This window comes from Panthera onca, chromosome F2 (genome assembly GCF_046562875.1).
Source record: "Panthera onca isolate mPanOnc1 chromosome F2, mPanOnc1 haplotype 2, whole genome shotgun sequence".
Classification (NCBI taxonomy): Eukaryota; Metazoa; Chordata; class Mammalia; order Carnivora; family Felidae; genus Panthera; species Panthera onca.
In genome coordinates, this window is record NC_138356.1 from 49,377,284 (window position 1) to 50,530,716 (window position 1,153,433).

A 1,153,433-nucleotide genomic window follows, 5' to 3' on the forward strand; every position below is an offset into this window, starting at 1 on the left:
GAAATAGCTTCATTGAGTATCAATTGGGGCTTGGTCAAATAAACTATGATGCTCTGATATAAATGGAAAACTATGCAAAACATAAGATGTAAATCTGCAATACTCATATGGAAAGGGTTCCTAGTTATATTTTAAAATAAAAATGCAGATTGGCAGAACAGTATTGTATTATCTCATTTGCCTTAATTACATGCTGTGTATGTATAGCAAATTTATGCATGATGTTGGAAGAAACTGTTAATAATGCTAACCTCCATAGAGTGGACCTAGGGATAGAGTGGCTGGCCTTTTATTTTTTCATATTTTTAGAGATTATGAATATAATTTTATATTTACATATATATTTTTTCATGGTGCTAAATTTTTTTGTTTGACTGTACAACTGATTATTATGTACACTCCAACACTAATGCGAACACTTCTTTTTTTTTAGTATATATTCTGCCAAAGTGAGCATGAACGCTTCTTAATTCCCACCTCCATTAACTGTTAACACCACTGAGGTATAACTAATGTGTTCTTTTTAGTGTAAATATTCCAAAATAACAACATGGCTCCTCTTCTGGTGTTGCTACAGATAAGTCTGCAAACTTTAAGCCTAACTTGTTACATTTTGTTTTTAGTACTGATAAATCTCAACCTGGTTAGCTGCTGAAAAAAAGAGGAAAACTTTTGAAAAAAATAAAGTGTTTTTTTTCTTTTGCTATGAGCATAGTTTATTTTTAAAAAGCTGTTTAATATAAATTGCAAAAACTTATACCACATAAATACTATGTAATTTTCTAAATTTGCACAAATTCCTAAAGATTTTTCCTAAATCATTATCCTCACATTTAAATTTCACTTTTTCTGTGAGTCAAACCACTAAGAATAAACGAAGGCTCAGCTTATTTTATACACTATTTGAGGGAAAAAGGAGTTAAAAACATGGTCCATGTCCTCAAGTAGCTTAAAATTTTCTTAGTAAAGCATTAAAAAAAAAAAGTTCTTCTCTGCCCTACATCTAAGGACAGAATGATTTCAGAAATAGGGGACATCCATGTTGTAGGAGCTAGAGTAACTAGAAAAGGCCTCGATCTGGCAGTAGGACTTGAACTGAACTTTGGAAATGAGACAATTTAGAGGAGAGGGAAGCAGGAAGGTCGTTTCAGCAATATACTGGCACTTGAACAGGCACTGAAGCAAGAATGAGTCTGGCATTGTGGGGAAGTGCTCAGATAGATGTCCCTGTCTGAAATAAGAGTATGTGTTAGGAAATAAAAATTTTATACAAGTAGGGTGAAGTTGGGTTGTGGAGGGCTCTCATTTTTCAGGAATGAGAAACTTTTCCTCACAATGAGAAGCTTGGCCTTACCACTCTAAGCAATGTAGATTCCAGAGAGGATGAGTAGTGATGTGATGAAAATAATTATTACACATGTTAATCTGATAGCCATATATGAGATAGACTCAAGTAGGGTGAACTGTACTGGGACAATGGCAGTGGAGAAGACAAAAGGTGAAAGTAGAGACCATGATGAAAATGGAAGGCTTTGGTAATGGTATAGATATAGGGGATGCCCTATGGGAGAGTCACAAGTAGCTCTCATTTTCTCTAGCCTACAAGCCTAGAACTGGTAAAAATGCTCTAGGCAACACTGTTAATGGGTGATGGAAACTAATGAGAACCAAGTTTCTCCACTCTTTATATACATCTTGCATCTCATCTCTTCCCTTCAAATTCAGGAACATTCTATATACATTAAGATGTTTCCCCCAACCATTTCTTCCGCAATTCCCCTTGAACTCAGTGCTATTTCCTGGTAAGCTTTCCTCTAACTTAATCTTTATATCCTCTTTTTTTCTTATTTCTTAGTATTATTTCAACTTCATTAAATCTCATGCTCCCTATTATCTAAATACTTGAAGCCATTAGGGAGTCACCTTTGCACCAGCCCAACACAGCATGTGGACTACAAGGTAACCATCAGGTACTGTGAGGATCTATAATTAAATTGATGATGATGGTAATAGTTAAAGATGTCCCCACATCTTCAGTTTTGTTTTTGCTGAGATTTTCCTATTTTTGCTACCTCCTTCTCTTAGAAAAACTGTGAGTTGACATACTTAAGAATGAATGATCTTAGAGACTTTGTAGGGGCAGCTGGGTGGCTCAGTTGGTTGAGCCATCTGACTGTTGATTTTCTGGGATTGAGCCCTGCATTGGGCTCCGTGTTGAGCAGGGAGCCTGCTTAAGATTCTCCGTCCTTCTCTCACTCTCTCTCCATCTGCCCCTCTCTCACTAACTCTCTCTCTCTCTCTCAAATAATAATAATAAAAAAAAATTAGCTCAGCCCGCCGCTGACAGCATGCAGGGCGCATCCCTCGTTTGCTGTTCATTTGGTACAAGAAATGTGCTGTCACTGAGCACGGCAGAGAAAGAGGCCGAAGCCAAAACCACTGCCATAAACTTACAAGGTCAGGGTTTTAAGGATCAGTCATTTCTTTCCACACACAGCCGTATTTTATGGGGAGAGGAGAGCGAACTTTATCCAAGTTTCCAAGTGTATCCAAGAATGCTCTGTGGGGGCAATCTTCTGTTGTTTTTGGTAGCACCTCGTTTGCCTGGCATCTTAAGGTAACTACTTTGTCTGTGCATGTGAATTTTGAGGTCTTTTTGAAGCCTCTAATTTACTAGGGGCTGTGCTAAGCACTAGAGATAGAGTAAAAGCCCTGCCTTCACACGTTCCTCATTCTTTTGTGGTGTAGAATCAGAGTATTAAAATATTATGTGATCTGTATTTTCTGATGTTTTTGGTGAGACATCGGAAGAAGCACTGTCCTTTTCAGGTATTTGGAATAGGGATAAAGGTAGCAAGAAAGAAGTGATAGACAATAAACCTGGATGCTTTATTCATGCTGACAAACCTGTGCACACTTGTAAATAAATATGGCTTTTGTCCAGCCTATGATGCCTATTACTAGTAGAAATATCAGACTGAAAACTGACAGAGGCTAAAATAGCACACAAAATTTGTTATTGACCCAGAAGTGATAGAAAACCTTTGATGAAATTTAGATCTGCAAAATTTGACACAGGAGAATTAGGTATGGCAGAAATAATAGCAACCAAGGGCAATTCAGAAGGCAGTAGCTATCATAAAATATGACACGGTTGACACTATTTAAGGGGAATGCTAATTTTTTGTTAATTTTGTTAAAATTTTCAGTAAAAACAAAATGTAAATGGCAGAAAATTAGATCAATTTAACTGTGTAATAAAGTCAGTCAAGAAATAAAACTGGTTTAGTGGAGTTCAAAAAAAATTTTTTTAAAAAGAATGATCTTATAAACTTTGTAAAAGCATCATATGCTATGTGACCTGCAATGCTAAAACACAAAATCTTCTGAAGTTCATTCAGTGAAAATACTGGAAGGAAAATCTCTAGAAGGAGAAGCCAAGCAAATGACCTTAATTTTTTCACCTCCATTTTCATCTTCCCTTGGGAAGATTTGTGCTGTCCTACTTTGAATTATGCTGGGTACCAAACTCTGGTCTAAATGTGAACAATACATTCTTCCTTGCTTCTCCGTAGGACAGAAGAAATAGGTGGTCACTTTTGCAAACTTCACTAAATAGTAAGAAAGATTAAAAATTTAAAGAACCATGGTTTCACTCTTATGTGGGTCCTGAGAAACGTAACAGAAGCCCATGGGGGAGGGGAAGGAAAAAAAAAAAAAAAGCAAGGTTAGAGTGGGAGAGAGCCAAAGCATAAGAGACTCTTAAAAACTGAGAACAAACTGAGGGTTGACGGGGGGTGGGAGGGAGGGGAGGGTGGGTGATGGGTATTGAGGAGGGCACCTTTTGGGATGAGCACTGGGTGTTGTATGGAAACCAATTTGACAATAAATTTCATATATTAAAAAAATAAATAAATAAATAAATAAAAATTTAAAGAACCTAGCCAAAAAAAAAAAGGCATAAAAGATATAAATTATAACCATACAGCAACCTTAAAAGATTAGATCTACTTTGCAAGCATGGTTTTCTTCCCTTTCATCTTCCTGCCTCTGAGTGATAGGGCATCTCATTTACCATCACAAAAGAGCTGTTTTCCTGACATACTGACTCATTCTTTTTTTTTTTTTTTTTTTAGTGTTTTTTTAAATTTATTTTTGAGAGAGAAACAGAGCACAATGGGGGGAGGAGCAGAGAGAGAGAGGGAGACACAGAATCTGAAGCAGGCTCCAGGCCCTGAGCTGTCAGCATAGAGCCTGACACAGGGCTTAAACTCAGGAATTGTGAGGTCATGACCTGAGCCGAAGTCTGGTGCTTAACCATCTGAGCCACCCAGGTGCCCCCATGCTGACTCATTCTTGGACCAAGATTTAGGAGCCTGATTTAAATGTCTAAGACAAACCGAGGTCTTCTCATGCAGTTCATAGAAACACAGAGGGAATAAAGAAGGAAAAAGTGTCGGCAATCCCGGAAGAAAAAATTATGACCTCCTACACTCTGTTAGAAAAGAGTTTAGTCATTTTCCTTTTTTCCTAAAAAAAAAAAGGAAAATTAAGTTGAAAGATAAATTAAAACTAAAATGAAGGTGAGCTAGAATTTGTAAGTGTGAAGTAATGTTTCATCAGTTCACCTAACCAGATATATTAAAATATTTTCCAATATTTATGTAAACAATAAAAGCTAAAACCAAAAGGAAAAAATTTCGTCATGTGATTTATTTATTTATTTACTTACTTAGAAAGAGAGTGCAAGTGGGGGAGGGACAGAGAGAGAGAATCTCAAGCAGGCTCCGCACTGTCAGTGCAGAGACTGAGGTGGGGCTTGAACTCATGAACCATGAATTCATGACCTGAGCCGAAATCGAGAGTCTGATGCTTAACCAACTGAGCCGCCCAGGTGCCTCCCAGATTTCCTCATTTTATATGAAGAAAACCATATTGCTCTGCTTACATGTTTTTCTTTCAAGTGTCAAGATTTTAGAGTCAAACGTTGCCTATCAATGGAATAATAGGCACTATGCTAGAGGGTAGGTGAATAATAGTGAGAACAAGGCATTTCACAAACCTTCAGGGGTTCACAGGCCAGTGGGGGAAGACAGAACAGTTATTAGAACCGTTACCTAGGAATGCAGTGTTTAAGGCTTGAGAATGAGAACCTGTAGTCATTTGCATACTTATTATTTATGAAATCTGTTTGTAGAAATGAGTTTATTCTTTAAAAACCCTCCCCTCTATACTTTACTATGTTGCTGTGGTGAGTTGAACTTTACAGAGTCTTCACTTCATTTGCCATTATTAGGAGTACATTTAATGGAGAGAAAAAATGCTGAGTGAATGCTAACGATCTCAATATATAAATAAAAGATTGCATCATAATTAGACAGCTGGATTTGCTTTCTTCTTTTGAAGTGCAATGATTCAAGGAGAACTTTTCTTAGTATTTCCTATCAGTCATGTTTGAATTAAAAATGTGAATTAAAAATTAAAATGCCAGCCAGCTGCAAATCTATGAGCAACAGTTGCACTAAGAAGCCTTTATTATTAGAGACATATTAGCTACCGAAATTTCAAGTCATAACATTTCCTTAAAATACATAATGTGTAGTTTCCATTAATAAAATATTTAGTATCGAAATAGCAAAATATTTTTATTCAAAGTAGTGGGTCTGTTATCACGTCCATTTGCAAAGGATGAAAACTGTCAACAAGACCTGTTTGCAAGTGCGTCTTGGGTTCTAATAGTTAGGGAAGTAATAACGAGGTCAAAAGAGCAGTTCTGAAATAAATGAATATGTTTTCCCAGATGCCACTTGAGGGAGAACACTTTGGAAGATACAAAGGAAATAAGAAACTAAATTGAGATTGCCAGGACTAAGAAAGCCACTTGTGGAGGCATAAATATAATCATCAAACACAGCTATTGTAAAATCATGTTGGCCTCAAACTCACTCGGAAAGCAGACATTCTGTGGGCTCCCGTTTTAGGGAGTGAAATAGGCCTTTGTTTTGTTTTCATTTTTGTTTTTGACCCAGAGATCCATTGCTTAATTTATTTCTCTCCCCCAAGGGCAGTGCTGAGAGCTGTGATACTCTTTTCCACCCACCCCACTTCTTTTAACCACCTAGTTCCATTTTCCGAGTATAGATCACAGAATCCACCATAAAACTGTTTTATCCTTCATGGAGTACTCTCTGTGTGCAGCTCAGTGCTGAATAGGAATATAATCTCCCCGACTTCAAGGAATTTGTAATCAACTTAAGGAGGCAAGACATATATGCATAAAAGATACATTATAGGGCAAGTCAGGCAGTATTTATAGAAACTGATATTATCAAAGAGATGGTCTTTAATTGAACTTCAGGGATGGTGGAATGGACATTCTTGGTTCTGTAATCAATATTCATTACCTGCTTTCCCATTATAAACAGCAACCAGACTTTAACTTAGACAATATCCTCTGCTTTAAGCTCACGTACTTTGAAGGAAGCTTATCCAACCTCAAGCCTTAAGAGTTGGGGTTGATTTAATCCAATCATCAGCACATTCCATTTCCACTGGTCACATTATTGTTCAGTTGGGGCTGTGAGTAGGGGATGGGAAGAGGAGTATCTGACCCAATCAAGGTGAATTTCAGGAATCTCATTTGGAATCCCTGGAAGAATCTCTCTCTTCCTCCAACAATAAGGTACATAGATGTAAAGACTGGAACCACTAAAGCCATTTTCCCCCCAGTTGTAAGTCAGCTTGAGGACCAAGGGAATATATGGAGGAAGGCACTGCCAGGAAGAACTGCCAAAGAAATAAAGGTAGAGCCACTTGATCCAGCCAATCTGAAACCTGTTTTACCACTAGACGAATATACTTCCTTATTAGTTAGGCTAGTCTGAGTTGGTCTTTTGTCTCATGTAGCTGAAAGCCTTCTGATTTAGAGGACTACATTGCAGATAAGTAAAGAGACTCGGGTGTTCTGAGCCTAAGTAATATTAAAGAGATACAAATAAGTCAGGAACCCCTTGAAGACAGAGAACAGACTAATATGTTTGGGGTGGAGGGTCTACAGAATGTCATCGTAAGGGCAAGTGTTAAAAAAAAAGTGGTTTGGAGGCAGATGTAGAAAAATTTAACACTCAAGCTATAGCTTTTGGACTTGTTTTGTAGGCAGGGTCAATTAATGTGTTTGATTGGGAAATGTCAGAATAACAAACATTTATTGAGCACTTAGAATGTGCCAGGTATTATACATGTATTACCTCACTTACTTATTTGTTTTTAATTATTATTATTTTTTTTAATGTTTATTTTTGAGAGACAGAGCATGAGCGGGGAGGGGCAGAGAGAAAGGAAGACACAGATCCAAAGCAGGCTCTAGGCTCTGAGCTGTTAGCACAGAGCTTGACTCGGGGCCCGAACTTGTCAACCGTGAGATCATGACCTGAGCTGAAGTTGGACGCTCAATCGACTGAGCCACCCAGGGGCCCCACCTCACTTAATTATTGAAATCTTTAATGAGGTGCTCTCTCTTTTCTTGTTTGACAGATGAGGAAAATGCTTAGTAACTCGGTAATTGGCAGAGCTAGGATTAGAATACTTGCATTCTGACCTTAGTGCTGATACTCTTAACTATTGCTTTAGTGTGCCTGCTACATGTCATAATAAAAGTGATATTTTCAAAAGGTTAATCTGGGGACACCTGGGTGGCTCAGTTGATTAAATGTCTGACTCTTGATTTCAGCTCAGGCCTTAATCTGAGGGTCTTGAGCTCAGGGCATGAGTGTAAGCCCCATATCGGGTTCCATTCTGGGCACGAAGCCTACTTAAAAAATAAAAAATAAAATAAAATAAAAGGTTTTCTAGTAGCAGTGTGTGGAATGATTTGGAGCGAAGAGTAGAATGGACTGAAGCAAGGGAAAATAGTTCTGGCACAAAGTTTTAGAACTGAAGAGAACACAGTGATTATCTTGTCCAGTTCTACTCATTTTATAGAGGAATTTAGGACTCAAAGATTGTGACACCTATGATGACATGACTAATTAGTGGTATAGAGACTCCAAGCCCAGGGATTTTTCTTCTACAACATTCCTAGGATGCTGTAATTATTTGAGTGAGATGTGATGATAACCTAAGTCAGAGTGGTGGCAGTGAGAAGAATTTAAGGGATCTCCTGAGATATTAAAAAGAAATAATATGAGCACTGGGTGTTGTATGGAAACCAATTTGACAATGAATTTCATTAAAAAAAAGAAATAATTGATAGCGTGTAGGGTCTGATTAGGTGTAAGAAAAACATAAGGAATAACCACAGATATTTTTGACATTTCTGCTCCAGAAGATTTGGGGGGAAATGATGGTTCCAGTGACAGAAAAATGGAGGTCAGAAAAGATACTTTATTTTTTGTTAAGGAAGGGGTTGGTGGATAAATTCTGTTTTTAGATATATGAAGTTTGAGGTGGTAGTGGAACCCTGAAGTATAAATGCTATGCAGACAGCTGAGTGTGAAGGGCTGAAACTGGAGATACAATTCTATTTATTTATTTATTTATTTATTTATTTATTTATTTATTATTTTTTTAATGTTTATTTTTGAGAGAGAGAGAGAGCGCACGCAAGCCCAAGTGGGGGAGGGGCAGAGAAAGGGTGACGCAGAATGTGAAGCAGGCCTCAGGCTCTGATCTCTCAGCACAGAGCCCGACCCGGGGCTCGAACCCACAAGCAGCGAGATCATGACCTGAACCAAAGTTTGACGCTCAACTGACTGAGCCACCCAAGTGCTCCTTTCCTTGTTTTTAAAAAGTAATCTCTACACCCAACGTGGTGCTCGAACTTACCACCTGGAGATCAAGAGTCGTATGCTCTACCAATTAAGCCAGCCAGGCACCCCTGGAGATACAATTTTAGTCATTAGTTTCATTGAGATAGTAGTTGAAACCATAATTTTCTCCTTAAACATAAAGTTAGAGTAAAGCAAAGTGAGGGCATTATTATTATTTTTTAAATCTCCTGCATTCATCTGGGATCATTTCAGTTGTTTGAAAAAACTTTTGGGGAATAAACTTTCCGCTACTTTGAAAAAAACTTTTGTAATTCTTCTTCTGGATTTGGATAAAAATCCTACAATCAGTGGTAGAGAGATGATAAGCAATAACACGCTTATGGCTGTACTTTATCATGGTCATCAACTCATTACACATGTGTATATTAAAAACCCTATTTATAAGGTAATTAATTCCTGTGTGTATATATTTTAACAGTGAGGTGGCCGAAGTCCTTCTTTTTCACTTTTGGTATGGCTTCCATTTTATCAAAGATTCTCATCTATAGTTTTAGGGTAAAATCTGCTTTACCCTATAGTTTAGGGTAAAATTTAGGGTAAATTCCAATCCAATTATAACATCAATTCTTTTTGAGTCTACCTCTACTTTTTGTGGCTGCACTAAGAAAGTAAAATTCACCACCTTCAAGGCACCATTTTCTTGCTTACGTTCTCTCTAATGTGATTTTCATCTTTGAATCTGAAATAACATCATTTGCTCAGTTTCAGTGCATTTTCCTATATCAAAAATCACTTGAAATGTAAAGACCTAAAAACTGAGTTGATATAAATGAAAACTAAAGAACAATCAACATTCTTTTTCTGCTTACATAGTAAATTGCTTCTCTAATACCTATTTCACTCTTCCCCCATTATGTGTTAACCATGTGGTTTGGGTGGGCCAAGTCTATCAGGTAATTCAATTCTCTTGCTGCAGCGATGGGTTCAGGTAGTCAGACCTAAGTCATCAGAGCATGGCCTGCCCTGGCCACAGGGATGAATGCGAAGTGCTCCAATCAGTACACAGTTTAAAACTTCTGTTGAATGGATATGGGAGCAGACTAACTCAGATATGGAAAGGCCCTGTTTTTATTAGCCATAATATGTCAGTGAAAGGAATCATTGTTAAAATGAAGTCAACACCATGGATAGTGGAGTACATATTCAGAATGAAATGGAGTCCCTGATAAAACATAACTAGATTGCTGGTTTACCCAGTTCTGAAACCTTATCTACTTCTGAATTTTCTAGTTAAGTGAGCCAAAAAATGTCCTTATTGTTTGTCAGTTTGTTTTGAACTTTCCTTTATACGTAACTGAAAGCATCCTGAGAGGTAAAGCATTCTCTCTCTCTTGGTAAGCTGTCTGTTGTTATGGGGAAAAGTCCTGAAATAGACTCTATCTTTAAACTTCTGTACTCAGTTTTTCTTTCTTGACGAAACTACTCATGGCAATTGCACACGGTTTTAAAATGGAGCCTTATTTATCCATTGCTTACATATGGGGAATGTGTCTGTTACCATTCTCACGGACTTAACTTACAAACGAGCTCATTTTCTCAAGGGTGTTATGATCTTGAGACGTCTTCTGGGATTTCCAGTCCCTGGTGCTGTTTCTCAAAGGAAAATGATGTTGTTGAGCCTGCCAAGATTTCCTTACCTTCGGTGTGGTTTTCAAATGTTCTCATTTCTTAATTCCTTGACTGTTGGGTAAAAAATACATATATATTAAATTATCTTACAAAATGTGTATTTAAAAAAATAAGAAAATAAAGACAGTGAGATGCTTTTTATATTGGTTCCCTGCAATACAGATAACTAACTGATGCTTTATCATGCTGTGCAGTAGAAAGTTCTTCAAAGGTGGAAATGTTCTATATTAGTACTACGCAAAATGTAGCCACCAGTCGCATACAGCTTTTGAGCACTTAAAATGTGACTACTGTGACTGAAAACCTGAATTTCTAATGTTATTTAATTTTAATGAATATAACAATAAATTGATATAAACGTAAATTTAAATAGCCACACGTGGCTAGATGTAGGGGCTATCATGTTGGGCAACACAGCTCTAGATAAACCTGAGACTGTTACAGGGTTAAATAGAACAGTGGCAAAAGATGGCTGTAGCCAAACAAGTGTGCTTTTGTTGTCATTTCTTATTTTGGGGATGTAGTTCAACACTGATTTAATGAGATATTATACATTTAAATCAAAGTGAGTGAGACTACTGGATTCTTGCGTGGACCCCTCTCTTTCCCTCACCTGTCCCAGCTCATTGGTCACCAAGTCCTCTTCATCCTACATCTTAAAAATATCTGAAAGACATCCCCTCCTTTCCATCTCCATTACCATTGTTCAGGTTCTATGTGACCTTTATTATTTCAATAGCTTCCTAATTTTTCTCTTTACCACCACTCTGCTTCTCTCCATTTCACTTCCTACCTGTTCACAGAGTAACTTTTCCTAAAAACAATCTCACCATATCACTTTCCTCCTTTAGGATACACTTCACCCTCAAAATGTGGCACCTGGATCAGCAGTATAGAAGCATTACTTGGAGCTCTCTAGAAGTGCACAGTCTCAGGCTCTACCTGAAACTAACTGAGTCAGGATGAGCATTTTAAGGAAACCTACAAAGGTGATTTTTATGTACGTTCAAGTTTGAGCACTGCTGCAGTTTGAAGTCCAAACTCCTTACCGTATCCTACAGGTTCTGTTTCCAGCCTCATTTCAGCAGCTGCCCCTTCCCAACCTCTTAAAACCCACACTTCCAAGTCATACAAAATAATTCGCAATTCCTTAGTCAATGATAATTTGGTTCACCCAAATACCAGAGAGAGAATAATAAATTTGTCATAATTATTGGCTGGATATTTTCTGGTATTCAGCTGGTAATTGGCTGGATATTCATCTTTGTTTTTCTGCCTAAATAACCTTTCTTTCAAAACCCATTTGAAAATTTTCTTTCTATGGTTTCTCATAAAAGTTAAGTATATCCTCTTTGTACTCCCACAGAGTACATACCTTTTAGCATGTACCTCAGTGGGTTATAGGTATTTATGTCTCATACTAGACCATGAGGGTTTTGAGGTAGACGTTATCTCTTCTCCAGTTATGTTGTTCTCAGTAGTTCCTGATACATTCTTGCTGTTTGGGTGATATATTTCAGAAGTGTTAGGTAATGGTAGTATTTTATAGAATCATTACATTTGAAAGGTAGAAAGAATCTTACTGATCACCCATTAGAGGAATTTTATAAGAGGAAAACCAAAAGCCCCAAAAGTTGAGTAACTTCTCCAAATTATTGGCACGGTGACATTTTCTCTCTGTATACATGAGGCACCCCATAAAATATCCAGCCAATGATTATGACGAATTTATTATTCTCTCTCTGGTATTTGGGTGAACCAAATTATCATTGACTAAGGTAAAGACTCTAATAAACTTGAATTATTCTTGATCTCTTCTACTAATCTTTTCTTCACCTTTCCCTTGTGGGAAATGACAGGACTCTGTTTTATCTCCCTTTCAGTTCCGTGTTATATGACGCTAATCAGAAAGATAGCGAAGCAATTAGGGATGCTGTACCATCAGTACACAGCTGATAGTAAGCTTTGCCTCTCCTTTCATCAGATCTAGGATGCAGTTTCTTGAATTTCACAGTGTCTGGCAGAGTAAAGGACGTGGACGAAAGCATTTGGATCAGACACCATCTAGATAAGGCTAAAGCAATCCTCATAGGCAGAGGGAGACATCTGAAGTATAGAGCAGCCAGTTCATGTTGCAGAAGATAAACCCACCCTTTGTCTCCGAAAGCCACAATTTTGTTGGATATCTTAGATTGCAGGCTATTCCTAAGTGATTAGATTTTGGCCAAGACTTCTGCAATCACTTCCTACACGTTTTCAAATAAACAACTATTATCTTTTCTTCCAGTTGGGAAGATTGTTATGGTTTTATCTTCTTGCACTGTATTTTAGCCTATGTTGATGTCTTCTATATCCATTATTATGCTTGTCTTACAAATCCTAGGCCGTTTAATCCATTTTTGCCATGAATCTTTATTAGAAGATGGGCTCAGTTTTCTCGGTATTCCTATTCGTTATTTCTGGATTCCAGATGGGGCCACAATCTTGTCCTAAGGGAGAATATAATCTAATCAGAGGGATTTACTCTTTTCTAATGGAGAATTCATTAACTATTTCAATCAGATTTATTAAATGTCTAGCATGTAGTATGGTAGAGGACGGTTCTGACATAAATCTTTATTCTTGGAACACACTGTTTGAATTTTATAGATTTTTCTATACCCATTTCATATTGTCCATCTGAGCCTAATACATATTGCACCAAATAGAGCACGGCCATAAAATCTGATGTGCAAACAGGTACTTTTGAGAGTGAAAAGAGTTGCAATTAATAATTACACCTGATCAGCAGATTAAAAAAATTTTTTTTAATGTGTATTCATTTTCGACAGAGCATGAGCGGGGAGGGGCAAAGAGAAAGGGGGACACAAATGTGAAGCAGGCTCCAGGCTCTGAGGTGTCAGCACTGAGCCCAACACAGGGCTCGAACCCATGAACCACGAGATCATAACCTGAGCTGAAGTTGGACGCTTAACCAACTGAGCCACCCAGATGCCCCACACCTGATCAGCAGATTAAACAAGGGCTGTCCTGGGCAAGCTGGGTTAGTGTCAAGGAAACTGGAACATATGGCCACCTTAAGTAAACATTAGCTTCTGTTGTAATTGTTTTTTGCATTTTAAGTATGGCAGTTTAGGATCAGTTTGGGTTAAATGTAACTATTTTATGATGCTTATTATATGTCAGACATTGCAGTAAAAGTGTACTCATATTTTAGTCAGGGAAACAGAAAATATGCATATAACCATATTAAGCAGTTGTGTATAGTGGCGTGAATCCTGGACAGGGAGCCAGGAGACCCTGGTTTGAAAATTTGCCTTGAAATTCAGTCTCTTCCTTTGGTCAAATCACTTAATCTCTCAGGTTGTGTTCTAACCTGTAAAATGGAATGATACAATTCTTCAGAGGGTTGTATGAGAAGGTGGCAAAAAATGTGAAAGCAGCTAACATAGTATGTATCAAATAATAAATGCTTGATAAAAGGTTAACTGAGTTTGTTGATTTTGTAGTTTAATGCAGGGCAGTCAGAGTGGAAGTTAGAGGCTCTTATTCTCTCACTAAAAACTTTTATTATGAAGAGGTTTTCACTGTCTTTCATGGCCAGTTTTACTCCGTTCATACCCCCATCCATATTATTTTGAACCAAATCTCAGATAGCACATAATTTCATCCATAGGTGTTTTAGTATGTATCACTAAGGATTCTTTATTTTTTAACATCATCACAATACCGTTAACTTAAAAAAATTACCTCTTATTATGAAATACTTTGTTACTATCCAAATTTCCAGTTCTCTCAAAAGTTTTTTCCAGTCGTTTTAAAAAATCAAGGTCCAAACGAGGTCCATGAATCCCTGTACTTGGATGATGTCTTTCAGGTTTCAATTAAAGTATAGATCCTCCCTCCAGCCCTTTATTTTTCCCTTGTAGTATATTTGCTGAAACACCTGAATTTTCGTTCCATATATTGTAACCCCCTGGTGTAGTTTAATATGTTTCTTTGTTCTCAGTGCTTCCTGCAAATTGATAGGTGGACCTAGAAGATGCTCAAATTCAGGCTTTTTTTTTTTTTTTTTTTTCAAGAAAACTCCATAGGTTGTGTTGTGTTCTTTCATCAGGAAGCACATAATGTCTGGCTGATTATCTTTTATGATGTTACCAGCTGTTGCTATTTAATTGCTATTTAATGCCTATATCCATTTGTTCATTAGGAGTTTTTAATTTATTTCTGATCTCATAAAATTCACTTTTTTTTTTTTTACTTCCATAAGTGGTCAGAGTTGTAACTAAGGTGAAGATATAATTTAAGGAAACAGTAACATCAGTTGTGCTTCTATGTCTTAACCTCTAACATTGTCCTGTTTCACTTTAGAGATGTGCTCACTGACTGCTAGCAGGGAACAAAAATAGAAATAACTTTATAATACTATAAATGAAAGATGATTAGAATATGATTTTCCCAGATCCTTTTAATATGAATGGCTCTATGGGTTTTATGACATAATAATTAAGAAATAACCTCCTACATGGCTAAATACACAAAAAGTAATTAATAAAGCTTATCTACACTAACATCCACTAAATTTTTCATTACTTCTTGGCCTCAAATCCCAATAATTAAACTGTAATAATCTCTAGCTTCGTTTCTAGGAACAAACAGTGTATTCTTTCTCTGATGCTGTGCTCTTTTGTTATCACTAATATAATACTGTTATTTTAATTTAAAATGACTGTATGGCCCCATAACCATAGCTAAGCACTTTGTGTTGCTTTCCCAATAATGCTGATTAACTTTTGGTGAACCAGTCATATTCTTCCACACAGTTCCTGGTCAAGAAATACCATGTTGTCATTTGACAACTGGCAACATTAACAGTCAGCTGTGGCCACCGCACTGACTGACTCACCCAGGGATTTAAACCATGACCTTGGCCTCATTATCATGATGTTATAAGCTACTGAGCAAAATAGCTAGAAAAATGAATTCTGAAGACAGGGAGTAAAAATTCTACTGTGTTTCCAAGCTACAGTGTCTACTCCACATCTGTGTCCTTTCTATAATTCTATTAGCAGCTGTTTTGGATATGGATGAGGAACTGAAGACAGGATATTCTCCTGATAATTAAAGCTGATCATGTCAGTTCTGTGCTTAAACAAAACCTTCACTGCCTGGCTAATGACTATAGGACAAGTTCAAATTCTTCACAACATATAAGGTTGTAGCATCATCTTCCCACAACTTATTTCTCCGGCTTTATCTCTTGCTCTAATTCCCTGCCTCTCTCCCTTGGTACTCCAATAACAGTGATTTTTCTCATGACTTTGTGACCACTCATTAATTGTGGAGCACATATTTATTGAGTCCCTGCACTATATGACAGTCTAGTAGGCTGTGGGGAAGTTGGAGTGAAAGGCATATTCCTTGCTCTTGCAGAATTCCTGGTCTAGTTGAGGCTACAGGCAAGGAAATAAATGCCTACCGTGCCATGTGACAAGCGCTATCTGTGAGCAAGGTCTGTATGGTGCTAAGAGAGCCTGGGGTAAAAAGCTGGAAAGAGGAGAAAGGGAGGGATGAGCATATGGTGAAGACAAAGAAGAAACCAACTGAGAGGAAGGTTATGGGAGAGGGAGTAGAAAGTCACAGAAATGAGAGACTACACATTCAGCGGAGTGCAAGAAGGTTGTCTTGGCTGAAGAGGGGAATGTGTTGGTAGACTAGATTGGGGAAAAGGCAGGAGATGAACCCCAAACGAACCTATATACCTCGACAAAGTTTAGATTTTACTTCTCTGCACCCGTGTTTCCCTGTTTGGAGAATGCTTTTCCATTTCTCCTGCCCGCTTAAACCAACGATGACAGATTCCCTGTCCAGAAATTCACTCAACGAGTGTTTGTTGGAACACCTACTATGTGCTAAGTACTACTCTAGGTGTTTGGGCTACAGGAGTAAAAATTCTGCTCTGTGCATGTCCTAGTAGAAGTTGGTGACTAATGATAAAAATAATAAGTTGGGATATTAGTGAATGTGGAGTAAAAGTAGTCAGAGAGCTGACAGTGCTATGGAAAAAAGAAAAAAATAGGGTACAGTAAAGAAGACTGGAGTGACCTGGGAGCAGGCTGGAGTATTAAATAGGATGGATAACTGAGCAAAATTTGAAGGAGCAGAGGGAGTCAGCAAGTGACTATCTCAGTGAAGAGTGTTCTAGGCAGAGGAACAGCTAGAGGAAAGCCTGAAAGGAGTGGATGAGGTCAGATAGATCATGTGGGACTCGTAGGCCAATTAAAGAGTTTCACTTTGACTTAGTGAAAATGGAGAGTCACCACAAAGTTTTGACCAGGAGAATGATACTATCTGATTGTTTTAGGAGGCTTGCTCTTCGTGCTGTGTTGGGAAAAGACTCTAGAGACGCAAAGATGCAAGTAGGGAGATCTGTTAGGAGAAACTATAGAAATGCCAACCATCTAAGTATATTCCTGTGCAGAAGAAAAGCAGCAATGACTCCAAACATCTGAGGCAGCCAGATATCTTACTGGAGTACTGAGTGCTTCGTAAATTCTAGTGGTGTGATTAGTTTATGACTTTAGTTTAGATATGCCTCTATGCCTTATTTCGTAGATTACAAGTAGCTCTTACATGTAAAAATGAAAGTCCACAGACTTACAGGCTTTACAAACTCACGTCCCTATAAGAATTGAAGAAAGGACTTGCATTTTGGAATTAGTGTGTAGCCTATCAATAGGACCTTGAGAATTCAATGATGAAGATGCCCAGTTACTTCTAAAGTTAAGAAGAACAATGCAGTTTCAACCTAACCTCAAATTCATGTATTTGAGGGACACATCCAAGTAAAACCTATGCCAGATAGGACACAGTGAGATGTGATAAACTTAAAAAAAATTTTTTTTTAAAGTTCATTTATTTTTAGAAAGAGAGAGAGCAGGGAAGGGGCAGAGAGAGAAGGTGAGAAAGAGAGAATCCCAAGCAGGCTCCGCACTGCCAGGGTGGAGCCCCATGTGGGGCTCAAACTCACAGACCATGAGATCAGGACCTGAGCCGAAATCAAGAGTGGGATGCCTTAACTGACTGAGCCACCCAGGCCCCCCCCCCCAAATTTTTTTAACATTTATTATTTATTTTTGAGGAGAGACAGATAGAGAGCAAGTGGGGAGGGGCACAGAGAGAGGGAGACACAGAATCTGAAGCAGGTTCCAGGATCCTAGCTGTCAGCACAGAGCCTGATGCAGGACTTGAACTCATGAGCCTTGAGATCATTACCTGATCCTCACAAGCCATGGGGTCATGACCTGAGCTGTAGTCAGAAGCTTAACCAACTGAGCCACCCAGGCACCTCTGTGATAAATATTTTAAGTAAAATACTAAACCAGAACAAACAAAATGCCTCTAAGATCCAGACTGCAGTAAGATCAAAAGATAGAGATCTTTTGAAGGTTATTTTACTTTCTACAGTTCTGAGCAGAGCAATCTTACATTAAATTGAGTCTATTACTCTGAAAACTAGCCCATTTAAAATTCTCTGTATATTTTATCTATATGATATACAGTCTGACACATTTTTATTTTGAAAAGACATATGAATCGAGGTAGAAGATGATTTTAAGGTACTTCCTGAGGGTTCCCTTTAATAGGAAAAACAGGTGTAGTTGTAGTAAAGGAATGAAAAATGAAACACAGTAACAGTAAGATCCCTCACTTCTGCTTCAATCCTGTAAGAAGTCAGCTGTCTCAAAGATACCAGTTCATCTGCATTGTGTTTCACACGCAGGCACTACCTCTAGGCAGGTGCCAGGCAGTGGGGGTGCAGGGGAACACAGTCACAGGCACCCAGCATGCTATGTTTACTGGTAGAAAACAGTGCAGGGTCCACAATGTGGCTCTACTGTAAAGGAAGTACCGGAAATTGTCTAATTTGGACACCCACAATTATGTACTCAAAATAAGTAAAATAATTAAAAGAAGTGTTCTTCTCATCTTCCACTTCCCAAGTTCTCCCATTTTCTATTTTGCAATGCTCGTGGTGTAATTCTCAATCTTTGTTGTACATTCGTCATTAGGGAGTTTTCAAGATATACCCATGACCAGGGTCCTGACCCCAGAGATTGATTCATTTGATCTAGGGTTGGACCCAGGTGGTATTTTTAAAAAGTGACCCAGATACTTTTAATGGGCAGCCAGGGTTGAAAACCACCACGATTTCAAATTGGAGTAAAAATATCTAGGTTCTAGTTGTAGTGCTGCCATTTACTAGCTGGCTGATTTTTAAGTCCTTAGTTTCCCATAGGATGATGAGGTTAGCTTAGAGATTTATAAAAATTCTCTAGCTCTAAAACAAAATTAAATAAATTGGGATGCATATGATCTCTTCTAGTTTGCTCAGCTCTAAAAAGATGAAAATGGAGTTATCTGGAGTATGCTAGCTTTGTTTGAAGCAAGTGAGTTAAAAAACAAACAAACAGCACTTAAGTAAACTTTTCCTTAGTCCCTCTTCCCAATTACAAAGCATGGGAGAAAAGAAACAGATATTTAAGCTTAGAAATCACAAGAGACTTCTAGGGCTGCTTTGTCTGTCCCTAGCTCTCTTAAATTGGGAGTTAGTCATATGGTACCTGGGGAACAGAGGGAGGGGGGAGAGAGCTTACTACACACCAAGAAGGTAAATATAATACAAACCCCAAAGGCCTTACACTACTCATCTTACCATAATCCGGCCTGGTACCAAACACTATGAGTGTGGGAGGCGAGGCAGGGGTGTGTACATATACATGTACACGCGCTCACACACACTCCCCAACTCGGTCATCCACCGCTCTAGCGGAGAGCGCCCAGAAGGCGCTCCCCAGCCAGGACCACTCTGGCCTCCCCCATACGCCTCCCAGCCCGCTCCCTGCTCTGCCCCCACCCGGACAGTCCTCCGGGCCGAGCTCAGCTTGGTCCACAGAAGGCGGTGGCAGCCCCGGCCATTCTCCTGCAGCTGGTTTTCAGTACCGAATCCGTCTCTGTGCCTCTAAACCCAGACTCAGACGCTAATCCGATCCCCTCACTTCTCGGCCTCTTCTCTCTAGACCAGGCTCCCCCGGAAAGGGCCAAGCTCCCGCCTAAGCCCTTAGCCCAAGCTCATTCTCACCTGGGATCATCTCACCTAGGATCTCTCCTGATGATCCTAGCACCCTCACAGCTTCCCGGCGCCTCTTCATCCTCACACCTTTCCCAGATAAACCCTTATTCCCCCAGTCTCACCTCCCTACCTCTCTGCGCTCTCCCACATTGTCCCCTCAGGGCCTCTCCACGCATTCTTTGCCATCAGCCCTCAGTTTTCCAGAACTTCCTCATCCTCCCCCCAACCTCCACCTCCAGCATAGGGTCCCAGGTCCTCTAAATCACCTGCACTCCCCACTCACTCATAGCTCCCTCTTCCTCCCCTCAAGTAACCCAGGCCAGGGGCGGAGTGTTCCCACACCTTGCACCCTGGGGAACCTCTCCAACTCAACGCTCTCCCTCCTTGAAGGACCCCACCCACGACACCTGGGGAGCCCCTCCACGCACTCTTTCACCTCTGAGCCCGACACCTGGGCATCCTCCTCCTTCCACACTGTTCCTTCCTTTCCAAAACCTTAGGCGCCCCCACTTCCCGGTCACAGCCCATCTCCGGACCTGACACTCCTCCCACACTCCTCCCCGCCCCCAGGCTCCCACTCCTTTACTTCCAGACCTGACCCACAGGGCGCCCCCATCCAGCACAGCTCACGCTCTTGTCCCCTACTCTCGACTCCTTGGGCGCCCCCCCCCCCCGAGGCCAGCGTTCTATACCCCCCTCCCCCCTTGAAAACTCGCTCTCTGCTCCTCCTCTTCCCGCCCGCCCCCAGCCCACAGGTCGCGCTCGGGAGGGGTGCTCGCCTGGCCCGGGCCTGGGCGGCCAGGAGGTGACGCGGCCCCCGCGGGAGGAGCCCGGGAGGTGGAGGGGCGGAGGAGGCGCGGGCGGCGGCACCGAGCGGCGGCGGCGGCAGCAGCGGCGTAGGGAGCGGGCCCCCGGCGCCGACTCCACCGACCCAAGGGGCGGCGGCCGCTGAGGGTCTGCGGGCGGGCGCGTGATGAGGAAGCACCAGCGCCCGACCCTGCTACGCGTCGAAGCTCGCTCGGATCCGGGCGTTGGCAGCCGGTGGGCCGTGGCCCCGGGAATCTCCGCCGCTAGCCCTAGTCATCCCTTCCTAGCTTTCGCTTCTCCGCTTTAGCCCGGAGCTGTCTCCGGAGGCCGCCCTCGGCCCCGCGGCCCTTCCCCGGTCGTTTCTGGAGGGGTCCTCCCTCCGCGGCGTCTGGAAGCCCAGTGACGCGTCAGCCGGCGGGACAGCTGAGCTGCTTCTCTGGGAAATTAGCCCCTGCGTCCTCACTCCCCTCTCGGCTCCCGCCCCGGCGTCCCTCCGACTGGCGGGACGCTGCCTCCCCGCGCTCGAAGCGAGTTCCCGGGACTCCCCCAGGGGGCTGGTTCGCGGCTGACCCCTTCCCCTCGGCGGCGGCGCGCGCCCCCGCCCCCGCCCCCGCCGGACACACTCGCGCCCCGGCCGGCGCGCCGCCCTCCCGCCCGCTCCCTCCAGTCACCCCACCCTTAGCCGTCCCCGCCACCTTACTCCACCACCCTCCCCCGCCGCTCCGCGCACTCCGCGTCCCGGCCCGGCCTCCCGCTCCTCTCTGCCAAACCGCTCACTTGCCAGCCCTTCGCCCCCGGGAAGAAGAAACATTTCCCGGAGCGCACTCCTCAGCCCTCACTCCCCGCCGCGCTCGCCCTCCCCTCCCCCTCCGCTCTTTCTTTCTTGGGGGAGGGGGGCTGTCGCCTCGGATTGAAGGCCGTTGATTTGTATGTATTTGTCCCAGCGCCGGAGGCTGCCCCAGCCGCCCGCGCGGGTGCCGCCGCCGCCGCCGGTGGAGTTGCCTCCCTGCTTCCCTAGGGTGGTTAGGCTCCACCAAACATGTCGGCTCCTGTCGGGCCGCGGGGCCGCCCGGCTCCCACCCCGGCGGCCTCTCAGCCGCCCCTGCAGCCCGAGATGCCCGACCTCAGCCACCTCACGGAGGAGGAGAGGAAAATCATCCTGGCCGTCATGGATCGGCAGAAGAAAGAAGAGGAGAAGGAGCAGTCGGTGCTCAAGTAAGGACCCGGCTCCATCTTCCCGCCTCCCTCCCTCCCCTCCGCCCCCACGGCCGCTGCCCTGCGGCCGCCTGCGCGCCCCGGATCGCCGCCCTCCCTCCAGCCGGCGGCGCCTGGGCCACGAGGGCTGCGGCCGGCGCCGGCCGCCGGGGCTGCTTTCTGGGTGTCAGAGCGCGGGGGTGTGTGTCGGGAAGGGAAGGTGCCGAGGCCGGCCGAGATGAGGGTGGCGAGCCTTTAGGCGTTGTAATTTTCCCGGGCGTCCTTACGGCTTCCCCCGCGGGCCGGTTGGGCTTCAGGGTCCCCACGGGGCTGAAGCTGAACCCAGGCTCCGCGCGTCCCCTCTCCTTTCCAGCCGCCCCCGCGCGGTGGCAGTGACTGGGGCAATGAATCCAATATGGCCGTGCACAGGTGCTCCCTGGCCGGGACCCGGGCGAAGGCGCGCCGCCGGGGATGCGGGCGCAGCAGGGGCCCCTCGTCCCGCGCTTCCGCAGGGCGGCCCTGCCTCCGACGCGGAGACGAGCAGAGCTGCCCGCGGTCGCTGCGGGCAGGGGGGCGGCTGTGCAGGCGAGGGGCCTAAACTCTGGCAAGTCTCGGGTGGGTGTGCGGCCGCCGCCATCTTCCAGCCCCTCCCCCTCGGCGGGTTCTAACACCCTGCACTCTGCTGCTCTTCCTGTTTGCCACTAGTAAATCTGTTTAATCCTGAAGAGACTCTGAAGAGGCTCCAGTTCCTACCATTACTGCAGTTTGGGATGCTTCCTACCTTGGGAAGTTCTACTACTCGTGTTCATAGTGTAGGCAGCCGGGATTTTGCCGAGGGTGAGAGAGTAAAAGCAGCACCCAGGCGGCGGTTTAGCGCTGTGTAACTTCAGCACCAGGGAACTGTCCAGACAGAGATACAGCTTTGAGACGCCTTTTGTCAGTCTAGCAAAGAGATTTGTTTCTACAGGTTAGCTGTTAAATGTTTTATGGTTATTTGATTTCTCAGATACTGTGTGAAAGAGACTGTGCAGAAGATGCTTAACCTTTTTATGTTCTTCCAACTCAACTTTTTTCTTTTTACTTGAAATGAATTATTCACTAAGAGATTAACTTGGACAGTTTATATGCCAGCGGTGGGACTGTTCTTTTTGCATGTTATCAAATATATTTTTCCCATATTCTCCACAGAAACACAAAATTGAAAGAGTAGAGTTCCTCCATGAAGGATGCAATACACTGACCTCTAATCATGTAAATTTTAAAAACAGGTTGTTGAATTCAGTATTCTTTAATACACTTATACAGAGATAATTCTGTCTATACATATATATTTTCATATTTTAATGAAAATACTGTAAATTATGGTAAAAACATATCAAATATCTGTACACGTTTGAGAAAAATTGAAGGACTGAGAACAAATATTTCTGACATACTAACTGGAATAAAGAAAAATTGCTTCTTCAAAGCTAATTTGTGGGTTTGGAGACTTGTTTGGGAATATAATTTATTAGTAGGCTTGGTAAATGAAAAATGGTTATGAGATTTAAGTAGCTTATTTTAACTAATGCTAGAATAAAGCATTATTTTTAAAAGCTTTTTGAGCATAATACTCACTTTGCTTTACTATATATACTAACAATGCCTAGCTTTTTGATGACTTAGAATTTGATATTTAAGTATATGAATCTATATTTTCTACTATAATTGTCATAAAATTAGTGTTGCCAAAGTGATGTCAAATAAAACATAGTTTTATTTCTTTGACCCATATATTTAAATGTACAATGTGTTTTTATTTCTTTGTAGTAAGCTAAATCATAGTATATACTGGCTAGTAAACTGTAGTTCCAAATCCACTTATTGTTCTAGTACATAGAGATGTAAATGAATTTTTCAATACTGAATTAAGAGTTACTCAGATTGAACAATAGGTTACATTAGGAAAATGTTGCAAAAGGCTTTTTCAGGTAGGTACATTACATTACATACATTACCTTTCTGTGTAAGCCTGTATGCTATGCAAATACATAGAATGTTCATGCATTCATATTCACACAGTTTAGGTAGAAACATTCTCTAAACATACATTCATACAGTCAGAGAGATTACATTGATGAAAAATCTTCATATTTATTTTAAATATCTATTTGCATTTCTGCCTAACTTAGTCTTGGAAGGAGTTATACCTCAAAATGGCCTACATGGCTTCAGAATTATTTTTATATTCATTTTAACAAGAAGTTTTTTGGAGTTAAAGCATAATATAATTACAAATTTAATTTTAAATGTTCTATAAAAATGTTTTTGGCTTTTTAAATAAGTTAAGACTAGGCAAGGAAAATGAGGAAAACATTAGATTTTATAATAGAATTATAATGAAAGAAAAATTGTTTTAAATAAGTTTATAATGTATTAAGTAATATATTATCAATATTGGGTATTAAGTTACAAATACTATATATAAGAAAAAGTGATATTAGTATTCTTCAATGATTACTATTTCTCATTAAGTTTTAGGGGTCATTTATCTGGTCAAGACTACACTGTCCTTTGTTTCTCTTTAGTGATGTCCATTTAATTAGAGATGTCCATTTAATTGCATGTTAACATTTATTTTGAGAGAAGGTCATGGACAGAGAGAAATAAACTGAAAATCAAGTTGATGTCTGCTGCCTTGTAACAATTACGTTAAAGTTTGATGTGTGCAGAATTGAAACCATTGGATGAAAATATTTTCTTATTAAGAATTCATACCAAGGGGGATGTGCGTACGAAGTACATCACAGGATGATATGTTGGAGTACAGGAAGAGAATATTAAAACTTATATTTCAAGTTCTTTCTTTCTTTGAAAAAGAAATTAAGTATTACTGATATTTAATATATAGATTGACAATGTTAAGACCCATATAATTTGTAAATACATATGCAGGTATTTAGAAGTTCACGCCTGAGATATTTTTAATGGGAGAGGTGAGTGATCAAAAGACATTGAGACCACTATAGTAATCTCTCTTTATGAAGAGATTAATTAAGGACTATTTATATATATTAGCAATTTCTTCAAAGCCTTGCTGAATATCCATATTTTCGGAAGTCTTCTGTCACCATCAAGTAATTTTATTTTATGTCTGATTGAGATACTAAAATTTTGAAGCATCTGTATCTCAGTAGATCCCTCAACAGATCAGTAATTGCTTTTTTTTATCCTTACCAGAAATCCACATACAGTTTTAGTTTTGATAACTCAATCTATAGGTAAAATCTATAGTGTTCTTTTACTTATTAATGTTTTTAAGCCTCGTCTTTCAAGATTGTAAACTTCTTGAGGGCAAGAATAATAATGTACCCTTCTTTGGAGTTTGTGTTTTGCAGCATACTTAACACCTGCGCATATTAGGTAACTAATAAGTAATGTTGATATGACTCGTAATGTTAATGAGGCAGTTTATAAATTTTGTTGGGAAAATGAAGAATAATTTTTTTGAAAGAAAGGCATAATCTATTAGGTTTATATTTTCGAGTGATTTTTTTTTTTTTTTGATGTGGTATTAAGAAAAAAAATGTATGAGATAAGCAAAACCACTGAAATCAATAGAAAAGTAAGTATTCATTCAGTAAATATTTATTGAGTTTCTACTATGTGCATATCATAGTCTTTCAGATAAGGATTTTTTTTTATAACAAATTAGAAATAATGTTTTTTGCTGTGTAAATTATCTTTGTATTCTCAGTTTGGATTTTTTATTAATGTCGAATGTCTTTTATTTGCTTCCCAAATAAAAGAAGACAGTGAGTAAAGATTTCATGATAGATCAGAGTAATAATTTAGCTTTTTTTAAAACATAGATGAGCGGTTCTAAATTTTTTTAATAATTCAATTTTAAGAGTATTTTTCAAAGCCAATTTATAAGCTTTTTTATGAATAGATAATATATACCTATGGTACAAAATTTCTTAGCTACTTTTTCTCCAAGCCAGAGGCAACTGCTTTTGCCACTGTATTGTATACTATTCCAGAAATACTCTGTGTAAAAGTAGATATGTGTATATATCACATATTGTGTGCACCTATAATGTGTGTGTGTGCACACAGATGTATGGATGTATATGTGTAAACATAAAAAGCATAAATGTGCCCTGCAGTTTACTTTTTAGGAGATCAGTTCCACACCCATTAATATATAGCTTCCTCATTCATTTTAATGGCTGTGTAATATCTCATTTTATGAATGTTCTGTAATTTCTTTATCTAGAACCATATTTATGGGTATTTAGGTTGATTCTAATTTTGCCATTAGAAACAACACTGCAATAAATATCTTTGTGCATATATCATTTCTTACATATTTGAATATATCTCTGGAATAAATTCCTAGAAATGCATTGTTGGGTCAAAAGGTCAGTATATTTTAAATTTTAATAAATATTGCCAAATTTATTTTCATACAATAAGTATGCATAAGTGACCTAAACTAGGGAGGCTCCCATATCCTTTCCAATTCAGCGTGTGATACTCTTAGCCAATACTTTGGTGAAAGATATGCCATCATAGATTTAATTGAAATTTTCTTATTATCAGTGAGGCTGAGGGCCTTTTGCATTTGTTTAGTTTTTTGTTTGTCTTTTGGTCATTTTTAGTGAATTGTAGAAGCTCTTTTTATTGTCATTTGTTTTATGACCTTTTTTATGCCTTTTTTTTTTTTACTGGTCAGGATTTTTAAAAAATGCATTTTAATTTTTCACTTTTTGTTTTATGTCTTTTGAGTTTGTGATATGCTTAGAATGATCTTTCTCATTCTAATATTTAAAAGACTACCATATTTTCTTCTTATAGCTAAATGAAAATTTAAGAACATGGCATGTGAAATAAAAATGCAATTTAATCATGAAGACTTTTAAACAAAAATCATTATTATGATTATGTAAATAACCACGACCATTGTCAAGAATGAAAAATCTATCAGTTTTAAGAATTGCAAATGCATTCTAAAAAATTGATTGGCATTTATGAGAAAGTACCTAATAAATTCTTTATATATAATCTGTATTTTAAAGCAACTAGGATAATTAAATAATATCTTCTTGTTGACTATATTGTCATTGAGTATATATTTATAAAGAACTGATTATACTGTGTGACGAAGACAGAGGTGATGGAGGCAAGTGTGAGGGGCCAGCTGGATTTTGACTTGAAACCTTATTTTACTAATTAATAACTGTAAGGTCTTGCTTATGTTGTTAAACTCTCTGAGCCCATGTTTCCTCATCTGTATTATCAAAATAATAACACCTACCTTGAAGGATTGTTATGATCAATGTAGATTAAATGTCCTGGCATAAATAAGTGTGCCAAAGAAAGTCGTTATTAACTGATTATAGACAATAGTTTATTATTTTTTTTTAACATTTATTTATTTTTGAGAGACAGAGAGGCACAGAGCATGAGCGGGGGAGGGGCAGACAGAGAGGGAGACACAGAATCCAGAGAGCAGGCTCCAGGCTCTGAACTGTTAGCACAGAGCCCAATGTGAGGCTCAAACCCATGAACTGTGACATCATGACCTGAGCCGAAGTCAGTCGTTTAACCTCCATGCAGGCGCCCCTAGACAATAGTTTCTGAACCTTAATATTATCATAGCATTCTTGGATGAAATCTTAACTCTTTTTTTTTTTTTTTTTTTTTTCCAATTGAGACATTCTCTTCCTTGTCTACTGGGAAGTCAAAAAAATGCCCGAAGGACTTTTAAGTGCCTTCATTATTTATCTAGAAGCCCAGGGATGGAGAGGGAAGGTGATGAATCGGCAGCAATTTCCTCAGCAAAAAACATTTTTAGAGAGTCTGAAACTAAGGTGTAGCAGCAGAAATAAGACACCAAATTATTGGTTATTGGCAAGATACTGATTATCATGGGTGAATGCGAGGGAACTAATTTGTGCAAATTACTCTGTGATTGTCCTTACAGTTGTCTGGGATCAATTTTTTGCTCTATTAATAAATCAAAATATGTATTTATTTATTTGTCTTATTCATATTATATCTGAGAACTCAGCGAATTTTATCAGGTTAATCTCATTTTGAAGTATCAATTTAGAGTGCTCCTCTGCTTTCCATTGCTTTTCAAATGCACACACTCTGTATGACTTCCACTTTGCCTCTTAGCTTCAAATTTGCCTCCTTAGAGAGCTCTTTCTTGCCCCATGTTCTTAAGTAGGTTCTTTTCTTTCTTCTTTTTCATATCATCTTTAATATTTTCCAGTTATGCTTATTAAAATTTATAATTTCTTTATTTGTTTATGGTCTGTCTGCCCTGCTAGATTATAAACTCCCAGAGAGCAGACACCATGTCTGTCTTGTTCACCATATCAGCCTTAGCTTCTAACCCAACACAATGTTTTATACATAGTAGTACTTAAAAATATTAGTTGGGTGACTGAATGAAATGTTGGGGAATAAAATACTGTGTTCAGTTAGGTAGTGCTTGCTTTCAAGGTGAAATTTGAAGATCTAGAAGAAAAAAGTTTGTTTAGGTAGTAGTGCCCTTATTTTCAAAATCAATTGTAATTTTTAAACATATGTGCAATTTTGCTTGCTTATTTATTTATTTATTTATTTATTTATTTTTTACTAGGAGAAAACTTACAGTATTTGCGTATGATTGCAACTCATCTTTTATTTGTTTATTAAAAACATTTTTTTAATGTTAATTTATTTTTGAGAGAGAGAAAGAGAAAGAGACAGAACATGAGCAGGGGAGAGGCAGGCAGAGACAGAGAGGGACTCTCAACATGGGGCTTGAACTCACAAACTGCGAGATCATGACCTGAGCTGAAGTCAGTCGCTTAACCAACTGAGCCACCCAGGTGCCCCTTGACTCATCTTTCTTTTAGACTAAGAGCACATCTGTTTTGATTAGAAACCAGAAGAATATTGTAATATGTCGTCTTGAAATTGTAATTATTTTTTAATATAAAGAATATTTTGCTTTAAAAATTACGACTTTAGTTTGAAAGTGTTTGTATATTTCCAGTGTGTTTAACAGAGCTGAATGATAAGTGATGTACAGAATATTTTGGATAGAAATTTCTATAATTCATTCCTTTCAGAGGCAGACAACTGAAGGCCAACCATAATCACATGAGCACACTGAAATGTGAAGTGTCATGAAAAAACACAGTAAAAGTGTTTTTGGAACATCATGACCATAGTAAAAAATATGTCAGAGTAATCAAATGAGTAGTTTGCTGTCTCTTTGGTATTGTTTTGAGGGTGTAACACATTTTATCCTTTTTAATTATGTAGAAATTTTACTCCTAGATGTTAAAGATTCTAGAGACTACAGATACTGTCGTATTCTCTAGTCACCTGATGAAATGCCGATATCTATTTCTGGGTGTTAAAACACTCTTAACCCTTCTCAGCTAACCCTTTAGGAAGTCACTATAAGGAACATGATAAACCACAGTTACAATATTGCATGATAAGTGCTGGGAGACCATGTGCACAGTGTATCATGGATATATTCATTGAACAGGAGCATCTTCTCCAGTTTGGGGGAGATGACACCTAGGCTGAGACTCAAAGGATGAGTAGATGTTCATTGGGCAGAGGAAGATGTTCCAAGCAAAAATACGAAAACTCCCAAGTCTTTCTATCCCAGACTTTAACTCTCATTTGTAAAAGAGAGGCAGGGCATAGTCAAGAAACTGATTTGAAGTGGTTTACAATGTCTGGAGCATAAGGCTTATTGGAAGTGAGTCGGCAGAGGAGACTTGAGAGATGGCAAGGGTCAGAGCTTCAAAGACGTTGTATGTTTTCCTTTGATTTAATCCTGAAGGTAGTAGGGAGTAACAGAGGGATTTTAAGCAGTGACACAGTGTAATCAGATTTGGTTGGTCACCCCCCAGCCTTACAGTCTGAGGGATTGATGCTAGAGACCAGGGCTGTAGTTAGGAGAGTCTTCTGGTAATCCAGGTGATATATGATGGAGATATGAAAGAGGACAGTTCTTTTTTGTTTTGTTTTTAAATTTTTTTTTAACATTTATTCATTTTTGAGAGAGAGACAGAGCATGAGTAGGGGAGGGGCAGAGTGAGTGGGAGACACAGAATCCAAAGCAGGCTCCAGGCTCTGAGCTGTCTGCACAGAGCCGGACGCAGGGCTCAAACTCACAGACTGTGTGATCATGACCTGAGCTGAAGTCGGACGCTTAACCAACTGAGCCACCCAGGCGCCCCTGAAAGAGGACACTTCTGCTGGAGGTGGAGAGGCAGGATAGATTTGGAAATATTTAGGAGCCAAATTACTGGGATTTGACAACAGGAGGTAAAGTAAGGGTAAAAAAGTAAGGGTAAAGTAAGCTCTCAGGGTGCCTGACTTGCTCAACTGACTGCTGTACATCATGTAGATCTGTCTTTGCTCATCTCACTGATGGTCAGCTCTCTAAATTGGTTTAGTCTCAGGACCGTTGTTCTCTTGAGAGACCAGCCGGAGAAGGCTTCTTTTATTGTTTTTCTTATTCTAAACAGTTTATAATGTGAATAGTTGTACTAGAAGTGACTATAACTTGTGATATAGGGGGGACAGGATGGGAAATAATAGAGTAGCAGTAAAAAGGGCAAAAGGGGAGAAAGAAGAGAAGGCAAAGAAAAAGGGGAGAAGAGGATCAGTACTGTTTGAATCCATTCATAATTGTGAGGAACGCTACTTCGTGTTTTAGCTTAGAAAACTTTTTTCTACTAAATCTATTAACGTCTTGTCATTTTTTCCCCCAAAACTACAGATCTGTTTTTCTTTATTGAACATTCCTTGCTCCCATTGACAACTTTGTCTCCGTGAGTTTCTCACCATCTGGTTTTGTTTCACTCTTCAGATGTTTTTAACTCTTGCGCAATCTTTGTTTTATATGTTAGATTTAACTAGAACAAATTTCCTTTTTTGTATATATTCCTATATCACCTCCAAGGGAATTTTGGAAATGTGAGTGTAGTATAGGAAGATAAAGAAAATAGATTAGCTGTGTAAATGACATATTGTGGTTGGTGAAGATTCTGTTCCTCTTTATCTTAGCTTAGTGAATTATTGCAGATTTCATACCGTGTTGTGTTATGAAAGAGAGATAAGTTTTGTTAGATTGTGTGATGGGAAGTTCTAGAAATAGGATTAGGAGTAGAATTATAGAAAGGGAAAAGTTAAGAACAGGTTTAGGTCTAAAAGTGATAGAATATTATTTCACCTATTTTCTCTCTAGAACTGTTACCGCCCCCCCCCCCCCCAAACTGTAAGCAACTAGATAGTATAAATTAGGCTAAGAATGGACAAATTTTATATAGTTTATGTATTATGAACATGTATTAGATGTACATTATATACACATGTCAAAAAGCTCCAATTTGTATTTTCCATATCACGTAGTGCTAGCTAAATGCCTTTTAAAGACATTTAGAGTTAAGAACTTTCAAACAGTTTATAGATTATAAAAATTTAACCTTCTTACATTACACACACGTATTTGGTAGGTTCTGCTAAACAGAGGTTCTGGTTAAATGCTCTTTTAGGCACAGGAGGAAGATAGAATTCTCTATGTTCTTTAGCAGTTTTTTTTTTTTTCCCCCAACTAAGTTTATGTTCAGCTGTAAGGGAAAAATAACTTAGCAGTTTTATGCATTCTGCAGCTAGGCTTCTAGGATGTTAAAGCTGGGAAAAAAGGATATCCTAAACAATATAGCTAGATAACAGTATAACCATAATGGTGTTTATTGGTGAAAATTTTGCTTCTCAGGTGCATATATGAACAGTCTATTTCATCACACATCACACATAATTCCTTTTGACCAAGAGCTGAAAGAATTAATTGATGTTTTTATCAGCACAAAATTTTTTTCTGTTAAAAATGAATTTTGTAGTGGAGATAGCTAGGTGTTCATCAAAGATTAACATTCCTCTTTCACAGAGTTGTTGCTATGCAGCACTGCCTAGCCCTGGACTACCTTTTCCAGCTTTCCTTGTTTCTAAATGGATTGGGGTAATTAAGTTCTGGCTGGTGACTTAGCCTCCCCCCTCCATTAGACTTTGTATGAATAACAGATACACTTCTTTGTTAAGTCACTGATTTTAGGGCTGTATCTATTACTGTGGCTATTGTAAGTAATACATTCTCATGATTATTATCTGTTACTTATTTAACTTTGGAAAGCTTTAAAGTTCCTGTCTACACTGGTCGACTCCAGAAGTATTTCTGTGGTACTGAACTTTATTACCACAGGTTGATTTCTCTTTAATGATTGCTCTAAGCTGACTTAAGTCTTAAATCAGCCATAGGATTTGTGAATACAGAATTTACCAGGACGGGTCTGTTCATCTGCTTGATGACAAGTGGGCGGTACCCCAACTGGGGATTTGTTGGAGCAGGTGCAAGAAGGTAGGTGTGTACACTGAATCTTCACAGAGATACCTGCTCTGGAAGCAGATATAGGACACAGACCTCATAATGAGACAGAAAAATTTGCAATCCTAGGATCCATTTAAAAAAATTTTTTTAACGTTTATTGTTCAGAGAGACAGAGCATGAGCAGGGGAGGGGCAGAGAGAGGAGGAGACACAGAATGTGAAGCAGGCTCCAGGCTCTGAGCTGTTAGCACAGAGCCTGACACAGGGCTTGAACTCACAAACTGTGAGATCCTGACCTGAGCCAAAGTCGGATGCTTAACCAACTGAGCCACCCAGGCACCCCAGCTAGGATCCATTTTAGAATAAATTGAAGCCTCATGTTAGAAGTTTTGCAGGTTGAAGGCTATGGTTAAATTCCATTTCCAAACTAAAGGTTAGGAAGGTTTGTAGAAATCAGAAGTGAATTTTATAAGACCAGAGAGACCTGGTGCTGGTGTTGGGGAGTCCTTCTAATTTCCTTACTCTCCCTCAGCTCTCAAATGTAATCAGTTACCAAATCCTGTCATTATTCTCTTCCAAAGATCTTTGAAATCTCTCTCCTTCTCTCTGTCTTCATTGTCGGGGCACGGTTTCATGCCTTTATTATATTTTCCTTAATTATTCGTCTCCAAATGGGTATCTCCACTTTCAGGCACACCTCTAACCCATCTTCCATAATAGTACAACAGTCCAACACACAAATCTATTTTAAAGTCCTTAATATATGTCAGTGCTTCCCCACTGCATTTACTATGCAGTCTAGATTTCTAGGTGTGTCATAGAAGTCCCTTTGTGATGTTTTATCAGTTTTTATATCCTGGTAGTCTTTCTTGGGGAAGACCTTTGGTTGTATCAAATTGAAGTTAGTTCCTTATTGTTTTTTTGTTTTTTTGTTTTTTTTTAATATTCTAGGATATATTGTTCTCTTTGCCTAGAAAGCCCTACCCACTTTTCTCTTGTTAACTTCTACTATTTTTTGTTTAGGATTTTATTTTTAAGTAATCTCTATACCCAGCGTGGGGCTCAAACTCACAACCCTGAGATTGAGAGTCAGATGCTCCACTGACTGAGTCAGCCAGATGTGCTCCTAAGTCCTACTAGTTCTTAATCCAGGTATATATCAGGTTTCCAACCAGCTGAAAACTGGGTTAGGTTTTCCTCTGCTCTCACAACCCTTATTGCATACTTCTACTGTAACTCTTACAATATTAATACTCCATAGCCAACATATACTGGATGCTTACTGTGCTGTTACTATGCTACATTATATATGCATTATCTAATTCAGCCCCCATGACAACCTTATGAGATAGCTATTATTTTATCATTTTTATAGATGAAAAAAATGAAGACTGAAGTTGTATGCTCAAAGTTTTTAGTGGGGAGCCAGGATTTAAACCTAGACAGTCATATTCTAGAATTTGCACTCTTAATAACTACTTTTTATTATATCATAGTCATTGAATTACTTTTCCTCTTTTCTAATAAATTATAGAAAAAGGACTGTGTTTGCAGTGGGTAGTCCATTGTGAGTGGATATAAATGTGTTTTGAGTGAATAATTAAGTGTAGCACTGCCTAACAGTGGAGAGTTGCTGATACCTCAAGAAATGATTATCTTTGGGATTTGGTGGTCACATTTGCAAGAAGTTTCATTGTTATCCTTCTTGGACATGCCAGTTATTGGTTATGGTGCGTGGTATTAGTTAAACTAGGAATCAAGCGTGTGTTTTTAACAACACATGAAATCAGTGAAGACAATATATTTAATAAATAACTTTTTTCAATTAAAAGACTTTTCATTTGATAAATATTTGTTCAAGGATGCGAGAGTTTAAGCCACCTTTTGCTGGTGGTAGACACTTTTTTTTGCTCTCATGTGGAGTGTTTTTCTATTTGAAATAGGAGTTGGTAGCATTTTGGAAGCCATTGTCAAAAAAGAAAATTCTCTGAGCAATGATGATGGTGGTATTGCAGGGGCAGGAAGCTAAATGAATCTTGAGAGAATGTGTGAAATTGGATCATTTTGTAGGTATGCTTGAAAATCCCCAGAGATTTAAAATCAAGACAACTGGAGCATAGACATTTAAATGGCCAGCCAGTGCGGAGGCTGTGCACCTTTGAGGACAAAGCCTTTGTTAAGACCACGTTCAATGTCTAGAACAGGTGATAAAGTTGATTTGTAGGTGATAAAGCATATTCACTTAAAGCATATTAGTATATGGGTAGTGACCACTTTTTAAGTATATTAACAAGGCAACATGGTAACAAAGTTGAGCCAAAGAAATGAACTAGAAGATGTGTGTAATAAGCTGTTTCTTTGAGGTACTATGGCTAAGATTATTTGAAGTCCCTTTGTTTTACCTATACCTCATGCTTCATTTCTTTAAACTTTTTTTTTCTCCTTACTTTCTGGTAATGTTCTTACAGTAAAATTACAGTCTACTTTTGTTGATGTAATAACGAAAGCTTAGAATATAGAGACAGTTTTGTGGTACCATAGGTTGTCTTAGCTGATTCCTTAGAAGGAATATGTGGAATGAGAGGAAAGAGAAATGGAAATTCAAGAGTGTGAGACTAGTATTCAGTTTGTATCTGAAGTCTCTTCTACATAGGATTTGCTTTGAATTTGAATAGGTCTCTAGACTTGTAGCAGAAAGTGAAGGAGGGAACTAACATTTGTTTGGTGACTACTGTGTGCTAGGATTCAGGTCACAAAGGCTGTAAGTAGCAGAACACAGAGGTGGGTAGATCTTTCTAACTCCAAAACTCATTCTCTTTCCATCACACTGCTAATTTAGTCTTCTGGAAAACAGTTAAGACCATAGTGCTTAGGTGTCTGGACTATGGAGTCAGCCAACTTGGGCTTGAATCTCAGCTGATACTTGGTAATTTTGCACCTCAGTGTGTTTATCTGGAGAATCTTTCTCATGATGCCATTTCTGGCCCTTCTTCTGTCACTACATCTCTCTCTGCCCACAGTGGGGAAAGATTTTTCTCTTTTAAGTACTCAGATGGTTAGACTCGGCCCAGATATTCCAGAATAATTTCCCCATCTTAATCATATCTGTAAAATCCCTTTTGCCATGTAAGAGATGTTACATGTTACTTGTTCCCGGGGTTAGAGTGTGAATACCTTTGAGGGGCCATTTTTCTCCTCACATTAGTGAGTGGCCTAGATACAATTGGATATATGTTTTTTATAAAGTAGACTTTGTACTACTTTTATTTTTTTTAAATATATTTTGTATACAGAGATACAAATTCCAGAATAATATCTCTGAAATATTTTACAATGCACTTTTCTATGGGTTTATAATACTTTATTTCCCTCAACTCACTCCCAATCTGCTCTTCATTTTTTATTTATTTAAAAATTTCCTCCTGAATAAAAATATTGGTCTAACTGCCAGTGGGGTGGGGCGTTGGGGGCAAGCAGTGTGAATTCTTCTATATTCTTCGAATATAAAGAGCACATAAGTATTCTTAAGTATTCATTTTAGTTAATAATTGGATTTATTTTTATGGAAAGAGAATTAACTTTGCCATATGACTAAATAGTGAAGTTATTGAAATGTTTCCAAATATTTTCATTATCTGACAGTCATGTAAATCTTTTTTTTCTTCAATAATTTTTTTAATGTTTAGTTTTGAGAGAGAGAGAGAGAGAGAGAAAGAGTGAGCCAGCACGAGTTGGGGAGGGGCAGAGAGAGAGAGAGAGAGAGAGAGAGAGAGAGAGAGAATCCAAAGCAGGCTCCAGGCTCTGAGCTGTCAGCACAGAATCCAACGCGACTGTGAGATCATGACCCAAGCCTGAGCCCGTCTGTTGCTTAACCAACTGAGCCACCCAGGAGTGCTCCTTAAACCTTTTTTTTTTTTTTTTTTGAAGTGTTTTTGTTTATTTATTTTTGAGAGAGAGAGAGGGAGGGAGGGAGGGAGAGCACACATAAGCAGAGGAAGGGCAGAGAGAGAGAGAGGGAGAGAGAGAGAGAGAGAGAGAGACAGAACCCAAAGCAGGCTCCAGGCTCTGAGCTGTCAGCACAGAGCCCAACCCAGGGCTCGAACTCACAAACCCTGAGATCATGACCTGAGCTGAAGTTGGACGCTTAACCGACTGAGCCACCCAGGGGTCCCTGGAATATGGTTTCTCTTGCATGTTTGGTCTAAGAACCTTTTCTTATCCTGCAATGAGTGTGCTTTCATGTATTATTTTTTTTCTTATAATTATTAGCTAAGAAGTCTGAATTAATGAAAAGATGCAGTGTGTATTAAGACTTGAAGTTTATGTCAGTGTTTAAAATGTAATTAATTGGTTTAACTTAGGTAATAAAACATTAAAAATAGCTATGAAATAAAGTAGAAAAAGAACACGAACCAAGGTTGTCCTTCAAAACTACTAATATAAATTCATGCCACACTACGTAGTTGTATATGTTAGGATACACTAGATGTCAGAGTCCAGTGAGGAGACAGAAACTACAGTTGTAATTTGAACAGGAAAACTTTAATATAAAGGATTATTAACCTCTAGCAGTGAGCAGCCACCTCTTTTAGTGCTGAAGCTGAGTACCCAAGGAAGCAACACATTTGGAAGACATCCCTTCCCCCAAGGCTAAGGTTGAGATTCAGCCCTTGTTAGGGGGTGTGGTTGTACCCCACTGAGCTGCCACAAGCTGGGGCGGGCAAGCTGGAAGTCATCTGCGAGGGTGTTGGTGGGGCTTCCAGAGAAGCTGGCTGGAGTTCTCAGGGAAGTCTCTGGGAAGCCACCTATTGCGGTGTCCGCTGGGGTGCTACTGAAACTGCTGGAAGGATGCCCGCTAGGGTGCTAAGTGAAACGTGTTAGGAGGGTGAGTGCCACTGGCTGCCAAGCTCCGGGCAGCCAAGGAACACAGGACAAACACCAAAGCACCCAGAACCAGAAGGAGAAGCCCCTTCTTCCTTTAATGTCACTCTGGCTCCCTCTGCTGACAGAGCTTCACAATTGTGCTGACTGGGGAAGGACAAATGGTTACAGAGTCCAGATTCAATATCAAAACAGGACAAAGAAGGGTGGATTTGGAGCTGAGAGGTAGCAAATGTGTCAGTTTATAAGCTATGCTCTCCCTAAATATCAGTAGCTTAAAACAGTATAGATCTCTTTATTTTCCATGCCATATGTTTTCTCTGGGGCGCTTGGGGTCTCTATGTTATCCTCATTCTGGGACACAGGCCAATAAAGAAGCTGTTTGGAACGTTGAGACCAAAATGAAAAGACTGGGGTGAATTGCAACTTTTCTCTTAAAGTTTCCTCTCGGAAATATATATACAACTTCTCACATTTCACTGGCGAAGGCAAGTTGTTGATCATGCCTAACTCAGGGCAGAAAAGTGTAGCCCTACCACGTAGGGAGGGAAAATCAGAAATACTTGTTGAAAAATGCAACTATCACAAGATTGATAGGATCGGTATTAGAAAATTTTGCAGTCCCTAGCATAATTACTTATATTTCTTCCTCTAAAATTTTATTTGCTTTGTGGTTTTTATGAATTTTTGTGAAAATAGCATCAGAATAAAAGTTGATGGTGGTCTTAACTTCTGGGTCAGTAACCACAAACCAGAGAGTGACCTTAATTCATTTGTGTAACACGGTGAGGCTGTAAACAAATTTAAGCAGCGGGAAGTATATTTTTTTGAAGGTTAGATACAAACAGACTTTGTTTTTAAGTTCTGCATTAAAATTTTTATATTAACTTATGCTGGCATGATATTATACGAAATATGGAATGTCTATGTAGAAAAAGGTTTTTTCATTTATGGTCAGTAGTGTAGAGAGGACTAGAAAACAAGATTTGGAGGTGTGGAGTAGAGTTCTCCCTCCATCATTGACAAGCTATGTTGTCTTGAAGAAGTCACTTTAATTCCCTAAACTCTGTAAAATGGAGATTGAAAACACATCCCTCAGCTGAAATTTGTGGTGCCAGATGTGTTTCAGAGTGTTTTGGATTTTAAAATGCACATGCCATACACTATATGACTCTTAGCAGGGGCAGGACAGCAGCCCCTAATCAAACTCATTTCTCCAGTGAAACATGAATATTTACAAATGGTTAGATAAAGACTGTATATAGCCTCATGCTAAATCAGATCAAGAATTTTGGCCCAGGCTTACAGAAGAAGTTCTATTTTCAGAGCTGTTTGGATTGGGGGTGGGGTATAGGTGGGCAATTATGGGCTTTTGGTATTTTAATACACTGTATGTTAACTGACTAGAATTTAAATAAAAGCTTGGAGAAAAAAAAATCACATTTTCTTTTTTTAAAATTTGTTTTAACATTTATTCATTTTTGAGAGTGAGAGAGACAGAGTGTGAGTGGGGGAGGGGCAGCGAGAGCGAGAGACACAGAATCAGAAGCAGGCTGCAGGCTCCGAGCTGTCAGCACAGAGCCCAACGCGGGGCCCCGGACTCAACGCAAGATCGTGACTTGAGCTGAAATTGGACACTTAACCGACTGAGCCACCCAGGTGCCCCACATTTTCTATTATATAATTATAAGCAAAACAAAATGCAGGGTATTATGGAAGAGAGTAAACGTTGAATTGTAAAAACTTTTAAATAATACCCTGTGACACCTAAAATGAGAAACTTAGCTTCTATGAGGATACTTTTTATAAGGTTTATGTACTTATTTTTGAAACATATACACATAATTCCTGATCAAGACTATTTGATGATGATCTCTTCAGATTCTTGTTGCTCACCATTGACAAACTATAGAAGTAGTTGGTAGCAGATAGTAAGAAAAAACTTATTTCCTTTTCCTTGATTGATAGAAACTCCTTTCATGCTATTAATCTTGAAAATTCGCTCTCTTTAAATTTCACTCCAATGGTAGTAACACTTTTTTTAACTGTTTGCTCTTTCTTTTCTTTCACTGACAAATGTAATGTTGAATTTCTTCTGATAATGTGAATGGATTCCAAATGCAATTGAAGTTTAAAAAATGTCAGTTATTTAAAAATAATGTTGGTATTCTTCTTGAAGCATATGTAGTACTCTGCTAGCCTTACTTAGGACTCAGATTATAACATTGACTGTCACTGGTGAATCATTTTAACTTAATTTTTATGAAACTGAGCTATTGCTTTGAATCTATAAGCTTTGTCCTGTTCATTAATATACTTTCGCACAGTTCGTGAAAATTTTTGATTGAGTTCATCCAGGTGTTTGAAACTGTCAGTTAAATAAGCCATTTTTTTTTTAAAGTCAGTTAATAGCCTTTAACAAATCTGTAGTGAGAATCACTCACAGTGTCAATATTTATTTTTAACCCATAAACTTTAAAATGAAAGCTTTCCTTTTGAATAGACAACACACTGAGGTATGGAACAGCAGAGAGTGGTGTTCTGAACTCATTTCTCTGTATAAAGCCAATAGTTGGGATTGTAGCAGCTGGGGATTGATTAGATTTTTTATTTTGAAAACATTATTTGATGTGGAATTCATATTTATAGGCAAGATTTTACATTCCAGATCTCTGGGAATAAAATAGTGTTACTTAAATTTCAGTTTTTTCCAGAATAAACTTTTTTTGTAGAGACTTTATAGTTTCTTGTCATAAAATTATACAGCATTTCTTTAATATTTTGCTTCAAAATCTGGTACTTTTTTGTAGGACAAATAATATGTTTTTTGCCATTTCTCTTTAGGCACTGCAATGTCAGTTATTAACTAGATAACTAACTGTAGATTCATTAATCTGCAATGAAAACTTTAGTTAGTAATTTTCTTTTTTCTTTTTTTTTTTTTTTAAAGCTTATTTATTTTGAGAGAGTGGGGGAGAGGGAATCACAAGCAGGCTCTGCACTAACAGTGGGGCTGTTAGTGATGTGGGGCTCGAACTCACAAACCACAAGATCGTGACCTGAGCTGAAGTCGGCCACTTAACCGACTGAACCACCCAGGCACCCCTAGTTGGTAGTTTTCTTGACTGAATTTGTCTCTATATCCTCACACATGCCATCAATGCACTTACTAATAATATTTTTGAAAGTGTCATTCATTCTCTGTCTCCCTTTTGTCTTCTTTTTGGTTTAGTTATTTTAAAATATAGTGTTGGTAGTTTTTATGCAAACTGGCAAATCAGCAGTTTTGCAATTGTGCTTTATTTTTCACTTGCAGACGCTTTTAAAAAAAGGTTTATTTATTTATTTAAGTAATCTCTACACCCAGCTTGGGGCCTGAACTCATGACCCTGAGATGAACAGCCACATGCTTTTCCAGCTGAGCCAGCCAGGCGCCCTTTCACTTGCAAATGCTTTAAAAAATTAAAATCTGTTACTTTGTGGTAAGGTACTGGCATTGTTTACTTGGCCCCGTTGCTTTGAGATAGACTTTTCATGTATTTAAGACATTTGTTTCAGAAGAATTCTCAAGGTATGGGAATCCCAAGTTTGAGATCCTTATTATATTGCTTAATTAGTGATTTAAACTTTAACTTCAATAATTAAAATTTTGAGAAATTCACAGTTGCACTGATGCTAGCAGATAGTATAGCTTGTAGGTACCTTGACATTGGTCTTGGTATTGAATTTTTGGATATGACTCCAAGAGCAAAGGCAACAAAAGCAAATATAAACAAATGGGGCCACATCTAGCTAAAAGGTTCTGCACAGCAAGAGAAACCATCAATAAAATGAAAAGGTAACCTACTGAATGGGAGAAAATATTTGTAAATCATATATCCAATAAGGGATTAATATCCAAAACCTGTAAAGAACTCAAGCAACTCAATAACGAAAAACCAAACAATTTGATTAAAAAATGAATAGACATTTTCCCAAAGAAATCATACGGATGGCCAATAGGCACATGAAAAGACATTCAACATCACTGCTTATCAGGGAATTTCAAATCAAAACCACTATGAGATACCACCTCACACCTGTTAGAATGGCTATTATCAAAAAATAAGAAATCAGGGTTGGAGAGGATGTGGAGAAAAGGGAACCCATGTACACAATTGGTGAGATTGTAAATTGGTGCAAGCCACTATGAAAAACAGTATGGAGGTTCCTCAAAATTAAAAATAGGGGCTCCTGGGTGGCTCAGTCCGTTAAATGGCAGACTCTTGATTTCGGTTCAGGTCATGATCTCATGTTTCACTAGATCGAGCTCCGGGTTGGGCTCTGCACTGCCAGTGCAGAATCTGCTTGGGATTCTCTCTCTTTGTTCTGGCACCCCACCCCTCCCAGCCCCCCCCCCCCCCCCCCCCCCGCTCCTGCTGGTGCACTCTCACCCACTTCTCTCTCTCTCAAAATAAATAAACTTAAAAAAATTAAAGATAGATCTCCCATATGATCCAGCTATTCCATTTCTGGGTATTTATCCAAAGAAAATGAAAATACTAATTTAAAAAATGTATTCAGCCCTGTATGCGCTGAAGCATTATTTACGATAGCCAAGATGTGGAAACAACCTAAGTTTCCATTGATGGGTGAATAGATCAAGAAGATATATGTACACACACACACACACACACACACACACACACACACACAACGTAGTGACAGCCATAAAAGAAAGAAATTTTGTCATTTGTGACAAATGGATGAATCTTGAGGGTATTATGCTAAGTGAAGTACATCAAACACAAACACCATATGATTTCACTTATATGTGAAATCTAAAAACAAAAATAAAAGGAACTCATTGATAGAACAGATTGGTGGTTATCAGAGGGGAAAAGGTGAAGAGGGTCAATTGTATGTTGATGGACGGCAATGAGACTATTGTGATCACTTTATAGTGTATTCAAATATTGAATTATCATGTTGGACACCTAAAACTAATATAAAGTTATATACCGATTTTACCTCAAAAAAAAAAAAAAAGCCAATAAGAAACAAAAGACAGGAGAAAGAAGGAAAGAAAGAACAAACAAATTGACAAAATAATTTATATTCTAATAGGGACGTCTTTTTTATTTTTTAAAAATGTTTTATTTATTTTTGAGAGAGAGAGCATGAGCAGGAGAGAGGCAGAGAGACAGGGAGACAGAGGATCCGAAGCAGACTCTGTGCTGACACCAGAGAGACCAATGTGGGGCTCAGACCCATGAACCATGAGATCATGACCCAAGCTGAAGTTGGATGCTCAACCAACTGGGCCACCCAGGTTTCCCTCTAACAGGGACAGCTAATGTGAGATGGTGATGCTGATGAGGATAATGATAGCAGTCATGCATACTTTATATGCTAGAAAAATGTGAAAATAAGGGCAAATTAAATAAAAATAGATATTTTACATATCTATCTAAAACAACTTCACTGATAATAACCCCATTACGGTAAAAGTAATAATTAGACTATCTGAGATAATCCAGTGGGAAGGCCAGGGAGGAGTGCTATACTGGTGTCACCTCTGCAAAGTCACGTACACTCTGTCGTCTCTAAAAGAATTTAGAAAAGATAAGTATTCTCTTGTACATGTTTAAGTTTGCATGTAAAATTTTCCAGTGATGGCATCTAGTACAGAAGATCAAAGGTAATAATTGCTTTTGGTTTAGGTGTTTTTTCATTCTTCTTTTAAATACATGTGTTTTGAGTGCCTGCCATACACGAGCCACTGTACTCACTGAGGAAATGGAGAGGACTAGGACATAGTCTCTACCCTTGAGTTGCTCATAATCTGGTGGGTAAGAATCATGTAAGTAAATAACCAAATATACGATAAGTGCTTTAAAATGGGTGTTTATCAATTGTGGAGTTGACAGGGGTGACTTTATGAACATGGAGGATTTAGGGGAAGGTATTATAACCTGGCTTTTCAGGCAAATTATAACTCAGTATGTGGAGGAGAAGGGCATTCTAGGTATGTGCAGATCATGGACTGCGGAAGAACACAGTGTCTTTGGGGAATCACCGGTATTCCTATACTGCTAGTTGCGTGGAAGATGGGAGGAAGGGATGAGTTGGTGGAAGCTAGTTGGTTGGAGTCAGCTGTAAGGAGTCCTGTATGCAGGACTGGTATTATTCAATATATTTACCATTACAGCGATACTAGTTACTAAAATATCGAATCGCTTTCCTGCAAACTGGTACATTTTATTGACAGAATAAGTTACCTAATGATGTGCAGTGCAAGCTGTAGAGATGGATTATGGGTCCCACTGACCTTGCTGGTGTGGATGAATGTGGCCCTGGGAACTCATAGAGTGGCTGGAGTGTCAGTGCTTGCCCGATACTCCAGAATGTCCTGTTGGTGTTAGAAGCAGTGGAGCAGGCTGCAGTGCAGCTAGTTTTGTGGCACCACTTTTTTGGGGGTGTCCTGAGGCACAGGAGTTTCATGCCCTGTGGGAAACACTAGCATTCATATTCTTATGTGGCAATGACATGCAAACAGCATACCCATCTGCTTTATTGCCGCAACTAAGTGCTGCTGGGCACTGGGGACTAATGACTGTCAGTGTAATAGGAAGATGTTGGGAGAACCTGGTTATGATTTTAAATATCAAATCACGGCCCCTTAAAGAGATTAACTCAACACTTTCTAAAACTGAGGAGACGATTTGGGAATTATTAAAATGACTATATGAATAATTTGTGCTATAGCTTATTACACAATAAGCAGATATTTATATGTCTACATCCATAGTTTATTTGGGAAAAAAGGAAAGAAATTTATTTTAATGTTAATTTATATATTGACTTGTATATTAATGTCATATGATTTTATCAGTTGTTAGATATTGTAATCACCTATTCTTATATACCATGTTAAGAAATTTGAATTTATCTCATTGGTATGTTTGATTGCAGTGAAAGGTGTTGAAATAAAAGCATGATAGGGCGTGTTCTATCAATAAATTCTATTAATTTAGTGTCAGAACGTCTAGCGTGAAGATTCTCATCAGTGTATTTCTACCGCTACTGCTACTGTCTTGTATTTTTTTAAATTTATTTTTTATTTTTTTAATTTACATCCAAGTTAGCATATAGTATAACAATGATTTCAGGAGTAGATTCCTTAATGCCCCTTACCCATTTAGCCCATCCGCCCTCCCACATACTGTCTTGTATTTTGTGATCTTGTGTCTTTGTCCTGGATTTGTCCTCTATTGCTGCAGAGTACCTTCTAAAAAAGCAACTTTAGGGCACCTGGGAGGCTCAGTCATTAAGCATCTGACTCTGGCTCAGGTCATGATCTCACAGTTCGTGAGTTTGAGTCCCGCATTGGGTGAGCTCGAGCCCTGCATCCAGTGAGCTCGACCCCCGCTTGTGGGGAGCACAAACCCCGCTTGGGCTCTCTTCTTCTAAGGGGGATATGTATGGAATAAATAGTTCAGTGGATTAGTATATTATATATACGATATATATCCTGAAATATTTGAGATTGGGACCAAATCAGTGGTGCTTTCATCTAAAAAGTTACATTAAAATCACCTTTTGAAGAGACTCGGATGCCATTAAGGGCATAAAACCCTTATTACTTGTTTTCTACAACTGTAATAGGAAGTCTTATGAAATTGTTTTGGAACACATGCTTCCAATCTGCCACCAGATTTTGCAGCAGGAATTTATATAACCATGCCATAGCTCAAACTGTCTCACGATTTACCATATGTTTCAATATTTCCAATGTTTTCAAACACTTCTCTTTCCCACCCTTTCCAGTTTACATTTCTCAGTTTTGTCCTGGCCTTTACCTCCTAGTTCTCATTCATTTCTGTGATTCATGAATAATCTGCTATCGCCTTCTAGTTTAGAGTCAATCCTATACTGGTTCTCTTTCCTAGACCCTTTTGTGGACTACTAACATAAACAATGCTTACTCCTCACTTCAGAACTCTTGATTCCTGGCCTAGGTTCAGGACTCTGATCTCAGTACTTGTTTTTATGGCTTTGGTATACTTGTCTTTTACCTCTGTTTACAATTTACTAGAGTCAGAAACATGATTTAGAGTCGGGCTGGCTCCTTTTAACAGTGTAAGATGACAGTTCAAGTAAAAATTTCCCTCTTATGACTCCTGTTTTTGTCTGGTTAGAATTTAGGGGAGTTTCTATAGTCTAAATCTAATCAGTCAAGACAGCTTTATATAAGTAGCTGGATCTTTATGACTAGAAATATGGCTTTTTTTCTGCTTGTTTTCCTCCTACTCCTGTGTTTCCTTAGCTGGTTTCAGGGAGTCAAGTCAGTGCACCATGTATAAGCAGCTGCGCTTTTCCCATAAAGGAAAGGCTTTGGCATAGTCCATCCCTGGGTCATAGCCTACCTGCTAGTTGTGTGACCTTGAACAAGTCACTTTGGGACTCTGTTGCTTTATCTATAAATCGAGAACAATAATGCCTGTTTCCTACGGTTGTGGTGAGATGCAAATATAATGCACCCAGCATACAGAGGATAGGCAGTAAACATTAATAGGAAAAGAAAAATAAACATGTTGCCTTTTAGGTTACTTTCTCTGCTCCTAGTTTTGTGCTCGCCATCCCTATCTGAAGTTAGATTCATTTGTTTATATGAAGGTCAGTCTTGAGGTTAGACGATGAGACAAGAGTGAGAGGAAGTGAGGAGAACACAGGTGAAATTCATCTGGGTATTTGTCCTTGAACATTTTTCTTCACTAAAGGATTTTGAGATTGTTGATAATAGCAAATTGCCCTCTTGAGACTGGAAGTTTAGTTAATCAGACTTTTTAAAGGCTTTTCATAGTATTTAAAAAGTAATAGTATTTAAAGTTGTTTTGTTTTATAAATTCTGCAAAAAATCTAAGCTGTGTTATGGACTTATCATGTAATTTGACAAGTGTCTATTTCAAGGCTATTCATACTTTTTTCAAATTGATCCAAATAGCAGTACTCTTAAATTTATATTAATTCTCTTTTGCTCATCCTAGCTATTGAAATCACCGTCTTTCAAATACTTTCACATAGAAGGCTGATTATATTAAACAGAAGTAGAAAATTCAAAGACTATTTTATCTCAGTTTTTACTAAAAATCTTTAAAAAAATTTTTTTTAACATTTATTTATTTTTGAGACAGAGAGAGACAGAGCATGAATGGGGGAGGGGCAGAGAGAGAGGGAGACACAGAATTGGAAGCAGGCTCCAGGCTCTGAGCCATCAGCCCAGAGCCCGACGCGGGGCTCGAACTCACGGACCGTGAGATCATGACCTGAGCTGAAGTCAGACGCTTAACCGACTGAGCCACCCAGGCGCCCCTAAAAATCTTAATAATAATAATAATAATAATAATAATAGTAGACATTTAAAAAAAAGATAAAATTCTATATACTCTTGTCTCCCTATACAACTTCGTTTTTATATATTCCCTTATAGTTTTTTATCTTTATGTATCATATGTTTTATATATATATATATATATATATATATATATATATATATATATAAAATTATGGTGTATGTATGATTTTGTATTCTGCTTAGTACTTCATTATAAATGTTTTCTACTTAATGGAATATCATAGATGTTTTTCCATGAATATATTTTCTCAACTATCTACCTCACCACTTGTCACATGCCAGGCATATTCAATTAAATGAGTTTTCTCCTCTGTTCTAATTTTTAATACTGTCATTGCAATTACAACAAAACAGTTCAATGTTCCACTATTGATTAAAAAAAATTTTTTTTAATGTTTATTTTTGAGAGAGAGAGAGAGACAGAGTGCAAACAGGGGAGTGGCAGAGGGAGAGGGAGACACAGAATCTGAATCAGGCTCCAGGCTCTGAGCCCGATGCGGGGCAAAACTCACGAACCATGAGATCATGACCTGAGCTAAAGTCAGACGCTTAACTGACTGAGCCACCCAGGCACCCCTTCACTATTGATTTTTGCTGTATGTTTTGCCATTTTCTCTGCCCTAGTGTGAAGCTGAATGTGAGACACAGCCCTATTTCCTGGATTTTAAAATTTGACTATCACCAGGCAGCTGTGTTCACAGCATTTCTTTGGAGATTTAGGGATAATGGTGAAGAGGTTTACATACAGTGGGTAAGTCAAAATAGAATTAAACATTCCCATTCTTGAAAAGTCTCTGAGCATTTCTGCCCAGTGGATTCCAACTCAGTGACATGTTGTTATCCTACTTTCTTTTAGCTCATCGTTTCTTTTCTCTTCCATTTCCTTTTCACTCTCCAATTTCTGTTAATTTTTATACATATCAGGGTAACTATGTTTTCTTAAGTGTTTCCATTCAGTCTGTTCCCTTGGAGTTCTCCTTCTGCTCTGAAGTAGGTTATCAAGGTATTTTTCTAAATGTACATAGTTTCTTCCTAAAGAAAAAAATCACCAATATCATTTAGTAAAATATTTTTTCTCCATTCTGTTGTATAGATTTTTTCTTAAATTGTTCTTCAAGTTGCTTTTGGTTGGTTGATAGGGGATTCCTTCAGACTATACATTCATTTGGACCTGGATAACATTAAAATGTTGATAAGAGTTTTACTGCATCCACTTAAGAGAAAGGTTGAGGAACACTAGGTTTACATTATAATTAAATTTCACCAATATTTTTCTTAAGTTTCTATGGAGTAGATTGATAACCTTGATTAACAAATCCTCTGAGGACATAGCATCTTTGTAATAGCCTCAGTAAAATAGAAAACAAACAAACAAACAAGACTTTAGTCTTGTGAACCAGAGATGTTGTGATTCTTGTGGCCTAAGACAATGTTCCCAATGACAATACAGTTTCTATTTATCTGCCCAAGTATGATGATTATTAAGAGGGCTGGGCCATAGTAAAACTGTGAGTTTGGTGGAACCTATCTTGTATCCCTCCTAGTTCTCCCGTTTGGTACATGTTCCCCATTTGCAAATGACTTCAGGCATCTCCTACTCTTTAATCTTCTCGCTCTAATCTCTGGCACATTAGGAAAAGAATAATCAATCATTTGTATTTTCCCAAATGGCAAATAAAGAATAACTTAAAAATTTCCAAATGGCTAATAATAAAGTTATAACCATAATAGATATTTATTTATAGGTTAAGCCAGTTATTAATAAGTTATGTTTATGTGGATACCGAGGGCAGAAATTGTGTGTGATGTAGAATTCGACTCCTTTTTGAGGTTAGCACAGTGCCTGACACACAGTAGATGCTTAGTAATGAGTTAATGAAGGAATTAAGGAGACCTTGTTTAAAGATATGAAGGGGTACAATGTCGGGGAGCTTTAGATTAGTACAGGCGTACCTCAGAGATGTTGTGGGTTCCATTCCTGACACTGCAATAAAGTGAATATTAAAATAACATAAGTCAAATGAATTTTTTGGTTTCCCAGTGCCTATAAAAGTCATGTTTGCACTACACTGCGGTTTATTAAGTATGTGGTAGCATTATGTCTATAAAAAATGGTATATATCTGAATTAAAAAATACCATATTGGTAAAAAATGTTAACCATCATCTAAATTTCCAGTGAGTTGCAATTTGTTGCTGATAGAGGATTTTGCCTCTATGTTGATGGCTGCTGACTGATCAGGGTTCGTGGTTGCTGACGGTAGGGGAGGGATGACTGGGGCAATTTCTTTTTTTTTTTTTTTTTTTTTTTAACGTTTATTTATTTTTGAGACAGAGAGAGACAGAGCATGAACGGGGGAGGGGCAGAGAGAGAGGGAGACACAGAATTGGAAACAGGCTCCAGGCTCTGAGCCATCTGCCCAGAGCCTGACGCGGGGCTCGAACTCACGGACCGCGAGATCGTGACCTGAGCCGAAGTCGGGCGCTTAACCGACTGAGCCACCCAGGCGCCCCTGGGGCAATTTCTTAAAATAAGTCAACAGTGAGGTTTGCCACATTGATTGACTCTGCCTTTCATAAATGATTTCTCTGTAGCCTGGGATGCTGGTTGATAGCGTTTTACCCATAGTAGTAGTACCTCTTGCAAAATTGGAGTCAATCCTTGTACACCTGCCATTGCTTTATCAGCTGAGTTTATGTAACATTCTAAATCTTTTGTTGTTATTTCAACAGTCTTACCCACATCTTCACTAGAAGTAGATTCCTTCTCAAGAAACTGATTTGTTTGCTCATTCATAAGAAGCAGTTTCTCATTCATTCAAGTTTATCACGAGACTGCAGCAATTCAGTCCCGTCTTCAGGCTCCACTTCTAATTCTAGTTCTCTTGCTATTTCCACATCTGCAGTTACTTTCTCCGCTGAAGTCTTCAACCCTTCAAAGTCATCCATGAGAGCTGGAATCAACTTCTTCCAAGCTCCTGTTAATGTTGATATTTTGACCTCTTCCCACAAATCATGAAGGTTTTTAATGGCATCTAGAATGGTGAATCCGTTCCGGAGGGTTTTCAATTTACCTTGTTTATATCCATCAGAGGAATCCCTATTTATGGCAGCTATAGCCTTATAAAATGTATTTCTTAAAAAGACTTGAGTGTCCAAATTATTCCTTGATCCATGGGCTGCAGAATGGATGTTGTGGTTGCAGGCGTGAAAATGACGTTAATCTTGTACATTGCCATCACAGCTCTTGGGTGACTGAGTACATTGTCAATGAGTAATGTTTGAAAGGACTCTTTTTTCCCCCCTTAACATTAGGTCTCAAAAGTGAGCTTAAAACGGATAGTAAACCATATTGTCAACAGATGTACTCTCATCCGGTTTTTCTTGTTCCATTTATACAAGATTTAGTATGATTCTTAATGGACCTAGGATTTTCTGAATGGTAAATCAACTTTGGCTTCAACTTACAATCACCAGCTGTGTTAGTCCTTAACAAGAGAGTCAGCTTGTCATTTGAAGCTTTGAAGCCAGGCATTGACTTCTCTTCTCTAGCTCTAACAGTCCTAGATGGCATCTTCTTTCAATAAAAGGCTGTTTCATCCCCAAAATACGTTGTTCAGCGTAGCCACTTTCATTAATTGTTTAGCTGGATCTTCTCGATGACTTGTAGCTTCTACATCAGCACCTGCTGCCTCACCTTGCACTTTCCTGTTATGCAGACGTCTGCTTTCCTTAAACCTCATGAACCAACCTCTGCAAGCTTCAGACTTTTCTCCTGCAGCTTCCTCACCTCTCTCTGCCTTCATAAAATTGAAGAGAGTTAGGGCCTTGCCCTGGGTTAGGCTTTGGCTTCAGGGAATGTTGTGGCGGGTTTCATCTTCTATCAAGACCACTGAAGCTTTCTCCAGATCAGCAATAAAGTTGTTTCATTTTCTTATCATCTTTGTGTTCCCTGGAGCAGCACTTTTCACTTCCCTCAAGAACTTTTCCTTTGCATTCACGATTTGGCTAACTGGCACACGAAGCCTAGTTTTTGGCTGATCTCGGCTTTTTTGACATGTCTTCCTTTCACTAAGCTTAATCATTTCCAGCTTTTAATTTAAACCGAGAGACGTATAACTTTCATTTGAATAGTAGAGGCCTTTGTAGGGTTATTAAATAGACTAATTTAATATTATTGTGTCTCAGGGAGTAGGGAGGCCCAAGGAGAGGGAGTGAGACCGGGGTACAGCTGGTTGGTGGAGTAGTCAGAGTATATACAACATTTATTGATCGAGTTCACTGTCTCATATGGGTGTGGTTTGTGATGCCTCAAAACAATTACAATGGCAACATCAAAGATCACTGATTACAGATCACCATAACAACTGTGATAAGAGTTAAAAAGTTTGAAATACTGTGAGACTTCCAAAATGTAACACAGACGCACGAAGTGAGTAAATGACGTTGGAAAAGTGGCACTGATAGAATTGCTGGATGCAGGTTGTCACAAACTTCAAATCTGTAAAAAAAATGCAGTATCTGTGAAGTGCAGTAAAGTGAAGTGCAACAAAAAAGAGGTATGCCTGAATATCTGAATGAACATTATTGTAAAGAAGACATACATCTGGGTAACAGGTACATAAAGAGACGCTCTACATCATTAATCATCAGAGAAGTGCAAATCAAAACCACAATGAGATACGACCTCACACCTGTCAGAAGGGCTAAAATAAAAAGAAATAAGCGTTGGTGAGGATATGAAGAAAAAAGAACCCTTGTACATCGTTGGTCGGTATAGTAAATTGGTGCAGCCACCATGGAGAACAGTATGGAGGTTTCCCCCATAATTAAAAATAGAACTACCATGAAAAAGAAGCATGCCTGCATTCGAAATACTTTATTTTTTAACTTTTAACTCCAGTATAATTAATATACAATGTTATATTAGTTTCAGGTATATAACAATGATTCGACAACTCTGTACATTACTCAGTGGTCATCAAAATAAGTGTTTTTTTTTTATTAGTACAGTTGATACACAATGTTACATTATTTTCAGGTGTGCAACTTAGTGATCTGACAAGTTTATACATTATGCTATGTTCACCACAAGTAGTGTTACCTTCTGTCCCATTACATCACTATTACAGTGTCATTGACTGTATTCCTTATGCCCTGCATTTTTATTCCCATGACTTACTCATTCCATAACTGGAAACCTGTGTCTCCCTTTCCCTTTCACCCATTTTGCCCAATCTCATACTTCCTATACCCTGGAAACCTTCGGTTCATCCTCTGTATTTACAGCTGTGATTCTGCTTTTTGTTTATTTTTTTAGATTTCATTTATGAGTGGAATCATATGGTATTTGTCTTTCTCAGTCTGACTTATTTCACTTAACATAATATACTCTAGATCCATCCATTCTGTCTCAAATGGCTGATCTCATCCCTTTTTATGGCTGTGTTATATTCCTGTGTGTGTGTGTGTGTGTGTGTGTGTGTGTGTGTGTGTGTGTGTAAACATTTTCCTTATCCATTTGCCTGTTGATGGACACTTAGGTTGCTTCCATGTCTTGGCTGTTGTAAATGATGCTACAATATACATAGGGATGCATGTATCTTTTCAAGTTAGTGTTTTTGTTTTCCCTGGATAAATAATAGTGGATCTATTGGATCATATGGTATTTCTATTTTTATCTTTTTGAGGAACGTCCATACTATTTTCCAAGGTAGCTATACCAATTTGAATTCCCACCAACAGTGCACAAAGGTTTGTTCTCCAAGAGTCTATTATTTTGTCTCTTTTCTCTTTGTTCCTTTGTTTTGTTTCTGAAATGTCACATATAAGTGAAATCATTTGTCTTTCTCTGACTTATGTATCACTTAGCATTATGCCCTCTAGGTAACCCATGTTATTGCAAATGGATACATTTCATTCTCTATATGGCTGAATAATATTCCATTGTGTATATATACCACAACTTCTTCATCCGTTCTTCTCTTGCAACACTTGAGTTGCTCTCATATCTTGGCTATTGTAAATAATATTGCAGTAAGCTCAGAGGTGGTATATCTTTTCAAATTAGTGTTTTTGTGTTCTTTGGGTAAATGCCTAATGATGGAATTACTGGATCATATGATTGTTCCATTTTTAATTTTTTGAGGAACTTCCATGCTGTTTTCCACAGTGGCTAACACCAGTTTGCATTCTTACCAACAGTGCATGAAGGTTCCTTTATCTCCATGTTTTCACCAATGCTTGTTTCTTGTGTTTTTGATTTTAGCCATTCTGACAAGTGTGAGGTGATCTCTCATTGTGGTTTTGATTTGCATTTCCCTGATGATTAGTGATGTTGAGCATCTTTTCATGTGTCTTTTGGCCATCTGTATGTCTTCTTTGGAACAATATCTATTCATGTATTCTGCCCATTTTTAATTGGACTATTTGTTTTATGGGTGTTGAGTTGTATAAGTTCATTATATATCTTGGATACTGACCCCTTATTGGTTATGCCATTTGCAGATATCTTCTCCCATTCACTAGGATATCTTTTAGGTTTGTTAACTGTTTCGTTTGCTGTTCAGAAGCTTTTTATTTTGATGTAGTCCCAATAGTTTATTTTTGCTTTTGTTTCCTTTGCCTCAGGGGACATATGTAGAGAAATGTTGCTGTGACTAGCATCAGAGAAATTAATGCCTGGGCTCTCTTCTAGGGTTTTTATGGTTTCAGGTCTCATGTTTAGGTCTTTATTTCATTTTGAGTTTATTTTGTGTATGGTGTAAGAATGTGGTCCAGTTTCATTCTTTTGCACGTAGCTGTCCAGTTTTCCCAACAGGCTTCACACCCAATGTGGAATCCAGTGTGGGGGCTTGAACTCACTACCCTGAGATCAAGACCTAAGCTGAGATCAAGAGTTGGACGCTTAACCGACTAAGCCACCCAGGCGCCCCCCAACATCATTTGTTGGAAGAGACATCATTTGTCTTTGCTGTCTTTGCCCATTGCATATTCTTGCCTTCAGTGGGGGAGAATTGACCATATAGTGCTGGGTTTATTTCTGGGCTCTCTATTGTGTTCTCTTGACTTATGTGTCTGTTTTTATGCCTGTACCATACTGTTTTTATTACTACAGCTTTATAATATATCCTGAGATCTGGGATTGTGCTACTTCAGTTTTGTTCTTCTTTTTCAAGATTGCTTTGACTATTCAGGGTCTTTTATGGTTCCATACAAATTTTGTATGATATGTTCTAGTTCTGTAAAAAATGCTGTTGGTATTTTGATAAGGATTGCAGTAAATGTGTAGATTGCTTTGGGTAGTATTTTATCAATATTTGCTCTTTCAATCCATGAACATGGAATATCTTTCCATTTGTGTCTTCTTCAATTTCTTTCTTCAATGTTTTACAGTTTTCAGAGTACAGATCTTTCACCTCTTTGGTTAAGTTATTCCTATGTATTTTATTATTTTTGGTGAAATTGTAAATGGGATTGTTTTCCTAATTTCTCTGTTTGCTGCTTCATTATTACTGTATAGAAATTAAATGTATTTCTGTACATTGATTTTACATCCTGTGTCCTTACTGAATTCATTTATCATTTCTAGTAGTTTTTTTGGTGGAATCTTTAGGGTTTTCTATATGTAATATCATGTCACCTGCAAATAGTGAATATTTTACTTCTTTCTTACCAGTTTGGATGCCTTTATTATTATTATTATTATTATTATTATTATTATTATTATTTTTGTTATCTGATTGCTATGACTAGGACTTCTAGTATTATGTTTAATGCAAGTGGTGAGAATGGACATCCTTGTCTTCTTCCTGATCTTACGATAAAAGCACTGTTTTTCACCAGTGAGCATGGTGTTAACTGTGGATTTTGTATATATGGCCTTTATTATGTTGAGGTTATGTTCCCTCTAAACATGCTTTGTTGAGGGGTTTTATCTAAACATGCTTTGTTGAGGGTTTTTATCATGAAGGGATACTGTACTTTGTCAGATGCTTTTTCTGCATCTACTGAAATGATCATACGGTTTTTATCATTTCTCTTGTTGATGTGATAGATCATGTTGATTGATTTGCAAATAATGATTGACTCTTGCATCCCAGAAATAAACCCCACTCATCTGTGGTGAATGATTTTTTTTAATGTATTGTGATATTCGGTTTGCTAATTTTTTTGAGGATTTTTGTATCTATGTTCATTGGAGATATTGGCCTGTAGTTTCTCTCTCTCTCTCTCTCTCTCTCTCTTTGGTAGTGTTTTTATCTTGTTTTGTATCAGGATAATACTAGTCTCATAGAATGAATTTGGAAACATTCCTTCCTCTTTTATTTTTTGGAATACTTTCAGAAGAATAGATATTAACTCTTCTTTAAATGTTTGGTAGAATTCACCTATTAAGCCATCTGGCCCTGGACTTTCATGTGTTGGAAGTTTTTGATTACCAATTCAATTTCGTTGCTAGTAATCAGTTTGTTCAAATTTTCTATTTCTTCCTGACTCAGTTTTTATATTTCTGGGAATTTACCCATTTCTTCTAGGTTGTCCAAGTTGTTGGCATATAATTTTTCATAATGTCCTCTCATAATTGTTTGTATTTCTGTGGTGTAGGCTATTCTTCCTCTTTCATTTCTGATTTTGCTTATTTGAGTCCTCTCTCTCTCTCTTTGATGAGTTTGGTTAGAGATTTATCAATTTTGTTGATCTCAAAGAACCAGCTCCTGTTTCATTGGTCTTTTCTGCTCTGTTTGTTTGTTTCTATTTCACTTATTTCTGCTCTAATCTTTATTATTTTCTTCCTTATTCTGTTTTTGGGTTTTGGTCTTTTTCTAGCTCTTTTAAGTGTGAGGTTAGGTTGTTTACTTGAGATTTTTCTTGGTTCTTGAGTTAGGCTTGTATTGCTTTAAGCTTTCCTTTTAGAATAGCTTTTGCTGCATCCCAAAGATTTTGGACCTTTGTGTTTCATTTTCATTTGTCTCCATGTATTTTTTTGATTTCCTCTTTGATTTCTTGGTTTAGTAGCTTGTTATTTAACCTCTGTGGGTTTGTGGTCTCTCCAGATTTTTTCTTGTGGCTAATTTGTAGCTTCGTAGCATTGTGGTTGAAAAAAATGCATTGTAGGACTTCAGTCTTTTTGAATTTGTTGAGACTTGTTTTGTGGTCTAACGTGTATCATCTGTTCTGGAGAATGTTTCATGTGCACTTGAAAAGAATGTGTATTCTGTTTCAGGATTAAATGTTCTGAATATGTCTGTTAAATCCACCTAGTCCAATGTGTCATTCAAAGCAACTGTTTCCTTGTTGATTTTCTGTCTGGATGTTCTATCCATTGATGTAAGTGGGGTGTAAAAGCCCCCTCCTACTATTGTGTTACTAATGATTACTTCCTTTATGTTTGTTGTTAGCTGCTTTTGGGGGCTGGGTGCATAAATATTTACAATTGTTATATCTTCTTACTAGACTGTCTACTTTATGGTGATATATTGTCCTTTGTTTCTAGTAACAGACTTTGTTTTAAAAAAAAAATTTTTTTAACGTTTATTTATTTTTGAGACAGAGAGAGACAGAGCATGAATAGGGGAGGGGCAGAGAGAGAGGGAGACACAGAATCCAAAACAGGCTCGAGGCTCTGAGCTGTCAGCACAGAGCCCGACACGGGGCTCGAACTCACAGACTGTGAGATCATGACCTGAGCCGAAGTCGGACGCTTAACCGACTGAGCCACCCAGGCGCTCCCAGACTTTGTTTTAAAGTTTAGTTTGTTTATATTGGAGTATTGCTACTCTGGCTTTATTTTGACATCTGTTTGCATGATAAATGTTTCACCATCCCCTCACTTTGAACTTGCAGGTGTTTATAGGTCTGGAATGAGTCTCTTGTAGGTAGATACAGGTGAGTCTTGCTTTTTTTATCCATTCCATCACCCTGTGTCTTTTGATTGGAGTATTTATTCCATTTACATACATTGTAATTATTGATAGGTATGTACTTATTTCTATTTTGTTTCTTGTTTTATGGTGTTTTTGTAGTTCTCTCTTAATTTCTTCTCTTGCTCTCTTCCCTCAGGATTTGCTGGCTTTCTTTGGTGATATATGTGGATTCCTTTCGCCTTATTTTTTGCATATCTGTTATTTTTTGATTTGTGGTTACCATTAGGTTTATATATAACATCTTGTGCATATAGCAGTCTATATGAATTTGATGGTTGCTTAAGTTTGAACCCATTCTAAAAACACTAATATTTTAATTCCCCACTTTGTTTTAGGTATGTGGTGGTGTCATACTTCACATCCTTTTATTCTGTGAATCTTTTACTGTTTTTTTATAGATACACTTAATTTTACAGTTCTTGTGCTTCCTACTTTTCTTACTCTTGCTTATGCTCTTTCCTCTCCACTTAGAGTCCTCTTTAACATTTCTTATAGGGCTGGTGTAGTGGTCATGATCCCTTTAGCTTTTGTTTGTTTGTGCAACTCTTTATCTCTCCTTCTATTCTGAATGATTGTCTCGCTACATAGAGTATTCTTGGTTGCAGGATTTTTTCTCTCAGCACATTAAATACGTGATGCTACTCTCTTCTGGCCTGCAAAGTTTCTGCTGAAAAATGAGCTGATAGCCTTATTGGGTTTCCTTTTTTTTTTTTTTTTTTTTTTTATAACTGTTTTCTTTTGTTTTGCTGCTTTTAAAGTTCTCTTTGTCATTACTTTTTGCCATTTTTATTGCTATGTGTCTTGATGTGGACCTTCTTGGGTCGATTTTGTTGGGGGCTTTCTGTACCTCCAGCATCTGCATGTCTGTTTCCTCCCTCAGATTTGGGAAGTTTTCAGCTATTATTTCTTCAGATATATTTGCTGTCCCCTTTTCTCTCTCTTTTCTTTCTGGGATCTCTGTTATACAAATGTTACTATGTTTAATGGTGTCACTGAATGTCCTTAATCTATTTTCATTTTTTATTATTCCTTTTTTCTTTCTCCTGTTCAGCTTGATTGCTTTCTATCACTGTGTCCCCCGGGTCGCTGATCCATTCTTCTGCCTCCCCTAATCTACCATTTATTCCCTCTAGTGTATTTTTAATTTCAGTTACTGAGTTCTTCATCTCTGTTTTTTTTTTTTTTAATGTTTTCTATCTCTTTGTTGATGGTCTCCCTGAGGTCCTCCACTCTTTTGTCCAGTCTAGTGAGTATTGTTATGACCATTATTTAAAATTCTTTATTAGGCATATTACTTATTTCCATTTCATTTAGCTTTCTTGCTGTGATTTTGTCCTGTTCTCTCATTTAGGACATATTCCTCTGTCTCCCATTCTGTCAAACTGTCTGTGTCTGTTTGTATGTGTTCAGAAAGTTAGCTATGTCTCCTGCTTTTGAAACTAGTGGCCAAGTGAAGAAGAGGTCCTGTAGTCCCCTGTAGTGCAATGTCCCCTGTTCGCCAGAACCTGGCACTTTGGGGGTGTCTCCCATGTGCTGTGTGCACCCGACTGTTGTGGCTGAGCCATGTTTGCCCTCAGTCCAGTCATCTGTAATGGCCCTCAGCCTGTTACAGTCAGGGTTTGGTCCCTGTGTTGTTAGTAGGGTAGTCCGGGGCCACCTTTCACTTGAGTTGAATTAGACCAGGCATTTGCCAGAGTGTTGTTGCACTGAACTGCCAGATGCTTTCCCTGTGTTGTCCTCTGAGAAGCTTTCGTTGGTGGGCGGGACCTGCAGTCAGACCAGACGTCTGCCCTCAGCCCATTGCTGGGGTTGCAGTTGGGTTGGTGTGTGTGGTTATCTTCTTCTCTCCCTGGGACAGGAGTCACTTTGGAAGGGTACTGACCCCTGCTGGGGCTGCTTGTACGCTGCCAGGCTTGTGGTACCACCTAGGTGGACTCCTGCCAAGGGTGTGTTGGAGACAATGGGTTTGCTTGGGGGCTTGGCTTGATGTGCCAGCAAGGTCTATGCTGGTCCACTGTGGGAGGGGACCTCAGTTTCCCCAGAGAAACTCCTGCCAAGTCCAGACCAGGTGGATCTGCAGAAGCATACTGTTAACAAGTTATGTGGAAAGTGTTTGTGTTGTGCTCCTTCCTGCATGTGTCCATGTAAGTTGGCTGATGGGCAGGACAGGGAAATGGCCCCTGCCAGCTCTTTTGTTCTTGGCGAAGTCTTCCCCCAAATTCCTGCCCCTCCAGCACATGCTCTGAGATTAATAAATAAATCTCCTTTCTGTAAATTTAAGGTGTTTTTAAAATTGCTGCTTCTATACCATATCTTAGCTGTTTATTGTGCTGTCTCTCTAAGGGTGGGGACTCCGTTTTCTCCAGAGTTGAGCCTGCTGATTTTCAAAGTTTCAGGTGTTAAGACCCACTGATCCTATGAACTTGTGAAATTAGGCCCCTCTGGTTTTCAAAGCCAAATGTTAAGCAGATTTATCTTCTCAGTGCGGTCCCCTGTGCCTTGGGTGCCTGGTGTGGGGTCTGCTCCTCTCCCCTCTCTGCCTATGGTGGCCCTCGCTCCTGCAGATAGTCCCATGGGTCTGTTTGACCCTGGACTTTGTCTCTGCTCTTCCTGCCCTCTTCGATGAGGCCTCTTCTCCTTTAGCTGTGGAGAGTCTGTATTGCCAGTCTTCAGGTTGTTTTCTGTGTTATTTACACTGATGTGGGTGTTATCTAGGTATATCTGTAGAATGAGGTTAGCCCAACATCTTTCTACTCCACCATCTTCCCTAGAAATCCCTGTATTAGAAACACATTAAAAGCTGACCCTGAGGGTAAACCTGAATTAATCATTTTGGCGTAGCCAGTAATGAGGATGTGGGGTGTCTATGTGTTTGTGTGTGCATATTTGTGTGTGTGTCTGTGTGTGTGTGTGTGTGAGAGGGAGAGAGAGAGAGAGAGAGAGGGAGGGGCGGAGGGAGAGATGGAGGAAGTACGTGAGAGATGGTTTACTCTTTGGCATACAGGAGAAAGAATGGATAGCTTGAGCCTCCAGTATCCACTCTCTGTTAATGTATTCCTTGCCAATCCCGTGCAGGTTCCACCTTCAATTTTGTATTAAGCATCAACTCACTTTCCGCCTATTATTTGCTGAGGGAAGACATGATTGTTTTTGATTCCAGCCATTTCTCTAGAAGAAGAGGGAGAGCAGGAGACAAGAAAGTATGTTTGGAACATAGGTTGTACAGGAGGATCTTGCCCAAGAACTGAAAGGGACTTTGTGCATGCACGCGTATTTGTGTGTGTGTCGTGCATGTGTGTGTTTATGTATGATGAGTTTGGAATGAATTGTTCTGTGACCATTGGTTATTTTCCTTATTTCTGCGTTGAATAAGGAAAGTAGATAAGTTGAGGATGGACCAGTAGATAGGAAGTAGATTAGACAAAGACTTTTATGACATGGCAGAGAATTTGGTTTTATACTAAATATAATGGTAATTTAAGGAGATGGGTCGAGCGGTATGATGGGGTAGATGTGGCAGTGGGAAGTGTTTAGAGTGGGGCAGGGAGGTCACAAGTTTCTGTCTCAAACAAGAGTTCAGTTCTAAACAGATGTAGAATTTGGTTTGTGATCCCAAGTGAATAAATGTTTTTGCAACTTTTCAAATGAGTTAAAATATCTCGACATTGTTTTATTGCTGTCTTCTAAAGCATGTACTAGACTTTTCTTGCTTATTATGGGATAATGAAGCATTAGAATTGAAATATGAAATATCATCTAAAGCTACGAATTATAATTTCCATTTGGATTAGAATTTTCCACTTGCCTTGAGTATTTTGGGCTAAGATGATGTTACCACTCAAGTCGTACAGAAAATGTTTTCTGGGTATTGACAATTGTAATTATAATAAAAATTGGATATTAGCAAAGAGTTATAGTTCTGAGGAAATTATGGTTTTTGCGCTTGAACTGCTGATTAATTAAATTGAAAATGTTCCAACCTCCTTTGCCCTGAGTGTCATTATAGTAAACAATGACATAGATATTGTTGGTATACTTGAGAAATAGGTCAGGAAGAAAGTAAAAAGGAAAGAGAGAGAGAGGATAGAGAAACGGAGTGGATGGATGAGAAGGAGGAAGAGTAGATAAAAGAAACCCAAAGATGGAGAAATAGAAAAAGAAGCCTATGCCATTGGAAGTTGTATAATTAGGAAAACAAAAGCCACTCGAGATGTTTCATGCAAAGGCAACTTAATATAGAGAATTAATTACCAAAAGTAGTGGTAGGGCTGGGGAAGGAACAAGTGGATGATGAATTTGCCAGATCAGCAACTGCAGGAAGTCACTACCCCTCCTAGGGCTGGGAGAGAACAACTTAAGATGGTGTTAAGCAGAGCCAATAAATACTATGATGCTAAGATTGTTGATACCCTTGGAGCCCAGGAGCCTGCGCTTGTAATGATGTAGAAAGGCGCTAGTCTTGTGGATGATGCTGGACTCACCTCAAAAGATGCCGGAGCCTGTAGTCGCTGATGTTGCCGGTGCTTGTGCTGGTGCTGCTGCTACTCCTGGAGCCAGAGTCCACGATTAAACTTGCTGAGCTTCCTGGAATATTGTTATTGCTGCTGCAGGAACCAGAAAGAGAAGGAAACAAACAAAAAAATGGTTTCTTTTCTTTTACCATCTAATTTTCACCAGTATTTCCCAGTGACAGAACTTAATTGAGAGCCAGCTATCAAGGGAGTGTGAGAAAGGTAGTGTCTATAGGCTTCTAGCCCCCCTGGAATAAAAGGAGAAAAATGGAAGGGCAGGAATAGAGTTGAGAGGCAACAAAGAACAAGCACAGAGAGAAGTTACAAAATAATGATCCATTAATTGTAATAGATAAAAGAAACATTTTGTAACTTTTCTGAGTAATGTCAAGATGCTTTTTTCATTTTTTTCTGGTTGAAAGAAAGATTAAGTTATAAAGATGAGTAGAAAACCCTCGAAAGGGAGACCTATCAATTAGGGTATTTTAGTTTCAAGCAACAAACATGGACCCTGGTTAACTGAAGAGAACATAAGTTTATTGTAAGGATATTGAACAGCACTCAGAAATGTGAAATAACTAGTGTCTGGATAAGAAATTGGAGTAGCTCTGGATAGCTAGTTTGTAGAAACTCATGGATGGCCTGTTCAAGGTGCTACCTGCTGTTTGTATGGCTCACCTTCATTATTTTCCACTCCAGGTTCACATTTACCAGTTGAGAGGCAGCCTGGGCAACCTTTGGTTAGTTGCCCATCCTTGGTCAGAGGAGGACATCGCCGTTTGACTGACTGCTAGCTTTATCAAGATTACTCAGTAGTGGAGGAGTAGTTGGTCAAAGGATTTTGAGGTGTTAGAGGAAAATGGATACTAGGCAGGGAAGATGACAAAATGCTTCCCAACTGAGCCCTGTTTTGGATTAGCAGTAGGGAGCTCAAAACCATAGCCAAAACTTCTTGAACACTTAATATGTAACAGGCACTCTGATCTCTTAATAAATATTTGAGGAAGTTGTCATTATTGTCCTCATTTTACAGGTAAGAGGAATCAAGAGGTGCACATATAGTGATGGTCGATTAGGCAATTTGGACTAATTTTCCCATTGAGAACAATGCTGGTTCAAATATAAAAATCATCTGCATACCAGAGGGCTAACACACATCAGTGAAGACTATGAAGACAAGGTTATTATCATGTTACGACAGAGAAATTCAGTGCCATTTCTGATTAAACTGAATTTACTCACCTACTGGAAAGTCAGTTTTTATGGTTTTGTATGGAAAATAGTGAAGGGTGGGGTGCCTGGCGGCTCAGTCGGTTAAGCGTCTGACTTTGGCTCGGGTCATGATCTTGTGGTTTGTGAGTTTGAGCCCTATGTCAAGCTGTGTGCTGACACCTCAGAGCCTGGAGCCTACTTGGGATTCTGTGTCTCCCTCTCTCTCTGCCCCTCCCCCACTCATGCTCTCTCTCTGTCTCTCTCTCTCTCTCTCTCTCTCAAGAATAAACATTAACAAAAATTTAAAAAAAAATAGTGAAGAGTTTACATAGTCTTTCCTGAGAATTATATGATGGTATGAAGAATAGAAGTGGGCGTTGTGCTAGGAGTCAGGTCACCTGGGCTCTAGTCCTACCTCTTTCATTGGTTAGTTCTGTGGCCTGTAAGTTTCATACCTTCATTTGTAAACTTAAGAGGCTGGGCTAGATCATCCCTATGGCTTTTTCCCACTCTCAGTGTGTTAGAAGAATATTTAATTTTTACTCACTTGTTGCATTATGAAGCAAATGAATTTTACTTTATATTTTTCATGATTATTGAAATATAAAACTTTTAAGAGTTTGAACAGTACAAGTTCAGTTTCTGCTAATTATTCAAATTTTCTGTAGTCTATGGTTATAACTTTAAAATTGTATCTGCTATAAGGATGCTTGGGTGACTCGGTCGGTTAAGCGTCTGACTTTGGCTCAGGGCATGATCTCACAGTTCATGAGTTCGAGCCCCATGTGGGACTCTGTGCTGACAGCTTGGAGTCTGGAGCCTGCTTCAGATGCTGTGTCTCCCTATCTTTGCCCCTCCCATGCTCATGTTCTGTCTCTCTCTCTCTCAAAAATATTAAAAAAATTTAAAAAAAAAATAAATAAAATTATATCTGCTGTAGAAGATACATTTAGGATCAATACTTAATGTCATTTAACACTATTTGAGAACCCGAAGGAAAAAAATGATCACACTTTGAAGAACATAGTATTTCCTATAATGTTGATTTTGCTGTATTGGATTCAGGTAAACAGCATAGGTTTTAGAAGCAGATAGAGCTGGTTTGGAATATTTCTTCTGCCATCTATCAGTTTGGCCTTTACTAAGTTTTTTGCCCTGAGTAATTATAAAGTAATAATATTTACCTTGTAGGGCTGTGAGAATTAACAGGGAAAACATAAAGTGCCTAATGCAGGGCATAGCCATAATTTTCGAAGTTAATATTTAGTTTCAAGTCTCTGTAACAATATGGAGCTGTGTACCTGAGGCTGCTTACAGATAAAAGAAATAGTTAGAAATGACATACTATGCAATGTCAAATAATTAGCTAAGGTAGATTTAGTCATAAATATATATAGTTAAATATAGGAATATGCAGATATAACTGTTGTGTGCTTCTCGTATTAATTTCCGGTTATTCCTCATTAAGTTCTGGTGAAGTGCTCAGCCAAGAGTGGTCAAAATGTGGACCATTTTGTTATGATCCCAGTCAGATTATCTTCTTTCATTTTTTGGCTCTTCATTGTCCCCAAATATGATCTACTGCATCACTCAAATTTCCTTTCATTCACAAATTTATGACAGACTTATGATTCATTAGGCCTGAAATGTGGTCAGAGAAGTGAAGGAAACAGTTTTCTAGGACGTTCTGAGTTTTACATCTCTCGCCTCGTTGATGAGTTTCAACTAGGAATTAGTAAATTATTGCCTTTGGGCCAAATCTGCTCCACTTTTTTTTTTTGTATTGACCTGTGAGTTAAGAATGGTTTTTACTTTGAAGCGTTTAAAAAAAAAAAAAAGCCAAAAGAATAGTATTTTATGACTCATGAAAAAAATGTTTTGGAGTTCAGATTCCGGTGTTTATAAATAAAATTCCATTGGAACACAGGCATGTTCATTTGTTTCTGTCTTAGCTATGGCTGCTTTACAATATGCACTGTAATGGCAGAGTTGAGTAGTTGGGACAGAGACCATAGGTGGCCCTCTCTCACTTCGCGCTGCTGCTTGGTCCCTACAAATTGCAGTGATGCAGTTAAAACTGAACAGCATTTTGGGTGCCATGCATACTGCTGTACTGTGATATTTAGTTCTGTTTAATGTTTTACATACCAGTGCATACCCATCATGTCAACACAAGAAGAGAAAAGTAGACTTCCAATGCGCTTTTAAAACACAGTGTTGATGATTTTATCATCAAATTAGATAACAAAGCATTGTGTTTATTATGTGTTGACACTGTAGGTGTGCTAAAAGAATACAGTATATGTTGGTATCACAATACTAGGCACCCGTCACAATATTCCCATTAGGGAAAATTAGAAATTTAACATGGATTTTCATTATAGCAGAACATTTTTTCCAAAAGTAAAAAATGAAAATGAGGGTTCCATCAAAGAAAGTTTTCAAATGCCTCATCTGTTAGCCAGTTTATTTACCATGATGAGTTAATGAAATCAGATTTGATTGTAGCAGATGAAAGAATGTGTCCAGAGAAAATAAACTTGTTTCAGACTATTAAGCTCTTCAATGAGAATAGTATCTCAAAGAGTTGAGGGCATGAGGAATGACAACTTCCTGTCAGTTAAAAAAACAAGGCCATTGATTTTGAGTGGTTTTCCTTCGTTCTTGCTCAGTTGACAGATGTTATTGATAATGCTCTGTTTTTATTTGAGGAGTCGGGACTGAGTTTGAAGTGACTGAGGAATAAGACTATAAAGTCAGTGTGGAATAACAAGAGGCAAGAAAATTTTCAAAGAATGTGAGAAAATACCAAGTCAGTACAACCTGAAGTAGAATCTGCTAGGGTGTGTTAAAACTGATGATAACAAAAAATATATACGGAGTAGAAAAAGACTAAGTTGGACAGATTTACATACCTTCTGAAAATCTGTTTAAAACCCATGGTTATTCATTGTGTTGTGAGTAGGTACTCTGTAGGAAGTATTTGAATCATCATGGATTGTTGACTCAGTATTGTCAAAAGTGAACTTCATTTCCTCTTGTGAGCTTAACCATCAGTTCTATGTACTTTTGTGAGAATAGAAACTGAATATCATGATTTGCTCTATCACATAGAAGTTTGATGGCTTAGAAGTGGTAAAATTTTATTATAGGCTTCTGAACTTAGGGCCAACATTTGGACTGTTTCTGCATGAGAAAAATACCCTTAACCACTGTTACTGAGCACTGAATGGCTTTGGAAATTTGTTTTCACATTGATAGTTTCTGAGTGCAACTTATGATTACACGGCAAAAGTATGCTTATCTGTGGAGAAGTCATTTCAACTTCAATGACCACTAATCTTTACGACAAATAATTTCAGCTGCTTTATATGCTTCCCGTGGTGTCAAAAGTTAAGACAAGTAGCAAACTCTCTAACTGTACTCAAATTTTCAGGGAATATATTTTCCCAGCTCAAACTATGGTTCCAACAGCATTTTTCAGACATTGATGCAAACGCAAAAAAAAATTATGCCTTTTAAAAATTCACTTAATTATGCAGTTGGAGAGCTGCCACTCACCCCTAACCAGCAATGTAATGACATGCTAAAAGACAAATACCAGAAGCGTCTAGTTCAATTCTGTAAGTGCCTTCTAAGTGATGCATACGGTCATTATCAGTACTTACTGATCCGGATACTTTCAATGATACTTCTTATCACATGAAAAGACATTTCTAAAATAAAATACATGAAATCATATAACAGATCAGCATTAACAGAAGACCATTTGCAGTTGATTTGGATGATTTGGAGTACTAACTTTGAATCCCAACTAAGTCAAAATGTTATATTACCCCAAAAGAATTCCAGTATATTCTCATTAATGGACCTATCTTCTTGCACTCAGTTCTTTGAATTGAATTTTGAATTTTGTCAATAAGAAATTTATGGAAATGTGTTTTCTTTCTTGTTATGTTAGCAGTATATATTATTCTTTTAATTTTGCCTTTTGACCTGATTCCGGCAGGCCTGGTCCAGGGACCTAGATGGGTTCCCACAGGAAGCCAAGAGGGTTCTGCATAGGACAGAAATCAAATGTGAGCTGGTAGGAAGTGAGAGCAGAATTCATTGAAGATATAGAGAGAGCAGATATAGATAGAGCATCTAGGAGACTGGGAAAGGAAAGCAACATGAGTCTCTTCTTTGTTTGGGTGCCTGGGGGATTTTAGTGAGAATGGTGGTCTGGTGTCCTCTCAGGCATCCCAGAACTGGTTAGACCAAGGACGAGGAGCCAGGTATTATTCCTTGGAGGCAAGGGGCCTTGGCATCAATTGTCTAGAATCCTCACATGATAGCTTTGTCAACTCACACTCACCCACCTAGATGGTATCTGTTCTAGAGAATCTTTAATTCTCTATCCCTTAGGAGGAAGACATATGCTATTTGCATTACAAGGCACGTGCTGAGTGGGGTGGGGGTGCAGGCCCTAGAGAACAGAAGCAGGAAAAGGAGCAAAAGCAGATTTTTTGTGGAGTCCTTCAGTTTCCCTGTCTCAGACCCACAAAACCTAAAATACTTACCATCTTTCCCTTTACAGAAAAGGTTTGCTGACCTTTGAGGTAAGCCAGTAAGTACCAGTAGATACTAATCTGAAATCTGTACATCGTATTGGTTTTCTTCTTTGTGTAATCAAGAGGAATTTGTTTCTCTTTGGCTTGAAATATCCAGTTTACTATTACCTCCTTCTGGCTAAAGGATTTTTTTGGAGGAAACTTTGAATGTAAATTTATTTACAGTTTCCAAATGTAATTGTACATGGTCGGTCTCGACATTATCACATAGTTTTTTTTGCATCTTTTGCAAAGTGGGAACCAGCCAGAAATAACTAGACTGTGGACAAAACTAGAATGACTGTCTCCATCTTTAGTTCTGAATATCAGAGCTCCTTTCTCCCAGTGCGATTGTATCCTAGCATTGTGACAGCACAAGCTCTTCTAGAGATTAGACTAGTAGGAGTAGATAGACTAAGTGTGGAGGGGTAGTATAAATGCTTCCTTCTCCTTTCCAGTGTAGACTATCAGTTCATCCTTAATTACTTCTACATAGTCTAGCAATGAGCTACACTGCCTGAAAAGCCTTCTCTACACCCATATTCTTTCTAAACGTTTGAATCTAATATTAGAAACTTCCCAGAGTCTTTTCCATCAGTGTGATTATTTACTTCATAAGTAGCTTATCAGACTCAAATATATCTTCAGGATTTTAATATTATAATGTTCAACCCCATCATTGAGTTGATCGCAGCCAAAAGAACTGCTTTGAGTACCTGCAGACCTTTGCCAACATTCAGCATTAGCTTTTGGCAAGGCTCCAGGAGCCAGTGGTGAATCTTGGCCATCTGGTCTGCTTCTATACCTTCAGTTCTTGCCAAACAGTGAGGCAACAATTTGGCACATTTTGATTAATGATAGATTTAGCAAGGGGTGAAGAGTTAGGCTTTCAGGTAGCAAAATGTGACAAGGTGAGTAGAACAATCTTCTGAATGATGTATAGAGTAGAAGACAGTGGCCAGGTGTTTTATATGTTATCATTTTATTAATTAGGGCAAAACATCTGGGGGTGAAGTACTACCATGTTTATTTTATAGGTGAAACTCAGAGATCGAGTAATTCACAGTTGTAAGTAGTAGATTAAAAGCCTAGTCTGTCGGTTAGGACTGGACTTTTATAATACGGTTGACACGAGTAGATCCTATAGCAAAAGGAGAAAAGGCCAATAATAAAACAGCAGTTTGGGAACCTCTGACTTCAGCTTTGTCATATGATGTTTTATTGGGAAGCCCAACTGTGTTTGATCTAAAGTTGTTTGATCTAAAGTTCTTTTCTGGGACTGGAACTGCAGAAAATATCCTGAAATCTATTTTGGTTGTTAAGCTCTAGAAGGCAGTTCTCTTGACTTTGCCTTAGTAAAACATACAAGGGCACTTCTGTGGGTATGAGACTGAAGAGAGATTTTACATAAGAAACATATTTAAAGTTTATTTATATATTTTTGTAGATGTGCTTTATGGTAGAGGAAACTTCAAGAGTCTCCATGGACCTAAGAAAAACCAGTAAAAAAGAACTAATAAGAAAGTATTAATACAGTAGAATAGAATTTGTGAAATAATCTCAAGATATGCACTGGTCAGACCTTGAGTAATATCTAGTTTTGAATTGTAAAGTTTAGAAAAGGTAATAAGAGGTCTACCAAAGGAAAGACTAAAATGTGGTCTGTAGGCTAAAAAACAAAAAAAACAAACCAACCACTGATTAATTATTCACCAAACTCCAGTATGTGACATTTTTTGCCAGGCACTGAGAAATACAAGACATGGTCTTCATCTTAATCTATCTAAGTCACAGTTTCCTCATCTATATGATTAGTTGATAATACTTACCCTTAAAGGATTTCTGTGTGTGTGTGTGTGTGTGTGTGTGTGTGTGAAGTTTAAGTAAAACAATACATTTAAATTCTTATAAAGCACTTGAACAGTGCTTATAATTATCATCAAGACGTGTACAAATGCTGTGAATATAACTCCACAAGAGTAGATGGCATTGGATCCTGAAGAAAGTGGAACAGAACCGGGAAACTGATTTTTGGAAGTGAAAACTTAGAACAGTTCGAAAGGTGTCTTAGTATAGCGCTGAGTACATAGAAGACGATCAATAAGCACTTCTTGAATTATATTGATTCATTAGATTATCAAGAACTATGAAAGGTCTGAGATTTTACCCTGTTTACAAGTTAGCCTGCCACAGTTTCATAGATGCTGGTAGAAGATATGGGACTTTGGGTCAGAGATGAAAGATAGTTGTTACCACAGTAGCAGTAGCTACCAGTTCTTTTTACTCCCATTCCTCACAGGGTGACATGAAGGGGGCTAGATTATACCTGCAAGTTATAAGAGAGGATTTCTGAGCCTAGGGACCCCAGATCTTTTATGACATGCAGTAAGCGTGCCTACCCTATACTCTGGAAGGAGACATTATCTTTATCTTCCAAGGCTGTAGCAAATCTGCCCTTGGCCTTGGAGGCAGATTTTAACTTCCAGGTGTTTTCTGTCCAAACATCCTTGAGGATACAGTATAGAAGAAGAAAGAAGTCAGTGCCTCTGCTCACAAGACATGCTGAAATGAGAGACCATGGAGAATTGTCTTCCAACATAGATTATTAGGATTATTCTTATATTAAAGGATGAAAAGGCAAATTTAGATTTTATCTTGTCTGTCCCCTAAAATACTAGAACCTGAAACCATGTGACATTGATATACAAATCTTCAGAAAAGAGCACACTCTGAAAGTGGTATTTAAGTAAATTCTTGAATGTTGCTGAATGCACAGATCAAACATTGACTACATTTACTCTTTGAATCAAGAGAGATGGAAAGGCAGCTAATATAATAATTCCAATGTTTTACATATAAAGTAATGAGGATACATGTCAATATCTGGGGATAATCATGAAATTTAAGATGTTTTAAATTGAAAAAAATTTTTAATGTTTATTCATTTTTGAGAGAGAGAGAGAGAGGGAGAGAGAGAGAGAGAGAGAGCATGAATAGGGGAGGGGCAGAGAGAGAGGGAGACAGAATCTGAAGCAGGCTCCAGGCTCTGAGCTGTCAGCACAGAGCCCACTGTGGGGCTCGAACTCACGGACTGTGGGGTCATGACCTGAGCCAAAGTCGGACGCTTAACTGACTGAGCCACCCAGGCACCCAAGATGTTTTAAATTTTAAAAATAAGTTTATTTCAAGACTCTCATTCATTTTTTAAAATTCCATAGTGAAAAATGAAACCCCAGATACCATACTTGGTCTTTTAATTTTGGTTTATTTTCTTTTAATAAGTACAGATATATTCTTTACATTAAGAGTTGGTTAGCAGCTTGACTTGTATTGCTTGCAAACAAACAAATAAATAAATGAACAACAACAACAAAAACACAAACCAAAGACCTATGAAAACAAACCAACCACCAGAGTTACTATCTGTGTCTTTAAATTCTTAAATGTGTTTTGTAATTTGTTGGGCAAAGTTAGGTTGGTTTTAAAATTTAGCACAGTGACTCAGTTGCAGCTGTTCCAAATTATTGGTCATGAGCTTTTTATACTATCTGGCTTAATTTAACAGAGTACAGCTTCCTGCCATTTTTTCCTCTCTGTGATCAAGAATCTGAAATACATACATTTAAGGATTATCTCAGTTGTTCATAGTGTAGGCTTTATGAAGAACAGTTTTCATACACTTTTCATTTTAGATACTTTCATCTGGGTAGATAAAAATAATAGGAATTCCAAATGACTATGTATTTTTAAAGTAAGACACCCATGCTCATTGTATCAATGTAGAAAATTTAGGCATAGAGAAGAACTACTCCTTTCACTTAGAGATAGCTACTTAATTATTTGGTATACGGCCCAGTTACTATGTCCTGGCATCTGATTTGTTGTTTTGTAATGATTAACATTATTTATCTATTATGACTATGGTGGAAATCAAGAGATATGTAAATTACCAGGGCTGACCTGTTGAGAACCGTTTCCCATAAAAACAAAACAAAACAAGACATTTCCTTATTCACACTAGCAGCAACAATACAACATCAACAAAGCAAAAAGGTATGCTGCTAATATATCTTGACTTCATAAATATTTACTTGACAACAGTAAAAATGAGTTAGCACCTACCTGACTGGGTTACTCAAGATCTTTATGTAGGCAAGTGTTTTTCCCTGACCTGTTTTTAATGGCCTCAAATCAGTCTGTACTGTTGTATTGCAAAGTCTGAGTCTGTTGCATATTCTTGGTCCTACTTCTCCTGTATAGAGGGGGCACAGAACTTTGGTAACACGTGGATTAAAGTTCACCTCTCATTTCATCATCCTCTCATTTCACATGTGTTTATTTGTAATAGCATATCACATCCTATACCTTTGAATGAATTTTGTTTCGTTTAGGCATTTTGGGAGACTGTGGGTATATTCCAACTATCCTGTCATTGCTGTTCACATTTTTTAGGAAATAAACATGGCCTTTTTTTTTTTTTTTTTTTTTTTTTTTTGTATGAATGAAAGCAAGAAAGTGAGAGAGAGACTGTTAAGTGGCATATTTCCATTTATGGTTCTGCCTTATGCTGGGGACTCTTGTTGGGTCCTGTTTGGGCTCTCATTTGAGACTTGACAGACATATAGATTAAAAACATGTATGTATACAGAAGTTCATTGTCCCTCATTGTGTATTTGACTTGCATTTCCCTAATGACTACTGATGTTGAGCATCTTGTCCTGTGCTTCTTGGCTATTCTTTTATCTTCCTTGAAGATATGTCTGTTCAGATCTTTTGCCCAGTTTTAAATTGTCTTTTTATTATTGAGTTTCAAGGCTTGTGTATTTTGCATGCAAATCCCTTATTCTATATGTGATTTATAAATATCTTCTCTCATCCTGTGGATTTTTTTCTCACTTTCTTGGTGATGTCCATTGATGTACAGCAGTTTTTAATTTTGATGTAGTTTATCTTTTCTTTTGTTACTGGTGCTTTAGTGTCTTATCTGTCAAACACTGTCTAACCCAAGATTATGAAAATTTACTTCTCTTTTTTTCTAAGAGTTGTATTGTTTTAGCCTGAATTTAGGTCTTTGATCCATTTTGAGTTAATTTCATATTATTTGAGGTAGGTGTCTAACTTCATTCTCTTGGATATGGATATACAGTATTCCCAGCACCATTTGTCGAAAAGACTATTCATTTCCTATTAAATAATCTTGACACTTTTGTTGAAAATCAACTCATCATGACTGAGTGTTGTGTGCAAGTGATGAATCACTGAATTCTGCTGTTGAAACTGATATTACATTGCATGTTAACTAACTGGAATTTAAATACAAATTTGAAGGAAAAAAAATATTTCTTCAAGGGGAAAAAATCAACTCATCATTGATATAAGGGTTTATTTTTGGAATTTCAGTTATATTTATTAATCTCTATGCCTCTCCTTATGCTGGCACCATACTGTTTTCTTTATTGTAGATTTGTAGTAATTTTTGATATCAGTGAACAAACATATTGGCCTTTTTCAGCATTGTTTTGGCTACTGTGGTTCCTTTGAATTTCCTTTTAAATTTTAGGATCAGCTGGGGCGCCTGGGTGGCTCAGTCAGTTGGGCGGCCGACTTTGGCTCAGGTCATGATCTCGCGGTCCGTGAGTTTGAGCCCCGCGTTGGGCTCTGTGCTGACAGCTCAGAGCCTGGAGCCTGTTTCAGATTCTGTGTCTCCCTCTCTCTGACCCTCCCCCATTCATGCTGTGTCTCTCTCTGTCTCAAAAACAAATAAACGTTAAAAAAAATTTTTTTTAAATAAAAAAAATAAATTTTAGGATCAGCTTGTCAACATGTCCAAAAAAGCCAACTTGGATTTTGATAATGATTGCTTAGCATTGGTAGATCAATTTAGTAAGTGTTAGCATCTTAACAGTATTAAGACTTCTGATCCATGGACATGGGATGTCTTCTCATTTATTTAGCTCTTCTTTAATTCCTTTCGACAATGATTTGTAGTTTTCAGTGTACAAGTCTTACACTTCTTTTGTTAAATTTATACCAGATATTTTATTCTTTGTGATGCTATTTATTTATTTATTTATTTTTATTTTTATTTTTTTTAATGTTTATTTATTTTTGAAGGAGAGAGACACAGAATGTGAGTGGGGGAGGGGCAGAGAGAGAGGGAGACACAGAATCTGAAGCAGGCTCCAGGCTCTGAGCTGTCAGCACAGAGCCCAACGCAGGGCTCGAACTCACAACCCGCGAGATCATGACCTGAGCCAAAGTCAGACGCTCAAGTGACCGAGCCACCCAGTGCCCCTTGATGCTATTTTTTTAAAGGAAGGTAATCATTTGTGTAGCTCTTTATATTTTATCTGGAGAGGTGGAATGGGAAGTCATTAAAGTCCAAGACAAGATTTGGCAGAAGAGACTAGGCTGACTCTTTTCTAACTCACTTGTAGGTAGGAAGGATCAACTTATGACATTATTTCTTCTTAGACATATGGACTTCTTTACAAAGAGGTCTTTTCATTTATAATCGCTGAGAACTTGGGTCTCTAGAGCTCCAGAGCTCCTAGTTCCTTGTTAGCATTCTATAATCTATCCAGACACTTTTGTTCTTATTTTAATTACCATTTGGATGTAGGAACAGCCCCGAGAACCTTGAGCTCTCTCCTTTACTCTGGGGCACCCACCCAGCTCTTCAGATCAGTTAAATCAAGCTCAGAGGTCTCCAAGGGTACTAACCTATCATCTTCACATGCCATATATAATCTACATAAGCAGCTCTGCAGTGATTACTGATGTGCCCTCACATCAGTGGTCACTAAGCCAAAATCCTAGGGTCCTGCACCTGAAACCCAGCCCTCACTCAGCCAGCTGAGGCTTTCACTCAACTTCCTTTTGATGCTATTTTTAAATGCGATTATTTCCTTAATTTCAGTTTTGGAATGTTTATTGCTAGTATTCAGAAATACAATAGATTTTTTTAATTTTTTTTTTACATTTATTTATTTTTGAGAAACAGTGAGACAAAGCGCGAGTGGGGGAGGGGCAGAGAGAGAGGGAGACACAGAATCCAAAGCGGGCTCCGGGCTCCAAGCCGTCAGCACAGAGCCCAACGCGGGGCTCGAACCCACAAACTGTGAGATCGTGCCCTGAGCCGAAGTCGGACGCTCAACCGACTGAGCCACCCAGGTGCCCCACAATAGATTTTTTTAATATTTGGCTTGTATCTTGCAAATAGTTATAATCTATTCAGTTAGGACTTCTCAAATATCATCTTCACCGGGAAGTTGTCACAGATCCTTCTGGTCTGAATTAGGTAACCCTTCTTTATGTTGCTGTAAATACCTACTCATACCCTCATTATACAATGCATTTCCATACTGTTTTGTTATTGTAGGCTTATTTCTAGACCTCTTATCTAAATAATTAGATTGGCTTTCAATACTGACATTATAACATACTTATGTGCCAAGTTTAGCGAAAGAGTTTGTCCCAGATATTTCTTACTAACAATAGTTTGAAGTACTGAAGTTTGGGAATGATTTACTACTTGATAATAGGTAATATTAAAACTCTGTAAATTTGAACAACAAAAAATTTGCTCACCTGAAGCAGGGCTTGAGCTCACCTGATGTGGGACTCGAACTCACAAACCGTGAGACCATGACCTGAGCCGAAGTCAGATGCTTAATAACTGAGCTACCCAGGTGCCCCTCCAATCTTATTTATAATACCTAAAGAGTGGAATTTTTGGAGGAAAAGACCAATTACAAAAAGAGAGTTCAAGATTTAAAATATTACATCGTATTTCCTATTCTTTATTATTTATTTATCCCTGATAAAATGACCATTTTTTTTTTAGGTCTGTAAATGAGTTCCCTAAACTCACATGAATATCAGACGTTTTAATGAGTAAGTCTCCCTTTCTCCATCAATTCTATGATGCTTTACTTCTGTGAACACTTTTTTCAGGAAAAAGTTTTGGCTGAAGAATGCAAATATGTTTAGAGATGGAAAAGGTTAAAAATACTCCAGCAGACAAGGAATTCCTTAAGGGCAAGGAATTGTGTTTTATTTATTATTAGCACAGTAGCTGACATAGAATAAATGGATTTATTAACAAATCCATTATTGAATGACTGTTTTTACCTGTATATCTTAAAGATACCTTGTTCAGAAATAAGACGTTTCAATAAGACGTTTATTGAACGTCTACTAAGGCCAGACATTATTCTAGACATTGGGTTTAAATAGTGATCAAAATTTTCATGGAGCTTACCTTTTAGAAAGAAGAACTTAGACTAAACATTTTCAAATCAAGGTCATAGTATTTATTAACAAAATCAATTGCTCTTTACTGTTTTTCTAATATCAATTCGTTAGAAGTAGATATTTTGGAATAATTTTTGACTGTGCTCATATTGTCCTAGTGACCAATTGGTCTACTTCCAATTTTTCCTTTTTTAATCTATTCTGGATCTGTGCTTATCCATTCTTATCTGTCATCAATGTTATCTTTAAAGAGCATAGACCTGATTACTATATTATAAATTCCACTAAACAGCTCTCATGTGGTGCCTGACACTGAGTAGATACTCAGTAAATACTTATTGAGTGAATAAATTAGTGTCACTTTTCTTCTTAAAAACATCATGGATCCGTGTTTTTAACAGAATTAAAATTTTTTTAGTATGACATACAAAGTCCATGATAATCTGATCAATTTACCTTTCCCACCGCAACTGCATTATTCCTCTTTTCCCACTGCCTTACCCATACTAGTCTGCTTGAGATTTTCTGAAAATAGTATAATAGAACATTAATGGAAACAGGATATTAATTTGAAGATTTGGCAAAGATTCTAAGACAACAGGTATTACCACCCAGTAGAATTGTATACAGCTCTTTATCATCTGAGTATATAAAATAAAACTGCTTTCCTTGTGTGTGTGTGTGTGTGTGTGTACATTTTCATTTATTTTGTGATTTTTGACATAAGATGTTTGGTTAGTCAAAACTTTTTTCTTTAAGTTAAAAAAAAAAAAAGAAAACAACGAAAACCTCAAGAATTACTGGCTCAAATAATTGGGAAGCCCAGTAGGTGATTGGACCGAGGGGCTAAAGAATGTCTTTGGGACTCTGCACTGTTGGTTCCTTTTTCTTTTTTGTTGGCTTCAAAGCCTTTTTTCTATATGCTCTGCAACTGACAAAGATAGGCTGCCTGTATATTTAGGCCACACTGGCTAAATTTAGAACTTTTATGTATTTATAACAACAATAACAAAAGCAATAGCAATAGGAATAGTAATAATAAGGGTATTGATAGTTAGCATTAAGTTTATTTAATGCTTTTTTATATGCCAGTTACTAGGCTACGTGCTTTATGTGTTTTACTATATTTAATTTTCATAATGATTCTATGAGAAAGGTATTATTAACAGCTACATTTAAAGATGAGGAATTTAAGAGACCAATTAAGTAACTTGTTTAATCATTCAGCTAGTTAGTGACAGAGCTGAGAAATAAAATCCAGACAGATGGTATATGCTTACCACTATGCTATTCCGTCCGCTTCCTATCAATACAGGGAAGAACTCTTCTTATCTTTGCTTTGGTCACTTGCCCGTTCTCAGACCAATTACTCTGTGCAGAAAAATAATGGTCCTATGTTTACTCAGAGCTGAGTTATCTGCCTGGCCCCACTGGCAACCTTATTAGAACCATATAGCATAGGGGAGGGTGATTCCCTACAGAAAATTATCTTGGGCATATAAAAGACACATATGTCCACTAAACAAACATTTTATTGACCATGCTGCTTAGCAACCGAGAGTTCCATATTAAACGTTGAAAACTCAGTTGCAACTGTTGGAGGCCAGCACTATGGTCAGTTTGGATTATAGGCTCCTTCAATGTGTTATGCTTTTTCAGGTGAGACCATTTGCTAGTAGGACATTGTTTGAGTGGTTCAATTATGAAAATCTTAGACTAAGGAACTTTTTTTTCAACTTTATTTTAGAGAGAGAGAGAGAGAGAGAGAGAGTGAGCATGAGCAGGGGAGAGGGGCAGAGGGAGAGAGAGAATCTTAAGCAGTCTCCATGCTCAGTGTGAAACCCAGTGTGAGGCTTGATCCCATGAATTGTGAGATCATGACCTGAGTCGAAATCAAGAGTTGGACGCTTAACTGACTGAGTCACCCAGGTGCCTAAGGAACTTTTTAAAACAAATCACTTTAGATGGGTTTAAAATGCTTTAAAGTTACCTATGTTTTAAAAGAAATTTTACTTATGACAAAAAATCTTAGATGGGGAAAAGGAAAATGAAGCAGATAAAATAATGGCAAAAGATACTTTTCAAAACATTTAGGCTTCTTTTTAAAAAAATGAAATTCAGTCTAGAGAAGACCAAGCTTTTTAAAGGCAAATGACTAGAATAACCTTAGTGATTAGGCAGAGTTTGTCTTGCCTTTAACCAGATTGGTTTTTCGATATTTGTATTATTTTCAACTGGTATGTCAATACTCTGTTTACTTGTTTCAGGTTCCTGCATTTTTCCCATAATTTTCTCAAATGGCCATTAACTCTAGTAAGCTGTTTTTTTTTTTTTTTTTCCCTCATCAAAAAGTGTTTCATCTGGCTAGTATATGCAGGCTTCGTTCTTTTCTGAGGTGAACTGTTTACTTGTAATCTATTAGGGACAATCTAAGAGATAACACTTACTGAATGCTATTCAAAGAAGAATTAGAGGGGCACCTGGGTGGCTCAGTCGGTTGAGTGACTGACTCTTAATTTCGGCTCAGGTCATGATGTCATGGTTCGTGGGTTCCAGCCCTGCATTGGGCTCTGAGCTGACAGTGCAGAGCCTGCTTGGGATTCTCTCCCTCCCTCCCTTTCTCTGCCTCTCCCCTGTATGCACGTTCTCTCTCTCAAAGTAAATCAATAAACATTAAAAAAAAAAAAAAGAAAAATTAGATATCATATTTGCCCTAGGCTTCCCCAGTTTATGAAATAAAAAAATGTTTAGATAAAAGGTGTTTCTAAAAATCATAATAATCACCCCCCCAAAATAATAATTCTGGTTAATTCTCTTTATAGCAGTGAATCTTCAGACAGCACTTCCCTATACCAGTCTCCCCTGCTGTGCTTTCCACTCAGACTTTGTCACATCAGAACACATATCTCTCAGCCTAATATTGTTTATAGCTTTATCCTGAACTCCTTTGCCCTAGTTTGTTATGGTTGACTTGTTCCTGTTTCTATAGATTTATTTTCCTGTTTATTTCTTCACTTTACTCCTCGGATACATAACTACTCTGATAATATCATTCTCTGTCTATGGTATTTACATTCACTACAATTTCATTCTCTCTTTTTTTAAGGTGTCTTTAATTACCCTGTAAAAATATGCTTCTTGGCCTTGCCTGGTTCCTGGGACTCCCTGGTGTTTGCTCGGTATACATTTGCTTGAGTTTTGTATTGTGACTGGCTGGTTACCAAAAAGTTCTTACTTTGGAAGCTAAATGAATTTTGTTTACCTTAGGGGACTCTTTCATTTAAATATATCTGTACTGTATGCTAAATGCATAATTAGTGCATGGGATCTGCGGAAGATACAAAGGAGATAGGAGATATTTTTAGCCCCTTCTCTGAAGTGTCTTTTCATCTAGGCTTTCAGCCATATTACATTGAATGCTTATGATAACAAATCACAATATCTGCATTGTAGTTATCAAAGTTTCTTATAAGGAAAGATCCTCAACAGAGCCGCTAGAATCCTTCCTTTTTTACTCTCAAAAGGTCCTAGCGGGCAGTACCTACTACAACTGAAGGTGGATATCCATTCGTGACCCAGCAATTCCATTTCTAGACATGTACCCAACAGAAATGAGTACATGTACACACCAAAAGAAAAGTAAAAGAATGTCCTTAGCAGCAGCATCTGTAGTGTTTCTGTATTGGTTTCCCATTGCTCTCGTAACAAATTGCCATGAACTTAGTGTCTTAAAGCAACACACATTTATTCTTTTATGGTTCTTGAGGTCAAAGGCCAAAATGGGTCTTACTGAGCTAAATGCAAGGTGTTGGCAGGCTGCTTCCTTTTGGAAACTCTACAGAGGAATCCTTATCCATGTCCTTTCCAGCTTCCATAAGCTGCCTCGGTTTGTAGCCCTGCATTGCCCTTTTCCTTTTGCTTCTGTTGTCATATGGCCTTCTTTCCTGACTTTCTTGCATCTCTTTTAAAGGTCTCTTTTAAAGACCTTTGTGATGACATTTGGCCCACCAGTATAGTTGATTATGTTCTCATCTCAACATCCTTAACCTAAACATATCAGCAAAGTTCCTTTTACCACATAGGATAACATATTTACAGGTTCTGAGGATTAAGGTACAGACATCTCTTTAGGGCCATTGTTTGGCCTACTAAGATCCCCAAACTGGAAACAACCTGAATGTTCATTATAGAATGGATACATGCATGGTAAACCAAATAGTAATACAAGTGAAAGAACAAGAAGTACCAGAAACAAGGATGTATCTTTTACAGACATAATGTTTATAAAAGAAGCCAGATTCAAGAGATTATATAGAGTTCAAAAACAGAATTAACCTACAGTTATTTGAAGTAAGTAAAGTAGTTAAGGAAGTGTTAATGACTGAGAACAGAAAGAGGACTTGTGGAGCACTGATAATAATTTAATTCATGATTTGGTGCTGTTAAACAGGTGTACTCACTTTGTAAAACTTAGCTGGGTTGTACACATATGATTTGCATACTTTTCTCAAGTATATTATATTCCAATAAAGAGTAACTGACTTCAAATTATGTCCTTGATTTAGGGGAATTACGAATGCTTTTCCAGTCACCTTTATGAAGTTAAATGCTAACTGATGAGGGGGCAAGGGAAGTGAGTTACATAGAGTGGTGAAATAGAATTCCTTGAAAATGGCATTGAGAAAGAGAACATAGATATGATTCAAGAAGAAAATCCAGTTTTGATGACATAGTGGCAGAATCACTAGAGGAGAGCAGTGAAAGTCTATCTTAGGTTGGGTTCCCAGGAAATAGATTTTGAGGTGGAGATTGGACTGCAGGAAGTTTATTGGAGAGTGCTGTTGGTAATACCTGGGAGTGAAGGAAGCAGAACTAGGGAGAGAGAGAAGGAGTACTGTGATGCAGTTGCAACAAAGGCTTTCAGCAATCCCAATGGGAGTTCTGGAGGTGGGCTGACCCATCAGTATTGCCCTGACTTGAGGCAGAGGAGCTGGGGTTTTGTATGTTCTTGTCCATGGGTCATGGGATGTGGACTGCCTCTGGGGAGGCTCATAAATTTGTATGAGGCAGCTCCTTCAGCTGAGGGAAGTTTCTGGGGGAGGTATTCCATTTAAGCTGTCAGTAGGTAATACTCTTGACAGTATGGTTCCATTATAAGCTGCCAGTAGGTAATACCCTTGACAGTATTGGGGGATTGCAATGCCTTCATCCTGAAGAGAGACGTGGGCAGTACACTACAGCATTTACTATGAGGTACAGTTTGCTTGATTAACAGGCATGTTTAACAGTTCTGGTGAAATACAAGTTGTGGTGTGTTTGTGTGTGTGTGCACGTGCGTATGTGTAGTATAACAAGGTGGAACAGATTAGGGAAATTTTGTAGTGGAAATACCTGATTTAGAACTGACTAAATATCAGAAATCAGGTATAATGAGGAAGTTGGCTATCTTTGATATTCTCTATTGTGGTTTGGGAAAGAAAGGGAAAAACAGAATCTTAAAGTAGCAAAAGGAGCACCTAAATATATAAAGCAAATATTAATAGACCTGAAGGGAGAAATATAACAATACAGTAATAGTAGGGGACATCAGTACACCACTTTCAACAATGGATAGATCATTCAGACAGAAAATCAATAAAGGAAACATTGGATTTAAACTATGTGTTAGACCAGATGGACCTAACAGACAGATCATTCCATCCAACAGCAGCAGAATACACATTCTTCTCAAGTGCACATGAAACACTCTACAGGATAGACCAAAGTTAGGCCACAAATGAAGTCTTAGTAAATTTAAGAAGATCGAAATCATTGCAAACATCCTTTCTGACCACAATAATATGGAACTAGAAATCAGTCACAAGAAGAAAACTGTAAAATTCACAAAATGTGGAGATTAAACAACATGCTACTGAACAACAAATGGGTCGAAGAAAATCAAAAGGGAATAAAAAATATATTGACACAAATGAAAATGGAAATACAGCATATCAAAACTTATGGGATGCAGCTAAAGCAGTTGTAAGAGGGAAGATCATAGTGACAAATGCCTACATTAAGACAAAAAGGAGCTCAAATAAACCACTTAGCTTTATACCTCAAGGAACCAGAAAAAGAACTAACTAAGCCCAAAGTTAGTAGAAGGAAAAAATTAACATAGATCAGAGCAGAAAAAAATGAAATAGAAGCTAAAAAGACAATCAAAAAGTTCCATGAAACTAAGAACGTTTTAAAAAATAGATTGGGGGCCTCTAGGCCCCTTGGTTAAGTGTTCGACTCTTCATTTCAGCTCAGGTCATGATCTCATGGTTTGTGAGCTTGAATCCTGTTGAGGCTCTGTGCTGACAGTGCGGAGCCTGCTTGGGATTCTCCCTCTCTCCCTCTCTCCTTCTCTCTCTCTCTCTCTCTCTCTCTCTATCCTGCTTACATGTGCTGTCTCTCTCTCTCAAAATAAACTTAAAGAAAAAGATTTAAAAAATGGACAAAAATGGTGGCATAGTAGGAGTACCCTAGGCATTCCTCATCCTAGAACACAGGTAGATAACTATCAAATCATTCCAAATATTAAAGAAATCGACTTGAAGACTGATAAAACAAACTGCAAAACTAGAGGGAGAGAAGAGGTCATCTCAAGAAAGGCAGGAAGTGTGGAGATGTGGTTTGGGGGAGAAACACAATGGAGGTGCTGTGGAGGGGAGGGAGCCTTGGTCATGGATAAAGGTGAGAGAGAGTGGAATGCACAAGGATATACAAAAAGGGAACACTTCCCCAAAGCCATTGTCTGGGAAGATGAGAGGGACTGGGTTTTGTGAGTTTTTGCAACCAGCAGAGCTCAAGGACTAGAGTTTCAGAGGTCCCCAGGCTTGGCTGGGATAGAGACCTGAGGTGCTGCAGTGCTCCTGGACAGGAGACAGGCAAACAACCCTGGGGCAGATGGTGTGGTCTGAGGATTGCCTGAGGGGCATGGGGAGAGACTGTACTTTTTGGAGTGCATCTGTGAGAGGTGGCATTGCCTCTCTGGGCACTAAAGAGCTGGTGGGTGCCCTTTCCCTCCTTTACCCCTCAGCATAGGTGCAGAGACACCTGCTGAGGGGCAGTTAACTGGGACACTGGCTGTTTAACTTGCTTGCTGCAAATCCCAGACCACTGAGCTTTGTCATGACAGCCCTTCTGGATCAAACCTGCATCCGTCCCAGTGCAACAGGCTCCTGCACACCAAGTCACTAAAGTTTGGAATTTTAAAAGTCAGCGGGCCTGGCTAGGGTATAGCCCAAGGTGTGCTGTGTTGCTCCAGGTAGGCAGTGACCCAGAGACAGTGTGAAATCAGCTATCTGAAAAATGCCTGTGATGTTGGGAGAGAAATGATCTTCTCCTCTGAAAGTGCTTCCCTGAAAACAGCAAGCACCTACTCCCATCTCTGGAGACAAAGGAACTGGCTGGCACCATTTCTCTCCCCCTCCCCTCAGCATAAACCAACTTCAGTAAACAGCACTGTGCCAACACTGACTGCCTAACCTGCTTATACCAAGTCCCTCTCCACTGCGCTTTGCTGATACTGCTCTTCTTGGGCGAGTGTGACTAGGCCCAGCACAGCGGGCTCCTCCTCCAGAAGACCAGCACAGAACCCTGCATGTACCATGTCTACTGATCATAGCATTTTGCAAAGCTTTAGTTCTAGCGAAAGTACCATCAGGTCTCGTTTAATAAGCCGACCAGACCGCACCTAGTTAAAATCAGCAGCACTTTGGTGAAGGTCCAAACGCTCCCTACTGCAGGCAAGGAGAAACTCTGCAAACTCTGAGAAACTGAAGGAAAGAGCAGCCAAAGCACAGCAGCAGAGGGGTGCCTGGGTGGCTCATTTGGTTAAGTGTTGGACTCTTAATTTCAGCTCAGGTCACAATCTCATGATTTGTGAGATTGAGTCCTGTGTCAGGCTCTCTGCTGACAGCATGGAGCCTGCTTGGGATTTTCTCTTTCTCTGTCTCTGCTCCTCCCTCACTCATGCACGCATACACTCTCTCTCAAAATAAATAAAACTTAAAACAAAACAGAACTAAAAACCACAGCAGCAGAGTGCACACAGCACAAGCCAGAGACACTTCCTAAAATGCCATGCCCTGGACATTATATGACCTCTTCTTTATAAAGCCATTAGTCTCAGGAGCAGGAAAGATATCAGGCTTTCCTAACATATGGAAGACAGGGACCTAGACAAAATGCCAAGATGGAAGAATTCATCCCAAAAGAAAGAACAAGAAGAGGTCATGGCTGGGGATCTAATAAAAACACATATAAGTAATATGTCTGATCCAGAATTTAAAGCAACAACCATAAGGATACTTGCTGGGCTTGACAAAAGCATGGAAGACATCAGGGAGACCCTTACTGCAGAGATAAAAGAGCTAAAAAATAATCAGGCCAACATGAAAAATGCAGTAACTGAGGTGTGAAACTGACTGGATGTAATGACCATAAGGATGGAAGATTCAGAGGAATGAATAAGTGATACAGAAGATAGAATTATGGAAAATAATGAAGCTGAACAAGAGAGAAAGGAAAATTTTGGATCACAAAAGTAGAGTTAGGGAACTCAGTGACTCCATCAAACATAATAACATTTGTATCGTAGGAGTCCCAGAAAAAGAGAGAAAAGAGGGCAGAAGATTATTTGAGGAAATAATAGCTGAAAACTTCCTTAATCTGGAGAAGGAAACTGACATCCAAATCCAAGAGGCACAGAGAACTCCCATCAAAATCAACAAAAGCAGGCCAGCACCAAGACATATTATAATTAAATTTTCAGAATATAATGATAAAGAGAAAATCCTAAAGCAGCAAGAGAAAAGAAGTCTTTAACTTACAAGGGAAGACAAATAAGGTTAGCAGGAGACTTGTCCACAGAAACTTGGCAGGCTAAAAGGGAATGGCATGATATATTCAATGTGCTGAATGGGGAAAATCGGCAGCCAGGAATACTCTTTCCAGCAAGCCTATCATTCAGAATAGAAGGAAAGATCAAGAGTCTCCTAGGCAAAAAAAAAAAAAAAAAAAAAAAAGTTTGTGACCACTAAACCAGCCCTGCAAGAAATATTAAAAGGGACTTGAGTGGGAATGAAAGACCAAAAGCAACAAAGACTAGAAAGGAACAGAGAACATCTCCAGAAACAATGACAACACAGGTAATAAAAAAATGGTACTAAATGCATATCTATCAATAATCACTCTGAGTGTAAATGGACTAAATACTCCAATGAAAAGACAAAGGGTGTCAGAATGGATAAAAAATAAATAAATAAAAAACAAGACCTATCTATATGCTGCTTACAAGGGACGAATTTTAGACCTAAAGACACCTGCAGATTGAAAGTCAGGGGGTGGAGAACCATTTATCATGCTAATGGATGTCAAAAGAAAGCCAGAGTAGCCATACATATATCAGAAAAACTAGGTTTTAAATGAAAGACTGTAACAAGAGATGAAGAAGAGCACTATATCATAATAAAGGGGTCTATCCAACAAGAATATCTAACAATTGTGAATATTTATGTCCCCAACTTGGAACACCCAAATATATAAAATAGTTAATAACAAACACACAGGAACTCATTGATAACAATAATGCCATAATAGCAGGGGACTTTAACACCCCACTTACATCAATGAACAGATCATCTAAACAGAAAACCAACAAGGAAACAATAGCTTTGAATGAGAGACCATATAGATTAATGGAGATATCTAGAACATTTCATCTTACAGCAGCAGAATACACATTCTTTTCAAGTGTACATGGGACATTCTCCAGAACAGATCACATACTGGGTTACAAATCAGACCTCAACAATGTCAAAAAAAAAATTGAGATTATATCATGCACATTTTCTGACCACAGTGCTATGAAAAAATTTAGAAATACCACAAATACATGGAGGTTAAAGAACATTTTAGTGAAGTATGAATGGGTAAACCAGGAAACTAAAGAAGAAATAAAAAATCACATGGAAACAAATGAAAACATGAAGGTCCAAAAGGTTTAAGATGCAGCAAAAGTGGTCATAAGAGAGAACTATATAACAATACAGGGCTATCTCGAGAAGCAAGAAAAATCTCAAACCACCTAACCCTACACCTAAGAGAGCTAGAAACAGAACAACAACTGCCAGCAGAAGCAGGCAAATAATAAAGATTAGAGCAGAAATAAATGATATAGAAACTAAAAAAACAAGTAGAACAGATCAATGAAACCAGGAGCTAGTTCTTTGAAAAAGTTAATAAAATTGATAAACCCACAGTCAGACTGATCAAAAAGAAAAGAAGAAATCCAAATAAATAAAATCACAAATGCAGAGGAGAAATAACAACCAACACCACGGACATACAATTATAAGAGAATATAATGAAAAATTTATATGCCACCACGTTGGACAATCTGGAAGAAATGGATAAATTCCTAAACATATAAACTACCAAAACTGAAACAGGAAGAAATAGAAAATTGAACAGACCAATTATCAGCAAAGAAATGGAATCACTAATCAATCTCCCAATAAGCAAAAGTCCAGGGTCAGATGGCTTCGTGGGTATATTCTAGTAAACATTTAAAGAAGAGTTAATACCTATTCTTCTCAAACTGTTCCAAAAAATAGAATTGGAAGGAAGACTTCCAAAACTCATTCTGTAAGGCCAGCATTACTCTGATTCCACTAAAAAAGGGAACTACAGGCCAATATCCCTGATTAGCATGGATGCAAAAATTCTTTACAAAATACTAGCAGATCAAATCCAACAGTATATTAAAAGAATCATTTATCATAATCAAGTGGGATTTATTCCTGGGCTGTAAGTGTGGTTCAGTATTTGCAAATCAATCAACGTGATACACCACATAAATAAAAGAAAGGAAAAATCATAAGATCCTTTCAATAAATGCAGAAAAAGCATTTGACAAAGTACAACATCCATTCATGATAAAACCCTCAACAAAGTAGGGATAGAGGGAGCATACCTCAACATCATAAAGGCTATATACAAAACCCCCACAGCTAATATCATCCTCAATGGGGGAAAAACAGAGCTTTTCCTCTGTGGTCAGGAAAAAGGGATGTCTTCTCTCACCACTGTTATTGAACATAGTACTGGAAGTCCTAGCCTCATCAATTAGACAGCACAAAGAAATAAAAGTCATCCAAATTAGCAAGGAAGAAGTCAAACTTTCACTATTTGCAAATGACATGGTACTCTATAGAAAACCCAAAAGACTCCAGCAAAAAATTGCTAGGAGTGATACACAAATTCAGTAAAGTCACAGGATACAAAAATCAAAGTACAGAAATCTGTTGCATTTCTATATACCAATAATCAAGTGGAAGAAAGAGAAATCAAGGAGTTAATCCCATTTACAATTGCACCAAAACCTGGAAGGTAATGTAGGCATAAATCTAACTAAAGAGGTAAAAGATCTGTACTCTGAAAACTATAAACCACTGATGAAAGAAATTGAAGATGACACAAAGAAATGGAAAAAACATCCCATTCTCATGGATTGGTAAAACAAATATTGTTAAAATGTATATACTACCCAAAACAATCTACACATTTAATGCAATCCCTGTCAAAATACCAACCGTATTTTTCACAGAACTAGCATAAATAATCCAAAAATTTGTATGGAGCCAAAAAAGACCCTGAATAGCCAGAACAATCTTGAAAAAGAAAAGCAAAGCTGGAGGCATCCCAATTCTGGACTTCAAGCTGTTACAAAGCTATAGTGATCAAGACAGTATGGTACCAGCACAAACACACACACATAGATCAATGGAACAGAATAGAAAACCCAGAAATGAACCCACAACCGTATGATCAACTAATCTTTGACAAAGCAGGAAAGACTATCTAATGGAAAAAAGACAGTATCTTCAACAAATGGTGTTGGGAAACCTGGACAGCAACATGCCGAAGAATGAAACTGGATCGCTTTCTTATACCATACACAAAAATAAATTCAAAATGGATGAAAGACCTAAATGTGATATAGGACACCATCAAGATCCTGGAGGAGATCAACCTTAGCAACTTTTTTACTAGATATGACACCTGAGGCAAGGTAAATAAAAGCAAAAGTAAACTATTGAGACTTCATCAAAATAAAAACCTTCTGCACAGCTAAGGAAACAGTCAACAAATTAAAAGGCAACCTTTGGAATGGGAGAAGATGTTTGCAAATAACATATCTAATAAAGGGTTAGTATCCAAAATCTATAAAGAACTTACCAAACTCAGCATCCCCCAGAACCAAATAATCCAATTAAGAAATGGGCAGAAGACATGAATAGACATTTTCCCAAAGAAGACATACAGACGGCTAACAGACACATGAAAAGATGCTTAACATCACTCATCATCAGGGGAATACAAATCAAAGGTACAATGAGATACCACCTCACACCAGTCAGAATGGCTAAAATTAACACACAGGAAACAACAGATGTTGATGAGGATATGGAGAAAGGGGAACCCTCTTACATTGTTGGTGGAAATGTAAACTGGGGCAGCTACTGTGAAATACAGTATTTCCTCAAATAGTTCCTCAAAAAGTTAAAAGTTCCTCAAAAAGTTAAAAATGAATTATCTTACAAATCCAGCAATTACACTACTAGGTATTTATCCACAGGGTACAAAAATACTGATTGGAAGGTACACATGCACCCTGATGTTTATAGCAGCATTATCAACAATAGCCAAAGTATGGAAAGAGGCCAAATGTCCATCGACTGATGAATGGCTAAAGAAGTGGTGTATATATACACAATGGAATATTACTTAGCCATAAAAAAGAATGAAATCTTGCCATTTGCAACAACGTGGATGGAGCTATAGAGTATTATGCCAAGTGAAATAAGGCAGTCAGAGGAAGACAAATATCATATGATTTCACTCATATGTGGAATTTAAGCAACACAGCCGATGAACACAGAGGGGCAAAAAAAAAAAATCTGAAAATAAGGAGATTGAATCAGTAATCAAAAGCCTCCCAACTAACGAAAGTCCAACTACCACAAATTTAAGAAAGAATTAATACCAATCCTTAAATTCTTGCAAAAAATACAGAGGAGGGAGTAATTCCAAACTCATTTTATGAGGCCAGCATTACCCTGATATCAAAACAAGAATGATGCTACAAGAAACAAAATAAGCCCAATATTCCTGATCATCATAGATGGAAAAATTCTTAACAAAATAGTAGTACACCAAGTTCAACAGTGCATTAGAAGGATCATACAGCATTAGGAAGTAGGATTTATTCAAGGGATGCAAGAATTTATTCATATCTGCAAGTCAATAAATGTGATTCATGACATTAACCAAATAAAGGATAAAAATCATGATCATTTCAGTCGATGTAGAAAAGGTATTTGATGAAATTCAATATCTATTCATGATAAAAACTCTTAACAAACTGGGTATAGAGGGAATATACCTCAAAATAATAAAAATCGTATGCAACAAGCCCATAACTAATACTCAGTGGTGACTTTCAGCTTTTCACCTAAGATCAAGAACAAGACAAGGATGCCAACTCTGCACGTTTATTTAACAAAGTACTAGAAGTCCTAGCCAGAGAAATCAGGCTAAGGAAAAGAAATTAAAGGCATCCAAATAAGAAAGGAAGAAGTAAAACCGTCTCTATTTGAAGATGACGTATTATATATAGAAAATGATAAAGATCCGTGAAAAACCTATTAGAACTGATTAATTCAGAAAAGTTGTGGGATACAAAATCAATATACAAAAATCTCTCATGTTTCTATACACGAATAATGAACTATCAGAAAGAGGAATTAAGAAAACAATCCCATTTACAACTGCATCAAAAAGAATAAAGTACCTAGGAATGAATTTGACCCACATGTGAAAGATCTGTACAATGATCATTGTATCACATTGATTAAAGAAATTGAAGGAAACACAAATAAATGGAAAGATATTTTGTGCTCATGCATTGGGAGAATTAATATTGTTAAAATGTCTATTCTCTCCAAAACCATGTATAGATTTAGTGTAATCTCCATCAAAATTCCAATGGCACATTTCACAGAAATAGAACACACAGTCCTAAAATATATATGGAACCACAAAAATAGCCTAATCAATCTTGAGAAAGAACAGAGCTGGAGGCATTACCCTTCCCGATTTCAAATTATATTACAAAATGACAGTAATCAAAACAGTATGGTATGGGCATTAAAACAAACACACAGATCAATGAAACAGAATAAAGAGCCCAGAAATAAACCCATGTGTATATGGGCGATTAATTTACAACAGAGGAGCCAAGAATATACAATGGGGAAAGCATAATCTGTTTAATAAATTGGGCAGACACATTTAAAATAATGAATTGGTCCCCTATCTTATACTATATGCAAAAGTCAACTAAAAATGGATTGAAGACTTGAATGTAAGACCTGAAACCATAAAAGTAGAAGAAAAATTAGGTGGTAAACTCCTTGACATTGGTCTTGGCAATCATTTTTTTGGATATGACACCAAAGCACAAGCAATAACAGTAAAAAGAAATAAGTTGAGACTACGTAAAACCAAAAAGCTTGTGCTTAGCAAAAGAAACAATAAAAATGAAAAGGCAACCTATAGAATGGTAGAGAATATTTGCAAACGATATATTGGATAAGGTGTTAATGTCCCAAGTATATAAAGAACTTATACAACTCAATAACAAAAATGCAATTTGATTAAAAAATGGACAGAGGACCTGAATAGATGGTTGTTGTTGTTGTTGTTGTTGTTTTTTTTTTTTTTTTTTTTTCCGAAGAAGACGTATGAGAGGCCAACATGTCTATGAAGAGGCGCTGCCCAACACTGCTAATCGTTGGGAGATGAGAATCAAAACCCCAGTGAGATACTACCTCATACCTGTTAGAGTGGCTATCATCAAAAAGAAAAGAGCTCTCTCTTGCCCTGTGTAGGACTGGGTAATACCCCTCTAATATGTCCATGTTATAATCTCTGGACTCTCTGAGTGTATGATATGTTGCCTTATATGGCAAAAGGGACTTTGCAGATATGATTAAGTTAAGAATTTTGAGATGGGAAGAGTATCTTGAATTGATCAGGTGGACCCAATGATATAATCATAAGTATTTTACCAAGGGAAGGCAGAGGGAGATTCTACTAGAGGAGAAAATGGTGATGGGTGAAGCAAAATGCTATGCTTCCTGCTTTGAAGATGGCGTGAAGGATCATGAACCAAGGAATGAAGGGACTACAGCTCTAGGAGCTAGAAAATGCAAGGGAATGCATTTTCCCCTAGAGTCTGCAGAGAGAGGACACCCCTGCTGACACCTTGATTTCAGCCCAGTGCAAGTGATGTAGAACTTCTGACATTCAGAATTGTAAGAGAACAAATGTGTGTTGTTTTAAGTCCCCCCTGTCCACTTAAGACAATAAAGGATAACAAGTGGTGGTGGATGTAGATGTGCAGAAAAGGGAACTCTTGTGCACTGTTCATGGGAATGTAATTTAGTTTAGCCACTATGGAAAATAGTATGGGGGTTCAATCATATGATCCAGCATATGGGTATATATCCAAAGGATATGGAAACAGGTTATTGAAGAGATAAGCTGCACTCCCAATTTTATTGCAGCATTACTCAAAATAGCCAAGATGTGGGAATAATCTGAGTGCCCATTAATGGATGAATGGATAAAGAAGATGGTGTGTTGTGTGTGTGTGTGTGTGTGTGTACACACAATGGAGTATTATTCAGCCATGAGAAAGAAGGAATCCTGCCTTTTGTGACAACATGATGGACCTTTAGGTCATAATGCTAAGTGACATAAGTCATTCAGAGAAAGACAAATGCTGTATGATATCACTTATATGTGGAATAAAAAAGCTGAACTCCCTGCAAAGGAAACAATCAACAAAACTCAAAGGCAACCGACGGAATGGGAAAAGATATTTACAAATGACATATCCAACAAAGGGCTAGTATCCAAAATCTATAAAGAACTCACCAAACTCCACACCTGAAAAACAAATAATCCAGTGAAGAAATGGGCAGAAAACATGAATAGATACTTCTCTAAAGAAGATATCCAGATGGCCAACAGGCACATGAAAAGATGCTCAATATACCTCCTCACCAGGGACATACAAATCAAACTACACTGAGATATCACCTTATGCCAGTCACAGTGGCTAAAATGAACAAATCAGGAGACTATAGATGCTGGCGAGGATGTGGCAAAACGGGAACCCTCTTGCACTGTTGGTGGGAATGCAAATTGGTGCAGCCGCTCTGGAAAGCAGTGTGGAGGTTCCTCAGAAAATTAAAAATAGACCTACCCTATGACCCAGCAATAGCACTGCTAGGAATTTACCCAAGGGATACAGGAGTACTGATGCATAGGGGCACTTGTACCCCAATGTTCATAGCAGCACTCTCAACAATAGCCAAATTATGGAAAGAGCCTAAATGTCCATCAACTGATGAATGGATAAAGGACATGTGGTTTATATATACAATGGAATACTACTTGGCAATGAGAAAGAATGAAATCTGGCCTTTTGTAGCAATGTGGATGGAACTGGAGAGTGTTATGCTAAGTGAAATAAGTCATACAGAGAAAGACAGATACCATATGTTTTCACTTTTATGTGGATCAGGAGGAACTTCACAGAAGACCATGGGGGAGGGGAAGGGGGAAAAAAGTTAGAGAGGGAGGGAGGCAAACCATAAGAGACTCTTAAAAACTGAGAATAAACTGAGGGTTGATGGGGGGTGGGAGGGAGGGGAGGGTGGGTGATGGGTATTGAGGAGGGCACCTGTTGGGATGAGCACTGGGTGTTGTATGGAAACCAATTTGACAATAAATTTCATATTAAAAAAAATAAAACAAAAACATTAAGAAAAAAAATAAAAAAGCTGAACTCTTAGAAACACAGTAGAATGGTAGATACTTGGGGCTGAGGAGTGGCGAAACTGGGAAAATGTTGTTAAAGGGTATGAATTTGCAGCTAGAAGATGAATAAGTTCTGGGGATCTAATGCACAGCATACTGACTATGGTCAATAATACTGTATTATATACATTAAAGTTATTAAGAAATTGGATCTTAAATGTTTTCAAAAAAGAAATGATAATGATGTGACTTCGTGGAGATGTTGGCTAACACTAAAGTTGTTATCATATGGCAGTACATAAATGTATCAAATTAATATGTTGTACACCTTAAAAGTTCACAATGTTATATGTCAATTGTATCTCAATAAAAAAAGCCAAACCATACCAACCAAACAAAAATAATGTTTTTGGTAATCTATCTCTTACTACAGGTTACTTTCAATATTTCTGTCTTTAAACCATGTTGCAGTGAATATGCTTGTATATTTTATTGTAGGGTATTTGCACCTTTTACTCTTTTAGGTTTTTCTAAATTGCTTTTCTGAAATTTATCTTTAAAAATTTTTTTATGTTAATTTATTTTTGAGAGAGAGAGAGACACACACACAGCACAAGCGGGGAGGGGCAGAGAGAGAGGGAGGCAGAGGATCTGAAGTGGGTTCTGCACTGACAGCACAGAGACTGATGTGGGGCTCGAACCCACAAACTGTGAGATCATGACCAGAGCCAAAGTTGGGGGTTACCAACTGAGCCACCCAGGCACCTCTGAAATTTATCTTTTTTTTTTTTTTTAAATGTTTATTCATTTTTGAAAGACAGAGAGAGACAGAGCACAAGCAGGGGTGGGGCAGAGAGAGAGGGGGACATAGAATCCGAAGCAGGCTCCAGGCTCTGAGCTGTCAGCACAGAGCCTGACATGGGGCTCGAACTCACAAACTGCGAGATCATGACCTGAGCTGAAGTCTGATGCTCAACCGACTGAGCCATCCAGGCGCCCCTGAAATTTATCTTTAGTTGAACTTACTTTTATCTTTTTCTTTCTTTTACAAAAACACTTTTTTTGGAAAAAAAAAACCCACCTTTTTTTGGAAAAAGTTTTCATAATGTCCTATTTAAATAAAAAGTCAATTGACTAAGGACAGTTTCTAAATATCAAAATTGTTGAGGATATTAGTGCTATATAAATTTTATTTTGTGAAATATTTAATTATCTAAATTGGTATTTGTAATTTTGTTAACTTGTTTGTTACTGGAATTTGTGAATAATACTCTGCCAATTGGTTTAGGTATTCACTAATTAATATGATAGCTAATACCACATAGGCCTTTAAAAAATTTTGTTTCATGGTACATTTGCTTAACGGTGAACTGGCTTGAGTAGGTTTTGGTGAGTTACCAGGTAGTGAATTAGTTCTGCTTATAAATGTAAATGTCTGACTAATGTTGATAAATTTAAGTCTGACCTCCATTTGAATTTCATTTAATTTGTTTTGTAATTACTGATTTCTTGTTATTTTCTTTTTTTAATATGAAATTTATTGTCAAATTGCTTTCTTGTTATTTTCTAATATTTTTTAGAAACCTATCCAGTCATTTTTCTTTTTCTTTTTTTTTTTTTTTTTACAGTTTATTTATTTTGAGAGAGAGAAAGTGCAAGCAGGGGAGGGGCAAGGAGGGAGAGAGGGAATCCCAAGTAGGCTCTGCACTGTCAGTGCAAAGCCCAGCGTGGTGCTCGATTTCAATGCAGGTGAGATCGTGACCTGAGCTGAAATCAAGAGTCAGCACTTAACCAACCGAGCCGCCCAGGCACCCCTGTATCCAGTCATTTTTCAGAGATATAGTTTAAACATTGCTAAATGGTAATCACTGTATAATTGTATCACCAATTTATTGAAACCTCTTGGAGATAATTATTTTTAGTACAGAATATGAAAAAGATAAGTAAAAGTTAGTTCCTTATAGTGTTAATCTTTTTTTTTTAATGTTTCGTTTTAGACAGAGAGAGTGAGTGGGGGAGAGGGGCAGAGTGAGAGAGAGAGAATCTTAAGTGTGCCCCATGCTCAGCACAGAGGCTGACTTGGGGCTCGATCCCATGACCCTGGGATCATGACTTGAGCCAAAATCAAGAGTTGGACACTGAACCAACTAAGCCACCCAGGTGCCCCAACTCCATGTAGTATTAATTTTAATGTATTTTTCCGCTAAAACAGCATAGGTATTTCCATAGCAGAGTTGTACACGTGAAGTGTTAGAGAAACTAGGAAATCATTTGGATCTGTTAAAGAATTCTAAAACAATGTGGCAGAAGTTAAAATTGATTCTAAATTCTGGTAGCAGAAGATTATCAAATAGATAAGGAACATATGTTTATTTACTCAGTCAAGCATTTTTAATAAAAACAGGTCAAAATTATTTGTAGGAAAGAAGTGCTAATTAATAGAGCATAATAAAGACCACATTTTTTTTTTAAACTACAGAGTTTTAGCTGCCTATGAAGTTCTAGTTCTCTGATAGCCCGAGAGAACACACATAACAGCACAGCTCCCATGCCTTGCTGCTCTCATGCATGATGTAGCCAAATGCCATCAGCCTTTTTTCCCTTTCTGGCATAGCACATTATTTCGTGTTGGCCTTGTTTCCTCTTATGTGCCTGTTTCTGCTTTCCCTTCTGGCTCTGGCTTCAGTTAGCCTCCTGCTTCAGGTTCTCCTTGTTTTCCTGGCTCTGGCTTTGTTTATCTTCCATTCTCTGCTTCCTTTGTCAGCCCAGAAGGTCCCACACCTCCTGCCTCTCTCTCTGTCTACTTAAAGTTCATTTCCTTTTCTCTGCTCAATGCTTATACTTCCCTTCTGGCCCTAAAAACCTCCCTCTTCTGACTTGTGCATAAAGAATTACAGTGATTTGAAACCTGTAGGGTGACCCAGCAATCTGGCATGTCTGCGTGTATAATAGGTGATTACAAAGGCACCTCATGTTATTTGGCTATTTTTAGGTCTTAACCCACTCTCCTAAACTTTAGGAATATTCTGAAAGTCATGAGGAACTTAGAAGATATGGATTTGTCCTGAAGTTATAAAGTATAATCTATCTCTAGTTACTGTAGAGGAGTGTTTTTCAAGCTGGGTCATGAAACAAATTAATGGGAGAACGTATAACCACCAATTAAGAACAACGATATAAACTGAAAAGACAATACACTTAGTATTGCTTAATGAAATTTTATTGTATGCATGTATCCAAAGGTATTTCCTGTATGTAAAATGTATTGTGGGTCAAGTTAGAAAATGTTTGAATGTCACTGCATAGAAAATTTACTTTTAGCCTTGACTGCTTTCAGATGATACTTATTTAAAGACTCATTCCATATGGTTGTGATCAATTTTAGAAGCATATATAAAAAGCCTTGAAAGAGTTGGTATGAACTAAATCTAATTTATAGTAGAAGCCCTTGAATTCTATCACAATCTTTGCATGTCTATCACAATCTTTGCATGAGCCCCAGAACAGCATTACTCTGGGATGACTGACTCAACACCTGATTTGGTGAAGCCACTGTGGACACTGGGATTCCAAAGGGTAATTCAGCAGCCTATGGGCATTTACAACTCTGTTACAGTTCTCTGGCCTTAGGCTACTTTGGAAGTTACTGGGCTAAGAGGAATGCACTGAAAGATTAGTAGATACTGAAGTCCTTTCTCATTTCTCTGTTGAAATCTTATAGAAATGGAATTCATTGAGATAATGATTCTTCCTTCCTTCCTTCCTTCCTTCCTTCCTTCCTTCCTTCCTCCCTTCCTCCCTCCCTCCCTCCCCCCACCCCCTTTCTGAGCTAGGGAGAGACAACTGATAGACGAGTTGTCTCAAAGACATATTAAAACTGTCCTTCCCGTTCTCTTTTTCTTCTTAAAAACAAGTATCACTACCAGTAATTGTTGAGCACTTCATATATGAACCAGGACTTTTCTGTCTATATTTTATGCAGACGTCAACTTCATGAAGTATGTATTGTCTTAATCCCCATTTTTGCAAATGAGTCATCTCTGGCCCAGTGAGAGAAGGGGGTTGTCCATGGTATCATAGGTGGTGGTAAAATCAGATATAAACCTAGCATGTCTGGCTCCAGAGCTTGCATTCTTAAATCATGGTGATTACGGTAACTCTCTTTTCCTCTCAAGTTTTAAAAATTGATCCCTATAATAAGACAGATCGCCAGAAAGCTGTATACCTAAGCACAGTTGATGCTTGCACAACACAAGTTTGAACTGTGTGTGTCCATTTATATGCAGATTTTTCCCATAAATACAATACAGTGCAGTAAGTGTATTTTCCTTACGATTTTCTTAATAACATTTTCATTTCTCCAGCTTACTTTCCTGTGAGAGTACAGCTTATAATGATATATAAAATGTATGTTAATTGACTCTTTATGTTATTGGTGAGGCTTCTGGGATTGGTTAAGTTTTTGAGGAATCAAAAGTTATATACTGATTGTTGACTGCCAACTTGCCACCCCTAAACTGTTGTTGTTCAAGGTTCAACTGTAATGTCATCTTTTTCTTTACAGTGAATTAATCTCTGTGATATCATCAACCAGAACCACATTTCCCGCCCCCCCCCCCCCCGCCTTGATTTGTGATACTAACTATTCTATAGGTTTTGTTTGTTTTAATCACTATGGCTTTGCAAGTTTTAGACATTTAAACTGCAGTGGTCCTTAGATGCGGGTTCCTTTTTATATCGAGCACTAACTTTGTCAATTTCGGATTTACTTGATCATTCGTTTCCTACTTATCCTTTTCTCTTAGGTATTGAGAAAAGTTCTTCTTACAGCCTTGTGTTGAAAGTCATCAGATGATGTTTATTTAATGTGATAAATCTGCCTAGAGGTAGAGGTCTGAATGAGGTGACCTCTAGTCCCTTCCTTTTTTTTTTTTTAACTTAAAACCCTGGTTTAATTTTCATGTCTGTAACAAAGAAGCGAGCCAACATTTACTGAGAGCCCATTATGTGCCACTCATTGCATTATGTGTTTGTATAATATTGCAAACATATAGAAAAGTTTAGAGAGTAATAGAACATGTGCCATGCATTTTCTCATTACTTTATTTAATCCTAACTGTCACTTTATGAGGTAGCTATTTTAGTTTCTGTTTTTACAAATGGATTATAAAATGGTTAAGTAACTTGCCAAGTAGTGAACATTGGAGCCAGTGTTCAAACTCCCTGTCTGATTGACTCCAGAGCCCATACTCTTCTGTATAAAAACTGACAAAATTAAATTGGGAGATGATGTTTTTTCTTTATTAACCTCCAATATGTCGCATCAAATCTCTCTTCATTTTCATTTTTGTGTGTGTGTGAGGGTATCTTATGGACGGAATCAGACACTTAGTGTTTTTCTTTATTTTTTTCCATTTTTTTCCCTGAAAAACCTCATTATTTTAAGTGCTCTCATATGTTGTGACAGCAGGTTCCTTTGTCAGCCATCCTGTTCGGAATAAATAAACTGTGCTATGCCAGCATGATTTATTGCTGCTCCTTCCTTTCTTTATGTTTTGAATAATTTTATTATAAAGGGATATAAAGTATTTTAGACATGTGCAAATGCCTGAGTGACTAGAGCAGTTCACCTGGCTGTTTGGCTAACTGCCCTTGGACAGTGCTCCATTTGATAGCAGAGAAGAGAAAGAAAGGAGAATAAATGCGGGCTCTCACACAAGAGCTGTACAGAATCATATCCCCGTTTCTCCTCTAATGACCCCCGCAGACAGCTGCAAAAAAAGATTTCAAAGGATCCGAGAACTTATACATATAGCTTATTCAACGCTGTCATTGTGATGAGGGCAGAAAGAACTTGTTTAACAAGTTCCCTTGCTGAACAGGTGATGCTAACTGTAAATCTCTTTCGTGGGAACTTTGAAAATGGATTTTACATCTAAATGTGTAAGATTGTTTAATTTTTAAGCTGTCTATAAGCATAGGGTACACTGGATGGTTTCTCTTTTTTAAACCAGATAATATCTTAAAAATATCATGGATGTATAATTCTGAGAAAGTGTAATTACATTACCAAAAATTTGGAAAATAGAGGCAAGAATAATAATATCACCCACAATTCTGGCACTCTAATAAAAGTGGTATTAATATTTTGATGTATTTTGTGGTTATCTTTTTTAATCTTATGTATTTGAAATAAAAAAAAAAACTTAGAGCTAGTCTTCCAGATAATAGCTTAGTACTTCTTTTGGACCCAAGGCTACGTGAGTTATAGTGGTGATGCCGAGACATTTCAAAATGTGTGTATTTGCGTCAGTGTGTGTGTTCACTTAATCAGACATAGATACCCTCTAATAATTTGTTGTCCTGTTCACTCTGAATTATTAATGCTTATATGTACTGTGGAAAAATAGTTTTTCATTCTTCATAATTTACTTGGTTGTAAAAAGTAATGACCCTATTTTTTGTGAGCACTTTTTAGATTTTTGGGAATGTACTTTTCTCTATAAATCTCTAGAAATTAATGATAGTTATTTTTAAGTGTTTGATGCTATGGCAAATCAACAAATTTTTTGGATAATATATAGGCTATTATATATATATAGGCATTAAATGTATCATTTGGTGATCAGTTATTAAATATATATATATATATATATATATATATATATATAGGCATTAAATGTATCATTTGGTGATCAGTTATTTTGGCTTTCCCGATAGCACAGTTAATTAAGTTAATATATTCTATTATGTAATTTAGGTAGCTATAGAGACATTTTCAGTCTTAATTTTTGCAACCACATAAATATGAACAAAATGTAGATGGAGGTCTCAACCATGCATCCATTCTTACCGATGTTTTTGAATGTTTACTAGATGCCCAGCATTGTTCAAAATTCTTGAGTCTCATAGATGAATAAGACATAATCCCTGCATTCAGAGGACTCACTTACATCAAGTTATGAGGACTTTATGTACTGAATTTATTTGATTAATATTTTTATTAATTTATAGTGGTTTACTATTTTTATTTAAATTTTATTCACTTGTGGTGTCAAATATATAATGCAAAAGTTACAAAAATAGGCAATGAAAAGCTTCTTTTCCAAACCTTTCTGCTATCCATCTGTTTTCTTCTCCTTAGGAGAATATATTCACAGAAATGAATTGTAAATATTTTAAAGTCAGAGACAATTAAATATTTTGAATTTAGCTTTGAAAGGAAATTCAGTTTTGAAAAGGGTACTTTCACTTATTGTGTAAGCACTATGTGCCAGGCACTTTCCACCTATTTTGTTTAATCTTTTAAGTTTTTTTTATCCAGAATTATCACAGTTTTACAAATTACAAACAGAGGCTCAATTAAATAAGTTGCTCGTGATCACATAAATACCAGGTAACATAGTTAAGAAATAGGATGTAGGTCTGCCTCAATTCTCCTGAGACAATTCTTCACCAGCTATTTTATACAAAATTAATGCTTTGGAATTTAAGGTGAGTTACTTTAAAAGTTTGTTAATTGCTTTTCCTCATAAAATGGTTAGAAAAGTGATTTTTACCCCAAACTGATAGTGATAACCTTGAGTAGTGAGAGAAGTTTGGGAAAAGATATATGAAGAAACAATTACTTTTTTAAAAAAAATTTTAAAGAGATAGAGAGAGAGAGAGAGAGGGCACGTGAGTGAGCAGGAGCTGGGGAGGGGCAGAGGGAAAGTCTTTTTTTTTTTGTATGTTTATTTATTTTAAGAGAGGGAGAGAGATGGGGCGGGGCAGAGAGGCTGGGAGACAGAGGATCCAAGGATTCTGTCAGCGCTGACCCTGATGGGGGGCTCGAACTCATGAAACATGAAATCGTGACCCCCATGAGACTGTGACACAAGCCAAAGTATGAGGCTTAACACACTGAACCACCCAGGCACAAGAGAGAGAGAGAGAGAGAGAGAGAGAGAGAGAGAGAGAGTCTTAAGCAGGTTCCATGCTCAGCGCAGAGCCTGTGTGTGTGTGTGTGTGTGTGTGTGTGTGTGTGTGTATAACTCAGAAAAAAATTAAGCTTGAATTTTCTGAGCAAATACCATCTGGCAGTGAAGGAACATCTTTAGTGTCAGGGGGAAAACAATTTGGCACTGAAAAGTTGCCACATATATAATCCAGATCGATTATGTAACATTTGTGGACTAACTCTAATATGGAAAGGACTTCAGCGTTCATTGACAACCACCTTATTGACTAACGGTTTGATGAATGTTATCTCCCATTATCCATAAGTATTCCAAGTCTTCATGAGTGGCTCCTTCTCATAGGCAAAGACAGTGACAGCTAGAGTCTAGGAGCCCTAGTTTCTAATACACTGATCTGTTGCTTTCAGTAACATAACAAAAAGAAAAAAAAATTAGCCCATTTATAGATGTACACAAATGTAAAAATAAATGGCATTAAATAGGAAATTATGTGGTTGTTATTGAAAATGTTCATATTTTCCCCTGGATATTTCTAGATATTTGCATAGAAAGGTGCACAGCCCTTTTTAGGGACTAAAAGAGAATCAGACTGACTGAGGTACAGATTAAAGGGGGATCCTGAGTAGATGGGGGCAGGTGGTGTTATTAGCAGCTTTAAGTGCTGATGGTTTAGGTAGATGCTGTGAGAAAATGGCCTCTGTTCTGTCTTATTATTTCATTTTACATTTATAATAGAAAGTAGAAGTCTTTCACTATGTAATCTGTTTTCTTTGCCCTTCACATTTTTGTGGTTCTGATATTATAAATATTTGGGGGCTTAATTTTAATGTTTTTATAATATCCTCAGCCTCCTCTTTCTTTAGATATTGGTTCCCTACTAAGATCAACAATAACATAGTCTGTGAGGTAGCTGGGCTGCGTTGTTGGGGATCCCAGTTCCTCCCTCTTGACCAAATTAGATTTCTCAGAGTAGAATCTTGCGGACTTCATGCAAGAGGGCATATGCCTGGCTGCTGATGCTCTGGGACCATGTTGGGGAAAAAGCTAGAGTCTTAACATTCATTATGTAAGATTTCATTTAATTTGTCTGTGTTCGGTATATTGCCTCTGCTATGACTCACGTCTGCCTGGTATCCCCTAGTTTATTCATTCTGTTTTACCCTCTCCAGAGAGGCTTGTTTAAGCTTCTGCTGAGGTTAGGGAGAGGCATGGAGTGAGTGAGGGAGTCTGGGTCCTAATCTTGTGTTCTTTTTTTTTTTTTTTTTTCATTTTTTAGATGTTTATTTAAGTGTGTGTGTGTGTGTGGGGGGGAGACAGAGAGAGAGAGACAGAGAGAGACAGAGACGGAGCATGAGCAAAGGAGGGGCAGAGAGAGAGGGAGACCCACAATCTGAAGCAGGCTCCAGGCTCCCAGCTGTCAGCGCTGAGCCCAACATGGGGCTCAAACTCACGAACCGTGAGATCATGACCTGAGCCGAAGTTGGATGTTTAACTGACTGAGCCGCCCAGGCGCCCCCTTATCTTATGTTCTTAAGAGACTTTCAACTTGTTTTTAGTCCTGCTTTTACTCCATTTCTAGAGATACCTGGTGCTGCCAATTCTTGAGCCTTCTGGGGTTAATTTGCTTCTTTGCTTTCTTCGTTGCCTGAGGATTCAGCTTTTCAGGACTGCTGACAGAAGTCCGTTACCACTTGTCTGTATGGTTTGCAATTTGATAATTTTTTACTAGAATTGAAAGGATTCAACCCATTCTAACAAACAAAGAAAACCCTATCATTGGGGGAGTTTTGGGGAGTTTTTAGCTCTAGTATATTAATTACATTTATAAGTTCTATCTATCTATGTATCTATCTGTCATCATCATCATCATCATCATCATCAGTCATCTCTGCCTATAAAATGTAAACATGCATAACTTCAGACTAATATCTTTGACTCTAAATCCAGCACTGTAGGCAGGGTCCATTCATTTTAGCCTCCTCTTTTCTTATTTGTAACTTCTTTTTTATGACAGTGAGAAAGCTGGCTCTCGTTATCTAGAATTTATTTAGTTGTTTAACTCCTGTCTACGTGTACAATAGTTTCAGAGTTGCTAACCTGTGCAGTGTGCAAACAAATTTGCCAATTAGAGTACAATGTTTAAATATAGTTCTTTTTGTCTTTAGCATTGGAAATATCTACTTAAAATAACCTGTCCCATTGTTACTTAGGGCAGCAATTTTTTCTGAATCCTTGTTAGTGAGGTTTGTTATCCATTCTCCAAACAGATTTGGATTCATTTGTCACATTCTGCCTTTCTTCCTAGGATTCCCTTGCCCTTGTGGTTGATTTCTAAAAATGTGCATACATTAAGGTTTACTCTTTGTGCTGTATATAGTTCTGTGGGTGTTTACAAATACATATAAGCATGTATACAGCTATGCAATATCATTTAGAACAGTTCCAACACCCTAAAAATTAATTTGTTTGATCTGTGTAGTCAATTCCTCCTTGATCTTAAGGGGAAAACTTACACTTTATCATCATTAAACTTACTTATCATCATTAAAACTTACACTTTATCAACTTACTTAATGATAGTAAGCTAGTGATAGCTTTTTATGTTTGTCAAAATTAAGGAAATATCCTCAATTCATAGTGTGTTGAGAGCTTTTTAAATGGCTGTTAGATTTTGTCAAATATGATATATGATTTTTCTTCTTTAACCTTTTGATATTGATGGATTATGCTAACTGATTTTTGAGTATTGAACCAGCATATCTGGGATAGATCCAAGTTGGTCATGGTGTACAATAGTTTTATACTTTGTTGGATTTGATTTGCTAATATGCTGTTGAATATACTTGCATTTGTGTTTGTGAAACATATTGGTCTGTAATTTTCATTTCTTTCAATGTCTTTGTTTCTTATATTACGGTGATGCTGTTCTAAGAGGCTGAGTTAGAAAGTGTTCTCTTAGCTTCCTTTTCTGAAAGAGATTGTAGAGGATTGGTATTATTTCCCATTTAAATGTTTGGTAGGGTTCACAAATGGAACCATGTAGTCTTTGGTGATTTCTGTTTTGCAAGGTTATTAACTATTGATTCAATTACATTAATAGATGTTAGACCTATTCAGATTACCTATTTCTTCTGGTGCGAACTTTTGTAGATAGTTCTCTTTTAAGGAAATGGTCCATTTCCTCAAAGTTATTGAATTTCTGAGCATAGAGTTTTTCTTAATATTTCTTTGTTACCTTTTTAATGTCATGGGATCTGGAGTGATGGACTGTCTTTCATTTCTGATATTAGTAATTTGTGTCTTCTCTCTTTTTCTTGACTAGCCTAGCTGAGGGTTCATCATTTTATTAGTCTTCACAAAAAAGCATGTTTTGATTTTGACTATTGGTTTTCTATTTTAAATTTTGTTGATTTGTGCTCTTATTTTTATTCTTTTCTTTGTTTTCCTTTAGATTTAATTCATTTTTCTTTTTCTAGTTTCTAAGATGGAATCTTGCTTTATGGATTTTAGATCTTTCTTTTGCATCCAATGCGAAAGTTTTCTTACATTCTGATAGATTGCTTTTCGTTTTCATTTAGTTCAAAATACTTCAAAATTTTCTTGAGACTTCTTTTTCAACCCGGGTGTTAGTTCAAAGTGTGTTGTTTAGTCTCTAGCTATTTTTGGATTTTCCACTACAGTTTTATTGATTTCTAGTTTAATTTCATTGTGAACTCATAACATACTTTTATGATTTGTATTCTTTTAAATTTGTTAAAGAGAGTGTAAGGGCCACATTGTGGTATATCTTGATAAATGTTCCATTTGAGCTTGAGAGTAATGTGTATTTTGGTACTATTGGATGATGTATTAGAGAATGTCAGTTAGATACATTTTATTGATGATGCTAGTCCTTACTGATTTTCTGTCTGCTGGATCTGTCAATTACTGATTGAAGTGTGAAGTCTTTAACTGTAACAGTGGCTTTGTCTGTTTCTTGTGGCAGGCCTATCAATTTTTGCCTCTCATATTTTTACACTCTGTTGTTAGGCACCTACACGTTAAGGATTATCATGTGTTCTTGGAAAATTCACCCCTTTGTCATTATGGGATGTCCCTGTTTATCCCTGATAAATTCCTTGTTCTGAAATTAACTTTGTTTGAAGGTAATGTAGTGTTTCGGCTTTTTAAAATTAGTGTTAGCATGGTATATCTTCATTCCTTTCCTTTATTCTATTGGTGCTTTACATTTAAAGTGGGTTTCTTGTAGATAGCACATTGTTAGCTTGTTTTTAGTCTATTTTGACAGTGTCTTCCTTTTAATTGATATATTTAGATATTCACATTTAAGTGATTATTGATATATTTGGATTGATAGTTACTATATTTATAACTATTCATTGCCTATGTTCTTTTATTTCTCCTTCTTCTCCTCCCCCCTCCTTTCCCCCTTCTTCTCCCCTCCCCCCCTTCTTCTTCCTCTTCTTCTCCTTCTTCTTCCTTTATTTCTCTTCCTTTTCTTGTTTAAAGTCAGCATTTTATATGATTTGATTCCATTGTTTCTCCTCTCAGCATATGAATTGTACTGCATTTATAAAAATGTTTTTAGCGGTTGCTGAAGAGTTTTCATTGTACATTTACAACTAATCTAAGTCTATTTTCAGATAACACTATACCACCTCAGGGGTAGTACAAGTACTTTATAACAGAGTATTCCCCATTTTTCCCTCCCGTACCTTAAAATTTGCTGTCATTCATTTCACTTATCCATAAGCTATAATTACCAAACACAATGTTATTGTTATTACTGAGAAGAAACTTACCAGTTAGATCAATTAAGAATAAGAAAAATAAAAGATTTTATATTACTTTCATTTATTCCTTCTTTAATGCTCTTCTTATTTTTATGTAGATGTGGGTTTTCAACCTTTATCATTTTCTTCCTCCTCTTAATATTCTTTGCCAGGCAGATTTATTGATGACAAATTCTCTTAATTTTTGCTTGTCTGAGAAAGTATTTATTTCACCTGCCCTTTTAAAGATAATTGCACTGGATACAGAATTATTGGTTGGTGGTTTTTTCTTTCAACACTTTAAATATTTCACTCTACTTTCTTCTTGCTTGCATGGTTTCTGAAGAGAAGTCTGGTATAATTCTTATATGTTTCTCTGTAGGTAAAATGTGTATTTTCCTTCTGCCTTCTTTCAAAATCTACTCCTTTTTTTCCCCCCAGTTTAAATAGTATTTGCCTAGTTGTACATTTTTAAAATATTAATCCTGTTTGGTATTCCTTGTGCTTAATGGATGTGTAGCTTTGGTGTCTGTCATTAATTTTGGAAAATTCCCAGTTATCATTACTTCAGACATTTCTTGTGTTTCTTTCTTCTCCTACTGGTGTTCCATGTTACAGCCTTTGGTAATTACAAAATGTTACACCTTTTGGTAATTGTCCCACAGTTCTTGGACATTCTGTTTCATCTATTCCTGTCTTTTCTCTCTTTGTCTTTCAGGGTTTTTAAAAAAATGTTTACTTATTTATTTTGAGAGAGAGAGTGAGAATGTGTGAGTGCGCAAGCAGGGGAGGGGCAGAGAGAGAGAGACAGAGAGAGAATCCCAAACAGGCTCTGTGTTGTCAGCAAGGAGCCTGCTGTGGGGCTCTATCCCACCAACCATGAGATCCTGACCTGAGCTGAAATCAAGAGTCAGACACTCAACGGACTGAGCCCCCCAGGCACCCCTGCCGTTCGGTTTTGAATGTTTTTATTGACATGTCTTCAAGTTCACTGATATTTTCCCCAGCTGAGTGCAGTCTACTGATGAGTCCATCAAAGGCAAAGGTCTTCATTTCTGTTACAGTGTTACTGATTTTTAACATTTCCTTTTCATTCTTTCTTAAACTTTCCATCTCTCTGCTCATACAACTCATCTGTTCTTATGTGTTGTACACTTTTTCCATTAGAGCCCTTGACTCTAATTATAGTTTAGATTATAGTTATATATATAACTTATATATATAGTTATAGTTATATATATAACATATATATAGTTATAGTTATATATAACTTAATATATATAACTTATATATATAGTTATAGTTATATATATAACTTAATATATATATATATATATATAACTTAATAGAGATATAATTATACATATAGCTTAGATTATAGTTATTCTTCCCAGTAAGATAATTCTAAAATCTCTGCCATATCTGAGTCTGGTTTTGATTCTGCTTTGTCTTTTCAGACTGTGTTTTTTCTTGCCTTTTAGTATGCTTTGTATTTTGTTGAAAACTAGACAAGGTTTATTGTGTAAAAGGAATGTAGGTAGAGAGCCCTTTAGTGTTAGGTTTTATATTTACTTGGCTAGGAGTTAGGCTCTATTTACTGTTTGGTGTAGCTGTGGTGTCAGAGGCTAAAATTTCTTCTATTGTCCTTATATTTTTGACCAGTATTTCTAATTTTGGTAACACGCACAGACATAAAGTATAGTATCTTGGCCATTTTTAAGTGCACAGATCAGGGATATCAAATACATTTATAACATACTACCATCACAACTATCCATCTCAAGAGTGTTTTCCATTTTGTAAAGCTGCACCTGTATACCCATTAAACAGGACTCCCCATTTTCCCCTTCGTGTCAGCCTCTGGCAACCACCATTCTTCTTTCTGCCTCTATGAATCTGACTACCCTAAGTACCTCATGTAAGTAGAATAATAGAGTATCTTTTCGTGGCTGGTTTGTTTCACTTAGCATAATGTCCTCAAGTTTCATCCAGGTTGTAGTTATCTGTCGGAATTTCCTAACTGTTTAAGTTTGTACCCCTATATATATATATATACACACACACCATGTTTTGCTTATCCATTTATTTATTGATGGATCCTTGGGTTGTGTGCATGTTGTAGCTATTGTGAATAATGCTACTATGAACATGGGTGTACAACTATCTCTTTGAGACCCTATGATACACCCAGAAGTGGAATTGCTAGGTCATAGAATAATTTTTAATCTTTTGAGGAAACACCATGCTGTTGTCCACAGTGACTATACTATTTTGCTTTCCCATCAACAATACACAAGGGTTCCAATTTCTCCAAATCCTTACCAACACCTCTTATTTTGTTTTTTTCAATAGTAGGTATCCCAATGAGTGTGAGGTCGTATCTCCCAATAGTTTAGATCTGCATTTTTCTAATGATTAGTGAGGTTGAGCATCTTTTCATGTACTTATTGGCCATTTGTATATCTTGGGAGAAAAGTCTATTCAAGTCCTCTGCCTATTTTTGAACTGGATTCCTTTTCTTTTGTTGTTGTTAAGTTTTAAGCGTTCTCTGCATATTCTGGATATTTAATCACTTATCAGATAAATGATTTTAAACATTTTCATCCATTGTGTGGGTTGCCTTTTATTCCGTTGATATCTTTTGATGCACAAAATTTAAAGATTTTTGTGAGTCCAGTTTATCTATTTTGACTTTTTTTGCTTGTGCCTTTGGTGTCATATCCAATAAAACGTTGACAAATCCAGTGTTGGATAGCTTTTGCTCTTATGTTATCGTCTAAGAATTTTATAGTTTTATATATTACATTTAGCTCTTTGATTTTGAATTAATTCTTGTATAAGTTAAATAAGGGTCTGGTTTCATTCTTTGCATCTGGATATCCAGCTTTCCTAGTACCAGTTGCTGAACAGACTGTCCTTTCGCCATGGAATAGTCTAGGCACCCTTGTCAAAAACCCATTTGGCTATGTACGTGAGGGTTTATTTCTGTGCTCTCTATTTTGTTTTCTTGGTCTATGTCTGTCTTTATGCCAGTACTGATTATCTATAGCTGTGTAGTAAGTTTTGAAATCAAGATGCGTGAGTCATCCAGCTTTGTCTCTCTCTCTCTCTCTTTCTCTCCCCCTCCTTTCCTTCAAGATTATTTTGGCTATTCAGGAATTCAGATTCCATATGAATTTAGGATGGGTTTTTTTGTTTCTATAAAAAACATTAGGTTTTGATAGAGATTTTATTGAATGTATACATTGCTACGGTAGCATTTGAATATTAGTCTGTAGTTTGAATCCCTGTAGTGAATTTTTTTGTCAGTTATTGTACTTTAATCTCCAGAATTCCTTTTTCACTTGTTTTAGGTTTTCTGTCTCTTAATTGATATTTCCATTTTGTTCACACATTTCACACATTTTCTTGACTTTTCCCACCTTCCTTTAGTTCTTTGAGCATCTTTAACACGGTTGTTTTCAGGTCTTTGTCTTGTAGATCTGCTGTCAGGTCTTTTTCAGAGACAGTTTCTGTTTATCCTTTTTTTCTTTGAATGGGTAATACTTTTCTGTTGGTCTACATCCCTTATGATTTCTTTTTAATTGCAAATTGGACATTTGAATCGAATAATGTGGTACTCTGGGGTTCAGATTTTTCCCTCTTCACTAGATTTTGTTGTTTTCTGTTAGTGTTTTCTTTTATTGTTTGTTTGTTTGTACGCTGTTTCTGTGCTGAGGATTATCCTGTCTTATAAATTTAAGGTCTTTGCTAAGCCCATGCTTTCACTGGGCATGTGTAGTGACTTTACTTTCTCCCATAAATGCAGTTGCTTTTGAATGTTTCAGTCTTTAATGTCTGGCTCCCAAAGGAAGAAAAATGGAACAACAGAGAGAGGAATATATGTTAGCCACTTAAATATCCTGGAAATCGCCTTAGGCAGAGGGCAAGGGCTTCAACCATATGAAAAGTTGGGACAACAATAGCCACCCAACTTTTCGTCTGCACCTCTGAGATAAGAAGCGGTCAGTAGTCCACCATCTGAGCACAGAGAACAGAGTCCTTTTTACCTATCCTTGCTCCTGGAAGCTGTGTACACATTGCTTTAGGAATGAGTGCACGGCCACATGCCGTGGGTCTGGCAGGTGGGGAATGGGTGGCTGATACTATGCTAAGAGCTCGAGTTGACCAAAATTAACTGCAGTGTGTAGTTCAAGTCTTCTCCTGAAATGGAAAGCCTTCATTAGACTCCAGATTTCCAAAATTGTTACACAAGACAAATTTTACCATTGTTGTCCAAGTAGGGAGACAGAGTTCTATTGCTTTCTACTCCATCATCTTCCCAGAATCTTCTCCTCTGTTGTGCTTATTTGTATTTTCTTTTCCTTACTTCCTTTCCCTTGTGTTTCCCTAGAGACTTTTAACTAAATAGTGTCTAAAGCTTGTATAGTAAAACATTGGATTCCAAGTAGTTTGTTCTGTGAGTGTTCCAAAAGGGGAGCAAACATAATCTAATAAATTTTAACTTGTTAAATGAGTGACGTCTTGCAATACGGGTAGTATTTGCTGAACATCACATGATCGCAACTGAGCCAATGGTTCTTGAAATTCGCTTTGATGTGTGACTTCTTTGGATTACAAACGTGAATCTGGAACAAATTATGCTCACAAACTAGGGTTTTACTTTAGTTCTTTTAGTTGTAATCTCCTGTCATTATTCAGGAACTCTATTGATTTGGTGGTAAGGTGTTGACATATGAGAAGCATTCAGTAGTCTCTGTCTTTTGGTGATCCTGAGTTGATATTTCTCTTTCCCCATGTTGAAGGTTAGAGGGGATATAGTTTGGTGTTTTTTTTTTTTTTTTTTTTTCTCCCACATCAAAGTCTAGAGGAGGTAATTGTCTTTCTCAAGCTTGTTTGGTTTTGGTAGAACTCCAATTGTTTAGACTTTGGTAAAATATTTTCCCTTGAGTTTAGGATTGTTAAGGAAGTAGAGAAATCTGGGAATATTTCATAATCGTTACTTTTCCCTTCTCTTGCTGGAGGTAAGAGGAGAGTTTTCTTTGATTTTCACAGTGAGCAACTTGTAGGGCTTCTGGAGATAATATTTATTGAATTGTGGTGGCACAACTAAGGCGGGGACCCCTTGGAATTTTATTTTATTTTTTTAAATTTTTTTTTTCAACGTGTTTTATTTATTTTTGGGACAGAGAGAGACAGAGCATGAACGGGGGAGGGGCAGAGAGAGAGGGAGACACAGAATCGGAAACAGGCTCCAGGCTCCGAGCCATCAGCCCAGAGCCCGACGCGGGGCTCGAACTCACGGACCGCGAGATAGTGACCTGGCTGAAGTCGGACGCTCAACCGACTGTGCCACCTAGGCGCCCCTGGAATTTTAAACTATCAGTCCAGTCCACATTGAGTCTCTAGTAATTGGTCAATTAAAAGTGTTTCTACAGATGCTAGCTTCAGGTGTGGGCTTCTGCCCCTTGGCTTGTACTCTTGGTAAAATGTGATACTCTGGATCCGTGTGTCTGTTTCCCTAGTTTTCAGGGCAGCAATTTGTTCAGTGACCTAAATTCTTTGATAGATCTAAGAAGAATTGTTGATTTTCAGTTTTGTTCAGCTCTTTGCTTGTTGTAAGGATGGGAGTGATGATTTCCAAGCTCTTTGTGTCTCAGACTGGAATCTGGAAGCTGCTCATACACACTTTGAAATGAAGGAATGTGGGTAAATTCAGACATTTCAAGACATTTTTCAAATTCAGACATTTTTAAAGACAGGATAAAAATAAAAATTTTTAACATAGTGTTTTATTAATTTCGGGTGTACAGTATAGTGATTCACCAATTCCATACAACACTCCCCTTGCCTCTGGTAACCATCAGTTCTCTTATAATTAAGAATCTGTTTCTTTTTAAGTTTTACTTTTAATTCCAGCTAGTTAGTATAGTGTTATATTAGTTTCAAGTATACAATATAGCAATTCAACAATTCTATACATCACCCGATGCTCACCACAACAAGTGCACTCCTTAATCCCCATCACCTATTTAACCCATGCTCCCACCCTCCTCCCCCCTGCTAACCATCAGTTTGTTCTCTACAAGTAAGAGTTTGTTTCTTGGTTTGTCTCTCTCTCTCTTTCTTTCTACATTGCTCATTTGTCTTGTTTCTTAAATTCCACATGTGAGTGAAATCATATGGTATTCGTCTTTCTCTGATTGGCTTATTTTGCTTAGCATTATACTCACCAGCTCCATCCATGTATTGCAAATGGCACAATTTTATTCTTTTTTATGGCTGAATAATACTCCATTATATATATGTATATATACACATACACACCACATCTTCTTTATCCATTCATCTGTTGATGGACACTTGGGCTGCTTCCAAAATTTGGCTGTTGTAGATAATGCTGCTGTAAACATCGGGGTGCATATATCCCTTTTAATTAGTGTTTTTGTATTTTTTTTGGCAAATACCCAGTAGTGTGACTGCTAGATTGTAGGGTAGTTCTATTTTTAATTTTTGAGGAACCTCCATACTGTTCTCCAGAGTTTGCCTTCCCACCAACAGTGCACGAGTGTTCCTTTTTCTCCACAACCTCGCCACACCTGTTGTTTCTTGTGTTGTTGATTATAGCCATTCAGACAGGTGTGACATTGTAGTTTTGACTTGTATTTCCCTGAGAGCAAGTGATGATGAACATCTTTTCATGTGTATATTGGCCACCTGACAGGATAAATCTTTATACTGCCTTATTATGATACACATTTTATTTGGAAAGCTGATGCAAATGTTTGTATATTTCATATGTAGATATTTTACAAAGCCCAGAAATAATTCCTAAATTGGTAATTAAAATTTTTGTCTGTTAATTTTTTAAGATCTTGAAATTAGGAACTGATTGGTAGATTAATATCCATTTGCTTGTGATGAAAACTTTTGTCAGTAATTAAAAGCAACATGATTCCTTGCAGAGATCACCGAGGAATTCTTTAACAATATTTTTCTCATTTACATATTTATCTATTTAAATATTTATTTTTTTTATATACATATCGTTTGGTGAAGGGTAATCTTGCATTGTTCTCCAGTATGATGAGCTGATCTGGTAACCTTTCTTTGGGACCTATTTTGTTCTAAAATGTTAAGAGATTTTTACCTTATTCTCCAGGAAATATAATAAGTTTTCTAGACAGAATCCAGGGTCACTATAAGTTTTTTGTGTTTGCTTGTTGATATGATAGTTGGTGTTAAATACAATCTTTTATTATTAATCCATTTTATGACTATAGTTAAATACTAAATGATGTGGCTTTAGCTCTAGGATAAAACTATTATACTTTTTTGAAGTTTTTGCAGAGAACATAGGAGATTCCCTTGTGGTTTAATATAGAGATATATAATTAACAATTATATTTATTCTTTGGGACACAAAAATGTATAAGGGTATACCTTTTCATTTATTGCTTATATCATTATAAATAGGAACACACTGGAAAAGAAAATCCATTTGATCTAAAAATAATTTAATGCACAGTGTTACTATAATTTCCTTATGGAAGTCCTAGATTTTAGTAACCAATTTCAGTTACCAATTCTTAGCCTTTCTTTGGGAAGGGAAAAGCTAACGAACTGGTCACCAAGTCATAGGTTTAGGACATAGGTCATAGGTTTAGTCATAGGTCTAGGACCAGTTTTAGGTAAAGTGCGGGAAGCCAGATTTCAGAGGAATCTACTACCCTTGGGTCTGATCTTTCTCTGCCTTTTAAGTATCCAGTGCTATTTCAGTGAAGCACTGAGTTGATTATAGTTTAAATGCATTTTTAGTCTGCTATCTTATATGAATAATTTACTGTAGCTTATAAATATTTAAAATTTAATATACATAGTTAGTAGCCGTTTTTAGTTAGATTGGATACCTAACCCCCAACCTTTTTATCTGCTCCTTTAAGCAGTAATTAAATTCATTTGGAAGGCTTTTAAAATACATTTATAAAGTTATAGATTTTATTTAAAATATGCTTTTACTTCAATTTATATTAAGGAAGAAATTTAAAAAATAAAGAGGAAATCTATTTATCTTCAGTAAACCAAATGTAACTGTGTTTAAAATGGTGCTTTAAAATAAGTATTTTAAAAGCGTCAGTATCAGTATTAATAAAAATATTCAGAGAACTTGAGTCCTAAATCATGGACTCATTAAAGCAGTGGTAGAGTTTTAATATCAGTCCTCTATTACGCACAGGTGATTCAACTCTTTTTTTTTGTCAGCTTCGTTGACATGTATAATTCCAATATGTAGCAAAGCACTAACCTTTTGTGTGTAACAAACCTCATTTTTCATTTTTATATGACCACAAATTGTAGATAGAAGTTTCTTCTTAGTACAGTGCACTCAGTTGTGCAAACTTATCTTTTTAGGGTCAAAGAAGAGCCCAAACCACAACCGACGCAGTAAGTAAATGTATTCAGAGTGCAGTAGGCTTGATTTCTGTACCTTTGCCGTATTCTGCTTCCCGCACCTTGGATGGTATTAGCTTACCCTAATACTGGATAGGCTGCAGCTAGTGTGTCCTCTGCTTTCTGACTCTCTGGCTTGTAAGAGAGCTGCCTGCAGCTTCTTACTTCATCCACATTTTGACCGGATGTAGTTTTTTGCTGCCTGCTTGTGGACTGGTTAAGTGTTCCAACTTAATTTCCCTACATCTGACTGCCTGGATGATAACTGGAGCTCCCATTTCCATTGGCTGTAGCTTTTGTGCCTGTGTATTTTTATTAGTGTGGATAAGAAAACATTTGACCTACCTTGTTATTCATTTGGTTATTCAGTCACATTATTTGCTTATTTAAACAGGTGGTTTCCCTTTAGTGGGATCACTGAACTGGTAAATAACGTTCTTCAGCCCCAGCAAAAACAGCAAAATGAAAAGGAGCCCCAGACGTAAGTAAGCTGATCTGTACAGACTCAATATTCTCTCTGATAGCATAGCATACTGAAGAGTATGTGTTAAAATGCTGCCCTTGGAATATTCCTCCTCAGAAACGAAAATTGTTAGGGTATGAGTTTGACACGTTCACCTTTAATTATCCCATGGAAATCTAAAAAGAAAACAAGACAGTTTATAGGGTAGTAAAAACGAAGAGAGGCAATTCTCCCCTCAGTTTTAGTATAAATAATGTAAACTGTATTTGTCCAGTAAAACGTCTTTCTTCCAGTAAAACATCTTTCTCCAATTATGCAATATAGTATAAGGTGTGTTTCTTTCAAAAATAACTCAGAGGACATTAAGAAGTATTAACCCCCAAATTCAGCCTTTGGTCAAATAGTTTTGGAAAGGTTCTTTTTAAAAAAGGTCAAGGAGTTTTCTTTATTGTAATACTTCTCAGTGTCTAAATGTTCTCCAAAGGGTGTTAGAACATACAGTGTTGACATCTTTGACCACTGAATTCTGTTTTCACTGAACATTTCATTACGTTATCAACATACTTTGGGAAGTGCAGCAATTTATTCTCACGTTGACCTGAAACATTAAAAACAAGGTCAGGTCCATTTATTTTAGTTGTTAGTAGAATAGAAAACATTCTTTAAAAAATTGTTCACGCATGCCTTTTCAACTTTGTGCAAGTAATATTATTTATACTGGCAAGTGGAAGTAACTTTGAGAATGTGAGAACGACACATATTTAATTAAGTTCCAATCTCTCCATGGTAATTGCCATCTTACTGAGATGTGCTCTTACACTTAGCCTCTGTGCTTTTTTAAAGTGGGAGTTATGTTTACGAAGAAGATGGTTTGGTTGCAGCAATGGGCAGACTGAGAAGTGACATGAACTCTAGGAGAGGATGACATGTCTATTAGGAGCCCTAAGATGAAATATTCTGAGACGTTCATGTTTGCCTTTAATGCAAACTGGAGGATAAATGTCTTCTTGTCTTGTTCTGGATGAGGGTAATCCCCTCATTCGTTTTATATGACCTCAGATGCATTTTATTTAAAATTTTGTCAGTGTTTTAGTTTCAACCGACCTAAGGTTATGTTGCAGTATACTACTTCTAATAGTTTACAGTAGTTCCCCTCACCCGTTTCTGCAGGTATGTTCCAAGACCCCCAGTGGATGTCTGAAATTGCGGATGGTACATAAACCCTAAATTTACTGGGTTTTTTTCCTATACATACACACCTATGGTAAAGTTTAATTTATACATTGGGCACAGTAAGAGATAAACAGCAATAACTAATCACAAAATAGAACAATTATAACAATATGCTGTAATAAAATTTATGTAAATGTGGATTCTCTCTCTCAAAGTATCTTGTACAATACTCTTCTTGTGATGATGTGAGTTGATAAAATGCATACATGATGAGGTAACATGAGGTGAAGGATATAGGTCCTGTAACATAGGACTGCTGACTTTGAGGATACATCAGAAGGATCCTCTGCTTCCAGACCACAGTCGACTGTGGGTAACTGAAACCACGGAAAGAGAGACTGAGGATAAGGGGGTAGACTACTGTATATGTAGGTCTAAATTTGGAACTATTGCTGTATTTAATCTAGGTGAAATCAAGACCTGTGTTTGTCTTGACTACTCTTTTATCTTTGGAATCTAGCAGAATGCCTTATCTGTAGGAGGAACTCAGTAAACATTTCTTCATAACTGATTTTTACATGTTTTGTCTTTTATGACATAAGAATACTGTGTTACAAGGAATAGCAATGAATTTAGGAAACTGTTTTCTAATCAAAAGTTGCATTAAAATGACATATGTCATTATTTTGCTGATTTTCTCTAAGGTACTGAAACATCGTAAAATAGTAAAATTACTATCAAAATATACTTAGATCCAAATGTGCTTCAGTATTAAATTGCTTCAGTTATGTATCTTATTTGTGAGTTTCAGAAAGTAATCAGGATTAAGTTATATTATTTAGTAGATTACACTGGGCATTCAACAAAATATTTGGTCATAACTTTAAACAGTGATCTCTGATTATTGAAATAAAGTGACATTTGATTGGCATAAACAAAGATGAAGTCAAACCTAAAAAGACATAGCTTTACTTCAGTAATAAATATAATTGCATTTGCTTTGAGTTTTTAGATAGGAAGATGGTAGGAGAAAAGACTTGCACTTTTGGATGTTTTAAAATTTAATTCTTGATTTTAGGCATTATTTCCATTAAAGTATCTTGGGCAACTAATTCTTCTTACGGATCTGTGATTTATGCCGTTTTAAAAATTCAGAATCAGTAGATTCTCTCAATAGTTACCTTCCTCATCTTACACTTCTGTTATGCTGAAGAATTTTGGTATATAATTTTCCAGAAGCTTTCCTTTTACCTTTCTGATCCATAGACCAGGATTACTTGTGAATCTTCTCTTCTAATTCATCTTCCCGAGTTCTAAGACTTCTTTCTGAGTCATCTAATTTTTTTCTCTCTTTGGCTACCATTTGAATGGGACAACTTCCTGTCCGCTTACTTTGTATTCATTCATCCTTAAAATTATTTCTAAGAGCTGAATTCCAGGTATTCATTTAATACATAAAAAGTAGGACTTATGTTTCTTCATACTCCATATACACATCTTCATAGTAGAATAAGTAAGTAGATATTTTATCAGATAGTATTAAACATCTGATAATTTTTGAACAGTAATTTCATTTTTATGAATTTATAGAAGTCTCATTTTGTGGTCATTCAAAGCTATAATAATGTAAGTTTCTTGAAGTCTGTGTTTTTGGAGTTTATTTTGTAGTTCTTTAATATAACAGGAAGACTTACTAATTTTGATATGGGTAATTCATGTGAAATTGTAGGTATAACTAGAACAGTGTGTCCAACTCTGACTTTCAATCAGTTTTAAGGCATAGAAAGTCAATTGAGCCATGTTTCAGGTGTCATTCCATTCAGCCTTTGCGGAAATTCCTTATTATACAAATTAAATAATTTTAATTTTACTTTCTCTTTTTTTCACTATTTTTTTTTCGCATCAGCATCAAAATGAGAGAAAGTTTCTATAAAGGCAATATAATGTCGGTTGTATGTAAAGTGTAAAACAAGTCCCTGAGTAATGAAGGATGGGCCTAGTAGGAAAGAAAAATGTTAAATTCTTTGTAATGCAACTGTTAATGTAACTTTTTGTTCCCAATATCTACCATAATATCAAATTGAGTTAGAAAGTTTTAAAAAACAGATTAATCAAACTGATCAATTGGATTAGTTTGTTTTGAATTTTCATGTAATAACAATTTTATTCATGTTGTGACATACTAATAAATATACCTCGGAAATAGGAAAATCTAAAATTTTAGTCATTTGAATCAAACAGCCATTTAATATTGTACTTCTCTTTGATTATGAAGTCTTTTAATAGGAAACAGTGCTAAGAGGAGGAGTGTTTTAAGCACAGGGAACATCCTATGTGAACATTTTTAAGTAGCAAAGGATTCGAGGGACAAGGAGGACCAGGGTGTCTGTAATTCAGCGGGCAAGATGGAGTGTAGTGGGAGACGAGGTTCCAGAGGTAGGACTCAGAGAAGGCAGTGTTTTTATAGAGAATAATAGAGTTTGGATCTGTGTCAGTATAAAAGGAAAATAATTGGAAACTTTAAAACATGGGTGTGACATGATTTACTACTTTGTGTACAAAGATCAATCTGGCTGCTCTATGGCTAGAGTGACTGAGAATAGAAGTGGACCGAGCAGTGAGGAAGCTTTTCTGAAAGACTTGTAGGAATTATGATGACTCGCACTAGGTTGATTACGGTGAAAATGAAGAGGAGTGGAATGGCGATACATCATTAGTGTCATAGATGTGGAGGAAGTTAGTAAGGAAGAGAAAAGAGCCAAGGAGCCTGATTTCTGATTGGAGGAACTAATTGGGTGGTGATGCCATTAACTGTGATCAAGAAGGGGAAAGGACAAACAGGTTAGCACTAGCCACAGGAACTTAAGTTTTAAACTTTTTTATGTTTAAGATGCTATAAGTTGGCTTGTTTTGAAGGAGAATTTGGATTGACTGGAGTTATAACTTTTGCTGTTGTCCGCGTGGTACATAAAGCTAAAAGAATAGAGAAGAGAACTTAGAGAGTGTGTGAGTGTGTGAAGAAGAGCAGATAAGAAGGTCCATGATTGAGCCCTGAAGAATTCTCACACTGTGCAGATTACTGGGAATCCAGAGATAAAAGGACTATGGTTTCTGCTCTCACAAATAGTTCTCATTCAAGCGGGAAAAAGACATGCTGGTAAACAATGAAAATCAATATTGTGGAGATTTCTGGTTTCCTCTTTGACATGTAAAGAGTTTGGAAGTTGTTACTGTCATCCTCACAACAAGAAAAAGCTGAACAAATTGAAAATCAACAACTCAAGATCTATCGTATAATTGAGATCACAGGGCAAATCAGTGCCCTGCCATGTGGAGGGAGAGGCAAATAAAGAACCACAGCTTACTGGGAGCAGAAACTATTGGAACTAGGATCTGGTAGGAAAACTTAAACTATTAACTGATCAACTATTGAAGGCTGGGTGTGGACTGACTTAAGAGTTACAAATTCCTGGGAGCCCAGCCGTAAGGGAACACCCTTCCCAACCTCCCCAATTTTGTGAGTTTTTAAAAAAAAATTTTTTATGTCTGTTTATTTTTGAGAAAGAGAGAAAGAGCGAGAGAGAGAGAGAGAGGCAGAGAGGGAGACACAATCCGAGGCAGGTGCCAGGGTCTGAGCTGTCAGCACAGAGCCCGACACGGAGCTCTAACTCACGAACTGTGAGATCATGACCTGAGCTGAAATCGGATGCTTAACCGACTAAGCCACCCAGGTACCCCTCTAATTTTGTGAGTTGTACCTCTAGGAACCTCACCAGGTTCTCAAGGTGAAGATCAGTGAACAGTTCTGTCACACTTTCAGCAGGGAGGAGGGTAAAAGTAACCATTTTGAAATACTCCTAGAGCTTTTTGTTCTCAAGGGAACCTAGCCAATGTGAGAGAAGGGAAATGCCCGACTGCAGCCCCCTCTAGCCGTCCCACCTCACTGAAAGGGGAAAAGAAACTCAGAAGCACTTGTGAAGGTCATAGCCCAGGATACAGGCCCACTAAAAGACTCACATTTATAGGATTATAGAAGAACACTTCTCTTTAAAGTGGCATTTCAGGGATCCAGGCTGCTTCTGTGTTCTTGGTAAGCCAACTGGAACATTTAGCCAGTGGAGGAAGAGAGAGAATGGGGAGAATGGAGAATGGAGAATGGAGAATGGAGAATGGAGAATGGAGAACTTATTCTTACCTACATAAGACTGGTCACTTTTGCTCACAGCTTGTTCCCAGAACTTGTCACAAGGCACTTAACTAACTGCAAGGGAGTCTAGAAAGACTCTCCATGTGGTCATGAAGAGAGGTATCTCTATAATATGAACAGTAGTACATCTACTACTGTTAGTTCGTTTGATTTTCATTTATTGCAATGAGATGGAAATTTCAGGTTGCCAAAAGGTAAAGATTTGCTACTAAACAAGGATAACTACAATTTTAGTCCCCACTCTTGGTAATGTTGATTCTGTTGTAGCTGATGAAATGACTTGGGATCAAGGTCTAATTTTTATGAAACTGAAGGTTAGGGTTAATAATATGACAGAGACTCAAATACATAAATGTCTAGAAGGAAGGAGCATCTATTAAATTTTATCAGTGGGATTACAGGGAGATTTTTGCATTTTCTTAGGTGGCAATGAAAGACTAAAGGAGATTAAAAATGTGATAACAATGAAAATATATATGAAAGCATATTGAGAAAACTTTAGTTGATCAGTAGAGTACCAAAGCGTAATAATAACTAAGATAAACAGTAAAAAAAAAAAATTTAAAAAGGAGGAGTAGAAATATCAGAAAATCATCCTTTTCTTTTTGGATGTAAGCTATCTATTTTAGTTAGTCATCTGCCTCATGCAAGAGTCCATTGCAGAGATCATTTGCTTCTGGAGGATCCTTAAGATCCTCTTATTTAAGATCCCCTGATGGAGCAGATTTCCAATAGTCCAGGCAAAATTATTTATGTCTTTTTAGGTGCAAAGCATGAATCCAAGGATCAGCATTTTGAAGCGCTAATTGTTAACATGGCATGTTACAGTCTTCAAGACTGCAGGGTAGTTTTTCTTTCCCGTCTCTTCCAGAAGACTAAATCTCTAGATTTCAGGTCATAGGGAGTACCTTGGAAGAATGTTTAGGAGATGCTTATAACTGTTGTTGATAAGAATGAGTGTATCATGATTCTGTGATGGCTGTACTTAATCATGTTAACTTGCAATGGAGCTAGATCTAGGGTCAGAGGTGAAATTTCTATGAGCCCTGGCATGCTATTATTAAGTCATAAGGGAGAGCTGATGACCTCAAGAAGCGTTGATTTTCTTGTTTTGAAGGCAAATGGCAATGGAAAGTGAAAGGTCCTTGAGGTTATTATTAATTTAATTTTACTTTAAAAATTCCACTTGGTCTTTCTGCTTTTTCTGAAGATTGAGGATGCGATAGATAAAAATGTTTTCATGTAAGCTATGTGCTTCGTATTGGTGCTTGACTGGTCAAAGCAGTTGACCTGCAGTGGTAAGAGAGTGAATGAATTCCTGCACATGGTATGTTTCCAGGCCTAACTTAGATATTCTTCAGTCTAGTCTAAAATTGACCACGTTGGGGGCCTGGGTGGCTCAGTTGGTTAAGCATCTGACTTCAGCTCAGGTCATGATCTCGTACTTTGTGAGTTCGAGCCCCACATTGGGCTCTGTGCTGACAGCTCAGAGCCTGGAGCTTGCTTCAGATTCTGTGACTCCCTCTCTCTCTCTGCCCCTTCCCCACTCGTGCACACACACAAATGTGTGCCCTATGTCTCTTAAAAATAAATAAACATTAAAAAAATTAATAAAATAAAATTGACCACCTCAGTCATGTACCTTTGAACCGCCTTCAATTCCTTTTGGCTCAAGAAAGGGATATATAGGGGCGCCTGGGTGGCGCAGTCGGTTAAGCGTCCGACTTCAGCCAGGTCACGATCTCGCGGTCCGTGAGTTGGAGCCCCGCGTCAGGCTCTGGGCTGATGGCTCGGAGCCTGGAGCCTGTTTCCGATTCTGTGTCTCCCTCTCTCTCTGCCCCTCCCCCGTTCATGCTCTGTCTCTCTCTGTCCCAAAAATAAATACAAAACGTTGGAAAAAAAAAAAAAAAAAAAAAAAAGAAAGGGATATATAAATAAGAATTATGAATGATACATTGCTTAATCAGAAAATGCATTTAGAGAAATTGATAAAAGTAGCAAAGTGCTTGTTGCCGCGTAAAATTTTTATTAAAACGTAACATATGTAGTGAAAAGTGTACAAACTGAAAATATGCAACTCATCGAACTGCCAGACAGCGAACATATCTGGAAATCATTACTGAGAGCAAGAAGCAGAACATCACCAGCCCTCCAGTATCTCTTTCTCATACTCCCTTCCAGGGAAGATTACTTCTCACCCCAAAGGGTAACTTCATCCTTTTATGTAGCACTACAGATCGTACAAATAATGTATGTTTTATACGAATGGGATCATGTCGTGTATATTCTGTCGGATCTGTGCCATCTGGTTCAACATAATATTTGTGAGATTCATCTAAATGATTGCATGTGGCTGTATTTCATTCATTCTCATAGTTGTATGGTGCTCTAGTATATGAATATACTACAATTTATCTACCTGTTTACTATTGATATGCATATCAATTAGGTTTTTCCAATTTTTGGTTATTATGATTAGTGCTGCTATATATATTCTGTTGCCATTATTTTTTCCTGTTACTTTGGAGGAGAATTTTGTAGTTATTTGTGAAAATGAAGTACGTAAGCGATTTTAAAATATTTTCAAATAGCAAAGCTAAGCATTATGTCTGGGTCGTTAGTCTCTAGTGTCTTGTTTATTTATTTGGTAATGCTGTAGGTACTATTTCTTGAGTATGCCCTATTGTTTGATGTTTTGGTGCTTCTGCATCTGGCCAAGAAATGGAGGAACAGTGCATAGGATGATATGGTCTGATTTCTATTTTATAACAAACATTAGGGTTATAATAGTCACTTAGGGAGCTGCATAGAAGTTCAGATGAGCGAGGTGCTAAGTGACTGGGATGGCCATGTATGTGGCATATGTTTATTCTTTTATCATAAAAGGACATTAATTCTTTCTCTTGGCTGGTTAGTAATGCAGTGGCTTTCATACTTCTTTTTTTAAACTTCCATCCGTAAGGAGAAATATATTTTGCACTATAACCCAGTATACACATACTACATATAAATTTTAATGCACAATAGAAACAAGATTTGCATGAAATGCTTACTTGCACTCCTTCCAATGTGCTGATCTATTTTATTAAAAAATTGTGAGCCTTGGCCAGCTAAATTGATTTTGTGTCCTAGTACTGGGTTGTAGTCTGCAGTTTGAAAAGCACTCTTAAAAAAGTGTGTGACTACACTTAATGATAACATTCCATAACTGCATGCCATAAACTTGTAGAAGGCTCTACTTTAAATTCACTCTCTGATGAAAATCAGTGTTAAAATGATGTTTATTTTAATGCTTCAGGTTTTTTTAATAAACAAGTCCTAAATTAAGGTTAGTTTCACAGATTTGGGCTTTTTGTTTTTTTAATGTTTATGTATTTTTGAGAAAGAGAGAGAGACAGCGTGACCAGAGGAAGGGCAGAGAGAGAGGGAGACGCAGAATCTGAAGCAGGCTCCAGGCTCTGAGCACAGAGTCTGATGCAGGGCTCGAACCCACAAGCTGTGAGATCATGACCTGAGCTGAAGTCGGACACTTAACCGACTGAGCCACCCAAGTGCCCCACAGATTTGGGTTGTTAAAAAAAAGCTTTATAAATATGTTTTCAATTTAAACGTTGGAATAATAATCATAGTTAAGAAGAGTGAGAATACAGTAATACTAGTTTTGTATTTGATAATTTTATTCCTTTAAGATAAAAAGGATAGACACTCAGACAATATTATAATACTAAAACATTGTACCATAGGTAATGTAGAACGTGGGGGAACGGATGCTTCTTCTATAAGGAAGAGAGCCAACCAAGTTTAAGCCCAGACATAAAGAACACATAAATGAGAAGAGAGAATGGGGAAACTTTGAGCTAGGTTGTCTTCATATGTTATTTTAGTTACTCATGATAGTAACTCTGAAGTCTGTGTTAAAATCCCACTAGTCTCATACAGCTAATAGGATCTTAGACCATGTTTAGAGAAGAATCTTTATTTTTCCCTGCTGTAGATTTCCTTGAAATACTGAATTGTTCTTGCTTATTCAAAATACCTCAACTCAGTTTGGTATTTCATTGGCTCCTATTGCCCTATATTTTGCTCACATTATAGTCTGTGCATTTAAAAACATTATTTTGAGACGGAATCTGTAGGATTCACCAACTTGTTAAAGGCATCCATTTAAAGAAGATTAAAGACCTCTATAAGATACTCTCGTGTTTCACATGTTGTTTCAGAAGAAAAGTAAATTGATATGGTGCCTAAGAAGGCACATATTAATTACCTAGTGTGTGTCACAATCACAGTGTTGGGCAAAAGATGAATGGTCCTTGACAGATTGTGTATACATAAGAATAATTACAATAAAATCTATTGTTTAGAAGTGCAACCTCAAGGTGGATGTTTGACTCTGCCTCGTGGTGGGGATCAGACAGGATGGCTGAAATCTGAGCTAGGTCTTGAATATTGAAAGAGTGTAGTAAGTTTAAAAAAAAAAAAGTAAATTTTATTCTATTTGATGGAACAGCATCTGCAAAGGTGTGAAAGAGCAGGATGTGCTTGGAGAACTGAAGGAGAACATTATTGTTCTAATGTAAATGTTAGAATTATTATTCAGATATCTTGATTGCCACCAAGGTAGATAGCAATTGTGTTACTGTATCATGACGTAGTTCCAGGTTTACGGTTATCTGCATCAATCTGAGATTAACTGTGATATACTTAGCACAAACTGTAAAACATGTAAATAATGGGGTCAGAGTTTCTTTTTCCGTTTATTATTATTTTTTAGGTAATGAGCAAATGGTGTTTTACTCAGGAGCAGTGTATAAAAGTGTTTTACTTCCTAATGTCTTTTTCGAAGAAGTACTTTATTTTGGTTAGGCAGAAAGAAGTTGAAGGTGGAATATTTATAGTGGTCTTAAAATGTTTCTTCTATTTGTCATTTTTTCCCCAGAATTGAATTTGTTGAATACTTTTGTTTAAGATACAAATTTCAGAGAAGCAACAAAATGCACTTTCCCCTCGGCATCAGAAAGGGGAATCTTCATATTGAAGATGAATCATTTCCTAATGTCAATAATAAGCTATGAGTGTACTTTTACTTCTTTTAAACCTCAGTTTGTAACATCGAGGTGATTTCACTTGGGAATGAAATAATCATTTCAATTCCAAAGATTCTATATCTGGCGATTATATAAAAGGTTTTTCTTTTCTTTTCTTTTTTTTTGAGAAATGGACTTTCTGAATTTCATTGTCTTTTGGATATTGGTTATCATGAAACACAAAAACAAAGTCATGTATTAAAGATACATATTAAATATAAAGAATTATTATCTAAAGAACTTCATTTAAATTTTAATATAAAGAGTATTTCAATGTGGGTTTACGTGTGTGTATGCAATTGTTACAAATTGTTTTGGAGAAGTGTTTTTAGCATACAAGGAGGGGCCAAATATCTGATTTATTCGAGATAGTTTTATGATATTTCTCATCTGTGTCTTACTGATTTCTATAACTTGTAATGTGACAAACTAAGTTGAATATCAGATAATATGGGGAATAATTCTTAGCAAGGAAGTCAAGATATTCTCGCCCAGGCTGCCTCTCTGGCATCTCCCACTATATTTCTCTTCCCCTTCTTTTCTCATACACACTTTATGCCAAATGACAATACTCTCAACTTCCTGAATTCTCCATCTGTTTTCATGCTTTGCATATGAAATACTAAAGGTTGAATCTGTCTTCATTTTCTGCCTATCACAATTTTGCATATCCTTAAAGTCCAGGATGTGTAGGATATTTAAAAACTGAAACATCTGTGACGTCATAGAAGTCTTCTATGAAGTCATGCCAACACCATCCACAATTAATGGCTTTTTCTTTGTGTTGCAAAACCATTTTTCTTACATATTTATTTAGTATATGTTTCATTTTTCCTTGTGTTATAGTTTATTGATATTCATCTTAGGTCTATACTTGTTCATCTATGTCTTTCTTACTGATGACAAGATTGGCTCATATTCAACTTTAAATTTTTGCTCCATCACTTATAAAATAGGGTACACATAGTACACATTTGTGTATTCATTGTTAATTCAGCATTTGTAAATATTTATTGAGGACGTGGCTATGGGCCATGGATCATGCTTCTCAGTGGGATAGAATGGACAGCAGAAACAGACAAAATAATCCTCACAAATTATATTTTCTAATTAGAGAGATAGGCATTAATCAAATAATCGTATATATGAATAAAAGGAAGGATGTGGAAATGCTATAGTATACTATAGTGCTTTGAAAATACTTCATGGAGGGATTTAACATAGTCAGAGATGCTAAGGAGAAATTTTCCAAGGAAGTGCAGTGAGAATACTGAGGAATTATGGAAGTGAAGAGTACAAAGTGTCATTGTTACATTGGCCTCATGAAATTGTCGGGGAACTTTCTTTCGCTTTTCTTCTGAAACAACATATAAAACATGAGAGAACCTTATAGAAGTCCTTAATCTGGTTTTTAAATGGATGCCTTTAACAGGTTGGTGAATCCTGTAGGCTCCATCTCAAAATAATGTTTTTAAATGCACAGAATGTAATGCAAGGAAAATATAGGTCAATAAAGGAGCCAATTAAATTGGGGAAAAAAACCCCATATATTTATGGACTCTTTGGGGGTAGATGAGAAGTTAAGATGAAGAAAGTTGAGTTAAAAAATTCACCTGTAAAGCCATATAGGTGGTGACTGTTTTTTGAGGGCTGGCAATAAATGCACTTAATGTGTTAGTAGGAGAGAAGACACAACATTGTAAAGATGTCAAATCTCCTAAAACGAATCTATCAATGCAATGCAATTTTAGTAGAAATTCCACCAAGAGTTTCAAGAGAATTGGATTAAAGGATTAAAATATTTATGTAGAAGAAAAACATTTACAAATAGCAAAGAAATTTTTCTAACAGAAGAGTAAAGAGGAGGATTCCTTTTGCCAGATATCAAAACAAAGGCCCAGGTAGTATATGTTCTGGAATATGTGGCATTCCGTTACATTTGCTTTTTTTTTTGTTTTGTTTTGTTTTTTTTCCCCTGAGATTAACCCCTTTAGTAAGAGGAAATGGCTTTATTTTGAGTTGTTAACAATATCTGTCTTATTATGAAAGCCCAGGATTAGTTTGAACTACTAAGTACTGCTGAGTGAAGACACATTATCCTGAAAGGACCTCAAACAAATATACTTATACCTATAGATATTACCCGATGGAATCTGTGAAAGGGGAGATAAAGAAATTAAGCGTTAGTCTAGAAATTACTGGGGGGTATGGCCCCACAATGGTTAGTGTTGGAAGTTGTGGTAAACAAACCTTTTAAAGATTAAAGAAGGAGTCATGTAAATGGTTAGCTTGTGAGGATCATGAAAACATATCTATGCGATGAGTAAGAAAACAGCAGCAGCCACAAAAGCATCTGTGGCTGGTTATAAAATTATCAGGAATAGCAGGATTTCCAGGAACTGATAGATTAAAAAGTTCCAATTTTTCAAGTAACTCAGAAGTGAAGAAAATTTACTTTGGAAAACACTGAGTTCATTGAGTGGCTTTAGTGATGATGGAGACATTGATGTGGAAAATACACATGAAAATTTGGATAAAATAGGGGTGCGTGGCTGGCTCACTTGTAGAGCATGAGACTTTAGATCTTGGGGTTGTGAGCTCAAGACCCATGTTGGTTGTAGAGATTACGTGAAGATAAAATCTTTAAAAAAATTTGGAAAAAATAGTTTTATGAAGCAATAAAGTGGAAAAAGCAATATTTATAATTTGATATTGTGTACATCTTTTAAATATTTATTTGTAATAAATGTTTTAAATGAAAGTGTATCTTTGACTTTTATGTCTATATTCAGGATCTGCAAAATGTGGTGTGTGGGTCAAATCCTGCCTGCTGCCTGTTTCTGTAAATAAAGTTTTACTGGAACACAGTCATACTTACTTGTTTTTGTATTGTCTGTGGCTGCTTTCACAGCCTAAGGGCAGAGCTGAGTAGTTGTGACAGAGGCCCTATAGTCCACAATACTTAAAATATATACTGTCTAGCTCTTTACAGAGAGTTTGCTGATCTCTGATCTATATCATTGGAAAGTTATATATTTAAATTTATATTAAATTTAAATCTTTTAGACCCTTCATTGTATTTGGAGTTTGGTTCTGACAGTGTTGTTCTGGAGTAGGAACAGCACAAAAATCAATGAAATAGAATACAGAGTCTGTAAATAGACCCATGCACATGTGGGAACTTAGTATATGATAGATTGCCATCACAAATAAGTGGAAGAAAGGATGGACTATTTAATGGTGCTGGGAAAATGCAATCTCTATATGGAGAAGATTGAAATTAAATTCTTGCATCATATCACATATAAAAATAAACTTCAGATCGATTAAAAGCCGAAATGTGAGAGGCAAAATTATAAAGCTATTAGAAGAAACCAGAATTTTTTTTGTGACTGACTTAGGGATAAGTAAGAATTTTTTATAGCCAGCCACTGAAACCACAAACCCTGAAGGGAGAAATTGATGTATTTGACTATATCAAAATTAAAGATTTCTGTTTAACAAAGGACATCATGTACAAAATTAACAATCATCAGACTAGGATATTTGTTTTGCCTAACTTATAAATGATTAACATATAGGTTATATAGGATCCTACTGCAAATCATCAAGGAAAATATAGGAAATCCAACAGAGTATTGGATGCAACTGGAGTAAGGATGGAGTGAATAGACAATTCATAGGAGAGGCAGTCCAGTGGCGTGAACTTTATTAGAAGTCAGAAAAACATGAATTGAAAAAAAAAAAAACCCCAGCAAAGCCACATCAATTTGTATCTACTAAAGCTGAAAAAATATTATAAGTGAAATAATATCACACATTGGCACAGACAAGAAAAACTGGAACCTTCGTACCCTTCTTGCAGGTATGCTAACTGGGTTAAGCCACTTGGGAGAGCAGTTTCAAAATATTTAGTGAACCTGAGTATGTATACCATATTCCTGCATGTATATCCCAGAGAAAACCATACTGGCTTACCTCAGAGTTATTGTGTGTTGAGTTCCAGACCACCGCAGTAAAGTGAATATCAAAATAAGCAAGTCAAATGAAATTCTTGGTTTCCAAGTGCATATGAAAGTTATGTGTGTGCTATACTGTAGTCTATAGTGTGCAGTAGCATTCTGTCTAAGAAAAAACCAATGTCTATACCTTAATTAAAAAGTACTGTCTTGTTAAAAAATGCTCATTACTGATTACCGATCACTGTAACAAATATAATAATAATGAAAAAGTTTGAAATATTGTGACAATTACCAAAACGACACAGAAACATTACATGAGCACATGCTGTTGGAGAAATGGTGCCAGTAGACTTGCTCGATGCAGGGCGTAAACCTTCAATTTGTAAAACATGCAATATCTGAAAAGTGCAATAAAATGAGTATTTATACAGGTATGCGTGTATATGGGTTTATGAATACATCATTACAGAAATACTGTATAGTAATGAGTTATAAAGGGCCAACTTAAAAAAATAAATGGATGAATAAAATGTGATTTATGTAAATGGAACATTATACATCCATTAAATGCATGAACTAGATACAAAAACTGTAGTGGTTAAAAGCGTGGATTCTGGAGCAACACTGAATTTGGATCTGGTTTTAATGATTTACCATCTGTGTGATCATGAGCAAAATGGATTCTCTGCAGAATGGCAATAAAAATAGGATTAATAATAATAGTACCTATCTACTTGATACACCATAAACACCATATGCATTATACAGTTTTAGATTTAAATATAAAAATGTAAAGTTAAGTGACAAACATAAGCAGAAACAAGTAAATGGCAAAATGCCATTTATGTAAATATACAAGACTGGTTATCCGATAGAAGGGAAATCACACTGGGAAAAGGAAAATAATGAATTAAAATAGAAGCCAAGCATGGATCAGTGCCATAAAGCTTATGATCAGCTATTCTGTATACCTAAGGTTTAAAAAAAGCAAAAGGAAAAAAAAAAAAAGAAAACAAAGAGTGCATTGCAATCCATTCCAGGTGGAAGCAAGAGCATGTATAAAGTGCAAAGACCAGTAATGAGATACACAATGATAGGTCTGAAGAATGAAAGAAAGCCAGAATAGCTTTAACAGAATGAGGGTAAAGAAACAGTGCAAAACTTGAGGTTGAAAAGGGAATGTATGCCAGAATATTCAAGGCTTTGTAAGTCTTCATAAGAAGTTTTTTCTTTCTTTCTTTCTTTCTTTCTTTCTTTCTTTCTTTCTTTCTTTCTTTCTTTCTTTTCTTTCTTTCTTTCTTTCTTCTTTCTTTCTTTCTCTTTCTTTGTCTCTCTCCCTTTCTTTCTTTCTTTCTTTCTTTCTCTTTCTTTCTATCTTTCTCTCTTTCTTTTTCTTTCTTTCTTTCTCTCTCTTTCTTTCTCTTTCTTTCTTTCTTTCTTTCTTTCTTTCTTTCTTTCTTTCTTTCTTTCTTTCTTTCACAATCAGAAGCCATTAGAGCATTTTAAACAGTATCTTTTAGGAAAGGTAATTTTTCCTGTGTGCCCAACAGATTGAGGCAAAGTGTGGATGTGAGTAAACTAGCTAGGAGACCAGGTGGGTTTTGATGGTAACAAAGCCTATGGTATTGACAGGGGATATAGAGACAAGCGGAAGGATTCAAGACACATGTAGGAAGTAAAATAGAAAAAAAGTTAGTGATAAATTATGCATGTGAGGGAGAGACATCGTTCTGGAACATTTCTAGATTTCAGGCCATATAATTGAATGGTGGCACCATTTACTGAAATAGGGAACACTTGGAAGGGAATCTGGCTTGTGTAGGAAAGTTATGGGTTCAGTTTTACACCTGTTGAATTTTAGGTGGCGTTGAGACTTACAGATAAGATGTTGAGTAGGCAATTGAATTTTAAAGCTCAGAGAAGTCTGAGCTGGACATTTATGTTTATACGTAATTTGTATGTAGGTGGAAATTGAAGCCTTGGATATGGGATAAGACTGCCTAAGAAGACACCACGGAATGAAAAGAAGAGGGCCTGGATCTTGACCTTTGAAGGAAAAAGAAAATGAAAGGCCACAGATATGGGAAAACAAGCAGAGCATTATGAAAGCCAAGGGGGCAATGAACGTAGTTGAACATAATTTCAAATATTGTTGAGAACTCAGTAAGATCAAGACTAAAAATTTTGTTCACTAATTTTAGGTACAGGGAGACCATTGATAAACTTTGTGAGAATTAGTAAGCAGACCGGAAGCCAGATTGGAGTGGTTGGAGAATAATGGGGCGAGGAAGCAGAGAGAGCATTTTGCATATTTCTGAAGGAGCATTTTGCATATTTCTGAAGGGGCAGGGGGGATACGCTCTTCTTGGCAAGGAATGCAGTTGAGCTCCTGAATTTGCCTGTACCCCACCAACTCTGCGTACAGTAGTTTCTCATTTTATAGGACTTGGAAGGATAAATATACAAAATCTCTCTAAATCTTCCCTTGTTACCTCAAACTGTTGTCGTGTCCTCCCTGGATTGCAGCTTATCTCTGCTCTCCCCACAGCTGCGACCACTGGATCCCATCCTGCAGCCTTAATGCTGCAGTCCTGGGATTTCTACAGTTCTCTGTAAGAGGGTTTCAAACAGAGTCCTTTAAATAGTTCTTAGGGATACGTGATTACTAACTTTGCTCCCCATGGGTGAAATGGAGCTTCCACTTCCCTGGAGATGCTATATTTTAGCACAGTTCACTGAGGTAGACTTCTGCTTTTTTTGTTCCAGTGTGTAATTTGCCTAGTACTCCAGTGCCTCTAGATCTGAAACAAAACCCCGCTCCTTCTAATTTTCCTCTTCCTTCTGCCTTCTCTTTCTCCTGGAGCATTTACTGAGAGGAACGTCAGAGATCGTAAGCATATCAACAGGTATACAATAGAAATGTACAGCGTATCTCACACATGGAAAGATAATTTTAAGTGGCGGGAGCAACTCCGATGCAGAGCTCATCCACTGGTCCACTTAAACTCACACCTGCTCTGGCACACATTTTATGGACTTGAACTTCCTGTAGTGGTGCTTGTTTTGTGTTAGCAAAGCTTCACTTAAACTTGGTGGGAGACAATCAGGGTAAAACAGTGTATTTGAAGTTACAGGAAAAGTTAGTGAAACTGGCATTAGCTATTTAAATGTATTGACACTAGGTGTGAAAAGGAAGTGTATGTTTGTAATTAAGTAGCTAGGACGGACTCACTTATAGAGTTCTATTTTTAATTTACTTACTGACTTTAGGTTAGCACTTTGAAAGGAACTCTTATTAAAGTCAGGGTTTTTGAGGTATGATTTATTTGCAGTAAAATTCACCCCTTCAAGGTATACACTTCAGTGAATCCTGAAAAAACATAGTTAACTACTACCATAAGCAAGATATAGAACGTTTCCTTCACCCCCAAGAATTCCTTGTGCCTATTTGTAGTTAGTTCTTTTGTTCTACTCCAGTCCCTGATTTCTGTCCTTATAATTTTGCCTTTTCTAGAATGTCATATAAATGAACTCTTATTGTAAAGAAGTGGGCAAACTACGGCCCGCAGGCCAAATACTGTTTTTGTGTAAGTGGTGAGTTAAGAATGGTTTTTACACCTAAAAATGATTGAAAAAATTTAAAAAAATGTTTATATATTTTTTAGAGAGAGAGAGAGAGAGAGAGAGCATGTGGGTGCTCACAAGTGCATGGGGGAGGGGCAAAGAGAGGGAGACTGAGAACCCAAGTAGACTATGCACTTTCAGACAGCACAGAGCCCGATGTGGGGCTCCAACTGATGATCCCAGAGATCCTGACCTGAGCAGAAACCAAGAGTCGGTCGCTTAACTGACTGAACCACCCAGGCATCCCGAAAAAAAATTTTTAATGATGACATTTTGTGAGTGTAAAAATTACACGAAAGTCAAATTTCATGTTTATAAATAACGTCCTTTGGGACACAGCCTTGCTCGTTCATTTACATATTGCCAACGGCTGCTTTTTGGTTCACATGTTTTGCATACTGTTGAAGAAAGACTTCAACCTAACCTATCTAAGAAGCCTTTGTTTAACCCAAGGCCACGATTTTCTTCATTGTTTTCTTCTGGAAATTTTATGGTTTTAGTCATTATATTTAGTTCCGTAATCCATTGATTGCAGTTATGTAATACGTTGAATTAATTTTTGTATAATGTGTGACATATGAGTTGAGGTTCTTTTTTTTAAGTTTTTTTTAATGTTTATTGATTTTTGAGAGAGACAGAGTGTGAGTGGGGGAGGGGCAGAGAGAGAGAGATACAGAATCCGAAGCTGGTTCCAGGCTTTGAGCTGTCAGCACGGAGCCCGATGCAGGGCTTGAACTCACAAACTGTGAGATCATGACCTGAGCCAAAGTCAGTTACTCAACTGACTGAACCACTTAGGCGACCTGAGGTTGATTTTTTTTAACACATGGATTTCCAATTGCTTTTTTTGCACATGAATTTCCTATTGCTTAGAAGATTATTCTTTCTCCATTGCCTTGACAGCCTTTTGTCTTGTTTTGTTTTGTTTTTAAATTAATGATCATTTAAGCATTGGATTGTTTTGGACTCTATTCTCTTCCATTGGTGTATGTATGTGTTTATTCTTTGCCAATACTGAATATTGACTTGATTACCTCTGGAGCTTTTAGAATAAGTCTTGACATCAGGTGGTATGAGTCTTCCAACCTTCTTTTTGAAAATATCTTGCCAATGTAGGTGTTTTGCTTTTCCATATAAATTTTAGAGTCAGCTTGTCAATTTCTTAAAAAAAAATCATGTTGAGTTTTTGATTGAGATAACATTGAATCGAGAGATCAATTTGGAGAGAATTGATACCTTAACAGTATTGAGTTTTCTCATTGATGAATACAGCATATTTCTTCTATTACTTAGATCTCCTCTCATCCTTTTTAACAGTAGTTTTATAGTTTCCACCATAAAAAGCCCATGTGGATACACCTCGGTGGCTCAGTCGGTTGAAGGTCTGACTTTGCCTCAGGTCATGATCTCGCAGTTTGTGGGTTTGAACCCTGAAGCCGGCTTGCTGCTGACAGCGTAGAGCCCGCTTAGGATCCTCTGTGTCCCTTCACTGCCCCTCCCCTGCTCATGCTGTCTCTCTCAAAGATAAAATAAAACTTAACAACAACAACAACAACAACAACAAAAAAGCCTGGATATATTTTGTTCAATTTATACCTGAGCATTTTCTTTCTCTTCTCTTCTTTTTTGATGCCATTGCAGACTGCTTTTAAAATTTTTGATTTCCAATTAATGCAATGCTAGTATATAAAAATACAATTTTGGGGAGGGGGTTATACTTAGTTTATATCTTGTGACCTTGCTAAAGCACATTTATTGTAGGAGATTTTTTGTAGTTTCTTTAGGACTTTATATATAGACAATTATGCCATCTGCAAACAGTTTTTTTTCCCCCCTTTCGAATCTTTATGCTTTTTATTTTTTTAATGCACGGGCTAAGATTTCCAGTTCAGTGTTGATTAGGGGTAGTGAGAGAGAACACCTTGCTTTATTCCTGACTTTAGAGGGAAAGCATTAAATCCTTCACAATATAGTATGATATTAACTATAGGCTTCTCTATAGATACGCTTATTGCATTAAGGAAGTTTTCCTAGTTTGCTGAGTCAAGTGTTTTCTCCATATATTTTGACAGAATCATATGTTTTTCCCCTTAGTCTGTTAATAGGGTGAATTATATAGCTTAAATTTAGAATGTAGAATCAACCTTGCATTCCCAGGATAAACCTGGTACACCTGTGTGTGATGTATTGTTCTTTAACATGGTTTGATAATGTTGTATTGAGGATTTTTCATCTTTCCATGAGGAATATTGGTCTATAATTTTCTGTTATATTTTTGGATGGTTTTGGTATCATAGTAATGCTGGCCTTAGGAAGTTAGAAAGGAAGTGTTTCCTTTTCTTTTTTTCAATGTTTATTTTTTTTTGAGAGAGAGACAGAGAGAGAGAGAGAGAGAGAGAGAGATGGAGCCTGAGCCAGGGAGGGGCAGAGAGGAAAGGAGACACAGATCTGAAACAGACTCCAGGCTCTGAGCTGTCAGCACAGACGCTGATGTGGGGCTCGAACTCATGAGCCGTGAGATCTTGACCTGAGCCGAAGTCGGATGCTTAACCGACTGAGTCACCCAGGTGTCCCACAGGGTTCCCTTATTTTCTATTTTCTTATTTTTGATTATGTAGAATTGGTGTTATTTCTTCCTTAAATATTTGGTGGAATTCACCATTAAAGCCAGTGAGAACTGCAGTTTTATTTTTAAAGGTTTTTAATACATATAGGACATCTCAGGCTATCGGTTTCTTGTCGAGTGAGGTGTGCTGGTTTCAGTCTTTCAAGGAAATAGTTTATTTCTCATGTGAGTTGTTGAATTTTATGGGCATAGAATTGTTTGTAGTTTTCTCTTGTAATCTTTTACATTAAAAAAAATTTTTTTTAACGTTTATTTATTTTTGAGACAGAGAGAGACAGAGCATGAACGGGGGAGGGTCAGAGAGAGAGAGGGAGACACAGAATCTGAAACAGGCTCCTGGCTCTGAGCTGTCAGCACAGAGCCCAACGCGGGGCTTGAACTCATGAACCGCGAGATCATGACCTGAGCCAAAGTTGGACGCTTAACCGACTGAGCCACCCAGGTGCCCCTGTAATCTTTTACATTTAATTTTGCTTAACAGTGGAGTCCGTAGTGATGTTCCCTCTATCATTCTTGCTCTAGTTAATTTTTATCTTCTCTTTCTCTTTTTTTTTTTTTCTCTTGATCATTCTGGCTAGAGGTTTATTAATTTTATTGATTTTTTTTAAAGTTTATTTTTATTTATTTTGAAAGAGAGATAGAGAGCAAGCAGGGAAGTGGCAGAGAGAGAGGGAAAGAGAGAATCCCAAGCAGGCTCCATGCTATCAGTGCAGAGCCTGATGCAGGGCTCCAACTCACGAACTGTGAGATCATGACCTGAGCCGAATCCAATAGTGGAATGCTTAACTGACTGAGACACCCAGGAGCCTGTATTGATTTTTTTTTTAAGCAGCAGCATTTAGTTTCATTGATTTCTTTTATAATTTAAAAAATTTCTTTTCTTATACTTTCTTTGGTTTAATTTTCTCTTCTTTTTTTAGGAAATTGATTTGAGACTTTTCCCCTTTTTAGTGTAAGCACCTATTTTTATGTGTTCTAGGTTTCTATGATCCTTTCAAGGAATATCATACTTCTGCCTCAAGAACTTACTTTAAATTGCTGTGGTTAATGTCTTCCGACAATAAATTCTTTCAACATTTCTTTGCCTGAAAAGTCTTTATTTTACCTTTATTTGTTGAAGCATAATTTCACTGCATATGGGATCTTGGGTTGACAGATTTTTTTTCTGTAGTACTTTATATAGATGTTACTACAAAGTGTTCTAACTTCTATGGTTTCTGAAAGATAATCTTTTGTAACTTTTATCACTGGCTCTCTACATATAATGTGTCATTTTCTCTGGCTGCTTTTATAGTTTTCTTTGGTTTTTAGCAGTTTGAGTATGTTGTGTCTAAGTGTGTGTGTATTTGGTGTTGTTCTACAAAGGGTTCTTTGAAGTTCATGTGTCTGTGATTTGGTGTCTTTCATTAATTTTGGAAAATTCTGACCATTATCCCTTCAAATATTTCCTCTGTTCTGTTTTCTACCTTTTCTTCTGGGACTCCAATTTCATATGTTAGATCAGTTTAGCTCTTAGATGCTATGTGTTTTGTTTTGTTTTGTTTTGTTTTCATTTTGACTCTTTTTTGTTTGTTTGGATTTTTTTTTAATTTTTGTTTATTTATTTTGAGAGAGAGAGAGAGAGAGAGAGAGAGAGAGAATCCTAAGCAGGCTCCATGCTGTCAGTGCAGAGTCCAATGAAGGGCTCGAACTCACAAACCATGAGGTCATGACCTCCAGTCATGACCTGAAGTATCTGAGAGTCAGATACCTAGACGACTGAGCCACCCAGGTGCCTCTGGATATTTTTTATTGGCTTATTTCAAGTTTACTGGTCTTTTCCTTGGTTCTTTCAAGTCTACTTATGAGCCTATCAAAGAAATTATTCATCTATAATGCCATGTTTTCTATTTCCAGCATTTTCTTTCTTTTCTAAATGTTTTTCTTAATTTATTTTGAGACAGAGAGAGAGAGAGAGCGAGAGCATGGGAGAGGGGCAGAGAGAGAGGGAGAGGGAGAATCCCAAGCAGGTTCTGCACTGTCAGCACGCAGCCTGGCACAGGGCTTGATCCCACGAACCATGAGATCATGACCTGAGCTGAAGTCAAGAATCAGACACTTAACTGACTGAGCCACCCAGCCACTCCTATTTCCAGCATTTTCATATGACTCTTACCCGTTCCATCTTTCTGCTTCAGTACCCCATCTGGTCCTGCCTGTTGTCCACTTTTTTCTATGGATCTTTTACCTTAATAATTATAATCATTTTGAAGTCTTCTGATAATTCCATCATTCTTGTCATCTCTGAATTTAATTATATTATTTTATCTCTTGACAATGGGTTGTTTATTCCTTACAATTTTTTCCTGAATCTCATGGTTTTGAATTGTATTTTTGCCTTAAAGTGGGCATGACTTTTCTGTCAGACTGTTAGTGTTGGGAATTAAATCATCATCAAGTCAGAGGTTCAGATAGGTTTGGACTTTGTTGTTGCCATCATTATTTTTAGCGCATTGCAGTCTTCAAATTGGGGGGAGTGGCGTGGAGGGGCGTCTCTCCTTATACTCTCACCTTTTCCGCCGCAGTAGATCATTGATGCTTATTTCTTGATTTTAGGTTTGTGGCAGGGGCAAGGGTGTTCTGTTCTGTTTTCCTATTCTTTGTTTTTGATGGGACCTCGCCACCTGGGTCTTATGGATGAGGCTTGCTCAGAGTTCTTAGGTCCTTATTCCCATGGAAGTAAATCCACTTGTATCTCTGATAGGTTTGGGACAGGAATTTCCATCCCTCCCCTAGCGATGAAAGGCCATTGATTTGAAAATAGGATGTTGGTTGAAGATGGTTTCCTGTCCCTCTTTCATGGGTGGAGGTTTTTTTCCTTTAAACTTTTCCTTAGCTGCAGGGGATCTCTACCTTTGTCCTGGGATTACAGAGTTTCCTTCTTCTCCCTGTGGCTCATAGCTTGGTTTTTTTTAGGAGAGAGAGTCTGGGGAATTATGCCTGTACCCCAGCAGCCACTAGGTACCTCTTTTGCACCTGAGCATGTATACCCCTAAAGGTTCTTTGTTCTCATGGCCTGCTCTCAATCTTCCTCCTAAGTACCCAGGAGAGGCCTGCAGAAAAGTGCTTGCGAGGGAGCGTGAGCTTTCCTTGAGTCTGGGCCCTTAGCTATTCCAAACTGTCACGTGAGCCCACACTTAGCCTTTCACAATTCGTTAAAATTTTAACTGATTTCCTCTTACCTGCCTGTATGGTGGCCCCTCTTTCTCCTTCTCCTCTCCCCTGCCGAAGGTGGAGCAGTGTGCTTCATTTCTCTTTGGAGGGGCTTGCTGCTGTTTGCAGTTCAGATTATTTGTTTGCCTTATGTCCTCAACTCTCTGAAGGGCTCAGGAAAAGTTATGATTTTGTAGATTATTTAGCCTTTTGTTACTTTTAGGATGGGAGTGACATTATTTACAACTTTGTAAGTTCTAAGCCGAGTTCATTGTAGTTTTTAAACATCTTTTTTCATTTCTGACAATAATGGAAGTGAAAAGTTTTATCCCTGTTTATTTTCAATGAGTAAATGATACCTTTTTCTAGGTATCTTTTTCCTTATTTTGTTTTTAAGGTAAAAGTTGGCCTTTTATTTGCTAGACTCCTAATATTTCAGTGTTTTTATAGCCAACTAATGTCCAGACTGTTGAACAGATTTAAACAATTAGTGAGAGCACTCATCCAGTGTTTTCCCCTCTGTTTGGATTCTTCAGATCACTCTAATTGAGAGTTGTCTCAATGACTTGAAGTTCATAGGTTCTGCCTGTACTGTGTAAGTCAAATTAGCTCAGTCTATTTCTAAAGCTAAAATGTTGAAAAATACGATTTTAAATATTTTAGGGCATATGATTGAAAATATATTGCAAATGGCAGAATGAAATTTTGCAGTTATAACTCAAAGAGAGATCTCTATTAGCATGTATCAGTTGGCTCTTAAATTAACATGTATATCAGAGAGCAGAACTAGTTGCAACATTCTTGTGATTTGCCACGTAAGATGTTATTCTATAATCAGAAAATAAACTTTTTATTCTTTATTTTCATTTTATGAGTTTCTTGGATATAAGATTGTATATCGATTGCAGGAATTACTATTATTTTGTGAGCCCATCAGGAAACCAAATGTTTCTTATTCGTTTTTCCTGCAGAAAACTTCATCAGCAGTTTGAAATGTACAAGGAGCAGGTGAAGAAGATGGGAGAAGAATCACAACAGCAGCAAGAACAGAAGGGTGACGCCCCAACCTGTGGTATCTGCCACAAAACTAAATTTGCTGATGGATGTGGCCATAACTGTTCATATTGCCAAACAAAGTTCTGTGCTCGTTGTGGAGGTCGAGTGTCATTACGTTCAAACAAGGTACAGAATGAAAACCACACGTAATTCTGTTATAGTTAAGCTTATAATATTGTTAAGCTAATTGTAAATACAATGAAACAGACAATTGAAATTAATATTCAGGTTAACCAATGAATAAAAAAAACTTCTAGTGTCTTCATTTTAGATGAAAGAAAATTTTAATCTTTCCTTTCAGTTAAAAAGATACTTGTCTCATTGTTTATGGCCTTTAGCTAATGGTTTTGTTTAGAATCACAGGATCTTAGACTTTCGAAGATGATGAAAATAATTTATAGATCAGTTGGTCTAACTCCTTTATTTTACAGGTGCAGAAAACTCAGATCCAGGGAGACCAAAGGTCATTCTTCATGTCACACAATTGATTAATGTTAGAGCAGTGACACTGCTTTTTCCATTTTTACACATAATTTTATAAACTTTGTAGACCTACTCTTCCTTTGACCCGTTTTCTCTCCTTTTGAAAGAGGCTCTTTTCAGCTTTGAGAGTCTGTCTTTTATAATTTTATAGCTTTTGAAGCTACATTACCCTTTATTTTTGTTTTGACATTAATGAAATAAACATTAGATTATGGAATTTAAAGAGGAAATAATAAGGAGATGTTTTAGACTCATCCTAGATTTTTTTAGTTTATCCATCCACTTTAGGGAATATCTAATGCTACCCAAAGAATGCTTTTTGAAATAAGCAAAAACAGTATTATAAAATGTTTTCCTTGGTAAGTTCTTTACAATTTACATTTGTATCCTTACTAGTATTTTATCACTCAGTTCTTAGGTAGTTTTAAAATAGGGAGCTAATGTTTGTACATACATTACTCACACATAGGTATGGGGATTTGTTCCCCTGTGTAATTTCATGTCTCCATTTTCTCATTGTTTCCTGTTTCTCATTGTTTTGTTTTGCCCAGAATTAATCATTTTCTGTTTTCTCCCCCCTAATGTTTCCTCCTGGTTTACCTGATTATTGTTCTTTACCTTGACTAGTTACATTGGCTACAAACTCCAGTACGGTTCTGAATCAAAGTAGTGACAGCACATATCCCTGTTTTGTTCTTGTTCTTAGGGAGGAAGCATTCAGTCCTTCATTATTAGGTATTATATTAGCTGCCAGCTTTTCATAGATGCCTATCTACTCCTAATTTGCTGAGAGGTGGTGTTTTTTTGGTTTTGTTTTTGGTTTATTTGTTTGTTTTCACATCAGGAATAGATGGTGGAAATTGCCAAATGTTGTTACTCCATCTATTGAGATTAATCATATTTCTTCTTTGCTTGTTAATGTGGGGAACTACATTGGTTGATTTTGAAATGCTAAACCAACTATATTCCTGGGACGAATCCCATTTGCTTATGATGGATTGTCCCTTTTATGTAATGATGGGTTTGATTTGATTATTAAAGTTTTGTTTACAATTTTTGCTTCTATGTTCACGAGTGTTAGTGTCTATAGTTTTCTTTTCTCGTAATATGTTTCTTTGATTTTGCTATCACAGTAATGCTGTCCTGATAAAATGCGTTGGGAAGTATTTCCTCTTCTTGAGTGTTTTCGAAAAGTTTCTGTAGGATTGATACTCTTATCCTTTAATATTTTGTAGATTTTACCAGTGAAGACATCTGGGCATGCTGTTTTATTATTTTTTTTGGGGGGGAGGGTTAAGTACAGTGTCAATTTCTTTGGTAGATATAGGTTTATTCAAGTTATTTACTTATTTTTTTTTTTTGAACGAGCTTTGGTGTTTTTCAAAGAATTTCTCCAGATCCTTATAAACTGTCAAATTTATTGACATAAATCTGTTCACAGTATTCTATTATTATTCTTTAATATTTGTAGAATATGTAGTGATGCTACCTCTTTAATTTCTGCTCCTGGTAATTTATATTTTCTGTCTTTTTTCCTGCTTAGTTTGGCTAGAAACTTATCAATTTTAATGATCGTCTCAAAGAACTAGTTTTTTGTTTCATTAGTTGCCTCTATTGGTGATTTCATCTTTGGTCTTTATTATTTCTGCTGACTTTGGGTTTAATTTTCTCTTTTTCTGGTTTCTTAGGTGGCAGCTGAGGTCTTTGCTTTGAGATGTCTCTTCTTTTCTAATATAGGCATTATGTGCTGTCAGTTTCCCCCAAGTACTACTTTGTTGACATCCCCAAAATTCTGATATGTTGTCTTTTCATTTTCATTCTGTTAAAAATACTTTCAAGTTTTCCCTTTCTTTTTAGAGCCATGAATAATTCAGAAGTATGTTATTTATTTTCCAAATACTAGGGAGTTTCCAGAGATCTGTATGAGTTTCTTTATCCCTGGTAACATTCTTTGCTCTGAAGTATGGTAATTACTTTTAATTTAATTCTGTTGTAGTCCTAGACATACTTTGAGTGCCTTGAATTCTTTGAAATGTATTGATACTATTTTATGGCCAGAATATGGTTTATTTTGGTAAATGTATGTACTTTTATTTTTTGATGGAGTGTTTTTAAATGTCCTTTAAGTCAAGTTGGTTAATAGAGTTGTTAAAGTTTAGTATATCCTTTTTGATCTTTTGCTTATTTATTTGATAAATTATTAAGGAAGGATATTGAAATATACAACTATACTTGGATTAATCTGTTTCCTTTTGTAGTTCCTTTTTTTTATTATGAAATTTATTGTCAAATTGGTTTCCATTCCTTTTGTAGTTCTATGTATTTTTGTTTTTGTTTTATGTATTTTATTAGTTTCTGTTTTCAAATGCATAAACATTTAGGATTATTATGTCCTATTAACTAATTGTCCCCTTTGTAATCATGAAATGACTTTCTTTATCCCTGGTAACATTCTTTGCTCTGAAGTCCACTTTGTCTAATTTTAATAGAGCTTTCTATTAGGTAGTATTCACATGGTTTATGTTTTTCTCTTCCTTTACTTTAGAATAATTTGTGTCTTCATATTTAAAGTATTCTTCTTATAGGCATATAATTGGGCCTTGCTTTCTTAGCCAACATGACCATCTCTGCCTTTTAATTGGGGTGTTTAGATAATTTATATTTAATGTAATTTTTGGTATGGTTTGTTTGAATATATCATTTTGCTTTTTTTCTGCTTGTACCATCTGACTTTTGTTTGTTTTTGTTTTTTGGTTTTCTTTGAATTAGTCAAGCACTTTTTAGGATTCAGGTTATGTCCTTCATTGGCTCGTTAATTTTGTTGACTCTGTTTTATAGCTTTGTTGGTTCTTTGTTTTGTCATTTTATTACTCAGTTCAGGATTTGAAGCATACATCTTTAAATTATCATTGTCAGTCTTAACTGATATTATATCATTTTGTGTATAGTATAGTACAAGAACCTTCCAATAGTGTATTACCATTTCTACTCTTCTGGACTTTATGTTATGGTGTCATATATTTTACTTATTTTATACACCCCACAATACTATTATTCTTTTTTATTTAAAAAGTTTATCTTTTAAGGAGTTTTAAATAATAAAAAGAAATATTGTATATTTTCTGTTGTCATTATCATTTCTGGTACTATTCATTTCTTTTTATAGATCTGTATTTCTATATGCTATCATATGTTATCTGTCTGAAATATTTCCTTCAATATTTCTTGTAGTGTGTGTCTGCTGATGTTGAATACTTTCAACTTTTTATGCTGAGAATTTTGCTTTTTATTTTTATTTATTTATTTTTATTTATTGAGGGGGAGAGAGAGCACGCAAACAGGGTAGGGGCAGAGGAAGAGGGAGGGAGAGAATCTCAAGCAGACTTCATGCTCAGCAAGGAGCCCACCATGGGGCTTGATCTCACCACCATGAGATCATGACCTGAGCTGAAATCAAGAGTTGGGGGCGCTTAACTGACTGAGCCACTCAGGCGCTCTTGCTTTTTTTTTTTTTTAAGATTTTTTTTCTAGGTATAGAATTCTGGGTTGACAGTTATTTTCTTTCAGTATTTTAAAGATGTTCCACTATTTCAAATTAGAAGTGTGATACTATTCTCATTTTTGTTTTTCTGTATGTAATATGTCCTTTTTGTCTGATTGTTTTTAAGATAATTCTTTTTATCACTGCTTATGTGCAACTTAATTATAATGTTTGTGTATTTTTATTCATGTTTCTTGTGTTTGGAGCTTTTTTGAGCTTTTTGGATCTCTGAGTTTATAGTTTTCATAGGGTTTTGGAAAATTTTGGCCATTATTTCTTCAAATTTTTTTTGGACTTTTCTTTCTTTTCTTTCAGTAACTCTCATTACCTATACATTAGGCTGCATGACATTGTTCCACAGCTCACTTAAGTTTTTTTCATCAACCCCATTTTTAGCTTTATCTTTGCTTTTCATTTTATGTGTGTTTTATTGGTGTGCTTTTGAGTTTACACTTTTTTTTTTTTTTTTTTTTTTTTTTGGCAATGTCATAGCTGCTGTTAATACCATTCAATATATTTTTTCATCTTGGACATTGTCTTTATGTCCAGTATTTCAGTTTTGGGCTTTTAAAAATTATCTTCTATTAAAAACAATCTTGTATGATCTATTTAAGTTTTGAACATGTAGAATACATGCCCTGTAATAATTGTTTTGATGTTCTCTTCTGTTAATTTGAACATCTCTGTCAATTTTTGGGTGGTTTTGATTGATCATTCTCATTATGCTATGCATTTTCCTGATTTTTTATATGCCTGTATCTCATGTTGGGTGCCAAGCACTGTAAATTTTACTTGTTGGGTCGGGATATTTTTGCATTTTCATAACTCTTCTTGAGCTTGGTTCACAGATGCAATTAAGTTACATGGAAACAAGTTAATACTGCATCTTGCTTTTATAAATATTAGGTTGATCTGGAAAAGTGCTCGGTTTAGTACTAATTATTTTCTTCTACTGAGTCAAGGCTTTCCTGAGCACTTTAGCTAATTTTGTATATGCTTATTACATATGAATTAAGAGATTTTCCAATCTTGTTGGTGGACACATCCACTGTTCGCTCTAACTCTTCAGGTGATTTTTTCCCCCTTCCCTGGGTATCTTCTCACATTCATGCTTACTCATCATTACTAAGCTGAATACTTGAAGGGATTGTCTCCAGTTATCTGGGGTTCTCTCTCTGTGCATCTTTTTCTTCTCTGGTAAGTTGGCCACTGAAATGCAGCCATGTTGGTCTCTTCAGATTGTCGGTTTATTCTCTTCTGCTGAGGATGTTTGCCAAGCTGAACTTGAGCTCCTCTGTACTGCTCTGCTATCTGGAAAGTCTCTCAACACACTAAAACTGGGGCAATTGTAGAGCTTATTTTGTTTGTTTCCCATATTTTAGCTATCTCTGGACTTCTTTGCCTGATGTCCAGTATATTGAAAACCATTCTTTTATATATTTTTCTTGTGTTGTATTTTGTTTGCCAGGCAGGTGGAGAAATCTAGTTCTTATTACCCCATTTAGGCCACAAGTAGAAGTCTGTAATGACATCTGACTATAGTTTGCTTGAAATTATATATTCTGGTTTCTAACGTATGGTCACTTTATGCTGAACAAAGTTTTAGTCAATAAATTAAGTAAAATTAAGTAAAATAAATTGAGTGAAAATTGGAATGCCCCTTGGAAGTCTGTTTTATTGTAGAACTATGAAACTCTGCATGTTGTAGGGGTGCCTGCGTGGCTCAGTTGGTTTTAACAAGCAGCCAACTTTGGCCCAGGTCATGAGCTTGCAGTTCGTGGGTTCAAGCCCCGTTTTGGGCTCTGTGGTGACAACTCAGAGCCTGGAGCCTGCTTTGGATTCTGTGTCTCCCTCTCTCTCTGCCCTTCCCCTGCTCACACTCTGTCTCTCTGTCTCTCTGTCTCTCTCTCTCTAAAAAGTAAATAAACATTAAAAAAATTTTTTTTAAAATCTCTGCATGTTGTGGATTAGCTTGGTGGATGGTTTATGGGAGAGGGAAGGAACCCAAGGCAGTATTCCCTACTTTTCTCATATTTTTTTCTTATATCTGAGGGATGTGTTAGGAGAATGAAACGTAAGTAAAAATAATCTAGATTTTAGCTCAAGAAGGATAGCTTTGGGTTTCTTTTATTGGTTTTCTGCATTTTCATTCATAATCTACTTGAGGAAGCATTCCTTTGTATGATATGTATAAAGGTTGTCTATATTCTAAATGAAAAAAGTACTGAGTTCAGTTTTTCTCTTTTCACATTGGATCATCCTATGTATGCTCTGTTGCCTTATGTAATAGAAGGAGGCTTTTGCTCTCAATAGGTGCTAAATACACTTTTTGATTTATCATAGCCCCAAAGGATTAAGCTCAGCGAAATTTGCTCAGACTATTTTTATGGAGTAGAATAATGAGAATACAAATATTTCATAGCTTAAAATTTAATTATAAAGCTATTTTAAAATTATTTTAGTAATCTCCTATGAGAACAAGATAAAATAACCTTTTGTTTTAATTTTGAGGCTCTTTCATGTGGAGCCATCCTTAACAATTAATTAACTCTTTTGAGATACATTTATGATTCAGCGAGAATAAACTCAGTGCAGGACATATGGAAATACCAATACAATAAGATTTATGAAATATTGATTTCATTTATTTCCTTTTAAGATGATCCCCCTTAGTAAATTAAAGCTATATATTTAGTTCAGATTGAAAAATAATGACTTTATAAGGAAGAAATTATTTTGTAATCATAGAATGGTGATTCTAATAAGACGGACAATAAAGGTTATATATAATGAGGATTATTTTAAGCTTCAAAGCATAGCAACATTTTTTTTTCTTTCTTTTGCCTTTTGGCGGGAAAAATAGATTACCATGTGCTTAAAAGATAATCTAATTTTGAAAAAGTAAAGAATATACATTTTTCAAGATTGTATTAATTTACAAGTGTAATAGATGTGATTTTTTTCACTAGAAATTATATCAGTTTTGAAGCAGAATGAATTATAACTTTAGAATGGTTATAAAAGAAAGTAATCCTGAAGCAAGTCCCTTAAAATATATTGATATACATGCGTTCAAGATATCACATGCTAAGAGTGAAATAATATAGACATTTCTACTGCATAACCAAGTCATTAAGTATCACTTACATGCAAAAAAATTTTAATGATTAATTTTTAAATTGTTCACTGAGAGATAAATGGTGATTAGAGTATTTTTGCAATCCTTCAGGTAGTTTTTTATTTTTTAGAAATTTCAAGTCATGGGGTGCCTGGCTGGCTCAGTCGGAAGAACATGTGATTCTTGATCTTGGGGTCATGAATTCGAGCCCCACACTGGGTATAGAGATTACTTCAAATAAATCAAATTAAAAAAAATTAAGTCACTGTGATTACCTGCAAGTCTTTGAGTAATGTACTAGTATAATATACAATCAGTTCCCATACACCCAAGGCAAGTGTATGATATATGAGTTTTCTTTTAGACTTCATAGAATTTCTACCTACCAGTATATCAAGAAAAAATTGACATTCTCCCAGAAGAGGATGGCATAAGTTGAGATAATAAAAGAACCAAGTTTTGTTTCTGCCCCAGTGTTGTGTGACTGTGTGACATGTCTTCACTTCATGTCTTAGTGCTTCTGTTTTAAAATCTGTAAAATGAGGGGCGCCTGGGTGGCTCAGTCGGTTAAGCGTCTGACTTCGGCTCAGGTCATGATCTTGCGGTCGGTGAGTTCAAGCCCCGCGTCGGGCTCTGTGCTGACAGCTTAGAGCCTGGAGCCTGTTTCAGATTCTGTGTCTTCCTTTCTCTCTGACCCTCCCCCGTTCGTGCTCTGTCTCTCTCTGTCTCAAAAATAAACATTAAAAAAATTAAAAAAATAAAATAAAATAAATCTGTAAAATGAAATCATCTGTGATTTCTAAGATCTTTTCTGGGTTTGACATTTTATGATTTTAAAATTAATACTAGGTAACTCATGTAATGCTTGAAGTACTTAAAAGTACATTCATTTAGCCAAATATACTTACTACTTAAATAATTTTAAAAAGGGAATTGAGAAGCTTTCATTAGTTGTTATACGTTGCTATATCTAGTACACTTTGGTTTCTCTCCCCATCCCACATTTGTATGACATGGGAGTGTTGAGGGCACCACTTAAATTTTAGTAACTGTGTTCATAAGCACTTGAGAAATAGGTAAAACTTATCAGAATAATACAATTCGTAGGACCACCCTTAAGCAAGCTGCCGTATTCGGTAGATCCTGAACTTCAAGCCTCTGAGCTCATTAACCTAGAATATGTGTGAATATTGTTAAAAAATGGTTGTAGAATTTAAGAAAAAGAATTATTTCCCCTCATTGATGTCAACCTCCCTTAATGGTACAGGATAAAATAGGGGCTGCGAGAAAAAAATCTAACTTGCAGAATCTTGGGATATTTACACTTCCTCATACATATGAGCATCTGTGGAAGGAGGCAAAACAATGTTGCAAATTGAACATAAACGAAAACATTTTCACCAAAGTTTACACGAACTCACTCCCTCTTCATATGGCATCTTTATATAGTTTTCATCTGGCTCAGCCCCCATTTCTGTCACCTGTATAGCATGATTCAGTGTGGGTAATATTACCGAGAAGAGCAAGGAAGCTTACAAATACTATTGTAGTTATCTGTTTGGGATTGTTTCTCTTCAGGAGCCTCTGGATGATTCCATAGGCATTTTATACTCTTGAGGTATGTGGCAGTGGGCTTGAAAGTGAGGTCGTGTACCCCTGCTGTGGAAGGAAGGAAGGCTTTCTGGAGAGTAGATGAATGTGAATTACTTAAAGGGCAAAAATTTCCATATGTATTCTTTCTTTTTTTTTTCTTAAAATTGATCCACTGGAGAACATTTCTGTTTTTTGAAATTTTCTTTCCGACTCCCTTTTACAATTGATTGCCCTTACACTCTTCAAAGAAAAGCATGCTTCTTAACCCAGTCTAATGTGGATAAATGTATTGCCTCAGGATGTGAAAATTTCTGGGGTGCCAAACAAAGTGACAATTCTAGAATGTACTGTCCATGAGGGTAAAGCAGTGAGAGGTTTTGTAAGAAATATAGAAAGGGGCGGCACCATGTTTCATTCAGGCAGCAGACTTCTGGCAAGACTCTGGTACCTCATTTCTCTTTTATAATTTTGATGTGAGATGATTGTCATGGTGACCCGTAGTGGCACATTTATTTGAATTTAAAAATGAAGTCAGACTCTGAGAGAAAGTCAGGTTCGTCTGATAGTTTCTCAACATGGCCTGGTTTTGCCAAATAGGTTATATGGCAGACATTTCCCCTATATTGAATGAGGTAAATCGCAGCCCCAAGATTTGATAAAAATATTATTGAAGTGTACCTACAATACACAGCATATCTGGAAATGTATCCTTTCCAGCTATTTAAACTTCAAATTTAAATGTTATCTTAAAAATGTGTGAGGAGTACATGGTTTCAGAAATTTATTTTAGAAAAAAGAAAAAAATGTATGCAGACTACTGATATATAGCAGGTGCAGTGTATGCTTGGTTAATGGCATATGTGCGTTTGAAAGCTTTGCTCTTTATTTGCTGTCTACTTGCTCCTGACCACTTGGTGGGAAGAATCCTGCTCAGTACCTAGTATCCTCATCAATAGATGAAGTTAGCTCCTTATCCATAGATAAGATGAGCACTAGGTTAAGATTTTACTTAGCTTGTTTGGGGAAAAATAATAATAGCATTTGCCATGAATTCTAATCATAATAGTAGACTTTATGTTAGTTTACTAGATAAGGGAATTTAGGATGTCACCGAAACTGCCACATAGTTAAATAGATACTAGGTAGGGGAGTGCAAAGGACATGTAGTGCAGACAATATGTGAGAGGAGGGTTAGACATAGTTATGAATTCCTCTACCCTTTTTAAATGAAATACTCAATAAATCTCACCCAATTCTTTTTCAAACATTCCCCCCAAAATGTTTGACTTCAAACATAGGCACAGAAATAAACGAACTCGTGTCTGAAACAAAAGTGTTGTTTTTTTAAGTTAAAAATAATTCTGATCCATAAAAAGAAAGGCCATAAGGGGACACAAAGAAACTTTTGGAGGTGACAGATATGTCTGTTACCTGGATTGTGGTGATGGTTTCATGGATGTATGCATATGTTTAAAGTCATCAAATTGTATACACTAATATATGTAGTTTTCTAGGTATCTAAATAAATAAATTGATGGCCCATTTGAAAAAAAAAAAAGGACATAAGATTCTTCTTTTGAAGTCTTGTCTTTTTAACTTCCTTTCAATAAATATATTAGAATACCACTAAGTCTCACTTAGGTCAAAACAGAGTATGTATTTTTCTATCACCGAAACAACCCCAGATCTATTCCTTCTATAAATTTCAGCTTTTTTGAATGATGCCACTATCTGTTGTTCTGTCACCTAGACCAGAAAACCAGGTATACTCTCAGGTTTGTGTCCATTGCTGTTCTTCCCCCCACAAATATTTGGATTTGATTATTTCCTCTCTTATCTACAAGAGCCAATAACTGCTGTCCTTTTTAGGCTTTCGCCTTCTTCACCTGGACTAATGTTAGTCTCCTAAATGGTCTCTCTCCTCCAGTCCAGATTCCTCACACACATCCCTCCCACGTCCCTACTGTGATATTTGTAAAATGCTGATCTGATTGTTTTACCTCCTGCTTAATAACTAGTTAATGATGACTCATTGTTTGAATGGAGTTTCTAATGGCATAAAGCGCCCTCTCCCTATGATTCGTACCCTGCCTAACTCGAGACACATGCTTCACTCCATCCTGTATGCCCCAGCCAGACCACACTACTTACATTTCTCTTAAATTATTACTGTTGTTTATCTCTTACGGTTTTGCTTACCCTGCCACTTTAATCTGAAACACAGCTCTGTTTTCCCCTGGACCCTGCTCCTACCCATAAATAACCCCTCCCCACCTGATGAACACATCTTCCTTTTTTTTCTTTTTCTGGATTTAAGCATCATCTCCCCATGATGCTTTCTTTGGGCAACTCATGCGAGTTAATCACTCACTCTTTTGTGCCTCAGTGGATTCCAACGACTGCTAATCTACTACTTTTAACATTTTATGGTTAATTGACTGTATTTCTCTACGTCCTCCTGTTTACTGTAGGTTTCCATGCACTTGGCATGTAATAGGTCAGTATAAATACTTGTTGAGTGAATGAATGGAAGAAAGAAATCTGGTGTACTCATCATGGGCATGTTATTTTGAGAGAGGTATTGTCTTTTTCTCTTTTTAATTATTTATTTATTTTTTAGAATTTACATCCAAGTTAGTTAGCATATAGTGCAATAATGATTTCAGGAGTAGAATCCGGTGATTCATCCCCTACATATAACACCCAGTGTTCATCCCAGAGAGTGTCCTCCTTAATGCCTCTTACCCACTTAGCCCATCCACCCACCCACAGCCCCTCTATCAACCCTCAGTTTATTCTAGATATTTAAGAGTCTCTTATGTTTTGTCCCCCTCCCTGTTTTTATATTATTTTTGCTTCCCTTCCCTTATGTTCATCTGTCTTGTATCTTAAATTCCACATATGGGTGAAGTTATATATTTGTCTTTCTCTGACTAATTTTGCTCAGCATAATACCCTCTAGTTCCACCCACGTTGTTACAAATGGCAAGATTCCATTCTTTTTGATTGCCGAGTAATTCTCCATTGTGTGTGTATAATATACACACACACACACACACACACACACATATATGTTTCACATTAAAGTGGCAGGGGAAGCAAAAACATAAGAGATTAATGGCAGTAATAATTTAAGAGAAATGTAAGTAGTGTGGTCTGGCTGGGGCATACATAATGGAGTGAAGCATGTGTCTCGAGTTAGGCAGGGTACGAATCATAGGGAGAGGGCGCTTTATGCCATTAGAAACTCCATTCAAGTTTCATTCTTCTTTATCCATTCATCCGTTGATGGACATTTAGGCTCTTTCCATACTTTGCCTATTGTCGGTAGTGCTGCTGTAAACATTGGGGTGCATGTGCCCCTTCGAAACAGCACACCTGTATCCTTTGGATAAATGCCTAGTAGTGCAATTGCTGGGTCCTAGGGTAGTTCTATTTGTAATTTTTTGAGGGACCTCCATACGTTTTCCAGAGTGGCTGCATTCTCACCAGTAGTGCAAAATGGTTCCTCTTTGTCTGCATCCTCGACAACAGCTGTCATTGCCCGAGTTGTTAATTTTAGCCACTCTGACTGGTGTGAGGTGGTATCTCGTTGTGGTTTTGATTTGTATTTCTCTGACGATGAGTGATGTTGAGCATCTTTTCATGTGTCTGTCGGCCACCTGGATGTCTTCTTTGGAAAAGTGTTCAGAGATAGGCATTGTCTTTTGATCCGGCTCCTTGCTGCAGCTCAGCACTGTGATAATGTGTTTTGAAGATGGCAGTCTAAACCTGTGAATGAACAAATAAAAAGGTAAACTGTATAGGCAGTATGTAATTGTTGCAACTCTTAGAAGAAGGGAGTAGGCTTGACAGAGAAGATGGAGTCATATTGTAGTGGTGCGAGAGGTGGTTTAAGATTGGTTATATAAGGTAGGCAAGAAGAGAGAGACAAGTGATGGTAGTTTAACTATGTAGAGTATACAGCATTGATATAGAGGGGAATCTACCTTTTTGGCAATGGAAGAAAGCAGAAGGGGAAAGACTAAATATTTAAGAGAAGGAGTCTAAGGGGAGCTGACATTAGTTTACTAGGTGACTGGGGAACTAATAATACAAAGTTGTACAAATATACAAAGAACAGTCATTGGCAGATGCAGTTGCCATATTTAGTCACAAATAGTGCTATGACTATCGGGAGCACGTATCAGACAGGAAAGAGAACAACAAAAACAATGATATAAGTGAGAATGAGAAGGTAGATTAACACTTACATTGATCTTCAGGAGAGGCAATGTGGTTGGTTATTAGCAGAAGCGATAAGACAGTTAAGGATGGTCATAGGGAGAGTTGATCATAAGGAAAAATGGTCAGTATAAAATTATTTTAGGGGTGCCTGGCTGGCTCAGTTGGTTAAACTTCTGACTCTTGATTTAAGCTCATGATCTCCCGGTTCGTAAGTTTGGGTTTGTGAGTTCGAGCCCCATGTGTCTGCATTGACAGTGCAGAGCCCGCTTGGGATTCTCTCTCTTTCCCTTTCTCTCTACCCCTCCCCCGCTCACGTGTACACATGCATGCTCTCTCTCTCCCTCAAAATAAATAAATAAACTTAAAATTTGTTTTAGAAAATAAAACACATTTTTAATAGCTTTTTAAAATAATTTTTAAATATATATGTATTTGTACTCTTAAACTTTTAATAAATGCTTTTGGATGTACTCCAACTCTAGTAATTATGACCTAAAATAATGTAGTTAGCAATGAAATTACAGGAAAGATACGTAAAGCCAACCAAGGACACTGGCATTAGAGTGGCAGCGTGGTGTCGTGGCTTCAGCACAAGTTCTGACGTGAGAAGTTTGAATCCCAGCTTTGTCAGTTACTAGCTCTGTGACCTGGTACAAGATGCTTAATCTCTGCCTCCATCTCTCCATTTGTAAATAGAAATAACAAGAGTGCTTATCTCACTAGGCGACTGTGAGGATAAAACGAGTCAATATTTGTGAAGCACTTATTTCGTGTTTTTTTATTCAGTGAGATCATCAGATTTGTGTGCTGGGTTAGTGTATCCCTTATGGTGGACCTAGACCTCTACTTCTTCCTCTTCCTCAGTCCGGTGTTAAGAGGCTTACTTCTCAGTATCTCCTAAATCAGCCCACTTCTCTCCATTTCTCTGACTATGACGGTAGTTCATACTGCTCTCATATTTGCTTCTTGCCCCAAATATTTCAACATCTTCCTAATTGTTCTCCCAGCTTCTGGACTTGTCCCCTTCCAACAGCGTGCACTTCGTAGCATAGTTGAAGGCTCAGTAAATAGTAGCTAATAATATTGTGCCTCTCATTTATAAATCATATGATAGGTTTTTTGCTTATTTTTTATTCCTGTTGAAAGATAATAAAGATACGATGGCAATAATATTTCACATATGTATTATAGCGAAGTTTTTCCTGTGTCTGTTATAGCTAAAATTTAACTTATTTTATCTGTTCAGAGGGATTAACTATTAGCCAATTGATTAGCTATGGCTTCTTCATTTTCTTTCTTTTTTATTTGTGCAATGTGCATTATTTTGTTTAAGTGTTATGCTTCTCAGTTTCAGGCAAATGTTAATATATGTTAATATGTTAATGTGAGGCTTTAGTTCAGACATATCAGTTGTAATCTAGTCATTTTCAAATACTTTTATTCCAAATATGCCAGGCTTGTTTGTGCTTTTGTGCTTTTTGCATTTTGTTGCATAAAATAGTCTCCCTTACTGGTCTTGCTTGACATTCTCTTCTTTATTCTTTAAAGACCTGCTTACATCTCAGAAACTTTTCTCAAAGTCCTGTTATCTCCTCAATCATTGGTGTTTCTATAGTGTTTTGTTGTTTTCTTGCTTTCATAAGTCTCTCTGTTATGCAATGATTTTTCTTCTCTTACTACATTTAGTTCTTTGGGAGGAACTGTCTTACTTAATTTACATCTTAGATGTCTTATTACATCTCAGAAATCTAGTGTAGTGCCTGATACATATATAATGAGTGGTCCGTAAATGATTTTTGTTGGTCTAAATTATTAGCAATAGAAGTCCTGGACTGTGTATAATAGCTTTTATATGATCTTTAGTTTTAACATTTGTAACAGGTGAAACAGTCAAGAATACAGTAATGTAAAGGATGCAGTCCTGTCTCTTCTATGCAATATCCTATGTTTCATAGTTTAGAATATCAGATATAGAACTACATGCCAGGCACTGGATGGAGAGCTTTTCATATTATTTTATTTCAGAAAACCCTATAAAGTAAATATTAATTCCCTGTTTTGCAGACACAGGCTTAACTTAAGAAAATTGTTATTTAAAAATGTTCTGGAATCTGTGTGGTTCAGTTGGTTAAGCGTCTGACTTCGGCTCAGGTCATGATCTTGTGGTTTGTGAGTTCAAGCCGTGCATCAGGCTCTGTGCTGACAGCTCAGAGCCTGAAACCTGCTTCAGATTCTGTGTTTCCCTTTCTGTCTTCCCCTCCCCCACTCACACTCTATCTGTCAAAAAATAAACATTAAAAAAATTTTTTTAATGTTATTTAAATGTTATTTTACTTATTTTTAAAAAATTTTAAGTTTATTTATTTACTTTGAGACACAGAGCAAGCATGGGAGGGGCAGAGAGGGAAACAGAGAATCCCAAGCAGACTCTGCACTGTCAGTGCAAAGCTTGATGTGGGGATCGAACTCACAAACCATGAGATCATGAGCTGAGCCAAAACCAAGAGTTGGATGCTTAATGGACTGAGCCACCCAGGCACCCCTTTAAATGTTATTTTAAGAAAAGGTGGGATTTTAAGATAGGTCTGTCTGATTGCAAAGTCCTTGCTCTTAGTCACGACTATTATTGCCACTTATCTTTCAGAGAGCAATGATCCCTCAAAATACATGATTTTACTTTGTAATGTATATAGAATTTTTTAAATTTATATAAGTTCTTACAACATATCAGATCATTATCATTACATTATCACCTTGCCAGTTATCATTTTTTTATGTTTTAGTAAAGAGAAATGCAAAAATTTTTAACTTCAGAATATCTAAGTACGTTCCCCTTGGCCAAATCATGCATCTCATCGTTTTCTTTTCCACATTCATAGTGGGAATCTATAACCCAAAATTGCCAATTGTAATCAATAACATGTTACCTTTAATGGTTTTTCTAATTAATTTTTTTCCTTGTAGTTAATAAAGCTTGGAAAGCTTCTAAATTAATGGGACATAAATAACTTTTGGAAGCAATATGCATAATTCATATAGAATTTTGTCTACTTTTGATAGTATATGATGAAATTAAAGATAAACAGTGATGCTCTGTTTTATTGTCTTTGTACTTAAAAGCTATTTGCCTTAAGATTTTTCAATTTCTCTCTTTGAGTTAATTGAGTGTTTAATTGGGATTTTATTTGTAGAAAGAACATCCCCATTTTTCTGATGTTTGTATTTTTTATTGCTTTTATACAAATTATTGTGTTTATGTATCTTTATAAATTCAGTATATGGCGTGCTCTTGCTTGAGATATGTGGAAAAAATTTTCCTTTTAAAATGTTTATATTTCACAAAATGCAATTTAGGCTTTCTCAGAATTTTTATTTCACTAACAAACTCTTAAAAACTCTTGCTTGTTTTAAGAATGGAATTAATTATTATTTTTTTTTGTTTTGTCTTTTCTGTCTTTTCTAACTTGCTTTCGTGGATATTCACACCAGGAGGACAAAGTGGTTAGAGTCTTTTTTCTGTCTAATATTATTTTTTTCTTGTTGCTATTATTGCTAGTTTTAATTTTATAGCTGTATTTAATTTGTATGCTTCTAAGTGTTTTGTTACAGCCATTGTGCATGATAATTGCTATACATTAATATATTTTAAGCATGCTATCTGATTTTACTGAAAAACATATTTCATTATATTATAGATGAAACTTTGATTATTTGATTCTTAAAAAAGCTTGCCTCTTTAGCGTTTGTACCTTTTTAAAGGAGATATCCCAGCATTTTTCATTGTGATAAGAATTCCTTTAACCGTCTTATGTTTCTCTAAACTCATTGTATTGGTCAGAGTTTTTAACAGAAGCTTCTGAGTTAGTATAAAGATTTAATCTTTGTAATAATGAGTCTCAATAGCATCAAACATGGATTTTCTGAAGTACATGTTTATACTTGATTTGAGTATTTAATATATTTTTATTTTTCTTAACAATATGTTTTAGAGATTGGTAAAATGTCTATGTTGTATGCTCATGTTGATTATTAGATATAATTGTAATTAAAAAATTCTCAGATATATAGAATTTGACGACAGGTAAGATTTGAATAATCTGCTAATGTCTGCAGAAGTCTGATTTGGGTTTGGATTTGGATCTGCTCTGGAGATGTTGACTTCCTGCAGAGCACAGATAAAAACTTTCCTTTCTGATTCCTTTGATGAGTCAGACTAAAACTTGAGGTCTTTTCAAGTTTTCCAAATTTAAATTAGCATGAAACCTAAAGAGAAATCCTTTGGCTGATCTCTTCTTTTTTGTGGTTGGAGAATTTTTATTCTTTTTAGTTTTCAGTTACTTGGTTGGGATAACGTAGGTGTTGGCAGATATTGATGTGGGTTCAGAATGAATTCTTAAAAAAATTTTTTTTTAATGTTTATTTATTTTTGACAGCAAGAGAGACACACACAGAGACTGAGTGGGAAAGGGGCAGAGAGAGAGGGAGACACAGAATCTGAAACAGGCTCCAGGCTCTGAGCTGTCAGCACAGAGCCTGACACGGGACTTGAACTCACAGACAGCGAGATCATGACCTGAGCTGAAGTCGGATGCTCAACCGACTGAGCCACCCAGGTGCCCCCAGAATGAATTCTTTGAGCAGAAAAGACACTGTGACTCTGTCACTATCCTTTTTTAATTTTTTTTTAAATACCTATAGGAATTCTACTAAACTTTTGAGGCAGTTTTGAGGACTTAGAGTCAATCACTGTAGACATGTCCCAGACTGGGCACCATATTCGATCCAGGGCAAGCTCCCTAGAGAACCCGCCAGTTTTCTACAAGCCAAGTTTATCAGCTGACCCTCAAGGAGTACAATTCAGGCAATTCAATACCTTTAGAATCTCTAGTGCTACTTTTGTGTTCAGAGTTAACACAAGATACATGATGGTTTGATGATTGTCTGTAGTTTTCATAGTGAATTCTGACATCTATCCCAGAAACGAGACATTTGGTGATAACTTAGCTATGGAAATGACAAGATTTCATAATATAACAGATAGACTAACAGTATGTGAATTTTATGTGCATTAGAACATTTCAAATAGAATTCAACAGGGCTTTTTATGGTACTCTTATGAAGCCCTATTTAATGGAACTTCCACTGATGATGAAAATGTTTTATATCTTTAGCATCCAATGCAGTAGACTCTATCACATGTAGCTATTGGACATGCAAAATGTGGCTAGTGCAACCGAGGCATTTAAATTTAAATTTTATTTAATTTTAATTAAATTTAAACAGCTATTTATGGCTAGTGGCTAAACAAACTCCAAGCTTGGGGGCGCCTGGGTGGCTTAGTCAGTTAAGTGTCTGACTCTTGATTTCAGCTCAGGTCATGGTCTCATGGTTGTGGGATCGAGCCCTGCTTAAGATTCTTTCTCCCTCTGACCCTCCCCTGCTCATGCTCGCATTCTTTCTCTCTCTCTAAAAAAGAAAGAAAGAAAAGAAAGAAAGAAAGAAAGAAAGAAAGAAAGAGAAAGGAAGAAAAAAAGGAGAAAGAAAGAAGGAGAAAGAGAGAAAGAGAGAGAGAGAGAGAAAGAAAGAAAGAAAGAAAGAAAGAAAGAAAGACAGACCAAACTTGGATAGTAAACATTAGGTGACTATTCAGCCTCTAAATCAATGCCCTGTACTATAGGAGCAGTATGATGTATATACTAGCAGTAGAGAGAAAAACTGTACAGAATGCAGGAAGGCTACACTTGCCAATGCCAATCTCTTATATAGCCAAGGAAAATAATTGACAAGGGACATCATCCTAAAGGGCAGAACCAGGGAATATGAATGACAACAGTCAAGGGCGAATAGCTGAATCAGGGGCTGCCCAATAGGATAGACAAAGAAATTAAGGTATGTTTATGTAGGGATTGCTGTGTGCTGTGGACAGTTGACCACTGTATATTTCTTGTTCTTCCCATTTTTGAATGAGAATTTATGTTGCCATCACTCTGTTTTTTCTCCATCATTGTGTATTGAGTGTGTTGGGAACAGACAAGTTGTCTTTCAGTGTGTAGGTCAGTGGTTCACAATAATGCACACTAGACCATGATGGAGAGATTTTCTCTACTTCACGGATCCCACACTCAGAGCTAGATTTTGTAACTAGATGAGACTTTGGGATTTTCTCCCTTGGAGAAGGAGTGAATGTGTTATGTGTTTTATGCATACATACATGCATAGGTATGTATATACATACACATACACAGACACATGCACACACACACACACACACACACACACACACACACACACAGACTTTTGATTAATTGAAAGAGCACACTGTTCTAGAACCTGTTCAATGGCTATCTTAACAGACATTTTCAACTTCTTTCTCTCTTTCAATCCCCAATGGAAGGACTTGAAAAATATAAAATTTTTTAGTCCTTGCAACTGGGAATGACTGTGGCAGTTCTAGCAAATGAAATGTAAGAAAATTTATGAGGGCTTCTAGAAAGTCATGATAAAAAAAAAAAAATAAAGTGTAGTTGGCACTACCTTTTAATGCAAAAGTGTTATCTTGAGCTTTACCAGCCCTTGGTGAAGGTGAGCCAAGAGTATCGGAATCATTAGGCATGCCATCGTTGAGCTGCTGGTTTAATCGTATCAGACACCTTTCTTCAATGTGAGAAAAATATCCGCCCTCAATGAGTTCCTGTCACTAGTAGATTTTCTGTTGCTTATAGACAAAAACATTCCTAGTGGAAACATTACTGGAGATGTAACGTGCAGCAGGGAAACCCTGCAAACATCCCGAGTTTTCTTCAGAAATATCAGACTAGAATAAAGAAATACATGTTGATCATCGCCCAGATACTCATCTATCTGCTTTTGCCTCTGTAATTGTTTGAAGAATTAGGATCACTTAACACCTCAGGTTGCAAACAGTAAATTAATATGAATGTGTTGGTCTGAGAGATTGAATATTTGCTTAAGTATGAATTTATCCTCTTTCACATAGACTCAAAGAAAAAGGATTGATTGTATATATTTTTAATATACTTTGGATGTTTCTTTGAGTTTTGTGTGAAACAAATAAGGAAACTGAATTTCTATGGTAAATTATTTGCCCATAGGTTAAAGCATATCTCTGTTTATCTTGCAATGAATACTGACCTATTCATGTCTAGTGAAAGCATAATGAAATTATAGCTTTGGGAACAAAGTGATGCTCATTTCACTGTCTAGAGATAGTATTATCTGTTTATATAAAGACCACTGTAATGAGGATCTTAAATTATTCCTCTATCTCTTTTTATAATAGTGATTGAATCTCTTAGGGTACTAGTATCTCTTGAGACCCTGGAAAATAAAATTTTCACTCATTAGTGATGGACTGTTGACCTTTACTGTAAAAAGTAATGTTACTAATGGTTATTGTTATTGGAATGAAGGGTGTGGACAGATGATACATGACTTGTATTTCTCTGTTGGGTTGCAGCCGTAGCTATGATATTCAGGGCAAAGTGCTTTGTTTTCATTGAAATGTGATGCTTTTTCTGATGGAAGCACATTATTCAGGCTTCCATACCCTATATGTCTATCTAACTGCTCATTGTAATTCTCATTTGGAGTTGCAATTCAGCAAAAAGGTATTTTTCAAGTTACTGTATATTTGAATGTTCCATTTCATCTGGGCAATAGCTGTGCCAAGTTGCATTCCAGCAAATACTGTCTTAACATGATAAATTAATTTGTTTGCGTTTGCATTTCTACTTAAAAATACAAAAGCATGTATACAATATTAATAAAATTGTTCTAGAAATGGGGTATAAGAGCTCTCCTAGGACCAACTTTTATAATAAAATCACAACTTTCAATACTACTCATACCATCCTACCTCTTAGTACAAGCCTGACAGAGACCAGAATTTGTACATTTTCAGCAAGAATACTATACAAACATCCAGAGTTTTTTATTAGTGATATAGAAGTATTTTGAACTATATTGTTTAGCAACATACCATTCAACAAAAATGTGGAAAAAATGCATTTAGAAGACAGGAGGAGGGCGGGGAGATTGGGGAAGTAGGTGATAGAGGATTAAGAGGTTCAGACTTCCACTTACAAAGTAAATAAGTCACAGAGATGAAAAGTACAGCATAGGGAATATAATCAGTGATATCGTAATAACATTGGGTGGTGATAGATGGTAACTATGCTGGTTGTGGTGGGCACTGAGTAATTTATAGAATTGTTAAATCAATGTGTTGTACACCCGAAACTAATATAACACTGTATGCTAATTGTACTTCAGTAAAAAACAAACAAACACACAAAACAGGAAGTTTTGAGTAAATCAAAAGACAGATAGGGATTGCTGAATATTTGCCTGGATATTTTATATATATTCTAAATTTAGAGAAAAATTTATAATTTTAAAAATCGTGCATCTGAGCAGTTGTATAGTTTTTGTAAATGGGCAAGTGAACTTTGAAAATCTGCTTTAGGTCTCTTATGAAAAGGGATTAAAACTCACACTGTGGAAATTCTGTGACATGACACATGTGTGAAATAAAATATACTAGAGGGAAGTGATAAAGAATATATATGACAAGTGAAAATACTAGTAACTAAATGTTGAAGTTTTTAGAGGTTGATGTTACTAATAAGAACTGATTTCAAATGACTCTTAGCTGGGCTACGATAGAGATCAGAGGAAGTTGGAGAGACCACGATGTATATTTACAGTTGCAGCGTAGCTAACTTCTTGAGAGCAGGGACAGATCATACATTGTGATTATGTATTTTGCTACTTCTTCACCTTTTAGGCAACTTTTAGTTTGATCAAATTATTCCACTCAGGTATTCCATTCCATTGAATTTACGATTGAAACGAGACCTGTTTGTTTATCCTCTATGAGATTCCCATAACCATGAAATGCCATAGATGAATGTTTATGAGCTCCTGAAATAGGAGACAGTGTCATTGGCTACATGCAGTGAAGGATTTGAGAGTTGAGAGTTAAAACTGAGAAATTTAGTGGTTGAATAAAGAGGATAAAAACGAATAGTATATGATGACAACTAGATTTTTGCACTGAATGAAGATATTTGTGCGGAAGCCAACGTATGGAAGATAGAGGACATATTTGGGGCAGGAAAGGAAGGCACTGATTGTAGTTATGGGGATACGGAGTTTGAAGAGCTTTTAGGAAACCAAGAAAGAGGTGTTTATTAATAATAACAACAGCTAACTGTATTAAACAATCATTCTGTATGAAGAGCACTGTAATAAACTTTTCAGCGTGTATTATTTCATTCCTCATGACAACTTCTGTTTAACAGTGTGTGGTGGGAGGCTTCATAGGGGCTGAGGTGGGATGCAACATGAAATGATTAAGAACAAAAACTCTATTTTCAGAATGCCCTGGTTTAAAGCCAGGCTCTATCACTTTACTACTTATTATTTGGGCCAGTTACTTCACTACTAGAAGCCTCACTTTCCTCATCTCTAAAATGGAGGTAACATTCTTTTTTTTATTGTTGTAGTAATATTCTTTTTTATGGCTGAGTAATGGTAAATTGAATATATATACCACATCTTTATCCATTCATCAGTTGATGGACACTTGGGTTGTTTCCACAATTTTGCTATTGTAGATGGTGCTGCTATAAACATCGGGTGCATGATCCCTTTGAATTAGTATTTTTGTATTCTTTGGGTGAATACCCAGTAGTGTGATTGCTGGATCATAGGGTAGTTCTGTTTTTAACTTTTTAAGGAATCTCCCTACTGGTCCCCACAGTGGCTGCACCAGTTTGCATTCCCACCAACAGTGCAAGAGGCTTCCTCTTTCTCCACATCCTTGCCAACACCTGTTGTTTCTTGTGTTGTTGATTTTAGCCATTCCGACAGGTGTGAGATGATATCTCATTGTAGTTTTGATTTGCATTTCCTGGATGGCAAATGATGTTGAGCATCTTTTCATGTATCTGTCAGCCGTCTGCGTGCCTTCTTTGGAAAAATGTCTTCTGTTCATTTTTTAATTGGATTATTTGTTTTTTAGGTGTTGAGTTTGATAAGTTCCTTATAGATTTTGGATACTAACCCTTTACTGGATATGTCATTTGCAAATATCTTCTTCCATTCTGTAGGTTGCCTTTTAGTTTTTTTAATTGGTTGCTTCGCTGTGTAGACGTTTTTTATTTTGATGAAGTCCCAACAGGTTATTTTTGCTTTTGTTTCCCTTTCTTCAGGAAACAAATTTAGAAAGATGTTGCTATGGCTGATGTCAAAGGGGATAGTGCCTGTGTTCTCTAGGATTTTTATGGTTTCAGGTCTCACATTTAGGTCTTTCATCCATTTTGAATTTATTTTTGTGTATGGGGCAAGAAAGTGGTCTAGTTTCATTCTTTTGCATGTTGCTGTCCAGTTTCCCCATCACCATTTGTTGAAGAGACTGTTTTTTGTCCATTGCATATTCTTTCTGGTGCTGTTAAAGGTTAATTGACCATATAGCTGTGGCTTCATTTCTGGTTTTTCTATTCTGTTTCATTGATCTATGTGTCTGTTTTTGGGCTAGCACCATACTGTTTTGATCACTAGAGCTTTGTAATATAACTTGAAGTCTGGAATTGTGATGCCTCCAGCTTTGCTTTTTTTTTTTTTCTTCTTCTTCTTTTCAAGGTTGTTTGGCTATTCGGGGCAATGACATGGATGGAGCTAGAGAGTATTATGCATAGTGACATAAGTAGTCAGAGAAAGACAGATACTATATGATTTCACTCATATGTGGAATCTAAGAAACCAAACAAGCAAAAGGAAAAAAGAGAGAGGCAAACCAAGAAACAGACACTTACCTGTAGAGAACAAACTGATGGTTGGCAGAGGGGAGGTGGGTGGGGAAATGGGTTAAAGAGATGATGGGGATTAAGGAGTGCACTTGTGATGAGCACTGGGTGATGTATGTAAGTGTTGAATCACTATAGTGTGCACTGAAACTAATATAACACTGTATGCTAACTGGAATTTAGGTGTAAACTTAAAAAAAAGAAAAAATGGAGATAATAAATAAGTGTACAAGAACAGTGCCTAACCTATAGGGTTGTTTTATTTGATTACTGATTCCTTCCCCAGGACTCTGAGTATCCTCTTTCCTAAGTGCCAAAAACGAAAGCAAAAGTCACCATCCTGCTTTAAAAATAAACAAAATCATTTATCATATTTTAACATAAAAGATAAAAGAGAACAATATATGGTATTGGTTTGGTGATTGTCTTGTGATAGTCATTGGGTCCAGTGATGATCTAACTGTCCTAGATGTATTCTTCTCCTGTTGAGTCTGCTTCGTCTCTCCAAGGCCTTGGTTTAATTTATCTCACTAGGACAAAACCAGGAGAAGACTTTTTATGGGCCAGTTCTTTCTCGTACGGAGCTGCTTGCGAGTCATCACCTCTGGGAGAATATGCTCATTTCTTATATTCATGATCCCTTCATTTTCTTCTTCTTTACAGCAGTCTCTGCTCTCAATGCCCCTCCCATGCAAAAGGCCCTTTCAGTTCCCTTAACTCTTCCTCTGGTCCCATCTTGTCCTCTGATTCCTATGTCTCTCCATAGTATAGTTCTTTGTCACTGCTGTGCTGCAGTATATGCAAATGTTTAACTTGTTTTAAAGAACATTATTATGTATTTGGATCAGTAACATAGGAACATGGTACAGAATTCAAAAGATACAAAAGCATATATAGCAAAACTAAGTTTCTTTCCCATCCCTGGCCCTCAGTCTCCCAGTTTCCCAGTCCCCCAAATCTCTTCCCTACAGGCAGCCAGTTAGCATTTTCTTTTATATATTCTGAGATCTATTATATAGACATACAGTTTTTACATAAATATTCTGCACCTTAATTTTATCTCTTACTTCTATATCTTGGAGATGTTTCCATATTGATACATATAGAATTATCACATTTATCTTAATGAATTCATTATCACTTTGTATGGATATGCTACAGTCTATTTAATCAGATTATATGTAATCTTTTACTATTATAAACCTATTTTTTTAACATATGTCACATTTGTAATGTGCATTGCATTGCATATGTGCAAATATTACCGTAGGATAAATTCCTTGAGATGGAATTGCAGAACATTTCAAATTTTGATCAGTATGCCAAATTGCCTGCTCTGAAGGTTGCATTAATTTATATTTCTACTGACAGTAGGCGAGGGTGCTGGTTCTCACATCCTTGATAATACAAGGTGTCCATCTTTTTTATCTTTACCAAGCTCATTGTTAGTTTATTTTGCATTTTTCTTACTGTGAGTGATATTGACATCTTTTTATATTTAGAAGCCATTTATGTTTCCTTTTCATTCTACTGTCTGTTCATGATTTCATCGAAGACGAAAGCTCTGTATTTCGTTTAGGTTCTGAAATCATTAAAAGTACTTTTATTAATGTGTATTCATATTGAAGCAAGATGCTTTGTTAGACACTAGAAGTTTCAGTATGTTTTAAAGTATAGAGCTAGGGAGCAAAAAGGCTAGAAAAGGAAAAAACAAACTTGAAAGGTCCTCTCCTTTTTACGAAATTTTATGATAATTTTGTTGGATTTTCCACATGACCATTCAGAAACAGCTTATGTACAGCAAGTTCACTGCGAAGTGATGCATGTCTTAAATGATAAGCAAGGGCAATTTACATGCTATCACACTGTTGGCCATGCTATGTTTTCAGACTTAACGCATTTATTTTCAAATTGTTGTTTCAAATGTTTCTAAAACTTAGAGCTCATTCAGATATAGTGATGAGATTTATATTTTTAAAGATAAAGACAGGTTCTGCAGTACATCTGAAAGAGCTGTTTACTTCTTTGATACTGTGTCAGAAAACATAGGGAGGATGAAACCCATGATGGAAGTAGGGGATAGGAAATCCCATTTGAATCGACACATTTGGTTTATTTTATGTTTGAGAGGGCGGGCGCAGGCGGGGGAGGGTCAGAGAGAGAGGGAGACAGAGATTCTGAAGCAGGTTCTGTGCTGTCAGCACAAAGCCCGATGTGGGGCTTGGACTCACAAACAGTGAAATCATGACCTGAGCCGAAGTTGGACGCTCATCTGAGCCACCCAGGTGCCCCAACACATTTGATTTTAAGCTAATGAGTTCAAATGATAAATCTTTGTAACTTATGCAGTGTTACTAAAAGTCCAAATGACCACTTTCCCTTTAATCAAAATTCTGTTCCTTTAGTAAAGGGAGACTTTAGTTCTGATTTCATATTTTTTATCATGTAAGGGCTTACATTTTTCTTATTCTGTACTATTCTTTGCTCATTTGTATTCTTTTTTTTTTTATATGAGTACTCTATATGCTAAAGAATGTAATTCCTTATAATGTATGCTATAAATACCCCAGGTGTTTTTCTTTTTGTTTACTTATATGTAAAAATGTTTAATTGCCTTGTTGTCAAATCTGTCAGTCTTTTTAGCATTGGATTTTATATCATGCGTAGTAAAACCTTTGCTCCAAGATTCCAAAAACAAATTCTCCCATACTCTGTCATGGCCTTTTTTTTTTTTTTTTTTTTTTTTCTCTTTTGGGCAAGAGAAGGGGGGGTATCCATTTTTTTTTTTTTTTTAATATTTAGCACTAGCTTATTCAGAAGTTATTTTGGTGTTGGTTATATGGTTTGGCTCCAACTTTATTTCATATTGTTATCCATTTGTCACAGTGCTATTTATTGAATAATCCATTTTTTACACAGGAATTTGCACAGCCACATTTTCCATATATGCAATTCCCATGTGCTTTATGGTTCATTTCTGGTGTCTGCACATTGATTTTTAATTCTTGAGCCAGTACCAAGTACTACATAGTTTAGTGGCTGTACCTTTTAAATATAGTTACTAGTATATTGTACCAGTGGTCAGAGGCATATTGGGGGGTGTCCATAGGGGTGGGGAAAGGAACATGTTGTCTGTAGAGAACAGTAAAAACAAAACAAAACACACAACTCACTAAAAGTTGGCCTAATTATTATTATCTCCATAGGCAGGCAATTCTAAACCATTTGCTAATAAAATACTCCTCCCCTCTGGGGCAGATTACATCAAATCCCTACCCCCCCCCCCCCCCCCCCAGTGCAGCTAGTTTCCTTCCATTGCTCTTCTTTCCTTTTCACAGATTTCCTTTTTTCACAAAAAATCTGAAGTGTAACTTTCAATAAAATACACAGGACTTAAGTCTAGTTTTACGGTTTTGAAAAATGTGTGTTTCCCACGTAACAACTGTCACCCTCATCTCTACTGTCCCCATCATCCTAGGAAGTTCACTTGTGACCTTTCTGTGTTACTTCTTCACCTCCCTTTTCCAAAAGGCAATCACCTGTCTGACTTCTCTTAGTTTTGCCTGTTCTTGAACTTCATACAAGTAGAATCATATGGTGTTCCGGTCTTCCTTCTCTGAATTCAAAGCCTGTGAAATTAATCCATATTGTTGCCATGATGTCAGTAGTTTGTTCCTTTCATTCCTACTACTTTGTTGTGTGAATGTACCACGCTTTGTTTATCCATTGTCCTGTTGCAGGACGTCTGGAAAGTTTCCATTTTTGGGGGGGGGTGGCTACAAAAAATCAAGATGCTGTAAATATTGTTCCAGGTCTTTTGTGGGCGTATGCTTTTATCTGTCTTTGATAAATACTGAAGAGCAGAGTTGCTGGGACAAAAGGTAAGGCATACTACGAACGGTTTTCCAGAGTTCATCACGTGCAATTTTACACCTCCATCAGCAATATATGAAAATTCTGGTTACTCCACAACCTGACCAGCATTTGGTGTGAGTGTGAAGTCGTTTGGTTTTTATTTTTATTTCCCTAACGTCTAATGATGTTAAGCGTCGTTAGTGTTTATTGGCCGTTCATATTACTTCTCTTGTGAAATGTCTGCTTGAATCTTTTGCCCACTTTAAAATTGCATCTTTATCTTTTTATTATTGATTTGTAGGCATTCTGTCTATATTCGAGATATAAGAATCAGGTATACGTATGTATTTTCTCACTCTTTGGCTCACCTTTTCATTTCTTACTGGTGTGTTTTAGGGAACAAAAAAATTTAATTTTGGTGAACTCCAATTTATGAGCTTTTTCTTTCATGGCTAGTGCTTTGCGTATTCTAGGGTATCCTTGCCTGTCCCGAGGTTGCAAGGCATTCTCTTGGTTATACTTGCTTGCTTAGTTTTCCTTCTATATGATAGAATCAATTTGTTTAGTCCTAAGTAAATCATATAGATATTTTTTACTTAGTCATTTAATTATGGATCAGTTTGGAAGAATTGTCATCTTTATGATATGAAGTCATCATATTCAAAATTAGAATATGGTTTTTGATTTATTAATTTTCCTTTATATCTCTCAGTAGTATTTATATTAATTTTGCATGCTTCTCAGTAAGTTTATTTTAAAATTATAAATGAATATTTTATTTTTCACTTATTTTTACATAGGAATATATGGTTTTGCCACCTTTCTGAATTATATTACTTCTCAGGGTTTTCCATTGTTTCTCTTGAGTTTCAACAGGATGAAACCATATGACCTGAAAATAATAGTATAATCTATTCTCTCCTTTTTGATTTCTCTTGTTTAATTGCATTAGTCAGAACCCTCAGAACAACGTGAAATAAAAATTTATTCACTTATATAATTAGTCTACATAACTTGTCCTTTTGTTGTATTTTAAAATTTACTCTATAATTGTATGATTACTTTCAAGTTCTTCCTGCCCCCACCACTCCTGTGCAAACATGTTTTCCATTTCTGTTGCAGATTTAACTCAGTTTTGTTCAGAGGTTTCTTGACATACTGACTTCATACTTCATGGTCTTTATATAGGATATAAATATAAAATATAAATATATGTATATATATAATTTTGGATTTGATTTGCTAGTATTTTGTTGAGGATTTCTCCATCTGTGTTCATGAAGGATAATGGTCTATACCTTTTTGTTCTTTGTTCTTTTCTGGTTTCGATTTTAAGGTTATATTGACCTCATAAAATGAATTTTATTCCTTTTCCATTCTTTCTGAAAGTTTGTTTTATTTCTTCTTTAAAGATATGATGGGATTCACCTTTGAGGCCAGGAGACTCTGGAGTCCTCTGTGGGAATTTCTAAAATTATGTGCTCAATTTTTAAAAGATGTATAGAACCATTCAGATGATTTCTTATTGTGTATTTTATTTCGGTAAGTTTTGTTTTTGAGGGAGTTTGTTTTATCTGAGTTTTTGAATTTGTTGCCATAAAGCTGTTCATCATATCCACTTAATGTTGGTATGATCTGTAGAGGTGACCCCTCTTTCATGCTCGATATTGAGAATCTGTGTTTTCTCTTTCTGTGTCTCTATAATCAGTCTTGGTGTAGGGGTGAATCAGTTTTTGCATTTTGTCTTTTTGTTTTGCTTTGTTTACATTTTGTTCAGTTTTTTTTTCTTCTTATATTCATTCTTCCCTTCTTCTGTTTACTTTGGGTTTATATTTTTTGCTTTGCTAGTATCTTTTTTTTTTTTTTAATTTTTAATGTTTATTTTATCTTTGAGAGAGAGGGAGTTGGGGAGAGACAGAGCACGAGCAGGGGAAGGGCAGAAAGAGAGGGAGACACAGAATCTGAAGCAGGCTTAGGCTCTGATCTGTTAGCACAGAGCCCGGCGTTGGGGCTTGAACTCATGAATCATGAGATCATGACCTGAGCTGAAGTTGGATGCTTAACCATCTGAACCACCCAGGCGCCTCTCCTTTGCTAGTGTCTTAAAGTAGGAGCATACCTTATTAATTTTATACTGTTCTTCTTTTCTAACACAAGCCTTTGAAACTGTAAATTTCTCATTAAGAACTGCTTTAGCTGCATCACATAAATTTTGATAGGTGTACTTATATTTTATCATCAGGTTAAACCATTTAAAAATCTTCTCTTGGGGCGCCTGGGTGGCTCAGTTGGTTAAGCGGCCGACTTCGGCTCAGGTCATGATCTCGTGGTCCGTGGGTTCGAGCCCCGCATCGGGCTCTGTGCTGACAGCTCAGAGCCTGGAGCCAGTTTCAGATTCTGTGTCTCCCTCTCTCTGACCCTCCCCTGTTCATGCTCTGTCTCTCCCTGTCTCAAAAATAAATAAAACGTTAAAAAACAATTAAAAACAATTAAAAAAATTAAAAAAAATAAAAATCTTCCCTTGTTTGAAAACATGTTGCTTTACTTACAAGTGTTTGGATTTTTTTTTTTTAAAGATATCTATTCATTTCCAACCTAATGCCATTGCAGTTAGAGAACGTATTGTGTTCTCGAGATGTTATTCCTTTGGAATTTGTTGGGATGCATGTGATTTTTCTTGGTGAATGATCCATGCACACTAGAGAGTGATGTTCAATATATTGTGTCATACATATCTGTTAGATCAGATTGGTTAATGGCATGGTTCAAAACTTGTAAATTCTAACTGGTGTTTTGTGAAATAAGTTACTGAGGGAGAGTTGTTAAAAGTATCTTAACTGTGGATTTATTTACTTTTCTCTTTAATACTTTCCATTTTGCATCATCTTTATTTGAAAGCTGTATTATTGGGTCACTCACATTCAAGATTGTGAATGTGAATATTATGTTTGGATTGACATTTTATTATCACAAAGTGCTTTTCTTTTTATGTGGTAGCACTCAATTTTGATGTCTACTTTTTCTGATATTCAGAAGCACAGCCTTCTGCTAGTGTTTTCATGGTAAATCTTTTGCCATACTTTTACTTTGAACCTGTCTTTGTCTTTATTGAAAGTTTTTTTTTAGTTCAAAAAACTTTCTTTAATGTTTATTTATTTTTGAGAGAGAGAGAGAGAGAGAGAGAGAGAGAGAGAGAGAGAATCTGAAGCGGGCTCCAGGCTCTGAGCTGTCAGCACAAAACCCGATGTGGGGCTCGAACCCAAGAGCTGTGAGATCATGACCTATGGTCCATGAGATCATGACCTGAGCCACAGTTGGACGCTTAACTTACTGGCCACCCAGGTGTCCCTGCCTTTATTGAAAGTTTTAAAGAGAAAAGCAGACAAATCCACAATCAGAGTTATGAGACTTTAACACCCCTCCCTAATTAACTGATAAAATAAGTACCCAAGTACTCCAAAGTTCTTACGTTTAAAATGAATTTCTTATAAATAACATCTAGTTGGGTCTTGCTTTTTGTATCCTGTCTGGCAATCGCTGCTTTTAATGAGTCTATTAACATTTGATGTAATTATTGATATGTTTAAGTCTACTATCTCTAGTATTTTTTTTTTTTTTTTTCTATTTGTCCTCTCCAGTCTTTGTTCTTGTTTCAGCTTTCTTGACTCCTTTGGGGAGAATTAAGTGATTTTTTTACATAGTTTGTTTCATTTCCTTTATTCACTTTTTAGTTGTGTCTGTTTCTGGTGTTTTTTTATAGAAAGCTCAAAAGATTATGGTATACATCTTTAACCTATCACAATCTACTTTGAAAATATTCATGTACTTCATGAATAACATAAGTTTACTTACCTCCTGCTTTTTGTGCTCTACATACTTTATCTATATATGCTAAAACACCCACATTACATTGTTACTAAAAACAGCTATAAGTAGACAACGGTTTTTAAAAGTAGATTTGTATATGTCTGTGTATGTATATATAAATAAGTTTAAACAACACTCTTTTACTAACATTTATTCTTTTGCTGTTCTTTATTCCTTCTTATAGAAGCATACCTTTTTCCTTCAGCCCAAATCTTGTAACACTTCCTGTAACACAAGTGTGCTGGGGATGAACAATGTCAGCTTTTGTGTGTCTGAAAGTGGCCTCATTTCATCCATATTTTTGAAGCATATGTTTGCGGGATTTAGAATTTGGGCTAAATGGGTTTGTGGGTTCCTGGATCATGCTGTAAATTACATACCAGTGTGAAGTGCAGGACAGTGTTTTGAATTCTCAGGGGAAACTTCTTTGCTTGTCTAGAGCAGAAGTACTTCCTGTGCTTCCCCTGTCAGTAGATGAAACTTTTCTGGTTTACCCTTCTATTGAAGGCATAGATTCTCAGTACCCTGTCTCGTGCATCATTGTGGATTTAACACCTCAGCCTGTGTAGACCCTAGGCTCGCTCTATCTATCTATCTATCTATCTATCTATCTATCTATCTATCTTTGTGCTGTTCCTGAATAGGCGTTAAAATCTTAAACTACACAGTGCCAATCTTTAAACATTACCACTCTGGTTTGTAACTCCTTTTTCCTTTTTGACCCCTCAGCTTCTTCTTCCTTGTGTCCTCAGCTTTGCATTTAAACTAATTTGTTATTTTTTATACTTTATTATCTAGGTAGAATAATTTTCAGGCTATTTTGATGTGGCATCATACGGGTTTTAATAGGAATTTTGACTTGAGTTCCTTGAGATAACATGTGATGATTAGAATATTTTAGAATTTTAGTATCTATTGTAGTCAGGACGGAATTCTACAAAACAGTGAATAATATGGTTTTTTTTTTTTTGTTTTTTTTTTTACATCAAAGACTTGTTACTCATAAAGTCACATTGTGAAAAAGAGAGCAGTCCAACAGCAAATAGCTTGTTCCATTTTGCCACTAGGATGAGTAGACTTGACCAGTTTAGTAGCTTGAAATTATGCTTGTTGTGAGTGTAGTCTTTTATAAGAAATGACTTACCCAAGTTTTTCTAACAACACGAGGAGACATAAAACTGTATTCTGGCATTGAAGAGAATGTAGCTTTGATTTTTTTTTTTTTTTTTTTGAAGGCCTTACCAGGGACTCATTTTCACCAATCGTGAGCAGTTATACATTGGCTAGAATGGACCTGACAAACGTATTTCTCTTTGGAGTTATTTAAGATTTGGCTCAATTTTGGTTCCTAACTGATTTTAATCTGAGAATTGGCTTTGATATGGAATCAACATTTTGGTATTTTGGGGGGAAGATTTAGGAGGATCCTTGAAGCATAACTTAATGGCCTCAAATCCAGTTTTGTTACTAAAAATGACTCCTCTTTTATGAAGGTTTTTTTCTTTCCTTCATTGCATACTAGGGGCAGTATTTAGCTAGAACAGAATCCTATAGACCTTTCTGAGCAGGAGTGTACAATGAATTATTAGGCTCGTATTCCTCAGATCAACCCTGCATTTCACCTAAAGGTCAACTGAATGTAAACCAAACTCTAAGGACTAGAGGTAGAGCCTGGGAAATCCCAGTGGCTTTAAATCATCTGCATGCTTACTAATGTCAGTGCATCTGGGCTGCTGTAACAAAATACCACTAGGTGGCTTAAGGACAAAAGAAATTTATTTCCTACACTTTGGAGTCTGGGAGGTCCAAGATCAAGGCACTGGTAGATTGGGTATCCGGTAAGGACTCACTTTCTGTTTCATAGATGGTATCTTCTTGCTGTGTCCTCACATGGTGGAAGGGGTGAGGGATCCCTTCTATAAGGGCATTAATCCTATTCACAGGGGCTCCATCCTTATGACTTAATCACCTCCTAGGGGCTTCACCTCCTAATATCATCACCTTGGGGGTTAGGATTCAACCTGTGAATACTGGGGAGACAGATATTTAGTACATAGCAACTAATGTTTTCTAAATATATGTTCTAGTCCTGACCTGTACTCTAGAGTTACATATCCATCCTTCTACTTGACATCTCTCCTTGTACATATAATAGGTATCTCAAAATTAACATTCATCACCCCAAAGAACATCTTTGAGTACTCTGTTCCTTGAGCCAGAAACCTAGACATAATCCTTTGTTCTTCCCCTTTCCTTCTAAGCAATTTTAATTTATCACTAAATCCTAGTGGCTTCTATCTCTAAAACATATCTTTCCGTTTCTATTGCTATCATTTTACTCCAAGCCGTGATTATCTCTCATTTGAACTCCTGCAATAACTTCCTAATTGGTCTCTCTGCTTCCTTTCTCCAACCCAGTCTCCATCCATCTGCTAGGGTGATGTTTTTCAGGATGAGATCAGATTATGTCGTTTCTCTGCTTAAATCTCTTAAGAGCTTTCTCACACCATTTCTTACTGGGGCATACAGAGAAGACGATATATACATTCTGGCTTCTGACTATCTCTTTAACATCATCCCACACCATTCTCCCCCTCATTGCTTTTTTTCCCCAGGCGTTTCTGTCCCTGAAGCTACTGAGCCCTTTCCTACCTATGGACATTTACATATGTTGCTTCCTCTACCTGGAATGCATTTCATCAGCTTGTCATATGCACAGCTCATTCTCATCTTTGGTATCAGTTCACGAGTCATCACTTCAGGGAAGCCTTCTCTGACTACCCTCCGTAGGGTGTTACTCCCTTTCAACACCACTTACTCTCTATCATATTGCCCTTAATTTTCTCCAAAGCACACATGTATAGTTTTCATATATATATATGAATATATGTATATATATTATTCATATATATATGAAATATATGTATACATATATATAGATACATATGTATATGTATATATACATATATACATATACATATACATATACATATATTCATATATATATGAAATATATATAACATAAATATATATATATTTTCTTATTATCTATCTCCCCCACTGGACTGTGAGTCCCACAGAAAAGAGCTTGTCTGTCTTCTTTATCATTGTATCCCTAGTAAGTAGCATAGCACTTGGTGTATTGTAGTAGGTTTCAAAACTATTTGTGAATATATGAATAATGAAGTGATTGAATGAAATAGATATTTCCTGACATCACTAGTTTTCCCCCTGTCCTCAACTGAAAAAGAGCAGGTGAAAAATTTAAAAAGTCGTAAAATGAGATACTTATTTTATTATTTTTAAGAAATAAAAGCATCATAAAACCAAAATTGAAATGGAATCAATCACTTTGATTTAAATTTCAATATTATTTAAAATTACATTGTGTCAGGCATATCACTTGAGCTTAGCCATGTGATATTAATTTATTAATATCTTTCTCTATTAATACAAGTTTTCCAGTATTTGGTCCTGACATTTGGTATTAAGAGAGCTTAGAAAATAAAAGTGAACAATTCAATTAGTTCAGCTGATTGTGACAATCATCTCTTGATCAGTACTTCCCACTCAGAGGGCATTCTGAGTGATTTTTTTCTTTTAATCTGTGTCTCAGGGACCAGTTTTCTCTGGGAACAAAATATAATACCTTCCTTTTTAAATATTTATTTGTTTGCCTATTTATTATTAAATTTTAGCTCCAGTATACGAAAGGTATAGTGTTCTATTAGTTTCGGGTGTACAATACAGTGATTCAACAATTATATACATTCCTCAGCGTTCATCATGAGAAGTGTACTCTTAATCCCCTTCACCCATTTCACCCATTCCCCCATCCGCTTCCCATCAGCTTGCGCTCTGTCTTTAAGATTCCTGTTCTGTTTGTCTCTTTTTTCCTTTGTTTTGCTCCTTAGATTGTATATATGAGTGAAATCATCTGGCATTTGTCTTTCTCTGACTTATTTCACTTAACGTCGTACCCTCTAAATCCATCTATATTGTGGCAAATGGGAAGATTTCATTATTTTTTATGGCCGAGTAATATTCCAATGTGTGCGTATACTACTGGATAACTTCTGTATCCATTCATCTATCCATGGACACTTGGGTTGCTTCCATGTTTTGGCTATCGTAAATAATGCTGCTATAAACATAGGGGTGCATATCTTTTTGAATCAGTGTGTTTGTATTTTCTATTCTTCAAATAGTTCCAGTAATGGAACTATTGGATCATATGGTAATTCTGTTTTTAATTTTTTGAGGAATCGCCATAGCTGTGTTTTTCACAACAGCTGCACCAGTTCATGTTCCCATCAACAGTACCTGAGGATTACTTCTCCACCTCCTTGCCAACATCTGTTGTTTCTGGTGTTGTTGATTTTAGCCATTCTGACAGGTGTGAGGTGATATCTTATTGTGGTTTTGTTTTGCATTTCCCTGATGATGAGTGATGTTGAGCATATTTTCATGTGTCCGTTGGCCATCTGTATGTCTTTGGAGAAATATATGTTCATGTCTTCTGCCCTTTTTTAAATTGGATTGTGTGTGTGTGTGTGTGTGTGTGCGTGTGTGTGTGTGTGTGTTGAGTTGTGTAAGTGCTTTATATATTTTGGATACTAACCCTTTTTTGGATATGTCATTTGTGAATATGTTCTCCAATTCAGCAGGTTGTCTTTTAGTTTTGTTGATTGTTTCCTAATATAGTACCTTCCTTAAATCTAATAGAGTACTTACTGGCTCAAAGTCTATTTCTTTATAACCCAGACTGGGTCTTTAAGTGCCATAATAATGTATCTTGTGGTTTGTTCCACTTTTGAGGGTCATTTTTATTCTATTGGATGGTGGAACTAGATTAAAATGGGCATGGTGAGAATGCTTTGGTCTGGAGCCCTCCTAGTAGATACAGGTAAAAATAACCTGTAATGGGAATTCAGATTCAGTGCTTCATTATAACAAACTCTGGATCCACACTATCTGAGAGCCCACCAGAGTATAATCAGCCTGGGTGCTGACCAAATTGAATCCCTAAGAATAGCTCTGCATTAGCTCTAGCCATCCACAGAGTAACTAACATGGGCTTTCAGTGAATGGGTAGTGGTTTTTCAGGGACTTGTGTCTGCTAGGCAGGATATGCATTGGTAGTTAGCCTAACTTTTTGTCCAGAATTTCTTCTTAGGTATTTATCGTAAGAGAATTCGCTGAGTTGTTTGTGTGCCTTTTAAAAATACCAGGACATCATACTTTTTGGAATTGAGGGTACACTTATTTAGTTGTAGATGACACCGAATGAGGCTAGTGCTAACCTAATAACATAGTATTAGAATTTATTGTGATGGTGAAAAAGCAGGGAAATGGCCAGTTAAAGGTAAGATCACGTTCACTAGAAATACACTGAAAATAACCCATACTGGAGCCAGACAGAGTCTTTGAAAATTCAACAACCATTGACTTGGTTAAATATATTTAGTCTGGGGAGAAGACAAGGTAAAGAAGAAGCTAATTATTCCTATTGAAATGTAGTTATCAGGGCATATAATCATTGGTATTTTTGTCTGTTCTGTTCCTCTTAACATTTTTTTTCAATTCTGGTAAAATACACAAACATAAAATGTACCTTTGTAACAATTCTTAAGTTCAGTGGTATTAGATGCATTCACATTACTATGCAACCATCACCATTATCTATCTTTGGAATTCTTTCCATCTTATAAAATTGAAGCTCTGTACCCATTTACCATTAACTACTCTGTTCCTTTCCCTTCCCTAGCTCCTGGCAACCACCTTTCTACTTTCCATCTCTATGATTTTGACTATTCTTTTAAAAAAAATTTTTTTTAATGTTTATTTATTTTTGAGACAGAGAGAGACAGAGCATGAACGGGGAAGGGTCAGAGAGAGAGGGAGACACAGAATCTGAAGCAGGCTCCAGGCTCTGAGCTGTCAGCACAGAGCCCGACACGGGGCTCGAACTCACAGACCGTGAGACCATGACCTGAGCCGAAGTCAGAAGCTCAACCGACTGAGCCACCCAGGCGCCCCTGATTTTGACTATTCTTAAGTAACCCACATAAGTGGAATTATACAGCATTTGTCTTTCCGTGTCCGGCTTATTTCATTCAGCATCATGTCCTCTAGGTTCATTCATGTTGTAGCAAATGTCGGTATTTCCTTACTTTCTAAGGCCGAATGATATTCCTTGGTATTTATGCATCACGTTTTGCTTATCTCTTCTTTGATGGATGCCTGTGTTGCTCCCATGTTTTAGCTCTTATGAGTGCCGCTGCTAGGGACATGAATGTACAAGGACCTCCTCAAGGCCCTGCTTTCAGTTCTTTGGGTATATACCTAGAAGAGGAGTTGCTGGATCATATGATAATTCTATTTTTAATTTTTTGAGGAACTGATTCTCTGTTTTCCACAGGGACTGTACTGTTTTACATTCCTCTCAACAGCGCACATGTGTTCCAGTTTCTTTACATCCTCACCAGTACTTGCTATTTTCAGATTTTTTTTTTTTGATCGTGACCACCCTAATGGGTGTGAGGTGGTATCTCATAGTAGTTTTGATTGGCATTTCCCTAGTGATCAGTGTGGTTGTGATACTGTGATTTGTAATACATTTAGCCTTTGCTTCTCACTTGCTTCTGTGTATTCTCCAATTCCCTTTGCGATTTTTTTTCTCTGATCCATTCGTTGTTTAAGGGAGTATTGTTTAATTTCCACAAACTTGTGAATTTTCCAGCTTGTCTTCATTATTGAGTTTTAACTTTGTCTCGTGGTGGTCAGAGTACTTACTTTGCATAACGTCTACCTTTTGAAAACTTACGGAGACTTAATTTGTGCCCTAAAATGCGGTCTGTCCTCGAAAATATTCCATGTGCGGTCGAGAAGACTATGTCTGCTGTTGTTGCTGGGCGGTGCACTGCGTAGATGTCTGTTCGCTCTACGGGGCTTGCTGTGATGTTCAAGCCCTTGATGTCCATACCTGTCCTCTGTCTCTTTGTTCCATGTGTCATCGAGAGTGTGGTATCTTGAAGTCTCTAAGCATTAGTGTAGGGCTGCCTACGTCTCTTTTCACTTCTGTCAAGTTTTGCTTCATGTGTTTTGCTGGTCTGTTATGAGATATGTTATCATCTGTAACTGTCATCTCTTCTTGCTACATGGAAGCTTTGATTAAATACATAACGTTCTTCTTTGTCCCTTGTAACTTTTTTGATTTAAAGTCTATTTTGTGTGATACTAGTGTTGCCATCCTGGCTCTCTTTTGGCTGCTATTTGCATGGAATATCTTTTTCCATCCTCTCTCTCTCCATCTATTTGTGACGTTGGATCCAAAACGAGTCTCTTATAGACAGCATATAGTTGGATCGTGTAATTTTATCCATTCTTCAAATATCTGTCTTTGATTGGAGAGTGTAATCCGTTTACATTAAAAGCGATTGTTGATTAAGAAGGACTTCTGTCGCTTTGGTATTTATTTTCTATATGCCTTGTGCCTTCTTTATCCTTCATTTCCTACATTACTGTCTTTTGTACTTAATTGATATTTTGGGAGTGAAATATTTATTTTTTCATATCCTTTCCTGTAAATTTTATAACTACTTTCTTTGTGGTTACCATGGGGATTACATTCAACGTTCTAAAGTTATAAGACTGTAGTTTTGAATTTTTATCAGCTTATGTTCAATAACATACCAAACCTCTGCTCATTATAGCCCATCCTTACCCCTTTTGGTCGTTGATGTCACAAATTATCTGTTTATATTTGTGTACCCAAATATATGAACTAATAATTCTTTAAAATGCAGTAGTCTCTTAAATTATGTAGAAAACATTTGGAATTATAAACTGAAGTTACGATAATGCTAGCTTTTAGACTAATAATTAACAAAACACTAAAATACTAGTGCTTTAAATCATGTAGAAAATAAAAAGTGGAGTTATAAATTATTGTTACAATACTGGCTTTTATACTTGCTCATGTAATTACCTTTATTAAGATCTTTATTTCATCATTGGACTTCGAGTTACTGTCTAGTGTTCATTTTACCCTGCAGGATTCCCTCTGGCACGTCTTGCAGGGGGTAACAAATTCCCCCTTCTTTTGAATGCAGTTTTGCCGGACATAGGATTCTTGTTTGATAGTTTCCTTTAGCATGTTGAATATATCTGTCCCCTGCCTTCTGGTTTCCAGAGGTTCTGATGAGAAATCTACTAGTAATCCTATTGAGGATCCTTTGTATGTAATAAGCCACTTATCTGCTGCTCCTCTCAAGATTCTTTCTTTATCTATGGCTTTAGAAAGGTTGATTATACCACAAGAGACTCTTATTGCTAGAGAACAAACTGAGGGTTGCTGGAGGGAGGTGAGGGGGAGATGGGCCAGATGGGTGATGAATATTAAGAAGAGTACTTGTGATGAGCACTGGATGTTGTATGTAATGATGAATAACTGAATTCAACAACTTTTTTTTAACGTTTATTTATTTATTTTTGAGAGAGACAGAGACAGTGTGACTGGGGGAGGGGCAGAGAGAGAGAGGGAGATAGAGAATCCCAAGCAGGCTCCACACTGTCAGCACAGAACCTGAAGTGAGGCTTGAACTCACGAACCGTGAGATCATGACCTGAGTCAAAACCGAGAGTCAGATGCTTAACCGACTGAGCCAACCAGGTGCCTGCACTGAATTCTACTTCTGAAACCAATATTGCTCTGTATGTTAACTAAAATATAAATCATAAATTTTAAAAAAGGAAAAAAAAAGTTGGGTTATAATGTGCCTTGGTGTGGGTCTCTTTGAGTTTATCTTACTTGAAGTTTGTTGATTTTCTTGGATGTTTATATTCATGTCTTTCATCAAATTCGGGATGTTTTTAGCCATTATTTCTTCAAAATAATTCTCCTTGTTCATTTCTCTCTCCTTCTTCTGGGACATCCAGAATACATGTGTTGGTCCTCTTGATGGTGTCCCAAAGGTCCCTTATGTTTTGTTTACTTTTCTTCGTTCTTTTTGCTTTCTGTTCTTCAGGCTCGATATTTCCAGCGTCTTAGAATCACATTTGCTGATTTGTTCCACTGCCTACCCAAATCTTCCTCTGACTCCTGCTAATGAATTTTTCGTATCAGCTATCTGGACTTTTTCAGCTCCAGAATTTCTTCTTGGTTCCTATGTGGATCTTTTTTTTTTTTTTTTTTTTTTTCTTTACTGATATTTCCATTTTGTTCACACATCATTTTCTTGACTTTCTTCACTTTCACCTTTAGTTCCTTGAACATCTTTAAGATTGTTGTTTTGAAGCTTTTGTCTATTAGATCTCCACCAGGTCTTTTTAGGGACTGTTTCTGGTTTTTTTCCTTTGAATGGACCATATTTCCTGTTTCTCTTTTTGTCTCGGGATTGTGTTATTGTTGTTTGAAATTGGACATTTGAATTTAATAATGTGGTATCTCTGGAAATCAGAGTTTCCCTTTTCCTTGGGGTTTGTTACTTTTTGTTACTGTTTTTATTTTTTAGTTGTTACTGCCTATCTCGGTGCCAAAGTTCAGCCTGAGGTATAAACTTAAAATCTTCTCAGGTCTTTTCTGAGCTTACACCTTTCTCTGGGTACAGTATACTGTATAGTTACTGTCTAATTTTTCCTGAATATGCAGTTGCTTTGGATGTTATAGTCCTAATACCTGGCTCCTAAGAGGGGAGAAAGAGAAAAATGAAGGGAGAAGAAGGAGAAAAAGGGCACCAGCTCTTTAAATCCCTTGGAAGTAACTTCACCCAGAGTGGAAGGTGTTTGCAGCAATATGGGTAGGCATAACAATAATGGCTGCCCTGCTTTTTCTCTGTTCCTTTCTGACCAGACACAGTGAGCTGTGATCAGAGCACAGGTGTGCAATATTTGGAGAATAGGATCCTTTTTTTTAAGTTTTTATTTTAATTCCAGTTAGTTAACATACAGTGTGACATTAGTTTCAGGTGTATGACATTGTGATTCAACAATTCCATACATCACCCAGTGCTTATCACAAGTGCATTCCTTAATCTCCATACTTATTTAACCCATGTCCCCACCCTCCTCCCCTCTGGTAACCATCCGTTTGTTGGCTGTAGTTAAGAGTCTGTTTCTTGGTTTGTGTCTCTCTCTTTTTCCCCCTTTGTTCATTTGTTTTGTTTCTTAAATTCTACATATGAGTGAAATTGTATGGTATTTGTCTTTCTCTGATGGAGTTCACTTTAGCATTATGCTCTCTAGTTCCATCCTCGTCAGCATTAAGGGCAAGATTTCATTCTTTTTTATGGCTGAATAATATTCCATTATATCTCCATTCATCTATCGATGGACACATGGGCTGCTTTTATAATTTGGCTATTGTAAGTAATGGTGCCATAAACATAGGGGTGACTGTATCTCCTTGAATTAGTGTTTTTGTATTTTTTGGGTAAATACCCAGTAATGTGACTGCTGGATTGTGGGGTAATTCTATTTTTAACTTTCTGAGGCACCTCCATACTATTTCCCAGAGTGGCCGCACCAGTTTGCCTTCCCACCAACATGCTTGCGTGTTCCTTTTTCTCCGCGTTCTCACCAACACCTGTTGTTTCTTGTGTTGTTGATTTTAGCCATTCTGACAGGTGTGAGGTGATATTGCATGGTAGTTTTGATTCGCATTTCCCTTCTTGCCCACCCTGGCCTCTGCAAGCTGTGTGAAGCTGACGTAGGAACACATGTGTGACGCTGGCCAAAGGGGAAGAGGTGGAGGGTTAGTAGCTGCCACTGGGCTAAAGGCTGAAATTGAAAGTAACTGCAGTTTGCCACCCAACCTTTCTCCGGGAAATTGTAATTAAAAAAAATTTTTTTAAACGTTTTTATTCATTTTTCAGAAAGAGAGAGAGAGAGACAGAATGTGAATGGGGGAAAGGCAGAGAGAGAGGGAGACACATAATCTAAAGCAGGCTCCAGGCTCTGAGCTGTCAGCACTGAGCCTCATGTGGGGCTCGAACCTGTGAACTGAGAGATCATGACCTGAGCTGAAATCCAATGCTTAACCGACTGAGCCACCCAGGCACCCCTGGAAATTGTAATCTTCTTAATCAACTTTCAAGTTTCAAAGTAGTTGTGTTAGATTCTGCCAGTGCAGTTGTTGTCTAGATGGGGAGGCAGATTCTTGGTGCTTCCTGGTCTACCTTAAAATTTTTGGAACTACCTTTTTTATTAAAGATTTGATGCTTCTGTGCCTTTTCACTCATTGTTTCCTCTATCTAGAGTCAGCTTCTCTATTTTGTCCATTTATACAGATTCTTCCAAATCCAGCCTAGATATTTCTTCCTTCATGAACCCTAACAGTTTTTATCAGTATATCTTCATATCTTCCGTATGTATGTTTTTATTACTGTCCTTATCAGATTTTACTGTAATTTATTTGTTTAGTTATATGTTTTGCCTGTTGGTTTCCTGGGGACAGAGATTGTATTTTATTAATTTCTTTATCATAAGTATTTAATACAATTACTAAGAGATAGGAGATACTTATGTGGTTGACATTCAAATTATTTACAATCAGCAGACCCTGGATGCCAACCAGTCAGAATATCTAACTGGCTAAGAATAAGCAAAGGTTATTACTCTATCCTTGCATATACTGGCTGGATATTAGTCCTGGGTGCTTAGTCAATGCCTGCAGGCTATGAATGATTAGTGGGCAAGAACATTTTTCCTTTTTTATCTTTTTTTATGTAGTGATTGTGTACAGTTATGGCTTTCTTACATGAATTAAAGATATCCTAAATACAATTCCAACTAAGACCAAAACAGCCTGAATATGGGTATTTATACTTTTGAATTCTTTTCACCAGTTGATTCCTGTAGAGTTGCTTTGTGCCATAATTTTATCAGTTATGTTGTTTTCAGTATAACTGGGAATGATTAGAAACATCTATAGATTACTCAGTCTGTAAGTAATATCTTTTATCTACCACAGTTTATGCCACAATCTGCTGAACACGGCCTCCTGCGATTTGATGAACTCTACAAAGTACAGCATTAGCTATAAAGTTTTAATAAAATTGCATTGATGGACTCATCAGCTAACATCTTTTTTGCTACTCACTTGTGAAACAGAATAAGCTTTTTTCTCCTGTAAGATTTCCTAGCTTTCACAGTGAGCAATATTAATTTGTAAAAGCTTTCCACAGCCAGTCTTAATTACTGCTTGTAAGTTGCCAATACCCTCAGTTTATTTTCATATAACGTTAATAGCTTTTCTTAGGGTTTGAATGTTTTGCAAATAGATGATGCTGCAAGAGAGATGGGTTCACACTGTGATTTGATGATAATGTCTTAAGAGCAGTCTCTTGGGGTCTCTCTTATAGCAGTGCAGGCTTTCACTGGTTGGGTATATAACTGGGAGTTATGTATCCGAAAGTATTTTCTTGTATATTCTCATACCTCCCTCCTTAACTTTTAACGAATTGCAAGGTATTAAATAGCATTAGCTTATTATTGGATAGCATGTTATGAACAAGCTTTGTAAGGTATTGTCTTAGAAATTAAGATATTTTTATTAAGAACAATGCCAGTTAAAAATGATAATCTCAATTGTTTCTTACCCTCCGATTATATTTTTTCAGTATTATTGCAATTAGAATTAGGTTCCTGCTTAATTTTTCAAACTTTGATCAACTAGCACCTTGTTTAGTCATGGATATATAACTGTAGCATCTGTAATGTGCTCTGAACACATAAGAAGACTCTTCACATTTAATAAGCAAGTATTGGGGCGCCTGGGTGGCTCAGTCGGTTAAGCGTCTGACTTCGGCTCAGGTCATGATCTCGCGGTCCGTGAGTTCCAGCCCCGCGTCGGGCTCTGTGCTGACAGCTCAGAGCCTGGAGCCTGTCTCAGATTCTGTGTCTCCCTCTCTCTGTGCCCCTCCCCTGTTCATGCTCTGTCTCTCCCTGTCTCAAAAATAAATAAACGTTAAAAAAAAATGTTTAATAAGCAAGTATTGGTGTTAGTTGTTGACACAGCTCCACTTAGGTCAATCATCTACAAGTATATTGTATGTATCATGTGTATATAACAGGAAGTTCTTCTCAAGCTATTTACCAGTTATCTATAATGGATACTTTACAGGTGTATTGAGAAACTAAGTTAAGAAAATCGCAATTGCATGAAGAATAAGACTGCCGGGTGAATTTGTTCGTATGTAGTTTCTATTACACTGAGGTATGATACTAGTGTCTGACTTGAAAATATTCTCTAAAAATTGGCAACTCTAGATTATTGACATGAAGAAACCCCACGTTATGTTTATTTAAAATGTACTCAACTATCAAGATCATTAGCAATATAACTGAACTAGAGTCTCATTTCTGTCTTCTCCTATAAACAGTCAGCCTCTAGGGGCACCTGGGTGGCTCAGTCGGTTAAGCATCGACTTCAGCTCGGGTCGGGATCTCGTGGTCCGTGAGTTCGAACCCCACGTCAGGCTCTGCGCTGACAGCTCAGAGCCTGGAGCTTCTTTCAGATTCCATGTCTCCCTCTCTCTCTGACCTTCCCCCTGTTCATGCTGTCTCTCTCTGTCTCAAAAATAAATAAACGTTAAAAAAATTAAAAAAAAACAAAACAAAACAATCAGCATCTATATTTCTGGATTATTTGTCCTACAGTTGTTTGATACCTCAGATTCTTTGTTTATTTTATCTTGCAAACATATAGTACTTTGTACTCTAAGGAAGTATTTAAGAATGCACAGTTTGATTTAGTCAGATGGCACTTTTCCATGAAGTTTAACTTTTATCGAGGGTTTTTGAAAAATAATCTTTACCAACCTAAGGAAATGCCCATTTATTTCTACTTCTCTTACCAAGTTAAAGAAATATACCTGTATTCTTAGTTTTCTAAGAATTACTTTAAAGCATAAAATGGTGTTGTATTTTGTCAAATGAAATCGTGTTGTATTTTGTCAAGTGCTTTTCTTTATTTATTGAGGTAATCATATGATTTTTCTTCTTTAGTCTGTTATATTCCATTGTATAACTAAATTTTCTGACGTTGTGCCATCCTTACATTCCTGGGGTTAAATGGTGGTTGATTGTGATAGGACACGTTTTCTAGTTGTTTCGGATTTTGTTATTTAAGTTTTATGTTTTGACTCCCTCCCCATATAGGTGAGTAGAATTGGCCTATGCTTATCTTATGTCAAAATTACACTTGCCTCATGAAATGAGATATATGGCTTTCATCCTTTTGTTTTTAAATTTCATTTTATGGGATAATTTATAGAGGATATGATTTAATGGCCTTTAAAGGTTTGGAATGATTCTCCGGTAAATTTGTAGCAATTGTTATGAGTACAGTTCCACTCACCCCCATGACACCTGCAAATGGTTCTTGAACATACCAATAGCTTCCTGCGTCTCTCTTCCTGAGGGCATTTTAGGGCCAACGAAGTAGGTTTAACCCAAAAGAGAGGGGCAGAAGTGCCAACGAGCTAACAGATAAATTCCCTACTTCCTTGCCTCTTCGTATGATGATTCTGAGGGTTCCCTCAAGCCCAAGCTTCATTTGCCTTCAGAAATAACCTACTCTTTGTTTATTGGCTTTTCTCTTTTACATATTTTACGTTCCCACACTTTTGCTGTACTTTTTGGGATTATGTCTCAAATACACTACTTTGCATTCAAATCTTTGGGTCAGGATTGTGGAGAAACCCAAACAAGATAAAAACCATCTGGGCCTGGGATTTTTTTTTTTAATAGAAGGGGTATTTTTAAGAATTTGTTAAATTGTGATATAATTCACATAACATCAAATGCATTGTTTTAAAGTATACAACTTAGTCTATTCACAATGTTGCAAAACAATCATCAATAGCAAATTCTAGAACATCTCCATCACCCTGAAAAGAATCCCTGCAGACCTTAGCAGTCAGTCCTATCTCCCTACACACTCAGACAACATCTAATCTTCTTTCTTCTCCCTGGATTTGCCTATTCTAGACATTTCATATACATGGAATTACATAATATGTAGCCTTTGTGTCTGGCTTCTTTCACTTAGCATAATGCTATAACGTTTCATTTGTATTGTAGCAAGAATTAGTACCTCATTTCTCTTTATGGCTGAATAATATTTTATTGTGTGGATATACCACATGTTCATTTGCTCACCAAGTGAAGGACATTTGGGGTGTTTATACTTCTTGGCTATTATGAATAATGCTTTTAGGGACACACATTTATGAGTTGTTCTGTGAATATATGCTTTCAATTATCTTGGGTATTACCTAGTACAGGAATTGCTGGGTCATGTGAGAATTCTGTTTACGTTTTTGAAGAATTGCCAAACTATTCCACAGTGACTGCTCCATTTTAAGTTCCTGCCATCGGTGTACAAGGGCTACATTTCCCACATCTTTGCCAACGCTTCTTATTTTCCTTAAAAAAAAAAAATTATATCCATTCCAGCAGGTATGAAGTTGACTTGGGTTCATTGGCTGTCCCTACAGTCCACCACGGCTATGCCTAGAGTCAGATGTGAGTCAGAGAGATTTGACACTGGATACCCACATCACCTGCTCCATGGGCCTTAAAATGGACTTCATGTGACAAATTTAGTGTCCTTTGTTCATTAGAGACTGGGGTTTGAATTCTGACTGCATTGCTTCTCTGGTGGAAGACATTTGCCTATGTGACTTAAACTCTTTCGGTCTTCAGTTTCTGCCTCCATGAACTGAGGGCAATCCGTGCCTATTAGATGAGATAACAGATATACAAGAATGAGAGGAGTGCCTGGAACATGGGGAGAACTCAAAAGATGCTACTTATCTTTGTTATTCTCGTTGTTAGTAGCAGGAGTGGTGTTCTGATGTAACAGTGGCTGGGGCGGTGGTGTTATTAGGAGTACCAGGGCTTGGGCTACAAACCAGAGCCTTGCTTTGCAAAGTGTGGTCTGAAGACCAGCAGAAGCAGCAGCATCACCTGGGAGATTGTTCAAGATGCAGAATCCCTATCTCTCTGCCGCCAAGATCCGGAACTCAGAATCTGCATTTTAACAAGATCCCTTGGTGATTCGAATGCACGGTACAGTTTGAGAAGCACTGGTTTAGTATACCATTTTGCTGCTCCCAACTTATCCAGCTCATTAGAGCTGGCAGGTTCCACAATTTTGTTCTTAATTTGTTTTAACAGGGTTTTTTTGAGGTGTAATTGTTATACAAAACGTGCACATCTTTCAACAATTTTATGGCATTGAGCAAATGCATACACTTGTGAAAATATCACCATAGTCAAGTGTGACAAACAGGTGGAATCTGGAAAGTTCTCTCTCTTCTTTTTAATATTTATTTAGTTTGGAGAGAGAAAGAGAGAGCATGAGCAGTAGAGGGGCAGACAGAGAGGGGGACAGAAGATCTGAAGTGGGCTCTGTGCTGACAGCAGAGAGCCCAACGTGGGGCTTGAACTCACAAACCGTGAGGTTGTGACCTGAGCCTCAGTTGGATGCTTAGCCGACTGAGCCACCCGGGCGCTCCAAGAATCTGGAAAGTTCTTAAATGTTATTTTATTTTTTCTTAAAGACAATTTCATGAAAGCCCATGTATTTGGATTGTAGAAATTTGCTAAGCAAACAGATTTTAAAGTAATATGTAAAGTAGTATAAATATAAAATATTAATTCACTGTCATTTCTTGAACATGTCCTGGTATTTTCTAGGCACTTGGGTCTGTAGCAGTGAACTAAAACAGACAAACAGGGGCACCTGTGTGGCTAAGTAGGTTAAGCGTCCAACTTCAGCTCAGGTCATGATCTCATAGTGAGTTTGAGGCCCTCATCATACTCTCTGCTGTCAGCACAGAGCCCACTCCAGATCCTCTGTCTCCCTCTCTCTCTGCCCTTCCCCCACTGGTTCTCTCTCTCTCTCTCTCTCTCTCTCTCTCTCAAAAATAAATGGACATTTAAAAAATACAATAGAAAAACTTCTCTTACTTTTCTGGAGATTATATTCTAATTAGGAGATGCACACAACATAAGTCGTAGAGATAAACAAGTATTAAGAAGGTGTAAATACACTGGAAAAAAAAATAAAATCTAGATACTTCTGGGTGGTGTTGGCAATTTAATTTGGATGGCCTTAAAAGTGACAGTTGAGCAATGACTTGAAAGAGACGAGGGAGTCAGTGTTGCAGATATTTAGGGGAAAAGCAGGCCAGATTGAGGTAACAGTGAATACAAAAGTCCTATGGTAGAGGCGTGCTTGACATGTTGGAAAATAACAAGGAAATCAGTGTGGCTGGAGCAGAGCAAGTAGGTGGGAGCAGGGAGAGACAGAATTAGAGAGGGAGACTGCAGAGGACCTTTTGGATCATTGTAAGGGCGTCGACACTTATCCTGAGTAAAATGGGGAGTATTAAAATGTTCTGACCCAAAATGTGATACGGCGTGTTACATTATAAAATACGTTGAAGGGTTTATTTGGCTGTTTAGTTGAGATAGATTAATGGGAAAAGTGAGACCAGGGTGGAACCTGGGAGACCAGTTATGAGATTATTACAATAATTTAGGCAGGTGATGGCGGTGACTTAGACCAGGTTGGTTGTGGTGGAGGTGGTGGGTTGTCATCTTTGTAGATACATTTTAAAGTAGAACCAAGAAGATTTTCTGGTGGAATCTATGTGGGATATGGGAGAAAAAGATTATTCCACAATTTTTGGCCTGAGGCAAACTGGGAGGGTTGAGAGTCACCATTAACTGCTGTGAGTAAGACTGTGGAAGGAGCAGTTTTGGGGTGAAGTTCTGGAATTCAGTTTGGGCATGTTAAAATTGAGATGAGTCAAAATACAAATGCACTGAATCTTAGATATAAGGCTGTGCTTTTATTTTGTGCTGTGATAGTGTTGTGAATATCAGTACACTAGAATTGTGAAGTCTTAGAATAGTAAATCTTCCTTGGATAGGTCAAGTTGGACTTGCCTTATATTGAACTCTGCTTCAAAGTAGGTTACATGACTATGTGATCAGTGATGTCACTGCCTTTTAGGACTTACAGGAGCAAGAAATACAGTTTGCAAAAGGAAGTCCAGATAGTAGTCTATGGCTTCTGGAAGTTTACTTACAGGAAACCATGGAAGATCCCAAATAGTTTTGTCCCTTAACTTGAAAGTTTTAAAGAATTACTAGCAAGAATCTGAGAAACAGGTAAGTGAAGCTTTATACTTGGAACTTTTTGTTCTCTGAATTACTACCTCTTCCTTAAACATTTCTCCCTCCCAAGAGTGTTTCAGTGATTTCCATATCACCATGTTTCATTACTATTATGTTAGTATTGCATCTAATTTTATTCTCCCATTCCCCTCAATTTGAATGAAGCACCATCATCTTTACCTTCTGTTAAACTTTGTATAATTATGTTCCGGCCTCCTTCCTTTTATGAGATGTCCTCTTCAGAAATTGTCCTGTTCTGTTTTCCATTTTATCTTTATTAAAAAAATATTTTAAGTTTATTTATTTACTCTGAGACAGAGAGAGAGACAGAGAGAGAGAGAGAGAGAGAGAGAGAGAGAATGCAAGCAGAGGAGGGGCAAGAGAGAGGGAGAGAATCCCAAGCAGGCTGTGCAATGTCAGCACAGAGCCTGATGCAGGGCTCAATCTCTTGAACCATAAGATCCTGACCTGAGGCGGATGCTTGACCTGCTGAGCCACCTCGGTGCCCCTCTGTTTTCCATTTTAAATGAAACTTTCTATGTGAATATGCTTTCTATTTAAGAAAATTTAAACTTGCTTCCACCCATTTTTAAATCATAATTTAAATTTAAATTTATTGAAATGATTTTATAATTCTGTAATTTATACATCATAACTTTCAAGTTCTTCTAAATGATGGAAAAGAAAACTCAACTGGTAGGACATTTGTATTTGAATCTGAATTAGTATGCAGTGGAAAAAAATTCATAATTATATCATGTTTTGTAATATACTCTTTTTAAATTTTGTTAAATTGTTAAATTTTATTTAAAAACTCACTTTTTAATTTGTTAAATTTCCTGTATTTTTATCTGAGATTTAATTTATTTTTAGGGAAAAGGTATAACAACGTAGTATTAATATCCAAAGAATCCAGTGGGTTCAGCTTGAGTAAAGTGCAATAGCACAGACTAGTGGGAAAACTTAATAATTGCAGAAATTATTATTATTATTTCTTTAAGCTTGCTCAGTTGTAAGACTTGTCCTAAAAAAATTACTTAGAGAAATTTAAGCTTGAAATGCAGTTATGAATTAAAATGAGATCTGAAATTCAAATAAATATTTATTATGAAGTAACAATGACCTATTCTGATATAATCACTAGACTATTAAAAGCTTCTTAATGATTACTTTGGAAACCACTTCTCTAGTTTTTTGATAACATTGAATTTAAAACAAGGTTTGTAAAATAAATCACATGATTTGATGAAAAGGAAAGTAAAAATAACATTTCAAAATACGTACAGCTAATTGCTTACCTTTGATATGATTGTCTGACTCCTTTACTCACACCCCTCCATAAAAAACCCTGAAAATAAGCTATCCTGTATTTAAAAAAATATTTTTATGAAAATTCAGTAATTGATTCTCTTTTATCTCATATATTTATGTTAAATACATATTCACTTTCGTGATTATAAATATCAGTCAATATTTTTACTAGTCCAATTAACCTTAGTTGGTTACTAGTCTGACATTCCTTCCTATGCATTCCCATCCCTCCTCCTGCTTTTTTCCCCCTGCTTTTCTATTTTGAAATATTTCAAGGGGAACCTGGGTGCCTCAGTAGGGTAAGCGTCTGACTCTTGATTTCGGTTCAGGTCATCATCTAATGGTTTGTGAGTTCGAGCCCCTCATCCGGCTCTGTGTTGAGGATGCAGAGCCTGCTTGGGATTCATTCTCTCTCCCTCCCTGTCTCTCTCTCTGCCCCTCCCCAGCGCTCTCTCTCTCTCTCTCTCTCTCAATAAATAACTAAACTTTAAAAAAAGAAATATTTCAAAACTGTCAAGAAGTTTAGAGAATAATACCAACCTTATACAAATCTTAGGATTTTGCCATATTTGTTTTATATTTTTCTTGTTTTTAGAGCTAGAGCAATTGTCTGAATACTTATGATTCCACCCGTGTTTTTATTTGTATGGTTTAACTTGATACACATGCTGCTAATCTATAGGGTGTGTGATTTTGCAAGGTTTTTAATGTTATAGTATGGATCATACTGTATATATTTTTCTGAAGCCCGTTTTATCTAGCTCTATATTCAGAGTTATCTCAACATTTAGATTCATCAAAACCCAGCTCATTCATTTTGACTGCTGAATAGAATTCTTCTGTATGAATGTGCTACACTTTATCCTTTGTCATGTTGGTTTAGGTGATTTAGGTACATACCTGTTCATGTCTTCTTGTGCATGCTTGAAAATTTCCCTGGGGTAGATATAAGATTTCTGGGTCATAAAGTATATAGGTCGCCATTTTCTGTTTCACTAGATATGGCAGAATGGCTTCCCCAACTGGTTGAAATAATTTAGATCTTGAGAGAAATGTTTCTGAGTATTGGTTCCTCTACTTTCTCTCCAGTGTTTGGTATTGTCAGACTTCAAAATGTTGCCCAACTGATGGAAGTGAAATAGTAGCTCGTTGTTGTAAGTTTGCATTTTCTGACTGATGAGGTTAAGCACCTTTTTATTTCTTTATTGTTGACTTGGGTTTCTCTGTGGAATTGCATATTCACTCCCTGACCTATTATTCTATTGTGATGTTTGTCTCTTTCTTACTGAATATGGAAACTCTCCATATTTTCTGAATGCATACCCTTTGCTAACTGCATACCTTGCAATAAAACCTCTTCCAGATTGTGGTTTCTCTTTTTACTTTATCTTATTATTTTACTATTCAAAAGTAAACATTTCAATCCAGTAGAATTTATCTTTTTTAATTTTAAATTTTTAGTTAACTTCCATCATCTTGTATAGATACAATAAAAAGAAGAGAAAAAAATTTCTCCTTGTGTTGAGAACTCTTAGGATCTACTCTTTCAATAACTTTACTATATATCGTATACCAGTGTTGATTGTCGTACTAACATTGTACATTACATCCCTAGTACTTAGCTTATAACTGGAAGTTAGTACCTTTTGACCACCTTCCTCCATCCAGACTGCCCCTGGTAACCACACCTCTGGTGTCTTTTCTATGAGTTTAATCTCTTTTCTCTTAATTTAATTTATTTCTGTGTAAATTTAGAAGTTAAACTCTCAGTGCAGAGACAAAAATCTTTATATAACAGTTATGTTTATTTTAACAGAAAGATGTTAAAAGTTAAGATTAATATTACGGCATAAAACACACTACTTTAATATGTAGAGAGAAAAATACAGTTTAGGTAAAGTAGAAGGAAGGAATAAAGGTTTAAGTTTAGGCAGGATTGTTGAGCTCACTATAATTTTTAATTCTCTAATTTCTCTGAGGCTTTAAGTGTGAGTTAAACTGTGTTTTCTTTTTTTCTCAGGTGGGTGTTTTGTTTGAATAAATAGTGCAGATATCTAAATTTGAGTAATATGGACTGTATGGTGATATAATCATTGTATTTTGAACTTAACTGTCTTTCATTTTCACTATCATTTCCTATCTTTTAATTAATATTTGGCGTCTCAAATTGCCAAAACCTGAGATGGACCCCTCATATTATGGGTATTGTAAAGCTGTTGAAATTGCTACTCAATTATCTGATTGTCATAGTTTTCTAACTTACTTGGTTACTTCTTGTAAGGTCGTGGAAATATGTACTCATATGATCTAACCACCTCAGTTCTATAATTCAATAGGTTGAAACCACTTTTAGGTTCGTTTGATAACTCTTTTTGGAGAACACTCAAAAAGTGAATGAGTCTCTTAATACTTATGATAACTGCTCTCAGTTTTTTTTTCAAAGGAACTAGCTTATAGACAGTAGACCCCTTGCCATCCCCCCCCCCGCCACTCCCCCCACCCCCCCCAACAATTGCACAGATTGTTCTTTTTGACTCTCTAAACTGGCTCTGTTCTCTAGTTTCTGATGTTTGCCTCAGGCCCTCCTACCTTCATGTTTGGTGCTATTTTTTTAGATTACTGACTTCAGTTAATTTTGCTGTAAAACTCAGCACTTTTAAAATGATTCACATAACATCAACTCTGGGTAGTATAGGCTATTGTCACATTCCCTGGGGACCACCTTGCCAGGGCTAGGTTCCTTTTCTATCTCTTCCAGCCTCCCTTCCCACAACTCCTGCCCAGAACAGAGGAAATCAGCTATTTTATCAGAAACCTGAAGCTCCTAGGACTTCTCTCTTTGCGTGTGGATCTAGCCCACACTTTGTACTTAGGCAATTATTAATCTCTGAACATAGCTGACAATGTTCACATCATGGTATAATAGGTATATTATGTTTGAAGTGCCTCCCACTTTGGATTCTTTTCACAGTAAGCCAGCTTCTTTTTTCTTTTTTGCCCTTGAGGCAATGGATGGGTGAAGAGAAGTTACAAAATGGGAAGCCTGGACCTTGTTACTTCAAGCCTGAAGGCAGTTGGGGACAGTGGTAGGTATGCAGAAAAGGGACGTCAAGGAAAAGCCAGCCCCTTTTACCTGTGTGCATTGTGGGGAAGGAGACAGAAGACAGAGGTGAGGCCGCTAGATGACAGAGGTATGTTCTAATCTCTTCTTTCCAGGCTTTGCCCCAGGAGGAGGATGCCTGTTGGTTAAATGGAGGGCAGTTTTACCCTTCTTAACATCTGAGGTTCTTGGAAGAGGTCACTTTTCAGGATTCTAGCACCACCTGGGGCATAGCTACTTCCGAGTGAATTCAGCAGTGCATCATGGTTAAGAAAGGGCCAGCATTAGCTTTCCAGAGCTTTCCTTAGTTCCAGTGTGGCATGGAGGACACAAAAATAGCTGCCTGTCCCTGTCATGACACTCCCCCCGTTCTGAAGACTGGGGGATAAGGGATGAGATGACATTGCAGAAGAGGCTGCAGGACAGAGAGCTTGAGCCACGGCCGGATGGAGGATTCTTTGGGGGACTGAGAGGGGTCAGCAGTGCCTTGGGAGCTGAGGTGAGATCACGTCAATAGTGGAGCCCAATCCTGTCTAAATTGAAAAGCGCCAGACTATGAATTAGATGAGCTGCAAATTTCAGCAAGAGAAGCCCCATGGAACACCTAGACACTTCCTTGGAAAACAGCAGGAAAAGGGGTAGAAGTATCAGAAATAGAGAATTTATCCAAAGGAGCTATTTAATAGACTAAAATTACAGGGTGGTTTCTTAAAAAAAAAAAAAAAATAGCTAGTATGCTGTTGAGGAAAACCGGACCAAAAGTAAAGAAATAAGCTGTGTTTCTTTGCAAGTGATTTTTCAAAGCTACAACAATTGGTAACAGAGAAGAGTTTGCAACAACTAAGATTTGGAGATGTTTCAGGTTAAAGTTTCTTCTGTCCTGCTGCTATCTGCTGAGAGACTAATGGAAGACATCATACAGTTTTTTCACTTCAGCCTGCAAGTGTGGTTGTAGCTGGAGAGGCCATGCTTGTAGTTCATGGGGAATTTGAGAAAGTCTTGCTGTTTGTCTTGGGGTATCAGATGAAGCAAAGTTGCTGATTTTTGTTTTGCAATCCAGAAACCTACTCTATAGAGACTACAGTGATCTCCTAATTGCTTAAGGAACATATTTGAAAACTCAAACCCTCTAGGATACGGGCCAGTCCTTCAGCTTTCCAAATCTGTCATGACAGTGCTGGGGCCGGGGCTTGTCGGCTAGTAGGCACAAATGCCATTGAATTCTATCTTTTGAGACACAGAGACATCGTGGGTCTGGTCATGGGAACACTTCAGGGTAACGCGGATTGAGCCTCTCTGGATTTCCAGGTCTCTTGCGGATCTTTTCTGAATCCTTGTTGTTTTTTCAAATACAGCCTGGGCCAGGGGAGAAGAAGGCATCGAGGGATCTATGGTGCGAATGCATTCCTTTTGTAGCATTTACCACAATTGTAATCGAAACGCTATTTGGGCAATTATTTGTTCTGCCTATTGTCTCCCCCATGACACTTCAAATTTGTTTTGCTTATTGTCTCCCCCACGACACCGCCAAGTCCGTCTGTTGAAATGTATTTACCAGCTCTTAGCATAGTGTCTGGCATATACTAGGCATTTAGTGAATATTGTACGAATGAGTAAGTAATTGATGAATTAGTGTTAATAGTTATTTGCCCGTCTATAAGTAAATTGGAATTTTATGGTCTGAATTAATTTCTATGATAAAGTACAGCTTCATCCAAGTTTATTTACTAATACTGAATGTAGTATTAATCTTTTAGTAGAATAGAGTAGGAATATATCTTTTAGTAGAATATAGTAGGAACATAGTAGAATATACTGAATATTGAATGTAGTATACTAATACTGAAAGTAGTATTAATCTTTTAGTAGAATAGAGTAGGAACATTGTATTCAGTAGTGTGCTGATAAATGTTAAACACTGGTTTTCTGTGAGAAAAAGCCCTGGTTTGTGGCATTTTCCAATTTCTGTTGTCTAAATACACCTACCAGGGCTGATTTCAAGCTAACCCACATGACTTTGTTGAATGTGCAGTTGGGAAGAAATGTGCACAACTGGTCCTTATGACTCAGTGAAAGCTGGCTCTAGAACACCACTGAAGTGCTTTCACACGCGAGTTTAGTAATGCATTGTTTATTTATTTATTTAATATAATTTATTGTCATATTGGTGTCCATACAACACCCAGTGCTCATCCCAACAAGTGCCCTCCTCAATGCCCATCACCCACTTTCCCCTCTCCCCCAGCCCCCATCAACCCTCAGTTTGTTTTCAGTATCCAAGAGTCCCTTATGGTTTGCCTCCCTCCCTCTCTGTAACTTTTTTCCCCCTCCCCCTCCCCCATGGTCTTGTTTTTCACATACAGAGGCTGCGTTGGTGATACACATTCACTACAGCATGTAGCTTAAAACGATTTTCAGTTAAGGTAATGCGATCGACCGTAAAGGATAAACTCCAAAAGTTTCTGTAGCTTAATATTATTGAGGTCTGTTTCTTATCTGTGTGAAATCCACATTGCTATGGCTGGTCAGCAGAGGGCTCTCTTCCAATTGCTCATTCAGGTTCCTGGGCTCCCTTTTTTGTGGCTCCTTTATCCCCGAGGGTCTTGAATGGGGAGCATGATGGGAGTATATGAGAGTTTCTTAATGGTCAGGGGAATGGCATACATCATTATACTTGTAATCAAATGACCAGAACATAGTCATATGGCCAGGTCCATCCATAGCTACAAGGGAGAGTGAGAAATGCAGCGTTCTAAGGGAAAAAAGAAATAAATTTAATAGCCAGCATCTTTTGTTTTTCTAGTCATGTGATAGATTAAGCTGATCAATTTATATTCTTCTTTTACTAATGCACACATTTGTAATCAGGCTGGCAGTGATTAGAAATGGAGTCTAGTAAATTCTTTTCTCTGTTCAGAGTTAGCTGGATCTTAAGAGCTTGGTCTGTAGTCTAACCAATAATCCTTCCTTTCCCTGAATTACTGTATTCTTTATTATCCCAATTTAGAGAGAAATTATAGGGGTTTGCAGAGCTTTAAAATTATTATATGCACTTGATATAATTTTGTTTTTGTTTTCTTTGTGTATTTGGCTTAGCTATTGAATTTATTATTTTTACAATTTTATTTTCTTTTTTAAATTAAAAAATTATTTTAGAGAGAGAGAGAGCATGAATGAGGGAGAGGGGCAGAGGGAGAGAGAGAATCTTAAGCAGGCTGCATGCTCCGTGTGGAGCCAAATGCAGAGCTCAGTCCCATGACCCTGCAATCATGATCTGAGCTGAAATCAAGAGTTGGTCACTCAACCGACTGAGCCACCCAGAAGCCCCTATTTTTAATAATTTTAAAGACATATTTAATTTTTCTTAATTTTTTTCTCCCTTTCAAACCTACTAAGGATATTTGTGAAGTGGAACGTACGGTAATAAGTGGCAAATTTGGGTCATTAGAGAGCATTCCTTGTCTTAATATTGCTATATTACTTTGAAAATTTTGGCATATTTAGAAATGAAGGTAATAATGACTTATAATTTTCAATTCGATATGTCTTTGTATTCTCAGGGCTTCGGTGTGTTTGATATTTGCGAAGATCAGCAAAACTAATAGGCCCCAACCATGACTATTTCCGAGCGTACATATTAGTGAGATATTTTTAACAGCCTTCATCATATGATACACTTGCTGATTAACCTAACTGCTTAAAGGGTTGCATTAGCAAAACTCTGTGATTTTATTCCCAAATTAGTTTAATTTTGTTTCATAGATACATAACTCACCTCTAATAGACATTAATAGTTTCATAACCGGTTCGTTACAAGTCACATATGCATATGCGTATGTGTTTGTGAGATGGAGTCCCATATGCTCAGTGTATAAGTTAAGTTGCTCTGTGCGTGAGGGGGCTTCAAGTGAAAGCGTCAGCCTCTGTACTACTTCGAGTGGATTTGTTTACTGAACTTTTTTTTTTAAATTTTTTAACGTTTTTTATTTATTTTTTTTAATTTTTGGGACAGAGAGAGACAGAGCATGAACGGGGGAGGGGCAGAGAGAGAGGGAGACACAGAATCGGAAGCAGGCTCCAGGCTCCGAGCTGTCAGCCCAGAGCCCGACGCGGGGCTCGAACTCACGGACCGTGAGATCGTGACCTGAGCTGAAGTTGGAGGCTTAACCGACTGAGCCACCCAGGAGCCCCTGTTCACTGAACTTTTAAGATGAATAAACTATTAATCCAAGAATGAGAGGAGATAGCAAAAGAAGAGAAGAAAGTGAATCGGGTATTAGGATATGAGACTACTAAGAGCTGGCAGTTTAGGAGGGGACAGAGTGTCTAGTCAGAAAAGGAGCAGCCAGCGTGGGTATCCCAGAGAGTATAGGGAGAGTGTTAGCGCAGTGAGAGTCTTGAACAGGAATCCAACATCATCCTTCGTGCCTCGTGCTCATTTATCTCATATTAGTGTCAGCTGGGTGTTAACAGATGAGGAAAACGAGGCCCACAGTTCTTCCTAGTCTTTTTCTAATTTGGGGCTACACAGAAATGTTGCTGTCACCATTTGGATGATGAATAGTTCACACTGAGGTAAATTGGGAAGGCGGCTCATGGCCTTCCATAGTCACTGGGGAGCACACCTGTAACCCGTTCCTCGTATCAAGCTGGGAATCTCTGCCTCAACCAATGGTTCTCGAACTTTATCAGGCATCAGAATCACCTGTAGGATTTGACAAAAAAAAAAAAAAAAAAAAAATCACAGATTTCTGGGTCCTGTCCCAGAATTCCTGTCTGGAATGGGATGGGGCCTGGTGATCCTGATGCTGTTGTGTGTCCCAGAGGATAGTCTTCGAGAATCTCTGTTCCAGAAGAACTTAAGTAACCTACTTGTGACAAATAATGAAGCAGGTTGTTTCCGCAGATGATTGTGATTGGATAGTTGTCTGACTCACTAACTCTGTTTTATTGTCAGTTAGCAGGCACAAAGGATATTAATCCTCAATATTCTGACTTATTCCAAATGAATTCATATTGTGAAATCAGGTGGCTTCTATTATCACTATAATATAAATAGCTATTTATTTAAAATAAAACGAAAGTTGAGATTCAAACTTTATTTGAAAATCATTTTGTGGTTCTATTATTTAGTTTACCTTTCACTTTTAAGAGAGAGCTGCAATACTGACTTTTGTCACAAGGTGGCATCAAAAGCCTGAAGAATTTGGTTGAAATTTGATTTCTGAAAGTTAGATATATTTCATGAACATTCAAAACAAAAGAAATTTGTACTATGAGGTAGTTTTTTTTTTTAATTTTGAGTGATATTTTGTTATTTTCATTTCAAAAATGCTTTCTTATTATAAAAATAATATAGGCACACATATATGTTGACATTATTGATGACTAATCCCTTTGGAATCAGTGAAACATATATCTTAGTGTAATAATATCAGATATCTTACTATCTTTCCCCAAGAAAGATTTCAAAAAAAAATTCAAGTTAGCAAGCAATTAGAAGGTGTTACTGTCCCGTGCTTGATAGTGTCTCTTTATGCAAATAGAAGATATAAACCCTGTCCCCAATGAGCTTTGAATTTAATTGGGGAAAAAAGAAATGTCTATAAAGTTCAAAGAGATAACAAAATAATAAGAAATGATTAAGTACAATGCATGATATGGATTATACAAGCAATATGAACAAGAATAAGGGCAATTAAACAAAAATTGTAAATGGCATTTTACAGAAACATCCTTATATCAGTTGAAAACACCATAATGAATCTTCTCTTTACTGCAATTATCTATCACTATTATAAGTTATTTAAAATATGAAGAAGTGTTTAGTAATCTTGAGAGCTGTGTAAGATTCAGTTTTGACCTAAACATCAGAAAATACTCACTTGAAGTATGAACTCACCTATTATTTCATGAATATATAATTTTATTTTTTTCTGATTAATAGAAAAAGATTTCTTAGAAGAGGGTGAAGATTTTCTGGTCACACAAATACCAGCTGCAATATTCTTAGATTTCTAGACTCTGAAAAACCTATCTATGTAGATATCTATATCTACACTTGATCTTGAAAAAATTCAAGTGTAGGAGGGTGGTTACCTGGGGATGGAGAGAGGGAGAAAGGGATTTGCTGTTTAATAGACTGAGTTTTGCAAGATGAACAAGTTTTGAAGATATATTTCACAACTATGTGAATATACTTAGCACTACTGAACTAAGCACTTAAAAATGGTTACAGTGGTAAATTTTTCTTATAATAAGAATAAAAACAAGTGTCCTTCTATAAATTGGGCAACTAATAGGTTTTTATTGAAGATCAACAATGTTCCTAGCTTTATGTTAGCGATTAGGAGCTACTTCAAAGAAATAAATGCCCCTTTAAGAAGCTTATAATATAGTTAATTGATGATAGATTAGCCTCATTCCCGGTAGGTAGGTGATCTACTGGAAGTCTAACATCTACCAAGCATTGTGCTAGACATTTTGTATAAATTATTTCCAACCTTCAGTTCTCAAAACAATATAGGAAAACGAGCATTATCATCCCTATTTCTCTATTGTATCATTAAGGAAGCTAAGTTTTATAGATACGAAGGTTTATTGCCTTGTTCAAGGTTGCAAAGTTTCTAATCTTGGAGTTGGTATTTAAACCCAAGTCTGTCTAGCCTCAAAATCCATTTTCTGTATACTATACCGTGCCCCTAATTTAAATAAAAAGTAATTGAAAAGAATACAGATAAACAACTAGTAATTTGGTGCTCTCGTTTCGTATTTCTGCTGGCAGTTAGCATTGTTTCATTATAATTACTCGGACAAAATTAAAAGAAAGGGTATGTGATAGAATTAATATTAGCATTTAGTCTGGATTGCTTTTTAACCTGAGAAAGGATAACCATGTAATTTTTTGTTGGTTTGAACTGTCTTTTTATTTGTGTTTTAACTTTTGGAAACACTAATCTTTTTCCCTGTGTATTCGTGTGCAGGTTATGTGGGTATGTAATTTGTGCCGAAAACAACAAGAAATCCTTACTAAATCAGGAGCATGGTTTTATAACAGTGGATCTAACACACCACAGCAACCTGATCAAAAGGTTCTCCGAGGACTGCGGAACGAGGAGGCGCCTCAGGAGAAGAAGGCAAAACTGCATGAGCAGGCCCAGTTCCAAGGACCCTCAGGTGACTTATCTGTACCTGCAGTGGAGAAAAGTCGATCTCATGGGCTCACAAGACAGGATTCTATTAAAAATGGGTCAGGAGTGAAGCACCAAATTGCCAGTGACATAGCTTCAGACAGGTAAACATTTTGTTTAATCTTTAGGTAAACATTATTTTTAATCTTCATTCCAAACAGAAATACAAATACATTGAAATGTTTAGGCAACGAGTTATCTAAATGTCATGTAAATGTCCATGTGTCTTATATAAATGCTGAAAGTGATGTTTAGGACTTGAGCTATTAGAGGTTTGAACAATGTTAGGTTTAATGAGGGAGCATTAGGTTATCTGATTTTCCAGAATGAAGAAATGAAATAAAACAGAGACTAGATAGAAGGTTATTGGCATAGGAAAGACAGACTGGGGTAAGAGCAGTGGGAATGAAGAAGAGACAGTTTTAAGATGTTTTAGAGAGGTAGGATGGAACGGACTAACCACAAGTGGGAGGTAAGAGAATGGGGAAAATTACTGATGTCTCTAGAACTTCTACGGTAGGCTGAAGGAGGAGGTAGTTTCTCAAGGAGGCAAATAGACAAGGGTTTCATGAGTTTTCTGTATCTGTGGGCTACTTGGGATCAATTCTGTTGGCTTCTTCATGTTCAAAATATGAGACTTTTATAAATAGTATTTATGGTTCTATATTTCCTACCTTTGAAAGAGGAGAATGAAAAAATTTCATGGGAAGATTATTTTTCTATACCATATTCCTATTTGAATTGAAAACTAAAAAAAATCTGTATAATATATCTGGTTTATACTATTTCTGTTGTCCAGAAGTGGCCCATAAATTTCTGTGTGACTACGTACAAAGTCATGCATTTGAGGAAAAACAAATCTAAAATTATACTAATAGGATGTTGGGTTCTGAGCATTCATTTATCACAGGTAAGATAACTGGGAGTCACCTTATATTGTACCTAAAGTTGCCACCGTGATGTGCTGCTGTGTCTTGTGAGAATAATAAAATGGTGGCTTCACCAGTTCTTTTGAAAACTAGCAAAAGTGAAACAAGGTAATCCTATCTTTGGGGAAAACAGTGGTGGTTTCATGGTTGAAATACTCTGAACATGTCTCAGTGTAAAACCTCAGGAACCCAAGGATTTTAAGTTTAGAGGACCCTCTTAGTTTGATTGAGGTCCACCTTAGGCAGACAAAATAATTTGGAAGGCAATCCCAGACACCACGTGTAGAGGAGTGAGCAATGATCCAGTTAAGAGAAAAAAGACAATACTGCACATTCAAGAGCAGATTACCTCTTTTGGCAAACGAGTCTCAATTTTAGTGGGACTTCCCGGAGGCAGGGTGGAATGGCCTCAGACTTATCTTACCTAATGGGCAAGGAGATGAGGTATTTATAAACCCTACCTCTCCTTTGCTATCGGTCTAGGGTTGTTCTTGGAGGGTGTTAACTCTTTGGAACTCATTCTCCAAGCAGGTTCTTTTGGCCAGAGAAAGCACTTAGGGAGATATAGTAAGACTTTGCTATGCAGGGACTGGTAGATGATGAGGCAGTGTGGGTTGGGACCGTGGCAGTGTCTGTTATACGAGGACTTTAGAAATCAATAAAGTCTGTAAAATGACAACTATCATGGTCATGGTATATGAACTTGGATAAAAAGATAGATGATAACCAATGGAGATAGAATTTTTAAAGAATTTCTAACACATTTTTAATGAATAAGTCAAATGAATAGTGAGAGCATAGACACATTCTGCAAAAACTAGATAGGTGCATGAGATAGTCTCCTTTGGACTTTGGAAAGATAGGTTCAGGAAGAATAAAGGGAAATACTAAAACATTGGATCACATAATAGATGATTAAGTTTTGGAATGTATCTCATCAGGAAGTTGTAGACGTTCAAAATAAATCCAGTAAGTTTATGAATGATTAATTCATCTTTGTAAGGAAGATAGAAGCGCATCTCTAATCTTTGTATAAGGTTGTGATGAGAACAAAGTTATCTTTCAATATTATCTCTGAACTCTTCTTTCATTGGCAAAGTATTATAAGCAAAAAAAAAAAAAAAGAGCATTTGTTTTATCATTATTAAATGCAGATTCGACAGCAATTTGTTTTGTTAAGTGTGTATGTATGAACCCAGTGAATTCTTTCCCCTAGGGCATGGGGTGGGTCATGGGTCAGCCAACTACGCCCTGAAGCCAAATCTGGCTTGCCACCTGTTCTTCCCCCGCCCCCCCCCCCCCCCCCCCCATAAATAAAGATTTCCTGGAACACAGCCATACCTTTCCATTTACTTCTTGTTTATGGCTATTTTCAGTTCCATCTCCAGGGTTGAGTAGTTACAAGAGACCATATGGCTCTCATAGCCTAAAGTATTTACTCTCTGACCCTTTACAGAAACTGTTGGCCAAATCCTACCCTAGAGAGTAGTTAGCTCTTTTGTTCTGCTGATGTCTCCTTTCTTTGCCCATTTTCTTTTGTTACTGTTTAAATTATTTCAGTTAAGCCTGCTTTCTTGTTCTGCTCTCTCCCTATCTGCCGCCTAACCTCTCTCTGTCTGTCTCTCTTTCCTTCCTTTTTGTCTGGCTAACACCCCCCCCCCCCCCCCCCACCATCTCTCTGTTGCTCCTTTTTTGTCCTTATCTATTCTCTTTCTTACCAGAGTGGATCTTTGAGCAGTTTGAGTTGGACTGTGAAATGGAGCTACTGATAAGGAAAATAACTTCAGTTTAAAGTATTATTAGTGATTTGTTTCCTCAATACCATTCAGAAACTGGTGGCCACAAAAAGAGAAGATTTGGTTCAATTATTTTAAATCTCTGGGGATCTTAGAATTGTGTTTTGACAGATACAAAAGTATGTTACTTATTTTTCTTTTAAGGAGTCTTAGTTTGATCTTCAACTGCATTCTGCGGTAGTTTTGACCTGTTTTATGACCTCTTCCCTCCCAGGTTTTGGCACAATGCTTTACACATAGACCCTTAGTATTTATTGAGTGAATGAGTATCAGTTGGCCCTAGATCTTAGTTTTGAGTTAATAAGCATTTACTTAATTAGTTTATTCATAACATGGTAAATATTTATTATCAATTTGGAGGTAAAATATTGTTAGAGGTTTTCAAATATTTTTTTTTATTTCAGAATAAGTTTTGAAATAACCATTTAAAAAATTATGTACAGTTGGCTTACCCTTTGTCATGCCCCTCAGGAATGCCCAGTGGCTTCTCAGTCTTTAATTTACATACTATAATGTGGTGATCTTATTAAAATATAGATTTTAATTCGGTAGGCCTGAGGTAGGGCTTGAAAATCTGTATTTCTAACAAGTGATGCCAATACTTGTAGTGAAGGCCAGTAGTGAGGCGTCTAAGAATATCTTAGGAAGGGAAACACCAGTGGCCTTTAATAGCTCAGTGACAGTTGTCTTCTGTACCATTGCCACTAAGAGGCATATATAAGTGAACATGTAAGGTTCTTGGAAGATACTGTTCTGACATATTTTTTTTAATGTTTATTTTTGAGAGAGAGAGAGAGAGAGAGCAAGCGAGTAGAAGAAGGGCAGAGAGGGAGACACAGAATCTGAAACAGGCTCCAGGCTCTGAGCTGTCAGCACAGAGCCCAGCACAGGGCTTGAACTCATGAACCATGAGATCATGACCTGAGCCGAAGTCAGACACTTAACCGACTGAGCCACCCAGGTGCCCCGAGTTCTGACATATTTATTGAGTGGGGGTCAGAAGGTGGAAACCAGCTACCTGGTGGCAGATGGACTACATTCATGTGGTTGCAAGCCCCTGGCTCCTTTATTACGACATGGTGGCTGAGCATTTACTTATTTAAATATGTTGTTTTTTAAAATACACTTCTTATTTATTTCCTCTTTATTATACAGTTAGGAATATGTATCTTAAATAGTACATATATAGTGAGATTTTTGACCTCTGAATTCATTTTCAAGATGGTCAAGGGGATGTTAACAAATATTTGTTTTACAAAGAGGCCTTGGGATGGAGGAGGGTTGTGAACCTCTGGGTTAAGGAATCAAAGGTGGGATCTAGAAGAGGGTGGGTGAAATAACCATTTAAAAAACTATATTTTTTGTTAAGAAAATAAAATTATGTAAAAGTTAAAGTAAATTTGTCGATGTTTAGTTGATGTTTTATACGCTTGAAATTATTTAACAGTTGGATGCTTCATAATTTTCCTTTTTTTCATAATTTTCATAGTTGAAAATTAGTAGTTAAAATTTAGGAAAGAGTTAAATTTTTTTCTTTTATGTAAAATTTACTATCTATTTATTTAGCACTTTCCTAGGACATTGGGAGAAGTTAAAAAGTAAGAAATATTATGGCTAATTTGTTTGGCGGGAAGTCAGAAGACCTAAGGATAGGACATAAGGATATAACAGGAAGTCCCTGTTCTTAGTTCTTCTCTTTACTGTTATCATTTGTTAGGTGTATATCTTTTGATTGTGTCTCAGTTTCCCCTCTCTAGAACAGAAGAGGCAGGCAGTTAGATCTCAAAAAGACTTCCAGTTCTAAAATTCTTTGTTATGTTGTATTTTAAGGTCTCTGCCATGGTATAAACTTCAAAGTATTCTCTTTCATTATTATTTCTTTCCCATAACTGGTAGTATTGTATTCAGTTAATAGAGGGTTATCTTCATTCGTATTGTGATAATATGTTATATTCCACTTACTCAACAGATATTTATCAAATTTCAGTATAGTTGTTATTTGTTACTACATGGCTCAACTAATTTCACCATAATTCATATATAAAACTGAATGTATCTGACATAATAGGTTAAGTCTCCAATAAGGACATTTTGACTCTAAGCTTGTAATTATATTACTATGTAATATTTCTCACTCTATTTTTCCCTACTTTTTTATTCTCTTGCAAAACAAAAATTAACAAGCAATAGGAAAAAGTAACAGAGTTAACTGCTTCTAATGAAATATGAAACATTTTAAGAAACATAACTACAAAGAAATAACATTTCATAGGCATGCCAGATTCTTTTTATCTTTTAAGTTTTTATTTAAATTTTAGTTGTTAATATACAGTATAAGATTAGTTTTAGGAGTACAATGTAGTGATTTAGCACTTACGTACAGTAGCCAGCGCTCATCACGAGTATACTCCTTAATACCCATCACCTATTTAATCCATCCCCCTGCCCACCTCTCCTCGGGTAACCATCAGTTTGTTCTCTAATAGTTAAGAGTCTGTTTCTTGGATTCTCTCTCTTTTTTTTCCCATTTTCTCATTTGTTTTGTTTCTTAAATTCCACCTATGCGTGAAATCATATGATATTTGTCTTTCTTTGACTGACTTATTTTGCTTAGCATAATACTCTCTAGCTCCATCCGTGTAGTTGCAAATGGCAAGATTTCATTCTTTGTCTTTTTAATTTATTTTTTAAAATTTACATCCAAGTTAGTTAGCATATAGTGCAACAATGATTTCAGGAGTAGATTCCTTAGTGCCCCTTACCCATTTAGCCCACCCCTCCCTCCCTCCCCCAACCCCTCCCAGTAACCCTCTGTTTGTTCACCATATTTAAGAGTCTCTTATGTTTTGTCCCCCTTCCTGTTTTTATATTATTTTTGTTTCCCTTCCCTTATGTTCATCTGTTTTGTATCTTAAAGTCCTGATATGAGTGAAGTCATATGATATTTGTCTTTCTCTGACTAATTTCGTTTAGCATAATACCCTCTAGTTCCGTCCACATAGTTGCAAATGACAAGATTGCATTCTTTTTGATTGCTGAGTAATACTCCATTGCATGTATATACCACATCTTCTTTATCCATTCATCCATCGATGGACATTTGGGCTCTTTCCATACTTTGGCTGTTGTCGATAGTGCTGCTATAAACATTGGGGTGCATGTGCCCTTCCAAACAGGACACCTGTATCCCTTGGATAAATACCTAGTAGTGCAATTGCTGGGTCATAGGGTAGTTCTATTTTTAATTTTTTGAGAAACTTCCATACTGTTTTCCAGAGTGGCTGCACCAGTTTGCATTCCCAGCAGCAGTGCAAGAGGGATCTTCTTTCTCTGCACCCTCGCCAACATCTGTTGTTAGGCATGCCAGATTCTTAAGCATTTGTTCTGACTGGAAAATTTTAACAATGTCATATGACTCAGTCACATTTCAGTGCATTTTGTTAGATGGTGAGTATGCTACCAGCTATAAGTGACGACAAGACAGTAATAAAAATACAAGGTGATTATCTTAGATCTAAAATGTAAAGTTTTAAGGCAAATTAAGTGTAATGAAAGTTTAGTAGTTTTGTAATCATTGTAATTTCCTTATTGTCTGATGTTTATAACCTACCAGTACTTTTGTGACATTTGATTAAATAATTAATTCATTAAAAATTTTTGATTCAAATTCCAATTAGTTAACATACAGTACAATATTAGTTTCAAGTGTAAAATATAGTGACTCAACACTTCCATACATCACCCGGTGCTCATCACAAGTGCACTCCTTAATCCCCGTCACTTATTCACTTCATTTCCCACCCAGCTCCTCTCTCGTAACCATTAGTTTGTTCTCTAAAGAGTCGGCTTCTTGGATTTTCACCCTCTCTCTTTTTTTCCCCCACTTTGCTCATTCGTTTTGTTTCTTATATTCCACATATGAATGAAATCATATTGTATTTGTCTTTCTCTGACTGATTTATTTCATTTAGCATAATACTCCCTGGCTCCATTCATGTCATTGCAAATGGCAAGATTTCATTCTTTTTTACGGCTAAGTAATATTCCATTCTATCTATCTATCTATCTATCTATCTATCTATCTATCTATCTATCTATGTTCTTTATGCATTTACCAGTTGATGGACACTTTGGATGTAAACTTCACGGTGCATGTATCCCTTTGAGTTAGTATTTTTGTATTCTTTGGGTAAGTATCTAGTAGTGCAATTGCTAGATTGTAGGGTAGTTCTATTTTTTTTTTTTAATTTTTTAAATGTTTATTTGTTTTTGAGAGAGACGGAGACAGAATGCGAGTGGGTTAGGGGCAGAGAGAGAGAGAGAGACACAGAATCTAAAGCAGGCTCCAGGCTCCGAGCTGTCAGTGCAGAGCCTGACACGGGGCTTGAACTCATGAGCTGCGAGATCATGACCTGAGCCAAAGTCGGACGCTCAACTGACTGAGCCACCCAGGCGCCCCGGGTAGTTCTATTTTTAACTTTTTAGGAACCTCCATACTGTTCTCCACAGTGGCTGTTCTAGTTTGCATTCCCACCAGCAGTGGGAATCCTTTCTCCACATCCTCACCAATACTTGTTCCTTGTGTTAATTTTAGCTATTCTGACAAGTGTGAGGTGATATCTCATTATAGTTTTGATTTGTATTTCCCTGATGGTGAGTGATGTTGAGCATCTTTTCATGATCTGTTGGTCATGTGTATGTTTTCTTTGGAAAAATGTCTATTCATGTTTTCTGCCCATTTAAAAATTGGATTATTTGGCTCTGGGGTGTCAAGTTTTAGAAGTTCTTCATATAGTTTGGATACTAACCCTTTATTAGATATGTCAATTGCGAATAGTTTCTCTCGTTCCATAGGTTGCCTTTTAGTTTTGTTGGTTGTTTCCTTTGCTGTGCAACATTTGATTATTTTAAAGTAAAAGTAATAGCTAAAATATATGCTTAAGACTTTTGCTTCCAGTATACATGGAGTAATAGGGCCTGGGTTTACCCTTCAGCCTCAGACATCTGAAAAAATAGACAATATATTTTAAGCAGTGTTTTTTTAGAAATTGGCATTAGGCAATCAAGGAGAATAACACCTGAAAGGTGGTAAATAAACAAAGTGAGCTCCATGATTGCCCTAGCATGCTGCTTTGAGAAAGTTTTCAGGCTATTGCATAGGGACAAGAGTATAGAACCCAGAGGTCTTCCTGAGTTGAGGAGACAGTTCTGAGGGCTTCAGGAAACCAAGGCAACTACAGTTTGCTAGACAGAATACCAGAGAGGAGACAGATGAACAGCAAGATACCTTGGAGATCTGAAGAGGGTTCTTTTTGTGTATGTAGTGGAGTGATGATTGGCAACTGTGGCCAGGGAAAGAGTCATCCAAAATGATGAGAGGGAACACGGGCCTGCATTCACCTAGGACCAAGAATAATGTCTGTTCCTTGTGGCCAGACTAGCAAAGCTCAAGATTCCTGAAACAGTGGGTAGAGTATTTTGGAAAGTCTTGCTTTTGCAATGGGGAATAATTAATGCTAAAATGAGCACTGCTGAGGGACAGAATAACAAATCATAAAAACAGGACCTGAAGAGATCAGACTGTTTCTAAGTAATTTTACTGCCTCCCAGGAGTTCAAGAAGATTTATAGGAATACACAAGTATTCAGTACCCAACAAGATAAAGTTCACGATGTTTGACATCCAAAGGTAACTGGGCATACAAAATGGTAGGAAGACACAATCAATAATGAAAAAGTAATTAGACACAGGATGTCAACCCAGAAGTGATACAGATGGTAGAATTATCCAGAAAAACTTTGAAGTAGTTATTATAATTGTATCCCATACAATTTTAAAAAGTAAATTAGAGATTAATAAGATATAAAAAATAAAACCCAAATTGAATTTGTAGAGATGAGAATTATAATATCTGAAATGAAAAATATATTTGATGGGGATAATGGAAAATTAGGTACTGAGGAAGAAAGGATTCGAGAATTGAAGACAAACCAATAGAAACGATGCAAAATGAAATACAGATAAAAATGAGTAAAATAATTTGTAAGTGAAAGAATCACAACCAGTGGGACAGTATCGAGTATTTAATATACATGTAATTTGGGTCCTCGAAGGAGAGGAGAGCATGAAGAGTCCTAAGAAAAATTTGAAAACATAGTGACCAATTCTTTGTTTCTTCAGATTTTTATCTAAGTTCCAGTTAGTTAATGTACAGTGTAATATTAGTGTCAGGCCTAGTGCTCATCACAACAAGTGCCCTCCTTAATACCCGTCACCCATTTAACCTACCCCCCACCCTTCTCCCCTCTGGTAACCACCAGTTAAACACACTTTAAATAAAAGGACAAACAAAATATATGAAGCAAAAACTGGTAAAACTTTTAGGAGAGATACACAAATCCACAATTATATTTGGAGATTTCAGTACCCTTGTCTTAATAACTAATAGAACAAGTAGGCAGAAAATCAGCAAAGATAGAGTAGACTTGTACATTAGTATCAAGTAACCTGACCTAATTGATGTTTATAGAACAGTCTGCCAAACAGCAGAATATTCATTCTTATTAGGGATACACAGAGCGGTAACCAAGATAGACCAGATTTTGGCCATGAAACAAATCCAAGTAATAAAAGATATGTTCTTTGGTCACAATGGCATTAAATTAGAAATCAGTGACAGGAAGATCTATGGAAAAATCCCCCAATATATGGAAGCTAATTAACGTACTCTTAAATAACCTAACGATCAAAGAAGATTTCAAAAAAGAGGATAGAAAACATTTTTAATTGAATTAACATGAAAACATACCGTGGAATTTGTAGGCTGCCACTAAAGCAGTACTTAGGGCAGAGTTTATAGCAATAGATACTTATATTAGAAAATAGGAAAGGTCTCAAAGCATTGATGTCAGTTTCCACCTTAGGAAACTTAGAAAAGAAAAGCAATTTAAACCCAAGTAAGCAGAATAAAGAAACCAAAAACTAAAGCAGCAATCAGTGAAAGAGAAAATAGAAACAATGAAGCCAGAAGCTGATTCTTTGAGATCAATGAGTCATTAAACCTCTAGACAGACTAATCCTGGACTTTATTGGCAGAATGATCAAACAGTAGACTTGAAGATATATAATGACGTTTTCTTATGTGGCCAACACTTAAGAGACTTATTTTTAAGAATATGATATGAGCTTTGAAAGATAAGCTATGTCTTTTTTTTTTTTTAAATGTTTAACATATTTTAGTTGGTTCCATAGTGTAAAAGTCAGCCTTTCTCTTGGAATTTATCTAATGTCAATATTTAGGTGACAAGGAATTTTTAATTCTATTTCAGCTGAATTAAACTTGAACCATTCTCAAGTTTCCTTATTTAAGTGACCTGTAAAAGGAATTGCACTCTCTGCCATTACACTTAGGACAGTCCCAGTTTATACCTGTTCTCTCCTGGAAGCCTGCATAGGTTGGCATTTATCCTGGGTTTTTTATGTGAAGTGTTTCATTAAGAGTTGCATTAAAATAAGTTGGGGCGCCTGGGTGGCGCAGTCCGTTAAGCCTCCGACTTCAGCCAGGTCACGATCTCGCGGTCCGTGAGTTCGAGCCCCGCGTCGGGCTCTGGGCTGATGGCTCAGAGCCTGGAGCCTGTTTCCGATTCTGTGTCTCCCTCTCTCTCTGCCCCTCCCCCTTTCATGCTCTGTCTCTCTCTGTCCCAAAAATAAATAAAAAACATTGAAAAAAAAATTTAAAATAAAATAAAATAAAATAAGTTGGGGTAAGTTTGGTAGGATTCGACTTTGTACTTAAAGCTCCTGATTTCATTCTGTGTGGGATGCCTGTGCAGTGAACAGAGTTCTCATCTGAAATACAGCCAGCCAGAATCCATTCTTCCCCTTACTTTTCAGACACAAGATAGTTAACTTATCTCCTTTAAGAGCAGGAGGCAAGGCGCTCACTGACAAAACGAAGTGTGATCTAAAGGTCACTGGTGGTGGTGGGAGGAATATTTGACATTGTTCCTGCACTTGCCCTTTAGTATAGAGGCCTGTTTTGTCATGGCTCATTCTTTAGCATTTGAGATGCAGGAAGTCACGTTTGTGGGAGACTTCAGAAATTGTAGGTTAGTTGTATGTGAAATATGTTCAGGAAAGAGAGGCTGAACAGTCTTATCATAGAGTGCATAGAAGGTGGTCTGAATGTTTTTTCCTACAGTGGTATTGGCATTTATTGTATAGTATGAGCCTACAACTATTTGTGTATTTTATTATTTTGTGATTTTTAAAAATTTTGCAATAACTATTTCATCAGCAAGGTGCCGAAAAAAGAAAATGCATTCTTACTGAGCAACGTGTAATTTGCACAAAATTTTTGTTTTCTTTGCCTTCCACTAGAGGGCTCATAGTCACTGAAAACGTGAATTCAAAAAGGAAAATAAAATCTGGTGAAGAAGCAACATCTATTTTAGAAATTAGTTACTTTAAGAAGATCTAAAGATGACAAAATAATACAGATACAGAAGGTATATTTTACATGTCATTCTGTCAAGCATGACTTTTCTTTTGATGTTAGTTCTTTAAAACTCATTTTAGTCATTTTCAATCACAAGAATTTTTGGGGGGTGGGGCACGCAAAAAGTAAATTATTGACTCCATTTGAAGAAGAACTTCAAAATGGATGATGGGCATTGAGGAGGGCACTTGTTGGGATGAGCACTGGGTGCTATATGTAAGCCAATTTGACAACAAATTATATTAAAAAAAAAAAGAAAAGAACTTCACTGCACCAGTAAATGCTGACATTCTAAAAAGCATTTTAAAAAACATTGAAAATTTTCTCTATAAAAGTAAAGGAGCAATTGAGCAAAGTAAATTTCCTGATGCAAGAGTCATGTGTATCTTTTTCATTAATGTATACGTAGCACTTTGCACAGTAATTGACACACAGTGGTGCTCAGTGAATACTTGTCAAAATGCTGAATGAATGGAATTATAAAATAGCTTAAGAAAAAGGGGGGTGAATCATAAGGGCATTGGAGTGTCTGACAGAACCCCCAGGAAAAGAATGAGGATAGACCTTATGAATAACTGGAGTTACGGACTCAAATACTATGAACTTGATCTCAGTATCTTGTCTCTGTTTCTTAGCTTTGTCTATTTTATTCCCGTATGTCTCCAAAAAGGTTTTTAGTGCTCAACTGTTCTACATGGTAGGGAAAATGACCACGCATAGAATTTGTTTAATAATTCAGTTTGTTCAAAATGTTCAATTTGTTAAATAATTGAATGAAAGGAGTTTGTAGTAGCCTTCATATTGAAAATCAGTACATTATTGGCGTATGTATTTTAAATAATGCTTGGGAATTCATACAATACGTTAGCTTAAAGCTAACTTATAGGAGATTCAGTAGTCAATAAACGAAACTTTGCTATGAAAATATGGTTAAGGTCCAGGATAACACATAGTTGAATTGAGATTTATGTTAATTGGGGTGGAGATAGCTAGAACATAATTATAAAGTCTGCCATTTGAAAGCTATTAAAATGTCTCACCATTTGATTATGTACATAATGGTACACATATAAAAGTATTTTAGGATGGGCTGTAGGCATTTTGATCTGACACTGAATAACAAAATTGATCTTGCTAGTGGACCATAACAAGATTACCCTGACTGAAAAGGATATAAGTAGAATTTTATGTTTTGTGCCTCTTAAACTGGATGCAAGGCAAGAGTAACAACTCTTGAACTCATTTACAGCATGGAATTTGGAGTTATCCTGTCTTTTGATTAATTCTCACCATAGTTTTGATACTTTAAAAAAGCTTACCTTTCTTCATAGGTTAGAAGTAAAAAAAAAAAAAAAATGAATAATATATGAAAAACACATATTTTTAGTAAAATTAGATTAAATTTATTTTTTCTTTAACAGGAAGTGTTAGAAGTTATTTTGTTCAAAATGACTTAGTATTATTGCACTTGAAAGATTGCAATGCTGATTTAAAATATGGTTTAAGATCTTGTTTGAGGGCGCCTGGGTGACTCAGTCATTGAGCATCTGATTTCGTCTCAGGTCATGATCTCACGGTTCATGAGTTCGAATCCCACATCAGGTGAGCCCCACTTCGGGTGAGCACGAACCCCACAATGGGTGAGCCCTGCTTTTCTCCCTCCCTCCCTCTCAAAAAATAAAGAAATAAATAAATCTTGCTTAATTACCCCCGTTTTTGATTTGCATTTTCTTTTTGAACTTTTTTTTTTTTTGAGAGTAAATTTTAAGACCTCTGAGCTCATGGAGAAGGATTTTCTTATGCTTCAAGATATATTTCTTCTTCTGTATGGTATCTCCCTATTTTATATACCTGTTCCATACTCTACTCACTCCATTTCTTTTTCCTGTACAACCACTGGGTTTTTGTTTGTGTAAATTTTTATAAATGTTCTCTTCAAATGTAGGGGTATACATATACATATTTATATATGTATATATATTTATTCCTTTAAAATGATATATTATATACACATACATATATACGTGTGTGTATATGTTGGAGATCTTTTTTTTTTTTTTTGCTAGTACATGATGAGTGTGTTTTATCATTACTTTATTAAAAAGTTTTTTTTTAACATTTGTTCATTTTTGAGAGACAGAGAGAGACACAGCGGGGGAGGGGCAGAGAGAGAGGGAGACCCAGAATCTGAATCAGGTTCCAGGCTGTGAGCTGTCAGCACAGAGCCTGTTACAGGGCTCAAACCCACAAATCATGAGATCATGACCTGAGCCAAGTTGGATGCTTAACCAACTGAACCACCTAGGCACCCCTATCATTACTTTTAATGGGTGTGTCAAAATTATTTAGTCCCTATGACAGACATTTAGGTTATTGCCCATTTTTTGCTATTATAAACACTATTGTAATAAATAATCTCATGTATATGTGGTACATATAGGTAGCATATCTATAAGATAAAATAAAATTTCCAGAATTGTGATCACTTGGTAAAAATGTATGTGCAGTTTTAATTTTTTGTAGGCATTGCTATATTGCTTACTATAAAGCATGTACCAATCTATTCTTCTGTCAACAATTTAGTTACTGCTTTCTAACTCTTTAGCCAACACAATGTTATAGACCTTTTTTATTTAAGTTTATTTATTTTCAGAGAGAGAGAGAGAGAGAGAGAGAGAGAGAGAGAGAGAACACCAGTGGGGGAAGGGCAGAGAAAGAGGGACGCAGATGATCCAAGTGGGTTCTGTGCTGAGAGCAGAGAGCCTGATGCGGGGCTTGAACCCACAAACTGTGAAATCGTGACCTGAGCCCAAGTCAGATGCTTAACCAATTGAGCCACCCAGGCACTCCAAAGTTATAGAACTTTTCATCTTTCTTGTATCATAAATGAATCAAGTTGAGCATGTTTGTATATGTTGAAGAATATTTGTATTCCTTTTTTTCTTTTTTAACTCTGTTGCCCGTTTTTCTGTTAGTCTTTATCTGAATGAATTTTTTTTTTTTTTTTAAATTTTTTTTTTTCAACGTTTTTTATTTATTTTTGGGACAGAGAGACACAGAGCATGAACGGGGGAGGGGCAGAGAGAGAGGGAGACACAGAATCGGAAACAGGCTCCAGGCTCCGAGCCATCAGCCCAGAGCCTGACGCGGGGCTCGAACTCACGGACCGCGAGATCGTGACCTGGCTGAAGTCGGACGCTTAACCGACTGCGCCACCCAGGCGCCCCTATCTGAATGAATTTTTAGCATCTCAGGGCACCTGGATGGCTCAGTTGGTTGAGTGTAGAGTGTCCAACTTCCGCTCAGGCCGTGATCTCACAGTTCGCGAGTTTGAGCCCCATATTGGGCTCTCTGCTGTCAGCGCAGAGCCTGCTTCGAGTCCTCTGTCCCCTCGCCCCCTCTCTCTACACCTCCCCTGCTCACTCTCTCTCTCAAAAATAAATAAACATTATGGGGCGCCTGGGTGGCTCATTTGGTTGAGTGTCTGACTTCGGCTCAGGTCATGATCTCACAGTTCGTGAGTTCAAGCCCCACGTCGGGCTCTGTGCTGGCAGGTCAGAGCCTGGAGCCTGCTTCAGATTCTGTGTCTCCCTCTCTCTCTGCCCCTTCCCCACTCATGCTCTGTCTCTCTCTGTCTCTTAAAAATGAATAAATGTAAAAAAAAAATAGAAAAAAATAAATAAACATTAAAAAATAAATGGATTTTTAGCATCTCTATGTATATTATGGAAGAGAATTCTTGGTGCAGTGGATTGTATATAGCTTTCTATTACTGTGTAAAACCTAATGGCTTAAAAGAATTTAAATTTATTATCTCACAGCTCCACGGGTCAAGATCAGGGGAAAGGTTAGCTGGATCCTTGGCTCAGAGTCTCACTGGGCTGAAATCAAAGTGTTGGCTGGGGCTGTAGTCTCATCTGATGCTCAGGGTCCTTTTCCAAGCTCACTGATTATTGGCAAAATTCAGTGCCTTGAAATTGTATGACTGAGGCTCCCAGCTCTTAGAGGCCACCCACTGTTCCTTGCCAAGTGTCCCTTCCCATAGCATGACAGTTGTTTTTTTTCTTTGAACCAACAGGAGAATGTCTATATTGCTGTGAATCTTTTTGACTTCTGTCTCTGACCTCTATAAGCTCTTTTAAAGGGTTGTTAACTTTCTGCTTGATCAAGCCCACCTCTCATAATTTTCTTTTTCATTAACTTAAAGTCAACTGAGTAGGGACCTTAATCATATCTACAAAATCACCTCACTTTTGTCATATAATGTATGGGAATGATAATCCCATCATACTCACAGATCCCACCAACAGTCAAAAGGAAGGGTTAACAGGTGTTTATACCAGGTGGCAGGAACTGTAGGGGATTTCTGCTTACCTGAGATTGCAAATGTTTTTTCTGAGTTTGTTATTGTCGTTTGGTTTTGCTTATGTTGTCCTTTTTCCAGTGCATACACATAACCATGTCTTTTACAGTGTTTGCGATTTTTTTCTTTTATGACTCCCATTTACTTTTTAAAAAATGGAGATCTAATTCACTTGAGGTAGAATTCACCCTTTAAATTATACAATTCAGTAGATTTTAGTATATTTGTGAATTTGGGCAACCATCACCACTAATTCCAGAGCGGTTCTACTATCACCAGAACAAACTCCATACCCATGAGCAGTCAGTCACCATTCTCCCCTGCCCTCCACTCCCTGGCAACCACCAATCTATACCTCCCAGGATTTGCCTATTCTGGGTATTTCATAAAAATGGAATCATACAATATATGGCTTTTTGTGTCTGGCTTCTTTCACTTAGAATAATGTTTTCAAGGTTCATTTATGTTGGAGCAGGAATCAGTAATTCATTCATTTTTATGACTGGATAATATTTCATTGGGTGAATATGCCACATTTTACTTAGCCATTCATCAGTTGATGGACATTGGAGTTGTTTCCACATTTGAGCTATTATGAATAGTGCTGTTATGCAAGTTTTTGTGTGGCCATATCTTTTCAATTTTCTTGTCTTTTCTATTATAGTCATGCTTGTGAATGTGAAATTTTATCTTGTGGTTTTGATTTGCATATCCCTCATGACTCATGATATTGATCATCTTTTCTTGTGCTTATTGGCTATTTATATATATATTCAATGGAGAGGGGTATAGTCAAATCCTTTGTTGTTGCTGTCTTTTCACTAAGATTAAAAATATCCCTTTGACTTCTCCTAATACTATTATGATTTTTCTTTGACATTATGAAACAGTGATCTATCAGAAACTTATTAGACTATGGTGTGAGGTACAGATCTAACCTTACTTTTTTATATACATGGTTACTCTTTGTCCCACAACTGTTTATTGAGTGGTGAATCTTTTCATCCCACTGATTTGAGATGCCATTTTTATCACACATTGAATTATTGTATTTTAAGGTATATTTATAGATGTTCTGTACTGTTCTATTTATCAGTCTGTTCAAAGCATGTATCTAGTTTCAAAAGTCCATTTCTGGTACAGAAGCAATTCAAACTATTAGTCATTGAAAGTAAGATACTTGGCAACTGAGCTCTAGTAATACATTAAATTTCATAGTTATTTAGCTAAGTAACTTGTGATGTATCTTAGATTATGCAATGAGTGAATTGTGGAAAAGTGGGAAGGTTCTGGAGAGTAGGGAGGTTATATTTTTACCAATAATATTTCTTTCAGTGGCTCCTGGGTGGCTCAGTCAGTTCAGCATCAGAATCTTGGCTTTGGCTCAGGTTATGATCTCGCAGTTCGTGAGTTTGAACCAGGCATCAGGCTCCACGCTGACAGTGCAGAACCTGCTTGGGATTCTCTCCCTCTCCCTCTCTCTGCCCCTCCCCAGCTCGCGTGGTCTGTCTCTGTCTCTGTCTCTGTCTCTCTCAAAAAATAAATAAACTGGGGTGCCTGGGTGGCTCAGTCGGTTAGGCATCTGACTTCGATTTAGGTCATGATCTCACAGTCTGTGAGTTCGAGCCCCACGTCGGGCTCTGTGCTGACAGTTCAGAGCCTGGAGCCTGCTTCAGATTCTGTGTCTTCCTCTCTCTCTGCCCCTCCCCCACTTGTGCTCTGTCTCTCTCTGTCTCTCAAAAATAAATAAATACAAAAACAAACAAACAAAAAAAAAACAACCAAAAAACTGTACTAAAAAATACTTCTTCCAGCTATATAGTTTGGGTGTATTAGTGATCAGAGCAAAAAGTGAGAAGAGAAATAGCGATTGTGTTAGAAATGAAGTATGAAATATTCTTTCCCTGTAATATATTGCTGGAAGTGGCACTGATAAGTGATAAGAGAGTTCAGCTTTTGAATGATCAAGGATATTTATCATTTGTCATTTTTGCCACCAGATGGCAAAGGTGTGCCCCCGAAGCAAAATGACTTGATTCTATTTGCAGAGATGGCTATAGGACTCCTCAGTGGATTAAGCTGGCACTGGAGAGTGTGAAAAACAGAACTTCCGGTGTATCATTGCCTTTCCTAGGTGAATATTATATTTATTCCAAAATGTTTGTGTCTAGTTCTGAGATCTCCATGTGCCAGACTTGTATTTACAGTTGCAGGCTGTACAGTCTTACTTTTTGTTTCATAAATATTTCAAAATCAAAACGTTCTAAATCTAAGTGTGTGTTTCCTCCCAAAGGGGCAGCTCTGTTGTCATTCCCCAGCTCTTGAGGTACCCTCAATCATCCTGCTGCCCAAGTTAAGATACTTCCATAGTATTTTCTAACCCTCTTTCTCTTGATTTTCATATTCAGTGAATATTTATTTACGTGCTTGGCCAACTGCACCTTTACTATATCTCTTGTATTCAACCCTTCCTTTCCAGTTATGGATATCACTGCCCTGTTGAGGTATTGTTTCTTGCTTTCTGGTTTTCTGGGTCTCAGTTTATTTGCTTTTCTCCATTCTCTACTCTCCTTCCAGAATAAGGATTTTATTTTATTTTTATTTTTTTTAATTTAATTTTTAATTTTTAATTTTTAAAAATTTACATCCAAATTAGTTAGCGTATAGTGCAACAATGATTTCAGGAGTAGATTCCTTAGTGCCCCTAACCCATTTAGCCCATCCTCCCTCCCACAACCCCTCCAGTAACCCTGTTTGTTCTCCATATTTATGAGTCTCTTCTGTTTTGTCCCCCTCCCTGTGTTTATATTATTTTTGTTTCCCTTCCCTTATGTTCATCTGTTTTGTCTCTTAAAGTCCTCATATGAGTGAAGTCATATGATTTTTGTCTTTCTCTGACTAATTTCACTTAGCATAATACCCTCCAGGTCCATCCATGTAGTTGCAAATGGCAAGATTTCATTCTTTTTGGTTGCCGAGTAATACTCCATTGTATGTATATACCACATCTTCTTTATCCATTCATCCATCGATGGACATTTGGGCTCTTCCATACTTTGGCTGTTGTTGATAGTGCTGCTATAAACATGGGGGTGCGTGTGTCCCTTCGAAACAGCACACTTGTATCCTGTGGATAAATACCTAGTAGTGCAACTGCTGGGTCGTAGGGTAGTTCTGTTTTAGTTTCTTTGAGGAACCTCCATACTGTTTTCCAGAGGGCTGCACCAGCTTGCATCCCCACCAGAACAAGGATTTTAAAAGTACAGATATAACAAAGTCATTCATTTCCTCTCATTTGATACCTTCCCATTTTGTACTTAAATTTCAAATCCTTAGTTTTCTGAGGGACATTAGCATCCATTGATTACCTAGTATGTTCTAGGCTCTGCGAGAAAAAATGTAAGGCGTTTAATTTTAATTCCCACGAGAATGTAAGGTGGGGCTTAAGATACCCTTTTTTATACTAAAATGGTTTCTCAAGATTCCAAAATCATAGGTATAGTTTCATTTGAAACATACATTTTTCTGGCTCAAAATCCTATCATTCAATTTTTCGAGGCTCACTAATTTTCTGTATTTTTTAACCTCATCTCCCATCACTTTCTGCCTCATGCAACCTATAATACAGCCATAGTAGATAACTAATGAATTTAAAAGTATCTTTTAGTCTTCAAATTTAGAGTATTTGCTCATGCTGTACCTCTTTATCTAGAATTCTGTTCTAGCAATGCATATACTAATTTAACAAATATTTATTGTTGATCGTGTGCCAGACAGTTTTCTAGGTGCCGAGGGTATAGCAGGGAACAAAACAGACAAAATCCCTCATGGAGATTGCTTTTTAGTTGGGGAAGACAAAGAGGTAAGAAATAACTAGTTAACTGGATAGTGATACAACTTGAGGCCTGTGTGTTGGAGGCTATGTGCGTGTGGAGAACGCTAGGGGGCGCCATTCCCTTAGATGTGAGTGGGACCTCCTACGCTCTGGCCTCAGTGCTGCAGAGGAAGATAATACAGGGGAAGAGAGAAAGGGATTTTTTTGAGGGGGAGGAGGGATGATTAACAATTTTAAATTAGAGGTTGGGGAACACCTTAACATCGAGTTAAGACCTGAAAGAGGTGAAGAAGTAAGTTACATTGGTAATGTCTTTGTAAGAACACGTTAACCTGCATAAAAGAACTAACCTACTGTTGCTACATATAAGACTGATGTCTGGTATAGTCTTGTTCCTTGGACACCTACAATGATGATGGAGCATTTTAGGTGCTTTAATGTATTTTTTAAAGCAGTTCTTATGCATGTTTGCTTTGACCCATCACATTTTAGCTTCAGTTTATAGAATGTGACTAAATATCTTGCTGTTTTTCAGGTTCTTCAGTCTATTTTCGGGTAAGGTGACCTATATCCCCATTTGTTAGGGTCAGTCCTGGCTTATACCTGTTGTCCCAGCATAATTTTTAAGAGCACTTACTTTACTCTCAAAAGTCCTGACGTTGACAATATATTACATGATCTCCCTATTCTTCTTGGGGGCTTTCTATGTAGTATCTAATGAAAATCATGCATAGTACTTGTTGGACTTGTAGAAAGCTCTGCATGGAACTATATTGCAGCAAATATCACTTCAGCTACTTAGCCTATAATATTTTTTAAGTATCTACTTTATAACACTCATATAGAAAGAGAAATACAAAAAAAGGTAGAAGATGCTCTATGCCATAAGATTTATAATCCAGGAAGTCAGGACTAATGATGTAGTCATCTATTTGAATTTGGTAAAAACAAATGTAACAAAATATAACTTAGAAATATATGGACTTAGAGGGGTGCCTGGGTGGCTCATTCGGTTAAGTGTCCAATTCTTGATCTCGACTCAGGTCGTGATCTCATGGTTCGTGAGATCAAGCCCCATGTTGGGCTCTGCGCTGACAGTGTGGAGCCTACTTGAGATTCTGTCTCTCCCCCTCTCTCTGCCCCTCCCCTGCTTGAGCTTTCTCTTTCTCAAAATTAAATAAATAAATAAATAAGAAGAAATCTATGGAATTAAAGAATTAAATGAACACATTTAAATGATGGAATTACATAGGGCACTTTGGGGAAGGTTTTATAGGTTTGTTAAAACTTTAACAGAATTTTAATGAAAAAAATTTAAAGACAGAAGATGATATAAAAATAGTAGGAAAGAAACTTGTATAGTGTTGATGTTCCTAGATCATTAATATCTCTTCTGCCACTCTAATTTATTTTGGTTCTCAGATGTAAGTTTTGTTAGTCATATTTATCAGTTTATGGCATTTAAGTGATCCCTATAGGGCTTTTCTGTTGTATTCTTTCCCCACCTAAATATGGATCTTTGAATAATAAAAAAATCTTGTATTGTGTATGTACATGTTTTAAATTACATAAATGATGTGGTGCTTTAGATGCTACATTTGAAAAGATTTATTTATGTAGGGATATCAGTCTATTGTTGCGTTATATTCTGTGGTAGACAGAATAATGGTCTCTAAAGATGTCCATAGATCTTGAGATGGGAAAATTATCTTGGATTTTCTAGATGAGTCCAGTCTACTCATTTGGGTTCTTAAAAGTAGAGAACCTTTCCTGACTGGGTAAATGAGATGAGATGGAAGAAGGAAAAGGAGGGATTCAAAGCCTGACAGACTTGACTGGCCATTGTTGAGTTTGAGGATAAGGAAGGGGACCGTAAGTCCATTCCGTAGCATCTAGAAATTGGGAACCACTCTCAGTTTATAGCCAGCAAGAAAATAGTGACCTTGGTCTACAACCTCAAGGAACTGAATTCTGCCAACAACATGAAGGAGCAAAGAACAAAAAAAAATTTTCTTTCCTAGAGCCTCTAAAAATTCATCTGGCATCTTGATTTTGGTCCATCGAAGCTTCCACTAGACATCTGACATACAAAACTGAGACAATAAACTGGTATTGTTTTAAACCACTAAATTTGTGGGAATTTGTTATGGCAGCAGTAGTAAGCTAATACATATTTCTAGTATGTATCATATTTTATTTGACAATCCATTAGTGATGGAGAATCTAGGCTATGTGAAAACTCCTCACTACCGCACACAGTGAATCAGTGAACATCCTTGGAACATGCCTCCTATGGACCTATGCAAGTCTGCTTCTGAAGTGTGTATATCTAGATGTGCAATTTCTGTAGCATAGGGTATATATATTTTGTTTAACTAGTTTCTGTTTTCAAGAATGTCTCTGTCCATACTCCTACCTGCAGTGCTTGAGGATCTGTGAATCCTCATCTAATTACTAATAGTAACATTCAGACGTTTGCGTTCTGCCAGTCTGGTAGATCTTAAGGGATATTTTTGTTCTAATTTGAAATTTCCTGATTACGTCGAAGTCAGGAATTCCTTCATATACTTGTTAGTAATTTGGGCTGCCATAGCTGTGAATTGTTTATGTATGTTATTTGCCCAATTGAAAAAAATTAGCTCCCTGTCATTTTCATCTTCAGTGTCTTTGTTGAACATTCTTATTTTGATGTAGTAAAATCCATTACTTTCTTTATAGTTTGTGATCTTTTAGTCATGATTAAGAAGTCAGACCTCACTCAAAGATCCTAGAAATATTCTTTTGCACTTTCTGTGGTTAGCTTTTATGTTCTGCCTTTTTCATATATGTCTTTAATCAGTCTGAATTTACTTGTAGTTATGACAAAATATAAGTTCAAGTTTAACCTTCCCATATGGTGAGCCAGGGTTCCCAGCAGCAGCTATTAAATAATCCACTTGCCCACTACTGGATTTTGGTAGCACCTGTTTATAACATATTTCTGCATGTAGTTGGGTCATTTTTGAGTTCTCTATTCTGTCCTATTGGTCTATTTGGCTCTCCTGGGACAGTACCACACTATGTTTTTAAACATTCTTTGAGATTTTTTTTATATAGATGATGGTGTCATGTGTAAAAAAAGGACAGCTTTATTTCTTTTCAGTTTGTAAGCAGTTTATTTCCATTTCTTGTACTATTTTACTGGCTAGTGCATCCACCTCAGTGTTAAATAGAAGTGGTAACATTGACATCTTTACCTTCTTTCCAATCTTATGGTTGATGCTTTGACTTTTTTACAGTCAAACGTGATGTTAATTGTAGGTGTTACATAGATATCCTTTATGAGGTTAAGGAATTCCTCTTCCATTCTTAGTTTGCTGAGTGATAGGCTGTGGAATGTTGTCAGGTGTTTTTTTCTGCCTCTATTGAGATGATAATTTGAATTTTCTTTTTTAATCTGTTCCTGTAGTAAGTTATACTGTTCTCAAGTGTTGTACCAGCCTTGCATTCCTGGAATGCCCCTTTTGTTCATGATGGTATTGTTCTATTTATATATTGCTGGATTTGATTTACTGATGTCCTGTTAGAGAATTTTTAACTTCTATTCATGAAGGATTTAGGTGTGTAGATTCCTTTCCTTCTAATATATATCTTTGGTTTTGGTATCTGGGGAATGCTGGCCTCCTAAGATGGGTTAGGAAGTGATCTTCTATCCTCAGTTTTCTGTAAGAGTTTGTGTACAACTGTTATCGTTTCTTCTCCAAATGTTTGGTGGAATTTGCCTCTGATGCCAGATGCCTGGAGTTTTCATGTGGCTAGGTTTTTTAAAATTATGAATTTGATTTCATCAATAGATATCAAATACTCAGGTTACATATTTATTCTTGAGCATATGGATAAAAAATATCAAGTCTATTTTTATAAGTCATGGCAGCTGTACTCATTCTGGGGATGTCTCACTAATAATTTGAAAATCATGCTATCTTCTTCTCTTTTAAAAATGCTGGAGACAGAATAAAACATTAAAAAATTTTAAGTTTATTTATTTTGAGAGAGAGAGAGAGAGAGAGCGAGAGCACACAAGTAGGGGAGGGGCAGAGAGAGAGGGGGAGAGAGACAATCCAAGCAGGCTCCGTACTGTCAGCGTGGAGCCCAAGGTGGGGCTTGAACTCACAAACTGTAGGATCATGACCTGAGCTGAAACCAAGAGTCAGATGCTTAACTGACTGAGCCACCCATGTGCCCGCAGAATAAAACATGATAATAGAACACTTATTTCCAACTTTAACTTTTCCATGTACCTACTGATCTCTATCTTAGAACCATATTTTATTTCAATTTCAACTTACCTTTTTGTCTGCCAGTATCTTTGGGATAATTCCAGTGACATTTTTCCCTCTGCGTCTCTGGCTGGATTTGGCAACTTTTTACTTTTCACACAGAGACGTTCAGGCAGTTAATTTCCTTTGACTTATAGAAATTTTGCCTTTTGTTCAGTTATTTTGTCTTTCTTTTTTTTTTTTTATTTTAATTTTTTTTTCAACGTTTTTTATTTATTTTTGGGACAGAGAGAGACAGAGCATGTTTTTATTTATTTTTGGGACAGAGAGAGACAGAGCATGAACGGGGGAGGGGCAGAGAGAGAGGGAGACACAGAATGGGAAGCAGGCTCTAGGCTCCAAGCCATCAGCCCAGAGCCTGACGCGGGGCTCGAACTCACGGACCGCGAGATCGTGACCTGGCTGAAGTCGGACGCTTAACCGACTGCGCCACCCAGGCGCCCCATATTTTGTCTTTCTTATTCAAAGTCTTGGAAAGTTGTTACCTACTTCCTTCACAGTATGACTTGACTATATTGGTCACTTTAGAACGAGTTGCTTTTCAGTCTTACCTCAAATATTATAAGCCAATATCCATTCTCCTAATCAGTGACATTTGATTGACTTACACTGAACTTGTTGCTTACTATTTCTTGAGAAAAAAAAAAGTGTCCATAAATTCATTTTTAACAAGCTTCTTTTGAAGGCCATATATTCACTTAAATATGGTTTTGTTTTGGTACTGATCATTATATCAAGGAAAGTAAAGTTGGAAGGAAAGGAAAGCTAGAAAGACATTAAGATGGAATAATTTGTTAGTCAGTGGTGGTGGTTTTGTTAGCCAGAAACACTCTTTTTTAAGTAATTGCTGAGAAAATTATCGGTTAACACCAAACCATTTGTGAGACCATTGGTGAGACTATAATTCATTCCAACACTAATGTGTATCTTGGATTTCTCAAGTCATTCATGCATAAATATATAAGATTTAATAAGCTATAACAAGTTCTTAACTAATATTAGTATATATGCTTATATAATTCTTTACACCAATTTTTAAATGAGCGGGGGAGGGGCAGAGAGAGAGAGAGAGAGACATACAGAATCTGAAGCAGTCTCCAGGCTCTGAGCTGACAGCACAGAGTCCGAAGTGGGGCTCGAACTCACGAACTGTGAGATTAGGACCTGAGCTGATGTCTGGCACTTAACCGACTGAGCCACTCAGGAGCCCCACAATTTTTTTTTTTTTTTTTACTGTATGTTTATTGATATATTGACAGTTTTAGTGTGAGAGTCTATTGATATATTGACAGTTTTAGTGTGAACAATGAGCTATGGGAGTGTTTGTAGTTTGGCTTTTATGGTGATATTAATGTGGTATACTGACTTCTAGGGCATCTCACCCACCTCTCCCCATACCCTGATATATACCAAGTGAAACAGTTCTGATATTGGTCAGGGATATAATGGATAAAGGCTACAAAATTGGACTGCTACACTAAGGTGGGCAAGGATGAGGACTGGTGAGTGTAGAAGTGTTTTTTGGATCTTTAATAAAGTGAATAAAGTGGTAATATATGAAACTTGGTTGGGATAAATAACTACTTCCATTTTTTTTTTTTTTTTCACTGTATATTTTCATCTCCTGTAGCTGATGCGATAAGACAGTTCTGGGATGAAACAACTGGGCAGTCCCCTTTGGAAGATCATAGAGGAAGAAGGGTGAGACTAAGAAGCTAGCCATTGGCTTTGCCATGTTGGATACTGAAGGTTAAGGTGCAAGAACAAATAGGCTTTCTAAGGCTCATACAAGGTCTAACATATCTCACCAGAGTTAAAACAAACAAACAAACAAACAAACAAGGGAGTTGGAGTCAAACCTTGAAATCAAGATCAAGACATATTTTCCTACTTAATACCTTTAACTGTTTGAGGATTCAGGCATCTAAATTTATCAATCCATAATAACATGAATGAGAGCAGTTAGTATCATGGTGGAGCCTTTGAATTCTTTTACACTTATTTATATCGAAGCATCTGTGCTCATATTCTCTACCTTTTTGCATGTTACTATAGATAAACAATCCCTGTTTTAGTTATGCATAGAACCTACCTGTGTTTTCTACCCAAGGACATTGCTCCTGCAATTCCCTGAAATCGTGAAAGTGTGGGATTAGGTGGGGAATAGTTAACCATTTACAAAAGTAAATAATCATGGTTCCAAATTTCAAGCTGAATGATATGGAAAGCTGAATAATTTGGATAATTTCCTCAATTTTAAATTTCATTCTATATGGGGAGTATGCTTACCACTTATTTGTTCTAAGATAGGAACACTACTTGCAGAAAGTAAATTTTCTTATCTTTTATCATGTGTCAGATATCAGAGAAAGCAAATATATAAGAGCCAGCTTAGATTAGAGCAGTGGTTCTCAAACATTTTGGTCTTGAGATCTCTTTACAAACTTAAAAATAATTGAGGACCTCAAAGAGTTTTTGTGTATATAGATTATATTTGTTGGTATTTACCATATTAGAAATAAAACCTGAGAATTAAAATATACCTTTATTAATTAATTTAAATAAACACTAAATCCACTAAGTTTTAACTAACCATAGGGAGGGAGTAAATAGAGTTCTAAGTTGACCTACAGTGAGGTTTGCCCTTCCCTTGAGTATGTATGGAACCTGTGACTTGCTTCTAGCTAAAAGAATATGGCAAAAATGGTGGGATGGTCATTTCTGTGATGACATTACATTATGTGAGACTGTGTCTTAGACCGAAGCCAGAGTTTTTTCTCTGGCTTTGAAGAAGTCACTTACCATGTAGTGAGGGGCTGTGGGAAGCATGTATGGCAGGGATCTGAGAGGGGAGTCTCTGGGAGCTGAACGCAGGAAAAGGAGACTTCAGTCTTAGAGTCACAACGAACTGAATTCTGTCAACAATCATCTTAGCTTGGAAAAGGACCCTAAGCTCCAAAGGGAACGTGGTTCAGCCAACACCTTGATTACACCCTTGAAACCATACTTGGACTCCTGACAGTTTCTATAGAAACCGTAAGATAATAAGTGTAATTTTTTTTTAAGTCATCATGATTGTGGAGATTTGTTTTGCAGCAATAGAGAACTAACACAACATATTTCCAAAAGAAAAGAAAAACTTAGTAAGAAAATTGGCATTATTTTACATTTTTGCAAATCTCTTTGATGTTTGATTTAGTGGAAGACAGCTGGATTCTTTTATCTTCGTCTGTAGTCAGTATCTTGAGATATCACACATAATTTAGCCTCTGGAAAACCCTACTGTAACACCCAAAAAAAAATGAGAGTCCAAAGGGCAAATAATGTATTAATATTATTATGAATATAGGTTTGACCTTGGAGATCCTCTGAAAGAGTCTTGGAATCCCCCTGAGGTTATTAGACTATAATTTTGAGAATTGCTAAATTAGAGAAAAAAATTTTATTAGTCCCTTATTCCATTACCAATAGAGTATTTAATTGTGTATACACAGAATTATATAAGATAACCTAAACTATATGAAACTCTCAGCTTCCTTCCCTATTTTTTACTTTATTTCTGGTTATGCCCTTGAGTTTGTCCATGTGGTTTATTTCTTCTGCTCCTCTTGATAAACAAATGTAAAAGATCTTTGTTGACTTTAGTTTCTTTTTTTTAAATAATTTTTTTAATGTTTATTTATTTTTGAGAGAGAGAGAGAGAGAGAGAACTTGAAGGGGGAGGGGCAGAGAGAGAGGGAGACACAGAATCTGAAGCAGACTCCAGGCTCTGAGCTGTCAGCACAGAGCCTGACGTGGGGCTCAGACTCATGGACCATGAGATCATGACCTGAGCCGAAGTTGGACACTTAACCAACTGGCTGAGTCTTCTAGGTGACCCTGTTGACTAGAGTTTCTAGGAGGAATAGGTAGGAATATGTTTAAAATGTAGTGAATTGGACAGGGTTTTTCTTGAAGTGATGCTGGCATGTTTTGACTGTAGCCTTTACCTACAATGTCATAGCCATTGAGAGATTTAGTTTAGAACTCAGAAGAGTTTGTACAATTTTTTTAATAAGAAATTTATAGAAATTGTCTCTTTATTTTTAATTCTGTATATCTTTTATCTTTAATTGTGAGTGCATTACTTAGTACTAGTGCATGTTTCTCACAAGCGTTTTAGTTTTAATTTTGTGAGATCTCTTTTATCCTTAAAAATCTCGAAGACATAGTCTCCTGAATCTCAAGATAGCTCAAAACACGATAAATTGCTATTGTCCTAAAATTTGGGGTACAGTTAGGAACATTAATACAGATCATATGGATTTCTTCTGTAGTAATCTATGGCTACTCTAGTTTTTTTCAGACAAATAATGCAGCAAAAATAAGTAGAGTAGAGAATAAAAATTGTTCTTACCTATAACCAACTATTTTTATTTCTCTGCTATATACCTGCAAGATGCTTGTATATATTATTTAACACAGTTGGAAGTTTTGAGGTATGATTGGAAGCTCTTTGTCTGGAAAGGTCTTTCCAGGTTGGTTTGAAGGTTATTGGTGGAACAGTTCTCACTGTGCTTACATAATTACACAGTGCTTGAACTGGAAAATTAAACTTAAGGGTGACCTCCCCTCTCTACTGATAAAACCCCCTTTTATTTTTTTCTTTTTCAGTTCTTCTTTCTTTTTATAACTTTCCACCTGAGCACTTTTTTGTTTGTCTATTTCTTAGATGTTAAGTTTTCAATTTATTTTTCCTCAGTAATATTTTCGGATTCTTGAGTTTTCTATTTATCCAATCTCTTCAACTATTTTCGTCTTCCTTTTCTCTGCACGAGAATTGATCTGCGTTGATAGAGCAGAACTGGCAAATTTTAGTCACATCTCTCACAAAAAGTTTATATTTTTCATGGCTATGATACTACAGAATATATGCACTCAAACTTGTGGGGTAAAATTGCTTTTCGCTTCTGTGATATATATCTGAAATTTACTTATGTAAATTACTTGACATGGTTGAAAGTTTTGAGTTATGATTTAAAATCACTGTCTGGAAGGTGGTAAGAAACCTGTTTCTTATAGTCGACTTTGCTTAATAAGAATTAGAGTCATGTGAGTGGGGGGAGGATTATGAAAATTTGATTTTTTTTCATTGGAATATTTCCCTTTCCTGTCTAAATATATTTTGATGCAGTGCTTTGGTGCATCTTTGCGTTTTACTCCCTCAAAAAATATGAGATTTGGGAGTTATGTTTATGTCCAAGCCTACTGTGATCTTTTTATTTGTGTTTTCCTATCATTTCTTTTTTTACATTCTGGGGGCACTTTTAAACTATAAAGTTAGCTTATGTTTTAAATGAGAGCATTCATGAGGAGTTGCTGACTGAGAGCCATGATAGTACTTAGTAAGGAGCGCTGCATTGTAAGGAGATGTGAATGCTCATTCTAACTTTGTCACCAACCACTTGGACAAACTAAAAATGCAGCTCTCTACTTTCTGTAAAATGAGAGAGTTTAGATTTTATTTTAAATGTGATAGGATGCCATTGTAGGGATTAAACATGGAAGGAACATAATATTATTTATGTTTTTGTGTGGTCATTCTGTTGTGTGGAGAATGGTTGTAGGAGACAGGTTTTTATACACAGAGAAATTAGGAAGAGGGGCGCCTGGGTGGCTCAGTTGGTTGAGCGACCGACTTCAGCTCAGGTCATGATCTCACAGTTTGTGAGTTCGAGCCCCGTGTCGGGCTCTGTGCTGACAGCTCAGAGCCTGGAGCCTACTTCAGCTTCTATGTCTCCCCCTCTCTCTACCCGTCCCCTGCCCACTCTCTGTGTCTCTCTGTCTCTCAATAATTAATAAATGTTAAAATAATAAAAAAAAAGAAATTAGGAAGCTATTGAACTAGTCTGTGAGACAGATATTGCTAGCTTGAATTTGAATTGTAGCAAGATGTAAATTTTGATGGATTTGTGTTCCATTTTGAAGATAGAGTTGACAGAACCTACTGATAGATTGGATGGAGGTGGTAGAGTGTCAAAGAAAGAGGGATATCAAGGATAATTCCTAGGTAAACCATGGTGTTGTTCCAAGATAGGAAAAACTGAGAAGGAACAGATTTGGATGAGGAAATCAGAAATTTTGTTTGGACATATATTTGAGATGACCTTCTGATTCCCATTTGGGGTTGTCAAGTTAATAGACAGTTATATGAGTTTGGAGTTCTAGGGGAAGATAAAGACAAAGATATAACATGTACAAAGTATTTAAGGCCATGGATTTAAATCATCTAGGTAGAGCATGTAGATTGAGCAACAGAAGACGTTAGGGCACCTGGCTGGCTCAATTGGTAGACCATGCAACTCTTGAACTTGAAGTGTGTGTTTGAGCCTCACGTTGGGGGTAGAATTTACCTTAGACAAAACAAAACAAAAAAGAACAGAGGTCAATAACATGGTCACAATAGAGCCTTGGACATTCCCAACATTCAGATGCTGGCAAAAGACCCTGAGAAAAAATTGCTACTGAGGAAGAAGAAAATCAGGAGAATGTGTTTCAAGAACAAAGAAGACAAAAAAAATGGTTAAAGGACCATGAGCTGCATAACATCAGTATCAAATGCTGTGGAGGGGAGTTATGTTAAGAAAAGAACAGAGATGGAAGTACTATAACACTGTATGTTAACTAACTGGAATTTTAAAAAAAGCTCAAAAAAGAGAAGAATGGAGGACTGCATTTGAATTTGGCAACATGGAAGTCATTGATGAGAGCTATCTTGATGGAGTATTAAAGATGGAAAATTGATTGTCATGGACTGAGAAGACGATATGAAGTGAGGAAGTAGACATAGCAACTAAAGACCAATTCCTTGAAGAACTTTTGCTGTGAAGAGGAGCATAAAAATGGAGCAGTACCTCGAAGGGAATTTGGGTTCAAGGGAAGTTCTTTTAAGATAGAAAATAGTATAGGGACGCCTGGGTGGCTCACTTGCTTAAGCGTCTGACTTTGGCTCGGGTCATGATCTCACAGCTCGTGAGTTCGAACCCCGCATCAGGCTCTGTGCTGACAGCTCAGAGTCTGGAGCCTGTTTCAGATTCTGTGTCTCCCTCTCTCTCTGCCCCTCCCCCGCTCGTGTTCTGTCTCTCTCAAAAGTAAATAAACCTTAAGAAAAGTTTTAAAAAAAGATAGGAAATAGTATAACAATAAAATCATTGGTGGCTCGATTCACACATAAAATAAATGTTATTCTTCATCACGACAAATGTCGTTAGAACCAAGAGGCTTCTAAAATAGATTCAATAATAAATAAACAAGTCATTTTAGGAGGGAAACAAAACGGGAAAAGGGAAAGCTAGATGGAAAATTGATAGAACAGGTCTTGTTTGTATTATACTTTCTACTTTCAAATTTGGTGCTTAATCACTCATAAGTAGCTGGGTTCTCTGATTAATCTTGATCTCTGTTCATTTGTAAGGGTCAAGCATGTCTAATTGTATTTTTAAGTTGGTAACATTGGATCAAGATGCCTGTAGATTTGCATGAGTTTATTTGCATAAGGTCTTCTGCTTTGGCTGAACCAAGACTAACAATTTTGTTTGCTTACCTTTTACCAAGGAAGGAAAGGGGGTAGAAAAAGGAAGCTTAAATGTCGTCTGTTCCCAGTCTATTTTCCTAGGCTAGGTTTGGGTCCTATTAGAGTGAGTGATTTCAGGCTAAAAGAACGCTTTTCAGGAGAATTGTTTTGAGGCACAGGATCACACATGGCAATTCTTCAATTTCCAGATGACGGAATATGTAACAGAGAGTTGATTATACCATTCTTCTTAAAACACTGCCTTTTATTGGCTTCTGGGTCACCACACTCTCCTGATTTCCCTCCTACTTTTGTGGCTGTTCCTCTCTTTCCTCCTTTAGTTGGTTCTTCTTTACCTGATGACTACTGTGGAACTTAGTTCCTTTGTGCTCTGTTTTAAACTTTTATTTTTCCTTTTCATTTTGAACTTTCTCTTTGGGTGATCTCATTTACCCACTTGATTGAAATCCTTACCAACATGCTGATGCTTCCTGAATTTATATCTACGGTTGAGAACTCTCTTCTGAACTCCAGGGAGATTACTTATTGCTTACTTATTTGCTTACTTATTTGTCCAATTGCTTACTTATTTGCCTTTTTAGCTATCTTGCATGCTGCTTAAATTCAACAACTCATCATCTTCCCCTTCCTTCTCCCTCAGTCTGCTCTTCCTTTAGCATTTTCTTTTTCAGCAAATTTTAAGACTATATGCTTGGCTACTTAAGAGAGAAATCTGAGAGTCATTTTTGACTCCTCTTTTGACCCTCATACTCTGCCTCCCAACCTGTGCAAATCAATCATTATGTCCTGTTGATTCAACATCTGCCTTTTTAGTCCTCTTTGTCTCCATCTTACTGTAATCATTTAAATTCAAGCCAGCTAATATGTTGCTTTGACTAATGCTTTAGCTTCCTAATTCATTTCCCTACATCCACATGTAGTGAGATAATATCTTGGTGTATTTGTGATGTTTCCAGTCCCTCATGATGTAATGAGTAGAAGGAAATTGCATGAAAGAAAAGAATTGTAGATGCGAACTCTCGGAGGCCAGTATTATTGCATAGTATTCTGTTTGCTGACGTATTTTGCTAAAACAATTTATAGTCGTGCCAATGATTATTGTTTCCAGTTTTCATGTACTAACAATGTGCAGTCAGTTTGCAAGCTTAGGTGAGTGCTTGGAGTCCCAAAGCTATAAACATTTCTTATACTGTGGTTCCTGGTGAATACAGTTATTAGGGATTGAGTTGGCTCATATTTATAGTGACATAGCTCCCTGAAGTTGTTGTATTGCTTCCAGGGATTCTCTTGACAGTTAATCAAGGAAGTAGCTACTTGGAGCTAGTGGTCCTAACAGTGGAGAGACTTAACCAAGTTGTGTTTTCAGAGACCTTGGTTCTCTTTCTTCTAATAGGTAGAATCTCTAGGTGTCAGATTAGATAATCACTCTGGACATTTTCATTCTGGAGCTTAAATCTAGGTCTGACTCTTGCATCCAATGGAAGAAAAATCACGATTGCTGCCAGCTTGTAGGAGTGGGAACTACTCTGGTAAGAGCTGCTTGGCACTGGGCTGTTGAAGCAACCCTGTAACACCTCTCATGATAATGCAGCCTGAGCCAAAGTGTAGTAGTATTAGCCCTCCTATTTCTGACCCAGAAACAGGAATCAGAGACAGGATAGTGCTGGTGGGGCTTCATGCATCTGTGGTGGCTTTCACGGTGCCCCCCCTTTCCTTTCGAAATCAGATGATAGAAACTAGTAGGAGTCCGTTCTGCAGCAACGACCCAAATTAGGGACAGGTAGATACAGAGTTCAAGCCCTGGGAAATACTACAGAATTTTTTTGTACATCAGAAAATAACAGTATCCACGTGTTCTTAAAAACTTATTATGAAAACCACTGTAGGTATTTTGAACTACACTGTTCTATGATTTCACTCTGGAATCTTTAGATTTGTAGTATGCTTACGTAAGCCGATCTTCCTTAAATATTGTCCACACTAAGTTGAGGCACAAGCCAATTTACCTTTATTGAGTAACTTTTCCCTTCTGTGCTTTTGTTCAAAATTTCATCATCTGCCTTTATTTGCTTATATCTTATCCCTGAGGTGAATGGTTCTATGGTCTTGCCTCAGGGAAATATTTACAATGCATGACATTAATTTGAAAAACATATGAAGACCACTTGTTCTCTGGACCATCTTTCTTATATATAACCCTTAGATTTTTATCAGTCAGATGCTTCAAATAGCCAATGGAACAAGAATAATGTAACAGAAGAGACAGTGCAATTGTTTCAATTATGTAGATAGAACTATAGATGTATATTTTAAGAAAACGAAAAATTCCTTTAACACGTTTCTGGTATTTTTGTTATAGATTATACATTTTATATATCATATAGTTTCAGTTATTGATTAGCTATGTTTAAATGTTTGCATGTATGGAGCATTTTATTTATTTATTAAATTTTATTTATTTATTTTGAGAGAGAGAGAGAGAGCGAGAGTGCACATGTGCAGGGGAGGGGCAGAGAGAGGAGAATCCCAGGCAGGCTCCGCACTGTCAGCACAGAGCCTGATTCAGGGCTCGAACTCACGGACCATGAGATCATGACCTGAGCCGAAATCAAGATTCAGTCGCTTAACTGACTAAGCCACCCAGGCGCCCTGTATGGAGCATTTTAATAGGCACACTTTCGTACTCCTAAAAATTCAAAATAAACCCAGACATCTCTAAAACTATAACATTGAAATATGCCATGAGGGATATTGAGCCTTACCAAGTAAGAGGCTTGTGTTGTTATTTAGAAGAGAATAAGTTCCCAATTTTTATGCTTTCATTTAGGTTTTGAATTTGTGGTGAATTTCTTAAGACATTTAGCTCACAGCCATTAGGCATTTGCAAACCAAGACTCTTAAGTAATTTTAATTTAAGAGCTTATACTTCAAGTATTTTTGAGGATGACATAATAAACAAGTTAGTGCTAAGTGTTTTTTTTTCCCCCTCCTTTGGTTGTTTCATAGTACTAACTAAACTATTTGAGTTGTTAGAATCTTAGGAACCTCCTGATAAAGAAGAGAATACCTCTGCTAATGCATATAGCTATTCACGTGAAAACTAATAACCTAATATTTGATTTACTTAAGCATTGCTAAGAAAAAGCTCATGGGCTGACATCATACTTAATTTGTTATGGTTATGGTATTGTAATTGTAGAATTCTCTACTTACAGGTAGATTAAACTTTGGGCTTTTTTTGTGGTTAATGTATAAAGAAATACAATGGAAGAAAAAAATGTGATGTCTCACCCAGAAATAATCAATATTAACATTTTAGTGTTTATTCTTCCAGTGTTCTGTCAGCTTTTGAGCATTTTTAAAGTTTTGGTACATAATACTAAATATTTCTCAGAAAGGTTCTACCCATATGCACTCTATCAGTAAATCTGATATGAGACGGTGCCTCTTCTCTGACTCTCTGGACAATACTTTGCCAATTTAATGGGCAAACATACACTTTAATGTGATTATTTTTATTTGAATTCTTTGATTACTTAGCTTGAACTTTTTCACGTGTTGATATGCTGTTTAGAAATCTTCTTTAATAAAATTGCCTCTGCTGCTAGAAGTTTCTTAACACCTCTTCTGGGAGAGCTCTAGTTTGCTTTGTCATTATCGGTGAGGTACAAAAGATTCTAATAGTACAGCCAAATTTCCACCATCAACTTCACTTGTGAGAGTTAATGCTTCTCTGCTGGACTCAGTGTAAATATAGAGCTAATTATCTAATTTTCCCAGAAAGAGGTGAGTATCAGCATTGTATCCTGTCAACATCCAACAGACAGAAGGATAGAGCCTTACACAAAAGAAATTCATAAAGAAATGCATGAACAAGTGTGATAAATAAAAGGAAGTAATTGTTAGAATCCTGGTTCCAATAATGTGATTCCTTAGGTAGCTCATAGTGAGGTTACTTCCAATTACTATGTACCTTAAAGTTTATAAAATGTGTTTATATACATTACATGTTCAAATATAATAATAGCCCTGTGAGGTAAATGATGTAGCTTGAAGAAACCATAGCCCAGGTATATAAAGTCAATGTCTTGAGGTATAATGGCTGGTTAGGTTTGGAGTTAATACTTAAATCTAGGCCAATAAACTCCAAGTGCCATGTTCTTTCTCTCATCGTAGAAGCCTCTGGTATTTATGTTACATGTGGCCTACAGTGTATAGAAAATGTAAAACAAATATTAGCTGTAAACATTCTTAAAATATTCAGGATAGTCCAACAAATTACACAACGGTTTTGATTGCAAATATTGGTTGCTTTTGTATTTATGGACCTTATAATAGGATGTGGCCGGCTAAAGTAAACACAGAAACAAAGAATCAAATTGAGCCCTGAGCAGTTTCTTATCCTACTTATGGGATGTGACTAAAAGCTAATTACCTTTTCAATAAAATATAGACATCTGTTCATTCAACACATATTTATTAAGTACTTACTTTGTGCTAGGCACTATGCTATAGAATAAAGCAATATTTAGCCTTAACCTCATGGAACTGAGGGTGAAAGACATTAAATATTTTTTTTCAAGTAAATATATAGTTACACTTTTATCAAATGAATGAAGAACGAGTACAGGGTATGATGAAAGTGCATAATAGGGGACCTAAGCTAAGTCAGAGAAAGTCTTCTTGAGAAAGTGACATTTGAATCCTTAAGAATGAATGGGAGCAGGCGAAAGGTTAGTAAGGGGAGGGGGAAGTGGAAGAAAGCACTTCTAGAATGTTGAGGGAACGAAGAGAAAGTTGACCAGTAGTGTGTGTTGTATAGTGAGAGCTGGAAAAGAAGGGTCTGAGGAAGGTAGTTGCTGTTTCTTTAGTCTTTAAAGAAGTAATTTTGCAGTTCATTCTAGTGATGTTTCCATTGCTGAGACCATTTTTTGGAACTCTTCCTATGACCTTGTCTTCAGATCCAACTCTGACACAAAAGAAACTTTTTTTTTTTTTTAGCAACGAAGAGTGCTTTTCAGTGTAACACCTTATTTAACAGACTTAACTTCAAAAGGGCTTTTGATTATTTATACAAATTAAACCTACCTGCAAGGGGGAAATATATACATACATACATATATGCACATACATATTCATTACAGTTAGTATGAGCTTTGAAATTAAGAATTTTAAAAATGTGTTTCCACTTATAGAAATTGACCTTTTATAGATATAAAAAATTCACTTATGATCAGAAGCTTAAAATTTTTAGCATATCAGGTTGCTTCTGTTTGAGTGAAAGGAAAGAAATCTATTTAAAGTTACTTACGAATTAAAACCATTGGGATGTTTGCTCTGACTGAAATATCTTTGATTAGGTCACTGGCAGGTAGTTTTCCTATTCATGTATAGAGACTGATCTATTCACAATGGATGTCTGTGTGTGTGTGTGTGTGTGTGTGTGTGTGTACATAGAAGACAGAATGATAGGGAAGGGGCATGTGATGTGGAGTCCAAGGCAGAGATCTTCATTCAGATACTCTATATAAGCTGTGTGATCTTCAATCTTTTAAGGCCTCAATTTCTTTTCATTTATAAGCAATAGCAGAACTACCACTTGCTCACATTTTCTGGATATTAAAAAAATAAATTTAGAAGTACTTTATAAGCCAAAAAATACTTTATAGTTATTACATATATATGTTTCATAAGTAGATGAATGTGCACCCATAAAAATATAAAATAATAAATAATAAGCAAAACAGGGGCACTCTTGGTTGAGGACAAACCCATAATTAAACATCTTAATTTCTAAAAGAAAGAAATTACTTAAAAATTTGCATTATTACATGTTTTTCTTGTGTCATTTCAAAATTTATATTATTACATGTTTATTTTGTGTTGCTCTTTTGTGAAATGCTTATTCATGTCAACAAAGAATTCACCAGTTTTTAAAAAAACTTCTTAGTGTATTTAAGTGCCTGGTTACTTATTGCTAGTGGTATACGTGTGGAAGGGGATGGAAAGGGTGAGGGCTAAAAGTTGAGGTAAAAAAGGCCTAAAGGGGATATACTTGTTATAGAAATGTCATGGTTTAGGAGTAGTTAAAGAGCAATAAAAATATTAATTGTCCCTGTAAGTGAGTTGATTTTTAAAATTTGGTTTACACACAACTTTTAGAGCATCTTTTGTAGTAACATTGGATGCACATGGATATTTAATAACCCAAACATTTGATCTAAACCAGAATTACTCTTTTAAGAATGGATGGTGATCTGAGGTACTCTAAGACAATTGGAACCTTCAGGAAATATTCTTTTCTGAGAAATGCTATGACCACCATTTATTGAAATAAATTAATAATAGTTGATAAAGTCCCTGGCCTTAGTTGTGTTTTTTGACTTGTGGAAACGTTCACATTTAATGTGTGCTGCCTAAGTGAGTTTTAATTGATAGAGTAGCAGAGTATAATTTTTTTCTAAAATTGCACAAATAATCATGTAGTCAATATGTACGGCCTTTGGAAAGAGACTGGCTTGAATGTTACTCATTTTTCTTTAAAAGCAAATGAAGACATTTTCAAATGAAGAAGTTAAGATGAATAAGTTCATGTTTTCCAAATGTCTCTTTGGAAGCACAGCATTGTGAATGCAGGCAATAAAAGCCCATTGTCTGTCTTATTGCTTCACGATATCAAAAGAAGGATATACCGCTTATTTTTAGGGTGTTCTGGTCCTATGCAGCAGCCTGCACAGTGAAGAGACCTACATACTCTGTTGCTGGAGTTGCTTGTTTTCCAGGGAAAGAAAAAAGGGTTGGGAAATGCAGAACTCCTCTCCTTCTTACCCAGTAGTAACATTGAGAAGATACCTTGTCCCCATTTTTATTACTTCTGAGATTTTATTGCTGGCAGCCAGATGTGCTGAAACTCCTGACGACAGCATCTATTCATTGCGTGTTTTTAATAGGCTTAGAGAAATATGAGTACATGAGAGCAGCTCAGCTTCACACTTCAGCTGGGAATGCCCAAAAAGCTTACTGCTGTTTAGAATTCTTGCTACAGTCAGGAGAAAGCCGAAAGCTGTACAGGCACTGAATCTTCTACGACTGAATTAGAAGAATAATGACTGTACAATTAACTATCAACCTCTGCTCATTTAAGCACAGTTTCTACAGAGCTCAGGAGAAATATGGAACTTGATTGGCATGTTTTTATTTGATGGTGTCTGCAAATAGATGACTTTAAAGACAGGTGGTAAGGAAAAATAAGAGAAGGGGGGGAAAAAAGAAAGAAAATGCAATTTGAGACATTGCGCCAGGTCTGCAATTCTGTCTTATCTCATTTTCATGGGGTTTTCTCATCCCCACCAAATATTTTACAAAATGAGCTTTTTGGACAAACGCTGAACAATGCAAGGTGAGTAAAGCTAAACTCTATTTCCTTCAGCATTGATGTTTTCTGAATAATAATCTGATATGCCTGTAAAAATTGTTCTGTACTGAAATGTTGGTATGATAAGGGTGTTGTCTTCTTATCACAAATATAAAATTTTATGTGGCGTTTTTCTTAATTGAATTTTGAGAAGGAAAATAAGCTTACTTCCAAGCCCCCCAAAGCATCTTAAATTTAACTAGTTTGACCTCTGAAACATAATACAGGCTGTTTCATGATTTCATTTTCTAATAACTAAAATGATCAATTTAAAATGCCTGATAGGTTTTTTTTTTCTTTGTGATCATGGCAGTGATTACAATGCATTTATAGGGATGGGGATATATAATCCTATGTGATTTGTTGGAAAATATGAATTAGCAGTCATGCATGCTCTTTGTAAAACATGCGGAAGATGTTTCCTGGGTCTGAGACATTTCTCGATGCAGAGTAGATCAATAATCACTTTTAAACAAGCTGTATTATCAAACTGCTAGTATTGCTTTGTATTTGGTCAGCTAGTTTGAAAGGATGCTTTGTTATGAATTCCTATTGCTTTTTCAACCTCATCATTTTATGTGTGTGGAGAAGATTGTGAAATTATGAACATATGTTTTAGACGGTTTCTCTGGCTTACACGAAAAGAGACAGCCTATTAAAGAATGCTTTTAAAATGCAGTTTTAGCACCCAGCTGTTTGCGTGGTGAGAATGTCTCATGTTACATACCTACTGTAGAAAAGACCCCATTTTAACTAAATATACGTGGAGAAGGGCTGAGGAAGAAATTTTTGAACATGATAATAATGCACTAAAGCCTTCTGGAAATTGAGGGAGAAGTAATAGTGCACAGAATATTGAATGGTTCTTCTGGTCTCTTCTGAACAATGTGAGGCAGCCTATTTAGAGATTAAAAAAAAAAAACTATTACACAGTATGTGTCTTAATTTAGCAAAGGAAAAGGAGGCTTTTAAAATTTGTGGGCATTTAAAATGCTTACCGATGATAAATATATTGATGACCTTTTCATTGAATGTGAAGTAACATATCTGTTTTTTATAAAATTTCACTTCTTTCCTCAGGACAGTTTTATTCAGTTGACCAATTCTGTTTTTTTATGTTTAGTTTTTGGATAATTTAAAATATATAACAGTATGTGAAGTGCTGTGATATTCTGTAACAGGCTATCTATATTTTAAGATACTGGGCTTTTTAATTTAGTAATACATCACTTGAGTGTCTGTAATTTATGGTAAAAATAATCTGTATCGCATGTTATATTTAAATAAAAGAGGCGGTATGGCTTTCTTAAAATGTCCATGACCTGAAGCTACCAGAGTTTTAGGATTTGTACTCATCTTTTATAAATCTTTTCTTTGCTTGATTTCTATCTTTTTTTTTAAGGCCAAGAACTTATGTGTTTAAAAATATTAACGTTAGGTCTGGATGTATATTCATGTTAGAAATTGTGCTGTTAACAGTATGGCAAGGAATTAGTTTTAAAGGAAACATTAGTGTTAAAATATGGGAATATCTATATCTTGACGGAACTGTGGATCCCTATCAGCCTGCTTTTGCTTTAGCTTCAAGTTTCCTTTATTGTTGGCATGTATTTATGATTGCATTGCTCTCATTATTAAAAATCCAGAATTTTATGCTGTTGCAATTAAGCATTAAAATGTGAAGTTTCTGATGCTTCTGTAAGACCAGTCTTACTTAACCTTATTTTGATTTTTTTAAACCTACGATTATCTGAAACTACCAACTAATCAATAAAAATGTATTCTGCTTCAGGGGAAAAAAATCCTTGCTTTATATGTTCTTTAACTTCTTAGTCTTCAAGAAACATATGACATTTTTTCACATGTAGATCTACTGATTTTCATAAATGATCAACTACTTGATTTACTTTCAAAATCAGTCAAAACCAGTTGTACCAATAGTTATTATTTTAGAAGTATGAAGAGTGAAAGTAAGTTTATATAACTCACAATTAATGCCTCCACATATTTTAGTGTTTTGGTTACTTGTGTTCAGATCAGATATAATGGTCTTTTAGAACTCTTTTTCTGCTGAAGTTCTTTAAAAATATACAAATGCCTAGACATCAACATTTCAGTTAGCATTGAATCAGAAAGTAAGATGTAGACTAATAAATCATTCTTGAAGGAAAAGTCATGGAAAAAGGAGGACGCTGGTATGTCATTAGATGTGATTTTACGACAACTTTAAAAATGTTTCTAAATAACGAGCCTTTTGACCTTGTGGACTGGACATTAATGGTTTTGGGATTTGAAGCATCAATTATGTAACACCATCTCTGGAAAGAGCAGTCTTGGTTGTTATAACATGTAGAGTAATCACTTAATTGTTTGGACTAGTTCGAATGGAATATTCGGTAGTTGTATTGTGACATGATCTATGATCTTTAAACTGATGGAAAAATAACATCAGAGATATAGACAATTGGAATATATTTTATTCTAAATTGCTTTCTAGGAGAAATTACTAAAATAGTACTATGCATTGATTATACATGATATGTTGTTGAGGGGACCTTTCAGGTAGGAGTAATCTTGAGACTTTTCCCAGGTAGCTAATCTGGTAAGTAATCCCTAAATCTGCAACTCAATTTGCATCAGGTTTCAGATGGTAGGGCAGTTTACTTCTATGACATGTAAGATAAAGTGTTCAAAGACAAAAATCTCCCATAATAGTTACTCCAAAGACATTTACAGGTTCAACTTGTCAAAAGAGCCAAGATTTTAAATACACCAGTAATATATTCTGGATACTAAATTACTAAATTGGTGATGAATATAGATTGTTACAGTATTTTATTATCAAATGAATAATTGAAATTTATTTATGAGTGAAAATCATTAGAATATTTTAGACTTGTTGGAAGCCATAGGGACCAACCCTTATGTTTCAGACTGAAACTTCTTAGCTTTTTCTCTCATCATTGTGGTTGTTGAGTACCATTTTAAAATGTGCACAAAGGCAGTGGTAGGATATCCTCTGTTCTTTTACAGCTAATATGAAACAACTGAAGGTAAAGCAAGAAAAAAAATCAGGATCTGCATCCTGCATAAATCCACTTTGACAGGTTTTGATGAAATGCCACTTTAATTTAAATCCTTGTTATCAAGTTTCCTTACTATCAACTCATTTTTCCAAATTAAATATTTAATCAGATACAAAGATAATTGCTTTTGTTGCCAATAAAAAAATCCTCAAGTGCTAAAATCATTATGAAGCTTAAATCATTTTGTGAGCTTGTCTTTGGAAGCAAACGTAAGTAATATCAGGATGCCAGAAGATATATTTTTAACAGAGTTCATTGCATTGAGTACTCAATTGCTTTGAGCAGTATTCAAATGGACAAGATATGATAACTATCTTTTGTGATAAAATGTGCAGGAAAATGTGCTTGATTCATATCCTTCAAATTTTTCCATTTACCAATTTTGAGTAATCTCTCTTGTACGGAGAAGAAATCTGTATTTTTTCCAGCTGTGATTATTTCTTTGTAACTAAATGTGTGGCAGTGAATTTCCTGTGCCGGCCGGCCACACAGGGGCATAATAGGACTGGAATTTATTCAGAAGAGGTATTAGAGACAGTCTTTCTCTCCCTTCCATATACATATAATGAGAAGAGGCAGACTTCCATGTTTTAAACTAAGATTACAAAAACCTTAATAGACTAAAGGATATTTGGATTTGTTGGTGTTTTCAATTACTGGTAAGATAACCATATGATCTGCTTTGCCTGGACTAGGGTCAGTTTGTGCCTGCCATCCTCCACTAATTATTAGTAGTACTTCTGAAAAGTGTTGCTTTTTGACAATAAATTACAGGGCTGGTCTATAAAAAATGAAATGTAAAGCTTGAAATTACCTAGTGCAAATGGACTCCTTTTCCACTGACAAATTTCCACAGTTCTAAAACATTAATATTATTGAAATAAAATTTGATTTTGCAAAATAAATGTTTAATTATTTAGTCTGGTAGTGGTTTTGGTGAGAAGTATTTAGCCCTTTACATAGCATTTACTACTGCTTTGGTTTATAATGAAGCCATCAATTTGTGTTCAGGATTTTTGGCATAAACTCCTGTTATTCATCATGGCACATTAATGACTACTTTGACATTAAAAGAACCGCATGCTCACTTTTCATAGCTTTGAGAATGCAGTCTGCACAGCGTGCATCATTTGGAGTTGGTATGATTGTAGCACAATTGATTTTCATTATAGGAACATTTTTTTATGGACAGTCTTTATTGTGAAGTCTAAGGCACTCGGTAGTCTGATACACACATGCTCACATGTACACAAACACACACACATATTTATTTAACCTTGTTGGATATATATATATATATATATATATATATATATATATATATATATATATACTAATGATTACTGAAATACTAATCATATACCACAGACATAAAACCAAATCTTAACAATTATCTCTTTATTTCTAATCAAAGTGACTTTTGATTCATGAATGTGTATCAGACATATTTTCACTGGAATATTTACTGTGGACCTTAGCTATATACCACAATTTTTAGTACAGATACTTAATCTGATACTGATATAGTTTTAAAATATTTTCTTTACTGGAAAATTTTTATAAGCTACTGTTTTTGTTGATGACTGACAGGTAAATGTTACCTGTACTTTTTTGTTACCAACTTTTATATGATTATGAAGGATCTTAGAGAAGTCAAAGAAGATCATTACTGGTAAGCTTTCTGTTTAATGCTGACACTATTCACCAATTACTGAAGTGAACTCGTTTCATATGTGCTATGAGCTCTCATATTCATACTCACTCATCAGTCACAAAGATTCATGTGTATAACAAAAGAATTCCTAGGACTAATCTACAATTTGAGTTTAGCTTCTCAATCTGAGAAGTCTTAAATATCTCACAAAGGTGTGTGAACACTTCGTTTTGGGCAAAATGAGAGAAGCCATTGCTCATGGCTTTATTTTGCCTAATGGTTTTCAAACTCCGCCTTTTGTTCATTTGTTTTTTGTTTTCACCAGAGAATACCTCCTTCAGAATGTAACGCAGTATGTAAAGCAGGCAAAAGTGGAGCAGCTCTGATTTAGAAAGTGGGACATGGGATCCACATTAGGCTCTAGAAACACAGTTTTCAGCTGCTTACCTAAAATCCAACTCTGGACTTCTCATTTTAAACCTTGTTAAACTTTCCATCTCACTGAGTGACCTTTGAAATGTCAGAGGCAGAGGAAATGGAAAATGGCAAGGAGAGCTGCCATGTTTAGTCAAGAATTGATCTGTGCTTGACTTTCCTATACATACTGTGTTAGCCGTATGCTGTGTAGTGTTGACCGTGGAACTGGTGTTCGTGTCTTAGGTCTGCTGCTTCCTGGCTCTGTGATATTGTTAAAATCACTATTCTGTGAGCTTCTTGAGTTAAGGACTATATATTCTTAACCTCTGAATTCCAACACTTATCGGATCCTTCATGCTTCTTTCCAGTCAATACTGTCTTCCCCCAGCCTCTGGAACCAAATATCGTTCTGCTTTTTTCTCGCCTGGTAAAGATTACCTATGTCTGTTCTAGAACTTCATATAATTGAAATCATATAGAATATAATCTTTTATAAAAGACTTTTAATCAGCATAATTTAAAAATATTTATCCATGTTGTTGGATGTATGTGTAGTTTTTTTCCTTTTTATTGCTGAATAATATTCCATTTTATGAATATACCCTTCTCTCTCTTGAGTCTTATTTGTGGACAATCATTTTTATACTCTTGCATGAATACCTAGAAGAGGAATTCTTGGGTCACAGGGTAGATGTATGTTTAGTTTTATAATGCAGACCATTTTAAAAAGGGGTTTTGCATTTTAAACTCCCACCAAATATGTTTGAGCATTTTGGGGTTTCCACACACTTTCCAACATTTGAGGATGTGTCTTTTTAATTTTTGTCAATTTGTGGTGAGTTTATAATAGCATCTCCTTATGATATTTTGTATTTGCCTGATTAACAATGTCAAACAGTTTTTCATATGCTCATTGGCCAACTGTACATCCTACTTTTTTTTAAAATTAGGCTTTGTTTTTCTTAATGCGTTGTAGAATTTTTTGTTTGTTTGTTTTTTGCCTACCTGGATATCAATCATTTGTCAGATATACGTTCTGTGAATATTTTCTCCCAGTCTGTGGTTTGCCTGTTCATTTTCTTAATAATGCCTTTAGATGAGTGGAAGTTTTAATTTTGATGAAATCTAATTTATCAATTTTTTTCTCTTAGGGTTTTTGTTTTCTGTGTGCTGTCTAAAAATCCTTTGCCAATCCCTAAGTCATGAAACTATCCTCTTTTTTTTTTTTAATGTTTATTTATTTTTGAGAGAGACAGAAGGAGACAGCGTGCAAGCAGGGGAGGGGCAGAGAGAGGCTCCAGAGAAGGAGACAGCGTGCAAGCAGGCTCCAGGCTCCGAGCTGTCAGCACAGAGCCCCATGTGGGGCTCCAAACTCATAAACTGTGAGATCATGACCTGAGCCGAAGTTGGACGCTTAACCGACTGAGCCACCCAGGTGCCCCAAAACTACCCTCTTATGTATTTCCCAGAAGTTTTAGAGTATTAGCTTTGCAGTTTAGGTATATGTTCCGTCACATGTTAATTTTTGTGTATATGATGTGAGGTAGAGGTCAAGATTCATATTTTTTTCCAGGTGGATATCCAGTGTTCCATCATCATTTTCAGAAAAGACTTAAAAGACTTTCTACTCACTATCGGTTTGCTTTGTCACGTTTGTAGAGAATTAAATAATTGTATACGTGTGCTTACATTTCTGGACTGTCTATTCCATTCCATTGATCCATGTTTTTTGTCTGTCTTTGTGCAATACCACAGTGTCTTACCTTTATAGTAATCTTGAGGTCAGGTGGTATAAGTTCTCCACCCCTATAATTTTTCAAAATAGGCTGAATATTTTAGATACTTTGCATTTTCATACATATTTTATAAATCAATTTGTTAATCTTGATTTACAAGTTTACTTAGGATTAAGGCTGCGATTGTGTTGTATTTCTGTAGATTGATTTGGGGAGAGTTATCATCTTAACAACTTTGGAAGCTTCTGCTGGTATATCTCTTCATTTATTTAGGTCTTCTTTAATTTAACAGTGTTTTGTAGTTTAAAGGGAAGAGGTCTTGAATGACTTTTGTTAATTTTTTTCATAAGAATTTTAAGTTTATGGTCTTACTATAAACAGAATTATTTTTAAATATCAGCTTCTAGTTGTTTTCTGCTACTTTGTAAATATCTAATTTATTTTTAATATTAACTTTGTATCTTTTGACCTTGCTAAACTTACTTATCAGTTCTGTTAGTTTTCTTGTAGATTTGCCACACTATCCTATGTAAACAATCGTGTCATCTGCAAATAGAGATAGTTTCATTGCATTTCCAGTATTTATGCTTCTTACTTCTTTTTCTTTTCTTATTATAATGCTTAGGACTAATGGTGCAATGTTAAAAAGAAGTTATGGGAGTCCATTAGTTTTTGACAGTTTTTTTTTAAACCTTGAATGGGTTTGCATTTGTGAAATGCTTTTTCTGCAGTTATTGAAATGACCATGATTCTACTTCCTTGTTCTGTTTTTTTTTTTAATTTTTTTTTTAAATTTTTTTAAATGTTTATTTATTTTTGAGACAGAGAGAGACAGAGCATGAATGGGGGAGGAGCAGAGAGAGAGGGAGACACAGAATCGGAAGCAGGCTCCAGGCTCTGGGCCATCAGCCCAGAGCCCGACGCGGGGCTCGAACTCACGGACCGTGAGATCGTGACCTGAGCTGAAGTCAGACGCTTAACCGACTGAGCCACTCAGGCGCCCCTCCTTGTTCTGTTAATACTGCTAATTATATTAGTTGAATTTTGAATATGAAACCAACTTTGCATTTTTGGGCTAAATGTCACTTGGTCATAGGATATTATCCATTTTGTATGTTGCTGGTTTATATTTTTTACTATTAAAATTTTTTTTAAGTTTATTTATTTTTGAGAGAGAGAGAGAGAGAGAGAGAGAGAGTGGAGGAGGGGCAGAGAGAGGGGGAGAGAGAGAAGATCTCAAGCAGGATCTGCACTGTCAGCATGGAGGCCAGTGTGGGGCTTGAACTCATGAACTGAGCGACCTGAGCTGAAATCAAGAGTCAGATGCTTAATCGACTGAGCCACCCAGGCGCCCCAATATTTTCTGCTGTTTATAAAGAATTTTTCATCTGTATTCATAAAACCTATTGTATTTTGTCTTTTACTGACATGTCAGTGGCAGGTTTTGGCATTAAGATTTTTGTGAGCTCATAAAATGAGTTGGGGATTTTTAACTTATCCTCTATTTTGTCAACACTTGGTGTAAGATTGGTGTTACTTTTCCTTACATATTTGATAGAATTTACCCGTAAACCATTTGGACAGGAAGTTTTCTTTTTGTGAAAGTTTCTTTAAGATAAATAGGGCTATTTAGATTTTGTTTAATCTTTACTAGTTGTGGTAAGCGGTGTTTTTCAAGAAATTGGCCATTTTTATTTAAGTTGATTGATTTGCTGTTATAAATTTCATAATTTTCCTATATTATCCTTTAATGTCCACTTTAATATCCACTTTATAATGATAATCCTTTTCTTTCTGATACTGGTATTTAGGAATTAATGGTCTTTCATTTGCTTGATCAGTTTACCTAAGAGTTTATTATATTTTCTCTTTTAGCTTTGTAGATTTTTCTGTAATGTTTGTCTACTATTGCACTGATTACTGTTCTTTTCCTAATTATTCTCTTTCTTATCATTTTAATCATTTTTCTTCCTGAAGATCCAAATTTCTAGTGATATACTGTTCTTTAGCCTGGTGAACTTCCTTTAGCATGTCTTGGAGTGCAAATAGTCACTTCTCCATTTACTCTTATCTGAAAGACAATTTTATTTAGTTTTCATTTTTTTGTGAATATTTTTGTTGGATATAGAATTCTCTGTTGTCAGTCCTTTCCTTTCTAACCTTCCCTCCCCTCCCCTCCCCTTCCCTTCCTTAAAAAAGATTTTATTTTTAAGTAATCTCTACACCCAAAGTGGGGCTTGAACTCAAACCCAAGGTCAAGAGTTGCTTGCTCTACGAACTGAGCCAGCCAGGTGCCCCATCTTTTCTTTTAATAGTTTAGAGTCCTCTAGTTTTTTTTTTTTTAAGGTTTATTTATTTATTTTGAGAGAGAGAGAGAGAGACAGAGAGAGAGAAAGAGAGAGAGATGAGGGTAAGGGAGGTGCAGAGAGGGAGGGAATGAGAGGATCCCAAGCAGGCTCCGCGCTGTCAGCACAGAACCCGATGTGGGGCTCCATCTCACTAACCATGAGATCATGACCTGGGCTGAAATCAAGAGTTGGACACTTAACTGACTGAGCCAGCCAGGCACCCCAAGAGTCGTCTAGTTTTCGATGAGAAGTTTATGATGACAAGTCAGTAGCACTTTAAATCATTGTTCTTTTGTATTTTAATGTATTTGTATTTTATTGCATTGCTTTTCTCAATTTGCTTTCAAAATTTTCTTTCTCTTTTGTTTGTAGTAGTTTTATTGAGATGTGGCCATGTGTGGCTTTAATTGTTATTTATCTTCTTCGGATTTGATGTGTTTCTTAAGTCTGTAAATTTGTATTTTTTACCTAATTTGATAATTGTTTTGTCTGTTGTTCTAATATTTTTTTCTGCCTCCATCTCTCTTTTCCTTCTGATTGCTCAATTATTTGTATTTTAGGCTTTTCATAAATTATACTAGAAATTCTTGTAACTTTTTCAGTGTTTCTCTGTTCTTCAGATGAATTTTCAAGTTCATTGATTCTTTCATAATCTGCTCTCAGGTGAAAAGCTCATCATTTTTTATTTCAGATATTTTACTTTTTGTTGTAAAATCTCTATTTGGTTATTTTTTATATTCTACATGGTTATTTCTCTTTTGAGATTTCCTATCTTTTCAGTCATTATGAGCATATTACTTCACTTCCTTTAACCGTTATCATACTACTAGCTTTGAAATCCTTTTCTGCAATTCTAACATCCAACTTATCTCTTAATCACTCTCCATTAATCCTTTTTCCTCTTGAGTAGGGGTCATGTTTTCCCATTTCTTAACATTTTGAGTAATCTTAAATTTTGTCTTGGACATGTTTAACAATACTATATAGAGACTTTGAAATCTGTTCTGAAGAGTGCTGATTATTTTTAAAGCAGGAATTTAACTTGGCTGAACTTGAGCTACAGACTTTGTTTCCCGTGAGGTAGAACAGCTGAAATTTTAGTTTAAATATTTTAATTTTAGCTGAGCTGCTTGAAGTCTTTCTGTGCATGCATGAGATTTGGCAGTATTTATTATCCACAGAAATTTATTTTTCCTTCCTGTAGCTTTCTTTTTGTCATTTCCCCCTCACTTTCCACCTTCTGTATTTGCTCAAACCCTGTCCTCCGGTTTTTCAAGTTGGTAAAATTCTGAATTTTCTGATATAGATTTAACCTCCAGGCATTGAATAGATTTGGCTTAAAGTCATAAAAATGGCAAACACACCTAGTGTCATTCCCTTCCTCAGAATGTCACTTGCACCCCAGTGTCTGTCTGCTTTTTGTTACTTTCTAGGGACTTCAAGTAGTTATTTGTTGATATTTTGTCCAGGACGTATTATCTTTGGAAGGGTTAGTTTGATAGGAGTTCCTTGGCCATTATTCAAAGAAGAATCAATTCTTTAACATTTTAAATTGTATTTATTAAACACTATGCTGTCAGAAATTATATCTGTAGTTTCTTTCATAGTCCCAAGCTCATTGTTTGTAATTTTTCCCCCCGCAAATATCATTGAATAGCCAGTTGTCCAGTGGTTAATTTGGGAAACTCATGTCCTGATTAAATTATTGTATCATCAGATTATACAGAGAATACATAACTTTTAGTTACTCTTTCTTTGCTGCTCCATCCGTATTTTAATGACTGTTGCTAATGGTAAAATGTGAGCAACATGTACACAGGCTTTCTTCACAGAAAATACAAGTTTGATATTTCTGATCTATCAGTAAATGTCTGATCAGATACAATGAAAAGACAAATGCCATAATATTCATTCTTCATCTCATGTTTAATGAGCATCCATTTCACAGATAATTTCCATGTGGAATTTTTTTTTTAATTTTTTTTTCTTAATGTTTTTATTTATTTTTGAGACAGAGAGAGACAGAGCATGAGCAGGGAAGGGGCAGAGAGAGGGAGACACAGAATCGGAAGCAGGCTCCAGGCTCTGAGCCATCAGCACAGAGCCTGATGCGGGGCTCGAACTCACAGACTGTGAGATCATGACCTGAGCCGAAGTCGGACGCTCAACCGACTGAGCCACCCAGGTGCCCCTCCATGTGGAATTTTTAAAGGAAATTTGATGATGTTTGTGATGGGGATGAGTAGACTGAAGGTGAAATTTCACTTTCTGAGAGTAATCACCAATTCTTCAACTGGCTGTCAATCATAGTATAAGAAATAAAAAGTGTGTGCTCAAAGTTTGATGGTAATTACTTGTCATAAAGGCCCATCTTTTAAATTAATAAAATTTCCAAGGCCACATGTATTTTTTGCAATGAGTTTTTAAACATTGCTGCTTTGGGACCTGTGGAGTTATATTTTAATTTTGAAACAAAACTTGGTGTACGTAAAATAGGATACACTATTTTTCCTTAGAAACTGAACAGCTTGTTATAAAACCATATGCACAAAATATAAATCTGGGGATGAAAATATACGTAGAGCAATATGTGCTTGAAAGAATATTACCATGTTTCCCATGAAGCCCACAGAAATACAGAAATGTTCATTATAGCCTTTATCATTGGTGTTGCAACAAATTATAGATGAGCGGTTTCAGTCAAAAGTGGTACCACAGTTAGATAATACAGTCCAAAGATTATATGGAATTCTTCCCCTGCATGAGCATTAATCTTTTTTAATTTAATTTACTTTTTTTTTTTAAAGTAGTCTCTGGACCCATGGGTCCAATGAGTTCAAACATGGGGTTTGAACTCATTACCGCAAGATCAAGTTGCATGCTCTACTGACTAGGCCAGCCAGGTGCCCCATGCATGAGGACTAATCTTTGAATTGTCTTTTAAAGTTACTTTTGTTTATTTTGACTTATGTAAAAAAGATTTATTACGGGGCGCCTGGGTGGCTTAGTCGGTAAGCGTCCGACTTCAGCTCAGGTCATGATCTCCCGGTCCATGAGTTCGAGCCCCGCATCGGGCTCTGTGCGGACAGCTCAGAGCCTGGAGCCTGCTTCGGATTCTGTGTCTCCCTCTCTCTCTGCCCCTCCCCCACTTGCACTCTGTCTCTGTCTCTCAAAAATGAATACACGTTAAAAAATTTAGAAAAAAAAGATTTATTACTTTATAAAACACTTCATGTGAGTGCATCACGTATTAGTTTTCCATCACCACAAGCTTCATGGGTATAGAAAATACCCAGTTGTTACCTTGCAGTTCTATTGGTCAGAATTCTAGGCAGAGTCATCTGAGTTCTCTGCTGACGGTTTCACAAAGCTGGATCAAGGTGTCAGCTAGCTGGGCTCTTATCTGGAAGATCATGAGAAGAATCCGTGTCCAAGTTTATTAAGATTGTTGGAAGAACCCAATTCTTTGTAGTTGTGGACTGAGGTCCCTGTTTTCTTGGCGGCTGTCAGCTGGGAGCTGCTGTCAGCTTTGATAGGCCTCTTATATTCCTTGGCTCATGGTTCTGTCCATTTTCATTTTTTAATTTTTAAAGTAATTAACTTTGTAATTGATATATAATTGACATATGACATTGTATTAGTTGTAGATATACAACATAATGGTTTGATACATGTATATATTGCAAAATGATTGCTAAAATGAGTGTAGTTAATATCCATCAACACATAGATCTATGCTTATTTTTTATCTTGTGGTGAGAACTACTCTCTTAGTGACTTTGAAATATATAATACAGTATTGTTAACTATAGTCACCATGCCATGCGTTACACTTAGGTTGTTTCAATGTCTTGGCTATTGTAAATAATGCTGCTATATGAACATGGGACACAGAAGTCTTTTTGAGTTGGTTCTTTGACTTCCTTTGGATATATCCCCAGATACAGAGTTGCTGGATCATGTACCAGTTTTATTTTTAATGTTTTGAGGATCCTGTATACTGTTTTCCATAGTGGCTGCACCAATTTACAATCCCACCGACAGTGCACAGATCCCTTTTCTCCACGTTTTTGCCAGCATTTGTTACCACTTGTCTTTTTGATGATAGTCATTGTAACAGGCAGATATTTTCTTGTGGTTTAAAAAAAATTTTTTTTAATGTTTATTTATTTTTGAGACAGAGCATGAACGGGGGAGGGTCAGAGAGAGAGGGAGACACAGAATCAGAAGCAGGCTCCAGGCTCTGAGCTGTCAGCACAGAGCCCGATGCGGGGCTCGAACTCACAGACCGTGAGATCATGACCTGAGCCGAAGTTGGACGCTTAACCGACTGAGCTACCCAGGCGCCCCTTATTGTGGTTTTAATTTGCATTTCCCTAATGACCAGTGATATTGAGCAACTTTCATATACTTGTTGGCCTTTCATGTATCTTCTTTGGAAAAAGGTCCATTTAGAACCTTTGCCCATTTCTTTTAACTGGTTATTTGCTTTTCTTTTTTTGGACATTGAGTTGTGACTTCCATATATAATTTATATTTATATGCAATTGTTAATATTTAATTTTAATTTTAATGTTTAATTTTGAGAGAGAGAGAGCATGAGGGGAGGTGCAGAAAGAGATGGGGACAGAGGACCCAAAGCAGGCTCTGCACTGACAGCAGAGAGCCTGATGTGGGGCTCAAATTCACAAACCGTGAGGTCGTGACATGAAGTTGGACACTCAACTGACTGAGCCACCAAGGTGCCCCATGTTCTTATTATTTTGAATGTTAACCTTTTATCAGATATATGGTTAACATTTCTTGTATGGCAGGTCTGGTGGTAATGAACTCTCCCAACTGTTATTTGTTTAGGAAAGTTTTTGTCCTCTCATTTTTGAAGGACAGTTTCCCTGAGTAAAGAATTCTTGGTTGACAATTATTTTCTTTTAATATTTTGAATATATCATCCCATTCTTTTCGGACCTGAAAAGTTTCTGTTGAGAAATCCATTGATAGTCTTACGGGAGTTCCCTTACGTGTATCTTCTCTCTTTTTTTTCTTGCTGCTCTTAAAGTTTTTTGTCTTTGAGTTTTGACAATCTAATTATAATGTGTCTTGGTGTTGTCCTATTCAGGTTAAACTTATTTGGTGTCTTTTGGCTTCATTGCTGTAAATACATTTTCTGTCCCTTTCCATTTCTATTCTCCTTGTAGAATTCCCATAATGCAATATTGTTTCTCTTCATTGTGTCTTAAGATTCATGTAGGTTTTCTTCACTCTTTTTCATTCTTTTTTTCCTTTTGTGCCTCTGACTGGGCAATTGCCAATGTCCTATCCTCTTGGTCACTGATTCTTTTGATGATTGAGTATACTTTTTAAACTCTCTATTGAATTCTTCAGTTCAGTTATTGACTTTTTCAACTCTGGTATTTCTCTTTGGTTTTCCTTTTTTTTTTTTTATGGTTGCTATTTAAACTTCTCTTTTTGTTCATGCATTGTTTTCCTAATTTTGTTTAGTAGTCTGTTTTCTTGTAGTTCATTTATGTTCTTTAAGAGGATTTTTCAGAATTCTTTGATAGTTTATAGAATTTTATTCTTTTAGGGTTTGTTACTGGAACTTGTTACTTTCCTTTTAGTGCTGTCATATTGACCTTTTTTTTTTTTTTTTTGTGATCCTTGATTCCTTATGTTGGTGTCTGCACATTTGAGTAGTCGGGCTCCTTTTTTTAAAGTTTACAGGGTTGCTTTGGCAGAGACAGATCTTCACCAGTCAACGGAGTTTGGGTTTCTGGGTCTGTCTGCAGGTATGGTCCTTGGGCAGGTGGTGCAGCTTGAGGTGCAGGTGGAGGCAGCTGTTTGAATTCTGAGGCCTGGGATGGGGCATGTGTGCTACTGTCTAAGAACAATTGAATAGGACTGCGGGCTTTGTTCCCCACCAAAGTGAGACTGTAGGACAGGCTCCATGATTGCCTGAGTTCTCTGGTCAGGTTTACTAGATGTTTAGGAGTGGGTGTCTTATTCAGTACTGGATGGAGGTAATTGACATTTAAAAACAAAATAATATCTGCACCCAATATGGAGCTTGAACTCATGACCCCGAGATCGAGAGTCCCATGCTCTACTAACCGAGCCAGCCAGGCACCCCAAGATGGGGCTATTAATTAGCTTCCTTGCTCTGGCAGGGCAGCAGGACAGGACCCAGGACTTATACAGCTTGTTGTTTGGGACCCGAATCAGCCCAGACTGCGCACTGAATTCCGTGGTCAGGTGAGGCCACTGGTTTTGCTCTGCAGATAGGGGAAGCCCCAGGCTCTGCCGTCTTTTCTAGTGCCACTCTAGATAGGGCTGTTGAATGAGCTACGTAGCTTCCCGTGTGCTCTGCTTAGGTTTCCTGTTTGGGTAGGCTGAAAGCTGTACTCAGTGATGAGCGGGACTACAAATGAGAGGCCCTGCCTAGGCACCGTGGGAGAAGCAGCTGTAAAGCCGCTTGGTAAAGCTCTTAGTAGGCAAAGCTCTTAGTTCATTGTCTTAACTCAAGCCGACCTGCACCCCTCCTTCCCTGACCAAATAGGGCTACTGGCTTTGCTCTGCAAACTATTGGCTCTGCCTGCCGGCCTCTTGGCCTGAGTGCTGCCGGATGCCTCATCAGCCCTTCTGGTCAGATGGGGCTGAAAAATACTTACTATAGCAGGTGGGGTTATGTTGCAGCTCCCTTGCCTGTGTGTGGGGGTGGGGCTGCTCCGGGCCACTCTCCGTTTCCCAAATAGGCTCTCAGTTGGGAGGGGCCAGGAGCTACCATCAGCTGTGGCTGTGAATTAATCGCCCTGCCTCTGCATAGGATGGAAACACTACACACCTGGTACTGGCTTTGCTCTGAGGGTGATCAGCTCTTCTGCCTGCCTCTTGGCTCAAGTGCAGCTGGGCTGCACAAGCTTCCAGGAGTTGTCGCCAGCCCTTCTGGTCAGATGGGGCCAGAAGACACTCCACAATGGGTGGGGCTGTGATTCAGCTCCTTGCCTGGGCATGGGCAACCAGGCTCTAGGGCTGCAAAACTCTTCATCCGAACATCTGAATCAGGCAGATTTGCACCCCAGCAAGTTCCCCGGGCAGAGTGGCCCCCTGACTTGGTTCTGCAGATGAGCAAAGCCGCTGGTTGGGATTACTACTTGGGCACCGCAGGTATGATGTCTCAGCCGAGATCTGTGTGCTGATTGTTTCAAGACCCTCCCTGCAGGGGAGGGAAGCAGCCACAGTCTGGTTCCGTGGTTGCACCTTGAGATTCCCCAGTAACCCTCTTGGCGATCAGAGCAGGGGCTTTTGGAAAGTGACCCACAATGCTGGGGGTGCTGGTTGTACCCCATGGGCTCTCTTTTCCCACTGGAGAAACCGGCGGTCCAGGGGAGACCTCTCTGCATGATGCTGCACTGGGCTGGAGGAGGGGCAATGCAGTCAACTTTAGCCACCTCTCTTCCTCTTGTAATGCAGTCTGTCTTGGTCTCTTCGGTGCAGGGGGTGCTTCAGCCTCAGCCCTGTGTTCTGGGATTCTCTTGACGGTGTCTTATTCTTGAATAGTTCTAGTTGTTCTTACGGTGAGAGGGAGTGAAGCAGGGAACAACTGGTGTCGCCATCTTGGTGTTACCACTCTAGCCAGTATAATTTAATTTTTTACCTCAGTTGCCCTTTGTGCTATTGCTGTATATGTTATTGTATGCAAACATTATAAACTTAACCATGCATTATTATTTTGCATTAAATTAATTGACTTTTTTTATTTTTAAGAAAAGCCTTTCACGATTACGTACACATTTACTGTTTTTGATGATCTCCATTCCTCTCTCCAGATATAGACCTCTTCTTGGCATCATATCTCTTGTATCTGAAGAAATTCTATTAGTATTTCATCTACTGGTGATGAATTCTTTCAGCCTTTGTAGGTTAAAAAAAATCTGTATTTTTCCTTCATTTTTGGAAGCGTACTTAATTACAGATTAGATATAGATTTAGGTGAACCTTTTGTTTTCTCTAGCACTTAAATCATTCGGTTATCATTTGGCCTCCATTGTTTATGGAGAGAAGTCAGATCTAATTTTTGTTTTTATCCTCTAGGTAGTGTCTTTTTTCTATGGCTGCTTTTAATATATCTCTTTGTCTTTTGTTTTCAGCAGTTTGAAGTATTTTTCTTTATATTCTCATTGTGGGTCACTGAGGCTGCTTGGATATATGGGTTGATATCATTCATCAATTTTAAAATATGTTGGTTATTACTTCTTTAAATCTTTTTCTCTGTCCTATTGGTTTCCCTTTTCCCTCTATAACTCTAATTACATATATATTTCTTTATGTTTTTACTGAAAGAGTTCTGTTTTTTTTTTTTTTTTAATGGGGGGGCAGTGGGGAAAGGGACAAAGGGAAAGAGAGAAAGAATCTCAAGTAGGCCCCACGCTCAGCGTCAGGCCTGATGTGGGGCTTGACTCAGGTGCCCAATAAATAATGCTTTTGAATGCTTAAAAAAAACCAAAACAATAACAGGCAGTTAAATTAAGGAGGATTACCTTGATTTTATCAAAGCTGCCTTTAGGCTTTCTTTGGATAGTATTCTAGTCTTTTCCTTTGTCATAGAGCATAGCCTTTATTCCTAGGATGTGGTTTCTTACTCTTAATGCATCACCTTTCTAAGGTCTCAACTGAATGCCTTGAGATTTTCACAAATATCTTTCCAAGCCTGTTTTATCAGAGAGTTCCATCCTATTGTGTGACTTCTGAAATTTCTCTTCATCTCTCAGCCCTCAGCCGTCAGTCAGCGCAGTCTACCAGGTTCCAGAAAGCCCGCATATGTACAGCTGAGGATTTAGGCAGAAACCTGAGTAAAAACTCTATGCCTATTTCTGAGATTATTACTTAGCTCCCTTCTCTCTTGTAATATGCATCACAAATTCCCACTGCATTAGCAAGCTTGATTCTAATCTCTGTTTTTAACACCCACCTGTTTCTTATGCTCAGTAAGCCCTATGCTCTCTGCCTGGGCTCCAATTCCTCATTGTGAAATTGAAGTGAAATTGTTTCCAGGCAGAAAGCTAGTATGGAGTGTATCTTATGTGCTTTTCCTTTCTTAAGAATTTCAACCTTGTCCTATCCAATGCCTTAAAGTGATTGTTTCATCTATTCTTCCCAGTTGTATAGTTTTTAATGGGAAGAAGGAAAACCATATACTAACCCCATATACTCAGGAGCCTCTTAATTATTTTATAATAATTTAATAAGCACTCATGAACCCACCATCCCAAAATGGAGCTGGTACCGTGACAATAATTTATACCTCACCATTTTTTTAACCTCATCTCATTCATTGACTCCTCTAGTTTGTGGCAATTATTATATTGAACCCCCGGTTCATCATTCCTTCGCTTTCCTTTTTTACATGGGTTTCTTAATATGTATGTATTCTCAACAAGTATTAGTTGTTTTACCTTTTTCAAAAGGTGTTGTTTTTTACACTTAATTCTACATTGCATCATATTGTTATGGGTTGTGGTAGTTCATTTATTTTGGTGGCCATATGATAATCAGTAGTGTGACGATATCACAGCTTTTAATACACTCTCCCACTGATGGGCATTTGGACTGTTTCTAAATTTTCTCTATTGTGAAACTGCTTCTGTGAACATTCTCAGATATATCTCTTGTTGTACATATGTAGGAGTTTCTCTTGGATATATTTCATTCATATGTTCAACTTTAAAAGATAATGCCAAAATGTTTTCCAGCTAGTTTTTTAGGCAGTGACAGTTCAATGCATTCATGAGTGGGAATGAAATGACTCAAGAGCAAACCTTAAAAAAAAAGTTGGACAATTTTCACCAGAGTTGTCACTGGAAGGTACACTTGTTAATTTCACAAAAATAATCATAGAATAAATGTATTTGAAATGAGTCTGCCCATCCAGAAGTTTGTTTTCTTCCTTCCGTCTTTCCCTCCCACTCTCCTTCCATCCCTGTCTTCCTACCTTCCTCTTTCCTTCCTTCCTCCTTCCCTCTCTTTTTTCCTTCTCTACCTTTCTCCCTCCCTCCTTCTCTCTCTCTCTCTCTCTCTCTCTCTCTCGCGCGCGCGCGCTACCAAAGCAAGGTATAAAACCTCTACATCAGTAAAGGAAGCTTTTTGAAATAGGCAGGAGTAGCAGGTGTTTAGCAGGCCTCAGAGAACACAGGGTCTGGGATTTTCATGGATAAGGTCTCCAGATTGCTAAGAAAAATTGCATTGTCTGTAGTGGTACTAAATTAGGTTATTTGGGTTCAGTTAGGTCCTTCATGCCGTTGCTTGAGAATTATTTATTTATTCTCAATTAATTAGTTACCACATTTTCCCCTTATCTACAGACAACTCCATCAGGAAAGAATTTCTTTTTGATTTTTATCTCCAGAAACAATAAATGCATAGTCTCTAAAATTTGTTTCCACATCTGAAGTTGTCGCCTTCTTTTTTTTTTTTTTTTTCAACTTTTTTTTTTTTTTATTTATTTTTGGGACAGAGAGAGACAGAGCATGAACCGGGGAGGGGCAGAGAGAGAGGGAGACACAGAATCGGAAACAGGCTCCAGGCTCCGAGCCATCAGCCCAGAGCCTGATGCGGGGCTCGAACTCACGGACCGCGAGATCGTGACCTGGCTGAAGTCGGACGCTTAACCGACTGCGCCACCCAGGCGCCCCGTCGCCTTCTTTTTTAATTAGCCTCTCTGTCTCATTGCCGCTAGCTGCAGAAATGCAGGTGAGCCTTGTTAACCCAATCAGCTAGACATCTTCCTCCATCACATCTTACAGATGGTTTGGATGTTTCGGAAGTCTCTTAGCATCTGTTTAAAATCTTCAAACTGCTTTTTACCAAATTTGTTTAAATCCTATTTGTGGTTACATTTGATTATACATCTGTAGACATTTGAGGATTGGCATTAAGAAACGACGTTAAGTCTTATACTAACATCACTTCTAGTGTAGCTATAAATGAAGTGGAAAATAAACAAAAACAAAGCCAAAAAATGTATTAGATTGGTGTATTCAAAGAAATAGAGATTGATCTCATTTTATTTGGGCTCATAAAATCTTGTACACAAAGCAAGATCCTAGTTTTCTGTTGACTTCCATTTTGTTTACAGTGATTTGATAGTAGACTAATGCCTTTTGACTTCCTTCACCCATGTCAAGTGAAAAGAGAACATAGATGTTGTTTTTGTTTTATTTTACAACTAATGACAAAAAAACACGCAAAGAAAAAAGAATTGAAGAAAATATACCAAAATATTAAATTTTTTTTTGTTTTTATTTGTTTTTGAGAGAGACAGAGAGAGAGTGCAGGGGAGGGGCAGAGAGAGAGGGAGACACAGAATCTGAAGCAGGCTCCAGGCTCTGAGCTGTCAGCACAGAGCCTGATATGGGGCTCGAACCCATGAACGAGATCATGACCTGAGCCAAAGTCGGATGCTCAACTGACTGAGCCACTCAGGCACCCTGAAAATATACCAAAATATTAACAGTTAATGGTTTGGGTTTTATAGTTAAATATAACTAAATAACCCTGTGACAATGAATTTTATGTAAATCAAATGAGCTAAAATATATAAAGCATTTAGAACACGGCCTGACAAATAAGGCACACTAAGTAAATGATAAGAATTATTTTTATTAATTAGATCTTTTCTTCTGTTCAGGATTTCACTCTGAAAGATTCTTTGAAGTCCAATTACCAGGTCACAAGTTATCAACTTCTCTAAGACTCCATCATTACCCAAATTGCTTTCCTAAAAGGTTAACTAGTTACATTTTCACAATGAACATATGGAATTGCTCTTCATAGATGGCATTGGTTGCTTTCATATTGTCCTATTTTTAATTTCATTGGTGGTTGTATAAGTTTTAAAAATATGTATGAGGACATTTACTCCTCTGTATTAATCTGCTAGGGCTGCCATAACCAAGTACCACAGACTGGCTTAAAGAGCGGCCATTTTTCTCTCACACTGCTGGAGACTAGATGTTCAAAATCAAGGTCTCTGCCGGTTTGGTTTCTTCTGAAGCCTCTTTCCTTGGGTTGTAGGTTGACTGCTTTCTTGGCGTAAGCTGATGGTCTTTCTTGTGAACGTGTGCATCCCTGGTATCCGTGTGTCCAGGTTTCCTTTTATAAGGACAGCAGTCTGAATTAGGGCTCTCTTCCTAATTTCAGACATTTCCACTCTGGCACTCTTAGGCCAGCATGTCGCTATTAGAGGCACAAGGCCGGTCAGAAGGAAACATGATGGTTAATTAAGTGAAAGAGGAGTAAGTATGTGGATCCGAATATGGAGACTACAGAATAAAACAAAAATGCAGAAAAGAACAAGCAGAGTCATAGAAAGAAATTCAGAGCCTTTGCAAGGACGTTTGATAATTGTTTTCCTGCCTTTAACTGGTGTGAGAACACCGTGGGTCCCAGATATGGTTCCATTAGAGCAGGAGTAACAGAGAGGGATTTGATCAAGTGGCACAAATGTTACTTCAGAGCTTGTGTGTTTTTGATGCTTTTCTCAATTTATCATTTACTGCTTTGCTCCCCTTCCTCTTTTTTCCTAATTTGTTGTCACATACACGGTTTGAAATGTTACTGGCGTTTTCTTCCACAATCTCTTCTGTGCAGATTCTTTTTCTCTGTTTTTTACCCCCCATCTTCATTGAGAATTGTACAGCCTCAGACAAAACCCAGCTATATCCTCTGATTTTAATCTGGAACTAATTTAAATCTGGAACTTTAGTGTATGTATTAAATTTTGCTGAGTCCTTTTCTAGGACACTGAGTATACATAATTTTCTTCCCGTGACAAGTTAAAAAGCATCTGTTTTAAACAAAGGCAGCTATCAAGTAATTTTTATCTATTTGGTCAACTAATAGTTGTTAAGTGTGTACAATTTGCCAAGTGCTTTGTAGACACTAGAGGGGAAGGTGGTGAAAAAGACAGTCAGTCTTCAAGGTCTCTATCCTTGGAGAACTTACGCTGTGATGTGTCAGCTCGCCATAGGAAAACTTGTGTTCAAAAGAACCATTCTTAAAGTAGAACTTTGGTCTCACCTTGATTCTGCCCTAATTGAAAAGTCACTTGCAGATGACTGGCTCTCATTTCCTTTTTAATTTTTTTAAGTTTATTTATTTATTTTGAGAGAGAGAGAGAGAGAGAGAGTGCACATGCATGTGAGATGGGTAGGGACAGAGAGAGAGAGACAGAGAGAATCCCAATGCTTACAGCACAGAGCCTGACATGGGGCTCCATCCCATGAACTGTGAGATCATGACCTGAGCTGGAATCGAAAAGAGTTGGGCACTTAACCAACTGAGCCACCCAGGCGCCCCTCCTTTTTAAGTCTATGTGGAACCTCAGGCCTGAGGACTAGAAGTCAGAATCTTGACATTTAATTAAAATTCATCTTGAAGTCTACTTTCTTCTTTCTGCCTTGCACTTGAAAAGTCCAGTTCATTAGAATTTATGATAAGAGTTAGAAAAAGGGGAATATCTTAGCGCAAGTTGTCTAGAAAGAGAACCTGACAAGAATTCAGGTGTGTATGCTTTGTTGAATCAGTGCTCTTCGAGGGTGTGTGTGTGGGGGGGTTGGGAATCAGGGAATGAGTGAAGCAGGATATGGAAGAGCTTGTCAAGGATGTGGTCTCAGGTGACGTCTAGCCACAGGGGTGGCAACTCTTGAGCGTGAATCATTCCTCAGAGTTGTTTCTTCTATGTGTACACCTCTATCTCAGTCACTCATTTGTTAAAAGCTACCCCTGGGATGGGGGTAACCTCCAGGGTGAGATGGGTATCATCATTTGAGAGCATTTCTTTGGTGATTGGGGTACCTATGAGCAGCTAGCAGCCCACACTTACAGCAGCTGGAAGGTGGGTGTACTGGCCTGAGAAAGGGGATGTGGGAGGTAACCAATAATGTGTACTTTATTTATTTGTTTGTTTATTTATTTTCTTACTTATAGAGCACGAGCTGGGGATAGGTGGAGAGAGAGAGAGAGAGAGAGAGAGAGAGAGAAAGAATCTTAAGCAGGTTCCACTCTCAGGGCGGAGCCTGACACCAGGCTCACGATCCCACGACTCTGGGATCATGACCTGAGCTGAAATCAAGAGTCAGATGCTGAACTGACTGAGCCTCCCAGGTGCTCCATTAGTGTGCCCTTTAGTCTGTTCCTTGCATCATTTGGAGCTAGTTGCCTCTGACAGTTAAGCATCCTCCATTCAGGCAAAGGTCCTTTGGAATTCTGTGTTCACAATTTCTATAAAACTTACATGAGGCTTGCTAGCTCCACTATTACTGCGGTCAACCCTGTGGCCATAATTGATACTTGTCAACTCCTTTTCTCCCACCTCCCACCACTCTTTTATTGGTCTAAGTGACTTATCTGGTGGCTAGACCCTGACCTCAGCACTGCAGAGTCTAAGGACCTTAGCATGTCCTTATGATGGTTTCCCCTTGATAGTGGTGACATGACTTCCAAATAACAAGAGACACTCCGGTGGATAACCTGAATGTCAAACATATGTAGCAGCCATCTTACCTCCTCGCAATGAGCAGGGGAAACTACTTCTGCTGATACGATTATCCTTTTCTGGCACAAGGAACACAATGTGACCAGGCAGTAGCCATAGCTTTAGTTATATGCTCCTGATGAAGCATTCCTTGCTTTGGGAATCAGGAACTCTAGACCATAGAGCCTGAAGCAGGAGTATGGTGCAAATTTCCCAAGTTGGTAGCTGCTAATAATGGTTAGTGGGCCACTCTTATTTCACCCCTTGGTTCCTGGTCTGTGTATTCTACCTGTCGGGGGCACAGCAACATATGATAGCCAGGTGACTTAAGGAGTATACCATATCCTAAAAGGTGGTGGCCTTTCCTTGCAGAATGTCCACCTAAGCTGGAGTCTCAGGTGCATGTTTAACAGAATTTGCTACTGCGCCATCAGGTTAAAAGATTCTGGATGCCACAATATGTGCTAGGATCAGTGAATCCCATGATTGATTGGCATTCTCACTGCATTACCACTACAAAGGAGACATACTTTGTTTGGTCAGAAGCATGTTATGTGGTATCCCATGTAGGTAAAGTAGTCACTCTGAGTGCCTGTATAGCGATACTTGGCTGAGGCACTTTGGACAGGAAAGGCAAACCCATACCTGAACATGGATCTATGCCTTTTGAATGAATTACTGACCCTTGCAGGGTAGAAGGTAGCCAGGGTAACCACCTTATTACTAAATGTTTAGTGGTCTCTTTGAAAGATGGAATTATATTGGGTTGACAGGTCAGACACTCAGCAGGAGCAGTAGCTTTATTAACCATGGTGAGAGTTGGACACATGAATAGCTTCTGTTTCTGCCACCATGGCTTTATTTCACTTATGCGGTTGGGTGGGGTTGGTGAGGACAGAGACCAGCTGACATCTCATGACCAATTCATTGGTCCACTTGGTTATTTAACACCTCTTTTGCAGCAGATGTTCTCTGGCACACATAATGTGCAATACTAAGGTCTACACACCTTCAGCCCACTCCTATAGGTACACCCACTTGTGTCTTTATTGGAACTTCTTGTCCCAGATCTTCCAGTCTTGCTTTTTTTTCCCTAGCCCCTGATTAGTCATCTAAGCTTTTCATCATTATCCATGAACCCATAGTTTTTTTTTTCTCTGCACACAAAATGGATAACCAGGTGTACTCCCTGAACCTCTGAAACTCTTCCTATTGAGAGGATTTCTCCTCATCACTGCTTTTCAGGGCTAACCTTGAATAGGGCTGAGGTCTAGCAGCACTCCATTTTTAGCTTTATGGCCCATTCATGATCTAAGCTCAACCGTTTTCTTTCTTGGATATGAACTTTAGAGGAAGCATTGACACAATAGTGTTAAGTGACTTGATAGCCTGGGGCATCTGTTTGGACAATTTACTTGTTTCTTGTTTCTGCTCAACCGAATCCCAGATGAACTGCTTTTATTTTATTATGGAATGCTGCTGAATGTATCTGACCTGATGATTTGGTGGTCTCATGATGGGCTCTTCTGGATGCATGGTTACATGATGTCCCAAGGTCAGATGCTCCATCTCAACCATGACAGAAGCAGGTTATTTTAAATGGTTCTCTGCTGTGTTGGCTTGGGCTTGTTTCAGAATCCTATGGGTTTGTCTTGCATTTCTCCTGTTGGAGCTTTCCAGAGACTCCACATGGCTTCTTTGTCTACCTCAGTTATCTCTAGTACCATGGGTTATGTGGCGCTGTAAAGCAGCCAGGATCCATTGCAGATTTCTTTTCTTTTTGTTTTGTTTTGTTTTGTTTTGTTCTAGGCCCTACTCAAAATAAGTGTGGCCTTTTTCTTCTCCGCTAAAGTGGATCAGAGAAGTATTTTCAAGTATAGAATATATTACCTTCAAAATCCAAAGGATCCTAACAAATTTCAGACTTTTTTCTTAGTGTTTGGAGGTACAAGATACAAGCAACATTCTTTAGGTTGCAGATGTTCTGGCATGTTCTATACTGCTGAAATTCTAAAAATGTAAGCTTTTTGAGATTTATTTCTCACTTCACCTTCTAGAGTGCCTTACTTTCAGGTGGCGCTTCTGGTCCTGTTAACATGCTATTATCAAATAGTGGACCAAAGTGATATTCTTTGGAACATTTAGATAGCAGGGTTCCTTCTGACTGTATTATGTCAAGAGAGGAGGCGAATTAACATATCCTTGGGGCAAGTCTGTGAATATATACAGCTGTTTGGCCCATGTGAATGTGAATTGCTGCTAATGCTCCTTTCTGATGGTGAAAGAATACTTTTCATTAAATGAATAACAACACATCGCATATTCAAGAGTGTGTTTATCAATTCTGGCAAAGATACTGTTTTTGGTTCAGTAGTCACAGCTGCGGCTGCTACTTGGTTAGACTTACAGGAGTGTGTCGTCATCATCCGTGGTCCATTTGGGTTTGAGAAGACCAGACTAGTAAATTAAGTGGGGATATTATAGGGATCACGTACATCTCTGAGGGTGGCACTAATCATGTCCCTCAGAATGCCAGTTGTTTTCAATTTACTATCTGGGTGGTGGGGTGGGGTGACAGGTACTCTCCAAGTTAAAAAAATGTTACGGTTCAGCCAATTGCTAAGTATGTTCATTCTGATCACACATTTGAAAGTCAGGGAAATAATTGGAATCAGTGGAGCTGGGTGGGTACACTGTGAGATAGACATAGGCTGGGACTCCCATTTATTATGTGACATTACAAGCTCCTCCTCTGATTGGGAGTGTGTATGAAGCTGATGTTGGTGTTTTAGTTTCCTGGATGTTAGTGTCCATTTGGATACTGTATCCAACCCTCAAGAAGTCTGGATGTTTCCCTTTCCTCCCATCCCCATTGACACCAGAGAGCCCAGTTTTCTAATAGTATCTTCTACCCTTAGCCTGGGCCTGCAGAGGACAATTGCCAGTAGCTTCTCAGCTATGCTCATTTTCCTCTTACCAGCGTATTTGTGCCAACTTGGTAAATGAAATGTCCCCTGAGTTCTCCTGAGGGACATACTCCGCCAATGTGTTTTCCAGTCTTATATAGCAGAACTGTTCTAGCATATAGACTTCACTAAATCTTTGGATTCCTCCCTTGGCAATATTCCAGGACAGTACTGGTGTTTCTACACCATTTAATGGAAACCATCACTTTTTAAGCTTTAGGGAGCTATCTGATTGCATATTAATACCATCTGCTATGGACCTTGTCGGAGTGTTAAAATCCTGTCTTATCCAAATCTCTTATCCAGCTTATATTTTGTCCTCTTTGACCCAGCACTTTTAGGATTTACTGCCGGTCATACTCTCCCAGTTCCTACTGGTATGTGTTAGCCAGGTTCTGTTTTGGTGTATAATCTGTTTTCATCCTTACCAAGCCCAGCACGTTCTCAGTTGAGTTATGTTAAGATTTGACCTTTTAGATCAGTTTGCCAAGAGGAGAGGTGGAGGCAGATCCCTAGGGAGGCCAGTAGACTCTTCTAAGGCACCTACCACATTTGAGCCTTCAGCATAATCTTCAATCAAGGGGGTCTTCCGTCTTCTAAGTGAAGGTGGAGGTAGTTTACTTCCATAGGCCTAGAAGATTCAGGGCAATTTGAGTCTCAAGGACCGCTTGTGTATCCACCAGGGAGTCTCGTCTCCTGTTCCCATTGCTGCTCTGTCATGACCCTCACTTTGACGTAGATTTGCCAAGGCTGAGAATTTAGCCTTGTCTCAATTTCTTTTACTTTTAGAATTAAGTCCTGTAACTTAATATTATTTATTAGTCGTCAGCTCTATCTTCCTTCTGGTTTTAAGAGAAGAGGTCCTTTATTTTTTTTTTAATTTTTTTTTTAACGCTTTATTTATTTTTGAGACAGAGAGAGACAGAGCATGAACGGGGGAGGGGCAGAGAGAGAGGGAGACACAGAATGGGAAGCAGGCTCCAGGCTCTGAGCCATCAGCCCAGAGCCTGACGCGGGGCTCGAACTCACGGACCGCGAGATCGTGACCTGAGCTGAAGTCGGCCGCTTAACCGACTGAGCCACCCAGGCGCCCCAAGAGAAGAGGTCCTTTAAATGAGAACAGGGAGGGTCTTTGACTCTTACACTTTACTTAAAAAAAATTTTTTTTTTGATGTTTTATTATTGAGAGTGAGAGAGCGAGAGAGCAAGAGAGAGAGAGAGAGAGAGAGAGAGAGAGAGAGATAGAGAATGAATACAAGTGGGGGAGGAGCAGCAAGAGAGGGAGACAGAATCTGAAACAGGCTCCAGGCTCTGAGCTGTCAGCACAGATCCCCGATGCAGGGCTCAAACTCGTGAACTGGGAGATTATGACCTGACCCGAAGTCGGCCACTTAACCGACTGAGCCACCCAGGTGCCCCTTACGCTTTGCTTCATATTGATGACTGACTACCATGAGCTTGTCATTTTTTAATTTTCAATGCATCAGTTTGGCATATAGCAACAACCCTCCAATTCCAATCCTTACAATTACTGTTTTTCTTATACTTTCCAAATGACAGAGATACTGCATGATCCAGTGTGTCCCTTTTTCCTATTTCACTACAGGTGGAAATCTTGACAATTGCATTACTATTGCAGGCCAGGGACCATCAGTATTCCACTGATACCAATAATAAGCTACTCCTTTCTAGTTGGCCAGTGAGTTAGCTAACTCCAAGATCTCTTTGAGTCTATCTCTTGGGCTCACTGCTGGTATTGGTTAGGTCAAGTTTATTGGAAGCAGAGCCTGAGACAAGCATTTCTGGGTATATGATTTACTGAAGGACTGTTCTTCAAAGAAACCTTTAAGGGGGTGATAGAAGCAGGATAGGGAAGGGGAAAGACCACCTGATGTGGTCTCAGGTAAAGTCTGGCTTGATCCTGGGTGTGTGTTTATATGGGGAAGTGTGTGTGTGGAGGCTTGGATCTTGAGTATAAATCACAAGGTAGTGTTTTTTGTTTTTTCCCTTGAGGTAAGAGTAGCAGACTTTGGTATCCCCATATCAGTAGATCATGGGCTCTGGGCCATACCTGGGGAGGGAATGGCAATGCTCCTTTCCAGTGGAGGTGACTCCTGATGGTTGAGGAGGGCAGTTCACTGAAGGGAGGAAGTGCATGCCATTATAGCAGCCAGCACTCGTACCAGCTGAGGGGAGGATTCATCAACCTGGTAAAGGGGATCTGGGGAGCACCCTAACAGTGTCTACCATAAGGAGAAACATATGTATATCTCCTTGGAATAAAGAGCCTTAGGGACTGTCTATAGATTTCATTATTTTGCCATGTCATAAAAATTCGCTGTTCGGTCCAGAGAAGGAGGAATCTATATATTCCATAAGGTAGTTAGTGAGAAAAAAAATGTCGAGAAGAAAAATGATCTAAATATACGTGTTTACATATAACTTTGCCGAAGAGGATGAATGTAGAAAAAGACGAGCATTGAATGGGTCCCATACTGCAAAGATAGCAATAGTTTAATTTTGGGAAATTTGCCAGTATTTTATATAGTACCAAATTAACATTTTTTTTCTTTCCATTCACTTTTCCAGAAATTTTTCTTTATACTTGAAGATAACCTTACTGATAAAGTGTTCCCTGTGTAAATATAGTTATTCAATACATGCATATGACTGCATATACACAAATAGAAAAATTTCCAAGGTTTGCATCCATGACTTCTATTTGTAGAAAAAGAGAGTAAAATTTTACACATTTTAAGAAAACATTTTAATGAAATGGGTATATAACTTTAAAATATAATATGTACTTGGTGTTGATAATAAATTGCCAACAAAATTCTCTGTGTCCATGGCACTTGGGATCCCTAAGTCATTGACAGCTCAGTAGATTTCCTCTGGTGCGTGTGCCATTTGGAGTCCTGTTACAGTGGCTGCAAAGTACACTATCTTGGAGGAAGGATCATCTTCCAGCGTAGCTCCCTGGTGCCTCTTTAGTTCTCCAATGAATGCCAAAGACCAAATGCTCTGGGTTTTGGTTGAGGGTGAAGGAACCAGAAGAACCCTATTCTGATCTTTTTATCTTTTACAACCACCTGTTCTTTCTGCATGACTATGATTTTCTCATTTTACCTTACACTTATATTTTCTGCTAACAAGCCTAAGGGAGCAGAGCTAAGGAAGTAGGCTTGGAGTTTAGGAGGTAAGTCATATATTTTTAATGTGAATGATTGAAATGTACTGGGTCTGCCCTGTTGCACATGACCTTCTTATCTGAAAGTACATTTAGAATCCTATACTTTTTCTTATCTAGCATCTACTGCTGGATAAGGCAGCTAATTCTTGAGTATAAAGTGTATTATATAATTTTCTATATTAAATCTGTGATGTCTTTGAGTGGGGCAAGTTTTTGGTAACTTTTAGATAAATGTTAAAGAACATTTTAGTTATTTGTTCACTATGTCAGAGTTTTGGGAAAATCAAGTTTTAAACTCTCATTATACCTTATAGCTTTACATTATAAATCATTACTGTCATACCTCATGCCAATTTTTGCACTTAGGCATGAAAGGAAAGGTGCCTAGAGAACGCTTCTTAATATTCATTTAGAGTTTCCTTCTTTATGAATTAATATGGTGGATCAAAAGGGAAATAAAAAGTGCATAGTCACAGTCAATAGTTATAGGCATTGGTATTTTTTAGAGCTAGGGAAATTGGTCTTAAAATAGCTGTGAATTTTCTATTGGCGTGTGTAATATATTTGAAATAAGAATTATAGGCTCTTTGTGATTATATGTTTTGTTAGTTACCTGTAAAGTTGCCCTATAATTTTGATAATCTAAAAACACTTCTAACGACCAAAAATAAGAAAAAGTCTGATAATATTATGGGAATGAGCCTTTGAAATAAAAGTGGGATAAACAAGAAAAATAATGTAAATAAAAAAGTTGTATTCTACATAGTTAGAACAATGAACTTTCAAATATGTGACTAACAGTGGAATATATTTTCTTCGTGTTCAGCATATAGTTTGATTTCCATATTCTTTTAATTGCTAGCCACAGACCAATTGTGTGTGTATATTTGTATATGTCTCTCTGTACCTGATGCATATGGATATGTACGTATACAAACGTGCAACCCAAAAGCTGAAGATTCAAAAGATGACATATATGTGATCCTAAATAGATAAAACCAAAGAAATTATTTACAGTGATGTCCAAAATGGGACTTCATATATAGCATTTCATTTTCTGTATATATTATTGATTGTATTGTAAGGACAAATAAAACATGAAAATGTAATTGCACCGTCAGGAAAACCATTAATTATTTCATGATTCAGCACCACAAAGAGCCAAGAAAACATCAGAGACATATAGATTGTAGCTCCCTATCTCTCCTGCATAGATGCTGCAAGTGATACTCAGGCAGATGGGTAGTTAGGGTATGTAGAGCAGTCTTTCACCATGGTTTCTGTATCCTTCCCCCTTACTCCAAGGTGAGATAGATTCGAATAACTTTTTTTTTCCCTAAAAAACATTATTTTTGTGAATGAAGAGGTTGCTTTGATAATAGGGCCGTGGCTGCAGCTTCCAGCACCACCGGATCCTGTTTGTTCCTTATGGCATAGTAGCTGATTTGCATGCAGAGAATCAGCACTAATAGAACTGAGAAACACAGCAAGTGGTAAACAAAAGAGCATGGAAGTAATAGCAATGGATTCACGTAGGGAACTGGGAACTGATTTTAGCACTTTGGTTCTCAATGGGTGAAAGATACACAAAAGAGAAAAAAAAGAAATATGCACAAAAATGTTTATTTGAATTTTGAAAGATCATAGGTAATGTTACATTTTAATTTTGTAGTTTACAGAGTGTTCTCAACACAAGTTTTAATTTACTAAAATGGCATATAATGCATACAAAACTGTATTTTATATGGGACTGTTTGAATTGGAAGGGATTCCAAACATTCTTTTATTCAGAAGTTGTCACGTCTGTTTCACAATAATTTTCAGTTGTAACTGATTAATTTTTTTAGGAATAAGTTCACATGGCAATTTGAAAAGAAGGGCTAAAAGGGTTACAAGAGAGCACAAGAAAAGAAGCAAGTTGAAGACCTTTACAGCTTATCAGGATATGTCTGAAAGCATTCATTTTTAAATAACCAAAACACTGATTCCACTTATGACAAATACAGTGTAGATCTAAACGTAGCGACAGTAAACATCAATTAAATATTTCCATTATTGTTTGATTTACCATCTTTAAGTTGGTGGCATAGTATGGATAAATCAGGTCTCTCTTAAAAATTATTTGACTATAGTTAACACAGAGAGTTACATGAGTTTCAGGTATACAACGTAGTGATTGCACAAGTTTATGTATTATGCTATACTTAACCGCAAGAATAGCTACCATCTGTCGCCATAGGACACTATTACAATATCATGACTATATTCCTTATGCTTTACCTTTTATTCTTGCGACTTATTCATTCCATAATTGGAAGCCTGTATCTCCCACTCTTCTTAACTCATTTTGCCCATCCCTCCATCCCCCTTCCCTCTGGCAACCATCAGTTTATTCTCTGTATTGATAGATCTGATTTGCTTTTTGTTTGTTTTAATTCAATATATGAATGAAATCATATGGTATTTGTCTTTCTCAGTTTGGCTTATTTGGCTTAACATGATACCCTCTAGGTCCACCCATGTTGTTTGTTATGACTGTGTGATATTCCATTGTTTGTATAAACAAAACATACCATATCTTCCTTATCCATTCGCCCACTGACCGTCACTTAGGTTGCTTCCGTATCTTGGCTGTTGTAAACAATACTGCCGTAAACCTAATTCTTTTCAAATTAGTATTTTCATTTTCTTTGGGTAAATACCAGTTGTGGAATTATTGAATCGTATGGTGTTTCTGTTTTTAATTCTTTGAGGAACCTCCATTCTGTTTTTCATAGCGGCTATACTAATTTACATCCCTACCAACAGTGCACGAGGGTTCCTTTTCTCCAAATCCTTGCCAACGCTTCTTTTTTCTTGTTTTATTTTAAATTTTAGGCGTTTTGACAGGTGTAAAGTGATATCTTGCAGTGGTTTTTGATTTGCATTTCCTTGATGATTAGTGATGTTGAGCATCTTTTCATATTTCTGTTGACCATCTGTATGTCGTCTTTGGAAAAATGTCTGTTCATGTCTTCTGCCCATTTTTTATAGGATTGTTTGTATTTGTGGTGTTGATTTATGTAAGTTCTTTATATATTTTGGATATTCATCTTTAAGTCAGGTCTCTTTAAAGAGTTTTCCAAAGATGTTTAAGTTGGGGTTTCCCCCGCTTTTGATAATTCATATAGCAGGTAGAGACAATCAGTATCATTATATTAACCTTTGAACTTTTTCCCCTCCAAATCTGCAGACTCTCTTCATAGAAATTTGATAATAGTCTAATAGCATACTTTATACTGTTGTATAGTATAAAATTTTTCTCAGGAGAATTTGTGGGTATTGATTCTGTTACCAAAGTTGATAGGTAAGCAATCAGGTAAGGAGTAGTTTTATATATATATATATATATATATATATATATAATTCTTTATAATATATATATAATAAGAATATATAATAAGAATATATAATATATAATTATTATATATTATATATTCTTATATATTATATATATTATTATATATTCTTATATATATATAATTATTATATAATTCTTATATAATAAGAATAAATAATATTCTTTATATATATAATATATATATATATAAAGAATATATATATATATTCTTTAAATAGATTGTGTATGGCCATGACCACTTCTTTTTCCGTTTGTTGTTACTCTTCAGCAATTTTTTGTTCATATATATTATAATAAATTGTTTCTCAGCATTTAACCCCATATTTAATATAATACTTATTTTAAAGATCTCCATTTACAGGTTTTTTTTGAGTCATGAACTTTAAGTTTTGCTTTGGGATATATAGGTTTATTTGAAGATGTATGTTTATAATAGTTTGTGACTTTTGGCTTTTATTTTCATCTCATAGTATTTGATGCTCATCAATTTCCCACATAAATTTCTGAATATGTACTGTTTTTAATTTTACTATAAAATTATGTTGATCTATTCAACTTACTATATTTAGAATCACACTAACTGGGAAAACAGAATAATCAACAGATCACAAGGTGTCTGGATACTCTCTGTGATCTCACGAAGATCTCTACTATAGGTTCTTCTGTACTACAGAAGGGGCAAAATGAAAAGCTCACCTGTTCTTTGTAGCTTCAGACAGTCTTGTGACTGTTCTGGAGAAAGAGAAGATGGTCTTCTAGTGCAGCCTCTCTGGCTTTTCCATTTTTCCTTTTTGGCACATGCAAGAAATGACTGAGCTGCAGTATCCAAAGTCCAGGATTGTAGAATAGCACGTTCCAGAAAATCTCATGCCTTGTCGGCATCGTTTAGTGCTGTACTGGTCCTGGACTCACATCTTGTTGTGCAAGACAGATAAATACTTTCCTGTTAAAAATGCTGTTTGATGAATTTTCTGGGGTTTGCAGCCAAATGCAGTCTTAACTGATTATTAGATTAGCTTTTAGAAACGAGCTTCAAAAACATTTGTACATTATGGCTGAAACAGGCATGAGACATTGTCCTGGCTAAGCTTGTGCAACCGTTTTATGTATATTCTCAGAAAACATTAAAAGATACAGTGAATACTACTTTATTAATGTTTTTAATACCACTTATGTCTATCACAGTGCTTTGTGGCAGTAGGATATTAAGATATGTATGAAAGAATAAAAATGGAGTGAAACAATATATAGTTTATTTGGTACTGCTTATAACTTTTCTTAATGTATACTCTCAGATATTAAGTTTCAGTATTAAGAGTTTATTTTGCCTTTATGGTTTTTTACTTAGATTAGACTCTGCACTAAATTTTTGAGTGAAATTATTTTATACATTAAAAAATAGTGTTGGGGCACCTGGGTGGCTTAGTCAATTAAGCATCCGACTTCAGCTCAGGTCAAGATCATGATCTTGTGCTTTGTGGGTTCAAGCCCCAAGCTGGGCTCTCTGCTGCCAGCTTGGAGCCTAGAGCTTGCTTTGGATTCTGTGTCTCCCTCTCTCTCTCTGCTCCTCCCCTGCTCGTGCTCATGCTCTCTCTCTCTCAAAAATAAATAAACATGAAAAAAAAAATTTTAAATAGTGTTGTGGCGTCTGGGTGACTCAGTCAGTAAAGCGTCGGGCTTTGAGTTTGAGCCCTGCGTCGGGCTCTATGCTGACAGCTCAGAGCTTGGAACATGCTTCAGATTCTGTATCTCCCCCTCTCTGTGCCGCTCCTATGCTCATGCTCGGTCTCTCTCTGTCTCTTAATAATAAATAAACATTAAAAAAATTAAAAAATAATGTTAACAAAGTAACTTTATAGGCTTGTTAACTGAAATATTACTACATTACACTAGATCTACTATGGTTGTTGATAGCCTGTACAAAAAAAAAAAAGGAATCTGTTACTGTCACAAAAATCTACCAATTTCTAATATTTCATTCAGGTTTCAAGAAATCTAGCCAATGCATGAAAACTAAGAAGGAAAACCTATAAGGATTTATTAGGAGAACTTTAATCTTTTTTTGAAGAGTCAAAAACTTGTAAATCCTGTTCAATCATCAATTCTATTAAAATCCTTTTGGTATAGATTTATATTAGGAAAATAAATAACATTTGTACATTATTTATGTGTATATTCTTATGTAAAGTATTATTAATGGACAACTTAAAATTCTGAAAACGTACTTTAGAAAAGCCCAAATAATATAAAAACTTGTCACATTTGTGTAATTACGTTTGGCTACCAGAAGACCAAGAAATGCAAGACCCTATTATTTTATCACAGCCAGGAGAATATTAGTTTATAAAATTGCTAAATTTCAACCTCATAGTAGGAAGTGCAGAAACCCTTGAATGAATGAAATTTGCTGCTGACATTATTACGTGTATCAATTAGTAGTTAACATTATTCAACCAACCTTCCTTAGATTGTATTACAGATTTATTAAAGTTGATTTTGGTAGTGATCATTGGATCCTTTGTGCCTTAATTCAATCATAAAAGAAAATGCTCCTTAAGTTTTTAATATTAAAGTAAAAAAGTGAAATTTCCAATTTGCTTTAATGTAGGTATACAGAAAAACATTGGGTTATCATATAAAATTAGGAGAATTAAGTTAAGGAAAACCTTAGCTTAGAGATAGCTGGGCTTATCTTAACTCAGAACCTGGTTGCCTAAGGTTATCATGGTATCGCTCTCCTAGCTGGGTAGTGTAGTAAAAATTCTACAACAATATATATAGTATTGTAGGATCATAATTTATAGCAATATAGTATACAGTATTATAGAATTATTGTAGGGTAGAGCTAGAGGGGATCTTCATATCTACTTTGAATCATGCATTTTACAGAGAAGGGACAATAGAAGCCATGTAGAAGGATGTTTTTGTCATTCATACACATGTATTAATGGGTTCAACCTGAGTGGTTCTTTATAATATACAGTTGAAATAGATAATGGTGGTTTGAAGAAATCCCCAGTATTAAATAAACTTAGGTAAGTTCTACAAATGATAGCTTGAGATAACCTGAGACACTAAGTACTTGTAATAGGATATGGAGTGGGTCTTTTCCTGTTGCTTTGGAATTACAGGCTGAGGTCCAGTGTAGACAAAAAAATAAAAAATAAAAAAAAGCATACCCTATCATTACCCAAGTACCCTATCATTAAATGAAAGTCCTGCCAATAACTGAGACCCAACACTTCTCTCAACGTTTTCTAAAAGGAGATTAACTGGTAGCTACCTTTGTCCGTCAACTCCAGTAGAATCTTTTCATAATATAAAAGAGGACTGGGGAGCGAGGAGGGGGAGGAGAACAACTTGAAAAATGAATTTGGAGCCTGGTGTGGAGTTCAGTGGCCTTCTCTTCCCCTTTCCACACTTTGGGAAGGAATATATTATCTCCCTGTACCAAAAACCAAGTGAAGAGAATCTGAATTATTTGAAGTGCTTAGAGGTTTTAACAGGAAAGGGATGGTAGCATTCTTTTCCCTGGTTAGCTAACTTCTTAGGTAGTAGAATTATTGATCTATCCATCCTGTGTCTATTTCAACAGAGGACAAGATAATTGGAAAGAAAGTGGGAATAGGGGATGTGTGGTCAGAGAACATCCTGTGTTTCCATGTGTTGGGGTGGAAAGGAATGTGTAAGTGTATTATTCAGGATTGTCAAGGTTGTGCAGTAGTAACAAGCAATTCTAAAATCCCAATGATTCATATTAAAAAAAGTTGACTTCTTGTTCAGGTATACTGTGGCATAGTGTGTTGCGGTGAGTAAGGGTGACTCTTCACAGTAGTCACCTCCCGTGTGGTTTATACCAACTCTATCATCTTGCAGCGTCACTATCTTGTACATGTGGGCAGTGGAAGAGAGATTGGAGAATTGAACATACGTGTGTTAGGTTTCTTCTCGGTCCAGAAATGATAACACTTTCTCTCATAGCTCATGGGATGGGATCGATCATTTGGCCTTTTCCATCTGGAAGGGGGATGAGAAGTACAATCTTCTGGGTGCCCAGAAGGGGAAGAAAATTTGATATCATAGGCCTCTAGTAATATCTGTCACAACTAATTTCCTATAGGTAAATTGACTTCATTGAAGATGGCTATAGTTGAGCTATTCCAGACGTCATTGTGAAATTGGGAAGGAGGATTCAAGAGAACATGGTTGAACGCACTGAGAAGAGAAAAATAGTATTTTCATATTTATCCTTTGGCAAGCTGAGACAGCTCACTAAAGTGAACACATAAAGGAGTGAATGGAGTGTTGCGAGAATATGGGTTCTGGAGTAAAACAAACTGGACTCATATTCAGGCTCTGTCACTCTCTAATTATGTTCTTGAGTATTTTATTCTTTTTGGCACAATTGTAAACAGAATTGTTTTCTTATTTTCTCTTTCTGCTTCTTCATTAGTGTTTGGAAACACAACAAATTTCTGTGTGTTAATTTTTTATCCAGCAACTTTCCTGAATTCATTTTTTATTTCTAATACTTTCTTTTGTGGAGTTTTTAGGGTTTTCTATTTATAGTATCATGTCACGATAGTTTGATTTCTTCCCTACCAATTTGGATGCCTTTTGTTTCTTTTTCTTGTCTGATTGCTGTGGCTAGGACACCCTTTATTTATTTACTTTTTTACTTTAAGTTTCACTTTCGATATTTGTATGGTATGGAGAGAATTATAATGGAACTTTCTTCATAGAGTTGTTACAAGTAAATGGGATAGTATAATAAGTCACCATGCATAGTGTTTAGCAGAATGTAAGTATTCAATAAATGTTAATGGCCATTGTTGTTAGGCATTTGGGGACTTAGGGAGAGTGTGGACTAGGAGGTAAACTGGGGATAAAGAAAATGATGTTGGAAAATATGTTTGACACATTTAAAAACATTATTATTTATATTTTTTCATGTTTCTATTAGAGAGAGAGCATGTGTGTGTAAATGGGGGGAGGGGCAGACAGAGAGGGAGACAGAGGATCTGCAGCAGGCTCCACGCTGACAGCGGAGAGCCTGATGTGGGGCTCTAACTCACGAACCACGAGATCATGACCTGAGCCAAATTCAGATGCTTAACTGACTGAGCTACCCAGGCGCCCCAACAAAATTTTTTAAAATCAGCATTTCATCTAGATTCAAGTAAAGGAAAGAAAATTTGCTTTTTATTCTATGTGCCCTCTGCATTCCCAACAAGCAGTAATGTCCAAAAATAATGCCTTTCGTCATTGAGCACTTATTGTGTTCTAGGCATTGTGTTGAGCACTGAATGTATATTATCTCATTTAACTTTTATTATATTTCTTATTCCCATTAACAGATCAGGAAACTGAGGTCACACAACTAATCTCAGAGCTAGGTTTAAAACCAACTTTGCCTATTTTTTTGGTTAAAGTGATGATTGAATTTTCATCCTTAAGAAGCTATGAATATAGTAGAGTTCTATTGTGGAGTAAGACTTATTTAAAAAAGTAATGTAACATATAGCATCCTATGCACTTTGATTATAAGGCAATAGATGAAGCTTTTAAGTGGACTTATTTTTTTTAAGTGGAACTTATTTTTTTTTAAAGGAAATCCATTATTTTTTAGTTTTTCTTTTTTATTTTCTTAGCTTTTGGGTTGGCTTTAATGTTGACAGTTTCCCTGATCTCATGTAGTTTTCACTGTATGAGGCGTATTCATATATAGCATAGTGTTTAAGGTATAAGCCTTGGAGCCTGAAGAGCTAGTGTTGATGTCCACCAGTCAAAGACAACCAAGAACATATCTGTAGTCAAAATTGGGCTTCATTCTTTGCTACATCAAGGGAGGCCACACACCTTGAGAAATTGTAGTGTATCTTAGTTCGAAAGGGTTAGTGGAAGCTTGTTACAGAATTTGGGCTTGTGTAAGGTAGTCTGGGGGAAGATTCAAAGAAGTGAGAATCTGTGTTGAATTTGGGTGCTCTTAGAAAGTAGGGCAGTTCAACTATCCTAACTTTTATCGAGGAGGTGGAAGGAACAGGCAGTGCTAGGGTTGTTACGTCGGAAGAAGCAATAGTCACTTTTGCAGGTAGAGAAGGGGAATGGCCGGTCTTTTTGGTTGTACAGTGTCTTTGCTTTTACTTCTGTTCAGACATGATGATGTAGTGGTGTTGTATAGCCTCATTCCCTACGAGCCGCAGAGAGTGCTTGTCTGATAATCCTGTGGAACTGTTTACATTTACCAGGGGCATACCAGAGCCTAACTGATAGCAACGAAGCCAGCTACAAGCTCATGGCTGTAAGGAAAGTTTTTTCTCTTAATAGTTTTAAATTCCTCCTCTGCCATTTACCAGCTGTATGATTTAAGGTAAGATAAATAACTTTGCGCTCAATCATCATAAAAATGGGGATGATGATACCTTCTTCATAGGATTAGTTTGAAAGATGAATGAGTGAATACATGTAAAATGCCCAGAACACTACCTGGTACAAGGTCGTTGCTCAGTTTAGCTAAACCATCAAAATAACAATAATTAAAATAATTTATAATACTCTTCATCACACACATGAACTTATGGCCTTGTGTATTCAAGCCCTCATACCCAGTAGAGAAATACAATCTACAAAGTAGACAAAACTGCTCATCTAGTCAGGACATCTATTTTGTTTAGTGATGGAGGAATACTGACAGATTATTATTGTTCAGTGTCATTTATGAAATGCATTTATTCATTGGACAACAAAACATATATTTTCCTATAAACCTTTTCCTTTCTATTCTAAATCTATTCATTTAGTCACTCAAGAAATAAAATTCATAGTGAATTGCTTTTTTCCCTTTTTCCTCACCCTTCTACATATAATCTGCCCAAGTTTTACAGATTTAACCTCCTAAATATATTTTGTTTCATTCCTTTCCGCTGCCTTAGTCAAGGAGCTCATGATTTCTCACCAGAATCACTGGGATGATCCACTTGATCTTCCAACCACTAGACTTGTTCCTGTCCCCTGTTTTAACCAGAATATTGCATGAGTCAACTCTCTGACACAAAACATCTGATGACCTTCTCTTCGTCTACATAACAAAAGCCCCAAATGCTTAGCATGGTACATGAGCCTTTTAAATCTTCACCCAAGTTTGATTTCTGGCCTTCCCTGCCACTTCTGAGTTTGATCCCGATTTTGTTTCTACTGAACTGTTTTCTGTATTTTATTTTCTGTGCCATTTCAAGTTATTTGTTCAAAGAATTATGATATAATAATTCCAGTAAATGAAATAATGCAAAAGGGATTTTACATAATTTAAAAAGCTAGAATAATGAAAAAATGAGCGTAGTTCTTTATTGTGGAGATCTCAAGATTCAGTTATATAATCTAGTGCCACCTAGTGGTAAGTACTTTCAGTTTTTCTCTCTATAACCCCCCTGGGAAACTTCAAATGCACTTTGACACCCCCTTTTCCTTCCTACTGTCATTGCACTGATCATTGGATCTTTGAAAATCATACTTACCAGAGTTTTTTAAAGCTTTGACATATTCTGATTTCATAAATGCACTTAAATATGTCATAACCTGCAACTCAAAAGAGTGTAAGATTGGGGGTGGAATGCCATATTCAAAGAATTACAGGGATTTTCAAGTATTATTAAATTAAAACCTGAGGAGTTTGTTTGTTTTCCTATTTTTAATACTTATTTTAAAAAATATTTATTTCTTTATTTTGAGAGGTTGGGGAGGGGCAGAGTGAGAGAGAGAGAGAGAGAGAGAGAGAGAGAGAATTCCATGCAGGCTCTGTGCAAGGCTCAATTCCACCAACCATGAGATCATGACCTGAGCCAAAGAGCCAGATGCTCAACTGACTGAACCACCCAGGTGCCCCGCCCCCTCCCCCTATTTTTAATTCTTTTAAAAAGTAAAATTAACTCTAGAGTTATCAGTAACTGAGGAAGAATTCTTTTACTCTCCCTTAATCTCTTCTTTTTTCAAACAGTGACTGCACTTCTGTTAAATGTCAGGCTCTATTTTAGGTATTCTTCACGCTAGTGAACTCAAGTTTCCAGATGAATAATGATAGCTATTGGCTAACCATTGCACTTTTTTCTCAAGGTTCTTTTTATTTTTTTTTTTATTTTTTTTTTAATTTTTTTTTTTAAACGTTTATTTATTTTTGAGACAGAGAGAGACAGAGCATGAATGGGGGAGGGTCAGAGAGAGGGAGACACAGAATCTGAAACAGGCTCCAGGCTCTGAGCTGTCAGCACAGAGCCTGACGCCGGGGCTCGAACTCACGGACCGCGAGATCATGACCTGAGCCGAAGTCAGACGCTTAACCGACTGAGCCACCCAGGCGCCCCTCCACGTTCTTATTAGTTGAGCTGTAGGGTATAAGCAGTGGTGTGTTGGTAAATGTTAGACAAACAGTTCTCCAAAAGTGGGGGGGGGGGGGAACCACCGGATTTGTAGCATTTACCAATTTTCATGATGTAAATGACTGTGTCCCAACATGGCTGATTTTAAGGTACCAATGTGACATCACTGAACACAAAGTTGGAAGGAGGGGTTTACAATAGGCAGGTGGCAGTGCACCACTTGATAGGGAAGTATTTTTGTACTATACCATTTTGCCTCTTTCATTTGAAATCACTCTCCCTTTGGCTTATATTTATCTGTAAATTTGTACGTATTTTCTGTTCCTAGACGTTTTTCAGTTGTTTATTTTCTACTGAAATAGCAGCCAGGTTACTAATGATCCTAGATATGTCTTAGAATTCTCACTAGAGACAAGTCTTTGGCCTCAGTTATTATTGTGTTTAGCTATATGTAACATGAATTTCATAGCTGCATGCTTAAATAAAGAAGGAGTTTATGATTTCCGTAGATAAAAACAAGTCTGGAGATAAGTCAGCTCCAGGAGACCTACACTTTTTGTTGTTGTTTCCTGCCCTGCTACCCACAGTATGTAGCCCTCAAATTCATGGTTAAAAGAGATCTGCTGAGTTATAGGAATAGGACCACATTCCATTCAAAAAGGAGGAAGGACAAAGTATGAAAGGTATATGCTAGCTGGCTTTATCTCTTTTCATTTGGAATAAATAGCTTTGTAGAAGCTGTACCTAGTCAACTTCTATCTGAATGTTGTTGACCTGAACTATGTCACATGACCATCCCTAGCCACAAAAGAGCCTGGCAAATAAATCTTTTGTAAGAAAGAAAAGAGATTTAGATCTATTCAGCAAGCAACCAGCTGTGTCTACCGGTCTGTTTTGCTTTTGGTCCTGGTTCAACCCTATGAACCCTAGAAAGGTATAATTTCTTCCTGCTATCTTCTCAATCTACAGTTTAAGCAAAGTGTATTTTGAACCCTAAATCATGAAGTCCTGTGTTCAGTAGAATTGCTTTAACTTCACACGATTGTAGACTCAAGTGGTAGATAGGATACCCTGCTTCCTCAGTCCTATGTTTCCTTCCATGTGGAGAGGGCTGCACTAGATTAATACTCTTGGCTTCCCTCAGCTCTCTGTTCCACTCTGCCCTTGGGGATAAGGAAGTCAGCCTAAGTAGTGCTTTCTTTTTCTCTTTCTCTCAGAAATAAGCTGCTTACAGATAGCAAACATACTCTTCTGTTCCTGCCTTTATTTTTACAGGGATAAGCATAAACCAGTGTTGTCTGTGCCTGGATAGGTGTTTTTGTATGATTCTGAGGCCTGGTATTAGGAAACCTGCTTAAACTTTTTTCTTAATGTTTATTTATTTTTGAGACAGAGGGAGAGCGTGAGTGAGGGGAGGCAGAGAGGGAGACACAGAATCTGAGGCAGGCTCCAGGCTCTGAGCTGTCAGCACAGAGCCCTAGGCGGAGCTCGAACTCACAGACCTTGAGATCATGACCTGAGCCAAAGTCGGACGCTTAACCGACTGAGCTGCCCAGGTGCCCCATAGGAAACCTGCTTTTACATGGATCTAGGCCAGTTCTCCAAATTAAGCTTTACCAATAATAGAGGTAATAATTCATGCTCTATCTCTTATGTGCATTTCTTAAATAGCTTAGACATTGAGTGGGGGATAGTTTAAGGTGCATTACTTAAAAAAAGCAGCTTGTTGCTGTTGCTTTGAAACATGTTGAGTGTGACTTGATCACTTTCTAGCCTTAAATAGAACAAGTCTAATGTCATAATTATATGAAATTTTATATGAAACATTCAGTCTTGTGATTTTTGATCTCCGAAGAGATTTCGGTCTCATTTAATGACTATTTTTAGTGTAAAATAAGAAATGGTGGGAATACAAACTGGTGCAGTCATTCTGGAAAATAGTATGGAGGTTTCTCAAAAAATAGAACTACCCTATGATCCAGTAATTGCACTACCAGGTATTTACCCAGAGAATACAAAAACTCTAATTCAAAAGGATACATGCACCCTGATGTTTATAGCAGCAATATCTACAATAACCAAGCCAAATTATGGAAACAACCCAAGTGTCTATCAATTGGTGAATGGATAAAGATGTGGCATACAGATATATACAGTGGAATATTAGTCAGCCATAAAAAAGAATGAAATGTTGCCATTTGAAACAGCATGGATGGAGCTAGAGAATATTATGCTAAGCAAAATAAGTCATTCAGGGAAAGACAAATACCATATGATTTCATTGATATGTCTAATTTAAGAAACAAAATAAACAAGCAAAGGCAAAGAGAGAGAGAGAGAGAGAGGCAAACCAAGAAACAGATTCTTAACTATAGAGAACAAACTGATGGTTACCAGAGGGGAGGTGGGTGGGGAAATGGGTTAAAAAGGTGATCGGGATTATGGAGTGCACTTGTGACAAACACTGGGTGTGACACGTTAAGTGTTGAATCACTATATTGTACACGTGGAACTGATATTACACTGTATGTTAAACTAATTGGAATTTAGATAAAAACTTTAAAAAATAGGAAACACTTTAAAGAAATCATGTGACTGCAATATACATAGAGGTCCCAGCGTGCTTACTTTTCACAAAGGTAGAACCAATTTTCTTAGAAACAAAGTTCATTAGCATCATTGACAGCTAATGAGAAAGTAACACATAGACTTAGGAGTACATATTGCAGATTCTATGTCAGCCAAGAAGACTTCAGTTGCAAGTTATAGAAAATTCAAATGAGTCTCGCTTAAAAAAAAATAAAGGGGATTTATTATTTACCTGATTGAAAACTCCAGAGATAAATGTTACCGTGGGATTGATCCTGAATCTCATTTAACACGACTCAGGACCTAATTTCTTTCTTTCCATTTTTGTCACTTGGTGTCACTAAATTGACTTCGTTTTGGGAGGACTCCCCCAACTCTGAATCGATTTCAGTAGCTCTGAGAGTTCCATGAATCCTCAATCATAAAACAGGAATCTGTCTCAGCACTGTCAGACACATGTTTTTAAGTCACTGTGATGGGACCAGCTTAGGTCATTGTGCAGTCATGAAGAGGGATGGTACATGCAGGGATGATGTTCTGCTAATCATCGTGCACCCCTGAGCATGTGAGGCCAGTTCAATCCAAACCACAAAGCTGAGTATGGAGGAGACATTCTTTCCTTCCCGAGAAAGAAGAGAATCAGTGACAGTGACAACAACAGATATTCATTCGTTGTTTCCAGAGTACATTTCCTATTTTCTTCACTTATAAGACTTAAAGTAACTGAAAAATTCACCACTATTTTGCTTTTTACCTAATACATTTTTAGAGATTAGGCCCAAATTAAAGGGTAAAGAAGTAATTTTACTGTGTGGTTCTATTTTCTATCAGTTACTTTAAAAATTGCTAAAGCAACTTTGCCATACAAGTGGTAAAATGCATCATTTATTTGGAGGCAGTTATATTTAAAAACATGTCCATGTTGCAAAGAAAATCCCAACTCCAGTGTCTGATCTGATGACTCATCATTCTCATGGTTTCAGACATGCCTCTTAAATAATATCCCCTTTCAATGTGGTGTTTAAAAGAGAATATCATATGTTAAATATCATGAAACCACACAAATGCACTTGTTAAAATTAACCATCCTTCTTTCACAAAGCTCAGCCCCACCAGTGGGCCTCATCACATCACGTCTCATGTTATTTAGGGTTGAACTCCGTTATACTTTTTCGGGGGTGGGGGAGTGACTAACTATAACACAACACTGGCACAGGAAATTTGTAGAGGAGTGTGGGAGACCAGATGGTACGAGGCTAAGAGAGCTTTACTAAAGGGAGAATTAAAGAATTATTAAAAGGAGGATGTTTTATGTAATGCTCTATGGGGTACAATGCTGTCTTTTTTAACTCCTCAGTACAGCTTCCTTAAAATTTCCATTATGCGTTAATACTTTTATGGTATAGATATATGGGATTGGGGCAGACTTTCTCAGACTGGGAATAGAGTGAAGACAGTGGTATCCTGAGATAGAATTGTATATTACTTTCAGCCACTTTTGAAGACAGTCTACTAAAGATTCGATTTTATAGTGTTTTACTGGTCTTAATGAATGAAAGAATCAAGAGTATCTGCCTTCCGGAGAATACTACATATGTAAACAGGGGGGCTGATTGAGGCATAATCTGAAGCAATGCAATATTGGTATAGATGGCTAAGGAGCACTGACAGATCATGCTGGCGGGCAGATGTGAGGTGCTGAATTCTCTGAGGAAGAACATTCTGTTAACTTGAAGATAAATCAGGTTTCTTTAATTGGTCTAATGGTCAGATCTGAAGTTGAAGAGCATGTAGAAATAATCTGTGCCCGTTCCTTTAGCTTTGTGTGAAGATACATTACATGTTATGTATTTATTGGCATATGAGCATACGGGAATTATATAGGAAAACTTCTGTGACCTCAAATACTGGTATAATGAAGTGCCCTACATTTAAATAAAATAGATTGTGTGTGTGTGTGTGTGTGTGTGTGTGAATTTTGTCATGGTAGTTGGCTCCAAACAGTACTGTACTGAGTTGGTTATCATCAATTCTCTTCCAAGAAAAATCCTGTTTAATAAGAGCTTTCTCTGTACCTGTCACTCTCTAAAATAATTTAATTGAGTTGTATTCTCATGCATATTGGTGGCAAGATTCTTTCTGTTCTCTATCAAGAAACAGCCTCTTTTTTAACTCCTTGCCTCTTCCTACTTATCTCAGCAATGCGGTTTTCTCCACATCTCGGAAAAAGTCACTCAAATTCTCAAATCACTCTTACAAATCAACAAAATTGGACAGAAAAAAAATCAGGGGCTGGGAGAATGAAGAGGTTGATATTCTCAAAACTCACGCATTGAAGGCACATCTTATATTTGTTCCCTTGAAAGTGGTATTTTGTGAGTTTAGTTTTTAAGGTAAAATACAAAAAAGTAAACAAACAGTGTAAATTTTGGCTAATCCTTGTATGTTTCTATGGTAGATAGGCTGGTCGAATAGGACAGATGACATTTATTTTTGCTGTAGTGTAAAAATTACCTTGCTTATGTTGCTTTATTTATTTATTCAATAAATATTTATTATCTACTATGTGCCAGGTATTTGGGGATCACATGACCAAAACAGTGGTCCTTGCCTACAAGGTGTACATAACAGGAAACAAATAAAAAATACATTGTAATTAGAAGGAGATAAGTGTTCTGAAAAAGATTAAAAACCATAAAGTAGGTTTAGGGGATCGGGAATGGGGGTAAAGGGTTGGAGACAGGTCAAAGTGATGGGTGGTCAGGATAGGCCCCTTGAGAAGGTGAGATATGAGGAATGAATAAAGAAGGTCTCTACTGACGAGATGTTTAGAAAATGTCTGCTGATATCTGGAGGAGCGGTATTCCAGGCAGAGGGAGCTGCCAGAGCAATGGTCCTAAAGTGAGAAAATGCAGGGAAGACGCGGTTGGATCTGAGTGAGCCAGCAGGGGAGCGGTAGGGGAGGAGGCCAGAGAGTGACGGGCACCACATCCCCTAGGCCTGGTCAGCAAAATAGGGAGCTACCAACTGGTTTCAAGCATATTTGACTTGCTTTCTTGCTGCTGTGTTGACACTGAGGTGAAGGGGGACAGCGTGGAAGCAGAGAGGCCAGTTAGGAAGTTTTTGCAGTATATCACATGAAAAATGGTGATGACTTCACCGGGCTTGTGCTAGAGGAGGTGGCGAGATGGTGAGAAGTGTTTAGGTTCGGGATGCATTCTGAAGGTAGGTCCTATAGAATTTCCTCATGGGTTGGATGAGCAACTAGAAGGAAAGAGTTACCATTAACTGAGATGGAATGCACTTTTTCTCTTTAAACCCATTTATCGATGTTTCCCGTATTTTAAAACACCGTATTATTCTTTTCCCCAATCAGGAAATGAACACTTAAGATGGGAATTAATTATACGCGTCTTTGGTTTGCAGATAAGCAGTATCGATTTTTTAATTTGATATATATTTGTGGATGTGTTTGTTTCCTTTTATATGAAGAGGTTTTCTTCTCTGAATAACTGTGAGGAGAGAATGCAAAGGTATATTAAACCAGTAACTGGAGTTCAGTAAAGTAACTGTGATATTGAAATCATATAAAGATTTCAGGGGAGAATGGAGTAAAATAAATCTTTCTGGGGTCTTTCACTGATGATTACGGAGGGTAGTTATTAGTTAAACGTATTTATACTTTTTTTCCCCTTCTATTTCTCCTATCTTGCTCATGGTACTTCCTTGTATTGTTTTCATTGAATATTGTAGGGTTGTTTCTAAGGCTGTCATAAACTCAGAAAGAAGGCTTAAAGAAGTCCTTAAAGAAGGACTCCTCACCTAAAGAAGAGAACTAAAATCACTACCAGTTGAAACTGTCTTCTGATATAGAATGGTTCCTAATCTTTGTGGCAGTTTGGGGAGGGATAGTGGGAGGAGGGGAGTGGCACAATGGGTTAGTAGAGGGCAACATCATTTCTGCACCATTTTCTAGAGATTTGAATACACAAGGTCTTCATCTTTCAAACATAAGTTGAAAATATTATCATGAATGAAATAAAAATTATTTACACTGGTATCTGATTCATAGAATCTTTTTGTTATTTTGTACTTCTGAAGAAGTCAATGGATACTACAATTATAAATAGTCTCATGAAATCCTTTTAAATCCCAAATTGGGTCCTCATAAATTTGAATGCATAGGAAGTACTTACCCAAAGAATTAAAATTTAAAAAAGTATAAAAGAAAAGAATTAAAAATGGGAGGGGCGCCTGGGTGTCTCAGTCTTTTAAGCGTCCGACTTCGGCTCAGGTCATGATCTCACAGTCCATGAGTTCGAGCCCCATGTCGGGCTCTGTGCTGACAGATCAGAGCCTGGAGCCTGCTTCGGATTCTGTGTCTCCCTCTCTCTCTGCCCCTCCCCTGCTCATGCTCTGTTTCTCTCTGTCTCAAAAATAAATAAAAAACATTAAAAAAAATTTTTTTTAATGGAGAAAATAGTCCTAAAAGGAAAATACGACTCCCGAAGTGTAGGGAGAAACAGACTGGAGACCTAGAAAGATTGATAGAGAGGAAACATATTAGGAATGATATGAATGAAGGTCTGTGGTGGACAACTGAATGGAGAAGGAAACAAGGTTGATGGCGGAGATGATTGGCAACAGAGAGTGTACATTATAGCTAGGACAACACTGCTGAGAGGACTCACAGAGGTGGGCAAAGTGAATGGAAGGAAAAATAAAGGAGGAAGCTTTGCTATCATAATATCAACTGTAATACTGTGAAATCTTCGGGACTTATCAGCTTGGAAGAATCACAGTATTCTGTGGAATCTTTTTTTTTTTTTTTCACTTTAATATGAGGTATGGGGTCTAAATGGGTGACTTTTGTTATTGGTTCACATTCCTATGAAAATGAGTGATCATGAATTTTTATCGCATTTGTTTCAATAATCTAGAAATCTTTATTAGGAATATCAGTGAGTAAAAATTACTTTATCTGTCCCTGCCACCCCTCTATAACCTCTCCAAGATTTAGACTTAAATCTAGGAGAGAATCATGTAGATGAATACCGCACAAATAGTTTGAATGGTGCTACCACATATTCCTAGACTCTGATTTAAACTTGAAATTCAGGAGACCAAAAAACAGCACAGTAGTTTTGCATCTTTCCCCACTCTTCAAACACTGGCCTTTCCTCAGTTTTATATAAGTTTATGTGGAATCACTTACATATAACTCTCAGAAGTTATTAACATCTTGATGATTAGTTTCTGGTAGAAAGGAATCTGTGGTGTTATTGTCTATACTTTTTTTTTTTTTTTTTTTTTTTTTTTTTTTTTTGAGTGACCGAATAGAGTCATTGAGAGAGTAAGTGATAAAGGGAGCAAAACTTGACTTAAATTCAGTGTCTGATGAACTTCTTAGTTCATGGAACCCATTATTTTTTATTAAACTCACTGAGTGCTATTCCCTTTCCCATTATACCTCTGGGGAAGCATTCTCTTTTTACTGAAGATTAAGAAACTTATTGAATAATCAAAAAGAAATTATCAAATAGGCTTGTTAAACCACCAATGACTTTTATTGTCACCATACATCTTATAAGCGACAGCAGCACAGGGGGGGACATCAATAACAAACACAATGATATCTCTTATTTTAGAAATACTGTAATTCATGTAGGAGTACGTGGTTTACAGATTTCTCAATCTGTCCATTTTAAGTCTAGTCCCCACAAATGCCATGCATGTAGGATGCATTTGGTATTCAGTATTGTGAGGCACTAATCAGCTAAGTACCGTAATCCTCCTTACAGGGTACATTCTTACTTGACCTGGAGCTATATACAGCCACATAGTAACAGCATTACAGAGTAACCTTTTTCTTAACAGGCTCATCACTACAGGATTCTATGACTCCATCCATGAATGAGTGCTGTTTTGTGTGTAAATTTTTAGTAATTCAGTTTTGGAAAAAAAAATGATTGTAAGCACGTAGAGATTTTCAAATCATCTGATTAAGGATGGATCCTATGATTTTGCTAGAGCTAGAGAAGGATTAAATGAAAACACTGCCTGGCACAGTGTTGATGTATTTTTGTCAACAGTGATGCTTCGTGCTGGACAGATGTGCATTGGTTGAACACAAGGTAAAACTATAAAAATGTGTTAAATGCTGCGATGTGTTAAAAAAAAGTTTGGTCTTTTTTGTGTGTGTTTTTTGATGAATATGAATTGTTTGATTTGTTAAAAGTTTTTTGTAGAAATTCTAGGAATAGAATCTATATATTTCATATTTTACAGGATCTTGTATTTCTGTTAATTCCTTGATTTAATGTGTCTTAATGGTTTCAAATTTCCAAATTTGATTACAATGTTATGTTTAAACTATATGGTTAGAATTGTGTAGAATTAAAATAAACCATTTAAATTTATTTAGCAATAACCATGCTTTATAAAGCTTTTATAAAGATAGAGGGTTTTTTTTCAGGTTATTCATTCTTCAAATATCATTTCTCTTCTTTTACTTATAAATGACAGTAGTTTAATGATCTCTACTAATAAAGGTTATGAGTAAGAGACTTTCTTATAGGTAGTACTTAATTGAATAGCATAAAATGTGAATTTGAAGAAATTAACAGTCTTCAGATTCTTTACTTTCAATATCATGATTCTTAAAAATTGTATAGGTCTTAAGAATTAAAAACATATAAATATTAAAGCTTAAGTTTCCATGTAAGCTTTCACTGTCTTCATAAATGTTTTCAAATATTTTATACCAGATTATATTTTCAGAGCCTGAATGATTTTTTTTGTAGTATATGTAGTTGGTATCATAGGTTGTATAATAACACAAACTACATAGCATGGTTAAAGTTGTAAATATGGTAGAAACATGATGAATTGTTACACAGTATATAAGTTGAGACTGCCTTTGGGAAATTGTTGAAAATGACTTTAATTGGGAAAGAATCTTTATTTGGAGTTTTTCTATCAGTCAATCTGAGTTTTAGACACAGAGCTTTAAAGAGACTATTTGGTATTTTCTTGCTGTAATCAGAGTAACATTTATTATAGAGGATATAGTGAATATATAGCTAGAATACTTAGAAATAGATTGAATAGTCCATATGACAAAATAATTACAAGCAATGAACAGAAATGCTACCCTATAATATGGTGAGAGAGAAAATAATTGTAATAACCTAGATTTCAATAAAGAGGTAAGATGAACAGATATGAGGCACATATAAAGTGAATACAAATATATATATATACTGATATTGTTATATCAGAAATAGGGATTGATTGAAGCATAGAGGTAAAAAGTAAGGCACCATATGATGTCACAAATACATTTTATTCTAAAGAAAGGCATAATTTTGGATCCTGCCTCTTAATATCTCAGCGTCTTGGAAGGATTAAGTGACATATAACATCTTGGATGAATTGTTCCATTCTTCTGAATTATAATTTGTGTGTGAAATAGTGTTAAATCCTTTATGATTGTTTAGAGATTTGTATAATTTATCATTATATTCTTTTACCTATTAGATGTTTTCCACCTGATAAGAATAAATGCTAAGACTTACTTATAAAGGGCAGTAGGGAAGATGGAGATTAGTGATATAGTACTTGAATTTTCATAGGTTTTCTTCAGTTCCTGAAAAAAATATATGGTGTCTAAGAAAACACAGCAGTTTTAATTTAAAGGAGAGTATAAATGAAGTAATTCATGATCTAGTTGGTAAAATTATTTGACAGAATATTTTAATATTTTGGACTAAATGATAGCAGATTCTTCATTGTTTGACAAGAGTAGTCGTAGAATAAAACTTGCCTCGCTCCCAGCATAGCTTTAATATACTATAAGATACTATACCTTAGAATGCATTTTTAAAAACTTAATTTCATGTTAAGTAACAGTGACAATAGTTATCCCAATTTCAGAAATCATGAGCACTGTTCTATTTTTACTTAAATCCAGTACAAATCAGCATCTACAGGATGATTCAGATGCTTCAGGCAAATTTCATAATCTCTAGAACAATGTGATGGCTGGATTTAATGTTGAATTCAATTTTTCTAAGGTATGATTTTAAAAAGCACGTAGATGACTTTCTAAGTGCTAATTAATAATAGGCTTTCTTTTGGAACTGAATTCTATGATAAATATTATTTACCAATAAAATAGAATATATTTTTTCTATTGTAAAGGCTCACTATAGTCACTTTATTTGTACTCTACTTACTTTCAAAAATTTATGTTCATTCCTCAGGGAATGACATGTTTTCTTTTCTTCGCCCTCCCTCTGTCCCATAACACCAAGTGTGATGCTAAATGTATTACTAGCATCCCCTAATTTACAAAGAGGTTTTGTTTTAAATGTTTAATTGTAAAGCGATTGACACTCAGAGTACATTTGCCAAAGAAATCATTTTATAAACAATTGTTGGATTTTGAAGCTCAACAACAAAAGCCAAAGTAACATACAACATGCACTACTAAGAAAAGCAGTTCCTTCCTTTCCCTGATAGTGTTATCTCTGCCAAGACAGCAGTAGGGGAAAGAGAATAACTAGACTATTTTAGCAAATTGGTGGGTTTGGGTATAGAAGGAAAGAGCATATCATGAAAAGTAGAGATCATCTAAGGGAGAATTAACCAGTTCTTTAATTCAACAGATATTTATTGAGCATCTATTATGTGCCAGCGTCCATAGACCCAGTTGCTGTTCCTCATGAACCTTCTTGCTTTAGAGTATAATATACATTCCTGGATAGAAACGGGTAAGATTACTTAGGGAAGAAGTATAGTAAGGAGGAGGAAGGCCACTGTTAGGTTGAATTGCCTTCAAAATACTCAATTTCTCTGTTACCATTTTCTGATTGATTGATTGATTGATTTTACTTTCTTGTATGGCCTTAGATCCCACATTTTAGAGATTAATTTGTATTAACAATCTTAAGGCATGTAAGTGTTTTTTATAATATTATAAAGCCAATACCCCTTCATTCTGATTTCATCTGGTCATTTTTCTTTTGACTCCCAACTGGGATCAAGTATAATGTGGAATTGGAATTTTCTCAGTTTGAGAGCATGAAATCTTTTGAAAAGGAGGGGTACAGGAGGAGGCTTGATGGGCTGATTTTAGATGGATTCTAGAGATGAACTACCTGGAAAATCCGTGATTTATATCAAACAATCAAGAATTTGGTAGATTTTATATTTTATAACACAGTTTTCAGTAAACAACAACAACAAAAACCAAAGTGATAGTAACTGAATGAGAACACCCAAAACATTTCCAGTGAAGTTGTATATTTTATATAAATGGGCTACACTCAATGTACCTACATTACTGAGGTCTTGGTTCAAATGTACCTTTTCAGGAAGACATTTCTTACCAAAAGTAGCTTCCTTCAGATACATTTCATAAATTTGCCCTGTTTCAATTTTCTTTCATAGTATTTACCACTGTATGGAATTGCCTTTATTTGTCTAGTGCCTAATTTATTTGCTGATTGTTTGTCTTGCCTACTAGAAAGAAAGCTTATTTAGGGCAGGGACTTTATGTGTCTCTTCTCTAATGTAGTTCCAGCAACAAGAATCATAGCTGGCACATATTAAGCCCTAAATAAGTATTTGTTCAGCGAATGAATTAATAGGGGAACTACAAAGGTATGATAGACACAGTCCTTCCTGGTTCAAAATTTAAAGTCCAGTGGACAATGCAGAACACTAATTAGGTAATTGTAAATAGAATGGGGAACAGAATGTGTGCTGGGGAAATACAAAGGCACAAAAGTGAGCTCTAAGTGATGATCTGATCTTACTGGTCTCTGGTAATGAGGTAATACTGCTTTCAAAATTTATATACTTATAGCTAGCTATAAAATTTCCTTTTCAACCCACACTGGATTTTAGGGAAATTAGAATTTATTTAAACAATGAGGGGATGGTCAAAGTGGGCGAGAGGGCGTGGGAGGTACGCGCTTCTAGCTACAGAATGAAAAAGTCACAGGGATAAAAAGCACAGCGTAGGGAATGTAGTCAATGATATTGTAATAGCGTTGTATGGTAATAACAGATGATAGCCACGCTTGTGGTGAGCACAGCATAACAAATAGAGAAGTTGAATCACCACGTTGTATGCCTAAAACTTACGTAACATTGTGTGTCAACGATACTCAAATAAAAAAGTTTCAAAAATAAATGAAGTTAAAAAGATCGTTTTCTTACGTATCATATAAATCTGAGAAACATTAGCATCTTACTCTTGAAAATATAATTTCTTGATATTGTATTTGGTTTATGAATAATCTGTCTTTTTAGAGACAAATATATTTATTGACTGAGGTTGGAAACAAATAACACCCCAAAATGTATTTGAATTTCTGACATAAAGTATGCATCTAATGGAGGTTAGATGGTCAGTTTAGAGGAACTGATTTAATTGCTTATTCTTTAGAGTTCTCTAGAGAAATTCTCTTTTCTTTCAGTGAGGTTTTTTTTTAATATAGTAAGTAGATATAAGTAGCCAGTTAAAGAGATGTGAATATGTTGAAAATTGGCACAGTTAATTTTGACATTTTGACAGAAGTATCATTATTTTTTTGCTATCCCTAAAGCTTTCATTTAGGCATATTAACTTGATGAAGTTATGGTGTCAGTATTATAAGATCATAGTCCCTAAGAAATGGAAGAGTTTTAGAATCATGTGCCTTCTCAAAATCAAGGATCCTCTCTTATCATTTCTTTATTCCTAATCTCTATTATAGTATGTGGCATTTAGTTCTTACCTAATACATATTTGTTAAAATAATATATGAATTAATGTGTATAGTCTAAAATATAGACTTTCAAAGGTTAAATGGCCATGTAGGTTCAAATAACTGGTTAATAACAAAAACAGAACCAAGAAACTCAGATCCCTTAATTCTATTCTTTTTATGACACATTGCGACCATGCTAAATTATTTTTTTTCTTTCGTTATATGTATAAAAAAAATGACAAAAAAGTAAAAGGAATTATGTATAATGGGCACACATATATAGGATATTAGGTAGGTTTATGCTCTATTTTGAGTGCTCTGTTTTGATTATGTATTTTATTTTTTTAATGTATTTTTTTTAATGTTTATATTTGAGACAGAGAGGGCGAGCAGGGGAGGGACAGAGAGAGGAGACACAGAATCCAAATTAGGCTCCAGGCTCTGAGATGTCAGCACAGAGCCGGACGAGGGGCTCAAACTCATGGAGCAGTGAGATCGTGACCTGAGCCGAAGTCGGCCGCTCAACTGACTGAGCCACCCAGGCACCCCTGATTGTAGATTTTAAACCGTAGGAGTCTACGGTTTTATGTAGCAAAACCAAAAAGATTCAAGTCCTAAATGTTTTATATGTAAGTGTACATTTACATATCAATGTAAAAAAAAATCACGTCCACTTGCCTAATCATAAAACATTTAGGAAAACAGACCAGTTCCTTCATTTTCTGTAATACTTTGTCCTTTGTGGTTCTGGGGAGAGTTTACCCTGGCTATACCTTTGTGTGACATTGAAAGGTGGAAGAGTTACAGAAGCCGTTATTGTCCAGCAGCGGTTGCTGGCAGGCACACGGGCAGATGCGAAAGTCTCCGTGGCTCCTGGCAAGCTCCTGTTAATTGGCCACCCTCATGCCGTAGGCAGCTGAAATAATTGGTGGCAAACTCCCCAAAGACTCTTGAGATTAACAGCAGCTTTCTAATGAACATTTTGAGAACCCTTGTCTTTTGTTCTTCAGGCTAAGAACAGCAGCATTAACTTCTGTGGCCTTCACTCCTTTGCTGGTTCCGTTGTGTGGCTTTTGATTCTGTATTAAAGCCCTCACTGTATTAAAGCCTGGAAAACCTAGAGTGACTCCTGTTTTTACTAACCAATCTTAATCGGTACATTGGCAGGTTGCATTTCAGATACAGGGGAAAGAGATTCGACGACACAGAAACTGTAGAGGAGCAGGAGGCTGTTCCTGGGTTGGGTTATTCCACCTGGATCCTTTCTCTGCTCTTGCTTTTAGGCCAAAAAATACATATGTATATACGATATACACACACACACACACACACACACACACACACACACATAAGAAATTCACAACTGAGCTATCCAGTGTTGGTCATCTTTAACTTCAACTGACCCTGCTTTTTTGTCGTCTCCCGTTCATATGTCCTGGCAAAAGTCTCTGTAATAGTAATTCTCAACTTCTGTCATCTCCCCGCTGCTTTTCGTGGCTAGTGGTTGACATTTAGCTGGGTTTGTACCAGGGAAGAGGACAGTGTGAATATCTTGTTGACAAAGAGTATTCTGTATGATTACAGGGTCCACTATGTTGTACTAGTGTTAGAGGGGCAGGTTGAGAACTTAATATACAGTCTGTTCTTCTGAGGCTCTGAGGAAGTATGAGGGGTCAGATGGGATGACAAAGAGAGGTGTCATTGAGCTGGCCTTAATCTCAGTGAAGATGGAATAAAAATAGCAGTTCTCTGACTTCTACAAAGATTTTTTTTTTGTTTCTGTGATGAATAAGTCATTATTTTCAGTATGTTTTTTAATTGTGTATCTCAAGTTAGAACAGTAAAGAAAAGTTGGAGATATAATGCTAAGATAAAGATTGAGCTGAACCAGTACTAGGAGTGATATAAGTAGCTGATGAATGAAAAACGATTTTTAAGAGCCAGCGTTTAGTTTTAGCCAGAAAGTATTCAGCTCTTGAGCCAAATCAGTTTGGCTTCATTATATTTTCAAGTGACTTCATATCGAGGTGTCAAGAATAGAGAGAATGTCAGGTGGAATTTTTCAGAGCCTCTGAATAGCAGTTGGGAGATGGTTGAAGTGTATTGAGCAAAGCAAAGAAATCACAGTAAAGTCCATTTTGCAGAAGCAGAGTATGGTGCTGTCTTATTTCAGGGCGCTTTAAGTATATTCCATAGGTAGTGTGCAGGCATTGAAGAACCATATCAAAAGTACCTTTAACATTTCCTATTTGAACTGAATAAAATGAATATTAGTAAAACTTTTATTATGGCATGACTGTAAAAAGATTTTTTTTTTAAAGTAGAAGAACTATCTGAATATAATTCGTCAACCTGCCAGTGAATCAGCAAAACGTTGAATTGTTTAGACGTTGCTCTTCTCATCAGTCTTTGTCTTTGGTTACTTAGGACACGAAGTCCCTCAGTATCCAGAGATCAGAATAGAAGATACGACCAAAGAGAAGAAAGAGAAGAATATTCACAATATGCTACTTCAGATAACGCCATGCCTAGATCTCCATCGGATTATGCTGATAGGAGGTCTCAGCGTGAACCTCAGTTTTACGAAGAGTCTGACCATATAAATTACAGGGACTCCAAGAGGAGAAGTCATAGGCATTCCAAAGAATATATCGTAGATGATGAGGATGTGGAGAGCAGAGATGAATATGAAAGGCAAAGGAGAGAGGAGGAGTACCAGGCACGCTATCGAAGCGATCCGAATTTGGCCCGGTATCCAGTAAAGCCACAGCCCTATGAAGAACAAATGCGTATTCATGCTGAAGTGTCCCGAGCGAGGCATGAGAGAAGGCATAGTGATGTCTCTTTGGCAAATGCTGAACTGGAAGATTCTAGGATTTCTATGCTGAGGATGGAAAGACCATCAAGGCAGAGATCTATATCTGAACGTAGAGCTGCCATGGAAAATCAGCGATCTTACTCAATGGAAAGAACTCGAGAGGCTCAGGGACCAAGTTCTTATCCACAAAGGACCACAAACCATAGTCCTCCCACCCCGCGGAGGAGTCCGATACCCATTGATAGACCAGACATGAGACGTACTGACTCACTACGGAAACAGCACCACTTAGATCCTAGCTCTGCTGTGAGGAAAACAAAACGGGAAAAGATGGAAACAATGTTAAGGAACGATTCTCTCAGTTCCGACCAGTCGGAGTCCGTGAGACCTCCACCACCAAAGCCTCATAAATCAAAGAAAGGAGGTAAAATGCGCCAGGTTTCATTGAGCAGTTCAGAGGAGGAATTAGCTTCCACGCCTGAATACACCAGTTGTGATGATGTGGAGATTGAAAGTGAGAGTGTAAGTGAGAAAGGTAAGCACTGGATTCCAATCACACTTTAGCTGTAGTTGATTCCATGAGGGTTTCTTTTTAGGCTGTGTTGGTGATTGACATTTAATAGTTAGATATTACTACCTTTGGAAGTTTCTTAATGGTGCTGGCTATGTGAAGAAAAAATTCACATAAAAGTTTTAAAAAGTGGATATCTTCTGTTATTCTTGTGGAAGAAAAGTCTATTGATTTTTTTTAAAACCTATTTTGCTTTGTTTCTGAAAATTTTCTTGCATCACTTGATGCTGTATTAAAAAAATACCTATTACCTATAGTTGTAAATTAGCATTTTGTATGTGTTTCTTTTGGCAAGAAACAATATGTATTTACTCTAGAATAACTGAAAAATTCCTCGAAGTGTAATGAATGAAATACAAACTATCCATAATCTTTTCCCCCAAATATAACCATTAACATTTTGTTGTATTTCTTCCCTTTTTCCTATGCATGTATATTTTACATGTTTATATATATAATTTTGTTCTGATTTTTTCAACTGATATCATATCATTAGCTTTTTCCAAAGCCATTAGATGTTCTTCATAAATATGTTTTAAATGGCTGCACTAATCGTCTATTATATAGATGTGTACCACAAACTAACTATTCCTTTATTGGGAGGCATTGCAGTTGCTTCCAATTGCTAGCACAAATAATATTATAATGGTTATCTTTATATAAGAACTTTTGTCTAGTACCTGAGAATTTCACAAATACATACTCATGCTTTGATTCTTACAAACTTTTGGTTCAGAATACCAACTTGCTTTCCAGAAAGGTTATAATGCTCCATACTCCTGTCAGATGTGCTTAAGTTTTGTCTCAAGATACCAAATCTTTGCAGTTGCATAGGGTACAAAATGCTCTCTCTCTCTGCCATTTTAATTTGAATTTGGTTGTGCAGTTGAATGTTTTATATGTTTGTTGGTGTTTGATTATCTTCCATGAATTGTCTGTTCATTCCTTTTATTTCTCCTGCCCATGTTCCTATTGGGTATTAATTAGTTTTTCTCTTACTGATTTATAAGATCTTTTTATATGGTTAGGATTTTTACCCATTTAACTGTCATCTGTTTGAAATGTATTTCCCATTTTGATGTTTCTCTACTAGTTTTCTGTGGCCATTTGGAAATATTGAATTTAATATAGCTGTTTTTGCATCTATGGTAATTTTTTCCCATTTCTTTTATCTGTAGAAACTCTTTATTCATCCCCAAATCAGTTAAATATTTAGCTGTGTATTTTCTCATGTTTTTATTATTTACTTTTTTAAACTTTAACTTTTTCATCTTTTTGTAACTTATTTTGGTATATGCCAAAATATACCAGATAGGTGAGTATCTAACATGAATCCCCTATACCACCCACCCTCTTGCACGACACACACACAGTTTTCTGGCACCTTTGATGAATAATCGACTTCCTCATGAGAATCAACAGGAATCAATAAATTCAAGAAGGCAGCTAGATATGGAATTAATATGGAATTATTTTGTACTGCACCAAAAATAATTAGTTGGGACAATGATTGAAAAGCAGTTCCCATTCTGCCCAAAAAACAGAAAATGTGATTTTAAAAATAACTAGTAAGAAATTTAAAAAATAATAAGAAAGCTATAAAACTTACTGACTAACATAAAAGAAGATAGTCATTGAGTGAGTAGGTATTCATTTCATGTTCCTAATTGGGAAGGCTAAATATTGTAAAGATGCATGTTTTTTCTAAACAGTGTCTTGGGGTTAATGATATTTTAGGCATAATCCCAATCGGTTCCTGTATTTTATTTTTAAAAGTGAATCTGGAGGGAGGGTGTGCGGGAGAAAAATGTTAACTCTTTTTTTTTTTTTTTCCCCTCTGTGCATTGTAGGCTCCCTGGGGACTAGAGATGGTAAATTAGACCGACAAAAGACAGATTAAGAGAGAAACACGTTTATTATGTGGATTGTGCATACCTGTGGGAGCTTCCAGCTACTTGAAACTTAAAGGGGGTGGTTAGAACTTGGGTTTCTATAGTATCTTAACAAAAGAACAATAGATTTTTAGAGAAATGAAAAGACTAAGGAAAGGGACTTTGAGTTTCTAGGTAGCAAATCATAGGAAGATAAACGTATGAGTGAACTAATGGAAGATAAGGGTTACCTAGTAAAGTTTGTTACACAGACTTCTCTGGAGCCATCTTTTGCCTGGTAGAATAATTAACTTCTGTCCTTCCTTATAGAGAGGGCAGAGGGGACACATTTACAGATTTATATCATACCTATTTTAGGCTAATAGGGGGAGTGCAAGGAGCTTTTCTTGTATCTGCTTCTTCTCAGTTGCCTTCTGCTCAAAATAATCCTTATGCCAAAGTGGCATATTAAAACAAATAAGTGATAAAAACATAGAAAGTAGCACAAACCAAAGGGGAAGGGGTAAATTATTCAACAAATGGGCTTGGACAAAATGTAAATACAGTGAGGAAAAAAAGTTAGACGCTCATTTCGTACAAGTTGCATGGAAATTATAAACAATAAGAAAATTGTGTTTATTAAAATAGATCTATAAGAAGAAAGTATAGATCTTAATTTTATCATAGAGCATATAGAAAGTTTATTTCCCACAAGCTGTAATACTTCCTTAAGTATAATCAGTAGTCTTTAGTTTGGTCGTTTTCCATGTTTGTCTGAGTATATCATAATATTAAGAGGTAAGAAAAAGATAGCTTGGTTATCTTTAGTGGATCAGTTTAGATTCTGTTACATACTTCTATTATTCTTTGCTAAAGTAATGTCTTCAGTTTTACTACTTAAAGATATAAGAAATAAACACATAAAAATCTCACATAAATAAAAAGCTGTATGAGTTGAATGAAAATTTTATGTTATGCTATTTAGTAGAACTACAACTTTTATCAAATACAGAAAGAAACGAAATGTCATTCACATCTGTATCCTCCCTTACTTGAACTCCTAGTAGACACCTAGACATGGTTCTCCTTCTCATCTGCCTAATAATCTGCTTTACAGGGTATGGTTTCTCCCAACATGTATTTCCAGTAAACAATCATAATTCAGCTTTGGAGGAAGAAATTTAAATAAAATAACACTTTCCTGTTGGATATTACCCCCAATAATAGTATTCAGGGAGGTGAAGTTATAGCCGTTGAGAGACTGGGACAGAGATTAAACTTTATCATGACTTTTCATCATGAGAGAGGCATTTTTGGTTGCTTGTGGAAAAAGTATCAGTCTGATTTTGGAATACGCTACTTATAAAGATATCTAACATTGTGATTCATAGCCATCATTGGTAGTTAACTAATGCTTGAAAATTCTTCCTAATAATTAAAAAGGTTTCATTAGCAGCGTTTCCCCCCCATATGCTTATATGTCGACACATCATTTTGATGAGGATCCACCAACTTTTAAAAGATAGTTATTTCCTTGCTTTATTATCGCTAGACTAAATGACCCCAAAGAATGTGTTTAACAACTGAGACATCTTTCTCATTGTCTTTACATTTCTGTCTCTTTTCATTCTTGTGCACAACCTTTCAAAAATGTGGAAAGCAAATTTGGATCACATAATACAAAGTATTAACCAGCATTGTATAGACAGCACCAGGCAGCATTCTTATTGCAGAAGGATTCTTTGCAGGCCCTTGTATGTCATATTACAGCATCTACAAAACAGCAGGGTCTTTCCTGAGTTTTAAATAATAAAATTCTGTAATTCACAAGAAGCTTATAGTTTAATTTTTTTTCCCCTCTGCTGTCCTGTTGGCTAGCCACCTTCTTCTCCTCCTCCTCCTCCTCCTCCTCCTCCTCCTCCTCCTCCTCCTCCTCCTTTTTCCCCCTAACTTCACCTTTATTGGTGTTTTGGTGGCTTTGGCTCTTGTCTTATTCATTTGTCATTTGTCTCTTTGGATAGATCTTATTATTCTAAATATACAGAATTTCACTCAAACTTATAATAGATGTCATTTCATTCACTAAGTTCTGTTAAATGCTGCTGATAATTACAGTCTATGAGTGATTGGGCCATTATTCGTGAAACAATAAATGGAGAAGAGCTCTTTATGGAGAAGAGCATGGGTTTTAGAATCAGAGGAGTTTAAATCCTGGCTGTGAAACTCATTAACTGCATGATCTTCTCCTCCCTATTTAACTACTCTAGATCTGTTTCCTTATCTACTAATGTGATAGTGTGTTCGTTGTTTGGTAATTTGCCGAAAAATAGATATTAAAAACATTTTTAGATTACTTACTAATGTTCCATGACGGTCAAAAATAGTCAAGACTTTTTTGAGACAACTTTCAAGAGTTTTGAATGAGTGTATCGTCATGGTTACATGGATTGTGGTCATTTATGTTGGTTTTGCCCCTTCTAGGATCTGCCACATGTTGAACTATCCTTGTATTTTTAGGCTAAGAAGAATATACTTTTTAGTTTGTTGAGATATAATTTTGAGACGTAAATCCAATGTGTTGCTAAAGACTAGGCACCTACTTATTCCTTTTTCAGCCAAATGCTTTTTAGTGTCTATTATTTGCAAGATGTTGAATTGGACCTAGTAGAAAATACAGAGATGAATAAGACCTAGTTTCTACCCTGAAGAAATTCAGAGTCTAAAATAACTAGCAACATAAGCCCACTGTATTATAGGTACTTTGGACTTAAGAAAGATTTCCATGTTTTGTAACACTTATCTCTTAACTAGGACATAGTTTGCTTTTCACAGTGCTATATTGATTACTTCCTCATAGTTTGTGTTGGGTTAGAAAATTGCAAACTGATGTTTTTCTTTTTTTTTTTTTTTTGTCTTTGGATTATGGAAGGAGAGAAGTCTTAGATTGCTGATGTCATAGTACCTCTGAATCTAATTGTGAGATCTCTCTCTCGATGTTTAAAGCATATTTTTCATAACCTTTAAAAAGTGCTGTTGACTTTCCAGTTTTGTCTAGTCTCGAGGAGATTTCTCAGTTTCAGTACTATTGAAATCGGGGCTGGATAATTGTTTTGCAGGACGGTCTGGGGCATCATAAGGAGCTTAGCAGCATCCTTGGCCTCTACCCACTAGGTGCTAGTATCATCCCCACCCCCAGTTATGATAATCTAAAATATCTCCAGGTATTGGTACATATCCCTTGTAGGGCAAAGTCCCCCAAAGCCACCTCCACCTTCCACTCTTAACCTCTTCACTTATTTTCCTTCTCTCCTCACTTTTAGAATCAAATGAGAGAGTCATGGCCAGCATTTAAAACAAAACAAAACAAAACAGAGAGGGAGGGAGGGAATGAGGGAGAGAGAGACAGAGCGGGGGGAGGGACTGGAATAGGATAGAGTAGAAAATATCAGAGTGGAGTGCACCGAGTAAGGGTAATTGATCTGTAAAATCGTTTTTCTCTACAGGCGCACAATATAAAATATATATTCCTTACTGTGGATTATGGCCAAAAATGTCTTAAAGCTTTACTCCCTTATAGAATACTTTTGTGATTCACTTGATGCTAGTGTTTCCTGCCTTCCCTCCACCCCCATCTCCTTCTAGACTTGGAGAAAGGTCTACAGATGATGTTCAGTGGCTAATTGATGTATTGTAAACACAATACGTTTTCTTATTTGATATATTTTAATCTTAGTATTATAATGCAATGTGTTTTTCACCTTAATTACATAGTCATGTTGTCAGTCAGTTGCCCAACTCACAAAATTCAGTTTGATTTTTTTAGAGAGCAGTGAGATCATTGTGAAGAGTTTGAATTTCCTCTGTCTTTCAGGTTCTAACCTGACCTATTTTACTTGGTTGTTACAGATCTCTTTTATTTCTTTGTCAAATCTTGAGGGACTGGGCTGGTAAATGTTAGCATACATGTATATGGCAATCTTTTAAGTTATAAATTAGGAAAATGTTTGATTCAATTATTAGACTCTTGAAAGTAGCACATCCTTTGGCTTATTTTGGAGAAGGAGTGAGTGGAGATGTAAAGGTGGAGCAAATTGGAGAACAGACCCAGAACAGGAAAAAGGGAAGATAGACTGCAAATCTCCAGATACAAGCATGAGTCTTAACGTATGAAAAACAAACTCTAAAGAAATCAGCTTTATAAATAAAGCTTTCTCTCAAAAAATAAATCAACATTTAAAAAAATTTAAAAAAACTAATGATGAAATATGTTTTGTTGATAGAAAAATATAAAGCTTTGTGAAAAACAAATTATTGACTGATACACATAATAGAACAAAATACCTTTAATGCTGCACAAGCCAATTATGTTTGAGTTAAAAAAGCATCGAAATAGCAGAAAAGTTGGGTCTAAGACTAATTCAATATTTCAAGCAGTATTCAATAAATTCATTCATCCATTCTTTATTTGGTTCAACTAGGATATATTAAATGTCAATAATCTATAGTACTAGAATATGAAACATGAAATATGAAAATATTTTTATGACCCTAGAATTGCTTTTTTATGGAACACAAGTAAGAGCTTGTGCTATAAATTTGACTGCATTTATGCTAGCTGGCTCATCCAAGAAAATTATACATGGGTGTGGATTTTGTTTTTGTTAGCTCATGCTAGAAGCAATCTGTTTTCCTTTCTAGGATATACCCCTGAGAAGAGCTTTTTCAGGAAATATTTGGGATATGTTTCAAAGCAGACACATAGCTCAAATTATTGCCATATATAACCCCATTCTCCCTGGAACAGATTATCTGCCTCTTTTTATGGGGCTTAGCTTTGTTAAGAACTCTTTCAGAAGCGATTAAAGTGAGCCTGACATAATAAAGTTCAAGTATGGATTCCTGCTGTGTAAGATTGATGTTAGTTTTATTAACAGAGGACCGAATGAAATAAAGGTAAAGGTTTAATTTCATAGGAATCTAAGATGCTCCTGATACTTTTGGACAAATCTTGAAATAATAATAAATAATTCATGGAATGGACTGTGGAATAAAATAGTAGGATCTATGAAAATCACAAACTTTAGTCAATGACTAAAACAATAACAATTTAGACTATATGTAGGAAGAAGGGTGTCAAAATAAAGAAGTGGCTAAAAGAGAATAAAAGATGTTAAAATTGTGGGTTAAAAGTAAATAGATATGAATTAAATATTTTCCAGTCTCTTCAAGCCAAATGTATTTTATATCTTATAAATGTAGATATAAAATGATTATATTTTACAAAACAGTACACATATTCAGAAGAGTGTGTGTGTGTGTGTGTGTGTGTGTGTGTGTGTGTGTGTGTGTATTTATGTGCAGTGTCAAAGAGCAGACTGAGCTTTAAATTTTATTCTTTAAAATTTTTTTAAATTTATTTTTGAGAGAGAGAGACAGAGCACAAGCCGAGGAGGGGCAGAGAGAGAGGGAGACACAGAATCCATAGCAGGCTCCAGACTCTGATCTGTCAGCACAGAGCCCAGTGCAGGGCTAGAACTCACAAACCATGAGATCATGACCTGAGCTGAAGTTGGAAGCTTAACCTACTGAGCCCCCCAGGTGCCCCTAAATTTTATTCTTAGAGATGATTCTATAAGCTACTTTATTTCAGCACATCCTGCACATGTTGAGAATTTTTTAAAGAAAAAATTTATTTACCATGGGACTGCTAACCTGTGCTTTGTAATTAAAGATACCTAGGGTTTGGGGTGCCTGGGTGGCTCAAATGGCTAAGTGTCTGACTCTTGATCTCAGCTCAGGTCTTGATCTCAGGGTGGTGAGTTCAAGCCCTGTGTTGGGTCCATGCTTGGTGTGCAGTCTACGTTTTATATATATATATATATATATATATATATATATATATATATATATATATGTATGTATGTGTATATATGTATGTGTGTGTGTGTGTGTATATATATGCACACACACACACATACATATATACACATACATATATATATATATATATATATATATATATATATATATACACACACATATACACCTAGGGTTTAATTAACCTGGAATTTGTGTCTCTTATCCTGTTCTTGAGATGGTAGCAGAGGGTGACTCTCCAAATTTTACTAAGGAAACAGAAAATATGTGGTTCTAATTTTTTTTAATTTTCTCTTTTTAAAGTTTATTAATTTTAAGGGGGGCAGAGAGAATGAGACAGAATTCTAACCACAGAATTCTGTGCTGTTAGTGCAGAGCCCCATGTAGGGCTTGAACTCACACACTCACATGAGATCATGACCTGAGCCAATATTAAAGTCAGATGTTTAACTGACTGTACCACCCAGCCACCCCTGTATTTTTTAATGATAGAATTGACATTCTTTTCTTTTGCAGTTTTACTTCTCTATTGCGAGTCTCTATTTATTGAGTCATTGTCATCATATTTCCCTGTGATTCCTGGACATGGTTTTTTTAAACATATTTTTAATAGCTGCTTTAAAACCTTTTTAATAGCCGTTAAATCTAACATCTGTGTTCACGCAGAGTTAGTTTTTTTGTGTCCTTTTTTCCTGGTTATGAGTCACACTTTCCTTTCTTTGCATGCCTCATAATTTTTGGTTGAAAACTGGACATTTAAATGATGTATTGTAATGACCCTGATTTCTTATTCATTTTCCTGAGGATTGTCTTGACTTTCTTTTCTTTTCTTTTTTCATTTTAAATCTGTCCCCACTGTGGTATATATCTACTGATCTCCCTGCTCAGTTTGTTTTACTAAAGTGTGTGTGTGTGTGTGTGTCTGTGTGTGTCTGTGTGTGTCCACTTTCCTACAGGTCATTCCTGTGTCTGCATAGACTAGTTGTTAGCCAAAGATTTGGGTAGAAGTCATGCTTTTAAGTATTTTGAGTTTGTAAGGCTTCTACCCTTGGCCAATCAATCTGTGTATAGTGTGGGGACACCTTCAAAGTTCAGCCAGTTCTCAGGTCACTCTTAGGTTTTACTTCCTACCAGGCTCTTTGGACATCTCCCTGAACATTATATCATTTCCTAGTCAGCCTGAAAGTGTGGACAGTTTTTCTAGATTTTCTCTGTGGGTCTATTGATTCCAGTGTCTCCCTGTAAAATTTCTGGTTGGTTTGCCATTTACCCTATATGGGACTGCAGTCTTAGACTAGTAAAACTGCTCGTTTTCTGTTTGTTTCCTATTGACTTTGCCTCTTCTAGGTGACAGAGCCATGGGTTTTCATTCCTACCCCAAATCGAGTAGAAAAGGTATGGGAGCAGAGCTTCTGGTCCTGCCAGACAGCCCCACACTGCTATTGATGCTTTCTATAAACCCCTTCTTTTGTATGCACTATGCCAGAAGAGGGTTTTGGGAACAATCCCAGGTAAGAAGGTAATAGACTTCTGTTGTTATTATCTGAACTTCCAGCAGTGTTTCGCAATGTTTTCTGTGTCTTTGATTTCCACAGCCATGCAATGGTTGTTTTGAATAATTTCATCTAGATTTGTACTTGGTTTTCATGAAGAGAACTAGCTAATACTTCATGCCAGGACTCCTCCCTCTCATGATTTTGTGAGTGCGGAATTCAGACAGGATTCAGTTGGGTAGTATTTCTTCTTCGTGTGGTGTTACTGAGTTTAATTGCTAGAGTTTCATTGGTAGGATGGGCTGTTCTGGTTCAAGATGCCTTCACTTCCATATCCGGCACCGTGGCAGGCATGGTTGGAAGACTGCTCAGCTGGGATTCTGAACCAACACGCGTACATCTGGTCTCTTCAACACAGCAGTTTCTAGTTAGTTGGACTTTTTATATGGTGGCCCAGGGCTGACAGAGATAAACTTACAAAATACTATTTATTTTGATGTAGCTTTGAAGTCACGCAGCATCATTCTTGACATATTCTATTGGTTACAAACAAGTTAGAATACATATAACGGAAGAAGTCTACAAAAGGGCATGAGCACTCTGAGACATAGTTCACTAAGGCACCATCCTTGGAGTCTAGCTACCATAAGGGCTTTAATAATGTGATACACAGATTTGTGTGTGTGTGTGTACTCATTCCCATGATACTAGTAGTTAGCATGTAAGTCTGGGCTATCTGCACAGGCAGTTTACTTATATCCCCTGGTCTTCCTTATGCTCCAACATGGATACATCGTTTCTATCTTATAACAGATTGTTGTTTGGCATGTCCAACCTTTTGATTTGTTGAGCCTGACAGACCTTAGCTTATGTTGGGCACTTCTGGCCGTTTGGTCACTTGATCAGAGCTTTGTCCCTACTGGGGCCATGAGCACACCAGGGGCAATTTTTCAGTGTAATTCTCCTCTGCAGGCTGCATGGTCTTGATCCACAAACCTAGGAGTGTACATCCTGATTCCCCTCTTGAGGCTTGCCATATATTTCATAATCGTCTTTCCCCACCATTGATGCTTCTCATAGCACACCTTCTATTTCATCATATAGCCCAGTGTCAGGGCTGCTTGCCCTATAGCCTGAACTTAATCTGGAGCTGCTTCTTGCTCTGGGTTCCATTTAAAGCCAACAACCTTCTATAATTCTTGGTGAATGAATCAAACCAGTATTCTCCAGTGTGAAATAATGTTGCCTTCAGAATCCACAGACTGTCTACCAGCCATTGGGCTTTTTTTCTCATTGGTGGTTGGTGCAAGTTGTAAGAACTTTTCTTTTGCTTTGGAGGGGTGATCTGCCATGCCCATGACCATTGGGTCCCTAAATATTTCTCTCATGTTATGGGCTCCTGAATCTTTGTAGGACTTCTCTTCCACCCTCTGGAGAACATGTGTCTAAACAAGTTCTCCAATATAGTTGCCACTTCTTTCTCACTGACATAGTGAACCAATATGATGTTCTGTGGGGGGTCCCTATGGCCTGAGTTTTGGGGGGCTATATTATGATAGAAGACAGTAGAATTAGTATAACTCTGGGGAAGGCTGTCAATATGTATTCTTGTCAATTCCAGGAATATGTGAAGGATTCTAGTCTTTCTTGATAAGGATGGGAAAACACATTTGCTACTTCAGTGACTTCATATCATATACTTGAGTCCATATTAATTGTCTCTAGAAAGAATACCACTTGGCATATCAACCTCAACCAGGGCCATGACTTTGTTGAGTTTACAGTACTCCACTGACATTTCCAGGATGTGTTGATGCATCTGTTTTTTAGGTGCCACCCTGGTAAATTAAAGGGAGGATATAATGTGAGCCATCATGTTTGAATCCTTGGTTTTTAGTTTACTCCTTACTGATTGGGGAGGGCATTTTCAGAGGCTTTCACATAACTTTTCCCATTTGATAGTCCTTAACCCCACAGGCTCAGGGACATTAGTTTTTACAAATACCAAGTCTGTCCACTTGGGGACTGCTGCAGTTACTACTGTAATGACTGGATGACTTGGTAACAACAACTGTGAGGGAATAAGGGCAGAAAGACTTGGAAAGGAAAAGTTAAATTGTGGACAGGTGCTTCAGCTAAACCCCCATTTTGAAGCTGGATAGATCTTCAGACATGACCTAATTGACAAAGGGGTCAGAAGGGCTGGACATGGCTACCCGCTGGGGAGGGAGCATGACTTTGGGCAAGGCAGGTTTTGGCCTGGATATATTTCTTGGGTGAAGGACTCAGCTTAAGCACTGAGCATGCAACACCTGGGGCAGCTTGAGGAATGAGTGCAATTCTGGATAGTATACAACAGCATCCAATAAGATTTTCTTCTCAAAATTATCCCGTTATTTTTCAAGAGGGATATAACAATTTTAAGCATCACTTACTCATATACCCTTCTGAAACTGAGGGAAATTTTTCTAGAGGTCTCCTCTGTAGACTTTTCCATATATATATATATATATATATATATATATATATATATATATATGTAATTTGTGTGTGTGTGTGTGGGGGGAATGTGTGTGTGCACCATAATTGCTACTCATGCCAGCTCCAAACTAATCACTGACAAAAGACTTAGAATTATCAAGGTTGGCTTAGCGTTCACCATTTTAAGGGGATAGGAAATGACTGTTGGATAAATAACCAATTTGTCTGCCGGAGATATTCATTGTAAGGATTAGAATAGTGCGAAAGTGGGAACAATTCAGATGTCCTAAAATAGTGTGATCCAGCTGGCTTGCACCAGCTTGTGAGAACCAGTTGTATGCGTGTCTTCTCAACTCCACATTCGATGACAGCTCAAAATTAGCTGACGTGGAAGGATTTGCGCCATAGAGAGAGACAAATGTTACAAAACAGGGCCTGTTTTTGTCCCAGAAAACTGGTAGTTAATTAATCACACTACTGATATCTATTTGAAGTTTTGATCACCTGTGGAGACCATGGTAACAAGGAAAATTGTCCAGGATATATTGTAAACTTTTTTAGAAGCTCAATTGAAAGTTATATCCGTTATGTTAAAATGACTTTTGCGTATAGAACTGGAAAGAAATAAGGATAAATTAGAAGTTTTATTTGTTGGAGCAATAGTTCGTAGGGAAAATTTCATGTAGGATTTCATTAGTGTGACTATAATGTCTGTGCAATAACCATGAAAAAAGGGAGCTCTGTTGATTAAATTCTCTTACTGTATTCCATTTTTAGTGATCATCCCCCTGACCCGTGTAATCTCAGGGTGCATATCAAAAATATTATAAATATCATCTTATGTACAGACTAGGTCATGCTTAATGCCTAAAACATGTAAAAAAAAAAAACCTATATAACAGCATTCTTTTCTCCATAACATTTTTCTCACAACTCCATCAAATTTCTAAGGTGTTGAATTTTCATGTTTTATGCCTCATCTTCCCTCATACTTGATTTAAATCACATAAAATTAAATTAGTCCTTCATTTATTATCTTCTTTTAGTATGTATGGCTTACACAGATCACATAACTTCCCAGGATATTTTACAAGTTGGTAATGAGTATTGAACACGGTATCTTTTCAGGAAATTCCAAGACTAACATTGATATGGAACCTAATAGGACAGTATTTTATTCCTTGAGAAAACTGTAGACAGGCTGCTTAAATGATTACTTACCCAAACATTTTTTGAAATGTTGATATCAAAGTATATCAGGTAGTCTCCTCACTGATTTTTTTTTTCTGTCACATGCAATGCCACTCTATCTAAAAAAGGAATTTCAGTATATTATGAAATGGCCATTAGCACAAAATTAAGTTTTCAAAAGAAAGCTTTCCATCTCCAAAAGGTAAAAAACAAAAATGAATTAAAATTCCAGATTCAAATATTAGCTTGCAAATATGTAAAATAATAAATGTTTTTTTGGCATGCCAAATGAAAATTTTCCCTTCTCTGCCTATTTATTAAGAAGTCAAATGGATGCACGTGTAATGCTGGTATTACGAAACTACCATATTGGATTACATTTGTCTGTGGTGAAAAAGTGTTTAATAACATCTTTCAAACAAGACAAAGATCATTTTGAACTATGGGTTAGGCAAGTATACTCAAACATAGATGAGATGTTCTGACCATTGTCTAATTTCTATTCCATAATTGAAAAGGTTGACAATCACTTTGATAGAATTATCCAAATGAAATAGTGAACAAAAACACGCTAAACGCAGACTAAATAGTCTTCACCTAATTTATTCGGGGTCACCTGGAATTGTTTCTATAACTTAATTATACTTAGCTATGTTCTGAAAAAATTCTTGTCCTCACAATTTATTCTTTAATTACCTATTTCTGAAATTTGTGCCGCAATTATAGTTTTCAGATGCCCCTCACCATACTCTGTGCTCTCTTTTTCTCTATCTCTCTGCCACCTATTTTCCCTCCTGCTCTCCTAGTCTTTTCTCCTTCTGCTTCTCTGTTGCCTATTCCCATTTCATGGACTTAACATTTTTGTGTGGTGTCTTCCGTCAATATTTATTATTTTTTAGGTATGCTAATAAATTGCATATCACTTTAATCCAATCCTCATTTGAAAGATAAGTCTATTTTATATAAACCACATATTAAGGAACAGGTTCTATTAATGAAACACTTCTGATGTTAGAAAATTAGAAGGGCTACTATAGGGACTTTCTGTTTAGTATTAGGCTACCTTGAGAACTAGAGAGAAAAAGGATAATATGTTATACAACCTAATGCCTAGCCCTCTCTCTTGCGCCTGAAAATTTCCTTTTGGTAGACCTCATATTGAAATTAATATTATATTTAAGTTTTAAATTTAAATATGAATTTCCTCAAGATGCAAGATATTTTGAGATCACACTGTACATGCGTGCTAACCTGACACACAACTTATGTTACCTAACTTCACAATAAGTTATGTGAAAAAAAGAGCTATTTACCACAAAAAAATATTTCACGTCACCTTCATTACTTCACATCGTTTTAATTATGTTAAGTAGCTAATTGGAAGTATGTAATGTCACTGGATATTATGTTTGAATTTACATGTTATTTCTTAGTAATAGCCTTCACTGCATTAGCTACTGAAACACTTTTAAACCTGTCCAGGAAAAAAAAAAAAAAGGATAACAAACTATTTAGTTCTATGAATTATACCTGTCAGCACATTAAAATGTATTATCTTATTATGAAAACATATTTAAGAAACCATGCTTAATATTTTTTATATAAAGTTATTGAATTTTATTCTGTTTTGTAATGGCTTCCAGTTGTTGAAAATTGTATAAATATGATTTTGAAAATATTCATAAGAATAAAGACCCAAATCAAATAATTAATATTCCCATTGTAAATGCCATGTAAAGATTTACAGAAGAGAAAGGAAAATTAGAATTAATCCTAATGTAGGAAGTCATTAAAGAGACAACTATTAGGTTTCAGATAGAAGAATCTAGTTTAGGGGAGCCTGGCTGGTTCACTTGATTGAACATGTGACTCTTGATCTCAGGGTCGTGAGTTCAGGCCCCATGTTGGGTATAGAGCTTACTTAAAAAACAAACAAACAAACCCAGAAGCTAGTTTAATATAGAATATACAGTGTTGCTAGAAGAAAACTAATTTCTGCTTAACCCTCAGTTAAACAAGCATTGTGATATCAACACTCTCTCAAACCCAAGTTTCAAATTCTGTTTATTTACTTTGTGCTCATTGCACTGGTGCTGTGCTAAGTGCTATGCATTAGATCAACATAACATGATCCTTGGGAGATAAGCATGTAAGCAAACAAGAGCAATAAAATATGATGGATATGAAAATAACTAAACATAGGACATAGATGTAATTCAGAGAAAGTAGAGAGACTTCTACCTTGACTTCTCAGGGAGGACTTTGTAGAGGAGGTGCCATGTGCATTGGGTTTTGAAGGTTAAATAGCATTTTCCAAAACAAGTATGGGATGGGGATAGGTGGTGATTCTACACAGTGGAACATAAGCATTGTGTCAGTAGGAACGACTTTTATGGAGTACTTATCATTTGCCAGGCACTGCTTAGCACTGAGGGGAGGAGGGCATATACAATGACAAAAGACCCTTTAACTTTCTTTAAGAAATTTGTAGGTTGAGAAATTTTTGAAATGAGTCTTTATAAGCTGCATATTGTAATATTTTGCATTTCAGTGGACTTGTTCTATATATACATTGTTTTTTTTATAAAGTCAACGATACCACCTCTCTTCTGAAACCATGAGTGACTCAATTAGGAAAGTTGTACTCTGGTATCAGATGGCCTGGGTTAAAATCCCAGTTCCTTGAGCAGTTTTGTTTTGTTTTGTATGTTTTAACTTATTTGTACCTCTTTTGCCACATCTGTAAATACATGTTATAATAATAGCAGTTACTCCACATGGTTGTTAAAAAGGCTAAATGGGTTAATATTATCTATTTTAACAAAAATAAAAATAACGCCATACTAAAAATACTGTTTAAAATGTGTTTTCCTGACTTAGTAATATCATCATTCATTTTACGTGTCAGCCTGATTCTTTGTAAAAACTTTCCAGTAATTTCTATTTGACATACGTTTTCCCCAGACATTTTCTGTTATGAAGAATGCCAAAATGATAGTTCTCACTCAGTTTAAATATTCTGTACTTCAAGTTCTGATAGTTCCCTATATGTCTACAACCAACAATTAATTTATCAATTTTTTAAAACACTGTCATTAAAATGGTTAATACTGTACTTACATTTTAACTAGAAAGTTAAGGTTTAAATTATGTTTTCTATTACCAAGAAATAGATAAGTACTATCTCAGTTGTATTCATTTGGATATGTTTGAGAGAGTTAAATACATGATGTTTGGAATGAAAAAAACAGGAAAGTGAAAGAAATTTATAAGCTGTGGAGGAGCTAGTATGGTTGATAGGTTTATTAATTATCCTTTTTTTTTTTTTAATTTTTTTTTTAACGTTTATTTATTTTTGAGACAGAGAGAGACAGAGCATGAACAGGGGAGGGGCAGAGAGAGAGGGAGACACAGAATCTGAAACAGGCTCCAGGCTCTGAGCTGTCAGCACAGAGCCCGGCGTGGGGCTCGAACTCACGGACCGCGAGATCGTGACCTGAGCCGAAGTCGGCCGCTTAACCGACTGAGCCACCCAGGCGCCCCAAATTATCCTTTTTTTTTAATGGAGAGGCAGAAAGAACAATGGATTGAAGATACAGGTGCTCTTCTGGGCTCTGTTAGTGACCCCACTGTAATCTTAGGAAGGTTATTGAATTTTCTGGGCTTCAATTTTCTCTTTAAAATGAGGAAAATAGACTCATTCCATATTTTTAAAACTGTGCTCAATGAAGCACCAGATATCTGTGCTAATATTTCAAGAACTACTGAAGAGGCTATGAGGGTATGTCCAAATGGGCGAGCATCTGGATGTTCTACTTTGTTTCAACCAAATTTTGTTCTTAACCTTTTATATTTGGGGGGTTTGTTAGGAAGGAGGCTCCATTGCATAAAGAAGTGTGAAAACGACTAGATTTGCTATTTTAATTCATTAGTCAATTTATTCAGCTAATGTTTATGTTCCAGGTACCACTCAATATGGCAGAGTCTATAACAGTTGAAAAAAAATAATAATTAAATAAAAAGAGACAAATTTCCCGAGGTCAGAGGCCAGATCATGCAGGGCTCTGTAAGTCATTGCAAAAACTTTGGTTTTCACTCTAGGTGACATGAGAAACCATTGGAAAGTTCTGAGTAACAAATGACTTAGGCTAACTACCTTTTGAGGAGGTACCTCTCTTGATGCTATATTGAAAATAGAATGGAGAGGAACAATGATGGTATGAAGGGAGAACAGTGAGGAGGCTAATCCGATACATAACGGGAGACGGTGGTTGTACCAAATTGGTAGCGGTGGGGCTGAAGAGAGGTAGTTGGATTTTGGATATATTTTGAAAATACAGCCAACAGAATTTTCTGATGGTTTAGAGGTGGGTAGTGAACGTAAAAGAGTTGTGAGTGAAGGATTACCGCCAAGATTTTTGTCTGAGGAAGTGGAAGGAAGGACTTGCTATTAAATAACATAAGGAAATTGTGACAAACACAGATTTTGTTTTTGCGGGGGCGTGGGGGAGGTTCAGGGGTTCAGTTTTGTCCATATTAATTTTGACTTTGCTATTAGATATTCAAGTGGAAATTATGAGTCAGATATTGGCTATGCTCATCTTGAACTCACTGGCATGGTTTGGTTTAGTACATAAATGTGGAAGTCATCAATATGGTATAGCCTGGCTGGGTCCGAGGATGCAGAGAGGGGCCCCCCCAGGACCACCAAGAGGGTCCTTGGCTTCATGTAGGATAGCAATCCAATGCCAGCTGAGAAGAAATGAAAGTAGAGTTTATTACAGATAGAGAGTATAGATATGGACAGAGCGTCTAGGAGACTCAGAAAGGAAAGAAGACTGAGTCCTGTCTTGCTTGGCCCCTGGGGTTTTTATTGAGGACAGTGGTCTGGTGCACTTGTCTTCTCAGTAATCCAGGAACAAAGAGAGTTTAGGTGTTTTCCATAAGTCACTTATGCCCTGGAGCCAGGGGTCTTGATGAGTCAGTGGTCTTGGAAAACCTTCAGGACAACCCCACCCCTTCACTTCTTAGATGTTATCTGTTGTGGAAGACTCCAAAGAAATCATTAACTCCTTGACCTTTACAAGGAGGACATATATTATCTGTTCTATAATGCCTGAGTAAGGTTGGGGGGGGGGGGTAGGTCCTAGCAAAAATAGAAGCAGGAAAAGCAGCAGGAAAAAGCAGTTTTTCATGGAGTCCCTTTAGTTTCCCTGTCTGAAATATATGTATAATATTTAAAACCACGCAACTGAAAGAGACTACTGGCAGAGTATATTTCTAGGAAAAAGAAGAGTTCTCAGGATTAACTCCTGGAATACTCCCACAATTAGAAGGGAATGAGGAAAAATCAGCAAAGGAAATTGAGAATAAGTGGCCAGGGAAGTAGAAGGAAAACCAGGAGGAAAGTGATGTCCCAAAATCCAACTGAAGAAAGCATTCCAAGAAGTGTTGATAGTATCAGTTGCTGTTTAGGAGTCTAGGGTTGGTCATTAACCACTAGGTTGAGCTGTGCAGGAACAGGTTGCTGGTGTTGGTGACCTTGACAGGAGCACTTTTAGAGGAGTGATGGGATTAGAAGTCTGAAGTGGGCTCAAGAAAAAAAAAATGGGAAGGAAAGAGTTGGAAATAGTGAAAATAGCTCTTTGAGGGAGTTTTGCTGTATGCAGGAACAATACAATAAGAGAGAATGGTAGCTGGAAAGTGAGGGTTTTTTTTTTTTTTTAAAGATTGGAGTGAAGATGATTCTGATGGGGGTGATCATGTAGAGAGGAAAAATTTGATGATAAAAGACAGAGAAAGGACAATTGTTACAGCCTTATCCTTAGGTAATGAAAGATGTGATTTATTTCACTAGTAGGTAGGATGCCTTGTTAAAAGAGCAAGGATAATTTGTTCATAATCACTAGAAGGAAGGGCAGGCTATATGAAAACAGGTGTCTGTAGGTTGAAAATGTGATTGGTTCTTCAAGTGTGCAATGTCTCATTTTATTATGTTTTCTGGAAGTGGAAAAGGTAGCAGGACCATTGTCTGTCAAGCAGCATTGGGGGAGATGGCTACTCTGGATAGAGAAAATGTGGAATTCTTATCTAGGAGTGTGGAAAAGAGAATAAACTAAGGAAATGTAGTATAATCACCTGGAAGACATACAAACTAACCTAGAATTAGTGGTTATAAATTTTCATGGAGACTAGTTTGTGTGTTTTTGTGTTTTTTTCCTAGATGTATTCAGATACCTGGGTCAAAACATGGATGGATGTCTTAGTCCATTTGGGCTACTATAAGAAAATTCCACAGTTTGGATAGCTTATAAGCCATAGAAATTTATTTCTCACCGTTCTAGAGGCTGGAAGTCTGAGATCAGGGTGCCAGTATGATTAGGTACAACCTCTTCCAGGTTGCATACTTCTTGTGTCATCCTTAGTGGGCAGAAGGGGGCAAGATATTTCTCTGGGGTCTCTTTGTAAGGGCACCAATCTCAGTCTTGGTGCCTCCACCCTCATGACCCAATCACCTTCAAAAGGCCCCACCTCCTAACACCATTATCTTGGGGGTTAGGATATCAACATATGAATTTGGGGGTGGGGACTGGGGGGGACATAAATATTTAGACTACCTTATGGAGTAAATAGCAAACTAAATTGAACTAGTGTTTTGGTTTTGCAAAGTGAGTACCAGAAAGGAGATAGGGCAAAGGAATTAATAGTATTTGCAAGTGTGTGCAAATAGGATTTAAACTTTGTATGGGGGTAGTGGGGGAGAAGTGTGGGGGACTTAGGAGAGGTAGGGAAAAGTTAAAAAAACAGTTGGTGTCGGGGCGCCTGGGTGGCTATTGGTTGAGCGTCTGACTTCGGCTCAGGTCATGATCTCCTGGTCTGTCAGTTCGAGCCCCGCGTTGGGCTCTGTGCTGACAGCTCAGAGCTGGAGCCTGCTTCGGATTCTGTCTCCTCTCTCTCTGCCCCTCCCCTGCTCATGCTCGGGCTCTCTCTCTCTCTCTCTCTCTCTCCCTCCCTCTGTCAAAAATAAATAAACATTAAAAAAAAGTTTAAAAAAAGTTGGTGTCATCTATGGTTTGTAGGTCTCAGTGTGTTAGAAATTTATTTAAATTAGGATACTATAGAGAATGAGTGTAATTGTTTTGTTGTTGTTGTTTGTTTTTCTTGTTAGACTGTATGTAACCTCTTTGAAGGTAGAGATCTTGTCTATGTCCTTTCTTGTTGTATCCCAGAAATTAGCCTGAGACCCAGAACCTGGTAAGCATTCAACAAATATTTTTTGAATAAATGGGTGACTATATGGAACAATGAATCAGTGAATGAACGAAACGATGTTTTTATGATTTCTTTTTGTGCCACCATTGTATGATTTATGTCAGTTATATCTTAGCTTAAAAAAATATTTTGCTTTGGTTATAAAGCTTGGGGTATATACATGATATTAAATGAAACAAATGAAAGAGCTATTAAGTAAACAAAATCGAAATTAAAACTATAAAAACAACATGAAAACAATAAATATAAGTAGATTTCACATACATTTATGAAATCACATTCTTATGAATCTACTTTCCTGATTATAAGAGATTCAGGTTACCTCAGCTTGGATTAAATTAATATATCCCAAATGATAGGAGGGATACTTACTAAAACTCATATAATGGATTTTTAAGTAATTTTTATTCCTGCTTACTGGCATTAATTCTATTTTTAACCACTTTTAGGTAGCTCCTTAAAATTGCTTAAAATCTATTGCAAAGTAATTACTTAATCAAGAGTTATTTTTAATATCACATATAATTAGAGGCTGATTTAGATTATGTGACCTTTGAGTTACTGAATAGGATCAAGTCTGTAAGATAATAATTCCATAAAATTTATTTTTAGCACAGGGTTTAAGAATGTCAATTTTGGAGACAGACTACATGGATTTTTAATCCTGGCTCAATTATAGCCTAATAATGTGATCTTGGGCAAATTCTTTGAACCTCTCAATTGTACTTTTCTCACCTGCAAAATATAACACTGTTATCTAGTTTAAATGGTTATTGTGAGGGCTAAGAATCAGGTAGAGTGTATATTCCAGTAACTACAAATAGCACCAAAATTTAGTGGCATAAGACAACCGTTTAATTTGCTCATGGAATCTGTGGGTCTAGAATTTCAACAGGACTTAACAGGGACCACTTATCCCTAGTCTGGACCTAAGCCGTGGGTGGGGTTTGGGGGTGGGGAGCTGGAACCTCTGAGCCTTCTCAGGTATTTCTCTCCTCATGTGGTCTCTCTAGCAAAGGCTAAGGAAATGTATTTCTTATATATGGTTTCACAGTTCCCAAAGCGCATGTCCAAAGAGAATGTTAGGAGGAAACCATGCCGTCCTTTTAAACCCAGCATTTTAGTTTTCTCTCCTAGTAATACATAAAGCAATCAGTGTTATCTCACATCTGATGAAATCAGTTATGTGAGTTGATAATAAAGATCAGCAATTCCCAAACCTTGTTTCCAGTAGGAAACATAATTCATACTCCGGTCATATTCTTTTCCTAGTGATATGACTAATTGCTAATTTCTTGCATAGCTTTACTCCTCTCCTTTCTTTCTCATTAAAGAAATTGTGATTGACATTAGCACAGATGCAAATTTGAATTAATTCTCAACTGAAATTTACTTTTGTTAAAGAAAGTTAAATAATTTGTAAACTACATAATTTTATCAGTTGCATTACTTGTGACAATTTACAACTGTGTTATAACATAGTGGCTGAGAACCGCTGATGCGGATCAGGAAATAATGTCCAATTACAGGTTGAGGGAAAGATTATTTGCTAATATTCTACTACTTATCATTTCCCAAATATATTATATATACTCATATTGGCCGCAGTAGTTCGATATATTTCCCTTTCTTTGCTAGGATTATGTTATTTTCCTTTAAGAAAGTAAAAGCCTCCAGTATGTAAAAGTTTACTGTGTATTTCAAGGTATAGTTTAAATGTCACCTATAAGCATTTCCTAAGTATTAATCTCTCCTTTTTCTGAATAATCAACAATTTTTTTCATGAAATGCCACAGTTTTGATCCTAAGAAGCAAATTTTTCCACACTGTAGCATCTTAGGAAGAGAGATAATTCTTCCATTAAATGCTTATCATTGTGTAATTGTAGCATTTTTTTTTAGTAATAAATAACGGTATATATTATAATTGAAAGTAACTTAGATGTAATGAAATAGAATACAATGGGTGTATATTAAGGTATGTTACCCTATGTTATGCTGTGTTATATGTTTTACCTGTGTGTCTTTCTAGAATGAGTTTCTTGAGGTCCTATTTGTACCCACAGAATCTATAACAATTTCACACTGTGTAATAATTAAAATAAATTCTCATATATATAATATGTACAACCATTTAATCAATATTATTTTCTTAATAATAATGTATCCATAACCCCAAAGGAGCAAGATTTTTAAAAAAAACAAGCTAATTATGAATAATGTTTTGTCTTCCTATTTAAAATGCTGATGTATTTTGGGCGGCATTGGTTTTACTTTGGAAGTTGAGACTTGGTCTAAAGAATCTATCTGGCCTTTTAGATCTACTGACTTTTATATTTTGGCCCCTGTCTTTAAAACCTGCTGCTTTTGAAGCTGGCAATATATTAGGAACAAATTACCATAAACTTAGCAGCTTAAAACAACACACTTTACCACCTCACAATTTCTGTTATTCAGGAGTCTCAGCATGGCTTAGCTGTGCTCTCTGTTTAGAGTCTCAAAGCTATAATAAGGGTGTTGGCCGGGCTGTGGTCTTATCTGGAGGCTTGACTGAGGAAGAATCTGATTCCAAGTTCAATGAGGTTGTCAGCAGAATTCATTTTCTTGTGATTGGATGCTACCCAAAGTTCTAGATGGTACCCACAGTTCCTGAAGACAGCCTGCTGTTCCTTGCCACACAGCCTTCTCATCATGGCTGCTTACTTCATTAAGCTAGCAAAGATAATCTCTAGAGCAAACTGACTAGTGGTACAGTCTTGCTAATGATATCATGGGAGTGACATTCCATCACCTTGCCATCTCACCATCTTGATTAGGAGCAAAGGCATGAACACCACAAGGTGGGGGGATTATGGGGCACCACCTTAGAATCAGTTTTCCACCCCAACAGTTGTTTCTGAAGCAAGTCCATGGTGCATAATTGGGAAACCGTTGCCTTAGAGAATATTCTCTCTATATAACTTTTTTCTTTCTTTCTTTCTTTCTTTCTTTCTTTCTTTCTTTCTTTCTTTCTCTTGGGTTTTGAGTCTCCTTTAATACTGAACATTGTCCTTAGGGGGGAATACACTTATGCCTTATTATCAGTTTTAATGCCTACTTATGAAGAAAAATGACCCTTCAGGCAGGTTTCAGCATTATGTCTCAAAATACAGTTCCTCAAACACTTGTTCCATGAGAAAGGTTAGTGTTCCAATTAAGTTTGTGGAAATTATATAATCCTTGTAAAAAAGCATATTGTCATTGCTATCTGAAAAATCCTTCACTCAAGAAATCTTATTTAGTTGCATTTAATCCAGAGTTTTCCATATTTATTTGACTAGAGGATCTTTATATCACTCAACCTATTAACATTTTGCAGAATCCGTGTTCCATGTTGGGAAATGCCAACATACATAGCTTGACAAGTTAAAGAGAAGGGTAGAAAATTAGGAAGAGAAATGAGAGGAAAAATAAAAGATTATAGATGAATATTCCCTGTCTATTTTAGAATGGAAGTTGATTATTTCATTCTAATAATGATGAAAATGATAATACCATCAAATTGGGGTAACTCTACAATTTGCAAAGAACTTTCATGACCATTATCATATTTAAACCTCTCAACAATCTGTGATATATCACAGTTAATCTCTTTTTATACAGATGAGGAAATGAGGCCTAATGTATTACTTGACTTGCCCAAGTCATAAATTTAATAAGGAGTGAAACCAATACTTTAACATAGGTTTCATGGCTCTAGCTATAAAACTCTTTCTGTCACAACATGCTGTTTCCTTAAAGTGTGGTTAAAGTTAAAAATGAGGATGTTGCAGAATATTTTTATATAATATATGATTTAATTGCAAAACCTCTGTTAATCTAAAGTAATGATGTCTCTGTCTCAAAACTAAATAAAGGTTAACAAAAAAAAAATTAAAAAAAAAAAAAAAAAGGGGCACCTGGGTGGCTCTGTCGGTTAAGCATCCAACGTTGGCTCAGGTCATGACCTCACGGTCCGTGGGTTCGAGCCCCGCGTCGGGCTCTGTGCTGACAGGTCGGAGCCTGGAGCCTGTTTCAGATTCTGTGTCTCCCTCTCTCTGTGACCCTCCCCCGTTCATGCTCTGTCTCTCTCTGTCTCAAAAATAAATAAACGTTAAAAAAAAAAAAATTAAAAAAAAATCTAAAGTAATGAAAACAATGACATAAATAGTTAATAAACTCTTTTATTCATTTAAGGACTTAGAAAACGTGTAATAAATGGAATATCTGAACTGTTTTCTCTGAGTATTCAACGCACAACACACACATACACATAAACACAGTATTGGATTAGTTTGTATTTTACAGTAGAGGTAAGTGAAGGAGAAAATCTTAGCCTGAAATGTAAGTCTTTGATTACTTTTTTAAATCAGGTTTCATATTTAAATGTGTTTAACGGGCTCTAATAGAATCATTGAATGTCAGAGTTACAGAGTTTAGTGTGCTTTTTGTGGAACTTCCAACTGAAGCAATGACCTTCTCTACATTATGCTGACAAATGGTACTACAGCCTTTTCTTTGAATTATAAAAAGTTGCAAAGGTAGCACACAGAAACCCCATATGCCCTTCACCCAGTTTCTTTCAATGATTACATCTTGTATAAGTATAGTACAATATCAAAACCAAGAAATTGACATCAACTTATATAGTTTATATAGTTTTATGACATCACATATATGGATTTATAAACCTCTGCTATTATAAAGATACAGAACTACTGTACTGTAACAAAGATCTTTGTTATGCTACCCCTTTATAGTAACATTTTCTTCCTCCCCCTGCTCATCCCTGACCTCTACAAAGCACTGATTTATTTTTCATCTCTATAATTTTATCATTCAAAGAATATAGTGTGAATGAAATCATATGGTATGTAACATTTTGTGACCTTTTTTCCCCCCATTCTGCATATTGCCCTTGATGTCCATCTATGTTGTATGTATCAATAGTTTTTTTATTACTGTAAAAAAGACAATAGTCTTTTTATTACTGACTAATATTCAATGGTATGGATTTGCCACAATTTGGTCATTTGCCTATTGAAAGATATTTTGGTTGTTTCTACTTTTTGGCTACATATTTATCCTTATTACAAATAAAGGTATCCTTTTTAGTGAAATTTCTCTTCATATAAAGAGTTCAGCCTTTTACCATTAAGTACGATCTTAGCAATAGTTTTTTTTTTTTTTTTTGTCAATGTCCTTTATTTATTTGAGCAAGTTCTCCTCTATTCCTTGTTTTTCGAGAGGTTTTTTTTTTTTAATCATGTTTTTTCTGCATCAATGTGATTTTTCTCTTTTAATTTGTGAATCTAACAGGTTTCATTGATTTTCAATATTCAACCAGGCTTGCCTTCCAGCAGTAAACCCCATTTGGTCAGAGTGCATAATAGTTATTATATATTGCTGAATTGTATTTGCTAATATTTTGTTAAGTGTTTCTCTGTTCATAAGGGATATTGGTCTGCATTTCTTTTGTTGTTTGCCATTTTCTTTTTTGTATTTTGTTCCCTCTGATTTTTGTTTCTGTTTTTTCCTGCCTTCCAATGGATTATTTGAACGTTTTTTTAAGAATTGCATTTTGATTCATCTGTAATGTTTTTTGAGTGTATTTCTTTGCAAAGATTTGTGTGTGTGTGTGTGTGTGTGTGTGTGTGTGTGTGTGTGTGACTGTTCTAATATATATGCACAACTTATCACATCCTACTGGTGTTTACATTTTACTGGAGTGGTGTGTAGAAACCTTACATACTTTAAGTTCCTTTCCCTTTCCCTGTTTCTAATGTAATTTTCTTACATATTTCTTCCATATATGTCAAAAGCACATCAAACAATGTACCTTTTGCTTCAAACACCAAATATAATTTAGAAAGTTCAAGAGGAAAAGGGAAGTCTATTGTATTTACCCATATTTTTGCTTATTATATTCTTTATTCCTTCTCAGTATTTCAGGTTCCTTCTTCTTCTTTTTTTTTTTTGTTTATTTTTGTTTCCAAAACTTTCTTTAGTCATCTTTTAGGTCTGCTGGTAACAAATCCTCTTAGTTTTCTTTTGTCTGAGAATGTCTTTATTTCTCATTCATTTCTGTAACATAATTTACCATATTTAGAATTCAGAGTTGACATTCTTGTATTTCAACAATTAAAAATATTGTTCTATTTTCTTCTGGCCTCCAAGGTTTCTGATCAGAAATCTACTGTCATTCAAATTGTTTTCCCTCTTTAAGTAAGGTGTTGTTTTTCTCTTGCTCCTTGCAAGACCATTTGTCTTTAGTTTTTAGTTTGATCCTGGTAAGTCTTGGTACAGATTTCTTTGTGTATTTCTTGTTTGGGGATTTATGTAGTTTTTTTGAATCAGGCTTAGCTTACACATTTTACAAATTTGGGAATTTTTCAGTCTCTATTTCTTCAAATACTTTTTCCATTTTAGCTTCTTTTTCTTCTTCTGAGACTACAATGACATGAATCATAGATCTTTTGTTATAATCCCTTAAGCCTCTAAAACCTTGCTTATTTTATTTTGTTTATTTTTTTGTTTATTTTTTCTATTATATTTTTTTTCTATTTTATTTTTTTCCATTTTACTTTCTTATTTTTTTAGCCTATTTTATGTGTTTTCAAACTGGGTGATTTCTGTGATTCTATTTTCAAGTTAATTGAGTTGTTCCTCTGTTTTCTGTATTCTGTACTTGAGCTTATCCATTTGCTTTTTAAATTTCAGTTCTTTTTCAGTTCTAAAATTCCATTAGGTACTTTCTTGTGTCTTCTGTTTCTTGTTCTAGAACTGGAAAGCCCAGCAATATATTTTTGTACTGTTACCGAGGGAAGAATATCTTATTATCTTAGTTCTGTTCTTTGAAGCTATACAAAATAAGAATATTAATTGATAAATATTATTATCTAAATACTAATAGTCCTAGTAGTTTAGGACTATTTCATATATTATTTACGTTGATTACTGTTCGTTTATTTATTTAATTTTTTTAATGTATATTTTTGAGAGAGAGTGAGCAAGCAGAGGAGGAGCAGAGAGAGAGGGAGACACAGAATCTGAAGCAGGCTCCAGGCTCTGAGCTGTCAGCACAGAGCCCAACACGGGGCTCGAACCAACGAACTGTGAGATCATGACCTGAGCCAAAGTCCAGCACTTAAGCGACTGAGCCACCCAGGCACTCCTTGATTACCGTATTTAATTCTGAAATAGTACTAATTTTTACTCCTTCAACAAATGTTTACTGAGCCTATCATATGACACTTTTTTTTTTCTTTTTTTTTTTTTTTGGCCAATCAAATATTTTTGCTTTGGTTTCAAATGGTTAAGCAGCTTGTATACTTTATTTACTAAAGAAAGAACTTCATTTGTGCTTTTTTTGGCGGGTTGCAGGCCTTGAGAGAAAGAGACATTGTGAGCTGGGTTCTCACACCTTCACATAAACCAGACAAGAATTTTCATTTACGGTTTCCACACTTTATTTAACCCAGTTTGGAGATCTATCAGTGCTTTGTGTCAAGCAGCATTGTATTTTGAAAGGGTTTTCTGGAAAAGAAATACTTTCAGCTCTTTGGGTAGCCATAAAATTATAATTGTTGATTTGTGCCATGGGAAAGATTGGGAAGCCCTTCTCTATTTCATAGATTAAAGAACATTTTTCCCCTACGAAGTGAATTTTGTGTATATTAGCACAATTTTATCATCCTTCACAAATAAACTTTTTTTTTTTAAATTTTTTAATATTTTATTTATTTTTGAGACAGAGAGAGAGGCAGAGCATGAGCAGGGGAGGGGCAGAGAGAGAGGGAGGCCCAGATTCGGAAGCAGGCTCCAGGCTCTGAGCTGTCAGCACAGAGCCCGACATGGGGCTTGAACTCACCAACTGTGAGATCATGACCTGAGCTGAAGTCGGATGCTCAACCAACTGAGCCACCCAGGTGCCCCCTTCACAAATAAACTTCTTAAGAAAATTATCTCCAGTGGTTCTCATACATTACTGAGATCATCATCACCTGGTAGGTTATTAAGAAACAGATTCCTAGGCCTTATCTACAGAATTCCTGATTAATTAAGTCTTGATTGGTGCCCAAGAATTTGCATTTCTAACAAGTTCCTAGATGATGTTGATAATGCTGTTTAGAGGATTTCACTCTGGGAACTATTCGTCTACACAATTTTTCTACTACCTCGTCTCCCTTTGATTCTTTAGTTACTTCAACAGATTTTAATTTTCATCATTCTACCCAAAGTGCTTTCTCTAACATCCTTCCCAATCTTCATGTCACCAAATCAAATGCACACTTTTCCATTCCTTATCGACTGTATAGAAACCATTCACCATAGTTGCCTTCTCCTCCTGCTGAGGAAACTCTCTCCTATTTGGTTTGCAGAACTTCATGTCCCTCCCTCCTTTTTTTCCTGGCATGCTCTTTCTCAACTTCTCTTTCTTTCAAATCAAACTCCAAATGTTAGAATTCAGTTGGGATCCTCTTTATACCTTACTTTCCATTCTGTTCCTAAATGATCTACTTACTCCAATCTGTGTACTAGTAATCATGTACTAATTATGTACATAATTTATGTCTGCAGCTCAGACCCTTCTCTGTTACAACTTAACAAATTGAATTTTTATATGCTCACTTGAATGATTTATGGGTATTTTGAATAATATATCCAAAATCAATTATCATAATAAATTTCAAGGTGTATATTTTTACCATTTTAATATCTATGAATCCTATAGTCAATGACATTTTAGATTCTGTGAAATAGAGTAATTCCTTCCTACCCCTTCCTAATAAAAAATGCTTTTTCTCCAGTTTTTTCCATTTCATAGTCTTTCCTTCCATTCAGTTATTATTGCCAGAAACCTGAGAGTTATCCTTGACTCATTAGTGTTTCTTAATTTTTTTTTTTTACGTAATCTCTATACCCAACATGGGGCTCCAACTCATGCCCCCAACACCAAAGTGTCATGCTCCACTGACTAAGCCAGCCAGGTGCCTCTTTTCAGTCTTTCTGAATACTCTTATATCTAAATCCGAAGCATCTCTCAGTTCCCTCTTCTCCTACCTTATCCATTGCCATCACCTTTGTTTAAGCCGTAATTACCTGCCCAATGGAATATTGCAAATGCCTATTAACTCTTGGTGTCTTTCAACCCAATCTGGAGTTAGTACTTACATTTATCTTTTTAAAATGTAAATCAGTTCATGTCACCATCGTGCTCAAAATCCTTCAGTGAATGGCAGTCATAATCTCTAATAAGCATGAAAAGGCCTCTCTAAGCTGGTTTGTGCTGCCTCACCTCACTTAGCATCTTTTTGGTTCAGACACACTGAAGTTCCAAGTTGCTTCTTCCTAGCATGGTCTTTCTTCAACTTTCCATCTGCCTGTTCCCCTGCTTGACCTTGAGGCCACATACTTCATTTCTCGTTTTAAACATCCCTTCTTCCGAGGTGTTTGCTGAGCCCAAAATCTAAATTAGATCCTATTATACTCTTTCATGGTGTGTTGAGAGTTCTGTCCTTTGCATGTATTATACTCTCCTGTATGACACTCATGATTTATTTATTGTGTTTATCTCCACTCTGTTCTATGTCTCATTGTTTTACTCCTTATGCTAGAGCTTAGCACAATGCATAGCAAATGGAAGGTGTTTAGTAAATATTTTTAAGTAAGAGAAAGTACAACTAGAGCTTAAAAAGATACATGTGCACATATAGACTAAAAATAATTTTTTTTTCAAATGTAAGGCAAATGAGAAGCACCTACATTTGGGAAATGGAAAACCTTTCTTAGTTGCCAGTTACATAAGTTGTGTGACAAAATTATTTTAAAAGAAAATTTACTTTTTATGAGTGCAATTTCTGCAAAAAAGTTGAAAAGTTATTTCGAAGTAATTTTAAATTATTCATGATATTTAAGTGAAGATTTATTTTTCCTAATAGAAATTGAGTGACTCTGTTTTGTCATTTTCTTACAAAACTAATCTTTTGTGTAACCAATTCTTCTTTTTTTAAGCCACCCAAAGTTTTTTAGGAGGTTTCAACATTATAAAGAATATCATACTACATTCCAGGAACAACATTTAATTACTTGGCTTTTTGTTGTAGTGGTTATTGGCAAACCACTGTCTAATTTTAAAAATGTTCCTTAATCTTTGCTCATGTCTATAGGCCAGCATGGAAAAAAAAAAATAACCTGAGTAACAGACACAGTGGATAGTTTTTTTCTTTTTTGGAATATATAATTTTTTTCATTTCTATTCCTGTTTATTATTATTAGCCTTTTCTCTTCTTGCAGAACTTTGGCCCTGTAGGATCCATCTAGAGTACATAAACTTTATATTCTGCATTCTATAAATTTTACTCATTTGGAATCTTAGCTTTCTCTTGGTATATATAGTGAGTGCTGCAGACAAAGTTCTTGAAACCAGAGAGGATCACACAGTTAACAATGTTTATAATGTCTTTGTCTGTCCTTTCTTTCGCTGTCTCCTTTACTGCACTCTTTGTCTGTCTGACTCTCACAGGAGACATGGATTACAACTGGTTGGACCATACGTCTTGGCATAGCAGTGAGGCATCCCCAATGTCTTTGGTGAGACATGTGGAGCCTTACTATTTAATTTTCGTTTTTCATTTCACTTTTCCTTTTTGATTTACACCTTTGCATGTTTTCTTTTTTGTATCTTTTTTTTTTTTTTTCTTTTTATCCCACACCTGTAGGGGACAGTCAAAAGGGAAAAAGAAAAACTAGTGAGCAGGCAGTTTTGTCGGACTCTAACACCAGGTCTGAGAGACAAAAGAAAATGATGTACTTTGGTGGCCACTCTTTGGAAGAGGATTTGGAATGGTCTGAGCCTCAGATTAAGGACTCTGGGGTAGATACCTGTAGTAGCACAACCCTTAACGAGGAGCATAGCCATAGTGATAAGGTACTGAGATTGTGGAGCCTGCCTTTTAACCTGCTCATTTGGTCTTCGTTTGCTCTCTGTCACTCATTCAAACAGAACATAATAAAAGGACAGGGCATTTCAGGGGTCAATGTAGCATTTCTTAAGGTGCAGAAAAGAAAAACAAAACCAAAACAAACAAACAAACCAAAATACTTCTCGCTTGTTTTGCTGTTTTTGTTGTTTGACGGCATACCAAAAAATAAGTAAATGAAATAAAAAATTAGGATCAAAGGAATGCTTTGTCTACGGTCGCATGAGAGAACTTTGTGATGTTTTTATAAACCACAAATATGAAGAATTTTTGGATTGGCTTATTTGATTGCTTGCATATGTTTTCCTTGGGATGAAAATTAAATTATTAATAGTTTCAATCCCAGGCAAAAGGGAGATAATTGGGTCTGTTTGCACAGAAAAAGTTGTTTTTCTTTTTTCCCTTTCACTGTCATTTTGCTCTTTTGTTTTATTGTCATAGCATTTTAATGTAGTATTAATTAGTACTAGAACCATTGCCATCTGCTTTGGTATTTATTATTTTTGCTTTTAGTGTAGTGAGACTTTTGAAATCTTTTTACCATATAGATGTGATTGATTGGAACTTGTCTTTTGCCTGCCAAATTCTGCATGAAGATGTGCATGTTACTTTTAGATAACTGTGAAACTGTGATTACACAAATCATTTACTTTGTTATTTGACATATAATTCATAGTGGATGGTGTCATGATTCGTAAAGGGTTTGGTTCTTCCCTGACAAAGAGATAAACTCCTAACATTTTCAAGCTACTTAACAGTGGATACCACTGAGTTAGCCAACAAAGTTAATTTACTAAATGGATCAAAGACCTGAAGGAGTCAATGAACCTACAAAAACTGAGAACTATAAACTAGCCTCACCTTTGAATCAGGCCTGTTTTCTCTCATGCATATTCAACTGAAAAGTTACGGAGGCTTGTGTATCGTTACAGTTTTAACCTAGAAACCTGTTTCAAGGAAGCCCTCATCATAGGTTCAAATTTCATGTTTTAATATAACTTTAGCTTTTAACTGTTACTGTAATTAACTCTTTCAGAGTCTTCCAAAAGCGTTTGAAGATTAAAATATCATTTTTAAATGAGTTTAGCTACATAGAATTTCAATCCATCTTTTTTGTCTTGTCCATTTTTAATTAATCTTCAGCGCGTGGATAGTTTGCATGTGTTTTCAACATTTCTCAGATTTTATAGAACGATATAACTGCAGTAATGTGTGAGGGCTCTGTAGGAATTTGAAATAATTGGATTTTGAAAAATCTTGACCTTATAAGCATAATGTAGTATGTGCTTTTGATCAATGTTTTGAATACAAACTGGTTTGTGTAATCATAACACTGTGATAATCAGGAGTTCAGAGAGATTGTACAACAAGGGGTCCTTTATCAAAAAAGAACATTAATTTCTTTGTTTGTTGATGCAATATGTCAGCACCCTGTGACGTGGCAGCCATCTAAAGATGGAGATCGTTTAATTGGTCGTATTTTGTTAAATAAGCGTCTAAAAGATGGAAGCGTACCTCGAGATTCAGGAGCAATGCTTGGCTTGAAGGTATGTGATGAAACATATGAGGTTTTGGCTCTCCACTCCTTTGTAGATTTATGAGAAAAGCAAAAGGTATAATAACTCTTTCCAACCTATACTTAGTGTTTTTCCCCAATTTTCAAGAATTCCCAAGCATTTGCACTCATTAACCAAAACTTGTGCATGTTCCAAGTAATATTTTTTATCCAGTCAATGTGGAATTTCCTGGTCGATACTAAAAATTTATTGTTAGACCCTCTTTTAGAAGAGTCTTCAAAATACATTCTTTGCTAATGAATTCCTTTTTCCTATTTTTTTAATGCCCTTTCTCTGCCTCTGGAAACTTTTCTTTTGTTGAGCTCAGTAGAGCTCTCCTCTGCTTGCTGGATGGGATGCTGCCCGATTCATGAATTGTTTAGTAAAGCCAATTAGATCTTCAAATTTACTTGGTTGAATTTTGTTTTTTAACAATTGGAATATAATTTTTGTGTAAGGGTAGCACAATGTGTGTGTGGGTTTGTGAGTATGCGTGTGTGAGGAAGAGAATACCGTTTAAAGTCTGGAAACTCAAAAATACGTATGCTAAGAGTTTTAATATAAATCTTGATATATAGTCGACTATAAAATACCAGATAGTTATTTGGTAAGTAGATCAAATAGAGCTCTGTGGGGTTGTGTGTGTGTGTGTGTGTGTGTGTGTGTGTGTGTGTGTGCGCGCGCACGCATGCATCTGTATGACAAATTAAAAACTGAAATGAAAAAAAAAGAGTAAATGGTTGTTAGAACTAAGCAGTTGCCACAGAAGTTGTCCCATAGAATACAGTGAATTATTAGAAAACTTTGGGTGTAAGTGGAATTGCCCAACTAACATTTATTGGGTGACTGCCACGGGGCTGACACTCATCTGAGTGTTTTACTTCTATTGTGTTGTTTAACACACCAGATGAGAAACAGGCTTAGAGAGGTGTCATAACTTGCCCACGGTCACAAAGATGATGATGAAGGTGGGATTTAAATCCAGATCTGTCCAACAGTGTTAGAACAGTGAAGAGTAGAGGTTAGGAAGTCTTGGCTTGATTCCTGGTTATAGCAGTTATTAGCAACATGACATTGGCCAGCTAACCTTCTCTTAGCCTCAGATTCCTCATCGGTAAAATGGAGATAATAATGCTTATTGAGTTGTTATCATAAGCTTAAATAAAGCACTACACAAGCATTTAGCATAGTGCCAGGCACACTGTACGATTTCAGCAATAATAATAGTGTAGGTGATTATTACTATGGGAGGTTATCAAGCCAAGGAAGTTTAAAAATGGTAACATAAGGATGTTGGCCCATAATACCTATGCATTTAATTTTCAGAATGAAACATAGGAATCTTCAGTTAATATTAACTGAACTGCACCTGGGTGTGAATCATTGCAACTTGGGATTAAATACATGCAATAAGTCAGTGATTTTTAAAATTCAGATGTCATTCGCTCAATTTAGAGAAAAAAAATAACTAGTTAATGAAATTAATTACCACTGTTTGCTTAACATGCTATAAAGGTGATACAGTGATTGAATGGTAGTTGATCAGAAGCATTAATTTTTGTAAGAGGCCAGTCTTACAGGTACACATATGACTCCACAGCATTATTGCTGACATTTTTTTTCCTTTTTCTAACAGATATATGTAAATAACAACATAAAAGTAGAAAAAAAATTGGGATGCCAATGGTTTAAAGTTTACATGAATTCAAATGAGATTCAGTACACTTTGTAATTTTCTCAGAAAAAAATCCACCATCATCATATACATTACCAATGTGCCTAAAATATTACTAACTAATGAAATTTTAGATTATCATAACTGTCATCAAAGTAACAAATATTTATATGATCATGATATTTGAAATCTACAACTAGAAATGTTAATATAGGGGCTCCCGGGTAGCTCAGTTGGTTTAGTGTCCAACTCTTGATATCGGCTCAGGTCATGATCTCATGGTTTATGAGATCGAGCCCCATGTCAGGCTCTCGACTGACAGTGTGGGGCCTGCTTTGGATTCTCTCCCTGACTCTCTGCGCACCCCCCTCACACTGTCTGTCTCTCTCTCTCTCTCTCTCTCTCTCTCAAAATAAATAAACTTAAAAAAAAGGAAATTTTAATATAACTACATAGTACTGTAATAGAATGTTTTTAGAAATGATAAAAATTATTCTTTAAGACAGAAATTACAAATTATTCAATTTTTTCTAAGGTATGCAATATTTTTTACAAATAATAGATTAAATTGTGAAAATTTTAGAACATGTGAGAATAGTTCACATGTATTTAGTTCCTAATAATAACAGTATATTATTTAAAAATTATTTTTAGAATATTATAGTTTTAAAAGCTACAAATTGTCTAGTTATTTTTTACTTGAATCTGCAACTATGTTCCTTTGAACAGTATGCCTGTTTTAAACACTTTCCTCTTTTAAACAGGTTGTAGGAGGAAAGATGACTGAATCAGGTCGGCTTTGTGCATTTATTACCAAAGTAAAAAAAGGAAGTTTAGCTGATACTGTAGGACATCTTAGACCAGGTAGGTTTCTATCTTTGATTTTTTATATTTAAACTGTTAAACTCAAGTAGTTATAAAAAAGTTATCCTCGTTTGGAAGTGATTTGACCAAAAACAAAGGCTTCTTTAACTTAGATATTTAAACTTTATTCATTAATGGAAAGTATAACTATTGTTTCTGGAGTCACATTAGATAAAAAGATTTTTATATTTACTGATATAATTTTTTTTGCTGACGGATACTCTTATTGTGTATCTAGTATTATTTAGCTTCTTGTAAGCCTTAATTTTTCTTTTGAAAAAAATTCCAACAGTTTAGGAAACAAACTTCAGGGATAAATACATATTTCTAAAATGTGTTACTCCTTATCTCTTTCGTAATGGATACTATTGGAGAGATCCTTGAATGCCTTAGAGAAGATGTGATAAGATGTTAAGTGTTAAGCTTTTTATAAGAAACTCTAGATAAGGTGCTTTGTTGCATATATATTGAAAACCTTAGAATATAATCATAAAGTTTTCAAAGAGGTAACAGAGTTTAATAGTTTCCACAATTAGATAGTTTCTGGAGTTAGACTCCTGTTAAGAAACCACAGAGATAGCTTGTATGTAATTTTATTCCTCAATCCCTTTGTCCTTTTGGGTAAAAATACTAATCATCTCATCATCAAATTTGATGCCAATGCAATGGTTGTCAGTAGGTCTTACTCCATAACGGTGATTGTATTCTATGGAGTTCATTACAGTTTAAGATTGCTTTTGTTTCAAGTGTATTTTATGGGATTAGTTTTTCTTTCTAAGATTATCATTACTGGAATGTACTATAGGTGATGAAGTATTAGAATGGAATGGAAGGTTCTTGCAAGGAGCCACATTTGAAGAAGTATATAACATCATTCTGGAGTCCAAACCTGAACCACAAGTGGAGCTTGTTGTTTCAAGACCTATTGGGTGAGTTGGTCTGTGCACTTTCTACATGTGCCTTATAAAATTGACTACCATTAAACAATCTGTAGTGTGCAAATTACCTGGTTGTTCCATAAAAATTATTGTTTTGAGGACAATGCTTCTTTTCATTTTTATTAAAAAAGTTCACCAAAAATCATGACATCACTTTATCTCATCATGCTAGAATACACAGTTCATTAGAAAAGAAGAAGAAATATTTAGGTGTTTATTTTTCTTACTGTCTTAGTGGCTTGACAGATGACCAAAGGCATGGTGGAAGAAGGAGACTTCAGTAACTGTTACTTTTATTTCTTTTTAAGAATTTTATTTAAAAAACTTTTTTTTTCCATTTTTTAAAAATGTTTATTTATTTATTTTGAGAGAGAGAGAGGGAGAGAGAGCACAAGCGGGAGAGGAACAGAGAGAGAGAGAATCCAGAGCAGACTCCACACTGTCAGTGCAGAGCCCAGCACAGAGCTCCGTCTCATGAACTGTGAGATCACGACCTGAACCAAAATCAGGAGTCAGATGCTTGACCTACCGAGCCACCCAGTTGCTCCAGTAACAATTACTTTTTTTTTTTTTTTTTAACGTTTATTTATTTTTGAGACAGAGAGAGACAGAGCATGAACGGGGAGGGTCAGAGAGAGGGAGACACAGAATCTGAAACAGGCTCCAGGCTCTGAGCTGTCCGCACAGAGCTGGACGCGGGGCTCGAACTCATGGACCGAGAGATCATGACCTGAGCCGAAGTCGGCCACTTAACCGACTGAGCCACCCAGGCGCCCCTAACAATTACTTTTAGAAGAAAAGTTTCATGAACTGTGGTCCTCTACATTGTGAAAATGAGGGTCAATGAATTTTCTGTATTTTTTCAAAATGGAGAGTTCAACATAGGAAAGAGAGGGCCTAAGGGCACACTATTCCTAAACAGAAGGAACAGTGGAAGGAGCAAAATGACATCTTTAAGGAAACAGACCAAAAAAATAATCAAATACCAAAGTACTCCTTGGCTTTTGTAATTTTTACGTATAGATGAAATTAATGGTTTCCAAAAATTGGCAATAAATATCATCCTTTGTGCTTATATTATGAAAATTACTCATTAAATATCAGCAGTGTTTCCCTTACAGAAGCTTATATTCTAAGCCAATGTAAAAGATATACTTGTAGCTAAATAAAAGCAATAAAAATATATATATACACTGACAGCAGCAAATTATTAAATACAAGCTGGGGTTAAGAGTATTCGAGGGTGGAGGCTATAGAAATTGTTTTTTGTTGTAGAGCACTAATGCCCCATTTCATTCATTTAGGAAATATTTGAACTATATTATTTTGTACTCTTTTTATGTTGGGGAAAATGACTCTACCTTGCTAACTTAGTTTTATTGAAAACTTTTTATTCAATTCAACTTTATTTACTGAAAAAGTTTTATTCACTACTCACATTCAGAGTAGTGAATCTGGCACATGACATTGTATCTATTTTTCATTTTGTCTTTTCATAGTTTTGTAATATGATAAAACTGCAATGTATTAGCTTAGTGTATTAATCGAATCTATTTGTTGGTATTGAAGGATCTTCTAATCATATTTTTGTTTACTATCTTTAATATTCTTTTAGGTACTTTTCTGAATGATCTTAACCTTTAAAATCTACCTCTCCTGGCAAATCTCAAACAAAAACGTGCACATTTTTGGTGTAAATGCAGTTACAATTTTTAAGTCCCAGTGAAAACCATGGCTGCATTTTTTCTCAATGGAGTTATTGCACTCCATTTCAGTAAAAATTTCAGTCACAATCTGAATCTTTAAATATTTCTTTTAGTTATATTTTATTTGCATTTCAATGTTACTGAATAAAGAACAGAATAGAATTCAAATATATTTATCCTAAAACTTATCTTGAATTCAAAAATTTATTAGAATGGATAATCATGTAGTGACGCACAGAGAAAATAAAGTATGTGTTTTTATAAATCTCCTGTAAATGCATGTGACTATTCCTTTTTAAATAATTGGGGTTAGCTCAGAATGTTTTTATTAGCAATAAAGTACCACAGCTTGTTTTTTCTTATTTATGTAATGCACAATTTTGTTCATTTTATACTGTGCTGTTATATGTGGTTGATAAGAGTCAAAATAGCAGTTGCTTTAGTTGTTGAAACAATTTCTTGTTTTCTTATTCTATCATTTCAGAGATATCCCTAGAATACCTGATACCACACATGCGCAACTGGAGTCTAGTAAGTTTCATTTATACTAGAAGAAAATAATAATGTCATTCAAGTATTTAATCAATTAACACAACTAAGAAATATAATAATCTTGTTCTGAAATATATAGTCATATATAAATGAAAAAATTTAGCATTATTTCATGTTATGGTGAGATAAAGTACAAAATTCTATAATATTTTAGGAGTTTTTTTTAATCACACTATCTTAAATACTATGTGTTTTTAGATAGCTTTATTAAGGTATACTGCCATAAATTGCACCTAAGTGCACAAGGAGGTAAGTTTTGACATACAGATGAAACCATCATCACAATAAAAGTAATGAACATACCCATATTTCCTAAAAGAGAGAGCCCTTTCTTCCTCCGTTCCTTCTAATTTTAAAATTTACTACTTTTTTTGGGGGGGGGGGGGGCGGCACGCAGGTGAGTGAGGGGCAGAGAGAGAGTGAGAGAGAGAATGAATCCCATAAGGGGTGGAGAGAGAGAGAAGTGGAGCTCACCTGGGGTTCATGTTCACCCAAAGCGGGGCTCGAGCTCACCTGAAGAGGGGCTCAGGCTGACGAACTGTGAGATCATGACCTGAGTCAAAGTCAGACACTTAACGCCTGAGCCACCCAGGAGCCCTAAAATGTACTATTTTGTAAACTCTCAGTAAGTGAGGGGAATATTTGGGGTAATCTAGTGAATAATATTCTAATTTATATTTTTAGAAATGGGATAGTAATTTCTGACTTAACATCAGGGTGGTAAAGGAACAAGAGACATATAAGTTTAAGTAATGTTAAATTCATAAACGCTTTTTATTACTTGTGTCTGAGTGCTATTTCAGATGTTAAACAAATGCATTTTTTCCAATGAACTGTTTCTTGATTGATTGAGAGTAGAGTAAGGGATATTGTAAAAGAAGAGAGGAATAGGTTTGCCATTTGAAATAAGATGATCAGGATAGACCATACTGAGAAGGGAAGATTGGAGCAAAGATTTGAAAGAGTGGCTCTCTGGGGGAAATGCTTTTCAGGTATGGGGACTGGGTCATGCTATGGCTCTAAGGCAGGAGAGCCTAAGATGCATTTAGGAAAGAGAAGGAGGCCAGTGTTGCTGCACCAGAGTAAACAGAGGGGGGAGGATGAAGGGTGGGGAGTAATAGCAGCCAAATTGCATAGACTTCATAAGCCTCCCTAAAGACGACTTTGTTTTGGGCTTTTGCTCTGAGGCCAATCAGTAGCTACATAAGTTGGTTTTGAGGAGAGATTTATGTTTTAAAATCTGGCTACTATGTTGGAACTAGTTTAAATGAGTCAAGAGTGAAAGCAGAGAGGGCAGTGAAGGAACTATTTTAATCTTTAGTATCTTATTTGGATACTTAGGCCATTGGAATCTTTAGTATCTTATTTGGTGACTTAGGCATTGGTGGTAGCAATGAAAGTGATGAGAAGTGATCGGATTCTACAATAATTAAGAATATACTATGAGTGCCACCAGGGTGGCTCAGTCGATTAAGCGTCTGACTCTTGATTTTGGCTGAGGTCAGATCTCATGGTTCGTGAGATTGAGCACCACATGGGGCTCTGCACTGGCAGTGTGGAGCCTGCTTGGGATTCTCATTCTCCCTGTCTCTCTGCTATTGTTAGTTAAGTTTTGGGAGAATCAAAAGTTATTGTGGATTTTTGACTGTGTAGGGGCTAGAGCCCCCAACCCAAGGGTCAACTGTATTAATATAATGGTAATTATTATATATATGATATCATTATCGTTATCATCACTGCTCCCATTTTACTGGATGCCCAGGATTGTGCTTGATGTTGTGTCTACATTATCACATTTATTTCTTACAAAAGTCCTATGAAATATGTACAGTTCTTATTCATTTATGTAACATCACTCAGGTATTGTATGAGCAGGGTGGAACCTTTTATCTTATTATAGCTATTTAAAAAGTCCCTAGTCTATAATTTTAAAATTGTTTCTGAGGAGATAGGGATCCTTTCTCAAATTAAATTAGAATCAATCCTTTATTCTTTAAATGTTGAAGAATAGGTTTCTCCAAGGCCCAATTATTAATCTCTTAGTTCCTCAATAAATCCTTCTCTTCATAATAGTTTTAATTGCCATATGACTCTTAAATTTATATTATCAAAATGATCCGTCATTATTCCTTTATCCTTGGATGTTTAAATAATATGTTAAGTGTCTTCCTCTTACTTGAAGCTTAACATTGTAGAAAACTGAGCTTACTTCTCACCATAAAGCCATCATTCTTTCCACTTCTAAATATTATATAAGGTATCACTGTTACTTCTGATGCCAAGACATAAAGTTACCCCCTTCATTTTAGACTATACCCTTTTTAGAAGTGTGTTTTATCCACTCATGCCTCCAATTTGGCGGGCACTTTACGGCTTGATTCCTAACACTAATATCTACTCGACATTTGGTCCCATCCCTACATCCAGTTACCTGCTTTACATCTCCCCTTGGATGTCTCAGAGGTATCGTGTTAGTTCTAATTAACTTCTCTACCCATTCCTTTTTTTTTTTTAATGTTTATTTATTATCGAGAGACAGACAGACAGACACAGAGCATGAGCAGGGGAGGGGCCGAGAGATGGAGAGACACAGAATCGGAAGCAGGCTCCAGGCTCTGAGCTGTCAGCGCAGAGCCCGACGTGGGGTCGAACTCACAAACCGCGAGATCATGACCTGAGCCGAGGTTGGAGGCTTAACCGACTGAGCCACCCAGGCGCCCCTCCACCCATTCCTTAAACACAGGACTTGTCCAGTGTTTTACATCCCAAGAAATATCAGCAGTGTCCTGTTCAGAGAACAAGACGCAGACATAAAGGATTTTCTTGATCTCCTGTCTAATTACAAGGCTTGAAATCTTCATGTTTCTCCCTTTATCTCTCATGTCTAATTCGTTTCCGAGTCCTCTTTTGTCTATTTTGTGATATTGCTGGAATTCTTTCTGCCCATCCCATCTTCACAACCTTTCCTATTATTATTTTACTGAATTCCACTTGTTTTGAAGTGTTTTCTCTCTCTCTCAAATCAATTCACACTTTCAATAAGTGGTAAAGTCATCTTCTTCAAATGCAGTTAATGCCTCACTCAGAAGAGAATGAGGCAATAATGATTAATACTCGATTAGTGCCGAAATGTGTAGCCCAGAATTCCAGGCACTTAATCCCCCCACTATCCCCTTAGCTCCATTTTTATTCACTTTCTGAATCGTTCCTTCCCCTCCATAGAAATAAATTCATATATATAACTTCTGAGTACCAAGGCTGTGCTTTCTCTGCTGTAATGTCTCTTGTTTCATAGCCCCTCTCTTCCTTTCTGCCCATCTAATTTACTATATTCTTTTCCAGATATGGTTTTAAAGTGTCACTTCCTGGAAACACTTCATGATTAATATTCTAGTACTTATGTTTTTAGCATTACAAGTTTGCATTGCCTTCAAGTTGCTTTATTGATTTAGGTTTTGATTTTTCCAGAGTTTCTATTTTTAGAAATTTCTTAATATGTTATGATAAGATACGAGTTTAGTATATACATAGCAAAGTAACTAAGTCCTGGCATAGAAGTCGGTCTTTACTATAATTGGCAGAGAAAATGTTTCACTCTTGGTCTTAAGAGAGTCGCTCAGCTGTACTTACACTTCAAAACATAGCTGTAAGTATATTTGGAATATTGTAGCTAAGAAAATGGTCTATATAATGATGTTTTGTGGACATGTTAAATAAATAAATACATAAATAGTTTAAAAGATATGTGGTAAAGATTATTAAATGCTAATGAAGAGTCATCATTATTATTTCTTATGTATAATTGCCATTTCAGGTTCCAGCTCATTCGAATCTCAAAAAATGGATCGCCCTTCTATTTCCGTTACCTCTCCCATGAGTCCCGGCATGTTGAGGGATGTTCCACAGTACTTATCTGGACAACTTTCAGTATGTAATCACTACATTAATTTCTCTTTTTGGAATACCAAGTATTGTTAACACTTTATGACGATAGCATTTTGTAAACCAACTCCTTCTTAAACTATAATATTGCTTTTAACCATCAACTTTCTCATTTTTAGTAATTTCAGTTAATTGAAATTTAAATTACTTAGCATAGTATTTCTTTATTAGAGTTTATTAGGTTTTCTGGAATTTGCAGTCAAATGCTCTACCACTGAGCTATACCCCCTAGGTTTTCTGGAATTTAATGAGAAAATTTGTGATGCTATCTAAAATCTTTTTTACCTTAGTAATTTTATTCTAAAATTCAAGGTTATGATTTTTGCTCAGTGTCTTAAAATGACTATAACTTGTCCTAGACTTTTAAGAGAAATAAAATTGATGTATTGTACAAAGATGGTATATTTAAGATGAAAGTAAATTTTTTACATTCCCTACTTTTTGAGTTTAAGGAAATTTGAATGTCATAGTAAAGCATTGGGGTATGAATATTGCTCTCAATATAATGGTACTTGAGATGCTTTGGTCAACAGACAAAACTAAATAGATGGTAAAATATTTAATAGATAACTGAGTATACTGTGTGATTACATAGTAAGTGATCCCTAATTTGAACATTTTATAATAAAAATGAAAAATTCAATAAGGCATTATCTGTCTATATTAGAAGAGCCTTGCAAACTTGAGCCTTCAATTATTATGAATTTCATCAGTTGTCATTCTCTTTTTAAACTATTTAAAATATTAAAATATTGAAATTCATGTTGTTATAGTTTAGAAACATAATGTTGATGAATTAGTAAACTTGCATAAACTTGCAATGTTATCACTATTAAGAACTATTTAGGTTATCAAAATTCAGATACTGAATTTTGGATAAAAAATGTTACAATTAAAAAATAAATTATTTTTGGGCTGGTGTTTTAAGAGCAATAGAAAAAGCTTCTTGTTTAATCAGCTTTGAAATTTCTTTTTTTGGGGGAGGGGAAGGGAGGCGTTTGATTTTTTTGGTGAAGAATTTTTATTAATTAAAAGATATAGGAAGTATAAGCAGAATTAACAGATTTAAATTATTGAAATAGTTCTTAGACATGTCTGTTCTGGGACTATTTTGATCACAAAGGTGGCAATGACAGAAAAGTTACACAAGAAAGAAGTTGAGATACTTACCAGGAACTTGTAAATGTCTTACAAAAATGAATTTCTTCTCTTTATTATTTTTGTTTACTTTCTCTCATAAACAGAGTGAACCTTTTCATTTGAAGACAGTGGTCTTTTTTTTTTTTTCAGTTTCCATCATAAGTAGCATCTTTCAACTTATTCTTTTACATATATTGACAGCACAGATGTTGTCATTTGTAGTTACAAATATATGTGTACTTTCACCATTTTAGAAAGTGCTAATAGACATTAACCATTTCTTTTTAATTATTATGGATTCAGTGAAATAGTCCATCTTTAAATAATGCATAGTATGACTGGATGATTCCAGTACATAAGTAAATGTGTGTGTGTGTGTGTGTGTGTGTGTGTGTGTGTGTGTGTGTGTGTAGTTGGCTTCAGTTGGTGGAAGAGGGAGCGGAAGTTAGACTTCATAGTAAGTAAGTATTGCTTTGTTCCTGACTTTGAAATCCCAGGGCGTATGGAAGTGGGGGGAATATTAAGGAGTGTAGTGCAGGCATTTAGACAAATTTCAAATTCAGCTATTTTTCATCATGGTTCAAAATGAATATAGTAGAAAGGTAAGACTTAAATATTTTAGGGAAACATAAACTTAAAAGTTTTACTTCTAAATATATAATTAATGATTTCAAGTCATAATATTTACATTTATAAATGATGTTAGTTTAAAATCCATGTAATTATAGTTTAAAGTGTGTACATTTTATCATTTTCTTATGACTTGGAAGGGATATGTTCCAGTAAGATGGTGTTAATAAATACTATACATATTTATTGTGGAAAATCTAGAGTGCAGATAAATACATAAAAAATAAAATCACGTATAACCTGCCACTAAAGTGTAACATTCACATACATATAAATGTTTAAACAAAAGTAATAAATCTGTGTATAATATTTTGAAATCTGCTTTTTTACTGAGTAATATATTGTGCACATTTTTCTTTAAAACTTTTTTCTTTCAAAATTTCTCTTAAAATTATTTTAATAGCTAATATACCATTTTAACTTAATTCTCTATAATGGGACATCTTGCTTGTTCTTAATTTATATTACTATAAACAATGATGCCATGGAAATCCTTCAGTATAACTCTTATGTATTCTGTTAGGTCAAACAAAACATTCTTTTGTCAGGATAACTTTTCAGAAGTAAAATTACAGGAAGAGAAGGAAAGAGAAAAAAATTTGAGATTCTTGAAATCTGTTGCCAAAATTTTCCTCAAAAATGTTTGTATGAAATTAATCTTCAATCATTGACTCAAGAAATATATGTTAAGCTCTGGCCCTGGGTCAGCCTTAATCCCAGTTGCTGGGAATATAACCGTGAACAATCCGATAGACACAGATTTCATCTTCATGAAACTTAATTTTATTTTCATTCTTTGCATGCAGGAAACATAAGCAAGATATCCTTCTGGATATAGTGTTTCCCTTTATATTTAACCCTATTCCTGCCAACTGGAGACCATTTTGGTTTTCTCTAAGATGTAGAGTTTAGGAAAATATGTCCATATATATCACCTTTTGGGAAAATTCCTAGGAAGTCGCAAGGCAACATTACAATCCCTATATCCTTCTATTTATTTTACCTTTGGGCATTTTTATCCTGGTGAGTTTTTACCTATGCCTATAGCTCACAATTTTATGGCATTGCTAATTCTGGAGAACAAAGAAAATTTGTGTGGTATATAAGCTGACCTCCTAATGTATTAGGTCAGTTCGTGGACTGATATTTTCTCAAGTAGAAATATACATATAAAATTGTTGTTTAAACTTTCATTTCAAGGCTGTTGATATTTTTAAAACTTTATGCAGTTTATTTCCTCTCTATGCTTGAATTCTGCTGTTGCTGGTTATTATTCTAGGGCATAAGTATGAAAGTGCCATAAATGTATTTGGTGAGAAAATCATTTTGAGTTCAGGTTTATGACACCTGGACTGTAATGTTAGCCTTGGCTGTGTCAAAACTCTCTTATTTTGATTCTTTTTAAAACTTATGTTCTTCCATAGTTTAATAGTTTGCTTCTTTAGGAGATTACTTTTGTAGTTCTTTCAATTCTTTAAAATTAATAATTAAATGATTAAATCAACCATTTAAAATTAAATTAAAAATCAATAATTTAAATTAGTTGGCTACTTTTTGAAACAGTGTTAAGATAAAATATAGCCTTTGACTCTTTTTAAAAGTGAGAAGCTTAAAATTCTTTCTTTCTATAAGAACACATTGATTCTTACTGATAATAATTTTATTTTACTTCTGGGTCTGTGGTTGCTTTATGTCTACAATGTTTCCCTAAGTTACTTTGTTTTAATATTTTTCTGACTCCATTTTTAGTGATGGGTTTGTAAATATTGTCCATATCCATTTTGTATGCCCATTTAAATGGAGTAAGTAACTGAAGAATAGGTATGTATCTTTCAATATCCTTAGAAACTCTACAGCCTTTTAAAAACTTCCTGTAAATGAAGGTTTATTCCCTTGAGCTTTTATGTTTTGTACCTCATCATCACAACCTTGTTATTCCAGAAGCATTGCATAAAAGGAATGCCCTAAAGATAGTGCAGTGTATGATGCAAAGGGGCACCTAGGTGGCTCAGTCGGTTAAGTGTCCCACTTCGACTCAGGTCATGATCTTGCGGTTCATGAGTTTGAGCCCCGCATCAGGCTCTGTGCTGACAGCTCAGAGCCTGGAGCCTTCTTTGGATTCTGTGTCTCCCTCTCTCTCTGCCCCTCCCCCACTCACGCTGTCTGTCTCTCTCTCTCTCGGAAATAAATAAACATGAAAAAAATGCAAAATAGTGTACAAATTCAATTCTTCATTTGTATGAGGCTGAGTTGTCACAGGTTCATCAGATATTTCCTGTAAAATAAATGAATCAATATGAACCGCACATTGCAATGCAATACGTAATAGTTCACCATTCATGTATGAAATATCCAGAATCTGTTGAGACAGAAGGCAACTTAGTTGCCAGGAGTTGGGGCATGAGGGGAATGGGAGTTGATTACATTACTTCATAGGTACAAACAGGTACATAGGGTATTCTGGGGTGATGACAAGTTTTCAAACTATAAGAAAGTGGTAGTTGCATTGTATTGTGAATGTACTAAATGCCATTGAATTGTATACCTTAGGATGGTTACTTTTATTATATGTGAATTTCATCTCAATTAAAAACACTAGCAAAACAGAAATATGTTTTTTCCAGCCAAGTTTAATGTGTAAACTTATAGGTAAAGATTAGGTTTAAATTGCCCTAGATTGTAGACAACTGATTTCAGAAACCTGTGAATTGCTTACTTGAGATCATCTTAGAAGATGGAAAATGTTTGCCGTAAAGGACGAATTTATTTTGAAGTGCTGTTCATTGCAAATTAAGCTTTTTTAGTTTATGAAGTAAAACTTACCTGCATAAATCTTCCATTACCTGTTGCTTTGGGTCTAAAACAGGTAGAACAGGTGAGAGGAGAAGGAAAATAAAATCTATTTCCAAATAGAGTATATTGTTAGTTCCTTTGTTCAGCTGGACTCTCTATGCGTTTCATCCATCCTTGGCCCATTTGTTAGAGAAGTATTCACCTAGGATCATGCAGACAGATATCAGTAACATACTCCATATCTAAAGATTTCTTTCTTCCTTTGGAAATGTCTCCACACAAAAGGAAGACTGCTTAGATTTGAGACTCCCTTGGTTTTTAGAGAGAGAGAAAGATGACTCATGATTGATGTCTGCTTTTAAGATCTGCTTTCCTTTGGGTTTTAGATTTATGTCTTAAATAGTGTCTATCTGGTGACAATCAAATTAGGCAACAGTCCTCCTAGTACTTATTATCTGTTTCCTTATAGCAATGGAAAGGTCTGAAGCCTTTATTGATAACTCTTTGAATTAGACAGGAGAATGGGAAATGTGAGGAATGGAATGGAATCTTAGGGAAGGAAGAAGAATTGAATCCCTTGAAATCCCTTCCCAAACCCTGATATATGCTTCTGATTTTGTTCCTATTTAGCTATTAGCATGCCTTACTGAAGGCACAAAATTCTGATTATTGTGATGTCTTTTGGTAACTGTTTCCAAATGAAAACAGGATACGCCAAAAGAGAAAGAAAATTTGATTTTATTATAAGAATTTGAAACAATGATTTAATCAGAACTGGGCTTTTTTCCCTCCTCTCCTCTCCTTCCTTTCCCTTCCCTTCCCTTCCCTTCCCTTCCCTTCCCTTCCCTTCCCTTCCCTTCCCTTCTCTTCCCTTCCTTTTCTTGTTTTCTTTTTTAGAACCAGGCTTTTTTCTTTTTTACCTTTACACTATCTTACTTTTTGTTTGAATATGGGCAAGTATATCCAGTCTTTCTCTATGTCTCCTTATTTCAAATTGGAGATAATAGCACCTACCTTCTAGTTTTGTTGGAGACAATGAACTTGCAATAACCTGCCAGTAGAGGCTTGGAAAAATATAAAGAATTGTATAAATAAAAAGAATTGAGGTATTATCATTAATAAGTGTGATTAGCAATAAACAGTATTACCTTGTATAGTATGTAATAAATGTTTAAAAATGGTGTTTAAATACTAGAACCTGGTATAAATTCTTAAGGTGTGAATCAACTAGTTAGTACAGTGTGTTCCACATGCTTTTATCTTACTGTGTTTATTCTTTTAAGAAATGCTAGAGCCAACTTGGCTAATGTTTTTAAAATTTTTGTTAGATGTGTTTTAGAGAAGTCACACGATTACTTCTACAGATGACTTTTCACTAATAATAATTCTATGGTGCATTTTTATGTAACTTCTTGGACTGATTTTTTTCTATGTAGAGTGTTTAAGGGTAAAACCTGAAATTTCTTGACTCCTGGATTATGTTTACACTCATTCTTTCAGAATATACAAGCCCAAAAATGTTATTTTACATTCGCTCTTAATTCCTGTTGTGTTGATTACATTTAAACATCTGATTTTATATAGTTTTTATATATCTTAGCATTTTGGCAAAATTAACTTGTTACATTGAAGTCCTTAATTCAGATATGTATTGTTATGGAAAAATAATATTTAAGGGATAGTTTTATGTGTTTGTTTTTACTTTTGGTCTTTTAGTCCCAGCGTGTTGTCCTTTTTGGTTTTGTTTTATTGCTTTTTTCTTTAATTTTGCTTACCAGAGCCAAAGCCTTAGTAGAAGAACAACGCCTTTTGTTCCTAGGGTTCAGGTAAAGGCCCTGTCTGCCTGATAGAAACGAAAGTTGTGTTTTAACCCTTATTTGTATGTTTTTGGAAAATGCGTAGTAGGAAACTTGTTTTGGTATGTTGCTCCAAACCATATTATTGACTTTCAAATCATTTTATAAGCCAGCTTGTAAAATTTCTGCATGGAGATGAAAATACAATTAAAATTTAAAGAGACAATCTCTGTTAGTGATTTTATATGATCCACTGAATGCTAAAACTTGATAGGTTTCAGACTGCACTTGTATATAGAATATTGACAAAAGTAGCTAATTTTATACTGCTGATATTTTTTTTTATTGCACTAAGTTTCTGTCTCTTTAAATCATTCATTTTATCACTTAACATCTTTCTCTTGCATTTTCCAAGCAACAAATCCTTGAGGAGACTGGCAAATAAATTTGTACCTTATCTAAAATATGAATTTTATGCATTTAATATATAAGGTTCAAGATTGAAAAGTGTGTTATTTTGAAAGAACAAAATGATCTAAATAAAATGTGTTGGGTTTATGTTGTTCACATTTTGTAATTGAAATGGGATTTAATTTTACTGTAACACTTGGTACAAGTTGTTTGCCTCTTTTCATTAGGAAACCCTTACATGGTAAAATAATGACAATATAGTTGTTTTTTTAAGTAGTATTATGCTTTCCTTGCTTTGCTGCATGTTTTTTTTTTGTTGTTGTTGGTTTTGAATAATACTAATTTAGTTTAAATTTGAAAAATTACAGTTCTACTTAATATTATATAGTGTTAAATATTTACTTGTGCTGTTCAGGTTCTCCTTAGGACATTTAAAAATGGGTACATGGTAAAGCTGGAATGATTACTATATGCAAACAATTAAAAAGATGCTCCAAGATTTTTATTAATGAAATAGAGGTAAAATCAGAAGTATGTCATCTAGAACTGTGGAAATCCACTTATTATATTTTGGGGGAGTCAACAGATATATTTTCACCTATCATTTGAAAAGCACAGATAAGAAAGTTAGGAATGTGATAAAATAATCTAGCTAATGAAATAATTGTTTTGCTAATGTGAACTGGATATCTATTAAAAACTTCAATGCAAGTCCTGTAATATAAAATGAAAATTAGGGCTATCGATCAAACGCCTAGTTTAAAAAAGTTTATTAAAAGTTGTAATTTTGACTAAAAAACCCATAAAATTAAAATGTACTATATTAACATTTATATATCTGGAAAGTATAATTTTATAAATTTTATAAAATGTATACAGGGAGGCCATATGCCTAGTGTCTGCTTGTATGAAAAATGAATATTACTCACAAATGATAATTTTAGTTTTCTGTGGCATAGGAAAATCTAAAAAGAATACTGCTTATCAAGCATTTGAAGTTATGTATCTCAAATGTTTGTCTCTAAAGAGTTTAGAGGAGCAAAAATATCACCTGTGAAGATGGCAAATGCTTAGTCTCATCCGTCAGAAACAATTTACAGAAATCAGTAACTTGCTCCGATAATTATGAGCTTAGTCTAATAATTATTATTATTGTTTCTTTGTTTCTAAATGTACAGTTTACCAGAAAAAGGTTTCCTTTTTTTTTTTTTTTTTTTAGCCTTTCAGAATCTTTTTTTCTTTGAAGTGCCTAATAATCATATCATGATCCTCAGAGAAGTGTTTTTAATTGTCCTGGAAATATAAAGCCATAAGCTTTTTGATTGCTATAGAAAATAGAGAATATCAGAAATTAATGGGGTTTTTGGTCACACATTTTAGAAGAACCATGATGCTCTCTGACAACATCTCTGTTTCATCTCATATAAAGACACTCTTGTATTTCTTACTTTTTTTCTTGTTGTTTTCCCCTCATGTCTTTTGCCAGAACAATGGTTTCTTTTTTTTCCCACTTACCCTCACCCGTATCTATGTTCTAATGTTGTTACACAAGCAAATATTTGAACTTTTTTCTATTCGCATGTTGAAGAGGTTTCTTTTTTTTCTTTCAGGGTGTTAATCCCCTAGTCTCAGGCAATGGTTCTCAAACTTTAATGCCCATGAGAATCACCAGGAGGACTTGTTGAAATTTGTCAAAAAAAACAAACAAACAAAAACCTGGGCCCCGTTCTGATTCAGTAGGTGAGGGGTGGGCCACAGGAATTTGTAACTTTTCAACAAATGAGCCAGATAACACAGATGTAAGGTTAGTGAACCACCCTTTAAGAAACACTTTTCTAGAGACTGTACTTTGAAGCTCTATTAAGAAAACTTTGTTACACGACAGCATGGTAATACCTGCATTTTAAATATGAGGGCTTAATATAACATAAAGGGTATTAATTATAATTTTTAAAAATTAAGTATTTCTTGCCATTATTAAGAGGGCTAATTCCATTTGACAGAAGAGCATTAGTCCTCTTCTGTCCATTCTGGGCCATTAGTCCTCTTCTTTGGACTCAGTCTCGTTCAGCCTCTCGTTCTCTGAGATATGAATTGAGAGACTCAACAGAGCCATGTTAGAATTAGAACCAAATTACCAATATATCATATATACATATATATATATATATATTTAGGTGATTTTTATGCATGTGTATATATGTTATATATTTATTTGTATATCTCAGAGCCTGGTCCAGACCTGACTGTCCATTTCAGGAGGAGAGGGAATGACGGACATGAGATGTATATTAACATTTTTTTTTAACTGCTGCAAATATTAAACTTCCAAATTAAAGGAAAAATTAAACTATTACACAGTATATAATTTTATTCCCAACTTTCAGATTTTGGATTCAATTTCAAGATAATGGCCAGAGATGTGATGAGTTCTGAACCAAAACATGGATTAGAGCCAAGTTATACATCCTGACAGGGTAGAATTAGCTAGCTAGGTGTGGGAGTGTGAGGTATGTGTGTGGGAGGTGACAATTGTTAAATCAAATGAATTTAGCAGCTGGATGTGAAGTTCCAATTCCTAATTATGTCAGAGAAGTTACTCCCATCTTCTCATCTCGAATGGTAAAATAATACCCTTTTATTCTAAGGATGTAATATATCTTCTCTAATGAAAAAGGGACTCGATGCCTGTGTAAGAAAAACCTATAAAGATGAATTTATTATGGCTTTAAATACAAAATCAAGGAGTCTATGGACTAAAGCCACTGGTACTTCTACCTTGCTTGTAATCTTTAAAATGTCTTTTCAAATGAAATGTTTTGTCTTTTAAAACATTTGCTTAAAAATTCCCTACGAATGCCATATAAATGAGATATCTCTTCAGTTCATTTGAGCATTTATTCTGAACTCATTATTTTAGGGGAACTAAAATATGATTCTTACATAAAGATAGGCAAACACAGTCACTGTATGTGAAGTTCTTAGGGTAATTATCATGTGCATGTTAATAAGCAATCACATTAGGATAACAAAAAGCTCAAGTGATTTATCAATCCATCCAAAATAATCTGCATTATTGCCTCTGTTCATTGAAGTTATTATAGCATATCCTTTTATTTTAACTAAGTGCAATTTATGAAGTAAAACTTATTCTGTGCTCATACTAGTGTAAGAGAATGGGGAAAGATTGGGAATGTAAGCATTATGTGATGGTAGTAAAAGTTTGAGCTGATAAATGAATATTTTTGCTTTTCAGATAAAACTATGGTTTGACAAGGTTGGTCACCAATTAATAGTTACAATTTTGGGAGCAAAGGATCTCCCTTCCAGGGAAGATGGGAGGCCAAGGAATCCTTATGTTAAAATTTACTTTCTTCCAGACAGAAGGTAGGGATATGAAACAAAAATAAATGTTCTTGAAAATAAATAAGAAATGTTAATAACAGTGGGTGTTTCAATTCTGTCTCATTTATTTTTATGTATCATGCAACTCAGATATTTATGAAATTTAACCTAAACATAATGATTCATCTATTCATATGATTCATATGATTCATGAATCTTCAAAATAGTGACAGTAAGTGCTTTGAGATTGTTTTAAAACTGATATCAAATGTTATGGATGATTTCATTGAAGATTTATTTTAGGTTATATGGATTCTTAAATGATGCGTATTTTCATTTATCAAAATCATTAACAATTATTATGCTTTTTAAAACCAAACGCATTTTTAACACGGTCTACAGTAGCAAAAAGCTGGAAATGATGCTAAAAGGTACTCATCATGTTCCTTTACACCTTCTACCTCCTCATACTAAGATATTATTTCTTTATGTAATGTAAAATTAGTGAATATGCTTTATATTTCATCACCCCAAATCATCACGCCATGCCTCTGGTCCTGGAATCAACTTCTTCAAGCAGCATTTGCTTTGTGTCCTTACTAACTAGCACAAATGATGTTGTTCTGCCCTAATTTGAACAGAGAAATTAGGATTGGAGGAATAGATTTTCAAAAATTATCTAATCGCCTTTTAATTTCAGGTACATAAAAAATAAAAGAGATTATTCAGTAGACGTCATGTAAAAAGAAAGAATTAATGACACCAATTATCATTTCCCCAGCTATTGAGCATCCTGGCCTCCAGGACAGAGTGTTCTCAAAGGCTGGTCATTTTTTCCCACGTTGGAAGTGGCTAGGCACACATGTGATCTTCAACACGTTTACACACTTTTGGCCCCTCATTTACTTAGTTCAAGCTGAAAGTCATCAGACTTGAATGCCAAAGTATCATCTGAAGAACAACCTCAACCAAGAAAACGATAAAAATATGGAAGTAGACAATTAACATAGGCCTTACATTTTGTTTGATACATATTTTGAAGTGAAATTTGTGAAGAAGATTCATCAGAAAGTCCGTCAAGGTGCCATTGTGTCTAAAGTTATTAAAACTGCCATATAATTTGATCTTACCAAATTTTCATGAAGAAAGTTGTTTTCTCACAACTTAGGTTGCCTTTTGGATAGGGATATACTTTGAACTGCAAGGGAAGAAGAAGATATTCACAACTGGAGCTTTTAAATCCAGTTTAAACTTCAGTTGGTTGACTCGATATCTCACAGCCCTATTACCCTGCCATCCTGGAGGCCACATCACTTGGCTTCTTAGAGCAGCATGATTTACTAGTCTAAACATTCTTAGAATGCCCTGATAAAAACCCACAAGAATTGCTAGTATTCCCATCTGTGTTTTTCTGCATATACATAACTTAAGTTTCTGCTTACTCAAACCTTTGAAAAAAATACTTACTTTGGAAGATGATAAAAGACTTTCAAATTATGGAACTTATTTCTTTTTTGTTCATTGAAAAAAAATTTTTTACATTTATTTATTTTTGAGAAACAGAGTGAGAGAAAGCATGAGCGGGGGAGGGGCAGAGAGAGAAGGAGACGCAGAATCTGAAGCAGGCTCCAGCACAGAGCCTGATGCGGGGCTCGAACCCACGAACTGTGAGATCATGACCTGAGCCGAAGTCGGATGCTCAACTGACTGAGCCACCCAGGCGCCCCGGAATTTATTTCTTGATTGACCATTTTTGTTTTATTTTATTTTACATACTCTCCCCCCTACTTTCTGAGCAGATGGATCTAAAATGGAAAGGAAAGTCTGCTTCACCAATCCTTTATATTTTAGATGTAGTGTTTTTATTTTTTCTCGGCATCAGAGAATGGGGGAAATAGGTAAATATTTCATCCTCAAATTGTTTCTCAGCTGTTTCCTTGTCAATTATCAGAAATTTGAAGAATAGTAAGTATGTTGCTTACTTTTTTATTTTTTGTTGTTGCTTACTTTATTGATTGAGAGAGTTGTATCAGGGTTTTATCTTTAAAGAGAAGAGAATTCTTTGGTTAACTCAGAAACAGCTATATTATCTTTTTTTTTTTTTTTTTTTTTTTTGCTGCTGATACAAGTTTTTACACATGAATAACTGACTATTTATGCTTTTGGTATGAATTATTTCATTTTTCTTGGCAATTTTTCGAGGAGAGAGGCTATTTGAATAAGTGAACATAGAAAACAATTGATGCCTTTTTGTTGATACGAATTCCTGGAGGGGCAAGTGAGGCTGCACAGAAGAGATGTCGTCTGGAATGCCACTATGTCAGTTGATTTATTCAAAACGTTATTTTCTAAGTTATGACCTACTCTAAAAAATACCCGAGTGTGCTTTACACTCTTTTATATCTTGAAGTAACATTGGTTTTCCGTCAAAATATATTTTTTTCGTTTTGCGTAAACACATCAAGTCTTTGCATGCTGTTCGCGGTATAAAGTAAATGGAAACCCAAAGTGCTGGTAACATGAAAATAAATAGGAAAGGCTTTAGGTTGGATTTTATTTAAAAAAAATAGTTTGCATTCTCAACAATTTAATGATACTGGTAGAGATCAGTGATTTATTTTATTGTTATTGGGCTGCTATTGAGAAATAAATCTTGGGAACACCTGGGTGGCTCAGTCAGTGAAGCATCCAACTCTTGATTTCGGCTCAGGCCATGATCTCACAGTTCATGAGTTTGAGCCCTATGTCAGGCTCTGTGCTGACAATGCAGAGCCTGCTTGTGACTTTCTCTCCCTCTTTCTGCCCCTGCGTGGGCTCACTGCTGTCAGCACAGTGAGAGACAGCAGTGAGCCCCCCTGTCTCTCTGCCCCTCCCTGACTCATGCTCTCTCTCTCTCTCTTTCTCTCTCAAAAATAAATAGAAACATTTTTAAAAATCTTAAAAAAATAAATTAAAAATAAAATCTTTATAGCGTGTGTATTGATCTTAGTTTTTAAACACTCTTAGCAGCTTTTCAGTGTTTGACTTATAAAAACTGACTTATTTTGTTTGTTTGCTTTAAAGAATTGTATTTTTAAGTTATCTCTACATCCAACATGGGGCTCGAACTGATAACCTCAAGATCAAGAGTCACATGCTCTACCAACTGAGCCAGCCAGGAAACCCCCAACATTTTTCTTTAACCTGATCTTATTTTGAAGGCTTTAGTGTACAAACAAACAAACAAACACACGAACACAAACCCTAATTTACTTTTTTTTTAACTTGCTGAAGATAATTTTTTTATGGTTCTTTGCAAGGATTGATACTTTAATACACACTAAATTGCCTTATTAAGTGTTAATTGTATATGGTGGGTGTGTGAGGAACTTCAATGGTTGTCTAGTCTCCATGCTGTCCAGTATAGGAATCCCTTCTAAAATAGTCCTCTTTATCTGAGCACTTTTTACACTTCTTAGGAGGAAGTCAAGGTTTATTTTTCTATTGCCTTTCACACTGCCTTACAAACCATTTTTGAATTATACAGCAAGGCTCCCACTAAATGTTTTCTTCCTGGCCTTAATCTTTTAATTCCTGGCCTGAACTTTATCTCTTCACAGGGTCTCATAATTCAATCTTCAATGCATGGAGTATAAGTAGATGCTTTATAAATATTTGTTAAAATTTTGAATGAAGAGAGGAGATGACAGAAGGAGTAATAAATCATAGTCCTTGTTATTATTTCTATTATTTAATTATTTTTATTTGCAATACCACTTTTCCATAAGATAGAATGGAGTTAAAATTCCCTACATGAGTTTCCAAAGTTATTTTCCTAACAAGGCCTTAGAGATGAATAAAGATACAATGTTTTAAAGTGGCTTTCTGCCACATTAAATACATGAGCTCTGGCAACATATGTGCTCTTGATTAGTTAAATCCAATCTATGTCATATGTTAAGCTCTATGTTCACCAAGGAGAAGAAGCACAGCCTCCCCAATTCAGAGACTTACTGCCCCTGCTTAGTTCCCCTGCTTCCTATTTCTCAGTACTCTTAGAACTATGTTGTGCTGAGAGAATTTGTGGCAGCTACTGTGGTTCTGCTTGGAGTTTATTGTACACTTCTCACTTCAAATAAGCTCTCTAGATGGCTTAATATTTTCTTCCTAGATGATCCTTTCTAATAAGCTACAGTAGGGATCTCAGAAAGGAATGGATACACCCCACGGGATGAGTAAAACAATCCATTGGAGTTCCGGAAGAAATAGTTGAATTTTCTAAATTTTTACCTAATTATTTTTAATTTCTATTTTTGTGTGTTCGTGAATGAACACAATATTATTAATACAACAGTATAGTAATACATGCATGTAATTCATAAATGTATGTACATATATAATAGGATGCATTGTCAAAAACATTCGCTTGATAGAGATACGCAGTCAAAAAAAGTATGGAAACCTCTGAGCTGGAAGTTCCATCTATCAGGGATGACCAGCTTGCATTTCCAGCTCACACTGTGGTGGCTACCTCGCACAGAAATAATTTTACAATGCTTTTAAAGGCCTGATAGCTGTTTAATGAGCAAGTACGTATTTTCTTTATGTAAGAAAATAACTTGATAAAATGTAATTGTAGTTGCTCAGCTAAACTATACAGACATAAAGTTGTGAACATCACAATTAGACTTCTGTCGTTCAAGTGAATAGTATATGTAATGTCATTGGTTCATTGCTGCTTTAAAGGTTTCCAATAGGGCAATATGTGTAAAAAAACGTGGAGTTAATATTCTTTAGTCTGGTTTTATTTAGATTTTGAGAAAGATTAAGTTTTTAATTATCGTGGAAGGATTTCAGATTTATTGAAATATTGCTTTTATAAAGTGATATGATTATATACTTATACGTTTTAGTAGCAATTTAAACAATTACAATATTCATAATGTATGATAAATTTATGGAAAACTTCACTTCTTTCCTGAGAAATTTTAAATGAATAGTTTTTGGGGCAAAACTTAAAGGTTTATATAAGTTCATATATTCCTTTTTTTTTTTTTTTTACAGTGATAAAAACAAGAGAAGAACTAAAACAGTAAAGAAAACATTGGAACCCAAATGGAACCAAACATTCATTTATTCCCCAGTCCATCGAAGAGAATTTAGGGAACGGATGCTAGAGATCACGCTCTGGGATCAAGCTCGAGTTCGAGAGGAAGAAAGTGAATTCTTAGGAGAGGTATCTGGAATTACTTTGAAGCTTAGACTGTTCCTGTCCTCTTGAATACTTTTCTTCATGTGACTGTCAGTAAAATCTTATATTTTGAATATCTGAAGAAGTAAACAGTTTCTTTCACAGAATGAATTTAGCTACTGCTTCAAGGCAAAATGTTGGTAACATAAAAAATGGTTCTGAATACTTTGTGACAATTTTTAGGTGTTTGTTCCTAGTGTAGAAATCTCAGTGTTGAATGACAAAAGGTTGTTTTGTGTTTCACAAATGCACTGCTGTGCTTTCTAGTGCGTGTTTATCATTTTAGTTTAGTGAAGCAACTCTACATCTAGTAGCTCAATCATTCATTTATGAATTATTTTTTAAGCCCTATAATGTATCTGTAAAGTGCTAGGGACGGAGGCTTCAAAGGTGAATAAGGAATATTATGTCCTTCAAGGAACTTATAACCTCTTAAGTATACAGACCAGGGGAGTGAAGCTCCTGCAGAAGGAATAACAAGATGTGAGAGTTGAGGGAGTCTTGGAAGGGAAAGTGGTAAGAAATTAGACTCCAGGGTGAATCTGACACTGGCCAGATCACATCCTTCAATACATCATGTTAAGAAGTTTGGATTTTATCTTGTGGATAGACGGAGCAAATGATAGATTTTAAAGGGACTGGCTGGATTGCATTTGTACTTGAGAAAAACATTTCCACCTGTAACGCAGAGAACGAATTGGAGAGGGGCAAGGTGGGAGGCAGTTCTCCAGCTATTAGCATAGTAAAAATGAGTAATGCTTTTAGCCTTTTCCAGTGTGGTTGGTTTGCCTGAGTCAGTTAAATGTGAATCTCATGGGAAAAACAACAATCCAAAGAAGTGTTGAACTGAATATTCATAGAGAAGGAAGAGTGGTAAACCAGTTGGGAGGAGGGGTAACGTGGTTGTTAGGAGCAGACTGGTGCTGGCCTTCTTGGGTCAGGATCCCTGACACTACTGCTTCCTAGCCTTGCGTCCTTGAGCAAGTTATTTAATCTATTTGTGCTTCAGTTTCCTCTTGGCCAAACGGCAACAATAATACTTTGCAACTCAGGGCTATTCTGAGGAGTAAATGTGTGTGTGTGTGTGTGTGTGTGTGTGTGTGTGTGTGTGTGTGTAAACTTCTGGAACACAGTGCCTGTGATTTGGAAAATGACTAGAGAAAATTTGGGAAGAATGAAATAACTTAGCTGTTGTGCTTCTTTACCTCCCTTAGCTAAATGGTGATTTATCATTACACAGCACTTCTCATATACATAATCACAAACACTGTCATCTTTGCACAAGACCCTAAAAGGAAATTGTCACTTATTCCCATGGACTGATTTCCTTTGTAAATTTATTTTTTTTAATTCTTTAAATGTTTTTTAAATTTATTTTTGAGACAGAGAGAGGCAGAGTGTAAGCAGGGGAGGGGCAGAGAGAGCCGGAAACACAGACTCTGAATCAGGCTTCAGGCTCTGAGCTATCAGCACAGAGCCCGACGCTTTTTTACCATTGAGTATGATGTTAACTGTGGGTTTTTCGTATATGACCTTTATTATGTTGAGGTATGTTCCCTCTAGACCTACTCTGTTGAGGGTTTTTATCATGAATGGATTCCGCATCTATTGAAATGATCATATGGTTTTTATCCTTTCTCTTATTATATGATGTATCATGTTGATTGATCTGTGAATATTGAACTACCCTGCATCCTTGAAAAAAATCTCATGGATTGTGGTGAATGATTTTTTTAATGTATTTTTGGATTTGGTTTGCTAATATTTTGTTGAGAATTTTTGCTTCTATGTTTATCAGAGCTATTGGCTGGAGTTGTTTCTTTTTTCTTTTTTGTAGCATCTTTATGTAATACAAATTTAACAACCTCTAGTAAGTGAATAGTCAAAGGTCAATAAAAAATTTTAGATATTTAAAACTATTAAGTCAGCCAGAAGTTATGCATACTTATCTTTTATTTAGTTATTGTCAAACATAAGGACAACTTTGCAACATATTACTTTTGATCTAATGGCATTGTTATTATAATTATCATTATTATAAAAGTTATGAGACCATTTAATAGAGTTTCTATATTATAGGTATTTAACATTCTTTTGTTTCTTGGCTTTGTAGATTTTAATTGAATTAGAAACAGCATTATTAGATGATGAGCCACATTGGTACAAACTCCAGACCCATGATGTTTCTTCATTACCACTTCCCCACCCTTCTCCGTATATGCCACGACGACAACTCCATGGAGAGAGCCCAACAAGGAGATTGCAAAGTAAGGTTCCAGTGAGATTTATCATACCTTTGTTGAATTATCTTGAATGATATATATGAGACATAGAACTTAAAGATACCATTATGGTTTTAACAGACATGAAAACAGTGTTTTCATAGCTATTGTTGATGATTTTCAATTGATACGCTAAAATGAGGTTATACTTACAGCATTCATTTATCACAGTATGACCTCGAAGCACAGTTATGTTTTAATTTTAGCTATTAGAAGCTTATATAGGAATGAGGTAGCAGATACAGTAAAATTTAGCCATGTAGCTATAGATACATTAACCTACATTAAGTGTGGAAATAAGAGTTAAATATTCTCAGGAATATAAGCTGATGTTATTATTGTTATTATTATCATCAATGTTGCATTTTACCCTGAATTATACACAGTCCAAAGTATTGAATAGAATTTGATCAATTCAAAGAATCTTATGGGAAACTTGGAAATGATTTCTAGGTTGAAAAGTGGCATTACTGGCTTATTGTTCCTACAACTCAAATTTGTTTTCCTGATGAATCTATTATTGAAAGGGGAGATGTCCACTTGCTGTTTTGGGTAGTGTTCATGGGATAATTTTATCTTCATGGAGTCAGCATGTTCCAGGATTAGCAACATTTTGTCAAGTACTGGAGAACTGACTGACATTAACTAAATTTCAGAAGTGTAAATTTAAAAGCACAAAAGCCATGTCATTTATCATTAATGGGAAGTATATTTGGCAACATAAGAAATGACTATTATCTATGTGGATCACGTTCTCTCTGCTGAATAGAGGACTAAATTATATATCAGCAGGCTGTTTGATGAATAGAATATTAGAGCAGAGGATTGGTCTTATGATATTTAGTCATAGGAAAGCCTAGAGAATTGTCTTCACTCCTTTTTAAAAATGTCTCTAATGACTAGAATTTTATTTCCACGGACTGTACAGTCTTTTACATATGGGTGGTATTAATTGAACACTAGTTTCATAGCACTCAATTTTTTCAGCCTCTCCACAGAGTGAACACCTACTCACTGTTATTTGCAATCGCCATTACAACGTCTTTTGTTGTAATTATTACACGACTATGAATTTTATGTGGGCTCATTTTAGTGTCTACTCTTTCTGGTCACTGTGATCTACTAAGTACGTTCTCTCTAAATCACAATGTTGGATCACGGTTTACTACATGAAGTTTACGAATATAAATCAGTTTGTACTAATTCTTATAGTTTAGGTTTATAGGCTACTAATCTAATACTTATTCCAGTTGTTATTAGAATAACTAGGTTTGATAACTCTTAATATCTGAAACTCTTAAATCTTCCAACAGTTTTCGTTACTTTTTCCCTCCCCAGCTAATTAAGAATAGTGTATGTGGAGAATGATGAGAATAGAGTTCTTTCTAGTTAGCTATATGGATCGTAGATTTTCATGTAGTTAATTTAATTTAATCCACTTTGTGCCTTTTAATATTTAACCATCTCCCAAATGTTCTTCTGCTACTTAGTCATTAATAGTATTAAATTCATTTATGGTTAATATGGCTTCATGCTGTACCATTCAGTCCTGTCTCTACCTACCAGTAATAACCTCTAATAAAATAAATTTTCAATATTTGAACATATGGCTAAAATTGGTGTTTTACACCTAAAATGTAATCATAATTTACTAGCAATGTGTAGGATTGAAGATAAGTAAAAACATGTACATATGCCTAAAGGAAATGAAGATTAACAGTTGGAAATAGAAAGTTAAAGACATTACTGTTGGCTGAGGATATATTGCTCATCAATAACAGGTTCAAGTTAGAGTATATATAAATAAACATTATTTTAAAAGTTACTTCGTAAGAATGACCTCCTTCAAGGTTTTTCTTCATGGAGAGGGTAAATATTACATTTATTTATAAGTATGTCTTATATTGTTAAAGATCATGATCATTAACATATTCGATGGAACATATACATGAACAGTAACCATCACAAATGTATAATAATCCCTCATTCTCTACCTCCACAAAATAGGATATGTTGGTAATTCAAAATCTGAGGCTGTGAACTCTGAGGCTGTGAGCTTATTGAATATACACGGATATTTACTGGTGTTGTTGGAATTCTGTTTTCTCTGCTCATGATTTCCTATTTTAAATTTGTAGATTCTAATGATTCAAAAAAGTACTTCATTTCCATGGACATTAGGAATTTATAATTTTAAACATATGAGGAAATATTTTAAAAAGCCATTCTAAAAATAATTGTTTCATATATCTTGTAGCTAACTGAAATATTTTTTAAAAATCTTTTTGAGATAGGAGTCGAAGCAACTTTGATTATAAACTTTGAATGGTTTCCCTAGTAAAGGAATTAGTGAAAATATTTGAAATAGAGGACTTCTTATACCGGTATTTCTGCAGGTGGCAAAATAAAAAGTTTCTATATATCAAAATATCTATAGAAATGGCCACATGCTCATTGTTCATGTCTGAAAGCAATTAGATTATGAGAAGTTAAAATTTTAATATGGTGGTAATATTTTCTACAACACGTTTTAACTTCAGGCTACTTTTACCCGCTCCCATCCCAGATGTTATTTAGACATTACCAAATGATGGGACAGTGCATATTTCAAAGAGTGACTGATTAAGCCTTTTTAAAAATATGTAAGTAAGATTGGAACCATGTATTCAAATAACTAAAATTTATCAATAGAGAAATGAGATTGCTTTTTTAGATGGTAAAATGTCTCTCATATTCACACAATTTTGTTCTGATTCACTGGTGAGAAACTATCCATTACTGTTCTGACACCTAAAGATATTGTTTTGAAGGTATATTTTTATGTTTAAGTTTTAATTTTTATATATTCTTTACTGTCATTCAGTTAAAGTTGCCTGCTGTCTTTAGGGAAATATTTTCCTTTTTAACATGACAGAAATCATTACAAATTTGTTTGTGACTTGGTATCTTATTAAACATTCTCATTACAATTTGAACTATAAAATCCAAAAGAGTTTTCTTTTTTTTTTTTTGATCCTTTTTTCTTTTTCATCAGGTTCATCTCTTTAACATCTCAAATGCTAATTCTTTATTTGGTAAAATATAACATTATTACCATTTCACTTTTTAAAATGGAAAACATCATATCTACTATATTCTCATACAGCCTCATAACCACAAGTGTTTAAAGAAAAGTGAATGCAAACAAATCATTGGGACAAAACCAAAATGATGGCATTGAGAGGTGTAAAATAAAAGAGATGTGATTTAATAATTAAAGTTTCTCAAGATTTCAACTATTTGGGGGACATTTTTGGTCAATATTTCTTCTAATTTTCCACCCCATTCTCTTCTCTCCTTCTTGGGCTGCAGTTGCATGTATAAAGAACTCTTGACTTTGTTCTACAGGTTAATTAACCTCTGTTTATTAAAAAAAAAATTTTCCTCCCACTCTTACTCAGTTTTGATTATTTTTATTCACCTGCCTTCAAGTTGACTGGTATTTTCTTCTATAGTGTACAATTTCCTGTGAAAGCCATATTATGAATTGTCCTAGCAAAGATGTTGTATTTTTCATTTTATGATTTACATTTGATTTTTTTTAAATTTTCTGTATCCTTCCTGAAATTCCCCTTCTTTTATTATATCCCTGTGTGTATAATACTATATAATATACATATATGATATGCATTTGTGTAAATATATTAATGAATTTATAGGATTGCATGTAGACACATATGTAAATATAGGAAATAATTCATAGAATTACATGTATATGCACATTTGTGGGTGTAATGTACATATATGTATGTGTAATATCTATAACGTATTTATGTATGTGTAATGTGTGTGTGTGTAATCCTGTGGATTTTCTCACATATTTATAATTTTTATTTTAAAGTCTGCTAGCTCTAATATCTTAGTCTTCTGTGGGTCTATTTATATTTCTGTTTTTTTCTTTGATTATCGATCACATTCTATGTATATTTTATATATACTAATTTTTGTTGTGTACTGGACATTGTGTTTCATACATTTTAGAGACTCTGGATTTAGAGGAATGTTGGGTTTTATTTTGGCACACCATGAAATTATTGAAGGATCACCCAAGACCTATAGAAGATATGTTAGGGCAGTTCTGTTTTGGTCTTTCATAGTTACAAGGTATAGCCCTTAGGCAGGTTTGTGGTTCTCATTCCTAAGTATGAACCTTCTTTTTTTTTTAATGTTTTATTTATTTTTAAGACAGAGAGAGACAGAGCATGAGTGGGGATGGGGCAGAGAGAGACGGAGACACAGAATCTGAAGCAGGCTCCAGGCTCTGAGCTGTGAGCACAGAGCCTGACACAGGGCTTGAACTCATGAACTGTGAGATCATGACCTGAGCCAAAGTTGGACGCTCAACCGACTGAGCCACCCGGGCTCCCCCTAAGTGTGAACTTTCTAGGCAAAGCCCAAGATATTGACCAAAATCCCACAATATAATGGGACTTAAACTCTAGGCTCTGTGTCCTATGCATCAGGAAGTTTCTAAAATCTCCTTGCATTGCTTTTAGCTTTTCATCTGTGGCTTCTTCTTTTTCCCTCTGCAGTTTACAATTTAGGCAAAGATTTAGGGGGCTGTTTTTATAAAGCTTCAATACTGAAGCTTTTTTCTTGAACTATAGCTCCTGGGCAGTGAACCAAGTTGGGAAAGCCTGTAGGAGAAAAGCTGTTTCAATATGTACTTTAACTATTTCAAGGGTCATATCACTGATTTCTGCCTGCATTTGTTTGTTCTCTGGTATCTTTAAACAGTTTTTTATTAAAATATTTATCCAGAGTTTGTAATTATTACTGGCAGAATTAGTCCAATATAACTTACTCTATCATTCCCAGAAGCAGAACTCTACATTTTCAGTATACTTTACTGAATTGTAGCATCTATACAGAAACGTGTATAAATCATAAATATATCCCCAAGTGAATTTACACAAAGTAGCAACACCATATAAGTAGCACCCCCATCAAGAAACAGAACATCACCAGCCTCTCTCTTGCTCTCTTCCGGTAATTATTCTCCCTGTCAAGGTAACAACTGTGCTGACTTCAAACACCATAAAACAGCTTTGCTTCTTTTTTTTTTTTTTTTTTAATTTTTTTAATGTTTATTTATTTTTGAGACAGAGACAGAGCATGAGCAGGGGAGGGGCAGAGAGAGAGGGAGACACAGAATCTGAAACAGGCTCCAGGCTCTGAGCTGTCAGCACAGAGCCTGACGCGGGGCTTGAACTCACAAACCGTGAGGTCATGACCTGAGCCGAAGTCGGCCGCTTAACCGACTGAGCCACCCAGGCGCCCCTTCTTTTTTAACTTCATGTCAATGGAATACTCACATACACCTATGAATTTTATAGAAATGGAATTACACAGTATATTACACTTTCACATCTGGCTTTTTTTTTCTTCCCAATATGTTTGTGAGATTTACCAATATTGTTGCAAATAATTGCAGTTAACTTATTTTCATTGCTATATGCAATTCGTTTTTATAAGTATACAAGGATTTATGCATTCTACAGTTGATTAATACTTTGGTTTCAGATTTGGGCTGTTCTTAATAGTGCTGCTATGAACTTTCTCATACATGCCTTTGGGTAATCATATGTATTCATTTTTGCTTTGAATATACCTAGTAGTAGAATAGATGGGTAACAGGCTATGCATATATTCAACTGTGGTAGATATTATTAAACAGTTTCTCAAAACCCATTTTATTTCCTACAGTAAAGAACTGTACCAATTTATACTTCCTAGAGTAGTGAATGAGGGTTTGAGTTTCTCAACATCATTACTTATTTTTGGTATTTTTATTTTCACTTATCCATTCAGGTAGATGTGCAGTGTTACCTCATTGTGGCTTTGATTTACCTTTCTCTAATAACCTTTTCATAGGTTGATTGACCATAGATACTCTCTTTTATGACGAGCCTAGTCAAATTTTTAGCCCATTTTTCATTTGGGTTCTAGTTTATTGATTTATGAGTGTTATTGATATTATAGATATTATAGATTTAAATTATTTATAGATTTAAATTATTTATAGTATAAATATATGTATTTTATTCTATGACTTGCCTTTCCCCTCTTTAATGGAATCTTATGACCAACAGAAATTTTTAATGTGAGTGTATTTTAGTTTTCAATTTTTTTCTTTAATGTTAGTGTTTTTTTGGTGTGATGTGTATAAACATATCTTCTTTGAGGTCATAATGATATGCCTATGTCTTCTTCTAGAATAGTGCTTTACTCTGCTCATTAAATCTATATCTAGTTTGGAATTGAGTTTTGTATATTGTGTGAGGTAGGGATCAAAATTCATTCTTAACCCTTTGGATGTCCACTTGATCCAGGACATTTGTTAAAAAGGCCTTCCCAGGGGTGCCTGGATGGCTCAGTTGGTTGAGCGTCCGACTTCGGCTCAGGTCATGATCTCGCAGTCCGTGAGTTCGAGCCCCACGTCGGGCTCTGTGCTGACCGCTCAGAGCCTGGAGCCTGTTTCAGATTCTGTGTCTCCCTCTCTCTCTGACCCTCCCCCGTTCATGCTCTGTCTCTCTCTGTCTCAAAAATAAATAAACGTTAAAAAAAAAATTAAAAAAGGCCTTCCCAATATGTGGTTAAGTTTCTGAAGTCTGTTCCTTTCAATTAGGCAACTTTTCTGTTTTTGTGCCAATATTAAAGTATCTTAATTACTGTAGGTCTATAATAAATTGTGATATCTGGTAGTGTAACTAACCCAGCTTTGTTCTTCTTTAAGATCATTATTAATATTGTTAATTTTTTTCACTAGCAAACAAATTGAATATCACATTATTTTTTTTCACAAATACCCTTTTGGAATTTTGATTCAAATTACAGTGAACATTTTAGGGAGAACTGAAGTCTCTCCAGAGTGAGGTAGATTCCACTCCATGAATTGATATATCTCCAAGTAATATTTTAATAAGTTTCAGTGTAGAGGTTTTACATCTTTATTAGATCTGTAACTAGGGATTTAATTTTAACTGATGTTGGTATACAGAAATAAAAGTTATTATTTATTATTATTCAGCAAATCCTAATAACATTTACATACATTATTTTGAAATTTGATGCACAATATTATTATGTTGTCTGTGAATAATGACAATTTCTCCTGTTACTTTCAAATTCCTGTTATATCTTGCTTTCCTTTTTCTTAGTTAACACTTCGGCAGGGTCCCATGATAAAATGCCGAGTGGAAGTGATAACAATGTTGAGTAGAAGTTGCCATCCATATTTTGTTCCCCATTCCTTGGGAAAAGCTTTAAATATTTCTCAATTATAGTTGATATTTGCCTTAAGATTTTTTACACTGAGATTCAGGAAGTTCTATTTTATTCCTACTTTTATGAAAGTTTTAATCATGAATAGATATTGAATTGTATCACTTTTTCCCCTGCATATATGGATATAACCAGGTGATGTTTCTCTTTTATTCTATTAATGTGGTATATTGCATTGATTTTCAAATGTAAATCTAGTACTCCTGTGATAAACTCAGCTAGCTCATGATGCACTGTCATTTCTTCTATCCCTTGTTTCAGTTTGCTGATACTATACATAAAATTTTTTCATCCATATTCAGGAGAAAGAAAGATTGTCCTTTATTACCTTTGTTATCAATGCTATACTGCCTTCAGAGAAGTGTTAGAAAATATTTCTTCTTTTTCTGTTAGATACCATATTTCCCTTTCTTGTAATAATCATTGTCAACTTTTGATTTCAGGGTAATGCTGGCCTCATAAAAAGTGTTTGGAAGTATACCCTATTTTCTATTGTTTGAAAGAATCTGTGCATTATTAGTATTATTTCTTCTTTAAATGCTTAGAAAGAAGTCGTCACCATTTAAGGCATCAAGGTTGGCAATTTGTTAAAGTATAGGTTTTAAATGATAATTTCCTTTTTTTTTCTAAATTTAGAACTATTCAAAAATTTGTGTCTTGTGTCAGCTTTGTTAAGTTGTTTTTTTTTCTTGGAACTTGTACATTTCTCCTAATGTAAAAAACTATTTGCATAAAATTATTCATAATAACATCTTATTATCTAGTTAATGTCCGTTGGATGTTTAGTGATGTCCTCTTTTCCCCAGTATTGGTTAATTTGTTCCTTCTTTTTCTTTTCTTGTTTTTCTTGGCCAGACTTAATTTTATTAGTCTTTTCAAACAAAAAACTGGTTTGTTTCGTTTCTAGGTTGTATTTGTTATCTTTTTCATTAAGTTTTGTTATTATTTCTCTCCTTTACTTTGTTTAGATGTAGTTTGTTTGTCCTCATTTCATCAGAAAAAAACTTAGATACTTTGTATTGTGTTGCTTTCATTTATCTATCAGTTATTTAGGAGTTTATTGTTAAATTTCCAAACTCTAGACGGTTTTTTTTAGTTTTTTTTTCTCTTTTTCTTGACATCTGGCATAACTGCCTTCTTGTGAGAGTGTATACTTTGAATCATTTGGAATCTTTAAAATTATTCATTTTATTTGTGGTGCTTAAATGTTCTTGAAAAGAATGTTTATTTTGTCGCAGTTCTGTACATGTTTTACAAGTTAATAAGGTTTACCAATTTTATTGTTCAAATCTTCTGGGTTTGCTTTTTTTATTTTTTGTCTGAATATTCCATCAGTTACTGAGAGACATGTTAACATTTCCACGTATGATTGTGGACTTTTCCTTTATTTTTGTCATTATTCGCTTTATAGCTTTTGAGATTATGTTATTAGGTGCATATAAACTAAAATTATTATGCTTTTTGTAATAGAGTGTTGATTTTGTCATTACGTAATGTGTCTCTATATCTAGGAATGCTTTTTCCTTAAGACTCTCTTCGCTTGATGTTAATACTGCTGCAGCTGCTTTTCTTTGTTTTGTGTGTGTGGTATATCTTTCTCAGAGCTTTTACTTTCGTCTCTTTACATTCTTATATTTAAGGTTTATCTTTTGAAAAAAATGTACAGTTGGTCTTAAATCCATTATGAAAAGATTTATTTTTTATTGGAGTAATTTCATACATCTACATTTAATGTAGATTCTTATAAATTTTGTTTAATATTTTATACAGTATTATTTGTTTTTTTAATTGCATATTTTAATTTATTTTTTAATTTACATCCAAGTTAGTTAACACATAGTATAACAATGATTTCAAGAGTAGATTTCTTAATGTCTCTTACCCATTTAGCTTATCCCCCCTCCCATAACCCCTCTAGTAACCCTCTGTCTGTTCTCCATATTTAAGATTCTCTTATGTTTTTATATTATTTATGTTTATTATTTATATTTATTTTTATTTATGTTTTTGTTAAAACCTCCCTGTTTTTATATTATTTTTGCTTCCCCTCCCTTATGTTCATCTGTTTTGTATCTTAAAGTCCTCATATGAGTGAAGTCATAGGATATTTGTCTTTCTCTGACTGACTAATTTTGCTTAACATAATACCCTCCAGTTCCATCCACGTAGTTGCAAATGGCAAGATTTCATTCTTTTTGATTGCCAAGTAATACCCCATTTGTGTCTTTCCATACTTTGGCTATTGTTGATAGGGCTGCTATAAACATTGGGGTGCATGTGCCCCTTCGAAACAGCATACCCATATTCCTTGGATAAATACCTAGTAGTGCAATCGCTGGGTCGTAGGGTAGTTCTATTTTTAATTTTTTGAGAAACCTCCATACTGTTTTCCAGAGTGGCTGCACCAGCTTGCATTGCCACCAACAATGCAAAAGAGATCCTCTTTCTCCGCATCCTCGCCAACATCTGTTGTTGTCTGAATTGTTAATGTTAGCCATTCTGACAGGCATAAGGTGGTATCACATTGTGGTTTTGATTTGTATTTCTCTGATGAAGAGTGATGTTGAGCATTTTTTCATGTGTCGGTTGGCCACCTGGATGTCTTCTTTGAAGAAGTGTCTATTCATGTCTTCTTCGCTGGATTATTTGTTTTTTGAGTGTTGAGTTTAATCAGTTTCTTATAGATTTTGGATACTAACCCTTTATCTGATATGTAGTTTGCAAATATCTTCTCCCATTCCGTCTGTTGCCTTTTGGTTTCTGATTGTTTCCTTCACTGTGCAGAAGCTTTTTATTTTGATGAGGTCCCAGTAGTTCATTTTTGCTTTTGTTTCCCTTGCCTCCGGAGACATGTTGAGTAAGAAGTTGCTGCTGCCAAGATCAAAGAGGTTTTTGCCTGCTTTCTCCTCGAGGATTTTGATGGTTTCCTGTCTTACATTTAGGTCTTTCATCCATTTTGAGTTTATTTTTGTATATGGTGTAAGAAAGTGGTCCAGGTTCATTCTTCTGCATGTCGCTGTCCAGTTTTCCCAGCACCAATTGCTGAAGAGACTATCTTTCTTTCATTGGATATTCTTTCCTGCATTGTCAAAAATTAGTTGGTCATATGTTTGTGGGTCCATTTCTGGGTTTTCTGTTCTATTTTTGTGCCAGTACCATACTGTCTTAATTATTACAGCTTTGTAATACAGCTTTAAATCTGGGATTGTGATGCTTCCTGCTTTGTTTTTTTTTGTTGTTGTTGTTTTTTGTTTGTTTGTTTGTTTTCAAGATTGCTTTGGCTATTCGAGGTCTTTTCTGGTTCCATACAAATTTTAGGATTGTTTGTTCTAGCTCTGTGAAGAATGTTGGTGTTATTTTTATAGGGATTGCTTATTTGTTTTTTATTTGTCCTTTTTTCCTTCTTTTTTTGCTTTCTTTTGGAATTCACATTATTTTATTTACATCAACAGATATTTACTTAGCTGTTATGGTGCTTGATACTGTGTTTGATCCAAAGATACATTATATTTAGGTAGCAGGTAAAACTCTTATTCACAAACTTGTACGCAAAATACACACTTATTTTTCAAATATTGTATTTAATCCTTACTTTAATCTTATTTAGGTATCTTTGTTCCCAGTCAAATATCAATCTTTACTCCTTCTCCTTACCTATTCCTAGTTCGTGCTGGCAGTTCCAGGAAGCTCCCAAAAAGGAAAATATTCAGAAAAGACCCATTGATTTTTAATCCTTATAGAGCTTCACTAATTTGTCCCAATGCATAATGGTTATTTGAAGTTAGGTTTATGTATAGCATTTTTTACCAATGCTGGTTTCTTTGGTGCTTAGCATCCAGCTACATCATGGGGCTATCATCCTAGAATCCTAAAATATCACTGGACTTCAGAGAGGTCCTAGAGCCTGATTCCCTATTATTCACAAGTCTCTCTAGCCATTGGCCCCTTCCTAATTCTGAGAAATATTGACCTTTAGCAGTGCCATCCTTTTTCTGCCCCGTCTACCCTCCTCTCTTATTTCTCTCCTCTTGCTTAATCTCATTAATAAGCCTAGAGTATGGAAAGTAAAATGCTATGTGTCACTTTGCTTTCCAACCTGAAACATAAATTTCGCTAATTAAAAGAAACACAAAGAGCTTGCCACCTCTTTAAAATGTATAAGGGAAAAATATAAGGATAATAAAACATAATTTATGTCTCTATACATAATCATGCCATAATCTTGGTATTTGTATAATCTTTTTATATATAGAAAGTAGAGTTGTAAAAATTAAAATTTTAAGCTTATGTAGAGGTATTAGGGAATAATACAAGCTGTGCTCAGCATTTTAGCTAGGCCTTAAGAATAAGTAAGATTTCAATATATAGAGGTGAGAAAAGTAAATAGTTAATTATGCTAGGATGAAGACATAAAATCTAAATAGTATGAGACTTATATATAGAAAGTGTTGAGTGTCAGGCTAAGGATTATGAGATTTATCATTTTTAAAAAGAATTTGAGGGTAGAAGTCTAACAGAAATAGCACAATAATGTCTTAACATGATGTATTCCTTCTCCTTGATGTGTTGCAACTTGGAAAAAAATGTTTTAAGGGAAGGAGTTTCCTTTCATTGTACCATATAAGCAAATGCCTACTGTGCTTATAAATAAACCTCATATATTTTGGAAATGGAGCAAGTTAAGTGTAGTAAATATCAGGGAAAGCAGTGAACTGCAATGGAAAAAAATAGGAAGGAAATGTCTTTGCTTGCATTTAGAGAAGTTCTTTTTCTTAATGTTTATTTATTTATTTTTGAGAGAGAGAGCTTGCACGTGAGTGGGGGCGGGGCACATGGAGAAGGAGAAAGAAAATTCCAAGTAGATTCCATGCTATCAGCGCAGAGCCTGATGTGGGGCTCAAATTCGCAAATCGTGTGATCCCAACCTGAGCCGAAATCAAGAGTCAGATGCTTAACCAACTGAGCCACCCAGGCAACCCTGAATTATAAGTTCTTATTAGGCAATGACCATAATGGTCTCCAATTGCTAAATGTCACAATAAGTAAATAGTCCCTATCTCCCCTCATTAAAATCCCTTGAACAATTTCCAGCATCATAGTTTGCATCAAAATATGTACATTGTTAAAAAAATATTATATATATCCTATATGTAAGTACATATTCCATATATATACATATATGTATATATATACACACATATTTTTTCAATCCCTGCAGTAAAAATTTAAGCTTTAATAGCTTGAAAAACTATGATATCTTTTTTCCAATTTAAAAACTTCTTATAAATTATGATGTTTTAATCATGAACCGAAATTATAATTTTAAAAAGACAAAGGAACTATACCCTTGACAGAAAACACTCATATTCATTGTCTTATTTGTTTTTAAAATATTAGGTACTTCTTAACGGTATCTATAGGGACAGCTATAGTTTTGAAAGTTTGGTGAATGTCTTTTATTCTAAATTATAGTGATGCTATTCTTACAGTTTTAAGAAGTAGTGTAATCCTTTAACTATTAATCTAAAATTCATTAAAATATCTTGTTCTAATTTCTGACAGTAAAAATCTACACTGCTGAATTAAATCTTACACTTCTTGGTGGTGGTACTGATTATTTCACTTTATATCCTTTTCCCTAGGGCATATTGTATTAGACAGTGATAAAAAGGAAAATCATTTGGGACCACCCTCTGACTTTAAAATTGATGTAGATCACTACACGCTATAAGTGACTTTCAAAAAACCACTTTGAAGGTCTGCTTAACAGTATGTTTTGCAGAAAAATCCTCAAATAATATCTTGCAAATTGAAAAATATATAATAAACTTAGATCAGTTAAACCTGTCATTAAAACATAATGTTCAGATCATTCAAGATGTAAAAAGGACATGAAATTACACTCTTATCTTGATATTCTTAAAAAAGAAAGCCGTTATAAATATTATAATATCAATATGGGAAATACACTCAGCTTTACTGAAGACGTCCTGTTACATGTGGGAACACTGTTTCCAAGAATACAGTTCCACGATTCAGTCACCATTAAAAAACAAACAGTAGGGGCACCTGGCTGGCTTAATCGGTGGAGTATAGAACTCTTGATCTCAAGGTTGTCAGTTTGAGTCCCACGTTGGTGTAGAGGTTACTTAAAAGAAAATCTTTAAAAAACCCCCAAACACCTGAACAGTAAAGAGACATAAAGTAGGAAGACCACAACAGATATATTTCCTTTCGTAAATATTTATCCATTTGAAATTCTAGGGTTTGGATATATTATATTTGCATTAATTTGCATATGTGGCTAAATGAATATGAATATCATCATCTTACATATTTTAATAAAAAGCATTTAACATGATACAGAGATATTTACAAAGAATTATAAAACTTCTAAAAATGTTAATTGTTTCAGCATGTAAAATACAGTTTCAATATAGATATTTACTTAGATTTATAATTATGTTCAGTGTTTTCACTTAAGGAAATATATAACAATTCATTGGTATTACAATTTAAAATTATATATACTGCAGCAATTCAAATTTTGCAGTAACATGATAATTTTATTTATTAACTATGTAACACATTTCTATTACACTTTTTTCCCATGATTTTTTGCTGCATACCTTGTGATCAACTCTTCATAAGACAGTTTTGTACTATCATTTAATACATGTGTGCTCTATTGATTGTACACAGTATTATTCTCTATTATTACTTTTATTCTTTTTTTTTTCTTGTTTGGAAAGGTTATTGTAACTTCATCTCTTCTTTTGTTATTTTTATTGTCTTTGCTTTTTGGATGGTGAGTTTCTTTATTATTGTTACTCTTGAGTTTTCTGTGTCTTCGTGATATAATAAGAGTTTTTGACATTTTAAAGCAACATGAATCTATTCATGTTCAGTTTATGTTTCTGTCTTCCACTAGGAATACTTCTATTATGTTTTAACTTTAGTATGGCTAATAATTCTTTTTCTGATGGGATACTGGAACCAGAGCCTGTTAGGCATATCTCTTCCCTTCACAGTCATTGACATGGGTTGCTTGAATTGGCTATATGGGAGTATTTACATTACAGAAATTGACAATGTTGCAAATCAAGGCTTTAGTCTCCCCCAGACTGATAGTTCTTAAACATTTACCAGCCTACCACTGCTATATATAGTATACAAAAATTAATTTCAGATTTAAGAAAATGTAAATGTAGAAAGTTAAAATGTTAAAGGGCTAGAAAAATATACATGAGTGTTTAAACAAGCTGTACATGAAAACGATGGCAGGAAACTCAGTGTAAATAGATTTTTTAAAATATATAGTAAATACATTAAATCTGTTTTAAATGAAAATGGTGGAAGGTAAGTTGGTAACCTGATAAGTAAAATGGTGGTAAGTGTTGGTCAAAACTGGTAATTTAAGAGTTTATGTTGATTTTTTTAAAATTCTAGTTTAATCTAGATGATTCAGTTTATCTTTAATTTCTGAAAATACATCCTGGATAAATGTTACAATACTTATAAAATTATTCAACCGTACTATTTTTTTCTAATTTCTGTAATTATACTCTGTCTTTAGAAATTCCTATACGGTGGTTAGAATATTCTTTTTCCTTAAAATACTCTATATAAATTCCACTGCTGTGTAGATTACTAATCAGACAAATCAACTATGTAAAATATTGCCAAATGTACTACTTCTCTATTTGTTAAATAGAGTTTAGAATCATGTCATTCAAATTTTAAATCTTTTAATTGAACATTAGAAACTAAGCTTCTGTGATAACCTATGAACCTATTATTTTCTTTGCCTGTGACTTATTACCTTTAGGTTAATGACTTAGATGTGCCAGGATAAATAATTATATTTTTTCCAAGTATTAGGGCATCTTTACACTTCTCTGGTATTTTTATGGCATCATAATTCATACATTCCTTTAAATTTCTGATGTATATTCATATGATAATTTGCTCATCTTTCAAGGTGAAAACAACTTATTCACATTTTCCTACCTTTTAAAACATTTGTTAGAAAAATCTAATTTGTATTCTGCTAACTTGTGACAATTTCTTTTTCTATATGTACATTTTAATTAAGTGAGAATATCAAAACAACTTGTCCCTGTAAATCTTCAAAGTGTCCCTCTTCCAGAAGAAATCAATTTTAAAATACACTTTTTCAAAATCAAGAATTCAAAACAATAATGTTTTTCTAAGATTCCTTCAATTTAAGCTCATTAGTTGCTTATTGCCTGCTAAATTTCTCTGTGTAACCATTACTTTTTACATTTCATAGTTTGTTGTATAACCATGTATTATAAAATAAAATTGATAGCCATGAGTATGCATGGCAGGTCTATTAGTAATTTTTTATTTTATGTACCTTCTCTTAGCCTGTTTATTTCATTCAATCTAAGTTTCAACTAACATAACTTGAATGTACTAATGCACTTTTGTACTAATTCAGATATGATGTGTCTCCCTTCTTTATTTTATTCTGAATGAGTATGGTCCTTCTTATTTTATAATAAAATTGTTAAACTACGGCCTGTACTATAAAGCAGAGATTAAATTTCAATATCCCTATTACATTTAAAGATTTTTAAATGTATTTTGACATTATTTTAACATTTTTTTTCCAGATAAAGCCTTATGTTCATATAATTCAGGTAAATTTTAGCATGCACAATGTTTAATGCATGTATTCATATGCACAGTTAATTGGTTTGTTGTTTTGTGCTTTGTCTGGTTATTGTGCATATGTTAAATTCCTAAACAAAATGTCAGTAGCTTCCTTTTTCCACCTATAGTAGTTTTCCAGTATATCTGTGTTTACATCTTTATTATTTTGATATTAAAAACTACTTGTTGAAATATAGTGATTTATGATTTCAGTGTGTCTAATATTGTCTCTTTTAATATGGTACTATTTCATCAATGAAGTATGGTTTGGTATATTCTGTGTTATTGTGTGCACTGTTTCACAGAATTTGAATTTATATGGATACAATTTTTAATGTTTTTGACTTATGGAGGGATAGTGTTAAAAATTCTAAGTATATTGAATTTTAACAATTAAAACTAGAATGTTTGCTGTAGCTTCCATCATTTTAGCTGTTCAGTCATATCTTCTAAGGAAAATTGAATAGATTTAAGTTTTATAACTCTAATGTATTATGACTTTTAATTTAAACATGCACAAAGTATGTCAAGATGTTTTAAACTGATGCTAAATTTTATAACTGGTCACTGGGACTTCCTTTAGTTTTAATACTTTTAACTGGAAAATATTTTAAATATATTTAGTCTAATGAACTTTTATATTTAAAAAAATTATCTTCGTGAATAGGATTAGGAAATAATTGTAAAAGTTTCAGGAATGGCACACTAAAGTTTCAGATCTACTGAGGAAGGCTACTACTTACAACCAAGATGGAATAGAAGGGACTTCTCCCTACCTTCCTACCTCAGACAACAAAAATGGACAAATACATAACTCAGATGCTTTAATAATACTGGATATCAGGCAACTAAGGACAGTAATTATTAAGATAAGGGAAACAGATGAGTTGAATCCTAAAATTGTCCTCGCATTCACTTTTAGAGAGTTTCCTACACAGAGCATAAGGGGAGAAAAGGCAAACAGAGCCTGTGTACTCCCTGAGGTAAGTGATGGAGCTGAGAGTTTGGGGAGACAAGGGTGACTAGAGTTCACAGAGCAGACTACTGAAGAGAAGAGAACTATCCAGAGAGAGAACTCCAAAGATCTTCAGAGGGTTTCTCTCAAGTTGAATATTGATCAGTGCGTGAATGGAGGAATCTACCCACCCTGGAGAAAGGACCACCCAAAAAGATTACAAGTAATAATGCCCGAGAATAGTGTCTGCCTTTTTGTTTTGTAGAGAACATCAAATTTCAGAGGTCATTGGGTTGCGTGCACAGAAATCTCTGGCCTCAGTAGTGAGGAATAATTGACTCTAGATGGACACTGTATCACATAAAAAAAGATCTTAAAGCAAGAAATGAAAGGGTAAAAATGTTTTAAGTAACACAACTACATATAGAAAAGACTCAATAATGGTTATAGGAATACAAAAATAATATATAACAATGTAAAATTCACAAGGGCTGGCATCTAATAAAAAATTACCGACCATGCAAAAGAGAGAGAGAGAGAAAAAAAAAGACCCATAAAAAGGATGTAAATCAAAGCTAAACTAAAAAAGAACTTGTACAGATGTTATAATTAGTAGACAAGGATATTAAACAGTTACAGAAGTGTATTCCTTGTGTTCAAAATGTTAAAGACATGAAAGACAGAAATAGACTCAAATGAAGCATTTGTAAGTGAAAACTATAATGTCTAAAGTAAAAATATACTGAATGGGATTGACAACAATAAACATTGTAGAAAAAAAATTAGTGAACTTGGAGATACAGCAATAAAAACTATCCAAAATGAAGCATAAATAAAAATGTTTAAAAAAATAATAAAGTATCTGTGAGCAATGGACAATTTGAAGCTGCCCTAATACACAAGTAATTTAAGTCATGCAAGAGAGGAGAAGCAAATATTTGAAGAAATAATGGCTGAAAATTGTCCAAATTTCATGAAAACTATAAACCACATATCCAGGAAGCTCAATGAATTCCAAACACAAGAAACATACATAAGAATATATGAAGATACATCATAAGTAAATTCTTTAAAACCAATAATAAATAGAAAACCATAGAGCATCCAGAGAAAACAGACTCAATACATAACTGAGGAATAAATATGCCTGCAGATTTTTCACTAGAAACAGTGCAAGTACTCAGAGAAAAAGGGATCAATCTAGAACTCCATGCTTATTCATATTTCTTTTAAATCATGGTGAAGTAACAATGTTTTTGAAACATACAACTACTAACAGAACTCATCATCAGTAGATATGCACTACAATTGATAAAGTCAGTCCTTTAGGCACAAGAATAACGATACCAGGTGGTAATATAGCATATAGATGTATTTAAAAGAATGAGGAACACCAAAAATGATAACTGGATGGGTAAATATATGAGATTTATTCTTATTGTGTAAATAGTTTTAAATATAATTGGCTGTAAAACAAATAACAATGTAGCATAAGGTTTGGTACATATATATAACTAAAATATATGACAATAGCAACAGGAAGATTAGAAAAGTAGAGGAAAGTAGAAGTGTATGGTTATAATGTCTTTATACTGTGCTATATGATAAGAAGTATGATATCACTTGAAAGCAGGTTGTAATAAGTTAAATATATACACTATAAATCCCCAAATCACAAAATGAAGGATTATAGCTAACTAATAAGCCAAAAGAAAAGATAAAATGGAACCATGAAAGTATCCATTTCATCCAAAAGAATACAGAAAGTGAAGGAAATGGAACAAAGAACAGATGGGACAAATAGAAGATAAATAGCAAATTGATAGATGCAAACTAACCAAACCAATCACATTAAATGTAAATAGTCAAAATACTACAGTTAAAAGGCGGAGATTATCAGAATGGATTTTTTTTTTTTTAATTTTTTTTCAACATTTTTAATTTATTTTTGGGACAGAGAGAGACAGAGCATGAACGGGGGAGGGGCAGAGAGAGAGGGAGACACAGAATCGGAAACAGGCTCCAGGCTCCGAGCCATCAGCCCAGAGCCTGACGCGGGGCTCGAACTCACGGACCGCGAGATCGTGACCTGGCTGAAGTCGGACGCTTAACCGACTGCGCCACCCAGGCGCCGCTAGATTGGATTTTTTAAAAAGGCAAAGCCAGCTATATATTGCCTATAAGAAACCCACTTGAAATATGAAAACACAAAGAGTTTAATTTAAAGGGATGGAAAAGATATACCCTACTAATTTAAAGAAATATGAAGTACTACTTATATTAATATTAGACAAGTTAGACTTTAGAGTGAAGAATACTACCAAGGATAAAGTAGGTCATTTTGTAATAATAAAAGAGTAAATTGATCAAGAGAGCTTGTCAATCCTAAACATTTAAGGACATAATAATAGAGCTTCAAATTACAGGGAGAAAAATTTATAGAGAGATTGTTAGACTAGATTAAAACAAAACAAAACAAAACAAAACAAGAATCTAATCATGATGCTTCAAAAGCTCAACAAAAGTGGCAAACAACTAGTCTGACCCTGAGAATAAACACAAATCACGACCAATTTAACAAAAAGATTACGTTGGAAATACTTTGGGGAATGGCTTGGGAATACAATGAACAGTTATGCCATGAAATGATGTATAAGAAGTGGACAAATTTCTAGAAAACCACAAATTACAGAAACTGATCCAGCAAAATATAAGAAAACCATATAAAACTATAGCAACATAAAGAAGTTGAATTTGTGAAAAGAAAAACCTAGGACCAGAGGGCTTCACTGATGAATTCTATCAAACATGTAAAAGAAACTACCAATCTTTCTTACATTCTTTGAGGGAGAAAAAAAAAAAAAGAAATAATCTCCATTCATTCTATGAGACCAACGTTATTCTAATACTAAAGGCAGACAAAATATCACAAGAATATGAAGACCAATATCTCATCAATGTAAACACAGAAATCCTCAAATATTAATAAATCAAATTTAGCAATATATAAAAAAGATTATTCACTTTAATCAAGAGGTATTTATCCCCAATGCAATATTTGGTTACTAACTAAATATCAAATGTAATTAAATGTATCAATAGAAAAAAGGACAAAATGACATGATCATGTGAAGAGATAAAGAAAAGGCTATGACAATAGTCAACACTCTTTCACAATAAAAACTATCAAAAAAGTAGGAATAGAAGGGAACTTTCTTGACCTGATAAAGGGGACTTTAAAATACCTACTGCTGACATCATTTTTTAATTGTAGAAGACTGAATGTTTTCTCCTTAACTGTAGACTAGGCAAGCATATCTGCTCTTACTATTTTTATTCAGTAGTGCACTGGAGATTCTAGTTAGGGCATTCAGTCAGGAAAAATAAATAAAAGCCATTCAGAATGGAAAGAAAGAAGCAAAACTTTCTTTATTCACAGATAACATGATTCTACATGTAGAAAACTCCAAAGAATCTACAAAAACTACTACAACTAATAAACAATGTCAACAAGGTCCCAAGGTACATGAACACTATACAAAATAATTTATATTTTATATACTAGTAGCTAACATTTAAAAAAAAATTTTAGTGTTTATTTATTTTTGAGACAGACAGAGCATGAGCAGGGAAGGGGCAGAGAGAGAAGGAGACACAGAATCTGAAGCAGGCTCTAGGCTCTGAGGTGTCAGCACAGAGCCTGACGCGGGGCTCAAACTCTCCAACTGCGAGATCATGACCTGAACTGAAGTCAGACGCTCAACCCACTGAGCCACCCAGGCATCCCCGCTAACATTTTGAAAAGAAAATTAAGAAGTATTTTGTTTCCCATAATATCAAACATTTTTAAATACTTATTAGTACATTTCATAGAATAAGTACAAACTTTCATGCTAAATAAATCACAAAATATTGCCGAAGAAAATCAAAGGAAGATCTAAGTAAATGAAGAGATATTCCAAATTAATGGATTGGAAAATTCTTATTATTAAGATGGCAAGTCTCCTCTAGATTTGTCTACAGGTTCTATATAATCCCTAACAAAATCTAAGCAATATTTTTTGCTGTAATTAATAAACTGATCTTAAAAACTATATTGAAATGCACAAGATCTGGAACAGCCAAAAAGGAACAAATCTGAAAGACTTATACCTCCTGATTTCAAACTTACTACAAGACAACAGTAATCACAATATTGTGGAACTGGCGTAATGGAACCTAATTCAGAATTCAAAAATAAACCCTTATATTCAGTCAGCTGATTTACCAAACAGGTGCCAGGGCAATTCAATGGGGGGAAATTGTCTTTTTAGCTATTAATGCTGGAAGAATTGAATATCTACATGCAAAAAAGATTAAATTAGACTCCATCTCACACCATCCACAAAACCTAACTTAAAATGGATCATACACCGAAGTGTAAGAGCTAAAACTATCAAACTCTTAGAAGAAAACATAGGAGAAAAATCTTCATTACCTTGGATTAGGCAGAGATTTCTTCAATGCAATGGCAAAAGCAATATCAATAAAAGAACAAAGTGATAAATTGGACCTCATAAAAATTTTAAATGTTTGTGATTCAAAGACGTCATTAAGAAGGTAAAGGAAAAGCCACAGACTTGGACAAATGTTTGTAAATTACATATTTGACAAAAGACTTGCATCCAGAATACATAAAGAACTCTTGAAAGTTAGTAGTGAGGGGACAAATAATGCAATCAAAATGCAAAATATTTGAATAGTCACTTCACTGAAGATGTGTGGATGGCAAATAAGTACATGAAAAGATCCCCAATGTCCTTAGTTAATAGTGAAATGCAAATTATAGCAACGATATGTCACTTTACATCCACTAAAATGAGTGTGATAAAAAAAGACAGTAACAATTTTTGGCAAGGTTTTTGAGAAAATGGAATCCTCATAAATTTGATGATGGAAATGTGTAATAGTGTAGCCCTTTGGAGGACAGTTTGGTAGTTTGTTAAAAAAAAAATTAAATTTTCTACGTGGCAAAGGAATTCACTCCTAGTTGTATACCCAACTGAAATAAAAATGAATGTCCACTCAAAGACTTGTACATGAATGTTTACACCAGTATTATTCATAATGGTCAATATTGGAACTAGTCCAAATATCCATCAGCTGGTGAATGGATAAATAAAAAATATCGTGTCCATACAGCGGATTGCTATTAATAACAAAATAGTGATACGTACCACCACATCATTTAACCTCAAAAAATATTAATGCTAAATTAAAGGTGCAATGCAAAAGGCCACGTGCTGTATGATTCCATTTATATAACATGTACAGAAAAGGCAAATCTATAGAGCAGAGGTTAGATTAATAGTTGTCTGGCTGAGGGTAGGAATGGGGAATGACTGACAATGCATATGAGGAATTTGGGGGGAATGGTGGAACTGTTCTAAATTTGGATTGTGTTGATTTTTACACGTCTTAAAATTTGCTAAAAGTCACTGGATAGTATACTTAAAACCAATTAAATTTATGTTATATGAATTATACCTCAATTTTTTAAAATATGATGAGGAAACTACAGAATAGATAAAACCTCATCATGGTCAGAGGTGTTAATCCCCTTTATTCTTAGTAATTGATAGAACAAGTAGACAGAAAAGCAGTAATATTAGAGAATATCAATAGTATCAACTAACTTGGCCTAATTAATGTTTATAGAACATTCCATATAACAACAGCAGAATACACATTCTTTTCAACTGCATTCAGAGCACTTACCAAGATAGACAATATTCTGGCCAAAAAAAAGTCTTGGTGAATTTAAAAGTATTCAAATCATACAAAGTATGTTTTCTGACCACAACAGAATTAAGTGAGAAATCAATAATAGAAACATCTCTGGGAAATCTTCAAACATTTAGAAACTAAATAGCATACTTCTAAAAACAATGAGTCAAAGGAGAAGTCAAAGGGAAAATAAGAAGTATTTTAAACTTAATGTAATGAAAACACAACGTATCACAATTCATGGGGTGCAACTATAGCAGAAGAGAGGAGGAAATTTTTAGCACCGAACATATATGTTACAAAAAAAGAAACATCTCAAATCAATGACTTGTTTTCACCTTAACAACAACAAAAAAAAATTTTTAAAGGACAAGTTAAACTCAAGTTAAATAGAAGAAAGGGGATGTGACAGAACAGAAATCAGTGAAATAAAAACCAAGAAGCAATCAAGAAAATTAACGAAACCAAAGTTTGACTCTATGAAATCAATAAAATTGATCAACATTTAGGCAAAATGGCCAGCAAAAAAAGAGAAGACAGAAATTGCCAAAATAAAAAAAATAGCTGATATTGCTACAGATTCTACAAACATTAAAAGAATAGTAAGGAAAAATTATGAATAGATTTATGTCAATACATTTGATAACTTTTTTTTTTAACGTTTATTTATTTTTGAGACAGAGACAGAGCATGAACGGCGGAGCGTCAGAGAGAGGGAGACACAGAATCCGAAACAGGCTCCAGGCTCTGAGCTGTCAGCACAGAGCCTGACGCGGGGCTCGAACTCACGGACCGCGAGATCATGACCTGAGCCGAAGTCGGCCGCTTAACCGATTGAGCCACCCAGGCGCCCCAATACATTTGATAACTTAAAATAGAAAATTTATTTGAAAGACAAACTTGATGCCCACTCAAAAATTAATAAATAAATAACTTCAATAGCCCTATATCTATTAAAGAAATTGAATGTGTAGTTAAAAATTTTCCCACAAAGAAAATACAAGGACCAGATGTCTTAACCAATGAGGTGTACCAAACATGTAAGAACAATATAATACCAGTTCTACACAAGCTCTCCCAGAAAATTGTATATTTGAGAATGCTTCCCAACTAATTTGAGAGAAACATTACTGTGATACCAATACCTGACAAAGATACTAAAAGAAAGAAATCTACAGACCTTATAGAAATTATGTCAAATTTAGCAAATTGAATTTTAAAAATAGGTTTAGCAAAATAAAAATTTAGAAAATTGAATACCACAATACATAAAAAGGATAATGTAGAATGACCAAGTGGTGTTTATCTCAGTATTCAGTGTTTGTTTTTAACATTTGAAAATTAAAGAAGTATTATTCATCATACTTAAAAAAAAAACAGAAAAAAAATCGTTATCTTAAAAGATTCAGAAAAAGCATTTGATAAAATCAAACATCCATTTCTGTTGGAAACAAACAAACAAACAAAAAACAGCCCTAAGCAAAGTGGAATACAAAAGAACTTTCTCAAAAAATACAGGGCGTTATCAAAACCTACAGCTGAAGTATACTTAGTGACAAAAGGCTGAAACCTTTCTTCCTGAGATCAGAGCAAGAAAAGGTTGTCTATTCTCCCTACTTCTATTCAGAATTGTACTGGTGGTTCTAACTGGTACATCAGGCAAGAAAAAGAAATAAAGGACATCCAGATTGAAAAAGAAGAAGTAAAATGTCTTAATTTGAATACATCTTTAGCTATATAGAAAGTCAGATGGAATCTACAAAAAAAAGCTATTATATTTAAGAAGTGAGTTTATTAGCTTGTTGGATACAAGGTAAAGATAGGATATCAATTGTATTTATATGTACCTGCAAGGAACAATTGAAAATTGAAATTTAGAAATACAATGCCATTTAATAGTGTCAAAAATATGAAATGTTTAGGGGTAAATTTGAAAAATGCAAAAGATCTCTAAACTAAGAATTATAAAACACTGTAAAAACAAATTTTAAAAGAAATAACGGAAAAAAAAGTTTTCATGAGTCAGAAGAGCTAATAGTATGTCAGTTTTCCCCAAATTCCCCAGACTCAATTCAGTTAAAAAATATCAACAGGTATTTTTACAAAAAACAATTACACATTTCTGTGTAAATTGACAGACTCTAAAAATTTATTTGAAAATGTGAATTACCCAGAATCACTAAAAACCACCTTGATGAAAGAAGATCAAAGTTGGAAGCCTTACAATAGTTGATTTCTGAACTTATTGTAAAGCTGTTGTAACTGAGATGTGATAAAAATAAATAAATGTATCAAAAGAACAGTATATAGAATCCAGATAAAAACCCACACATATATGGATGACTAATTTTCAACAAAGCTGGAAAGGCAATTCAGTGGTGTAAGGATAGACTTTTCAACAAATAATGTGAGAGCCTATAGATATCCATATGTAAATTTAAAAAAAAAAGAAAGAAGAGAAAGAAAAGAAAAGGAACTTCTATCAAATACAAAAGTATATGGTATATAACTCAAAATGGATCAGTGTAAACCCTAAAATTATAAAACTCCTAGGAGAAAACTTTGTCACTTTTGGTTAGGCAAAAATTGCTTAGGGCATGAAAATCATGTTTCATTAAATAACAAATTGATTAAACTGGATTTTCTCAAAATCTTTTTTTGTTTTCTTTAAAGAACACTGGTCAGATAATGAAAAGCCAAGCCACAGGCTAGAAGAAATATTTGCAAATCACATATCTAATAAAAGCTTTGTATGTAAAATATATAGAGAACCATCAAAGCTCATGAATAACAAAACATAACAAAAAATGGACATAAGATTTGAAAAGATTTAAGACATAAGATTTCTTGTGGACATAAGATTTTAAAAAAGATTTAAGAGTGGAAAATAGACACATGAAAATATATTCAATGTAAGTCTTTAAGGAAATGTAACTGAGATTCCATTAGATCCTTCTTAGAATGGTTAAAATAAAAAAGACTATCTATACCAAGCATTGGGGAGGATGAGAAGTTATGAAAATTCTCATATACTATTAGTGGGACTTGTAAAATGTGACAGCCTCTTTGGAAAACACTTTCGCAGTTTTTCTTAAAATGTTCAATATACATCTACCATACAATTCAGTCATTCCACTATTAGGTCTTTACCAAAGAAAAGTGTAAATATTTGTGCATACAACTTACATATGAATGTTCATTGTAATTTGATTTGCAATAACCAAATAACCCAAATGCCCTTCAACTGGGTAATGGATAAACAAACTGTGGTACACCCATAATAGATAATATTATTTAGCAATAAAAAAGAATGAACTATTGATTAACATGACAACATTGATGAATCTCAGAATAATTACACTAAGTGAAAGAAGAGAGAAAAAATGCTAGCATGATTCCATTTATATACAATTCTAAGAAATGCAAACTAATGAATTAAATAGAAAACTAACAAAAGAAAACTAGCTAACTGAATTCCTTTATCTACAAATATTAATATGTTGGAAGTTAAAATAAGTCTTTTAATACAAAGAAAACACTAGACTCAGACATTCTTTTCAAGTACTTCATACTTAATCTTAACATATTATCTCAACTTAATAAAACTCACATAATATACATAAAAGGAGTATTTCCAAGCTCATTTACAAGGAAAACATAATTTTTATACCAAAAATCAACAAATCCATTCCCAAAAAAGGAAATTTATAGACCCATTTCAGTCTTAAATATAAATGACAAAAATAGCTACATAAAACAGCAAATCAAATCCAATAGTTTTATAAAATTCTATAAATGTGATTAAAACATTTACAAATCAAAAGAGAAAAATAGGGGTGCCTGAGTGGCTCAATCAGTTAAGCATCCAACTCTTGATTTCGACTCGGGTCATGATCTCGTGGTTTGTGAGTTCAAGCCCCACATCAGGCTCTGCACTGACCGTGTGGTGCCTGCTTGGGATTCTCCGTCTCCCTCTTTTTGTGCCCCTTCCCTGCTCCCGCTCACTCTCTTTCAGAAGAAAAAAACAATAAAGGAGAAAAAATATGTTCATTGCTTATTAATGAATTAAAAATTTTATAGAATTCAACATAAATTCATAATGATACCTGTTAGCAAATTATGAATTAGAAACTTCCTCAATCTGATAAAAGGTCTATTACAGGAAATCTTAAATGGCCAATGATAGAATTGTTCCTTAAAACAAACACGAACAAGAGTGTGAGTATAATGGAGATCCTAATGCAGTAAGAAAAGACGAATTTGAAAATAATAAGGATTCAAAGGAAGAAATGAAACTGTCATTATTTGTAGATGATATAATTGTTTTCCTCAAACTCTGGAAAGAATCTGCAAACAAATTATGGTTTACCAAGATGTCTGGATATAAGGGCAATATGTGAAGGTCAGTTGCATTTCCTTACACCAGTAATAAAGAGATATACTTTATAATAGTAACAAAATCAAATACCTAGGAATAAATCTTACAAGAGTTATATAGAAGTACTATAGGGAAAAATTTTAAAGTTTTATTAAGAGACATTAAAGAACATCTAAGTGGATATGTGACATAACCGTTGATATGAAGACATTATTAATTGTTAATTTCCCTATTTGACATATATATTTAATTCAGTTCCAATCCTATCTGGTATCTTCATGGAAACTAATGAGTAGATTCTAAGTAGAGGACAAAAGAGCCAAAAAATAGCTAGAAGGATTCTTATGGAAGCAGGGAGGAGAAGCTTCCTTTGTCAGATATCAACATTTACTGTATTTGACACAGTGTGCAACTGGCATGAGAATCAATCAGTGGAATAATATTAAGAGCCCAGAAGCAGACTCTTTTATGTGAGACTCTTTTTTTTTTTAATTTATTTCGGAGGGGGTGCAGAGAGAGAGTGGGAGAGAGAATCTCAAACAGGCTTGCACTGTCAGTACAGAGGCCCATGTGGGGCTCAAATTTATAAACTGGGAGATCATAATCTGAGCTGAAATCAGGTCAGATGCTGAACCAACTAAGCCACCCAGGTGACCCGAGACCGTCTTTTTTTTTTTTTTTTTTTTTTTTTTTAATATGAAACTTATTGTCAAATTGGTTTCCATACAACACCCAGTGCTCATCCCAACAGGTGCCCTCCTCAATACCCATCACCCACCCTTCCCTCCCTCCCACCCCCCATCAACCCTCAGATTGTTCTCAGTTTTCAAGAGTCTCTTATGGTTTGGTTCCCTCCCTCTCTAACTTTTTTTTTTGTCTTCCTTCCCCTCCCCCATAGTCTTCTGTTAAGTTTCTCAGGATCCACATAAGAGTGAACCGTCTTTTATAAGGATCTGAAGTAACATGTCAGACCAAAAGAAGAAAAGTAAACAATTAAATAAATTGAGCTGGAAAAAAAAATAGTATCCATAAAAAATGAACATAGATGAAATCAGACCCCTATCCTGCAACATGTATATCAACTCTAGATGGATTAAGGACAGTTAAAGTTCAGTCAGGAAGCTGAAGTACTATTAGAGATATGGAATAAAATATTTATTATAAATATTTTAAACCACAAAATTGTAGAAGCTGGTAGTTCCTTGTAAGAAGGTTTATAAGAAAATGGTTGAAGAATCTGAAAAAAGTCATGTGCCAGAGGCAACAGAGGAGAGCTAGTAAAGAACTTTGGAGGGTTGTTGCCCTTTCATTTACTAGTGGTCTTGAAGTCACCGTAGGTCATAGGACAAGTTGGGAGGGAAAAGTGCATGCAAAACGTCCCTTCATGATTTTATGGGTGGCCTGCAGAAGTTCTGTGGATCCTTTGTCACAAAGCTTCAGATGTACTTGGCGCAGGACTGGGGGAATCTGAAGGACGAGGTCTAGCAGGACCTGGAACCAGAGAAACATCTAAAATCCCAGACTTGGTTATATCATACCTATTTTAAAAACTAGAAAGAATTGGAAAGAGAAATTGAAAAGCCACAATCATCGTAACAGTCTCTCATAAATGTGAACTATAGAATTGATGAACTTGAATAAACAGAACATTCTCCCAACCGAGAATATACATTCTCTACGTCTACAAATGAAACTTTCGTAAAATGTTGCTATAAATTTTTAAGTAGTACATTTGTATGGTATAAATTTAAAAGTAAAAAAAAATTCTTACCCCTCTGTTTCTCAAACATCTAGTTCTCCTTACTTGAATGAACTCTGACTGGTTTCTGTATGTTTGCAGAGATAGGCTATGTTTACATAAACAGACATGTATGGGTTTTTCCTCTTTTGTTCTGATATAAATAGTGACATAGTATGATTATTGTGTGCCCTCTGCTTTTCATTTTTAATCTCTATTCTTTTAGTAGTAACTATTGACATTACAATATGCACACTTAGCAAAGTAACATTAACACCTCTACCTTTTTTTCCAAACTGCATAAATTAAAATCTGATTTGTACTCTCACCCCCAATATTTAATATATTACCAGAATATATAGCCTTCCAATTAGTAATTTATTATAATATTGCCATTTTGTTCATTCAGAGTTTATTTAGATTGACCTGAATTTTTACCACTTTCTTTGCTTCCCACCTTTTTCTTTTCATTTTATACTTTTTTTTTTTTTTCTGGGATGAATTTCTCTGTTTTTGAAGTACACATATTTTAGAACTTCTTTCAGTGAAGATCTGGAAACAGGCTGTGCTTTCATGAATATGTCTTCATTTCTCTGTTCCTGATGAAAAGTTTAGCTGTGTATGAAATTCTAGAATTACCTTTATCTTCTCTCAGCACCCTGACAATGTTAATAACTCTGGCTTCCAACTTTGCAGAAAAGTCTCTCCATTTATTTAAATTTTCTTACATTGCTAGCAGTTGTTTTGAGTTAAATTGTGTCCCACTGGAAGTATAGGTCTTCACTTCCAGTACCTGAAGATGTGACCTTATTTGTAAATAGGGTCTTTGTAGAAGTAGTCAAGTGTTCAATTTTGAGGTCACAAGAATAGACTTAATCCAATATGACTGACTTCCTTATAAAAAGGGGAAATTTGGACACAGATAGACATGGACAGAGGGAAGACAATATGAAGACCTGGGAGAAGACAGCCATGTGACTAGAATGCCGTATCTACAAGTGAAAGAGAGCCAAGGATTGCTAGCAAACACCAGAAGCTAGAAGAGAAAAGGGAGGATTCTCCCCTGGCCCTGCTGACACCCCGATTTTGGACTTCTAGCCTCCAGAACTGTGAGACGATAAATTTCTGTTGTTATAAGCCACCCAAAGTGTTCGGTACTTTGTTACAGCAGCCCTAAGAAGCAAATACAGTTGTGTTTTGTGGTTGGCGATATACATGTTTTGCACCTTTTTGGTTAAATGTACTCGTAAATTTTTCATGTGTTTGGGTATTCTTGTAAGCGATAGTGGCTTTGAAATTTATATTCCAGTTATCCATTGCTATTCTCTAAGAAATATAGTTCATTTATGTATGTTGACTATGTATATATTCTGCAATCTTGCTAAATTGTTAGTCAATAAGTTTTTTATAGCTTCCTTAGGAGTTTTAAGCTACCTGATCATGTTACTACTTGCTTTCTAATCTGTATGCCTTTCAGTTCTTTTCCTTGCTGTATTGTACTGTAATCCAATGCAGTGCTGAACAGAAAGGGTTGGAGTGGACATCCCTAGCTAATTCTTTGTCTTAGGAGGATTGCATTCTATATGTCATGAGTGTGATGTTACCTACAGATTTTTTTGTGCGTGCCCTTTATTGATTTGAGGAAATTCCCCTTGGGCTGGTTAGCTGAGATGTTTTATCATGAATGGGGGGCAAACTTTATCAAATAATTCTTCTACATCTATTGAAATATTTTTAAACTTGTAGGTGTAAATGAACTGACTTCAATATACATAAAGTAAACTAGAAAGAAAAATTAACAAATTCACCACCATTGAAGAAGTTTCCATTTTAATTTTTCTCAATCACTGGTAGGTCAGGCAAACAAAAATTTAGGAAAGATACAAAAGGATCAAACCACATAGTTCTCCTGTCAAATAAAGAAGTCTGCATCTAATAAATAATGAATTTGTATTCTTCTGTTATATCCTTGAAACATTTGTAAGAATTATTAATATACTATTTAATAATTCATTTTCTGACAAATTTCAAAAACTTGACAATATAGTGTATTTTCTTCAATGCCAGTGTTACTATGTCAATTTTTTAAAAAAATAATAAACTATAATCATATATTTGAAAAATTTTGAAAATAGACACCTTAATGAACATTTTCTTTTAAGATTTATTATCTCTGCAATTATCATGTGTTATTCAGTCAATTGTGCCTTGGATTTAATGATGTATGGTAAATATCTAATAGACTCAAGAAGAAAATACCTAGACCTGAACTTTAAATAATGCACTATATATAAATATTTTAGTAATGTAGAAAAATACTCAGAGGGGGAAGGTTTATGTTAATAAAGATTAAAAGGCTGAAAATTTTGGCATATTCATCCAATTTAAGAGTTTAGCAAAAGAAGTGAAATAAATTCAAAGTAGAAAGAAAAACATCATAACTATAAAAGCAGAAATCAATCAAGTGCAAAACAAATTTCCAATGGAGCCCATTAGTCCCTTGAAATGGCAAAATAAACCTTTAGTGAAATTTATTGACAGAATAAAAAGAATAAAAAGAAGGTTCAGACAGCAAATGGAAACGTTTCCATCAAATGGAAACAATAAATAGTATGATAAAATTATGAGCATTGGAGCAAACACTGAAACTTGGACAAAGTGGACAAATTGCTATGAAAAATATAACTCACTGAACCTTGAGTCAATAGGTCATTCTATGTCTACTGAAAATGGACGTATATGTTATACATATGGAAAGAGCAAAGTTGCATCCATATCTCATACTGTACATGAACTCAGTGCAAGATAGACAAAGATGTAAGTGCTAAAGCAAAGTTTATAAATTTCAGAAAAAATATGAAAATATCTCTGTTCATAAGCTCAGGAATGATTTCTTTTTTTCAACGTTTTTTTTTTTTTTTTTTTTTTTTAATTTTATTTTTGGGACAGAGAGAGACAGAGCATGAACGGGGGAGGGCCAGAGAGAGAGGGAGACACAGAATCGGAAACAGGCTCCAGGCTCCAGGCTCCGAGCCATCAGCCCAGAGCCTGACGCGGGGCTCGAACTCACGGACCGCGAGATCGTGACCTGGCTGAAGTCGGACGCTTAACCGACTGCGCCACCCAGGCGCCCCTCAGGAATGATTTCTTAAACAAGACATTGAACAGACTACTTTTCAAAGGGAAGATTGATATATTCAGTGACATTAAACTTAAGTACTTGAATTCCTCAGGATGTTAAATGACAACATCCAAGTAGAGACAACATCATTGCATGTATTTAACCTCTGTAGAATCACTAGCAAAAATAGATCAACTTCCGTCAGGAAAGTAACAACATTTGGAAGGAAGCAACATTTTAAAATCACATATTTCCTCTACGCACAACCCCACACAAAACAACTTATGAAGACTGATAAAATGAACTTCATTTTTTTGCTGGTGTCATTCTTATCTTACTTCAGAGGCAGATCTGATTCTTGACCAATACCAAAAGCATGTAATCTTTATACCCTAGTGTACCTGGCACATGAAACTAATCATTACCCTGTCCTTGAGCATTTGCCTTTTACAAGGTGAGATCTTGTTACCAGATGAGTAGCAATTCTTATTCTGGTTCTCCTCGACAGCTTTGTCTGTGGTATCATTTTTTTTCTCATACATCCATTTAGAATGTATAGTATATAATAATTCTGTAAATCCTTTTGTGCCTAGTCTTTTGGGATGTTGTGTGGTAATTATAGTTTCCATATCAATTGGGGCTATACGAAAGAGCCTGTGGTTTGACTGAGTTTAAAATTTTATGATATAAGCTTCGGATGGAAAATAGTGAACTCATTCTATGGGACCACATGATCAAAACAGATAGATAGATGTTTTTAATGTACCCATCAAAAGGTGGAAAACAAGAGTCCTTTCAACAGATGCTTCCCTCTCTCAGGAGGGCAGGGGTTCGAGCAAAAAAAAAAAAAAAAGAAAAAGAAAAAAATGTGTAGAATATTTCTAAGAGAAAGTTGCAAATGTTGGAGTGCATTCCTACAATGTTTGATTATTGCTACTTTAGACACCTTACCCAACGTGAACTCTTAGTGTTTTATAAACCTTATGGAAATTATTTACTTTCTGATAACTGAAGTTAGTCTATTTAATGACTAATGTGTAGTATAAGTAGACAGACGAAAGAAGTCTTTCTTGAAATAGCAACACTGTTTTCATTTACCATTAAGCATTTTCTGATTATAAGGAAGGAAAAAAACTATAACAACAGATTCTATTGTGTGAGATGTGCCTATTTTAAGACACATGTAGGAGATGAGAGATATTTTAAAACATTATAACATGTTTATATATGTGATATATTTCATAATTACATGTGAAGGAAATCTGCCTTAGCCATCAATTTAGTGGCATTTTTGCCATAGCATGATTAACACTTTAAAATTTTGTAAGAGATTTCTTTTGTAATAGAAACTCACACACAGAGGTCTTGTATTATGATAATTATTACTGCTCTGTTTTAGGCTATTTCTTAGAAAAGATAACATTTCACAATTTAAATGTATTAATAAGCTTGTGGATGATTTATTTCTCATTTTCTTTTCAAACCAGTGGAGGAACAGCTAAACTAATACTAAAAGAAAGGTGTCTCTTAAATGATGCTTCTTCTCCATGAGTGTGAAAAAGGAAGAATGGGGTACATTTAATTTATTAGTCATGCATATTAGAAAAAAGCCCATGAATGCTTTTGAAATAACATACTGTCTTGCTTTGAAACTTGTATAGACTTAAGTGTCTTTGTCTAAAAGCATCTAAAACTGACTTGACTTCGCTATTTTTAACTTAGCTTTTTGTTCAATAGATTTTATCAATCAGCATCAAACCACTTACATATATTATTTGGTACTTAATATTATTTCAAGTTTGAGGACATTTAGGAAATTTTTTAAGAGTAATTTAAGAACAATATCTTTACATCATGAAATATGTATGAAAGTAAGTGTGAGCGCACAATGACTTTCTCTACTTTTTATTCTCAGGTGTGTTTCATTCAAAATCCTTTCATTTGGTTTTCAGGTTGATGAGGAGTTTTTTTTTTTCCCCCTTAATAATCAGCAATTTTAATTATTCCTGTTGTTTGCTTCATAGGGTCAAAAAGAATAAGTGACAGTGAAGTGTCTGACTATGACTGTGATGATGGAATTGGTATAGTATCAGGTAAGAATTGCAGAGTTCCGGTGTAGTAATAAGAAGGAAGTGTTATTCACTATTTACCAAAAAAGTAGATTAAATAATGAATAAAATGAGAGAGAAATAACTTGCCTCTTTTTCCCCTTCCCCCAAACAACATTATGGCAGTTTAACCTCCTGAATAATTCCAGTTGCTGGAACTCTTATCAATTGTTTGATTGAATATTATTATTGAAAGATGTAAGATAAGTGAATATTTCTAAGTTTTCTATTTTTAAACTACTCAAAAATAAGGATTTCACCATAAATTTGGAGAGCTATTGTGTAATTAAAACTTCTTTATACTGCATAGCCATGTGAAAAATATGAAAATCTTTTTGATGTCACCAACATACCCAAATATGTCAAATATTTGAATGTGCTTTTTGAAAAAATTTTTACTGTGTTGTGTTGGTTACGTATCAGGTACTGCTTGATTTTGAAATTATGTTATTGAAGTTTAAAATATTGCCTGATTTAGGGTTAGAGATTTATCTGGGACTTAAACAAATGTGAAAATGACTTCAAATCCTTGAAATGTGTCACCATTAGAAAGTTGAAGCATCTCCATATTCTTTTTATAAACATGAAAATCAGGATTATGGTATCGTGGTTTCTGAAATATTATCTTTTCATAGGCTCATAACTTTCGTAAATGGTGTACTAATTACATTTACATAAGTATCATACTAACTAAGATTTACACATGTTAATTCTGTTAAAAATATTTTTTCCTTGGGGCACCTGGGTGGCTCAGTCAGTTAAGCATCTGACTTCAGCTCAGGTCATGATCTCGTGGTTTGTGGGTTTGAGTCCCGTGTCGGGCTCTGTGCTGACGGCTCGAAGCCTGGAGCCTGCTTCGGATTCTGTGTCTCCCTCTATCTCTCTCTGCCCCTCTCCCACTCAACCTCTCTCTCTCTCAAAAATAAATAAACATTAAATTTTTTTTTAATATAGTTTTTCTTGTTTTTAATGTTTTTGTTTTTTCTTTTTTTTGTGGGGAGAGAGGAAGAGTGTGAACAGGGGAGGGGCAGAGGAAAGGTGAATCTTTTCCTTTTTTTTAATGTTTATTTACTTATTGAGAGAGAGAGAGAGAGAGAGAGAGCGAGCAAGCATGAGTAGGGGAGGGGAAGGGAGAGTGTTAGAGAGAGGGGGAAAGAGAGAGAATCCCAGGCAGGCTCCAGGCTGGTTGTTAGCCCAGAGCCAGACTTGAATTCATGAACCATGAGATTTCAACCTGAGAGAAATCAAGAGTGGGACACCTACCTGACTGAGCCATCCAGATGCCCCAGAAGGAAAGAGAATCTTAAGCAGGCTCCATGCCCGGTGCAGAGCCCGACAGGGGGCTTGATCCCACAACCGTGAGATCATGACCTGAGCTGAAATCAGGAGTCAAAAATCAGACACTTGACAGACTAAGCCACCCAGACACCCCAATGTTCTTTCTTTTAAAGCTCTATCATTAACAGTTCTTTCAACAGAGAATAAATGCTTCAGTCAATAGTTTAATAATTTGACTGTCAGATCAAGCATATCATCCTATATTTCTGTGAAATTTTTCCTAAGGCATTTTAAGTGTGAATTGTATATATACCTATACAGAGAAACTCCCTTACCCACCACACCCCATGTTAAGTAGCATTTTAAACAACTAGTATAAAAATATAAAAAATAAAATAAACAACTAGTATAAGTCAAGACACCAGTAATCTCTTAATACTTTGTTCCCCATATGCAGAGATTTGTTTCCAACTGCATATTACATACCTGTCAAATTCAAAATATTAGTTGCAACCATTCAAAACCCTTTTTTAATGTGAACTATCAACCTTTTCTCAATAATGAACAGTTTCAGCTGCTTTATTTAGTTTTTCCAAGTTTCCAAGGCAGGTGTCTTGAAAATTAACTATGTCAGAGGTAATATTTCCCATTTGCTTACTTACTTTGTTTATTCTAAGTCAGAGGTAATTTTTACATTTGCATTGCTAATATTCTTCAAAGTAAATAGAATCTTTGATTAATATTGAAATTTAGGTTTCTCAGGGAAGCAATTACTGGCATGGATTTTGTACTCCAGTGGTATACCGAGTAGAAGAATGAGAATGGTTATAAACCAGCTATTCTTTGAACAAGTCGACTCACCCCACAATGCAGATAAATGGAATGTGTGTGTGTGTGTGTGTGTGTGTGTGTGTGTGTGTGTGCACAGTATGAGTTTATAGCCACTTAGACCATTAGTATTATTTTCTACTCTGACCTGAAACAATATGCAAATAAATGCACATAATTTATTTTTCAATGGGAAGGTAGAGTGATGTTTTGATAATTGGCTCTTAAACATCACATATAATATTCTGATTTCCTAAGCTAATTACCTAACCCCAATACTCATTTTTTATCACTTCTGAGTAGCTCTGTACATTATGAGTCATGAACATTTTCTTAAAACTCTATATTTCTGTTTAGTTTTCCTGTGACTGCATTATTTAAGTGTTCTTCTTATACCAACTCTTCCTCTTTTTCTCAATAGTCTCTCTTAAACTACGTGATCATCTCTTTTGTCTCTAAATATTCCCCTACCTTGGATTTCAGTGATGCTCTTTTTATAAATGACTCTCAAATCATTATCAACAGTCCTATTGTCTTTCCCAAGATTCTTTTCCATGTGTGTAACTGTTTGCCTATATGCCTGAAAATGTTGTTATCTCCCCCTCTCCAAACTGGTAAACCTTCTAAACTTCTCTAACTCTTTGTAGGATACTCTTAACTTCCTAAGGGGCTAATCAAATGTTAAGATTCATTTATTTCTTCCCTTTTTTTGATCTTGTATCTGATCACAAATTGTTGTTGATTCATATTAGAATGTCCCCAGTCTCCATTGTTGGACTTTTTTCACTGTCTACATTCACTACTCTCGTGTTGACATCTATTTAAAGTTCTGTGCCTTTGGGGCGCCTAAGTGGCTCAGTCGGTTAAGCATCTGACTCTTGATTTTGCCTCAGGTCCTGATCTCATGGTTCAGGAGTTCCAGCCCCACATCAGGATCCATGCTGACCATCTGGAGCCTATGTGGGATTCTCTCTTTCTCCCTCTCTCTCTTCCCCTTCCCCACTCATGCTCTCTCTCTCTCTCTCTCTCTCTCTTTCTCTCTCAAAAATAAATTAATAAACTTAACAAAAAACAATTAAAAATAATAAAGTCCCGTGCCTTTAAATAGCATCTTTATGCTAAAATTCCAACATGTCCAGTCAAAACTACTTATTTGTAGTCTAAATTTTTATTTTCCACTGCCCACTTGACATTTCTGCTTGGAAATGTAGTAGATATCTTCAACTTAACATGTCTAAGACTGAACTCCTAATCTTTCCCATCAAACCAATGGCAACTCCATTCTTTTTTTACTTGAATTAAAATTTTAGATTTGTTCTTGTCCTTCTCTTCCTCTTATCTCCGACATCAAATCTTATACAGAATGATCCCGATGCCTCTACTTTCAAAATATGTCCAGAATCTGACGACTTGCCATGTCTCCACTGCTGTCATCCTGGTTCGTCTTTTGCCTGACTTACTGCGTTGTCTCATTTCAGTCTGTTCTCAGCGTGGCAACTGTAGTGATCCTGTTTAAAGATAGGTCATATTCAGTTTCTGCTCAAAATCTCTAATGGGTTAAAATCACTCAAATCAAGGGGCGCCTTGGTGGCTCAGTTGGTGAAGCAGTCAATTTCGACTCAGGTCATGATCTCATGGTTCATGAGTTCGAGCCCCACATGGGGCTCTGTGCTGTCAGCAGGGAGCCTGCTTTGGATCCTCTGTCCCCCTTTCTCTCTGCCCCTCCCCTGCTCACATTTTTTTCTCTCTCTCTCCCTCCCTCTCTCAAAAATAAACAAACATTAAAAACAATTAAAATCACTCAGATCAACTGCCAAAAATCTTTACAAAGTGACACGAGGCCCCCGTGATCTTCCTCCTTCCTCCAGGTGTCTCTGATCTCCTCCATTGCCTGCTTCACTCCAAGCACCCTCTTCTCCCTGCCGTTGTGAACGTGTCAGACTGACTCCTATCTTGGGGTCTTTGCACTTGTCTTGGAACAACTCCTCTCTCTCTGTCCACTTGGCAAAGCATCTAACTTCCTTCAACTCTTTCTGAAATGTCAACTTCTCAGTGAGTCCCGTCTACACCTGACAACGCTACATAAAATTGCAAAACGTTTCCCTGTTCTGGCATTTTGATCTCCCTTTACTCTGTTGTTTTCCTCTTAGCACTTTACCACCTTCAAACATATCACATAATTATTTATTGGGATTTTTATTGTTTCCATCACTCCAACTGAAGCGTCAGCTCTACAGGGTCAAGGCTTTTAGTTTTGCTCACTACAGCACACAGAACAGCATCTGGCCTGCATGTACAGTCATAAATACTTGTTGAATGAATGAACGAATGTCCTGATTTTTTCGGTGTGGTCTGTTGCCATCACCAGTTGTCTTACTCCAGAGTTGTACTGCTAGCCGTACGTAGCTAATTTAATTGAAATTGATTTAACATAAGTACATTAAAAATTCAATTCTTCATTAACCCAAACCAGATTTCAAGTGTTCAATAGTCATGAGGGCCTAGTGGCTACTGTATGGGACAGTGCTGATCGAGAACATCTTTACCATTCCAGAGGGTTCTGTTGGACAGTCTATTCTATGTTTTCTAAGATCAATTAATCTTGCTGCAATCTCTCTAACCTTTGGTTTGAATTGTATACTGCTGTCAGCTTCATATTCCTAAATGATTACTTAGATCATGAAAGATGAATGTGGTGTTAGAGCTCAGAGAGAGCCTCGAAGTCCGATAGATTTTGCTTTAAATCCGAGCCCTAGTATTTGGCACTTAATTTCAATTCCCTAGTAAATGTCTCAATGTAAACTTTAGTTGCCTCAGGTATAAAATGGGGATAATATTATCTTCTTTGCCGAGTTGGTTCTATCACATCACTTATACATTCCCGGGAAAGCCTTGTGCTCTGCAAAATCATGGACCAAAAGATCAGACCATTCAAAACCCACGTAGCTTTGTAACCAAAACGCTAAAAATAAAAATGCAAGCACAAGTTTTAAAGGTCACGTTAAGTTTTAAGCAGTAAAAATATTAGATGTAGGATTTGAAAATAAAATGAAGGTATCTGGGTGGAAGGAGTATGTCTAGAAGGAAAAGAGGGTAAGTCTGCAAAGTTATGATGTCAAGGGAAGTACTCACAAACACCAGGAAGAACCCATGCAATAAATACTTCTAAGACGGAGTTTGTGACCGAAGCCGGCCAAAAGGGAGAACATGGGATGAATGAGCATCATATGTGGTTCTGTATTTCTCGGGCTTTCTGCATCCAGCTTTGTTAATGTACTTTGCTTGCAGCTGCTATTATTTGCTGGATGTAGTGGACACTGCTGGTGCCCCACCCATAACCCCTTTGCTTCAGCTGGTTTACTCGTCCTCCGCTACTGTGAATGTTGGCTGCTAAGAACTCACAGCTGCCCCCCTTTCCGTAGAATTGGCCTTAGACAAACAAAACAATCTCACCTAAGTCCCACTGGCGGTCTTCAGTCAGTGACTGGCTAACCTAGGAGCACAAAAGTCTAGGATCCTCGCCTCAAAGTCAGAGCAACACTGGTACAACTCATGTTCCAGAGGCTTCAGGGGGATCTGACTGAGGTCAATGCTTGTGCTTCGTTTCTTCCCATGCCCTATTCTGCTCTTCTAATTCCTTTTTCCTGAGGCCACTCCTTCAATCATTCGTGCCCACCCACTTCTTTCTCTTGCTCTATTTCTCAGGAACCAACTTCAGATAATACTGCAGCATGTTAACATGTTGGGAAAAATCACATAAGAACCAATACTTTCTCAGAGTTATTTCTGAAACAAGTGTTGTAGCAGAACACTTAGTAAAGTACCCAGCAGAGTTCCTGGCACGTAGTGAAAAGTCAAAAGCAGCCATGATGAACACGATAAAGATAATGGTGGTGGAGATAATCTCACTTCCTGCTCAGAAATGTTCAGGGTTTTTTCCACAAGACTCCTGATGTTTTAGATAGATACAACTTGAGTCAGACTTACCAAACTATTTCCCTACTTTTGCACCACATAGTACTGCTGTTTTTCTACCAACTTTGAATTCCTTCTACTTTCTTCCCATCTGTCAAATATCAGTTGCTTTCCAAGATTCATTTGAGTTATATCACTTCTATTACACTTTTTTTCTAAGCGTGTCAAATCGTTGGGCAGTTTCCCTCCTCCGAATTGTCGTGTTTTTATTTTCAGTCATCTATTGTATCTCAGCCCTGTCAAGCACTATAAGAAAAGCCATTTACACAGGTACTTCAGATAGCATTCAGAATGCTTTCTAATATTGTTTATCTCTTAAAGAAATAATCATAGACTTTTATGAACTTTTGTGAAGTTAATAGTTTTGAATATTTATAGTTGTTGAGACGTACCTGAAGCTCTTTTATTTCATTGAAGAGATGACAATGTTTTTAGAATAAACTTGCATCCTTTATTAAAGATAATTAACTGCCTACGGGCACCTGGGTGGCTCAGTCAGTTAAGCGTCTGACTCTTGATTTTGGCTCAGGTCATGATTTCATGGTTTGCGGCGGAATCAAGCCCCATGTCGGGCTCCGCACTGACAGTGCAGAGCCTGCTTGGGATTCTCTCTCTCCCTGTCTCTTTGCACCAACCCCCTTCACTCTCTCTTTCTCTCTCAAAAATAAATAGACTTTAACAAAAAGATAATTCGCTATATATAAAAGTTTTAGTCTACCTAGCCCAATTAAAATATTTTTATATTATAGTACTATGTTTTGTTCATTATGCTTTACATTTAATAGAGTCAAAGACTTTCAACTTCACCAACATTTAATTTTTTCACTAAAGTACAAAATACAAAAGGACTTAGTGGGTAGATAACTGTACTTTTAATCTTTGTACCTTTAGATTATCGACACAATGGTCGAGATCTTCAAAGCTCAACATTATCAGTGCCAGAACAAGTAATGTCATCAAACCATTGCTCACCAACAGGATCTCCTCACCGAGTAGATGTTATAGGAAGGACTAGATCATGGTCACCTAGTGTCCCTCCTCCACAAAGGTAAGATACCATATACATTTTATTTGTAGTATGGTATGAAAAACCTATTTATCACAAAGAATCATTACTAATCTCTAAAGGCAATAAATTCTTACAGAAAAAAAGTTACTGAAGGAAAAGCAAATATTCTCTTCAATAAACTAAATAGTGAGAGTCAAATAAAATATGGGCCACTTTGTAACTCTGGTTAAAGTATGTATTCTTTTATGTGAGAGTTGAAGATTTTAAAGAAGATCCCGCTTTCAGTTACTTATCCGTACTGAGCAGATCTAGTTAGAACCAATTAACTATACTCATGAGTGATATTAGTATTGATAATTTAAGAAATAGGAAAAAATAAACATCTGATGGGGTTTCTAGGTTAGGAGCAATCATGCAAAGAATTAAAAAGGATGCACGGGTAGAGGGAAGAATGGCTCAGAAAACCTCCAGTGCCTGGTAGAAAACTCTAAGCAATCCTGTTAAAGACAGAGACGCTTAAAGGAATAAGAGCCATGGAAATAATGTATTTATTGACAAGATATATTTACATAATTCACATTTTACATACGTTACATTTTACATTAAGAAAATTTGAACTCTTAGAATGATAGTCGTATAATGCCTATTTTAAATGAATAATTGAGTTAGTTTTAGCTTTAGAAATTTTCCTTGTAATTTTAATTTTACACATAGTATTGGACTAAGAGAACTTAAGATTGTTACATTTATAAATTTAATTTATTTAATATATATGAATACAAGCACTTAGAAAGTGTTTACTTAATTTAGACACAATTAAAGTAATTACAAAGAAAATATATTAAATTTATAAACATTGTTTAAATTGTTTGAAGATTTTGATTTTACTAAGTTTGTAAATGAGACTAAAACTATTAAAAGTCTTCTGAAAAGTAATTGCTTAAATGTGGTAGACCTATCAATAGAATATTTGTAATCTGAAATTTAAAGTTTAAGAGAGGGGCATCCAGGCGACTGGCCAGTTAAACGTCGGACTTCAGCTCAGGTCATGATCTCGCAGTTTGTGAGTTCGAGTCCCGCGTCGGGCTCTGCGCTGACAGCTCAGAGCCTGGAGCCTGCTTCAGATTCTGTGTCTCCCCCTCTCTCTGCCCCTCCCATACACATGCTCTGTGTCTCAATAATAAATAAATGTTTTTAAAAATTGGAAAAAAAAATAGTTTGAGAGAGAACTGGATTTTGAATTTTAACTTTAATAAATTAAGCCATTCCTTATTTTTTTAAGTTTATTTATTTGTATTTGTCTTGAGACAGAGAGAGTTGGGTAGGAGAGAGAGAGAGAGAGAGAGAGAGAGAGAGAGAGGGGGAGAGGGAGAGAAGCCTAAGCAGGCTCTGCACATGCGCAGAGCTCCACATGGGGCTTGAACTCACGAACTGTGAGATCATGACCCCAGCCAAAATCAAGAGTAGGACGCTTAACCAACTGAGTCACCTAGGTGCCCCACCATTCCTTATTTAAAAAGGAAAAAAGAAAAAAGAGGGATGCTTGACTTTTTACCAGGAAAAGAATATCTGAACATACCTAAAGAAAATAGGCAAAGTTTTAGAATACATTCAGCTACACCTAATAGAAAGCCCATAATAAGAGCTCATATAAGAAGTTTATTCTATCATGAAAATGAAGTGTGTAAGTAGACAATCCAGGCCAAGAATGTTGACTTTAAAAAGTCATCATTGATCAGTTATAAAGACTTCAGTTTAGATTGTAAAAAACGGATAAAAGTCATATCCCTAAGACAAGATACAGCAATATTAACTATAAGCAACATGCTGAACTCATTTTCTCCACAGATTTATTCCTCCTTCTGTATTTTATATAAGAATTACTACTAGAAACGTGGGAGTTGTCCATTAATAATTTTGATAATTCTTATCTCTATCCCCATTGATATTAGCTTAGTTTTATGTTTATATCTGTTATAGCAACAATCTAACTTCCCTGTCAACCTCCAGTTGAAATGTATCCCATTAGCCAGAGGTTCAGTCAGTTAAAACAAAAATCTCGGACTTGACATTAGAGTGATTTTTGTCTTTTTCTACTTTCTTTATTAATAAACCTCATTTCTTTTTTTTTTTTTTTTTTTTTTCAACGTTTTTTATTTATTTTTGGGACAGAGAGAGACAGAGCATGAACGGGGGAGGGGCAGAGAGAGAGGGAGACACAGAATCGGAAACAGGCTCCAGGCTCCGAGCCATCAGCCCAGAGCCCGACGCGGGGCTCGAACTCACGGACCGCGAGATCGTGACCTGGCTGAAGTCGGACGCTTAACCGACTGCGCCACCCAGGCGCCCCAATAAACCTCATTTCTTAATGTAGTATATGATCATGGTTTATTAAGACATTTAATGGATTTTGCTATTTCAGTCGGAATGTGGAACAGGGACTTCGAGGAACACGCTCTACTGCTGGACATTATAATACAATTAGCCGAATGGATAGACATCGTGTCATGGATGACCATTATTCTCCAGATAGAGACAGGTAAATAGGATTAAATCCTATTAGAGCTTATTATAATCGCTGCCTTCAGGAAGAAGGTATTACCATAAAATATTTTCATACTGAACTTGGATATTTGTCATCTTATTTTTGAAAGCCATTTCCTTTATAATTCCTACATTCATTCTTATGACCACCAGGTAAAAAAAAAAAAAAATGAAACAAACAAGAACAAACTTTTCGTTGGTTTAAAAAAAAAATCATCTTGCTCTTGCCGTTTTGGTCCTTTGTTAACTCAAACCAGTTAAGTTAGTGAGTTTTCACATGAGGTTATAAGGACAATATAATGAAAATGACAAGTTTTATTATTTTAACATTATCATAACCAGTCATTACCTGTAAAAATACTTTGACGAGACAAGCCTGGTTTGTTTTGGAAACTGACACAAAAACTGATTCACGAAGAGGTTTTTCCTCATGGCTTTCAGTAAACCTTTTCCGCATCTTAAAGCATTATGGTTGTTGATTGCTGGATTTGGAGGAATTCTCTGAATTTGCTCCACTAAATGTGACATACTTAGAAATGACATATGTTTCAATGCATATGATAATTACTACTAGTTTGCTTTTAAGTTAAGCCAATTGATTAACCCTCTAATTCTTGGTTTGGTTATATATAAAATGAAAAATGCTATGGTATTTCCCCCACACTATCAAATGGGTTTGAGATGAGGATTAGGAAAGAAAGCTTAATTTACTCTTCAGAGAATATTATGATAAAATCACAAGGAAACTCAGAAGTTGCTTTGTGAGCATCCTAAACCGATTTTTAAAAAGACATTTAAATCAACTGATATGAGAAGTTCCCAATATTTATCATTGTCAGTACTTATGAATTTAATTGTTTTTGTCTAAATCAAGGGTTATAGTCAATTCGGGCTTATAATTTTATCGTGTTGAGTACACTTTTCCAAAAGAAAAGATAGGGAACGTCTATCTATAGTCTTCAATAGTGGCGAACAAGTATTGGCTTTTGTGTCTGAGATCTAAGAAGTAGGAAGTTATTAAATTAATATCTTTATGAGTTGTCCAATGAAAGTTAATGTAGTATTTTATTTCTTTTTCATTTGTTTAACTTTTTCATCGTGATCTGTGTTTTTAGGGGTAATTATTGATATGGTACCTATAGAAATGGTTTCACATCAAGTACAATACTAAGTGAAAGATCCCTTGTTGGCATGATTAGGAGTTGGAAGGAGTCATATTAGGCTGGGTGAACGAGTACTTTTGTTGCCTTATAGAATTCTAATGAGTTTGATAATCTCTGGAAATTATTCATGTAGCAGTTCATAAACTCTTTGCTGTTTGAAAGATTGGTAAGGACACGACAAAAGAAAAAAATGTCTGAAATGACTTTAAATCCTTCAAGTTTATGTAAAGTTTTTCTTTAAGGAGAAATGGACCTGATATTTTCTCTGAAGACAATATGGTCTAAATCTTGCAGAGAAGAACAGAGTAAAATTAACCTCTCGAATTATCCTCACAAACAAAATTGTCACTATTATATCAAACACATAATAATTTACCAATATTTTAAGACAAAAGGCCATAGTAGTAATGTTAAAAAAAAGTTGCTGTTCAATCCTTGGTATATAGTTAATATAGTCATAATTGATATGTCATTTTATTTTTCTTGTTTATTTTATAACTTTCTGAATCTTCAGTTTGGCAAAATGTTCAAATAATTCAGAGGTTTTGGAAGCATTTGATCCCTGAAGTTTCAGCAAGTCTTTAGAGTGCTATAGATTACCAGATTATAATTACTCCTTATTGGGAGATGTTTAAAATTTTTTTTTAATTTTTTTAAACATTTATTTATTTTTGAGACAGAGAGAGAGCATGAACAGGGGAGGGTCAGAGAAAGAGGGAGACACAGAATCTGAAACAGACTCCAGGCTCTGAGCTGTCAGCACAGAGCCCGATGCGGGGCTCGAACCCACAGACCGCGAGATCATGACCTGAGCCGAAGTCGGCCGCTTAACCGACTGAGCCACCCAGGCGCCCCTAAAATTTTTTTAATTAGTAAAATAGAATTTCTTTTATATAGGACTACAAAACTATTTCTAATATATTAGCTTTGAGTTATCTGTGTAATAATTGCTTATTAACATGAGGAATCAAAAATCAAAAAGTATAGTATTATCCATGTTAGGTAGCCTATCACATTATTAAACAATGGGTTCTTGATTTCTGTTTTATCCTTTATATTCTAAATATTCTAAAAGATTTTCAATAATAGAATGCATGTGAAGGCATCGTAATTTTTATGCACTGTTTAGAAGGTAAGAATACCCTAGAAGTCTTACAGTGAATTTTTGTGAATAGCATTTTATAGAGCCAGTCAGTAATACTGTTAATTAAAAAACCTAAAAGAGAATTTCCTTTGAGATAGTAAGTAAAATTTAGGCATTTTGAGGAGTGCATTAACTTTTCTTGTCAGTAATAATTGGGGCACTGGACCAGAATATTCTATTTAATATACTCTTTTATAGGATTTGGAACCAAATGGCATTGGGTTTGAATTTAGGCTTTTTATTACTTGTTAGCTGTGTTACTTTGGGAAAATTAACATGTTTGACGCTTGATTTCTTTATCTATAAAATTAGAACATAGTACCAACTTCATAGAGTTGTTGGGTAGATTAAATGACACAACACCTCCGGTTGCAATACTGAACTTGGATATTTGTACTCAAAACATGTGCCTTACCTTTAACATTTTAGAGGATCTTGTGGCTTACAGATAAGTGACATTTTAATGTGCCTATTAAGTAGAAATATGAGAAATCAGTTAATACAGGTATTTGTAAAAAAAGCTTTAGAGTGTAGAAACGTGAGTTGGACCTTGAAAAACGGAGAGGTTTATTCAGGAGAGAACAAGAGCATAAATACAGAGGCAGAACACACATATATATCAGAAAGACCCAGTGTGAATGAAGACTTGACATATTGGAAAGTTGTGCATAAAGATAATGACTTTAACATTGGCTATATTGGATAAAAAATACTACTATTCGGCATTAATTTATAGTATCTGGCTAAACTAAGTAATATGAGGAAATATAGTATTCCTATCCTTATAGGTGGTGTTAAAAAGAATCCTATATCAGCATTTGATTGGATCTTTATATCTCTGCACATCTCTGTTATCATTAGTCAAAATCCTATTCTGTGTTGAAAAGAAAATAGGTTCTTTACATCTATTAGCTAAAATGATGAATTATAACATTATTCATCTTCTTCTCCATCCCCCCGCCCCCATACTTTTTGGATCATTGTTTCTCTAGTAAATCCTGGTAACACTACTAGGAACATAATTTTCCTGGGACAACTTATGTGGCTTTCATATTAGAAATCACTTCAAGAGCTTGTTTACATGAGTTAAGTTAGTATTAGAATAATAATAGAGTATTAGATAATATTTCTGTAACATGTCAGAGATATCCTGCAGTATTCGTTTTTATGTCTGTCCTGGAGACCAAAATATATTGGGTACCTTTAATTTTATGCAGTATACTTTTAGGACAATGACAAAAAATACTATTAACACTGGCCTAAGATATATTACTTCATAAGTGTTTTTCTGTTGTGCATTTATATCCTAAAAAGAAAAATGCCATGTTATGTGGATCTCTAGGATACCTCACACACTTAGGCCATTTCTCTACTTTTTGTCAGCCAACCAGCTACCAGAAAGTGTCCAACTGACCCATAACTATTTATTGTTTTCTTGGTCTTTTTAGTTATCAACTATGAGGGAACCATATCTCTGAAAGTTTGAAAATACAGAGAAAGTAAATGAAAAAAAAAACCTCTTGTTACAAAAATAATTTTATTTATTTTATTTATTAATTTTATTTATGTAAATTTTATATAATAAATAAATAAATTTTATTTATGTAATTTTATATAAATAAAATTTATTAATTTTATTTATGTAAATAATTTTACAAAAATGTTTTATTTATTACACTTCAGGAGTAAATTTTAACATACCTCGATCATACTGAATTAATTTTAGGAACTACAAAGTAGCCAAACATTAACAATATAAAAGACACAGAACAGAAAGCTTTGCATTAAGGTGAGACTGTTGGAAACTTTGCTTTCAAAAGCTATAGGTTATTTCAGAATGAGATATTTTATTTCCTCCTTTTGCAGTCCTGTTTGTTTGGTGGTTTTTAAAAGGGGACCTTCAGGCTCATCTGATATAATGGAAGGATAATTCATTATAAATACAATTTTGTTCTGTCTTTAAAGATTTTATTTCTTAATAAGACTCGAAGTATGTCTAGAAATTGGATCAGTAATCCAGTTCAATTCTTTGAATACTGAGAATTTCCATTATGATTTTTGAATCTTAATCCCTTTTTTCAGTTTTTAAAATTTAGTAATTTTTTTAATTTTCTATTTTTTTCTTTTACTCTGCTCAACTTTTTTAAAAAATTCAAAAAGATTGGATGAATTACAATTTTTAACATAATTTTTTAAGTCATTACTTAACTCATTATGTATATTCAAGACAGTAGTGTTTGCTTAGGTTTAATAATTCCATTAAGCTTGGAAGAAAAGTAAGCATGGTTTAACTGAGAAGAGTAAATGAAATATTTTTAAATTGTACCGAGTGGATGTGGCAAAGAGTCTTAGATAAATCTCTGGATCTTAGGTAGATTTTACTACCAAAACAGTGTGGTTCATTTTATGTACTAGTCATCCATGCATTTTTTATAGTTTTCAACAGAATCTTAAGGGGGATCATGACCAGATTAGGTTAAGAGGAATAACATGACTATAGAAAAGTATGCATTCCGAGTTCTCCAGAGAAACAGAACCAGTAGAATAGATAGATAATAAGGAATTGGCTCGCACTGTGATGGAGGAGGTTGAAAAGTCCTCCCATCTGATCTATGCACCCTGGAGACCCATGAAATGATGGCATAATTCAGTCCAGGTCTGAAGGCCTGAGAACCAGGGAAGCCAGGAAATCCTCGTGTGAGGGCCAGAGAGATAAGACATGTCCAGCTCTAAAATGAGGCAGGAAAAAGGGAGGAATTCTTCCTTCTGCCTACTTTGTTTTTCTGTGACTCTCACCAGATTGTATGATGCTCACTCAGACTGAGAAGGACAATCTACTGAGTCCACTGATTCAAATGTTAATATCATCCGGAAACATCCTCACTAACACACCCAGAAATAACACTTAATATGAGCATTCCTCGGGCTATTTAAATTCACTATCACAAAAAGGGAAATAAACTGATGTTTGACAAAGGTAGTCCTCCCTTAATGTTTCCTTTTTCTTTACAGAGACAAAATTAATCACAGGCTCCTCAAGGAAAATGTAAGAAATTGGATGACAATATATATGTTCTATGAGTTTGAAAATTTTAATAAGCTTTGAAGTTTACCTCTTTTCATTGGTCAAGTTATTTTCAGAGAAAATCTATTTGTTCTTAAGGCAATAAATCCCAACATCACAACTGTTGGGTATTATTTCCACTCTGTAGAGCCAGGAAATTCTTTTCTGAATACTGTTTTATTTATTTTCTTATACTACAAAAGTTTGTAATGTTCTGTTTACATTTCTAGAATGTCTCTATGATTATGTGAACCATTGCTGTTTTTGGAGGCTCACCATGAAAATAGCATAATTCTGTTTTTACTTTTTAATTCAATCCAAAATGTACTGATTGAGTGTGCAAAGATTTAAAATAGACATTATCCTGGCCTAGATAAACAGAAGATCCAACTAATTATACCAGCTCATATATCCCAACTAATTATAAAACATTATATTATATAATTATACTATATAATAAAATAAAATAAAATAAAATATAAAAAAATTATATTATATAATATACCAACTAATTATAAAACATAGAAGACTGTAAGGCCTAAGTATAATATTATTAGAACAGATTGGAGAGAGAATTACTTGCTTGAGTATTGGAAAAAAGCTTCAAAGGCAAATTGGACTTTAAAGATCAAGTAGAATTTTCAAAGGCCATGAAGTGGGGACATGGTGAGAATGATGGCATTCTTTGCAGAGTGATGAGCACTAACAAAGTCTTGGAGTCAGGAAAGTGGGGGGAGGGGGTATATTTAGAGAATCTTCCATGGTCTGGTGTGTCTAGATAAAATATAGTATGGGAGATAGGAAGTGATAGGATATGAAGATTGAAGGTAGTGTAGAACTTAATTAGTATGCCATGTAAGGGAATATATATACTTATATTTGATATGTGAAACCATTGAAGGATTTGGAGCAAAGTTTGTACATGATCAGAAGCATAATTTGCAAATATACTTCAAATAGAGTGAAGAATAGATTACATCAGGAAAGGGTTGGTTTTGAAGGGAAACGGTAGATTATTTCAGTAGACTTGGTAAGCCTGATTTACAGTAGTGGCAGAAGAAAAAGAAGAGATAAATCTGAGTTATTTAGGCATTAGAACTAGCAAGGTTTATAAATCAATTAAATGTGGAAAATAAGGAAAATGGAGGAGTTAAACTATGAGATTTAAAAAAAATTTTTTTTAATGTTTATTTTTGAAAGAGAGAGAGAGAGAGAGACAGAGCTTGAACAGGGGAGGGGCAGAGAGAGAGGGAGACACAGAATTGAAGCAGGCTCCAGGCTCCAAGCTGTCAGCACAGAGCCCGACACAGGGCTTGAACTCACAGACTACAAGATCATGACCTGAGCTGAAGTCGGACGCTCAATAGACTGAGCCACCCAGGTGCCCCAAATTATGAGATTTTTAAAAGTTGGTTTATTAAGTAAATATTTAAACCCTTAGTTAAAACGGGGATTACGGGAAGAGGAATACTAAGTTTCAAGGGAGAGTTAACTGTATTTGAAGCTAGAGGGTCTTTTGGAGATCGTGGAGTCCTAGATTCTAAAGAGGTACCTGAAGGATTGCTGTTGTAGATTAAGGGTGAAGCCGAATGCATAGGGACTAATCCCCTCACACCCTTGTTAGCCAGTCATTCTGATTTTATTGGATTCCTAATTGCTGGTTTTACATAAAAATCTGTTCAAAAAAAAAAAACAAAAAAAAAAAAAACGGTGATCTTCTGTTCAAAAAGAAAGTTTAAAAACCACTGCTCCAGCCCCCTCATTTCACAAATGCAGCACCAGACGTCCAAATAGGCAAGTGTCTTGTTCAAACCTCAAAATTAACATGTGTTTTTCTGAAGTATCTACATGACACTCAGGCAGCCATGTGGAGAGCCCAGGAAGCAGCTGGGAATGTGCTGTGAAACCCAAAGAAAAATGAAAGCTAAAAAAAGTGAGAGTTTACAACTATAAAAGCAAATAATATTATCCAGAAAGAATGTGTTGGAATATAAAGTTTGAGGAACACATCTTGGGAACCCATTGCCTCTAAGGAATAAAGAGAGAGAGAATCCAGTAAATGAAATGCGTTAAAGAAGCAGTTAGCTAGACGGGAGACCAGGCCATAAGAGCCTGAATTTTGGCTTAAGGAAGACCTAAGTTTGAATCCCAGTCCAGCTACTATCTGGCTGTGGGCAGATACTCACAGCCTCAGTTGTTTGGTCTGTGGCAATACTAGACCCTACCTCAAAGAGTTGTTACGAGAAATAAATGAGATAAAGTTGACAAAACTTTAATGGAGTACTTGTTACATGGTTAAGTGTTACATAAATACTATTTAAAAACATTTTTTAATGTTTATTTTATTTTTGAGAGAGAGAAAGAGAGAGAGAGAGAATGGGGACGGGGCAGAGAGAGAGAGGGAGACACAGAATCTGAAGCAAGCTCCAGGCTCTAAGCTTGGCACAGAGGCCGATGTGGAGCTCAAACCCACAAACCGCGAGATCGTGACCTGAGCCAAAGTCGGATGCTTAACTGACTGAGCCACCCAGGTGCCCCTATAAATACTATTTTTAATAGCCAGAGAGAATTATGTTTCAAAAACCAAGAGAAGAGAGAATGTCAAGAAGAGGTTGAAAATCAGTGTGTAACACCATAAATAAATGTAATATGATGAAGATCAAGAAGTTGAAGGATTTTTTTAGGATTTCACAGGTAACATTCACAGGATAGCTTCAAGGGAAATGTAGAGGTTGCAGTCACATCATGGTAAGCTTAAAGCATGAACGCATGAAGTGGTGACAAGAATTGTAGATGTGGCTAAGATGTCGAATGTTGTGAAGGAAAGTCAGAAACATGCAATATTTTGAGAGGAAGGCGAGATCAATGAAGGGTTTATTTTTTAGGATTAAATGCAGTTCAGGAAAGGAAGGCATGAAACAATCATGAACGATGGAAGGTTATGTGGGAAGTTAGGATTACAAGTAGAGAAGTTTCTTCCTTAGGTGCAAAAAAAAATGGCAAATGAAGGTATAAATATATGTACTCTATATTTAGAGATAAAATAGGGAAGTTGAGAGAGTTCAAGGTTGTTTTTTTTTTTTTTTAACTGGAATATAATGATCATCTGCCAAAATTAAGAGTTTTGGCGTGAAAGGTTCTAAGAAGATAAAAGGGTTAAATTAGCGCTATGGAAAGAAGAGAATCAACCACAGATGGGTAAAGTGGTCATGGGGCATGAAACATAGCACAGCCAATAGTATGTTATAAACATATAAAAAACACAGTGTATGTTTTATTATTATTTTATTATTTTCTTCTTAAACTTTCTCGTTATTATTTTTTTTCTTCTCTTTCCTCCTAAAAAAAGGGAAAGCAACTATGTTGTATGACATTTTATAGATGGTGCTAAAGATGTTTGAGTGATAATTAATAAGATTTTGTTTTGAAATCTGATTGGTTTAAATCTTGATTTGTTATCTTTTTTGGTGTGTCTGTTTTGGAATACTTAGCTATTTTAACCTTTAGCACTGCCATATACAATGGGTATTGGGAGGAAGGAGCAAGCTTTCTATTAACAATTTTCATTTGCTTTGCTTACTATCTGCTTATCTTTTTTGAATCTCACTTTTTAAAATTAAACTATACCTTTTCATTTCTTTCCTGAGTCTCATTTTTATTCTTGTTTCTGCCACGCTTGCAGTCAGTTTCTTACTCTACCTCGCTCCAGATACAGTCAGACCATTGAACACCATCACAGGGATGGCAGGTATATTTTTCTTACAATTGAGTCTGTTCATAGAATTGCATGTGCCTGTCTGTTGATATGATAGAATTCACTTCTGTTTCTGTTTTTTTTTTATGTATACATATATGATTATTAATGAAATATAGAAATATTATCTTACTATAAAATAGTAGAAAATATAGCATATGTAAATATTTTAATTGCAGTAAGAGGTCAAAAATATAGCTTTCCTTTAATGAGCTAGTATCCTTTCTTGGATCATTCTAAACATTCAGTTCATCAGAAATTACAGTTAACTCTTGATTATCTGGAAGGATAGAATAACAGTATTTTATTTTATTTTATTATTTTTTTTAACATTTATTTATTTTTGAGACAGAGAGAGACAGAGCATGAATGGGGGGGGGGGGGCAGAGAGAGAGGGAGACACAGAATTGGAAGCAGGCTCCAGGCTCTGAGCCATCAGCCCAGAGTTTGACGCGGGGCTCGAACTCATGGATCGTGAGATCGTGACCTGAGCTGAAGTCGGACACTTAACCGACTGAGCCACCCAGGCACCCCAAAAGAATAACAGTATTTTAAAAAATTAATTGCATTTAACTGACCATCTTCCTCAACACAGTTCATAATTATATATATAGAAGGAACTGATTGATTTTTATATATCTTACAATCTGATTCCCCATCTCCCCCTCACCACAATTGAGGAATCAGTCCTGTAAGTACTTAGATTGAACTGATCAGTTTATGGTTACCTTGTCCAAGGTGGCTGTGATCTACTCATTGGTCATAGATAGTCCTGGATCCACGGAGAATATTGGGTGTGGGGGAAAATCCTTGTTCATTTCTACTTTTCCACCATTCTCCTTATATTGAAGGGAAATATCAGTTACTTGGCATTTAACAGAAAGAAGGATAAACTAGAAAGAGAAGGGAAAGAAAGTCTCCAAAAGCTTACAGTTCTCAAGGCTCTATGTAGCTTCAGGAATTTGGACTGGTTCTGTGACATCATTTTGAGTCCTGCAGGCAGAGAAGAGAATGGTGGTGATAATGTGGCAGGTTCAGCTAGTATAGACAAAGGATTATATGCTGTACTCACTCTGTTGTTTCAAAGTGATTTGGGTTATGTGTGACCAATTTTGTACTATTAATTTATTAAGAGTTATTAATTTAAAGGTTTAGAAAAAATAATTGAAACTAATGAGTAAATTCCTAAGGATTGAATTCATGTAGATAAATGTGGAAGGAAACATAAGAGCTAACATCAACAATAAATACCTAATGACTCAAGTTTTGTGATGTCTTTCAGTAAATGTAATTGACATTTACTGCCTTCCAGTTTATTATATGATAGTGATAATTGCTGTATTATATTGTGTTTTGCATTTTCTCAGCCTCTTTTCTGTTATTTTGCTTTAATACTAAACAATTCTTTTTTGTTACATCTTTTACTGTTACTTTTGCTCTATATTATTTTTGACTATTTTGGAGTTGCAGTGGTTACACACTTACGTCATAAAAATGTGAAGAAATAGTTACATCACTCCTCATAATTGACCAAGACCTTCCTTAAAGTGGATACCATGAATGAGACATTACTGATTATAGGCTTATGCTAATTACTCTAGTATCTTCCTTTAACTGTGAGTTAAAATCTTGTACCACATTAGTTTTTGTTAATATTCTATTTATCTTCATTATTAATAAGCAGATTGCTTTATATTATTTGTTCTTTCAACAAACCAACATACATAGAATCAGTTCTTGATCAGCTCTGGGTTGGTCATTAATTTCATATACTTACCCAAATTCTGAACTCTAGCCTAGCAGGATACATTTCTGAATTGCCTTTTGGGCCATAATTTTGTCTATGGTCAGGAAACACAATATCATTCATGTTTATATTAAAGTACAACACAGTTAGGAAAATCAGTTTTAGAAAACAAGTGATCAAATATCCTACTGTAAGATTTGCCATCATTTAAACGATGCCAGTGTGTGAGGCTAATGTGCACCTACTCCTAGATAAATTGGGTGGATTTTGTAAGAATGAAATTCTTTAGTTGCTTTTAAAAATACTCTCTCTCATCATTACCAGTTTGATACATAAAAAAGAATGTGTGTACATTGTAAAGCATAATGATAAAATGAACACCCATGAATCTATTACCCAAACTGGTTTATTTATTGCATCTACCTGTAAGATCTTTGCCTATGGAATCCATATGCCTCTTTCACTGAAATAGTAAACACTATACTGAATTTTCAGTTTAACATCACCTTCCTTTGCTTTTTTTTAAAGGGACTTTGATAATTTGTTTTCACTCTGCTAAATTTTTGAGTTACTCATTCCTTCTGATCCTCACTTCAATCCACTATGAGATTCTGGGATTATTGAAGATATACATGTATCCCTACCCTGAGTTTATTACCATAATATTCTAGGCATCTTGTCTTTAACTCAACCTCTGTACCTTTGTATATAGATCATCTGGTGACTTCTTGATTAATCCATTTTATTCACGGAAGATTTTAGCACCTGGCTTTAGTCTTCCTTTTCATAATCCCTGCCATCCGCCAGAATGATGTTAGTATTCACCTGAATGATTTATTCAGCACCCACTCTCTTTCTTGGCCATCTCAAATTGGAGGTAGTGAATTATCCCCAATTCTACTTTAGTCAGTCACTGCCATAGCCATACTCTGAATCTTATGTGAAATTGTTCTATCTTTAAAATCTTAGGGACTCCTGGGTGGCTCAGTCAGTTAAGCATCCGACTTTGGCTCAGGTCATGATCTCACGGTCGGTGAGTTCAAGCCCCGCGTCGGGCTCTGTGCCAACAGCTCGGAGCCTGGAGCCTGCTTCCGATTCTGTGTCTCCCTCTCTCTCTGACCCTCCCCCGTTCGTGCTCTGTCTCTCTCTGTCTCAAAAATAAATAAACATTAAAAAAAATTTTTTTTAATTCTTAATTCACATACTTTGTTCTTGGACCACAACTACACATCATTCTCTCGTATATATTTTTTACTGAACTACTTTACCTTACTAGTTCTTTTATCTCAATAGAGAACTCCACTCTCTTGACACCTTTTCCTTTTCCTATTAGTCTCCACTTTACTTACTTACATATCCAGAGGTGGAATCCGTTCTTAGAAATATTCGCATTTCCCTTGCTACGTTGTTCTTCTTTTACCTGTTTGACAGAGTTCAAATCTGGATCCATCTCTCTCTTGCGGAACGGTCTTGAACTAAATTTTCCAAATTTTCCCCAACTCACCTTCTTGAGCCAAAATAACTGAACACTTAAAGGAAATGGGATCTCTTTATTGAGAGTTGTGGGGGAAAAAGAAAGGAAGGAGGGAGGGAAAGAAGGAAGACAGGAAGCAGGGGTGGGGGGGAGGGGGCGGTGGGGGAGAAAAGAAAATTAGCACCAACCCTCGAAGTGTCCAGTTTCCCAGCCCAGATTTCAAGGTGGCATTTACTGCAATAGTCTGGGAATTCCCCTTCTGGGATAAATATTATGTTAATAGCTCCAAGTGGATTGTAGTTTAGTTATATGAAATCTGCAAATATCTGATTAGAATGAATGTAGTAAACTCCACTTGGCGTCCCCAGTCTGTGAAGAATCAGAACCTTGGTCTCTTTACCCCAACGTTGTAGAATGAAAAATTATGAAGGCAGTCTCTTTGGAAGAGATGAATAGAGGCTTAAATAATATTTGCTAAACTTTTATATTATTTCGGGAGACAAATATTAACTAATAGTAGGAATCAAAACACTTTTTCTTCTGACCCAGTTATGTTAACCAGCACAAATTGGTCTCTGAGTCGCTGTGTATTTTTAAACACAGTCAACCTTTAAACAAACATTTAGAGTGGATATCATGTTACCTTGTATTAATGTCCCTTTATTAAGACATAGCCTTTATTTTAGTAAATATACCTTTTATATTTAAAAATTTACTCCCACACCTTACTTTTTTTTCCCCTAGTATTTACCTCTACTTAAAGCTATGCACAACATACTAAGGAATCACTGATGTTTGGCAACACGGTGGTAGTAAACATTAGGTAGCGATGTCATGGAGGAGACAGCTAGGCTATAACTTGAAAGGGGAATTGGAATTATTTAGATTTATACAGAGGTAAGGCAGGATGTCAGTGGAATTCTAAAGAAACGTATGAGTAAAATTACTAAAGTAATACATATCATGTTTTAGTGCTGTTGAAGCATTATCCACAAGGCAGGGAATAGCAAGAAATAAATCTGGAATGATGGAGATGGTCCCTGTTACAGATAACTTGTATGTTCTATTAAGGAATTTAGATCTAAGACTGTAAGTGATGAAGGTACTTCAAAGAGTTTTAATTAGGAGATGGCTATAATATACTTATTCACTCTAGAATAACTACTCTAGAGACTGTATGGGATGGTTGAGGAAAGGGGTGGGAAAGAAAAGCATGCATAAGGATATTTGCAGAACTATCTCTGGGCAGCAGAAGCCTCTTTGAGCACCTGAACTAAGTAAGGTAATAGATGGAGAGGTAGAAAGAAGACCAGAGATTTAATCAATTGAAATCAGTAATATGTGGTAAATAATAGGACTTGGACGTTGAGGGGGAGCAAAGAGTCAAGGAACACTATGAGCCTTCTAGTTTGGGTAACTGGATGCATGTAGTACCTTAACAAAGGTGAGCATCAAAGGGGAGGAATGTTTGGAGAGGAATTAGTTTAAGTGAGGGACAAGTTCAGTTTCGGAATTATTGAGAGAGTTAAGGCGAAAACTCTAGCAAGGAGTAAAATCAATAAGTTTAAAACTTATAGAAATTTGGGCTCTATAGAGCACTTTGAGAGTAAATTCACTCATAATGGGAAACAGCTACAAAAATAAAAGTGAAAACAACCTAAGAAATAACCCATGAAATGAAGGCCAAGGATTTTTTTTCTCCACTCTGGGAAACATTAACAATTAAGTGGTAGATAAAGGAAGAGACACAGAGAAGGAAGAGTGAGAAGAATAGAGCTAAAAGGAGAGAGTTTGAAGCAGGAAGAAATAATGTCAGCAGTAAAAATAATAACTGAAAAACACCCAGGAGATTTGGCAAATGAGGAGTTATTAGTGACTCATCTCGGATGACTTCAGAAGGGTGGCAAAGGAAAAAAAGCAGCTTGCAGTAGCCTGAAACATGACTGGGAGCTAAGAAATTAGATGCATTATGAATGTGGAGGAGAAATATTGGATAGGGGTATATGATATCAAAGCAGATTTCTCTCTTTCGAATACAAAACACATAATGAGTTTGTAGACTGGAGAAAGGGATCCTTTAGGAGAAGATAGGTTGACAATATGGAAAAAGGAGAGGATGACTGTTAGAAAGGTCTTAGGTAGGAGAATGGACTCAATACACAGATGGAGTTTGTAAACAGAAAGACACTCTTGTTTATTTTTGAGACAGGAAGAAAACTGATGAGAGAGTTGAAACTAAGTAAGTTTTTAGCAAAAAGTTGTGAAGTTGAAGATAATTATGTTTCATAGCCTCAATTATCTTGCTGCTGTAAACCGAGATGATGGTGGTTGTTTTTGAGACAGATTCTTGAGGGTGGAGGCCCAAGGTTGAATATGATGTTGATTGGAAATGAGGAAGTTTAAAATGGTCATTGGTTAAAAAGTGATGGGAACTAAGGAAAACTAAAAAGATGATAGCAGCACAGCAGAAGTTGGAGGCCATGAATTTGCAGTGCGCCAAACTTTCCTGAAGTTATTCACAGTTGCCTCGATATAGAGAAATCAGATTATGGCATGGAACGAAGTTTTGGGGTTCTGATAAATGTTCGAAAGATTTGGGTTAGAAAGGAATCTGAGTGTTGATATGGGAGTGGGTCAGATGATCAATCATAGGAGTTTAGGATGGGTGAGGAAGGCAGGCAAAGACAGTGATACATACTGTCGGGAATTGGTATCAACTATCAAGTGAACATCAAGTAAAATTGGAGCGAGATTATGAGACACCTGACAGAATTAGCTATTGTAATCAGAATGTGAGATACATATTGGAACTTAGTGTTTCTGAGTTTAAATAGTTTCATTGGATTCTAAGATCCACAGTAGTTTTGGGGTGGGGGGTAATGCAGGAAAAATGTGAGGATGATTGAGGTTTTGAAGATCTTGTGGTTCAAGATTATTGAAGAGTTTTCTGCATGTGCACTAAAATCTCCTAGCATTACCATAGGAATCAGGATAAAGAAGGTAGCTGACAACCAGCTCCCCAAATTATCAATGACGAAGAGAAGAGATAATGATTGGAAGTTGAATAGATACTAGCAACCTGAATTTTTAATGGAGGTTCAAGCTAAGTTACATGCTTCATAGAAATAAAAATATTTACATTATGGTATGAGAGTAATGGCCAGAGTGCCTCTAGGAAGGCATCTTCTCCTAGATCCATGGACTGTGAAATATGAAGGAATAAGTAGCTTCTCCTGCTGTGAGCGATACTGGAAGCAGAGTTTGCAAGGTTGAGCTGGATATTATTTAAGGTAGGGATATGCAGGAAAACAAAACCATTCCTTGATGATACAAGAAAGTTTGTTAACAATGGGTAAGGAGGTTTGAAAATAACAGCTAAGATAATGAGAGGAGATTGAAACAGTACGGAAGAAAGTACAGGAGGTGAAGAATTTAGATGATATCCGGGGCAGTTGAGCTTGCCCTTTACTAAGTTTATCACAAAGTTGTTCTGGTGCCAGAATTGAGACTGGTTTTGGTGATAGATCCAAGTAAGTTGCTGGGAGGAATGCCATGGAGTTTGAAGAGAGACAGTGAATGGTCTTATCTCAAGGTATTTGGGGCCATGACTAAAACCTCATTAGAGAAAGCATTCTGATAAAGTTAGTGGAGTCACAGAAGATGAGATTTCTGTATGGAATGTAGACTTTTTTTTTTTAAGTTTATTAAGTTTATTTAATTATTTTGAGAGAGAGAGAGAGAGAGAGAGAGCGTGCTCACACGTGTGCATGAGGAGGGGAGGGACCGAGAGAGGCAGAGAAAGAATCCCGACAGGCTCTGCTAACATGGGGCTTGATCCCACGAACCATGAGATCATGACCTGAGCCAAAATCAAGAGTCACTTAACTGACTGAGCCACCTAGGTGTCCAGTAGACTGTTCTCTTGTAGATGCCATTTTCTGGTAAGTAGTACTGAGAGCCCTTAGTAAATGTGATCAAATCCAAGTAACTCATACTTCCTTTCTACCTTAATTTCTTTGTGTTATTACCAATCTCCTTCCACCTTCTATTTGTGTTTCTGACTGTAACCTCTCTCAATGTCTTTGGAATTTTTCTTCATTAATTACTTCTCATTTCTCTTGCATTTCAATATCTCTTATTTTCATATTTTTGTTTCTTCTTGAATTAGTGATGAAATCTAAATAATACCTTCTTTCTGTTCTGCAAACCTTCAAGCTACTTTGAGAATGATTCACTTCCCTGTCTGTTAAGTCATGGTTTTGAGTATGTATTTTTACATATGCTTCAAACACTCCTTCATCAGCTCCTACGCTCCAACCCTCTATGGTTGACTGCTGCCTCCAGCCCTTTATTTTAACTTATTTTCCCTGTGATTATTATTGGCCAAGGCTTTTATATATATTTATCTGTGTGCTGCCTCTTTGCATCTGCCATTCTCGAATACTGCCTTTTTAAAGTTTCTCTAATGCATTACTATCCTGATTCTCATTCTATCATCTGACTGTTCTGTCTCCTTCTCTTGCTTCCTATTTCTCACATCCTCAACTTTTTGACTGTATGTTGACCTATATCCCATCATCTCTGTGGCTTTGACCAAAACTTCCAGTAGCTGGTATAGTTCCTGGCCTATAATATGAGCACAATAAGTAGTATTGAAATAATGAATCAATTAATCAATCAATCAATACTGAAATATAATACTGTGCAATGACTTCTCAAACTGTATCTCCAGTACAACTCTCTCCTTTGAAGGCCAGATTTCTCTACCTGATTGACCTCTGTACAGAATACTCTTCTATCTCTCACAAATTTAAGTTCAAAATTGGAGTTACTATCCTTCCTCCCTAGAATTCTTTTATTTATATTAATAGATCATCATTTCATTTTGGAGGCTGGGAATTTCAGGTTTTTGCTTTGGCTTGTTTATTTCTACATTTAATTCATATGGGGATGTCAAACATGTTTGAGAGGGGAAAAAAAAAAGTCCTTGCTATTGAACACTTTATAGTTCAGTGAAGTTAACAGACTTCTGAACCAAGAAAGCTCAATTCTAGTTCCAGCTCAGAAAACATCTAATTGTGTGACGTATCCCAAGTTTCTGTGAGCCTTAGTTTGCTTATTTCTAAAAAGACAGAGATTGGATTATATGACCTCTGAGATTCCTTCTAATCCTAACATTCTGTTTGTATAATTCTGTATATTGTGCATATTCTATGTGCTGTATATTTCATATTCTGTACATTGTGATTTATAATGTTTGTCATCCATACCTTCTTCTCTATTTTTACCCCTATTACCACAAGTTAGCCTTTTCCTACTCTACTTCATTCCATACACTACTGCTGAATTCGTCTTCCTAATTCATTACGTTATTTACAAATTACCTTTGTTCAGAAGCTTTAGGTGACTCTCGTAGAAAATTAAACCCTGCCTAAGCTTCTTTACTAGGCATTTAAGATCTCTATAAACTGAGTCCAGGCTAATTTTCTAACTAATATTTTGCCATATTTTAATTTCTGCATGTCCAGCATTTCCATTTGCCTCTTTTTCCCTCCAACCTGATTTGTTGAACATAACAAAATTCTGTATACAAAATGACCTGGACCTGCTACTTCAAGCTGTGATTCTTCCTTACTAGTATTCTTACAAGTCAGTCCATACAGTGTAAAAAAGCTTACTCTAAAATTAATAGAAAAGTGCCTAATGTACTTTAAATGAACGACCTAACTTCTGGAACTTCAATAGCTCTATAAGACACTTAACATAGGTAGAATTAAGTTCGTCTATGACAGGCTGCTGGAGAACGGATAGAAGACATCAAAAGGTCTGGCTGTGTACTGCCACTGTGATACCGTCCTGCTTCTGGATCATAATATTCCCATTATCTGATTCTAGACACATCACAGGAGTATCAGTGGGGTCGGAAGTTAGCCCAGCTGCTTGCTGAGCTAGAACAGATATCACCCCAGCATGCTAATCCGACAGGACCTCACAGCAGCCCAGATTAAGTCCTAGTGAATCTGTGCCCAGGATTCAAACAATGGGCGGATTCTTCATTGTGTCCTCCAGGTGCTGCTCCAGAGTCTCCTCCATCACACCCACTGCCCCCCCCACCCCACCCCCAGCCGGGGACCCTACAGCACATCGTGTCCCTTCTCTACCGCATGTCTCCCGCCCGACTCCTTTATGGTCTCCATCTATCTGCTGAAACTTCTCCATCTTTTCGTGCATGTTGTCCATCTTTTCTAATATAGTCTTTAATTGTCAGTTAGACTTATTTGAAATTCCCTAATAGTTCCAAAATCTGTGTCATCTCTGAGTTTGACTCTGTTGATTGCTTTGTCTCTTGACAGCAGGCCCTATTTTTTCTTGCCTTTTGGTGTTTCTGGTCATTTTTTATTGACTATTAGACATCATGTCATCAGTAGTGACTGAGGCAATCAGTATTTATGCCTGAAAATAGGCATACATCGTGTTCTGTTAGACTGTGTACGTGTGTGTGTGTGCGTGTGTGTGTGTGTGCATGTCGGGGGGATTAATCCTTGGACTACTACCTCTGACTGTGTGATTGGTACCACATGAAGTGGCAGCTAAGGGCAGGTGGTAACAGTATGTCTGAGATATTTGCACTATACCCATTCCACTCTCCCTGTAAACCTAGCTAAACAAAGGAAGGTTGGTGAATTGTTCAATGATGATCAGTGAAACCGTTGAACATAGCATTCTACTATGAGGACCAGCCCTCTTCACATTTATACATATATTACAGTAACAATGCATAATTTGGTCCTTTACAAACACATGTTTAAAATGTTTGTTATTTCAGACTATTTGAGGACCTGGGAAGGGAAAACATGGGGGGTGCCCATCCCTTGGTGGAGTAACATTAATTTCTTACAATTGACAAATGTTTTTAAGCTTTAACATCCACTGGAAAATGAAAATTATTTAGTAAAGTAAGCATGTTATAGATTATAGATAGTAATTATATTATCTCAGGATTTTAAACATATATATTTTAATAATCTATTAATTTGCTGCATGTTAATTGTTGCTGAGTAAATAATTAATTCTGCTTACTTGTAGTTTTGTTTCTGTTATTTTTTGAAGTAAAAATTGAATAACAATGAAAGTTATAAATATTTAATAAAATACTCAAAATATCCTCAAGACATTTACATCTTATACGTTTCTGTGTGTGCATATTTAATAATACAATATATCTTTATTTTTCAGTATTGTATTTGTCCCTAATTTTCTTCAGGAAATGGAGATATTTAATCTTTTTTTCTTGCTATCTCCTACAATGACTAATGACTATTTCTAAGAAAATACTTCTCTAGATTTGTTTGAGCACTTCTCTTTTTTGGTGATAAAATAGACCTAAGGGTGATAGTAATATGTTTTTCTACATTAGAAGTGTCTTGCTTTCTCACATCACTATATGTATTACTGCTGTTTCACATCTTCGATTGTTAACTTGGCTGACACTGTATATTGCTATTATTGTTGAGTAAACTCACTTTTAACTAATGTACAGAATTTGCATTTAAGTGAACAGAAATGTTCTGTAAAGAGATGCCATCATGCCTAGAGATAAATCGACCTATCTTCCACCAAAATAATAAAATGTTCCTATTCGTACACAATATTAATTAATTAATTTGTTTATTTACCATGATTTCCATGGTGAGTATTTTGTGTATTGCAATTCTCTTTACTTTGGAAGCAATACTAAAATAATATAAACTACAGTTTTTACAAATTTAAACTTGTACATTGTAATTTATGATGAGCACGAAAATTATAGAGTTGAGTCATATAATTACTTTAAATTATTTATTATGTAAATATGTATATATGTTTTATTAATCACTCTAAAATGTCTAATTTTAAGATATTATCATGTAGTTATTTCTTCATTATGCAGCTAATGCTCAGAAAATCTCTAGACATTCAATAGATTTTATCAAAAGCATAATGCTTCTGCTGTTAATCAGCTTATGGTATTACACAATATAGATACAGGGAAGACATTTCTTGCCCCAAACCAGAGATTATAATTGTTGTCCTTCAGAGATACACTTACATTTTTCTTTTTTTAATTTAAGATTTCAGCTTTAGGAAAATAATTTCTTTGTGAAAAAAAAAGAATTTTTAAAAAGCTTCACTTTCTACAAGTTTATTTTTTAAGAAAACCACTTACATTTATTTATGGCATCTTTACAATCTAAATATGAAAGAAGCCTGTCTAATGTATCATAGACTAAGTTCTGAGTTATGTACTAGGACAGTTTCACTGACATCTGAATGTTACTTTGAAATTTTACATTGTGCTGGTTGTTTTTTGTTGGTTTGTCTTGTTTTGTTTTTTGAGTATTCTGAGTATTCTTTTATCACACCTACAGAGATGCTTTACATTGAGCTTTTGTTGATCTGGAATTGTAGCACTGTGATGGTTGAATGTAAGTGGTTATAGAAACAAATGCCCACTGCCCTATTCTTTCCTGTTACACTGAGTAACTCCCTTGTGCTTGAGAGTCCTTGTGATTGAGTCACAATCCCTTGTGACTGAGAATAGGAAAAGTGAATAGCACAAGTGATGAAATACGTAAAAGCTGTGTCAGATACGTGAAAATTTAACAAATCTTTTAAGAGCAACTGTACTGGGGGAAAAAATGATCAAACTGGACAACTTCACTGGATGATTATAAAATTATTTTTCCCTTAGAAATCCTCAGCTCAAATTCTGCATGGGCTATTGTATGCTTTTAAAGCAGGGTTGCTACAGTTTTGGCTATTGTTCGATATGAATTAGCTCTGTTTGTAGAGGACTATTAAACAGTATCCTGTGCAAACGCTTGCAATTTGGAATACGGGCCACTACATAACACAGAGCAATAATCTGTATTTATCCAGGTAAATGATACATGCAGAAATCTGAACTATTTTACTCATATGTTACAAAACATTAACAATTTATTTAAAAAAATAGAACTATGATAGATATTAAATGACTTTTTTTTAGATATTATATCGCTTTTTAAAAACAACCAAACTACCTAAGAAAGATTTAAATTTATAGGTATATGGTTCCTAACCTTTTATATGGCTCGCCCTTTGGCAATCTTGTAAAACCTATGGCCACCCTTTTTAGAAGAATGTTTTAAAATGCAAAAAGTAAAATAAGGTAAATAAATGCAGTTACAAAAAAAAATACATTGAAATATATACTCCTAGTTAAAAACACTAGGTAGGCTCTAAATTATTTTATGCCTTACAAACGCATATTTCCCACGTTTCAGCTGCTACCATTCAAAATGATTTATAAGTTCTTTATCTTAAAATTAAAATTCACTAAGAATTTAGGTGGAAGTTGTCAAGTTTTATATCTCAGTCTCTTAAAGAACCTGCTACGAGATGGGGCATCATAGGTGACACTTAGGCACTGCTACTTTCAACTTTCTCAGCTCTTGTCTTAATTCTTACCTAGTAAGACTTATCCTTACCCTTGAGCGGGAGCCTGTGTTGATCTTCTCTTGTGTTTTCAAAGTTGAAAATATGGTTGCTTTCCATTCCCCTTAACGATCTATGATGAACATTTCAGGAAATTGCCACCTTCTACTGTGGCTCTTTTTGTGTTTCACTGATTAGCCAATTTTCCTTTCATGCTACAGAAATCAAATAATTCATATTATTTATGAATATGGAGAGAATAAATATAAGCAAAATTTAAAATGTTGACATAGTCCTCAAACAGCTCTTCCACTAAAGAGGAATTTTCCTAAGGGATATTGCCTAAAGAGTGGCCTATTTGCTTTATAAGTAGTGGTATCGTTTTAAGGACATAGAACACAGCAACAAATTTGAAATAATTCTCCGGATTTTACTCACAATCATGTATTTCAATTTTTAAAAATGTAGTGTCAAAGAAGTAAAAATGTATGTCCTAACATATTACTTTTCACTTGGAAAAATTGCTTGATAGGATCAGAATAAATCAAATTTTGCATAAATACATGAGAGATTAGCCTCATTTTATGTTAGGGTGGTCATAGACATTCTACCAAATTTTGTTGCTATGTCTTACAATGAGATAAGCTTACTGTTAACGTAATAGGAAATCTGAAAATAATGTAATTATTGATACTCTCCAAAAAGATAGGCTTTAAGGACTCTAAGGGATATATGTTACGTTGCTTCTGCTTTTTTATTGTGGTGAAGGTATACAAAGATAATGTACATTAAAAACACTTAGCAAACTATTGAGCACATTTATTTCTAAAGAAAAGTGTTTTCTCTCAAATAGTTTTTGAGGAACAAAAATAAAATTGGGATTTTTTTTTTATACTTTTTCATCTCTGTCTTTGAAAGTAACTGAATATGTTATATGTATTTATACTTGGTATATATCAGCTTTTTTTTTAATATATCCTGGATATACTTATATAAAAATGCTAAACTTAGGAAATCAATCATATCATGGTATATAGTTTTTAAAATATTTAAAAATGATTTGACTTCTGTTACCTTGTGAATTTAAAGTGTGAGAGAATCACAAGATATGTTGTAGAATAAAAACCCAGCACTCACTTCCTAAAGTCCTCTAATCTCATGTGTGCTGGTCTAAAATTGTGTGCCATGTAATTAATTACATGTAGGAAATTGTGTCCTTTCTTTTCTTATTTTTCTTTAATTGCGTGCATTTTTCATTATCAACAATAAGATTGAGAGAACTTACAGAGAAAGTGGAAGTTCTTTACATTAGTCTTGGGCGAGACTAATGCTTGGTCCATAATACAGAAACATTTTCATTTCTGTGGTTACAACTAGATGGAGAGGTAATAAGTTTTGTAGGTATTACGTTGGTATATGGAGCTCTTGAGCCAAAGTTAGTGTTCTTGTGTTCTTAGGGTTGTGTCACAGAAAGTGGGGCTGGTGTTAGAAAACACTTATTGATCACTTGTTAGGTGTTAAAAGCATTATGTTTGATTCCAGGGATATAAAAATCAGTAATGATGGGTTCCTCACATTTAAGTATACTTCTTTCAACAAGGATTAGGTTTTGATATTGGACTTGTTTGTGGTCAAAGAGATCACACTGTTTCAGAACCATTATTATTTCAATCAGTTAATACCCTTCTGAATTGTTGGGTTTTTTTTAATGTTTATTTATTTTTGAGAGAGTGAGAGAGTGAGCAGGGGAGGGGCAGAGAGAGAAGGAGACACAATCTGAAACTGACTCCAGGCTGTAAGCTGACAGCAGACAGCCCGATCCGGAGTTCAAACCCAGGAGCTGTGAGATCATGACCCGAGCCAAAGTCAGACGCTTAACTGACTGAGCCACCCAGGCATCCCAATACCCTTCTGAATTGTATTGGTTGGCATTGCTAAAGTGCCCCGAGACAGGTGGCACAGATTGGCTGACTAACCAGCTTTCTGTGATTTTTCTTGTGGACCATGTTTACATATGGCTACAGCCTGCAGGGTTGCAGTGGTTTCTTAACAACCTTTTGATTCTTCTGTTGGAATGTTGGGATGTATCACTATACTATGTTTGTGCTGAAAGCCTTTTAATATCTCAGCTGACACGCTAACAATCCGCCTTAGGGGCTTTAGGATTAATGCTTGTATGTTCTTCACTCTCGTGAAAATGTTAGGCTAAGACGTTGAATTCTTGGAAAATAGAATACTTCACATATTTCACATGTTTCATTTAGGGAATTCATTTTGGAACGCAGGCAGTTTTGGTTGTCATTGATTATAACTGAGCAACTCCTGTCATCTCCACTGGGAATGCCATTAGAGGCAGATTGGGGTTTCCTTAGAAATTCTTAAGAAGTTTAGCGAGACTCGCTCAGAATATGTTGGGGAAGAGAACTTTTTTTTTTTTTTTTTTTTTACAAATTCGATAATTTTAAACAATTACCTTTTTCAAAATCAGTTTGATGCATCATAACCAAATAGCAGAAGGGCACTAAAGATCAACTGAGCTGCTTTTTGACTAACATTTCAGGGATTGTGAAGCAGCAGATAGACAGCCATATCACAGATCCAGACCAACAGAACAACGGCCTCTCCTAGAGCGGACCACCGCCCGCTCCAGATCCACTGAGCGTCCTGATACAAACCTCATGAGGTCGATGCCTTCATTAATGACTGGAAGATCTGCCCCTCCTTCACCTGCCTTATCGAGGTGAAAGATAAATCAATCGGACTAACCTCCCCTTTGCCCCTTCAGCACACCTATTTATTTTCCCAGCAGCTAAATGGTCTCTTCTATCATCCTTGGCTGATCACTAATAACAATTGATACTAACCTTTTCAGTGTAAGCACACTATTTATATTCAGCGGATATAATAGTGTGTGGCTACCATTGTAATTTGTTTTTAACTGTCCTGACCACATCTGTTTTGTGATTTCTCATTTATCAGGAGTCCTGGGTAAATCCCCCCATAATGCACTTCATAACTATCATGTTCTTCTCCTACAGAATGAGAAATTGTTTGTGTCCATTAGACATCACTTTTGGAACAATCATCATAATGACAATAAATAAAGCCAGATTTTTAGTTTCTTTCTATCCATACTAGTATCATGTATTAACCAGTGTCTTCTTTAGCTGAATTTTGAATTGTTCAGGGTTTTGTTTGTTTGTTTGGTTGGTTTTGTTTTTTTTTTTTGTAGTTTCATGAGATATTTTCTAATAAAGGGATATCCAATATAAGCCTGAGTAGTAATCTCCTTGGATAAAGGCAGGGAGGTTAGTGCTGAGAGTTTGAAATCTGGTAGAAAGAAATGTAAAGCATTACTTTTTATTTTTTGAGCTGCAGAACTCCTGTTGCTTGCATATAGATAGAATACTAATTTACATTTAACAATTCCATGGATGTTACTGTAGGATTCTGTGTGCATGTATCTGTGTATGTATGCATATTACACAAAAGTAGAAGCATCTCTTGACAATCATTCAAATATCCATATTTTGTCCTTCTTTCCTAACCTTTTAATCAGCAGCTAAACGTCTTTTAAAATTGCACTTGCACAGCTATCATATGAACCAAATGTGTTAAAATTATTTAACTCATGCTACTGAAAATGAACATCAATGATGTATCTTGTAGGTCTCATCCTCGTACTGGGTCTGTCCAAACAAGCCCGTCCAGTACTCCAGTAGCAGGACGAAGGGGCCGACAACTTCCTCAACTTCCACCAAAGGGAACACTGGAGAGAAGTAAGTTTTATTTCTAATTATGTCATATAGGAAATACACATGGAAGCTAAGGTGAATCAAGATTTTTTTTTTTACTACCTTGTGTTAGTTTTCTTCTTTTGTTAATTGAACGCCTTAGCCACATTTGCCAGTAGTTATATTTATAAATATATTTATAAATGTTACCTGTTTTGCACATAAAATTTGTAATATTTGGAGATAAAATAACCTTCCGTTATTGCTCTTGCACATTTTCAAGATTTGAGTAAATGCATTTTAAAAAGTAAACTTAATGCTCTTAAATAAGCAATTGGATGATATTTCTTTGCTACAATTAAGTTTATGTAATTGTTGACAGTTACATAAAGTTTATTAGTAACTAGCCAAATCAATTTTCACACACTGCAAAGGACTGGTTAGCTGATGCACAACAATGGTGATCCTTCTCAAAACTGGAGTGCCAGAAAAAAGGTAATCATGAATATACAAAGAAAGATGCATGTTGTACTGATATTTTAAATACTTCCAAATTTTTGCATAAGAAGCACTATTTGTTTATACACAGATGAACATACTCCCCAAACATCTATAAATTCTGGGATAAAGGACCTCTAAAAGCATGGATGATAGAATATAATAATTTTCAACCTCGTTTTTTAAATGGTCCCTTTATTTAGTAACTGGATGTGCTTTCCCAAAAAATACATATATATTTATATATATATTTAAATCACCATTTAACTTTTCTTTAATAGATGATACATACATTCTGTATCTTTGGAAATTTCTGTTGTTTTTAACCCCTGTGCTTTGGTTCCCTTTTTTGTTTTGTTTTTATTTTGTTTTTCCTAGACAATGGAGTCAAGGAGATAGAACCTTATGAAGGTCTGTACATAAAGGAGGGTTTGTTTTATGCTGACAGCCTTTTTGGGGGGCTACGGAAGCAAAAATAAACCCAACTGCAATTGATGTCCCTCCATTGTAAAGACTTTTATTTACAGTAAAATGGTTTTGTTTTGTGATTTTTGGTAAAGCACTCAATTTTTGATTCACTTGGAAATTATGCCAGGGAGTTAAATTTCTTTGAGTCATTGAAGTAAGAGTGCAAAGAGTTGAACTTTTCTTAAGTGAAATGTTCTGTTGCACATCTTTTCTTAAGATAAAATGTTTTTTTTTAATTTTTTTCATCTGCCTTTCAACCAGAATTCTGTTTAATGCAAGACCTTAAGCAAAGATATCAATTGCAGTCTGTGTTTATGTTACTGAAGATGTACACCTAGTCTAGTTCCTCTTATCATCAGATATTTCATTTTGTATTTATGATGATCTTTTAATTATTAAATTTGTCTTTCTAGAAAAGAAAGTTGTTGAATTAGACAGTGGTTGTGGTTTGTATTCCCTACATCACCTTTCATGTTGTACCAAGACTGCTTACAGTATATCAAAGTTAAATATGTGCAGTTTTATTATCAATAGTACGTTATGACTCAAGAGAAAATATTGAGTCATGATCTATGGAGTGTCATACATTCACTAAGATAATAACAATTCCTCTGCCAATGATAGAATTCTAAAATTAACTTTGTAAATTTAAGGAATTGTTCACTTTTATTTACTTACGAATTTCCAGCACGTAGAATAATGCCTGGCACATTGTAGGTCCTCGACAAATATTTGTTGAATGAATGCATGAAATATTGTTTAACAATTGAAAAGTTCCTTCACATAGTGCATTATGTATCACTAAAATAATCTTGCCATTCTATAGATGTTTGTATTAAAATGTATATTGCTATCACCTCTTTGTAACAAAATTTTAAGTGCACTACCTTTGGGCAGGGATATTTTATTGCTTTATATATATATATATATATATATATATATATATATATATATATATAAAACTTGGAACAAGTTGTGTTCTTGTTAGTTGTTGAATGATTTATCGACTTCTATATTGAGGTTCTTCCTATGCTATGTACAATGATTTTAAACAACTCCATGCTGTTGTGACTAGTGCTAATGTGCTGCCTGATAAGGAGATTATAGCAGCCCTTCTATAATTCTCAATTATTCGCATTATAATGGGTGTATATAATTTTAAAAGTACTTTCCAAAAGGAAAGTTCTGTAGAACATATGAAATTTTTTATCTCCCCAGGATTTTTAAAGATAGAGTTTTGACCTCATTTGTTGGCATATGAAGTCACAACTTTTTAAAATTCACTTTTAATATCTTTTATAGCCATAGTCTATTGAGATATGAGTAGTTCCATTCTTTGTAATAATAAATCTACCCGAAAGCCAACATAGAGCTGATAATGAAAGTCAGGGTTGAAGAAGTTTTTAATGGGCTTATCAACAAACATTCTATATACCATCTAGTTTCTGCCTTGTAGAGTCTATTCAAACCATGGTTTTCCTTTAATGTCCCTTTAATTGTAATTCTTTTTTCTTTTTTATAAGTAAAAGAAAGGGGAGCCTAAACCACCCTTGTTATTTCCACTATGAGACAAAAGGACTTGTTTTTCAGTTTTTTGTTTGTTTTGTTTTGCTTGAAGGTATGGATGGTTTTAACAATGTTTTTGTAAATGTTGATATGAACACTTAAGTAGATACATAATTGTGTAATTTTCTTTAGCTTTAAAGGAGATATAAAATATCTCTTTTAGAAGTTTCGACTTCCCACTGATGTTAACGGTACATGAGCCAAACTAGGCTATCAATAGGTGGTCTAAATCAAATTATGTCTAGATTATCACTTAAAAGTTATCAGAAGATAATTTAATGGCATTATTTCAAAATCACAGTAATGACACATTTATTTATCTAATCCTGTTCAACAGCTAAAAAATGATCAACTCCTAGTTTAATTCCTTTTGATTTGGGTTATATTTTCGTCTATTAATGAAATTAATTTAAAACTTTATAGATGTTGGTTTTCATGATGGTACATTATTAGTTACCTTCTCCTTGTTTGAGAACCAGAGTAAACAGGAGCAATATAAGAAAAGTACAATGTACTAAACAACTGTTAAGGTATCATTATTTTTTAAAATTTTCTCCAGACCTTGATGTACTGGCATTTTGTAAAAGTAAAAAAGAGTTTATGTATCATTTTTTGGTTCTGTAACATAAAAGGTGCATAATATTATTTTTCTAAGAATATATCAAGTTTATAGACAAAGTATTTTGACTACTTTACACAGTTATCACATACCACAAATATTTTAGGGGCCACAATTACTCTTTTACAAATCAAAGTCAACATAAAAGAAGACAATATGATAATTTATTAATAAAATACTTATTTACTTACATAACATGTCAGAAACTTATTAAATAATCTCTTAGTCTCCTTATCGTCACTCACTATATCATGAATAATTTGACATTTGTGTCACTGAGAGTAACAAATATATACATCTGGTCTTATTTTTTTCTTTACTTCTGCAAATACAGAAGTTAATGAAGAAACGGGGCATAAGGAAGAGCAGTGGGGAGAAAAGCAGGGTGAAGAGGTCAAGGCAGGTCTGTCTGTGTGTCTAAAATAAATAACTGAATGTTTGGGAAGTATGACTTTTATAAATACTTTTATATGACTTTTATAAATAAGTATGACTTTTATAAATATGTCATACTTTTGGGAAGTATGACATTTATAAATGCGCAATAAAGAATAGATTGTTTTTCAGCACTAATTTTTAAATAAATTGTCTAATTTTATTGATGGAGAAATATTACATAAGCTATCTAGATAACTTATCAGAATATTTGGTTTATCCATTGGAACATGTTCCTTAATGTTAAAATCAAACTAAAATTGTAGACAATGCGTCTGACCAAATTTATACTTATCCTTTACCCCAACTCTGTATTCAATTCATCTGTTTATTAAAAACTGTTTGAGTATCTACTGTGGGTTACACTGAGTAGAACTATATTGCAATCCTAGCCTCCTCTCTATAAAAATTTTGGTTTTGTAGAGGCAAATTGTAAGTAAATATAGAGCAGAATATAAATTCCATTAAAGCTTTTAGAGGCTACCTCTATTTTCTTCATCATTTTTTCCTAAAATAAAAATTTACCGTACATTCCAGTTTTCATCCCAGCTCAATATTGCTCTAATGTTTATTGACAATCATAATTTCTTCCCAAAGAGTCCTCCTTCTAAGTGGTGTGGAAAGAGCCTTCATTGTGTTTTTTTTAAGTCCCTATTACATTTATATACCATAATATCTCTTTCCCTATATTAGACACTCAGTATTGACATTTGTGATGTGTGTGAATATACTTTCTTAAATTAAATAAACATAAATATTCTAGTACAATCCTATTCTATTGAAATGTGTGGCATTAAAGTCAGAAGTTTGGCTTCGTTGGGCATGTTAAGATTCTGAGGAAAAAAAAGTGATGGTCATGTTATTTGCCACTTTCTTTGTCAGAATGTTCCTGAAAGGATTTAAAACTTAAAATGTTACATAATCAGTAAATACATGTATATACTTCTTTTTTCAAATTATCACTCTTTTTCTTTGAAACACTGAATTGAATCCTAATCTTTTCTTAGCTGTCAGTTAAAATTTTTTTTTTACTTTCTTTGAACAATAACTTTAGACCTAATTTTACCCTGTTTAACTCATCACTTTTTATTCATGAACAGTATAGTCTCCTTTATATGCCTTATGTTCTCTCCTTTCTCATTGTGTGAAAGCAATTTCCTTATGTCATCGATGCATTCTGTCAGTATATATAGTATAAGACACAAGACCTCTTAAACTGTAGTTGCTGATTGTCATTAACTATTTTCAATGTCGAAAGACGAGAAGAATCATCAGAGTGCATCTGATCATGAAAACAAAGGCAAGTGTAGCTGCATATTTATAAAAATGTATAACTATCTCTGTTCTGAATAGCTAATATTTTAACGACTAGAATGTCACACATCTTCCATTTTCCTGCAGTGCTATAGGAATAACCTGTTTGGAGCATACCATAAAAGTGAACTTCATTTTAATTTACGTGTGCAATTAATGTTTTCCTATTTGCCCATTCCTATATATCTCATATCAGTCCATATGAACACTGAAATGCTTTCACACTGTTTATGAATTGGCTTCCACAGGAAAGTCATTTTGTTGGATGTCATTAGTTTGGGGGCTTCAGTGGTAGTTAATATCATTTTTATTTATTTTTCACTTCCTTAAGATAAAGCCTATTTGTTGGACCAGTTTGTTACCTATGCTTTATTCTCAAAACTAACTTAGTGAATTATGTCAATTATTAAATTAGCATAAAACCACAACTACAATCTTCTAATTTAGTATAAAATTACTCCTTATTCCTCATTTTATTTTTGTTCCTACTACTTTTATCATAGGATGGGAAGGATATACTTTACTTTTGTGTTCATTAATGTGAGGTGTCATGTTTAATGCATGAATTTGTTTCCCTAGTGTGTGATTTCATCTTTTGTGGTGTGCTTAGTTTTTATTTGGGTTGTTAGTGACCTTAATTACTAACCGCTATTGTCTGTTTTCAATGTTAAAAAGACAATGAGGGAGAAACACCAAGCTCATCTAATAATGGGAAAAAAGGCAAGTCTAATATGAACTTAATAGTGCCTTTCTCTATATTAGACACTCAGTATTGACATTTGTGGTGTGTGTGAATATGCTTTCTTAAATTAAATAAACATAAATATCCTAGTACAATCCTATTCTATTGAAATGTGTGGCATTAAAGCCAGAGGTTTGTCTTTGTTGGTCTTGTTAAGATTCTGAGGAAAAAAGTGATGGTCATGTTTTCATGCAAAAAACACAACAAAGATATTTTCTAATCCAGAAATTGTTTTAAAACTGAACGATTTAAAAAATATTTTAAAGCAAAATTTTAAAGTAGAAAATGACATGAACTTAATTGTGAGTTCAACAATATTAAATGAACATATATAATATTTGTAGTTCACAGTTTTATACACATGCATTAATATATTGCCTGGGTGAGTAAAAAGATGATCAATTTCAGTACTTAGATTTAGTTTCCTTGTAATTATTGGTGACTTAATTTTTTAACCCAGCACAACTAACTTCTGTCAGGAAAAGTAGGACTATATATGTGTTGTAGTAATTGCTAATCAAATATAACTACATGTATTGACTGAGAATGTCGGCATTTTAAGACGGTTATAAAAAAAATCGTTGTTCTAAAATTTCTCTATATCATTACAATTTGCCCTTGTTATGGGCCAAATTAAGAAATTAATAGCTTTTGTGTCAGTAATTTTTAGTTACAATGTCTTTTAGTCTTGGATTCTTTCTGTCCTGTCTTTGTCTGTTATGAGTACTGTCTACAGTGTTGGGTGTGATATTTAATTAGCGTTAAGATAATTTAATAATGTTTCTTACTGTGGAGTGTCATTTATTTACACCCCTCTCAGCATATAATTCTTAAAATGTGCTAAGATAGGTAAAAAAAAAAGAGAGAAAATAACATAGCAAAATAAATAAAATGAAATCAAGTATTATCAAATATTAACATTCTCCATAAAACAATAAAAATTTAAATAAGCCCTCAATGTGCATTTACATATTTGTCATTTTTATCTATTTCTTAACCTCTATGATCTTTGCTTAGCACCTACGAAAGGATATGTTCATATGAACTGAAATTTATGTCACTGATCCGAAAGAGTAAATATATCTTCTTAAATGTCAGGGTGCAACAATTTTAAGAACATTTAATGCCATTTTGTATTTAAGCACATTTAAATAAAGGTATCAAAAGAACAAGGACTTCACAGGAGGTAACCAATGTAAATACTTGAACTGAGGAAGTACTTTCAGCAGGTTTTTTGGCTTCCTGACCTCTAGTTGACCCTGAATACCGCTATTATCTTTTACTTCTAAACTGTTCTCCATTCTTGTTATTCCTTTGATATTGCATGTAAAAGTTCTACTGACAATGAGAATGGGGACCTCAGTCACTCCCACTCATGATTAATGTATTTTTATCATTTATATAAAAATCATCTTTACTACAAAACGTCACTATGTTATGTAGATCAATCCTACATATGATATAGTTGGACCTAGAAAGAAGTTCACGTATAAAATTTGAAAGATGAGAACTCTATATATTTTGCATATACTACCTCATGTTTTTATTTAGTGTAATATTTTGATGACCTACTTATAATAAAGTTCTGGGTATCTAATTTTTCCCTTTGCTCTTTGCTTTTGGGAGAGACAAATGTACTGTTTTAAATCTCATAGTAAAAGTCCATGAGTAAGATTAAGGTGGGAGGTTGTTTTTAAATTGGTTAAAAGCATATTTATGGATTAGAGAAACTTCCAGAGGTTAAAAAGATGTTCCTGTGTTCCTTCTACTTACATATTGACTTAAAAAAAAGGGGGGGGGGCGCCTGGGTAGCTCAGTCGGTTAAGCGTCTGACTCTTGGTTTCACCTCAGGTCATAACCTCACAGTTCATGGGTTCAAGCCCCATATCGGGCTCCATGCTGACAGTGCGGAGCCTGCTCGGGATTGTGTCTGTCCCTCTCCCTCTACCCTCCCCCCTCCCCAACCAAAAGTAAACAAATAAATTTAAAAAAAAAAGTAAAAAAAAAAAAAAAAAGGTAACCATGAATTCCAGCTGTAACCATGTGTTAAAAATGGCCAAGCATTGAATTGAATGATGGATTTATCACCATCCTCTCTTCTGGTTTAAAATGCAAAGAGAGGAAATAATAAAGATAGCTTTATTCTACATCTTGCTATGAAGTGCCCACATTTGATTTTGGAATAGACATAGTGTATGCTCCCCTTCAGTTAGTAAGATATGTGATCAGTCAGCCAAAATGTCTCCATTAACCCTGTATTAACATTAGATTCTTTAGTACTTGGAATCCGTTTCTGAGTTCTCAAATGACACTCTACCTAAGCCAATCCCTTTTGATACATTGGCTCTTCATACCCCTAACGAGCTAAAATGCGACTAGACTATCCTTATCCCATAGTATAGCACTATAAATTAAGACTCAAAGAACAGCATAATTGGTGAGTTTCTAACTAATTATAATTTATTTATTTATTAATTCATTATTTCTACAAATAATTTTGGGGTACCTATGATGTTCCAGTCTCTGTTCTGGGTGCTGGAGATATACTAGTGTGCATGTCAAACAAGCTCCCTGCCTTCATAATCCTTACATTTATTGGAGGAAGCAAATGATAAATAAAAGAACATATAATATTGTTTCACATACTGACAAGTACAAACAGGAAAATTCAGTGAGGATAATGGATTAGATAGTATTCAAGAAAGTAGAGTAAATAATTCTTGATAATGCATTCTGAGAAGTATTCCCATCTAAGTAATATTTGAGCAGAAACCTCAATCAAGTGACAGAATTACCCCCTTGAGGGCCAGGGAAGGAAGAGTGCTCTTGGCAGAGGCAACAGCAAGAAGGAGGACTCTGATATGGGAGCCAGCTTGACTTACTCGAGAGAAAGTGAAGAGGTCAGTTGGGTACCACAGAGTGAGCAAGCTGAATAGTAGTAGGTGTGGTCAGAAGGGACTGGGGCAGGTGACTCATATTATCTATCAGTCAGTGTTAGGATTTTTTTATTTTTACTCAGTGAAATGGGAAGATTTTCATTCAAGTGACACAACACCATTTCTTTTTGAAATAACATCAATTTAATTGGCATGTTGAGCCTAACCTGAAAGAATGGAGATTAGAAACAGGGAGGCTTTTGCAATAACCTGGCAAAGAGGTGATGGTGGCTTAGATGGCTAGTGACAGGAGGAGTTGGACTCTGGGTAGATATTAAAGATAGAGCCTTAACGGATAAAGGGGAAAACTTGAGAAGAATCATTCGGTGGGCTCAAGTGCTGAGTTTTGGATATAAGTCAGAGATCCCCTTAGACATCTAAGATAAGATGCCAAATAGGTGGCTTAAAACATGGTCTGGACTTCAGGTTAGAGATTTGGACTGTTGGGGAGTTAATCTCATAATAAGAGAGATTTAGGAATGCAAGGCTGAGATCACCGAGAGAACAAGCATGGAAGAGGTTTAGGGACTATGACCTGAACTGCTCTCATATTTAGAAGTTGACAAGATGAGGTAGCAGGGTATTGAGAAATAGGAGGGGAACCATGGAGTGTAGAGTCTCTGAGTACAAGTGAAGAATGTACTTGAAGTGGGAGAGAACTGTTGAGCATGAAACCATAGATTTAGCAGGTAGGAAGTCATGCTAACCTTCATTACTAATAGCTTTGTTGGAGACATAGGCAGTAGAAGGCTGAGTAGAATGGATTTAAAAGACGAGAGAAAGAGAGATGGTGAATATAATGCCTTTGAAAGAGTTTGGCTGTAAAGAGAAGAAAATCAATAAAAATCTGTAACAGAGGGAAGAGATCATAGAAACAGAATACATGCAGGATATGTGGGAAGCTGTGTGCGTGCGCGTGTGTGTGTGTGTGTGTGTGTGTGTGTGTTTTCTAAATCAAGATCTGCCAGTTTGCTTTGTAGAGTCATGTGGCCCCAGCCATCTGCCTATAGTTTACCAGGGTAATTATCGGTATTCTGTGGCTTTACTCCTAGATTTAGAATGAAGACTTTTAGATTTACAAGGAACCTTATAAATCTTTTCCTAAAACTGCTTTCCTTTGTTAATAAAGGAGCAGAATTCTAGAGGATAATCAGCTTTGTTCAACCCACATGGTAACACATCTCTAGTCTTGACTCCCAATGTAAGCATTTCTATACTGTGCCTCTTCAGATAAGTGACAGTCTCCTTGCATGGGTTTCAACCATTTATTTTCTTTTAACTATTAGCTAATGGTTTAGTTCATTTCAACCAATACGTGCTATTTTCAGTATATGGCACTAGTTGGTTATTGAGAATGCAGTAACGGATTCCTGCTTTGGGGAGGTCCCAAGTTAAAACAATAATAATATATAATAAGAATAACAAAACGGGGCTGGTAAAATTATTTTATAGCATGTCACTTACATAGTGTCTTAAAGATTGTGATATATAGGTATAAAGAAGAGGTAAGTTTTGAGGGGTTCTGGGTAGGTTTTCAGCCTAAGATATTTCTTCCACTGCTTGTCATAGTTTATATTCTGCTCATCTCTGATGGCTTAATTATTTTAATAATAAAAAGCTTTTAGGCTTTCCAGAACACTGAAATCTAAATGTTCCTGAGGAGACGGACCTGAGCTATTCTCACATACAGATCTTCATAGGCAGAAAGTTAGAGCCTATGAGTGGGGAAAGGCAGGTATAGGGAAAGGGGTACTGTAACATGTGGTAGAGTACTAGGTACCTTAGAAGAGTCATAATGACGAATTCTGCCTTGAACTACCCCTACTCTACTCGTCTACTCTAAATAACGTTGCTTGCTTTGTAGCCGTGCTATATATTTACTTTCTTTGAAAACAATTATGTCTTTATTTTATTTTGAGAGAGAGACAGAGTGCAAATGGGGGGAGGGCAGAGAGAGAGGAAGACACAGAATGTGAAGCAGGCTCTAGGCTCTGAGCTGTCAGTACAGAGCCTGACATGGGGCTCGAACTCACGGACTGTGAGATCGTACCTGAACTGAAGTTGGACGCTTAACTGCCTGAGCCACCCAGGCACCCCTATAAATTTACTTTCTTAAATAATTTGGTATATTTAAATTGCTCAGAACAATACTGGTCACATGATAAGTACCGTGTAAGTGTTAGCTGTTATTACTAATGTTTCTTAGTGATGTCGTGCTCTGATTTTGCATTTTTAGCACACAGTCTGAAAACTTTCAATTTAAAGTAAAAACACCTGGTTATAAAAGTAAAACTGAGCCACTTATTCAATAGATACTGTTTAGTAGTTTTCAGGAAATTATTAATCCTGATACTGTTTTTGATCACATAGCTTGCATAAGACACAATACCACAGGGAATAAGTAAGGCTAGATTACAGCATTAGTTATTGCATAACATGCTAATACATTTGTACATGTTTTAATCCATGTGTAAAAATCAATATGCAAATACTTAGAATACTTTGCTCTAAGTCAGAGAACTATTGAAATCACTAGTGCTTTTCAGGTTCTGTAGTGTTTAGAGGACTCCACTGGAAGTCAATACTTGGCTCTTAAGCTCATTTCTACTGGTAGGCCTATGACCTCCGGTAAGGCTTTTAATTTCTCTGCACCTCAGTTTCCTCTTCTGTAAAATAAAGTATTCTGTAAGAATTTTCTAAAGAAACGAAGTGTTTTTGGAGATGTAGCTAATACGATCTAAAGTCTCAAATGGTTTTGCTTCCAATTTATTGTCTATGTTTTTACTGTTATTTGTTAATTTCGTTTGGTTTGGAAACTTAACAGATATAACCTCTAACTGACTATTTAGTGAGTCACTCACTATCAGGTTTATAGACTAAGCCCTACCATGCTACCTATCAAAAAGTCACATCCCTAAACATATAAAAGGAAAAATATTTTGTCCTTTGAGCCTCAATGTATAGTCATCTACTTTATTTCAAATATAGATAACCTTGCAATGAGAAAGAAAGGAAGGAAAGGAGGAAGAAGAGAGGGGAAAAAAAAGTTTACAAAGGAACCAAAATTAATAAAGTATTTTTGACAGTTTCTGTAAAAGATACTTGCTTCTACAAGTATTTAGGGGCGCCTGGGTGGCTCAGGAGGTTAAGCATCTGACTCTTGATTTCGGCACAGGTCGTGATCTCACAGTTTGTGAATTCAAGCCCCACATCGGGCTCTGTGCTGACAGTGCAGAGCCTGCTTGGGATTCTCTCTCTCTCTCTCTCTCTCTCTCTTTCCCTCCCCTCTCCTGCTCTTTCTCTCTTTCTCTCTCAAAATAAACAATAAAAAAATAAAATAAAATACAAGCATTCTAGAAATTGGAGAGCATTTAGAGTATGGGCTGACTGTGTTTTGCTGCCTCTCTGTATTATGAATGATTCTTGGGCAAGGAGAGTACTGTACCCATGTCTTAATTTCCAAATTTGAATTATATCTAGATAGGAATGGATTTTATATTTCCTAAATATAACATTCGTTGCCAACTAAGGCCAACAACCATTTGACCAAAATTTATATGGAGAAATTCAGGAATATCATAAAACAGCAAGGCATGTATCATATATTTTTGAGCATTCAATCACATCTGTATTATGGAATAGTAAGTCAGTGATGATGAACAGGATGGCTCGAAAGAAAAGAGACAGGACCAATGACTGTTTTAAAAGCGTATTTCAGTAGTCTGCTGTGATGGTCTGAACTATATCAGAGACCACAGTAAAGATGAATAAATGCATTTAAAAATTTCCCTCCTCATTCAGTTCCACAAGCCTAAGTGAATCAGTTGTAGAAGTTAAAAGTACTTCCAGATAAATATTCTAAAATTTCTTTTCCTAGTCTTTCCTTCTTGGAGGCCATTTCTCCTTATTTTACTTTTCTTTCCCTTTTTTAAAAATTGTTTTTAATGTTTACTTTTTTTTTGAGAGAAAGAGAGCACAAGCAGGGGAGGGGCAGAGAGGGAAGGGGGACACAGAATCTGAAGCAGGCTCCAATATCCAAGCTGTCAGCACAGAGCCCAACATGGGGCCAGAACTCATGAACCTCAAGATCATGACCTGAGCCGAAGTGGGACGCTCAACCGACTGAGCCACCCAGGTGCCCCGTACTTTTCTTTCCCTTTTGCTCATTTTATTCTCTACTCCCAAAGACTCAATTGACTAATAACATTTAGTGAAAAACTCCCTTCTGCCTCATACCTTTCTGCATACTTCAGCCATTGTTCAAGCCATACCACCACTGACTTTCTAAACATAATCCTAAAGCCATCTTCTGTTTGTTGTTGAAAACAATATAATCTTAGGAACATGATATTGGACTAGAGAACGAGCACATATTTTGGACCTTGGCTCAGGGCCTGCCTTTACTATGTACCAACTGTGTGACTTTAGGCCCTTAACCTGAGTTAGTTCATCTGAGAAAAGGAAATCTTAGCATATTTCTTTTATTCCCACTGTGTTACTTTGAGAATCAGATGAGGTAATGGATGTGGGATGGTTCATACAGTAGATAACTATTCAGCTCTTTGTTTTCTTACCTCTAGAAACCAACCGCGTGATAGAAGCTCCTTTTTGTCTTTTATAGCATTAAATACAATGCTGTATGTGGGAGCACATTGAAACATACAGGATTATATAAATGCAGTCTTATTAATGTAAGAATCTGTGCTCTTTAAACTGTAGTATTTGTAAGATTGGCTGCCTAGTGTGATGAAAACTAGCTGGAATACAGTTATTTTGAAGACATGTGGGTTTCTTAAATGTCACTTAAAAACACACTTCATAGTTAAGTCTTCATGAGTAAAATCATTCTTTACATTATCTAACATTGGTTAAAGATGTCTTTAAGCTTTCCCATCTACAAATTAAATTCACAACTGAATATCTACTCAATTCAGTTTTAAAATACTCAGAGTACTAGTAAAAAAAAAAAAAATATATATATATATAGATATAGATATATATATCTATATCTATATATATCTATATATATCTATATATATCCCTGCAGAACAAACTTTTTGTCTGTACTTGAATGGATTCTTTCAAAGTGATACTTGCCAATTAAATTACATGATACATCTTTGATTTTTTTTACTTTTTACCTTTGGGTACTGGGTATACAGTATCATGGATTGCACTTTTTACTTAAATTTCATTTTAAGTTTCATGATTATTTAACATTAAGGAGATTATTTTATTTTTTAAATTACCACAATAGTCCTTTAACAGAAAAGACTGTCTTTAAGATGTTGCATCAGTGATATTTTTGCTATTTTTATTTAATATATCTAAAACAATTTTCAAACAATTTGAAGATTTTCCTGATACAAAACTAGTTTGCTTTCAATTACTGTAAATATTTCATTTTAATGATGTGACCTGTAGTTCAAAAAGGGCTTAAATATGGCTACCTTTTAGCACTGGCTTTTGGGTAATGAATGAATTAATGAGTCAGTAGTCACTTCTGTTCTTTTTGTGACTTTAATTATGTTTTAAAATAGACATTTGAGTTTCAACAAGCATTTAATAATAGTCACATTTAGAACTTTTGGAAAATCTTCTAAACTCTCGGTGTCCTACTTTCATCTCTGGTTTAGGTACTCTTCCATAAAATCTGCCTCATCAATCTAGAATAATAAGAAGCAAGAGCAACCCTGTATTTTCAGAGATGAAAATAACCTTTCAAATTTTCAAGACCAGCTTTCTCACTTCAAATATAACATCTAGGAGACCAAAGAGACTATGAAACTTGCCTAAGGTTATACACATAGTTAATAGTAGAAATGTTCCTAGAAACCACCATGGGTCTCAGTCTGGTAACATATCTATTACATTTTTTTGTCAACTGTTGATAGCCTTGATAGCCTAAGTCATCTTTCATTGTTACACTGGCTGACATTTATAAATTGATGGTTATGGAACTTCTTTTGTTATTGACGTGTAATAAATTTTCAACAAATACTGGCTAATTTCACTCTGCCAACACAAGACAAATGACTTTAAACAATTTCTCTTCATCTAAAATGTTTGTCAACTCAAAGAAAATGTTTAAAATTAAACATGTCATGTGTTAAGGTGTTTTTTTTTTTTTTTATTCCACCCTTCAGAATATGCTTCCTGCCAATTTACAGATAGGCTGTACCATTTTCAAAACAAGCCCTTTCAACCTCTACATACATACTCAATCTTACTTCAAAAGTAGCATGTCTTCTATTTTGTAACATTACAAACTATCAAGTGGTGAAAGGTGTAACAATTCTAAAATGACAAATGTTTAGGGTTTTAGCAATTGTGATTTTAGAAACAAGTCTGTAATGCTTGTTAAATCTTTCATATCATGTAGGTGGGTAACCAAATGCAAGGAATACTTTGTTACTAATGAACTTGTTATTTTCTGCAAAATGAGGGAATTGGTCTCTTGATTTTGGATATTACACATTAATTTGGATTAAGGGGCAGATGATTCCTTTATTCTTATCGCTTAACTAGAGCATTGGAAGTTATTAGAAAATTTGTCTGTTCTTTAAATGTTTTAAAATTTTTCTTTCCACTAGCAGTTGATTGAAATGTAGCATCTCTATCTAGCTTGTTTACCATTTCAGAATCCTATATTGCATCTTTAGCAGATTATTTACCAATTGGAAAATCAGGGTATCGATGATACACCTCAGTGTTACTTTAATACTCCCAAATCAAGGAGTTTGTTTCTTCACAGGAGCCGGTTCATGTGGGACCAGAATAAAGTGACTTAGTATTAATAACATTTATTTCAGGTTTAGGAACTGAAAAACCCTTATAATTGATGCAGTTGATTCTAGCAGATATGCTAGAGATGGCCTATTTTCCCATCTTTGACAGTGATTTCATCTTCCTAGCTATGTTTTGCTTAGGTCAGTATTTTAAGATGTTAGTATTCCATAATTTATGGCCAAAGGAGGATAAGGCACCAGATGATTTTGTATGGCATGGTGAAACCTCAGGGGATTACAACTATACGTCAATAGTAACCAGCTACTCATAAGGTAGCTTTAAAAATGTGAATAAAAAACAGGCAAGTGTATGCATAAGTGCTTATGAATGCTACTGAGATTAAGATTAAATGGTGGTCAGTGAGTCTTTTGGTACATGACTTACAAGGCCCTACATGAACTGCACTCCCCCACTTCCCATTTTATTACCTTTTTAACCTCATCTTCTAGTATTTTCCCCTTCATTCACTCTGTGCCAGCCACAGAGACGTCCATGCTTTTCTAGAACATGTCAGACAGGCTCTTACCTCGGGACTTTTGCTTGTGCTGTTCTACCGATTGTAATGCCTTCTCCCCAAATAACTGTATGGTTTACTCCCTTACTTCCTTCCTTAAGTTCTTTACTCAAAACTTGCCTTCATGACTACCTTATTCAAGCTTCCATCACACCCTGGCCATTTTTTTTTCTCTTACCCACTTCATGTTTGTCTTTTGAGCCCTTACACATTTCTAAGTCATAAACCATTTTACTTGTTTATCTTGTTTAATCTATTTCTCCTACTAGAATATAAACTTTATGAGAGCATGGATTTTTGCCTTTTTTTGTTTATGGTTATATTCCCAGTGCCTAGACGTGCCTGGATTATAATAGGTGCTGAATATATATTTGTTGAATGAAAAATATTACATAATACTACAAATAATTCTGAATAATCTTAGATAAGCCAGGTAACTCATATTCAATGACACCAAACTGTTAGTAGTTTCCATTGAAATAATATCCTCATTGCACATAAATTTTTCTGTGGTTTAATGAAAGTACTGAATAAGGTAGCAAAATAACTAGTAATTTTATCTTATCATATATTAAAATGTATTTGTAGATTTTCTCTTGATATCTTTTGAGGTCTCTGCATTTTAATTCCATATAAACATTTTATTTCACCATAATAACACAATGGTTAGCAAAACATTTATTTCTAAAAGAAATTAACGTTATTTAATATCAGCCAAGGAAAAAAAAACTTTGTTTGCCAAACCATTTTAATTATAGTTTTTTTTATATTTTGGCCCCGATCGATTTTTATTGAAAATATGTTTTGGAATTTACTGGAATAAATTTTGGTGCTCTGGATTTTGAAATCAAAAAAAAAATTCAAATGTCACATTCCTGTATCTAAAACATCGACTACGTATTACTAAGAGTTTATGGAAAAGCATAGGGGGAGAAGTCTAAAAAATAATTATATTCCTGAAGTATTTTTAGGCTCTTTTTGCACACATTCTCTATACTTCCGACAAGGTCTGATTATTGTTTTTTGATTTATACTAGAAGTCACATGGGAAGACCAGAAAAAGGTGAATGGTACAATAAGCGATGACAAATCATTGCCGAAAAAGAAGCACCAATCTGAGTCAGGTTTGTCAGGGTTTGGAAAACCACTGAAAGCATGAGACTGTAAGCATTGCATTTCATGCTTTTTAAATATGTGTGTGCTTCTCGTACCTCCTTTTTCTCATTTTGGTGTGAACTTCATAGTGCGTAGAACCTATTTAATTAGAATGGTGAGCACTTTATTTCAAGATTTGTTTAGAAAATGAATTCTACATAGTTTGGAAAAAACAGATTTTTTGTCATCAAGATTATTTCTATAGGAGAAGAATTGACCAATTTAAACACAAATGGCCATTTATATATTTGGCTGTTTTGACCCAAATGGAAGTACCTTAATGGAAAGGTATCACAATATATAATTAAATATAATATATTTATTTATTAAATTTATTAAATTTAATATATAATTAAATATAATATATAATCAGATACAAATATACTTAATTAAATTACCTTAATAATGGAGAGGTATTATTTGCATCCTTAAAAAGTACTGTACAAAGCTCCAATGATACTGTCAAGACATTAAACCAGATACTGGCAATGACTTACTTACAACTTTTGCAGCTAAAAATATTGCTACAATAAGGAATGGTAGCGTATTGTGTGAATTCAGTAGTCTCTTCAGTCCATTATTTCTATGAATGAATTGAAATAAAGCGGTTTTATTTTCCTCTCTTTCTTTTCTTATTTGGAGAAGTATTATTAACTAAGTAGAAAACAAAAACTTGAACCAGGAGTAAAAGGCAGAGGTAATCAATAAACTGAATAATCAGTCCTAGTTTTAATCAGTAATTGGATGAGAGTACACGTTGAAAATTTCATTCAAAATTTTAGGATGTAAATGGCGTTTTTGATAGTGATATTGTCATTAAAATGACTGTGTCTATAGTAACAGTGTTAATGTATTTTTAAATGGTGACTTAGTTCATCTTAGGTCTCAAACATTTAGGCTTTAAACTATGTCAGTGTATAAATAAAACTAACTTATTTGTGAGTATTCACTGCTATTCTGTTGTATGCCAGGCATTGTGGTTGGCACTGAGTTATTGGCATAAACAACATGGATACAGCAATTGCCCTCATAGAGTTTATATTCTGGCAAAAATACATAAATGAAAAGTAATAATACTAATGATTAAGTTACCACAGTTGTGATAGTGCTGTTAAGGAGAATAGGTTGCTTCAAGAAAAAGTAGTATGTTACCTAAGTCCGGAAAGAAAGCCAAAATGGCTTAGTCTGTGAATTATCTTTTAGTAAAACACATACTGAAAATTTAGTAAAATAAACTGGAATTTACTTTAGGAATCTAAATATATTTATAAGTTGTAAGAAAAATATCTTTCTCTTTTTCAAATTTTCAATTAAGAATCACAGTTTATTTGGGTAGTAATTATCTTAATATACTTAATGGGATTCAAAGGTAAACAGTGTAAAATTAATGATTACTGTAAAACTCTTCCCTTGCTATATTATGTGATATGAGTTATCCTTGGTCATAAACTATTATTTATTTGTCTCCTTTGCCATCATGCTGATTACATAAATAGATTTGTGGCCCTATATATCTATGCAAATAAATTATGTTGAATATTAAAGTCATGAAGCAATGCAATGTTTAGCTAAAAAAATTTTTTTTAAAGCTCACAAACAGGGGCGCCTGGGTGGCGCAGTCGGTTAAGCGTCCGACTTCAGCCAGGTCACGATCTCGCGGTCCGTGAGTTCGAGCCCCGCGTCAGGCTCTGGGCTGATGGCTCAGAGCCTGGAGCCTGTTTCCGATTCTGTGTCTCCCTCTCTCTCTGCCCCTCCCCCGTTCATGCTCTGTCTCTCTCTGTCCCAAAAATAAATAAACGTTGAAAAAAAAAAATTAAAAAAAAAAAAAAAAAAGAAAAGAAAAAAAAAAAAAAGCTCACAAAATTTTTTAAATGCCCTCTAAATATTATTAATTTGTATATTCTCACATATAGCATATATTTTTTTTATCCCTTTAGTCCCCTAATTGAATATAAACTTCATGTGTAGTACAGGAAAATTAACGTCGTTAGAGTGCTTGCTTTGACGTCATGATAAAATGTTTATATAGAGTTATCTATTGTTGGCAATTGTGCATTTTCCTATTTACTGGGAAATTCAAACTGGTCCTGGAAATTCACACCCTACATGTCATGAGTAAGTATGTGGAATGCTAAGGCAGTAAGCACTGCTAAATGTTAGTGTCCTTAAATATTTTTGTTTGTTTCTATAAGTAAGGTAGGATATGTAAAGAATATTTTTCAATTATTGAAACTTTGAAGTGATGGCATGAGAGGAAAGTAGTGGGATATCAGGTGGGGCCAATTACATTTCAGTGACATGTTTTGAGCATGAGCTGTATGGAACGTATGTTTGGAGTCTTCCTTTATTTTATATTTAAATACATCTATGATGCTAATAATCTATTGATTGTACTCAGTGTTTAATACATCATTTTCATTCGGTAAAATCTAAGATACCATCTTCCATTAATTGTTAAAGATTCTTCATCAGAAGACTATTGTAGTAAACTTGTGGTATTAGAAAAATTTTGTAAAGACTTGAACCCAAATCTGAGATGCAAAGTCAGCTATGTATCAATAGCCTGTATTGTTATATTTTTTTGTTGCTGTTTTATGAAAGTCTGTGCAAGAATAATACCTGGAAATTTTTTCATTTTTAGGATGTATACTAACAATGTAAAAAAGTCATTTGCAATTTTTATTTTAAATCCAAGACTATAGAACCAGAGGAATACATGGCATTATGTAGGCTAGAAAATTAACCAATATTTGGATGAACTGTAAGTATTATGGATTAGTATCTTTTTTTTAAAGAAAAATCTTGACATCTCAAAAAACTAGACTGCCCTAAGGGGATTATCAGCCAAAGGGGTGATATATATTCAATATCTCTTACTTAATTGATAGTATAGATGAAGGTCCCTGGGAAACATAATGATATTTATTACATTAATATCTTAGTTATGAGCATAAAATATAAAAATCATACAAATGATTTTAAACTTCAGGTTTTATGGATAATGTTTAGTGTAAATCACCAACATCTTCCTTATGTAGAACGTGGATTAGATTTTGTTTAGGCCATAAAGTTAATAAAACATTCTTCACACAAGTCAGGATTTTTTGAGTATGGAAAATCTGTTGTTTATTTTTTCAATGAGCAATCTTATTCTAGACTAGAATACTGTGATCGATAATAATGCAGTATTATTAAACACTGAAAAACTTTCGTCTCTTTTCACTTTGTGAGTTATCTGTTCTTATAGTAATTGAAATGTATCTGAGAAAAGAGCATATTTTACATAAAATATTGTATCTCATATTTTATTTAAACTCATCTGACAAAAAACTTTGGTGGTAAAGCTAACTTTAGTTAGTCATACTGAATGAATGTTTTAGAACTGATATAGTTTCTCCAATTAAAGATCTTGGACTTAAATAGTTCAGAATGTATTTTGAGATAACAATTTTAAATGATTTCTGAAACATTTGATAATTAATTGATACTATTCATAAAAAGGTTACCTGCCTTGATTTGTTATTTTCTACGTGTAAAATATACTATATCTAGGAAAATTTTGAAATGACCTGGCTCCCTTTATTGTAATTACCCCAAAACCATGATGGTGCCACTTACTTTGCTGTTTCTTATCTGGAAAATAAGTCTGTGCTTCTCTGGGAAAGTAGAGGACAGTGAACTTCTTTGTTGGGTTACTGTTACAATATTTTGCAAGTTGTGTTTTGCGACATACTATAGCATCTTGTATGCATAAACCCTTAGTTTTAATATTATATGATTTAGTTAATGTATTAACCTTTAATTTTTTCTAACATGGATATCTCCATATTGTATTCTTTATGGATCTGTAACTGTGGTGAAGGTAGGGATTTTTTTTTCTCTTCTCCCTTTGTAATTATGCTTCATGAAGTTTATCTTAAGAAAAGTAAATATTGAGAGTTGTATTTTGTTAGTGAATTTAATACTTGACATTTTTTGAGTATTTTGATGTTAGGGACTTTTGCTTCCCTTTATTTTTTAATATTTTAACACTTCTTAATAGTAGAAACAATGTTTTCCATCTAAATCAATAATCTAAATTAGTCTTCTAGTTAGATGCTAGTCTAATCCATCTAATCTGGAAAATCGCATCAAGGCTGTGTTCTTGGGCAGTATTAGAGACTGGTAATTTCTGGATTGTTGTAGAATGAATATATTTTATTTTTGATAGAAAAAAAAGTAATGTAAAAACTAAGTAAATATTTTATACAACGCACATCAACTGATGGGATTTCAGAATTAAATACTAATGATATCTTCAGATGTAAACATAGCATTCTTTGATAACAACTATATGTTCCTATCGATAAAGTAAAATTTCATGGTTATGCATTCCATTGCTTAAAGTTGGATCAGTTTCCTCTGAACATAAGATAAGCTTATAAGGCCAAGCTGGAATTCAGTGACTGTCTTTTTAATGATCGTGTGATGTAGTTTGAAAGTCAATTATTTTAAGCTCCCTCAATACATACTCTGGGCATATTTTTCTTCCGTATTTAAAGCTGCATTATGTGTCAGACCTCAAGGACAGAATCAGAAAAAAACAGTACAGCTAGGAATGAGAACGAAGATGTTTAAAAGATAAACATTTTTATTAGTGAGCTTTTAAAAATAGCAGAATATTGTAAAATATTGTACCGTGCTTATTTTAATAGGTAGAAGTTATTATAAGGGTTCAATAACTTTATGGTTGTTAACAAAACTATGGAAAGTAATAATTAGTTTAAAAAATAAACTCAAATCACTTGGTTGAGGAATTTTTCAACAAGATTTTGTCACAGTGGAGCAGTTTTAGTTTGAAATCAGTAAACTTGGTAAACATTTTGTTTTTATATTCTAGATCCATCCTGACCTTTGTGTCATTGAGGCTCTCCTACTAAATAGTTGCTTATTTAGGCTTCATTTTGAAAGGTATCTCTCCTGACCCCAAAGAGACATTCTAAGACACTATGACTTTTAAAAAGCCCTCATAACTGATTAGTTTTTAATTAAGTGAAAGTTCCATTATGCTCTTAAAGTTTTGAGGCTTCTGTTTGATTGCCAGGAATCTTTTTAACAGAATGCTTACTCCTTCCTGAAGGACACGTGTTTATTCAAGTACAATTACATCTGATAATAGGACCAATATTATGTCTGTGGTATATGATGTTCAATGAGAACTTCAACCATCAACAAAGTACACCCTCGGTAAAAACTGCATTTATGTATAAACAGGCCCCATATATGTGCCTTTTTAAGTTAAGTTGATTACAGATGATTTCTCTTTGAACTTGAGGTAATTAAGTCAAAATATAATAAAAGTTGATACATTATATTGGCAAGGGAAAATTTTTGGTTTGCACAAAATTTTGCATAAAATTTGACATCGCATTCATTCTTATGAACTTAATTTTTTTCCAAATAAATTAATGAAAGTAATTATTTTATGTATTTATCTTTAGTAGATTTTTAAAAATTTTCAGAACCAAAATACAGACAACTTTAGTAGGTATGTAGATAGATAAATAGATAGATATTGTATTACTTTGCTTGATTAAAACCCCATTCTTTTTCAAGTTTACACTTTGATGCACCTATATTGAAAAATATTTGTCAAAAATAATTTACCTTAAGTGAAGAAATGGTTTTATGGGGCTTATGAAGTATTCATTATATTTTTAAGTGTCTATTTCAATATAATACATGAAAATATTTTATTTCTTCTTTGTTGGCTCATATGATGGAATGAACCAAAAAAAAAAAAAATACTGTACATTCTCTCTACAAAGTCTTTAGCTTTCTAAGCTTAAAACTATGAACCAAACACAGTTATGACAGTAATGGATACATAAAAGAGAGTATACTTTTACTATCCTTAACTTCTTACTATCTAACTGGCTATTGATAAAAGGAAGCTTTAGAAAGAGTTCTCATGACAACTGCCATTAAAATGGCACCTAAGAGCAGAATGTTTATGGTATAGTAATGATCAAAGGAAAAGTAGGGAGATAGGAACTGTGGAGGCAGTACTCTGCTTCTTCAAGATTTACTGAAGTCTGCAATTCATTAATAGTATATGTGAAATAAGAATTTACATTTTATTACCATTTAAATAAGACATAGCTGCTTAAATGATAAGGTTGAACTATAAGTTTCTCTTTTAAAATGAAGCTGTTTTAATACAAAGTATATGTAATACAAATTTTAATAACAAGGAAGACAAAAATGTCAAAAACTTTTAAAATATATTTTGTGGAACTGTAAATTATACTTTGAGATGATTTAAATGAATGTTCTATCTGCTCATTAAAATTAAGTGATTTTTAATATAATTATGGTTATGACCTATTTATTAATGGATCATATTCATATAAATGATGGAAAAGTGATTAAATGGGCACTTTCAGGTAGTAGTGAGATCATTATCAAATCTTTCATTTTCAGCCTTTTATGTAATATGAATTTTGTATTTTTGTAAATTAAATTATTGGTGCTAGGTGTTACCATATTCCTGATAAGAGTGAAAGCATCAGTGAACTGCTTGTATAATTATAGCACTTACCTCTTTTAAAAAATATTCCAATTAAATGCTATATAATACAATGTCCAAATCAGGTGCCACCATGAGAAGATTTTTTGTTTTTTCTTTGCTTGGCTTTTTATTTCACATGTTTTTATTGGGTCATATAGCATCTAGTAGAAAGAAAATTGACCTGGTAATCAGGAGACCTCTGTTCTATTTATGGTTCTGCCACTGAACTTGTTGTGTGACCTTGGGTAAGTCACCGAACTCTGTCTGCCTCAGTTATTCTCTATAATTAATGGATGAATTAGTTGAGAAGAATTTTGAATGTTTTGAATCCATATAACATGAAGAACATTGCCTCAGTGCCATTATAAAGTAATTCAAGATACAGGGAAATGCTGGGTAGTGAAAGAAGTTGCATTTATGTTGTTTTTTTATGTTTTCTGCAAAAAAAAAAAAAAATAAGTAACTTTTTATTTTAGAGAAGGAATTCACCTACACGGTCATTTCATCCAAGTCCTATCAATTTCATTTTAACATGCAAGGAAATTATTTTAATAGTATGGTAAACATGTATATAGAGAAATTTTGCCTATGAGAAATAAGATATGATAAAAATCAGAATTAATCTATGTTATTAGTATATCTCTGATTTTTCTGTCTTTGAGAAGTGGGTGGACTAGATATGGAAAACAAAATATGGCATATATCATATTAATGTATGGCATACATTTCAAGAGGATAGTCAATCCTCTCAACATAGTCTGGTTTGTAATGCAATTATGATGAGATTTAGTGTCCAATTTTGAATAGATCAAAGATGTGCTCAAACAGTAATAAAAATGACATTACTAAATTTCAAAATGTGTCATTCGTTTTCAGTTCTCTGTAATTCATACTAGAATTTCTCCTTTTTCTAAGAAAACAAGATTTGGTCATCTTAGCAATCTTTTCCTAGTGGAAAGTTTTCATTTTCTCACTCTTCAGAAAAAGAGATAAGTTTGTTATAAGAAAGAATCCTCTTACGAGTTATAATTTCAATATGTCAATGTGCGAAGTATATTTTGATAGAATACGTTTTTCTATATGTCACTCAAAAACTATGATATAACTATTGCAGAAGTGAATGTGGTGCTTTGATTTAAGAATTTTGTGGTACCTGATTCAAAGCTAAGAATGCAATTAAATAGATTTTGGCTTTGTATTTATAGTGTTTGTCTGTGTCAATCATACTAACTCACTAATATCTTTGGAAGAAATTTTTTCCTAGAATGCTGAGTTTAGCAGATATCTCCTGCTCTCAATCACTGTGTAAAATGTCTTCTGAACTTCACTAGTAGAGGAGAAGGAAGTATTTCCAAAATGTGTGCCATATCTATCACAGTAGATATTGGATTTTGATGGGCAAATTTAAATAGAGCTGTCAATGATGTGTTATATGGTGTGTGTAATAATTTTCTGAATAAATAGGTATTATAAGGGAATATGATCGAGTAAAGTTTGTGGAAATTTAAGGTTATTAGGAATTTTTAATATTTAAGTAAAGCCATATCTTTCAGCTACTCTTTTATACTGAGTTTTCTACTTGATAACTCTCCATAATATTTTTTATGATAATATTTTGCTGTACTGAAGTAATTCCGTGGAACATTGGCCTGATAGCCCTACTTTATTTTCATGTGTGCACTCATGCATTTGGGATAGTTGAAAGGTATAGAAATCTGTTGGAACTATTTTATTGTTCTTTTAAAAGTCGATTCAGTTAAATTATTTCCTTTAAATGACAATTAAAAATCCTAAAAGCATTTTCACAGATTTTAAATGGACTCAGGAATGTCTTGAACAATATGGTCATACAAGTAACATTGTTTTTACTAATGGTATCTTTCCTCAGCATCAGTGTTCAGGATTGGGGCTGTCCATAAATAATTGTAAACTTTTGAATCCTCTTTATTTCTACACTAACTTTATTTTTCTGATTCTGCTAACCCGTAATAGCTTAACCAATTCTCCATCAATTCCTCCGTATTATTTTTTAATTTTTTTGCATATGGTACGTATTTTATTATTTCTTCCCTGCAACTGTGTACAGGATTCTTTCTCAAAATGATTTGGGGCCCTTTCCTTCAGTGTCACTTTTTACCTCTTGAGTACATCCACTCACACCCATCTCCTTTGTCTATGTCTGTCCATTACACGATGTGATCACAGAAGAAGTGGACTCCACAAGGAGAAGACATACAGGTCTGTCTCTTCTGCTTTTCTTTGTTACTTTTTCATTTATCTAACTTGTTTTAGAAATTCTTTACTATTTTTTATTCATTTCATAATTTTTCATTTTCCTCTAATATAACAAAATGTTAAATCTTGCAGGCACTTTTAGGTAGTGGTACATTCAACTGTTAGCAGCAACCGCTCCAATTAGATTGATAAAAAAGAAAAAGATTAATATTTACATAATATGTACATATATGTATATGTATTTTTTCCATAACTGGGTAACTAACTCCAGATCCCAATATATGTATCTATGTACATACATATAGGCATACAGTATTTAGTCATTGAAATTAAAGTAACAGATTAATCGTATTTCATTCTTCAACTTATTTTAGACTTAAACCTTGTTTTCAACTTTATGTTACATAATTTTAAAAGTATTTTATTTTTATCATGAGTTCTGCAATGTGCTAGACTGCGGAGAACACTAAAGATCTAATACATGTCCTACACATGCTATCAATATCACCGAGGAGTTATAATATGTGGGGAACATGCTGTGTTTAGGTGCCAGTGTGGATGATTCTAACAATATGTTCTGCAAAGCTATAAAGTCAAATAAAATCTGTTTCAACTAGATGGCCAGAAAAGACTTTATGGCAAAAGTAACACTTGAACTAAATCTCGAACATTCATTCAACACTCATTTCTTGAACTCATGTGATGTGGTACTGTTCTAGGTGCTGGAAATAACAGGATACACGAAATAGCTCCCCATCCTCGTAGGCTTTTTGTAGAGTGAATCTGACAAGTAAATGCAATAATATTACAGGTGCTGTGAGAAATCTATATGTGTAGAAATACAGTGGAATCACAAAGGACGGTGTGATCATTTCCACCTGGAAAGTATGGATATTAGTTCAAGAAAGACTTCCTAGAAGACGTAACATATGAATTAAACATTAAAAACTAGAAAGATGTTGTCCTCATGTGTAGACAACATCTCAGGGAAAATGACTTCAAACAAATTTAGGCAAAAGTGGGAAGGGGAGGGTTTCTGAAGAACATGTAGGATATTGACACATGTGAAGCAAGAGAGGAACAAGATTGGATATTTTTTTCTAGAAAGATTACTTTGGAAACTATATAAAAAGTGGACAAGAGCAGTAGAGACAAAAAGATCATTTATGAGGCTGTTTCACAGATCAGTAAAGAGATGATGATGGGGTGACTTAAGGTATCAATAGAGAAAGTAAAGATGTGAAACCTATAGGACCTACATACTGATTGGATATTACTGATGCAAGAAAAGGGGGAATAATTTCAGGTAACTGAAATGTACAGGTAAATGGGGGCACATTTTATCAAGATAGGGAATATAGGTTGGAAAAGTCTTAGGAAAAAATTAAGAATTCAGTGTGAGGATGAACTGAGTTTGATATTCCTTTGGAATATTCAGGTATAAACATCTATTAGAAGTGATTGAATGTATGGGTCTGGAACTCAGTAGAGAAGTCTGGGCTAGAGACATAGAATAAGGAATCAGCATTTAACTGATTCCATTGGAATGAAGGGAATTTCCAGAAGTATATGAAGAATAAGAAGAGAGCCAAGAATCAAAATTCTGGGATTACCAACATTTTTTTTACATTTAAGGAGAGGAGGGAAGAACAAGAACCAGAAAACCATGATGAAAAGAACCATTGAAAGACAGTGGGATATCTAGAAAAGAACAGAGGTCAAGAAAGGAAAGTGTTTCAAGAAGGATATACTCATCAGAAAAATTCAAGAGAAAGGCAACTATTGTTAAATGTTAACCAATAACAATGTTTGTGTAAATGGTTTTAGTGAAGTTGTGGACCGTGGAAGCCAGATGGAAGAGAAGGAAAGAGAGATCTAAAAGAAAAAAGAATGAGGGTGACTGTAGACTAGGCTTCCTAATAATGGCTTGGGGAAGTTAAAATGAAGAGTAGCTATCCTGGAGGATACAAGGGAGAGTTCACCAAAGATTATGTAGAAGGAGGATAGTTTACATGAAGAACTTAAATTTGTGATGGTCTTTAAGGTCGTGTGATTGATTCATTAGCACACTTCAGACAAATTGTTGGAAGTTTTCAGGCAGTTAGAGGAGAAAGAAAAAGGACGAGGGTGTTGAGGGTGGCCTGCAAGCATAGTGTTTAAAGTGATGTCTGAGATTAGGGAAGATGCTGGTCATGTGAAATCATGCCATGCAGTTAAATCACATTCAGATACAGAGTTTTCCATGAACTGGGAAAGAAGGGCTTTAATGAAAGAATTGGAATTTATAGAGATATTCAGGCTAATGGAGGCAAGTGGAGAGTGTTATTTTCAGAGATTGATTTAGTGATGCTTAGAATTTTCAGATGTTAGACAATTCCAAATAATAGAAAGATACAGGGTTTGATCCTGGGGGTGAATTTCTGAAGTGGGGCTTGGACTACAGTTTGGAAAGGAAAGGAAAGCAACAAACTTTTTTTTTTAATTTTTTTGAATGTTTATTTTTGAGAGAGACAGACAGACAGATAGAGCATGAGCGGGGGAGGGGCGGAAGAGAGAGGGAGACACAGAATCCGAAGCAGGCTCCAGGCTCCAAGCTGTCAGCACAGAGCCCGACGCGGGGCTCGAACTCACGAGCAGTGAGATCATGACCTGAGCCCAAGTCAGTCGCTCAACCAACTGAGCCACCCAGGCACCCCGAAAGCAACAAACTTTGATGTTAGAATTTTTATATAGGCATTGAAGAGCCACTGACGCCCTAAGTGTGACAGAGAATGGGCGAAGGAAGGTAGGGCGGAAGTAGACAGTAACAGCAAGAAAGTATAATGGTATGAACATAAAAGCGATAAATGTTACATGGAATTAGAAAAGTAAACATGTGAAAGGAGAAATGCAGACATAGAAAAATGCTGGTACCACTTCCAGGATTCCCTATTACTTAAAGTATAGGATTTTGAGCCGTTTCTCCTCAAATTGTTTCGGACAGGTAGTGTTCTTGTTGAAGGGGCAGCTTTCCGTTCAGGCTAACAGGTGAGATGAGCATTCTGTGACGAGGCTGAGAACGCATAAGATTTAATGAAAGGCTTCTGGGTTCAGAATTCGCAAGTGGAAAAGATTTAGGATGTGGGCAGCCATGCAGGAAGAAGTGGAGAAGGAAGCTCAGGATAGGTGTGGTTGACAGTACAGATTGGAAAATGTTAAGAATAGATGGTAGGATAGGGAAGAAACGAACTACTGAATATGGTAGGGGAGAAAACACGGAGAAAAATAAAGACCTTAGGCTAAGCTTTGGGAGGGGGAATTCAACAGCTTGAACAAAGGAATCTCTATGTGATGCATAAAGGTAAAAGTACTTTGTTGAGGGAGTTTGAAAATTAGGAAGAGGAGAAGATTGATGATGGAAGCAATTTTTCTTAGGAAAAAAAAATACTATCTAGGACATATGTGGAATGGTTAAAATTTACAGAGGAAAGCGAATGTTCTTGGTTTGAATCTCATGTCCTAAGTTACTTTTAATTTTTATCTAAACATAATTTGAAGTCTTTCTTAGCACAGACTTTAAAACTGCAGTTGTAGCTATTAATCCTTCCTTTCGTTCTGGTGGGAGGAAGCTGGGGTGAGATTTCTCAGCTGTAGACTCTCAACACTGTAAGTGGAGACTTGATCTGTATTCGCTAGCACTGAATAAAGGATTCCACAAACTCTCCAAAGCCTAAAGAAAAATGAGGACCAGTGCATTCCCGTCCAGAACAAAATGAGAGTAAAGAATGATAGAGATGGTAATGAGAGCTTCAGAGAAAAAGGAGGTAATTTTAGAGAGAAAACAGTAAATTTTGTAACAAGCAACTCAGATGGATTTCCAATTGTTTAATAAAAGTTAGATGAAGTTAAAGCTTTTCAAAAACTGACTCGAGACTGTGACCAATAGAATGTAGTATATTAAACTATCATCACATCTTTAATGAATATGTAAGTTGATTATTTTTCTCAATCAATACCACCTATTAGTACCTTGAGCCAAAATGTGATGGAAAATAATTTCGTAAGGCCAGTCATTTTCCTGACATACTAAGTTGAAGCGTGTGTTTTGCATTTTATACCGTAGTCGAAGGACCTTTATTTCTATTATAGGTCCAAGTATAGTCATTGGAATATAATTCTACACAGTGAATGAAGGGATGGAGTTTGATCACACATTTTGAAGCAGGAAATACTCACTAAGTTTAGCCCTTGGCAGATAAAAATCAGGTTTCTTTTAAATGAGAAGAGCAAGTTTTATTAGGGTTTACACGTTTCTTCTTAACTCTTGAGGAATTTTATATGATAGGGCACCTGAGTGGTTCAGTGTGTTAAGTGTCCAACTTTGGTTCAGGTCATGATCTCAGGCTTTGAGAGTTCAAGCCCCACATCAGGCTTCACGCTGACAACGTGGAGACTGCTTGGGATTCTCTCTCTCTCTCTCTCTCTCTCTCTCTCTCCCTCCCCCCCTCTCAAAATAAATAAGTAAACTTAAAAAAAATTCATATGACAATTGTACTTTTTTAGATCATTGTAAAACAGATCTTAGAGACCATTTGAAAGAGAGCTAATGATACAAAAGAGATTTAAAAAATACTATTTGGTAAGTTCCATAAAACAGCATCTGCTCATGTTTTTAAATTTAAGTGTGAACTACACATCTTGCCAGAATTACTTCCAGAGCTGGTCTAGGGCATCTAGCAGTCTTAGTGCTTGTGTAATATATGTTTTCCTCCTAAGGAGATCTCAAAAACAACAAATGTTTTTTCAGCCATATTTCTTACTAATTCCTTAGGTAAATTATTATAATACCAATTATTATATTATTATGTTAGCCAGTTATTACATTATTATAGTTGGTTCTGTGCTACATCAAAAGTTTTAGAAAATATGTTTAAAAAAATACGATTTCAGACTGGCCCATTGGTGTGCCAGGTCTTAATGTTAATTTGAAAAGCTTAACAGTTCAAGTTGAATAGATTTTAAGCGCTTCTTAATAAAAACACAATTGGGAATAACTAACACATACTTTGCATTGTGATTATAATTAGTTTCTAATTTTTAAAAATTTATTTTTAATTTTTTTAAAAACTTTCCAATTCTTTTGAGATATAATCGACATATAATATTGGATTAGTTTGAGGTGGTGCCTGACTGGCTGTTGGGGGAGCACGGGACTCTTGATCTCTGGGTCGTTGAGTTCAAGCCCTAGGTTACATGGAGATTACTTAAATAAACAAACATTGTATACCTTTGAGATATACAGCGCACTGATTTGAATATGTATAAATTGTGAAGTGATTTCTACAATAAGTTCAGTTAGTATTCTATAATTCTTAAATTTTTTTTTTAAACGTTTATCCATCTTTGAGACAGAGAGAGACAGAGCATGAACGGGGGAGGGTCAGAGAGAGGGAGACACAGAATCTGAAACAGGCTCCAGGCTCTGAGCTGTCAGCACAGAGCCCGACGCTGGGCTCGAACTCACGGACCATGAGATCATGACCTGAGCCGAAGTCAGCCGCTCAACCGACTGAGCCACCCAGGTGCCCCAGTATTCTATAATTCTTAATAAAATTATTACTTCACTTTCTGTTAGGGTTAGCTAAGGCAAGTTTTTCAAAATTAACACAATTACAGTATTATTTTTAGCATGAAAACAGTTTCTCTTTTTTGTTTTATTTCTGTGATTATTCTGAATGTTGCCCATTGAGATATATTATTGCAAACCTTCATTTTAATTGTTTTCACATTTGCATGGCATATATGACATGTTTTAAATGCCATGTGCTTTCACTTGACATCTTGTTCTACTTGTGTTATTTCTTAAAAGGGAAAGAGAAGTAACATTAATTGTGGCGGAAATTTAATAAATCTATAAATATGTACACATATAAACACACATATAAGCTGTTACTGAAATTTCCCTGAATCTTTCAGTCATTGATTCATTATCAGTCTTATCATTACACTCACATTCTACCCATTTTTAGGTACTTTTTGTGCATTGATTGTATCCTACCTACATTTAATGGACTTGGTATTATTGATGAAAGTCTAAGATATAGATATTTAAGGTTTGCTCAGTCATGAAAAACATAACTCTCTAGTAGACTGAAATTGTGCCATAAAATGTAAATCAGGGTGCCTGCGTGGCTCAGTTAATTAAGCATCTGAGTCTTGATTTCGGCTCAGGTCGTGATGTCCTGATTCATGGGATCGAGCCCCACCCCTCACGTCAGGCTCCGCACTATTAGCTTGGAGCCTGCTTGGGGTTCTCTCTCTCCTCTCTCTCTGCCCCTACCCCCTTTCACTCTCCCCCAAAATAAATAAATAAACATTAAAAAAAATGTGAATCAGTTTCTAAAGAGGCATGGAGTGTCAACTGTATGATCAGTACTCTAGACACAGCAGCCTGGAATGTTTTATGTAAGTTTAGGTTGAACATTTTATTAAGTAATATTGTGATATTTTAACCAAAAAAAAAAAAAAATCAAATGAAATGACATAGGTGCCTGTATATGTGCATATATATAAAAACATATCACATCTTATGTGAAAACTCCTATTAATAAAGGATAATACTAAGACTAATTTTCTAAAGCCTATAAATAGTCAAATATAAAAGAAGAGAGTTAAGAAAGTTGTTGAAACGTGAAACAGTTGGAATGCCCAAATGTGAAATAAGAATGGTCTGAGTAGTTCTTCCTCGGGTGGTGGGAGGGAAATTGGAAAGAAGATTTGAACAGGAGTCAAGAGACCTAGTTTTAGCTTCGGTCTTTCCACTGAGCTGTGTGATCCTCGACACGTAATTGGAGATCTTTGGGTTTCAGCTATCTCACTTAAATTGAGGTTTGGAATGCACTGTTTTTTAATGCTTTATGGATGTAAAATTCCATCTGCCTTGGAAGATACATCCTGAATTTAAGAAGTTACTGCTGAATTCTCAAAGCATTATTCGTGCACTCTAAATACCTTAGCATTCTATTTTACCTTGGCCTATTGTCTACCTTAACTCTCTTTTCTGAAAATTTCAGTTATTGGGGAAAATATGTGTTCCTGTAAGAAACGTTAGTCTGAGAAGCAGTATTAGAGCACAGACTCTGGAACTAGACTCCCCGATCAGCACCACCGCTCCTGTGCTGCGTGATCCTGAGAAAGTTACTCTTTGTAGATTCCTCAGATACCCCTTCTCTAAGACAGAGATAATAATACCGTATCAAAGGGTTATTGTATGTATTAAATTTATTAATATATAAACTGTAAGTTACTTAAAAACTGTGTCTGGTACATTGTAAGCATGATGTAAGTGAAGCTATTTTTTTAATTGTTTCATAAAATACATTAGAAACCAGAATTTTTATTTTGAGTCAAGTGTACTGAAGCCCAGGCATTTTAGTCATCCAGTCTATAATACAGAATTATTTTTGTTATATGCATTACAAATATACGAGTTTGTGGCTTCTAGTTTAGGACGTAGCTGTCATACAGACCTGGGCATCAGAACCGCTGCACCTGTACTGTTGAGCGTTACCATTTCTGGGACAACAGAGTTGGGTAGAAAGCGTGAACATTGAAATCAGATAGTCTCAATTCTTATCCAGGTTCTGTCACTCACTAGGGATATAACTCTGGGCTGCAGTTAGATTAAAGGGTTAATTATATTTTAATAAAATCATGAAAAAGTTTTTCTCTGAAAAGAGAAAGCCTTTCTAAAAATAAAAGTAATGAAATTTAAAAAGAGAGACTTGACTACAAGTCAAGTTATACCTTGGCAGGTATAAACTTCAGAAGATTAAAATCAGCATAAACAAATTAGAAGGCAAACAGCACACTGGGAAACATATTTGCAGCAACTCGGAGTATTAAGAGCCTTAATGCCTGAATCACTTTGACAAATAAACTATGTACTCTGTAAAACTCTAACAGAAAAATGGGCAGAAGACGTACAGACGTTTCACCAAACAGGAAATTTAGTGGACAGTAAATGTATAAAAAAAAATTTATTCCAAAAAATCCCACATTTTTATTCCAATCATAACCAAATAGATAACTTAAAGAAAATGAGATACTATGTTTCACCTATTTTGAAAACAATGCTTTAATGCTGGTGAGAGTGTGATATAAGAGTGGCAGCATAATTTACTATAATCTTCCTAAAAAGTAATTTTTCAATAGAAATCAAGAGCCTTAAAAATATTTACAGACTTCTGCTCTGTTGGAAATGAGCTCAGATAAAAATATATGTATGAAAGTTTCACTAAGGCATTATTTGTAGCAGCGAAAAGGATGTTACCATGAATGTTGAATAATGAATGCGTATGCAACCATTTAACTGAATAATGCTATTAACAGAAATTACAAGCACTTATTTTGATTTTTTTTTGTAATTTGAAAAAAATTGAAAGCGATAATATATGTAAGGAACTTGTGACAGAATTTTCAACATACTAGAAAGTAAAAAGATGATAGTTCCTATTAATTATTACTACTAAATCAAGTTATACCAAAGATTTCATTTTTCAGACATATGTATAATGTAAATAATGAATAATAAAATTGAGTCATTATTTAAAATAAGAATAAAAATAAAACAGGAATAAAATTCCTAAGCAGAGACTATTAAAATCTCTGTAAAATGGCCCAATAATCTGTCAGCTTGACTATGTTAGACTCAAATCATTCTCTAGGTATCATAACGACATATTAAAGTGTCCTCTACCATATATGCTTATATAAAGGAAGTTATTCCTGAAATTCTTACTCTAGTGTTATAAAAGTATTTCACATCTGAAAAATTCATTTGTTCAACAAGTATCTACTAAACATTTTCATATACCAGGCGTATTCTAGGTGCTGGGGGCATAACAGGTCTCTCCCATCATGGAAATTATACTCTTGGGAGAGCTAATAGTCACTAAACAAGGTAAGTTTAGATTGTTATAATTCTATTTAAAACCCTCTGTGCTTAGCACAGCCGGGGTGGGAAGGCATATATTTTTGATGGAGGGATCCAGGAAGTCTTTCTGAAGAGGTGATTTTGAACTAAAACAGAAGAGTAAGAAGAAACAAAGTATGAAAGGAGCCAGGAGATACACAACTAAGATCAAGAATTAACTTGTTTTGAACAAGCTGAGTTTTGGGCACTGATGGCATATCCATGTGGGGATCGCTAGCAGATAACTAGAAATGTGCATTATTATTATTATTAATTATTATTATTATTATTATTACTATTATTATTATTATATCTTTTGAGAGAGAAGGGGAGAGTGAAAGAGAGAACAGAGGAGGGGTAGTGAGAGAGGGAGAGAATCCTGAGCAGTCTTCTTGCTGTCAGCACTAAGCCTGACACGGGACTCAATCTCATGAACCATGAGATCGTTATCTGAGCCGAAATCAAGAGTCAGACGCCTAACCAACTGAGCCACCCAGGGGCCCCCAACTAAGATGTGAATCTCAGGCTTACAGGAAAGTAGATGAAGGTAGTAGCCTTCAGCATTAAAGTGACAGTTGAAGCTATGGACTGAGGCAGAATCACTCAGGAATAGAATAAAAAGAAAAGTCAATGACAACACTTTAGGAAATGTGTATATTTGAAAGAAGGGCTAAGAAAGATAAGCCAACAAAGTAGTCTAATAAAGAGTGAGCTGAATGAGTGTCAGAAAAGTGCAGGCCAAACACTTGGAGAAAATACCAATTATAGTTTAATAAATCTATCAAATGCTGCAGTGAGGTGTGATAGAATGGTGCTGAAGAATGGTCACTGGATTTGGAAAATATGACATTACAGGGAATTTAAGAAATAAGTTTCAAAGTAAGTATGGTAGTCGAATTTTTTCTTTGAGTGAAGTCACCATGAAATAGTAGAGAACCCCAAGAAGACGAAGTTCTTACTAAATGAATCAGCAGTAACCAAATAACATGTGTTGGAGACACATAAAAGGCTCTCTCCTTTGGGATAGTCATACTTTATAGCTCACAAGTGCTCAGTCATGTAAAAACTCATTGTTTTTATATTACGTATAGTGGGTCCCACTTACGAAACTTGCAGTGGTGATAAATAATTGATGCTCAGGATCTTCATTCCACACATTGCAGATTTTACTCTTGAGAAACTCAGAATTACCTCAGATAAGTTTTAACATGGTGTTAGTCATAGAACTAGGATTCACTGATAAAACGAATTTTTACTTTGCATTCTCTCACAGATTTCTTTGGGTTAATAAGTTCTTTTACAATGAGGTTGACGTTTTGGATAATTAAGTCCCTGTGCTATAAGTTATTTTAATACATAATTGAGCTTAGGACCCATTGGAAGTACTGTTGTTATTTCTAGTTTCCAGATTGAAAATTTCAGGTATAGATCAGTTCATAACTTATTCCAGCCATTTGAAGCTGGAATTTAAAGCAGTTGAGCTCAGTGCCAGAATCTATGCCCTTAACCTCAGGAAGTGGGGTCTTTACCTGTGACAAGGTGGAGGATGTAGAAACGTGAAAGCCGAGAAGCTGTGACATGCGTGGGGGACACCATGAGAGAACAAAGCTACATGTCTAGAAAAAGAAAAGAGAGGAATTCGGAAGGGGATGTGGAATGTCAACAGACTGTCTAGTTTGCGGTTTCATTTAGGATCCTCAATGTAAGTAGTAATCCCCTGTGGGTATTTGGAAGGTTGAATGAAAGTCAGCCGAGTCTCTGGCTTAGGTGTTTTCATCAAATCCCTAGCTGTCATTATCTGAGGGTGAGCCTACCTTTTATTCCACTTTCTTCTTGGTATTGAAGAGAAGATTTCAGGAAATGTCCCTATTGGTGAAACGTTTAGGATGCCTACCTTTGAATTCTGAGGGAGTGTCAAACTGCAGGACGTGAGGTCCTCCGTAGAGTCGTTATAGCTCCCTTGACCAATAACAATGTTCACGAGCACCTTTGGAAAAAGGTACACAGCTTGATATCTAAGCATGAGTATTATTTAAAATCCTCGTATGTAATAGTTCCTTTTCTCATTATAAATAATTAACCCCAATTTAGGTGATCCGAATTTAAAGACATTTCAGTATTTACTTAGCTAACGGGGATGAGATTGTATAACAACAATTAAAATGTACATTTTTTCCTTTAATCACACTATTGCTGCATAAACTTCCCTCATTTTATCCCAATTGATAACTCAAATGAGTAATCATTTTCTAGGATGATCACTGTGGATATTCAGAGGAGATGACTATTACAGATCTTTTCTCTATCTGTTCTTATATTGGAAGCGTATGTCACATTTGCTGTTTGCAATCATAATTTAATTGATTTTAGTAATTTTTAAAAATTTAAATATAAACATTTTTCTTTTTCTCTACTCAGTTAAATTTTCCAAGCACAATTTAATCTTCCTTGGCTTGCTTGTTGTTGGCAACATGTTGTTATCTCTAAAGGAAATGTAAGGACTTAACAACTTTTATGCATACCATCATTGAAAATATGAAGTGAAATATTATACCTAACAATTGACATCTGTTTTACTCTTGGAAATTTGGCCCTGTTTATGTCACTCCTCTCTCCATTTGGTAATAACCCCTTTCTGATTCTGTTCTTGGAGAATAGGAAGTTCATTATTCCTTTCATTATAGTTTAGGGGATACGATCACATGTGTTTGGATCCTTTTAAGAATCTCAACTTTATAAAAGAATTCCACTTTGAATGACGTATCACCCCTTATCTGCCTCTTTGTTGCCCTGACTTAAGAAGGTAAAATATTTTCGTTACCTTAAAAATATGTATGTTATGGGGCGCCTGGGTGGCTCAGTCGGTTAGACGTCCGACTTCGGCCCATGTCACGATCTCATGGTCCGTGAGTTCAAGCCCCGCGTCGGGCTCTAGGCTGATGGCTCAGAGCCTGGAGCCTGCTTCTGATTCTGTGTCTCCCTCTCTCTCTGCCCCTCCCTCGTTCATGCTCTGTCTCACTCTGTCTCAAAAATAAATAAACGTTAAAAAAACATTTAAAAAAATATGTATGTTATCATTTTAATGCCATAGTAAGTATAATTTATTTTTTAAGCTTTTATTTAAATTCCAGTAGGTTAACATACACTGTAAATCTGAGTTTCAGGTATACAATATAGTGATTTAATACTTTTCCTACAATATCCAGTGCTCATCACAACAAGTATACTCCTTAACCCCCATCACCTATTTAACCCATAACCCTCCTCTTCTGTGGTAACCATCAGTTTGTTCTCTATAGTTAAGAGTCTGCTTTATGATTTGCCTCTCTCTTTTTTCCCCCTATGTCATTTTGTTTTGTTTCGTAAATTCCACATAGGGGTGAAATCATATGGCGTTTGCCTTTCTCTGACTTAATTTGCTTAGCATTATACTCTCTGGCTCCATCATTGTTGCAAATGGCAAGATTTCATTCTTTTTATGGCTGAGAAATATTCCATTGTGTGTATGTATGGAGGGAGAGAATCCCAAGCAGGCTCTGTGCTCTCAGTGCAGAGCCTCACATGGAGCTCTGTCTCACAAACTGTGAGATCATGACCTGAGCTGAAGCGAAGAGTCAGACCCTTACCTGCTGAGGCACCCAGGTGCCCCCTCAGCATTTCTAAGTATACTTAAACATTTATTTCTAAATGAACATAAATGCAAAGTTGCATTTAAATTTCTTTATTATGCTCCTCTCAAACAGTCCATGCAGTCTGTGATATGCATAAGAGTGAATGCAGTTGAAATATCTCATGACTTGCGTTAATTAGGCCCCAGATGTGGGACACAGTGTTCTTTCATAATATGTCATACCCAAATATAATAAGATGGGGACAAGTCATCTACACAGGGCAATAATATGTGTTACTCTGTGGGTTATCTCTTCCTTAATGTAGATTTTATCCATCAGGAAGATGGCAGAATATTTAAAGGGCTTAACACATATAGGGAATAGTATATTAACCCAATGAATCCGACTCATGTTTGTATCTTTTTTAAAAAAAGAGTTTATTTTGAGAGAGACAGAGAGAGAGTGAGTGGAGGCGGGGGGTGCAGAGAGAGAGGGAGGGAGAATTACAAGCAGGCTCTACACCGTGAACACAGAGTCCAGTCGGGGGTTTGATCCTGACCTGAGCTGAGACCAAGAATCAGACGCTTAACCAACTGAGCCACCCAGGAGCCCTATCACATTTGTATCTTTTATCAGTGGTTATTGCACTTTCTCTTAGAAACAATATTAACAATAACCATTGTATTCCTTCTCCAAGGGACTTTTACTTAAAAATTTAGTTTCTCCTTTAAAGTGTATCTTGTTTTTTCAAAGATACAGGAATTATGACTAACAAGTTAAAAATAACTAAGTTGATAGAAAGTTACTAATATTTTCTTTTAAACATGTCAGTATACGTGGGGGAAACATACAGTAAAACAATAGCACTTGATCTTGTCTGAAAGATCCTCCTAGCCTCCTAGATTAGATCATCCTTATGATTCTTTTTGCTGGGCAAATTCTCTGGTTTAATGAACTTTTCTTTTTTTTTTTTTTTTTTTTTTAATTATTTTTTTTTTCAACGTTTTTTATTTATTTTTGGGACAGAGAGAGACAGAGCATGAACGGGGGAGGGGCAGAGAGAGAGGGAGACACAGAATCGGAAACAGGCTCCAGGCTCCGAGCCATCAGCCCAGAGCCCGACGCGGGGCTCGAACTCACGGACCGCGAGATCGTGACCTGGCTGAAGTCGGACGCTCAACCGACTACGCCACCCAGGCGCCCCTTAATGAACTTTTCAATACAGTTTGTGTCTACCTCTCTTTCCCAGGCTTGCTCTTAGAGTGCTCTCTCTGTCTCTTTCTCTTTCAATCTCCTCCCACCTTCTTTCCTCCCTTCCTCCTTCGTTGTCTTTCTCCTACCCTCTATTCTTCCTTCATCTCCTTTCTGTCCCTGTCTCCTTAGACACACACACATACACACACACACACACACACACACACACACACACACACTGTAAATTTGAATAAATGCAATGCCAGGGCAAACAGAGTAGGAATTTCTAGACCAGGTATAATACTTCTAGAAATACATTCCAGAAATATATATTTCTAGATATAATATAAATATACCCTATTTATATTAATGAAATAGATATGATAATATAAAAGAACAAACACTTAAACATTATTTTGGCCTCATAATTAACCAACCAGATAGTTACATAGCAGAAAGAATCAGAGAGAGTATCCGGTCCCAAACGATTAATTTTACAGAAAGTGAATTTTATATCCGGAAAGGTAAATTAGGTACTTACAGTTAGAAGGCTTGTGAAATTAACACTTAAACCCAAGTATTTTCTCTTCTTATCTTTTAAACCAGTGCTGTTTTTAAGATTTTAGATTCATTCCTGTATAGCGTAAATACACCCATCACCCTAAATCTGGACAGTTGCAAAGCCCCATCAACCCTGTGATGGTTATCTGCACTGCACTCTCCATGCACAAAACCGTGACCTTCCCCTGTAGCCCAACCATATCCTGATTTTAAATGTTGAAACCTAAAATGGTGCTAAAATCTAAGTCATCTGAGTGATAAAACCTCAGTAAGTCTATTTACTGAATTTAGATGTCAAAACCAGATATGCTCTGTTTCCTCGTATCACTAGGTCACTCTTAATAACGTATGTCCGAAAGTAGTCTAAATGTCACTTTCTTTTGACTATAGGAAAAGGAGTCTGTGGAGTTTGCTATAGCATCTCCTTTGAAGTGTTATTTAATGAATATGGCAGAGAGGTAGCAGAGAAACAGCAGACAGATACATACAGTAGCAGGTAACCTAGATATCCAAAATAGATTGTTATGGTTTAGAACGCAATTTAAAAGCCTATGAGCCTCAAGGTAGTACAACAGTTTTGTAAGTTTCTAGAGTCTTTATGTTTCAGTTAATTCCAAGTTTGACTTAGGCATATATGGAGTTCAGTTTTCCTACATTCTTAGGAATGAAAAAAAAGATCATTTTATAAGCAAACACATTATAAACCAAATCAAATTATATCTTTCATTCCCAATGTGTTAACTCCTAGTAACCACAGTAGAAACTTCTTCAGAATTGATTTATTTGGAAATAAGTATTCCTCAAAACTTGTATATCTTAACTACTCAGTTTAAGCTTAAGTGTGTTCAAGCAAAGGGAAAAGAGACAAACCAAGAAACAAACACCTAAGTATAGAGAACAAACTGATGGTTGGGTGAAGTAGGGTATGGGGATTAAGGAGGGCACTTGTGATGAGCACCGGATGTTGTATGAAAGTGTTATCACTATATTGTGTACCTGAAATTCATATTACACTGTGTGTTACCTCACTGGAATTTAAATGAAAACTTAAAAAAAGATTGTTTACACTTTAAAACAAAATGCTTCCATTGGCCCCAGTACTGATGCAGAAATAATTTAGTACATAATTTATCATTTTTATCCCCATATTTATTTGCATACTTTTAAAATGTAACTTGTTCCAGTGTTAAATAACAACCCAAATGCTTTTATTTAAAAAATAAATATATATCCCTAAGATAAATTTAGCAATGAATGGCTGTATATTTACATTAAAAAAATTATTTAACATTTGTTTCCAAAGCATTTTTATCAAATCATTACAAAACCATAGGTTTTCAAACTGAATAATTTGTCCTTTTTCACAAAAATATGATGCCGTGTGTTTTTTAAAGTATTTTATCCTGTATAGTGTATAGCCATGTAGACATTTTATAAACTACATATTAACCCCAATAAGAAAACAATAGCACTTAATTTCAATAACCAGTGATAACTGCTAACATTCCGGTATAGAAATCTTCATTTTTTCCCCTTATCCCTTTGTCTTTTGTATAGGTTATGTGCATATATATTTTTATGAATATATATATAGTTTTTTAGATTATAGTTCAGAAACTATAGTACTATATCACCATTTAATGTTTTATAATTACTAATTGCAGTGTCTTTATATTTACGGACGTGAATGCACATGCACATCACATGCACTACTTCATGGATGCGTTTATCTTATAGATACACCACGAGTGCAGTTCACCAACCCCTGTAGTCGGACACCTAGAGTTTCTTCTCCCAGGCCTTTACAATTTTCAAGCAATGTGGCAGTAAATATACCTGTATGTACATCCTGCACATTGATTTATGTCTTTAGGAACAACCCTGGGAAGTGAAATTTCAGGTTCAAAAACATGACCATTGTAAAGCCTTTTGATGCACAGCACCAAATATGTAGTATTTTGAAACAGTTTACTTTTTATCATTGTACATCAGGTACTTTGGAAAACATTCCTATAAATGACCATCAGTTTTTTTGTCAATAGCTGTCAATGACTGTCAATCTGAAAAATAAGTTTCTTCACAGTTAGCCGATATTGAAAGAACAGTTAAAATATTCAGTAAAATCAGGGACAATATTTTTTTTAATTACTCTGCCTTTGAAAATAAAATAATATAGGGGCGCCTGGGTGGCTCAGTTGGTTAAGTGGCCGACTTCGGCTCAGGTCATGATCTCACAGTCCGTGAGTTCGAGCCCCGCATCGGGCTCTGTGCTGACAGCTCAGAGCCTGGAGCCTGTTTCGGATTCTGTGTCTCCCTCTCTCTGACCCTCCCCCGTTCATGCTCTGTCTCTCTCTGTCTCAAAAATAAATAAACGTTAAAAAAATTTTTTTAAAAGAAAATAAAATAATACAACAAAATACTACATTTCTCATTTATCTCATATATATTTTTATTTATTCTTATTTATCTCATTATATCTTATGTAGCCATTTTTAACAATGTCTATTCTTATTCTTCTGACTAAAAAGGTATCAATAAGTTGTTTTTATAGTCTACCCTACTGAAAGTAGAAAATAGACACATGTAACCATGCTTTCTCCTGTGCAATTGTCACCTAGAAGTAAGCAAATAGCTACATACACTGATCATACCTTTTTCTTTATTGCATTCATTTGGTACATACCTAAATGCTGAGTTTAGCACTTAGAGATTATGTGAATTTGGCCCTTTTAAGCCTTGTTCGTTTGGAATACGTGAATTCTGTCATTGTCACCATTATAGTCTGTAATCTTGTTTCGTTTTGTGCCTCTTCAACCTTGTATTTTCTCACAAGAAAAGTCTTGTAAACTAGGATTCAATGCGATAGTTACCAAAAGTAATTTTTTCCTTTCCTTAATAGTTTGGCAAAATATACTTAATTTTTAAAAAATATGTTTCTACTATACGTATAATACACTTCTTTAACTTCAAAAATTGTCTCAGATAAAATTTTATGTTCAGATTACATTTATTATATCTCTATGTATTTCATGAAAATCAATTAGATTTGTTAAAGCGGCCCTTTATCACATTGTAATTAATTATTTGGGAAGTTTCAATAGAAGACAGTTTTCTATTTCCTATAATGGATCTCTTTACCAGTAGGATACTTTTCTCTCTAAGGATATTATTGTTTGTGAAGTGTTTATCTTATGAGAATAGGTCAATAAAAATGTAGAAAAGGAATGGAACACTTCACATGAGCCAAATAGTTTTGGAGAGAGAAATGTGTGGTTTGTCCTAAGGATTAGCCTCCTGGGAGAATTTAAAGTTCTAAGCTAAACGTATATTTATACAAGTTTGTTGACTGTATATCCACTAAGATAGTCACTTGAGAGATCATTAGTTAAGGCTCTAACAAAAATTTTTTTTCGTTTAAGGACTGTCTATAGATGATAATTGAGTCTGGAGATGAAAGATGTGTTTGAGATTGGAATTTAGTTGATAACATACTTAAATAATTATATCACTCTATTTGCATCTTTGTTTACTTAGAGCAAATACAGATTACTATTCTTCTTAGGCCCTCCAATGATCTGTTAAATATAAGTGATGTTCCATAAACCTGATTCTACAAAATCTTTAAACCATTACTAAGGAGAAAGGCTCTTTTGCAAAGCAATATTAAATCAGTGTGGGTTTTTTTGTTCGTTATTTTAATAAAAAAACATTATGCTTTAATGCAGGGATCAGCAAACCATTGCCCACAGACCATATCTGGCCCGCTGCCTGCTTTGTAAATAAGGTTTTAATAGAACATTGCCACTCATTTGTGTATGCACACTCTATACCTGCTTTCATGTTACAATGGCAGAGTTGTGGCAGAAAACGTACGGCCTGCAAAGCCTAAGATATTTATTATCGGGCCCTTTTACAGAACAAGTTTGTCAACTTCTGCCAGTATATATCACATGACTGCCTAGGAATTAGAAAGAATTTAATGTAGCTTCATAGGAGGCTGATGTCCAGAAAATAGTCTAAATATTAGAAAATGCATATGTATGTGTGTATGTGTATATGTATCTATATGTATGTTACATAAATTTATATATGTATATATAAAATGTGTTTTAACTTCTTTGTCTATTGGTGCTATTCGAATTAATATAGTATCTTGCTACTATGATATCAAAATGAAACTTTTTAAAAGAACTTCCCACTCAATTTAGTTAATTAATATTCTTTACACATAATTTCTTTGATGCGGGGATAGCTTTTTTTGTTCCCTTGCCCTTGAAGAAAATAAACATGTTTTCCTGAGAATATCTCTGGAGGTACAAATAATTCCAATGTTGTATTTTAATAGACAAGTAGACATTTATACTTGACTGTATTTCACATTCGTATCATGGAAGCACTCACTTGATTTTATGTTTTATTCAATTTATATTAACTTTCCCAACACCCTCATCCCCTATTTTATAATTTGGCACAGAATTAATCACTCAAATCATTACTAAAACAAGACTCTTAAAAAGAATAATTTGGCTCACTTTATTGAATAGTTGACTTAAATTTTCTGTTATACTTAGAGGTCATGGAATATAGACTCTTTTATTCAAGATACATTCTTTTATTCAAGATTTTCGTACTCCTTTTTGGAATTTTTTCCTTTTTTAAATCTTATTTTAATTAACAGATTTTTACTCAGAATTTGTCACTGACGAGAATTATCTGATATACAATGACATTGTTTTCAGGATGACTACTAAAATACTTATTTTTGAATGGGCACACTTTTGTCTAGAGATCTTAACTTGCGGTTTCTAAAAAGTTAGGATGTTAAGCGAAGGGCATATATGTGTATGCTTACATTTCTACCCACACTCAGTGGTTATGAATTTACATGACAACATTTTGTTGTAGATACCCACTTGAGCCCAGTAAGCTGTGATTATTTTTCCCAGTTTGTATATTTGTAGTATGCAATTGAGATTTTGTTTTTCCATTATGCATATTTATGAGAAATGGAATTTTCCTATAAAATCTCTTTGATTAAAGTTATAAATATACCTTAAAAACATTTTTTCATGTTTGCTAAGATTTGCTAACTGAATTTAGTTCTTGTTCTAAGCAAAGTTTTTAAAGACCCTCTTGATACCTATAATTGATGTGTTTGTAGGTAGGACCTGTTATAGAGAGTATTAATCTTATTTTATAATAGGCTTACCATCTCACTTTCTCACCTCCTTCCATGTTTTGTTTTGTTTTGTTTTGTTTTTTTCTGAAATGATTTCAGTGTCTTTACTGGCATGGTATGTTCTCAGGAGTATTATTCCGAGTGCTTCTTTCTTGGCCCTGGTTCTAGAAAATTCAAGTTCAAAAGATCCATACAAGCTGGGGCAACCTGCTTTCACACATGTGCTAGTTTTATGATAATGGTTTCTAAACACAACTGTAAAATTGTATTTGAAACCAATTAGACTTACAACTATTTTTCAGTAAATAAAGCAAATCCTGATGAATTATAGGCTAAAGTTTTATAGTATTATTGCTGTCAAGTTTATGTGTTATCAAATATATTCTCCTGGACGTACATGTACCAGAAAGTGTTTTCTCTCTAGTTGAGATTTGTTGTTCTGTTAAAACTCATTTACATCTTACTCAGATTAAAACTTTTTTTCTTACATATTTAGTCATCATGCTTTTGTTCACCAAATTGAATACTTTTAATAAACTCAAGAAATAATAGATGACAATTAATTTGTACGTACTACCTTGAATGAAAGTGATATATCAGCCTAGCATTTCTTCTATTATACATCCTGTAAGTGGGGCTCAGAAATAAGAACTGAACATTAATTTTATGGGTTTTTTTCTACTCGATAGGTGCTATGGATATAGACGAGAGAAATCGCCAAATGAAAATTAACAAATACAAACAGGTAGCCGGATCAGACCCCAGACTGGAGCAAGATTACCATTCAAAGGCAAGACATTTTTCTTTTTAAAAGTTGTAAGATAATCAATTAATCATATGAAACCATCAGGTTTTCTTCAACTTCTGAATGCACATTAGTTAGACACGAACATATAATGCAATGGCCCCATGATTATTATTATGCTAAAATTTATAATGTGTTTATATTTCAACTTTTAGGGATAGAAATTGCCTTATTAAAAAATCACTATATAACATAGGAGATTAAAGAAATGAAAATCTTCAATGATCTAAAGAACTAATCTTTTAGAATTTTTTATTTTATAAAATCTAAAAGGCCCCAACACCCTCAAAATGTTTAGGGAGAATAGCTGTGGTTTTCCCATACCTAGGAATTTTTTTCAATTTCATAGTATTTTAGTTGAATCTGGTTTATTAAAGAGTGGTTAGAACAAAATACATACCCATGAGCTCTTGTAAGGAGCTCAAAAGGTTTTTTATTGAGAATCCTTTTGAGCTCCTTTTTGGGAATAAGTTGAGGTATGAGATCTACTGAGGGAGACTCTTCTCCTTCACTGCCTTTATATTTTCAAAACATTTTTAGGTTCATGATATCATTCATGGTCAAAGTCATGAAAAGACTTTTCTCTGATGTAGCTATTTAAGATTTTATAAGAGAATGAAAATAGCAAAACTTATGACATTTAATTACTACGTGTTCTGTGACTCAGTAATGTAATCGTTGCAATCATGCAATACTTGTGGTCTATATCTGTGTATTAGAGAAGAGCTGTTTGGATTTTTATACATTAGGTTTATTTTATCCTTACCTACTTAACCTTCAGTTTCTCTCCATTATACTCCATTCTTTGGTAAAGTCAAGACTTACTAAGTAAAGCGTAACTGGCTAGGTTGGATATGCATATGTGGTAGGTAGCACAGGTTTCTAGTTTCCCCCGAAACTAGAAACTAGGCCTAGTTCCTAGATCTAGTACAACCTAGAAGAGGCAGAGATTCCTACATCAGCATCATCCTCCAAACCACCAAGCTCTTCCTCAAATTACATGAATACTCACATGGTGCATGTAGAATTGTTCATCATGGAATTCTGGTGTGCTAGAAATGACATAGGCCTAAAGCCAGAGAAAGGTAAATTCAAGACAAATAAAAATAGCCTTGCCTTTACTCAGCAGGCCCTAAACTTCTGTAATTTTTTTTCTAAAATAAAAATATGAATAACTTCAAATAGGTTCAGTGGATTTCATGGAAAATAGTTTTGTAGTGATATAGTACTTCAGACACATCCCTAACCTTTTCAACTTGATGTCAGAAATGATATCTGTGTCTTCCCAGACTTTGTTGTATTTCTTCTTAGGGCTAAATAGATACACTTTTTCTTTTGTGGCATCTCTTCTACTCTAATCTCTCATTTATTCATTTTATAGAATCCAAATACCAAGGCATGTAGTCCTAATAAAATAAGATATTAAAACTTGTAGAAACATGTCTTCCACTGACACCCGTTTGTTTTATTTGTTTATCTCCAAATATACTTTCGGAAAGAATATAGATGATTTTTTAAAATACATAGAATACTCTCAATAATATTGAGGCCAAACGATGTGTATATATATGTATATGAAAATTAATATGTAGAGTTTGATGTTTATTTAAGTAATAATGTTTATTTTTTTAATTAGCCATATTTATTATTTTTAAATGATCTCAGAAGATATTTTTTGAAAGGGTAGCCCCTAACATTTCAATAGAGAATGCTGTGCAGTTCATTGGTACAGTATTTATTTGGAGCTCAACTCTGGAGAAATGATGCTCTTTTTAAAATAGTAATGTTTTCACAAAATTATCACAAAATATTTTTATTACAGCATAACTGCTGTATATAAAGCCATATTATCATTTTCTGTTTCCTTATTTATCTCCCTAGAATTAGGTAATATAGGCCACATAGTGTGCAGAACTTTTCAAATGTGGACCAGAGGTCTATATTAATCCATTTAACTCTTAATCTAATACACTAAGTTAGTGTTCTGGGAGCAGGGGACAATGTAGAAAGGAGAAGAGTTTTTCTCCATTCATTTTGCACACCTGATCCTCGTACTTGTCACTTTGTTCCCAGCAGTTTTGTCCTTTAAGGACCCATTCGCCAATTTCAAAGAGGCCCATCACAAGGCAAGCAATCCAACTAAAGTAATTTACGTTACAATATGAATAAGACAATGCCGAAATAGTGTCATTTTTAAAAAACCTTTAAATACAACTAAAACTCACATTGATAGAATTGCAGGCAATAACAATGTAAAAAAAAACTCAGTTAAAAACAAAGTATTTTTGACAAATACGTCACCACTGTTAACTAAACCGTTCCCTTTATTAGACTTTATTCTCTTCTCTGCGCTGAGAATACATATTCAGTGCCAGCCTTAAGTGTTTTAAATGGACTTTCAAGACACAGGCAATAGGGACACCAGAAAAGGGAGACAGGTTGGGGCAGGTTAGGGGTGGCTACATATGGGCTGTTTATAAGTTGGACGTTTGTAAACAGGAGTACTTAGAGACTCCAGTGTCATCAAAGTGACAGCAGTAAAGGAGTGTAGTGCGGCAGGTGAGAACACTGCCTGGACTCAAGCAAACTCCCCCTGGGTGCCTTTGGGTAGGTTAACCGCTTATTCTCAGTTTCTTCATCTGTTAAACCAGGCTTTGGGATCTCTTTCAGAGGGTCATGATTGGGATGAAAAGAGATGATGTATAGAAATGGCTTAGCATTTAGTGAAGCGCGGAATAAGTGGTGCAGATAATATTTGCTTTAATTTTCACAATAACAACAGCAAATGTAATCATGGGCATGAGAAATTAATATGACAAGGGCAGAACGAAACGGTGAAGAAATAATTGAGCTAATGAAAAGGATTTTAGGGCAACTCAGAGGTCATTGAATGTTCCTTTTATTCTCAGAGAATTCAAGCATCAGAAATCTAAAAGGAAAAATTCAATTTACGGGGAAAGAATTTATGAATCTTCAAGGGATATGGATTTTAAAAAAAAAACAAGAGGCTGAAACATGATGTGTGGTGAGAAATTACACACTAAATTGCTGAAATGAAGAAATTAGGCTATCAGGGTTGATGTTAAATGAGCCTGGCCCTTGGAAAGCAGTTAACGGGCACACATGTAGGCCTGGCCGTTTCGCTGCTCCTTAATCTGAATACTGAAAGACTACATTTATAAAAAGTAAAATTGTAAACATGGATAGGTGGGCTCGTACAAATTACTAAGCAAATGCTTGAAAATACATATATTTAGGAGAAGCGAAGAAATGGAGGCTTATTTTATAGCAGTGATTGAAATAAAATGCTTGGGAAAATTTTTTGGCCTAAGCAGAAAAGTTGAATTGCTAGCAGCATATAACACAGGCCAGCAACAGAACAGCTGAAGTAGGCTTTGTGCCCACTGGAGGGATTGCTGCTGAAGCATCCAGAACCTGGTACTCACATGAAACAGACCCCGCTGTGCTGGTGTGAGTGAAGTGGGATCCTCTGACGAATAGAGCAGAAAAATTCCAATAGGAGTGATCTCAGTAACTCAGTCTCTACTCTGCAAGGCCCTCACGGAGGAAGTTAAAATGTCCCAGAGGAAGTAATGAAGCTTCCTTTCTTGGAAGAAGCAGTTTATTACTTCGTACACAGAGGCAGGATTCAGATTTTCAGGAAACTCTGATAGGCTTCGTCCAGCCAAATATCTGACAGAATGGCTTCATCTTTAAAAATCAGAATTAAGGTCCCCTATCTGTGGTCTCCATCCCTGGCCAGGTCAAGAAATCTTACCACTCACTGATGAAGATAACACGGCAGGAATGCCGGTGGCTGCATCTGGATTTCTTCAGTGCAACACCCCCTTTCTCTACCCTTCTATTCTGCTGTGTTGCCTTCATTTCTTTATAACCCTGCAGTCAGCTAGCTTCAAGATCTGTAGCAAAATCCCAAGAGAAACTCCTGGAATTAAGTGAAGTTGCTCATATGGGAGCATAGGAGGAAAAGAGAGACAAGTCACGTTACCTGGAAGCATTCTTACTACCAAGTTTCCAAACTTTGCCGCCAAGGTTCTGAGAAAGTCAGAGTGTGGGTGCAGTTGTCACTTCTTAACATTCTCTCCTCTCCTTCCCCAGTTGCGGGTGACTTCTGTCCCGAGTTCTGCATACTTTAGATTGTTTTCTGGCCCCAAACCAGGCCATAACCCTTCTGGACTGTCAGGCTGCTTGTCTTGGAGCCAGACAGCTTCCAAGCCTTTTATTAGTCACCTGCTGTGTACTTGTCTGCAATCAGTCTCTGGTTGTTCCTTTATCAAGTATATTTATAAAGAGAGATAAAACTAGCTTTTAAAATATAGGTTATTAAGCTAGTAAGTAAGAGCAGCCATATATAATATGGCCCCTGAAGCACAAGAGATATTACTGGTAGTCTTATCAAGGCCAGATTGAAACAACTTCAGTCTCACCTACAAACTTGACAAATGGCTATATAAGCCTAATGAAAAGAGAGTTGGAAATTGAAATGAAAAAGGAACTAGAGAAAAATCATATCTTAAAAGCCTTTATATTCTCTTTTGCCTCTTCCGTATTTTCTTATTCATGCCAGTGAAGGTAGATTTCTCATCTATATTCTATTACATCCACCAAATAGAATTTAAAACTAATGAAAAATTTTTCTATATACATTTATGTAATTTCTTCTTTATCTGTGAGATAAATAAATGATTGGATGATCAATATATCTTCATGGGAGAAGAGGCCATTGGAAGTATACCTTCTTGCCATTGGTGTGCATTATTCATAACCACAGTAGCAGCCATGTTCACAGCACAACTTTTGAAGTCTTGATTACAGTAATAGAGATACATAGCCAGTTTTGTTAGTCAGTCTGCAATTTGTTTTTAGTGACTATGATTAAATATATAGACTGCAGAGTAGTATTAAAAATGTGGACTCTCAAACCAAACTGCCTGGGTTCAAATCCTACCTGTCAATATTTGAGTGGCCTTGGGCATGTTAGTTAACATCCTTGTGCCTAGGTTTCTTATTCTGGAAGATGTGCTAAAATATAGTACCTACCTCATAGGATTGCTTTCAAGATTAAATCTATTTATGTATATGTATAGCTCTCAAACAGAGTTTGGAATGTAGTAAGGAATACATAAATGTTAGCTGTGATATGATGATGGTGGTGGTGATGATGATGATGATGGTGGGGAAGAAGAAGAAAAAGAAGAATCATTTCCAGCAGATAACTTGCTCTTACCAAAGCCCTTCGGGGCTCAGGTCTATATTTGTTGCCATCAACAATCTACTAGGTACAGCTAAGCATATCTTTAAGGTAATCCTAAAAATATATGGGTGGAAAGGGAGCTAAAGTATAAAGATTAAGGATAATTTTAAAAGTCTAAAAATTGATTAGGGTTGTATTATTTTTACCAGTTTAGTCAAATCTTTATCCAAAATTATTTTTCTTGCCATTTCTATTCTCTAGCAAACTGGATGTACTTCAACTTTAATTTAAAGAGAGAGAGAGAAAATTATTTTTGCACACGAATTTATCTATATCTGCGCGCACACACACACACACACACACACACACACACACACACCCTAGAGGTGAGGCAAAGGACAATTTCTCTTCTCCATATTTTAACTGATGGAAGCAATAGCTATTCATTTCTTCCTTGTCTCATAAATACAAATATACTTCACTTTAAGTAAAAGATCCATACTTAAAAACTTAATGGTAAATAATTTTAGTGGAATTTTAGAAATTTGGTGTTTTTATGTGTGAGTAGTCTTTGAATTCTAAAGTTTCCAACTTTAGGTACCTTTTTTCTTCAACATCTTGTATTAGTTTGCTAAGACTGCCACAACCAAATGCCACAGACTAGGTAGCTTAAACAAAAGAAATTAATTTTCTCGCCGTTCCGGAGGCTTGGGGTCTAAGATCAAAGTGTTGACAGGTTTGGTTTATTCTGAGACCGTCCTTGGCTACAGATGGCTATCTTCTTGCTGTGTGTTCACAAGGTCATTTCTCTGTGAATTGGCTTAGGACCCGCCCATATGACCTCATGTTACCTTACTTCCTTCTTTAAAGGCCCTATCTACAAGTACAGTCACATTCTGAGGTACGAGGAATTAGGACTACGATATGTGAATTTGGCGGATACACAGTTCAAGCACAACATATTTCTAACAAACAATTAATGGTCTTTTAAAATAACTTTTACTGCCTTATAAAAGTGTATTTGGTTATAATATGAATAGAGATTTTAAAGCAAGTAACTATAGCTATTTCATTTCAAACTTTAAAACTGCTGAAATTTTGTTACTTTTTCTCTTTCTCCAACTACCTTGTCATATCCTAGGAGATGAAATATTTTTTGTGCTTGCAAGTTCAGTTTTTAAATTATTTTGCTTAGTGATAAAACCACATTTAAATTTAAATATGGTTTCCTCGACCATAATTTGGTTTTGACATTCAAGCCATGGGTCTTTTTTTCTTTACATGTATTTGTTAATTGCCACCCATTACTATATCACCACATGTCAGGCCAAGAAATATGGAGAGGATATTTTTTAATTATGAAGAATTCATTTCAGGTAACTAGGGCAACACTTCATATGTTATAGAACACTATAAAATTACAGAAAAAAATTATAGTTTCTCCCTTTTTAGTAAATATAATGTTGCTAAAAACTGACAAAAGAGTTTTAAGTAACTTGTATTCAGCTACCTGCTGCTAAAAGGGTCAGTGTATGAACAATAGCTGCTGTTGCCAATAGCATAATTTCTTTTTATATATTGCCTAAGAATACATGGAAGAAACATTTTCTTTTACCTCCAGAAAAAAAGAAATTCATTCATTCACCTTTGCTTTCATCAAGCCTCCAGAGCTACTGGCTTGTTAACTAGAATACCTTACAGGGAATTCAAGGGTTCAATGATACGGGTCACCAAGAGGAGAGAGATCTTGCTTTGTGAAATCAAGGAGGATATGGGAAACAAAGAAGGAAGAAAAGGTGATAAATAGGGCAGAAACATTATTTCCAACTCAAATTCCATATAATCTAGAAGCATTAAGTATTGACATATAAAAAATTACATGTATAAGAATGTTCAAAACAACAGAGAAATATGAAAACGTATATACCTTCTGAACCAACCATGGCATTTATCACCTCTTAAAATAAATATATTCTGCCTTATGTGATAATTATTTGCTTATTTTTTATCTTCTTGAGAATGGGGACTATATTTTTCCATCTTGGTAGTCTCTCTAGTGGCAAATGCTTTTAAGCACTCAAAGGAATATTTTTGCATGAATGAATATGGACATCAGTGCTGAGAGAAAGCTAGACTGTCAGGGAAGGCATATGTTTGGAAAAAGCTTTAGAGGAGGTGAATGTCAAATATTTTGTACCAAGGGAAGGACAAGTTACGAACTTTGGGAGAAGGTGTGGGTAGGTTTTTGTATGACAGTCAGAAGCAAACTTTCTAATGGGCATTTAATTATTGGTTTGTGTCCATAGTTAATCATAGTAGGAAGAAGGCTGAGAAAAAATTAGAAGATTTGGGCCCTAATTTTTATTCTACCACTTATGTAATAAGACTTTGGATAAACTACCCAATAGTTCTTCACAGCCCAGCTTTTTTATGTGTAAAAATTGAGGGACTTTGTAATCTATAAAGTGCTACTTGGTACTTTGAAGGCTGCATTGAAAAACACTATGTATTAACATTTGGTTTTTAGGTAACCTCATTATTAATTAATAAAATCATTTAATTTCATGGCCTAATATTTTAAATTAGGTTTGAAGTAGACATTCTATATTTCATTTCCTTCATCTAATTGATTCAGTAATCTCTGATCAGTGTCGGATTCTCTATTAGATATATTCTCACAAAAGATTGAATCTATATATTTTTAAATTAACTTATGGCATAATATGATTTAGAGAATAAATTTATATGTGTAATATCTTTGCCTATTACTTCACATGAAATATTTGACAACTAGGTTTGAATTGACCCTCAATTCAAAACCTTTAGTCAGTTAGGCAGTCAGTCAACTAAGGGAGCATGGAGCTATCTACACCTATAATTTCAGTTCAATTTGGCTAATTGAACATGTCTACAGCTTTATTACATAATAATACAAAACACACGAAAAAATTAGTTGTAATTTTTTTTCAGTTGGAAGGATATTATTTATTAGCAAAATAAATGTACTAATGTTTTCCTAAATATGGAATTTTGATTATTTCTATTTCATCAGTTTCAAAGATTGCAAAATAAATACTTTAGTCTGAAAAGAATAGAGCTAACCTATAAGAGAAAGAACTTTTTCCTGGTGATAACTTCAAGAGGTAGAAACAGTGTGTGTAAAAGGGTACAGAACTTAGCGTGGCACATGGGAGCACCCAGTAATGGTTGTTATTTTTATTATTTATTATACATGTGACACAGGGGTAATAGAAAAACCTTACAGTGAACTTCATTCTCATGGGTGAACAAAAATTTATTAGTTCAATACAGCTTCCTGACTAACAAAGAAATGGCTGTGATTTTAAGATTGGCCCTTTTCAGATCATTTTCATGACTAGGCATACTCACAGCAAAGCTAACAGTCTTCAAGGTCCAGTCATATAAGAACATGTTACTTCTTAAGCCCGTTACCATTTTGTGCCCCACCCCAAAAGATGACCTGATTTTAAATGGAATGTAAAGGGGTTATTTCCATAGGACATAGAACATCTTTATCTTTTTATTAGTTTGCAAGCTACTGTTTTTTTAATTATTTTAAAGTTTTGTTTGTTTAAGATCTATCCAGTTATAGCTACAAGTTGTGTTGTATAGTTACAAGTAGTGTTGTATTGTTATTTTTATACAGTTTTTGTATTCTGGTTATACATGTCATTTTAGGTAGAGTTTTAAAAATTTCAGAAAATGAAGAAAGTCTTTATTTTAAAATATATACTTCAAACTGTGACTATTTAAAAAAGAAATGACTTAGGTTCTCTATATGCTTGCCTGTTATCCCATTGAACATGAAATTACAGTTAACACATTTTTTAATGGAAAGACATAGAAAGACCTCAGTAGTAACAAGTTGCATAAACTTAGTCACGACACTGTTTTTTAATTTTCTCATCCTCAAAATTAAGAAGCTAGATTATATCCTCTTAGAGGTCACTTTCAACTTTAAAATACTGTGATTTCTTTTTAATAACTCAGTGATGAGCGAATAACTAAAAGTATGTGTCAGCATCAAATAACTTTCCTGGGCTTTTTTCTTAAACAAAGAGTGGCTCTATGCGAGTCCCCTTGTGTGTCTGAACATATTTTGTAATCTCAGGGGACGTTTGGTAGCTCCCTCTTTTCTAAAACTCAGAACTGCATGCCTGATAATTCTCTGAAGCTGATCAGCTGTAATTCTGGCATCTGGTTCTGCAATGTTAAAAGAAAAAAAAGTTTCCAGAAAAACAATCAATTGAAATGCAATCAAATGAAGGACTGAGTGAATGGAGGAAGGGAGAAAGGGAAGGAGAAATGAAAAAAGAAGAGAGGATGAAAGGAAACAAAGGAAGGAGGGATGGATGGAAGGAAAGAGGCAAGCAGGCTAAATCCTTCCAATCTAGGAGTTCATAATTGAATGAGGGAAACACAGGTACATAAGTGATGCTCTTACAAAATAGGCTGTGTTATCTGATATAATAAAACTTAGCCATGCAAAGGAAGCATTAGGAGAGAAATGCTCATTTGGCTTGGAGAAACCTGGGAATACGTTATAGAATAATCCATGAGGTGGAGGACATGTCAGGCAGAGGAAGACCTGAAGCAAAGTTGCAGACGCATGTGAGCACAAGCTGTATGTTTAAGGAATAGTTAGTAGTTCCTTAGAATGGAAATACACAAGTCGCGATACATATTAGGAGATAAGGATGGATAAGCTGACAGGGACTAGGTTACAGAGCGCTTTGGATCACTCGGTTAAAAATCTAGAATGTTCTTTATTATAGCCATGGGCTTTGAAGATATTTGAAGAAGTCACCAATATGAACAGATATTAAATCTAGTGCATCTTAAGATGCATTTATAAGGGAGATTAGAGACAGAAGTCCTATTCAGAGGCTACTGCTCTAGTCTAAGCAAGATGTAAATGTTATTCCTCACCATGTTTTGACTGTTGCCTTCATCCCAAATGGTCTTAATGCAAACCCAACTAATGCTGCTGTATCTTCTAACACAAGGAATCAGAGTAGTGGGCCTCTTACAGATTTTCAACAGAATGTAATTATATCTGCCCTATTCCTGAATTTGGTAAGTCAGGGCGATGCTCACATCCTTTCACGTTTCTCAGCACTTCGTGGTTATTCGGGCTATTATTTAGCCCCGATCTTCTTAGATACAAGTGCCTTGAGTTACTCTATGCTTTCTAAGGTATTATTATTTGGAAAGGAGCCTTCTCCATATCCCTAGTCCGTTCATTTTTGTCATGTTTCTGCCTGCTTCACATTCTCAGGACCTTTGTCCTAATGCTATGTTCTCATGTTTTATTTCTGTTGCAGCTTTGGAGATGCTAGCTTGCCACTCAATATCTATAATATCTCCACCTTATATCCTAATAAACAATATAAATATTCTCTCAAAATTACAAAAATAAGCCACGGGATATTTAAAAATATTTACAAAAGACCAAGTATCAGGGATGCTTGTGGCTAAGGAGCATTTCTTTATGATATTTCTTAATTCTAGCTAGATCTTAAAGGTTTCTCATCCAAGGGTTTGGAAAAGCATTTAGTCACAATGATGGTATAAGTGCTTTAACACTGACTCTTCTCTCTTTTGGAAAAGTCTGGGCTTGTTGGTTTGCACTAACAACAGGCCTTCTGTTCTACTCTCTGTCAGCTTGGATATACGTGAAATATTATATATATCAAAATGGGGTATTGTTATTTATATATTTAACAGTGTGGAAAAACAGACTTTGAGAATATTTTTAATTGAGGCAGAAATTTCAGGTGACATTTGTTTGAGATATTACTGAATAAATAAAGGGCATACAAATAAATGTAAGACTCATTAAAGTTATTGAAAAAGAAAGAAAACCCATTTACTTTATGTGGATATATCTAAATAGATGACTAAGGAAGCAATATAGAAAATATTTGAAAGTTCTTTGTAAGCCATAAAAACTATCCACATTTTAATAATTATTAGTGTTATGGTCACGGATTGTTACATTCCCTGGTTTAACTTTCCTTGATGCCAAGTATAAGCACAATTACAAAAACTAACCCAGGTTAATAGTTTCAAGAATAAAAAACATGAATTTCCAAGTCAGGTTTGGTGTTTTCCTATGTTACGTAAAATAAGCCAACCTGGTGTCAAAGGACAATACCTTATTTTTTAAATGAGATATGGATTTAGGGACTTATTAATAATAAGACTTCACAGCTCTTTTCAAGTTTTTTTTTTTTATAAGTTAAGGCAAAATGTTTGAGATGATAGCCAAATGTTGATGAAAACTGAATTATCATAGTCTAGAGCCTCTATAATTTCATCACAGACTATGCCTCATTATTATCATGGTAAGTATTTACTATGTGTCAAGACCTGTGATCTCATTTAAAGCTCACAGCAGGCTCAGAGAAGTTAAGAGACTTGCCCAAGATTACATAGCTACCAGTAAGTGGGAGAGCAGTTGCACATCAGTGTATTTCAACTCTATAGCCCGTGGCCGTTATGATACATTGCTTCTCATCATCAAAATCAGATGATAGATTTTCAGGCATCATAGATTATCTCAATATTGTTAGTGAAAGAATGTTCCTTTAGTCATTTCCATGAAGTCTGAAAATATTTTTACTGACACAGAACAAAACGAGCGTTATACCATTCAGGTTTGCATTCACATGTTTGTAACAAAAAAAAGCCTGACAAGAGAATCTGAAGAAATCCAAACAGCAGCCCACAGCTGATACTGCTGTTTAAGGAGCCAAACTTCCCGTTCCCTGTTCTTAGTGTAGGACATTCATGCTCGCTGTCACAGAATGACTGCTGCACCCCTCTGCCCATGTTTAAACTCTAATCAGAAAAAAAAAAGAGGGAAAAGCAAATGGCCACCCCAGCTGAGTCAGCCCACTATAATCAGAAAAGTAGTAGCTCTTTCCAACCCCAGTCCCTGGTTCCTGCTTACCTCACAGTGACCAGACCCAAGTCAAATGATCACCCTAGCTACAAGGAATCGTGGAAAATGAAGTTGTTTGTTTTTGTTCTCATTGTTGGACTACTGAAATAAATCTGGATTCTTTTAGTAAAGAACAAAAAAAGAGAAAGAATATTGGTAGGCGTTCAGCAGCAACTGAGACCAATATATAGGTGTGGTAAACTTGAGTTACCTACATGAAAGGCCAGAAACCCATCCGTACACTCCTAATAGCTAAATATCCAGATATTTGTTACCGTAAAATTAGTAAGTGATATTTCTTGACTAATTAGAGTGGACAATATTGAAGAAGGAGAAGTCAAAGATAACTTACACATTTTCTATGTTTTAGTTCAATATTGAGCCTATTATAGGAGATGGGAGATACATGAATAGTTGGTTTGGGGTGAAAGAGAATAAATTTGGTTTTGGCCACATGAATTTGATGTACCTGCAAAACAGCATATGCACAATGCCCTGGAAATAACTGGAAATACAGGTCTGAAGCTTGGGAGATGAGTGAGGGCAGATGATAAGGATTTATTAGTCATTATGTGGTAGTGAAAATGCATAGATAATGGATTGGATCATTCCGGGGGGAGAGGGGGGAGATATTCATAGTGAAAAGAAAAGGCTAACAATCAAAATTTGGGGAAAATATAATTTAAAATCAGGTCAGGGAATATGAAGCTGGCAAAGGAGATTAAGAAGGAATAGGAATAGTGAGGGAGACTGGTGAGAAACCATGAGTGACGGTATCTGAGAAGACATTTATGGAAACATTTCAGAAGGAGAGAGGGCTTCAATAATACTAGATGTGACAGCAAAATCAAGCAAGAAGAAAACTAAAGACACTACCGGCTGGTAAATTAGGATATTATTGATCGTTTTGTTTGTTTTTAAGAACAATTTCAGTAAACAGTAGATTAGAATGGGTGAAGGGTTATGGATTCTGAGGAAGAAAGTGATAAATGCATTTGTTAAGGGCAAAAACATGAGTTCTGTAGCTACCTGAGATCTGTAAACCTGGAATTTCATTGCAGAACTGGCATTTCCGTTTCTAAAACTTATGAGAAGTTAATGGAAATAAATAACAGGTGATGAGATCAGCTGATTGCTAATAGATACAGAGCTCCCCCAGAGCTCTAAATTAAGAGAGTCATAATTGACTACTAGCAATAATTCCTTCTCTACAAATTCTCCAGGAAAAATTATTAAGCTTACAAGTTTTCCTGAGACCAAAAGACAGTTGGCTCCTTGGTATGTTTTGGCTTATAGGCTAACGGCTACTCTTTTTATTATTACAGTTTTTTCCCTTAAGCTCTTTTTGCTGTTCCATCTTTCACAAGATTTCCCTGGATGAGTAATTGTACAGATAGGACATCTTATTGCCCCTTACTCATTGTCTCCAGATTAATCTCAGGGAATCGTACAAACAATGCATGTATTTCTAAACCCCATGCTTGGTAGTATACACCAAATCTGCACTTGGTAACTTAGTAACTTGAAAGCAGCCATAGTGGGAGTATTTGTTCCTCAGAAATTAGCAAACTCTGTAAATCAGAACTCTTGGATACCTGGTTGTTAACCATATGTCAGTGCACCACTGCCTATACCCACCATGGAGAATAAAAGGGTCAGGTGACTAAACTCTATTCAGCTATTACCACAGTATTTTATACTCTGACTTGATGCTTCATACTGGAGGTAATACTCTAGGATACAGTCCAGATAAAACAACCATTCCATTCATTTTTACTCATTAAACATTTATTGAGTTGCTACTATATGCCAGGCAAGGATCTAGATAATGGGGATACATACTAAAATATTAAGACAGTTATTCTCAGAGATTTTAAATCTAGCAAGATAGATAGGTAGATCATTATGTGTGTGGGGGGGAGAGAGATACACACGTGATAAAACTGTGAGAAAAGCATGAGGAAAGTAGCTCATGAACACACAGGGCAGTAACTAATTCTCCTTGAAGGAATTAAGGAAGAGTTTTCTAGTGGGAATTTCATTTGCAGAATATTATTTACAAGGCTGAATCTTAAATTAGCCTTCAATTTTCTGTAGCTTTTCCTCACTTCCTTCTCCCTCTCAAGTGAAGACCTTATCATGCAATACCCTCTTGAGGAGTCCTATCTACACAAAATTATCTCTAATAGATTTTTACACAGTGCAACATTCAAATCAAGCACCAATAAGAGCCTTAGCTAGGATAAAAGGAAAATTATCTGGAAGTAGCTCCTCAAAGGGAGAGTCCCTGCAGTTGTGGTACTTATCAAGAAACAACAGGACTCTCTTTGAATTATGATCTGAAATCCTATAAAAATCGGTTAGCGCAAAGGATAGCATCTTCTTGCTGACATGATTATTTTATTGACCACAGTGCGAAGACTCCCCGTGCTCTGTTCTTGTCTCCTCTAGCCCCCAAGACTGGTGTCAAGAGCCCTGTCCAGAACTTCAGCTTCTCTGTGTTCCAAAGATTTTGTTTGCCCTATTTTTTCCCAATCTTATGATCTACTCTGAATGTGATATGAATATTCCTCCAACTATTTCTTGATGACATAAAACATTTTTTCTTCAAACTTGGACTTTTTTAGTGCCTGGTATTTTGCAATAACCAATCCTTGGACTAGATTTTTAGACAACATGGCAGTTTTCTGGTAACAAGCAATGTTCAAAGGAACTCATAATCCCACCCCTGTGTTTTGTGCAAGAAGTTCACGTACAAAGCTCAAATAACATGAGTTGGTGAAATGGCTGTTAGAGAAATCAAACTAGGAAATTACCTAATCTAAGAGCTTCCAATAAGTATACTGGAAAAACGAAAATCTTATTTTAGAAATTTGAATTTACTTTTTTCTCAAGAATATTATTCTAAAATTTTAATAATAACTTTCCTTTTAATAGAGCTTTGATGATATGCTGTTACTTTCCACTAATGTTAGATAAATAGGGAGGACATTAACTTTTCTAGGCCACTTAGGAACTCTTTAGAGTCTGGAACATCCTGAAGAATAATAGTTTCCTGTAAATTTTTCTGGTTCATGATGTGCTTAATAGTAATGTACAAAACATCAAAATGCTGTCGGGAAAAGCTTCCTTACTCTCTTCCAAGATTTTAATGATCCCAATCAGGGCACAATTTTCAGCTGAGATTGTATAATCCTATGCAATAAATCTTCTTTGTTTTCGTTCCATTAAAGAGAATGGTGAGCATATCATCCATTGTTCATCTGTCAGCTGTAAACTAATACATGCTAATGGTTGAAAACATTTTTTATTGTATAGTGCCAAGACAACACCAACCATTTTCTAAATAAATGAACTTATTTGCATTCATAACTACCTTGGTACAATAATAATGTAGCTGCTTCTAGCTCACTGTTAAATTATAAACTTTTTGTTTACCATACTTTAGGAAAAGAAAAAATATAGTTAGGAAATTGTTTTAAAAAATGAATTGTTTTAAAAGTTAACTCTAGTATTAGGTCACTTATTACTTTGATTTCTGGGGGGGGTTGGAGTTGTATGTATACATGAAGATATTATATTCTAAGTATATTCAAAATATGTTCTTCTGAAGTTTTATTTATAAAAATATTTTTCCCATTATTTCTCACTTTCTGTATTTCTCATTCTGTTTATCATATGTAAACTTGTAATGGAAACTTGAGCCATACCCCAAAGGTAAACATATCAGTTGCTTAGAAGTAGACAGAGAAATGCACTTAATGCAAGCCTTGAGAAGGTAGTAGAATCCTCATCAAACTAGAGCTTTGACTAATTTGCATACTTTCTTTATATAAACTTTTCCATTCCGTGTCTTTTTATTTAATGACTTTCTGCTTAGGCACTGGAAATGAGCAGTTGCTATGTGCTAAGCGCACTACTGAGTATTTTAAATATATCATGTCTCTTCCTCCTCACAAAAATCCTTACAAAGGGATTTATCCTTATCTTACTGGTATGAAAACTAAGGCATAGAGTTTAATTAAATTAAATCTTTGACTCTTAGGTGCTAAAAGAGTTACAAGAATAAGGAAGATATTATCCTGGCCTTCAGGAGCTTATATTCTAGTAAAGGGTATGAAAATTAGACATGAACACACTTACCATACACACATGTACCCCTTTAACATGAAGTAGCATGTTGAATTCTATAAAAGCATAAACCTATAATATAGTATGTGGAAACTTATCTTTCCCTAAATTTTTCATTTCCAAAATTTTAGCTGAGCAAACTAGATTATCTAAGAGGTCTTAACCAAATATACGTGCAATGTACCCCACGTGGTTTTTTTTAACCAAATTCTTAAGCCTTAGGCTAGCCTGTATGCACCTATGAATCATAGCAACAGAAGCAAAAGTCATGACAACTTAAAAAGACAAAGGTTAGAGTAGGCAAAGTCAGAATCCTAACTAGTAAAATACAAAAGTCAAGTAAAATGTAGGTTTCAGAAATGAAGGCATAGCAATCAGACAAGAACCAATCAGGGAGACAGGGGATACACAGGAACAAGTTGGCTTTGGATATCAAAATGAAGTACTAGAAACAAATATTAAAAATGTGGCATCTTCTGTGTCAGTCAAGAAGTGTCATGTATTTCCTGCTGAGATAAAGCTATTTCTCATCCTGTAGTTGGGAATCAGCAGTCGCTGGTAAGATCATGGGATGTGGATGAAGCTGATCAAATGGGGAAGGTGAGACCTGAGGACATACTAGGAGTCAGTGGAAAAGTTTGCTTTAATATTTTAATTTTTTTATAAACATATGTTCTGAAATGAATCTCTTGAACATATGTAGAAATGATTATATTCTTATTTTGGCTTAGAGCAGTCTTAAAATAATATATTGATTGTTGGTTCTACCCAATATTTTTTTCAGTGAAGATGTACCTGGAATTGATACTGAAACAGTATTCAACTACTATCTAATCATCATCACCATCATCGTCATCATCATTTGTCATTTATTAAACACTTGTTCTATGTTGATATTGTGCCAAGTGTTTTTTACATACATTATCTTAATCCTTGCAGCAAACCTAGGAAATGGGTACAGCGGTCTGTATTTTAACACATACAGAAGCAATTGGCCCAAGATTACAAACTTAATAATTTGTGAGGCCAAAATTCAGATCAACAATTCAGTCTCACTCCAAAGCGTGTGCTCTTAGTACCTTATTATTTCTCACCACCTCCTAGAGTTAAAATTTAGGGTTTTTCGTCTGCTTTCAGTACATTTTTGTGTGCACTGGCTAACTTAGATAATGTTGGATCCACCCATTGAAATGTTATTCTACACAATGGCTGAAAATACTGTCACTTAAATTAAATTGTTTTTACTATTTTAAAGTGGCTTCAGTTTGAAAAAGATATCGTGGACCAAATGTTCTCCAAATAAATTCACTGTAAATAAGTAATTACCTTTAAAATCAACATGAGGTTTCTATTTACACAGATACTTCCTGAAAACAAGGCAGCAAGTTTTGCAGAACTTAAGTGTGTATGTTTTTTGATACGTGAGAGTTTATCCAACAAAGTGGGAAGTTAAAAGGGACTAAGAAAGGCCAGTATCTCACCTAATTTGAAAGTATATTTCTAGATTAAGGATTTGGTTATTAAAATTTTATGGAGCCTTAAAAATAATTCCCTTATTTTACATTTGAAGAAAAGGATCAGTTATTAACTCAAAAATATATAACTAGACACAGAGAGATACTGGGGGGAAAAGAATCCAGATCATTTGAATCTGATTTAATGTTTATACTATACCCTATTGCCATTCAATTTATCTTAGCCAGAATGTTTATATCTCTCTAATATTTGCAGTGAATTGTTATTCTTACAGGATAGTTTATTAGGTAAAGATTCTTCAAATCACAGTAAATTGTTTATATAAGATAATCATCTTTCTAAGGCTTTGTGAAATTTGCTAGTGTCTATGCTTAGAATAATCTCCATTGCAAAACTGACCAAATAAGGATGTTTCAACATTATGTTTGAAGTACATATAAATAAATAAAACTCTATTAGCAGATATTCTCTTAACCCATTAATAGCCATCAGTTAGTAATGATACAGCTATAATACTGTATTTATTTGTATTATTAGATAGCAGACATGCATTATTTCTAATTTTCAAAACCCCAAAAGGAAGATATTATCCCTGTTATTTTATAAACAGACTTTTAAAGATTAAATAATTTGCTCAAGTTTACCTAGCTAGTAAGAGTTTTTCTCCAGGTTTTCCAGACTCCAAAGTCTATTCTTTTTTACACCCCAAATGTCATTACCATAAAGCATTTATGACGGTTTTCAACTTACCAGAATATTTGAACACCCATAACACCCTGCATGCTGGCTGGGTCAGATAACTATTCGGTTATTTCAATTCCAGGAAGTTTGAACTATTGTAAATAATAATGACTTTTCTAGTATTTCTAGGATTCATCAAAATTCCAGCAACCACCCAAAAATTCAACTCTCTTTTTTCTTGGCTTTCCGTTCAAAAGTTAGTGCTTTAATAATTAGATTTTACATTATCTCTAGGTTTTCAGTGAAGCATAATGGATTTCAGAGAACATTGATGGCTACTAAAATTGGTCTTTATAAGTTACAATGGCAACCTTATCACACTTTTTTTTTTCAAATTTTGTACAGAATAAAACAATTCTGCTTCCTTATGTTATGTTTATTTCCCAGATTTCACCTAAATGTTCTTCCCCGGGGCCATTGCTATTGTGAAACTGTTTTAATGGCCTTCATGGGGGGGGGGGGGGGGCGGGAGGTGAAAATGCTCTAATTGCCTTTGCTAAAAACAAGGGTTTCATATAAATTGAATTTTTCTTTTAGGATAATTGCCATTCACTTTTGTTTTCTATGCCACTGAGTGGGGTTTTGCAGTATCCTCTGTGGACAATTAAAGTGCTGAAGTAGGAGAAGCTAATAATTGCTTTGTGCAGTAATACTGACAACCTCTGCGTGTTTGTCCATCTGTGTTAACAGTACCGATCAGGATGGGATCCTCATAGAGGGGCAGATAATATTTCCACTAAATCTTCGGACAGTGATGTAAGTGATATATCCGCGGTTTCCAGGACTAGCAGTGCTTCTCGTTTCAGTAGCACAAGCTACATGTCCGTCCAATCAGAACGGCCAAGAGGAAACAAGAAAATCAGGTGAGTAAGGGGATTTTGGCAGGAAATTCTTTTCAACATATTTCAGGTCTTTGATTTTCTTTGGGTCAACATAAAATCATTTCCTTCGAAAGGTTAATACGTGTCATGAAGACAGGAAGAACTTCTGAACATACCGCTTTGTATTATATTTTGGTCTATATTCAGACTGCTGGCACAGAGAAGTTTTATAGAACATATAACATTTTTCTTCCTAGACTACTGGCTATGATATCATTAGTTCTTTTTTTCATGTTTGCTATTCAGAAAGTAATTCTGTTACTATTCTGTCTTTACTGAAATGAAAGTGATGGGTAAGTGAAGACTTGGATTTTTTAATGTTCCAAGGAATATGAAAAATGATATTTTGGAGGGCTTTTTACCGAGCTGAATATACTTCCATGATTCAGAATACATAAGAACATTACTTTTTTAGTAGGATGGTCTCCCATTCTCCTGACACCATTATGAGGGCATGGGAAATTCCTCAGCCTCTCAAGAAAATTTGTAAATGTAGCATATGTTACTATAATTCTCACTTATCACCTGACCTATAGATTTGATGGGCACCTAAGCTAATTTATTTCTTTACTCCCATTACATCAGAAAAAAAATCTATAATGGAGACCACCACCTTTATCTGTGCAACTTTGTGACAGGAAAATATGCTATAAAAACAATTATGACTAAGTGTTGCTTACACAGTGCTTGCTTCTGGTATACACTGGAAAGAAAAGTATTCAATGTTTAAAAGATGTAGTTTTTATTTATGTTTTTAGTAGTTTTCATTACATTTCTGTTTTATTTCATGTGCATTTTTTTTTCTTGACTTTTTCTTTCTTGTTTGTGTTTATTTGCATGCCTTCGATTTGTGTTGCTTTCAAAAGGCCAAAGGGAGTAGAAGAGGGAGGGCAAGAAGGGGATAAACACGAAGAGATAGCTCATGAGGAGGAAGAGGTAAAGCAAGAAAGACTTAATGAGAATGAGAAAGGGACAGAGATCACAAAAACAAGTAATAAGGAGAAAAACAGAGAATCAGGAGACGAGGAAAAAGCACAAGATATACCTGAGCAAGGGAAAGAAAAAGAACAGTGGAATAAAGAGGATTTGCAAAGACGATTGTCACAAGATGATGACAGGTAAAATTTGCTTATTTTTGTAGACACTTCCCATTAGTAATGTAGCCTTTTGTCCTAGTTCTAAAGACTATTTTGCCATTTACATTTGGTTTATTTTCTTGTGTTTTATCTATTTAGCTTCTAATACAACTAATTCATATATTGCAAATTATTATCAAATAGATTGACTAATGAAACAGCCTTTAATTTATATCCACTAACTCTGAGGGTCTGGTTTATTCAATTTTCTTTATGACCAGCTGAATCAAATGTAAATTTCCCTTAGTTCTTTTAGCGTTAATTGCTGCATATCTTCTCCATTTGTAGAGTCAAAATTTTTAAAATGAGATTCTGAAGGGCCTGAAAAAACTTAGCCTACTTCATAAAAAATATTATACACTGGAAACAAACTTTTAAAACGATTGGCAAATTTGCTAGTAGAACGTAAGCTTTATTTGGTCTCTGGCTCCCTTGCTTCTTCTTAGTTTTCTGGTGGGTTCTAGCTTAGTTTTGAACACTGAGGAAGATTGCGAATCAGGGGCAGTGCTCTTTGATACTCTGAAAAGAAAGGCTAGATGCCCCAGGGTTTATTAGAAAGCAAACACGTTGGGTTAAGTCCCTGTAAAAATTCAGGCAGCTAGAGAAACTGCCAGAGAAGGAACTTTGGACAGGAAAGAAAGGAGGAAACATAAGCAGCAAGGTATAAAAACAACTATGTTTTCATTTTCATAACACAGGCACCAAGTGAGTCTGAAACTATCTTCACAGTACTGTACTGAAAGTCAGCACAAATACACAGTAAACCTCCTTTTTCTGCCTGAGGAGATGAGGTTTCTGTAATTACATTTCTCAGAGACCAAGAATTGCAAATCATGTCCATCTTAGAGGAGTTTGGGTTTCTAGCTGTCAATCCAGAATTTTATTTGTTAGTACATGGTTGGCTTGATAAACACACCCTGTTATAAGTCAAACTTTGCATTATTATATTTAAACGCAATCTCATTTTGTACGTACTCATGATTAATAAGAAAGATAATTGGGGCAGTTTTTTACCCCATCAGTATACAATTCAGTGGTTTAGTCTATGACACTTCACTTTTTGTCTCAGATTGGTATATTTAATTATATCTGTGATCTATGAAATTTCCTGTATAACAGATATTAAACATAAGAGGGATCCTAAGTTTGGCATGTTGTGATTTGAGTCAAAACTAGTAATTTCAAATCTACTTCATTACTTATCTAATTTTTGATAATTACACTGGTTTGTTAAGAAAGACTTGTTTGGGGGCGCCTGGGTGGCTCAGTCGGTTAAGCGTCCGACTTCAGCTCAGGTCATGATCTCACAGTTTGTGAGTTCGAGCCCCGCGTCGGGCTCTGTGCTGACAGCTCAGAGCCTGGAGCCTGCTTCACATTCTGTGTCTCCATCTCTCTCTCTGCCCCTTCCCTGCTCATGCTCTGTCTCTCTCTGTCTCAAAAATAAATAAACATTAAAAAAAAAAAAAAGACTTGTTTGGCATAGGATAATTTCATCATTAGTTCACAGAGAAAAGTTTCCCAAGGTTCCTTGAAAAATATAGACAGAGAGTTTCCTTTCCTCCAAAAGCAGAGCAAAATGTAGCTCCCTACTGTGTTTCTCTTTCTATGTACTGTGTAGAGGAGAACACACAAGCCCAAAAGTCTAACATGCCTGGCTTGGTGGGCAGGGGTTTGGAGAAGATTTTAACTTTAAATTCTCAATTTTTAATATTACTTTCTCCATCATTTTCTTTAGGGAAAGAGTACATTATTTTGCAGGAGAAAGGGAAAGATGGTATATTCCTAGCAATCTGAGTCGTCAAGGCACCGTACTCAGCTTAAGTGGCTATGTAAGACTTCTGAAACTATAAACTAAAGGGAGCCAGGCTACTGTCTCTAGGGAACATATATTCTATAAGGTGGCACAAAATGTCATCTGCAATTACTTGTAGGAAACATTTGGTGTCACTAATTATTACAACGTAAGATCTTGAATTCGCTTCCATTTCTTAGAATAAAATGAACAATGTTTATTGAGAGGAAATATGTCTCAGTACTCCCAGTAACATTTTGTTTTGGAAGTTGATGAACACAATCCTAGGTTGTTTAAAAAAAAACGTACGAGGGGCGCCTGGGTGGCTCAGTCGGTTAAGCGGCCGACTTCGGCTCAGGTCATGATCTCGCGGTCCGTGAGTTCAAGCCCCGCGTCAGGCTCTGTGCTGACTGCTCGGAGCCTGGAGCCTGTTTCAGATTCTGTGTCTCCCTCTCTCTGACCCTCCCCCGCTCATGTTCTGTCTCTCTCTGTCTCAAAAATAAATAAACGTTAAAAAAAAAAAATTAAAAAAAAACCGTACGAGCTTACACAACATTATTGGAAATAATCTTATTCATAATACACCACTGACATTTTATGCCTTTTAAACAGTAATGCAAGTTTTATACAGGAAAAAAATATGACTTCAGAGTTTAAGTATTTATAACATTGTTAGAACTTAATATTAACACAGCAACTGCAATGAAGCAAATCCATTATAGTTGCTCTTTTCATTACAGTAATTAGATATCATTGCATGATACAGAATTATGTTGTTTGTGGTCTAGTAGTCACATTAGAGGATGTCTTTTCTGAATATACAAGTAGGAAATGAATGGCAAAAAGTAAATTCAAAAAGGTTCATTAAATATTTAAATATAAAATTTTTCAAAGTTGGTTAATAAATATATTCATATTTAGATATTTATACTCATATATGTATGTAAGCCTGATTAAGCCCCTATATCATTAATGATTTTTTGGTAAACTCTAGAGAATACAAAATTATGTTAACCATTGAAAATATTTTTTCTCTATATCTATGTGAGTATGTTCTAAATTTTATATCTCTATACATTTGCTGATTATATACCATATATATGTGGTACGCTGGCTCAGGAAAAAAAAGAAGTTTTCAGAGGCAAGGGGAAATCATTTATTCAACGAAAACTTATTCAGAAAACATCTCAAGCACTGTACTAAAAACTGGGGATAGAAATGAAATTAAGCATTTCTAAATATCTAAGCCTGAGAGTGAATCATTTTCTTAGCCTTGTGTGACTGGACATTTAAGGATAGCTCATATCCAAAAAAAAAATGCCATCAGTATACCTAAACAAATTCACAAGCATATTTGAGGAAGGAATTTGGCACAGAAAGGAGGATATCTTTAATAAATCTGCAATGGAAGATAGAAAAAACAAATACTGAAAAGTATGGTATTAGCAACACCAACAATATTCGTAACTTTACAATCAAATGAGACCCATCTATTCCTCCAGGTTTTGTTCTAAGGATACAAGCCAAAAGAAAAAATTCAAGAAAGTTGTTCCCTATAAATTTTTAGTTTTCTCAGGCATGTCTATAAAGGCTGGAGAATTATAATTTCTCTTTTTAAAGAGAATGTTTTGGGGGTAGGGTCATTTTTTAAAGGAAAAAGTTTGGCATCTATTCAAATATTCATGAAGAGCTGATTTTAAGTGACTTTAGCCATCTAAATTGTCTAGCTAAAAGTTCTTATAACTTTTAGAATGGCAAGCAGGATAAAATACTTGAATTCTCATCCTGACTCTGTCACATTAACCTACCTACTTGGTCTGGGCTTTTTTGCTTGTCAGTTAGAGGAATGGATGATTGACACGCCTTGCCATAGTTTACGTGAACATAGTGCACAGCCACCAGGAAAGTAAGCATCTTCTGTTAGATTGATGACTTGCCTTTATTATCTTGAGCTCAAGAGATCATTGGTTCTGTGACTAACCAACCACTAGTAGAACAAACAGCTCAACGTAAGTTTCCATCATTTGGCAGATGTTTCCAACATTTAGGTGATCAGTATTTAGTACTCCATTGATCAAGCTGACTTTTTCATTTTTCTAGAAGTATGTTTGAGTGCCAACTCATCCCATATGGCGTACTGATGGACTGTGCCATTCTGCTTATGTATTACTGATGTCCTGTGTTTTGTTTTGTTTCTTTCTCATTAAAGCTATCTATCTTCTAGTTAATACTACTGAAATCTTAAAAGCTCCAGTAACTTCTCTGTATATTGATTATGCATGAAAAGGAAACTTTAAAATATGTAAATACCACTCTTAGAATTTTCATTCTGTACGTTGGGGTGGGGCCCAGGAATTTGCATTTTTAAAACAAATACCCCAGGTGGTTATGATGCTATCTATCCTTTCTTTTTGGTTGCTTTTATTTCCTAATGAATTTTAAGATCAGCTTGTCAGTTGGGGGGGGAGGAGCAGCTGAGATATTGACTAGGATTTGTTTAATTGGATTAATTTGGGGTCTATTGCCATTTTAAAATATTATCTTCCAATCTATGAGCATGAGATGTTCCATTTATTTATGTTTTCTTAACTTTCTTTCAATGATGTTTTATAGTTTTCAGTGTATACATCTTGCACTTCTTTTGTTAAATTTATTCTAAGCATTTTTTGGTGCTACTGTAAATGGAATTGTTTATTAATTTCCTTTTAGTACTGTTCATTGCTAATATATAGAAATTCAATTTATTTTTGTATATTGATCTTATATCCTACAGCCTTGCTGCATTTCAGTTATTAGCTCTAAAATATTTTTGGTAATTCCTTAGGATATTCTATATAAGAGATCGTGTCATCTGGGAATAAAGATAGTTTTACTTCTTACTTTCCAATCTAAATGTCTTTTATTTCTTTTTCTTGATTATTTGACCTGGCTAAGACCATCACTACAATGTTAAATAGAAGTGGCTCGTAGGGAGTTCTTAAATAATACTGCCAGGTAGAATTACTGGCGTTAGCTGTAAATTCATTTTTGAGGATATTTTCTCCAGGGCCACTCATCCATTTTAAAAATAGTCCATGGAAAACTTTCTTTTAAAATTCTATGAATATTTCTCCTAAACAATTGATATATCTGCTTTACAGAAAACAAAACAGTGCAGCCCATTGTATGTTCTCTTTACCTAGTCTATCAGGAAGTTCAAGTTCATAGCCAAAATCTAATTCCATTCAATTTCTTGAACTACATTATATTACACATAATAATTGACAACCTCACTTTTGCCTCCTTGTTGAGGCTTTGCTTTTCTACTTCTATTTTACTATAATTTTGAGTTCTGAAACTTTTTGTTGAAACTGCCTCAAGTTATATATGGTACTAAATCTTAACCGTTTTCATATTTTATTGTGTAGACTTTTAGAATTTGACCCCATTCCCATTCTCTTCTTCTTGAAATGCTTTTTTCTCTGAGTTTCTGTAATTGTACACTCCTTTAACTCTGCATTCATCTCTTTGGTCACCTTGGTGTTTTCTGTGAGCTTTCTGTATGCTTTTATGTTGATATTTTCCAGGATGTCATCCTGGGGGTCCCCCCCCCCCTTTTTTACTCTACACAGTCTGTCTTGTCAGTGCACTTCAATTCCATGGCTTCAAGTAGCATCTATATGTTAATGACTTCCAAATCTGTACCTCCAGCCAAGATCTCTTTCTTATTCAACTGCCAGATCCATCCAGTCCTCTTCTGTCCATCTTCTTGTCTGTCCAGGAGACGTACCAAGCTCAACATGTGAAATTAAATTCATCACACCCCTCACCAAACAAGCAACCAAAGTGAATGACCTGCTTTTCCATTTGTACTCTCTTTCCCAGTTCTCGGTACCCATGTTCTCACATTTGCCCAAGTAGCAACCTGCACATCACTCTTTACTAGTCTTTCTCCACTGAACACAATTCCTGGCCTCCAGTCACCAAATCTTATTGATTCTGATGCTAACTCATTTCTGAAATATGTCAATTTCTTCCTAATCCTATTTCCGCTTCCATAAATTAATCTGTTATCTCTTATGAAGATTAGTTTAGTAGGAAATTTTTATCTTTTTGAGCTCATTATGATAATAGCATAAAAAATGAGTAGTCAATTTCTCTGAAGTAGTCCATTTGTGAATTATATACTTTAAAAAGATGAATTTTGGAATTATATCTTTAAAAATGCTCAAAAAAATAGGACGCCTGGGTGGCTCAGTGGGTCAAGCATCTGATTCTTGAGCTCAGAGTCGTGAGCACAAGCCCCATGTTGAGCTCCACGCTGGATGTGAAACCTACTTTAAAAAAAAGAAAAAGAAAAACTCAAAAAATACAAGAGAAAAACCACAAACATTTAAAAATACTCAAAATTATCTGCAAAAAAATGAATCTGTATGTGGCTTCTTCAATAAATGAGTATAGTAGTGATAAATGCAGATGATACACTGTTTTGAGTCTAGTTTGTCAAGCATATTTTCTTCTATTCCATTTCTCCTTCAGAGCTACCTTTCCCTAAAATGTTTATCTCTGTTTTTAAAAAATTCTTGCATACATTTTTCACATCACCACGGTTCTTTTATTTTTTTAAGTTTATTTATTTTTGAGAGAGAGAAAGAGAGAACACAGTAGAGGAGGGGCAGAGAGAGAGGGAGACAGAATCTGAAGCAGACTCCAGGCTATGAGCTGTCAGCACAGAGCCCAAGGGGGGGCTCAAACTCTCCTGCAGTGAGATCATGACCTGAGCCGAAGTCAGACACTCAACCGACTGAGCCATCCAAGCGCCCCCACATCACCAGGGTTCTTAAGATGAATAAAACACAGACGTTATTCTCAGGAAAAGGTAATGATTTTCTGTTCTCTTTTTTTATAGCCCCAAATTTCTCCTTTGCATGTAAATATAAGTGTTGGCCTGAAACTGTGAACTCTATATATATCAAAGACTCTGTTAATCAGTAAATGAGCTATTCTCTTGAGTTAACTGATTGTCCGTCGTATTGTTTTCCATTTGTGGTAAATCTTGGGTGTGTTTATGACTTCACAGTCTCCATAGTAGATTCCTGACAGTGAGAGATTTGAGATTTGATCACATATATGGTCTGAAGGGAAGGAGTGTTTGAAGATAAAGTACTGAAAATGCACAGATTAACTAGAGTGGGACCCTGAAGATGCGGGAGGGGTTTGGGTCAGAAGCATAGATGGATTGGCTCAAACCAGAAAAAAGACAGATAGGAAAATAGGTAAGTTTTTAGATTGGGAGTGGGAAGTGGTCATCACTACCTGATGGTCATAATTTTCTCAAACACATAAGAGGCAGAATATAAAAGTTTGGAGGCTGAATTGGAGATTGGATTTGAAGATTTGGAAGAATTGCTGAAGAAAATAGGAAAAGTAGCAGACAGAGGACAAATTAAAGTGTTGATGAATAGTTCCATAGATCCAACTGAGGGACAAGTCCAAGAGACACCAGCGAGGAGAGTAGTGTGTTCTTTTCTAGCAGAACTGAGCTGATCCAATTGTAGGTACAGAAGTCAGATTGTAGCATTTGTGGAGAATGGGAATTTTGATGGACAGGGCTATTGGAAAAACAGCAATGGAAAGAAATTAAGGTTGTTTATGTAAATGTCAATGCTAGACAAGAAGGAAGAAAAGTCAAGACAGGAACTGATAGACTAGGAGAGTGTAGAGAAATTAAAAAGTTGGAAAACTATACCATTTAGTACAAAAGCAAATTTAGGGAACCGGATGAGTGAGAGGTTTAGAGTATGACACTGAAACTCAAGATTGTGTGGTGAAGCTATTTTATTAGTTAGCAAATTCTAAGACATAGCCATTGGAGCAAGTAGAACAGAGTGATGAAAAGAGTAAAAGGTGAAGGTAAATAGAGATATATAAGTTTTGGAATTATGAAGCAGTTGGCTAGACCTTCTTAATGAATATGTAAGTCTGATAGAATTATGGTAAAATTGAGAATTGAAAAGAAGACCTAGCTAGCTCCTAAAGACTTGAGTGAATGAGTCAATAGCCATGAGGTCACTAGATGATATAAAGAAAGGGGCAGAAAAGGAGAAGTGTATGTTGGCATAGCCAGAAGTCATAAGCTGCAAAAAGATAAGTTAAGCTTTTAAGTCAAAGTAGAAGAGAAACGTTCCCAAAAATGTAATCAGTAGTTAGAAATATTACAACCTATGGGGCGCCTGGGTGGCTCAGTCGGTTAAGCGTCCGACCTCGGCTCAGGTCATGATCTCACGGTCCGTGAGTTCGAGCCTCGCATCGGGCTCTGTGCTGACAGCTCAAAGCCTGGAGCCTGTTTCAGATTCTGTGTCTCCCTCTGTCTCTGACCCTCCCCCGTTCATGCTCTGTCTCTCTCTGTCTCAAAAATAAATAAACATTGAAAAAAAATTTTTAAAAAAAGAAATATTACAATCTATGAAAAAGGATAAGTAATTGTCATTAGAGAGGACTTCAGGGGAAGCAGTATGTCCAAGGCAGTATCAGGTTTTCGTTAAGACAAGATATAGATTGTTTTGGTGACGAGAGTAAAAGGGTTTGGAATGAGTAATAAGAGTATAGCTTTTTCGTGGAGCCACCCGGCTTTTGCTCTGCTGTTGGGGCCACCACATTTTCAGGGTATTCCTTTCAGCTAACACATAGTATTTATCCTTCAGTACCGCATCTCTGTTCTTCGATATGATATCGGAGCTCAGCGTTGATTAACCTTTATTCCCACATCCTACATAAATTTTAAGAGTCTTATAAAATTTAATTGACTTTGTAATGTAATCATTATTAGAAATTTTGTTAGTTTGTATTTCTGTGGTAACTGGTTTACTTTATCCTGTTGTCACCAGAAAATTTTATTCAGAGAGACCCACACAGATTCATTTTTACAAATTTCACGTTGGTTAGAATAGCAATTTAAGGTTATATACATTTAAAATGTCTATTAGCCTTCATTTATATATGGAACTTTTGTTTTCTGGCATTTCCACCATTGATTATAGGTAAATAATGTTTCTATAGACTTGTCTGCTATAATGGATAAAATTAATTTTTATGCTCTTTTTAAACATTTATTTCAAACATTTTCCCCACATGCTGCATGTTAGAGAGTAAAATAAATTTAGTATGAAAGTAGAGAAATAATTACATGGGAATGACTCTCTCCATACAAAATAATAGCAGAAAAAACTGCCACATTAGTTCCCATCATATTTAATATTTGTTTTTACAAGCCCGTAAGGACAATTAATCTACAGCTGTTATTCTTTTCTTTTTAAGTTTATTTATTTATTTTGAGAGAGAGAAAGCGTGAGTGGGGAAGAGGCAGAGAGAGAGAGGGAGAGAGAATCCCAAGCAGGCTCCACACTCAGCACATAGTCCAATCCAGGGCTCGATCTCATGACTGACTTTGAGATATGAATCAAGCCGAAATCAAGAGTCAGACGCTTAACTGACTCAGACACCCAGGTGCCCCTACAGCTGTTATTCTGCATTAAATGCAATATTCAAAGCTAGTGACTCCGAATAGAACTCTAGGTATCCCTCAGGATGAACAAATTTAACATGTAAAAGTTTAATTTTTTTATATTAAATATAACTTGTTGTCAGATTGGTTTCCATACAACACCCAGTGCTCATCCCAACAGGTGCCCTCCTCAATGCCCATCACCCACTTTCCTCTCCCTCCAACCCCCATCAACCCTCCGTTTGTTCTCAGTATTTAAGGGTCTCTTATGGTTTGCCTCCCTCCCCCTCTGTAACTCTTTTTTCCCTCTTCCCCTCCCCCATGGTCTTCTGTTCAGTTTCTCAGGATCCACATATGAGTGAAAACATATGGTATCTGTCCTTCTCTGCCTGACTCATTTCACTTAGCATAATACCCTCCAGTTCCATCCGCATTGCTACAAATGGCCATATTTCATTCTTTCTCATTGCCAAGTAGTATTCCATTGTATGTATAAACCACGTCTTCTTTATCCATTCATCAGGTGGTAGACATTTAGGCTCTTTCCATAATTTGGCTATTGTTGAAAGTGCTGCTATAAACATTGGGGTACAAGTGCCCCTATACATCAACACTCATATTTCTTGGGTAAATTCCTAGCAGTGCTATTGCTGGGTCACAGGGAAGATCTATTTTTAATTTTTTGAGGAACCTCCATGCTGTTTTCCAGAGCAGCTGCACCAGTTTGCATTCCCACCAACAGTGCAAGAGGGTTCCCGTTTCTCCACATCCTTGCCAGCATCTATAGTCTCCTGATTTGTTCATTTTAGCCACTCTGACCGGCATGAGGTGGTATCTGAGTGTGGTTTTGATTTGTATTTCCCTGATGAGGAGCGATGTTGAGCATCTTTTCATGTGTCTGTTGGCCATCTGGATATCTTCTTTGGAAAAGTGTCTATTCATGTCTTCTGCCCATTTCTTCACTAGATTATTTGTTTTTCGGGTGTGGAGTTTGGTCAGTTCTTTATAGATTTTGGATACTAGCCCTTTATCTGATATGTCATTTGCAAATATCTTTTCCCATTCCATCGGTTGCCTTTTAGTTTTGTTGATTGTTTCCTTTGTAGTGCAGAAGCTTTTTATCTTCATGAGGTCCCAATAGTTCATTTTTGCTTTTAATTCCCTTGCCTTTGGAGATGTGTCAAGTAAGAAATTGCTGCGGCTGAGGTCAGAGAGGTGTTTTCCTGCTTTCTCCTCTAGGGTTTTGATGGTTTCCTATGTCACATTCAGGCCCTTCATCCATTTGAGTTTATTTTTGTGAATGGTGTAAGAAAGTGGTCTAGTTTCATTCTTCTGCATGTTACTATCCAGTTCTCCCAGCACCATTTATTAAAGAGAGTCTCTTTTTTCCATTGGATGCTCTTTCCTGCTTTGTCAAAGATTAGTTGGCCATACATTTGTGGGTCTGATTCTGGGGTCTCTCTTCTATTCCATTGGTCTATGTGTCCGTTTTTGTTCCAATACCACACTGTCTTGATGATTACAGCTTTTCAGTCTTCCTATTTTAGCCTTATTTTGACTTCAGCCTTTCACACTTATGGATCTTTCTCCTTACAGGCTCTTGCATTTATACTTCTGTGTATATACGCTCATGTTGATTCTTGTGCCTGAGTTATGGCTTCTTTTCTGTTTATGAGTACTTACCCATCCTTCAATACCCAACTCAAATATAAATTCATCTAAGAAACACCGTCTCTTCTCTTCCTTCACAATTTATCTACTATTTTTTTTTACAAGAACAGTTTCTCTTGTGGTATTCATTTTCCTCTTCTGAATGTAGTTAATTTTGCGTCCATTTAATCTACTATAATTGACCATTGGTTAGTTAGCCTTTTGAGGTAGGTTATCCATCATTTTTATCTTTTTATTGTCTTACCTCCCAGTATCTACAATAACCCACACAAAGTAGACACACAATAAAACTTAGTGTAGGAATATATGAAGAAGTAAGATTGTAATAAAGCAGTGAAAATTTAGTGGTATGAAGGGCTTCCAACATGGTGCTTCTGACCTAGTGCAATACTCAACATGTTAATCTTAGTCTTCTTTGACAGAAGTTTTTATTTTTTATTTTTTTAATTTTTTTTAATGTTTTTATTTATTTTTGCGACAGAGAGAGACAGAACATGAGCAGGGGAGGGCCAGAGAGAGAGGGAGACACAGAATCGGAAGCAGGCTCCAGGCTCTGAGCTGTCAGCACAGAGCCCAACGCGGGGCTCGAACCTACAGACTGTGAGATCATGACCTGAGCCGAAGTCGGACGCTTAACCGACGAGCCACCCAGGCGCCCCTGACAAAAGTTTTTAAATAGTCCAGGAGGTCATTTGTTCCCCAGTGGAAATAAACCTCAATTCAGTGGAATTTACTTCCTAGGAATTTGTTTTATGAGATATTATATTCCATTTTGGACAGATATAGTTGGTGGTGGGTTGGTTTGATGATTTGAATGTGATGAATAGTTATTTCTCTCATCTTTGCAGCTTTCAAGAGGATTTTAGAATTCATTTCAAACTATTCTTTTGGGTACATTAGATGGATGTTAGTTTGTCTGATCTTTAAATACTACCTTAGGGAACCCTTTTGTTATGTTTTCTTATATGTTTTTCTCCCACCCTTGTCAGACTTCATATAGGATTTTTACGTATCAAATAGCGATTATCATTAGGATGACAAAAATAAGGAAACTTGTAAATTAGTCGTCCGAGTCTTCCTATCAAGATATTTTAAGTAGACAGATAGGACAATTTTGAAAAGATACATAAGACTTAATATTGAAGTTGTCTGGAGAGTACTGCGTATTTTCAAAAAAAATCTGTGAATTCACCAACTTACTTTACTATTTCTGTTTATCATGGAGTTTGAATTACTGCTTTGCACGGTGCACCTGTCCTATGCAGAGATATAGTTGTCAGTTTGACACACGGGGGATTCAGCTGGCTTGCTTTGCAGAGTTTGTGAATAAGAACTGTGATGCCATGATACAGTGACTCTTAGTAAGCATCATCATCATTTATCATCATCCAAAGTTTATTTTTAGTATTATAATAAATTACACACAAATCCTCAGAAAATATACATGAAAGATTAATATATAGCATAATGTTAAAACTTAGCTCTGGGGGCGCCTGGGTGGCTTGATCGGTTAAGCGTCCGACTTCAGCTCAGGTCACGATCTCACGGTCCGTGAGTTCGAGCCCCGCGTGGGGCTCTGTGCTGACGGCTCAGAGCCTGCAGCCTGTTTTGGATTCTGTGTCTCCCTCTCTCTCTGCCCCTCCCCTGTTCATGCTCTGTCTCTCTCTGTCTCAAAAATAAATAAATGTTAAAAAAAAAAACAACTTAGTTCTGGATTCAGACAGAACTGGATTGAATCCTGGTTCTGTCAATGCCTAACAATGTAAATGCAGGCAAATAAAAACCACACTTTTCACCATTATTTTGGAGATAATAATAGTAACTTTCTCACGGGGCTGTCCTGAAAGTTCAATAAGAGTATATCCTTACAGCTTTTAACCGAATTCCTCGCATTCCTGGCACATGATAAGCATTTGATAAATGGTAGAGATTACGAAAGAAAGAAAAAGAAAGGAGAGGAAAAATAAATGTAAAAATTCTCACTCTTTTTGGCTTTTTTCAACTGCATATTTCATAGAAACTTTCCTATAACACTTTGACAGATAATTCAGGATTAGGTATATCCATCTTATATTTTGTACAAGAGAAAATAATTTCCAAAATACCAAAAAGATTTCATGATGAGATAACTTCACAAAGTAATATGGTAGAGATTCCTGAAAACGTTTGTAAGGTTTGTTTCATAGTTTGCTATGGTTGACCTTTAACGGTATTGGAGTTTAAGTGGTTTTATTCCTTAAATTGCCATTATTCAAGTATTATTGAGCATCTTCATATGCCAGATCCTCTGCTAAAATGGGGGAAATACTGGTTGACAAGACCTAGTTCTTTTCCTCAAAGAGCTTAAAGTCTAGAGGGGAGATCGAGAAGTAAATAAATGATTATAATAAGTAAAGGTATGAAAAATAACTTTAATATCTGATTTGATAATACTTCCCCTCTTAGCACATCATTTTAATAACCCACTTAATTATTTCATTTAAAGCTCCCTACCAACTTTGAAATATGGAAAATGGAAGTTACAAAAGGTTATCTAAACTGCCCAATATTAAAATAATTTAAACGTCACAGTAGTGACAGAAATTATATCTTTTGACTCAAAGTCTAATGTTCCTCCTACTTCACCATGGAAGTCTTTTCAAACAAATAAATTGAAGCAAGAAGAAGAGACAGGTGACTTTCAGCATTGTACAGATAGGAAAATGTCTACAGAAAAAAAATCCATTATTTCTTATAAGCCTCTAACCATTTAAAAAGTCTTTCTGAATTTATAGCCTAAGAACATATTTGAGAAACTTCGTTAAGCAGTTGTTCTTGATGCGCCTGGGTGGCTCAATTTGTTAAGCATCCGACTCTTGATTTCCGCTCAGGTCATGATCTCATGGTTTTGTGAGATCGAGCCCTGTGTTGGGCTCCGCACTAACAGCATGGAGCCTGCTTGGGATTTTCTTCCTTTCTCTCTGCCAATCTCCCCACTCACATGCACTTTCTCTCTCTCAAAATAAATAAATAAACATTAAAAAAAAAAAACAGTTGTTCTTAGCTCTAATGCAAACCAAACATAAGGCTTTTAAAATCTAAAAACTACAGTAATTAAAACATTCATATTATTTTGCGCTTGGGACTCCTAGGTTCTCCTAATAGTTATTTTTTAAATCTTCCTGCCATGTAAATCTGAAAGGGTCTGTACTTAAAATCAGTTAGCAAGGCAAGATTATGAAGTGTGAATACCTAGAAACATAAAATTGAATCTTTTCAATCATTGCTTTCCAAGTATATTTCCAGAAAATTAACCCCATGAGCTAATGCTTAAAAAATAAATGGTTTTAAGGTCAACAAAGTTGGTAAACCCGTATACATACTATCCTTCTCTTCAAGATTCATAGTCTGTATCAGCTTCTGAGAAGTTCTGTAATAAAGTTGTGTTTAAGCCAACATTTCCTAAACCTTATGATGGATTATTTTAATGTAATACTTTCAAATTTTATTCTGGGAAATATGCTTTAAATTCAATGGCATGCATTCATTTTTCATTCCTAACTTTGGCTTGTATTCTCTCAGTGAAATAAATATTTTTATTCTTGCTGAGCTTAAGCATAGAATTAAGGTGCAAAATTTGGAATGTCCCAGAAGAGATCCTTGGAACTGAGAAAACTTACTAATAGGGATTGATTTTGTCCCTAAAGATGCAGACAGGTGGGACTAGGAAAAGAATTGTAAAATCAACTAGGAACACACAAATCTGACAAAGAGGAAAAGTGTTGTCCAAGGAATCTAAGACTTATCTCTTAAGTAATGACACTAATAGAGGGGATGCATAAAAATAGCTTAAAGAATTCAACAAATGTCATGAGCATTTATAATTTTTGCTGGCCTTTCATGTACATTTTAAAATTTAATGCACCCTGTCTCTTGTTTAGGAAATCACTTCAAACAAAGCAATTCAGTCTTACTATCAAGATGGAGTTGATAGATGGCCCATTTCTACCTTTCTTTCCTTTTCTATCTGCTTGGACTGTTAGTTGCTGACATCAAAGGCTAGTACATATAGCTGTGGAGCGCCATTGATGTCATGTCTACATGTATATACATATGTATATACGTGTGTGTGTGTGTGTGCCACACGCTAGCACATGCTTAGTGGAACTCTCACTTTCCCAATGTCATTCTTTGTGAAGCATTCCGTCTTGCTCTGAACTGAAGGCTTGCTTATTTCTAATTTTCTAGACTTAGAGTTGGCCTTACATTGTTATTTAGTGTAGTCTGTGACTCCCATGGCTAATATTCTAACACACCATTAAACTTTACTATTTCTACTAATTGTTAGAATACACCCTCTTCGTTAAAAGAATTAATTACACATATTATATAGGAGACACAAGAAAATTCTCTTATGTTTAAGGATATATATTCATCAAGGTCTGTCAATATAACAAGTGAATATTATAAGGGAGATATTTATAGACTCACTTTAAATTCAATATGTAACTACTTCATTGTCCAATTATACTTTCAAAGTCTTCACCACTTTATTGTTATCATTCTTTTAATAAATAGCACTGTTATTCCATATATTTACAGAATACTGGTTAAAAACAAATTTTACGTGACTCATACAAATATGTATTTACATATTAATGTGCAATGTGGTATATCCATACATCATATGTATGTTATATATATATATATATCTGTGCGTACATGTGTGCATGTGCATATCCTGAGGTATTGATAGTATACTTGAGAGACTGATAGAGCAGATCTGATTAGTTACATTTTGAGGTGAGGATTCTCCCGGTTTAGGATTCTTATGCTGCTCTAATGAAATAAATGTAGAATTTAGGTTTGACCTGTACAAAATAAGAAGAATCTGTGATTTAGGCATACTTCTCACAGAGCACAGTCATATTTAGGGGATACTAAAATCTTAGCTTCATGGTAGCAGAGTTTTCATCTGTCTTAGCACTGCCTTCAACACTGCCTAGCTTAGTGCAGGTCTTCAACAAATATTTGTTGAAGAATGAATAGATGGATCAATGCCTACCTACCTATTTCAGTAATTTTTTAAAATGTGGCTTTTCATTAAAGCCATTGAACTTAGATAATGAATGGGAAAGATAATTCTAAAGTATAAAGACTTTTAAATACCAAATAATTAGTTGGGGCGCCTGGGTGGCTCAGTCGGTGAAGCATCCGACTTCGGCTCAGGTCATGATCTCACAGTCCATGAGTTCGAGCCCCATGTGGGGCTCTGTGCTGAGAGCTCAGAGCCTAGAGCCTGCTTCAGATTCTGTGTCTCCCTCTCTCTGACCCTCCCCCGTTCATGTTCTCTCTCTCTCTCTCTCTCAAAAATAAATAAACATTAAAAAAAATTTAAATACCAAATAATTAGATTAAATTGAATGCCTTTTCCCACTAATCCTTGAAGTGCTATGAAATATTTAATCACCAGATTACCTCTTCTTGATTATCATTTTTCTTATTAGTGACTCATTCTTAAAATTTTAATGTAGTGCTTCTCTCTTTTTTCTCCCAAGTTTTTATTGAAATTCCAGTTAGTTATCATACAGTGTAATATTAGTTTCATGTGTACGATTTAATGATTCATCACTTCCATACAACGCCCATCACAATTGCCCTCCTAAATCCTCATCACCCATTAGACCTTCCTCACACCCACCTCCCCTTCAGCAAGCCTCATTTTGTTCTCTTTGGTTAAGAGTCTGCTTTATGGTTTGCCTCTCTCTTTTTCCCCCCTATGTTCATCTGTTTTGTTTCTTAAGTTCCACATATGATTGGAATCATATGGTATTTGTTTTTCTCTAACTTATTTCACTTAGTATAACGCTTTCTAGCTCCATCCACATCATTGCAAATGACAAGATTTCATTCTTATTTATGGCTGAGTAATATTCCATTATATATATGAACTATTTCTTCTTTATCCATTCATTAGTTGATGGACATTTGGGCTCTTTCCATATTTTGGCCATTGTTGATAGTGCTGCTATAAACATTGAGGTTCACGTATCCCTTCAAATCAGCATTTTTGTATCCTTTGAGTAATACCTAGTAATTGTAGTACTTCTCTTTTATAGTTCTACTATTTCATGCAGAAAGCCATAGACCATTACTGGAAGGGACTTCAGTTCTCTGTTTCTCTGAACTAAAGTAAGACTACTGTATCAGTGGTTCCCAAACCAAGCTCATAAGCAAATTGCCAGGGGAGTTTTTTAAAAACATCAATTCTCTGACCTTGACATGAAAATCGTGGGTTTCAGTATATCTAGATGTGATGATCAGTAACCCTATACAATATCACTGATAGTTGATTGTTCAATCTGCATGAAGAATTCAGACTTTTTTACCTTATGAGGTAATCCATTATATTTTTGGACACTTGTAACTATTAGACTTTTTTAAATTGAGCCAAACACCTGCCTATAACTTTAAAAAAAACTGTTCACTGTCTTAACCTGAGAGCGATTATAAAGGTGTTTGCTTTGTAATTGTCCTTTAATTGAACATCTGTCTATACACTCCTTTGTATTTGTAGTATATTTCAGAAGTTCAAGAACACAAAAACTGAATTGGAAGGGAGAGTTGTATCGGGGACTATTACCTCAGAATTGAACCAAGTTATATTTGACCCACAGGGTGTGTGTGTGTGTGTGCGCGCACGCACACACACATATGCACACCGTGTGTGTGTGTAAAATATACTTTTAATTATTTTATTTTAATGTAATTAATTTGTTTTAATTAATTATATAATAATTATTTACCTTTAAGACAAAAAAATAACACATATACCTAAGAAGAATTCTATCTTTAAATAGTATTTATTCAAATTAAAGGTTTGTCATGTTCTGCCAATCTCTACTACATTTATATCTGCATTTCACTTGCTATGTACAGATTGTTTTACCCTTTGAAGTCATTCCACAATTGGCTAGTACATCAATATAGCATGGATCCTGTATTGAAGGATGCAAATAGCTTCAAAATCATGAAAGTTTACCTCTTTAGCACAATTTGAAAACATTTTGTTTGTAGCAATGATACGGAATAAAACAGAGAAAAGGAAGGTGAAAAGTGAAGAAAAGAACAGGAAGGTATTGAAGGAATTAGTTAATATATTTTCTTGGGGCGCCTGGGTGGCTCAGTCAGTTAAGCATCTGACTTCGGCTCAGGTCAGGATCTCACAGTTCATGGGTTCGAGCCCCATGTCAGGTTTTGTGCTGACAGCTCAGAGCCTGGAGTCTGCTTCAGATTCTGTGTCTCTTTCTCTCTCAGCTCCTCCCCTACTCAAGCTCTGTGTCTCTCTGTCTCTCAAAAATAAATAAACGTTAAAAATTTTTTTAATATATATTTTCTTTAAGAGATCTATAAGTTGTGCTATAAAACATGTTTATTAGTCTTTTAGATAAAATCAAATCTAGTCAGTAGTATTTAAGCCCCTCAGAAATTTGCTCATAATTCTTAATAGCTAATATTTCTGTTAGCCAAAGTAAGACTCTTCTAGAACCTCATCACTTATTTTGAAATATCTTACAATTTCATTTTTCTGAATTGATGGATTAGGTATCCATGCCCTAATCATCAACAGAGTTCCCGTGGAGAATGATAGACTAAAAATTCAGTATTCTTGCAGTGCTTTTATTCAACTTTTTTCTCTGTTTAAAATTCTCATTTACATAAGTTATAAGAAAAATATTTAAGCTCCAATAGCTTTTTAACTTGTATTGAAGAATTGCAAATTTTTTAACACTAATAACTATGAGAACACCTGTGAGTCAATGTTTCTTTTGAATTGAAAATAACTAGATGCATTGTCTCAGAATATTACTCCATAATAGTTTTAATAACTATTCTGCATGACAAAATGTAACAGCAGTGCTCTGAAGCTGACTATAAATATATTTAAATTTGCATTCAATTTATCATAAATCTTAAAATATAATGTTAATAATGGTGGTTAAATTCTTAAGCTTTTAGCAAAATAAATTGCATAGGAATAACAGCTGCCCTCATTTCTTTTTACTTCAAAAACAGTTGTCTATTCAAGAAAGTGTTTTGTTCACAAAGTCAAGGATAAAGTTTCTTCAGTGCTAGATTGACACTATCATGCTCAATGTCTCTACTGAGTCATTAAATATTTCTGGTTTCAGGATTTTCATATTTATAAGGAAAATCACATGCAAAGAAATACCTTAATGATCTTTTAGATGGTTCAGTGAGAAGGAGGCTAGGATTTTTAACTTTATTAGAATAAAATCTTGATTGTTCCTAACAATACAGAAACAATAGCTCTCTGTATCTGGTATTGACCAACTATAAACTAACTAGAATTGTTATTAACTATATTTTACTCCCATGCTTTACCAGAATAGGAAAGTGACCATAGAAACTGCCCATGCCAAGATCACTGAGATTCTTTTAAATACAACTTTTGATGGAATTTTCTCCAGACTCATTAAGTTTGATTTCTATGACTCCTACAGTAACAGTGTTCTAATACCAGTCTGGGGATCTCAAATTCGAAGTCTTAAAGAGTCCAAGCAGGTAATATAAGTGATTAAAATCAGGTTTGAGGACTGGGTAATATGGGAACTGTGGTCCACTGGAGAGCACATGTTCACTTTAAATGGGAAAAGTGCTGCTCAGCTCCAGCTGGTCCTTTCCATACAAGAAGCCAGGCGATATTGCCAGATGGGATGTTTCAGGAGACCCAAACCCCTAATACTTATATTAACTTCGTAAACAACTCTTCTGACTAAATAAAGTATATCAGTAGGCCAGATTCACCCGGAGGGCTACTGGTTTGCATCTGAAAGTGTAATCATTCTTTGGAGTAATGACCCTGAGTTACTAAAAGTTCCAAATGATTTAAAAAAAAAAAAAAAAGGAATAAATATAGTATGAAATACTCTTCATATTGTTCTAAGTCAGAAAACTGCTCGTATGTTTTAGAACATTCCTTAATAATGTCGGTACAAACAGATAAATCAGAATATTACATTTCTAAAATATTCTTGTAAATGACTACCTAGATAGGCCAATATAAATAAATTGATTAATTGATCGATCAATCGATAGAGAGATGTTAGAAACAAATTGAACTTTGGCTCTGTCTCCTTTTCCTTGAATAACAAGCATAATAATAAGATGTTATATGGAATTGTTGTATAGACTACTATAAAGCCCTTGACAGGAGTGAAGCTAATTCTAGAAATGCTAAATAAGTATAAATAAGTGATGTTGCCCATGTGGAAATCTGTGTTTTCTATATTTTATGGTATAATTACCTAGATTAAGGGGAAATTAAATTAAGCTTTATTGAGATTGCTGGAAAATAAAAAAGAAAACAGGTTTGGTCTTAAAAGCAGCTTTAATAAAAGCAGCTCTTTAAAATGCAAAATTAAATAACTATTCTTGATTGGTTTGGGGTTCATAGGGTATACAGTGGGTTAGATTGAATTTTGTATTTTCAGCTAGGGGTTTGGAATTTTGGAAATACTATTTCATTTACCATGAGAGAGAATGGTTTTAATTTTGCTTTTAATTCTGATCAAATGTATATCTAAAATTAAACAAGTATGGCACTATTTTATTGTAATTACCACAATTATAGTAATTCTTATTATTTGTAAGGATAGATTTCTTTAAGAAAAAAAACACCCTCCTTTATCTGTCGGCCTAAGTTAAGTATAAAAAGTATCCATGATTCCTGCTCAGATTTATTTTTTAAACGATAAAGAGCTTTTCTTATGTCACTCTAGGATTTGGAATAGTTCCAGAATTTGAAATAGTTCTAAACAGTGAGTAATATCAATAACTATGTTTTGGAAATCTGCTCACAGCTTTGCCGTCTTTTTTCTGATCCAGTAACTCAGAAATTTGTTTGTACAGTTTAACTCAGCTTTGTCCAGAATTCATTGATTATCACACCGTACATATTCACATTTAAATTATAAAAATGATACATACGAGTTTTCAGTGTGCATATTGAGATTTATTCTGTATTTTATCAATATCTTATAAGCTAATGTATTCAAATAGGATAATGGAATTTTTTAGGGTAATGGAATTTTTAAATTTGTGTAGGAATATATACTTTTAAAGAAAATTTTTAAGAATCCTGGAGAATGTAATTATTATCAAAATAATCTACATTTTCTGCTGATTAGATTATGTGGAGTATTGTCTTCTGCTTTAATCAACAAAACCCAATATTTTAAGATAAGTATTTGGGAAATTTTTTCTTCTCTCTTGTACTGAATTCTGAGATATCCGCATAGCCTCATCAAATTTGAAGTTACCTTCAGGCTGTCCAATAACTGTATACATTATTTAAGTATATAATTGAAGGCAATTCTTAAGTCAATGAACTGATTTTTTACCAGGACATTTATCATATGGTTACAGATATTGTTTAGAGCCATATTAAGGACACAATAAATATAAATGGATAGCAGCTCTGGACAGAATATGCCAAGAACTTCCATTGGCACTGGCTACTGAAATTTTCGGTAGAGGAAATAAATTACTAGACGGAAGTAAAAATACTTCCAATAACTAAGAAAATCATCTCAATGATAAAGGAGTTTCTCTTTTTTTATCCCATTTTATTACCCCATTTTAACTGTTCATCACAACAGGTAAGAAATACAAGAATTTTTAGAATTCCTTATGTGGTGTGAGATACTTATTACTATAAAGGAAGAACTTAAGACATGTATGAGAATTCACAGAAAAAAAATTTGATAAAAAGATTCACTCAATTTCTAGGTGATAATTATAAATTTTTAGGTTGAAGGTTCACAGTGTTCATAATACGTATTATTTTTAGGGGCGCCTGGGTGGCTCAGTCGGTTAAGTCTCCGACTTCAGCTCAGGTCACGATCTCGCGGTCCCCCTCGAGTTCGAGCCCCGCGTCGGGCTCTGGGCTGATGGCTCAGAGCCTGGAGCCTGCTTCCGATTCTGTGTCTCCCTCTCTCTCTGCCCCTCCCCCGTTCATGCTCTGTCTCTCTCTGTCTCAAAAATAAATAAAAGGTTAAAAAAAATATATGTATTATTTTTAATTATTGTATAAACTAGAACTTCATGTGTGATTATAGTACTTTAAAAATGCCCATACTTTGGGGAGTAAAATTTTCAAGTAAGTTTCAAATGTCCCAGTGTTAACTCCTTCATTGGAGAGAATAAAATTGTCTAAATGTTAATACAAGTAATTATTTTTAAGTTAAAAAGATTATGGTATATTATTCATTTTTGTTCAGTTCCAAATACGATTTCTCGATGTTCTCTCTGAACCCAAATTTGCAATAAAAATAAAGCATATCTGTTCTGTCAGTCACCTTCACCTGATTGGTGCCTATGAGTCAACGCTCCCAGGTTGGAGCTGAAAGAGGCAATTTAACCATTCTTGCCTGTCATATTGCTTCAGTCGTGCTCAAAATAAAACCCATGGTGACTGAAAAATTACAGTGTCCTGTGCAAAAGTGACACACCCTAACTGTTGCTTGAACAGCAAAAGCAAATGCATGTATAGGCAGAAATTTTTATTGAGATTTATTCTGTCATGTATAATAAAAGATTATTTCAGAACTCTATTTTTACTTACAGCATAATAAAGCTCTTGCATTTTTAGACACATGTGGAGCACAGTGTGACAAGCAGAGTTAAAGCCCATTGATTTTCCTGGCATATTTCCATATGTTGTGGTACAGCTGGCACTTGGATAGATTCAAATCCCATTCGGCTATTAACACTCTGTGAGACCTGGGGCGAGCGTTGTCATTCTTCGGTTTTCTCACTCAAAAAGAGAGCAAGCCAGATGGTGTTCAAGTCTCTTGTATCTCTTGTGTCGAGTCTAGATCATCCTAATTTTAACATTTAAGTAACACCTAATGTAAACTTGGAACATTTAATCTAAACTCCAAAGAATATGAACTAGATCATAATTTATAATTTTGAAAAATGAATGCTTAGTATTTTTTACTTTTTACCCAACAATATAAAGCATATTTATATTATTATTTGAATAAACCATTTAATTCTTTAGGTTAGCTATTGACAATTTCTAAAAAAAAAAACTACCTAGTAGCCTTTCGTCTGTGTTTTCTTCCTCCTTGGGATAATTTTGAGGTGGGTTTCTGGACTCTGATCTTCATGAGGGTGAAGATTATGTGGGAATCATTTCTGCATGCATTAGCCAAAAATAGTAATTCTTCTCGGTGCGAATTATGTATTGCTTTAGATTAAATAAAATAACTCATTAGCTTAAAATTTACAGTTACTTCAGAAGTAACGTAAGGATTCACAAAAGTAGAATAAAGTTGAGGTAAAACCATTGATTCAACAATCATCTTCTGAGTATCTTACTTGTCTATGCCTAATGCCAGTGTTGAGCCCAGAGCTGGTATATATAGTAAGTGCTCACTAAATGTTAGAAAGAATGGCCAGATGAGTAAACGAATGTAAGAATAATATATGTAGAATATAGCATTATGTTTAAGAGTGCAGTCTCTGGAACCAGACAGTTGAGTTTGAGTCCTGGCACTCCTGCTTATTATCTTGTGTGTGTGTGACCTTGGACAAGTTATTTAGCCTCTCTGTACCCAGTTTTCTCATCTATAAATTTGTGATGATAATAATAGTTTCCTCATAGGAGTGTTTGAGAATTAAATAAATTAAAACTATCAAAGCAATTATAACAGTGACACATAGTAAGCACTGATAAATATTTGCTAAATAAACAATGAGAAAGGGGGCATCTGGGTGGCTTAGTCAGTTAAGCATCTGACTTTGGCTCAGCTCATGATCTCACTGCTCGTGAGTCCAAGCCCTAGGTCAGGCTCTGTGCTGACAGCTGACAGCTCGCAGCTCAGAGCCCGGAGCCTACTTCAGATTCTATCTCTGTCTCTCTGTCCCTCCCGTGCTTGTGCTCTGTATCTCTGTCTCCCTCTCTCTCTCTCTCAAATATAAACATAAAAAAAATTTTTTTAAGAAATAATAACTACAGCTTTAAAGGCAAAATTTATATGTGAAACACCAATACTTACGAAGTCCTGCACTACTAACTTAGAATTGCTAGGAATGAGGACTGGGTTGGTAACTCAACTGGAGCCAACTGATCAGGACCCTGTCCATGTTTCTCATTTACAGACCTTTCTATCACTGGTTGGTGTCTTGGGAAAGGGGGGAGGGAATTTGAATCTAGTCTGGAGTAACACTCAGACATTGCTACATGAGATCATGTCTTAATCTAGCCTAAGATTCTATAAGCAATAAATATTTTTCTCTTATAACTTTAAAAGCTATTTAGCCATTCTATTTAAAACAGGGAAAACAGGGAGGTTCTTCTGAGTCTAATGAAATGATAGCTTATTGGTCATACCTGGGCGATCCCTAGACGTGCCAGTTAGGAGTGGGAGTGATCTAGGACTAAATTTGTATTCTCCCCAGATGTATGACCCCTGATCAGCAGGGTCATACTGCTAACATGGGAATAAATATGTCTGTCTGATTTTGTGGAGGGTAGTTAGAAGTTCCTCTGTACTGGTCAGTTGGATATTTGAGTATCAGTTTGCAAGGGTGTTTCCAAGGGTAACGGCTTTTCAAATGTTATCGAAATGAGTATCAAAATGTTATATACTCTTTTTGAGTATTTTAGATACTCAATAAGTCATTTTATCTTCTAGTCTTTGAGGAATTAAGATATAAAAATAATCTTTTACATAATAGAATAAGATGTATAGTCAGCTGTGCTCTGTTTCATTAAAATTTTGATTTCTCTGATATGCTAAATTTTAAAAACATAGTTTCACCTGCTTTAGAGTGGCTAAATGTCTTCAATTTATAAGAGAAGAGATACTTATTGTCTACAGAGTCTTGGGTTAAAGATGGGTTAAAATGTGATCTGATTTAGCAATTCCTGATTGTCACTCCACACTGGATTTAAATATAATTTCTTCCTTAAATTATGCCTGACATTCCCACTTTAAAAAGCAACTGAAGAGCAACGTGATATATTCTGGACTAGATTTTTTATATATATAGGGGCAGAACAAAGATTTCATAAGACTTTATAACTAAATCGATAAAAATATTTGCTCACATCTCACTATATGCTTTAACTGTGCATTATTGAAGATAGAACCTAAATATAATGTGTGGGCCCTAGAAGGTGGAAGAGTTAGCTTAAGTGGAAGGAAGACGGAAACTTCTTAGTGAAAATTAGTGCAATGTTTTCTGTGTCAGCACAGAAGCAGAAATGAGTGCAGCATTAGGCAACTGCATGGCTACGTGTGATGGAAAACTGTGGTGACATGTACAGATGGACAGAAGAGTTTAGTGACATCTCTTAATTTAGTATCTGAAATTCTTTACTCTTTGATATCTTTAGCATTTACTTGACACTTAAACCAGGTGTTGCCTTGGGTTATTTTGTCTCTGTGCTTCTTTTAGCAAACTGAGTTATAAGTGGTTTTGGAAAAAATACCATGTCTTAGATTTCTTTAGAGTTGGCATAGCATTGACTCCAGTGTCTCGTACATGGTAGATGCACAAATATATATTTGTTACTTGGTTGACATCTGTAGATGTCTAAAACATTTATTAGGAAGTTCTGTTTTGTCACCAGCAAATATTTATTGAATACCAGAATTACTTATGAGACTTACCAGATGCAACATAAACATTATTATTTAATTATCCCTACATTACTAGGAGCATTCATTCATATAATGAATTTCTTGAAATCACTTCTTCGGTAACTTTTTCTTTAGAGCTATTTAGTGCCCAATATCAGGTACTAACTAAGCTGCTGAAGTGCACTGACAAAATGAACTATCCAAGTTCCGTGAGAAGAGAACCCACAATTGTAATAGGATTTCTATAGTGGAGATATAATAAAACCCTGAGAAAACACTATAATTTGCGTTCAAAAACTCATGTCTAGTGCAATGTTGCCATGTCGTTAGGTTCATTAAGTGATCTGGGTAAACCTGTGACAGCCACCAGTCTTGCTACGTGAGCCCAAATGCCCAGATTCCAGTTGCAATTTGGTGCTACCTGGCATCGGTTGTTTGGTAAAAATACCAAAAATGAAGGCGATTCTGAATTCTGTGGCTCACTGAGACCTTCAGTATAGTGGCAGAATCCAAGTATCTCTTCGTTGGTTTTCCCAGCCCATGGTAGAGGATTGGGCAAACTACCCTGTTTCTCAAAATGAGCTCAAGAGTCTTGCCACCCACACCACATCCCCCTTCCAGAAGAGAATTTGAGCCCATCATGCCAGCAGGTGCTAGGCAGAAAATGGGAGCAAATTGGCAATCGTGTTATATCTAATTTCACATTATTGTGGAACATATTGCTGCAAAGTCTTACTGGGGATACAGTTGACATCATGGAAAGCATGTCAAAATTACCTGAGCTGGTGAGAGAGAGATTGGGGAAGTCTTCCCAGAAGAATTCTTGTTCCAGCAATGACTTAATTATGGTGGCTTGCCAAGTGGCCACGTGAAGAAGGGTGTTTATGAGAGAGAAGAAAAGTGGATGTCAAGGCGCAGGAAGCTGAAAGTATGTAGGTATTTTAGAGCACTACATGTATTTCTACAGCATAAAGTTTGAGAGCTAAGGGAGAAGGAGACGGAGTTGAAATGCTAGGCATGGGTCAGAGCATAATTCATCTGTAGGCCATGCAATGGTTTCTGTCTTGTTTTATAAACGAAGGAGCCATTAAAGAAATTTTTTGCAGAAGTTTTACAGGTAAGAGATCATCATAAAACTGAGTTTTCTCGTCTTTGAAACAGAAATGATAGTCCTTCATATGGTTATGTGGATTAGAGAGAAAGTATGTGAAGTATTTTGCATAAAGTCCAGTATAAAGTATTAGATAAGTAGCAGCCATTAACATTATTATATTAGTATTAATGTTATTGTAACTGATGATTGGAGGGGCAAGGCTAGAGGCTTGTAGCTAGCAGTTTTCTAAACTTATAAACATTTTCTGTTTTGGTTACAAATTCATATATACATTCAAATAATTTTGAAAATTTTTCATTTTCCTTTTCTGTTTTTTTATTTTTTTAATTTTATTTTTTATTTTTTAAAATTTACATCCAAATTAGTTAGCATATGGTGCAACAGTGATTTCAGGAGTAGATTCCTTAGTTCTCTTTACCCATTTAGCCCATCCCCCCTCCCACAAACCCTCCCATAACCCTCAGTTTTTTCTCCATATTTATGACTCTCGTCTGTTTTGTGCCCCTCCCTGTTCTTATATTATTTTTGCTTCCCTTATGTTCATCTGTTCTGTGTCTTAAAGTCCTCATATGAGTGAAGTCATATAATACTTGTCTTTCTCTGACTAATTTTGCTTAGCATAATACCCTCCAGTTCCATCCACGTAGTTGCAAATGGCAAGATTTCATTCTTTTTGATTGCCGAGTAACACTCCATTGTATATATATACCACATCTTCTTTATCCATTCATCCATCAGTGGACATTTGGGGTCTTTCCATACTTTGGCTCTTGTTGATAGTGCTGCTATAAACATGGGGGTGCAGGTGTCCCTTCGAAAGAGCACACCTGTATCCCTTGGATAAATACCTAGTAGTGCAATTGCTGGGTCGTAGGGTAGTTCTATTTTTAGTTTTTTGAGGAACCTCCATACCGTTTTCCAGAGTGGCTGCACCAGCTTGCATTCCCATCTTTTCTGTTTTTTCATGTGATATAATTAGAACCAAGATAAATGCATTTTAATGTTTTTGTTATTTTCTTATATAGAATAATCATGTTATATATTACTCAAGCTTAATAGTCTTAGTAAAAAACTCTGCAACTTTCTCTTTGGGTCATTTTAGAATTTCTGTCTTCTGTGATAGAATTATATTGCATTCCATAACATTCATCCCCTTAAGTTTACTGTTGAAGAACTGAGACCAGAGATTAAATTTTTTGTCTAAAGACAGATGCCATATAGTCCTACACTCAGAACTCTGGTTTCATAAGCCTACATCCTTACATATTAACCTAATTTTGCTAATCATTTAAAAACCTAGAACTATCCTGTAATGGCCAAAATACTTGAATTTCCACCCTACCTTTTTTCTGACCTACTATTATAAGAGGACATGAAAGCAAAAATGTGGATTGGATAGGCAGAGATAAAATGAACCTCTGATTGGGGGGTTTATAAAATCCCTGACTGAGGCAAATAGGATGGATGAGCAGAATTACCACAATGTAGCACCATGCCTCTGAAGAGAGGTAGAGTAGCAGTTACTTCTAGGCAGGTAGTAAATGCAAGTCTTTTAACTGGGCAAAACAAAAGGAGTGTCCTGAATGTCATTTACCAATCAGCAAATGAAGGCTTACTATCTTTTCACATAACATATAGTCATACTAGGTAAGTCTTAGCCAGCGATTCTCAAAATATGGTTGCTGGACCTACAGCAGCAGCATCTCCTGGGAACTTGTTGGAAATGCAAAAATTCAGTCACCTCTCCAGGTTGGTGGATCAAAAACTCTGGGAATGGGGCAGAGTAATCTGTTTTAACAAGCCCTCCAGAGATTATTCTGATGCAGGCTAAAGTTTGGCAACGCCTACTCTAAGCTGAGTGGAATTTGTTGCCATCTTCTTGAAGTATTGGTAAAGTATGGTGGCTGAGAGCGTGTGTTCTAGAATCAGACTGCTCAAATACCAGCTTTATGACTTACAAGCAATGAGACCCTAGGCAAGCCTTGTAACCTCTCTGTACTTCACATTCTTCTTGTATGCTTATAATAGTTTCTATTTCATAAGTTATTCTGAGGAATATTTCGAGTACAATATATTTGAAAGTCCTGAGATGGAAAAGTTCTTGGCATTTCTCAGGAATTTAAAAGAGGCTTCTGTGGTTGAAAAGTAGTTTATAAAGAAAACTGAGATGACGTAAAAGAGGAAGTCCATTATGCAAAGTCTTGTAGGATCTTGGAGAAAGAGGATGGGGTCCTGAGTTCCTTGGAAGAACTGACATTTGCAAGGAGAAGGGGCACTTTTTTTGTTATGAGAGCAAAAAGAAAAGTGTACAAAAGCAATTAGGTTTCTAGGCTATCAGTTGGAAGATAAGGGAATTTCTTCTAATAGCTTCTATTTTATGGATTTTGGATTTTTCCCAAGAATGATGAGAAAACATTGAAAAATTTTAGCAGAAGAGTGATATAACCCAATTCATGTTTTAGAAAAAAATCACTGTGGCTGGTGTGTGGAAAATGGAACATATTGCATAGTTTTATCATGTTATTCTTTATGTCTTTCGGATTTATAATAATAGTAGGAAAACTTGAAACACTATAGACTGAACAATTTCCTAATTTCCCTTCCTATGTCTACTCCAATTCCTCTGATTTCCTAACCTTCAAAGACCAGCAGGGTGCATACTCTGAGACATCATTCCAGAGCAGAAATCCACAATCTTTGTGGGACTGACTTGGAATCCAGGAAGGAAAAAAAAAGTTTAGATTTCTAACAAGGTGAAAGTGTTTTTTAAAATGTTCCAAGGAAGATTATGTATGACCAAGCACATCGTGTCAAAATAGTACTGTCCTTTTAATCATTAAAGGAGATTAAAATCTCTTCGTGGTGATTTCCGAGTGACATATAAAACAAACTCATACTTGAATCACAATGACTGGAACATTGTCTACATGCACAAATACAAGCTAAGCAAATATTCTAAGTTAACTCAGGTATTTGCATGTTTTTACATGAAAGAATAGCAAAATTTTCTTTAGTGGTGAATAAAGGGATAATCTTGGGAAATTTAATACAGTATTCATCTAATTAGGCAAGAAAAGTATATTTTAACAAAAAATAAAGGATTACCTGGCATAAAAGTATTTTGTTTTCCACATGAAATGCCTACATTCAACTTAAAATATGCAGGTTTAAGTCTTAAGCTAGATACAGCACTTACACTTCACAAAATAATTTACACATTATTACACTTTAAAGCTCCCTGGGAATTTTGCTCTATGACTCCTATTATCTTGTTTTTCTAAATTTATTAACTAAGACTATAAACCATGGCCCTTGAAAAGAAGCACATTCATTTTATACATATGTACATACATCCTGGTCAGTGTTTTATGTGATGATCAGCCAAGTGTGGCCACAAGAGGAGACGCAGGAGAAGCTCAGGAAAACAGAGTTGCTTATAATAAGTCCCAGGAACCACGAGGCGTGTCACGCCAGGTAGGGCCGCATGGGAGAGCAGCAGTGTAGGCAGGAGGCAGAAGGGGCAGGAGTCAGGCAAGAGTTAAGGCCTGAGCCTTTATTTGGGGGCTGGAAGGACGAGATAGGGCAGAGTAACCAGTTTGAGATTGGCAAACTTGAGGAATTCCTTCTGGCGGGGCTTTGGGCTCTAGAAGTGGACTTCTATTGCCTGGTACCTGGCACTGGAACGAATTAGGGCCGGGAAAGTATGGGCTTAATGTGAATAAGCCAAATAGAGGAGCTAGGCCTCGGAATTTGGCTAATTTGCGTATCAAAGGCATGTCTGCTATCCCTGACAATTGGCTAGCCCCAGGAAAAGCGAGGTCTTTCCAGCCAGGAAGATTTTTAAGTTGTCAAAACATCGAAATGTCCTGAAAAAATATAAACAGTACACATACGTATGCATATACACACTCACACAAATAGACAATTTTTAATGCCCACTAAAAAACGGAGTTAAAAAATATTTTAAAATTTCACTTGGAGCTTTGTTGTTTAGACATTTTTAAATATCTGTAACTGTGGCCTGTCGGCATGTACTCTTGAAAGAAAGACCCCTTCTTGTTTTTTTTTATTTCTAAGCCCAGAGCCCTCTTTTTCTCCCAAGCAAGCAACAGGCCTGAAACACTGTTTCAGAAAACACAATGTGCTTCTGTTCCCTGACATTTCCAAAGCTTGTGGCCCAGTCTCCTGTGCCCTGCTGTAAAGAGGATAGATGGTAAAAAAAGAAAATGGCGTGTCTTTTCCAAGCAATAATTCAGAGCTCGTTAAGAAGAATAATGTGACATAAAGCCACAAATTCTAGGAACCTGGAACAGTGGTGCCCTACAAATCATTCTACCTAACAGTTGCTAAGAAAGGTAAAAAAAGGGTAAGAAACTACTGGTCTTTTCTTGGTTATTGTCAGCCAGCTCTAAGGAAAACATACCCAACTTTAATAAAAGCATTGCTGTTTCAAAATATAAAGGAAGAATGTATGGATATTATACATTTAGCCTCTTGGGAAAAAATTGTGGACTGAGTTTTGGGTGTTTTTTTTTTTAATTCCATGGGACTCCAGAAATTGTAGTAGATTCTTCTGTGAATTTGAAACTTTGATTTGATTAGCTATGGAAGTTATATGGATAATGAAAAATTAGATTTCATCAAGGTAAATAAGTTTAAAGCATGTCCTCACTCTGAAATGCTGCATATTTGTAAAATTTGGATTTGATTTGTAATCAAGCTTTCAAAAAACTCAGAGCATCCACTATTTTTCAAAATATGGGACTAATGTCTTTGGTACTTTGTAGTCTGAGGAAATTAATATCCTTAAGATGTAGCCATTCATACACTTTTATAGATTGTGAAACACAGCATCTAGTCATTTTATCTGGGTAAAAATTGCAGTCCAGAAATATTTTCATAATGTCTGATTTGAGCTAGGTAAGTTGTAGTCCAAGAATATTTTCATATTATGGTTTAGCTTTCTGTATTATTTTTAAAGTCATAATGTCAATTTTTATTTAGTGTAATCATTTCAGTAGTGCAAAATAGTCATCATCTGTTAAATGCTCTACAAACTTGATACACATAGAGTTGGAGCAAGAATAAATCAAAGCTCTCAATTTTTTTAGTTTCACAAAATCTTAACTATTTGTGTTCCTTTGATATTGATAAGAATGGTGGAAAATGTAAACTGATGCTTGAAGCTATAGGCCAGTAAGGATACCTCCTGATATTTGTCATCGACCTTTTTATGGTATAGCAAATACTGTGTAATCATGTAATAAAATCAGAAGAAGCCAAAATGGAAATGAGTTAGAGGGAAGTCTATTCCTGCCTAAAATATTTTCATATAAAAATACTTGGGTTTAGCTGAAAAGTATGGATGAAACAATAAAGCAATTTAAGGGGATGATACACATGATGAATTGATGGGTTAGAATTGTAAAGTTCATTCTGAACACTTGTGAAGGGAAAGATGTTCTTGCTTAAAAATCATACACCAAGGAAAATTGTGGGGAACAATAGGAAAAGCCAAATTAAAAAGAAAAAGAAAAAGACCATGAAGATTTGAAAGGAATTAATTAAAAAAAACCAGATTAACAGAGGTATTATAGTCATAAAAATTCAGAGGTTAAAGTCTATTAAATAATCTCTAACCTTCTCATTTGCTGGGTTAGGAAAAGGAGGGCCAGTGAGCAAAGAAGCATAAAAGTTTAATGTGCTAAATCAAACTTTTTCACGTGAGTTCTTCAACTCATGTATTTTTCCATCTTGAAGAAATATTTTATATCCATTTTTAACTTTCTGTTTAATCTTTCTCTCCCCTCAAGTTCTGATTTTGCCTAAAAAAAAAAAAGTAATATACGAGTAGTCCTTATTTCGTGACTGTTCTCTTCATTTCGATACTCCCGTGAGTTTACCATTTCTTTCTCTTCAATTTCAACGCTCTTCAAAATTGTATCCACCGTAATAGCTCCCACTCTGTTTCACCAAGTTTCTTTGTCAACTTGTTGGCTTCAGTAGCTGTTTTCTTAAAGGCCAGTTGTGTCCTCTTAAATTTTCAAATCTATAGACTTTCTTTATAAATTTGTCCCTATTTAAAGAAGAGAGTCATGTTCTTTCCAGCATGACCTTTAATGTTATAAATAGAGATAAAATATTGGTCTGAATCCCAGATATCTTGGTGCAACCACCTATGCAGTGTATGTCCTCACAGACTTAGGGCCACTCTGAGGCAATATCTGAATAGGCAGTTAAATAAGGGTAAGTAGGACAGGACATTTGTTGATCACATCCAGGCCTTATTCTCTCTTGACCTCGTCTTATGTTAGTATCCCTGCCTTCTCCAGTTAACATTGGTTTCATAAATTCCCTCTAACAACCGGGATTGTTTTGGCCTCAGGATATTTGCACTTGCACTCCTCTCAGTTTAGATCACCCTTTCTTAGCATGACTGGCTTCCGCATTCAGGACTCAGCTCAGTCATCTCCTCTTCAGAGAGGCCTTCCTTGACCACCCTATTTAATGTTGTCCTTCCCCCAAACTTTCCAGTGCCTGTTATCATTATATTCTACCTTCTTTTCTTTTTTTAAAAAAATGTTTATTGATTTTTGAGAGAGGAAGAGAGAGAGAGACAGAGCGTGAGCAGGGGAGGGCAGAGAGAGAGGGAGACACAGAATCCGAAGCAGGCTCCAGGCTCTGAGCTGTCAGTACAGAGCACGACGCAAGGTTCAAACCCATGAACAGTGAGATCATGACCTGGGCCAAAGTCAGACACTTAATCGACTGAGCCACCCAGGTACCCCTACCTTATTTTCTTTAGATCACATATCACCATCTAAAATTAGCATTTATTTTCTTATTTATTGTCTTTCCCCATGACAATAGGAATGAAAGTTGCATGAAAACAGGGTCATTCTCGGCCCTTTTCTCTGCTGTACTTCTAACTCCAAGAACTGCCGCATAGTCAGTACAAAGTAAACATACACTAGATGAATGATCAAATCATGGAGGTAGCGACATGTTATAAAGGACCAAACCTCCAACTAAGAAATAAATCTTTTTTTCCCTTAAAGAAATCTTTCTTCTTTCTTTCTTTCTTTCTTTCTTTCTTTCTTTCTTTCTTTCTTTTAAAGAAATCTTTAACATAGTAATACTTTAGGCATTAGCAAGAAGTTGGGAAAGGAATTTTGGAGATTACAAGCCTTCATGGTGCTCCTTAAACCATACTAATTAAGTAGCAACCTGCTCTGTGAGCGCTGAGGCCCTACTTCCTTCCTTCCCCAAAACTTAAAATCTTAAACACAGCTCTGTTACTAATGCCTATAGTCGAGGCAGATGTTTTTGGCTAAAAATACTTTGTTAATTAGCAAAATATTTCTCCCTAACTCTGGATATCACCTCTATGGCATAGACAAACATACATCCCCTCCAAAACATTTAGATACTATATTTAGATACTATAGTATATTAATTGAATGCATTTATATATAGTACTGTAATACTATTAAAAATGCTAAATTTTAAATTTCTGTCATTTCCAGAAATCAAAGAATTAGTATAGGAAACTCAGTTTTTACATACTCTTCAGAGGAAGATGTTTTTTTGAATTGTTAATTAAGGTTTCTTGACATTGGAGTTGGACATTGGAATTTCAATTGTAAACTAAGACCATGTCGTTGTGCAGCCATATTTGCATTATACATGGCTGATATTTGCCAGTAAATTAATTAAGAGAAACTATGTCGTATCATTTTTTTATCTTTATATTTGTGGAGATAGATGTTAAATAAAAACATTGGTTGAACAAATGACTACTACTTTCCTACCCTAAAATTATAGATGGTCATTTGAGCAAATGAAATGAAGCTTATTATATCATAAATTAGGATAATAATAATTTCAAGTTCCACATTTTAGGAAAGGCGTAGTATTTAATAAGGAGAAAATTTTTAATTAAGGGAACTTTGGACAGGAGCAGAGTTTATTACCCCTCTTTCCAGCACCCAAGGAACATGCCAGAATTCAAGAAATGACACTTTATAATCCAGACATCTGCCCAATGACAGGCAACGGGGGAATCAAGAATGAGTGATCACAGTGGCAGGTACATGGCTAGTTGTTGGCACCTGCTCCAGAAACATAACAATGGGAAGGAAAATGAATTAAACCTTTCAAGGTGCTTATAATGTTTGAGAGCTTGGCCAGTCTCACTGGGTGTGTTTTCTCCCACTCTACTATTATTATTATTATTGTTTTCTACCTTTTGAGCCCTACAGGCCCTCTGTTAGCACCACCTCCTAGCCCAAGATGTTATAAGTCCATCCATTCCTAGAAGTATCTGTCTACATCCTATCCAGAAGTACCTTTTCTATTCCTGAGCTGCAGTTCTCATACTCCACTGTATTAGCTGCTGGGCCTTCTGTAGCTCTGGCTGCAACATTCTGAATCCCTCCAGTCTCTCTCTAATACCTTGGCTAAGTCTCTCCTAACCACCTTCCCAGCTCTCAATATGATGAAATATTTTTGACATACTATGTATTTTATTTACAGTGCTACTCTTGTGCCCTTACTCTCACACACTCAGGCTTTGTCTTTGTCCTGTGTTTGCTGTTTATTATTTTAAGCCAAACTACTTAGCTCTATTCATCCAAACTATTAATGAACACTTCCGGCCCCATGGCCTATAAACTTCATTTAATTTAATCACATACTCTTATAACCCCTGATATTGCCATTTAAGTCTCTGAGGAATATCTACAAATATTTCTCTTACCTTTCATCACCTTTCTCCTAACGATTGACAATATACTAAATTTGCCTTTTAAAAAAATCTTTCTGAGTACAATTTTAACAATTATAATAATTATGTCATAAAATAGATCACTTGCACAGGCAATTTTACCTATTTTATTCTGAGGGTACTAAGTATACAGTTTTTCTAAAGTCAAAAATTAGAAAATATGTATAAGACAATATTCAGAAATATAGAAATGCTGCATCTCTTTCCAGAACTGAGCATCCTATATCAATACCCAAGATGATTGTGTGGTAATCTCTTGGTATTGGCTTGAGAGCCATGTTATACCTTTAGCCCATGGTATGAACAATGTGGATTGAATAATCTGACCTTTGTGAAAGAAAAACATATATTGGTCCTTGATTACTCTTTTCATTTAAATTTTTTTTCTTATTGCTATGTATTTGGGGAGGAAAATAGAAAAAAAAAAGAATGGCTTTAAAAAGCAGAACTACCAACGAGAGAACACTGAAACTACTTTTAGTGCACTGTGCACAGTATATCCTTCTAGATCTTTTGCTGTGTACGTTTATACTTTTTTCCCCCATAAGAACATAATATTCTGAACATATAATTTTATTTTTCATATTCCCTTTATTTGCCTCTTGTGCAGGGAAATCACAGATCATCTCACAAATCCAGGTTTCCGTAACTGCATAGTTTAGCAAGGATGGATGGATAGATAGATAGATAGATAGACAGACAGATAGAAGAAAGAAAGAAAAGGAAGAAGGAAGGAAGGAAGGAAGGAAGGAAGGAAGGAAGGAAGGAAAAGAAAGAATGGATAACCTATGGGGTTTGAATTGATCTGTGACCCCTAGCAGTAGGGTAAATCCATATTTGGTATGCGGACCAGCCAAAGCTAGCTGCAAATATCTGCTTCCTCTATCCCTCCCCCTATATCAAAAACATATTTGATTTCAATAGATACTTATTTACAACAGCATTTTCAAAGGTACACTCTATTTTATTGATGAACATAACTTACTTACTACCTTAACTATTGGACACTTATGGGATTTTCCCTTGGGTGTATGAGTGTGTTGTTATAGTCAATTCTGCAGCAAATATTATTGCTAAATCTGTACACATTCTAAGTTTTCCTTTAGGATGTACCTAAAAGTAGAATCAATAGTTTAAAAACTAGGCTGTTTTTTTTTAAGGTTTTTGATACATATTGCCAGCTAGTCCTTCAGAAGTCCATCACTGAGACCCCCACTAGCATTGTTGGAAATGTACTGTATCACCAGATCCTTAGAAATGGTCTTTTTTAAAGTAATTGATAATGTAATAGACCTGTGCTTTCTTAACTACACTGAGCATTCCAAATGATCACCCATGTTTACAGACTTTTTCTTACAGCAAGTTACTCCATGAATCAAGAGGCACAAAACTTTAAACATTTTGTTTGATAGCTTGCTTGCTTGCTTGTAGGTGTAGGTGATGAGGAGCAGGGAAAGTCCAGGAAACCAGTAGTGATACCCTAGCCTCAGTCTCCTTCTTCTCAAAACATAGCACTGGAGGGCAACTATTCAAAACTCATTCCTGGTGATCTCGAAGTTTCTAGAAGATGAAGAATAGATCCATCTTACAAAACTTTTAGTAACCCTTTATTGTAGATAATGCATTATCAAAGTTGTTAGGTTGAAGAGGAGTATACTTCCGTAGAACCAAATTGTCATTAAAATATTTATCTACAAACTGATTTATCAGCTCTAGTTAGTATTTTATTGTATCCTGCTTAATTTTGGACAAGTTCTTTATAACTTTTATATGCAACTGTGAAAATTAAAAATGCAAAAATTATAAGGTACAGTAAACAGTATTTTGTGAGTATATCTTTTTCTTCCTTGGTAGATATTAGCTTAAGTGGCTCTGTTAGAAAGGCATATGTTTGAGAGAAAGATGCCTACATGACAGGAGTACTAGGTTATTCTGACATGTTATATGGAGTATGTTATTATTTTGAAAGCCTGAGTTTCAAACTAAACTTTAACTTTTAAAGGCTATGCCATGCCTTTTCTGATGACAGCATATTAGGAAAATCATAGGTTGCATTTCTGTGTTTATTTGCCCACAATCCACAGAATAAGAAACATCATAAGGCAGCAAAGCATTTAATAGTTTAAGGGAACCTTACAGATATGCCAGTTCAAGATGTTTAATGGATGCCCAATGGGTGATGGTGGTGGTGATGGTAGGGGGTGATAATAATAGGGAGAAGGAAGGGGAGAATAATTTTTGGACCCCTTATGTGTCTGGCGTTCTGCTCAGTGCTTTACTTACATTTTCTCATTTATTAAGTGAGGAAATTAAGTTTCAGAAAGGCTAACAACCCTCCCCAATGAGTCAGCCAAAGATCAAACCCAGATTTCCTGACTCTCAGTGCCGTCTATTGTCCATTATATAATGCTGGCTGTATTAAAGACATTGCAGACATTTTAATTTCAAAAGTTTTTAAGTTTATAATTACAAAATCATTTCTATTAATACAGCTAAGTTTTTAAAGAAAAACTGAAGAGCTTTAGCCTTATTTTATCTGTTGCCCATATTCCCTGATAAAAATTGTTATTATTTTAATTTTTTTACTTTAGTTATATATATTATCTCTATTCTCTAAGGTAAGAAAGGAAAATAAAATAATCTAATGTTACAAATGAGGAATCTGAGGCTCAGAATAATTAATTCTTCTAAGGAAGTCAGTTAAGTAACGGCAAAACTGGAAGTCAAGCCCACATCTGTTTGCCCCAAAACTCTGTTTTATTCTATTGTTGTTTATTAAAGAATAGTAACATCAAACAAGCTTGAAAGTTATCAATTTGGGGTATTATAGAAGCATATACACTGTTCTGTCTTTTGGCCTATTTATGTCTCATTTCTCCTTAAACTAATGTGAAGGGTAAAATAGTACAGTTTACTATATGTTTTTTTAAATTTGGGGGGCACCTAGGTGGCTCAGTTGGTTAAGCTACCGACTTCAGCTCAGGTCATGATCTCTAAGTTTACCAGTTCAATCCTCATGTCGGGGTCTGTGCTGACAGCTCAGAACCTGGAGGCTGCTTTGGATTCTCTCTCTGTGCCCTTTCCCTGCTCGTGCTATCTCTCTCTCTCAAAAATAAATTTAAAAAAAAATTTTTTTTTAAATTTTATACTAGGCCTTTCTCCTCTTAAATGCTTGGAGAAAATGTACATAAAATTAGCATGTGGTCCTGGAGTAGATTTTACTCTAGGATGGAGTAAAAAAAAATTGGGGTGGGGGGTGGTTGGGAGGAAAGACCAAGAAATTGAATTAGAAATAAGAGCTTTCCTCAATAGGTCAGTTTTCCAATTCTCACTCTTTAAATGATACATAAAGATATTTCTAATGTTTCTTGATTTTTTTCTTTTGTTTCTGTAATTATGTGTTATTCACTCCTGTTATCAGTATGAAATTAAGGCAAAAACCATGACTCTAATCCCAAATCAAAATGACCTGTAAATAACTCTTCCCGTACCTGCAATCAGGCTGCTTCTTTCACATTTTTCCAGGTTTGGGGGGGCCCAGCTGGATAGCCTGCTTCTGGATTCTTCAAACCCCGCTCGACTTCCTACCACATCCCAGTAATCACAGAAGAATCAAGGGTCCTGTCTTTAATTAGTTGGCCGTGTTAGTCTCCTGACTATTGCCAATGGGAGTAATCAGTAATCACTACTAACACTCCCAATGGGAGTAATCAGCTAATCAGTAATCATCATCAGTAATCAGTAATCATCAATCAGCTCACATGCTTCATTGATTCATTGATTGCTTCTTGATCACATTGTCTAGAAAACTGATAATGAGGTTTTTTTTTTCTTTCAAATGAATGCAATCTCCCTTTTCTTTATCCTTTGGAATATAGACATAATGATAAATATGAAATTACATAAAGTGAAATAACTTATTTTTTAATTCAAAACTAATGAAACATCAATCCCTGTTAGAAAATGTAACCGTTATTTTGATAAATCTTATAAATCTTTTGAGATAAAGAAAACTTATTTTGAAAGGCCACTGTTAGCAGTGGATGCTGTCATTTTTGCTATTTTTTAAAAGATTCACCCACTCTACTAATTTCTTTTTGAAGGCAGTAGTAAACCATATCAGAGAAGAGTGCTTTTGGAAGCATCTCCCTTTGTTGTATGGCTGCTTTAAAGCATATTTGTACTTGCAGGATAGTATATTCTCTTAAATAAGCCCCCGATTTTCTGTGAATATTTCCCCCCCATGGCCATGCAAACCGGTGCCTTCTTTGAGTGAAGTGAAATCGTGAGTTTACATAGTTGTGTTACATAGTTGCGTTAGGTTGACCCTGAATAGTAGAGCCCATTCAAGACCATGGTATTTGGAAGTTTTTAAATCCTAAAAATGTGTCCCATAAATGGTATGATTTAATTATACTCCAGATGTTTCATCTAAAATACATTTTCTGTCTTTTCCTTTTCACTCTTGTCCTCCCTTTTAATGATCCATCGGCCTACAGTGTCTTTACATCCAAAATGCAAAGCAGACAAGTCGGCATCTCAGGGAAGAACATGACCAAAAGCACCAGCATCAGCGGAGACATGTGCTCACTGGAGAAGAACGACGGCAGCCAGTCTGACACCGCAGTGGGTGCCCTGGGCACCGGCGGCAAAAAGCGGCGCTCTAGCATTGGGGCCAAAATGGTAGCTATTGTTGGCCTCTCCAGGAAGAGTCGCAGTGCTTCTCAGCTCAGCCAAACGGGTAGGCATTTTTATGTTACTTTTGACTTCATGTTTGAGCTGTAATTAAAATACGTATTCTCTTCTCTTGCTCATTTCATCGCAGTAATTAATGGAAGATGACATGTTCCAGAGAGATGGGGCCATTTTAAGCTAGTTGACCTTTCTGCACATGAAACACTAACTTTGTTTTTCAGTGACCAATGAACCTGCTTTGAAGTGAACCTTGGCCCCCATTCTCGAGACGCGTGTACAGTCTTTGCTCCTCAGGGAGGAGTTAAGCTGTGGTGGCGGGATTGCCTGTTGCTGATGCTTCGTAAAGATGATCTGATCTGTGAGATATTTGCTTTCTTTAGGTTCCTCAAGAGGGAACCAGCCAAATTAATTTCCATTCCCAGCAAGTTACCGTCATGAAGATGACACCTCCTATGTTGTGTGAATAATGTAGTTCTTTTATTGCTGACAACCTAACTTCTTTTTCAGTTTGTAAGCAGCATTTACCAGTAGTATCAATTTTCTGACTGCAGTTTTTATTTTCCTGTTAAAACTTCAAGCAGCAATATTCTCCAGCAGCAGGGATGGAGGAATTTTCTGCTGATAGTGAAGATATTCAAAGCCTTGCTACTTTCAAATTCCGTTTCTAAATCACATCTGCAAAAATAAATTAGATACAGCACTCCTACTCCTACTCAGAAAAGCCACAGTTAGCAATTAAGAAATTTGTGAGTCAAAGCAACATCTTTTCAAATGGTTGTTGATAATTAAACATTAAATCCCTGGTATCTTGGAAATAATAACATATCTTCCACTTAACAAACAAACAAACAAAAGCGTGTAATATGGTGTTTCTTTTACAGCAAATAAATTATAGGCAAATGGGTGAAATCTCATTTATGTTTGAATTACTAGGGTTCTAATACACAGAAATCAGGACAAAAATCTGCAACATAAAAGAATTTAAGGATACGTTAATTCCTGGACCCGGCTAACCTTGATTTTATATAACTGTAACAGGGATTCTGGAATCTGAGTCTTATATATATATACTCTTATATTGAAATAGTTATTTGATGGTTTTCCTGATATTGTGGTTGTAACTCACTATGTTTAATGTGACAATTGACATAGGAACTTTTCATTTGGTGCTTTAAAATGTTACATTTTAATATAGAAATAATTATGCACATAGAGATCATACTTTAATTATTTTTAAATTACTTATGTTTATACATAATTAGCTATGTTGTACTAAAATGATAGATGTTGGCCTTTTGACATTGAAATTGAATTTTTTTGTATTTCTCTAGCGGTTAGAACTTCATTGCATTTTTTCCTTAAAATCTACAAACATCTGTAAACCTAAAACTTGTCTAAAAATAAAGCCTAAAGCCTATCAGTGAAAAAATTAAGAACCTGTAAAACACACATTAATAAGATTATAGAAGTTAGAGATAATGTGGTATTAAACTAAATAATCATTTACACTTGTTCAAGGTTTCTTGATAAATATTGACCACTTACTATGAGCCAGGCACACAGAGAGCAAAGATGGTTTTTATCATTGTAAAAATAAATATCATTGTACCAGTGTGGATTTTCAGACAAGACTGCTTACTTACCTTCTAATGAGTAGAAAACTCAGCAAAATGGGACCTTTCTAAAAAATAGTGAAATTATTCTGGATGATATCATACCAATCATTGTAAATAATAATTTGCATTTATAAAGGTATACGGATCAGTACACATGGCACATGCTAGTTTGTGTGTTCCTTTGCCTGTTGATTGTAAACTCACCTATAAAGTCAGCATTTCTAAAGATTACATATGACTTGCTAGGGATTATAACTTAGCAGAAAATACATAGAGATAATAAGAAGACTCAGATTCTATTGCTTACTCTGAGTTATATGTGATAATCAAATATGACCTCTTTAAAAACCTACCTGACATATCTGACTCGTAGAATGTTCCTCTGACAAAAGAAATTAACACCTCCTGTTCTAACAAGGTTTTTATAAGATTTTTTTTTTTTTTAGTTTATAAGAAAATGCTTTGAGAACTTAAAATCATTTTGTTGGTGTAAGACATCATAGCCAATTTGGCCTCATAAGGGAATCAAGGACTCTGTTTTAGACATGTTGATTTTGAGATGCCTGTTTAGACTTCTAAGCGCAGTTGTTATATGGTAAGTTGGTTATGAGTCTAGAGCCTAGAAGGTCAAGGCTGAGGATGTAATTTAGGAGTGATCAACGGGTAGTACTTAAAGCCATGGCACTAAATAAGATTACTGTAAAGTAACTTGTATCAAGAACAAAACTAAAGAGAGAGTTCTGTGATACTCCAACATTGAGAAAGCAGAAGAGAATTCATCAAAGAAGACTTAAGAAAGAGAAGCCATTAAAAAAAGAGAGAGGGGGGCACCTGGGTGGCTCAATTGGTTAAACCTTCAACCTCAGCTCAGCTCATGATCTCACGGTTTGTGGGTTCAAGCCCCATGCCAGGCTCTGTGCTGACAGCTTAGAGCCTGGAGCCTACTTTGGATTCTGTGTCTCCCTCTCTCTCTGCCCCTCCCCTACTCATGCTGTGTCTCTCTCTGCCTCTCAAAAATGAATAAACGTAAAAAAAGAGAGAGAAAGAAAAGGAAAGGAAAGAATATGGTATCTTGGACACCAAATGAAGGAAACATTTTAGAAAGATTTATCAATGTGTCAGGTGCTTCTGACGGGTCAAGAAGAAGACTGAGAATTGACCATTGGATTTGGCAAGATGGGGAATTTGGTAAACCTTGACAAGCCTTGCAGTGGTGGACAAAGCCTTTTGGAGCAGGTTTAAAAAAATGGGAGTTGAGGTAGTGTCAGTAAGAATAATACCAAGAATAAAAATAAAAATATCTAATACTTACTGAACACTTTTATGTGCCGGGACTACTCTAAGCACTTTACATGTAAATCATTTAAACCTCACAATAATGTAATGAAGCAGGAATTAATTACTACTCTCCTCATTTTATGATTTTTTGAGAAAACCAAAATGAGCAGAGGGGAATAACTTCCCCAAGTTTACCTAAGCTGAAAGAGTAGAAGTTGGAATTTGAATCCAGACAGTATGGATCTGGAGATTTCATTTTTACTCTATCGTAGTCTAGACCATCATTGTCCAATACAACTTTTGCAATGTGGGCAATGTTCTGTATCTCTCCTATCCAATATGATATGTAGCACCAGCCACACGTGACAAGCTTTTGAAATGTGGCTACTGTGATTGAGTAACTGAATTTTTTATTTTTTTTTCACCTTTAATTTAATTAAATTTAAATAGGCACATATGACTAGTGACTACTGAGTTGAAAGTTTCAGATAGTAACAGCTCTTTCCAGGACTGTTGATTAAAAAAAAAAATGGAAATATAGAAACAGGACCATAGCTTGGGAGCATTGAAGTCAGAAAAGAGTTTTGTTATTTTAGTGACAGGATACTTGTGGGAACAACTTAATAGTTGAAAGAGTTTTGGATTCAGAGCTTAAGTGGAAATCGGCATTGTGGTCTGTGGTCACTCAAGAAATTATGCTCTTTAATTTTCATCTTGTAATAATTTCTAAGGTTACATGGGATTTTACATTTACTCTAATTATAACACTCAATAACTGTAATCATTTATTTATTTGTCTGTCTCCTGGCTAGACTGTTTTTTCTTATCTTATGTATCTTTCTCAGTGTCTGGTATAGTTTCAAATATAGTGATCTTCAGTGAAAAGCTCATGTACTCCTTGGGGTGCATGATTAAGTTCTCTGGGGAAATGGAAAGAAAACGATAGAACTTCTTTTCATTTTTTAACTTAAAAGACAAGAAATTAAGCATTGCTAATATTTAGTGCATACTTCACCCTTGTGTTCATGGTTGGTCTGGATGTGTCAGATGGTCAGTGTTGCATGCCTTTCTGCAAGTGTTAGTTTTGTTAACCATCAGAAAATGGGCAAGTGGCTTAAAAAGATTACTGCAAAGAAACTGTGGATTAAATGTAGTAGCTATTGCAATTGTGCAAAAAAGGTAGACCTGAAACTTTTATTCCTACTCAAGCTCTTCATCAGCCATTGATGAAGTACAGTGACACTCTTAAGATTTGACAAGAAGCTCACTGAAAAATTCTAAGTTCTTGGGGGAGGCGCCTAGGAGGCTCAGCCACTTGAGCCTCCAACTTCCGCTCAGGTCAGGACCTCATGGTTCATGGGTTCGAGCCCCATGTCTGGCTCTGTGCTGACAGCTCAGAGCCTGGAGTCTGCTTTGGATTCTGTGTCTCCCTCTCTCTCTATGCCCCTCCCCTGCTTGCGTGTTCTCTCTCTCTCTCTCTCTCTCTCTCTCTCATAAATAAACATTGAAAAAATTTTCAAAAAAATAAATTCTAAGTTATTGAGAAGATTAATAAAAGATAGATTTACATCCACTATTATTAATGATGAACCCCTTACCCTGTGTTTATACTTTGTATGGTCTATGGTATGTCTTTGTGAAGTTTCTTTTTCAATTATGACATCATTCAAAACAAGTATGAGAAAACCAAATTTGGAAGTAGACCTTCAAATTACTCTACTTATTGCTAACATAATGCCAGCTGCTATACTATATAAACTATATATATACTATATAAACCGTGATATATATAAAACCTAATTCAAAAGGACTTTATTTATTGGGCAAAAATATCAGTTCACTGCAGTTATTCCCAGTGGGCCAGTGGCCTTTCTGTGATCATTCAGGGTTTGAGACTGTTTCATCTTGAGGCTTTACCCTCTTCTAAGAACTTGGAAATACTCTCTATACGGCCAGCACACGCAACTTTTTATGCGAAAGAATTAGAATAGGAAATTCACGTCTGTTTGTATTTCATTGGCTACTGCTCAGTCACAAGGCTGAGTCTGGGAAACAAAAGGTTGGGAAATGTAGTTTAGGCAGTGCTCAGGAACAAGAAGAAGAAAGTTTGGTGAACACACCAACAGTTTTGAAAATTATAATGCCTATCACTGGAAACATTTTTCCTGAAAACATAAAGTCTTACTTTATCATTAGAAATAATGATTTACAAATATTTGTTGCATTTTGTTCTTTTAAATAATGTGTGTTTTATGTATTATACAACTATTTTAGAACATGTGTACCGTTGATAAAGAGTTTTTTTAGGGAAACGGAGATGATATTTTAAAAGGTTTAACACAACTGGTCTAGTATATGTAATTCAAAAAGACCTAACACCACTATTCTAGTATGTTAAAGTTCTAAGTGAATGTTTGCTGAATCCATAGGTCTGTTAACAGAACTTGTACTAATGAAGAATAATAGAGATGTTAAATAGCAGTATTGCCTTTTCGTGTTATTAGAAATCTCAAACTAACACTATAGGATATAACATGTTAAGGAGTTTAACGCCAAATTTAGGCATATTCCTCACTTTTGAAATTATAATGTTTTAGGGGCACCTGGGTGGCTCAGTGGGTTAACCATCCAACTCCTGATGTCCACTCAGGTCATGATCTCACAGTTAGTGACATTGAGCCCTGCATCTGGCCCTGGGCTGATAGCATGGAGTCCACTTGGGGTTCCCCCCTCCCTCTCTGCCCCTCCTCCGCTCACACTCTCTCTTTCTTTCAATATAAAATAAACATTTAAAAAATTATAATGTTTTAGCATTTATAATACTACCAGCCCTTATAATTAAAAGTATTGATAATCATGCCGCTATTTATTCTTTGGTACTGAGTTCAAGTGGCTTAACTATAACAGATGAGGTAAAATATTTCATGTAAGTGAAAGCTATTATAAACATATTATGAATTGTGTTAAAGTACTTCTGTAGCAAGCTGGGGTAAACAAGTAGCTAAGAAAGATACCAGTTTTATTGTTAATAGAAATTAATTTAGCGTTTCTTAGATTTGGATTGAATTTCCCATCATTTGTTCTAAAAAGAAAACCCTTATTTTTATTTTCTTAATTGTGGTAAAATACGCATAGCGTAAAATTTATTACCTTAACCATTTTCAAATGCACAGTGCGGTGACAGTAAGTACCTTCCCATTATTGCGCAACCATCTCCAGAATGCTTTTCATCTTGCAGAGTGAAACTCTGCACCCATTAGAAACTCCCCTTTTGCCCTTTCCTCTAGCTTCTGGTAATGACCATCCCATATTCTGTGTCTGAATTTGACTACTCTGGGTACCTTATATAATAAGCAGACTCGCACAATATTTGTCCCTTTGTGACCTAGTTATTTCACGTACCATAATGTTCTTAACATCCTTCCATGCTGTGAGCATGTGTCAGAATTTCTTTCCTTTTTAAGGCTGAATAATATTTCATGGTACCTATATACCACATTTTGTTTATCTGTTCCCCTGTAAATGGACATTTGGGTTGTTTTCACCCTTTAGCAATTGTGAATTATACTGCTATGAAGAACACGGGTGTAAAAATACCTCTTCAAGATCCTGCTTTCAATTCTTTGGGGCACATACCCACAGTGGAATTGCTGGATCATATGGTAGTTCTATTTTTAATGTTTTGAGGAACCGCCATTCTGTTTTCCAAGCAGCTGCACCATTTGACATTCCTGCCAACAGGGCACAGAGTTGTGGTTTCTCTCCTTCCTTGCCAACACTTGTTATTTTTTGATAACAGCCATCCTGATGGGTCTGAGGTGGCATCTCATTATAGTTTGGATTTGCATTTCCCTGATGATTAGTGATGTTAAGCATCTTTTCATGTGCTTGTTGGCTATTTGGATATCTTTGGAGAAATGTCCATTCAAGTCTTGCCCATTTCCTTAAAAAAAAACAAACAAACCTTTTTATAATAGAAAAATGTAAGCCTGTTTTTCGGATTCTAAAGGATTATCTCTGTGTTAATAACAATACTTATTTGTTTGTTTGCTTATTTATTTATTTATTTTGAGAGAGACAACGTGTGAGCAGCAGGGGGCAGAGAGAGAGACAGGGAGAATTCCAAGCAGGCTCCACATTCAGTGCAGAGCCTGATGAGGGGCTCACTACCATGAGATCATGACCTGAGCCGAAATCAACAATCGGATACTTAACTGGCTGAGCCACCCAGGCGCCCCAATCATTCATAGCTTTTAAAACTTCAGTGTAGCAGGGGCTCCTAGGTGGCTCAGTCAGGTAAGGGTTCAACTCTTGATTTCGGCTCAGGCAATGATCTCACAGTTTGTGAGTTTGAGCCCTGAATTGGGCTCTGCACTGCCAATGCAAAGCCTACTTGGGATTCTGTCTCCCTGCCTCACTGTTTGCCCCTCCACCCCCTCTCAAAGTAAATAAACTTTAAAACAAGCTATAAATGATGACATAAATATATGTCACATATTTCTGAACATCTCACATTCTAGTGTTTTATTATTATCTATAGAAAAAATAAATAGAGCTCTTGAAAGCTATTGTTAAGGACCTATCTATTTAGGAACTATCCATTTACATCTACAATTGCAAATTATCTTGCATTATCCCTTCCCAAACCTAAAGATTACACTCATAGTCGAATTGTTAAAAATTTACTAACGAATTCTTATAGTATTATAATCATTTCCCTAAAGTACAAACATTACCATACATCTATTCATCTCACCAAGCAAACATTTTTTATCAACTACCCTATTTGCAAGGGAGGCATTTTGGTAGGTGCCAAGGAAGACGAAACTTGGCACATAGTCCTTACTCTTTTACAGCTTTTCTACTGAAGGATCTTAAAATCTCCCACAAGAAATGAGTTGTAGGCTTGAGTAAATATAAAACAAAGTAGAACATGATGAGGACAAGCAAGAGGAACAGAGACTATCCTATAAGGAACTGTAGCGGAGTGGAGAAAGCAGATTGGCGAGTTTTCGAGTTCACATCTCCCAGGCTCTGCTGCATGGACAAGTCAACCAACCTCTCCAAACTTCCGTTTCCTCAGCTTTAAAAATAATGGACTCTATCTCCCCACCTCTTGAGGTTGTTATGAGCCCTTCTGAAAGCACTTAAAGCAGTGTCCAATACCGTTAATATAATTATTAATATTGGTTCAGGTGTTAGTGCTCATAATATGTCATCGTTAGTGTGGCAGTGGAAATGATCACTCCCAACACTGATGCCAAGCTAGCAGTTGATCTAAGTCTTAAACTGTGGATAATGTTTAAACTGTGAGGATGCTGAGAACAGGGATGGACATCAGACACGGGCAGTAGCAGACCCAGAGATACGGAAATGCTGTCTATATGAGAGTATTTGACACATGGTGGGAGATGAGCCTGGCAATGGAGGTTGGAGCCAGATAAGAAATAACTTAATGTCTGGGGTGCCTGGGTGGCTCAGTCGGTTGAGCATCCAGCTGACCTTTGGCTTAGGTCACGATCTCACAGTTCATGAGATCGGCTCTACGCTGATGTCATTGGTCTGCTTGGGATTCTCTCTCTGCCACTCCCCTGCTCTCTCTCTCTCTCTCTCTCTCTCTCTCTCACTCAATAAACATTAAAAACAACAACAACAAAATGAAAGAACTTAAAGTCAGGCCGGCGAGTTCAAGCCATAGAGTTGGCAGTAGGGAGCCTTTGCAGGATTTGAAATATGGTCATGACAGTCAGAGTTGGAAAGATTTTGTCAGTAAGAAAGTCTAGAGATCAAGAATAGGAGACAAATTTCGTAAGACAATTAGTTTAGAGCAGAGATGAGGGCCTGATCAATGGTGTATCAAGTTTTCTATTGCTGCCATACCAAATTACCACAAATTTAAGCAACTTAGTGCAGATTTACCGTTCTATCAGAAATATGAGTGAGCTCGGCTGGTTTCTCTGCTATGTGTCTCACAAGATGGAAAGCAGAGTGTCATCAGGCTGGGCTTTTATCTAAAAGCTGAAAGGAAGACTCCATTTCCAAGTTCATTCGGGTTGTTGGCAGAATTCTATGCCTTGCCTGCCTAGGACCGACATCCCTTCTTTTACGGTGACCCCTGTCATCTTCAAGCTAACAATGGCATGTTGAATTTTTCTTGTGCTTCTGATCTGAGTACCCATTCTGCTGCATTTCCTTGTCCAGCTAGAGAAAATGCTCCACTTTTAAGGGCTTATATAATTAGATTGGGCCAACTTAGATGATTCAGGATAATATCCCTGTTTTAAGGTCCTTAACCTTAATTACATCTGCAAATTCCTTTATACCACATAACATAACATATTTTGAGATTCCAGAAAATAGTGCATGGACATCTTTGGGGACCATTGTGCCTACTACAAATGATAATATGGAAAGATATTGAAAGGTGGAGGGATTCGAGAAATATTATAGATTCGTTTTATAAAAATTATTATTTACATCCTACTATTTGCTTCCTGGGAGTAAAGCAAAATAGAAATAAATGTTAATCTTCAGTTTACACTATCTGACCAAACAACACATACCAGTTGTTAAGCATATAATATTTTTTAAATATAAAATTCAGAAAATAATTTACCAGTTTTAAAGACATCATTAACAGTAGCATGAATTTGTTCATTTTAATATTCACAACTTTAGATGTATGCGTTATCATTCCCATTTTACATATCAGAAAACTGAGACTCAGCAGTTCCATGATGGACAGATCCACTCCAAAGCTGGTACTCTATGTGATCCCACTGTTGCTTAAGGAATATTTCAAAGTTTTGTTATTGTTGTTGTTGTTTTAATGTGTATTTATTCTTGAGAGAGAGAGAGACAGAGCATGAGCAGGGGAGGGGCAGAGAGAGAGGGAGACACAGAATCCGAAGCAGGCTCCAGGCTCTGAGCTGTCAGCACAGAGCCCAACGTGGGGCTCGAACCCACAAGCCATGAGATCATGACCTGAGCCGAAGTCGGACGCTCAACCGACTGAGCCACTCAGGTGCCCCTAAAGTATGTTTTTATAGGGACACCTGGGTGGCTCAGTTGGTTGAGCGTCCAGCTTTGGCTCAGGTCATGATCTCATCATTTGTGAGTTCGAGCCCCATGTCGGGCTCTGTGCTGACAGCTCAGAGCCTGGACCCTGCTTCAGATTCTGTGTCTCCCTCTGTCTGTGCCCCTCCCCTACTCACACTCTGTCTCTCCAGTAAATAAATAAATATTAAAAAATATTTTTTAAGTATGTTTTTATAATTAGTTCTTTTCATATCATTGAGAGGAAGAAAACATTTCTCTTCAAAATAAAAACTTCGCAGGACACTACTTTTAATTTATTATAGGTTTTATTTAACTTAATTGGACATAATCTTAAAATCTGAATAGCCAAAGGCATTATACAGGCTAGTAATCAGCAAAGGCCTTGTAACTGTAAATAACTAAACCATAAAGGGTTTAATTGTAAGCTGAAAAGTACATACTAAGGAAAAGAAGTCTTTTTATTTCATTAAAAGTAAGTGTTTTAAGGTTTTTGAGCATGAGAGTATAAACAGAAATGCAATTTTCAGGTAAAGGCCATTTTTTTTGTAATTTTTTTTACACTTATTTATTATTGAAAGACAGAGAGAGACAGAGCATGAGCAGGGGAGGGGTAGAGAGAGAAGGATACAGGGAATTCTAAGCAGGCTCCAGGCTCTGAGCTGTCAGCACAGAGCCCGATGCAGGGCTTGAACCCACAAACCATGAGATCATGACCTGAGCCAAAGCTGGACGCTCAACCGACTGAGCCACCCAGGCGCCCCTGGTAAAGGCCATTTTTAAATGAAATTCCCATATACTCTGCATAGGTATATGAAGCTACTAGAAGTTTTTGTTTGGTTGGTTGGTTGATTTTTTTATTCAAGTGACTCTCATTCCTTTTATCTACTAGGAAAATTTCCAAAGAGACAGTTGCAGTTATTTCTTGCAATTTCCTAAAGCCCTAGGTAAGCAGTGTAAAATTCTACTAGGAGTAATGTTAGTTCATTTTTCGAACATAAAGAGAAACATAGGAATGTTAGCTCATCCTCCCCTTGGGCTTTGAAAGCTATTTTGTACTGCAGACTTCGTGGAATGAAACACACTATGGTAGAAACTAGCTTCCCTCTCTGATGCTGCTCTAGATGGACACATCCTTTTTATTGTAAGATTTTTTTTTTTTAACTGACGCCTTCACTCACTGCCTTAGAACATGTTAACATTATATTGTTACTCAGTAAATATTTATTGAATTTCTACTCCGTGACAAGACACCATGGTATGTCATAAACAGGATCCTCTCTGTATGGTATTTATGTTCCAGTGGGAGAGACAGCCCTTAACAAATAAAGTAATAATAGTCAAAATGTCAAAGCTTGCCTTAATGGAAGTACCAAGTGGCATGAAAATATATCATAGCAGATAACTAACCTAATCTGGCTCATCTTTCTGTCCGTCCTGGCTCTTGACAAATACTTTGCACATAGTAGAATTTCAACAAGTCCCGTTGGATGGTATAAAATGTCACACTGCCCTTCTGTCTTTGTTTTTGGGTTTGGCAATCTCTGCATTGGTGAATATCGTCTACCCATCTGCCAGGGGGGTCAGTGTGGTTGTGTGCTTTCTGTTAAAAAACAATTGAAAGTCAAATGACCTTGGAAAAGACATTTAGAAACTTTATAGGTTCTGAATTTGTATACTGTGCATACCATGAGGTAGAGAAACAATGGGTGCTAGTTTAACTTAGAAGTATGCCTGAAGTTGAAATAGTAGGAAAATGGATCTAGTGTGTTCTAAGGCATTAAAGTTCTGCGTTGACAGAAGAATGAAGAATGTAATTTCTGTAGCTTTTAGTCCAAAGAGTGGTTTTGTGTTTTATATGAGGATTCATTGCTTTTTAACTTGAGGCTTCGTAATCACCTAGAAAATGAGAGAGGGACAAGAGCTAATGGAGAAGTACCAGATGAGGTGGTACACACTCCAATAAGGAAGTTGATGGTAAGGGAGCATGTAATGCAGAAATAGAAAGGTGTAAGGACACAGAAATAATCCCAGAAAACCAAGAAAACCCCCAGGGGGCTGTGCCCTTAACTGAGGCATTTCTACAACACCTCTCAACCAAAACCTTACTTCCAAAGGAAATATAGTGGCCAGGAGTAGGAAGCCAGTGCCCACTACCCTCTTAGCAGACCCCTTCCAGTCCTGTTGACATTTGAGGTATCTCAATTGCTTTCCCCTTTTGTTTTCGTCCTTCTTCTGCCAGCAGTCATTTTATCCTGGAATTAGAGATATCTGTGTCAAAGGGAAGCAGGATGAACCAAAGGTTTCTGACTTGCTATCAGCCAGACTGAGTTGTTTTTTTTTTTTTTTTTTTTTTCATTTATACAGTCGGTTGTGAAATTATCTTAATGGAAAGGACAGTCAGATAGAGTTCTATTTCACTATGTTAAAATAGATTTAAAAAAAATAGACTATTTAAGAATCTGTTCATTTGACTTATTTCATTTGGAAAATTACCCACCCCCCAGACAGTAAAAATACTTCTACACAAATGAGAATGCATGTGTTTTGAAAACAAAATAGTAGATGAAATTAACAATAAGAAAGATGGCATATCAGGGGCGCTCAGTGGCTCAGTCTGACTTTGGATTTCAGCTCGGGTCATGAACTCACAGTTCGTGAGATCAATCCCCACGTGGCTTGGGATTGTCTCTCTCTCCTCCTCTGTTTCTTCCCCTCCCCCACTCATGTTCTTTCTCTCTCTCAAAATAAATTAAAAAAAGGTTAAAAAAAAGAAAGACAGCATACCATATAACTAAATACATACTATGTTTGTAGTCCATTTCTTATTTCTAACCAAAATGGAAAACTGAAATTTTTTCCTTCCTCAACGAAGTATAATACTTCTGCCTTCCCAGTTATGCAGCACAATGCACAATTTTAAAGCTATACATATAGGGTCTTCTTTTTAATTGTGTTCTACAGTTTAATCCCACATAGTCAAATCTTTTTCGTTTTATATTTTATGCTGATGAAGACCAAGTGGTTCACATGAATATTCTTTGTATATTCAAATAATTTTTCATATATTTAAACCGAATTGGCATTATTTTCTGAATTCTACAATCTCAGCTTCAATAGAATTACCTTACAAATTTTGCATACTAAATTATTCCTCTTTTTTTTTTTTTTTAAATTACTTAGAGAGAGACAGCATGAGTAAGGGAGGGGAAGAGAGAGAGGGAGAGAGAGAGAATCCCAAGCAGCTCCACAGTGTCAGTGTCAATATGGGGCTTGAACTCACAAACGGAACCGTGAGATCATGACCTGAGCCAAGTAGGTCATCAAGAGTAGGATGCTTAAGTGACTAAGCCACCCAGGTGCCCTGATTATTCCTCTTTTTAATCCCTTCAATCATACTCAGTATTCCCTGGATGTGTATTTATTTTTCATTTATCTTATACTGGAAACTTATACTGGAAAAATATATAAAGATGTCATATAAAGATACTTATTTTTTTCTGACTTTTTCAGGGAATATTTGTGTATATCAGTAAAATCTTATGCCTCTTTGCTTCATTTTGGTATTTTATGTTTGTTTTTTAAAGTTTATTTACTTTGTGCATGTGTGCAAGGAGGGGAGGGGTGGGGGAGAGGATCTCAAGCAGGCTCCACACTGTCAGCACAGAGCCTGATGTGGGGCTCCATCTCACAAACCATGAGATCATGACTTGAGCCGAAATCAAGAGTCACACACACTTACCCCACTGAGCCACCCAGGCGCCCAAATCTTTGCTTCCTTTTGAATAAGAGAACTAGGTAAGGTCAGTTCGTTTTAATCTGCTTTATCTTCTTGGTCTTTTATGGTTGCTCATTTTTCTTTATGGGTTCTTGGTGTAATTTGCTTTTCTTAAACTAGTACCCATTGAGTTTTAATCTATTTCCAATGCAACATTTTAATATACTAAGGTCAGTTAAAAGTCCATTGTGTTTAAATACTGCTTAAAATTGTAAATAGATTATCAGACTAGCCCTGAGCACTTTTTAAAAAGCTGAATTTAAAATACTCAGTCAATATGATTCATTGTACTTCTAATAAAGAAAAGGTGCTATGCAGGTACTATGGACTGTTGATAAATTATACAAATCATACACCCATTCTCAAAAAGCTTAAGAACTATTGGGGCAGATATGTTAGCACATCAGTGGCACACAATGCTGTGAGATTTCCAAAAGGTCCTTCTGATTGGAATGAGATTTTGAATGGCCTCTTAGGAGATTTGTGATTCATGCCAGCATTTAAAGACTTAGCAACATTTCAGTGAAATGAAAGAAGCATTCATGTCAAGCATAGGAAACTTTAGTAGTACAGGGTGAGTTCAGGAAAACAAAGTATGAGTCCAAGAAAGACCTGTGATATCATCTGACTAAAGAATTGGTTTCCAAACTTTTTCTAGGCCATTTGGAATCCTTTTAATATTTGGAAGAGTCAGACGATGATATAATCCGTAAGTGCATTCAGAGGGGAGTACGGGACTCTGAGGGAACTAAGCTGTGTCCGTGTGCCGGAAGCATAGAGAAGAACAGATAGATTTGAGACATAAAGCTAGAGAGTTAGGCTGAGGACAGATCATGGAATATCTCAAAAGTTATGTTCCGTAAATTGGAGTTTATCCTAAGATTATTGACAGTCACGCCAAAGGGAGAAAGACTAGAGGCAGGGAGACTAGAGGCAGTCTGGACTACCAGGTAGTAATGGGAAGGGAGGGCTGAAGAGGGATCAGATGGGGAGAAGCAGCAGGACTAGATAAGACTAGATAAGAGAGGAAAGGGAGAGAGGGCTCCAAGTTAATTTCTGAAAGCCTGTCTTGAGCAACGGGGTAGGCAAGTGTTTTGCTATTTACTGAGTCAGGGGAACCAGCTGAGATTCATGGGGCTACTTTGATGAATACAAATATCTATTATTACTTACCGTGTGCCAGGCACAGTCACAAATGCTTCATATGCTTTATCTTCAGTGCGTTGTCTAATTTAATTCTTAATACGTATTAGCTTTTAAGATGTGAAGAAGGACAGATCATCAGGACTTAAGGAGGACATAAATAGTAGAAATTGGAGGCACCAGCCATAGAGAAGCAAAGGGGAGAAAATTCTAATTCAGGAGCTGGAGAACTATGAACCACAGACCAAATGTAGCCTGCTGCTATTTTTTTTTTTTTATAAATACGTTTTTTTAATTTGATAAAGTTTTATTGGAGCACAACCACATTTATTTATGTTTTGTCTATGGTTACTTTTGTGCTGCAGTAGCTCAGCTGGGTGGTTGCCAGAGAAAACCTTATGACCCACAAAGCCTAATCTATTCACCATCTGGCCCTTTACAGACAAAGTTTGCCAAGCCCTATTCTAGTTTGATTCTGGCGGGGATCCAAACATGATTTTAGCCTCCAAGATGAGAAAAATATTTTCATTTGAACATAAAGGGAGGGAAGTGATAGAAGATAGAAGAGAGGAAATGACTAAGTGTGAAAACAGACACCCAAATATTTTATTGGATAATTTGTAAATCTCAAAATATTAAATGTCACTTAGTTCAGCCAGCCTTTTACCTAATACTTAATTTTCAGTTCTTTCTAAGCTCCTAAAGGAGTTCTCTACTCTAGCTAAACTGATCTCATCAAAATTATCTAGTCAAGAGGCTTTTGCTCTAGTGTCGTGAGAGACTGGGTGGGGATTTCTACCAAAATAGCCTTGAAATTTTATCACCGCCCATATATTTACCATCTAGCGCACGTGTGGTGCTCTGTATAAAATTACCACCCCTGCTTTGAGTTCACTAAACAATACTTCTTGTCACTTCTGGTTTTCTTGTTTTATTTTATTTTATTTTTGATTAATATAACATAAGCATTTAAGATTGCAAAACAGGGGCGCCTGGGTGGCTCAGTCGGTTAAGCGTCCGACTTCGGCTCAGGTCATGATCTCACAGTCTGTGAGTTCGAGCCCCGCGTCGGGCTCTGTGCTGACAGCTCAGAGCCTGGAGCCTGTTTCAGTCTGTGTCTCCCTCTCTCTCTGACCCTCCCCTGTTCATGCTCTGTCTCTCCCTGTCTCAAAAATAAATAAAATGTTAAAAAAAAAATTTTTTTTAAAAAAAGATTGCAAAACAAGTATAAGTAACCAATTTAATATTTATGTGTTAAAAGAAAAATTCTTGGAGTCAGTGTTCATTATCATTTCTCCATTTTATCCAGAATGCTATTGGAAGGACCTTGTTTCTTACCCTTTAACCAGGTTTTTGGATGTCTTTGCGCAATTTTGGCAATCTTTGAGAAAAATGACATAGTCATGGTGGTTAGGCCATGCTTCTTCCATATATGTACAGTTGGAATGTCCTGTTCTTTGTGGATAATTTTAGATTAATGTTGACTACTACAGTTTATTTAAATGAATATCAGGTGATGTTAATGAAGTGATATTCAAGGTTTTTTTATTATGAATTCAGTCACAAGAGTTTCGATGATGTTATGGAATGAAACTCTGTTTTAGATAGAACAAAGAAAAAAGTACAAACTATTGCTTTCTTAAAATCTTTACTACCATAACTTTTCTGATTTTTTAAATTGAATCTGGTTCTAGGACTTAGAGTCTCATGGTCTAGAGACAATGGAATCAGGTAATGTCAAAAGAATATTTTGTATACCTGAATCTAATATAACACTATATGGTAACTATATTGAGATTAAAAATAAAAACTGAGAAAAAAGAATATTTTAACCATGACTAAAAAAGTTTGGAATAAAGGGACTGAATAAGTCAAACTTGAACAAGGCTCTTGGGCTAGGTTTCCTGGAATCTTTTTGTGGGGATGAAGGTTAAATGGCAAGTTGAGAGTTTCTGGGGGTTACAAAGGCACATAGGGCTAAAAATTATTTTCTGGATGTCTTTTTATTTACTGTCGTATTCATTGTGGAAAAAGTGCTTTTTTTCCTTTAGCTAAACAGATAGAGACAGGAGTCTCAACAGGAAAGTAATGGGCATTTCCGGGAGCACTAACTATGTTCTAATTTATTAACTCTCCAATCCCCATATTTGCTCTTTGAAGAAGGGATTATGGCCCCTACTTTTCATTTCTTTTATGAAGAAACTCAAAGAAGCAATAGAAAGAAGGGTGACGGGGGTAGGAGGGAAGGAGAGAACACAATAAATGCTTTGAGCAAGTCCTACTAAAATCGTGAAGAAGGTGAATTGACTCCAGTAGTCTCCACTTTCTGTGCCCTTCCTTTCTATAGCTGATCCTTCCTGAGTATTTTCAGATTCTTTCACCCTTTTCTGTTCTCAGGAAATAATTACCTAACTCTCTCTTATTAAGATATAGAATAGGGGCGCCCGGGTGGCTCAGTCGGTTAAGCGTCCGACTTCAGCTCAGGTCACGATCTCGCGGTCCGTGAGTTCGAGCCCCGCGTCGGGCTCTGGGCTGATGGCTCAGAGCCTGGAGCCTGCTTCCGATTCTGTGTCTCCCTCTCTCTCTGCCCCTCCCCCGTTCATGCTCTGTCTCTCTCTATCTCAAAAATAAATAAAACGTTAAAAAAAAAAAAAGATATAGAATAGTTGGAAGTATTTAAATACCTTCTATAAGTATTTCTATTTTCAGAATTGGAAAGCCTTAGGCTCCAGTAATGAGGCTGTAAAGGTGGAATTTCAGGCATCAGTTAAGTACAGAGTAAAGTTGGGAGAGGCAAAAGGTTTTCTATCTCCAGAATCATCCCCATAATGATTCTAGAATCTTCTTTCCATACCCAAGTGTACTGTTGAAGGGCTACCATTTTCTACCATAATCACAAAAATGTGTTGTTTGCTAAAATACCATTGTTTTAGCATAATGACTTTTTGGTAACTTTTTTTAAAGTTTATTTACTTTGAGAGAGAGAGAGTGTGTGTGTGTGTGCAGGCAGAGAAGGAGCAGAGAGAGAAAGAGAAAATCCCAAGCAGGTTCCACGCTGTCAGTGTGGAGCCCAACATAGGGCTCACACTCACAAACCATGAGATTATGACCTAAACCAAAAGCAAGAGTCAGATGATTAACTGACTGTGCCACCCAGACACTCTTTCTCAGTAACTTGTAAGTTGTGGTAACAAACACAGAGACTTCTCTGTGCACACTATTGGAAATTGAATCCTTCCAAAACAGATTAAAACCTATTTTTCATGAAAGATGGATTTTGAATAGCAGAAATACCGGGAGAAAGAACAAGTAGAGAAAAGGGCACCATCATTAGTCAGACAAAGCTCTCACCCCAAGGAGAAGTTCTTACTGTAAAGATTGAAGAAATAGCCACATCTGAAGCATCACTGAGCAGACCCAGTAATCTCTAAAGATCTGTGGCATGATTTCTAAAGGTACCCAGTCACTGATGGATGCTCTCTTCTTTCACTCTTGTTTCCCTCCAAGAGCAAAAGAATTGAGCCAAGCTGCATGCTCCTCTTTGTGCCAGAGCAGGCATAAAATCCGAAACTGTGTTCCAAAACCAGTCCAGCTTCTCAGGGTGGTAAATTTATTCTCTGTGTCATTTTGTGTCTCTTTCTCTGATACTTTTCTATCTATAGTTCCATCTGAGGCAGGGATTATAAGAACAATAGTTCTTGTCCCCATTGTTTCATATCTGTTAGTCTAACTTGCGTACATCTGTGCTACCTTGAATTGCCCCCTGGCAACATGTATTGCCTGACTTTTGGCTTCTTGGCTTGTACTGATTCATGGACTTACCTATTATCTCCAGTTCTCCAAGTCTGGCCTGGCTTCCATTCCACACTCATCCAAAAAACTATGAAGTAATGGGTGGATTCCTTACCTGTTTCTCTTCGAGTTGTAGTAACATGCTGAATCAAGAACAATGGAGAAAATTTCTCTGATTGGAATATAACCTTGACCACCTAACACCACCATGACTACCACCACCACCATCACCATTATTGCCAATTTGTTTCTGCGCACTAGTTCCGGTCTGGCTTTAGATCAGAGTGGGCGATGGTTCATTCTCAGGCTTTAATTCTGGTTCTTGAACTATTGTTTTACTTATTCTCTCTTCCTTGCTGTGAAAGTATAGACACTGTTTTCATAGTATCAGAAATAGTATCTCCGTAGCTATAGAAGAGAATAGCCTTTCCATAATGAAGAGGAGACAGATAAACATTGCATAATCATTTCCTCTTTAAAGAAAAAAATTAAACAGGAGTAACTGAATGACCATCAGGTTACTTCCGCCAAGCTTTCTCAATATTTCTGTACTATATAGAAGTTATGTGTACCTTTCAAACTTATATCTGAAGAGGACAATCAACACATGGTTGTGCATTGCTCCTGTCTTATCATTAGTAATCTTTACAAATATTTACTTACTAAACACGGTATGGTTATTAACATATGTAAGAGATGTAACAAATTCAATGAGTGATTTATATTGAAATGTGGAAGGGCCACCTACTCATATGCATAGAATGGTTCTATAAGTGAAAGAACTGTTTGTTTGTTTGTTTGTTTGTTTGTTTGTTTATTTATTTTGAGAGAGAAAGAGGGAGTGTGCACACACGTGAGTGGGGAAAGGGGCAGACAGAGAGGAGACAGAGAGAATCCCACGCCAGCTTTCCACTGTCATTCAATGTGCAGCCAGACCCGGGGCTCCAGTGAGACACTTAACTGACTGAGCCACCCAGGCGCCCCAGGAGATAATATTTTTTAAAACATGAATTACTGTTCTCACTTAATGAAATAAGACAGGTATAAGGTCATTTCATGAATGTGAAACCAAAGCAGAAAGTGTTAAGTGACTTTCTTGAGATCTCAGAGTAATATTAATAATGAAGCAAAGATAAAACCTAATTCGTTGTTTAATAATGTGATCATGCTGCCTTTGTACTGGGAAATTTTCTTTTTTTTTTAAACAATTTTTGAAGATTTTATTTTTAAGTAATCTCTACACCCAATGTGGGGCTCCAACTCACAGCCCCGAGATCAAGAGTCGCATGTTCTCCTGACTGAGCCAGCCAAGCACCTGGAAATTTTCTTTTTAATTTGATAGCCACATTCTATATATTAGCTGTTTTCATAGGGAATACATTAGGATGGAAAAATTCTATGCCTTTTGTGTAATATCTTTACTTTTTACAGAACTAAGCTGACTCCTTGCTTAGTTAGATCTCACAAATATATTCTTAATAATTTCTAGCTTTTAAATGTCAGTCAGGACGAAGTGCTACTGAAAAGTTTTCCTAACACAAATGATTATAAGAGTAAATAAATTAAAATGCTTAAATGCAATCTCTTCAAATTAGCCACACAGGCAAAGAAGGAAGAATCACACTTTGTATGCATAGATATAAAGTAGTGACAGGCTAAGGCAAAGTGGTAGTTAGTAATAACGTCTCCATAATGCACTCCTGTTTGGGCCTTGCTTTCTTGGTTCTAGGCTTAGAGGAAGATATCAAAAGCTGCAGATAGGAATTCTGCTGATAGACATAAAGTAATAACAGACTACAGCAAGTGGTATTTACTAATGTCTCCATAATGCATTTCCCTTTGGACTTCATTATTCATTTTCAGGATTTGCTTGGCTAACCTCTAATTTTTTTTTTAATTGAAGTATATTTGACACACAATGTTATGTTAGTTTCAGGTGTACAACATAGTGATTCCACATCTCTGTATTATACTCTGCTCACCACAAGTGTAACTACTATCTGTCATCATACGCTGTTACAAAACCATTGACTATATTCCCTATGCTGTACCTTTCATCCCTGTGACTTACTTATTCCAAAACTTGAAAGCCCTTATCTCTCACTCCCCTTCTGTCCTTTTTGCCCATCCCCCATCATCATCCCTTCTGGCAACCACCAATTTGTTCTCTGTATTTATGAGTCTGTTTCTGCTTTTTGTTTGTTTATTTGTTTTGTTTTTAAGATTCCATATCTAGTTGAAATCATATGGTATTTTTCTTTCTGACTTATTTCACTTAGCATTATACCCTCTAGGTCCATTCCTGTTGTTGCAAATGACAAGATCTCATATTTTTTTTTTTATGGCTGAGTAATACTCTATTGTGTATATATACCATATCTTCCTTATCCATTAATCTGTCAATGGACATGGGTCTGCCTTAGCTATTGTATCATATCTTGGCTATTGTAAATAATGTTGCAGTAAACACAGGGGTGTGTATGTCTTTTCATATAAGTGTTTTCATTTTCTTTGGGTAATATCCAGTAGTGGAATTACTGGACCATATGGGAATTCTATTTTTAATTTTTTAAGGAGCCTCCATACTCTTTTCCACATTGGCTCAACCAGTTCTCATTCCCACCAAAAGGCCATGAGCCTTCCTTTTTCTCCACATCCTCATCCACATTTGTCATTTCTTGTCTTTTTTATACTAGCCATTTTGACTAGTAGGAGATCTACCATTGTAGTTTTGATTTGCATTTCCCTGAGAATGAATGATGTTGAGCATCTTTTCTTGTGTCTGTTATCCATCTGTATGTCTTCTTTGGAAAAATCTCTATTCAGGTTCTCTGCCCATTTTTAATTGGATTATTTGGTCTTTCTGGTGTTGAGTTGTATAAATTCTTTATGTTTTGGATATTAACCCCTTATTGGATATGTCATTTGCAAATCTCTTTTCCCATTCAGGAGGTTGCCTTTTTGTTTTGCTGATAGGTTCCTCTGCTGTGCAAAGCTTTTTGTTTTGGTGTCATTTCAATAGTTTATTTTTGCTTTTGTTCCCCTTGCCTGAGGAGACATGTCTAGGAAAGTGTTGCTCTGGCTGATGTCAGAGAGATTACTGTCTGTGTTTTCTTCTAGGAGTTCTTTTTTTATTATTTTTTTCTCAGTAAACTGTAAAGTTAAAATTGCATTAAAATGTAAACTAATATGGGGAGAATTGGCATCTTTGTAATATTGATTCTTCCTATTCAGAATCCTAGTAGGTCTCTCCATTGATGTAGGCCTTCTTTTCTATCCTTCAGTAATATTTTGTAATTTTCATCATCTATCTTCAAGACTTAATTTGTTAATTTCTTTTCTAGGTATTTTATAACTTATGTCACTATGCTAAATATCATATTTTTTCTGTTAAATTTTCTGTTTACTTCATGTATTTATTTATTAAAATTATTTATTTAAATTGTGTTTTAAATATTCTGTCAGGCCACCTGACTGAAATCTGATTGTACTCCTGTTTTTTTTCTCATTAATTCTGCTAGTTTTCCCTTTTGATTTTCTAAATATAACTCTGGATCTTCTAAAAACAGTAATTTTCTCTCTTCCTCTAAGTGTACTTTCAAGGTGCATCTGTTCAGATGTATCACAGATTGAATGGAGCAGTGGTTTGAGATATGTCCAGAAATTATATTGCATTTGTTTCCTGATACTCTAGGAAATGGGTCACTACAGTGCTTTGCTTTTTAAAAAAGGGAGGGAGGACAAGAGGCAATATTTTTTTCCTTCGTCACCCCAAGTCTGCATGATATAAGTCATGTTGTCAAATAAGAAAGGAAAATTAAGTTTTCATCTTACTGTATCCTCTGTAGTTCTTTGAAGCATAAACTTTAATCTATGATTCATTGCTTTTTAAGGTCACATTTTCATATATTGATATGACATTGGGTCTTTGGCCAATCTAAGATCTATTTCTAGCTATCAGTATTTTCAAAAGCATGAAAAACTAAATTTTAAAATAAGTTAACAAAGTGACAGGAACAAGGACAAAAGTGATCAGAAGCAGTATTTTAGTAAAGGCTTCTAGGCCTCTGGCATTCTAACTTTTCTCATTTAAATGTGGTACTGGTTAAAAATGGGCAAAATCAGGCATGATGAAGATGGAAAATTGTTTTACCTAAAGTGGTATTTCCTGAAGTGTATCCCACAGAGCAATAGGCCTTTGGATGTCAACAGATGTTAAGCAGAAAAATAGTATGTCACGGTCAAGTAAGTATAGAAAACGTGGGTTTAGGTAGCGTTTTGTTTTAATGTTTTAAATTTGCATGTAATTGACACACAACGTTGCATTAATTTCAGGTGCACCACATAGTGATGCAGCATCTCTGTGTTATGCTACGCTCACCACAAGTGTAGCTGCCATCTGTCACCGTACGATGTCATTGCAATATCACTGAGTATGTGGGGTTTTTTTTAATTGCAGGACTTCATAAAGCCCTTGGTATGTTGAGGTGCCTTGTGACTTTTTAAAAGAAAGGTAGAATATGTAGCTTCCCCCTCGCTCACTTTGACCAAGTAACCTTTTGTCTGTGAAGCATATCTTGGAATCAATACTCCTTGGAAGACATTGGAAAACACCTAAACATCCTCAAACTTAAATCACAGCATGTGTTTTTAAGAAAATTGAGTTAGAAGAAGTAGACAAAAAACTTTTCTCTGATTATTTAGTTGCGTATTTCTAATCGATAGATTGATGAAGGACCAAAATGGCCTGCTTAGCTGTTTTGTGTATCCCTGCTCCATGCTTTGAATCGTGAAGACACCCTTCAGAACCAGTTCTGTGATGATAAGTGAGGCGAGAGAGGTGTGGTAGGAAGAAAGATGTAATGATAGAGAAAAGGGGTCAGGTGGGATAAAGGTGCAGTGGTCTAGCCAGAGATGAATGGTTTAATCTAAAGTGGTACCTACGGCGTAAATGGGACTTGTAGATTTGAAACACATTGTGGTGGTAAAACATAGTATGACTGCTGTCATTTTCAAATACCCCAAAATGTTGTTTATGTAGAACCAGGTGGTTTTAACTTGAAGGACATAGTGTAAGACTTACACCACAGATAATGAAAGGTGTAGCTACCAAAGACAGCAATTGAGAATATTTTACAAAAAGGATCACTTACTTACAAAATAAAATTATTATTATAGTTTTTATTTCATTTTTATTTTTAACTTTTGTTTATTTTGGGGAGACAGAGAGAGACAGAGCATGAGCAGGGGAGAGGCAGAGAGAGGAGGAGACACAGGATCCAAATCAGGCTCCAGGCTCTGAGCTGTCAGCACAGAGCCTGACATGGGGCTCAAACCCACAAATGGTGAGATCATGACCTGAGCTGAAGTCGGACGCTCAACCAACTGAGCCACCTAGGCACCCTTAAAATAAAATTATTGATATACATATTACGGCTAAAGAATATTGGGAAAGGGCTCTTAGCTGAGATAAGTGTACTGAAAAGAAATAAAATGTGAGCTATATCTATTAATTTAAATTTTTCAGCCACCCTATTGAAAAAGTAAAACAGAAACAGGTGAAATTAATTGTAGTAATATATTTTATTTAACCTACTCTGTTCAAAATATTATTTCAGTGTCATCCATAAAAATTATTGATGAGATACAATAAAAACTATTAATAATTTTTTGTACCAAGTGTTGAATGCTGTTATGCATTTTATATTTATAGCATATCTCAATTCACAGCAGCCGCTGTGAATGTGTCTCGGGGTACCTCGAGATCATGACCTGAGATCATGACCTGAGCCGAAGCCAGACACTTAACCGCTTAACTGACTGAGCCACCCAAGCACCCCTAGAGTCCGCCACTTTGTAGATGTATATCTCCTTGAGCCAGGCTTCCTTATCTATACAATGGTGATAATATCCGTTTCAATGGACTACTCTAAGGATCACAATGTAAAATGTATGTGAAAGTGTTTTGTCAATTGTTTGCAAATAATGATGAATATTTACTTTTAAGTCGTGGAACAGTTGGAGCTGTTGTAGAGACGCAGCTAAAAGGACATTTTTCCTTTAAGCCTCAGAAAAAATGAAATCAATGAAGGCATTAAAAATGAATCCATGAAAATACAGAAGTAACTACAATCGTTAATGTAGAAAGTTGTTCCGCTGCTCTGCATTCTGTTCTGTCTGATGGAGCACAACTAAACAAATAAATCCTTTCACATACTACCTTTCCAAAGAGTAAAATGATCAAAATGACAGTTTTCATGGAAGAATGGTTACATTTTTTGTCTAATTACTTAATTCTGTACTCCTTACGACTTTAGCTGCCAAGAAGTTCAAAGTTAAGTCTGAAACCCAGCTATAACAATTAAGTAGGACTCAAAGAAGTTTAATTTGACTCAGTTACATTTTATTATTTTTTATTCTCTTTTCTACTTGACCATTTTTCATTTATTCTTCTTCAGCAAACTCATGTATCTTGTAAAACCATTAATACAAATAAAACCAAAAAATAAAAATAATAAATAAATAAAACCAAAGGTTGAACTATTTTACAGATTTTTAAGATTAATAAGATTGACATTCAAATTAGACAATTTTGAAATATCATTCACACCAGAAGACAAAAATTCCAGAATACAATGAAAAAAAATGAACATCATTTTGAAAATAAATTTTGACTTTCTTTTAATGTTTTGTTCATTTTTGAGGGAGTGAGAGAGAGAGAGAAAGAATGCATGGGTGGGGAGGGGCAGGAATAGAGGGGGACAGAGGATCCAAAGCAGGCTCTGTGGTGATAGCAGCAAGCCTGATGCAGGGCTAGAACTCAGGAACTGTAAGATCAGGACCTGAGCTGAAGTCTGCAGTTTAACTGACTGAACCACCCAGGCATCTCTGACTTTTTTTAAAGAGGAATAAATTCAGTTATCAAGAAATATAGAGTTGACATTGTTAGAAAATGCGACATTATTCCTTTAACCAAATTCTGGACCGTCCGTCAGAATATAAAAGAACATGATTTTATTGGTGAGATCCACAATTTTTACCATTACTAAGTAATGAGATATAATAGAATTAAATCTGTAGTCTATATTTGATAGTCTCATTAATTACATGTATTTTCACCATTAGAGGACCATGGAGGAAAGCAGTAAGTAGATATAGATGCAAAAGAATAGATATTTTTTAAAGTCTGGACTAGAGTGAAAAACTGTGAAATCAACCTACTTTTGGTAAAATTTCAATGCAGTCTTACATTATGGGGATCTACAAGGAGAAAACTACTGTTTCTTTAATTGGCATTGAAGTATTTTTTTTTAATGTTTATTTTTGAAAGAGAGAGAGTAGGGGAGGGGCAGAGAGAGAGGGGGACAGAGGATCCCAAGCAGCCCCGGACTGACAGCAGCCGGAAGCAGGGCTCAAACTCATGAACCGGAGATCATGACCTGAGCCGAAGTCCGATGCTCAATTGACCCATCCATCCAGGTGCCCCAAAGTATCTTTTTTGTTTGTTTGTTTCGGTATGGATGGGCATGACCTATAAAGATTATGAAAACATGGGAAATTTCTTAAAAAAGAAAAAAGAAAGGAGTGTGCTACCTATGTCATAACTTGAAGTCTACCTCAATTATGTAGAAAAAGTATATAATGTAGTTTTTTTTTTTTAAACAAATCATCTCTGCACCAGAGACAAACAGGATAGCATGAAATTTAGGTGCAGAATGTTCCTGGGGCCCTATGTTTTCTCAAGGTCACCATGCCTGCATTCTTCTTAAAATTGCTCATACTGAATTAGGTTGTATGCTTCTCAAATTCAAAGACTTTATCTTCTCTATAAACTATTATTCTTAAAGCATCTACACTCAACTCCACATGTAATTATTTTTTTACGTAATTTGAGTTACTAGTCACCCAGCTAGATTAAAAACTGCCAGAGAGAAAGTAACATTTATTTTAATTCTTTTATCTACTTCATTCCTTCAGAAACAGTATTTTTTTTTTTATTGGATAGCATGAAAGATATTTCCTGCTTGATTTTTATACTCTTTCTGATAGTATCAAGATGAAAGGTCTCACTGGCTGTAGTGGTAAATCTCCATGATTTCTCTTTTAATATCTGGGTTTGGAACGTTTTCAAAGAGATCGATGAAGTTTTCAGCGGCTATTACTAGTTGATATTGAATGGCTTTTTATTTTATTTTATTTTGTTTAATCCTAAAAGATTCAGTAAAAATTTAAGGTAATTTGCTGTATTTCCTAGAAATCTTAGTAAATCAGAGATTGATTTGTGGAAATACTAAAGAAGTCCATTGAGACTCATCAACCCCTTTTGAATTTTAAATTTTTTTAACGTTTATTTATTTTTTTGAGACAGAGAGAGACAGAGCATGAACGGGGGAGGGGCAGAGAGAGAGGCAGACACAGAATCAGAAGCAGGCTCCAGGCTCTGAGCCATCAGCCCAGAGCCCGACACAGGGCTCGAACTCACGGACCGCGAGATTATGACCTGAGCTGAAGTCAGACGCTTAACCGACTGAGCCACCCAGGCACCCCTCATCAACCCCTTTTGAAAAGTACTGTTAGGAAACCTTTTGGTATATATGTATATACATATATATCATGGTAAGAAGTGAGATTCTAGAAAAAGTTTATAACAGAGAAGAAAAAAAATCCAAGAAATTCGTGGTCTGTGGAATAATTTTTTGTTCCACTTCTGTTATTTTGGGTATACCAAGAGTACTAGCTAGCATCTGTTCTGACTGGTGAGTCGTAAAATATTTTCAGCGTTAACCCTGGTTTGTGTGAGGATTGCCTTCATTATATCTTTTTGTGCATATGAATAAATGAAAATGTGTTTAAATTTCTCCAGTTACATTTACATTTCACACCAGGAACCTAATTTCAAGTGAATAACCCCTGAGAATAAAGCATAAAATCTTGCTTAAGCCAGTAATTTAGTTACATTTCATAGTAAACAAAAATGATTCATTAAACTTTTATGTTTTCCCTTCCTGGTAATAGTGGGTTATTTATAAATTCTTAAGTATCCTTGATCTCTGTAACCTTCACAGTTGTAATTTTAAGTCTTCATTTATATTCTGATTAGAATGAAGAGCCATTCAGCATGTCTATGTGTTGTTTCCAATGTGCCAAAGGCCAATCATCCTTTCTAGGTTTGCCTGGATCCGTCTTATCTCTAGCCCCAAATCCTGACAAAATTCACTGATGCAAGTAGTAAGCACTACACTAAAAGAGAGCCTTCAGCTTTAGAGATATAAATAGAAATTAGAGAGATCATTAAAACTCCAAACGATATAATCAACATCTAAAAGTTCAACTGTATTCTTCCTCACTAAATATCTCCTTATTTCTACCACTCTTTACTCATTGGTGTCTGACTTCTTGCATTCTCGGGTTGGGGAGTAGGAGTAGAAAAAGGGAAAATTTGTGATTCTCTCTGTCTGTAGGGCCAACTGCAAATGTTCTTCCATGAAGGGTTCTTCATGGCCCTTCATGTTAATATCCAAGTGCGTGGCCTTCTGTGTTAATGCCTTCCACAACCTTTTGTTCTCATCTACTTATAGATTGCTGAGTTGTAGTGCAGAAACGTTCTCCACATAAGGCCAGATTGTTTCCCTTCTTTACATTAAAGAATATTTGATATTCCAGCTTCTTGGCCTTTTGCCTATTCCAGGACCAAGTCAGGATCCAAAAAAGCCCCTGGTAGCCTGAAAAGGTCACACCCCCAGCATGATTCCAGCAGTCTGCTGGCATCCCCAAAGTGTAGGAAAAAATATTGTTTCAAAGGAAATATATCTTGAAGGAAAATAGAGGAAAAACCTTTTTCCACAAGGAGGTCTGGGGAAAGAAAAGGATAAGAAGAAATAGGACTGACAGACTGAGAAATGGAACAAAGCCATAAAACTGTCTCAAGTCTTGAGTTACATGGTTTTATTAAGCTTTCTCTTAGAGGAAGTCAATGGTTGCCTTTGAAGGAAAAGGTAATCTATGTAAAAGTTGTTATATGATTCTGGTCTTTTTCTTCATGGATTTACTGAAGCACACTTTTTGCAGAAATATAAGTGTAGAAAATATGTGTTCTTGTAAATTCCAGAAGAATTCAGTGTAAGAATTCAGTGTAAGTGTAAGCACTTAGTCCTTTGGTTTGTTGTTTGGGATTGGTTCCTCTTCATTCTTAACAATTTCTATTCAGTGCTTAGAATGTGAACAATGTAATGATGATAATCTATAGTTTAAGAATAAGTCTCAAGGATGGGGCACCTGGGTGGCTCAGTCGGCTAAGCGTCTGACTCTTGATTTTGGCTCAGGTCATAATCTCATAATCATGAGATCAAGCCCTGGGTCGAGCTCAGCTCAGAGCATGAAGCCTGCGTGGGATTCTCTCTCTCTCTCTCTCTCTCTCTCTCTCTGTCCCTACCCTGCTTGTTCTCTATCTCTCACTCTCTCTCTCTCTCTCTCTCTCTCTCTCATCTACTCTCAAAATAAATAAACTAAAAAAAAAAAAAAAAGAATAAGTCTCAAGGAACATAGTGATGTGACAGGCAAATCATTTCCTGCTGCTAGTGAAATATCAATGCAGAGTTAAAAATAGCCTTAGAAAATAAATCTGTAGGTGAAACTGAAACATTTCAAAGCTGGAGTCTTTTATTCCATCACTGTGTTCAGATAGCAAAGAAATATAATTCTATTTTTATTTACATATGTACCAACTTGAAAACTTGACCTCCTGCCTTCCATATTAAAAGCAACACACTGTATATTTCTTAAAGTTTTATTTGGAGGCATCAGTGCATTTTACTTACCTAAAGGTTTTTCTTTTATTCCTGAATTTTTATTGAATTTTTTAAAACGATTTTATGAGTAATTAAGGAAGTAAAGTGTAACTGTATTTTAGGTATATTATTAATTATTTATAAATCACAAGATTCTGTAGAAGTAAGAGTAGCCAGACTCTTTAAGCCTCCACTTTTATGAAATTTATCAGGCTTGAATACAAAATGCTTCTTAATAGTGAATACCTTCCAATAAGACACTTACTTTTTTGTCAAAAATTCTTACCAGAGGTTGAAATAATACAGAAGAGGATTTTTTTTTAAATCTTATTGTGAAATAATTACAAACTCACAGGAAGCTGCAAAAATAATACACAATGTCTGACGTTTTCTTCATCCAACTTCCCCCAGTGGTAATACCTTTTATAAATATAATATAGTATCAAAAGCAGGTCATCTAAATTCGTACAAAAGTGTTAACTAGACTACAGATCCTAGATGTGATGAGTGAATGTGAGGAAGAGTCTAGAAAGTCTTCCGTATTTGAGACTTATACAATATATTTAGTGGCTGTCTTAGTGTACTGGGCTACCGAATTAAAATTCCATAGACCAGGTGGCTTAATCAATAGTGCTTTTGCTTTCTCGCAGTTCTGGAGGGCAGGAAGTCTGAGATCAAGGTTCGAGCCAACTTGATTTTCTGGTGAGAACTCTTTTCTTGGCTTTCAGACAACTGCCTTCTCGGTATGTCCTTTAATGTCTGAGAGGGAGAAAGGAAGAGAAGGAGAGAGAGAACTGAAGCAAGCTTTCTAGTATTTCCTCTTGTAATGTACAGATCCCATCATGAGAGCTCTCGTGTAAACCTAATTACCTCCTGAAGGCCCTATTTCTAAATACCATCATAGTGGGGGGTTAGTGCTTCGGCATATGAATTTGAACAAAGATACATTTTAGTCCACAGTGATCGTGGAAGCATTTATCAAAATAGGGAATGCAGGTGAGGAGAGAAATACCATTTCCATTCTGGGAATGATGATTTTTGAAATGCCCGTGGAGAAAGGGAGGAGGCAGCTGACGTACCAGTTAAAATTTAGGGGGTTGCATTGGGCTACAGATATAAAATAGGAGACCTAGGAGTCATCAAAAATGAGAGCATTTATAGGATGGGAATTGATGGTACTTAACATATCTGTTCAATAGGACAATGGTTACCAGTTGGCAATGAAAGTTATAGAAAGGAGAGCTCAGCCTGGGTACCCCCATTAATGAGGAAAGTTTTCATTAAAGAAGTAGGACTTTGAGTTGTTTGTTTAGATAGAGTGTGTATGTCTGTGTGTGTATAAAATCATCTAAGTATAAAGGCAATCTGTCTAATTTTTTATCTAGAGCTACCTTGAGCTAAAAGTTCTTTAAGATTCCCAGTATTCATTTCCAGTTTTTTCTTTTAATCAGTAGATTAATTTTAACTGTTATGTATTCAGTTCACACAGAGTGAATAATGAATGTATCTCGTGTCCATTATGTGCTAGACGTTGTAGAAGTCCTAGATAGTCAAATATAAATAAGATTTATACATTTACTATGCATGAAACACTCAAATTCTATTAAGTCAGATATAATGTGTGCCCAATATGAGAGATATGACATGATTAACATTCTTAGTAGGCATTGTGGAGGGATGTGTCCAAATGAGTTTACTATATATGCATGGGAAAAGGCTCACAATATGTAAGTTCTTTTTTTTAAAAAAAGGATACAAAATTATAGAGTATGGTGCTATTTTCATTATATTTAATTATAGATGGCAAATATACCAAAATATAGTTTCCTTCATTTAGGTAGTGAAAATATAAGGATTTTTTTCATTAGACTTCTCAGTCTAAACCAGTATTTCCTGGTTTTCTACAATGAACATATCATGCTTTTAAAATTATACATTCTTTTATATTTTTAAAGAAAAAACAGCTGTTGTATGGACTAGGACTGCCTAGTGCACATGACTACTCTTGTGAATTACAAATACTGACCTGTAAGTGTCCTCCACTGGTTTGCCTGTGTCTACAAGTTGCTCAATCTTCATTCACTTTAATTGCTTTTTGTAAATTAAATTGTGTTTTTTGTCTTTCAAAAGTAAATTGTGAATTGGCTTTTTAATGATTACTTATTTTAAGTACAGTAAACAGCCAGACTTCTGCATAAGTTATCCTCTAGCATAGCTGTTTCTGTAAGAGTCAAAGATAAAAAAAAAAAAAAAGAAAGAAGCCTCAAGTGAGTTTTCAAAGAAGAAGTGGAAACAAGGAATTGGAAACAAGCATCTTCTCTTTCCTGAAATTGTTTGAAGCTTTTGGCATTACAGAAACATTCCAGCACCTAAATGCTTACGTCTCTGATGGAGGATAGATCATTAGGCTTTTGTCATCAGGTCACTGGTCCATCTTCCTGACCTGGAGACACAAAACTGCACTTCCCTAGATGCTTCCCTTTACCTCTGATACCTTCTTGCTGTTGGACTGAATCTATTATTTTTCTACAGGTCCCAAAGATAGAAATCACCGGAAGATCCTAGTATAAACTCCGGAAAATCCTGGCTAGATGTCAACATGGAAAGCAAGATATATATGTATATATACACACACTTCTTGCTTTCCATCTAGCCAGGGCTTTCCATATATATGGATATATTCTTATGGATATATATATATATATATATATATATATATATATTCCGAATGTATTCCAAATACATATTCCAAATATATATATTCTAAATATGTATTCCAAATGTATGTATATTTCAAATACATACATATATGCACACACATTTAAATTATACATATTTCCCCCCAAGTGCTGAATAATGCCTACAAAATTATAACTTGAGGTAGTATATATTCTTTATAATTACTGAATTGTGAAACAAGCCAATTTTTAATATGAAGCTCTGAAGACAAAGAAAAAACTCATTGATCACTTTTGCTTCAGAGACCATAGAATACCAGAAGTGAAAGGAGCTATCTAATCCAACTACCCATTTGTTTCTTGAATCTTCTCATATCATCTTCCAGGGCCATTGGCCTATGCTGAACACCTCTAGGGACCAGGAGTTCAGTACTAAAGATAAGGTTACCTACTCCCTCTTTCCAAGAGCTTTGATTTTAATTTATATCTGACTTGCTGTGACTTCCATCCATTGACTAGTTGTTTTCTTTGGACTCATGTAGCTCTTCATATGACAGGTTTTCATATATTTTTAATTTAATTTGTTTAAATTTTATTTTAAGTAGGCTCCATGCACGATGTGGGGCTTGAACTCACGACCCTAAAACCAAGAGTCACATTTAAAAAAAAATATTTTTTGGAAGACAGAGAGAGAGAGAGAGAGACAGAGCACAAGTTGGGGAGTGGTAAAGAGAGAGGGAGGCGCAGAATCCAAAGCAGGCTCCAGGCTCTTAGCTGTCAGCACCGAGCCGGACACGGGGGCTTGAACTCACAAACCATGAGATCATGACCTGAGCCAAAGTCGGACACTCAACCAACTGAGCCACCCAGGCGCCCCCGGTTTTTCACGTTTTTAAAAGGAAGTTTTAATGTCCTGTCTGAGTTTCCATTTCAGCTTTTACCCTTTTTGTCTTTCCTATTCAAGTTGCCAAATACTTCGATGCATCTCCTCCAAAGGAAGAGTGCACTGAAAACTGAGTGAGGTTCTCAGTGAACAGAACTGCTTTGGTGCAGTCTCGGCTGTCACCTTTCCTGTAGATTTGAGAGTAGGTATCTGTTTTAGCAGCTTCAGAGCACGTTGACTTTTTGGGTAAGTCCTTAAGAGGCCAGTCATTTCACAGATCATTTCAAACCATCAAAAATAAGAAAGATGCAGTTGCCCCCTGTCAGGTTTTGAGTTGTAGTGGGTTGCAACTATTTTAAAGGCCGGTTGCTTTCTTACACTTTTGAGGAATGTTAGATTTAATCTTTCTCCTTTCTTGTGTGTTTGTTTTAATCTCTTCCTTTTCTGGGGTGGAAAACAGTAGGGAGAAGTGGTAACACATAGGATTAGGCAAAGATATGCATTCATTTCTTAAGAAGGACTGAAGGAGGGGCGCCTGGGTGCCTCCAACTTCCGCTCAGGTCATGATCTCACATTCCCTGAGTTGGAGCCCCACATCAGGCTCTGTGCTGACAGCTCAGAGGTTGGAGGCTGCTTTGGATTCTGTGTCTCCCTTTCTCTGTGTCCCTCCCCCACTCGTGTTCTGGCTCTCTCTGTCTCTCAAAAATAAATAAACACTAAAAAAAAATTTTAAAAAAAGGACTGAAGGAGACAGAGTTTGTTACCTAAAACATTCTGCTTTTGAGGGGGTGGGCGAGTCTCTCTTTTAGCAGGATCTAATTTTCATTATTTGCTATAAACAAGTATATTTCTGTAAGTTGAAACATAATCTCTATTCCTGTGAGACTTACGGTAGACTTCTCAAGACAGTGATAATTAAAAGCCTACACCATTTCAGGTCTTATTTTTATAAAGATTGTGCCTGGCTCTGACTGTGAAATGAATAGACTCCTACAAAAAATACTGTTGTTTGTAAATTCCCACTTTTACGTGTCACCGTACTCTACCTCATAAGCATTTTTGTGTTCACCTGTTTCATATATGGGTCTCAGGACCTTGTTTTATCAGACCAGATGTAGTAAAGTGAGGCACTATGCATAACCAGAGTGAGTTCTGTGCTCTCAGGAAACAAGGGAGCTTAAGACCAAAAGATAAAGTTTAGAAGGAAGTCTATTGAAAATAACACATGACTTAAAAACCAAAAGAGATGATTTAGCAACTTTAGCGGCTTCAAAGAAAGTGTTATTTAAGTGTAAATTCTCTAACGTTGGTCAATCTTGAACCCTGTAATATTTCATTGTTTCTAATCTGTTAACAATCAGCAACCAAACGGTGCAAAGGAGATGTGTTAGTTTAGAGCTGATCAGCACAGCCGTATGGCACAATTCTATTTAAGTAAATTATCCTATGTCCCAGACAATACATCCATTTCCCTAGAAGAGCGGTTATCCTAGAAAAATGTTTGTTCCCGGAAGAAGTAAGTCTAGTGAAAATGTTCACCATAATCTGTGTGAACCGAAGAAATGTAGTTTTACTGTCAAAGAGAAGCAAGGGTCTAGTGAAGTTAAAAGATTCCTTCTTTGACAAGTTAATTGCTTGGCAAGGGTTCTGTCAGTTGCAGGCTGGAGTGAGTGGCATTTATAGATTCTGCAGGAAATCAGGGATCGACAGTAACTGCATTGCAAGGATAGGGTCTTTGTTCCGCACGGTGCAATTCCTCTCTGGCAGTACGTTGTATAGTGCGAACTGAACTGCTTCGAAAATGCAAGCGTTATGAAACTGATAGGTAAGGGCCTATCCCGACTCATTTTGTGATAGTCTGTTATGTCACAAGTCGAAGGGAAACTCCCTGACAGAATTTCTGACGAAGAAATCTCAATATGAGAGAGCATGAGGAAAGTTATAATACGCAGACTTCAAGTTTTGAAAGAGAACAACATTTCTTGCCATTTGAACACTAGTATTTCTTTTGTCTTTCTGGTATAAAAAAGCTAAAGATAAAAATCTTTATTCTGTCTTTTTTTTTTTAATTTTTTTTTCAGCGTTTTTTATTTATTTTTGGGACAGAGAGAGACAGAGCATGAACGGGGGAGGGTCAGAGAGAGAGGGAGACACAGAATCGGAAACAGGCTCCAGGCTCCGAGCCATCAGCCCAGAGCCCGACGCGGGGCTCGAACTCACGGACCGCGAGATCGTGACCTGGCTGAAGTCGGACGCTTAACCGACTGCGCCACCCAGGCGCCCCTATTCTATCTTAAATGTATGATCGAATACAAAAGTGGTCCAGCTAGTGCCACATAGGAGTATCATTAAAGATAAAATCTGTTTTATATACTTCACTTGAATGAAATACAAGAACTTAGCCTTTCTTGCAGGGAAACCTGGAATTCAACACTGAAAAGATCCATGTGAAATTTTTTTAAGATCTTAAATTCAGCTTTTAGTTTTCTGTCTTTTATGAGTCAGCCCAATAGAAAAATGTGCATCCTTTCATTCCTTCAGCAAATATTCCTTGAATACCTACTGTGTGCAAGCACAGTACTAGGAACTGAGGATACAGCAGTGAATAAGACACATACACGGTACCCATCGTCATGTGGCTTATGACTGACCTGTAGACACAGTAAGCATATAATCACACTGGAGTGGGTGAAAGGGGGCAATGCCAGGAAGCACTTAAGGGAAACAAGGGGAGAGAGTTCACACAGATCCACACAGAGGAGAGAGTTACTCTCCTCTCCCTCTCCCTTTCCCCCTCGCTTCCCTCTGTCCCTCTCTGTCCTCTCTCCCTCCCTCCCTCCTCCTTTAATCCCCTTTAATCCCTATTTTCCTCCTCCATCTGTTAGAGTGGTTATTTTAATATGTTTACTGTGGACCTTCAGAGTATATATGTGCTCTTGTAAAATGTGCAGTGTTTATTTTTTTATATATACAGATATGTATTTAGATATGTGGGGTTTTTTTTAAGTTTATTTACTTATTTTGAGAGAGAGAGAGAGAACAAGTGGGGTAGGGGCAGAGAGAGAGGGAGAGACAATTCCAAGCAGGCTCTGCTCCATCAGTACTGTCCATGCAGAGCCCGACGTGGGGCTCGAACTCACGAACCATGAGATCATGACCTGAGCTGAGATCAACAGTCAGATGCTTAACCAGCTGAGCCATCCGGACGCCCCCATATGCATTTTTAATTTACATTCTCCTTTTACTTCTCTCATTGAGCATTATGGTTCTTATAATGTGTACATCCAGTCCTGTATTTCTAACTGCTGTGTAGTTCTACATGGTACCATAAACCACAGTTTTCCTCTCTGTTCTTCTGATGCTGGACATCCAGATATATATACTCCAATTCCTGCTGCCAAAAATAACACTGAGATGAGTATGCTCATATATCTCTCCTTATGAGCCTGGGTGAGAATTTCTTATATAGATCTATAATTACCTAGAACTAGGTTTATCAAGTTGTCCAGTGTGCATCTAATCAGTTTGGCCAAGTTCTGCCCACTTCACCAGGTTGCCTACTTTAGACTGCTTTCCCACCAGTAGTGTCTAAGGGTCTCTATATCCCCACATCCATGCCAACATTTAGCATTACTTCCTAATTTTTAATATGCTAGCATCAGTATGAATGATGATTAGCATGAGTGATGGTTAGCAATGATTGATTGCTCATTGTTGTACCAGTTTGTTTCTTTAGTAACTAATGAGTTTAAAAATCTTTCACACCCATCAATCTTTTTGTTTGCTCTTATGCAAATTGCCTGTTCCTAACCCTTACTCATCTTTTGGTTAAAGTTTCTATCTTTATCTTTTCGGTTTTCAAAAGTTTCTGATATTATTTCCTCCTTCAGTTTGAAATATTCCAAAAATCTCTCATGTGGAAGGTTTATTTTCCCACTATGAATGTGGTGGGGTGAAAGAATCCAGAATCCCTGAAAGCAAGACTCTTACCTATTAAGCAGTGTAGACATAGTACCTAAACCTTGCGAAAATCTTTAAGTGGCCTTTTCACAATGGCTGTGTTATGTCCTAGCCTGCTTAGAATAAGTTCTTATAGCAAATATCAATCTTATGAGAATTTTCTTATGAGAATGGAGAGGAGGACATGAATAGATTTATGGGCATTTTAAATTGCTATGTAGATCAATGCATCCCAACACAAACTAGTAACAATACTTAGGGTTTCTATATTCATCTAAAGCTATCACAAAATTCTCAAAAGATTCTCAAAATAAACTTTAAGTCACTTCAGTTCACTCTACGTCACAATGATGTCTAGGGGAAGGAGATGGCCATGAAAGCAAATGAACATTTGAAGGATTTAAAGAATTCAGTATCACAGGCCTAAGTGATGATATCAAATGGGACATTTAGAAATGCAAGATTTTACTATATTTAAGTAGCTAGAAAATGGCACAGTTAGTTTTTAATGTATTCAGTGTTTAAAAGATTAGCCAGGCTTCTAGTGCCAAACACTTCAGATGATAAAATGAGAAATATACGTACATTTTCGATTTGCTTCCTAGTAAGTGTAGGCATAAAAGTAATATGTTCATGGCATCCATTTACTTTGATGCATTGGATGTTACCCTTCCATTTTGTAGAGCCTTTGAAATATCAAAAAAATATATATAATTTGTAAGTAAGGATTTAGAATGTGAATGAAGGAGAATCACTTTTAAAAGCCACAATTCACAGTACTAGTCATCAGATGATTCATTTACCTTCACCACAGAAGTATTAGCAGTTTTAATTTTAAAATCTTTAAGAGAATGAATGAATGAAGAATTAGCATATGCCTATTGGTAATGAACAACTGCTTTATGAGAATTTATTTAGATAAATAAGTGTCCTCAGAAGCAAATCAGTGAGGTAGGTCCTGATCATTGTGGTAGGCCCTGTACATTCGAATATCGTAAATAAAATACAATTTCTGCCCTAAAGCAACTTGAAGTCTTATGTATATCAAAATATAGTGACAAGTGTGTTTTTAAGAGACTGTATAAGAAATTGACCTTTGTTCAAGCTGGACGCATAATATCCACCAGTCATGTAGAAACATCAGTTTTTAAAATAGCAGAAATAATTAGAAAATACCATTTGATTTATGGAAGTTCATTTTACAGCTTAGTTTTTATTATACAAAGAGGTCTATTTGGTCTATGGTCTATTGGGTCAGCAAAATTGTAACAAGATGTTAAAAACTTTAGAATTGATCTAAGTAATGCTTAGTAAATTACTTAAACTTTTAGGAAAAAAGGACTTCTAAAAGCTTGTGAAAGCACTATAAAAAAACTATAGCTTATAGGAGACTTAGTTAATTTCAAGGCATATTATATTCTTTTGCTAGGGCTTCCATAATAAAATACTACAGACTGGGTGGCTTAAGGAACAGACATTTATTTTCTTTCAGTTCTGGAAGCTGGAAGTTCTCTCTCCTTGACGTATAGATGACCACCCTCTTGCTGCCTACTGACAGGGTCAGTGTATGCACATCCCTGGTGTCTCTTTGTGTGTCCAGATTTCTTCTAATAAGGATACCAGTCATATTGGATTAGGGCCCCACCCTTACAGCCTTATTTTAATTTAATCACCTGTTTTTTCAATTTTTTTTTTTTTTTTTTTTTTTTTTTTTTCATTTTTGAGAGGGAGATTAAGCGTGAGCAGCAGAGGCAGAGGGGGAGAGAGAGAATCCTAAGCAGGCTCCATGCTCGGTGTGGAGCCCAAGTTGGGGCTTGATCCCACAACCCTGGGATCATGACCTGAGCCCAAATCAAGAGTCAGATGCTTAACCGACTGAGCCACCCAGTCTCCCCTAACTTAATCACCTCTTTAAAGACCTATCTCTAACTACAATTACGTCCAGTTACACCCAACTAGGTGTTGGCACTTCCATATCTGAACTTGGAGGGAACACAATTCAACCATAGCATCATGAAGTGGTATGATATATATGAGGTACAACTCACAATAAAATTTTTCTGATTTACTAGGAATAAGTATGGAATGGAATGTGAAGACTAATGTCTTCACTTTAAGACTTCTGACACCCTGGAAGTACAGGAGATTAGGACGCATCTTTCCCAAATATTAGGAGAAAAATCTAATTTTTCATCTAAGTTTGTACTTAAAGACAGACCTTATACCGGCACCTTCTCAAGACATCTTCGGATCTTTAAGACATTGTCATTCCTCCTAATCTCTCAAATACAAAATGGTTTGTCAGGCCTAGAAACTAGAAAGCATTTATAGTAGCAACATGCTTAATATAATTATCTGGTTCTTTTACCAGAAACAAATTAATTTGGGAAATAGAAAATTACGTACAATTTTTAATACCACATAATTCCATTATGGAATGTATGGCTACTATATTCAGAAAAAAATATGTTAGAAATGATGTGTGAAAGGATTTTTAAAATAGTAAATTTCTTGGGGCACCTGGGTGGCTCAGTCGGTTGAACGTCCGACTTCAGCTCAGGTCATGACCTCACAGCTCGTGAGTTCAAGCCCCACGTCAGGCTCTGCTGACAGCTCGGAGCCTGGAACCTGCTTCAGATTCTTTGTCTCCCTCTCTCTCTGCCCCTAACCCACTCGCATTCTGTCTCTGTCTCAAAAATAAATAAACATTAAAAAAAAATTTTTTTAAACAGTAAATTTCTTAAAATATTATTATATCATATCTCATAAATATATTATGGTCCAAATGCAGAGAAATCTATTTAAATGATCAGTTAGACTTTAAGTTAAGAGAGCAACTTAAGACCATGCAAAAGCAATTGAATTTTCAACATGTTTTAAAAGAATTACTAGTCGTGCCACTAGAAACTGTACTTTTTAGTTTAATTTCGCTAAATGCAATAATTAAAGCAATTAATCTATTAGAAATTACTTCTGAAGCATTCAAATTTTGAGTTTTTGCTTTGGTGACTTATATAAAGATTCACTACAGCTGCTTCTCAGTTGAGTAAGGGAAGAGGCGAGGCCACTAGTTTGAATATTTTAAGTTGACACTTCCTGCATCTACTGAGTTGTTCAATAGTCAATATGGCGGAAATAGTTGATGCAGAAGGACCCTCTGCCTCCCGTTCCTCCCACACGAAAATACTACATAAAACAGAGCAAAATAATTTTGGGACATAAATTTATCCTGAGTCCATCTGGCCACTTGGATAAAATAAAACCTGTGAGCAGTTATTTACACAAGTACTTACATTAAAGTATAGCATACAGTGTCCTATATCGTAAATCTGCCTACATATACGACATTATGGGAAAATTCTGAACTTTTGTAAATACACATTACGTTTTAATAATCTCTGTGACGTTCATAGTATAGTCATGAAGTAATACAAACTCGGCGATAGACTGATATTATATCCTAAAGCTGGCATTTATCACCTTGAGATGGTGTTATGTCAAGCTTGGTTTTACTTAATCAAGGACTTGTCTAACATGATACTATTATATTAGTGTCTAATATTTGTGTATAACATTCTCCCCCTGTGTCAGAGGAGTGTTGCGCAAAGGCTGATGTTAAATTTCTACGGACAGTATTAATGAAATTTTAGTACATTAAAAATATACATGCAGATCTTTCTCTAACATATAGATGCCTGATTGAAAAATTGACTCAGCCCCTCAATGTCCACCTCTAGAACACCTAATTTGTGTGTGTGGGGGGGGGGGGGGAAGTTGACCTTTTTAGCAATCCGTGTTCAGTTTTCAAGGAAAGAGAGTACCTATAACAAAGCAGAAAGTTTAAAACTGCCAACTGTCAAAGCTGGAAGGAGTTCAGCAACCCTGTGTAGACAGTACAGAGAAGCTACCTGACCTCTTTTTGGAAAAGAAATCAGAGATTTCCTAGAGGGACTAAATGACTTGCCTGAAATCACTCATCCGTTAAAAAAGATAGCTAGTTAACAACAGCCTCGAATTAAAAACAGACTTCCTTTTGACATACGAGACTTGAAATGTCTGCTGAGGACCCACAAGAAGAGATGGGGCTCTATGTTACATAGTTTCTCTTGTCTAAAGAGGAAGGAGAGCTGATCCTGCCTGGCCATTTCTGCTGGATCCAGCCCATCTTTCCCGCGTGGATAACCAAGGTCTTTGTCCAGCTGCAGAGCTAGCGAATAGGAACTGGCAGGTTTTATTGGAGAGGACAAGAGAGGTGAACTTAAAAACAAATTTTTAAATTATAAAATCCAAGTCTAATGTATTCCTAACGGCAATGTAGATGAAGTCAAATAATATAATAATAATATCATTAAATTGTTAAAATGAAACAATGATAATAGCGTTTGATGGCCTGTATCACGACCCTGCAGTTATACGTCCACCCCCACTATTATCCACGTAGTAATATGATGCGTTCTCATCAGTAATAGCAGCTCACTGCATAATTGAGTCACAGGTTCTTCAGGGAGAGAAGTGTAAGTTTTAAAGCCTTGTTGGACAAGTTAAATAATCACAGAGTTATGATACTGCTATGACGAATTCCTGGCCAGAGATACCATATATTTCATGAGACTTCAGAAAATGTGTGGTGGGAATTGACTGACCTTTACATAGTTCCCTTTAAGCTGAAATATGAGAAGGAAGGAGAAAAAGGTCTATTTAAAATTGAAGAATACTTTCTGTGGTGGATATCAGTATGCCATAATGAGAAAAGCCACAATGGAGAAAGGTACTCAGTGATCTGTTGGAGAAAGTGACAGAAACAGTATACCACAAGCAAGGAAAAGCTGAAACTTGGATGTGAAGAGGTAAATATAATTTTAGAGGGAAATCTGAGACTTAGAAGGATCAGATTTGGGACTGAAATATCAGGAAATAGTGTATCTTCCTCAATATAAACAGATATTATAGAAAGTAAAAATGAGCTATTTGATTAAAAGATTTAAAAACATTTTTTTAATGTTTCTTTATTTTTGACAGAGAGAGAGAGAGACAAAGTGTGAGTGGGAGAGGGGCAGAGAGAGAGGGAGACACAGAATCCAAAGCTGTCAGCACAGAGCCCGACACGGGGCTCAAACTCATGAACCGCAAGATCATGACCTGAACAGAAGTCAGACACTTAACTGATTGAGCTGCCCAGGCGCCCCTGATTAAAAGATTTTTAAATAGACCTGGAATTCCATGAACTTGATACAGCAGGACAGGTACAGAACATTTAGGTGAAACTGAAAATTAAAAATAATAATTTTCAGATACAGTCAAGAGGACAAGATGCTTTCTGAAAAACAGATCATAAAACTATTACAGAAGTAAAATGTAGTAGTTAGAAAGCTTCTGAACATTTGTAGAAGTCTTTTCAAGATAATTAGGATAACTACCCTTCTGGACTCCACATTTGAACAACAAATAAGAACTGAGCGAGTATTAGAAATCTTGGGAGAACGAGACCGTATTTTTCTTAGAGTTCAAAAACAGCCACTTTCCAATTCTGATGTAGCCACACCTTGATTATAACACTTAATCCCTAGGGTTGTCTGTTTTGTGGTTCTGCTCCTACTAGACTGTGAGCTAGTCACGGAAACAGTCTCCCCTGGAGTTTTTGAGTCTCCAGGACCCATTTTGGTGCTGCACACATCGTAGCTACCAAATAAATCTGTGGGAATAAGATGGCAATATAATCAAGGAAGGGAAGCCAATAGGCTCAGAGGGTGAAGAGAACTTTCTTCAAGACTTTGGTCAAACACCGTCTTGCTGATTACTACCCTGTCACCTCTACCACTCTTGATTGCTTTATTTCTCTACTGCTTCCTTTCAGTAACACTTGCCATCTTTTAGCTTATGGTATAATTTACTGATTTTTTTTATAGTTGTTGTTTATGAACTGTCTCCGCCTGCTAGAGTTTCCTGGGGACAAGGATCTTTGTTTTTGTTTATGCATCTGAGGTACTTCAGGTAGTAGGTGCCTAAAAATATTTGTTAAATAAATGAAATATTGGACAGACTATCTCATGGGAGAGGAATTAAATTTCTTGCAAATCTATTTGAAAGGTACAAGCTGAGGATATATTGAAAGTACAGTTATGCTGATTTTGACTCAATAATTAGGAACGGGAGAAGCTTAAAAACACAAATGTGGGCGGTAGAGCAAAAACTGGACTTGATTCTAAGCTTTAAAATTGAGGGAGGAAGATCCATAGGAAACCATTTCAGGGAGCAGGGAGCTTCTGACAACTACAGATTGTAAAATACCAAAGAATGAAGGGCATCTGGCTGGCTCAGTCAGTTGAGCATTCATCCGACTCTTGATTTGGGCTCAGATCATGATCCCAGGGTTGTGGGATTGAGTCCCATGTTAGGCTCCATGCTGAGCATGAAGCCTGTTTAAGATTTAAGATTCTCTCTCTGTCCCCCTCTCCTTCCTCCCTCCCTCCCCACCCCCCCTCCTCTGCCCACACGAACATGCACTCTCTTAAATAAATTATAAATAAATAAATAAATAAATACATATCAAAGAATGAAAGAGGAATACAGGGGCATATTAAGAAAGATGCAGGCAGATTATGGAGGGCAGTGTAGAACTCTAAGTCCAATAGGGAGAGACTACAAGTCCCCATGACCTGCAAATATTTAGTATAGGTAGAACCACAAGGGGGGAAAAAAAACAACAGAGGAAGAGAGTCAAGATCTGGAAAACAGAAGGCTGTGGAAGGAAGTAATAGCTGTCTTTCAAATATTTCAAGGCTGCCCTTGGAAGCGGACTTTTTCTGTACCATTACAGAAGGCACTAGAACCAATAATGGAGGCTGTTTTTGACATCATTGTAAGAATAACTATTTAATAATTAAAACTTCAATTCTCCATCACTGAAAGTGTTCAAAGAAGAGTTTCCAGGCAGAAATCCTGCACTGCATAGAATGGTAAATTGCATCCATTGCCTTTATTGTACCCTGGAATTTCACTGGGCCTTTGTCTGGAATGAGGGTCTTAGAGTTTGAGAAGGAGTGCTCTAGAGGAAATTTAAAGGAGATTCTTTCAATTGAAAAAGGAATTTGTGGAAGGGATTTATTCCTCTCCTGATCCCCATACACACATACCTCTTTTGTCTTTAATATCACTGGAATCCTTTCAAAAATTCAGAATGCCCTACATTAGCCCGTGGACTTCTAGGTTATTGTGTGAAAATGCAGCAGATGGGATGTTTCCCCCTGGCCTTTGCACAGTGGCAGGCTGCTTTCCACTTCTTCTACTGAAGGTTCTACCCCTTTCACTAAAATTGACCCTTCGAGACCAGTGACAATTGGTACAACCTAAGGCAATATGTCCTAACATTTTAAATAACTTGTAAAGAACTCAGTTCAATTATGTATGGACAGAATGCAGCTCTGACACAGACATTCTTTGGATAGGGAGTAAATTGATTGACTTTGCAATCACAAGTTTGTTGAAATAAAACTTCATTATAGGCTTTAAAGTTTACAAAATCCTTCCTCTGGATGTTTGGCATATGCCACTTAAAATGAGGAACTAGGTTTTAAGCTTGGTCAAAACTGGAAACTCACAGCAAAATTCTATTTTATTTTATCACATTAACTCAACAAGATTACATCTCCCCTAAATATTAAGCAATGAGTAGAGAGAGAATGTGCAGTAGCAAATAAAACAGAGATGATCTTTGTCCTAATAGAGGATTCCGTTGAGTAGGTCTGGGGAGAGAATAAAATATAAGCCAATACATTTTGCAAATATAGCTGTAGAATAATATTATGAAAAAGAAAAGAAAAGGATACCATGCAGGAGAATAAAAATGGCCTCTTACTTTGGATTGGATCGCTAGGAAAGGCCTTTCAGGCTGAGTCCTATGAGAAGTCAGCCATGACAGAAGACCATGAGGCAGAAAAGAGTTTTGTCTGTTTGAAGGGCAAATCAGTGTTGTTTCAGCCAGGTGATCACTGGGAAGTGTGGCTTGTGGTAAAGTTGGAGAGACATGCAAGACCCTTCAAGGTCATGCTATATATATGTTTATATTATAATTGCAGTGAGAAGACATTGAAGGATTTTCAGGAGGGTGGTGACGTGACCCAACATATTTGTAAAAGATAGTCCTGGCTGCTTTATGAATAATGTCTTGAGGGCAAGAGTGAAAATAGCTTGGAATAAGATTAAGAGAGATGGATGGATATGAGATCTGTTTTAGAGATAGAATCAATTGAATTTGATGACGATTGAGCAGGGCATAGAGTATAAAGCAAGGAATAAAAGAGGATGTTCAAATTTTTGGTTTAAGCAACTATTTGGCTGAGGAAGTCATTTATTAAGGGAGGGAAGATAAGATTTACGTGGGAAAGCAAGAGTAGAGTTTGAGAGGTCTGTGAGATATTTTAGTGGTGAGGTCAAGTAGACAGTTATCGGTTCTGAAACTCAAATGTGAGGTCTGCACTTGGTAATACATTTGAGTGACTGTGTATGGCTTTTAAGACAGGAAATGGAATTGATCATCTGGGGGAAATCTGAGAGCAGGGGACCCAGGACTGAACCATAAGGATGAGTTGAAGATGCTGAAGGTAGAAATTTGATAGAAGAGGTGAAATCAGCCAGGAAGGTTGATGAGGAGGTACCAGAAAAATAGGAGGAAAATCATAAGAATGTGATATAATGGAAGTCAAGAGAAAATAATGCTTTCAGATTGAAAGAGTACTCAATTCTGTAGAATGTTGCTCAGGGAGCCAGGAAAATGAGAATTGAAAGTCCCATTGGATATGACAATATGCTATTCGTTTTGGACCTTATAAAGAGCAGTTTTATTTTCACTCTATTATATTTTTGTTGGTTTATTTTATGAGTCAATTTGTGTCTCTATAAATGTGTGTGTGTGTGTGTGTGTGTGTGTGTGTGTGTGTGAGATAACCAAAGCAATTTATTTCCTGATTTTCCCCATTAGTTCTATTTTCCTGTTGAATACCATACTTTTACAAAATTATGTGTCAGAATGTGATAGTCTTATAATTTTTACTTTAAAAAAATTTTTTTTTGAGAAAGAACATGCAGTGGAGAGGGGCAGACACAGAGGGGGACAGAGGACCTGAGCAGGACTCTGACAGCACAGAGTCTGATGCGGGGCTCAGACTCACAAACCGTGAGATCATGACCTGAACCAAAGTCGGATGCTTAACCGACTGAGCCACCCAGGTGCCCCAGTCTTACAGTTTTTTAAATTAATGTCCCATGATGTTGAAAGTGTGGCATTATTATGGTCAAAACAAGAGTACTTAAGCTGTCTTTGTTTTGCTTTGTGCTGATATCTTAAATGCTCTTGTGCTTCATACACATGTTCTAAATACATTCTGGTCTATTAGTATATCTTTATTTTTAATTGCATAGCATTACTTAACCTGTTTCCTTAGCTTTTCTGCATTTATCAGTTCAAATAATAATTAATGAGTGAATAATAGGTTTAACTAATAGTTAATTAATAAATGCTGCTATCTACTACTGCTTAATACTGTACATGGACATGGTAGCATTCAATAAATATTTTTTTAATATTGTTTAATAATGAATGGTTGAATGGAATGTTAGCTCTACTAACCTAGTAATCAGTTTTCTTTGTTAAACGTTTTCAGTAGATTACCCTTTCACAGGAACATATTCATTGGCCCTTCATATTTTGTAAATAATTATTAAATATACAGAAATGCAAAAAGGCTTTAAGCCCATGGTTTATCTAGGCTTCATCAGATCCTACTACTAATAGATGTGTAGCCTTTCATCTTCCTTATACTTTAGCACATATGAAATGGGGACTAAGCTAACAAGTTTCATGTTTTAGATATGTTTTGGAGATGAATACTAGGTTTTTCAAAAATACTTGAGAGAAAGTTACTGTATAAAACAATGATTATCCATTAGACAGATATAATATTCAAAATCATGGGGAAAACTAAAGCATGAGAAATGCCTAGTGTAGGTACCAGGAAAATTTTTATCCCTATGATATGTTAAACACTATTGTTGAAACACCGTCAATAATTGCTTCATTGGCATGAATTTTTTAAATGGGCACATATAGAGGATATTATAGAAAGCATATAATTTGAAGAATTTTCTTACAGACATCGTGATCATTATAGTAAGGAATACATGTCGATAATAGATTCTTATGAGATTAGTTTCCAGTGTTGTTTTATATTTTTCTTAATGGACTCCATCCACCATGGAAAAAAATATGATATTTCTCTCTCACAAAAAGTTGTATTAGAAGGGGTGACATAATGTGCGGAGATAAAGAGGAACTTCAGTTATTGGGGGGGGGGGGCATTTCCCTCTGGTCATTCAGGTCAGAAGTTTAATCACTAGGCAGTGAAGCAGAGACATGATGGTTTGACCAACCCCAGGTGAGCCCAGGAGCAGAACAACAAAGGGAGATTGAGAGTAGAGTTGGCATAAGGATAAAGATGGAGGTAGGGCTCAGATCTGAGAAGAAGGAGGTGAGCTCTATGGCTCAGCAAGGACTGGGGCAAACGGTGTCTTAGAGGATTGACAAGGGGCTGTTCACCTCATGTGATGACTATTTTATTTACTTCAGAATGGTAAGGTTCTACCACACACACCTTCTGAGTGGCAATAGAAGAAAGAAAACGTACCCTTTGTCAGCTGATCCTGACCTGTAATCTGGAGTTGAGAATAAAAATGAATCCGTTCAGGGGCGCCTGCGCAGCTCAGTCAGCTAAGCGTCCGACTTGGCTCAGACCACGATCTCATGGCCTGTGGGTTCAAGCCCCATATCAGGCCCTCTAATCTGTGTCTCCCTCTCTATGCCCCTCCCCTGCTTGCACTCTGTCTTTCTCTCTTAAAAAAATACACATTAAGAAAAATGTTTTTTTAATTTTAAAAATGAATCAATTTTAATAAATGAATTTAAAAATAGTACAAAATTTTTATACACTGTTTTAAAATTGTAGTTACGTTGAATTGTAGTAAAATGTGTGACCATTTTAAGATCATTGTCCTTGAAAAGTATCTTTTAGCATTTATTCAGATACAATATAAGATTTATTAAGATACAAAGTTTGTATTTTTGCCTCACCCAGAGAACCTATAAAATGCTGCCCTTATAGTATGAAGTACAGTATTATTTGAAATGAAATTAGTAGCTTATAACAGTGCATCACAAAGCAATGACTTTTTTCCAAAATGTTAGGTCAATGCCAGGTAATCACACACATTAAAATTTAACGTATAACAGAAAATAAAGGAACTCAGAAATTCTGTACCCGTTTTTCTATGTCCAAATGCTGATAAATAGTGGCTAGACTCTAAATATTTTGGTGAATGCTTTTTGAATGGTGTTGCCAAATTTTAAGGGTCTCTTTAGGCTGTAAATCATGCATCAAGATTTGTGGCCCCTCCCCAAATATCTTTTCAAAATTGGTTGTCGAGTATGGGAAAGGAAGTTGGGATTTGAAACACTGCTCTGCTAAGAGGTTGACTGACTGGAGTTGCCAAGCAAAAGAATCCAAGTTATAAAGCTCTGGTCTAGGAGAAGGATTACAGAACATTCCCTTAACTAGAACGCCTATTGATTTGCCTCTCTGTAATTTCTTGTATTTATCAGAGAGTTTCTGTATGACCCTACAAAGTTACCTCTTACTGAGACTACTTTCCCCCAGGAATAGTCCCCTGTCTTGTTAGACCTAAGTTTCTCACCTTATTGTGGGAGTATTCATAAAGTCTGATAGGTGGAATCAGCTTGAATTGAATTTTAGGAGGGAAACATGTTTAATCTGTATTGTTATGTCCTATCATGAGGTTTCAGATCAACACAACAGACAAACTATTGCTTCCAGACATCTTTAACATGGAGTCCCAGAAGTGGAAGTCAGCTGATGCTGAGTTGCTTAGTTTGATTTCTGAATTCACCACTTGGCACACAGTCTGAACTGTTTACCAAATGTACCAAGCTACGAATAGAACTACCTTCAGGCAGGAGTTCACTTATGCCCAATCTAGGTGATGTTTGACCTGGATCTGTATAACAGGAATGTTTTCCATAGGCAATTGTTTAGTTTTGTGTTCTTTTTCCAATTTGCTATCAGCGATCTTGCAATTTTTAATGCCTTGACAGAATCCTCATTCTTCCCTATTGCCTTTGGTTTTTGACAACTCTAAATGACTTTGTTACAAATCTTGCCTTCATAGATGATGAAAAATAATTAAGGTGCCTACAATTAATCAGTCAACTGGACGGTTAAGTCAAAATCTCTGTGAAAACTGTTAAATTCTCCATTTTTATGTCAGCAGCGGATCAAGCAGTACAAAAATGTATAACCATTTATATTCAACCAATATATGGCTCAGTTAAATAAATTGCTAATCAGAGGGAGTCTTTACTTCCATGTGTGTTGAAAGGAATATAGGAAGCTTAGCCAGTAAAGAAAAAGACCAAAGACGAACAGGTAGGAACTAGATTTACTTGTGATTTAGGAAATGCCTCCATTTTCCATGCATAGGTAATATTATTTTCCTCACCCTGTGGTGTGAGTAAGGGGGAAATAATGAGGAAATGAGAGTGAATAAGTAAACTAATAATAAGGGAACTTAAGTGAACACACTTTTTATAAATATTGCCTAGTGTTGGGCATTTGTACCTGAAACTTTTATAAACTTTTTAGATCTTTCTGTATGTTTATTCAAATGTTTATACTCACAAAATCTTTTTTTAAATGTTTATTCACTTATTTTTGAGACAGAGAGACAGAGAGCCAGCACAAGCAGGGGAGGGGCAGAGAGAGAGAGGGAGACACAGAATCTGAAGCAGGCTCCAGGCTCTGAGCTGCCAGCACAGAGCCTGACGCAGGGCTTGAACCCACGAACCGTGAGATCATGACCTGAGCTGAGTCTGCCGCTTGATTGACTGAGCTGCCCAGAAACCCCAGTATACTCACAAAAATCTTAAGATTTTGATCTCATAGTGATATGAGATGTTGCTAGGTAATGTTCATCCAGAATTCCAAGAGAGTTACAGTAGAAGAAATACTTCTCTCTCCTCTCAAATGTTTGAAAATGTTCTTCTAACATTGCTATAAAGACTTTGTATAAATTTATCACAAGGCCAGAGCATGGGTTGGAATAGCATCCTTACTACTGCCACTGCCCTAAAGGACGAGAAAGAGAGAGGCCTTCATGAGAAGCGCTAATTCTTGCCCACTTTCAAAGATCCCTAAGAGGCATGTTTCGTAGTGGTCAGGGTAGAGAGACTTCTGTTTTCTGTGTCTTCCGCCGCATTTGCTGCCTACCAAACAGCCTTCAAAATGCAGCTAAGGTGTCTCTTCTTCTGTGAAGGCTTCTCTGGCCCATGTAAGTAGCGTTGTCACTCCCCGTTTTATGTCACCAGAGTGACCAGAACGAATCGTCAATATGCTACTTATTCCACTCTATTGCATTTATTTGTTTTTCTTGTCTGTATTATCCTCCCTATCCCCTACCACCAGCCTCTGAACATCTGAAGAGCCAAATGCATGTTTTGTCTAATTCTTACCCAAAGATCCTAGGGAAGAGTCTTGCACACGGTGCCCAGTAAATACCTGAATGAATGAGGAAATGAAGGAACGTGTGAAGGCCACCGTACATTAGAAAGGGAACTCTCTGAATGATTGAAACGTAATGGTATTTCATGTACCTCTCTTTTCCCTGGCCCTACACAGCTTTTGGTAAATGTCGCTCATTCTAGTCTCCCTAAAGGGAGATCTGTAACTTATTATTTGATCATGCTTAACTTTATCAATGAAATAAAGTGCTTTCTTTTTATATGAATATTTTAGCTTTTCTTTGAAAATGGCATTTCACATGACTTTTAAAACTTGTATAGATGGTATATAGAAGGTATATGAGCATTCCTTTTCTAAATTTTGGTAGTGTCTCTCCAAAATGTTTGGCTTATGACTGACTCCATTTTATTTCGGAAATTATACTTTCAGGGGTGACCAAATGCCAGTAAGTTACAAATCAGATGAAATAATATTTCCTGTTTTCTCTGAGGCTGAGTTCTTGTGGTTCTGTCTGAAGTCATCTCTGAACACTGACTACTAAAATTTCTTGTAGACATTTAGTAAGAGTTTTGGATTCCTGGTGATAGCTAAGTGAAGATTTACATAAGAAGTATGTCATATAATATGGAGATAGAACAACTGTGCTAAAGTTCTTTGTTATATATGGAAAAACAGCTCGTATCGGCAGCCTCATTGTCTGATACTGATATCAGAAGGTTCTCTTAAGCCATGTTATTTAGCAGTTAGTAGTATGGATTATAGAGTCAGAAGACCTGGGTTCAAACCCTGGATTTGCTACTTATGACATTGGACAAATTATAAACTATGCATCAATTTTCATGGGCTTAAATTCTGGTTTCATTTCTTTTTTTTGTTTGTTTTAATATGAAACTTATTGTCAAATTGGTTTCCATACAACACCCAGTGCTCATCCCAACAGGTGCCCTCCTCAATTTCCATCACCCACATTCCCCTCCCTCCCACCCCCATCAACCCTCAGTTTATTCTCAGTTTTTAAGAGTCTCATATGGTTTGCCTCCTTCCCTCTCTGTAACTTTTTTTTCCTTCCCCTCCCCCATGGTCTTCTGTTGAGTTTCAATGTGGAGGTTCCTCAAAAAAGTTAAAATAGATCTACCCTATGACCCAGCAATGGCACTGCTAGGAATTTACCCAAGGGATACAGGAGTGCCGATGCATAGGAGCACTTGTACCCCAATGTTTACGGCAGCACTTTCAACAATCACTAAATTATGGAAAGAGCCTAAATGTCCATCAACTGATGAATGGATAAAGAAATTGTGGTTTATATACACAGTGGAATACTACTTGGCAATGAGAAAGAATGAAATATGGCCTTTTGTAGCAACGTGGATGGAACTGGAGAATGTTGTGCTAAGTGAAATAAGTCGCACAGAGAAAGACAGATACCATGTGTTTTCACTCTTATGTGGATCCTGGTTTCATTTCTTAGTAATCTATATAACCTTGGACAGTAGATTTATCCTCAGTGTCCCTCAGTTTCCTCATTTATTTTTTTTTCAGTTTTTTAATTTATAAAATAAAGATAGTAACAATAGTATCTCTCACATAAGGTTGTGCATTTATTAAATGAGTTGATGTGCTGGTTTGTACAGTCATTTAGAAAAAGGCCTGGCATATAGTAAGTGGGACATACGTGTTAAGTTATTCCACTAGAATGCGAGCTGCGTGAGGAGCTGATTGTCCACTTTTGTTCACTGCTATATCCCCAGTAATAGAATAGTGTCTGGCGCGTGGTAGGTGCTTAACATATATTTATTGAATTAGTGTGTATCACTTTTCTTGTCTGTGAGATGAGAATAATGAGAGTAGCTACATTGGAGAGTGTTCGTGAACATTAAGTGAAGAAATGTTTATGAGGAACAGAACATTAGCTATTACCATCATCATCATTGTTATTGTATATAAAGGGCCATAAGTAATATTAAAATCCACATATTTTTTCTTTCCCTTATCGTCTAGCTATTCTGCTTTTATGATTCATAACTTTGATCTTTAGGCTTTTTTTCCTTCATTCCTCGGTCAAATCTTATTACTGTTTTTTTTAGCCTACTCAAGAAATTAATTTGCTTACTTCCATGGACATTTTCTGTCATAAGATAAAGGCAAACATCATCCTAAATCTCATTACAGAATAATGGAAATGCTGATCATTTAATGTTTCCTTTTTTATCTTCTTATACCTTAAACATCCTTTGACTTCATCAACCTTTGTGAAAGTTTTGGGTTGACCAGCTGCTAACGAGTACGGTCTGCTTTTCACTTTGTACATCTGCTGAGTAAACACCAAAACTGTCTTTGAAAACTGAAATCACCACAGCTTACAATTTATTTGTACCGTGTTGACATTAAGCCGGGGATGGGAGAAAAGATTGTATATTTTGGATTTCACATTCAACTCAAGGGTAATTGCCCAAGACTATTAAATGCTTTTAGCAATCTGAAGTCTGTAGAAAATGTTGACTACCCGGATTTTTTCTCCCATGACTTAAATGCAAAGTTATTTTGTTACAGAAAAAAAATGTATATATTAGGATTCTGAGAGTTGGCTTCTAATTAAATATATATATATATATATATATATATATATATATATATATATATAATGTAATATTTTTATGGATATATATTGTATATATGGATATATATATTATATATCCATAAATATTTCTAGTTAGCATAGAATTGTTGCTGTAAGGGAGGAATGGTTCACAGTGGCAGAATTGACATCAATTGTGAAGACTGAGGTAGAGATGAATCTTCGTGTTTTTAAAGCAAATGTGTATCAAAAGGTTAATTCAGTCTGTAGCATGGCTCTATAACCTATTCTGAGCAATTCCTGTCTCTTCTAGCAACCAGCCATTTCTGGGCTGGCTGGAAAACACTATATAGTGCCCTAGGAATACGTTCTTTCTTTCTTTTTCATATCTACCTTTGGACCTTGCTGCTTGTTTTCTCCACTACTTCTCACAGGGACTTAGTTCCTTTTCTTCCTTTCCCTTTGTTAGTAATTTACACTCTCAGCATCACCTACATCATCTCTAGCGTAGAAAAGGGCAAGCTGTGCCAAAGGCACAACTCTGTTCCTGATTGAACGAATCTGTAGTCTAGACACTATGTAACTATTTCACATAATAACCTTTTTATATATTCACTTAAGTGACCAAGTCTCTATTTCAGAATAAATTTAACATACTTTAGAATTTGGGTGATTTTTTTTTTTGAGAGACAATTTTTAAAAAATGGAGATATAAGTGACATGTAAGTTTCTAGACCTGTTAGAATCGATGGCTACGTTTTGATTTTAAAAAGCAAATATAGATTTATAATTGGTATACAGTTAGAATAAACAATATGGTTTTAAAGATTTATTTTTAATAATGATTTTACTTATTTTGAATCAAATGATTATACAGTTCATACTTTATCTGTTGTCTATTTTTGTGTAAGTATACATGGTGTGAGACACCTGTGGTATAGTACACAGGGCACTGGAACTGAAATCGGATCCTCTGAATGTGAGTCTCACTCTGCTACTTTCTAATTAAACAAGCGATTTAATAGTATTAAATCTTTATTAGCTCATCTATAAAGAAGAAATAATGACATTCTCAGGGTTGACATAAGAACGAAGGGGCATAATTAGTGTGGGATATGTTTCATATTCAACAAATAGAATGCTATAATAGTCTATGCAAGCTATATTTATGTATCTTTGCTTCAGAAAGATGATTTTTATATTTAACAGTGGAATCTATTTTCAAGGCCACATTTTGCTTTTATTATTTTTTTTTCACATTTTGCTTTTAGAAGGTAATTTATTGTGTATATTTGTGACTCACTTTTTCTCTGATTTATTTTTGGATGAATAAGAAAGTTATAAATAATTCAAATACTGGATTATAACGATTCTGGAGTTACACTTAGTTTTATATAATGAAACTATCTAATGGCCCATCATTTGAGAACCACATCCAAGGCCATTTGAATATATATTCTTGTGTGGAGGAATGACATTTTTCATCTTTTATCAGTAGTTTCTTTTGTATGTAAATTTTTAAATTCCTTTGGGAATGGCAGTACTTATATCATAATGGAATAAGAAATAACCAACTGGCTGAAAATAGATAAACCAGAAATATTATATGTGTGTGCGGGGGTGTGTGTGCATGTATACATTTATTTATTATACATAGGCAAGCAATTGAGCATAGGACAAAAAGAAGTAGAATTGTGAATTTTCTTGGTAAGCTCAGTGTCATTCAAGACTAGAAGTCTCTAGCCATTGCTGCGCTTTGTCTCTCTAATGCCCATATGCCAACATTCTACATTTTCTTTAAACCTATCTTCCTTGAAGTAGGTGATTTTCTTCTCTCTTTAGTGCTCCCTACTTGCCCTTATGCCATTCTTGCGTCATTTATCTCTATCTCGAAGATTCTGACTATAGGAAAAAATATCAAGAAGCTTCCCAGGACAACCCTGTTCTAAGACTACATGAGAGAAATTATGCTCATATGGAAGTAGATGCATCTGGACTATGGTAGACTAACTTCTTCATGGTGCAGAAAGCCAGGTCATTAACACAGAGAAGGCAGGGTCCAAGCAACTCAGGCATGCCCACGGTTTCAGGTTTTGGATTCCTTGTCCCCACGCAATTACTAGTTAGAAACTCAAGATATACCCTTCCAAAGTGACTTTGTCCCTGGATGCCAAAATAGAAGTTTCCACACCTGGCTGGCTTATTTTCCTAGGATTTCCCTGTTCAATCCCTCATCCTTGATACTTTCCTCTTGACCACAACTTGACACACACATGTGCCCACATGCACACACATACACATACATGCATACATATTCCTGAAACAAGACTGCAATTGATGCAGTAACTTCATGGGCTATCCTCTAATGTTTTATTTCATTTTATTTTTTAGGATGGTGATCAAAACTTAAGTTATTTTCAGGACTCACTAGGAATTTGTGACCCACAGTTTAAGAAAAAAAATTAGATGACTTTCAATAGTTTTTTTCAGCTTGCAAAACTCTGTGATTCTTTTCATTCTTATAACAAAAATTTCATTTAATAAAAACGTTTCTATTCTCTGAGGAAAAAGCAATATGGTATGAAAAAGTGCTCTTAGAATTTCTGGTTTTTCAATGTTCTATTGAAATGCTAATATTTTATGAAAGTGTATAAGGAACAGGAAATTGAACTAAGAAGGAGTCGTAAGAATACTAATAAGAAAGGACAAAAATCTGTCAGAAAAACAGAAGCAAGAACCTGGGATAATCCTAAGTATAAACTACCAAAAGTTCTTATGTCATGGCATGCTAATTTGTACTGAAAGTTTCCTAGTTTTTAGAAAGATTTGAGAGGATTATTACTTGAATGCATTTTTTTAAATGCTTATTTATTTTGAGAGAGTGAGCAGGGGGAGGGGCAGAGAGAGAGGAGAGAGAGAGAATCCCAAGCAGACTCTGCGCTCAATCTCACTAACCTGGAGATCATGACCTGGGTGTAAATCGAGAGTTGTAATTTAAAAGACTGAGCCACCCAGGCACCCCCTACCTTTTTTATACCTTCTAAATTGCGGTGTCCAATGGCCAGAGTCATTAACATACATAGAAGGCCCTGAGAGAGTGCAAGGGAGAGGGGCAGAGGGAGAGAGAGCGAAAATCTTAAGCACACTCCACACTCAGGGCAGAGCCCAATGTGGGGCTCGATCCCTCCACCCTGGGCAGAAATCAAGAGTAGGTAGCTCAACCGACCTAGCCACCCAGGTACCCCGACAGCCCTTTTTTAAATTGCAGACTACCCTATCCCTCTCTTAATTTTTCCCTTTTGCATTTATCCCCCTCTTAAAACTATATAATTTACTGATTTATTGTGTCTGTCTCCCCCTACTAGAATGTAAGCTCCATGAGAGCAGGGATTTTTTATCTGCTCAGATCCTTACTGTGCCCTAAGTGTTTACAAAGGTACCTGGCATATACTAGGAGCACAATTATATTAATTGCACGAGTGTTTGAATCTCCTAGTACATCAAGTGAATAACTTGTACATATACACTACTTAGGAAATATTTATTGTATGAAAGAAAGATTGTAGATTGTAATATTTGCATTTTAGAAAACACTTTTGAAGTCCCTTTTACACATACCCAAGAATGAGGGCAAGACATGGTTACGACTGGAATCTTTGTACCCTACCTTCCCAACCCCCACCCTCCATAAAGAAACTGAGAGGTTGAGTGGCTTGTGTAAGCCACAAAAAGTGGGGCAGTCTTCTGACTCCTATTAAAGTAGAATTGTGGTTGCTTTATATCCTGGGCTAGAGATTTGCAGTTTACAGAATGTGACATGTTAATTTCACTTACAAACTTTTGTTTCTAGTACGTTTGTCTGACTTCCAACTTCATGTTAAGGGGATGTCTTTTTTTAGATGTTAAAGCCTTACAGTGTTTATTGTCCTTTTCAGCAACAATAGGTAGATTATTTAGGGAAAGAAAACATTAAACATTCTGGAAATTAAAGCAAAGTTTACAAGCGTCAGAGTACTTTGTTAGTGTCCGTGCTTTTTCAGGCTCTTGAATTTTTTTTAACCTTTTTTCCTCTGTTGACTTTTTTTTTTTTTTTTAAGACAGAGGACAAAAGAAAGTTTTAATTCTAGGCTTTCGTGGAATCTGTTGTAAATTGGGGAGCCTTGTGTTACGATTTGGAGAAAATGTCACTATTTCCTGGCTATGCTTGAGGAGCGCTAACAAATTGTAAGCGAAACTGAGGAAAGGGGAAGTACCACTAATTTGCCTGATGTATTAGCCATCTGCGATGCCTAACGCAGTGCACGTAATTAACACCACCGTCTGGCCTTAAGCACGCGGGGGAAAGAGGAGCGGGTAGCAGGGGCCGCTCTGGGTCTCGGAGTTGCCCAGAAGCAGAGGCGCGCGCTCCGGAGCCACCAGCCCGCCGCCGCCGCCGCCGCCGCCTCCCCCCTGCGGCTGCTGATTGGCGGGGACCACAGCATCAGCAGCATCTCCCGGCGAGGGGAGGGAGGCGAGACTCAGGCAGCCACAGCCTCCGGGATCCTCAGCTCCCTCCCGGCGAGACCTCGGACTTTCGCCCCGAGCAGCCCCGTCTCCGCCCGCCACCGCCTCGATCCCCTCCTCCCGGCCGGCCCCCAGCAAAGTGGAGGGCTCGGCAGCCGGGAAAGCCGCGTCTGGTCCGGACCGGGTCGGGGAGGCCGGGGCCAGACCCCCAGGGTCCCGCCGCACCGTCCCGGCCCCCGAAGCGCTGCGGTCGCCGCGCCCCAGCCGCCAAGACGCCTCGTATCTTGTACCGCGGGAAGAGCGGGTCTTCGTCCAAGATGGGCCGGCAGGGCTTGGGGGGCGCCGGCGCCGCGGGGCGCTCCATGCAGCGCTCCCAGAGCCGCAGCAGCCTCTCCGCCTCCTTCGAGGCACTGGCCGGCTACTTTCCCTGCATGAACTCCCTGGAGGAGGAGGAAGGAGGTGAGGCCGTCTGTGGTTGGCGTTTCTGCCCGTTCACCCCTCGCTCCTCGGTGGGTGGACGGTTCGCAGGGGAGGGAGAGCCCCCGGTGGCAGGGTCCCTGCCCCGCTCGGCTCTCGGGGACTGCGCGCGGGCGAGCGACCCCCGGGCGCGCCGGCCGAGGCGCCAAGTTCCGTCTGTTGGTTATTCCGAGAGCTCCAGGGGCGCTGACTTGAGAAACGGCTTTCCTAGTGAAGTTCATGATCAAGTGCTTGCGAGTTCAGCGAGGATGTAGTCTGGTGGGAGGCAAGGCAGCGGCCGTGCACCCCGCTCTGGTTTCTGTTTACTCCCGCAGTCTCGGTATTAGCATTTGGCCTCGAGGACAGAAGTCTGTAAAAATTAAAAGGAGAGGCAGCAGCGCAACTTTGAAACCGGGATCTCAGCTCGTGTAAACTCAAGATCCGGATGAGGGGAAGGGTGATACAATGGACAGGTCCAAGGTTGACCGTACTGAAGGCGGGTTTGTACTCTTGGACACTGAGAACTTTGTTCACAGGCCACAGTACTGTCAATGTGACCACGGGTTGTCTATCTCTGGTGTAAAGGGATGCCATTATAATTAAGCTAAAGAGAAAAATGGGGGAGGGGACTCATTGTTTTAAACTCTTCACCAAATGGTTTCAAGACCTTCCTAAGGTTTTAAATAACACAACATAGGTTTTCTTCATGAAGAACTTTCCTATAAGATTTAACAACTAAAAGAAATATATATAATTTGTACCTCACAGTCCGAATGGACTGCTAAATAATGGCATCCCAACATTTGAAATACTGTTTATTAATGTATTGATATGCTAGTTGCAAACCGTGTTCGACTTTACACGCATATCCAGAGTAGGTTAGGTATCATAATCATGCTAACTCTATTATTGTAGGTAATAGAATTTATTTTGCTTTTATTCTGTGACAGTGATCTCTTCTCGGGATATCTGCACTGAGTCCTGATTTAGAGGAAACTAACTACCTGTTGGAAGAAGAGGTAGAAATAGATTTTTCCCCCCTATTTTTCCCAGTGGAGGGGCAGGGAGGTGGAATCTGGGAGGATGAACAATGTCTGGAAAGTGGTCTTCAAAAGAATTCACTAGATAGAGCTATCCAGATTTCTTCTAGCTTATTGTTGCAGTATCAGTTTGCTATATAGATCAATAGAGTTTTAATAGGGTGCTTCCCTATATAAACACGACTTTTAATTTTCATACTAATCCTTTGCTGTTTTTGTTTTGTAAAAAAATTTTTTTAACGTTTATTCATTTTTTGAGAGAGAGAGAGACAGAGCGTGAACGGGGGAGTGGCAGAGAGACAGGGAGACACAGAAACTGAAGCAGGCTCCAGGCTCTGAGCTGTCAGCACAGAGCCCGAGGTGGGGCTCAAACTCATGGACCGGACCAGACCGTGAGATCATGACCTGAGCCAAAGTCGGAAGCTTAACCGACTGAGCCACCCAGGTGCCCCTGCTGTTTTTATTTGTACATTTACATTTCACTTGTTTTCTACAAGTAAATGTTTAAAGTCTCAGGAAATGTAAACAAGTCAAGAAATTAGAAACTCACACTGGATAAATGAATGATCATGATTGTAGCTGAAACTTTCAGTATTTATTATGAGCCAGGCACTGTTCAAACAACTTAACTGTATTTATTCTTTTAGGCCCACAACAGCTTTATGAGGCAGTATTTTTATTATCCCTATTTCACAAAGAGGAAACTGAGGCAGAGAGAAGTTTAGAAACTTGCCCAAGGCAGTAGAGTTGCATCTGAACCCAAGCCGTCCACAATACAACCTGTGCACCCAACTCTGGGCTATACTAGACTATTATTTTCATATACTTGCCAACAGTCACATGCCTAGCAAGGGGTGAAGCTAGAACTCAAAGCAAGGTGTACCTGAAAATACATATTTAAGTATAATAATTTAATTATAGGCTCATTTCTCAACTTTTAATTTTTACACCAAATCTTCAGTCTTGAGTTTGCTTCAGAGAAACTATCATTATTCTTCCCTAAGTTATAACTAGAGTTGCTGAGTTTACAAAATACCATCCTGAAAAGACAAGAAGAGCTTATATAAACATGAAAACTTTCAGAACTGAAAGTACATGTATTTAATCTTGGGTTATATTGACTGTCCCAAAGGAGAATCTTATATCTACACATGGGAAATTGAAATAGATCTCTGTCCTATAATACGGCTTATTGAGTTGCCAAGACAAAATCTTTCAAAAGGCAGCCATTGTTTTTAAAATTAAGCATATAGTTCTCTACAGGTAACTAGAGAGGAAGCACTCCCCATAAAAGAGAGGTCTTTCCACTGGTCATTGATACAGCCAAGAAAAGAGATCCTAACCTTCCTCTTTGATTTTGCAGTATTTCTACCATCCTTGAAAGTCCTGAGGTTTTTTTAGGGTGTTTCAACATACCCTGCAGAGTTGCAAAAGTTCAAAATCACTGCCCTGGAGCAGTGTTGCCTACATTTTCTTTTTCTATTGAGACACCCACAAGGGATACGTGAAGTTCATATGGATAACATACTCTCATAAGCTGACTCAGGAATATAGTCATAACTATGAGATCCATTCTAATTTGTAAAGGAAAGTAAATGCATCACAACAGATGATTTTCACACCAGTTGAGAACAACTTGTCTAGAGATCAGTAGTCTGCTAACTAATTTGTCTGATGGAAGTGATTTTAGTCGGATTTTAAAGTTAGTCTTTTTTTTTTTTTCTTTTTGGTCTTTTCGGATCAGATATAGTATAAATAACTAATCTCAAATGTACTCTCCACTCCAGTTCGATATTCTCATTTCATTCTTATAGGGCACATCCAGACATTACCATTCGCACATGAAGTACCAGGAAGTTGATTTTGAGAGACCACGTTGTTTGCATTCATTCCTTCATTCAAAAATATTTAGTGAGGCTATTTGATGTGTTAGCTATGGTAGTCCCTGAATGACTGTATATGTTCCCCACCCTTGTAGAGCTTACAGTCTAACGGAAGTAGAAATTAATAGGAACAACTATGGAATTGTAACTGTGACCAACGTTAGGATGGCGAAATACAGAGTGCAGTAAGAGATTATAGGAAAATCTAATTTAAGAGAGAAAGGCATCCTGAGAAAGTGAGAGCGGAACATGGATTTGAGCATCGGTGACAGCTCTCAGTCTCTCGCCTGCTGGGTGCACCTGTGAAAACCATTTGCTGAGAGCCCACAGCAAGGAAGTGTCAGAGCTAGGGTCTAAATCCATAATCTGGCTCTGGAATTTCTAATCCTAACTACTCTGTGTGTTGTTTCTTCATGATTACACTACAGTTCCTAGTAACGTGCTGTGGAGTTGACGACGAGGTACAGTACGATAATAACAGTTACCAATAATAATAATAGAACACATTTTACGTGCCACATTCCTTTGATTTCATGACAATTCCGCAAGGAAGTTATTATTTTCAACATTTTACACGTGTGAACGCTGAGATTTAGAGACGTTAAACAACTTGGCCACGGATTATACATTTCAATGGGGCCGACTTCCTTGAGGATGAAAGGGTCATTCCTGTAAACAAAAGAAGATTCTTGATTGGTCTTTGTAGCATCACTTTTGTATGCTTGCAATTCTTTTTTATGTGTTTTTGGGTCTTTTTGTTTTGTTTTTGCTTCCTTGTCCCTGGATATATTCCCAAGACTCCAATCCTCTGAGCAGCTTTTTTTTTAAGTAAAATTAATAATAGTCCCTAACTTGTTACTTAACAGTTTATGAATTATGATTATTTATTTTATCACTGAACCCTATGAGATAAATATTAACTTCACTGTGTAAACTACTTGGCCTTGACATGGAGTCCCCACGTGGAATATTATTGGATGTAGAATTTTTAACCATTACATGTAATTCTAAGAAAGAAGGAATCATTTCAAGGAAAAGTTACCATTCTTAGTAGGACAGGCTTCCCCACAACTTGCCACCCGTGGGTTCAAGGGCAAATGATTATGGTCTTATAACGGAAGAACGTGGCACATTTTCTAACACTTGGTAGATCTGGTTTCTCAGAGGCTATTTAATGTTACCTCTGGTTCAAGGCTAGTGGTTCTTGTTCAGTTATGTACGTGTAATATGTGATGAATTTGATTTGCTTGATTTTATGGCCTGCCTTCTTCAGTTAAAATCTGGCTTTGGCAATCGTACGGAAGAGATTCTATCAACTTAGTGCTAGTAACTGAATTAATTAGTTCATTTAATTTCTTTTCCATGCCACTAGCTTGAAAATTAAATTATAGGAAAACCATCCAAGAAACAGGAATAGTTTTTACCAGAAAAACTGAGAAAAGGTTTTTTGCATATGATAATGAAGCTGTGAGGAATTAATTTAAAAGGAACTACAGGGACTAATAGTAATACCTATTTAATTCACCCTCATTCTTTAAGAGACCGTGCAACAAATAGGAAGAGTATAAAAAAAACTTTCTTAGTCTAATCTTTGTATATGGCAAAATGATACATTTAATTCTTTTTTTTTAAGTTTACTTATTTATGTTGAGAGAGAGAGAGAGAGAGAAGCAGAGAGAGAGGGGGAGAGAGAATCCCACGCAGGTTTCGTGCTATCAGCACAGAGCCCGACGCCAGGCTCAAACTCACAAACCGTGAGATCATGACCTGAGCAGAAATCTAGAGTCTGACGCTTAACTGACTGAGCCACCCAGGACCCCTATATTGTTTTTAAATTTAATATGTGATCTAGACTTTTTAAAATTTGGTGATCATAGTTTTTGCACATCTTGACAATGCCAATATTGGGGCAGGACGTGGATAGTCAGTTTTAGTCTAAATATGTATCTTTTCTTAGGAGATACTGTTTTTCCTAGATTATGATTGATTATATATAATACATCATTTCATAAATGAGTCCATATCATATTCAACAGTAGCACAACATTTTAAAAATTTTTTTTTAACATTTATTCATTTTTGAGAGACAGAGAGAGACAGAGCAAGAGCAGGGAAGGGGCAGAGGGAGGGAGTCACAGAATCCGAAGCAGGCTCCAGGCTCCGAGCTGTCAGCACAGAGCCCGACACAGGGCTTGAACTCACGAACTGTGAGATCATGACCTGAGCCAAAGTCAGATGCTCAACCAACTGAGCCACCCAGGCACCCTGATAGCACAACATTTTTACATTAGGTTTACATTCTAGGCAGATACGGTGAAGTAAAAGATTTTGCAATTAAAGAAATAAATGAAAGAACAGTTTCATTCAGAGTACTTATTAAATATTACCTATTTGTCTGAGATTCAGAATTTTTCATTGGTAAGTGTCCAAACAATATCTTTAGAGTAACTTAAAACTTTAATACAAAAGTCAAGTTTAACCCCAATTTTCTTTCATCCTGCAGTGAGCCCACTAAATTCAGAACTAGAAATGGGGATGAGCTTCCCTAGGGAGACATCTTGTGTATAATGACTTACGAAAGAAACCCACTAGAAGGTGGTAATGGCAACATCCCATTTGCTGCCAAAGACTATGGTTTAATGTAAATACTCTGTTGCTCTTTAAGTAGGCCCTTATTAATGATCAGACAAGATCATTCTATACAGTTGTTCCTATCTCTAACTCTACTGTAACAGTGTTTGATGGGGGGGGAGGGGGGGTGGATTTACCTAATGCTGTGTATGTATATTATTTGAACAATTGAAGAAAAAAGCTAACATAGAAATGATAGTACCAGTTTAAGTTTTGAAGGATTATTTCTTAAGATGAAACTAAATGAAAAGACTGTTTATTTTAGCTATTTCAGTGATCAGCTGTTCTCTTACTCTTGTCTGAATCATGGGCCAGGCAGTAACCTACATCAGTGAGGCAGGCCAGATGTAATACAAATGGGAAAAGCAAGGACTCTGAAAAGCTGGAGAAAGCTTACCCATCCAAAAAGAAATGGTGAACGCTCTGTTCAGTTCATTGATGCCAAATTGGGTATCAGCCCAGGGTTGGCAAACTTACTTTTCTTTTTTCCCTAAGAGAAAAGCTATAAATCTGGATGCTTACTTAAAATCTTTAACTTTTACAATGTTGGCACCTAAATGAAAAAATATAAACATTATTTGGGCCAAACAAAACATAACCTGTTGACCAAATGTGTTTCACCAGTTGGCAACTTCTGTCAGGGAACTGCTTTCTTCCTTCCCATTCTTATTGTCACCTTGATAGTTTAGGACCACGTTTGCTCCCCGTTAAAATCTTCTGAGAGTCTCCCAACCTGCTCTCTACCTTCTGGGTCTCCCCACTGCAGTCCAACTTCATTGCCCCTGAATCAGTTCTCTTAAATATGACCTTGATCTTGACACTGCTCTTCCTCCAATAGCTTCAGTAGATTCCTATCTCCTACTAAATAGTGCCTTTAGCCTGACACTCAAAATCTTTAACAATCAGTTCTTATATACAGCATAGCTTCCCTGGCTTCTAAGGCCTTTTGGGAATCCAGTAATTCAGTAAAACTAAGCCTTCTTGCTCTTTGCCTCCCAAGTTTTTGTTCATGCCTTCCTTTCGATTCTTGTTCTACCACTGTATCTGCATGATATCCAGTTGCCTTTCAAAGCTCAACTCATATCTTCTCTATGAAGTCTTCAGAATCCGTTTAAGTTTCTGTAGGCAGAGGAAAAGGTGAATGGGCATAGACCTGGGTTTAGAGTATTAACTCCACCTTTTCCTAGTTGTGTGAACTAAGCAAGGTACTTAATGTCCTTGAGCTCTAGTTTCCTCATTTTTATGTGAAATGTGCATAATAACACTCACCTTAGAGAGGGGTTGTGCACTGCATTGTCATGGTTATTATTCTCTCCTGATCCCATATCAAAATGTGTTAACCTTTTTCTGAACTAGATCTGTGCTGTCCAATACAGAAAGCACTAGTCATGTGGCTTTTTAAATTGAAATAGATTAAAACCAAATTAAATTGTAAATTATTTCCAGAGTCACATTAGCCACATTTGGAGCACTCAGTAGCTACACATGACTAGTGACTACCTTACTGGACAGTGCAGAATTATCGAACGTTTCCATCATTCACACGAAGTTATGTTGTTATATTGGACGGTACGGCTCCCAGTACTTAATAGCACTCATATAGCACTTAGAATATATTGCCTTGGATTGTCATTATTTATTTACTATCTTAACTCACCTACTAAATTGTAAAATTATATAAGGAATTATGTGATCAAGTGTTACATATATTTATCTCCCACAGTGCCTTACACCAAGTAAGTACTTAGCAAATATGTAGTGAGTGAATAAAGGAATAAGTATCTGATTGATTTCTGTGTTCATATTATGAAATGGAAAGAAGCAATTAGAGCTGGAAGGGACCAAATTGCTTAAATAACTGTTTCCAATCTTGCAGGTACAAGAATGCTTGAAAGGCATGTGTTCTTTGTGCTACACCTAGAAGTTGGGTATACTTAGCTCCATATAAACTAGACACATATTTTTTTTTACTATAAACTATAAACGAACCATGTATATGTAGTATGCTTCATTTAGGGTGCCTAGTTGTAATCAACAGAAACCAATTCTAGCAGTTTAGGTGGAAAAGATATTTGCTAAAGGATATTGGATAGGTCACAGAATCTTTAGGAAGATTGGAGATCCTGTGCCAGAGGTTAGGAACGTTGTCCCAAAACATACTGCGGAACTAATCCTAGCGAACTAACGCCGCTGCTTGGCGCAGATAACACAGCTTACACCATTGTCAACCTTCGATGTTGAATCACTACGTACTGTTATAGGACCTTCCTGGAAATTCTGTATTGCGGCCAGCATCCTCATTAGAATGGGAGCCCGTGGTGTCTCAGCTTCTTTGCTTCTCTAGCTTCAGATTCAAAGTTTGGGGTAGTAGTGTCTAATCCTCAGTAGCAGAACCTCAGTCATTGTTCATGCCCTATCTGCCAGGCAGGCTGGAAAAATGATACCCCCAAATTTTAGCATCTACAATTGAAGGATGGGTTTTTTTTTTCTCATACATAGGAAAAGGGTTCAAATGCTAGTGACCCAAACCATTAAGAAATATCGACTTAGTAATATAAAATAATTACCAGGGGAAAACCCCTTAAACTTAGCCTAATTACCTATTTTTAATATTTTTAAATACTAGTTTGCTATTGGGTTATTTTCCTCTTTGCTTGATAACCATAAGCAAATAGGAAAAGGGGGAAAAAATCTATGAAAGAAGCCTGAGGTAAAGACTATGGCTCTCTTACTTTTAACTTTTTCTATAGATTTGGCTACCCAAATATCCATGCACACTCTTATTTTCCATACAGATCATAGTCGGTCTCTCCCTCTAGAAAGACAACCTTAAAATGCCATTCATTTACTGCATGCAAATTGAAATCTAGGATGTTTGAATGATGTGTAGCTGTCTTTCTTATATCCAGATGGGGCTTTCCATGTTATAGTGACCTATAAACCTAAAGGTAAGTCATCTGTTTACAATACATTCAATTTAAATGGTAGAGTAGCAACAGGATAATGAAAATCAAAATTCTCATATAGAAGAGAGAATAGGAAATACAAAGCAATGAATTGTCCACAAGAGTGATCAAATCCCACTTGGAAGGAATGGCAAAGATTGACAGTACAATACGTTCCTTGGTTTATTTATCTGGCATCCTTGGTTCTGTTTTCTGGAAAAGTATTTCTTTGTCTTTATTCTTCATTGACCACAAAGATTTGCATTGAAAACGAGGCTGTATAGTATTCACTGCCTGCTTCTTGCTAGTGCACATTGGGAAACTCAGTAGTTACCTTAAGAGTTGAACAGACTTGGGGCGCCTGGGTGGCTCAGTCGGTTGAGCGTCCAACTTCAGTTCAGGTCATGATCTCGCGGTCTGTGAGTTCGAGCCCTGCGTCAGGCTCTGTGCTGACAGCTCAGAGCCTGGAGCCTGTTTCAGATTCTGTGTCTCCCTCTCTCTCTCTGCCCCCCCCCCCCACTCATGCTCTGTCTCTCTCTCTCTCTCTCTCTCTGTCAAAAATAAATAAACATAAAAAAAGTTTTGTTTTTGTTTTTTTTTTAAAAGAGTTGAACAGACTTTTCCAACTGGGCTTAGTTTTTCAAAAGTTCAATAGCTGTACAGTCTGTTTAATCCCAGTCAGTTTCATTTATGAGTAACTTTAACCAAACACCTCATTTGACAAAGATTTTAAGCCTTAAGATTCTGTTCTTTTAGTTTGTAGCCTCTGTGCTCTGCCCACTTCCTTTGCTCTCAGTTTAATGGCATCTACCTTGATGTCATCTGAAAACAATGGGTTTGTGTGGGAAGGCAACGCCTTAATCCATTTTGGCCAGCAGTCTCTCTCAGTTTTCGAATGGCAAGTCCCCACTTATTTATACATAATTTTCTTACTGCAAGTTTAGAATGATTTCACATTATTCCAGTTTTCAAAAAAAGATTTGTATGGCATTTTATAATTTTCGAAACTGTCACATAGATTATAGTATCAGATCTTTATTCATCACTTCTCGGGCCTATTTCTGGGCCGTGTTCTATTTCATTGATCTACTTATCTATTCTTCCACCAATACAATATTGTCTTGATTTCTGTAGTCTTGAAATTTGATGGTGTCAGCCTCAAACTTTATTCTTTGTTTTTAATATTATATTGACCTTTCTGGGTCTTTTGCCTCTCCATAATAAACTTAAGAATCAGTTTGTCAGCATCTACAAAATAACTTGCTGGCACTTTGATTGGGATTGCATTGGATCTATATATCAATTTGAGAAGAACTAACATCTCAACAATATTAAGCTTTCATATCCACAAACATGGAATATCTTTCCATTTATTTAGTTCTTTGATTTAATTCATCAGAGTTTTGTAGTTTTCCTCATATTATACCTAACATTTTATTTTTTTATATGCTAATATACATGATATTGATTTTTTTATTTCAAATTCTGTTTAGTCATTGCTGGGATATAGGAAAGAAACTGACTTTTGTATATTAACCTTGTGTTTTACAACTTTGCTATAATTATTAGTCTAGGAGTTTTTATATCTATTTTTTCAGATTTTCTGCATAAACATTATACTATCTGTGAGCAAAAACAGTTTTATTTCTTCCTTCTCAATCTGTATAATTTGTATTTCTTTTTTTTTCTTTTAACTTTTCTTTTTTTTTTTTGTGGTCTTATTGCATTAGTTAGAATTTCCAGTATGCTGTTGAAAAGGAGTTAGAGAAAGAACATACTTGCCTTGTATTGAATCTTGGTGGGAGAGCTTTGAGTTTCTCACTATTAAATTTGTTGTTGGCTTTAAATTTTTTATAGAGCTTTTTTATCAACTTGAGAAAGCTCTATTCCTAGATTACTGAGTTTTTATCATGAATGCATGTTGGATTTTGTCAGATGCTTTCCTGGGTCTACTGATAGGATCATGGGCTTTTTCTTTTCTAACTTGTTTGTGTGATATATAACATTAAATAATTTGTGAATACCGAACCAGCATTGCATAACTGAGATAAATCCGACTTCATCATTTGACTTGCTAATATTTTGTTGAAGGTTTTGAGTCTGTTTTCCTGGGAGATATTGGTCTGCAGTTTTTGTTCTTATAATAGCCCCTTTGTTTTACAGATGAGGATCAAGACACAAAAGAGTCAAGGTCCTTTTTAACTTCGCAAATCCATAATTTTTCACTCTATATTTAATACTATTTGCTGTGGCGTCATTTGATGAAATCTCCACTTTTTGCTATGGATAGATCCAAAGTGACCTGTTGAGAGATAGAAATGCAAATGTATATAATAAGGAATAGCTATTTCTGACACATTTGTTTGAATTTTATCATAAGTATACTTTTTTTTCATCTTTATGGTAATTTTTTAAAGTTCTTAATTTTGATTCCAGTATGGTTAGCACAGAGTGAGTGTTATATTAGTTTCAAGTGCACAGTGTAGTGATCCAACAGTTCTATGCATGACTCAATGCTCGTCCTAAGTGTACTCTTTAATCCCCATCACCCCCACCCACCTCCCCTCTGGTAACCATCAGTGTGTTCTCTATAGCTAAGAGTCTGTTGTTGGGTTTTTGTTTTTTTCTTTTTCTTTTTTTGTTTTTTTGTTGTTTTTTTTGGGGGTTTTTTGCCATCACGTTCATGAAGTCAGAAGTTAGCAATAAATTAACATTTTCCCATTTTTCATAATAAAACAACAAAGCATGAATTGGTCTGAATCTCAACAATGTTCATAAAACAGTTTATTTTAAGTTTATTTGGACATGCAGTGAGAACATGAGATGAGGTTTCAAGTCACTGGTTACTGTGGAATCAGAAATTAGTGTCCAAAATACTAAAATTTTTTTTTTTTAACGTTTATTTATTTTTGAGACAGAGAGAGACAGAGCATGAATTGGGGAGGGGCAGAGAGAGGGAGACACAGAATCCGAAACAGGCCCTGGGCTCTGAGCTGTCAGCACAGAGCCCGAGGCGGGGCTTGAACTCATGGACCGCGAGATCATGACCCGAGCCGAAGTCGGCCGCCTAAACGACTGAGCCACCCAGGCGCCCCCCAAAATACTAAATAAGATGGAAGGCAGGCTGCTTTGAGAAATAAGCATAGGCTTTGACATTGCTAGGGTTTGGGTTCAAGTGTAACATGTGTCACTTGCTAGCTGTGTAACTTAGGCAGTTTCCTCAAAAAGAAAATGATAGTGGTAATAACCACCAGGTAACACTCTTATGAGGACTAGAAGCAGGTAGATTTTACATCCAAACGTCTCCACATACAAGTAAGTCAAGACACAATAGCTCTTTCTTTCCTTCCTTTGATGTGAATTTAGTAATTGAATTTTTCCCAACTTTTATTGTGAAATATTTTAAACATTCAAAAAGAGCGTAGTAAAGTGAATGAATGACCAGTTTTTCTTTGACTTTATCTTCCGGTCTCTTCCCTGCTTCCCTTTCTCTCTCTCTCATGCACACACAGTATGCATTTTTGCTGAGTATTTGAGAACAAGATAAGATAAGCATGTATCTCCTAATTAAAAAAACTACATAAACAATAAAATTAACAAAAAATCGCTATCATCTAATGTCTCTTCCTAACGCAGTTTTTTCAGTTATCCCCAAATTGCATTTTATGGCTTTTTGTTATATTTTTTCCTCAATGCAGGATCTAGTCAAGGCTCATTCATTGCATTTGATTGTTAGGTAGAATCTTAAACAGTACTTTTACCTGTTGTTGTTGTTTTTTTTCCATGATACTAACTATTGAAGAATCCAGACAAAGTTGTCTTATAGAATATCTAACAATCTGGATTTGTTTGATTGTTATCTCTATTCCCTGTCTTCCCTGTTAACTGGACATTAGATCTAGAGACATGGTTAGTTTCGGTTTAAATGTCACAGGTGAGGGGGCGCCTGGGTGGCTCAGGCTCAAGTCAGTTAAGCACTCGACTCTTGGTTTTGGCTTAGGTCATGATCTCACAGTTCATGAGTTTGAGCCCCACAGGGGGCTCCGCACTGACAGTGCAGAACCTGCTTGGGATTCTCTCCCTCTCCCTGTCTCTCTGCACCCCCCACTCGTGCTCTCACTCTCTCTCTCTCTCTCTCTCAAAATAAGTAAATGAAAACTTAAAAATTTTTAAAAATAAAATAAATTAATGTCACAGGTGACATAAACTTTATACATCCATCAGTAGACACATAATAAGTTTTCTGACTCTTAGGTATGCTCATTTTGATCACTTGGTTTAGAGATGACTGCCACTTTCCTTCTAGGGAGGAGGAGATATCTTTCCCTTTATAATTACTAAATAATCACTGAGGTAATACTTTGGTGCCATGTGAATATCCTATTTCCCCAAAACCTTTCATCAAATGATTTTACTTATTTATTTTTTAATTTTTTAAATGTTTATTTCTTTTAGAGAGAGAGAGGGAGACAAAGTGTGAGTAAGGGAGGGTCAGAGAGAGACACACACACACAGAATCTGAAGCAGGCTCCAGGCTCTGGGCTGTCAGCATAGAGCCCAATGCCGGGCTCGAACTCACAGACTGTGAGATCGTGACCTGAGCCAAGTTGGATGCTTAACTGACTAAGCCAGTCGGGTGTCCCTCATCAAATGATTTTAACATCCAGTACTGATCCTTGCCTGAATCATTACATCAGGAATAGTAATTTTTTTTAATGTTTTTATTTATTTGAGAGAGAGAGAGAGAGAGAGAGAGAGCACGCGCACCAGCAGGGGAGGGGCAGAGAGAGAGGGAGACACAGAATCCAAAGCAGGCTCCAGGCTTTGAGCTGTGTCAGCACAGAGCCCGACGCGGGGCTCAAACTCACCAACCGTGAGATCATGACCTGAGCTGAAGTCAGACACTTAACTGACTGAGCCACCTGGGCACCCTGGGAATACTGATTTTAATTTAATTCTTATCTGAAAGACAGATGAGCTTTTTTAAATAAACTATTTAAAAATATGTATATTAACTTAGTCCCTTTACATTATGCCATATGGTATAAATTAATTTAGTATTGATAATTTTCATACACTTATTTTTTACTGATGGCATGAAATATTTTTCTATTTTTCTATAGATGAGCATTTTCAACTTATTCATTGTTTTTTAAATAAAAATAAGTGGTTTCATTAATGGTATATTTATACTATGGTGAATTCTAGTACTGCATATTAATTTCACATGCACAAACTAAAATGAGTTACAGATGAAAAAGGATGTCAGAAATTAGAGACATCAAAAATCTGTCTCTATGAGGAGACTAAGGAGATACGATGACAAAATATAATGTGACATGGATTAGAAAAAAAAATTTAGATTAAAAACCAAGGGGATCTCAGTAAAGCATACATTTTAGTCAATAGCCATGTATCAGTATTAGTTCATTAATTATGACAAATGTACCATAGCCATGTAAGATGTTAATAATAGGGAAAAATAGGTGTAGAGTATACTGGAATTTTCTGTACCATTGTACCAATTTTCCTGTAAATCTAAAGCTATTCTAAAATTAGAAGTTTATTAAAAATTATATTAATGTTTTTTAAAATATGAATCTGAAGTTTAAGAGCAATGATTAAAATTTCTTTAGGCATACTAATAAGATAGAAGCGATGAAAGCAGTTATAAAAAAAAATACCAAATGCAGAGTTTTAATTAAGAGGACTGTATTCAAAGTGGTAAATATTTAAATGATGCTGAAAAAAGGAAAAAATTACAAAACTTAGAACCCATTAGTTTCAAGAGAATGGAATACTGTGTTATGGCTAGTGTCTGTGTATCTCCTAGAATTAGTTAGGTTATGCTGTGATAACAAATGACTCAGAATTATCAGTGGCTTAACTCAGAGAATTCATGTCTCACTCCTTCTGCATGTCCATTGAGTGCCATACTTGTGGCTGTGCTCAGGGACCCAGGCCAGTGGAGGTGCCTGTTGCTATCTGCTTCCACATAGAAGAGGGGGGACATGGTGACTCTCGCTTCAGCTGTTGAAGCTTCTGCCCTGAAGTTACAAGGGCCAGTTTTGCCCGAATCTCCCTGGGCTTAGCAAGTCACATGACCACACCTAACTTGGGGCGGGGGGGGGGGGGGGGAAGGTGAATATATTCAAACAGACCTAATGTCTATCGTAATTGTGACTCCTGTTTGTCGCTCACTGTATTGTAGCTATTGACTCCACAACTGTCGTGATAGTTACGACAAAGCTGTTGGAACAAACGGATTTGTGGCAAACTCTGAAGCAATCTTAGAAATCAACTGCTACTTTCTGTTAATTTCTATTATTTTGATTGTTGATGCAGATCCTGGTTTAGCTCAGAAGAAATGATCAAATATTTGCGCCTGTTTTGTTGAGATTTTCAGAGGTTTGAATTGCATGTATTATAGTAAGAAGCCCTGACAAACATAAGTACACAGCTTTTATATGCAATTATAGTACTACTCATGAGTATCCCAGAATTGGAAGTCCTGCAGGTCAAACAGGTAAATAAATCTACCTCCTTCATGTTTCGATATATAATCTGCAGATGGGAAGTTATGTCCACAGGGGCCACCATAGAGGTGGGAGGGAGTGCTGGAGTTGATTCTTAAACTTGAAAGTTGGAGGAGTTGGAAGGGTTAGGTGGAATAAAGTTCCATTTGAAAATCTTCTACTAAAGGGAAACTAGCCGCTCTGGACCTCCGTTTTCTTATCGCTACAATAAAGGGGTACATAAACCACAAAGTACACTGGATTCCTGAGACAGCTTCTGAAGTTCTATGTATCGATAATTTTAGAAATTCTGATTTTTAATGCATTTTTATATTCTCTAAATGTGATGCAAATGGCTTCCCTAAATTATACTCACTCTGGGAAATGGTAATGTTTAATAAAATGCAAAATCAGTGCCTTATTAACTCAACGCACATAAATTGTGGCCAAAACTAAAATTAAAGTCAGTTTTTAGAAAATACCAACCTCTCCCACCTGTTTCTGTAAATCGTTTCCCACACTAATTGTCAGGAGAATCCTGACTCTACAGTAACCCTGCCTGCAAACAGGAGACAAGACCTTCCAAGGGCTAGGAAGCAGGAATGGGTTCTGTGGACACAAGATTTGGAAAGAAGCCCCCATAACACTAAGTTCGGCGTTTCATTTTGAGCCTCATCTGGGGGTTTAGGAAAGTTTCCAAATCAGTAGCAGGGGGGACCTTTAGTCACTCAAAGAGTTTTCAGATATTATTAGGGGAAACTGACCCTTTGTTGTTTATTTAATCAAGTGGCTTTCTTTGAATACACAGGGTGCCAAGTGAATGAGTCATCAGACTAAGCAGAACAGAATAACAAGGACACCTCCTGTGTTCGGCTTTCTGCCTGTGATGTTTGGCAATTCAAGAACTTGGTTTTTACCTGCAGGCATCTTCTGCAAATGCACTATGGTTCAAAATACCTACCAGAGTGGTTTTAAGGGCTCTACCCCAATATAATCTGGGCCTTAGTCCTATAGGTTGCTGAGTATTTTTTTTAATTTTTTTTAAACGTTTATTTATTTTTGAGACAGAGCATGAACAGGGAAGGGTCAGAGAGAGAGGAAGACACAGAATCCGAAGCAGGCTCCAGGCTCTGAGGTGTCAGCACAGAGCCCGACGCGGGGCTGGAACTCACGGACCGTGAGATCATGACCTGAGCCGAAGTCAGATGCTTAACCAACTGAGCCACCCAGGCGCCCCTACTATCTGAGTATTTTTAAACATCCAAACATAAGCACATATGTTATATGTATATATGTATATGTATGTAATGTGTATATACACACACATGTATGTATATCTTTAAAAACATTTTTTAATCGTGGCTGTTGAGTTCCTATGCATAATTTCAGTTGGTCCACTCCTATGGTCACAATAGGTAATTTTTATAGAGCTTGCCAGTTAGAAGAAAACGTATCTAAAAAATCACCTATTGCTGCCTAACAGTTTTCACAAATTTAATAGCTTAACACAACACTCATGTATTAGTTAATTAATTCGTTAATTCATTAAGTAGTTCATTTGTCAGTTCATTAGTTCTGTAAGCCACACATCTGGGATGACATGGCTGGGTTTTCTGCTTAGGATATCACATGGCTGGGGCACCTGGTTGGCTCAGTCGGTTAAGCGGCTGACTTCAGCTCAGGTCATGATCTCGCGGTCCGTGAGTTCGAGCCCCGCGTCGGGCTCTGTGCTGACATCTCAGAGCCTGGAGCCTGCTTCAGATTCTGTGTCTCCCTCTCCTTGACCCTCCCCCATTCATGCTCTGTCTCTCTCTGTCTCAAAAATAAATAAACGTTAAAAAAAAATTAAAGAAAAAAGAGGGATATCACATGGCTGAAGTCAGGTGTTGGCTGTGCTGAGTTATTGTCTGGAGGCTCTGGGGGAAAACTGCTTTCGGGGACATTCAAGTTGTTGGCCAAATCCAGTTCCTTGCAGTTGGAGGCCGAGGTCTCCGTGTTCTTGCTGCCTCACAGCAGCTAGAGGCTGCTCACAGGTTCTTTCCACACGATCCCCTCCATCTTGAACCAAACAAGGTGCACTGAATCCTTCGTGTTTCAGATCTCTCGCTGACTCTTCTGGAATTAGCCAAAGAAAGCACTCTGCTTTTAAAAAGGTTCATGTGGGTGTGTTAGGCCCACTCAGATAATTTCCCTATCTTTTTTTTTTTTTTTTAATTCTTTTTAATGTTTATTTTTGAGAGAGACAGAATCAGAGTGTGAACTGTCTGGGGAGGGGCAGAGAGAAGAGGGAGACACAGAATCGGAAGCAGGCTCCAGGCTCCGAACTGTCAGCACAGAGCCCGACGCGGGGCTCGAACTCACAGACCACGAGATCATGACCTGAGCGGAAGTCGGATGCTTAACCGACTGAGCCACTCAGGTGCCCCTAATCTCCCTATCTTTAGATCAACTGATTAGTAACCTTAATTACATCTGCAAAGTCCATTTTGCTGTATAAAGTAACATAATCATGGGTCCATCTTAGAGTTCTGGCTACTACACTGACTTCATGTAGACACCAAATCCTCTGTTATCCAGATTCAGTTTTTAGGTTGGCTGACATGACAAAGCTTTTGGAGCATTAAATGTGAATCACCATGATCAATCGTATTTAGGCTAAATTACTTTCATTGTGAATGTGATGCAAAGGATTTGTAATACTGAAAAATACATTTACTTTTTAAATAAGTCTATTGTGCATCAGACATAAGGAGCTACTATAAACGCTCAGTGTATTGCATAGAATCCTTTGATTCCATCGGATGACAATAAGTCACATTATCTCCTTAATGTATGCTGTTAATCATGGTCTTGGTCATAGACTAATGACACAAACTCATAGACTTTATAGCTAAAAGAGAGCAGAAATAATCTGTCACCCCCTGCCCCCATTCCTTGCCATTTTCATAAATGAGGAACCAGAGACTCAGGGACTATGACTCAGGGAAAACCAGAGTCAGCTAGTTAGTGGTAGAGATTGGCCTGGAAAACATGTTTTCTGATTCCCTACCTGGTAGTCGTAGTAACGACAGTACCATTAATTGAAGATTTTCCGTGTATCAAGCACTTTCCTAAGCACTTTAAATATATTATTTTTCTTATTTTCACAAAAATCCTATGAGGTAGGCATTATTGTCTCTGCCATTAGACAGGTTGAGAAAACTGAGTCAGAGGGAGTAAGTAACTCGCTCGATGTCACCCAGCTTGTATGTGGTTAGGTGGGGGTTCAAAGAGAACCAGTCTGACCCCAGGGCCTGACCCCTTGAGCGTGCCCCACTCTTTCCACCTCACCAGCTGCCTCTAACAGGGCCTTCCGTGCAGGCTACCCATTGGCTGTATTCTGATAACAAATCAGCAAAAAGCAGAGAATCGGGAGTCAGGGAACTGTGTATAAACTTTAGTTCTGTCACCTTGTGTAAGCTGCCAGGGCCCATGGATGCTGTGTCTGTAAAATGGGGACTGTTAGAGTTGTTCTACAGAGAATGCAGGTAAAAAGCAGTCTGTAAACATGAGGATTACACTCTCATTGTATTGTCCTTTGACAAATGGTCGCTGGTCCTCATCAACCTGTAATAGCAGGTTTTCAAGTTACTCTTATTGTGGTGGAGACCGATATCAAAAGGCTGTGTGTCCTTTAGGAATCTCATTTCCTTCGAAAGCCGGGTTCCTGTACATATCCTCATTCCACGTTTCCAGCTTCACTGAAGGGGTACGTCTCACTTGGAGGTGATGTATCTTACGGATGCCACACGGAGAGGCCAGGATCCTAGCCCTTGGCTGGGCTCTTGAACAACAGCCTGGCACCTTCCGTGACTCCAGTTCACCCCTGGACAGAATTATATGACTTTTAGGTGTAGCCATTTGGGGATCATTGTCAAATGGTCATAAATATGAGTACCAAGAGTCTCTTCCTCATCCCTACTCTTTCTTAAAAAACATTTTCCCTTTTTTGTGTATATGTGCATTTTTGCTCTACTATTTGAAAGCAAGTTTCAGACAGTAGAACATTTCAGGTCTAAATACTTCCTCATATATCTATAATGATAAGGAAATTTTTATAATACATGCCCTTATTGTTAGGAAAATTAACTATTTTCCTATCCTGTCTAATATCCAATTCATGTTCAGATTTTCCCTATTTGTCCTTAAATTGCTTTTAGAATGTTTTGCTTTTAGTATTTCTTGTTTTATTTTTTCCCAAAAAGAAGTCAAAATATACTCATAGCATTTAATGGTTATATCTCTGTGATATTTTAAAATCTGGACCAATTCCCTGGCCTTGTTAGTTTGTTTATTTTGATGATGTTAACTTTTTTTTCCCCCACGATATTAACTTTTTAAAGAGACTAAGCCAATTCTCTTGAACAAAACCCCATGTTCTGGGTTTGCATAATTTTTTTTTTTTTATTGTATCATTTATCTTTTACTCTATCCTTTGTGTTTTTGAAAGCTATAAATTGGTTCCAAAGACCTGATTAGAAACAGGTTGTGTATTTTTGTCTGGAATAACTCGATAGGTGGTACGAGGTACTAGGTATGTTATATCAGGAGGTACATTATGATTGTCCCACTATGAGCGCTACTAAGTTTGATCACTTAATTAGGATGGTGATACGTGTCTGGTTTCCCAGTTTTAAAGTACGTGTTTACCTTTAACAAGTAGAACTAAACTATGAAATGATTTTGGGTGGGGGCGCTAATGCGAATATCCTTTCATCTAATGCTGTTAGCATCCATTGATGTGCTTTATCTGAATCATTTATTGCTTTGGAGGTTGCAAATTGGTCATGTAAAATTTTTATCAGTCCTTTTATATTTATTAACTAACATGTCTCTGTAAAGAAGAGACTTCCTTCATCAGTAAGAAGGGATGCTTTAGAATGTCTTACAGTTCATATCAGTACAACATGTTTACCATCGATTTTCTAAAATATCAGCCTTGGATTACGGAACTGAGTTGTAGATCGGTCATAGTTGATATGTGATATAAACTTTTTAGAGCATTTTGATGTACATTAAGATTGAAAGTGGAGAATAGATGAAGTTGAAAGCAGTGTTTCAAAATGGTGAGCAAATATTCTAAGAGGCATGGTGAGAGAAATTTCAAGAAGTTACAGTCAATATCAGGAAATGTTTATCGATCTAAAATGAAATTATGAACAGAGGCACTAAAGGAGCTTATCGTCCCCCAAAATCTAATGGTATGCATGGTCAGTGTAGATATATATTTAATCCCGACAAGAAGTAAATTAATGCAAATAGTTTGGACCGTCACCCTGTTGCCCCACCTTTAGTAATCTCTCCACTACACATTCCTACCACTGCTCTTCAATATGCTTTGGTTATTTGTGCCATCCCTTAACTGCCCATGGTCATTCCTTTCTTCATGCCTTTGTCCATGCCCTTCCCTTGGCCCCAAACACTTCCTTCTTGCCTCTTAGGTCCCAGTGTGCCCGTCTCTCAAGCCCAGCTAAAATCCCACTCTGTCTGTGAATCTCCTTCCTCCCTGACCTCTCCAAATCACTAGCACACTCTGTCACATCTGTGGTCCCTGACTCAGTTTCCTGTTTGGTCTTCCAATTGGCCGCTCTAAGTAAGTCTCATATTCAAGCTGTTGAAGATGCCTGAGGACATGACTACCCATGACTCCAAATTAGAAAACTCTTTTCACCTGGTATTGCTGGGGGCAGCGGGGGGTGGGGGGGGTGGGGGTTCCTTTTGAGAGTCTCTGAAAGTTACCAACAGATGGGAAACTATTATCAGAGAGGCTATCTCCCTTATTTGGCTTTCTTTGCCCTCTACTATCGATCACTCTACAAAATCAGGTTTTTGTATGAAAGTGAAGGCTGGAATTGAGGTTAACCCATGACCTATTCTTTGGAAATAAAGTCAAGCCCTAATCATTTCACTATGATCAAAAGAAAGGAAAGGAAAGGAAAAAAAGACAGGTATAACTCAACCTTGCCTTTAAATACTACGGATGAAAACAAAGCTTATTTTGTTTTCCTTAGGTTGAAACTTTATGTTCCTCTTGTTACTGATTTGAACACTGCTTTAGACGGAAACAAAACCACAGTATTTTTTTAGTGGCAGTATTTTGTGCTTCTTGAAGACTTTTTAGAATATCTGCATCCCACTCAACCAGACACTGTTTCAAATACCTTTTCTCTCTGTCTCCTTAATGAGAGCACTTTGTGTTTTACGCAGTTCTTTCCACCTGAGGACCTTCACCACGTTGGCTGCTTATGATTCGCTACCAGATGGTGGTGGCACAACTGTCATGCCTCTTGTCTTCTGTCTGTGCAGAAGCCGGCGGTAAAAAGCTCCGGAGCACCGTCCAGCGAAGTACAGAAACGGGCCTGGCTGTGGAAATGAGGAACTGGATGACTCGGCAGGCGAGCCGAGAATCTACGGACGGCAGCATGAACAGCTATAGCTCAGAAGGAAAGTGAGTGAGGCCAGCGTGACGCGCGTCTCTTCCGTGCCTTTGCCTGAGACCATCTTCTGTCTCACTCTCTGCCCTTTCCCAGAAGCTAACTCACACACTCCACAGCACCACTTTCACATTCCTTGGCTGATTTGCTGTGAGGAGGACTTCTTTTTTGCTCACCTGCCACTGAGAAATGTGACCTATGTGGCTTTTTATATCAAAGGAGCTAGGTTTGGGGACAAAGTGTCTTGCTTTAACGGTGAGACGCTAAAATGTGACTGTCACAACACAGGCACATGAAAGTTTGCCCTCGCTTGACATAATATGGAGAAGGAATAAGACAGAATAAGCCCTCGTGCCACACCACATGAGCAATGCTAATTTTTAAAATCTTGGCTCTTATTACTAAAAATTATGGAACGCCGGATACATACTTAGTTCCACGAAGTAACAAGCAGTTCAGACCGATGTAACGCCACAAAGTAAGCTGGTGAGCCTCTCCTTTATGTAGTTAGCATATAGCTTTTCCTTGAATCAGCTGTATCTGAGATATTTTTAAAGCATTTGTCAAGATTGTGTAGTCCTGTCACCGACAAATTGATGATAATTAGCAACTGCGGATCCAGAGATGGGTGTGTTAAAGGACGCCACTAGAGGAAGGTGGCGTTTGCTGACTCCACTCTGTCATCACCATGGAGCATCAGATGTTCAGACAACATGCGTGTAGCCAGTTCACAGACATGTTACCATAGGAGCTGCTGGCCGATTATCGATGATATGCCACAGGGAACGTTTGTCTAGCAAGATCATATAAATACAAGAGATGTGTATGGTCTCCATACCTTTTTAAATAAGGTTATATGGGATACTTATAGAAACATCAAAATATTTGGATTAACTGTATTGGGAATTAAGGCTGGCAGCAGAAATAGATTTTGTGTTCATCAAGGAAGTCTTAGATGGAGAATGAAGTGGAAAATGTGCATTGAGCTCTCATCATTGCAGAGTGCTGTGGTAGGTACTGTTAGGGACACAAAAATATCCAGACTGGGACCTCTGGCGCCCCAGCTGTTTATATAATATTGGAAAAATGGAAAGAATACTCATAAACTCATTCAATAAATATTTTCATGCCTTCCAGTGCTCTAGGCACTGTGCTGAGTAAGGGATATAATTCATACAAGGGAGCCAAAATCAGTTAGTCGTTAAGACCATGGGCTTTAGAACCACCTAGGCTTAAGTTCTCATCTGTTTCTTGGTACTGTAGAAACTTGGGCAAGTTTTTCTCAGTTTCGTTTGAATTAACTGAGCTTAACAAGTATTCATTAAATGCTTGCAATATTCCAGACATGGTTCTAGGTGCTGGAGATACAGAATAAAATAAAACGAAAAACAAACCCTACCCTTACCAAATTTACAGTCAATAGATAAGATGCACAAAAAATAAGCAAAGTTGTTAATATATATATATATATATACATATATATATATATATATACACACACATATATATGTATATATATATACGTATATATATATACGTATATATATATATATATACACACATATATATGTGTGTATATATATATATACGTATATATATATATATATGGAAAATTAGTAAAGTATAAAGTAGATTAGATAGTGTAAGTGCTAAGGAGAAGAAGGAAAGGAAGAGAGACGATAGAGGGTAAGGGTAGGTTTTTTGTAAGGTAGACAGGGAAAAGGACATATTTGAGTAAAGATTTGAAGAATATGGACATTTGAGGGAAGAACATTCCAGGCTGAAGCAGTGCTGAGGCCCTGAGGCAGCATTCGCCTGGCATCAGCAGTGGGAAGGACAGCGCGGCAGACTAAGGGCAGGAGTAGTAACAGACTAGGAATTAAGACAGCGGGGGCAGGGTGGACAGCTCAGATGGTCTTTATACATCATTGTGAGGACTTTGCTCTTACCCTGAGAGGGATTAGAAACCAGTAGAGGATTTGAGCAGAGTCCTGATATCATCTGGCTTTCATTTTAACAGATCACTCTGATTGCCATGGAGGTGGAAAGTAAATTTGGCCACAGAGAGATCATTCCGAAGGCTGTTCAGTAACACCAACGATAGAAAATAATGGCTTAGACCACAGTGGTATCATTAGTGAGGACAGATTCTGGATGTATTTTGACAGTAGAGCCAATAAGAGTTAATTGATATATTTGATGTAAGTAATGAGAGAAAGGGGGTGTATTCGTTTCCTAGGGCTGCCCTAACAAAATACCAAAGATTGGATAATTCAAACAACAGAAATTCATTTTCTTATAGTTCTGGAGGCTAGAAGTCCAAGGTCAAGGTGTTATCAGGTTTGGTTTCTCCTGAGGCCTCTCTCCTTGACTTGCAGATGGCCTCCTCCTCAGCATGTGCTTACATGGTATTTCTTCTATGCATGCATACCCCTGATGTCTCTTCTTATTATTCTTCTCCTTCTTTTTAATGTTTTTATTTATTTACTTATTTGGAGAGAGAAAGTGAGTACAGGCAGGGGAAGAACAGAGAGAGAGGGAGAGAGAGAGAATCCTAAGCAGGCTTTGTACTGTCAGCACAAAGCTCGATGTGGGGCTCGAACCCATGAACCACGAGATCCTGACCTGAGCCACAATCAAGAGTCAGACGTTTAACCTGCTGAGTGCCCCTGATGTCTCTTCTTATAAGGAGTTGACTCTATCGCTATCTTCAATTTCTTTTTTCTTGTTCTCTCTTGAAACTCTACTCAGTTTTTCCTTGCTCTCTTGCTTGCTTTATTTTTCTCCATTCTACTTCTTCTTACAAGGATACGAGCCATATTAGATTAGGGCCCTGCCCTCATGACCTCATTTAACCTTAATTACCTCTTTAAGGGCCCAGTCTCCAACTATGTCTTACTGAGGGTTAAGGCTTCAACATATGCATTGGTTGGGGGTGGGGGGTGGGGGGGCACAGCTCAGTCCATAACAAAGAGGAAAGACTTACCCCAAGCTGGGCAACTGAAAGAATGAACTTGCTATTTAAGATGAGTATTCCCTAAGGGGTGCCTGGGTGGCTCAGTCCGTTAAGCTTCAGGCTTCAGCTCAGGGAATGATTACATGGTTTGTGAGTTCAAGCCCCATATCAGGCTTTCTGCTGTCAGTCTGTCAGTGCAGAGCCTGCTTCACATCTTCTGTCCCCCTCTCTGTCTGCCCCTCCCCAGCTCACACATGCATGTGCTCTCTCTCCCTCCCTCTCTCTCTCTCTCTCTCTCTCTCTCTCTCTCAAACACAAATAAAAACATTAAAAAAATAAAAGATGAGAATCTCCTGAGAAGAACAGAATTTGGCTTTTTGTTTGGGACAAGTTAAGTATCAGTTGTCTGTTAGACATCCAAGCAGATCTGTAGACAGCGCAGATCAAATGCAGGTCTGTGGTCCAAGCTGGAGATGTCAATCTAGGCCATATCAGCATAGATGGCATTTAAAACCATGAAACTTCATGAGATTACCAAGGAGATTGGGGCATGCAGAAAAAAATAAGTCAAAGGATCGAGCTCCCAATATTTCATGGTAGGACCAGTGAAGGAGACTGAAGCAGAGTGGCCAAAGGGGGAATATCAGAGGACTAGAGGATCTGGGAAGCAAAGTGGACAAAATGTTTCAAGGAAGAGGGAGGGCTTGATTGTGCCAGATGCCGCTAATGTGTTACATTAGATGAGTACTAACAATTGGGCTTACCACTGTGGCCCTTAGGTCACCTTGGTCAGAGAAATTTTGGTAGAGTGGAGAAAAATAAAGCAAGCAAGAGAGCAAGGAAAAACTGAATAGAGTTTCAAGAAAGAACAAGAAAAAAGAAATTGAAGATAGCGATAGAGTCAACTCCCCCAAGGAGTTTTGAGTAGAGAAATGGGGTGCGAGGTAGCAGCAGAAGAAGTGGAGTGAGGAAAGGGATTTTTTTTGAGAGAGAGAGAGAGAAAAAGCATGAGTGAGTGAGGGGCAGAGGGAGAAAGAGAGAGAGAGAGTGGAGTGCAGAGCATAGAGTGGGACTCGAACTCATCTGAAGTGGGACTTGAGCTCACGTGATGTGGGGCCCGGACTCACAAACCGTGAGATCATGACATGAGCCGAAGTTGGATGCTTAACCGACTGAGCCACCCAAGTGCCCCTTTTTTTTTTTTCTTTTTCTTTTTCTTTTTCTTCTTCTTCTTCTTCTTCTTCTTCTTCTTCTTCTTCTTGAAAGGGATTTTTTTTTTTAAGGTAGAAGATTTTTTTTTTTTTAAGGTGGAAGAATAACAGTATGTTCGTGTACTGATGGGAATGATCTGGAAGTTTCATCTATAAAACAGGTTAGATATTAAAATCGATCTCCTAGTAGCTAAGAGGACTCAATACAACAGTGCCTGTTGTGGAGTAAGTGCTCAGCAGGTGCTCGGTGTTACTGCTAGAAATCACAGTCCATGTCCTCCAGACAAGGAAGAGAAAGACACACACACAGCAGCCTGCAATCCAGTGTGACAGGTGCTTCTGGTGACACACATGGGCCACTACAGAAGAAGAAAGGAAGAGCCATGGGAGGTGGATCTGGGTGTTGGGATGCAATTAATATAAGTAGGAAAATAGTGGCAGTAACAGAAGGGGGCAAGAGGGAAACCCGAGCTGCCTGAGAGTAAATGGGTTGAGGGTTTAATCTCATGTGTTCTTTTGCTTTTAGTCTGATCTTCCCTGGCGTCCGCCTGGCCTCCGATAGCCAATTCAGTGATTTTCTGGATGGCCTTGGCCCTGCCCAGCTAGTGGGGCGTCAGACTCTGGCTACACCTGCAATGGGTAAGAATTTCTGTCTTGTGATTTTATTGATTCTCTTCTGGATTATTGAAAATTACATTCTCTGATTTCATAGAGTCTCGAACAGTATTGTCAACAGAAATAAGTATTTTTATTTTACCAATAAAAATTTTTAACCAATTTTTCCACTTCATTTAAATATGCTTTTTATTTTTATTTTTTTAACGTTTATTTATTTTTGAGACAGAGAGAGACAGAGCATGAACAGGGGAGGGTCAGTGAGAGGGAGACACAGAATCTGAAACAGGCTCCAGGCTCTGAGCTGTCAGCACAGAGCCCGATGCGGGGCTCGAACTCACGGACCGTGAGATCATGACCTGAGCCAAAGTCGGCCACTTAACCAACTGAGCCACCCAGGCGCCCCTAAATATGCTTTTTAAAGTAAGATAACATCGGGGCACCTGAGTGGCTCAGTCAGTTAAGCGTCCGACTTCGGCTCAGGTCATGATCTCACAGTTCGTGAGTTTGAGCCCGCGTTGGGCTCTGGGCTGACAGCTCAGAGCCTGGAACCCGCTTCAGATTCTGTGTCTCCATCTGTCTGCACCTCTGCTGCTTGCCCTCTGTCTCTCACATTGTCTCAAAAATAAATACACATTAAAAAATAGAAAATAAAAAAATAAAGTAAGATATCATTGATACATTTTTAAATATAGTTGAATTTTAGAAACTATATGGGAAATGATGGAATGATCTAAAACCAAGGTCTTTGGACACAAGCATTTTTCTTACTGCATTTGTACACTAAGGCCTGTCTGTTTCTTCCTCATATGCCATTAGGTGACATTCAGGTAGGAATGATGGACAAAAAGGGACAATTGGAGGTGGAAATCATTCGGGCTCGTGGCCTTGTTGTAAAACCAGGTTCCAAGACACTGCCAGGTAATAAAAGAAGACATGCTTCTATTATTTGCAATCCATTACTTTTCAATTCAGAGACTTTGTTTTTGATTAGATGCTGAAAACCTGGTTTTCAGATAATTAAGGATACTAATAATAAGGGAGTCTGTTATCTGTAGTACTCTGTGTGTTGATCCTAAGTGAGCATTCGATTAGAGTGGTCTGGTAGGGCTAATATACGTTGTTAAATAAATACATATGTAGTAGAAACCATTGCAAAATAAAAACTACCACACTTAGATAATTTATTTTGTACAACATGTACATAAGAAGTTCTTTTTCTGATTAGCTGATATTTTGTGTCATTCTTTACTTTATCTGGAGCTTCAAAATTCTCCTTACAAATTCTTAAAGTCCTGAAATTAGAGTAAACACAGATACAGGTTGCCAAAGTAGCAAAAGCCTTTGTATATAGGACATTCTAATTAGAAAACTTTTACTTTCTGTATTGTACAAAGAAAGAGAGGCACCATTGTCAGTTTTTATCGTGCTGTCACGTATTTCATACTGAAATGTCATCATCTAAGGTGCTTGGGGCCGTGAAAAATGACACAGACTCCAGATACATCGTGCAGAGATGTACAGAGCATGAGATCTGTTATGTAGAACAATTAGTAAAGATTCTGAAACTTGGTTTCTCACCTCAGCACCTCCACTGATTGAATTGTAATTTTGAATTTCTTGACTTTCCTTCCTATCCTTCCAGAAATTCTAAATTATAATGTGTATTACCTATTGTACAACCTTGCAGGAGCGATTAAGTCAATTGTGTTTATAAAAGTCTTGGAGCTAGTCAACCCACTCTGCTATAAAGAATATCATAATTTGTACGTGCATGAAAATGCTTTTTTTTTTAATTTTTTATAATTTTTTAAAAATTTTTTAAATGTTTATTTTTGACAGAGAGAGAGAGAGAGACAGAGAGAGAGAATGAGCAGGGGAGGGGCAGAGAGAGAGAGAGAAAGAGAGAGAGAGAGACAGAATCCAAAGCAGGCTCCAGGCTCTGAGCTGTCAGCAGAGTCTGACATGGGGCTCGAACTCACAGACTGTGAGATCATGACCTGAGCCGAAGTCGGACGCTCAACCAACTGAGCCACCCAGGTGCCCCTGAAAATGCTTTTATGAAGAGTCAGACACATCTCAAGCCATGGAATTCATAATTAGTTGCCTCTTCCCAGCTAATGTGAACATATCACACCAAGCCCCACCGCTATCTTGTACCCACACCACCATCAATAAATAAATCTTTTGGGGCATCTGGGTGGCTCAGTCGGTTGTGTCAGACTTCGGCTCAGGTCATGATCTTATGGTCCGTGAGTTCGAGCCCCGCCTCGGGCTCTGTGCTGACACCTCAGAGCCTGGAGCCTGCTTCAGATTCTGTGTGTCTCCCTCTCTCTCTGCCCCTCCCCTGTTCATGCTCTGTCTCTCTCTGTCGAAAATAAATAAACATTAACCAAAAAATAAAAACAAACAAACAAACCCCTTGGAATAATAAATAAATGATTTTTATTTATAAAATTTATATTATATTATTATATAAACTATAGTATTTATATTATAATTTATTTCTAAAACAATATATAGCTTCTAGCACATTTAGTTAGATTTAAGTCCTGACAGATGAAAGACTGAACAAGACGTCTCTCCTGAATATTGTTAGGGACTAGAAGCAGTTCACCTTATTTAATACAGTGTTTAAATCTATGTAACCACTTGACGGTATAATAGTAACAACTCAGAGTAGCCTCTGAGTTAATATTGCCTAAAACTACTTGAATGGCAGTTTTATAATAAATAAGTAAGTAAATAAATAAATAAACAAACAAACAAACACCTATTCTTTATCTAATGATTTTGACACAGTGTGGAAAGACTGGTGACTTTTGATTGCTGGCTCTTTCAGCCTAAAATTAAGCTGTTGTAGATGTCACGTGCAAGTTGAGTATTTCATAACCATGGCTCATCGCTTAACTCTCCCCTCTATGTTTTCTTTCTCAAGCACCATATGTAAAGGTGTATCTGTTAGATAATGGAGTCTGCATAGCCAAAAAGAAAACAAAGGTGGCAAGAAAAACGCTGGAACCCCTTTACCAGCAGCTATTATCTTTTGAAGAAAGTCCCCAAGGGAAGGTTTTACAGGTATTTACTGAATTGTTTATCCCCTACATAAGAAAGTATTTTCATGGAGTCAAACCTTGCACCCCCATATCTTCTTATTGCCTTCTTTTCGGTTGCCCACACTCGAAATTCTCGGAAGCGTCACAACAGTGGCTGGTGCTATAAAGCCACAGATGCTGTTGTTTCTTTCACAGTGAACTAGAGACTTGCAAAGCCCCATCATACACAGACTCCGATCTCCCTGGACTGCTTATGATCGTAACACTCGAGTACACTTGTCCTCATGTACCTTTGGGTTCTAGTAGTTAAAAACAACTATCCCAGCAATTAAAATACAACTGTTTAACTTAACGTTTGATATCCGCACATTAACTCAATGTATTTTAGTTTACAAGTTTTCACGTACATAGTTATACTGACATTACTCTCCTTTGTATTTTGCCAACAGATCATTGTCTGGGGAGATTATGGCCGCATGGATCACAAATCCTTTATGGGAGTGGCCCAGATACTTTTAGATGAACTGGAGCTATCCAATATGGTGATTGGATGGTTCAAACTTTTCCCTCCTTCCTCCCTAGTAGATCCAACCTTGGCCCCTCTGACAAGAAGAGCTTCCCAATCATCTCTGGAAAGTTCAACCGGACCTTCTTACTCTCGTTCATAGCAGCTGTAAAACTGTTGTCATAGCAACCAGCGTTACAAAAAAATAAAAAAAAATCACAGGTCGCAAACCCTGGTAACACTGCATGCTTAATGTTGTGTCTTCTGAGCCTGTTTCTAGGGATACAAAGCGATCCTGTGTTCTCAGAGGAAGTTGCACACATTGTGCCCTAAAGATGGCCCTCAGGTGAAAGAGCAGTTATGAAGAACTATCAGGTTTGGAGTTCAATAACACTCGAGTTTTGGTCCAATCTGAAGCCATGGATTAATCTCAAAGAATCAGTCAGTTTCATGCAACAAAAGCCCTTTTCAATGGCACCTTTATATTTTTATCGTTCCTTTTTCTTCATTTCTCTGACCCCAAAGCCCTGTTACGCCACAGAAATGGAGCTATACAGTCATTAAGCCATGTTACAAGTCAAGGAGTGAAGTCCTAGGAAGCATCAGGTGAAAAGCAAGAGACCAAAGAAGTGGTCCGGGACAGACGTCAGCCCTCCTCTGGAGCGTGACCAGCAGCGGCCAGTCCTGCGTGAACAGTGGCAGACTCAGAGCTCCGGCAGGCACGCCATTCACTAATGCCACGATGTGTTGGACTCTGAAAAACAAAATTCTGTGGCTACACTGTACTGAATGAAATTAAACTTTTTTTGCATGGACACAGATTAGCTGAATACTTAAATTATTTTCTTGGGGCTGCAACTTGCAAAAAAAAAAAAAGAATAAAAATCAGCCATTTTCAACAATTTATATTATTTTTAAAAGTAAATTTCACTATTGCATGGTTTTAAAAAGGGGAGAGAACGCAACGGGGTGGTACAAAGAGACACCATGTTTATTCTTTAAACTGATCATAGTCTGTGTTTTGGCAGACATTACAAATGAGAATACTTTCTAGAAGATACTTAAAATTCTCTTTATGTGACAAATAAGCATAATATATTCAATTGATTTCCATGTTAAATATACAAATCTTATGAAGTTCAATATGTGCAAATTGTTCGCATCTTTCTTCCTCTTCTCTGTCTTACTTTTCCTCTTCGCTCTTTTAATCTTTTGTTTTCTTTCTCCCTACCAGAGTGATTATGCTAAAAGATTACAAGTTTTTGACCTGATACTCCTTACACCCCATGTTTGATTCAGAGCTATAGATGCTTCTGAATTTATGAATTTCTCAAGGGGGGGGAAAAAAAAACTAAGAGCTTTCTTTATTTCCAGCATGTTGAAAAGGATTTTGCAACATGATTTGGGAGTACATTAAAGTAAGTCAGCATGTATTTGATAAAGAAGATATTTGAACTTTTGCAGTTTATTGTACAGTGCATGGTACTTTTATTTTCACCTTCAAAGTTCAGTTTACAGGAAAACCCTACAATCATGTGGCCATTGTAATGTCTAATAAATTTGTTTTTAGCACCAGCATTATTCATACAGGGGTTAAAGTATTATTTCTAGAAGGTCTTAGGTTTTGTTTTTTAATTAATTAAAGCAATTTCTTTAGCCAATTTCCATTTACTATGTGAATAGAAACACTGCTAAAAATTTGGAGCCTGAAACACAGGGCTGTTTATTAATTCATTTTTCTGTAGTAAAATACAATTTTTCACAAATTATATTTCTAAAGAAATATAGTAAACATAAATATGCAACAGATAATTTTAAAGCTCCAATTTTTAGGTGACTCGAAGAAAGTCAATCTGCCGATTAATAGTTCTTTCACGCCATCACCAAAAGTCTACACCACAAATCCCCTAAGGTCAAACCCCTGCCTTTGGTTTTACAGACAGTTATTACCATTGGGTGGTGCTGCAAGGTCGAATTTCTCTTAAGTTTCCCTATTGAGAGGAGAAGTCACTGGTTAACGTTAACAAACCACCCACACTTTCTGTTTCTTTATGTACACTTTGATAATGCATTCTTACAGGTCGATTTCAATTTCTTACAGCAACTTTTGAAATCCACATACATACCAGTTAAGGCCATGCACAAAAATTGCTTTCTTCTTCTTCTTCTTCTTCTTCTTCTTTTTTTTTTTTTTTCCTTTCTAAATTCCATGCTGACCATTAAAAACTATCATGCTTGATATGGTGCAAAAGTTAAAATGAGTATCACTAAAAATGCCTTCTCTTTATGTGGTGCAATATGAAATACACCGAGACTGTGTCTTGACATTCTGAGATCTACGATGGACCCAGGTAAAGTTGTTAAAAGAACGAATAAAACTTTATGGAAATAATTTAGACACTTGTGTACCAGCAGCAATTGATTTAATAGACCTATAGTGTCTACACTCTCCCGTAGAATAAACGTTTACCATTTTCCTGATACTAAGATGCAGTCACGTAATCTTTTGTGCATATTCCTATATAAATTATTTCTAATTTTAGTAAGAAGGACATGACTGTATGGGATATTTGTACATACTTGTCATTATGCAGTATTTATTTAAAAGTTGGTGTATTTTTTTTTTTTTTTTTTTTTAATTTTCACATGTCTGCACCTCGACTTGTGGTTTAGTCATGTAAATAGCACTATTCCAGTGACCATTGCTGCCCTGTACATAGTATGTTTTCAAAGTAAAGGGAATTCCAGTTGGGAAAAAAAAAAAAAAAAAAAGGGCAGATTCGTCCTGTAATGAACACCAACTAATGTAAATCAAATTCATTCTGGTGATGGTATTTAACACTTTAAATAAAACATTTTCTTTACAGACGTTGTATGCACGGCTTTCTCTGGCTTCCCTTCTCCCCATCCCCAAGCCTGGTGCAGCTTTCCTTGAACTCATGCATCATTTCAGGACAACAAAATAATTTTATTTTCCTTCTCCGTGCCAGAAACAGATTGCTGGTCTTAGCAAATAGCCCTCAGTAGAGCATGTTTCCAAAGAGCCAAAGGATTTCTGCTCACATCATTAAAAAGTTGCTGCTTTAAAAAAAACAAAACATTGTTATTCTATGGTGGGGGAAAGGTGGTTGTTACAGACTGAAGTGCTTTCTGGTTAAATGACTCAGCTCACAGAGTCTGTGAATAAACTGAGATTTCTGAGTCAGCGTCACCTCCACGGATGGCAGAGTCCTGAAGAATCACAAGAGGCCATCTGCCATTCCTTGGGTGAAGGTGAGAAGAGTGACAGGGGCTTTACCCAGCTGTGTCAGTTCAGCTTTGTGGGGGTGAGGGGGGTGGTGCATTTTCAGCGGGGGAGACGCCGGTGGTAACGGGACGTGTAACAACCTGTCCAGAGACTGGCTTCTATGGTGTGGCTCTGGAGGCGAGGGTTTCTGCGAATCCTCCCAGGGCAGTTCCTTAAACTGGAAGAAAAAAAACCCCAGCAGAGTTCTCTCGGAAGGCCCCCCACCCTGCTGCCCGGCTCTAAATTTAAAAGCTGGCTTAATTAGTTAAAAATTCAAACCTAGTTTTCTCTCCATTCTTGGAAATAGCCATCTCTTCCCTTTCCAAGGACTCCCTTCGAGCTCAGTCCCCCATGCCTATCCCAGGTTATTTGTCATTACTCAATGTCCACCTCCTAGTCTAAAGAGCTATTTCCTTGCTACTCACACACTCCTATTATACCAACCCCCTTGCCTTTCTTGCATGCCCTCTCTTGAAAAGCCCTTCTGCTTTCTCAGAAATGATCCATGCTAGCCCCTCCCTACAGCTCAACTCCCTGCTCAGGACCGAGCTCCTCTTTAGCGGTTCTGACTAAACCCGAACAACGTGGCTGCCATTGACATCAGCACCTTCACTTTCCCGGGAACATGTGATCAAAGCTCCACAGTCCGCAATAAAGGACATGGTGGTCACGCTTGTAGGGGCTGAGAGAGGAATGGCCAAGCAATCACCAAAGCTGTCCGCCTGTATTGACTTAGTCCCAGAGTGTAAGTGACTGACTTCCACATTACAAACCAGTTTGGGTTTTTTTTCCGGTTCCTGGCTCTGCCGCTTGCTTGATGTTCAGCCTTGACCATGTCATTTATATTCTCTGAGTCTCACTACCCCAAACTGCAAAATGACAATAGTAAAACTACCAGCTCATTGGGTCATCATAGGGATTGAATAAAACGATGTATATGGAACACAGCACCATGAGTGGTATAAAGTAAGTGCTCCCAAATGCTATTATGAGTATAAGTAATTGATCAGAATACCATTTCACTCTTTGCTGGTCTCACTGAAGGTGCAAGTCCTCTTAAGAAAACAAATTGTTTTGGGGCACCTGGGTGGCTCAGTCGGTTGAGCGTCTGACTTCAGCTCAGGTCATGATCTCACGGTTCATGGGTTTGAGCCCCGCGTCAGGCTCTGTGCGGACAGCTCAGAGCCTGGAGTCTGCTTCGGATTCCGTGTGTCTCCCTCTCTCTCTCTACTCCTCCCCCACTCATGCTCTGTCTCCTTCCCTCTCTATCTCAAAAATAAACATTAAAAAAAAAAAAAGTTTTCTCTGGACATTCAGGGCCAAACTGAGGGATCACCTGCTGGATTGGGGGGTAGCTCTGCTGAGCTCCTTGCAGACCACGTCTGATCTTCCCTGAAGAAGAAATGTACCCCCAATGTATTCAGCTACCATCAGGGTTGCATAAAAGACCCCGGCGAGAAATCTCAGGCAGCAAGGCAGCTCAGGGCCTTGTCAGAAGGTACAGCTAGGCAGAGTTGGGCAGACATCCAAAAGACAGGACCTTAAAAATACCCTGGGAGAGTTCACTGGCTGGCTCTCTGTCCTGGAGAGTCAGTGATGGGACAGGAAGTCCCAGCCCCTGGAAGATAACATAACATGGGAGCAGGGTGACCTCAGAATCCTCATAGATCCTTGGGTTCCTTATTGTGCAGCCTCTTTGGTTGTTTCCTAGGCAAGAAATAGGTCAGACTTTTCTCTGCTTTTCACCTGCAGGGTCTGGGCTCCCCTCTGTCATGGGTCTGGCTGGGCTGCTGGGGACAACAGACTTTTGGGGTGGCCACCCAAGATCAATGAGGGCCCCCACAGACTACATTGGGTGATATGCTGGGGTACCCAAACCCTGACTGCTGATGACTTGGGCCCTATCTGAGAGTAACGAACAGCATGTGTTAGGCAAGGGCAAGAAACTATGTGTTAGGCAATCCTGAGCCTTCCTTAGCACATTTCAAGCTCTTGCTGGGGAAACTTTGGAAATTGTGAGAAAAAGTATGCATTGCCTAGTTCATTCTTGATTTATTATAGCCAAGAACTTTGTGGGCTAACAGGCAAAAACCAACAACAACAAAAAAAAAACAACAAAATCAATGCCTCGGTGGTAAGGGGGAGCAGCAGGATAGGGGGTGGACTCATCCTAAATATTCTGAGTTCTGATGAGTGCTGGGCACTCAAAGTTGACAGTCTAGTCAACCTCAAGGTATAAACTTAGTGCCTGAAGACTTACGGAAATAATGCCAGACTCACAAAACCAAAAATCTAGTTCTTTGGGCTTTTTCAGAAGAAGTGACAGGGTACAAAAGGGCCTCAAGTCTTAAAATTATCTGAGAGACAGGCACTTCAGATACCCAGGAATCATTTATCTTCCAAATAGACTGGTCCTCCGTCTCTAGATACTAACAGGCCCATCTTTTCTGTCTTCTATCTTTTCTATTCTCACAATAAATCATCTTTCTAGTCTCAGGTGTAAATACTGTGACCCTTCACTCCAAGCTGAACCTCAAACCCTATCACGCATTTTTCATGGTATGGAAGAGGAAATGGGCGTGGGAAGGGAAAGAGGGAAAGAAGAGTATAGAAAAGGAGGGGACCGAGAGAGAAAAACGCCCCAAAACAATTTAGCCCTTAACTAGCTTTGGTCTGTTTTCCCTGTCTGGAATGTAGTTCGTTTTCTCACACCTAGCTGGAGCGGGGCAGGTGAATGGGTGAATGTGAATGAGCACCAGAGACAAAATGGAAAGAGAAATAAACACTTGGAGGCTTCCTTTAATGATATAGTTACATCCAGAGTCTTCCTGGGGAGCTGAGTACACCTTGAATGTGAAGGAGAAAGGTCGTGGCTTTTAAGAGGACACTCAGAGAGGAGACAGCCACCCTTCTGGGCAGGAGTTCAGTTTGAGGGACACAAACCGCACACACAGAGAGCAGGACCACAACGGCACCATGATGGAAAGGTCTCCCTCTTGGAACACAATAAGCAGCAGTGGGAGCACCTTGCAGTCGCTGCAAGAGGTCTGTTATCCTTCCTCTCTGCCTGTAGTATGGGATTATCAGAGCACTAGTCCGCCCAGCCAGAGGTCTTTTTCCTATCTGCGGGCTGGGCAGTTTATCAGCTGGATTTCAAACACAGCATTGTGCACTTATGGAACAGGTTCTCGGGACAGGGAACAGAGTAGGGCTCAGGGGTCCGAGGAATGTGAAGACAGGTCCCAGCAAGCAGCAGTGCCCGTGGGAGACTGCTGATTACAAGAACTTTTCAGGTCCTGGTATCCCAGGGCTCAAACACTACCGATTGCCACCTGCTCTTGTCTCCACTGTATAGCTGGTCTTCTTAATAATGACAACCCCAAAGAATACACTGCAGGGCAGTATAGTCTCTATATTTTATTTTTTAAATATGGTTTTATATATATATTTTTTAAATTCTGTTCCTGCACTAATAACGCCATGGTGAATAAGACCTCATCCCAGACTGCAAAAGGACCTCTCTGAATATGACCAAAGTGTATTCTTCTGTACCTAAAATATGTCTGTTGCTAGATAAGATACGCACTAGACAGGAACAAAGAGGAAGATTTGGTGAATTTTCTTCAGAAAGTTTGCCTGAAGGAAGTGAGCTTTTCTGTTTATTGTTGACTTACTGTGTGTCAGTTTACTCATCTGCCGCAAAGGCAGGTAATGGCCACTTCAAAGGGCTGTTGGGAGTTAAAATGACAAAAGAAATGACCACTTCCAACACAGCCCAGGATACAATAAGTACGCAACCAAAGTCATTTCTTGTATTAACCAGGAACTGCGTTCAGCACAGGATAACAGAGTCTCCAGTGAAAGTAGCTTATTTTTTCTTCAAGGTTGCTTCCTGGTTAGAAGATGGTAGCTGTGGCTCCTGCCATCACATCTACGGTTCTAAGAGAGAAAAAAGAGGAAGAAGGAATAGTGAAGGGCACCAGTCAGGTGGGGAAAGGAAACAGCTTGAATGCTTGTCAAGAAGTTCTGCCCAAGACTTCAAGGGAATGCTCAATATTTAACCCTTAGGTATTGTGGTAGCTGTAGGATTTTTGTAGATGCTCTACCATATTGAGCAAGTTCCCTTTTAGTCTCAATTTGCTGAGAGTTTTTGTCACGAAGGGCTGGTAAATTTTGTCAAATGCCTTTTCTCCTTCTACTGAGATGTTTGTATTGTTTTTCACCCACACACTGTTACTATATGAATTACACTGATTGATTTTCCAATGGTAAGCCATTTAAAAATTTGGAAGGAAACCCAACTTGATTGTGATGTATTATTTTCTTTATATATTGCTGGAGCTGATTTATTATTTTGTTAAGGATTCTTGCATCTGTGTCCAGATATTGGTCTTTAATTTTCTTTCTTTGTGATACTTGTCAGGCTGTTATCTGGGAGATGATGGCCTCGTGAAAAAAATTAGTCAGCAAGTGTTTCCTCCTTTATTTTCTGAATAAATCTGTGTAAAACTGGCATTATTTCATAAATATTTGACAGAATTCACCAGTGAAGCCATCTAGGCCTGGAATTTTCTTTGTGGGAAAGATGTGACTATCAGTTAAATTTGCTTAATAAATAAAAAGCTACTAGAATATCTTTCAGTTTGGGCTATGATTTCTAAGGAATCTGTTGACTTTATGTAAGTTGCCAAATGTTATTGTTATAAAGCTATTTACAATATTTTTTATCATCCTTTAAATGTTTGTAGCATTTAAAATAATGAACCCTCTGGGGCGCCTGGGTGGCTCAGTCGGTTAAGCGTCCGACTTCGGCTCAGGTCATGATCTCTCAGTCTGTGGGTTCGAGCCCCACGTCAGACTCTGTGCTGACAGCTCAGAGCCTGGAGCCTGCTTCCGATTCTGTGTCTCCCTCTCTCTCTGCCCCTCCCCTGCTCATGCTCTGTCTCTGTCGCAAAAATAAAAACATTTAAAAAAAAAATTAAAAAAATAAATAAAATAAAATAATGAGCCCTCCTCTCTTACTCTTGGTATTGATAATTTTCTCTTTTTTCTTAATCAGGCTTACTAGGGGCTTATCAATTTTGTTTCTCTTTCCGACATACCACCTTTTGGCTTTGTTAATTTCCATATTCTTTGTTCTCTGTTTCACTGATTCCTGCTCTTCATTTCCCACTTTCTAATCACTTTGAATTTGATTTGTTCTTATTCTAGTTTCTTAAAGTAGAAGCCTAGATCATTGATTTTAAATCTTTCTTCTTCTCTAATATCCTTATAGTTATACATATCCTTTTACACTGTGCTGTGGCTTCATCCCTCACTGTCATTTAGGTAAAATGTTTTATCACACTTGGTGATTGCTATCTGCATCTGTACATCTTGCACTAATTCCAAATATTCGGGAATGTTCTCGGTATCTTATTATTGATTTTTAAAAAAATTTTTTTTTAACGTTTATTTATTTTTGAGACAGAGACAGAGCATGAGCAGGGGAGGGGCCGAGAGAGAGGGAGACACAGAATCCAAAGCAGGCTCCAGGCTCCGAGCTGTCAGCACAGAGCCCGACGTGGGGCTGGAACTCACAGACCATGAGATCATGGCCTGAGCTGAAGTACGACGCCCACTGACTGAGCCACCCAGGTGCCCCTTATTATTGATTTCTAACATAATTCTAATTTGGCCAGAAAACAGACTCTAAGATATTGATCTTTTGATACCTGTGGGGACATATTTTATTGTCTAGCTTTTGCTTATCTTGGCAAACATTCCCAGTGCAATGGAAAATAATGTGCTTTCTGCAGGTGTTGGGTGTGGTGTTAGGGGTCTGCAAATATTAATCAGGTCAAGTTGGTTGATAGTACGGCTAAATCTCCATCAGTTACTGAGAGAGAGGTAATAAAATCTGCAGTTTCATGTAGGTGTGTCGATTTTCCCCTTTGATTCTCTCAGGTTTTTTTTTTTCCCTCCTGTATTCTGAACCTCTGTTATTAATTGCCTAACATGCATGATTGTTATGTCTTCCTGACGAATTAAACCGTTTATTACTATGCACTACCCTTTTATCACTGCTAATATTCCTTGTCTGCAATTTTACTTTGTGCTGGAATATTCATGCCAGCCTTCTTACTCTTACTGCTTCCATCTTTCTACTCCCAACCTGTCCCTGCTGATTTATTTAAATTGTGTTTCTGTCTCCTCCGGGCAGCTTTCGCTTTATAGTCTACTCTGATTGCTTCTTCCTTTTACTTGCAAGGTTTAATTCATTTACATTTAGTAGCACTATTAATATGGCCGGGTTTAAGCATCGCATCTTGGTATTTACTTCCAAGTTATCCTATCCTATTTATCTTTTCTTTTCCTGTCTTTTGAATTAATGTGTTTTTTAATATTCCATTTTAATTCCTCTATTTCCTCTGCATTGATATTTTTATGGCTGCTTCTAGATAGATGACAAATGAATTCTTCACTTACAACTGTCCACTTAGAGTTAATATTTCACGAGTGCACATAAAATATAAGAACCTTACAACGGCAAAATTCTATTGCTCTCGCCTATCCTTTTCACTCTTGTTATTTGTCTATGTGAGTCATGAAACACTGCAATGCAATGTCTTATTTTTGCTTTAAATAATCAGTTGTCTTTCAAACAAATTAGCAGTAGGAAAAAGATACTCTTTTATATTTTTCAAATAACATTTACTATTTTTAAAAAGTTTATTCATTTATTATTTCTCAAAGAGAGAGAGAGAGAGAGAGAGAGCATGTGCGTGAGCACAAGTGGGAGAGGGGCAGAGAGACAGATGGAGACACAGAATCTGAAACAGGCTCCAGGCTCTGAACTGTCAGCACTGAGCCAGACGCGGGGCTCGAACTCACAAACAGCAAGATCCTGACCTGACTTGAGCCAAAGTTGGATGCTGAACTGACTGAGCCACCCAGGTGCCCCAATATTTACTATTTCTGATTTTCTCACTCTGTCCTGTAGATTCAACTTTCTGCCTAGTGTTCTTTCTTCTTAGCCTGGAGGCTTCCCTTAGCATTTCTTATCAGGCAGGTCTACTGTCAACAAATTCTCTAGGCTTTTGTTATCCTGAAAATAGCTTTATTTCACCTTAACTTTTGAAGTATATTTTTTACTGAATAAAGCATTCTGTTGCTCAGTGTCTTTCTGTCTGTTGCAGAACTTCAAAGTTGTCATCTCATTGTTGTCAGACTCCATTCTTTATGATGAAAGGCAGTCATAATTCATCCTTTTCTCTCCCTCTTTGTGGCTTCGTTTTAAAAAAAATACGACTGCTTTCAAGATTTTTCTCTTCACATTTGGTTTTCAGCAATTTGACTACATTTTCCTAAGTGTGCTTCTCTTTGTATTGAAATTATGGTTAAGTTACTGGTGGATTCTTTGGGTCCTGGCAGGCTGGTTCCATTCTTTGTTAGGGCAGGTCTGTTTCTGTTTTGAACTTAGCATTGGAGCACGGCCCTCATTCCTAAGGCCTGTTCTTTCCCAAGTCACAACTGAAAGTGTAAAATTTTGGGGAGTTGTCTCTACTCTGGCTGGTCTAGAATTCCAACATCTTCTAGCATTAGAACGATAAGAATTAGAATTATCCCTGCAGCCCCAAATAATGGGGGATCAGAAGCATGATTAAACAGAGGAAGTAATTGGTAGGCAGATTTTTTAAAAGTAGGCATATAAGACTATAATTGTATCATAATCATGGTATAGTATTAAAGCTCTGCCAGGATGTTTTGAAAAAAATTTGAATTCAGAACCATCTTTCAGCTCCACACTGCCTGAGGTCCTGCCATATTTTAGTTCTCCCCTTCTTAGATGTCCAAGGGATTCTCCTAATCTCTCTTTTTTTAAAATTTTTTTAACATTTATTTATTTTTGAGAGAAAGACAGAGCATGAGTGGGGGAGGGGCAGATAGAGAGGGAGACACAGAAGCCGAATCAGGCTCCAGGCTCTGAGCTGTCAGCACAGAGCCTGAGGTGGGGCTTGAACTCACGAACAGCAAGATCGTGACCTGAGCCAAAGTCAGACACTTAACCGACTGAGCTACTCAGAGGCCCGTCTCCTAATCTGTTTATGTGATTTTGGCATTAATCCCACTCCCCCTACTTAAGCTACTTTGAGTGGGTCTCTGTTTATTTAATCAAAAGGACAAGGTAAAACTGTAATTGTATCTCTCATGCGGAAGAATATTTGGTAAGCTATGACAACAATCCCTTCATCAAATCTGAGCCTTCTGTCACTGTAGGAAGAGACCTAATATATTAAGAACAGATGAGCAACCCAAAGCCCAGAGATATTTTCTGGCCATCCTGGGAATTTCTCAGTTCTCCTGACTTTAGTCAGATGATATAAAACAGTGGTTCTCAAATGAGCATGTGCATCAGAATCACCAGGAAGGCCTTGTTGAGTATTCAGGCCCCATTGCTACTGTTTCTGGTTTGGCAGGTCTAAGAAAGGACTTAAGAAGTTGCATTTCCAACAAGTGCCCAGGTGATGCTGGCTGGGCACTACAGATTAAGCACTACTGATACGGAGACCTCTCAGAGCAAGTTTACATTTGTGTTTGTTCCCTATGTGTAGAGAGTCACCAGTCCCCTGTCACTCATTACCTTATAACATGATGTCATCCATATTCCCAGGGTGAGATGGGTAGGGGTGGCAGCTGAAATCTAAGAGCAAAGAGAGCATTATAAAGGGGTCATTTCGGGGCGCCTGGGTGGCTCAACCGGTGGAGCCTCTGATTTTAATTCACGTCATGATCTCGTGGTTCATGGGTTCGAGCCCCACATCAGTCTATGGGCTGATAGCTCTGAGCCTGGAGCCTGCTTCAGATTCTGTCTCTCCCTGTCTCTCTGCCCCTCCCCCACTCGTGCTCTAGCTCTCTCTCTATTTCTCTCTCTTTCTCAAAAATAAATACACATTTTTAAAAAGTAAAAAAGAAAAAAAAGCCATTTCGTTAAGGATTTCCCGCTCCTCCCCTGCCCCCAAGAAATGACAATAGGGAGATTTAAAGGTTTTCAGTTACTTTTCCAGTGTTTTGCTATGACTAAAGAATCATAAGTAGCATACAGTTGAAGTCTGGCAGTATTTCCTCAATATACTGTACAGGAAAAGCTAATGAAGGTGAGCTACAGATGTTTCTAATATTTGGATGGTTATTATCACCAGCAGTATATCTCTAATTCGTATAAAATGAAATTTCGTAACCCAGTGATGGTCTGTTTCTTATTGGCTACAACACTGAAAAACAACAATAATAAGACCAACTATTGCCTGAGGCTTAATATAGCTCTGTTTTGTCAAAATGTGAACCTCTCCTGTGACTTCTCTCAGTCACACAAATTTCATGTCCTGGTGCTTCTTCACTTAAAAAGGGTTTATGAAAAATCCCAAGTTGCTCTGTGGGGAAGCCACAGATACTCAGGATATGGCGACTTCAGGAGAAAAGCTTGGTGTCCAGTAAGGGAGATGAGACAGCTGCAGATATCACTATGACAGTAAAAAGTACAGCAGAACAAGAGCCCCAGGGGTCAGAGAAGAACCGCTTTGGGTTGGAGTGATCAGAGAAGGTTCTGTGAAGAAAGTGGCATCTCAGCAGAATTTTGAAGGGAGACTTGAGTTTTGATAGTCATATACGGGAAGAAAACCACAGACCAGGAATTACTTCTGAGAGCACCAGAGACAAACCAGCCCAGGTTGTCTCCCATTTCTAGTGAGGTAAGTGGGCGAGTGCTCACGTAACATCCGTGCAAAGGAGTCCTGCGTGAGGGGGTGAGAAGGGAGAGAAAATAAGGTCTCAGATGCCAGAGCAAGGATTGAGAGTTTGTCAGCAATGAGGACATATTGAAGTTTTCAAACAAAGGAATCATGTGGTCCAGATATTTACGTTTAGCACATTCATAAATGGCCAATGGCTAAGAAAGGATAGTTGACCATAACGTGAAGAGAATAGACGCAGACAGAAGCAGTGAGATGACTCCAGCGGTGTAATAATCCAGGAACGAAGAGTCCACGGCTAGACCCGGGAGGCACCCATGGGAACAATAGAACAGGGACAAAATGAGGTAACTCATTACATAAAGTTTAGGTTTTCAGAAGAGTGTTGGTGCCATTAACTGAACTAGAAAAGTCAGGGAGAGAGGTATGTACTAAGGTTGGGGAGGAAAACGATGAGTTCGGGTATGGATACATTGGGCTTACATTTCTTTCAGTAGAGCCAGAGGGAAATCTTTTTTTTTTTTTTTTTTTTTTTTTGGTGTTTATTTTTGAGAGAGAGTGAGTACAAGCAGGGGAGGGGTATAGAGAAGGGGGTACAGACGATCTGAAGCGGGATCTGCTCTGACAGCAGGGAACCTGATGCAGGGCTCAAACCTGTGAGCTACGAGGTCATGACCAGAGCCAAAGTCAGGTGCTTAACTGATTGAGCCACTCAGGTGCCCCAAGGCAGATCGAAATCCTTTTGAAGGCAGCCGGAGTTTGGGAAAAATCTCAGATTGAGCTGTTGTATGGGTCAGGCCGGGCCAGATGATGCTACAATTACCATCCTCAGGGAAATCCCAGGGGCTGGAAACAATGGTGCTTATTTTGTAATTCATTCGTTGCGGCCACTTTAATTTAGGAAGGGGACTCTGTTCATCCTAGTTACTCAGAGATTCGGTCTGATGGAGGCTCCATCTCAACATGTTCTCCGTGGTCACAGGGACTGGGAAAGGGGAACATGAAGAACCAAGGGCTGGCTCATAAAACTGCTGCCCTGAAGTGACACATAACACTTTCCCTCCACATCTCACTGACAGAAGTAAGTCACATGATTGGTCATTCCTCAAAGTGGATACAGAAAAACAATCCTACATGTGCCTCAGGCAAAAGAACTGTGGGCTAGGAAGGCACAACCCAGGAAGGGAAGGCTCTTGATGCCCCTGAGAGGAGCCAGGAGCCCCAGACCAAAGGGGCAGAGGCTAGTGCTGCCCCCGGGGGTGGGGGGGTGGGAGACACAGAAGAGGCAGGGCCCCATGGCAGAGCCACCCACCAGCCAGCCAGCAGAATGAGTAAGTGGGGGGGGGGGGGGGGGGGGGGGAGGTGGTGGGCAGCTGGGTGATCTTGAAGCTGCAAAAACGGCTTGCTTGTGAGGTCACTGCCTGGACCTAGTGCCCAGCCTGCCTTCCTGTGCCCAGAAAGGAAGGGGCTGTTGCCCCCTCCCAGCCACGTTTCCTCTCCTTTTCCCTCCTGTGGACTCTCCCATCATCCATGTGGCCTTCCTCTTAAGGCCAGATGAAGATGGTCCCTTGTGGTTTCCCAAGTTAGGTTTGTGATGTGAGACGCTTCTGCTCCTGCCCCTACCTCTCCTTCCCCACCCCTGCAGAAAGCAATTGCTAGTTTTCTTTCCCTATTCTTTTCCAAGTAGGTTTTGTTTACTCCCCAAATCCCTGAGCCAGATGTGGGGTGCTGACACTCACAACCCCTGAGTGCCCAGTCTTCTCTCTCCCCTTTCCACTGAGTTTTTAGTCTCCTGTGCTGTGCCTAGTGGCACCTGGGCTGGGGAGGACACTGCCCCTGTCTAGGTTTTTATAAATGTCAAGGGGTGCCTGGGTAGCTCAGTCGGTTAAATGTCCAACTTCGGCTAAGGTCACGATCTCATGTCTTGTGAGTTTGAGCCCCATGTCGGGCTCTGTGCTGTCAGCTCAGAGCCTGGAGCCTCCTTCAGAGTCTGTGTCTCCCTCTCTCTCTGACCCTCATCAACTCATGCTCTTTCTCTGTCTCTCAGAAATGAATAAACGTTAAAAAAAAAATTTAAATGTCTTACTCAAGTTCAAACCTGCAGCTTGTGAATCAACTGTCTCTTTTCTGACTTGGTAGGCAAGTTTTGGACTTTGGAGAGAGGGGAGGTCTGTAATGTGAAACAACTTCTTGCCTTTTCTTCTCCTCCCATTGCTGTGCATAACTTTTAACGGCCAAACCCCAGATTTGTACTTTTTTTTTTTTAACTGCTAAAGCCATTCTCTTCTACCTGGTTTTACTGTAACATTTGGAAAAGGACTAAATATTGTTCCTTAAAAAGAAGAAGAAGAAAAGAAAAAGGACTGCCATTTATGAATTGTTGCTCTAATTCCCATGAGTATCATCCAGATGATAAATGGTGAAGACCGAGCATTGGGGTGAATTTTGATGTAAGAGGAGAGAGAGGGAAAAGCAACCCTCTAAGGATAGAACCCCAGGGAATAGTCTTACTTGATAGGGCAGTAGGAAGAACACATATTTAGGGAGCAAAGTAAAAACATATAGAAAAGAAAAGGGCTCAGTTTAGTCTAGGGTCACATCCGTGAGAAGCATCTCAGGAAGATTCCTTATTGCCAGATCTGGAGATAAAGCAACTGAACGTGAGGAAAGGCCATTGGGTCTGACCTTGAAGGTGACCGTGGCTGACCTTCAAGAGAGCTGCTCCAGGGAGGCGATGGGGCCAGACCAGGGAAAGAGTGATCAAAAGTGGAGGTAGAACATTGGACTGTGAAAAAAAGGAAGGGAAATAAGATGGTTACTTGAGGTAGTTGCGAAATCGAAGCTGATTTGTTAAATCAAAGCTGACAGTTTTTTATTCATTCATTTAGCAAATATTTATTGTACATTTACTCTTGCCAAACACTGCTTTAGAAGCTGGCGAGAGACAGAACAAGATAAGTTTTCTGTTCCCATGGAGCTTATCTTCTGGTGGAGACAGACGTCCAATAAACAAGTGAGCAAAGAAATGAATGAGTGAAAAAGATCATTTCCAATTATATTTAGTTCTGATAAAATGAAATAAATTATATTTGGTTTTTCCTTTAAAGGAAGTGACCAAGTAGGTAGAGAGTGTGGGTTGAAGGGTATATCCTCAACTACTCAGGATTGGGCAACATATGAGCTGATGCCCGGAGGACAAGAAATACTGGCTATGCAAGGATTTGGAGCTAGAGTTTTTCTTTTCTTTTCTTTTCATGTTTATTTCTTTTTGAGAGAGAGAGAGAGAATATGTATGTGTGTGAGTGGGGGGAAGGGCAGAGAGAAAGGGAGACAGAAAATCCCAGGCACGCTTCATAGTGTCTGCACAGAGCCTGACTAGGGACTCGAACTCATGAGTCGTGAGATCATGACTAAGCTGAAATCAAGAGTCAGATGCTTAACCGACTGAACTACCCAGGCGCCCCTGGAGTTTTTCATGGTAGGCAGAAGCTGTGAAGAAAGGTTCTCATAGAAAGTAGAGATTAGATAGACAACTAAAAACGGCTGTGTGTGTGACTATCTAGAGTAAATAAAGGTTCTAGAAGGCACTTCTCAATGCGCAGGGCTCATTAGTTTAGAAGCATGCACCTTCTCCTTCAGTTAACTCTGCCACAGAACCTACTTCTGCTGCCTGGGAGAAGTTGCTAAGGGTACAGACACCTTGAGGTGATTCTTTCCTCAGTGTTCTATATTGTGCCGGCCTTTTCTTCTTAAAGTATCTGAACCAGCCCTCACTGGCTTATGGTGAAGTGTCTTTTACACTTGCATTCTTTCTGGTTTCTTACGGCACGCATCAAACATTTGTGTAAGTGGGCGTAGGGTACGTCTTCCTGGGTCCACTCTTCTACACGTGTGGGGTTTGAAAAGAGAAACTTAAAGAAATCTCTGCAGAGCTCTCTGACCAGTCCCTGTGGCCTCAGGAGATGAGAGCAGTCACCACGGCCATTATGGTCTGAATGAAACTGCCACTGGGAATAAATGCACACATTTAAAAACCTTTTAATATTTTTAAAATTTATTTTTGAGAAACAGTGAGAGACAGAGCACAAGTGGGAGGGGGCAAAGAGAAAAGGAGACACAGAATCCAAAGCAGGCTCCAGGCTCTGAGCTGTCAACAGAGAGCCTGATGAGGGGCTTGAACCCACAAACAGTGAGATCGTGACCTGAGCTGAAGACAGATGCTTAATCGTCTGAGCTACCCAGGCACCTCTAAATTTTAAATTTGAGGTACGCTAGTTCAGTGCGATAATCTGTTGGAGGATTAATTTGTGTTAACTTATTTCTGTTTTTTCATATTCTTTGTCTGTTGTCCCCACTGCCCTCCCTGCTGGAACACAAGCTCCATGAGGGCAGGAATATCTGCCGGTTTTGTGCACTGATGTATCCCTAGTTGCTAGAACAGTGCCGCGCAGGAAGGAGGTGCTCAGTAAATACTGAGTGAATGCGTGTTGTTTCTCCCTGTTGTGACCCTGGCAGGAAGGCAGGCTTGCTTTCAGGCTAGAACTCAAAAGGCAGCCAAGTTTCTGTGTGAGCTATGAGTGCTGGTCTCAGCACTCGTTAGACTTTGTTCCGTTGGGATCAAAAGCCTTAGCCCTGACATCCAGAGAAAAGCCTGTGCTCAGAGCAGCAGACTGGAGACCAAGGAGGACAGGAGTGTGGAAAGGACCCTTCGCGGAGTCCTTCGAGCACAAGAAACAGAGGGGTGTCTCTTGTGGGATGCCAAGGAGGAAGAGTCCCTACCCATTCTGAGAGGAGAGGGTTAGAGTGTATTGTTTTGATTTCCACAAATGCAAAAGTTACAAAAAATGTCTTCAAGGCTGAAATAGGATGACGAGGTTGGGAGCGTGGCAGCCACAGCCAGCATGCACTTTTTCCAGACATGCTCTGTGCAGAGCCAAACATAAGTGCTTTGCAGTTATTCTGTCACCAAGGTCTCCAAACCATCCTGGAGGCAAATAGCATCCTCATTTTACAGACAGGTTGACTGCAGTCCAGAGGGTGGTTTAATATGGAGCTAGTGGTGACCAGCGTGGCCTGGAGAGGACCAGCTAGGGCTTTGGGGAACAAGGAATCATGCGGGATGGGGAGCAGGATTGCTGGGGCTGTAGAGACTCATCCCCGTGGCAGACAGGCTTACCAGCAATCATAAGTTGGGGCGGCAGAGGGCATGGCTCTGAGACACACGGGAGGGGCAGGAGAACTTATCCTAGGCTGTGGATCTCCTTGGTATTTCCCATGACAGCTTTAATACAGCAGCAGTTAGGGGAAATCTTGGGTCGGGAGGGTAGGGAAGGCAAATTCGGCTTCCAGTACCCGTGTCTGGGGAGGAAAATTGGCTTGCACTAGGGGTAGGAAGGTGCAGGTGCGAGAACCCAGGCCATTTCCTAGTTCACGCCCCGCATTCGGCCCCAAATTTCCAATAAGAGAGAAAGGAAAACAGAAGACAGTAATTGTCCAAAGTCTCTTCACTAAATCTCATTTAAAACAAAACAATTATGTGTGGTCATTGTGGGAATGAGATTGTTTCTCTTCAGGGCTGGGTGGAGCCAAGAACATACTTCAGGAGGGAAGAAAACCTGTTTTTCCCCAGGTTCTCTGAGGACCATCCTCCCGACCCTGGGAGACCAGGAGGGTCTCAGGTTTCCCACTTTACTCCTGGGAGGAGCATCAGAGGAGCCAGCTTTGCATGGGCCTGTATTTGCCACACCCATGCCACAGGCACACTCCTCCTCCCCAGGTAGGAGGGCAGATTCAGGGGGTTTGGCTCAGGATGCCAGCCGGGGTCCATTCTTTTGTCTTTATCATCCTTTCTTTGTGCCCCTCAGCCCTGGCTTGAAGGGTCAGCATCTTTGGGGCCAACGGTGTCACTCCTGGGCTTGGGCAGAAACCCTGCAGCTGTTTGTTGGCTGACACTAGGGCTGTGTCTGGGAGGAGGCAGGGAATGACGAGGGTGTTCTGCCTCTTCTCCGTGAGCACGGTGTGCGCTCGCTCACAGAGCTAATGCCCTGTGACAGATGGATTCTGGGCCCGAGCCTCACGCTTGGCTGGTCCCTCCTGCGGAAAGGAGACTCAGCAGGGAAGCTGCTCCCAGAGAATTTATTTCCACGGGTTTGAAAAGCCACAGGGCTCTGGGAACATCTGAAGACCAATGATTGAAGGAGATCAACATCACGTTTGCAGCTTTTCATTTCCCTCCCAGACAACCTGAACTAATGTGAAAACAGAAAATTGGTTCCCAGGGAGACAATACTTAGGGGCAGATGAACCTGGTGGCCCCTTCCTCCTGTTTTCCATCTCTCCAAATCCTTGGCATGGGCACCGTACCACCTCTAGAACCATCCTCTGACCTTTATTAACTATCATGATGTCTCTCTTCTCTCCTTCCCAGGGCCACCTATTACCGCACACCAACATTTACCAATCCCCTACTTTGTTCCGGGCAAATGAAAATGGCGACACCATCCTACCCGCTCGGGGACTTGGAGGGAGGCGGAGACTCATTACAGCACTCATGGTGTATTAATATAAACTGCCTTGGAGTGTTTCTCCATCTCATCTGCAGGCGTATATATGTATCTGTTCATTATATAGGTACATATATATAGATACATATATATAGATACATATGAATTAGTTTCCCCATAAGACTATAAGCACTTTGAGCACAGGGCTTTATCTTATATGATAATTCACAGGGTGCAGAGTATAAAGTAAATGTCTAATAATATAATAAATTACATTATACATACACAATAAATAATATAATAACATCATAAAAATATAATAATTCCTTTTGAATTTGAATGAAAATGACTCTGGGGTGGTAGAGTGACAGAGCATTTTCTGGAAGAAAAACAGCAAGCTGTTCGTGTTTACTGCAACTAAGCATCCGTGGTTGGTTTCACCTGCAGTTTTGCCACTTAGAATAAAGCCCACCACTTACGCAGCTACAACAGAACAGAATCCTACTGCTGATCTCAGGAATACATTGGGGGCTGATAATTTACAGGCACGTTTTTTTCAAGGCAGCCAAATAGGCCAGTGAGAAGCAATGAGGAATAATCACAAAGGGAAAATAATTAAGTTGGGTTCCTATCTCATACCATACAACAAAATAAATTGCAAGTGGATTAAAGATGGAGCTGTAAAAACAAAACCTAGACAATTAGAATATCTCTCTGAAATCTTGCAGCAAGAAAGGCCTTCCAAAACAAGGCAAAACCTGAAGCAAAAAAAAAAAACCCAAACAAACAAACAAAAAAAAAAAGGGAAACATTGACAAATCTGAGCATATAAAATTAAAAACTTCTCTAGGATAGAAAGAAATAAGTTTTAAAATCACCAAGTAGAAGCATATTATTCATACTAGATGATTAGTAAGAAAGGTGAATTTTTTAAAGGTAATCTGAAAGAGAAAAATGACATAACATGGGGCATCTGGGTGGCTCTGTCAGTTAAGCTCCCAACTTTGGCTCAGGTCCTGATCTTGTGATCTGTAGGTTCAGGTACCCCGTCAGGCTCTGTGCTGACAGCTCAGAGCCTGGAGCCTGCTTCGGATTCTGTGTCTCCCTCTCCCTCTGACCCTCCCCTGTTCATGCTCTGTCTCTCTCTCAAAAATAAGTAAACATTAAAATTTTTTTTTAATTTAAAATTTGTTAAAAATTAAACAGAACATTTACAGAAGAAAATAAATGGCCAATAAGGGATGCCTTTAATTTTGTCTCCTAATATAAGCCTGTGTTTTTATTGCCAGTGGTCTGTTTTGGTCTCCATCAGAGCAAAATTATTTTTGTTATGTGACTTCATAAAATAAAGCACCATTTTCCAATGAAAACCTTTTAGAAAGAAGTAAAGAATGTCATCCTTTTGAGGTATTTTACCTCCTTTCCTCATTCTGACCTGCTTAACAAGAGGAAAAATTCATCAAGGTCTCAGCTTTGAGAGCCATCAATGGAAGATAAAAGTCTTGGCTCATCGTCACCACGGCAGAGCCTCCTATTCACTGCCACCAGCAAAGCCTCTGATTGTCACAGGGATCTGGCATCCTCAACGGTGATGAGCTAAACGTGTGTTCCCTGATGGCTGAGGGTAAACAAAGGGTTTATTTCAGTACCAGTGATGTTTCTGACATTCCTCTTTCAAAGGCGAGCTGACTTCAAATCACACATATTTTCTCCACACATAAAGATTTGAAGCCATTGTAGCCCCAGGCATTAGAGGTCTCACTTACCCTGTTAGTGGCTTTCTCTTCCTCTGACCCCGTTTCAGGGGTCCGCAGCCACCCCCAGAGCCAGGTGCTGCTTTGGTTGCCTGCACACAGAGACCCAAGGAAGAACGAGAAGCCTCGCTCCTCCAGGGGGCAATCAGAGTAGATGTATGTTTATAAGTCTATGAGAAGGGCTGGTGGGCAGCTGGGAAGAGAGATTCTGAGAAGCAGAGAGTGACTTGAGAGGGAACAGAAGCAACAGTGGTGCCACCTTTGGCTAAGAGCTCCTGGAAAAGAGACTTCTCAGCAGAATAAATAAGAAGGCAGACAAGAGAAGGTGCCCGGACACATCACGGCAAAACTGCACATATCAGAGGCAAAGACATCGTTAGTGAGGAGGAGAGATAACAAAACAAGGGGACACCTAGGCTGATGGCTGATTTAGCAGCAACAAGGAAGTCAGAAAACAGTAAGAAAATATCTGCAAACACTGAGATAGATAACTGCCAACCTAGATTGAAATACTTAGCAGAACCACTTCTCAAGAACAAGGGCGAAATAAAGACATTTTCAGATAAACACTGAGGAGGTTGACCTCCAAACTCTCACTAGCGGAAATTCTAAAGGATGTACTATAAGGAAAGAGAGAGAGGAGAGAGAGAGAGAGAGAGAGAGAGAGATTCCAGAAGATCAAAAGGCAGGTCTGAGATAAGATTTTTTTTCAATTCTAAATTTAAAATTCTAAAATTTTGAAATTCTAGAATTTTAAAAAATTCTAAATCCAGCTAACACTGATGTTATAAGAATAATATCTAAATAGTGAGGTCAAGAAAGGAGCTAATGCTTCTTCTGAAAATTGTAGGGGAGCCCTTCCTTGCCTCTTTCCAGCTTCTGGTGGTTTCCTGGCAATCTTTGGCATTCCTTCACTCCTGGATCCATCCCTTTGACCTTCCTCATTCTCATCATCTTCCTGTGTCTAGATTTCCCTTTTATAAGAACACCAGTCAGGTTGGATTAGGGCCCACTCTGATCACCTCATGTCAACTTGACGACCTTTATAAAGGCTCTATTTTTAATAAGGTCACATTCTAAGGTACCAAAGGTTAGGATTTCAACATATCTTCTTGCGGGGGGAGGCTGGGGAGGGGAACAACCCATAACAACCTCAATCCTAACTGACGGTTTTAAACTCTAGACTTACCCTTGGTTCTAGCTGTTAGCATCTTTGCTTTCCACCTTCCATCCTTTCAAAGCTCCAAAGCCAAGGATGCCCTGTGGTTTTATCCTCCTGCACGGCTTGTTATGGGCTAAACTGTGTCCTCCTAAAATCCATACACTGAAGCCTAAACCCCTCCATTCTCCAGAATGTGACTCTATTTGGAGATAGGGCCCTGAAAGCAGGGACGACCGAGTCAAAATGAGCCTGTTAGTGTGGGCTGTAATCCAATATGGCTGATGTCCTTGTAAAAGGAGGAAATTCAGACACCTGGAGAGACATCAGGGGTGCACGCTGTTAAATAACAAAAATTCAACTGAATAAAATTTAAAGACCGAATTGGCTCTATTAATCAATTCATGAATCGGGCAGCATCCCATCTGGCAAGCAGAGGGGATTTCCAAGGAGTTGTACGGAATGGAAGGGTTTTATAGGAAGGAGGGTCAGGCAGGGAGTTATAAGCAAAAGAAAAGAAAGGATTGCTCCAGGAGGTCACCTTCCCTTAAGGGAAAGGGCAGCGGGGCTTATTAGGTGGATTATCTCATCCTCTTTGAGGGGTTGGAGGGCCTCTGTGATAGATTCCTCACTGAGGCTGATGGGAAAATTCCTGACTGACAGGTTGAGACTACATTTCTGGGGGATATTGAGACTGCAGTTAGGTTAGGTGTTAAGTCCAGACTGATCACGTGGCTTAAGTGATGTCATTTGGCGGCTGAGGTTTTCTTTTTAACAATAATCACAGAGGAAAGAATTTGTGAGGACACAGCGAGAAGGTGGCTATCTGCAAGCCAAGGACAGAAGAAACCAAACCTGCTGATGCCTTGATCTTGGACTTCTAGCCAAGAAAGGGGAAAAAATAAATTTCTGCCGTTTAAGCCACTGAGTCTGTGGCATTTTGTGATGGCAGTCCATGCAGACTAAAGCTCCTCCCCATGGCATTTGGCAATGCCCCTGAGCAGTGTCCCCAGGCCTCACTCCCTCTTCCCCCACATGGGGTCTTTCTCAACTAACGTCCCTGAGAGTCAGTGTTTGGAGTCCAGGGAAGCGTCTTCCCAGGTAAGCAGGCAGGCGTGCTCCCCCCAGTGGTCTAGTGTGGCCTTGGTGCCCACAGCACCTGTGACTGTGGAGGGATGGATGCCAGCAGCTGGTGTGAGACTGTTCGTGGGCGCAGAGGGTGACAGGGAGGATGACCTGAACGTCAAGCAGATCGCTGAAGGAGAAGCTGACTGAAAAGCTCAGTTGAGACTTGAAATTCTTGCGTATTCCTGTAGGTCCAGACGTGGAGAAAGGAGGAACCCACCTTCCTAACCATCGTTGACTTCTCTGTTCCCACTGCATCTTTCTTTGACTTTGTCCTCTTTGGGTTTCTCTTGGACACTGCTTCCTTTCCTTCCTTTCCTCGCTGGATATCCAGATGTTCCCCTGCCCCAGCATGCATTCCTTCCTCTTCTGGCTGCACTCTTCCTGGCCTTTTTTTTTTTTTTTTTTTTTTTTTTTTTTTACAAAGTAACAAGAGTTAGCAGCAAAGAGCCTGGGCTTTGTGGACACAGGTGTGGGTGGATGAGCCTGACTTCAAGAGTTCATATCCTTGAGCTTTGGAGACTGGATACAAAGTAACAAACAAGAAAACTCTCAGGGCTTAGTGCTGAGGATTGACATGGGAGAGGAGAATGCAATTGATGGTTTTGGACTGGGTAGCTTTTGGTGCAGCTCTTGGAGGTGGGTACAGGTAGCAATTGGCAATTTCTGATCTGCAACACTTATTAATCTGGCTGCAAAAGCACCAGATACACCAGAGGTTTGCCATTCTGGCTCTACATTACAAAACCGTCAATAAGTTTTGCTTCTCTGTATCAGACATCAGAGCAGGTCACCAGACCAGGTTAGAAAATGAATAACAAGTGCTCCCAGGTCCCATTTCCTTTGTCTATTTAGAAAGCACTTGTAGCCATCACAAAGCCTTCTTATCAGGCCTCTGATAAGGAAATGGGATGTTATGAAAGGCTGTTACCTAAGAAAACAAAAAAACCCAGGAGATACATATTTAACGTACCCTGGTAACATCTTTAAGTCCCAGGCCTGCAAGATCAACTGGAAGTGACTTGGGACCCCAAAGCCAGACACTGTCCCTTAGACCCCAGCATTAAGTCCAGGGGAGCCTTTTCAGGTGGGGCACACGCTGGCCAGGGGCCAAGTGCCAGGTGGATGCAGCACCCCAAGTCTTGGGGGTGTCCTGTGGAGCTCTGGGGTAGCTCTTTGTGGGAGGGGCTCGGGGGAGGGAACGTGGGGGGTGATATGAGGAAGCAGCTGGAACCTCAAGATCCAGCCCCCTCCAGCAGCACCCCTGACATGGCAGGAGAGAAGGTTTGGCTCTTGTCATTATGGTTTGTTCCAGGGCCAATGCACTGACCTTCGGGTCAGGAAGTGACTTCTTTGTCAATTGCTGCTTTTGAGGGGCCTGCCAGGATTTGAAATGAAGCAGCAGTTTTCTAACATCCAGCCATAAATCTAAATCTTTTTTTTTTTAACCCAAGCAAAATAGTGAGATAACTTGACATTTTGCAGGCTTAAATTTAGAACAGATTACAGAAATTGAATACCCACGTCATAAGCTGCTTCATTTAAGCACAACACACATACCCAGACTCAGTTTCATGTGATTTGTGTCTTGACAGTGCTTCCTCTTCTGCCAAAATCTTAAAATCTTAAGGTGGCTAATGGATATCAGCCTGAGGATGAGGCAACCTGACCTCTAGTCCTAGCCCTCACTTAGCTGAGCAAAGGCGCCTCTCTGGGCCTCAGTGAACCCCTCTCTAAGATTCCATGGGGTGCAGTGGCCGGCTTTTGTGCCCAAAAGGCACAATCCTGAATGACTACAGATAGTGGTCACACCTCAGTGTCTAGGACGATGTGAATAGAAGATCTATGAGATTACCTTGGAATCTATGCCTCATAAGGATTTTTAATAATAGGTGCCACTCACCAAGTACTTCTCACGTGCTAGGCGCTATCAGAAGCATGCTTTGCTTGTCTTATTTCTCCTAATCCTCATTACAACCTTGTGAGGTATCACCATTTTACCAATGAGGAGACTAAAGCTCCGAGAGGTTAAGTAACTTGCCTAGGCTCACACAGTGCATACGGCTCTAAGCGGGGACTCAGGATACAAACCCAGGCATCTTAGGGCACTCCTCCTGCCTTGCAGCTTCTGGGTATCAACCCTGAGATCCTCCCACTGTCACTGAGCTGGAGGGATGAGAAACAGGAAGAGCTAGTGATCCTGGGCCAAAGATGGCTCCTCGTGGGGCCGACTGTCTCTGAGCCTGTCCCACAGCGACCTGTCTGGAGGGAGGAGCGATGGGTATAATGCAAAATGGTTGATTCGATTTAGAAAAAAAAAATCATCGCCCCATTACCATGAGCAATATAAAGTGTTTCAAGAAGTTCTCTTTTGAGAAAATCGCTGTAGATCTTAGAAAAATGAATCTAAAAGAAGAGAAAAAGAAAGGCCAAGGGATCCAATGATTTGAGTACGGATGTTCAGATTTAAAGTATCCTTTGCCCTTTAAACACAACCTTTTACTCACCTTGACGGAAAGTCTTTGCTACTTTGGGATTGTCTCAATACTTCTCGAAAAGGCTGGCTGGGACTGTCAGGCAGGACCATCTGTGCGGGAACAAGGTTTCTTCCAAAGACCTGGTTTTGATTTTCTAGGAGCTGTACATGACATCATACACTTGAAAGAGGAACTTCTTCGCTTTTGCTTATCTTCTCTCCTTCTACTTAAATGGATGCCTGCCGATTTTTCTTCCAGTAGGACAGTGGGGAGGAGGGCTATTGGATAAGTCATTTCCTTTTTGTGGGCCACAGCTGCAGAACCCAAGAGGGGCAGAGATTCAGCCAGCCCTGTTTGCTGGTTTTGCCTGAAGACGAAATATCCAGGCCAAAGCAGAAGGTGTAGTCAAAGCCACTGGGTCTAGTCTTTCCAGCCCTTTCTTCATTTTCTGTACTCAAAAGTTGTTAGAATCGAATTTGCCTAGCTTTTTGTGGGTTTTCTTTGTGGGTATCTGTTTGTACCCACGGCACGAATACACATGTCCCTCCGTAGTTTCTATGTACAACCTAATTGGAGGCCAATTAAAAAGATGTACAAGGTGGGTGCCGTGAAGACGAGGAAAAGGGAGAGGGGAGAGGTTTGCCACAGAGGATTATGAGAGTCCCTGAACCTTGGAGCTTGCATTCAAATTAAGTTACCATCCAATGTTCAAGGAGACCAATTTACATAAATACATAACGAGGGTCATCTCTGTTGTTACAGCCAGACTGTTAAATAAGACCAAACTAGAGAATATTATTATTAAAATTTTTTTGATGTTTATTTATTTTTGAGACAGATAGAGAGAGCGCAAGGGAGGGGCAGAGAGAGAGGGTGACACAGAATGTGAAGCGGGTCCAGGCTCTGAGCTGTTGGCACAGAGCCCGACGCGGGGCTCGAACCCACAAACCTGAGCCGAAGTCAGACGCTTAACCAACTGAGCCAACCGGGTTCCCGGAGCATATTATTATTAACGGTAACAGCAATAACACCATTGATGGGGCACCTGTTCATGCCTAGCAGCACTGCTGTGCATGAGGTGCTGTCCCCATTGCGATGGCAGAACAGCAGACTCTGTCACATGTCAAGGGCACAGAGGGAGCAGGGCCGCAGGTCTGAATCCAGACTCTGTGCTCATTGTCACCCCCTGATGAGGAAACCAGCACCAGCAAAGTGACTTACACATGTAAAATGTGCCACTGGGTAAGCAAAATGGCTTAATAACAGGCCCTGAGTCCCAGGACCGGGTTTGAGCAATTTCCTTTTCATGACTTTAGGAACACTGTGCCTCAGTTCTTTCATTTCTCCAGTTTTCATCCCAACAGACTCCTGTGGGCATGGGACGGGAAAATACAGGTGGAAGGTCTTTGGTAACTCCTCCTAGTGTGCATGGCATGTATAAGTGCCATGCACCCTCCCGATGCCTGTTTTAACTACTGCTGAAGCCGGGCCTATTTGAACTGTTGGCCAATTGAGAAATAATGCTTCTAGGAGGTGGTGTAAAAGAGCATCAGCTTGAACCTCTGTATCCTGCAAAGAAGACGTGCGTCTCGGTCCCTGGCGTGGCAGCTCCTTGTTCCTCTGGTGCCGGCTCCGGCAGGATGCAGAGCATGTCTGGACTCCTAGCAGAACCTTCTGCAATGACGCTGCTATTTCCCTCTCTATGGAGGAAGGCTCTGCTTCTCATCTGCTTCTCACCATCGTTTTCTCCCTTAAATCCCCATGAACAATGGTGAGGGATCCTGGACCCCCAGAACAAAGTTCCTCTGTGTATAGGAAGAGATGTGCACAGAAATCGTTAAGACCTCTTCCTTGCTTGCCTCCCCTTCCGACCAAGGTGCAGGAAGAATTGTAAAGTGAGTTGCTGGTGCTTCAGAGCTGGGGTGCCCACCAGTGACCCTTGATAGCCTTGACCTCCCTTCTCACACCAGCATGGGCCCCAGCGGACCCCACGGGACTGCCTGTGGGCCATTCCTCTCTGCTTAACTGGCCCAAGACCGTGGCAGAGTTCCAGAAGCTGTTGTGTTGTCAGGTTTCATAGGGCAGGCGCCCTGTCAAAGAATTGCAAAGAAATCTCTAAGCTGTCTTTCAGAAGAGATATTAAGCACCTCTGTGCCTTGAGCTATGCCCGTCACAGCCTAGCAGCCTTGATTAACCTTCCGGTGCTGAGATACTGTGCACCGAGTACTTCCTCTGCACCTGCCTCTGTGCTTGGTGCTTCTCCAGTGTTCTCTCCCGTCCTCTCACGTAGCTGGCAGGGAAGGCTGTATCTTCATCGTGCAAGCAAATTAATTCAGGCCCAAAGAAGTAAAGGGCAGCCAAACTGGACAGAGCTGGGACGAAAACTCGGGCCGACTCTTTCTGCTAAACCTTGTTCCAGTTCGGCAAGGCTGGGACTGGCATTAACACCCCAAAGCGGCCCGGCACCGGGGCAGTCCAGCCCACATGTCCGGTAACGGTAAGAATACCAGCTACCCTTCGTCAAACTCTTGTTATAGGTCTGACCCTGTGTTTTTACCGGTGCTGTGCATTCATTTTCATACCGACCCAATGACGTTGGCACCAGTGTTATCCCCACGTTAGGAAGCAAGGGCTCTGGGAACTCCAGTAACTCGAGCACAGGCTACGGCTGTAAGAAGTCAGACCCAGGTTTTGTGGCTGTGAGGCCCCTGCTCTGAACCGGTGTGCTCCATTACCCCGTCGGGTGGTTTTCCAACTGTCCTCAGAGGAGCTCCTCAAGCCTGCGGTGCCCCACATGGCAGGCGGGAGAGCTCAAAGACTGGCAGGAAAAGGACAAGGCATATGGGGAAGGCCAGCTTGTGTCCGAGCCCTGCCATCTGTCCCTGTTAGTTTGATGGGGGCCCAGTTGCGATAGCATGTGCCAGGCACCAGGATGGTGTGCTCACGCTCACGGCAGTGTTCAACTCTCAGAACAACTTTATTGAGGAGGCGTGACCATCTCCACTCGACACAGGAGGAAGCGAAGGCTACCTAGACGAAGTGACTCTGCTGTGATTGCATAGCTCACAAGTGGCAACGTCTGGGTGGCGATCCTGGCTCTAGGCTCTAGACAGTGTTGGAGGAATAGCTCTTCTGGCAGATGCTACTCGTTGATTGACTCGGAAGACGGTCCCACTCCTTTATCCTTGGTACTTCCGTTATAAAGGGCAGCTGCTGTCTTTCTCACCCCCTCGTCTTGTCACAGGATACGGTTCGGATCAGTGGGACGTCAGCAGAAGTCCATCGGGAGGTTCTAGGAAGGTCCTTGCTCTTTCTGATGAACAAAAGGCCGCTATTACTTCACCTTCTCCCGCCTTCTCTTCAGTATGATGGGGCCATGTGTCTTAACACCGACCATCTTGCAGCCAGCCTTGTCTGAAAAGCCAAGAGCAGCCGGCCCTGATGTCACTGGGCCAATAGGACTAAAGACTTCTTGGGATGTGCACCAAATACCTCCCTTTGTGAAGCCCCTGTGAATCTGATTTTCTGTCACTTGCAGCCCAGCACACTCTTGACTTGACACAGGTCCTCAGAGGTGAGAATGAAGTGGTAACCTTGTGATGCCTGGTCACGTTGCATCTACTGACTAGTAAGTACTGAGATATGAATTCGTGCTCTTATCTGGAGTGAAGCTCTTGGATATAATTATGAAATTTGGGGAATGACTAGACACATGTGAATATGGCGTTTCATTCCCCCAAACTGAAATGCGTGAAGGGCAGATCACTGGGCAGGCATAGAACGTGAACTAAAATTGGCAGACTTTCAGAGAACAGAGTCCTCAAGGCCTGTGTTTCCTCTCTGTGACCCGTCTAAAGCCCATCAAACACCAGGGGAAATCTTCCTGGGAAGGGTGGAGGGGAGAGCAGCTGAGGATTGTGGAAGTCAAAGTTGGAGACCCCAAGAGATGCTTCCCAGGGAATTCCAAGAACTGTGGGGATATTGTGACTCTGCTTGACATGCTCCTTGCACAGTCACTCTCTCTCTCTCTCCAGTCTTTGGGTGTATCACTGCCAATTTAATGTGGGAGTCACGAGTTCAGAGTGCCTGGGTTCAAATCTCAGTTATGAACACAATTCCAATCATGAAACTTGCTCTCTATAAGGACACTGGTTAAGTTACTTAAACTCTCTATGCCTCTACTTCTCCATCTACAAAATGGGCTAACAATGCTTAGTTCATAGCATTATTACAAGGTGTAAGTTAGACAAGCCGTGTTATATGCATAACTCAGGACCTGGCATATGGTATATAATTGATAACGTGAGTCATTGTTAGCATCTTCAGCGAGAGCAGGTGCGTGTTCATGGTGCTTTTCTTGACCATTCATCACAGAGAAGGCCATCTTGCCTCCAACCCACTACTCTCCGCAGAAGCCCTGCTAGTATTCTCTTACATTGTTAACTCCCCTTGAGGTTAGAGAAGCAAGTGGCTGGGTAAGGAAAAGTCAGGATGTACATTGGCCAAAATGCCAGTTGAAGGACCGGGCCAGTGGCCTTGACGTTGCCAGTGCAAATCTTTTTATCCAACAGGGCAAACTACCATGGGTCAGGTCAAGACAAGAGCAAGGGTGCAAAGAGAGAGACAGCCTATAAGATAGGAAGGGGAGTAAGCTGGATACCTTCTGGAGACCCCTTTTGGCCTTATGATTTGGCGTAAATACATGATTGGCATAAAACTGAATGCTATAAATTTAGCTCTAAGTAAGATAGCATAGATTCCCCCCACCCCCATACACACACACCTAAGTCTGGGCACTTTTCCTATTAGCCAAGAGAACAAAACATAAATCTCCCTCTGGATGCAAGTACTGGGCATACAACACACTCTGCTGTCTCCCCTGTTTCCAGAAAGGGTTGATGGATCCTTCCCCTCACATTTATTTTAGCCATTAGTGTGGCACAATAGAATTTCAACAAGACAGAAATAGAAGACAGAAAGGTTGATCCTGTCAAAAGCTCTTAATATAATTATGAGAGTCCAACCTCTGCATGCACCCCCCACCCCCGCCCCAGGAATAATTAGGCTGTGAGTCTGTGGGAACTGAACCAGGGTGGGGGAGGGAAGGGACAGCAGGCTGAGAACATTGTGATTAGCGCAATGGCTGCTGCTTCTTTGCAGGAAGACGCTGGGAAGCTGCAGCCTTGTGGGCTCCCTGGGAATTCTGCAGGTTCATAAAAGCCTCTCGTCCCAGGCAGCAATTAGTGGCTCTAATAGTTTCAGCGACGCCTTATGGCTGCTCCCACCCCCACCCTGAGCGCTTCCCATGCACAGACCCTTTGCTGAAGGTTAGTTATGGAGAAATAACACCCTTGTCACCCTCCCACCCACAGGGTCTGCCGAGGGTAGCCAGGAACATACCGGCCATGGCACCAGGCTCTGGGACTGATGGGAACTTCAGCGGCAGGCCCAGCCTGGAACATCCAGGCTACCAGTGGGAAAACAGAATTCCTTTTCCCTTGAACATTTGCTTTATGGTTAGGGTTTAATTTTCTCTTCGAAAGGCAGTCTATGGACTGAAAACAAGCCAGTCCCCAAAGTCCATTCGTGCTGTCTCTTCTCCAGCTTAATTTCCGTTCTAATGTTTATGTAGCTCCCACCTTGGTGTTAGGCATTAGTTATTCTAATTCTGCTATTATTCTCCCCGGGGAAGAATTTGCTGTTTTGTCAGGGGCCTGTGCTGCTCCATTTCAGGGATTGGAGCAGAATTACAGAACTTAGGTGTCGAAGGAGGGGACTCAGGAGGACCTTGGCACCCTAGAAATGAGTTCTCCATGGCTTCATCTCCTCTCCCTCAGCCCCAGCGGTAGGCAGCCCTTTAGCTCTGCTGGCTGTCACCTGGGCTCCAGAATGTCCACTCTACACTGGTGGCCAAACGACAGAGAGCTGTGCTCTGTGCAAGAAACAGACACTGGTCCCTGAATCCTACTCCTTCATGATTCTGCGCCCATCCTTTGTCAACAGCAGGGCTGACTACAGCTTTAGGAGACACCTCAGTTTAGCCTTTTTGAAAGCACTCTCTAGAGTTGAGCCAGATTATCTTGGGTTTGGATCTCGGAACTGCTGCTTACCCGCTATGCAACCTTGGGCAATTTCTTCAACCTCCCCGTGCCTCGGTGTCCTTATCTATAAAACTGGGTACCAGCAGTACAGGGCCGTTGTCAGCCTGAGATGAGTGAATAGATATCAATTGCCCGGAAGAGTTCAGGGTACACAGTCAGCATCAGAAAGTGATGGCTGTAATCTTTATTGCTGTTATTAGCACCTCCTGCTCAGGTCTGGATGCAGACTCTGGAGCTGCAGTTCCCAGTATGACCAGCAGGGTGCGCACTGCATCTCAGTGGCACAGGGTGTGGAGCTGCTGGCCATCCCTGCCTAGTCCGCCAGATGCTGACTGGTACCCACCTATCGGGTTCTGTCGGACCAACGCGTGCTTCCGTCTCTTCCATCCTCCCTCCAAACCGCCTGACCTGGTGACTCCTGCCTGGAATATGCCTTGTTTGAGGAGGGCAGACAGGCAGGAAGGAAATCATGGGAATTCTGACTCTCATCCTCAGAGGGGTTCAGTCACCGGGCCGAGCCCACTCGACTAGCGAGTGGCATTGCAGGGACTCATACCCATCTGGGCTTGACTCCCAAGGACACACTTGCTTCTCAGGCCCCGTGGGGCGATGGCCCTTTTGCCAGGGGCTGCTCTGTGCCATTCCAGGCTGCGCGGTGGTGAGTGGAATGGACGATTCTGCCAACAAGTCTCTGAAGGCAGAAGTGAGGCTCTTTGATAACCACCAAAGGTGGGAGACGTTCCAGAAAGGAGAAGCTGGCCTACTTTAAAAGGCTTCAGAGAAGGAAATTCCCAGCCCTCTGCAGACGCAGGATGAGCTGCCACCTTCAGGCCAAGTGTGGATGACAGGGCCTCTTGCTCAAACGCTCAGCCACCAGTTTGATCCTTGTAGGACCCAACACCTCCCAGAGCTGTGCCCCTGCCCACTGACAAGGGACCCCCAGGAGCAAACCATAATCTGCGCCCTGCTGACTTCTTAGGTGGCCCTGCTTCTGGGCATGTTCAGATGAAGATTCTGTCCCCCACCCAATTAGGTCCCAGGCTGGAGCCGCATTGCCGTCTCTCACAGTCCTCTGCGTTTTCCTAACTTGCTCTGTGGCACATTGCCAGCTGCCCAAGGTAGTGGCTGTTGGGCATTCCAGGGCTCTGGGCCACACTTGGCCTCTGACGAGCTGGGCAGTGTCTGGTGAACCCTCGGAGTTCGGGTCTCCTGAAGGCTGGGCCCAGGCTGTGGAGTAGACAGAACTCCATGTCTGGAATTTGCCACCCAAACCTCCTCCTAGTGCCTTTCATGGCCCGGACTCTCCCATCGAAGAGGCCACAGCCTTTGCCAGTGATCCTTCCTCTGTTCAGGCTCTGGATCTGTCGTCGGTTTTAGGCTGAACTTCCCTAGATCGAAGGTACACCAGTGTTTTTCCTGGCAGACGAGGCAGTCCCAGGTTGATGTGAGAAGCTTCCAGTCTTTGGTGGCACTCACTTCCCAGCCATGGTCTCCTTAGGTCCTGTCGTTCCTGCAATCCTTGCCTGCCAGTCTTGGCAGATGCCAAGGATGTGGACCCCGATATCATTCCCCTGCCGTTCTGGAGTTAAGAGATCCATTTTCCTGAGGCCCCTACAGAAGAGGGGCGTGGTGAGGTGTCGAGGACAGAGACTAGCTTTGGGACCAGATCTGGGGTCCAGAATGCGGGCACTGTGTAACCCTGTGCAGGGGATACTCTCAGGAGGCTCCCGCCACAGTAGGGAGAGTGGTCTCCCCGCCAACTGTCATAGTGTGATTGAGTGATGTCACAGGGGTGCCCGCCACCCAGAACACCACACACGTTCAGTCCTCCTCAGCTGCTTGCTAAATGGTCCACTGTTAAGCCCGTGACACCGGTGCTGCTGGTGAGCATGAGGCTGGCTGGCCGTGAGGCCCTGCTGAAAGACGCTGGGCCTGCCCAAGTCTGGGATAGACAGGAGAAAGTCACCTGGAGCCTAGGCAGCGCCGGAAAATGATGGCAACGAACTTCAGGGTTCCCCTGAGCGGAAGAGAGAGTCATTGAGGGTCATTTGAGAAAGAAAGGGAAGAGGAGATAGGAAAAGAGGCACAAATGACTTGCCTGTTTTGCCATTTTGCTTACAGATGGCACATCCTCGGGAAATGCCCGGATCCCAGAGTGTCCTGCCCACCAACCCTGTGCAGCCCCCGTCTCCCACTTTGCAGCCCAGTCATGTCCATTGCTCCAGGGCCTTGCCCTTTGTGGGGGGAACCGATTCCCTGCACTGGTCCATCCATCTGCTGGCAGAAAGATGCGGTCTGCTCAAGGCATTCTGGAGGTTCTGAGGACTGGGCATCCTGTAGAAGAATGAGGCAGGACTTTTAGCTAACGAGGCTCCTGGGGCACCTTGGAATCCCACCGCAGCCTTCTCTGTGGTTCACTTGACAACCAGAAGAGAACAGTGAGAAGATGGACAGAGATGTGTGTGGCCAAAAGATCTGGCTGCTGGCTACATGGATTCATCCTCCTGGATTTTGGAAGGTCTGCCGGCTGGAAGAGAGGCTGGTCCCACAGATGAGCCTGGTCCAACAAGCGTCCATCTGGCTGTGAGGCCCATGCTGCCACCTACAAAGGCAGGGAAGGTCTCCAGGAACAAGGCTGCTGAGCTGGGCAGGCATGCGGGGCAGCTGGGCAGGGCCACAGTGGAGGCTGAACCAGCCAGCACCCGCTACCCCAATTCTGCCTGCTGAGTGCATCACAAACAAACTCATAGAGGAGGCGTGTTGGTGCCCTCCCAGTCCTACAGACATAATAAATCAGGAAATCTCCCTGATGCCTGAACTCCCCCACATGCCCTTTGATTTAATTATTCATAAGCACCCTCAATAACTACTGATCTCCAAGGCAGTGAATGAAGCTGCCCAGGGTTCTGCTGAAGGAGGTGAATGGGCGTGTGCTGCCCCAGCCAGAGACCATTCTGAGCTGTCAGGCGCCAGTTCCCCCATTAGTACTCAAAGCTCAACTCCCTCCCATCAGTCATTTGTTGCCTTATCTTATCGATCCTTTTAATAGCAGGCGGTAACAATTTATTAGCAGTTTTCCAGAGTCCGTGCCTCCTGGTGAAATCTTTTTCCATCTTGAGAGCTGAAGTAATATTTCTCCTAACTCTGGCTCTCTTCAAGGCACCAAGGAAGGCCCGTCTGAGTGAGCCAGTGATGCCTACAGAGAAGGAACAATGAAATGAAGACATTTCCACTTTTCTTTTTGCTTATTTGTTAAAAGAATAATAATTTAATGGTTTCAAGTGAATAACTGTGTTGTGGGGTGGTGGGGGTGGTGGGGGACACCTACAGAGACCAGATGAAAAATGAGTCCCCTTTTAAGAGCAAGGAAGATATGAGAGGAGAGAGGCCCGCAGGCCATGCCCCTGTGGCCCAGCCTCCCTGCCCTGAGCTTGTGACTCAGGCTTTTGGTGCCTCAGTTTTACCCACAACAAAACTAGGGGAAGCAGAAGCCACTTCCCTGTCTCCTGACCCACAGTTGATTCATGACCCCTCTTCTCCTTGAGAATGAAGAACTTCGGGGAAAGCACTGAGGGCTGGCGGGAAGCGCCTGACAGGGAAGAGAAGTTTGCCAGGCAGCCCTTCTGGCTTCTCAGCGGCTGGCCTGAGCCAAGAAGCCATGAGGGACTGGGCCTGGGCAAGCGTCTGGGGCTGTGTAAATTCAAAGTGTTTATCCGGTTGACGGCCAAGAGGAACAGAGACCAAGATGAGACCAGGGATGAAGAAAGCCCCGGAGCAGATGAGTGCTTCAGGCTTTTGGGCCAGACTCACAAAGCTGCCTCTGCTTTGGAGCCAGAACTTACCCAAAGGGAGGGACTGGCGTCCCAAGGACTTTTACTGGCCCGAGGAGAGCCCTTGCTCTGCTCCTTGACCGTCTCCCTGTGCGCCCCTCACCCCCTGCCACCTGGTGGCGGATCCCAGAGCTGATGTACACACCAACAGCCTGCTCCCCATGCACCGTGACAGTTCACCCACCTCTCCCTACCCAGCCCCGTTTGCAATAATAAAGGACAGTGAGCTCAAAGCAAAATGGAGGCTCAAAAAGGATACCTCACTCGTTCAAGACCACACAGTGAGTAAATGGCTTGAAACGCTTTGAAATGCGGATCTATCTGCGTTATTTACTTGTTTCCCAATATTTATATTGTAGTAAATGATTGGCTTAATGCTTACATAAATATATCCATAAAATTCACATAGAACTTTAATATATTTAGAAAATTGCACAATATACTAAGTTAGAATTTAATATCATTATTCTTTTATTATTGTAGGGGCGGTTCTGTTATTTATTTTTTGAAGAGGCAAAGTGCGTGCAATTCAACATTCAGAATATACCAAAGGAATGCAGTAAAATCTACCCCTCCTCCACCTGTTGGGATGAGCACTGGGTGTTGTATGGAAACCAATTTGACAAAAAATTTCAAATTAAAAACAAACAAAAAACCCCCGAATCTGTCTAAAAAAACAAAATACTACCCCTCCTCAATCTTTGTCCTGCAGTCACCCCCGTCCCTCCTCAGGGGCAGCCACAGTTAATTAGTTTGTTGTGTAGCCTTCCAGAAACAATGATACAGATAAAATAATATACCCACAGAGTCTTTTACTCCTTTTTATACATATATCATTCTGCTTCTTATCTCTTTTTCCAGTTAGTATTTCTTAGAGATCATTCCATTTGAGTATATAAAGAACTGCCTCATTTCTATTTATAGCCCCATGGTACAAAGACACGGTAGTAAATTATGCATTAACCTCAAGAGGCAAATTCTTTTCTTCTCTCCTGTTTTATGCATTTATTTTAAAAGTTCCGTGTTCTCTCTAACTGATCTTTCCACTTTGTACCTAGATCTTCTGGTCTGGAGTAAATTTCCAGGGCTGGGGAGCAAGCTGGTTCTTTCTGGAGAATAACCAGAGATGGGGTGGTGGACCCCAGGGCTGACCTTACATGGCCTGCTGTTTGGCAGGGTCCCTGTCCCATCTCAGTCTGGCAGCGTCACACACTGGAATCCCAACCTTCTGTGGGTTGGGTGCCCATACCATGGGGTTGGGTGCATCATTGCCTCTACCTGAAATTAAGAATTTCTGGGATTATCCCACTATGTACAGAGCCCACATTCTTAGGATCAGTAAGGTTCGAGATTATAAGTCTTATGGGTGTAGGGAGAAGATATTGGGAAATGCTATAACTTTTGATGTCACTGAGACTTTTCAGTCATGGGGATTATGGTTTAATAAAATTTTTAAAAATAGGTTTTATTTTTTAAAGCGGTTTCAGGCTCACAGCAAAATGGAATGGAAAGTACAGAAAGTCTCCATATACCGCCTGCCTCCCACACAGGCACTGCCCCCCTCCACTATCAACATCCCCCAACAGGATGGAAAATTTACTACAATCAGGGAACCTACGTTGACACATCATAATCACCAAAGTTCATAGTTGACATTAGGGTTCATTCTTGGGGTTGTCCCTTCTATGGACTTGGACAAATGTATAATGAACTGTATCTACCAATACGGTATCACGCACAGTAGTTTCACTGCCCTGGAAATCCGCTGTGCTCTGCCTGTTCATGCCTTCTCCTCCTCAACTCCTGGCAACCACTGATCCTTTTACTGTCTCCATAGCTTTGCCTTTTTCAGAATGTCATATTATTGGAAACATCAGATTGGTTTCTTTCCCTTAGTAATATGCCCTTCACGTTTTGACAATTATCAAAAAAGCTGCTTTGAACATCTGTGTGCACGTGTTTGTGAGACACAAGTTTTTAACCCCTTTGGGTAAATACCAAGGATATTGGCATGTCAGCTGCTGGATTTGATGGTAAGAGTATGTTAGTTCTGTAAGAAACTGCCAAACTGTCTTCCAAAGTGGCTGTGCCATTTTGCATTCCCACCATGAATGGATGAGAGCTGCCATAATAGAAACGGCTCTAGAGGTCATCTGATTTTACCCTGCCATCTTGGAAATGAAAACCAAAAGACAGAGCAGTTAAGTGACTCGCTCGAGAACACACAGCTTGACAGTCAATGGCAGAGACGTCTGTGATGACTAGAAAAAGAATTATAGCATTTCCTATCCTGGCTGCTGGACGTTATGCCATCAGACAGCTCATGTGGCTGAGGAAGCAAATACCAGGCAGCCTTTTGGTATGAGCTCAGGATGTTTACAGTAATTTCACCAACGACAGCTGGAACACGGTCATCACAGTCAAATGCTGGGGTAAAATTTTAACAGATTCTGCTATTTGATAAAATAAATAACATAGTCATTCTCAATGAATACTAACACAATGGAAACATCCAGAAAGACATCCAGGAATGCAACTCTGGTGGGTGAGCTACAGCATGCCCCTGTCACAACAGCTATCTGCCTGGACTAACATTCTCCTTTTACATATTTGAGCTCTCCACCAGATTAGGAATGCCTCGAAGTTAGAGATGGTGGCCCATTCCTTCTAGAGCCCTGGTGACGAGCTTGGAATCTGGTGCATCGTTTGTTCTCAACAAACATCTGTTGGGCTGAAATTTGGAGGCATTAAAATATCACTCATTATTGTTCACAGACTGTGAGGCAGCATCCTACCATTGTGCATCTCCTAGATCTCGTATTTTCACTTCAGTGTCTCTTCAGGAGGTGGTACTCTTACACAGTTGTGTCGCCTGCAGTTTGGGAGGTCACCATGTCACTAGATTGCCCTGGCCCCTGGCTGGAGCCTGGTAGGCCTGCCAGGCATGTAAACAGTGAGGCTGAGAATAGAGATAGGAGCAGGTCATGAAATCCTCAAGAGTCATGGGAAGGAGTTTGAACTGTGACCTGTAGCAATGGGGACCAGGGATGCATGTTAAAAAGGGTGTTCTACTGACCAGAGGAACAGAATAGAAAGTTCAGAAATAGACGTCTCGTGAATTTTTTGTATGATGAAGCCGACATTTCCGATCAGTAGAGTATGGATTGATTATTTAATAAATAATATTGGGCTAATAGGTGAGCTTCATTAAAAAGCAATAATAGATCCCGTGGTAGACAGATTTATAACGCACCCCTTTTCACCCCCTGTCCATGTCTTAATCCCCACAACCCGTGAATGTGGTACTTTTAAGGGCAAACACATGTGATCAAATTCAGGATTTTGAGACTGGAAAATGAGCCTGGTTTATCCAAGCGGGTCCAATGTAGTCACGAGGGTTATAGGAGGAAGCAGGGGGGTCAAATTCAGATGGAGATGTGAAAATGGAAGCGGAGGTCAGAGCGGTGCAATGGCTGGCTTTGAAGATCAAGGGCACACTAGCCAAAGAACGTGGGCAGCTGCAAAAAGCAAGGACACAGATTCTTCCCTAGAGCAACCGGAAAGAGAAAGAGCCCTGCTGACACCTGGATTCCAACCCTGTTAGACCCATTTTAGACTTCTGACCTTCGGAGCTGTAAGAGAATACATTTGTGTTCTTTTAAGCCACTGAGTTTACGTACGGAGTTTGCAAGTTGTTATAGCATCAGTAGAAAATCTCCCTGGGGCGCCTGGGTGGCTGACTTCGACTCAGGTCATGATCTCCCGGCTCATGAGTTCAAACCCCTTGCGCTCCGTGCTGACTGCTCAGAGCCTGAAGCCTGCTTCGGATTCTGTGTCTCCCTCTCTCTCTGCCCCTCCCCCGCTCGTGCTCTGTCTCTCTCTTTCTCTCAAGTATAAAAACATTAAAGAAATTTTTAGAAAATCAATATAGTTTCCTATTTTATAAGTTATCAAATAAATATTAGACAGATTAAATATTTAAATGGAAGCACCACATATACACACAAACAAAACAAAACTTATAAGGGGAGTTGAATTTTCTTTCTTCAAAGACAAAGACTGATTGCAATTTTAAAAACTTCTGTGTATAGGGCTCCTGGGTGGCTCAGTCAGTTGAGTGTCTCTTGATTTTGGCTCAGGGCATGATCCCAGGGTCATAGGATGAGCTTCATGCTGAGTGTAGAGCCTGCTTAAGATTCTCTCTCTCTCTCTCTCTCTCTCTCTCTCTCTCTCTCTCTCTTTGCCCCTCTCCCCCATTCACACACACTCTCTCTCTCTAAAATAAAATAAACAACAACAAACTTCTGTATGCAAAAAAAAACCCCTTAAAAATCAAATTAGAATGCAAATTACAAAGTGGAAAATTATTTGAGGTATATAAAATGGACAGAGAATTATCTTTGAATGGTAATTATCTTTGAAGGGTGATGTTCTACAATGAATGTGAATTATTGTCTCATAAAAGAAGATACATATTTTAACAGAAATTCTATTACTGTGGCAATTGTATTAAAAATGAATTAAGAGACAAGTACAGGCACTTCACCAAAGAAGATACAGGGATGGCAAATTAGAACATGAAAAGATGCTCCACATCATTGGTCCCTGGTCAAATGCAAATTAAAACCATAATGAAATACCACTGCACAGCAATCAGAGTGGGTTAAATTAAATAGACAGACCATACCAAGTGCTGGCAAGGACCTAGAAAACTGGAATTCTCACACTCAGCTAGAAACAATGTAAAGGTGCACAATCACTTTAGAAAACTGTGGCTATTTCTTTTTTTTTTTTTAATTTTTTAAAAAATTTCTTTATTTTTTGACAGAGACAGAGTGTGAGCACGAGCGGGGGAGGGGCAGAGAGAGGGGGAGACATAGAATCCGAAACAGGCTCCAGGCTCCAAGCTGTCAGCACAGAGCCCGACACGGGGCTCAAACTCACAAACTGTGAGATCATGACCTGGGCCGAAGTCGGACGCTCAACCGACTGAGCCACCCAGGCGCCCCATCTTTGGCTATTTTTTAAAAGTTAGTCATACACCTACCATATGATATGGTTATTCCACTCCTAGGTATTTTCATAAAAGAAATGAAATCGCATGCTCATACAGAGACTTATGTTCAAATGTTCATAGTGGTTTTATTTTTAATAGCCCCGAAGTGGAAACAACCCAAATTTCCACCAGGAGGTTTATGGATAAACGAATGACAGTATGTCCATACGTAGGAACACTAATCAGCAATGAAAAGGGATGGTACATGCAACAATGTGGATAAATATCAAAATAATTACACAGCATGAAAAGAGCCAGACCAAAAAGAAAGCACAATACATGCTGTAGGGGTCCATCCATGCATTTCTAGAAAATAAAAACTAATGTGCAGTGACAGAAAGCAGAACAGAGGAGGTCTGAGGATGGGGTGGAGTGGGGAGGGAGAGTGTGCAGGGGTGCAATGGTGTCCCAGGGAACTTTGGGGGAGATAGGTATGTTCACTATCTTGGTTGTGATGATGATTTGGGGAGTATACACGTATGTTGGAGCTTATCAAGTTATACATTTTAAATATGTGCTGCTTGTGATATGTCAATGATACCTTGATAAAGTGGTGTTTAAAAGCGGCTGGACCTTGAAAAGAGATGTAAGAAACTTAAGTGTCTATTGCTAAGTGAAGGAAGCCAATCTGAAAAGGCTACCTACTGTGATTCCGACTATATGACATTCTGGAAAAGGTAAAACCATGGAGACAATAAAAAGATCTGTGGTTGCGGAGGTGAGGGTGAGAGAGAGATCCACAGGCAGGCACGCAAAGATTTTCAGGGCAATAGAACTATTCTGCATGACTGAATATCCCCTATAACAGTGGGCACCAGTCATTACACATCTGTCCAAACCCAGTGAATATACGACGGCAAGAGTGATTTGTAATAAAAACTATGGACTTCGGGTGACTCTGATGTCTCAATGCAGGCTTGTTGTAGTACATTTTCTGCTCTGGTGTGCAAAGTTGATAACGAGGGTGGTTGTACATGCGTGGGGACGGGGAGTATATGAGAAGTCCCTGTACCTTCTTCAGTTCCGTTTTTCTTTGAACCTAAAACTGCTCTAGAAGATAAAACTTATCAAAAAAAGTGGCTTGAGCCATTGGGATATTTGTTATCTCTCATATCGGGGACCCTGTGGGTGGAGGTGGGGAAGCAGCTACAGTACAGAAATGAGGGCGAAACATTGCAAAACTTCCATATTGACATAGCAGGAATGATCCAGATCTTTATTGTAAAGGATAGGACTTGGATGACCTCGGAGAAACACTTGGGAATATCACTCTGAGATTAAAAGGAGAGAGTTTTGGAGCAGAGGCCACATAACAGGACTCGAGGGACAAAATTCTTTCATTGTCCGTTCAACGTAGGAAAATTACTACCTCTAACGGGTTGGTCAGGAAAGACTACAGCCATTTTTAAGGGGCTAAAAACCACTAACTGGACAAAATGACAACACTTGTCTAGGCGAGGCCTTGTAGTCTCACAAAACACCCACTCCCTGTCTTGTTCTCCGGAGATTCCTGGGCTCGATGAATCACAGGTCTGAAGTGAACCTCATATTTCCCATGCTTCCTGACTCATCAACACTAAAATTGCCTCTGGGGCAGAGATTCCAGATGGCAGGAGAAAGAATGTTAGATGCTCCTGACCCTAGGGTCATACAGGAGCTTCAGCAGTGGCTGACTGCTCCTTGTCCGACACTTCAGGCGGAATCCTAGAGATGCCCATGGTCACCAGGCCCTGGAGTAGGAAGTTTGTTGCACACCAGGCCTCCCTCAACCATTGCTGTTCTGAAGCTATTTATCTCAGGAGTACAGAGACTCTCAAATTGTTCAGTCCACTAACTGCAGACTTTCAAAGTCATGAAGGAACATTGGAGCTGATTCAGGTTAAAGTTCCCAGCTGAGCGTAGCTTTCCCATTGTCTGAGTCTCCTGAAAGCCCAGGAAAGAAATCTTGCAGCAACAGCTGAATGTCAGCATTCCAGCCCCTCAACCTTAAGTGGCACCCACTTTTAGGTGTCTCCAACGTCTGAACCCAATTGGCTGCTCTCATTCCAAGGCTTGGGCACTGCTGGGGGGCTCACTGCTTCCCCTTAATGGCTCCTGGGGGGCTGGGGGCACATTGCTTTCCTTCTCCCAGTGCTTCTTCAGGCAGCTGCTCCCAGATGTGCTTTCCACAAGCTGACAACCCATCCCCCCTCCCTTCTCTGAGAGCAGAAGGCCCCCTCTCCCCCTTCCCCAAGGGGATTGAGCCCATCCTCAGCTTTCCTTCTTTTCTCCTCATCTTACCTGCTCCTGTCTTCATTCTCCTTTGTGAGGTTGATATCTACATTTTCTCTGTTCTCCAAAAACCAAAACCACTGCTTCTCAACTATTATCTACTCCCCTCTCCATTTCCATACCCAAGACTGCTACAAAGTAACCCTGGGCTTGCCCTTCCTGTCCTTGCCTGTGGCTCACTCCCAGCCCTCTAGTGACATGGCTCTTCCAAGAGCACAGTGACCTCCTAATCACCAAAGTCTAGGGCCATTTCCTGGGCTCCATTCTTCTTCCCGCATTCATGATCTCCAGACTGCCTCTGGTTCTCCATTCCCTGACCCATCCCTTTCTTGGGGCCCCCAGTGTTGCTTCTGGATTATCCACATCAGGCATCCATGCTACAGTCCAGACCTTCTTACTCAAATGAAAGCATCTTGCCTCAACGGCCCGCTTCACTTTCAGGACTGAGTCGGCTCCCTGACATGAAGTCTGTTAAGGATATGATCCTGGCAGGCTTATCTCCTTCATTTGTGCCTGCTTGCCCCAACCTCCTTAACTACAGTCACATCCCAATTTTTGCAACTCTATCATTTGTCTCCATGCATTTATTTGCATGTGCCATTTTGTTTTTCTCCTGTCTGGAAGCCTCCCTACCCACCACCCTTCCCAAGGTTAAGACTTATTTCTCAGCCTCGCTGGAGGCAGCTATGTTCTTGAAGCATTGTCTGAATGTGTTCTGTGAGCTTGATGAGTCAACAGAAGCCCTAGCCCTTTGAGTTTTACGATGGTACTCTGCAGCCCAGCACACCATAAACCTATCCCCTCATTCTGCTTTCTCTGTTTACACTGTCTCCCTCTGAAAATCCATTTGGCCTCAGAGCTTCAACTTGCAAATCAATTAGACAGAAATGCCCCGGTTGCTATGTTGCAAGCACTCGCCTGGCTAATTCTCAGCTCTCTATACCTCATGTCTTCTCCTAAGCCAGGGACCACATTCCTGGCTGTTCACAGGATGGATATTTCCATCCGGACATCTTTGTGGAATCATATTTTTCTAGCCACATTCCTCCATGCTCTTTGTGGTTCAGGTGGAAATTTTTGATCATCACTGATTCCTTTCTTTTCTCTCCTCTAGATACCAATTCTGTCCATTCATTCTCTCCAGCCTAAACAAACAACAAACAAAACTCTCTGTTTTGTCTTTCTTTCCTTTCCATAATTCAGATCTGGTTGTGATGGTTAATTTTCTGGGTCAGTTTGGCTAGTGTCCAGATAGTTGCTCTGATGTTGATATAAGGGTATTTTTGTTTTAGAGGAGATTAACATTTAAGTGAGTAAATATTGAGTAAAGTCGATTACCCTCTATAATGTGTATGGGCCTCATCCAATCAGTTGAAGGCCTTAAGAGGGAAAAAGGATGAGGTTCTCAAAGAAAGCAGGAATTCTACCTACAATTCACCTTTGGACTCAAATTGCAACATCACCTCTTCCCTGGGGCTCTCATCTGCTGGCTCACCCTACCGATTTTGTACTTGTCAGCCCCCGTAACTATGTGGGTCAATTCCTTAAAATAAACCTCTTTCTCTCTCCACACACACACTCCCCGTATTGGTTCCATTTCTCCGGACAAACCTGACTAATAATACACTGGTCCTACCTCCTAACTCAGCTCCCTGCCCCGGTACCCATTTCTCTTCAATGCACTCCAGTGATGCTCACTGATTTTTTTGTAATATTAATTTGCTCACATTTACGGAATCCCTGTTGTTCATGATGGATGGCTATGTCTCCTAAGCATCATATATTTGGGTATTTTCACCATGATATTTGACCTGAGTTTTCAGTGACCCATCCATATACTTGTTTAGTTTATGTTTTTCAGTTTATATCAGTCCTTCTACATTTTGGCAGGAATCTTGAATTTTAAGGTAAAAGCTTCTCCAGTTATATTATGGGTCTAGATCAAAAGGTGAAAAACAATTTTGTAGAAAGGTTTTGAGGTTTCCTTAACTCCCTCAAGCCACACAAGCTGATCCTTTTGGAAGCTAAATTTCCAAAATGGAAAGATTGAGAGGCGTTACACAGACAGTTACACCTGTCTTGGGTCATCAACGCAGAGACGGCCCCTTCATGCCTCTGGGACTGTGGATGGTAGAGTGGAGGGTGAAGTTTGCCACTAGTCCCTGTGCTGGGCCTGGGGTGGGGAGAATTAGAGTAAAGGGAGAAGAGGACAGAGGAAGATGACCCTCCAAATTTTCATAACTCACCCTCCGTTGTTTGAGAATGCCTTATTTCATTATTTGCTAGAATTGATTTCTGGAACATCTATTCTGAGGAAAATACGGGAAAGAAATATGGAGTTCCTTTGCATCAATTATCCCCTTTGTCAATATTATGACTTAGTCTCCTTGCGGAGGAAATAAAGATGCTGATTCATGGTGATGTGACCCTCTTGTTACTTCTGGTTCCTTTTTTCCTATTGTATATCAAAACTCAGAGTCCATGGGAAGGGTATTTTCGCATTTAGAGAAGAACCTGAGAGGAACCTGTAAGTAAACTTTCAGAATATTTTGTTCTTGGAATTGCTTAAGAAAAATTTTTTTAATGTTTATTTATATTTGAGAGAGAGAGAGAGAGAGCACGAGTAGGGGAGGGGCAGAGAGAGAGGGAGACACAGAATCCGAAGCAGGCTCCAGGCTCTGAGCTGTCAGCACAGAGCCCGACGTGGGGCTCGAACTCACGGACCGTGAGATCGTGACCTGAGCCGAAGTCGGACGCTTAACTGACGGAGCCACCCAGGTGCCCCTGGAATTGCTTTTTTTAATGAAAAAAAAAAAATTAGTAAATTGGAATATACAATTGAGACCAGAGGATACTTTAAGCTCCTCCTCTGCCCCAGAGAGTTTATCTGTGTACAGAAATACCAGAAAGAAGTCTTTATTAATGCGGGCCGGAGGGATCCGAATACCCTCATCTGGGGACTACCACAGCATGATAACCCTCTTACCAGAGCGGCTTGGGTAAATTTACCCATTCCCCAGGTTTTGAAGAATTGATCCCTGTTAGCCGAGCCTCTGGGGGGTGGTGAGGAGCAGGGCTGTCCCGGACCTGGCGTGGAAGGCTGCCAGGCCTCACTGACAATGCCCCGCACAATGACAGACTGAATTGTTCCCTAAATGCTCTTCTGTTTACCTGGTAGCTTTCATTAATCTTTTCTTTCTTGTGTGAAGGTTGCTTTCAGGGAGGAAGGCATTTGCTGGCTTTCCCAAGGCAAGAACGATTAAAAGGAATGAGGAATTCACTCCACCTCAGAAGGAGGCCTCTGTGACTGCTGGAGCGATTTTGGCAGTCTGAGAGAACAGTATGTTCCCAAACAAATTATAAGTTTCCAAGAATTTAGGAAGGAAGGAAGGAAGGAAGGGAGATCGGGAGGGAGGGAGGAAGGAAGTGTTAGTCAAGAAATCCTCCATTCTTCTTTTGTCCCATTTACAGGTGCTGGGCTGGAAAACGCCAGCCCCCAGAGCCAGCTCTGCGGCTCTCTTGTGCCTCTCATTTCAGACTGTCGGGCTAGCAGCAATGTTAGAATTCATTCAGCCCAAGGGAGCTGTGGTCCTGAGAAGCGAAGTGACCTACCCAAGGTCACACAACTCGTCCTGGGTGGAAGCAGGCGAGGCCACAGGTCTCCCATCTCCCTGCCCTATGCTCTTTTCCTATTCCACTATGACCTTTAACCTTTGTCCCAACTTCCTTTCAGTCCTAAAGATGAGAGAGAGGTTGGTGGGTAGATAGGTTCCCCCCGGGGGGTTAGCAAAGCCGGCTGGAGGAGCACAGAAAGACTAGAAGGATCATTAGTCTGGATTTCCTTTTCCCCAGGGTGTCTGCAGAATGCATCTGGGCTTGTGACGCATAAGCCATAAGCCGTTGGCTTCTGCATGGGAGCAGGGTCAGAATGAGTTGATCTCACTTAATGGAAATTTGGGGATGTCAGACAAGGCAAGCATTCCACATGTAGGGAAAGAGGGGAGCAGGACAATTGCCTAGATCTTGATCTGCAGCTCTTTCCACAAGGAAGTCACCTCGCCACCTTGATTTCTCCTGCACTCACAGTGAGGTTTCTGTCAGCCCCAGAGCAGCACTGGCGAAATGCATCTCCGATATCCCCCAATCTAGAAAGCTCCTAGGATAGGCCATTTCTTTGGAGGAGGCTCTAGTCATTATGTCATGGCTGCATTTGTCCTGGCTGCTGCCTGGGCTTTGTACGTGAAGCAAGGATGCGGTACAGCTCCAGAGTTGATCTGTGCTCAAAGAATGGTGCTCAGGAATGTTGGCCCCCCTGATTCCCCCACGAAGTGGATGAGCAGGGCTCCGAGGTGGGGGACTGGGGGCCTGTGGTGCTGCCTCTGGCATTTGACACCCCCTGGGGAAAACAGCCAGGGCCACTGTGTATGCACCTCACAGCCCATGCTTGTTATGCGGGGTTGATGGAGAAGCCTGGCCCTTCTGTTTCCCATGGCAACAACTCAGCTCTGCGTGAAAGCAGATAAGTGTGGGCTCAGGCTGGCTACACAAACTGCATGGGCTGCCTGGCTCTCAGCTTGGACCGGGGGCTCCTCATCACCAGCCCTATTTCCTTCCTCGTCCCCGCCCACCCAGCCCCACAAAAATTGCTTTAACCCATGAAAGAGAGGTGGGGCCTCAGTGATGCTCTCCTGTGGACTCTAACTGTGGTTTTCCCACCCAGGGTGTGGTGCACACTGTAGTTTAGGGATGAAGGCAGGAAAGCGGTAATTGCTCTTGGGATATTGCTGTTGGTAAAAGCAAGAAGCAGGTACTCTGTCCTGGGGAGACAAGGATGTTGAGTCAGGCAATAAACATTATCGATAATGGAGGCAAAACAAAGAGAAATTGCAGGTTAAAAGGATCAGGTTAGCCTTTTAGCAGCTCCCACAAGAAGCAATGGAGAGAGGGAGGGAGGGGCTCCATCGGGTAAGCACCGACAGAGGGAAGGGAATAGAGTTAGAGATCTTTGGGGAAAATAAATATTTCCAAGGCATAGAGAAAAACCTTTATGCATGAGACTGGAAACTGGCCTACAGCATGATTTTAAAATGTCCCAGGGGATAAAACGAAGGAGAGGAGGAAGAATAAGGTTAAGGAGGGAGGCAGAGCAGAGAGGAAGGAGCAGTGAGGATTCCCCAAAGACCAAGACTCGCAAACTGACAGTCAGTGGCTGAAAAGCAGCTAGAGTATTTAAAAAGTTTTTATGTGTGTATGTATATACACACACATATATATATATATATACATACATATATATGTATATATATGTATGTATATATATATATATATACACACACACACACACACACACACACACACACACATATATATATACACGTATCAGGAGATGTTACCCCCAAGAGTCTAGATTTCTGGCTTCTTTTGGAAAAAAAAAAAAAAAACAACAGCAGAAAATTTGGCAACACTGGGACTCCATACAGGCTTGAAAAAAATCTGTTGGTTTGGAGGCTACTGTACCTATAACTGTAACTGGGGCCTGGGCTCTCTGGCCCCCAAGACCTACTGCCCATTGCTCTATACCCCTCACCCCAAGAAGTGTCTGTGCCTCCTGATTTCCTTTATTCTTTACAGTGCTTGTCTGACCCTTGTAAGTATTTAAAATGCTGAGGGCTATCCACACTGCCCTGATTTTCCGGCACAGGACAGCCCGACCCTGCGACGTGCCCCCCCCCCTCCCCGGTCCCCAGCCCAACAGAAAGTGTGGGCACCTGCACTGAACCTACCTCTCAGCTCCCTGATCCTGGGAGAGAACGATGGACCTGCGGCCTTGACCTCAGACCGGGATGGGCCTGACACCAAATGGGCTCGTTCAGGGGAGGAGTGAGCCTGAGCTTAACGCTGGCCAAAATAGTCTCTAAGGAAAACATGGAGTAGGACACAGCTGAGCAAAAGTGCCGGCCCGGGGAAAAGAGATCCCCAGTCAGCTCTGGAGGGTCCGCTGGACATGTGCTGGCAGAGGGGGAGGGGGCTACCAGATGCAGACGACAGTGCTAGGAGAGCTGACACCAGCACTGTGAAATTCACATTTCTGGATGCATGCGTGATTAGGGTTCTGGGAATATATTTCAAACAAATTTAGAAACTACTCCTTGGGGCGCCTGGGTGGCCCAGTCGGGTGAGCGTCCGACTTCGGCTCAGGTCATGACCTCACAGTTGATGAGTTCGAGCCCTGCATCGGGCTCTGTGCTGACAGCTCAGAGCCTGGAGCCTGCTTCGGATTCTGTGTCTCCCTCTGTCTCTGCCTCTCCCCCACTCATGCTCTGTCTCTCTCTCTCTCTCTCTGAAAAACAAAGATAAACGTTAAAAAAAAAACAAACAAACTACTCCTTTAAGACCGTTTTAAGAGAGTCTAGGAAGCTGCCCATCTTGAACCCTCAGTGGCGCTTAAATGCGGGTCAGAATTCCAGTTCATCTACTTATCAGCTGTGTGACCTTGGGCAAGTTATTTAACCTCTCTGAGCCTCAGTTCTCTCATCTAAAATATATAGCTATAATAATATCTATAATATCTAGAGCCATGAAGATTAGAAATAAGGTACATCAGATGCAAAAACAGTGACCAGGCACTTGGTGGACAAATTGAGAGACATTACCTATTATTGTTGTTATTTTGCTAAGCCTGGGAGGCACAAGCAACAGTTTGTCCACTTTTCTATTTATGTGTGTTGGGGTGCCTGAGGGCAAACTTGGTATATGGGAAAATTTTTTTTTCTTTTTTTCTTTTTTTTGGCATGTGGGAAATTCTAACTCCATTACCCAGGAACACCGGTAAGGATTTTGAAACAGAGTTCGCAAAGAGTCAGAAGTGAGATGCTGATGTGATGGGAAAAGTGGGGGAGAACTGGGGTCTCCTCCCCCCCGCAGCTCTGTCTCCATTGCCAGGACAGCCTCAGCTAGTCCCTTCGCCTCGTTGGATTTTGTTTCCTCATCTGTGGAAATCAGCTGGCAAGGTGTCAATCATCTAGAGCTGTGCCCTTCAGTACCATGACACCAGCGACACGGGACTATTTAAATTTGAATTATTAAAATTAAATCAAGTTAAAAATTCAACTCCTCAGTCACACTGGCTCTATTTCAAGTGCTCAATCATCGCATATGGCTAGTGCTGTGTTGGACAGCACAGATACAGAACATTTCCCTAGTCACAGAAAGTGCTATCAGACAGGGCGGAATTCAAGAGTTTGCTACCCTGTCCTCAGATAAGCAGCATCAGCCACCTGGGAACTTGCCAGAAAGGCAAAGTCTCAGGCGCCATTCTAGACCTTTAGGACCAAAATCTGCATTGTAACAAGGCTGCCCCAGTGATCATAGACTCAAGTTTAAGATGCCCTGATCTGTAAGATTCCTTTTGGCTCTCAAAATGAAATTTAGGAATCTGGGTCTCTGCTTGACAAAGTCTATGGGAAAGAAAGGAGCAACTGACTTCTCCAAATCTGGATTCCCAGATTTGCCTCAAAGGGAAGAATTGGGGCCATCCAAGGAAACTTTAACAGGACAATCATACCTCTGCAGAAGAGGAAGGGAATCATCAGACTTCTAAAGGAGCCATGGAAACAGCGGTGCTGGGAAGGCAGTGCAATCCCACTCCTGTCGCTATGCCTCCCTTGAACTTGGGGCATCCAGTTGTTGCTTGAAGACCTTCAGAGAATAGAAGTTCTCAAGTTCTCAATTTTTTTTTTTTTTTGTGGCCGCCAAAAAAAAAAAAAAAAACAAGAAATGGGCTGCATTTACTGGGCACTTTCTGTCCTGGTCGTCTTAAGGGGTTTGCTAAAACTCTCCTCATCCAACTACACCTGAAAGGAGCTCGGGTGGAACTGATATTCAAGTAGGGAAAATGAGAAACAGATTGGGGAAGAAATCAAGGCCACGTTCAACAATGACAGGAAGGGCAGACTGGACACCAGCTTCTGGACATGTGGTCCCAAGCCCAGGTCTGTGGCTTAAACTGTAAAATAAGAGAGGAGACACTCAATCCTCTCACTGCAGAAAGTTTTGGTGTCTTTTGGTGATGTGCTGTTTTCAGTACAAAAATAAGGAGGATAATATTAAATCTGTTGCTCATTAAGAAAACATGTGCCTCTTACAGGACAAAATTGCAGCTGTATATCTTATTTAATTGTTATTAGTTTGTATCGCCCAATGTTAAACTTTTAATGTGTCCGTAAATCTGTTTCTTACTGTCAGAGAAATATCTGTATTAGGAACATACTGTGCAAGAATGAAGACGAGAGAAGGGAAATATGAATCCAAAATACACATTATTAATTTTGTAGGAAGCCAGGAGAAGGGTGCCTCACGAAGCATATTCGAAAAAAAAGCCAAAACAGCTGGGATTTCTGATTTGCTTGAGAGAAAAACCTGCTGAATCGAGACACAGCCTTACAGGGCCAACTATCTTCGGCAGGGGGAAAAGTGAGCAGGTAGAAATGGGTTTGTGATACACAGGTCAACTCTTAAACATGACGTCACTGGCAGAACGTGTCATGCTTTTCCAGCAGACACACAATGAGCTGAGTGTCCTGTCACATAAGCTGGAGTCATGGAATCTGGCCATGGCGTGGGGTGCAGGGAGCTGGACCGGGAGGCAGGGAGAGCAGGTCTGGACCCCACCACCGACTCTCTGGGTGCTCTGAGGCTCGGATTTCCGCGAGCCTCTGAGCCTCGGCTTCTGTGTGAAATGCAAAGAGCATTTGTCTTTGGGGGCTTCAGGGAGAGAGATGCTCTACATAAAGTGAACGGAATGGGCCGTTAATCCCTATTAGTGGATCATTTAGACAAATAAAGGTTTGGGGGTCAAACCCAAAGCTATGGCAAAGAAAGTGAACAGGGACATGGCTGCGAGGAGGGACAGCACTTCCGACCTGCTCTGATGCATCGTGTCCTGCCCACCTGCTCACCGCTGACAGCAGCTGTCCTCCCGTCCAGCCCACGAGGCAGCTGACTCTGGCTGGCAGTGCTGGGGAAGGTTCGGGGGCACAGGAGCCCTTTGGTGATTTCCAGGGGTCAAAACAGAGTGGGAGAGGGGTCAGTGCATGGAAGAATGACCAACCTCCAAACCAGCTTCCAAATCTGAAAGGAGGCAAGCGTGTAGGAGGAAAGACCTCCGTCCTTTTGCTGGTCCCTGTTCTAACGGCTATTCCAATTCCCCTCTGGACAGGGTGAGAATATCCTCTTATGTGGGATTCCGAATCTCTAAAAAGGCGGGTCCCACATGGTAATCACCCTTCTTCAACACTTCATTTCTCTCCAGGTCTCTTTTCTGTGCCGAGCGTTTCCCCTCACGTGACGGGAGCCGTACGCCCTCTACGTTATTGTAGGAGAAACATCCACAGGTTTGTTCCTAACTTGCCTCTTTGTCCATCTCATTGCCACTCTTCAACAACTTCATTCAGCCTGAACACAAAAAGAATCGTTCCTTTTCCTTGAATTGCTCAGTTCATGCCCACTAGCCAATGCCTGGGCACCTCTCACACACTGAGTATAATCCTGACTCAATCCTGACTCAATCCTGGACAATCCTGACTTGTCCAGCTATTCCAGAAATCCAGCCCCAGCTTATCTGATGTGAGAAGGGATGTATTTGACGGTGTTTTGTTTTTTTTTTTAAAGTTTACTTATTATTTTGAGAGAGAGAGAGAGAGAGAGCATGTGCACACATGCATAAATTGAGGAGGGACAGAGAAGGGGAGAGAGAGAGAGAGAGAGAGAGAGAGAGAGAATTCCAAGCAGGCCCCACACCATCAGTGCAGAGCTGAATTCGGGGCTCAATCTCATGACCATGAGATCGTGACCTGAGCCGAAATCAAGAGTCAGATGCTTAACTGAGCCACCCAGGCGCCCTTATTTGACAGTGTTTAAAAACTGATCAATATCTTCTTTAAAATCCCACACATACTGTATGCTCTCTTTAGATACTTTCATGCCAATCAAGAAAGAAACGTCTCAAATTGATTTTATATCATTCCAAATGAACCCAAGACCGTCTGAGTGCATCACAGACCTAAAGATGCATGACTGACAGGGTGGTAGCAGGCTCATTAGCACCTTCATTTTAATCCTGCCAGATCTGGGAATAAAGAAAAGGCGATCCGTTCAGTGACAAAACATTCTTATTTCTCTTGCAAGATTCTCAGAGAGCAACTGCCCTCAGAGGGTAAGGGCGGGCTGGAGGGTGTGGGTAAGACACAACTGTTACAGGGCAGAGACACAATGGCTTCAGTCCGGTGCCTCATTTAGGTTTGGGTGCCCTTGGTATGCTTTCTGGTCTGCAAGATTAGGGCAGAAAAAAATAGATGACTATCAAAAAGTGATCTTACATAACGCAATGTGTTGAAATTTTAGCCTATTCATCAGCCTAGGGTTTATTTCCATTATTAAGATCCTTGATACAGTATTGCTGTTTTTATCAATTCACAACCAGTGCCTAAGAAAGCAGCACAGAATTCGGTGACTTAAGATAAATAAGCATTTCTCACTACTCAAGTAGCTGTGCTCAGCTGATGGGCTGCTTGGTGACTGGCTGGTCTAGGAGGGCCCCCTTCAGGTGTTTGGCAGTTGATTGGCTATTGGCTGGCTATTGGTTAGAGCCAAATCTGGTGAGATAGGCTCATTCACGTCCCCCCACACCCAAGCTGTCCATGTCCTAAGGCCCAGAGCCTGTTAATATGTTATTTTACATAGTGATAGGGTCTCTACATATGGGATTAAGCTAAGGACCTTGAGATGGGGAGATGATCCAGGTTCATCTGGGTGGGCCCAATATAATCACAGGGATCCTTCTAAAGGGAGGCAAGAGAATCCGAGTCCCAAAAGGATATAAGGATGGCAGCAGAGGTCTGAGAGGAAAGAAGGTGCAACATTGCTGGCTTTGAAATGGAGGAGAGTCCAAGAGCTTCCAGATGCTGGAAAGGGTGAGAAATGGATTCTTCCCTGGAGCCTCCAAAAGGAACATTAGCTCTCTGGACTCATTTTAGACTTCTGACTTGCAGAACTGTAAGAGAATAAATATGTGTTTCTATAAACCCCTAAGCTTGTGGCAATTTGTTGCAGGAGACTAACATCCCTGGACCTGTTAAAAAGTCAGTAGTAAGGCTCCAAGGGAGAAGAAGTGGATCATAGACTCAGGACTGGCACACTGTCACTTCTGCTGCGTTCTATGGATCAAAGACATCACAAAGCCATTCCAAATTCAAGGGCCGGAGAAATAGACTCACCCACCTCTTACTGGATTCTGTTTCTCCCACCTCTTGACGGGAGAAGCTGTAAAGTGGCATTTAAAGGGATGAGGAGGGGTGCCTAGGTGGCTGTGTTGGTTAAGCATCTGACTCTCGATCTCAGCTCAGGTCCTGATCTCAGGGTTATAAGTTCAAACCCCGCATCGGGCTCTGTGTTGGCTCTTCACTGGGTGTGAAGCCTACTTTAAAAAAGGGGGTGGTGGTGGGGGTGTGGAGGTAGAGATGGGTAAAGAATTACGGCCATTTTTTGCAACCAATCTACCCCCATGTCCTTTACACAGTGACAGAGGACATTCGAAAGCAGTGCCTGACCCTGGTTTCTTTTTGATTTCCAGGGACACAAGGAGCATGGGTGTCTTTACCTCAGGCGCTGATATCTTCCTAGGTCTCTGGGGGATGTATGTGTCTCCAAGAAGCCCTGGATGGATGGACTTTATCCAACATTTGGGAGTTTGCTCTTTTGTTGCTCTCATTTCAGTGGGCCTCTTGTCTATGGCCTTTTCCGGGTGTCTGTCCACATTCATCGCCTTTAGCTCCTCCTGGATGGTCACTTGTGTTCTGCTTTGCTGCTCCAAGCATGCACGATGTTTCATTCTCCTCTTCTTCCTTTCCTGCGGCCTGCGGGAGGGCAGGAATGCTTTGATTGCAGCTGGCACAGGGATAGTAATCTTAGGACACGTGGAAAATATTTTTCATAACTTCAAAGGTCTCCTGGACAGTATGACTTGCAACCTAAGGGCCAAGAGCTTTTCCATACATTTTCCACTTTTGAAAAAATATATTGAAGCCATTCAGTGGATTTATGGCCTTGCCACTCACCTAAGTCTATTTGATGACCTTATTTCTTGGAACCAGACTCTGGCCGTCTCTCTTTTCAGTCCCAGCCAAGCCCTGGAGGCACAGCTAAATGACACCAAAGGCCAAGTCCTGGGTGTCTTGTACCAGATGGTGACGGCAACAGAGGTATTGTCCTCCCTGGGACGGCAGCTCCTTGCCCTAGCAGGGCTTTTGCTGGTGCTACTTGGCACTGGCCTCTTCATGAAGCGATTTTTGGACCCTTGTGGTTGGAAGTTTGAAAATATCTTCATCACTAAACAATTTGTTCGGTTCGATGAAATGGAGAGGCAACTACAGAGGCCCTGTGTCCTCCCACTGAATAAGAAGGAAAGGAAGAAACACGTTGTCATCCCATCTTTCTGGCCGTCTCCTAAAGAGAGGAAGAACCTGGGGCTGTTTTTCCTCCCCATTCTTACCCACCTCTACATCTGGGTGCTGTTTGCAGCCATAGATTATCTTCTGTATCAGCTCATTTTCTCAGTGGGCAAGCATTTCCAAGGCTTGCCAGGGCTGGAGGTCCACCTGAAACTGCACAGAGAGGTAAGCATTCACAGGTGCTTCTTGCCATGCGTCCCGGCTATTTGCTGGCTTGCCTTGAAAAAGATCATGAACCTCCCAGAGCAGGGCACTGCCTTATTCACCTTGGGATTCCCATGATGGCACAGCGTCTGGCATGTAGAAGGAGCCCAACAATTGGTTAAGTTGACTTGAAATCCTGTTGTTAGAGTATGATGTCATCCTGAAAATCTTTGGTCACCGTTTCAGTTTCCTGTGGCTGCTCTAACAAATTGACCCAAACTGGGTGGTTGGAAAGAACAAAAATTTATTCTCTTATAGTTCTGGGGGTAACAAGTCCAAAATCAGTACCACTGAGCTGAAATTAAGTGCGAGCAGGGCCACAATCACTTTGGACTCTAGGGAAGAATCTACTTGTTGCTTCTTACAGCGTCTGGTGGCTTGTTGGCTTTTCTTGGCTGTGGCTGCAACCCCCATCTTCACTTATGTCTTCACATTGTCTTCTCTGTGTATGTAAAATCTCTCTCTGCTTTCCTCTTACAGGATGAATGTGATTGTGTTAAGGCTCACTGAGATAATCAGGGTAAATTCTCCATCTCGAGATCTTTATCTTGGTCACTACTGCAAAGTCCCTTTTTTCCAAATAAAGTAACATGTATAGGTTTCAGGCCTTAGGATCTTATATCTCTGGAGGGAGGGAATTTTTTAGCTTTCTATAGTTAGCAAACACTGAACTGGGAGAATAGGTGTCTCTGATATGGGACATAAAGTTGGTTTTCAAGCAAGAGTACCTGGCATGAACATAGAGTCTGTCTTCTTCTCTCCCTTGGACCTGTGCAGGTAGACTTTGAGCAACTTCTATGAATGAGAACTTCTTTTCTTTGCATCTTGAGTCCGTATGCAACATAGGAGGCCTGTCAATGCATCAGCAGAGCATTTAAGAGGAGGGTTGCTGAAAAATGGGCTCCTAAGTGACCAGATATTATGGCTGGTGCTAGTATATGATAACATCCCCTAAAAAAGAAAAGGAAAGGAAAAGAAAAGAAAAGAAAAGAAAAGAAAAGAAAAGAAAAGAAAAGAGCTACCTTGGTTTTTTAGGTCAGTGGTTCTCAACCTTAAGTGTGACCTGAGCCGAAATCAAGGGTCAGATGCTTGAGCCGCCCAAGTGTCCCGGGGAGAGTACTTTTAATAAACACTCCATGGGATTTCAAAGTAGGTGGTCTATAGAGACCATATTTCGAGAAAATTTGGTGCAGGCGCCAAAAGCAAGGACCTTCTAAGTCAGTGATTATCTGCCATAGCCACACGGTGCCTTCACTGTGGACCTGAACAAGCCAACAAACACCCGGGAATCAGATTTAAGTGGATTGGGGTGAGGCCTGGGTGAGGGATTTTTAAAAACTCTCCAAGCAGTTCTGACGTGCGGCCAAGATTGAGAACCACTGTTCTAAACTCCGCCCAAAAGAAGGGAGCTGAAAGCCATGGGATGGATCTATGACAATCTTAATTGGTCAAGATAGTGTGTTTCTCTGAGCTGGTGCCCCCTGAGTCTCAGGGAATCTGCCTTTCTCTCCTTCATTCTTGTTCCTCTTGGCAGCTCTGTCCCAAGCAAGAAGACCATGAGTTTTGTGCCTCCCACCTTTTTTCTTTTCCATTTTTCTGTGGGGAAGTTTGTGATTATGTGGGCATGTCAGAGGATGTGGGTATTGTCAGACACTGTCTTGATTTTTTTCTAAACCCAGAGGTTGTGAAGCTGAGCTAGGTGGGACATGCGTGTTTATGTGCATGTATGTGTGTGTACATGCGTGTGTGAGTGTGTGTATGTGGGCGTGAGTGTTGCTCATGGTGGGGTAGATTGCGCCAGCCTGGGCTAGTGAAAACACCAATAGCTGTCTGCACATGTCTGATTTTCCCTTGTTTTTGGTCAAGCTACAGTCCCGGAAATCTTAGAAGGAAATGGCAGAAAGGATGCCTGCAAGGCCTCCTTTGAAGCCCCACTCTTCCACGGGCTCTCTTTGTCTCGGGAACTGGGGTCTTCTGGTAGCATCCACACTTTTCTTCCCAGCTTCCTCTGGCTCAGCAGGTAGGTCGACTCCGCCCCCTCTAATCCTGGGCTGCTTCTCAGAGTTGATTACCCTGAGCATTCTGCTGCCCCTGAAGAATTCAGTTAATTACAAGATCTCTGTTGCTCTAGATATCTGGAGCAGGGGGAATAATGGAAGCGGTGTCTCCAGTGAAAGCTAAACTAACTCTTCAGACATGCTTAATCCTGGGGGTGGCAGGGAAAAGGGTCTCTCCCTTCCCCTCCCCCAACCCATTCTCCTTTGTCTTTTTTCCTTGCTCGGTTCTTCCTCTCCCCCCTTCTCTTTTTGCTTCTCTCTCACATTTCTCCCTCAGCCAATACCCATGCCTGCTTTGTGAATTCTCACCATTTTAGACAGAATGAGAAAAAGGCAAGTTCTGCCTTCCAAAAAAAGCCCAGAAGCTTTCCAATGACAATGTCCTGACAAATACATTTTTGGGCATCACAGGGTACTGGAGATGCAAAGATGTCTAAGCTTTGCCAGCTGCCACTGCACACTCACATCCTGGTGGGGGAGGCCGCCACCCTCTCGCATAGCGACAGCAGGGCGGTGGGTGCTGGGGCAGGTGTGGGTACGAGACTGCTGTGGGGGCTCCTCGCAAACTCTCTCCTGCCGTGCCTGGGAGACTGCCATCAGCCACTGGCTCCAGGGACCTGCAGTGTCCTGCCCTTATCCCAGGATGCCCTTGGTGGCCGTGGGTCCCTCTGTTGCTGCAGGTTGAGCAGGAAGAGAAACATCACCTCAGGGTTTTGCCAATATTTCTCTCCCACTTTCATATGATTTTAAATAAGTCTTTTAAGTAGAGAAGAAAGAAGGGAAATGACCCAAAGGGAGCTAGCTGGATGGGTGGGCATCATAAGTAAAAGTAGCCAGCATTGTTAACTTATTGAGCACGTATTGTGCACAGCATTTGTCTGCATTAGCTTTTCAGGACTGTCTGATACCAGAGCGGGTCCTCGGTCCATTACTCAACGCTGTCTTGGCAAATTGTTTACTTATGAGAGGTAAACACATTTTAAAGCATCAGGGTACCATTTAGCATATTGCTCAGCATTTTGAGAGAATTCATTTGTCTTCCACATTACCCTCCACCAACCCTGTACAAAAATGTTGACTCAATCTTTATGAAGCCCTGAGTCCCAAATGCAAAATCCCCAGTTAGATTCCTAGATTAAGTAACTTCTTCCAAGACCGGACACCCGCTGCTTTCTTATTGCAAGATTTCTCATCACTGACTCACTCGATGTGTTTGTTTCTTCACTAGTATTAAAAAGAGCACATGCCTTGCTCTGGGGACTGAAATCTCTATATTTAATTGTAGGTGAACTGTCTTTTTAATAAGAGAAAATGAAAGGCAACAGAAAGGCTTTTCATTGCTTAGGCACAGTGGTGGAGAAATTACAGATTTGACTTGACATCTATAGAGACGCCCCAGGTTTGAAGTTTCCAGAGTCTTCACAGGTACTGGGGCAGCTCAAGGTGCACTCTGTTCTCTAGGTGTGGTTGTGTTCTTTTGGAGAAGTCGTTTCCCTCTTCCTGCCCGCCCCTGCCCCCCCAGCTCTGGGGTGCTGCAGTGATAATAACTTACTAAGTACTCCAGTTTGTAAGGTTAACGCTCCATCCCCAAGGTGCTTAATTTACACTGGGAGTAGTTTGTTCATGGGCAGGATCTGCTCCATTAATTCCTGTTTTACCAAATTAGAAAACAAATCCACCGAGAGATTAAATGACTTTCTCAGGTCAGGGGAAACAAAGTGCTGAATCAGCACACTCTTTTGCTGGTGGCTTGGCTGGGCGGCACGATGTCATCTTTTGCCCTCTGTTGTCAGTCCACTGAGGGCAACTGGTTTGTACTCTTGCCTTCAAGCAGAAAGGAACACATTCCCCCCGAGCATCCAGCAGAGATGAGACAATGTCCTGTCTGAGACCTCTACACAAAGGGTTTAAAGCCACCTTCAGCAAATACTATTCTTAGTATTCTTACGCTAAGAATAATTCCCTGCCCCCAATGTCTAGGAGGTTGATTTAGAACATAATTTAATGCTTCTGCATCTTTGTGACCTCGTGGTCTGCCGTCGGGGTATTTGTCAAGATGGAGAGGACATGGTGGGGTCTTAAGGGGCTATGCTCCCAAAAAAAGGCTCCTGCAGTTAAGCTAAAAACATCTTTCATCAGTCCCACGTTTCCTAGCGTGTAGAAACAGGTGTTCCATAAAACTGGGTTATGTGGTCAAATGTGTGAGGAGAAGTGTTGGCTGAAGTGAAATGGATTTCTCTGCCTTCTTCTCAGAGACTTCAACAGTCTCATGGGGATCCTGACTCTCCAAAGAAAGGACAGAGTAGACAAACTTATCTGATACGTTTTCTCTCAAGGAAATCTGTATTTCCACAAACCCGCTTTAGAAAAACACTGCAACCGCTGCAAAGAACACTCGGCCCTTGTCTTTGCTCCCATCCTAGCACACGAAAGGAGCTGCTCCAGTCCAAGTCCCTGCATGGTTCACGCTAAATGCTATGCATTGCAGGGCAGGATTGAGCAAGACAAGGACTGAGGGCAAAAATGGCATGGATCTTAAGGGTCTTATTCTTTCATTTTAGGAGCAAGGAACTCAAGACATCATACATGACTCTTCCTTTAACATATCTCTGTTTGAACCCACCTGCATCCCCGAGCCAAAGCTCCTTCTGTCTAAGACCTGGGTTCCTCTCAGCATTATTCTTGTGATACTAGTGGTGCTGGGACTGCTGTCCTCCATCCTGACGCAGCTTAAAATCCTGGTGTCCGCGTCCTTCTACCCCACCGTGCAGACGGAGCGCGTCCGGCACCTGCATGTGAAGCTCCTGAAGAAGAGAGCAAAGCAGGCACTGGGAGGAGGAAACAGTAAACAGAATCTCTACTTTACAAAGGCAAGGCAAGCCAAGATGGCGATGTCATCTGTAATGAAGGAGACTTTGGGTTTGAAGGGCCAGTGGACTTGCAAAGCACTCTTCAATTTCATGTTAGGGTTCACACCCCTAGCAATAGATAGGACACCAGGGGGAGAAAATTAATAGATATGTGTGGCTAAGGCTCTTCGCTTCGTGCTTTTGAATGGGCCAGATGGGTCTGCAAGATATCTTTCAAAACGCTGATTTCTTTTTTTTTTTTTTTTTTTTTTAACGTTTACTTATTTTTGAGACAGAGAGAGACAGAGCATGAACGGGGGAGAGTCAGAGAGAGGGAGACACAGAATCTGAAACAGGCTCCAGGCTCTGAGCTGTCAGCACAGAGCCTGACGCGGGGCTCGAACTCACAGACTGCGAGATCATGACCTGAGCTGAAGTCGGCCACTTAACCGACTGAGCCGCCCAGGTGCCCCAACGCTGGTTTCAAGTAGGTACAGTCAGCCACAAGGTAGAGAGGCTACTGGGAAGGCCCTCGGCAATTATTATTAAAGGACCGTGCCCAGTAAGAGCGATTTATCACGTCGAGGACAAATAAATAACAGAGGGAACTATCTACTACAGCTTGGTAAACTTCAAAGAATTTGTTCATGCTCCAGCATTAAAGTATATGTATGATGTACATATGATGAAGAGGATTTCTATAGGCATAACATATATGTATATTTATGCATAGATATGATAATGACTTCCTACACATAAAATGAATGCTCATCGAAGGTTTTGTTTAACTTATTAATTAATGAAGAGACGGTAAGAAATTCCAACCAATTCGAAGAACAGTTCAAAGCACACACACACACACACACACACACACACATATATATATGCCACCAGGAATACCCAAATGAATGTGCTTACTAGATGCAAAACTGGCTTCTTCCACAAGGTGGATGGGAGGATTAATTGCACTTTACAGGGTGAAAGTCATTTCACGTGTCCGTGGACAAGAATCATTCCCATTGTTGCTATCAGCTCCCGACAGCTGGGAATGGGGAAATGGCTTAGAAACAATGAAAGGCTAAGGTAACCCACAAGGATAAGTTTCTGGCCATTTCCAAGTCTCTTTTTTTTCTCCTTTTTATAATGGCACAAGACCATTTTATTTCTTTATTTTTTGGGTAAGTTTATTGATTTATCTTGAGAGAGACAGAGACAGCCCAAGTGTGAGAGGGGCAGAGACAGAGGGAGAGAGAGAGAATCCCAAGCAGGCTCTGCACTGCCAGCACAGAGCCCAATGTGGGACTCAAACCCACAAAGCGGTGAGATCATAACTTGAGCCGACACCAAGAGTCAAACGCTTAACCGACTGAGCCACGTAGGCGCCCTTGGCCATTTCCAAGTCTTTTGCATGTTTTTCTGATGCCAGCAGCCCACAATGAGAAGTTTATGTCACAGGCATCTGAAATGACTCTAATGCTCATTCATCGATCTTTTTGTCTCTTCAGATTCACTTCTGGCTTCCAGTCCTGAAAATGATCAGGAAGAAACCAATGGGCATTGCAGGTGAAGACAATCCATGAGAGACGCCAAGCGGCTCCTCGGCCACACTGCTCCAGCAATTCTCCTCAGGTTTGCTGACGGCAGGTCCCTATTTTTGCCCAACAGCAGAGAACTGTGTTACGTGATTCCTCGGGTGTTTGAGTTTGCGGACCAAACCACTTTTCTTCATAAGGCCGAAGGGCTACCAGGCTAATGGCTTTGTCATCTGTCTTCCAAAGCACATGATTTGGACGATGTCACGGTGTAACAGAATTATAACCAGACCCCTGGAGGATGAGCCTCAGCATGGAGTAATATTCAAAGAAAAAAAAAACACAGAACAAATATTAGAAAAAAATCAATATCTCTACTGCTGACTTATAGGCAAATGCCAAGGAGAACATAACACATATAATGCCAGGAAAATATCTTTAACCTCTTCTGTCCCTTCTCTGCCCTTTTAAATATCTCTCATAGCTATTCACTATACACAGAACTATCTCCCTTTCCCCTGTTCCTATTCAAAAAAACAAATCCTTTTTTTGAAACCCATATCTAGCAGCTCCTAATTTCTCCTTACCACTACCTGGGCTCCTACTCTCTTCTTTCATGGATCACTTGTTTTTTTCCCCTCTTTTACCAAATCCTCTATCTGGTATTTATGACAGTGTTGCCTCAGGAGCACATGTTTCCAAATCACAGGAAATACTTGTTAAATTGCCCATCTTGAGCCACTTTCTCCCACGCTCAATGTAGACTATACAGTATATAGAGGCCTATTTCCTCTAAACTCCAAACACCCATGAGGGAAAGAAAACCTCCTGAAATATTGATTCCATTATCTTGAAAGCTTTTATTTTGAAAACTTTTCAGACTTACCGAAAAGTTGTAAAATAATAGAGTTCCATTTACCTTCATCCATCATCCCCAGTGTTAACATCTTATAGAAGTGTAGTATAATTATACAAATTTAGTAAACGATCTTGAAAAAAAATGGATAATGAGCAGAACTTATTGAGTTCATGCCAGTTGTCCCACTAATATTCCTTTTCTGGTCCCTGATTCAATACAGGCTCCCACAGTGCATTTTGCTTCTTAGCCTCCTCCAGTCAGGGACAGTTCTTCAGTCTTTTTCTTTTATGACCTCGGCACTTGTGAAAAGTATTGGCCAGTAATTTTGAAAAACGTTGTTTGACTTGGGTTTGCTGATGTTTCCTTGTATACTTTCTCCAGATAATGTATTTTCAGCAAGAGCACTACAGAAGTCATGATGTGGTCTCCTCGGTGTCCCCTTGTACCAGGGAGCACATGGTGTTGACATGTCTCATTACTGATGAGATTACCTTTCATCGTTTAGTTAAGATGAAGTCTGCCAGATTTTTCCATGGTAAAATTACTGTTTTTCCCTTTGTAATTAATAAGTATACTGTGGGGAAATACTTAGGCTATGCAAACATCCTGTTTCTCATCATATATTGTTAGCATCTGTCGATGCAGAACCATAGTGTGGCCAAAAAGTGATTTTCTTTTTTCATAATATCTTCTATATTTCTTCACTGGAATTTTACACTATCCTTAGAAAGAAACATTTTTTTCAAAGCCTAAACTTTGTTTCGGGCACCAGAGCAGGTATTTTCTTTCTTTCTTTCTTTCTTTCTTTCTTTCTTTCTTTCTTTCTTCTTTCACAGTTAAATGGAGATGCTATGTATTATTTTTTTAATCTTCATTATTTTATTTTATGTTTATTTATGTTTTTTTATTTTTTTTTAAATATGATTTGTTGTCAAATTGGCTTACATACAACACCCAGTGCTCATCCCAACAAGTGCCCCCTCAATGCCCATCACCCACTTTCCCCTCCCTCCCAACCCCCATCAACCCTCAGTTTGTTCTCTGTATTTAAAAGTCTCTTATGGTTTGCCTCCCTCCCTGTTTGTTTGTAACTATTTTTCCCCTTCCCTTCCCCCATGGTCTTCTGTTAAGTTTCTCAAGATCCACATATGAGTGAAAGCATATGATATCTTTCTCTGACTGACTTACTTCACTTAGCATATTACCCCCCAGTCCCATCCACATTGCTGCAAATGGCCAGATTTCATTCTTTCTCATTGCCAAGTAGTATTCCATTGTATTTATAAACTACATCTTCTTTATCCATTCATCAGTTGATGGACATTGGGCTCTTTGCATAATTTGGCTATTGTTGAAAGCACAGAGCAGGTATTTTCCATATATGGCTCATTTATGTTTCACAATTCTGTGAGGTAGGTGTTATTATTTCCATTTTATGGGTCAGAAAACTCACCCTCAGAGACCCTGACTTTAGCTGGCTGCGGGTGGGGCCTCAGCACTGGCTTGTTTAAAGCTCCCAGGTGATTTTAATGGACAGCCAAGACTGAGAACCATGATTCCAGAAGGTTTACAGATTGAAGGTCTTTCAACTCAGGTATTCAACTGTGCGATTTCGCTAACAGAAGGAGCCTACGTGAAAAATGTGTCTGATTCAACATTTCCCAAAGTGTGTTCCTCGGACCACACCAGTCTCTCAGTTGTTCCATAAAAAGAGTTACATGAGTTAGTAAATCCATACCATCTGCCTTCTAACTTTGAAGACTCGTAAAGGATGTTGGCACAACTCAAACACTTGAGAAACCCTATAATAAAGAAGTCTCTTTAAACCTCATTTCACTCAGAATGGCCCCCAAATTATTAAACCTTGGAATAACTTGCAATATCTACAAGAAACATGTAGGACCAGTTCCGCAGCCCCCGCGCAGGCAATTGCTGATGTAATCGGCATGACTTCCAACCAAAAAAGGATTTGAGAAGGTGAAGATGCATTTGCAGTTTTGATTTATTTAAATCAAATCATCCAATTATTTTGTACTTTGTTGTGTTTTCTAAATAAACAAATGTATATATTAACTAATGGATACAATATGTGAATTTCTGTATTCACTTTACATTTATTCCTCCTACGGAGAAATCCGTTCCATATTAACAGAGGCAAAGAATGAACTGCCAGATTTTTAGAAGGAATCAGATGCTTTTGTGCTTCTAAATTCTGTTAATTAACTAACTTACTTATTCTACCTAAGAGCAGCACCACCAACTAGAACAAACATTCAAACAGCCCACATGGAAGGTGCTGATGATACCCAAACAGTTCACCTTGGTCCCTGCCTTTGAGATGCCTTCAATCTAGTCAGGAAGACGGACAGATCTTAGACAATAAATAACAATACGCACTAGGCTTAGGAAGTGCCAAAGGCACAGGGCAGGTGGGTACCTTTAGGGTGCCATGGCCAAGTTCTCTGCCCTGGCCTGTTATGAACGCCTGGTTTACCAAGATTACTAAATCGGTCCTAATTTCCTTGAAACCAAAATTACCTTCCTGAAGTCAGCATAATCCCTGTTGTTTCCAATGCACTGTGATTTTGAACAGTGCACAAGCCTGGAGAGTGGCCCTGCTGTCTTTATCTGTTAGGTGTTTGCCCTTATTCTGAAATGCCTGTCCCTATTGGAAGGACAGACTGGCAAGGAGGTGCTGTCACAAAATGCAATTTGATCCTGAAAACAAGATTTAGACTTGCTCATTAGGGCCAGCCTAACTGGGATATAAAATGCTTATTTAATTACAGCCTATCCACTTTAGATTTCAATGAACGGTTAGTTAAATTTCTTGAGACATCTATTGTGAAATGTGCCCTGTTAATCTCATGCAGGTGGAAAGATACTGCCCAAAGTAATTGAATAGCCCTTCCATTTTCGCCTCTAATTGTAATGGCTTACAGAAGATATTGCATCACGGTCAAAGTCAGTGTTTCTCATCTCGCGAATCCCAGCATGATGCCATATTTTGTTAAGGTCTTTCAGGTGTCATTCTGATGTCCTCATTGGTTTCGCATTTGTTGTTGGTCGTGTCTCTCTGAGTGAGATACACTAATTCTAAACACCTTTGCGGTAATAGATCTTGTTTATTGTTCTACTTGGCAGGTTAAACATTATCTTTTGATTCAATGTCTGCTGCTTTCTTAGGACCTAAGATCAATCCTAATTATAACATGGGACATACTGAAGTCTTTGCACATCATATATTTTTGTCTTAATTCACTTAAGAGAAAGAAATAAACCTATCTCATTCTATGAAAGTGAGAACTAGCTTCCTCACACAAAGTCATTCATAGCGAAAAGACCATTGAGGTCAATTATTTTAGTTAATTTATGCAATGAAAGAGAGAGGAACCGGTTAAAGAAATGAATGTGAGGGGCGCCTGGGTGGCTCAGTCGGTTAAACCTCCGACTTCGGCTCAGGTCATGATCTCACAGTTCCTGAGTTCGAGCCCCGCGTAAGGCTCTGTGCTGACAGCTCAGAGCCTGGAGCCTGCTTCACATTCTGTGTCTCCCTCTCTCTCTGCCCCTTCCCTGCTCATGCTGTGTCTCTCTCTGTCTCAAAAATAAACATTAAAAAAAAAATTTAGAAAAAAAAAATGAATGTGAACTGAATGTGGCCATACATATATACACATATATTTAAAAGCCTGTTTTATTAGGCTAACATAATCCTCAAACAGCAGGGAGGAAAAATTTAAATTAATGGATGGCTGAGACCAACAAACTTTCGGGGTTCTAAATCTATTTTTGTTTTAATCCCTAATGGTTTCAGTGACATTCTTAAAAGCAGGAAAGGAAAGAAAGATGAAAAACAGGGTACAGGGGATATGAGGCTTTTCTCATCTAGGTTCTGGCTGTCTATGCACCTCACTTTTACAATCAGAAAGCAGAAGAAATCAGGGTTGGATTTGTCATTTGAGGAATTTTATGCAAATGCAAATGGAAAGCGAACAAGGCAATGACAGAAATAAAAGTGTAACCAGTCAGATAACTACAATGAAGGCAGAGAGTGCACTACTTTACTGGATACTGAGGAAATACTAGTGTGGTGTGTAAGGCGCCCCTGCCCCCAGCCTCATTCAGCAAAGATGCGGAACAATGTACCTACGACCCATAGCATGGGGCTCAGGAAGAGGATGGGCTTAGAAACACACAGGAGGAAAGGAAAGGACTCTAACAAAGATACAGACGTCCATCCAGTCATTACCCAGCGCAAAGGTTCCCAAAGCTGGCTGCTCATCAAAATTGCCTCCAGAGGTTACAAAAATAATAATAAAATTACAGATTTCCAAACCTAAACTCAGATACACTGACTGGAGATTTGGGGAGGGTCCTGAGAGTCTGTATTCTCAGGGATTTCATGGAATGGAGCAGATGATCAGGCAGATAGGGGTACCATTGTTCTAGACAACTGTGGCGAGCTTTGGACAGGATGGAATGCTGAATGAATAAGAACACATCTATGTGGTATCGATGTCATCAGTTGTGTGACATGCACACAGAACTTCCGTTCTACCTGTTGCTGAAAGACCTATTAATCCATCAAGATTTTTTACAAAAAGCATAACACAAAAACAAACAACAACAAAGGGGTTTCAACCAGGCTTGATACACAACAGGGATCGGCAGACATCTTTTGTGAAGGGACTGTGTTTCAATAAAACTTTATTTGCAAAACCAAGCAACAAGCTGGATTTGCCTGCCTAATAATACAGGAAGACTTTTTAGAAATGCATGAGTCGATGCAGGACGTGATGCGATGGGGACTCCAAGTCAAAAAAACAAATGGGTTCAAAATCCCTCTTACCACCAAGTAGCTAGATGACTTTGCAAAATTCACTTCACCTTTCTGAGCTGAATTTTGTCATCTATAAAGATGAATGAGCTGGGCTACAGAATCTCTGAGGAAGCTGCCCTCCCTTGGTCTCTGATTCTTTGCGAGACCGCAGTCTCCTGGAGAGAATCACCAATATGCTGTCACCAAAATTCCAGCATTTGTTTCTTCGTTCACGGTTGATCAGTGAATCATAAAGAACAACAGAAGCTCTCAGGTCATAAGTATGATTTATCTGATGAAAAAAGGGAAAAGATAGCATTTGGTCAAAATAAACGTTATTTTCTCCAGACACAAAGAAGCAACCAGAACAGTTATTAAAATTTAAATGTCATACGCAAGTTCATACGGTTTAAAGTCAGACTCCCCTGTTAGTGGCTAAAGATCTGAAAAGTGAAAGCCCTGCTTTGTCAAAGCAGGCAGTGCTCACTCTAACTGTGGTATATTAATTAGGGAGTGAGAGAAATCATCGATCAAAATTGTTTTTCCAAAAGGAAACCATTGTGGAGGTATGTTTGTACTAAATAAAGGCATTATGTTTTGCAAGTGGAAATGCTAATGCAGACAAGAAAATAAATAAGACATCATTTTAAAACAAGAGGCAGAGAAAAAGAGTGTTGAATTAGAAATCAGTCCTGATTTCTAATTCTGTCTCTGCTACTACCTAGCTCAGCCAGGCCACTTCCCTCTCTTGGCACTATTCAGTCCTTCATAGACAACATCATAATAGCCCTTAGTAGGGCTCATTATTGAGCCCTTAATAGGTACCAGATACCGTTTTGGGTGTGTTAGAAGAAGCTAAAGCACAGAGAGGCTAAGTAAGTGGCTCTGGAAGCAGTATTTCAACCTAGTTGCTCTCTGCAGTGCTGCCTCCCAAAGCATGGCTTTCATGCGTCCCTTCCCAGCTCAGAGACCCGGATCCACACTTCCTGTGAGTTCACACTCCCCCCACCAGGCATTCAAGTTCCTTCTCCTCTGATCCCGACATGTTTCCCCACTGTGTTCCTTGTTCCGCCTCTGCCCAACACCTTCCTTTATTAAAAAGTTCTCCCTGCCTGGCCCCGGGAAAGTGTCACCTGATTCCCCTGCAGAGCTGTGCTCTCCAGGATCTTCTCTCCCCACTCCCTGCCCTGCTTTCTCCTGCCTTTGAAGCCCTACCTGAGCCCTGCCTCTGAGGGAGGGAGCACAGTCAGAAGAGCATGGGTGGGGGTCACGTGAATGGGCCCATGTCCCAGCTCTGTCACAAACTCTGTACGGGAACTGGGAAATGTCATTTAAACTCTCTTGGCCTCAAGTTCTTGATAAATTGAGTGCTGGACTCCATGTGAACATTTCAAACTTGTGAACTATTGTTCTTTGAAATGGTAGATCCCTTCCCCTAGTTCACTCCTTAGATCACCGATTCCCAGGCCAGTACACCAGGATGCCTTGCTTGAAGGAGAGGCGGGTGACCTGAAGCCACTGTCACTCCTCTTGCCCGCCTTGGCAGTCTCTGAGGCAGCTGAGGGATCTGCAGAAGAGAGCAGGAAGACACCAGTGTGGCTTTAGTCATTCATGCACAACCTCTACACTTTTGTGGCATATTGGTGGAGGTTATACTCTATCATTTACTTAAATGTTCTTTAAATCAATTCAGCATTTTTACTTAAACAAGTTCATTCTGAAAAGAAGCTTTATAAGCACCATTGCAAGTGGAAAACAGTATTATCTTCCAAAGTATAAAGTACCATATGCACACACACACCATATACATTATTTGTTATATACACAGATTATACACACATATACATTATACACAGAGTATATACATTTCATATATACATATACGAACTATACATACTATTACATATAGAAACATACATATATATATAAGCTTTCTCTATATATAGTTTATATATATATAAAGTATACATACTACACATATGCACACACACACACACACACACACACACAGAAAACAAAGCAATAATATTACTGCATTACTCTAGCAAGGTATTTGCCTTGCAAAGCCAGCAGCCTACTTACTCTGTGTGTTAAATGGCTTGTAGACCCCATGCGAGGGGTCATGCTAGGGACTAGGGTATTTATACACCAACTCCTACCAGTTGCCAGTTGGGGCTGCTGCTGCTTTTGGGTGGTTTTCATTCCTTGGCACGCTGGCTTTCCTCGGTTATGAAAAAAGCCCCCGGGCAAAGGGCACAGAGGGGCACAGAGATTGGCAGCCGGCGGTCAGCTGGAGAGCACTGAAGCAGGAAGGGGGGGTGGTGGTTGGAGCAGGGCCCTCACAGCATCTGCAACAGCTCCGTCTCAGTAAAAAGCCCTGCCATTGTCACCATGTGGTTCTTGCTTATAAAGCATTGAGAACCCTTCACTCTCATTCCTGAGTCCTTTTCTCCAATAAAAGACGTATTCCTGGCACAGGGATATTTATACAACTAGAAAATACTTTTGCTGAAAAATCGGCATAATTCTTCATGTTACCTACTGAAAAAGAGTTGTCGCTATGGAGTACAAAACTGTCGCGGGATCATTAATTCAGCTTGAATTAAATGAATAGTTTCCTCTGAATGTCTGCATCATTCAACCATGAAATCCTAGACAACTTCCAGAAAGTGGTGGCCCAGAACACCCTGATCTCACTCAGAATACTATTTATAAGAATGCCCTGTGTGCAGTAGTCTTTACAGACTTTTTTCCCCTTCTCAAATGTTCTTTCGCCTATGTAGATGGCATTTATGCAATTCAGAGAAAGGCACCGCAACAGGATTAGTCAGCAACAAGCCCTCTGACGCAGCTTCTGTGATCTAGTTAAAAATAGGAAAGAGGATGTTTTGCATAAGTCATCACCATTGTGCAGGATCAGAGAATTGCCCACTTTTTTTGGTTTCCACATCCTGTTACTTTATCCAAAAATAGATGAAAAGTCCGTCCCGTCCCCTGGATTTCTGGACGAGACCTTTGCTTCTGTGACCTAGGCTCCCTGGGCCTTCTTGTCTTCAGGTTCCTTCCTTTCACCCTCTGCCATTTCCAATTCTGCTTCTCAGCCGCAGGCTCAGGACCCCTGCCTTTCTTCCCCTCTCCCAGGGGTTGTGAACTCCAGGGCCCAGCGGGGCCAGGTGGGGGATATCAGCTGTGAAGCCCGCCAGGTGGGCAGGTACACCAGCATGTGGCCCATCTGACACGAAGGAGCTCTTCCTTAGTTTCTCACAGACCAACTGACTTTTCCCGGAGCAGCCAGCAACCTAGAGTGCCATGGGAACTCACCTGACCCTTAGGTGTTAGAAACAAATTTAAATACTAATTTTAAAAACTAGAGTAAAGGTCAAAGCATGAGTTTGTGGTTTGTCATCTCTGTTCCATATATTCTCCTTTGTGGGTTGCCAGCTAGAAAGTGGGGTTCTCCAAAATCTACATCCATAGGTCTTTCTCCAGTTCTTGGTCTCTAATTTGGATTACGAGAGGGGCCTTGGATTCTGATTTTGGCTCCACCCCTTTGCTAGCCGTGGAACTCTGGTTGACCGCTTCATCTCTCTGGGCCCCAAGTGGCCTCGTCTGTAGGATGTGGCACTTGGAGCCAATGATTATGAGCCTGTGAGTCTGACAGACCCTCCTCTTCACCTCCTCTTTCTTGCTTTTCTTTTTTTTTTTTAATTTTTTTTTCAGCGTTTTTTATTTATTTTTGGGACAGAGAGAGACAGAGCATGAACGGGGGAGGGGCAGAGAGAGAGGGAGACACAGAATCGAAAACAGGCTCCAGGCTCCGAGCCATCAGCCCAGAGCCCGACGCGGGGCTCGAACTCACGGACCGCGAGATCGTGACCTGGCTGAAGTCGGACGCTTAACCGACTGCGCCACCCAGGCGCCCCTCTTTCTTGCTTTTCTTGATCTTGAATTCCCTACCACACTCAGTGACTCAAAAGTTTTTCAGATTTCCTCAGTCTAGGAGTCAGCCTTGTTTGTAACTCTGCTTCCGTGCAACGTCCGACCAAGTCTACTGCTGCCACATCCCTTAAATTTCCCTTCTGACCAGTGCTGACTGCTCCTATCATTTCCCTACCAAACCAGTGGATTTGGATCCATCCCTGCTTGAGCTTCTCCATCACCCCCAGCTCTAGAACTCTTTCTCCAAAGACAAAAAATAAAAAAAAATAAGTTTAAAAGCATTTTGTTCAGCAATTTTCCCTGGAGGAACATTTAATGGCCATTTATAACCTGCATTACTTATCACATGCAACCTCCAAGTTGCTTTGCCGCCCTCGCAGGCTAATGAATCCACTCAAGCAGCCACATTTAATTCATTAGCTGGGCACCAGAGGAGGGTCCGGCAGGCTGTGGTGCGGTCAGGGGTGGTTCACAAGTAGCCTCTCTTTGGGATATCACGCAGTCACACTCTAGGAAGAGCTGTAAATATTTAGGTAGTATCTCAAATCTAAGTGTCTAATGCATTATGGGTAATAATGTTACCAATGTCAGGGGAGAAAGAAATCGCTGCATTTTTTTCCCCTAATGTCCAAAAGTACAGAAAGTATTCTCTTCCAAGAACCAAACGGGCAAATTCCCATCTATCCTTGGGGGAAGCTGAACATTGGAGGCAAAACGATGACAACATTTGAGAGTCAAACCTCTCACCTCTTTCTAGTTTTCTGGTTGGTGAATGTATTGTTTGCTAGGGCTGCTATAACAAATTATCACAAACTGAGTGCCTTAAAACAACAGAAATGTACACTCTCGCAGCTAGAAGCTGAATAAAGTCTCTACAGAAGAATCCTTCCTTGTCTCTTCTACCTTCTGGGTGGTTGCTGGCAATCTTCTGCATTCCTTGGCTTATGGTAGCTTAACTCCACTTTCTCTTCTGTCTTCACACTGACAGGTTTCTTTCCTATTCTCGCTTATTATAGGAACAGCCGTCATTGGGCTAGCGCCCACCATAATCCACCATGATCTCATTTTCATTTGATGATACCTTCAGAGACTCAATTCCAAATAAGGTCACGTGCAGGGTGTCGGGGATTAAGGAATGAAACGTATTTTTGAAGGGGACACGGATCAACCCAGTACGACAAAGACTTTCACTTTCCCTATAAGAATTACACAACGCACAGTATACAGAACCACCTCTTTAGACAATGTTTTTTTCGAAATTGGTCATAGCACAACTGCACGGTTAGGATGAACTTTGCATATCTGCTGGTGCACTTTAGCTCTAAATGCAGGCATGGAAAGAGCAGGGGCAATCAAAACTGGATTTTCAATGCACAGAGGCAAGCTGTTCTAAGGAACTTGGGTTTATACCCTAGCCACAATGAATGTTCTGCTGTGTAGAGTCCCACAGAGCTTTGAGGAAAGGATCCGGGTGGAAGATCTTGGCAATGCACTGAGCTGAGCCATGAGAGGCCTAGTAAGTGGGAGATACCGAATGTGGGAATCAATATGGTGCTTCATGGGAAGGTGAGGAAGAGTGGTGACGGGCCCCAACTGAGAAATGGGACTAGCTGTTGGACCAAGGACAAGCCTACCCTCACTGGCTGCAAGTGGTGATTGCATGGCAGAAATTCTGCCAGCGGATGTGAAAATCCATGTCAAAAAGAAAGGTAGAACTTGAACTGGCAGTAGCGGGCACCACCTCGGTGTTTCTTGAGTCTTACAAGTTTACAGCTGAGAAAAAAGCTATGGGCAAGCCACACTCTGTGAGTAGAGCAAGATGGATTCTAATAATGGGTCAGATAGAGCCTTCTTCATTAAAGTGATGAAAACCATGTCAGGAGCCTTAAAAACAGAAATGGATGGGTCTAATAAAAATGACACGGTAACATAAAATTAAATGTGCACTGTGACTCTTGTTCCTCTCTTTTCTTGAGTTAGTGTTCATATTCGTCGGTACTGAGGGCGAGACTGCTGGCAATTAAAATCATGACAACGACCAGCAGGGGGCAGAGTCCCCAGATGTAGGTGAAAACGTGATTGCCAGACATTATGTTGGGAGCCACATGCTTCTCCCGGAGACTCTTTCCAGGGCTGGCATACACTATGTGAGGAGGAAACAGTTTTGAAAAGAGTCAGTGAAAACGGCTGACAAGGAAACTTAATTTTTTGGCACAGAAGTTGTGGAGAAATTTTATATTTCTAGTTGGAAAAAAAAAGTCATACCATAATGTGTTTAAGTGCATTTTTTAAGTTAATTCTGAGAAGACAATGTTCCCTTAATGAAAGACATTCTGTATCAGGACAGGATGTAAACACGGCTGGGAGCTGAATAAGGTACAGCAAAGGCTAGTAACTAGAGAGGGGTTGGGTATAGCTTAATGAAGAAGCACGTTGCCATGGAAACAAGCCACTAAGTGGACCGCAGCCATCTTGAATGCAGACACCCTATAAAGAGAAAGGAAGGAGACTGGAGACATGCCAGATGGCCAAGAGTTCTCAGGAGGGACACTGAGGGTAGTCCTGGCGTTAGCTATATGGCACTAGAAAAGAGCCTAAGGCAGTCAAAAGCCACCAAAAGAGGGAATAAAAATTCCAAGCTCATTGGGAATCTTGAATTTGGCCTTATTCATTTGCTGTTCATCTATCTGTCGGTTCATTCCAACGAACACTGGCTGAGTGCCTTCCATAGGCCAGGCACTGTACTAGGTAGCGAGGCTACAGAGAGGAATGAGATATGTCCCACGTCTCAAGGATCCTGCTATCCCAACCTGCTGTCTGGAGGAGCAAGACCTAAACACAGTCCTCCTTTCTCTCTCCCAGGCATCAAGCCTCCCGGAGCCCTGCAGCTCTGGTTCTGTTCCAGGGTGACTGCCAGGTCTCCTTCCTGCCAAGTGGCATCCTTGCCACCTTGCCTAGGATTCCAGCTCCTTCAGAACTGGTTTTCTTGGCCCCCGACCACAGCCGTCAGCTGCCTCTGCCCAGACATCGGTTGCTCATTCTGACCTCCTCCCACCGCCTCTTGCTGGGCTTTCTCAGAACCTGCCTGGAGCGTCCAACTCATTTCACTTCCTGGACCACCCAGCCCCGCGTGTCTTCTCCACAGGTCCTCGGGCACGGTCATCACCTCGGCAAGGCACACCTATTCCTGTCTCTGGCTTTTGCATGTGACCTTCAACATGGATGGTACAGTGACTCACGAAATCATAAGCTCACAGCATAAGCGGTTTCCTCAACCGCTTTCCCCTGCATGTCAGGGAACAAATCCTCCAGCCTCCTCCAATAGCACCCAGCAACACCTCTTCCTCCTCTGGTGCCACTGCCAGACTTCCTGTTCAGTGTCTCCACCATCCGCTCAAAAGTGCCCTTCCGTGCCTGCTGTGATCTCACCCATCTATTTGTAAATCCCCGCGGCCTTTATAATCTCTCTCTCAGTCTGAATCATTTTTAACCACAAACCGACCTTCCAGAGTGTGTTTTTGAGCGTGACACTGATATCACAATCCTATTGTACTCATGACACGCATGAAGTTTCACTGTTCACAAACTTCACTTGGCGCAGTTCTTCTGGCAACGCAGTACCGTAAGCAGGGCAGGTGTTATCATGTCCATTTCACGGATCCAGAAATTGAGGGTCAGAGAAGTGCTGCAGCTTTCCCCAGGCCACACACTGAAAGCTCTGAGCCCTGGGCCCTGAGTCTTCGTCCACACCGTGGCTCACTGTGATTCTCAGGGTGCTTCCTTGTGTGAAGCCAGTGTCCTCCGAAGAATCTGAATAAACAGAAACAGCGACTTGTGCCTTCATTTTCCCCTTTCCCTTTAGATCCGGTGGCATAATTGTAGATCCTAAGATTTAGGAAGCTCCATTCTTCCTTTGTTGCCTACAAAGGGGGTGGGGGGTGGGGGGATAACCAAAGCAAACCCTACACAAGAAAACCCTTTTCTCAGGAACTCTAGAAATGGCAGCGCCGCGTGCAGAGTATCCGTGCACACTCCCCAGAAGCCTAGCGATTCTCAGACTCCTCTCCCTGTAACGTTTTTATCACAAGCTCCCCGAGGGCCGCGTCGACATCTTCCTAATGTGCTGTAAAACTCTCTCCCTCCAGGCGGGCCTGTGCAGAGCCAGTAAATATTGATTGGGGAGGTGGGGGGGGGGGGGCAGGGGGGAGGCCAGGCGCGGGGAGCGGGGCAGCGTGTTCCTTTAGAAAGCAAGCCAGCCGTCTTGTTACTAGAATTCCCAGGGCAAGAGAATTATTTACAGCGAGCCTGGCCATACGGTGTAAAGCAACTCAGGGTATTGTAAACCACTTAAGAAAAGAAGGCAGAACCGGGCGGGGCGGGGCGCGGGGAGTAAATGAGTCCCGGGACGGCGGCCTGCGGCGAGGGGAGTCTAGAAAGCTCTGGCGCGGGAGGCAGAGGGCAGCGGGCGGGCGAGCTCGGCTCGCCCCGCCCGCCAGCCGCGCTCCCCGCGCCGCACCCCGCCGCGCTTCCTCCCCCCTTCCCCCCCCACCCCGCGGGGGCTGCACCCACCTGGGCTGCGGCGGCGCCTCGCTCGGCGGGCCGTGCCGGGCGCCCCCGAGGGCCGTGTGGGAGGCGGCGCTGTCCCGCCCGGTTTCCTGCAGCCGCGTCCCGGCGGGCCCTGCATGACTCAGGGAGATGGCGCTGCCGGGAGAATTTGCTACCGATCGCGCACTCCCCGCGGGCTGCTGTGTGTGCACCGTCTCAGCCGCACCTCCCCGCAGACTTGTGCAGGTGCTGCCGCCTCCATTACGTAGGAGGAAACTGAGGCTCAGACCCGGGAAGTTTCTTGTCAACGATCTTCCCGCCGGTGAACGCTGGTTGTCTGACTCCAAAAACCTGTGCCCTTCACCTACTCTAAAAACGCGCTTTTACCGGGCATCTGATGGGTTTCAAAGATTTCACATTTTATCTTGTGTGTGCCTCGCAACCAGCCTATGACATGGACTGGATGAATGTTCTCCGTTGAAATGGAGGTTCAGATAGGCCTCAAGCCGCTCAGCTGGAAAGGGACAGAGGAGGGCGATCAGCACAGGCCCTTGGACACTGAGCCCAGGAGCCTGTTCACAGTAAATCTAACTCTGTGGTCATGTCTCATGACCATGAGCCAAGTCACTGGGAGGTTCCATCTCACAGGGGTTCAGCCTGGGGAGTGGGTGGATTGTGGACCACTGGAGAGCCGATAAGGATGAAGCATGTGGGCCCAATGCCTGGCACAGACAGCTGATCCAGAAGTTGTCCTGGAATTAACAAATGAATTTATTGCCAGGATGCTTATTACAACTTTGCCCTAACCCAACTGTTAACATAACCAGCTCTGGTTTTAATAGTGTTTTCATAGTGACGGTTGCTGAGTCCTAATCTCTGGCCATTTCACAGTCTGTCACCTATCATCTGCAAGGATTTGGTTTCTTACCTCTGGGGAGACAGCTGAGGGTGTTGCAGCCGGGCTCCTTAAAGTAAGCCATTGTCATGAGGACACCTGCTGTTCCACCCCTCTCTCCATCTTGCCTCCTAACTTTCCAACCAGCAAAACTCCCAAATCCCTCACTTACATGAATCAGTGTATTTTGAAAACGGTCACATGTGCCTCCTTTTTTTTAGTGTTTTCTTGTGGTAAAATAATACAGCATAAAATTGACTGTTGTAACCATTTAAAAGTGTACAATTTAGTGGCTTTTCGTACTCATAAAGCTGTGCAACCAACACAACTTTCTAATTTCAGAACATTTTTATCATCCCCCCCAAAGAGATCTCAGACCCACGAAACAGTCGTCTGAAAGGGTGAGTTTGAGCAAACTGAGTCACCAGTTACACACTCCTGTTAGGCACGGGTAGGGGCGGCCACAGGAGTGTGTAACTGGTGACTTGGTTTGGTCAAACTCCAACCTTTTAGAGGCTCTCTCAATACAAGGACTCTGCTGGGGACGGTGCTATGGGATATTAGAACTCCAAAGTCTTCCAGAATACTCATGGCTGGCAGTTGTCAGAATTGTATACTGTATGCCTTAGAAACTCAGAGAGCAGCCGGCGAAAGTCAAGAATTGCTTGGGGGCTTGGAATGCCATAGCAACAGGGGGCACTAACCATTGACTTATTGCCACCACTCCTCCCCGCACCACACATAACAAGACATAAAAGGACCCACAGTCCTAGAGAAGGAAGGGTTAATTCTATCCTCAAGAGGTCTCAAAATATTCAGTTAATTACACCGATTCTGTTTCATTATGATTCATTGCTAACATATGTGTATGCAACAAGCTTTTCCTGACTCCTACTATGTTCCAGGTGCTGTGTTAGACACTTGGGAACAGTGATGAATTTACCCATTGAGGTGCTGGTTGCTATGAGGGATAGAAGGGAAGCAAAAGATCTGGCTCTTGGTTCTTTCTGGGTGTGGGCTGAATAGAATGGCAGTGTGGCTCAAGGTTTGCAGCATCTGGAGGAGGCTTCAGGGGGGGGCCGAGGAAGAGAGGCTTGCACAGAAGATTGAGAAGATTGGGAAGGGCTTGCTGGAGCTACAGGGGGATCTTTGCCATCCTCCTGCCGCCACCACGGTCCTTCCCACACTGTACTGATGTCCTTGTCTGTCTAGGCTCAGGGGCTTCATTATATCCTGGCACGTAGTTCAGTGCCTGGCACATGTCACCAAAAAAACATTAAAGCTTTCTGCAACAAGAGGACTGAGTGCATTCTCTGCTATGTTACAGCTCAAGCTGCAGAGTAGGGCTTTGGACCACGTGCTCAGAGGCTGGTGTTCAACCTGTCCTTTCCGTCACTGCATGCGGCCTCGATGTCTTTTCCATTCTCGGTTCCTCATTTTCCCTACTTGAATAAAACCCTGCCTGAGCTCCTTCCTGGTGAGGTTTAACAAAAGGAAATGTAGCACGTACCTTAAGGCTCTTTGTTAAATTAATTGGGGAATTAATCAGTACAATGTCATTGAAGACAATAGAAATGTGAGTTTCAACAAGAGAATGTTTGTGTCGCCTAATAGGGTGAGTGGGCTGTCTTGGGATGCGGTGACTGGCGAACACTGGGGACAAGGCTTGGTCCAGCTGTTGTGGGTGGATCCAAGAATGCAAGGTTTTGAGGAGTGGATTTAAAGTGAGAATGTAAATACGGGTTCCTCTTCCAAACTGGGCTGGGAAGAAAAGACCACTAGAATCAAAATAGCTTGAGTCAAAAATAAATTGGTCAAGAAATTTCTGTAAGATAGGAGGAACTTGGGATGCCTGGGTGGCTCAGTCGGTTGAGTGTCCAACTTTGGCTCAGGTCACGTTCTCATGGTGTGTGAGTTCGAGCCCCGCGTCAGGCTCTGTGCTGACAGCTCAGGGCCTGGAGCCTGCTTCACATTCTGTGTCTCTGTCTCTTTCTGACCCTGCCCGCTCACGCTCTGTCTCTCTCTCTCTCTCAAAAATAAATAACAATTAAACAAACAAACAAAAAAATGAAGGAGAAACTTAAGCATACTTGTAGGCAAAAGGGAAGGCACAATAATAGTAATTGCTGACATTTACTGAAGGTTTATCATATGTTAGACATCGATTGAAATATTTTCATTTAAGCCTCCCGACAATCCAATGAGGGAGACAAAATACTTTCAGCATTTGAGAGTTGATGACACTGTGGCACAGCGATTCAGTGATTTGCCCAAAGCCACACAGGTGGGGCTGCGTGGACGACAGGAGGCAGGATGGTCAGAAACTGCACCAGGTGAGGGGGAGAAGGTGGGTGCAGACGAGAGAAGACAATGGACGTGGTTGCTGAGAAGGCTCAACTGATTAACCGGCTCCCGAGGTTCCATTATTACCCTAGACTGGACTGCAGTTTGGGGATAATTAGACTGGAATTGATTTTCTAACGCCGAAACAAGACTCCTATTGTCCTGTGATCTGAGCTGGGTCATCAGAGCTACGGCAACTGCCCAATATTTAACCGGAGAGAGAGGGGAGAAGGGATTCAGACCGTAGGAGAAGGAGACAGTTGCTTTGTGACTGCACTCTACCAAGCCCAGCTCATTCATAAAGGGGTGATTTCATATTCCTGGAGCCTAGCACGTTACCGGCACCAAGTAAAAGCCAGCGAACATGTGCTGCGGAGACAAATGAGTGAAGTGCTCAGTACAGTACCGTGTGGTTACGTCACAGAGAAGAGCCCAGAGCCTTCTGCATGTCAGACGCGACACCGGGCCTTCACACCCACCGTGTCACGTATAAAAATGTATTTAGTTATTTATACCCACCTCGTTTCAGAAGAGGCTTGAAGAAATACCGTCTCACTTCATCCTCTCACCGTTGCTCGGGTGCTGGTGTTACGATTATTTGTATTTCCAGATCACAAAACGGAGGCAGAATCAGTGGCCCAGTACTTTGGGTTATCTTGAGGCACTGGTGATTTGAGATCTTTTACGTGGGTCATGTCAGTAGAGTCAGATGGTACTGCCCAGAAGCTAGAGTTTCTAGGCCAGAGAATTCACCTTTAGATTTTGTTCTTGTAGTAAGTTAAGAGTCTGCCACAGCTGGGGCGCCTGGGTGGCTCAGTCGGTTAAGCGTCCAATGTCAGCTCGGGTCGTGATCTCACGGTTCGTGAGTTCGAGCCCCGCGTCGGGCTCTGTGCTGACAGCTCATAGATTCTGTGACTCCCTCTCTCTCTGCCCTCCCCCCCACTCTCTCTCTCTCTCTCTCTCTCGCTCTCTCAAAAATAAATAAACGTTAAGAAGATTAAAAAAAAGAAAAAGAGTGCCACAGCAGAGCTTTTGAATCTCACCATTGACGATAGGGCCCCTATTCTCAGGTGATTGACTAGCTATAGACTTCAGGAAATAAGTTTCCTGATAATAATCACGGCCAGAGCTGACTTCTACTGAATACCTACTGGGTGTTGCCATTGTGCTAAGGGATTTCTTTACATTATCTCTTTTAAGCCTGAGGTAGACACCGTGACGACTCCAATTTAAAGGTAAGGAAACAAGCTATTCTGTTTGGAGGCGTCTGCAATTTGAAATCTCGGGCGCCGCTTTCTCCTCTAGTACGTGCAACGGTCTCTTTGATCTTTCCACTTGGATAGCTCACTAGCATCTCAGACATAACGTGGCCAAACCCCAGCCTCTGCTCTGTCTCTCAAATCTGGTGAGGTCGTGTTTTGGCTGAAGACCCTTCAGAGGCTTCTGGTTGCTTGTTCTGGCTCCTGCCTCTCTCTCGAGTGCTCTCTTTCTCTCTGTCTCTCTCTCCCTCTCCCACCAGATATCTCAGCCTTTGCTCCTTTATTCATACTTCCGGGTCCTTGCCCTCCCCAGCCCCAGCCACACACACTAGTCTCTGCAGACTCCTCCTGCCCTGTGTTGCCTGCTTATATTCTTACTTCTGGTCTCAGCTCATCAGTCACCTTCTCTGGGAAGCCCTCCCTGATCATTCTCCAAGTCATGAAATCTTTCCTCTCAGGTTCTTGTTTCACTGTATACCTCTTCTTTGTAGTGCTTGGAACAGTTACAAATTTAGGATGGTTTGTGATTATTTGACCAATCTCTGTTTTTCTCAGGAGGGCAGGGACTGTATCTGCTTTTACTCACAATTTTATCTTTGGTGCCAATATCTGGCGCATGAGGAATACTCAATAAATGTTAGTTGCCCAAGGGCATGAGCCAGGAGTGGGACCTAGAGCAATATAGCCTGGAGGGATTTATTTCCTCATCTTGCTTATGGGGGCGCTAAAAGGTCTTTCTGGCTTTAAGTCTCTATGATGCTTTCATTTCCTGTCTGAATGAAGTTTAAGTCTGATCTTGAATGTTATGAAGATTTCATCCAGCAAACAGCTCTCTCTCTCTCTCTCTCTCTTTCTATTCTAATACAAGTTTTGAGGCATAAACACCCAGAGTTTAAGTTTGGTTTTTGTGAAAATAAAATTTCAACACATTTATGACTTTGGAAGGACTAGTTGCAGAAATGTATTCATTTCATTTATTGGTGACTTCTCATTCCCCAATAATTAACTCAAATAATATGTTCTATGAGACAGAAAGATGTATGTTTAGGCGGCTCATGGGAAAATTTGAAGGGAAAACAGCAAGGCTTATTTCTCAAGTGGCTTCATAAATTACTGAAGCAAAAGCAACACTCACCTGCCCCTCAGCGGCTAACAACGTAGTCACTTTTTGGAGAGCCAATCGAAGTAAAGAGGAGGATGAGCAGTCCACCAATCACTACGGGACTGCTTTTGCACAAGCATTTCTTTCATCTCTCAGTTTTAGTTGTGCGACTGTGCTATTGAGCAGCAATGGCCATGAACTGTGACCCGGAGGAGGCCAGAAGCTCCTACAATGGCATTAGATGGCTTCATTCTACCTTGATGTAGAACACTAAAGCAGTCGAGAGCAAAGAAATGACAGTAGCTAATGCTGACTGAGGATTTACAGCGTTAAGTGTTTATGCCTTATCCCATTTAATTCTCCCCCAAATCTTGCAGGTAAGCATTTATATTCCCCCCATTTTACAGATGGAACATATGAGGCCAGGAGAATTTAGGTAATTTGCCAGACTATACAGGTAGTGACGGAGGCAAGTTTTGAAACTCAGTCCATTTGATTCCGGAGCCCCCGTTCTTGAATGCTTCTGTACACAGCCAGTGTACCCACCTCCTCTGTGGGAAGATGAAGTCAAGGAGGCTTGGAGCCGAGTGTCATTTGCGGAAGCCACACAGGTAAAAGGGCAGAGCTGGTACTGACACCGGGTTTCTAATGTCAACCCCACGCTGCATCATGCAAGGTGTCCCATCAGGCAGAGGCACCGACGGATGTGAGCAATCCCAGGAGTGGTAGGGCCAGGTTAACACTGCTTCAGGTGTCTTTCCCCATGGCTGGAAGGGCCAGCCCAGGGGAGCTCCCACAGGTCCCTGGCACGGGGAGAGGCAGCCCACTCAGGACACCGGGAGGAGTGTCCATGAGTCACTCGCTGGCCTGTGCTTCCCACCTGTGCTCTTGACTTCAGGTTCAAGGAGGAAAGACGACAAATCAGGATTCAATTCTTTTCAACAAAATGAACAAAAGAAAGATAACCCAACCTTCTGACTGCTCCAAGAGAAATGTCCTTATGTAGGATGCTAGAGTTCTTAGAAAGAATTGAATCTAATTCCATGAGAACAGCCATTGATTTCTGAAAATCCTGTCTTCTGCTCCTCCTGTGTTATGTATTATTAGTTAAGGAGAGTCTAGCACTATCTAGGGGTGAGGTGATGCACTTTCACCAGGACTGTCTTGGGCGGTTCAGAAACCGTTTACCGAGAAGACGTAACGCACATTGGGAACCCCCTCCCAGGTCATCCCCTGACGTTATCTAGGAACTGAGAAGTTATAATTAACGTACCTCGGTTTCACCACGTATAAAATGGAGGTAACCACAGCCCCCTCCTCAGAGTGATGTCGGAAGGATGGTGTGAACTAATACTCGTAAAGTATGTAGAGCCTTGGGGCACCCGGGTGGCTCAGTCAGTTATGTGTCCAACTTCAGGTCACGATCTTGTAGTTCGTGAGTTCCAGCCCCGCATTGGGCTCTCTGCTGTCAGCACAGAGCCTGCTCTGGATCCTTTCCCCCTCTCTCTGCCCCTGCCCAGCTCTCACTCTCTTTCAAAAATAAATGAACATTAAAAACAGATTATTAAAGTACATAAGGTCTTCATAGGTAGACTCTTAATGACTGATAGCTGCCTTGATTTTTTCTGAGCTTTAATGAGGTTCAGACAACTGTACATCATCCAGGGGTGGGTTCCTTTGAAAATCTTGACGAAGGAATACACTATCATGGTCAACTGGAGTCAAGTGGGCTGGGATTCACATCCTGGGTCACCCACTGACCAGCGAAGTGCCTTTGGGCAATTATTTAACTTCTCTGAGGCTTTGTTTTCTCATCTGTTCAGTCAGGGTGATAATAGCATCTATCTCATAGGGCTGCCGACAGAATGGAGTGACAGCATGTATACAGAGAGCTTAGCACTGGTCCAGACATCTAATAAGGGCCTGACAAATATTAAGAATCTACTGAGCACATTTATGGGTTTCATTATGGAAAAAGTCAAAGGTCCTGTATTCTTGTGGAGACTACATACTATTTTTAGGCAAAAAGCAGTCTTTAGAAAGCCTGTTGATGCTTCCCTACTCCAAGGGCTTGTTACGTAAAGCCGACTGCCCCCTGAGGAGCCTCGAGGACCAGTGCAAGGTGTACTTCCAAGGCTGACAGTTGAGCTCACCTGTGATTTTGTTGTTCTGTTCCCCTCTCTAAAACGTACTCCTTTCTCTCCTCTGGCAGACAGGAGTGTCTTCAAAAACGCAGGATTTGAAATCCTTTTTCTTCAGAAAGTCTTTCCCAATTCAGACAGTTTCCTCTAAATCCCCCCAGCTATGGTATGTTAATTTCAACTTACCAAGCCCATCATGAAGGCCCACCCTGTGGAAATCACTGTGCTGGTGCTGTCTGGGACCCAAGCTGTGAAGAACTTGTCCCTGTCCTCAAGGAACTGACAATTACCATGCGGCTGCAAATATTTTGCACAGTAAGTATAACATAATTATTTGGTCATATTAGATTATCGTGCAGGCTTCAATAAAACATGGGCACATATATTTCAAAACCGGCCATTTATATTTTTAGAAGCTCCCTCGACACATAGTGGATGCAGTCCTGACCTCTGAACACAACCAATAATTTGCTGTAGTGTGAATTTTCATTTGTGAGTTCTTTCTCTTGGCATCTTTTGTCTTTTATTCTCAAGATGAATTCACTGAGCCCCTCACTGTGCCACTCAGTGTGCATTTGAGGGACAATGGCAGCCTGAACTAAGGGATTTTGTTCAGTGTTCTATAAACAGTGGGTGTTTACTAAATGATAGATCCGTTCTTGTTGTCTTAAAAACCTGTCTACAGATGTTATTCAAAAAGAAGGAAAAGGAGAGAGTGGGTTTGACAAAAAGAAATCTAAATTAATCGATTAGGGGCTTGAGGGGGTTCCGTAGCAGGTAGCTGGGAAAGAAGGTAAAGAGGAGAGTTAAAGTTGGTATGGAGGAGGGGCAAGGAGCAGCGGGCAAATCTGACCTTCCGCTGGTGGAGAGCCAGAGGCTTTACACTTACCCTCTCAATTCATATTTTCAAAGAACCTCTGCAAAGGAGGTGTTTATTATTACTACCTTACCAAGAAAGAAACTGAGGCTCAGGAAGGTCAAGGGTCTCAATCAACTGGTACGAATTCAGCTTTTGTGACTTTAAGGACTGTGACATGCCCACGATCCTTCCCCTAGAGGATGCTGCCTCCCCTGTCCAGTGGGCAGGCAGAGGGGAGAGGAACGTTGGGAGAAGAGGGTACCAGCTGCAGCTGCAGAAGCGCACATCGGGACCTGTTGGACCTGCAGGGGGCGCTTGAGAGCCAGTTTCCACCCTTCCTCATTTTTCAGCTTGTGCCCCTTGTTCACGCCGTGCCTGCTGGGAGCTACCAAGCCCTTTGACCTCTGAGCTCTCTGCAGACCCCTGCTGTGCTCACCCCCACCCCCCACCCCGGGCTGTGCCCTCTGTAACTGCCTCCTAGTCTAGGCTTCCATGCTCCTGAGGCTGCCAAAGCGGCCAGCTTCTTTCGAAGCCTGGTGAGCTTCCTTCCCACAGAGACAGCAAGGTCAAGACTTAGACAATCTCTGGGTGTTAATTCGTCATATGGCACAGAAATTGTAGCAAGCTTGTGCAGACCCTACAGTACAGGCTTCCTGATCCTTGCAGCAGCCTCAGGTGTTAGGCTGATACTATCTTATCTTATACATGAAGATACTGAGGCTCAGTTAGACCGATGAAACTGCACAGTGAAAAGGAGCTCAGCCTCATTAGCACAACTTTTCACTTAGAGAACAATTTGCCAGTATTGAAGTAAGGGGAGGATGTGCACACTGTAAGACCCACCAGCCCCACTCTTCTGCACCACAGGCATGTCCCCTGGAGGAGCTCGAATTGCGTCCCAGGAAACCTGCACAGAAATGCGTGTAGCAGCATCGTTTGTGATAGCAAAACAATGGCAACAGCGTAAATGCCTGTCAAGAGGACAATGGGTCAATAGACTGTGGTGTGGTTACATGATGGAAATTATGTTGCTAAAATGGATCATGAGAGCTAGACCAATCAAAACAAATAACTCCCAAACACCTTGGCTGTAAAAGAAAAAAAAAAAAAAGCAGGAATCAATACCATAGGCACTAGAAAACAAACAAAAAACCCCCAATACATACTATATAATGTTTCTATAAGATTTAACCCCATACAGCACAATGCTTAGAGATATGGGCAGGTATCGCAAAGGTATGGAAGATGTGCGTGGGAATAAAACTCCAGATTCAGAGCTCTGGTTACCTTGGGGCAGGTAGGAGATGTGGAAATGGTACTTGCACTGTATCGGTAAAGTTTTATTTCTTAAATGGGATGGTAGGTACATAGGTGTGGTTATGTTAATTGTTTTGCTTTTTGTATGTTTTAATAAACTCGTATTTTAATTTTAAAAATGGAATGCTACTCATTCCATCTATTTTTTGCACAGACCTTGAAAATGCAATTGTTTGGTGACAAAGGTACCTCGCTTTGTATACCAGAGGCAATCCTGAAAAACATGGTATTAAATATTAATAGCTTGAATCATGTTTTCTTATGGCTTTATAATATTAGTTAGAATTACGTTTCTGCAAAAATATTCATGACAAGTCTCATAAAAGCAACAAAGGGATCCCCACATTCATTTCAAATGACTTTGTTGACACAGATTTCATTCTCCAAAAAAGGATCTATCAAACAGACAATGAATCTGTACTCTTCATTTATTTTTTGTAAATGTTTATTTATTTTTGAGAGAGAGAGTATGAGTAGGGGAGGGGCAGAGAGAGAGGGAGACAGAGGACCCGAAGTGGGCTCAGGGCAGACAGTCGAGTCCTATGTGGGGCTGGCACTCACGAACCCCTGAGATCGTGACCTGAGCCAAAGTTGGATGCACAACGACTGAGCCACCCAGCACCCCCCCCCCCCCCCCCCGCCCCAGGTACTCTTCATTTAAAGCAAGCTTACACTCAAATACTCCATCCAGGTACTGACCAGGTCCGACCCTGCTTAGCTTCCATGATCAGACGAGATTGGGTGCGTTCATGGTGGTATGGCCATAGACTAAAATACTCCACAAAGTTTGTCCCTATTTTGTTCAGACTTCTTACTAACTTCATCTCTCTCAATTGAGGAACGTAGCAGGAACTCCTTCGTTTCCTCCTTTATTTAAAAATTAATAAATATGCATAGAATGCTCATCAATTTCTAGGCACTCTGCTAAATGCTGGGGAAATGATCTGAACCGGACAGGCCCTGCCCTGAATGAGCATTCAGTTTCCGGGAGGAGAAGTCATGTAAAGCAGTGATTATAGCACATTGACACAGGCACTGTGACTGGGCGTAAGCCGGGCTCTGGTAAGGACGAGTATGACCCAACGTGACCTCTCATGTTGGATCTGAAAAAGCCTCTAAGAAGGGGTGATATTTAGGCCGGAGACTGAAGGATGAGTGGGAGCTGGCTTCCAGGTAAGAAAGCAATTTCACTATTTCTTTTCAGAGGATTCAGACATTTTATTGAGGGGTTTCCATTGTCAACCAAAGCAGAGGAGAATACTAATCAAATATTTTAAGGTACCTCTACCCTGACAAAAAAGACCCATGATTCTTCTTCAGGTGTAGCTCACCGTCATTTTTTCCTGTGTGTTCAAAACCAATTAGAATTGGATAAACTGGATTCCTATCACCCTTTGTCAAAGGTGTGGGTACACTCCTGATCTAAGTTAAGTCAGGGGCAGAAGTATCTGCAGTGAGAGCATAATTGCCCTGATTTTACTCCATGTTTTAAAAATTCCTCTTGACCTAGTTACTTAGGAGAAGAAATAGAAGCTCAGCTTCTCTGCATACACAGAAGGATCACAGGACAGACCCGGAAGCATAGGGGAGGGAAGGTATCACTGTAACATCTTTCAGCCATGCTGATTCTTGTTAATTCCTCCAAATCCTGCATTCATCAGTGTGATTGGATAATTTGGTTCAGACTTAATCTAAGGTTGAGTATCCAATTTAATTACATGAGGTTTGTTCAGGGATCCGATTTCCAGGAGTTACTGAAACAGATGTCACAGAGGAAATTGTGCTTTTGAATCGAAACCAACCTCTCAGGGTCTCAACCCTGTAAGTTAGAAGATACACATGACCCAGAAAACAGGATATAAAATGCAGATCTCAATGTTTATTAATTAGAATAGGATGTAAAACCACAGAGTTTGCTATTTTTAAACAAATGGTAGCCATTAAAACAACCTTAAACAAGAAAGTGATTTTTAAAACTTCAAAGCAAGAAATCCAGTACAAGCAAAGATGTCATTTTAAAGTATCATCAATGAATTTTCACATGGACTTTCCATCACAATAATAGTCATTTATATCTTCCATCTTACGCAGCAACAAAGTCACAGTGAGAAAGACAGCAATTGCTTCTGAAAGGAAATCAAAGAGGCCTTGAGCGATTATTTTTTCAAAAGCATCTTGGGGAGTTGAAATGAGGCCTGTTTCTCCACGGGCTGACGACACTTAACAGTGATGGGAACAGCAGAATTCTTTTCTCTGATTTTACCTTTGAACAGAACAAAAGGAACTCAGTATAACATTCTCCCTCATAAAGAGATGCAGAACTCAAGCCTAACCCCCAAGAAATGCTATAATCAAAGTAAACACTAATCCTGCTCCTATAAATGATGTTAATAGCATGTTATAGCATTCAACAGAATCTCTCCCTCTTGCTAATCTTCCTCTGAATTTTTAACACAATCTTCCTGGATTGGAAAAAGAATTCCAATAGTCAGGAAATGACAAAAAACTTGAAGCTTCGGCTGCATAGCATTGTTAAAGACAGCACTCCATAATAAAGAGAATATAACCCAGAGTACACAGGACCTCATGATTCAAGTCATGGGGTTTAGGGAAGTACAGGTTGTCCTAGTGTAAAAATGTGCAACTCCTAAGTGGGTATGTATAAAAGTAGTCCTTTGACAGTGTCCCAATTAGCACAAACACCTAACCCCGTTTACCATGTCGACGCCTCGTACAAGTCTTTTGCAGATCACTATGTGTTGAAACAGCCAAAAACATCACAAATTAAAAAAAAAATTTTAGAGCCCAATAAAATTTAAAGCTGGCAAAACATGCAGATTTCATGAAGCCAGTGGAAGTGGTGTTGGAGAGAGGCTGCCAGAGCAGGATCAGAAAATAATAGGAAAGAAAGAAAGAAAGAAAGAAAGAAAGAAAGAAAGAAAGAAAGAAAGAAAAGGAGGGAAGGAAGGAAGGAAGGAAGGAAGGAAGGGAGGGAGGGAGAGAGGGAGGGAGGAAAGAAAGGAGGAAGGGAGACAGAGGGAGGGAGGGAGGAAGGAAGGAAGGAAAGAGAGGGAGAAAGGAAGGAAGAGGAAGGGAAGGGAAGAGAAGGGAGGGAGGAAGGAAGAAGGAAGGAAAGAAATTGACAAGAATGGTGATAATAGATACTTGAAAAAAAAGAAAGATCTGGGTATCAAAAGACTAAGAGAAAACTGAGGAAGCACTGAAATATTTTTTCAAAATGACCATATCTACAATACTATTCCAAGAATTAAGTGTGCAATAAAGTACATCAAAGACTATCAAATAATTTTCCTGAAAAATTATACACCCAAAAGCAACATTTGATTTATTTTTTTCATTCATTCTAAGTTCTAGAACATAATTGCATTTACAATACGAAGATTTGTTTTCTAGATAAGATCCTAATTAAATAGTTTATAAATTTTGACCACAAAATTACACTGTTTTAAGACGTGTCAAATTTCCTCACTAACAGGTCCCTCTGTATGCTACCCGTCTATTTGCCTCTTGCTCATATTTGATACTTCAAGGCTTTGCTGAATGTTTCCTAAAATAAATCTCGAAATAGACCAAGGCCTTCTTCAATCTGCAGGCTCAACTAAGTGTTCTGTGTTAAGAGGTCTTTTATCAGTCTTCCCTTGGCTAACCTGTCCTTGAGTCTTTTGTCACTTTGAAGCCTTTGACATTGACCTTGGACTCTTCAAAAGCTTATGAAGACAGAGCTGCTGATTTCATGCAGGAATACTTTCTCTGCCCACCGTCCCTTACCCACAGCACCCAGCTCAGGGGTGGGCCTGTTTCCTGGTCCCTGCTGCGGCGTCTTCTTTTGTCTCTCTAGTTTTCAGTGTGACGACTTCTCCCTTGTAGGGTTCACGCTCCACAGGGGTAGGTGTGCAAGTCTGAAACAGAACAGTTCATTTTCCTCTTGTGGTTTACTGATTTCCTGAATTCAAAGCTAAGCGCAGCTCCCTTAATGAGCAAAATGAATCTTAGCGAGAGCAAAACGAATCTTGCTAATTGACCTCTCATGTGCCTCCCGCCCCTTGCCCTTTCACTGAAGTTCCTGGCAACCTCAAGTACCTGAGCTGTGCCCCACTCTTTGCTGGCGCTAATCTGTGTCCAACAAAGACCCAGGAAGCACGCTCTGATTGTCCTTTCACTGAAACTTAAATTGGAGCCTCTACCCCATCCCCACACCCTTCTGGTTGTATTAACCACCTCATGGTCCTTCGGACATTCTACCTTTCCTTCTCATTTCAATCTTAGACATCTATATTCCTAGACCGCTTTGTGGTACCTCTCCTAAGACTCTGAGCATTTTCTTCTGAGTCTAGCAATCTGTGTATGTGTTTTCTCATTTTCTCACTTGCCCCTGTGTGTAACAGGCTGTCCACAGAATCTCACATCTCTAACTACACCTCTCGGGTGGCCCGCTGAGAGCAGAACCCGCCGGCTGGATTCAGCTTGAGTTAATTCAGTGCTTGCTCAGAGTTTAGAAATCTGGACTGGATAAACAAAGGCATTCACAAGAAATAAGTCACACTGTTTATAAACATGGACACAAATTCACTGGCAAGTCAAGAGGCAGCAAGCCACAGTGATTAAGGGCATGGGCTCTGAAACCAGACTGTTTGGGCATGTTCCTGAACACTGTATTCCTGCTGCCTCAGTTTAAGCTGGGAATAGTAACAGCACCGGCTTTTGGGTATGGTTGGGAGAGGATTAAAAATAAGTAAATCATTTAGAATAATGCCTAGTGTAGAATAAGCTCTTAATAAATAAGTATGTGTGTACACATAAGTATGTAGATCCCCCCTCCAATAACATTTGCCTTGTTTTGACCACCAAAACCAATATACTGTGGTGATCAACAATGTGAGCTCTGCCAGACACCGGCCCTATGTTTGAGTTCTAGCTTTGCCATAAAGGCCAGATGAGCCTACTCACTCATCTAGGAAACGGAGGGAATGAAAGCCATCTCCCAGATACAAAGCGTTACCTTCCTTCATTTTATGGATATTTATTGAACACACACAGTCCCAGATATTTTGCCAGGCACAGAGGACAAAACAAAGAGCAACACAGAGACAGTCCCTACAGTTGTGACATTTGAAGTGTAGTGTCAGGGTACACACAGAGCACTTAGGGGGTGGGAGGGGGGGACCCCTGCCCTCCGCTCACCAGTCCCAGCCTCTGTCCGTTTTCTGTGTCTGGTTGGATGCTTTGCTGCACTTTCATTTTGACTATCTCTGTCCTTTACTTTGCCCTGGATCCTGTTGTCATCTTGAGGAACATCGACACCAAGAAATGAAGGACCAACTTCCTATTTCTGCCACCCAGCCCCTGGACCTTGTGTTACCTGGAGCTAAGCCACACCTGAAACTTACATCTACTTACTGTCCCACTCTATGACCTTTCAGGGAGGTCTTCATGTTTTTTCCTCTCCTGGTTTACTTTCCAAGTCAGACTGTATGATGTATCACTTAAACTTTGGCTGACCATATAATTGAATCCAAACACGACTGAGACTGTAAAGGGAACTAAACATAATTAACGGGCATCATCAGAACTGGCTAATAACAGGGTGCCTGGATGGCTCAGTCGGTTAAGCGACTTGGTTTTGGCTCAGGTCATGATCACACGGTTCGTGGGTTCAAGCCCTGCATCAGGCTCTGCACTGACAGCATGGAGTCTGCTTTGGATTCTCTCTCCCTCTCTCCCTGCCCCTCCCCCACTTGTATGTGTGCTCTTTGTTTCTCTCAAAAATAAATAAATAAACTTTGAAAAAAAGAACTAGCTAGGAAAACCAGGATTCATGTCCATATGTTGCCTATAATCGGAAGGGTCTTTCCTTTCTCTCTTTTCTGTTAGCACTGGCACTCAGTAAAACCTGTGGCCAGCCTTTTCCACAGCTAAGATCCCCTGGAAAAAGTGACATAAGTGGGCAGATCTTGGTGTCACCTGCCTTCATGCTGCGTGCCCTTCATCAGCCCCACTCTGTCTCCCTCTTCACCCAACAGTTCCTTTGAAACTTCACTGCTTGTGGTTTTCAGCTATTACTTTTTTGTCTCTCCTGGACTCCTTCCTGGGAAGGGGTGGCTAAAAGCAGTGATTTAAGCAGAGCCATCACGCCCAGGCACAGTCCTCCTCACTCAGGGGTGGGCTTGCTTCACAACCTGATCAGTCCCTTGGAGGATCCTTCCCTGACCCCAGCTGCAGACTTGGTGGGGATCACGAGACTCAACAGATGACCAGGGTCCTTCCCAGATCCTCCCGCCAGGGCTAGACCTTGCCCATGCTGGCATTACCACCTCCTTGGCCTAAATATCTCTGATTTATCTTCTCTCACTCAAGTCCAGAGGATTGTCCGTCCAGGATGCTTTAGCCCTCCCTGACACATCCACCACCCTGTTTACCATGGTTTCCTGTAATTATCTGTTTACTCATCTATCCCTTCCAGCAGATTCAGGGCTGGGGTACTGCTCTGTTTTTCCATAACAAGTACTCAATACACAGTTGATCAATTTCTGCCCAGGGTATGATGGGAAGGAGATCCCCATCTGAGCTTTGTCTCCTCCTTGTGTGGGTCATCCTGGCCTGGGGTAACTCCGTTTCCCTCACACTCCTTTGCTGTGTTTCGCCGTTTATCTGTTCTCTAGGCTGCCCTTCCTCTTTGGCCGACTGTCTCCTGTGGGCAGGCCTCGGCTCACCTGGTTGTCCACGAACCACCTTCTGGCTGCTCAGTCACTTCACTAGCAGTGCCACTAGGCCCCTCGTAGCCTTGCTGGTCACTCTGGTCACAGTGGCCACCGTGTATCTCTGACCTGACTGGCCAGGTCTAATCTGCACCTGGTCCTGCTCTGTATCTGCCTCTGAGGCTCTGGGTAGGCAGGGCACGATTTCCCGCCAGAACTGCCGTGGGGCATTAACCACCCCTGCCCACGCCGCCGCCTCAGAGACAAACCGGCCCTTTCTGGGGAGGCTTTGCTGCTCCACACTTCACAGCCTTCCGCTTTGATAGATGATTTGACAGAAATCAAAGACAATTCAAGTTCTGGTCCCAAGCCTCCCAGTACTCTCACCTTGTAAAATCTTCTTATCCTTAGAGGTGGGTTACATAAACTCTTTAATGCTAGCCCCACATCTTGTTCATCTTTGTACTGCCTATTGCCCCTGGCATTGCACTCCGTCTATTTCAGAACCTCAGTAGATATTCACTGCGACAAAACAGAGAGTGATGGCACTCGTCTTGCAAAATCTCAAGCCGTCACTGTGTTATTCAGAAGTTCAGTTGCACATGTGTTTTCTCAGTAGACCCAACCTACAACTCTTGTTACTTCTCTCTAGTGACAATAACAGATCTCCATCTGAAGTGTGAAGTGCCCTGCCCTGACATGGCCCCTAGCGTCTGGTGAGACCAATGTGTCATGCTCATGGGTTACCCTAAGTGGTGGGGTCCAAAATAAAGTGGGTTTCGTTCCCTAGGATCTCAGATGAGTACAGTGATTAACACGGACTCCGCCCTGAGTCTCCCAGCTAAACCCATACCTAATTCTTCGCGGACATTTATGGAAGAGCCGGACAAAGAAGCAGAGGGCTCTGGATTGAACAAAGAGGGCAGGTCTCTTCTCTGCTTGCCTTCTCTCCTCCATGTTCTCCTGGTTTTCTTCCTACCTCACCGGCCCCTTTCTCAGGCTCCTTTGCTGGCTCCTCTGCTCCTCAACCTCTGAAGGTTGGCAGTCCCAGAGCTCCGTCTGAAGCCCCCTTTCTTCTTCTCGGTGGCCTCAGACTTATGGTTTTAAATCTACATGTTGCGATTCCCAAATTTTAATTGCAGCCCTGATCTCTCCTAATCTCCAGACTCCTTTGTTCAAGTGGCTAATAGACCTCATCGCAGGGGGATGTAATAAGGGTCTCCAGCAAAATTGGGACTTAGGCACAAGGAACTGTAGGTGAAACGGAAATAGGATTTAAGGTCTTTGAGAACGAACACTGGTGTTATATTACGCCTGTATCCCCAGGGCCTAGGATAGTACCTGGTGCTCGAGAAATATTTGTTAAATGAAAGGTTTCTCAACTGTAGGACTTCTTAGAACTTTTGTATGATATTGGGCAATAGAATCAGTCTGAGAGCAGCATTATCTAAAATTATGTGACACCTTTCTCAAGGTGCACCTCAAGAGACTAGTGTCCTAAAGAGAGAGAGAGAGAGAGAGAAAGAGAGAGAGAGAGAAACTAGTGTGAGACTAGTGTCCTGAGAACGCACCTTCAGAGGGGTGAACTGGGTTGTGGCATCTGTTCCCCTCAGTACAGGTGGGTCAAAATCCAATGATTTCACCCACCACCAGATCTTTCCATCCTGATGATATCACAATCCAATAAAGTGGCTCGAGTGTAAAACTGTGTGAGAGGCTCTCTTAGGTAACATAGGGATCACAGATGGCACCTCGTCTGGCAGGGTGCTGGTGCTTGCGTTGGTAAAGTTCAAAGTTTACAGCATTTAATGATGACTGTCATTATGATGAGTTAATAGACAAAAAAGAGAACTATATCACAATGTGCAGCACTATGAATAAATATGAATCGCAATCATCATTATTATACCCAGGTAATTGCAGAAATGCTTTTTGGTTAGCTGACCAGGGGAAACAGGAAGTTGTAAGTTGATAGAAAATGTAATTGTATTGTTTGCAGAGAGTTGTGTGCTGGGATGCTAGCTTTTCTGAGACTAGGAAGACCAACGGAGAAGAATCCTGGGCCCCAGAGGAAGTTCTGATACCATGCCAAACATGGAGACTAAGAAACTAAAATATCAGTTGAGACAACAGAATTTCCAGATTCCAAACAGCAGGTACTGATCCAATACTTAGCAGTCCAAATGAGCAGCAAATGAAGTCCATGCCTGTCTGGTGAACACTCAGCACACAATGAACTGAGCCCTTCAGGGCTGTGAATCCCTAGGGCACGAAGAACCCCTAGGTTCATTAGAGATGACCTGTAACAGTGAAAACCTGCATTTTGAAAATCTTTTGCAATCCACCAATTATTTCCTTTTAACCTTCAACATATCTGCTGAGCTATTTCTCAAGGACAATGTGACAAAGCTGGGCCCTCTCATTTCAGGGATGGTTCCTCTGGTAATAAGTTTGCCAGCCTGAGGGTAAGTGAACGCCATGTACAGGAAGGCAGACTAGTGGGGTGACATTCTGAGGATGGGGGCAGGTGGCTTTGTGTGTGGGGGGGGAGTAAACTTCCTGATCAGTACACTGCAGCAATAGAGGCTAAGGGGATTGGCTTTGGAGGTAGAAAAATCTGGGTCTGGGTTCTAAGGCGGCCACTTAGTAGCTATGCGACCTCCTTAAGCCTCTGATTCTGGGACACCTTGTGGCTCAGTCATTTAAGGGTCAAACTCTTGATTTCGGTTTAGGTCATGATCTCATGGTTTTGTGAGTTCAAGCCCCATGTCGGGCTCTGCACTCATAGTGCAGAGCATGCTTGGAATTCTCTCCCTCTCTCTCTCTCTCTTTCTGCCCCTCCTCCGCTCATGTTGTCTCAGCCTCTCTCAAAATAAGTAAATAAACTTAAAAAAATGCCTCAGTTTCTTACTTTATAAAATTGGAATACCACTACTTGCCTCAGAAGGTTGTAAGGATTAAACTATGCCAGGCACATAATTGGTTATCAATAAATATTTATTGAATAAATGCTGAGTGGTTAAAGCGCAAAAAGAGAGTATTTAGGAAGTCCCCGTATACAGTGGTGCACTGGTCAATGTCAACAACCAGCGCTGCCTTCCCTTTTCTCAGCAGCCCCCCCAAAGCCCTGATTTATAGCACCTGCCTATTTCTGGGGTGTAAATGCTCCCACCACAGCAGATTTCAGGCTACTGAAGTGACGTCACTGAATGAGGAGCTGGGAAGAGGCACACACAAATGTCTCTCATGAACTAAAATGAGCCGACTCCAACGGAGGTATCACCTTTGATTATTATTAACAATCAATCTGAGGAAATGAGGATACGTGACAGTTACCGACATCCCTTAAATTATTTTCTCTGAGCTACCACATTGAGAAAGACGTTGACAAACTGTTCCTTCAGAAGTGGAGAACACTCATTTCAAGGACCAGATCAGCCATCCATTCAATTTTATCTTATCTAAAAGGCAAATTATGCTTATTGTTGCAAAGCTTTAAAAGTTTCAAAGCTTTGGCACAACTCTGAAGCCATGCATTGCTCCGTGAAGCTATTCCTGTTTCTCTATAAAATGCAATGTGACCCTGATTTCCCAGAATAGATTGGGTTGCTTAATACTGAAAAAAGAGAAAAAGAGATGACTTAAAGCAACTCTGTACTTCCAAATTTGGGTGAAAATTACAAGTCTAAACACACAAAAAATTCTAGAAAAAGTAATTCATTTGAGTTTCACGAGCTATATTTTTTGGGGTAAGGAATTAACAGTATGTAAGTTGATTTTATTCTTTCCAGATGCTCTTGAACATCTAAGTTTTGTTACTCTTTTTTTTTTTTCTCCTTCCTTCATCCCCCAAGAGTCACTTAAGTGACTTTTTATAAAATACTGTAATATATATTTTATTATGTTATATTTATCAAATAGTTTGATGCCTCATCTTCTGATTTAAATTTTTTTCCCTTAAGGATCAGCTGCTTAAATGTTAAAATAAATAAAGAAACAATTCCCAAAAGCTGTCAAATTGGATAAAAATGTTGTTTCTTTCCTTTGAAATTCCTTACTGTATCTGATAACAGTGGTAGGTGCCTGGCATGATGCTGGTAACTTTTGTTAAGTAATAAACTCATGGACAAGAATCAAGCTCACAGATAATTCCACAATTTGGGATGAGTCAGGGGGCAATCTCCTGGGTAAGTTGATTTAAAATTTTTTCTAAGACCTCTAAAACTATAGTCTTTGCTCTTTCTATTTGCAGTTTTTTTTTATTTTTAAAAATTTTTTAATGTTTATTTTTTACAGAGAGAGACAGAGCATGAGTGGGGGAGGGGCAGAAACAGAGGGAGAAAGAGGATCTGAAGCGGGTTCCAAACTGTCAGCACAGAGCCCGATGCAGGGCTCAAACTCATGAACCGCAAGATCATGACCTGAGCCGAAGTGGGATGCTTAACCCACCGAGCCCTCCAGATGCCCCTGCAGTTTGTTTATGCATCAAATTCTTACTATGTACCAAGTACTGGGCATGAGAATATACGATGGTGTCCTTAAGGAACCAACACTCTAGCCAAGTCAGCCAAGTTATGGAGCAGGCAAACGCTGATGTGTCTCTACCACAGAAGGGTAAGGGATTCCTTTTCTTACTTTTCTGCTTGCCTTCAAACTCCTATCCTTACAAAAATAACCAGAATATTTTAAATGGAAACCAAAGCAAGAGCTCTAATAACCTAATGTCAATTTAAAACTAGAATGCCTAACAACTCTCTTTATTAACCTTAGTGTGATATTTTTCTTCTATGAAATTATCTTTGCTTCATGGAGAGAAAAAAATGTTTGAAATGTCTCCAGGCAGCCTTCAAACCTCATTTTATCCATTTTCTTTGATATTTTTCCCACACCACCGTTTTCCAAAATAATGAGTTTCCCCACACTTTGAGTTTCACAATCACTTTCTTCTCTTTTCTTGATGTATGGAGGTCCCATGATACAGCAGGAATCAGAAAGGCCATGTTACAAATCCTGGCTCTTACGTTTACTTACTGCTTATCACAGGGAAGTTATTTAATCTTGCTGAGACTCAGCTTTCTATTTTGTAAAATGAGGTTGATAATATCTACCATATGACTTGTTATGCAGGTTGAGTAAAATAATGACTGTAAACCATCTAGTACAGTGCCTGGCAGATAGTAAGTGCTCAGAACAGCACATGACAATAATGATAACAGCTATCACCTATTGTTACTGCAAAAACAATAATGCCCTTGAATGCCTTAAAAGTTGGTGATATCAGGGGTGCCTGGGTGGTTCAGTAGGTTCAGCACCCCACTCCAGCTCAGGTCATGAATCTCACAGTCTGTGGGTTCAAGCCCTGCATCGGGCTCTGTGCTGACAGCTCAGAGCCTGGAGCCTGCTTCCGATTCTGGGTCTCCCTTTCTCTCTGCCCTTCCCCCACTCACGCTCCATCTCTCTGTGTTTCAAAAATAAATAAACAATAAAAATTTTTAAAAAAAGGAAAAAAAAGTTGGTGATATCAGAAGAAAATATTAAGAAACTAAGATGACTCACAAACAAAGTGAACTCTTGAAAAGGGAAGTTGATAAGAATTTTGCCAACAAACCCTAAAATGACAATTTGGAAAGGATAATTGATGACGCCAGTCATTTGGTGATCTCTGCTGCCTCAAACATTTTCTCTACAAGAAGACAACTTAGGTAACGTCAGCCATTTAAATACAGTCTATCAGGCTTTCCCTGTTAGTCTAGCGCCCCTGTTGGAGAGCATTGGCACTGATGCTGTCTTGAATCCAATTCACATGTGACCTAACCTATCACCCAGTTCTGCTGATTCTGGCTCCTTATGGTTCCCTAACCCAATCCCTTTCTGCTTATACCTTGGATTACTATTACAGCTTCGTGAATGCATAGCCGCCAACAATGTCTCCAATTCAGATTAGTTTTTGAGAGACTATTGTTTTCCAAACCAAATGCTGAATCATTTGTCTCCCATTAACTCATTTAACTCAATCTTTATGATTTACAATATCGTTCATTGCTCACCTGTACAGTTTTTGGAGTCAGACAACCAGAGTTTATGTTCTGGCCCTGCCATATACGAGCTGTATGACCTGGATCAGTGTCTAAATTTCTAAAGCTTGTTTCCTAATCTTTAAAATGGGGGAAAATAATAGTTCCTTCCCTCACAGAATTTTACAGTGAAAGAACTCATGCCCTGACTTGCATTCAGTTAGCATCAGCAAATGTTAGTATTGCTATTATCTATCACACACGTGGTCAGAAACACAGGGGATTCTTACAGTCACTATCTACCTGGTACCTGTCAATGTCAACATTTACAAATTAACCCTAGCAAAATGAACTGTAATCTTAAACATTTTGACTAAAATACAGTATATAAAGAACTATGGCACCCTGAGAATTTAAAACATTCTAGAGTGCCTGTTTACTTAATCAAAGCTTTAGGAAGTGTTAAAAGAAAAACACCAAACAAAACAGGATGAATCCTGTATAAGGGACTCTGAGAATCCACAAGTAAAAAATTTCTCACAAGACATAAGAGGAAAAATCAAACAGACTACATGATCCAAATGGAATGCATTGAAAAACAGCCAGAGAACTTTGGAAAAATAGAAATATATTTTAAAATGGAAAGAAGAGAGAGAAGCCTTAGAATTGATCCAAGGGTTTCAAACTCTACTGTCTCTAGGCCAGATGAGGAACACAGTGAGTGAAGCCTACTGAGTAAAAACCAGAAAGGCAGTCTTAGAAGATCTCGGGCATCCAGCCATGGCCTATTGTCCTCACGTGGGGTCGAGGGCACAGGTTGCCTCCCTGACACCCCAAGTCTAGCAATTTATATGGTTTTCATTTGAAATCTTCTGACATGTTAGTGTATTTAGTAAAATGAATTTTTAAAACAGTGTAAAGTAAACAAAGGTATAAAAACCCATGATACATTAAGAACAAATGTTTCTTTTATACATTTATTACAAACAAAGATTTAGGGAAACTTTGTCATAGATTTGGTCATCAAAAGAGGAAAACAAAGAGACAGAACTAACATTTGACCCATACTATGTGCCTTATATTTAAAACTCTTATTTCAGTCTTAGCAATTTGTTAAGGAGAAAATGTTGCCTTTCTCTAGATCAGACAACTGAGCAGAAGGATGAGAGATCTTGCTGTTGGCCACATAACTAGGAAATGGAAGGGCAAGGTAGAATTCATATTTAGATCTACCTGCTCAAAACTCCACCACTGCTCTCATGGCCATTAAAATGAGCTTTCATACATTCTACTATAAGGAGTGTAATTTTTTGAAGCACCATTCATTGCTAAGCACCATTCATTGCGAGCTCCAAACTCCACCTCCATTTTGCACACAGGCCACGCCTCCCATAGCTGCTCCCAGCCAATGACAGCATGCCATGTAGCTGGTTGACAGGAGACTTGGTTCAAGGGCTGCCCAAGGCCTTGCTCTACCTATCTTAGATTGAATGGTAGACTAGGATGTTTGCTTTCTTTTTTCTCGGTCCTTCACCAGAGTCAGACTTGAATTTCAGTCTGAAGGCTCTCCCAGCACTTTCTGACTCCTTCCAATCTTCTCACACAGGTGTTACCCCTAATAAAAACATGAGTATCTGCTTCCTAGAGGACGCCGACTAACACAATTGCCAAAACTCCCCAGAGACCCTGAATCTGCCTGGGGAAAAGTGACTTGGTCCATGAGGAAACCCTTGGTAGATACACCTATCTTCAAGGGAAAATGCATACATCCAATAATGATTCTCTCTTAGAAAACTGGAATTTAGCTGGAACCTCTCCTCTCAATCCTGACTCCCAAGAATGTGTTAAGGCGAGCATATGTGAAAACGCCAAAAACAACATCCAGAAACAGGTGACGGTTCAGCCCCCGGTAATAACCTATTTCTGCACAACTCACCTGGTCTCGCTGCTTGATCCGTTTGTAAATATACTCAGCAAATGGTTTGCGAGGAATAAACTTTCCATCTCCTGCTATGACACTAAGAACTCCAGCTTCATACACCACTTTGCCTCTGGAAATGGTCACAAGGGGCACCCCGTGGCAAACCATGCCCTCGAAGATATTGAAGTTAACAGCCTGATGATGAGTTCTTGCCGAAATAGTCCTGTTTGTAAAGACAAAGACCCTCCACATCATCACCAGCTCACCTGACAAATATACAATATTCAAAGAATGACTTTAGAAGAAAATTTAGCAACTCTATTAAGCCATATTAAGCTTTATCATTTGAACAAGCGACTTCAAGAATAGAACATAGCATTAACATTTCATTACAAAGTAATTACATTTTCTGAGAGAAAAACCCAATAGATCACTCCTTATGGTGATTAATGAGGATGAAGTGGGTGAAAGGAAGATATTGTCTCTCACGGTTAGATTTTTAAATTAATTTTTACAACACGCATGAGTCTGATGAACACACTGATTCAGTACCCACCCAGCTTTACAGAAGTGTAACTTTTGGCAGATGCATCTGAGGCTTCTTCATTCCCACTCCCCAAATCCCATCCCTGTCCCTCCTTTCCCAGACGGAATCAGAAATTGGTGGTTGTCAAATTGAACTTGGTCGTTATCAAGGAAAATTGTATCTGGAATTTCTTTCCCTTGTCTGAGCAAAACTTGAAAAATTTGAGATGATAAAAATAACAAAGCATGTTAGAATATAATCACTTAGCAGGGTCTATGTCATCTATTTGTATATTCATCATTATTCTTAGTAGTTTATTAGTACGTTCAATCTTATACAATAGGATCGATGACTTCCAGGCTGGATCCTTGAAAGTTGAGTGACTTCTTCCCTAAATCTCATTTGGTGGAAAGGGGCGGGGGTGGGGGGAGTGATCTGGCAGCAGTGAATAACATGAGCATCATCTGAATTCTGTACAAGTCTCTATAAGCCCTCTCAAGATGGATTGAGAAAAGTTCTTTGCTAAAATACCCAAGGCTGGGTCGAAGGAACAGTAGCCCAAGGCTCCTCCAACCCTAATCTGGAAGGATGGAGCTCGGAGATTCAGAGCTTTTGTGTGCTGCCACCCTAGAAATGAACGAGATGGTGCTGGCCTGGATATTGGGTTTCCAACCCTATGGTTGGAATGGTTTCCAACCCTAACATGTCCAAACAGAATTCTTGATTTTCAATGTCTCCCACAACACTCCCACTCAAGTTTGCTTCTCCCTTGAGTTTCTCAACTCAGTAAATGATACTACCATCTGCCTTTCCTCCTCCCTCAAGATATCATTAAGCCTATTGGTTCTACCTCCCCAAAAATAAATAAAGAAATCCCAAACCTGCCCGCTTTGGTAGCTCTCCACTGTTCCCACCCAAGTCCCATGCCACCATCATCTCTCATCTGGACGACCCAACACCTCCTACAGCCCTCTTTGTTTCCCCTGTTACCTTCATACACTCCTCACCACTGTCCACAAAGAGGGGCCTTAAGAACCAACTGACTGATAGAAAAGTTGAAAAGATCACAATGAATAAGAGGTAGATACAAACACAGTAACAATAATTTCAAACACTAAGGAGGAGGGGGGCTACTGATCAAATAGTGATGTTTGATAGGAAATAGGAAAATGAATAAAATATTTAAAGGGTTACTAAGAATAGGATGAGTTATGATGAGTTATGAGTTGGTGATGAAAGATACAAACTCAAGATAAATCTAAGGAACAATATAAAGGAGCTTCAAATCTGCAGGTTAAAGTGTTTTTACGACCATCACAGTCTCTTTGTGATACTTCCATAGTCTGTCTGGGCTGTGTTTTCCTAAGTATCAGTTACACTGATGGCAGAAACTCTCCGGCTTGCTTTGTAAAATGTTACATAAAAATGTCTGGACGAATGCATTAGTAAGTCTACTAAATGGAGGAAGTAAAATGCATAAAAATTCATGCTGAAATGGTTCCTGAAATACAAGAATGGGAGGCAAAAAAGGGGAAGCCCTAAATCATAAAAGTCTATTTTCCCGATGGGAAATTAAAAATTACTGACGCTCTTAGGGAAATAATCTAAGAGAAGAAATAAGCTCTATACACAAAGACTGTCATTGCAGTACTGCCTAAACTATTCAAAATCTGAAGCATAACAATTTTCTAATGACTATCTGGTGGACTATTGGGCATCTATGAAAGCCTACAATTAAGAATATGATAGGGAAGCAAATAAAATGATAATTACATAATAATAAATGGAAAAAAGTTATACAAAGCATGTATATTATATCTACAAGGAAAATACATATGCAGGTAGACAAATACAAAAGGAAATACACAAAGTAAAGTGTTTTTGTGGGCTGGGAATAAATGAATATGCAAAAAAAAGAAACAAATATGAAAGCAAAAGGTCTGTGACAGCAAAATGTCAAATCAGATTTCTCTGCCTCAGACAAATAAAGATCATGACCTTGACTTTCTCAAGGGTTCTAAGAGAAAGAAGACAATTAGGCAGCATCTAAGTGATTCTTTATAATAAGGCATTATGTAAATGAGGTGCAATTAACACAAAATGTAAATTCTAGGCAGTATCACCAGCAGCAAAAAGAATGTGCTTCCACTTATACATCGGAAGGTGTCTGACAGGGTGTCAGTCCTCGCCCAACTCTTGCCTTCCAGCCAGAGCTGCAATTCTCCAGTCTTTTAGGAACTTTCACACTTATGGATCTTGATGCATGCAGTTCTCATCACTCTGATTACCCTCCTCCCTGTTCACATCTGTTCCCCTCCCTTCCCTAAGACTCCACTCAAGAATCCCGGTGCCATGTCGATTACATTTCAATAAAGCAGGTGGTGGAGGGTGGCGGTGGGAAGAGAATCCTGACCCCGATGACCCCCAGCAAAACCAAGTATCTTCCTCTGTGGCTTAGCCCTATCTGAATGCTAAATGATCCAATGATCTCTTGACAAGACCCTCTCTTCCTACTTAGTGCACACTTTAAGACTGAGTCCATGTCGTTTCATCCCCAGCACACAGTAGGTGCTTAATAAATATGTATGAAATGACCAAAAAGAATCGCCACGATTTTCCTTCTGTGTGTTTTATTTCCTGCCTCCACCAACCTCTAGGACGTGACTGTGTTTTGGAAATAGAGCACCACATTACATGAGATAGAAACATCTAATCCCAGAGTTTCATTGTTTACTTAACATTTCTGGTGAGCTGTACCAGTTCATTAGCAATACATAAATAAATGCATAAGGTAAATTGTTATAATTATCATTGTTAATTGCATCTTATCAAGTCATATGAAACGCTTGCTCATCCATACCTAGCAATATTTAGCGATGCCAATATTACCGACAGTTATAAATTCACAGGTAACTGTTGTCACCCCACATCCCTGTTGATAATGCTGGATTAGAGCTGTGTGAGAGCTTGCCCAAGGGTCACTCAGTTTGATAATGAATGAACCTCTAACAGGACAGAATAACTCTCACTTAAGAATACTGGTATATTTGTAATGCTGCCATAAGAAGGTTAAAAAAATTGCGGTGCATTTCAATATTTCATTGTTTTAAAGAAAAATAGAATTCAATATCATCACAAGATTTATAAAATTATTACAAAATGTATCTAAAATCTATTCACCACCAGTGCAGTATGGGAGATGTGGTCCATTGATGGAATGAACACAAGTTCCAAGTCACACAATTGCCTTTGCGAGGATACCTGTTGTTCCTTTGAACATGCTCCCTTAAAGGCAGAGACCTTCTGTTAAGGCAAAAGCCAAGAACATGCCTTCCCAGCCTCCTTTGCAGCTGGGGCCCAGTTATGAGACCTTGTCTCCTCCAAAATAGTGCCCCAGCACCAGACTTTGCATGCGAGCTGCTGACTCAGGATGCAGGTGTCACAGGAACTCATGTTGGTGAGGGTGGAGACAGATAAATCCTGCTTTTAGGGCCAGCTGTGACAGAAGTTTAGCAGCAGAGTCCAACCTTGTTTCATTGAAGCCATCCATGGGAACTGTGCCCAGGGGCAGCACCGTGGCTCTCTCTTGCCCTGTGGTAGGCCTAGAGCATTGGTCCTGGTTGTATAGCCTCTTAGCCTGGTCCTCTGGTCCTTCTGGAGATTCTCTGAGCCACTCAGTGTCCCTTAATACGTTTCCCTTTTGTTTAACTATCTAGAGTAGATTTCTCCTGGTTGCAGTAAGAACTTCGCCAGATACATCTTTTTCTTTCAATATTTGCAGTGTATTTCTGGGACTTTTAGAAAAATCGTTTGTGGTAATCTCAAAAGTATAAAACTGAGGCCTTTCTTGAGCATGAAGCCTGAGCCCAACTGCCCTTCAGGTCTTATCTCTGTAACAGATCCTGAGCAGAGGTGAGCATTAAGCACTGTCTCTTCAAGTCTAACTCAGGCCACTGCCCTGCAAGACACAGGAGCAGACCCATTCGTCCTAGAACTTTACGGAAAAATAATGAAATATTCCCTAGGTTTTCATAAGTTGCTCAAAGGGGCTCCCTCAGATGCAGCCCAAGCCCAGGTGTGAAAGACAAAGTCAGACTCATTTATCCTCCCTTACAAAGCTGGCGGATCTCATGTCACCTGGTGGGCTGGCAGTGCGTGGAACACTGAGAGACCATTTTGGAAGAAAGCAAGAATGGAGGTACCCAGACTCTGGCTAAAAGAGAGATTGAGTCAATGGACTCATTCATCATCGTTGTAAGGTTCAGCAACACTGTGAGATAAATTGGAGCAGGGGTCATGGAAGTTGGAGGTGCATTTGGCTCTTAAGTGGGCCACACAAATAATCCCGTCCTGAGAAATGCAGGGTAGCAAGCACTGTAATTTTGTCCCTTGGCTTTCATTCTCCCTTCCTCTGGTGTCAGCACCCCCATTTTTCTTTAAGCCATCTCTCTCCCTCATTAGAGATAATCTGGTAAGACAGTTAGATATGGTGCCCTGTTCTTACCTAACCAAGGGATGGGCAATTGCCTTCTGTTTCCTAGTAACCTGAATCATTGGCAGAGTGACCACAAAAATTAAAAGTGATTGGTGGGTACAATCCTGATGGCAAACCAATTCATGCTACAGGCTGTCCAAGGCTGCCCTGGGCTCCACCCTTGCAGAGCCCTCAGCATTGACTGTTCTTTTGGTCTGTAAGCTCCTCATAGCCTTTCCACAGAGTGTGCCTTTGCTTAAGTGACAGCAAGTTGGTCACTATGATTTGCAGCCAAAGATTCCAACTGATAAAGACTTTGTCCCTTGGAGAGTAATTCCCTTAACAAAGAGCTCATGGATATCTCCGAGGCAAAGTTAAAAAATTCTGTGATTCAGAAGGAACCTAGAAGCTACGTTCAACCAAATGTGTCTGCAGAACAGATGCAGATGTGGGACGATGCTCTGATTCCATTTGTAAGCAAAACCAAAGAGCTGCAAGATTTATCATCAAATATTTTTTCAAATTTAACAATATGCCAGGTAGCTCAGGAGACTAGCATTTGTGAGAAATCTCTTCTCTGTAATTACTGATTGGATGGCTAGGCTGTTGTCCTGTCTGGGTGGTGACAGGAAGGGTAGGAATGATTAAAACCTTCCCAGCTGGTAAGGGAGGATGGGGTTCCTGGGCCTTTGCCTCTTCATTACCAGATTCACAGGAAGGGTGTTCTCAGTGGTCACTCTGCCCCGAGGGAAAAGCTGCTCTTTGTTAAGCTCGCTTTGAGCCTGTATCAAAGGGCACGTCTCTCTGCAGAGGGGTGTCAAGGTTGTCTTACTGAGTCCCAATTATACACATCTCCAAGGCTCAAGCCGACAGGGAAGCAGAAGCCCTGAAGATAACATTAAGCTATTTTCCAACTTAGTCAATAACTTTGATACCACTCACATCACAGCTGCAGAAAAACATTCTGTCCCTTTGCAAATAGCTTTCTATCAAAGAGCCGCGTGCGGTTATAGATGAGAAAATCACTGAAGCAAAGCCTGCAGGAGACTGCAGCCCCGTCGATGTGCATTCAGAGAGAACACTGGAGAGGAAGAGAATTTCTGAGAGCAACGTGGGTCTTCTTGGCCCCAGAGAAATGACTTGTTTATTTTGTTACATTTTCTCCAACTCAGCCATTCTGTCTGTGGCACGAGTGCATTCTTATCAGGTCACCATGAGAGCCCAAAAAAGTTTTTAAAAGTCTCATCAGGTCGCTTGGCGGCTTCTTTAAAAATACACCTCATCTCTTTACATTGGGTTATATGACACCTCATGTATCACATGAAAGAATAATCATCGTTAAATCTCAACACTGTGAAGTAAGTGCTATTATTACTCCCGTGCAATTAAGTGAGGAAGATGAGATGCAAAAAGGTTTATATAATTCACCCCACACTGCACAGTTCATGTAGGTCAGGTGAGATAAAACGTTGAGGTCTTAGCCTCTAGACAATATTGCCCTTGAAAGCTTTATGGGAAGCCACCTAGACAGCGGGCAATCAACGAAAGCATTTTTTCATCAACCAGAAAACAAATGAGAAGCAACTCGTTCCATACATCCTGATGATTCTTAGTTTGTTTTCCATTTAGCAGCAAGGGATTCAGTATGCTATTAAAAAAGTTCTTAAACCAAAATTGGCCGGTCATTCTCAATGTGATCACCATAGAAGATATTTTTTTGACATGTGTTCCAACTGTCTATTTCAAACTACCTCTTCTGTCAATTTCTTGGACCTGACAAGTTATATAAATGGGGGGCAAAGCAGCCACATCTCTGGAAATGCTAAATGGTGCTACTTCAAGTACATTGTCATTATTAAGCAAAATTGCTGCTCACTGCACCCATCAATCTTCCACCCTCTATTCAGACTTTTCCACCTGCCTCCCACAGAAGAGAAAATGGGAATTGCTTCAGCCACGTTATTAAATCTAAATTGGACAATAACTTGGAACTGTATTGGTGCTCAATGGATGACAAGACATTTAATGCAAGTTCACAAAAACTCCCCAACATTGACTTAAAGAAATAAACCCACAAGGTAGCCCTGCTATTTTGTCTTTGAAGTTATATCGTATAGGTCACAAATGGTGGTGTGGATCGTGGTTAGAGAGACTGAATTTGGACACTGGAAAGTTGACCTTGGAAGTAGGTATCACATCTTTCACCTCCTATGTCTCGCACAGCACTGAGCAAATAGAAGGCATTTTATATACACATTTGTTTATCTGAAAATAACTTATTAGTAAATTTCTATATTATTACTTAACATAAATATTTCATGTCCTATACACTAGTTTTCAGAAGGTGGGCAACTGAAAATAATTTAGTGTCTTAAAGGAACAGGAACTGAATGTGAATCAGCAAAAGCTAGCATGATTCTAGGATGTATGTTCCATGAATATTAAACAGATACATGCTTATAGGTGAGATATGATTATTAGCTTTTGCAAGCAAGGCTGTTGGCCTAACATATTGGTCAGAGTTAAAAATAACTTTCTGGGGTGGTGTGTGGACTTGGGCTTGTAATTACATTGTCCCCATGCTGGGAAGTTGCCTTGCCCTTGCCTGATGACATTGTTTGACAGACTATCTATGGGTACAACCTGGGCAGAAACAAGATGTTGGTTTTCTACGCAGGAATATACTGGCTACAATTCACACAATATCCTTCTTGAAAAGTCAGAGTAGGCCCGGTGCTTATGATGTTCAGCTGTAATGCTATATTTTAGGGAGAGAAAGGAATGCCTGGAATATAGAGAAAAGACAGCTGAGTTCTCTAAAGGGATGGAAAAGAGAAGGCTGGGTAAGCGAAATGTCTGGGGGACTTTTAAACTTACTCTTTTTTTTTTTTTTGAAAGGAAGATGACCTATTTTCCCTCCATCCCTATCGAGGGGAATAAAAAGAGGTAGGAAGCATAAACACGGGAAGATGAAATATAGTTTGACACTGGAAAATCACTGCTTGACAACGGAGAGTGAGGTGTGTTCGGGAAGAAGGGAGGCAAAAGCTGTGGCTAGGTGAGAACACCGTGAAGGCAGGCTGCCACAGACCTGGGTGATACCCCGGCAAGAGTCAGAGAGAATTTCCAGCTCTGCAATCTGAAGAAGGGCAGCCTGGCCTCCAGGATTTCTGGGAAGGTGATGAGGCAAGCATAATGTTGCATGATTCTATTCCTGAGTCATTTCAATTAGGGGCTCTCAGAAATGCCAAACTTGTCAAACACATGATCTCACAATAACCATAACAGATACTGATGGACTTTTTACTCTGTGATAGACGTAGAAAGCATCATTTCATTTAATCCTCACAGTAAGGCTATGATATTGACATATTTATTATTATCCCTGTTTTATGGGTAAGAAAAACTGAGTGTGGAAGAGGTTACATTACCTACGACCCAGCTAGTGTATGGCCAAGGCAGGTCTGGAACTTAGGTCTGTGGAGTAAAAAGGCTTCCCATTAATGATGGAAAGCAGCTCGTTTTAACCACAGTGCAGGGTCTACAAGCTCTTTTGGAAGTGGCCTGAGACAATTAGTCAATAACTGCAGAGAGCATGGTACCAGCACTATGCTTATCTATTTCTGCTGCGGCCAGCAAGTTTTACTTAACCTTGACTGCTTTTGAATTGATGGAGCTACTTATGATCCAACTGTCTAAATGGAATTTCTTTAGAATGTTCTAGACTTGAGTGTCATTCAGTTGTCAGTAACAAAGTCATCTTTTCCATCATTTCTTGATTCACTGTGTAAGACTGTGCTGTGGAAAAATACGGACCAAGAGTCAATGAGTTACCAAAGTCTTCCTCAGTTGTCATTGTGTGAACTGGAGGTCTAGAATGTCCATCAGAGGACATCAGTGTTCAGTGAGAGGAGTCTTAATCTCCAAAAGTCTGAATCAGAGGTTGGAAAATTATAACTTGCAGGTCAAATCAGGCCCACGGTCTGTTTTTGTAAATAAAGTTTTATTGGAACACAGCCATGTTCATTCATTTGTGTATTATCTGTGGCTGCTTTTGTACTACAATGGCAGAATTGAATAGTGGAAACAGAGACCCTCTGGCCCATGAAGCCTAAAACATTTGCTCTGTGACCCTTTATTAAAGGAGTTTGCCGACCCCTCCTCTAAATGCCTCCAGTGACGACAACAACAACAACAACAACAACAAACAAAACACCAGGCCCTTGAAAGATTTGCAAGACCTAAAACCTTGGCAAGGGAGAGAGCTACAAAAAAAAAAAAAAGATGAGAGGCCAAGAGAGAGAGAAAGAGAGAGGGAGAGAGAAAAGGAGGGGCAAAAAATAAAAACAAAGAAATAATTAAGAGAGTGTAAAGGAAGACAGAAACATGACCCAAGAGTTGTGGGGCAGAGCGACGCCAGTGACCATCCCAGCAAGTTCCAGATTTCATCACTGCCCATTAAGCATCTGCTGTATTCCAGGTACTTCCATGCACACTGCCTCACTTAATCTCTCAACAACCCATGTTATTATCCTTGTTGACCAGATGAGGAAATGGAGACTGAGAGGTGAGGAACTTGCCTGAGAAGTGGCGAGGCCAGAAATAAAACACAAGCAGGCTGATCCCCCACTCGTCTCTCTCTCCCACACCCCAGGCCATCAGTGACCACTCCCCTGATCAGAGGAGGAAAGCACTACGTTTCTTCACTCATTAAAATGTATCAGAACACTTGGAATTGTAACAGACATCATCTGCCTTCCATCTGGGCCAGAACATGGCGGCAGCTAATCAATCATCTAGTTCAGCCATGGTGCACACCAGCAGTCCAACGACCCTCCGAGAATAGAGGACTTTGGAAGTGCTGCCAGAGTGAGAAGCACAGCCCCAGAGTCCCAATTGGCAATGAGGTTGTATAGTTCAAACGTGGCCCGACCCAAAAGGCACCTGTTTTCTAGGAAGCACTGTCGGGTCACAGAGGCAGGCTCCAGGGCTAATGTCATCACTACAATGTCATCTCTGTCCCCTGGAGCAGGCGAGAGGCTCAGAATGCAAGGCGGTGATGATACTGGGAAGCTGGGGCAAGGCAGCCAGTGAAACAGACTCAGCCGCAACACCCAGCACGCCTAAGGGCAAACTCAGCCAGTAAGGAGGCAGGGACCACTGGCACCCCAGGAGGGCCTGACCAGCTCTCTGCTGCTGCAGGCACACCCAAACCTTCTGACTGGAGCACACCGGGGTAAGAACTGCTAACATTCCCAGGATGCCTGTTTGTCAGATGAGGAAACCGAAGCAAACCAAGGAGGAAATTGAAGCAAACCGAGGTCAGGCAACTCGGCCCAGGTTACACTGCCATTCTGTGGAGAAGCCACATTTTGAAGCCAGGAGGTCTGACTCCAGAGGCCAAGACTCACCTCTAGGCTGCAGTGCCCTTCCCTTCCCTGCCCTCTCAGGAGGCTGGAGCTTTGCAGTGCTTAAGAGATTGGACTTGAGTCAACCAGGCCTGCTCTGAATCCCAGCTCTGCCCTTTCCAGCTGTACGATTTGGGGCAAATAACTAACCTTTTTAAACCTCAGTGTCTTCACCTTGAAACAGATACTCACACTGACAATGGCATCTAGGCCTCACAGGACGGGGATGGAACTGAAGCAGAAACCACCTTGCAGCTCTGGTTATCTGCAGGCTCCTCTCCCGGCATGAGGTGCCACCATAGCTGCACCCACTTGGATCTTCTTTCAGCAGCTCTGACTCCTGTGTGTCCAGTCCTATGACCAAAGGCAGACCTGCACACCACACTGCCAAGGGCGGAGGTCACGAGAACAGGATGGTTTCACTCCATCCTCCCCGCGGGGCCCAGCTCCTACTATGGCTCCATCCTGTCATTGCTCTGCCTGCTTTACCCCATCTGGCCCTCACAAATGGCCTGCCCTCTGGACTTCAGGCTCCAGCATCAGACACAAAGACAGCAGCCTTGAGACACTGTCCAACCAGCTCCTACAACTGTGGAAGGTCAAATTATATATACATACATGTATTGTACGTGCATGTGGTGAATGTCCATATCTATCTGTATATGTATGTGTGCATATGTATATATACACACACATACACATCCTTATATACATATGCCTATATGTGCATTGGTGTGTTTGTACAAGTATCTGTGTCTATATCTATCTCCAGGTGGTCCTACTTCTCTGTTTGAGCCCTGACTGATGTATCTTGGGTGGGTTACTTCCGGGATAGTTTCTTGCCAGGATCTCTTTTCCTTTTTGCTATCCGAAAGCATTCACCTTTGACATTTTCATCGGGTCTTCTTACATCTACTGATAGCGCCTCAGTGGCTAGGAGTCATGGCCAAGTCATCTATGGTGAGTATGGTGATGATAAATAACGCAGCTTCTATTTACTGCACGCTTACACGTCAAACCATATGCTAGCATCTTTTCATAGATTATTTCACTTAATCCTCCTTACAGCCCTGTAGAAGCAAGCTGTTTTTAATACCTGGTTTATAAATGAAGAAATTGAGGCCCAGGAAAGCTGAGTAGCTCACATAATATCATAAGTAAGAGTCAAATACTATATATTGCCTCTCACTTAACCACTATATATTGCCTCTCACTGTAAGAGATCCATCCAGGACCCAGGCCTTGAATGAAACCCACATTTATATGAGATTTTACACCATCTTCTTCCAGAAATACTAAAGCACTTTGAAAGGAAAACACAATGTGAAGTAGGATAATTAGGGTTAAAAACAGAACGGAAAAACTGTATGAAAGAATATGGTACCAGACTCTTGGGTGGGTAGTTGAATATATGTCTATACATGAGATTATACTCAGCAGCATAAATTTCTATGCAAAATGCTTCCCCCAAAATAGTCACCCAAAGAATGAATCAATTTTAAGGAATACGGTCATGTTTTCTTTTAGACTTTGTGTACAATTAATTCCCATAGGTGCCAGAAAACAACAAATGAATCACGTGAGGACTCAGAGGTTCCATGTATTTAGGAACTAAAAATGCTCTCATATGAAAAACAAAACAACAGCCGGGGTCTTTTGTCATATTGCTGAAAGCCATACTTGGGTCATTAAGCTCTTCTTGTCTCTGGTTTATCACTTAAGTAAATGAGGTAAGAATTGCTAATTAGGCTTACAATGCTACCATACCTAAAGTTAGGTTCTAAGAAATGAGTTTCATAAGCCCAGAACTGTGAGGCCACTATTTCAAAGTTCTGACCTACCAACATGTCTACAGTTCTATTCACTCTGGTTTGAGGCAAAAAAGAAAAGGAAATGAAGAAGTCATCGTGGTGGAACAATGTAGAAAATCCCTTTCCATCTTTGTGTTTCTCTTATATTCACCCGTTTAACATAAATTTATTTATTACCTGCATACTAATTGATTCCCAACATGTATCTACTGATTACCAATTTATTGATTGATTCCATGTCATGTACTGTTCTAGGCCATGGGGATGCAGCAGGGAAGAAAACAGAAATCCTCACCTGAATGGCGCTCACACTCCTTGTCATGCCTATTTCTGAATGTGCAAGGACCTGCTTGTTATAAATGTGATTCTAACATACGAACAAGGTCAACTTTTTAATAACAATAATACACACACACACACACACACACACACACACAATGCTTTACAGTTTCCATGAAACACTTCCCCATAAACACAGCATTTATTCCTCAAAAGAACTTTGGGGAGTTTGCAAGAAATATGACAGACCATTTAAATAAAGAGACAAATAATATAACTTTACCAAAAGAAAAATGAACAAAGGGCATGAACAGACATTTCTCTATAAGAAAAAAAAAAAGCAATGACTAATACACATGAAAAAGCATTCAACTTTCCTAGTGCTCAAAAATATGCAATTTGTAGCTGAAAGGTAATAATTTTTACTTGCAAAAATAACAAGAAGCAAAGGGAAAAAAAGATTGTATCCGGAGCTGGTGAGGAACTATGAGGTGGTAACCACATATGCAGAAAGCCCTTAAAAGCACATACACTCTGATACAATAACTCTGCTGTCAGTAATCTGGCCCATAGAAATAATCCCAAATCTAGATTTAAAGTAGCAGAAAAATGAAAGTGAAAACTGTCAAAGTTATTCAAGTGTATGAAACCTGGATAAAGGGCCTAACACAAAGTCATTAGAGAGAGAGACTTTCCTTGAGAAGTCAGACATTCAAAAATACTGAACAGCTCTGTGCCATGTGACATCTAAGGCGTTCCCACTGAAATTGCAGTTACACTTGTGCCTCGTTGACATGCCAGTTACAAATTCAATGTGCAGAGGAGGATATGTATAAGCAGTGACTGACAAAACAAACTGGAATTCTGAGGCTATGGTTGATTTCTCTAAGCTTTTTTCCCTCTAGGATCCCATATTATAAAAGTCATTTACTTTGATGCCTCCCTGCTAGTTTGTAAATCTCTCATGGCTATCTTTTGTATGTGATAATGATAATAATGATATTAATGTCTCTTGGAGTTTTGCTATATGCCATGCTTCTGTTGAAGGTATTATCTCCTTCCAGTGACCTGCAGAGCTTGGTATTATTATTAGCATATCTACATTTTACTGACAGGAAACTGAGCCTCAGAGAGATAAGGAACTTGTCCAAGGTCATTCAGACAGTATTGGCAGAGTTGAGATTTGAATCCAGTGACCCAGTTCTGCTCTGGATCCCATGCCCCTTAGCCACTGAGCCACACATCCTGATCTATTACTTTATACAATAGTTATGTGGAGTACTTTTTTTTCTCTGTCCACTTAAGTCCTGAGTTACATTAGAGGAAGACATTTCTCATTTAGCTTTGAGCACAGTATATGGCACCCAGTTGGCACTCAATAAATGCTTGGGTCATAAAGCAACAAAGCTACAGTTGACTCTTCCACTTCATTCGATTTCCAGTTTTTCACCAAGTTGTCAGGGAAAAGTTTTCCTTCCGGGGGAAAAAAAACACATTAAATCAGTTCCACTTTTGTTGTCATCATCTTGTATGAGGCTTTATCCCTGCAAATCGGACTTCACCAACAGTCTCCTGACCATTCTATCAGACTCCAACCAGTCCTGCACACTCATTACCCTAAAGTCATCGAGCTTTCCCAAGTGATGAGCCCAGATGCAAGATTGAAACCCTCAGATCCCATGGTGACCAGGTCGGGGTAGAGCTCCGAGGTTAGTCACTGGTGGCCAAAAGCACCTTCCCAGGTGACAGGCAAGCAGTCCTGGTGTAGGGTTAGGTTGAAGGATTTGTTGGGATGTAGGACTTCCAGTGCTAAACCTGGGAAAGTTCTGGCCAAACCAAGACAAGTTGATTATGTTACATTCTCCTCACAGTCTCCAAATTCCTTTCACTACCACATACCCTACAAATAAAACCAGTTTCTACTTATGCCATGTAAAAATCAGGAAGCACAGAATAACACCAGCATTCTTCACAGAGCTAGAACAAACAATCCTAAAATCTGTATGGAACCAGAAAAGACCCTGAATAGCCAAAGTAATGTTGAAAAAGAAAACCAAAGCTGGAGGCATCACACTCTTGGACTTTAAGCTGTTTTACAAAGCTGTAATCATCAAAATTGCATGGCACTGGCACAAAAACAGACACTCAGATCAATGGAACAGAACAGAGAGCCCAGAAATGGACCCACAAATTTATGTCCAACTAATCTTTGACAAAGCAGGAAAGATTATCCAATGGAAACAAGATAGTCTCTTCAGCAAATGGTGTTGGGAAAACCGGACAGTGACATGCAGAAGAATGAACCTGGACCACTTTCTTACACCACACACAAGAATAAACTCAAAATGCATGAAAGACCTAAATGTGGAGACAGGAAACCATCAAAATACTAGAGAAGAAAACCTCTTTAACCTTGGCCGCAGCAACTTCCTACTAGACATGTCTCCAGAGGCAAGGGAAATAAAAGCAAAAATGAACTATTGGTACCTCATCAAGATAAAAAAAAACAAAAACAAACAAAAAAAAACCCCTTCTGCACAGTGAAGGAAACAGTCAACAAAACTAAAAGGCAACCAATGGAATGGGAGTAGATATTTGCAAATGACATATCAGATAAAGGGTTAGTATCCAAAATCTATATAGAACTTACCAAACCCAACACTTGAAAAACAAATAATCCAGTGAAGAAATGGGCACAAGACGTGAACAGACACTTTTCCAAAGAAGACATCTAGATGGCTAATAGACACATGAAAAGATGCTCAACATCTTTCAAAGACACAATGAGATACCACCTTACTCCAGTCAGAATGGCTAAAATTAACAACTCAGGAAACAACAGATGTTGGCAAGAATGTGGAGAAAGGGGAACCCTTTTGCTCTGTGGTGGGAATGCAAACTGGTACAGCCACTCTGGAAAACAGTATGGAGGTTCCTCAAAAAATTAAAAATAGAACTCCCTATGACCCAGCAATTGCACTACGAGGTGTTTATCCAAAGGATATAGGAGTTTTGAAGGGGCACATGCACCCCAGTGTTTATAGCAGCACTATCCACAATAGCCAAAGTATGGAAAGGAGCCCAAATGCCCATCGATGGATGAATGGATAAAGGAGAGATATGTTACACACACACACACACACACACACACACACACACACACAACGGAATACTACTCGGTGATCAAAAAGAATGAAATCTTGTCATTTGCAACAACGTGGATGGAACTAGAGTGTATTTTGCTAAGTGAAATAAGTCAGTCAGAGAAAGACAAATATACGATTTCACCCATACGTAGAATTTAAGAAACACCACAGATAAACATAGGGGAAGGGAAGGAAAAATAAGATAAAAACAGAGAGGGAGGCAAACCATAAGAGATTCTTAATTACAGAGAACAAACTGAGGGTTGCTAGAGGGGAGGTAGGTAGGCGGATGGGCTAAGTAGGTGATGGGCATTAAGGAGGGCACTTGTTGGGATGAGCACTAGGTGTCATACGTAAGTGATGAATCCCTGGATTCTACTCCTGCCTGAAACCAATACTACATTGCATGTTAACTAACCTGAAAAAAAAAGATGCAGATCAATTCAATCCTCATTCAAAGACATTCAATGGTGCTCCCTGCCGCAGAAAATCTATACTTCAACTAACATTCAAAGCCTTTGGCAGTCGGGCCAGGAGAGATCTTATCTTCAACTACCTGCCATCCTGACCCCTCTGCCCAGGCTCTCTGGTCCCTCAATCGCCCCTTGAATGTCTCTTTTCAATTTCCCCTTATTTAGCACTGACTTCTTCATCTGGATAACTTTATTGCCCCCGTCTATTTACCCAGAGCCACCTCAAGGGTTCAGTTAATTCAAAGTCTTTTCACGAGCCCAACCCAGCCTTCTGTGAGGTCTTGATGACCTCAAGTCAGGACAATTATTTTGACTCTTCCTTTGTGGAGGAGTGAAGCACACCAGACCCTGGTCACTTCTTGAACTGATGTGTTGAGCTGTTAATATTTTCCTCTTCCAAGAGTTATCGCTTCCCACACGAACCTCTTGTCTGCCCAAGCAGAATACAGCTTCTTTGATGGTAGGTATGGCACCTTATTTATGACCCCCATGGCACTCAGCAATGCCATTTCTTACACAGAGTGAGGGTGCAATAAATATATGTTTAAAGATAATTGATTACTACTGTCTTTCTTCCCCCACCACAGGAGGAATTCCACAACACTTGCACACAGATAAATGCTCCAATTTTTTTGTGTGTGGGGGTAAATTGCCTTCTCATTATTCTGCCTCCAGAATCTTAGCTTTCCTTAAATGCCTGGTAGAAGAATGGAACTGAGAGCAAAGTATGAACATTTCCCTCTGCTGGATGATGAGTATTGGCAAAACCACAGTGTGGAGGGATGGGGAGAAGGAAGACAGGAAGAAAATATCACAGAAAGGTAAAGAGGCATGCCTCGTGGCCCAGTCAGTTCACTGTACCATCTCAGATTAGGTCATGATTTTACAGTTCATGAGTTTGAGCCCCACATCAGGCTCCCTGCCATCACCACGGAGCCCACCTTGGAACCTCTGTCCCCTTCTCTCTTTGCCCCTCCCCCGCGTGCACGGGCACACGCGCGCGCTCTCTCTCTCTCTCAAAAATAAATAAAACATTTGAAAAAAAAAAAATGTAAAGAAACGATTTTAATGAAATTTTGGAGAGACATAGAGCGTGCCAAACATAGGAAAAGACACAGAGAAAAGATGGGGAGGAAAGGGCTTCACACAGGAAATAAAGAAAACAAAAATAAAGCTGTCTATATTAGAGTATGGCCAGAGAAACAGGTGCAAAAGGGCCCAACACAAAGGCCAAGCTCTGCCCGGCGAGGGGCGGCCCGCCTGAGCCCCTCCAGAAGAGTGCTCCTGGGGGGCTCTGCACAGATGGCGGGCTTCACGTGCCTGTCTGGGGAGGCCCCTCATCGCCCAGACAGCACGCAGCCCCAGTTACAGGCCTGAAGGCAGGCACACTACACCGATGGAAAATTTCCTTCAGGCAACATAATCTCGGCATAAAAAACAATATTGATCCATTTGCCTCCCGGCCAAAAAGAAATCAAGTTAGACAAAGGAAATTAGGCAATAGGTTTAATATGACTCCAACTGCAATGGCAAAATCAACGTAACGTACCCTGACTCTCCTTCCTGAGCTCTCTCTGGTTTGCACAGGCCACTCTTTGGGGTGCGGGTGGGGGGGTGGCACTGAGAGGTGCTCGCAGGCACATGGGTATCTTTGAAACGAACAGGTCAACTGTCCTCTCATGTCCAAAGAATCCCACTGCCAGCAAAACGTGCTGGGGAGTGATGTCCAGGAATGCTGGCAGATTTACAGGGACCCATTTCACACACCGGCCAAGTGTGCGCTCATCACCGAGGACAGAGCATGCAATCTGCTGCCCTGCAGAACACTGAGGTAGCTCTGACCTTGGATTCACAGGCAGACGGGCAGCTCACTCAGCACATCCAGCTCATCCCTCTGCATTTATATATGGTGAGAGAGAGGAAATCTTTCTGGAAGTGACAGATAATATCTGGAATGTTGGACTCACAACTCAAAAATCAGTGACTGCAGCTAGAAATAAAGCCATCACTTCTCTACTAGCCCTGCACATGCTACCGTGGGTAAAAAGTGAGATTATACTTCATTCGCTTTGTCTTCAGCTGCCTCCTGGGCTCTCTGGAGCATGGCAGGGGCCCAATATACTGTTCTTAATAACTGAGCAAATGAATGTGGGACAAGATAAAATATAATGGGGACAAATGGAAAGTTCTGCATTTAGTTACAAAAATCAAGCCATTTCATATGCTTCTACTGGCAAAATTTGACATCATTTGATGCCAAGGAAATCAGGGACTAGATGCTTGTCCTTGAGAAGCTCTGACACATGTACATAAGGATGTACACAGTGTCTGGGATAGTGAGAGACTGCAAATGACCTAAATGTCCTTGAGCAAGAGAATATATAATTAATTATGCTGTATTCATATACAGAACACTATATAGCAGTGAAACTGAATGAAAAACCTACGTATTTCGACATGGATAAGTCCCAGAAAGACAGTACTGAGAACATTGCACAATAATACACATAGTGCAATAAATTCATATAAAGCTAAAAATACACAAAATTATATAATTATATATATGTATATATATGTGTATATATATGTATGTATATATATGTATACATATATATACATATACATGTATACGTATATATGTATACATATATATATGTGTATATATATATATATATATATATATATATACACATATATATATATATATATAATGGCTTGGGACTGCATCTGTATATAGTAAAAATAGAAAGAAATGCATGGGAGTAATAAACATCAAATACAGGACCCAAGGTGGTTGTTGGGAGTGAATACAAGGGCATTATTTTTTGTACTTTCTCTTTATATTAAATTTTGCATCTTCTAAAAATTATGGTCATTATAAATTACTGTCTGTTCAAGTGGACTTAAAAGTATAATATAGAAAAGAATCCATTTAATATAATCCTAGTCATTTTAACATAAACATCAGAGACGAAGACCCAATACAAGTTTTTAAATTAGCGACTGCACAAATGTGATAAAATATTGGAACTTCATGCAATGGTTTACATTTCGCTGTTTGTTTTTTTAAGTTTTTTTATTTATATTGAGAGAGAGATAAAGCATGAGCAGGGAGGAGCAGAGAGAGAGAGAGAGAGGAGAGAGAGAATTCCAAGCAGGCTCCATGCTGTCAGTGCAGAGCTGGACAGGGCTTGATATCACGAGAGGTGATATCGTGACCTGAGCCGAAACCAGGAGTTGGACACTTAACCGACTGAGCCACCCAGGTGCGCCCCGCATTTCACTGTTTTTAACCTGCAAATGGCAATTTCATAAGGTGTTATTGCAAAAAAATGTAACAAAGGAAATGCAAAGTTTTACATTTAGTATAAAACTAATTAGCTCACATGTTCCTGCTCTGGTGCTATTCCAGGCAGAATCATGTGCAGTTCTGAGACTCACATCTTTGTAGGACAGGGACAAGTGTGTGTCAAGAGAAGGGTGAATAGAAGTGTGGTCAGGACATTGGGAGTCTGCTAATCAAGGACCTAAGGATCTACTGAGGAACTGAGAAAGCTTATTTGGTGATGGGAAAGCTTACTGGGGGCCAATGACTTTCTCTAAATGTTTGAATGAATGAACTATCTTATGAGAGCACAGATATATTCTGCATAGTTCCAGAGGCAAACAGTTGAGGAGCACAACAGAGGTAATTTTTAATGGAACCAAAGGAAGAACATCTTAACAGTTATAGCTATCCCAGAGAGAACTGAATGGTTTAGTTAGGTAGTAACTTCTCTAAAAATAGTAGTAATCAAGCAAGGCCATAGAGAACTCTGAGGAGTTAGCTGGATATTATGAGTTCCAAAGCCCTCTCCAATTCTATGAGAACCAGTGGTTCTCAAACTTGGGTGTGCATCAGAATCCCCTGGGGTACTTGTTAAAACCCATGGAGTTTCTGAGGCAACAGGTCTGGGTGGTACTTGAGAATTTGCATTTCTAATAAATTCCTAAATGATGTTGAAGTTGCTGGTCTTTGAGAACATGTGCTCTTAAAAAGAAGAGGTAGATAAGCTTCAGTTAAATTTTTTGGAGTTTTTTTTTTTCTCCAAGCCATTAGAAAAGACTGCTTCTCCCTACACCACTCACTGCCTCCAAATAGACTTCCACAGTGGTCCTCTTCTGATGGGAAGGGCATATTTAAATTGATGCTTTCTCCAAAGTCCTTTGTAAAAAGCCATGGCTCTTTGCTGTGCTTTAAGAATATAAGGACCCTGGGATTCTCTCCAGGTACTGACATTATATTTCTTTTGATCCATCTTCATTTCGTCTTCTGTTTCCTCCATAGCCAAGATTCCCATGTTTTTAAGATAAGTGGCCAGAATTAAGAGTGAGTCTGGGCCAAAACCAGAATTGTTTGACCCACAAAAAGATCCAACCTAGCTTAGGCCACATTCCTGGCCAGATCTGGCAATGCTGCTGGCCACTGAGTCTGGAATGCGTCTTGGCCAAGCACTGCTTTGGGGAAGGAGAAGGTAGAAGTGCCAAGAATTCTCTGGTTTGTTTGTTTGTTTAACTCAAAGGGAAGAAATGTAAGACCAATCTTAAACCAGTTCAAGGAACAGATAATAAACAAAGCCTAACCAAAATTTTTAAATCACACATTTGCTCATTGGCCCAAGACCATTATTAGTATCTGGTTTATTCATTCAACAAATAATTACTGAGTTCCTAGATGTGGTCTCCTGGCACTGCTTTGAGACTTAGGGATGCAGCTGTAAATAAGAGGGACAAATGCCAAAGATAGGAAAATAGGTAATATATGTTGGGCAGGAAGAACAATATAGCAGGTGCTTAGTTGGAAGAGCCTATGCCTTTCACACAACCACCTCCCCTTGATACTTATTCTTTTCCAAATCCTAATGCTTAAAATAAACTGTGCTTACTCTGGCAAAGGCAAATGATCAATGATAGAATGGGTTACTGTGATCTGTTCCTAAGCTGATTTTCTTTTATAATTAGGAAAAAATGCCACTAATAGTAGTGAAGTCCCTGGAAATCATTTTCTAGTTCACTTGAAAAGTTCAGTTGCATAAGAACATGTTTAAATAAACAAGTTGGAATAAACAGTGGTTAAAATTTTACCCATCTGTAATCAGCAAAACTAGGGTTTTTTTTTAATGCGTAGTCAAAGCCTTTTTTTTTTAAAGCACAAAGGTGTTTTTTTTAAAGCCTCTTCCGAAGGCCACAGAATAAATCTTAGGTGATTTGTTGGAATGGTTTCACAGCAAACAACTTTTCAAAGGAGTCACCTCTGGGGCCACTGAAGAGTTCTGCTTTAATCAGGTTATCTCAGTCAGAAGAACTCATCCAAGCTTCTCCATTTTAGTCATTCTTGGTGAAAATTAGAAGTGTGCATGAAGTACAAGAGATGGAGCTTTTACATGAAATAGAATTCTAGTGACTTTGGTCATGGCTGAATTAGGTCACTACTGCAAGGACTTGTGGATCACAACTGGAGCTGATCACAGCTTCCACTTACTCAATAAATTGACTGCCACTGACCACCTACCACTACATCGTCAGCAGGTAAGCCAAGAACCACTGAACATTAATCATGTACTAAGCGCTTTAATTATTTTGTGTTTTGTTTTTTCATTATACTATCTTAGATACGCATGACTATGCTATAAAATAAATATCACCACCACCATCATCATCGTCATCCCCATTTTACAAATAAAGAGACTGAAATTCAGAAAAATTAGGTCACAATTCCCAAGGTCCCATCTAGTTACTAAGAGGCAGGGTAGGAGTTAAACCCCAAAGCCTTTCTCTTTACACTCTCTTTCTGCTCCTGCCCCCCAAGGAACCAGGAAGATGGGCAGGATTTTGTGTGGATTAGCAAAAGACAATTATTCCTCAAGATACTGTGCCATGATCCGTGGGAAAATGGCCATAAGTACTACATACAGCTATGGTCACTGCTATGACCGTAGCATGTGAAGGGTGCCCCTGGAGTGGTGCAAAGCACAGCCTGCACAACCTTAACCTGACGCCATGAATGTATGCGAGGCAACACAGTGAAAAATCATGGCATGAACTGCCATTTCCACCTGCATGCCTGGTCTGAGACCTGGGCCCCCACTCTTTCCTCCCACACATATGCACTGCCATGGTGTGCGTTTGGGAACCGAGGGAGGAGTTAGTCATAAACACTCTTAGAAACGGGCGTTAAAAGCAGAGTCATCAGGCTGACCGACGCTTATAAGCAGAAACGCAGCTGCTGTGTTCATGTGCACATCTGTGCAAGTATGTGTGTGTGTGCAGACTTCTTTTGAGGAGCAGGAAGACTAAAGGTCAAATCATACACAATGTGCAACTTCAGGGGAAAATGCCTAAGGTTTCCGTGAAACAGTCACTGATAATATAGCTATAATCATAAGCCGCCACTATTTGCCAACAGGCACCTTACTCCTTATCTCTTCTTTGTCCCCACACCCACAGCCCAATTACCCAAGGATGAAATAGTCATTCTCACCCCACTTTCCTGCACACACAACGCCCCCTCCAGAATCCAGGGGGCACTTTCACAGGCGGCAAGTTACTCCTCTTCACTGAATATACAGTAAAATTCATTCATCTCTATCGTTGCTGAGAAAGGGAAGGAAATTAAGCAGGAAGGACAGCACAATGCCTTTACGAATGGTGTATTCAAGGTCAAAGCCCACTATAATTGAGTTAAAAAATAATAAATGAAAATAGCTGTGAGCAAAATATGCCTGCTTTGCAGAATACGGTCCAGCTAGAAGTCTTCATTAAATGTTCCAGTGCGCACAATGTGTTAGCTATGCGTATGTGTGCTGGAGATTCTGCGAGATATCCTGTAGCTCATAAATACTGAAAAGGGACAGTTGCCATAGTAACTAAGTGCTATTTAATGAATACCGAAGAACCGAAGCTCATAGGATAGTCTTAAATTGCAGGAACGTGAGTTACTGCTGCTGCTGGGAGCTTGCAAGTAACTTACGTGCCATCCTCTCTAACACGATTTTTTAACAAGTTGGCTGATTTGACTGGTCTCTGTCTTGACCACATGACACGGCCAGATTCTCTCTTGACTCCGCATGAAAATCCTACCCCTGGTTTCTTCCCCTTGACTCTAAGTACCAAAACATTCTACAGAAACGAGCCACACATTTAGATAAGGAATGTGTCCTGAAATTGGAATCTTTGACCCGAGTAGTGACGCGTTGGGACACATACCTCTGTCACAAGCAATAGACACTGGTTCAGTGAGCCATCAAGCTGAATACAGCAGATTCTTTTTACTTCTGGAAAAGGTGGACGCTCCATATGCACCAAATGCAGTTTGTTTTTATTGTGCAATGACACAGAAGAACCACCGCAGTTGATTTTTGTGAGAACTTTGTACAGGCTAGTAACATCTTAGGTCATCTTGCATTAGGATGTCCAAACCTTCTCTACAGACCCCCAATTCCCTCTCACCATCCATCCCACATGTCAGATTTCTCATCCTGGAATCATCGGGCTTTTCACAGGTTTAAAAAAAAAAACCAACACAAAAAACATGGCTGCACTGCCTTTTCTTGGCTCTGGTCGTCCTCGGTAACTATAATGCGGCTCATTTTTAAGGTTACAGATTGTGTCGCAAGCATACTTACTTCTACATGCCATTAATAAATAATGAGAATTTAGAGAAAGGGGGAAACATCTATGTACCATGAAGCCAAAAATCATTAGCAAACACATCCATTCTCCAGAGGCTGGCTTGTTCTTGCATAACCAACACCTCAACTGGCCTCGTTGGGTCTCAGTGTGGGCTGTGGGTGCCCCCTTCAGGGTCTGGGGTGAAACGCATGCTGCTCTCATTTGAGATGCTAACTAGTCAGCTGGGCAATTGTTTTTGCTAAAACCTTTCAAGAAAATTTCAAAGGAAAATTCTGGCCAACCTCTAATGGTGTGGTCAGACAGAAAGCCCTCACATCACCAGGCTTCAGCTAATATTTAAACCAGGTAGGTAAAATAAAAGGCAGTGTCATTCAAGAAAAAAAAAACAAAACCTACAGATAGATCCATTTTATTCATTGGATTCAACAATGCTTTCCACCAGATGAGCTCTGTTTATAATTGCCTCTGTCTGTAATGAACAACATGAAAGCTGGAGACAGGCAGCCCATGACCCCCTCACCTCCCTACTTGCTTCCACGACCTGAACCTGTTCTCTCTCTCACATAAGTTAAGGCCAGCCTTAACTGTCTCCTCCCAGACGCTCCCAGCACTGCCTTGGTTTACCTTGCCTCCATGTTTAGTCTTGACACTCAGGGCCAATGTGGTCCCATGCCAATGACGGTGCTAAGGTGAGAATGATCTTTGAACTTCTTGCTCCCGATATTCTTAACCCATTCCTGCTAAGACTGAGAGTATTTGACTTTGTATCTCATCCCCTCTCCCTCCACTGCCAGCTTCCTAAAAGCAGGGCCTGGCTCTGACACAGTCTGGACCCTCGTGTCTGGCTCATGGTGGTGCTCCCATGATGAGTGGCCGTGGGAATGAAGAAATGCAGTAAGGAAACTGTATTCACTTCATTTTCTTCTCTATAAGAGCTGCTTAACAAGCTAATTGCTCCCAACTTCAAAAATGAAAAAGATACAGAGAAAATAAGACCAGTGAAGCAATTCTTCCTCCTCTCCTTGGGAGATCCTTTCTACTCACATTCACCTTCATTCATTCAACAATCATTTATTGATAACTTGCAATAAGTTAAAAGCATAAGGTGAGGAAATGCTGCTCTTTGTACTTTTCCTTTCACTGTAATCGTTGCTGAATAGAATCTTTCCAACTTTCCCTCATGTCATTTCTTTATTTTTCACCAGTTACCTTAAGATATAATTGACACAGGGGTGCCTGGGTGGCTCAGCTGGTTAAGCATCAACTCTTGGTTTTGGCTCAGGTCATGATCTCCCAGTTCCTGAGTTCGAGCTCCACATTGGGCTCTGCTCTGACAGCACGGAGCCTGCTTGAGATTCTCTCTCTGCCCCTCCTCTGCCTGCATTCTCAATCTCTCTCTCAACATAAATAAACATGAAAAAATGTATAACTGACATGTAACATAGTATGAATTTAAGGTGACTTGATACACTTACATAGTGCAAAACGCTTACCACCAAGCATGAGCTGACCCCACCATCCTGTAACATAATTGCCACTTCCTTTTCACGGTAAGAACATTTAAGATCTACTCTCTTGGGAACTTTAAGCGTATAAGGCACTTGCAGCCATTTCTTAGTTACACGAATCTTGCATGCAGTGTGGAAGGCTGGATCCATCTTGCTTGCCCGTTCAACATTTATTGTGCTTCTACTCTGTGCTGAACTGGGCCAGGCCCTGAAGATATAGAATCAATTAAGACATAAAACTAGAGGGGTGCCTGGGTGGCTCAGTCAGTTAAGCATCCAACTCTTGATTTCAGCTCAGGTCATGATCTCACAGTTCATGGGATTGAGCTCCAAGTTGGGTTCTGAGCTGACAGCTCAGAGTCTCTTTGGGGTTCTGTCTTTCCCTCGCTCTCTGCCCCAACCCACTCGTGTTCTCTCTCTCTCTCTCTCTCTCTCTCTCTCTCTCTCAAAATAAACTCATAAAACCACATAAAACTAGAGCATAATTCTCCACTCCCTAAGTGTGAGCTGTGCACAGTGACTTCCTTCTAAAAAGTACAATATGGAGGGGGGAAATGAGTAAATTGTACAGCCAGCAGATCCAGGCCAACATCAGCAGTGACAGTCGTGTTGATAGCATATATCCTTCAAAGGATGGGATGAAAATGGCACTCTATACCCATAACCCAAGGCTAATAATGAGAAAAACACCAGAAAAACCATAATAGACATTCTACAAAATGCCTGACCAGTACTCCTCAAAACTTTCAAGGTCATCAAAAACAAGTTAGAGAAACTCATGGACCCTGGAGCCTAAGGAACCATGATGACTGAATGCCATGTGGTATCCTAGATGGGATCCGGAATAGGAAAAAGGAAATTAAGTAAAATCTAAGGAAGCCTCAAAGTATGGGCTCTAATTAATAGTAAAATATCAGTATTGGTTTATTAATTATAACAAATACACCAGAGGGATATAAGATAATAATAACGGAAACCGAGTGTGGGGTATATGGGAACTCTCTGTGCTAGCTTTGCAATTTTTATGTAAATCTAAAACTATTCTGAAATAAAACATTGATCTTAAAGACTGAATTCTACTTCAAGAATGTTAATGAGGGAGAAAGACAGTGAGTAAGGACTGTGGTCTGGTACTGTACGTGGGTGTGCAGGAGTCAGTGAGCTCAGTCTGCAAGGTGGGAAGAGGCAGACGCAGACAGGGGCAGGGCAGCAGCTAAGGATAGTGGGAAGCTACGGGTGCTGTACGGGCAGTCAGAGAAGGCTAAAAATATTGTTGTGCACCAGAAAGGTCCTCGTTGAGGTCATCAGCATAAATTTTGGTCAGGAACAGCCAGCCCAGATGAGCAACTTTCTCATAACAACCAGGCCAGGAATAGAGGGAGCCGGAGCTATGACTGACCTAGATAAGGAATCCGCATACCATTCCCACAAAATTCTCTCTTTTGATAGGAAGCATAATAAACACACTTTTTCTTTGTTCAAATATTCTTGCAGATTCGTTATTCTGTGAAGCTCCCTCTTCAAACACCCCTTCTCTCCTGTTTCCCACATTCTGCAATTTTCACATTGAAAAGGATGAATAATGATAGTGCAAAAAAAATGGAGGGGGGGTGGTTTACAGAAAATTCTTAAACTAAAGGGTTGGAGAAGCAAGGAGAAGTCAAAGAAATCCAAAGGGGGCTGGATCATTTCAGTATATCCTGCCACGTAAAGATAACATTTCTCCATTTTTTAAAAGGAGAGCAAAATGCAAAAGAAAAGCAAACAAACAAACAAAGGTCTCCAGTTTTTAAAAAGAATCTGAGGGTCAGAGAACCCAGTGGTTCACCGACCTCCCTGGTCACCTCAGGAGAACAGCCGTGACCACCTGAAAATGAAGACTGAAGCAAGAAACGACACCAGCTAAACTAGATAAATAGGAAGTAACCAAAACAACACAAATCTTGTCTCTGTGGAGCGCCTTCTTGATTTACAACACATTTTCGCATAAATTATCTCATGGGATTCTAACAAAAAATCTTATGAGGTAGGCTTAACAATTATTAATAATCTCATTTTACAAATGAGACAGAGGCTATTCAGGAACCCTAACTGACCTGCCTGGGTCCCCAGCTTGGCACTGATGGAGCTGTGACCAGCACCTACTCAGCAGGCTCTTAGGCTGCGCTGTTTAAAAGAAATTTTTTTTAATGTTTTATTTTATTTTTGAGAGACAGAGACAGAGTGTGAGCAGGGGAAGGGCAGAGAGAGAGAGAGCGGGAGAGGGAGACACAGAATCCGAAGCAGGCACCAAGCTCCAAGCTGTCAGCACAGAGCCCGACGCGAAGCTCGAACCTACAAACTCTGAGATCTTGACCCGAGCTGCAGTTGGATGCTTAACCGACTGAGCCACCCAGGCGCCCCTGTGTTGTTTCTATGTAGCCCTGTGCCCAGGCATGCGCAGTAAGCAGACGTAGGTAAAGAGGACATTGAGCTAATAATTAAACGCCAATATGTATCTTTATCTCAAAAGATTTGTATATGAAAATGTAAATAGTTAATTTCCTGCTATCATGACCGCTATAAAGTGAAGGACAAACATCAAATAAGAAAATTAAAGACTTGATAAGAGAGATAGAAAGAAACTTAAAAGCACAGAAACTTTTTAGTTTGACCTTAGGCTAGAAATGAGGGGCAGCAAGCAGGTAATATATAGACCTGAAAAAATAAGAAGTAAACATCTGGATCATTAAGCGCTATTCTGCAACAACTGAATAGGAAAGGAAGGACAAAACAATGTTACAGAAATCAGCAACTAAAACTTGTGCGAAAGTGCTCTAAATTTATATCGTCTGAAAACATGACTCAAAGAGACATAATCACAGCCTATAAATATCCACCGAGCAACAATATATGTGGAAATAAAGTAAGTGAATTATTCACACCCATAGGTTTGGATCATTTCTCTTTGTCCAGTTGTCTAAGGAAGACAATGCTCTACCCCTGAGCTGGTGTCACCCTCACAGATTAAAACAGCCAAGGATATGCTTAAGGTGAATCCTGCCAGAGAGAGCCAGGTGCAGGGTTAAAAAGAACCACAGGAATGGCCTCCCATGGTTCTTCACTCTGTTAGACACTGGATCACTCAATTGATGATTTTCATTTCTCCCTCACTTTTGAAAATGAATACAGAATAGAATCAAATCCAGGAAGTCTCTTCGTGACTGGACCACTTGATTGGAAGAAAAAACGGAACATGAACAAACAAGTATGATATAAAGTGCTCTCTGCTTTGGCATTAGGAGATAGCATGGTACCAAATCTCCTGAAAGACCTAAAAGTTTGCAAAGTCAAAGACACTGGATCAAGGATCCTTGTATCAAACCTGTCATGGACGCCCTTGTGCTAAGGTCTTCCCATTGCCGTAAGGGGGAGTCCCGTTTGTTTTACCTTGAGATCACATTTTAGATACAAAAATATGTTTTTAAACCATGGAGAACTGTGCAAATAGAAATGGTTGCAAATTAATATCATTATTAGGACTCGCCCAGATGCAATGCTTCAAAAACACCATTTCTCACAAATATTTTTCTGCATGATAGTGTTCTTCCTTTTGAAATTTTCGAGGTTTCCTGATTAAGTCTCATCATCTCCATAAGCCACAAATCATTTCAAAAGACCTATCTGTCCCAGTACTTGGGGGCAATCAAAACCGTTTGAATCACAGCAGAAATGATGCTGGGTGGGTCCCTGCTGGGTGTACAAGAGCGTGAGTAGAGTGACATTTAAGACACCAGGAGCTCTCTAAACACAGCATGCTCAATTTGTCCGCAAACCAACCCAAGACCAAGCAATTTTTTTCCCTTTGTCTCCCCAAGGACATTTTTTTTTTTCTAGTCTAGTAGAGAAGCTGCTCCAAATGTGAGTTTATTTATCATCATTTCTTCTGCGTAGAGAGGGGCCTAGATGATTTGACAACCAGATATTTTGTCCTTAAGTAAGCAACAGTTCCTTGTTAATATCATAGCAACAAAGACCCTGAGTTGTTCCTCGTTGGCATCTTAGGACATCGTCTTAAATAAGATGTTCGTACCACCATGCCCTGCACTGCTTGACTGTAAACCAGAAACAAGATGGTACACATTCAGTACAGGCTGCTTGCAATGACTATGGATGGCCAGTGGTGTGAACTGGTGCTTGGGTTCTGAGGGAATCCCCAGAGAGTGCTAAACTAAAAAAGACAACCCTTTTCTACAGGAATACCTGGTGCTTATTTTTTAAGCTCATAGCAATGGTAGCTCTCATGCTTCTCAGTCTTCTTTTCCCCAGAGGGTAGTCCAGGAGCCTTTCAACTGAAGCTGGGTCTTTGTGACAACAGCACCTCCAAGAAACTAAAGACTTCTGCTTAGTACAACATATAAACCCAGTAGACTTTGAATAAATGCCATTCAGTGGGGGTAGAAGGTGTATATATCCCTATTTACACACATGCACACACATACAATATTAAAGTAGGTGGGGTTTTCTCCATTACAAATGCAAAGGCTATAGAAAACACAAATTGGGATGCAGGTGTTGTCTCTGCTGATGTCTTACAAGGAGAAATTACCAGAGCTTTGGCCTCTGTTGAATGCTTTCCTGAGTTGGTGGAATTTGTGAAATCTGCAATATTAACATAGAATTACAGAAATAGGAAACAAAAAGCTGGAGTCTACTGGGAATGACAAGCTCAAGATGAAATCAACTGGAAAATCTGGCTAACTAAAAGTGACATCCTTTGTGCTGGAATTTTTCTATCTGAAAGCTTTAAAAAGGCTATAATTATTTTGGGTTTTCAATTCAGCCCTTTCCAAACTAAGCCTTCTAGTTTCTTCATTGCGCCATACCGTCCCTCCATGTGAACTCAGGTGTCTGCCAAGCTTACCATTGAAGCGGTAAATTCATACTGGTTTTATACCCAGATGCATTATCCAAGGAATGGTAAGCAACACAACTTTTTTGTCCTCTGTGTCCAGGAAAACAAAGGGATATTTGTACATCAAAACTTTTATCTTGTGCACAGGCTCAAAATACAGGCTAAATAAGTCACCCACAAGAAGAGTCTGATTAAGACCAATAAATCATTTCTTTGCAAGTTAGCGCTTCTTCTCCCTGGAGAAGCTAAGGAATACAAGAACTTAGACCTACCTTGTGGCTTTTGGGTCCCAAATCACAATGTCTGCATCTGATCCCACCGCGATTCTTCCTTTTCTTGGATAGAGATTAAAGACTTTAGCTGCATTTGTGCTGGTAACTGCCACAAATCGATTTTCGTCCATTTTGCCACTATGCTGTAAAACAATCCAAGAGAGAAAATGCATTTGCTTTAATGACCATATGCTTAAAAATCTCCTATCAATTAAGGTGCAAGATTTGTCTCTTAAAACTCAACAGAACTGTAGTTAATTTCTTATATTGGGGAGCATAACACATCTGTGGATACTGGTAGGTCTTAAATTATCACAATGATAATGATGGGGATGATGGGGTAACACATGGAAGCCTGAAGACAACTTTTCAAAAACCTGTCAGTTTAACGCCCACCCCCCACTAATTGCCCCCATCCTTCCCAGAATCACACAGACAACACCTAAATGTTAGCAATAGTGGTTTCAATTTTTGTTTGGAGTTTACTACTGCCACCCACTACAATTTTAATCTGACTTGTTTATTGCAGACCTAAAATGTATGAGATGATCATGTAGACAATACGAAGAATATGATAGAGTTAAATTAAGACAGACCTTTAAATCAGTGGCAACACTTCTAGAAAGAGGAAAAAATCAATTCAAGAGGTTAAATTTTGCGCTATTGAAATGTACATGAACCAATAATCATGGACAGTCTATTATAAGAGATTTTCATATGGACAAACTCTGGACAAATGTGGTCTCTCTAAACTGATATGATTTGTTTTTTTTTTAATGTTGAGAGTTTATCCCTATGCACATTTATATGGTTAGAAGCATTCTTAAGGGTTATTTAATTATCAGTGTGTCAATGTTTCACAAAATGATGAAGAACCACATCCTGAGAGTAATATTCCCATGAGCAAACCCCCTTAATGTTTCATAAAATAACAGTTCCTGGATGCTATTAAGAAATAGTCTATCACTTTGAAGTCATTTATGCACTTGATGTAGTATGAAAGTTTGCTGTAATGCACATACTCATTGTAATAGCACAAGTTCAGAGAAAAAGGTTGAAACTTCAGCAAGAAAATCTATGCAAACAGGAAGAGCAGAAGAGTCATCTGGGTTGATTAGAGTTTGGGTAGAGGTGAAAAGGGCTGAAAGGATGATTAGCAGAAGATAGGGCTGTCAAGATGTTTTGAAGATCCTCACATGTAAATTAATTGTTCAAATATCATCCCATAAATAATGGAGGATATTGAAGGATTTTGGAGAAGAAAGCATGAATAGTCCTTTGGCTTTGGAAGGCAGCTCTGGTCCTAAACTATAGCATAGGCCGTAGCAAATGAGAGACCGGCAGCAGGGGCACCAGCTGTGAGACTACTGCAATAGTCCAAACAAGGGACGGGACTCAAACTAGAGTAGTAAACACGAAGATAAAAATAAGGAGACATGTTAGAAATAGAATTGACAAGAACTGGTAAATAATTAAGAGTTAGACATGAATGGTATGTGGAGGGGATTCTGAGGTGTGAGATATGGTTAATATGTCATCTAAGGGAGGGTTTCTGAGAGATGGGTGAGAATGGTGTGACAATGGTGGCCCCAGGTGTAACCAGGCAAGTCTCCCCCTGCTGATCTTTACGACTGCACATGTCAAATGGCTGGACAGGTTGACATATGGACATTTAGCCACTTGATTCTTCTCCATGCTCAGGGAGAACATTTTAAATTGTGGGTATTTACAATAATCTCTTGTTCTAGACTTTGGATTATTATTTATGTGACTTTACACAGAAGTTTCAAAAATATGATATTCAACGGTCCTCAAAAAGAGACATCCACAAAAATTTCATGAGAAAGAAAAATTTCTCCTTTATTATGAACATAATAAAAATCCTTCATGTATTTTCAGTCATTCCAAGTGTCTACACCAATGACACATGAGGAACTGGGATTCAAAACCATGAGAAATCAAGTAGAAGGGCTATAACATTTCACTGACTTGGAGAGTAATCCCCCTGGTACCCAGTCTAAATTTACCTCCTAATGTCTGCATAATGATGCAATGTATCTTCTGAACTAAATTATGTGAGAAGAAAATTATTTCTTATTGTTACCCTGGAGGAATGGGGTGGCCGTGGTCATGGTGCTGCATTCCGAGTCTCCACTGTAATAAAAACAATCAAAAAGCCTTTCTCTGACAGTTTGCAACACTCTGATCCTGAAACAAGCCAGATCCTGGTGACAGAGTTCAGCAAAACAAGCTGGGTCCCGTGAAACTCACCACGCCTTTTTCCCATATTACTGACATCCGGTCCTCAACACCATTCACCCCATTGGGAATCTTCGTGAAATCATCCTTCCCAAGAGCTTTCTGGCAGGTGTTGAAAGTGCAGTGGTCAGTTCCTGTTGTGGTTAGATCACCACTGGAAAAGAAGAACACACCAGAGTGTGTGATAAATACATAAAAGACGTCAAGAGGAAACTACCAGAACTTTCCGGTTCTCCTGATGCTCCTCAACTGAAAGTCAGAAAACTGCAGTGGAGAACGAGAAGCTGTTTCAAGTATGTGTTTCATCCATACTCATCTGTATTCTAGGAAGCGCTTTTAGAAAATAAGACCCTTACAAGAAGCCTGATGCACCACCACGTGCAGGCCAGAAAAACTGGTTCCAGGCTCCCTCACTTGTAGGTTCTGTGGTTATGAGTTTGTTCAGTGCTCAGTTTCTTATCTAGAAATTAGTGATGACATGTACTAGATGACAATTATATTAGGGTCACTGGCAATAACGTAAGGGAAAATTCCTTGTGAGTAGAGCATTACACAAAGATGAGCCTCAGTGACCCGCATGGACAGAGGCAGCTCCTGCCCAAATGGCAATGTTGTGATGGGCAGGCATGTGACAACTGGCTGAGGATGTTCGTGTCACCAGCAACAGATAGCCTGCTTTGACTTGCGAATAATCTCAGAGATGTACCTATACAGGCACATCTGGTTCTTGGGTTACAGCAGCACAGAAAAATATTCAAGAATATGTGAATGATAGAAACAAAGCACAGTGAAGAGACCCGGTTCTATACAGGATAGAAAGGGCAAGGAAACAATTAGAAGAGAGTCAAACTTCAGTAAAAATTATGTGATTTCTCTGCGTCCAGGAGAGATTTTGACACCATATCATAATTAAGCCACTGCTCGTTGGTCTCAGGTAAGGGAGTCCCCAGCACCTATCATGTCAAGTAGAGCAGGACACTGGAGGTCAATGGAAGGTCAGATGGTGGACAAGATGTCCTACATTCAAATCTGAGACTCATCTAACACCTTATTTTGGCAAAACACTTCACACCCATCTGCTCAAAGATTACTTAGCCAATAGATTCATGAGGAAGTCAGGCGTTGATGGGTCTGGTCGCAGGGGTGGGCCCATAACATGGTGGGCTGCATGGTGCCAGTCTTTATGCCAGTAGTGAGTGCCATCTGTGCCGAGACTTGCCGCTATGGGTTCTCCATAGACCACTTTCCCTGGAAATTTCAAAGGACACATTCAGTACTTTAATTTGCTCTCAAGAGAACCATCTGACAAACATAAATATTAGTCTTCTCTGGGCTAGTGAGAGATGATAGGAATCCCAAACTAGAATTTACCTTTTGTGAACAGGATTTAAAAATTAAAACTACTGTTTGGGCACCTGGGTGGCTCAGTCGGGTAAGCGTCCAACTTCGGCTCAGGTCTTGATCTCACAGTTTGTGTGTTTAAGCCCCGTACCGGGCTCTCTGCTATCAGCACAGAGCCCGTTTCAGATCTTCTGTCTCCCTATCTCTCTGCCCCTTCCCCATTCATGCGCACTCTCTCTCTTGCTTGCTCAAAAATAAACATTAAAAAAAAAAAAAAAAGAATGATACCTGGTTTAAAAAAAAAAAATTAAAGCTACTGCTTATTGAGCATCTACTATGTTCCAGTCAATGTCCATGCGTGTTGTGGTAGACGATTATATGCTTTCACTGATACTAGGCTTGACCACGTGGCTTACTTTGGCCAATTAAACATGAATGGAAGTAACATGGGCTGCTTCCAAGCAGAAGCTGTTAAAGCCACAGTGAGTTTTCTTTCTGACCTTAGACTATCAGAGACTGCTTCTTCAGTTGTCCCTCAGGATGAAGAGAATATGGAACAGAGGTAGAGCCGACCAATGACGGACACGAGTATGAATGAGAAATAAATCTCTGCAGTTATAAACCATTGATATTTTAGATGTATCTGTTAGTGCAGCATGATCTAGCAAATGCTGGCTGATATGTGTGCCATTCTAATGAAAGGATCTCAAAACCCTACCGGGGAAGTGCGATCATTATCTCCATTAAAAGATGAAGAAAAAGCTTGTCTTTTAAATAGCTTCTGTTATTATAACAGAAGTGAAATGACTTCTGCACAGTTGCATTACATGTACTCCACATGCCATCAATGAAGTGGAGGAGTCAGGATCTGAATCTGGGCATTTTTCACTCCTAACTTCTGTGCTATACCCCTGATGACAATTACCACATGGTCATATGGAGTTTAACCACAGTATATCTCTACTGCAAATACACCGAGAATCTCTTCACACCCTTGAGAAAAAAACAAAAAACAAAAAACCTCCTCCAAAAACTTATGTTAAATAGAAAGAACACTCAGATAATATAATTGTAGCCAGCAATGCATATTCTAAAAATCATGCAAATGAGGCCATCAAAAGCAAACGGTGTTAGAAAAGCTAATAGTGCAGAGTAAATTTGAATTTAAAATCAGAATCCTATCTCTGATTAGCATTTGTTGGAATAATAGATACACCAACATCAAGCTGATCATCCCCAAGCAGCCACAGAGGTGAACGCAGAGTAAACAGATCCTGGCACACCTAACTAGCTCACTCTGGCTAGTCAGTCACCGGATTTCAGCTCAAATCCTCGATATAGAACTGAAATTAACTCATTTCTTCAGAGAGTACTGACAGCGGATGGCCACCAGTTGCTTTCGTCCCGTACTACTAGAATGTAGCATCCTATTACCTCCCAAATCATCTCTTCCCGCTTTCCTCTTGCAAACCACGAAACAAGGCTTACTGAAGCCTAACAAACCTTGCTTCTTAAGTAACCAAGTACCAAACATGGTCAATAAAAGTTATGCCCCAAGATAGCCATGGCTAAGATCTTTCACTTTCATCACACACACACACACACACACACACACACACACAGACATACACACACACACACAAACACACAGCACACACACATGCTGAATCCCACCCGCATCCTCTTGCCTACTGCCCTGCTCCCAGGAAAGAAGAAATGCCACTTGTATCTCGTTCTGGTGTGTAGAACAAGAAGCAATCCTTTTTCATGTGAACTAAGAGGTAATGTACTATTTGCTGGAGGGATAGAAAGATGGACCCAATATCTGACTTGCAGGCATGTAGTGACCTTCCTATCCCAAGAGAACATACAGATGCTCAGACACTGAAAAACTCAGAGACTTGATCTGCAATCAGTTTACAAACTGTCAACTCAGGATTTTCCGTGGTGCTTCATCATGTGGGAACGATTCTTATCACATGCTCTATTCAATCATTTGGCCCATCAAGGTGAGATGGGAACACAGTTTCAAAGTTCTACAAATTTATTAGCTCTCAGGAAAAATTAAAAGCGTCAGCAACTAGCAGGAGTCTGCCAGGACTGTTTTGAAACCAGATGACATGTAATCTCCTTGGAAGGCTTTAACACCTTTAAAATGTGACAGGCCACTGTGTTGGTATACATAACAAACTCTTCATTAACTGGGCTATTTCCAACTGTCTCCCCATTCATTAAGCATCTGCAAATATATTAAAAAATTAAATAAAAGGTAAAAATTCCTAACTACTCTACCTCCTATTTCACAATGGTTCTAAGACATTAACAACAACAACAACAACAACAACAACAACAACAAAACAGATAGTATGCAAGAAGTAAAAAAGGGAAGGAAAATGAAGGGACTGGGTAGTTCGTAAATTGGAGAATCACACTAGATAATTCAGCATAATTGTGGGCTTTATTAGATTTAGGCCAAAAATAAAATAAGAAAAACAAAAATATCTAACATCTTATAGCACTGCAAATACAGTTGGAAATTCACGTATCTCATTTGGCTTTCACAGCAACCCTCAAGCTGGTGTGACAGATAAAGCATCTGATGCTCAATGAGACTAACTAATTTGCCCAAGTCACACAGGTAGTAAATGATAACCAGAATTAGAATCCTAGTATTTTGACTTATCGTACATACACATTGCGTTACCAGGAAAAGTGTTATTCTTCATTTCTTGGTTAAGAGCACGTGTTTTTAAATGTTTAAATCAACCACAAGGTCTTTGTGGTTGTGGCTGGGAAATTTTCCAATTTCATTTACTGGTGTCATTTACTACGCTTAGCAGGTTGGTAATGAAAAGTGCTATATCTGTCCTAGTCTGGTGCTCTCCTGATTACATTTGAGGCACATGGTTTCAACAACTCTCCGGAGATAGGGCATCTTCGTCATTAATCTCCTCCCACTGTCTCAGCAAGGTTCACATTGTATCATTCCCTGTCTACCCATACAGGTTCTCTCTTTCTTTCTCCATCGTTTGGCCCAAAACCAAAAAAGTCTCTGCACTTATGATGTTATCTCCTACGTTAAGGACTTCTGCCCTCTAAGAGATTCTAAAGATTTCCAAATGATGAAACATGTCAAGGCATTTATCAGATGAAAGTGATAGAGCAGATGTTCACACCTTGTCTAGATTTGTGAATAGCACTTAGTCAAGTCCCAAGATCTGTTATAAAAGGTTGGAAAATGCAGAGAAGCCAGCACAGGTGGCCCGGAGTAGAAGCACTGGCTACCAACAGAAAGCCAAGCACATCTATAAGACTATTTTTTCCTAGCAAGAAGGATAGAGTATAACATTTCTGGGCTCTGTTTTGGTTCAAAATATTACATTTACACAGAAAGGAAAACACTGAGAAGGAAAACACACAGAAGCAACATAATAGAGTAGATCACACAGATTTGGGTTCAAATCCTGATTTTGCTACTTTTTAGACGGCGACCGTATGCAAGATGACTGATTGTTCTTAGTCTCAGTTTTTCTCCTCTATGAAGTAGGGTCACAATGTCTCTCCAGTGTGGCAATTTTGTGAGGATCAAATACATCAATATATATGAAGGTACTTAGCATCTTCTTGGGACTCTGGGTTCACTTCATGTTATGGGCTGGATTGTGCCCCTTGCCAAAATTCAAATGGTAAAGTCCTAACCTTCAGTATGTCACAATGTGATTGTATTTGGAGGGTCCTTTATAAAGGTAATTAAGTTAAAATGAGGTCATTAGGGTAAGCCCTAATCCAATATGAGAGGGGTCTTCTAAGAAGAGGAAATTTGGACACAGATACATACAGAGGGAAGACACTGTGAAGGCACAGGGAGAAGATAGTCGTCTACAGACAAAGGACAGAGGTCCGCAGTACATCCTTTGCTGCCCTCAGAACCAACCCTGTCAACACGTTGATCTTCTAATATCTGATACTGTAAGAAAATTCGTTTCTGTCACTTAAACTGCCCAATCTGTGGTACTTTGTTACTGCAGCAAATACATTCCACAAATGTTAGTTTCCTTATGATTACACAATTCTTTTTAAAAAGTGTTTTAAAATGGCCAATCTTCAACTGCTTTGCAGTTGGTCATAAGGTAGATCACCTTGTTCTAAATTTAAAGGCCAAGGGAGTGTTTAGATGTTCACGTACAAAAAAAGAAAGCCTGAGATTCAGATCACCTTGATTGAGCTGCATATTAATCCTTCCTTAGGAACAGCACGGGTTACTAAGCATCAGTAAAACATGCTTGTGATAAGATAACAAGATCTGACTTACTCTTGTTCAGCTCTAACAAACAGCGGTCAACTCAAACACAGAGAGAGAGAAAGGCCCCTGGATGGACCTTCCTCCCCATCTTTTAAAACACAAAAGGAATATGGCTGGGCAGGGGGAGGAGAGGTAAATAACCCAGAGTTTAAATAAAGACAGAGTTTAAATAAAGTGGAAAATAAGACATTTAAAACCTCTCTGTAATAGAAGTTTATATTTTACAGCAATAAACTTGGAAAGTAAAGCTTTCTCCAATAAGGAAAGCCAAATCACACCAAACAAACAAAAAAACCCCAACCACAGTGTAGCCCAGTTCACCACAAGTTACTTGAGGATCAAAATTAACTTCATCATTTTTGTAAATCCAATGCCTAGAGCCCTGTGACTAGCATATATCTGGTGTCCAATAATTTGGTTTTCTTTACGTAAAAAGTATAAAGAAAACATTTTATTAACAAATTCAGATGAGAGTCCTATTTGTACCCTATAGTCAGGAATATGGATACAAAATAGAGTTGAACTCTATTGAGATGAGTTAAACTGGAAACTAAAAAAAGGGATTAAAAGTTTCAGTCATAGTTGGGAAATAAATTACAACAGATATGCATAAGTAGAACATCAAGTAAGTTCTGAGAGAAGTCACCACCATTACAAATAAAGCACCAGAAACACAGTGAATCCATGTTCTATTGGAAAGGGAGGGGAAGGTAAACGATATATTTTTTTTGAAAGGCCATTAATAATTCCAGATGCCAATATATGGAGAAAAGGAACGTGTATAACCAAAGCTACTCAAACCAAAATAAAAAGTGTCACTGAAGCCAATGGCACATATTGACACATACACTATTTGGACAAAGACTGCAGTGAGTGAAAGCGGTCTGGGGCCGGGCAGATGGGAACTTCTATATGTGACACAAATCCAGCTGGTTGGTCCAACTTTATGTGTGGGGTATGAAGCAAGGGCAGCAGATTCTGCTTCTAAAAGAAAAAAGGATATCATTCTAGGTACAGCCTTCTGGTTCCCTTACCTCATTTTTGCAAAAGTGGTTTCTCACACGAAGGATGAGAACTAACCTAGTTCTGGTTACTCAATTTAGAGGAACTAAGACTAGAAATAAGCATGAAATTTAAATTCCTTGCAAACTGTCAAAAGCAACTCCAATTTCAATGGCTTGCCCATGACATTCTTATTCTTTTTCCTGTAACCCGCTTTTTGCTTTTTATCGCAAGTGTTAAAAGAAAACATCAAGGTATGAACAAAGGGAAACCTCAGGCTTCAAGTTAAAGTTGGTGGACCGAATGTGCATTTCTATCTCTTTCTTCCCAGCTCACACCCAAACCCTGGCAAAGCTGTACAAGAGATGGCCCATACCCACAACTGCTCTGAGAATGAAGGAGGGACCGGGGCTGGCCAGAAGTCTGGGTAGATTTTAGGAAGACAGAAAGCGGAGAGATGGCAATAGCTTTATGAAGAAAAGTAGAGGGAGCCTCCACTATAGCTTGAACTCAAAGTAGAGGAAGTCATGGTGAGCATTTTTCCCAGGGTGGGAAGGGCACTTGGCACCTCTTTCTCTTCTCCTTCTGGAATGGCCATAACGTGAATGTTGTTTTTGGTTCTTTCACTGTGTTCCATAATGCCTGTTGGCTTTCTTCACTCTTTCATTCTTTTTTTCCTCTTTAGTCTTCCCACTGGGTAATGTCCCAGGTTCTATCATCCAGCCCTTGATTCTTTCCTCTGCCTGGTCGAGTCTACTTCTGAAACTCCCTGTTGAACTCTTCAGTTCAATTATTCTATTTTATTAACTCTAAGATTTTTGGGTTTTGTTTGTTTTTTGATGGTTGCTATTGCCTTCATCAAATGTTTTGTTCATGCCCTGTTTTCCTAATTTCATTTAGTTGCCCATCTGTTTCTTGTAGTTCACTAAACTTCCTTAATAGGATTATTCTGAATTCTTTGTCTGACATTTCATAGGTCTCCATTTTTGTTAAGGTCAATTGTTGGAGCTTTATTAGTTTCCTTTGATGGTATCATATTTACCCAATTTTTTTGTGATCTTTGATTTCTTATGTTGGTAGTCTGCACATTAGAGTAATTGGGGTCCTCTTCCAGACCTTACAGGGTTGCTTTGACAGAGACAATTCACCAGTCCGCTCAGTTTGGGTTTCTGAGTGTGTCTGCTGGTAATGAGTCTGGGCCTGTGGGGGCCAGCTATTAAGGTCTATTTTTGGCTGACGCAACTGTTTGGGTTCTGGGGACAGGGATGGGGTGTGCCACTGGCTGAGGACAGTTGGTTGGATAAGACTGCTGGCTTGGTTCTCTACCCAAGTGAGGCTGTAGGATGGGCTCTGTGGTTGGCCTGAAATCTGTGGTCAGCCTTCCTAGATGGTCAGGATACTATATTCAGAAGCCAGTGGAACTACGACTTAGCTTCCCTGCCCTGGCAGGGCAGCAGGCCTGGACTCGAGGCCATTACAGCTCATTGTCTGAGGGCCCAAATCAAGCCTGGGTGTGCGCTGAATTCTCTGTCAGGTGAGGCTACTGGTTTTACTTTGCAGGTGGGGGAAGCCACTGGCTGTGCTCTCTGTTCAAGTGCCACTGTAAGGCTGTTGAATGGGCAGAGCACCTTCCTGTGTGCTCTGGTTAAGCTTTCTGGTTAGAAGGCTAAAGACTGTATTCAGTGACAAGTGGGGCTATAAATGAGATTCCTTGGCCAGGCACAGGGGGCAAAGTAGCCCTAAAACTGGTAAAGCTTTCTGTTTGCTGCCTTAACTCATGCCATACTGCACCCCACATTCCCTGGCCAAACAGTGCCATCCATCGGCTTTGCTCGGCAAACTATTGCTTCTGTCTGCTCTTCTCTTGGTCTGAGAGCTGCTGGACCACACAGCTTCCAGGTGTTTTCTTCGCCATTCCTCTCGCCAGATGAGACCAGAAGACACTCTCCACAGTGGGTGGGGTTCTGTCACAGCCCCACTGCCTGCACAGGAGAGGTTGGGGCCACTCGAAGCTATTCTCAATTTCCCAAACAGGCTCTCTGGTTGCAAGGGGCCAGGAGCTACCCTCAGCCTTGGCTATGAATTAATCCCCTGCCTATGCACAGCATGGGGAGCCTCCATGCGTGGTACTGGCTCAGGTCTACCTGTCTACCTCTCGGCTTGAGCACTGCTGGGCCACACAGCTTCCAGGAGCTGCTGCCAGCCTGTCCCGTCAGGCAGGGTTGGAAGGCAGTCCCTCAGCAGGTGGAGTTGTGACTCAGCTCTTTGCCTGGGCATGAGCAAACTGGGCTCTAGGGTCAGCAAACCTCCTTGCTTACAGATCTAAATCAGGCAGATCTGCACCCCACAGAGGTCCGTGGTCAGAGTCAGAGTGTGCCCCCAACTTGGTTGTACAGATGAGTCAAGCTGCTGTTTGGGACTATTACTTGGGTACTGCAGGTACGAATTCTCTGTCAAGATCTGAGTGCTGGCTGCTGCAGCCCTTCCCTTCTTTACCACAGTCAGATTCCCAACAGTGAAGCCCTGCAGAGTCCCCTGAAATCCTCTTTTCCCCCTGGAGGAACCAGAGGCCCAGGGAGACCTCTACTCATTGTCTCTACTGCACTGGCCTGGGAGTGGCACAATGCGGTCAACATGTAGCCACTTTTCTTACTCTTGTTTGTTTTTTTTTTTTTTTTTAACGTTTATTTATTTTTGAGACAGAGAGAGACAGAGCATGAACGGGGGAGGGTCAGAGAGAGGGAGACACAGAATCTGAAACAGGCTCCAGGCTCTGAGCTGTCAGCACAGAGCCCGACACAGGGCTTGAACTCACGGACCGCGAGATCACGACCTGAGCCGAAGTCAGACGCTTAACTGACTGAGCCACCCAGGTGCCCTTTCTTTTCTTACTCTTGTAACGCAGTCTGTCTTGGTCTGTGAGGTACAGGGGGTGCTTCAGCCTCAGCCCTGTGTTCTGGGATTCTCTCAGTGGCGTCTTATCTTTGAATAGATGTTAGCTGTTCTCGTGAGGGGGAGCGAAATCAGGAATGTTGCCATCTTGGTGCCGTCACTCCAACTACGTGTTTCTCTCTTAATAATGATAAAAAATGACACACTGATGATAACGCTTTAAATAAAAACTTCAATGGAAGGCCAAACACCAAAGCCAATTAAATACGAACCTGATATCTGCATTTCCAAAATCTGTAAATCAATTTCTTCTTGAACAGAGTGGAGAAAATGGGAAAAAATTGGGGCTTTGGGGTCAGATGGACGTGGGCCTGAATTCCAGGTTTAACACCTACTAGTAAGTGATATTGGGCTTAATTTACCAAACTTTTCCAAGCCTCAATTTTATCAGTCACAAAACTGATAAAACTTAGCTCAAGCATTGTTATGATAATTTAAAAAGATAGCATATATCAAAATGCATTAATGACAAAACATATAGCAAAACAGGAAATGATTTAAGACATCAAAATATGTGCCAGGGACATATTAAGCACTCAACAAGTAATGTTGGTTGTTATATCATCATTGACCATCATGTTGCTCTCTTCTGGGTAGATAATTGGCAATTTAATAATAATACCCAACTTAATAGCATTGTACTGTTAGGCTACTACAATAAAGAATTAATAATTGGATCTCGTTCGTGCATCCTGGAGCAGTGATTCTCAAACTTTAATATGCATATGAATCACCTGGGGTTGCAGTTATAAGTGTACATTCTGATTCAGTGGGTCTGGGATGGGCTCCAAGGCTCCGAATTTCTAAAGAGCTTCAGGGGATGCTGATGCTGCATTCTAGGGACCACACTCTGATGGTAAGGCCCTGGTGATAGAATGGGCTGGCAAAGGTATTTACAGATAGGAAGTGTTCATAGCATAAATCTATAGGCTGAATTGTTTCTTATTTAAACATGATAACAATGAATAGATGTGTATTGTTCTTTTGTGTTCAGAAATTATGTTAGATAATAAATGAATAAAAGGTCAGTGTGGTCCAAAAGTGCTTGTCACTCTATACTCCCCAGGAACCTGCCCTTGGGTTGACTGATACAGTCACCATGTGAACAGTTTAGCATCATTCATGTCCAACCCACTCCCTTCTCCCTCTGGGTTCCTGCTTGATCACATGTGAGAGGTCGCATGCCGGGGGGGGGGGGGGGAACCCTCTTATGCCAATTTACTCTGGACTTTTGCTGCTTCTGACAGTGGTGCAATAGAGGATTTTCACAAGTGTTACTACAGTAAGTCTGACCCAGCTAAAACATCTGGGTTGACGTTTTAGAGATCTCATTTACAACCCCTTTGGAAAGGGATTTACCAGTATCCAAAAAGTACGTCTGAGCATTTACCCTTTGAACCAGGAGTCTGACTTTTAGGACTCTACTCTGAGGATTCTCTTCTGTGGCACAGACTGGTGGCGTCCCACAGATGTCCGTGTCCTCATCCCTAAAACCTGTGAATATGTTATCCTACGTGGCAGAAAGGACTTTGCAGATGTGATTAAATTAAGAACTTTGAAATAAGGACTTTATCCCGGATTAAACGGGTGGGTTCAACGTAATCCAAGGGTCCTTGAACTAGAAGAGAGGGGCAGACGAGGAGAGCAGAATGATGCAATGTTCTCCACTCCCCACTGCAGCTTTGGAGGTGGAGCAAGGGAAGTATGAACCAAGGAATGCGGGTGGTCTCTGGAAGCTAGAAAAGGCAAGGAAAGGGATTCTCCCCCTGGAGAGTCCGGGAGCCTCCGGGAGCTCCGGGAGAGAGTAAGCCTCCGGGAAAGAGTAAGCATGGCTGACAGCTTGGTTGTGGCACAGCGAGACGTGTGTTAGACTTCCGACCTCCAGAACTGTAAGAGAACACATTCGTGTTGCCTTAAACTATGAAGCTTGTGACAATCTTTTATGGCAGCAACAGAAAACTAATATACCGTCCACATATAAAATAGCACATGCATAAGTCCACCACTGTGGTTTCATACGAAAGAGCTAAAGACTGACGACAGCTCACGTATCCATCAGTAGGGGAGTAGTTGAGCAGATACAGCGACATACTCTGCACCTGTAGGAAAGAATGATGAAACTCTCTATACCTAAGGTGAGCTGACCTTTAGGACCTATCTTCAAGTAGGGAAAAAAAGCAAAATACAGAACACGAGGTATACTATTTTACCTCTCAAGTAGGAAAGAAAAGAGAAATAGGAATATGCATATATTCTTTTTTAATAAAGAGAAACACTTTAGAGGTAGGTCGGGAAAAAAATAATAAAAATAATTACTAATGGGGATATAGGATGAAGGTGTTAGGGAAGGAAGCAGGACTTCTCTGAGAATACTTTTTTTAAATTTATAATTTTGACTTTTGGACCACGTAAATGTTTTGCATATTCAAAAAATAAAATTCAATTTAAAATTTACAATAAAATGAAAATGCCCACAGTTAAGTTTAATAGTTTTCTGCCTGTGATTTATTCCAAAACGTTTTCTAGACTTTTACTCTGTGCCTAAGGGAATTCTATCCCAGTACAAAATGTATCCCTTAGATCAAGAAACTGTTTCCTGACAGAACCATCAAAATTGCAGCTTGATAGTGGATTAAGATCGACAATTTCCACTGACTTTGCTATTTTTTAAATCATATTCTGACATTATGGACCTGACTGACAGGAAGGACAGGGTACATGATTTACAAAGCAAATAATTACAGAACAACCAATTCCATAGAGTTGGCAACAGAGCCACCTGGTGGCAGAAACTAGCACTGTACCTTTAAAACTGCAGTGCTTTCTTTTTGAACTGCTGTGCTCTTTTATACTGAAATTCTATTGGGGAAGGGGAGCAGGGAGAGGTAACCAGAAACGGTTGGTAGCCCCTATTAAGAGCGCCTGTGTGAAACTGAGTTTACTCTTCACACAAGACATCAATGGATTACATTGCACAAAAATCCTGATTGAACCTTCATGTGATAAGAAGCAATTTTGGCAAAACTAATTTTAGAGTTAGAGACATGTCAAACCTATTCTCACAATCCATATTTTAAAAATTCGGTCGGTTTCAGTGTTGAGAAAAACAACAACAAAGAGCCAGGAGGATTTATAAGACTATTTCTGATTTCCTGGTTTTTAAAAGTGAAACGGCAAAACCACTAGCACATCTTAGGAAGGTCTATTATTTTATATGGAAGGGGGAAGGACTTGGTTTTAAAACCTTAGAACAGGGGCGCCTGGGTGGCTCAGTTGGTTAAGTGTCTGACTCTTGATTTTGGCTCAGATCATGATCTCTTGGTTTGTGAGCTTGAGCCCTGCATCGGGCTCTGTTTTGTTAGTATGGAATGTGCTTGGGATTCTTTCTCTCTCTCTCTCTCTCTGCCCCTCTCCTGCTCACACTCTCTCTCTCAAAATAAACTTTAAAAAATTAAAACATTAAATTAAGTTGTAAAATAATTGTCATACAAACACTATTTGGATAATTGCTTTAATAGCTACAACACCCAAGGTGCTATCAGACAAATCAACTCAACTCTAAAGATATTTGCTGAGCAACTACTCTGTACCCGGCACCGTCCTGATTCAGGTCCTAGGAGGGATAGTGGTGATGCCCCAGAGACAGGTAAGGTTCTTTAAAGTTAACTGGAGAGTCTGCATTCAGCCATCAGATTAAAAAGTGGGCTGCAGATTAAAGAGGGGGGACCTACGGCTGAAGGAAAGGTCTTGAGGCTCCAAGGACGGTAGAGAAATGACCCAAGGCAGAGAAGCAGTCATGAAGATGAACAAAAAGAAGGGCAAAAGTGGACATGCGTGAGATGGAGGAAAACAGAAAGGATGCTAATAAAAAGGGAGGAAGAAAAGCTGTGGAAATTCACCTGCAACCTTCTCATAAGCAAAGCAGGGGCTGCAGTCGATCTACGTCCCTCTTCAGCTACTACTGAGTTACAAGTGAGGGTCTCGCTCGAGAATTACCATCTCTCCTTGCATCGGCTATCACCTTTGCTGCAGATTTGCTCATCACGTGCACGATGTAGAGAGGGCAGTTCACAGCGCTGGCTATGGTGATGGCTCTCAGTGTGGCCTCTGCCTCCACTGCTTCCGGGCGGCACAGCTCATGGCCCTCAGGGCCTGTTATCCCCAATGCCAGCATCTTCTTTGCTCCCTAGAGAGACAGCAGAGACAGACACATGTGCAAGGAAGGTTTACTAATGACAGCTACCATTATCTTATTGCAAATTAAGTACACGGCCAGGCTTTCAGACCTGTTAGGAAGAGAGGTGTGTGTGTGTGTGTGTGTGTGTGTGTGTGTGTGTGTGTGGTGTGTATATTTGGGAAATAGAATTTTAACACTCTGAGAGTATATGTTAGTTTTTCATACACACATTTCACAATTACATTATTTTGACTGAAAAGCTAAAAAAGAAATGAGGCTAATTCTAGTCCCAGTCTTATGACTGGTTTAGTATAAAATAAAATAAAACCAAACATTCTAACCCCCAATATTATTAAAGTGTCTTATGTCACATTATTGCAATTAGTTGTGCTTTTTGCTGAATCATAGTCCTCACTGCCCTCTGTTCCACTCACCAAATGATACTGGACCGTCATTTGCCCTCTCCAAAATATTACTTCTTCCTTACAAAAAAGGCAGGAAATCAACACTGTGACTGTTGGTAAATGGTAAAATGACTGGCCAGGTGTCACACTGAGGAAGCAGAAGAGTACCATTTAAACTCTGGTCTAATTGAGTTTACGGCTCATGCCCGTTTCTCATGATCCCTGACTGCCTCACGGCCACCCAGCCTCACTCTCACCGACTTAAATGGGAACCGAGCCTAGGAGGGGAAAAAAAATCAGCTAATATGAAGGGTAAGAGACAGCTCTTAAAATCCTGCAGATGGTGTCCCTTCGGGCATTAAGAATGGAACTCACAGAAGAAATAAATAACATCTAGATTCCTCCAGAGCACATTTTAATACCCAGTTTCTGAAAAGAGTGGGGCTTTAAACAGCACTTAACACACTGCTTAAGTCATCAGATCCCGCTGATGTCCACACTTTGGCATTCTGAACCAGCAGGAGGAGCTACTTCAAAAAAAGAAGAAAAAAAAAAAAAAAAAGAAAGTGCTAGGACACACAAAGACAATTGTTTGTTTGAGAAACATGTTTGGGGTCTGATAACTGAGTTGAAAAAGGGAAATCTTCATTCCCTTCATATACCACCTGAGTAAAAGTCAGAGCATGGAGTTAAGTAAACTGAGTCAAGGGTTTCCAAGCCACAGAACATTAGTTTCTGGATCTCCATTCTTCCAGTGCACTGAATGAGTTCACCTACTTGGGTCCCATTGTCTTCAGCTTCAGTCGTGGCCATTCTCATTTGTGGCGAAGCTCTGGGATGCTTACCTCTGCAATCAGGTCTCCGTTTTCCGCGTGGACTTGAGCAATTGCTCCGATCTCCTTGCACTGAGAGAAGGCGGCATACAGCTCCTCGTCCCTCACCATGTACAGGTCTTTATAGGCCATAAACATCTTGAAAGAGTTCACACCTTTGTCTTGGGTAAGGATTTTCATTTCTTCTTTAACCTAAAGGGGAGCAGTAGCCAAACACACACACACACACACACAGTCACACTTTATTACTATTTTTTAAAATGTTTTATTTAAAGAGGTTAGAGTGGGAGAGAGCCAAAGCATTAGAGACTGTTAAAAACTGAGAACAAACTGAGGGTTGATGGGGGGTGGGAGGGAGGGCAGGGTGGGAGGGAGGGCAGGGTGGGTGATGGGTATTGAGGAGGGCACCTTTTGGGATGAGCACTGGGTGTTGTATGGAAACCAATTTGACAGTAAATTTCATATATTAAAAAATAAAACAAAAAAAAAATAAATAAAATAAAATAAAATAAAATGTTTTATTTATTCTTAAGAGAAAGAGACAGGGCATGAGTGAGGGAGAGGCACAGCGAGAGAGGGACACAGAATCTGAAGCAGACTCCAGCCTCTGAGCTGTCAGCGCAGAGCCCGATGTGGGGCTCGAATTGACAAACCGTGAGATCATGACCTGAGCCGAAGTCGGACACTCAACTGACTGAGCCACCCAGGCGCCCCATACAATGTCACACTTTAAATAATAATATTTATTATTATTATTTTATTTTATTTTTAATTTTATTTAAATTATTTAAATTAAATTAAATTTATTTTATTTTTATTATTTTATTATTTATAAATTATTGTTTTGTTATTATTTATTAATAATAATAAATTTCAAATTTATTTCAACGTTCTCTTCCACGTTCAAAATGCTGCATTCAGAAGAGAATTAAGTAAAGTAGGGACAACAGTCTAATTCCAGAAAAAAAATGCAGTTAAGGCCTTGAACTCCCCCCACAGGTGAGAACTCACTTCATCTGATGAATATTACTGGTATGATACTTTTAAATCAGGAGAGAGTTCATAGTTTTCCCAAAGTACTGCACGTCTTTACTTGTATGTAAAATTCTCAGCATCTATCTCCTGATGGGAGGAAATTATTTTAGAAAATGAAAACAAAGCCACTTGGCAGTAACAGAAGCAATCATGTCTCCAGGAGGAATCGAAGCTCACGTAAGGTAAAGCTTTGGGCTCAGATCTGAAACCCACAGGATGGGCTCTCAGAAGGAGCAGGTAGACGTGCACTGAGCCACAGGCAGCTGCTAGGAGGTGAGAGACTCTGGACCGGTCGGAATCCTCAGGAGCCTTCAGGGGTGCCAAAGGTAAAAGACAAGATCAAAACAAGCTTAGTAACCGCCGTGCGGGTCCAGTTGGAGTCGCGATAAAAACTAATAACGTCAAAGAAAAAATTGGTGGATTTGAGCCCGTAAAATTGTTTGAATTTCTGTATGTTCACACACATGCACGCACGCGCGTGCGCACACACACACACACACACACACACACACATGCCAAAACACGTTCTAGGCATAGGATTATTGTTCTTAGTTGTTATCCATCAACTTAAGAGAAGCTCTAACGGTCCAGGTAAAAAATATTACCAACAATTCAAACAGTAAACACGAATGACTAAAAACATGAAAAAATGTTAACCTTTCTGCTGATTAAAAAGTGCAAAATAGGGGAGCCTGGGTGGCTCAGTCGGTTAAGCGTCCGACTTTGGCTCAGGTCATGATCTCGCGGTCCGTGAGTTCGAGCCCCGCGTCGGGCTCTGTGCTGACAGCTCAGAGCCTGGAGCCTGCTTCTGATTCTGTGTCTCCCTCTCTCTCTGACCCTCCTCTGTTCATGCTCTGTCTCTCTCTGTCTCAAAAATAAATAAACATTTTTAAAAAATTTTTAAAAAGTGCAAAATAAAACAATGCAATTTTTTCTATTGAATCAGCAAAGTTTATAAATGACTCTTATTACATATTAAATTACTCACTCCCATTGTTCTTTATTTCCTTACTGGTTTTTCTTACTTTTCTCTATGGTGCTTTATGGTCCGGCACATTATGTATTTACTGGTTAACGCCTTCCCCCACTAGAATTTCAGCCCCATGAAGAACTGGAAATAACACTGAAATGCTGACATGGTCATCACTGAAGTGATGGAATGAGCTCTAAGATATGTTAAGGAACAACAGCAAGGGGCAGAGCATGATATAAAGTGCCTCGGGTTTGTTTGTTTTGTTTTTGTTTTACTTTTCTACAGTGTCAAACTTTCTACTGTGAGTCTATTATTTTCACGGTCAGAAAAAAAATGCCTTAAACATTTCGCATATGCACACGTGGACTTCCATATGCAGGCGCCATACCTTAGCCTTGCTGTTCCAAAAATGTGGTACGCAAACCAGCCACACTGGCATCGGCTGGGAGTTTGCTGGAAATGCAGATTCTCAGGCTTGCCCCAGACCTGCTGCTATGGGTTGACTTGTGCACCCCCTTAAAAGTTCACATGTTGTTTAAGTCCTACCCCCAGTACTTCAAAAGGTGACCTTCTGGAAACAGGGGCACTGCCAATCTAATCAGTGGAGACGAGGCCATTTGGGTGGGCCTAATCCAGTATGTTGGTGTCTTCATAAAAGGGGGAAACGTGAACACAGATGTGCACACAGGGAAAACGCCGCGTGAAGATGAGAGCAGAAGCTGGGGTGCTGCTTCTACAAATCAAGGAACAGCCGAGATTACCAGTGAAGCATGAGAAGCCAGGGAGAGGCATGTGCCAGGTTCTCCCTCACAGTCCCCAGAAGGAAGCAACAGCCCTCCAACACCTTGATCTCAGGCTTCTTGTCTCCAGGAGGCTGAGACAGCGAATTTCTAAGCCGCTCAGTGTGTGGTTCTTTGTCCCAGCAGCCCTAACAAACTAATATGTTTACTGAACATAATCTGTAGTTAGACAATTTCTCCAGGTAAGCATTTGCATATTAAAGTGTGAGAAACACTGCTGAGGGCAAACATCCTCACCTTGACTCTGTCTTATAAAACAGGGGTGAGGGGGGTGCCTGGAAGGCTCAGTCGGTTGAGCATCTGACTTCAGCTCAGGTCATGGTATCACAGTTCATGGATTTGAGCCCTGAGTTGAGCTCTGTACTGACATCTCAGAGCCTGCTTGGGATTCTCTGTCTCCCTCTCTCTCTACCCCCCTCCCCCCACTCACACACGCATTCTCTCTCTGTCTCTGTCTCTGTCTCTCTGTCTCTCTCAAAAATAAATATTGAAAAAAAGAAAATAAAATGTTTAAAAAAAAATGAGAGTGGGGGGAAGGAAAGAAGGAGAGAAAGAGGAAGGAAGGGAGAAAGGTGGAAAGCCAAAAGACCCTAATAGCACAAAAGATACTAGATTCATCACTTAGAATGGTGTTCTTGGAGAAAAATTAACTTTTGCTGTGGACTATAAACCTTGCTATTATGTTTGCTGAGCTATCTGTTAAAGATTGATTACTAGTTTTATATTAATTTGGTGCCTGAAGCCCAACTTTTAGGGGGAAGTGGGGACATAAGTTACATGGTAACTTCAAATAAAGTCACCCTCCTGAGCCCTTCCTGGTAAAAGGATTTCTGAATTAGGTCCATGTTGGCAACTGAGGGGCTCCCGGGTGGCTCAGTTGGTTAAACACCTGCCTTCAGCTCCGGTCATGATCTCACAGTTCGTGAGTTCGAGTACCTCATCGGGCTGACAGCCCAGAGCCTGGAGCCTGCTTCAGATTCTGTGTCTCCCTCTCTGCCCCTCCCCCACTTATACTCTATCTCTCTCAAAAATAAATAAAACATTAAAAATTATTAAAAAAACATGTTGGCAATTGAAATCCAAGTAAAAATTTCTTCCAAAGTATGCATACATGTTTTTAATGAGGAGAAATAAACATATTTTAACATCTCTCAAAACTATCTTTTCTATCTGAATTATGTTGTCATTTCTGCCATGGCCTAAATGATTAGCAGATAGGGAGGGCTGGCTTTAGCTCTGCTATGAAATGATCTGACCTGGTGTTGATGTTAGTGGAAGAGACCAGGAATGGCCCAGGTTAGAATACAGCTGGGAGGTGACCTTCATAACCTTTCTGGTCTGTCCCTTCCCTGGTTTTCCCCTGATATTAAACATTTCTGACTGAAGTTCTATTCTGTGAGAAAATACTGCCTAAAAGAGCCTGGAGGTGTTAAAATTGAGTTCAGTACTTTAAAAAATTACAGTTAACAATGTTACAATTCATGGATTACATATCATGAAAGGCTATTGTGAATGACTATAAAGGATTTATCCTATCATCTTTATACGCTTTAAACATTTTTTTTAGTTTTTCAAATTGATAACTCTTCACAGGACTCCAAATTCAAAAGGTAAAAAGAATATGCAAGGAAAAGCCCCCCCTCTAATTCTGACTCCAGTCATCCAGGAAGCAACCGATATCACCAATTTCTTACGTGTTAACGTTTGTTTCTTTTTTTTAATAACTAAAACAAATGTTTTAGCTTATTTTTTGAGAGAGAGAGCAAGGAAGGAGCAGAGAGTGAGGGAGACAGAGAATCCCAAGCAGGCTCCACACTGTCAGCACAGAGCATGACTCGGAACTTGAACCCAAGAAACCTGAGATCATGTCCTGAGGCAAAATCCAACGCTTAACCAACTGAGCCATGAAGGCACCCCTGTTTCTTTCTTTCTTTCTTTTTTTAAATGTTTACTTATTTATTTTGAGAGAGAGAGAGAGTCTCAGGCGCCCCTGCCACTACCAGTTTCTTGATCTTGTACGGAGCAAGGATTAGGGGACTACATGGAAGAAATGGACCCCTCATTGGTTCACCTGGTCACTCCACCATGTCACTGCCACGTGAAGACTGTAGTCACAGCAGACTTTGGGATCAGCCCAGCTTCGCCAGGTCTCGAAGGCCTTGATGAGGGAACCGCCCTTCTGAGGAATGGCAAAATCAATGATCATGGTGGTGCCTCCTGCCAGGGCAGCCTGGAATCACAAGAGGGTTTCAACAGTTAGCCATCAATTTTTCAGCCGAGTCACTTATCTCCTTGAACGCTGTGCGTTTGCAAGCACTTGTGGGTCCACGAAATTGCACAACGCTGCTGCCTGTTTAAAAGACCCAGAGGGACATGAATAGACTTTCCATAAATTAAAGTTTGAAGTGCTAAACTTGCTGGACTTGCTTCCATAAAAAGAATGGCATGTCTGGTGAGAAGAAAATGGCTGTGGCCCAAACAAAACAGAGTGAGGATTGCAAGGAAAAACCGAAATGGAAAAATGGAGAAGACTCAAAACTTTTTCTTCTCAAGAAGACTGTATTCATCACTGTGAAAATCCCAATGCATTAGCATCAGTCTCAGTGAACTGTATCTCCAACTGCCTCGTGCTCCACACAGAATCCTGGAGACTCACGTGATGCCTGCTTCGCCTACATTCCCCACAACCAACTGGGGACCCTTCGTCTTTCCTTAACTCCCGACTGTCCCCTCTAATCCATCCCCCTGGTCCTGGTCCAGCCTCTTCTCCTCCTTCAGCTTGATCTTTATATCCCACCCCCTCCACAGACTCCTTGGTGCAACTGGAAGCACGTTCCACAGCACAAATGTGACCACTTGACTCCAAAGGTTAAAACCAAATGCTTTTAACCACCTCTGGACTGAAGTTGAGTCTTCTCAACATGGTCTACGAGGCCCCACGTGATCTGCCTCAACTCGTATTTTCCTTGGCACATTACATTATATGACATTGCCTTATGACTAAATTTAAAAGTAAGTTGCTTAACCAAGCGTCTTTGATGAACTACCGAAATTGATTTTACTTAAACTAAAATCACAGGGTGGTTAATGTGCTTTAAGTGTTGCAGTCAAACAAGGTAGGTGAAGAAAACAAACGTAGCCAGGAAGTGTGGTGGTGCGGTAAAGGCACTGGCCAAGGAGGCTGACAGACTTCAGAGCATAGAGGTTAGATTCAGCACCTGTCATCTGCGGTACCTGAGAGGCCAAGAGCCCCCTCTCCCAGGTCCCTCCAATTGCACCCCCATCAGCCTCCCTGCAAAGCCGCCCAGACTCCATGTGTCCCCCCTGGTTTGCTGGCTCTCATCTTACTTCAATAGATTTTTTTTTTCCTAAGTCACTTGGCCCCACTCCAATTCTTTTTGCTCTGAAAAATCTCACTTTTTGTACAGAAGCCTATACTTTGTCTCCACCTTTAGATAACAGTGCCTTATTCTTGGCAAACAATACACATTTGCATTTCTTAAGAAATCACTATTGGTGTAATGACAATACTAGGAAAAAAAATCCTCAAGCTCTGTATTTTTATTTGAATGCAGATTAATCTTCTTGCCGTCTTCCTTCCTAACGTGTCTTCCCAGTGCGATGCGGATATCCCTTGAGGATGAAGGGCATCTTTCTAACAGAAATGCTGTTAATTCAAGTGTTAGAAGAAAAGTACTTTTTTTAGTGCCTACTGAACTACAAAATCAAGCTTAAAGAACTATCCTTTCCATTCTTTCCATATTAAAAGTCTTCCACATTCAGGATGTAGGCAAACTAGATATGATGCTGGTGGAAATAAAATAAATGGTGTAGCTACCTTGGAAAGCAGTGTGACACTTTTTCAGAAAGTTAAACATAGAGTTACCATGTGAGCCAGTAATTCTAATCCTAGGCATCTATGGGTGGGAAATAAAAACATGTCCACACAAAACCCTGTACACAAATGTTCAGAGCAGCAATATTTATAATAGCCCCAAACCGGAACCAACCCACGTGTCCATAACGGATGGATCGACAGCAGAATGCAGCACGTGAACGCTGTGGAATATTATTCGGCCATAAAGAGGAAGCACTGACACATGCTGCGATGTGCATGAACCTTGCAAACGTTACGCTCGGTGAGAGAAGCCAGTCACAGACCATGTAGTATATGATTCCACTTGTACGCAATATCCAGGAGAGGCAAATGCTTAGAGACAGTAAGGAGAACAGTGGTTGCCTTGGGCTGGAGGGGTTGAGTCGAGGTGCCAGCTCACGGGCACGGGGCTTCTTTTTGGGCTGATAAAAATGCTCTAACATTGGTTGTGGTGATGATTGCACAATTCCAGGAATATACTAGAAACCACTGACCTTAAATGTACACCTTAAATGGCTGAATTGTATCATATATGAATTATGTCTTAGTGAAATTATTACCAAAAAAAAAAAGTTTACTACATGTAAGCTATGGAATGAGAGGGGTGGGAGGGCCCACAAATAATCAGACAGAGGTTCTCCCGTTCGGTGTTTATAGACTGCAGCGGGAGATGGAAATAAGAATAAATAATTATGACAAAATACTCAGTTTGTAATACCAGGTAGCAAGTATATTTCTACAATAAATGGTAGTCTAGAAATTGCTAAGGGTAGGTAAAAATCGCTAAGCTCCTTGGAAGAGGTCCCGGGGAAAGACTACTGGGAATTCAGAAGAGGGAAGGATGAACAGAGGCCAGAGGAGGCATGGATTTAAATTAGCGTTAGGACACACACGTGAAGTTGCCAGCCGGCTAATAATATCTAACTGGCAGTGTGTACTTCTAATGTGCCAGGAACTGCTGACGTTCCGGATGTTCTAACTTTTGTAATCCTCTCACCAGATCTGCAGCAGGGAATATTATCAGCCCCTGTTTAGGGTGGAGGGAACCCAACACAGCACTACCAAATAACTTGACAGAGGCCGGACTGGAGTCAGGTCATCAGGTGCCAGGGCCTGTGCTCTGAGGAACAGCCAACAGCATGGGGGATGCTCTGAGGAAGGGCCCGTGAGGAAGAGCCAGCCCCTCAGCAGAAACTGGTAAGGGGCAGAATTAAGACCTGGACTAGGGTTGGAGCAAAGCATTGGTTCCGACAAGAGGAAGGCTGCACCTTCAGCAGGGGTGGCGGGAGTCCGTGAACTGATTCTGACAGGGATGGCTGATGGTGGCAGATGAGGGGACACCGGAGGAAGGCAGCTCTGGCGAGTGTGGTGTGCAACATCCTGAGTGTGAGGTGCTTGGGCACATGTGGACTTTGTGTATTTGCACACAGAAGGAAACACAGACCTGACGCTGAAGGCAGGGGAGAGTTGGGGCAGTCACCTTGGAGAGGATGCCAGAGGGGTCCTGAGGTTGGCCGAAACGACCCCAGGAGAGAGAAGTGACACAGGATAATCTAAATCATAATACCTGTTCCGGAACATTCCAACACTTAGCACAAAAGCAACAGTACCATGCCCAGACAACCATTTACAGTGGCTGTTTCTGGGTGGGCATAACTGCAGGTTGCTTTAATTTCCCTCTAGTTAAATTTTATTTTTAATATTTGCTAACTTTTCTATAACAAAGCACAAGCTTTATAAGAAGAAAACAAGACTTCATGGACAGATGATAAAAATACATGCACATGCTAGGTAATTACATGGAGACTGTAGATGGTCTTCTTGCCAGACTGTAGATGTGATAGTCAAAGGACCATTTACTAAAACAACAGCAGACCAAAAGTCCTGGGGTTACAATTTGAAGCTCCCCAATCAGGATTCTTCACACCTGCCCCACCTCCCTCATTACCCGGGAGCAGGAAAGGGAACCGAGAACCACCCTTTACCTCTTCTTTGTTGCTTCTGGTTCTGTTTCTCCTCCACTCTCTTTCTCCCTGTCCTCCCCCCAAAATGGGAACAAATTTCGAGAAACCCTAGTGAATGGGAAAGGGTGTGGGAAGATGTATGGACAACAAAATCTACCTGTTACCAAACCACCGGGGGGCATGAGCCACTGGCCTCCGGGATCCCGCTGCCACCCTGGGTCCTGGCAAACAGGCACCAGCCACTGTCTGCACCCCAGCCTCCTCTGAACCTCTTTTTTTAAAAAAATAATGTTTTACTTATTTTTGAGAGAGAGGGCGCAAGTGAGGGAGGGGCAGAAAGAGAGAGAGGGCAGAGGATCTAAAATGTGCTGACAGCAGCCAGCCCGATGCGAGGCTCGAACTCATGAACCGTGAAGTCATGACCTGAGCCAAGTCAGACCCTCAACCGACCGAGCCTCTTTTCTCCCCTCATCTCCTGATCTCCCTGGTCTGTCTGGTTACCCATGCTCCTTTCACTGCCCAAAGGGATCTCAAATCCTTGAATATTATTTCAAGACCTGAAATGGCCCTTCCTTGTTCTACTGGATCTGGGGAGTCACGTGTGTGCCAGAACTGAGGATGTACAATCCCAAGTAGAGGTAAAGGAGATGTGCTCCTCCTAGGAGGTATTTGCCTCTTCATTTTTATTTATTTATTTTTTTGGAGAGAGAGAGAAAGAGCAGGGGAGGGGGCAGAGAGAGAAAGGGAGAGAATCTTAAACAGGCTCCACACTAAGCAAGGAATCCGCCACGGGGCTCAATCCCACAACCCTGGGGTCATGACCTGAGCTGCAATCAAGAGTCTAAGGCTCAACCCACTGAGCCACCCAGGCACCCCACTATTTGCCTGTTCAAAGAAGGGCTTGTGAATGCCCAGGCCTGGGTTAAGCATCTTATTATACACATTAGCTCGTTTAATTAAGCCTTTCTACAGTCTGGAACAGGTAGGAGTTGTTTTTCTTACTTCACAGTTGAGGATATGGGGGCTCAGAGATGTGGTATGATTCTCCAAGGCAACACGGAGGGGCACAGGACTCTGAGGGGTAAGTCTGACATTCAGCCTACTCTGGGCCTCGGCCCTACGCCGGCTGGTTCACCTGAGCCACTCTTCGGTAGAGTGCGATCTGATTTCCAGCCAGTTGCTCTGGTCATCAGTGAATCATTACTTGGAGAGAGGCACAGGTTGATAAAACGAATCAAGCACTTAAGAAACCAAAAGCCTTACGAAACAAAACAACTGTCAAACTGTGAATTGGAAATCCACAAATGCAACAGAACTTTATTTAGCTCACTAGATATTCGTCACTGTGACAATCACTGTGGAAGTAATACGTCCCTAGAAGGTCTACAAGGAAGGGCCCCACACTGCTGCTGCTTCCCCTTCACAGACCTATTGCCCCTGGAATAATCTCCTTGATTCAACAAACTGACCGGTCAGAACATCACATTCCCAGCCCACCTCAGGTAGCCACAGCGTCTGTTTAACTGCTTTTATCATCGGAGGCTTTTAGGTTCATGTCACAGATGTTCAGGGTTTACCTAACATTTGAGGAATGGAGAGAGTTTAGGCAGGGGAGGGAGAACCCGTAGAGGGTGAAAATTTCTCTCATATTTCTGTGTGAACCTCAACTGTCTCCTTCGTTTTTGCTGCTGATAGACTTCACGCCACTTTTATTTGTCAGAGAGCCAAACAAAATGTATTTACCTTATCTAATCTTGGCTCATAAATCAATTCTTTCAGCTCCTAATTACTTTGGCTGTTCTCCCTTGAAAACCTTCCAATTTATCTAAAGCCTTCTTCAGGGGTGGGGGGGGGGTGGAGGAGAGCATGTGCTGTATCAGGTGCAAATGTGATAGAACATAAATTGAGATAAACTCCAACAGCGGGGGTCACAATATTATATAACACAAGATTCTATTTAAGAATGTATTAGGTTGTATATCACTATTGAAGGCATCCCAAGCATCGTCTTCCTTTTGATGGTGTCACCGAATTTTCATTTCTAAGCTCATCCTGGAACCAATGAGTTTGTCTTATGAAAATCAATCATAGGACCTGCTTAATCAACCCAAGTAAAGCAGAAGGAGATGGAAGAGGGCAATTTGAGCCTTAGGGAAGGGGGCTGAATTCTCAGCTTTCCTATAGTCACTAAGACGTATGAAAACAAACTTCAGGATCCCAATTTATGTTCCGATTCCAGAAGCCCATTTGGCTTTGTAAAGATGTCCTCCGCACTGCTGCTCCGTGCCCGGCTCCTTGTCTCCCCAAGTCTGAAATATTAGCCACACCATCGTCCATCCAATTGTGCAAACCAGACTGAAGAGTCACCCTTGGCATTTTTCTCTCTTCTTCTCAACATTGCCAGAGCCAACCCATTGGCAAGCCCAGCTCTTCCCCAGGCTGCCTCCTACATCGTCCGTGAATCTCCTTACTTCTTGCGTCTATACCTCCACTGCCCAGTGCCACCTACATCCTCTGACTGGACTAGAGCAGTAGCCTCTTCACTGTCACCTTGTCCCTAGCCATGCTCACCACTTCTGATCTTATATTGATTTCCCTTTTGCTCTTACAATGGAGAAAACACAATTATTACACATCCCATAAGGCTGAAACTTTAGCTGACTCCTCTGTTTGCTATTGAGTCACCTCCCTTCCAACCCATTTGACCCATTTCAATGACACTGTTCCTCCCTCTCCTTGGAGAGCTCTGAGCTCCGTTCTACCTCAGAGAGAGATGTCACTCCTGCTCTCTCCTCCCCAGCCCCTCCTCTACTTGGTCCAGTGACTCTTAACCCTGGGTACACACCAGCATCATCTAGGGAAATTTATCCCATCCCTCAGAGATCCTGACTGGATGGATGTAGTTTCAACTCTGTATGTTCTGTGCCTATTACAGTGCCTGGTACACAAATATTCTTTAAATGTTTAAGGGAATGTTAAAAAGAAAAGCACAGGCCCAAGAGGGAGTCACTAATGCTAGCTAGGCCAAGTCACAAACCAGAGTTTAATACCTAACCTTACCGCAATCTCAGCTCTGCCTCAGAAATGTAGTCAGGAATTTCCTGGTTGGCACCAATGAGGTAATCTGTCATCTGGACCCTCTCCATCCCCCAAAGTAAGATGAGGTAATCTTCAGGATAAGACCCCCTGCCCTTCCCCCTAAGAGAGAGTGACCTTTCAGGAACCAATCCTTTCTTTTCTTTTGCTAAATAATTTCCCTCTCCACTCTCCTTCCTATACAAACCTTCTATTTTGTAAACTACTTGGAGCTTCTTTCTACCTGACAGATGGGATGCTGCCTGATTCATGAATCGCTTAATAAAGCCAATTAGATCTTCAAATTTACTCAGCTGAATTTCTGTTCTTTAACAGGAGAAAGGAAGGGAGGGATCAATGAATTTCCTCCAGTAGCTATGAGATGGAGTAATTATGATGATTCACTTTTCCAATAGCAAAATGAGAAAGCAGTGTAATTTGCATGTTAATGTGACATTTCATTTCTTAAAAATATTGCTAGCCCTGGCCATGGAGCTTTCTGGATCCTTCTATGAACATGTTAATGTGGAATGTAGACTGAGCAAATATGAAAGCTGAATGCTCAGTTTTCTCCAAAGCTCATCACCTAATCAGTGTTAATTAACAGATTAGAATCTATATTGGCCTCAAATGACTTCTTTCTTTCTTTCTTTCTTTCTTTCTTTCTTTCTTTCTTTTTTCTTTCTCCCTCTCTCTCTTTCATTCTTTCGAGACAGAGTACACAAGGGCAGGGGAGGGACAGAGAGAGGGAGAGAGAGAGAGAATCCCAAGTAGGCTCTGCACCATCAGTGCAGAACCTGATGTAGGGCTTGATTTCACGACTGCACCATGAGGTCATGACCTAAGCTGAGATCAAGAGCTGGATGCTTAACCAAATGTGCCACCCAGGCACCCCAAGTGATTTCTTGTTTTATAAAAAAGATTACACTTTATTGTACTTTAACTTTTAAGGTCTTTGTTTTTATGTGTGAACAGATCCTCAGGATTTGGGAATTCATGAGTATCACCATATCAATTTCTCTAATACTTGCAATGAAACATAACTGAAGAACTGAAGTGTCCTCCCTCAGTTTGTTACTTGACCTATGACAGGAGAAGCACAAAGTGGAAGCGAGCAGTAGACTCTGGGCAGCTGCTCTCTTATCTGCTAAATAACTTGCTCAGAAACATAGTTTGTGATGCAGCAAGCCATTAGGACTGGTGACCTGGCGAAAGGGAAAATGCCAGACCTTAAGCATTCACTCAAAAATAGTCACAATCATCAAAGTTAAGCCCACAAGCTCAAAGTCTACTGTATATAATTTATTATGAAGGCCAACATACATTAGAGCCCCATATACCTCTAGTCTGTCTGCCATTGGGAACAGAGAGCATGGTTTTCATCTCTACCCCAGCCACAGTGCCAGCCACTTTGTGGGTTTCCAAGAAATATTGTTGGCTGAAATAATAAAATCTAATCATCAACTTGAAAAATCCTTAGTTTAGGATCATTCCATTTTAAATTGTGGTGCCAGGGTCCAGAGTATGCCTCTGTGGCATAAAAATCATTTTGAGCTGAAGGTATTTAAGAATAGGTGTGTGAGAGTGTGTGTCTGTGTGTGCGCGAATACCCTTATCTGCCTAAAAGCAAAGCCTCCCAAAACTCAACTGTAATAAATCCCCTTCTAGGAAGTTTCACCACCAGGGAAGATTGACTCTTAACACCTGAGACTAGAAACTTGCACCACACCTCAATAGACCTTGTCACAAACCATCATATTTCCCACCGATTTTCTTAAGAGCCCATCTGTTTTTCCTAAAAGTCATTTGTTTCCCCATCAGTGTCCTCTCTACTCCCCCTCTTCTCTTATTAAGAAGTCATTTATGTTCCCATACATGCCCTCTCCTTTCCTCTCCCCTGTTAAGGTGGTATATAAACCCCAAATTCTAACCACCTCTTGGGTCACATTTTTCTGTGAACCTGCATATACCTGAATTTTAAAGATCTGTCTTTTCTCTTGTTAATGTGTCTTTTGTCAGTTAATTTGCATGTCCCAGTTACTAAACATAAGAGGATATAGGAAAACTTTTTCCTTCCTGACAGTAGCATCATGGAAACCTTGATTTACACACTACTTCTGTTGGACATTAAAAACCCTCAGGCAAATGAGGAGGAAACATGCAGTGGAACTGAAAAGCAGGGAGAACTCAAGTATGAAAACTGTAAGAAGGCAAGTCCTAGATTCTGTCAAGTTCAGCGAAAGAATTCCTAACAAACAACACCCTTAATGGGGCCCTATTTAACATCAAGCGGTTTCTAATTAATCTTTGAGATTTTTTTTCTTCCTCTGATTAGTGCAAAGATTAACTTTGTAATCAGTAAAGAGCTACTCGAGAAAATCACAGAATTATAAACTCTTAGAGCTGGAGCATGCAAACTATTAGCACAGGAAGAGCATTCAAAGCTCAGCTTCACCAGCAATGAAAAAAAAGCTCATTTAAAAACATTAAGAAATTCTGTTTTTCCTATTAAATTGGCATTGATTTTTTTGTTTAAGGCAGTAGTTACAATTAACCAGGATTCAGTGAAATGAGAATTGTATGCGTTGCTCATGGGAGCATGAACTGATCTGGGAATATGTATTAAACTCCTTTAAGATCAATCTAAGACTCTTTGGTCCAGTCATTTCACTCTGAAGGGTGATTTCTAAGTCAATTATCAAGAATCCGTATGATAATTTATGTCCCAACATTGTTACACAAGCAAAAAAACAAAAAACAAAAAAACAAAAAACAAACAAAAAAACCCCCAAGAACCCAGAAACCACCAAAATGTCAACCACTGAGAAGACAGGAAGGGAGCTTTTAACAGTTTATGAAACAGGATGAAAAACGGGTAGCGTAGTTGAAGGAAGGATGAATTGGTTCGGAACATGCTGAGTGCAAAGTGCTTGTGGGACATTGAGGTTGTGATATCCTCAGACAGGCCGAAATAGAAACCTGATGCACAGAGACAAGAACACAGAGAGAAACCTGTGAGGCTTAGCCTTGGCGAGGACAACAGGGCCCTGGAAATCACATTCTCCAACGGCAGTTAAGGTTCTGGGGGAAATGTGTAATGAATGAGGCTGTCTCCAGAGAGCACACAAAATTTAGTAGAAGGAAAAATGTGCACCCCAAAGAGAAAACCGTGAAAATACGGGAAGCAAGATGTTAAACATTATAGGTGATTTAAATATTATTTTTCTTTACGTTCAACTGTATTTTCCTTTTTTTAAAAAAAGGCAGTTATTCAAGCAATATATATTGAGCAACTATAACGCTCCAGCATTTTCCTGAGGGCTGGATAATGAATAATATATATTGTTTTCATTACTTTCACTTTTTTTTTTTTAAATTGAGATTGTTCTTCCAACCAAGGCATCATAATATAGATAAGGAAATGTTAACAACTCTGAGAGAAGAAGTGACTTGCCCAAGGTCACACTGTCAGCCCACACAGCTTCCAAAGCCCAGCCTGGAGCTCCCACAAGCAACAGAGAAAGGGATCTGACTTGCGACCAAGTTTTCTGAAGTGCAGTTCTACAACGTGAAGAAATTCTATAAATACACCACACACGCATGCTTAATCATACACCTTCCACTGCCTTATTATAAGCAATCATCTTGATGGCAATTTACCAAAAAGTCCCAGAGCAAAGCGTAATTTCCTTTCTTGACAGTTTTGAAGACTTTTGTCCTACAAAAGAAAAAGAAAAAAGTGTTCTGTGTGTTTTCCCAATTAAAAAAAAAAAAAGATCCTTATACCAGCTACTGATGCTGCCAGATTTTTAATGTGAGCCCACCCACTCCAAGCTGCATATGTCTGAATATCTATATCTATATCTATCTATCTATCTATCTATCTATCTGGAAACTGGCCAGGCTTTCATAATTTACTCTCTTATCACAGGATATAGTAAAAGCAAAGTCGTAATTCCTTCAACTTTACCTAACTCACAATATCCATTTGCATTTAAAAAATCCCATTGTTTTTCCTCATGGATATTGAATATTGGAAAACCACTGTACATCTAGTATATTTCAACAAAATGAAATATGATTTCTTTAAAGCAGAAAATTATTTCCATTAGTTACATCAGATAGAAAGCTTTTACCTGTAATTAAGTAAATCAATTCTAGGCTTGAAACCCAACCTATGCCATAAATTAGACTTACAAAATATGTAACCTTTGGTTGACCTATATTTCATTTTTTAAATTGGGCCCCATCACAATCTGGTGACCAATAAATAGAATACCATGAACAGTATCCCTTCTATGTGTTAGATATTATAAATGATCTGCCTGGTGCATGCAGAAAGTAAAAGCTATTGGTCTTAACATTTGGGGCCCATCTCTGAAAGCATAATATATCATTTCTACTTTATAGCTTTCTGTATGCAAGGTACCCATTTCTTACCCTTAGAAATGATGCAGCCATAAATTCAAGTACAAATGCCTCACAAACCTAACTCCTGAAATATGTATTTATTTTGATAACCTTAACTGCCTCCAGCTTTGGGAGAGTGAAGAGCTCCTGTATTTCTTAAGGATGACCCTGCTCTGTTTTTGAGAAAAGCCATCTCACATCGGCATGTGACGTACCCAGCATTTTCATCCCAGCACCTGCCACACGGACAAACATCACACATTTTCCCAATAGTTTCAGAAAGGAAGTGAGCCTAGTAGGTAGGTAAGAGCTCTAGCAATGGCAGGCAGTAAGGAATTTGAAGAGCCACTTGGTCACTGACTGGTGTGTGGCCTTAGGCAAGTGACTTAAATTTCAATTTCCTCAGCTGCAAAATGAAAGAACAACCCCTGAGATTGTTGGAAGATGGTGGACAACTCAGCACAGTTCCAGCACATGGTAGGTGCTTGATAAAATAAACGTTATGTAATGGTATTAATAAGATTTTTTCAAGATTAATATACAGCCCAATCAACATCTACAAAAGATTTCTTTGCCCCTATTTCCCCAAACCAGAAACTCCACCAACACTGCCTTGGGAATTATGAAAGACTCTATAAAAGAGGGCAAAGTGAGTCAATAATGTTGTCCTTCCAGAACTCAGGCCAACACTTTAATGCTCCTGTGTATCTGTGTTTACCCATGTGGAGTCTCCTCTGTTTTGGGGGGCAGGAGAGGTGATCTCCTGGGATCCAACTGATTTTGAAGTAGACTTCTGTAACTTAGTGTCTTTGTGAGGACTGTTTTCGTGTTCAACATGAATTTAGCCTTTACTAAATCTTTGACCTTAACATCTCTGACCATATTGTTTTCGGTTTAATTAAGATCCTAAGCTCATGAAGAACATGTGTCTGTTTAATAGCTTGACAACGTTTAAATACAGAGATGCCTAGAGAATCAGCTGGTGGATAAGTTCTTTCAGATGTTGATGACTATAATATTGTGATATGCTTCAAAGACCTTCCTTCTCACAATAGAATTGCACATCTCTCCATGCTAGGAATCCCTGAATGGCCAAAGAACGACAGACAGAAGACTAAGAACCACCTTCCAGGGCCTTGGGGCATACACGGATGATCTTGAGAAAGCGAAGGAATGTTTCTCCCCAACAGCATTCCAACCCTGCATCCTGGCTGCTTCTCATCCTAGAACCTTGCTGAGAAAAAGGGAGATGATGTGGGGTAATGACACTAGCGGTCCTGGCAGATGGCCAGAAAGAGCGGCTCTGCACCTGGCAAATGGGGGTGTCAATGAATGCCCTGCCTTTAGCAAAGCACTTTGTTAATGATGAGCCTGTGGTAACAGCAAGAGTATGTACTGTAACCAAAAACAACAGGTTGCAAATTATGGACAGGTATGCACACAGGCCCATACACACATGCATAATACCACATCAATTATGTAAAATAAAGCATATTAGAAAGCACAAAAGCAATATACGGACACAGGAGTTGTCAATGGAGTTAGAGATTATGGGTACTATTTTTCTTTCTACCTTCCTAATACTTTTTTTCCAATTTTGTACAATCATGTATTGCTTTTATATATGAAAGATTCACTTAAAACGTAAAAAATAAGTTTGGGAAAGTTTACTTTTAAAGTAAAGGGCAATGAATGTTCACTTTTCCCCAACAGAAATGATATGTCCCACAAAACACTTTGACCACTGCCCTGATGATAAAGGTTAATAATCAGTAACTAGGAGTAAGCTTTCCAAACATCGATGTGAACAGCCTGCCCAGACCCTTCTCTCTGGATCAAATTGTTCTTTTTTTCTATTAAACAGTGTGGTCAATCATAGATGATTGAGAAATGTGGACAGAGTGTGTGTGAGGAGAATAAAACTATTGGAAAGAAGTTAGTAAGGTAAACAAACTACAGTTCAAACTACTTTGAAAGCCTGTACAATTAATATCTTGACGAATAGCCTGATTTGTTTCACACACAAGAGTTTAGGCCTTAAGGATATCAATACCTTCACCCCAAAATGCAAGCCTCAAGGAGGGCATGGGCTTAGCTTTAACCAAAGTGCTGAGTGGGGTTGTAACTTTATGTAGCTGTAAGGCAGCCCAGTTTGTCTCCAGATCTTATTTTCAGGAGCTTTGGAGAAACGTTCAAGGTTCTTTTCATTGAGCAGAGCCTCTAGGCCTTTGTGTCTAGAGAAACCCAACCCTCTCCCACCTTGGTTTGATGATCTGATCCTCCTGCACCATCAGCCAAGCCCCAGGTGCTCAAGCATCAAGAAGGAGGTCCATATTCTGTATCTCCTGGGCCAGCTGATTAAGAAGAAATGGGGCCAGGTTGCCTGGGCACCCGTGTGAGTGCTGGGGAGACCATTCCTGGAATATTTCTCTTCTAAATTCTTGTCAGGGGGCGCCTGGGGGCCTCAGTCGGGTCAATGTCTGACTCCGGATTTTAGCTTGAGTCATGATCTCACAGTTCCTCAGTTCAAGCCCCCCACCTCCGGCTCTGTGCTGACAGTTCACAGCCTGCTTGGGATTCTCTCTCTCCCCTTCTCTCTGCCCTTTCCCTACTTCCTCAAAATACACAAATAAACATCAAAAATAAATAAATAAATTCTTGTCAGGGCTGTGTCTTTTCCACTGGAGGGTGGAGGCAAAGACTGTGGACCCAGTAGGCTACCAGCCTGCCCAGACTTGTAATCCACTGCCCAGCATACGCTGCCTACCTGGAGTCAGGCAGTATCTACTAGGGGAACGGATTTTTCATTTGGTTTTGGCTGGGGGTGGAAGATGGGGAGAAATGGCTGGGGGTGCCGGGTAAACAGAGAGATTGTAGAGATAGTATGGAACACTTGCGGACTTCCATAGGACAGCAGCGACAATGGGGAAGGCGCGGGGAGGGAAGGGGGTAGTTGGGGAGTATAGGGTGCAGAGAACTGAGGGCGAGAGGATAGGCTGACTTAAACGTGTCAAATTACCCAAAGCGAGGAGTAGCGGGCGTGTGGCTTGGCCTAAGCTGGGGGGAAGCCAGCGGGAAGGGGAGCCTGGTAGAAGGGCGCTCGCAAGGGACCGCCCACCCCGGCCCTACGGCCGCTCGGTCGCGGCTGCAAGGCTCGCTCCGGCCCCGCGGGCCCCTCGGCGCGGCGCAGGCGGCGGCCCGGGGGCTCCGGGGCAGCTGGGGGAGGCCCGCGGGCTCGGCGGGGCACCCGGGGTGCAGGGCGCGGCGGCGCGGATACCTTGGTGCCCTGGTGGAAGTCGTCCACGGACCGCGCGCCCATGAAGGGGAACTGCATGTGCGTGTGCGTGTCGATGCCGCCGGGCAGGACCAGCTTGCCGGCGGCGTCGAGGACCCGCAGGCCGGCGGGCGCGCCCCCGGGCGGCAGCAGGTCGCGGCCGAGCGCCCGCACCACGCCGTCCTCCACCAGCACGTCGGCCACCTGCGAGAGGTCGTCGTTGACCACGCGCCCTCCGCGGATCAGGAGCCGCGACGGCGCCGCCATGGCGAAGGGGGCAAGGGCTGCCGACCGCGCATGCGGGTTGGCCTCCTTCGCGGTCCCCGAGAGCGGCCGACGGCCTTGGCTCCGGGACCCCAGGGGAGCGCGCAGCCCGGGCGCACCCGCCCGCCTGTTTATCTGCTGGCCGCGGGGCGGGCTCCACCCCGGGAGGCGAAGCTGGCGCTGGCAGGCTGGGGCAGGCCGGGGCAGGCCGGCTGCGCTCGGTCACCACCCCGACTGTTCCGTCGTCCGGAGTCTAGGGGTCCGGGTCACTGGGAGGGAGAGTCTTGGAGTTTTAAGCGTTTGTTTTCCCTTGTAAGAAAAGGCACTTTGGGGAAAGAAATCCACCTTATTCTGCCCCTTAAAGACGAACGTGCCTGTCCCAAGACACATAGACACAGGCAGACACTCTCTCACTCTCTCTCTCTCTCTCTCTCTCTCTCTCACACACACACACACACACACACACACACACACACACACACACACACACACACACACATATCACCTGCAGTAGCAACAATGAAAATACCCACGCCAGAAGGAACCACTTGATACTTGATCTGGATTGCCTTTTAAAAATATTTTTTAGGGGCACCTGGGTGGCTCAGTCGGCTAAGCGTCCGACTTCGGCTCAGGTCACGATCTCACTGTCGGTGGGTTCCAGCCCCGCGTCGGGCTCTGTGCTGACGGCTCAGAGCCTGGAGCCTGCTTCCGATTCTGTGTCTCCCTCTCTCTCTGCTCCTCCCCCGTTCATGCTCTGTCTCTCTCTGTCTCAAAAATAAATAAACGTTAAAAAAAAAAATTAAAAAAAAATATTTTTTATGAGGAGCAAATCATCCATCACACAACCCCAGTAATTGGCAGACACGGAGTGAAAATTCGGAGTGAAATATTTAATCTCTTTGAAACTAAAGCAGCTTGGTATCAGCGATTCTCCAGATTTTAAGAATGCAATAGGTACCAGCAAGTTTTTCTTGGAAAATAGCAAGTAATGTAATTCTAAAGATCCGGGTTTTAGTCCGATTTTTCACAAGACTGGTTTAGAGGTCTTCTGTTAAGTCTTTCACCCTCTTTTCTCATACATAAAACTGAGATATTTGTTCTCCCCCTCCACCCTTGCAGACTTCTTTGAGAAGCGGATATGGTGATGGATGTGAATGCACCTTAATAAAATGGGAAATACCACAGAAACCTAATGAACAAATACTGGCTTTGTAAGGACTGACCATGGAGGGGATTGGATGGGCAAGGGGGTGGGGGGTGGGGGTAAGGGATAAAGATAAATATCATCTTGTCCTCAAGGAGCCAGCCAATGGTGACACACATTCGATACTTCAATAGATGACAAAATATATAAAACAGAAAATTCTACCTTTGAGAGAGGATAAAGATAAGAGTTTGGGGGAAAGGGAGAGTCGACTTCTGTCTTGAAGACAATTGGATCTAGAAGATTCACAGAGAGGTATTTGAACCAGGATATAGAGGACACAGCCATAAAGAGATGAGGGGAGGGGAAAGGAATGGCATGCTAGGCCATGGGAACAGAGTATGTAAAGGCACAGAGGAAGGATGGCAAAGTTGAGTCTGATAGAGCTAGACAACCTTGGACCAGCCCTGCACCCTACAGGGGAGGAGGAGGAAGCAGAGACAGAAGAGGGGTAGTCAGAAGGGGTATGGGAAAGCAACGTGTGAGGGAAGACAGCAATACAGAATTTCAAGAAGGGCAGCAGAGCTGAATGCTGTAGAAGGGTCGGAGAGTGTGGTAGACATCTGCTGTTCCAGCACCTGTTTTTGTCCTTATTCTGCTAACAGGCCCTGGAGTTTCTCTGTGGGAAATCCTTCACCCAGAAGGAGTCCTCACAGTGATGGGATGGGCATGTGTCCCAGGCCACCTGACTGTGCTCAGTGAGAGCAGATTCCAAGACTTTGGTTAGATGGAGCAGATGGGGACCTTATTTCTTCCTGCTGGACTTGAACCTGGAAGGTTATAAACAAGAGGCTTCTGGGAGCCGTGTAGACAACACAGGGAAACAGTCTTGTGAACAGAGCCAACACAGAGGACATGCAGAAGAGATGGAGAGAGGCTGGTTTCTCACAACATGGTTGGAGCTTCCGGAACCACCCGTGCCTCAAGTCCCCCCCTCCTCTAGACTTTCCACTCTGTGGCAGTTGGTTGACTTCGGGTCTTCTGTCACTTTCAGCAGTCAACTGACAGAGACTGGGAAGATATCTTTTGAGTTTAAAGACAAGGCGGTCACATGTGACCTCAGGGATGGTGTTTCCAATAGTGGAATGGACGGTATCGTTGCAAATTTCCTCATCTCTCAGATTACACATACGTCTAAGTGATTAAAAAATTAGAAAGCCTCAGTAATTTCAGATTCCTGATTTGGCCATCAAGCCAGAAACAAGAAATCCAAGAAGGTTATGCAATTATTGTGAAAAGGCTGCTGTGTAAAGGTGAAAGGAATAATTACAAATGTAATGAAACTCCTGTAAGCTATCGAAATAACACACCACTGTAGGAAAATAAGATGGGATGCCAGGGTGGTTGCGACATCCTTTCTGAAACTGTCCAGGTGAATGACTTCAAAGGTTTCTTTATTTTATTTTTTTTAGTAGAGTCTTTTTCCCCCTTTTTTCCCTTTTAATTTTATTTTAGAGAGAGAGCTTGATCACGAGTGGGGGAAAGAGGCAGAGGGATAGAGAAACACAGAGAGAGAGAGAGAATCTTAAGCAGGCTCCATGCTCAGCATGGAGGCCAACATAGGGTCAGTCGATCCCACAACCCTGAGATCATGACATGATCTGAAATCAAGAGTCTGATGCTCAACTGACTGAGCCACCCAGGCGCCCCACAGAGTCTTTTTCCCCCCATGTTTATTAATTTTTGAGGGAGAGAGAGAGAGAGAAAAGAGAGAGAGAGAGAGAGAGAGAGAGAGAGCACTCATGGGGGATGGGCAGAGAGAGACAAAGAGGATCCGAAGTCAGATGCGGGGGTTGAGCTCACGTACAGTGAGATTATGACCTGAGTCAAAATCAAGAGTCGGACACTTAACCGACTGAGCCACCCACGTGCCCCTATTTTAGATACTTTACATCAAACCAACTTCCCATGTTTAATTAACTCAAACTTTTATCAGAAAAAGGGCTTTGTAGAACGTCGCTGAAGCAGGAGGAAGTGGCTCATGGAGATTCACCGACAGCAACACGAGACAGAGTGGGGAAGTTCAAGGAGAAGTGTTAGTTCACAGAAAGAGCTCTCCCTGATTCACCGGGTGGGATGAGCCTGGACAAAAGTGATCCTTGGAGGAAGCTTGTCCTCAGAACAGCCCCTCCTCTCTTCGCTTTGTCCTGTTCAGCCTCCTCCTTACCCAGAGGTCTACTTAAGGCCTCACTGGGCAGTAACAAGGATTTGGGAGAGAGAGACGCGATACTGGTGGGAAGCAAGACTGTCATTTTGCCTTTTTCTTGCTGGGGGAAGAGTTGGGTTGGTTGACTCACAGAACAAAGAGTGGAGGACTCACTGTCACCCAGAAGATTACAAAGATCGATGCTTAACCACAGAAATCAGCCCTGACTGATGATTTCAAAGGGCAGCAAGGTAGAGGAGAAAATGGCGACTTCCTTCACTGAGTGACTTGAGTTTTTGGGAAAACAAATCCATCAGACCCAGGGGTACTTAAGTCCTCAGCAAGCCCAGAGTCCAGGAGTTTGCTTTCCCTATTCTCCTGAACTGGCCGGCTCCTGCTCTAGGACCCTGTGGCCCTGAGAGGGTTTCAAACCACTGTTTATGGGCAGAGGGAAGGAATCTTCTCAACTGAAACACAAGGAGTGAGGTTGACAGGAGCTTGTAAGACCCACCCTCTGGGCTTTTAGAGTTTTGTGACTCTGGGAACAGGGACAGAAGCTCATTCAGAGAGTGCCTGGCAGAGTCTTCGAGTTTAACTCTTCTTGGGTCAAGGTGTGTGAATTGGAGACAAAGTAAGACTTGCCTTTGAGATCCAGGACTATTTTATTTCTGGTCCCTCCACTTCATTGGAGGCCCTTCATGGAAAGGGTGCCATATACAGAGTGTGAAGCCTGCAGTCATCATCAGGGAATGATGCTTGATGGAACTGATCCTGAAGTCTGTGTGCTGATGCCCAGGGGCAACATGTTTATCACTGCTCAGCAATGACATGCATGACAGGTGGGAACGGTCCCCTGCCTGTGGAGGGCCAGAGAGAGAGAGAGAAAGAAAGAGAGAGTGAGAGAACTGGCCATTGGACAACTCCAGAGGGCACCCTTCCCTGAAGCACCAGTCTTGGCCGGAAGGAAGGAAGGATGCTTGCCCTGGATAACAATACCAGCACCGGTAGCAAAGATTTATCCAGCACTCACGTCAAGTCAGGACTGGCCAAATGCTTTATGCACCTTATTTTACTTCACTCTCACAACTCTCTGAACTGAGTACTGTTTTTCCCTTTTTGAGGTCAAATGATTTGCCCAAGGCCGCATAGCAGTAAATGTTGGCAGTAAGCCATTCTGGAACCTGTGATTTGCCCATTATGTGACTCCGGATTCCAAAGCCAGGTTCAGATCCCGGCTGCACTGGGGCCTCAGGTGACGTAAATGGATACATGATGACCCAGAAATGAAATCCTGCCTCCCTGACAGTGACTTCTGACCTATAGCACCCGTGATGAGCTGTTTCAAAGCTGCTGCACAGTCGCCTAGATTGTGATGACTGTATTGTGGAGTGATTCTGTGTTCTTGTTCAGGTCACCAAGGACATGAGTGGTTAAAACAATTTATAAAGCAGGCAACACCGACCTGCCTTGGGGGAAAACTTTCAGACATGTTCTGGTGTGATTCCAAGAAACTCGAGGAAAAATACTTTGCAAACGTTCTTGTCTCCTATACAGTCTGGTATTAACATAATTTTTGTTTGTTCTGCTTCTGGTTTGTTTGTTAAACTATTCTGATGCTGAACTGGAAGTTCAGGCATGTCTTGGAAACGTAGGACAGTCCTTCTGCATTTCCTCTGGCTGCTCGAACAAAGCACCACAAAGGTGACAGCTTGAAAGAACACAACTTTGTTTTCTCTTGGTCATGGAGCCAGAACTCCAAAATCCATTTCCCTGGACTATAGTCAAGCTCTTGGCAGTGTTGTTTCCTTCTGGGGTCTCCGAGGGAGAATTTGCTTCCTAGCCTCTTCCAGCTTTTGGTGGGTGCCAGCATTCTTTGGCTGTGGCCTCATCACTCCAGTCTTGGTCCATGATTGCAATTGCCTTCCACAGCCTCCCTCTTATAAGGACACTGTGATTACAGTCAGGGCCCAGCTAGGTAACCCGGGATAACTTCCCCCATTTCAAACCCCTCGATTTCATATCTACAGAGTCCCTTTTGCCCTATAAGGCAACATCCACAAGTTCCAGGGTCTAGGAAGATATCCGGGTATCTTCGGGGCCCCTAATTCAGCCTAAGATAGTGCCTATCATCATTCCCCTGAACAAAAAGACACTGCTTTCTCAAGCGAAGGGCTGGGAACACCAGGCTGGGTTCAGAGGTTTCTTCTGCCCATCTGCCAGCTTCACTAGCTTGTGCCTACAGAAACCCTCCTGCTCCTTTAACTCACTCAGAATGTGCCACGGTTTCCGAGTTATTTTAATCTTTCTTAGCAAAACTTATTGCAGCAATATGATAATACGTAAGGAAATAGTGAAAGTGTACCCTGGGTTACAAAGGGTATAAAAAATAAATAAATGAGTAAATAAATGAGCTGATCTGCATATGAGTTCTGGCTTATCACCTATCACCTATGGATTCTTGGCTAAATTTCTTGGCCATTCTAAGCAAGAGCAAATCATTAAAAAAAAATGCCACTTGGATTTTTGTTGCATAGACCAAAATAGGGTTTGAATACTGTATTTTATATTTAAAAGTTTAAAAAATAAAAACAGTAAAATACATACAGTAAAATTCATCTTGTTTAAGTATATAGTGCTATGAATTTTGACAAAGACATGCAATCTTTTGCAGGCAACTACCATCGCAATCAAAATGGAGAGTATTTCCGTCAGCCCCAAAAGTTTCCTTGTGCCTCTTTACAGTCAGTCTTCTCTGCCCCCAGCTCTGGCCCCTGGCAACCACTATCTTCTTTCTGTCCTTTGAATTTTGTTGACTTTCGACTTGGATACAAAGTGAGGTGTAGAGTATCTGCAGGGTTTACCTACTTTGGTTCTAAAAGTCATCTTCAACTTAGTAGCGTTCTTCCTGTGCTGTACATCTAAAGCAACCCCACTCCCTTCCCCTTTGATGCCATCAAGATACAAAGCAAAAGGGATTTAAGGCAGACCTTACTGGAATTTAGTCCAGACCCCAGCTGGGGCTGAGGCAGGGATAGCAGGCGCTCTGCTGGAACCCTCCCAACACTGTATAAAGTTATGCAGACATGACAGTGTTGAGATTCTGATGCCCCAGGTGTGGGAGGAATCAGTGTACAGGCAAGAAGATGAAATACAGACACAACAGTCTGGGTGCGGTCCCTCTTACATGCACTGGTCTCATCGACACCCACGCCCTCTGAAGCAGAGACTTTCGACCTCTGCACTGGCCATGCCATCTCATTTTATGCTCTTACTTCTCTCACATAAGGTAGTGGAGTTGCTCTTCCTACTTCATTAAAAACGTTGTGCATCTTAAATTCTTGGGAAAAAATTATTCCTTTGCTGTTAAGCGGTACTTAGTACTAGACATGACAAACACAGTGAAAATGCTGTAGGTCAAGGATAATACCTAACTACCCATCTACTATGTAACTGTGTATTTATGGCCACTAATCTGTGATGTTATTTACCTGTGTAATCAAAAACCTATCGATGGCACATAAAAAGAGCTCACTAACTTCATGTTCACTTTGTCAGTATCACAGCACAGCACATGGAGGAAATGTTCAGCGTTGGGTCCACATTAATTAGATCACAGTTAAAAGTTTCTTTTAGACTTCTTTGGAGCTCCAAACTGAGCTTCAGCCTTATTTACTTTTCCATTCACACATTTGCCTTCAAAGAAGTTCATTGGAGTGTTACTAAAAACAAGTATTCGACTAATTGCGTTCCAAAATAAATGACTGTAATGCTAGAATACACCACTAGATGGCATCTCGAAAAGACCAACTGTTCTTTGGTTCAGAAACTTTTGTGAATAACAGATAAGCCACTCCTGGTAACCTTATATCTGTATTTATATATAGTTATTATCCTCTCTTTAAAGTTGGAAAGGAAAATAGTTTCCTTGTTCCCTTGAATAGGACTAATGAATCCTTTTGTGGACATGTTAATGTACACATTCATATAATTTTATATTATATAAATTCATATTTATATAATAATTTCATATAATAATTTCATATTATATATTCAAAATTCATATTATATATTTCAAATTATATATATACTTATATATATACTTATATATAAGTATAATTTCATATTATAAAATTATGATTTTCTAGATTTACAAAATATATGCTTCATATTAAATAAAGTCTTCACATTATGATTTAAAGAGCATATAGAGTGAGCAAACATAGTCCCTCCATAAATATTTATGGAATAGTTAATTGCTGAGCTTGAATCCAATAGGTACTGGGCTGAGGTTCTTATAAATGTTATCTCATCTTGACAGGAACTCCATGAGGTAGAAAGCATTACTTCCATTTTACAGATGTAAAAACTATGGTTCAGAGGGGTTAACTGCCAGAGTCACACAGTTAGTTGATCAGATTTCAAGGCCAATGGAACCGACAACCACTATATTATATGGCTAAATAGATGAAGACAGTATTTTCTGTCTTTAATTTGATAAAACAATTACTTTTATCTTGCAGAATAATAAGCAAGAATATTTGTACACGAATAGCATAGACCTAATTCTAAAAGCAAAAGGAGAAAGGGAATATTGTTTGTGTTTTTGTTCTCTAATTGTTAATTGCTTTATGGAGATAAATTATACATCACAAAGTTCACCACATTGAAGTGTTCAATTCAATGGTTTTTTAATATATTTACAATATTTTAAAAATATTCACCTAATCTAACTTCAGAATGTTTTTTATCAACCCCAAAAGAAACTTGTACCCATTAGAAGTCGCCAATCCTAACTCTCCCATCTCCCCATTCCCTAGCCCTACGTAACCAATAATCTACTTTTTGTCTCTACAGATTTCAGGACATTTCATATAAATAGGATCATACAATTAATTGGTGGTCTTTTCTTACTGACTTCTTTCACTTGGCATGATGGTTTCAAGTTCCTTCATGTTGTAGGATGTTTTCCACTTCATTCCTTCTTATTGCCAAGTAGTATTTCATTTTCTGGATATATCATGCTTTCATCCATTTATCAAATCATGTACATTTGGTTGTTTCTACTTTTGGGTTATTATGAATAATGCTACTATAATAATTCACATACAAGTTTTTATGTGGACATATGTTTTCATTTCTTTGGGTATGTACCTAAGAGTGAGATTTCAGGGTCAGATGGTAACTTTATAGTTAACTTTTAAAGTACTGAGAAACTGCTTTCCAAAGTGACTGCACCATTTTATATTACTGCCAGTGATGTATGGAAGGTCGTTTTTCTATATCCTTGCCAATGCTTGCAGTTCCCTCTCTGCTTGACAATAGCCATCCTAGATTGTGAAGTGGTTGTTTTTAAATTTTTGTTATTTTTAAAAAAGTTTATTTATTTATTTTGAGGTGGGGGGACGCAGAGAGAGAGGGGGAGAGAGAGAGAGAGAATCCTAAGCAAGCTCTGCGCTGTCAGCGTGGAGCCTGATGCAGGGCTCAGACTCACAAACCATGACATCATGACCTGAGCTGAAACCAAGAGTTGGATGCTTAACCAACTGAGTCACCCAGGAACCCCTAATCTTTTTGTTATTTTTTAATAAAGCAAATATGGTTCCAAAGAAAACAGAAATGCTCACTATGTGACTGTAATAAAATCTTAAATATAAAGTAAAATTTCTCCATTATTCTCTGTGCGAACATGTAGTAAAGAATTAGTTCATGTTCCAAGAATTATACTCCTTCCAACATCAATGACAAAGGCACTTACTGCTGCTGCCGATACTGCTGCTTCAGAGGACAATATCTACCACCCAGACATGTTCTGAGGATTAGAAATGATGTACATAAGGCATCTAGTACTACCGTTGGTGCTCAGGAAGTACTCAACACATGGATGCTTATTTTCACTCACTCCATTCAAGAAAATGGTTACAAAGAATCACTTTGCACACGTGGCAAACAATTCTAATGGCAACTCATGAGCTAGAGGAATGGAAATTATATTGTATGGTGAAATCTCCATAAAAAACAGTAATAATGCAAATCCAGCCAAAGGAAACTAATAGGAACACAATGATGTTAACACTCATACGATGCATAATAACCAATACAAAGTCTGTATTTAAGTCAGACTTGGAAAAACTAAATCTAAAAGCCAAAAGAAATTTCAATGTTCTTTTTTTTTAATTTATTTTGAGAGAGAGAGACAGTGAGAGTGGGAGAGGGGTAGAGAGAGAGGGAGACAGAGAATCCCAAGCAGGCTCTGTGGGGCCAGCGCAGAGCCCAATATGGGACTCAAACCCACAAAACCGTGAGATCATGACCTGAGCTGATACCAAGAGTTGGGACACTTAACTGACTGAGCCACTTGGGCGCCTGAGAAACTTCTATGTTCTTTAAAATCAGGGCTCAGCAGATAAGGGAAATATACATGATCCTATTGTAGTGAAAGTGAAAAAAGTTTTAGAATATTATTTATATGTTGCTTATTACCATAGTTTCTGGATACAAATAATTTCCCTGAAAGCCTGTTATTTATACTATTTATATTAGCTCAATGCATGTTACTAAGTCCATAGCATGTAGCCACATCTTTTCTGTTCAGGGCCCTGTGGAAATTCTTCACTTTGGCCTTTGTAAAGTAAAATAGATGTCTCTGCCAAGATACCACTTTTCATTGAGATGCAGACATAAGTGGCCCTGTAATCAAGAAAATAGGACCGTGGCTGTTGTAAATCTGCTCTTTTGAGAAGCTCTACTAATATACATAACACATAACACATAGTGGAGGGGAGAACAAAACAAAGGTATTAATTTGGAAAATGAATCTGTAATATTGACAACTAAAATGTATTTTCAACCTGTTATGCTCTGGGAAAGTCTTCTGCATAGTCTTTTTTTTTTTTTTTTTCTTTCTTTTTCTTTTGTTTAATCCTTATAGTAGTAACTCTTAAGGGTAGGTATTATCCCATGTTCCAGATGAGACAGCACGGCTGGCTGAGATCAGATGATGTATTCAGTTCTAAAACTCTTTAGCAGCAGAGTCAGGATTCAGACTGTGATGTGTCAGACTCCAAAGCCCATGCTTTTCCAGCTCACTCTATTTGTCCCTAGTAAAGCTTCCATGTCACTTTTAGGAAAACATTAAGCTTCTTAGGGCTTGAGCCTTCTTTCAGCACATGGGAAGATCTACCCTAGTTGACATCTCAGTAACTTCACTTGAAGTCAGTCTTAGTAAATTCTTTGCGAATATATTTATTTCAGTATCTTAAATAAACCGTATGTGCCCTAGGTTAGCATAGGGTGACTTGGTCCTACAATGTTCTAGCACTGGTTTCCAAATTTATTAATCCCGAAAACCTTTTGTTAAATGAAATCTTAGTTACTTTTGGCAGAGAACAGGGCCAGCAGTTTATTGATAACCTGACCATCAACCATAACTATGCTTATTGAGCACGACACTACATTTAACCTCTCCTGTCTAACTTGCTTACATATATTATTTCATTTAATCCTCCAATCCACTGTTATTTCCAATTTAGGAACCAGTCGACAAGTTAGGAAGGTATTACTCTGTGGGTAATGGAGAAGCCTGTGACCGGTGCATCATGTAAGCAGAAGTCGAGGTAGCCAAGCCAACCAAGGCTTGTGCCGTTGCTCAGAGATAGGAGACTTTTTCTCTTCCTTTCCCCAAACCTTTAAAATGAGGCTCCTCCTTTTGCACTGGTGTTGGAAATGCAAACTGGTGCAGCCACTCTGGAAAACAGTGGGGAAGTTCTTCAAAAAATAAAACTACCCTATGACCTAGCAATTGTACTACTAGGTTTTCAATCAAAGGATATAGGGGTGCTGATTCAAAGGGGCACATGTACCCCAATGTTTATAATCGTGCTATCAACAATAGCCAAAGTGTGGAAAGAGTCCAAATGTCCATTGACTGATGAATGGATAAAGAAGATGTGGGGTGTGTGTGTGCGTGTGTGTGTGCGTGTAATGGAATATTCGGCAATCAAAAAGAATGAAATCTTGCCGTTTGAAACAACATGGATGGAACTAGAGTATATTATGCTAAGCAAAATAAGTCAGAGAAAGATTACCCACCATTCACCTCTAATAAATTTAAAAATAAAGATTTCAGAAGGAGAGAGAGAGAGAGAGAGAGAGAGAGAGAGAGAATCCCAAGCAGGCTCTGTGCTGTCAGCACAGAGCCCAAAGTGGGGCTTGATCTCATGATATGTGAGATCACAACCTGAGCCAAAATCAAGTCAGTTGCTTAATTGGCCGAGCCACCCTGACGCCCCTTACCTTTGTAGTTGTAATCAATATGTGGACAATTGATGTACTTGACATATGATAGGAGAGCTGAGTTGATTTGATCCTTTTGGCAAATGAGCTTCTTCCTGGGACTGTAACACTGTTATTCTTAAAATATTCACTGGCAAGTTAGTGTTTATGTGTCCGGTCCTGTGGTAGATTGCAAATGCCACGAATTCTTTGCTGTGTCCACTATTGAGAGTGGGGTCTAGCACTCTCTCTATTGGATCTGGTTTGGCTTCAGTGATTTGTTTGGCCAATAGGAGACGGCAGAAGTGACATCCTGGGCCTTCTGAGACTAGGTCATAAGAAGCCTTGTAGCTTCTGCAGGTGCCTTGGGACACTCATTCTTGGATCCCGGTTTCCATATTTAAGGCAACACAAGCAGCCCCATGGAGAGGCCCACGTGGACAGGATTCAAGTGTCCTGGCTGAGCTCCCAGCCAACAGCCAGCAGACTTGTCAGTCATATAGGTGAGCTTTTTTTGTGAGTATATCCTACGGCTCCGTGGATGCAAGGAGTAGGATGAACCAATTGTACTGAGCTCTGCCCAAGTTACTGATTTGTGAGCAAACTGAATGACTTGTGGTTGCTTTAAGTATAAAGTTTGGGAGAAGTTTGTTACACAGCAATAGATGACTAGAACATGTGCTAAGGCCTTTACAAATGTTATCTTAATTTATTCCTCACAATAATCTTATGGGGTAACTGCTATTATCCTTATTTTAAAATGAGGAAGCTGAGGCTCAGTGAGTTTGCATAATAATCCAGGTTTGTTGGCTCCAATTTGAATATGGGTATTTTTCTTTACTGATATTACTTCATTCTATGGTTCATCTTATTCAAAAGACAACTGTTGAGGCAGACAAGACTAAGGTCAACTCTTAGTTTTGTCCCATTGTCTTAGTTTAAGTCCTTCTAGGACTTCTGCCCTATTGGCACAGGGCTGTGAGGATCCAAAGATCCATATAATGGGCTTGACAGATGGTAGTCATTCAACAAGGGGTAAATAAGTATGTGCTTTGAGAATTCTTTCCTATGACAAAAAACCAGCTGGTGGTAAAGGACTCTTAGAAATGGTTTTTGATAGTGTGAACATGGGGATACACTCATTTAGGTCAGGTATGTGCTAAAACATGTCAAAAAGAATGACCTTTAAAAAAAATCCATAACATCACATAATGGTTAAACCATGTGTGCATATATGGCTTATGTTACAAGGCATAGAAAAAATACAGATTTCATTGAATTGGAAAACATTCCTGATTAATCAGCTACATCTGTTACTTCCCTTCAAAAGACTCCTTCCAGCTCTGAAATTCTGTGAATATTTTACTTTGCCTCATTCTACCTTGAATGTTGAGGGCCTCAGAAAAAGATGCAATCAGCCAACCTCCAGCCCCTGGTAGTAGCCACATGCAACTTGTAATTTGTGTGCTATTTCTGAACGAGGGTGCAGTTACTCCAAGAACCAACCTCTCTACTGCCTATCAATTTTTACACAGGGTAAGTAAAACAGGTCCTATGAAGTTGCTGTCATTGTCTCCCTTGAAGTTCAGGGGCAAGGGCGTGAAGGAACCAGCAAGCAGCTAGAATGGAGCTCTTACCATCACTGTCATCATCAATGGGTTTGTGGTAGGTACTCAACAAATACCTAGCAAATTGAATGTATAGTACCTTTTTCCTTGTCCTTTTAACCTGTCTCACCCATTTATTTCCAGCTGAACAGCGGATGATGGGGGTAGCAGTGGTAGAAACTGAAACTCCAGAGCTTGTAGAAAGACTCCCCTTCATCCTGTGCTTATGTTCTCAGTCCCGGCTGATGACAAGCGCTAAGGCAGGGCTGCTGGCCCAAAGAATCCTAACACAGCCTCCTTGGCTTCTAGTCTCTTCCAAACTAATCCTGGAGCCCTGACTGATGGACTGATAAGGCAAGACAAAGTACTATGTCATGATAATCTGAGTAATATCTACTAAAATCTGTATCCATAAACAGAGAATGTACTTAACAGTGTTCCTGGAACACTTAAAAAAAAATGAGAAAGGACAAGAAACTCAAATCTCCCCAAATAATACATATAACATTTTCTGATCTTGATGCCATAAAAATGAAAATTAATGTAAGAACCAGAAAACAAAACTACTATTCACACCAAAATTCCATTATCTGAGGAAAAAAGGAACAAAGAAAAGAAAAAAGGAAAAAAATTTTCTTCTGTAAAACAACTTTTGGATTAAAGTAGAAATAAACACTGAAATATCACAATACCTAGAATATAAGAGTCATGACAACACCAATACATCTAAGTAATTCAGTTTAAACAGTGCTTAGAATTGTCTACACCTTAAATCTTACATTAATAATTAGAAAATAAAAATGAATGAATGAAGTGCTAACTCAAGGAGTCAGGGAAAATACAACAAATGAACTAAGGAGAGCAAAAAGTAGGAAATTTATTAAAGTGGAAGTCAGTTAATTGGAAAACAGAAAAATTATAGAACAGAGATATTCAAAACATACCACTCTGGGAGAAACAAACAAAAAGTTCAAAATGTCAACTGTTAGCTATCTTATTTAAGAAGATAATAGGGCAAACATAATACACAAGGGAGAGCCATATGCACAAAAGAGAAAGAGAGAACTTTGCTCAATGCTATGCAACTAAATTTGTAAACTTGGATGAAATGGAAGATTTATGATGTCAGCTAAGATATAAAAACTACACAGACCAATTACTACAGAAGATAGCAACAAAGTTGTTAAAGAGCTACTAGCCAAACATCCATCAGATCATTTCACTGAAATTTTAAGGAACAGAATATTCCAATGCAATTTAAGCTGTTGTGGACCAAAGGAAAAGGAAGTTTCCAAATTAACCGGCATAAAACTAAAAACCAAACTTCTTAAAAGACAGCACATACATATAAAAACTACAGACTAATATCACTGATGAATACAGTTGCAAATATGCTAAATAAAATATAACGTAGCAATATATTAAAAATATACACATGGCCAAGTAGTTCATTTCAGGAATGCAAGAATGGTTCAAAATTACAAAATATATTAATAAAATTCAACGTATTAAAAGATCAAAGGAGAAGAATCATATGATCATCTCCATAGTGAAAAGGCATGTGATAAAATTCAACATGCATTCTTGGTTAAGTTTTTTTTTAAATATAGAGATCGGTGGATCAATTGATTCTCCTTAACGTGATTGACTGATATATTTAACATTATTCTAGAAGTACTAGACAATGCAATTAAAATGTAAAGAGGTATGCAAGCTGGAAAATATGATTGTGTAACTAGAGAACACAAAAGAAAAAAATATTACTAGCTATAAGAAAATGGTAGTCTGGTAGCTGTGGAGAAAATTAATGTAAAGAAATCATTAGGCTTAACATATACTAAACGCAGATTGAATTATAAAAAGGACTTCCTTAATATTGATAACAAAAACACTGAAAGTCCTAAGAATAAACTCTTAAGAACGAAGATGATCTCTATAAAGTAAAATGCGAAACATGTCTAAAGGAAACAACCACAAAAAGAATGAATGGGCACCATTTTTACATAGGTACCATGATTTAGACAGAAGCTTTAACATGATAATGATGTCCAATTTCCCTAGGTTAATCTATAAAAATTAAAATTGTCTAGGGGTACCTGGGTGGCTCAGTTGGTTGTCTGACTTCGACTCATCATAATCTCAGTTCTTGAGTTCGAGTCCCGCGTCGGGCGCTGTGCTGACACGTTGTTTCCTGGAGCCTGCTTCAAAATCTGTGTCTCCTTCTCTCTGTCCCTCCCCCGCTCATGTTTTGTCTCTCTCTAATATAAATAAACATTAAAAAAAAATGGTTCAAAAAACCCACATACTAATGGGACTTGTTTTGTGAGACTTGAGTAGGTCAATTCTAAAGTTCAAATGGAAAAATAAGCAAGAATATTTAAAACATTTAAACATTACAGTTATTAAAACAGTATAGGGCTAGTATAAAAAGAGAAGGGTAGATCAATTGAAGAGAATAGAATTGGAGTCTAGAAACATATCCAAGTAGTATATAAATTCTATGATAAAAGTCATTTCAAATAGTAAGGAAAGAATGTATTATTTAATAAAGAGCTGCAGGATAAAATTAACTGGGGAAAAAATGGAGCCTTAAATTCCGGATTGATTGTGATTTAAGTGGGAAAATTGAAATAAAAGAAATACCCAACTTTAGTTTTAATATTCAAACTTAAATAGATAACATTTTTCTCTTAAAAAAAGTACAAAGTATGCATAGTAGGTTACAATTTGTATTATTATATATGACATTTATATATATATGGACACATTTATGGATTTACATGGTACCTTTGGAGGGGTATACAGAATTTGGTATTGGTACTTGTCTCTTTGGAAGGGAACTAAAAGATGGGTGTCAGGGAAGGGGAGAGACTCACCTTTTACTGTTTGAACCAGGAAAATGTATTAGTTAATTATAGAAAGAAATTAAAATAGAAATGCCAGGAAACAAAACCAAGAAACCTATACAATATATTATTAGTAGGACCTAAACAAGATTAATTTGGTGATACAAATTCTGCTAGGAAAATATTCTATACGGGTCTGAAATGCATCTGAAAATCATACAAAGAGAACTAATTGAATTATTGCATCTTATAAGAAACATTAATTAAGAAGTTTTCTCAAAGGCAAATATATTCAGCTCCTTAGGAATTTTTACCCTCAAGTGCTGGTATAAGCTACCACCTTATTCTGAAGAAGACTGCCTGCCCTTCAATGTTCTTCTAGACACAGCGCAGTATTTTACGGCCTCAATCTGCACGTGCACCAAAATGCAACAAAAATAAAGAGCAACTCTGATTTAAAAAGTACCTCAAGGCAATACAAAAAAAGTGATTTTTAATTTTGGATACATATTAAAACATTTCAGTCAGTTCTTTCTGACAGCATAACACGACAAATACACAAGACCTCAAACATGCTTTAAAATGACATTCAGCAAAATATTGAAAATTTAATAAATAGCAATAATCACACACAAATACATATTTCATACTCAATCATTAAGCTATTAAAACAGACAGCTAAAGAATAAATAAACAAGAATAGACAATAAAAAAATATGCGGGGTTTGCAATTCATTCTACTTAAAAAAGGGGGGAGGATCTGAATGATTTCATAATTTGCTTTCTGACGTGTAGCATGATCCTCCCCCGCAGTGAATAAAATATATCGAAAATCACTCTTACAATAATGCAGTCTTTAAATACAACAAATAAATATGAAACCAGCAAAGCAATTTCAAGTTGTAATAAAAACGCCCCCCCCCAAAGCTATGGAAATATATAGTCATTGTGGTAGCAAATGACAGTATTGTAAGTGATAGTGCTTGTGCACTGAACTCATCTGTGACCTTGACATGACGTTAGTGCAAATCCCTAGGGTCCAATACAAGCATCACCCTGTACCAGGGAAGGATATTACCAGTTGGAACTTATCTTGTACAATTTTTGTACATTTTTTATAAAGTTCAAGATTTAATGCATAGTAGAATATCTTCATCTGCTTAATTCTGTCCCGAAATAGGGATGAAAAAAGAAATGACTTGGGATTTTACCATTTGGTTTGTACCATATTAGAGTATTAAAGTCAACATTAGAAAATCTATAAAAGAGTTTCACTTTTGCCATTAATTTTTCTAACTCTATCTAAATTTCACATCACAGAATGTTAAATGTAAGAGAAAAATTTGTAGACAAAGGTTTTTCCCTTTGAGAAAGCTCATATTATGATGAAATCCAATAATATTTAGACAGATGTTACCTAAATAAAAACTCAGGTGAATATAAGGGGCTTTTTTTTTTTTTTTGTACATTAACCACCTTGAAATGTGATATATTAAGTTACAAGATGTAATGGCAAAAAGCATAAAGGGTTCAATGAGAAGAAGGTATTATTTTGTACAAACAAATGTTTTAACATAGGATAGATAAACTGACAGTTGAATGAGTCAGCAGCCATACATCTACTGTGAACTACAGTACCAGGATAAAAACAATTAAAACGAATGGAAGAACATTATTGAACAACATGAATACATAATGCAATTTTAGCTGCTAAAATAGTAAACTCTAAAGTTCATAGAGTTACAAGTTGTTTAATTTAACCATGCAGGCTAATATATAATAATAAGAAATCACCCTGCATCTTTTTTGCTTTTAAATTAAAACTAGTTTAATTGTGAAGTTTACAAAACAACGAACGGATGCTGCTCCGACTCGTACATGGCCTCGCTCGCTGTGATCCGTACCTAACAAAGTAACAAAGCCTCATCGTCACTTGTTTCATTTTTCAGTGTTGCTTCCAAGCAAGTGTCTGGGATCTGGGCAGTGTGGACGACGCCACAGCGCGCGCAGGGGCCGTCTCGATTACTTGGCCTCGCTCCAGGGTTCGCTGCGCTGCATGGTTGTCTAAACCCTTGTCCTTGCTCCGAGGCAAGATCGAGAAGAGGTCTGGAGCAGTCATTCACATCCAAGTCTGAAGCTCCATCGGACACCGGAATTAGCATTTCAACATCATCATCTTCTTCTCTTCCGTTTGCCCCATGATCAAGCTGTCTCAAAGGACTCTGGTTCTGATTTACGGAGCTTGATCGCCCTAATGTAAAACGTACCCAACGCAGCCCCTGAGTCATACGACTTAGTGCACTTGTGAGCTGGTGCCTCGCAGGACTCACACCTGGGGGTTCTACACTTGTCACATCCCTTCCACTATCTGTGTAACCACCTCGGGTACTCTGAGTTGAGGAACTTCCACTTGCTCCCACTGTTGCTTCTACTGCTGTCGTGGGAGGGACTTTTTGGGGCAAAGGAGCTGCAACCCCACCAGATGCTCCTGCCGTATCTCTTCTCTCATTTTCTGTGTCTGTGTCGTCGGACTCCACAGAAAACAAACTTCTGTGAGCATGACTTCTTTCAGTTTCTCTGCTGGTACTCTGACTAGGGACAACCTCATCTCCATCTGCTGAGACCAAAGCCAACGACCCTGAATGACGTGATCTTGCAAAATTAAAAATACGATTCCAAATATTACTGGATCTGCCTGCCATTGGAAGCCTGATCGAAGTGAATCCAAGCTGAGATCGTACTGCCAGCCTCAGGTTTTCCAAAACAGAAGCCTACAGAAAACAAGAGGAGATCTTAAGATCGCTAACAATGAAGTATTAACACAGAAAACATGCTTCTAACAAGAACATGTTGTGGGTGAAGACAATATTACTCATTGTTAGAATCTATGAAGGATGAATTCAATTCTCTCATCTGTAAAGGTTCACCTACCACAGAATCTAATCTATAACTCGTACCATTGCTCACTTAAGATTTTCCTGACACTGCATTTTATACATACAACTTTAGAGTGATGTTTCATATCAATTACAACAACTATTTTATTTCAAAACTGGACGCTGTAATCCAATTCTAAAAGTGTGCCAAAGGGACAAAATTATTTGACACTGCTTTAGCTAGGAATGTAAACTAGGCTCTTTATCTGGTTTATGCCTTTCTTGTTTTTAAACACAGAACAAGTCAGACTTGATTTACAAGGTTGAAACTTCCCCAAACATGGTAAAGTTATATATATATATATATTTCACAGCTGGTTCTCAAGGATTTGTTGAATGAATGGGTAGTGAAGATTGATTTATACTGTCATAAATAAGAGAATTAATTAATTTATAATACAGCACAGGAAACAAAGTTTAAGATTAATTTTTTTATAGCACTACAACACAACGGTATTTGAGACATTTGGACTCTTCTCAATCTTTAAAGATTAGGTTTTATTTTCTACAGCATAGCGTTAAGCATAAATTTTCACACCCTTATTCTTTGAAAATTTACTCATTTTCCTAGATGAATACATTAATGGGTTATTTTAAAAACATACAACATTTATATAAAACAGTCTTTAAGCTCCATCTAGTGGTTATAAAAAGGAGTATTCAAACTTGGAACAAACCCAGCTTTCATTTGTGGCATTTGGTATTTAAAATACAGTATTTCCAGGAAAAAATGGTGAGTTGACATATTCCCTTTCCAATGATGCTATAATTTCACCCTGCCAAAACGAATGGCTCTCCCTTTCCCTTCACAGAAGAAAAGAGTTTCCCTTGATAGCATGTGTTCTCCACCTCTCTTCAAGATGGGTATTAAACTTACTTGTAAGTCCCACATAGGCCTTTTGAACATAATCTCAGGAATATAATCCACAGAAAGCAAAGGAACTACGATCATAGGAATATTTAATAATCTGGCACGGACTGTCAATAAGAAATCTGAAGATCAGCATACACAGATTTGCTATACAAATGAGTCAGATTTTTCACCAATTAAGAAGTATCTAATTTTATATTAAAAAACAAACAAACAAACAAACAAAAAACCGGTTCACATCCCTAAGGAATTTCTCCATAGATGTGGTCCTCCCCATTTAGCATTTGAGTTCTAAGGCTTTCATGTGAGTACTATGTTATACCCAGCAGTGAAGAGAAGGCTCTTCAGATAAGCTTCCCTTTTATTCAGCTATTACCCATCGAGATCAACAATGCTCACTTTCACATTAGAGTCCGTCATAGTGAAGTTCTCTACTTAGAGTTAAAAGTCTGTTTAATTAAAATTAATTTTACATTAGATTCCTAATGTTTTAGGGATAATTTTACATACTTCTTCAGTTTATGAAAGAAGAAAGCATTCTTCAGAAAGCATTTCTATTTTTGAATGGGATGGGAATTTAGAATATTCTTTTTCTTTTTAAAGAAAATAATAATTGATAATTAATAACAAATTGATAATGTGTTACCAAAAGTTTGAAATTTGAAAGTTTAATCTCATAAATGGAATAAAATCTAGCTTACTATTCATAAACATTTTATTTTAAAACTTTGTTGAGTATAATTCCCTCATAAGGCTCAACTATAAACCTAAAGAACGGTGTAGCATGTAGTAAAGAATTAAATGTTATTCAGAGTGAGGTCTGACCTTTGCCATCTGCTTCTGGGATGTGACCTCTGAGCCCTTACAGCATCATCTCTGACAGGAGTGTCCTAGCCTGGGGCCTGGGGCCCGGGGCCAGCCAGATACAGATAACGCTGTGTCTAAGGTGGAGGCTCTAAGCCACACCAGCAGTGTGATGTAGGGTGGGCACTGGACTCGGCAGGATCAGTCAGTGCGCAGGGGCTAGAGACTGAGATCAGCCACATGCGCAGTTAATCAGACCTGCACGGTGGAGCCACAGTAAAAACTCTGGGGGGGGAGGCTGCGTCTCGGGCGAGCTCCCTAGTTGGCAATATTCTGTGCACACTGTCATACACCCGTGTTGAGAGTGTAACACTGTCTTGACTTTGTGTGGAGACGACAGCTGGAAGATCTGGGTTTGGCACCCTCCTGAACCCTGTTCCAGGTGTCTTATTCTTTGGCTGAATTAATTTAGGTCTTTTCCCTGTAATTAACCATAACCCTGAGTATAAGAGCTTTCAGTGACCTCTGAGTCCATCTAGTGAACAGTCAAAACTGAAAATCATTTTGGGAACGTCAGAACTTATAATTTCTGTAAAGATGAGACCTGTTTGGTGTGGACTGTGCTTTCTTTAACTCCACAGTTAGCTGAACTCCTGGAGGCAGCTTCAGGGCATAGGGGTGGTAGGTGACAGATGGCAGATGATAGACTAGGTGGGTGGAGTTGACCATTGTTTGAGCTCCTACCTACAAAGAAACTTGCCACCTGGCAGGGCTGAGAATATATAGCTTTCTCTTATTTTGCACACAAAATTCTGACCAGTGGAACTTTTGAATTATTTACTTAGCAAGTTACATCTAGAGAAATGTTCTTAAAGCTATAAATTCTCACCAATATTTCTTAAAAGACTCAAATAAAGGTGATAGACTGTAGTCAGAAATCATATCTACCAGAAAGAAAACGGTTTTCTATTTTGCACAGAATTAAATCACTGGGAAAATAATGTTTATCAATTTTTATAAATATTTCTGAATGAATTTACATTTTTTTTAAAATTTTTTTTTTAACGTTTATTTATTTTTCAGACAGAGAGAGACACAGCATGAACGGGGGAGGGGCAGAAAGAGAGGGAGACACAGAATCGGAAGCAGGCTCCAGGCTCCGAGCCATCAGCCCAGAGCCCGAGGCGGGGCTCGAACTCACGGACCTCGAGATCATGACCTGAGCCGAAGTCGGACGCTCAACCGAGCCACCCAGGTGCCCCGAATTTACATTTTAAATGTATACACCCTTATGTCTTTATGAACCCTGGTATACTTTAGGCATTGAAAAAGAAATTTTTAAAAAAATGCTAATAGGACTTTATTTAATTTTAATTTTTTATATTTTTATTAAATTTATTTAGTTCTGAGAGAGAGAGAGTGAGAGTGAGCAAGGGGCAGAAAGAGAGGAAGAGAGACGGAGAGAGAGATAATCCCATGCAGGCTCCTCACTGTCACTGCAGAGCCTGAAGAGGGGCTCAAGCTGACCAGATCTGGGGCTCAAACTCACGAACCATGAGTTCATGACCTGATGCTTCACTAACTGAGCCACCAAGGAGCCCCAAAATAGTGTTAATAGAACTTTAAAGAATTCGGAAACATTAATAAAATAATGAGTTACTATTTAAAGAAAATGATATGAATTCTTAAACACTGTAAAATCCGGCTGTCAAGTTTTCCCTCAAGCCAGGTGGAAATATTAACTTCATTGCAATTACTTTTATTGTTAACTAATCTAATTATTGATATATTACTAGTTACTGTTTTTAAAAAAACCGGTATGAATTCTTAAACACCGTAAAATCTGGTTGTGAACAAAAGTTTTCCCTCTAGTCAGGTAGAAATGTTAACTTCATTGCAATTTACTTTTACTTATTAACTCATTAATCTAGCAGATTACTAATGTATTAATTTTAACGTTCATTCTTAAATCTTCTAGATGTTTAGTTCAAACAGAAAATAACTTACTAAACTTTACTTCTGAATTTTAATGCACCAAATTATCATAAATAGTAAAATGCTCAAGAATCACATAACAAAATCAGAAGAATGAAACCATTTGGTATTTTGTAGCATTTGTTAAAATACAATGAAACATAATTTCAAATCCTCCATATATTTAATAATCCTTGACTACAAGAATTATGACAAAGGTCCTTTACCATATATACAAATATAGAATTCATTTTAGGAAACAGAAATCATAAATTGCAACATACCTGATTAGGTGAACAAACAGGAAAATCTTCAACTGGTGGAATTAAACCCTGAGCAATCAACTGTCCATAAGAGGGAGGGGCTTCTCTTCTTAGCAGTTCTGCTTCCACTCTTGACAGCTGTGTTTCAAACGACCTGTTAGAGAAAACAGGGGAACAGAAAAGGTTAAAAAGGCAAGCTAAAATAATTTTTTAAATCAACAATGAAAAAAAGCTGAACCTTAATATATTTGACCGTTTTTAAAGCTTAGCCAACTAACATTTATTGGATAGCATAGCATTCTGACACTGAGAATACAAAGGCAAAAAGCCATGGGGCTTTCACTAGGAGCCTGGATCACTAAGTTTGAGTGAATTAGAAATTCCCGTAAAAGGTAAATATATTAGATCTTTAAAGCCCTAAGAACATAAGAGGTTTGAGACTTTAGGTGAAAGTAATCATCAAGTTCAACACATTTAGTTTTTAGATGAGGAAAAGAGTGAATGAGCCACCAGTACACTTTCTGGAATAGCTTGTTCTTATAAGACCTCAGACTCTTCACTGAGCTCTTATGCTGCAATGTAGTCAAAAGCTTTCTGGCCAAAGAGGCAGCATGATTACTTAGATACTGTGCATCTGCGTGTATCTATTAGCTTACCTGTTGGGTATATGAAGTCTTTTGTTGAATCTATTATTTGTAATTCTCCTGGAACTGAGGGTCACTGTCTCTACAACAGTGTCCTAAGGGACCTCTCTCTGCCATTAGCTTCTCCCAAGTCCAATCTATCCCACACCACGTGGAAGAAAACCCTCTCTGAAGGTCACCTTTTAATACTTAACCATTTCTTAATTAACTGAGAACTCTTGACACACGGCTGTCATGGACCTGAGACACTAGCCCCATGTTCCAAGTTTTAGCTTTTAGCCCTTGATATGTATCTTAGGCTCCAGATGAAATGAAGTATGTGATACTTCTCCAAGCAATGCTAGGCATTCCTACTTTTATGCATTTTCCCAGGCTATTTTTTTCAACTACAATATCTTTTCCCTGTCTACATTCTACTTGTAGATTTCAAATGGCACTTGTTCAATAAAAGCCTTTCCATTCCCCCCCATCAGATTAGGTTAACTTTTGACTTTTCTTCTATACTTTGTTTTACAGCTTTTCTACCATTTATATTTTTGCCATCTTATTCCACTCACCAATGCCTTCCTCCTAACTGTACAGTGCCTGTGAAATTATGCCTTATTCATTTTTCTACTCATCCGTATTGTGCTTTGAACCTAGTAGGTTCTCAAATATTTAGAATTGAATTCTTACTTACAAAAATACAGGTTAAAACACTACAACTGAATATTGCAGCTTGCAAAATTCCTACAAAATAATCTGAAAACAAAAACTAGTAAATACCAGTTCTTAAGTATTTATTAGTTTTTAAAATATATTTTTAAATGTTTATTTTTGAAGGAGAGAGAAACAGTGTGAGTGGGGGAGGGGCAGAGAGAGAGGGAGATACAGAATCCAAAGCAGGCTCCAGGTTCTGAGCTGTCAGCAGAGAGCCTGATGTGGGGCTCTAACTCACAAACTGCGGGATCATGACCTGAGCCAAAGTCGGATGCTTAACTGACCGAGCCACCCAGGTGCCCCATCTAAGTATTAGTTTTTATGTGTTTAGCCTCTTGAGTCTTAGCCTTTTCACACTGATTTATAAACCATAAAAGATATTTATCTATTTCCCAAAATAGTATGAGACCAAAGTATACTGCTGATCACACTTAAAGTACTGTTGCAAATACTGGGGCCATGTTTATTGCAGAAGCCATAACCACTACAATTTTGTCTTGATACTGACCTTCGTTCAAACATTCTCAGAGAATAAAGCTTACAGGTACATCCCAATGCAATGACCAGTAACAAGCCACAGATAAGGCTGCCTATGACGGCTGCAGTTATGACTCTGGTAGGCACAATTACGGGGCAATTCTCCTCATCGCTGCCGTCGCCGCAGTCATCCTGGGAATCACACACCCAGCTTTCAAACACACAACGATTGTTTTTACAATGAAAATTTCCTGGCTGGCAAAAAAAGCAGTTTTTTTCATCGGAGCCATTTGGGCAATGATTCTGGTAGTTGCAGCGATCAGAACGAGGATAACAGACACCATTTCGGGAACAGGGAAATTCTTCCTTTTGGCACATGGTGCAATTTATTTCATCCCTTCCATTTGGGCAATGCCAATACCCATCACAACGCTGCTGTTCTGTGTAACACCCCCAGTTACCCCCACAGGGTATTTCCCACGGCAAACAGAAGCCATCTACTTGGTAAGTTGCATTAAATCCCCTTGCAGCGTTCACTTTATCAGCACAAAAATGTACCCTGATCTGTCCAGAAGAAGAAACAACTGTGAGAGGTGCGTGAGAATCAAAAGCAGTTAACACACGCAAAAGTTTGTGTGGATTCTCCTCCAATCCATCGTATATTTTGACGTAATCGCCATAACCAGTACCATCAAGTTTAAAGTCAGTGAAGCGTAAAATGACTTTACGATGATCACCAGTATCTATTAACCAGGTGCAATTGCTTCCAGGAGGATAAAAGTCTGGATAGTTGGGAGAATTGAAAGTACCGTAAAAATATTTTAGCCACTGTCCACAAGTTGGCACATCACAGTCTATCTCATCTCCTAGGTCAAGGCAGTCAATGTTGCCATCACATTTTAAAGACTCAGGGAGGCAAGTGTAAACCTTGGTAAACCGAGACAGACACTGGAACTGGTTGTAGGCACAGGGCTGAAAAGAAGCAGCCGTTGGGGGACCAGCTTCTTTGGCACAGATCTCTTCATCGGAACCATCTCCACATTCGTCCATGTTATTACATTTCCAGGCTTCTGGTATACACTTCCCGTTGCCACAGCGGAACTGATCGCAAGCACAGCTTGGTTCTTCAGACTTCCCTGGGAGGATGTGGGGAGGACGGAGATGGAAGAAGGGAGAAAAAAACATACTCTTTGAAAAGATATATAACAGTAAGTGACACTTTTATAATAAATATTAACTAAGCCCAAGTGATAGGGTTTAAAAAAATCTTATTTTACAAAATAGATCAGTTCTAGTGGCAAACTAATATTGGCTCACTAATTACTCAACAGTCCAATTCATTAAACACTTATTGTTTGTTCCACGAAGACCTTAGTATTTTGATCTAAAGCGAAGAGAACACAAACTGAGGGGTTGCTGGAGGGGAGGTGGGTGGGGAATGGGCATTAAGGAGGGCACCTGTTGTGATAAGCACTGGGTGTTATACGTAAGTGATGAATCACTGAATTCTACACCTGAAACTAAAATTATACTGGGTGTTAACCAACTGGAATTTAAATAAAATCTTGGGGGAACAAAGAACAATTCTGCTTTTGTAGAGAACTCTCTTACTGCAGAACATTTACTGATATGATACAAGACACTTGAGCCAATAGACTGCACTGCCTAAAATTTGAAAATAATTTATTGCATAAACATCATTAGAATATTTTCAAATGAAGAAAAATTTACCCACAATAATCACCTTTCAAATCAATTTTTTTCCTATTTTTCATATCCTTTTCTAGTTCTTGTTTATGTCTATATCTATATACATACACACAATATTTTGCTGTATGTGTCCTACAGTATATTTTGTAATCCTATTCTTTAGAACCAAATTTCTGCTAAGATTATTGTAAGATTAACTTTATACACGGTTCATAATGATTCATGTGACCGTAACACAACACTGCCACTTTATATTTCTATTGTTTTACACAACTGCATGAATTTGAGTTATGTTATAAATTCATTCATCAAATTAGCAGGGGCAAGGAGAGAGGAAAAAACCTGAAATACCTACAGAATTCCAATTATTGTAGTGTACAATGCTAAATATACACCAATAGTGAGGCATGGAAAGAAAATCAAACATTAGCTCCTGACAGTTCCCCAAACTGACAGTGTTTGGGATAATACATCTCCATTAACTTCTTATTTATTGGTGAGCAGGTGACAGAAAATGTGCTTCGAAAGCTAAATAAGTATTACAAAGACTGTGTTTTTAAGAAAAAAAAGCTAAAGGACAAGTACAAATTTCAGAAGATACAAAATGATTTTCAGCAAAAAAGTAGATATAATTTAAAGAGGTGAAAGAAGATTTGATACTACAAACTAGGAAGGTGGAACAGAGCGGTCTTTTTTGCGAAGCTGTGAAGACCATGGTAATTCAGACACACAAAAACATATTCTGAAGTAACTTTCAGGATGTCAGTAAACACTTGAGGGAAAAAAAGACTTACTTAAATTTTTTTAGTGTTTATTTTTGAGAGAAAGAGAGAGAGAGAGAGAGAGAGAGAGAGCGAGCGAGCGCTGGAGAGGGGCAGAGAGAGAGGGAGACACAGAATCTGAAGCAGGCTCCAGGCTCTGTGCTGACAGCACAGAATTCAATGCGGGGCTCTGACTAATGAACTGTGAGATTATGACCTGAGCTGAAGTCGGATGCTTAACCAACTGAGCCACCCAGACACCCCAAAAAGACTTAATTTTAAAATTAAGTATTTAATTAAAGTAATTAATTAAAGTAATTGATGTATTTAAAATTTGAAAACAAAATTGACCTTAGATTATAAAATTAATCAGTTCATTAGAATATACAAAACACCTGTATGAGGCCGTGCTGTGCTTTAGGGCACCTGAACCTTCTTCAATCTCAACCCCCTTTTTTTTTTTAAATGTTTATTTTTGAGAGAGAGACAGATACAGAGTGTGAGCAGGGGAGGGGCAGAGAGAGAGGGAGACACAGAATCTGAAGGAGGCTCCAGGCCTGAGCTGTCAGTATAGAGCCCGACATGGGGCCCGAACTCATAAACCGCAAGATCATGACTTGAGCCGAAGTCGGATGCTTAACCGACTGAGGTACCCAGGCGCCCCTTCAATCTCAAGCTTCTTAAGGTCTAGTCACAATTAGATATTGTTTAGAAGACTAGCCCCAAAGTGACTTCGTACTTAACACTACAGAATTCTGTTCATTTTTTTTTTTTTTTTTTTTTTAAAAACACACCTGAGGGGCGCCTGGGTGGCGCAGTCGGTTAAGCGTCCGACTTCAGCCAGGTCACGATCTCGCGGTCCGTGAGTTCGAGCCCCGCATCAGGCTCTGGGCTGATGGCTCGGAGCCTGGAGCCTGTTTCCGATTCTGTGTCTCCCTCTCTCTCTGACCCTCCCCCGTTCATGCTCTGTCTCTCTCTGTCCCAAAAATAAATAAAAAACGTTGAAAAAAAAAAAATTAAAAAAAAAAATAAAAAAAAAATAAAAACACACCTGAAAAATATGCCAGTCTGAAACCCTTTCTAGAAATACTGTCATCGGAATGGAACCTGATCCAGACGTGGTCTTGTGAAGAAATATATGGTGGTGGAACTGTCGAACCACAGGCTCTGTAACTTTCGATATTCTTGTATGTTTCTATTGTCAACCAGTCCAAACTGCATCTTCTGGACCCTTGAATATCAAAATCCTGAAAGCTACAAGTAAAAAGTCAGAAAAGGCTATTAACAAGGGTAATTTGGGGGAAAAATTTCACTTAATAATACTTAATAACTGAGGACTTTATTATAAGCCTTCGTTCAATATTCATTGATTTTCCTGGGTTTTCCAGGCATACAGCCATATCATCAGCAAATAATAACACTGTTTCTATGTTCCTAATGTTTGTATCTCTTTCTCAGATTCCTGAACAATACTTCTTCATAAAAAATACCAGATTCCAAAATAATGCTAAAAAAACGTAGGTAATAGTTGGCACCTTGTTCCTTTTTCTTCTTTGTGTGTGTTTAGGAAGGACCACTTCTAATTCAGAATATCCTAAATTATTCTGTATTTGAACCAGAAACACCACACCTAATCTGATAAGCTAAAGTGAAAAAGAGAAAGTCAGCCTCCTCTTAGATTAGACTGGTTCGTCTGCTTGCTTAGTGAGAAGCTTATAGCTTACACTTTCAGGAGATCAAATAACATAAATCTGAGCAAAGTAAAAAAGTTAAAAGTGAACAAACAAAAAATCTTTATCAGTGAAAAACCCCTAAGTTTGGAAAGACTTCTTTTTTTTTTTTTAACATAAGTTACATTATAGTCAAACATTGTCTTGTAGTTCACAAAATATGGGCATGCATTAAAAGGTATCAAAAAGTACACACAAAATTAGCTACTGCTATGAAAAAAGAGAAACTAAAATATTATTTTCCAATAACATGTCTCCACCAAAAAGGGAGTATCTGACTTTACCTCCTTGCCTCTGCCTTAATCCAAGTGATAAAGAAGTTAATTATCCAAGGATTATTACATGAGGATATTTCCTCTTTAAGTATTCTGAGTAACTACAACAAAGGCTGACAGATAATTTGATTGTTTCTAATTTCTCATTATTATGAACAATGCTTTAAAGAACCCTTATACATGTATCTCTACACGAGCAAATATTTCTCTAGGGCAAATTTTTCTAGAGGTAGAATTGCTAGGTCAAAACACAAAATTCCACTTTAAATTTGATAGACACTGACAGAAATATTTATACCAACTCACTCCCACTGAATGTATGTGAAAGTACCTTATATTAATGATAAAATATTTATCATTGTTCCATTTTACATTTCCTTATTTACCGAGATGGAAACACTTTTTCCAGTTTACTATTTCTTTTCCTATGAATTGCCTTGCTATATCATCCTTTACCCATCAGAAGTTTTTCTTATTCATTTAAAAATTCTTTACGTTGAACAAACACGTCCCTATTTGGGGGCATGTCTGTAACACAAGACGTATGTACTGATATCCACACGTGCATTCTCTCAATAAATAGCTGGTGAGGTAACTCCTGTTAACTTCAGTCATTAGTTGGCATGAACTCACATCTCTCATTGTGGTTTTATGTGCACTTCTCTGAAGACTAATGATGTTGAACATCTTTTCATGTGCTTATTGGCCGTTCTTACATCTTCTGTGAAGTGTCTGTTCAAGTCTTTTGCCCATTTAAAAAAATTGGGTTGTCTTCTTGAGTTATAAAAATTAATTTTATATTCTGGATTCAAGTTCTTTGTTAGATATGTGTATTGATAATTTTCTTCTAGTCTATATAAATTGCCCTTTCATTGTATCTTTTAATGATCAGAGGGTGTTTTTTTTTTTAAATTTTTAAAGTTGTTTTGAGTTTGAGCGAGAGAGAGAGAGAGAGAGAGAGAGAGAGCGAGCGAGCATGAGCAGGGAGAGGGGCAGAGGGAGAGAAAGAGGGGAGAGAGAAAGAGAGAGACACTGTTAAGCAAGGCTCCATGCTCAGTGCGGAGCCCCACAGGGGGCTCAATCCCATGATTCTGGGATCATGACCTGAGCCAAAATCAAGAGTTGGACTCTCAACCAACTGAGCTACCCAAGCTCCCTGAGCAGAGATTTTTAGTTTTGATGAAGCCTATTTTTCCTTTTATATTCAGTGTTTTTAGTGTCCTCTCTAAAATATCTTTGCCTACCCCAAGATATTCAACAATGTTTTCTCCTAATGTTTTATATGAGTTTTAGTTTTTACATTCACATCTAGGATTTATCTTGAATTAATTTTTGTGTGTTCTCAGAGGCAGGTCAAGATTCTTACACTTATTTTCTTCTATCATGCATGGAACATCCTGGTCTGGTCATCCTGCACTTGTGGAGGGAGGCTTGGCTCAGCTTTGCCCTTATTTAGTCTTAGGTGAACTCTTTATTTTAGGACATTGTCTTTACCTATGACATTTCTGTGGTTTCAATGAAATCCCAAGGTATTTAACAAGCTCGTCAAACTCAGCAAGTTTCAGACTCCAAACTCTGTCTCAGCTACACCACACAGGCACTGAAATCCTTGCGTAGCTTTCTACAAGGCTCCTGGGAGTCTCTTAAGCATGCACAGTTCAGAAAACAGCAAGGAATTTGAGAAGAATTTATATGTAGATGTAAGGACTTCCTACATTGGAGCTCTCTCCTTTTTGGATTTGCCTTTTCAATTTCCAGCTACTCTGACAGCCTCAACTCCACCCTGTGATACAACCACAAGCTGACAAGACTGTGGCAGTCTGCTTGAGTTGTAGTTACTACATTCTGCACGGATTAGGGAACAGACAGGAAGCAAACATATCTCACCAGTGTGGATCCCTTCTTTTAAGAGTTTAATCCCCTCCAGTTTCCTCCAGCTTCTGATTACTCTCCAGTGCCTTTGAGTAGTTTTTAAAAAACTTTTATCCAAAGTTGATAACTGTTTATGGGAGGGCTAGTCAGATTCAAGCTAAGGAATCCGTTAGTATGTTTTTATCCATTAAAATGTTTAAGATTGAGGAAAGCTGGATCCTTGTCCAGAACAAAAGAAATATCTATTCATGCATACGCTATTGGATTAATTTTGCTAATATTTCATTTAGAATTTAAAAGATCCATTTAAAAGCAAAATTAGTTTTTCGGTTTTCTTTTTTTTAATGCTTCACAGTAGTTTATATAACAAAGACTGTTCACATACCTGGGCCATCTATTTCAAGTATAGATCTAGAGTTGAAAATTTTAATTTCTTCGTTTTTTGGTTTAATCAGCTTTTTCTAAACTGGTATTGAGTCACTTTGATCATTTAAATTTTTGTAGAAATTACCATTTTATCTTGACAGTAAAATTTATTGGTACAAAGCTGTAAATCGTACTTTATTACATTAAACAAATTTCATGTTTGTGGTCTTTATATTTGCTTAGATTTTCTGTGGAGATAGCACAGTACTGGAAAAAAAAGGAGAGACTCATCTCTTCCTTCCCATTTTTTGTATTACTAATTCTATTTATCATCTTGTTGCATTTTCTGAGGGTTCTGGTACAAGCAGTGAAAACATGCGTCATCGTTCTGGCCCTTGGCACTAAAATTAACTTCAATATTAAGTTTGATTTAAAATTTTTTTAACAGATAACCTTTCATCAGATTAAGGATTTCCTTATCTATTCATTTAGTAACACCTGCCTGTAAAATTACTCAGGTTTAGAATCTTATTCTGAACGTTGATCCGATTTCTTTAGCGAATATTGATTTAATTAGCTTTCTAATTCTTGTTGAACCAATTTTGGTAATATACATTTTCCAGAAAATGGTCCGATTCATCTAACTGTATAATAATGTTACCACAAACTACTTGTAATATTCCCGTATGACTTTTAAAATCTCAAGAAATTAAAAAAAAAAAAAAAAAAGGGGGGCTCCTGGGTGGCTCGGTCGGTTAAGCGGTCATGATCTCGTGGTCCGTGAGTTCGAGCCCCGCGTCGGGCTCTGTGCTGACTGCTCAGAGCCTGGAGCCTGTTTCGGATTCTGTGTCTCCCTCTCTCTCTGACCCTCCCCCATTCATGCTCTGTCTCTCTCTGTCTCAAAAATAAATAAACGTTAAAAAAAAATTTTTTTTTAAATCTCTATTATTGTATTTGTAGTTATAGACACTTTTGCTCACTTTTATTAGTACCTTTTCCTTTTCTTCTTCAGTCTTGCTTTCAGATTTGTCTATTTTCCCCAAGTTTTCAGAAAGCCTGTTTTTTGTTTTATTGAATCTTATTGTTAATTCATTCTATTTTTTTCTGATCATATTATTTTTTCTACTTAAGATTTCACCTGGAATTTTCCTTCTAAACTCCTGAGTAAATGGGGAGCTCATTTATTTCATATCCTACTTATTTCAATGCATTAAAGGCTGTAAATTTTTCACAAGGTACTCTACCAATGTGTTCCAACAGTTTTAATATATAATACTTTTATTATGGTTATTTTCAAAATATTTTATGAGTACAGTACCACTGTGATTTCCAGCATTAATGCAGGAGTTATTTAGGAATATGTTTCCAAACATATGGGTTTTTTATTGTGGTTTCTAATTTAATTGCATTGTGGTCAGAGAACACATTCTGAATGATGTAAAGTCTTAAAAAATGGAATTCAGAGTTCCTTTGTGGTTTAATACATTATCAATTTCTTATAAATGTTCCATATGTCTTTGAAAAGAATATATATATTCTCTATTCATTGAAATAAGTAGAATCACTATACACATATATAATACATGTTCCTACTGGATTAAGCTTGTTAATTTTGTTTATCAAATCTTCTATCTTTACTAATTTTTTTTCTGTTTAATCTATTAAATTCTAATTAAAGGTATGTTTATAAACTTCCACTAACTGGCTTAGTCAAACTTGCTTGATAATTCCCCATATTTTGCTACTTTGACTGTATTTTAGACTGTGTTAGGAGGTATACAAAGTTTACCAAGATTATATCTTCCTAGTGGCTTATTCCATTTGTTACTAATATTTTGTGTTTTAAGCTCAATTATATCTAATGTTAATCTTCCTACACTAGCTTTCTCTTTCTCAGTATTTCTGAAGTTTCTTTTTTTATCCCCACCCCCCTTTTTAAACTTTCTGTGTTAGTTTTGTTTTAGTATGTTCTTAGAAGCCCTTTATAGGGGGATTATACCAATCAACAAACCAATAAACCTGATCAGATGGTCTATCTTTTAAAGGTTAAATGAGCTTTTTCCTGAATGGCCTTTCTATTAGAGTTCTAATTTTCCTCCTTTCTTCTTTTGTATTCGTAGGTTTTGGGTTTTTTTTTTTTAAGTTTCTTTTACTTTTACTCAAGACTGCTTTCTATTGTTTCAGGAGTTATCTTTTGATGTTGTAATTCAAATACTAAAACATACTTTTGTTCTAATAAAGTCCAAGTAAGAGTATTCAGTGTTTCTATTCTCCTCTCAAAATGTCAAATTTGGTGGAAAAATTTACAACCTTATTTTCACTAATCTCTAACTGAAATATGAAATTTCACTTATGAATATAAACAAACCATTATAGTATTTACAGTACCTGTCACTCTGTTACCAACAGAAATCACAGATATTTACACATTACATTTCAGTTTTAATAGATACCTAGAATCACTATTTACACTCAAAATCACCTTGGAATTACAGTAGTTGTTAGAACCATCACTTACTAATATGTTAATAAATAAGCATGTATTACTATATTACATATTTGTAAAAAATATCAGATAGCTTTGTTCAATATAATTGGTTCCCTTTGTAATGGTGTGTATTATGATTTATGAGTTTAAAACATTCTGGGAAAGGATCTATAGATTTCATTAACTACCAAAGTGTTCACAGCATAAAAAATGTAAGGAAAAAAAAAACCCTGATGCACTTGTTGTGATGAGCACTGGGTGAAACTAATGTAACATCGTATGTTAACTATGTTGGAATTAAAATAAAATAAACAAAAAAAAACCACCCTGATATAGTAAGTTTATCACGTCTGGAGTAAATTTGTGTTTGCATTTTGTGGCTGTTTCTGTCAGTATTAACATTTTCCATACATTTTGGAAATAAGGCTTATTCTTTAGACGCTTTTCTGGCTTACTCTCTCTCCTTTTAATCCATTCTCTCTCTATATTCTTCCACAGCCTGTGTTTTATAGTTACTTCCAACTGGGTCTGCATTCCAGAACAGTCTTAACATGGTGGTTCACAACATTATAGGTCCTGTCACGGAGTCATTAGGTGGCCTGGTTAAATTCCTATTTGTTAGGGTAGGTCTTCCCACTTCTTTAAGTTCTCAGCCCCATACAAACTCAGGCAGTGGTTAGTAGAAGTTCTTTTCAGCCTTCTTTCTTGAGCACAATAGCCTGACTCCAGTCCCTGGCTTCAAGCAAGCAATTAGAATCTAATCCTCTATCTTTTCTTGATAAGATGGCCTTTGTTGATTTTGGTAGGTTTCAAGGGAGAGGAGTAAGGTAAAAATGCCTTTACGTTACCATCTTTAACCAGTTTTAAAAAATTTTTTTTGAAGTCTGTTTATTTTTGATAGAGAATCAGAACGTGAATGGGGGAGGACAGAGAGAGAGGGAGACAAAGAATCTGAAGCCTGCTCGAAGGTCTGAACTGCTAGCACAGAGCCTGATGTGGGGCTTGAACTCACAAACTGTGCAATCACGACCTGAGCTGAAGTCAGACGCTTAACCAACTGAGTCACCCAGGCACCCCTAACCAGTTTTTACAAGGACAGCTCTAAATATTGCTTATAGTCTATAATTTTAGTTTCCCTCCTTTATCTAGATTTTAATTTTATTTTAAACTCAGGAATGAATGTTTTCTTTTTATCAAATGCTTTAAAACATCTGTCTATTCTAGATAATCATATACTTTTTCTTTGACTTGTTAATATGGTAAATTAATTTAAAATTTTCTAATAGTGACTGACTTGTATGTCTAAATGAGCCGCATTTGATTATGGTATAAATTTCTTTTGAACAATTTAGGATTACACCAATATTCACAAGTGAAACTTGGTTGTCTTTGTATGTATGTGACCCTTCTCAAGTTTGGTGTTACCATGACAATGATTTCAGTAAGAACTAGGACAATTACTAAAATCACTTTCCGATCTCATTAGGCTGGGTAAATCCAAATTCACTAGCTTTGTCTGGAATTTGGGAAATTTTCCTTTAGATGTATGGTCCATCTCTAATTTTGTTCTGCATTTCAGCATTGTGCTTGGTTTTGGTGTATCTTTGTAAAATCTAAAGGGTCCAACACACGATCAGAACCAAATGGCAGGGGCACCTGGGTGGCTCAGTCAGTTGAGCATCTGAATCTTGGTTTTGGCCTGGGCCATGGTCCCAGGGTCATGAAATTGAGCCCTGTGTTGAGTTCCACACTAAGCGTGGAGTCAGCTTGAGATTCTCTCTCTCTCTTCCTCTGCTCCTCTCCATTGCTTGCTCAAGCTCTCTCTGTGTCTCTCAAATAATAATAATAATAAAAGAACCAAGTGGCAGTGTTCCATGCAGCCTCCTCTGTGCTGGCAAGAATTGCCAAGTTTTATGGAACTGAGCTGGTAGGTGGCAAATTTAATTTTGGGGTTGGACTTTTAGGTTAAAAGATAAAAATTTCCCAAAACTCTAGTTTTATGTGGAAAGAAATCTTATACTTGGAATTCCTATGGTAAAAATGCTACTTTGTAAACACATTATAAGTAATAGAAAATAGGTGTATCGTCTGGGTTCCAGCTCGGGCAGTGCTGCAGAAGGATAACCTTAGTAGCACATCTTATCAATCCATCCAGCAAGACATTCACCCTTCTCACAGAGCAGAACGGTTTCCAGAGAAGCTCAGCTCTGGTGTTCCAGAAGATGTTGGCCTGGGGCAGAAGGGACCAGATGGAAAGCAAACCAGATGGCCCCTGTTTTACGGCTTCCACAGACAAAGGGGGATAGGACACAGTTGTGTTTCTCAAGAGACAGTGGGTGTCTCATTAGTTAGTGGATATAGAAAAGGAAGCTGGATGAAACATAAAGGGGATGAAGAGGTACAAACTTCCCATTATAAAATAAGTCAGTCGCCGAGATGAAAAATAGAGTGTGGGGAACGCAGTCAATATATTATAATAACATTGTACGGTGACAGATGGTGACTACTTTATCATGGTCAGCACTGAATAATGTAGAGAACTGTTGAATCAGGATGTTGTACACCTGAAACGAATATACCATTGTATGTTAGTTATACTTCAAAAACCCCCACAAAAGTAGGCTAAATTTACAATCTTATTTGTAAAAAATGTAAAGAAGGGATTTGAGTCTGATGTGCAAGGTCTCTCTTAAATCTAAAATTCCATACTCTTGCCTATAAAAATGTTCCTAATGAAACAATGTTGAAGACGCGGATGCTGGCCTTTGTGCTGTTGCAGACACTGCCTCCGTGGTGGGCGTGACTTTCTTATTTGTGTTTCATTTCCAACCACAGTTCTTTAAGCACACTATTTTTTTTCTTTTTCTCCTCTTCAGGCATTTTTTTTTTAATAGCCTTGATATAACTTCCTTAAGCAAGCATTATCTAGTTCCACTGAATATTTTCTCTTTAGTATCTTATCCTCAAGGTTTTTCTCTGCAATTTTAAATGTTATTAAAGTGAATCTTAATCTTCCTTATTTATATTTATTCTTAGAAACTTAAACTTATGTTTCTTCTAGGAGTATCTTTCATTTTATATTCTTAACAGAAGTTCTTTTGTTTCAACGTTACAAAAAAGGAGATTTTCCTAGATACAACGTTTATCCATTATCAGCCTGTTTCAAGTTTTATATATGTACATGTATACAGATAAACACTACAGTCATGTTTTAGCTTATTAAGATAGAGGATTCTACTAATGAGACTAAGGTTATGGGCTAGGTGTCCAAGTGGATTAGTGAGTTTTGTTTATTTGTCCCATAGCTAAAGGTTACACTCTTGACCCTAATAAGCTACTTCTCAAATGTGTACCTTTTGTTACAAAATGACCTACAAGAATATGGATGGCTCAGTGGAAATCCACTACCACCATCAGAAAACATTCAAAACATATACCCATACAGTACAGGAAGAATGGGCCATTACTCCTACTCTTAATATGGTACTGGTAACTACAGTTTATTACATTTTTAGAAAATTGTAATAAATTTTAGAAAATTTTTAGAAAATTTAGAAATTTAATATAACTGCATGCTGAGGGATGATACTTGGAACCTGAATTTATATTCTATAAAATATTATATTTATAATAAAATATTATATATTAAACATATATATGTTTATATTATATAGAACATACAGTAATATTTATATTTATAATAAAATATTATATATTAAACATATATATGTTTATATTATATATATATAAATATATATACATAATAAAAGATTATACATAATACAGAAAGGTATCGGCATTACCTTATAGTAATGATTTCCCCTGGGTTTGCCCTTATGAACCAGCTGCAGTTGATCTTGGCAGGATATTCAGAAGGCCAGCCTGGGCTTGTGATTATACCACTTGGTGCTCGAATTTGTTCTGGAGTCTCTCCACAAGCTGTAAGAAGCCAAAGCAATCTTAGCTAATTATTATACTTTAAAACAGAGCACTAAGTAAATCAGTCTTTATTTAAAAAACAAAAAAACCCACAACACTTTAGAGATCAAATTATATACAATAAAATATGGTATTATCAACCTTAAAGAGTTTTTATTATTCTAATAAGATATTTTCTTCCCCTTAGTCAAAGGATCTTATGCTAATTAAGTACACATTTTGGGGAGGCATGGAAGTTTTCAAATTAGATCTCTGAATAACAGTTTAAGAGTCAGGATTACGAGCTTTAGCCATGGATTCTGATCAAGTGATCCATCTATCTTTTTTCAAAACTCACCTTTTAAATTCATTTTCTTTCTTATAAACCACCTATTAAAGTTCAATGTTTGCCGAACTACTGTGTTTAGATCCTTAAAAGTACCATTTTATTTTCTGGATACTTTAAATTAAAAAACTATTATATACATATGTATGTATATAAATAGTCTTCTGGACAAAATAATTAAGGGGAAGTACATATAAACACAACAGTAAGATCCTGGGTCATTAAGAAGTTAGTGGATGACTGGATAAAGACAGCAAAAGAGTATACTTCAAAATTACTGCAAAGGAAGTCTTCAATTTATTCTATGAATATTTCTAAATTTTATTACAGGGTGATAAATGATTCCTAAATTATGTGAAAAATAAAGGCTTGAAATAGTGATTAAAATATCAGTATGTGATCAGATCTGAGTATCGTGAAGAAATACAGAATAAAGTCAAACTACTACCAACACTTTCCTGGTTTGTTCTTGCATTATCTTGAACTCTCACAGTGACACAGTGCACATTTTACCTATCCAGAAGTCAGCAGATAATGTGACAATTTATTCTCCCTCAATTTAAAAAATAGCCACTGGGCTACAAAAAATACATGATGAATGTTTAAGCTTTCAGTAAGATTTAAAACTCTAAAACCTCTTATTTGATGTAATTTCAATATATTAGATTATCTGATTTTTAAAATCAGATAAGAAGTCGCAAATCAGAAGTGAGGAGAGCAGCGGCCAGAGGTACACACAGTTATTAGAAGTAATGGACGCAATTTTCAGAATAAAGTACGTGCTGAACTAAAAAACCACGACAGCTCAGAATATGCATAGTACTGCCTATCTTCCAAAAGGTAAGAGAGGACTGCCCTTTCATACTAATTAGTGGTCATTCGTAGCTAAAAGAGTTGTTGAGCGAATAAATGAATCTTTGTAAGCAAAGTGCCTGGTGTAATAGGTGGCCTGAACTTTCATGCGTTTTTGAGTTCTGCTGTTTTTAAAAATTAGTTAACCCAATTTGTAGATAGGCAAGAATCCCTATTACAATTATAATTTGTAAAAATGGTCATTTTTTTGATAGCAGAGGTTATATCCATTCAACTTAAGTTAGAATGCCAAGAAGTATATTATGCAATTAAAAAAAATTTATCTATAATGATCAAAATAAAGCAAGCTATATTGCTTAAAGACTCAATCCTTATTTCTATAGAATAACCCAATCTCTGAAGAAAAATCTAGGTTTTAAAAATGTACTTTAGTGAAGAAAAAAATGTTCATGCCTAAAATGGGTCTACCCTGGAATTAGGGAACACTGCACCAAAAGGATCTTGTTTTTAATCACTTAAAAAAAAAAAAACCTTCACAGCATAGAATACAAGGATATATCAAGAGCCTAGTACACATCTTATTGCCCATTCATAGTCAAAGCTTCCAATATTTTTTGTTAAATTTCATTGAGTAAAATTTTCCTTATAAATTTTTTAAAAATTTTGATGAATGATACTCTAGAAAATGATTAAATTTATCCGCATGTGAGCTTACTGAACATGAAGTCAGAGTTTTGCTTTTAACTTTGCTCTAATGAGTTATCACAATAATTAAAGAAAGACATCCAAAGTCATTTATAAGAACTTTTTCTTCATTATCTCTTGCCAAAGCATTTTGGAGTAGTATGCCAAAGCAAAAACCAGGTAGGGAGAATTTATGGCAACGTAGACAATTGTTAGCCTTTATATAAGTGGATGGACCAGTTATTGGTGAAAAGCTGGAATTTTATTAGGTTTTGGTTTTAAATTTCTCCCCCCTGAATAACTGAGACACCCATAGGTGGTGCTCTTATACCAAAAACTAAGTATGTTATGTTCTGATATGGATGCTCAAAAATACTTCATTTTCATACGACTGCCCGAAGATAAGACACACCACCCATAAGAACGGTTATTTTGAGATTCAGTATTTTACATTTCTAATTCAATAAGTACTTTAAAAACAAAACTGTAGTATCATGTTTCTCCCTTAATTGGTTATGAATACATATTTTGATTTAATTTTGCACATTTGCAACATGACTGAGTTTGGCATTTTGTTTCAGATCCAGCTGGTGGTTTTTTATCAACACATTTTTTGCATGTACAGTACGTTGGGCATATAGATAAATATAATCTAGAACAGCCATAACACATACCTTTCTCTAAGAAAGAGTAAATTCAAATGTTAAAACAGTAAGATTAACATTAGAAACCACTAAAAAAGTTTTCTGTCCCTTTTGGGCTAGGAATTTACATATATATCTGGGTAGATTTGGATTCATGAGACCTAGATGCTATCTGTTCTACCTGCCATTTACTGGCTTTGTCATGCTGTAAACTACTTAACTTCTTTGGGTCTTGATTTCTTTATGTGTTAAAATAAGAAGTTGCTATTTGAATATCCCTAAGGTCTATTTCAGCACTAACTCATGCCCACCCCCATATCCCATCATGATGATTTATTTCCACTACCCTTCTGATGGCTCATCAGGATGAACTCATACATTTTTCCGTATTTTCTGACTTTTTAATTTCTCTTTGACCTACTGAAATCTGATTCCAATTTGAATTCCATGAAAATCTTGCCAGCTGGCAAAACCATCACAGACATCAGTGCCGTACTGCAGGGATGCTCAATTCCCATCCTCCTTGATCTCTCTGGAGTATATGACAGTGGTTTGTTTCTTCTTGATACACTACTACCTTGACTTGCTGACACAGCCTCTCTGGCTCTCCGCCTCCCTCTGACTGTTCTGTTAGCTCTCTAGTCCAGGGCCTCCTTCTTCAGCCAGCTCCTGGAATGCTGGTGTTTGTAGTTCATTCCAAGCCTTCTGCTCTCCTCACTCTCTAGGGAAGGGTCCCATTCCATCGTACAATTTCAGCTATTATCTACAGTTCATGGGTTTAAAATCTCTAATGCAGAGATTCTGCATTAGTCAAATGCCCGCTGGACATTCCAACATCAAATTCAACATGATCAGGATGGTATATTTCACAAATCTTTCTTTCTATCCTATATTCTTAATCTTTATTCTTAGGCATCAACTGGTTAAAGGAATAGTCACTTCATCTAATTCAAATAGAAAGGAAATTTACTTTAGTATTACAGGTGACTTCAAGGATTTCCAAGCATACGAAGTAAGTCAGGCCTAATAGTGACTAAAACTAGAGATTTCCAAGTCAAACTCTGAGAATGCCTTTATCACCTCTTAGGCCTGCTTTATCTCCCAACATCCACCCCAATCTTCCAATTGACTTCCTGTGAGTCCTCTATTTTTTTCATTATTTCAGGGTCTTCTAATGATTTCCCATTTCTAATTCATCGTAACCCTTCAGCTCAAGTACCTACCATCAACTGTAATATCATTTTTTCTTAAATTTATTTATATTAATGTTGTTAATTTTATATCCTTATATTAAAAGATTTGGGGTGACCTATTGTTACAAATCAATTTCATAATACTTAAGCCTCCATCCTCTCACTTATAAATGGGGATTTGAACACTACTACCATCTAGAATGCTACAAAGGCTAAATATAACTATTATGGTAAAGGACTTAGCACAGTGCTTGGATTGCAGTGAATTGTCAATAAATAACAGCACATGATCTACCAAGTCAGACTGGTTGGTAGTAATGCCTTGGAATGCTGTATTGAGATGGCTACTAAGGCTGTGTTCAGACTATGTGGGAAAGAGACACAGATTATTCATTTAGTATGTACTGGCACCATTATGCTCTAGAAAGAATGAGAAATTATGCCGCAATTAACTGGTTATCTAACATGGGCAGAAGCCAGGGTAAGGATGAGGTTAGGATACATACCCACAAAATAATGCTTTAGGAAATTAATTTTGTTTTGAACCACACTGCTTACATATTTCTGCTAGTCTGAAGCTCATCTTTCCAGATTTTGACTACATTCCCAATTTGGGATATACCAAACCTGACCTTCTTTTACCCATGTTTATTCTACCCATTCATTCTGTACTGCTTATCATAATTATTTTAGCCCCAATCTGACCGATTCTTCAGTGAGAAATAGTTTATACGTAACTAGTAGATAGAAGAATCTCGTGAGTATAATGCAAAGTTGTGACAGATTTTATTTCTAGCATGTTAATGATCTGAAGTAATCAGAAGCAGGAGTTTTTCACAGTTTAAGAAAAAATATAAACACTCTATAGAATGGCTTTCCTTTATTGCCAAGTGGTTACTTTACAAGCTTAAAGAACTGCTTGACTTTCCTCTATTTTAATCTATCTTGGGAGGTTGCTCGTACAAATGGGGACATGAAGACATTTTCCTGCTACGGAAACAAAACATTTTAATGAAGGGTATTTCTGAATTATATTCTTATTATTGATGAAGTTGTTCTCCATTAGAAGAAAATGTCTTCAAGGAGTAAGTAGGAAGCCTAAAGGATATGACTGCAAAGTCTGGACTGATTCTAGGTATAAATGCCAGGGGTATTTGACTGTGTTAGCATTTGGATTGATATTTCATCAGGGCTATACTTTGCAAAGCTACATAGCTGTAAGTGATCTGTATCAACACTACTTCTGTCACATGCCCTGTTAGTTTAATGTTTAATTTTAAAGAATGTGAGATTTTCTAAGAACACATATGTAGCATTATGGCAGAAATGACTATGTTTTAGTCTGTTCATTTTGCTTCCTTAATTGATCTCTTAATAACCAGTATCAACTCTCTTAGAATATAAACATCCACAAAAAACATGTGTATCTAATTTACTCTGGTCGGTATTTTTAGATATAAAGAAGCACTCAAGAATTTTGGATGATGATAATCCATTCTCTCTACTCTTGATAAATTTGGAAACAGAAACTCCCAAGTTAAAGAGGTCCCAAATGTTCATTCAAAGGATGGCAGCTTTCAACTTGGACAGCATCTTCTCCATAAGATTATGTAGTGAAGAGGTTATCTGACTGCTTATCAAATAAGAAAGGGAAAATTAGGGAATGAATAGGCAGAGATTCTCTGATGGGAGTTCTCAATAAGATTTTGATATTAGTTTTCAGGCTTAAAATCCAAAGATCTTACTGTATAGTTTAGAAAATGACAAAACTGAGAAAATACTCAAGATTTCTTCATGTTTAACCTGATACTATTCCAATAATCTCAAAGAAAAGCAAAGAATTATGGTTTTTAAGCTAGATTAATGTACTATAGCTATCATCTTTAAACAGGAAGTATTCAAACAACCTCTATTTTACAGGACACATGGCAGAGGAGAGGATAGGATGATTTCAAAATAATGTCAAATAAACTGCCCTTCAACTTGAGATTTCATGGTTTTAAAGCCTGAGGAGAAAAGAAGCAGGCAAGGAAATTTATGATTAGAGCTGAACTACCTGTAAAAGAAAATGAAAACTACAATTTCCTGTTCTACAGATGAAGAGCTGGGTTTCTTTTCAAAACTGAAAAAGGTTGACATTTTAGGACAATAAGTAGAGACTAAAAGCGACATGGAATCTTTGTGCCTTTGGTTTTAATAAATCACAAAACCGAAAAGCAAATAAAAATCAACTGTGCTCACTGACCACCAAAGTAGATAAAATACATATGAAAGGCACAAAAGAGCATGAGGAGAATTCATGGTTTCATGGAAACTGCAGTGTTGCAATAATGAGATATGCTTATTCATAATCCAAGAAACATAAAAACAGCCAGGAGAACATACAAAACAACATACGTAGTCCTAAGTGATATAATACATTTTAAAGTAATTTCACACAATGTATCATGAGGACATAGTGTTACTAAACAGACGCAAAGACCCACACATACAAAAAAACCTGCATTACATAAGTATAAAACAGGGAGGGCTTACTTGACTATTAACACAGCATTTCCTTCACAGAACAGAAGTAGGCAGAGCCAGAGTAATGAAAGAGCACATTCCAAATTAGAAAAATTTAATGACTCAATTCTGTAGACGCTAGTCAAGCCAAGGTAGGCTACTATGAAAAGAAGTGATGTGATGCAAATAAAGAAACTGGTGAAGCATAGAAATCAGCTAAGAAGCAAATCCTCCAACCTGTAAAATTTCACTTTACAGAAGTTTCATTATCTAACAAGAGCAGGTTCACTCTGTTTATAAGCAAAAGACAGCATTTATAGTCAATGGTGGTCACTATCATTTGGCTGTCTCATTTTCAGAGTACAGTATTTTATAAAGATTAGCTCCATTATGTCTGATAATACAAAAGCAATGCCAAATGTTGAAAACACTACTGAGAAGAATTTAATTCCAATGGAAACAGATGTACTTAAGAAAAAATGCCATCTCCAAAATAAGAAAAGTGGTAAGCAAATGGTGACTACTAAATGGGCGCATGGGATGAGAGAAAAGAATGATCCGGAAAGCTGACGAGGGAATCACAGGGTACGTGGAAACGAGTGTGCCAGTGCAAAAGCAGTACAAGGCACCAGGACATGGAAAATTAGGATATGTAGATAGATGATTAGCATGCAAACCAGATACCTGCTGGTCCAGTTAATTTAGGAGAAGGGCAGCAGTTTGAAACTTAAAGGTTAATTATGGTGCACAAGGCTGAAGATGAGATTCCTGCTGCAAGTCAGAAGTTTATGGTTCATGAGTTGAAGGCCTGTAAATACAATCAAAATGAGGAGTGTGTGGTCAGGCCTGTGGATCACATGACTAATGATAATGTTACTGCCTGTCGGGTACTTCCTTTTAATTCTTAGTATTTAATTCCTAGTATTCTTTAACTCTTAGTATTATTATCCCTATTTAACAGAAAAGAACACAATGGGGGCAGAGAGAAATTAATTTTCCCAAGATCACAAAAAAGCTAGTAAGTGTCACAACTGGGGTTTGAACCTAGGCAACAGGCTTCAAGGGACACACTCTTAACCACTAAGACACACACCTGCCCTAGAGCTTCCTATGATACTTGAAATAATTATCAAGGAGGTGGAGGGAGCTGCCTCAACAGAATTCTAGTAAAGATAAAAGTAGTCTATTTTGGAAAAAAGAACTTTGGTCCTGTACTAGCAGACAGAAAAGGTTTTAAAGCACCTAAAGACGGATTCCTATTTAGTACAAATCTATGTAGTGACTGCAGGCAGGACTAATCTGCTTCTAAGTCTCTTTGGAATTAAGACTTTATAAACTCTATTCTAGGACCTACCTTTTATAATAAGAAAAATATACATGTAGGGGTTAATTATAGGTAAGATGTTTAGGGCATGGGATAAAACAGCAGTAAGAGGATGTGATGAAGGCTGAAGGAGACATTTCAAAGGAAAGAGGAACAGAGAAGGGGAAAAGCAGGGAAGGCTGGGGGACTAATGGAAGGTGGTAATATTCTTAATGTTGGACAGTCAGAGTTTGGGAAGCAAGCATGTTGAGTAGGAAGTCTATGGGCCACTGAGCCCAGTATCAGGCAAGTACCAGGCGAGCGTCAGAATCTGCAGATGAATGAAGTACAAGAGGGTCCCTCTTCAGACAGTCCCATGTGACACAGCTAAGCCCTTGCAACCTCCCCAGAAGACGATGGTTAGGAGCCCATGGTCAGGAAGAAATGACTTTAGTTTGAAAGTTCTCTTCTTACAACTTGACTGGGTGTGTTGCCCATCCCAGTGTTTTGATTTCTTTGACCTTTTGTTGCGCAGATTCCTTGAATACCTGGTATCTGAGCTGAGCTCTCACATAACATAAATGTCAGGACAGTCAACACACTGAGGATGGACAGAACTGGAAGAAGAAAGAGACTGGACATGGGTAGAATTCCCTTAGAATTACTTCACGCTTCATTCCAATGTTTTCAGAAAGTCTGAAAACTAAACTTCTCTTTTTTTATGGAAACAATTACTAGCACCCTAACAGCAATATTTACTAGCTTAAGATGGGAAGGATTTAACTGTCATTTGAAAGGTAAGAATCAGTACAGGCAGAAAAGTTTGTATCAATCTATCGCCTACACTCAGGACTCTCATTATTTTCAAACCTATTACCAGAAATCACACATTTCTACTACAAGTAGAATATTATAGTAGAATATTTCTACTATGAGTAGAATATTATAGTAGAATCCTTATAATTAAATGAATATTCCTTTTCATTAATGTAGATACATAACAATGAGTGCAGCAATATATTTATTCATGTTAGTTTAAATATGTTTTTTGAGGACCAAAATATTTCATGTGGTCTTCAGCTCTAAACAAGGCAGGTTGTCCAGAACAAACAATGATCAAGGGAACATCGCAGTAAAAAAAAAAAAAAAAAAAAAAAAATATATATATATATATATATATATATATATATATATATATACACACACACACATATATATTTTTTTTTAAAAAGTCAAGAGGCACAAAATATGGAAAAAGGAGGAAAAATAGGAAAAAAAAAAACCATACAGTTTTTCCAGTTCCAAAATGGTCATAGCACAATATGAATAAGATAAGGAGAGTACCCTTAATAGAACTATCCAAGTAGCTTTACCCTAAAATTTCTAAGTAGTAAGAATAATTCTGAATTTTGCTAGCAAAGTGTAAGATAAGGTAAATGGAGAAGACTCAAACTTTTATACCTTTTTTTAAGGGCATAAAAGGGCAATTTTCTCCTGTATGGGCATAAAAACTACTGATATGGTACCTACATTTCCCAATTTTAAGTACTACAGAAGAGTCAAATGCTAAGCAAGCTACTTCTATTTCCTGAATGGGAAATAACATTAATTTTGAAGTTTACTGTGATTCTTGCTGGAAAAATAGAAGAAGCAGAGCAGAAATCAGCACCCGAGCAAACACATATTGGCCTTGATGCTCGTGATGTTCTAAGCCACCTCTCTCAGCTCTGACAGTGCTTTTTATATACTCACATCTTTTTCCAGGAGTGTCTTAGTGTCTTGTCAAGAGTGACACCCAGCAATAAATATACTACCCGGAGTGTGTTTAAGAGAGGAGGAAAGAAGAACTACCACCTACTTTGTTCTGGATACTGTATTTCCAGTACTGCGGTTTAAGATCGCACCACCCGTTTTACAGAGCTATTAGTCAACTGGAATCCCAAGTCTGTTCTGCTCATCCACCAAGTGACTGGCTCTTGCACAACCGCTGCACAGTGCCTCTAATTCAAATTCATGCCTCAGCAAAATCACAAATAAGTCACACGCTATCTCACTTTGAAGAGTTATTCTCCAAGTAGGAAAAGAATTATTCTCAAAGTTACAGAGTAGTAGAGAAAACATCAAACCTTTGAACGCAATGTGTTACATATTCACAGGATCTGGCTCGCTCACTCAAGTGGTTGAGTTTCACTTCCATCGTCTAAAGTGTCACACACTTCTGTCACATTACCACCTGTTCTATCTATGGTCCTGGTGCTCACGCTTACTGTTTTAACACTGTTTCTTATGATAATATAATATAAAATTATTCTATGTAATAATCTGCTATAAATATGCAATTGTTCAATAAAGACATGATAATACATGAAATATTATTACATAATACAGAAACAGGCTTCACACAAAATATTATATAATAAAACATCATAAATAATATTTAATTATATACTATGTAATGCTACATATAAAAGTACAATACATAAAGTTATATTACTATCATTACTTTCTTTTCTAAAAGTTTCAAGGAATGCTCTACTCCAGAAGCTAAAGCATTTCATGAATAAATACTCTGAAGGCAGGCAATGCTTTTAAAAATTAACAGTATCTTAAAACATGTCCATTATTTTTTAAAAAATGAACTCTGTCTTGTATTCTCGACTCACTTTATTCATTTGAAAGATGGTTTCCTGGGTTCACATTAAGTTCTATTTTTTTTATATTCTGAAATCCTAAAAACCCTAATGGGTTCAGTATCACCTAAAATATAATAAACTTTATTTCTTTTCTCCATTTGAAACATGGATAAAAGACACACCATACAATACTGGTCAAAAGAACTGGTGAAATTCTTTTTAGGAAGTTTAGGAGGAAGTCCAGTATTTGCTTGAATAATTGAAAATAATATTAAAATCACAAATGAAAGGTACAAAGACCACTTACACCTGCTGCTTTATTCATGCAACTTCTCTATATTTAAAAAAATAATTATAAACTGCTATCAAATAATTAGAGTTTAGGCTTTATTTCCTTTCAGAAGATCTGAAAATTCTAGGATAATAAAAGTGTTATCAGACAGGATGTTCTTCCAGGGAAACTTCAAAATACTGCATTACAGTATTTAAGCCCAAAATGGTAGCTAAAAACAAAAGTCACTTTACAACAGTGCTCTAACACTAATGCAAAATATTACTAATTAATTTGTAGGCAAAATAACTGCAATTTAGAAAATAATATATCCTAATTAAAAAGGCCACAACTAATTATTTGTTTTAAAAGGGTTATAGGATCAGCAGTATGCTAGGCCTCTGAATACCATAATAGAAACTATAAAATGCAAATATACAAACACAAAGGTAATGACTTTAATAGAATAAAAATTCTGACGAAATAAAGGGAGGACAATACTTAAAAACTATTTGAAGTCGTTCACTTATATGAGGACTTAAAGATACAAAACAGATGAACATAAGGATAAGGGAAGGGAAGCAAAAATAATATAAAAACAGGGAGGGGGACAAAAATTAACAGACTCTTAAATACAGAGAACAAACAGAGGCTTACTGGAGGGGTCGTGGGAGGGGGGATGGGCTAAATGGGTAAAGGGCATTAAGGAATCTACTCCTGAAATCACTGTTGCACTATATGCTAACTTGGATATAAATTAAAAAAATAAATAAAATTTTTCTAAAAATGTTAAAAAAAATATTTGAAGTCTATTTTATATACTCTGGTAATTCAGTTAATATGAACAAGGCTTAAAAAAGAAATTTCCTAAGTAGATATTCTCTTTCTCAGCTCCCAGAAATGCAAGACAAAAAAAAATCCAAGTTAAATGTAAAGTAGACTCAAGACAAAGCTAACCTCAGCTACCGATGTTATAAGGTAGGCATTTAGAAGCTGTATCACTAGTGACTTGGGAATAATGTGTTAATCCTCATATGTAAAAACGTTCTATTTGAGAAAGCAGCAAGATCCAACATCTGTTCCTATTAGCAACCAGAAAATCTTCTTTAAAATTCAGGGTAGTTTTGCCTAACTATAAAAGAAAGCCAATCTCATTCTCTCATTCTATGCAATGCCACAACTCTCAGCCATGAATCAAAAAGAGAAGTAAACAATTACATTTCCGAACAGTCTGGGGAAAATAAAAGGTTGGGACTTTAAAAGAAATACGATAAGAAAAAAGTTTAAAGAGAAAAACATGATCACACCCAAGACAAGTGTTCTCATATACTGCAGACAGCTGTGTAAACTGGTATTGTCCTTTTTGAAAGAAATCTGTCAAAAAGTTTCTAAATTAAATTATTTATGACCTTTAATACACTAATCCCACTTCTAGAAATCTATGCTAAAAAAAGTCTTAGAAAAAAAAAAAGGCTTGCACCATGACCCAGACTAGGAAAAAACCATTGGAAACAATCCACCGATATGTTTAAGAACATTACAACATAGCCACTGAAGGGAATTTTATACAGGTATCAAAATAATGGTTATGAAAAAATGTATTCTATAAAATGTTCAACAGAAAGGGCAAGAGACAAAATTAGTTATAATTCAAATGCATATACAATTATTTTTAATATATGTACAGAAAAAGGACAGATGAAATAAAATACTATTATTAATTATACTAATAAGCAGAGTTAATGGGTGACTTTTTAAATCTTCTTGCTCTTTTTCCATGTTTTTCTAAATGTTTGATGCACCTTGCATAATGAGTAAGTAAAATTTATGAAAACAAGTAAAAACCTTGATTTGGAAGTAATTAAGAATAGGGAGGGCATAACCAAATTATTTGTAGAATTATTCTGATTGAAATAAATATCACAGATCATAAAGTTTAAAGTAGATAAATTTAAAAAGTCAAATAGACTGGTTTAACTTACGTAAAGATCTTGTTATTAATCTCACCTAAGAAATGTCTCATTCTATGCAAATGAGCAGTTAAGTTAGCTGTTTTAAAGATTTAGACATTTAAAGGAGAACAGGAGACATTTGATTTACACATTTTTTAAAAAGAACACTGAAATAGTATTTCTACTCTATCAACATATACAATTAAATTATTTGACAGTTCATATGATATAATTTCATGATTTTCACATATTATTAGATTTACAAAAATACCATTTGTCTTTCTCCTTCCTCTATTGTATATATGAAAGCAGATTTAAAATTCTGGACCATGAAAAGTTCTAAATAAAACATGTATAGAAAATAAAATTTTATCCAGTAATGCTTCCCCATTTTAAAATCATCTGATATATACTTTTTGATAATTTATGTTTTCTTATGCCAATACTTATAAGAACCAGCAAAAAGACAAAGACTTCTCTCTCTGGGCAAATATTTGAGGAGGAGGAAGACAAAAATGAATAGAATTATTGGAAATAGAAACAAATTATCCCGAAGCCTAAGAACCAAAAATACACTGTCAATCAGAAATTAATCATTCCTATAATTCATATGAATTCTCAAAATTCATATTAATAAAATAAAATTAAGTACTTAGTGCTATTCATAATGAAATATGAAAAATAGTGTCATTTACTACTCACTACATATTGTAAATAGGTCTTTCATAAACTCATTTTCTCAATTAATATGCTTATTATTCACTATAGGATACTACATTAAGACAACATTACAGGTGCATTTTGCACATATCTACTTCCTCCATTAAAATAAGTTCCTTCAGATAAGAATGTTTTACTCATTTCTTATTCCCACCCTTCTTGGCACAAGGTCCACAGGAGCTTTAATACATGTTAAATGAAACTTAATTCATTACACATAGGGTGACTTTTAAAAAAGCTGTTTATTTATTTTGAGAGAGAAAGAGAGAGCAAGCAGGGGAAAGAGGGGGCAGAGAGAGAGGGAGACAGAATCCCAAGCAGGCTCCACACTGTCAGCCCAGAGCCCAACATGGGGCTTGATCTCACTAACAATGAGATCATAACCTGAGCCAAAATCAAGAGTAGGATGCTTAACAGACTGAGCCACCCAGGCGCCCCACACACAGAGTGACCTTATATCCTGCACAGTCCTGGACAGTCCTGGTTTTGTCTGTAGTACTAGAATAATAAAAATAGTGTTACTTTTCACTTTGAAAGTGTTCTGATTTGGACAATTAACTATGTGGAAACACTAACTGTAGGCAAATTAAAATTATTTCTAAAACTGTCAGTACAATTTCCAAAAAGCACAGAACTAGACTGGACAAGAGCAAGGAGCACCATCAGAGAGAGTAGCAGAGGTAATATGAGAGCAGGGATGAAGCAGAAGCCGCCTCTGCTGCTTGCTGGTCTCAAGAGGAAGCAAGTCCTACATTTAGAGATTCTTCCGAAGGCTAGTTCTCCATTTAGACCAGTGCTGAAGGAGCTCTCATTTCACCTAGAGATGCACAGAAGTCAGAGAGCTTATACTATACCAAGTATTACATCTTCTATAGCTGCACACTGGCCAAAGCAAAACCATAGTGAATCTGTATCTGAGGGCACCTTTTGAGACAGCATCCATTTATTTTTTTAATGGGATAACTGGAATAGATTTCATATTATTCTTTTTACATAGAAGAAAGATTTTATAAGAACAACCTTCAGGAAAAACAATAAACCATTAATAAGGTTTCACTGACCTCTGAAATTAAGCATTTTATTGATGTATAAATTTGATGCATAAACATTTCATTAAAATACACATTTTGCTATCGGCTGAATTGTGTCACCCTCCCCAGACTCCTATGTTAAAGTCCTAACCTCTGGTACCTCAGAATGTGACTGGGTTTGGAGATAGAATCTTTAAAGAGGTAATTAAATTAAAATGAGGTCATATGGGTGGGCCCTCATGACTGGTCCAATATGACTGGTGCCTTTATTTATTTATTTATTTATTTATTTATTTATTTATTTTTAAATTTTTTTTTAACATTTATTTATTTTTGAGACTGAGAGAGACAGAGCATGAACGGGGGAGGGTCAGAGAGAAAGGGAGACACAGAATCTGAAACAGGCTCCAGGGTCTGAGCTGTCAGCACAGAGCCTGATGCGGGGCTTGAACTCACAGAGTGTGAGACCATGACCTGAGCCGAAGTCGGATGCTCAACTGACTGAGCCACCCAGGCCCCACTATGACTGGTGCCTTTATAAGAAGAGATTAGCACACAGATACACAGAGGAAAGACCATGTGAAGATCCATGGAGAAGATGGACACCTGCAAGCCAAAGAGAGAGGCCTCAGAAGAAACCAACTCTATCAACACACTGATCTCAGATTTTAGCCTCCAGATTTGTGAGAAAATAAACCTATCAAGTCACCTAGTTTATGGTACTTAGTTATGACAGCCCCAGCAAACGAATACACATTTCTAAATATACGTCTGAAATACAGAAGTAGAAAATAAACAAGATAAAAAGAAAATAAACAAAATTAATATATGCAAAACTACATATTCTAAGTGCTGAATTTTTAAGCTGATTTTTTTTTTCAAATAGGAATCTATTTAACGGTAATTTTGATGTCCAACAAACATCAAAGCTTGGTGGCTTCGTAGTCTAATTTCAAGCAAACATAAAAATTATGAAGTAGAATCTAATCTTGATGAAATGAAGCAAAATTCTGAGCCTAATACTAAATCTGTCGAAATTTCCATAGCTCTCATACTCCATATGAATCTGCAAAACTCAGAAAACAATTATTTTGTAAATTACTACTGCATATTACAAAATAATGCATGGTAAAAGAAAATCCCATCCCAAGGGCAAGAAAGGACAACTGGGTTTTTCTGTAATAGAGAATAAAAAGTTCACTACAATGGTTTCAGATTCCACTTGAAACTACCTTTGAACTACAAATTGTTGAATTTTGGTATAATAGCAAAGAAGAATATTGTCACAATTATCTGACAAGGCTGTTAAAAATACTCCTCCTTTTACCAATTACACATCAGTGTGAGACTGGACTGTCTTCATATATGTCAAACAAAATAACATACTACAAGACTGAAGGCAGTCTTTTCTACAGATCTTTTTCTACAGATCTAAAAATCCAGCTATATTCCCTTAAGCTATTCTTTAAAGACTGCAAAATTATAAATTCTTACTGATGTTTGTCTTGAAAATTCATTTTTTTATAGAATTATTTTATTAATGTAAACATGCAATAGATTCATTACTATTATTTGCAAGTAAATTAATGCATTTTAAAATAATTTCTCAGTTTTAATTTCAAATACAATAAATATCAGTAGCTAGAACCTACATAAAAAAAAATTCTTTGAAGTCCTTGTTATGGACTGCATTGGGTCCCCCGTCAAACTCATTTGTTTAAGCACAATTTGTCTGTATTTGGAAATAGAGCCTTTAAGGAGGTAAAATGAAGTTAAATGAGGCCATAAGGGTGGGATGTAATCCTATAGGACTTAGGGTCCTTCTAAGAAAAGGAAGAGACACTAGGGACCTCTCTGAACACAGATGAAATGCCATGAGAGGACACAGCAAGAAGGTGGCCATTTGTAAGCTAGGAAGAGAGATCTCACCAGAAACTAACCCTGCTAGCTCCTTGGTCTTAAACTTATAACATCTGGAATTATGCAAAAATAAATATATCTGTTACATAGGCCATTCAGTCTGTGTATTTTGTTATGGTAGCCCAGGCAGATTAACATGGTCCTCAATGTTTTGGAAAAATAATCGTAATTCTCATTAGCTATTCAAAATAGAAAAAGGGACAAAATCGAAGTTATTTTTTAAATAAGTTTATTTTTGCTTGATGTGTAGAAAATCATACAGAACTCAAAGACAAGAGAACAGTGAAACAAACTAAGGCACTCACTTCCATTTTTCAGAAAACCACACTTGTCAATGCATTTGGCTCTGCAAACTAACTCTTAGAGCTCCTAAGTCTACTAAAGTTTTCGAATATAAAATCAGACATAAAACCAAAGAGAAAACTGTCAGTTTTACTTCATCTGAGGAAAAAATAACCAAAGGACAAGATGACATGAGGAAATCAATCAGTAGATTGATAAATACACAAAGTATAATTTTTTTAACCACATAAAACTTATCAAGACTAAAAGGAAATAATAATATAATTAATACAATGGTAAGAAATTCTATTTCACTAAATGCAACAATAAAAGATTTTGCTCTCCTAAGTAATTATAGTTGACACAGCAAAAAAGAAAACAAGGCTGTGGAAATCATGTTAAGAACGAAAACTATAATAGTAATAGACCTTTATGTAATTATTAAGTTATAAAAGCTTAGATGAATGGGAGAAAGTGCATTTGCTTCAACAAGTTTCTGAATTTCACGGATACAAACATGTTGTTGGGTTGCTTTTTAAGAACATAAATTGTGCACTTAAGAACAACAATTTTATGCATAGTAGTAACTCAAAAAAATAAAGAAAAATGCTTTTCTAAGGCTCTAATACTAGAAACAGACTCAAAATTACATTTTAATAAATTTCATTTCATGTAACTTTGTGTGGAAAGAAAATACTAATGCAAGTCGAGCTAACTTTTTTTTGGTTTAATGTTTATAAGAAAAAATAATTATGCCGTCTGTATGGAAGAGTATAATCAATCCAGGGGCATGCAAGTATCAACTTTATCTTATGAGAATTTCTCCATGTTCCAGTTACTTCATTCCTTATTACATGCTGCAAAAAGCAGTAATAATTTTTATAGCCAAATATCACTTTGTAAGATACCAGGTGGCTTTCAATATTTACCATATAAGTCATGCATGAAATTTAAACATTACAAAAAAATGACTTACCAGTTGACACTCCTGAAATATGCACATTTTCAGAATGTTCTGCAAGAGCACCATTTCCTAAAATTAAACACAATAATAAACTAATTTCCAAGATAAAATTTATAAAGTTTTTTTCGGATTCTACCTTTAAAAGAAATACAACTACATAGAGCTACTTGTAGTGTTCAGGAACTAAAATCTCTTATGATAATCTTCAAAACAATACAATGAAGCCCCAAATTATAACCGTAGTAGGGATAACAGAACATTTTGGAAATCACAACAATGTGGTATTATATACATGAAGATCAAATTTATAGATCTGATTAATATCAGGAAAAAAATTCTATCAAAAGAGAACTCAGAACTACTATCAGAAAAGAGAATCACATACTTCTTCAAAACAGCATCCCACCAAGAGCATGCTCAATTAGTCCACAATGCGCTTACTGCTTAATGGTCATACGTGTTGGTACTTAAAAAACAATAATGTCTTTCTTGCCTTGTCTTCTAAATCTTTCAACCTCTTCTCATCAACAATTCTAATGGTTCTAAGAGTAGGGACAGAATTACACCCTATTTTGGTATCTGCTGATTTCCTGCACTTCTTACCACAAAGATGGGCACATGGAAGCATTAAAATAACTGAAATAAGTTGCTGAGGGTCACCTCAAACTCCCATTTAAAGTGCTGAGGATATTTACTCCTTCAATTAATGTGAACAGTGTCCCTTCAGGTATTCTTTTTTTTCTTGTACCTATTGCTCATCTTTACTTGTAAAGTTTAGTCTCTCTCTAATCATTAGGTCGATTTGGCATCACAACAGCTCAGGAATCCAGCTGTAAGAGAAAGAATTCTTGCAGTCGGGTAGAGGAGGAAGCTAGGTGGGAGAAGGTTAGAGGGCTAAGGTAGAATTCTGACGGTTGACAAGAGTAGAGACAATAGCAAGCATGGTAATTAACAACTTGTCTTTCACAACCATCACATTCCTGTGATTGCCTGATTATTGTATAGCACCCTGCAATATACTAGGCTCTGGGAGAGCAGAATCTGCTTATTTGGCTCACCATTGCATGCACAGTTCCGGGAATAGAGCAGGTGCTCGAAGAGCTGATGAATGAATAAATGAGGGAGGTCATGATGATGAAGTCAAATCATACCAATTAAGCACTTGATATATTGTGTGGCGCATAGCACTGAACAAGTATTCACTTTTGTAATTGTGTAAAATATGCTATTATCAAAGGAGAAAATAATAGTCAGAAAACAACCTTTCAGCTCAACTACAGCGATAGCCTTCAAAATGAAAATAAATGTTTCCCTCCATTAAAAATGATACAATGGAAATGGAGACAAAGGTGTGTAAGCTGTATTTAGTACAAAAATAAATCTGATTATAGTTATTTAAGTATTGTACATTAGTACTACAGAAACCACGATTTATTTTTTTCAGCAATGTTAAATGCTACAGACATAGAATTGAAACTAGAAACCCCCACCTATTTAACACTTATAACTTATAAAAATAGGTACCATAAATAAAATGATGTAAAAACTGATTCAATAAAATCAATAAGATTTGCCAAAGGTCTGTATAAATTGCCTAAAGTTTTGCTACTCACAAACAGGTCAGCAGTACTGGCGTCACCAGGAACTTACTAGAAATGTAGGCTCAGGCCCCACCCCAGATTACTGAATCAGAAGGTACATTTTAACAAGATGCTCCCCCCACTCCCAGAGATTTTTATGTAAATTAACATTTGAGTAGCACTGGTTCAAACCTTCTACTTGTATACTAGAAACAACCACAAATTATAACTGTGTAATCTGTGACCCTAGGTTTCCAATATCCTTAAAGTAGCATATTAAATTATCCTCAGGAGAGTTTTCATATTAAATATATTTCATACATTGATTTTTTTTCCCCCTCAATTCGGTAGGTAGACTAAGGCAGAAAGAAAAGAGTAACATAATGTAGTATTTAAGACTGGATTCTGAACTGGATTGCCAGGATTCTAACACCAGCTTTACTTACTTACTTGCTGTGCAATTTAGGCCAAGTTACCTAACTTCCTTGTGTCTTAATTTCATCTCTAAAATAGAGAAGATAATACCTATCTCAAAATGCTTAGTAAACTTCTCTAAAATAGAAAAAAAAGAATTTAAATCTCTATCAGTATGCAAATGAATAAACTAATATAACCTTATAATAAAATATTCAATAAACTGAATGAATTCTATATGTACTAACTTGGAAAGATATGCACATTAAGTTACATGTTTCAGAATAAGATTAAAATATGATCTGATTAGAAATATGATCTAATTTTAACTAAAAATGATGTATGCAGAGCTAAATGTATATATTTACATAAGCATATGATATATATATGTATATATACTTATATATATGTTAAAGAGTCTACGGGTATATATAAATTGTGGAAGAAAACCCCTGGGACTGGAATTAAGGAGGAAGACACGGTTTCTATCCTTCAGCATTGACTGAATTTGTTATAACAGGTGTGGATTTCTTTAAAAATTTTAGGAGTATTCCTAAAAACACAGGTGAAGAGATTATAGTTCATTTCCCACCTTTGTAAATAAATGGAAGTCTGATAAATATTTTGAAATATTATAAAATATTTTAATTTCATAAACATTAATGATTTTAAAACTGATAAACAACATCTGAAAACATAAAACATGACACTGCTAATTTCTCATACATTTACTCTACCTTAAAAAAATCCTATTTAGAAGTTAAAAAAAATCAATGATTATTTCTGTTAACATAAATAACTTAATTTAATTAATTTAATTTAATTTTATTTTATATTTTATTTCAGAGAGTGCAAGCAGGGGAGAGGGGCAGAGGGAAATAGACAGAATCTTGAGCAGGTGTGGAGCCCCATGTGGGGCTTGGTCCCAGGACTCTGAGATCATGACCTGAGCCAAAATCACAAGTCAGATGTTCAACTGACTGAGCCACCCAGGTGGCTCCTCCCCTTTCTTTTTCTTTTTTAATTTTTTTAATTCACTAATTAACTTACTTTTTAATTTACACCCAAGTTAATTAGCATATAGTGCAACAATGATTTCGGGAGTAGATTCCTAATGCCCTTTACTTATTCAGCCCATCCCCCCTCCCACAACCCCTCCAGCAACCCTCTGCTTGTTCTTTATATTTAAGAGTCTCTTATGTTTTGTCCCCCTCCCTGTTTTTATATATTTTTTGCTTCCCTTCCATTATGTTCATTGTTTTGTATCTTAAATCCCTCATGAATGAAGTCATATGACATTTGTCTCTTTCTAACTAATTTCGCTTAGTATAATACCCTCTAGTTTCATCCACGTAGTTGCAAATGGCAAGATTTCATTCTTTTTGATTGCCAAGTAATACTCCATTGTGTGTGTGTGTGTGTGTGTGTGTGTGTGTGTGTGTGTGTGTACACACAGACTACACTTTATCCATTCATCCATCGATGGGCATTTGGGCTCTTTCCATACTTTGGCTATTGTTGATAGTGCTGCTATAAACACTGGGGTGCATGTGTCCCTTTGAAACAGCACACCTGTATCCCTTGAATAAATACCTAGTAATGCAATTGCTGGGTTGTAGGGAAGTTCTGTTTTTAATTTTTTGAGGAACCTCCACACTGTTTTCCGGAGTGGCTGCACCAGTTTGCATTCCCACCAGCCATGCAAAAGAGATCCTCACCCCTCCCCTTTCTTATAATTAACACTAGAAGTAAGTGAGCTACTTTACATATACTGCCATTCTACAAAAGTATTTTTACAAAGATGACAGTTATGTAACACAATTATTTCAATATTATAAACAGACAGCTCCCACAAATCAAACTGCACTCTCCCTAATGCCCCTCATCAGTCCCCAAGAGAAGAAAACTCCACACATAGAAGAATGTACATATGCTATCTTCTCACTATAACCACAGTGTTCAAATGCAGCCATGCTAGATGTTCTCACAGCAGTCCCTTTTAGAGGTAACATGTACTAGAAAAACATAGGATCTGATAAATCATTACTTCTATAACTATACATTAATAGCTAATTAATTAATGGATCAGCTAATAAACTAGAACTCCTAATAAAGAGTTTTCAAGCAGGAAAAAGTTATTATCACCTAAATCAGGAAATAATGTATTACAGCTTAAATTGTTTTTAGCCCCACTAACCAAATACCAAAGTTATCAATCTCCTCTATTTATTATTTTTCTTTCCAAAACGAAACATGGTTTTGTAGTTTTTTACTACAGTCAAATGAAAGAGAAAGAATCTTCCAAAAGTGATCCTGCTTTAGAAAAGAGGCCACATAAGGAGGTGAGTTGGAGCTGTGGAACCAGACTCCCCGCAATCATCCCCAACTCTACTATTTATTTACTCATGAACCTTAAATAAACTACTTCTCCTAAGATGTGTTTTCCTCACCTGAATAAGCAGGATGTCATCATTAAGAGAATGCCTAAATGTACGGTCTGCATCCTTATTGCTTTGTAATTTTCTGTTGATTTGTGCTTATATTTAAGAACTGAAGTTCTTAAAGAATAGCTAATAAATAGAGCTAAGATTTGACAGATATGTGCCAGCCAAATCCTAAGTGCTTTACAAGCCTTCCCTCAGCTCATCCTTAAAACAATACTTCCTTTTAGAGATGAGAAAACCAAAGCTTCTAGCAATTTAGTAATTCTTTCAAAAAGCTAGTAATTGGATGAATTGAAAATTCAAATCCAGACACTAAGAAGTTTGTGTTCCTTAACTTTTTAAAAAGAATTCAGAATGAACGTATTTCTTGTTTACAAAAAAATAGTACTTAGCTTTCAGAGTTAAAACCTGCCTGCCACAGCAATTCCAGTTTGTATGTTGGAAAGTCACTGGTTTAAAATTTAATGAGCAGCATTTACAAGTAACTTATATACTACTCAGCATCCTACAATTTCATTTTCTATGTGCACTGAGAGCAGTTATCAAACATAAATACATATATATATACACACAAAAGCAAACATCATTCCTATTTTGCTACCACATGAAAGGGAAAAATCCAAAATCCTAATAGGGTTTACTAAACTCTCCACAGTCCAGTTCTATCTAACTACTGCAAAAGCTTCATCTCTTGTGATCCACTCTTTTTTCTTCTGTTCAGAAATACTGGATTTCTCTTAGAAAAGTGTCAGCTGTCTCTTCTCTTTAGACTTTCCTTTAATATTATTTCTTTAGGGACGTATCACCTGATGTTCCCGTACTAGGTTAGGTCATTCTGCTATAGGCTCCTATAGTTTTTAATACTGTCACTTTCTGAAAATTTCCCACACTTGTGTTTTCTGTGTAATGTCTGTATTTCCCATCATATCTTAATCTTGGCAGCAGGGTTCGGGGGGAGGTGGTGTGATATGGTGATGGGACATAGCTAGGTTTGTTTTGTTTTGCCAAGTGACTAGCACAGAACATAACGCATAAGAAATACTTAGACCATATCTGTTCAAATAAAAGAATGGTAGGTCAGTACATAAGAGGCATAGTCCCTGCCCCAAAGAGTTGACAATCTATTGAGAAAATGATTTAAAAAAAAAACATGTGAAACAGAAACAAACGTACAAAAACAAAATAAAATTGGCAAGCTTCTTATTCAAGTGGGAAGCGCTAGAGACTTCTTTCTCTGCCAAAAATGGAAATGGAAGACAGGGGTGCCCGCTATAGTTATTACTATTAGCTAATGCAATTAAACAAGAAAAACAGTTACAAACATAAAAGGATGTAAAACTGCATCTATCTGTAGATGATATAATTGTGTATCTTTTTGGAAAACCCAAAGCAGTCAACAGAGAAATAATTTAAATATGAAAAATTAGTAAAGTAGCAGGATATAAAATAAGCATAGAGAGATCAAAAGCCTTTGTAAATACAAACAACAGCCAGTCAGAAAATAGAGACCCATTTTTAGTAGCAACAAAAAAAGATATTTAAAAACTCAGACACAGAACTCCTGCTGTTCCTCATGACAGAGCAATTGGTAATGGATCAGTAAATCTGCTATAACAACCAAAAAAAGGTGGAAAAAACATGTGAAAAAAATTCAGACACCTGGACAACAGGCAACATAAGACTATGATCTCTGAGAAAAGGAAAACAAATTAAGATGAGCTCTATTATAGCACTAGCTTTCTGCCTAGAGATTTTCTGGACCCTGCTACATTGAAGGACAACCCAAGTTCATTGTTCTAGTATCCAGACCAAATTTTTCTGAATTGTGCAAAGGCTACAAGACAATTTGTTGGACCCTTGTAGAAGTTAACATACATTTGTCTCTAACATTTCTACTAGTGTGATTATCAATCAGAAAAGGAAATAGTTTCTCCAACCTTCTTCTTACCAAATCCATATAACTTATAGATTTATTTCCTCTCCTACATGTTCTTCTATATTCTCCTATTTCTTCTATTCTCTATTCATCATCTGCCCTAGGGTATACTACTGGTAGTTGTTGGTTTATGGAATTCTAATGCTTCTCACTCCCTGGTTTGGAAAATCAAAATTGCATTTCCTCTTCCAGTCTTCTGACCTCTCTTCTCTCTTTTCTTGGAATTATTTTAGTATCTAAGTCAGGATTCTTGAAGTTATTCATAATACTTGAATCAACTCCTATAATCTTTGCACCTCTGTCCTTCAAGAAGCTTTTCAAAAATGGTTACTCTTATCCTTTCAGTTTGAAAAGCACATTTTGATAGAAGGGACATAAACATTACCAGTATTAACTCTCTATCCAAGCAATAGTTCTCTATATCTTTGTGTTATTCTTTATTTTACAAATGTTTCAAAGATCATTTTGCCATTCTTGGTTTTTTGTTCGACTCAATCCTGAATTTTCTCTACATTAGTAATATTTATAATCTATTCTTGGTTAAATATCCTTTCTATCTTGGGAATATGTTAATTAGTATGAAGTCATTGAGCAACCACTTAATTTCTTTAGATTTCTTCACCATTCATTCCTTTTGCGTTTGGAATTTTAATAACCAGAAATTATTTCTGAGATCTTAATAACCTCTCTGGACTATCTCTCTTTCCAGATTTCAATGTTGTGAAGGCATATTAATATTTTTTAATTACTTCTGAATCTTTAGGTGTTAAGCTCTCTGACTGTACTCAATCCCATCTTTTTTTCTTTACAGTAAACTCTACTGCTAACATGGGGCTCAAACTCACAACCTCAAGACCAAGAGTTACATGCTGTACTGACTGAGCCAGCCCTATGCTCCTCTTTTTTCTTAAGCTATTACAACATATTACGTCTTTTGGTCTGGTCAAAGTAAGGTACAGACTAGCACACTGTTTTAAATTGAATTGTGTCACGTAAAATTCATATGTTAAAACCCCAATCCCAATGTGACAAGGGGGATAATTATGGTTAAAAGAAGTCATAAAGTGGGGACCTAATCTAATAACACTGGTTTCTCTAAGAGGTGTAAGAAATCTCTCTCCATCTGTGCAGAGAAAACGTCATATGAGGGCATTGCAAGCCAAGAAGAAAATCAAATCTCATCAGAAACCAACACTGATGGCACCTTGATCTTGGGCTTCTAGTTTTCCAGAACTGTGAGAAAATAAATTCGTATTGTTTAAGCCACCCAGTCTGTGGTATTTTGTTATGGCAGCCCAAGTAGACTAATACACACACTTTTCCCAAAGGTTTGCTGAACTAAGATGTTTGTGAATCCCTTGAAAGTGTATGAAAAATTCAGTACATTCTTCTGAAGAGAGGTTCCATTCTGTTTAACAAATACCTATAATGAGATGTTTCATGGAAAAAAAAGTTAAGTAACCCCTGGGAGATAGAGTTATTTTTCCTGCTTTATTTAATTACTGGTATTTTGAAACTATTATTTCAATCTGAATTATAGCCATTCATTATGTATTTTATAGACTTTTATGAACTGGCCTAAACCTATCTGCCACTTAAAATAATAGTAATAATTGGGGCGCCTGGGTGGCTCAGTCGGTTAAGCGTGGACTTCAGCTCAGGTCATGATCTCGCGGTTTGTGAGTTCAAGCCCTGCGTGGGGCTCTGTGCTGACAGCTCGAGCTTGGAGCCTGTTTCAGATTCTGTGTCTCCCTCTCTCTCTCTGCCCCTCCCCACACACGCTTTGTCTCTGTCTCTGAAAAATGAATAAACCTTAAAAAACAATTTAAAAAAATAAATGTAAAATAATTATTTATAACATTACTTTTTATAAAAATGTACTTCATAATTTTCAAACCACATTCTTAACAGACTTTTGTAAAGTCAATGTTTTTATTTATAAACTTCCTACGGTACTATATTAGTAAGATTTTATATTTAAAATGTCTTCAAATAAGGGTATGATGACAATGAACTATTACTCAAACTAAAAATACTAAACAAATACACATTCTCCGTATTCAGAGAATGAATCAATCCCTTAAAGAACGTGCTAGATAATTATGAATCCTACTGTTGAGATGCTCAGCAACACTGTTCATGGAAATAATTTTCTTTATTCTAAAATAGCTTGAATCACTGATGTAGGAAGTCACAATTTACACCAGAAAGGAACACTAAAGTATAGGAGTTCAAAGGTTCCAAACTGTGACCCCTGTGGGTCACAAGAATAAATACGAAAATATGAAGGGATTCAGAACTCCAGGAAAAAAACGGGAAGAAATTATACACCTATACTTCTTATAACAGATTGAGATATACTTCACCATAAAATTCATCTTTTTAAAGTATACAATCTAGTGGTTTTTACAATGTTCAAAAATTGTGCAACCATTACCATTATCTCATGGCTGAATGTTTTTATCACACCCAAAAGGAAGCTTATACCAATTAGCAGTTATTTCTTTTTTTTTCTGCCTGTATTTTATTTTTTCAATATATGAAGTTTATTGTCAAACTGGTTTCCATACAACACCCAGTGCTCATCCCAAAAGGTGCCCTCCTCAATACCCATCACCCACCCTCCCCTAGCAGTTATTTCTTTGTGTCCTCTTCTAGCCCCTAACAACAAATTTGTCTCTATCTCTATGGGTTTGCCTATTCCGGTCATTTAACATAAATGGGGTCACAGAATATGTGATTTTATGTGTCTGGTTTCTTTCACCAAGTTTAATGTTTTCATGGTTCATGCATGCTGCACCATGAATCAGTACTTCACTCCTTTTTGTGGTCAAACAGAATTCCATTGAAGGGATAAACCACATTTTGCTTACCCATCCACTGGTCAGTTGACAAACATTTGGGTTGTTTGCACTTTTTGTGAATAATCCAGCTATCAATATTTGTGTACAAGTTTTTGTGTGCATATGTTTTTAGCTCTCCTGAGTATATACAGAGTAGAATTGCTTGGTCTTTTGGTAACCCTACACTTACCTTTAAGAGGAAATGCCAAACTGTTTTCCAAGTGGCTGTGCAATTTTACACCCCTACCAGCAATGTGTAAGAGTTCTAATTTCTCTATATCTTCACCAACACTTGTTATAGTCTATCTTTTCATTTATTAGGTATCCTCATCGGCATGAAGTGGTATCACTGTGGTTTTGATTTGCATTTCCCTAATTTAGAGAAATGATGTTGAGGTTCTTCTTGTGTGTTTACTTTTTTTGCATATTCTTTGGAGGAATATCTATATCATAATTGACTGGATCTGTCTTTTTATCGTTGTTGAGTTGTAGCAGTTCTTTGAGTTCTTTATATATTATGGATATGAACCTCTTATCAGATATACGACTTGCAAATATTTTCTCCCATCCTATAGTTTGACTCTTCCCTTTCTTGATGGTGTCCTTTGAAGCACAGTGTTTTCGATTTGAGCCCATCCAATTCAACTATTTTTAATTTTGTTGCTTCTGCTCTGCTGTCATATCTAAGAATCGTTTCCTAACCCAAGGTCATGAAGATTTACTCCTATGTTATCGTCTAAAAGTTTTATAGTTTTAGCACTTACATTTGGTCTCTGTCCATTTGGAGTTAAGTGTTGTATGCAGTTGAGGGAAGGGTCAAATTTCACTCTTTTGCATATTGTTAACCAGTTGTCTCATCTCAATTTGATGGAAAGACTATTCTTTCCCTAATGAATTATCCTGGCACTCTTGCTGAAAATCAACGGACTATAAATGTAAGTGTTTATTTCTGGAATCTCAATTTTATTCACTGATCTATCTATTCCTATGCCAGTATCACGCTGTCTTCATTTGGTAGCTTTGCAGTAAGTTTTGAAATCAGGAAACACGGATCTTCCAAATTTGTTCTTCCTCATTAAGATTTTTATTATTCTGGATTCCTTATTTTTCCATATGAATTTTAGGATCGGTCTGTCAATTCCTTCAAAGAGAATTGAGATTTTGATAGGGACTGTGTGAAATCTGTACATCAACTTGGGAAGTATCAACACCACTAATTCTTAATAAATATTACATCAGTACATTAAAAAAGGATATCTTTTCATTCATTTGGGACATCTTTAATTTCTTGCCACAATAATTTGTAGTTGCAGAGTATAAGATTTGCACTTTGTTAAGTTTATCCTTAAGTATTTTATTCTTTTTCATGCTATTTTTTAAAGATTTTATTCTTTAAATAAATTTTTCTTATGTTTATTTAGTTTTTGAGAGAGAGCACGAGTGGCGGAGGGACAGAGAGGGAGACACAGAATCTGAAGCAGGCTCCAGGCTCTGAGCTGTAAGCACAGAGCCCAACGTGGGGTTCGAACTCACAAACCGTGAGATCATGACCTGAGCTGAAGTCAGATGCTCAACGGACTGAGCCACCCAGGCACCCCAGATTTTATTCTTAAGTAATCTCTACACCCAACATAAGGCTCAAACTCACAACCCTGAGATCAAAGGTTGTGTGCTCTACTGACTAAGCCAGCCAGGTGCTCCTCGTGCTATTATTAATGGAACTGTTTTCTTAACTTGATTTTCAGTTTTTCATTGTTAGTATATAGCAATACATTTTTTCTTGCATCCTACAACCTTGCTGAACTTGTTTATTAGCTCTAATAGGCTTTTTGTGAATTCCTTGCAACTTTTTTATGTACAAGCATGTCACATCTATAAACTGAGGAAGTTTTTAATTCTCTCCTTCCAAATAAGATGCCTTTTCCCCCCTACCTAACTGCCCTGCCTAGAACCTCCAATACAATGCTGAATAAGAGTAGTGAGAGTGGACATCTTTTTGTTTTGTTTTGTTTTGTTTTGTTTTTAAGTTTATCGATTAATTTTGAGAGAGACAGAGACAGTACAAGTGAGAGAGGGGTAGAGCAAGAAGGAGACAGAGAATCCCAAGCAGGCTCCGCACTGTCAGTGTGGAGTCCATGCCAGGCTCAAACTCATGAAACTGTGAGATTATGACCTGAGCTGAACCCAAGGGTTAGATGCTTAAACAACTGAGCCACCTGGGTGCCCCCTTGTCCTGTTCTTGATTGTAGAGAGAAAGCTTTTAGTCTTTCATCATTAAGTATGATGTTAACTGTGGGTTTTTCATAGATGCTCTTTATCAGGCTGAGAAAGTTCCTTTCTATTCCGGTTTATTGAGTGCTTTTATTATGAAATGGTGTTGGCTATTGTCAAATGTCTTCCCTGCATCCTCTGAGATTTCCCTATGGTTTCTGTCCTTTATTCTATCAATATGGTGCATTACATTCATTGATTTTCCTGTGCTGAACTTCCCATTCCTGGGAAGGATTCCATCTGGTCATAGTTTATAATCCTATTTATATACTGCTGGATTCGGTTTGCTAGTATTTTGTTAGAGGATTTTTGCATCCATATAAATAAGGGAAATTAGTCTGTAGTTTTCCTTTAGTGGTACCAGGGTAATACTGACCTCATAGGATGGGTTGGGATGAGTTTGTACCCCACCCCCCCACACACACACACAAACACACACACACACAGAGTGCTACTATGTGTTTTATTCTCATTTAAAAAAATACCAATATATTGTTTTTGCTTCTAATTGTTTATTGGTTTATTAAATTTCATAGATTACTGAACAGCAGATAATTAACTTATTGATTACATTATAACATTTCTGAAGAGTGACTAGTGACTTGTTTCACTCAATGTACCAGGCACAGTACCCAAATAGATGAGTTCAGTACATGGTAAGCTTAGTACAAAAGAAAAGTGTAACAGACAAATAAAGGTAGTTCTTTCTTGTTTCTCAACAGGCAAAATCTTCTGCAATGCAGGGGCCTGTGACTGAGGTTGCAAAGGGACACTAGGAGATAAACAGGTTGGAAACCTCTGATGTCATTTGTATTTTAATAGTCGGTGAAAACTTATGTGCAGAGAGAAGGAAAAGGTAGTTATGTGTTTTTTTTTTTTTAATTGGCTTTGTTGAGGTTTAATTTACACGCAAAAAGTTCAGTAATTCCAGGTACACAGTTTGAGGAGTTCTAACAAATGCACACAGTTCTGCAACCACCACTATAACCAAGACACACATTTCCAAAATCCAAACAAAGGGGCCCATCTCTGGGCCCCTTTGCAGTCAACTCCCTTCCTGCTCCTAAAGCCAGACAACTACTGATCACCAGTCAATGTCCATAAAGCATTATGCATTGCACTGACCTCGTGAGTTGTTATTTTAATCTTCTTCCTAAGGATACTGTTATCCCCCATGTTATGGACTAGGCAACTGACTCAGATTAAGCAAATTGTGCAAGATTCTTCCACATAGGGATATGCTCAAATCCGTATCTACCTAATTCTAACATTAAAGACTGAGTTTTCATCTAAAAATACTAAATATAAATTTCTTGCCTTCCCTTGAAAACATTTTAATTAACATCTGTCTACATGTATTCCTGAATGGAAACGTACTGAGCTGATCTCTTTCAGGAGAAGGATGCATTTTTTTTTTTTTTTTAAGGTAACCAACTGCCCCATGACTTTCTACTGTCATTCTGACACCGATACCCGATACCCTACCTTCTCAGTACATTTGTATTACTTTCTTGGTCTTTGTTAGAATTTGAATTTGTGACCTCTGGTGTATTTTGTGAGTCCAAGTTACAGTGTAGAGATATGTATACAAGGATACAAAATTGTTAAAATCATAGTCTCTTTTGTAAATTTAAGTTTTTCTTGACATTAACTCCATGCTTTTTCTTTTTGCATCAAACATCCATATTGTTGTCTCTATTACCTTTATTATTTGTGCAAGATGAAACAGTAAATACTTTGTTTCTACTTGTGGTAGTATCAATGACCAGAGAACATGACATTCTGAATGGCATTTCACTTCTCAGGAAGATTGTTCTCAAGTTTATCAGAGGCTTTATCACAGGAGTCAAGGACACAGTAAGTCTAAAATCACTCTGGATCCTGGAGTCACTCATTAGTTCCCCTCTTTCCCTTCCCTTCAGATATTTCCAGTCTTTTGGTTCCTTTGTCTCCTCCTGATGACATGTATTCAGGTCTTCCTCATCCATAAAAGAAAACTTTTTTTGCTGGTTCACCTCCCTGTTTCTGCTTCCCTATCTTAGTCTTTTCTTTCTCAGCCAAACTTTTTTGAAAGAAGAATGAATACTCACTAAGGGAATTACCCTACCTACCAATTGCCCCAACACTTTCTCAATCTAGCTTTTACCCCTGGTGCATTTCTGAAACTCAAGGCAAAGATCACCAATGTTCCATCTATCAAACACTTTATTCTCAGAAATATGAACTCTATCTAAATCCAGTTTTCTGATAGATGGAGAAAATCACCTAACTGTGAGGAACAGTGTCACTATAAATTCATGGTTTCAACTCTTCTGGATACTCAATGTTGGGACCATAGCCTTTTAATAAAGCCTTAGTCAGCTCTATCTTCTATTCCCTCAAAACCTACAGGAATCCTTCATTATTCCCTTTTGAGTCTCCAAACAACTTCCTCAACCAATACTCTTAGCAAATCATCTCCCTTCTCAACCATTCAGAGATCTTCCGGCATATTATCCTCCCTGTTTCTAGACACTCCTTCTCAACATACATGTTTAAAGGTTCAAGTCCTCCATGTTGATAAATCTCAAATTTCTACCCCTAATCAGCATCTTTTTCTTGAGTTGCAAATTTTTACCTGATACTCACTACCTTGTACCAGTCACTGTGGTTGGTGTTTTTCATACACTATTACTAAGCCTTGCAGCATCCTTGTAAAATAGATACTATCCCCATTTCACATGTGGAGAAATTGAGAATTAAAGAGTTTAAGAGAACTGCTGGAGGCCACACAGCTAGTAAGTGGCACTGCCAGGATTTAGACAGATTTGTCTAGCTCAAAGACCATACTCTTGAAATAACAGCAACGACTAATATGAGAAGTACTATTTGCCAGATGATGGTCTAAGCAATTTCCACGTTTCAGTACATTCAATCTTCATAATCACCTAACAAAGGGGCTGCTATTATTATTTCCATCATAAAAGTTGTCTTTTAACTTCCTATTGAACAGGAATTCAGTATTACCTTAACAGTACATATAAACTCAAACTCGTGTCCAAAACTGATTTCCTTTCATCTGTCTTCAGTCTGTCCCTCTTCCTATACTCTTCATCGTGGTGAATGACACCAGCATCTTCCAGTTGTCCACACAGAAACCTGGAAGTCATTCCAGATCTCTTCTTTACCATCCCCTTCCTCTGCTCAGGCACTACATATTAAGTTCTCTTGATTCTTTCCAGTCCTGCTATTTCAAACCTCCTTCATGTTACTGCTATTTATTTCCTGTTTGACTGCATTAAATAAGCTCCACAAGGACAGAAACAAAGAATAGTGCCTGGCCCACAGCAGACATTTAATACAGTTGACCCCTGAACAAGACAGGCTGTAGTTCAACAATCGTGAACCGCTCAGGCCCACCTATGCACAGATTTGGAGGGGGTGGTGATAATACAGTACAGTGCTGTAACTGTACTTTCTCTTATGATTTTCTTATAACATTTTCTTTTCTGCAGCTTACTAGATTTTACGAATATAGTATATAATACATATAACGTACCAAAATGTATCTTAATCAACTGTTTATGTTATCAGTAAGGCTTCTCGTCAACAGTAGGCTATCAGTAGTTAATATTTTGGGGGAGTAAAAGTTATACATGGATTTTTGGCTGTGCAGGGCAAGGGGAGGTAGATGCCTCTCACCCCTGCATTATTCAAGGGTCAACTGTGTTTGCTAAATGTATGAATAAACGGCTTAGCTTGCAAGCTTCCTGCTTTTGGTCTCGCAGCTCTCTGATCCTTTCTTCACAATGCTACTGGAGACCTTTTTTAAAGGCATGTCTGATATTAATCTTCAGCTTATAAAACTGTAACTGGTTCAACTCCTTATATGTATTAAGAGCCTCTAGGGCCCACTATAGTCTGGCTCTTCTTTATCTCTTCACCCTCAACTTTTACTGCTTCTTGTCTACCTTTGCCTCACTTATACATATTCTGGTTTTAACGCTGCTGAGGTAGTTTCTGAAACTGGTATTTTGAACATGATGTTGTCTCTCCCTGAAACAGTCCAGTGCACTCCCACCAGTTACTCACCTAACTCCTTCAACTCAGCTCAACAGATCTCTACCAATCGTAGAATGAGTTAGGAGTCCTTCCTGATGTTCTCATAGTACATCATGCTAGTACCGAGTTATGAGCATATTACCACTACAGTCCTTATGATCTTGTTTGGGGTTATTAATTGTTCATTTTCCACATCAAATTTTGAGTGTCTTAAGGGCAAAGAAACACCCCCCCCCCACTTTCTTCTCTCTTTCTCATTTTCACTCTTTCTTCCTGCCTTCCCATTCCTCAACAACTCTCTCCCAGTTTCTGACAGAATTAAGACCTCAGTAAATATGTGTTGGGGCGCCTGGGTGGCGCAGTCGGTTAAGCGTCCGACTTCAGCCAGGTCACGATCTTGCGGTCCGTGAGTTCGAGCCCCGCGTCAGGCTCTGGGCTGATGGCTCGGAGCCTGGAGCCTGTTTCCGATTCTGTGTCTCCCTCTCTCTCTGCCCCTCCCCCGTTCATGCTCTGTCTCTCTCTGTCCCAAAAATAAATAAAAAACGTTGAAAAAAATTTAAAAAAAAAAAAAAAAGTAAATATGTGTTGGTTTAATGAATCAAAATGATCAGATTTTGAAATCAAGCATGAAACACCCTCTGTAATTAATAACTTGGTTTCATGTTACGGCTTGCTCAGATGCTAAGAGGAAAGAAACGGCGAGAGAAATATAAATAGAAAGATAGGCATTTTTTCATTAGAGAATGAAGTCAGAAAGCCACAAGGGGAAAGCAAGATTTCAGATCCATTGTTCACTTGGATTATGGGCTTTAGAGAGCTATTTCTTTCTTTCTTTCTTTCTTTCTTTCTTTTTTTTCCTCTTAAGTCAGGTTTGTTGAGAATGTAAACGATATACGATAAAACTAGGATGTGCAGTTTTGTAAGACTTGCCAAACGTATACAGTCATGCAAACATCATCTCAGTTAAGGACAGAGTACTTACATCATCCCCAAAGTTGACTGTGACCCTTCAGAAGCCAGTCACACCTCCCTCCCCCAGCCCCTGGCAACCTCAGATTGGATTTCTGCCCTTAGAGTTCTGCCTTTTTCTTTTTTTGTTTTTTCTTTTTCTTTTTTTTTAGTTAGCATATAGTATAATAATGATTTCAGGAGTAGAACTTAGTGATTCATCACTTATGCATATAACACTCGGTGCTCATGCCAACAACCGTCCTTACTGGCCATCACCCAGTTAGCCCATCCCCCCACCCAACACTCCACCAGCAACCCTCAGTTTGTTCTTTGTATTTAAGAGTCTCTTACAGTTTACCTCCCTCTGTTTTTATCTTATTTTTCCTTCCCTTCCCCTACATTCATCTGTTGTGTTTCTTAAATTCAACATATGAGTGAAATCATATTTATCTTTCTCTGTTGGACTTATTTCACTTAGCATAATACACATTGTTGCTAATGCAAGATTTAATTCTTTTTGATCGCCACATAATATTCCATTGTGTACATATACCACATCTTCTTTATCCATTCGTCAGTCCATGGACAGTTAGGGTCCTTCCATAATTTGGCTATTGTCAATAGTGCTGCTATAAACACTGGGGTGCACATGTCCCTTTGAATCACATTTTTTTATCCTTTGGATAAATGCCTAGCAGTGCAATTGCTGGCTCGTAGGGTAGTTCTATTTTTAATTTTTTGAGGAACCTCCATACTGTTCTCGAGTGGCTGCACCAGTGTGCATTCCCACCAGCAGTGCAAAAGTGTTCCCCTTTCTCTGCATCCTCACAAACATCATTGCCCTTTGATATGTAAACTACTCGGTAAAAGATTGTTCAAAGCTCCTGAGCAGCTTCAGTGCTCAGGCTGCAAGGGAGTCTACTCAGCATCAGCTTTAGCAACTTATTGGGGAGAGTGAGGGGAAGACACCAAGCCAAAAACGTGATGCTTTTGCCATTTTTGATTTTTAATGACTCCTGGGTTCTTAACAGCTTAAAGGTCATCAATCTAGTGAATATGTTTAAAGCATTCCTTTTTTCTGAGCAAATGGCTAGCTCTTTACTTAACTCTACATAAGCTCATCTTATACACTTACTCTTTCACAGAATCTTAAAATAGTGCCTTGCAGTTTATGCTGTCAACTTGGCATTTCCCTAGAGAAGTATCATACGTGAAGTTGAGGATTCTCCTTTTTCACATAACTGTAAAAAATTATCCAGCGTAAATATAGCTATCTCTACTATACTGGTATGTTTCTACAAGTGAGCAAAGAGAAAAGTATTTATCTACCTAGTATGTATTAGTGGTTACACTATGTACTTCCACAAATTTTAAGTTACTTAATCATCAGAACAAATATTTAAGATAGGTGTTATCTCTAGTTTACAAATGAAGAAACTAAATTTTAGAAAGAGTAAAAAACTTGCTTATGGGGTCACAGCTAAGAAATAGTACCCAAACTTAGGTCTTAAAAAGATCATACATTTAATTCCTCCACTACACTTTCCAAAATATAAATGGGTCATATTTTGGATAATAATTTCATCATGTACAAAGCACTTTCCTAATACACATCCTTTAATTTTAAAACAATCCTGGGAATAATTGTTATTCCCATCTCATGGCCCAGGAAATTGAGACTCAGTAATTTAACTGACAGGACTGAAGTCTCATAGCTACTGAGAAGCAGAACGTTGTATGGAATACAGGCTCTTCTCCTATTAAGACCAGGAGATGTAGGTCCATCCTTGACAGATGCTCCTCCATCAATGATGTCTACATACAGTGGAATAGGAGAAAACCAAGGTTGTGCATACATTGACAAGGATTCCAAGAGGTGAGGGAATTTTAAAAAGGTAGATCAGGGGTAGTTAAAAGCAACACAGAAGGCAATACTAAAATCTACTAGAGTCAGTATATAATGGTGTGGGATACAGTGTGCAAAGTACATGAGCCTTGACATCAGAATCCTGAGTTTGACTTTTCTGCCTTTGATACTTATTTTTCTCTTGTATGTGTGTGTGAAGTATGTTAAGGTATATGCCACGTATCATTTCACCTCTATATACTTCAATATGCATCTCTAAAAGTATAGACAGACATTCTCTTGCCCAAATTCAATGCTATTACTTTAACAAAATTAATAATTCTTGATATTATTTTATCTAACCAGGCCATTATCAGATTTTCCTGGTTGTCTCATAAATGTCTTTTTACATTTGAAGCAGGATCCACAAAGTCTCAGTGTTTCATTTGGTGTTTAAATGCCTCTTAGTCTAGAGTGATACTCCCTTATTTTCCATTGCACTGACTGGTTTCAGAAACTAGATCAGTTGTCCTTTAAGAGGCTGTTTTCTGTGGTGTCACTTCCTCTGGGTGCCACTTAACTTTGTTCATCTAGCTCAAGGCTTAGCAAACTTTTTTCTGTAAAAGGTGCCAGATAGTAAATATTTTAGGCTTTGTGGGTCAGTCTCTGTTACAACTACTCAACTCTGACACTGTGGCATAAAAGCAGCCATAGACAATACTTAAAGGCACCAGAGTGGCTAGATTTGAATAAAACATTAGGAAAAAACAAAACAAAACAAAAAACAGACAGCAGGCTGGTTCTGGCTCAAAGGCCGTGGTTTGTAACCCCTGCCATAGAAGCTTCCACATTTTTGGTTGGGTTACTTCAGAGCTGGTGCTGGATGCTTTACAGGTATAATCTTAGGAGGCACGCACTATCTCCATGCCCTGCTTTTCATAAGATTGAGATTAATCAATAGGTATAGGTAGGGCAACCTGATCCCTCCGTCGTAAAGTTCACATATAACCGTCTAATAGTTTCCTTTACTGATGATTACAGCCTGAATAAATTATTTCATCAGGGGTTGCAAAATATTTTCTAATCCTGCCATTCTTTATACATTCATTACCTGAAATTCTGCAAAAAATTTTTCTCTCAACAAATGTTATTTGCTTACCTTAAAACACAGTTCACACAGAAAAAGGAAGCGTAAGTACTTAATTCTTCCCTTAAAATTGCTTACCTTCAGAGTATGGAGGTAGTGCCCCATTTATTACCACTGGTAACCAGTAACCTGTTATTGTAGTGTGGTGTGTGTGTGTTTCTTATTACATGTCTGTTATTAGAAACCAAGGTTTTTGTTGTTGTTGTTGTTTTGAATATTCAGGGAATTTCAACCAACTGTCTTCATGTCTTCATTACTCTGATACTTAAAAGTTCTCTCATCTTTGGCCAATGGCAACCCTTTTACACTGATTGGCCCCTGTGACTTTTGGCATGAACCAGTCTTTGAGAGTCTCCTTGCTTTCTGATTTATCAGACTGTCTCAGGCTCACCTCTTGTATTTTCTGCCCCAGAACAGAATCAGCTGCCTATCCATGACCCTAGTTAGGATCCTTTCAATTCAGAATGGTATTTAGAGATGACAGTTAGGGTTCTAATTGTGCTCTCTGCTGTTGTACTACTTATTGCGATGTATTCACTGATGAGGGTATAAAAAGGTACATAATTTTAGGGGCACCTGGGTGGCTCAGTTAAGCGACCAACTTCAGCTCATGATCTCACAGTTTGTGGGTTCAAGCCCCACATCAGGCTCTGTGCTGACAGCTAAGAGCCTGGAGCGTGCTTCAGGTTCTATCTTCCCCTCCCCTGCTCTCTCATGCGCACACATTCTCCCTCTCTCTCTCAAGAAAAAACAAAAGGTATGTAATTTTAAATTTCATGGGCAGAAGCTTAAAATAGTATGTTCTTTATGGAAAGCAAACTCTGTCTCTAATTATATGACCTTAAGAAATTATTTAATTTCTCTATGGCTTAGTTTTCTATAAAATGGAGTAAAAAACCAGGCCCATCTCATAGTTCTGATATAATGATTTAAATGAATTAATATAGGGTGCCTGGGTGGCTCAGTCGAGTAAGCGTCCGACTTCAGCTTAGGTCATGATCTCACAATCTGTGAGTTCGAGCCTCACCTTGGGCTCTGTGCTGACAGCTCAGAGCCTGGAGCCTGTTTCAGATTCTGTGTCTCTCACTGTCTCTGCCCCTCCCCTGCTCATGCTCTGTGTCTCTCTCTCTCAAAAATAAGTAAACATTAAAAAATTTTTAAAATGAATGAATATATATATAAAGTATTTAAAGCAATGAGTAGCATATGGCACTCAATAAAAATTAGGTATTATTTTTGTTTATTTTTGAGAAATTTGAAAGTACTCCAAACTTTGACCCGGTAAATCTACTTTTATGACTTAAAAGGAAAATAATAAAAAATTAAGATAAATATTCATAAAAGCATGTCTATTACAGTATTTATAAATGTCAACAAAACTGTAGATAATCTAATGTCCAACATTAGGGAAACAGTTTATGAGGAAAAGTGATATGGAAAAATGCCAAAGATATACGTCAAGCAATACCAATAAACCCATCAATCAAAGATTACCATTTCTACTAGTCAAATAGGAATGCTCATTTTAGTATACCCTAACCACGTGTTGATTTTTTTACGTCTTCATTGAACACTTGGAACACTTGACAGAAGTTTGATTTTTACATAGTTATTAAATTAGTATGTGGCATTTACTTGGCATTTTTAAAAAAAATTTTTTTTAATGTTTTCATTTATTTTTGAGACAGAGAGAGACACAGCACGAATGGGGGAGGTGCAGAGAGAGAGGGAGACACAGAATCTGAAGCAGGCTCCAGGCTCCGAGCTGTCAGCACAGAGCCCGATGCGGGGCTCGAACTCACCCAGTGTGAGATCATGACCTGAGCTGAAGTCGGACGCTCAACCGACTGAGCCACCCAGGCGCCCTGGCATTTCTTCTTTAAAGCTAATTTTTGTTTCTAATTTTATTAGCCATCCAATTACTATTTCTATAAAATTATTTTTTGTCCATCTACTGAGGAAGGAAGAAAATGAATATTTTATGTAGAAAGTATTTGCTTAAGTTATTTAATAGCCTCACAACAAACCTTAAAGATAGGTAGCATAAAATCCAATAACCCAATATCCTGCCATTTGAAAATCTCAATTAACAGCAAACCGAAATTAATTCAGAAAACACTAATGATCTGGTATCTGTGGCTCATTTATCAGCACCACAAGAAGATGAGTCCCAGTAATGAATTTAAAAGAGCAAATGTATCAGTAATTAATCAATTTGCATATAAGTAACAATGAGTTTAGGGAAATCTGTTAAGTAAAAATACAAAGAAGCAGTAGAGAGTAGTGGTTAAGAGCACAGATTCTAGAGCCAATCTTTCTGGATTCAAATCCTAGCTCTTCCACTTAATAATTATGTGAACTTGGCTAAAATACTTAACTTCTCTGTGTCTCAGGTTCCTTATCTATCAAATGGAAATAATAATAGTATCCAGGCTGATTAGGCTGTTATAAGAAAGCGAGTGTGTGTATATATACATACATGTACACACATATATACACACACATACACAATGATCAGAACACTGCTCAGCACATAGTAACTGCTACGTGTTTGCTACTGATACAAACATGAGTTTACAATCCCTTTTTGTCTCTTGCTGTTTCGTATAGCATAGCTTGGTATTCAAAGACTAAATTGTAACTATTTAAAAATATTTCTACTTTAATAACCTGTGTGCAATTTGGGTGATTGCAATATGACTTTTTAAAAAGTAACCCTGACAATATATCATTCATACACACACACACACACACACACACACACACACACACACACACACACATATATATATAAAGGGAAAAAAATCAATATAGATGAGATACACAATACCATAGAGGTCCCTCATCTTCTACAGCAACGCTTCTCAAATTTGAATATGAAAGAAATCACCTGTGGATCTTGTTAAACTGGAGATGCTAATTCAGTCAGGGACAGGACCTGAGATTCCGCCATTTCTAACAAGTTCCCAGGTAGCACCAATGCAGCTGGCTCAAGAACAACACCATCAGTGGTCATGAATGAGCTTTCAGAAGTTCTGGAATTACACAATACCATATACAAAATTTTCTCTGAATGTGTATATGTGGATTATTTTCTGAGGAAAGGACCCACAGTTCTTACCACACTGTCAGGGGTGGGGGTGCAAGTAGGGGAGAGGGCAGGTAGAGAGTAAGAGAATTCACAGGAGAGGTGAGAAACACACGTCAGTTCCAAAGCTAATTGAAAAAAACCAATACTGTCACTATGAAAAAGGAAAGTTATTTGTAAAGACAAATATTTTATATTTGTATAACAATTAAAAAACTTAGAAGACTAACTGAAGAATCATAGACCAATCTAAATTATAGACAATTATAACTTAGAAGACTAAACTGAAGAATCTTTACATTTGAGAATAAAAACACAAGGATATAAAACTCTAAGAAATGAGAAAGATAAGGACAAGACATAAAATATTCACTAAAGAGCAGTTCTTAAAGTAGACAACTTATAGGATAATGGAGTTAAAACACATATACAGATACACACAATATACAAAACATATGCATGAACCTATCTTTTTACCACACATCTAGGTATTTTCAGGTAAAATGCCTACCAAATACCAAATGGTAATAATAACATAAGATACATACATAAACACATACTGGTGAAAACTGTAAACTACAAAGATAAAAAGGAAATTCTTATAAGCTTCCAAAGGAACAAAGGAATGAGAATCAAAATGGCAACCTAAAGTTACAAGATGATAAAGTAATTCTGGATAGAATTCTGAATAGAAAAATACTGAAACCTGGAATTCTCCCCTCAGCCAAACCATTATTTAAGTGTGAAAACAAAATAAAGAAACATTTTCAGCTGTGTACACCTAAGTATATATACAATCAATACATATTTCTTAGGGAGAAGGAGAATACAATTCAAGAATGTACTTTAGCAAAATTTAAAAAATCAAAGACTTCAAGAAACATAATATGGGATAAAGAAAATGATAAGGGAGGAGGAGATGAAAACTTAAGAAATCAAAATAATTAAGAATGGGGATGCAAATTTTAACGTAATTAATTTGGGAAAGTATTTTAATATCTTCTTTTTTGGCTTTATTATGTAAACTATCAAATAATACACAAAACAGTTTAGTAAGTTCTCATGTCTCATCCTCCCGAATTCCTGATAAGGGGTTAATATCCACAATATATAAAGAACTCCTATAACTCAACAAAAAGAGAATCCAACCCATTAAGAAATGATAAAGGATTTGGATAGACATTCACAAACAGCCAATAATGAAAAAAACTTCAACATCAATACTCCTTAGAAAAATGCAAATCAACACCACAATAAGATACCACTCACACCTACAGGGATGCCTGTAATGAAAAGAGGTCAATAACAAGCATTGGTGAAGATGTAGAGAAACTGGAGCTCTTACACATCGCTGGTAGGAGTGTAAAATTGTACAGCCATTTGGAAACCAGTTTGGCATTTCCTCATACAGGTAAATGAAGAATTACCACAAGATCCAGCAATTTTACTCCACGTATATACTCGAGAGAACTGAAAACAAATGTCCACACAAAAATGTACACAAATACTGACAGCTGCATTATTCACAAAAAGTGGAAACCACCCAAATGTTTGTCAGCTGATAAAGAGATAAACAAAATGTAGTTTATGCATACAATAAAATACTATTTGACTATAAAAAAGAATGAAGTATTGATTCAATACTTCAATAACATGCATGAACCATGAAAAGATTAAACCAGATGAAAGAAGGCAGACATGGAAGATCACATATTGTATGATCTCATTTATATGAAATGTCTAGAAAAGGCAAATCTTTAGTGACATAAAGCTAACAGTTGCCGAGGGCTAGGGGGAAGGGAATAGGGTGGTGATTGTTAATACATACAGGGTTTCCTTCCAGGCTGATGAAAATATTTCAGAATTAGATAGTGATAATAGGATAATTCTGTGAACATACAAGAAACAAATGAATTATACACTTAAAAAGTCTGGACTTCAGTATATAAAATTGTCATTTAAAAAATCAGAATAGATTCATGCAAATATAACTGCTTAATCTTTGACAAAGGTGCAAAGGTAGTTCAACAGAAAAAGGACAGTCTTTTAAACAAATGGTGTTAGAACTACTTTTCATACAAAAAATGAGCCTCTTCTTAAAATTTACAATGTATAAAAAATAAACTCAAAATGGATCTTAGACCTAAATGTATAACATAAAAATAAAACTTTCAGAAAAAAAAATAAGAGAAAACCTTTATGATCTGGGATTAAGCAAAGAGTTTTAGAAATGACACCAAAAACACAATTCATAAAATAAAAAACTGATAAATTGAATTTCATCAACTCAAAAACTTCTCATTTGCCCCTCATCCTTCTTCAGATGTGCATCCACCTCCACTAAGGTATCTTATTGGCTTATTTAGTCTTCAGGCCCATTCATTAGAAGGGATCTACTTCTTATAGGTCCATCTGTATTATCCTGCTTAGTGACACAAAGTTTAACAATACTAGGAATGAGAAACATTTCTGCTGTCAGCAGGACAAAGTTAATTGTTGCTTTCCTATTATAAACACATACTCTCCTTTCCTAATCTTAAAAAGGAAAATAATCACAACTGAAATGCTAAAATCTTTTATCCTCTTCCTAACCACTGAAATAAAAAAAAAGTTTACAAACATATCTAAAAGGATTAAGAGATTAGGGATTAGATATGAAAATCAGGCAGGAAGAAAGGGGAGAGAGAAAGTTTATAGGAGAGAAAGGAGTGGAGGGAGGAAGAAATTTAGGATTATGTATCGATCTCATAAATACGAACACAAAGTCTTAAAAAAAATACTAAGTGTATTCCAGCAGATTAAAAGAAAATACATCATTACCAACTTGTTATGGCCTATTCCATCCTTCAATTTACTCCATTCATAGGAATTCACTTACTCAAGTACTATCTGTAATTATGTTAGATATGATTGCTTTGCCTAACACTGGCCCTCATAAACACCTTACGATCATCTTGGAAATGAAAAAACTATGTGACAAAATCAATACCAATTCTCAAAAACTTATTAATGTCGGTATTTTTAAAAATCTCCAATGTGATTAAAAATACCAGAAACTTATATAGCAAATATCACACTTAAAATTAAAAAAAAAAAAAATGGGGTATTTAATAGGTATCAACAATTGCAGATTATGGGGACCTTATTTGGATCCTGGTCCAAACACTGTCTAAAAATTCATGCTTATATGACAACCAGGGCCATATGTACATGGCTGGGTATTTGATGATAATTAGGAATTGTTAATGTTTTAAGTGTGAGGATGGTATTGAGCTTTTCTTTTCAAGCCATCACATCTTTTTTTGTTGTTGTTTTTTAAGTTTATTTATTTTGAGAGAGAGAGAGCAAGCAGGGGAGGGGCAGAGAGAAAGAGACTCTCAAGCAGCCTCCGTACTGTCAGTGTTGAGCTAGACGCGAGACTCAAACTGACTTGAACCAAAATCAAAGGTCAGGTGCTGAGCCGACCAACTGAGCCACCCAGGCACCCCTAAAGCCCTCACACCTTAAAGATACATACTGAAATATGAATAAATTAGCTGGGATTTGCTTCAAAATCATTTGTGTTTAGGAAGTGAGTAGAAGTCTAGATAAAACATGGCTGGCCATATAATAATTTTTTGAAGCTCGATATTGGGTATATCCGGTTAATTACAGTAGTTTCTCTATTCTTGAATATGTTTAGAATTTTCCAAAGTTTTAAAACTCTTTTTAATTATCAAACCCAAAGAAAAAAATTAAAGAACAAAAGCAGAAAACGCTAGAGAGAATATAAACTACCAGAGAACTTTCCATACATACTATTATCTAACATGATTCTATTTTTTAAAAAAGTACTTAGCTTTTAACGGAGATATACATACAAAAAAGTGCATTAATTGAATGTTTACAGTTCCACAAGTTATCACCAAAGAACCCCGAATCTGTGCAAACTCTCACTTAGGTCCAGAAACAGAACAGGACCAGCAGCTCAAAAGCTACCCTGCTCATCCTCTCTATCACAACCTCCCTGCTTCCCACTGACAGGGAACTACTCTCCTTGTATTCTAACTTCTTAAATTTTTTTTTTAATTTTTAAAAATGTTTATTTATTTTAAGAGAGTGCAAGGGAGAGAGAGAGAGATTGAAAGAGGGAGAGCAGAAGAGGGGCAGGGATAGAGAGAATGTCAAGCTGTGAGTGCGGAGAGCTGGATGCTTAACCAACGGAGCCACTGAGGTGCCCCCTAACTTCTAAGATTGTGACCATATAGTAAACACTCTATAATTTTGTGTCTGACTGCTTTTGATCAACAAATGAAATTCACCCATGCTACCTGTATCAGTAGTTTGTTCTTTTTCATTACTTTGTAGAAAGTTATTCTCAAAATATGGGCAGTGGATTCCTGGGAACCCCCAAAACCCCTTCAGAGTTCATTTAGATATGGTTTCAGATTCCATGTTGCAACTAAACTTAAGAAACTACTACTTCTCAAATTCTGGTGGCACATCAAAGAATATTCACATTTATCTGAAAAGGCTATTAAAATACTTCTCTTTTTATCGTAACACATCTATGTGAGACAAGCTTTCTTCCTACACTTCAACTAAAACATGTCACAGTGCACTGACTGCAGATACAGACATGGGAAATCACCTGTTTTCTATTAAGTCAGACATGATCGTAATTTGCAAAAATGTATAGCAATGCCATTCTTCTCACTAATTTTTGTTTGGAAAAAAACAGTTGTCATTTTACGTATTTTTATTTAATGTATGCTATTTATGGTCACATGTACTGGATTTCTCACTGTCATTTTAGATTTAATTGTGGAGTCCTGAAACCTACAAGTTTGAGAACTGTGGCTCTGCAATGTTCCCTTATGCTAATACACCATAATTAACTCATCTATTCTACTGCCCACGGACACAGGGGCTGGGTTTAGTCCAGGACTATAGCAAATAAGGATACTATGAATAATCTTGTACCTGTCTTTTGTCAGACATTATGTGCCCACTTCTGTTGAGTTTATACCTTGGAGGAGAATTGCTAGATCACAGGGCATGTTTATATATAACTTTAATAGATATGATTTCCAAAGTGGCTAATAAGCATTTGAAATGTGGTTACTCTAATTAAGATGGGTTACAGGTATAAAACTTACATTGTATTTTGAAGACTTAATATAAAAAACACTGTAGAATACCTCAGTAATTCTATTCTATTGATTATATGTTAAAATGATAGTATTTTAGATATACAGTATTGAGTTAAATAATTATTAACATTAATGACACTTGTTCCTTTTTTTTTTAATGTGGCTACTAGAAAATTTAAAACTAGGTATATGACTTACATTTGAGGTTCACATTATCTATCTGTGGGACAGTGCTGCTCCAGGAGGAAACAGAGGTAAAAGAGCCCAATAACAATACTGTATAGAAGAAGTGAGATGCTTCTCAGAAGGGCACCTTTAAGGAAGACTCCCCAAAGGAGGGAGTATCTAAAGGAAAGCCAAAGGACATGCAGGAGTTAGCTTAGCAAAGAAAGTGATAGAGGAAGGAAGGGAAGGGGCAGAGGGAACAGAATGTGCAAAGGCCAGGAGATAAGAGAACTGTGTTCAGTATAGCAGAAACATGGTGGAAGGTAGGGAGTGGTGAAGGGAAGCAACAAGAGACGAAAAAGGTAAAAACTAGCCAGATTATGAAGGACCGAGTGAATTATGCTTGTATTTTAAGAACAGGGAACTACTGTTGGGTTTTAAGCAAGAAAGTTACATAACTGTATCTGTACTTTAGAAAAGCCACTCTGGCTGCTGCTGTGTATCTGATTAAATCTGAACAAGACTAGGGGCGCCTGGGTGGCTTGGTCGGTTGAGCGTCCGACTTCGGCTCAGGTCATGATCTCGTGGTCCATGAGTTCGAGCCCCGCGTCAGGCTCTGTGCTGACTGCTCAGAGCCTGGAGCCTGTCTCAGATTCTGTGTCTCCCTCTCTCTCTGCCCCTCCCCTGTTCATGCTTTGTCTCTCTCTCTGTCTCAAAAATAAATAAATGTTAAAAAAAAAATTAAAAAAAAAATCTGAACAAGACTAGAGTCATGATTAGTTGGGAGCTGTTACAATAACGTAGACAAAAAAAAGAAAACAAAAATGATGGGCCTGTACACAAAGAGTAGAGAACACAGCAGTAGAGGTATGTGAACCTTAGGCAAAATCACTGCTATCAAATTCAGTTTCCTCTATACCTACCCTCATATTCTAAGTCTTGGTGAAAAGTTTTAGTGTCACTAGAATGGGCAATAATAATTTCAAGAAACTGATTTTTAATTCAGAATATACAGGATACAAAGATTTATCTTTTCTCCAATTTGCTAACTTAACACCTAAATGATGCTTTAATAATCAATGAAATTAAGTTAAGGAAAGGCTTGCTTTCTTACTTAAGAGGTAAATCTCAACTACTAAATGTGGTACTGTGCGCTATGTAATGTATTCAGCATTAAAAGACTAGCACAATTTCCTGTTTCTCTAAAAACTGAAATGTAAGTAAATTAAAGGTAGATACCAATTTACTCTCATTCAGTGGTACAAACGTGAGTGTCAAACCATTTCGCTTCTTCACTAAACTGATACTAGCAGGGCAGTGAGTTATCAAATATTTAAAAGTCAACTATAAAACTACTTTGTCAGCTTCATTTATTTTGAAATTTTGGGACCTTCTAAAGTTGTATCCTCTGTAAATAAACTGCAACCCAGGGGAATAAAGACAAAAAAGGTCACTTAATTTTTTGTTGCCCTTTCTAAGACATAAAGCAATCTTTAATTGACCACTTAATATAAAGCATTTAACTTGGGCAAACAGGTCCTTGAAATCTAACTTTTGTTCTATCCTTTGCTTCTTACCTGAAATACTCTTCTTTTCTTATTTTTTAATGTTTGTTTATTTTTGAGAGAGAGATGAAATACTTTTAAAACACTGTAGAAAGTTATGTTCTATACTTATTTCATTGACAAAACTGATGGTCTTTAGAACTGGGTTCTCCACAGGCCACTTGTTAAGCCTCTCCCCTAACTGAAATCCTCATTCCTTCTTGTCATGTGTTGTAGAGCTGTTCACCACAATACCCCTTCTTGCACTGAGTGTTCTTAGCCTTTCCTTTTCTAGACTGAATAACAGAAACTTACCTTCCTAATGACCTAAACTGCTCTAATGAACTGTGGAACCTCTCCTCTCTCCTCCACTCGCCAGATCCCATGTCATATTACTTTAAGAAATCTCTATCTTCCCACCCTGAAACTTAGAGGCCTAAGTACACTGGAGGCGGTATTTTCCTCCTTCCCTCTTGTGACAAGAGAGGAAGCATCCCTTTCTTTCCTAGCAAAAAGCCAATCCATACTCTTCTATCTGCACTATTACTACCTTTGTCCAAACTCCCATGTCTCTCACCTGGATCACAGCCAAAGCCTGATCACCCCATCTCTACTCTTGTCTACTTCACAAGTCTCCACACAGCGGGCAAAAGTGACTGTTTTCAAACCGTAAATCACACCAGGTCCACTTAAACCTCTTATATAATTACACTTAAAATAAACCCAAACTCTTTACCACGGTTTCCAAAGCCCTGAGTTCTTGCCTAAGATTCTAAGCTCACCTTGTCGGTCTCCCTTATGACCACTGTGCTCCATCTACATTGGTTTTATTCATTTACCTACAACACATCAGCTCTTCTACATCAGCACCTGCTTGATTCTGGGTCTTTCAAACGTGGTTCCCAAGTGCAAGGATCTCTTTTCCCAATCATAATATGGTTAGCCATCCTTTGGGTCTTACAAATGTCTCCGCAAGGAAGTCTTCTAATTACCCTGTGTCTGTTATTCACTATCTCAGCCTCTTGTGAGTTTCTTACTGTAACTTACTCACTGGACTATAAACCTTATGAGGGCAGAAACTAGGTCCATCAGCTTGTTGTACCTTACACAGTGCCAGACAAAAGCAAACGCTCAAGGAATATTTGCTAACTGAACAATGAGTAAAGAGACAGGATTAGGTTGCAATCCCAGCTCTACTACTCCCTAGTGGTTGGATCTTAGATAAGGCACAACCTTTCTGAGCTTCAATTTTCTCTTCTGTAGAAAAGGGGCAAACACCTGATAGGACTGCTGAATAAGACCTACTGAAGATTAACTGCAATAAATAAAAACCAAGCACAGAATCTGAACTTAATAAATGTTACAAACTTAATTTAATAAATGTTAGTTTCCTTCCCTTGTTTCTTTTGCTTAGACAGTGAGAATTCCTTAAGCTAATTCAGTATTGAAACTAATTCAGTATTGAAAATATGCATAGAAAGATAGATCTATATATAAACCTATTGTTGCATATACTTAAAAGACTGATGGTATGCATCTCAACAGATGGACTGGTAACTTGTATTTGCAGGATCTAATCCTATGCTTTAGAAAATGGGAATAAGTAGTGTACATCTATTACTCACTTCTCCCCAAAAGACGGTGGGGGTGGGGGAGGGGGAGGAGAAAAAGAAAACAAGAGGGAAAGGTGACCTTAGAAATTAGAGATCATTAACTCAACTTCAATTCCTAGGTTTAGAACAACCTCCACTTACCTATAAAGACTTGCAGAAAGAACAAGATTAATACTTATTCTAAAATAAAAACATGTTCTATTTGCTCAAATCTATACAAATCTCATCTATATTTACTTACCTCCCTTTTTTACCTTTCATTCTTTAAACTGTAAGAGCATTGAGAAAAGAAAAAGAAAAAAAACAAGAAAAAACCTCAACTACAAAAATCAGACACACAAAAAGGTTTCACTGTTCCCTTAATTTCTTGATAAGCTTTAAATGGTCTAACCACAAAAGTCAGTCTTTTCTTTCCATTTTCTTTAACTGCTGCTCACTTTTCAGCCTGACATCACTTTTATGTTTTTGTCAGAGATTTTACTTTCTAGGAACCTTCTAAACCATTTATGATACATCATTCAAATCTCCACCATATTCTTCCTAGAACATAGCTAGCCCTCTGAAAGTGGTCATTTAATAGTCTCTGCCCGATAACTGCTAATAATTTTTAAGAAATGTGCTGTATACCTTCATATTCTCCCCAGGATATGGATATAATTTAGATTCTAAACCCAAGGAAGGGTTTATGTTAAGCAATTAATTCAGTTTTATTCAACATATTTTATGTAATCAAGCTTGACTTTTTTAGAAGTAATTGGAATCTGGTTTAGATTTTTTTCCTCACGTTCCAGTTATTTCTACAACCTTTCTAAAATTGGAACTTCTAGTCTATCCTTAAACTGGAAATTTATAAAATGCTGTTGAATGTTCCACAAAATTCATGGGAAAAGATTTACCATTAGATAGAAAATGCAAGGTAAAAAGAGTATTTTATGTTACCACAACCCTCTGTAACAGTACTGTGTATGGCAAAGACTTTTGACTATAATTAGCCGAAAACCAGTTCAAAGAAGAATTTTATCACAGGCCAGTCATGTATGCCAAGAAGAGTTCTTATTGCTATCAAATGCTCTGGCAGCAAGTAGCCACAAACTAACCACCTGCAGTTCTCCAAGGCTATTGTAAAATGATATACAAATACCACAAACATTTCAAATTACATTTTAAAACTTCATCTAGGGCCATGTTCTCACACTAGGAACTGCAATCTATTAATGGGTCCAAAATAATGAGTCCAACCAGCAAATGAAGAATGTTGGGTGCATCACAGGTAGTAAAAGTGTTATTTCATGGTCTTCGTTTTGTTCTGTGTACTGGGAGTAACATAAAATGTATTTTAAGGGTGGGTTTCAGTAAGGAGAAAAAAAGTTAGAAAACACTGATCGGGAAGTGGAAAAAGGATAAAGCAATGGAACTGTTACAATTACCAACTTATGGCTTGGGAGATGAGCCAACCAACAGCTTCTGTTGACTAGGAGACAGTTTCTGGAAACCTCCATGCACTTGCAAAAGCCAGACATCCCCATGTGAGATCTGAAAAAGCACCTTCTCCTATAGTCGGCCTAGGACAGTGCCCAGCAAAGCTCACAGTTGTTTCCACTAATGTTCTTATTCCTTCCAAATTCCAAAGACAGAAGTCAACTTTTACTTTTACTAATTCTCAGGGGCATTCAATAGTTAAGTTATAGCACCTAAGATAGAGCAGCTCCTGAAAGATAATTATTGGTTCTCAAACGACTACTTTTTTTTTTTAATGTTTTTTCATTTATTTATTTTTGAGAGAGAGAGCACAAGTGGGGAGGGTCAGAGAGAGAAGGAGACAGAATCCGAAGCAGGCTCCAGGCTCTGAGCTGTCAGCACAGAGACCGACGCGGGGCTCGAACCCACAAACTGTGAGATCATGACCTGAGCCAAAGTCGGACGTTTAACCGACTGAGCCACCCAGGCACCCCACCAAACAGCTACTTCTAAAAAACATTACTATACTCCATATTACAATTTAGAGTTTCAAGTAAGGCCTTAACATTCAGAAAAGTAACTTGGAAGTCAAACAGTCACACTATTCCACTAATATGGTCACATTTAACAGTCACAAACATAGGCCACTAAAATGGCCATGTGAAGAGAATTAAAAGCCAAAATAAACAGATTTATTTTATTTATTTGAGAGAGAAAGAGTGCAGCCCTGAGCAAGGTGGGGGGGGGGGGCGGGGGAGGAGAGGGGGACAAGGGGAGAGAGGGAGGGAGGGAGAAGGAGAGGGAGAGAATCTTAAGCAGGCTAGGCGTTCAGCTCCATCCCACGACCCTGGGATCTTGATCTGAGCCAAAATCAAGAGTACGACACTCAACTGACTGAGCCACCCAAGCGCCCCCAGATTTTTTAAAAAGATACATGAAATGTTCTAAGATTCAAGACACAACCCGGAGCCATTTATTACTGCCATTAATGCAGAAGACTCATTGTGAAGAGTTAGTTTGGAACTGCCTACATATTGAGCAACCTGCTTTTTTTCACTGAGCCATGTTAAGAGTTACTCTCAACACTCAGTTGTTTTAACAATAATTGCTAATTATTTTTGAAGCCATTTAAAAACACGTTTTGATGCATAAGGTACAGTTTCATAAATTACACCTAATATCTGTTCTAAAGGCCCAGTGTGATGAGTATTTCTCAGTAATACTCCTCACTAGTGCATATTCAAGTTAAACAAACCCCACTATTTATATAGAAGCACATCCCCCCATATTATTGTTATAGCTTTTTTTTTTTTTCTCATATAAACCCACATACGGCTGGAGAGACAAAAGAGGACAAAAGTATAGCTGTATAGAGAATTTCCCCAGTTGCAGGGTGAAGGGTCTCTGCTCACATAGTTTTAATATTCTGCCTGGCTCACTACCTCCTTTTTTCTTATACTTTGAAACTTGCTGTGGCTGGAGACATCAACCCTGGCACAATTACTTGCTAGTTTCATAACATGGTCCCACACTGCTGGAAAAGGAGTTTCCTTCTTTGCCTACCAACAGTTCGTCACTAAACATAAATTCCAAAAAGATAAATCTTTGATAAGCACCTACTAGAAAGTCGTTTTGTGTACAAGTACAAAAGAATGTACCAAGACAAATTACAAGGTTCACAGCCTCTTATCCCTGGAGGCAAAAAGACTTTTAGTTCAAACACTAATGACACAGATTTTCATGAAAGAGCTAAAAGAGCTCATTTATTTATCTATTCTGATCAGACATCACTAGGATTCAATTCTGACTATAGCAGAGGACAAAGCAGGACACTTCTAATCACCCCAGATTAAAGATGCCTTCTTGCTTTCTTCTCTCTTCTGGGCCATTACACCAAACCTAGGGCAGAACTATACCCAACTTCAGGCTAGAAGAAACAACATAATAGCTTATTGATCTCTGGTGTAGACCCAAACCCACAAGTCATCATGCAAGTGGGAATCACAGCTACTCGGTGCAACTAATACTCAAAAGTCACGCACAGGGTTTTCTGATCACACACAGGCATACCATTCACAATTACCACGTCGAATGCAAACCTTCCTCCGCCCTAAACAAACGAAAATGCACACTATATATAATGTATAATATATATAATACAGTATAATAATACATTAATCAGATCAGGCAGAGAGCAACACATTTTGAATCACACTGAAAAACTATTTCGGTTGCTAGTAAATGTTAACTTACGGTCATTAAATTCATTTGCAGTAATTTCTCAGGTTCTAACAGTTACCATCGCATTCGATTCCACAGATAAATGCTTCAAAAGTGGTAATATTGCTCATGAAGTACATACTGACTGAACTCCCATCACCATACCATTAGTGGAATTAGTGTTCGTGGCAAATGACTTAGACGTCTTATAAATGAAATTTCTCAAGGAATGGCAACTCCTATTTACAGTATTTCCTTCTGAAGATATCAAAACACCACGCTAAATAGTAAATGTTAAGCGTGTTCACAGAAACACCTTTTCAATGCGTTCAACTGATAAACTAAGAACGGTGAAGTCAGAAGTGGAACTCAAAGTCTCAAGCAATGAATGTTCTAATTAATTCCATTCAGCTCTAGTTCAGACCCTGATGTAACATAAAGCTTAGACCTCGCACAGTCTCCAGCCTTCTCTCAACCTCAAAGGAGTGAGTATATGCGACGCAATCCACAGACTGGAATGAAGCAACAGTGACAACATTAGCGGCCAATGATGGATGAAATGACAAATGAACCAGGAGTCGGGGCAGACATCTACGCCCTAAGGGAGAGAGTGAGGTGGGGCTGGAAACTATTTTCTGGCCTTCTCCCGCGTACTGCTCCCAGAGAAGGGACAGGATCCAGCACGCCCGGGATCAGCGGAGCCTCGGCCTCCGAGGTGCAGGAGTGGGACGAGAGCGGTAGGCTGCTTTTTCAGGGAGTGGGGAGAATGGGGAATTGGTGCGGTGGGAATTTCACTGGGGAGAGAACTTCCTGACTCCGGAAGGGTCGGGGGTGGCAGGACCGTCCCGAGAGCGGCGAGGGCGACCTCCTCTTCCTTCTCACAGTCATACATCTTTGTGTGCGTGGATTGTGCAAGGGGCCCTCGAGTCCAGGTCGGGAAGTCCGCCCACCACCCCCTCGCTCCACCGGGACTCCCTCCGGCCGGGACGCCCAAACCCCTCTCCGACAACCCCGAGGGTCTAGAGGTGGTGAGCGGACGAAAGCATCTTCGTGTGTGGACACCCCTCCGGGGCATCCACCCCTCGCCGGGTCTTTGTCCCGTCGGCGGTGGGGTCTCTCCCCGGTTCTCCCGGGGAACCCCTGTCCTGGAGGCCTCGGGGCCCAGGGTCGCCCCAGCTTTGTTCGGTCAGCGGGGCGCAGGGACGCGGACACTTACCGTACACTCCCGCGAGGAAAAGCAAGACCAACGCAGACCTCCACCGCGGAGACTCTTTTGTGCTCCAGCGACGGGCCATAACCACGGCAGATGGAGGGAGCGAGGATGAGATGGAGGAGGAGGAGGAGGAGGAGGAGGAGGAGGAGGAGGAGGAGGAGAAGGAGGAGAAGAAGGAGGAGAAGAAGGAGGAGGAGGAGGAGAAGGAGGAGAAGGAGGAGAAGGAGGAGGAGGAGAAGGAGGAGAAGGAGGAGAAGGAGGAGGAGGAGGAGGAGGAGGAGGAGCTGGGGCCAGACGCCGCCGCCACCGAGCCCCCGGCTGCTCCCTGCGCGCTGCGCGGCGGCGGGAGGGGGAGGGGAGGGGCCACCGCCGTCGCCCGCCCGCGCTCCCTCCCTCCGGCCCTCCCTCCTCAGCACGCCAGCTCCCACCTCCGGCGGCGCGACAGCCCTACGCGGGGCGCTTTCCCCGGGGCAGGGGCAGGCCGAGCGCGCACAGGCGCTGGGAGAGGGGGCGGCGGAAGCGCCGACTCCGGCCTCGCACCGCACAGGCTAGCCGGCGCCGCCACCCGCCAGACGGAGCGCGAGCCGGGACCCGCGCTCATCCGTGCGATCGGCAATCACCTGGCCCGCCTGTCTTGGTTCCCGCCCCGCGTTCAGCCGGTCTTTCCAAGTCTCGGGGACCGTTTCCCCGCGAGTAGAGCCAGAGGAGTAAGGCAGTGCCAATCGATGAGCGAGCACGCGAACGCCGGCCGCTAGGTTCCCGCGAGCTGGGGAGCGGGGCCCCGCAGCGGAGCTCCGCCGCAGTCGGAGGCCTCCTCGCTGCCCCTACGGGTGGTGTGAGGGCAAGTTGGGAGGCTGAGGATGGTTGTGCGTGCGGGGAGAGTGGGTGAACGGCGGCTAGGAACTTGGGAGTTCCTCTCCCCTACCCCTGCTTGCGTCCGCTTACTATCTGCGCAGAGCTCAGGGTGTGTGGGTGCCTTAGTGCTGCCGTCTCCGGCCGGCTTAGTGTGCACGCGTGCTGAGATGCTCGTGCTGGACACCCACGCTCAAGGTGCCCGGCGAGAGTCCAGCAAGCCTAGAGCGCGGTGCTCTTCCAGTCTAGCGTGGAAGCCGCGGGAAGCAGTTTGACTTCGCAGGGTAGGGCGGGATGCGCGGCTGGAGAAGGTGCGGAGGGTGGGGGGCGTGGGGTGTCTTTCTACATTCCCTAATTTCCCTAAGCATCTTCTCCCAATCACAGCGAGTGCGACTCCTTCCCTTGACACTCCGTAGCACTTTCTAGATACTTTTGTAGTGACACTGGCACGTCAGACCTTCCGCCGTGTAGTTTTAAAGTGTTTGTCTATTTTTAAAGTGTCTATACGTCTCCTCTCCCTTACTGATATCATTGGCCTTTACATGCACTCCCCTGGCTATTCATTGAAGACCTACAATGCGCTATGCTGTCTCCTAGACACAGGTTAACCCTTTTTAACCCCCAACAGCCTCGTGAGATAAATAATATTACCCACATTTTATAAATAAGAAAATGAGACTCGGAGAAGTGAAATTACCCCAAACGATACAGCAAATAAATAGTTTGAAACAATTTTTCTCATTCCAAATTCAAGACTGTTTCCCCTGTGTCACAGTTTACTCTGTAGCACAATGCTTAGTGCATAGGAGGTAAATGTTAAATTTTAAGATATACATTTTGAAGGTACATTTAGGCTTTGCCTCTATCCTCTACCGATTCGTCCCCTTAAAAAAAATTTTTTTTTCCAGGAAATGGTATTTCGAAAAAAAAAAAGCTTATTAGAAAACAATAGAAAATCCAACAACTAATAAATTTTGTATAAGCTGACAAAAAGAAAAAACAAACAACAATGGAAATCCAAAAAGTGTTTTCCGTTCTCATTGGAGAAGAAGCAGCAGCTTCTTTGTTTTTCATTAAACAGCCAGCAGTTGTCTGTCCTAGTTTTAGGATTCTGGATTCTATTTCATTGTTTCTTTAGACCTTTTTCTAGAAATTGCGCTGCCATGATAGATGTGCATAGGACAGGACACAAAACGAAGAGAGCCTAGACTGCATCTTCCCCTCTCCACTTTTAGTACCATTCCCATTCAAGGAACAGTATCCCCAAGACAGGGCACACAGTGTCATCAGTCCCGTGACACATGCATTGACACCCTACCCACCAACTATACTTGGTCCTCCACCCAGACCTGTCTTCTGGGATGTATCAAGTTCTCAAACTTGTCTCAGGGTCCATTTGAAAACACTTAAAATTTGGTGAGGACTCCAAAGAGCGTTTGTTTATGTAGTTCATATCTAGGGATATTTACCGTTTAGAAATTAAAACAGAAGTTTTAAATATTTGTAAATTCACTGAAAATAAAAATTACAAGTTAACTTCGTTTTACAAAACAAAAGTTGGTGAGAAGTGTGGCATTGTTTCCATCTTTGTAAATCTCCTTGATGTCTGGCTTAATAGAAGACAGCTGGATTCTCATATCTGCTTCTGCATTCAATCTGTTGCAATATGTTGTTTTGGTTGAAGTATATGAAGAGAATTCAGACTCACACAGATACACAATTGGCAAAGGGAAGATTTCATGTCCCTCCCCGGGATTCTCAGATAAAACTTTGAGAACTGTTGATCTAGGTGTCTATCTTAACACCTTTGAAACCTAAGTATTTTGTTTCTCATTGCAAAAAATTAATAAATATCTATTCTAAGGGATTAGAAGAATAGTGCTTCAATGTACACCAGCCAAGGATATTTATGTTGCATGAAGGAACATTTTTATTTATACAAAATCTAATTCTGATAGACTATCCAGACATTTGGTAAGCAACACAGCACAGAATACATATTCAGTATTACCCCTTCTTACCTAATCTATCTAACCTGGCATCTAAGTGTCTACTGGGCTAATATATCAAATAACTTCTACAAAAAAAGCACTTAGAAATTTATAAAAACTGTATACAGTAGTATCAGTTAACAGTTTTATTGCAGTTGGATTGACGGTTTAGCTTGGCCAGTGTTCCTATCTACACCCTATAAAACATAAAGTGTGCTCCTGAGACTCATATAGTTCTTAATCTGGATCCCTGGATCCACAGATGGGTTTCAAGGGGTCCCTTAATCCTCCTGAAAGTGTATGAAAATTTTGTGCGCATGTCTTCCTATTGGCATAAGTTTCATTATTTTCAGGAGATTCTTAAAGTGTGTGTCAACCATTTTAAAACGTTTAAGAAAGGTTAAATGAAGCAACTATTTGAGTTGCTTTTTTTTTTTAAACATGTATTTATTTTTGAGAGAGAGAGGGGTGGGGAGGGGCAGAGAGAGGGAGACAGAGGATCCGAAGCAGGCTGTGGTCTGTGAGCTAGAGCCGATCGGAGGGCTCAAACCATGAGGTCATGAGGTCATGACCTGAACCAAGAGTCAGCCCTTCAACCGACTGAGCCACCCAGGGGTCCCTGTGTTGCTTCATAATCCTTTTCCAATGGTTCTCAAACTCCTCAAAGGCATGCATTCAGGAGTGGAGAAGTATATAGACTGTTTCTTTTTCCCTTGGCATATTCTGAAAAGGGCCACAGTCCTTCATTGTATGGAGACATGCCCTTAAATAATCCTTTTGTTTTGATTTTAAACTTCTTCCTTATTCGGTTATCACTGTATATAATGGTTTAATTTTCACTCTTGTCACCAATAAAAATTCATTCCTTCTAGTGTAGACCCTGTTCCATTTAGTAGCATTTGAAAATCTCATCAACACTGTGAGGTTAGACTGGGAATTTAAGTCTACCACTCTGAGCATCATCTTTTATTGGAAAGAAAATTGATGATAGTGGTTTTTCTACTTGGCATGCTGCCAGACAAAGCTAAATCTTTTAACTCCTCCTCAAAGGAATATTATGTTTAAAAAAGAAAAGCAAACTTGATAAACACATATAACTAAAAGGGAAAGAAAAAATTTTCAAATTGAAGTTACATAAATAAGGTATCTTTACAAGCAAATTGTAATTTCCATTGGAGTTGAGTAATACAGGATAGCAAATGAGATCCATCAATCTAGGCGACTTCTATACCAGTTCCCTAGCACATTTATTGTGGTTATTATTTATTATGTTCTGTGCTCTGACAGCATACCCAGCATTGTACCAAGTAGTCAAAGACATAATCCTGGCTCTAAATTAAATAGCCCCAATCCACATAGATTTAGTTTTGCCCTCATAAACCTACTTTTTAATTGTAAAACCCAACTGTAGAGCATGCGTGATTTTACAGTGCTAAACATCTCTCTCGTAGACATATGTAGCAGTTGCCCCTACCAAGAAAAAGGAGGGAAGGGGGAATTAACTACAGACATTGGTACTTATAGATACTCTGAGTGTTTTTGTTGTTTAATTGCTAGATTTCCAAATGCATTTAGATGTGTTAATTTTAAGCTCTTCCTATGATTGATTGAGGATGTGAGCTGGAGATGCTCATAGAATAGAATCTTATCCCCTATGAGCCCATCAGAAGTGAATTTGGCAATTGTAATGGCAACACAATGGCTCTTTATAGGCTAATTTCAGACATGTATAAGTTGTTTGTTTATATTTTGCCCATGTCCAAAAAGGATTTGTGATCCCCAGTGTATTTGTAGTAGACTATAGTTGTTAAGAGTGTAGATCTTAAGAGTTTAACAGAGCTGAGTTAACCTTGGTCAAGTAACCCAACCCTTTGTGTCTCTTATTCCCACCTACAAAATCAGGAGAAAAAATGGGGCATCATTAAATTACGTACCTGCCTTAAGTGGGATAATAATAATTGCTAATATATGTTGAGTGCTCATGGTATACTACACATTTCATCCTCAAACAATCCTCTGATGTTGATACTATTATTGACTCCCCCTTTTCAAATGAATAAACAGGCACAGAAAAGTTCAGTAATGTTATCAAGATCACAGATAGTAAATAATCAGTATTTACACTCAGGCAGTCTAACTCCAGAGCATGCCGTCTTAATCCTTCTACCATGTTGTATGTAAAGCACTGAATAGAATGCTAGGCACTTAGTAGATACTCAATAAATGGCAGTTACTGTTATTAAACATATAAATGACATAAGCAAAAAAAAAATGCTTATTCTCTAATATCATATAATTTAAAATAAAATGTACAGAGAATTTTCTGTCTTCCTTTTATTTCCTGGAAGTAGCTGATAGTACTGTTAGTTTGGTTTAAGTTAGACTTAAGCCTCTTTTAGATTTCTTTTTAAAAAGAAGAGTCATTTTTAAAAAATTTATTTCCTTGAATTTTGGAAAACATCAAGTGAGTATCAGATGAAGCATAAGTCTGACTTTTTGATGCTTGTACTAATTTTTTATTTTTTTTGGTGACCTTGTAGTCATTATTTATAGTTTCCTTTCAAGATCAGAGAACCTTAGGTTGCTTATCGCCCTAATCTTTAGAAAAGATCTATGACAGATTTTTCTGATCCCAAAGAATATATCAAATCATATAAAACTGCTCAGTCATCAGGCCATGAAAACAGAGGTCATTTCTACTAAAGAATAGATTACTCCAGCTTGATCATGAAAAGAATGTTCTCCTTGGAAATACCCAGGCGGGTTTGCATTTTGAATATGTACCAGCTGTGATGGAAAAGAACAGTCTAATCCTTTCGATTCCTGTAGTCCACTGCCTCACTTGCACAGCAGGGGACATGAAAGAAATAGTGTCAAAAAGCATTTCAGTATAAAAATTTTATTCTCATACCCAATGAAATGAATTAAGTAACTGAAGAAAAGTTAAGCACCTCGGAACATCGTGTCGGTTGGTTCTAGTCACCAAGTCGCTTAACTGCAGCCACCAAAACTTTTTTTCCAGGTCAATTATTAGCTCTGCTTAAGTACTGACACCGCTGAGACGGAAACCCCAATTTATAAATACTCATCTGTACAAAATTTCATGAAATAGTTTTAGCCCTTTCAACGCGGGGCTTAAGGGTAATTACTGGCAATTAGCAAGTGGCGAAACAGCTATGAGGAAGCTGCTTCAGCTGGCCCGTGAATGAGAAAAAGGACAGTCCCAGAGCACATTGTGCTGACTTTGCTGTCTCTGGGTTACATTCCCAGCAGCGCTAACCTTCAGTACTCCAGGGACTAGAATCTGTGGGAATGAGGCTCCTTAGGACATTTTTTTTTTTTTTGCCCTTTTTTTTTTTTTCTATTGCCTCGCACAGGCAGAGCAGAGAGCCAGGCTGCATACCACGCACGCTTTTTCTTCCCACTCTCTTCCCCTCTCTGTATTCAGTCAATGATGTCTTCCAGGAAGTCTGTTCTCAGTGATGTTCACCCTCATCAGATCAGTTAACCTGTTCCCTCAGGAGTCTCCTTCTAGAACAGGCTTCAGACCCATTCTGGCGAGCCAGTTCATGGGCACTCCTCATTAACTCAGAAAAAGTGTGTTAAGAATTGAGACACTGGGGCGCCTGGGTGGCTCAGTCGGTTGAGCATCCGACTTCGGCTCAGATCATGATCTCACGGTCCGTGAGTTCGAGCCCCGTGTCGGGCTCTGTGCTGGCAGCTCAGAGCCTGGAGCCTGCTTCAGATTCTGTGTCTCCCTCTCTCTCTGACCCTCCCCCGTTCATGCTCTGTCTCTCTGTCTCAAAAATAAATAAACATTAAAAAAAAAAAAAAAAAAAAGAATTGAGACACGGACCCATCTCGGGAAATGGGAGAAGCATTTTGAATCCCTGGACTGATGTGCATTTGCTAATCTGAAGAGCAGGACTAGCATATTCAGATTCCCCCATCTTCACTGAGGAAGGTGGATAAAGAAAGGGAGAGAAAGCTCCAGTGAGACAGGGAATTTTGTCTGTTTTGTTCACTACTGTATCCTCAGCACCTAGAAGAAGGCTCATCTCCCAGCGGATGCTCAGGAAACGTGTATTGAGTGAATGAATAAGAGATATGAGGAATGAAATAGATCCCTGGGGAAAAGGAGAAGCAGAGCTGTTAGGGTCCTACAGAGAGAACCTGTGTTTGTTCTGACATCAGTGTCCAAGATGGCCTGAAGAGAAGCCTGCTTGCTTTGGAGCCCAAGCACAATGGAGTGAACCATCGGTTCTTGGGCTTCTAGGAAGAGCCAGTAGACCTCACTGCAAGATGAAGCACCTATCACCTTGTGTGCCGATATTCAAGATAGTTCTCAAAGAGGTTTTAAAAAACTATTCTGGTGTTTAAGTTCTAGTTTTGAACATTGTCTAAAATTTCCAGTATATGACAGGTTAAGTGGATTTTTTTAAATGTTTATTCATTTTTGAGAGAGAGAGCCTGAGCCAGGGAGAGGCAGAGAGAGAGGGGAGCAGCCGACAGCAGTGGGCCCGACGCGGAGCTCGAACTCAAGAACTGCAAGATCATGATCTGAGCCAAAGTCGGACACTGAACCGACTGAGGCACCCAGGTGCCCCTAAATGGATTTTTAGTGGTCTCAACTGGCCTTATAAGATCTGTAAGTTGGGCACTACTGATTTTATTGATTATTAACGAGACCTTTGTTCTCTAACCCTGCAGAAACCCTCAGAAGACTTTTCAAAACCTTCTTCAGAAAGCTGTAAACTAACACCTGTCTATGAAGTTAAGCGGAGTTAATCAGTCTAAGAGGTGATGAAATCAGTGCCCAATGTGAAGTCAGGATCAGAGGGCAAAGAAGAGAACCCAGACAGCCAGACCTTTGCAGTATGAATTCAAAATTTAATCACTAGATCATGAATTGCTGGGTCCTCAGTCACTCCCAATTTAAAACATAAGTACAGGGATACCTGGCTGGCTCGGTTGATAAAGCTGCAACTTTTGATCTCAGGGTTGTAAGTTCGAGCCCTGCACTGGGTATAGAGATAACTGAATAAATAAATAAAATAAAATCTTTAAAATGTAAGTACAAAGAGCACTTTCCACTTCCAAATTCAAAAGGAAGTTATCTTTTTTTACGTATCATTTGCTATTTTCAATATTCTCTTCATTACTATGAATTTGCTAAAGTTGGTCGTTAGGCAAAATAAAATCAGTTCTCTAAGAACTAGAATCTTGTTGGGATTTTAATAATAACTCATTTATATTTTTGAATCCTTGAAATATGCTAAAGATTGTAAAATGTGGAAGTTTACATTGCCAAACTCAGTCACCTAACGGTGGGGTTTCTCTATCTGGCTAGTCATTGCAGATACAAGGGATATTATAATCTAGTGGGGAAACAGATATCCCAATAAATATAAACAACACTCATTCATTAAGCAAGTATTTATTGAGCACCTAATATGTGCCAGTCATTTTTTTTTTTTTTAAGATGCTGGGCCTGCTTGGTGAACAAACGTACCTGCCACGGTAGAGGTGCACACACATAAGATATACCACAGGGGAGAGTTAGAGAGGTCCTCATGGAGAAAAAACACTTGCTTTGAGAAAGGAAGCCTTAGTGTGAGAACGATAATAAAAAAGGAGGTAGGCCAGGGTTGACAGAAAAGCATTCCAGGCAGAAGAACATCAAGTAGAAATGGGAGAGTTAGATGCAATATGGGAATGTAAGTAGTTTGGTATTGCTGACTTAAAAGTGTGTGTGTGTGTGTGTGTGTGTGTGTGTGTGTGTGTGTGTGTGTTGGGGGTAGGGAGGAAATAAATATAATCATAAATCATAAGGGGTCTTAAATGGCTGCAAATATGTGTAGATTTTATTCTGTAAGATGCAGGATGTGGGGAGTCATGAACAAACTGTGAGCAATGGAGTCCTGTTCCATTTCCGATGGAGCCTGGAATGGGACAGGGAGGGAATTTGGGGACCAGTTGGGAGGATATCAGAGCAGGGAGGAATGAGGCAGAGTGGTGAGTGCTCACCGGCCATAGGAATGGGGAGTAGTTAGCTCAATCAACAGTTGTTTGGAAGATGAGAATCCATGCTTTGTAGTCTCAGCATCTGGATGGCAGCATCTTTCCACATAATGAGGAATATGGGAGAGGGAGTGAGGTGGGCAGAAGAGGACTGAGAAAATGGGGAGTATAACTTTGGACCAGCACATTCAGATGGAGAAGTCCAATAAGCAGTTGGATACACTGTAGATCCCAGAGGAGAGCAATGGGCTCCAGATGGAAAACTACCAGCACTGATAAGATTACTTTTGGAGAAGATGGGTTTTCCCACAGCTAATAGGAAAAGCATCAGCATTCAGGGAATAGAGGTAGTAGAGGGAAAACAACATGGCCAGAGGGTAGGAGGAGATGCAGAAAAGCCGATGTCACAGAAACCAAGCACAGAGAATGTTAAGAACAAAGGAGGGGCAAAGAACATAGATGCCAAAGAGCTCAAGTAATAAAAGGTCAAGACCTGAAAAGGAATGAATAGAATCGGCTGCAAGAAAGTCCAATGTACATTTCTGAAGCCTTCTACAGATAACTGTTTGGCCTTGAATTTAGATCAAAGATGAATTCTGGATCATCTATATTTTTTTTTTCTTGCTTCATCCAGCATTTTAGCATTTCCCTGCCTCAGACTTTATGTCACAGTATTAATCCATTTTAAGTTCAAATTTAAAAACTTCCAAGTTCAGCACTGGCCCTGGACGTGACGTTGAAGTACCCAGTTTGTCTTCCTCATGCAGTATTTCCTTGTTTGGTTATGGCCCCTCTTCCTTCCCAGCCTTGCTCACATCCTCTTCCTCTGACCTCAGACTCCTGACATGTTCATGCTTTCCAACCCTCACCTTTTCTGCATCAGAAATAATTCTCGAGAAACACCTTCATAAGTGAATCCATCTTGAAGTCAAATATGGTTTCTCTCCCAGGAGGACAAGTTCAAGGGAGAAAACATTAAACATCTGTAGTACACATTTCAGGGTGGAATGTCAGTGGATGGCGGAGAGATTTGGGGCCTGGGAAGTTTTCCCAATGCTCCTCTCAGGTGACCTCTTAACACAAGGCTATCCTTGCCTGAGGTATCCAGGGCATCCTTGCCTTGGGTACCCAGCCCAAGATATGGCTGTGCAAGAATGCCCAATTTTTCCTCCTGGAACCATACTAAACCTTTAGAAGATTTAAAGGTCACAAACATTTATTATATCAGTAATGTTCTTTTTGGAAATTATATTTTTGGCTGATAGTATTTCAATGTACTTAGTTGCTAACATAATAGCCAAAGAACACATACACTTTATCTTGTTTACTGCCAATTACTCTGTCACTATTTTGCTCAGAGCTATTGGAATAACTTCAAATGTGGTTTGGGACAGACAGGTTCAACTCTGCAGAGGCCATGTGTCCATGTCCACTGAATCAGCTGCTTCCTGTTGAGTTTTTAAAAACAATATTAATGACTGGCTTTTGTACAGCCAAGTAGCTTGATCATGCTTTTAATTTAATTCAGTTTTTAAGGAAAGGGAAACAATCTCATTCATCATTTTTTTTTTTAAGATTCCGTTTATGTGTGTGGCCTAGATATTGCATTTCCTGCAAGGGTCTCTGCTGAGGTTCTTTGATTGGAAATAAAGAATGGCTCCGTGAGTGAAAAATTTTATTGTTCTGCACTTTGTTTCTAAAAGCAAAGGTAAATGGCAAGAGGATTTGCCTGTTCGGACATGCAATGGAAAACGAGATTAACTTTTTCTCAGTGTATCATTTACAATGTGTTCTGCTTTCATGGGTATGTTTGTCTCTCATGTAAATTAGTTATGCTCTTAATCCTCTATTTACACTTCAGCCTGAGGGAACACGGTTCCTAATAAACACATGGTGTAAAAGTATTCTTTTACCAAAAGAGAGGAGGAAGTGGAACTGCCCAAGCATATTCTCACCAGCAAAGGCCCAAGTACCAGAGGCCTGTGTGGGTCCTGGCCAGATTTCAGTGACAAGCCCCCAGGGGCCGGAAGCAGGAGATTAGCGAGGTCTTCTGTTTAGATTCCATTTGTGTTGTGTAAGAAACCGAAGGAAAATCTCTAGCACATCCCTTAATGGTCTGACTAGAATAAATTGGGTGAACTGATAATAACTATAGTATTTAAGGAAAAGCACTCTCTAAGAAATAGAAGCATTACTCAATGATGAGAAACTTATCATCAGAAAAGAGAGCCAGGCATAGACATGTCAGAATAAAAATAATCTACTCAGGACCTGGTGTGATTTTATTTTCTCTGAGGTGCTGTCAAGGACCATTAAATAGAGGAGGCATTTATAGAATCATAAGCCTGTCAGAGCTGAAAGGGTCATTTCTAGTCCAATCTCCTAATTTTACAGGTGAGAAAACTCAGGCCCATTTGTACAAGGGTACTAATACTCTGTGAATTCTGCTAGAGGACAGGCATTCTGGGAGAAATGGGGAACCAGAACTAGACCTCACACTTGGGGGGAAGGGGGCAAGAAAGAGGGACTGCCTTCCAAAAGCAAAGCCCAATCTCATGAAAAAAGCATGGCATATGCAACCAAGGATACAGCACCCAAGAGAAAGTCTTATCCTGGATGAGTATCCTCAGCTAGGAGGGCTGGGGCAGCAGGATCATTCTGGCAGCTGGACAGCACGTACGATAGCACGGAGGTGGTAATGGCAGGCCAGCAGTTGGGATTGGGAAATCTAAGCGGGTAGCGGATCCTGAGCCGGTAACTTGGGCCTTGGCGACGCAGCCACCCGCGCGCACGTGCTCGCTCGGGCCACCTGCGCCCTGAGCCTCAGTCTGCGCTCGGCGCCGGGGGTTCATCTCCAGTTCAGACACAGGTGTCCCATCCTGCCCTGGAAAGAAGGGAAGTCTAACAAGAGCCAAACAGGGCTCCAATCTCAGAAAGATACCTAACTAGGGGGCCGGTTCGGCTAAAAATGTAGAATCAGCCTTGAATTGGACTGGATGTTCAAGATGGGGATTTGCAGCCCTGGGGCAAGAGAGATTCCTACCACCAGGGCACAGGGTGGAGCTGATAGAAGCCAAGTAGACAGATGGTGTGTTCCAAGATGCTAGGATAGAACTCCCTAAATTCCTCTTAAGGAAAAGATTTTTCTAAGCATCTCTAGTATGTGGAAATCCAGTGGTTCCAACTGCGAGGAGAAGAGGGCTTCAAGTCCCATGAAAATACAGATGAGATGGCACACATCCGGGGTGCTATGGCTGTAGCAGTTCCATGAAAATACATTTAGTCACTTCCAGCATTGCGGACCCAACTTCATTTGGAATACTTTTGTGCATTATCAGTTTACTTTTCACATTTAATTGATGAATCTGGTCTAGGGATTTAACCCTCGCAATTCTCACATATAACTGATATTATTAGCAACATAGGGATGGAAACATAGAAGAAAACTTGCCCTTTCTTTCCTCATTAATAATACTGATTGTTCTCATGGATGAATTTAATAATAGAGCTTTGAATTGTGGCTCTTGCTTTTGTTACTAGCAAAAAGAGGAAAATGACGAACACTATAATTGGAATTGCATGCAACATTTCAAGAGAGTGGGATAATCTCTGTTACTTAAGAATTGGTATTGGGGTGCCTGGGTGGCTCAGTTGGTTAAGCGTTCGACCTCGACTCAGGTCATGATCTCACGGTCCGTGAGTTCCAGCCCCGCATCAGGCACTGTGCTGACAGCTCAGAGCCTGGAGCCTGCCTCTGATTCTGTGTCTCCCTCTCTCTCTGACCCTCCCCCGTTCATGCTCTGTCTCTCTCTGTCTCAAAAATAAATAAACATTAAAAAAAATTTAAAAAGAATTGTTATTACTCAGTTCAGCCTTTACTGAGGCTGTCAACTTGGCTAGGTCATGGTACCAGAATGTTTGGTCAAACACAAGTCTAGATGTTGCCTTGAGGGTGTTTTTTGTATGTATTAAACATCTAAGTCTGTAAACTTTGACAAAAGCAGATTATCTTCTGTAATGGTGGGCCTTGTCCAATCAGTTGAAGGCATTAAGAGCAAAGACAGATTTCTTGAAAAAGGAATTTTCTTCAAGACTGCAACAGAGAAACCCTGCCTGAGTTTTCATTTTGCTGCCCTAGGGAATTTGGACCTCAGCATTAGTTCTTGCCTGGATTTTTAGCCTGTGGGTCTGCTCTACAGATTTTGGACTTGCCAGCCCCCCACAGTCACATGAGACAATTGCTTAAAATAAATATCTAGCAAGCTAGCTATCCTATTAATTCACTGTCTCTGGAGAACCTTGACTACAGTCCATGAAATGCAGAAAACCTTAAATACCTCAGGTAGCTAGCTTGGTGTGGTTAGGCAAGTAGAGTTTGCATTCTCTAAAAATGTTGTCAGGAAAACAACGCATCTCAATACATTGAACTTCAATTTCCCACGTCAAGACTTGATTAGTTTTCTGCAAATTTGACTCGCAATAAATCTTGCATCTGACAAATCTCTGCCATGTTTCCTTTTCGGGTCTCTCCAAGCCAAGTTTTAGTAGTGACATGTGGAAATATCTGAGACCGTGGCAAATAGGAGAATGTGAGAATTTGAAGGGCACTTTGATGAGCAGCCTAGATCATCATGACTTCACTGTTGCCAAGCACTGATTTTTATTTTTATTTTTCATTTTTTTTTTTATTTTTTATTTTCGAGACAGAGACAGAGCATGAACGAGGGAGGGTCAGGGAGAGGGAGACACAGAATCTGAAACAGGCTTCAGGCTCTGAGCTGTCAGCACAGAGCCTGACGCGGGGCTCGAACTCACGGACTGTGAGATCATGACCTGAGCCGAAGTCGGCCGCTTAACCGACTGAGCCACCCAGGTGCCCCATGCACCGATTTTTAAAAATAGTGTCAAGTGAAGCAACTGATGTATTGTTTGTTGTTAATCACAAAACATTTAATTAACCAGGTATTTTAAAAAAAATCCTTTTTCCACTCATATTTGTATGATTTCTTAAAAGTTGAAGCAACCTAAAAGGATCTCTAATCTAGCCTACTCACTTTGCAAATGAGGTGCAGAAAAATTAAATGACCTTGAATAGTGATTTATTTTCAACCCGCAGATAGAGTGAATTTTTAAAAACACATCAGATCATGTTACACCTACTCAATACTGTCCAAGGACTTCTCAACTCACTCTGAGAAAAAGCCAAAGTCTTTTCAAGTTATTCAAGCCACTGCTTGATCTCTATCTTCCTTCTACACCCCTTGGTTACCACTTTTGACCTCATCTCCTTCCATTGTCTTCCTGGCTCAGTCTGTATCAGCCGTTCACACCGGCCACTTTGATGTTCCTTGGCCACTTTGATTTCCTTGGACAGACCGATGACTCTCCTACCTCAGGACAGAGATGAGCACTGTTAATAAAATGTTCAGGAGAGCCCATTAATACAGAAAAGGTGTCCATATGTGGTGTAATCCAGATGGAAGGCAATTAGGGAGGTAACAGAGGAATGTTCAGAATCAGGGAGGTCTATCAATACATTTTGAAGACCTCAATTCATAGGAAAACTGAACAAAGAATCTTAGTTTCTCTACCACACGTCAAGTGGGTAACAAAGCTAGGCAAGACCATTGATTCAGCAAGTGTACTGAGCACCTACAATTTGTCAGATGTTTTAGGCTCTGGGCATAAACGGGTAAACAAAGAGGACTGCAGTTCCTGCCCTTAGGGAATGTAGGTCCTAAGTGGAAGAGAACACACAATAAAGCAGATGAGTAAATGGGGTTTGTGACATCACAATGGATGTTATAAAGAATAATAAATAGGAAGGAAGGGCGAGATAAGGATTGTGTTGGAGGAGGTCATCAAGAGGATGTAGTCGCTGTTTGACCTGAGAGCTGGACCCGGGCAATCAGAGGCTCCTCACCCCTTCCCCAACCCCATCCCCATCCTTAGAATATATGTTCTTTCTACTATTCCCACACTAGCGGCCCTTTCTCAAGGATACAGCCTTGAGAGAGTAAGGTGTGTTGAGACTATCTGGACTGAATATATAACTGAACCTAGCTAAGCCCTCTATATAAGCTTCTCAGGTTCTAGAGGGTGGATGGGGGGATCTGTTAGTCTTGCCACCACCCAAGACGAACCTTGTATGTAAGTTCTCTTGCTTCTTAAACCTGCCACCTAACATCTGGGGTGGTCTGTGTCTCCCTTTGGCCTCTCTTTGTCCTCCGTGTACAGGGGCTTCATTTCAGATTTCACCCAGGAAGCTCTTGAGGTTGCAAGCCAACGGATTATCAGAGCTGGGAATAGGGGAGAGGAAGGTTCAATTTTATGCAATGAAAGTCCTACTGAGAAGGTGACATTTCAGCCAAGACTGAAAAGAGGGGAGAGAGTGAGCCACATGGACATCTGAAGGAAGAGTGAAAAGGGCTGAGTCCTGAGGTTTGATGAAATTACCAAGGAAGTGAGGGAAATAAGGAAGGGGGGCCCCTTGGCCTTGGGGTCTTTCTTATTGTGAAGAATCAGCAAAAGAAACTGAGAGGGAGAAGCTAATGGAAATAGACCAGGAGGATGTCATCATCCTGTAAACCAAGAGAAAGAGCTTCCAGTTGTAGAAAACAATGAACTGACAAGCTGCTAGTAAGTCAAGTAAAATGAGGACTGAGTATTGATCATTAGAATTGCAGCAGGAAGGTCTTTGGTGACCTTGAGAGGATTAGATTCAGTGGAATGGTAAGGATGAAAAGCAGAAGGGAGTGGATCTAAAAAGAATAGAAAGCGAGGAATGGGAGACAGTGAGTGCAGACAACTCTTTGGAGGCACTTTTTTGTAAAGGGCAACAGAGAATCGAGATGTAAGGTAAAAGGGGATGTGGAATTAGAGAGGCTTTTTAAACTTATTTTTTTAAGATGGGAAAAGTGACACCATATTTTTATAGTGTTGCCACTGAGCCCTAAGGGAGGGGAGGAGCCTGATGAGGCAAGAGAGGGGGAGAGTTTCTGGAATAGCTGAGAAGGGACGGGGTCATTGGGTAAGTGGAGGGTTGCTCTCAGACAGGAGTACATGGGAGGAAGGCAGCGTATATGGGCCAACAGCAGATAGGTGAGTAGGTTGTGGGCATAGCCTGACGAACTTCTCTTCTGGTTGCTTCTGTTTTCTCTCGGTGAGATAGGAAGTGAGATATCAGCTGAGGGAGGACTCATCTTCCAGCCTGTTGGAGTTCTTGACTTACTTTGTGGCTGGGAGTGGGAAAGAAGCCTCCTATTGAGGAAGGAAATGCATTACTGAGATAAGTGAAGATAGGGATCTGAATTGGTTGGTTTTAAGCAAAATTAAATGTGACCTAATCATGGGCCCCCAGCTGGCCATATTAGTCGTGGTTCTCCAGAGTAGCAGGCTATATATATATAATTGTATCAACACAGAGATTTTTAAGGAATTGGCTCATGTGACTGTGGGAGCTGGCATGTCTGGAAGTCTATCTGCAGGGCAGGCTGACAGACTGGAGATCCAAGGAGAGTTGATGTTGCAGCTTGAGTCCAAAGATGGTCCAGAGGCAGAATTCCCTTTTCCTGGTGAAACTTGATTATTGCTTTTAAGGCCCCCAAGTGATTGGATGAGGCCCACCCACATTATGAAGAGTGAACTGCTTTACTCAAAGTCTACTGTTTTAAATGTTAATCTCGTCTAAAAAATAATACCTTCACAGCAATGTCTAGACTGTGAAGACTGGGCACCATGCCTAGCCAATTTGACACACCGTAGCGGTACTGTCTGAATTAACCAAATTAACCATCCCTGAATAACCATATTTACCAAATTAGGCATCACAGTGGTATAGTCTGAAGAAATGAGAATCAATGTGACAAGGACAGGGAATGGAGGAGAGAGGGTGAATGGTGTGGAGGGAGCAATAGGGAGCAAGGAGGACATCCATACCACATTCAGTCTGACTCAATACTGGATCAATTAGCTACTTACCTACAGAGTTTTACTGTGCCCATAGGAATGGGACTGGTTCTAGAGTCAGGAACCAAGGTACCCTAGTAGGTAGGCATTGCATGGTCTGCAATTATTAGAGCAAGTTAGGGCATGATTACTGTGGTCATTGACATTCTAGCCAATATGCTAGATATACTTGTCTAAAAGTTATAGCACTTGAGTGCCTGAGTGGCTTAGTTGGTTAAGCGTCCGACTTCAGCTCAGGTCATGATCTCACAGTTCTTGAGTTCCAGCCCTGCATCAGGCTCTGTGCTGACAGCTCAGAGCCTGGAGCCTGCTTCGAACTCTGTGTCTTCTTTTCTCTCTGCCCCTCCCCAACTCGCGCTCTGTCTCTGTCTCTCTGTCTCTCTCAAAAATAAACATTAAAAAAAATTTGTTTTTAAGTTATGGCACTTTATCTCATTTCTTCTCATACCATAAAACATAAAATAAGACACATATCCATGGAGCGTCTGGGTGACTCAGTCGGTTAAGCATCTGACTCTTGATTTCTGCTCAGGTCATGATCTCACAGTCATGAGACTGAGCCCCATGTTGGGGCTTAAGATTCTCTTTCCTCATGCTGTCTCTCTCAAAAATAAACATTAAAAATACTAAAAGAAAAAATAGGGTGCCTGGGTCATTCAGACGGTTGGGCAATGAGTTGGCTCAGGTCATGGTCTTGTTGCTCATGGGTTTGAGTTCCACGTTGGGCTCTGTGCTGACAGCTCAAAGCCTGGAGCCTGCTTCGGATTCTGTGTCTCCCTCTCTCTCTGCCTCTCCCCTGCTCGCACTCTGTCTCTGTCTCTCTCTCTCAAAAATAAATAAACTTAAAAAAAAAAATTCTCTTTTTCTCTCTTCTACTGCCCCCACCCACCTATGCTCTGACTCTCTCTCTCAAAAAAAAAAAAAAAAAAAAAAAAAAAAAGATGTATATCCTATGGAATAGAACAAAATAATCCTTTAGGCTTATTTTTTATTTAATGTGTATTTTCATATTTTTCCTACTTTCTGTTTTTAAAATATAAAAATAGTTTTAGGGACACCTGGGTGGCTCAGTTGATTGGGTGTCCAACTTTAGCTCAGGTCATGATCTCACAGCTCATGGGTTTGAGCCCTGCATTGGGCTCTGTGCTGACAGTTCAGAGCCTGGAGCCCACTTGGGATTCTGTGTCTCCCTCTCTCTCTGCTCCTCCCCTGCTCACACTTTATGTCTCTCTCTCTCTCTCTCTCTCTCTCTCTCTCGAAAATAAATAAACATTAAAAAAACTTAAAAAAATAGTTTTAGAAAATCATCATGTGATAATGAATACTGGGCATTTGATTTTAATACTAGCAACAATGGGGGGCGCCTGGGTGGCTCAGTCGGTTAAGCGTTCGACTTCAATTCAGGTCATGATCTCACGGTCCGTGAGTTCGAGCCCCGCGTCAGGCTCTGTGCTGACAGCTCAGAGCCTGGAGCCTGCTTCGGATTCTGTGTCTCCCTCTCTCTCTGCCCCTCCCCCGTTCATGCTCTGTCTCTCTCTGTCTCAAAAATAAATAAATAAAAAGAAAATAAAGTTAAAAAAAAAAATAGCAACAATGGTAATGATTATCAGCAGTTTTCCCAAGTCACAAAGAATTCCATTATGCATTAATTGATGGGCCCTTTCTTTCTTTCTTTCTTTCTTTCTTTCTTTCTTTCTTTCTTGGTTTTATTTATTCATTTTGAGAGAGAGAGAGAGAGAGAGAGAGAGAGAGAGAATATGAGCAGGGGAGGGGCAGAGAAAGAGGGAGAGAGAAGGAAGCCCAGAGCTGGACAGGGGACTCGACTTCATGAACCGTGAGAAATCAAGAGCCGAAATCAAGAGTCGCTGCTCAACCAACTGAGCCGCCCAGGCACCCCTGATGGGCCATTTCCAAAGTGAGGTCCTATTCCATCAACTTTACTACAGCAAATAGACTTGATGTCTTACTATATAATCTCCATCCTAGCCTACCATGTCAGACTGCCAACCAAAAGTTAGCATCCTGACTGTTTGGAATTATGTTATATTACGTATGTATTTCCCCTTTTAGCTCTGGGTAGTGAGTATATTTGTTATGATTATGGTGAGGACCACCCACCGACTAAGTCTGATTTTCTTAGAAAGAAATCTATGTATACTTTACCAGTTGCTATTTGGCAACCCTACCAAGCAGATGACTGTAGCTGTGAGTCCAGTGGCCTTTCCCTTCATTTTATAAATTTTGCTGACACATTCATTATTTTGTAATGATCATAGATTTGTTCCATTTCACTGTTGTCATCGTTGTTTCTCCTATTTCTTTAGAATATGCTTTCTTCTTACTCTTTCTGATAAGGATTGCGATAGGGATTTCATGTATCTCTGATATTACTCATGTCTTATAAATGCTATTTGAGTAATGATATTTTTTGTAAATTACTTTCGCTTACTCTCATAATAACCACTATATTTTGAATACTCACTCTACTCTTTATGCATGCTGTTGTTAATATTCATAATTTTGGATTTTACAATAGAGATAACCAAGGTGTAGAGAGGTGGAGTGACTTATGTAAGATATCACAGCCAATAAAAGGGCATGATTTGAAGCTAAGTTTGTTGAACTGTGAAGCCCTTCCTCTTTTTACTCTATCATTCCACACATATTAGTTTCATTGTATCTTTTCAGCAATCACAAGAGTGTTTTGAACAATTACCATGCACCTGTTTTATATATTTGGCATGTACTATCTCATTTAAAATATATTTTATATATTTGGCATGTACTATCTCATTTAATTTTTTTTTAATTTTTTTTTTACGTTTATTTATTTTTGAGACAGAGAGAGAGCATGAACAGGGGAGGGTCAGAGAGAGAAGGAGACACAGAATCTGAAACAGGCTCCAGGCTCTGAGCTGTCAGCACAGAGCCCGATGCGGGGCTCGAACTCACAGACTGCGAGATCATGACCTGAGCCGAAGTCGGTCGCCCAACCGACTGAGCCACCCAGGCACCCCCTATCTCATTTAATTCTTAACCAGCCTTAAGAGGTGGGTAGTATTACTACCCTCACTTTGTAAAGAGGAAGTAGAGGCACAGAGTGGTTAAGTAATGTGCCCATTCAAACCACTAGTTACTGGTGGATGCTGGGTTAGTAAAGGAGATGTTATGATTCCCATTTTATAGATGAAGAAGCTGAGATTCAGAGAGAGCAATGCTTTGTTCATGTTTACAAAGGTGATAAGTGGCAAAATTGGGTCCAAATTTCATGGCTTTCACAAGAGTAATATAAAAATTACTTTAAAAAAAAAAAGAGAGTTCTTAATGGCTCTTGGAAGATGTGAGAGGTATGTAATGAGAACTCTAAGCATTTACTGTATGTAAAACTTCAGCAAAGTGAATGCACATAGGGGTGCAGAGGAAACACATTAAGAACACTGAAGAACCATTTCACACCATGAAGAGTAACTGTGGACCGCTGAGAAACAGTAATAAAAGAGAATCCAACCAAGCATGCAGAAATCAGAAATTGGATTGCTCTTTGGAAACAAATGTCACCAGCAATTGCAAAGATATTTTTTAATCTGTGAAATAAGTATAACCCTTTAAGCCCACATCTTTCTTGTTCTCTTTTCTCAGTGTTTAATAGGCAAATCACTTTGGTCAGTGATTTTCAACTTTTGAAATGCAAGCCATCTTGACTTCATCACTGTAATGCTGTGAAGTTTGTAACCCAAAGTTTAAGACTCTAAAAGAGTCCATTTTCTGCACTCCAAATTCTTCTTAGCTTCTTTTTCTTTTTAGAGGTAGGTATAATGATTTAGCATAACTATTTACTAAGTTTCAGTAATAAGAAAATTCAGTAATAAGAAATAAGTAAGTTTCAGCAATAAGAAAATTATCATTCAGACAGGACTTGATCTCAGTCTTGATTATCTCTCATAATTTCCAGCAGCCATGGAAATTCGTACCCATTCACGAACATGTCACATGGAACAATAACAACAAAATGAGACAAAGGAAAAAAAAACAAATTTATACTGTTATGATGGTTCAGATTTCCATTTTAAAATTCTCCAAGTATTGTAAGCATTTTAAAAAAGTTTATCTATTTTGAGACAGAGAGAGAAAGCACAAGTAGGGGAGGGGTAGAGAGAGAGGAAGTGGGAGAGAACCCCAAGCCTGATGTGGGGCTCAAACCCATGAACTATGAGATCATGACCTAACCGAAGTCTGATGCTTAACCAACTGAGCCACCCAGGAGCCCCTATAAGGAATTTCATTAAAAAAGAAATTGATCAGTCTGGTAAAATATTAATGCAGTTGAAGGATTCTGTGTTGCTAAATTTATATTTGGGTCTTATTGAGTGACAGTATATGTAACATGGAATGTATTTTAAGATCTCTGATCTTGCAGTGTCTATGTGGAATCAATTGTTAGAAATTCTAAATACAAATATGACAGAAGCGAACAAAAGTTCTTGTTGATCCTGTCTAAGTTCCTTTAAAATGCATGTATGTGTCTTTTGTGTAACTATGACAAAATTCTCAAGGCTATTTTGTTTCCTTATGTGGTTTTTATGATAGGACATTTATTTTTTGTAAGATTATTCATCCTGTAAATGTATCTCTTTGTTTTATTGAATATGCTAATAAGATAGATTTTATGTGTGATTTTTGGTGTATATGTATAGGACCCAAAGCACAGCTACTACCCTATCAGCATATTAGTAAGAAAGGTGTAGGAATTGATCGTCTGGATGTTTAGCAATTTAAGAAACAGTATTTAAGAACTTCATTAAGCCTCTGACAAAACATCATATCCCAACTCTTCAGAGTATGAGGAGGATCCGTGTTGGAAGTCTAAGAGTTCAAGGTCAAGTAGGGGAAGAGAGGTCTGTTGAGGACACTGAGAAGGTGTATCCAGAGAGAGTGCCGGAGTTGATCATCAAAACAAAGCAGAACAGAGTCACCGTAGAATAAGGACATTTTAAAATCACAGTTATTATTTAAATATACTGGATAAGTGCTGAGTATACCAGAAAATCCTCTGCACAAAGAAAGATTCACAGTAGAATTCCCTAGGAAACAGTCATGACAGTAATCCACCAGCATCTTTTAAAACTTCATAAGGAAGGTGCAGGGCTTGAGGAGTATGAAAAGTTTCTTCAGATGGTGAAATTTTAAATCGATTAAGGTACATATCAGGGGGAAAAGTAGCTGGTGACTTTGTGGGGTCAAGTGAGAGATACTGATGGCAGCATGAACAGTCACCACATCCTACATGTTAGGGTCTGATCTTCACCAATAACCTTTGATGGTTCGGAGTACATGCCCCATCAGCACAGGCTTGGGAGTCTGACAGTGGGCCTCCTGTATGACTCCACGCCTACCTGTTCCTGGGGGCTAGGCCACTTCCCAAAATGTCTTGTCTCTGATTCTGACTCGTCCACTCTCTTACCTCTACTTCGGAAGCTCTACTGAGCGAACTCCTCCTTGAATCAGGTAATCTTTCATTTCAAGGAACCAGATCTGAGACTGAACTGCATCTGCAAGTAGCAGCTTATAATCCTGGTCTCTGACCTCTGCCACTGGAGACCCCATTTCTGGCTCTGTTTTGTTATTTCTGCCAAATTTCAGTGAATTCTCCCTTACTTGGGCTGCTGTCTCCCGTTGCTTGTAGGATGTAGTGTACATCCTCCTGGAATTAGCTCTGAGAAAGAACTAAATAAAGTTCGGCGCAAGAAGTAGGTCGGATTCAGATAGTCAAAGTAGATTCAGGAAGGAAGAGAAAGTTAAAAGTAAGGTGAGATCATGAGCGCCGTGTAAGGTGTTCAGTAGAACCCCAGTGTGAGTTTGGTTCCAGACCAAGGCTGCCTTTGGAAGCACAGGGCGACGATACAATAAAACAGCGCTGCTCTGGGTGTTTGCTCTTTGCTCTCAGAAGCAATAGATGGCTCAGGGCTCACAGGGGTGTAACTGTAGCCCGAGGGAACTCTCAAAGGTCAGCCGGGGCACACTGTTTCTACAGAGGGTAGGAGCGGAGGGGTTGCGGTCAATGGAAGGATCTTAGTAGACTGTACGGCAAATCTCCAGGCCATCATGAAGACCCATGCTGTCCATCTGCCTTGGAACGTATCATTCAGGGAGTATTTAATATTTCATTATTATTATAGTTAGGATTGTAGTTTAAAGGAAAATTAAATTTTGAAGTAGGGATGAGTGTTGATATAGTCAATTTTTAATGTGCTCTATTACTACCATCTTTAAACCAGAGGGGCTGACTGTCTTTTGTGATAGGGTTTTTATTCTCCTGACCGTGGAAGGGCTACTCACTCATTCAGCAGGCTTATTTTCTTGTCAGCTGTGTGCTGCACACGGTGATTGTGCTGAGAGTAGAAAGATGAATAAATTCCAGTTCTGACATTAAGGAACCTAAAATAGAGTTGGAGGAACTTAGAATAGAGTAGAATGGTTTTTAGGTGCAGTGAAGTGTTTGGGGGGCATGACATATGTCAGCAGAGAATACAAGGGGAGTAGAAGTATGAGTCATCAATTTTATGGGCCTGGGAAGGTTAAGAAATCTCCATGGAGAAGGATGTCCTTAAAATGCACCTGATAAGTGACTAAATGCTCTGTCAGTAAACAAGCACTAAGGTGCTCCAGGCCACAGAATGTGATGAGAGGACACAAAAGTATAAATAAGTGGGGTGTGGAGCAGGAACTTTAGTTTGAGGAAAAAATTCTGACAAGAACATGGTGGATGGATAAAAGGGGTTTTAGATGTGTGGTAGAGAGAGCCTGAGAATACTGTTCCTATGGAATTAAATACGGCAGTCGCCAGAAGGATGGAAAGAAGACAGATTGGAAAAATAATTTTGAAAAGGTAGAATCACCAGGACCTGGTTGTGGGTTAGAATAAAGAACAAGGAAGAGTCTAAGATGATTCCTAGATTTCTGGGTTGGATCACTGGATGGATGGCCCACCATCGTGGGTCATTCACTAAGATGGGGAAATTTCCGAAGAGGAGCAAGTACAGATTGGAGAGAACTTTGAGATGTCTGTGAGTAACTAGGCAATACAATAAATACCCTGAACCGCAGGAGACAGGTCTGAGGCAGAGACATGGACTAGGATGTTACTGACATGTGTTAGTTGTTGAAGGTACAGGGACTGATAACAACACAAAGGAGAATGTTAATATTGGAAAGCAGTGGAGAAGTCATCCTTGGCAATTGCTAACATTAGAGGACTGGGAAGGAAGGGGATCTGGAAAAAGCACCAAGAAGGAGTGAAAAGATTGGTAGCATGGGACTCAAGAAAGCTATTTTCTGTTAACCAAGGAAGAGTTGTTCTAAGCAGGGCAATGTCAACATGGTCAGTTGATTCAGAGAGTTCAAGATGCTGAATAAAGAGAGAGCAGTGGGTTAGGATGTCAACAGTGACCTTTGTCAGAGCACTGTGTCCAGGGAGTAGTAAGAGCAGAGTCTTGACTACAGTTCACCGAAGTGAACAAGTGAGGGGACAGGAATTGCTAGTGGGGACTTAAAATCCAAAAAGTGTATATTTTCAAACAAAGGAAGTTGAGCTTGTTTAGTCTTCCGAATGGAGCCTATGGAGACAGCAAGATGTTGAAATACTGGAGGAAGAAGAAAGAACTCTTGTAGCAAGTTACCAGTAGAGATGAGAAGAAATGGATTCAGGATCCTGGGTAGAGAGTTTGCGCAGAGCAACACATCTTCCTTTGAGACTTTGGGGACAGAGTGAGATTTGGCACAACCACCGTTCTTCCCCAAATCGTCCAAACATCCTGCAAAGTATTCTGGTCCACATTTTCCTTATTATTTTGTTCGGATTTGCTGAATCACTGGAATGTTTTCTTCAGGTTTTCATCCTTCCTCTGATATTTAATCAAACATTGGTGTTTATTAGTTGCGTTTTCATGTTTGTTTGTTTTTTAATTTTTTTGAAGATGCAGTCTTTCTGGCACAGGCATTTGCCAATTAAGGGTTATTAAATCCACAAGAGCTGGAAAACCCTGATTGCCAGCCTTAATTATCAGCTTTAATTCTCTCAGTTGCATGAGCGTTGGTGTCATAAGGCAATTCCCAACTGTCTGCCTACAGACGTTCTTATTCTTTGGTCTTTAAGAACTACAGAAACTGAAGCTATTCTTCTTATATAATTTGCTCTGACATTTTCCTGAAAATCAAAGCCCTTAGTTTCTAGTCACCTATAGTCTCTCTTTCCTTTCTTTCCTCCCTCTCTCCCTTTCCTCCCTCTCCCTCACCTCCCTCTTTCCTTCTTTCCCTCTTTTCCTTCTTTCCTTCGTTTCCAACTCACGGATTTCTCTTCTTTCTATGTTGTAGATGATTCTATAACCAGTACACCAATGCTAATTGCTTCGCTCAGACCCTCATCATTTCTTGCCTTCTTTGAGGCAACAAGGCCACTGGTACTGCTGCCACAAGTCTAGGTCCTCTTCCATCAACCTGCCAGGTGACCACGCACATTACTTCTTTAAACACTTTAAAAAATACTTGTCTGCAACCTGGAGACTGTGTGGCCTGGACAACAATAGTTTTAGTGGAGTGGTGGCGGCGAAAACTAGAAAGGACTGGGTTAATGAATCGTCTTACTCCACCAATTTATGGGGACAAAATGCATTTGAGGATTTTTGCAATCTGTCTCCAACTTGCTTTTCAAGACTTGACCCCCTACACTGTATTTTACCTTTTCCACTTAAGTGTATAACTGAAATTCTACACTCACTAGGAGAAAGCAGTTTCTTTTTCCAGAACATTCCATGTTCTCTCATACTCATATCTGATTTTCCTGAAATGCCTTCCTTCTTTTTCCACATTAAAAAACTTCTACTTACTCTTTTTTAATCTAAAAAAATTTTAACGGGGTGCCTGGGTGACTCAGTCGGTTAGGCTTCCAACTCTTGGTTTTGCTTGGGTCGTGACCTAACAGTTAGTGGGTTCAAGCCCCGCGCCAGCCTCTGCACTGGCAGCACAGACCCTGCTTGGGATTCTCTCTCTCCCTGTCAATATGCCCCTCCCCTGCTTGTGCGTTCTCTCTTTCTCTTTCTCGCTCTCTCAAAATAAATAAATGAACTTTAAAATTTTAAAATTTTTATTTTCATTTATTCTTGTACTTTTTAAATTTTAATTAAAAAAAAAAAACAACAACAACCTCCTACTTATTCTTTAGGGCACAGTTTAAATATCTTCTCCGTGCTCCCATAGTGTATTGTTGTAATTTTCATCTTATTAGGTTGTTATAGGAGTTGCCAGTTGTCATTTTAAAGAACATGAAATGGGGTTAGGAGAAGGGATTCCTGTGGTTTCTACCCTACCCTGTGCTCAAGATAAAAACTTTTGCTGACTCCATTTGAAGGAAGTGAGCCATTATCTCAGGGTTCCATTGTGGTTGTTTACTTATCTCTTTCTCTTGCTGTGTCTGAGCTTCTTAATGGCAGGATCCATGTCTTACTAATTTTTATATTCCCAGGGTTTTGCTCATAGAAGAACAAATAGATGTAGAATTAATAACATTTAGCTGCATGCATAGGTGATCCCGAAGGATTACCTTTGTTCATGTATATGGCAAAAAAGAAAAAGCCAGGGCCAAGTAGATCGGCTAACTCTAATAGGCAAGGTTGTACAGTTGTATTTTGAAAGTTATGATGAGAAGTTTAGGAATGTGTGGAAGTGACCAGTTTCTCACACTAGTCAAACAAAGCTCACTACTGACCTAATTGTTATTGAAGTACACATGTGGTTTCAGGGCTTACAAGTCAAGTACAGCTCAGCAGTTTGGGGAACTTGATGAGACCCGTGAAAGACCCTGGGTCCGTTCAGCTTACTCTGAGAAGAACCACCCATTGAATCATGTATTCTAAAGTCTTTAAAAACATACCACTTATCAAGTGTGTGTGGTGGGGGGGGGGGGGTGTGCAGGGGTGCTAGCAATAATTTTGTTCACTAAAAGAAGATTGGCTACAATTCTTGGGCATGTTTTATTTTTTTTAATTTTTATTTTTCAGAGAAAGAAAGAGAGAGACAGAATGCAAGTCGGGAGGGGCAGAGAGAGAGGGAGACACGGAATCCAAAGCAGGCTCCAGGGTCTGAGCTGTCAGCACAGAGCCTGACACAAGGCCTGAACCCCCAAACCACAAGATCAAAACCTAAGCCGAAGTCAGACGCTTAACCGACTGAGCCACCAAGGCAACCCCTTGCACATGGTTGTTTTTTAACTGGCAAAATGAAAAACTACTCTACCTAACACAGACACTAAATAGACAAAAAGTGTTTTTTAAATGAGTTGCTCTTGAGCAATATTAATAATAGTTACTATTTACAAACACTTCTTGAACTGCGACTACTTCTGCTATGGAGAAAGCTGTGGAGTAAATTTGTTTTAAAAGAATATGAACTTATTTTAAAACAATTTTTGAAAAGTTGTTGGAAGATTAAAAAAGCAAAGCAACACTTCAAATATGGATGGGGATAAGACCTACCATTTTGAAAAAATGTCAAAGTTCAGTGTTTGAAACTGTACAATACTGTTACTGTAAAAGATGGTAGGATCAGAGAAACGCAATGTAGAGACCAGAAACAGATCCGATTATATATGAGAATTTAATACATAACAAAAGAGGCGTTACAGAGCAGTGGGGAATGAGCTGGTTACTCAAGAAACAGTGCAACAATTGGCATTGTTGTATAGTGAAAACAATCAGTTTAATTATTCGCTCTGCAGCATATACAAAAGTGAATTTCAGGCAGCATGAAGAGTTAAACAGGGTCAACCAAAGACAACCTAAAAGAAGATAGAATTGGCTTTTTATGTAGCTTCTAGAAGGGGAGGTCTTTCTAAGTTTAAAAGCAAAAGAAAGCACCAAGGGAAAAATAAACAACTTTGTCTTATTCCTTCGGATAAAAGTTTTGCATAGTCCCTTTAAAAAACAAAAACCTACGGGGCGCCTGGGTGGCTTAGTTGGCTGAATGTCCGACTTCGGCTCAGGTCATGATCTCACGGTTCATGAGTTCGAGCCCCGTGTCGGGCTCAGTGCTGGCAGCTCAGAGCCTGGAACCTGCTTCGCATTCTGTGTCTCCCTGTCTCTCTGCTCCTCCCCTGCTCACACTCTGTCTCTCTCTCTCTCACAAATAAATAAAGATTGAAAAAAATTAAAAAAACAAAAACAAAAACCTAAATCCATCCTAAATAAACTGGCAAACAATAGAGTAAGGAAATTACTTTCAGCAAATTTAACGAAGCTAATATCGTTACTATAGGAAGAATATATACAAAACTCTCTTTAAAAAATTAAGTTCACACACCCAAGACATAAAACTGATAAATAAATATGGCAAAATATTTGTCTTCCTTAGAGACGAAAGAAATGTAAATTAAAACAAGATCGAAGTACTAGTTTTGCATATCAAAATAGCATACATTAGAATTAATGAAAATATTTAATGAAGAGGGTATGGTGAGTCGACATTCTGTTACATTATGTAAGTTGTTTTTGGAAATCAATTTAGTAATCTTCATTGAGCCTCAAAAGATGAGCATCTATTTTGACCCATCATTCTGCTTCTAGGACTCTGTCCAAAGGAATCCATTGCTGTTATGGAATGAATAAGTCATGGGGATAAAAGGTACAGCGTAGGGAATACAGTCAATGGTATGGCAATAGCATTTGTGTGGTGGCAGATGGTAGCCATGCTTGTGGTGAGCACAGCGTAACAAATACAGTCGTTGAGTCACTGTAGTGAACCCCTGAAATGAATGTAACATTATGTGTCAACTATATTTCAATCTTAAAAGGGTCTAATTAAAGAAAAAAGGGTCCGAGTTTTGCAATATGTAAAAAAAAATGAAAACGGGGCCCCCCGGGTGGCTCAATCAGTGAAGCATCCGACTTCGGCTCAGGTCACGATTTCATGGTTGTTGGTTCAGGTCCCACATCGGGCTCTGCGGTGACAGTGTGGAGCCTGCTTGGGATTCTCTCTCTCTCTCTCTCTCTCTCTGCCCCTCCCTGACTTGTGCTTTCTCTCTCTCTCAAAATAAATAAACAGAAACAAAGGAACTAATTGCTAAAAGCAAACTCAAAACAATGTCTATGGGAAAAGATGTGTATCAGTGTTTGTATTAGTATATGTGGCCGCTAGGACGAATTATCACAACCTTGGTGGCTTGAAACAACAGAAATCATTCTCTCCCAGTTTTGCAGAGTGGAGGTCCAGAGTCATTACTGAACTGAAATCAAGGTGTCAGCAAGGCTGTGCTCCCTCTGAAGTCTCTAGGGGAAAAGCCTTTCCTCACCTTTTCCAACTTCTTACAGCTGCTGGTATTCCTTGGCTTATGGCTGATCACTCAAAGTTTTACTTCTGTGGTCACATGGCTTTTTCTTTTCTACCTGGAGTCAAATTTTCCTCTGCACCTCTTATAAAGACATTTGTGATTGCATTTAGGGCTCACCTGGATAATCCAGGATAATCTCCCCACCTCACAACCCTTAATTGATTTACATTTGTGAATACCCCTTTTCCCCCTAAGGTAGCATTGACAAGTTCCTGAGATTAAGACTCGGATATCTTTGGGGGGATCTTTTTTAGTTTCCCACAACGTATGCATCAGCCCCCCCACAAATACTTGTGCAAGACCCTGTACAAGGTATGGGGATGCAATGGTGGGCCAGGAGATTGTACCTGCTCTCAAGGAGCTTATGGCTTGGTGGCAAAGGCAGGTAAAAATCAGCAGGTGCAGTCTGCAGGGAGGAGAAGCCCATGGCACTATGGGGACCTGGTTTTGAGGGTGTCAGGGAAGGGAAGCAACAACATGTCATTTGCAGCTTGAAGGATGAGTGGGAGTTGGCTAAGGGGTGCCATGGGAGGAAGGAAGTTAACCACACTTTCCTGCTTTATATGTACCTCAAAATGAACATATTTTAGTTTTCCTTATGCACACTGCGCTCCCTTAATTTGTAAATGTTTGTCTTTGGGCCTCTACATGTGCTATTACCTCTTCCTGGAACACTTGCTAACTCCTCTTAACCTCTAGGGTTGAGCCTGCAGAGAGCTGATGCTCTCTGCGATAAGGTTTCTCCCAAGTGCTTTGTGTTTCCATGACATCTTCTGTTTCCCCTGCCACAACAGTGAAACCTGATTCTAACTGCCTATTTACTAGTGCATATCCTCCATGAATTTGTTACTTCTGAGAGATCCTGGTTATGTCTGTCTTGGTCACTATTGCAGTCCTAGCTTCCTACCTCTTTAAGTAGAGTTCCTGGCACATAGTTGATGCCAATAAGTATTTGTTGAGTGAGTGAGCGAGCCAGTGAGTGAGTGAATGAACCCAACTGGTGGGGAACTTGGGCAGCATTCTCTTCCCGGTCCTCCCTCTTTCATTGAACATCTATTAAATATACATCTATCGAGGTAGGCTAAACACCGTATTTGACATACGTCAGAGAGATGCAGGTTCAAGATTTGCTTTTCTTTTTAATTGTGTGACTACGTGTCACCTAACATCCCTTGGCCGCATTCTCATTTTTGTTTCCTCGTCTATAAAATTCAGAGCTTAGATGAACATACATCTAAGGTCTCTTTCTGCCCTGCAGAAAGATTCTTCCATGATTTCCATGATTCTTGCCTTTTCCCAATCAAATCATTTCTTTGTCCTTTCTCTTTTGGGAATGCCTTTTGTCCTCTTGTCTCCCCTGGAGAACTCCTAATAACCCCTTAAGGCATGGCTCAGATAGCTGCTGCTCCCACTTCTCCCCTAAAGCTGGCAGGGCTCCTCACTTTTCTTTGCAAGTGTCACTGTGATGGGACGTGGCACACTGTGTGTAATTGCTGGTGTGTTTTCCATCCCAGTCCCCTCCCCACCCCTTCGCCTGCAACTAGGATTGCCATTCCATGAAGCGGGTGCAAGGCCTTCATGTTTTAAATCTATCTCCCTATTCCTGAGTGAAGTTCTAGCATCAACAGGGAATGCAATTGAATGAACTGTTTTTTCTTTTCTCCAATGTTACATATGAGCCTTTTCGAAAATAAGGTAAGAAGAAGGGGAAGAGCGATGTTAATATCCTGGAAAATCAGTAGCAACGGGGCACCAGCGGTGCACTCTGTCCTACAGTTTACAGGACTGCTTTTTCCAGCGCTAGAAGTGCAGTCCAAATGGTTAGTCTGTGTAAATATAATTTTCAATATCTTCTAAGCAGTAGATGAACTTGGCTGGGTGAGAAAGAGAGGCATAGCTTACCTCTTAAGAGGAAGTGACAGGTATTAACCTTTTTGAGCTACCTGGATCCATTTAGTAATTTACTTTTAGTAAATTGCTTAAATAGAACCTTAGTGGCCTAGAAAGTTAGCACATCTGCCTAAAAGTAAGCAATTTACTCTTCTCTCGGTTATAAGATTAGTCCTTAATGGCTTCTTTAAATCTTAATGACTTTCTCAGAGTGTGGAACAGTATAGTCTTTTATGGTATTCTAACTTAAGCATTTCAAATCAAATCGCACATATTTATTGAGCTCTATGCAAAGCATAGTGCTTAGCTGTGGGGCATACAATGATGAATAAGATATAGTTGTTATCATCGAGGAGGGTACTATCTTATTGGAAACACAAGGCAGATAAATTAAATAATAATACATGATTTAAATACAATCTAAGAGACTCCTTAAAAAGATTTTATAGGGTGGTTAAGTCATTAACTGGCAGACTAAGTATGCAGACTACATGTAGTTAGACCTTCCAGAGAGTGGAGAGAACCCTTTGGGTTATGTAAGGCTTTATGAAAAAGAAAATGTTTCAGTTAGGCCTTCAAAAGTGTCTGGGAAGGGGAAAGGAGACATAAGTGTGAATGACCTGTTACCTGGTGGGACAGGTAACACTGTCAGGAAGTAGTGGGTTGTGGGTTGTCTTAGTCCATTTGGGCTGTCCTGTAACAAAACACAACATGCTAGGTAGCTTATAAACAACAGAAATTTACTTCTCCCATTTCTGGAGGCTGGATATTCTGAGATTGGGATGCCAGCAGAGTCAGGTGAGGGTCTTCTTCTGGACTGTGGATTTCTCACATGGTTGTGAGATACATGGGTTGTATCATCCTCAAGTGGTAGAAAGGGTGAGGGAGCTCTCTTGGGCATCTTTTATTAGGGCATTAGTCTCATTCATGAGGGCTCCACCCTCATGATTTAATCACCTCCAAATACCCTACCTCCTAATACCATCACATTGGGCATTAAGATTTCAACACATGAATCTTGGGGAACATGAATATTCAGACCGTAGTGTGGATCAAACACCAGGCTCAAACAGGGAAGTTGCTGGGAGGGAGTTCAGTCTGTGCTACAGCATCTAGAGGGAAATGAACATCCAACATGTGACATGGTATTGGCAAAAAGTCAGTATTAAGAGATCCAGCATAAAGGAGAAAGATGTAAAGATAATCCATTGTACATAGATACTAATTACAGCAACAATGACAGACAACAACACCAGCAATGGAATCAACAATAATTAACAATTTGGGGTGTTAGTGCTAAGTGCCAGGCACATATCCATTATCTCTTCATTCTTTTAGTCCTCACTAATGTGTAGATTAATTACATTATAATTCCCATTTTACAGATGAAGATATTGAGACATTGATCCACAAGGAGGTGGTACTTCCCAGTCAAATGGCATAAGGAACTTCTGTCCACAAACAGCACTGGTATCTGCACAAAGTCCATCTTGGCAAACTTCCAGCCCCATAAGGATCTGAGAATTAGAAAGGCTGTTAGGAAGGAGATGGGTTAGCACACAAGGACCTTTAATCTGGCCTGAATCACCTACTTAATGTGTACCTACCAGCCCATGAATTTAAGTCACAGCCACCCAGTAGTGTTTGCTCCATTTGGCCTGAAATCGCCCAAGACTTTCTTACTTGGACTTTATTTCTGCCTATTCTGTCCTAACTCTGAGACTCTGCCTTCATTGCTGCCTCCAACTTTTGCATTCGTATTTGGACTTGCTCTTTCCAGTCTTAAAATGTGTTTACCAGTGGACTTTGACTTGATTTTTGTCTTGATTCTTGGCCTTTCAGACTGTCTCCAGCAGGAAGTTCTAGTTTCCATTCCAACCCCCAAACTCAGTCTTGTGACTGGCCTCACTCAGTATTCCACATATGCCAACCTTAGGCCTGCTTCCTCACTATTTCCCCGAATAGTGGGATATGGTGGGTGGGGATGTGGGTGGGTTCAGATGTGAAAAAAAATGTGCTGTGTATTTGGGAATCAGTGAGTTCAGCCCGAGCAGAGTCCTTTGAGGGAATAGAGGAAGATGAGCTTGGTACAGTCCCTTAAGGAGATCAAGATGGGGAGGGCCTTTTAGCTTGAAAGATTTGAAATGTAGCATTTCTCGTGATAAGATTTAATGAGAAAATAATTCTAAAACCAGTTCAGCAATGTGTTTTAGATGCTCCAACTCTGGGCTATGTTTGCAATATTAAAGTCACACATGGGATCTATATTAAGAAGATTTTTCTTTCCAATTTCAAGGAAGGCTTACTACCTTAGGATAACTTAGATTAATGTTTCTTACAAGGTGAGTCATTGGAATATCAGGCTCAGATATATAAAATGAAGATGTCTAGATCATGCCCTTGATCTACTAGATCAGAGACTTTCTGGAGTTGGAGATAGTAGATTTTTTGTTCACATCTCAAGTGATTGTTGTGCACACTGAATTTTTGTTTTGTTTTGTGTTTATTTTTTTGTGCACACCGAATTTTTAATGAAAGGAAGACTGATAAACACCACAGCCACACCATCAGGCTTCATGTAAAAACTAAGAGCTTTTGTGCTGCAGTGTCAGTCTGGTGATAGTTTCTGTCTCTTTAGCAGTATTGTTACTTATCTTAATAGCTCACCATTATGACTCTGCTTTTTTATTCTCACTCACAGTCTCTTTGGCTCTTAAGACGAGCACTGCCTTCTACTTACGTCCTCAGTATTGCTCAGTCATGGTTTCCACTACCTTACAGCTTCTACTCCCTCATGGCTCATGCTCCCTACATTTTCTCTGGATTTCTTTCTGCTCTGCCTTTTCTCTCAAGTGATCATTGTGTCATCATCCAGGTGAAGGTTGGTGCACAAGGTCTTAAATCAGGGATTCGGTGATCTTTGAGCAGGATAATGCTCATAATTTTCATTTGTTCTTATTTTCAGTCTTCATGAACAATCTTAATATTTGCATGATTATTGAATAAAACTGTGATTTACATTTTCCAGATTATGTAATTAAAATCTCCAATTCTATCACGTTTCCCCCATCTTCCCCCATCTTCCCCCAGCTATAATGCTACACATGTCCTGCATTTAAACTCTCCAAGAGAGATAATCTGACTTATTCAGTTAGTCACTTTTCCAAGTCGAGTAGCCAGGCTGACAGAGATCTCATGCCATTTCTCATGCTGTAGCCTGCCTTCAATCAGGCATCCAGCCTCATTCCAATTGACTGTGGCCAGAGTAGTAAGGTCATATGGTCAGCTTCCTTTAAAAACAAACAAACAAACAAACAAACAAACAAACAAAAAACTATGCACCAGTCAAGAATTTAGAATGTATATACCTCTCTATTATGTAGCCATGTTAGAATTTGGTGACTTGGAACTTTCAGGATAGCCTCTTGTGCTTTTTTATTTTTTAAAGCCTACTGTGAAAATACAGTCTAATATATGATTGTCTTTCTCAAGTATTTGAATTCACTCAGGGATGGCTCTCAACACAAAAGGAACACACGATCAGGTACCTCACTGGGCATTTGTCACTGTGACCTTACAGTGGAAATGCAAAGATAAAGGCTGAGCATATTCCAAGAGTCACACACTACTACTTCTCTATTCAAGAGAGGCTAGATGCACAATAAAGATTCATGAACCTTTATTTCAAGTGCTAGCTAAAAACAAAACAATAAAGTTGGTTGAGGGCTTCCATAGATATCAAAAAATCACAGACCTATAGCTTCTTCAGATCAGAGAACCAATTACATGCTAGGTTCCTTGAGAAACCATGCATTATTATTTATAGCAGGCATGTCGATCGATTATTATAGACTGTACTTAAAGTAAGAAGGCTTGATTTATAGGCACCTGTTTTCTCACAGAGAATATGAAATGCTTTGTCCACTGTGTTCATGAGACTGGAAAAATTATTCAACATGTCATGATGGTCATATTACAGGAAAAGCTAAATGGATAATTATTTTCCCAAATGCTGGCTGTTAAATATACTGCATGGAGCATGAACCTCTTACTCAAAAAGCATTGCTTGTCGCAAAGAGGAGATTCAAAGTTTACACTCTGTAAAGTCTTTTCTACTGGCATTGGTGTGAATATTTACGATATCCAGGAAGTTCCCAACTATTCACTCCACGAATATTTATCAAGACTGTTCCAGACATTATGTGCCAGTCATGGGCAAGATAAAGTCCTTTTCTCGTGGAGTTTACTTCCTACTGGAGGAAAGCAGAAACAAGTAAGATAATTTCAGATGGTGGGAGGTGGCTTGTAGAAAATAAATTAGAGTAATAGTCTAAACAGTAAGGGGGTTGGGTACTTTAACCTGGACAGCTCCTTTAACTAGAATGGCCAGGAAAGAATACTCGCAGGAGATAAAATTTGAGCTGAGACCTGGAGGTAGAGCAGGAGGAACACTTATTTAATGCTGGTGAAGGTGTAAATTAATATGTCACTTTGGTATAATCTATGGAAAGTTGAAGACGCATGCTTTGTGACTCAGAAATTCCTCACCCAGGTATATGCTCAATAGAAATTCTATCACATCTGTGCCAAAAATTATGTACAAATATTGTCTGTCTATTTTTATCCTCAGTAGTGATGCTCGCCTTTGTGCCAGCCTCATAGTTCTCAACACACAGGGCCTGACATTGGGCTGTGCGGTAAATTCCGCTGTTGATTTACTGGCAAATACATTGTTCAAACACCTACAGTGTGTCACCGTTTCATGGCTGCACACTCTAAACAACCCAGATGTCCACCCACAATAGAATGCATACATAAATTGTGTTCCTCATACAATGGAATACTTTACAGCAATGAAAATGAATGAACTACATCTACACATTCATCATGGATGAATCTCACAAACACAATGTGAAGTGAAAGAAACCAGACACAAATGAATACGTGGTGTATAGGTCCATCTATGTAAAGCTCAAAAAAGGAGGCAAGCTAAACTCCAGGGTTTAGGGGATGCAAGCTTAGGTGGCAGGGAAGTGATTACTATCTAGGCCAGGATAGTATTTACCTCTGGAGGAGAGGGGGTTAGTGCTCAGAAGCTGGGAGGCTTTTGGGTGCTGATAGGGTCCTGACTTGCAGGATAATGCCCCATCCTGATAGTCTACATGGACTATAGTCAGATAGTTCTTCGAACTCCACATTTTTATTTTATGCACATAACTATTTGCTGTATTTCACAGAAGAAAAAAATTCATAAAAGCACAACCCATGCGTAAATGAATACTACTTGTACCAAAGAATGAAAACAAATCAAAGCTTACTAGTCAATATACAAAAAAATGAAAAGAATTATGAAGGTGAAAATTTTAAAGGTTATTAATGAGATTTTTATCTTGCATTCATATGTTTAAATTATTAAATACAAATATGATTTTTACCTGCAGTAGAAAAGTCTTGTATTTTATTAATTTTTTATTTGCCACTTCATTGCTGTTTACCGGTGAAAGATGCTGAATGAGTGATTTATTCTCACCTTAAACCATGTCAGAAAGTGTTTGAGCTATTAGGTTAATAACAGAAATAGAAACTAATATTTTATGTGATACCCTTTATGCTGAGAATGTCTTAAGGCACTTTGCAGAGTAAACACTGGTAGTGAATAACCTTGAGCAAATTTTGCCATTGTTATGCACTTAAAACTCTATACATATCAAATAAGGAAATGTTGGCTGGAATGGAAGGCTTTTGTTATTATTAATATTTATTTCCAAGCCTACTTGGGGTCTATATATAATACAATGCTATTCTGAAATAATAAAGGTCAACACTCATAAAAAAGATTTACCTGTCTACTTACCTACTTGGTAATGAGGCTCACATTTGTGCTAACATCACAGTGCATACTACTAAGTGTCAGGAGTTAGAATGTATTATACAATGTTACCAACAACTATTGATTCCTGAATCACTTAATGCTTAATCCACTATTCTGCATGGAACTGTTAGGTGTATAGCAATCTCATTACAAAGGAAAATTGTGCATGTTTTTTCTTTGTTCTGCTATAAAATCTGTAATTTCTTTTTTTCTGTGTGTGTGTGTGCACGTGCACATGTGTCTTCATAAATAACATGTGCTGTACTTAAACTAGAGTTTATCACCCAAAGTGATAAAATCTATTAACAGCTCTTAATCATTTGTGTCTCTTTCTGGCACCTCAAACATGGAGCTTGAAGGTTGCTATGACAAGGGTGAACTTAACTGCATTAAGAGCCCAAGGATCCTCTAGGACAGAAGGGACTGAGATGCCACAAAAGTCAGTGTTATAAAAACTTCCTAGGCTGAAGCAGCCTAGTTGGTCCTGAGTAAGGTCCAGGTCAGAGTAGGCAAAAAAATGTCAATGACAAATTATGAGAAAAATTGCTATTGGAGGTGGAAAGACTTAAAAGAGAGGATTGGTGGGGCACCTGGGTGGCTCAGTCCGTTAAGCTTCCAACTCCTGATTTTGGCTCAGGTCATGATCTCATGGTTCATGTGTTTGAGCCCCACGTCTGGCTCTGTGCTGGCAGCGTGGAGCCTGCTTGGGATTCTCTGTCTCCCTCTCTCTGCCCCTCCCTACTCACATGTTCTATCTCTCTCCTTCTCACTCTCTCTCTTTCTCTGTCTCAAAAATAAATAGACATCAAAAACAAAACAAAACAAACAGGATTGGCTTGGGTGACAAGACAGATAAGAACCATAATTTTTCTGGGGTCTGTGAGGCAGTAGACATCAGAACCTCTCTATACCTACATCCAGGTAACAGACTTAGGTCCTGGGAAGGTGGCTGAGCAGCTGATTCTAAGAATCGCAATGCAGGGAAGCTAGGCCAGATAAGGCTCTTCCTCCCTCATCCCAAGAAGAACTAGTCCAGCTCAGCCAGGAGTCTCCACCACAGTGGTGGCTCAATCCAGCTCTCTTGCTTTGGGATAGACCAGCAAGGGTTTATGCCTTTAGAGAAACAACAGCAGAAACAAATGGAAAATTTCCTCAGACTATCTTGGGAAGGGGCTTCTCCAAGTACAGATTTCCACAAAAGAACGACATTAGAGTCATCTAGCAACTGGCTAGAAATGCATGTTGTTAGGTCCACTCCAGACCTACTGAATCAAAGTCTGAGACAGCATTTTGTGTTTCAGCAAGTCCTCCAGTTCACCCTGGAAGCGTCAAGGGTCTGACAACAGGGTGACAACCACCAGGAGTGGCCCTTTGCATCTCTATCAGTGGTGACTATGAGCTCTAGTCCCAGTAACAGCATCAACAATTAATTAGTATCAACATCAGGGGCCAAAGTGCTGTCTCATTGATGGGGGCAAAGCAACATTGTGTTAACTTCTGGAAAAACCCAACCTTCATGACTGCTGGGTTTCCAGTAGCTTGAAGGCAGTTCTGGCCTCTGTGTGATTTGAGAGTAGATCAGTTACAACTTTGGACTCTAGAAAGCAGTCTTGGGGGCTTTTTGAACATTCAGGGAAGGGGGATCCAAGCAGAGGAGAGACTGAACTCTTTCTAGTCTCTGGTGAGGAGGCCTCGTTGTTGCATTGTGCAGTATCGGGGACTGTCTTTTACACCTCCATCTATAAGGGGGGGTAGTCCTAGTTCTGCAAAGAGGTATTTTAATTTATTAATTTACATTTTCAGTCAGTTTTGTTTAAGATGTTAAAACTTGAAATATTTTTATTGATCAAGTCAAGGATCAACATCTTGACTTATGACTTATGGTATTCTTGACTCCACATTGGTATCTCTAAGATGGCCTTCTGTTTAGTAGATGTTAACAAGGGAGAAATCAGTGCTCCTTTTTGGAAGTAGCCATTTTTTAAAAAATGTTTATTTATTTTTGAGAGAGAGACAGATAAAGTGTGAGCAAGGGAGGGGCAGAGAGAGGGAGACACAGAATCCGAAGCAGGCTCCAGGTTCTGAGCTGTCAGCACAGATCCTGACATGGGGCTCGAACCCACCAACCATGAGATCATGACCTGAGCCGAAGCCGGATGCTTAACCAACTGAGCACCCAGGCGCCCCGGGAAGTAGCCATTTGGAAGACTATGACAAAATACTCGGTGCAGATATGCTGTCTTTATTCTCTCAGGAAAATAGAACTAAAGTCAACATTGCCCTCAGGAATAAAACTTAGTTCTCATCAGAAGAAAGCTGACAGGTCATGCTTATCTATGGATCATGTTATAAGAGTCAACATTTTAGAAAATGCAAAATAGCATGAAGACATTATTAAGATCCAGCATAAAATCTAGCACATCAGTCTCTCAGAGCTGAGACTGGAGAAGATTGAGAAAACTAAAGGTATTTATGGACGGCCTCCTCTGCCTTGGTTTTTAAATACTTTGTAATTTCTTTATCCTTTAAGGAAGACTGAAGAAAAAAAATTCTCATACTATAATTATAAAGCCACATCTGATGTTAAAGAATGTTGTTATGGCTAAGCCCAGCACCATTATTTTATATTTTATATTCTTATTAATTTCTCTCATTTTCCCCCATCTGAGGAAATCATTACATCATCTCCATATTAAAAGATGGCAGGAAGCTATAGATTCTCTGCAAAGTTTTGAAACTGTGGAAACAGCCATACTCATAAATCGATGGTGCGTAAAATGATCACAAGCTGTAAAATCGTACTTTAATGGTTCTTAGCATATAAATGAGAGCAGAATTTGTTCTAAGTAAGTTATTGCTACACTGGCACTTATTCAGTAAGGTTGTTGGATTCTCTGGCTGTATACAATTGGCTATATGTTATGGTGTGAAATAAGTTAATTGTGTATTTTTTTATCCAGTCAAAGTCTAGATGGTCTCACAAGTAGTAAGTAATATTGACATTTTTCTTAGAATCATCAACACATAGGAAAGCACTATGAATAATTCTGATTCGAAATATGTGGGATCCCAGATCTAGATAACTTGAGAATAAGCAAGGAGCTTTTCACATATGCATGGATATATATCCCCACTCCTGAAGATTTTGATTTAATAGATCTAGGAATGAAGCTGAGAATTTGAATTTAAAAAAATTCCCAGATGTTTCTATTATTAATCAGGCTTGACAACCAATGAAGTACTCTCTATCTCTATCATCTATTGATATATATCTATATGATTATTTTTTATTGTCTAAACTATTTATTTATTTACTTATTTATTTATTTATTTTGATATTTATTTGAGAGAGAGAGACTTCAGGAGGGGCAGAGAGAGAAGGAGAGAGAGAATCCCAAGCAGGCTCTGTGTTGTCAGTACAGAGCCTGATGGGGGGCTCAAACCCCCAAACCATGAGATCATGACCTGAGCCAAAACCAAGAGTTGAATGCTTAACCGGCTAAGCCACCCAGATGCCCCGTATAGATTATATCCTAAATTTGTTCATAACTTTACAGATTACAAAATGTGATCTGAGGTATTTAATGAGCCTCACAAAACCTTTTGAAGGAAATTTAAAGACAAAGACCTAACACTCAAGGAGGGTCTCAAGCTGAGGTTCTCTTGGTCTGTAATTCGTAGGAACAAGATTCAAATCCAGATCCTCCTCTGTCAGTGCTTGAGCTCTTTTCCTGTATCACGTGATGCTGTAATAACATCTTGCCACCAGTTGAATGTGATCTTTCTCCTTCAGGAGAGTATGGAGAACCCAACCTCTTGAGACTGGGAGGAGTAGGAGGTTATTAGAAAGGGAAGTCATCACTTTCTTTCCTTCTTCCAGAATAACCTAAGCATTTAGTGAGGTGATAACCAAGAATATACATTAGTTATGTTGATACTAGGGGTTCCCTACTGGGTGGGTACAAGAATCGCAGAAGATACATATATGGGTTTCAGAGGGTCTGTGAACCTTTCAAAATTATATGCAAAATTTTGTATTTATGTGGGGCTGAAACATTAGGGGTTTTTGTGGTACTCTAGAATGCTGTATCCCACATTAATGATAGCATACACTGATTGTTTTTTGGAGTATAAGTTCTTCCTCATTGGATATACTCTGGTAGGCTATTAAGGAAGGTGCCCAATACATCTGCAGCCCTAGCCTAGGCATATGACCCATGTTAAGCTTACTAAATAGTCACTTAGAATTTAAATCATGAACCAGGTAATACAAGACTGAAATCATTTAGAGCTTATCCATTCTAGCAGAGGTGCCCCAAGCAATTCCTATAACTAGGACCCTTTAGAGTTGCTTGATTCTTATTTTTCCAGTCAATTTATCAGCTTCCCCTTTGTATTTGTAAACTCCCACATATATTTTCATAAATTATTTTTGCTTAATCCAAGTGGCCTGTGACTTGCAAACAAGAGCTTTAGTGACTGTATAACTTTTTTTCTGGAAAGAAGGGTTAAAACTTTTATCAGATCTTCAGTTCAATTGGTGACCACAAGAATGTTAAGCATTGCAGGTCTGGAGCAGATGGGAAAGGATTTGGCACTGCTCTAGGAACAGATGACGGTGGGCAGAGGGCTGGAATGTGCTCTCTATAGAATTTGAGTGGTGGGAGCAAAACCTCATTCCTGCTTCTGAGTTGTATCTTCATTTTAGGGGTGATGCCAATAGTCCAGGTGGCCCTAAAGTGGAGCAGCCCTTTGTGGAGTCCTGCTCTCTTCTTCACATCGCCTTCTCCCTCCTCATCTCATGTTGGCACACGAATGAATCTATTTTATTTCCTTCCTTGCTTATCTAAATTAGTATTTCTCAAAATGTGGTTGGGGCCCACCCACATCAGAATTAGGTAAGGTCACGGGGCACCTGGGTGGCTCAGTCGGTTAAGTGTCTGACTTCGGCTCAGGTCATGATCTCACAGTTCGTGGGTTCAAGCTCCACATTGGGCTCTGTACCGATATTTCAGAGCCTGGAGCCTGTTTCAGATTCTGTGACTCCTCTCTCTGCCCTACCCCACTCACGCTCTCTCTGTCTCTCTCAAAAATAAACATTAAAAATTTTTTTTTTAAAATAAACTTAAAAAAGAAAAAAGAATTACATAGGGTCATGAAAAACCTGTATTCCTGGGCCTTTCCTCCTGCTATGATAGATGAACTGTCCTTGTTACCATGTAAGGCAATTCTTCCACTTGTGTACTGGGTCTTGTCCCTTCTAACCCACCCAAGGACTATGCCTCACAATTATCCTTAAATCTCCTGAATCATCAAACTCTGTCTGTCTGCTGGACCATGCCCTTGAGCATGCAAACATTCTGTATTATCGCAAGACTTAACAATAATTCTCTAGACTCCTTATTCCCATGTAACTACTGACCTGTGTCTCTGCTCCCCTTTTAGCAAAACCCCTTGAAAAACTCTCTATACTTTCTCTTCTCATTCTTTCCCTAGTTAACTGTACTCAGGTCTTTTCCCCGCCACTTCTCCAAGAAACTGATCTTTTTAGGATTACTAAAGTTACTAACAGCCTCAGTCTTGTCAAACCCAGCAGTCAATTCTTACCTTCCCAGCAGCCTTTCACCCTGGTTGATCACTTTCTTAGTCTTGAAAACCTTCCTTCACTGTTTTCAGAGACAACATGCTGACTTGTTTTTTCTCCTATTGTAGTGGCTTATTTTTCTTTGTTTTCCACTGTTTTCCCCATTTATAAATTGTGGAGGACCAGAGGTCTTGTTTCTCTGCTATCTTAATGGATTCTCACTTCCTGGGTGAACATTTTCACTATTGAGTCCCTTTGATCATTTCCCTGAATGCCAATCTTTAATATTTGATTGCCTCAACATTTCCACCTGAATATCTAATACACACTTCAAACTTAACTTTTCTGTCTATGTCTCCTTTTAAATCTGCTCCTTCCCAAGGGTACCCTGATTCAGTCAATGGTACCACTAAGCATTTAATTGCGTGGGTTGAAAACCTTAGAGTCATCTTGACCTTTCTCTCTCTCTCTCTCTCTCTCTCTCTTTTTACATACCCCATAGCCAACCTAATAGCAAGTCCTACTGGTTTATCTAATCACTTTTCATCTACAACAATCCCACCCTAGCCACCACCATCTCCTGTCTAGACTATTGAAATAGCTTCCTGACTGGTCTCTTCACTTCCTCATTGTATCTTCTGTCAATTTCCCACATAATGCTTTAAATGATAATTTCAAAAGGTATATCATATCAGATAATAATCTTCTACTCAGAATCTTCCAATTGTTTCCATTATATTTAAAATAAAATTTAAACTCCTACCATGGTCTGTGATGCCCCATGATCTGTCTGTACTTATATCTGAGCCTATCTTCAACCACACTTCTCATTCACTTTGCTCTAGTCTTCTGGCTTTCTTATGGTTCTTGAAACACGTCAAGATTTTTCCTATTTCAGAGACTTTACCTCTACTCTTCTTTTTGTCTGGAATGCCATCCTTCCCAGATCTTCAAGTTTAAATCAGGTCTCTCATCCAATGTTATCTCTCAGAGAAGCCTTCCCTGATTATGCTATCTGATTAGTCTTCCCAGGCTTAACATGCTGCTGGTGTTCTAGCACCTAAGTTCTTCACCTAAGTGGTGGACACAGACATGATTACTTATAAAATATATTTTACACTGTAAACCTATGGTTTTTTAATTGATGTTACATTTCACAGTGAAAAATAGTATTAAATGGAAGGGAGGCAACTATCAAAGAATTATTTTTGAAAATTTCCCCAGAGTTGACAGCCATGGGTTTCCATACTGGAGGGGCTCAGGGGGAAATCAGCCTCATGGGTCAGAAAAGGACCCACACTAAGACACATCGTCCAGTTGAGGGCAGAGGATGGGATGGAGGATGTGGGGAGATGAGGTAGGAATAGTTCAGAGAGGGGGCAGGAGCTTGGACCAAAGTCTTTGGGTTGGAGATGCTTTCCAGAACTTTTCTGCTAGTTAGCAATCTCTTAATTCCTATCCTGACTCTTAGTCAGCTTGTCCACTGCTGCCATTCAAAACTTTCCCCTCAACCAGGTGTCTTTCCAGTTTTCTTCAACTGCCAAGGACAAGACCTTCTGCTGGGGTGAGAAAGACAAGGGCAGCTGACACTGTTGGGTTTGTAAGTTCCATTATCCAACCTCCTTGCAAGTGGTGTGAATTTCAAATATTCCTCATCTTATAAGGTAGGTAAGATTTCACTTAGAACTCTTTTCACTCTTGGTTCCATTTATAGCTCATCACACCTCAAACCCAAACTTGCATATTATTCTATGCCTGCTTAATCTTCCCTTATAGCATTGATCACAATCTGAAATTATATTATTTATTTCATATTTGCCTTTCTATCTCACTAGAAAGACTGTAACTGTGAGACAGCAGTGTCTTTATCTCCCTTCTTGCTTCATCCCTAGCTCCTAGAACAGTGCCTGACATATATGGATGTTCAATAAATATTTGTTAAATGAACAAATAAATCTTAGGATCTCTGCATGATTATATTCAAATATTTCCTATCATTTTCTTCTCAAGAAGTAGCACCAAAAAAAAAGAGAGAGAGAAAAATTTAGTCATTTTTATCTCTCAAGGGACTTCCACCTTCTATCTTATACATATGGTGTTTTATCATTAGATGTGTTACATTTACAATAAACAATAACATATCCATTTAAAATAAATATCACTCAGTACTCCATACCTACTTAGAATGCTTATTTTCCTTTAATAACACTTCATTGCCTGAAATTGTATCATATATTTATTTGTTTATTGTCTTCCTCCCTGTCTAGAATGTCAGCTCCATAAGAGCAAAGACTTTTCTTGTTCATAGTTGTATCCCTTGTATCTAGAATAATTGGCACCTGGAACAGGCACACAACGGGCACTCAAATAAAATTTAATTCTCACCTCAAACTTACTGCTGAATCAGAATCTCTGTGATGGTACACAGGAATCTGCATTTTTAATAACCCCCCATAGGTGATTCTTATGAGCTTTAAAATATGAGAACCATTTATCAAAATGATCATTACCAGGTCATTACACATAGGTTACTAAGTATTGCTGCATTTGGAGAATAGTTCTGATTTCAGATTCCATTCTTTTAACCCAGATTGCCTTATTTGAAGAATAGACTGAGAAATTGGGCAATCTATAAAGGGGTAAGAATAGAAGTGCTTTTTCTCATCTCTCAATAGTCCTGTCAAAACCAGGTAGAAAGAACAGCTCCCTCCAGCTTTCTCTTAACATTTATAACTGGTGTGTTCACTTTTTCTTTTGCTCTTGTATTGAGAATTAAAAACAAAATAAAACAAAACTATTGGTGTTTAGGTACTGTAAATTACATTAGCCTAACCTACTTGCAAGCTGTGTGAATTTCAAATAGTCCCTATCATATAAGGTAGATGTGTAAAGTATATCACACCTGGACAGAAACAAATCTTCTTAAGAGAAAATTCTGTTAGGGAAGGTTCTTCCCTAGTGTTGTCCACTCTGGGTCCCAGGTAACTATACATCTGGTAGCTGGAGGCATTATTTATCACCTTTGTGAGATAATAAAAAGAATTTTTTGAGAATTCTGTAACCCACAGTCTACATTGACAACTACGTACAACGTGCTATACATACATATGTATATACTTCAAAGCGAGAGGTTTTTGCTGCCAGTCTTCAGATTCTTCCCACTATGGACATTGAATTAGCCCTTTTTCCATAGTGCTAAGGAAGCAGTCTTGGATTCTCTTCTTATTGCCCTTTACATATTTGTTTCTTGAAAGGAACCCTTCTGACCTAGTTTCAGTTTTTGCTTATGTTTTCATCTTTTAGTCAAATCTCTTAAGACCTGAATGTCTATAAGAGAAAATGTGTAAGAGGTTTTTTCTCCTTTTGAACGTATTCTAGAAATTGTTGGTTATGGTTATATTTTGTCACTTTCTGCTTGGTGCACCAAAATGAAAATGGAATATCCCTTGCATTGGTCAAAACCACTAAAGTGACTGTAAGAGTTTTAAAACTTGTCTGCAAATTCTTTGACACTTCTCCCATCAAGAGGTGGACTCTAATTCCTCTGCCCTTGCATACAGAGTGGCTATAGGGGCTAACTTCTAAACAATATAATGTAGTAGAAGGGATACTATGTGAATAACTAAGAGGTTAGAACAGGCCCGAGTTTCTCTCTTGGAACACTCCCTTTGGAATTCAGCACCATGTTCAAAGACCTAGTTGATAGCCCCTATTGAGATCCCAACCAACAGTCAGCAACGACCACCAGACATGAGTGAGGAGGCTTCTAGAGTGTCACTACCCTCAGCCACTGACTACAACTGTATGACAGACTGGAACTACAGTGGGGTAGCTGAATCTAGTCAACACTCAGAACCAGGAGAGATAAAATGAAGATGACTGGTATAATTTGGCATCACTAAAACTGGGGTGGTTCGTGATCTAGGAATAGATAACCAGGACAGCTATGATACTTTTTTGGGAAGTCTTCAGTTTATGCCGAGCTTCTGATTGTCTTACTCTGTTAAGCTTGTACCTTTACCACTCTGAAGTTTATGATGCAAAATGCTGATGCCTGTTGAATATTATCAATGAGTTTCTTTATGTTTGTGATTAATTGATTTATATATTTGGGTGCTTCCACATTTGACACATAAATGTTTACAATTGTTAGATCTTCTTGGTGGATAGACCCCTTAATTTGATATAATGCCCTTCTCCATCTCTTGTTACAGTCTTTATTTTAAACTCTATGTTGTCTGATATAAGTATGGCTACTCTGGCTTTCTTTTGGCGACAATTAGCATGATAGATGGTTCTCCATCCCCTTCCTTTCAGTCTGAAGGCGTCTTTGGTCTAAAGTGGGTCTCTTGTAAACAACATATGGATGGATGTTACCATTAACTTAACCATTCTGTTATCCATTCTGTTACCCTATATCTTTTGATTGAGCATTGAGTCCATTGACGTTTAGAGTGAGTAATGGAAGATATGAATTTATTGCCATTATGTTGCTTGTAGAATTAGAGTTTCTGGTGGTGTTCTCTGATCCTTTCTAGTCTTTGTTGCTTTTGGTCTTTATTTATTTATTTTTTTTCATCTTAGCTCCCCTCAGAGAGTCACCCTTAAAATTTCTTGCAGGGTTAGTTTAGTGGTCACAAACTTCTTTAATTTTGTTTGTCTGGGAAACTTTTAACCTCTCCTTCTGTTTTGAATGCCAGCCTTGCTGGATAAAGAATTCTTGGCTGCATATTTTTCTGATTCAGCACATTGAATATATCTTGCCACTCCTTTCTGGCTTGTCAAATTTCTGTGGATAGGTCTGCTGCAAACCTGACCTGTCTTCCCTTGTAGGTTAAGGACTTTTTGTCCCTTGCTGCTTTTATGATTCTTTCCTTGCCTGAGTATTTTGTGAATTTGACTATGATATGTCTTGTTGATGGTCGGTTTTTGTTGAATCTAATGGGAGTCCTCTGTTCTTCCTGGGTTTTGATGTCTGTGTCTTTCCCCAGGTTAGGAAAGTTTTCCACTATGTTTGCTCACATAACCCTTCTACCACTTTTTCTCTCCATCTTCTGGGACCCCTATGATTCTGATGTTATTCCTTTTTAATGAATCACTGATTTCTCTAATTCTTAAATCATGCTCTTTTGCCTAAGTCTCCTTCTTTTTTTCTGTTTCATTATTCTCCATAAGCTTGTCCTCTGTATTGCTGATTCTCTGCTCTGCCTCATCCATCCTTGCTGCTGTGGCATCCATTGAAGATTGTAGCTCAGTTACATCATTTTTTATTTCATCCTGACTGGCTTTTACTTCTTTTATCTCCACAGAAAGGATTCGAGTCTATTTTTGACTCCAGATAGTATTCTTATTATCATGATTCTAAATTCTGGTTCAGACATCTTGCTTGTATCTGTGTTGATTAAGTCCCTGGCTGTCGTTTCTTCCTGCTTTTTGTTTTGGGGTGAATTCCTTTGTTTCATCATTTTTAAGGGAGAAAAAGAATTAATGAGGTAAAAAAATTAAAATAAGAAAAATTAAAATAAAAAAATTAAAAAGAACACACACACACACACACACACAATCAAATAAATGATGCTAGATCCTAGGTGTGTTTTTTTGTCTGGGTGTTGAAAGGGGCTTGATAGATTAGAGAAAGAAGGGGAAAGAGAAAAAAAAAAAGAAATCATTTGAAAATTTGAAAGAATGAATACAATGGAATAGAATAAAATGAAATGATGGAAGTAAAATAGAATTTGAAAAAATTTACACAAAAGTAAAAATATAGTAGAGAAAAACTAAAGAAAAATATTTTTAATAAAAATTAAAAATAAAAATAATTGTTTTCTCTTTCTGTATTCAAGAAAAAGAAAAAAAAACAGAAAAGAGAAACAAAAGAAAATTAAATAGATGGACCAGCAAACAGACTGAAATATGATTGAAATTACTTCGTTTTCCCCTAGAAATCAAACTATGAAACACTTTATAATCCGTAAACTAAGCAGGCAGAGAGATTTGTGTTCCTGAAGAGCGAGGTTGGCCCAGTTGGGCGGGGCTTAGTGTAATGACTCCGTTCTCCACTAGATGGCGCTGCTTAGCTTACTGGGGTGGATTCTTGCGGCGCTTGTAGGTGTATGCGCATGTGCGGGAGCGGTGAAAATGGTGTCGCCCAGCCACCGGTCTCTAGTATTGGAACTCTGTCCTCTCCGCGACAGGAAACCAAGCACCTCTCCTTTGTCTCCGGCTTGTGTCCATTCCCTGCTTCTACACTGTCTGTGACCGAGCCATCAGGCTGCCAGGCGGCACCTCCCTCCTGAGTTTTATCTCCGATGCGGCTGTGTTTCCCGACCCCTCACTTCTGAGGGACTGCGGCTTTGACCTGTTCTGTCCCTCTGCAGGAGGGTCTCATCGAGCAATGGCCGGGTGCTGGCCACACCCAGGAACATTCGCGGGACCATGCCACTGCCAATGCTCAGAGACTGTGGCCAGGTGCCAGCCCGTCCCAGAAAAAGTTCATGTGATCATGTAGCAGCAGCATTTCAGGGTTTATGGAAAATCACAACACACATCTGGCACCAGGCTTCATCCCCAATGACCTTGTTCCAGCACCAGTGAATGTGGTTGCTCTATGGGGTCTGCTGAGGTCTTTGCCTGTGGGGGGCCACACAGCCTCTACCAGATGTCCTCCCAGCAGGGGAACCACCGCTCCCCGTGTGGCCCGAGGACAATGGATCTCGTCTCTGCTCTTGGGGATTCGCCCTTCGCACCAGAGCACCACCAGGTATCGAGCTGCGGCGTTTCAGACTCTGTGCTCCCCCTGTATAGAGTCTTAATGGAATTTAAGCCCTCCCCTTTCTCCCGTTTTAGTTCAGTCCCTGCGGCTGTTCCCACTTTTCCACTTTCTCTCCAGCTGCTTTTGGCGGGGGGAGGGGGGTGCTTTTCCCTTATTCTCCTCCCCCTCCCCGCCCCGTCTCTATCTTCTCTCTGCAAACAAAAAGAGCTCCCTGCCCTCCGAGGTTCTTCTCTCTCCCCCAGTTCACCTTTCCGCGCCGGTACCTGCTGAATTCTGTGGTTCAGGTTGTGCAGATTGTGTTAATCCTCAAATCAGTTTTCTAGGTGTGCAGGATGGTTTAGTGTTGGTCTGGCTATATTTCATGGATGCGAGACACACACACAAAAAACTGCCATGCTGTTCGGTTATCTTGGCTCCTCCCTCTGATTCCTGTTGAATAATGTTTTTAAGAGAATAATTTTTTAGGCCTGACAGATTTAGGGACCAAAGGAGACAACAGAGTGGCACCATGTTTCAATATATAAAGAAGTGACTTGGGAGCTGCAGAGAATTAGGTAACAGAGAACTCAGGGGAGAACAATAGAGAAGGTAGAGGTGGTTAGGGTTACCACCCAGCAGGTGGTCTCTCCCCCTACTTCTCCCCCCCCCCTCCAACCCACTGTCCTCCCTGAATAATCTTTCTAAAGCATCTTTCTAATAATCTAAATAATCTTTCTAAAGTCCCACTACTTAGTAGCCATCAGTGCTCTGTGATACGTTGTCTTTAAAAGTCAAGCTCCTTTATGTGGCACAGGAGGATTTTTATGGAGCCCCACGCATGCCACCGTCAGTCTGCAGCCTTGGGATTCCTCTCACCCTCCTTTCAATCTGTGCTTTAGTTACAGCATTCACAATTGCACCTTCCCACACACAGTTTTATACTTGAATGTTTCTCCCCTCATTTCTTCCACAGTCCATTCCTGTTTATCTTTCAAGTCCAGCCTCACTGTAGGCATCTTCAGTGTTGGGGGTGTTACACACACTTTCTGTGTATCCTCCAGGCCCCTGTGGTTGCCTGTGTCCTCAGACTTTCTGCCTCGGATTGTCCTTGCCCATCTCCTTATCAGGCTATAAGTGACTTAAAGCCCGGGCTGTGTCTGTCTGAATACCAGAGCCCATCTGCCCAGTAAGTGGTTCATGGTAAGCACTCCTGTATACCCCGTAATGAATGAATTATAGCGAGACAGTAAGACAGGGGGAGGGGATAAAGAATGCTAAGTTATTGTTGTTCCTAGTAACTAGGAGGAAAGTGTTGCTGTGATATTTAACACTTGCAATCTGACTAAAAAGTTTAGAACAAAGCGAAACTCATGGGGTCTAGGCTGTGAAGTTGCCTTGGGGTGAACTCTGGACAGGAATGGGATGAAGAAATCAAGTGACTGCAAAATAACCTTTATTATAATAAAGTGACAGAATACAGTCTTTATACCTGCAAGTTATTTTTCTTTTCTTCCGTGTTATGTTGCACAGAGCGTATCTTTTGAATGCGAATTTAATTTACTCTGTATCCCATACAGTTGCATGTGGATAATTTTGTGAAATGACACAGCCAGTGGTATGCTGGAGATGCTCATCTGGGCTCGTAAGAACCAATTGTTAAATTTTCAGGAGTTTTGCAATCCAGTTATTGAACACAGTTGCTTTGAAATTGGCCAGGGCAGGGGTATTTATATCTCATAAACCTGCAAACGCTGCTGGTCTCACACCCCTTCTATCCCTATAACCAGCTGCTTGGTAAATATTTACTGGTTCATCAATGAATGCAGTTCTGTTTTACTTAGTAGTACTTTTATGCTCAAAGACTGTACAAACCGTTATGTCCTTCATAACCTCATGAGAAGTGAAAGAGGAGATAATGGAATCTGTCATATATGTAGGCACGTGCCTGGAAGAACCAGACAGTTCCCTTAGGATGTGGCCAAAACTCAAAACTTTCAAGCACAATAGAAATATCGCTCGGGTTTGGTTCATAAACATATTCTCTCTAGATTGTCCATTTGGCAGGCACTTTCTACTGAGATGACTGGAAAGGAGAAAGAGCTGTGTTTTTCTGAAGTAGAGCTTTCATCATTACTGTTACCGAGACAGTGTTTTCTTTGTCTTAAAAAAAAAAAATCTACAGGAAAATACTAAATGATGCAGATATAAGCTCATTATGAAAATACTTATTCACTTACTTATTCCACGAATATTTGTTGAGTGCCTGGGATCTGTACAAGAGGTTATTGTGGGAAAGATGATAAACACAGACCAGCCCTCATGGAGTTCACAGTCAGATTGGGGAGAGAGTCAGCAAACAATTACCTAAACTGTGTTACCTGTGATGGAGAAATTCAGGGCGAAGAGGAGGAAGTAAATGTGCTGCTAATAAAGCTTAAGCTTTAGGATCCGATCTCCTTTCCCCATGTGTACATAAAGACCCTCAGGTGAAGTGGACTGTGGCATGTTTTAAAAACTAAAACTAGCCCAGGTGTCTAGACTATTAAATGAGAGAGGAACTGGCAGAATGTGAGTCTGGAGAGTTAGGTAAGGAGAAGCTCAGGGAGGGGCTTTCAGAAAGTTAACGATTTTGGGCTTTCTCTTAAATATAATGGGAGGCCCATAAAGAGTTTTAAGCTGAGGAGTGACATGTTTTTAAAAGATTGTTCTGAACTGCCATGTGGAGAATGGATTGGGGGGGGGGGTGGGTAAGGAACATAAAACATAATGAAAGATGGTCCTGTTGTGCTTTGAGAGAGCAAGAGGTTGTCTAGGACAATGCTAGTGGGATTATTATTATGAGGCCACTTACACTGGATGTCCTTCCTAATGACCTGGAAGAAGTGATAAAAAGAATTTGATTACTCTTGCAGGCAATAATACGGAATTACCCATAAGACATAATTTTTAAAGCTCTAGAAAAATGATATCTAGTTAAGAAATAAAGCCATGTGAATAGTGAAAATATGTGTGCACATACATAAAGCTTCTAAGAATTTGTCAGGTCTCATGGAACAATGTATTATGAAGAACACCACATCTTGTCCGGTGTTGTTTTGATTCTGAGAGCTCTATATTGTTTGGTTCAGCAAAGCGGCTATTTCCAGTTAGTTCCTAGTGCTTTTAAGTTCCACTTCTGCCAGAATGACTACTGACAATCTATTTAAAGAGCTTGTGGAAGGATAGCCATCCATGTTAAAAACTGGGGATAGCCTCACTCCTGCCATGAAAGAAAGAATTCTCTAATACCATAATCAATGGGAAGCTCTTTAGACAAGAGGCCATCAAGAGCCTACACAGAACAGAAAGTAAGAGTAATTATCGAATAACCTAATTGGCCTTGAAAATCTTATATAATGTTTGTTGCTTCTTATTACAGATGAAGCATGAAAGGGTGATAAAATGCAGCAATTGAGTGTACAGGTCACAAAAGTGTGAATATTCAACTTTCATTATGCCCATTGGAGACAAACTATCCGAATGAAAAATCCACTTTAAATCGTTGTGGGAACAAGTGTTAATTTAAGTTATATCCTTGGAGAACATTCTGTTCAGTCCCTCAAATGAAAGATCATTTACCTTCTGTTACATAAGTTTAAGTCGTACTGACTATAAGCTGGCTGCTTCTTGTCTTAATTCCACTTATCAAATCAAACAGAGCAGATGGCCATCTTAATGCAGCCCATTTCATTCAGCGTTACCAACAAATAACAACACGGCTAGTTTGGCATACAGGGAAATTAATGTGCTGGTGACTAGTCATTAGGTTTGCAACTACAGTTTATTAATTTTGATTTTTACGATTATTACATGTTTTACTGGGGGAGTGAGGTAATTGCCATAGAACAGTCTCCATTCCACCCTGGCACAAACTGAAAATTTTAGTGCCCTTACGTTTTCTTTTCCTTAGGTAGAAAGATGTAAAACATTGGGAATTAAAAAAAAAAAAAAGATGGGTTATGTATGAAGATAAGTAATATAAGCCATTTGTGATGCTGATGGTTTGTTTGTGATACAGTGAGGTTAGATGCCTGATTGGAAATGTGTCTAATCCTGTGCAGTCATATGATTTACAATCAGATGAGCTGGGAGAAAGACTTTTCAAATGCTGTAGTGACTTGGCCTCTTTGAAAAGTAGTTTCATTCAGCCCAGGACCCAGGCTGGTACCTAACAGTTTAAGCCAGCAAGTGAGGTGGTGTCACGACTTTGGTACTGTGGGGGTGCTTTTCAGGAAGTCCCTGGTCTGAATTATTTACAGTCCTCGGGGAAGCTGTGAGAAGGAATAAGGGAAGGAGAAATGCAGAGGGAGGAAAGACAGGGTGAGGGGAAAGAGTCGAGATAACAGGCAGCAGCAGCAGCAGCAGCCAACTTTGGAGCATGAATACTGGAGGAGAGTGAGGCCACTTTAAATCCCATATTGTCTAGAACTGAGTAGTAGCAGATAGAAAGATATATAGGTAAAGCTATGAAAATATAAGAGACAGTAAACTGAAATGTACACAGGAGCCAAGGAAATAACGTAAATGTAAACAGAGACCAGGAGGGTCCTATAAAAATGGGAAGCAGCCTGCAAGTAAGATACTGGTGTCTTTATTGCCACCAAGCGTAATACCCATCAAGTTATGATGCTTTTTAAGATACAGTTTGAGATTAAAGAAAAAAAAAATGGCCCTATAATATATAGGGGTTGATTTGTGACCCCTAAGACACTGTGCTTAGAGTTTCGACTTGAGCAATTGCATGCATGAGAGAATTTTCTACAATGACCGTAAAAGCCCCCAAATCAGAAATTGTTCCTTCTCATGGAGGCAAGTAAGATAAGAGTGTATCAGAATCCATATTTGAACAGTGTGCATGGCTAAAAGATTTTTTCCCCAATAAGTTGCAAGTGTGGAGGGATTGGAGTTAATACTACAAGTTTATTTTATGTTATTTATCGTGTGTGTGTGTGTGTGTGTGTGTGTCCATGTGTCTGTGTGGTATATATCTGCCTGAGTTAGCATTTCACTGAACTTTTCACAGTTCATTTCTTAGCACAGAATCAGTCATTGTCATCTTAGCTTTTTCTTGTGTAGTGTTACATTTCCAAGTTTAGTTCATTCCCCATCATCTATGGTTGGAATTCTCGGAATTTTGCTCTTATCAGTTTTGTCTTGTTTGCCTACAGTTTCCATTTTGCTAACTTATCATTTCCAGCTACTTACTTTGGGAGGGACTGGGGCTGGGCCGGTTGGGATTTGCATCAAGGCATAGTGGTGGAGACAGACTCACCTGCCAAAGGTGGTCTAGAAGTGGAGGAAATAAATAGGCGTGTTGAAATCTGAGTCCATTGGGGAATGTGGAGAGATCAGTATTGGAATGTCCATATACTAAGGCCAAAGGGCCAAAGATAGGTTCAAAGCTGGGGGATAGTGAAGAATTTGGAGTTGGGTAGAGCTAGGTCAGGGTGAGATCACGTGAGGGACATGCAGGAATGGTCCATGGGTCGTGTCTTTCCTCAATGGGTGTGCGAACAGACAGTGGTTGGAGTGTTGTCTGGGACTGGGGCAGCATATATGTTGTTCTCTTCACTATTGTTAAAAGGGATTTTCTAAACCACGCTTAGGTTTCTTCTCAGAACCCCGCTACTTGTTGTAATGCTCTCCAATGTAGAGTGACAACATTTCGGCATGTTGCAACCAACTAGGTGTGTGCACTCACATGTAGGTATGTGTCATGTAATTTATTGCTTATAATAAAGTGCTGGAGTTTATGCAACATTTTTTTTCAATATGAATTAGAGCAGATTGACTCTCTAATTTACACTTTGTTTCTGTTGCATTTGGGGGTGTTTTCTTGAGCAGAAATGAAAGGTACAGTGTTACAAGTAGGTCTTGGGAAATTACATGTAATCTGAGGTGAGTCTTGTGTATGCTGAAATCCTGCGTGAACTACATTTCCTAATGTGCTGATAGCTATTACAAAACACGATTATGAATTATTACAGTGCTGGGCTTCAACAAACTGTGGTGTATCTATAGGTGTGTGTTGTGAACAAAAATGTTATCTGCCATGTCTCTCTTGCAGAAAAACATGTTGAAATCTGCTAGCAAAATCTAAGCTCAGTTGTTTGTACTGTCCTCTACAGCCTTACCTTTCTCTTTCCCTTCAGGTGTGCCAGACCTCTCCATGCTTTCCCATGCCCTTCCTTTTACCTAAAATGACTAATCCAGGGTTGCTATACTGTCTAACTCCAGAGAGCACCATGCATGTTGTATTCTTGACTTGTTCTCTGGGAGGTGGGAGGAAGATGGCATTAACACAGGTGAACCGTATCCCTGAAATTGTACTAACAGGTGTTTTTCATTATGGCTCCTTTCCATCATAGGTGTGTGTGTGTGTGTGTGTGTGTGTGTGTGTGTGGAAAAACAAATATATATATATATATATATATATATATATATATATATATATATATATATATATATATCTTTTTTTCCTTTAAAAATTTGTTACTAAAGTCCTCTTCCAAAATCATCATATTAATGATATGTAATTACTTAATTTTTGAGACAAAGGTTTCTAAGTTTGATTTATTAAAAAAAATCTTTTTAGTGATTTATTTATTTTTGAAAGAGAGAGAGAGAGACAGAGCATGAGTGGGGGAGAGGCAGAGAGACACAGAATCTGAAGCAGGCTCCAGGCTCTGAGCTGTCAGCACAAAGCCTGACACAGGGCTTGAACCCATGAACCGTGAGATCATGACCGAGCCGAAGTCCGACACTTAACCAACTGAGCCACCCAGGTGCCCCAAACATTTCTAAATTTTTAGAAAACACAGTGATATACCCTCAGGATGTTTCCACTCCCATCCTCACCATTGGAGATTGTCAGTGCAAACAACCTGATACAAACAAAAAATTTTTTCCAACAACTTTTTCAAACTCATACAAATACCTAAATATAACTATTTATATCTATAGCTATATCTATATCTGTGGCCATTGTGTATTTTTCCCAAGATGAGATTGTCTAATAAAACTTCTCTACAATATCCTTGACTTTGCTGTAGCTCAATGTCTATAGACAGAAGTCATTCTTTTGAAGGGCTACCTTCAGAGTTTGTTGGAGAGCACTGAGAGTTCAATGTTAAGATGACCACATACCAGAGGGCAAAGGGCCAAGGATACAATCAAAGGAAGGGATGGGCCAGGAATTTAGAGCTGGGTAGAGTTTGGTCAGGGCGAGATCAGGCAAAGAACATACAAGGATGGCCCATGGCTGGGGCGCCTGGGTGGCTTGGTCGGTTAAGCCTCCGACTTCGGCTCAGGTCACGATCTCGCGGTCCGTGAGTTCGAGCCCCGCGTCGGGCTCTGTGCCGACAGCTCAGAGCCTGGAGCCTGTTTCAGATTCTGTGTCTCCCTCTCTCTGTGACCCTCCCCCGTTCATGCTCTGTCTCTCTCTGTCTCAAAAATAAATAAACCTTAAAAAATAAAATTAAAAAAAAAAAAAAAAAAAAGGATGGCCCATGGCTTCTGTCTACTGGTCAGTAGATGTGTATGATGATTGCAGGTTTGGGCTGGCCTAAGGAACCAGACATTTCTGTAGCCTAATAGTTACTGATATAACTCATTTCTTTTAAAGGGCTGCATTCTTAGCTTAAATGTGATGTGATTTATTCAACTCTTCCCCTATGTAGGTTGTTGTAAGTTTTTTCCAGCTTACCTAGTACTGTAACAAACATCCTTGTTTTTATCCTTAGGCTCCCAGCTCTTGTCTCTGTAGAGTCCCAGAAGCAGGAGTGAGAGGTGAAAGGCCATGTGTATATCAAATGTCTTTCTGTTGCCAGGCTACTCTCCAGAGTAGCTGCAGCAATTCTCTCTTCTTGGATGTTTTCTCAATAACGGAATATACTTTTAAATTACATAGGTCTCAATCTTACCGTTTTGCACTGGTGCTCAAACTTTATGTTTGTAGATCAAAAGCGTAAAGTTGAAACTTTTTACTACAAAGGAAACCTCAAGACCTTTTTTTTTTTTCTATTGACAAACCATTAAGCCAACAGAGGATTACAGTGATCACCTTGGAACTTGGTAAAGGGTAATTTTGTTAGCTTCAGAAAAATAGGATAGACTGGGAGATACGAGAGTGTAGAGATACTACAAATTCTAGAAGAAAATCTGGTCCATATTATAAGTCATGGAATAAGGAGTCTCATTCAATAAAATAGTGGTAGTCAGAGCAGATGGCTCCAGGGAGGCCCAAGGCTGAGCCCAGTAAGAGGCAACTCAGGAGTAGAGGATATTCAGAGACCCAGGAAAGCAGCAGACAGGTGGTTGGCATTGGACACAACTATTGGGAAGAAGAAAAGACCCAGTCACAGGACTAGGCAGCAGGGAACCAGCAATCCCTTGGAGAGGCTCAGGTTCTCTAAATCAGAGAGACCTACTTTCAACTTCTGGCCCTGATGCTGATTAGTTCTTTGACTTGGAATAAATTATTTTATCTTCATGGGTCTCAGTTTCTTTACCTATATTGTATGTGAAGGTCTTGGTTTAGTGTGCAGCACATGCAATACACATACACAGTGTTTGTTGGCATTTCTAAAGACTGCTGAATTTTTCCTTTGACAAAGGGTATGTTACCAGGTGGTGTGTGAAATGAGCTGACAGTTGCAAATCCAGGCTCCAGGAAACCGTGAATACCTTGTCTTCCTGAGTCGCATTCCTGTTGCCCCATTGGAAGTGGAACTATATCTAAATCTTAGTCCACATTTCCTGGAACCTCCTGCCAGTGTTCTCTTGGGTGGTTGGTTAGAAAGACTGTAGGAAACCTTGAGGTTGCCATTTGTCTGATTCAAGTAACACCAGTGTCTGGAAAGCCCTGATGTGGGGCTAACTTGCTGGATTGCCCCTTCTTGGATATCTATTTCAATCTCTCTAGTACTCTCCTTCTCTCCCTAGTACTTAGTTCTGGTCTGTCTATTGACCTGTTATCAAGAAGTCTCAAAATGCTCCCCAATCAAGCATACATGAGTTATGACCTGGGCCAGGAAGGAGACAGAGCCAAAGCCAGACTCTGATGCTGAATTTCAGAGTGTTAAACCCATATCCCTGAAAATTGTTTTGCCTAATGGTCTTGTTTGGTCCTCAGGTAGGACATGGTTGAGCCTATCACTTAGAGGCTCACAGACATTGAGAACCATTCAGAGCTTGGTAATATCAGTGTTTGTAACTTGGCATTCATTGCTTGAAAGTTATATCAAGTATTTCTTGAACTGGTTAGACTGAGTTGACCATAATGTCCTGGGAACAAGAAGGTATTTCTCAGGAAAGTATTTTATGAATTTCTATGGTTTGTTATGTTAACAACAAACAAACAAAAAATCAATGGCATAACAACAATGAAAGTGAGAATCAGGCAGTGCACATACTTGCTATTTTTGTCTGCTCAAAATCCATTTTCCTCTCTAAAAAACTATCTCAATTTCCTTTTGGAGGCCCCCTCTTACCCCCAGTCCAGAGTCCGTTGGATGAACAGGTGACCCAAGTCTAGCCAATTGGCATATTTCAGTTGTTGTCATTGCACTTAGTTCAACAGTGAACTGATCCAATGAATTTCAATCCTGAGACTTTTTCTGGAACTATTAAGAAAGGGACTTTCTCCTTCTGCTGTGGTTATTTAAACTTGTAGAACATAAGCCTGGGAATACTAGTGGTCATCTTGCCAAGATATGGGGAAAGCCTGTTTAGCCAAGCTGTGCCAAAAGTCACACCGCCTCTGGACTATGTAGTTACGCAAGCCATTACATGTTTTGTTTTGCTTATGCCAATTTCTGTGGTATTTCTGTCACTTGCAGTCAAAGATTTCCGACTAAGGTAGATGGGTCCTTGAAGTTTTTGAAGTACAAAACTAAACTCAATGCTATTGAAATGAAGACTCCTCTAAATTGCTAAAAATCCAAATAATAAATATGAGGAATGAATGTAGTTCCTGTCTGCGGTTAAGATGAAAAGAATTCAGAGCTAAAAACATCACAATGCTCCTTTCAACATTTAAAATGATACACTAAAATGATTGCAATTTTCAGTGTATTATTATTGCCTTTGGGCATTGAAGATAAATGCCACAAATTTATCTGAGATCAGGTGTTTAATCAGATTATTTATAGAGTCTCTTCCAATTCTTTATTCTACACAAACTGTAGACAATGGGGCATGATTCAATTTGTGCCATAGTGTTCTCACGTGGGGAGGATTAAAAGAGGGCCAGAGACAATATGAGTGATGTGATATTGTACAATATACATAGATTTTGGAGCCAGACAGACATGGATTTGAATTCTGGCTACATGACCTAGGAAATTTTTCTTAACCACTCAGCATTTCAGTTTTGTCATTTGTAAAATGAGGATAGCAATATCTATTCCACTATTAAAGACCAACTGAAATACCATATACTAAATCTAATGTAGTCGATGCATAGAATTCCAGCTTTTGTCTTTACATTGTATGAAAGTGACTTAGCTATAAATAAAGTTTCAGAAATTACCTGTTATGATTTTGTGTAAATGACTCCCTCATTCAAGCCCAGAATGAATCTTTTTGTTGCATCTTTTGCCATAAGACTCCTTCTCTCCCCAAACAGGTACATTTTTAGTAGCGATGAGAGTTTAGATTTATTTGAGCAAAATAAGTGGCAACAATGGGAAATTGGTGTTTACCAAAGACTAATAGGGAAAAAATGCATACTTCTGACTTAGGTTGAGAATACAACCATTTAAAATGCAGACACTAAGGCCACGGAAAAGAAAGCTAAGGTATTTGTAATGCATAATATTGAAATGGTATATGCTATATCGATTTTACTACTGAGTGGGTGTTTTGCTTTTTGATATGCTCTGTTTTTAAAGCCTTTGTAATGTGAATTATAGATGATACCAAAGCATTTGCTAGGCCCCAAATAGCATTTTTTCTTTTCATTTTATTTTTATTTTTGTTGTAAATGCATGTTTTGATGATGCTAAAACCATAAATCTTGGTCGATAGTGCTCTGTTAGTTTTATTAAGCAGTAGCCAGGCTGGCTGTCATTTACAGCTGTTGAATGTTAAACAGCATTGAAAAATGTTAGGTTGTTAGATAACTGACTAGTTTTCTCAACACTCCTCTGGGAGGCTGAGAATTAACCAGGCTTCTTACTCCCTTTTTCACACTCCAAAGGGAATATGCTAATTCACTATTAACTTTACGGCAATGGCTTAACATTCCATTTCTTCTAATTCACAACGCACTCAGTAACTTGTGCACAAGCACTGTGTACGCTGATTTCATTCTACCGGGAATTTGGGAATTCGCATCCTGAAGCATTGCCCTCCCGACTTCAGGATACCTAGAACAGAAGAGAGGCGCGGTGGATGTTTGTGGAATGAATGAAAAACAACCAGTGCAATTCTCTGTCATAATGTTTCTGCTTGCAAAACATCCAAATCGATTGAATCCGGAGGAGATGGAAAGTAATGTTGTATATGAGAAAACATGAATCCAGGCCTGTTAGTTTTTCTAGTAAGGCCCTTTGATGTATCTTTCAGGAACAAGTCCTATGAGACTCTGTGATTCAGAAACATGGTGCTTTTCCTGGATGTGAGACAGCATCAAGATCCTTCTGGGACTTGCATTCTTTTTTCTGGAGGCTTGATGTCCCTATTTTTTTATTTTCCCCATTCTTTCCTGACCTTCTAGTGTTCATCCAATTTCTTTTTTTCTTATTTGGTCCTATGGTTCTTTAATTTTGTTAATATGAAAAAAAAATTCCACATAGAAACCTTAAAAAACCATCACTCTGAGTTTCTCCTATATCTATTCAAAGCCACACAATTTTGTCATTTTTTTTTTTCTGGGTGGATTGGGAAGCATAGGATCTGTAGATGGCTACCATTGTTGACCTACTTACTGTGGGCTAGGCATTTTGGATACATTTTCTCTTTTAATCCTTACCAGAAGCTCATAGAACAATTTGAGGGATTGTTATTGCCATTCTACAGATAAGAATACAGAGGTTTATAGATTTAAAGTCCTTTTTACTCAAGGGCAGTATTTTGGTCTTTAACAGAACTGCATGGAAATATAAGCAGACAGAGTGCTATGTTTGGACAAAATACTTCGCAAATGAACACATCATTATGGTTAACTTTCCAATGATGATATGGTTCATTATGAATATATTTAAATGCATTTATTTTGTAGTCCTATAACTACCCCTGAGTTACATCAGGATCTTCTACAGTGGTTTTGTGTAATTTGGCCTTTTAATGCCTACTTCTCCTTTCTTCTTATATCACCACTTACTTTCTAAAGCATTTCAGTGTCAGCTCAGCTGTTATCCCTCTGATCTGCCTTCTGAGATGACTTTAGACCCTTCCATCACTCTCTGTCCCAATGTCCTATTGTGTTTCCTTCATAACTTTTATTGCTATGCAAAATAATATTAAAAAATTTTTGGAAGTACAGTTGATGTACAATACTATATTAATTTTAGGAGTACAACATAGTGACTTGAAGTTTCTCTACATTACAAAATACTCACTATGATAAATGTAGTTATCATCTGTCACCATAGAAAGTCATTACAGTATTATTGGCTATATTCCCCAAATTAGATTCTTTATTCATTTGTACCTCTAACTGGAATGGGAGCTACTTAGGACAGCTGTCCTTGCTTGTCTTACTCATCTCTGCATCCCCACACCCTAGAACAGTGCCTGGATGAATTATTGCATATTCTTCAAGCTACATACTAGGTAAATGGCATGATGCTGGATGCTGGTGGCTCCAGTCACGGAGAGATAGAAGATATATGGCATCACTCCCTTTTTGCCACCTGCTGTGTTGTTCTTCCAGCTCAGCCCACTAAGATGGGTATAATTAGCTTGTAGTGCTCGTCTAAACAGGTGCCCAAGTCCCAACATGAAGAGATCTTTTTAGCTAGGTCCCCACAGGCATTGCTGGTTTGTATGAAGCCAAGCACTCTCAGTAGTTCTCATAACTCCAGGACATTAAATCGACCTGAGCTAATCCTGGGCATTTCTGTTTCAATGGAAGGTATTTGTAGATTGCTTCAACAATGACCTGACTTCTGGATCCCTGCAAATAACTGTACATACCAGTCGAGAAAAAGAAACAACCCTATAAAACCAGGCACTATGCTAATTATTTCAATACCATTTAATTTCATCTTCAAACACATCTAGAAGTAGTTGCTACCATCATCCTCGTCTTTCAGCCAAGGAAGCCAAAGCTTGCAGTGGTTAAGTGTCTTGGCTGGGTCCCACAGCTAGTGGGGAAGAGATGCAAACCCAGGCTGATCCTTCCCAAAGTTGATACTCACTGTCAAGTTGGCAATGATCAGACACCCCATTCTGATGTGGCCTATGACCTGTAGGGAAATCGGGTTTATCTGCCAAGAATGACTGCTCAGTGGGAGGATGCACCTGAGGGACATTGGGCGGATCTCGGTTTGGAAGCTCAGAAAGAAGTCAAGCTTTGAATCCTCATATTCAACTCCTGATAAATACAAGTCTTATGCAAATCAGTTTTTGAAAAGAGTTAATCTTAGCTGATTATAACTTTGAATTATATCTGTACCTTGGAGACAGACCAACTTGGTTCAAAGCCCAATAGCCATTTAACACCTGTGTAACCTTCAAGAGTTTTTTACCCTTTGAAGACTTACTATGGATTCCAATACCTATCTTGTAAAATTCTTACAAGGAGAGTGGCTAATTCAGTGCCTGGCACATGGGATGCAGGGCAAAAGATGATTTCCTTTACTTGAAGTATTATGCTTGGGAAGTTTTTGGTTATGATGTTTTATTTTTTCCTAAATTTGATGTTCTTCCAGTGTTCGTGCTAAATTGTTATTTCTAGTCTTTTCATTTCTTGCCTCAGGTACAGTTTAAGATCCTAATTCATTTCCTAGGAGTTGTGCACCACTGGTCTGGAAAATCTCTTGGCCACAGAGTGGCTGATAGGTTCGCATTTTCTCTTCATTGAATCTTCTCAGACTTCATCCCTGACCATAGTCTTTGTTTAATGGCTTACATTTCATCACTCTTAACCCTTCATAAATCGATGCCACGGTTTCTTCTGATATTATCCTGGAAGGGTCCTTCTCAAACCATACTTCTGAAAAGTTGAGGCATAAGACTTTGAGAGAATGTTCTTAATACCTTAGCAAGTTTGAGTTGATTTTGAATCATTTTTATAGTCATGGTTTAGAAACATTTGTGGTAAGAAGTAGAAATACAAGCATGCAGAAGCTTGGTCACGGCCTATCTCAGTAATGAAAACTAGGGCCATTAACGTTGGAGCAAAGGAATCTGAGAGTGAAACTATTCAGATAAAAATAGCTGGCTCTCCGAGTCCAAGCCAGGCAAGAAGCTACCTCCACCATGAACAAGACAATGGGAACTGTCTGTAATATCTCCCATGGAATGAGATGATTTTCTTTATACTTGACAGGTGACGTCTAATGAAGTTATCCACAATTTTTATTCTGTGTTTAAGGCAAAACAAGCTGGGTAGTGTGCTCATTTGTCACAGATTTCGGGACACGTGTATCAAATTATAATAAACTTACTCTTCTTTTCACAAACTTCTGTCTTCCCCTTGTTTTTGAAAGCTTGGCTTGCAAGGCATTTTTGTGCTGCCCAACTCACTCCTAACTTATCAGGAGTGCAAAAGGCTGCCATGGGTGCTAGCGCTGGAATACCGTAATCCCTCTGCACCTCGTACCGCCTGAAGATGTACCCCTCAGTCAGCTTTCTGCTCCTTATCTTAGGCATTGCTGTGGTTAAGGCAGGCTCTGAGGAAAGCCCCTGTAAGAATAGAACTACTAAAAAGTACTTATGATCCTCTTTGATTGGTGATGGGTAAGCACTATTCCCTCCATTTTATAGATGAGGAAACCGAAGCACATAGATGCTGAGCAAATAGAGATGTTGAGTAAATAGGTCACATGGTCAGTAAGCTGCAAACTAACTGGAGTAAAACTCAGGGTGACCAGCTGTGCTAGTGTTCTCAAGACTGAGGGGTTTCCTGGGATGCAGGACTTTCAGTGTTAAAACAGTCCCAGGCAAAATAGGACAGGTGGTCATTCTGGGTCATTCTGACTTTAGAAACTCTATACTCCATCATTTTGCTTAGAGGGCTAAAATATTTAGCTCTCCCTAAAATGTTTAGCCCACCATCTCCTCCTGTAATCCTCCCCCACCTGCTGCCGCACCTTCTTCTACTAGTTAAATCGGCCCACTGCTCACCATTGCATTCATTGTAAATTGCAGCCCATTTACACTCTTTTCTGCACCACAGGAAATCGAAAGGCTGACAACTCAGCATCTTGATGGCTTCCTGGGCCTCTAACCCTATTGGATTTCCAGGCAGAGAATTGTTATTCTTCCTCCTGGTGACCCTGTGTTGAGAAACTGAACAATTGCCGTAATTTCAAAGATGACGAGGTCTATAAAGAGGAAGAAAGCTAAAGGTTTCTGAGCATTTAAATCCCACTATCCTGTTAACCTCAAATCATGTCAGGGATGCCTCAGCTGCTTTTGGCAGTTTCTCTCAGCAGAGGAGGATCCTGACGGTGAAGGCTCCCGGCCACCACGTTCTTCTTGGCAAGGACTCCTCCCTTTGGGCTCCTCCCTTTAGTTGATCCTCTTCTCTGTGACAGCTTCAAGAGACAGCAATTGCCTCTGGTGGCTTCTTTGGCTGATGGTAACAATTCTCCTAACGGCAGCTTTTTAAAAATTTTTCTGGAGTCTTGCTTTTTTTCAGGAAGCTCCATGCTTCCTCTAGAGCTAATAACTGACTTTTGTGCTTGGTTGGTGCTAGAGTCCTTATTAGGTCCTCTAGTGAAACCATGATGCTTCACTGCCCTCTAAGACAGTGTTTTCCACTGCAGATCCTTACTCATTAGTGGGGTAAAAAACTGTTGTGGGTCAAGATCAGTCATTTTGAAAAATAAATTTTAAAAGAGTAGACTATTATAGGGTAGAAAAATAAGAATACATTGTATATAGAAAGGACTAATATTATTTTATAAAAGTTTCATTCCATTATCTTATTTACATATGTGCTTGTATATGCCTGCATATGTACGTACACAAACTCACACAGACATGTAGGAAAGTATGTACTTCTGGTGAAAAACATATTCCTTACTGACTTAGATTACAATTATTAAAAAGCTTCTAAAAACATTTTTAGACAGCCATCATAGTGTTTCTTAAAGTAGTAAAACATCACTAACAACCAAAATGTTCATCAAGGGGGAATTATAAGCTTCAGGCACATATCTACAGCATTCATTGTCGTATCACTCCAGAGCTTAGCATTGGTGCTCTCTATGTAGGTAGGTACCCAATAAATTTTGTTGATTATTATTGTTGCTGAGAGATTAAATGTGTTCTGAAGCACCCACAAGTTAGATTAATGGAGTTGCTAAAATTGTTTCCAATTATTTTGTAAACATATTAAAAATGCTCATAATGTCAGGAGAAAATATAAGTTATATAAGCATATATATCATTGTATGTATGCATATATGGAAAAAATTGTGAGGAAAAACACTAAAATGTTAACTGTGTCTATTTCTGGTTAGTAAGATTATGGGTAGTTTAAAAATTCTTCATTTTTATTTTTGTTTCCTACAGTGAACAGGTTTTCTCTAATCTAAAAAAAATTGATTCATTTGGCATTGCAGCAGATAAGTCAACTTACTCAAAACCACATGGTATCATAGCTTTGACTGCCTGAGAGGTCTGTTCTTGGGGCCTCATGGTGAGGAAAAGTTTCACTGACTCACCCTTGTTCGAGGGGTATCTGCCATGCAGATGCTACGGAGGGATCTCTTAAGGGTATGTTCACTTAGTCAATGAAGGTATATTAAACTCCTTCTTTGTGGGAGCTTTTTAGTCAGGTTCAAGGGATTCTGAGATGAATAGAGTACAGGCTATCTTCCAAGACTTCACAGCCTACGGCGGGGGGGGGGGGGTGGGAAACAAGGGAATAACTAATTCTTGAACTATATGATACATGCTAAAGTAAAGATATGACATTGTACTTTAGGGGATGAATTCGGAGCTCATCACTCCCTTTTTGCAATGTCTTAAGCTCCAATAATTTAAGGGCTTGGAAAGCATTCTAAATTTCTCTTCCCATGTTTCTCCTGCTTTTCTTTTGTTGTTTTTTTGTTTGGTTTTTGTTTTTGCTTTGCTTGTTTGTTTGTTTGTTTTTGCCTAAGACCTGGGGAAAGCCTTGCAAATCAAGTCCCAGTAGGAAAGATGGTCATCTCACAGTCCCTCAGGTAGACATGTTCACTAGAGGCAAATAACAGAGTGGTTATGAATGTCAGTCTGAGATGCAGCACATGATGATATGGCTTATATCACTGGTCTATGACCTAGGCAAGTCACTCAATTTATCCAAATCATTTTTCATACTTGTATAATAGAATGAGGATATCCCATATATCCTTAGTGTATGGGGATGAAAACACTTAGCATGGTGCCTGGCACACAGTAAGGCTCATTGCGTGACAGCAGTTGTTATTCTGGGTTCTTAAAGATTCCAAATTGGTAGCAGGGCCTGTGAAACTAAGCTGATGATGTTTCTCTTCTGAACATTTACTATATATTATAAGTACCAAAAAAGCTCAAATTTCTTATCCATTACTTTACTTTGTAAGTAGTGTATGAATTTTGCCTGAGAGATTCTGTAGATTGATAGATTGAGAATGGAGAAATGTCTTAATTGAGAAATTGATAATTGGAAAAAATTTCGTATTTATTTTAAGTACGTCTTAAAGATTTTGGGGGAAGTTAACTAACCATGATTATTTGCTTGCTGGATGGAGGCCACTGAGAGCGAGTCCTTTTGAGAAACGAGGGGCCATTACAGTAGATCACCAATTCATTGTTTCCTTTGCTTCTCTGGGAAGATGACATCTTTTGTTACTTCTCCACAATTCTGAATGTTTGTGTCTTTATAGCTCTGATCTGGGAAGACTAATGCTTGTAAACTCAAGCAAGCAAACAAACAAAACCATACAATAAAAACTGGCTGGAAACCTTGCATTTTGTACAGAAGCTGTTTTGTTCTTTAAACAGTTATGAATCTATGAGAGCACATTTATTTTCCTCCTATTCTGATGCTGACTCTTTCCACAAGTACGTGTATTAATTAGAATTTTTTCATCTGCAAGGGGAAAGTGCAGAGGTCATTCAGCTTTGACCACAACTTGATCTGACAGACCAAATGATGCCCCCAGGAAGCCATCTCTTCACCTCTCTGAACTTTTTCCCTCCGTGTTAACATCATCCCAGGGCAAGCTTTCACCAAGGGGCAGAAAAGATGGGACTGAGCGACAGCTTCAGACTTACACAGTCTTCCAGCTTAGCAGCCGCAGCTAAAAGCGGATGCTCTTTCCTGATAGCAAACCTTTGGACTGACTTTTACTGGCACAGATTGGAGCCAGCAGGTGTGCCCACCCAGGAAAGGGAAGGTGTTATCCCACTCGATCCTCAAATGAGATTGGATACTGGGCAGACAAAACCAAAAATAAAGGAACAGCCTCACCCCCTCCAAGTAAAAACAAAAATGAATGCTCACTACATTATTAACTCAATTTGTTTATTTGAAAGTAACATAAAATTTAGAATAATGGCACTCACCAAGGCACTTTCTCTTCCATTTATGATTTTACTCACTGACACATCTTCAATTGTTAATTCTATACAGATGGCTCCCATACCTCTGTCTCCATACTGAATCTCTCCCCTTGACTCCAGAGCCAAATATCCCACCACTTGTTTGATATCTGTAACCCAATGTCACACCCTCATTTCAGAAATAAATCTTTCTCACACATACATACACAGACACATAGAACATTTAAGTGTGTGTATGTGTGTGTGCATGTGTGAAAGGGGGAGAGAGAGATGATATGTGTGAATACTTGGTATTTTTTAAAAGTACACTGTTGAGATATAGCTACTTAAATGAAAGAACATTTCCATATCAACTGATTCACTGGCAAAACAAAAAATTAACAAGCAAACGCGTGGGCTGATCAATGTGACCCTTTCACCAAAACAGTCATTAAAGGCGTCATTATGGTTTAATGCTAATAAGCAATGAGAAACAATATGCTTTTCTGCTAGGTCTTTATAAGGAAATCTGTTAATGTATTTCTAGACTTTTGTTCAAATTGAATGTGCTTCTGATTCCTTTGAGAGGAAGGTTATTCGGTGTCTCCCTGGCCCAACCCTTGGTATGTGAATCTGTTGGCAAACCACAGCTCATCAGGCCCCACAAACGAGCCGGATGAGATAGAAATGCCAATTAGAACAGATGTATACTCCTGTTTTTATTCATCAACTTAAGGAACTGTCATGATTGTCACCATGTGCATATTTAGGTTGGCGAGTTTTAAGTTTTAAATACGAAGATGTCTTGTTTCCTGTGTATCTTCAGGAGAGTGGTTCTGACTAGGGCAATACCAAGCTGTAGACCTTAAGACCAAGGAATGAAATGGAAACTTCTGTCATGAGAGTCTTCTATAAAAGTTGCAATTTTGAATGGAATTATTTTGCAGTGCTCTTGTTTAATTTCTCAAGATGCAAACTAAAAACATATTTTCATAGGTGTTAAGCATTTCAATTTCAATTCTGTATTTTGTTAAACTCTTATCTAAAACTGAATAGAGAATGAGGTAAGACAGTTTACCAAGATACGAGTATTTTCCTTCCTCCAAAAACAGCATTGCCCAAGGCCAAACTCATCTTCCACCAAGACCAGCTCTTTTTTCTTGGTTTCTTCTTTCCATTCATAGTTTGATGATTTTTTCAAATGTTGTTTGCCTCTGTCTCAGCACGGTGGTCTAATATTGATCGTGTTTTTGTTTGTGAGTATGTGATGTGAGAATTAATCACGTTTGTGCTTAAAACAGAAAGACATGCCCTTCATAATGTTTGATTATTTTCACTCTTAGGAAAGTCCTGTCATTGGCAAGATATCTGGTATTGGTATAATGCTGAGACCCTTTGAGTTGCTTTTACTCCTGGTTTGAGTTTGGGGACAAGAAGTTTTAATCTAGAATAAGTCCGCAGGAAGAACTCTAGAGATTGAAAGTAGCATTAGTATTATTTTTTAAATGTGTGTACTGCTTTTGTTTCAAGAGATGCCTCCAAGAACCAGGTAAGGAACAATTGCTGTTCATCTTTATAAATATATAGTGCTAATAGCATTGTAGTAAGAGGGCGGTTTCCCCTCCGTAATGGTTTTTAATATGGGTCTATTATATTCTCTAAGCACTTTCCTTGCAATAGTTTCATTTATTCCTTAGTTCTTTGGGCCATCAGGGTTCCTGCTCTAGCTATAAAGCATGGTACTTAAATGTGCACCGAGCCCTCACTGTAGCTGCTCATCTACTTTCTCCACATGTTGTCACAGCTTTCTCTTATTTATAAGCCTTTTTGCCTAATATTATTGCTGCTATTGCTGCTACAGAATTTTGCTGATGTTGTAAGTCATCATTGTCAGACCAGGAAAAGACGTAGTTTGAATTTTGACTGTTCAGATAGACTTCATATCAAAGTGATGTGATTATACCTAAGTATTTGATCAAAAGTGTGGATCATGACAAAAGACATAGCTTTAAGTTCAAGGGGGACTGTGTGGATCACTTAATTTATTAAAAACTTGACAGCATCAGCCCCAAACAATATTATGGGGCATCCAAGCAAGTGATGGCCGAACGGGTAAATGCCCTCCCCTCAATAAGCTGCATAACTGGCACCATATTATTCCAGACTAGATTTTCTTCACACCTGTTCACAGACTTTCACAAGATCAATTGGTAAAGTGGTTGCTGGCTTTACATTTTGGTTCTTACTGACACGATTTTGCTCGGTCTCTTGTTATGTTATAGCTGCACAAATACAAGTTTTCCAGATGGTCTCCTTGTCTTCCAACTGACCCCCACTCAAATCCATGGTTTGCATGGCTGACCAAGTTATCTTTTAAAAAATGTTAATTTATTAACCCAATCATTCAAGATTCACTTAACTTTATAGAGCACCTATGAAGTGAAGGCTCTTGTGACAAGTGTAGTGAGGGAGGCAGTCTTATACACAGAAAATTATGAGACCATGTGATATGTGTTTTATCTGATTAAAACTTTTTCATGCTTCTCTACTGTTAATGAGAATAAAAGTTTAACTTTTCCCCCTAAAATAAAATACATTCACAATTTGAATCTATTCTACCAACACAGCCTCATTCCAAGCCCTTCTCTCATGTGTACCCTGTGTGTCAACCACATAAAATGTGCTGATGTTTTCAGGACCTTCACCATTCCCTACAACTGGCGAATTCCTACATATTCTTCTAGATTTAGCTCAAGTGTCATTATCTCCTTTTTGACTCTGACTTCATCGCTCCAAAGCAGTTAGTCATCTACTCCTTTGTGCTCCTGTGGAAAATTTTATATGTCTCTTTTTTTTTTCTCATGGCTTATAAAATAGCTTATTTCATTATAATATTCACTACATTGTGAGACTCTTGGAGGCAGGGAGTGTATTTTATGCCTTTTATTTTATTTTCCCAATGTGTAGTTCAATGACTGGCACAGACATGATGCATAATGATTTCTTTTGAATGAGTAAATGAATGAATGAGTGAATGAACTATAACACCAGCATCTGAAGTTACCATTGCATTTGTTTTACAATCAACACTGTTGAAATACTCTGTACTGTTAAGCAATTATCTTCTGGTAGAACACCTGGTAGAAATCTGTAAATATGTTGGCCAACAACTCAAAGTGATTAGTGCACCCAATTTACTGCAATTAGAAGGAGGACCACACTCCATAGAATTTAAAAGGTGCATTGATTACACACCTGTACAACATAAAAGGGATTATGACTACTGCAATAATCATGAAAACATATCACTCTTTCAGTACTTAGTTAAATAGGCCACTGACATTGATATTTTATGAAAATAAAGTCAGATAAAAGTAAAAGGTGAAAAGCAGCCTCCAGAAAGTAGACTTGAATAGAAACGGCAAGACAAAGAATTTTTTAAAGAAGATATAATTTCACATACATACCCTCTCATGCCAGTATGGTCATCTTCATGTCAGGGCATTTTTAGAGCTAACAATGGAAGCTAGATTTGAGAAGGTCGAATTCCATGGAAAGCAATGTGCATATGGCTTCATTTTGGAGTGGAATCTTCATCAATGTATGTAGTGGTTAAGAGTTCTGGAAGCAGAATGCCTGGATACGAGTCCCAACTCTACCTCCTTCTGGCTATATAATATTAAGAAAGTTATATAACCTCTTTGTTTCTCAGTTGCCTTACCTATAAAATGAGGATTATAATAACTATCTCACAGGATTGTTGAGAGGATGTAAAATGGTAAGCTCTCAAAAATACTAGCTTTTATGACTATTCATCAGTTTCTTCTTGGGCTGTTATCATATCCTATCTTTACCATTGTTTAACATGCACTCTTATTGGGACTTGGGTTTTCCCTGTTTTCCATATTGTGTATCTTCCATATGTTCTGTAAAGTTGCTACCTCCAAGATAATGGCATTTTATTGTATCTAGGAAATTATAATGATCTTTGGTGAGAAACACCAGGTCCATTAGTAACCAAGGTCATAAAATGATTGTATCCTTTTACTCATTGTTTGCTGTATGTTTCCCAGAAATCCTTTATGTTGCCCACAAAGGTTGTGAATCATCTATTATAACTGGATTTGGGGCTAAAATATGCATGTTTAATTATAACTGAGTTAACAAAAGCTGTGTTGAGAAAAATTATTAAAAGTTTTTGTGTAATGATGATTATATTCCTGGTCTCATAATTAGGATGGGATACAATAATTATTGTATTGGTTAGAGCTATATCCTGCTTTAGTTTGACAATCAGAGCCAAAGACATGGCAATCTTCCTTCAAATATATGAAAGGCTTGTTCCATTGAATGACTCATACTACAATATTTTAAATAATTTCTTTTGTGATCAAACTTGAAAAATAAATAACTATGCAGATTATAAAGAGCTGATAAAAATAAATTCAATTGATGATTGCCAACGAAACAAGGCATTGTACATATTAGGAAATAGAAATGAAGATATTTAGGTCTTAATACTATTTTGATTTGAAACATTGGGCTGTTGACTATGTATTGCTGGTTTAGAACTTTACTCCATTTTAGATGGGCTATTTATACCCAACTTTAAATGGGCTGTTGACATAAAATTAGCAGAAAAAAAATGTCAGTAGAATTGATTTTAATGTGTTGTTAACTAACCACATTTCAAAATTATTTTCTATACTAAACTGTGACTAAAGGTCCTAAAGGACTTCCTATTTAAGAGTATCATGAGAGAGTACTCTGGGAGGGTAAGATAAAAAGAGCTATATAGTTTCTCTTTGCAGGAATTAAATATAAAAATATGTTTTACATGAAGTACTAAGGATCATCATGGTGACTGCTTCTTTGACCAACAGGAATCATCATAGACCAAAAACTTTGTCAGCTGTGCATTGGACAAAGTTATTGTTTTATCAAAATTAGGTGAATGAATGAAAAAATAAATAGATTCATTTTAGGAACTAAATTTTAGTGTGATATCTGTGTAGAGCTCTATGGTTCTCTACTGAACAGATCCCATACTGAGAAAGCAATCAATCAAGAATCCCAGGTAAAGATGGAGGGAGAATTGAACATAGACATCTAAATTTCAGTCCCTAAATTCCCACTTAATAACAATAAATGGAATTTTAAAGGCTATATGAGTTAGCTTTTGCAACATAACCAAATACCACAAAGTGTAGTGACTTAAAACAACAACCATTTATTTAACTCATGATTCTGTGGTCAGCACTGTGACCTGGGCTCAAATGGCTGATTTATATGGTCTCAGCAGGACTCCCTCGGTCAGCTGCAAGTCAAGTTCAGCTTTACTCATCTTGGCTGCACTCTCCCATCTCTATGGTCTTCACTAGAACCTCTGGGCCAACTCAGGCTACCATCCTTCATCAGGCCAGATTGGGCTTGTTCATGTGGAAAATGAGGGACCCCAAGAAACTGAGTGGAAATGTGTGAATTCTCCTGAGGTCTACGTGTAGAATAGCACATTGTCACTTCCGCTTCATTCTGTCAGCCTAAGCAAGTCACAAGTCCTGTCTAGATTTAAGGGGTGGGAAAACTGGCTCCATCTCTCAATTGGAGAAGTTGCAAATTTACATTGCAAGGAGCATGAATATAAGGAGGGGGAAAATTAGAGATATTTATAAAATCAATCTACCATAAAGGCATAAACCCATAAGGACAAACAGAACAGAAGAAAAGAGAAGAGTAATGAAATTTAGGAAGCTAGAAAGAAAACATATGAGTGGCAGTTGACTTAAAGACACCTGAGAAAGCTTTATCCTAACCTGGCAGTGGAGAAAGCCAAGAAGCAACCCAAGGTACTGGTATAATCCAGACACCTTCCAAAGTCTCAAGAATTGGTGTGTCTGGTATATATATTAGGTATTTATGGAAGTAGGGGGTGGACAGTGAAGGTAGAGATAAAAAACAGGCAGATTCATAGAAATTCTCTTTGGGGCGCCTGGATGGCGCAGTCGGTTGAGCGTCCGACTTCAGCCAGGTCACGATCTTGCGGTCCGTGAGTTCGAGCCCCGCGTCGGGCTCTGGGCTGATGGCTCGGAGCCTGGAGCCTGTTTCCGATTCTGTGTCTCCCTCTCTCTCTGCCCCTCCCCCGTTCATGCTCTGTCTCTCTCTGTCCCAAAAATAAATAAAAAAAAAAAAAAAAAAAGAAATTCTCTTTAAGAAGTCCTGTACTTAGACCTTCAGAATGGATTCCCCTGTCTCTCTAGTCATTAATTGCCACTCTTCTACATCCTATCACAGAGAAAACAGGAGATTTAGTTTGTGAAGAGGGCGAAACCAAGGGTGTCCGTACTTGTTGACACCCTAGGCACAACTGAGCAGTGAGATGACATGATAGGCAAAATAATGGCCACCAAAAGTGACTACATTCTAATCTCCAGAACCTATGAATATTTTAGGTTATGCAGCAAAAGGTAATTATGGCCGCTAATCAGTGGACCTTGAGATGGGAAGGTTTCTGGTTGAGCTGGGCAGACACAATGTAATCCAGCATCCTTGTAAGTGAAAGAGGGAAGCAGAAGAGGAAGGATCAGAAGGAAGCAGTATAAGTAGGACTTGACTGCTGTTGTTGGCTTTGAAGATGCAGGAAGAGAGCAAGAGCCAAAGAGTATGGGCAGCCTCTAGAAGCCAGAAAGGGCAGATTTGGAAATGGATTCTCCCTAGAGGCTCCAAAAATAAACCCAGCCCTGCTGACAACTTGATTTTATTCCAGTGGAACACTTTCAGATTCTGAACTCTAGAACTGTAAGATAATCATTTCGTATTCTGTTAAGCTACTTAGTATGTGGCCATTTGTTAGACCAGCAATAGGAAACAAATACAGGTGCTTACTGAAAACAGAAGGATCGAGTAAATATTTACATATCAAATGTTGAGACTCCCGTTTGTCTTGGTCTGTATGGCTTCCAGAATGTTGGCAACCAGGCCTTTACCTTTTAGGCGGGAGCCTGGAAGGATGTTCTCTGAGGAACCTCATTAGTCTGGACAGATTACTTAAGGATGCTGACATCTGGGATTGGCCATAAAATGGTTTAGTCAGATCACTCTATGGTAAAGCCCACTACTTACTACTTTAGTAAGTATTCAAGCTTACTAAAGCTTTTGAGTGTCTCATTCCTAAGCTCAATAAACATCTGAGGAAAGCATGTAAAAAGAAATTCACTGACCAAAACAAATAGAGTTTGAGGGATGCAGAGGAAGCTTCTTGAGGAAATAGTATGAAGCAATGATGAAGAGAATAGTAAATAAACAAAGGTTAGTGGCAGGGAGTGGGAAGGAGGGCATTCCAGTCAAAAAGAAGCACGTGTTTAAGTCCCTGAGGAGGGCTATATCTTGAGTGGTTCATGTTTAGTCAGCTAGCATAAGTAGAACTTAGAGAGCTAGAGAACAAGGAAGAAAGTGGAGAGAAAAAACAAAGGAATAGTGTGAAGGAATAAAGCATCACAGTAGTCAAGGACCTATACAGGGGCTTCTATCAGTCCACAGTCTAATCAAAAAACATTTATATACATTTACATACACACATGTACACATACGCATTACCCATATATGTAATACATACATATATACATGTGTAAATAATGTGTATATGTACATATAATACATTTGCATATACTTGTGTAAATCTCAACTTCTAACTTGTATTTGATATTCTTTGTATTTACTGATGGAAGGATAGGAGAAAATAATCACCTTTGCACATCGAACACCAGTGGGGAGGAGAATTGTAAGAATTGTTAGTTACTTTGTATATAATCAAGGCAAAGAGAGGCCAGGCCTTCATGGGAGAGAGTAGCATAGTCTAGAAGTGAGATGTGGTCAGACTGACAGTTCTGTTTACTGTCCCTCAGGTCCCATGACTGTCACGGCTGATGAAAGGCATGTGACAGGTCTATTGACTATTGTATCTTCCCTTTTAATGTCATAGCTTGTGTCATACCTACTTATTTCCAGGATGACTAAGAAGCAAAAATTCAATCTCATGGCATTTCTGGAGGTGGATGACCTGGGAAGTTTAGGCTTTATGTTTGGATTGGCTTTGCTACCTTTTCCCTGAAGTTTTTTCAACCTTGGGAGTATCACATCTGGAGCTAAGGGAAAGTATCCCCTCTTGGGCAACACATATGACACTGAGTTAAAGACAAAACAAAACAAAATAGAGCTTGCTTTTGCCAGATGAAGAAAGAACATTTAAACTCACAAAAAGGGACTCTCTCTCTCTCTCTCTCTCACACACACACACACACACACACACACACACATACAAAACTAGACCATGCTGTTAACTGTCCAAATGTGCAATTAAGCACATTGGAGTTTTAAGTGGTCTGCAAAATGGTTCCTGAATAATCTAGTTAACATATGGCAATGGTTCCACGTTAATTGTGACTCTTCAAATGGAGTAACTCTCCATGCCCTTCTCTGGAGAACACACTGGAGAAAAAAAATGGCCCTTCTGACTCATACTGCTTGTTCTTAAAACAGCAACAGCAGCAGCAGCAGCAGCAGCCAAATATTGGGTTTAGCCTGTTGTGTTTCTTGATGCCGCAAGGGTTGCTTAAGGGGGCTGGGATCTATAGCCAGCCTGAAGCTGTCAGTTTCATCCCCCACAGCTTGAGAGCAAATAGTGGTTAAGTTTTAGCTTGCCTCTTTTTTTTTCCTATGGCAATCTAACTTTTCTTTATGAGAATCCATCTTTTCAAAGCTGTAGTGAGAATTTTACTGAACCTATGTAGTGGGTGCATAGCATAATGAGTTGTACAAAGTAGGCCACTCAATAAATATGGGTTGACATGGATTGACTAAGATTTAAAAGGTAAATTAAAGGGTGGATTAGCAAAAACCTTATTTACAGAATGTGTCATAAGCCTTCTTTAATTGTAGGCATCATTTTTAGGCCCAAGTATTTTATGATTATCTATCAATTCAATTTAGCACATATTTACTGAGCCCTACTAGCCATACTTCACTAAGAGTCTCAAAAAGGGAGAGAGAATGGTCTAAAACTATGATGGGTACCTTGCTCTCATGAAACTTATAATCCAGCAGGACAGATGGACTAGAATGATGATTTGTCTTCTAAAAGTTGGATGACACAGTTGGAATATCCTTGAAGCAAAATCTCTCTTCATTCACTGAAAGAATATTAGGTAAATGAAGGGAAAACCAAGGTGACTAGTCTGACATTGAGAAAAACGAAAAAGGTTTGAGTGCATGGTATTTTCTGAGAGTAGATGAAATGCTTCTGCAACCATTCCACTAAAAGCCAGGGCTTCTTGTTCCAGAGTTAAGACCAGCTCATAGGCCAGTTCCCTTCTCTCCAATGTCGTCCTGACTCCCTACCCATTCTTCCATCTGTCCGTGAGTAACTCTGTTGGTCTTTGGTATTAACTGTGCAACAGAAGGGAGTTTCTACTCCACAAAGGTGCTGCCCTCTCCCTTTCCTCCATGCCTCATAGATGGCCTTTCCTAATCTGGCTTGCTCATAAACTATAATACTAGAGGTTCAGTTTTCAAAGTCTGAGATTTGTAAAAGACTTTTGAATAAGAAAATGCTTACATTGGCCTTAGAGGAATCTGTCTTTCTGGGTACTCAATACTCCTTGGGACTGTGCCATCATTGTGGAAGATACTCCAGGAGCTGAATGGAATCCCCAAACCAAACATGCAGGATGGAGACAGTGACCCATGGAGAAGTCTGCTTGTTTTATACTTTTTTTTTTTTTAGTTTTTTTTTTTTTTAACATTTATTTATCTTTGAGACAGAGAGAGACAGAGCATGAACGGGGGAGGGGCAGAGAGAGAGGGAGACACAGAATCGGAAGCAGGCTCCAGGCTCTGGGCCATCCCAGAGCCTGACGCGGGGCTCGAACTCACGGACCGCAAGATCGTGACCTGAACTGAAGTCGGACGCTCAACCGACTGAGCCACCCAGGCGCCCCTGTTTTATACTTTCTAGGGAGACAGGAAGCTGAAATGATCTGTTGTTATTGTTCAAATTTCTTCCAAATGGTTTGGAATCATGCTGCTTTGAGATCAGTAGTGAACATCTGTAGTTTGTCTGTCCAGGGCCTTCTGGAAACAGTCTCAGTCTTGGAACTACTTTTTCTTTCACTCTAAACATGCGGGAGGGAGTCACCATGTTCTTACTCGATATCACCTATCTTGCCAGTGGTGATTGCTTGAGGTGTGCACAAATTATGCAAAGTGGGCAAATCAAAGTAATTCCTGAGATTTTCCTGGAATTGAAGAGCGAGACTAAGTCCCTTTCAGGTTGTGGGAGGCCTGGGGTAGGAAGCTTGCCAACTGTTGGCAGTTATGTTTTCTATCACATGGTGCCAGACGGTCTCCAGCAAGATATGGTACATGTGATACACAGAGAAAAGCAAAGACAAGAGATGCACTAAAAAATTTTTAGTAGTATGTGAGTCCCTGGTTCCCACAGTTCGTGAGGCACAGCCTAACCATGCATGGATTTGTTCAGTCTTTCCTTTAGTTGCTAGAAACACCCTACCCAGTATGTATCCAAATAATCCCCAGTCCCTTTTGTGCATCCTGCTTCACAATGAGTTGTTACCTCTTGCAACCTTTAAAAGCGTCCTGATTAACAAGTAGATCTGCTCTGACGCTGGCCCCTTGTCTCCTCTTCCCCTATATTCTTCTCTTTGCTTTTATCAACCACCAGTGATTTCCATTCTTTTGTATGTAATTTTCTCAGTTTATTTCCTCTCCAGTTCTCCTGGCTCTCTTACGTTCTTTCCTTTTCCTTTCTCCCTATGTTCTCCCTCTGTGTCTCCTTTTAAACACTGCTCAGAGGTCCGCTGGCCCCTTGTCTCCTCTTCCCCTATATTCTTCTCTTTGCTTTTATCAACCACCAGTGATTTCCATTCTTTTGTATGTAATTTTCTCAGTTTATTTCCTCTCCAGTTCTCCTGGCTCTCTTACGTTCTTTCCTTTTCCTTTCTCCCTATGTTCTCCCTCTGTGTCTCCTTTTAAACACTGCTCAGAGGTCCACTGTTCTTCCCTCCTAGTGATTAATTAACATTCATTTTATATAAACAACCAGTTTAAAGATGTTTTCACTTGCATCCCGAAGCCCCTTTTGGAAGTGGTTCTTTCATGGCTATTATTTTGGATTATGTTGAAGATAAAGATTCAAACAATAGAAATAAATGTGTTGTTCCTGTTGATTACCTGTGGGTTATATAATTACAGGTGATTTTTGTTTGTTTTTTTTTGCTTTCATATATTTGAGGAAATTCCTACAATAAACACTTTGTTTTTATTTAAAAAATCATTAAAATGCTTTGTCATAGATCAAATGGCTAAATTTGTTACATGAATGCCTACTTTTCTCATTTGTCCTTGTTGGTAAACTCTTTAATATTAAAAGTTCTATCTAAGGATAACTGTATCAAAATATCTCATCCAGGAGAGTCAAGGGACACTCCCTGGTATATAGATGGGTAAACAAATAAACAAATGGATAGGTGAATGAATAAATGTTTCTCTAAACAAAAAGCAGAAACCATTATGGCAAAGCCTGATTCAGTATAAGGCCCTCAGATAATTTACTAGACAGTCAATTTCATTCAGCAGATATGTCTGCATTATTTGACCAAAGACGAATATTCAGTAAACTCTTTGGGCTAAACCTGGTAATGGTATATTTGATAGCTTTAAATAGAGAAGGAAAGCTACACTTCTGGACTCATCCCAGCTGGTAGAGGCAAAACAGATGCTCAATACAAATATTTTAGCAAGCTACAGAGACAGTGAGGAAGAAAAAGGTCAGACTGAAAATAATGCTCTCTCAAATGAAACATCTGGTCGCGGAGAGTCACAGATGCAGTATGTGGTCTAAAGGGAGCTATAACCCATATGACTTTAGCCTGAGTTGCCACAGGGATGGCAAATTAGGAGAAAATAAGCCAGTTAAGGAGAAACTGAGGTAGTTTAAAGAGAATGATAGTATCCAGGATATGGAGAAACTGACACATCGTAGAGATATAGTACCATGGAAATGTATATGCGATCCACATTTGTGCAAAGTACTCTGGTCATTTGTCTCATGCCTTCTAACCAAGCAAATACACTTGAACTATTTTATATTAAAAAAAAATTTTTTTTTAACGTTTATTTATTTTTGAGACAGAGAGAGACAGAGCATGAATGGGGGAGGGGCAGAGAGAGAGGGAGACACAGAATCGGAAGTAGGCTCCAGGCTCTGAGCCATCAGCCCAGAGCCCAACGCGGGGCTCGAACTCACGGACCGCGAGATTGTGACCTGAGCCGAAGTCGGACACTCAACCGACTGAGCCACCCAGGCGCCCCTAAAAAAAATTTTTTTAATGTTAATTTATTTTTGAGACAGAGAGAGACACAGCATGAGCAGGGAAGGGGCAGAGAGAGAGAGAGGGAGACACAGAATGTGAAGCAGGCTCCAGGCTCTGAGCTGTCAGCACAGAGCCTGACGCGGGGCTCGAACTCGCGAACAGTGAGATAATGACGTGAGCCGAAGTCGGACGCTTAACCGACTGAGCCACCCAGGCGCCCCGAACTATTTTATATTAAGGAAAGTTTCAGGAGATTCTACAGATGTATGTACATAAAGATGTTGATTGGAGTCTTTTTATAAATAACAAGAAATAAACTGAAACAAATTAAAAATCAACAAGAGGTGCCTGGTTGAATTGAGGCACGTCTATAAAATGAATATTATGCAGCAGTTAGAAATTACATTTGCATTAGGGGTGTGGCTGGCTAGGTCAGTGGAACGTGTGGCTCTTGATCTCAAGATTGTGAGTTCAAGCCCCATATTGGGTGTAGACTTTACTTGACAACAAAATCTTTTAAAAAATGTCACTGATTTATATTCATGGACATGGATTTATATCCAATACATTCACATATATTTTTAAGTAAAGAAGATTTTAAAGTGGTATCTAAAATGATCCTGTTTTTGTTAAAAATATTAGCATGCGTATGGATTCAAGCATATAAACACAGAATTTAAAAACTTACGAAGGTGCCAGATTGTTTACAGCCATCATGTTTGGGATTACAGGTATTTAAAAAATATGTTTGCTTATTTTAATTTTCTGTTTCTCTATAAAGAATACAAATTATTGGTATAATAATATAAATTAAGTTTTAAAGGGGAGATAGAGGCATTGATAAGTCAATCACTTCCTCCCTTCTCACATGCCTTTCTTAGAGACCCCACTCTCTTTCTTCTTACCCTCAGCCCCTGGAAGACTTGAGTGGCAGTTTCCTTTTAAGAACTAGTAGGCATACTATATGTCACAGGACCCCATCTGTCCTAGGCATTCCTCCTGGAGATCTGGAATTGAGACACTGAAAGGCAGAAACAGACGATGAGTGGCTACACTGAAGGTCACGCAGAGCGAGATCCAGAGTTGGCACTGTGACAAGACAAAGGCACCTGCAGACTGAACTATGGGGGAACACAGATGCCCTGAATAAGCCCTGAAAGCCAGCCCACAGAGAGGGAGCAGGGGCAGAGGCAGATGCCAGAGGGGAGCAGAGCTGAGACTGGGGGGCCTGCTGAGGAATGGAAGGGGTAACCTCATTATCAAACCTCCCATTTATTTCTCTCCCTGTGTGATCTGACTATATTTTATTTCTGGCCTTTAGAACATATATGAAATCGTCTGTTTTATTTTTTAAATAAAAATCACTTTTACCTGGATGGGTTGGAGTGAGTTTCTGGTCATCGTGATAACCTCAATGGGGACAGCAAGGCCTACTTCAAAGAAACAGCCTGGTGGGTCAGCAGAAGAGGACTCTGAAGGAGCTGCTTCTATCACTTCCTCACCACCCGCAACTTCTGCAAGAGGCTCTCCTGCATGGCCAACACCAAACCCAACTTCTACTTTTCCATCCTTGGCCACCTAGACTGGGAAACCAGAGTGGCGGTTCCCTTTCGAGAACCAGTTGAAAAAAAAAGGAAAAGTAAAATCTGGACAAATGTCTCTCCCAAGGCAGCTGTAATTCCCAAGTCATATTTACCCCCCAAATGGGGTTTTGTGCATTTCCTTAAAGACTTTTGAAGGTGAGGAATTTTACAGTGCAGCTCTCCTTTTCAATATTCCGAATTTTGTTGTGCAGAACTTAGCCTAATGTGCGTGACAGCCTTGGCGAAAGAAGCGCCATACAAATGCATCATCAATATAATAATATAAATTGAACTAGAACGTTCATTCTGTTCTGCTGAGTTTCTTTCCTGAGCTGATTATGTCTGAAATGGCTCCTGTTAGAAGCTTTCTCATTATGAGGAACTCACTGTTCTGTTCCAGCCCTCTGTCAAGTACCACCTGTTTGGCACTTTTCGACTCTCATTTTTTTAAGTCAAGTATCCCATCATGTGAAGATTTGAGGCTCAGAGTCCTAGCATTAGAACCACAGCATGCTGCTTCTTCCGGGTAAGTTTTTCTGCTAGGAATTTAAAGTTGCATTTTGGAGAGTAAAGAATGACAGTTTGGATATGCAATTTCTGACAAGGTCAAATGGTGGACCAACAAATGACGATTTTAACATTCTCTCTAATGAGCTTCTTCCAGTGGCATAATTCATTTTTTATTCTTATGCAGGAGTATGGGTTATTTGCAGTGTTCCAAATAACTTGCCATTCAAGTGGACTGGATAAGTGTCTAAATTATGTATTGGAGTGATTTTTTTTTTTTTTTTTTGGCTTTACTTTTTAGAATAGTTTTGGAATTGCAGGAAAATGGAGAAGCCAGTATGGGAGTTCCCATGTGCCTCTCCTTCCCACCTCCACAACAGGTTTCCCCTATTATTAACATCTTACATTAATATGGTACATTTGTTATAATTAAAGAACCAATATTGATACATTATGAACTAAAGTCCATGATTTGGTCAGATTTATTTAGTTTTTCTCTAATGCCTGTTTCCATTACAGGATCCTATCCAGGATACCACACTACACTTAGCTATCATCCCTCCTTAGGCTACTTTTCTCTGTGTAAAACAAAAACCAGAACAGATAGGAGTTCCTTACAACAAAATCTAGGGCGAGAGACTCAGGTCCTGAGATTCACTTCTCTGTGGCTCTCACACTGGGCATGTACCCCCCCCGCCCCCCCGCCGCCTTACATTGGCTCATCCCTTAGCATTAGTAAAACAGGCGGTAATTTTCACAATGACTCTTAAAGCATGAAAAATGAAAAAACTTTTAATGTATGAAAAACCCAAACGACTCAATAATAATAATTTTCTAAATTATAACTATAGCATTTACCATCACAATAGAAGTATCAGCATGCTATATTGAGCCACCAAAGGTCTTTATTATAACATAAAGTTGGTACCAAAGTATGGCTTTTCTCCCTCCTAAGTATCCTAGGTGACTTGACTTGGTTATTCTCTGGTCATTGTGTTCCTGGCCCTCTGACTGTCCTTTCGTGGCCATACAAGTACCAGAGTTGTTCTTTATTAAAACTCAAAACTTTTTTGAGTTTGAAGGTTCTAGATGATTTTTTTTCCTACTCAGTTCACAGTTTGAGATACCTACTGTGGAGTATTCCAAACTTCAGAATGCCTGCAAAGTGTCTGGTCCTTTTATAAGGGCCACTTCTTTCTTTGCTGAAGAAAGGTTCTAGGCAGTGCTTTAAGAAACTATGTTCCTGTTGGCACCACTGTGACCTCGTCTTCTTAGCAATAGCTGATTAGAGCAGATGTGGACATCGGTCCAAGGACAATCCATAAACCGTGAGGTCATCCATGTTGTCATTCAGAGCAACAGCTTTGTTCACTAGAACAATGGGGATTAAACTGGACAAATCAGAATTTCTGAAAAGAAACGTAGAGAATGAAGGCAGCTAAGCCACAGAGCAGAAGGGCTATGAAAGATCATGAAAAACAAATTGTGGAGTAAGCAGAAGTCATGAACAAACCCAAGTGATGAGTTAAAGGGAACCAGATGACATAGGTAGTTTGTAGCCATAGAAGAGGCACAAGGAGAGGTAGTAAAATGCTGACTCATTATACTAGTCAACTCCATGAACTCCTGAGGCTGAGGGCATGACAAGGTATCTAGGATCCAGAATCACCTAGGATCCCAAGCCATTCACAGTTCATGAGCTTCATTCCTTCTCTGGGAGGCCTAATCATGCAGGTATTCTCGGGTTGCAAAGATATTCATGTTGTCCTCATCACCATGTGCACACTGACATTATGTAGGTGTGGTCCTTCGAGGTAACATGAGGGAGTTTAAATAGCACACGTGCTTTGGCTGTGTTCATGTTGGCAGGAGTTGTGATTAACACTGCAAATGACCTAGCCTATTCTTTGCACAGCTCAGAGATGTTCCAACTTGTTGCAGAGAGGTTTGACCTTCATTCCCAACATAGGGAAGTAGCCTTATGAGAGCCCAGGAAATGCAATAAAAAATAATTTATATCCTGGGTAAAAAATGTCATACCCCCAAATTCCCTTTGTCAGCTCCTCCCCATTTGCACTGAATTCTTACCACAATCAAGGTAGTTACTCACTGTTTGATTTCAGACTGGATATAGACCTGTTCTTCACGTGCTCTCCAATAATAGAGTCACTAATATTTATATATGCAAGTTACTGTTCTAAGAAATGCACACATATTAATTTGTTTGATCCTCACATGAACCCTCTAAGAAGGTGTCATCATCAATCTCTTTTTGTATGTATGGAAGGATACTGAGCCTTAGATAGGCTAAATAATCAACCAGAGTTCCTACAAATGGTAAGGAAGATTTGAGGTATAATCCGTCTGATATCAGTTCTTAACCAGGGGCCCTGTTCTCTGATGCCTGCCAGCTTGGTGACTGAGCCCTCCTACCTTCTGATAGTTGGCCCTGTGGCTAACATCCAGTTGACTGCTTGCCTGGGTCACCCAGGGTCCAGATTCCCTGTCAGTATGCTCCATCTGCATGTAGGCAAATCCCTAATAAACCCCCCTAAAGGGTGAGTATTGGGACAAATACACTAGAATGGCATTTGACTTTGGAGCCATAAGAATCCAACCCCCAATGTCTGTTTCCTCAAAATAACCTGTCTGAACTAGATGGCCTCTATATCCCATCATTTCCACATTTTCTCCTAGAGACTGATGTTTTTTTTTTTTTTTTTTTTTATCTCTTTCATATACTGTCGGCCCTTCTAAACATTAGAGCTTCCCAGGCAAGAGGGCATCAAAGGCAATGGTATTAGCCTCTCTTTTCATAAGGTCCCTTCACACAGCTGCTGGATGTTGACCATTCCCTGTCCTCCAGTGACAGTGACTTCCTGCTGAGCTCCTCTTCCCTGGAGTCTGGCTGCCCTACCCTGGCCTCATGGATGTCCATGGGGCAGGCTCCAGTAGATGCTGAGCTGCAAGTGGTCTGCTCTGTTTCTAGAAAATTCCATCACAGAAGTTGCCATTTCCCAAGGAGGCCTCCGTCTCTTTATGCTGATTTCTTGCTAAAGGAGTAGGTGACACCCCCTTATTCAGGCTCCTAATGCCTTTTCCTAACAAAGACAGAAAGGAAAAGACTGACTCCAAAATATAAAAGCTTCTTATGCCAACCTCAAGCTGTCTAATAGCATTTTTTTCTCACTTAGGAATTCCTTACTTCCAGAGAAAGGCCCAGTGTTACGGGACTGATAGCTCTCCATTCTTTCTGAGCAGTGTCTTGAGGGAGAACTAGCCTAATAATAAGAGCGGTGACACAATTGTTTGTCCTCCTAGGAGCCACCCTTTTCCTTGCCTTATTGGGCAAGCACTTCCAGTACTAAAATGCCAGTTACTCTTTTTCCAGCCTCCTAACAACTAATACATAGGCAAGTGACTCAATATTGACTAGTGAAACCCAAAGAGATGTCTGTAAGGGTTTTGGCGAAATACTTCTCTTCGTAGAAAAGTAGAAGTATCCCTTTTTTAGTTTTCTGAATATGATGTGTCTTCATGTGACCTCTGGAGCCACTGCAGCCTTTTTGGGTCCTGAAGGGGAGATATCAATGTCTCATTGTGATTGCCAGAGCACACAGAAGAAAAGTACCTGGGCCCCTGAACTATTGCACTGACCTTGGAACTTCCCTGCCTTCTTGTTACAAGGATTGTGGTAGTTATTATTACTACCAGCAATAATAGCAGCTAACGCTTCTACAGCCCATTATGTACCAAACATATTTAATTATTATGTGAGATTTTAAACATCTGGATTGTTTAAACCACACCTTTTAGTTGGGTGTCCTATTATTTGCAGCTGAAAACACCCTAAATGATACATTTGCAATCCTGGTTCTTATTCTCTCCAAGCCTTAGAGGTCCTTGAACGGTTCAGGAAGCAGACCTGAGCTTTGCCCTCTAAAATATATGATCCTCCCATCAAGGGATGAATCTTCTTTCTCTAGAAGCCTTCAATGAAATCCCTTCTCCTGTGCAAATATCCTGAAGCCTACGTATAAAGTGTCCTTGGAAACCAGGTGTGAACTTGCCATACCTTTATCTTCAGCCTAATGACTCCTGAGCTACACAGAAAACAAGAATTAGTACACATACAGTTCCTAGAGGACCACCCTGTCACAAAAACAAACAAACAAACAAACCAACAAACAAAACCATCTGAAAGTGAGAGCTTGGAGTGAGGATGGGCAAATACTCCTAAGAATCCTTCAGTTCTCTCATTTCCTCATCATATTTCAGGAAGTCAGTCAGGTTACTCTAAGGGCTCAGGCTTCCCTGAGGATCTGTAATTAGGCCACTGCAGTGAATGTTTATCTGGACATGTCTGCCCAGAGCAATTATTTTCCTGGCTCACATGCTCCACTGGACAATAATACCCTGCCTATATTACATAACTTTATATAATAAACACCATCACCAAAGAGCTGTATAAATCGTAAAGTATTATATAGATGGAACTTAAGATGATCGCAAAGATTTATTCATAACCTGCTTTCAATCTTACTGGCTCTGGGTCCTAGAAATATATTTATGCCCTAGTCTTTTTTATTGCCTTATTCAACTGTCAACATAACCCTGCTTTTCCACCAAATATATTGACTGTGTCAGAACTAGTAGTGTTTTCTTTTATTGCTAGGGAACACATCTCACATTTTACTAATAATTATGACTAATGTTTGTCAACATTTTACAATTTACAGTTTGCTTTTCAGATATGTTATCTCCTCTGAGCTTCATAACAATCCCCATTGAAAATGAGAATATGGAGGCTCGGAGTTGCCCAGGATGATTCAGGAAAAAGTAATCGAGTCAGGAAAGGAGCAGTTTCTTCTGAAGCCAAGGAAAGTTCTTTCTGTTATAATGTGCTAACGCCCCCTTTAGATTGTGCCTGCCTTCAAGATGGCTGAGGGAACACAGGGCAAGATGGGGAGGTTCAGTAAGAAAGGTGAGACTACTGACGTCAGGCTAAGCAGTCTTCTGGGGCTGGAAGTGGTGTGGGGGAGAGATTTCATGATTTGGCAGTATCCTCAATGACCACATCATGGATTTTCGTGGCCCCTGGGCAAGTTATTTGGGCAAGCTCGTTGCCCCAATTTTCCTCATCTGTAAAACAGACTTCCCAGTAGCACCCACATCATTATTGTGAGTTTACATGAGTTAGAAGAACGTTTACCATATAAAAGGAACTTCATAAATATTTGCCACTTTGATTTCTATCCTGTATGAACACTGAGTGTGGTTGAGGACAGAGGGAGGACAGCTCAGCTGCTTTTCTCTCCCTACAGATGCTTCCCTTTTCTCTCTCTTTGGAAAAGTTCAGCATAAGGTATAGCTTACAGACCCTGTGTGTAAATGCCCTCAGGGATCATCTAACCTTGATCGCAAGCACCCTGGTAGTAAAATGAATCTTGAGCTTAAATGAAAACTGTAATATTCCGCCAGTTCACTGTTTAAAGAGTTCCTTTAAAGAGCTTAATAAAGAGGATCAGCAGGATTCTTGGGTATTAAACACATCTTTCAATGCAATATATTAATGAGGTAGGTGTAATGCAGCAAGCCCTTGGATAAATCTTCCCTTAAACTACCCATGAGCTCAAGACGGAGACAAAAAAAATCCTCGAAAAGTTGTGGGGACTTTTACTGAACCTGCATGTTGAATGCAAGAAACTTAGAGGTGCTTGATTCCCAGCCCCCGTCAGGGCTGGCTTTGTGTCTCCCTCAAATCTCGAGGCAAAAATGACAACCACAGAGGGAATTTGACAATATGACTCCTTTGTCGTCCCTTATCCGGGTCCTGGGGAAGCTATCTCTGCTGTAGTTTATCTTGGGGGCAGGTTGGAGGGCCAGGCTGGGCCAGCCAAGCCCACTGAGGTGGTTCTCAGTGCCAGGGACTGAGCTTCTTTGCCGAAGGTACAACAGTGTGTCCTCAATGCAGAGACCGTTTTTCCTCTGAGAGCTCATAGTTTATTTTTAACCGCTGGTACCAAGACTTGTGTTGTTTGTCTGCATCAGAGCGTGGGCAGCTAGGACGCACACATGCAATTTCAGAGCATGGGAGCCATTTGCCTGGTGTTAGTCATTAGGAAGCGGCTGCCGCCTCCTTCGGCAGTACTTTGTAACTGGGCCATTTTAGGTTGCCCGTCCTTCTGTATACAGCTTAATTTTGAGCTCTTTAGCTCAATTTTGTCCTTTGAATTCCCTTATAAATTACAGCATCTTGTGGTGATTTTTTTTTCCTTTTCCAAAAATGAAAGGACTAACGTAAATCTCTAAAATGAGAGAGAAAGGATGAGGATAGAGAGAGGAAGAGCAAGGTGGGGGTGGGGGAGAGGCAGCTATTTTCTTCTTTTAGACATTACGAGACAGGCACGGACAACCTCAGTGGGCTTCAAGGGGCAGAGGGAACAGATGATTGCTGTGGGGTTTGATTTGGTAAGTTGGACATAGCTTGTCTGATTACCCCCAATAATCTCTCCGCTTTTTGCTTTGATTCATTCCTTTGAGTAAGGCATCGCCTTTCTCTAGTAGGCTCTTAAAAAGGCAAATCTTTTGTGAAGGCCAACCATGGAGTTTTAAATGCTTGATAAGAATGAAATTCTCAGATTGGTGGTTCCCAAATCTAGCTGATCATCCCAAGCCCCTGGGGTACTTGTTAGGCATACAGATTCCAGGGCCTCACCCCAGACCTGGGGAGGAATCAAAATATCTAATACCTGCATCTAATTTATAAAAAAGCCTCTTAGATATTTCAATGATTTGGAAATTTCTTACAGACTTCCAGACATGCTTCCATGTCTGATTTATGTTCCTAGGAAGAAAGGAAAGGCAGAGAAGCAGAACTGCACTGGGTCCTTTGGGAGAATGAAGATTCTAGAAGGAAGATTCTAAAATAGAGGGGATGATTTTTAAAAAAGGCAGCGGAGGGTTCCAAAACCAGTTTGCCCACCTCACGGTTTTGCTCTGAGTTAGCTGTGTCGTGGAGTATATACCTTCGTCAGGAATTGTCTTAATTACTACAATTTAATAAAACCATTACAGAGGTGGCTGTTTTCCTTTCGGCATGTCCGATATTGAGGCCAGACAACAAGTTAACGCGGTGTTTCTGGCCTTGATATTTTGCCGATTTGAATTAAGAGCTCGTTTATGCCAAAGGAAAGATAGCTTTATTAATTAATTAAAAAGAGCATGCATATTCATTAAAATCAGCAGGTTATTTCAATTCACCTGGAGGTGTGACAATCATGGACAGAAAGTCCTGTTGGTGAAATATCATCATTTTGGCTCTGTTCCTTTCTTCCTTAGTTTCCTTGTGTCTAAAATAAAAGGAAGAGATGAGAGCAGATTCTATTCTTGGAGCACATGAAGGTAATAATGGGAGTGCATATGCTATTTGCAATATCTGAAAAAGAAGCCAGGATTAAACATTGCATATTTACTTTGCAATAGAAGTGCATAAACGAACAAAAAAACTCCCAAGTTTTTTTTTTTTTTGGTACTAAATATGTCAGTTCATTTATTAATGCTCTCTCATTCATGTTGAATTAAGTTTGTGATTGGGAGTTATACTGTTAGCAAACAAAAAGAAGCAAAATGTTTGTAAACATAAGGTCTATTTGTTCCTTCATTTGGTCATTTTAGCTAATAGGTCCAGATATCACTCCCAGAAGCATTTAGATAACAGAATTAAAAATGTTCCAAAGATTTCAAAACACAAAGTTATGAGAGATGTATTTTAAATAGGGTACTTCCTATAGGGCACAATTCTGTGTGTACAGAAATTCTTTATGTGTAGAGAGAATTTCCACATGTAAAATTCTATCACATGATAAGATCTCTGTTTTATGGTGGGCTCTTCAGGAAATAGAGCTTGAGATGGAGATTTTCATGCAGGAAATTTACTGGGGAGTACTCACAGAAACTCCCATGAGGCAGTGAAGGAAGTGCTTTTGGGCAAAGCAGAAGTCCCCAGCCAATTCCTCAGAGAGCTGAGGAACTGGGATGGTCCTTCTGGAATGTTGGCAATTTCGGGAGAGGGTCTCAGCTGAGCCATCAACCCCTCCTACTCCAGGGGTTATTTGGAAGTACAGCAGACCAGCCCCCAAGGCTGGCTATGCTGTTGGGCAATCACTGGTGCAGTTCTGTGATAGATGTGGATCCCTGTTTCACTCATACCCCTAGGATCTATGTTCCCATGTAGATCTATAATGTCTTTTTCTTTAGACTTCTTGGTTGCTGAAGAACATTAACTGAACACATTGAGCCTTTTTAGGATGCTAATTCTTCACTTATTTTCATAGGAGGTGGGCCTCAGTGTTGAAAGCTCATGAATACCTTTATTGGTAATAAGATTTTGGCCATGAAGGGAAGGGTAGGGCAGGGAAGAGAAGCTAAGAGGAACATGTACCTACCATATGCCAGGTCCTATGCTAAACTCTAGAGATGAAACGATGAATTAGACACAGTAGGAATGCACACATTTACAAATTAGTCATTGCAGCAAGGTATTAGGGGTGCCCTGAATAAAGTATGATTAGAATTCAGTGGAGACCATAAAAAAGAGTGTGGTTAGCTTACTGTGAAGACTATTCAGGAAAAGCTTTCTATGTGATATGAAATTTGAAATGAGTTTTGAAAGATGACTAAATATTGGTCATGGAGTGGCACAGTGAAAGATGTTCCAGACAGAAGAAGCAGGGTATGCAAAGGCCTGGAGGCCTGGACGTGCATGGGAGACTCCAATCCTTTTGACATTGTGGAAGCTTAGGTTTCGGGGGAATGTCATGCCGAGTGGCAAAGTTTGAAAAGTAGGCAGATCATAGAGTCTTTGATATCTTGCCAAATGATTTGACTGTAACTTGAAGGCAAAGGGGAACATCTGAAAGGTGTGTGTGTGTGTGTGTGTGTGTGTGTGTGTGTGTGTGTGTTTCCTCCTTAAAGAGAGGAGTGACATGATCAGATGTACATTTCTGAGAACTCACTTGGGCAGTACATATTGGTACTAGGCTAAGGCAAATTGTCAACTCTTTGAGAGGCCTTTTTGATCTTCATTTTATGTAAATGCTGTGGGTATTCAGGAAATAAAAACTAAGAATGATGGTGCTTACAATATGGTAACTTTGCTTCATCTTTGCTTTTTTTCTATTAAATAGGAGTAAATGTGAGAGCCCATATCTATCAGCTCCATTATATTCTTCACCAATATAAAAAAAAAAATCAATGAATGTTTGCCAGGTCACTTTAGAAATTCATGCTAGTGCTTTCTGTTTATCCAGAAATAATCTGATAAAATTTATTATTTTTAAAAATATTTATTTATTTATTTTGAGAGAGAGAGCATGAGCAGAGTAGGGGCAGTGGGAAAGAGAGAGAAAGGGTCCCAAGCAGGCTTTGCACTGTCAGTGCAGAACCGGACGTGGGGCTCCATCTCAGGAACTATGAGGTCACGACCTGAACAGAAAACAAGAGTCAGACACTTAATGGACTGAGCCACCCAGAGGCCCCATAAAATTTAGACAGATAATTTCTTTGGAATGTGTTTGGCAAAGAAAGAAGTGTTCTTAGATAGAATGAAAATGTAGAGCAAAGATATGGTCATATATCCATTGATCCATCCATCCATCTATCCATTTGTATCTATCGTACCCTGTTCCAGGCACTGTATGAGAGAGACACCAGGGCTGCAAAGATGCGTAAACTCAGCATCTGTTCAAAGAGCTTTGTATCTAAGTTCAGAGATATATTATAAACAGATGATGGAAATACTATATGGTAATGTAAATGTTATTTTTTAAAATTGTGTGTCAACTATACTTCAAAAAATAAACTTTCAGGTAAGACAGACACATAATTTATCTTGAAAAGATTAAGCACTTGAAGTTGTAATACCAGGGTTTAAGTTGCAGATGAAGAATTTACTATCTAGGTGACCTTGATCATATTATTTAACCACACTGACTTATTAGTTTTTTTTTTAATACAAACGAAGGAAATAATGATTGTATCTTATCCAAAAGAATCAATTGAAAAGCCATTCAGAATGAGAGTTCAATAAAGTTGCTGCATACAAGTACATAAAACCCAAGAACATTCATATATACCTTTTGAGAGAGCTGATCTGCCACCAGTCCTAAAGGTCCATATGTATTCTTGCTGGATATGCCAATATTTCAAGGCCCTGGCCTGACCATTCTTTATTCTGGCCATCTCTCATGGTTATGTTTGCAGCAAGCTACTTTGAGGGATGAGATAATATCTCCACCCAGGCAAAGAGTGGCTCACTTCTGTCCACTACTCAAGTGGAGACTACCCCAATTTCAGTGCTCTGCAAATTCTGCTCACTGTGTGTGGCAGGCATCCATGGTAGGCCCTTTGTTTCATCCCCACGTATTTGTATGTATATAGAATGCATATAAATAGTATATATAATGCAAGTGCATATACATTATGGATATATAAGTACATATACATATATTTAATGCATATGTATATATGAATATGCATGTCTGTGCAAATACATATATATAAATAAAATATATAGACACACAGACATTTATAATAAAAGAAATACCATAGGTGAGTAGAGAGGGGAAACATATATATATATATATATATATATATATATATATATATATATGTTTATATATAGTATGTTTATTAATACACACAGACACATACATTAAGATGCCTCCTTCAAAAGGTTGGGAGTCAGTGCTACATCCCATGAAAAGATAGCCCCCAACAGACTAGTAATTTAAAAGAAAATCCTTAGAACATACTAAACCTTATTTAATATGTAATCCTACCTACTAGGAAATACTTTATGCAAAATTCCCATCGAATAAGCTCGTCTTTCCTGTTTCTTTAGTCTGCCAAAATCAAATACAGGCTCTAGTGCAAAGGTTAATCACATCCCTTTAAGGGGAAAACCCTCTAAAATCTGATTGCCAAGTGTTAGGGAAAGTTGTAAATATGTAGTAAGTTCTGAATTAAATGTAAGGCTATTTTAATTATAAAAGCATTAATGACAGCAGGAAATTTAATGAAATAGTGGACCATGAAATCAGTGTTATCATTTTAATACATAACAGAATATGACAAACTCTATAAGATTCCTGTTCTCTTTCATGTCTATTACAATTTCCTTCTATTAGTTTCTACAAATAGAAAATTACATATAAAATTGAGTTTAACCAAATCTCTGTTAAAATCAGACAATCTGATTTGGTATTATATAACCACATTGAAATTTCATTTAATTTAGAAAGAGCTTCTCCTGGTGCCTTGAATACTAACTACTTCTCTAACAACACGTATGTAGCTCTGGGCTTGACAGGGGAATAATCCTTGTGCTGAACAATAGATCAAGATTTTAACAGAAAGAATGAAAATGGATAGAAATGGAGAGCTTGACCCAACCTCGTATAGGAGAGATTTCAAAAGCATTTCTTGAAATGGTCTGAAAATATTTACTCTTGCTTATCATCTTACAAAAGCATTCTTTCTGAGAAAAAGCTGAAGATTCAGATGTCAGTCCTGACTACCTCCAAATACGGCATGTCTGAATCTCCCCTGTGGTCTTTATGAAGATTACAAAGCCTTAGAAAATAGGTCTTAAGTCCTTCAACTACACCAGCAAGATTGTTATTATAGCGGTCTATTGTAAGTTGTAACTTTTTGAGATTTTCCTACTCTTTCACACAGATGAAGAGTGCTTCAAAATGAAAAATTTTTTAACAGAAGTTTAGTTTGTTTATTTTAGAGGGAAGAATGAAATCTAGAAGTTAGGAGAAAGGTGACCCTTGGGGGAAGAGGATTGATTTAAAGGAAAGATGAGGGGGACTGAGTGCTAATAGTGTTCTTGACTAGGTGCTGGTTATAGAGTGTGTGGTTTATGAAAACTGAGTCGTATAATTATAACGTATGCACTTTTCTGCATGCATATCATACTTTACACAATTTTTTTTTCTGTTCAGAATACAGTTTCCTGAACTGTAAAAATCTCAAGCAGTGAAAATTTCTAAATTAGTATTTAGTGGAAATTTGTAGTTTTGGCTTTATGTTGCATATCATAGATAAGATTAGAAGAAAATAATAAGATCCCTATCACCTTTGAATCTGGCTAGTCCACTGTGATTTGGCTAATCCTATGTCCTAAGATCCATCCAATGAAAGTATCTTAACTATGAAATCCTACAGAATCCCAAAATGTATGCTCAAAAATGAGTGCCTAGACCACTAACTCTATTTTGATCGGCCTTCAAGTTTGCAACTCTTTGCCGGCATCTAATCTCTATTGAATCCTAGCACCTAACACATAGTGAATCATTCACTCATTTAGGCAAATTATCCTCCTAAGCATCTAGAAATATAACTTGTTCCATCCTTGAAGGTTTTTTTTTTTTTTTTTTTTTTCACATCCAGCCAACTTTTTTCTCTCCTTTAGTTAACTCTATCCTCAGAGGTATGGCAGATAGCTCTATCCCTTGACTCTGAAGGAGATTCTTAAGCAGATTTTCTTAAGGAGATTCTTACAAAGTTAGGCTGGGAAGCAATGCAGAGCAATAAAAAACAAGAATCAGAAGGAGAATCTGTTGGTTTCAACCCAAGTTTTACTTTTCAATAGTTTTATGACCTTGTGCAACCACTTTGTAAAATAAGGGTCAAGTATCTGTCCTCATGGGTTTGTTATGAGGATTGAGAAAGACAATGTGTGTGAACATGCCTTGTTTGCCGTAAGCAGCAGTGCAAGAATTATTACAGTCATGTAGCTTATTTATTGTAGGCTGTATGTTTGTGCTTAGGGGGAAAAGAAGTTACTATCACATTGAAAATATTTTTAGCTATTCTTTGCAGAGAGGTATTCAAGGCAGAGGAGGGCAGAACTGGTTTTGGTTCTATTCCTGGTCACTTCATTAGACATCTTTCAAAGGCAGCGTGACTTAGCTGGGCTTGTAGTGCAGGTGCCAAATTACAGTGCCAAGTCTGAGAGACAGGACAGTCCCCTTCTCTCCTTCCAGATGACTGTCTGAAATAATTTTGTGTTTGTCCTCAATTTACTGTGTTGGGAACTTCCCAGATAACCAATGCCACGTGCATTGTGACGGTAGCATCTAGGTCATTTGAGGCATCTTGGAGCGAGTGTGTACAGAAAATATTAAATGAGCTCAAAATTTTAAGCTCCAATGATAATGGACAGTGGATCAACAGGGCTCTATTAAGAAGGTGGGTTGGGGAGACTTTTTGGGGTTCTTTAATAGATCGAGCCCATTCAGGAAGGAGGTGAATTGTTTTCTGGATCAAGGAGACATTTCCTTAAGGGAAAACTATTGTATAACCTTGGACTGTCTCCTGTGGAGTCCTGGGGACCCCATCCCCATTTAATTCAAGCAATGTTTTAAAAAATATATCAGTCCAACCCTGCTGGAGTTCTGAAACTTGCCTCAAAGGGTTTGTAAGGTTACATAGCCCAGAGGGAGTTGGAAACTAAATTGAATTCTTTAGCTTTACAATTTCTTTCCCCAGCTGGAGCTTACATATTACATTATTTACTGCACTTCGGAATAGTAGCCTCTTTCTTGTTCTTAAGTCCCAGATAAGCCATAACTAATACTTAAAGAATTACAAATGCAGAGAATAGACAGCTTAAAATAAACATAAAGATGTGTGCAATTCTCATGGAAAATAACAACTCTCTATTCCAAGGAATACAGGCCATAAATATGCCCATAGACCAGAGTTCTAAATCTTTTTCAGGGGAAGCCGGGTGGCTACGAAGTTAATTATATTGTTGTCCTAGGGGCTGGATGGAAGGTCACGTAATGCCTTCAAATGCTTTCTACAGGCCTATGTATTAGAAGAATGGCACTGTCATCACAGTGGCAATCAAGCCGTCTCTTTTGTGGTCTCACTTCATTACATGCTTTCAGAAGCTACATCTCTTTAGCCATAACCTGGTACAATTCAAAGAGACAGGAAAGGGGGACAGATGGGAGGCTGCAGAGGGGGAACTTGCAGTCAATCTCCCCCCACAGCAAAGGATCGGGCATTATTTAAGGAAGGAAGCCTGGAGGAGCTGTAACTGAAGATACAGACAGAGTTGTCAGCAAAGGAATTGGTGTCAGGGGCAGGTTTCACCAGGGCCTGGGTAGAAAAGGCAGAATTCTCTAGGCTGTGATTTTCAGCAGCTAATCACCTCCCTTGCTGGCCCGATACGGGTGTCTAACATTGCATGTTGTATCCCTTGTGTTAAACGGTGGCTTAACGGAGCTGCCTCTTTAAAAGTACAAATCTTCTGGAGAGAGGCAAGTCGTGAAGCCACTTAACGCCTTCTCCTGAATGGATGTGGAGAGGTAGGGCTGTGGGGTTGGTGGGGGAGAGCAGGAAGGGAAGGGAAGGGATGACAGAACTTAAACCATATGTTTTTTTGTTTTGTTTTATTTGTTTTTTAATGTTTATTCATTTTTGAGGGAGAGAGACAGAGCGTGAGCAGGGATGGGACAGAGAGAGAAGGAGACTCAGAATCGACACAGGCCCCAGGCTCTGAGCTGTCAACAGAGCCCCATGTGAGGCTTGAACTCACAAACCCCGAGATCATGACTTGAGCCGGAGTCAGAAACTTAACCGACTGAGCCGCTAGGCGCCCCTCAAACCATAAGTTTTGCGGGGCCTTGCCTGTGAAGCGGAGGTGGACATCTGGAAGAGGAGAGACTTCTTGTTGCCTGTTTGCTTGCACAGTCCCAGGGGAGTGTCATCAGGGGAGGTAGCGATTAGGGGAGGATGGCCAGTGTGGGAGTCCACTGGAGCAGGAGCGCCTTCCCACTCTGCCCCTATTCTCCAGCCCTCTGTCTCTTACTCCTTTGCTCCCCGCCCTCCTTATGGGTGCCTGCCAGTCTCTCCTGTACTTGGTTCTCAGACCTTTCTGGAGTTCACTCCGTGTCCATTTCTGTTTTGAGACGGCCCTGCTGTGCCCAGTGTACTTCGCTGTAGTGCTCCCCCACCCAGGAGGGGAGCTGGGGGCAGGCAGGTGCAGCCATGGAATGCTACAACAACACGACGTGAGGAGAGACATAGAAGGATGTGGGTGATGGCGCCTAGAGGGGATAAGGCTGAAGGGCAGCTGGGTGAACATTCTGGAACACGGAAGTTCCCTTCACACGGGGCGGGGAACTGGCCCCACCTTTTCTGAGGGTCACACAGAAGGAAGGGGAAGGGATAGCAGGTGACAGATCCTGGCTGGATTGTCATCACCATTTACAAAAATAGAGTAGGAGGGAGGGAGGGGATACACTGTAGGGGAAAAGCAGGAGAAAAGAACTGATTTATAAAATACAACAGTTTTCCAATTTTTAAGGTTATTGAGCCCCTTTTCTTTGAATTAAATTAAAGCTAAACTTCTCTGGTTGAACTGGAGGTAGACGGCCAGGAAGCCAGTTCAGTAATCTCTCCTCTCTTGGTGAGAGTCTCCTGAGGAATCCCAGGCTTTTTGAAACAAAAATTTAAAAATCCCTGGTAGAGTGTTTTTAGTTTACAAAGCACTTTCACATACCCTGTCCCATCTGATCCTAACAAAAGCCTTGGCATCATCATCTCCTTGGTAAGGAGATCAGGCCAAGAGAGCTGGGAGGTGGCCCTTCAGGCTCAGTGGGGACCTTCACCAGGCATTCTGGCCACAAAGACACAACAGCTCACCAGCATATCGCACTGCCTCCTACGAGGTGTCTCCAGACCTGAAGAACCCCAGTCTCTCCCTCTGGATCTTCAGTGAGAAAGCCATCCGCGCATCACTGTATTTGAGAGTCGTCCCCTTCCTAAAACCCAGCGCTGGAATCTGACCTATTGGTGACCGTGGAAGGACAGAGAGCAAATAAGGACGCTATGATGAGGTGATCCTGATGTGTCTGACTGTTCTCCCTACTGCACAGATGATCCAGAAGTGGACTGTACCAGGTCTGGGACACAAGTGTCAGCCAGAAGCCTGAGAGAAGAACTCAGTGAAACAATAAGGTGGAGATGAGGTGGCAGGAGAGCAAGCTTTTACATTAATTGCAAAAAAGGAGGCAGATGTGGAATGAAAATGCCGGCTTGGAATGTTTAAAATTAAAGCATAAATAAGGCCACACCTGTCTTGTCTAATTCCAGGCACCATTCAAAAGGAGGCACAGATCCCACCTCTGTCACCCACCCTGGGCACATTCTTGTTATCAGCCTCATGTGGAACAGGAACATAAAAACTGACATTTGGTTTCAGGATGGTCTACACCCCTTGCTCTCATCTGTTAGGATAATTCCCCTCCCTTCCTCCCTTCCTCCCTTCCTCCCTTCCTCCCTTCCTCCCTTCCTTTTCTCCTTCCTTCCTTCCTCCCTTCCTCCCTTCCTTTTCTCCTTCCCTCCTTCCTCCCTTCCTCCCTTCCTTTTCTCCTTCCCTCCTTCCTCCCTCCCTTCCTTCCTTCCTTCCTTCCTTCCTTCCTTCCTTCCTAATTATACAGAATTTGCTCTTAGGTGTTTTAAATGGCCTCAGCACTGCTCTCCTGTCTGCCCTCCCCTTTCCTGATTCTTCTCTGATTTACTTCCTACCTCCCTTTCATCCACCTACATCTTTCTCTCCCTGAAGTACTTCTTCTTCCCTCTGCTTCCTCCACTTCTCTCTCCAAAGACAACAGAGGGAAAAGAAGGGCAGTAAGGGAATTCCACAGCCTGGATACCTTATTCTGTATACTCTCTATTACCTGTTATTGGGGGAAGTTGTTGTTCTACACATTAAAACCAGTTTTATATTTTCCCCATATGTTGATACGTTTAAAAATATCCAAAAAGAAAAATAACATTTTCACTGCATGACAGAATATGATGTGTGGAAAAGCAAGTCTGGCAGAAAGTGGCTTTAGCAGGAAGAGGGACAGCCTGCAGGCAAAGGCAGGGGCCATCCCCAAGCTCTCAACTTCCTCTCAGCTGCCAGAAACACCCACCGGCAGGGCTTTCCATTCTCAGTGGGCAGCATGGAACAAGGCACGGAACACAGGGCCATTGTCCTGGGATCCCAGAGCAACAATTGTACGTGCTTGGTCTGGCCTTGTGGACTCTAGCCTCCTGCTTCACTTGCCAAGGACATTTCTGAAGGCACTTGAGATTTTTTTTTTAAGTTTATTTATTGATTTGAAAGAGACAGAGAGCAGGAGTGGGGCTGAGAAAGAGAAGAGACAGGATCCCAAGCAGGCTCCGTGCTGCAAGCACAGAGCCCCATATGAGGTTTGAACTCACAAACCATGAGATCATGACCTGAACCTAAACCAAGAGTCAGAGGCTCAACTGACTGAGCCACCCAAGGCACCCCGAAGGCACTTGAGATCTTAATGGCTTTTTGGGGATGTGGCTTTCCACCTGTATGTACCTTTCTCATTCTACCCTTTCTGCTTGACTACTCATCTGATTTCTTATGGTCAAGCTCTGGTAGCAAGATATGGTTGCAGTAGACAAACAGTGACATGGTAATAAGCATTTGTGAAATGAAGAAAATAATCTGAATTTGCAGAAAACCATGATGCTCATCAACCTTGACCTCCCTCTCCTCGCCTGATTCTCCTCCTGTGTTTGTTAGCGTGTTAATGGCATCACTGTCCTGCAATTCCTTTTGTCTATTTTTATTTCTTCTTTTTTCTATCATTTACATGATAATCATACATTAGCCTTTTTATATTCTACTTGCAAAGTGTCCCTGGACTTTGTCCCCCGCTCAGACTCCTGTTATCTCTTGAGAGATGCCATTCTGTGAGTCTTTCTTCTTTCCTATTTACCTCTTACATTCTAGGTCATTTCCTAAAGGCTGAAATATGCATTTTATCACTCCCTGACCTACATATTGTTGCTGGCTCCCTGATGTTTGGCACAATGTCAGCACCTCTAATGACTTGGACCCAGGACATTTTTCAGTCTCGTGTCCTCTCATCCCTTGTCACGTGCCGGCCCTTGTTCTGACCCCAAGCCAGCCCCACTAGCCCTCTGCCCAGTTCTGGAACATGCTATATAATTGCCAGCTTTTACACTTCAGGTAAAACTGCTTCTCTTTCTTGGAATATATTTTCTTGTCTTTACTTGTCTGAACCTGACAGAACTTCCAAGGCAAAGTTCAAAAGCTGCCTTTACTGCAGAGTCCTGTTCTGTTGTCCAGCTACAAGGCAGCACACCCTCTCTGTTCTCTATTCTCATAGCACTTGGTTCACACACCTGTTGAGACACCTGCCATGTTTCCTGGTATTGTTGTTATTACTTATAGTCTGCTTTTTCCACCAGACTATGAGAATTCCAAGATTTGGGCTCTTTGTTTTAAATTTTTTCTTTTTTTCTTTTCTTTTTTCTTTTTTGCACAGATCCTGATATCCAAAAGGTAACCAATGAGATACAGTTAGGACCATGGTGATTAGGGCCTGTGGAGGGTGATGTTTACTGACCCTAATGTCACCCAGTTACTCCTGCAGCTGGCCCAGATAATAGTGGTCCCAGGCCCAAGAAGATACCCATTCCAGTGACATGAGTGAGGGTAAAAGACCCTGAAGTGGGACCCTTCCCGCCTAGAAGCATTGTCTGAAGCCACAAAGCTGAGAACAACGGATTCCAAGCATTTACATATTCTAAAGTAGATGTCGGGCCATCCATGAAGAATCTGCAAAGGGGATAAGAAAAACTAGATCTATCAGACTACAAAAGAAAAGATTTATTTACTGAATATTCAAAAGAATTCACTAACTGAGGTGGTCTTCCAGCTAGTCTCCCCCATTGCATCTTGTGTCCCTCGTGTTCTCAGCACAGCCGCCAGAGTGACCCCAGTGAATCGTGCCTCTTACCTTCTCAGAAACCACCATGGTTCTCACTCAGAGCGAAAGCCCAACTTCTTGCAGTGGTTTCTGGGGCCTGACCAAAGCAGCTCTCATTTACCTCTTGAACCTCATCTCCTGCTACGCCTTCCTTTGCTCTCTGCTTCGCTGAACTGGCCTCTTTGCTAGTTTTCAAACATGCAAGAACTCTCCTGCCTCAGGGCCTTTGCACTGCCTTGTTTTGGCTAACCACCTCACCTTCAAGACTTTGCTTAAGCATCGCTTTTTTTTTTTTTAAGTTTATTTATTTATTTTCAGAAGAGGGTCAGAGAAAGAGGGAGGGAGAGAATCCCAAGCAGGCCCCTCACTGTCAGTGCAGGCTCCATCTCACAAACCGTGAGACCATGACCTGAGCGAAATCAAGAGTCAGACCCTTAACCTACTGAGCCATCCAGGTGCCCCATGCATCACTTTCTTACCGAGGCCTACTCCATCACCCTATTTGAAATCGCAAGCCATAAACGCTGGTTCTCCTGTTTCCTTATGTCCTGCTCCACTTTTTCTTTTTCCATAGCAGCCATTTCCATATAACCACAGCAGCAACACACTGTAAGACTGAGTTGTTCATTACTTTTTGGTTTATTGTCTGTCTTTCAGGGTGGGGATGTTTATCTTTTCTGTTCACAAAGGACCCATTCTATTGATGAGGCATAGAATACACTTGTTTTTCTGTACTAGTCATTAGCTAAGTCAGGATTTCCAGAAAAGAAAGGATGGCTCATCAAACTCACTTTCCATAACAACCATATTTTTCCTTGGATTCAACTCCTACTCACATGTCTTTTGAATTCTTCAAAACGGCCCTTTCATTAAAATAATCTTTCACTATTGTTTACTAAAATTTTCAAGAAGCTATTCAGGGTAGCTTTATCATAAAAGCAGTCTCCTTTGAGATGGAGGTAAAACAAAAGAGTTTCTGTTCTGTTTTCTTTCTTCTTGCTCTATCTTGTTTGTCTTTTCAGTGTTTCACTTCACTCCTTCCTCAGGTGGAGCAATTTATCTGTGTGTTTTAACAGAAGGAAGAGGGATCAAGTGAGCCAACTTAGTCAAAACCCAACAGAACGAGGAAGGAGAAAAGGGGAAACGTGTGAAATTGGCTTCAGTAGATATAACAAAGCCAATCTCTAATGCGAGGCTCTTAAAAATGAAGGATGCGGCAAATGATGTCACCAATTTCAGTATGTGCTCAAAGCTCAGAATCATGGGTAGAAGCACAAATATCAAGTTCCGAGGCTACTCCACAGATCACAGAGATATGGTAGAAGAACCAGAGGGCTGGGAGCCAGAAGACTGGGCCACATTCTGATATATCCACTAACTTGCGTAGGGATTAGCCTATCAATTCATCTCAAAAGTGGGGTTAATGATAGACACGTCAACCTATTTTACAGAGTTGTGGGAAGATAAATGAAAAAAAATATTTGGGAAGGCACTCTGCTAAGTGCTCCATCAATATTGGAATCATTTATTCCAGGATTAAGGGGATTTGTTTATTAGCTTACAAAACAAAGGCACTAAGAGTCATTTGAATCTCCATGAAAAAAATTCAACATTGTTCTGTTTCCTCACACCAGGGAAGCAAATCCTTTGACGCTTATGTGTCCACATTCATCAGCTGGGGAATCCAGCCCTCAGCTGTCCTCCTTCCCACCAAGATTAAGAAACATAACAGTGGCAGCTGGAAAAACACAGAAGCATGAGTAGAAAATGAGAACTTCAGCTTCTGAATATCTTCATCTCCCAATATTTTCCAGATCAGCAGGGGTTTTCTTGTCACAGGTATTGCCTGTGTCTTATCATCAGCATGAGCCTTAAAGGCTCCTGTGCTCTCTAGAAGTTCTGTCCTTGTTGCCAACAGTCCACCATTAGAGATTCTGTTTATTTTCACTGAGACATTAATTTCTGCTCAACTCTCTGAGTTGTCACACAGAAGAAAGGGGGAGATGAGGTCCAGAGAATCGGGGAGACCCTGGAGAGCAAGAGGCACTGGCTGTATAAAGGAAAGAATCACTTAAAAAAGGAAGTGAGAAGATCCCAGAGAGCAACTTTATCCCCTCTGGTTATTACCTTGAACTGGCCTGCAGAACAATTCCTTCTGCCCCCACCCTGACTCTAAGTGTGGTGAAAGATGTTGAACAGCAGGACCTGAAGCACAAATGTGAGCTCTTACATTTCTCTATATTTCTCTCTCTTACTTGCAAACTGAAGGCTAAACACAATTTTTGAGATGGAGATCAGTTTTGTCCTCAGTGTCTTGGTTCTATGAAACTGCCCCCAGCCAACTGCCTATGCTCATTTCTGCCAACATTTTAGTGTCATTTTTCTTACATGTACCATATAGGAACCATCGAAGGTTTGGGATTGCCCATTATTTGGCTCAGTTATGAAGCATGAAGTTAGTTATGAGGGCCTAGATCTCTACCAAGAACAAGCAGAAGAGCTACTTTGGGATTCAGCACAATTCCTAGATAATCCTCATAATCTGAGCTTGCATTGCTTATTGTAAGGGAAGCGTGGGGTATCTTGGTATTGATTTGGGGATTCCATTGCAAGCCTCTTTGGTCCCTGGTTTGTATTTTGGGCCAAAGATTTATATGTTGGCTTGGTTTATATGGGGCTTGTCACTCTAGGGTGCTGCTTTCTTTTTTAGTAGCATCTTTTTTGGGATGAGGTTATGGAGAGTAAGGAGGAATGAGAAAGAATAAAGATGATTCAGTGATAGTTGAGGCCAAAAAACAAGATGAGAATTTTAATGTGAGGCTGAGCAATTTTGCAAAGACCCAACTTTTGTACTTCTTTTGAGGGCAAGTCAATCAAATAGACACTAAGGTGATTCTCAATCTTCTACTCTCTATGCTTATGAAATGCTATTTAAAGGTGTTGAAGATATGTAGGGAGAAAATTGTTTTGATGTCAAAGAAGAGAATTAATAAAAACCAAAATTATGATGAACTAAAGTAATCATTGCCATTTCAAGAAAATCAACCATGTGGGGGACACCTAGCTGGCTTAGTCTGTGGTAGAACATGTGACTTAAAATTATTTTGAGTTTATTTATTTATTCTGAGAGAGACAGAGAGAGCACCAGCGGGATAGGGGCAGAAGGAGAGGGAGAAAGAATTTGAAGCCAGCTCTGCACTATCAGTGTAAAGCCTGAAACAGGACTTGAGCTCATGAACTGTGAGATCATAGCCTAGGCCGAGATTAAGAGTTGGATGCTTAACCGACTGAGCCACCCAGGTGCCCCAAGAGCATGTGACTTTTGATCTTGGGGTTGTGAGTTCGACCCCCACTTTTGATGTAGAGATTACTTAAGGATAAAATTAAAAAAAAAAAAAAGAAAATCAAAATCAGTCATGTGTATTATAAATACCCACCATGATCTCAAGACAAAACCTTAAGTGCAACTTCTACATGGTAGATTTTGGAGGGTGACTCATAACTGTCCAAGAGGGCTAAACCAAAGGTGATGATAAATACTCATAATTAAAGGTGTATGGTGAGAGATGAGAATCTGTCTAGAAATCTAAAGAAAACAGGACTGAAGGCAAAACAAAATTGTGAGTTTGGAAAATAATCAACATTAAAAAAATGAATATAATATTCCTGTCTTGCTTATTTGGCCAATTTCATTTTTTTTTAATATATGAAATTTATTGTCTAATTGGTTTCTATACAACACCCAGTGCTCATCCCAAAAGATGCCCTCTTCAATACCCATCACCTACCCTCCCTTCCCTCCCACCCCCCATCAACCCTCAGTTTGTTCTCAGTTTTTAAGAGTCTCTTATGCTTTGGCTCTCTCCCACTCTAACCTCTTTTTTTTTTTCCTTCCCCTCCCCCATGGGTTTCTGTTAAGTTTCTCAGGATCCACATAAGAGTGAAACCATGTGGTATCTGTCTTTCTCTGTATGGCTTATTTCACTTAGCATCACACTCTCCAGTTCCATCCACGTTGCTACAAAGGGCCATATTTCATTCTTTCTCATTGTTATTTGGCCAATTTCAAATACACCAAAGGCTTCCCCTTTCACCATGTAAATAATGCACTTGATTACCTGTTTGAGTTTATTTGGAAGTATACAGTATAGAAATTAAGAGCAAGGGCCCTGGTCAGACTGCCTACATTCAGCTCTGCCATTGACCAGCTGTGTGACCCTGGATAAGCTAAATGGCTTCTCCAAACTCCAACTTTCTCATTTATGAAAAGGTGCCACATAGTAAGCACTCAATGAAGTTTCAGTATTTATGACTATAGGAAACACTATTGGTACCCAGCCCACATTCCCTTTACTGGTGCATCCCTTCTCCAGCTGTTTTGAGTTCTGATGCTAACAGATCACAGCTAATCCCTTCCTTGAAGACTTGCTCTCATCAAGGGAGGAAAGCTTGCTGGAGAGATTGCTACCCACCCTGCCCCCTGCTGCTGCCCACCAATGACTGACTGACGTGGATTACAAAATACTACACCCTCCCCTCTCCATCTTCCCTCACTCCCCAGCTTGGAGACTGGAGCTTGACTTCTCTTGAGGTCACATTCTTGCTCAGCTCTTCCAGTTCCCTATGTTACTTCTCTGCCTCCCGAATAAGATATATTTTTTTCTTAAAAGGCACTTCCTCAATACACCACATACACTTGAAGGTCTGTTTCAGCCTTCTATTAATCTGATTTAGGATAAGAATCATTTTGATTTTAAGCCACATACGTTTTCATATTTTAACAGTTCTGAAATTAAGATACATCTTAAAAATCACTGTTGGCTTGGCCAAAGTTGTCATTTTCTGCACACTGAAACCAAAATATGCAGAAAATCCTGAGATAACAATGGAGCATTCTTTTGCTGCATTGCCAACATTCTTGATAACACAGAGGACCATATTTTGTGGAAAAACGGTCATCAGTGATTGAGTTGAAAAGTTGAAAAGTCAGACTGAGTGAGTGAAAGTTTTAAGAATATTTTCATCTGCTTATTTTGCTTTTGTTTTTTTTTTGCATCTATGAATTGCAAAACAATTATAATAAATTTTATCAAAGTAATTCTGAAAGAGCTCTTTTAATAATAAAACAATCTAAATGATGATTATGATAACAGTGGCACTTCTGTGGAGTGGGAAAGGGAAATGCTCTGAATCCACTAGGCGTGCACATTGGGTCATTGGGACGTCCACATTCTCCTACCTATCACTGCACCCCGAGTCAACTGCAGATGGGTTGTAGATCTATCCACCTGATACATGAAAAAGACAACACAATGAAACCACTGGAAGGTAACATAGGAAACTATCTTCATGAGCTTGGGTTGGAGAATTTTTTTTTAACTTTACTCATTTATTTTGAGAGAGAGAGAGAGCACGCAAGCAATGTAGGGGCAGAGAGAGAGAGGAGAGAGAGAATCCCAAGCAGGCTCCATGCTGCCAGCACAAAGCTTGATGCAAGGCTCAACCCTACAAACCACAAGATCATGACCTGAGCCTCAATCAAGAGATAGATGTTTAATCAACTGAGCCACCCAGGCGCCCCTGGAGAAATTTTATTAAGCAGAACTTCAAAAGCTCTAATTACCAAAAAAAAAAATACATTGGACTACATTAAAATTAAGAACTTTTCTTCGTCAAAACATACCATTAAAAGAGTGACAAAACAAGTCACAAGGTGGGGGAGAAAATATTTACAATATGTATATATGACAAAGGCTTCTACTCCATATAGTAAGGAACTAAAACTCAATAAGACAAACATTCTAATAGAAAAGTGGGCAAAAGCATGAATATATCCCACAAATGAGGATATCAGGCGGCCTATGAACATATGAAAGGGGCTTACCTTCATTAGTCATCAGGAGAGTGCAGATTAAAATCACAATCAGTAACACTACCTGCCTACCAGAATGGCTGAAATAAAAAGACAATATCAAGTTGCTCCGAAGAGCACATAATGTATAATTCCATCTTTATAAAATCCAAAAATAGACAAAATGTCATGGTTTTTAATTGGCAGCATTTTATCTCTCTTTCCAAGGAGTAATGAAATAATGATGTATCTTACAACTGATGGCATCTGGCTTGAGGTAAAATGTAGTATTACTGTTACTTTTTGTAATTTTTTTTAAGTTTATCGCTGTTATTAGTCAAGTCATAAGATTTCCCTGACCCTGATCTGTCTCTTGCTCTCACTTTTCCAGCTCACGTCAAGTGATCAGTGAGACACTCCAAATCTCTTCTTCACAACTTTTTAAGAGTAGCGCTCCTGTTTCTTTGCTTGATGTGTATTCCGTGGAGTAAAAACCACCCTTCCTTGACTCACCTGCATCTAGATAGGACCAAGGTGATTATGTTTTGGTCTTTAGCAGGGGGAAGTATATGGGATAATGTGTAGGGAAGTGTTAACTGGGCAGGCCCAGATCACTCAAACGTTGCACATTCCCAAGAAGGATCTGTTCTATGACTGGCCCTTTGCTGTTCTTGGGAATTGAGCTCTTGGAATGTTTTAACTGATAAGCAGAGACTTTCGCATACTCAGGGCTTTGAATCACACTGTACCAGTTTGAGTAGATATTTTGTAGAGACAGTGTCTTTCTTGGGGTCTGGAGCGCCAGTGATTCAGTTAGTCACAGGGGCAATGGCACTATAGGCTTGGGTGACTGACACTGGACCCTTAGACTCAGTCTTCCTGACTGACAACACTTGGCAGGGGTTGTCACAATTTGATGCTGGAGAAATTACACATGTCCTGGGTAAGGGAGAGAGACTGGGAGAGACTCTTGGAAGTTTGCACTTGCTTTCCTCTGGACTTCACCCTTTGTTGAATTTGCTCTGTACCCTTCACCATAATAAACTGCCACTGTATGAGGACCTGTGAGTGCTTCTAGTGAGTCACCAAAACTTTGGGTGGTCTTGGGACCCCTGGCATGGATAGTGTAATATATGATATCATTAACAAGAAAATATCCACTCCTCTCCCTCAACTCTCATGGGAAGAGTATATTTTCCTATCCGATTGGTATCGAACTTGGCAGTATGACTTGCTTTCGCCAATGACATGTGGGCAGAAGTGACTTTGTGCCAGTTCATAGTTTAGACCCTAGCAGGCACTGCATGTTTCTGTTTGACCATTTGAGAGCATTTGACCTCCTTTATGGGAAAAGCATGTTTCAGAAAGCTGGTGACTATATCAGCCTCGGCCGTGGAATGAACACACACGAAGCCGACTGGAGTCCAAAGAGCAGCACGTTGCCAAGCCTGGTCAGGCCTGCAGTCTGAGGCTAACCTGTAGTTAACTGATACAGGCAGCCCTGGAAACCTCCCTAAAGAACAGCTTGTGCGTGTCCTCTCTTCCGTGGCTGTCTTGTCTGGAAGACCAGATTTGATCCCAAAGCTCTAGCCGCTCCTGCAGGGTGTGAGGGTGCAGGCCATCTACCCTCAGGATGGTACAGCAATGAGCTGGAAGGTACATGTATCCCTCATGACTTGGGGGAGCTGACATGTTTCTAAGTTGTTCAGAGCACGGATAGGTTAGGTTATCTGTCACGTGCAGCTACATTTAATCCTAATTAATACAATGAGCAAACCCTTATCCATCATAGACTCTAAGACTGGAAGACACGAGGGACACCAGGCAAATGCAGAGAGCTCAGGCGAACTTCTTTTACCGTCTCCTGTTATGTTCTGGTCTATCCTCAGAATACGCGTCTGCTACCAGTTTGGGTATTTACCCTCATCCGATGCCTAAAAGAACTCAACTCAGAAAGAAGAACAAATGGGCAAAGATTGACCTTTGGAATATTCCACCAGACAATTTCGTTTTTAAAAATGTTTTTCCTTTTTTTTCTTTTTTCTTTCTTTTTTTTTTTTTTTTTTTTTTTTTGCCTCCAAGGTCTTTCAGATGAAACTTGACTGAAAGCCAATAAGTGAAATAAACATGGGCCAAAATGCTCTGAAAGAAGCCTGGTGACAAAGTCTGGCATTGTAAATCTTTCCTCTCCTAGCCCTGAGGTCGGGGGCAGGTGGGGGGTGCTCTGCTGAATCGCTCTGGCCTGGTAAAGCACAGCACTATGCCCAGAAATGGTACTGCATCCCTTTTCTGGATTTCACCCCCTCTCCCCACCTAGCCCAAGCTTTGCTGAGAACACTTTATTGAGTGTCACATTATTATTCTCTTCAGTGCTTTCTCTCTTCCATCTGGGGTGGAAGGGAGACAGTGAGGCAGACAATTACATTGCTGATGTGGGATTTTTAGAGGAAAATTGAAGGAAATTATAGGGACTACCCAGCTGTGGTGAAAACTCCTCACTCTCTTCCCACAGGACCCATTATTTTACAAACTGCAACTATTTAAAATGATTTACAGTCACTTGCCAACTTTACCATGCTGTTAGATTCACTTGAATCCTACCTAGCTCTTAAAAAGAGTACAGACGGTGAAAGCATGCTCACTCTCAAAACAGTGTGGATTTGATGACTCCTATTTGGCAACTTGAAATCTACTACACTATCAAGGTCAATCTCATCTCCCCAATATTGTCTATTCTATTTGATCTTGTTTCCCATCTTTTAGATCCTGTCTCCTATGTCAGCTTATTTGTACCTTGGAACTTTCTTTCACTATAGCATCTTTGGCTTTTGGCCTGCTTAGTCCTCTCTTTCCAAATACAGAGGAAATCCCTTGAAAGATGTTGTCCTTCCCCTTTATTTAAAGATATTCACTATGTAATTATATTCACTTTCTTCCTTTCTTCCTTTTTGGCTTCATCAAGAAAGGTCACTAAGATACATGATAATCCTGTAAGACTGACCCAAACCCTGCTGGCCTGGAGAGCTCACAGGTTCTAGTTTAGGCCAGTTTCCTGGTTGCTTTATTACCTTAGAATCAGAAGTGTGATGGCACAGATGAAAATAAACAGCGAGGTTCTGTACAGTAGTAGCCGTGAGCAGATCTGTGGCTAATTGCTGAAAGACAGCATCTCCAAGGCTTGAGGTCAACTATGGGGGCCCGACTTTAGGAGGGAACTACTATCTGGTTCACTTTGTATTTTCACTTTATAGCCTGCTGCTCTATACAATTAACACTTAAGCAATGGAGAAGAAAGTGTTTTTCTGGAGAAAATGCTCAGGGGACCTCCCAGTAGTTTAGATTGCAACACACAAAATGTCTTTAGTGTGAAAAAGAAAATGAAAAAGCCCAAATGGATAAGGGATAGAATGAGTCACTTCCAAGATGTGCATTTAAGAACGGGAGAGCAATGGGCTGTTTTGAGCAGTGGCAAATAGATAATTTTGCCATTTGGCTTTCTTGGGGGGCGGGGAGGGGAAGAACTAAGGTTCTAGCTGGATACTTTTAAAAATATATAGTATAAATTTTTTTTTTAATGTTTATTTTATTATTTTTGAGAGAGACAGAGACAGAATGTGAGTGGGTTAGGGGCAGAGAGAAAGGGAGACACAGAAGCAGAAGCAGGCTCCGGGCTCTGTGCTGACAGCACAGAGCCCGATGCGGGGCTCGAACTCACGAGCTGTGAGATCATGACCTGAGCCGAAGTCAGACGCTCAACCGACTGAGCCACCCAGGCGCCCCTCCAACTTTGTTTTTAAATTATGAGAGTAACTCATGCTTGCTGTAAAAAATGTCAAACAGTAGAAAAGGATATTGCATTGTTCGGGGCAGTCTAGGCTATGCTGCATGTGGTAGTCAGTCTTAGAGATGGCTCCAGTCATCCACCTGCTCGTATTAACAATCTTGAAATTCTCATTCCTTTGAGTGTGGGCTAGATTTAGCGACTCACTTCTAACAACAGAGTAAGAAAGAGTGATGGGATGTCACTACTGAGATTAGGTTGCAGGAAGACTGTGCCTTCCACCTTAGAGTCTCTGACTGTCCCTTTCTGTCTTAAATCTTTCCCTCTGGGAAAGCAAACTGCCTACTTGAGAAAGCCCGTGGAGTGTCCCCTGATGTCTCTGGCCAACAGCCACATGAATGAGCATGGAAGCAGATTCTCCAATCCAGGTAGAGCCTTGAGATGTCCACAGCCTTGGCCAACACTTTGATCAAAGCCCCATGAAGTGTCCTCGATCAGAACCACTCCCAAGATCCTGACCAGTGAGCTGATAAATGCTGGTTGCTTTTAGTTGCTACACTTGTGGGGTAAATTGTTATGTCCAATAGATAACTAAGACACTACATTAATTGACTCCCAAATCTCAGTGGCTTTACCCAGTAAGTATCCCCATCTACAACACACACATGGACACTCATACTACCTTTTTAGTTCAAATTGGGGACCTCCTGGGAAACTGTCTTACTTGGGTAACTTTGTAATCCAGACTCCTTCTATTTTGTGGTAGGGAGAGTATATGGAGGACTCACAACATTAAGTATCCCAGACAGAAAGTGATGTGTGTCACTTCTGCTCATATTTCAAGGGCAGAAACCAGTCACATAATTTCACCCAACTGCATAGGAAAACAGGATCATATGTATAGTCAATGAGAATTATTACTTGCCACATGTGTAACATAAGTGAAAATCTACTTTTCTCCTCCCATCCATCATTCCATGTGTAACTACTTGAATTGTGCCTCTTCAGATAGACACACTTATTGCACAAGCACACAGGTTTACATGTGTAAGCAAATTGGTACAATAGGATCAAATTTCTACATTGAGATCTATCTCATTCTTGGTGACATCTGCTTGGTGTTCTATGGTAGGGATATATCATAATTCATTTAATTGTTTCTCTATTAATGAGGAGTAACTTAATAATTCTATGGCTAATGAATGTCTTAATAGATTTTCACCTGTTACTTCTCTAAGTTGTTCATATGACATCATGTGCACATTATCGACACTAGTCTCCACTCACCCTACTCTTGCTCCCTGCGTAAATAAAGGGCATTATCATATTTGCTCCCATTTTTAGGGGCCATAAGAGATGTTAGGGAGTTGTTAAAGTATTCAAGCTCACTAGCCATCATTCTGATATGAATATAAAAGAAAAGAAGAGAACTAGCATCTATATGCACAGGGTGCTTAGACACTGTGCTATCCATTTATATATCGATTTCACTAAAATCTCATGGTACCAGATGAAATATGTAATTATTATTTAGCTCCCATGGTGAAATCCTCTTCATGGACTTTAAGTACCTCCCTGCTTCAACTCCTACCACGTATACTCACCATGTAATTTCTTTTTCTTTTCTTTTTTTTTTTTCACTAGAAAGCAGAGTTAACAGGCTGTGATGATTGCTACTTTTCTTAGTGAAGATACTATAAAGATCTGTGCGCCCTTACCCAGAAGATAGATCATGCATAGTAAAAAAGAAAAAAAGGAATATGTAATGTTTGCAAATTCCTTGGGAATAGTGTACAAATAAGAACACTAATTTGCTTTCCACATCTCTATTAAGGAATAGAACAAAATATAAATATATCCCAAATGATGAGAGAGAGAGGTATGACTGGCTGTCTCTGTTGGTCCACCATTTCCACCTGGGGATCTATTCAAGAGGCAGAATACTCTCTGCCTTCAAAGCAGTTGCCAGGTCATGTCTACGGTGTCTGAGGGTTGCAGGCAAACTCCTCTGGGTTCTTCTTTCTGACCAAGTGAACTGTTACAGTTCAGAGGCTTGGGACTGCTAGACAGCAAAGTATTCCAACTTTGGCACAGAGATAGGAACAGGGAGGGTAACATCTGAATTTTTATAGCATTTTCTTGGACAGGAAATAAAGAAAGAGAAAATTTTCTTGACTGATTTCTGGCCCCTGGGGTCCTATGGCTTCCTTCTCTCTGCACTAAAAGAAATAAAGTAAGGCTCAGTCTGGACAGAATACTATCTCCAATCCAGGCAGGGACTAAGATAATATTACCATTTCATTATTGCAGATGAACAAACAGAGGCTCTGAGAGATTAAGGAACTTCAATGCAAGATCTAAATAAATATACAGAACCACACAGACCTCAGGACACACAGTCTACCTGTTTGGATTGAACCAAGTGTACTCTTGGGACTGCTTAACATTTAAAATACATGATCCATGGGGCGCCTGGGTGGCTTGGTCGGTTGAGCGTCTGACCAGCTCAGGTCATGATCTCATGGTCCGTGAGTTCGAGCCCCGCGTCGGGCTCTGTGCTGACAGCTCAGAGCCTGGAGCCTGTTTCAGATTCTGTGTCCCTCTCTCTCTCTGCCCCTCCCCTGTTCATGCTCTGTCTCTCTCTGTCTCAGAAATAAATAAACGTTTTAAAAAAAAAATAAAATAAAATACATGATCCAGGGGCGCCTGGCTGGCTCAGTCAGTTAAGCACCTGACTCTTGATTTCGGCTCAGGTCATGATCTCATGGTTTGTGACTTTGAGCCTTGCCTTGGGGCCTGTGCTAACAGTGTGGAGCCTACTTGGGATTCTCTCTCTCCCTCTCTCTCTGCAGAGAGGAGGTGATGTTTGAGGCTGAAGTGAGTGGAGTGTTCCGGTAGGGGAGCAGCGGATGCAAAGGCTGCTGGGAATGGTAGGGTGGCTGGAGAGGCTGGAGAAGGGTGGAGTCAGGAGGAAAGTGAGAGAGAAGGCCCAAGAGATGAGGGAAGGACAGGACAGGTTGTGCCTCAGAGGGTGCTAGAGAGACTGTAGTTTTATCTGAGCGGGATGGAAGCATTGCAGGGACTCCAACAAAGAATGGATAAGACGTGACTTATTTTGTTAAGGGACCACTCTGGCCGATCTGCTGAAAATCAGCTGTGGGGAGGCCATTTGGAAACTACTGCAATAATCTAGGAAAAAACTGATGGTAGCTTGGTTCAGATTAGCATGTAGGAGGAGGCAAGAAATGGTCTGACTCTGGATACTTTTACTGATCTATTGACTGTGGAATGTGAGAAAGGGGAAGTCAGGGAGGACACCTACATTTTTGGTCTGAACAATTAAGAGGATGGAGTTAACTGTTGGGGCAATCAGGAGTTCAGTTTTAAACATGCTAAGTTTGAGATATCAACTAGATATTTTAAGTGACAATCTACGAGTGTATCCCTAGCTTCTACCCACGAGGTGCCAGCAGTGTCCCCCACCCCAGTTGTGGAAGCCAAAAACATCTTTAGGCACTACCAGATAGTCCCTTCGAGGAGCCAGATGTCCCTAGTTGAGAACCACTGGTGGAGGGTCGGCACTCTGTTTGGACTGGGCTGGGAGCAGCTCCTCTCTCGGCAGTTTCCCAGCGGGGCTGAGCCCTGGGGTAGCCAGAGGTTCTGTGTTGCATGCACCCTTCTTGGAAAGTGCCAGGATCCCGGGGGGTGGGGGTGGGGCACTGGCCATGGCACTCCTGCCTGGTGGGATCACTGCACTTCTTCTTCCACAAGGCTGTCTCCTTGGCTCATCCCTGCCTCTAAGGTGGGTGCCTTACAGTCTTGTATATGCTCACCTTTTGGCTTGAATTTTCTATGTTCCAACCAGTTTCCAGGAAAGAAAGCAAAGGACAGGCCTCTGGTGGTTCTCCTCTGATTTCATGTCTGTTAGCTCAATGAACAGCAGGTGTATGCAGCTGTTAAACCTCAGGGGAGAATGTTATATACCTGGATTAGATTGGCTTGATCTCTGATCACAATGAGCAAGTCAAGAAGCTGACGGATATTTCTTGGTAGAAAAACATTCTATCACCAGTCGATCAGCATTTAACGAATACCTAACCTAAATTCGCTTAGCACAGATGTCACGTTTCCCGTAACCCTAGATGAGGCATTTCCATGCACCAATGTAGAAGCACTAATTTGGAACTTAATTTTAGGTATCTGAATCTTTTTTATCTCTCTGATCTTCCCACCCCCTTGATGTGCTTGGATTGCTTCGGAAAGCCTGGCATGTCGCTTGGATTTTGTGTGTTTCAGTACATTCTATTGGAATGTTTTCTTTCAGACATTTATGTCTGCCAAGTTGGTGACATTTCTCTCATGATGCGTGTCTCTACAAGTTACAAAATGCTTTCAGTGAAGCTGGAGCTAAATTTCTGTGTTGACTAATTCAGCTTTAAACACCAAATCCCCCTGGGGTTGTGTTCAGAAAGTGGACTCAGGAGTGGCTGCTGGGAGGGCAGGGAGATGTCTGAAAAGAAAGACACAAAGACTTTTACCAGTTTGTGGTCCAATTTAGATTCACCAGGACAAGCTAATCCTAATTCAGGGCATGTTATGATTTTGTGAGAGATGGCTGCTCCGTCTTCCACTTGTGATTTATTAGTAAGTGAGCTCCTGGAGGGTGAGAGGCCCAGGGTATCATTTGGTTGGTAACTTGAAGCACTTCTGAATCTTCTCCCGTATTCCATTTTCTGACTCTCTTTCTAAATTATTTCCCTATAGAAGGCTTTCCTTATAGTCACCATTTGAATTATGCAGGATACTGCTTGATTTATTATATACTTCCATATTATTACAGAGTCATGAGGCTCTGATAGAGGTTTAAATATAGCAGCTCTATATTTAATTTTCTCAAAAGGGGTCTTTTGGTAATAGGAGTTTTTCAGGAACAGTCACTGTCCCAGCTATGTCTACATACCTTGTCTCATGTCTGTCTGCCATTATAAAACCTGATAAAACTAGCCACTTTCCCAGCCTTCCTTGAAATTAGATCTTGTTTAGGCCAATGAAATGGTAAAAGGAATGTACTGGGGTGGCAGGGTTTCTGGGAGGAAATTTTTCCACACTGAGAATAAGAGGGTGGTGTACGAGGACAGTGCTTTCTAACAGCCCTGACGACCCACCTGCTTCCTGCCTTTAACTATAGCTATGTGGGATGAGTGCAGCTATGGCAGCCATCTTGTGACCATGAGGGAAAGCTCTCTCCTCAAGAGAATTGCAGAGACCCCAGATCTAGCACTTTGACCTAATAGAAAACTCAGCTGAAAGGGGCTTAAACCGTAAGGATACTTATTGTTTCCTTGGTGGTGGGTATTTCTGGTGGTGTTTTGATAATCTTACAGCTAATAGCAATTCAACAGAAACTAAAATTCAGTCACCAAAGTTCACACACTCATTAACAGAGCTAATGCTAGAGCCTGGGGACGCTGTCTAGCAGAACTCTGTTCCTTTATGCCTCACTAACTCTGTATATATAGTTTTTAAAGTTAAAGAAACACAAAATACTTTTGCAACTGCACGATAATATGTGTGGATAATCATATAGGATGAGACATAATTTCAAATTATGTTTAATCGGTAAGAACCTTGAAAATGGACCAAATCCAGCAAATAAGATAGCAGAACTAAGGCTGAGCATAAGTTTTAAGATGAAAATATCTATATAACATTTAAGTCTGGATTATATGCAGAGGCTTGTAAATCTCATACTCCATGACTTAAGTGACTTATTAACAATTTAATTTGTCCCCATACCTTTCAGAGTCCTTTGGATTCTTCGCCACCTTGAAGTCAAGCTGTGAGTGGTGCATTCTCTTATTATCTACAAAAAACAAAACAATCCAAACCAGCATAAACTGGAAGCAGCTCCCCAGTGCTCTGAGCCAGAGTCACCCAGTTCCCTTGGCTCTCTGTGTCAAGTCTAGCAAGTACTGAAAAGGAAGCTTCTCTCTAACATTCTGAGCATTCTTGAAAGGACTTGGCCTTTTGTTCACAACTGCTCCTACATTAAGGGCAAACGTAGAGTTGGTAAAAGGTCTAGGCATGCAGTAGCATGTTGAATATAACTCTTTAAGATACAGAACCTTGTAGGATCTGGGAATCAAAATTATGCTTGGGCTAGCAGCTTGTATGCAGCAAGATTCATCCCAATGTAATTTTAAAGAGCTGAGATCCTAAGCTGACTGAATCAGCCTCTGAAAGAAAAAGATGAGCTCAGTATGCCATGGCTGTGCTACTCCAGCAACCACAAGATGCTTAAATATGCTAACTCTGAGCGGGGTAATGCTCTGTGACATGTTCAGAGGAAGAATTGAATTCCACGAGACAAGAAAGCCATTGATGCAGGCCTTTTTATGCAAGTTGATTAATAAACTTCTCAATGGATTATACTAACATCAACTGCTTTCTCTAGAATAATGTACAACAGGAGGTCGAAAACTTCTCAGCGGACAGCTGACAGCAGAATTTATCATTGGAAGGGAGTTGGCTCTAGCAGCCAGAATGTGTCCTGGGGAAGAAGGTGAGAGAGCTAGAGGGCTTGGGTGTTGACTGGTTCTACAAAGGCCCAGAAGGAAATGGAAAACTGTTCCAGTGAGGCATTTTTGTGCTGTGGTATAAGGGTATGAGAGGAAGGGGGAAGATGAGGGAGAGGCAGGGGGACTTGGTGTGAGGTAGAGGAAATACAGAGCATTAGGTAGCCCTTGAAGCATCCCACATGGCTGGAGGGGCTGGAAGGGCTTCCAAGTACACAGATGTCTTGTTGAACTTGACATTCTTTGTGAGGTAAACTCTTCTTTGGACTACCTCTAAGTCTCCAATGCAATCTAATAAACACAAAGTCCACCCACTGTGAGTGGATGCTTTTCTTGGAATTTGAGGGAGGGGCTGAATTTTGGGTTTGGGTCTGTGCAGTTGTGGGCTAGAGATGACATCTGTGGATTGGTAAGGAGGCAGCAGACTGAAGAAGAGATGGGAGCCAGAAGGGGGTGGAAGAATTTAAAGGCACCCTTTCTCTCCACCTCCATTTTGTTGGAAATGTTTGGAAATCCTAGAAAGAGTTTACAGATTTGTGTAATACCATCTTGTTACCTGCATCAGGACTTGTGAGTCTCTCCTGGTGGGGGAGGGTTGGGCATCTCCCTCAGGCTGTTTTGTGTGCCTGAGGGCTGAGCTGGGGTCCTTTCCTGCTCCAGGGGCACCCTCCACCTTTCCCCGTTCTGCTCTCTGTCCTGGGAGGCTGGCAGTGTGGACTTGGCTTCTGGTTGATTCTGGCTCATGGGAAGCCCCATGCAGAGCCTCTGTAGGAGGTTAGAAAAAGGGAGGAGAATGAAGGCAGGGTTCCTGTTCCCTGCCTTCCTCCCTGTGAGGTTACTTTGGGTTAAATGTGGCCTTGTCTGAAGATCACTGATTTCTCTTAAGGGGACTGTCTTTCTTTTCAGGTTTTAATAACCTGTCGCTTCCTTCCTACCTGAGCACTGGGTAAGGTGATCAATCTTCCTGGTTTGTAGAAACTGAGGGTATTACCAGGACATGGGGTTTTGAGTTCTCAAACCAACACAATCCTGGGCAAATGAGGATGAGCTGGTCATTCCAGCCCTAGGAACGGTTAACAGCTCCTTTGTGGGTTCTAGATTGAGGTTACTGAGCTATCTCTGTGGTTCCCATCCCACCCATCCTTCCCTTGTAAGTAACCCTTTTGTAAAACAAACACACCATCCTGGAATTATCTCATTCAAGCATGTTGTCTCTTTCCTGTTGGGTCCTGGAGTGGCACACTGGTTGTCCATGAACACTCATGACCATGTTCTCTCACAGCTGTGGTTTCCTCAACTGCCAAATGAGAGAGTGACACTAGAACATTCCCCTACACCTTTCCAGCTCCAACATCACAAAGAGATTGAAAAGAACATCATGATTTTTATCTCTTAAAATTGTGTAACTGTCTCTTTTATTCCTGTTGTCATCTTCCAGTAATTCTAGGTAAATAATTCTTTAAAACAATTTTTTAATGTTTATTGGTATTAGAGAGAGAGAGAGAGAGAGAGAGAGCGAGCATGAGTCAGGGAGTGGTGAGGAGAGACAGAAACAGAGTCTGAAGCAGGCTCTAGGCTCTGAGTTGTCAGCACAGAGCCTGACGCAGGGCTTGAACTCATCAGTTGTGAGATCATGACCTGAGCCTAAGTTGGATGCTTAACCGACTTACCCACCCAGGCACTGCTCCGTCTAAGGAATTCTTAAGGACTTCCTATTGCCTGGGGAAACTGAGATGCATGGCACATAGTTCTGACCCTGGATGGGATCATGTCTGGTTTAGGGGGAGGGAAGGAGAGAGAGGCCAGACAGCAGATTGTTTCAGCACAGAGTGCTATGTGCTAAATGAGATTTATATGTGGTGTCCAAGAAGCCCAAGGAGGGGTATCCAACCAAGTCTAGAGGGAGTCTGGAAGACTTTCTGGAGGAAGGCACAGCTGAACTGAATTTTAAATGATGTGTAGGGGCCGAGCAAAGGGGAGAAAGGAAAGGAAAAGGGCAGGTAGAACATTCCTTGCAGAGGAATGGCATGAGCAGAGTCCTGGAGGAGGGCAAAGACATGAGCTATGGGGTGAATATGGGGGGACTTCCGCAGGGTGACATTAGCTGTTCAGTTTTGGTGGAGCCTAAGATGTGAGGCAAAAGACGACCCTGGAGAAGGAGGCAAGGCTGCATTAGATGGGGTCTGGCGGAGTGCTTAAGGAGGGGCCTTTTTATCTTATAGAGAACAGAAAGCCACTAAATAATGGGTTGTTTTGCCATTGAGCAGGGTGACCGACTATTGAAATATCCAGTTTCTGAAAATAGAACATAAAGAGTAGCTCTGGACCACCAACAAAAAATAACTTGCGTTCAGGAAACTTCCTGAAGTGTTGTTCATATATAATGGAACTTTAGATCTTTAGTGTTTTTCACTGTATGAAATAATGAAATGATGCTGCTGTTAGGGAAATGTATGAAACTCCACCCCAAAGCCCTTCTCTGAAGGAAAAACAGCAGACACTGACTGGCCTGATAAATTTACCTTGCCTGTCTTCATTCATTTTCTTCAACATTCATTTTGTTTCAGCTAAATTTTGAGGTTTTGAGGACAAAAACTATGTTTTAACATGGTGTCACCAGCAATTAAGGCATTGTTTGGCACGTTTGGCTCAGTAAATGTCTGGCCCACAGAAAACAAACAAACAAACAACCCACTTCACTGAGTGCCCACCAAGCAGTGGGTGCTATAGCTGCACTAAAGCCAGGAAGTAGAGTAACGAAACACAAAATTCCAATCCCCAATACATTGAAGGTCGCAAGTGGACCTTGAATTAAACAAACTGTAAAGGACATTTGGATTCATTTAGAGAAATTAGAATATGGAGTGAGCATCAGATGAAAAGAGAGATTATTATTTAGTTAGGTATAGTAACAGTGTTGTGGTTGTGTGACAAAATATCTATTTAAAACATGTAACATTGGGGCACCTGGGTGGCTCAGTCCGTTGAGCATCTGACTTCAGCTCAGGTCAAGATCTTGCGGCGGGGGTCCTGAGGGCTGACAGCTCAGAGCCTGGAGTCTGCTTCAGATTCTGTCTCCCTCTCTCTCTCTCTGCCCCTTCCCCACTCGTGCTCTGTCTCTCTTTCTCTCTCTCTCAAAAATACGTAAACATTAAAAAAAAAATTTCTTAATGTGATGTTAAAATTGGAAGTAATTATGAAATAATATCTAGGAATTTACATTAAAATATTATCTCTATGCCATAAAAAGTTTGTTTAAAAACAAAAAAAAATTACTGTCAAAACAATGAAGAAAGAAGAAAGAAGGGAATAAAAGGAAGGAAAGGAAGGAAGGAAAGGGGCAGAGGAGGAAGTTAGCTAGTTTCAGTCAGGAGAAACTTCCAGATTAGAAAACACAACATTCCCAAGGTTACACACACAGGAGTAAATCTGCTTTGTGCTGAGCATGAAGTAAAAGCATAATCACAGTTTTAGTAGAAACCAGGAAGAAGGAACCGGGAGGAGTAAATTTTGAGTGAGGTTTCTTAGGCTCCTGACAAGAGCCCATCTCCAACTGAAGTCATGATTTCTTTCCTATTCTCTACATTAGTAGAACAATGTTTCTCATTTCATCTCCAAGTCTACTATCATTTCCAAGAAATACAATGGGGTAAAACCTACCTTGTGGCAACTTGGCTACGATGCATGCCAATGATCTGGATAGTTGCCTGGAAATGATGCTCATTAGAGGCTAATTGTGTGGCCTTGGTTACTGATGATAACAGTATTTTTTCTTTCACTAATTCATTAAAATCTTACCAAGTGTTTACCATGTCATGAGTGATGCATTAGGCATGGAAGCAGAAGACAGGGCAAAGTTCCTATTTTCATGATGCTTACATGCTAGCGGACTTTTGGGGAACAGGGTCACAGGTTACAAGTATGTGATTGTTCTTCTTGGCTCTGATCTTGGCAACAACCTGAAAAGATTAGTCACTGTTTCAAACAACCTTCCCTTTGAACTGGAGGCTCAGGCTGTTCCATGACTGGCCCTGGTTATGTTGCTCATAAATGGCAGCCGTACTATCCAAACGTGGATCTCTCCTGGAGTCCAGCTCACCCCCCAGCACACCACAGTCTGCGCTTTCTGGTGTTGCTTCTGTCAATCCGAAGCAAGTGCAGGTATGATGTGCGTACTGTGCCTAATGATGAATGTCAGCACTGAGGTGAGCCACGATGGCTCTTTGGCCATAAGCAAGTGTTCTACTTGGAGCTAATCTGGGGTGCAGATCTGAGGGTGGCTCTGTTAAGTACAAGCACACTGTGACACGTCAGAGGAGATTTTCTGCTGCCAGCTAATTATCACTTAAATTTGTCAAGAAGGCAAAAAGCACCTCTCACATTTTATTTTAAAATATGAAAACCTTTGGAAAAGTTTGAGGGTGATTTGCTCCTCTTCCCTCTTCACAGACAAGCCCCCCCAAAGAAGGTGTCCCTGGCCTCCCCCCCCAAACAAGGTGTCCCTGGGGCACTCCAAGGGGTGGCAATCCCTGGACAGTGATTTCACACCGTATAAGATGCAAACAGCACAGACCAGCGCGGGGGAAGGAAACAGAGAGGATGGAAATGAAAGATGGATCTCAAAGCAATTAACTAGAGATGATTTGTACCCAGAAGGGTTGCCGATGCGGAGAGAATGAAGCCAGACTCAAAAGGCCACATAATGTATGATTCCATTTATATGAAATATCCAGAACAGACAAATCCCTAGAGATAGATACAAAACAGATTACTGGTTGCCAGGGGCTGGGAAGGCAGGGAGGGAGGATAGAGAGTGACTGCTTAATGGGTACAGATTGCCTTTTAGGGTAATGAAAATGTTCTGGAACTAGGCAGTGGTGGTATCACACAGCATTGTGAATGTACTAAATGTCGCCAATGCTAATTTTTATGTTAGGTGTATTTTACCACAGTAAAAAAAAATATATATGCACACACACACTTAAAAAAGTAATCTTTCTGGTTTGTTAATAGCAACTGCAACCTCTAAGGTCCTTTGGCAACGTACCTGATGAGTGGTCATGCAGATTGTACCAGAATATCCTCACTGCCACGAAAGTTGCTCGAAAGTAAGTGTGTTTCATTTTTAGGAAGCTCTAATTGTTACAAAACTCACTGTGAAAGTGGATTAAAATCTGTATTCTGGACAGAAAGAGAGAGAGAGAGAGAGAGAAAGGGAGGCTTGCTGAGTGATCAGGATGAGAGGGTATCTGGTATCTCAGATATTCCCCACATTTGTATTTGTGCCTTAAGAGAGAGGGCAATTCTAGTCAAGGGTCTTGCAAGGACGGCTATATAAAGATATGCTCCACTCTAAAGTGGGGTCACTGCATTTTCCTGAGCATGTGAGACTAAAGGGCTTGTGTGGAATGCAGGAGTTATGGCTGGGATTATTCTAGAATTTTGAATAATAAATTATTCAAAATCTAGCCTTATTGAGCACTGCAATCAATAGAGGGAAGGGAATCTAGAAAATTTTTCAGAATTTTCTATTTGAGGAAATACACTACTATGCTCATTTTAAAATGAGAGAATCTTGGGTGGGATGCATGAAAAAAAAGCACATTATCAGAAATGTTCTGTGTTTTATAAATAGATATACAATCAGTTTTTCAAAAATGGAGCCTCCAAGGGCTTTGATTTATAGGAATATTATGCGTCCACTTTTCCAAAAACATGTCTATTGTGTAAATCAAGTACACGTGTGCATCTCCCTTAATTTACATACTATAACCTAAACAGTACATATACATGCATAGTTAAATATTAGGAGAGATGAATAGTTTAGAAATTCTTTTGCATTCTGGTTTAATTAATCATGAGAAAGATAAACGAAAACAAGTCAATGGTTCCCTTGAGCAGGGCTCATGGAGTTCTGGTGGAAAAAGGCAGTAACAGCTGATTCTGACTTGATTCACCCTGGACTCCGTTCGCGTCCCTCATCTTTATGCCCCAGCTCCCTTTTGTGCTTCTCACAGCTCATCTGGAGTGCCATGAGTAATTAGAGCTCCCTTCTACCTGGCTCTTGAAGAGCTTTGTGGTGCCACGAAGAAAAATGTGAATTTCATCCCTGGGAGCTAGCAATGTTTCGTGTTTTCAAAGCTCTGCTTTTAGACGGTTCCCAGCAAAGGAACATACTTACCTTTTATCATCATTGTAGCGGAAAAATACTAGCCTGAGGATGTGGGCTGCTAAAAGCTGCCGGAGCCTGCCTACCTTTAGTATTTAGTGACGACGTTAGAAGCTTTCTGCAACCCATACTCGGGTCTGACTCAATGTGGGGAGAAGCCAGAAATACCAGAGCAATTCAGGAAAAACAGGAGAGCGGCAAGGGATAAGCCCAGAGGAAAGGGACCTTTGTTTTAGACCTCGGGAGGAGACATAACCAGGTTACGTCACAAAGGGCATGAAAACCACGTATCTCTCCCAGAAAGTGGTGAGAGCCGTGTATAGAAAGACCCACGCAAATCTCCTATTCATTGGAGCTTTGAGGCCTATGATTTTCTCTAAGCATGGGAGGGGCAGGTAGTTTGAGATGAAGGAGAGGCCCAGAACACACTGTCAGGGTGCAAACTTTGCTTCTCCCTCCCTCCCCTTCCTGTGGATTTATCAGGCAGGCGGGCAAATCGGTGTGCAAAGAATAGATTTGCTGGAATAACAGCTGGGTAAATGGCACATTATGCAATTTTGCAGGCGCACACTGATTTGCAGTTGCACAGAAACGATACGAGGCAAAGGGCTGTGCCGTGCCAGCTTTGGGCTGAGCATCCCCCTTGCCACTTTGTCCGGAGAAGGGTTTTTATCTGCAGTCTGCCCTGCAGCCTGCAGTTCTGTGCTGCACCATCCCTAGCACGGGGGTGGTGTTTACTCACCCGCGTGAAGAGGACGTTTTAACTCTCCATCTTCCCCTCCAGCGTGCAGTATTGATTTCCTGCTGTAAGGAGACAGAAAGACCTTTCTTCAAAGTACCTTTGGAGGCAGAGCCGGCTGTGGGCTGAGCTTTGTGAGCAGGGGCCTGCATTCAGGGAAGGCAGAATCTCGTTCTTAGGCGCAAATTGTGTTTGGGGATTTACTAGTCACAACAAGTTCTTGTTTCACTGTTAGTTGTTTAAGAAAAACCCAACAGGCGGAAGCTGCTCCATTGCTAGATTCGTCTAAACAAGTCGGGATAAGTAGCCTGGCTAATTAATACCTGCATCTATTGTGCAGTTTGAGATGACATATTTTGCAGATGGTGCCAGTTCAACAACGGAGAAACAATTGTTCTGAAAAACTGAGCATGAGGGATATTTCCATGGGATTGCACCTTGACTGTGCAAATGTTCTCCTTTTAAAATGTGATTTGCAAAAGTAAGGAGTATCTGAAAATTCTCCAGTCTGCAATTGTTTGATACGGCAGTTTATAGAAACTCTGATCCTGCCTTGGAGGTGTGAAATACTTACCAGTATCGTCTCGTAAAGGAAAAAAAAAAAGTTCACACAGCTATCCCTTGCCCTAAAAGTGCCCAGTATATAGGATGCCAAATTTGTAGCCTTGATAAAGTGAAGAGTTAGTCTTTTATTCCTTTGAAATTAAGTGCTCAAGTTCAATGGCTACCCGTTGCTTAACAGATTAAGTATAGAGCCCCTTGCCTGGGTTTCAAAAGGCCTTGAACCACACACACACACAACATCTACATGCCAAGTGTGAGATTGCAATGTGTTTTTATTACATATCAATACCATAAAATACAGTAGGAGAAATTCCTGAGGTCTGATTGAGAGGAAAAGACAGAATGCATGGACCACAGGAGAACTGATTCTTCAATTCACTGATCCGTTTGAGATGTGTTTCCCAAGAAGTAACTGATAGAGGTGCAGGGTGAGTGTACTCAAAATGATTTTTAAAACAAAAACAAATGCCATGAATGAGTTATTGGTAGCTAGAGGTGAAAACACTAGTTTACTTTGGTGTACACCCTCTCTGATTTGGAAAGGGCCAACTTTGTGGTGGCTTTTAGTTATGCAGATGTAAGGCAAATTTGGGTAGGAACCAAGGAGGGCTCTTGGAAGAAGGGAATAGATAATACCTTTGCATTTGAAGTTTGATCCTCCATAACATGTCAGATGGATCGAAGTGACCATGATAGAGGGCAGCTGTTTATAATTGAAGTCCTCAAGGAAACTCGTTTTAAGGAGGAGGGAAGTCCAGAGTGGTGGCCAAGGCCAACATCATCACCAGAAATGGACACAGAGCATCAGGGTATGGCTGATGCTAGAACAGCTCCTGGCCAAGGAGGAGTGTGTGTGTGTGTGTGTGTGTGTGTGTGTGTGTGTGTGTGTGTGCGCGCGCGCGCCTAAAGAGCTCAGTAAACAACAGGTGGTCAGGTGATGGCTTTGGGCAGTGTGCTGTGAGCACTGCTGACTATGAGATGAGGAAGAAATGATGCTCCAGCCCTTCCCTGCACCCAAGGAAATACTCTCATAGTAGTGAGTTCCTTGTCACCAGAACATGAGCAGGAGTGGACAAGGACTGCTCAGCATTGCCAGAATTCCTGGTTAAGGGCACTCTTTCTTTCTTTCTTCTTCTTTTTTTTTTGTTTTTGGCAGAGACCCCGTGATGCAGAGAAGGGGGTTCTTCAAAAGATAGGCACAGTTTTTGAGCCCATTGGAGTTCTCAACTTATCTTGTAGCTGGGGGTGGCAGTGGCACTTTGTACTGAGGAAGGACACACATTATTGAGATAAATGGAAATAGGGATCAGAAGTGGTTGGATTTACAACAGAATGAAATGTGTCCTAATCACATGCTCTGAGTTGGAAGTCTCAGTCAGGGCTCTTCAGAGAAACAAATATAGATATGCTTAATAAGTTATACCAATAGGAAGAGAAGGAGAGGGAGGGAGAGAGAGAAAGAAGTTTATTTTAAGGAATTAGTTTACATGATTATGGAGGTTTGGCAATTCAAAAATCTGCAGGACAGGCAGGAAGACTGGAAATGTAGGTAAAAGTTGATGTTTCAGGGGCACCTGGGTGGCTCAGTCGGTTAAACATCTGCCTCTTAGTTTTGGCTCAGGCCATGATCTCACAGTTCGTGAGATGGAGCCCCACATCAGGATCAGCACCGACAGTGGGGGAAGAGAGCAGGAATGACGACAGGGAACGCAGCTCAGAAGAGAAGAAATGTTGTGGGATTTCAGCGTTATGGGAGAGAGCAGCTCAAAGTATTCATGGAAGCTGCCTTTGGTGTGCGTCTTGAAGGATAAGGGGATTCAGTAGGTAGGAGAGCACATGAGAACGTTTGAACAAAAGAAGGAAGATAAAATATACATACAAAGAAAGCCACTTGGCAATAGCATATGGTTTGTGGTGACATAGGAGAAAGGGCTTGAGAGCTGTCTAGGAGATAAATGGCAGGTAGGGACTTTGTCATTTGGTATGCAATTGCAGGGGGAGGGCTATCATGGAAGGTTTGATTTTTGAATAGGGTAGCAATGTGATTAGCACTGTGCTCCAGGGAAACTACTGTAATAAAGGTTTTCTGGATAGATCTGAGAGAGAATGACGTGGGATAAACAGTTGGAAGACTAACATCTATGCAGTGAGGGGTGGAAACCAGGGTTGAGGCTGCAGTGATTGAATTAAGGGATCCTGTTTTCAAGATATTACAGCAGTCAAAGCTACAGGACATGACAATTAATTGGGGATAGAGTGAACAAGAATAAAAGCATACAGTACTATTTGCGGGCAGTATGAATGAAAAAGCAGGGATAATATTAACAGAAGAGAAACGGGTATGGAAGACAAGATGCTGATTTCATCTTCAGACATTTTGAGCTGAGCATTCTGGTGAGACAATCTGGTGAAATTCTTCAGAAACCAGTTAAAAACATGGTCTGGAACTTAGGAAGGAGGTCAGGGTTAGAGACGTGTATTTGTTTCTAATGGCTGTCTTGGCAAGGCATATCTGGGATAATCCTGTGTCTGGAGGCTTTGCCTTGTAAATATCGCTTCCTATTTACAAGGACAATATGATGTAGTGGCCAAAAGCTTTCGCTTTGGCTTCAGCTAGGTCCAACCCAGCTATTTACAGACTCCATTAACGTCGGGGATATTATGCTTCTCTATGCCTCAGCTTTCGTTTTCTATAAGTTGTAAATAATAATATCAGGATGGTCATATTAACTTCGTTAATGCACATAGATAACCTGGCTGGGCTGCTTTTGTTATACTTCTGGAACTGTTAACAGAAGTGCCTCTCCTTCTCTGGCCAAATCCAAGACATCTTCCTTTCCTGCTCATCTAAAATCTCACATGAAACTCCTTTTTCCTCCACCAGTATGAGTTGAGTTCACTTGAAATGGTGGGAAAGTGCCATCCTAACTTGTCTGTCTGTGAATCTTCTAACTTGTCCTCTGTGTTTTGAGAGATTAGTTGGTGACGTAGAGGTTGAATTGTACCCTTAGCCTGAGAATGTGTCTGTGGTTTAGGTTCACTCACATAATGGAAAAAAAGTTATTTATCTTTTCCCTTGAAAAAAGAAAAATCAACCCTTAATCAGACAAATTTTCTTGCATAGAGATGATGGCTAAAGTTGCAGGAGTAGATGGCAGGAGTGGGGGTAGAAGGAGAAGAATAGAACCTAGAATAGCATCTAGAATAGAATCTTGGGGGATATTATCATCTATGAGTTATGGAGAAGAAAAATGTGCTATTATTGTTACTAAGAAGACAACCATAATTAAAGACAAGAATGTTATTTCTTTGGTTCACCATCAGCATTCATTTATTCACTCACTTATTCAGTCATTGATTTAACAAATATTTATTGATATCCACTAAATACAAGTAACTAAATAGAGCAGTGCGCAAATTAGGCAAAAAATTTTGGCTTTCTTGGTGCTTGGACTATATAGCAGGCACTTGAAAGAATACTTGTTAAACGAATGAATGAATATTTGGGCAAGCAGCATGTTTGAATGGAACCTTTATTAAGTGCAAACACTGTATTTTATAGACACTGGGAAGTTTTTGTAAAGGAGTAAAGCTAGTAGGCATTCTTTATTTTGAAACATGAGGCTCCTAGTTTAAGCAGGAGACTTCTTCCATCATTTCCAAGATTGACAAATTTGACCATTACAGAATTTTCTGGTCGGTAAAAAGAGAAAACTAGTATCTGTTAAGTTTCTACTAAGTGCCAGACCTTAGATCAGGAGCTGTGCATATATATAGGACCCATTGAACTAGCTCTACAACACTCATGTGCAACTAACATTATATATTTTTTAATTAAATAAGATTGTGTCTGGGTTGGCCCAGACCATCAAGGGTTGGTGAGAAATTCAATTTCAGCTCTTGCTGGGGAGGAACAGGCTTCTTCCTATCCCTTGGGGGAGTACCGTAACCTGAGGATTTGCACTATCCAGGAAAGGACTTCTGGTCTTTGGTCCATTTTTATAAAGTTTTTTGTTGTGTGTCGTCTCTCTTTGTCAGCTTAGTCCCTGGGCCATTGCCAGACCTCCAGCCTTGGTGTTAAATCCCCACCCATCCATTAGGCACCTCCATTAGGGCTTCTGTCATCTTTGGAAGGAGATTTCTGGCTCTCCCCCAGGCTCCAGTCTACACAGTACCTTGGGTTGGGGCACTCTCAGAGCACCTACTTCCTCTCCATCTCTTTTCTGTGGCTCCTCTCCAAGGATCTGGTTCTCCTAGACCGGCCTTTGTGTATGTTGTCTTTAGGACAGCTCATGCAACCCAAGAAGTCCTGTCCCTCTACAGCCAGGAAGCCCAAGGCAGAGGGTTATGGCGCTGGGACATGGGAGAAAGTAGAGGGGAAAAGAGGGAAGGAAAAGAGAAGCAAGAATAAGACAAAAATTAATATGCCATTGTATAATAACGCATTATGTCCTCTAGTCCTCCAAATCACAGTGCGAGATAGGTATTGTTATTAGCATTTTACAGAAGAATTGATTCATTCAATAAATATTTATTGAGAGTCTTCTTTCTGCCTAGTGTTCTAGGCTCTGGAGGAAAAACAAAAAAACCAACAGTGAATAGGAGACAAAAATCCAGATGAAAACACGAAGTCTCTGAAAGTAAATAACATGCTTGAGATCACATACTTCATAAGCAGAAAAGCTAGGATTGAGCCCAGGCCTGACTTTCTCTAAAGTCCACATCATTGTGTCATGCGACAGTGGTGTTGCAATGCAGGCTGTTCTGCAAAACACAGCTCAAACTTCTGACAGACGGAAGCTATCACTCACTGACTGCTTGCCATGCGTCAGGAGATGTAACAGAGATAAGGCATGCAGTATGTCATTTAACCCTCACGCTATCCCATTTAACCCATTTTCTCATTTTTCTTGGTTCAAGGACACTGAAAACTAAGGGTTACATTCCTTGGCCAAATCATCAGGCTAGCAAGTGAGTGAGCAGAATTTCATTCTAAATTACCTTATTCCAATCTGAGGCTGAAGAACACCGTACCTCATCCTAATTGTCTTGGGGTCTTGTCTTTGGAAAAGTAACTTAAAAGTCCTCCTTTCTTCCTGCTTGGTCCTGCCTCAGGCTGGGAAGTCTGGGTTGGGCCAGGTGAGGATAGCCAGCTTCTCTTTCTTGTTTCAACTTTCCTCCCCCTGGTTATCAGCACCTACTGTTTGGGCTTCTCCAGGTTTGGTAATCAGGGTCAAGGAGGACACACAAGGGACAGGGAAAGTCTTAAGGTTTGGGGTCTTTTGTGAGTGGTGAATATCCCATGTTAACTATTGCTCCCAAGAGTCCCTACAGAGGTTCTTTGGGGCCCCCTCTCACTGGACATGGCTTCTGAGGCCCTCTGGCTAGCCCCAGACTCTCCCCATGTAGACTTTTCAGTTGCAAGTGAGGGACTGGTCCTCGCAGCCTTCAAATCCTGAAGAGTAAGTGTTTTGCTCCCTAAATTGTTCTTTTGAAGGTCCCTCACTTGGGTTAACATGGCAAAGGGCAGGATCACCTCCTTGCCCTCTACCATAGATGGGTGACTCAAAGGGAAGGGAAATGACCCAATCCAAAGCGTTCTTCATTGCCTGCCTGTGCGAACCTGAGAGAATTTCCGAGTGTCTTTTACACAGCCTGGAGCTGGAGGGTGGGCTAAAGTGACAGAATGCAGTATTTCAGGGGATCCCGCAGAGCATGTGAGACTATTTTGAAACTTTGCTGAAAACAGAAAAAGTGTCATTTAACATACAGTTTGCATTGGCCCCAGAAACTTCTAAGGAAGAACAAGATCACAGGCCCTGGAATCAATTGTTTTTGTTTGTTTGTTTGTTTGTTTGTTTGCTTGTTTGTTTTACTTACTAGCTACGTGACTTAAGGCAAGTTATTAACCTTGCTGTATATCCATTTTCTCTGCATATCTGTAAACAGGGCTTGTAAAGTACCAATTTCACAGGGGTGCTGGAAGAATAAATGAGGCAGTATGTGTAAACTCTGGCAGAACACCTGTCACGTGGTTAATGTCTCCAAACTATGAGCTGTTGTTATTCTCACCACTTTCTCCTGTACATCAACTTTTGAGACAAATCAAAGATCAGCACTTCTGACTGCTTCTGAGTTTAGAGCACAGGCTTTTATAAAGCTCAAACTCAAGAGGCAGGCATAAGAGAGGCCAAACATATGTGACTCCTTATAGAACTACAACTTAACTCTGCTTTAGGGCTACCCTGATCTGTTACCTTCCAAGAAAGGGTGCTGCCTAGTGTGGGCTGCTGTATCCCTTCCAATGTGATTTTTACATTGTTTAGGCTGATTAGAGGCAATGTGGCATTGTAGTTAAGAAAGCAGATACTGGGGGGGTGGGGGGCGTGCCTGGGTGGCTCAGTCGGTTAACTGCCTGACTCTTGATTTCAGTTCAGGTCATGATCTCACCAGTTCCTGAGATGGAGCCCCAAGTTGGGCACTGCATCAACAGCACAGAGCCTGCTTGGGATTCTCTCTGTCCCTCTCTCTCTGCCCCTCCCCCACTTGCACACACACTCTTTCTTTCAAACTAAACAAAACTTAAAGAAAAAAGGTGGACACTGGGTCAGTTAGACTTGGGTCTTAATCTCCACTCTGACACTTAATACTACTGTGACGTACTGGAAATTACTTACTTTTTCTGTGTTTTCATTTCCTCATCTATAGAACAAAGACAATCATAGTACCTCCCTTATCAAGTTGTTGTAAGGATTAAAGAAGAAAATGTAGGTAAAGACCCTGGTGCAAACATAGGTTCAAAAAATGGTAGCAACAATATGGTATATGATGCTAAGGCTTGGTAAGGCTTGGTTATTTACCAGGGTTAGAAGCAAAGTCTTTTTTGGCTTCTGTTGTTAATGGACCCAGAGAGTTGAACCTCTTTCCTGAAAGTATGTTGGATATTGCTTCAGAAGATTTTGAATACACTGAACATGAGCACACAATCTAAAATCTAAAAAGCAGATATCATCATTGGTGGTGGTGGTAGGGGTAGAGGTCTGGTTAATAGACTGAAAAAGGCTCAGGTTTCACCTAATTCTGGGACTAGTGTTAGAAACAGTAAGGGGCCACAGGAATTTAAGAATCCTCACTGGGGGCATGAGAGCTCTCTGCTCTCCTCTTAGCGTTTGCCAAATATTTTTTCTCACCATTTTTTCACAGTATGATCCTCTCAGTCTTAAAGTTATCCTAGGCTTCCCTTTCCCCATTCCCAATCCTTGGAATATATCTGATCAATGGCTTAATCCAGTTCAGATTAGGATATGCATTTTGTATGTAATCTTAGTTGTGCTCAGTCCTTTTTACTACATCTTACTCTTCAGAACATCATGGAACTGCTTTGGAGACACCTGATAAGATGTAATGAGCCAGGCTCTGACTCGCATTGCTCCACAGGGACATGAGAGCATTGGGAGTGTGCCTCCACTCTGTTCTGGGGAGGCTCCACATAGGCTGCTTTCCCCAAATGGTGCAATCTAAGCTGGGTGTCACCAATGCTTGTTAATTCCCAACATTCAATCGTTGTAACCACTATTTATTATTTATTTATTTATTTATTTATTTATTTATTTATGACAGAGTATGTGTGTGTATGTGTGAGTGAATGAGGGGCAGAGAAAAAGGGAGAGAGACAGAAAATTCTGAAGAGGGGCTCAAGCTCACCCAAAGAGGGGCTCAAATTCACCCGAAGTGGGGTTCGAAGTGAGGAACCATGAGACCATGACCTGAGCCGGTCAGATGCTTAATGGACTGAGCCACCCAGCTTCCCCAAATTTCAACCACTTTTAACCAGTATTTACTTGAATCTTCACTTGTAGTTTTTACCCTGGGCTGGTCCTAGTTGACTGGTTTATGCAGAGACATAACAATCATGTGGCCCTGTCGCTTGGGTTCCTGGAGATGTTCCAATCAGTGGCACACTTTGAACTGGCATTACTTCTTGCTAGTGTTCCCACCCGCAGCCACCAGGGCACTGGCTGTCTGGGACCCCCCACTGCTACTTGGGTGACTATCTCTTCTTCTTTCATAAAGTTGTCTTCCTCATGTGCTTATCTCTAGATAGAGATTATTAAAACACCAAGTCTCTCTTCATCTTCTGGGACCCCTGTGATTCTGATGTTGTTCCTTTTTAATGAGTCACTGATTTCTCTAATTCTTAAATTGTGCTCTTTTGCCTTAGTCTCCCTCTTTTTTTCTGCTTCATTATTCTCCATAAGTTTGTCCTCTATATCACTGATTTGCTGCTCTGCCTTATCTGTCTTTGCCACCATGGCATCCATTCGAGATTGCAGCTCAGTTATAGCATTTTTTACTTCATCCTGACTAGTTTTTACTTCTTTTATCTCTGCAGAGAGGGATTCTAATCTATTTTTGACACCAGCCAGTATTCCTATTATCGTGATTCTAAATTCTGGTTCAGATATCTTGCTTGTATCTGTGTTAAGTCCCTAGCTGTCGTTTCTTCTTGTTCTTTCTTTTGGAGTGAATTCCTTTGTTTCATCATTTTGAAGGCAGAGAAGGAATTAATAAGGTAAAATAAATTAAAATTAAGAAATTAAAAACAACACACACACACAAAATCAAATAAATGATGCTAGATCCAAGGTGTGTTTTGGTCTGGTTGTTGAAAGGAGCTTGATAGATCACAGAAGAAAAGGGGGTGGAGAAAAGAAAAGAAAAAGAAAAAGAAGAAAAAGAAAAAAAGGAAAATGTTTGAAAATTTGAAAAATGAATACAATGAAATAGAAAAAAATAAAGTGATGGAAGTAAAATAGATTTTTAAAATTTTACAGAAAGTAAAAAATATGTTAGAAAAAAATGAAAGAAAAATATTTTTAATAAAAATTGAAAGTAAAAATAATTTTTTTCTCTTTCTGTTTTCAAGAAAAAGAAAAGAAACCAAAAAGAGAAAAAAAGAAAATTGAATAGATTGACCAGCACACAGACTGAAATACGATTGAAATTACATCTTTTCCCTAGAAGTCAAACTATGAAGTACTTTATAGTTCACAAACTAAGCAGGTGGAGACACTTGTGTTCCTGAAGAGCAAGGTTGGCTGAGGGGGGCTTAGTGTAATGGTTCTGTTCTCCACTAGATGGCGCTGCTTAGCTTACTGCGCTGGAATGTTGTGGCGCTTGTAGACGTGTATGCGCATGTGCGGGAGTGGTGAAAATGGCGCCACCCAGCTACCTAGTCTCTAGTATCGGAACTCTGTTCTCTCCGATGAGAAATCACATATACGTCCTTTCTCTCTGGCGTCTGTCCACTCTCCGCTTCTACACTGTCTGTGACCAAGCCACAGGCAGCACTTCCCTCCTGAGTTTTATCTCAGATGCGGCTGTTTTTCCCAACCCCTTATTTCTGAGGGTCTGTGGCTTTTTGACCTGTTCTGCCCCTCTGCAGGAGGGTCTCACCGAGCAATGGCTGGGTGCTGGCCACACCCAGCAATGTTCGAGGAACCGTGCTGCTGCCGATGTCCAGAGACTGTGGCTGGGTGCCAGCCCACCCCAGAAAAAGTTCACACAATTGTGTAGCAGCGTTTCAGAGATTATGGAAAATCACAACGCACATCTGGCACCAGGCTTCACCCTTAACATCCAGCACCAGCAAATGTGGTTGTTCTCCAGGGTCTGCTGGCACCTTTGCCTATGGGGGAGTCACACAGCCTCAGCCAGATGTCCAGCAGAGGAACCACCTCTCCCCATGTGGCCCGAGGACCCTCAGACTTCACTCTGTTCCTGGGGATTTGCCCTTCCCACCAGAGCACTGCCAGGTATCGAGCTGCGAAGTTTCACACTCTGCACTCCCCCTGCTTATAGAGTCTTCATGGCATTTAAACCCTCTCCTTCCTCCTTTCTCCCTTTTTAGTTCAGTCCCTGTGGCTGTTTCCACTTTTCCACTTTCTCTCCAGCTGCTTTTGGGGGTGGTGTGCTTTTCCTGTACTCTTCCCCCCATCTCTGTCCTCTCTTTGCCAGCAAAAACAGTTCCCTGCCCTTCGCAGCTTCTTGCTCCCCAAGTTCCCTTACTCCGTGCCGTGTACCTGCTGAGTTCTGTGGTTCAGATTGTGCAGATTTGTTGTGTTAATCCTCAAATAAGTTTTCTAGGTGTGCAGGATGGTTTAGTGTTTGTCTGGATGCATTTCATGGACACAAGATGCAAAAAAAACTTCTATGCTGTTCCGCCATCTTGGCTTCTCCCAAACAACAAGTCACTTAGGGCACAGATTATTATGATTATTTGAGAGAGGGGAGGAGATGGGAGAAAGAGAGAGGAAAGGAGAGAGAGAGAAAGAGGAGGTAAGAGAGAGAGGATAACAGAGACTTTACTGTCACGTCAGAATTACCTTTAGAGCTTTTAAACATACATGTCTAGCCCCATGTCATATTGCCTTTGTCAGATTTTTTTTTCTGGGTTCCCATTTAAGTTTGTTGACTATGAATTTTTATTGATACTAGTCTTTCCACTTGTGTAGTTTTCCCCTCTGGATCCTCAGTAAGGTATGAAGAAGGCAGTGAGGCCATAGATGGGAGTTTGACAGGAGAGTAGATGAAGAAAGGGCAAATAAGCAACGATGCTGAGTGTGTAGATGGGGAGGTGATTGAAGATATAGCATGAAATACAAGTAAAAAAGGGAGAGGGGAATGGAGACAGTGGTGTTGGTGAAGGTCCCGGTGAGGTCCCAGGACAGGTGTAGTCATGCTGCTTGTGCAGGTAAACTGGAAGGAAAGGAGGGTGTGACCAGAGTGTAATGACTTTCTGAATCAGGATTTGGAGGCTAATCTGCAAAGAGAGGACAATAACTCAGGTATGCAATAATCACCATAAATGAACGTCAGATAATCTGAAAATCAAATGATCTGTCACTCACCCCAGGCTTTAATCCAGTCCTTACTTTTCCTCCAGGTTGTATTATGGTCTCCACGTAATCTCTGATTCCCTTATTTTCATCACCAGTCTGTAGCTTTTCACATGCCCCTTGGACTGTTGAAGTTGGCATCTCTGGCTTTGAACCTTGGTGATAGAAAATTTCTATCCTTCCATGGGCATTTCTTACTGCTGACTGCTCCAGAAAACCACCCAAAGGAATCTCTGGCCCTTATACCACATGTCAACACTGATTCTCTTAGACAGAACCCTTCGTGGGTTTACCTTGGCCTCTGCAGAGAGGAATTGGATACCAGGTTTCTTGTCTCCAGTCCAGTGTTTTCCTAACACAAATTCCACGTTCCCCTACATGCATGGGAGCCTGTCTGTGACCAAGGTCCCTGTTTCACACTCTGGTCATGCACTCTTTGGAGCTCTATAATTGGGTTTCATGGACTCTCCCAGACCTCCAGTCAGACAGCTGCCCTGAGAATGGAGGTCATAGCACTTCTGGGGTGACCCATTGCTTTTCTGTCTCAGCACTTCTCTAGCTAGATAGCCTGATTTAAGCTCAGTCCTTGATATTTCTGAGAATTTTCTCTTGTCTATGCTATTTGGGATCAACTGAATATCCTAACCCTAAGAGTGATCAGTAAGTGATTGAGGAAGCCACAGACAGGACATTCAGTGTAGAAATGGAAGATGCAGTCTTAGTCTCATACTGATGCTGATTTGAGTAATTTTGCATTGACTTGAGTCAGAATGAGGGTGTACTGTACTGTGTAATATTAATGGGGTGCTGGGAAATATAAATAACTGCTTTTAAGCATCACTGTCACTTGGTTTACATTTGGAATTCGTGGACTTTCAGTGAAAAATGATATTTCTTATCAGGTTTCATGAGACTTTACATTTATCCATGCCTATCACTAGCCTTAGTAAAAAGACAAAGATTTCTATCAAAAACACACATTCCTTTGAAATCTAGAGTGATGGTAACAAGATAATAACAAGGGATAGGATGTGTTAACTTACTGTTATTTCATCGTTTCACTTCCTTTAGACCTGTGTGAAATATCTTTAACTAAAGCACTTGTAAATAGCTAGTGTGGTAGAAAGAACAGTTTTCTCATATAAGTACCCCACGCTAACTGATTGCACCACTGGAACTCCCAAAGAACACAATCTTGGAATTGTGATTTGATTTTGAATCAGAGACCCCCCCTACCAGCTATGTCACCTGGGACAAGGTTTAGTCCCTCTGAGTTCTGTCTCATCATTGGTAATGTGGGGGTACTCCATTGTCAAATGCCTGCCACATAGGAGATAATTGTGGATGATGTGGACTGGCTCTTCAACATCCATCTGAAACGCCCTGTGGGGTCACCCCTCCTTGCAGAGGCTGGAAAGTTAGAAAAGATGTTTCCTAGACTGTCTTGCAGCTAATGTTCTGGATGTGATTAGAGTTCCATCAAGGACACACACCTAAACTAAGACTCAATTATGGGATGAGTTAAGGAGAGAGAGATATTGGCAGGGCGCAAAGTGCCCATTTTGCTGACGTAGGCTGTGACAGAGACAAGGTGATGGCTGTTGGCAGCTTCCAGAGGGAGTGGCTTCCTACAGCAGCAGTGTTCATTTTCCTTATTACGTGTGATTCTGAGGGGCTGGGAGTTGTTCTTAGAAGCTTAGCCTAGAGCTTGCTCCTCCAGCCCTTCCCACAATTGTGTAAGCACCCTGGTGCCTGGTATAATTCTCTTTATGCTTAAACTAGTAATAGTGATCTCTGCCATCTAAGACCGTAATGAAACAAAACTGAGTAAGTGGTAGCTAGTCCTTCTCTTCATTATGACGACCTGGAAGCTAATGTATATGTAGATTTTATACACACTGTGGGAAATGCAACAAGGAATGGGGCATAGTCCCTAAGGAGCTTATTATTTTGTGGAAGAGACACACTTATAAGTGGCTATACTTTAAAATGAGCTAAGCACCAAAGGTTATCACCAAAGTGCTTTGAGAATCAAAGGATAGAGTAAATGGCAGAGGCTTGATGAGCTGGATCAGAAAATGACACTTTATAGAATTGAAAAGAATGAGTAAGGACATCAGTAGGTCGGTGGAAAGACAGGGGTGGAATAGGAGGAGGGCCCAGCATTTGCAAAGGGGCAGAGAAGTGAAAGTGTCTCTGTGTCAGAGAAGCACGAAGGGCTTGGCGGGTCTTGAGCACAGCCAGGATGGAGTATGGTAGGTGTAGGATGGGAGCATTAGGAATTTGAAGAGTTAAGTTCTGACCAGATTGTGTAGAGCTGAATGTTAGGGAATTTAAATTTTATCATCCAGTGATAGTGATCCAGCAGGGATTTTGAAGCAAAGAAGGAAAAATAAACAATTTTTCTGTTGATGAGGAAAGCTGGCTTTAATGTGGAGAATGAATTGGAGGATGAAGGGTCCTGAAAGACATATAGGAGGCTGTTTTAAAAAGTGAGAGAATGAGGGTAGCATTAATGACGGAAAGGAGGGCCAGAATTCGGGATATATTTCTGAAATAAAAATGTACAGAATTAGGGGCACAGGGGTGGCTCAGTCAGTTGAGCTTCCAACTCTTGATTTGGCTCAGGTCATGATCCTAAGGTCGTGGGATCAAGCCCAGAGCAGTCTCCAAGCATGGAGCCTGCTTCAGGTTCTCTCTCTTTCCCTTTGTCCCTCTCCCCTGCTCAAGGGCTCTCTCTCCAAAAAAATGTACAGAATTAGAGACCAATTGGCCTGCAAGGAGAAGAAGAAAGAAGTGAAGTTTTCAGCTAAAATATAGGTTTCATTGGAGTAAGGACTTTGTTCATGGTTATATCCTCAGTACCAAGAATAAAGCCTAGCACATAGTAGATGGCCAATAAATATTTACTAAGTGAATAAGGTGAATGGCAATGCCATGAATATTGTCACGATGAGGTTGTTTTTAGATGTCTTTGGAGCATCCGAGTAGAAATGTTCACGATGCAAATCTGGTGCTTAGAAGAAAGAACACACCTGAAGTTATAAATAGAAGTTGTGGACACAGGAGGTGAAGCATAGATAAGATGTTCCAGGGAAAGCCTGTCAAGTGAGGGGAGAACTAGTGGTGGACTGTGGGATCCACCAGACTTAAAAAGTTGGCAGAAAAGAACTTCCCCAGAAGCTTGAAATGCAATGGTCAGCAAGGGGCAGGATCTAGGAGACAGTGGCATGTTGGAAAGGCAGGTTAGAAGAAACTTGTTGGTGCACAGTGTCAATTCTATGGTGAGATCAAGGTGAAAAAATGGTTATAAAATAGGCCATAAGACCTCTGAATTAGGAGGTCTTTAATCATCCTCTTCTAGTCTCACTTTAATAGGGTTACAGAGATGGGTCTCATTTTGCAGTGGGTTTGGCCCTATGTGGATGGAGGAAGGCCACTCTGCCATTTGCTTCTACTAGGATAAGCCAGTCTGTTTGTACTTTCCTTTTTAGTCATACATAGACCAGTATTCTCAAGTGGGGGCAGTTTTTCCCCCTTAGGAGTCATTTGGTTATGTCTGAAGAACTTTTGGTAGTCTTGGCTGGAAGGGTGGTACTGGAATCGAGTGAGCAGGGTCAGGGATGCTAGTAGACATCCTACGGTGCACAGGACAGCCACCAACAACGAAGAATAACCGGGCCATAATACTGATGTCAAGAAACCCTGCTAGAGAAGAAAGCACTGCCAAAATGAAGCTAGTAAAAGAAATGATGAGGCATGAGAAGAAGGGGATATTTTTCACCTTTGGATGTGTGACCCAGGTTCATCAAGTAGAGCTTTTGAAAGGCTCTGGCAGTGGAATACAAACAGACCAGGTCAACCATTAGAGCAAATGGCCTCTGGAATATTGCTGCTTCCTTCTTTTTTCTCTTCCACATCTGTGTCTGAAAGCTTGCTTCCACTTATCCTCGTTGTAAAGAAACATTGCCTGAGGACTCTCTGTGGTCAACATTGCACGGTGTGCAATCAAGACTGCAACCACTTTTCTGAGCTAAAAATTGGGTTACCTGGTGAGTCAAGTGTGAGTGTATTTATGTCGACAACGGGACAGGGCTTTTGAAATTGAGGCAGCCTGGAGCTTCTAGGTTATGTCATTGGAAAAGAGAAGACAGAAAGAGCTCTGGACATGGAATCGAGAGCCAGGTACAAATCTCAGCTTCCCTGATTACTGGCTGCCTGATCCTAGGACATCCCTAAGCCTCTCTGAACCTCAGTTTCTTCATTTGTAAATAGCTTAATGATACTGAGCTCAGTGATTGATGTGCAGATTAAATCCATGGTGCATTTGAAAATGCTTTGGCAGGGGTGCTTGGATGGCTCAGTAGGTTGGATGTCTGACTTCAGCTCAGATCATGATCTCACAGCTCATGAGTTCGAGCCCCTCATCAGGCACTATGCTGACAGCTCAGAGCCTGGATCCTGCTTCAGATTCTGTGTCTCCCTTTCTCTCTGCCCCTCCCCTTCTCACACTCTGTCTCTCTCTCCTTCAAAAATAAATAAACATTAAAAATTAAAAAAAAAGAAAAATTCTTTGGGATTGTGTAAGTTCATCCAGCTAATGTTATTACCTAGGATATTTTAATAGATAGCGACATATACAAGGTATGAATATAAAATAATATGATTATGTTTTCCTGTATGAAAAGCACATATAACCGTGGCCAGAATTTAGTACCCAACTGGATATAAGTTTTTCAGGACAGATTCCTTAGATGTTTTGTTCATTTCCTGGCATATCTATCAAAGAAAACCTACACAGACAACGTTGGAATTCTGAATGAAGATTTCGGTTCTTTTTCTTTTTTCTTTGCAAATGTATAACATATGCAAAGGAACCCAGCCTTCAGATTTACTGGCTCTTAGAATAAAGAGAGAGAGTGATATGTAGAGTTGATATTGTTATGATAGTTGGCGGTTCCGATTAGATACATTTTAATAAACTGAAAGTTCTGTCTTTGATTAAAATGAAATCTGAAAAACAATTCCTCCTCCCCAACAGAATGTCCCTGGCTTTTGCTTGTTTGTGTGTTTGTTTTCTGTGGTTTATCTCCGGATACAAAACTTTGGGGAAGGCCCTGTAATTCATTCACAGTTTATTTCTCAGAGTGAAAGCCTTTAGAAATGTAAATCTTCTGGGTCCTGATTGACTGTGCTAACCGTTAGGCCAAGTTTTACTATTTTTCCATTGAAGGCATTCGAGAAATAATGGCTGAAGAAATACAGGACGACGCTGTGAGCTAATGAATGTGAAGTAGTTATTGGAGTGCCTGGCTCATGGTAGTTGCTCAGTAAAGACCGTTGCCTGGATTTGTGCACAGTGAGGTGCTGGGAGAATATTAACAGAAATGTGCTTGTGGATTCTGAAGAAGACACTAGAGAGAAGTGTTCAGGGGGCTTCTGTAAAGGGATGCCTTTCCCCTCCTGGCAAGAGGGATGGCCGTGGATGGAACTGCCTCTGTTCTCCTTGTTCTCACACTGAACACAGACACGATGCCAAAATTGTCATATGAAGTGACAGGAAAAGGACAGAAGGCATATATCAAGGGTGGCTGAGTAGAAAGCACATGATCCTGGTGGCCCACTGAAGCCTGCACTGTTTACCTTCTGACTTGTGGTTATGTGAGAAAAAACAAAACCTGTATCTGGATAAGTCACTAGATGTGGGATTTGTCCTCATGTGCAGTCAGACCTGCTCCTAATGATACAGCCCACGTTCGACTCAGCTGGCACACGCACACACCTACTTGAAGTGGAAGGGCACAGATGGTCCTCAATGTCTCCTTCATACTTGTCTCAATTTCATTTCTGGCCAGTTTCGGGTTATATTTTTATTGACATTACACATGGGATCGTCATTTCCTGAGCTTCCTTTTGCCCCTTACCTTATTCCCCAGGGCCTTTCATCCCTGTGGGGCTGGGGAAGAGGGAGGCAATGCCGACACGCAAGTCTTCAGGCCCCACTCAGTTCAGATGCTCGTCAATGCCCCAGGGGCCACATGAACTCACAGCTGGAACTGCCCTCTGGACACTAAGGAAGTAGGCGGGCAAAGCCAGTTCTGAAGAGAAGTGCGGAGACTATCCAGTCAGAGGGTTCCTTGGAGGTACGTCAAAGACAATTGGGAGGGTGGGTTTGTAGGGTGCTGGGATGGTCAGGATACATCCTGTCCCCAGTCTCCTTTCCACTAAGATTTCTCTGTTTCGAGCTGTATTGTATAATGTACTTTAGGAAAAGGTTTCTGTAGCTAGAAAACCCTGCTTTATACATCAGTAATATGAGGACCATAGAGGTTAATCTGACACATACTTGTTGAGAGTCCAAGAAATACAAAACATTACTGCAGGCAGGTCTGCACACTGCACAAGTCTCGAGGATGCAGCCCCATACACCACAATGCAAATGCCACCCTGGGGATGTGCAATGAGGAAGCTCTAACTATCGGTGCCACAAAGATGTTGAGCGAGACAGTGTTCTTACCCAAGGTACTAACAATTGTGTAGAAAGAAAGACTAGGAAAGGTATCAGAGACATGGTGTGTTTAGTGTGTAAGACAGAGTGGGATAAACATAAGACGTATCAAGTATCAATACAAGAAATATTATGGAAATTAAAGAAAACAAGGTGTAAAAAGAGGTGAAGGTGAGGAGGGACTTGGGGCAGGAAGTAGTATTCAATATGGACTTTGAAAGAAAATTAGCCATTTGTGGATTAGCTTAGACTGGCAAAACTGAAGTAAATCTTTGCTGAGTGTACATGATAGGTAAGCGCAGAGCTCCTATTTAATTTAAACCTCATGCCGGCAAGTTTATTATCTCATCTTAGGGATAAGAATACTGATAGAAAGAGGTTGAAGAATTTGCCCAAGGCCTTACAGCTAATAACTAGAGGATAAAGGGCTCAAAATCAGATCCATTTGCTGTCAAAGCCTGTGGTCTTTCTAGGTTCATCCTGAAAAAATTTTAGGCAGAGGAGAAGGAAACTCTCTGCTGTAAGACAACAGAACTATTGAGTCTATAATATGGTTGGAAGACATAATCATCTAACCCGCTTGGCAACCCCAGAAAGTCAATGCTACCATCCTTTCCTTACAGAGAGTCCCATGTCAAGTTACATGGGTGGCGGGAAGAGTGAAGCCTTAGTTTCCATCTCAGTATCACTGATTTCAAGGCAACACATCTTCTTTTCATTCCCACGCCTCCTCCCATGAATCAGATTATGGGGAACCTGTGCGGGTGCGCGTGTGTGTGGAATTGTGGATTATGTGATGGGGAATGGCGGAAGGGAGGGGACTCTAGCTGGACAGTCAAGGTGAGGAGCTGTATCAGAAGCTGAAAACTTCAGTGACCCCATTCTCCCATCTGCTGTTTTCTGTCAAGAGTGGGCTCTCTGAGGGCATGGTCTTCCTTCTGCAAATCAGATCCTGAGGCAATAGCTTGTGATCTGTTATTTGTTCTGGAAATGGATTCCAGGGAACTGGAGTGGGGACCAGGGAGAGTGAATGAGGAAGGAGGGTATACCGTCTAAGGGTGTGCTCTTGAGTTGGTCGGGACTGTGAGAAACGGGAGCTCTGCTTGATTGCACTGCAGCCTTTGGGGGAACCCATGCAGAATACACCTCAGGATGGTCTGGCGATGGACAGAGGAAGGTGCATTGCCCACCAGGGCCTAACCCCTGAGTATTAACTTCCTGCACTTCCAGGTTGAGCATGTGCTGAACAGGATCTTTCAGGGTCCTGTGGTGGCGGAGAAACTCACTGTGCAGCTGAAGCAAAGTTCTGATCACCAAAGCAGGGCTGGGGTAAAAGATAGGCAGAGAGGGGGTGAGGGAGGGACAAGGAGTATCCGAACATGGGACTCAGGTCAGGAGCTTGCTCCAGAATGGAAGAAAGCTTCAACAAATGCAGAATTTATGTTGTTTCTTATCAGGTCAATTTATGATCTCTAAATAGAAGACTTATATGAAGCAGGATGGGTGTAAATGACAGAGAGCAAAGAATACTGGAAAAAAAAAATTTATTATAGTGAAATGTACATAACACAAAATTTACCATCTTAATTTGATTTTATTTTTTTATTAAAAGAACTTTTTTTTTTTTTTTTTTTAATTTTAGAGAAAGAGAGCAAGTGAGTGAGCCATGGAGAGGGGCAGGGGGTGAGAGAGAGGGAGAGAATCTTAAGCAGGTTTCATGCTCAGCACAGAGCCCGACACTGGGCTCCATCCCACGACCCTAGGATCTTGACCTGAGCTGAAATCAAGAGTCAGATGCTTAACCAACTGAGCAACCCAGGTGCCCCTACCATCTTCATTTTAAAATGTGCAGTTTAGTGGTGTTAAATAGTCACAGTGTTGTGCAACCATCACCACTATCTAGTTCCAGAACTTTATTATCACCTCAAAAGGAAACCCTGATGCTATTAATTAGTCACTTGCCCACCCCCACTTCCCCAGTCCCTGCCACCCAGAATCTGTTTTTTCTCCCTATGGATTTGCCTACTCTGGATCTTTCATATAAACGGAATCACACAATACGTGGCCTGGTGTCTGTCTTCTTTTACTTCGTATAGTGCTTTCAAGGTTGGAAAATATATTTTGAAAGGGGTATTTTTGTTGCATCCACCAGCAATTTCATCCTGTTTGGAGATGGAAGGCAAGTCCGCCCCTGAAGTTGTCACTGCTTGCAGAACAGCGGCCCCTGGTGGACTCTAGGGGATGTTCTCTGGCCCGACTGTGCACACAAGCATTTGGCAGTCACCCTCCGCTAAAGTGAGGAAATAAAGATTAAAGAGTCCTTTAAAAAGCAGGGGGAATTAAAAAAAAAATAAAATTTAGCTTCTCCCTACTACTGAGCTTTACTAAAATAAGACTGCAAGGAGAAAATACCTGTCAAACTGTCATTAGCAGTTGTTGGTCATCATGCCCTGTATTACAAGAGATCTGTAGGGTTGAGATAAGTCTATGGGGCCATTTGCATTGCTTATGATTACTCCAGCAGGATTTGATGTTCTTTGGGTTAACTTCAATGAAACAGCAAGTGCATTTGAAAGTTATATTAGACACCCATAAATTAACCCTAAACACAGTTATGTGAAACATCCATAAATTAACCCTAAACACAGTTGTGCTATTACTTTGGTTATAAGTAACAATCAAGTGTTTAAGCCCTGAAAATTCCCCCATAAAAATTCAAGCCTGTGGCAAAGAAGATAATAAAGAAAAAACATACTCTTAGGTGAATAAGGCTGTTTTGGAACTTGTTTTTCCCTGTGAGACAGGCTGAGATTTTTAAATAGATATTTGGCCAAGTATTTGTTTCCGTTATTTGGCTCTTTCACTATTTCAGCTCTAGTTCTCTCCTAGGCACATTTTCTTCTCACATAGTGGACCCAGAACAATAGAAGGGAGGTATCTAAAAAGATTTTTTTTTGAGAGCAAGTGGAAAGCTAATATGCGCTAATCCAAATAAGATCCTCCTTGCGGGGCACCTGGCTGGCTCAGTCGGTTAAACATCCTACCTTGGCTCAGGTCATGCTCTCGTGGTCCATGAGTTCCAGCCCCTCATTGGGCTCTGTGCTGACAGATCAGAGCCTGGACACTGCTTTGGATTCTGTGCCTCCCTCTCTCTCTGCCTCTCTGTCTCTCTCTCTCTCTCTCCCTCTCAAAAATAAATAAACATTTAAAAAAAAAAAGATCCTCCTGGTATATACTTCCATGGCTTGCATAGACCATGTGTGTGCATGTGTATGTATCTATAGTGTTTCTCAAAGCCTAGAAGAAGGTCTAGTACATAAGTGTTCAGGAAATAATTTTGGATTAATTGTCCACATGGAAAGTGTTCTGAAGGTATGATTTCTAGTTCCAACTCTGTGGCTTTAGGTTTTGACTTATCTCACTAAATTTTTGTGAGAATCAAATGAGATAGTGTACTTTAAATTAAAAAAAATTTTTAAATGTTTATTTTTGAGAGAGAGAGACAGTGTGAGCAGGGCAGGGGCAGAGAGAATCTAAACTGTCAGCACAGAGCCCAACGTGAGGCTCAATCTCACAGACAGTGAGATCACGACCTGAGCCGAAGTCAGATGTTTAACGGACTGAGCCACCCAGGTGCCTGAGATAGTGTGCTTTGAAAGAGCACTTTAAAAAGTAATAGTATAGTATTATTTTGAAAATAGTAAGAGTAATAATTTTGATTTGGTTCAATTTAACTGATTGCCTGTTGCATGCAAGGTAGAGGTGTGGACATTGCCTGGAAATTCCAGAAAATTTAGGCACAGCCCCTGTTCTAAAAGAGACTTACAAGATTTGACAAAAGGAGAAGAGAATAAGACGGATACAAAAATAAGCATATCAGGTGAGCTGATTAAACTACTAACATTAGTGTGACACGGGCAATGAACAATGACACAGAAGTCGGATGGGAGAGCTGAATATTGATCCTAAGTGGAGGTAAAATGGACTTTACAATTATATCTTCACCAGTGAAGAAGAGAATAAAAAACAAATAGCGCTATAAAAACTTGCCCACCTAGAACAGCAAATAAGAGTTTTTAAAAAATTTCTATTGATCTGGGCTTACATGGCCCCAAATGGCCTGCCATGAGTTTGAAATTACTTTGAAGTCCTGGGCTTTATCCCAAACATCATGTATGTTTTGAATTCTGTACCATAATTACCTTGTATTATGATATAAAAATATCCTGCCTTCCCACTCAAAACCTGAACATAACTGACTTTCCAGAGAGCCCTGCTGAGTTTATTTAGGTATCTTCAGGCATGCTTCCTTGAACTATAGAAGGGCGTACCCCAGTTGAGAAGCCAGGGGCCCCAGTGGGAAAAGCATGGAGTAAATCATTCAGTCAGAAGTAGATTTTTGCTCCAAAGGATTGATTTCCCTCATGAGTCTGCACATTCTGTGTGTGAAGGGTAGCACAGCTTCTTCATTTTATTTCATTTATTTTAAGCCTCGAAGACTTGGAATTCTGTCATTCCCTAGGGAATTTGGAGATAAAATTCTCAGTTTTTATGTTTCCAGACTGCATTGACTCAATATTCTACGGCAATTACATATTAAATACCCTACCCATGTATGTTGTACTTGAGTAAAAAGCAAAGCAAAAAGCTTTGTGGGTGTTAATTCTTTAATAACTCCACTTGCCATCATGGGTGAAGTAATGAAGGACCAAAGTGACCACCGGGGCCAAGTTCTCCAAGCTGGTAGGTGGCAGAACCAGAACATCAATTGATCCAAGGATTCGGAATTCAAATCCAGTGCTTCTCGTCAAACCCAAATTGCAAATATAAACCCTTATTTAAAAATTTGTTCCTATGCAAAAAGGAAGGCTGTTTAATGGTGATTCTTGTAAATAGCGATCTCTCAGGAGCTTCCCAAAGTTCTCGGATAGTATCCCAGGGCTTGTAAGAGTAAGCAGGGCCAGCTCTTTGGTTGGCACTCTACCTCCCCAACTCCTACCATTCTCTGAGGTCTCTGGTAATGTTCTGATGACCAAATGCAAGTGTTTTTTTGTTTGTTTGTTTTTCTCAAATTCATTCACCTTGACCTCTCTGCAGCATGTGGACATGAGGGACTCCTTTCTCCAACCTGACAGAAAATCTTGGGCTTTTATGAAAATGCACTTCTTTAATTTTCCTTCTAGTTAATGCTGTTGCCATTGCTGGATTTTCATCTCACTCTTGCCTCGTATATGTGGGTGGATTTTTGTTTTTAACAGTTGTGACTCCCTCTTACTATTTATCTCTGGGCAACTACTACTAATGTATGATACTAGACACAAGCCTTCACAGATAATGCCTCAGCCCCAATGCTTCCTGATCTCTAATTCCACAGCCCATCAGTGTAGACGGTCCACTTGGCTGTCTTCCCATCACCTCAACCTAACACGTCCTGGGCACAAATCATGCTCTTCATCTTCCTGAGACCCACCTCACCTCCCAACTTGCCCATTTCTGCCAATGTCACCACCTTCCTCACAGTTAACCTGGTTCAAAGCTTTAGAATCATCTTTCCTTCTTTTTATTAGTACCTTATATCTACCCAGTTGTCAATGCTCATTGGGTGAATGATTCCTGGTCTTTAAACTCCAAAAGAATTAGTATCAAGGTTTTCACTTAGTGTTAATCTTGGTGCTTTTCTTATTTTCCTGCCCACACTTTCTGACCCCTTCCCTAGTCTGTCTAAGGTAGACTAGGAAGAATTGGGATTTCAGGGGGAAAACTGGAATTCAGTAAAGGAATGTAAGATAAGAGGTAGCTTTCAGTTATTTTGACTTCCAAACTAGGTCCTTGAGAATCAAAAGACAAGGCAGATAGGATTAAGTAATAAAGATAAGAAAGAGAATTGAAGGAGAGAGTTAAAGGGTCAAGACCACAGGACTAGGTGGAAAGTGATGTGGGAGACTGTTTTAGGGAAGTGTGTGAAAGGCTTGGAAGATGGCAGGTGCCAAGGGGCCCCTGGGAGCTGAACTCTTACCTGCCACACACTCAGCCAACTGCACTCCTCACAGCTCTTGGGAGAGGGTGGTCGGTCCATCTAGGCACTTTGCCTCATCTATGGATTATCCCATAGGACTTGAACATTACCCCCCCCCCCCCATTAGTATGGAAAACTCGTAACCTAGCAAGGCAGTGGTGTGTGGAAGAAAGAGCCCCAACATCCGGACTTGGGCAGGATGCTCATTACAAACAACTCAGCAACTGATGTTTGCCAGAGCAACATTTCACAATATCATCTTGGAAGGCTGATGGGAATATGAAATCCAACTCCTTTCTTTGTTCTTGCGTGGATTGCTTAACCTGGAGGAGATTTGGAGATACGAGTCTTCCTTTGACTAGCCCTGAGATCTGGCTGCCTAAAATGCGGTGAAAAAACAGGGGACAGATAGGAGGGTGAGATAGACCACCAAGGATGACCACTTAGGTTATCACAATAGGAAACCATCATTAGGGAGGACCGTCCCAAAGGAACAAGAGAAAACCTGGAGTTGTGGAGAGGCAAGAGCAAGAAGTGCTGAGGGAAGGTGGACATCAAGTGAACCTTGCTCAGACCTTATGTGAGTCATGAGGAATATATGTGAGGGCAGGGTGAGCCTTTATGTGTTGCCCTTTCTTGAGATACAATAGGGTTGAAGAGGGATTTCTTAAGTGTAGCTCCTTTTTGGGAGCACAGGGCTCAGATGAAATTCAACATTGTCAAAGGAAAAGTGTAAAGCTAATATGTGTGTGCTGCTATTTCCAACCTCTACAGTTAAAGGCTTCTTTTCACATGGCTGGCGTTGTATCTTGTTCCTGGCTAGTTGTCAACTAATTCTTAACATTGTCAGAAAAACCTAAGGTTCCAATCTGCATAAAAATGGTATTTGTGAGGTTATGTTTGGACTGTGTTGTGACTTTGAGTCTTTAAAAGCTAAGCTGCTGACAGATGACAGTTCACCAGGACTATTACATGGCAATCTCCGCCACAAAGGGAAGAAACTTGTGTTTGCTCCATGCACCCAGATCTGCTCTGATAGCACTCCTGTAACTGTGGCTCCCACTTCCCCCCGGTGGGAGTCTCTTCACCTATAGACACTGGAGGCTGTGGGGCTGTCCTGTGCCCTGCAGTGTGTCCAGCAACATCCTTACTTCTGCCCTCTTTTTGCTAGTGGCATCTCTTTCCCCTCTGCAGCTGTGACAATCAGAAATATCCGTAGACATTGCCAGATATCCTCTGGGGGAGGGGAGTGGGCAAAACTGTCCCCAGTTGAGAATTACTGATTTAAGTGTTTATATTTTAGATTCCAAAAATGTCAGGATTTGAATGAGAATGGAGACCATAAGCCTTACTTGAGACAGAGCTTAATAGAAGCATTAAGTTAGGCGCCTGGGTGGCTCAGTCAGTGAAGCATCTGACTTAGGCTGAGGTCATGATCTCATGGTTTGTGAGTTGGAGTCTCACATCGGGTGAGCTCAAGCCGCTTTGGGTGAACACTAGCCCCATTTCGGGTGAGCCCCAATTCTCTTCTCTCTCTCTCTCCCCACCTGCCCCTCACTCACTTGTGCCCTCTATTTCTCTCTCTCTCTCTCAAAAAAAAAAAAGGGGAATTAGGTTAATAGAGTAGCAACCTGCAACAGCATCATAGGCCAGGGAAGTAAACAGAAAAACACAGAATAACTAGTACCAAGTAGTAATGATCCAAAAATGAGGGTAAGAGAAAGACTGGGACCTGATTAGGAAAGACCCAGAAGTTTCCAAATGAACAAAATTGAAGAATAAGTATGCTCAGGAGACTAAAAGTCCATCCAAAGGACATTAAAGTTGCTGCATTTTTGTTCTGTTATTGCTATATTTAATTATTTCTTATGAAGATTATTTTGTCACTTTATTCAACTTATATTAATAAATTATATTTTATATTTTAAGGGACATGTGTTCAGCCATACTTTGTTTACTTTGTATTTTTTATTTTTTTAAGTTAATTTATTTATTTTCAGACAGAGAGAGCGTGCAAGCAAGGGAAGGGCAGAGAGAGGGGGAAAGAGAGAAAATCCCAAGCAGGCTCCACACCACCAGCACAGAGCCTGATGTTGGGCTTGAACTCACAAACCATGAGATCACAACCCAAACCGAAATCTAGTCAGATGCTACACCAACTGAGCCACCCAGGCGCCCCTAATTTTGAACCTCTTGAGGACAAAGACCATATCTTGTTTGCCTTTTATCACAATCCTTGGAACACAGTAGATATTTAGTAAATACCCATTGAATAAATGGATGGATATATATAGTTTGAGACTCAAAGAAATGGATCGCCCATGTAGAATCTCACACACAATTGTGGTGGACAGTGGTAGAACAAGGGGGAAAATCATCATAGCTTTTAAGTAGTTTCTATGCCATCACTAGGAAACATTTCTAGTAGAACAGACCTACATAGTAAAGCGGCCCAACATTTCAACAAGGTCTACAACACTTGTCATTATCTCTACAAGGAACATTAACTAGGACTGGGCTACTTGTCTAACGTACTATTCTTACCTCTGAGCCACAGACATCTTCCTCCTAGTTGCGACTATATCTCGAGGACTTAATCTTCATTTTGCAACCAAACCCTCTGAGGCTTACAAGCTGCATATGTGTGTAAATGTAGATAAATTCACTTGTAGGAACCAGAGAGTTTAAGTTTTCCTGGACCCTGCTTACTCTTGACGTTTGATGTTGAAAAGAAGGTAGAAATATCCATTACAGACATTCTCCTGTATTTCATAATGTGGTTGACTGCCGTGAGATTTATAGTTTGAAAACGCAATGCACAGATTTGTAAATCTCATGGAGTTTTGCCAGAATGGAAGGAAAAGGGTCAGTGACATCCCTCTGCTCTTAAAGTATTTATTTTATAGATTGGTGAAGTAATAATCCATTTTTAATTCTTTTCTTTGCTCATTCCTTCTATAAACATAGAAGGAATTCCATATTCTTATTCTGAGCAGAGAATTATGGTAGGAGCCATTAAATGTCTACAAGTGAGCAAGGTGGAATCTCTTTTTTCCAAGAGTTTAGTTCTATTGGGGTAACTTAGAAGAGACAAGGCACATTCTCTTCCTACTTGTTAAAAAAAAAAAAGCAAAGAAAGAAAAGAGTGTAAGAGTTAAGTAAAAATGCAACCAATGCAACTTTATAAGCTCTGACTACATTCTGTGATTATGGATCTCTGTTGAATATGCTTGTGTGGTGTCATGAAGTGAGAATCAAGGAAAGCAAATCCTCATTGTTCATCCTGTTGTTCGTCATTTTGTTAATTCATTGTTGGGGACAAATGAGTCCTAATGGTGTTCCTTTAGATGTACTAGCTAAGTGTTCTTATGCTCTTATTAACTACCAGTTTATTGAAGGACGAAGGTGGAGGAGAGGAATGGCTTTTGCTCTTTCTTAAAGGGGGGATTCTGGCTGTGGTTCCAGATAAACACATAACTACTGAAAACACGCCAAGGATTTGGGTTGAGGGGTGGAAAGAGAGGGAGAGGGGCAGAAAGAAGGGAAAGGAGAGAGAGATTCTGAGAGAAAACTGGCAGTGCCCCATGGGGAAGAAATAGTCCCATGCATAGTCCCATAGTGATTAAAGTACTTGGTATCGTATGCCCAACTAATATGTGCGATTTAACTGTGTTTTGAAGCAAGGGGCAGATGTTATCCATTTCTGGAGGATGAAATTGAAGTTTAGAGAGAACATTTGAGTTGTCCAAAAACTAAAAGTGGTATTTTAGAAGCCAAGCTTTGGAAATATAATCTTCTGGTTCCAGATTTGATGTTTTCCCACATTCTCCAAGGAACTACCCCAAAGTTGGGAGTCATCAGACATTGCAAAAGGGGTGGACACAGTGCTCACTGTTGTTTGTTTACCACTTCCCACACATTCATCCATTCTTCCAGCACGTACATATTGTGTGTCTAATGCATGCAGGGCTGAACAACACACAGACATCCCACTCTGAGGATGGAGGTGAGGTAAAAGGGAATAAAAGTTTTCCTGTTCCAAAGAACCCTGGAACATTCTCCTAGGGTCTTCCTCTTGCCCTCTGTATTGTCATTTCAAACTACCTCTTTCTTCTTCATTCCGTTAAGTGTATCATCTTTCCCAAAACTAGACATTTCTAAACCTAGACACTTTCTTATTTTTTTTCTTTTACACCTGCACCAAAGTGGTCACTAGACATTTCTCCAATTTTCTAATGCTGACAGTGCAGGTCTTCATGAGTATATGTTTTTTTAAGTTTATTTTTATTTATTTTGAGAGAGAGAGAGAGAGAGAGAGAGAGAGAGAGAAGGGCAGAGAGAACCAAGCAGGCTCCACATTGTCAGCGCAGGGTCTAACATGGGGCTCGAACTCATGAACCCTGAGATCATGACCTGAGCTGAAATCAAGAGTTGGATGCTTAATCAACAGAGCCACCCAGGCGTCCCATGAGTATATGTTTTAATTTCTTGAAAGTCTCTCTCCTGAGTAACTGCTCCTAATTCAGTGTATTTCTCATGAGGCTCCTGGAGGCATATTTTATGATCATATTTAATAATCTTCCATTGTCCTAAGAATATATAATACCTGTTTTTCTGTATCCCATCTGTATTAGTCAGGGTTCTCCAGAGAGGCAAAACCAATAGGACATACACAGATATACATAAGAGGAGATTTATTATAAGAATATGCTCACACAGATATGATGGGACAGGAAGTCCCACAGTCTGCCATCTGCAAGCTTCCCTGGGGGACGCCAGTTGTATAATTCAGTCTAAGCATGAGGCCTGAGAAACAGGAGCCTTGATGTCTAAGGACAGGAGAAGGTGGACATCCCAGCTCAAGAAAAGGGAGAAGGAATTCACCCTTCTTCTGCCTTTCTGTTGTATTTGGGCCCTCAATGGATTGGATGATGCCCACCCACATGGGTGAGGGTGGATCTTCTTTCCTTGGTTTACTGAGTAATGCTAATGTCTTCTAGAAACATGCTCCGACATATCCAGAAATGACATTTTACTAGCTCTCTTGGCATTTCTTAGCCCAGTTAAGTTGACACATAAACTAAACCATCACAACATTGTATTCAAACTCTAGCCAAGCATGATGGACTCTATATCTCCTTCCTTCTAAGGCCATACCTTAGCATAATTTCTCTACTTCCTCTAGACTAGACTCTACCATCCACCATAGGCATGCGGGCACACACACACACACACACACACACACACACACACACCACTATTCCTCTATCTTGAAACTCTTCCTCAAAAATGAAAAAAAAATGGGTGGGTCAGTCAGTTAAGTGTATGACTGGCTCAAGTCATGATCTCATGGTTCGTGGGCTCCAGTCCCAAGTTGAGCTCTGTGCTGACAGCTTAGAGCCTGGAGCCTGCTTCAGATTCTGTGTCTCCTCTCTCTGTCCCTCCCTTGCTCATGCTTTGTCTCTCTCTCTCTCTCTCTCTCTCTCTTAAAATAAATAAATGTTTAAAAAAATGAAAAATGGCATTAATAATACTAGTTGCAAAGGACTGTTATAATGATTAAATAATTTAACACATAAAGGGCTTTGTCTGGCATAGAATACACTTTAATAGGGAAATAAACCATTAATTTTTCATACTCACCCATACCCCAAACTCAGTCCTCATTGACCAATCTTTTGGTTTGGCAACCTCCTTAGAACTTACATTACTACTTATATAATGTGACCTTGTAATTGTCACATTTCTTAGGTTTGCTTGTCTGTTTACTATAGCTATACCTTCTGTCCTCAAGGAGATTGTACACTTCTGCAGATCAAGAAGAGTATCTGTATGTGTGCATGTGTGCACACACACGTGTGTTCTTTATGGCACCTATTACAGTGCTGTGGATACTATAGAATTAAATGAATATTCATTACAACTTGGCATATGAAAGAAATAATTTCAAATGAATGAATAAATGAATAGAGGATATCATGGAGATTAGTCATCTGTTGATTATTCTTTAGAGTGCAAAGCTGCCTCTGAGGACCTCTTTATAACTATTTGTTCCTTTCCATATACTGTTTTTTTAATTTTTTCTCCTTCAGTCCTCATATCCAGTCAATCATTACATTTTAAGTTCCACTTTCCTTTTCAGGCTTGAATCTATATTTCCATTAGTCCAGGCCGTCCTCATTTCTTGCTCAGATTCATATTCCATAGGGCAGAAAGATGGATCTTTCTACTATACAATGATGATTATGTCACTCTATTACTTAAAATCCTTTATTGGCTCCCACTGCCCTGGGGAGAAAGTCCAAATTGCTCAATGTGGCTGCCTTAGTTTGAGTTCCACAGAGAGCAGAGCCTGAGCCATTGATTTGGACGGGTGAATTTACTTGAGAGATGATTCCAGGGCATGGAAGGAGGCCACCAGAAGGGTGAGATTGAGAAAAAAGAAAAGTCAATACACAGTTTGTATTTTGCTGCTTCCTGTGGTGGGCAACTGGGGCTCAGTCTCCTGGGGGACATCTGAAGATCCATGTAGTATCCTCAGAATTATCTCACATGGATGGAATTTAACACATATCTACTGGCTCCATTTCCATTGGTTGGACAGCTGTATCTGGAGATGGGCTGCCTGGTCCCCCCAGACTTCCAGCTGCTCCTGAGCTCAGAGAAAGGCTGGAAATAGAATACGTACTCAGGCATGGTGAACAACCCACACTCCAGCCATACTGATTTTCCTGGACTCCTCTGGATGTACCCCATTTTCTCTTGCTTTTGTTCATTGTACACCTGATCCCTCTGCCTAGAATGCTTTTCTCCTTGATGATTTCTGTTTTCCTGTAAGTTTTTAGATTAGATATTACCTCCTTCAGGAAATCTTCCCTGACTAGCATCCCCACTCCCTACAATGTGCTCATAAGAAGGAGTTACTTACTCCTCTTGTGTGTCCCTATAATACATTGTTTTTTATTGCACTTATCATTCTGCATTGCCATTATGGTCTCTGAAAACTGGGAGTTACTTGAGGGCAGGGGCTATGTCTTTTCTTCCATTATATCTACAGAGTGTAGTAAAGTAGCAGGAACACAGCAGGTGCTCAATAAATATTCATAGAATGAGGAACAAATGAACCAGGATATAGTCCTATCTTCTAATATATTAGTCTTTTTAGTATAAGCAACTCAAAACCCAACCAAAGGGGCTTAAGCAAAAAAGATAATTTAGTAACTTAACTGAGAAATCCAGGGGCAGGACTATTTTAATAAGGATTCAAACTTTGTCCTTGGGATATGGCTCTTTTTGAGGACGGGCAAGGGGGAGATGGCTGGGGTGAAGAAGTAAACTGAGGCAGGGTTCCCTAGAAGCAGAAACCGAGACCAGAAATCTTGTGCAAGTGACTGATTGAAGGAACACTTTCAGAACTGGGCTGACGAAAGCAAGAAAACCTTGGCCAAGATGTGGTCTCAGCCAGAGATCAGCTATAGCCTAATCTCATGGGAGCCTGGGGCATGAATAGTACCACAAAGTTCCTTCTACCTTAAGGCAAGGGGGATGACCTTTTGTATCCCCCTGGAAATGAATTAGTCATTGGCTGCGGGCTGCCTCTGGAGGTGGGGTGGGAGGTAAGGTCCGAAACTTTTGTCTAGGTGGCTCCTGTTTTGGAAGGCTACTTCTCCTGAAAAGGGGAGTTGAGAACTGTTAGCATCCAGAGGATGGAGACATTGGCCTGGTTAAAGAGGTCTGGGAATAGTTGTCAGTAAAGAGAAGATGAAGGTTCGGTGATTCTGGAATTGTACGGATGGAGGAGACTCTGTTACGGTGAATCTACAGAGGGAAACCTGGGGCTTGGTACCCAAAGGAGGGGAGGCAGATGCTGGACAGCCAAAGAGCAGCCTGGCTACTACATTCCAGGGAGCAGGTGCCCTCTGTCTGTTAGAGGTGGTACTGCACTTTGCCTGTGGCTTCCCTTTTTCAGTGAGGCTCTAACATTGTGATAGTTTGTAAACAGGGCTGGAATTTATCTGAATAAATTGGAGAGTATGCTTCCGATAGTTCTCTGTATTGCCATTTTATTTGGTTAACCAACCAAATGTCTGAATATAAGATGCTGGTGTGCAGGGAAGGAGAAAAGGTGAGCACCGCAAAGGGCCAGGGAGGAGGAAAACTGAGCACTGTCTCCGACAGGGAAAATGCCCCACTTTCAGCTTTTTCACTTTCTGGGTAAGGAGAGATATCGAGAAACTTACTCCTAAATCGTACGATCAAAGAGGCCTTGTTATGCTTCATACCATCAGTTGGAGAATCTGGGAAAAAAGAATCTTTAAAAACCAACCAGAATGCTTTCAGCTGAGAAGAAATGTAAAGTTTCTATTTTACCCATGAGCCTTGAGAACTTTGCAACATTTGACCTACCTAAAATATGAAGAAGGCACGCCACCCGATCGTTTTTGTTTCTGTCTTTTAGTTTCATTAGCTCTAGGTAGTAGACCTTAACAGATCTGGCAGATGGAACATTCACACATGGGATCATTTGCTTTCACAGACCCTTACCTCCTTCAAGCATCGCGGTAGATTTATTTAGACAATCGTGCATTTTAGTGGTCGCTCTGTTCAGATTTCCACTTGAACATATGTCTGTTATAGTTTCTGAACTTCAGTTAATGTCTTGAAGGGACAACCATGAGAAAATCCCTTAATTGGGGTTCTGTTTGAGTTCGATTATTAAGGATAATGAGTGTAACTATTTATTAGCCCAAGTAAGCCCCTCTGCCATGGAAACATCTGTCATGTGGAAATACTGAGGCTCTATATTTTGCTGGCAAGCGTGGTGTACAATTCTGCTTCAGTGGTGAAATTTAATCTTACCACCAATAAAAGAGCCTGCAATGACATAAAAGATGCCCAACTAAAGAGAAGTGTCGACTTGACTTTAAATAAATGCTGCTAGCAATTGTTCCTTTTTCCCAAACATTAATCCCAATCTGAACTGTAACCTGATGTGGTCGATTAAATTGTACTGATTCTGTTCTTTGGGTATGTTCTTCTCCGCTATCCCTGAATTTTAATCCGTTTTCAAATAGGAGTTGAGGGCTCTCTTTCATGTTGTGGGTGGGATTGTTGAGAGCCTTTGGAATGAGGCCTAGCCGGTGGTATCATGAGTGTGCGAGAACGGTGGACAGGCTACCTCACTGCTGGTTTAGAAACTGCTGTTTGTTGGTGTGCGTGCCCCCTTTAGGCATGATATAATGCTGGTTTTCTCAACGTTCAGGTATTGACTGCCTTCACAGTTTTTGCCGTATCATTGTATTGCCTGTGCACATTTTAATTTAAAAATTTCCCTTAAATTGACTCATAATTGAAAAATTTACATACCATTCTGGTCTCATCTTAAGTAATAATATCTATGTGTCCGAGATTTGATGTGCCATTTGCATACGTTTCTTCATTTGATGTAGGATACACATTTCTTTTCACGTTGTTAACATACCTGGAGTCATGATGTGTCCTACAATGGATGCTAATGACTATCCTTGCACTTTCTGTTGACCAGGCAGCCGGCAGGCCTGGCCTGGTTCCTAGTTGTCATTGCCTGACACCTTCTGGTGAGAAGAGGAAGGCACCAGATAAAAACTTCAAGAATGGATGTCAGCAGCATGGGTGGAAATCCTGAAAGCCCTGAGGGAACATGTTTGAAAAAATGCAATTCATCAATGCTATCCATGCCATAGACGATGATATCATGTGGCAAATCATGTGGCCATTGTTGACCTCAAGTTTAAAAGTGAGTTGGAAGAATTGGGTACTTGATTGTAGAGAAATAGAAGATATATTTTAGCCAATTAAGTTTGGTTATATGTCATTTTTATGTATGCCCAAGTGTAGTTTATTTTAAAATATTATGTCCAAAGAAGCTTAAAAGAGTTCGTTCAGTAAGAATAAAATACATATGTTATGTAACAGGAAAACATTGGGTCATAGCTATTTTCCTTTTTTCTTAGGAGTACATAAAGTTTGGTGTATATTGCAATCAAAAGTGTCTCAAATTTGATGACATATTATATTACCTTTAATACACATTCAAATAAACAAAGACCCTTTCCTTAAATCTGACTGGACCATTGTAGGTATTATAATTACTGAAATCAAGAGTTGGGACTTAACCGACTGAGCCACCCAGGCACCCCCAGTTGTTTTATTTTTTAAACGGGTGTCTTGAACTTTTCTAAAGAAGACATCCAGATGACCAACAGGCACATGTGAAGATGCTCAACGTCGCTCCTCATCAGGGAAATACAAATCAAAACCACACTGAGATACCACCTCACGCCGGTCAGAGTGGCTAAAGTGAACAAATCAGGAGACTATAGATGCTGGCAAGGATGTGGAGAAATGGGAACCCTCTTGCACTGTTGGTGGGAAGGCAAACTGGTGCAGCTGCTCTGGAAAACAGTGTGGAGGTTCCTCAAAAAATTAAAAATACATCTACCCTATGATCCAGCAATAGCATTGCTAGGAATTTACCCAAGGGATACAGGAGTGCTGATGCATAGGGGCACTTGTACCCCAATGTTTATAGCAGCACTTTCAACAGTAGCCAAATTATGGAAAGAGCCTAAATGTCCATCAACTGACGAATGGATAAAGAAGATGTGGTTTATACATACGATGGGATACTACTTGGCAATGAGAAAGAATGAAATCTGGCCATTTGTAGCAACATGGATGGAACTGGAGAGTATTATGCTAAGTGAAATAAGTCAGGCAGAGAAAAACAGATACCATATGTTTTCATTCATACGTGGATCCTGAGAAACTTACCAGAAGACCAGAGGGGAAAAAGTTACAGAGAGGGAAGGAGGCAAAACATAAGAGACTCTTAAATACTGAGAACAAACTGAGGGTTGATGGGGGTTGGGGGAGAGGGGAAAGTGGGTGATGGGCATTGAGGAGGGCACCTTTTGGGATGAGCACTGGGTGTTGTATGGAAACCAATTTAACAATAAATTATATATTTAAAAAAATAAATAAATGGGTGTCTTGAGTAGATTCTCTCAGAAGCAGACCCTGAGACAAAACTGTGAGTGTAAATATTTGGGATTCTAGGAAGCATTTGGGATTCTAGGAAGCATTTGGGATTCTAGGAAGCATTTGGGATTCTAGGAAGCAAAGGTAGTGGGGAAGTGAGACAAGGAGGAAAAAGAAGCCAATGTAGGTGTGTCCACGAGCAGGTCACCATTGTGGGCAATTGCGACTGGATCCTACTGGGATCCTGTGACCCTGGGATATGGAGAACATGCCTCAGAGTTAACCCATCTGAGGGCAAGGAAGCTATTTATTTATCAAGCACTTATTTATCAAGTATTTGGTACAAAATAAGTATTTATTTATCAAGCACTGTTCTGTATTATTAACAATTAGTCCTAGGTTGTTAACTCCATAGTAGTTCTGTCCTGTCCCACACACCTGCAGTCTTCTCCTGGGGCAAAAGACCAGGTGCTTGCAGGAGGTGTGGATGCTTTTTGGTATGGATGATGATGATGAATGCCTAGGGAATGCCTGCATGACATCAGCAACACTTCATCCAGTGGGAATAATAACATTACCCCCAAGCACTGTTTTTTGTTTTTGTTTTTGTTTTGTGGCTATTAAATACAATCAGGCATACAAACACTGGTATGTAGTAAATTTTAATAAATGTTGGCCAACTTATTACATTTCATCCTCATTTTGGACTGATAACTGTCCTACCAAGATGTTGGGCTGCAGTTCGATACTCTGTAAAAATCTCGCCTTATGTGATGCTTTGGTTTTTGTGGGTCCTTAAACTATTTCTTCCGTACCTCTTGGTTAGCATGCCTTCACTCCAACTGGCCAATTGGCAAAACTGTAAGAAATATATTCTGTCTATATTTGAATGTGATACTGCTGTCCCTCTATAGTATGGCACTTTAGAGGATTTTCCTCTTTTGGGTATTTGTTCATTTGGCTTGCTCTTGACAAATACTTTGTATTCAAATTTTTTAAAAAGCAACCTTTTTTTTTTTTTTCACCAATGACATACGAATTACATTTTTATATAAGGATCAAACGGTTACTTTTAATCCTACATTGAGATAACTATTGCTAAACTTTGGTATATTTTTTTCAGTTCTTTATGTACTTTAGTGGACATTCATTCATCTCCCATCCAGTACTGATACCTTCTCTTTCCCCTCCTAACTACACTTAGATTTATTGGGGTATAAACATTCCCCACCATAACAACCATGTATAGTTGGTCGAACAGTCCCAGCTGTTCCTACTCCGGTCTTCAGGAATGGGCCTTAATTGGCCTGTCTTTCAAAAAATTCCACCTCCTTGATAGAATTTTTAGTTCAAGGATGGGCATTAATCCAGGCCTAAGTCAATCAGTATATAATATTCCTCTGGTTCAGAAGTAATTGTAATATCTACAATGGTCCAGTCAGATTTCAGAGAAGGGTCTTTGATGATTGTGAAGAGACACTGCCTCCCTTCTGCCGGACCAGAATGAGAAAATCTGTAGCGTTGACTGCTGCTGACAGCTTTCCGTGCTATAAATTTGAGAGGCCTGAGCCTGAGCTGTCATTGTGGATGAAAGAGTAGAGAGAAGTAAAGAAGGAATGGGTTGAGTCTGTCTTAAAATATGGCCAATTCCAGAGACTCCTGGAAGGGTAGAGTGGGGATAAATTAGGTCTGTCTTGCTTGTTTTCTTCTATATACGGGGAGGTGCCAAGAATTTTTTCTTGAAGTTCCTCATGAAAGATCAGAGTTCATAGAGAATCAGAGTTCATAGAGAGAGATAACACAAATACTCATTTTTTTTCATAGACTGAGAGATGTTCTATGCTGAGCATCAACCCTTTTGGGAAACCACATGGCCCTAACAAATACTCTTTCAAGAAAACCCTCCATCTTGTGTCTCCTATAGTGAAGACGTGTCAGGATGTTTGCATTCCTCAGGAGATGGGGAACTGAAAGGAGAGTCCTAACATTCTTTTCTTAGGAGAGACTCTCAAAATTTGCTCTAACGTAGCACTGTGCTCTGAGCCAAGCCACAGAATAGCGGGAGGGATGATGTTTAGTGGTCACGTGTTCAGGTGTGGAGGATAAGAGATGGCTGGGCTCAAGTGTTCTGAGTCCTCAGACAGTTCTTACCACACCTACACATTCTTGTGGGGGCTCTAAGGCAAGGATGCACAGAGGCCTTTGATGCTGGGTCCCTGGCTCTGTGAGCTGGGCCGGGCTCCGTGGAGCTACCAGAGGTCAGACTGCCTTGGTTGGAACCATGATCCATAATTCCCTAACTTCGTAATCTGCTGCTGCTGTTGTTATTGTTACTAGTTGCCTAATTAGGCTTAAGTGGATTGGACTGGAAACAGAACTCCTATCCCTGGATCCACACCCTAACTTGTCTTATCCCTCTCATGGTGAGGAGAGAACCTGAAGGGAAAGTAAACCATATGAGTGTCTGTGTTAGCACTTTTGCTCTGGAGCAGAGTTGATCACCTCACCTTTTGGTCTTCCCATTGTTGGGGTATCTCAACAGAGAGAAGCTTCTTCAAGTCTTTGATACCTCACTGGGTCCATGGAAAAGACATTTTCCAAATAGCCAACCCAGGAAAACCTTTTCACACGATAGCCAGGGCTTTGGCCTCTTTGCTTGACTTGACTAAAGTCCTGTTCCCCAACACTGCTGACCAATGGCCTCCTTGGGTGTGATCCTCCTTGTGTTGCTTTCTGGGTGGTGGGTTGGAAGGAGGGAGAAAGTGCTGTGAGGTGAGGAGGCTTGAGCTGTTCCTAGAATAGACGATACCGTGGAACCTTTGTAATGCCGACCTGGACATTACTTCCAGTTTATAAAGTGTTTTCACTGATATTTCGTATAGATCTTACTGAATATTAAAACGCATAAAGAGTTCCTTGAAGAAGATACGAAGCACACGTGATTCACTAGCATACAAATTTATGCATCAATTCATACATATTCATGAATGCATTTCTAGTAACCCATGGAATATTAATAGCAGATTAATTTGGGTAGGGGTAGGGCATGTTATGAATTAGTCTGAGGGTTGAGGCTAAAAATAAGAAAAGGAGAAGGGAAGTAAGGGAGGAATGGAGCATCTCTTAAGTCTAGCTGCTTTACACATGTTCTCACATATGCAGTTAAGTACTAATTTATGAAAGAGCTGTTATTCTTCCCACTGGGCTGACATCTAACATCACAGACAATAAGCAGCAGAATCTGCCTTCAAGCATAGGACTATGTAATTTTGAAGCCTGAATTTTGTCCATCAGCACCATATTCTAGTTTCCTTTAAATAGTGATCAGGTTAAATGGAACTTTTATGTCAGTGAGTCGCCCTGAGCTAGTATCACCTTGCTTGCTTACCAGTGTTCTACGAGTTCTCTCCCCACCTTACCTGTCCAAACTGTTATTCTGCAGGACCACAGTGGAGGCCTCTGTTCTATCAAGGCCAGACCCCAGACTCCAGCCCATTCCCACGTCTTGCCTGTGCTGTTTCTCATATATGGGTTGCCCTCTTCTTACTAGTGAGACAACAAGTGCTTCCTTCCCCATCTTTTGTTATCCCTTTCCACCCTTGCTCCCACTTTTGGCAGTTAGATCTGCAATTTTCATCCCTGGATCAGGTGGCAGAAGTCAATGCTTGGGATTTATTTCAGAAGCTTAGCCCTGGGAGGCAAGAAGATATTTAGACAACTGCATGATACGTAGGTTGCAAAACTGAAAATACATACATGTTCCCAGGGCTGGGCCGGGAAGAGAGCAGCAGAAAATCAGAGGGATAGAGGTTCTATGTAGGTGGGTCCCAAAGAAACTGGCCTTTAAGAAGCTGCGTCCTGGGGGTGAGGTGTGTTCATGAAATTCCTATCTCTTTGGAGGAATGTGAGAGTAGAGATGGCCTGTGCCCTCAGACAAGACTTTCTTGTGCTTCCACTTGACATGGGGTAGTATAATGATGTCCTGTGCTGAGAGGACCCGAGGCAGGGTCCCCGAGAGTGCAGCCTGGAGTGTTGGGGAAGTAGGTGTTCCTAACAGAGTAGCTCAGACAGGACACCAGAGGCCATCAGATTCAAGGATCCTTGCAGCCAGGAGCATGGAGGAGGCAGCTTTGTGCTATGTGGACTGATAACTGATGGAGAGGAGGGCATCTACACAGGTGACAATGTAGGTGTCAGAGGCTGAGGCCTGAGGCACTCCTGCCCCCAGCCCTGAATACTGCAGACAACCCTCACCCAACTCAATTTAGACCCAGTGAGGTAGGGGCAGGTTAAGTTTCTGCCTTGTAAAGCATGCTCAAAGCCAAAATCTAGTTCAGTTTGAACAAATCATCAGTCTGTGAAGTAATATTCAGTGATCATTGAAACAAGTGGGGGCAGTGGAAGGATGGCCACTCCAGCCCCACGATGGACCACTCCTCTTTCACAACCCTTCAAGAATCACTTCTCTGATGTGGGAAACCTTCTGTTCCTCAGTCTGGCAAAGCTTGAGGTGACTTCATTTGCAGGAAGGACACAAACAGTTATTTCTGGCATTGTTGTGGGTAGCAGAACCAGTAGGGGGTACTTTGGAGACAACTTCACTAGCTTTGTCATCAAATAGAAATTTCCCCAGAGACATTTCATCCAGCATGAAGGGAGAAAGTCATGGGGAAAATGAATACAGATCAGTTTCCTAGTCAGAAACAGGTAGAACAGTTGGCAAAAGTGCCTACAAACGAAAAATGTTCCCAAGGAATTACACACAAATTAAAACAACAGTTACTGTTTTAGGGCGACCAGATTGGCAAAGATAAGAAAAGAAATGATAATACCCAGTGCTGGTGAGGAAAGCTGGTAGGAACATAAATTGTCCAGTTTCTTCAGGAGGGCAGTTTGGTACCATGGATCCAAATGTCAATTGTCTGTTTTCCCTTTGAGTCAGCAGTTCTAGGAATTTATCCAAAGGGAAGGATCAGACAGATACAAAAACATTTATGTACGAGGAGGCTAATCCCAGGTTTGTTTATAGCAGTGAAACATTAGAAACCACACACACACATTAATGAAGAGTAAAGCAAATAAATTACAGAGCATACATGTACCAATCCACAATCTATATGCAAACAAATACGGAGATATGATATGGACATCGCAATGACTATGCTATATTTATTAGCATAGTATGGTGTTTAAGATATATTGCTAAGTAATAAAACCAGCTTAGAGTCAGCATATTAGGTATGAATGAATTAAAAATATGCATAGAGGTAAGAAGCTGAGGATCCAATGTATGGCATGGCTGAAATTAATAACACAGTATTGCACACTTGAAGGTTGTTGAAAATAGATCTTAAGGGTTCTCACCACACAGGAACTATGTGAGGTGTCGGATGTGTTCCTTATTTTGGTCTCAGTAATCATTCTATAATGTATCTGTATATCAAATCATCATGTTGTATACTTGGAATATATACTAGTATCAATAAAATTAAAAAATATGCATATGCGTAGGCAGACAGAAGTCTGGAGGTCTCTTTTTTTTTTCCTTTTTAAATTTACATCCAAGTTAGTTAACAAATAGTGCAATAATGATTTCAGGAGTAGATTCCAGTGATTCATCCCCTATGTGTAACACCCATGCTCATCCCAGCAAGTGTCCTCCTTAATGCCCCTTACCCATTTAGCCCGCACTGCACAACCCCTCCAGCAACCCTGTTTGTTCCCTGTATTTAAGAGTCTCTTATGTTTTGTCCCATCTCCCTGTTTTTATATTATTTTTGCTTCCCTTCCCTTATGTTTATGTTTTGTATCTTAAATTCCTCACATGAGTGAAGTCCTATGATATTTGTCTTTCTCTGACTGACTAATTTCACTTAGCATAATACCCTCTAGTTCCATCCATGTAGTTGCAAATGTCAAGATTTCATTCTTTTTGATTGTTGAGTAATACTCCATTGTATACATATACCACATCTTCTTTATCCATTCTTCTGTCAGTGGACATTTGGGCTCTTTCCATACTTGGGCTGTTGTCAATAGTGCTGCTGTGAACATTGGGGTGCATGTCCCTCTTTGAAACAGCACACCTGTATCCCTTGGATAAATACCTAGTAGTACAATTGCTGGGTCATAGGGTAGTTCTATTTTTAACTTTTTGACGAACCTCTATACTGTTTTCCAGAATGACTGCACCAGTTTGCATTTCCACCAGCAATGCAAAAGAGATCCTCTTTCTCTGCATCCTCGCCAACATCTGTTGTTGCCTTTAGTTGCTAACCATTCTGACTGGTGTTAGGTGGTATCTCATTGGCTACACCAAACTATTAAAGATAGGCGTTTTAGGGCAGGAGTGATAATAAAATGATTACAGTGATTTTATGTTCTCCTTTTTCACTTAAATGAATTACCTGTCAAACTTTTTTAGAATAAGCGTGAATTATTACATATTTATATTTATTTAAGTGCTCTGGGTGTTGGACCAGGTGACCTCCAAGGTCCTTCCCTCCTTGCCCTGCTCAGCTTTTCCCTCCCCACCACTGTATTTTCTCTCTTCTCTGAACTCCCAGGGCAGTTAAAATCCAAGTTCTGCCCAATGGAGGAGTTCAGTAATGTCTTTTCATTAAAGATACTGTCGGTGGCGAATCTGTCATATGCTGTTTCTCCAGCAGCTTTGTAAATTCAACTTGCTCCAAAATTGTTTGGCACCAACCATTATAACATTTTTTTTTGTTTTGATGGGTCATTACTCTTACAGACTTCTGAGAACACATGAGACTACAAATGACCTTTTGTCGATTGTTTGGGGTGTAGACATGTTGTGGAAGGAAAAGACCATCTTGGATTTAGAAGGCATTTTCAAATGGGGCTTGAAAACTGGGAGTAGGGTCAATGCTAAGCACCTCATTAGGATCAGAATTGTAGAGCTTTATAAGATAAAGCACCAACAACCGCTCCATCTCGGGATCTTTGTCTTTCCTCCTTCCTGATAGTCAATGCTGAAGCTGCTTTCGCACTGCTTGGGGAAACTGATCCTATGAAATGTTGAATGTCTGTCTGGCTCTGCTTGTGGTGCAAACCTGTCATTCCTGGGTCAGGGAGAGACAGCAGGGGCAGCGTCACCCTTGAGCGTAATTCAGACGTAAAATCTGGGAACCGATGGTCGGAATTTCAAACTGCTCCCTAACTGTTGATAAGCCAACTGAAACGAAAACTCCAGTTGTAAGTAAGTATACCATGGAGAAAGAGAGAAAAAAAGAAAGGTGAAAATCTGAGAGGAAATAAAGAAAGGAAGGAAGAAACAAAGGAGGAAGGAATGAAGGAAGGCAAGAAGATAATAGTTTGGAAGAAAAATGAGGATCTTTTGCAGAAATAGTAATTTCTGAAAGCAGCTGTAAAGATTTTTGAAGGCCTTGGACTGTGCTCCCCTTACCATGCTTTAGGGAGATTTGGGGACCCTGGGAATGAGAAAGATGAGAAGTCAGACTGGGTGGAGGTGTAGCTCTGTCACTCACTATTCATGTGACTCTGACTGTGTACAACCCCATCTGGATCTTCCTTGAGAACATAGACATGAGCCGGGACATTCGAAGTTTCCTACCAGCTCTAACATGCCATGTCTTACAAGTTCTAAGAGCACACATTCTAAGAGACACAGGCAGGATGTGTTTGTGGTGGCCACGTGGCAAATGTGCCCACCTTGCCTTATTTCTACCCTTTGTCCTAGGCGGTGACTATCATAAGTCGTTCTCATAGTTCCTCACAGCAAATGGGCCCTGCTCCTTTGAAAACAATGATGGATATGATTCTCTTTGTTTGCTTAAAATCTGGGCTAAGAGGTTGTCCTAAAATTTTCAGTCGCATTATGGAAATGACATGATCCCAAATCCTTAATGATATTTGGGTTTGGTAGATAGTGGACATCTTACCTAAGTTCCTGAGTATCCATAAGAAGTCTGTGTGAGTCTTGGCTCTGATTAGACTTCAGATGTACTATGCTATCCTGTTTGTGTTATCTCTCAGGATTAGGATAAAATAACAGTATGGAGCCTCATTTAAAAAAATATTTCTGTGATATATTGTGTGTATAGTAAATGTATAAAATGAATTAAATTACATTGATCATAAATGTATAGTTGGGTATTTTACATATGCACACACCTATGTAAGCACCATCCAGATAAAGGTATAGACATTCTGGCACCCTGTTTAAACCAGTTACCTCTTCTAACCCCCAATCCGTCCAAAGGTCAGCTATTTTGACTTCTATCACCATTGATTGTTTTTGTCTGTCCTTAAACTTCATATAATGGATTCATGCAGTACGTACATTTTGGATCTGATGGGAGAATTTCTTTGGCTCATGTCATTGAAGCTACTTATTTTAATCCGGTCTATGCTTCTCTTAACCACTATAGACAAGGGGCCACATAGACATCCTGACATAAAGTATATGTTGTCTGACTACCATATGTACTTTTACATGCAACATGTACTATGCAATTTTACTCAGATGCCTTTAAACTCGTGTCAAGTACCTCTTTGATCAGGTGCCACAAGAGTTAGAGAATCAATGGTGAATCCAGAGAGACCAGACTCTGGAAAACAGATGAACAATCTCAGAAGTGAACCACCATAATTGTGAAAAGGGGCTAAATTGTTCCCAAGGATACTCTTTAAAAAGACATAATAAGAGGAAACATCTCACTTCTGAACAATGAAACACGTAAATGCCTAATTCATTAGACCAACCAGAAATGCAAACAAACAACCTGCGATTCAGCATAGCGTCACTAGATGGGGATCTTGAGTCAATCATCGCTTGCTGGTTTTCTTTATCTCAGGTTTTCTTTCTTTGAATCTGTTTTACCCAGGGTCTGAATACACATAATACAAGTTTACAATTTTGGCATTTCACATTTTTTTTGGCTGAACTTTTTGGGGATGGTAATTTGGAGTAAAATGGATTTAGTTTTAAATATATTAGCTTAATTAATTTCTCATCTGGGGTCCCAGGGAGGTGAAGAGCCCCCGACAGGCAGGCTGTGTGCTATTAATCTGGTGGTTATTTCTGGCAGAAGCTACCAGTGTTTATTCCCATTGCCCCCACAGGGTGTGGCTGGTTGTGGAGACTGTCATTATACTTTATAACTGATTAAAAGAGGAAATCCTCACTAGAAATTGCTCTACAGCAGCCAACAAGTGAACCCAACTGTTTGATTTCCATAGAGTAAGCAGTTTCGATCTCTTTATATGTAAAAACTGTAGCAGTGAAAGCTAATGCTTTTTGTCCTTCTTTTTTCACAATGAAATTCCAAAGTGATTTTTATATTTAATCCCATGTTGACCTCATAGAAGAATCTAGATATATGAAGTAAAAGCCTTTGCTTTCTCTTCTATTTGTCTAGGCAGTCATGCCATTCAGGAATAAAAATCCTCAGCTTGCTGAGAACGGCGACTAAAGTAGCCTGTCCTCATGTTTAAGTTTTCAAGAAAACTCAGTAGCTGGACAGTCTTGCCTGTGACGTATTGACCTTCTATCTGGGGACAATGTGGCCATTTAGCTTTGGCTGCTATCTGAAATGAGTTTGAGTGTCTCAGCTCATTTCATAAGAAACACAAATAAAGCCCACATAATAAAGCATGCAGTTTGGGATTATTGCCAGTCTCTGTTCAGAAGGTGCCCAGAACTATATTTCGGAAAACTAAATTCCTGTTCCACGTAGATAGAGACTCTTGTGTTTTCAGATGGGTCCAGTTGGAGGGCAAGCAGGGAAGAGAGAGAAAAGAAAATTGTAAACTGTGAGCATCATGCTGGAGGAAATGCCTGTGGTGACCCAGGCTGAAGGCCCGCACAGCAATCTCGAGGACCCCACGTTCAAACTGGTGGCACATCTGAACCCGCGTGAAGTCGAGGGCAGGGGCTGTCTCTGCTCTCCCACTTTACCTTCTGCTCTCCAGCTTCTTCAAAGCTGCATAATAAAGAATGGTATGGACTTCACTTCTTACCGCCTTCACCTGCCCCTGTCACAGCTCCTACTCCCAGAGCGGCCAAGGAGACAAACGCTCAGAGGCTCACTGTCAGTGGTCTGTCTCCACTCTGCCTGTCCGGCCAGAGAAATAGGCTGCCGGGCCTGGTTGTGGCTGAAGCAGGGGCTTTGTCATTTGGGTAGAACCCTGAACGAAATTTTGTGAGGATGAAGTGTTGGCCAAACAATGTCTCAGATTTCAGATTCAGAGTGGTCATTTCATCAAGGGAGGATACTTTCGTTTGCTTGCATGTTTGTCCTTATGTTTCTTTCTCTTAAACAAAAGTAAACCATGTTCACTAAAGAGAAGAATTCTAGTAAATGCAGATAGGTTCAAAAAAAAAATTTTTTTAACTGTCTGTATTCCTCCTACATAGACATAAACTGTTAAATGCCTGCTTTGTGTGTACCCTTCAATCAAAGGTCTATGGGTTTGTACATATGTAAATTTTTTATAAAAATAGGAGTCATTTTGTACACACCGCTTTATGACTTTTATTTTCACAGAATGCTATTGTATCTTTCCATATATTCCTAGGCATTTATGTATAATCTCACATTTAACAGCTGCCTTATATTCTATCATAGACAATCCCTTCTTTCTGAACAATAGACTCCTTCCCCCCAATTTTATTGATGGTACGAAGCAGTGATTAACTTTCAAAGGTGATTTTTATTGTATAATCTAGTTTTCAAATATATCCGATTTAGAAGTATTTGATTACTGAGAGATTCCTTCCAGTATGAGAAATTATGCCTTTTACAGAAACATGAATATAAGTCAACATTTATTTTTAAAAAAATACAAGCTTTTTCTCTCCCCATGTGGATTAAGTTATATTAAACACTCCCCACATATATTTACATGAATTGTGTGTGTGTGTATGTGTGTGTGTTTAGATATATATATATAAACATACCCTAGAACTGCCACATGATACCCCCTTTTAATGTAATGGAAAATTGTTACTTTAATTCTTAGGGTTGATTCTTATGTGGGTAAATGGAAAAAAATATGCTAGGAATACAAGATGCATGAAAAATGTTTTAAAGTCTTTATTAGGCTTGAAATGATGAGAGTTTACATAATTAATCATAAGGGGATGTTTTTAGTCACAGAAATGATCATTAGTATCGCACTAGAGTTAAGTAATCTTTATAGCAATATAAAAATGCCATTTCACCCTTAGATCTTACCGAGATTTTGTCTCTCTTTTATTCTCTCTGGCATTACAACACTCAGTAATTGAATGCTACTTAATAATGAGGGTGGGTAATGAAACCATCTAAGCTAATGTGTCCATGGAAATTTCTGAAGCACAAACCCCAAATATCACCACAGTATGTTGTGTTAGCCCAAAGCTAGGAACAAGAGAAATTAAGTGCTATCATGGTGGTGTTTAAAAAATTACCCCCACTTTTAAAATTAATAGCCTTTGTTCTTCTTCTTCTTCATCTTTTTTTTTTTTTTTAATGATCTTTTAAGATGCAAATTCTATATTTCAGCCTTGGTTCACATTTTTGTCAATTGCTTTGGTGGGGGCCGTCATAAATTTTAACTCTCCTTCCTAAATTATAAGAATGTCTGGAGTGAGTTTTTTGATAAACAGAAGGTTCGTATTTGGTCTATTTTGACAAAGAGGCAATAATAAAGACAATTAGCGAGTTCCATTTCCTCACAGGAGAATATAGGTCAATAGTCAATGGTGCAGTCTCTGGAATCAGAGTGACTTTGCTTGTACCTGGGTGCTGCCCTTTACTTGCTGGATGACCTTAGGGTGATTTGCTACCCCTGCCCCTCCCCCCCCCCCCCCAGGGTGTTTCAGCTGAAAAATGACAATAAAAATGTGAAGATTAAGCGAGGAAATGCAAGGTGTGCACCATTGTACCTGACAGAGAAAAGAAGTTCAATACATTTTTAACTATTGTTTAAAAAGTTGGCTAAGTGTACTTGAATATTTAATGGAGCGAAATTAGACTTTATTTTGATCCCCAAACACAAAGCCTATGAGTTAGGGTTGTTGCAGATTTTTCAGTCTATTTGGTTAGAAATAATTGTGTCATCATCTAACTAAAATCCCTGAAGAACTTACTTCAAAGACATTTACATTTATAGAAACAAAAGCATACAACTATGGGGTAGGTGTTTTGACTTTTCTCTGATCTGTTCAGTAAAACGAGCCTTCAATTGAGATACATGTCTTCTTATCACAAATGTGTTCTCATAATGGCTTTTAGCAAATGTAACTTATTGAAAATAGGAAAAGCTGCCTAAAGTATCATTTAATGAAACACCTTTAAATTTAAAAAAAGCAAGAATATCTCTTGTGCCTTCGAAATGGAACTTAATTGGTTCTAAACATGAGCAGTTGGATTTTGATCTCAGGGTATAAAAAAAAAGTTTGATTTTGACTATAAGACTGGTTTAAAATTTAACTGCAAGTAATTGATTTGTAAAATTTCAAAAGCAACTCTTTAATCTTTTACTAAAGTATTAATAAGTTAATAACCTTATTTCATTGAATTTGCTCTTTCATTATATAAGTCCAGCTTCTTGAGTAGGTCCTTGTTCATTCAAAAAATATGCTCTTATTTTTTGAAACGTCCATCTTGCTGTGTAAGAAAAATGAATTTGTGGCATCTTTTCTTAGTTGCAATTTTCCATTAAAATTTACCTTTAAGTGAGAGTGAGGTGGGGGAGGGTGAGAGAGAGTGACCAAGAAAAGGTTTCTTAACCTTATACTTACGTGGGCTCTGAATTTTAGCAAATCTGGTTTTTAAGTAAATTCCAATTTTCTTTCATCTTTACTGACAATAGATATAGTTGGATAGAAGATCATCAGATTCCTTTGTCTATACATTTAGAAAAGCATTCTTTTTATGACTATCACATAGAAAAGAATATAAATCCTGTCTACCTCATGATAAACAGACTTTTCTATTCTGTTTTGTGAGAAACGGTTTATACAAACTTGTTCTGCATCTATACTCTAATTATCAAATTTTTCTCAGAGTTGGTCATACATCACTTACTGAAATACTGACATCCATTTTAGGGCTGGGATGACTGTCGCTTCACTATGAAAAGAATTTTTTAGAAGGTGAGTTATGCATGTTCAGTACCTCTCAACTGTTAGAAGATTGGCATATTTAAATGCTCTAATGATGGGGAAAAGTATAGATCAATTGTCTTCCATTTGAGATCAATAAGCTAACTGATCTGAAAGGAAAAGCAAAAACAGGTGATGCTTTCGTAATCTGTTTGACTCTATGAAAGATGATGACTGTCTGTGTCTGTGTGCGTAAATGGGAAGAGCTGGGTTTAGTAATTCATGACAAGTGGCTCTTCCGTCATCTTTTGAAAACAAATAGATCCATGTAATGGTTAAAGGTGACTCTAACATCATAGCCCTGTTACGGGATCATCGACAAAGATTCCTGAGCACAGATTTTATAATTTCACTGGATCTTTTTTAAAAACATGTTTATTTATTTATTTTGAGAGACAGAGAGAGAGAGAGTGCAAGCGGGGAAGGGACAGAGAGAGAGAGAGAGAGAGAGAGAGAAAATCCCAAGCAGGTTCTGTGTTGTCAGCACAGAGCCCGATGCAGGGCTCGATCCCATGACCCTGGGATCATGACCCGAGCTGAAATCAAGAGTCAGAGGCTCAACCAACTAAGCCACCCTGGCATTCCTGATTCTAGATCTTTTTTAAAAAGCATATTTCCTTTTTAAAGCTCAAGCCTTGAGCCTTTATCAGAGCTTCCAATAATTCATGACAGTTTTAGGTAGTGACCGTGACTCAGGAGCAGTTGAGAGGATGAGATATTCATTTTCTTGTTTGCTTGCCTGTGATCTATCTAACACCTTGGAAAGTAAGATACATCACAGCAAATTTTTTTTTAAATCAATGTTGTATTGTTAGCGCCTAGAAGAGACTTCAGCACATAGTAGGGCCTCAATAAATATTTGTGGAATGATGACATCAGCTGAAGAAAAGAAAAGACTCTGTTCAGAGAGGAAGAGACAGCAATGGAGAAGCAATGCCAATTTTCAACCACAGCAGACAAAGAAATCCCAGCTTCTCTAGTCCTGAAAGTTTGGAGATGGGCATGAATGATGGTGCCCAGTTGAAATCAGGCAAGGAGTGTCATTTAGTTTCCTAGTTCCCCCTTCAGTCACCCTGCAGCCTGCTGTGTCTGGGTGCCTCTTACCTCTCTGCCTCTTAGTCTCACTGGGGTTTCTTCCTCTCCCTATTGCCCCTCTCCCCCACTTGTGTCAACATGAAGCCTGGGCTTTCTGGGTAATGAGCAAGACAGTGATGTGGTTGAGAATTCGAGAGGGCTTCAAGACGCACTCGGGTGTCAGTCCAGGATCTGCACTTTGATGTGTCTGATCCCACACAAGCTCCTTAGTCTAGCTCAGCCTCATTTTCCCCATCTGTATATTTGTGTTCATAATAGTTGTGCCTATCTTGTTGGCCTGCTGAAGGATGAGTACTCATTGGTATGAGTACCCAATGACAAAGACATGTCGTGGGTGGCTAACTGCTTTCAAGAAGTAAAACTTTGGGGTGCCTGGGTGAGTCAGTCGGTTAAGTGTCCTACTGGGGCTCAGGTCATGATCTCACAGTTCATGGGTTCAAGCCCCACATGGGTCTCTGTGCTGACAGCTCAGAGCCTGGAGCCTGCTCCGGATTCTGTGTCTTCCTCTCTCTCAGTCCCTCTCCTGCTCATGCTCTGTCTCCATCTCTCAAAAATAAATAAATGTTTAAAAAAAAAAGAAAAGAAGTGAAACTTCATGTAGAGGGACCCGGAATAATGCTCTTAGCACAGGACTGGCTCGTGAGCAGCCTTTGACAGTATGTGAGGTTCTGCTTCCGTATGTGCGTCTTTTCATTCCTCCCAGTGTGGAGAAACAGAATATGAGTAGGAGGCAAAGGAGATGGAAAGTGGGAAGATTCTGACCCCAGCAAAGGCTTTGGAGTGAAGGATAGTTCTGTATTTCACAGCATCCCTGGGCTGGTGTTCTCCAGGACCTGAGATGAGCCAGACGTATGTAAGTCTCCACACTGAAGTGATCTACATGCATTCAACCCTTTCCAGTCTGGGTGTTAAAATTCTTTCCATATATCATCATGGTCATTTGAGTTTTGCTTTTGCAGAAGACGTTTCTTCACAGATTTTGTTTCTCTTTTTAAGTTTATTTTATTTTTAAAAAAATTTTTAATGTTTAATTTTGAGATAGAGGGAGAGAGCGAATGAGCAGGGGAGGGACAGAGAGAGACACACACACACAGAATCTGAAGCAGGCTCCAGGCTCTCAGCTGTCAATGCAGAGCCCAACATGGGGCTCAAACTCAGAAACCGTGAGATCATGACCTGAGCCGAAGCTGGATGCTTAACCGACTGAGCCACCCAGGTGCCCCTTTGGAAGTTGATTTTAAAAGGTTAAAATAGCATTTGCCATCAGGTCGTTGCGTTGGATATGTTAGGCTGGGGCTTGGTGGGCTGTTTATGTTTTTTATATACTGCTGGGGAGAAGACTGTGGTGCTTCATGTGTGGTCTCGTGGTTCAAGTGGCCAACTTCACTGTGGGTGTGGGTAAGCGGTTCACCTTCCAAGAGAAAGAAAGAAACAATTTGACAGGCTTTTCCCACTTAACTATTAATAATCCATTTGAAGACAAATAGAACTCTTTATTCGAATACCTACGCATAAACATAAGCCGAGGCTACTAATTTTCGTGTATAGAATATGCAATTAGAACAAGATAATAAAGAAAATAAGCACCTAATTACAATTTGATGCCTTTATCATTAACCTTCAACTGTTAGGAATGTGAATTCTTTCGCTTGCTTCCTTTTGTAACTTTAAACAAAGATAGAAGCATTCAGGCTATTCCTTTTTACAAATCTTTTCTGACACCCTCAGCCTCTTCTCAGGTACTGACTCCTTAGAATTCAAATATTCTTATCTTTGTAGCAGCCTAAAGCTTTCTCCTGCCTCTTTGCCCTCCCACTTTTGTATACACCATTCCCTCCATCAGGAAAGCCCTTCCTCTGTCACCCCTAATATTGAGATTTTGTTCAAACAACCTCTCTCCTATAAGGGAGTCTCCCAGGCAGAGAACTCTTTGAGAAAGCATTTTATTTTTTGTGGGTTCTTATTAATCAACTTGTCGATCTAATTATGTGTTTACACATCTGTCTCCCCACCTAGCAAGACTTAATTTTTTTCAAGGACCTGGCCTTGGGATGGGGTTCCTTTCTGTTTGTTTTGTAACATAACAGTTTTATTGGGATATAATCCATGTGCCATGTGATTCGCCCACTTAATGTGTATAATTCAACGGTTTTTAGTATATTCACAGAGTTGGACAACCATCTCTACAATCAATTTTAGAACATTTTCATCACCTCAAGAAAAAACCCTGGACCTATGAGCAGTCATTCCCTTTTTACTCTTCAATTGTCTCCCTGAACAACCCCCCCCCCCCCCCCCCCCCCCCCGCCGCCGCCCTCCACTATTAGCCAGAGAGAACCACTAATCTACTTTCTGGACTTTTTATATAAACATCATTTGCTTTTAAACTGCACTGCACAGAAGTAGAAGCAAAGAAAGTTTGTTAGAGGCCAGATTAAAAAATGCATCCCTAAATATTTTGCCTTACTGCGGGAGAGAAGCCCACTGGAATGAGCCCTATTATTTTAACTATGGGATAATACAAATACCAGACCATCGCAGGTTAAACTCAACAAAGAACACTTTACCTGCTCTTTCAGGGAATCGCTATCAGCAACAATATACCAGGAGGCAGTTACGTAGCTCCTGTCACATATTTTAGGGGCTCAGTTCTGTTCAGTTTGGATACAATTCTGGAAGAAGAAAAGCCACCTCTTAGTATTATGTGCAAGCCACTTGCCTTCTCTTGTCATAACAGAATGCTGACATAAATCTTTTTTTAATAAAATGAACTATTAAAATTATTTCTTTCCTGAATGATGGCTGAAACAGATGTATTTTAATCTACAGGGCATAGAAAATGAAATTTACATGTCACTGAGGTCTCTCTGGTTAATAAATGTTTTAAATAGAAAGAAAGCACTAAGCTAAATAAATATGGAACTATGCTGCTTTGCATAAGATTAAAGAAGTAAAATTAGAGGTCTTTTTCTCCAGCAAAGAACTGATTTATAAGGTGAAGGTATCTTATACTATCAAATACCAGTTTTTTAGAATATCCTGAAAATGCTGCCTTGCTGTTCTTCTTAAGAATAAAAAATAAAAAATAAAAAACAAAAACCTGCAATATGTAGTTCAAAATATTGCCTCTGCATTTCTAACTTGACTGGTTAGACTGGTGTGTCTGTTATGTGAGTACCAGCCTGATTGTTTTCACTAATATTGGGACATTTTCTCTCTTTTTGTGTGCCGGTGAAGTGGAAAAAAACTCATGTTCCATTTAGGACCTGGCTCTAAAATTTTACACTTTTTTTTTGTTTATAAAATATCATAAGGTTTACCTACATTTTGTTTGTTACTGTCAGACAATGTCCATGATTAAAAATGAGGAACTCAGTACTGCCCTTTAAAAGGCTTGGCAGACAATTGGTTTTTTTCCTTTAAAAAACAAACAAACAAACAAACAAACAAACAAAACTTTTCCTGGGTGCTTTGAACTGTTGCCAAACTAGATAAGGGTAAAAATGGCTGAGTTTTCCTAAATGGCTTGCATGGAAAAGCTTCAAATAACTTTCATGGACAGGCAGTCTAAACATGCATGCCACGAATCCATTTCCCCCAACCTATTTGTCCTCCCACTTTTGATGAGATATATCCCTGGTGGAATCAACCTTGGAAAAATAAAATGGCAGCTTGGATGACCTGCCTTGTACCCTGAACACCACAATGCCTTGAAAGCTACTCTTTTCATTGTAGTCAATGGGCTGAAAATACAGGAATTCTATTCCAGATTCACCTTGCTATAGTTAAAAATTGTGGCAAAGTCATTTTTAAAAAAGTGTTTCTAGGAAGGGCTCAGGTACTACCCTAGTCTGATTAAAACGGGTTGTGGGTCCCCCTCCTGCTTTTAAATTGCAACAAGACAGACTCTGATATGATGCACAGATCTTTTTTTTTTCACAACAAACTGAGTTTTAGAATTATAATTTAGAGTGTATTGGATGTATCACCAAAAGACAGGGTGGTTGTGCAATTGTAAGGGAGTATTGTATTGTTGCTAGTCTGAGTAAATCTAAATCTTTTCAAGCTTTGGTTGAGTGGGTTAATTCCAGGACCTGAATTACAAGTGCAATTTGAATTACATTGCAAACGCTGAACTTCCTTCACTTTAGCGAAGTGCTTTCTTTTCCCCTTCTCAGACTTATGAATTCTAGCTATTTTGTTGGTTTTCAAGTGTTGAAATATTTCTGTTAGCTGTAAAAAATAGCAGTTCCAACTAGAAATGGAGGAAAAGATTTTTTCCCTTTGCCCCTTTGTTTATTAATTCCCCCCTGTCTCTTTTTTTGGTTTGCCTCTATTTTGTGAAATCTCCATTTCTAACATCAATTTAAGCCTTTAAAACCGTAGCAACTCCTGAACCATTCCAGGCAGTACAGCATTAACCCTTTGATCCTAGCATATTTTGTAGAAAGAGTGCCACAAACATTAAGAACAGATTGGGGCCGAGGGTGGCGGTGGATGACAACAAATGAACAGGTAAGAAATTAATATATGATCTATGATACAAATTGGGATTTCTGGTTTGAGGATTTTCCCAAGCATCAACAAACACGGATGAATATAGTCTCTTAGAAACCCTGTGAGGTAGAGCCATAGGATGACACTGATTTCATAGACAAAGAACAAAGAGGTTAAGTGGATTGTTGAGAGCTTGAATTCCTGTCTCCCCACCTGATTCTAACCACTGGTCCTCTGTGGGGAGGATGGAAAAGTCCAGCAAAGAGGAAACAGCAGGCTTGGGGTGGGACCGGAGTTTCTGCTGCAATGCTGGAGATAATGTCAGGCATTTTAACAGCCGGGGGAGGTGGTAGGCAAACCGCCTGGTAATTATTTAAGAACATAGCAATTTATTTGTAGCATAAAGTCTAAGATCAAGCTGCTCAGGCATGACACTATAGTTTTCAGACTGTGGAGGTATTTATCTCCCAGTCTTCACAAAGGAAGTCTGATTGAATAATTGTTGTCAGAAGACAAGAAAATGCAGGTTCATATTGGGAGTTCAAAAGCTTGACAAATTTTTTAAGAGAACCTGTAAATGGGGTACTAAATCTGTAGAAAATTGCAGTAATCAAGGGCTTTCAGCAAAGAGCTAGAAATGAGTAATCAATCTAGAACATCACACGCTGTGGTGACAGTGTATTTTGAGGGCTTTGTTCATCTGTGCCTGCACTTCCCTCCCAGATTTAAAGACCCCATCCATTAAAGCACCTTTCCTGCATGGGACCTGGGTAACATGGCGGCTCATTTACTGAGGACCAAAGAAGACAGTAGGAGACCCGGCAGGAAACCCAGGACCCCTCTCTGTCCTCACTCAGGAGATTATCACTCCAAACAACACGACTGCAGACTTTTTCTGGCTTGCACATTTGTTGATCTTCTTTTGTTTCTCTTGTTTTCCCAACATCACGATTTAACTAAGGCAGATTTATCCAATCAAACCTTACGCAACTAACAAAATGTTTCATTGTAACCACTGAATATTTAAATTTAAGAAGAGATAGTGAAATATATTATTTTCAGCTTACAAAAATATTTAAACAGAACACTATGCTTTTCTCCAAAAGTGAGAGGGGAAATGGCTTTGAGGAAAACTGTACAAAAAATGACTGTGGTTCCAGATCAGGGATTAAAATAGAGTGGAATTTCATTTTTAAAAAATCATCTGATGTTTTCTCTCCCAAATCTATATTTTATAAAAAGTTTTGCTTCGTAGGTGAAATTTTTATTTGAATAATTTCCATATTACACGTATATAAAGGCAAATGCAACTTCACACATGTTTATTATATATTTCTATAAATCTATAACTTAGATCTATCTCCATGTAACATCCCATTAATCCACGCAAAGTGGAAATTTTTCAATTGGAAAAACGTGAGAAAGTGTCCAAGCATGTATTTGTGTCATCTATTAACTAAAATATAGTCTAAATGCAGAATCCTATATTGATGGAAAGTACGGTGACATTTGTTCCTCTTCTGTTTTCTTTCTATTTTAGGAAAATAGCATTATAAGGATAGGAATGATGCAATGTTCAGGCAGTAAGTTTTAAAACAAAGTCAGAGGTTGTAAAATTTAACGTTCTCATAACAGCATTAACTTACTCGGGTTGTACATATAGTACATTAAGGGATCGCATTTTGCTGTCTTCTATGTAATTGGAAATATTCTATATGTACAATTTGAGTGAGTTAATGTTTCTAGGAGAACCTTAACTTTTGCATTTCTTGACTTTTTTATGTTTGAATTTGTAGCTTTAACATTTGCATTAACATAGTTATTTGCATTTCATTACAGCTGATGTTAGCATATTCAAGGACTAAAGTCGTAAGTGAGTGTTTACTTAAAGATCTGTTTAAACGAAAATATTCAACCTTTTTTTTTTTTTTTGGTTTACATATTTATGGTTGGAAGGTATACTAGTTTAAGACTGTGATTTTTTTGTGTGCTAACTTAAGACTAACAATTTTTATGCATGGAAATTTGGCAACAATTGAATGGGTGAGTAAAGGAACAATCGCTACAACAATTTAGCAGCAACATTAGATACAGAAAAAGGTGGCAAAAAGATCAGTGGATTGTTTGAATTAAAAAGCAGCTCTCAAGAAACTTGTCCCAAAGAAGGGAAGAATGTCTCAGCCTTTTATAGTATCTATCTGTTGGTTTTTGCTGTTCTAAACGCTCTTATTGTGTTGTTTTAAATATTCTCCAATTGAAAGGAAGAATGCTATTTCTCCAATTTTGCATATAAAGAAAACAAGTTCCTAAGGGATCACATGATTATCTCAAAGAGAAAAAAGACGGGAGGGCATGCTATACTGAAAAAAATCTGGAAATCCAATTGTACATTGATTTTTGGAAATTTATATGAAGATATAGATGTAAATAAATGCAAATGGAAGGGATAAGGGAAAAAATACCTGCTCTTTTATTTATGAAGAAAAGTTTAGCATAAGGAATCCCTTCCTCAGAGTATAGACCTCATGCAGACAGGCGCTGTCCTGTTTTTATATCCTAGTCTCTAGCACATGCTAGGAACATGTGAACTCTTTTTCTAAACACAATTAGTACCAAAAAATAGCCAATTTGCTTTACTCTATGTGGTTCAAATTATGTTAACCTTAACCAAAAGTTATATTTTTAGGGGACAGCTACTACTTAAGAGTGGAATGAAGACAAGTCTGTCCTGTCTTAGATTATGCTCCTTTTTATCGTAGGAGAGCAAAAGTTGCTACCCTAAAATTGCCTCTTTGGCGTGTTGGTTATTTTAAGCTGGCTATTTCTAAGAAACAGCAGACACAGGAGAAGCTTTGAAAAACAAGTACAAGTTACCCTTTTGTAAGATTCATTTACATTTATAAGGGAAATCTCTATTTGCGAGCCCGAGTCCCTCAGAAGGACGAGGATGATTCTAAATCTCTAGGAACTGTTACTGTTTGGAGAAGGCACTGGACTTAAACCTGTGTAACAGCTCTACCAATTGTTAATTGTGCTTTTACTAGTTACTTTCCTTAACTGACTCCCCATCCCCGACATCTTCTTTGTCTCTAGGCTGAAGATAGTATTTTGGGTGGTGGCTTCAGGCTTTTCAGGGAATTGCTGAGTTTTCTTGGGTCTCTCTCCTGTATACAGAAGGTTTCCATGTTATTAAACTTTTGTTTTCTTTTTTTTTTTTTCTGTGAATCTGTTTCATGTCAATTTGATTCTTAGACCAGCCAGAAGAATTTTGAAGAGTATAGACATTTTTTTTCCTTTCCTCAAATATACAAAATGTTCTTAGGTATTTGTAAAGATTGTGCATAAAGATGTTTTAAAAGATTATATATCTGTAATAAGGATTTTATGTTTCTTAACTGAAAGTTGGTTTCAGTTAAACTAAGTTAAACCTTTTTGTTAAAGGTTTAGCACTTTCACCACAGAAGGTGCAAAAATTTGAGTTTCATAAAACTTTCAGGGAATAAGAATTTCCTGTTCCCTTTAATGGGTCTTTTCAGTTAGACTAAAAATCAAATTGACATGAGACAGATTAACAGGAGAAAATCAAGTTTAATTTCATACTAAGAGGAATCCGCACGGACATGAAATTCCGAAGACAGGTAAAATATATGTGGTTCTGAACTAAGGAGAAGGGGAAGGAATCTGGAACTTTAAAGGAAAAGAATGGAGTTCACAAGAAGATAAAAAAGAGCAAATGTTTCATAAACAAATGCGTGTTTGGACACTCGGAAAGAGTAGGCAATAGAGAACTTTGATCAAATAGGTCTTTCCAAGTTTCTCCCTATCTGCCATACCTAATTTATATCATAATGTAGTTCTCTGTGGTGATAGTTCTCTTCCTGGAACAGGTCCTTTGCATTCTTTTTAGGCAGTTTAGTGAGGAGGTAAAGAGCTTTTACTGAATCTGCTAGGTTTCAATTGCTTTTTAAATCAAAATAATCTTCATGCCAAAGTGACTTATCTGGGGCTGGCCTGCCCTTGGCCCCTACAAAACCATATTAGAGATTAATATAGACACTATGTAGATTTAAATTTTGAGGAGAAAGGGGGAACAAAGAGAAGAAAGAAATGTGGAAAGAATCCAAGAAAATAAAAAGCAGTAAATCACATTTATCTATTCATTCGACATATATTGATTGAGCGCCTATTATGTGCCATATGTCTGAATGCTGGGTATATAGCAGTGAAGGAGACAAATAAAGACTATGCTCTGATGGAATTTGCCATCTAGTGGGTAAGACAGTAAGAAAAGAAATATGTAACTAAGATTATTTCACATAGTTAAGTGCAATAGATAAAACAGGTGGAAGGGAGCTATTTAAAATCGGATAGTCAGGGGGAGGGGTGGGTACTTTAGATTTGATGATCGGGGAAGACTTCTCCCAGGAGGTCACACTTGAGGTATGATGCCCGAAAGATGGAAGAAGGCAGCCATGTGACATCTAGAGGTAGAATTTTCTAAGAGCAAATAAAGCTGAGCCTGATGTGCCTGAGGACCATAAATGAGGTCAGGGTCACCAGAGTTTAGTGAGAAGGAGGCAAAATGCTAACAGGATCCTGATCATGTGGAGCTTCCTCAGCAGTAGAAGAGTTTGGATTTTGCCTTATGTGTCACGGGGACCACTGGCATGAGAGACCTAGCTAAGATTTTTTCAGTTACTCATTCATTCACCCATTCATTCATGCAGTCATTTGTTTGTTTAATAGACTTTATTTTTAGAGCCATTCAGGTTCACAGCAACACTGAGTGCAAAGTACAGAGTACCCACATTCCTGCCCCACCCCTCCAAACTTTCCCCATTATCAACATCCCTCACCAGAGTGGTACCTTTATTACAATCAATGAATCTACATTGACACATACATAATCATCACCCAAAGTCCATAGTTTGCATTAGAGTTCACTCTTGGTGTAGTATTTTCTGTGGGTTTTCACAAATGTATAGTAACATGTGTCTACCATTATAGTATCACACAGAGTAGTTGTACTTCCTTAAAAATCTCTATGCTCTTGTGTGTTCATCCTGCCCTCTCCACAGACCTCAAGCAACCACAGATCTTTTACTGTATCCATAATTTTGCCTTTTTTAGAATGTCCTATAGTAGGAATCATGCAGTCTGTAGACTTCTTACAGTATGTAGGCTTTTCACATAGTAGGATGCATTTAAGTTTCCTCCATGTCTCTCCATGGCTTGATAGCTCCTTTCTTTTTAGTGCTGAATAATATTCCATTGTCTGGATGGACCACTTTACCCTGGCAATTTGTCTTTTCACTCAGCTAAATATGTGCCATATGTGTATTTGTCACAGAGGATATAGTGATTAGCTGAATAAATTTAGCCTGTGGAACTCACAGTCTAGTGGGGAAGATAGATGGAAAATTAATAAGAACAATGAATGTAAAATTGCAAGCAGATATGTGTTCTGAAGGACTGGAACACCTTTTGTTAGGTATGTGTAAAAAGAGCCTTGGAGTCAGACAGGGATTTCCTGATCAAATGACACTAACTTGGAGTGGGGTCTGAAGGATAAAGTGAAGAAGGAGGCAGTGGGGTAGACAATATCCCAGACAGAGGAAGCTTGCCTCATTCAAGGAGCAGAAAGAAGGTCCAAGAAGCTAGAGCACAGCTCTAAGTGGGAGGCAGGGTACCTGACTGCACAGGAACTGGTGGGATGGGGGAAGATCACACTTTCATTGTAGAAGCAGTGGGAAGGCCTTGGTGGGTTCCAAGCAGGAGAATGAAGAATGACGTGGGCAGAAGAGTGTGCTGGAAGAATAGAGGCTGGGGTGGGGTGGGCAATGAGAGCAGGAAGGAGACTTTTCAGCAGTCCTCACGGCAGCACCAGAGGTTTGAATACCGGTGGTGCAAGAGGAGATAAAGAAGGTAAGCGGGCTGGAGAGGTAGTTTGGAAGTGAAATTGACTGGAACGAAAAGTGAGGGAGCAGGAGAATGAAAGCAGTCTCCTGGATTTCGGGCCAGAACAAGATGGACTGAGACAGGGAGCATTAGATGGAGATCAGGGTTGACTATAAAATAATCTAGGAATCTTTTTCCACACTAGGAAAAATGTATCATTGGGCTGCTACCAGCTGTATGCAGATTCTAGAACCAAAGAGGACAAATCCTTGCTCAAACTGTAAAGAGGAAAACCATCTATCGGGGCCAGCGTTTCACAGAGGAACTGTAAGTACCAGAATTAGACACGGAATTCTTTTCCTTGTTTTGGAACTTAGTGACTGAGCAAAAGTGAGACTCATGCAAATTTTGTAGAGCTTTACTTGTTTTTAGAATCAGCAAGATTTGTGAGAATAGCATCACATTTTCCTATAACTTTTTAAATAGATGATAGCCTATAATAAAATGAAAATAATATTTATGGAAAGCATAATATGCATTCAGAATGGTCTTATACAATTTATTATTTGTATGATTTATTTCCTATAATGCTAAAATCACCCAACAACATTTATTAAATAAGTACTCTTTTCATCTCCAGTGCTGTGCTATGCTGGTAAATGTCTAACAACTGGCTCTCTGGGGAAAGCAGAGAGCTCTGTTTGTGGCTTTTGCCAATTTCCTTCTCTGTGGTGTAAATTTTCCCATCGTGGCCAATTCAAACTACCAGGGTGATGTCGCTGAACATAAAGTTGGGAAGAGATGTGTGTACAATCGTTTCCTCAGTCCATGTGAGCCCGCTCCAGCACAGCACTGAATCTCCCTTTTATTAATGAGGAATTCAGGCCTCAGAAAGTGAGAAACTTACCCAAGTTCACAGAGATTAAGTGGCAGAGTGAGAATTTACACTCTGGCAGAGATCCCAAAGCCTGGGTGTTTAACTGCTATTCTGTGCACACCAATGGTTGAATCATAATGTTGAAAGTTTGATGCAAACCCAGGACTCATTTCAGTCCAACTGCTTTTAACGGCAAGAACACTGAACCCCAAAAGGCTTTTATTGATTTCCTCCAGATGAAAGGCAGCATATTAGCAAAGCCAGGGCTATAACCCAATTCTTCTGTCACAGCTTTATGCTATGCTGTAGCTGCTTGGTTTTCTCAAACTTCCTCCACAAAATGTTTAAATAATTTATTTTGTAGGAAAAGCAATTGTTGGGAATTTTTTTTTTCTTTCCACATATTTGGAGTGAAAAATCTCATCATGTGGCAATGCAGCTCAACAATATCACCCTGCTTGGAAGCAGTTAATTAATTGTGGACAGAATTCCTAAAGAACAGTTATCATAATAGTCATAGTTGGCCATCATTTATTTTGTACATGCCAGTTTATTTTACAAGATGGCAATAAACTATGGAGATCTAATTGTAATCCCAGTCATAGGTGCCCTAATGTGTGCATGTGTGTGTGTGTGTGTGTGTGTGTAACTGTAAAACAACAGAGAACTTACTGTGTAACTAGTTCTATAATAAGTTGTAAGTAGCTGCAGAACTAAAAATTGAGCCATGCTTGGAGACTCCAAAAGCCCACACTGTAAGAAGCTGGTCCTATGCAATTCCAGCTCATTTTAGGGCCAAAAAATTACACAATTTGCTTTAACCTCAAAGTTAGCAGTGTAAAAGAAGAGAGAATGAAAATGAATTATGGATTGAGCATAAACGTGACACCAGAATTGCAGGACTTCTAGCAAAATTTCAAAATACAATTTGGCCAAGTTACCAATCCTCCCTAAATCAGGGAAAGTAGCTACTCATCTCCCAGCAGTGTTGTTAGCGAAAATTAATTAGCAATGGTATTGCCGTCTACAACTGTTATTTCTAGAGAGATCCCGAATTTCAAGGAGACTCCAATTCTTAAAGCAGTTAAAGATTGAGAATTTTATTACTTACAAGAGGATTTATAGTATGAAAGACTTTATTTACATAATGTTTGACTAGAAGTTTTAAAAAACGACGCAAAACTATGTTCCATGTGGAGAAACATTTTATTTTCTTGATAACTAACTAGGTAAGACTTGCTATTTGTTGCTTCTTAAAAGATTTTATTTTTGTCATCTTGTTCTTTAAGTCAAATGTAACCTACTGAGGATGGCCATAAGAAGCATTCTAAGAGTTACAAGTGAAAATTATTAAAGAAAAGTGACTTTTACTTAGGTAAATGGTTCATTACCTTTTTAGGGGTTTAAATTTGGCCTACCCATGTTTCTATAGCACAGCAGGTGGACATGTGGTCTTAGAAAGGAAATAAGAACTGCATATTATTCTGTTTTTAAAATATGCTCAGCATAGATTGGGCCAATGGAAATATGATACCCAAATTAACATGAGATTGAACAACAGTGTGAGATAAAATGAAGATCTTGACTATGTGCCTGAATGTTGTACATGTTCCTGGGGAGAATCTTTGACCTTTTTTGGAGCCGGCACTTTAAGCCTGGGGACAAATAGTTGCATTTTTGACAGTCATGTGAAGATTACACTGGGGACCAAAGATGTGAGACCCTTTCTCTGTCAGAACTTAGAATTAAACCCACATCAAAAGCATTTCGAGAAGTGGGAGATCAGTGGGACATACTCAGTAAAAAACTCTTAATGAGCAGATAGACTGCTATATAGCTTCTGTGATGTGCGTCAACTTAGTCTTGACATAGCCAATTCCCAATTCTCTGTGCAAGATAGAATAAGGGTAACAAGGATAATTGAAACCCAGAGATAATCCGCAGGTTCCGTTTTAACCCTCAATTGTAACTGACTGCCTTGCAAGCCTTTCAGGAGACCCAGGGAAGAGTTGCACCTCCTTTTTGTGATGTTGGCTATCAGCATATCCTGAAAGTGTTGGGAAACCATGAAGTAAATAGAGAGGTTGTATCATTCAGGGGCCTGGCAGGAAACAGATGGTACACTCAGAAAGCAATCAAATAGAGTTGAATGAAGGGACCATTTTCAAAGATGTGGGTAGGTTCAAGGGAAGCCTAAAGACTGAGTAAACATCCTGGGGGTAGCAATGACCAGGAGCTGTTTCCACCCCTAGGGATGAAGGAGCAAGAGGACAGAGCTGTGAGTTGAACCAAGCTGCCTGGCAGGGTCTGTGATCTTCCCCACAGGAAGGCAACCACTGGCAACCAGAGCTCCACAGAGCAGGAGTCAGGGCAGTAAACACCAAACCCCTCCTTCCTCTCGCCCTCTGATCTCATGCCAGCGCCCCCCACTGGCTGAACCCATTGGGAAGCCAGAAGGAACGGAGAGCTGTTGATGTGGTCCACAGATGTCAAGGTCCTGGGGCACACAGCAGAGTGGAAAAGGGTCAAGAGTAAATCTAGAGGGAGAGACAGAATATCTAGTCCAGAGGGGAAAATGATTTCAGGGAGCTCAATGAGTCATGGTTACCAGCCCCTGCATTTGAATACAAACCCACACCTTTTAGAAGAGATACTTTTATTTTTACTTTTATTTTTTTAGAGAGAGAGAGATTACAAGTGGGGCAGAAGACGGGGGGGGGGGGGAGAGAGAGAGAGAGAGAGAGAGAGAGAGAGAGAGAGAGAATCTTAAGCAGGCACCATGTTCAGCGTGGAGCCAGACATGGATCCCAAAACCCTGGGATCATGACCTGAGCTGAAAACAAGAGTCGGACATTCAACCACCTGAGTCACCCAGGTGCCGCGAGAAGAGATACTTTTATTTTTAGAAAGCCAATCAAGACAGAAGGTAAAAGAAAGGAACATTCTCTACGAAATGGCCATCTGCAATACATAACATGTATGTATTGGGAATACAGTCAGTCTTTCATCCTTTAGAGGGAGAGAGAGATAATAAGGGGAAAGTTAGTGCTCGTTTTGCTGTTTAAAATTTGGGGGAACACAAAATCTTCGCTGTGATTATATCAACTTCTATCAAAAGGGAGTCCTGAAGGTTCCTTGATAAATCTGAACGCATGACCATTCCAAAGGGCAATTTGAAGAGTAGAGTTTCCATTGTCCCTTCTGAAATTCAGACCCACACTCCTATATTTCAGTGGCTCGTGAGAGAGACAATGTCACTTGTATCATTAGTTACAACAGAGATCTTAAAATGAGCTTTTCTTATAGATCCAGATACTGTGGGAAACTGAATTGTAGTACCTCAAAGAGTTACAAAAGTATTATAAAGTATTATGGCTTATCTATTTCAGTATGTTTATGGATTCAACTATATAGAAAAGACTGTGTTAATGCCACTTTCTCTCTCTTTATGTTAGCAGAAAAGATATTGTTCTAAGGGATTTCTGGAGATCATCTAAACAAGCAGGAGATCATGAGTGCCTGTCTCCCCCCATCCCTGTCCACTGTTCCTGACAGGCTCCACCCTGTCACATTCCTAAACCCAATCCTACCAGCACTGTGTGCATTTTAACTTTTTTGGTGGCTCAATATTTGTTTGGGGCCAGAATAAGTTTCATGGATACTATCTCTGAATCTCAAGTGCTAGGGTGGGCTCCAAGTACCCAGAGGTTTTCTTGACCCCAGTGGTGGGTTCTCACTTTAGGTAACAAGTCAGATTTAGAGTGGCAAGTTTTCATAGTGCTACCCTGAACTTCAACTGGCTTGACCAAGAAATTGGCACTTTTCCTCAGCCTTTGCCAGACCTACTGTCTCCTGAACAGGGTCTGGACCATGACTGTATAATTTTTCTTGGTGTTCTTCTCAGCTTCTCCTGCTGTGCTCTGCCTCCCATACTGGGCTTCATATAAGCAACTTGCCCCTTTTTCTCCACCTCCCTACTCCTGCCCCCAATCTAGCCATGTTGTCCCAACCCACAGGACTAGGCTTCTGTTTCCAAGAGGAAACACTGAGGTGGATTACATACAGAGATTAAGCAGAAACATAGTCACCTCTCCATCATGAGGCTTTCTGCCACATGAGGCTTTCTTCTATTTGTTTCTCACTTGCCGAGTTAGATGTTTTATGTTTTATACTGTCACCTGCCTCCACAAAGGCTGACTTTGTTAAGGCCCTGCTAATCCTGCTAAGGTCAGTCCCATGTCAGGGTAATGGTGATGGTACATTCCCAGCCTATATGGTCCCGGTGTCCTTCTCTTTATTGTCTAATGCTGCTAAAAATCTTCACTCACCTGGAAGTGGATCCACCTAATGTATGACAGGTTGTTTCAGATAAATAAATTCCCTATTTTCCAATAATTGTGTTACAGCAAGATATGGTATTGAAATGTTAGTCTCATGAATAAGAGACACACTGGAGGGCTAGAACTTTATTATTTGCTCTGAAAATGTCATATAAGTTTAGGAAACTTTAAACTCCTCTTTGGTTATTTCATTAGGAAAAAGTAATCTCATTTAACTGGCACTTTTACATCTACATTCATGCTTTTAAAACACTGAAGTGAGTGTTCTACAGCTATGTAAAGAAACACATTATCAAAGCATTAGGAAATGATTAAACTGACATTTTCTTAAGAAAACGAAAGGAGCAGGAAAAAGCCATTCTAAAAGGACTGAGTGCTACATACTCCAGATATTATCTGCAGTGCTTACTCAGGGATCTTTAAAGAAGCTTATTACCAAGTACCCTAAGAAGACAAGTGTGGATGTGTACAGATCAGAGGAATGCAAGTTAATGCACCTGCCAGATTTTTCTATCGTACAAAGTATGTCAATCAGCACTCAGACCTTGCATTTAAAAATGTGTTCTTTCAGGTTTTCTCTGTGCTGTATCATTCATAACTTAATCCTCCAAGTCAGTAACCATTCTATGTTGCCAATTGTCACAAATGGCTTATGCACACACACACACACACACACACACACACACACACACACACGTGCACACACACACACATGCACACGTGCCACATGGCTCTTGAGGTTATTAACAATCTTTTTCCGGACATAAGGAAATATTTTAAAACATGAAAAAGTTAGAATCTTGACTATCTCAGCTGTTCAAGCATTTTCTTATTTGGCTAGCATTTATTAAGCATTTGTTGTATGCTTCACTTTTCATGAAAAGTTTCACTTTTCATGTTTTCATGGATGCTCTCTCAGGTGATTAGTATTGCCAAGTTCTAGGATATGGATTCAATTTGGAGGGAAATTATAGTCTTCTGTGGAAGAAGAAAACTAAACTAAACTAACTTAAAAATAAGCTTAACTGACTTTATTAGGGCAACATTTCTAGCTGTGAGGCTAGCCCCAACAGAAAGGAAAAAGATGAGGAGGTCAGAGAAGGCAGACAATGGTTGTGAATGGCCTGGCCTCTTTTCTAAGGCCTTGGCCAAGGAGTCTGGAGAACAAGGCCAGATACATGCTTTTTCAACATATATGGGAAGGGTAGTGATCAGGATTGGCAAGTGTTCATTGTATGTTGGTAGGGACACTTTTCAAGGTTGACTACTGACATCTCAAAAGCAATTGGCATAGCTGAATACACTCTCTTTCTCCATATGACGTGTTTCCTTGGTTTCTCAACATCTTTCTTGACAGATTTTCCTCTGCTTGCTGGCTATTCCTTCTCAAGGTCACTTGTAGTCTCAAATGTCGTTCCTGAGGGCTCTGACCACAGAACCCTTCTCTCTTTCCACACTTTCTCTAGGAGACCTTCTTTATCTCTGGGCCTCCAAGACATTGAATCTCTTCCTGAACTTCAGACCCTACAAGCTTACATTGGTATTATGTTCTTTTGGCTAGACATTCCATAAACTGTTCATACTCAACACATTCAGAACCAGGCTCATCTCCCCCTGACGCCCTCCACCTCCTTCTAGACAAACTGCTTCGGGTAGTCGCTGTCTTGGGAAGAACCACCGCTCTAGCCATCCTAGGCATCACTTTTGACTTCTTTTCCCTCTTCGCCGTGCACGTTCTCTAAGCCAATGTCAGCCACCAGGTCCAGTTATAGGCTAACCTATCACACTTTTTATATCCATCTTCTAACCATCTCCACTGCCATCACTTCCTATGTTACAGGAAACCCCCATACAACAAACAGATTACGTAATGAGAAGTTGGAAAACTGAAGAGAGCACAAGACTAAGAATTTTGAGACCTACAGTTTTGTCTCCGTAGCATTCATACCTGGCCAGAAGGATGAGAGATGTCTTTTACAGCACAATGCTGTTGGTGTTTTAGGAGCTAGTGGTGCCTTATTTGTCTCTTTTTTTGTAGAACATAGCACTAGTGCGTGTTTTACAAGTGCTTGTTGAATGAGGAACCAACACCAGAGACCATTCATTAATGTAAAATTTTAATAAAGTTTAGACGTTTTTCTGTCTTTAGAAATAAAGACATTTTAGGTAAAGGTGGGATGAAATTAAGTGGATAAAGTGGTACAATGGAGTGGATGGAATCTGCAGCCTCTTCCAAGATCCATAGGGAGAAATAACATAATGTGATGATTAAGGCAACTCCAGGAGCCAGCTATGGTTTTTCCAGATTTTACTATCACAAGATTTCCTCCAGTCAGCCATCTTTAGATATTCCTGGCCTTTCTCGTATTGATTGTTTTTACTAAAATTGGAGTTTCCACCTATACTGAGTGAAGAAAACACAATTGTGATGATGGGCAATTGCTGTTTTGAGAGTTCACACTTGTTTGTCCTACCTCGGGATGGTGTGTGGTTAGGGCTGGTTCTTCCTTTTGGTTGAAATAGCCACCCACCCCATCCTTAGAATAAGTAGCTGGTGCTTTTGGAAAAAAGCCAGAGGAGATCACTGAAGCTTTGTTCATTTTTGGGACAAAATATGTTTCAGCAGTAATCTCCTTGTAGACATTGTCTCTTTTGCGTTGCTTAACCCAAAATGCTTTTTTGGGGAGAGAGAAGTGGGAGAGATTGTGCGAGGGCACTAAGTAACATGCCCAAGGCCTCACACAGAGGTTCTTCTGACTTTTGCCCTGAGTAGAGAGATTTGGGGCAATGTGTGTAGCCTCAGCCATAAGAGTGTTTGTCTAATATTCTGCTCTGAGAGAGATAATAATGAATATGAAATAGAGCAATGAGGTAAGAGTCTGGAGACTTGGATTCTCTCTGGTTCTTCTCACTACTAGTTGTGTGATCTTGCCTTGGATGCAGCCTCAGTTTCCTTCTCTGTGACATGGGCATAATAATGCCTACTTACCTACCTCACAGTGCTGATGTTAGGAATAGAAATGATATATATCAAAGCCCATTGAAATTGATTGCTAAGTTCCTTAAGTGTGAAAAAGAGTATCATAATTATTTTTCTGGCCCCACCACTTACTACCTGTGTTGCTATGGCCAAGTTACTTAACTCTCATCTGCCTTGGATTCCTTATCTGTATAAAATTAAATACCTCACAAGGTTGTTTGAAGGTTTAATGGAGACAATCCACATAAAACGCTTAGTACAGTCAAGCATATAAGAAGCAGCCTATGAATATCCACATTTTTATCTTTCATGGCATCATGACCTTAAGCACTTACTCTGAAGCATCATTTTAACATCACTGTAGTGTACCCAGATTTACCTGACTTTATAGTATTTCAGGATGTAATGAAAAAATTTATATTGTTGATTTATCAATCATGTCTATCCTCAGCCACCATCTTTTCAAGTTCATATATTCTAATTCTTTCAGATTGTTCTCATACCATGGACTCTATGATCTTTGAATCATTTCTAGCAAAATCTGAAAAATAAAGATAATCCATAAATAAACTAAAATGCAAAATGCCCAGACGTCTGTATGATATTTTAGACATGGCTGTTTCATGTTTATTCAAAGGTTGTTTGCTTCTTTGCCCCCAATATTCTTGTGTGTGTGTGTGTGTGTGTGTGTGTGTGGGTGTGTGTGTGGGTGTGTGTGTGTGTTTTCTAGTGAGGAATAGTTGAACTAAACGTAAGTCAAGGAACAGGATCAGAAGACCCAGGAACCACCCTTAGTGCTTCCATTGCCTCCCTATGTGTCTTTGGGGTGAGTTTAGTCAATCCTGGAACTTTGAATTTCCTCACCTGTAATAGGAACTTTATAGGACTGCTGTGAGGATAAAATGAGATTATGTATATCGAGAAGTTGGCAAGTAGATCCTGGGTGTAGTGTAGTGGCATAGTAGATCCTCAGAAATTTTAATTTCTTTCTTTTTCTCTTCCTTGATACTTCTTTGACCCATAGCTTCCTAATGTGTGACGTGTAGATTTTTACTCTTGTCTTACATTTCTGTGAGATTCTTTTGAGGCATAGTTAAGGTGCACCTTATGAAGGCACTCAAGTCATTGTAGAGTGTAAAAATATCATTATTCACAATGATGATGGTTAGTGATTTACCAATTTATTCAAGAACATTACTGAGTGTCTGTTATATTAAAGGCAATGTGCTAAGTGTTGGGAATATACTGTTGACTATTAGAGACATAGTCTTTATTTTCAAGGAGCTTTTAGAAGGAAAATGCATGTATACATAATCTTCCCTGGTACCTGTTTTAAGAATAAATAGAGTATTAAAATCTCTGTTAATAATTAAAATTGTTACTTTTGTGTAGCCCCAAATTTCACATGGTTATTTGATCATGGAACAACTTCCCTTACCATTGTTTTTTGCATTTCATGCAAACCCACTAAGATGCCATGCAACACAACCTGGGAAACACCACTGAAGCAAGCAGGATTTCCTCTCCCATGAGGTCTGGTATGTATTCCCTCAATGTGCTGTATTTGCATAAATCATATTATGTAGGTGGCTGCCTGTTTTGCCCATGGTCAGGGCCAGCCATAGATAGGGTACAACCCTGAAGTGAACAAAACAGGAGTCACTCCTGGGCAAAGAACACAAACTTTGTCAGAAAATAAATTACTGGAAACATTTTTATTAAAGAAGAGGAGTAGTTTTGAGGGTGTGATAACTTCCGTTAAAGCTTGCGCAGTTAATCATTCCTTGTTTGAGGTTTGGACTTTCTTCCCTTTGATGTAATTAGCCATTAGGCTTTCTGAAGTACATTTTTCATGTCAAGGAGACAATGGTTTCAAAGGAGAGATAGGGTGGGGCTGAAAGGAAGGCCAAGTTAATGCATAGAACAGCAAAAGACACAGGAAAATATCAACACTTCTTGCACAAGCCATTTGCTAGCGGTGCATTGGAACACGATGCTATTTTCACTATAAATACAGCAACGTGTTACACTCTGTTTGCTGCACTGTGAGGGTTTTCTGGCACTTTTTTCTGAATTGTGAGATGGGGAAGTGTGTGTATTTGGGAGTGGCATAGAACCATTTCCCCTGCTTCAACCAAAGAAGCTCTCCTGTTATGTTTTTGTTTATGCTTCGAATTAAGATGCCATTTGCAAAAATAGTAACTGCTAAAAACTATTTATAACCTCTGAAATAGATGAATTACCTGAGTGAGAGAGGATTGGTTAGTCACCTGTTGCCCCATTCCTGTCCAAGTCGACTTTGTTATAGCAGAAAAAATATCAGGTCAAGTTATTGAAAGAAAGAGTAGTTTATCCAAACTCTTTATTCATTCCATAAGTGTTTATGGGAAGTACTCTATATATAAGATACGGTTTGGTTTTGTGTAAATGTGTAAGCATATGCACACATACAGGAATTGGTATGTGATAGTGTGTATATGTACATGCATATACACACACGTGTGTATATGCGTGTACATGTGTGCACGCACACATGCCTGCGTGTGTGTGATTTAGAGGAACTTCAAAGCTGACACAGATCTGAATCCTGGCTTTAAAGAGCTTGGTCTAGTATAAGAAGTAAGGCATGCGTACAAACAACTATAACCAAAGCAGAAAGTAGTTTGTGTCATCTAGTAGATGAGGACTAGTTCACATTCAAGTTTAAATAAACATATCCCTCCCCAAGAGGATGTCCTCATCTTTGTTCTTTGTCTTTGAAAATCATATAAAAAATACAAATTAGACACGTTAATATTTAAAACACCAGATTTCTGCCACTCCAGACTCATTTTTTAAAATTAGTTTTTGGTCATATTTGTGTGAGCCCTTTTATGGAAAAACTAAGATAAAGCTGAAGCTTCCTTCGATCCTCCAATTCCGTTCACCTGGGTCTGTATGTGTGTCAATTACTGGTGAGAATGTGGGATGTGTCCTTCCGGCTCTTGGTTCATATTTCTCTACACATATATTTGTATCCATGTATACTGTTTTTTCCCAAATATGGATGTGTAGTATCAGATTTTTTCACTTTCTGCACTGCATACAGATGTTGAAATAAACAGATATAACACTAAGTCCTACTTTTACTACTGTTTTAGTATCCTAGGTTGGGACAGGATTTCTTTTCATTTATTCCTTTCCCTAGAAGTATTTACATTGCTTTCCACTTGTCCATAATTACAAATCAAGCCGCAACGAGTATCTTGGCATATGTGTCCTTACAAGAGTTTTTGTCAGGCAAGATCCTTTTTCAAGGTTAACAGAAATGAGAAGCTGCAGGGGTGGACCCTTTTACTAGATCGTGCCAAATTGCTCTCCAAAGCGGTTCTACCCATTTCTGCTTCCAGCATCAATGTATGAGTTCTTGTTTTTCCACATCCAGGTCAGTGCGTAGTGTGGTTGAGGCTGTAGGTTTTTTGCTAATTTGATATATATATATATTTTTTTTTTCATTTGCCATTCTTTGATAACTAATTAGTTTGAACATCAGTTTAACATTTAGTGACCACTTGAATTTCTTCAGTGAATTCTTTATATCATTTCCTCACTTTCCTAGTAGGTTATACTAATGATTTTTTTGTAACATAGTTTGCAGATATTTTCTTTCAGTTACTACCTTCCTTCAAAAAATTTAATACCATATGCTTAAAGTTTTCTAATAAATGAAATTTAACTTTTGTAGGTGTGAAGATGAGGATCTAATTTAAATTTTTTTTTTCTACAAGGATCAAGGATAATCTTTAAGTCTCATGGAATTTGGCATTTTGATGGAGGAGGGCAGCAGATTATGGTTATAAGAACCCAGGTTCTGGAGGCAGGCTGCCTAGACTCAAATTTTAGCCCTGCCACCAAAAAACTTTGTTGCTTTAGGCAACTTATTTTCTAAGCCTCAGTTTTCTCACCTGTAAAATGGGGGTGATAATAATATTACTTCTTACAGGTATTTTTGTCAGAGCTAAATTAGCTGATACATTTAAAGCATTTAGAACAGTCTTAGAATCTAGTAGTATCATATGTGTCTACTATTATTACTTCATGAGAATCAGTGCTATAACCTGAGTTTGTAAATATCTATATCTAAGCCAGCTTTTACTTCAGATGTGATCAATGTGTTTGTATATGACAGATGAATCTGGGGCATAGTGGCATATCTATTCACAGGACTGAAATGACATATGGCTAACTATTAATTTTATGTATTTGTAAGTCTCTCCAGGGCCAAGACTATAAATATCCCATTTATTTTTTTTACGTTTATTTATTTTGAGAAAGAGAGAGAGAGAGAGACAGATCGAGCAAGCATGGGGAGGGGCAGAGAGAGGAAAAGAGAGAGAATCTCAAACAGGCCCTACACTGTCAGCACTGAGCTTGATATGGGACTTGAACCTGTGAACCATGAGATCATGACCTGAGCTGAAATCAAGAGTCAGAAGCTTAACAGATTGAACCACCCAGGTGCCCCCCTCATTTCTTTTCTATCCTTAATACCTATCACAATGCCTGGCATAAATAAGCTCTCATCTAGGACCTGATGAGTGAATGAATGAATGAATGAATGATTTTCTCACATTTATGTTAACCTTACACCCCACTCTATCCTGTCAGCATTTTCTCAGAATGAAAACTGCCTTAATATCAGCACAAACAAACCCTGGAGGATCAATCAGCTGCAAAATTATTATGCAAAGCATTCCTGAGCCAAATATAAATGACTTTGGATTATCTGATGTTCTGTATTTTCTGCATCGCTACCCCCCTCCATCAGTGTGAATATTCAACAGATAGGTGTGCTAAGCATCAGGAGCCTGTTTCACCATCAGGGAGTCCAAGAAAGTGAAGACATTCCAAATTGTTTTAGAATGGCCTCCTCGTTAATGCTACTCACTCCATTTGTGCTCTTGAATTGATCATGATATAAGGCACTTGGAGGTTTTTAAATTTAATTTATTGTGATGAAATTTTCTGGTATCCGAATTTGGGAGGACAAATGTTGTGCCATGGTTCATGTGTCAAGCTACTGCCCACTCATCCACTCACCCATGTACCCATCTATTCTATATGTACTTGGGGAGAGTCTACTGTATGCGTGAATGCTTTGGGTGGTGCTGTGGAGGATGCCCCAGTAATGTGGTGTGTCTGTTCCAAGAGCCTGTAGGAAATCATGATGGCCAACCCTTGAAAAATACACAGATTCTAGCATAAGATTCTCTGTCTTCAAGTTAAAGCTCTCCTATTTACTGTGGTACATGAGCAAATACTTAAACTTCTGTAACTGTCAGTAAGGAGGTACATGTAAATTGTCTGGAAAATAGTAAATACTCTCCAAAGTTTAGTTTTTATTCTTGCAACCTTGGATATCAAATGGATTAAGGGGAGTGTTCACTTTAAAGGAAACCATAATTCTGACATGGCAGGTCTGATAAAGATATTCATGAGTATTAGAAATTGCAGATGGGGCAATCCTGACCATAATTTACTTCAGCTACTGCAAAGGCATATGCATGCCATCATTTACAGCTAATATTAATTAGGTGTTTACTATTGGATAGTCTCTCTTGTAAGTGCTTTTACATCTATTAATTATTTTTAAAAAATTTTTAACGTTTATTTATTTTTTGAGAGACAGAGCATGAGCATGAGCAGGGGAGGGGCAGAGAGAGAGAGGGAGTCATAGCTTCCAAAGCAGGCTCCAGGCTCTGAGCTGTCAGCACAGAACCTGATGTGGGGCTTGAACTCACAAACTGTGAGATCATGACCTGAGCCATAGTCTAATGCTTACCTGACTGAGCCACCCACATGCCCCAACATCTGGTAATTATTTTAATCCTTCCAGTAATAATGTGCAGAGAGTAAAGTAGAACCAGAAAGAAGTTAACCATGTTACCTCAGGTCACATTATAGTGATTGGTAAAGTCAGATTCAGACTCTGATGACTAGCTCCAGAGCCCATGCTCCAGCTGCCTCTTCTTGCTCAAGATGATAGGTTGGAGACTCTCAGATGTATTATAAACTCAGGGGATTTGGGTTTGTCTATGGGTTCCAGGTCTGTTTCTAGGAATTCTAGGGGCCTGTCACATATACAAGACATGGAAGCCAGTTTTATGCTTCCCTCAAGCCAAAGACATAATTCTTGGTTTATCAAAAAAAAGTTATCTTGGCCACTACATGATGGGAATAGACAATTTTAAGTTTGGGTTTAAGGTAGAGGTTTCTTGTATCTATATAAGAAATATTTCTTGAGCACATACATTTATCAATGAGGTCATACATTGAACACATATTTTCATCTTGAGGTTGTCAAGATATAGTGGGTAGGAAAACAGGCATGATCTTGGCCCTAAATGAGTATATTGCATTAAACATTGTCACTATGCTCCAATTTATTCTAATTTGGGGAATCAAAAAATTAGTTGAAAGTATTCAAAAATCTATGGGGCACCTGGGTGGCTCAGGCAGTTAAGCGTCCAACTCAATCTTGGCTCAGGTCATGAACCTCAAGGATTTGTGAGTTTGAGCCCTGTATCATGCTACACACTGTCAGTGCAGAGCCTGCTTGGGATTCTCCCTCTCCTTCTCTAACTGCCTCTCCCCTACTCTCTCTTCCTCTCTCTCTCTCTCTCTCTCTCTCAGAATAAATAAACTTAAAAAAAATAAAAAAAAACACAAAGTATTAAAAATCTAATATCTATCATCAGACATTACTGTTACTTGTTACTAATTTGCATGTAGTAACGATCAGGTCAAGCTCCTCTGAAACATACCAAGAATTTATTCCAGATTAGTTGGGTATAGTGAGGTGGTTTTGCCAAACCTTATTAGAGCATCACTGGACTACATTTTCCAGCCTCCTTTCACTTTAGGTGTGAGTATGTGACTGAGTACTGGCCATTGAGATGCGGGCAAAAGAAAGGTGAGCCATTTACAGGCCTGTTTCAAAGCACTTCTTGGGTGACTCTCCACTGTCTCTCTTCCCAAGTTTTCTTGCCACATCCTGACACCCAGAGTGACTTTGGAAACTATGTATGGAAGGAAGATGACTGTGTCAGCATGGGGCCCTAAGGATGGCATCGAGCCCAACACCCACAGTCACCCCCACCCTAGTCAATTGGGGTTTGTGAGATTGACAGATAAAATTCTATTGTGCTAAACCAATGAGTTTTCAGAAATGATCTGTGGCAGTTGCTTTCTTGTGCGGTCCAAGTTTTGAACTTTTTTGTGTGTATTCTTATGACTTTTTATAAGTTCAAATTATCTTTTGCTTCCTGATGTCCAATCGGCTCTCTAACTCCCTATTCTTTCTGTTGTAGCTTCTACTTATAGGCATGTCTAAGCCAGGCCTTGTTCAAAGGAAAATGGGCCATTATTGAAGAAAGGCCCGTGACACAAGCCAGATGTACACGAAATGCAAACAGAAGTAATTAAAGAATTTTTAAAGTGGGAAGGATTTGGAGGGAAATGTGGGCTGGGGTCTGAAGCAATTTTTTTTGCGGGAACAAATACCCCCATATTTATGCATTCACTTGGCAAACACACAGTCTTATATGCCATCAGAGAGCCATAGGATCTAGAACCTGCTCCCTGAGAGTGAAGAAGGTATCTTCCAATCAAGGCAACTGCCTATGAGACATGTGTTAATCCTTCCCAAGGGTGTAGTAGTTCCATTATAATTGAAATGCCACCATTTTTCAGTTTGTTGGGGTCCTGTGTTCCAGCCATTTTCATTGTATTCCCTTTCTTGTGTTGGTTTCTGTTCTACAATGATAAAATATTTGAAATTCTGGTATTGAATTTCATCCCCTCGTGAGACTTTCCCTTTTAGAGACATGGCTCTTTAGCAATGCCAAAGTTTTAGCTTCTAAAATTCAGATGCAGAGATTTAAAACCAGGAGCAATCTGGGCAGATGTCAGCGGGTGAGAGGTTGCCACAGCCAGTACTCATAAAGCACATGTCCATCTTGCACTGTGGCTTCTAATCCACAAATAAAGCACAGATCCTACTGCGATCATCGGCTGAGACTCATGTCCAAAGGCAGATATTTTATTCAAATAATCTCACACTGCTCTGTGGGAAATACTATTTTCATTATGTTTGCAAACATGTTAGCATTCATTAAAATGTGCACTGCCTGCAAGAAAGATTCATGGCGAGCTTTTCCTGTTAAAGGACATGTTTGTGAGCAGCTCTCGTGAGGCAGTTTATAACATTGGTGGTTTGAAGTGTGTAATATTTATGTTGCTCCTCTCATTAGAAAGTTTTAGAGTGCTGGGGTCTGGGGTACTTTCCATCCCTCCAGCCATCTGACAGGCCAGACCTTCAATAGTCTTTGAAGTTTGTCTGTTCATATTTTTGTAGATTTCTATATGTACCACACCTGTTAACCTGTCAAAAAAGAACAAGATTTAAATGTGGGATCCACATGGGCTCTATGTTAAATTCTGAATTCAAGTGGAACCCAGAAAGGAGGTTTGTCCTTCTCAACTGGAGCCTGGGAATCAGCAGCCCTTGTGTGCCTGGAAAGATGTGTCAGTTGGGGACTGAAGATAATTCATTAAGCAAATGTTTTAGAATTACACAGTCATAAACTATAGAATGTGAGAATTGGAAGGACCTTGAGCTCGCTTTTTGCATGTGTAGGACTGCATTCTAGACTGACTTTTGGTTTTGTATTCTTTCTTTCTATTTCATGCATGGTATCCTTATCTGTTTAATACCTTTGAAGTCTTTCCCTTCGTTCTTGTCTTGTTCTTCTTGTCTTAACAACTTCATATTCTAACTTGTCTGTTGAGAACGTGTTTTGTCCTTTTCCTCTTTTATACTTCTATTGCCAGTCTAGGTATTATTCTATTTTCCAATGGATGTGACACTAAAAATTTATCCTTGTGTAGACTTACATTATGTTTTCAAAGATGCTTAATGTTAGTCTGATGACAAGCTTTCTAATTCCAGAGGTGCAGCTAGAGTAGATTGTTTCTTTTCTAAATGAGTAGACACTTGTACAGAGACCAAGACTCATAAAGTATGAATAAAAATTTACATAAACTTTAATTTCTAAACGAATGTGATCCCACAATCATGCTTGCATTGCATTCACACATATACACACAGACACATGCACACACTTGTACTTGATTGTGGTAATGGTCAGGGAAGCAAGGGCCTGACCTCTAATCATGTCAAAAATAACAGGTGTCTAGGGGTGGGTTGGACCACTAAAGACTTTAAAATTTTGAGTTCAGATAGATAAGGGTTAGCTATCACCTACACCCCCCAAAATTATCTATTTATACTTGAAAATTAGGCAAAGTGACAATCACATCTTTCATTTTAAAGAAAAGCTAAAATCAAACTGTTGTATTGTCAAACTGCATTAGCTATTCTTGCATCTAAGGCTTACAGGTTATATCTACTTTAGGAGACAGTCTAGTGACCAACAGAAGAAAATCTTATCCTTGGGAGGGCCTCACTAGAAAGAGGCTAGTGCCCTGGGAGAAAGAAAATTCCAGCGATACTTTACCAAGACTTGTTATTTTTATTTTCATTTGGATGAATCTTTTTTTTTTTTTTTAATTTTTTAACATTTATTTATTTTTGAGACAGAGAGAGACAAAGTATGAACGGGGGAGGGTCAGGGAGAGGGAGACACAGAATCTGAAACAGGCTCCAGGCTCTGAGCTGTCAGCACAGAGCCTGACGCGGGGCTCGAACTCACGGACCCGTGAGATCATGACCTGAGCCGAAGTCGGCCGCTTAACCGACTGAGCCACCCAGGCGCCCCCATTTGGATGAATCTTAAATTGACTGAACAATTATTTGCTTCTTTGTCAGTGATTGGAAGTGTGGCGGTCCCTGTAATGAGCAAGTTCCTTAACTTTTATTTCCTCATCTATAAATGGGATCACAATTCCCACCTAATTGAATTGTTGGGAGGATTATGGGATGTGATCCCTGTAAAGGTCAGAACAAAACCTGATACATAATAGGGACTCCATGTTGCTGGCTCTTTCTGACACTATCTTTTGGCAATCACTTCTTGGTTAGTATCTTGTTATCTTCAACCTGCCCTTTTTATCACCTATTTGTATATACTTCCAGGAAATCTAGGGCCAAAGTTCATGCTGGAGCACATCACAAAGATCTGCTTTCCTCTTTATAGCTTTAAGGCACTTCCTGGTCACTTAGGGTCTGCTTATCACATCTATGGCCTCTACAACCTCCATAGTTATATGTGTGCTATGAAATTTTGTCTATCCAATCTTGGGATAGAATACATTGGGATCTATAAATTCAATTCAGTCATCCTACTTCACCCTAATATTTGAAACCTGCTATATCTTCTTACGTGCAAACAGAGAAGTTTGGTAATCTAACCAAAGCATTCATTCTAACCCAAGTAAGGATTAGTGACTTCTGGTGATCAAGGCCCTGGCATTTTGGCCTAATTTAAAGGAGAGTTCTAATAGCAGCAAATTTCAAAATAGGTAAGTAAATACAGAAAACAAATCTATAAATAGATTATAGCTGGAAAAGATATGGGAGATTCTCTGGCCCAATTTCTCATTACATAGATGGAACTGAAGCCCAGAGAGGTTAAATAAATTTTCCAAGGTCACTCAACTGGGAACTGAGACTAAAACTTGAGTATTTTGATTCCTAGTGTTTTGGGTTTTTTCCACCTGTACTTCATTGTCTCTTGAAAAATGATGATATTTTGCTGGTTGGATTCATTGGGCTTCTCAATTCATAGCACATGGGCAACTTGATGCTTCTATCCTCAGATTTCCATAACCTGGCCTTTATCCCCATCTTTTCTCCTATTCTGATAGTCAAAGACCTAAAATCTCTATGTCAGCAGTTTTATTCATTGACAACCACTGTAAAAATGTTACACTTAACTAATAATAAAATTGTAGAAAGGCAGGGTTCATCAGATATATATTGAGGATGATATTAGCAGTAGGTCTTTCATATATGGCTTTTATGATCTTGAGGTGTGATCCTTCTATCCCTACTTTCTTGAGGGTTTTTATCAAGAAAAGATGTATTTTGTCAAATGCTTTTTCTGCATCTTTTGAGAGGATCAAGTGGTTCTTGTCCTTTCTTTTATTGATGTGATGTATCACATTGATTGTTTTCCAGATATTGAACCAGCCTTGCATCCCAGGTACAAATCCCACTTGGTCGTGGTGAATAATTCTTTTAATGTATTGTTGGATCCAGTTGGCTGGTATCTTGTTGAGGATTTTCGCATCCATGTTCATCAGGGAACCTGGTCTATAGTTCTTTTTAGTGGGGTGTTTGTTTAGTTTTAGAATCAAGGTAATGTTGGACTCAAGGAAAGAGTTTGGAAGTTTTCCTTCCATTTCTATTTTTTAGAACAGCTTCAAGAGAATAGGTGTTAACTCTTCTTTAAATGTTTGGTAGAATTCCCCTGGAAAGCCATCTGGCCCTGGACTCTTGTTTTTTGGGAGGTTTTTGATTACTAATTCAATTTCTTTACTGGTTATGGGTCTGTTCAAATTTTCCATTTCTTCCTGTTTCAGTTTTGGTAGTTTTTATGTTTCTGGGAATTTTTCCATTTCTTCCAGATTGCCCATTTTATTGGCATATAATTGCTCATAATATGCTTTTATTATTGTTTGCATTTCTGCAGTGTTGGTTGTGATCTCTCCTCTTTCATTCTTGATTTTATTTATTTGGGTCCTTTTTCTTTTTGATCAAACTGGATAGGGGGTTTATCAATTTTGTCAATTTTTTCAAAGAACCAGCTTCTGGTTTCATTGATCTGTTCTACTGGGGTTTTTTTGTTTTTGTTTTGGTTTGGTTTTGATACCATTGATTTCTGCTCTAATCTTTATTATTTCCTATCTTCTGCTGTCTTTGGGTTTTATTTGTTGTTCTTTCTTCCAGCTCTTTAAGGTGTAAGTTTAGGTTGTGTATCTATCTGAGACCTTTCTTTCTTCTTTAGGAAGGCCTGGATTCTATATCCTTTCCTCTTATGACTGCCTTTGCTGCATCCCAGAGGTTTCAGGCTGTGGTCTTATCATTTTCATTGGCTTCCATATACTTTTTAATTTCCTCTTTAACTTCTTGGTTAACCCATTCATTCTTTAGTAGGATGTTCTTCAGTCTCCAAGTATTTGTTACCTTTCCAATTTTTTTCCTGTGGTTGATATTGAGTTTCATAGCATTGTGGTCTGAAAATATGCACGGTATGATCTCGATCTTTTTGTACTTGTTGAGGACTGATTTGTGTCCCAGTATGTGATTTATTCTGGAGAATGTTCTATGTGCACTCAAGAAGAATGTGTATTCTGCTGCTTTAGGATGAAATGTTCTGAATATATCTGTTAAGTCCATCTGGTCCAGTGTATCATTCAAAGCCATTGTTTCCTTATTGATTTTCCTTTTAGATGATCTATCCATTGCTGCAAGTGTGGTGTTGAAATCCCCTACTATTCTGGTATTATTATCAATAAGTTTCTTTATGTTCATGATTAGTTGATTTATACATTTGGGTGTCTCCACGTTTGAAGCATAAATGTTTACAACTGTTAGGTCTTCTTGGTGGATAGACCCCTTAATTATGATATAATGCCCTTCTTCATCTCTTGTTACGGTCTTTATTTTAAAGTATAGATTGTCTGATATAAGTATGGCTACTCCAGCTTTCTTTTGGTGACCATTAGCATGATAGATGGTTTCCATGCCCTCATTTTCAATCTGAAGGTGTCTTTAGGTCTAAAATGGGTCTCTTGTAAACAGCATATAGATGGGTCTTGTTTTCATATCCATTATGTTACCCTATGTCTTTTGATTGAGCATTGAGTCCATTGACGTTTAGAGTGAGTACTGAAAGATATGAATTTATTGCCATTATGTTGCCTGTAGAGTTGGAGTTTCTGGTAGTGTTCTTTGGTCCTTTCTAGTCTTTGTTGCTTTTGGTCTTTTTTTTTCTTCTTCATTTTTTCTCCCCTCAGAGAGTTCCCCTTAAAATTTCTCTCAGGGTTGGTTTAGTGGTCATGAACTCCTTTAATTTTTGTTTGGGAAACTTTTAATCTCTCCTTCTATTTTGAATGACAGCCTTGCTGGATAAAGAATTCTTGGCTACATATTTTTCTGATTCAGCACATTGAATATATCCTGCCACTCCTTTCTGGCCTGCCCAGTTTCTGTGGGTAGGTCTGCTGCAAACCTGATCTGTCTTCCCTTGTAGGTTAAGGACTTTTTGTCCCTTGGTGCTTTCATGATTCTTTCCTTGCCTGATTATTTTGTGAATTTGACTATGATGTCTTATTGATGGCTGGTTTTTGTTGAATCTAATGGGAATCCTCTGTGCTTCCTGGGTTTTGATGTCTGTGTCTTTCCTCAGGTTAGGAAAGTTTTATGGTCTGATTTGCCCACAAATTTTCCACTCCTTTTTCTCTCTCTTCATCTTCTGGGACCCATATGATTCTGATGTTATTCCTTTTTAATGAGTCACTGAGTTCTCTAATTTTTATTTCATGCTCTTTTGCCTTAGTTTCCCTCTTTTCTTCTGCTTTATTATTCTCCATAAGTCTGTCCTCTATATCCTGGATTCTCTGCTCTAACTCATCCATCCTTGCCACCATGGCATCCATTGAAGATTGTAGGTTAGTTATAGCATTTTTTACTTCATCCTGACTAGCTTTTACTTCTTTTGTCTCCACAGAAAGGGATTCTAATCTACTTTCAATCCCAGCTAGTATTCTTATTTTCGTGATTCTAAATCCGGGTTCAGACATCTTGCTTGTATCTGTGTTGATTAAGTGCCTGGCTGTCATTTCTTCCTGTTCTTTCTTTTGGGGTGAATTCCTTCATTTTGTCAGTTTGAAGGAAGAAAAGGAATTAATAAAGTAAAAAACAAAACAATTAAAAAATTAAAAATAACACAAAGAAATCAAATAAAGGATGCTAGATTCTAGGTGTGTTTTGGTCTGGTTGTTGAAAGAAGCTTGATAGATTAGAGAAAAATGGGAAAGATAAGAAAAAAAAAAGACAAAGGGGAAAAAAGGAAAAAAGGAAAAAAAGAAAATGTTTGAAAAGAAAATGTTTGAAAAAATGAATAGAATAAAATAGACTAAAATGAAATTATGAAAGTAAAACAGAATTGAAAAAATTTACAAAAAAGTGAAAAATATAGTAGAAAAAAATTAAAGAAAAATCTTTTTGATAAAAATGAAAAAAAAATAAATTTTTTCTGTTTCTATATTCAAGAATAAGAAAACAAAAGAAAAAAATTGAATAAAAGGACCAACAAACAGAATGGAGTACGATTGAAATTGCATCTGGTTTCCTGTAGAAGTCAAACTACTAAGCACTTTATAGTCTGTAAACTAAGCAGGCAGAGAGACTAGTGTTCCTCAAAAGCGCAGTTGGCCCAGTTGGGCAGCGTTTAGTGTAACAGCTTCATTCTCCACTAGGTGGCGCTGCTTAGCTTACTGGGGTGGATTGCGGTGGCTTGTCTAGGTGTGTATGCGCATGCGCGGGAGGGGAGAAAATGGTGTCACCCAACGACTTAGTCTCGGGTGTTGGAACTCTGTGCTCTTGGCAACAGGCAATCAAGCACCTGTCCTTTGTCCTGGGCTTCTGTCCACTCCCCGCTTCTATACTGCCTGACTAAGCCGGCAGGCTGTGAGGTGACACCTCCCTCCCGAGTTTTATCTCAGATGCGGCTGTTTCCCAGCCCCTCCCTTCTGAGGGACTGCGGCTTTGACCGGCTCAGACCTTCTGGGGGCACGTCTCACCAAGGAAGGGTTGGGTGCTGGCCACACCCAGGAACGTTTGTGGGACTGTGCTGCTGCTGATGCCCAGAGAGTGGAACTGTGTGCCAGCCTTCCCCAGGAAAAGTTCGTGAGATGGTGTGGCAGCAGCGTTTCAGGGATTATGGAAAATCACGACACACATCTGGCACCGGGCTTCACCCTTAACGACCTTGTTCCAGCACCAGCAAATGTGGTTGTCCTCTTGGGTCTGCTGGGACCGGGTGGCCACACAGCCTCTACCAGATGTCCTCCCAGCAGGGGAAAAGCCACTCCCTGTGTGGCCTGAGGACAATAGACCTCAGTCTCTGCTCCTGGGGATTCACCATTCCCAGCAGAGCACCGCCAGGTATCGAGCTGCGGAGTTTCAGACTCTGTGCTCCCCCTGTTTATAGTCTTAATGGAATTTAAACACTCCTTTTTCCTTTCTCCCTTTTTTGTTCAGTGTCTGTAGCTGTTTCCCTCTTTTCCACTTTCTCTCCAGCTGCTTTTGGGGGGGGCAGGGTGCTTTTCCCATACTCTCCCCCCATCTCCATCCTCTCTCTGAAAGCAAAACAGCTCCCTGCCCTCCGCAGCTTCTCTCCCCCAGTTCACCTCTCCGTGCTGTGTACCCGCTGAGTTCTGTGGTTCAGGTTGCGCAGTTTGTTGTGTTAATCCTCAAATCAGTTTTCTAGGTGTGCAAGATGGTTTGCTGTTGATCTGGATGCAATTCAGGGAGGAGAGATGCAAAAAACAAAACAAAACAAAACTTCTATGCTGTTCTGCCATCTTGGCCCCTCCAGGGAGATATCTTTGTATTATTTTTTGTTGAGAGAGTTTGCATGTTTTCAGTTGTATGAAAGATAGCTGCATCATTTAGGTGGAAGGATGATTTTGCTCTTCTTTATTTAGAAGTTAAATAAGGTTAAAAGAGATTTATTTAACTTTTTTTTTTTTTAAAGTAGGCTCCGTGCCCATCATGGACCCCAATGTGGGACAATCCTGAGACCAAGACCTGAGCTGAGATCAAGAGTTGGATGCTAACCAACCAAACCACCCAGGTACTCTGAGATTTTTTTTAACTTCTAAATAAAGAAGGACTTGTAAATAAAGAAGGGTTAGACTGTGTGGTGGGATGACAAAGGGATGACTGTGTGCCATGGCAAATGAGCTAAGCTGGAACTGCAATTTCTAGAATTCTCTTAACTGTATTCCTGGTTGTGGGAATTGTATGATATGTGGAAGGCAGAGTGTAGCCGAGGGCTTTATGCCCTGAAGTTCATGAGGGCTCTGGGTGCCACCACAGCTCATGCACATTGGAGCTGACCTGTGGACTCACTTTATAGGCTTCTGACCCCTATGGAGTCCACTGCCCTTCCAGCCCCCACTGATCAATCTCCTAATTCAGTTTCATATAGTTCTGGGCTAGGTGAATGCGCAGCTCTATGTCTCCAGGCACCAGCTTCTTTTGGCAGATCACCCATGTTGTTGAGTTGCAAAATGGTAAGAAATAGATTCAATAGATTCAATAGATGTCTTCATGGAATCCTATTTGTCTTCACTCTGCTTCTTTTCACTTACAGCTTTCCTTTCTGATTGTCTGCTCTGCTGACCTACACTAAGTTCAGGAAAAGACTTCTCTCTAGTCCCCATGACTGTACAAGGTCTAATCCCTACTATAAATCCATTATTCCTTATCACTCATAGTGGTTCTGCTTCTTTGAAGGAACCATTTCTGATTGAAATGAAGACCTTGATATTTATGTTTCAGTTTTATGGTTTTTTTTTTTTAAGTTTTAATCTTTAATTTAGGTGATTCTCTTTAGATGTTGATGATGGCAATAATGTATTTCATGTTCTTTTGAATTTCATACCAACTGCAAATTTGGGAAACAGGTCATCTATATTTTCATCCTTATCGTATATAAAAATATCAGTTTGTTTTAGATTTATGAGCATAGTTTGGTAATTTATATAACCAACTATTATCACCTTATTTAGTGGATATTTCTTCATCTTTTCCACAAAGACTAGTGAAGAAGTTTTCAAAAACTTTGGTCAAACATAGAGCATACATATAGATATGCTATAGTTACTATACTTTTATGATTCTACAAGTTACTAATTCTGTGAGATTAAAAAAATTACTTTTAATCTGATTGGAAAATGGACAAAGACTGAATAGACATTTATTTATTTAGTTAGTTATTTATTTAATTTTATTTTTGAGAGACCACACACACTCCCACGAGTGGGAGAGGGGCAGAGAGAGAGAATCCCAAGCAGGCTCCATGGTGTCAGCACAGAGCCTGATGCAAGGCTGGAACTCATGAACCATGAGATCGTGACCTGAGCTAAAATCAAGAGTGAGGATGCTTAACCAATTGAGCCACTCAAGCGCCCATGAATAGACATTTCTTTAAAGAAGATATGCAATAGCTAACAGGTACATGAAATGGTGCTCAATATCAAATCATCAGGGAAATACAAAGCAAAACCACAGCAAAAGATCATCTCACATTTGTTAGGATGGCTACTGTAAACAAAACAAGACAAGACAAGATGAGACAAGACAAGACAAAACCAAATCCAGAACCAAAAGATAACAAGCGTAGGTGAGGATGTGGAGGAAATTGGAACTTTTCTACACTATTGGTGGGAATGTAAGATGGTGTAGCTACCATGGAAAACAGAACGACAATATCTCAAAAAATTAAAAACAGAACTGCCATATGATCTAGCAATTCCACTTTTCTGTATGTATTGGAAAAAATTGAAATGAGGATCTCAAAATGTTTATTGCACGATTAGTCACAATAGCCAAGATAAGAAAATAACTTAAAAGTCTATAGATGAGTGAATGGATAAGAAAATGCGGCATATACATACAATGGAATATTATTTAACTTATAAAAAGGAGGGAGGAGCTAAGATGGCAGCATAATAGGAGGACCCTAGGCTCGTCTTGTCCCTGGAACACCACTAAATAACTATAAAATCATTCTAAATAACCCAGAAATCAACCTGAAGATTGATGGAACAAACTCCACAACTAAAGGGAGGGGAAAAGCCACATAGAGGAAGGTAGGAGGTGTAGAGACATGATTCTGGGGAGAAATGATCATGAGTGCTATGGAGGGGAGGGAGCTGTGGTCATGGAGAAAGGTGAGAGAGGAGCACACCGGGGAAGGCACAAGGAGAACATTTCCCCAAGCCATTGGCTGGGGAAACAAGAGGTGTTGATTTTTGTTTTTGCAATCAGTGGGGCTTGAAGGCTGGAGTTTTAAAGGTCTGGGGCACTTGGGTGGCTCAAGTTACTTAAGTATCTGACTCTCAATTTTGGTCCAGGTCATGATCTCACAGTTCATGAGTTCCAGCCCCACATCTGGCTCTGTGCTGATAGCACTGAGCCACTTGGGACTCTCTCTCTCCCTCTCTCTTTCTACCTCTCCCCTGATCATGTGAGTGAGCTCTCTTTCTCTATCTCTGTCTCTCAAAAATTAAAAAAAAAAAATTTTTTTTTTTGAAAGATCTATAGGCTTGGCTGGGATAGAGCCTTGATGGCACTGCCCTGCTCCTGGAGAGAAGACAGGCAAACAATCCAGGGGTCAGACTGGGCAATCTGAGGAACACCCAGGGCACACAGTGGGAGGAGGGGGGTAATTCACTTTTTTTGGAGCATGTCTGTGAGACATAGTGTTCATTGAGATGCCTCTCCAGGGACAAAGGAGCCAGTGGGTGCCATTTTCCTCCCCTGCCCCTCAGCATAAGCACAGAGCCACTTTTGAAAAGCAGGTTGGCTCCAGCACTGGCTGCCTAGCCTGCCTACTCCAAGTCCAACACCCTTGAGCTCTGGCACAACTGCCCTTCTTGGGCAAGCCAGCATGGTGGGCCCTCCCCCAGAAGACCAGTGCAGGTCCCCGCCACACCACGGTCCCTGAAGCCTAGAGTTTTAAATGTCAGCAGGCTTGGCTGGGATAGAGCCGGGAGGGCACCGTGCTGGTCCTGGAAAGAAGGCAGGCAGACAACCCAGGGGCAGACTGTGAAAACAGCAATCTGAAAAATGCCTGGGACACACAGTGGGGGAGACTATTCTTCTTCTGGGGGTGCTTCCCTGAGAGGCAGTGTGCATGGAGACTGCCTTCCAGGGACAAAGGAGCTGACTTGTGCTATTTCCTACCCTTGCCCCTTAGTATAAACCCGGAGTCACCTTCAGTAAACAGCATAGCCCTGGCTCTGGCTGCCTACCCTGCTTATACTAACTCCCACACCACTGTGCTCTATCGGTGCTGCCTTTCTCAGTCAGGTCTGCCTCAGTACCAGCACAGTGGGCCCCTTCCCCAAAAGGCCAGCAGAAACCCCTGTCCACAACATGTCTCCCGACCAGAGAGTTCTACAAGGCTTCAGTTCTATTGGAAGTAGTATCAGGTCTCATTTAACAGGCCAGAGTACACCTACTTAAAACTTAACACATTCTGGCCAAGGACCAAACACTGTCCACTGCCCACTGCAGGTACAGAGAGTCTCTACAGACAACTGACCTGAAGGATAGAGCAGCCAAAACACAACAGCAGGGTGCAAGCAACAGACACCACAGACACTCCCTGAAGAGCCAGGCCCTGGACCCTATATGATCTCTTCTTCTTAAAGCCATTACTCTCAGGAGCAGGAAACATAATAGGCTTTTCTAACATACAGACAGAGACTTAGACAGAATGCCGAGACAGAGAAATTCATCCCATATGAAAGAACAAGGTAAGGTCACATCCAGAGAACTAAGAAACAGATATAAGTAACATACCCCATGGCAATCATAAGGATACTTGCTAGGCTTCAGAAAAGAACGAAAGACTTCAGTGATGCCCTTACCACAGAGATAAAAGAGTTAAGCAGCAATCAGAAATGAAAAATGCAATAACTGAAATTTGAAACAGACTGTATGCAATGCACATAAGGATGAAAGAAACAAAGGAACAAATAAGTGACACAGAAGATAGAATAATGGAAAATAAAGAAGCTGAAAAAAAGAAAGAATTATGGAACATGAAAATAGACTTAGGGAACTCCGTGGCTCCATTAAATGTATTAACATTTGTATTATAGAAGTTCCAGAAGAAGAAGAGAGAGAAAAGGGGGAAAGAAAATTTATGTGAGGAAATAAGAGCTGAAAACTTCTCTAATCTGGGGAAGGAAACAGACATCCTGATCCAGAAGGCCAGAGGACTCCCACCAAAATCAACAAAAGTAGGTCAACACCAAGACATATTGTAGTTAAATTGGCAAAATGTAGTGATCGAGGAAAAAAAATCTTAAAAGCAACAAGACAAAAGAAGTCCCTAACTTACAAAGGAGGACTCATAAGGCTAGCTGCAGATGTCTCAACAGAAACTTGTCAAGCCAGAAGGGAATGGTATATTCAATGTGCTGAATGGGAAAAATATGCAGCCACTCTATCCAGCAAGGCTATCATTCAGAATAGGAGAGATAAACAAAAACTAAAGATGTTCATGAACTAAACCAGTACTGCAAGAAATAGTAAAGGGGACTCTTGGAGTGGAAAGGAAAGACCAAAAGTGACAAAGACAAGAAAGGAACAGAGGAAGTCTCCAGAAACAATAACAAAAGAAGTAATAAAATTGTACTAAATATATATCTATTAAGAATTATCTGAATGTAAATGGACTGAATGCTGCAATCAAAACACATAAGATGTCAGAATGGATAAACAACAACAACAAGACCCATCTATAAGCTATGTACAAGAGACTCATTTTAGCTCTAAAGACATTTGCAGATTGAAAGTGAAGGAATGGAGAAACATTTATAATGCAAATGGACATTAAAAGAAAGCTGGAGTAACTATACTTATGTTGGACAAACTAGACTTTAAACCAAAGACTGTAACAAGAGATGAACAAGGGCACTATATCATAATTAAGGGCACAATCCACCGAGAAGATCTAACAATTGTAAATATTTATATACCCAACACAGAAGCACCCAAATATATAAAACAATAACAAACATAAAGGAACTCATTGATAATAATACAGTAATAGCAGGAGACTTTCACACCCCTTTTACATCAATGGACAGATTAAGCACAAAATCAACAAGGAAACTACAGCTTTGAATAACACCCTGGACCAGATGGACTTAACAGATATATTCAGAACATTCCATCCTAAAGTAGCAGAATACATTTTCTTTTTGAGTACACATAGAACATTCTCCAGAATAGATCACATACCAGGTCACAAATCAGACCTCAACAAATACAAAGAGATTGAGATCATAACATGTATATTTTCTGGCCACAATACAATGAAACTGAAGTCAACTAAAAGAAAAAATTTGGAAAGACTACAAATACATAGAGGTTAAATAATATGCTACTAAATAATAATTGGTCAATCAGGAAATCAATGAAGAAATTAAAAAAAACACATGAAAACAAATGAAAATGAAAATGAAAATACAACAGTCCAAAACCTTTGGGATGCAGCAAAATTGGTCTTAAGAGGGAGTATATAGCAATATAGGCCTACTTTAAGAAGCAAGAAAAGTATCAAATAAACAACTTAACCTTACACCTAAAGGAGCTAGAAAAAGAACAACAAATGAGGCCTAAAGCCAGCAGAAGAAGGGAAATTGTAAAGATTAGAGCAGAAATAAACGATATAGAAACCAAAAAAAACAAGTAGAACAGATCAATGAAACCAGGAGCTGGTTCTTTGAAAAAAAATTACTAAAATTGATAAACCACTAGCTAGACTTATAAAAAAGAAAAGAGTAAGGACCCAAATAAATAAAGTCATAAATAAGGAGAAATAACAACCAACACCACAGAAATACAAACAGTTATAAGAGAATATTATGAAAAAACTATATGCCAACAAATTGGACAACCAGGAATAAATGGATAAATTCCTAGAAACATAATAGACTACCAAAACTGAAACAGGAAGAAATAAAAACTTGAACAAACCAATAACCACCAAAGAAATTAAATCAGTAATCAAAAATCTCCCAAAAGACAAAACTCCAGGGCTAGAAGTCTTCACAGGTGCATTCTACCACTCTAAAGAAGAGTTAATATCTATTTTTTTCCTCAAACTATGCCAAAAAATAGAAATGGAAGGAAAACTTCCAAATTCATTTTATGAGACCAGTATTACCCTTATATCAAAACCAGATAAAGACTCCAGTAAAAAAGAGAACTACAGCCAATATCCCTGATGACATGGATGCAAAAATTCTCAACAAAATACTAGCAGACTGAATCCAAAAGTACATTAAAATAATCATTTACCATGATCAGGTGGGATTTATTCCTGGGCTTCAAGTGTGTTTCAATATTCACAAATCAATGTGATACACCATATTAAAAAAATAAGGGGTAAGAACCATATGATCCTTTCAATAGATGCAGAAAAAGCATTTGACAAAATACAACATCCATTCATGATAGAAACCCTTAACAAAGTAGGGTTAGATGGAACATACTGCAACATAACAAAGGTTATATATGAAAAACCCACAGCTAATATTATCCCCAATGGGGAAAAAATGACAGTCAAAAACAAGGCAGAGATGTTCACTCTCACCACTGTTATTTAATATAGTACTGGAAGTCCTAGCCGCAGCAATTGAACAACAAAAAGAAATAGAAAGCATCCAAATTGGCAAAGAAGAAGTCAAACTTTTGCTATTTGCATATATATAATACTATATAGGAAACTGGAAACACTCCATCAAAAAATTGCTAGAACTGATACAGGAATTCAGTAAAGTCTCAAGATACAAAATCAATGTATGCAAATTGGTTGCATTTCTATACACCAATAATGAAGCAGCAGAAAAAGAAATCAAGAAAATGATCCCATTTACAATTGTACCAAAAACCATAAGATACCTAGGAATAAACCTAACCAGAGAGGTAAAAGATCTATACTCTGAAAACTATAAAACACTGATGAAAGAAATTGAAGATGACACAAAGAAATGGAAAAACATTCCATGGTCATGGATTAGAAGAACAAATATTATTTAAAATGTCCATATTAACCAAAGCAATCTACATATTTAGTGGAATCCCTATCAAAATAACACCAGTATTTTTCACAGAGCTAGAACAAACAATCTTAAAATTTGTATGGAACCACAAAAGACCCTGAGTAGCTAAAGCAACCTTGAAAAAGAAAAGCAAAGCTGGAGGCATCATAATTCCTGACTTCAAGTTGTATTACCAAGCTTTAGTGATCAAGACAGTGTGGTACTGGCACAAAAATAAACACTTAGATCAATAGAACAGAATGCACAACCCAGAAATGAACCCAAGTTTGCATGGTCCATTAATCTTCTACAAAGTAGCAAAGAATATCCAGTGGAAAATAGACTGTCTCTTCAACAAATGGTGTTGGGAAAACTGGAAAGCAACTTGCAAAAGAATGAAACTGGACCACTTCCTTACACCATACACAAAAATAAATTCAAAATGGATGAAAGATTTAAATGTGAGACAGGAAACCATTAAAACCCTAGTGGAGAACATAGGCAGTAACCTCTTTGACACTGGCCATAGTAACTACTTACTAGATATGTCACCTGAGGCAAGGGGAACAAAAACAAAAGTAAAATATTGGGACTGCATCAGAATACAAAACTTCTGCACAGCAAAGGAAATAATCAACAAAACTAAATCCCTATGGAATGTGAGAAGATATTTGCAAATGACATCACTGATAAAGGGTTAGTATACAAAATACATAAAGAACTTATCAAACTCAACACCCAAAAAACAAAGAATCCAGTTAAGAAATGGGCAGAAGACATGAATAGACATTTTTCCATAGAAGACACACAGATGGCTAACAGACACATGATAAGATGCTCAACATCACTCATCATCAGGAAAATCAAAATCAAAACTGCAATGAGGTATAACCTCACACCAGTCAGAATGGTTAAAACAGAAGAAAAAACAGGTGTTGGTGAGGATGTAGAGAAAGGGGAACCCTCTTACACTATTGGTGGAAATGAAAACTGGTGCAACCACTCTGGAAAACAGTATGGAGGATCCTCAAGAAGTTAAAAATAGAACTAGCCTATGACCCAGCAATTGCACTACTAGGTATCTACCCAAAGGATACAAAAATATTAATTTGAAGGGATACATACACTTTTATCAGCCATAAAAAAGAATGAAATCTTGCCATTTGCAATGACATGGATGGAGCTAGAGAGTATTATGCTAAGTGAAATAAGTCAGTCAGGGAAAGACGGCTACCATATGATTTCACTCGTATGTGGAATTTAGGAAACAAAACATGAACATGGATGGGAGTGGGGAGGAAAGAGGCAAACCAAGAGACAGACTCTTAACTATAAAGAACAAACTGATGGTTGTTGGAGGCAAGGCAGGCAGGGGAATGGGCTAAATAGGTGATGGGGATTAATGAGAGCACTTGTGATCAGCATCAGTTGTTGTAAGTAAGCATTGAATCACTAAATTCTATACTTGGAATTAATATTGCGATATATGTTCACTAACTGGAATTTAAATAAAAACTTAAAAAAAGAAGGAAATCCTGTCATATGCAGCAATGTTGATGAACCCAGAGGACATAAAAATCTGGTTGTATAAGGACAAATACTGCATGATTTGATTTAAGTTATCTAAAGTACTATTAAATGGCTAATTTGATAATGGTGATGGTGATGATGATTAACCTGGCATTTCAGATATTTCAGATCAGTTGTGAAAAGTTTGATTATTCAAAAAGTGGTGCTGTATTTCATGGTTAAAAATATGAAAAAAAACATTAGATGCCTCAATCACTTCATATTATATTAAAGAATAAGGAAAGTGCATAAGGTAATGGGTAAAAACGTATTACCCGGTGTTAGCTTGCTTTAATTCATGTTTCATCTCTGCCTCTTTCTAAGTGTGTGATAGCAGCCAAGGTATGACAGATTTTTCAAAATGATCATGAAAATAATGATGATGCATGAATTTATTGCACTTGCTCCTGGTGAAACTTTAACTGGGTAAAATTAGAAAATTGGCATATGTATGAAGAGTCTTAAAAATTTCCACAATTTTATTGTACCAATTTAGTTTCTAGGGATTTACCTTAAAGAAAAAAATCAAAGAAGTATAAAATGTAGGGGCGCCTGGGTGGCTCAGTCAGTTAAGCATTTAACTTTGGCTCAGGTCATGATCTCGCAGCTCGTGAGTTCAAGCCCTGAGTCTGGCTCTATGCTGACAGCTTAGAGCCTGGAGCCTGCTTTGGATTCTGTGACTCCATCTCTCTCTGCCCCTACCCTGCTCGTGCTCTATCTTCTCTCTCTCTCTCAAAAATAAATAAACATTTTTTTAAAAATATAAAATGTATATACAGTAATGCTCATAGTAGCATTATTTTTAGCAGGGATAATCTGAAAACAAACTGAATATGTGATGAGGGGACGGGTTAAGTGAATGTTGGCACATTGTCAGATATAGTGCATGGTGATTAAAGGCAGGGCTTTTAGGGCCAAGTTGGCTTGGGTTTGATTTCTTTTTACTTTAACCATTTATGAGCTCTGTGAATTTGGATATGCTGCTTACCCTCTAATTCTGTGTCCTTATTCATAAGATGGAGCTAATAATAGCATGTATCTATCTTAAAGGTTTGTGAAATGAATATTAATTTATTTAATGTATTAATTGAGACAATGTACCTAGAGTATCTGAGACATAGTAAATGGCACCTGTTATCAATAATTAATATTTTAGAAAATTCAAAGATTATAATAAGGGAGGGAGCTTTGCCACCTGTCAACAGGACTTACCTGGGATTTGATTGTTCTTTCCTCCGCTCACCACATCTGATCTTGGAGTAACTTCCACCCTTTTACTAGTGCACCCTGCTTCTAATTGCTCATCATCACCACGGTCACAGCCTCAGTCAGTGCCACCATCCTCACTTGCCTGGAAAATGGTGGTGGCTCCTGCTTCTGCTTTCTCTCTTGTTCTGTTAGAGTCCATCATTTATATGTGGCCAGGGTAAACTTTTAAATTATAAATCAGGACTACAACTCTCCCCTGATTAAAACCCCCTGGGGGCACCTGGGTGGCTCATTGGGTTAAGAGTCCAACTCTTGATTTCAGCTCAGCTCTTGATCTCAGGGTCAAGAGTTCAAGCCCTGCCCTGGGCTCCACACTGGGTGTGGAGCCTACTTAAAACAGACAAACAAACAAAACCCTCCAAAGACTTCCGGTTCCAACCAAAATGTGATGTAAACTCCCATAAGTCTCTCTTTGATCTGGCCTTCCCTAACTTTTCAACTTTATTTTTCTCTGTTATCTCTCTAATTCAACACATTTCAGAAACATTGATTTTCTTTCTGTTCTTCAAATATGCATGTGTCTCTTGCTTGAAATGTTCTTTTCTGGGCACCAGGTCACAACTCAAGTGTCATATCTCCCCAAAAGCTTTCAAGCCACCCTCACAAAGGCAGTTTCCAGAGGCATTTTCTATCTCTTTACCCTACTTTATCCTCTTCTTAACATGTGTGTTTTTACTTCACTTATTTACTTTTTTTCAGCCAGTAGAACATAAATTTCTTTAGGAGAGTGGCTCTATTTCTCATATCCAACATGGTGTCCCAAGCAGCTAGAACGGTTGCTGGTGCACAGATAAGTATTTGTTGACTGAGTCTTGTCCTGGATCGTGTGGACATGTTTTGGAAGAGTAAAATAAAGGACTTCATCTTTACTTTACACAGGGCATTATTGTTTTTTTACAGCGTACAATAAAGTGATGCTGGTTATTTGTGGCTATGAAATTAAGGGTACTTTAAATCTTTTTATTTCTAAGTTTCACATTTTAAATATATTCTCCTATAAACCTATTCTTTACAGAATCAGAAAACATTTTATTTGATTAGTTTTTTAAATGTTTATTTTTGAAAGAGAGACAGACAGAGCATGAATGGGGGGAGGGGCAGAGGGAGAGACAGAGACACAGAATCCAAAGCAGGCTCCAGGCTCTGAGTGGTCAGCACAGAGCCTGAAGAGGGGCTTGACCTGAGCCCAAGTCAGATGCTTAACTGACTGAGCCACCCAAGGGCCCCAGAAAAATATTTTAAAGAATACTATAAAACCCTGATCAGATGAAAAATTTTGATAATATATCTTCATAAATATCTAGATGGCAATCGGTAATAATAATGTGTATTAATTTATACTTAGCCATATTTACCAACAGATGTTGATTAAAAATTATGGCATCAATGAAAGCAAACATGATAATTAGAAAATAGGAATAGCTGTGCTTGATTATGATAGGAATTGTAAGGAAAGCTCTTTCTCTTCTCTCTTTCATTTTTTTGTTATTCTTTGCCTGTCTTTTAGTAAAGCAAATGCAGTATTTCCTGTCTGCCAGTGACAGTATCTTTACTGTGAAATTTCTACTGTGGCCCTTAAATGTACCTGAAAATAGATATAATGCTCTGGGGTGAAAATGAAGCTGTAATCTGGAGATGAAAGAAGTGAAAGACACTGAATTCAGAAAAATATCCTAAAAAAAAAGAAAGAAAGAAAGAAAGAAAGAAAGAAAGAAAGAAAGAAGCTAAAAAAGAGACAATTATTTCACAAAGCAGCCCAGGAAATAATTTTGCTTCCATGGGATCCAAACAAACCTCTTGATGTTTTATATAGCACAGTTAAAAAAATCCACTTCCTGCTTTACTATTTATTTATTCTTTCATTCATAAAACATCTTTTGTCTTACATTCTGCCAAGCATTGCACTAGGATCTTGGAAAGGAAGGTCGACCAAGATAGACATAATCACATTTCAGAGCAAATGTACAAACTGGAGCTTATGAAATCTGGTTCCAGGACATTGACAGAAATCGGAATATCTTCGTGAAGTAGAAAGTGAAGTTAAATTTATATAACTCTGGTAGAATTTCTATTTTTGAAGAATCAAAACATGTAAGAGCATCTATTATGGTAATTTTCCCATTTTCATACTCATGTAGTTTTTGGTCTGGTTTCACTGTTTTACCCCATCATTTCTTATTCACAGAGGATCAAATTTGTGTGGATGTAGGGTATAAGATGATTTTCCTGGGGGCAGTTGCTCTGAGCTGGTGAAGAGTGCAGGGACTCTTCACACTACAGTCTATGTCTTTCCCCCATTTTAAAATTTAGCTTTGCTGTTATTTCTTTGACCTGCCTCCACTCTGTTTCAGATTTGTATACTCGTGTTTCATGTATCAGTGATGATTCCAATTACACGCTAGGTAACAAGAGTTTAATAAAATGTGGCAATAAATTGTGGAAAGACATCATGCATGTGAAAAAAATGTATTAAGAAATGTGTTCCAGGTAGAGCTTCCAGTATTAAATGACTAATCACTTCCACACACATATACAAAGTGAAGGTTTTATTTAGTTGAATCTGGCCTTTCAAAACTAGAATGCCAAGCAGTGCCTTCCAACTGGTTTCCTAGCTGTCAGAAGCATGTGGCGGTTGTTTCTTTTCACAGGGAATGTTTTAGATGGTCTTCAGTAGCCCTTCAGCCGAAAGGAGGTAGGACATCTTGTTCAAAGCTCACATTATTTTGATTTAAATGGCAAATGGTAATAAAAAGAATGTGCAATATTTATACTCAATACAACCTAGTGGTCAGATGACTGGAATTGAATCCAGGCTCTTCCTTTCAGTAGGTATGTGACATTAGGCAAGATTCTTTTATGTGGCAGTTCTTCATTGGCAAAACTGGAACAGTAATACCTTCTTTACAAAGATATTGTGGAAGATCAATGATTAAAAAAATGTGAACTGTTTAGTCCCATGTGGGACAGAGTGTAAGCCCCCGATATGTACATTATTCTAAAGAGTCAAACTCAAAACAGGTATAACAGTTGTAGAGCAAAACAAGGCAGGTTATGTGGGCCAGAGATGTCATCTTGGCTTTTTATTCCATTCTCACTCCCAGATTAGGCTTTGCGAAATCTTCTCCATAAACTGGAGCAACATTTAGGTTTATTTCTGCTCACCTCCCCTTCAGTAAGAACTACTATAAGGAGTCCTAAGTTTCAGTAACTGCTTCCTGAGATAGGAATCATAAGTATAAGTCATTTCTATGTCTATTTCTATTTCTACTCATTCTCATTTAATATTGAAAGCAAACATTAAGAAAACATAGGAGTTAAGAAGGCTGTTTGCTGCCCATCAAGTTTATCTTCTCATTGCCCATGCCTCAGGAACATACTGAGAACACATAAAGGAGCCAGCTATGCTCCCTGTGCTCTATCTGTAGACGATTGCATTAAAGTGGAAAATGTCTGGGTTAATGGCTCAGAGATCTCATCACTTTCTTACTGAGTGACACTGAGAAAGTTATTTAACTTCTCTGTACCCTTTGTTCTCCTATGTAAAATGACAATAACGATCCCTCACTGTGCAGTGGGAAAGATTAGATAGCCTGTTTCCAAATGCCCAGGACAGAGCTTGAACACATAATAACCATTTAATAAAGGCTCTGTGTTGGTGTATTGTTAATGATTTGCAAGAATCAAATGAATAAATATCGAGTTAGATGAGAAGCCTAGAATGGAAAATCATATATTTATAAACAAGTTAAATTTTATCTTTAGAAAAGCAATACACAAGAAAGGTTACCCATGATTGTACTTTTGGATGCAGGGATATTAGGCTGAAGAACACAAATGTCAGAAGGTAGATTTTGTTCGTATGTGTATAAGTGAGAAATAGAAGAGGCAGTCAAGTGATAATTCAAAGTGTAGTAGTATCATCTGGTATGTGTATTATTAAATCCTGTTCTACTGGTAATTTGACCCTGAAAACAATGTTATATTTAAAAAAGAATTTTATTTAGGGATTGGGAGCTCTGCTCTTTATATCTACTAATAAATGGTAGTTACAGAAAGAGTAAACATTTGTTGAGTGCTTACTGGGCACTCGGTATGTTTCTGAGTGTGTTCCATGTGCATGACTTAATTCATTCTCACATCAAGTCTCTGAGGTGGATAGTACTGCTCTTAGAATATGACATGGAAAATGGACATTTTTTTCCACTTTATTTTCCTGAAGCAGGATGGAGATCTCCTTTTTCACATGGCACAAGAGATTTGGGGAGACCTGACTTGTCTTGTGTGGGAAGAAAAAGGTCTCTAAGAGGGAAGAAGACCATATCTTGGGTATTCTCTTATGGTCCCAGTACTACTCATCATTATTATGATGATATGGTGGTGGTGATTTTAATAACCACACCATTATTATTGTTATGAATAACACTTATTGGTTACTATGTTTCATGCGTTTCTGCCTTATATAATGACATTTTTAAGAAGGAATGATATTGGAATATGTACTTTTTAGTATTTCAGATATTATAGTGTACTGAAGTATTCACTGAAAAAGGCAACACATTTCTTGTCTACAAATTTGGATCTATATATTCCTTGTTTCATAATATCTGTTAAGTTACAGCAAATGCAAAAAAACGGGGAAAAGCAATCAGGGAGAATGATTTCTGATTGTTCTCAGAGTCAGCTACACTTTGGGAGTGTTAACAAACTCTCTTGTCTTGGATTGTCCTAATTTAGTATAGCGATATTGAAGGTTTTCAGTTTCTTATTATCAGGAAGGGATGGCAGCTGAATTTTGGGGGGTTAATGTCAGTGGGATTTGGATTTAAGCTATAATGCATGTGTAAATCGAATATTTTAAAAATAAATATGAAAAAATTATACCTTAGTCAATGATCCATAATAATTGTACTTTATTGATTTTTATAGTCTTATATTATAAATAATTCAGGGCACCTGGATGGCTCAGTCGATTAAGTGTCTGACTCTTGATTTTGGCTCAGGTCATGATCTCAGGATCCTAAGATTGAGCCAGTGTTGGGCTCTGTGCTGGGCATGGAGCCTGCTTAAGATTCTGTCTCTCTCTCTCTCCCTCTCCCTCTCTCCCTCCCTCCCTCCCACCCCTAATGCTTGTGCAATATCTCTCTCTAAAAAAATGAAATATAACAAATAAATAATTCAATTCAGATTTATCTTGCTTTACTAAGTTGAGTGTTTTAAAAATATTAAAAACATAAATTATGGGCATTTGCTTTGCTAAAAAGATTCATTACTTATGAAAGGATTTTTGATAGGAGCCTTTTGAATAGTGAATCATTTAGAATGTCTGAAATGTGTGAATTAAATAAAATTTACTTACATATGTATTGTTTACAGTAAGAGATTATATTTTATACTGAAAGTTATACAGACTTGCCCCTGGGTTTTCACCTGACTTTTGCATTAGTTCTTTTGTGTGATTGGGTATTGGACTGCATTTTTTTTCTTTCATGTTGTTTTTACTCTAAAACTCTAAGATTTTGAAAAGCACTCTTGTCTAATAAGTTCTCACTTTATTTGCAAGACACTGTAGTCAACAGATGATAGAATCGAACAGCTGTGTTTCAATCCTAGGTCCAACATGTGTTAGCTGTGTGACCTTGGGCCAGTTATTAACCTCTGTGCCTCAGTTCCTCATAAGTGAAATGGATTATGTACTTATCTGATTGGAGTTTATAAAAGTTTGCAAAACACTTAAGAGTGGCTGGTGCATTAAGTATTATATCAGTAGCTGTTGTTATTTAATTAATTGTTTATTCAATTAAAAAATCTAAAAATCACTTTACCCAGCTATGAAAATTATGGAAGCCTCTGTGATTAGAGAAAGTTCAACTAAGAATTTTAAGAGTGGATGATGAAGAAACGGAATTGGGGAACCAATCTATGAAAACTGTTGTTAAAAAAGAAAAGAAAAGGAAAGAAAAGAAAAGAAAAGAAAAGAAAAAAAAGAGAAAAGAAAAAAAGAAAAGAAAGAGAACACCTTTATATTCAGTGGGAAAAAAAGACAATAATTATGGGATACTAAAAAAATTGAATGGAATGCTACCAACCATATTTTGGAATTGACTGCCAATCATTTTTTTTCCCACATTTTAAAATTAGCAATAATGGCTTTCCTGAAATTAATCTCCATGTATTTACCCACCATTTTTTAACTAGAAATATGTCAAGTTCTCCTTTTCTAACCTTTAGAAACTTTGTGATTTTGGTTTTTCGCTTTGTTACTAAGAAGCACTTTTTCCCTCCACGGCCAGTCCTCCATCCAGCTGTTGACCATCTTCTCAAAGTTTTCTATGTTGGATCTCTGGGTTTCTCTTCATGATGTAGAGTTACTTACAGTTCAATGTTTGCATGTTCAAAGCAACTCTTATACTTACTCCATTAATTACCACTTCTGCAGAAGGCCAGAAATCTTCCTTCTGACTTCCAGGACAGAAGATTCCTTCCTGGGAATACCATGACAGGAAGTGGCCTCTCTGAGAAAGCACAGAGATATTTGAATGGGAGTGGATAAAATTATTGCTATCTTCATTTTACAGATGAGTCAACTGAGGTTGCTTAAATAACTAGTTTAAGATTATAAATTTAATAAGTGACAGACCTGGCATTAAAATTGGACAGGCTGCCCCTGGGCCCATGTTCTTTCTATACAGAGGAATGGGAAGCTAATGGTTTGTATGACATTGTACCTTGAGAACAGGTACCTATGAAGAGAAAGGGAGATTTAGGAAGTTGTTATGTAGTATATACTATGTGCAAGTTATTGTTTATAAATTTAAGTAGCTTATTTCTTTGATTATAGAAACATTATATGATCATCATAAAATAACTTGGGAAATACAGAAAAACACAAAGAAGAAGACAATATAACAATTCACAACTCAGAGATAACCACAGTTGACATTTCAGTGTATTTCTCCTCAGCTTTTCTTTTTGCTGTTAACAGATTGCTATCTGCAGTGACACAGCAGGGCTCATACAATACAAGCAGTTGTGAATACTGCTTTTTCCATTCAACATGTCTTACACATTGTGCAAGCTAGAATATGAATAACTACTTGAAATTTTTGGAAATTATAATTTGACCTGTGTTATTCTTTTACCAAGGAAACTTGATTTAACTAAAGGTACCCGAAATTGCCAAGTTACAGTTTTTTGGGAAAAAAAAAACACTACAGAAAGAGAGCAGGTACAAAATGGCTTAGAATTTACCCAAAATACTATTCGTATCTAGCAGGCTGTTCTCTTGTAGGAGACTTTCTAGAGACACAAAAAAGTTGCCTGACGTGGGGGAAAGTTTCAAACTAAGTGGACTCCTGATGTTTGACCTGTTTTCTGAAAGGGGTCCCAAATGGGCTCTAATAGACTCCAAATCCAAGGTCAGTCCTGGGTTTGGATTTGTTCTCGAATGACCTGGGGGTTCTTCTCTGTCCTCCGGTGTCATCTGGCCAATGCAAGTGCTTACTAAGGTCTCTCTCTAGACCAGGCACTCTGCTCTATACAGTAATGAGACTAACATGGTTTCTGCTTTCATACAGTTTTGTAATTCAGTGTGAGAGAAAGGCTCTAAACCACCATCTGTCTGCTTAACTTCTTAACTAAGTGCCATGGTAGGAAGTGCTATCTTGCTACGTATGGAAGAAAAACAGAAGGTTCTGTGAATCCTGAGATAGGAGCCGGTGAGGAAGGCATGGTTTCGGAAAGCTTTCCTGAGGAAGAAGGATGAGTAAGACCTGTCTAGGGGAAGTGCAGGTAAGGAGAGAATTGGGGTAGAGAAAAAAAGAGCATACTGTTTCCCTAAGGAAGACAGCAGCTTGAGGTTTTGGGGAAACAGAGAGGGCAGAGTGATTGGAGATAATAATCAAGTGATTCAGGGTGAGTCTAGATAAATAACCTGGTCTATCCTATTCTGCATCCTTCAATTCATGGCACAGTAGAATATAACAAATGCCCACCGGGGGCTGAAATATCCAAATCACACTGGCAGTTCAAATTTAAATGGGCCTAGAAAAGGAACAATTTTAATTGCTAAGGAAGGAAATACAAATGAATGAAAATGTCTGGGAGGACAAATGCAAGAGAGGGATTGAAATAGAAATGATTGTCAAGTCAAGGCAAATTCAAAGGGCAGTTTTCCTCATTTTAATTTACAGTGTTTATTCAGAGGATCACAGGTACATACGCATAAGTTTAAAGCTCCCTCTTTGCAAAAAACATTTTTAAACACCAAGCCTTTATTCCAAGAAGAGAAGAAGCTAATGCTCATATTTTTATTCTGAATGAATTGCCAACATTTTATTCACTAGTTTCACTAAAGAGCTGGAACCTCACTGAGGTTTCTGAATTAAATTAGCTTTCAGAACCATTTAAAGTTCTTCCATTCTATTAATTCAGCAGACAATCAAGTTGTTCACTTGTTGACTTTTATCCACATGCATTCAATCAAATCAACTATCAAAGAGAGATACCTATTAGTTGTTAATTTCATATGTTAGATAGGAATCCTAGAACTCCTGTTTATATCTGTTTGATAACCTTCTAATCTTTACTACAGTCTCACTAACAGCAACATTAACTAGTCTGCCATCTATCTTGATTAACAACCCTGAGACTCAGAAAGATGCACAACATCTGATAAGCCCAGCAGTCCAAACTTCTAATAATGCCTAGAGCCCTATGGAAAATGGGCTTCTACCACCATTTTTACAAACCCTCAAAGTTGTTTTTAAATCACAGTTTTGCAAATTATTATTTGAAGTTAATAAGAAGAGCTTGTTTTAGTATAGGAGCTCTTACTAATAATTGATAAGACTGAGTGCCTTGCAACATTTTTACCTCAATTTTGTATACTGTGAATTGGGGTTTTTAGAAATTGTTTTTGCCTCATATTGAATTACAAGTACATTGTTATCTATGGATTAGATTAATTCAAAAAATATTTATTAATCTCTTTGTGACTAGCACTTCCTACATACATAAAAGATATAGAAAGTACAGCTCCACATACCATAAAGCTCCATCTTTGACACCATAGTAACTGGATTTCTTAAAAAAAATTTTAATGTTTATTTATTTTGAGAGAGAGGGAGAGAGAGAGAGAGAGAGAGAGAGCAGGGGAGATTCAGAGAGAGGGAGACACAGAATCCAAAGAAGGCTCCAGGTTCTGAGCTGTCAGTACAGAGCCTGACACGGGGCTCAAACTCATGGACTGCGAGATCATGACCTGAGCTGAAGTCAGACGCTTAACTGACTGAGCCACCTAGGCACCCCTAGATTTCTTTAATAAGTGGAATTATATTGGATTTTTCTTTGAAGTTAATTTTTATTTATTTTGAGAGAGAAATAGAGAGCAAGCAAGGGAGGGGCAGAGAGAGAGGGAGACAGAATCCCACGCAGGCTCTGCTCTGTCAGTGCAGAGCCCTATGCAGGGCTTGAACTCATGAACCATGAGATCATGAACCATGAGATCATGACCTGAGATCAAGAGTCAGACACTTAACCAACTGAGCCACATAGGCACCCTTCTATTAGCTTTTAGGAGAGAGAGAGACAGACAGACAGACAGACAACAAAGAATGTTCCATGTGATAACGTCTAGGTAAGTCTTCACACAGTCTTTCCAAGTCTATTTATACCATTCTTCATCCAGTTTCATTGCTGAAATGTTAAAGACATTTTACACAGCATCCATGTTGATTTTGGCAACTGGCCCACAACCTTTTTCTCCATATTCTTCTCAGGAAGTTCTTGGTGACTTCCATATCCACCTTGCCAATGTTTCTACCACCATTACCTCATAGTTTCATATTTTTAAAATTTCCACTGAGCCTGCTCTTCATCCCACTTCAGGTATTCTTAGGCACAGCTACATCATGGAACTTGGTTGGGACCATGCTGTCTCCAATATTGTACTCTGAAAAGTTCTTTTTGAGTTTCTCTGAATCTTTATTGGTCTAGCTGCTCTTCAGGTAGCTTGTGGGAAGTAGATTTTAACAGAAGATTGGAGCAGAAGAATACAAGATGAATGATTCCTCATGTGGGACATCCCTAGCCATATCTAAAATAAGTGTGCAAAGAGAGAAGCGTGGAATCCTTATATTATCTCAGGAAGGCTTTGCACTAGCATATTTTAGATATTACTATGATAAAATGTGATTATAGAAAAAATGTGAACTCATTACCTCAGGATGATGGACGATAAAGACATCCACATTTCTTTCTCAACTCCCATATCTGTGCAAATGACTCCCTAATTTATTTCTGAAGACAAGGTCAGTCTCCTGAGTTCCAATCCTGAATTCCCAATGACTTGGGTATCTCTAAATGCATCTCCCAAAGAACCTTCAAGCTCAGCATGTTCTGATTTGTATTCATCATCAATCTTCTTACACTAGCACCATCTGGGAATTTCATTATCCATTAACGAGACCACCATTCTCTAAGTCATACAGGTTCCCTATTTTGCTTCTCCACATTCAATTCATTACCAACTCCTGGCAATTCTTTGCCTTGAAATTTGTCTCAAGTTTATCTTTTTTTTTTCTATTCCCAAATCCACTTCCCCAATTCATTCCTCATTATATGTCATTCTGAAAACTGCAGTACACCTATATCCATGTTCCCCAGACCCTCACTTACTCCTTTAATACATCCTACCCATAACCATAGATTATTTACTTCTTAAAATGTTTAATAATTTAACATTTCTATTTAAGTATAGTTGATACACAATATTACATTATTTTTAGGTGTACGATCATAGATTATTTTCATAAAGCTACTTTGGTACAGTCATCCCTACTCAAAATTTTTCAGTGGTTCTCCTGCTCAAGTGAAGTTCAGAGCCTTTAAACTGGGATTCTGGTCCTTCACAATTTGCCCCAAAATTTCCATTCCGTTTTGTTTTTTCTCTCATACATATTTTTCCATATATCCTTCTCCACCCATCGTCTTGAGTTTTACATTTCATGTCCTTTTCTCATGAGTTTCCTTCTGCCTCTAACTGTCTTCTACATATTTATTGGTTGTCAAAATGATTTTCAAAACTAAACCCGATTGAAATCCTTCCTTCTTCCCTGCCTCCTTTCTTTCCCCCTCTCTTTTCTTTGTATGAATAGGTACACTCATAGACATCTATTATGTTCCAAAAGGGTGTGTATCCTGCCATGAAGGATCTCACAGTCCAGAGGAGATGACCAATACACCAATAGGTATAAACAAATATGGGAGCAGAGAAGAGGAGAACATAATCGAGTCTTGTTTGGGGGAGGTGAGGAATGAATCAAAGGAGAAATTTTGGAGGAAGTTGCAGCTATGCTGAATCCTAAAGTATGACAAAGAATTATCCAGAAGAAGTTTAGCAGAGAAGGAATATTTTTCCAAATTTTGGAGCTAGTAGGGGCACAGGCTAGCTGAAGAAAGGAGGTGTTTGGCAAAACCATCAAGATGTAAGTTTTGCTTGAGATCAAAGGACAGGGAAAGGGAGCAGCAGAAGATGATATCCGAGAGGTAGGCAGGGTTTAGGGAGGAGTTTCTGTACCACGTTTAAAACTTCAGAATTTGCCCTAACATTGATGGGAGCCATGAATGGATTTGAACAGGAAAATGAAATGACCAGATTTACATTTTAGATGGACCAAGATGGAAGCTATGTTGAGAATAGATTTGAGGGAAAAAGTCCACAGCCAACAACAGTAGAAGGAAGATATGAACACAATCTGTGGGGGAAAGAGAACTAAAAGGAGGGAAACAAAAAATACTTGGTAGTTAATATTGGTAGCATTCTATTACTTGATGTGGACGTTAGGAAAAGAGAGTTAATGATGACTCCAAGATATCTAGTTTGCATAATGGGTTGGATAGTGATGCTACAAAATGATACTAAAAAATAATAATGCATGATAAGCAGGCTTGGTGGGAGAAGTGAGATGGGAAAGTTAAAGATAAAATTGAGCGGCGCCTGGGTTGCTCAGTCAGTTAGGTGTCTGACTTCTGTTCAGGTCATGATCTCATGGGTCGGTTTATGAGTTCGAGCCCCGCATCAGGCTCTGTGTTCTCAGTGCGGAGCTTTCTTCAGATCCTCTGTCCCCATTTCTCTCTGCCCCTCCCTCCCTTGCACATGCTGTTTCTCTCTCAAAAGTAAATAAACATTTTTTTTAAAGATAAATTTGAATGGCCTCATCTCATCAGGTGAAGGTGAATGAGGCCAGATAACATACATAATATGTAGACACTATCTGAAGCTCAGGAGGTAGGTCTGAACTGAGCCTTAGAACTGACATTAATTAGCACGCAGATGGCATTTGATAACTGGATTGCATCTGTAGCAATGCAGGGTACCCTGGGAAGCAAGCTGAAGAAATAGATGGAGGAACAGCAACTGAGGAAGTAGACAGGGAAGAAATAACTGAAGAAAAAAAAGTCAGAAACATGTTTTTCTTCTGATTTCAGTGTCCCTCTTTTCTTTGAGTTCTCAAAGCAATGACACATTTTTGGGGGGAGATAGGAGGTTCCCTCTATCTCCCTTATTCTTTACAATTGCAGTCTGGTCAAATTAAAGGAAATTCATTGGACCACGTTTACTAGTGGATGGATTTGCTATTGCAAACTGATGTAGCCTTGTGCCAGGATCTCTTCCTTCTTCTTCCCATTGCCTTTAAGAGATGTAATTGATAAGCTGTGCCAAGGCTCTCTAGAAGGTCTCTTGCTCCTCTTTTCTTACAAACCCCTAAATTCTCATCACTTCTAGTGAGTAGTCGGAGAATTAAGAATGTGAGATAGTAGCCTGCCTTGGAGGGGCTTTGGGCACCAGATACATTCTCCACACCAGTTTCACCAGAGAACACTCTACTGGAGGATTGGGCCCTAGCCCAACTAATTCTAAAGTGATAATGTACCCATTTATCTATGTCCCTTGTATGTATTGCTTCCTTAGTCCTAAGAGACAGAAGAAATTGTCAGGTAAAGGTAAAATTCAGGCATGCCTACCTTTCCTTTCTCTACCTCAGCACTCCTTTGTGGCTCTTGTTACTTTATATCTTATATTTTTACATATTCATATTTTATATATAGCTATTTTATGTTTATGGTTTATATTTTGGTTCTTCATACCTATCTCTTATCCCCTCTGCTGTACCCTAGGCTGTTTGGAATCTCATTCTGACAATACAATGAGTAAAGGCATTTTTATTTTTAACAAAGTACCAGATCCTTACGTAGTTTGGAAGATTATGCTAACCTGCATCATTCTAAGTCAAAGATGACACAAATGAGATATTGGAAACATGAATTGACAGCATTTTATATGATGTCTACACTGTAATTTGAAGTAAGGATCATAGACAACATCAAGATTTATGATAGTATTACACACTTTATAGTAATAATTCAGGGCCCCATTTCATGCTTCATAATCAGATTATTATGATATCTCTCCCTCCCCAATAAGGTATGTGGGCTTTCCTGCAGTCATTTCACTAGATGCAAACAATATTATGGTATTTAGGGATCTATATTTCAGGGTCAAGGAGAGGTGTCATGGTTTTGATGTTGGTTTGGTAGATAAGGACAAAAAGACTTAGGTGCCTAAATGGAATAATGAACTTCTTACTTTTAACACATGCATGGAGGACTTCTGTTCCTTAGCTCCTTTCGATGTCATTTTCTTTTTTACACCTAAGATTCCCATTAATTTATTCTGAGCACCCTAGTTTCTTGGCTGACTGGGGCCTGCACGACGGCTTAGTGCCTTTATTTTATTATTTGTTCAGAGGACCCTTTCCAGTGGCAGGCAAGTCACTTAGATGTCTCTGTGTATGTGTGTGTTTTATACAATCAACTGATATTTTTGAGCATGACTGGGTATAAATGATTAAATATCCTTAAAAGATTAATTTGAATGACAGATGCTATGAACCTAAACCTGAATATGAAATCTCTTAACTTTGGAATGAACATAGATGCCCACCCAATACTGTTGGCTCAAACTAACCACAGTGTTCTCTATTTATTTTTGAGACACAGAGAGAGAACATGAGTGAGGGAGGGGCAGAGAGGGAGAGGGAGACACAGAATTTGAAGCAGGCTCCAAGCTCTGAGCTGTCAACACAGAGCCTGACGCAGAGCTCGAACTCGTGAGCCGTGAGATCATGACCTGAGCCAAAGTCAGACACCCAATCGACTGAGCCAGCTAGGCGCCCCCAGAGTAACTTCTTAAGACTGAAAGGTTCACTTAAGTTTTTCAGTTACAATTTAATGAATTTTTTAGAAGGGCAATCGTATATTATGATGATATTAAAATTTGGAGATTCTCAAAAATATTATGTCACATCATCACCAACTTGTCAATATTTTCTTTATTATTAAATATAAGACAGGATTTATATTTTAATGGAATTTATAATTTAGTTGAAGAGAATGTGAAAAGTTAAATAAAGGGACTAACAATCTAAAACTAGGGTACATGGAATGTCAAAAGGCAGTGATTCAATGAACATGGAGTGTTAATATCATTTGGTGATCTTGATTTCTTTTTTTTTTTTTTTTTGGAAAAATACCCAGAAGTAAAGTTGCTGGATCATATGGTAGTTCTATTTTTAATTTTTTTGAGAAACTTCCATACTATTTTCCATAGAGGCTACATTGTTTTGCATTCCCACCAGAAGTATAAAAACGTTCTGATTTCTCCAAATCCTCACTAACACTTGCTTTTTTAAAAATAATAGCCATCTGGAAACATTATTCATAATAGCCAAGATATGGAAACAATCTATATGTCCATCAACAGATGAATGAATAATGAAGTATGATATACACATAACAATGGAATACAATTTAGTCTTAAATAAGAAGGAAATTGTGCAATATTTGTCAACATGGATGAATCTTGAGGGTGTTAAGATAAATGAGATTAACCAGTCCCAAAGAGACAAATATTGCATAATTTGATGAATCTGAGGCATCTAAAATAATCAAATTCATAAAATCAAACATTGGAATGGTGGTTGCCAAAGGTGGGAGAGGAGGAAATAGAAATTTACTAATCAATGGGCATAAAGCTACAGTTAAGCAAGATGAATAAACTCTGGAGATCTGTACCACATTGTCAACAATGATGTGTGATGTACTTATAAAACTTAAGACTGTAGATTTTATGTTACGTGTTCTTACCACAAAAAAGAGCAGTGAACTAAACTTTAGCATGAAGTTTGAATGTATCTTAATAAAATATTCCCTTGACTTCTTATAATTCTGCAAATGTTCCTGGTTCCTGTTAAATGCCTAGGAAATGGAGCTGTTGCGAGTGCTTGGTCCATTTTGTAAGGTGTGAATAACTTTTGAAAATTTAAGAGAGAAGAGCTTTATCAATGAAGTTGGATGAAATGCATTATATCATATCATGGCCATCAGAGTTCTATTTCTCCGGAGTCACTCAGGTATGGCCACAGAGTCAAGGCTTGAATATTGCTGTCTTGTTTTCGGCACAAATGCTGGCAATCACAGAAGGAAAAACAAATTATTGTATTTTTGATGTTGGTGATTCTGGTCTAGGTCCTGATCTGAAAACTGAATCTAGAAGTGACTTGGAACTTTCTGTCATGTTGATGACTGCCTTTTATCAAATCCCATTTTCCCAGATTTCTTGGCAAAAGCATATTTTCCCTAGTTGAAACTCAACATTTTAGTTTTCTCATATCCTCTGTTCTGAACTGTTGCTCATATCCCTTCTTGGCTCAGTGCAGATGATAATAATTGCAACCTTTAGCTTTGTTGGGATGGAGGGCAGATGGGCTACCTTTCTTTTCTGCTAGGTTCCTCTTGGAAAACAATAGTAAGTGGATCTCTCTCATTTTCCCACCTTTCTAATTTCCTGTTTTCCTTTTTCCTTATTTAATTTGGCAAGTACTTGTAAATCTTCTCCTGTGTTCAGAAGACAAAAAAAATTGTATGCAATTGCAGAAATTTTGTTTTATACCTTTAGTAATTTCCCCCTCCATTTATATATAATTTATAGTGAATATTCAACTGGGACACATAAACCTGGATATTCATTTTTTTATTAGGAAGACTGGGTATATGGGCTATTTCCCCATAACTAGACTAACATTATCTATATATGTGCTGTATCCCCTAGGACCCCTGATACTTTTTATTTTTGTTTTAAAAATTATTTGCTCTTTGTTTTGTTGTATTTTTCGGGGTTTAAAAAATGGAATGAAATTAGACTTCTTCCTGCCTCTACACATGGCATTATAGTACATTGAAATTATGACAAACTTACTATTAGAAGTCTTATTTTTTACATTCATCCCATCCACTAATAATGAGCACATCTCAGTTAACAATAATTATATTAAATGTTTAACATTACAAAGCACTGAGAGAGCATTTCAAAGCTGACTCTCTTGATTTGTCAGCCACAGAGGGATTCTCTTGAGCACAGCTTACTGTAAGGAGGGAATAGTTTCATTGCTAAGAGGACATGGGAAAGAAAGAAAATTATTTGTTGATCACATAACGTGTAACAGACAATATGCTCGGTATTTTTTCTCGGTTATTTTTATAATAACCTCATGAAGTAGGAATTAGTATACTCATCTTATAAACATGGCTCAGAGGTAAAATACCTCAACTAAAGACTTTTGACTAGCAGGTGGACAAGCTGGGGTTAAACTCAAGTTTACTTGGCTTTGGAGCCCATGTACTTTCCTCAGTGTATCCTACTGCCTTCTGGCATTGTGACAGTGTGAAAAGCATTGGACTAGAAAGAAAAAAACCTGGGTCTATATCCATTTTGCAGGTGTGGACCTGTAAACTTTGGCTCTAGGACCACCGTCTCCCAATTTGTTGAGTGAGAATAAAATATCTCCCAAGTTGATTGTGATAATTAAGTAAGATTCGTAAGTGTAAATCCTTTGTAGAAAATAATTAGTACCAACATGTATTCACTGTATGGTAGGCATTCTAGTAAATACTTTAATATATCTATAAATGCACTCATTATTAAAATAAACCCATGTGGTTATTTTTTTCCCCGCTTGACAGAAGGAAACTGAGGCACAGCCTTAAGTAACTTGCCCAGGGTCATGTGAAGATGAAGAACCAGAATTTGAACCCAGGAAATCAGAAATCAACAGGCATGATCTTAACCACCACTGCATATTGTATTATAAAATTAGGGCTTAGTATGGTAATTCCAGTCTTCAAAATAAATATCAAAATGATACAAGAAATTAGGTGTGAGATCACTGTCAGCTAGTAGCTTTGAAGAAATGGAGCTGGAACTATTCAACATCCTAGTGTCAAAAATGTGCCATAGGGAGTTATCTTAAAGAAGGTTGATCTAGCCCACCACCATGGCAAGATGGAGCCAGGTAGTACTTGTGGTTTCACTAACAATGCTCAGATTATCTATAGTAATCTACTCTTTCTAAGGACACTCAGGTGTCTCAGTGACATGTCCACTAAAGAAGGACTTGAAGGATCCATAAGAATAGTATTCTTTTAGGGATATAAGTCTATGTTCATAAGTATATGTAAGTACATATGTTCATAATACAAGCATGGAAAGAGGGAACTTTCTTTGAGGATTTATGTTAACAAGACCCAGAATTTAAGGTGTACCTTAATGGCTATATGCTTCCACTCCCCACCCTGACCTCATAGCTATGGCAAACATAAATACTCTATATGTAGCCCTGAAACACTTCTTAATACCACGCTGGGACGCCATTACTAATTTCCACTCTACTTTTCATTATTTCCTTTTTTCTGCTTGCTATAGGTTTTGTTTCCTGTTCTTTTACCCCAGTGTCTTAAGGTGAAAGTTGTAAGTTATTGATTTGAGATCTTTCTTCCTTTTTAATATAGGTATTTGCAGATCTAAATTTCCTTATAAGCACTGTTTTAACTTCATTCCATTAGTTTTGGCATGTTGTGTCTTCATTTTCATTCACCTCAAAGTATTTTTTTACTTCTATTTTGATTTCTTCTCTAATCCATTGATTATTTAGTAGTGTGTTATTTAATTTCCACATATTTGTGTGCTTTGCAAATTTTTTCCTCTTACTAATTTCTAATTTCACTCTAATGTGGTCAGAGAGTATATCTTGTGTTATTTTTATCTTTTGAAATTGATCAAGGTGTGTTATTTGGTCTATGTTGGAGCATGTTCTATGTGAAAAGAATGTACATTCTTCTGTTGTTAGGTGCCATGTTCTATGAATGTCTGTTAGGTTTAATTGATTTATGATATTTCCTTGCTGAGCTTCTCCTTAGTTGTTCTATCCTTAGAACATAGTTGTTCTACTGGTTCTGGGGGCTGAGGAATTCAAGATCAAGATGTCAGGAAGGTAGGTTTCATTCTGACGTCTCCTGAGAGGTGGCCATCATCTTGCTGTGTACTCACACGACCTCTTTGTGTGCATGTGAACAGAATGAGAGAGAGATCTTTTCCTTTTCTTATAAGGGCACTAATACCATTGTGAATTCATTTAACCCTAAATGTCTCCCAAAGGCCCCATTTCCATATACTCTCACAGTGGGGGTTCGGGCTTCAACATGAATTTTGAGGGAACACAATTTACTCCCTTTAGTCCATAACACCCCTCCCGGTCTTCCCAAACTCCAAGCATCTCAGAACCTTGTCTGACCACTCAGTTGGTTTTAGAGACCTGCCTTTGTTTACACAGTATATTGTGCATGCTTCCGTCATAGAACTGATCACCCTGAACTATTACTGGATGCATGGTCTTCTCTCTGCCCAATAGACTCAGCTTTCTAATGATGGAATCTATCCTTGTTCATCCCTGTATCCCGAGGTCCTATAACAGTGGCTGCCATAGAATAGATGTTCAATAAATATTTGTTAAGTGGATAAATCATTCTTAAAAAACTTTATATGTCTATTACTAGAAATGCTTCCATTATTTTAAAATCCTAACAATATACTTGGAAAATAACTAGCTAAGATATTAAGAATATACATCTGTGTTGCATAAACACATTCAGAGGGAAGAAAATATTTTAACTCGATATGAACTTACTGATGACAGGTTTGATTTGAGGAAAACGTGGTTCTATAGTGCAGATTCCACCTTAAGTTAGGGAGCACAGAGCTGCTTGCGGCTCTAGAGATGCCTTCTGTGAATGCAAATGCTGACATGTATGACTAATGTAAGCACTCTCTCTTTTGAGTTAAAAAAAAAAAGATTCTCACCTGAATTTTTTCAATGCAAATAGAAGCATAAATAAAGATTTATGTAGAAATTGCAGATGGCTGAAACAGAATGAATGTGTAAAAGAGGTCAGATGAGAACAAAAAAATCCGTGCTGAAAGTTTGTCTCCTTAAAAACCTTAGTATTTCTGTGGTTGGTGTTTGTGTTTTTATGTAATATTTATTATTTATACAGATATTGCTTGACTTACGATGACGTTATAGTCCCAACAAACCCATCTTAAGTTGGAAATATAGTAAGTGGGAAATGCATTTAATACACTTAACCTACCCAACATCAGAGCTTAGCTTAGCCAACCTTATATTTGCTTAGAACACATATTAGCTTACAACTGGGCAAAATCATCTAACATAAAGTCTATTTTATGTGTTGGATATCTTTTGTACTTTGTTGAATATTGTGCTGAACGCGAAGCAGTACTGGTTGTTAAGTGTATCAATTGTTTACCTTTGTGACTGTATGGCTGATTGGGGGCTGCACTCACTGCCCCTGTCCAGCATCATGAGACAGGGCTGTACTGTTTATCGTTAGACCATGAAAAAATAAAAATTCAAAATTCAAAGTGCTGTTTCTACTGAATATTTGTTGTTTTCACACTGTCCTAAAGTCAAAACATCTTAAGTTTACCACTGTAAGTTGTGAACCGTCTGTATACTCCAGGCACTTAAGCATCTCATATACTACTTTGTTTCATTTAATCCACATAACAGCACTGGGAAGTAAACTAGTTGATTTTAGTTTATAATCTGCTTTTGTTTATGCTCTGAATTTTACTTTCATGGACTCTAATCAGGATTTTGGTGTAGATTCTTAGATATATTTGCTGATATGCTAAGCCATAGGAGCCTGGCTTCCCAAGTATAACTATGACATCCCCTTTTACTTTCCTACAAACAGGTGAACATTTGTGCATTTACCATTTTGGATTGGTAGAATCTTTAATTAATGTTAAATGTTGTTCATTGAAGACCTTTCCATGGACTGTTAATCATTTGACTCTAGCTATTCTTTTTTTTTTTTTAATTTTCATCATATATATATGTGTGTGTGTGTGTGTGTGTGTGTGTGTGTGTGTGTATAATTTATTGTCAAATTGGTTCCCATACAACACCCAGTGCTCATCCCAACAGGTGCCCTCCTCAACGCCCATCACCCACTTTCCCCTCTCCCCCACCCCTCATCAACCCTCAGTTTGTTCTCAGTATTTTTTTTTCTCAGTATTTAAGAGTCTCTTATGGTTTGCCTCCTTCCCTCTCTGTAACTTTTTTCCCCCCTTCCCCTCCCCCCTGGTTTTCTGTTAAGTTTCTCAGGATACACATAAGAGTGAAAACATATGGTATCTGTCTTTCTCTGCCTGACTTATTTCACTTAGCATAATACTCTCCACTTCCATTCACTACTTAGCTATTCTTTTTACTTTCTTTTGTGTTTGTGGTTAATTGAGCAGTTGTAATGAATCCCAAAAGTAAGCAATAACGGCTGGCCAGGACTAAAAGCTCTTTAAGGAAATTCCAGGTGCCATGAACCACACCCAAGGCAACTGATCTAAGCTTGGTCCCAGCCCAAGGACCCATGGAAGGATTGCTATGTGTTGTAACTATACTAGGCCTAGAAACTCCAAACTCCTTGGCCTTAGCATATGACGACTTAGAGGAAGGCAACTATATTGTTACTGAAGGAAACAGTGCCCCCAGAAATCCCTTCTTTATTCTTCCAGTCCTCTAAATGACAAGAAGAAGCACCTGAAAGTCTCAAGTAAGCTTCTCTTGAATTTTATGTAGTTCTTTTTCCATTGGTGAAAAACTTTCTTTCAATGAGCCTTGCAGAAATACACCATAAATATTCTTGTATTTGTGTATTCTAAAACACAAATTTTAGCTCTTGTATTCACTTTGTAACTTTGTAAAAGTTACACTTTTGATCTTTGTAAATGATCATTAGATTTGGCAGAATAAAAATAGCCTTATGTGTTTGTTGTCAGTGGTTTCTACAATGACTGTACTTAATTATCAGATTACATAGTATAGGTTATACAGGTTCACATTTAGATACATGTGTTTTAGATGGTAAAAGATGGATTTACACCAAGGACTTCTTTTTTTCCTCAGGGTAACTATTTATGAACCACTTAATTTGAAGTTTATACTTGGAGATATTATAATAAATTGGGATACTGTATTTTACTCAGTTTACATTTAGTTTGAGAATGCTTGCATTCTACAAAATGTATTTCAAGACTTTCTAAAAAGACAAAATAGACACTCTTTAAGCAGTTTACAAGATACAGATCTTTATCTCCTACAAAGGAAAGGAAACAAGAAAGCTGTAAATAATAAGTTCTGAATAGGAATGACATAAACTGCCTAATCAATGTCTTCCAGAACTGGCAAGTGACACCTCTTTGTTTTTTGCAAATAAAAACCTTCTTACCATCACAATATAAACCATTATCTCTGCAGGCAAGGTATATTTAGAAATGTACAAAATGTACATTTCCTGCCAGCCTCTAGATCAGTAGGTGGAGATCTAAAGTCATGCAAATATTACAGTAAATGCAGGCAACCAATTTCTAATTATTCCATATCAGCAGATTTGTGAGGAATATAATTTATTAAAAAAGAACAGTTTATGATCAGCAGACCTTGGTTATGACTGTTTAGGAATTCAGTGCATTTTGATCTAATCACAAAATCAAAATATTCATGAAACACAATGATATCTCCCCAAAGCAGCCGGGCAGCCATTAATTTTGAAATTCGGGTAATTTATTAACACTTATCTGAAGCTGTAAAAGCTTACCTCTGTGTTTGTAATATGGGGAAAAGTGAAAGCAGTTTTAAAACTGATTCCTAATGATTTATAATGGTTTGCTGTAATTTGAGCCAGAAATTCAATTAAAATGTATGTCTAGTTTTGTTTCAAGATCTTTAGTTAAAAATTCTATTAAAATTCTATTTCCTTCTTGCATTAAATGTATCTGTTATCTGCATATACAAGAAATATAAGAAAATTCTATCATTTATTCCCCAGTCTCCATAAATGCTTTAAAAAAGCATTCATTTTTATTTCATAATTCTGCTAAGGTAGCATTTGGAATTTATATATAGTAGAGGAAGAATTACTGTATATGCTATTTTTCTCAGTGAGGAAAGAAATCTAACACTGAATACTTTAGGGACAAGTCAAGTGATATTGGCCACTTTATCAAACTACAGGAAAACAAATAAAATGAAACAGACATTTTTGGCTCCAAATTATTCACTAATAGGTGGTCTCTGAGGCACAAAAAAAAATATAACTTCCCAGAGAAAAGGGTATGCGCTTGCATACCCTTCCCCTTGCAGGGAAGACTATTCAACTTCCCTGAAACAAATGCAAATGGATGAAAACTTTGAAAAAATTATCCTAAGGTATGAGATTCTTTAGATATATTTTTTTATTAAACCCAATGAACTTGATGGGTTAATTGAAGGAGAACCTGATTGGTTCTTGCTTCTTGTTTTCTGCTATTTTCTTGAACTACAGGAAATTTTATAATAATTACCAAGGACAAACATTAACAGAAATGGTTTGTGTCTTAATTTTGTGGTACCAAAAGTCTATAAGTAGAAATAGAAATAAAGCTACAAGTTGTTGAGCATTTGCTACAGGTATATGTGGATGGATTGCATGGACTTTTAAATAGTTCAATCTCTTCAGTCATATATGTATTATATATAAATATTGTTATTCATATTTCACTTTATAAAGCCAAGAGTCAGGCTAAAGTGAGCTAACTTGGAGTTGATGGACTGTTTCTGAGAAAGGAGAAGATTTAGTAGACAAAAGCTGATAGTGACTGAGAAGGAACAGAGTGGCATTTTCCTTGGTGTATCTCTTGTACTTTGATAATTACAAGATTGGGGCCCTACTTGTCTTCCCTCGCCTGGTGAACTGGGGACCCTGCAGGGTGCAGGGCTTGAGAGATGTTGAGCTGAGTGTCAAAATGCCATAACACAATCAAGGTAAATAGTAGAAAACTCAGTCACTCAGCCAAATGAAGATAAAGGAAAAATATAAAGAAAGAGAAAGAGAACAACAACAACAACAAAAAAGAGCAAGCAAGCAAGCAAGCAAACTAAGTTATAATGTCCTATGAGCCTGAGACAGAGGGAAGACTAAAGATGAGATTGTAGAAAAGTCAAAGGAAGGGAAGTCATTCTGGAGCAATTCTCAAATGGAGAAGGCTTTTAATGTTACTCTGAAGGTCCCTTCTGGGATGGGCTGAGATCCTATAATGGGACAGAAACCAGTAAAGCATGTACTTTTATTTGACCACTCCCTTAATATTACACTGAGATTTACCTGTGTTTTACCTGTTGAAAGTTACCAATGGCCAGTGAGTTTCTGTTTTGTACCCCTAGGTGGGTTAGGGTCAGAAAACAGGAGACCAGCTATCCCCTACACATACTAGAGTTTCTGATAGGGGTGATAGAGTCAGAGCAGGGTTTTCCTGGACTAGGCCTGTTGATAAATGATGGAAAGCAGAATAGGTGCCATAATTGCTGTGACAGTACAGGTTTATGGAAGTAGATTCAGGGCTGAGGTGGGTGGGACAATTGCAGATGAATAGTATACTGATGGAGGAATTTTTCTAGGCATCATTATGCTCCGAGAATCCGACAACAATGGTCAGGTAGACAGGAATTTCAAATGCCTCACACAACATTACCTAAAGCAGGGCTGCCAATGGGGTCCGTGGTCAGAGGAAACAGATCAATTAGAGGTAAAGAAAATGGGAGTTGCAAGAGTAGGAGTCAAAATATACCACAGCAAGGTGCCTGGGTGGCTCAGTCAGTTAAGTGTCTGACTCTTGGTTTCTGCTCGGGTCATGATCTTACAGTTCATGAGCTGGAGCCCCATGTTGGGGTCTATGCTGGCAGTGCGAAGCCTGCCTGAGATTCTCTTTCTCCTTCTCTCTCTGATCTCCCAACTCATTTTATCTTTTTCTCAAAATAATAAACAAACATTTTTTTTAAATGTGCTTTCATGGTTGAGGGAAGAGATATTCAGAGAAGCCTCACAAAGTGATAGTATTTGGGGATATTCTGGGAGCAGTGTTCCTTTGGATTGGCTAGGTCTGTAGTTGACACTTAAACCATTTCCTGTCATGGGTGTGCCCACCACAATCTCTGTGCACCTTGTTAAAAGGTTTGCACAAGTCAGGTTGGCCAGTCAAAAGGCCATAGTGGCATAACCACAATGTCTAGATTCAGATCTTCCTGGTGTGTTTATATAGAGTTGACTATTTTTCTAGAATAGGTCCTTTGGCATTCTGCATGTCCCAGGGCCATTTCTGGGACTCCTAAATTTGGGGAATGTGAGTCCAGGTGCTAGATTAATTGTCCAACTATATTCTTGATAAGGGATAAATTTTAGCTACCTTGTTAGAAAATACTTTCTTAAAGTCCACATATAAGAAACAAAATAGAACATAGGGGCAGCGAAGGAAAAATGAGATAAAAACGAGGGGGAGGCAAACCATAAGAGGCTCTTAGATACAGAGAACAAACTGAGGGTTACTGGAGGGGAGGTGGGTGGGGGAATGGGCTAAATGGGTGATGGGCAGGCATTACAGAGGGCAATTGTGATGAGCACTGGGTTTTGTATAAGTGATGAATCACTGGGTTCTACTCCTGAAACCAATACTACACTGTTAACTAACTTGAAGTTAAATAAATTATGTACTCTAAAAAAAATAAAAAATACTTTCTATTAGGCTATATACTTGACCTATGCTGGCATGGAACAATTAATAGGGAAGCTCTGCAAGGTGTAATCATTTCTCACAGAATTCTGATGTCAAGTAAGTGGTGTGTGTTTCTTGGGAGATGGCCAGGTCATGAGCCTCTGCCCATGTTCAAAATGGGTATAGTTACCTCTTGAACAGAAGCATGGCCACAGCACCTTCTATAGGTTCCCTGATGTGGCCATGCCAAGAATATATAATAAGCAGAAATGGAGTAGATGGTGGTTAGGGAGCAAGACAGCAGTTGTGGAAGAATTACAAACAAAAGCAAGATTTAGGATGCACACGGCCAACACAGAGAACTGTGAGACCACCCGGCTCCCAATGCCTTCCTCTTCCTCATTGTCTGGGAATTTAATGAAAACCCTTACCCAAGAAACATGGGGCCTTTATGAGCACTTTACCTTTTTGTTTGTAACTATTTTTTTCCTATAACCTTTTAATTTAACTATTTTTTTCCTATAATCTTATAATAAGGGAGATTTTTCTGCAAGGCAGATCGCATATGAAAGGAATACCTCTAAAGACTATTTGTAGAAGAGTGTGGCTAATAAAAGATTTACATGGCAGGGGTTACATTCCCAAGGGTTACATGGGCAGGACAAAGTCAAATGGCCTTGACATAAAGGATTACTGATGCTTAGTGAATGCTGAATAATGCTGCATTGAAGAATTGGGATGGGACATGAGATCATTTGATTCCATTTACAAAAATCTAATAGACATTAGAGTCCTAGAGCTATTAAAAAGGCCACATGAGCACTAACAAATACTGGGAAATATTTAGGGTTTTCTGAATCCAAAATATAACATGAAATTTGAACCAACTTGTTAAAAATCAGAACAATTTATTCAGGATTAATTGTCATAACAAGTTAATGCATACATATGGTTTTGGCAGATATTAACTTATTTGTTCATTTTAGAAATTCACTAATGTTACTTCAAAGCAATCGTATTATCCTTTTACCATCAAACTGCTTGGAAAAAATGTTTTACATTTGATGTTTTTCCTTCTACCATGTTGGCTCTCCACTCCACTGTAGTTTGGATTTTGTTCCCCCTACTCTAATGTAATAGCTTTCATTAAGTTCCTTAGTAATCTCTCTTCATTACCATTCTTTTTTAAAGAAATTTTTTTTAACATTTATTTATTTTTGAGACAGAGAGAGAGAGAGAGAACATGAACAGGGGAGGGTCAGAGAAAGAGGGAGACACAGAATCTGAAACAGGCTCCAGGCTCTGAGCTGTCAGCACAGAGCCTGACGCGGGGCTCGAACCCACAGACCGCGAGATCATGACCTGAGCCGAAGTCGGACGCTTAACCGACTGAGCCACCCAGGCGCCCCTCTTCATTACCATTCTTAATGGCTTCTTTTTAACCATAAGCTTTCTTGATTTCTTTGGGGCATATCTTTCTGTCATTCTCCTTTTCAGTTTGTACCAAATTCTCCTGCTTCCCCTGGAGCATTCTTCTCTATTCCTTTGCAGTCCACTTTGTGGTTTCCTAAGATCCTATCTTTGGTTTCTCTCCAGGACCAGAACCCAGGTCTCTGGTCCCTTGGGTCAGACATTCATAGAGAATCATCCTATTCCAGTACAAGTGTTAAGGGCAGGTGGCTTCTGTAGCCTACCATTGTCTTCTGCTCCCCTGCATGGCAGTCAGATGGATGCTTCCTCCAGCTAAATATTCATATATACTCTGCCACTACCCTCAAAGAGGACTATACAAATAGTGACTCATACATTCTGTATTTTCAGAACCTATTCTTCTATTCACAGAACGGCTTGTTTTGCTGAAGCCAAGAACTAAACATGGCTTCACTTGTGCAATCTTGGCCAAGTATATACAGTTTGGTACTCAGTAATATTTGTAATTTCCATTATTTTTGCTTTCTTGTAGTTTGTTCATTTTCTTTTCCTATGTTTTGTATGAATTTTATTTTTTAATTTATTTTAATGTTTATTCTTGAGAGAGAAGGGGAGGGGGGAGAGGGAGAGCAGGGGAGGGGCAGAGAGAGAAGGAGACAGAATCCAAAGTAGGCTCAGGCTCTGAGCAAGCTGTCAGCACAGATCCTGACTTGGGGATTGAACCCCATGAGCCGTGGGATCATGATCTGAGCCGAAGTTGGATGCTTAACTGACTGAGCCACCCAGGTGCCCCTGTATGAATTTTAAAGCAATAAATGGTGCTGAGGTTTTACTGATCCATCCATCCATCCATCCATCCATCCATCCATCCATCCAACCATCCATCCATCCACCCATTTATTAATTTATTCCTTCCTCAAAAATCTCTTTCTCTCTTTTAGCCTTAGATTACTTTGTTTCGAAAAGGCAGCCTAGGGGCACCTGGGTGGTTCAGTTGGTTCAGCCTCCAGCTTTGGCTCAGGTCATGATTTTGTAGTTCGTGCTTTGGAGCCCCACATCAGGCTCACTGCTGTCAGCCTGTCAGCACAGAGCACGCTTTGAATCCTGTTGTCACCCTCTCTCTGCCCTTTCTCTGCTTGCACTCTCCCCCAAATAAATAAATATTTTTTAAAAAGAAAGAAAATGCAGCCTAAGAGGTAGAGCCCCAAGAACTTTCTGTGTAAGAAAGTTTAGGCTTGTCATGAGGGCACTTCATGAAACAAATGAGTATCCCTTAATTTTCTAATCTGAGAGAAATTTTGCCAGTAATTTCTTCTTATTCTTCATTGTATGGTCTGGGACACGTTCCTGACTTATGGGTGAATACATGTCTTGGTGGCCTTTGATGTAAATGTTTTCCCATGTGCTTATTAGCAATTTGATTTTATGTTCATAAGTTGTTTATTAACATTATGTTCATAATTGTCACATTTTTGTCTCTACAATTCCTCCCTATAGGTTTGTGGCATATCTTTATTCATTTTTGAATTTTTAGTAGAATACAAGTGTTAAACTTCTGTTACATATTACATATTCCTTTGTTATTTGCCTTTTAATTTTGGTAAACTTCCATCTTTAACATTTTATAATCATACCTGTCATTTTCTTCATGAGTTTTTCCATTACTTATTAGCTATAAAACCTTTCTTTCTCCAAAGACTTACTAAATATTTGCTTAAAAATTTTTTTGGCTATTTTTGGTCATTCTGTTCTTCTACATTTAATTCCTAAATCCATCTGGAATTCTAGTATAAGGTATAAAGGGAAAATGTAATGTTTTTCCTAAATACTTCTCTATTGTTCCAGCACTTTTCAAAAGTAATTTTAAATTACCCTCTCATCTGTGATACCCATTTTATACTATACTAAATTTTGATATGTTCTTAGCTCTGTGTCTGGGCTACTTATTCTCTTCTGTTAATTTGTCTATGTAGCCTTATCACATCTTCAATCATAGCAGTTTTATAATATATTGTGCTCTGGGAAGGTTAGGGTCTCCCTTCCTCCATTAGAATCTTTTTCAAAATGTCTTTAACCATGTATTACTGTTTATTCTTACTTTGACAAATATTGGTATAATTTATGATGTTATATGTATTTCTCATGTCTCAGGTTACCCCAAAGAGGAATTTACATTGAAGCCATAAGAAAGGCTTTTGACAACATGTAGCATCTTGTGAAAAAAAGCCCTGGATTCTAGCTTTGACCTTGAACAAGTTACAATTTCTTTGAATACTACTTTCTCATTTATGAAGTGAGAGATTTGTTTCACACAATTTTTAAGCTTTTTTTCAACTCAGGCTTTTTTACATACAGAGTTCTGATGTTAGAAGTTCAAACCATTCATTTATATATTCATTTATTCTCTCATTAAGTTTCTGAACAATTCTAGGGACAATAGTGGGAATGATGGCAGAGATTGGATGGAAGGAGGCAAGGAAGATGAACATATGCATAAAGTATAATTCTAATCTTCATGTGATTTACAATAGTGTATTTGTTTATCTCTGCCACTGGACTATAAGCTCTGGAAGGGGAGAGCCTACCCTTATTTCTTATACCTGACAAATGATAAATGCACATAGAGATGATTTGTTCATTGAATAAACACTGACTTCTACAAGTCAGAAGACCACCCTCCAAATTGGCCAAGGCAACAATTCCATAGCTGCATCTCTCTAACTGTCCTTGTCCATGAAAACCTACCTCTTCCTGTTTTAATCAGCCAACCCAGTTCTGTCTTCCATCCTATACTTTTGGGCCTAGCTCTAGCAACACAAGATGAGAAGCTAGATACATGGTGGAATAGTACTGGACTCCTGCCAGTTCCTTAGTTAAGTTCTACTACTTGGTGCAATGGAAGTGGGAAGGAGGACTTAATCCCAGTCACCACCCAGGATTTTCAGAAACTTCCCAAGATCCCTCTCTTTCATATTTCCAATCTGCCTTCATTTTAATTCTATTTCTGACTGTTCCTGATCTTGTTTCTTCAGTAGTTTTTTGAAGTTGGTTTTCATACTTGTTTAAACCATAGCTCTTCTGACTCTTGAGTGTCTGTCAGTCTGGCTGTGGCTATCCAAGATCATCTTGCATAGAAATCATGGCCAGCTGAATTTTAATCTTCCCCATTCCATTGGTTCTTACCTAGACTACCTCCTTTACCCTGTGAAGAACTGACTGTTCAGAATCAGTGGATAGCATGAGAAAAATTTCCAAACTGAAAAGAAAGTGCTGCCACTGAGGGAGCTTTAGGATCCTATGGTCTTTCTTGCTTGCTTGCTTTCTTGCTTCTTTCTTTCTTTCTTTCTTTCTTTCTTTCTTTTCCAATTTAAATTGTGGTTACATACACATAATATAAAATTTATATTAACAATTTTAAGTGAAGAGTTCAGTGATATTAAGTACAGGAAAACCCTGGATTGTAAGTTATTCTGCGAGTGTTCCAGAAGACAAGCAAGCATTTCTAATAAATTTTAACTTGATAAGCGAGCAATGTTTTGCAATATAAGGAGTACATGATAATGAATGAATGTCACATGATCACAACTGAGCCAATGGTTCTTTCTCTCTCTATTTCTCTCTCTCAGTCTGCTCAGATGCTCAGTCTCAGGCCATGGTGTTTGGCAGTGATTTTTCAGAATGTTGGAAGGTGCCCACAAATGGCACTAGTGTATTTTTCGTCACTCCAAAGCACCTATGGATGGTTCTTTGCTTTGCCATACAAGAGTAAGCTTAGGAATGCTTTGCTTCATTCTAGGTCAGGCTGCCTGCAGATATAGACCCTTTTCTCTGCTGCCTTATTGCCAGTTACATTAAATACAGTATATGACAAGACTTTATTAATACTATAGTATAGTCAACATTCATGAGAACGTATACAATGGCCCCCATGCAAAAAAAGGTTGAAACGAAAGGTGGTAAGAAGAAGGAGATGATTATGGTGGAAGTTAAGAAGGAAATCATCAAGAAGTATGAATGAAGTATGTGAGTGGCTGAAATTACAAGTTTTGTAAGAAGTCTACATCAACCATTTACATAATATTAAAGAAGAAAGAAGAAATAAAGAGGCTAGATGCAGTAAAAGGAGTCAAAAGAATATCAAAGCAACCGCCATGTGTTCTGGAAGATGTAGAGAAATTGCTTCTGGTTCAGATAGAAGAGAAACAACTAGCAGGTGATACTGTGACTGAGAACCTTATCTACGAGAAGGCAAAGGCCCTGTACACCGACCTCATGAGTAACCTGCCAGGTACATCAACAGAAAATAAAGATGGCTTAACGGCAAGCAGGGGATGTTTTGATAACTTTAAGAGGAGAAGTGGCATCCATAGTGTTGTGAGGCACGGAGAGGCTGTGAGTTCGGATGCTAAGGCAGCTGAGGTGTTCACTAATGAGTTCCAGAAACTCATGGTTTCCGACTGTTGCCTGCCGAAGCAAGTTTTTAACTGTTCTTTTTTGGAAAGAGATGCCAAAGAGGACCTACTTTACAGAAGAAGAGAATGCAATACCCAGTTACAAGCCCATGAAAGACCATCTCACCCTCTTGTTTTGTACTAATGCAAGCGGGTATTTCAAAGTTAAGCCGCTGCTCATGTCTCATTGAGAGAAGCCATGAGCCTCCAGGAAAGGCACGGTGCAGAAGACCAGTTAAACATTATGTGGAGGTCCAACAGCAAGGCTTGGGTCACTTGTATCTTGTTAATTGAGTGGATCAATGAGGTCTTCAGTCCTGCAGTGAAGAAATACCTTTTAGAAAAGAATCTGCCACCCAAAGCCATGCTGGTTATGGATAATGCTTCTGCTCATTCTCCAGGCTTTGAGGACAACTTACTGGAAGAGTTCGAGTTCATTAAGGTCAATTTCCTTCCTCCCAACACCACCCCAATCCAGCAGGTTATTTCAAACTTTAAAAAGCTTTATGCCAAAGCACTATTTCAGCCATGCTTTGAGGTGACAGAAGGAACAAAGTTTACCCACTGAGAGTTTTGGAAAAATCATTTCCACATCATGAATTGCCTCAAGATCATTGATAAAGCCTGGGGCGGGGTCACCAAGAGAACCCTTAATTCTGCTTGGAGAAAACTGTGTCCTGATTGTGTTGTTGGACATGACTTAGAGAGGCTTGCTCGTGAACAGGAGCTGCCAGTTGTTGATGAAATTGTGTCCTTGGGCAAGACCATGGGACTGGAGGTGGATAAGGATGACATATAAGAGCTGGTGGAGGAACATGGCCAGGAGCTGACCACCGAGAACTGATGAATCTGCGTTGTGAGCAACAGCAAAAGGTTATGGAGGAGATCTCGTCTGCAGAGAAGGAGGAGAAAAGGCAGACGAATCCCTCACTTCAAATGAGATTAGGGAGATGTGTAAAATGTGGGAAACAGTGCCAAATTTTGTAGAAAAGCACCACCCAAATAAGGCTGTAGCAATGTGATTGGTGAATCTGTTTAATGGCAATGCAATGTCACACTTCCACAAAATCCTCAAAGGGAGGCAAAAGCAAGTGTCATTGGATCGATTCCTTGTTACAGTTGCACAAAAAGGAAAAGATTCCGTTGAGCCAATAGATAGCAGTGATTCCATTAATGATGGTGAAAGTCATCCTACACAATAACCCTCCTTTCTCCTGAGTCCCTCACACCATCCAAAAGGGTTTTCAAAGGTAAGTGCATGATAATTTTTTTATTTTTCTTTATATTTTGTATTTGCTTTATTATTTTGTATTATATTACAGTATTGTGATCATTTTTATACAAATATTTTTGGTTTGTGGAATGAATCATCTGAATTTCCATTATTTCTTATGGGGAAAGTTTCTTTGATATACAAGTGCTTTGGATTCTAAGCATGTTTCCAGAACGAATTATGCTTGCAAACCAAGGTTTTACTGCACTTCCATATTTTTATGCAACCATCACCACCATCCATCTCCAGAACCCTTTACATTTTATAAAACTGGAACTCTATAGCCATTAAATTATAGCTCCCTATTCCTTTCTCTTCACAGTCTCTAGCAATCATCATTCTACTTTCTGTCAATGTGAACTTGTCTAAGTATCTCATAAAAATGGTATCATACAATATATATTTTTTTTAAATAACTGGCTTATTTCACTTAGAAAAATGTCCTCAAGTTTCATCCATGCTGTAGCATGTGTCAGAATTTCCTTTCCTTTTTAAGGCTAAGTAATATTCCACTGTGCATATATGCCACATTTTGCTTATCCATTCATCTGTTGGTGGACACTTGGGTTGCTTCCATGATTTAGGTATCGTAGACAGCCCTCTGTAAACCTGGCTATACAAATATCCCTTCAAGACCATATTTCCAATTCTTTGTATATATACCAAATTGCTGAGTCATATGGTAATTTTAGTTTTAATTTCTTAAAAAAATTTTTTAAAGTTTATTTATTTTTGAGAGATTGACAGAGTGTGAGTGGGGGAGGGGCAGAGAGAGAGGGAGACACAGAATCTGAAGCAGGCTCCAGGCTCTGACCTACCAGCACAGAGCCCAACGCAGGGCTTGAACTTGGCAAACCGTGAGATCATGACAAGGGCCTAAGTTGAAAGCTCAACCGACTGAGCCACCCCGGTGCCCCAGTTTTAATTTTTTGAGAAAGTTTAATACTGTCTTCAATAGCAGCTTTACATTCCCACCAATAGTGCAAAGCATTCCAATTTTTCCACATCCTTGCCAACACTAATTTTTTCTTTGCTGCTGTTGTTGTTTTAATGTTTATTTATTTTTGAGAGAAGGAGACAGCGCAAGCAGGGGAGGGACAGAGAGAATCAGAAGCAGGCTCCATGCTGACAGCAAGGACCCTGATGCAGGGGCTAGAACTTATGTACTGTGAGATCCTGATCTGAGCTATAGTTGGACGCCCAGCCAACTGAGCTACCCAGACCCCCTGTTGTTTTAATAGTGGCCATTCTAATGGCTGTGAAGTGGTGGCTCATTTTGGGTTTGATTGGCATTTTCCTAGTGAATAGTGATGTTGAGCATTTTTTCATGTGGTTATTTGGCAATTTGCATATCTTCTTTGGAGAAATGTTTATTTAAATCCTTTCCCTACAGGAGCCTATGTTTTAAAAAACTTGCCTGAAATCCTTTTTCACTGTTTCAACTTTTCTGAGATCTAACTTTCTTTCAATGAACAGTTAATTTTTACCTCTTCTATGATGCTCTCCCTGACTTCCCTAGGCAGAACTGATTGTTTCCTTTTCTATTTTTCATTTATATCTTGTATAACCTCTAAGAACATTTGTTCCAGAACCTCACAATCATCCCATAAACATACATGTTTCCTCTCATCTAAACCTGAAGTCAGCAATGATGTTTTATTAATCTTTTCACACATATTATTTGTTCTATATCTGGCACATAGTAGGTGCTCAGCAAAGTTCTCTTGAAAGGAAATGTCAATAATACATTAATTATCTACTCTCAAAATAAAATGTTTATTTTTATAGAGAACTATTTCACTCATGGCTTCTTAGGAATTTGACAAATAGTGTCTATTAAGGCCACTTGAACTGTTGTTCCTACTATCAAAAATGGGTGGTGATCCTTAACTCTGACTGAACATTGAAATCATTTTAATTCTTGGGTTTAAGCTTAGAGATGCCAGATGAGGCCCGGGAACTGTGGTTTTAAATTCAGATTATCCTAATGTGTGTCCAGGGCTGAGAACCATGAAGAATCACTGAAAACTGTGACCACAATGTCTATTGCTCTTTTTCAGCTTTATGGAACTGTGACACTAGTGTTACTTTATGGGAAACATCATGAAAATTCATTTGTAGATCTGTGCACTTCTTAAATTTCTTGCCTGCATTGAAATAAACCAAATACCTCTTCTCTATACCTCATATCTCTCATAATTAATCACAACACAATCTATTTAGTAGTCCAACAGTCATGAGGGTGTTCCTGTTTTATTTTAGTTTGAGAGACATAAAGTCAGGTATTACTAACCCAGGCATTTGGAATCCATGGAATCAGGTAAGGGGCATGAAATATCTCCAAGTTGGAGCTATTTCCATGTGCAATGTTATCAAAGTTGGCGGGGAGATGTTGGTAACCTCTTTGCACTGATAGATGTGGATTTTATAATTACTTGTGACTTTGCTTCTTTTATTGTCTCTGGCTCTAGCATTGGCATTCTTTTAATGTGCATTTCTGTACAAATTAGAAAAGCAAGAGTTAAGATGTAGAACTTATGTGTCTGGCCACAGATGTTCAGAGCAATTCAGCGTGTCAAGCTGAGGTCAAATGAATAGGTAATGTCATTACTAAATGGTAACATTTTCCGAGAGCTTTAAAGAAATTCAAGTCCTTTTTAAATCTACATTTATTTTATCTTTTTTTCAGGGTGATAGGTTGCACTTCTAGTTCTTGTCAGAGATTTGTACATTAAAATGACTTTATATTTAACTATTCTAGAAGTCAACTTTCCAAATAGTGTTTCAGGCAGTGCCAGAAGAAGACATACAATTTTATTTGAGATATAGACTTCTTTTTAAATTCAATGAGATGTACATGTTTATTTGTAAAGCTGATGTGGCATATGCCTATATATCCTTTTGATATATTAACAAAGACTCTGGGGGTTAGGTCATGTTTTTAAATTCCATGACCTGAATTATAGGTATTAATTCAATCTTTTCACAGTTCATTAAATTTAAAACGCTATAGCGTTCAGAAGTTTTAGGAAGTACTTACACCAATTTGGAAGCTAACAAAACAAACTCCATGCCTGTGCATCTGTGTTTTGCATTTTGATGATACACATTGATACATAGGAGGATTTGGTTACAAACCACATTATATACATTTTAAGCCAGCGATGTAGCATTTATGGTGCAGAGTTTGCAAAAATGGATCAATGGCAAAACTGGGTTATTGAGTTACATTTTAGTGCATGCCACCCCTATGATGTTTGTAAAGGACCAAGTCACATAGTAAGCAAGACAAAGTGGGTGCCTCCAGCTCTGAATTATCTCTGGAATGGAGGTGAGCAGAAACATAGTTAAGTATATAGCAGAAACTGTTGGTGCCTCGTACATTTCCTTCAAATCTTTACATTTCTTGCACACTTGCTGGTTTATAGTTGGTAGCATCTCCAACGTTTTGTCTAAGGTCTTTTTCCACAGCAAGAGAGGTCGGCTTATCCCACTTGCAGAGCAGACTGGAAGGGCGGGGGAATTATCTTCTTTTTTAGGCACAGCCCTCAACCAGGGATGGAAGAAGTTGATAGATAAATACACTGGCTCCTTTTTCCACATGTGGGAGGATCTGAAGTATGCAGTCTGTCCATCTCCCAGACTTCCCCAGTTGGATTATCTCTCAGAGACAATTTTCTCGAGAACACACTGTTCACTGCATCACTGGCAGTGAACTTTTTCCATGTCTGTGTCGCTCCCGTAACCAGTCGCTTCTGTCTCTCCCAAACTTGCAAACAAGTCTTTGTCCTAAGGTTCACTTCTGGGGAAAGCCCAATATAGGATAATTGACAATGGTATTTGCTGTTTTACTTTTGTTTTACAATGGAAATTTATGAGAATTTACCAAAAATGTATTGCAAATCAATACCCTAGGAACTCTGGTTTCGAACAACCCCTGATGTCTTCCTGCACCTCCATTTCCTTATTTAGAAACTTAACAGATGGCATAAATGACCTCATTCTAAGAGTCTCTTATTTTAAGACCTGCATTAGAGCATCTTCTTCCCTCACCCAAGCATTATTTCTGCAGTTTACTGCTGAGTGCTATTTCTCTGTGCAGCTAAAGCACAGAGTCTCTTAGCCAATGCAAGCAGAGCTTCCAAAAAGTCTTTCTGCTTGGTGCATTCTTTCAGAGCCCTGTTCTCACTTGTCATCCGCTCAGACTCTGGGTACCATTCCTTCCACTCCACTCCACTCTTCTGACGTTGATAGTTGCAGTCTCAGCTCTAGAACATCAGGATTCCAGGCCCCTTTCTCTGAAAAACCCCTCACTTTCTTCTCCTTTCCTCCCAGGGAAGGGTTTGTTTTGTCTTCATGCGATCGATCAGAATTTGCTTCTCTTTGGGACTCCTACAGTCACTCCCTACCTGAGGTAGAAGCACTTGCTCCTCGATCTGACTTCATTTGCATGGTTTAATAAAAAGTGATTTCATGCCATGCTCAATAGATATGTACAGCATGACAGGCCAATTCCACAGATAAAGTTAGTACCTTTTAAGGTGGTTGAAATAATTGTGAGAGCTGCCAGCAATGTCTTACCTTCAAGGAGATGGGAGTAAAGACAAAAAGAAATGAACGTGAAATAAGTGGGGAAAGCATACACTTTGGATGTTTATTTTTTTATTTTTAATGCAAACACAGTTGTTACTTTCCATGCCTTGGCTGGTCTGGAGGGGGCTGTCTTGGGTTTCCTGAGCACCTGCGGCTCTGCAGTCTGTCTTCCTGGCAGAGAGAAAGGCATTCAGATTCTGGGTATTTGTTTTCTTTTGCTTGCAGCTATTCTTAGATTTGGAACAGACATATGAATAGATAGGAGTACTATGAAGAGAGCCTTATGGGGTCAACGTGGCATCCCTGTTGCTCAGAAGGGGCTTCCTGCAAAAGGGCCATCAGTCGTCATGTTTTTCAGGTGGTTTATCTCAGTTTATTGGGGCTTTGACATCCAGAGCCTCGGGATCATGGTAATTCCAACAGGCATCTCGCCATCCGAATGAATGAGAACAGATGTATGAATGTATGTGGACTTGATTAGACGCAATACTGGGTTCTAAAGCACTGAAGTAGGGCTCTGGACCACAGATCCTGATGAGGAGCAGGATTTCCAGCAGTCAATAAAGAAAGGCCTTCCACCCCACATCCCAGGAGTAAGTTGGGATGACAGCGATATTCAAATTCAACAGAGCTTATAGTGTAGGGAGGATAGGCTTACTCATATCTACCAGTGTCTGTGATGAATTTAGGGTTTTCCAAGTTGCTTTATGCACATTGGTTCTGAGTAAGCTAAACATGGTTATATTATTATCTTGAGCTGCAGTGGTTTCCCGGTTAACATGTCACTTATAGTATCCCAAATCTTCAAAGTTCAAATCTGATTAATGGAACATTGAGGCAGGTAAAGGAAGAGTGTTTCAGAACACAACACACAAATGATATGGACTCTTTCTTGCCTATACTGGAGCAAAAAGTATGGTGGGGCTGGGGTGGGGAGGTGGGGAGGGGGGATATCTAGATGGTTCTCTAAAGAACCATGACTTGGTTTTGAGGCAGCTCCAGATGAAAGAGATTTCAGAAATGTATTTATCATGGGTCTTGTGTTATAGTGTTTTTCATTCACCAGATTTGAAGTCCCTTGCTGGCAGTCTGTTCGTTTTCCTTATTGTTGATATCTTTACACAAGCTTAGTGTGTCAGGGACAGTAATTTTCATCAAACATGCTTCCCATGTTCCCTGGCCCCATGAAGTTAGGTGCGCCATCTGGATAGTTCTGGCCAGTGAAATAATACTTGTCAATGCTAAGCTGAAGCAGCAAAAAACCCATGAATGATCCTGCAGTGTCTCTCTCCTCTGTTTTGGAGAATAAAAATGTTCCAGATGGTGGTGCCCCCGTCAGTCTGTGTTCATGAGTAACTGTGTGAAGGACAGCCCTATATTTGATTTATATTGAGCATGTGATGTTTGTGAGTATGTGAGAAATGTGCTTCCGTCGTATTAAGTTATTGAGACTTTAGGATTATTTGTTGCTACAGTATTATCAGTCTATTTTGACTAATATAGACATTGGCATTTGATATAGGATGGTGCAAAACAAAAATACAAAAATATGTCACTTTGGTTTAGTGATCCAGTCACAGGTAGTGAGTAAACAGATAGTAGAGACTGGAAGGGTGGTGATTATTGAATGCTGACTCCCCAAAATAGCCTCTTGCTAAGACAAAGCTGAGTTTATTGCTTGCTACAGTGAGGAAGAACACCACTTTGAGGGAGCCCCTTGGTAAAGGTAACGATATAACACTGTAGGATTGTTATACAATGTTATATAATGTTATACCATGTTATACAATGAACTGGGAGTGAAAGTGATGTTCTTTGCTACAGCAAGTATGTGAACGAACAGCCTGTGCTAATTTGGTTTCTAACTACATTTTGTTTTTGACATAGTAGAATTTGAATTTGAAGATATTATTTAAAAGCCCTGCTTATTGTGGTGAGCATAACATAATGTGTAGAGAAGTTAAATAACTATGTTGTACACCTGAAAATAATGTAACATTGTATGTCAGCCATGCTAAAAAAATTATCAAAAAGAATTAAAAAAATAAAAATTTAAAAATAAAGTAAAATAATAAAATAACTTCTTATTGAAAAAGATTTTTAAAATACAGATTTTAGAATCCAATGGTTCCAAAATACCTGAAAAGCTATCCCTTCATGAGCTACTTACATAAAGTACCATCCTTCTCAAGTAAACTTCCAGGGCGATCATTTAGCAGCTAGAAAATGATATATTGATTTTATCAGTTGTCCAAACCACAGGGGACTATTGTAGGCTCTTATTTGATTATTATTTTAGCTCTATACCCCAAAAGAAATGCAGGGTGGGCCTTCATTCATATTGTTTCCTTTTCCTTGTTTCTCATCTCAACCCAGAGAAGTTCTTGCAGACATAGATTTGATGACTTAATGATGTTTCCTTTTCCCCCTCACAGATTCCCCTAATCAGAGCTAATCCAACTTCACTCTGTGCTCTCAGAGTACTTTATCTATCTTTCTATTATAACATTTGACATGGGCTGACTTTATAGTCGCAGTTATTTGTGTCTATGTCTTCCTTGTGTCTTTGGTCCCCATGAACGGACTAAATCTTTCTAAATTTTTTTTAAAATGTTTATTTTTGACAGACAGAGACAGAGAGAGAGAGAGAGAGAGAGAGAGAGAGAGAGAGAAAAGCATGAGCGGGGGAGGGGCAGAGAGAGAGGGAGACACAGAATCGGAAGCAGGCTCCAGGCTCCGAGCTCTCAGCACAGAGCCCGACGTGGGGCTCGAACTCACAGACCATGAGATCATGATCTGAGCCAAAGTTGGATGCTCAACTGACTGAGCCACCCAGGCGCCCCAGGACTAAATCTTTCTAAAGTTTGGATGATGTGGGACATAATTTGGAAAAATTAGCTGTGTTAAATCAATTATTTGCAATAAGTGTGAGTGGATAAATTTCTTTTGTGTACTTATTCAATGTATATTAGTCAGGTGGAGATAACATTATGGTGCTGTAACAGCAACATCCACAAATTTCCATGTTTTGACACACACAAGTTTGTATCTCACACTGCCTGTGCAAAATGGATCAGTATGGCTTTCTGCACCATCGGTGACTCAGGAACACAAAGTGTGACATCTGGAATGTTTTTGGTAGCTGTAACAGAGGAAGAAATATTCTGGAGAACCATACATGAGCCTTGCACTGTCCAGCCCAAACACCTCATGGAGGGAGGGGTGGAGCCACTGGATTCTAAAATCTATATTTTCAAATTCTTATTCAATGAGCAGGGTTTGTTGTTGTTGTTGTTCTTCTTCTTCTTCTTTTTTTTTTTTTTTTTGTTTTGTTTTTCTTTTTGGTAACATTTTCATACTCAGATTCTACTGTGCTAAAACCGAAACTAAGCTAGATACCAAATTAGCAAAGACTTATTTATATGGTTGCGAGAGAACCATCTCCCTCCACTTTTGTTGCTGCGGGAGTTCAAAGAGGGTTTGAAAGGAGAGTGAATATTATAGAGTAAAAGGGAGACGGTCTTTTAGAGTGAGACCTTTGGAAAGGGTGTGGGGAAGTTTTGTGAGTTGCATTTCAGTATATTTGGTTGTCCTTGTTCAGTTGTGAGTAGAAGAACAGATTGAGGAGATTTCCAGAGAAGAAGAGACGGTTTAATCTGTGGTTGGCCATTTCCTAGAACTAGTGGAGTTCAGTAGTTCGGTCTTTTTCGTTAAACTGATGGAATATTTGAGTCGTGGTCCTCAGGGTGGGTAGTGGCGACAGACAGTTCCTCAACTGAATTCTTAATCTTAGTGAGTTTTGTGGGTTTTTTTAACTTTAAAAGAGTGAATTTTAACCATATACAAATTGTACTTTTGTAAAACAAAACAAAAAATAATGATGCTTTTCAGGGGATGGTCACAATTTGTATATCCAAGAACAGGAAGAATACTGGGATATGAACAGCACTAGAAAATGAAAAACAACACTTCGTTTCCAAGTTACTGGTTTTCTACATGGCAGCATACTATGTTTTCATTAGAAAGGAAACCTTAGTGAGTTTTGGGAGCAGCCCCAAATTGTTGCTTTTTCATCTAGTGTGATGAATTATGAGAGCTTGGACTGGTCAACAAATCTCTTTCTTTACTTTTCTTTTTTTTTCATATGACGAAGACAGTGAATTAGGTGATGTTTAAGTTGTCTTTGGATGTTTACAAGTCTGAGCCTCCATGATGATGTTGCTACATACTAATGGAATTACCTCATTTTATCAATGGCTAATTGAGGTGAATAACAATTTGTCTCTCAGGGTGGTTATAGGGAAGAGTCATGTTACAACAGGAATCTTACAAACGAACACACCCACTGAGTTATGGAATTCTCTGTAATAACCAGCCATTCTCTGTTATTCCAAGGTGACAGCTTTTGGGGGTCCTCCTTCTTAGCATATGTGTCTGTGGCTTAAGAGACTGCTGGGGGTGCACTCTCCTCTTCGTACATCCCTGGAGTAAAGGCTCTTCTCAAATTGTGGTTGCAGCCTTGTCTCCCAGAACCTAAGGCCATTTGCGACCCTGCCACTTAGATGTGCAGTCAGCTGGAAACCTTTATTCAAAGGAGCTGCTCCAGGCTTAGCGACTGCCAGGCTGATGCAACTTGCCCAGCTGCACACATCCATGCCACAAAGTTGGAATCTATGCCCTGAAACAACCTGGATCCTTCCCTGCATATGGTTTCCACACTTCAGCTCATCCAAGTCTGCCACAGAGTTCACCGTGGGGCAGAAAGTACTGTCATGATTTTAGAAATTGTATAGTGGTCCTATTTTCATGTAAATTACAAATAATGGATGCTCAACAGTAATTTGAGGGTGAATTTGTCAAGGGCCAATATTTTGCTAGTGCCGGTTTCTAATTCACAAAGTAGGAATCTCTTTACACTTCCACCGGGAAGGGTGATAATTTGCCAGTTCAAGGAAGACGTTTGAACTTGGTACCATGTAAGAATTCCTAACATTTACTCAGCCCTTAACCACTGTGCCAAGATCTTTATATGCACAATGACTCATTTAACCATCAAAATCACTTGAGTTGAGAGGTTGATACTATTTATTCCCCCATTTTCCAAATGAGAAAAATGAGGAAGACTAAAGTAATTTTCTTGAGATCATACATAGAACAATGACATACTCTAGTAATGTCATTAGAAAATTTTGTTAAATGGGCAGTCTTTCCTTTTTTTTTAAATTTTCACTAATGGTGTAAATTTTTATTTTGGAAAAATTAATCAGTTTTAAGCATCTTAATTTTATTTCACTTTAAAAAATATCATCACAAAGATGCCACAGTACAACGGGACCTTAATTCTTATGTGGGACTTACCCAGTGTTGTTGGCAGTGTTTGTTACAGTGGCCTATGAGTATCTGCCATGTTAAGTTTCAAGTTGCATTACCCCAGAAAGGAGAAAGAAATATGTTCTTCATTTTATACTTGGTGGTGGTCATGATAGATGCCATATTTCCTGGTGAAAAACTGAACTCTGCCTCTGTGACCTGGCAAAAATTGTTGCTTGTTTTCTTTTTAAGTCATTTCGATGAATAAAAGGAACTTACTCATTTCTGAGGATCCTAAGAGCAGCAGCAGAGAAAGGCATCACATCACCTCTCTTTCTCGCTTTGTCCATCTCCCTCACACAAAAAGGTTTGTCCATCTGTAAAATGGGGATTATAAGTGACCTTAAAGAGGATGCTTGCCGAGCATTCTGGAATGTATTATACAAATGGCAAATATGACTCACTTTCTCATATGGCCCTTTTCCAGAGAGTAAGGCTGGGCAACAATTTCCCTGAATCTTTGCAGGTAGGTATAAGCTTGAACATTTATGAAGCACTTATAATTGTGCAGTATATCACTCGGTAGGCATATACATTTGGTCTGAATCTTGATAAAGAAGTTTTTAAAAATTTCTCCCTGTTTTCCTGGCATAATATTCTGAACATCAGCAATGCAATCTGTTGTTTGTTTAGAAAAGATGGCAGAAGCATGTATGGGGTGTGTGTGTGTGTGTGTGTGTGTGTGTGTGTGTGTGTTGTGGAAGAGGCTAGTCATATAAGATACCTTCATAGTCCAGGAAAACAGAAATTTGGCAACATTCGGAGTTACCTGAGCTAGTAATCATCATTTGGGAAGAGGGTACAGTCTGGAGTGAATTAATCAAAGCTACATTCCAATGGTGGGTGTATAGCAGAGAGTCCACCCCACATTCTCTCTCTCCAGTGTGGTCACATGCACACAGAGACCCACACATATGCATGCACACAAGGAAGAAGGGGGTTTTCATTTCATGGTCAACCCACAGTAGAATTCTTCTGTCCCTCGCTTTGGCAATCCTATCTTTTCCTCCCTTTGACTTTTCCTGCTTCCCATCTTGGCGGCTGGGCTCTGCTAGAGGGCAGAGGAAGCATCTGAGCTGACGGAAGAATCACCATAGCAACATGGCAGTGAGTCCTGCCCCCAAAGGTCTAGCCATGCTTGGCTTTTGGTCTTAGCTCAAGTGAAGAATTATGATGGTCTTCCTCACAGCCCAATCTGTTGTGATTTTGAACTACCTTCCTCCCCAGGTCGGCTCCTTCCCCAGGTCTCTGTACAGTTTTGGGAGCTGGAGTTTCTTTTTCTGTCCACCAGGCCAGAGATGCCAAATGCTGATTTATTTACATGTTTCAGATAACAGGCCAGCCCTATCCAAAGATATGGTTGGCAGCCACCTACTGTTGTGATTCAGGGCTCCCGGGAAAGAGTGGCAGCTCTAGGACAGGGAAGCAAGTGCTGGTGTTTCAGGTAGGAGGTTGGGGCTCATACTTATTTCCTATAGCCAGTATACAGCTCCACTTTCTATGTTTTCTTTTTTTTTGGTCAGTGATTGAACAATAGGTATATTCAGCAATATGGATGAATAACTCCTAGTAATGCGATGTTGAGTGTGAAACATAAGTTCCAGAAGATTGCCTATTGTATAATAAAGTTAAAAACTACTAAAACTAAACAAGGCTGTATAAGCATGCCTATATTTAGACATGATTTTTAAAAAAGTGTATGTGTGTATACGTGTGTGCAGGTGCATTTGCTTATGTGTGTAAAGGTAGACAAACCTTCTGGCTACCTCAGGTTGGAAGGAAAAGGATAAGATAGGGGTGATAGATATAAGTTGTCAATGTTAAGTCCTTGGGTTGAGAGGTGTGTTTATAGATATTCATTATTTTATTTTACTTACTTCATAAAGTAAAGAAGGCAATGCCTAGAATAGTAATGGTGGCATGTCCTGAAGCGATGATTATGGTTAGTCCAATTACATGTATTTGAGGGTCACAAAACTGAAACCAAAACCAAGTACTCCTTAACTGTAGCTGCTGATGCAAGTTACCCCTGCTCTCTGCACCTTAGTTATCTTACTTGCAAATACAAACATTCAGTCCTTAGCAATCTTAGCATTGAATATATTAAGCATGTCACCAGAGAGCCAAAGGGGTTCTTAGCTCAAAAAGATTACACACCTTTTATAGAAAACTCAAAATTCTCTAAACACATACACATATACAGAGAGAGAGAGAGAGAGGCATATAATTCTGTTAAGTGGATAGCTTGGGTAGCCTGAGAAAGTTTGAAAATATATATACATACATACATGTATGTATGTATGCACACACACACATCCCTGTGTGTGTGTGTGTGTGTGTGTATTTACACCTCAGTTCCCCTTAAGCTCATGTGTGTGTGTATGTGTATGTTTGTGTTTCCTTTTGATAGGTGATCTGCATTTCTTCTTTTCAAGATGAATAGCAAAATGGTAATTTTGACACATTAAATACATGGGAAAGAAATGAGCACATTACCTTTTCAGTTAAATTCCACAAAGGAAAGTAATTCTTTTGAAAATGATTTAAACATGTTAAAGTATATCCTTCAAGTTCTAAATCATTTTTGAAAACTCTTGAGAAAATTTCAGGACCTGAAGGTCTTTGGGTTATTTCTCCCCATCTAAAAAAATGAGGGTCAGGCAAAGTGCAATATGATATTATAGCATTTCCTAAATCATACTCTTAAAAAAAAAATGGACACACATGGCCCTGTGTGCTGAAATCCATCCAAGAAAGAATCCATATGATTGCTATTTATGTTTTCTTACTCATTCATTGACTTTTCTCCAGGAACTTTGAATCCTGATTGGTCCTTATAAAATTATCCATTGCCGTATACGGTTTCAGTACACATGTACTGCAGGGGTGTGAGACACCAGTGTAAGCCACATACCCAGCAGTCTGAGGGATTAATCAAGAGCCTGTTTGTATAAGGGCAGTTTATGAAAAGAATTCATCTCAAGTGAAGAGGAAATGGAAGAAGTAAACAAGTTTGGTCTCAGGACAATGAGCTGTTGTTAGAGGAGTGCCAATGTTTAGCAAAGAAAGAAATGTATCTTTCAGGTTGTCCTTTGGCAATCCAGAACTTGAGTAGACCTCAGAGGTGGTGCATATAACAGACGTGGGTCACAAAAGAATCTCTGTACGCCCCCTCAAAGCTACTCTCTAGCCCCTGTGGCAGAATCTAACAAGCAGTACAACTTGTGTTGTCTTAACATCCATCATACCTCACCATGTAGCAGCCTTGCTGTGGGTAGTGGTAATTCTGCCTTTACCCTCTAAATCAATCAGTAGAATTTCACCCTCCTGCCATAGGATTGGTTGGCAGGACGGCACAGAACAAGGTGGCCCAGTCAAAGTGAAGCTCAGGGCTTGCGTTTGATGGGTAGGGAAAGAAAAGTCTTGTTTCCTTGCAGGGGGAGGGTTGGGTAGGGAGCCATGTGTGTGGATGTAAACACCTGGATTTGGTGAGGCCTTTTGCCCTATGTGGAAAGCCAGCCTGAGGACAAGGCTGACCTTGAAGGAGGGCAGAGCAACACTGCACTTGTACAGAAACAGAGCTTGAACACTTATCCAAACAGTCCAGGAGCTGATCTACTTCTGGATATTTCTAGTACTTAAATAATACAGTGCCTTTACCACTCAAGCCATTTTGATTTCATTGTTGTTGCCAGTGAGAGCCAAAAACATTGCTTATTTTGGAAACACTCAACTGTGGTGGCTAGTTAGGCGTGCTGAATTGCAGAAAAGAAGAGAAGAAGAAGCAAGAGAAGAGAACCATGGTTATTGGGACTCAGCCTCACAGCACTCTGGAAATTTGTTCATGAGGTGATATAATTAATATCTCTATTTTATAGATCAAAACGTATCTGCATGAAGAGGTCTTCTGGTGGGTCTAATGGTCCCATATGACTTACCATGTAAATAAGACTACAAACCCTGTCTTTTGATTCAGCTCCCACAGATAGCACAGATTATTGTGGCTTTTTTTTTTATTGTGGCTTTTTAAGTACTTTTTTGAAGTTTAAAAACCTGGAGCCATTTTAATAAATCCTTTCAGATTTAGGACATTCAGATAACTTATATCTCTTTGAAATTCACCTGCAAATGATAACTAGCTGATTTGGGGTTGACTGTCTTTTATTGTTGTTAGATGGAGATGACAGAGTATAAATTATTGAGAGAACTCAACCCCCAGTCAGAAAGTTGTACTCCTGTTCCAGCTAATTGAATTTCTCTGGCTGGCAGGAAGGTCAAATAATAATGACAGCAATTGTTTATTGAGCATTAGCTTTGTGTTAGGTATTGTGTTAAGTGCTTTACATGCATTGTTTCATTTAATCTTTGCAAATACTTTGGAGGTTGTTACCACTGTGCTATTTTTCATAAGTAAAACATTAGAAATGCAGCAGGAATGTGATCTGGGGATGTTATTAAGAGGTTGATGAGGGTTCATAAACTCAGACCACCATCAGGCATTCATACATAACGCTTTCAACATGATAGAAACCACCGTGATCCCACTCAAGATGCAAACAGGTCCCTCTAAAATGGTTTTGCATCATTCATCAACTGAAAAATTATTTTAGGTGCTGCCACTAATCTTTTTCTAAAATCTTTAGTATTGGTCCTTCTGAGTTTGAATAACCCATTACAGTTTTTGAAAATTTGCTTTCAGTACAGGAAATAAAATTGATTTTTCAAAATACATTGTTATTTTATATTTGAAAGTAATTTGATTGAATGCTTCATGCTTCATTGGTTGACAACTATATATTAAGGAGTTATAAAGAGGAGAGAGGCATTGCAGTTTTGAATAACAGTGATGAAAAATCAATTTCTGTAACTGCACCTCATGTTTTTATTTTAAAATTGAAATAATGGTTTAATAGTTCTGTGATATTTTAGAGAAGGTTGATTACTTACCCCTTTTCATAAGAATACATACGTGTCTCCTACAACATGCCTATAAGGTGTTTATAAAACACAACTGTGTATCTTACAATGATTTTTTTTATAAGACATAGTTCTTGAAGGTGAATGCTACTTCTGGTTGGAATTCGTTATAAAATTAAAAATAAATTCTTCCAAAGGAAAACACACCACAGGGGAGATCGGAAGTATTTGGGGGTAAAAGTAGTTCAGATATTGCCAATTCTACAGCTACTGGACCTCATACTGTATCTCTACATTATGAGATAGTGGCTGTGGAAAGCTCTAAACTAGAAACTTGCTTTTTCCTTAAGGCATTTTCTTAACTTGAGGATATCCTTTCTTCTGGGTGTTAGCTGTCCCCCCCTCCCTATTATTTTCTTCTTGGGTCAGGTGGACTTATAAATATTTTTCTTCTTTCTGCCAGTTCCTTGACTCCACACTCAAACCCAGCAAAGCTTTGTTGCACCCTTTCTTGGTTTACAAACTTAAACCACGCTTAGGTCATTAATATCCCTCAATATGCCAGATGGCAACATTAAACTTTGCAGGTAGGTCTCAGCATCTCACATGTGATTCACAAAATTTCTAAGTTCAGGGTTTCAGGAAGACATTAGCTTCCGACTACTTTGATAAAGTTTTATAAACTTGAGAGCCGGTAGTCAAATTTACTTAGAAGAAGGCACACTTGTACCATCAGCGTTTCTCATTTGCAATAGCTACGTTGCTGAACGGTAAAAGCTGGCATTTTTTCTAACACATGGTATCAAATACAAACATATAATTAACTTATCTTAGCACTCCTCTCGAAGTGAGGCAGCTCCTGCCAATCCACGGAGCTTCCAAGACAGATCAAGGACATGGTGAGAAGCGTTGGCTTCCCTGCCTGCAGTATCTCCTTCTCTATCCACACAGAGATAAGGTTTCTTCTCACCATCTTCAAATCCCCTTTAAGCTCCCATTTTACCCATCTCTAAACTTTGTCTTCTGACTACTGATCCAGATACAGCTATGGAAGCAGGGACCTGTCTTCACCACATGCTGGACCTGGCTTGTCCTACTTCTTGTCTAGTGTGCTGCTCCCACTACAACCCGTCTGCAGTAAAAAAAAAGAAAAGTGTGCACACTATAATTCCCGAGAACCTCCACCTAATGAACATGGTGTTAAAGAAAGACAGGAACCAGTCAGAAGGAAGGATGGACTTCAGCAAATTGACCTGAAGCCCTTGCTTTCTTGATGGTCTCTGAGTCTGCAGAATGCAAGACTTGTACCAGTCATGACACCCATGCACCTTTCTACAGCCCCCTTTCTCAGCTTCACCACTTCTGTCTAGTTCCTAACAAAGTCTTACTTTATATCTTACTCTTCTACTTCTCTCAATCTCTGCTCTAGTTCAAATGATCATGTCCTGCTTTACAACCGTCTTCTAACCTGTCTTTCTGCTTCTCCCTGGTTACTTTCTAATCTGTGGTAGGTAGCACAGCCAGAGTAAATGAAGGAAATCAACTGCTAATCATGCTACTCCTGCAATGGCTTTCCATTGGTTTTAGGATTTAATCTCACATTCTGGGCTGCATAAAAAGCCCTACATGGTCTGTGCGTGCTTTGCTGTTCCCACGCCATTCTTCTGCCTAAGACTGGGAGCAACAGTTTCTAGAATTCCCTTTTCTTCCGTGGTTCTGGGTTAGAAATTGCCAATGACAGGACTTATTTGAGATTTGAAAGGCAGAAATGAATGGGATGCTGTTATCCTCAGGCAGCAGTGGGATTCAGATATGGGGAATCTTCACAAACCTTTCTGGAAATTCTCACTCTGTTGAGATGGGCTTTACAACTTTCCCTGAGAGTTCATTTCCCTATTCACACTCCAGTACTCCAGGCTGAAGCCATTGGTGAGCTTTTCTCAGATTTTCCAGATGCACCTTCTACATGTTCATTTGTCTGGCTCTTCTCCCTTTTCTGTAAGCTCTAGTTTCTGTGTTAACTCACACCTGCCTACCTCTCCTGCTTCTTTTCTGTATTCGCTTTAAACCTTAAAAGATATATATATTTTTTGCCATTCTCTATTATCATAGACTTTTTCTTTGCACCTCTTCTCAAAAGCTTCCCCTACTTCCATATAGGCACCCTCTCGTTAAGTTAGCTTGATGTATCCATCCAGGTATAAACATACAGTTCACTTTCTCAGTAAAGTCTTCCCTGACCCTGAGCTTAGTTCAGGTCCCCCAATTATATATCTTTTTACATTTATTCAGAAGATGATTCTCTCAAAGCCTGGCTTCTGCACCGGGCTGTAAACTCTATGTGAGCAGAGACTAGGTCTGTTTTGTTCAGGATCTAGTTCAGTGCTTGACACATAGTAGACCTTCAATAAATATTTGTTGAATGAATGAAATGGGTTTATGAATCCATTCACTGGATCTGGCTGATCAGACATAAAGGCAGTCAGATTGAACCAGGGTCGACCCTGTCTTCTTTGATCTGATTTGTTTGCCCAGGGTCTCCCTTTCTTAAAGAAACATTTTCTCCTTAGCTCATTTCAGTTTGGGAGATTTATGTGATAACTTCAGCACCCCATTTTTAAATATACTCATGGTAATGAAAAAGTTTTAATGTGTGATGATTTAAAGTTTAATTTTTAAAAATTGTGCCCTTTACTTGAAAAGCCTGAGGGCACAAAGTTAGTAAAATATACTAATAATGAAAAGATTTGAAGTTCTCAGCAGTGGAAATTAATAAAATATCAAGCACCCCCAGACAGTGGCCTCATCTTGACCTATGTGGGACACACGCTTGTCCTCTGCTCGGGGACCCCCTCTCCCTGAGCAGTGCTTGGGTGTGGGACTGTGATGGGTAACACTTCACGCTTGAATATTATCCGGCACACATGATAACACCCGATCTTTTCATAACAAACATTTTTTACTCCACTGTCTCCAAATACAATTTTAATGGTTAATATATTCCACAAGATGGTTCTCAGGACAATTTAAGCCAGATATTTTTGCCTAATTACCCCAGCTATTGTCACTTTCCACATCCCCTTGGCCTGAAAGCCAGGCCCTCAGTGAACACTGAGTTATGGCATGAACATGATGATAGTTCCCAGGGTATGATGCTGATGAATAAGGGAATGAAGCCAATTGCAGAGCACAGATCGAAGCCAGGGAATGTCATCTCCTTTTCAGAGTAGGGGACCCTAAGTAGATAGAACAGATCAAGGTTAACGATGGCCTTGAGCATCTGTAAAACTTCTTTATCCTTTTCCTTTAGCCTTTCTCTTCTCCAATTTCCCAGTCTCCTTTACTCTAAGGTAGATAAAACACAACATTGAATAAGCATAGGTTCTCTCCTGTTTGTCTGTTTCTGTCTCTCTCCTCCCATTCCCTAAAGTCCCTTAGAATATATAGAATGTTGCCCCAATAACCATACATTTCAAACTGATTGCCTTTCATCCCATCCTGTGGGATTGCACCTATCTAAAGGGCAGCAACTTTACATTCAATCCATTTTGATCAATCAATTTTGATACATTGTTCATTGTGGATTTTTTGGCAATTATTTTTGTTTGTAAAATATTGCATTAAAATATTTATCTTAGCTACTGAGCTGTTGGCACACCCTTCAATTTTGCCCTTGAGGCTGCCACCTCACTCTGGTTCCAGCAATGCTAGCACAGCAGGCAAGAATGTCCCTAGATGTGGATAGCCATGAAGCTCATTAAGGACTATGTCATCACAATCACATGTAGCGATTTTCTTTCCAATTTAGAAACTGGGCTATTTTATGATAAGCCACATTATTGGAAACTGTAATGCTGTTTTGTTTGTCCAGCTCGACATGACCACCATTTAAACAGTTATCTTTAGAAATAGAGAACTGTTCATATTTCTCAAGTGAATTTCAGTCTTTTGGAAAAAATGGTATGGCAAAGTGAATTGAGTTCATCCCTACGCTCATTTGTACTCAGGCAATCTATGAATCTCACCACATACGTTTGGCAGTTAGTGCAAAGCATATACGTATGGGCTACTTAGATTGTATCAAGTGAAGCCCTTTATTTTCTGTGGGTCATTTTGTTGTTTCCAGAAAACAGTCTCTCCAATGGCCCTGAGACTACTGTGTCCAGCTATACTGAAGTCAACACCCACAGCCCTGCATAAAAAATTAGCTGCAGGCATGCACAGAAGTGAAATGCACGAAAGATTTAAACAGACACCAACCATATTGGGAGTGGGGAAAATGTTAGGGCATATTTAAAGGCTGTAGGTTCTCACTGGAGAGAAAAATCACCAAAAAAATGTAGGAGATCAGAGTTAAAATAATTTTTTTCTCCCAGGAAACATTCAAATCAGTTGGCCAAGAATGGCTGATGCTGAAAAGACCTTCCTTCCGTCTTAGTGTGGAGTGGAGAAAATCCTGCTAAATTCCACATTTCGGTGACACCAAAGCCAAGGACAGTTTTTGAGACAACTTTTATGGAAGTGGAAAACAGTAACTTTAACCAAGAACTAAGGGAAATGCCAACAGAAATAAAAGACTCAGCATTCAGAGGGCAACCATACAGAACTTTATATACTAAGCCACACAAATTGGAACAACTAAAATAAATGCCAAATGTACAAGAAAATAAATGTAACTTATCAGAGGTTAATGCTGTTTAATGTTTTCTTCATATGGCAACTTGTTCAGTGATTTGATAAAAAGGATTGGGGACGAGACAGGCCATGAGGTTTGCTAATCCATATTGAGCCACTGACTCTGTGTGACCTCAAGCAACTCTCTAGAGTTTGTTGGCCTCACTCAATCACACACACACACACACACACACACACACACACACACACACACTACTTTTACTTGGCTTCTAAGGGGGAGGAATTAATAAACCTTCTGTGAAATCTGGCATCATTTTGGGAGATCAATTATCACCTCTGGTAATTGCAGAGAAAGAGGGCTGAGAGAGGTTTTCAGATCTGCAGGGGAATCAACTCTGTTGGTTTTTGACGGGACAACTCTCACAGAGCGGAGTGTTTACTGTGTGAATATCCCTGGCAAGGCTTTGGAGGATTAACTAGCCTGCTGACAGGAGAACAAACAGTTTAATCCCACTGGAGCACCTGCCACTGGGTGGGCTGGGCTGAGCCCAGCATGAAGCCAGACTCCCAGTCCTCTCCTCTGTTTTGATGCAACACACCCTGGACTCCATTGGCTTTCTAGATGTGTTGAGGGGTTATTTTGGGGGTAGAGGACCTTTCCCAGCATCCACCAAACCACAACAGAAGAGCCTGGCTGCTTTGCTTAAGCATAAACCCTTCCCAAATATACATTATAACACTGCAGAGACACTGTGCCTGCCATCAATGAGTTCCAGCTTTGTTAAAAGACTTGCAGTTCCAGTCTTGGCCCATGCCACTCTGCCTGGTAGACCTTCCCGACAACTTTCTAAGACTGGGTTAGGAGCCCGTCTGCCCCTCATCTGCTCCCACAGCACCCTGTGCTTGTTTGCACTGTAGCACTTTTACATCTTATGACATAAAATAAGCCCTTCACAAAGCCCATGCCCACCTCTCTTCATCCCAGTTTCTCATTCTATTTCCTCCCTCCATTGTGCTATAAATCTGAAACTGACTTCTGTTCATGCAGGTTCTCTCTGGAAGTTCATGCAGATGCTGGTAGATGGAATTATTGAGCCCATTCTTCGCTGACCCTCAGCTGGGCCCGTTTTTATGCTCTTTGCTATGTAACCTTTGTGATACCTGACACTAAAGGCAAAGTACAGCTCCTTGCCCCCCGCCCCTTGACTCTGGCCATGGTCACATGACTTGCTTTGGCCAACGATAGATACATGGGCAGAGGTGATAGTGTACAGATTCCAAGCTGACTCCAAAGGACTTGCAGTCCTTTTGTGCTTCTGCTATTGCCCTGAGGAGAAATCCCAGGGCTGCCCTTCAGCCCAGGCTCTAGAATGAGTAAGTGGAGGAGAACTGCTCCCGGTCAAAGGGCAGATCTTCAGCAAGAAGACTGTAGTCACCATAACGTGAAATATAGCCTGCAGATGCATGAGAAATAAGTTCTTCTGCCGCTTTGTCCTGTTCACTTGGTGATCTCCTCTTCATCCTTCAGGACACAGCTAAGAGAACCTATTTCAGGAAGTGTCTTCTGACACACTAAGACTTTGGCCTTTCTTCTGTTAAAAAGGAACAACAAACCCAAAATGGAGTCACTTATGTTAAGACCCACCAAGACTTGATACCTGTCTTAAGTGCAGTTGCAGCCTCCCTCAGGAGTGAAAATTTAAACCAATCAGTCTGAAATTTCCTGATTGAACTAGTGAAGTAATCTGGATGATAGGACCCTTGCCCTTTCCCTGAAGGGAAAATGACCTTGCCTGAAAATGTTTTTCCTTTTATTTTGCTAGTAACTTCTTTGTCCTGCCTCATTTCTGCCTACAAACACTGTCCATTTTGTATAACTCCTCAGAGCTCCCTTCTATTTGTTGCATGAAATTCTGCCTCAGTCATGAATTGTTGAATAAAGCCAATTAGATCTTTATATTTACTTGGTGGAATTTTTGCCTTTAATGGATTTGGTGGCAGCAGTGAAACTGAAGGAGACTTACAGCAGCTTTGGTAGCTACCAATCAGAGTAGGACTCTATCCAACTTAAAAACTGGACTGGTCCAATTTGGGCTGGACTGAGTCCAATGGGAGGCCTCAGGTGAATATTAAATAAGGACTGATTGCTAATGGGAATCTAAGAGGTCAAAAAAGCCTCAAACAATGATGGGTACAGGTTGAGAATTTAAAGGTTGTTAGAGAGCTTGTCACCTTAAGAAGACTCTTGTGATAGGCCCTTTCACATATTAGTTTGACTCCAAGAAACCCAAAGGCCTAGATAGATGAAATGAGATCCTTTATATCCAAGGGTTGAGTGTGCTACCTTCTGACATATCTCCTTATTTTATGTTTAAGTACTATAGTTGTAGAAGCTTCAGATACCTAGCAAAATGGCAAAATTTTATTAAAAATAACCTAGAGTTACAATGGCCATTATGGGGAATCTTCCAATTAGACAACATTGCTCATTTAAGAAATGCACTTGAGAGGAAAAGATCCCAAGTTGAACAAATAGAATGAGATGTCTACTTTAACTGGCATGCAGAAGCTTCCAAAAGGCTTCAAAATTCCAAAATAGCTTCATTAAAGGATTCATTACAGAAGGCTAATGAAAAATTAAAGATACAAGAGGTACCTAAAACAACAGACAATAGGACTGATGCGACTCCTCCTCCTCCTTCTCCCATTCTTTCTTTACCCGGATACTCATGTTTTACTAATTCTCTGTCTGAACCTCCTGTCCACTCTGAAGATACTACTAAACAGTTACTTTTTAAAATAAAACTACCCAAAGTTATAGATGAATCTCTTCAGGTATCCTTCACCTGTGGTCAAAGACTCAAGGGCCAGAGTTAAATAATTTCCTAAACATAAAGAGGAAACTCAACACTTTTTGAAGATTTTAGTCATTATTAAGACCTATAACCCCATACTTCCAGATTTTTATCAGTTTTTATGCATGTTGGTAGGACCTGGTGAAGCCCAAGTAATGGATGCAAGAACCATGATGGGAAAACCCCAAGGATAACAGTCAAGATCCAGGGACCATAAAAAACTTGCACTATAACACCCAAATTTTATAAGCCATTCCTAGAGTCTTCGATGCCAACACTGACTGGTCTATTATACAAACTTGCAAACAAAAAAACAAAAAAAGATGACTCTATGGCAGACTTTGAAGCCCTCTGGTATTCCTTTTTTTCTACAGCATTTGGGGTTTCATATGATAAATAAGGTCACCTAGTCTACTGTAGCTGCCCTCTTTGTAAGTGGTTTATCTCCTGAGATTAGTGGATTGATAAAAAGGTAGAAGATAGGATAGGAGGCCACCAGCCTGACTGAACTCATGACTATAGCT

The 1,153,433-nt window shown here is 38.3% G+C and overlaps 5 protein-coding genes, 3 long non-coding RNA genes and 1 pseudogene across 61 annotated transcripts; 4 read left to right on the forward strand and 5 right to left on the reverse strand.

Annotated features, from left to right (window-relative positions):
* Positions 1–21,192: 21,192 nt before the first annotated feature.
* Positions 21,193–623,657, forward strand: RIMS2 (regulating synaptic membrane exocytosis 2). Of its 50 annotated transcripts, none has more exons than XM_060611071.3 (34): positions 21,193–21,612; positions 112,823–112,855; positions 113,256–113,342; positions 138,167–138,377; positions 199,351–199,661; positions 295,759–296,684; positions 327,644–327,852; positions 329,332–329,451; positions 331,900–331,999; positions 332,805–332,928; positions 335,128–335,174; positions 339,010–339,122; positions 345,479–345,526; positions 349,164–349,294; positions 354,296–354,467; positions 356,596–356,749; positions 372,727–372,753; positions 390,749–390,817; positions 397,805–397,961; positions 400,345–400,461; positions 409,520–409,585; positions 424,829–425,008; positions 425,938–426,047; positions 426,879–426,911; positions 451,794–451,826; positions 472,011–472,111; positions 491,347–491,519; positions 492,404–492,655; positions 532,675–532,916; positions 612,321–612,462; positions 617,142–617,254; positions 618,050–618,151; positions 620,169–620,308; positions 620,736–623,657. In XM_060611071.3, the coding sequence occupies exons 1-34, from the start codon at positions 21,437–21,439 to the stop codon at positions 620,952–620,954; spliced, it is 5,238 nt and encodes a 1,745-aa protein (XP_060467054.2). In that variant the 5' UTR covers positions 21,193–21,436; the 3' UTR covers positions 620,955–623,657. The 50 variants fall into 50 exon arrangements, with proteins under 50 accessions (XP_060467054.2, XP_060467056.2, XP_060467058.2 ...); XM_060611073.3 differs by having other exon boundaries at positions 451,797–451,826; XM_060611082.3 differs by lacking the exon at positions 327,644–327,852 and adding an exon at positions 327,448–327,515 and having other exon boundaries at positions 21,194–21,612.
* Positions 418,630–418,905, reverse strand: LOC132664868 (ragulator complex protein LAMTOR5 pseudogene; annotated as a pseudogene).
* A 50,934-nt stretch (positions 623,658–674,591) lies between the features above and the next one.
* On the reverse strand, positions 674,592–681,566 carry LOC144615139 (uncharacterized). Its single transcript, XR_013553620.1, has 2 exons — positions 681,475–681,566; positions 674,592–675,134 (listed from the first exon to the last, which is right to left on the reverse strand). It is a non-coding gene; the product is annotated as an uncharacterized LOC144615139 (long non-coding RNA).
* On the forward strand, positions 675,381–683,280 carry DCSTAMP (dendrocyte expressed seven transmembrane protein). The gene is made up of 3 exons (XM_060611127.3): positions 675,381–676,755; positions 681,413–681,721; positions 683,206–683,280. The coding sequence occupies exons 1-3, from the start codon at positions 675,601–675,603 to the stop codon at positions 683,278–683,280; spliced, it is 1,539 nt and encodes a 512-aa protein (XP_060467110.2). The 5' UTR covers positions 675,381–675,600.
* Positions 681,559–697,619, reverse strand: LOC144615138 (uncharacterized). 4 transcript variants are annotated; one of them, XR_013553619.2, is made up of 4 exons: positions 697,419–697,619; positions 690,126–690,477; positions 688,979–689,202; positions 681,559–681,655 (listed from the first exon to the last, which is right to left on the reverse strand). It is a non-coding gene; the product is annotated as an uncharacterized LOC144615138 (long non-coding RNA). The 4 variants fall into 4 exon arrangements; XR_013553617.2 differs by lacking the exon at positions 681,559–681,655 and adding an exon at positions 682,141–683,526; XR_013553616.2 differs by lacking the exon at positions 681,559–681,655 and adding an exon at positions 683,423–683,526 and having other exon boundaries at positions 690,367–690,477.
* Positions 697,620–709,162: 11,543 nt separating this feature from the next.
* Positions 709,163–789,485, reverse strand: DPYS (dihydropyrimidinase). The gene is made up of 10 exons (XM_078441961.2): positions 789,106–789,485; positions 774,574–774,732; positions 769,707–769,886; positions 768,277–768,466; positions 755,774–755,930; positions 754,695–754,836; positions 752,424–752,566; positions 721,977–722,184; positions 711,100–711,230; positions 709,163–709,573 (listed from the first exon to the last, which is right to left on the reverse strand). The coding sequence occupies exons 1-9, from the start codon at positions 789,367–789,369 to the stop codon at positions 711,114–711,116; spliced, it is 1,560 nt and encodes a 519-aa protein (XP_078298087.1). The 5' UTR covers positions 789,370–789,485; the 3' UTR covers positions 709,163–709,573; positions 711,100–711,113.
* Positions 789,486–805,919: 16,434 nt separating this feature from the next.
* LRP12 (LDL receptor related protein 12) lies at positions 805,920–880,558 on the reverse strand. 2 transcript variants are annotated; one of them, XM_078441899.2, is made up of 7 exons: positions 880,402–880,558; positions 844,505–844,561; positions 827,117–827,252; positions 817,634–817,836; positions 814,143–815,247; positions 812,313–812,445; positions 805,920–808,214 (listed from the first exon to the last, which is right to left on the reverse strand). In XM_078441899.2, exons 1-7 carry the CDS (start codon positions 880,478–880,480, stop codon positions 807,348–807,350), a joined length of 2,580 nt encoding a protein of 859 aa, XP_078298025.1. In that variant the 5' UTR covers positions 880,481–880,558; the 3' UTR covers positions 805,920–807,347. The 2 variants fall into 2 exon arrangements, with proteins under 2 accessions (XP_078298025.1, XP_078298026.1); XM_078441900.2 differs by lacking the exon at positions 844,505–844,561.
* Positions 880,512–890,337, forward strand: LOC144615067 (uncharacterized). The gene is made up of 2 exons (XM_078441550.2): positions 880,512–881,534; positions 887,952–890,337. Exon 1 carries the CDS (start codon positions 880,512–880,514, stop codon positions 881,151–881,153), a length of 642 nt encoding a protein of 213 aa, XP_078297676.2. The 3' UTR covers positions 881,154–881,534; positions 887,952–890,337.
* A 174,366-nt stretch (positions 890,338–1,064,703) lies between these two features.
* LOC132664394 (uncharacterized) lies at positions 1,064,704–1,088,553 on the forward strand. The gene is made up of 3 exons (XR_009603649.2): positions 1,064,704–1,064,819; positions 1,074,162–1,074,227; positions 1,088,454–1,088,553. It is a non-coding gene; the product is annotated as an uncharacterized LOC132664394 (long non-coding RNA).
* The last annotated feature ends 64,880 nt before the right edge of the window (positions 1,088,554–1,153,433 follow it).

Bases quoted from the DNA above. Each gene is read 5' to 3' on its own strand.
- LOC144615067 (XM_078441550.2), top strand. From the start codon at position 880,512: ATGGAGGAGGAGGAGGAGGAGGAGGAGGAGGAGGAGGAGGAGGAGGAG.
- LRP12 (XM_078441899.2), bottom strand. From the start codon at position 880,480: ATGGCCCGTCGCTGGAGCACAAAAGAGTCTCCGCGGTGGAGGTCTGCG. The intron at 817,837-827,116 runs GTAATGCCGATA...TTTTACTTGTAG, and splicing joins GGGGAAATCATTACTATAAG to CTTTCAGGATTTTGATATTC. The intron at 815,248-817,633 runs GTGTGTTTTTAT...ACATCCTCCCAG, and splicing joins CAGACTGGCATATTTTTCAG to GGAAGTCTGAAGAACCAAGC.
- RIMS2 (XM_060611071.3), top strand. From the start codon at position 21,437: ATGTCGGCTCCTGTCGGGCCGCGGGGCCGCCCGGCTCCCACCCCGGCG. The intron at 138,378-199,350 runs GTACAGAATGAA...ATTCGTGTGCAG, and splicing joins TGTCATTACGTTCAAACAAG to GTTATGTGGGTATGTAATTT. The intron at 390,818-397,804 runs GTAAGAATTGCA...TTGTACCTTTAG, and splicing joins TGGAATTGGTATAGTATCAG to ATTATCGACACAATGGTCGA.
- DPYS (XM_078441961.2), bottom strand. From the start codon at position 789,369: ATGGCGGCGCCGTCGCGGCTCCTGATCCGCGGAGGGCGCGTGGTCAAC. The intron at 755,931-768,276 runs GTAATTCTCGAG...TGAAATTTCCAG, and splicing joins AGCCGATGCAAGGAGAGATG to GGAAAGTGGTCTATGGAGAA. The intron at 754,837-755,773 runs GTAATCTTTGAG...CTTCTTTTCCAG, and splicing joins CTCATGAATCTATTGGCTAA to TGGTGATCTAACCACAACAG.
- DCSTAMP (XM_060611127.3), top strand. From the start codon at position 675,601: ATGGGTAAAGAATTACGGCCATTTTTTGCAACCAATCTACCCCCATGT. The intron at 676,756-681,412 runs GTAAGCATTCAC...CTTTCATTTTAG, and splicing joins ACCTGAAACTGCACAGAGAG to GAGCAAGGAACTCAAGACAT. The intron at 681,722-683,205 runs GCAAGGCAAGCC...TTGTCTCTTCAG, and splicing joins AGAATCTCTACTTTACAAAG to ATTCACTTCTGGCTTCCAGT.